This window comes from Camelus bactrianus, chromosome 18 (genome assembly GCF_048773025.1).
Source record: "Camelus bactrianus isolate YW-2024 breed Bactrian camel chromosome 18, ASM4877302v1, whole genome shotgun sequence".
Taxonomy (NCBI): Eukaryota; Metazoa; Chordata; class Mammalia; order Artiodactyla; family Camelidae; genus Camelus; species Camelus bactrianus.
Window position 1 is genome coordinate 34,488,796 of NC_133556.1, and position 946,181 is coordinate 35,434,976.

General features: G+C 45.5%; 8 protein-coding genes, 2 long non-coding RNA genes, 1 other non-coding gene and 1 pseudogene across 24 annotated transcripts; 5 read left to right on the forward strand and 7 right to left on the reverse strand.

The window, feature by feature from the left end:
• Positions 1-4,794: 4,794 nt before the first annotated feature.
• SNN (stannin) lies at positions 4,795-15,049 on the forward strand. Of its 2 annotated transcripts, none has more exons than XM_074346809.1 (2): positions 4,795-4,946; positions 11,843-15,049. In XM_074346809.1, the coding sequence occupies exons 1-2, from the start codon at positions 4,813-4,815 to the stop codon at positions 12,192-12,194; spliced, it is 486 nt and encodes a 161-aa protein (XP_074202910.1). In that variant the 5' UTR covers positions 4,795-4,812; the 3' UTR covers positions 12,195-15,049. The 2 variants fall into 2 exon arrangements, with proteins under 2 accessions (XP_074202910.1, XP_074202911.1); XM_074346810.1 differs by having other exon boundaries at positions 4,890-5,022.
• On the reverse strand, positions 14,974-70,801 carry TXNDC11 (thioredoxin domain containing 11). 4 transcript variants are annotated; one of them, XM_074346807.1, is made up of 13 exons: positions 70,401-70,801; positions 64,545-64,761; positions 61,915-62,012; positions 58,330-58,459; positions 48,286-48,379; positions 38,452-38,577; positions 34,053-34,165; positions 31,831-32,031; positions 25,796-26,588; positions 23,347-23,489; positions 22,908-23,017; positions 19,601-19,681; positions 14,974-15,732 (listed from the first exon to the last, which is right to left on the reverse strand). In XM_074346807.1, the coding sequence occupies exons 1-13, from the start codon at positions 70,646-70,648 to the stop codon at positions 15,090-15,092; spliced, it is 2,997 nt and encodes a 998-aa protein (XP_074202908.1). In that variant the 5' UTR covers positions 70,649-70,801; the 3' UTR covers positions 14,974-15,089. The 4 variants fall into 4 exon arrangements, with proteins under 4 accessions (XP_074202908.1, XP_010960040.2, XP_074202909.1 ...); XM_010961738.3 differs by lacking the exon at positions 38,452-38,577 and having other exon boundaries at positions 70,401-70,799; XM_074346808.1 differs by lacking the exons at positions 58,330-58,459; positions 70,401-70,801 and having other exon boundaries at positions 64,545-64,684.
• A 5,476-nt stretch (positions 70,802-76,277) lies between these two features.
• Positions 76,278-108,547, reverse strand: ZC3H7A (zinc finger CCCH-type containing 7A). Of its 2 annotated transcripts, XM_045521725.2 has the most exons (24): positions 103,352-103,497; positions 101,926-102,017; positions 98,478-98,579; positions 97,322-97,361; positions 95,461-95,658; positions 94,351-94,509; positions 94,031-94,111; positions 93,899-93,937; positions 93,220-93,253; positions 92,456-92,739; positions 90,862-91,066; positions 89,715-89,779; positions 88,964-89,150; positions 88,049-88,210; positions 87,251-87,447; positions 86,872-86,972; positions 86,261-86,442; positions 85,788-85,864; positions 84,860-84,993; positions 84,343-84,448; positions 81,658-81,766; positions 79,802-79,935; positions 78,020-78,183; positions 76,278-77,191 (listed from the first exon to the last, which is right to left on the reverse strand). In XM_045521725.2, exons 3-24 carry the CDS (start codon positions 98,543-98,545, stop codon positions 77,002-77,004), a joined length of 2,916 nt encoding a protein of 971 aa, XP_045377681.1. In that variant the 5' UTR covers positions 98,546-98,579; positions 101,926-102,017; positions 103,352-103,497; the 3' UTR covers positions 76,278-77,001. The 2 variants fall into 2 exon arrangements, with proteins under 2 accessions (XP_045377681.1, XP_074202912.1); XM_074346811.1 differs by lacking the exons at positions 101,926-102,017; positions 103,352-103,497 and adding an exon at positions 108,392-108,547.
• Positions 108,548-108,685: 138 nt separating this feature from the next.
• Positions 108,686-114,683, forward strand: LOC141573940 (uncharacterized). Its single transcript, XR_012500437.1, has 3 exons — positions 108,686-110,519; positions 110,916-111,203; positions 113,625-114,683. It is a non-coding gene; the product is annotated as an uncharacterized LOC141573940 (long non-coding RNA).
• Positions 114,684-130,793: 16,110 nt separating this feature from the next.
• RSL1D1 (ribosomal L1 domain containing 1) lies at positions 130,794-142,784 on the reverse strand. The gene is made up of 9 exons (XM_010961734.3): positions 142,602-142,784; positions 141,759-141,898; positions 140,123-140,261; positions 139,117-139,265; positions 138,928-139,029; positions 136,722-136,815; positions 136,513-136,638; positions 134,277-134,549; positions 130,794-133,079 (listed from the first exon to the last, which is right to left on the reverse strand). The coding sequence occupies exons 1-9, from the start codon at positions 142,704-142,706 to the stop codon at positions 132,753-132,755; spliced, it is 1,455 nt and encodes a 484-aa protein (XP_010960036.2). The 5' UTR covers positions 142,707-142,784; the 3' UTR covers positions 130,794-132,752.
• A 58-nt stretch (positions 142,785-142,842) lies between these two features.
• On the forward strand, positions 142,843-730,068 carry SNX29 (sorting nexin 29). 5 transcript variants are annotated; one of them, XM_045521723.2, is made up of 26 exons: positions 142,843-143,310; positions 146,544-146,613; positions 174,992-175,097; positions 187,182-187,328; positions 192,530-192,652; positions 199,387-199,456; positions 265,134-265,198; positions 267,461-267,513; positions 285,940-286,064; positions 305,775-305,955; positions 308,982-309,052; positions 310,318-310,566; positions 312,394-312,769; positions 318,090-318,208; positions 324,561-324,636; positions 326,318-326,400; positions 361,289-361,352; positions 363,510-363,638; positions 431,706-431,788; positions 493,676-493,782; positions 548,832-548,948; positions 577,525-577,580; positions 580,755-580,836; positions 650,347-650,487; positions 686,338-686,477; positions 724,778-730,068. In XM_045521723.2, exons 5-26 carry the CDS (start codon positions 192,635-192,637, stop codon positions 724,905-724,907), a joined length of 2,535 nt encoding a protein of 844 aa, XP_045377679.2. In that variant the 5' UTR covers positions 142,843-143,310; positions 146,544-146,613; positions 174,992-175,097; positions 187,182-187,328; positions 192,530-192,634; the 3' UTR covers positions 724,908-730,068. The 5 variants fall into 5 exon arrangements, with proteins under 5 accessions (XP_045377679.2, XP_010960035.2, XP_045377680.2 ...); XM_010961733.3 differs by lacking the exon at positions 192,530-192,652; XM_045521724.2 differs by lacking the exons at positions 187,182-187,328; positions 192,530-192,652.
• Positions 152,105-178,840, reverse strand: GSPT1 (G1 to S phase transition 1). 3 transcript variants are annotated; one of them, XM_010961730.3, is made up of 15 exons: positions 178,819-178,840; positions 167,841-167,882; positions 167,682-167,723; positions 166,732-166,959; positions 165,666-165,699; positions 163,955-164,032; positions 162,631-162,811; positions 161,872-162,026; positions 161,557-161,697; positions 160,179-160,272; positions 159,237-159,317; positions 155,556-155,729; positions 154,610-154,699; positions 154,282-154,450; positions 152,105-152,598 (listed from the first exon to the last, which is right to left on the reverse strand). In XM_010961730.3, exons 3-15 carry the CDS (start codon positions 167,701-167,703, stop codon positions 152,546-152,548), a joined length of 1,500 nt encoding a protein of 499 aa, XP_010960032.1. In that variant the 5' UTR covers positions 167,704-167,723; positions 167,841-167,882; positions 178,819-178,840; the 3' UTR covers positions 152,105-152,545. The 3 variants fall into 3 exon arrangements, with proteins under 3 accessions (XP_010960032.1, XP_074202917.1, XP_074202916.1); XM_074346816.1 differs by lacking the exon at positions 178,819-178,840 and adding an exon at positions 178,158-178,771 and having other exon boundaries at positions 166,732-166,956; XM_074346815.1 differs by lacking the exon at positions 178,819-178,840 and adding an exon at positions 178,158-178,771.
• On the forward strand, positions 242,324-246,357 carry TNFRSF17 (TNF receptor superfamily member 17). The gene is made up of 3 exons (XM_010961731.3): positions 242,324-242,563; positions 243,119-243,250; positions 245,024-246,357. The coding sequence occupies exons 1-3, from the start codon at positions 242,434-242,436 to the stop codon at positions 245,308-245,310; spliced, it is 549 nt and encodes a 182-aa protein (XP_010960033.1). The 5' UTR covers positions 242,324-242,433; the 3' UTR covers positions 245,311-246,357.
• On the reverse strand, positions 247,167-248,954 carry LOC123618745 (uncharacterized). The gene is made up of 2 exons (XR_006727213.2): positions 248,468-248,954; positions 247,167-247,833 (listed from the first exon to the last, which is right to left on the reverse strand). It is a non-coding gene; the product is annotated as an uncharacterized LOC123618745 (long non-coding RNA).
• Positions 719,634-901,864, reverse strand: CPPED1 (calcineurin like phosphoesterase domain containing 1). Of its 3 annotated transcripts, none has more exons than XM_074346818.1 (4): positions 901,670-901,861; positions 880,442-880,660; positions 822,730-823,152; positions 719,634-719,773 (listed from the first exon to the last, which is right to left on the reverse strand). In XM_074346818.1, the coding sequence occupies exons 1-4, from the start codon at positions 901,737-901,739 to the stop codon at positions 719,670-719,672; spliced, it is 816 nt and encodes a 271-aa protein (XP_074202919.1). In that variant the 5' UTR covers positions 901,740-901,861; the 3' UTR covers positions 719,634-719,669. The 3 variants fall into 3 exon arrangements, with proteins under 3 accessions (XP_074202919.1, XP_010960031.2, XP_045377678.2); XM_010961729.3 differs by lacking the exon at positions 719,634-719,773 and adding an exon at positions 789,825-792,118 and having other exon boundaries at positions 901,670-901,858; XM_045521722.2 differs by lacking the exons at positions 719,634-719,773; positions 822,730-823,152 and adding an exon at positions 789,825-792,118 and having other exon boundaries at positions 901,670-901,864.
• On the forward strand, positions 776,809-776,885 carry TRNAA-UGC (transfer RNA alanine (anticodon UGC)). The gene has a single exon. It is a non-coding gene; the product is annotated as a tRNA-Ala (tRNA).
• Positions 901,865-905,555: 3,691 nt separating the features above from the next.
• LOC123618749 (U6 spliceosomal RNA) lies at positions 905,556-905,653 on the reverse strand (annotated as a pseudogene).
• Positions 905,654-946,181: the final 40,528 nt, after the last annotated feature.

The window sequence follows — 946,181 nt, forward strand, 5'->3', positions numbered from 1 at the left end:
TGTTTGCCAGGGGCTAGGGGAGGGGGAAATGAAGAGATGCAGGTTAAAAAGCACAAACTTCCAGTAACAAGAGTAAGTTCTGAGGATCTAACATACAGCATGATGGCTATAGTTAATCATTCAGATAAAATACATAAACAACAAGGTCCTACTGTATAGCACAGGGAACTATATTCAATATCTTGTAATAGCTTATAAAAAAGAATATGAAAAGGAATATATATGCATATAACTGAATCATTACGCTGTACACCAGTAATTAATACAACATTGTAAACCGTCTATACTTCAGCTAAAAAAAAACCATTATTGTATACTTGAAAGTTGCTGAGTAGGTCTTAAACATTCTCACCTCATGTGCGTGCACACACATACACACACACACACACACACACACACACACACGGAGTTAACTGTGAGGTACTGAATATGTTAATTATCTTGATCTGGGTAATCATTCCACAATGTGTATGTATATCAAAGTATCACATTGTATACTTAAAATATATACAATTAAATTTGCCAGTAATTCCTCAAAAATGCTGGGGGTGGGGGGAAAGAAGGGGCAATGACACACAGAGAGAATGCATCTACAAGCCAAGGATTGCCAAGGATTGCTGGCAACCACCAGAAGCCAGGAGAGAAGCATGGAACAAATCCTTTCCCAGAGCTTTCAGAGGGGAAGGTGGCTCTGCCAGCACCTTGATTTTGAACTTCTAGCCTCCAGAACTGTGAAAGAATAGTTTTCTATCGTTTTAAGCATCCAGTGGTGGTAATTTCTTCCAGCAGCCCTGGGAAGCTAATATATCTTTTTAATAAAGTTAGTAAGAAGAAACTAACATAAAATATACACTTTGAGGATAAAATCACACAAGAAGGAAAACAGGGAGTAATGAAGGCAGGATCCAAGGCAACAGGGACCGCAATAGGGATCACAGCGGGGATGGGAGGAGGTGACCTCAAGACTGGATGCTGCCGATTGTTAGGGTCCTTGCTTTTGACCCATGAGTTACCTGGGGTGTATTACTTTTTCACTTGATTAAAATAGCTATGGAAATTCTTAAGAAAAGTAGGTCATGCAAGGACCAAAGAAGAGAATATGCCAGGATCCGGATTATGATCAGTCCATGATTCTCTGCAGCTGACATTTGCTAAAAAAAAAATCACTTAAAAATCAAAATAAAACAGATCCTACACACTCAAAGTCTGCCTGCTTCCATGTCTGTAAGTTTCTCTGGTGCCAAGACAAGGCTGCATCCGTCTCAGCTCAGTACACACCTCCTCAAAGAGCCCTCACCCTGACACCTGCTCCCAACTTTCTGGTGGACACAGGAGCTCATGGGGTGTCTCTGTCCTGGCCAGAGGCGGTTTGGCCCTGGAGTAAGAGGACTGTGTGCCCAGGCTGTAAGCTGCCTTCGGGCTTACCTCTGGCAGGTTCCCCACTTCAGCGCTCCATCTGCCACTGTCCCCACAGCTTCCATCTCCCCATCTCCCTGTACCGTCTCTAGTTACTTCCATTATATATTGCTTGAAGTGAACTCACTTATTTTTAACCCCTTAGTAGACTGATTTACAAAAGAATGGGTCTGCCACTATCCTAAATGGAAAAGCAAATATCTGTGCCGAAAATAGAAAGTAATATACACTGCAGAAAAACAAGATGATGTGACAGGCTAGCTTGAGTGTGGATTGCTCAAGATGGTGAGCCTGAGGTCTGCTCTCTCCTGGTCATGAGGGGGCCGAGCCAATGCTAGAGAGAGATTAAAGCCGCTAGCCAGCAAGTGAGGCTCTCTCCCCTTGACAAGGATTGCTGTGTGGTTCAGAGCTGGGTGACGCGCTCCCTCCATCCCTCCTAACCGCACCCTGCAGAACTCATCCGAGGCTCACCTCTCACCCTTTGGGGAATTTCCCTCTGGCCAAGACATTTCAATTCATTTTTAGGCCTGGAACCCTAAGGGCTGTGGGCTGGGCAGGGAGGCCCCACTGGAGTCTCCTGGGAGGCTGGCCAAGGCCTCGCCGCACCCCAGCCAGCCCCTCCTTGTCCTGGCCCCTCCAGCGCCCCAAGGGAAGCAGGCAGAGGGCCAGGCTGGCACAGGGCAGGCTCAGCTGGGCCTCAGCAAGCCCCAGGGACCCAGGGTGAGCTCATCCCTCTCCCCTAATCATCTCCCTGGCTAATGAGCATCTGAAACCCCCCATAGCATCAACAGGGAGGACCCCAGGGACATTGGGGGCAGGGAGGTTCTACGGGCCAGATGCCACCAATAGAAGGAGGTGGTAGGGGCCCCAAGAGAGGAAATGAGCTTGGGGAGGGGAGCTGCACTTCCTGCCTCTTTGTAGGGGAGAAAGCTGGGGCTGGGGTCGGCAGTTAGGGTCAAGGTTAAGTGCAGGACTAGACAGCCTTCTATGTGGCCTTGAATCCAGGCTCGGTGCTCACCAACTGTGTGACCTTAATCAAGTGTGATAGCCCCTTGCTGCTCAAAGTGCTGTGCCCGAACCATCAGCACCACCTGGGAGCTTGTGAGAAATGCATAACCTCTCGCCCAGACCTACCGAGTCAGAATCCACATTTCTACATTTTCACTTCTGTGTGCCTTTATTGCTCCGTGCCTCAGTTTCCCTGTCTGTAAAATGGGGGTTAAAATGAGTTTATGCAAAAAGAATAAAAATAAAAAAACAAGTTTATGCATATGTAGTGCTTAGAATATGGTCTACTGCTACTATTATTTATTGTTGTTGTTATTATTGGAGCAACTCACTCTGGGCAAGATGGATGGCTGGGCCCAGATGGGCTATTCCCAGGCCCTCTGCCTCTCAGCACCCCAGAGGTGGGTTTCATAAAGTCACTACAAAGCCGAGGAGCCTGAGGCTCACAGAAACGCTGTGACTTGCCCAAGATCTGAATAGGGAAGCCCAGGTTCACCCCCATACCACCAAGCATTTGAGGTGTTTACAACTGCCCTGTGAGGTCAACTTACTGTCACCCCCCCCCCCCCCCCATTTTTCAAGTGATGAAACCGAGGGACAGAGAGGTTAGGCTGGTTTTCCTAAAGCTACCCAGCTGGAAAGGCTGCACTGAACCCAGGCAGTATGACTCTCAGCTTCCATGCTATGTTGTATTCCCCCTCACCACCTTTTCCTCCCAGAATCTTTTCTCCCAAAGTGTCCCTGCTTCCCTTGTCCTCTCTTTGCCAACCCTGGCTCCGGGGCTCCGAGCTGGTTCCTCCCATGTCCTCACCACTACTGAGGTCTTTGGCCACTTGAGGCAGTGACCACAGAGGCCACTGAAACTGGCTTTGTGGGTAGAACCTGCTTCCTTTCACCCTGGGCTCCCAGGTGTGGCTGACGGGGCAGGAGCCTTTGAGGGCAGCGCTGTGCAGACTCAGGAGCAGGAGCTGCTCTGAGCCATCTGGTTCTGGCCTCCGAGGAGCTGGCCTGGAGGTGGCTGCCCCTCTGCCTCTCTGTCCATTCTTTCTTAACCCCCAGCTCACCTCCTAGGCCTGTCCTCTTTGATAGGGTGCAGCTGGGCCAGACCTGGAGTTCTGCAGTCCACTCATTCATTCATTCATTCATTCAATACGAATGCACATACACTCTCCCAAATGTACAATTTTTCAATGCACGAAAAATAAAGTGGACAGCGCTTGGGTGGGGATCAGAGAGAGTCCTCCTGAAAGATGGAGTGGAAGAATGTGTCATCTAAAGGAAACAGTAGAAGCAAAGACCCAGAGGTGGGAAACAGCCTGGTGCACGTGAAGCAGGAAGACGAGACCAATAAGGCTGGAGTAGAGGGAATAAGGAGAACCTGGCCACCAGGGCCTCAAGAGCTGGGCCCTCTGTCTTCTCCCAGGGAACTTTGCTTGAGGGTGGGAAAGACATTTCCAGACAAGACTCTCAGCTCCCAGGAAGAGGAGCTCCACTTGCCCCTTACTGCCTTCCAAGCCAGAGGCAGTGGTCTAGGGAACTTGGGCCACAGAGGCCTTGAAAGGACCCACCCTCGCCCCAGCTGACCACCAGTCTTGCTGGACTGCCTTCTTGGGTGGACAGGTGGACGAACTGGCAATAATTCCCAGGCAGACAGGCCTGGCCTCCGATCTGCCCTTCATTACAAGTGGGCTGCGGTACTTTAGCCCTTTGGAGCCTCAAGTGCAAAATGAGTAGCTCTTCCTTTTCCCAGCTGTCCAGATAAAACGCGTTGAGTGGTTAGTACAGGGGATGGCACTTGGTGAGGGCCTAATCACCAAGTTATTACATTAAATAACCATGGCTTCGAAGAGGCCAAGGGGCTGCACATTGCCCAGAGCTTCAGCCCGTAGCAGAATGAGAGTTCCGTGAGGGCACGGTCCTTGTTTGTCTTGTTCGTAGCTGTTCCTGAGATTACTGTCCTACCAGGCATACGGTCGGGGCTGAATGATGAATTAATGAAGTAACGAACGGGTGAATGACCAGGTCCCTCTCCGGGGAAGGACATTTAACTCAGGGGTCCTGCCTCTCTTTTGCCCCTGCCCAGGATTCTGCCCCTCCCCGCTTCCAGGCAGCGTGCCACACTCTCACCTGCCGTGCGCCTCAGTTTTCCCCTCTGTTTGCGGGCGGGAGTAAGGCCCCGCACCCATCCGCGCCCAATCCGCGTGCGCCGAGGAGGAACCCGCCCCCCACCTCCAGTTCTGCCAACAGCGCTCAGCCTCCGCCCCGCTTGGGCGGCTCGGCCCGGCGCGCACGTGACCCCGCCCCAGCCCGCCCCGCCCAGCCGTGCCAGCGCGATCTACCATTGGTTTCTCCAGGAGGACCCCGCCCCCGTCGGGGGCGGAGCCGGAGATGCCCCGCCCGCCGCAGAGCGGGGCTCCTGCGTCCCGACGGTGCGCGGCTGCCGGACCGGGCTGGCTGGCGGGCGGAGCCGGGTCCGCGCGGCTGCTGCGGGGCGATCGGGCCGGGTTGCGGGCGGCGCCATGGTGAGCGGGGCCGGGCGGGCCAGGCTCTCCGGCGCGGCGAGGGCCTGCAGAAGGGGAAGGGGCGGCCCCGGATGAGGTGGGGGCGCGCGCGGGACGGCTTGTCCGCGGGCGGGGGGGGGTGGTCTCTGCGGCGGGGGAGGAGCGGCCCGGGTCGGGGCGCGGCTTCGGGGGGAGGGTCTGTTCCGGGGGGCCGCGCCCGCGGGCGGGGGTTCTTTGTCCACTGCGCTGCTGCGAGATCGGGACAAAGGAGGCGGTGGGGGGCGGCGGCGGCTTTGCGGGGAGCGGGTGTCCCCTCAACCCAGTGTATGCCCCGCACCGCGGCCCGCAGTTCTGCGTCCCAGACTGGCCACCGGGCTTCTCGGGACACTTCGGGATTTTTTGTAAATAATCGAAGGCGGGGATCCTGGCAGCCTCCAGGGTAGTCAGGAGGATTCCAGGGGTGGGGGTCGGGGTCCTGGAGACGTCTGGTGCCCGTTTCGCAGGTGGGGAAACTGAGGACGGGCTGCGGCGTTTGGTGCCCGGTTCCGTCGGCGGTGACTGCGCGGCGTGGGCATGACTGGGTCTCGTCCCCCAAATCCCCCCTCCCCCCACCCCCCGTCAAGCCGACTGGAGTTGCCTCTCCAGCTGTCGTTCATCCTCCAGCTGTCGCCCCATGGGTCGAGCCCCTTCCTCCCTCCAGCTTCACTTAGCTCTTTGGTAGGGTCGGGGAGACGACAGAGTCGCCTGGCAGGGTTAAAAGAGAAGGGTACATGGAGCGCGCCTGGCACCTCGCCTGCACGTCGCCCGCGCTTGGCAGGCGGGAGCTGCCCGGGCGCTTGTCATCCCTGTGTCCCCAGCGTAGAGCCCTCGGCCCGTCACCCAGCCTGCTCCATTTGGGGGTGGGCTGGGGTTCATCTGTCCCCCTTGGCCCCTCAGGCATGGGGGTGGGGCGGTGGGGGTCAACAATATGAAATTTTAGTGTCAGGCTTGAAATCCCGGATTCTGGATCCAGGCTGCCTGGGATTGAATCCCTGCGCAGTTACTTTTGAGCTGTGTGACCTTGGGCAATTGACTTAACTTCTCTGAACCACAGATTCTTTATCTGCAAAGTGAGCAGAGTAGTGACTCTGGTTGTCTTGAGGCTGAAAGGGGATGATCTGTGTGAAGTGTTTCACTAAGTGTCTGGCACATAGTAATCACAGCCAAATTACTAAAGTTGTTTGGCAAGTAGGCTGACCCTTGGGCAGCCTGTGAGAATGATCAGTGGCTGATTCACAGGGTGGGGACGCAGGAGACTGACTGACCTTGGGGCAGTCCCCAGGGTGCTGCCTATACCAGCTTCCTCTTCTGCACCGGGGAACTTAGGGGGTTCTGGTGCGAGTTTCCTCTTCAGGAGGGAATGGGTGGGCGGTGGAGGGTGAGATGACACTGCTGCGGAGCTGGGCACAGCCCAATAATTGTTAGTCTCCATCGACACCTCCACTGTTTTGGTCTTGGCTTTAGGGGGACAGGGGCCTTTGTGGTGCTTCCTTGGGTCCCAGTGCCTGCTCAGGCCTGGCACAGAGCAGATACTCATCTGTGCCCTGGTTGTGCCCAGGTTGTGCCCAGCAGTGCCCCATCCTCCCTCCAGTCCTATGTTTCTAATCGAAAACCAGGCAGGAAATGTTTCTGGTTTGTAAACTGGGGTCCCCCAAATAGGCAAGAGGGTGGTTTTTTGGCATATGTGACAGGTGGCTTTGTTGGGGGAGGGGACATGACTTAACCCCTAGGGGCAGGGCTGGAAGCCACTGCAGGGGTAGTTGGTCCCCTGTAAGCAGGACAGGCCCAGAAGGTGGAGGCTGCGGGGCAGGGGTGGCAAGCTGGTGTCCAGCTGGGCCAGGAGACACTCACAGTGTGCCCAGTTAAGCGAAAAGGTGGCAGCGTGTTCCTGAGGAAGGGTCTGTTAGTGGCACTGGGCCTGGACCAGGTTCTGTACCCTCCTGGGAGGCAGGTTCTTCTGGGGAGTGAGGGGCAAACCTAAGGACTTGCTGTCCTCCCTGTGGCACCCAGGAAAGCGTGGTGCCTGGTGACTTGCAAACACGGCGGCCCTGTAGTCCTTCTGTTTTTACATTTCTTATCACTTCCCAGCCTCCCCACAACCTGGCTGGGGAGGTCAAGGCCTCGTTCCCATTTTACAGGCTGAGAAACTGAGGCCGTTAGGAGCAGCTTGCTTGGCTGGGTCAGAACAGCTTGTGATAGTGAGGGGAGGCATGGGATGGGGCAAAGAAGGGGACCTGAACCTGCTCTGCTGCTAGTTGGGCTCCACTGGACCTTGAGTGTGTGAAGGAACCTGCAGAGTGTGGTTAAGGCTTCGTTTGGGGATCCCCTGAGGAGGCAGAGGTGACTGGACCCCGCCTTAGATTGGGGAAAACCTAAGCTGTGGGCCTCCGAGGGTCAGGGGGACAGTGGGAGATGCCTGCCCTCAGCTCACTGGTGGCTGAGGCAGGGATGGTCCTTTTATACCCATTGGTGGGCCGGGGCACAGGGTGTGGGGATGTCAGAGGAGTGGCATCTGCAGACTGATGAGGCTGGATTTTAGAGCTTGTTTTTCCAGGAGCAGTGAGTGCGATGAGGGAGGAAGAAGGAGCAGGGGGGTGGAGGGAGGGTGGAGGATTGGCACCGTATGTTTGGGGGGATCCAAATGGCCTTGGGCTTCCAGTGCCAGCCTTTGTCCTGACTGAGGGAGCTGGCAAGGAGATGCTGCCGAGGTTGGGAGGAGCGTGGCCTGGATCCCACCCCCAGACTGCCCAGAGACCTCAGGCCCTGGCTGTGCCCTGGCCCCAAGGCTGGCCCAACACTCTGCATTTGGAAGACCATTCCCTTTGTTCTTTCTGCCCACCCTCTTCCAGGGGCACATCCTTTCTTGCTGATCACTCTTGGGCAGTCGGCTCAAGCTTCCTGCGCCGCAGTTTCCCCATCTGTGAAACTCGGATGGTAGCAGTGAGCAGCGCAGGCCGCTGGCTTGTTGGGAGGCTTAGATGATTGTACTGAGTAAGCTTTAACTACTTAGATGATTGTTCTGAGGTGTCCAGGCTTCCCACGTGCCATGAGGAGCATCCATCCACCCAGCCCACACTGTGGCCCTACCTGTCCTGCCCTGGATCAGGGTGAGGGGTCTGTTGACTTGCAGGAGACACCTTGGCTTGGAGGAGCAGGAGGGAGGCCGGGGAGATGTGAAGCAAGGTGTGGGGTCCAGCCCAGGCCAGAAGGGCTCAGAGGGAACCACCGGCCATCCTCGTGGTTCAGGTTCCTCTGGGATCTGCATCTCAGTGGCCTCCTCCCCACCTCCCTGCAGCGCGTGTGGGGACAGCTGCCCCTCCATGGGCTCGGGCCAGGCCTTTCCAGGACCCACTTGCACACGTGGCTCCTGCCCCCATGCTCAGGCTGCAGCCTGTCCTCCCACGCAGGCTGCCAGCTCCCTTGAGTGTTGGAACCGGCGTGGGGACCCATAGTAGCTTCGGGATCAGGGGCCTGGCTCAGGGGTGGGGGTTGAGGACTGTTAATCCCCCGGGAGCAAGGTCTCCTCTGACTCATCGCTACCTATCTAGGCTGGGAGCACTCAGCAGACATTTATTGAGCACCTGCTCTATGCTGGTAATAGGACTGGGGGTCCAGCAGTGGGCAAGAGGGACAGTGCTCTCCTCCTGCAGGCTTAGAGTCCACTGCGGGTAGGAGACCGCAGCCAGGGAAACACATTCCCTGACCCAAGAGAATTTAGGTAGCAGAGAGCACTGGGGAGTAAGAGGAAGTAGTACAAGGTGGTGACCAGTGCGGGGCGGGGGTGGGGGTGGTCTGGAGCCTGGGTGATCTGGGAAGGCAGCCCCGGAGAGGCACCTTCTGAGAAAGTCCTGTATGAAAGGAAGGAGCCAGTCATGGGACACTCGGGGAACACTCCATGCAGAAGGAACAGAAAGTGCAGAGGCCTTGAGGTGGGAGGCGGGAGGGTGTGACGAGCTGGGGAGGCAGGGAATTTGGATTCTCTGCCTGTGCCAGGGAGGGTTCTGAGCAGGGGATGACGTGATCAGATTTTTTAAAAGATCAGTTCTCAAGAAACACATGCTGAGTGAATGAAGGAACAAGCACACACTTTCAAGGGAGGGCCAGGGACCGCAGGCTGGGTGTGACCGTGCCCTGGTTACCTGGCGCAGTGCTCACACCAGGTGAGAGGCCCATCCCTGGCTCTGCCCACTCCTCCAGGCCTGGGGCAGGGGGACCAGACAGGGTTTCGAGATCACCACTCCTCTCAGAGGGTCCCAGGACTGCTCTTTCCACCCCAGGACTTGTGGGCACCTCCTGGGCTCCCCAGCTGATTTGGTCCCTGGGGTCCCCCCTTCTCAGGTCTTGCTGCCATTATTTGATTTCTCACTTCCTGTCCCTGAACCCCCACCCCCACCCCACGCCCCAGACACACACACTTCCCCTTCCGAATTGATACCGACTTGCCTTCCTGTCCAGGAGCCCAGTGGGAGGGTAGGCGCCCAGCAGGCGCTGGACACAGAGGTCCAGGGGAGAGGGGGAGGCGGGGAGGGACGAGGCAGCTAGGTGTGCTCCCTGGTGGGAAGAGAACATGGGGGTTGGGACAGGTTCATCCAGCTGCAGCCAGCAGGCTCTCCTGGGGTTGGTGGGAGGTTACGTGTACCATCTGGAGGCCCAAGAGGACAGGCTGAGCGGGGTTATGGGAGCTGACAGCAGCCCTGATGGTGGCAGGGGAGACGTGAGGATGACCTGCGCACTTGAGGGCACAGAAGTGTGCAGAGCCACTCATGGAGCACACAGCCTAACGGGAGAGGCAGGTGCTAACCCAGAGGCCCTGACACAGAAGCCAGGGTTGCAGACTGAAGTTGGTGCCCTGGAGGGAGGCAGCAAGTGCAGCTGAAGGACTCCTGGACTGTAGGGGTCAGGAAGGCTCCCTGCCTGAGCTGGAGTCAACTAGGTCAGGCTTCTCAGCCTCCACGCTGCTGGTGTTTGGGGCTGAATCTTTGTTGGGGAGCTTTGCAGCATTTCTGGTCTCCATCCACTCCGTACCAGTAGCACCCCTCCCCACACACAGTTGTTACAACCGAAGATGTCTCCAGACGTTAACAAATGATCCTTTCCTGGGGCACCGTCGCCCCACCTAAGAACTACCGAACAAGAGTAAGGGGAGCAGAGCATCTGGCTGGGCAAAGGCCTGGGGGTAGGAGGGAGCCTGGGGTCAGGGGAGAGGGGCAGTGGGTGGGGATGCTTCACATCAGGCCCTGTAGGTCACCGTAAGAACTTAGGGCCCTTCCTGTGAGTGACCAGAACTGGCTGCAGTGGGTCTCCACAGGTGGACCAGCGAGCCTGTGGAGAGTGATGGCAGCAGCTTGACCCTGGAGGTGGTGAGGAGGGGGCAGACTCCAGGGATATCACCTCCTCCTGCCCAGGGCCCCTCTGCAAACATGGGCATGGGCAGCAGAGCAGTACTGGGGGCCTGCAGGGTTTTCCCAGGGCCTGGTCCCTGGACAGACTCAGGAGCGTTGACTTCGCTGGGTTTGACCTTCAGGCAAACCTGGTCCTAGGGTGGGGGTGGAGGAGACTACCTAGGGTAGGTAAGAATCATTTCTGATTAAGGCTGTCATTGCTCAAGGACAGCAGGTTCCATCCTGTTTGGATGGAAAACCTTCCCCTCCCAATGCTGTCTGCTTGCATTGATGTCAGTCTTCTCCCCAAAAAAACGAGTCCAGACAGCTGAGCACCGACTCTGTGCCTGCCCTGTGCCCAGGGCATTGTGGGCTCTTTTGAATCCTCATAACCACCTGGGTGTTAGTTACTATTATTTGCTCCGTTTATGGTGAGGCAGGAGAAATTTTTTAAAAAGTCCCCTGGGTCCCAAGAGCCAGCTAGCATCAGCACCTCTTGCCTCTATGGGCGATCGCTGGCTGGGCCTTGGGACATTTACACCCCCTCCCCGCCCCCACACAAACCGGCTGATTCTCCAGCTCCAGCCACCGGCTGCCTGACCTCTCCTCAAACTTGCCAGCAGGCCCTCCTGCCTTCAGAGCCTAAGCAGGCAGTGTTCCTCTGCCAGGAACACTCTTCCCCAAGGGCTGGCCTTCCCGCATGTCTCAGCATCAGCATCGCCTCCCTGAGTATTGCCTGGCCCACCCAGTTTAGCATGGTGGCACTTGGTCCCCTATATTCCTGGCATTCCATCCCTCCATCGGTAGTGACAGGTGTTTGGTGTACTGACGCGTTTGCAGTCTGGCTCCCGCACCACGTGCTGAGCCCCGTGAGGGCAGGGGCCGGTCTGTCCCACCCTCCTCTGCCCTCAGAGCTCTTCCTGAGCCAGGTCGCCTACAGCTCCTTTGTGGGCAGAGGCTGTCGCCAGCTGCACCCTCTCACAGGTGTTCCGGAAGACTCATTGAGCTATATGTGTCGCCTGTTCGCGAGAGGAGCTGATGTCATTTCCCTGCTTTCGAATCCCTCGTCTCTGGCCATCATGAAGCACTGGCTCCTTTCAGGCTGTGAGCAGTTGCAGAACACCTAGTGGGTGCTGGGCTTCTAGAATATTTACTTTAAACAGACTCTCTTTCAGCCTCCGCTGCAGTAGGGCCACAGGTCTGGGGTGTCCCCTCTCCAGCCTCTCAGGTCCTTGGCTGAGTGAGGCTGACTGCCTGTCTGGTAGCAGAGGCACTGAAGGCATCAAAGGTATTAAATGGAAGTGGCCAGGGTGAGCGAAGAGAACGCTGGTGGCATCGCGAACAAAGAAACGGCAAACGCCAACCAGCTGGTTTTTCACTAGGATGAGGGTGGGACGGACAGGCTTAAGAGCTGATTGAAAATAGACCCCACGGAAGAGCCAGCCCAAGTGAGCTGTCAGGGTCCCCAGTGATGCCTTACCTTGCTTTGTCTTTCAGGGCTCTCGTGTCCAGCCTGAGTTCCAGCCTCACTGAGCTGTCCCCACCCAAGGCCTTCCTGCGGAGAAAGCCTCCCCAAGCGCTGACCATGTCTATTATGGACCACAGCCCCACCACGGGCGTGGTCACGGTCATCGTCATCCTCATCGCCATCGCCGCCCTGGGGGCCTTGATCCTGGGCTGCTGGTGCTACCTGCGGCTGCAGCGCATCAGCCAGTCGGAGGACGAGGAGAGCATCGTAGGGGATGGCGAGACCAAGGAGCCCTTCCTGCTGGTGCAGTACTCGGCCAAGGGACCGTGCGTGGAGAGGAAGGCCAAGCTGAGCCCCGGCGGCCCGGAAGTCCATGGCTGAGCCGAGATGCGCAGGCTCCTGGGCCTGTTTGCATCCAGCCGAGAGGCGCGGGAGGGGCGAGACCACAGACATGCTGCTGTCTGAGAGGAAGGGTTGACGCTCGCTGGCATGGCCTCGCTGGGCTTCGTCATCGCATGCACTGACTCCCAGGGTCCTGGCTGTCCCGAGCTGGGGCTCGGTGGCCCTGGGCATCCCCTCGGCCTCCTGGTGGGGCTGCCCATTGCAGGCAGTGGGCAGGCCTGACCTTGCTGGGGCTCATGGCCCTGTAGCGCTTTTGTTACTTGAATGTTTAGCTGAGCCTGTTTTTGATGGAACTACTACTGTAACGCGTGAACTCACAAGCCTGTGAACTGTAAATAGGCCCCAGAAGCACGTGCTTAAGCCTCTTTTGCTGATTTTTAAAAATATTGTATAGAGCACATGGGACTGTCTGTAGGAGCGCTGAGCTGAGTCAAGGCTGTGGGGGAGGGTCTTAGACTTGTAAGGCCCACGTTGCACTTGGCAGGGGTCTCTGATAACACGTGTATATGTAGAGGACGTGACAGGTCAGTTGTCAGCCTGGCAGCTGACCTGTTGGGGCGCTTTGGCAATCTCTGCTTTGTGAGCAATGGATGGAGAAGCAGCACGGCCCCCCAGCCCCCACACCCCTTTTCTCTAGGTAGATTAGGTCGTTAGAGGCCAGTTCCTATTGCTAGTGGAGTTACTGCAAGGAAGCCACTGCAGCTGCTTGGGAGCCAGTGAAGGACGAGTCAGAGCACGAGCCCTGAGGGCTGCCAGGCATCCTAGTGGCAGAGCAGTTTCTGGCCCCTGTGGTCTTGAGCATGCTGAGCACCCCATCCCCACCCGGCTTTACTTAGGGCAGGCTTCGCTGGAAACACCAGAGCCTCGGCGGCTGCCTGTATCTGTATCCGAAACCCAACTGGCCCGGGAAAGAAAGTTGTTTTTTGTTTGTTGTATTTAATACTTTCTGCACTGGAGGGGTGGGGGAGGGGACTTGGTTTCTTCCCCCTTCCCTTTTCACAAATTAGCTTCCTTTCCTCTCAGATTACCACCCACTTTCCTCAGCGGGCCAGCCAGAAGGAGGGGCCCCTGACTCTGCTCTAGGAGCGCCAAGTGCAGGGGAAGATCATTTCCCAAGTGCATGTGGACGCGGGAACCCCCAGCAGCCTAGTGGGCGCCCAGGGGAGGGTTGGGGGAGAGTGTGTTTCAGGTTCAGGACTTGGTGTTTTGCAAAGATGAGTTGGTGGCTCTCGGTCAGGCCAGTGACCCCCACTCCCACCCCTGCCCTGCATCTCCAAGGTGTCCCCTGTGTATACTTCAGTGAACTCGCTTAGGTTTTTAATTCTACCACTATAAGCGCATCCTTAACTGTCATAATTAAAACGTGATTTGTGTCGGCATCCTCTGTAATAAGCTGAGCCGCAGAGTGCTGGCCCAGAGCACCTGAACCACCTGCCAGCAGTATGGGCAGGGAGTTCCTAGGTGGCCTGGGGCTGCCCACTATGCCCCTTTCTGACCCCATAACTCTGGCTTCCTGCTCAGGCTGAAGGCAGCTCCTCTGGCCTCATCCAAATCTCCTCTAAAAAGCATGCTGAACTAATCTGCTTTCTAGAACCCCTAGGAGGGAGCTTAGGGAACACTTATTTTAGCAGCTTACCCCTGAATTAAAGAGTCAAACATTCAGGAACAGCTTGGGGGGAGGGGAGGGGTAGCTAGTTAGGCAATTTGAGCTGAAGGCAGGTTTGAGAGAGCACAGGTGGGCTACTGAGGAATCCTTAAAAGGCAGCTGGGCTTAGCACAGAGGAGCAAATGCCTCTGGCCCCCACCTGGAGGTGTCCAAGCACGAGAGTGAGGCTGGAGACCAGCAGAGGCCCTGCAGGGTGGAGTGGGCAGGACACGGTGTGGGTGGGAGAGGCGCAGAAGTTCTAAAGGTGCGAACTGGAAAGTCAGGGAGAAGGTATGCTTTCTAATGAAGGACATAAGAAAAATGAGGAAGATACAAGGGTGTTGGACCAAATCCCCCTGAGTTTCAGGACTTCAGGCTTTCTACCTCTACTTTCCGCAGCCGGCAGCCGACACCTAAGGCTGTCCTTCACCCACGTAACCGAGGAGCTCCTGGGACTTGCATTTCCAGTCCCTGAGCCTGACCCTGAAAATGACCATCGCTTGCCTGTCACATCCGCCCTGAGCTGCTTACCGTGCCAGTGAAGTTTTGGTTTTGAGAAGATAAAAGCATCACTTTCTCCTGAGTTCCACTCCTGGAGGTTTCCTACCCACAACATCTGTGCTGCTTGCGTCAGGCTCGTCAGCGTGGTGTCAGTGCCAGGGGAGGGCCGCTGGCGTGGCAGGACACCAGCGGGCGGTCTCTGGAGGAGAGTGGAAGTGCCTGCAGAACTGGTGAACAACCACATAATAGCTCTCACTGTTCTTATTTATCAATAGCTACTTTTTAAAGCGTAGACACCAGAGCCACACACTCAAATGGCTCAGTTAAGTTATGACCTCTCATTGAATTCTTTCTGAATAGCCCAACTGTTGCGTCCACATTTTCTGATTAGTCAGTCAAGAAACTGACCTTTCATCCTGCATGTCACTGCAGAAGCAACAGGAGGGGAATGGGGAGGGAACTCTGACACTGAGCCACTAAAAAATGGACTAATTTTTCAGACAAATCCTCAAATGGACTGTGCTACTGTTTCTGTCTCAAAGCTACCAAGTTTGTGCAATAAGTAGAGGGGATGTCCCTGTTCAATAAAAGCTGAATGACATGACATTCAAATTGATTTTCTAGACCACTGAGAAAATCTTTATTTACAATAAATTTCAATAAAATTTGCATAAATATATTCCCAATACACAGTTTTCGCCTCTGATTTCTTCATGTCATTTTCAAAGTTAGTCTGTCCTGTTCTCGTTGCTCCTTTCGGACGCCAGCGTGGAGCTGATGTTGGAAGGTGGAGGAGTGCTGGTTGGCAGCCGGGGAGCACCCGAGGGCTCGGGGGATCCTGAGCGCACCACTTTCGGGGGACCGCGGGCTTCAACCCCGTCCCTGTCCTCCAGTTTCCGCTCCATGGTGGCCACCAGGAGCTTGAGCCACGTGTTTTCAGTGAGGAGGTTCTCCGAGGCGTCAGCCAGCTCCTGGAGCTTGCGGGCCACCTCCTCGAGCTCCCGGGTCTTCTGCTCGTACAGGGCCTGCAGCTGCTCGCTGTGCAGCCGGAGCAGGCTGTGCTGCCTCTCCAGGGTGTGCTGCTGCCGCAGCAGCCGGTGCTCGTCCCTGCGCGCGCCCGCCAGCCGGGCCTCCACCTGCACCTGCACCCGCTGCAGGGTGCTGATCTCCGCCCTCAGCTTCTGGATCTCTCTCTCCAAGTGGGAGATGTGCCCCTGCTGTAGGACAGCCTCACTCTGAAGACACTCTTTGGTAGAAGGGTTAGCCAGATGTGTGGGGGCGGAAGCAGGGTATGAGTGATGCAGAATGAACCTCAGCAGGTTTGGAAGGGTGATGGGAAGGTCTTCGGGGTATTTCACACTTAGGTCCTTTCTGGAGAGACAGGGAGAGGAGTCAAAGATAAGAGAGTCACACCACCATTTTTAGTCCAAAACCAGACTGCCACTGAAGATCAGGTTGCTTATCTCATACCAAAAGGAAGTCAGCACAGAACATGTCACCTGGCACAAAGTTTTCTACAAAGCTGAGGACGTCCCATATGCTGTTTCTGTAGTTACAGTGGTTTATCTCAAAGGTGTGTCTGTTCACAATCTTCCAAGAAAGATAAGGGCTTCCAGGCCCAGGCCTAAAGCCAGTAATGCCAGATGCTGGGAGTGTGGGGAGAGGGGCCTCTGTGCTCTGAGAGGCCCAGTGGCGTGTCAGGAAGGGTGTCCTGGGGCAGGACTGCCACCCATGTCACTCTTGTGGCCAACAGTGCTTGCTGAAATGGGAAAACATTTCATCCTGGTTCCTCAGTAAGCATTTACTACACATTACCCATGGCAGGAGATCTCAACTGGGGTGACTGTCCCCACCAGCAGACACTGGCCAACATCTGGAGACATATTTTATTGTCCCAAAGGGGGAGGTGTTCCTGGAGCCCCAATGTATAACAGACCATCCAAGAAACCAAGGAACTCTTAGGAATTAAGGCTGCCTGGCTCTGAGAGCAGAGAATAAGGAAGGAGGGTGACACATGAAGGGTTTTCCCCAAAGCCTTGTTGCAAGTCCTGATGTAGAAAATTCCTTTTTAGAGCTTGTCATTTTGTTTGCTTTTTAAAAAAAAATTATCTCAGGGCCTCACAGGGTTCCTGCTCAGTTCCTGTTCGAGTGCCTGGACAAGTGGCTCCTCTGTGGCCCTGCACTGCCTTGTCTGTTAAAGGGGGAAAAAGAGTGTCATCTCCCTCACAGGACTGCTGAAAGGACTGCACGAGTTACCTGAAGGCCATTTCAGTGAATGTTAGCTTAAAAAAAAATCACACTGTTCTCAAAGGAACTAGCCAGAAACCCCTCATTAAAAGTCTGCACACCCTCTCCACACAGAGTCAGTGGCCGAATACCTAAGAAAAGACAAAAGGAGTTCTATCAAAGAGTAGCCCTTTCCCTATGAGGTAAAAATCATAGGGAAATTTAAATCAGATATGCCCCATTTTATAAGTTTATGAAAATGTTTATGGTCCAGGGAAATGGAATAATTTTTAAAATTTGGGGTTAAGTACCTTAACCACGTCTTCCTTTAAAGCATAGTTTTCTTAACATGTAAGTGTTCTCCAAGTGGGGCCTCCCAGCCCCACTTCACCTGACAACTAAAAACATCCAGCCCCTGTGAGGTGTGGGTGAGGACGGACAGGCAGAGGCTGGATCCGCCACCAAGTTCTGCAGCACAACCTGGTCTCCAAGGACAGAGTAAATGTGAATCATCCCCAGCAAAGGGCTGCTGAGACGCCTTAGTATGGGTATGTGGAGACATTTACAGGACAGAAGACAACATTAGTGAGCATGCTGTTATAGAGTTTCTGGAGCGACCTCCATGAATCTTACCTGGTGAGTGTGCTAAGATGCTTTCAAACTTCTTAGAAGTAGCAACGATACAGAGTGCCAACAAACTGCTTCCAAAATGATAATCATTTTGAAAGTGTGGTGGTAAAAGGCCCCACTGCTTATGCGATTCTCCTCTAAATTCACCAGGAGCGTGTTTATGCACCTCTAGCATGTAAAAGGCCACACACAAAGATGATGAAAGGGGTAGAAGGTATCTCCTCCACAGGAAGGGCTGTAATACTGAGGGAGGGTGGGGTGCTCCTCTACAGAAGTGGGGTCCTTCCCCAGGGGACACGTTAGAGTGAGTCCCCACTCCGGCCCTGATCTGGCCCAAGGCTGGGCCAGTGCACCTGCGTTCTGAAATGTCGCGGCACAGGAAGGCCGGCCCTTCCAGGAGCAGAAGGAGGCCCAGACTGCCCACCGTGGCAAAAGACAAGCTCTTTCATGTGGTTTCTCTTTCTGGATTATACAATACAATGTGCTCACTGTGGACAATTTGCAAAGGAGGTAAAAAGCGTACAAGAGGCACCCCCCAGATCACAGGTCATCCTTGCTCCTCCAAAATCATCGTTGTCAATATCTTGACATCTTCCCTTCTGCACATATTTTAACCAAGTGCACGGGTAAATTTATATTTTACTAAAACACATACACACTTTCACATTCTTTTCACTAAAAATAACATAAGCATCTGTGCTGTGAAAAAGGTCTCATTGCGTGCTATGAGAAAGTCTTTTCATTTTGTCTTTTGCAAGCTGTCAGCTCATAGCCTTTGTCCATTTACCTTCTGAGTAAACTGAACGCTCACTTTGGACCAGCTAATGGGAAGCTTACTTCACTTTTGATTACCATTTATTTTTAGGAAATAAGAAAAATTCCATTCCAAAGCAGTAAGGCTTTGTTTTACCAAACTCTCTCCATTAAAATAGAATTGGACAGTCTTCTCCTGTTCAGTATTTACACTCTTGAATTTTCAATTCAAAGGAAACAGGAAAGGGCTACAGCGACCTTCCTGCAGGGCGCAGAGGAGCTCATCTCTATGCTGACTGCATCAGGCAGCTCTGGAACGAAAGGCACTCGAACACACAAGTCTAGTTGCCGAGAACTTCATGCAAAGGCATGTGCTGGGTGTTAGGACTTAGAGGCTTTTTCAAACTGTGTTTGGAATTTGAAAATTATGCTGCATTAAAGTTCATGCCCCACCTCTGTCCCACCCAGATGAAATGACTTGTGATACTGTCCACAGTTTCTTGACTGCATGGTACTTTAGACACTTCTTAGAAAGAAAAAGGCTCATCGCAACACAGCGAGCAGAAGAACTAGGTGAGTCATACTCTGTTTTTAGTGCGTGATTTGACAAGACCCTACCACCACAGGAAGTATTCCAGCAAAAAGTGCTTTGAGATAAAGAGGAAAACCGAGGAAATGATTCAATACATATGAAGGCAGTACTCTCCTAGAGAAACACGAAAAGCATGGCAGCGGCTACAATAAGTGGTAAAAGTGAGCACAGGAGATTAAAACATTTGTGACTTAGGGACGTCACTAAAATAATCCTGCAAATGCTTTTCCCTCTAAAGATACTGTCAAAGCCATGTGACTGGGTCCCTGAGGGCCCATCCTTTTAAAAACAAAAGGGAATCTGTACAAAGCAAACATCTGGTTTATCAGGCTTTAAAGGGCCAAGAGTTAATTTCCCTTCTACAAAACATCCCGATCCACATTCACTAGCTGCCAGGTTGGTGTCCCCTCGCTAACAGCCCATCCCTGCTTGCTGGGCTCTCAGGGAAGCTCTGTGATCACTGACCTTGGAATGCCACTGAGACAAATGTGAACAGATCAAGGTGACGACCCCGTGGGGACAATCACAGAAGTCTGCGCACTAGGGGAGAAGATGCAGTGGGTAGCAGAGACCCGTTTCCTCCTTGCACCAGAGGGCCGAGGTGGTGGTCAGCAAGGTTCAGTGAGAAACGACCCAGGGGAAAGCTCAGGCAGGCCGAGCCTGCCTCCCTGTGAGGCTCAGCAGATGAGCTGTCATTTTGCCCCACACGAACCTGGGGCTCTTTGCCGTCAATCTCAGCACCCACTGCATACTTGTAAGGCCAAGAAAGTGCAGGAGTTCCGGTGGCCAGATTCAGGCTCACGTAAAACACACACTCTGGAGGGGCAAACTTGCAAAAAACACCACACTTGACATTGTGACACCAAAGCCCTTTACCCTTGGTGCCTAATGGCACATTTTCGGGACAATACATTTTATTCTAAATAGTTTAGTAGTAACTAGTGATTTACATTTCACTTCTGTGAAGTATCTTAAACCCATTTCATTTTCAGCAAAAGAATCCCATGTGCCCAAACATTGAAAAAAATTCAGCATTACCTGTTACAGGGGAAAAATAAGACAGTAGGAAGACGGTCAACCATAAACTCCCAAGGAAGATCATTCTGAGATACATCAATCCTGGCAAAGGGAAAGAAAAGAAAAAGTGTAAGAGCAGCTCAAGAAACTCCAACCTAAAAGAATCTCCTCTAGCAGCTGAAGAACCCGGAGCAGCGTCTGCGCCCACACTGACCGGCCCCTCCTCAGTGAGTGCACCCCAGGGGTGAGTCAGGCACAGCTCATGCAAGAAGCTCTGATACGTCCAGGACATTCAACTGTCCACCTAACTTAGGGGAGACACACTGTCCTGAAGGTAAAACTTAACTTCCAAAAAAGTCCCTCACTCACCCCTCAGGAGTAGTCCCCCTCCACCCCAGAGGATCTGGGCAAATGCTTTAACCCTTCAATCAGCTCTGGAAAAAGGAAATCATGGCACAAAGTATATCAAGCCTCTCTGAAAATGGAAGAAAACTGGAAAAGAAAGATTACACTTTATACTTTGTAAGTCTGGGCAGAGGCCAAAAAAGCTGTATTTTCTTAGTAGATTTTACATTAACTTTCTAATACAGAAAATAATATCTGGGCTTAATTGGTGCTGAACTAGGCGGGGGCCCCTCCTGCAGCTGGCACTGAGCTGGGCAGACAGGAAGGCCTCCCCACCCGCCCCCAGGGGCTGCTCAGCTGAAGCAAAAAGAACATCCGAGAAGGAGGAAGCGGCCTATGGAGACTCAGCCAGGCGTCAGTATTCACCAGGGGTGCACACAAAAGATAGAAATGAATAATGAACAAGACAGAAGTTCTCAGAAAGTAAAATTAGGGGCGGGGAGGGTGAAAATCACAGCCCTGAATTTTTCCAAAAGGATGAAATTCACAAATGATAAAACCAAATTATAATGTTTTTCAAAAGATTTACTAACAAAACAGCACTCCTGCCTCTATCTGTAAGTCTACCTAAAACATCATTAGAGTTCTATTTTTCAAACAAGTGGTGTTGAATAGTTTATTCTATAATCAAATGTTTTTCTCCCCTCCTGACTTTTACTTCAAAGAAACCCCAAACTGTAAAACTGAAAGAAAAATATTTGTAAACATCCACTGAGAATCCCATTGGGCTAACTGGGACCTTCCTCCTGGGATTCTCATTCAGGCTCTGGTGTATATGTCTACATATTGTTAAGAGCAGTAATCATATTTCATTCTCTGTTTTTTCAATTAGTTGTTATGAAAAGCATTGTCCTAATGAAGGGGTGAAAATGCCCAACCATAATTTACTCAACCATTTCTCTACTGCTGGATATAAATACTACTACGAAGAGGAGCACATGCTGCTCTGGAAGTCCTATTTCCTTAATTCCCCCAAGTGAAATCAACTGGGTCAAAAATCTATAACCATTTTTTGTGATTTCTTACCAATGCTGCTAAAATGCTTTCCAAAAAGTCTGCGCCAAAAAACTCACTTATTCCATTAGCTACATCTGACTGTGCCAGTCTCATTTTATCAACACAAGATTCTGCCACTTAAGAGCATTCATTAATTTAATAAGCGAAAATAATACTGTTTTAGTTTACATTTATTAGCCTACAATTTCCCCACTTGTTTATTTACTCTCTCCTCTTACATATCATATCCTTTCTTCACATCGCAGTCCTTCTCAGCCATTTCTCCCTCCACCTCTCATTTTTTTTTTATTGTGGTAAAATACACATAACAAAAAATCACCACATAACCACTTAGCCATTTCTAAGTGTTCAGTTCAGTGGTATTAAGTACATTCATCATGCTGTGCAGCCATCACCACCAGCCGTTTCCAGAACTCTTTCATCTTGCAAAACTGAAACTCTGACCCCTTTAAACAACAACTCCCCACTCTCCCCTCCCCCCCACCCCTTGGCAACCAGCTTTCTACTCTGTCTCTGTGAATCTGACTACCCTAGATGTCTCATATAAGTGGAACCATACAGTATTGGTCCTTTTGTGGCTCCTTTCACTTAGCATTAGCATCCTCAAGGTTCACCCATGTTGTACTATGTGTCAGAATTTCTTTCCTAAATTAAAAAAAAAAAAAATTGGAGTGGTGGTGGTGGTTAGGTTTATTTATTTAAATAGAGGTACCGGGGATTGAACCCAGGACCTCATGCATGCTAAGCACACACTCTACCACTGAGCTATATGCCCTCCTTCTTCCTTCCTAAAATTTTAAGGCTGAATAACACTCCATTATATGTACAAGCCACATTTCCTCTCAGCAGTTTCTTAAACCATTTTAATATCTCAAGGTCAGGAGTGAATGAACACGTGATTCTGAATCCTGGTCCCTCACTTACAGGCTGTACAACTCTGGGCAAGTTACCTAACATTTTTGTGCCTCAGTTACCTCCTCAGTAAAAAGAAAGTGGCAATCATACTTGTTCTATGGAATATTCTGAGAAGGAAGTCAGGTAGTGTGTACATATATAAATCTCTCAGCATAGTAACTCCTCAAATTTGGCTCCAATCATTACTTACAGACTACATAACAATACGTAATACATACAGACTATAAAATATAGCTGCTGTCCTTTTTAAAGTCTATTTTCTTTATTTTCATTGTACTTTTTTCCAGTGGAATCTGTTCATTTTTCATTATTTTTTCAATTGTTTCATTTTGGAAAGTTTCCATCTCTCAAAAGGAACTAGCAAACCCAACCGTCTATCTTCTGTTATTTTTTATGTTAAATTCTATCTATCTAAAGGGTTTTTTTTGGGGGGGAGGAGAAGATACAGCTTAAATCTAAATAATTTCCCCCTAAAGTGCCTACTACCTTATCCATAAACTCTTTGAGCCTCGTTTTTAGAAAACAATAAAGATTTTTTATTTACTAAAGAGGCCACATACATTACCACGGAATCACAAAATTAGAACACGTGGGTATCAGGCAACCTTTCCCCTTACTTGTAGGAATGAGGAGGGAAACGAGGCCTGGTGGAGAGACCTGCTGCAGGTCCCAGGGCTGGCTGGCAACACACCAGAGACTGGCCACTTTTTGCTGGGCCAAGGCCCCAGTGCCGTGTGTTCTGGAAAGCTGGCCACTTAGGGGGCTGTTGGAGGCACCCGGTCAGCACTGCTCCCACAGGGCTGCACTCACCCTCCTCTGAACTCAATCAAGACTAAACACACCCAACATCAGGGAAGGAATTCACTAGGAAAACTATGGCATCAATGAGATTTTGTTCACGGCTTTAAGCTGACAATTCAAGGCAGACCCTTGCAAACCACAAGGCTAAGATGCAAGGAAGAGAGAGGTGCCGCAGCACCGGCCTCCTTACCTCGCCACAGTGAAGGTATCCATCGGCAGGAGCCGAGCCAGCTGGATAAAGATGTGATTGAGCGACGGACAGAAGCCGCACCATTGTGCATAATAAAGCAGCAGCACATCCTGGGGGAAGAGGAAGACGGCTGTTACTGGGCTTCTCAGGTCCTCGCTGCGCTCAGAGCCCAGCAGGTGTTCAATAAATGTTGCTCAAGTACAAATTACAGTGAAAATTTAATCTTTAGATATTTCCAATTACGTGCTTTCTTATGGATGTTTTGCAGTTACAAAACCACCATGTAATTCACACATGTTCTGCAATAAGACTGTCATACCGTCACATGGTTGATATTCTGTACATCAAAACCAACCCGCTCACCCCGACAACTGCAGCTTTCGAAATTATTTTAATAGGGGCAGTCGGCTTGATGTTTGCCTTGCTCAAGATTCCATACCTGTTTTTGAAGGACTACTTCCCAAAAGGTATCAGTTGTCACTTCAGTGATTAAATGCTGAGAAGGGAACTGGGCAGAGTCGCTTCCAATAAGATGCCTTTTCAAGGGACTGTATAGAACGCTGAAGTTTTGAATGAAAGACTCTAAAAATAAAGACGAAATGAGATCAATTCTCTCAGTACAAGGAAAGAGGCTGGCCTACTTTACATGCTACCTTTAAAAAACTGGGCTGGCTTCACAGGCCCACGTTTTTAACACTTCACCTACAGGCAAAACCGTGAACAGAGCCACCCAGGAGGCAGGGGGGTTAACTTTGGCAGCAGTAACTCAGAAGATGGCACTTTAGACAGCAGAGCACCTTGCAGTGTGCAGTGTTCTATCATGCACGGACTGCGGATTCAATGCTACTTCCTTCTAACAGGACAGGTCCACAGGCAGATGCCTGGGAGCCTAAGTCATCCACACGCCACAATCGAGCCTTCCACCTACAACACTAAGACCTTCACGCACAACTAGCGCTGCAGTAACTGCACAAGCACCGCAATGCGGGAGGTGTTTATGCACTGATTTGAGGACAAGGAGCTACGGCTTTTGTTTCCTTTATTAAAGTTTGTCAAGTTTCTTTCTTAAAAGGCTAAGGGAAAAAAAAAAAAACTCAATTGTATTTAGTGGAAAAACACATAAATAAACCCATAAATTATCCTAAGCCCTACCCTGAACCAACAGTTTTACTCTCCTCACAAAGTCCACTGTCTTCAGATTCCTTTGTCTCATCTGAAGCAGCACTAATCTGAGTTTCACTTCATTTTCTTTTTTCTAACTCTGTCCATTTTGAGGGCCTAAGGAACAATGCCATGTTCTGCAGAGGGAGGAGGAAGTGAAGACCGTCATGTGAACACTACAGAGACTTCATCGTCAGCACCTGACTTAGCTGGCTGCGTTTTTGAAACATAAAACCAAGAATCATTTACTAAGCTGAATGAAACCTAAATTCTGAAACTGCCCCAGAGATAGCTGAGTCAACTCTCCAAAACGACGACACACAGTGTGTTTTTTTTAACAAGGACCCTTACAAATTCTGGCACCAACTACAGGACAAAGAACAACGGAGCTAGATGTTTCAGAGCAGATACGGAAGATGAAAAGAAATCTGAAGATGGCTTCTCTCAGATTACCCTTAAATTAGAGTGCACACATCACGAGCTCACTAAATGCCTGAGTATTACTGAACGGAAGTCAGGAAAATCCAATAAACACTTACGTTAAAAAATACAGGCTTGTTTCATTTTAAGGAAACTTAGTACACCAAAATGTAACTGCAGGAAACATGAATTAGGAGCAATCTGTATTATCAATAGAGGATGCACTTCATAAAGTGACTGGTCACAGGGTTCCTTTAAAGGAGGCTTCGTGTTTACAATATATAATTTGATGTAGAGGGAAAAAAACATCATTTACGTAAGTCTTTTCAAAAGTGTCTAGTGTAAGAAGCAAGCTTCACCTGGACTTAAAAGACGGCAGCTAAAGTGACTATTATTTAGGGGCTTTGAGTTTACTCTTGCTTTCATAGTTTCCAAAACTTGAAAATAAAAGGTTTTCCTCCCCCTTAAGTTCTTCCTGTCTCCATCTGGCAAGCGCTGACTTTCCTCCATGATTCCAGCGAGGCTGAACTAACATGGCTTTTGAATTCTCACTTCCTTGTGTGTACGTCAAGGATGTCAGCGAAGGCCTGGGAACAGGACAGTGTGGGTTAGCTCACCGCCGCTGCCAAGCCCTAAGGGCGAGCTCCCGGAGGCTTTCCCATAATGGGGCCTTACCCCCCTCAAAATGAGGTTCTTGCTGGTGTGCACCCTGACGCTTGTTTACTGCACTTGACGCTTGTGTGTTACAATCTAGGGCCCCACGGTCATAGCAGCACTCCTTGGCGTGTGGTAAAACAGCAGCAGAACAAATTAGGTCTGGTGGCCTTGATACATATACATTTAAACCTGTGAGACAAAAAGTGAGGGCAGGTGGTTCTCATGTTTCACTGCTTTCTATTTAAGTTCCTTTAGGATGAAGCTGCTGTGAGGGCTCACATGGCGTCAGCCCCTGGGAAGTTAGCACCAGAATGGCTCTCCACCGCCCTGTCCGTCACCGTGACCAGGTTCCCACCAACTGCAGCTCTTGCTACCTTAGGAAATGTGGCAGGTGCTGCCGACCTGGAACGCTGGACTCAGCCCCTAAGGGCTAAATGACAAACTTATCCAAAATCTGGCGTTAGGGCGTTTCTGTTCCATTTGATAGACAAATTAGCTTCTTTAAAAATTATGACCAGTTGCAGTGTAAAGACTTCAAAGGGGCTTAGAGATGACCCTCACGGCTGAACAGAATGAGGTGCCTACATAAAAGTCACCTAGGTTAAGTTAAGCAAAACATTATGCTTTGGGAAGGAAACTGCCCACAGTACCTAGGGTGAACTTCACAAGAGCTTGTTTAGGATCCAAGATATAGTGAGACTCTTCTTTCACATCAACAATCGCAGCAAATTCTTTCACCTGAGCAGTGCTCGGAGCACCCAGCCTCTCTGCATATAACCAAAATAAATTTGAATCCAAAAGGTAGATGTTCAGAGTCTTGTTGGTTCTGCAGCTCAGGCCTGTGAAGTTTGTGCTATTCATGTCCAGATCAGGAAAGAGATACCTGTTCTCCTCAATGTGAGGAACGGAGCTGGGGGTATCAACCTCACATTTCTTCTCGAGGGAAGAAAATGCAGTGGTCGGGCTTTCAAAGATACCTTGTTCAGAACCAAGGAAGCCCGTCTCGCCCCTGTTTATGGTCCTGCAACATGCAGTGTAGTAGCTGAAAGGGCTGTAGGAACTTAGAAAATTGCTGCATTCTATGCTGTCTGATGCCACATGATAAAAGGTCTGCTCCTTGAGGTAGAAAGAATCCAGAGCTGCTGCCATCTCAAAAAAGCTGCACTGGGGCATGCTGACCGAGCTCGGCCTGATGCCGCCAGCGGTCTGGTTGACACACAGTTCACAGACGTTGTGGGTCCTGGAGATGGAGTGCCACTGAGGCAGCACCACGGTGTTGCAGCAGGGGGATGCCGTTATCTGCGGCGGGTCCGGCAGCTGGGCTGGGGGCTCAGGTGCCAGGGACTTGAACACCGGGGCGTCCACTCGCCGCAGGTGCTGAAGGAGCCGCTCCACCACCTGGTCCCCGTGACAGTTGTTGTACTCCAAGGCCACTTCGGTGATCTGAAACACAGGGCGGAGGTCATGAGAGGCATGGGGGTGACTGCGGGAGAGGCTCCACGGCTGTCAGACCTGGAAAGCATCCTGATCTGACTCACAAGAAGGAACCCTGGCCTGAAGCACTGTGTCAAATAAGAAGCTGTCACACAAAAAGCTATGAACAGAGAGGTTTGGGTTATTTTTCAGGACATGTCACTCTGCTAACAAACACTGAACCACCTGTTTGGAGATGGAAGAGGTCTTAGAGGTCGATGTCTCAGTCTACCACGTGACAAGAGTGAAGGCCAGACGGTGAAGCGGCTCACCCCATGGCACACATCCAGGTTGTGAAAGAACTGGTACAGAGTTCGAATCTCAACTCCCAGGTGAGTGCATTTTGCTTTTTATCTGTAAAACTCCTCCAGACGATGTCTTCTTTCTTCATCTTAACAGTCTAAAAACTTCCCAAGCACCTAATGAGTGGATCAAAATATTTCACAGCATATGTTTCCAAATAAACTCATGCCTCGCAGGAGGCTACAAACTCAACCTGTCCCAAACCATACTTATCCATTTTGCCTTCCTCCTCCTGCACCACGCTCTCTGGGAAGTGGCATCATCAAACTGGAAAAAAACACTGATTCTCAACTTCTCCTCTGCATCACCGCAAGCCTCTAATGCAGACAGCTCTGACTTCAGCATCATGAAGCAGCCCCTCCTTTGTATCCTCCCAGCCACTGCCTCAACTCAGGCCTTCAACTGTCACAGACTGCCACCATTTTCTCCCTCCATCCTTCTTAATTGAGCCTCCACACTGCCATCACTTGGTTTTAAAAATACAACCCTAAGTGTGAGACTCTTCTGCCAAATGACATTCAATGGCTCCCTATCACCTAGAGAATAAAACCTAACACAGTCTGACCTGAGTTTGCCTTTCTGGTGTTGCCCCACCATCTTTAGACCAGGCCAGGCCCTCTTACCATGTCATGCCTTTAGAGGACTAGCCAAGATCTCCTCCATCTGACAAATGTCAACACTCTCCCCAAGACCCAGCACCAGGGTGGCTGCTCCAGTAGAGCTAACCCCACCCCAACTCACCTGGGAAGAGTTCGGTCTGCATCTCCAGGGTTCCAGAAGCCCTTCCCAGAGAGTCTCACAATTGTCTGTTGAGAAGCCCCTCTGCCCCACAGGCTTATGGAGGCTCATGGGCAGGGACCAAGTTTGATTTATCCTGCTATCCCCGGAGCCTGGCACAAAGCCAGGCTCACAACAGATATTCAGTAAACACCTGGCGAACGAAGGGCATCTCAGGGTCATGTACACGCTCCCGCTTCTCGGTGAGAACCGCTTACCCTCAGATCAGTGTTAGCCATTTAGATTCACATTTCATTCCAAGACTCTTCCATTTCCAAACTGAGTATCTTTCACCACCCCAGTTTAATGAGAAAGACAATCAAGTCATTAAAGTCTAAAGGCATTCATACTCCCTAAAATAGAATTGTGTGCTAAAATCAAATCCCGCCAGTTAGTTTAAAGGTGTTAAGTCACTCAGGATTTTGTTTCATTAAAGAGAGAGTGTGTGTGTGTAAAAACCATTTAAAAAATGCTTTTCCAATTTAATAGAAAACCCAAATTTAATAACATATGATACTTACAGAGTTAATTTAAGACATATACATTTGTACAGAAAAACAGGTTATTTGAATGGTTCTTGGGCATAAAAAAGGTTACTTTAGATGACAAACCAGTGTTTTCTCCCCCCCGCCACCAAAAACATCTCAGCCTTTTTGAAAGATAAGGCTCTGACAGCACATTGTACAAAAAGGTCAAGATTATATAATTTGTAAAGAGCCCAGCTGCCCTCCTGCCCTAGTGTGGTACTACTTTATATTCAAAGACATTAACAGATCACCATCCCTACTCCTGAAAAAAATCCACAAAAATTCAAGTACAGTTGGCCCTCCAGATCCTTGGGTTCTGTAACCACAGTTCAACCAACTACGGATCAGACAATATTCAAGGGGAAAATTTCCAAAAAGTTCCAGAAAGCAAAACTTAAATTTGCTATGCACAGGCAATATTTACATAGCACTTACACTGTACTGGGTAATATAAGTCATCTTAGAGACAATTTAAAGTATCCGGAAGGATGTGCATAGGTTATATGCAAATATTACCTCATTTTATATACAGGACTTGAGCATGGTTGGGTTTTGTTATCTGCGGGGGTCCTTGAACCAATTCCCCCGTGGATACCAGGTGATGACTGTATTTACTGCAGTCTTTTATGAAAAGTCCAGGTAGGAGTACAGCAAAATAACTTACAAGGTCTTCTTCCTTCACCTCTTTCATTCTTAATATCTCCCACAAACAAAGCAGCCATGTAAAGGATTTTCTCAATTGAAGAAAATGTTTTGTACAGTAAGGCTCTTGAAGAGTGAGGAATTCTTAGTTTTCTCCTATAAACTGAACCAGCTTTTACTTTTATATTCCTTTTCCGTAGCAGGCAGTTTTGAAAATGCATTTCAGGTACATTCCGTATGTGAATCACTTGATATAATATTTAACTTCATGTGAACTAATAAATGCTTCTTTCCGCTTTCTTGAATCGGGGAAATCTGTAAGTCTGAACACGATAACCATGCCTCTGTCCACCAGACTCATGTGCCGTGAACGCCTCAGAGCCGTGCTGTGAAAGCTCAGAACTCACACGGACTCTGCGGGCTGCGGTAAGACTTCTTTGATAAGCACACTGAGATAGATGTCTTATGACCACTCTAGAACTCTCTAGAGATGCCAGGGGTCAGCGGCCTGATGCCGTGCACAGTGCAGGCTGTGCTCTCCTGTGGTGGGGGATGCGTGTAAGAGCAGCTGCCGGGCCTGGACTGACTGAGCCCACCACACCCCCACCACAGCTACTCCAAATTCTACTACCCCAACTCCGCTACCCTCACCCTACAGCGACCTCTGCTCAAAAACGTAGGCCCAAAGTCAGGCCTAAAAGCTTAACAGAAAAATAAGGCCTAGGATTTAAATTCTTCCGTGATCAAGAAGCCTTTGAATTTAGAACTCACCGCACGTGAGGTGCTCAGTCCTCCCAGCCCGCCCGACCCTGATGATGACTCCCTGACCGCTGATCACTGTGTCACTGCTTCCCTGGTCACACGCCCTACTCCCCATCCCCCCCCCCCACCAAGTTCAGGATCTTACTACTTCTCACTTTTCTGGAACATGGCTGCCAGGAAAACTTTAATATTGGTAACGCGCAGCTCTGCTGACATCTCTCCACGGTCAATGAGACTTTGATGGCTACGATCAATCCTGAAGTCCTCAAAGAAGCACCCAAGGGTCTCTCCTCCCGAGGCTTGTCTGGGTCTGCTCCAATCAGTCCTTTACGGGGACCAAACAACCAACACTACTTCCTAGTATCTAAACCTGCTACATCTTCCCCACCCCAGTGCCTTTGCTCAGGCTACACCTTCCCTTAAGTTTCTCTCAACCCATCAAGATCCGGGCTACTCCTGAGGGTCAGTCAAAACACTCGCACCTCCCACAGCCTCTCCTGCCTAGCCCCCTCCTTTCCAGGGCAGCGCTCACTCTCCTCCAGCTCCTCCTGGGGCTGGCCCTCCCTTGCCTTGAACTATAAGCAGGCTCTTGCTCCCCTGCTGGACAAGTCTCCAAGACCAGGAGACCAAGGCTATGCCTTCTCCATCTTTCTCCCCCATGACTCCCTGACGTAGTGCTCAATAAACATTTACTAGACAGACCTGAAATGAACAGGAGAATGTACCACACTTGGCTAAGTGATCCATAAACTGCTAAGATGCCGCCTGGTTTTCAACAACCTCAACTAGAGGCTGAGATTAAGGGGGTCTCTTCACCTCGCAGGGATACTACGGGCCCTGAGGAAAGGAGCCACCAGCAAAACCTTGGCTGAAAAAAAAAAGGCCTGGATGGAGGAGTTAGGGGAGATGGGGGAAGACGTTCACCTGGAAACAAAAGGTCGGAAAACAAGTGTCCTCCCACCAGGTGCCTAACTCCAAGCACGACACCCTGAACAGAGGAACTAAGCTCTGGTCACAAATACCAGCTAACCCAGGGCCCTGACATGCTCAAGCCAGGAAAGACAGAATTCTCCAGGGGGAAAATCCACAACCACAGCTAACACCTTGGTTGAAAACCCTACCTTCCCTACAAAGAGCTTTAAGGGCTCTTAATACTAGATTCAGTAAAGGAAGAGTGCCTCAGTTCATAAAACAGCTGTGTAGTGAAGATTTTCCAACAAAATTAAGTCATGACTTCAAGTCCTCCCTACTCAGAGAGGAAACAAAGCTATTTCATTTCTCTCTTCTTTCCTCTAAACCAGGGTAGCAGCACTCATTCAGAAGGCCCCCAGCAGGGGTAACAACGTCAACAAAGAGGCTCCAGAGGAGCAAAGCGAGGGGTCTGGCCTGGCAAGAATCCTGCCTCCCGTTCCCTCTAGGCAGGCAGACCATCAGGCTTAGGCGGAGGGGCTTGGGACAGGCAGCGTCTGGTTAGCCCGGCCAGTGGTGCACTGGTTGTCTGAAATTGGTTTTGACCAATTAAAGGATCCTTGAGGGAAGGAAAAAATAAAACCCCTAGTAAATCCAATTTAGCAATCCCAGGCGCTCTCTGCTGATTGTTATTGCTCTCTCTAAGTGCCTCCAAATGGTCCATGTATAAAATAAACTCTCACCCAGAGAGAGTGAACGCACCAGATGAAGCAGAAAAGGCAACGGGGAGGGGCAGTTGTCTCCAAAAACCATTCTGTGAGACATGAAAGGTTTAGAAAAGCACGGGATCCCAAGGTCACCATGGCCACTGCTGGCCACTGGGCTGAGGATGGCCAAACCCCTGTGACAGTGGTACCCCCTAGGCCACACCAAACCCTGCCTGTGTTGTCCCTTCCCTCTGCCCCTCCCCATGACATCAGTCACCAAAGGAAGAGGGCCATCTAGTCCTTCTCTGGAGAGGCATGGTTTGACTTCCCTGTCCTCCTCGACTCACCCAGACCTGAGAAGCTGTCAGTAAAGGTGGCTGGAGAGGCTGTGGTGGGTCCTACCCGAGGCTCGGGCTCTCCTGCCCACCTGCAGGAGAAGGGCATGATGGCACAGAAACGCAGCTGCCGTTGCTGGCAGCTGCTCAGCTACTAGGGGAAACTAATCTGAACATGGAATAAGAAAAGTCCAAGTTACAGAGGTTTTCCTATTCCTCATGAGATGCCTTTCACCACGATGATTCTTACCTCATCTATCAAAGGATGACTTTCGGCTAGGGGATTAAAAGGTATAAATAAAAAAAGTGCTGGTCCTCTCTTCAGCTCATTATTCAGCAGGAGACTCTTGCCGCCGTGAGGCCACAGCCACCGAAGGAGAGTCTCTCGGTTTTCCAAGGCCCACTTATAGATGTTCTCAGCTGTGTAGCTGATGACCTCCCTGGGGAACACCTGTGAAGGACAAACGCACAGAGGATAAAAGGCAGGGCAGGAGCAGAGCACACCAGCACTGCCCTCAACCCCACACTTCACAGGAGAGGAAAATGAGTCAGAGCAGCGACGTGACCCGCCCCGGCTTGTGCCGCTAAACCTTGCCACTATCTTTCCAGACAGAGCACTTCCTCACAAGTGGCTGGGAAAAACAAAGGCGGTTTCAAAAGGTGACTTTCATATCATGTGATTCTCCTCTTTCCCTTTAGACAGACCCATCTATCAGCAAATAATTCTCGCTGCCTGCTGCTGGCAACGATGACCTCTACCACCCTGCCCAGGGGGAGCTATCAAACGTTACTGAGTCTCTATAAAAGGCTCAGTGAAGCTCTAAGGGAAGAGAAATAATGGAGTCAAGGATCATTTTGAGGTCTACCTTGGTCCCTTGGGACCCTCCGTTAGGACAGAAGTTTGTATCTACTTTGTTCACCTGCACCCGCAGTGACTAGAACACGTGGCACAGAGCAGGAACTCAACAGACATTTGAACGAAGTCACGAGAGACCGAGAACTTGTACTAGGCCACAGATCACACTCTGTACGTACAGAATGAAGGAGAAAGACTCCTAGATTTTTTGCTTAAGTTTTTCTATTCCACAAAATGAGATATTTTATACTCCTGAAAACAGACATTTAAACTGGCTTATAACAAAGATGTCCACTATTTCAATTTTTTTAATAGTGATATCCCAATAAGATTTCCTTTGATAAAAGGAATTCTGCTGCTACATCAACCAACCAGTTAAAAACTATGGAATTGATGCAGTAAACCCAGTATCTTTTGCAGTGTCATTCTCATGGTCCTAGCTTCTTTCCTCCATCTATGTTAAATTTCTTCCTCAGTACCCTTTACTACACATAAACATGACGTATGTGGGTTGTACGGCATGCTGCAAAAGAAGGATGAAGGAAAACGACAGACAGCAAAAGCAGATGAAGTCAAAAGAGGCTCAGACAGGCACAAGGAGGGCGCAGGGGAGGAGAAACCATCACAGCGGTGATTCCCAAAGTGGGATGGTGGGAGCTTTAAAAAACATACTCAATCATCATTAATAAACATTTCTATTTGTAAAACACAAAAATTCATTGGATTTTTGGACTGTAAACTGCGAGAAGTAAAGCCATCTATCTGGGCTACCAGAGATATGCAGAAATCAGGGTGACTGGCAACCGAGGGGCGCCCCCCGCAGAGGGCCTAACGTTGCTCTGAAGGCATGAGACTTGCACGCTGAGCCAAGGGGAGAGTGAGTTTAAAGGGCTGGGTACACTGGGTGCAGGAATACCGGTCTTCACTCGACCTGTAAGTCACTGACACCATCAATGAAGTCAGAGATAGAAAATGCTTAAGGAAAATAAACTCTCAGTGATGGGACTGAGGAAGTAGCAATAAATAGAGCAGGAGCACAGGACTAAGCAGGATACAGATCAAAAGCTCAGAAAGCTGAGTTGGGGTTGGTCCACCAAAAAGCAAATAAAATCAGGGAACAAAGACAACAATGGAAAACCGAGGCTCTCTGGGGTGGGAAGCCATCAACTTCTCGCTGAGACTTGACAAGAACTTCAAAACCCATTACATCAGCTAAAGCTGAAAAGCATGTCACATCACCACTCTTGATAAATGGAACAAATGAACAAAGAACATCACCCAATGAAAGCTTAACCTCTGAGAACACGGGCCCAGAGTAACACTTCTCCAACAGAATAATTCTGCAATTTCATCTAAGAAGGAAAACTACCAAGGCTGTACCCAAATCTAAGAATATAAACACAGAATTTCTAGACGTTAAAGGGTCCTCTAAGGCTCGGGTTTTTAAGCAGGGGCATGGCTCTAGAGTGGAGTTGCGGGAACTCTCAGTTTGCGTATAAAATCATGTGCACTCTCTAGGAGTGTCCATAGATTTTATCCAATTCTCAAGGAAGTCTGTGATCTAAACAAGATTAAGAACCACTGCGCTAATATAAATGTGATTTCAAAATACTTACAAGTGATGTGTTGAAATGTCTATGTAAATACACACTTCCAGAGTGTACTAAGGATACCAGTTTCGCAAGATGTTTATTTGTGATAACCCCAAATCGTACTGTTCCTAGGTAATCTGAAACAGAAAATTTTCCTTTATTAAAAAGAAAAAGCCTATGCCTTAAAACAACCACAAAACCCAATGATCAAATCCTGATGCACAAATTCCCCAGAGCAAAACTGTTTTTGGTCACCTAGCCTAGACAGAAAAGGAGGAGCTGAATAAACCAACTCCTGAAACAGACCTGACGTCTACCCGAGTGTCTCTGACAATCAATCACCTGCGCCGTGTCCATCCAGGATGACCTGGCGTCATCTCCTGCTGCCCTGTCCCCCCCATCACTAGCCCTACTTCAGAGCCTTGGCACACATTCTTCTGTCTGGACACTTCCATGGCCAGTTTCTTCTCATCATCCAGATCTCAACTCTGACCCGTCCTCTCTGAGAAGCCTTCCCTGACAACCTGCTTCAGGGCAAACACTCAGAGGATGGTCTGTAAGGGGAAACTGGGGTCCCCTCTCCATCAGACACTCTCTCTACCATTACTCTAATTTTTAAACAGTATTTATTAACATTTAAAGAATCTTACTGATTATTTAGATTTTCTTTGATCCAACTTCCTCTTAAGTTCTGTGAAATTAGAAACCTTGTTTATTGCTATTACCCCAGCACCTAAGGCAGTGCCTGGGCATTTGCTAAGTGATCAATAAGTAATAGTTAAATGAATCAATCCAGCATATACAAGGAACAAATACAGATTAGTAAGAAAAAGAAAGCAGTTAAAAATGGGCAAATTGGAAGGGAGGGTATAGCTCCAGTGGTAGAGCGCATGCCTACCATGCACAAGGTCATAGGTTCAATCTCCAGTACCTTCTCTAAAAATAAATAAACCTAATTATCTCCCTCCCCCTGCCAACCTCCCCCCTCAAAGAAGAAAAAAAAAAGATAAAAAATGGGCAAATCACAGAAAAGGAAATGTAAAAGGCTAATAATACACTCAACTTCACTATTTCAGAGGAAAACAAAACAAAATGCTACTTATCAACCTAAAAATGCCCAAAATTTAAGACACAGGAAATATCAAATATTGATGACCAGTAGAGAAATGAGTACTCTGATGCAATGCTGGTGGAAAAGGTAAAATGGCAGCCACTTGGGGGAGCAACTTGCTGTACTGATCACAATGAAACACGGACAGCCTGCAGCCCCCAATTTCACTTCCCAGTGTTCACATATGTCCTCACACGCGAGGACAGTCACCAGGAAATTCTCTGCAGACGTTAAAAACAGTGGGGCAGGGCTACCTATGCAACATGAAGAGCTCTCCTAAGACACGTGTGAGTAAAAAAGCAAGATGAAGAAAGACAAAGTATACCTGTCACGTGGAAAAAGCCTCACACTTTAATTTTTTCCCCTATAGACACATATGTTTAGAAATGTACACAGAATTAAAAAGGATAATAAAAACAGTTTTGTGTTGGGGGACATAGAACAAAGGAGACTTTATCCTTATGTGTGAAGCTTGCTTTTTCCCCCACAAGGAGTATATTTAATGTAATATTTGTGTGATTAAAAATTTGACTAAAATATCTAGTATTAAAGGAGGGTAGATAAGATGGTGTAGGAAAAGCTACATTTTTTCCTATCCCCTTTCTGCTTTATTAGCAGACATTAAATAAAATATCAGTTAAACTTTAAATGTTATCAAGTGATAGCTAAGTAGCTAAAATATTAAGGTATTGAACACACAAAGTTCCTAGCTTCATCACAGAGGAGTGGGGCTGAGGATGAGGTAGGAGTGACTGTGTCCCTAACACCACACTGGACAATTTAACACAAACCTGATGAGTTTAAAATGGCACAAAACCGAAGAAACACAGGAAGAATAAACCAGAAATGACAGAAGTGAGTTACTTACAGAGTGGGTGGCAAAGGGGGGGAAGAGGAAGAATGGGAACTGGAGAATAGGGGTGAGGCAGTCTGACCTTCCTCTGAGGATCAGACTTAGAACCATAACAAAGCTTCACACCCTGCACATACTCAAAAACTAAAGTCATTATACCAAGCAACACGTGGAGGGATCCAACGTGAAATACAAGCGCTAGCAAATAATCCTAACTGTACTGCAAATGCATCACACCACAGAGAAGGGGGTGCTGGGTAGGCAGAAAGAACTGAACTGGAGAAGAACTGGAAACAGTATCTTGATCAGACACTGTAAAACTGAAGACAGTGAGAGCCAGGCTTCTCAAGGCAGAAGGAAGGAGTCATATTAAGAGGGGGAGGCTAAAATGAACTCTGTGCTGTCAGACTGGAATCAGAGGGAATTAGTATAACTGCTTTTGATACACACACACACACAGTGTATACAGAACTATCAAGGTAAGCATGTGTATGGGCATGAATAATACATGTCCTAGCTCCATCTGCTGGAAGGGCCTAGAACTAATGACATGTGATACCAAAGGGCATCTCTTACACCCAGATGTGGGTTTCTAAATGACACTCTCCAATAAAAGAGACCAGGGCTCCTTGGAGAAGAGCCTGATCCTACAGCTGGGTCAAAGAAAGAACAAGGTGAGCCTGAAACACCCTGTTGTGTCAGAAGTAAAGAATTGCTTGTAAAAGGATAGGGATTTGCTCAAAGGACACAAGATGCTCCTGATGGCCAAAGCTGGAGCAATTCGAGCAACAAATAACAACGATCAGTATTTTTCAAAACTGTCAATGTCATGAAAGACAAGGAAAGAGTGAGGAACTGTCAGAGGCTGGAGGAGACTAAGGAGAAAAAATAATTGAATGTGATGTGGGACCCCAGATTGGATCCTGGAACAGAAAGCAGACATTAGTGAAAACACTGGCAAAATTCAAATAAGGTCTGCAGTTTAGTTAACAATACGGTAGCAATGTTAACTTCTTAGTTTTGACAAAAGCACCATAATAAATGGTTAAATAATATGTTGACACTGAGGGAAACCAGATGAAGGTAGGCCATCAGGGAACTCTCTGTTTTATTGCTGCAATGTTTCTGCAAGTATAAAATTAGCTCAAATGTAAATTGAAAAAAAATGGCATAACATACAAATTCAGATCCCAAAGCTGTCAGAAGGAAAAAGCAAGACCCAAGAGAGGATATGAATTGGTAGAAGCAAAGACATCACTCTCCAAGAGAGTGCTGAATCTTGGTAGACACCCACAGATAAAAAGAGAAGTGAAAGAAAACCAGTCAGTAGGAAACTCATTTGACAGCCCGCCAAAGTCACCAAGATGATTTATTGGAGCAGAGGAGTAAGTAGTGACAGCCTGACTCAAAAGCTGAAAGGGGCCATTCAAAAACCTATTTAACTGCATTAATAAGAATGGACAGCCTGCCTGCACAGAACAGATTCTAACATATCCAAACATCACAATTTCAAAACTTTATTTTTCACACAGGGAAATTTACAAAAATGACACATTTTCAAAGTTCCTGCACATAGTGGAAATCTTGCTGGAAGAAGCAGCTTCAATTTGCAGTCTCCTGTGTACGAGGAGGACTTGACTTGGCAGAGGAAGTTTACAGTGTAAGAATGGTGCAAGAAAGTAACACTTCTCATCTCCACATCCAGAACCATCGCCCTTAAGCAGGGCTCCAGGGCTTCCTACAATAGGTCTTTGTCATTTGTAAAATAAATAATTTTGCCCTAAAATTAATGAAGCTTTAATATTTTAATTAAGGGCTTTGAATATGTTGAATAATTAAAAATTCAGAAGAATGCTCTCCCCTCCCCCACCAGTGGTCCAACAGTGGCATGACTCTCTTCAATTAATAATAATAATTTTAAAATCTCAGTTAAATTCTGTTAGCCAGGTAACTGGCCAGTTTACAGTCTCTATTAGCCACCCAGTGCAAGGTGTCAGAAAGACCACTGCAAGATATAACGAGATCTTAAAAGAACATCTGGGTGCAAGCAGTAGTTACCGAGCAGTTCCTGCAGCTGGTCACAAACACTTAAGTAAGTCAAGGTGTCTGCAGCGTGAAGACTGGCTTCTCTGTCACCTGCAACAAAAGGTGCTGAGTCCTCAGCCCTGTGTTCCTCAGCTACAAGGCAACCCAATGTGCACACAGCCACCACGTATGCCCACGCATCATGCCCTTCAAGAGACGTGGGGTGAGCAGAACCAACACTACCACGCCAACTGACTGTGAGCTTTGAGTAACAAACAGCCTTGCAAATCTCATTTACTTATTGCAGGCTTACCCCTTGCTATCTTTTATGAGGTTGGGTTTTTTCCTGACACTAACAGAATGCCCCAACCCTGCTTCCCACAGCACCCCCGTTGACCTTCTTGTGCCTTCCATACACCACTGTCACCATTTACCTCCTGGCAAGCACCAAGGATGCACCGAGACTGGGAAGATCTGAAATTCCATCTGGTTTCCATTCAGATTCATCTGGCTCAGTTGGATCTTTCTGGTTTGCATGAAGATTTTTTGTTTCTGGTTTTCTGCATAATGTTTTAATATCAGACTTCTTTGTTTTGATTAAAACCATTTGCTTAGTTAAACTGAATTTTTAATATTAAAACTTCAGTTCAGTACTAAGGTAAAGCATATGCATTCTATGACAAGACCTCAGTGAGGCAAGATACTAAAATTCTCAAACATCCCAGAAAGAATAAGAATTTCTTTTGTTGGCAAAAGAAAATACTTTTTTTCCTTTTTATTGAAGTATAGCTGATTTACAATATTGTGTTAGTTTTAGGGGTACAGCAAAGTGATTTAGATACACACACACACACATTTTTTTCAGATTATTTTCCATTAATAGGTTTTTAATTGTGCTTTAGGATTAGTAATAAAGGGTCCTGCCAGAACCAAAGCTACACAATTCACAATCACCAGCTAACAGACTCAGACTACCAGGAGCACACTCTGAAGTAGTAACCCAAGGATCTGCCTGCAGGAGACTCATTTTAGGAGATAACTGCTTCTCCCTGGGACACACGAATGATAAGGTCTGTATCCCGAGCTGTACAGTCCTATGCAGTAGCCACCGACCACATGTGGCTAATGAGCACTTGAAGTATGAGCAACTGAGGGACTTAATTTCTACCTTTGACTTTAATTAATTTAATTTAAAAGTGATACTCAACTTAGTTATTGGAAAACGTTTAAGGATGCTTAAGACAACATTGGTATGTAGCCTGAAACTAATATAATATTGTAAATCAACTATATTTCAATAAAAATAAAAACAATGTTTGGAATGTAAATCACATTTTCAACTGTAAATTTTATGAAATCTAAATACAGATCGAGTATTTCCAAAGAAAAGTTAGCATCTGAATTAAGATGTGCTGCTAAGTAAAAACGTAAAAGACTTGGTTCAAAAAAAGTAAAACATCTCAATAAACAATATTGTACTGTGTGACACAGGGAAATATACGCAGGATCTTGTGGTGGCTCACAACAAAAGAGAATGTGACAATGAATGTATGTATGTTCATGCATAACTGAAAAATTGTGCTCTACACTGGAATTTGACACAGTATTATAAAATGACTATAACTCAATAAAAAAAAGTTAAAAAAAAAAAGTAAAACATCTCAATAATTTTATTCTGATTACATTAAAATACTACTAATTTGGGCGCACTGGGTTAAATGAACATACTATTAAATTAATTTCACCCCTTTCTTCTTAAATTCTAATGCAGCCACCAGAAAATTTTAAAATACCTCTGTGGTTGGTGTTAGAGTTCCACTGGACTGTGCCAAGGATGAAAAAGCAAGACTCACGTAACTCAGGAAGAAGATTAGGCTAAGATAGGAAGTCCAGTCTCCAGTAAGTCTTAGTAATGGACAGTTATCTGGGAAGGATACATAAAACAATTTCTCCAATTTTTCTCATGAAAACCCCTCCAATAGCAGAGAACGATTATTTTTAAGAATGTGTCACACTCTCTCCTTCAGAAAGGAAAGGGTGAGGCTCTAGACCATGTAACTCTAGGTATAAACTGCTGAGCTTCTGAAATTAATTCTCTCTCAGAGGCCTAGAGCAAACAGCACTCAGTGTCCTACAAAATAAGGTACCCAAAGATGCACTGAAAGAATGAACAGAAATGCCAGAGCTGAACAATGTGGAAATTTTTCACATCAAGACTGGCCATCTGCTCTCCGGGAGGCTTCCGTGTGAGTTAATCTCTCAGGAATCACAGAACAAAATGGAATCTCAGGTCAAGAAAAATACTGACAAAGATAACTGCTAACCAGTAAGTCATGATATACTTCAGAACGAGATACCACGGGATTAAACCACATGGCTTTTAATCAGCACGGCTAAGAAGTCTTTTACTCCCTGGGAAAACCCTCCCTTCTCTACTCCAGGAAGTAGCAACATTCAAAAGGCAAACCTGTATGGTGGTACCTCCCCTGATGGAAACAATCCTCATTTTACCCTATACTCTGCCATTTTTACTAAATTCCGCTTTCCCACTCTTCTTTCCAACGTTTTGGACAAGGAAGAGAAAGGAGAAATGACAGGATTATGTAAAAAGGGACAACCACCACCCTTCGATGTTGCATAGGGAGTCATGATTATTCACTAGATGATGACGACTTCACACATTTTCAATGTCTACTTCTCGTCAAGAAGACACCACTGAAGTCTGAGGGAAAATAAGAAGCCAATGCTAGTTGCTAAGTGGGAGACACAGCCAACCAGTGCAACAGGAGTTCCAGGAAGGGAGCTGATGGATGGAAATCCCCATTTGATGTCCACAATGTACCAGACATCATGCTAGCTGGGCAATATTTACAAATCCCACAGGATCTCAGCTAGGCCTTGAAAAATTAGGACAGCAGATATTAACTATGAGTGCAATGCTAAATGCATTCATCAAAATGAAAAGATCATCAAAGAAATGTGATAGGGTACAGAAAAGTCTGTTTTCAATGTACGAACTATAGCTATTGCTTGCAATTTTCCCCTAGAAATGTAAAATTGAGATCTGTATATTTTCAAAAATTCTTAATATAAAGCACAAAGCAATTATCTAGAAAAAAATATCTGGCAGAGAAACAACATGCACATTCTGGTACTTGCCGAAATATTGCTAAACTCTAAGTAGACACGTAACTCGTTAGCTGTGACGTTTTTTCTTTCTCGTGAGTTAAGGGAGAAGGGAAAGACAGAGCTAAATACCCACTGTCATATACACTAGTACGCTCTAGTTAACGCGAGCAGTGGTGTGAGGGTGTTTGGCTTGCTACCTCGTTAGTACATATGACAGTGCATATTCAGCGCGACAGTTTACGCTCCTCTAAAATTGTGTACTTAGAACTATATTTTTCTTTTCCGCCTCCCTAAATGAACCTGGGGGTTAGAATGCGAACATCTTTGAGAAGCCATTATTCTGCTACCACAGTGTCCTTGAGTTTGTTAACAACCTCCTCTGAGCCTCAGTTTCCTCACCTGAGATAGTAGCACTGAGATAACAATAGTACCTACTTCAAAGCGGGGTGGCAGTGAAGCCCAGATCCTCCAGCTAAAATGCTGGACTCTCAGAAGGGCTCAGTCCAGTATCAGCTTATCGTGCTCAGCTTTACACAAAAAATGGTCAAGTGGAGACCAGAACTGGTTTTATCTACACTGAGTTGCTTCACTATAAGCTTGTGACTTTATCATAGAAGTTGATCCCTGAGAGGTTTTCAAGATTTTAACGTTTTTGGTTCTTTGCCTAGGAGTCTTATTTCAGCTTCAAAAAACCAAAACAAAAAAACCCCAACAACCTTAAAGGAATAAGATAAAAACTCGAAGCATGCATATACATATTCCTAAAACAGGACAACTTTAAACAAGTAGAAAAAAAACACACAAAACAATTAGAAAGTAAAGACAGTGTAGCTTTTCAAATACATGGCTTTAAGGAATCAAAGTATCTACAAATGACCACCAAATTTGGTTCTGAGCTTCCCACACACCTTTGGCTTTTCTCAGCCCCATCTATCTTCCACTCTCTCATTCCTACACACTTACCTGAAGGCTGATTCCTCATTCTCCTGGGAAACCCTTCCCACCTTCAGCACCATCTCCTCCAAGTAGTCTTCCCTGATCTGATCCGAACACCCTGCCTCCACGCTCCCATGAAGCCTGTCACTGAAGTGTCACTGCACTCATATTGTAGGCAACCCCACCTACTGACTATACTAGCTGGTGGCACTACTGATGGTGAAGAACTAGTTTTGCTCATCTTTATAGCTGTAGCACATAGTGGATCCTCAAATGTTTGTTGAAGTAGTAAGGCGTGCTTCTCGATCTAACTCAAAGTGCAGGGATGCCTGTTTTTATCCTTAGTTTTTATCTAGCAGCATTTACAAGCCTTAAGAGATGCCATAATGGGAATAAAAGCATTTCCTATGAAATATGATCACACATTTCCTAAAATAATGGCAACATAATTTAAAAGTCAGTTTTAGGTATGGGAACAGAAAGAATGGAATTTCTGATGCATTTATTCTAATGTGTATTAATCAGTACCCAGAGGGTCTCAGAACACAGGCAGTTAGTTAGAAAAAAATTTCCTTCTGTAAGTGAGTATAGTGACAACAAATGAAATTATCTGAGAAAAACCAAGTGATCTAGAACCTGTTTCATTCACAGAGAACTGTTAAACCCCATGCCTGGTCCAAACTCCCAGGAGTTAGGCCGAGGAACCTGAGAAAAACAAAGCAATCTCAGAGTCAACCTTGCCTAAGAAGTCAGTCCCTTGTTTTTTCAATGCCTTTAAGAATGTCACTTACAGGAGAAGACAACCCTACCCTTCGGACCTCTTGATGTTGCATGAAATTTCACAATCTGATAGAATGCTCTAAAAAAGCTTTTCTCGTGAACTAGAATATGGAGGAGGGAGCTTTTTACGTGTCCTGACTCGATTCTACAAGCAAAGCACAGCACCATCAGATGCCACCTGGTGGAGTAGAGGGACCCTACACTGTAATGCCGCCTTCCTCCAATAAATTCCTATTAAAAAAATTCATTACAACAGTATTTTCCAAAGGTGTTCTTTAGAGAACTGATGCCGCAAGGTCCCCTGTCAACTACATTTGGGAATTCCTAAAGGCACTAGAACGCAGTGGGAACAACAGCTTTAGTTTAACAGTTCACTGGATTTTCCAGATGACAGTTAAGTACCAGGCGAATTTCAATTCATTTCATTAGGATTCATTAGGGGGCAGGGAGAAGCCAAGAAGAAGGAATAAGGAGACTGGATCAGGCAGAGGCTCCATCTGGTCCTACTGTGAGTGATTCCCGCACACTGGTCTACGGAACCTGAGAGGCCAGGTCGGAGGAGAAGTGGTGGGGCAGGGATCGGAGGTAACTTAACCCATGGCCAAAATCATTCTCACTAGAGCAATTTCAAGGTAAAGTGTCCTTTACCAGTCACTCAAACTTTTAGCTACATTGGTCAAGCAGGGTGTTTGAGTTGCAGGAGCAAGAAGACAAAACCTTGGCCTCAAGGCACTCAATTAAGTATCTGACCAAACCAGTTCAAACTCTGGTGAGACAGAGCTGCAGTCAGTTCTATAGTGAGAACACCCCAAAGTACAGTCAACTCTTGATATCCGCAGGGAACTAGTTCCAGCCCTCCACTCCCCCTCGAATCCCCAAATCCATGGATGCTCAAGTCCCTTATGTAAAACAGCATAGTTGTTTGCATATAACCTACACACATCTTCCGGTATACATCAAATCATCTCTAGATTACTTATACCCAATACAGTGAAGTGCTAAATAAACAGCTGTCAATACGATATAATGCTAAGTAAGCAGTTGCCAGGTGTGTGATAAATTCAATCTGTGCTTTCTGGAACTTCCTGGGATTTTTTTTTCTAATATTTTCAATCCAAGTTTAGCTGAATCCACAGGTGCAGAACCCATAGATACAGAGGGCTGATTATACAAAAAGAAGCAGGCACGGAGTGCTCCAGGAAAGGGAAGAGGAATGCCTGGTATAGATGCTTTTCAGTAAAAGAAACGGTACCGACTTTGGGTGCTTTCAGTCAGTGGCTTTCTCATTAAACTACCACAGATTTTTCGACTCCTACTTTACTCACCTGCAATGTACTTCACACTTGATGCAGCCTTGTAAAACAAGCACTTAACCCTTACCACCATCCTCCCCAATGTTACAGACAGACAGAGTCAAACACAGAGAAGTTAAGTGTTTTGTTTGGGTTTACAGACCGAGCCAGGGGCAGACAAAGGCTAAGAACCAGACCCTGCCAGCGCCCAGGCCACTGTTTCCCCCCAGGAGGCACTGCATCCCTTTTGAAGGTCAAATGAAAAACAGGATCAAAAATTGTTGCAAATTTTCTTTTAAAGAAGTCACTGAATCACAGCAGACTGTAACATTTTACCAGAACACATTTTTACAGCAAATAATGAAATAAGCATAAGACGGAAGAAAATCAAGTACACAACTTGAAAATACAACCCCTCTACCAAATTTTCTTTAGGCAAAAGGAGAAAGGGCCTGTCTGCCAAGATCAAAGGTGGAAAGGCTCCAAGGGGAACTGGCTCTGCGGTCTGGGAAGTATCCTGAAACACATACAGATTGCCAGCCCACTGTCAATCCTTCAGCACTCTGAGAAGATTAACCATTAATGAGGGATGCGTAAGACCTATTATAAAAATTGAAAGGAGGGGAATAAATGAATAATAATGCTGTGATCCAAGAAAGCGAAGCTAAATTTTATGAACATGTCAATTACCTCCAGGTCAATTTAAACATTTAATAAAATTCCAACCAAGATTCAGCCAAGTGCATAGATGGATATGAGAGAATATTTTAAAAAAAAATAAAAAGCAAATATTCCATAAAACACAAGAACTAGAGGAGGCAGAATTCAGACTTCACTAGGTAATTACATACAAAGCAAGAAATGAAATTATATTTACTCATTAAAAAAGAGGTATCTAGACCAAGAGAAAACACAGAAATGGACCCAATTACATGTAAGAAACTACTTTGTGATAGAGCAGGCATCATTAAGATGAGGGATAAAGAAGCATTATTTTGTAAACAGTGCTAATTGTTTAGCCAATGAGGAGGGAGGAAAACCAACTGTGCTCTGTATTTTAAGCTAAAGTAAATCCAAATAGTATTAAGTGCCAAATACCTTTAAAATTCAAGAAGAAACTGAACTGATTAGTGATCAGATAGATACTTAGAAAAAAATAAATTAAGAAAAACCCCCACAGATTTAACTATATGAAAATACAGAACTGCTATATGCAAAAAGTGATAAAAGTAAAATGGCTAGGACAGAAACATAACAAAGGGTCGCTGCCCACAGCAGCGAACAGGAGTGTCGACATAAACTGATGAATCAGCACCAAGGCTGAGATCAACAGGTAAAGGACCCAGGTAATTAAGATGAAAGGAAATCGTTAAAACAGCAAAAGATAAGTCAGTTAAATGCGAAGGTGGTAAGTAAATTTTCCCTAATTTCCTTTATCATAATGTGTAACAATATCATACTTCAGACAGTCTTAAGGGAGTGTCAAAGTGTCACGGAACCGGACCCTACAACTAACTAAACTCATGCCATTCTTGAGCGTAGGGAACACTCCCCTCTTAGCTCACCCCCAGCACCTAGGCATGATGCTTCATGTATGCGTCATTCCCAAAATATCTGCAGACCGATGGTCAGCCAACTCCAAGAAATGAATGTCAGAGAGTGTCCTGGCTATTTCTAAGGCAATGAGAAAAACAAACAAACCATTAAGGCAATAGAAAGACATGTGCACTTTATATACACCCATGGCTTACTGAACCAGGACATCTGCTCTCTACCACACAGTCTAAACACTCCCTCAGCTGAGCTCGCAATAACCAGCGTTAAGTGTGTCAAACGTTCCTCAGGCCTCAGTTTGTGTACACAATCGAAACACAACAATGGCCTAGAATTTACATTTCAAACTGTCCCATTTTTAAAGAAAAAGTGTGCACGTGCTTCTCTTACTGAACACCGGCTATTAATAAGTGAAATACCGCTTGCCTTCAGGGCAGGAGGAAGAAAGGGGGGAAAAAACCCCAGATGCCCAAGGTAAGACTTACTTTAGGTAATCCTTTAGAGTACACACGCTATAGAAAAATCATTCTCCCAAACAGATTTGTCTTTTTCTTCTAAAAATGGGTCACAAAAATGGGGTAAAAAATTATTAATGAGAATGAACTCAGTTCTTGCAAAGTTCATATGCAAAAGGAATTTATAAAACCCAACTAGAATAACAAAACAGGGAAGAAAGGGGTAAAGGTAAATTGAGCTAGAGTTACTCTGAGAAGAAATTTCATGTAATCATTTGTCAAAATTAGTGATTTGACCAAAGAAGTTCATTATGTACCTTCAAGTAGTTTTTTTAAAATCACTTTCCTTTGCTTGAAAAAAAATGAAAAACAGGGGTAAGTCAACTATACTTTAAAAAAAAAAAAAGGAGGAAAAAGGCTACTATCTGGTACTTGGAAAAAATTCCCAAAAAGCAGCAAGATTTTGGAAATCTCTGAATGAAAAAGCAATTTAAAACGAATCATTAACACACAATACAAGCTAACTGGATAAAAAAAAAATCCTTTCAAATCTTGAAATAGCTTCTCCAACTCAAGAACTTGAATGTTACCATTTTAGTGATTGGCTCTAGGTTACCCTTTTATACATAATCTTCAGTTGAGATCTTCTTCAAAGGACTTTATTTAGTTTTCTAAGACCATTTTTGAACATCTGCCTAAGCTTCTTTAAGTTGCTAGTATTTTGTTTTCAAAATTCAAACTCTGACTCACTAAGTCTTCTTGGTCACCTGAAGCCATGCAGCTCAAAGTCTTGGAAGTGGACAGAAGATATGCTTACTGTGACAGCTTGATGTCCTCTCCCACTGTCCCCCACATGAAAAACATGAACACGGTAGATCCTCCATGCATAAAACCTTAAGATAATGTATATATTAAAATGGCCAGTCACATAATCGCTTGATGTATTAATGGTATCCTATTACAACACTCCTCTAAATATTAAAGCAATCTAATAGCCAGTAATGGGAAGATGGTTACATATTTTTGGTTGACCTACTGGGGGAAAGATGATATGGCCATCAATCTGGTCACTCATTGGGCAAATGGTGATTGAGCCCCTGCTATGTGCCAGACGCTGGAGAAAGAACACTAAACTGAAGACAAGGTCCCCACCCTCAGAAATCTCACAGTCCAGGGAAGACGACAGACAGTAAACAAATCATCTCGTAACTACACACATAAATACAAGCTGTGTTAAGTGCTATGAAAGAAAACAAGGCATCCAAGGGGGGAGACTGTGGAAGCGATATCTGAGCTGGAACCTGATGGATGATGAAGACGGCTTGTTTGATGGGCGAGAGCTGGGCCCTAGGAGCTGGGGAGGTAAGGGCACATTTCAAACAGAAGGATCAGCACATGAAAAGGCCCAAGTGTGAGGAAGAAGGGGTGAGACTGGACACCAGTTAAGAGTCCACTAGTCTAGTCTAGGGGTGGGGAAGGGGTTTGGACCAGAGTGGTAACAAGGAGATGAAGACAAGTGAGCAGACGAAAGTATCTGACAGAACTGACGCAAGGTCATGGCTGATAGAAAGAACGCGGAGCAATGTGAAAAAACGGCCAGGATACCAAGTTTAATTTAAAAAGTAGAACTTCAAATGATATATGATTTAGCTAAGTAAAAAAAAATATACATATGGATTTGAGAGTAGTGAACCTGGCAGAAGACTTACACTGTAATGTGACATGACCTTTATACTTACAAAAATACTTCTTGAAGGAAATGTATTCCTAGATTATGATGCATCCAACTGACAATACAACCACTAAAAATTCTGACCAAAACTTACAATGTCAAACGAAAAGAGATTACAATAAAGTTTAAAGTGCAAAATACATCATTGCTGACACTGTGTGATCAAGCTGTATTTTTAAAAAACTAAACATTTAAGAGACTACATATGAAATAGCACAAACTTTTGTTTGCCAACAGAACATAAAACAATGTAACTATTTAATACAAATACAGAGACAAAGAATCAAGAAAATTAAATATATATTCATAAAGATAACATATGTAAAAGAAGATACCAATATACATACATTTCTGTCAAGGTACTAATGTCTTAATATGAATCGTGTTTACCTTTCTTTAATGAATGCAATGCTGAAGTGAAGAAGGTCACATAACCAGGAGGCTGGGGTGAGCCACTGAACTCAAAGTACCCAAGTACTCCAGGCTGCAGAACAAGAGCAGAATTAGATGACTGGGGCATCGTCAGTCACTGCGCAATGGGAAATATTTTAAAACAAGAAAGACGTGCCACTGTAATTTAACAATCGCAATTTGTTGCATTTCATTTTTTAAAAGTCACATGAAAAATGTTGCCAGTTAGGGCTGACCTTTCCCTCCAATTAGTCAGCAGGGCAAGGGATGGAGTTGCAGCAGCTTTACAGGGGCAATTCGGAGCTGAAACTTCCTTCCCTCTCCCTATGCAAGTCTTTCCACACTCTGTGGACAGTTTTCCTAGGTCCCTGGTTTGAAACCTCACCATCAAGTTCAAGTACTCATTTGGTTTTGTTTAGTAACTCCAGGCAAACTAGGTCAATGATTTCTTTGTAAACTTTCTTGCATTTCTTCCTCAACCTCTTCCTTTCCTCACTCTAAACACACCTTTATACTCACTGGAAATCAGGTTACCTCTGACTGAATCCACTGGTGTTTAAGGCCATCCTTTGAGGGGCTCTTTCCTCCCCCAACACTCAGAGCCCAGCATTCCACACTGGCGGCCCTTCTCTCTTGTCAGATCAGTCTACTGAGAGCCCTCCTGTTCCTCCATGCCAATTTCCAACTGCCCATTCCATTTCCCCAAGTTTGTCACAGAATGCCCCTCTATTCTGCAAACCAATTAACTGTCCCGTACCAGATACATTCTGCCTTCCTGTTCAGAATTTCTTCCTTCTTAGAAGGCCCTGTGGCACTCATTTTGTCCAGTTTTGTTCTATAATTGTATGTCTTAAAAGCCAAAGTGTGAGATGCTTGAGGAAACAGTGCTGGGCTTAGAATTTCAAGACCTAAGCTCAAATCTGACAGCCGAATGATCTTGGGTGAACCCTTCAATGTGAAGTCTTAGTTTCCTTATCTGGCAAATGGGGACAATTCATCATGCAGTTTTTGAGAATAATGAGCTTGATGAACTATAAAACACTAGGCAAATGTAAAGAGTCCTTTCCAGCCCTAAAGCACATAACAGCATTTTCTTAGTAAGTAACTGTGGAGCTGATATGATCACTTGGACAAAGATCCGAAAGGTAAAGTGGAAATTTAACCTGTCGGTGAAGTTTAAAATTGGTATGTCATATATAAAAGAGGAAATTTCTGATCTGTAGTGGAACAAACTACCTTTCAAATCTAAATCACTTATTTATTCTCATACGATTCCGTTATAATGGAATGATTTATCCATAAATAAACTAATTGGTTTTGGTTCTGGTATAAACTGAGACAGTCAGAGTGTTTAATGTTAACATGTTAAAAAAATCCAGAAAAAACCTAATTTCTCAAACAACTGAGGAAATCAGAAAGCAAAGTTGGGGGAGGGTACAGCTCAAGTGGTAGAGCGCATGCTTAGCATGCACGAGTTCCTGAGTTCAATCCCCAGTACCTCCTTTAAACATGAATAAATAAATAAAACTAATTATCTCCCCTCCAAAAACAAAAACAAAACAAAACAAAAAAAGAAAGCAAAGTTATCAAAATAGGATTTTCTTTTGCTAAACTCCTTAACATGTTTTTAACAAGCCAATTCAGAATTGGCTCAAAGCAGAACTATGCAGTGTTTGGGTTCTCAAGATATCAAACCAGGTTCTGATGAGCCTTTCTACCACAAACAAAGGAAGACAAGCTCTTCAGAAATTTTAATCAGTAAATACTGGATACAAGATAAAAATGAAAAATAATGGAAAGAAAACAGACTCATTTAAACTTCTTTCAACTTTAACCAATCTTCTAAATCAAAACCAAATGGAAGAAATTCATTCTAAATATTAAGAAATGTTTCATGGCTAAAAATTAAATGAGGTGAATTTCAGCTCTCTTCCCCCATCATGTTATCTCAGGTGGCTTCACAGGAGGAGACACATGGCCCATAAACATGTATATGTCGACATGCATGTATGCAACTATGTATGTGTTTTGGTATACACACTAACGGAAGGAAAAACAACCTGGATTCTGAGTCTTCATGGGAAACCCAAACAAAACCTTTAAAAATGAATAAAGGTTAGACCATTTGCAGGGGTCCTTTGCAGACCTCTCTACAGTGTAAGGGTTTATTCTTGTTGATGACACCACTGCTGCACTTTCCCAAGGGGCTATACAGCTTGGATGAAGACACCTCTATCCTCAGAAGATCTGATACTGAAGTTTCCAAGTAGTCTGACCAAAGAAATTTCACAAACAATACAAAGTGAACAACCCCATAAGCAAAATTATTTTTACTTTTCATTGCCAAAGAAATGAAGATCATAAGATTCAACAACTATGTGAGAGGATTAAAGTTTGTATGAATTATAGAATACTAGCTATTTAAAATGCAAGAAATAGGCAAAGTTTTTGAAACAGGTACTGTTTTTCAAATATTCACAATACTGTGACAATCTGTATTAAATTTTGAAAGGTGGCATGTTTAAGAATGTAACTTAAATGAACATTTCAAAATAATAAAAAGAGGAAATAAAATGAAGTGATAGTTATCTGTTTATGTCTATTGAAAATTATCATTTAAAAGTATTAAACTGGCTCTGGTTATGCTTCAGGTAAAACAAATTTTGCAAGCATTTCCCCAAAGTTTCAGTGTCTCCCCAACCAAAGCTGTATTTGAGAAATCATTATATATTTCAGAGTTTCCTCCACAGTTCTTTCTTAAATCTGGAAAAAGGGAAGTTTGGGAACAAAGCACATACACTTCACATACGTGGACCTTTCCAGGTCTACGTCCCTTGTTGGCTTGGCTGTAAATAAACCCAGGGGCTGGTTCAAAGCAGACAACTCAGACCTGCCTAATATACTTTTGAGGCTCTTTTTCAGATGAGCTGGCCGAGCGTGTGGGCCAGCCTGACACTGGACTGAGGTTGGGGTGGAAGCCCTGATGGTACACAGGCTGTCCCTCCTCACACTGATGCTCACCAACACGTACAGATCACCTACCCCAGGTTCCAGCTGCAGTGTTTCCATCGATCCCTCCCAGATGCTTGGACAGCTGCCTGGTGAACAAAACTGACTGTTACTGTTCCTCTTCCCTTCATCTGCCCAATAATCAGAGGTCTAATCAGGACACACAATGGTCACAAGGCACCACTGGGCCCTCATCTCCTACCACTCTCCCCTCTGCTCTGGCCCCACCAGTCCTGTTCCTCCCTCAGGACCTTTGCACTTACTGTTCCCACCTCCTGGAGCACTTTCTCCAAATCTCCTCAGGGATGGATCATATCACAAAGGTTTCACTCTAAGTTTCTGTTCAAATGTCATTTCCTCAGAGAGGTATTCTCTGCCTTCTAAAGTAGTTACGCCCTTCCTCCCTACACTTAGACCTATCTTTTCACCTTTCTTTCTTTTTGTAGCACTTATTGTCTGAAATTACCCTGTGTGTTAAGTTTCTTAGAGCTGCCATAACAATTACCACAAACCTGGTGGCTTAAAACAACAGAAATTTATCTCACAGTTCTGGAGGCCAGAGTCCAAAATCAAGGTGGCAGCAGGGCCATGCTCACTCTGGAGGCTCTAGGCAAGGATGTTTCCTTGCCTTTTTCCTAGCTTTTGGTGGCTGCATCACTCCAGTCTCTGCCTTCATGCTCACATGGCCTCCTTCCCTGTGTCTCTGTGTCCTCTCCTCTCATAAAGACACCAGTCACTGGATTTAGGACCCACTCTAAATCCACGAAGATTTCATCTTGAGATCCTTCACTAATGACATCTGTAAAGACCCTATTTCCAAATAAAGCCACATTCTGAGCTTCTGGTGGATGTGAATTTTGGGGGAATACTACTCAACCCCTTACAATCTGTTTATTTGTTTTCCTTTGTTTTCAACTCTGTGAAACAAGTCCGTGAAACAGAAGCTCTCTCATTCATCACTGTATTTCCAGCTCAGAGAGTGCCTGGTATAAAAAAGGCACAAAATAAAACATTTATTAAAGAGCCAATGAGGATAAAAGGATAAATAAGACAAAGCTCCTCCATCAAGTTTACAATTTAGTGAAGAACAAAACAGGAGTAGCAGCTTATAACTTGACCCAGTTTGTGTGTTTTCAATTCCATTCCAAGATGTACAGCATCTTCAGTACCTGCTACAATAAGGAGGCTGAAAATAGACTGTTTACAGGAGGCCAGCAAATCTTCATCAGCATTAAAGATTTCTTTCTTAAGTGAGCACCCTTGGCAGTGTGGCATAAATTTCAGCAGATGGTGCACACGCCCTCTAGTGGCCATGAGAATGGTTACTCCAGTGGGTTTTTTTACTCAATGGCAATTGAAATATTTCTGCACTAACATTAACTCACACCTAGAAAACTTAAAACTACCTAATTCACAGGGTTATAGAACTATGAATTGACAGAAACAGTATCTATTTAGTTGCTCAACATTCAGAGTAGACTTTTACTAACCAACAAAAGGATAACAGTAGGTACCAAGCATCCTACTAGGTTTTCCTCCAAAGTGCTTAGGTTTCTGTCACCAGGCAATTTACCCAAGGCCCTGCTTCTCCCTCTAAACGATTCCCAAGCCTTTTCCTATCCCACTTAAATTTAAAACAATCTGGCTTATCAAAACTTCTAAGAATAAAATGGATGTATGCTAAATCACTGTCCTCAAGAGGGATAAACTATACAAATTCATGGAAAGACTTCAAAAATATTTTGACTACAGATACAACATAAAAGAGTTCTAAATAACACTGTGGGCAATCGGTGGGTAAATCATAAGGTACAAATTAGATGATTCTATCACATGGTTTAAAATATAAAAAAAGAGAGCATTACTGATGTAGAACCTACCAATACTTAAGACCAATGATGTTTGAAAAATAGACAGAAGAGCCATAAAACTAGTGACTGTGAAAGTGACATCACCATACTCAGTCCTATTCCCTTCGCAATGAACTTAATGTCTACCAAAGTAAAAATGACACTGAGGTATGTTTGACTATGCTGTCCACAAGTAATAAATTAAGTTGTCCTGTCTGTATCTTAAATAAGTAGGAAGGACTTTCAAGGAAGAGGAATTCTACAACTGGAGTAAATGAAGAAAGCAGAGCTTAACATGGTTTGCAATGAGCTGATTTAAAGCTTTTGAGCTCCCTCTGCAGTGTCCATCAGCAAGTTCACTTCATTTTAGCTACATTCATTATTTATAATGCAAGTATGATTTTAGTGCATATCTGGGAAGAAAATTTAGACTCTACTCTGCCTCCATAGTGTAACGATCATACATAAAACACTCCCAGTTCTGCAGAATGAATGCAAAAAGCCATTTAATAGCAGGAAATGGTACAACTCTGCTGCTTTAACTGTAAGTCAATAGCTACATCCCATCCTTATCACTAATTATTCTCAGAACCATTCCTAAAAATGAAGGGAAAAAAGTTACAAATTAAGAAGCTAACTTTCAAAATTCTTCTTTCATGAAGGAGGAAGGTTCAAAATTGACAAAATAATTAAATATTTAAAGTTTTAACCTCTAGATACATAGTGAAGTTTCAACTCAGAGACCTTAAACATTCCTTTGGGTACGAGGAAGAATTTTGGGGGACAGAAGTCCTGGGATACATTCCAGTCTCCATTTAGGGTAAATCATACCCTCTCTGTACCTTATCTTCTTAATCTGTTGAAAGGATCTGCAATTTCCATCTATCTCACATGGCTGGTGGGAAAGATTAGAAGTAAAAGCACTTGAAAACTGGAGGGCACTTACCAATGCATAGTTCATTCATATTTTGTTTGCTAATAATGTCTAAAGTATTCTGGAATTTATAGAGTTAAGTATTTATAATATTCACCTTTAATGTTTCTGCAATGTTCAGTAAATTAAAGGCCAAAACTGTTTTCCTAAAAATTGTATCTGGGTTCAGTGTCATATTTTACAAATATAAAAACTATAGTGAATGATGAGCAATCTGATTTGGGCAGGTTTGAGATATCTAAATTGAATAAAATATTTTCCATTGGATAAAAACTTCTACTCTTCCAGGTAATTCACGATCAAGTCATCTGAAATAGGCTTTTAAAAGGATTCATCTGTGGGACTTACAAAATTCAAATCAAGATAGAATTACAGCATTCTTCTTTATAACAGCAATATAAGCACATGTGAATAGAGTTCAGCATACATATAATAAAAGCTTATGTCAATATACAAAGTTGTTAATTTCAGGGTATCATCACTTCCCAATAGACACTAACTACAGAACCTTATGATGATCCAGACTGTTCACAAATACCTGGATTAGAGACAAATTTATAAGTAATCAATATTGTTTTTTTTTAACAAGGGGAAAATTATCAAATGCACCCCTACAAGACTCACAAACACATCTAGAGACCTACACAAAACACAATGCTATCCTAACAAGTCTTACAAATGCCACAAAAACATTCATTATTTCAGCCCAATTATGGTATACCTAAATTTAAACACACTTGATATTGAAATCCATATTTATAGAAAATATAAATTAGGAGATAAGGCTCTTGATCAAAACAAGTATTTTTCATAACAAGACTTCTTTAAATTAGCAGTACCCTTAACATAGTTAGGATGCATGCTTTTTTCTTGGGGGAGAGTGCTGCAGGTATGGACAAACGACTTGAGTAAAAATTAGAGTATCAAGGGCAGCTCTACCGATTACAGCATAACTCACTCCTGGCTCTAGTTCCCATACATAAGACTCTAGAATTTACTAATTAAGGTATTGCTTAATTTTCATCTTCTCTCTACTGCCACTGTCATAAGCAAATAAACTTGCAACAATTTGATTGTGGCATTCTGTGTGCTACATGAAAAAAAAAAGTGTACTAACACCTGTGAGGCATCCTTAAGGCTTATAGGGGAAACAGTAATTTAGCAGTGGTTCTCAGCCGGGGTGATTTTTCCCCACCAAGGGACATTCGATAATGCCTGGATATTTTGCAACTAAGGAGGCAAGGGGGTGCTAATAGTCTAGTTGGTGGAGGCCAAAAATGCTGTCAAACATCCTGCAAAGCATAGGACAGCCTCCCACAACGCAGAATTATCTGATTCCAAACATCAATAATGCTGAGGTTCAGAAACCTTAATTTAGAGGAATGTCTAATAGTGTATTAGGCTCCAGAGTGGGGCCTCCAAAGATTCTTTTAACTTTCCTATTTATTCAACTGTCAAAACCATGATGGCGGTTTCACTTCTGGATCTGAAATTTTATCTTTACGTTATCTTAAAGAGAGTGAATGAAATTGTATCACTTCTTCCCAGGCAGTATTTGGTATGTTTCACAAGACAAGTGGTTTCACAGGTGTCATGCTGAGCTTGACTCCCAAATTCTTTCACAATTAGTCAAATATTGTCTCTTGCCAACCCAACAATTTCACCTTGGTGAAAAGAAGCTCAGCAAAAGATGATTCTCACAGGCTGAAAGCCATCTACAGCTTTTGGGAGGCAGCCACAGGGAAGGCCAGTGAAAGCTATACAGAGTCCCATCTTGGCAGCACTCTCTTGGGTCCCACCTTAAAGGCAGTCTCAGCATTGTCGCACGTCTTCTAATTAAGTAGGGTGCCACAAAAACAACGTTGAGTAATGTCACTGGCACAATGGCGAGTCTCACGTGGACTCAATGTTAGACCTGGAGCATGATCTCTGAAAGCGCTGCTGAAAAGCAGGTTCAAAGAATGCAGAGACTCAAGGGCAGGAATCACCCCTGCTGCTCAGTCACAACTGTGCACTTGTCTCTCTCCCGCAGATCCAACTACAAACATCTTAGAGGCACTAAATGAAAAAGGATTAAAAAGATTTCTGATATAGATGTTCAAAGCCATTGTCTCAAAAATACTTTCCCAATCAAAAACTCATGAACCTTCTTCTATCAGCCTATTTCCAACCTCAAAACTTCACCAAAGCCAAAACAGTCAAAAGGGTTTATCTGAGCCTACTCCCTTATTTCAGAGATGAGAAATCTGCATAAAACTCAGAAATCAGAGACTTGCGAAAGTCAGGGCTAACACTCAGGTCTCCAGAGACCTAGCTGAGTCCTTCTTATCACATGACCTCTGCTGAGATCTGGCTCAGAACTCTCTGGATACAAATCTCTGACAGAGCTGGAAATAATAACGAAGCTGCCTCTCTGTGCTCTTTTTATAAGGCTAAACAATCTCAATTTTCCCTACACTTTTTTGGGTAAGGGTAAGCACATGCTATATGTTATTTGTTGACGCTCCATAGTGTCAACTTCTCCCATTTCTCTCTCTACTTTTTAAAGGACATTGAGTGAAAATTTGAAGGAAAAAACAGAGGGTACAAATCTGGGCACAGTGTTCTACAAAAGTCCCAACAGAGCTTAACTGAAGGAAGACCTCTTGGATCCTACCGGTCACTTTTTATCACCTAACTACCAAAAAAAAGGTTTTCTTTTTATATAAGTAGCTAATTCTGGCAGGTGTTATGCACTTTTTAAGTCTCTCAGTAGTGCAAACTATCCAGGATTTCCCCACAACTTCATTTTTACTGATAAATTTCCATTTATTAGGACTGTATCCTAGCAGGCATCTTCCATTTTATCTCATTTAATCCCTATTTCACAGATGAGGAAATGGAGGCTTAAAAAGGTTAAATACTAGCCAGAGGCCACAGGGCCAATAAGTGATAGAGATGAGTTTGGATTCAGGTCTATCCGAGCCCTGATTCTTCACCATTTTGCTGTACCACCTTCAGTGACTCTGCCTGTCATCTGCTGCAAATCTATGTGAAACACATATCACAGAATTACTGCACCTAAAGTTAAAAGGAATCTCAAGAAAACCCTGTCCCCTGCCTGCCCTAAGTCACAGACCCAGTTAGTGCTGCCAAAGGAACTAGGCGCAGATGCCCCGCCTCCCAGCGTAGCTCCTGCCCACCAGCCTCCCACGCCAAACAGGAGCAAGCCCACAAAAGGCATGGAAACCCTCCATCCACATATGAGTAAGGAAGCATTCACTCAAATGCACATCCAAGAACCACAAGCAGAACAACTAGACAGTAACACTGCTGCTGCTTGGGTAATCTGCTAATAGTTAACGCATCAATAGTGTTTCTAACGTAACTGAAAAAAAGCTGTAAATGATGTTCTGGGGAAAGAAATTCATATCCCACCTACGTAAAATATACATAGTGCAAAAGGTAAACTTCAACTGAGTCACAATTACTAAATTCTCAATTAGCAAGGTCTGGATTCATAGTTTTTTATCTCTATCAGGTACTTCTGGTCTTGATTTTTTTGCAGCTAAGTATCATTTTCACCTGTGTTCAAGTATGATTTTACACTTGATTCAATGAATTTTTTTTGTGGAACTATTTTTATAATTTATTGAGATCATTTTAAGCTTTATACTGGCCTCTCAATAATAAGCTGTCCTGAACATGCATTTGAAGATCCTATCAAAATAATTCATCAGGGGTTGAAGCTGGCAATAGGAAAGCAGTAGAGAAGCCATGTTAGGAAATCTTCTGTTGATGAGCCTTGAAATAGTTATGCACTTAATAAAACAGAAAGGAACATATTCTTAGTTTTGTTTTGTTTTGTTTTTAAAGCTAAACTACAACCGACAAGAAAAACTAGGTATCTCATAGTAAAAGCATCAAATAAAATTTTTAGAACTCTGTAGCTGCAAATAAATTGTAAATTAATTCTTACACCTCTAGTTTAATTGTGAAACAAACTGAAAGTCTGTCAAAAATTCCCAAATAAAAAAGACAAGGTTTTCCAAGTATTCTATTCTCTTAAAACTTATGCGGCCAAACCATCCCTATAATCAAGTATCTCAAAAAGCATTTAATTGGGGTTTATCTATAATGTGATATTTTAATTGCTACAAATCAGGAGGTATAAAAACCCTTCTAACACAAACAATCCAGTGCAACCCAGTGAAGCCTGTGGGAACAGGAGAAGACAGGAAAGATAGGTACCTCGTAGTTTGAGAGGAAATCTAGTAACTCTGATTGAGATGGGATGTAGAGAAGTGGTTTCATCACCCGGCGGACAAACTTCTCAATGTAAACAGCACTCATGGGGCCTTTGTATTCGATTGGTCCAAAACTAGTACCAAAAAAATAAAAATAAAAAAAATAATAATACACCATGCATTAAAACCTGTAATGTAAAACTGAAATCACCCATACCACAAAATGAAAACGTCTTGTTTTAGGATCCCAACTGGTTCACAGTTAAGAGGCCTCCGGGAGGTGACCGGAGGGCCGATTAAGAATAAGCATTTTATGTGAGGGGACATACAAGTAAGTGGTCATTACTCTTTTACATGAGCTTAAATCTGCAAACTGAATTTCAAAGCAAAAAAAATGCACTCTACTCCCTGAAAAAAAATTCTCACAATAGTATTTCTTTAAAAGACAAAAACAAAACAAAAAGGTAATGCTGGAAACTGACCAAATGCTAAAGGATTCCAGAATCTTAACTATACAATTCCATGTAGGGGGGCAGACATTTCTTTTCAAGTCAGTCTGAAATAAGGAACAAGTTAAGCAGTTGGTCCACAGCCAACTAACTACTAAAACGTAGTTACTAAATATTCTCAAAGGCACTTACAGAAAGGATCATTAAGTGAACCTTAAACCTATTTAAAGCTTTACTATAACAACAAAAAATTATATGAAGGTATGAAATCAGGGACCTGTATAAATGATCTTCCTTATTTTCCCCTCCAGCTGTGCTTGGGGATGCAAAGGAATTTGATTTAGTATTGCTATGCAGTACTTCCAACATTCAGTCATCTTCCTAAGCTAATCAGAATCCTCACATGGCTTTCTTCAATCTTGCACAATAGAGACATTGCTCAAATACAACTGGGTGGTATGTGGTGGGGGTGGGGGAGTATGGTGAAATTCAGCAACTCCATAACCATTCTTCTCTCTAAATAGAAATTGACATTAAGCCTACTGTTAATAGCAACAACAGAGAGCACAGTGAAGAATTACACAAATGCTGTGATCACAATACTGTAATATATGGTTACAGAAATCCACACACACATATAATGGGATGAGATAAACACAATTCTTCAGCGCGCACTGCAGAATATGATGCCAGACAGAAGAATATTAGCACGAAAAAAGTAAAAATAGCATTCTACATGCACAGCTGGTAGACTGGGTTAACAATTCTACCAACTCAAGACTAACAGCTAATTTGTTAACTAATTGAACGTTAAAAATTACCACCACCACCAACCCCACCAACCACCACCAATTTTTAATTTAAAGGAAGAAATCAAAAAATCATCTGATAACTTATTTTGTTCAGCAAAAGGGAACCAACCAATCTGGAAGCCTCATCTACTCAAGCAAACAAGCTCCGGGAGGTTCCCTGGTGCGATGTGACAAAGGTCCCAGTGACTTGCTGTAATGAGAAGATCCCAGGATGCGGGATGTGAAACTTGTTTTACCAACACACTACAGCCTTGCCTTAGGACAAGCTGACCTAGGGCAGCTGAGATTTGCAGTGTTTTGAGAAAACTACTTCTGCTTCAGAGCCTTTTATAAACTGCCTTTGTAACTGGTATCAACACAAGTCAAAAAAATGGAAGCCACTTTCACAAAACAGAAAAGTCAGTTAACTTCTGTAAGCAGTTACTACTAGTTACGCCATTACACAAACAGAAGCAACAACACACACACACAAACAAACAGCAGCGGTCTGCCCAAGGGCCACAACTGCAAGCAGCGGTAACCAGAAGACCCTCAAGACGACAGAATGTTTACGAGAGAGTTTAATTGAAGGAACACATTTCACTCGTGTATGTATGTAGAAAAGAGAGGGCTTGAAGATTCTTAAAGAGAATACAAAAAGGCTATCTTCTGGGTCTCACTGTGCCTTAGCACTTTCTTGTTTTTGGTACACTGGGAATGGTAGATGTTGAAATGAGTGTTAATGGGTCTGAACTGACTTCAACAAGTAAAACTCCAACAGGCAAAGATGAAGGGCAAGCACTTCAAGGTGACCACCGACCTCAAATTCCTCATCTGAAAAACGAGAGGGTTGGACTAGGTATTTCTAAAGTTCCTTTCGTGTTCTTTCAACCTTTCTATAAAAACTAAGAAAACAAACAGTCTAAGACGACATTGCACACTCTCGTACCCCAAAATGATACTTGTACTCAATTCAAGGGAACTCTTACGATTTTAATGCCACATCAAGTTAAGTCTACCTCTGGGCAGCTGGCTTGGTTACATACAGTTGCAATGTCTGTACTCCCTGCTAGGCATCTGTGCCCTATTTCCTATGTCAAAAAAAAAAGAAATGCAGGGATCTCTCTAGGGTGAGCTCATCACTCATTACAGAGTACTGAGTTTTAGAACCTTCAAGTATTAACACCTTACACTTACACTTACCTTAAAAAAAAAAAAAAAGAAAAGAAAAGAAAAAAGAAAGAAAAAAAGTAACCATCAGAAAGTTACTCTGAGAAAATGTTCTTGTATCCACAGGAAAATGTGAGGGTGGAGATGGGGTAGGAAAGCATATTTTTCGCCCAAGTTCTATTTAATAGCTCCTGAGAAACAACACTATGTGCCACACAATGTCATGTCATGTTAGAGACGTAGGAATGTAGTGGAATGTGACAGATAATCCACAAACGAGAGTTTGCTGCTGTTTGTTATAAAACCCCATTGATTAAGATCCATGAATCTTAGAGGAAGGAAATAAATAAAGCCTAAAAAGTAAAAGCTCTTACTGGTCAAATCTTCTTATCCCATTTTACCTTCAGTAACAAACTTCAAGCCAAGTACATTGAACAAAGTCCAAAGTCCCATCTCTTGTCTCAAAAAATCCTTCAAGTCAGAGTTCAGACATTACTTCTCCTCCACAGCAAAGTCTGGGCAGTACTCCAAAATCAAACAGCAGTATTTCTGCAGCAAAATGAGTACAGTGGAACCTGAAGTGGCATAAAGACTTGTTACTTCAGGCCAGATGGATGCCATTTGGGGACAAAATTTATGAAAGCCTTTAGGGTTTCAGAGCTCTTTGGAGTTCAGAATGATGGATGATAGGACTGTGGACTTGTTGCAATTTTCCTTCCAAATGAAAAGATGTTAAGACACCCTCCTGACTGTGCTATGATGCCAGGTAATGGGATAAGGACTTTCATCTATTTTTAAACCATAAAATACTTCTAGAACGTCTGAAATGTACAACCTCTCAGTGGAGTAACCAGTATTATTAAAAACAATGCTGTAGAGGATGTGTAATGACATGAAAAAAAATGTTCATAAAAGAAAAAGCAGTTTAGAAAATAGTATTACTACATGATCCCATTTTTTTAATTTAAAAAAGGGAGTGGATATGTATATCACAGGAGGGTAAAAATCAAAACACATGGTGATCATGAAAGGCTGACAAAATCACAGACCCTTTATTTTTGCCTATTTGTTATTTTCTCAATTTTCTACAGTGAATACTTTTAAACAGAAAAAAAACAAAACTCACCTTGAAACTGACAGACTTAACTGGAATTAGACACACTACTTAAAAGTTCTTACCTCCGATGATAGAGATATATTACAGGAAAATAGAAGAAATGTTTCTGTTTTCTGCATTTCCCCTGGTTCCACCAACAGTTAATTGCCACAAACAACACCTGCAAGTCAAAGAAGGTCTCAAATGACTATAAATAACAACTGAAAATTTACCAAGGTTTAAAACATTAAATTATAGAAATGGAACTATTCCTCTCTGAAACAGAAAGTATGAAAAAAATTATTTTGAGTGTTCAAAGAAGGTCATCATTTACCACTACAGTGAAAAAGAAAGACTCTTATCTACAGTGTCCAGCTAGGACTCTGAATATTTTGGAGTCTGTCCCAAGAGGAATGCTTTAGATTCTGAAGTGAATGAACACCAACAAACTTTTTCTAAGCATGAATACACTAAAACTTAGTAGAAGGAGACATCTTTCGATAGTCAAACTGAGCATCTGAGAATGAAAAAAATCTTTACAAATGAAATACCACAAATTTCAAAGGAACATTTTTAAAGACTATATTAAAAACTAATAAAGATAATAGATGATTAAAGCTATACTCTAAAATGTACTATCAGATATTAAAAATATGGACTAAATATACATTCATTGGTAGATGCTGAAGTATTTAAAGAGTAGTGTCCCAATGCCTGCAATTTACTTTGAAATGTACTCAAAATAAGACTGATTAATAGACTGGAGCAGAGTTTCTCAACTTTGGCAACACTGACATTTTGGGCTTGAACGTTACAGGTTTTTGTTGCCGTTGTTCTGTTTGTTCGTGTCATGCAGGACTGTCCCACACACTAGACGCAAGATGGTATAGGATCCCTGGCCTCTACCCATTAGATGCCAGCAGCATCTCCCTCTCAAGTGGTAACAACCAAAAATCTCTCCAGACAGAGACAAAACTGTCTCTAGTTGAAAGCCATGATAAATACATGACAAAACAAGCATAATAAAATGTTAATAGTAGAATTTAAGTGGCAGGTATTTGTAAAATTCTTTTACTTTTGCTATGTGTTTAAAATTTTTATAACAAAATACTGAAAAATATGAAGAGACTACAAATGGAAAGTCACTTTCAGGTTCCTTATACTCACTAGACAGCAATGCTGCACAAAACAGAAGAGAGTCTCAAGAATTCCTTTAATAGTCTATACAAAGGAAGAGCAACAGTATCTTTACTAAAAGCTGACGTCTCAAAAATAGGGCACCATCTATCATGTTTGCTAGTTTTATTAAGGAATGTTGCTCAGTTTTTGCCTTTTTCCAAAAATAAACCTGCTCCTTTTCCCTACTGAGAACACAGAACCGTAAGCTCTCAATTTAGAAGGAGCTATAAAAATCTTTGAGAAAAGCAGTGCCCATCAGTTGTGGATAGCACTGAAACCTCCACCACTTGTCCTGGGATCTTTAACAAACTGCTCGGCTCTCTAAGCCCAAGGTCCTGCTTCAGGAGAACGGGGCTACCAGCCTTCTGGCTGGTTGTGATGGCCGGGGAAGCTGTAGCACATGCAGTGGGCAGAGGCCGCCGTACTTATCCCACAATGCTCAGAACTGCTCTGCACAGGGAAGTCACCCCCATCATCCAGAGCAGTTTTAAATGTCCTGCCAAACACTGATGTTGGGGGAAATCTGTTTGCTATTATTCAAGCCCAGAACCCAACTCCATTTTATACGTGAATCCAAAGCATGGCTTTTGTGTTCACTGCACTTAAGAAGGCAACTTCTGTTTAATTGAGGGCAGAAAGTACTGTTTGGTTCAGAACTTTACCAAGAGCTGTTCACCACTTAGAAAAAAATCATATCACTGAGAGCAGTGTCCCCGTGGCACCTGAGTCGCCAACGCATCACACCTTTACGGGTCTCCACCTGTAACTGTCCTCTTCACAATGGTTCCACATGGAGGCACAGAGAACTAACTTGCCCAAGCATTTACATACTGAAGCACATATGATTTAATTATACAGCACGGTTTTTTTCCCCATCTTTATGTTACCCACCTTTATGTTGGTGCGTAAGATTGGCTATTTTGAAATTATATGTATAAGGAAGTTTGATCATCTATGAACTCGTTCTGAGGACAGAAAAAGGGACATCATAAAATACTTGTTGTATAAAAGACAACTGGGACCCGCTGGATTGAAACCACCGCCACACATAAGGCCTATGTATCAATTGCCTGCCTATCCCTCTTGTCTAGCACAAAGGTGGCATTCATTAAATATTTACTGAATATAGTTCTGGTCCAGGTATTTAAAAGGTCAGCCTGTTACACTGTAGTCATGATACACGTATTTCTCTTACGTAAAATAACTAATCAACAAAGATCAAATATATATTCAACAGGACTTTCAGTCTCCTCACCCCTTTCAGCACTGAAACCAAACAGCATGGCACCCTGAGATGAGCACTGGCTTGCATCACGAGGAACTGCAGAATCCGCTCCCTTTCCTGCCTCTAACCAACTATGACCATCACAATCAGAAATCCCACTTCTTTATAGAAGGCTCTGCAATTTACAAAGTAAGGCTCCTGGCCTTCACCCTGGCAAAATCAGCCATCTGGGTAAGTGTCCCTATGAGGACAATCAGCTCTGCACATGGACTGACAGTCATTTGATTCTTGGGTGAACGTCAGCATTACCTGGTCTGAAAGCTGACTTGCTGCTTGTTCAATTTCTGCCCTGGCGGCGATGGACTGTCCACACCACGGAGCGTAGAAGAACAGCAGCGCCACCTCCGAGTCCCGGCGAACGTGCTCTGCGTAGTCCAGCTGCCCCTGGAAGAGGTCAAGAACTGGAGACCTCGAGGAGAAAAAGCTGACAGGTGGCTTTGCTGGTATGATCACATCTTTTGCTCGGCTAAAAAAAAAGAGCAAACACAAACAAGATTGCTTAGTTTCTCTTCTTCTAACAACAAATTTGTGTGGAAGAAGAATGAAGCTTAAAAGAAAAAACTTTTGAATAAGAAAATGGAGTTCCCAAAACACTGTCCTGGAGCACAGAAGTAAAATTTTGTGCTAAGTTAAGGCAACATTTGGCTGAGAGAATGCAAGACATGAATAACGTGTTAAAAATGATTCTCTAACATTATCTCCCCAAGTGTGGGGTGGGAGGGTAGGGGAGAGCAGAAGAGAAGGGTGTCTGAATAACTCAGATTCTTGCCTTCTCCACCCAAGAAACTCCATCCTCATCTCTCTAAAGCCTTGCTCTCCACAGGAACCACTGATCTCCATGGCTTCAGGGCCACCGGTGAGCTCACTCAGAAATGAGCACACATGGGACCACTAATCAGCATAGAAAATGCTTACAATCAACTCACATTTAGTTTATTAGCTGGAGTTGGCCTGTACTCATCCAGGGCACTCAGGTAAAAGTAGTAATTAAATAAAAATGTAGATTTCTCCAAATATATATCATGATCCAAAGGTTAACAAAGATGAATAACAAAGCAACAGCCATTTAACTGAAAAAGTTTCCTGAGTATGTACTTGAAGTTCCCAAAAGGGAGAGGTCAGGAGGAGAAACAAAACACTGAGTAAGTGGTCAGAAGTCACAGAGCTGCCACTACTTTCCCCATCAAGACAAAAACGTCTTGGCTGAGGTTGCACCCTACCAAGTTAAAAAATCCTAGTAAACACACTAAGCTGTCCATATATCTGCACTAATGTGGTACAAAACCATTATAGCAGCTTGGCTGAGAAACCAATAGAGGAAATAAAAATGGAACCCTCAAAATATTCAGTTAACCCAGAAGAGGGCAGAAAAGAACCAAGAAAGGAATAAAGACCAGAAGGTACAAATGGAAAACAAACAGCCAGAAGGCAGACTTAAACCCAACCATATCAATAATTACATTAAACATAAAAGGACTAAACCCCCCAATTAAGAAGAGATTACCAGGCAGGAAAATGAAGCAAAACCCATATGATATCTAAAAAAACAAAAAATAAAAACCCACATTTTAAGCATAAAGACATAGACAGCATGAAAGCACAAGGATGGAAAAAGACAAACCACATAAACAGTAAGCATAAAAAAGCTAGAGTAACTCATTAGGTGAAAGGATAAATAAACTGGGGTGTATCCTTACAATTAAATGTTACTCAGCAATTAAAAAAAGAACTGATACATACTGTAACTGGAGAAGTTTCAAAATAATTATACTGAATGAAAAAAGCCAGATGCTAAAGAATATGTATAATATGAACACATTTATATGAACTTCCCAAACTGGCAAAACTATAATGAAATAAATCACATCAGTGGTTGTCTGGAGTTAGGAGTCAGGCGGGAAGACTGACTGCAGGAGGGGCACTGAGGAACAGTGCTGATGAGAAAAAAGCTTGGCTGATCTGTCACCTCCTCAGTGAGGACTACCCTGATGACTACCGAAGCAGGTAGCTCTCAAGTTTTTTCCTCTCAGCTTCCCCTTAGCTGCCTTCATAGCCCTCACCATAGTCTGTGACTTACTTATATTACCTGTTTATTAACTATCTGTTCTACCAGAGCATTAACTCCATGAGGGCAAGGACCCTGGCTCTCTGTCACTGTTAGATCCTCATTGTGCAGCAGTTCCTGGAACTATGAAGTTCAGTAATTTGTGAAATGAACAAACCTACCCTACTCATCTCACCTGAACACAGGTGAAAGCAAATTAAACACCAATCCATATAGACATATATTATTAAGAACAATCTGAAAGAATCAAAATGTTGGAAGGCCCATTTGCCTTACTAGGGATGAATCTAAGGATGACCTAATTGTATTCTAAGTTTATATGTGTTCAAATGAACCTGGTTTCTCAGAATATAGCAAAGTAGCAGGAAGGAGGAATAGGACGGAAGGCAATGCCAGCTCTGAGATAGGTATGCAGCAGCCAGCCAGATATTTAGAACCAAAAAAGAAAACACACAAATGCCCGAGGCCTAAGCTACTCTGAGAGCTCTGGGTCATTTAGTTTGAGGAAAAGAGTCCACACCCTTCTCTACATCTAGAAGGTGTCAGCTTTCTGAAATGAGACAGTTTTAAATATATTACTTCCCTATTTTAACCAAAAATTATTAACATCATAAAGTAATGCTATTAAAAGAGCAAATTTCCTGTTTATTCAAACTAACATTTTAACCCTGCAATCAGGGAGCTTTGTCTATGTAAAAGATCTTTACGACATGAAAAACTCAGTCACTGACACAATAATTCAAAAAAATGCTCACTGAGCAAATGTCACTGTGCTTCAGGCACTGCACTATAGGTACCAAAGCCACAGGAGGCGAACATGTGCTCTCAAGGGGCTGACTTTCTCAGGGAGGAAGACAGGCAAACAACCAAACCTGTAAACAAACACAAAACCACACAAAATGATCACGCTCTGCGGAAGAACTTAACAGGGTGATGTGACGGGGGACCCGGAAGCTCCTCGATGGGGTGATGGTCAGAGTAGTATCTTTTCAGCTGAGACCTGAGTGACACGAAGACAGTCATGCAGAGGGGAGGAAGGCCTGGCAGCAATTAAGTGACACATTTTCAACAGGTACAAAATTCTGCTCTGATTATTTTTCCACTATTCAAATCTCATGTTAAGTGTTCAATAACACAACCTGAGGGAAAACACAGGTCTGTGACATCCAAACAAAGGATAACCATCAACTTAGTATTGTTGCTCTGCATGTTCAGAACAGCTCAAGTAAGCGAGCCAGATAAACCTGTGGCCCATCAAAAGGCAAACATTAACCAGGCAAGAGAAACATATGCCTCTGCCTCATCAGAAACATTCACAAGTTTCCACTTAACTCCTCAGTTAGCTAGTTTTTGAGAAACTATACCTAGATCAAAGATTTCCTTCAGCTTTGAAGTCTAAGTCTCAGGCACCCAAAACTCAAGAGTTGGTCACAAACAAGGAAGGCCTGCTGCAACTCCCAAGTTTTGTATGAGATTCATACTCCTTCCAAAGAGGACCTGTAGCAGCTTTGCGATTACAAAAGGAAATAAAACAAAATGAATATATACCCATATAGATAAAGAGACAGATACACAAACATACACACAATTTTCTCCCTCCAAATCAGGGTAAAAACAAAGTGAGGCTCAAGTCAGGGAGAGTAAATGGATAGAAAGGCAAGTAGGACAGAGATTAAGTGCCCAGAAATGCACAATTATTAACAGCATTTCAACCCCAAACCAATCTTTTCTTAATGCTATCTGATTTGAACTCAGCTAAGCAACGAGACACTAAAGAGGGCTGTCACTTATTTCAGGCTTGGAACTATTAATAAAAATCAAGTTTTAAAAACTCTACTCTCCTTTAAGCCTCTGTCCTCGTTAACACAAAGATCTTAAAAGTAAAACGGAAAAGAGGGGCAGAAATGTTACAGTCAGTTGTAGGGCGGTAAAATAGTATCGTAACACCATTCAATCAAAGACGACTCTAAGAAAGCCAGCCTGAGTCTATTAAAAGAATGTCAAATTCGCCAGGGGCACAGAAAGGAGCTAGCCAGGCAAGCAGCCTGTTCACTGGCTCACTCCCCTTGTCCGAAGCAGGTGGGGATCTTGCTTGGTCTGCTCCAGTAACTGGATTTACACTCTTTCTTCTTCCTGAAATCTCAAAGGACTTTCATATCAAGTCATGTTGTCTCAGAACACTAGACATTATTACTACAGACAGATAAACTGATGCAAGTAAGCTCCCCACTCTTAGAAGAGAGAAAACCTCTCTCCCTAATTTGAACCCAAATAATTTCCACCTTGCAGTAGTCTGCCTTGTAAAACAATTTGTGTAATTTCCCTGTGCTGGACATGATAAAGAACAACATTAAGAACCTAGTTCCTCACAACATTGATTATAAATCAATAAAAAATGATTATTATAAATCAATAAAATGATTATAAATCAATAAAAATGATTATAAATCAATAAAAAATGTTAAAAAAAAAAAAAAAAAGAACCTAGTTCCTGATAAAAAAGGATTCAAATTCCAGGTCAGCCACTTAATAGGTGGATGTGATTTGGGGCAAGTTTTGCAACATGATCAAAGTGCCACTCCGTGTGTAAACTGGAAGGGTATACCCAGACTTTACTGGGGACTGAGACTTGAGTGATCCATACTAGGCTCTCAAATTATGGGTTAAACGAATAAATACATTCATGTAATCTGTAGTTCCCAAATAGGTGATTCTGTTCCCCAGGGGACATCTGGTACTGTCTAAAGACATTTTTGGTTGTGACATCTGGGGTGGGGGGCCAGGACTAGGGGGAGCTACTGGCATGTAGTAGGTAGAGGCCAGGGATGCTGCTAAACATCCCACAATGTATAGGAAGTCCCCCACAACAAAGAATTATCTGGCCCAAAATATCAACAGTACGGAGGCTGAGAAACCCTGCTGGTAGTACAGCACCTGGCAGATGGCAAACACTCAATGATAGTTGTAACTTACTACTTTCCACTACAATCCCCAATCCTTTGACATCTCTTTGACAACGGGAGCCACATGCTGTGTTTAACAGACTCAATAAAAATGTTTCCAGTTGAAATCCTCCTCTTGGCCAATATGCCAGTCAATGGCAACATAGATTTAAAAACTGGAGTCCCAGGAGATACTCTGTGGATTTGGCAGGCCAAAAGTACTCCTGAAATTTAAAGTAAATTTCCTAATTGTGTACTTTCCCAAAGAGAGACACGTTAATTTTCATTTTTCCTGCTCACTATGCTTCAGCCTACTCAGGCCTTCCTTCTAGTTTCAGGAAAACACCAGCCCTTTCCAGCCTCAGACCTCTGCACTCGCTGTTCCCTCTACCCTGCACACTTCCTCCAGATCGCCCCAACGCTGGCCCCTTCCTCTTCCTGGGTGAGTTTCCTATGTAGCTCCCTTAGGAAGGCCTTACTGCTTCACCCTCATCGATTCTATTTCCTGCACAGCACTTTCTGAAGCCCGTTAAAACTATATTAAATTTACTTGTTTACCGCCTGTATCACCCCATGAAACGGAGAGCAGGGACTTTTACCTTCATCGCTCACCTGGATGAGTGCTCCACACATAATAGGTGTGGATAAAGAATCGTTAGATTGCTGAGTGCATGAATTCTCAACGCCTGGGACGCTAATGGTCTGCACCTACCCAAGGAATAGGGAAAATAAAATGGGAGATAAATTAGGGTCCTACAGCCTGGGCGCACGCAAGTGACAGGTGCACCCCCAAGAAACTCCAACAGGTGACAAGCAACTCACAACCTTGCCCACCTTCGCTGGTACTAAAATAAGAGGAAAGGGCGCCGGGAAGCATCCCCAAACCTCGCCAAATGGCTGGCTGGCCGGGGAGGAAGGAAAGCGGCGAGCAGGGCCGCTTGGCGGAGGAGGGTTAAGTCCAACGCTCCAGGCAAAGTCAGGCCTGACTTCCCCAGAGGCCACTACGACCCTCGACCCTGAGGGCCTCAAGCCCGTCACGCGCCCCAGGCCGGCACGACGGGCTCCAGGCCGGGGACCAGGGGTTACGGACCGCCTCACCTGCAGGTGAACTTGAGGGCGAGGAGCAGCGCGCAGCCGAGCGCCACGGCCCCGCAGAGCAGCTCGGGCCGCCGGCGCGCCATGAGGGAGGCGCCGCGCAGTCCGCGGCGGAGCCGGCCCTCGGAGGACGCAGCCGGGGCCGGGCTGAAGGAGCCGGAGCCCGCGGGGCCGCCGCCGCCGCCACCCTCGTCCTCGGCGTCGTCGCTGCTGCTGCTGCCGCCGCCGCCGCGGCCTCCGCATTCCGACATTACATGCTCCCCGTCGCCGGCTTTATACCGCCGCCGCCGCCGTCGCCGCCTTGGGCCGGAGGGCCCGGCCCGGCCCGTCGCTCCCCAATCCCGCAGCTCGCGGAACCGGCTAACCCGGACCCTCCACGTCAGCCTGGCAGCCGCCACGGCGCCCGCCCCCGCGCAGGCGGCTCCGCCCCCACCCGCAGAGTCTGCGCGGACACCGCCTGGCAGCCCCGCCCCGCGGAGAGCCACGCCCTCTCGCTCAAGGATTCTGCGCAGACCCCTCCCCCGCCGGCATCGCCGCTGCCGCATGGTTACCCTACAGGCCCCACCCGGGTTCCTGCAGTTTGCGCAGGCGCCACCGTCGCCACGTGCCCGCCGCCCCGTCCGGGTCCACTGAATCTGCGCAGGCGCGGGCGCGTAGCTTCCCGCTACTCCTACCCCTGGTCTGCCCCGCGCTGACAAAAGCAGCTTCGGTTTCCCGGGAGTCCTCGTTTTGACCCTGTGAGTTTTAAGAGCCGTAACGGTGACAGCAGTCGTGTCTGATAGTGTTACTACAGGTCCCGGAGGACGTCCGTGCCGATTATTATCCCTGATTAACGGAAGGAAAACACGTACAGAGGCGAAAAATGCCCCCGGAACGAGGAATGAGGCTGGAAATATCATGGCCTCGGTTTACACATCTATAAAATGGGGGTGGCATCAGTACCGTCCTCACAAAGCTGCTTTGAGGATTTAATGAGTTAATTGATGGAAACTGCTGGGCTGATAGGGCATGCTCAATAAATCGTAGTTACCGTTGTCTCCCAGTATTCATGACCTGCATTAAGTGCTGTGAGCCCGAGCACCGTCTCCCAACACCAAGGCCCTGGGAGGAGGGTCTTTGCTGCCTGTACTCGCTTTACAGATTGGAAAACTGAGGCTTGGAAAAGCCACCTAACCGAGGCCATAAACCTGGTAGGCGAGGAATTAAGACTCAAAGGCAGTCCTCCCTGGTTAATTTAAGAAGCCGCCCCAGTGACCCACTGCTGACTAAATCCTCTAACTCTAAACGTTAGGTCCTTTCTAAGTAAGTTTTGTGATTAAAAACTACAAGTCGAGGAAGGATAAATTGTGATTTGAGAGTGACAGGAAGGGATTTCCCTGAGAGAGACGGACAAATGTACCTGGGGCAAAGAGAATGTTCATAATTACACACCTGCTGGGGCCGCAGATCAAGACTAGACCTCTGCTGTCAATAACTACATACCAGACAAATAAAACTCGGAGGGAACTAAGGCAGTATGATGCCACACAAAAAACAAAAAAACAGAAGTTGAGATGAGCCCCCATCTGTGCTGCAAGCCAGCCGAGTGACCCAGGTGCAAGGCTTCCAGGGATGTAAAACGTGCTATTAATGGCCACCTTGCTGAGTGGCCCAGAGCATTCAGTGTGTTAACCACAGAGGGCCAACGTGTTGGTAGCTAATATTCACCTGCCATTTTTGCTATTTGTTTTCTGTATCTCGTCTTTTTTTGTTCCTTCTTTACTCCCTCCTTTTGTATTAAGTGGATATTTTCCAAAACACCCTTTAATTCCTTTACTGATTTAAAACTTTTTTTTAAAGTTATATTCTTAGTGGTGGCTCTAGGGATTCAAAATACATTTTTTCAGAATCTATTTCAGATTTATACTAACTTAATTCTGGTAAGATATAGAAAATGCTCCAATGTAGCTCCATTTCCTCCTCTTTTATGCTATTACCACTCTTTTTAAAAATCTGTTACAAACCCAATAATATAGTGTTACATTATTATTTTATGTTTTATTATATTATTATCTTGTTTTAAGCTAAGAAGAAAAAATGTGTTTAAGAAAAATTTAAAAAATACAGTAACTTTATTTACCATTTCTAGTTCTTTTGATTTCTTTGTGTAGATTTGAGTTACATGATATATTACTAACAAGAACAAATATGGTCCAAAGTCACCGATACTCATTCACTGTACGTTACTAGGACAGAGTCCACCCTATGCTTCTATAAGACACCTGTTGTTTGCACGGGCCTTTATAAGGTTCAAAGTACTTTTGCTCCTTGTGGGTTATCTCCTAATACCCATATCTTATGTCAGTGCAGGGCAGGGTCCCACAGGCCAGGAGACCACCCTGGATCGGTAAAAGAATGTTTCCTTTACTTTTCTCTTTCAAGACCTCTGGCTGCTGCTCTGGCACCAGATTTTCTTCTGAAACAATGATAAATTCATTTCAGAATACTCCAGGCCATCTGGGTCAGGTGGCACTACTCTTGAAGGTTAGGTCTGCCCTAACTTGTCCACATCAACCAGTAGCTAAACTTTCATGGCCACTTTTTTATACCATTATTTAGGTGGCAGCATTTGAGTAGGGGGCAGGGGGGAGATATATCTCCCAAGTATTAATCCTTTATTAGGACCAAAGAGAAATAATGCTTGTTGACTTATTTTTTTAATCAGCGCTCTTTTCCTTTTTTTCATGTGCAAATAATCATCATTTCCCCCCTGCCCAAAATTTTATAATTCTGTTTCTAACTGTCTCATTTCTACTGTTTCTAAGCCAGATCTGGTTATTTTTAAGAGTGAGTTATGATGGTAAATCAGAAAGCAATGATACCCACTTGCTTCAAATATTTTATTCTACTTTGTCCTTTCACCGGTTTCCTTAAATCTTAGTCTCTGGTTTGGTATTCTGTCAGTGTTTCTTACACAAGAAAACTCATATTTTATACTCTGTAGTTTCAACTAACTTTTTAAAATTGAAGTATAGTTGATTTACAATATTGTGTTGATTTCAGGTATACAGCATAGTAATTCGATTATATTCCATTATAGATTAGTACAAGATATTGAATATAATTCTCTGTGCTATACAGTAAATCCTTGTTGCTTATCTATTTTATGTATAGTTTGTATTTCTTGATCCCTTACTACTAATTTGTTCCTCCCCACCTCCCTCTCCTCTTTGGTAACCATAAGTTTGTTTTCTATGTCTGTAAATCTGTTTCTGTTTTGTATATAGATTCGTTTGTATTATATTTTAGATTCCACATGTAAGTGATATCATATAGTATTTGTCTTTCTGACTTATTTCACTAAGCATAATATTCTCTAGGTCCATCCATGTTGCTTTAAATGGCAATATTTCATGCTTTTTTATGACTGAGTTAATATTCCTATATATGTATGGTATATATACACACATATAGTGCTTGTTAATTGTTAAAGCTTCCAGGCACTTACTTACCAAACAGGATGTGCCTAACAAGGTACAGGTTGGCAGGTAACCAGGAGGGAGCCCACACCTTAAGCCTGGGTAAATCTGGACAATGGTGCTATTTCTTGGAGACTTTGTATCAAGATTCTAGAGCTCGCTTTCCAGAAATTGGCATTTGTCCCTTGCAACAAATACTCACAAGAAACCCATATTATATTATCTCTAGGTCAACAAAGGAGTGTTTGAACCTGCACCAAGTCCCCAGGGAACATGCTCTCCTTCAGTTTTCCAATTGATGTAGGTCCCTGGAACTAGGTGGAAATACAAACAGTCCTCAAAGAGCAGATGGCTGGCCCTGGGAAGGGTGAGGGTGAGAAGGGTGAGCACTTCTGGCACCAAGCTGCCCACCTAGGATGTTTCCATCATGGGTGGGAGGACTGGGCAGAGGAAGGAGTCCTGAGCATGGTCAGGATCCACCTGCCACCTCCCACAGGCCGCTCCAGGGCTGATGGGGGCAGCTCATTGCAGCCAGCAACTTGCATGTGAACTTTTCCTATTCACAAGAGCCAGAAAGGGTAAACAACCCAAATGCCCATCAACAAAGGAATGGATAAACAAAATGTGGTAGATCTGTGAAATGGAGTATTATTCGGGAATGAAGGAATGAAGTACCAATACATGCCACAGTGCGGATGAACCTTGAAAAGGTTATGCTCAGTGAAAGAAGTCAGATACAAAAGCGGGCCACACAGTCTATGATTCTACTGATACAAAATGTCCAGCATAGGCAAATCCATAGACAGCAAGCAGCTTAGAGGTTGCCTACAGCTTGAAAAGCAGAGGGAGTGGATAGACTGGGATGTGGGTTTGGTTTTGTTTCGTTTCTAGGTAATGAAATATTCTAAAATTCATTGCAGTGATTGTAGCACATTTGGAATCTACTAAAAACCATGGATTTGTGTTTTAAAAGGGTAGTTATTCGAATTGAATCTCAATTTGTTAAATGTTGAGAAAAAAACCCACCCTCTGGAGATAAACATACAAGTCGACACACTAATTGTCAGTTTCCCCTGCTATTAATATTGGGGTTTTGTTCCTTTGTCCCCTCCACCACCACCCCGCCACACCACTCTCTCCTCCTTGCCTCTTGGATAGGGGTGTGGCTTCACCCTGGAATTAGCATTGACCCCCTGATGCTGCGGCCATCAGGGTTCTTAGCTGAAACCAGAGCAAGAAACTGGGTGATGGAGGTAGAAATGAAATTTACTGAAAAGATGGGTCAGAGCATAGAGAACTGTGAGAAAGCTGAAGCACAGAAAATTCGGAGTGGGGGTGGGGGCAGGGTGAAAAACAAAAAAATTCTCATCTTAACCAGTCACAGGATTTCAAACTTTAAGTTTCTAGCCCAGATCCCAAAGGTTAAGACAACCAGCTTTTAAATCTGCAAGCGAAAACAGGGACAACTTTTTACCATCTATTCTCTCTGGAAAAAGAGGACAAAAAGAGTTTGGAAGTACGGAGGAGAAAAATGTAATGAAGACCATCAGACTAGGAAGACCTAGCAGAATTATAACATTGCCAGTCTGTTCTGCAGAACACTCCGAACAGATGACTTATTTGGCAAATAAGATACACTCCTAATGCACCTGCCAAATAAAACTGGTCCCAGCTGCCTTCCACACAGGGAGGGAAACCCATCTCCCTCCCGCTGTCTTCGAGGAGCCGCGTCTGGTTCTGCTGAGCGCCCACTTCCCTCTCATCTCACTACTTGCAGCCACACCCTTCCCTCCACCCAGGCTGGACTCAACTCAGAACAAAGGCCCTTTTCTGTTTGCTCCAAACCCCACTGACTCAAGGTTGTCATGAGAAAGTGGGTTTTGGGTTCGTCAGCCCTTCCCTCCGACTCCCACCCCCAAGAAGTCCTCTGCACTGGAACCTCCTCCTCATGGGGTGGCGGGCCCACGCCCGGCGATGACTCTTCTCCCTAGCTCGCCCGGTCAGGAGCAGGTCAGGAGCAGGTCTGGCTCTCAGAGGACAGCTCAGCCCTTTCTTTGTCTCTGCCAGCCCGTCCTGACCATGCCTTCACTGGTCTTTCAACAACCAAAACGGCCCTCTAGAGGGCGTTGTGCTAGATAATTGTCTCCGTGGAATCCCACAGCCCGCGTCTTAGCTGACCGTGGGTCTCCCTGTGGTCATTCATCTGAGTGAAACACAGAAGGGCCCCCAGAGGAGTTGGCATGTCGATCAATAAGAGAACCTTTGAGCAACCCGAACCAGGAGGAGAACGGGACAGAGTGAAAGTTGCCACCATGTCCCTCTAACTTACCTTTTGTCACGAATTGCTTAAATAAAAGGTTAAAGTTTAGTACCTCATTTCAAAAATTCTTTGTGGGGAAAGGATTACACCAAAAAAATGAAAGACGTCTATATATAAAATCTTTATTACAGGCAATATTGGTCCATACACTACACGATACCAACAGTACAAGTTTAATCTTTCAAAATCATCATTTAAACAGCAAAAGACCAAGAAATAAAATTTGAGTCAACTGATTATTTTTCAAAATAGTCTCAATGCACATTATCCTCAGTTCCCTTATTATAGTGAAACATACAAATACAGAAAAATACCCCATTTAACATATACTAGTGTTAAATGGTTATTTGGCTTAAAATCTTGAGTTAAGAAAATCCTTTTTAGCAACCTACATACAGAGAAGTAGCAAACTTTATATTAGACAAATTCGTTCCGCTTAAAACGTGTGGAGAATTTCATCCATCAGGTGTTCTGATCCTAGTACAGTGTTTCTCTCTCACCATCATGGTTCTTATCTGAGGGACCAACTCAGGGAGTCGTCCCAGACATAACTTTATCCTCTTCCCCAACACAATTCATCCAAAAGTCTGTTCAACAGATGACAACCGGCAGCGGTCACTTAGCCATTTGATGCCAGCGGTGCCACGAGAGCCTGGCCAGACCTGTCAAACAGCCCGTTTTCCTACCTACTGTGGTTGCTGCTCAGGAGGGACGATAGACGCCAATACAAGCAGAAAATCTGCAGCTCCTCTGCTACGTGCCTTAGAACACTTTCAATTTTTCTGGTCAATGCTCTGATTAGGTAACATACATACAAGTCAGCATATTAGTTTAAATCTTTAAACAAAAAACTATATTTTCCAAAGTCATTATCATTGGGGGCAATTAAGTGATCCTTCCGGGCTTTGTTGAGCTTCATCTTTAGGGCATCTCTTCTCTCTTCCCACTCGTGGAGCTCAGCATTGCCATGTGCAAATTTACAGCTGCTTCCTTCCGTGCAGGTGCCATGCATATACCTGTCGGGACAAGTCAGCGTGGTGAGCGAGCATCCACGAGTTGTTTCTACAGACCTTAAGATGTGCTCCTGGCCACCTTTATGATCTGCACAAAACTTTTGGCTCAAGATCTCAAGCCTAGAAAAAATGGCTATTTTATAGCCTTGACATCTGCAATAGAGAAATTACTACCTGAAACCATCTAAATGTAGTATTTAGTGAAAAACACTGACTGCACAAGGAGGGAGAGGGAAGACTAGACCCCTTCCTAATGCAGTGGAAAGAAGTCAGGAGTGGCAGGCAGTAAAAAATGTCTTCCACAGTTCTACATATCACGTGGATCTAAATTTGGAAATCAAATAACAAACAGCAACAACAAAATGAGGGGTAATTCAAAATTACCTCACTTTTTGATGAAGAAGTCCCTAAGTAAACTGAAAGAAGTGATACTCATATTTTCCTTTGACCTGAAAAAGTTCCAGGTTTACGCTTGAAATATAATTCAAAGGCTGTTTAAAAACTGATGAACATGTACTACAGAAAAGGCTGTGGTGAAGGGTCAGAGAATCACTGCTCAGCTCGGAGACTGGGAAAACCTGAATGAACTTACTTCTCTACTAGGTTATCTTAAGACGTCTCGTGCCAGGACAGGCAGACTAGTGAATCTTTTCACGTAACACAGAAGAGTAAGGAAACATTCAAGGAGCACCTAGAACTTTGAGCCCAAACCCAAGCATCCAGGACTAGAAGACTTTTACCACCCAGATATCCTGTCTCCTGACATGATGACTGTGAAAATTCATGCAAGATCAGCAGTTTTCATGTGCGGAGTGGAAGAGACCTACGTACCTATCACAAATACTAAAATACCCTGTTGGAAAGCGGTGCTGCCAGCAGTACTGGTCGTCTTCGGTGTGGAAAACCTTTTCTTTGTGCTTCTCTGAGGAGATGTGGCCTTGCCACTGCTTCTCACTGTTACAGTTCTTCCCACACATCCAGCAGTGAAAGTCCACCTAAGGTGCACGGAAGACACACGTCCCGTCAGTGGGTGCCGTCTGGGTGAACCGTGGCAGGTCACACGTGTGCAGGACACCAGGATGACTAGACATGACTCCAACTAAGACCATGACTCTCTTTTTGGGGAGCCCATCCAGTGTGGGGGTAGGAGGGCGTGGGAAGCTGGGCAACATGAAACTCAGTCAGAAGCAGGACCAAGAGGGTCCCAACAGTGGGAGGTGAGCACACAGGAAGCGGAGAGCAGAGGGATTGTCAGGGCTGGGTGTCCAGGCAGTCTCTGGCAAGGAGCTGGTGTGCACACAAGGATGTCTGTCGGCAGGATAAGGGGCCAGGTTCAAAGGGGGACTCTGGGCAGGCTTAATACCACGAGGAAAAGCAGAGAGGTGTGAAAGCCCTGGGTTTGCCCACTGTGGAAGGAAGCAACTCCGTTCGTGCACGTGAACTGAGCACCTACTATGGGTCAAGGCTTGTGCCAGGTGTCAAGGGAGTCCACATGCTGGAAGGATGCCACCCCTGGGGCACAGAGCCACACAGAAGGAACTTGGTGTTGTCACAGATGCAAGCTTGCAGTGTTTGAGTGGTATTTCCCAAACGCCCTGGGTAAGAATGATCTGCAACACTGGATAAGAACAGGTTCACAGAGACAGGTACATCTCATGACCCAGCAAGTTGGGGTGACCCTGCTCTGGAAACCCAGGTGGCACTTAAGAAATGGTGGTGAGGGAACCAGCACTGAGCCTTGGCAGAGAGGGCAGAGTTCACAGGGCGTATGGTGGGCAGAGACACGGGGCAAGGCCAGGTCATGGATGTGACCCGGATCTGTCAGACTCAATATGGAAAGGGGCCAAAAAACAAAACAAGAAACACCAGCAGAATAACACAGATGCCTATCAGTTTAAAAAAAACATACCAGGCAGAACTACAGATTAGGAATAAATAGTCAAAGATCTGTAAACAAGGCCTGGAAAAACACACACTGGCTCTGGTCCCTCTGGGAAGGGGGACAACTGGGGTTCCAACTTTATCTGCGACATTTTATTTATTTTACAGAAGCAAATACAACAAACTGTTAACATCAGTTCATTTGTGATGGAGGGCTTAAGACAGTCATTGTTATCCCCTTTATGTTTTTGAAAAATTTAAAACAAAGCCAAAACATGGGTAATTTAATGTCTCCATAGGACCCAGAGGCCGAGGCCAGACTGCACGAGGGTGAGGAAGGAATGAGGACGCGACTGGGTGGGGAGTGGCAGCCCACACGTCCCCAGCACCTTCCCTGGCCCCGCCCTGGGATAAGCACGCAGGCGCACCACACATCACACTTTGAGGCCCCATCACAACCACCCCCTTGGAGACCATCAGTAACCTGCTCAGGGTCACAGGCTAGCTAGTACAGACAGCAAGCAGGACTCAGACTCACAATTTTCTGGCTCCAGAGTCAGAAAAAGCATCCGGGAAAGGAGTTTTTAGGATGGCGAACCTTATACTAACAGCAGGGAGCCCACGCAGAGAGAAGATGAAGATAGCGGAGGAGGGAGCCCAGTTTAGGAGAGGCTGGGAAAGAAAAGAAGGGCTTGGAAGCACAGGGGAGGCGAGCCAACCGAAGGCACTTACCGTGACTTCCGCGTAATCTGTCGGCATGTGAATCTGTTTTCCGTTTTCTTTGTTTGACTGACTGGCTACGTCACCACTTTTTTCACTTTTCTGGCTCTTTAGCCAGAGTTCATAAAACTGCTCCATATCTTGTACTAAAGAAAATGAATTCCTTTCAGCGGCAAATACTCAAATACACCATTAAATACACACAAGAACATGCACTCTTTTTGTATCAGTCGGTGAAATTTTCAGAAGAAAATCAAGAGGGCTGAACGGAGATTGATCGCGCTGGACACAGAAAGTTGGTCCCCATCCAAGCAGTGGGGAAATTCTCAGGGATAAGAACCAAATTCAGGACTGTGAGACTACAAATACTAGTTTTCAAGATTGATTTAACTCTTCCCTGCATTTGCAAGACACTTTGGGTGGGTGTTTAAAGTTTAGAAACCATTTTAAGGGCATTGCTACAAGGGAGAGCCTCGGCGTGGCTTCGTGATGCCCCGTGTGTAACACTCGTTATCACTGCCGTGACCACACAGGCTACCTACGTGGCTTGGGGGACCTGGAGCTGATACATACCCCACCGTTTACCGAGAAAGATGAGAAACATACTACTACTGGACCGAGACTCTGACCCTGATGGGAGTCTATTAGTCAAGTCACAGCCCCAGAGGACTGATGCTACAATTTATAACAGAGCCATGACCAGGTTCTGGGCAGTGGCTGCAAGCTGCTTTCTATTGTAAGAAGTGTACCCGGCATTATAGTCAAGTGATAAAACCAAGGTTTCTCAACCTCAGCACTGCCAACGTCCTGGGCCAGGTAATTCTTTGCTGTTGGAGGCCACCTTGTGCGCTGTAGGATGTTTAAGAACATCCCCGATTCTACCCACTAGATGCTGGCAGCAAAGCCCCACGAGACATGACAGTAAAAATGTCCAGACTCTGCCAAACGTCCTCAAAGGGAGAGGGGTATGTGTGGCAAAATTTATCCCTACTTGGGAGCCACTGTGTTAAAAAAAAAAAAATCTGGTAACGAGGATCTGGTCAAAACTTGGCTTACTGCCTGCCCGAGTATTTCTTACAATATGCTATCAGGCTAAGATTAGAGGTAAACTAGAAAATTCTTCTTCCTTCAGACCAGTGACAGCGGGAGTCATCGCAAGAGCCCTGAATGCAAGGACATCTTCAGTGAGGCCTAGCTGTGTGTGCCAAGGAAGACCGTGTGAGGGAGTCCTGCACACACAAGTCACTGAATTTTTACATGGTTGAACTATGACAGGTGACATGCTTAAATCAAACTGGTTCTTGTAACCCAGGGATCACAGCTCTTAAGCAGTTGGTAAACTTCCATCTGTTTACTTAGAACTGAAGAACAATGATCCTTATAGTAAAACCTTCTCTGGTCAAAAGTGAAAGGTCATCTGAGGCTCCTCTCAAAGGCTCTCACAATCAACCTGAAGCTTGACCAAGATAAACATTCTCCCCTTGGGCCTTTGAATATGGGCCTGTTCTACCAGTAAGGGTTCCCTGAATAAGCCTCCAATCCCAACCTGATTAATTCAGGGGTGACTATTCACAACAGGAGCAGATGATCTGATTTAAGCGGCTGTGGGAGGACTGAACTTCCCCAGATTGTTACTCAGAAACACATCGATTACATCAGAGGATGATGACCTATGTATTCATATCCAAATATGACCTAAGCCAACATAGCTGGAGGTCAGATTCTGCTCCACTGATAAAATGGTATAACTGTCTGGAATGCAGACGGCTTTCTGTGTTCAAGGTAAGTTGGCATATTTACAGAGGAAAGAAACTTTCAGGTGAGCTAGACTTCCCAGATGTCAAGGCCACAGTTAATTATCAACTTACTCCCATTCTCCTTCATGTAAGTCCACACTTCTCGTTCCTCGGGACTATGAGCAAAGGAACAGTTTCCAACATACTGACATTTTTTCCCAGAGGCAATATGATTGCACAGCTGTATAAAAAAATATGAATATGCTCTAAGACAGAGTCCACTTATTAAAACTGCCTAATTTTTACATATAAGCAAAATAAGCATTATTATCCATCTAATGCTGAGCAATATAATTTTTAATTAGATTAATTTGATTCTATTCAAATTGACTATAAGCCCAAAATACATGACATGATAGTACTATTAATCCTTCTGTCTCAAAAATTTTCAAAAGAAAGTTAAGTATGAAACTGGAATATGGAACATTTTCTTACAAGAAAATGTCGACAAACTCACTCAGCATATCTGGTTTTAACACAGCAGAACATTTTATCTCCACATTGCAAGCCTCTGGCCCCCTCAGTCGGACAGCCCTTCTCTCCCGTTCCTGACACCCAGGATGCCTCCTTAGCAACACTTGGGAAGCAGTAAAGACACTGCAGACTACTCCAAAGGTACCAAACAGTGTCAGAAAAAGCCTCAGACATTTAGTTCATTTATAACCAATACTGGCAGCTAAACTCGGCCATCATTCACTAGCCATGCACTGTCTAAAGACAATTATTCCACTAACCAGGACATCCAGTTATACAGCGTTCAAATAATACCTCTTCTGGTTATTTGCATTTTTATTTTACAAAGTAAATACAGTGATACTGGTAGAAAATAAAGTGATAGCCATCAGCAGATCACAGACTTCCCTAAGACCCATGACTATCAAGAACTAAGAAAACCGACATCACTGAGAGCGCTTTCTTAAATATCATCAAAGTACCTGTCATCATAGAGCATAAATCTGAGTACAATCACTGTTAGCTTATCAGTTTATTCGTGTTTCAACAGGAGCTGGCCCTATATATTAGTTTACATGATAGTAGATGCTTAGCATTGTTTTTTTGCTAAAAATCAAAAAGCAGTCAACCTGTTAGCACTGCTTCTTTCTTCCCTTGGACCAATGTCAGTGACCTCACCCGTACAATTTTCTCCGTGAAGTCAGTAGTCAATAAAACATTCCTGTGATGGACTTTATTATAATATTCTTTCCCCAGTCAAAGCCCAATAAGTACTTAGGTATTACTTGGGAAACAATTATCATCATCTTTCAAAGCCCAATGATAAGGAGCAGGAAGAGGAGAAGATAAGGGAGAAGGCTGCACTGTGCTGGATTTTTACACAACGCCATCTCATGTATCTTCCCGAGGGCACAATCATTCCCACTAACAGGTGAGCAAACTGAGGTTGAGTAACTTGACTAGGGCCACTTGGGCAGACACTGAAGCCCAACCTCTTTCCACTTCATCAGACTGTCTAAACACAAACACACACACACACACACACACACACACACACACGCGTGCGTGCACAGTATTATTTCTTCTTTTAGAAAAAGAATCCCTTAGCAATACCTACTACGGTAGGAAGAGGACAAAAAAAAAAAAAAAAAAAAGGAAACAAGCTCCTGTAACAGCACGTCTGAGATTAGAGAACCATCGGTAGTCCTAGGCAGCTGCCTCATGAGCTGGAATTTTCTCGGTCGTCTTTGTTTTAGCAAAGTTTGGAGGAACACACACCCGTAGTCTCCACTATCTTTTAAAGCACAAGATATCAGTGGTTCCAATAAACCTTCCTCCCCTTCTACATAAGCCATTGATTAAATCATTCAAATCTGTGAGTCTGGAACAACTGGATAAACGCAAACATACCATCTCCTTCAAAGCCTGGCCTTGTAACCTACACCTGCATAAGTTTTTAAAAAATGCAAGGTACCCCGGGTGATGGGAAATGAACCCGCCTCTTCCTCAACTCCTTCCAGCAATCCAGAGCGGAGCCTCATTTACAGGGGGACTCAGCAATCCAACTGCACTGCTTCTCTTGGCAAAAGGTTCTCCCCACATTTCCTCTGCTGGGGCAGAAGGCTTCCCACCTGCCAGTGCTCCAGGTGTCCCGTCTGTGAACTCACACATTGAAATCCCTCCAGACCCCCTCTCTTGTGAAGAGGAAAGCTTCTCCACAATCGTCTATGACCTCGTAAGGCACCAGAGGGACCGAGATGAAACGTGCTCCTTGTGAGTGAATACTGCCCTTTCACTCTAAAGGCTTCTGAGGAACATGCCCCTCTAACATGGAACATTTCTCCTTAGGGCTCTACCTTAAGAAAACCCTACAAAGTTGCTTTAGGGAGCGTCCATTGCTTCAGTGAGAGAAACAGGCACAATGAAAACAACTCATCAACAGCATCTATAATAATACAGAAGGCCCTGGAATTGATATCAAAGCTGAATCAAATTTAAATGAAATTCTCTCCCATTTGCTCCCAGAGTAATTCATCTGAAAAATAAGCTGAGTTAGGACCATAACTTTTCTCAAGTCCATTGTCTGCCTACTTTTTCTAAGTAACTCATACAATTCCAATCAGTCTAAAAACTGACACAGAACCACACATACAAAAGGGGAAGGAAAACGAAAGGACCACTTAAATGTCATTATTACGATGAGCATTATTTAAAAGGCTCTAGTTTCCAACTGAATTACTACTACTTTCTAATGATTTGAAATGCCTAATAAAAAAAAAAGTGGCTTAAAAATTACGTATGTACATCAAACTGTAAAGGCATTTGTTTCTTTGTGGGGAGAGGACGGATGTTCATCCACTTCTTACGTTCAATAGACATCACTCTCATCGCACGACGATCTTTGGTCCACCTAAGAAAAATGGAGTTCAGAAAAAACAAAAACACACTGGCAAAGGCATAATATAAAGGGGCAGGTACGAAGTTTGTACCCAAAGGACCAGAGATGCTTTTCCTCAACCCTTCTAAAAGAAATGCCTTCTGATTCTGTCATTTCATTTCCTGTTGATATTTATAAACAAACATTCCCTAGGAATCCTAAACAAAGAAATGATAAAATACAGGGGAAAAAAACTATTTAATTTTGTTGAATTCTTAGCTACTAAATCCTAAAAATCTCTTCCCTTCTGCTTTGCAATTAATCCGAAACTGTCTACTTTCCTCTGCTCTCTTCAAAATCTTAATCTTTTTTTCTTATATGATTTTATATCCATGAAACAGATCATTATGAAATAGGCACGATTTCCACACACACTCTACTTACGAATGCCTTGCTTTTGCACTACAATATTTTCTGTTTTTGTCTGGTTCAATGACTTGACCATTTCTCAGACACTGAGCACATACAAATTTTATCTTCATATTAAGAGATCCAGGCATTATTTGATTGCCAAGTACCTTAAACAACGAAAAGATTAGTTTTAACTTAACAGAAAACCAGGTTTCTGAGAGCACAATTACTCAATTGCCATGCATTTTTTTCCATAATAGCATACAATTTCTGTTCTTATTTAGTTTGATGATGTGACCATTATATATATGATTTGATGACGAGCTCTCCAATTTTCCACCCAAATGCAAGAGAATATGATAAAAGCAGATTACAGATGTCAAATCTTAATCTATGGAAGTCAGATTTGGAGTTAATGACTATGATTTGTGTGTGTGTGTGTGTGTGTGTGTGTGTGTGTGTGTGTGAGAAGTTGGTGGGGGACAGATGGCTAAAGCAGTCTGGCCAGCTGGTAAGCAAAACTGCAAACACAATCCACCTCCCTTACTCCAAGAATCCCCATAGGGCACAACCACAACTGCTTTGCCAATCAAGCTGAATAAGAAAACTGCATCTAGAGGGAAGGAAATGGCTCAGTGGTAGAGTGTGTACTTGGCATGCATGAGACCCTGGGTTCAATCCCCAATAATTCCATTAAAAAAAATAAGAAAGAAAAGAAAGAAAAAAAAAGAAAGAAAACTATATCCTGCACTCTTGGCAGGTATTATAGGATATCTAAACTTTTTTTTTTTTGATGATGATCAAAATTCAGAGTTTTTTTTCACATTAAGAATTCTTCAACTCAACAAACATTATGAAAGTAACTGGATTGTATGTAAGCATAATCTGCTTCTGCCAACAACTGTCAACTAGGCCACTCCAGAAAGGGTACCAAATGCAGAAAGCACACGAGGGAAAATACCTGAGCTCCAGGTACCTTTGCTTCCAAATTCTGCCAGTATCGTTTAGATTCTTGGGCAATAGCATCATGCGAGATACCTGGGAAATGCAGGAGCCTCTCTTAGATTCTCTGCACAGTAACAGTCACCAACCTAGACACAGTCAGACTCAACGCTTTAATTATCCCCAATTGGCATAATCTGTCATCAAGGGTGAATATCCCATTACTCTTCCTCAAAATGGACTATTTACAAATGGAGCTCTTGGAGCCTTCTGAGGACTCTTTCTTCCTCACAAATCCATATTGCACATATGAACTGGCATCAGCGATTACTTACACGAGACCACGCTCTAAAAATGAGGTAGCTATACAGTTGAAAGCTCAGGCTACAGTCAACGTTACCACACCAGGTTGATGGTGAAGGGTCTCCAATACCATTTCAACAAACCCTGACTGCTCCTGAGAAGACATTTCTCAACCATGCACAAACCTACCTGTTTCATTTTGCAATATCCAGACTTTCAATTCTACAAGACTATGTGCATAGAAGCACTCATCTTCCCTTAAACAGCCATATCGAACCTCATGTCGGCATAAATCAAGCTGACACTGACCATGAAAAGAACGTATTTTGGAATATTTTACTGTTGTCTCTCGCAAGATGTGAACAAGGCACCTAAGAGGAAAATGGAGTGACATTTTACAATTGTTCTGCTGTAGCTTTAAAAAATGTATATACACATATAAAATGTAAAGTTCTAGACTGAAAATACATTTTAAATTTTTATCAGAAAAAACAAACTATATGCAACTGTTGGATTAACTGGGGAAGGGAGAGGATAATTATATAGTAAGCTATAAAATACCTAAATCCATGTCATGAGAGGCTATAAATCAATGTTCCTTTTCTGTATTGAATATCAATTAAATAATTCATTTTTTAATTCCCAGCAAAACCTATTAGCCATTTAAAAACAGTCATCATCTTTCAAAACAAAAACAAAAGGAGAGGGGGGAATGCCTGAGGAGATAAAACTCCGTTTTTATTTGGAGCTAAAAACAGAATCTATGTTGTCACTATAAAAGTCAGAAACAACCAACATACTTATTGTCTTCAAACTCATGCTTTGTAACCGGATGAGAACAAGAAGTAGAATTATCTTTGTTTCTTTTACTTATCATTCTAGGCTTATGATCAAAACATTTCTGAAACAGAGAAGAAGAATTATCATAAAAACGTAATACAAAATGCATCTTTGGTACCATACTTAGTATGTGCATACTTATACATTACATGCTTATACCAATTAACACTCGGTATGAAGTCTCAACATCATTCTTAGGGATAACGGCAGTAGCTAGAGTTGCTGAGCGAATGCTTTATCATATGGCTGGACCCGTGCTAAGGTACTTTATACTTCTGGACCTGCAGGTCAGGAACTACCACCCATTTTACAGCCGAAAATAAAGTTTGGAGAAAGTACCTCACAAAGGAATATAAATTCTCCAAGATGCTCTTGGAGAAGTTTGAATACGGTAAGGTTGATCTTTCCATTGCCACCGAAGAAAGCCTCCCTACTGAACGCCCCCTTTCGCTCCAGCGTCCAGACGTCAATCTCTTCTTGGCAATAAGCAAATGTGCAGTGGCCTGAATACCTGCATTCCTCCTCAGCAGCAACATCTAGAAAGACGGAATTAAAAGACATTTAAAATGTGTGCCATTGTTTATTTTTCAAAGTCAATGAATATTAAACATGCTTAGGGCACCGTCTGAATTTTTATAACAATTCATGGATAGCTTCAAACAATGATACGTGTATCACTATGCAGGGGAGGTATTACTGTTTTAAAAAAAAAGAACCCAGCACCACGAGTCTAAATTATTTTTACTTCAGCCATTCAAAACTCCTTCAGATGAAGTGGTCTGACAAAAATGAAATTACTAAGTTTTCTCAAAAACAACTTAAAAGAGCAACATTTCCAAAGCCTCAGTGTTCTGATTCTGTTTCGACTAAGTCAGAGAACCTAAAGTTTGAGACAGTTTTCTGTTTAAAACCTAGCCAAGTTCCCAGTTCCATAAAGAACTATAAAACATTCACTAGACAGGAAGTTAAAAACAAAGGTAGAAATAATATAAAAAATACTAATGTCTCGATCCAAGGAACTTACTGTCAACTATCTAAATATTTCTAGTAACAATAATACTGGAACCATTATAACAAGTGTAGCAAATCATTTCTTACTTCTGTAATGTACACCAATTAAGTAATTATAGCACATACCTTTACATATATAATAAGGTCCTTCATAATCTGTTTTTGTTGGTCTTGGACGTATTTTTTTCCATGATTTATCTTCAACATTCTTTATCCTACCAATTAAAATATCTTTCTTACATTTATGATCTATATTAGCATGGTAAGTGAAATCCATTAACTTAGGGCCTGAAAAAGATGTAAAACAGGATTGCTCATATGCACAAAAAGAACCATTTCATTTTACAGGCACGTTTATAAGCAGATGTGAGCAGATGGATAATGATTATTAAATTCCCATTTAAAATCCCATTTTCATATCCCCCAAATGTAAGCAAGTTACTGAAGGCATTTTTGCCTTTCATGCTGTTTGCCAGACAACACAAAGTTCATTCAACACCACTCCTCCCAAAACATAACCCTTATTTAACTATTAGAATTCTGATGGTTTCTAAAGGTAAAGAACATAGTTACATAAACAACTAAGGAAGAAAATAAATTTGGGTCCAGTTTAGAATAAATTGTGTTCATATCACTTGATTTAGGGGTAAAGATATGAAAACAATGTAATGAAAACTACTTTAATTTTCATAAAATTATCTCATATACCAGTTTTACAGTGCTTTTTTCTAGTTCTTGAAAATGATCCATATACTTAAAACATATACTTAAAATATAAAGCATCTCATGAAAATTTCAATAAGCTTTCAAAATCAGGTAAGTATTCTATTCCATCTGATTCTATACATAAAATTATACCAAATAAGAGCAGAGACTGATCCTATTAGACTTCAAAGGCCCCTAACCAATGACTGCTGCTTCTTTAGAAAGAATTCAAATGGAGACTGAAGAGTCACAGCAGCTAGTGTTCCCCACACATTCCTAGGAACTCTCAGATTATTGACTAGTTTAATACTGACTGCTCCCTTGTTTGGTCCTGACCTGATTTTACAAAACAGATCTGGCAAGCTTGTCTCAGTTCATGGGTTCCTTCAAGGGGGTGCCTTGGGGTCACTGAAGAAGGCGGTTTAGTTACTGCACTTCCAAAAAAGTTTCCAAAGTCATTCCTAGGGTGACTTGAAATTCCCAGGAAACTCTCAGAAGCAAACAAACTGCCTGGTCCATTCATCTGCAAGAAGAATAAGGAAACAAAAAACAAAAAAAAACCAAAAAAACAAAAGACAGCCAACAAATATTGCACTATCACTAAAGCAGGAAACAAATTCATCTGAAAAATAAGACATTCTGCACAGAATGAAGTTGGCACTATTCTGTCCTCACTACATTTCTATTTAAAAACCATTTCCTTCTACATTTTCCTCTTTGAGTCTCTAGGTCCCTCCCCCAATTTTTTGGATGCTCCATGAGTTGTTACAAGTGATGGGTAATTGTTCTGCCTCATCAGCCAACACGTTTTCCATGCCCTGATCTTGTTATTTCCTAGCTGTTCGTGCTATGCTAAAGCCTCTTACACTGCCTGCGATCGTGATTAATTTGCTATGACAGATCCAGCCTTAAACACAGAGCATTTATTACTGGATGTTCTGCAAGAGTCTTATTTTAACACTCTTTCCCACAGCACACACAGAATTTCAGGGAGATGGTCACGTTCATTCAAATAACTCAGTTACTTAAGTAAAAGACCTATTTTCAATTTAAGCGATGAATTTACAAAAGAGGAAGTGGCACTTACAAGTAAAAGGGAAGAATTACTGTTGTTAAGCGTTGTTCCCTCTCTAGAAGTTGAGGTGGACAGATCTAAAATAATAAAAAAACTTCAACAGACCTTTTCATTCTAATCACGTAACAAGAACAGCAGGGCTTAGCAGCTGACTATGGCTTCCCACGTTATGTTCCCATCCCAGCTCCTAGAAGCTTTCTTGTTCATTATCGACACTCAAAGAGGGCTCCAGAGTCTTTCCTTTCCTCCAGAAACCAAGGGCACAAATCACCCTTAGACAAACAAATTAAAATAAAAAGCAATTTTCAGAAATATAAGCTAAGAAGGGGCCTACCAAGTGGGACTGTTAGAAAGACTAAGAAAATAATTCACATTCAAAATGGGGAAAAGAGCTTCTCCTTTTGAAAATATGAAGCAGGAACTCACCATAACATTAACAAAATTAGTAAGGTTCAATTACTTTCTTTTTCTTAGTCTACCACTCAATCATTTTCTTTCTCTCCTCTGTCTCTCACAAATTTTAGTCTCTTCAAGCTGTCAATCTTTAAACCAATTATTTTTATTTTTGTCCCTTTAACTGTACCAATGCCTCAAAAAAAGATGAAGATTTTTATTGTTAAAGTATGTATTAAGCCTAGGATTACAAAAACAGGAGTCAAGCCAAAAACTCAGCAATCCTTTGTAAAATGAAGGCACTAGGCAGTTTTCTGAACTCAGTGGATTAAGCCTAAAATAGATGGATCTAATTATTATCATTCTAAACACTGGTCTTAAATTAGTCTTTAAGTATTTGCCTCATTCAGAACTTAAAAGGATAACCTGTCTTTAAGACCCTTTAAGATAGGGTAACCTTGCTAAGAAAAAAATGTTAAAAGTCACTTCCCCCTACCCTGCGAATAAACAACAGACACCCAGCTTAACAAACCCAGTGCCACAAACATTCCTGTTCTCACACCGTTGCTTCTTGATCTCCACAATGGCACAATTAAGTCCAGGTGAATTTAAAATGGAAGGTTTAGTTTTTACAGCTACAATATATTTTCAGCTACAATGAAAATAATTCAAGTACCAACAACCTATAGTTAAACAACTGTCACATCAAATTGTCTATTTAAGAAAATTAACTGTTCATTGTTTACATAAGTGGCTCCATTCTTACCTCGTTTGGATTCACTCATTGAAAATGAATTTAGAGAAGAACAGAAATCTTCTAAGGACGAAGTCAGCGGTGGATACAGCTCCGAGAAGGAGGGTGCAGGAGCGTACCTCGCACCAATGGGCAAGGTGCCCAAAAGAGACGCTGAGAAGGGGGTGCTTGGGGTGACATTGGCCGTTGGGAGGGGACCTCTGACTAAAGCTGATGGCTGGGGAGGAAACAAGACCTAATTAAAATCCATGAAACTCAGTTCCAAGCTGCTGAACTGCTTTTAACATCAGCATATAAAAACAAATTATTCCATTGGGTGATTTTGCCGCGTAACAAAGTTGAAACCAAAATCAAGACTCAGTGGCGGAATCCAAGCTACCGAACTTGTTTCTCTTCAAGTCTACTTTTTGAAAAAGGATCGAGGTGTGATGTCTAATATTGTTGTAATCCAAATGTGACATTTATGTTTCATTTTCAAAACGTCCTTACGATTCCCTACCCTTACCCAACAATAAAGCTCATGAGAACTGGCTTCATCAAAGAGAAATTGTGAGGACTGGGGGGGGTTGGAGTGTGGAACAGAAGGAGGGGTGCTCCAGAGAAGGGGGCTGGGGCAGCCTGGAAAAGCTGGGACCATCTTTCTGGAGACGTGAATGTACAACCTCACAAGAACAAACAGAACACTACTTTCCCCTTCCCCTGCAAAGCAATGATTTATTGAGAGCTTCCATGTGCCTCATACTATGATAAATCATATACCACCTAGTTAATTCTCATTACTCCCTGAGATACTCCCTACTGTGACCGCCATTGTACAGATGAGGAAACCGAGGGGCTGAGCGGTGAAGTTACTTGCTTAAGATCACAGTGGTAGGAACCAGCCCCCAGCCTGTCTGCTTTTCACATCTCCTTCCCTCTGCCATCTCCTCGGGGACGTCACTGATGTCATCTGCCCTGGAAACCAGCTCTGAAGTTCTCCCTCATTATCCTCCTCCCACTGCTGCTGCCTCTATTTTAATATACTTTATGGCAGAGGTCAGTGGACTTTCCTATAAAGGGCTGGATGTGAAATATTGCAGGCTTTGTGGGTTACATGGTCTCTGTCGCAACCACTCCACTCTCACTGCAGCGTCATGAGACGCTTTCACATGCCATAAAATATTATCCTTTATTTTCTTCTTTCAACCACATAAAAATCTAAAACCAGTCTTGGTCTGCGGGTCATACGAAACAGGCAGCAGGCCACATCAGGCCTGTGGACCAAAGTTTGCTGACACTTGCTTCAGTGTATATGTTTACAGGAGAATTATCCTTAAGGAATGAAAAGTCCTTAATCTATAAACTTATTTTTCCTTAAATATCAAATGCCTGTTCTTTGTCAGAAAGTTAAATTTTCCTTTTCCATAATATGTGATTCCTAGCATGTTTCTTTTTTTATTTAAAAAATGACCAAATTAGCCAGTTAACACTGGAAAAGGACAAAAATGATTTCCAAGAAACCGAAAGTTTAGTCTGTAGGCAATACTGAAAATAGCAAGTTATACTACAATTAAAAAAAAAAAAATTAAGCCCGCCTGTAGAAGAAAAGAGTCACATTGAAATTTACCATAACTGTTTCATTAGTTTCAGGTGCAGAATCTAGGAGGTCATCTATTTCATCTCCAAGTACCATATCTCCATCATCCAAAAAAGCTTCCGGCATAGTGAAGGGGATCTTTCCTCCATTTGCCAACACTGTCGATGGCAGAGAACTCTCTTCCACATGCAGTGGCAAAATAGAAGTTAAGGGCATAATAGGAACTGAGGCCAGCTCACTTCCAACTTGCTGAGAAAAACTGGATGCAGGTATAGAAACAACAGGAACTGCTTCTTGCCTTGGAGTTAATAAATCTGTAACATGGACGGACATGCACTCACTTATTTTCAGGGTATTTACATAATACTAGGGTTATATAGCTAATAACAGAGAAAATGAAGAGCTAGGTAAAAACATGAAAGCAATTATAAACACAGACACAACAGTAAAAGTAATTCAAGTAGAAGAGCAAAACTCTAAAAAGAAATTATTTTACCCAGAAATAGATATATTCACTCGTGAAAACCTTTCCTTCTTTCTCAAAATGCCTGGGCCCCATTTGGGTGGCACTCCTAGACAGTGCTGAGGCCATAGGGGGCATCGAATGATTGCTCACTGACATCTGGTATTATCATCACTCACCAGCACATCCAGAGGCACACAGGTGGTTTTTGAAACTATTCTTGCTTTAATACTGATAACTACATAGCAACCTTATTTGACAACACTGTAACATATATAATGTCTGAAGCTGGCACTTCTCAGATTAAGATGACGTGTGTGAGAACACATACCTGGCTCGATATCTTCCACAGAACAATTCAAAGCCTAGAAATTAAACCAAATAATAGATCATAATATTTTCAGGATTCTGAACTATAAAGCAAGCTATAAAGCTCACACTAAGAGAGCAATGCAGGTTCTCATATTTGACCTCCTTCCAGTGAAGATCCACAAAATTTGTAAGCTTTTGTAGCATGTGGGGTTAAACAGTGCTGGCCTACTGGTATTTATTTCTTGTGGCCCAGTATTTCTCAAAGGATATTCAGGAGCCTTCCAGTTCCAGAGGGACTAGTCCAGCCACCACTCCCTCCCCAACTCACAGCAGCATCTTAACAGCTCCAAGAAGACTTACCTTTAAAAAACAACAACTTGTTAATTGTGTCCTAAAATTAGTATTTGGCCCTGACCCACTTTTTCTAATAAAACCTAACATCTATTAATATCCTGTAAAATGCTCCTTTGGACTTCAGGAAATGCTGATTAAGAGTAAAAAGATACTACTTGAGTTCTTTGTTTTTTTTTTTTATAGGACAGGAAGCTCTGGCCACTTATGTGTTTAAGGAATAAAGAGGTCTCAAAAATAGACACAAACCAAAAATATTAAAAGCAGAACTGCTAATGCTTCTATCTTTTCTTCTTCTTCTTCTTTTTTTTTTAACATTACAATTCTTACAGAAGTAATAACCTTACCTTGGTAGCCCCATCCCCAGGAACTGATTTCAGTGAGAGCTGAAAGAAAATTAAGATGCTAATTTAAAACCAGAACTGACTCCAAGTTACAAAACAAAATGAAAATACCTTATGGAGAGAACTCCAGCTTACCTCGGCTCTAACATATGCTTTTCTTATTTTAAATCCCAATTTTTGAGCTAGTTCTTGAGTTAGTTTTATTACATGTTCATCCTGAAAAAAGTGAGAATATATGATTAATGGGGGGCTGTATTTACTAACCATAAAGACAAACAGGCACAACTGTTATAACTTATGTTCTGCTAAGACACTTGCTTTATGGGCAGCTATTCCTACCTGAAGCAGGTGGATGGCTGGCTGGAAAATGTGACTGCTTAAATTCCATTTCTCCACACAGAAGCAATGTAAATGGTTATGATCTAAGCAAATAAACTAAAACGTAAATTCCATACCTGAGGCACTGCTAAGGAGCACTTTGCTACAGCGTCATAAGCCTCCTTGTATCTTCCTAAATCACTTAGGGCCTTAGATTTCCGATACAGAGCTTTGCAGTTACTGGCATTTAAACTGAGGACTGTATCACAGTCTCCCAAAACTTTATCATGGAAACCCTGGTATGTAAGACCAAAAAGAGTTAGCAATCAAACAAAATCATGTCTTGCAATGATGTCTTCCTGTAAATGCAAACAAATTCAGACCCTCTTTTTAAATTGAAAGTCGATGGTATTAATTTTCTCTTTAAAATTATTTTCATTATGAAATTTCAAATCCACAAAAGTAGAAAGAATAGATCTCTGTGAACTCACCACCCAAATCAGACAAATGTTAACCTTTGGCCATAAAGGCCCCAAATCTTCAAGAAATAAAATATTCTAGGTATGGCTGATGTCCCCAGATGTCCCTCTCCTGTGCTATCTTCCTCTCCATTGTACTTACCCCTTTTTGGAGCTCATTAAAACGCTAAATGGAAATGTAACACTTAAATAGCTAGTTGATGAGGAATATCTTATAGAAAACAAAACAAATCATTAATGAACGCTCATGACCAAAGAAGCAGGTGACAACGTGGATACTTTATTCTTAAATTCATGGTTAAAGTTTACTGAATGTCTATAGTGAAAATTATAAGCATATCAAAATACTGCTTTTTTAAGTTCAGACTTGTGAAAAACTTGCGTTAATTCTTTGGAAGGTAACTACTGCTTTGTGCTAAAAAAGCTCCGAAGAGGACTAACTGAATCTTGTCTAAGAAGCAGAGATCCTTGATGGGTACCCTGATCTCTGAACTCCCGTATCTTCCTAGACTGATTTTTTAATAAGTAGACATAACCCTAAAAGCCACACTCAAATGGGAATCTCCAAGGACCAGTAACTAAGAAATTATTTTTAAAATCCCTAAGCATGTTTTCTAAGCTGATTTTTCAAAGCTTCAGGCCACTCTAAAAGCAGTTGATACATCTTTCTTAAAAACTGAAATTAGAAAATTGACTTTTATGAATGTATTATGTTTTTTGAAAATCTTTTTTCTCTCTAGGAACATTGCTCTAAAAATCACAACTCACCATATTAGAATAGCAAGCAATACGATTTATATATAGTTTTTCAATGATTTCTTTAGGGATTAAAATTTCTTCAGACTTCGCATAATCAGCTATACTCAAAGCTTCTGAGTACTGGCTTACAGAGTTGTTCCAATCATGTTCTCGATAAACATCATTTCCTTCATTAAAAAGATTTCTCACAAGTGCACGTAAATATACCTTAAAAAAAAAAAAAAGAAAGAAAGAAAAAAGAAAAGAAAAAAAGTTACCATTCTTGAAACCTTTTAAGGAACAAGTCAGAGTGTAAGCAAATTTTAAGTTTTGTACCTAAAACTACAGAGGAAATAATTTGACAGAGCAACAAGCACTGTTGTGAGAAATTCTTAAATCCAGCAGAGTCACTGCTACTCAGCTAGGGTTTCATTTTGCTTCCTTTTTCCAAGAGAAAATTCAACATCTCATTAAGAAAAATGCTGCAAAAGCACTTTGTCAATATTTGTCACATCTCCAACTCTGTGCCCAGGATAAATTCCTACAAGTGGAAACTCTCGGTCAAAGAGAATGAGCATTTTAAGGATTTTGACTAATATTTCTAACATATTCCAAAAAGGCAGTAACAATGAATGCTTCTAGCAGCTTGCTCCAGAGCACCCCCACCAACGTGTGCACACATAAAATCTACCACAAGTTACTGAATACAGTTCCCTGTGCCATACAGTAGGACCTTGTTGTTTGTGGTATCCTTTTTTGTGTATCTGATTACCAGTGAGGCTGAACTTCCCCACATTTTCACAGAGCATTTCTTCTTTGGTAAATGTTTGCTTAGGTCATTTACTGATTTAGGGGGAAGAGATGTTAAACCTTTTTCTTATCGCGTAAGTATACACATTCTTTTGGTCGGGACAAAGGTTCTCAAGTTCCCTTGATTTCTATCATTGCTTTAATATTTTAAAAGTCCTTTCCTATCAAAGGATCAGATAAATATTCAGCTCTTGTCTCATTTTACGAATTGACATCTCAGCTGATGAAAGTAATGAAGAAAACTGTCAAGATCAACTTATAACAACTGAGGTGACTTCAGACGTGCCACTTAACCTCTCTGGACCCCGACTGCACATCTGTAAAATGAAAGCAATGTTCCAGGTGACTTCTAGCTCTAATACTTTATGGTTCTACATCTGTTTGGAAAAGAGGAAGGAAGAAAGGAAGAGAGAGACTGAATGAATGGAGACGGAGGGAGGGAGGGAGGCAGAAAGAAAGACGTGACATTCAGAAGCATCAAAACCCTCAGAGACACAAGGCTACGGGCGAGCTAAGTCTGCAGAGATGAGGGCCTTTAGTCCAAGACCCAGTCAACTGGGCTTTCTCTGTTTCTGACTAACCAGATTTACCTCTAGCTCGCCCCTCTTATTGTCCAGTCACCCCTCTACTACTGTTACAACTTCAAAATAAAAACAGAAGATACTCTGCCCTCTCCTTCTCAACATATTCTGTCCCACTATTTTCAATGAAATGAAAGGCTAAAAGTAATTGTCAAGGGGCTCAAAATAAATTAATTAAAAACTATACAAATAGAGGAAAGAAAATACAAGACAACTGTCCAAGTTGCTGGAAAAAACTATTTTATGGGTCAGCAAATTTTTTCTGTAAGCCCTCAGGTAGTAAGTATTTTAGGCTTCATGGGTCATCTGGTCTGTCTCAACTACCACACCGTGAAAACAGCCATAGATAATACATCAACAAATGGGCGTGGCTGTGTTCCAATAAAACTTTATTTACAAAAACAGACAGTGGGCTGCATTTGGGTTTGCCAACCTGGCTACATACTACAGTTCACAGGCTATTTGCAGAGCTTTCCAGCAGACCTTCTCAGAGACCTTACCGCATATTGTTCCTGTGTTCCTGGATACGACAGCGGTGACCTGAGAAGAAGAAACAAATTAATTTTAATGATTAGGCTCTTATCAGGCTTTGTTCATTCAAAAGTCACCTGAGCTCTCTATTCTGTTCCACTGATGTATTTGTTCACCAGGTCCACACTGTCATGACCACTGCAGTTTAACAGGAAGTCTTGAACTCAGGTAGTGTTAGTTTTCCATCTTTGTTCTTCCCCAGTACAGAAGGCATCTTCAGACTGAGGCTCTATTAGCTCACCAATGGTTCGAAGCACATTTCAAAGACCTACTTCTCCTTTAGGACCTCTATTCACATATAACTGTAGTCATGAAAAAAAAATCTGAAACTATTCCTTCATATTTTCTTGGGTAAGAATAACATTTTCCTTTTAAATGGACTTCTACTAACAAAAGCTCTAATTCTTCAAATGCCAAAAAATTTTAAAAATAGTACAGAAGCACTGGCACTGTTCGATCCAATTTACTGCAGAACAGTGGAGAAGGATGCCTCCTTCCGGGAGGGGCAAAGAGGCCCTTCCACCTGGCCACAGACACCCGAGCTGTGGTCCTGTCACTGACGTGCTTTAAGAAGGCCAGTTAGTGGGGGAGGGCATAGCTCAGTGGTTAGGATGCATACTCAGCATGCAGGAGGCCCTGGGTTCAATCCCCAGTACCTTCAGTTAAGTAAAAATAATAATAATAAATAAATAAACCCAATGACACCCCCCCGAAAAACAAACAAAACCAAAACCAAACAAAAAAAGAAGGCCAGTTAGAGACCGAGCTTCTTAACAGAACAGTGTGATCACAAAAGCCTTGAGTGCTGACAGATGTTCATTTTCACTCGTCAGAACTGTTCCTAACAGATTAGGTTCAAATTCCTCAGCTCCCTTAGTCTAACGTTTCTTGGGGACACTAATGGGCTTTAGCCCTCAAAATCAGTGACAGCAAGATCCACTTCAGAACACAAAGAAATCCATGTCCAAGAGCAAAAAATACCACTGGAACGAAATCATCTAATTTCAAACCCAAATTAACAGGATTTATGAAACACAAATAAAGGTTTCTTTCTCTGCAAAATGCAGAGGCACACATAAGGAATGACTGTGTGATGAGAACACAAGGCATGAACTGAGCCCTTACTGTATAAACTGTAGTCCTTCCTTAATGTTCTGCTGCCTTTTTCTTCTCTCCTCGGACACACTGGACATGTTATCCCACACATCCACTCTCTAAATGAGAAATCTGGAAAGAAACAAGCAAAAATTATATAAGGTGCAGGGTTCCCAGGCCCCAGTTAAAACACCCATAACCTAGGTCTTGTCACACCTTTAGTGGACACACCCATCTCTGCCTAGGGGACTAAGGTCCTCAACGCCCAGGACACCATCTGAGTCAGGTCTGTGATCCCCAACACAGAGGGTTTTCACACTCCTTAAGGCAGAACAGCCTTGCAGATTTTGTAGGCCCCTCCCAAACAACACGCAGGAAAAAATCATCTCTCTCCTCCTCTTGTCTTCCCTTCTTCAACTGCAGATTTTGTTTCCCGCCTGTCTGTACACACATGTATACAAGCATGAGAACAGCGCCGGCCTTGTTTTGGTTCTGGAGGCTCTCCAGAAGTGAAAAAGTTTCACATCCGCTTGCCTCCGAGGGACTTTGACTTCCTTGCGAGCAGAGTCTAAACCTTATACATATTTTGTTACACAAGCTTTTGAAATAGTCCTTGTTGACGCAACTGGTGGAACAAGGATCTAAATGAAGTTACTTTAATTGGAATTCTCCGGAAGGTAAGGGTTTACCTTCAGGGGTAACATTGGCAAATGTCAACACCGTTGGTATTTATCCCGACTAATCAACGTTCGTTAAGCAGTTCCCAGAAAGCTGAAGCACAGGGATAAAACGGCTCCCAATGTCCTAGGCGAGGGTTTCTCAACCATCACAGTTTGGGTTGAATAACTCTGTTGCACAGGGCTGCCCTGCACCCTGTGGGATGTCAGCAGCATCCTGACCTCTGCCCACTAGGTGCCAGGAGCACGACCTCCTCTAGGCTGCAGCAAACTCAAGCGTCTCCAATGTCCCCTGGTGGGGGTGGGGCAGGGTTGGGGGGTCCACACAATCACCCCTGGATGAGAACTACTGAGAGCTAATCCTAAAAGGACACCCCTGGATGAGAACTACTGAGAGCTAATCCTAAAAAGACCCATGTGACAGACACGGAAATGGCAGCCATGTTTCAAGTACACAGCTGAAGTGTTTTAGTTTCATTATTGTTTACTGTTTGTAGGCAAGTTTTACTTTTAAGACTACCGTTTCCAGAGTGTAGAGTAGGGATGGAGGTTGGAATGCCCCAGAGGCTGAGAACTGGTGCTAATTCTTGTTGTCTTTTGAATACTTTCAAGCTCTAAATATTTTTATCTTGTATCTAAAAGTTGGTTACTTTACCAGAGTATTTATATGTGAAAGGATATGGTATCTGGGATTTGCTTTAAAATTCTATGCCTGAAATTTTCCAAAATAAAAAGTTAAAAAAGGCCATGACACTGATATAAAATGGCATTATTCCTAAAGTTTGTTTTTAAGATAGTTGAGCTTAAAAGGCGATAAGTGGGTGAACATGAAACAAGAACAGCAAAAGTACGGAAAACTGCCCCAGCTGGATGAGGGGGAGGGATACGGGCTTGTCCTGCTCTTCACTTGGACACATCTTACCATTTCCATCATATTAAAAAAAAAAAAGTAAAGTCATACATATATGTACAAAGTTCTTTAAGGAGGCACTATTTCTAAGAGAAAGAGATACTAAATTAACTCAATGCCTGTCAAAAATGAAATGGTTGAATAAATGGGGCTGGGGAAAAAAAGGGTTAAGTACAGTGTCTACAATAGGACCCTGTTTTGTTATTTAAGAAGGAGGCTATATGTTCTTATTTGCTAATGTACACATGAAATAGCTCGAAATGGAATCATAGCAAGTTATAGCAGTGGGAGAAACCCAGGGCCGGGAGAGGGGTGGGACAGTGTCTTTCCACTGCAAACCTTTCAAACTTTTTTTTTTAACCTTATAAATAAATTACCTCTGGGAAAAGAAAGTATTAAAAGAAGTCTATGTAGCTTCTAGACCCTTCCTTAGAAAGCTGACTTAAGGGACCACCAAGCCTTTTCTCTATTTTACTTAGGGCAGAGTCAGAACCTTAGAGCTCAAAGGCACTTGGGCGTCCAGGGAGGTCAGGGACAAAAGAAAAGCTGACAGCAAGAAGCATTCCGCCGTCCTTCAGTGAATGGCAGACCTCTCCCAACCTCTGTCTGGCTGGGTGGGGAATTAGTTTGAGGTTCACTCAAAGTAAATCTGTTGGCTCAGGAGGACTTCTGGGTAATAATAATCCACCAAGTTAAGAGCCTTAGAGCTATTTCTCCAGAAAGTGCTACAAAACCTTGAACCTTGGCCTCTTAAGGACAAAGGGCAGGTGGCAAAGAGCTGACAACTCAAGTAAGTGATTAAGAATGCAGATTCTTAACAGCATGCAAGAAATACCATGCCTCCTTCACTCATTTAAAGATTTGGGAACATAACTTCAGGTAATATTTAAATACAATACAACAGAGCATTTCATATTCTGTAGTTTTCCCCCCTAAATTTTATTACAAAAAAAAATTTTTTTACAATGAACAGCATCTACATTCTACAATTAAAATTTTGCTCTATTTATCACATCTGCCCGTCTTTACCCATCTGTCCATCTTTTTGTCCATCCATCAACCTAATTTTGGTAAACTGCAAAGCGAGTTGCAGACATTAATTGTAATTCACTAAACACTTCAGCATACATATAATTATCTGGAATTCAACATTTGTTAACAGCTTTTTAAAGTAAAATGCACGCATTTGATAGTGATTTTTGACAAATGATACACTCATGTAACCCAGACCCCTGACTTGAAATACACCACTACAGTCACTCCAGAAAGCTCCCCCATGTCTTTTCTCCAGTCAATCCTTGCCCCACCCTGACCCCAGGCAATCACTGTTCCGTTTTTTTTTTCACTACAGATTAGTATTACCCATGAAATAAGCCTTTCCTTACATCTCTTTTTGAAAGAAAGAAAAAGATCAATGCTTTATACACCATCTTATTTTTGGACCCAGTCAAAACCTGGCCTCAATTTTAAAGTGAGGAAGAATTTGATGAAGTTAGTCCGACAGCCGCTTTTCTTACTCAAACTCAGCAGGAGTTCACTCCCTCCTTGATTTGGGGGCTTCGCGTCCAGCTGACTTCCAAACATGAAAGCCCTGGGGCTTCATCAGACCCTGTTTTCTCCCCGGGCCACCCTCTCCCCCCAGGGACCTCCTGCACCACCCAGATGTTAAATACCCACATCCAGGGCCCCGACAACTCCCCATGTCCCTCCCTGGCGGAGCTCCCTCCATACGCTCTACTGGGAAGTTTCACTTGGATGTCTCACAGACATCGCACACTCTTCAAAAAGTAGGCTTTTAATATTATGACCATGAAAAGGAATGTCTCCTTCCCATCCCTGTCACTCAGCCACCCATTTGCCCTTCTGAGGGCAATCTATCAACCATTGTTACCAATCTGTCCTGAGTCCTGACAAAGATATTCTATGAGCAATGCTGCATCTTGATTGTAGTGATGGTTACATGAATCTATGCATGGGATAAAACTGCAAAGACACAAACACACACACGCACAAGTGAATGTAAAACTGAGTAAGGACTGTAGTCTAGTATAATATAAATGTCAATTTCCTGGCGCTGATATTGCACTACAGTTATGTAAACGGCACCTTTGCTGGGAGCAGATGAAGGGTTCACGGGATTCTATATATTACTTTTGCAATATCCTGTGGGTTGCTAATTATCTAAATAAAAAGTAAAAAGTATCTTGTGCCTATGTTAGTTTTATAGAAACCGGGCATCCTAACATGTTCTGCTCCTTGCTTTTCTCAAATGGTACCTAGTCTCGAAGGTCAGTCTGGATCAGCACCTATCAAGCTGCTCTGCCTCTGACAGCTGTGCACGGTGTTCCATGACACGTCTGCACCGTCACGTCACCAGGCCCCTAGTGATGGGCATTTCGGTTGCTTCTAATCTTTAAAGTTCACCAGGTGCACAGGACATTTCATAAATGCCTAGCTTCAAAGAATTTCCATAGGATGAAAGGTATATGTATTTTTCTTTTCTTTTCTTTAAATAGACAATTTTTTAGAGCAGTCTCAGGTCTACAGCAGAATGCATTTCTTAATTTTGCCAGATGCTGCCAAGTTTTACCAAACGATGCTACCCACCACCAGGAAACCCGTCAAATGTTTCCATCGCTGTCAACTAGGGAAGTGACAAACAGTGTGACAACTGTGTTTGGGGTTTTGTTTATTTTAATTTTTCTATCACTGGTGAGGCTGGGCATCACTTCAGATTTGAGAGCTGTCTGTACTTCCCTTTCTGTGAACTGTTTCCTCATCTCCTTTGCCCATTTTCCTTCCAGGCTGAGCTTCTATGGAAGCTCTTTACATGTTGAAGAAAGCAGTCCTTTGGGATGTTATTATTATTTTCCCCAATTTGATATCAATCTTATGACACTGGTTATGGTACATTTTGGTGGCAAAAGTTTTATTTTTAAGTAGCTGAATTTATCAATACTTTCTTTTATGGCTTCTGGATTTTGACATACTCAAAAATGCCTGCACCACTCTGCGATCACAAAATAATTCTCCACGTTTTCTTCTAGTATTCTCATTATTTCATTAAAGAATTTTTTAAAAACTGGATCCACCAGTTTACTGTAAGGAGCGATGTAGGGATATATATATATTTCCCTCCCAAATAGCTACCAGTTGCCCAAACACCATTTACAAAAAGACCATCTATTCCTACTGATACATATAAGGCCCACACAAAATTCTGGGTCTGTCTGTGACCTTCACTCAGCATTTTTAACTGTAATGCTTCCCCTACTCCTATGCCCTCCTCCTATGCCTAACCCTTGGCCCAAACTTACCTTTTCAGTAACAAAACCACCTTCTGGCCAGTTGCTCAAAACAGAAACCTTCTTTCTCTCACCACTTCCAATCAATCCACTGACAAGGCTTCTGTCGGTGAAACTGTCAAAACATGTGCCGGCTCTCAGCCCCTCCTCGGCCACCTCGGCCCAGGGCACAGGTGGATGTCGCAATACCCTCCTTTCCTGTCTCTGCTCTCAGCTCTCTGTCCTCCCCGCTGTCCCCTCCCCCATTCATTTCCCACACTAAACTGAAAGGAATGCTCTTTAAAAACACAAATCAGTTATTACAGCCCTGCTTAAAATCCTCCCATGGTGTCCCTTAGGCACTTAGCGTAAAATCTAGACTCCTCATCATGATGCCGCCCTCATCCGACCCCCCACTCAGCTCCTGCCACACTGGCCTTCTTCCTGTGGGTTCCTGGAATGAGTGAGTCAAGGGCTCTGAGGTTCCGGGACCTCATACTTCCTGTTCCCTCTGTCCACGACACTCTTCCTAGATCTGAACGGAGCTGGCTCCTTTCACCCCAGAGCCTTGGCTTCAACGTCAGCTTCAGAGGCTGTCCCTCTTCACCTACCCTAGCACCACACCCCACTCCCACCCTGTCACTCCCTTCAAGGGGATCCCTATCTTTCTCAGTCTTGACTGTTTCCACTATCTGGGTCCAGGGCAATAAATGGCTTGAATGAAGTGACCAAGTGGGAAGAGAATGCTCCACCCAAAGCTCAGGGGCCTGAGAGTTCGGACTGGGTCCAGCTGCTCACTCAAGGCAAGCGTAACAAAGGATGGGGCCTGGGGGACATAACTACACAGGAGCAGGGGTCGCCAAGGGGGACCCACCTCCTTAGGGAACAAGGCTGGGGATGAATCAACAGAGTGGGAATCAACCAGTGACAGTGACAGGCAAAAACCTGAAGGAGTACGGTGAAGGGTTTCATTCATTGCCAACAGTCAGACACGCCCTCTTCTCCTTGAACCAGAAGGAAACGGTGGAGTGGTGGGGAGGTGGGGAAGTTTGGGAAAAGTATATCTTAAAGCAAGAAACTCAAACTGAATTTCACTGTATTAACTAAATTCTTGCAAGCTGGAACATCACCTTTCTGGAATTGGCTGATTTTAAAACTCTGAAGTTTTATTGGCGGAAACATCCCCAGGTCTCCATTACAATTCCTTTAAATGTTTATTCCAGGCCTGTTGATTGATGTCGAGTACAACTCCAGTCACTAGACATGTTCAGATCCATGAGATTGTGGACTTACACAGTAACTTTAGAAACTATCTCCCATTATCAGAAGACACCAAGGAAAATGACTACAATGAATGGTATAGGTAGAAATAATAGCTGACACTGATGCTCTTATTGGATGCCAAGCATTGTTCTTAATGCTTTACATGTATTAAATCACTTAATCCTCCTAATAACCCTAAGAGGTAGGTACTGGAAGCCACCAAAGCACAGAGAACTGACATAAAGAGTCCAGGATCACACAGCTCAGAAGTGGCAGAGCCGGACAGGCTGGCTTGGAGCCTGAATTCTTATCCACGGAGCTGTTCCACACCACCAGGGCCAGTACCAGTGCCGGTGCCGCCTGGAGGACGGCGAGCACGCCTAAGTTCGCCCTGGGCTGGGTCTGAAAGACAGATACAGCTCTGACAGGCAGGCAGGAGCTTAAAAGCCACCCAAGAGGAACAGAATAAATACAGGCCACTGCACACGCAGGCACACACAATGACGTGTGCAAGGGGCATGATTTAAAGCTACTCAGACAAGCAGAGGGTGTCCACGGAAATGCCTCGGGCACGGGGAGGGAGGGCAGCGCTCTGGGATGATCTTCACAGGGAAATATGCTCCGCCCACAACATCAAGTGTTTAGATCCAAGGAGTAAACATTAAACAGCCTTATTTACAAGACCTCTTCACACAGGACCAGAGAAAGTGCCCCAGGGGAGGCGGTGCAGTGCTTGTGTTTTTGCCTGAAAATGTATTCCTAAATTTTAAGTGAAAAATTACAATTACCAATCTGTATTAAATACTATCCTCAGACTCAAGCCTCTCCAGGAAATCGCATAAACAAACAAGCAAACAAAGTAGTTAAAGTAACATTCCTGTCAAACCCCAACTTGTAACAGATCACGCTGGTAACACTTGCCAAACTGTGTGGCTACACTGCACCCCACAGGGACCACAGATCCAGGGAGTGCAACATTATTATAAATGTTCTACCACCTTCTTGAAGCAGTCAGTCTCCTACTGGATACTTTATGAGAAAGTTTTTCCCTTTTACTGACAATGAAAACCATATGATGAGGGCTGTGCTAAACAACATGGGGAAGGTATTTTCATATTTTTGCCCCCCACCCCACCTGGAGCTATTCATTTTGAAATTGCTGTCAGATACAACATGTGCCAGGGGCCCCTTTACTGTGGCCAGCCCTCCCAGAAGGCCCAGGGAACACCTCACCTCATCCATGAACTCTGTATGGGAGGAATGAACAAGTAAGATGGGTAATCTTCCAGACAAATAGTTTGCCCAAAGTCACCCAGACCCTGGGTCAGTGACATGCCCAGGACTCTAGAAGGGGCATTCTGAAGGGCCAGATTCTGAATATCCCATTCTAGATTCAGGTAGTCTAATAAAATACAAAGGTTCCATTCCCTTGTTTGTGAAACAGAAAAATTTCTGCCTCTCTTACTCCATCCATTATATGGTTCCCATGGCTTTGCAAGGTATATGAAATTAATTAGTATTAATTAACTAAACAACATGTCACCAAAATTAAAAAGCAAATTTCTTATTGGGGCAAAACCTCATAAAGTTAAGTGGCCTTGTTTCTTTACATCAAGGAAATTTTTCACCTCAATATAATATGCTTTTTTGTGTATGCGTGAATTAAAACAGATGTATTGTCATAAGCATGAATTTTGAAACTTCTGGATTAGTGTTTTACCTATTTCTCCCCCTAAAAATGCTATCTAAAGTTTTTTTCTTGAATTGTAAACACTTCACACTTTGGAGAAAACAAATTTAACTTCCAATCCTAACACTGTGGAGAAAAAGTATTTTCATTAAAACACACACACATATTTCAAGATACTATCTAGAAGTCCACACATCATACTTTCTCTAGAATGCCCTTCTAAGGTATCCGAGGCAAAAGGATACAGACATCTGTTTCTATCTCATCCTTTATTGGAATGCTCACAACTTTTCAAGTCACTCTCAACATTCCTAGAGTTAAGATTCTATAGTAATTGATTCTCCCACTCACAACATTGATTTAACCCTTCCAAATTGGCAGGTTTTACAGTCAATCAAAATTAAGAACTAGGGGACAGTATGACCGACAACCACCATTTTTATTGGCAAAAACTGACAGTATCTAAGGACAGGGAAGGGAAAGGGTGTAGGTCAGGGTATGACGAACCCCCAGGCAAAAGTCACAGTTACTTAGGTGGCAGATGCCCTGAAAATTAACACGCTCTTTACATCACACGCACTCACATATTGAAAATATTCAGCTTCAATAACTCAAGTGATCGGATTCTAAGTCGAATCTTATTTCCAGACTCCAGCAAACAGAAAAATTTTTTTCAACCAAGAACATGCTGTCCATTAACTTGAACTATTCTGTATATTAGGACAAGATTCTCATTGAGCAATCAGTTCAACAGTTCAGCTGAGGGTGAGAAGGGAGGGGCAGGGGGTTCTTTGAGAGCCTAGGAGAGAGGAGGCCACATGCCATCAGAGAAGCAGGAAAAGATAAGCAGATGGCATGGGCTCCCAGCTATCCCTGCCCCGACTCGGATGCTCTAGTTAGTTGAACGCTGTCCAATAGAAATATGAGAGTTGCATCTAACTTAAACTTTTCAAGTAGCCATGTTAAAAAAAAAAAAAAGTAAAATGAAACCAGTGAGATTTTAGTATTGTATTTCAGTTAACCTAACATGTTCAAAACATTATCATCTCAATCTGCATTATTTAAGCAGAAAAAATTATGAATGAGACATTTTACTTTTTCTCTTTTCTAAGTGTTTAAAATCGGGAGTCGTAAAATTCAGGAGTGCATTTCAATTCGGTCTAGCCACATTCCATGTGCTCAATAGCCCTTGCAGTCAGTGGCCACCTCCCTGCGAAGTGCACATGGAGTTTAGGCAGACCCTCGGTCCTTAAATACCTAACACGGTACCTCCTTTTATCTCTACATGTCCGGACGGGGGGGAAAATGCCCGACTCCCGATAAAGCCACCCAATCAGGGCGCAGGCGCGACCTCTCGGGACCAGCCAGAGCGTTCCAGCTTGACCACACCCCTACAATGACCGTCCCCAACAGGAAATTCACGCTAATGGGAACTGACAGATCTTCATTCTTTAAGGGTGGGAAAAAGAAATCTAAAGCCTGGCAATCTCCGTATCCACAATAAAGGCAGGAAACCATTCGCCGGGCGTCCTAGACGGGCGCCCCGCACCGAAAAAAAAGGGAGGGGGGTGGTTGAGGGGAAGGACTAACCCGAAATAAACGAGCCACACGCTCCCCGCTCCTCAAACCCAAGGTACTGAATTAGGGGGTCTCCGATCACCAGAACATACACAGATAATGAAAAAAATACATATTTTTTGAGTTAAATAACGAGAGGTGCTTTGCCAACGGAAATGCACGCAGGCACGGGATGGAGGGTGCTGCAGCCCTCTGCGCCCCACTTGGCGGAGACGCACCCCCAGGGAGAGCCCCCCGCCGCCCCCAGGCGAGGGACGGGACCGGGACCCGCCCGCCCGCCAGGGCCCAGGCGGCCGCGCGCCCTCGGACTGCCCCCACACCCGCCCCGCAGGGGCCGCGCGCCCTTTGTGGCCGAGCCCTAGCCCCCGGGCCGCCGCTTCGCCGCGGGGGGCCGTGCGCGCCGCCCCTCCCCCGCCCGGCATCCGTTACCGGCCGCGCGCGAGCACGAGGAGGCGGCGGGCGCGCGCCGGGCGGGGGCGCCGCGCGGGGGAGGGGCGCCGCGCGGGCCAGGCGGGCGGCGGGGCCCGGCGGCGCCCACCTACCTGCGGGGACGGCCGCGCCGGCGGGGAAGTAGCGGCGCGCGGTCAGCGGGCGGCGGCAGCGGCGGCGGTGGCAGCGGCGGCCTGGGCGCTCGCTCGCAGCTTCCCTCCGCGACCGGCGGTGGCAGCGGCAGCGGCTCGGCTGTGCCCGCGCGGCGCCCTCTGGCGGCCGGAGGCCGCGCCCGCCGCCCGGGAGACGCCGCCATTGGCTGCGCCCGCGAGCGTCGGCGCCGGGGGCGGTGGCGGCGCCACGTCGGGCCGGGCGGCGGCGGCGGCGGCGGCGGACCCGGCGGCGGACCCGGCGGCGGCGGCGGCGGCGGCGGCGGCGGCGGCGGACCCGGCGGCGGCGAGACCCGGCAGCGGCGACCCTCGGCCCTGGGCTCCGGGGCCGCCCCCGAAGTGGGCGCGCGTTCTCCGCCGGGCTGGGGCCGCGAATGGAGCCAGTAAAATGACGAGCGGTGCCCGAACGCGCTCATTCTGAGAACCGATTAGTGGTGGACGTGTGATTCAAATTTATGGGCGCCGTGGGTGTTTTTTTTCTGGGCAGCGGCCCCGGAGCAGAAGAGTCGGGAGTTAGAACAGCGTCTTAACAGGGAACTGACCTAGTTTCATGTATCGAGAGGGCTCCCCTGAGACACTGTTTATTTAGCGAGTCCTTGTCCGGTGCGTCCTACTCTGCTAGTTGTAACTCTTTGAAGCGTCAGAGCAACCGTTGTTGCCCCCATTCCTCCAGCTGGGGAAGAGGGAGCACGGAGCTCAGTGGCAGCTCTGGGACGGAGGGACAGCCTCGGACGCTTGGAGGGCCTGGCTCCCTGACCCCAGGTCCCCGCCCAAATGCCACCTCATCCACCTGTGTTTTCAACAGCCAGCTGTGCTCTGGGGCTCAGCAGAGGGCAGGGCAGAGTCCCTACCCTGTAATGGGATGGGCAGTGGCGGCGGGGAGCCGCAGAGCTACAGAGAAGACCATTTCAGGCAGTAAGAACCAAAGAGACTACAGCAGGGTAGTGAGACCGTGATGAAAGTGATGGTTCCACCTAAGTTGGGGGGATGAGTCAGGGAAGGCCTCTGAGAAGGTGACAGCCGTGCAGAAATGTGCAAAGGTCTTGAGGCCAGAGTTTGGTGTCTGGGGAGCAGGAAAGGCCTCTTTGGCTGGGGTGTGTGAGCAGAGAGAGGTCTGAGTGTCAGAGAGGGGCTACAATTGGAATATGGAGTTTGTTCTGTGCGGCACTAATGAGTCTGAATTGGGAGTGACCTGACCTGATTTACGTTTTAGAACGTTCTCTCCCGCTACTGTGTAGGGACTGGGCCATAGGAAGGACTAGACAGGGAGCCAGGAGACTAGCTAGGTGGCTCTGACAGAGGTTTGGGTGATGTAGATTACAAACCAGTTGCGTGAGTCGGCTCAGACAGTCATAATGAAATACCACAGACCTGGAGGCTGAAACAAGAAATTCGTTTTCTCACGATTCTGGAGGCTGGAAGTCCAAGGTCAAGGTGTTGGTAGGGTTGGTATCTGGTGAGAATACTCTCTTTGGCCAGTAGATGGTCACCTTCTTGCTCTCCTCACATGTCTTCTCCTCTGGGCACAAGCATTTCTCTTCTTATAAGGACACCTGTCATGTTGGATTAGCCCCTGCCCCCCGACTTCATTTAACCTTAATTACCTCCACAAAAGCTCTATCTCCAGATAAAATCATGTTAGGGCTTCAACATGTAAATTTGGAGGGGATACCATTCAGTCCATAACACCAGGTAAGCCCTGTGACAGAAACATTCCAGGAGAGCTGGCAGGGTGGCTTTAGGGGAGGCCCCCCTGAGGAAGGGTTTTGCACATCACTCAGGTCTCAGCTCAGACATCTCCTGGAGAGGCTGTCCCTGATGGCCACCTAAGATTGCTCATTAACCCAGCCCCCTGCTCCCTCTTTACAGCACTCATCACTGTCTAAAATGACCATGTTTAATTATTGGGGTACTTATTTGTGGTCTGCCTCCACCCCACTAGGACAGCAGAGACCCTTCTTGTTTTGTTCTCCATTCACAGCCCCTGGAATAGTGCCTCGCACTCCATAAACACTTCTCGAATGGATGTCCCTGGGAAATTTGGAGCTAAGAGCTGTAGGATGAACAAGAGGTAACAAATTGCAGGGGTTCATGGAGAGAGGAAACATTTTAAGTTGGAAGATGCTGAAAGGCCAGGGTGGCTGGACCACAGAGAGCTGGGTGGGGTCTCAGGGAGATGAGATCACAGATAAGCAAGGGTTAGGCCCTTAGCTTCATGTAAACCTACAGAAAGATGGGTGGTATTCTGCCAGCACAAGAAAAAACTCTGTGGGATTGTGTGAGTTTTCCATGGCTGCTGTAACAAATCACCACAGACTTAGTGGCTTAAGACCACACATACTTATTATCTTACAGTTTTGGAGATCTGAAGTCTGAAATGGGTCTCATTAGGCTAGAGCCAAGATGTGGGCAGGGCTGGTTCCTTCTGGAGGCTCTAAGAAAGAATCTGTTCCCTTGCCTTTCCCAGCTTCTAGGGGTCGCCTGCCTTCCTTGGCTGGTGGACGCTTCCATCATCTTCAAAGCCAGCAATGGTCGGTTAATCAAGCCTTTCTACAACGCATCGCTCCGTTTCTGCCTCTGATATCACGTCTCCTCTGACTCTCCTGCCTTCTTGTAATTACATTGAGCCCATCCAGATAATCCAGGATGATCTCCACATGTATATATGGAAGAGTTCTTATGGCCAGAACATTTGTATTTTAAAGAAGAGAAGAACAAGGCCTGTTCTTTTTAGATAGGTTCTGTTTTTCCTAAGGTATGTTGTGTTTGTGACTTCAGTCTTCTTACTCAACTTGGATTCTCCACTCCCCTGCATGCTGTCCTGTCATTTCTCAAGCGAATAAGGAGGCAGTATATGAGTCTATTTTTAGTTACCTTGGTTTTCCCTTCAGCTGGGCACCAAACTGGGTATCTTAGTGAAAGAACCCATCTCCTAGCACTCATCTGGAAATCTGGGAGGGAGTTTTGGGCCATGGGGATCTCTGGACAGTGGCTCCTGCACCCAGGCAGTGACAGCAGTGGTAGTTCTGTTTCATGTGTAAAGTCCTCCAAGATTCTCAGCTGAAGCTGGCACGTGCCCATGACAAAAGTGGTTTTTGTTTTATATATTCACATCCTAGGTCCCCTCAAAAAAAAAAAAAAAAAGATGTTCTATATCGTTATAAATACCATACACTCTCACTCAAGCTCCTCCAAATAAATATAAAATCAATGTTATAGAATAAGTGTTTGTGTCCCCTCTCCCAAATTCATGTATTAGAAATTGTAACCCTCAATGTGATGTTATTAGGAGGTGGGGCCTTTGGGAGGTGCCTAGGTCATGAGGGTGGAGCCCTTATGAATGATATTAGTGCCCTTATAAAGGGAGGGAGACGATTTCTCTGCCCCTTATGTGAGGACACAAGAAGATGCCTATTTGCAGACCAGGAAGAGGGTCTCACCAGACACTAGATCATCTGGCACCTTGATCTCAGACTTCCCAGCCTTCAGGTCTGTGAGAAATAAATGTCTGCTGTTTAAGCACCCTGTCTGTGGTGTTCTGTGAGAGCAGCAGGAATGGGCTGAGACAGTGAACATCTAAGATACAAGCAGCTGGGCAGTAGGAGGCAGCACAATGGTGGAAGGAGAGAGACTTTAAGAAACATAGATTAAGTCCCAACTCACTCCTTACCCATCTGGATGGCGCTGGACCAGTTTCTTACATCTCAGTCTTGAGCTCATCTTTAAATGTGGCTAATAGTCCCTCTGCCATGGTGAGGATTAAATACCGTGTATGTAAGGTCACCTGCACAGAGAATGTTCAGTAACCAGCAGTTATGTTTCTCTAAAGGTGTTGACTAATGAATGAAATAAGCATAACCTTGGGGGTGGGAAGAGGTACTTGCAACGCATCCCACCCCACCCCACCCCCAGATACTGTGACGCATGCTCCCAAGCTCCCCTGGCAGTTACTGCTTTTGGAGAAACTGTTCCTGGAGGGCATGATGAAAGGGTGACAGATTTCTTAGGTGCTCTGAGGTGGAAAAATAACTTGAGAGTCACTGGCTTGAAAATGGAGCCTGAGAGAGAAACCCACAGTCTCGAGGCCATTATCATGGCATTACCTACAGAAATGGATTGCCCACAGGGCCAACCTCACATAAGAATGAATAATAAAAACGATCTGTTGCAGCTATTACATACCTGTGCCAGAAAAGGAAAACCCTCAATTTTATAGCAACTCAGAACATGAAAGGCATGTTAAACGTTTGTCAAATGACCCCATGATATTTTGACAAGCCACACACATTGAACTTTGTCAATGCTCTCTGCTGGAACCTAAATGTGCAGGTTAATGTTATTACATTCCTTCTTGAATAATCAAGTGAATTGAGTAATCGCTGTGGATCACCTGGGCTATACTTCTTCCAAATTATGCTTTGATGAAATGCTAATGTATAAGAAAGATACAAAAGATATTGACTGGACTCCTTTACTTGGCTTTGTAGGTACTATATGGATTATGCATTTGCTTCTTCTCCACTTTCTCTTGGTATTTATCTAATGCTATTCAGCTTTGAAAATGGCTTGCTAAAACTCTGCCCATGGGCTGGTTGCCTGAGCATCCATTTAAATGTGTAATGAACTGCAAGCTAGCTCCTAAACATTGATTGAGGCAAGAGAGCCCTAATTATGCCCTAATTATCCAAGGGGGAAGAAAGGGAGCAGATACATAAATAATTGGAGAAGTAATAAGACTTTATGTCTTCCTTGTCAGCATTTTTTCCAGGAATTCTTAGGTGCTTCCCTGAAGGATACTCTGCACAGTAGTAGGAAAGCAGACCTTTGCCTTCTGAAGTGCTTTCCCTTGGTTCTCAGCCTGGATTTGATACTAAGTTTAGTGCCACAATGTATCTATCACACAGTTCCTTGCTTGTATTTGGGGGGACACATTTAATATTCAGAAAAAGAATTAATCCAATTCCTAGTAGCTTCTGGGGATAGAACATGAGAAATCAGGAGTACTCCCTCCCTAGACCCAAGTGCAATTCTTTCCCCTACTTCTTTCTGCCCCCAAAGTTGGAACAGAAGTGTCCCTTTTCCATGTGTTCCGTCTTCCACTCCATGCCTATTCCCAGCTGGTCTTCCCTCCCCCTGTCCTGTGATTAATCCTGCCCATAATTTCTACTGCCTCCAGCCTCTGGAACTCAAGCCACCTGGAACTGGTCCTTCTGGAATTGTGGATGAGATCCAGGGAGCTCCATTCATCTGTTCAACAAATAGAAGTGCCAACTACATTCAGGGCAGTTTGCTGAATTCCAAAATCTACAGTCACGGTTCCTACCCTCAAGATGCTTAAAATGAAACTTGCTATTTGAAGATATGGGTTTTGGAAACAGACAATAGAACAGGAAGGAGCATGGAGACCCCTGTAATGAACCAAAAACACAGATTAAGGGAATATATGATCTGTTGGATGTAGAGTCCAAGATCTTTGCCTTCGACATGTGAGATTGTCAGGATATGGGTAAATGAGCATTTACATGAAATCAGAAGAAAATTCACCACTGACTGCAGTTTAAGAGATACTGCCTCAATTAAAGGAAACTGCTGTCAGGCTCCTTTAATCCAAGTAATCTACAATAGAGTGCTTTTTTTTTTTTTTTATCGTGCTCAAGGATCATAAATTTTACTTGGTCTTTTATAGCCTTTGGCAGGGTGCCAAGGCTTATTAGGAAATTGCAGAAACCATAAATATAAAAAATGTACAAATTCTCCCTTGAGTAACTGCATGAATGTTTCCAAAAACATGCCCAAAGCCATTTTTCCCTTCTGTGAAGTTGTTATAAAATGTACTTAGCACAAACCTACATCTGCTCTAGACTGATTTATAGCAGAAATTTAAATGAATATATTTTAAAGACATTTACAAAAAGAAATACATGTGAATAAATTCTAAATCGGAATCATGGTCATCTGCTTGTGCTATAAACTTTAAATATCAATTAAAAAAAAAAAAACAAAAAAACCCTGAGCCAGCTCTACTCCATAACATTCAGCACCCAACCTTCAAGCATGATATTTAAGACATGTGTGTTCACTAGAAGAGATATTTCTAGGAACACACACTGCTACAGGTGCATATGTGCAGAGAGCCAAATATCCCTGTATGTGTGTGTGTGCATGTGCGTGATGTTACAACCAAAAATATTCATATAAGTATGTTTCACATAAATTTATTGTGGGATGGATTTAAATCTCTTGTTTCTTTTCTAGACTAAACATACCTATCTAGGCTTTAAACATTCCTGGGTTCAACATGACCTTGTAAGAGCTTTCTTTGCTACTCAATTCAAATGTTGATTCTCCTCACTTCATCTACAGTATCATCAAAGATTGCTTTTCTTTAGCTTTGATCAGGGAATTGGTTGAAACCAATTCTACTAGTTTATCCATATTAGGTGTTACAGTGTTTTGACACCTCTCTTTGTAGGAGGACATCCAAATCTAGCAAAGAAGTCCCTGTAACTGGGGGAGGAAGGGGAAACAAAGTCTTAGTGACTCAGTTACCCTTTGGGGGGCTAGTTCCTTCTCAAACACTTAACTGGTATTTTCTTTAAAGGAGTTCATGAATGGGTATGTCAAGAATTTTTTAGTGGCAATGATATTTAAGTGGTGAACCCTATTTACATTAGATTAAGGCAGAAAGCAAATTTATAAGCTCATGTAATTTAATCATCTAGGTAAAGTCGGCTTTGCTATCATCAAAACCCAATCCTTCTCCATCTGTCAGCTTTGCTTTTCATTCTTGGGCAAGTCCTCCCTTTGTGGGGACAAGAGGGCTGCCAGCTTTTCCAGGTTTATGTGGCATCTTCTCAGCAACACCCACAAAAATTCCCCCAAATGCCCAAGGCCTGACTCTCATTGGCCGGAACTGGGTCATATGACCATCCTCAGTCAATCACTGCAGCCAGAGGGATGCTGTCATATACTTACACTGTATACAGTCATCTTAGACAGTGATGACTGGCGTCATACAGACTTGGCAACTTACAGTCCAACTGCCTACTTAGTATCTCTTCTTGGCTGTCTCAGAAGCATTTTGAACACAACATCTCAAAAATTGAACTCATGGGCTCCCCCTCCCCATGTGCCACTTTCTTAGGGGAAACTTCCCTAACTTTCCTGAGTAGATGAAGTCTGCCCAGCAGAAGCCTTCAGAGTATCACATACCTCCCTCTCAGCACTGGACACAAGTGCAAGGTTATGTTTGTATATTATTTTATTCATGTTTGTCTCCCTCACTGGACTATAAGCCCCAGGAAGGCAGGGATTGTCTTTTTTCCTCATTGTGACTTGAACACAGATATTCAATAAATATTTCATTGACTGTATTAGTATTTATCAATGTATAGCTATTTATCGAGAAATGTTTCCCACTGCTATAAAAATACTCCCTGAAAAAGGCAGTTTGCTGGTAAGAAATTAATCCAAAGTACAGCAGAACAGATGGGTTGTGGTGGATAGAAAGAGCTTGGTTACGAATATGTGCTCCTTGATGCCAACTGGTCTGCAACAGAGATCCTAATGGGAACTGAAAAGGCTCCCCTGAAAGATTTCATGAACATGAAGGCTCTTGGAAGACACACAAGCTGAAAAGAACACATGTAACACTTTATGGGGGGAAGGTATAGCTCAAAGTGCTAGAGCACATGCTTAGCATGCACAAGGTCCTGGGTTCAATCCCCAGTACCTCCTCTAAAAAATTAATTAGTTAATTAACCTTATTACCTTCCTCCCCACCCCCCGCAAAATGCATTTTATATATTTTTAATTGCATGTGCATGCATTTATATAATATCTTATATTTCTGTTCAACATGAAAGCATATCTTTCTATTCAATTCTACATTTGGATTCCTCTAAAGTATGTGACATTACTATTTTTCTCTTAGGTTTTATATAGATTAAAAGGCTGTAATATTTTCATTAAGTTTTCAAAGCTATTACATTTTTTATCAGCTGAACGATTCTTAAATTCTGTAGTGTCTTACAATTTTCAAAATTTTCACACACATGATTTCATATAATCACATAATAACCCTTCTCCTCTCCTACCCCTGTATTGCCCCTCCCCCTTCCCTCTCCCCACTGGTAAACCACTAGTTTGTCCTCTATATCTGTGAGTCTGCTTTTTTTTTTTTTTTAATGGAGATACTGGGGATTGAAACCAGGACTTCGTGCATGCTAAGCACACACTTTACCATCAAGCTATATCCTCTTCCCTGTGAGTCTGGTCTTTTTACTTTCATTCACCAGTTTGTTGCATTTTTTACACTCCACATATAAGTGCTATCATACAGTATTTGCCTCTCTCTGTCTGACTTTTTTCACTTAGCATAATGCCCTCCAAGTCCATCCATGTTGCTGCAAACAGCAAAATTTCATTCTTTTTATGACTGAGTAGTATTCTGTTGTATATATACACCACATCTTCTTTATCCAGTCCTCTGTTGATGGGCACTTAAGTTGCTTCCATGCCTTGGCAATTGTAAATAATGCTACTCTGAACATTGGGGGTGCATATATCTTTTCAAATCAGTATTTTGTATTTAGTTATGAAAACATCTTTTATTTAGTTATGAAAATCAAGCAATTTTTAAATAACATTCTGTCAGGACTGAGATGTCCCTGTGATAAAAGTAATCAGCTCAGGAGGAAATAAAACAAAGACTGATAAGATCAGAGAAAAGGTCAGAGAATGAAATGAAAAGACAAGGAAGGAAAAGTCAACAGTAAGATGTGATCAACCAGGGAGCAAACTGTCCTCCAAGGACGCTGACTCTGTGACAAAGTTCAGTGTTAACAAACAAAAGTAGCAGTTCTGGTGGAAAATTTTGTGTTATGTGCTTTTTACCACAGTTTTTAAAAAGAGTAGCAACTCTGGAAATCATATGCCTTATAAAAGGAATGAGATAAATTCCTAAAAGGCTGTGAAGTAAAATAGCTCCAAAACACTGAGGAACTGTGAATAGTTTAGATAAAAGCCATTCATGCTAAGAATTCATTTTTAAAGGAAAAGAGTCCAGGAAATACTAGAATATTGCAGATCAAATGCAAAATTTAGGAGAAAGGATGTGGGAAAAGTGAACGGCATTCATGAACTGTGGAAAGAAAATAAGTGAATCTAAACAATCACAATGTCAAAAGATTAAAAAGTAAAAGTGCGAGGGGGGAAAAAAGTAAAGTTTCCCCACTAAACCCTGAAAGCTTAACTTCAGAATGTTCTGAGAGCATCCTGGTAGCAGTGTGAAGCCGTCTGCTTTTATGTATCTTAGCAACTTCAATTTAAAGAAAGAAGATGACATCTGACATCTTCTTGGAATTCTGTAATTATTAGATTACTCATAGCACATATGATTTCAGTAAAAAAAAATCAACAGGTCATGATACAAATTCTATTTATAAGCCAAAAACAGACTTACGGACATAGAAAACAAACTAGAGTCACCAAAGGGGAAAGGGCAGGGAGGGATAAATGGGGGTTTGGGGATTAACAGACACAAATTACAATATATATGATAGATAAACAACAAGGAGCTACTGTATGGCACAGGGAACTATATTTAATTTCTTATAATAACGTAAATGGAAAAGAATCTGAAAAGAAAAGAAAATATATGTATATGAATCACTTTGCTGTACACCTGAAACTAACATTGAAAATCAACTACACTTCAATAAAATTTTTTTTAAAAAAGGCCTAAATAAAAAAAATCAACAGGTCAGTGTAAGCCAATACTGTTTCAGTCCAAGTTTCTAAAACAAGCTATCACTAAACTTTTGTTTTGCAAGATCAGGACCAAAGTTTGATAAACATTTAATACAATTTACATATTTATGTGTGTACACATATATGGGCAAACATTATTTTGTGGGTGTAATTATGGATGTTGCATGAACTTTCAACTTGTTGTAGTTAAACCAATCCAGGTTAAAATGACAATTCTGACTTAGTGAGCTCCAAATTGGGAAGGTTTTATTGTATTGGCAGCGGCTGATATTTTCTACGCCTCCATGCATTTTCTTTGGTCTCTTCTAGCTTTTTGCTACTCAAAGTGCGGTCGGTGGAAAGGTGACATTGGCACTTTGAACTTGTTAGGAATCTAATTCAGTACACCTAGGGCGGGGCCTGAAGTGGCTTTTTGTTCTTACAAATTCTTAGGCCATGCCAGCACTACTGATTCATGGAACACACTTTTGAGAAGTGAGATTCCTCTAAATACTGTTCTATTTGCCTTTAAATTCCGTTCCTTTTCTTAGGGATTTTCTGTTTTCACCTTTAAAAAGTGTTGGTTATTGGGATTTTGCAATGCTCGAAGTCAGAAAAAACTATGTTTGAAGATGGCAGTTTTATATTCTTTATTTTTTAAGATGGTCAAGTCCTTTCTTCCTGAATGACAAGTTTAGAGAAAAGAGGAAAAAAAAAAGGGGGGATTTCAGAGGGTTATGGCAGACCACTAGTGACACTCTGTGGCCGGTTCTTGAAATTACAATAGCATTTTTTTGGTTCCTTTCAAATGTAAAATTAGAAAAACTGACATTGGTTTTAAAAAGTCAAGAGTCTGTCTCCTCTGACAACCCCCCCTCCTCCCCACCGACACTGACCAGATAACTGACTAATCCAGGATGTCAGTTGCTGGTTGGGTTCCAGGTGGAATGTTGGGGTGTCCCCTGGGGCTTGTTATGGATAGTGGCTCCACGGTAACTGGGCAGAGCCCTGCAGTGGATCAGTGCCATGGAGGGGCGGCTGTCCTCTGTGGAGCTTAGCTTTGGGCTGATCCTTAGGAAGCTGAGTGCGGTCCTGGTTTCGCTGCTGCCCAATGGCCTGTGTTCTCAGCTTATGTTCCAGAGCCTCCACTGGGAGGCAGCGTTGAGTCTGCCTGCCCTCACCTTATTTGTGGGTATCTTATTTACTTTCAGGCTTATGCAGTCTGTTAGAAGTCAACTTAATGGAAGACATGAAAAGCAACTGGCAAAAACACTGGCTGCACAGATCAAGGAGAAATGCCGCCTGATCGACAAGCTTTGTGTGGCTAAACAAGAGTGTGCCAAGATGGAGACAACTGCAAAGAACGCCAGGCTAGAGAAGGAGCCAGTAAACACACCCAGCCTCGCTGACACTTACAGAAAGTTGATGACGGGCAACCTGAGTTCGAGGAAAGAAATTGATTTTCTCATCCGAGAACTGAAGAAAGAGAGATCCCTGCAGTCTACATGAGAAGAGATGGAGGAGATGCTCACAGTGCTCAGGTTCCTGGAAGAGGTCATGCGAATCAGCACATCACAAGGGGCTTGTATAAACCGGCCAGGGGACCAAGCACCAAGTCCCGATGGCCCCTTTCCCAGGAGTGGGCCCTCGTATTAAAGCCATGCTGTTCCCTCCCCTCCACTCAGGCCTCCCAAACTGCCAGGCTGCATGCACTCACTCAGTCAGATCTCCACCTGAGCTGCACTGAGGCCAGTGGATGGAGGGCAGTCCCCTCCTTTGGACCAGAGTTCCTCCAGCTTTACCAGTGAGCACAGCAGTGAACTCCTTCATGGTCAACATCTCTCATCGAAAATACATTGGAATTCCCAGATCACACCACGAAGCATGGACTTTCTTTATATTCAGTAGATGTTTGGATTCTCTCTTATTAGTTGTGAAAGAAATGTTGTAATTAAGACTGATCTTCTACTTAGTTTGAATCTGTATTAAGCCTCATTTCTCAAGACAGTTTGGGTAACTATCACATATCAGCAATGTAAGTGAAGTGTATGCATAGTTATTGTGTGTACAAATATTGCATTATAATTTGAAAATGTATGCAACTTGTCAATTTAAACTTTTAGATGGCCATAGCATTTATTTCTAGAGTTTAACTCTGAAGTCATAAATTTAAGTCAAAGAGCCTTTTTTTAACCTTAGTATATATAGTTTAAAAAAAAGACAAACTTTTTAAAGATGAAGTTAAATTGTACTCTTAGAAGAAACTTTTATCATTTAATTTTTATGTCCTGCTATAGCAATATCCGTAATAAAAAAATAAATTTGATAAATTTTAAAAAAAGAATTTTATTTTCCTCTAACTGGTCTTGTTGGACTGAGTTTTAAGGTCTTCTCTAGGACTTCAATTTTATTTCTCAAGTTTCTTTTCTCACCTACCTGAAACCCATCTATTTGGGTTATACCAAATATATTTTTGGTAATATATATATTTCTCTTTATTAGAAATAGGTGTCTTCATAGAATTTCTAGTAGTTTGGAAGAAGCTGAATGTGCTAGAATCACAGCATGTGTGTCAGCTGCACTATCAGCATTCTAGCTAAGGGGAGTTTATTGTTCCAGTTTTAGTCATTATAACACAGTCCTGTTTAATACTGCATGATCTATGGGTTGCCATAAACGTGGTACAGATTGGAGTGCTAATATGACATAAAATGAAGTGTCTCGTCTGAATGTTGCTTTTGTTTTGCATTTAACAAATTAGTATGTTGACATTCATCACTGATGGATTTCATTATTTGCTGAAAGGGTTTTAAGGGGTTTGACAGCATGAATGGTTTGTCCTACAGACTTTTTAGAATTGATAAAAGCATCTTTGTTCTTTGTACAAAAGCACCACAGATAGCTTATTGATGGACACACAAAAAGGGATGGCTTGTGTAGCTGCAACATAAAATAAACCAAGAAAATAATTTTTGAGTTGCTAAAAAAAAGTCAATAGTCTGTGTCTTAATACTATTTTTTTAACTGATTACTCTGAAATAATTATAGATTCACAGGAGGATGCTAAGAAATGTATAGGGAAGTTCCTGTGTGCCCTTCCCCCATCCTCTTCCAGTGTTAGCATATTATGCTACCAAAACCAAGAAACTGACATTGACCAGAATTCACCAGTTACACATGGATTCATTTGTGACAACACTATTTTGACATGTGAAGGAAACTGCAATAGATCTATAAAATTATTTTATTTCGGTGGTTAAATAGTGTTAAATTCTATGACCAACTGGAAGTTCTATCTCAGCATTGTAACAAAGTAAAATCAATCTCATATTCTAAAACTTGCAATTTTATTGAGTCAAATACTGCCAAAAAAAGTAGGACATAATGAAATAAGCACTGGACTGAGAACCAGAAAGCTCAGGTTGTAGTGCTTGGTTTGACTCCAAGATAGCTGGAAAACTTCGGGCAAATTGTGTAATCTCCCTGGGCCTTATTTTCTTCATCTGTAAAATGGGGGGAACTGGACCAGTTGATTTCTAAGATTTCTTCAAAGTTAATGATTAACAATATACTCTTCAGTCTTTCATTCAACAACTATTTGAATACCTATTATAAGCTTGATGCTAAGAATGCACTGACGAATAGTAGTTTTCTTCAAGGAGCTTGCAGCCTAGTACGAGGAGACGAATATGTAAATAAATGTCCAATGTGCTCTGATGAGAGTCATTCTCTGTGCTGTCCAGTGCAGAAGCCATAGCCACAGGTGACTATTTAAATTTAAACTAAATTATATCAAGACTTCTGCTTTTGGTTAGGATGATAAAATGGGGGTCAGATATACCCTTCTACATAAAACACCTAAAAGAACAGATGAAACATAGAAAACACTGGTTTTCAAGTTATTGGACATCAGACAATGTGGGACTGATCCCTGGGGGGACAGGAAGTTAACACACAAGGAGAAACTACTATGGACTGAATGTCTCCCCCTCAGGTGCATATGTTGAACACCTAACCCACAAATGTGATGACACTAACAGGTGGAGCCTTTGGGAGATGAGTAGATCATGAGGATGGAGCCCTCATGAATGGGATTAGTGCCCTTATAAAAGGCGCCTCGGCTCTCACCCTCTTTCTGCCATGCGAGGACACAGCAAGAAGTCAGCAGTCTGCAAAGACCCTCGCCAGAACCGGACCATGCTGGCGCCCCGATCTCAGACTTGCAGCCTCCAGGACTGTGAGAAGTAAATTTCTGTTTTTTCTAAGACACCCAGTCTGTAGTGTCCTGTTACAGCAACCTGAACAGACCAAGACAGAGCCCTATGGTTATCTCCATCTTCCTGCCTAGAGAGTGTGTCCAGACTGTGTGCAGGGAGAGGGTCCAAGTAGACCCTGGCGAGTTCCCTGATTTGAAGAGATGGAACTGAGATTGAGGGGAGGTCATAGCAAGCACACTTCTCACGGCAGAGGACAAGTGGGAGAGAGAACCAGAGATCTGCAGAGGGACCCCCTCAAGTACTCAGGAGGTCACTAATAGTACCTGTGTGTGAGGAAACCACCTGAAGCCAGGGGAAGAACCACCCCTGAGGATGCAAAGTTGTAATAACACTCAGGACTCACACAGGCCTGGCAATAGTGCCTGCCCTTCCAGCCAGAGAAAAACCTGTTGATTCAGAAAGCACTGAATGGGGGTTTCAGTATCTGCAAAACAGCTCAAAGGATTTGGCTCAGAATGTTACCTGCAGCCCTTGAGAAGGAACTAAAGGTCCTTGCCTTTGTTAATGGCTAACCTGTTATTTTGTCTGTCTTGACTGTTTTCTTTGTTTCTGCATTTTTCTCACTTCTCTGATTAAATTTATTCTCTGGAATTCAGGAAAGTTAATGTTTTTCTACAAACAAGAGGCAAGTGGAGGATATGGGCAAGGGTGGGGTCTGTTCCAGGAAAGCCCCACAGGGTCCTGCTCGGTGACACTCCCAGTTCATCAGACAGAACAGCTCACCAAAACCGCCCCAAAATCAATAAATCAGAAATGCCCTGCTCAGCCTAAATTGATAATTTTTCAGTTGCATGTCCATCTCAGAATTAGATTCCCTGGCAAAAAGAATTTTAAAGTTTCCTCAGATAATTATGTTCTGCATCTTTGGCTGAAAACAATAGGTTCAAATAATTTGAGTTATTAATAAAGTCTACACTTTCTCTTCATGAGGTGTGTGTGCGCATTAATGGAAATAGTCAAGGAAACAGAGTTAAAATCCTAATGTCATTAGGCATCTGAGGCTTTATAGACCTACGTGGCTCTTGGGGTATTATAAATATCACTGACACCAGCAATTTTGTGAAGAGCAGTGATAAAGCTGCTGTCTGGAGATCCTCACAGCTTCATAACTTTTGAAAAGAGGGGAGGAAGAACATTGGTATAAGAAACAAGAAGCGCATTTCACGGTGAAGTCTGCTGTTGTGAACTCATAAATCACGGATCTGGTTAGCCTTCCATTTCCAGTGCATACGTGTGATTTCTAACAGATACTAAAAATAATACCAATGAATGGTCTAGAAGGTTGTTAGGGGATAACTCATGGTCCTGTAAGTTAAGAAATGTCCCTGATGACTCCAGTCCTGATGATCAACTGAAATCTTCTTTGTCACTTGCAATTTGAAGTGTATTATTTTCCAAAGCCCTTCCTTTATGTTATCAGTTATTGCACCATCCCCCAAATAATCTATTAAAGGGAACTTCCATTTGTGCTTCTTTTTTTTCCGTATCAGTTTGAGTGACTGTAAAATAATCCTGGTTTTTTTTTTTTTTGGCCATACCTTGTTTCTAAAAAATTATTGTTAATTGTGGTAAAATATGCATAACATAAAATATACCATTGGAACCATTTTTTTAATTGACATATGGCTGATTTACAATATTGTATTCATTTCAGGTGTACAGCAAAGTGATTCAGCTATATATACACATTTTCAGATTATTTTTCATTATAGGTTATTACAAGATATTGAATATTGTTCTCTGTATTACACAGCAAATCTTTGCTGCTTGCCATTGTAACCATTTTTTTTCTAGTTTTTTTTTCATTGTAATCATTTTCAAGTGTACAGTTCAGTGGCATTAAGCACATTCACATTGTTGTACAATCTATCCACAGAACTTTCTGCATTTGCAAAATTGAAAATGTGGGGTTTTAACCTCCTACGTGTAAACATTGTTTCCATTGTCCCCATTATAAATGATCTACCTGTAGACCTTTCCTCTCTGTCTTCCAGAGTTTTTCGCTTTTCAGTTTCTGCCTCCTTTTTAATTTCCAGGAGTCCTTGCCTTCCTTATTGATCCTTCATACAATACAATTCTTATTTCATTTTGTGATACCTGCTACTCCATGCTTGAGGATATTAATTACAGGTTGAAAGATAATTTTTTTTCCTGTTTCCGATCGCCTGCATCAGCTCCTTCTGTAAATTATTTTTACCTCGTCTGTCATGGGAGAAGAATTCCTCCAAGGTCCTCAGTTCTGGGTTCTGTCTTTCTGTGTCAAGGGCCGTTGAGTAGGACTTGTTGACTGGTGAGATTTCTAAGATGAGTAGGTGGCATGGTGAGTCTATTTCTCCATGGGAGACCCTGAAATGTCAAGCAAAGAGAAGGAAGATAGTCTTTTTTTTGGGGGGGGGTTAATTAGGTGTTTATTTATTTATTTAGGGCACAACTACAGAAACTATAAGAAGATTATGGTTTCTAGGGGTTTGGGGAGAGGGAGGGAGGGAGGAATGAATAGAGCATAACGGATTTTTAGGACAATGAAATTGTTCTGTATGATACTATAGTGGTGGCTACATGTCATTATGCATTTGTCAAAATCCATAGAATGTACAACATCAAGAGTGAAGCCTAATGTAAATGATGGACTTTGATTGATAATAATGTGACGATGTTGGTTAATCGATTGGACCAAATATGCCACTGATGAGGGATGGTGAGGGGAGGGGAGTATATATGTGTGGATGGGGAGGGCTATGTGCGAACTCTCTGTATTTTCTGCTCAATTCTGCTGTGAACCTGAAACTGCTCTAAAAAAATAAATACATAAAAGGAAAAAAAAACAGAATGTTCAAGGCAGTTTTAAAAGGTCCAAAAGTGCAAAAATATCTAGGATTTAACATAAAATTATAGTCAGGTGCTTGTTGTTGTTGCCCCTAGTTCATAACAGTTATTCTAAGCCTCTGGGTGTTTGTAAATTTTGATAATTCTTCTAGGCTGAAAGGTGAATTTTCTGAGTTTTGATGTGCTTCATACAAGGCAAAGATTGCAATAATAACAATAAAAATAATTCCAGAAACAGCCATTATCATTGCAAGAGGAAAAGGTATATGATCAGATAAGAAAGCCACAGCAGAAAGTTCCAGGAACAAAACAAATACTCTAATAAAAAACAACAACAAAATAAAACACAGATACATTTGTAAAAAGTCTGTAAGAAAGCTTCCTGCCGTATTCTCAGCAGCCAGCTGAGTTCCAGCCCTTGCATTAGGTACACTACGTCTCCTGAGCTGACTGGTTATAGAAAGCATCACTTGTGGATTGTGGAATTAAATAGAGAGCCACCAAAATAACTCAAGTCTTGATTGGTATTTTAACAGAGAAATGGGTTGCTTGGCATTTTCTGAACACACCAGAACCCACGCGAAAAGGCTTGACTTCTAATTAATGGGGTTATTAACCAACTCAAAAATCAATGGTTTTTCTTAACCTACACAGACAAAAGCCTCTTACTGAGAGAAAATCTGAGCACGTTTTGCTGCGCAATCACCACTCTTCCTCATTTCAGGAAAGTTAAAAAGACCTTGGCCCAACACAAAATGATCAAATCCTAGGAATGTGTACAATGCCTGAAATATGGTTCTACATGTTTCCCCAAATGAATAATCAAGAATTCCTACATCAGAGTGCAAGTTTCATTTGTTCCTTTTAACTTGAAAGAACACTATTATGACATTGAGTTCCACATCATATGTCATCAGAGAAATGCAAATTAAAATAAGATACCACTACCCACGGATTAGAATGGCCCAAATCCAGAACACTGACAACACCAAATGCTGACAAGTCTCTCTCATTCATTGCTGGTGGAGATGCAAAATGGTACAGCTACTTCGGAAGACAGTTTAGCAGTTTCGTACAAAACTAAACATAGTCTAATCATATGATACAGCAATCACACTCTTTGGTATTTAGCTCAAGGAGTCGAAAACTGACGTCCAGACGAAAAGCTGCACATGGATGTTTATAGCAGCTTTATTCACAATTGCTAGAAACTTGGCACACAATAATAGTAATATTCCAGGCAATGGACTATTATTTAGCACTAAAAAGAAATGTGCCATCAAATCATGAGAAGATATGGAGAAATCTTAAATGCTTATTACTAAGTGAAAGAAACCAGCCTGAAAAGGCTGCCTACTGTATAATTCCAACTATATAACATTCCAGAAAAGGCAAAACTATACAGAACAAAAATATCAATGGTTGCTGGGGGTTCTGGAGGTGGGAGAAGGGGGAAAGGAATAAAAAGTGGTGCACAGGTGATTTGTAGAGCAGTGGAAATACTCTGTGTGAAACCATCATAGTAGATACGTATCATTATACATTTGTCCAGACCCATAAAATGTACACCGAAAGTGAACCCTAATATAAACTATGGACTTTAAGTGATAACGCTACATCAGTGTATGTCCATCAGTAGTAAAAAATGTACCTCTCTGGTGGGGACTTGAGAATAGGTAAGGCTGTGCCTGTGGTGGCTGGGCTGGGTAGGAGGTGTATGGGAAATCTGTAACTTCTGCTCAGTTTTGCTGTGAACCTAAAACTGCTCTAAAAAATTTGTCTTAAAAACAACAACAGAATACCTATATGTGTCCATGTAAGAATTATCTAAGTGTAAGGTTAGTGAGGAATGTCTGGGTAGGACCCAGAGATGGAAAAACCAGATGTCTTTGCTCTACTGATATTCTCTTTTTTTTTTTTTTTGGAGGAGGGGAAGTAATTAGGTTTATTTATTTATTTGTGTTTGGAGCAGGTACTGGGGATTGAATCCAGGACCTCAAGAATGCTAAGCATGCGCTCTTGAGCTATACCCTCCTCCTCTCTGACTAGTTATTTGCCATGCAGGGTTTAGGAGTTTCCTTTGATAAGTTTCATTTCTTGTAACTTTTCAGTAAGTCATGAGGATAAGGAGAGAAACTCAGTAATCTTCCTTTTATTTTTGAACACTTTTTTTTTCTGATTACAAAGATAATTCCTACTCTTCTTGAAAAATTTGAAAATTATAGAAACACTTAAAGAATAAAAACAAACTATAAGTCACCACTTAAAGATTAACTGTTACTAGCATTTTGTGGAAATTAGCATTTCCAGTCTTTTGGTGCACATATAAACTTTATTCAGAATTGGAAAGAGACTGTATATAATATAACTTTCTCTGTTCTGTTAATAATAGTAAACATCCATGTTTATTAATTTAAACAATGAATTTAAACATTTCTTTACGTGTTTTTCTATATCATCTGTAATGATTGCATAGGATCTGTGTCCAAACCCTAAGGATTTAACCAAATCCTTACTCTAATAATACTATATTAAATTTGTTTCTTGTTATTTTTCCCATATTAGAAATCAGTACCTTTCTTATATATAAATCATTGCATTCAACTTTGATTGTTTCTTTAAAATGAGCATCTATTCCTAACAGTCTAATTGCTGTGTCAATAGGCATGACCACTTAGAAGCTAAAGCCCTTCTCTAGGATGCAGGCTTAATGCTTCATTGCAGGCAACAGGTGAACCTGAGTTATAAGCTTGTGATCAAATCAGATGTGACTTATTAAGCAGCTACTATATGCCACTTTTATAAGTGCAATCTTGTAAGTATATTAATTCCCATTTTATAAATGAGCAGTCTGAGGCTCTGAGAGGTTGAGGCTCAGAGTGCTGGTACAGAAACCGTAAAATTAGGATTGAAACTCAACTCCATCTGGCTCTAGAATAATTCCCTTTCTGCTATACCGGGGATACACAGTTTGCTCATGTTAGGGCACACTTAGAATGTGTCAATATCTGTGCGGTACACAGGGATAGACTGGAAGGGATTTAGAAGCATCTATATGAGATTTGTGGGGAGAATTCAAAGTGTTTTCTGTATTTTAGGATTTTATTAAAATAAAACGTAAATGTACAGTTCAGTCGGTTGGTTTTTTTTTTTTTTTTCTTAGTATTTTCACAGAACTCTACAACCATCACTACTAATTCTGGAACATTTTCATCATCCCAGAAGAAACCATACCCTTTAGTCATCACTTCCTGCTCCCTTCCTCCCCATGACCTTGGTAACCACTAATTTACTTTCTGTAGATGGCTTTGCCTATTCTGGACATTTTATATAAATGAAATCTTACAATATATGATTTTTGTGTCTGGCTTCTTTACTTATCATAGTATTTTCAAGTTTCATCCATGTTGCAGCATCTATCAATATTTCATTCCTTTTATGGCTGAATAATATTCCATTGAATGGACGTATCACATTTTCTTTATCCATTTATCAGGTGATAGACATTGGGTTGTTTTCACTTCCTGTCTACTATGAATAATGCTGCTATAATCATTCATGTACAAGTCATTTTTGTGGCTATATGCTCTCAATGCACTTGGGTGTTCCATCTTAAACTCTTTCAGGAAACACCACACTGTTTTCCAAGGCAGTTGTACTGTTTGGATCCCCCCTGCAATGGGATGAGGGTTGCAATTTCTCCACATTGATCTTGTTATTGCCTTTTGGATTATAGCCATCTTAGTAATGTGAAGAAGTATCTCATTGTCATTTTGTATTTTCCTGATGACTAACGACGTCAACCATCTTTTCATGTGCTTGGTGGCCAGTTATGTATCTTCTTTGGGCAAATGTCCATTAAAAACAATTGGATCATGTTTTTATTATTGAGTTGTAAGAATTTATATACTCTAAATAGACATCCCTTATCTAGTACATGATTCGCAGATACCTCCCGTCATTCTGTAGGTTGTCTTCTCACTTTTATGATGGTGTCCTTTATAGCACCAAGTTTTAAATTTGGGTGGTCCAATGTTTCAATTTTTCTTTTATCACTTGTGTCTTACTTGTCATAGCTAAGAAACATCCAAGGTCATGAGTATTCCTGTTTTCTTCCAAGCACTCAAGTACTTACATTTAGGTCTAGGATCCATTTTATTTTCCACTGGTTGAAAAGACTCTCTTTTCCCATTCAATTGTCTTGCCACTCTTGTCAAAAAAAAAAAAAAAAAAAATCTGGATTCTTCTATTCTATTCCCTCGGTCTGTCTAGTTCTTCTTTTTCTAGTTCCTTCCCATGATCTCCACTAGCTCTTCCTTCCAAAAACATACATTCTAAGTTTAAAAGAGTTATTGACAGACATCAAAAGAAGTTCCCTAGCCCCTGGGCTCACCTCCTTGCAGCCAAACTGCTGCCTCTGTAACAAAATTCTGAGGATGCTAGGCTGGGCTAGACTAGGATTCTCTTGAAGTGCAAAGTTGTGTTTTGCGCGTTAGTTTTCCAAGTCTAGTACCTTGGCAGTTTGTAGGAACTTAATGGTTCAAGGATATGTGTAAACAAGTTCACATTGTAGAGCACAGGGAACTATATTTCAGTATCTTGTAGTAATTTATGGTGAAAAAGAATATGAAAACAAATATACTTATGTTCCTGTATGACTGAAGTACTATGCTGTACACCAGATATTGACACATTGTAAACTGACTATACTTCAATAAAAATAAAGAGCTAAAAAAGTAAAAATAAAACAATAGAGGATATACGGATATGTGGATGGCTGAAAGAGTGACATAAAAATTTGGTGGCCTAATGACTGAGGTCCAATGAAGTTTTTGAGCCCATCATTGTAAGGTTATGTACACTGGAGGAATAGACCGTCAGGGAAATCTCTAATGAAAAGTTGATTGTCTAACTTACATCATCAGCTAATGTCTTTTGGACAGCTAGGAGACATCTTTTTTTAGGTGAGTCAAAATTGTACATATGACCTACTTCCTGTAGCTTCAAATATAGAAAATGCCTTTGGTTACACAAACAAGATGTTAATCTCTTAAGACGGTGTTGAGCTAAGATGTAGAATCTGGAGGTAAATATAACCACATAAATAATTCGCTGTTTTCTCTTTCCAGGACCATTATATTGAAATTACTATAACCAAAACTTTTTTGTGGTCTTTGATCACATGCATTAATTCCCTTAGGATCCAAGGATGGATGAGGGCTTCTTAAGGTTCGTGAAGTCCTAGCTGGAAATCTTGGTGTTTTGACTGCTAACACACTAATTGCAGGCAAGGAAAATATAGCAAATTTAAGGAGAAAAAGATGTAGGTAGTAAAGAACCTTCCAATATTTAATTAATTGGCAAAAGACTTCTTCGCTAATTAAACCCTTAAATACCCATGAAAGTAGGTACAGTGTTTTTGGTCTGGTGATAAGGCAACATGACTTAACCATTTCTTCACACTCACATTTAAAGATTTCTCAAGGAGACTATGAAATACAATGTGAACTTTATTAAACACTTGGACAGTCTTAAACACATTCGAGGCATTTAAAATATTTTCCATGTTTTTTAACAGTTTCTCTAAAAAATTTAACTAAGATTCAAACATTTCTACATGCAAAAATGTTGCACATTTCTCTCACCAGATCTGGTTTTGTCCATTAAATCTCTATGGCATGGAAGCTGAATCCGGAAAGTTCAGCACTGACTTCCAGTGAAACATAACCCACATACTCGACCTCTTCACCCACAAAAGAATGTAATTTACTGCATAGATTTCCAGTACCCTTCCTGGCCGCTAGGTAGGTCATTATTGGCTCACGGCCCTCTCAGCCAACAGGTAAGGTGCCCCCCATACTTCCTAAGCCTTGGAAAGCTAGCACTCTGATTTGAACTTTTTCACTACAATACAGAATTGTTCCTAATTCCTCAACTTTGGCCTTCTACTATCAAAAAACCAGCATTCTGCTCAAGAAACAAATAAACCTGCTCTTTGCAATATGGAGAACTACGAGAACTCATGGGAAAACCAGAAGCACAATGGAACAAGGTAAACTTCTACATCATATTCAAGAGACTAAGCTATAAAGAACCACTTGGTTACAAAATCTCTCGTTGCCTGGAGGATGGGATTAAAAACCACACAGCTATCCCCAGAAAACCGTCACACAGAGCATAGACTGCATGACTCCGCAGGTGAGTTTGCCGGATGCAAAGCAGGAGACTTAAACCTTCACCTTTGAGTAAGTGAAGCCAGTCTCTCCCACCACCTTCCCATAGAACCTAGTGTCTATGGAAGACCAACCAGCTAAGCTACACACCTACAACACATTAAATGTAGTACACTCACTTTCAAAAGCCTAAAAGGACAGTGGGATTATTTTGTATTTTAGGGGCTTTCACAATTTAGAAAGTTAATATTGAAATTTAATTTGTGCTGCTAAAAATCAAAACCTGCCTTGACTCCTTGACTTGCCAGAGAACTACGTAAAGCTCTTATTCCTTTAGTCATTATGTTCGTGAACCACATGATCTTTGAAAGTATGCCTTCCCCTGGCCTTTCCTGTGCTATAGTGAATACATCACTCACCACTAGAGATGTGCACCCCAGTTCAAATCCAGGAAAGGGTCGAGTGCCCGAAAAGTCATGTACTGCCTCTTTGATAATGACCCAAAGTTTCAGTCTACTCTCCCGAGCTTGCTACCCTACAGTGGTCACATAGACGTTAAGTCCATATAGGGTGAGGAGTAATCTGGAGGAAGATGGAAAGGCTTATGGAAAATAAATTATTTTCTTGCCTCTAGCACGCAGGATTCAGTTCAGTGCCTCTATGAATGACTCCATCTTAATTTCCCTCAACAAATACAGGCTAACCAGGTGACGTGCAACCTTGGCTGCTAACTACCATCAATTATTTTAACTTTGATTGCACAGCTTTCCCAAGACCCACCAAGGTATACCATCTCGGTACGAGGGCCAAGAAACTGGAGTTGCTAAGTTCCATGGCTGATTTGCACGCAGCAAGCCCATCAGAGGCCTACAGGCAAGCTTTGGAAATGTTTGCGCAGATTACTGTAATGCAGCCTATGTGAATGAATGGTTTAAAGCAGATGAGGAAAAGGGTCGCATCGTAGGCATTCTAGTAAAACCCACAAGATACGGAATGCCAATAGTATACTGAGAAGCAGGTATTATACTTTAATAATAAAAAACACAACCAGAGAAACATTTTCTATTATATTAGCAAATACACAGAAGAGCAATGAAATAAATGGATTTACTTCAAACTACTGGTTCTCACACCCATGAACATACATGAGAATTACTTGTGGAAGTTTTAAAGAGTCTAGGCCTCACTCGGAGGCTGCAGTGGGGGTCAGGACCCAGGTATTTTTAAAAAGCTCTTTGGATAGCTCTGATGAGTTTCCTGCTGGTTGAGTCTCTGATTTTAGGTTAACTGGGGTACTTTGGATTTTTTTGGCCATTGTTTGGGGGTTTGGGGAGCTTTTTTTGCAGATTTGCTAGCAGTAGTGAAGAACTTGGCCTCTGGCTTTTTGGGAGATTGTCTTGGGTCTTTCTTCCCCAGCGAAGAGTTTCTTTCTTTCTCCACCTCTTCTTTGATTTTTGCCTTCTTCCCTGTGCCTTTACCTGGGGTCTTGGGCTCCACAGCTGTCGGGGTCTCCAAAGCCGGGGAGGCCTTTCTCTTCTTCCCACGAGGTGTATTGGGACCAGGACTCTTCTTTGGAGACTTCTTTCCTGTGGCATGTTTTTGTATCTAAAGAAAAAGAAAAAAGTTAAGTCAGGGGACAAAGAGGAGAGGGGACAGGACGACTGACAATGTAACTTCAAGATTCATTGTCCTCAGCATGATGAACAAGGAACAGCTTTTTTCCTTCTACCTTGCAAACGTTTTGTAAGGTAGTTACATCCTATCATTCATTGCTGTAAAAAGGACTGCAACACCTTCTGTTCCAATCAGAGGAAAACCATCTTTCCCCATGGCTGGGGTTAAGGGCTCCTGGAAGAACACACTGGGAGCACAGCAGGGAGACCTGTGATCTAACCCTGACTATTCTTCACCTTCAGCTGTAAACTCCTTGCACATGGGTTAGGGCAGGGGGTTGGTTCCCAAACAAAGTGTGTAAAAACCAATGGTAACTGTTAGAAAAATCCATTTCCCAGGATGTGAGTCACAGATCCTTTGATGGGACTGTGCTCAAGGCTGGGAATTCTGGATTTTCCAAGCACTCTAGATGATATGGCTGATGATTTAGGTACGGGCTGTGCCATAAGATGTGCCATGAGCCCCTTACACGGGTCTTGTTCATGGATGGTAGGGGAAGCCCTCTAGTCTTCTAGGGACCATTTCTTCCCTTATTTTCCAGAGGTCCCCTCCAATAGCTGGATGGATACTATAAGTATGAATAAAAGCAGTATCAGAGAACCCCACAATAAAAACTCAGTTCCTTTACATCATCTCCCCTGAAACCCATTAAGTCAGATTTCTGTTAGGAACCATGCAAGGCAGGGTATTTGAAAGGTTTCAGATGAAGGATCCAGTATCCAAGTTTCCTCTGGCAAGTTTTCTGAGATGAAGTATGTGATGACTCACCTTCAGAGACTGAACCTGCTTTTCAAAACCACAGGCAGGCAATGTTTCTTAAAATTATTTATCCAGCCGAGTCTCCCTTGATTCTAAGGTACACAAGAGGCCGTGCTGACTATACCCCACTCCCATACCTCAGAGGAGGGTAAAGTCAGTCGGGGTAACTAGCTCAGGGGTTCTTGGGGTTAACCCTAGTATTTTTCATCTATCTCTTCACAATCGTTGGTGGAACAGGTCTCACTTGAAAGAGACTTCTACAAATGACGACCCCCAGCTGCGAAGCGCTGCCTGTACTCAGCGGTGCCTGCCTGACACACGGGGGCCCGGAACCTGTCCATGATGAATAAAAACCATTAATGAAAATACCTCCACGTTTCCTGCAGCTGGAGTTTCCCTCGCTGGTACCAGGAGTGGGATTTCCTCTTCAGATTCATCTTGTGGTTTGGGCTGGGCTCTTACTCCACTGGCCACCTTCTGGGGTCCAGGGTCCTGTGCTGGAGCACCACCAGTTTTGGGGGCCACTTCATCTGTAGTTGGGGCTGATGCAGCCTTCCCAGCCTGTTTCATAAGTTTTTGTTTTCCTTTCTTCTCCCGTTGTTTTTTAAAATATTCTATCCTCTTTCGGCCTTTCTTCGCATCCTACCCAAAAAATTAAGCATAATTTTAGTAGGGGAAACTTTTTGTTGGTAAATAAATGGCACAGACTTAGCACTTGCAGTCAGGTTATTCATAAGCTCCCTGAAAGGGCCTTGACCTGTACAAGACCCCAGTAAACGAACCCCACCACCAGCACCTGAACCCCAACTCCAGTGTCTTGGAGTCACAGCCAAAGATGCATTTTATGGGGTAAATTATACTGAGAATCTGGGTATCTGAAGTATGCAGTCACAGGTTTTGTGGAGTCAACCCCATTTACAGGCCAGTCACAAGTCATCCAGACTACGTAATACGTGATGTGAATCAGCTGGTCTTCCGCGTGTGCAGGTCCCACATCTGCAGATTCAACCAGCCTCAAATCAAAAAATATTCAGGAAAAAAAGAACCCAAAAAGTTCCAAAAAGTAAAACTTGAATTTGCTGTACTCTGGCAACTCTTTACATAGCATTTACACTGTATTAGGTCTTATAAGTAATCTAAAGGTGGTTTAAAAGATGTGGAGGATATGCACAGCTAACGTGCAAACACTACGCCCCTTTATACAAGGGCCTCGCAAATTTTGGCATCTGTCGGGGGAACCACACCGACAGAGATGGGTGACTGGACATCCCCATGAAACTGTCGCAAAAAACAAAAACAAAAAACCTGCTTTTTTTTATTCCTACCTCAGTTTGTGATTAAGAGTTAAAACAGTAACACGTTTACATAGCTAGAGGCCCATCACCCTCACCACACAGTACTGTTTAATAACATCTACAGTGGCGTCCAAATTCCATCCTAACCAGCAATTCCAACATCTTCACAAAGCCCTCAACTGAATCTGCTGACACATGGCAAAAAATTCAGACTTCCTGCTTCCACTTATAGCAGTCTTGTTATTCCGGATTCTCCTCCCAATGAAAATGAGTAAAAAAGTGGGGCAAAATATTAAATTTTTTTTCATAAAAGCACTGACAAGCTGATTACACTATAAGCAATTTTTGCCCTGAGAGTATTTGCCTATGCCTAACTTTCAAGAGTTGTGTAAGAGTGGGAGCAGGAGGGCAGGGGTGCGGAGAGAAATCAAACCCCAGCGTCCACACCAGGCAGGGATTCGAAGAGAAAACTCCCTTCACAATAAGCTGGGACCCCAATGAGTCAGACCCTCAGGGTAGAGAGAAACAGGAGGCTGAGCTGTGAGGATTTATCATGATGGGTGGGTTTTTGTCATTGGGAACCTCAAGCCTTGAATGTGCTTTCGGTGAGTGCCCCAAGGTGTGTGGCCGTCGTAAGTGTAAACCCTCTGGGGAAAGAAAGATCTTCATCCCGCCCATCAGATTAGCCTACAAATAACTTCCCAAATGGAATGACCACCACAAAGTCCAAGATAACCAAGCACATAAGGCACCAGCAGGGAGAGACAAGCAGCTGCATCACCTATTATGTCAATTATCAGACAACAGAACAACGACACTTAACACGTTACAAGAATGAAGACAAACTGGAAGAATATTCATAGATAACAGGAAACCAAAAAAGGTACAGTACAGCCAACTTGAAAAAGAACAAAACATGGAACTTACAAAAGTAAAAAAATAAAAAGATCGTGTCTAAAAACTCATTGGACACAAGTATGTGGCTGGAGAAAGACTGAATAAACTAGGAGACTGGTCCAACTGAGAGCAAACAATTTCATTTTCTCTCCTGTGGCTCCTTCTGCAGTAGAACCAGGAGGACAGAAAACCTACCCAGCAAAACCAAGGGGTATCTGTCAGCCTCATACAATCTTAAAATCTGCCTATAAGTAAGCAAGGACTTAATAGACTAGATTCTGGTTTTCCTCTTCCTCTCAGCTCCCCTCACCACCACACAGGTCCCTTCTGAGCCCCATCAGTCCTTCCGTTCTCTCTTGTCCAGCCGTGTTTACACCCAATTAAGCCTGTCCAGGGTCTGGATTTGTACTTACTTTCTTCTTCTGACTCGGTGTGCGCAGTCCCTTGGCTTCACCCCGGCTGCTGACAAACGAAGAGAAGACAGGCAGGGACACCGATCTCTCGGTCTTCACGTACAAGAGCTTCACGCTCTCCCACTTCTGAAACAAGAAGAGTGACATCAGCTGCACATGCTTTGTTCCTTTTAAACAAACGACTGGTTAAAGCATCTGCTAGACTGTACCTCCGGCAGTTTCTGTGAAAGCCTTTTTGTGACAGCAACGACATTTTCGACGATGTGCTGAACCTGCATTCCAGTGTGACCGATGCGTATGGTACTGAAATTTAATAAAGCATTAGACATAAAGATTTAAAAAAATTTTTTGTTTTTCAAAATAAAGCAAAGGCAAGTATGTGAGAAATACACACACAATCCTGAAAACATTTCAAGGTAGAAAAATTAAAATCTTTAGGTTCTCGATTTGAAAGGAAGATGATCATCTTTTATGTTCTAAAAATGCTGTCCTCCTGACATATGTCCTACCATTAAGAGGTGACTGAGGAGTTGGCGCCTAACCATGTGAGGGTGGGAGGGTCAGCGGCAGGGCCAAAGGGAGCTCTACCTTCATCCTAGAAAACACAGGTCACTGAGTCAGCCTGAGCACAATTACCCCCAGGAGTGGCTGTTCTGAAACAGAACTCCCCCCACGAGGACTGTAAAGGTCCACTGCCCGGAAGCAGCTGCCATCTCTAAGACAAATATGATGGTATGCAGCGTCTTCTGGCCAAAAGCAAGACCATCCCTTCAGCTGAGGCACAGTGCAGACACAAGCCAACAGGGAAGCCCAGAAGTGCCACTGCTCAGCTACTGGGTCTGCTGGTCCGTGCCAGTCCCCATCCTTCCTGCCATGGGAGCTGACAGGCAGGCCGGCTGTTGGTGAGGTGTCTGCAGAACGAGGAGGACACGGGCTGGTGCTTCCACCTGCCTCTAGCCAAAGGGGCTCTGCTCACTCTGTGTGCCCCCTGCCACCAACCTGCAAGTACACCCCGGGCTTCCCAGATGGAAGGATGGCAAGAATTGGGTGTTGTGGGGAGGAAGACAGAAAACTACTGTTGGGGAAAGATGGGAAAAGAGATGAAGGAATGGTTTAGACTTTGTATTCTTATTAGTTGTCCAGAATTTTTCTTAAGCTGTGGGTTTTGGCTTGGAAGAACCCCTGGGGCAAAAGACAGCTACTCCTTCACCTGCCTTCATGGTGCTGCCCCCTTTCCCAGCTGTTCACTGATCCCATGAACCAGACCTCTGACCTTCCAGAGCCACCACTTTAATGTCAGCTTATAATCAAAGGAGGAGAGGGGCTTGGGTCCAGGCCTGACCATCAACTCTTCTCAGCTGCTTAATTACAACCAATCCGGGGGGTCCCTACCTGTTGGCAGAAGGCAACACCAGAGTCCACCAGTCTTGCCTCGCCATACCCTGCTCCGGCCTACCTGGAGACACTGCTGAGGACTGGCCTCTCTGGTGAGCAGAGTCAAGACATTTTGGTGGCCCTGTTTTATGATATATGTGAGCACTGGGTAGACATGGGCTCCTGGGGTCTCTCTGGGAGGAAGGGTTGCACCCTACAGCCCTGCCCTACTGGCAGGTGCCCATCCCTACACCACAGACCACCCCCCTCCAGTCATCAGATTAAGTGTTTAATGAAATGCTTTTGAATATGCTTAAAACTCCCTTCCTCCCCACAAACTCAAACTTAACCTGCTTCTCAGCCTAATAAATAAATTAAAAAAAAAAAGCTGAGCCACACTATCCACCTGGAAGCTGGAACGCACTCACTGCCCTAAAACGTCTTGGTTGGTATCTGGGGCTGGGTGTGGGGAGTCCACCCAGCTCAGCGTCCAGAGAAAAGAGAAGATCAATGCAATAACACAGACACTAGACAGGATGATGGAACAGGAGGGACACGGAATTCATTAAACAAGAAGTTAAAGCAAGACTGAAGTGGACCTTTACTTTAAAGGATAATGTGGTGCCAGTCAACACGAACGCCCAGTACCACAAATGTTCTCTAAGCATCAGTCTTATTCTCCTGCTTTCCTGAGTCTAGAGGTGCCCTGTCTAACAGAGTCAACATTAGCACTAGCCACACGTGCATTTTTAAACTGAAAATAAGTTAAGATCAAGTAAAGTTTGAAATTCAGTTCCTTGGCTGCAGCAGCCACATGTGGCCAATTTTCTTGTGAGTTTGCACAGCTATAGACCATCTCCATTACTGTGGAAAGTTCTAGGATGCAGTACTGTTCTCGAGAACTGAATACTCCTAAAGAAAGAATTTTAGTTTTAACAGAATGATCTGGTTTCATTAACACTATCTTATACAAAAAAAGTTTGTAAAATCATTATTAAATGTAAGATTAAACAAAGGCACACGTGAATGCCTTCTACTTACCTGCAAGAACCACTTTTAGAGATGTTTAAAACGGTTCCCCCGACACAGTCATTGATCTCTTTGGATAAATTCTTGGCCAGAAGGTTTACAGGCACTGGAACTCTAGAACGACACACAGGCATTTAGGGCAGCACACACACACCTACAAATTTCATGCTACTCAAGTCCTGTCATTGCTGGGAAACTCACTTCTTTCTATTGTAGAAATGCTTCCCAAGGTGTGAGGGTAAGAGCCGTCTGATTCTAGCATCGGCAAGGAAGAAGTTGAAACTACTCAAGAGGCGCTGCTTGGCTTCATAAGCTTTATATTCCTTTTTTAAAGTTCGGAGGGGTATAATCTGGAAAACGTAAGAAAATGTAGAAACATGAATCTGTACACAAAACAGCAACAGACTCACAGATGTAGAAAACTTCTGGTTACCAGGGGGTGGGGGGAGGGACAAATTAGGAGTGTGGGATCAACAAACGCCTACATATAAAATAGATAAGTGATAAGGATGACAGCACAGGGAACTATACCCAGTATCTTGTAATAACCTATAATAGAATAGAATCTCCAAAATAAACAAAAACCCTGAATCACTATGCTGTACACTTGAAACCAACAATATTGTAAACCAACTATAATTTAAAAAAAAAAAAGAAAGGAAAAAAAGTGTGAAAACGTAAGTTAAGAACCCAAACAATAACAAGAAACACTGGGACAATTTGTATCCAGATTTCAAAATGCGCCGGAGCCACAGTTGTGTGAACACGTGGGTGTCTGAAGCAGCATGGGCTCAAGGCTGAATGCTGGGGGCACAGGGGCAAGGGAGTCGGGACCCTCCCTGAGAGAAACTGGACCAAAAGCTACAAAAAGCGCGAGAAGTGCCAAGTCAGAGGCAAACCTGGGACGCCCTGGAAGTAGAGAGGAGCACATAACAGAGCAACCTTCTGGAAAATCTTTTAAGGTATAGAAGTTACTGATGTAGACACTGAGCTTTTAGGAAAATAAACCTCAACAGCTCATCCGTCACAGGGAAGAGGGAACTGCCCTACCTAAAGCCAATGAGAATTAAATGAAAAAGAGAAAAGTAAGTTTGAAATCAAACTCTTAAAAGAGAAATATGTACCAGGTGATATAAGAATGTATTACTTGTCACTTCAGTTGAAACTAATCTTTGAATTGCCTTGAAAATATTAACCTGCTCCCTACCTGAGAAATGGTTTTAATCTTATGCTTGTTCAAAAGCTTCTTATAAAAACGTTCTGTCTGTTCAGGAGTTAAATTCGGTTCGTCTTTGGTAAATAAACAGATATCTGCTAAATCTGATCGAATACAATGAGGCAAGGACCTGCAAAATACACAAGAAAAAAATGAGGAATAAAGCATTATAACTGATAACATATGTTTATATTCCGTAGGACACAATAAATTCACTGTTGTTTCAATAAGCTTCATTCATGCTTTTTAAGTAAATATGCTACTGAGAACGTTTATAAATATATCCGGTTTTTAGTAGTACACAGGAGAGAATTAAGATTCAAACACTAAATCACCACAAATATCTACAAGCCAAAAAATCAATTAATATTTGGGATACAATCAGAGTTGAGATACAATCAAAGAGACTCAAAACAGTGCACATTCTTATTTTATATGTTGCTATATATGCACATGTACCATAATGTTTCTTCAGAACTTTACTCTGCAAAACACCCCTGGGCTCCATAAACAACTTAACTCTTACTAGATGAAACAGAGAACGGAGAAAACCAACAGGGACCAGCAAACATGCATCAAGTTGAGTCTCAAAGAGGAAAAAAGGATTCGCCCACATTCTAGGCCTACATGTTCCGAGGAAACATCTCCTCGGTTTAGGAAGAGAGCAAGCCACAGAAGTATGACTTGGCAAAGGAGATGGAGGTGCTGCAGAGCTGGCTCACCAAGAAGTGAGCAGCTGGGAAAATATCCTGGAGAAGCTCAGAGGGCTTTCCAGAAGGGAAAAGTGCCTGGGCAGAGGTGTGCAATCAAGAAGACACACCAGATACATAAAGCAAAAACTAAGGCAATTGGGCTGCGGCAGTTTGTGAAGGTGAGTTAAGAGAGAATCTGAAGATCAAAAGGGTCTTTCCAATTTGTAAACATTCTTAACCCACACTCCCACCCCTTTTTCCTATGGGGAAAAGAAAAGAAAGAAGCTATCCCACACACTGCTTTCTATAGCAGAGCTGCTCTTCTGACACCCAAGAAATGAGAATTCCAGAGAGGCAGGGTTGCCAGACAGAATACAAGACACCCAGTTAAATCTGAATCTTTTTTTTTTTTTAGTATAATTATGACCTACTTACCCTAAAAAATTGCTTGTATTTTTATTGTTAAGTCGGGCATCTCTGACATAAAGAGTCCTAGCAGTAAGAATGTGTAACCACCATGGGTTTCTTTTCTACAAGGAGTTTGCTGCCAAGTTTTTTTTAACAGTCTCTGTATAAAAGAGTGAGTTCAGAACCTCAGGAATTTTAGCTTGGAACTGGCCTGACGTGGAAAGATAACATAATCTATGAAAATACAAAAGCTGTTTAATTTATTCTAAACTGTGTCCTCTCAAAAACCAGGTTTTCCAATTCAACATAACTGTTCAGGTTAAACCAACCACCATATATCCAGAACACTGGTGAAAAGTTCTGGAAAATTTAAGCACGTCTGAATTCCTATGGGACTTTTTTAGGTACAATTATTTCAACTCAGATACTTTGAATCTGCCAAGTTTCCACTAGAAACTAAGTTGCCAACTGTTAAAAGTACCACAGAATGCAGATAAAACCAGCAAAGACAGAAAACCCGAACTTACAATTTGACCCGCAGTTCTTTACTTGGAATCCTCCATAATATCACCATTAAAAAGAAATTTTCATTCTCATTCAAAAGCAATCCATTCGGGTTTTTCCTTGATCTGGAATGTGCCAAGAGAGCCTCTACTGCCTTTCTAACCTGCAAAGTGGAGATACTCAAGTAAGATAAATCTCAACCGAATTCCCATAATTTACCCCTGCTCAAATTCTATTTTAGAAGGTAACCTCCACAACCATATCCATCAGGATCCTGCAATTTGTACTCAGAGGAATGTAGACACCTCAGTATCGGCTAATAGCATCGTCTACAGAAAAGAGCCTCTTCTACGTAAGACATTGAGCCAGATGGTAACACGATTCCCCTGCGCTCGACGTTGAAGGCAGTAATCCTCGTAAAAGCGCAGTACATCTGTATCTAGCATTTCCTGCGCGCTTATTAGGTTCCAGGCCCCTGGTCACCGCGCTTTACGTGCATCACCTCCTCTGACCCTGGAGAGCAGAGTAGAAGGCAGTAGAGCGCATTTAAACACGAAATAACTGAGCCTTGTAAAATCAAGCGACTGGTCAAAAGTCAAACGGCAGGGAAGCAGAGCCAGGTGGATCTCACCTTAGAACCCAAATTATACCTGCAATCCAACTCAACAGAGCCAGGGTGCAGGGCTGGGGGAAGCGGGCACCTACCCACGCGTATAAAGGAGCGGACGAGCGGAGGGCACCGCGAACCAATGACCCTCCCAAAGCTCCGGAGGCGTCTACTCAGGCGCGGAGCCCGCACTCGGCACCCCGCAACTCACAAGGCCACGGCCACCCGGCTTCCGAACTCTTCCCTAGGGGCCACACACCTGCTCTTCGTCCAGCTGCTCCAGTGCGGCTGGAGTCGCAGGAGTCGAGGCTGAAGTTGCGGTGGAGGCGGACGGTGGAACCTGGGCCGAGGCCGAGTCCTCCATTTCTTCTTCACCTCGTGCAGATGCGCGTGCGGATCCCGGGAGCTGGCTCCCCTTGCGCACGCGCGAACCTGGGCTCGTAGCCGGAAGCCGGGGGGCGGGGACCAGGCCCTTGCGTCACATCCGGGAGCGCCGGGTCAAGCCCTGGGGCGTCGCGGCGTAAGGATTTGGCGGGCGCGAGCAAACTGAGTAGTCACTCTGCCAGAGGTCTGAACCTCTTGCCGGACAGGACGCTTCTCCTTCCCTTCTGCTCCCAGTTTCCGTAAGACTCTGGGAGCAGCCTGGCGCCACCTTGCCCCCACGGAAGAAATCCAGCGAGCGCCCGGGGGCGTGAGAGGAGGCCTGTCCGCCCACCTAGTGGGACCACCCGCTCTCCCTGGACCCAGACTCGGGGCAAGCGGCGTGGGGAACGCGGGGAGTCTTGGCCCCACCACCCACCTGCTGGGTGACCTTGAGCTGCCCAGCCACAGACTCCTCCCCAACGAGGCTGGTGACAATTCCGTGGACTCGTGCACGGGAAACACCAGACGCGTAGTTAAGCGATGTGGAGGCCCGAACGATGAGCTGGAGCCAGTCTCCTGAGCTTCAGAGCTCACTGAGGCGGGAGGTAAGAGCATATACTTATAAGCATGTAGGCTGGGAAACAAGAAAGTCTCCCTCCTTCCCTATGGCCTGAGAGGTGACCACTGTTACCTGTTTCTCCTGGAACCTTCCAGGGATGTTCTAGACATGTTAAGGAAATACTTAGACTTTTTTCTCTTTATGAAGGGTTGGGTTTCAATTTAATTTTTTTTCTTTTCTTTTTCTTTAACACAGGTAGTCCCCTAGTATACCCGTTGTTCTCTGTGTTGTCCTTTCCTCATAATGTATCTTGGAGGTTGTCCAAGTCAGTGCTTTATTTATGCTCTGCCTCTTTTTTAATGGCCGTTTTGCTTTTCATCATGTAGATTAACAGTTTATTTAGGAGCTTTTTGATGGATATTCAGAATGGTCGTTTTTGCAGCTAGCTAGGGCAGATTCTGAGAGATGGAGTGGAAATTGGAGGCTTGAGCGTCAGTTGTTCTCAAAGAAATGCTCCTTCCATATTGCCAAAGCTGGAGGAACGGGCGTTTTGCTGCTGGTCTCTAATACTGACTTTAACTTTAACCAAGAACTTGTAGGCGTGTTCTTAAGTCTTTAGGACCTACTCCACTTGTCTACTATGTGATGGAATTCGTTCTAGCACAGTGTTATGAACTGCTACATTAGACTTCATGTATCAGTGTTTCCTAGTATTCTGAAAAGAGTCTTAGGCCTGTCAGATGTTGTGTCGCCTGAATTCAGGTTTGAGAATCAGACTTTCAGGCCAGGGGAACAGCATGAATTCAGGTGACAGAGGATGGTGATGAAGTTTAGAAGTACTAAGTGGCTGGAGAAGAAATGTGCAGAGGGGAGAAATGGGAGGTGAGGCTAGAGTGGTAGGTTAAGGAATTATTATCAAGCTGAGGATTTATACTTTGGAGAAATCGTACAGTTACAAGGTTTTTGAACTGATGGTAGGGAAGAAGAGGTAGTGATGGATTATGTTTTAGGGAGGTTAATCTGGCTGTGGTATTGTAGTGGTTAAAGTAAGGTCATATACTCACAAATTCTTTGAAACTTAAGTGATAAAGGTTCATTCCCCTTGAGTGTGGGCTGGACTTAAGTGACTTCTAGCAAACAGAATAGAGCACAAGTGATGGGGTGTCACTTTAAAGATTAGGTTATAAAAAGACTATAGTTTCGACCTTGAGTGTTCTTTTCCCCTCTGTCTCTCCCTCTCTCTTTTCTTTGTTAAAATTACTTGCTCTGAGTGAAGCCAGTTACCATGTCCTGAGACGACTCAGGCAACCTGCTAGCAGGTGAGCTTGAAAGTGGATCATCCCCCCAGTCGATGATTGAAATGACTGCAGACTTTTGAGAGATCCTCAGTCAGAACAATCTAGCTGTTCTGCTTCCAGATTCCTGACCCACCCACAAAAACTGTGAGATAATAAATTTTATTTTAATCCACTAAATTTGGGGTCATTTGTTATCCAAAAGTAGGTCATAGAAATTTGTAGACCTCTCATCTTCAGACCCATCGACTGTGTTGATGTAGAAATCCTGTTTGGACCTCACACCCAAAATAAATTCCACCGTGAACTCATTATCAGCCCCTCAAACCTGCTCATCATATGATTTCGGTCTCATTGTTCACACCACCAACTAACTGCCTAGTTATCCAAGCTAGAATATGGGAGTCATCCTTAATTATTTTCTCCTTATCCCCCAAATGTAGTCAATAACAAAGTCTTATTTATTCCTTTTAAATATCTCTTGCATTTATCCAGTCTTTTTTATCCCTTCTAACTTGTGATGCAAGCTATCATAATTTTTTTTCCCTGGACTATTGCAGGAGCCTCCTAAGTTGTCTTCCTACCTCTAGTTTTGCATCTTATAGTCCATTCTCTGCCTTTCAATGGGAGTCATTTTTGTAAAGTACAAATGTGATCCTATCAAACGATCAAGCTTAACCACCTTCATTGCATTATCATTGTCATTAGGATGAGGTACAGATTCCTTAATTTACCTTATATATATCCAAGTGTGCATCTGTTGTCTGGTATCCTATATCTGGTTCTGCATTTGTCCTGGAAAAAAGTGTCCCAGTTTGAAAAATAAATTATATGGTCATCCTCAACATGTTAGGCATTCTTCATCTGCTCTCTCTCTTATTACCTCCTTAACTTCATACACTGCCACTCACCCCATTCAGTCTGTAGATCCTGGTTTCAACTCTGCAGTTTCCACTGTCTTCATATCTTACAGCATGCTGTATAAGACTTGAACAAAGATTGGATAAACAAGGAGGGAAATTCAGATTACTCCAAAATTCTGAATAACTGGGCAAATGAGTGGTTTTGCTAATAGAACTTGGGAGAGCAGGAGGAGCAATAGATTTGGAAAGAGAAAATATGAGATTCTTTTTCAGTATTTTGAGTGTGAAATTCCAGGGGTACATTTGTGTGGATCTGGAACGTGGAGGAGAAAGTTCCTGAACCAAAGAAGGAAATGTGGGAAGTCATGGAAGTGATGGTTAAAACTGGAAATAAATGAGATTGTAAAAAGAAGTATAGAGGAAGAATAGGGCTGCGGAGAAACCCTCAATTAGGGGACAGGAGGAAAGAGCGCCTGAAAAGAGAGAAATAGTTGAGGATGTAAAAGAAAACCAAGAGGGTGCTTAGGAATGGAGATATGAGGATGTGTTAATACCATCAAGTACTGACGAACTTCTAAAAGGCCATTTGTTGAGAAGTTAGGTCACGGTGACATTACAGAAAGCAACTACAGTGAAAAGATTATGAGGAATGTGAGTGATGGAACAAAACAGAACATTTTAAACTTTTACCATTAAGGCTAATGAAATAAGTGAAAAATACTTTTGTGTCCCAGAGGATTTTTTATATTGCCAATTCTCTTTAATCTCAAGGGTAATATATATAATAGCACTTGCTCATCTCTCCATGTAGCATCTATTGAATTACTTGTTAGCATTTTTGGTTTCCTCAAAGATTGACCCTCTATGGCCTTATCCTATTCACTTTCAATCCATAGGGCCCAATTCATGTATAATGCTTACCACCAATCGGTTCACAACTTAACAGGGCAAAATAAGGTGTGCAAGGCAGGATGTGATAAATGGTATAAGATGCCACATGAACTCAGATTGCTTCAAAACTGAAAGAATAGCAATAGTAAGAGGAGTTCTCTAAAATTAGTGTTTCACCCTGCTGTGATAATTTAATAATTGTCAACTACTTTGTTTCCTCTATGTCCTAGATTGAGTTCTTTGCAGACCTGAACTGGGGTTGAGTTATCTTGGGTACACACAGGATCTGCCTGGCATGAGGTGAGCAGATGCTGAATCTGTGAATCCCTTCCTGCCTTCCTAAGGCTTTACTCCTAACTTTCCTTCTCCTATTCTGTTATCTTCCTTTTCTCCTTCTCCAGTAGCTTCATGTGTGTTCTTAAGATATAGCGCCATGCTGCTTTTCCTTCCCCTACTCCAGCCTTTTTTTGGTCCTTTTGTAGTTAAGTGATTTAAAGTGCTTTCAAATTTCTCCTAACTCCTTAGTTCCACTTATACTAGTCCTGTTCCCTCTAACGTCAAGAGTGACCTTTTAATTCAGTCAAATTAAAAAAAAAATTCTCATTCTTGATCTACTGTATTTGAAACCACTCATGTTCAGTGAAATTTCAAGCAATTTTATCCTTTCTTAAATATCTATGCCTGCTATTTATTAAGACATGAGTTAGCCATTGGTGAGCACTAGTTTTAAATCTGCAATATACTGTTTTTTATCTATAGTTGCCACAATATGTTATACTGAGTGCATACTGAGAAGGAGAATTTTTGCCTGATTTTTAACAAAAGGATCATATCACAAATAGTAATTAGAATACAGAAAGGATGCTTGTCAGCTACAGGATTTGTTTCCTTGTTTTACGTAATCCCTTATTTCTAGTAGAAAACAGGAAAATATTTCACGCAAGTAATTGGGTGCACGATGCCTTCAGCGAGAATTTAAGGGAAAGAGATACTCACGATTACAAGAAAAATTGCACTTGTAAGATTAATATGTTGAATTTAGAGGACAGATTAAATATAAAGAATAAAAAAAGATGCCATGACAGTATATGATTTTTCAAATTCTTCATCTAGCTTCAAAATTGAAAATAGACAACCTTGTCACTAGAGGTAAAATAAAAATACTTCCTGTAACCTGTTTTTTCACATGGCCAGAGACTAGTTGATTTTTTATTTGTCCTTTTAAATTCAGAAAACTTTAAAATTTATTTCATTGTAATTTGGCTATCATTTATTCTAGATTGGGAGATACGTAGTTCTTAATTACAAAGCTACAGCATCCAAGGTATTGATGCAATTTTTCTGCTTTAAGATGCACTGACAGAAAGAACTTGTGTATCTGAAACTGGCTCCATGTGCCATTCTCTACTGTCAGTGTTCTACACACTGCAGTACAGTGTCTGTGTGGTTTGATACCCAAACATGACATTGAGGACTACAGAGAAAACAGATAGACTATGGAGAAAACAGACACACTCAGGGTATGATACAATACAGGTGATAATAAACAGACAAATCCTTCAAAAGGGAAGATGACAATTTTTATTGTTATTACAAAAGCAAATTTTTTAAACTTCAGTCATTTGAATAATTCCAAGAGCAGACTAGGGGCTTAATCCTCACACAGGCACCAAGTCAGGCACAGTAGGTAGCTACGAATCATAAGAGAAAGGTTTCTTTACCTTGGGTTCCCATAATTCCTACCTAGAGCATTCTGCCATGCTTTGGAATTAGGTTTAAAATCCAGCAAACCTAATCAGTTCCCTTTAATTCTGCTTTTAAAAAAATGAGAGCTAGGTATTAACCTGCTGTCTAGTGAAAACTAGTCACTAAATCCTGGCCTGAGAGAGATCCACGTTTCCTTTAGAACAAAGAGAAGTAGTTTAACGAAGAGATGGGTCAGTTTCTGAGAGCCCCATCTGAATGCTTAAAATGCAGACCTACTGGGCTCAGACCTGTTTCAGCTAATGCATGTGGATGATCACCTGAGGAGTGCAGGAGCTCCAGCTCCAGCACAAACTCTCTTCCCGGGCAGCAGAAAGAGGTAGTAGGGACTTGGGCTGACATCTGAAGCACTGAGCTAATGTTGGCAGAGGGGAGCCTCAGGAAGCACAAAATGTCACTCTACCTTTGCTGTCCACAAACCTGAGGTTTCCATGTTAAGTACTAAAGGGCAGTGGCATGTGTGACATGGCAGAAAAGACAACTACCATTCCAAGAGTCGCTTAAGAAATCCTGTCTAATTTTCTGCCTAATCAGACATGGTGCCTATCTGTTTCTCCCTTATTGTAGAGAACACTCCAACACTCCCACACCTTCAGGCCCTTATAACATTTCCTTAGTGAGCAACTCAGCTAGCACATTATTGTTTCAAGGAAGCATAGGATTAGAGGTATGTGAAAAGTATTTACTAAAGGGAAGACTCAGTATGTCCTAGGATATGGAAACTCAAGAATATCCTAGAGCCAAAACCATCAGAAGTTGAACCAAATCTACCCTATCTAAAATTCAGCAGTAAACTGGTTCAAATGGAATCCAAGACTACAGGAAAATAGAAACACTTCCTATTCCATTTACTATGAAATCTAATTTAACCAACTGACTGCTAAATTTAAATCTACTAAGTCTTTGAATTGTGCATGTGTAATTACATTTATTTATTTAACAAGTTGCTGCCATGGCAAGATCTCTAGATAAAGAAACAAGATCATAAATGTATTAGATGGCATCTGCTAGAATCACTGAAAAATTAGCTGGAGGAAATATAAGCCATATTGTTTGGAGACAGAAAATGGTCCCCTAAATTCTGTTGATTGCTATCTACCTTACATAGGTCTGTGAGAGGATTAATGGCACAGTTTATTCTGTAAGATAGGTCAACACTGAACATTTAAAATCGTCCTATAAACAGAGCTATAGTGCTGTTACCAAATTTTCACAAAGGGTTTTTTAAAAGTTGAAAGTTGCCTGATGTTAAGAGCTGTAATAAAAACTGTCCCTCGACTACCTTAAATCCCTACCCAAAGCAATGAAGCTGTCATCCATGAAGCAGCGGCCCAGGAGGGAGTCCATACCAGTGAGGAAAGGTGCTAGAGTGCTGTCATGTGGAATAGCCATCCAAGACCATGGGGTAATTTCAGTCATAACTAATGTTTCTGAAGATTGCCAGGCAGTTTGGCTGATGTTTTTCAAAAGTTCTTCATGGAAGCAGGTTTTGACTTTAAGTTCACTTTTTGCTTAGGTTGCAAAACTGCTGCTGGTTGAAAGTATGACCCAGAATATCTGCAGCACTTGAGCTGAGGATGCCAGTAATGTTCACTTGCATCACATTTCAAAGTCCATCCCATATTGTAAAAGCAGTTCTTGCAGTTTATGTAACTAGCAGACAAGTATGAATTAGCTCGTTACAGTGAACAACTTGTATTCGTTTACAAAGTTTTTACATTCAGTTATCACATATTTCAAGATTTTCAATTCAAAACAAATATACGTGGGCTTAATTATTCAAGAACACTTTACTATTTGTCACTTAATTTCATGGCATTCTATACTCAAGTCCAACTCTTCTGATTTGATTTTACACATTCTCATTGGTAAGTCTTATTTGCAAATTAAAAACAAGAAATAGATGCTATATTTTCTCCTCTCCCACACAGTTAGAAATATTTGGGTTTAAAATGGCAATTACTTAGATGTTTATTTCGATCTTTCTTAAATTCACTTCATTAATTTAAAAAAACTATAATTAAATAATCTAACATGAAAGCTGTATAAAGAACATCATTAATGTAAAAAGAAACAAAGAAAACTGTGATTCCAACATATCTATGCTAAAGATAAGAGAAAAAAACTTTAGGTCTATAATATCCTAATCTACAGCCAATTACCCTATTTTTGCATTACAATCAACAATATAAACACACTTGCACTCTCAGAAGACAAAATGACAGCATAGGAATCTGTATTGCTTTTTAAAGGTCCCACGTCTCCATACACTACTAGTTAACTTCAGACATTTCATTTCCCCATCCAAGTAACTAGGCAGTGTAACGAGGAGTTTAAAATGCGTCAGCTTTAAGTGAGCATTCTTCCCAGAGAACTTCAGAGCTCACAAAATGTATGGTATTGGTTAATTTACAGTGAGGTTTCTTCTAAATAATCTAATTATTTGCATAAATGTGCAAGAATCCATTGAAATTTTTATTTCATAATTACACTTATATTTATTCTCTTTTATTTTTTAGAGGTAGGCCCTTCACAGTGGATATCCATGTTGTTTTACTTGAGTCTTGGCAACATGCACATAATATTCTAAAAGTGTAAATGTTTTAAGGGCAGACATAACTGATTTTTAAAAATGGAAATCTATATCTGGAAATAATTTAAATGACTCTTGAACTTTTAAAGATTAATTAAAATTCAAGCAATTACTAGTCTTCTTATTAACTTGGAAGTGCAAAAAGAGTTATTATGTAATGTTTAAAGCTCCTACATATCCCAGAAAAATAAAAGCCCAGAGACTTGCAGACTTAATAAAATTTATTTAGCTTTCATGCACTCTAATAGCCATGAGTATAGTTACGGGAAACTGCAGGACAGTAGCTATGCTCTGTCCGTAAGATGTAGCCTCATTCATGAAATGAACAGGAAGTCTATAGTAACAAAACAGGATTAGATTAATTTTTATGTTTTGTGACTAGAAATAGTCTGCCTAGGCTTTTCTTTTCTGGGGTGGAGGATTACAGGGAAGGGACATATCATTAAGTACACAATTAACAAAGTATCTTACTTAGATAAACCAGTCTAAAAGAGGCCAAGTCTTTGACAAATGGCAACACTCAAAATCAAGGGAGGTTCCAATAACCCAGAAGTTGTCCCTTCCAGTTCCCATTTATTCTTATTAAAAATTTCAAAGTCATGACAGTCACAGCTGAAAGTCAGCCTTCAATCTAAAAACCCCCAATGTTACATTGTGGTTCATCCAAGTCATAATTTAGCCAATTTCAGCTCTGTATTTAAGAAAACAGTCAATTTTAAGTAATTGAGAAAAACTTACACTGTGCTTGATTCTACTTAATCAGTTAACTTTAGTCTGTGCAGATTCTGATGGTTCTAAATATGTGTCCATTTAATTGCTGGATGAGATTTAGCTTTTAACCAGCAAGGGTTATCCAACCTTTAAAATTAATGATAAAAATAGTAAACCAAGTAATTTGTAGAACTGGCACTTGCAGTTGATACGGTTTTCATACTAGATGCATGCAGCTCTTATAAATACTAAAGGAGGCATTTTTGCCATATCTCAACATGCTTTCTTTATTGTAAATTCCATTAATTTAACAAGTTTATGTAATTTTTTGTAGGGGTACAATTTCATTATGCTTTATACTTATAAAAACTACAGTATGCTTTTCTTGTATTTTGAAACCACTTACTGTGTTTAATAAATCATGTTAAAATATAAATTGACAGAAAATAACTGATAGACCTAATAAAGCAGTGTCACAGCTGCATAAAGATCCTGTATAGTATGCATTACACCCAGCAAAGAAGTGGTCAAACTAATTCTTTCTTTTAATACAAACTTGAGCATTGCTTGTAAATGCCTCATTTAAAGTAGTGGATAGGGAAAGAGTTTAGAAAAGTCCAAGTAATAAAACGTATTCAATTACTTGGTAAAGTTAAAAAGCTAATGTGACAATGTTACATCCAGATAAAAAACATTATTCCAAAGCAATTCAAATACCGAAAAGAGTTTCAAATCGAATATTTTATTAACATGGTAGTTGTCTCTGTAACATGTGCACACACACTCGCACACTCAGAATCATCTGCCTGGGGAGAAAAAGGCTAAGTATGCCTAAGGGAAAATGAAAAATAAAAAAAATTTCTGGTAGGTTTTCATTATTGTAGGCAATTATGTCCACATCACTTAGAAAGCTATTGCCAAATCTGTCCAAGGAAGCAGAGTTTGAGAGGGGAAGAAAAAAATCTTGGGAAAAAAATTCAACAGTGTGGCATAGCAGAGCTCTCAATATGAGAAAGCTGACATAATGTGGACTTTCGCTGTGAATTTTGTCTTTGCAAAATATGGGGAGAGGTTTGTCAGTGGGCAGAAAATAAAAGGTGGTGTGAAGTAGGCTTTTGCAGTCAAATTTCCTCACAGTATTGTGCAGGGTCATCAAGAAAATGTTTAGTCTTTCTCTGGAACCAGTTTCAGAACTTTTCCAATTGCAATGGTCTTACCTAGAAATGAAATTTTTAAAAAACCTTTTCAGTAGTTAACAGCAAGGCTATGTAAGATATTAAAACATTATTTTAAATCATTATTTAAAAATGTAAGCTACTAATTTACTGGCTTTACCATTAAAGGCATAATTTCCAATTAGGCAGTCTTAAGTGGAAGGGAGCTGAAAAGATACGATTTTCTTTAACAAAAACCTATACTTAGACAAGTAGAATGTGGCTATCCCTAAAACAGAATACTATTTGGCAATAAAAAGGAATGAATTATATACAATACATGCAACTACATGTTTGAACCTCAAAAATATGCTGAGTGTAATAAACCAGACACTAAATGCCACAAAGTATATGATTCTGTTTTATATGGCATGTCCAAAAAAGGCAAACAGAAAAAGTAGATTTGTAGTTGCCTAGGGTTAGGGGTAGGAATAGAAGGTGACTTTGTGGTTTTAGGGTTCCTTTTTAGATATCCTAAATGTTATAAAATTAAAATGTAGCAATGACTAAACCTCTGTGAACATACTAAAACTCCTTGAACTGTACACAGGTCAATTTCATGGTACATAAATTATCTCAATAAAAGCTGTTAAAAAAATGCTTTCAAGTCCTATTATAAGAGATACAAAACCCATTAGGGGTCTTGTGAAAAACCTAAAAGCCAAGCTACTCTTTAGAAAAAAATAATTCTGGGGTTAAAAATTCTTGCTACATTAATTTCTTCTGTCTGCCTGATTTTATCAGGTTCTAATCAGTAACTAAAATTCTCATTTTGTTATATTAATAGGACAAACCCAATAACCACTTTCACTGTCACCAAGAAGAATTTTAAAATAATGACTTTAAATAGATACCATCTTTATACAGATTTCTCTGAAATTAGGCTCAGGGACCATATTCATCATATTCCCAGTGCTTAGCACAGCTCCTGACATTCAGTAGATACACAGTGACATTTCTGCTGAATGGAACTGGAATATGTGAATTGACCATTTATATTTCAACTGAACCATAAAGTTTTACGTAAAGTCTTCCATAGTCTTAAAATAGTTATCTAAGTTAACAATCCACAGAGAAATGTTTAATAAAAGTCATTTGGTTTCCATGATATCAAAATATTTGATGGCTGTGAGACAGAAAAATTATAGCTATTCTAGTTCACTCGGGTAGGCAAAAACGGACACAAACACACACACACAAACATGAATATTAAGCCTTTGAAAATACCTATGTACCCCTTTTATCTCCCCATTTCAGTGTGGTTAATGTTAGTCATATTTCATTTTAAAATGATTTCTTCTGAGCACAAAAGTGATGTTTACCTCAGAGGCTTGCTTGGCAAAACTTGATGTACAGGATAAGCCCTTCAAGATGAGCTTTAATTACACATATTACAAAGGATTTCGTTACAGAAATGTCTTATTTAGTAAATAAAATGATTCTCAAAACCCACTGCTCGCAAAATATCAAAATTAAGATTCTTTATCTAGAGCATTACTACTAAAATGTATGATCAATTCTGTCTCTGTTGTTCAATTCATTCAACTCATAAAACATTTATTATATGAATATAGAACTTATATCCAAGTTTTCTATGAACTTGTAATGTACACTATACTCAGATGAAGATTACCAAAGCTAGTAAGCATCTTAGATATACTGCTAGACATCAGTTTAAAAGCTTACCCTCATCTCTTAAGGTAAAACGACCCATCTGAGGGAAGTCTTTAAAGGTCTCAAGGCAGATGGTTCCTGCTGTCCTTAAGCGAGCAATGCATACTTGATCTTGTTTCACAAAACGGGGTCGAGTCTTACTTTTTTCTCCTGATTTTTTGTCTACCAAGCAGATTAAGGCCTATCCAAGAAAAAGGATGAGATCAGAATAATGCCAAATAAAAGAATCTTTAAGAATAGAAGTGTAAATAAGAATACATCACTGTTGCTGGTCAGAAATTATCAAGGTGTAATGACCTTAAAACACGCAAACAAAAACTCCAATTATCTTAAAACTCACTGTTATTTCGACTTCTTCAATACAGGTATGGATATGCAGCACCGCATTATAACCTGGGCAGATGATGGATTTGTGCTCTATAATCACTATCTGTCAAACAAAAAAATTCACATCTTTATCCCTAGGTAAAAAATAATCAAATGTCTAACTCATGATCTTAGTAGGGTACCAACTTAAAGTTATTTTTGTGTTAGAAGTGACAGGTCAGGCCGCCTCACCTCTAAGCATGAACTTTGATATCCTTACCCTAAAGATCTTCTTGGTGAGCACCCAAACTTTAAAAACACAGGCAGACTGTCTTCTCCGGGAAGCCTTTCCTCTATACTCCCCACCAATGAATTAAGTTAATCATTGCTGTTCCCATGCTAGTTTTTTTTTCTCCTAAATATGACTTACAGTTTTATCCATTTCCCAATATCCAAGGGCCAAAATTAACAACCTTGTATCTGGAATCAAAATCTAACCTGATCAGTCATATCTTATAACAGAACTCAAAAACTCTGTGAGCTATACCAATCATTTACTCTGTCATTCTCCTGGGCAGATCAGGTTGCTAATGACATGGAGAAATTAATGTGTTTTTCTGTCTGGAAAGTTATTTGCTCTGAATAAGCAGACAAACCATGACTTCCAAGGCAACTAGGTTCTGTTCTACTTAAGGTGAAAGACACTTTGGGCAAAATATAAGTATTAATATATATTTATCAACAGGAAATAATAAAAGGGAACTTAAAAAAATACTACCTACCAAGTTCCAGTACCATCTTAAAGACCATATGTGTATAAGATATATACATCACAGCTGTTGTGATCTATATATATGGTTTATTTCAATTCCCCTTCTGCACACAATGGCCTGTCACTAATCATCAGGACACAAGGCATTTAAATTCTAGTTTCATTTAGACAGTAAAGATCACCATGACAACTACAATAACTAGTTTACCTGGGCATCAAATGTGCGACCAGAATGACAAAGATTATTAGGATCACAAAGTATGAATCCTGGAAGAATCTCCTCCTCTTCAATTCCTTTCAGTCTGATTTTGAGGTTTTCACCTGGGGCTACAGAATCAGTTTCTACATCATCGGAAAGGATTCCAAGAACTTCCACATTGTGCTTAAAAAGAAACCAAGATTAGAGGCTTTCTGACACATTCACTACACTACAGAACAGAAAATGATCTGTTTGCTGTAGACTTGCAGGTCACATTTTTCTGTGGATGTTGATTAATGAAAATATTTCTTCGAATATAAAACCTTATTACATTTGTATGACACGAACTTAACAAAAATTCACATCCTTGAAGTCCAAACTGTCAGTTAAAAGATTAATTTGTCATCTTCTTAATACCACATCCTAACAATTTCCAAATAGAACAAGTATAAACTAGCATTTGCTTTTTTTTTAAGCCTTTTCAAAATTAAAACATTAAATCTAACATTTGGATTTTTATTTTATGGATGTAATTATTATTAAATTCCAGGAGTTAACAGACATAGCTTTCATTACCTGTCAATCCCCAAACATCCAAAGAGTGTACTTTTCTCTAAGTTGTTTAAACAACTAAGCTTTAAAAGCATACTGACCTTAACAGGTACAGGGTTTCCTTTTGGGATGATAAAAATGTTCTGGAACTAGATAGTGGTGATGGCTGCACATATGAATGTACTAAATGTCACTAATGGTAAAATTTACCTGTCTTTTGCCATAATAATTTTTTTTTTAAAGAGCATATAGACGGGAAAGAAAGTGTTAAAACAATACCCACAAGTATTCCCTTATTCTCCATTTCTGCCCTTGGAGATAATTCATATTTTTAAAACACATGGCAGAAAACAAAACAAAAAATAACAGCCTTCAAGACAAAATGAACTTTCTCATGATGGCAGATAAACGGTGGAGAATCCAGAATCATTATATTCCATACCAGAATTCTGTAAACTGTCACTTGCTGAACTTTTAATAGTACCCCACCACCACCCACATACACAAGTAATGGCTTTCTTTCCCAAAAGGCAGCTCCACCTATTGATACCTGTCCATTGAAATTCACTACAAGAACTGACAGAAACTACAGCTGGACTTGTTAGCTAAATTCTTTACAGTAATGGGATACACTAGCAGTTCCACCATATATAACAAATATTGTTTACTACTTTTTGCCCAAATAATATAGCATAACAATTTCTCTCCCCAAATACGGACTTTTATAGCTAAACACAATATAACAAGTCTAATCTCTAGTCCATCCATATGCAAAATTATGATTAAGACCAACAAATTCTTAAGTTTGTGAAGGATTCAAGGATTTTGCCTACTCTAAGTATAATACTACTCACATAAGTGAAATCATACATTATTTATGTTTTTGTGACTGGCTTACTTCACTTAGTATAATGCCCTCAAGGTTCATAAAACATATGTTGTAGCATATGTTAGAATTTCCCTCTTTTTTAAGCTGAATAATATTGTGTTGTATGTATACATATTTTGTTTTCCCATATTCATCCATCAATGGACACTATAGGTTGCTTCCATGTTTTGGCTTTTGTGAATAATGCTGCTATAAACATTGGTTCTTCAAGGTCTACTGTCAATTCTTTGAGGTGCATACCCAGATGTGGAACTGTTGGATAATTCTGGTTTTAATTTTTTTGAGGAAATGCCAGTATATTTTGTATAGAAACTACACAATTTTACATTCCTGCCAACAGTCCACAAAGGTTCCAATTTCTCCACATCCTTGCCAGCATTTGTTATTTTCTGTTTTGTTTTTTGATAGTAGCCACCCAGGGTGTGTGTGTGTGAGGTTATTTCACTGCAATTTTGACTTTTATTTCCCTAATGACTAGTGATGCTGAGCATCTTTTCATGTATTTTTTGGCCATTTGTACATCTTCTTTGGAGAAATGTCTATTTAAGTCCTTTGCTCATTTTTTAGTCAGATGGTTTCTTTCTGTTGTTGTTGAGTTGTAGGAGTTCTTGATATAATATGGGTATTAGCCCCTTACCAGATTTATGATATACAATTAATTACCCCCATCCTGTAGGTTGCCTACTTCTTAATTTTTTAATGTAAAATAGTCTGGCGTCTATGTCTTTTAAAATATTTAATTCTACTCCACTGAGACTCGGGGAGACTAAAGTGAACTGAGTTTTTCCAGCTTGATTAAAAACTGTAGGATTACCGCTTAGTAATGAGTAGAAAGTGACAGCTTCCCCAGAGCACTAGTATAGCAAGGCCCCTTGCCTACAGCTGTAGCCCAGCACTAAGTTCACTTGCCCACAGTAAGCTGTACTTTTCTTTCTACTACAATAAAATACTCATAGAATTTACCTCCTTTAACCATTTTACATTGTACAATGCAGTGGAACCTAGTACATTCACAGTATTGTACAACCATCACCAGTATCTGGTTCCAAAACATCTTCATCACCCCAAAAGGAAACAATACCCATTAAGCAGTCACTCTTCATTTTTCTTCCCCCAGCCCCCTGCAACAACCAGTCTGACTTCCATCTCCACAAGCAAACTTGACTTCTGAGACTGCTCTGTAGACAGAATATAGCAAGGATTCAAACTGACCATTATTTTCATTCATCATTGACCTTCAGGTTGCAGAGATAATTACCTTAGAAAAAAGATACTATGTATAACTGAAAAATTGTGCTCTACATTGGAATTTGACATAACATTGTAAAATGACTATAACTCAATAAAAAAATGTTAAAAAAAAATACTATGATAGGATATTCTGGTCTCCAATGCATAGGGCATCAAGAAACCCCAAAGTGTAATTTGCAAGGTTACAATTACACCTGAACAGTACATTGACAATGGATACCTTTTCTAATTCACTGTGCCTGGCATAAGCATGGTAAAGAAATTCTCAGTTAAATTTAACAGAAATCTCTATTTGGAGGTTCTGATGATTCAGGCCTATTTTCCTACATAAACAACATCTATGGAGTTGTTAGAGAGGTCCTCTCTGGAAAACAGGTAAGTTTCTTAGTAACGTGTCATCTGCAATTATCAGCAATTGAGCAGTCAGAAATAACACAAAGGAATAGTTCATGGAGATTTTGCATGTTATTTAATGAAACCCTCTCCAATAATGAAGAAATTACAATAAGGTAGAAAGTTAAGAGAAGACCCATTTATGATAAATGTAACTCCTCAAATTAGGGGCATTACTTGATCACATTATTTTATAGTATCCAATGTAACTATGTAAAAAAATAAAAGAAAGCTAATTATATCATGATTAAACTCAAGTTTTCATCGACCTGGCTCGATACTAATCCAGCATGTTAACAGAAGCAAGTCACTTAACCACATCAGATCTCTGTATACTTCCTGTAAAATAATGGAGTTGAAGCTCTCACAGTGATGCATCTTTTAACTCTAATATGGTGCTAATACTGTCCCTCCTCCATTTGTCAATGAATAACACTACTTTTTTTTTTTATTAAATTTTGTACTTGACATCAATAGAACATAATCCTGGATTTTAAAAATTAAGTTTCTTTTAATGGATATTCGTAAGATTTTGAAAAGTTCTGGCTCCTTGATAATATTTTCAAGAGAAAATCTAAATGAGAAAGAGCATTACTAATTCTTACCTTGTTTGGCATCATCACAAGCTGCTGGCCTTTACAAATAGATCCTGATTCCAGCTTTCCCAGGACCACAGTGCCCATATCCTATTTAAATTAAAAAAAAAAAAAAAAATCAAGGTTCAGATTTTCATTACTACTCTATAGCAGTTCAGCAACCCAAAGTGAAATCTTGCAGGGCTTATTCATAAAAGAAATCTTTAGCTCAAATGGTAGAATGCTTAGGATTAATCTTAAACACAGGTAACAATCGCTCTATAATATCTGTGTCATAAGCATTATGTGTAATTATGATACTAATAAATAAGTATGACTCAGATTAAAAAAGAAAGCATGGTGCAGGAGACTGTAAAATTTTGTTTGAAGATCTCAATTTATTTGTTCACATTCAGGTTCTTTGAAAAATCTCTAAGTCTTTTCCCTCTTGTGTAAAATTGGAAAAATGCTTGTTCAAGAAATTTATCATGGAGATAATGAAAGAATGAGGTATTTGAGAAGGGCAAAATATTACATATTGATATTGCAGTAACTTTAAAAATGAAGTTGAAAATCTAGTTAAAAATATTGAAGCTTTTTTTTTAAAGACTAACATTCAGTGTTGGTGAGGCTATGGTAAAACCAGCACTCATAATACTGCTGGCAGTAATGTAAGTTAGCACAGTATTTTGGAAGGCCATTTGTCAGTGTCCATCATTTTACTGTACAAATCCTTTGAGTCCAACAGTTTTACTTGTATGGGTTTCTAAAATATGATCATTGGCTCACTGGAAAACAGTTGAAATAAACTACTGATTAAATTATGGCCTAATACCACTGAACAATATATAACCATTAAAAAAAGAGATACCTATGTTATGTTAATTATTAAAGTTGTTTCATAATTTAAAACAAAACACAAAATAATTTATCACCTCCCATTAAACCCAATTTTTTAAACATTTTGGGTACCTTGTACTTATCCACAATTGGCAGCCTGATTGGTCCATCAACTGATCTGTTGAAATTTGGCAAATTATCCAGATATGGAATAAATGGTAATCCACTGAGAACATAACAATATCCATTAAAGGGAGTCAATATAAATGTCAAAATTTTAAGCAGTTATATGACTATAACTTTATACAAAAATGTGGTTATAACAATATTTTCATTCCCATATACTCTTCTCATTCAACCAATTTATTATCCAGTTCATCTTATTCCTCAGAAAATAAAAAAAACGCTCAGTATAATAAAAAGCTTCCCTATAAACTTAGATTCAGAAAAATATTTTGTAGCAAATAGCCCACATGTTGTAATAAAATTACTCCACTCTATTACTTAATTTTTATGGAGTTTCCCAGCTCTGAAATCAGAATACTATAAAATTACAGTATATGAATTTAAAACTTTAAAACTACAGTATATGGATTAGGAGGCTTAATATTGCCAAGAGAGCAATGCTCCCCCCAAATTGATCTACAGATTCAATGCAATCCCTATTAAAATCTCAGCTGCCTATTTGCAGAAATTGCAAGCTGATCCTAATGTTCATATGGAATTTCAATGGACCCAGAATAGCCAAAAACAATCTTGAGGAAAAAAAACAATTTAAAGACTCACACTTCCCAGTTTAAACACTCACAAAGCAATAGTAAATAAGATTTCACTTACAAAAAAATTAATCCAAAATGAAACACATACCTAAATCTTAGAGCCAAAACTATAACAAGCTTAGAAGAAAGTAACCAGATTAGGTAATGTGTTCCTAGGCATGACACCAAAAGCACAATTAAGAGAAAAAGTAAATAGGGGGGCGGAGGGTGGGAAGGGATAGACTGGGATTTCAAAATTGTAGAATAAACAAGATTATACTGTATAGCACAGGGAAATTTACACAAAACGTTACGGTAACTAACAGAAAAAAAAAATGTGACAGTGTGTATATGTCCATGTATGACTGAAAAACTGTGCTGAACACTGGAATTTGACACAACATTGTAAAATGATTATAAATCAATAAAAAATGTTAAAAAAAAAAAAAAAGAGAAAAAGTAAATAAACTAGACCTCATCAGAATTAAAAACTTTTCTGCTTCAAAGGACACCATCAAGAAAGTATTAAGATAGCCCACAGAATGGGAGAAAATATTTGCACATCATATATCTGATAAGGGACTCGTATCCATATCCAGTGCATAAAGAATTATAACTCAATAACAAAATGACAATCCAATTAAAAAATGAGTAAAGGACATGGTATTTTTAATGCCAAGGTTACGTCAATATTTTCTTACATTACTTACTAAGACACAAACTTTTTTCAAAAGAAAGAAAAGGTTACTTACATGTACCAAGGACAGAAATCTGATTGCTCTTTAAGATTTGCTCCAGTCAGTCCTGAGCAGGGCATGAAGTGAATGTCCTTTTTGGGATTGAAGCCAACTTTTTTCAAAAATGGCACTAGTTTCTCTTTACATTCTTCATATCTATTAATATTTATAAATAACTCAATTATAATGTAAAGCAACTGAACTCAAGTTTCATCATTAAACAAATGAAGGTTTAGAAAAACCCCAGGGGGGAAAAAGCATACAGTAACAAAACCATCCTTTATTGCACTAATATGTCTATAAAAAAACAGTAAGACATCCAAAGTTTACCTCTCGTTGCTCCAATTTACTGTTGGATCATCCATCTTATTAATAAGCACAATTAAGTGTTTTACGCCTGCTGTCTTTGCCAACATTGCATGTTCTCTTGTCTGTCCTCCTTTTTCAAATCCAGTTTCAAACTCTCCTTTCCTGGCAGAGATTACCTATTCCAAGAAATCAAAGTTTATTCTTATACATTCAGGTACACTCTTCTAGCAATAAAACATCTTTCTTTTCAGTTTTATCAGAAGCTTCTTGCAAGAAAGTAGAAGTAACTGAGTTACAACATATATACTTTTTGAACATCACAATGTCTAAATGGCTTAAGGTTCTGGTAAATGTTTCTTCAGAATCCCAATTTTCCAAAATCTAGTATGCCTTTATATTTTACAATTTAAACATGTATTTGATTTAGTTCTAATACACTGACCACACACACACACAAATTGCAAAATGACTAAAGGCCTTAAAACACATCATTTCTTACTCATTTTTGTACCTACAGTACATTTATTGGGTACAAAATGGGTAGGCCTGGCATTCAGTGAACACTAACTTCTGACACAGTTAATAGATAATAGCAATGGTAGAGAAAAGCTAAAATATTTTCATGACTAAATCAAATTACAAAGATTTCGAAAATTGTGACTATGTATATTACAGTTCCCTGTAACCTAAATTCTAGCTTTTAGAAGGTAAATTCAACTATTTAAATTTCATATTGGGCTGCTAACAAATACACAGATGAATTGGAAATATCTTTCTTACCAGTACAGCCAAATCAGCTTGAGAAGCACCACCAATCATATTTGGGACAAAACTCTTGTGGCCAGGGGCATCTAGAATTGTAAAATGCTTCTTTTCTGTTTCAAAATAGGCACGACCCACTTCTACTGTTTTACCCTTGTCTCGCTCTTCCTGATTTGTGTCTAAGGCCCAAGACAAGTACCTAAAATAATTTTAAAATGAGAATAATACTGGTAAGAACATGAAAGTTTTAAAAATATTCTTCAACCATTAAAGGTATAATTGATGCCATCCAGCTTTATGTCCCACATACAACATTTAAATCATGAACAGGACTGGGTAGAAATGAAAATTAAGTGACTAAAACTTGTATTATTGTGATTCAGATGCTTGGATCTTTTACATATATCCAGTGTCATGATTATATATTCTATAAGCAAACATTATTTATAACAAGCTGACAATATAAAGGAACTTATTACTTATCTCATGGTGATATTGGCATTGGTACTAAGTTCCTTAATATTTCATTTTTATAATCATCTAGCACAAAGTATAATACAAATCACGGCTATCTGAAGGTATTTCTCAAAAGTGAAGACCACTAACCTGCTACGTGGGAGCAATGGTTACTTGCTAAAAATTATTTCAGTATTTCTTTGCCATAGAAAAATTACTTACATAAGTTCAAACCATCCATAATAGCAGGTGTTAATTTAGATTACCTCATCATCTGTATTACAAAGTAACCTATTTTTTAGTATTATATTGAGTAGGCTTTCTTCCCCCTTATCACAGAATACAATTCAAAAAAAAGACCATCAATGTCCTATTTAGATAAAGCTTGTTAAACTCAAAAACAAAAACAAAAAAAGTAAGGTTAGAAAGAATGAAAAAGTTGACCCTTTCACCAAGCAAAGGCAACCACTGTCGATAATTTCATCTATTTTCTTTCAAGTTTATTCACATAGTTAATGATCATATCCTATGTATTACTATGTTACCTGCTTTCTCCTCAAATTCCACTATGACATCAGTTCTATTCCTGGTTACTGTAAGTTCTAGAAATGAAATTTTAGTGGTCAGGTAATAACTCAAATAAATGGATGTCTTATAATTTATTCAACAAGTCCCCTGTTATTATCCTGGATGTTCAGATGTTTCCAGATTTTTTTCTGTTAAGTTATGATGTCATCAGGAACTGATCTACTGGGTCATATTAGAAGGGAAACTTTTCCTTTGTTATGACACCATTTTTAGACCTCATGAACTTATATCTTAGTAGACCTCAAAAGCATTAAGCAGAGTTTTCTTAAAAGTAATTTATAGTGTCATAAAAGTTTACCAAGTTTCTCTGTTTTTTTCTTTAGCTTCTCTTTCATATTTCTCAAGCGTCCTTTTGTCAACCATTCCAGTCAAATACCTGAAAACATTTCAAGAAAAGAGAAACAAACATTTAATTACTCACAAATTATTCAGCTGTGAAGCTAAAACCTTTAAAGCTCTTGAGAAGAATTTCAATTCTATAAAACACTACTTTAAAGTAAAGGCACCACTGTGGTAGATGCTGAAATCATGAAAGTTTCAGTGAAAAAGATATTTACAGTCTCAAATTAACTCTCCCAAGATAAAGGGGAACAAAAAAGTATCTTTTCAGTGGAGAATTCTAGCAAACACCAAGTAATCATGGCTAATACCACCAGTAATAAATAAAACACTGAATATCGCTATCATGTGTGCCCTGATAGAATGCTATGATAAAACAACATATCTCCCGTGATATTCTTGTCCAAAATGCATAACCTCAATCTAATTGTTAAAAACATCAGTCAACCCCAAATTGAAGAACATACCATAAAATAACTGAATAGCACTCTTCAAATTATAAAAGTCATGAAAGACAAGACTGAGGAAGTGTCACAAGTTGGAAGAGATTAAGGAGACGTAACAACTAAATGCAATGTGGAATTCTAGAACAGAAAAACAACACTAATGGAAAAACTGGTTAAATTCAAATAAGATCTCGAATAGTATTGCACCAGTGTTAACTCCCTAGTTGTGATGACTGTACTATGGTTATTTAATGTTAACATTAGGGTAGGCTGAATATAAGTTATATGACAACGGTGTACAGTTTTTGCAACCTTTCTGTAAATCTATTATTTCAGAATACAAGTTTTTTTTAAAAAAGCAAATGTAAGTACTATATAAAAGAAAATAATTCCAACAGTGTTGTCTAAGCAATTAAGTCTTACTATTTCAATATTTAATATTTAAAAACTATTAGTCAAGGTGAGATTATAATTTTTTAAATAATTCCTTAGTAATACCTAACTGCTTCCTTTGACTCAATCCAAATCCTGTTCCCCTTTCCTCTCTGTACATTCTCTGTAGAGTCATCTACAGCGCATACTTCTAACCACTCTGACTGTAGAATCTTAGTGAAATGCCAATGAAAATTCCAGCCCATAAGCAAAAAATATACATTCTCCTAAAATAACAACATACGGGCCTGGTCACTTCCTTCCAGAGCCTTAGTTAATGATTCATGTGTAATAGGGTCTGTTGTGGAAATTTTCAGAATTGGCAAATTACTGATTAAAATTACTCAACAAGGCAAGACAATGAAGATATGCCCTCTAGATCCGCTGATGATGTAACTTAAAGAAATGGGTCTAATTTAGGAGGGATTAAAAAGACATTTTAATTAAAATATTTTTCAATTCTAGAACATATCACTAAAAGCCAACCATGGTATTTTCATACATAGTTACCTTCTATATATGCCAAAAAATTATTCAGCACATTAGCCAGACTACCTGTCTTTGATTAAATCCACAAAAATTTAAGGAGTCAATGAATGAGGAAAAACCAGTTCTCTCAGATTCATTATTCCCCAGAAAATTATATTTAAAGCAGACTAAGATTCTTATAATCTAGGGTTCTATATTAGTTTTTATTAACAAATCTAAAAGATAGCTTTTAGAAATACATTTAATTAATGTTCCATGAGTCTTACAGTGATAACAAAAGATATTTAACAAAAAAAGACTTACATTATTTGTCCTCCAATGGTTGACTTGCCAGCATCTAAAAGTAACAATATCAACAATGTGCAAACCATAGGTATTAAAAACAAACAAACAAAAAACCCTCAAAAAACCAACCCAAAACATAGTCACTTTATACACAAATACAACTAAAGGTCCATTTAACATATATAATTACAGCTCGCAAAAGCAACTGCAATGACAGGAATCTGGGTCATAAGCTCTGGGTAGTTATCATCCCCTTGGGAAGTGAGGCTAAGACTCCCTGCAGCATAGCAGTGACTTAGAGCTACTTTAACTGGTGAAAAAGGAAAGAATTTTTTTTAAACAGATTGCTCCCTGAGCTTCTGCAGCAGCAATAGAATATAAACTACCCAAGGAGAGCCTCAACAGAGAGCAAAAGTAGCCAAAGACCTGTGAACTACATTTAGGTAGTCTTTTTCGCTTTTAGCCAATACAGGTGTTCCTTTACAAATTTCGAAGGAGTTCATGCTACTAAAAACGTAGAACGGTTGTATCAAATTCAGGGGAAAGCAGAGAGCAGATAAAGAGAAGAAAGGGGGACATATAACTCTTTATTTTCTTCTACCAATTTTTGGCATAAGTCAGATTGTCAAGAGAATATATGAGTAAATTAAATAGGGTTTTGTGTGCTAAACCAGCAACACAATAACATCCAGAAGCTACTCCAAATTAATTTCTTACACACAAAATTTCACTACCTAGTAAAGTTAATACCACAAAATCAACTGAAGTTCACGCAAAAATATAGGTGCATTTTCTAGGATATTAATTAACAGATACCAAAATCTACTGAGTCATCATCAGCAGTCTAGAGACCAGTTGTGCATTTCATATAAATATAAGGAAGCTTATTTTCTTCCAGCTTCCACGCTGGAAGTGTTGGCAATTTTGGGCCAGTAAGAAATCTACTGAGTTAAAAATGAAAACATTTTAGATTAATCCAGTACAGTTTCACTAAACATCTCCAAGTAGCTAAATAAAATGTTCTGTGTTTGATGTACCTAATAACTCTGGTCATTTCTTACCATTGCTTATGAGTGCAACTTACCTACATGTCCGATAAACACTACATTTACATGTTCTTTCTTAGGAGCACCTGGCGGTGCAACCACAGATTTAGGTTTTGGTATTTCCTCTTCCTCCTCCATCATCTCCTGGGCACTTTCCTCTGTGGGCCTTCCATCTCCCAAGGAACCAACCCCTGGCTCTGCTTCACTTATTTCTTCTTTGTGCTCCCATGATTCTTCTGGGGACATTTCTGTCTCCCCGTTTTCTACTGAAATAAGACATTTTAGCTTAGTAATCTGAAAAACGTTTATCATCTGTACACACATGCTTTCAAACAAGAAACAGACCTTTGCATAATCAGTTCCATTTCCTAACGTCTAGTGGCACAAAAGTAAGAGAACAGAAATGGACAAGCTGACCTCATTGCTGACATCAGAGCTCTGACTCAGACACTATGAGAGACTGCTATTTTAATGAAGCTTCAGCTTGAAAGGACAAACAAAACACATGAACAGGAGATCTAATATTCTTAACAGTTCCAGTTATTCCAGCATCAGGATGTCCTGACAGTGGAGAAAAGGGAAAGTTCAAAATCAGAATACTAAAAAGTGTGAAAAGATTTAAAAAATCTTTTCTTTTTCCTCTGCAAGTAATGTAACTTTGTCATCAACTTTATTAATCACCTTGGAAATATGAAACCCTTAAGGGTAAGAAAGTTGCAAAGGAAGGAAGTTTTTCTCAAGGTAAATGGATCAAGTACAACTATTCAAACTGACTTTAGCATTTGTCTACTCACTGCTTTTGCCATCACATTTATCATGGCAGTGTTAATGTCCAATTAGATTTGCTTTCTAAATCCTAATAGCAAAGACTCCATGTCAGTTTTAAATGTAGGCATTATAATAATCATAACACTTACATTTGCACTTTAAATCTTGAGAGTGAAAGAGTTTCATATTACTGTATTAATATGGTCAGAAAATTTCTTACCAACAGGTTCTGAAAGTTCCATGCTAACAGCTGAATTTGAACCTAGACAAGAAATTGAGATATAATATATATTTACAAAATAGTACCTAGTACTAGTACCATAGAGAACTTAATGTTTTCTCAATTAGATATTCAAAGAGTCCCATCATAGAAAATTACCTTCACACAATGACTGTTCCTCTTGAGATGGTTCCACAGATGCTGTTTAATAGAAATAAGTTCTATTAAAAATTGAGACCTATACATCCATTTTACTCATCTTCTAAAATACCATAAAAATAGAAGTTCAGTAACAAAACAAAAACCTCTATAATTCAGACCAATGGCAACTAATTCAGGCTTTCAAACTACAAGTCTATTTAACCCACTAAAAATATCTACCAATTTAAAAACATTTTCAGTAACTGAAATGAGTCGCAAAAGCATGCTTATTCTCTAAATTTGCTTCATAAACTTTTCCTTTACAGACATTATAAGAGTAATCTGCAGCCCAGCACAGATCAAATTAGTTAAGATTTTGCTTGACAAATACACATTCCTTCTCCTGATTCTCTCAGTAGCTCTAGCCCAAGAATGCAATGATAAGTCCAAGATTCTATAATCATACATGTTATCATCAAGATCCTTGAATAAATTCTATTTGATACCAATAAAGTAAAAAGGACATTCATATAAAGTATCTGAAATGCATACAGGCCCTTACATCATCTCAGAAAAAGTAATTACAATAATGCCAATTTTGTCCTATATTAGAATTCTAAGGTCAAGCAACAATCCAGTTTGCACAACTGTCACACTGTAAATCTTATGACATCACTGAAGAGATATATGAGAAATATATACTGATAGCCCAGTATGTAAGTTTATTTTTTACATCTGATAAACCTAAATGATACTCCAACATGTAAGTACTTTTGCTTTAAAAATCTACAAGATGCAAAAAGACACCAAAGGAGAATCCTGCACAACAAGTAATAAAGAATAGTGAATTCATAACCTGCAAAAAAACTCGTACTTAGAATCAGTGCCCAGAAAGTATTAACGTCCACAAGTCAACAAAAAGTTTTGGGCCCAATCTTAAAGAACATGAAATGTTGAAGAAAGTAATTCCTGACCCTGAAAGGTAAGGGGCAACTTTTTTTTTTTTTTTTTGAGGAAAGAAGTGACAGTGCCAAGTGTCACTTAGGAAGATCATTCTATGGCAGTATATGGATGAGCCAGAGAAGTAAAGACACTAAAAAGCAGAAAGACCAACATCACTACTTACAATAAAGAATGCTATCAGGACAAAGGAGCAGTATGACTAGAGAGGAGTGGTTAAGTGCAAAGATAAAGGAGGCGATGTCTGATAGGAGTAGGAAGAAAGGAAGAGTGAAAGGTCTAAGATGACTCCATGTGGTTAGGGTATTAAAAGAAACTGGGGGGGGGGAGGATCCTTTGAATTAGGTTTGGAAGGGTAACAGGAATTGTGTACTTATGGGTGCATAATGCAAAATCTGTTCATGGTTTTATTTTTCAAAACAACTTACTTTTATAGTATGTTTGTCTTAAGTTTATAAAGTTGACAGAGATAGAATCAAGTACCAAGAGCAATTAAGTGCTTAATATACATCTAATGATGATATTATTAAAGGGCCTCAAAATACGAAGTTGACCAGTTTCCCCATGGCAGAAGAAACTTTCCATGCATTCAGAGGTGACATTATGAATTTAATGGCAATGCTAGCAGCATTTGCAAACTGATGTGTTTGGAATAATGAACCAGAAAAATCACAGATATAGCAAGATGTTCCTTAAATTTAAGCTTCTCAGTATAGTTGTACCCAGGCTTCACACACACACACACACACAAACACGCGGGCATGCGTGCGCGCAAACCCTTCTTGTTCATTCTGCCCTGGTCTTATTTGTATACACATCACACCCAGGTTTTACTGGCTACTATTGATCCTGGGCTTAGGATTCTACTAGGCCCAGTCATTTGTTCATGGTTAGCAAACAGATGACCATTAGTGCTTGATTTCTCAAGTCCTGCAGGGTTCACATCTGCTAGTGAAAGAGAAGTAAACCTCCCAAGGAATGAAATTACGGTTTCATATTTTCTACTGATATCTCTATGTTCAGAAACACACCCCTATCAGTACTCAGAGGAATAATTTTAATTAAGTAGGAAAGTTATCAGAGTATACAAGTGAATAAAACTACCATACCCTAAATTAAAAGGAGAAACTAATACTGTAGTTTTGGATAAAGAAAGATTAATGAACTGGTTGTAATACCAGGTATATTACCACAGGTTTTAAAACAAGAAGTGAAAAGATTTTACCAGAAGACAGTCAGGCAATAGTACAGCCTGTGTTTTAACACAGATGATAATCTGGGTCTTAAAACTGCTAGTTAAATTTGATCACGGTGAAGTAAGCCAGACACAAAAGGCCACATGTTATACCATTCCACTTACATGAAATATTCAGAGGCAGAAAGCAGAACTGGTGGTTGACAGAAGCTAGAAGGAAAATGGGAATGGGAAGTAACTGCTTGATGGATACAGGTTTCCTTTTGGGGTGATGAAAATGTTTTGGAACTAGACAGAGGTGACAGTTTTACAACACCGTGAATGCACTAAATGCCAATGAAATGTTCACTTTAAAATAGTTTATTTTATGTTACACAGATTTCAGCTCAATTAAAAAAACTTTTTAAAAATTTTTTTAAAGATTTGATCATGGGTCAAAGGACTTCAACATGGAGATTCCTATTTTGCCAGTTCAGTACAGCACAAGTTAGTCAATACCATATATGTGGCAGGTAGCGAAACCCAGGTTCTAACTCAAGCAACATGTTTTAAACACAAATGTACAACCAGTTCTTGAAAAGTCCTTAATCCATGTATTTCATAAATCACCAATTTAAATTTGCACTGCTTTAGATATCAGACTAATCTCTAATCCTCTTTACACACTAGAGAAATTTAAAATAGCTATCCTAACTAAAGTATCTTACTCCCGTTAGCTAAACGGTATGTTCTTCAAAGAAAAAATATAAAAACAGCTTCAGTGCTGTCACAGAAGTCACAAGTGTCCTACACTGCATGGAAGTGAGAAAAAGGGTGATGATCCTGTCCAATCCAAGTTTCTGCAATAATGGAAATGTTCTACATCTCTGCTGTGATGAGAGTCACTAACCACATGTGGCTAATAAGCACTTGAAACATAGACACTGTGACCAAGGAACTGAGTTTTAGATTTTATTTAATTTCAAAATTAAAGAGCCACATGTGTACAGTTGTAGCTCCTCTTAAGGATTCTCCTCAATTGCCTTACCTAATGTTCCACTTCTGTCCCACTCCCCATCCACCCTGCCATCCCGAGGGGCTAATGAGCTCTCTTCTGAAATCCCCTAGGATATGACCCTTCTTTCAGTTCTAGATATACCCACACACATAGTTTAGTTCGTGTTCCCTAGGAGATTATGGACTTCCAGAATGACTCTGGTTTTCTGAAACATGGAGACTTTTTTCTCTACTCTTGTAGTCTCCACAGGTTGGTACAGCGTACTGTATAGAATAAATATACACAGTTAATTTTTACTGAATTAACTCTAGCAGTTTTCATTTCCACTAGGGTTTAATAGAGTAAAAACCATTTTATATGTGTCAATTTTCTAAGAAGGGGGTTAGAGAAACAATATTCAAGAGATGTTAAAGTACAGCTTGAGGGAAGAACTAAACATTCTCTAGCCACACAGGTGACCATATAATCTCACCAAAATTGCACACTGAGGTATTTTTCTCCTACAGAAAACACTGGAAAATGTTAGTGCAGTATAGTAAAGGCAGACATCAGAAAGAAGAGCCCATAAAATATGTACAGGTGTCCATGGTTTTGCCTTAATTACCTAACACTCTAAAAATAAAAAGGCACAATGTTACAGTGGTGAACAGAGCTGTTTAACATATTTTACATTATCATTTCCTAAAATGCATAAAGTAGTTTCAAAATATTAGAGCACTGCCTACTTAAGACACTGTCACCCAGCTACTACTGAGAAAGAACATGAAGACAGTGCCACAGTGGGCCCACTTTCTGAAAAAATATCTCAGCCAAAAAGATCTTTCAATATCCAATCACAAGGAAAGGACTAGTGGAGTTACTATTACTTGAGTAAGCTTTGAAACCAGCCCTGGAATCCTAACTCCTTCATTTATTCATGGATGTCATCTCACCTATTTATTTAGCTTCTCTGAACCTTAATCTTCTTATCTGTATAACAGGTCAACAGTACCTATACCTCAAGAGGTTGTGAAGATAAGGGCATCCATGATGGTTGTAGTAATTCGCTCTACGCATGGCCTCCCCCCACCCCATTATTAATTAAGCAGCATGGTGTGTGGCAGAACACTAAATTTAGCAGTGGGCAAATTTGGATTCTAGACTCAACTGTGTCCTTAAATCTGCGAGTGACCTTAGGCATTCACTCAGCATCTCTAGGCTTCAGTTTCTTCATCTGAAAATGATGAGACTGTATTACATTCTAAGAATCTATTTTCTCAGTCACTAAAGCAATGCACATATGAACCTGATTAGACTTTTTTGTAGAGTAACTAAAATTCCACTCTATTTTTCAAACAACCGTAAAAGATAGCCTTATTTATGATTTATAACCTAGCTACTGCAAAACCAATGAAGTGTATACATACATAAACCAAAATACATAACCAAATACATAAACCAAAACAGTTTCAGACACCCCAATAAGGTACAAAGGTAACAGAAAAACACCTATGTGCAACCAAAACTACCCAAAGGCAATAGACACAGACTGCTTAGTAGTATAGTAGCCCACTGGAGTTCTATAGAAATAGTCAACCAGGAAATTGCCCCAATGACATTCTAAGCTACACTCTTTTAAAAAAAAACTGAGGCACAGTTGATGTACAATATTATGTAAGTTTCAGGTGTGCAATTTAGTGATTCACAGTTTTTAAAAGTTATACTCCATTTATAATTATTATAAAATATTGGCTGTGTTCCCTGTGCTGTACAATATATCTTTATAGTTTTTTTACTTTATACAAAGTAGTTTGCTAAGGTATGCACTTTTTGTTTCAAGTGAAGTAACATACAATTACCTAGTCAGAATGTGGTTTGGAATTTGCTGTGACCACTCTTAGGCTAGGCTAGTTAAAGATGCTCAAAAAATCTTTGCCAAGTGTTTCTCTCACCAACAAAGTAGAATATGATGGAGAACTAGTTTAATTTGGAGTACTGTTAACGACTAGTCATTTATGAACAAAATCAACTACATCTATAGACCAGCCATGCTTTGTTAAAATCTAATGAAAACAAGAACACAACTTTTAAGCAGCTTTGGTGTGACTCAACAATTGACAGCTAAAAAAGAAGTCTTGAGAACCTCAAAACAACTAAAAACCTTCAACTAGTAGCCAAATTCTTGCTTTTCAAAATTTTTTAAGAATTGTGAATGATGAAATTCTAAATTAATATGCCCAAGAGATAGCCAGAATTGCAGTTAACTCATTGCTGTTTGACATGAAAGAAAACAAGTCTCTACCTACAAGTATTGTAAAAAGATAACTGATGCTCTATTCTAACAAATTTCTAGCAAACTTAAGTACAGAAACACAAGAAGGGTGAATTTCATATATTAATGATAAGAAAACACCCCAAACTTACAGTATTCACAAAGAACACTTAGTAGAAAATAGACCTTTAGTTTTATGATTAGGGTGACAAGACTGAAATTACTTATATAAGGGTACCTGTGAACAGTTCTCAGCTTTGAAGCCCTGGACACCCTCTGTATGGCCCTCTTACCACCAAGAATCTTCCATTGGGTAACTGGTCCCTTTCTAGACCCCTTGAGAATCAGTTATTTACCTTGGTGATGTCACTTCAAGTGCCTAGCACAGTATTCTGCGCTGCTGCAGGCAGCAAATGTCCGTTCACTAACAGCTACACACATACCTGAGCAAAACCAGAAACTCACATCCCGAAAAGTTCCATTCTAATACTAACTCACGCCAAAAGATGATCAAAGCTTTTTTCATTAATTTCTCTCCAACCAAAAAGAAACACTACTTTAATACTTTAAGACATTTCCTCCCCAGCAAATAAAGGCAAGCAAAACAAGGCTTATAATCTGTCCTCTACAATATTTCCCTAATTCGCCCTGATATGTTTTTTAACTGTTGTCTTTTCATGCAGTATAATTCCAGGAAAGGTGAAAAATAAACAAAGGACAGAAGAATGCAAAAAGCATTAAATAAAAGCTGCTCTAAAGAGGGTTTATTCTCAATCAAAATTTCCAACAGTTTAAACAGCTGCTCAACATGGCGTAGCACTAGCGATGCCCTCGCTTGTTCCCTATTTTCTCACACTTGAGCCACTGCTACATGTAAAACCATGAAACAAGAGCCAAACTCCAGTGATCTCTAAAATCAATAAGTCAAGGTAGGAAAAGAAATGACACCCCAGGAACAATACTTTCCCTGATCTCCTTAGCCCATTTGTCCCATCTGAAAAATCCTTTCTGTTAGAATTGTTACTGTAGGCATTTCAGGAAAAGAAACCATATCTATCATCTATCTAAACTTATCTATTAGCCAACTGGTATTCTTTAACATAAAAATAAAGTGTAAGAGCCCCTCAGGACAAAACAACTATTTCTTTGATTCTGGATCTTCTCTACTCTGGTGGCCCTGAAAATGTCACCTTTGGGAAAATTTTATGATTAACAAGCATCCATCAAGTAGTGATGGTTGCATAACTTTGTGAACATACTAAAAAACCACTGAACTTTTAAAACGTGAATTTTATGGTATGTGAATCATACCAATCATTAAAAAAAAGTCCCTTTCCCACAAGGCATTCAGCAAAACCCAAACACTACAAAACAGAACACTTCTCTTTAAAATTCAAGTTCCACAACATAATTTGCTATATTTTGGAGATAATTCACCCTCTAAGGACTTACTGAGGACTGCCAGTTTTATTCTATACTCATTTTATAATGACAGAGTTTTGAGAGGCATTGAGGGTGGGATGGTAGAAAGAACACTATGAACACTACACTATTACTTTAGAAGCTTTGGCTGTGTCTGAAAGTCCAAGTTCTACGTCCTGAATGTTTTGTGTCCCTTGCAAAATTCCTGTGTTGAAATCCTAATGCCCAAAGTGATGGTATGAGGTGGGGCCTTTGGGAGGCCTTAGGTCATGAGGGTGGAGCCCACATGAATGGGATTAGTGCCTTTATAAAAGAGGCCCCAGAGAGCTCTCTTGTCCCCTCAGCTATGTGAAGACACAGAAAGCAGTCAGTCAGCAGCCAGCTATCCAGAAGAGGAAAGAGAGCCCTCATGCGACCAGGCTGGCACCCTGATCTCCTGAACCATGAGCAGTAAGTACAGTTCTGTTTGTGAGCTACCGCATCTATAGTGTTTTGTTATGGCTGCCCAAACAGACGACGACATGAAGTAACCCAGATTAACACTGCTGAAACATTAACAATTAAAAGAGACTGAACTAGGTGCAAATTGGAATTTAAAATAAGTACATTCTAGGGGAAGGATAAAACTCAGTGGTAGAGCACATGCCTAGCATGCACGAGGTCCTGGGTTCAATCTCCACTATCTCCATTAAAATAAATAAATAAATAAATCTAATTACCCTCAAAAATTTTTAAAAAATAAAGTACATTCTAACATAGAAATGTTTGTTCTAGTACACACAAACTTTGTCTACATTTTCATGCATTTCAGGGACTCTATTTTAAAAGACCATCATTTAGCCAATTTACTTGGATCTGTAGAGAATTGTACTTAAATGAATTATACTTAATTACATTTAAATGGGTTCTACTTAATCATTCCTTTGGAAACCTAAATTAAAAATTTTCAAAGAGATGCAAGGTCAACACTGAATCCCAAGTTCTGACTTGGGGTAGCTAGAAATACGCATTAATCAGCAGCCTGCCAGTGAAGGTGAATAACTCTCTTCTGCACAAAAGCGTTTTCCTCTACTGGTTGCTCAAAGCACCACTGAAATTATTCCCCACCCTAGCCACCTCAACAAAAAGGAAGGAAAAGAGAAGACTCACCTTTTTTCAGGAGAAAGATATTCATCCTAGACAGACACACATTTTAAGTCATTCTAGTGCTCTACCTCTAAACCCCTTCAAGAGTTCTCCTGGTAACTAATTTAAAAACACACCCACAGGAGGGGGGGCAGGAATAGCTCAGGAGTAGAGTATATGCTTAGCATGCACAAAGTCTTGGATTCAGTCTCCAGTACCTCCATTAACCAAGAAAAAAAAAAAACAACACAAAAACACCCATCAATTTAAGCTATGGCTTAACAGCAAAAGAAAACATGCTAGCCCTACAGTCTATTTCCTCACTATAAAAAACCTTGCAAACATTATGGTTTCTTCTTTGTAAATTTCAATCTAAATGCTATTTCCAGTTTTTTCCCTGTTTCTTCCAAGCACAATTCTCTGCTCTGATGGTGGTAATTTATGGACCTGAATGGGTTGGAACATGCAACCCAACAGTGCCACATAGTTCTGAACCTCAATTAGAAAGTCTATTCTTTTCCAAATAGGCATCCTACAGACGACAGGTTGGTTGGTTGGTTGGTTTTTAAACATTAACTGGCATTTTGTAGAAGCAGTTGATAGAGTCAGTAACCAAAATGAGTTTCTGGTTAAAAAAAAGAAAAAAAGAAAGAAAAAATTGACCACAACGTAGGGACCACAATGTAGGGACAACTGCTTCCCTACACATTTTTACATCTCCAACTTCTAACACTGTCACAGAGGAAAGGATTAAGAGTAAAACTGCAAATTGGCAAATACCACGAAAAGACAGTTCTCCTGTGAAAGAGGCAATGACTAGTCACTCAACAATGACCACCATTCCAGACCACTGCTCAAAGGAGGGCTGTCCCTTGATGACTGGCTGATGATGGAGTCCTTGGTCTAATCAGAGTGGTATTGGTGACTCCAGAGTTAGGAGGGAGGGCCAAAAAAGAAAATGGCTGGATAAAAACAATCTGTATAAGGTTTGGGGGGAAAAGGCACTTTTAGGAGCTAGTAAGAGAACTAGTTTACACAGCCCAAATGACTTGATCTAAGCGAAGAATTAAAAGGCTAAAATTTCTTGTTCAAAGGGCATATATATCAACCACTCATATAAATAAAAGAAACACCAGTCAATAAAACAACCAAATCCAAACTGCTCACATACATACTTCCCAAGAAAATTTCCCCAAACTCTCTCTTTGCCTCTACAGAGAAAACTGTAGCCAAAGTTCCTGAAGAAACTGAACTCCTAGAGCACTTTTATGATGTCTACCTAAGAAATACAACATAGCACTTTAAAGAAATCAAGCTCACTCATTTGACATTTCTACAAAATCAGTACCTGAAAGCATGCTATCACTTAAGCAGCCCCTAAATACATTTAAGATTTTAGAAGACTGACCTTAACTTGAAACCACAGAAAGTCTACTAGGCTAGCTATGATCAAAATGGCACGTGACAACTATTAAGTTATAACAAATGCTCGTGTCTGAATAGACTAATTTCTGACACATGAACGTAGAGTGAGTTATACCAAGCAACCTGAGTAAGATAAACGACTTTACCGCAATAAAAATTCTAAACGTGTCACCAACTAAGGAGAAAAGTCCAAGTCTCACTTAAGAAAAAGGGCACACATATCAATGTAGTTTCCTACACACTTTAATGTTAAGTGAGGAATTCTAACTTTATGAACTTTATAAGCTTTCAAAATACTACCGGTGAAAAAGATCTTTGTATTGATAGCCAACAGTTTCTGCCCGATCACACGACTGCAATGCATCCTGGGATTCTTTCAGGACACTTCGGTGCCGTAGATATTTAAAACGCACAGTTTCAATATTAGAAACTGCAGCAAGAGACGCTCTCTCGCCAAAGCCTAAGGTAAAGGGAAAAGTCGAGTATTCATCGTCCCCAACTCCTCAGTTCCCTCAGCGCCCACCCGACTGACTGCTGGCTCCGTCTGTCCTCACTTCTAGGCCTCGTGGCACTGACCCGCGGCGGCCCCCCTCTCCGTCCCATATGGTTCCCACTTCCAACGGGGAACTGCGGTCCCCGGGGGAGAGGCGGGCCTCAGGCCCCGGGCCCCACCGGTGTGCCCTGCACGCTGCTCCTGCTCCGCCTGGCCCTCCGCGGAGGCGACCCCATGCAGGCCGCTTCCCCGGCCCGGGGACGCCCCACCCAGGGCAGCCGGCACCGGGCGCCGCTGTCAGCGCCCCACGTGCCGCCCGGCCCCACCGTCACGCGTCCGCGGCCCGGCAAGGGGCGCCCCTACCCCACCCAACCCGACCCCCGTCCCCATCCCAGGTGGGCTACAACCCCTAGGCCGGCTGCCCCTGCCCTCGCAGTCCGGCTTCCTCCCGTGTCCCGGCCCTTTACCCGAAGGGCCTCCTGCGCCGCTGCCGGCTCCGTGGTTGTTGGCGGCGGCGCCAGCTGGGGGTGCCGGCGGCTGGGCCGGACCCCGCAGGAAGGACGGCACGAACTCGGCGGCGTGGACGTTGGGCACGAAGGGCTTGGCATTGACGTTGAGTTGCCGGCTGAAGGCCGCGCTGAGGTGCTCACGCTGGGCCTCGGCCGCCGCCAAAGGGCCACCGGCGAGGCCGCACGGGCCCGACCCGGGAGCTTCCATGTCCGCCTGGTCCCAGCAGTCCGGCGCCGAGTCGCTGCTGCTGCTGCCGCTGCTGCTCCCGCCGCCGCCACCGCCGCCGCCACCACTGCCCGGATCCATGATCGGGGGGGCCGTGTGTGTGGTAAAGAGAGGGCGGGAAATGGAGGCGGGGGCGACCGGCTGGGGAGGAGCAGGCCGAGCTGACCCCAGGAAGCGGCAAGGCAGAAGGGCCGGGGGCTAGCGACACAATCCCCGGCGTCGTCGCGGCGGCAGCTCCAGTCCCTATCCGCACTCGCGACGACGACAGCGGCGGCGACCCAACCCTCCTCGTGTGTGCGAGCGGATCTCCTCCCACCCAACCCCAGCCACCTCCGACCGCCTCAGCGCCAACCCGACGCCTGGCGCGGATTGACCCCTTGCCACCACCCGTACCTTCGCCTTGGTAGTTCGCAGCCCCGGTGGGCCCTGTTTCCGGCTATGAAGCGCGGCAGAAGGCGGAACTACGAGTTCCGGCAGAGCCCGCGCGACACCGCTGCGGTTTTCCCGGGGGCCGACGGGAGTCGGAGTTCCGGGCCGGGAGCAACCGGAAGCGGCGCCAGCTCCCGTCAGGCAGCGCGAAGAGGCGGAGGTCTGGTCGTCGCACGGGGGCCCCACCTGTCACCGGGTGGGGGCAGGGGTAGGAGCAAGCCTTTGCGTGACTGGGCCTGGGGTCGCGGACCGCGAATCTCTTAGTTCGCAGGGGTCGTCGGCTCACTCCTATTCTGCCCAGGACGCGGGAAAACGGACAGCAGTTCTAACGTAGAAAGAAAAGCTTTCACCTCCTGAGAATTCTTTCCTTCTCTTCTCACCATCCCCCTTGCGTTCCCAGCCTCGCAGTCTCCCCTCCCTGTTCGTTCTTTCCACCTTCCTCTTCCCCGCCACCGGCCAGAATTTGCCCTACATTTCAAAGGCGACGCAGAGCGTCTTTCATATTATGTATTCATTTAGTGGAGGAGATCGTAAAACCGTGAGATGTTACAACATAAACTGCAAATGTAGCTCATAAAGCGCTCGGGCCCAGGGTCTGCCGCGGCAGAGAGGATTATAAATTGGAAACTTACAATGACTCACTGTCTGTATGACTAGTCATTTGAAACCTTCACCCAAACTTTTCCATCCCTTTCTCCTCCGGGCCAAGGGCTTTGCAAATTAAACAGAGGATTGCCATATTCCGTGATGTATCCAGCTGTACCCAACTAACAGGCTTATTTTTGTGCGTCCAGTTTCACTATGCAACTTAAGATGAAGTGGTTTTCTTTTGAATGGTCGGATTTGTTCAGGTTTTCTCATAGTAGTTTATTGACTGCATCTCGCGCTGACAGGTTGCGGTTCCGTAAACATGCAAAAGATAAATACTTAGCTCTAACTGCTTAAAGTAGGAAAATAGCATTGCTCTGAGTACCTGTTAGGTGTTCTTGTAATTCACCCCTGTGGAGCCCAAGACGGAGGAAAACCTATTTTTGATATTTTTTCTGCAGAAGTATAGACAGAGTATCACTAACCTGCTAGAAATTACAGAGTGCAGGTAGGAATACAGAGGATAGGTATTTAACAACCTTGTGTTAAGTTCTGAAATCTAGATCTAGATATGAATTTTACTTTTGAATATCTATTTTAAAGATAAAAGAGAACTCACCCTGAGGAGATAAATCAAAAACAAAGCTGTCAGTTACCGCCCCCCCCCTTTTTTTGGTCAGTTACCTTTTTTAAAACAAGTCCAACTCTAAAGTGGTTTGAAATTCTGTTTAATATTAAATTAGCAAATGTGATGGATGCCTTGTTTCTTTAACACATAACACTTGGAAATTGAGCTCTGTGAGTGTAAAGAAACCAGACACCTCCAATATAACAAGGCTGGCTTTAAGTTTCTCCATGGGACTGTGGTTCATGCTCCCTGAAATTTTCTGGAGATTGATTTTTTTTTTTTTTTAACATCAGATGATGTATTCCTCTGATTAATACGAAGTTCTGGTTACAGCCTATTGATACAGTTCTCTGAAGACCCCACTGGATCTTTCTTAAGAGTGTCCCACTTCAAAGTTGGTATTAAGTGATTGCCTTCAGAGTTAGAGAATTTACCAATGATTGATGTAAAAATCAGACCTTCTTTTATATATAGGAGACTTGCATTGCTATTGAATGAGATTCACAGCAAGAAGAAAACTGTGTCGAAAATAAAGTGCCTTCTCACTCCACTCAAGATTTGCTCTTCCCAACTTACTCCTAAGAAAATGTCAACACAAGTTGCTGACTCAAATAGTGAACCACGCTGTCCTCCAATACTTTGTCATTGCATATGGTACTTCAAGATGTATCACCAGGCCGGCACTGGGCAATCACTCTAATAGGTTACTTCTTCACGTCTAATTAAATTAGCAGAGTGTCTTTGTGCCTGGTGCTTTTTCTAGGGACAAAGAAACTGCTAAAACTGCAGCTTTGAAAAGTTGATGTCATTTTAGCTTCCCTGTCTCTGAATAGGATAATTATGGATGTACAGGAGGGAATCCCCTCTGTTGGATTTCAAAAGCCTTAAGGGTTGAGACACTGCTCCAAGCAGGAAAGTAAAAAGCTCTTCTTGATAATTACTGTTGTGCTAAGAATGAGCAACTTGTCAAAATCTTTTATTCAGCTCCTTTATATTGGCAATGCCCAGTATAAAGCCTAACACGGGAAACATGCTTAGATGTTTAATGAATGAATAGGTGAATCAGTAGGGAGTTTGCGTCAATACTGCCCTTTGATACTCATGTAGGGCTGTTGAGGCACAGGACTGTCAATTTTAAGGTAGTTTTCCAAGGACGTCCTGCTATTCCTTGTGATGTGCACACAAGGTTAGCTTGACAACAGCTTTACTTCGCAAAGCTATGCTTGTTCAAGGTCTGAACTATTTCTGCACAGATGATTCCCATCTTCCAATGCAAATCCCCCCTGCTAACTTTCCTAGTCATCTCTTTCTTCCTCTTTCTCTCTCTTTGTTCTCTGTGGTCTTCCCAACCTTCCTTAGTTATTCTGCCTTTCAGCTAAATGAGGGTCTCAGCATTTGCACCTTTTAAGCAACTACACAGTACTTTGGGGTTTTTTTAACCTGAGAGTTTATCTTTTATGCTTCCGAGCATGAGACTGATATGAAAACTCATAGCTGTCCCAGGCTTTTAGTGGGTGAAAATGTGTTCACACAAATGGATGCTGATGGAGCAGTCCCATTTCTTAAGATGGTTTCTTCAGAAATACGAGCACGAAAGTTGTTCTTTCCAGCATTTTTGCAATAGCTCCAAACTGGAAACAATCTAAATGTCCATCAACAGGAAAATGGTTAAATAAGTGGCAGTACATCAATATTATGGAATAACAGGCAGCTATTAAAAAGAGTGAAACATATAACAAACTAGTGAATATAGCAAAAAAGAAGCAAACTCAGATACAGACAACATACTAGTGGTTACAGGGCAGAGGGCAATGTAGGGGTGGGGAGTGGGAGGTACAAACTATTGAGTGTAAGACAGGCTCAAGGATGTATTGTACAACATGGGGGAATATAGCTAATATTTTATAATAACTGTATATGGACAGTAACCTTTAATAATTGTATTAAATTTTTTTAAAGAAGAGTGAAACAAACTAGATGCCAACATGATAATACATGTATAATATATGGTAAAATAGGGGAAAAAGCTATCTAGAATGTGTAGAATATATAGTGGATCAGTGTACCTAGTACAGGCTTATTTCTGTAAACATATCTAGCTTTATCCTCTCCCCGGAATGATCTTTTCCTGGATCTTCACCTTTCTAGCTTGCTGTCATTCAGCTCAGATGTTGGGTCCTCAGCTCAGAGACCTCTCCTAGCCACCTGAACCCTCCACCAACCCATATCACTCTCTACCATCTTACCCCCTTTTATTTTTTTCACAGTATTTACCACAACCTGAAATTTTTATTCATTCCCAGGCTTACTGCCCATCTCCTACTAGAAAATTAATTCCATCAGTCTGTCTTCTTCACCATTGCCGTTTCCCATCCCCTACAACACTGCCTGGCTAAGTGCTCAAGAAACATTCAGGAGAGAGGGAAACATGTGTATCTCTCTGTATGTTATAAAGCTTTAGAAAGTGCAGACAGTTACATATTAAACAATTAATGGAAGATATATCTGTAGGGTAGGATTGGATGTGGGGAGGACAGCAGCTGGGAGAAGAAGAAAATATAATTTTTTACTTACATTTTTATGTTTGGATTTTCCTACAACCAGAAGATTGGTTTAAACATTTTTTTATTGAGATGAAATTCACATAACATAAAATTGACCATTTTATTTTTTAATTTGCTTTAATGTTTAAATTTTTTATATTGAAGTATAGTTGCTTTACGATGTTTTGTTAGTTTCTGGTGTACAGCATAGTGATTCAGTTGCATATATATATATATATATATATATATATATATATATATATATATATATATATATATATTCTTTTTCGTATTTTCATTATAGCCTATTACGAGCTATAGAATATAGTTCCCTGTGCTACTCAGTAGGACCTTGTTGTTTATTCTGCATGTAGTAGTTTGTATCTGCTAATCCCAAGCTCCCAATTTATCCCTCCCCCTCCCCTTCCATTTTGGTAATCAGAAGTTTGTTTTCTATGTCTGTGAGTCAATTTCTATTTTGTAAATAAATTATTTGTGTAATTTTTTTAGAATCCACATACAAGTGATATCATATGATATTTGTCTTTCTCTGTCAGACTTACTTCACTTAGTATGATAATCTCTAGGTCCATCCATGTTGCTGCAAATGGGATTATTTCATTTTTATGGCTGAGTAGTATTCCACTATATAATATATAATATACAATTATTATATATTATGTAATATGTATTATAATAATATATATTACACACACACACACCCCCCACATCTTCTTTATCCAATTATCTGTCAATAGACATTTTGGTTGTTTCCATGTCTTGGCTACTGCAAATAGTGCTGCTATGAACATTGGAATACATGTATCTTTTCAATTTGGAGTTTTCTCTGGATATATGCCCAGGAGTGGGATTGCTGAATCATATAGAAAATTGACCATTTTAAAGTGAACAATTAAGTGGTATTAATGCATTTACAATGTTGTGCAGCCACCACCTCTATCTTGTTGCAAAACATTTTCATCATGGCATAAGGAAACCCATAACTGTTGTGGGAATGATTCCCATTCCCATGGGAATATGCCCCCATTTTTTTTTTTTAGAGAAAGTACTGGGGATTGAGCCCAGGACCTCATGAATGTTAAGCATCCATTCTACCACTTGAGCTATACCCTCCTCTGGGAATATACCCCTTTTGAAAACCTACAATCTCCTTTTAATCTCTAGGCTTTAGCTAGTCTGGTCATTTCACATAAATGGAATCATACAATATATAACCTTTTGTGTCTGGCTTCTCTCACTTAGGATAATGTTTTCAAAGTTCATCTGTGTTGTAGTACATGTTGGTACTTCGTTCCTGTTTATGGCAGAGTGGTATTCCATTGTATGGATGTACCACTTCTTGTTTATCCATTAATTCATTGATGAACAAATTGCTCTTATAACTTAAAGACATTTAAAATAAAAGAAAGTTTAAACAAGTGAAGTCCCAGTAAGGTGCAGAGTCTACTTAATTGTATAGTGGCAATGCCAATTTCCTGGTTTTGATAGTGTACTATGTAGTTATGTAAGAAGTTATCATTGGGGAAAGCTGGGTAATGGGTACATGGGACCTCTTGTAGTATTTTTGCAAATTCTTATGAGCCTATAATTGCTTCAAAATAAAAAGTTAAAAGGTTAAAAACTCTCACACTAGTAAAAAGCCATGTTTTCTGAAACTCTTAGAGTCCACAGATTTTAGCCTCAGATCCCAAGTCTTTACCAAAACATTGTTTTTTCTGCCTTCCTTAATTGAACTTCTTTGGGGGTGCATAGTATAGCTTAAGTGGCAGAGCGCATGCTTAGCATGCATGAGGTCCTGAATTCAGTCCTCAGTACGTCCTCTAAGAATAAACAAACAAACCTAATTACCTCCCCCCACCAAATAAATAAATAAAAGGACATGCATTAAAAAATTTATTTAAAAAAAACTTGTTTGGGCCAAGGGTAGCATCGGGGCGGGGGATTTTTTTTCACCTTTGAGGATTTTATGACATAAAATATACAAGGAATCACAAACCCTCATATATTGCAAAGATTGTCAGTTGTTAACATCTCATCATGTTGTTTCATGTTTTAAGATCAGAAATAGAACAATTTCAGTATACATGCCACCTCTTTTATCCCCATTCCTATTCCACTCTATCCCCTCAAAAAAGGCAGCCACTATTATATATTTAATATGATCCATCTAATCTATTTAAAGACATATTTATGTACATATACCAGACTAATCAATGAAAGCTACATTGTATTATTTCAAAATGTACATGTAATATACAAAACCTGTCTTTCACTTCACATATTTATCTTTGAACTTCTATAGAGTAACTCCATCTATGTTAATACATCTTTTTAAAAAATTTTACCCATTTCCCTACTGATAGACTTTTAGGTTATTTCCAACTTTTTGTTATACCGATAGTACTTGCACAAGTGTCAGGATGCTTTCAGAAGCAAGTTACAGAAGTTTCAATTCAAACTAGATTTGACCATAAGGAATGTATTATCTTACATAATTATAAACCCTAAGATAGGACTGACTTGTTAGCCCATTGGTTCAATAGCTGAATGACATCATCAGTGACCTACATCTTTCCATCTGTCCGCTGCCCTGGATGTTGGCTTGATCCTTGGGCTGGTCCCGAGATGGCTGCAGGGTTCCAGATGAGAGAAAGATTTCCAGATACCACATCCAGAGAAGCAAGAGAGAGCATCTCATCCTGCAGCTGTCTCCTAGGAGTGAGGAAACTTTTCCCAGAATCCCTTTAAGAGATATCTCCTCCTATGTCATTGGCCTGGATTGGGTCACCTACCCCTTCTTGAAAAGGAGATATCTCTGTCTTTCTATTGTGGTAAAATGGACATAACATAAAATTTGCCACTTCACCCATTTTTTAGTGTACAGTTCAGTGACATTAAGTGTGTTCACGTTCTGTGTAACCATCACCACCATCCATCTTCAGAACTTTTTCATCTTCCTGACCCGAGACTCTGGATCCACTAAACAGTAACTCTTTGTTCTCCACTCCTCCAGCCATTGGCAACCACTGTTCTACTTTCTGTCCCTATGACTTTGACTACCCTAGGTGCCTCATACAAGCGGAATCCTATAGTGATGAATGATGTATTTAACTTACCGTAATGTCCTCCAGTTTCATCCTTGTTGTAGCATACACCAGAATTTCCTTCCTTCTTAAGGTTGAATAATATTTCATTGTCTAAATATACTCTAAATATATTACATTTTGTTTATCAGTCAATAGACACTGGGTTGCCACCAACTTTTGACGATTGTGAATAACGTTGTCATGAACATGAGTGTACAAATACAAATACCTGCTCAGGTGTCAGCTTTCAGTTCTTTTAGGTATATACCAAAAAGCTGAATTGCAGATTCATATAATTCAATGTTTAATATTTTGAGGAACCAGCATACTTTTTTCCACAGTGGCTGTACCATTTTACATTTTTACCAGCAATGCACAAGGATTCCAGTTTCTTCACATCCTCACCAGCACTTAATGTTCTGTTTTTTTTTTTTTAATCATCATCATCCTAATGAGCATGAAGTGGTATCTTGCTGTGGAAAGTGGATCTCTTAAACTAGTGATTTGCACTGTTGGTTGTACATTAAAATTGCCTGGGGGAACTTTAAACCCTACCCATCTCTAGATTCTTCTTTTTTTAAACAGGAAATTTATTTTTTATTTTTTATTAAAAATTTTTAAAATTGAGGTGTAGTTCATTTTTTGGAGGGGAAGGAGGGAGGTAATTAAGTTTATTTATTTATCTTTTTTTAATGGAGGTCCTGGTTTCAGTTCCCAGGACCTTGCAAGTGCTAAGCACACACTCTACCACTGAGCTATATACCCTCCCGCGTGAAGTGTAGTTGATTTACAATGTTAGTTTCAGGTGTACAGAAAAGTGGTTCAGTTATACATACGTATAATTATATATATATTTTTTTTTCTTTTCAGATTCTTTTCAATTGTGTTATTACAAGACATTTCTAGATTCTGATTTAATTTGTCCTGGATAGGACATGGGCACTGATGCATTTTAAATATATCCATTTTAAATATATCCCTTATATCCCTTGGTCTCTGTGTGAGGCCAAGCTTGAGAACCACTGGTCGAGATATAAATCATCTATCCAAAGCAAAAAATGGATGTTGGGGAATCAATTACAGTGTTCAGTACTACAAGCTTTCAGTAGAGTTTTTGTTCTTGTTTACTATAGCCAACTCTGAATTATTCATAGAAATTTAGAACCAGAATAGCATGTCAGACCAGGTAGCAATAATGAACAGAAAATACACTGCTTGCTGCTTAATTTCTTTACCCAGCAAATATTTTGTCAGAATTGGCAACAAACACTGTGGTAAATTGACCAGTTCTGCCCTTTGGCTAGACATTCTCATTTTATGCAGTTTATTTTTAGCAGCGTTTTGAGATTTAATTCGCATGCCATACAATTCAGCCATTTAAAGTGTACAACTCAGTGGATTTTAGTATATTCACAGTCATGACACCATACCAGATGTCATGGTATTTGTTTGTTTTTTAAGTCTAGATTAATGGAAATGCAGTTTGGAATGAAGTGACCTAAGAGCTGACACTGAGCAGGAAAAAAAGCAGGAAAAGGGAGTCTCAATGAGTCACACATACATAAACAATTCTTCACAAAGAAGATTGAACTGTGCAAGATTTAAAAGGTAAGAGGAGACTGAATTGACAGCAGATGATGATAATGATGATGATGATGGCGATGATGATGATAAACTCACTAGCCAAGAAACTGGGTTCACCTCTTGGGTGTCAAACCAAAGAGTGAGAGAAGGAAGGATTACTTGCAGTAAGTAAGAATACTGGGGATCTTTCCCAAAGCAGAGTCTCCCCAAACTTCCCCCAACCCAGAAATTGGGGAAGCTTTAAGCCAAGGGTTCATGCACACTCATGAAGGGGCTGGAGCAGAGGAGAATTCAGCATAGAACTGGGGCCAAGGTCCAGAGTCCAAGCTTTAGGTGATTGAAGTCACACCATTAACATCACTTTTCCATCCTCCAATGGGTGCGGTCCTTCATTCCTGCAGAGCTCAAAGACTGTATCAGATTGTTATGTAAATCTCTTGAGGAGGAGCTAGGACTCTGCATTTTATCACTAAAATATTGTTTCTTGGCTGCTTTTCCTTTATTCCTGCACTCCCTCAGTTCCCTTAAGATTATTAATTACTGAGACCCGTTCAAGGGCAAGCACTGTGGTCACAAAATGGCTTAGACCAAAAATAGCTTCTCTTACGTCAAGAAAGCCATGCCCGGTTCTCTTTCTCCTGGGACCCCCTATGCTATCTGCTTACAATATTGTTAAAACTTGGTGGTGCCAACGTGATCACAATGACTTTGAGCCTGAGAACTCCAACTAAGTCAGCCGATCAGTTCTTGTGCTGAAATTTGGCTTCCTTACCAGCTGCTGTGTGTTAACAGCCTTCCCAATGAATAGCTACAAAAACCAGTTGTTCTGGTTTCTCCAGGAGTTGGAGACAGAGAGACTTCTGTGAGTAAATCTTTTTTGCCCATTCATCTGAAGGAAATGTTTGTATTCAGAGCTCTTAGCTGATTGTAATCCTGGGTGCCCTTCATGACCAAAATCCAGGAGGTTTAAAGATTGTTGACCCCCTACCCCGGGGTTCCCTGTAAGTGGGTTTGTCCCCCAGAAGCAGAATGAAACTATGAGGACCACCCTAAGAACTGCCTGTTTCCTCACCCAGCATGGCCCAACTCTCTCCCTGTGTTAGCAGAGCTTGGCCACTGATAGGTATCTGAACAGCAGCAGTCCTCAAGTTCAACTGGCTTATTGATTTACATTTGAAATAGCTGTCTCAGTGCTAATGATTATCTCATTACATCCCCTTTGTGAATGTAAAAGACCCACAATGAAGGGCACAGAGAAAAAGTCTGATAGTAATCGGATGACTCAGAGCTGATTCCTTCCCTGATTCCTTCCGTGGAAACCAGGCTTCATTATTCCTGAGTTATTAACATATTGCTTATTATGTTTTATACCTAAGAACCTGGCACCAGCAGGTTTCTGCAGACCCCTTGTTGTAGTTACAGGTGGGAAGAGGAAAACTCCAACTAGGTTCAGTAGTTTTAAGCTGCACAGCTAGCCTATTAAATAATGTGTATGTTACACAAATATGTAAAACAGCAATTCTACTTTATTAACAAAAATAATTATTGTCTTTAATTTTTTCTTTTCAAAAAATTGGGGTAAAAGATACCTAACAAAATTTACCATTTTAACCACTTTTAATTGTGCAATTCAGTGACATTAAGTACATCCACATTGTTCTGCAACCATTAATCCATCTCCAGACCTTTTTCATCATCCTTAACAGAAACTTTGTAAACAATAACTCCCTTTCCCCCAGCCCCTGGTAACCTCTATTTTATTTTTTCTCTCTATTAATTTGCCTGTGCTATGTACCTCATACGTGGAATCACACAGTATTTGTCCTTCTGTGTCTGGCTAATTTCACTTAGCATATTTTCAAGGTTCATCCATATCGTATCAGAATCTCATTCCTTTGTAAGGCTGAATAATATTCCACTGTGGGTTTATACCACATTTTGTTTATCCATTCATCTGTTGGTGGACACTTGGTGGTTTCCACCTTTTGACTACTGTGAAGCATGCTGCTATGAACATTGGTATGCAAGTATCTTTGAATCCTGACGTTTGACTCTTTGGGGTATATACCCAGAAGTAGAATTGCTGAATGATGTGGTTATTATCTTTCATATAACTTCACAATGTATTTATCTTTAATGTCACAACAGCCCTGAAAGTCTGCTTGTTCTATCTTCATGTCAAAGGGAGAAAATGGAAGCTTGGAAAAATTGAATGACTGAGTCTCTGTCCTCCCTGTATTTGCCTAAAAACAGGATATAAATTTGTAAATGTGTTCCCACCCAATCCACCACCAGAAGGACAGCGGTTAATCACTGGAGAACCTTGTCTGCACATAACAAACCTGCCAAAAACTAGCCCTTCTTTACCCTTAGTTCCCCATATATTTCCCTTCCCACCACAATTTACTCCCCCTGGAAGCTCCAAGTCCTTTTACTTTATCTTGTCACTTCTCTAAAGATGTACTGTTCTTTTGTTAAGATGCTGCTCAAGCCTGAGTTCTTACCACCTCTTTAAGTTACTCATTGCTGATTGCTCCTGTGTGCATGCCTGATGCGTGTGCTAATGTACATATTTGTTTTTCTTTTGTCAGTTTTCCTTTGGTCAGTTTCATTGACAGGGCCCTAGCCAGAGAACCTAAGATGGGTAAGAAGAGAAAAGATTTTTTTTCCTCCCTTATATTATCAAATAGCAGTCAATTTGGACCCATCACAGAGTCTAGGATGACACTGATGGGTGAAGGTGGAGGTTGGAAGAAAATGAGAGATTCATCCTGTGAATTACAAAGCACCAGTTTCATCCTTTTAAATATGTAATTCCTCACTCTTGCAACTCTTGGAACAGAGTTCCCCTCCCTGGTACTCAAAGACTCTATTCTCAACATACATGGGTCAGTGGTTCTCAGGTTTTTATCACGTTGGATTTACCTACAGGCTTCTCAGGAATGCAGACTCATGCCCCCAAAGACAGTGGCATAAGATAGTTCATTCTTGGAATAGAAAGAATGTCAAGAAGGGAGTGGGGCAGGAGAAGGATGGGGTATAAATTTAAAAGGCCATCTATCAGAGCTCCCCACTTTTGCCCCATCGTCTACTCTCTGCACAAAAGCTGATGTTATCCTCAGTATTTCTCTGTTTAAAATGCTGTGTGAGATGATCCCATCTCCTGAGACAAATGTCGACATCTTTCTCATGGCCTGTAAGGCCCTGCATTGCCTAGCTTCCTGCCACCTTTCTGATCTTGCCTGATCTTGCCTGACCTTGCTCGTCCTTAAACCTGCCAAGAGTACAGCCACCTCAGGGCCTTTGCACTTGCTATTTCCTCCACTGGGAGGGCTTACACCTTTACCTCCTACAGATCTCAACCTAAGGGATGACTTAGAAAGGCCTTCTCCTGAGTATTTATAACCGCCTAACATATGACTTATTTTACATGTTTATTTGTTCATTGCCTGCTCTGTGAAAGTGGAGACTTTGCATTGTGTCCCAGTTGCAGTGATATAATAGAGCACTTCTTTGAAAAAACAGGGTAAATAATGTTTTTTAAATGACACACATACTTAAAACTTTATAAATGTGCAGTCATTTGCCAAGCTCTTGAGGCAGGACCAGACCTTTTCTTCTATGACAGTGTCAGTTGTTGGACCCCCTCTGCCTGATTTGTGCAGAAGGACCTTTACTGGAAGGCTCTGTGGTGGTTGCTGAATTGGGGGAGCCTGGATCCCCAGCTGGGCCTGGGAATGGCAGAGGACCAAGACCCAGAAAACGCCAAGGACAGCCACTTGCCTCTAGCACAGTCTGGTCAGCACACCAGCATCCCCCTCACCTCTTCTCAAGACTTGGAATCCAGAGATAGAGCCGCTCATTGGCCAAGTGCTTGTTACATCCCCAGCTGAAGTGGGCTGTGGACGGTGCTCTCTTGGGCCTGCTTCCCAGCAAGAAAAGGATTACTCACCCACCAAGGTGTTTCCCCAGGCAGAAATCGATGTGTTATTGCATAGAAAGGATGGATGTGGGATAGCCAAAAATAACAAACGCTAGCATGTGGACTCTGAACAACAGACACTCGTGACATGGACACAGCATGACAGATGCCAGGACACTTGTCCCCTGAGGCAAACTAGCAGATCACATTCTGATCTTTTTTGGTTTGTCATTCATTTAACAAATGTTGTTTTGCATATACCATTTTTAAGATTTAAATAGTATTAACATGCCATCTGTCATCCACTGAAATCACTCTTGCTGATTACAAACCTTGCAAATAATAATAAGCTATAGAGACTGACTTTTGATTCACCCTGTACAGGGCAAGGTATGAGGAACAAGGTAAATCACCCAGTCATTTGTATATAAATAAATCAGGTTATTATAACCATCCATAAAGAGAAGTGTTGAGAATCTGTAAGTTTAAGAAGAGCCAGGGGAGGAAAGTAGATAGAACTTAATAGAAGTCCAACTTGGAGTTAGATAGACTTGGGTCTGAATCTTTCCACAGCATTTAGCTGTATGACCTTTGTCAAGTTCCTTAACCTTTCTGAGCCTTTTCCCTTAAAGCTCTTAGCCTATTGCTTGTGCTCAGAAAGTGGTAATTGTAATATGTTAAGGAATATGACTGTGATGGTAACTCCTCTATATTATTACTTAAGTTAGCACAACAGAAAATGGATTTGAGTTGTTGCAAGACTGATTTAGGTTACATGTAAGAAAAGACTTCCTACTTGTTAGCATGCCCAAGTTAGAGAAAGAGCAGGACCTGGGTTTCCAGGGGGAACCAGCCAGGGCTACCTGGGGGGGTCCTTCAAAGATAGGGGCTGAAGGTAAGACCATTGGGGTGGCCTGGAAGGAAACCTTTGTCTGGTGGAAAATCTGAGTTTTATATAGGTGTTGGGCTGGGATCTATGTGGGCTTCAAGACCAACCCCCGCCTCCAACCTCATTTCTCCAACTTCATCTCCTGCCTCTCATCCCATCACAGGCTGCTCTCTACACTTCAGCCACTCTGACCTCCTTTCTGATTCTCCTACCCGCCAAGCTTTTTTCTTCCTCAAGTCTTGTATTCTTACTGCTCCTTCTGCCTGAACCTCACATGACTGGCTGCTTCTCATCATTCACGTTTCAGAGATGTTACTTCCTTCTCAGAGAGATTCCCAGTTGAAAATTGATACCCTCTCCTCCTCACTCTCTACCACATCACACTGACTTACAGTCAATCCTCATTATTTGCAGATTCTCTGTTTGCGAATTCGACTACTCGCTGGAATTTATTTGTAACCCTCAAATCAATACACGGAGCACTTCTGTGGTCATTCGCTGACATATACAGTGGCAAAAATGTCAGTCACCAGACATGTAAGTTCCACGCTGAGCTAGAGAAAAGCCATCTTATTTCTTCTTTCTATTCTCATATATTTTCAGCGAGGGTCCTCTTCGAGTCTCCTCGAGAGGAGACTGAGCACAAACTATCTGAATTGTCCCATATCTGTGTCTTCTGCTTTTCTTTCTTACTATTTTTATTTTTTATTTTTACTGGAGGTCCTGGGGATTGAACCCAGGACCTCCTGCGTGCTCAGCATGCACTCTACCTCTGAGCTATAGCCTCCCCCTGTGTCTTCTGTTGATTATTGCTCATCTGCATGCGTCGGGAGTGGAGGTGCTCTGAGAGTTGTGGCCTTGGCTTCCACATTCAGTGCGTAGCAGGCACTTAATAAGTATGTGTCCTATTAATGAAGGGATGAATGAAAAGATCGGGCTGTCAGCACTTGGGAGGGAGGGTCAAGAGCTGGGAGAGTCCATTGATGGATGACTACAGAAGAGATGAAGTTATGTGTGTCAGTGTAGGACTCATCCAGACATAGCCTTTTCTGTGTTGCTGACGTGGCCAGGGACGGATGCTTGTGAGCAGACTTCTGAGTGTTTACCGGACACCCAGAATGCAGTGTGGAGTAGGTGGGGCAATAGTTGTATCATAGAGCAGCCACGGAATAGGCTGTTTTTGTGAGTCAGATGCCTTACTTGGTGTTGTGCTTCCATATTCAATCCACGCAACTATGCCAGTGAGGATGGATTATCCCCTAACACAAGTGAAGTAACTGGGCCAGGATCCTGGAGCTACCCAACGGCGGAGCTGAAATTCCAACCCAGGCCAGTCTGACCCCAAACCAGGACCCCGGCTTCAGTCCTCTCTTTTTTGCCACCTGCATTTACCATGTCTACTGTCACTTACTTCACATTTTTTTCTTTAAACTGACAACCCTTTTAATCAAATTTATTTTCATAGGAGACTTTATTGGCTACAGTAAATAGAAAACGTGTCCCTTATCATGAAAAGAAAATAATTTTTTAATACACGCAAGTGAAATAAAATGTTCTTACATTTCGGCCAGCTACTGTTACCTGCTTGAAGTCCCACTTTCTCTTTGTTTGAAATGGAGGTTAGCAAGCTTTGGAGATGTGTTCGAGACAGAGTAGAATTCCCCCTGTGAATGTCTTCTTTACCTAATCCAAGGGTAATTGAACGGAGAATAATTATCTCACTGTGTGACTCAATGTTATTTAATTCCCATGCCTCTTGATCACACATAATCTTCTCATGTTCCTCCTAAAATTAATTCCTGTCCCACCCCAGGCTTCGGGAAACCGCCGCTGACCTTTGCGGTCTTAGCCCTTGATGAGTTTCACTTCTGAAGAGCGTGAGGAGGCAAAGTTGGTGTTATGGAAAGTTGTAGAGGGAATTTAAAGAGCTAGAATTGCCAACTCCTTGAACTGACATCTGATCCAGTCCCTGAAAATAGTCCAAGGGAGCAGTAGCCCCAGACAATGAGTACCCTGCCGTGTTTGCTCTCTAGGGATGCATCCAAGTCATGATGCATGGCTTGAGAGTGTTGATAAGGGTCATCAGAGGACATCAGAATTCATACGGAGGGCACAGCAGGGCACTGGTGATTTTGAATGGCACCCAGTCCATAATAGGTGGACAGCCAATTTAGAATGTCTATGTAAAATTTCTATCTCCCGCTCTGAGACTTCCTGTGCAGACCTTTTGGAAAATCAGTCAATAATTTGATGTACAGAGAGGAAGTAAAGATACACCCAAATGAGCGAAAGCAGAAGGGGTGGGGGTGGTGTTGAGAGAAGCTGGAGAGTCTGTAGGATTTCCCGTGGAGTCTTAAGTGACAGGGTCTGATGTGAGAAGTGATACTGGAGGATAAGATGCATTTTTCTAAGACATACGAGACAGCCTGGGGTTTAAGTCAAGTGTGATCTTGTGACACCTCAGAATTGGTTGATAGCTTGGGTGGCTGAGGGGAGAGGTTGCTAGAGAGGCTTCGGGGAGAGAAGAGGGAGTGTGAGCGGTGAAAGCAGACACACTGTCTCCTGCTTCTCTCTCTCCCCTGCTCTTCACCTTTAGTCATGTTTACAATCAACGTGCCTGCAGTTAAAAGGGGAGACAAGGAGACCCAAGGGATCTCTATGTTCCATTGTAATTTAATTATTCAGCACATAATACTCATCACTTATTATATGCCAGTCACTGTGCTGGGCATTGGGCAGCCATAGACGACTAAGCCAAGTCCACGCTCCTAAGGGCTTCTTGGTTGTGGTAGAAACATGCTAATAATGACGAATAAGCGCACCTAGAATACAGTATAATTATGAAGAGCAGTCAGCTTTGGATTAAACACACCTGCCTGAGTTTGGTTCTGTTCAGCTGTGCAAGTTACTTTATTCTGTGCACCTCAACTTCCTTCCCTGTAAAATGGGCTTATTTGCAAGGCTTAAATGAACGAATCCAGGTAGAATTCTTGGCACAGAGCCTGGGACAGCAGAAGAGGTCCATAACTCAAAGCTAGTATTATTGATATTTTAATCAACAAAGTAAAAGGTGAAGTAGCCTAAAGGAGGGAACATATGGGTAGTTGGGGAGGCTTCCTGGAAGAGGTGGTGGTTTCTTAGTTGAGCTTTAAAGGCTGACTAGAAGTACTGCAGGGTGATGGCACAGCAAGCATGCGAATGCACACTCCTTTATTAGGAGGCAGCAAGAGCACAGAAAGCAGTGACCCAGCGACATGAAGTAGGTTGCTTAAACTGGTTCACATAACCTGCTATTTTTCATAATTACAGCTGTGTGGAAGCGTATCACTTCTTCTACTTCCCAGCTCCCAGTGTCTAAGCCGTGTTTGCAGATGTCAGTCTATAAGAGAATCACTCAGGGAATTAATGAAGAATGCAGTTGCCTGGGTTCACGTCCCAGTGATTCTGGCTCTGCAGTTCTGGTGTGGGGCCCAGGATTCTGCTTTTCAAATAAGCATCCTAAGTCACTCGGTTGCCAGTGGTCCAGCCCCCACACTTTGAGAAACCCTATCTAGAGTTCCAGCTCTCAATTTGATACTCAGCTAGATCGAAAATGTACACAGAGATGACACCCAAGTCCACGAGTGAAGATAAAGTGGAGTATAATTCAAAGTGGCTTTGACTATCTATTGAGAACCATCCTTTGAAGACCCACATACCAGGTCTAACTCTTAGCCCATTTTTCCATCAGCATTGGAAGTACTTGCTGTTTCTTAGTTCTATACTTGGCTTATACTAGGGGCCCATGATGTACCAAAACATGCGTATCTCTAAACCAGCACAGTCCACTAGAACTTTCTTCAGTGATGGTAATGTTCTGTATCTATACTGTGGCTATTGAGTATTTGAAAGGTGGCTAAACAGACTGAGGAATTGAAAATTTAAGTTAATTTAAATAGTGGGGGAGGGTATAGCTCAAGTGGTAGAGCACATGCTTAGCGTGCATGAGGCCCTGGGTTCAATCCCCAGTATCTCCTCCAAAAATAAATAAATAAATAGACCTAATTGCCACCCACTACAAAAAAAGTTTAAAAAAAATTTTTAATAGTCACATGTGGCTACGGCTCTGGACAGCTGGGTTCTAAACCCTGGGACCATGCTGAGCATAAAGGGTGCTCCTTCTGTGATGGGTCTGGGGACTGAGACGTCCTCGGGGACCAGCAGGTATATGTCCCTCCTCCTGGGCTCACCCTCTGGGTTCTGTGCTCTTTGAAGAGAGTGGAAGGCAGAAACACCTGCATTATTTAAATGGTGATTCTCTTTCTCTCTCTCTTTCTCTTTTTCTCTCATATATGGTTGGATTTACCAAGTTCAATACGTGTATAATATGACTCCACTGTGTAGCTCTTCAAAACATCCCCTCATGCCTCACAATCTGTTTTTTCTGTGACGTATACAAAATTTTAAAAGCCCACAGAATAGTAGAGAAACATTAGCAAATCATGTATCTGATGAGATTATATCCAGAGTAGATGAAGAACTCCTATAATTCAGCAGCAGCAACAACAAAAACAACCCGATTAAAAAATAGGCAAAGAAAAAAAAAATGAGCAAAGGACTTGAATAGAAATTTTTCGAAGAAGATAAACAAATGGCGAATGAGTGTATGAAAAGATGCTCAGTGTCACTGATCAATAGGGAAATGCCAATCAAAACCACAGTGAGAAACTACCTCACACCACGGCTACTATCAGACAAACAAACCAGAAAACCAGAAAGTAACAAATGTTGGTGAGCACGTGGAGAATTAGAACCCTTGTGCATTGCTGGTAGGAATGTGAAATGGCCTTGTTGCTATGGAAAATGGTGTGGTGATTGCTTAAAAATTAAACATAGAATTACCAAATGATCCAGTGATTCCCCTTCTAGGTGTGTATCCCAAAGAAGGGAAAGCAGGGTCTCAAATAGATACTGTATACGCATATTCATAGCAGCATTATTCACAGTAGCCAAATGGCAGAAGCAACCAAGTGTCAATTGATGGATAAACAAAACATATATATATATTACATACACAATGACGTACTATTCAGCCTTAAAAAGGAAGGAAATTTTGACACATACTCCAACATGGATGAATCTTAAAGACATTATGCTAAGGGGAACCAGTGACAAAAGGACAAATGTTTATGATTCCATATATATGAAGTCCTTAGATTAGCTGGGGGAGGGAGGGATGGGGAGTTAATGTTTCAGGAGGATAGAGTTTCAGTTTGAGTAGATGGAAAAGTTCTGAAGACAGATGGTGGTGACTGTTGCACAAGATGAAAAAATGAATGCCACTAAAACTATATACTTAAAAACAGTTAAAGTGGTAATACTTGTTATGTATATTTTACTATAATTAAAAAAAAACAAGGCAGAAAGATCTTACACTACCTCCCCACTTTCTCCTACCGGGTAGCTTACATACTACTCCAAAAGGAAAAATCCTGAGAGTGAGTCCTAGAGGGAAATATCTCTGAAGACAGCTTCTCCAAGGTGGGGGAGGGAAGCCCTGGGGGAAGGGTAGAGGAATCCTAGTCTAAGAGTTCCTGGGACTTGATGTCCAGGCAGCCCACCTCTCCTAGCCTCTGTCCTTGGTGGTCATGACTGATGTCCTTCCCAGGCAGGCAGTGTACATCACTGAAGCTGAAACTCCTTGAAAATAACACTGCTTAGAATGGTTGCTTCTAATAACTGTTGATGGACAGCTTCCTACATAAATAATGCAAATCTTGAAGTGCAGCTCCCACACAATGTAATAAATGCTCTGATGAATCAAATCATCCTTGTGGCAATAACCTCAATTGACACGATTATTATTCAGCTCTGTAAGTGAGGCTGAATATTTGATCCATTTGATGCATATGCCTACCTTCATTGGCTCCTAGGCTGTGCTCTGGCTTTCCTAGATTTTTTTTTTTAAGTCTTATCAGTTTCTTAGTGCTTATAGTAACTGTAAGGAGTATAATATGAACCACCCTACTTTTTACAAAAAGTATATCAGTATCTGTAAGAAAGAAAAATTTAGCTTAAACCGAGGAAGTAAAAATCTGCGTGGCTTTTCATCAGGCTGGAATAACAGAGGTAGACAAAGCCATTGTGAAGTGTCATAGCACCCCCCTTTCTTTGAGTAAATATTGCCTTTTTATGCATTGAGAAAATTTGTTCTATAAAATCAATGACAACTGGAAACTTTGGTGTTTAAAACTATGTCAGTAAGAACATCCCACTCTAAAGGTGAGGATCTAAGTAGCTTAGACTACTGAAACTGAGAGGCTGCCTCAATTTCCAACCCAGGCAGTGTCAGATAAGAGGTCTCTGAGCACAACAGGCTACGTCAATCATAACCGCGGTTTCCAGGACCCGGGTCCACTTTGCTGTCCAAACCTGATTTTGACCCCCTTACTCACAGCCCTGCTTTGCTCTGAGCCTGTCAAAACCCCGCTTCATTTAGATTTCACCCAAGCTCTACTCTTTTCCTAAATTCTATAATAATGCTGGGTTTTTTTCCCCTTTGGTGAGACACCCATGATTTCTCTGGTGTGTGGTCTCCCTTGCTGCAACAAGTCAATAACCCTGACTTTGGGACTACAGATTTGTCCTATGTAACCCTGGGCTGATTGGGCTGAGAGAATAAAAACCTCAATTGAAAAAAAAAAATTGGCCAATCAGGATTTAATTTGGGTGTGTGTGACCACATGTAAAGCAGTTCTTGCAGGGTCTCTTTAAGTTGTAGAATACTCCCTACTCTTCGTGCATTTTAAAAATTTCATTCATTCATTCATTCATTCATTTATTACTGAGGTTGAGTTGACATACAATATTATGTTAGTTTTGGGTCTACTACAGAGTGATTTTACATTTGTATACATGCTGGAATGACCACTACAATAAATCTAGTAATCATCTGCTTCCATGCAAAAGCTGTTACAATATCATTGACCCTATTCCCCGTGCTGTGTAGTGTATTATACCCTCGTGGCTTATTTAGTTTATAACTGGAAGTTTGGACTTCTTAATCCTCCTCACCTATTTCACCCAACCCCTCCTCCCCAACCCCTCAGGCAACCATCCATTTGTTCTCTGTATCTCTGAGTCTATTTCTGTTTGGGTCAGTTTGACCCAGAGCTTCACATTCCAGGAATTTATTTTGTAGAATTAAGGAAGCTGAATTCTATTTCGTAGAATTAAGGAAATGGCTGAGACCCATTTGCCTTTTTCATAACACACCTTTTATTGAATTCCAGGAGGCCACCAGCAAGACTGAGCCTCAAGGGGTAGTGATGTCTTCACGAGGTCCTAGTGGTCCAGGGTCTGGTGAGTTGGCTTTGTGTGTTATTGTCAAATCATTCAAAAACTGATTCAGTTATTTAAATCTTAAGAACATGATCTAGAAAGAAATGTAAGTTCATTTATGCACCTAGAGAAAATGTCACTGCTAAGATGACTGGAATCCTGGGCTGGCGTAATCAGCAAATTTCTGCTATACAGGAAAGTGTACATGGGCATCATAAAGAATTCACCTCTTTTTAGTTTGGCTTATTTCCCTTAGCAGAATATCCTCAAGGTTCATGCATGTTGTGGCAAGCATCAGAATGTTCTTTCTTTTTAATGCTGAATAATATTCCATTGTGTAGAAAGACCATATTTTACTTATCCATTTATCCATCAGTGGACATCTGGGTTGTTTCTACCTTTGGCTGTTGTGAATGAACATTTGGCTTTTGCTGTTAACATTGGTGTACAAACATCTGTTCGAGACTTTGCTTTCAATTCTTTTGTGTATATACTCAGAAATGGAGTTGCTGAGTCATGTAGTACTTCTGAGTTTAATCTTTGAGGAATCACCATACTTTTTTCCACAGTGGCTACACCATTTTACATTCCCACCAATAGTGCGTAAGGGTTTCAATTTCTCCACATCTTCATCAACACTTGTTTTCAGTCCTTTTTTTTTTTAATCATAGCCATCCTAATGGGTGTGAAGTGGTATCTCATTGCAGTTTTGATTGCATTTCTTTAATGATTAGTGATGTTGAACGTTTTTAAGTGCTTTTTGGCCATTTGTGTATGTTCTTTGGGAAAAATGTCTCTTCTTTATGCATCAGGGTATCCGGTTCTATAGCGTCTTTTTTCACAGCTACATAGGACTCCATTGAATAGATGCTCTACTTTTGATCAGGCCAATTTCTCATGGTAGGTTGTTTTTTGCTATTTTAAACAACATGATGATGAACATTCTTGTAACTACATTTTTGAAGGCTTCTTTAATTCTACAAAATAAATTCCTAGATGTGAACTTCTGGGTAAAAGAATATATATATTTTTTTTTTTTCCAGAGCCTTTCCATTCACATTGCCTAGTGCCTCAGAGCAGAATACTGCCTACACCACTGCCCACATTGTAAGAGAGAAATATATTGCAGTAGTTTAGTGTTCAGAAACACATTTTAAGCCTTTATCCGTTATAAATTATAATTATGTCCTACTTATTTGGGGTAGGCAAATTTGAAAGGCATTTCAAATGCCTTTGTCAGATTAATCTGGCTGGTGGGTGCTAATCCTCGTGGCTATTCCTAAACATTACAAAGTCACTAAGCTAGTAACAGCAGCAGCATTCAACTCAGCAAGCTTGTGTCTCATTTCTAGCCAGGCGATTAGAGTCTCGTTTATAATTGTCTGGTGGAAAGCCTGGCTGATTTCCAATTAGCAACCCAGACAAATAGTGTTCATTTGAAAATTTTGTTTGTGTATAATAAACTGAGTGTACACTGAGTGGTTCCATAATTCAATTTCTAATTAACCATAAAATCACAGAATGATAATTTGCCTGATATTTTCTGATACTTCCTGGATAAATATTTGCACCCTTGTTAGTGAATATTTGTTTCTGAAGATACATTTGGTTTTTGTCTCTACTCGCCCATAGTTTTTCAGCCTTGAAGTCTTAGATATGGCAGAGACACAGAAGACTTGTACAGATCTGTGCAGATATTCAAATGGGCAATGACTTTGTCTTTGTCCCAGTGCACTGGCTCTCACTTTTCTTGTGTCTCCATGACATTGATTTTATTCTGTTGCATCACCTGTCACAAATAGATGGTCCAGTCCTAGGAATGGAAGAGCATGAAAAATAATGGTCTGCAGTCAATTTAGATTCTGGTTGAATTCCGAGGTTGAACCCAAATTCCAGTGTGTGCCTAATATTTATGTGTTTATTATATAACATGCCCCATGGCACTAATACATTATATATATTATAAAACATACACAAAAATTAAAAAAGCGTAAGACAGGAAAAAATAGCAGGAAAAATAATAGACTCAGAGAGATTTCATTCCACCACATATCAACTTGGATAAGCAATCAAATCTGTGTATCAGGTTCATCTACAAAGATGTATGATGATGATGATGATGATGATAATGATAATAATAATAATAATCTCCCTTTAAATGATAAAATGAAAAATGCCTAGCATGCCCCAGGCATATAAGACTAGTTCCTCTGTAATATTAGCTATTATTATTGTTGGCATTGTTATCATCATTGTTGTCAGGGTCCTCAGGATCTTCCTGCAGAAACTTGCAGTAGAACACTTGAGAAGGAAGCAGTATAACAAGAACTACATTCGTGGAGATAAAGTTTGTTTCAGGTCTGTTAGTGCTATTTTGGGTGCTAGCTTCCCTGGGCCAAGGACGTTTGAACTTGTTTTGAATGTAATCGGGGCTCTCAATTCCTGTAAGGGATATGCCTTATCAACTCATAGTCTCCATGTGGGTTAAGCAGACTAGCTGAACCTATTGAGAGTTTAAACTCTGGTGCATTCACAGAGTAGGTGCTCAGTAAAGACCTGAATGTGTCCTGGGATTTAGTCATTGGTGCTTTGGGGCACACCATCACCATTTCATGTATTTCTCTCCCTTCCTTCCTGTTTTGGGTGACTTGCCCCTACTTTGGAAGTACCCCCTTAATGTGCTTTCTGAAGTGGTGGCCCCAGATGGTCATGTTTGTACCAGTTTACTCCACCTGCTTGCTACTGATGGTTAGACTCAAGTGGACACCTGGCTCAGAAACTGCCGTTCCTCTAAGGAAGAATCCTTCCTGGCCTCTGCTAGCTTCTGGTGATAGACGGCAACTGTTGGCCTTCCCCGGCTTGTGGAAGCATCATCACCTGCTTCTATATGGCCTGCCCCCTGTGTGGCTATGTCTGAATTTCCCTCTCCTTGTAAGGACACCAGTACTGAATTAGGGGCACCCTAATGACTTTATGTTAACCTAATTACGTCAGCAAAGACCCATTTCCAAATAAGGTAACATCACAGGTACTGGGGGTTAGGGCTTCAATATATCTTATTCTAGGGGGACACAATTCAACCCCTAATGGGGGGGTTGGTGCACGCTGCTCTTTTGGGTTGGGTGCTCCATAGGGGGACAATTGACAGAGACCAGGGAAGGAGGGCTCCAAGAAGAACAGTTTGAGTATAGGACAGGGCCTGTGTCCTTCAGTAAGAAGCAGCTGGGTATGTCTGAGCAACAGCCAAGAGGACAGTATGGGTGGAACAGAGTTTGAGAAGGGGCTGAGTTCAAATAGGTCTAGGAGTAAGGGGCTCCAGCCTCCTCTACAGACCCTTCCCCTTGCACCCCATTCTTGCCACGGGGCAGTGCTGGCTCAGGACTACCAAAGTGCCCACATTTTTAAGAGAGGTTAGAAGCCTAGATTTTTAAAGTGTGAAACTGCTCAATTTTTTAGTGTTAATCACAAAATTGGTTTTAGGCTGTCAGTTTGCAGGATGGAGTTGGAGGAGGGGAGGGAGTCATGGAAGGCGTCTCAGAGAAGTTTTTGGATGGTGAATATGAATGAAACACAAACGACAAGTCAAAATGTGGAACGGGATGGCCGCGCTCCTCCATCCTCCCCCACCAGTGGCCTTTTCTCTTTTCCTTTCGTCATATGAAGTCTGACATCATTTTTTCAAGTCTTCTCACTTGCCAGCTCCGTGATCATGGTTAAGTCATCTAGTCTCTCTGTACCTCAGTTTCCTCATCTGTGAAATGAGACAAGTCCCTTAACTTATCTGGGCCTCAGCTTCTGTTCTGAGAAATAAACTAGAGTGAGGGGAAGGGTGGAGGGCAGGGCAGAAGTTGTGAGATTAAGTGTCTGGCTCACAGTAAGTGGTTAATAAAACTAGTCCTTATGGTCCTCCACACCCTCCTCATTACACCACCCTCTACCAGCCTACCTGTGGGAGGTTCATCAGCCTCCCAGGCCCCAAATGGAGGGCAGCTGTCTGCAGCTCTGCAGCCCCACTCCTAGAGGCATTTAGGTGTAACCATGGGGACCTGGCACCCTTGGGCAGAGACATGTGGACGGATTTCTTAGCAGTTCCCACCTCTTGCCCTGTTTTCCTAGTGGCCTGGCAGTGGTCCCACCATCTCAGCCTAGTGGGCAAATGAATAACCAACCAACCAACCATTCCTGGTTGGGGAGGAAGGTGGGATTGCGGAATGGATGCCCAGTTACTCCTGTTGTTCTGTCTGGATGATGCCCAGGCAGCGATTACAACTGTGTGTGTGCACATGCGTGCGTGTCGTCACTGAGGTGTGAGAGGAGGAACACCGAGGCCCAAGCACAGAGATGAGTGGAACCTGGGTGAAAAGCTTTCCAGTCATCAGGCACTCTTGGCTCTAATGCTTTTGAAAGCTTTATCTCCCTGATGGTTAATTTTATGGGTTACCTCAAGAGGGCACAGGGTGTCCAGATACTTGGTTCAGCATTATTCTGAATGTGTCTGTGAGAGCATTTCTGGATGAGATTCACCTTTGAATCCATAGACTGAGTCCACTGGATTGCCCTCCGAAGTGTGTGTGTGTGTGTGTGTGTGTGTGTGTGTGTGTGTGTGTGTGTGTGTGGTGGTGGCGGGGGCGGGGAGGGGGGTGTCATCCAATCTGTTGGAGAACTGAGTAGAACAAAAAGGATAAGGAAGGGAGAATTTGCTCTCTCTGCCCGACTGCAAGCCGGGACATCTTTCTCTTCCTGCCTTGGGACTTGGGACTCATGCTGGAACTTACACCATCAGCCCAACTGCGGACAACTGCAGACATTGAGACATCTCAGCCTCCGTAATCACATAAGCCAATTCCTTACAATTAGCCTTTTTAAATTTTTAAATTTTATTTTTATATTTTTTGATAATGTCCATTTATTTTTGTTTTTTTGGGGGGGGCTTTTTTTTATGGAGGGAAGTAATTAGGTTTATTTGTTTATGAATATAGTTTTAAATGGAGGAACTGGAGATTGAACCCAGGAGACCCCTGTCTAATTCCACCACTTTCCCATCCTTGAGGCTTTTTTCCTTTCTTCCTGTCATGATCCAGAGAGAAATCTTCCAAATGAAATGAATCTGTAGCTGGTTTGGTTTGGGAATGGAAGCTCATTCATTCATCCATTTGCTCAACAGATCTGTATTGATTAAGTACCTGCTGATAGAGTTCCCTGCATCGTGTACTTCTTGGGGGAGGAGGTGCAAGTCACAGAGGATACAGAGTACGTGGTACCCCTGGAATTGTACAGCTTGGCAGCCTCATGCCGCGTGCTGGGTTCTGGGGACACAGCAAAACGGACCTCTTCCTGCCCTCCCAAGCTCACCTTGACCTGTCGGAAGGTGCTGGAAACCAGACCAGTTCACCAGTCCCAGATGCTTCTGGCCTAAACATAAGGAAAATGACCAGTTTTGATGACAGGCAAAAGGCTTGCAATTTTAGGAGCCCATAGGGAAATGTTTTCTGACCCTCTTTATGCCTCCAGTTTGGGGTTGGAGGCCCCCTCTTTGCTACCATCTTGGTCTCTGCTTCCCTGATCACAGCACTTATCTTCCTGTTTGAATTTGCAAACGGAGAGTCCTGTTACCAGAACCCAGAGAAAGGAGCTATAGATGTTGGAGATGGCTGTTTGGGCAAGAGCTGTGGCCTTTGGCAGAGGAATGCAGCCAACACGCGTGTCTTGGCAGGGCGGGAGCTGAGGATATTAATACCCTAGCCTCTTTCCTCTTGTGTACTATTCTGCTTGCCAGTGTCTTCCATTGGCTGAACCCAACTATAAGCAAGAGGGCAGGGATTAACTACTGTTGATGTAGTCCACACGCATCAGCCTCCTGGGGCAGAAAGCAGGGTAGAGGAAAAAGAGGATGGATCTGGATGGATAAAGGGAAACCATTCAGCACAGGAAGCAACTCCAAATGTCCTCCGCAACAAGGTGGAACTTTCCAACAGTCCAAAAGGTGGAGTGGGCCACCTTATGGAAGAGAATGGTGTTGTAGACAAGCTGGTGGGATCAGACATCAGCTGGGAGATTGGACATGACCATTAAAGTCCTTATTGAAGATTAAGAGATTAAATGATTCTGTGAAAGCATTGCCACCAGCTGCCCTTCTGCTTTATCCTTAGATGGGACAATCGTAATAGTAATAGTAACAGCGGCAACCACAACTGCTAACATGCAGTGGGTGCATGGTGTGAGAGTCATTATGCTAAGCCATTTTCATGAATTACCACATTTACTCCTCGTGGCAACCCTACGAGGTTGCTTTTTACTGATTCCATTTTGTAGATGAGTAAACTGAAGCTTAGAAAAAAAGATCAGCAAGTCCCTGGAGGTCACACAAGTAGTAACTGTCAAAGCTGGGGTTTGAACCCAGGTTTCCGCAACGAGTAGGCATAGCCAGAAAGCCAAGAAACAGTAGTAGTCTTGCAGTGAGAACGAGGAGGATTGTAGCCACCTCCTCTGAAAAGAATGACACCCTGCCCCCACCAGGAGTAGGTGTCTGTAAGAGTGGGACCTGGAGTTTGCTGGGGTCTGTCTCCAGTGTCTGGGCACATGGGCTTCACTGGCTTCTGCAGCAGCTGAGGGCACCGCTTTCAGTTCTTCCTGACACCTCACTAGAGCTCCGTCAGCTTTTCAGTCTCTGGCTGAGTCATCCATCAGCCAAATACACAAAATCCCCCTCCAGCTGGAGAAAGGAGAGCTATAAATAATGAAGTTGGGGTTCCGCCTGGAACCAGATTCTCATGGGAGAGGACACTGGTTGACAGCCAAGTTCTGTCAGTCTTACTCTTTGTTGACCTCCAGGCCTGGTTTCTGCTGATCCGTGTATCTTGGCAAACTGAATGGGAATGGTGCTCTCCAGAGGCCTCCAACTTAGATCAGCAGACTCATTGTGCCTGTGGCCCATGGCAGAGCCAGGGCTCTTGTTTTTCAGAGAGGAAGGTAATGGCTTTAGGGCCACATGGCTCACAGTGGGGGGACATACTTTATGGCATGCATCTACAAAATGGAGATCATAACAGAACCCACTGCATAAGGCTGTAATGAGGGCTGAAGGGTACCACAGAAGAAGCACAGCTAGCATAGTTCTTGGTACGTAGTAGTCACTTGATAAGTGTTTGTTGAATGAAAGTGCCTCGTGATTGAATTCTAGAAGGAGCACTACTTTATTATTTTGTCCACTCTGTGTAACACACTTGATCAACTGACATTAAACACTTTCTCTGCATGAATTGTGATAACCATATGATTTACTCACTTTAGCCTACGGAGCGGTAAATTACAATGATAGACTTTCTTGTGTTGAGCTATCTTTGCATTCTTGAGATATACCCTATTTCGTTGTGATAGACTATTTTCTTAATACACCCTTGCATTTTGTTGGCTAATTTTCTATGTAGGATATTTTTCTTTCTTTCTTCCAGCTTTATTGAGGTATAATTGACAGTTAAAAATTTATATACTTAAGATATGCAACTTGATAATTTGATATATAGATACATCATGAGATAATCATTGCAATCAAACTAATTAATGTATTGACTTCACATATTTACCATCTGGTTTTCATTTTAATGTTGTGAGGACACTTACAAGATATACCCTGTTAGCAAATTTCAAGTATACAATATTGTTAATCATAGTCAATGTTGTACATTAGATCTCTAGAACTTAATCATGTTGCATAACTGAAACTTTGTACCCCTCGACCAACATCTCCTTATTTCTCCCTCCCCCTAGCCCTTGCCTATCACTATTCTATTCTTTGCTTCCATGAGTTTGACTATTCTAGATTCCACATGTAAGTGAGATCATACAGTATTTGCCTTTTTGCATCTGTCTTATTTCACTTAACATAATGTCCTCCAGGTTTATACACATCATTGCAAATGGCAGAATTTCCTTATTTTTAAAGCCTGATTTATATCCCATTGTGTAGATAGACACCACAGTTTTTGAATCAAGAAATAGAAAGCCTGTTCAGCCCAACAACAAATAGGGAGACTGACTCAGTAATTCAATTAAAAACTTCCCCACAGCTCTGTGGGAAACAGCCCTTCCTGTTCTTTACCCTCATCCACTCTGTGCTCAATGTGTCTCATTCCCAGGTGACAATTAGTTGGCTAGAAATTTAAACTTTTCTGTAACTTTAATCTTACGTTGAATTATATTTTATTGTAATGTTTTGCACCCTTCTGTTTAAAATGCATAGTTGGGCTCTTTTTTATATTTTTTTAACCAAATAAGCTCTACCCTTTCCTCTTGTCTTTGGGGAATGTGGACCGATTTTCTTATTTAAGATTTTGGGTTTTGTTTATTATACTATCCACTGTTCTTTAGCCAGAAATTCTCTGGTGATCTGAAGCAATGGGACTGAAGACCAATTTTTAAATTATGTGTTGGCAAGATGCCTTATATTTAAAAAAGGGAAAAAAAAAAAAAAAGGAAAGGAAAAATTGTGATTGTGATTTGCACCTGGCAAATTCAAGTTTAATTCAAGTTTTGCTTTTTGAAACTTTCTAGATTTTTTTCCCCCAAATATCTTTGATCCATGGTTGGTTGAATCCACCAATGAGGAAACTGTGGATCTGAAGGGCCAACTGTACTCCACTCACCAAACATAATGCACCTAGGGAAAATGCTCAGAGACTCACAGTCCTCCAGCTCAGGGTAAAGCAGAGATGCCAATCCCCCTGCCTCCCCAGGAAAGACAAGTAGTAGAAATGACTAAAGCCAGCTGAGCATTAGAAAAACAACCCAGGCTTGAGGATAAGTGGGAGGCCGTAGGAAGCAGTGGGGACTATGGAGAACTGGAGAGAAGATCTCCTCTCACCTCCCATCACCACCATGTGGGAATATGGGCCCAATGCTGCCAGAGCTTTCTGTTTGTTAAAAGATGTTGGAAATCTGGGGGTTTATGTGAATTTGCCCAGTTTTAAGTGCTGGCAATTAATTTTAGAGTATTAAACACAATGCAGCCAAACACAGCATGTCTTGTGGCTGCAGATGATCCAAGGATGGCCAGGTCCAAGAGCCCCTTACTATGAAAAGAGACAAGACCAACGCATCTCCCTCATCAAGACCAAGAGCTCATAACAGAGATTCAACAGGTGGGATCCAGCCCCACCTCTGCCTAATTTGGGGTGTGGTCTTGAGTACATCAGTTCCGCATGATGGACTTCAGGACCCTTCATCTATTGAAATGAGGGGTGGACCAGATGTCCTCAAAGAGCTCTTCATCTCTAATGTTCTAATTTCTTTAAGACTCTGCCCCAGAGAGAACCTAGGGGACAGTCTGTTTATTTTTGTAATTGTGGTAAAACACACATAACATATAATTTACCATTCGTGGCATTTCCAAACATTTGTAACACTGTGCAACTATGATCACTGAACATTTCATCACCCCAAATGATCTGTCTTTCATGTGCCTGACTTTCAAGGAAAAGGGGGCTTGTATCTGATCCTGAAATGTATTGCTTTAAGAAAAAAATCAAAAACCACTTGGTAGGTGAAATGTGAGAGAGAGGAGGAAGGGAAGGAAAGAGGAGAAAGTCACCGAGTACGAGGTGGTAGCTTAAGTCTCAAGGGCATACCCACGCCTCCAATGGATGCCAAAGGCCAGACGGGCTCCACTCTCCTGAGGTCTCAAAGGGGCCCTCACCACCAGCTGAGCACAGACAAAAGGCCCTTGCTGCCTTGGGCCCAGCTGTTATTTTCCACTCAAGTAAAAAGCACTGTATCCTATAGCCCACATCTAGAGCTTCCATCAGGGAAACCCCTCCCTGTGTTCACAACTCTTCCCGTCCACAGACACCCCACTAAGATTAGATAGAAAGGGAAGTGGGTCCATGAGTTCCAGGGACTGGGTGGTTTCAGGGGACCCTCAGCTGCATCCATTGAGAGGCTGATGGTTTTAAGGTCCTGCACATTGTAATGACAACAGCATCCAAGCCCTCCCGTTGGATGGGAAGTGAGAGCAGCCTGCCCTCAACTCTTCCTTCCTCTCCCCAGGGTGCCTGTGTGGCCAGTCCCAGACTGAACTGACGAAACAAGGACTCTGAACAAGTTTGTTTCTGAAGTTAACTGTGCCCACTTGAAAGGCTAGACTTTTCTGAAATGATATTTTTGATGTTGGTATGCTCTTTCTTTTATGAAATGATGCTGAGAGTAGATGGAAGCTTTTTTAAAAATTTTCTTTGGTTTTCCTTTGTTGTAATTTGGCAAGAGGAAAAGCTGACTTTGTCCTTCACCCAGATTTTTGGAAAATTCACAGATCTGAGAAACTGCAAATTCTGGTGAGACCCTGACCTACTTGCGATCAAGAGCAGCCCCCGAGCAGGAGGAACACATCTCGCTGCTGCTTTTAATTATTCTGATGACGGAACAATCAACCATTCAAAAAGTAAAGAGAACAGTATAACAAACCCTCATATGCCATCACCTGGCTTCAAAAATGATCAATTATGGGCCAAGCTGTCTTTATTTTCACCCCTACCTCTTTCCTCCAGATTATTCTGAAACAAAACCAAGACATTGTATTATTCCGACTGTAAATATTTCAGTATGTATCTCTAAAAGATAAGGACTCTTTTTGAGAAGATCTAACTGCAAAATAGTATCATACCAATTATTTTTTTAAATTGAGGTATAGTTGGTTCGCAATACTGTCATTAGTTTCAAGTGTATAGCAAAGTGATTCAGTTATACATATTTTTTTTCCTGATTGTTTTCCATTATAGGTTATTACAAGATGTTGAATATAGTTCAACAATATATATAGTTTTATGTAGACCAATAATTTTTTAATATCATCGAATGTCCTGTTAGAGATTCCCTGACACTCTCTTTCTCTCTCTCTCTTCCTATTTTAGTTTCTTCAAATCAGGATCTAAGAAGGTCTGTACATTGCAATTGGTTGATATGTTTCTTAAGTGTCTTTTAATCTACAGGTCCCCCCTCCATTTCTGTTTTTCCCCTTTCCAATTTATTTGATGAAGAATTAGGCCATTTGTCATTCATCCTACAGAGTGCCTATGTAGAGGCGTTTCACATCCCCCATGGTCCTCTGTATTTCCTATTAATTGATAGTTCAATCTACAGGCTTCTTTACATTTAGGTTCAAGATTTTTGCCAAAAAAATATTTCAGAAGTGGTGTCGAGTGTATGTTCTTCAGTGGTACCCAGGACCAACTGTCCTTTCGTGGCGTTAACGATTCACCGGTTTGTGAGGAGAGAGTCTGTATTTCTATCTGGTGAGGTAACTGGTGACCCATCTCCCCTGGTTTGCCTGGGATTTCCCCAGTGTTAGTACCTTGAGTCCTGCATCCCAGGAAACCACTCCATCCCAGGGAAACAAGGTCAGTTGGTCTCCCTAGTTGAGGTTCCATGTTTTCAAGACATGATTCTTCCCATGACCCCTCCTTTCCTTTGCCATACTGGGCAGAGAACTCAGAGACAAAATGTGGGTGACAGATGAAAGAATGCAGGGGTGGGGCTGCCATATTGAGCAGCCAGTCTTGGGTGTGGCTGACACCTTAGTGACTGCCTACCCAGCTTTCATGTCTGCCTTCCTTGTGATCCCCTGACTTTTGTTTAGGTGGCGATCTCCACCCACGTCCCATGTGCTTCAGGGTTGCTGACCACAGCCTCAGCTCCAGGGATAGGCTTTGTTTTTCCAGAACCAAGGCCCAGGCCAATCAGTGCATGCCATTTCCCCAAGCCACAGCTTGGGCCAGTGAATCACAAGGGGTGGTTTACTGCAGGGGCATTTGGGAAAACATTCTCTCTCTCTCTTTTTCTAACATACTGTAAACCATTTCAAGTACACAATTGAATGCTTTTTAGTAAATTTACTTAGTTGGGCAACCATCACCACCTTACAGTTTTAGAACATTTTCATCACCCCAATAAAACCCCTCATGCCTATTGATAGTCAGTTCTAGTCCCACTCCAAGGCACAGGCAACCACTAACCTACTTTCTGTGTCTATGGATTTGCCTCTTCTGAACATTTTGTACAGGTGAAATCATATAATACATGGTCTTTTGTGAGTGACTTCTTTTACTTAGTATGTTTTCAAGGTTCACCCATGCAGCAGCATTATCAGTGCTTTGTTCATTTTTACTGCTCGGTAGTATCACATTGTACGGATGGATCACATGCTGTTTATCCATTCATCAGTTGATGGACATTTGGGTTTTTTTGTCTTCCTGGCTATTACGAATAATGCTGCTGTGAACATTCTCGTACTAGTCTTTTTATGTGGATATAAATTTTCATTCTCTCAATTACAAACACCTAGGAAATTGATGAATCCTATGGTAAATTTATGTTTACATTTTTAATAAACTGCCAAACTGTTGTCCAAAGTGGCTGTACCATTTTACATTCCTACCAGAAGTGTACAAGGGTTCCTGTTTCTCCATATCCTCACCATTTGTTATTCTGTTTTTTTGATTATAGTCATCCTGGCAGATATGAAGTTGTATCTCATTGTGGTTTTAATTTGCATTTCTGGGATGCTGAGTGTTGTTTAGCATCTTTTCATGAAACATTTCCTCACTCTTAGGAGCAAGGCATGGCAAAACAGCAGTCTCGTTTCTTCTAAACAGATGTGAGGTCCATGGCCTTTCCATTATTCTAGGACAAAGTGACTCAGAGGAGGGCAGAGCCCAATCGCCACAAAGGAACAGCTTCAGAGCACGGATGAAACAGTACTCAAAGTCCATCGAACCTTCAAACTTCTTCAGTCACAGGAGCCAAAAAATCCTTTGTATTGTTTATGCCAACTTGAGATGGATTTTCTGTAACCTGCTTTTGATTGAGTATTACGGAGAAAGGCACATTTCCTTGTCAATTCTGAGGCAAAGACCGAGCATTTGGAGTGAACTTTGCATGCTTGCTGAGGTGCATGCTTGCTAAGAACTCAATCCAAATAGTACAGAGGACTTAATATAGGAGAGCAAGTGACTCTAGCAGAGACATCAAGGAACAAGAATAAAGAAAGGTACAGAGAAGAGAATGAGCTAAAAGTGGGAAGTTGGAGAAAAGAACACGAAACTGAGCCACATCACAGAATATTATTCTAGGCCAAGCTAAGAAACGTATAATAGTTCCTTCATGAGAACATACAAGAGATTAGTCAGGATGAATTCCATTGTATAGACTACATAATCCATCATGCACCTTTCTATTTAAGTTATTAAATTTATAGAGTTTTCATTCCAGGGTATGGGTTCAGTCATTCTCCACTTATCCTTTCCTCATCTTAATAAAATCCCAATAGCCCAAATATTGGATAGAGATTGGATAAATAATACACAAGTGTTGGACAGGTAAAATGAGTGGAGAAAATTATACGACTTTAACAGCAAAATAAGAATCCCTTCTAAGGAGGGAGCTGTCTTGGGTGGTGAAGGTGACTAGATAAGTGCTTGGGTGAGAAAGTGCGTCTCCACATCCGTCTCAGACCTTAGGGTCATGCGGTACCAAGCCTTCAAAGGAAGTGAAAGCTGCCCAAATAGAGCAAGAGCAGAAGCTGGCCTCCCATAGAGGGAGAGGATTGCGGGCAGATTTAGGAAAAGGAGAGGAGATAGACAGCCAGTAAAACGGTAGAAGGCTATGCACTGTGGAATGGGACCACTCTCTACAATTTCTCCTAACAACTCCCCTTGATTGGCAATTGTGGAAACTGAAGAAGTTGAGTTCACATTGGGTTTGACATGGCGTGGGGAAGAAACAGCACATAAACAAACCAGAACCCTAGAGGCAGGGGACACTGTGAAAATGTAAACCTCCTGGGAAGAAGCAGAAGCCAAGGGGAGGACTTTGAGTTTCCACAGGCCCTGGGGTGCAGGACGGAAGGTGTTTCTAAGGCACTGTCATACTTCACCTAGATCTACTATGGCGGGAAGGTTCCTGGTGTCTGAGTTACACACGTATCTGATCCAGATGAACTCTTCTATAACCATTACAGTCAGTGGCTTGGGAGGTAGATGAATTCCTAGGAATAGGCAAGAAAAAGCAATAGAGTGCTCAAATAAACTGATGACTATTAGAGAAAATGAAGAGTCACCAAGATCTTCATCCCCCCCAAATCCCATGTGCAGACAATTTTATCAGTGGATTCCACCAAGCTTTCAAGAAACTATTTGAGACAGGGAGAAAAAGTTCCCCAGATAGCATAAGACTGGCATAATCAAGAGATGATTTAAAGTGTATGGGAGGATGTGCATAGGTTATATGCAAACACGACACTGTTTTACATAAGGATTTGAGCATCCATGGATTTTGGTCTCTCAGGGGGTCCTAGAACTAATCCCCCATGGATACTGAGGGATGACGGTACAGATGGTGCAGGACATACACCTGGAGCTCTGTGCGTATCACATCCTTTTCTGTTCCACCTACACTGTGGCCCCAGGATACTGTGGACTAGCTTTGGCTGAAGAATTTGTCTGTGGTGCCTTGCCTTTAAGAAATTTTCCCATTTTACAGATGGGGAAACTATAAGAGAAACAAATATAGGAATGTATCCAAAGAAGAAACTCACTTGAAGGCACTGTCTGAGTGGATATGGGCTTAAAGTACTAGCTCTGTACAATGGAATACTATTCAGCCACAAAAAGGAATAAAGTTCTGATACATGCCACACATGGATGCACCTTCAAAACACCATGCCAACAAAAGGACACATCTTATATGACTTGGCTTACATGAGGCACCTAGAAGGGGCAAATTCATCAAGACAGAAAGCAGAATAGAGGTTACTGGGGGCTGGGGGAAGGGGGGATGGGGAGTTATTGTTTAATGCGTATAGAGTTTCTGTTGGAGGTGATGAAAAATTCTGGAAATAGTGATGATGGTTGTACAACATGGTGAATGTAATTAATGCCACTGAACTGTCCACTTAAAAATGGCTAAAATGGCACATTTCACATTGTATATGTTTTACCACAATAACTGCAATAAAGAAATAATAGAAAAAGTGTTATCATCAACAGAAAGTCCCATTGTGGTATTGCTGCACCCCTGTCCTCCAGCAGTGGTACTAAATATGGAAGAAGGGGACCAACATTTTAAAAAAGTTCTGTTATCATCTAGGACACCACAGAAGGGTGGGTGGCCCTTCTGTTCCTACTCTTAATACTGAGTAACTCCTACTCACTCCTCACCCGTCAGCTCACCTGTTGCTCCCCTATCCTTTGCACTCTCCACATTTTGCACTCACAGCACTTAGCCCAGTTGCAGTGTATCATCTTTCAGGGTGACAATCTGATTAATGTGTTTCCTCACTTGGCTGTAAGCATCACATCACGAGAGCAGGAATCGTGCCCGGGTTTTGGCTCAACATTATATCCCCAGAGCCTAGCCCAGGGCCTGGCACATAGTAGGCTCTCAACAAAGGTTTCATGAATAGAAGACTGGAAGTTTGTAAGGAAAGTATAAGGGGGGTCAAAGTGTCACCAGGGAGGACACAAGTTCAGTATCTGCCGTGTTGCCTGGATGGTACTTCCTCCGTGATTCATCCTGCTTACAGTCGTTCTCCCTTTCTGGCTTGCCTTCACCAGAGTCTCTGCCGTTTGCAACCAAAAAAAAAAAAAAAAAAAAAGGAAAAAACCCTTCCATTATGTAACCTTCCTGAGCCTCGGTTTCCTCATCTGTAAAATGGAAGTAGTAACAGTACCTTACATCTCTTCATTTTAATAAGGATTACATCAATGTACTCAGTCAGCGTTCACTGAGATATTGATGATGAAGAGGAGAGGGAAGCGGAAGAGGAAGTTGGTCCCGTGTGTATTTCCAATGGCTTCTGTAACAAATTACCACAAAGTAAATGGCTTAAAACAACCAAATTTACTCTCTTATAGCTGTGGCGATCGGAAGTCCAAGTTAGGTCAGCAGGGCTGCATTCCTTCTAGGGTCTCTGGAGGAGGATCTCTTTCCTTGCCTTTTCTAGCTTCCAAAGGCTGCCCACATTCCTTGACTTGTGGTTCCCCCGTCCCTCCAACCTCTGGTCTGGTTTTCACCTCTCCTCTGACTCTGACCCTCCTGCTGCTCTTATGAGGACCCTTGTGACTGCATAGAGCCCATCTGGATAATCCACAATAATCTCCTCATCTCAAGATCCTTAGATGAATCTGCAAATAATCTGCCCGTGCCTTTTGCCATGTAAGGTGACATTTAACAGGCTCTGGGGACTAGGATGTGGATTTCTTTGGAGGGCTGTTACTCAGCCTACTGCTCCACGTGTCCAGAGTTTTGGTTAATAACTATTTATGTGGAAGATTCCAAGAATAATAACTGATCTTCCCTGCCTTCAATGTTTATTATACTGTTGGGGAAACAAAATATTTACCCAGTCCACAAAGCCCCAGGCAGCGTGGTCAATGCTGCTACAGGAGATAAACAGGATGTTTTAAGAAGATGAAGATGAATAGAGTTCCTTTGTTTCCCCGGGGTATCTCCTCTCCTCAGAGCTGTAGCTCACAGCCTTGTAGACTGTGCCGTTCCAAACCCAGGAGGACTACCTTGCCAGGAACAACAGTTTGAATGTTGTTTCCTGGAGGTGTGTGATGCAGCCTTCCTGCCTTCTCACAAGAAGTGGGACGCTTTGGGAAAGGCAAGGCGGAATCTCTTCCCTATATCAGCAGACATCTTTGCTTTCTACTTTCATAGATTCCCCATGGTCTAAATGTGTTCCTCCTAAATTCATATATTGAAATAGGATTAGGACCCCTAAATGTGATGATATTCGGGGGTGAGGTGCTTAAGTCATGAGGGTGAGCCTTTGTGAAGGGGATTTGTGCCCTTACGAAAGAGGCACCAGAGAGCTCCCTTGTCCCCTTCTGCCTTGTGAGGACACAGCAAGAAGCCTGCAGCCTGGAATCCCCTTCACCTGAACATTCTGGCGCCCCGGTCTTGGAATTCCAGCCTCTAGTCCTGTGAGCAATACATTTCCATTGTTTATAAAGCACCTAGTGTTTGGTCTTTTGTTCAACAGTCTGAACGGACTAAGACACTGTTGATTTCGTAAATTTCATTGAGACTCTAGGGAGAAAGTTCTCAGCGTTAGTTAGGGCTTAGGGTCTGGCAGATAAATTGATGATAAAGGGGTAAGGGGTAGGGGAAAAGGCCTGTCCCCCTCCTCCAACTTCCCAGAGCCCTGGAGAAACTGTATCGGTTAAAAACAGGACAGGATGGTCCAAAGAACAGGAAATCAACTACTATTGTATTGTGATACAGTGTGAGTTGTTCCTGGGAAGCATGAACCATGCCCATCTTTCATCAAGATAGTAAAGCACCATTGCCAACAGCAATTAGAACAGTCTGAGCAATTTGCTTGAGGTATCTACAAGGGAGACCTACCACTGCTACCACTATGGCCAAGTAGATTTTGCCCAGCCTGCCAGCCTTCAGGTAATTGACTCTGGGTCTGGCCTGAGGCTGGAATGAGTTGAGTCATTCATTGGTGAGTTCTTAGCTTTTCAGCTGCATCTGTCTTGGGACCTGGTCTGTGAACTCTGCTTTCCCAGTATAAAAACTGCGATGTGTGTCTCAGTAAGGATTACTCCGTGTATCGTGTGAGCAATGTGACAAATACAAAGGTCTTAACATTTACTTATACACTGAATCATTTTAAAAATAGCTTTATTGAGATATAATTCACATACAAACCAATTCACACGTTTGAACAATTCACTCTCTTGATATATTCAGAGTTGGGCAACCATCATTGCACTTTTAGAACATTTCCTTCATCTCTGAACGAAACCCTGTGCTCCTTAGCAGTCAAAATCATAAATGTGTGGTCCTTTGTGACTGGCTTCTTTCACTGAACATGTTTTCATAGTCCATCCATGTTGTACTTCATTCCTTTTTATAAGCTGACTAATATTCTAGTGTATGGAAGTACATACTGTTTTCATGTATATATTTATATACATGCACACATATGCTATTTTGCTTATCCATTCTTCAGTGGATGGACATTTGGGTTATTTCACTTGGCTATGAACAGAGAGTAAGGGTAGTTTATAAAACAATGCTGCTATGAACATTTGTGTACAAGTTTTTGTGTGGACATATATTTTCAATTCTTTTTTAAATTATTTTTCATTGACTTAGTCAATTTACAATGTTAGTTTCAGGTGTACAGCAAAATGACTCAGTTATACATACACATACATATGTATTTTTTTTCAGATTCTTTTCCATTGTAGCTCATTACAAGAAATTGAATATAGTTCCCTGTACTCTACAGTAGGTTCTTGTTGTTTATCTGTTTTATATATAGTCATGTGTAACTGTTAGTCCCAAACTCCTAATCTATCCCTAGCCCCGCTCCCCAGTTTGTTTTCTATGTCCGTGAGTCTATTTGTGGTTTTGTAAATAATTTTTTTTTTTAGATTCCACATGTAAGTGACATCATATGGTATCAGTCTCAGTTCCCTTGAGTATACCCCTGGGAGTGGAATTGCTGAGTCATGGAGTAACTCTATGTTTAACCTTTTGAGGAACTGTCAGCTTGTCTTCCAAGGTGGCTGTACCACTTAACAATCCCACCAGCAATGGAGGAGGATTCAAGTATCTCCACATCCTCACTGACACTTGTTATTTTCCATTTTTGTTGTTGGTAGTGTTATTTGCCTGTTTGTGTTTATGGTCATCCTAGTGGATCTGAAGTGGTGTCTCGCTGTGGTTTTGATTGGCGATTCCCTGATGGCTAATGTTGTGGGGCATTTTTTCATGTGCTTATTGGCTATTGGTATATCTTCCTTGGAGAAATGTCTGTTCAGATCCTTTGCCTATTTTGTATTTGGGTACATTTAATCTTGAATAATCTCCTAGACAATGACATACACTATAGAATAGTGATTTACCATGGGAGCTCAGAGGTTAATGGTCTGAATTCAAATCCTGGCTTGGCCATGTATTAGTACATTACCTTAACCAGTCTCTCCCGCCCTTAGTTTTTCCCACCTACCTAATGAGGACAGAAATATTAACCACTTCATAGAGTTGTTGTAAGGATTTAAAAAGGCAGCACATGTCAAAGGCTTAGTAAGACTTAATAATACGGGCTCAGTAAATGTTACTTGTAACAGTAACAAAATCAACATTTACCAAGCTTTTGCTATTTTATCATGTGCACATAGGACATCTCATTTAATCTACATGGCAATCTTGCAGAATAGGTATCATCTGTATTTTACAAGTGAGAAAACTGAATGAAGGTCAGGGAGTGAATGGAGAAGGAATGTGTCCAGGGCTACACAGTTGGTGAGAGACAAAGCAGGGATCCCTACCTGGATCTGGACAACACCAGGGACCTCTGCAAATGTTAGTCTGGAGAAAGTTCTTAGGCTTCTGCTATTCCAATGCAACTGTAACTCAGCAAAGGCGATCAGAAAGGAATCAGAGAAGAATCCAGTAATGAAATCGTTACCAGCTTGTTTAGGCAGAGAAATGACATAGAACATCCAGGAAGGTTGCACTTATTTTGCTTTGGGCAGGCTTTTGAATCAGACGATCTTTTCACTCAGCCGTGACAAGCTCTCCGTGTTTAGCACGGCCTCTCTGATAACCTCACGGAGTAAGGCTCCCTCTTCTGGAACCATTATTTTGCATTTCTTTGTAGTTCCCCATAACAACATTGGGTGTCACCTTCGAGTTGTCTGAAGCCAGTCTCCCGGAAATTGACAAAATGCATCATTTTTCCAAGAGTTTCTGGCTCTCTAAGATCCCATTTGGAGGTATTCATTCCCAGCATTCCTAGCCCCAACTCAACCTGGATAATCTGGTTCTCATTTCTGGAGCCAAGCGTTGTCCTGAAAGAAGAGGGCAACCAGTACCTGGATAAGCTTTGAGTTTGGAAATGGGCTCCATGGCCATGACTTTGTAACTGTTCTCTTCTGTTGAAAGGGGCGTGATGATATAAGGATGACAGAGAGTTTATGCAAAGGCCCTACCAGCTCAGAGCCCTTTTCTCCCAGAGTTCTCTGTACTGTCCCTTCTCATCACACCTGTGTCTACACTAGGCTATGAGCAACTGTGAGCATCGTGGGGGCTGGGACTCTATCTCCTCCCTCCTCCCTTTCTTTCTCTTTTCCCCTTCTTCCTTCCATTCCTTCCATATCTATTGAGTACATATTCTGTGCCAGACACTGGAGCTATAAGTGAGAACAAAACGGCAATGTTCTCTTCCTTCATGGAACTGACATTCTAATTCCTTGTTTATCTCTATGTTCTCAGCACATAGCACATAGTAGGCACTGAAAAGCTGCTTTAATGGCTTAGTGTATATTCTTCTAGTTTTTTTTCCTATGCATATACTAACATGTATACATGTATTTAAACTTTAGATGAAAATGGGATTAATACTAGTAATATTATTGCATTAATACTAATGCATTAATACTGTTCTGCAACCTTTTCCTCAACTTAAGAGAGTATTGTGACCATCTTTCCATGTTAGAACGCAAAAATCGACTTCAGGGTTTACATATTTCCAAATGCTCGTTAGAATCTAGAAAAGACTGGCTTGAACCCCAAGTTCATTCCCTGTGGATTCTCAGGGTCGGGTTAAGCATGTGGACAGGCTGGGGTGATCATGATCTCATAGGCACTGCTGGCCCCTCTTCATGCTTCTGCTGAATTAATTTCATCCTAATTTATGTAACCAATCTCCTATTGTTGGACATTTTAGATTGTTTCCAGTCTTTTCCTATCACAAACAGTGCTATAGCGAAAAAGCTTGTTCATCTTTTGTTTTCTGCATGTTGAATAAATTGCTAGAAGTGATTTTGCTGGGTTACTTTAGCAATTGATATTGCTATACATACAGATACATAGAGATACAGATATCTGTTGATAACTGATAAATTTTCTCCACAGACGCTGTACTAATTTTCATTCCCAATAAAATGTGTTATCAAATTGTGATCTTTGCTTATCTATGCAAATACACACACACACACATTTCTTTTTCATACTCTGCCTTTTTTTTTTTTTTTTTAGTATTGTTGATCTGCAGAAGCTTTTTTATATGTTAGGGAAATTATCCCTTTGTAACTCAAAATACCAATTTTTTTCTTATTTTCTTATTTTTTCCATATCTTTTTATAAACAGCTGCCTAGTAGTCCATAAATAATTTTTAAGCAATCTCTTATTGGTAGACATTGTGATTATTTTCAATTTTTTGCTATTACAAACTACACAGCTCCTTCCACTAATCTGCATTGCATCTCTTTATGCCAAATTCCTGAAAGTGGAATTGCTCATTTAAAGAATATTAACTTTAAGAAGCCCTTCGATATATATTGGGTATTGGATATTAGCTTTTAAAAACCTTTTATTATTTAAAAACAACAAATGTTTAGTAGTTAAAAAAAAATCCCCCATGTACCCATCGCCCATCCACTCAGGCTAAGCTAATCTACACTCCCACCCCCTTCCAGTTGTTCTGTATTGTTTTGAAGCAAATCATTTCACCTATGAAGATTTGAGGATTTAGAGAGATGCTATCTTTGTATGAGAAATTCACTGTCTTTCTTCCCAGTTCTAGTGGCAACGGAAAGTTACTCAGCGATGCTGTTTAGATGCCTTTCTCCTGGAGGCTGCTGCAGGGACAAATGTTTAATCACATTTGTGTGTCCCTTCTCCAGAGCTCAGCTCTTGTTTTGAAGACAGGACAAAATATTCACCCACGTGGATGACTCAGCCAGCCCCAGGCCTCTTTGGTCCACTGCAGAATCCCCAAAAGCTTTGCTTCAACCATAAGTTTTCACTTATTTTTTTATTCATCCCAAAGGCAGGCAGGAAATTGCCATTGGCCTATGAATCATGCAAGAATTTTGCCTCTGCCCTTTCCGATTTGGATGTTGCTTCCTTGAACGTACCCAGCTGGATGGGTACTTCCCCCATTTGATCTTATCTTGTTGGGCACTAACATCTGGCTGGTGCCGGGGCCCTGGGGGTGGGAGGCTCTGTCTATTTCACGGCTGAGCCCTGAGACTCAGGGTGTTCCCTGGGGCCTCCCCAGGACTCTCCCAGGGCCCTCTAGGCCATTTTCTGAAAACTCCTCTTGCTCCTGACAGGCTCCCAGGCTCCATCCTTAGTTTGCTTCACCCCAGGGGTACTGGGCATTGAAGGGGGTTGGGTGGGCACCCAGCCAGCCAGCCAGGTCCTGCCCCCTCATTTACGCAGCACCAATTTTTGCCAAGATGGCTGCTACCCCTCGGGATTTGGGAAGCAGAGAACCCACAAGGATGCAGCAATATCCAGGGTGGCTCCTGGTAGCCTGGCTCTCTCTGCACAAATGACCTGAGTCTGAGTATGAGTCTGAGTCTGAGTCTGGAGCCTGACCCTGTGCTGGTCACCATGGCATCAGGGCCTCACCCACCTAGCTTACTGAAGCCTCTAGTATCCTGCAGATGGGCATTTAATTATTCTTACTTTACCCAAGTGGAATAGGAGGCTCTCAGAGAGACTAAGGAACTCACTGAATGTAGCTTGGGCAAGTCCTGTATCTGGGACTTTGAATCCAGGTCCTCAAGCTGGAATTTTGACCCCAAGGTCCTCATTCTTACCTTTTGTTTTGTTTTTTAGAATCAATAAATCGGGTAGAGGTCGTAGCACAAAGGCTGCCCAGTCGAATCCTGCCCTGAGTCCCAGCCTGGGAAATCCAAGGGAAGTAAGGTCAGGTTGGGGATGCCATGAATATTGGCTAATAACACTTCCAGGTGTAAGTGGGTCCCAGGTGACGGAGGCTTCTAGTGGGAAAGTCTGCTGTGAGTAACGACTTCTGGCCTCTTTGGGCTGCTATCTAGAGATGAGAAGGAGACTTTCTGGCTCAGTGATGGTCAGTGTTGGGGGCTTTGGAATGTTCTCCCATTATATGGAACGGACAGCTCAATATGTCCATGCAGAGTCGAGAACTTTGCCCACATGGGGATGCTGTGGCTGGGGTCTTCTCTGCCCACCTAGGGAACCATGGAATTTCAACGTGGTAGGAAAGAAATTTGCGCTCCTGAGTGTTAAATGCCAGATAAAGACCAAAGATTTCATTGTTCCCGCTTAGCCCCATTAAATAAAGACACCTGATGGGCAGATTTCCAAATGGAAGCTTCCATGGGTGTAAGGGCTCAGTCATCATTTTGCACTGAAGCCCACCCCTCCCCGCCCTTTGGTGAGTTTGTGACATCTGCCTTCATCTGGGCTCTCAGATGACTAGCTCCAGCTTGCCCTCACTCACTCCCTGTAGCCAAGCGCTCTCGACTGACCTCTCCATTCTTTCTCTACAGTGTTTCAAACCTGTAGGAAATCCTATTGGTGTTTCCTCCCAAACACACCTCACATCTTTCGACTCCTCTGCATGTCTGTTCTACACCACCCTGGTTGCTCTCACATCCAGGGGCGGGGGACAGCAGTCCCCTTGTAACTGTCTGCAGCTTCCCCCACCTTCCCCCACCGTGGTCTTTTCTCACAATGCAGGCAGAATGAGCTTCTAAAAACACAAATCAGATCTTGTCACCATTCTACTTAAAATCCTTCAATGGCTGTCTTCCAGTCACATGTGGGGTAAATCCAAACTCCTTCCGTTGGCCTCCAAGACCCTGCCTAGAACTAGTCCCTGTCTGCCCACCTCTCTCTGTTGGATTTTGTTGCAGACGCACTGGCTTTCTTTCAATTCCCACCCGTTAGCACAGTCTATCCAGCCCCAGGGCCTTTGCACTTGTGGCTTCCTCTGCCTGGACTGCTGTGAGTCTGGCCCTTCTTATTTAGTTAGTTATTTATTTAAATTTTTTATTGAAGGATAGTTGATTTACAATGTTATATTAGTTTCAGGTATAAAACATACTGATTCAATATTTTTATAGATTATACTGCATAAAGTTATTACAAAACAATGACTATATTCCCCTGTCCTGCACAATATATTCTTGTTGCTTATCTATTTTATACATAGTAGTTTGTATCTCTTAATCCTATCTCTTAATCCCTATCTCACCCCTCACCCCTTCCCTCTCCCCACTGGTAACCACTAGTTTGTTTTCTGTATCTATGAGTCTGTTTCTGTTTTGTTATAAACATTTGTTTGTTTTAGTTTTTAGATTCCACATGTAAGTGATGACATAAAGTATTTGCCTTTCCCTGTCTGACTTATTTCACTAAGCATAATACCTGCTAGATCTGGGCAAGTTGTTGCAAAGGGTGTTATTTCATTTTTTTAGTGGCTGAGTAATATTCCCTTGTGTATATGTACTACATGCACACAAACACACACCGCATCTTCTTTATACATTTATCTCTTGATGAACATTTAGGTTACTTCCATATCTTAGAAAATTTATTTATTTATTTATTTAAAATTTCATGTTACTGAGTTATAGTCAGTTTACAATGTTGTGTCAATAGAAAATTTATATGGACTTACAAAAGACCCCGAATTGCCAAAGCAAACTTGAGAAAAAGGAGCAAAGCTGGAGGTATCACGCTCCTTGACTTCAGACTATACTAGAAAGCTACAGTGGTCAAAGCAGCGTTGTGCTGTCACAAAAACAGACGATCACACAGATCAATGGAACAGAATAAAGAGCCCAGAAAGAAACCCACACACCTATGGTCGATTAATCTGTGACAAAGGAGGCAGGACTATACAAAGAGAAAAGACAGCCTCTTCAGTAAGTGGCCCTTCTTATCCTTCAGGAGTCTGCTTAAGTGTCATTCCCTCAGGGAAGCCTTCCCTGATTGTTGACGCAGGTCTCTCCTCTTTAAAGTAATAGCACCCCTTTCACTCCCTTCCTAGAATTTATCACTGGGTTAAAGTACATCCTCTAAAAAGTATGTCCAAGTCCTAAGCCCCAGCACCTGTGAATGTGGCCTTATTTGGAAACAAGCTTTTTGTAGATGCAATTAGGTGAAGATGAGGTCACATTGCATCAGGGTGGACACTAATCCAATGACTGGTATCCTTATAAGAAGAGGAAGATTTGCACCTAGACAGATACTAGGGAGAATGCCTCCAAGGGCAGAGGCAGAGATTAGAGCCAGGGGATGCCAAGGATTGCGGGCAGCCTCCAAAAGCTGGAAGGAGTCAGGACGGATTCTCCCCTAGCGCCTCCAGAAGAGCCGACCCTCCCAACACCTTGATCTCAGACTTCTGGCCTCCAGAACTGTGAGAAAAGAAACTTCTGTTGCTGTAAGCCACCCCGTTGTGGTCATTTGTCATCTAGGAAACAAACACAGTTGGTTACTTATTTTGTTTGCTTGTTTGTCTATAATTTTTCTTCCACTCGACAAGACCTTTATTTCTTTATTCTCTCTTGTATCCCTTGTGCCTGGTGGTGCGTCTAACACACAGCAAGAACTCACCAAGTGTTTTTGGAGGGATCAGTTTCCCCGCATAATCAGCCGTGACGTCTTACCAGCTGTAGTTGTCTAGTGTTCCTTGCTCTGGATCACAAACACTGTCCCCACGTTTGCCTTCATTTCCCTCTGCACTGTTGCAGGAGCCTTCCGTCTGGTTTCCTCGCTGCTGAACTTTTTCTCCTCTCTTTAACACAAATCTGATCCTCTCGCTTTTCCACTTGAAACCCTTTATTCTTTCCCCATTGCTCTATTCTAGCTGTTGGACCTTGGGCAAGCTCCATAAACTGTCAGCCTCAGCCTCGGTCTCCTCATCTGTGGAATGGGAGGAATAATTGCACCTACCTCACCAGATGGATGTGAAAATTAACTGAGAATTAGTGCAAATCGTGTGGCACAACTGCCCAGTGCATCACAGGAGGCCTGTGAATGCTAGCTTTCAGCACTAAGGTCCGCATTTTTGTTGGAAGGAGGCTAGAGATCGGAGGCTATCTAAAAAATGAGTCCTTTGTTAAGGTGGGGAGAAGCCTTTGAAAAATCACATACTCAGACTGCCTTGTCCAACAACTGTTAAAGTGATTGAGAACAGAATTTGTCTAGTATTTTGGCCTGTTGAAGTTTGGGAATCTATTTTGAAAGCATGAGTTTGCATACCACTAAACACCCAATGAAAATACATGAAGTCAAAAACTTAAAGTAGGCTCATATTTATATTAAAATCCTATCATTTGTACCATAGATATAATCGTACAGGTAGAAATAAAGGAATTCATTTTAATCATGGCTCAGAATTGATACTGTCCATCTCTGAAAACCTCTTAATCAGGAAATCTCCCTACCTCCCAAAATTGTTTAAAATGCATGGTAACACATTTCAGAGCAATTGCAAAATTTAATGTGTGCAAATTATTCATATATTCATAATATTTTTAATAGCACATCAGATTTGGGTACTCACGCGCAGGGCAAAGGGAATATCCGTTAGCTTCTAATAAAGGCCCATCAGTGAAATGAATTTAAATATTACCACTACCTTCCTATCAACCCAGAGTTCTCACTAAGGCAGCAGCTGTTTCATAAGATTGGAGGCTTTCCTTGATTTGAAAGGCTCAGTTGGAGAGACCCTCTCTTTTCAAAAAAGCCTCCTTTGAAAAAGTCGGGCTTCCTGTGGAATTGAACTGTTCTGCGGTGTGGTCCAGCTGCTTTTCTGAAGCTGCTTTTGTCTGATTTGGCAAGTTGTAAAAATAGGGCCAGCAGGGAAGGGAGTAAATGATCGGAAACAGAAATATGAACTTGCCTTGCTAGTATTTTGTTTACTATTTATTAAAATTAGAAATTTCCTTAAGTTCCTAGGAGAGACAGAGAGGCTTTGGGCCAAAGTGCTGTAGCCTGGGAGGGTGGAATTGATGCCTCAGGCAGCCACCTCTCCACGTGGCACGCTCTGCCTGTTCCTCCTCCTCCCCTGTGTGCGTGTGTGTGTTTAATGACCTTTCCACCATGTGATATCTCTATTTCTGGACCCACCCCAGCAGTCACTGTGGGTCTTTGGGTTCCTAGAATCACTGAGAGGAGATGGAGACTGTTTGATAGGAAGACTGGAGATTTTACTGACTCTTGGGAATGTGCCAGGCAGTGAGAATTGAACAATGACCTAGGCCATGCCCATTCGGAGAGAACTCTCTCCACTGTCTTATTTTATTAAAAAGTAAAATCTTAAATGTTCTTTAGTTACACAATCATACCTTCATGTTGTATACGATGAAAGTAATACAGATAAAATGATAGTGTTCCCTGACCCTCTGACTCCCCCCTCCCCCTCCCCACCTGGTCAACAGTCATCCTTGTCACCTGTTGCACTGTGTTTCCTTCCAGGTATTTCCTATGCATTTGCAAGCAAACGTGTGTAGAGAAATGGATAGGGTTTGTGTGTGGTTTCTAATTTACATTTAAAAAAATTCTGAGCTACGCATGCTCCTAGTTTAAGGATCCAATCACTAAACAAGTTATGCAGGGAAGACACCCTGTTCACATTGCTCTAAGGTGAATACTGTCACCTTGTTCCTGAACCCTCTCTAATTCTCAGTAATGTACTTAGACTTCTACTTCAGAGTTTTTCAGTTTCAGGTGTTCTTTTGACTTCCCAGGATGAAAGATGAGGCTTTTAACTTCAGTTTTAGGCCACCGCCAGCACACCTCACCACATCCTTTCGTTGTGGTACCAAAATCTTGGTTAGCTCAGCATTTGCATTATTATAAATATGGATATACCTTCACAGCTGGATCATGTAGCGAACCACGGAGTTTGGGGGCACATTTTAAAATTTATTTTCTTGATATTAATAATTAAGTTTTCCCATGTCTGTCACGTTCTGTATTGTTAAACACTAATTAAGCTGTAAACTCTCTCCCAGCTGTCCCTACTGCCTCTCCCCTTTGCCGTATATTAGATTTTTTCCATCAATCTCGTCTTGGAGTATTTCTCCAGGGACCTTGTGACCTGCTACATTTGGGACTGTCTTCTCTCTAAGCCCAATGCACGGATACCATCCTGGGAACTTTCTTCTTATCACCCTGGGATTCCATCTCCTTTCTTCCGAATTGAGTTTCCTGTTGCCTGAGTTCCATATCTTCCTCCTTCTTGGTTTGTTTATTTGACTGTTCTATATTCTTCCCCTTTTTTTTTTCACTTAACATCATGTTTTGACGATCTCCCCCCAGTGGTGTGAATAATTTCCCTCTGATTTCAATGGTAAAGTCAGCCGCAGAGGCCCTGTTAACTGGCACAGTTGGCACTCTCAGCTGGATACTTAATCGAGAATTAGAAGCATAAGAAAGACGTACTATGGCAAAGACTAGCTCAAAGCTCACCAATTCTATTTCCTCACAGGAAGACTAGAGGTCCCAGCCTCCCTTGCAGTAGGACAGGGGGCCAGGTACCGGGGATTGACCAAAGATACGTGAAATACCTACCTGTGGGTATCAGGGTTCTCCAGAGGAACCGAGCCAATAGGACATATAGATACAGAGAGATTTATTATAAGGATATTGTAAACAATTGAAGTGCAGTCAATTTATAATGTGTCAGTTTCTGGTGTACAGCACAGTGAGTAAGTAATATATTCCTTTTCATATTCTTTTTCATTATAGGCTATTACAAGATAGCTATTATATCCTATTATAAGGGATTGAATTGTTTATGTGATTATGGAGGCCAGGCTGAAGGTTCCAAGATCCGTAGTCAGCAAGCTGGAGACCCGGGAAAGCCAGTGGTTTAGTTCCAGTCCAAGCCTGAAGGCTGATATCCCAGCTCCGAGGCAGTCAGGCAGAGAGGGCAAATTCTCCCTTGCTCAGCCCTGATGTCCTATTCAGGCCTTCAGTGCGCTGGGTGCAGCCAGCCCATGCTGGGGAGGGCCATCTGCTTTACCCAGTCCACCAACCCAAATGATGATCTCATCCAGAAACACCCTCACAGACACATTCAGAGAGTAACATTTGACCAAAAATCTGGGCACCCTGTGGCCCAGTCAAGTTGACACAAAATTTACCATCACAGCGTGCTATGTCACTTGCAGACCTAGCCGTAAAGCCCCTGTGTGCTCTTCTGTACGGCCTTTCTTCCTTCTCCATGGTGCCTGTGAAAGAGGTGGTGGAGTCAGATGAAAGGCACCTGGATCCCTGGTTCACCATTTGTCCATAGTGATAGCAGCAAATAAATGGATAAATAACTGGGGAAGAAGAGAAAGCTCTTCTTTATAGAACCATGCCAACTTATACTCTCGCAAGGAATGATGGTATTAGAAAGTCCCCATCTGGCAGCCCCCACGAGTGTTTCGGGCAGAAATCGTCAATGGATGCTAAAATTAGTAGGTGAAAAATTGATGAGAAACTGGGTATTTGCATAGTTTCAAAGTAAATCCTAGTAAGATACTTACAAATCAGGAAGGGAAAAGGTGGTAACTTTAGAGTGGAGAAACGTGGCTGAGACCATTTTAACCAAGAATTCAAATTAACATCACCAGTAATGCATCAAATATACATCCTGTGCCTTTTGATACAATGCAGTGAGCAAGACCACCATCTCATCTGTGATATTCTGACTACATGTGCATAATCTGAATCTAATCATGGGGAAAAAAAAACATCAGATGAGCTCCAACCAAGGGGCATTCTAAAAAATAACGGGCCTGTACTCTTTGCGAAATGCCCAGGTCATGAAAGACAAAGACGGAGGAATCGTTCCAGATTCAAGGAGACCAGCTTTGTTCTTGGATTGGATTCTGGACGAGGAGTTTTTTCTTTTGCTGTAGACATTCACAGGAAATTGGTGAAATCTGAATAAGGTCTTAGGTGACAGCATCAGTATTATTATCGATATTAATTTCCTGATCTTGATCATCATACTGTGTGCCTAGGTGATAGAATGCCCTTGTTTTTACACACTGAAGTATTCAAGGGTGAAGGAATATCGTATCTGCAACTTGGTTGTTAAATCATTCATAAAAATGACAATGATTATATAAAGAGAAAGCGTGCTCTAGCAAGAGGTAGAATTACAGAGCAAGTGTAAAATGTTAATTTTTCTGTAAGTAAGGAATTTTGTCAGAACATAAAGTTAGAAACAAAACAACGTAGTTAGGGAAACCTCTGCTGTCATAAATCTCAATGTTGATTTTGCTACAATGAGTTTTCTGAAAAGCAATTTTCAGGTAGGATATGCTTTTTGTCACATAATGACAATTACTATTGTATTTTCTTTATTATATGATGAGCTACATTAATTAAACATTTCTGCTAACATTAAATGTATCAAAGAAAATATACAGCAAGTTCCTTTTTTTTTAAACTTTTTTTATTGAGTTATAGTCAGTTTACAATGTTGTGTCAAATTCCAGTGTAGAGCACAATTTTGCAGTTTTTCATGGACATACATATATTCATTGTCACATTTTTTTCGCTGTGAGCTACCACAAGATCTTGTATATATTTCCCTGTGCTATACAGTATAATCTTGTTTATCTATTCTACATATGCTTGTCAGTATCAACAATACTGAATATTGACCTCCCAGTCTATCCCTTCCCACCCTCCTCCCTCTTGGCAACCACAAGTTTTTATTCTATGTCTATGAGTCTGTTTCTGTTTTGTATTTATGTTTGTTTTTTCATTTAGATTCCACATATGAGTGATCTCATATGGTATTTTTCTTTCTCTTTCTGGCTTACTTCACTTAGAATGACATTCTCCAGGGACATCCATGTTGCTGCAAATGGCATTATGTTGTCATTTTTATGGCTGAGTAGTATTCCATTGTGTAAATATACCACATCTTCTTTATCCAGTCATCTATTGATGGACAGCAAGTTGCTTTTTTTTAATGTCTAATGCTTTTAAGCATTTTTTTCTTGTATTTATATATATTTTTTGTTGAGGTAGAGTCAGTTTACAATGTGTCAGTTTCTGGAGTATAGCACAATGCTTCAGTCATACATGAACATGCATATATTTCTTTTCATATCCTTTTTCACCATAAGTTAATACAAGATATCAAATGTAGTTCCCTGCACTATACTGTATGAACTTGTTGTTTATCTATTCTATATTTATCAGTTAGCATCTGCAAATCTCTAATGCCCAATTTATCCCCTACCACCCTTTTAGGCACTTTTGTGCATATTTAAGATGGTATACATATTTCCACTTAGCCTGAGAGGTTTGGGTTTATGGAGATTATAAAATATATTACAATACTGATAGAAACAAAAAAATTATAAAAATAGAGAAACTCAATAAATGGTTTCTGTAAATAGATGATATTTACCTAAATTAAAATTGATGTGCTTTTATCAAGTCTTTCCAAAGCATCCAACTTAGTTTTCATATGCATACTAACTCTTCTGATTTTTCACATTTTCACTGGCTTATGTGATATTTACACAAACAATTATGAGAACAAGTACACGTGTTGTAAATTGGCTTGGAGACATACACAGCTGACATTTGGGATAAGCATACAACTCAGCTAATGGGAACAATTGTTCACCTGTGTGTGGTAGCTCGCTGTCTGCTACCATTGGTGCTGCGGGCATCAGACGTAGACGTTGCAGACTAACTGGGGTCGGTTAATCCAGCTGGTTGGATGATTGAAGATCATTAAAGGAAATTCACATCTTATTAAATAGTATGCATTTACCGTACTTTGCTTAATCAGTCCCTTACTGACGGGCATTTCACCGAGATATTCTGGGCCCTGTTAGTACATCGTGTTCTAGTTATGACCCATCACTAAGGCAAAGCAGATAACGAAAGGGAAAAGGGAAGTGGTCCCTGATGCTATCTTACTCCGGGGTTTTCAGCGTTCCTAGGTTGGCAACATCTCCACACTGATGGGATTGAGTGCCTATCAGAGAAACCCAGCAGTAGCTCAGTTCTATTGGTCAGGACTCTTTGAGATGCAAGATTCAGAAAAGAAACTCTCGTGTGTTTAATGGAAAAGGAATTTATTGGCACATATGTCTGAAAAAAATCCCACAGTTAGTGATTTTTAGGCACTGCTGCCCCAAGGAGTTCAAATGGGTAAACACTATGATTTAAAATGCCCATTTAGAACTTTATAATTAAAGTAACCTTTTATTATTATAAAGGTAATATATATCTAATGGGAAAAATGAATCAATACAGACAAAAATTAGAATCACCCATAAAAGCATACTCAGAGATATGCTTTCTTAATATCTTGGAATACATTCTTTCATATATTTTTAAACTGAATTTTTAAATTTTATAGTATAAAACTTTCATAACATGTGCAAAATAGAAAAAGTATTAGAGTGAACCCTGTATACCCATTATCTAACTTAAAGAGCTGTCATGGTTTTGCTGCACTGCTTTATCATTCTCCTCTGACTCTCCCTCACCCCCTCCCACCTTTACTTCTACTCAGACATTAAAGCAAATCCCACACATATCTTTTCATCCCTACATACTTCATTATACAGCTGTACAAATTTTGAACTTTTTTTCACATGACCATGTTTAACAAAATGAATAGTAATTCCTTAGTATTTTCAAATGTCCTATATTAACACAGATTTCTGTGTTCTGATTCTTTGATGTCAAGAACCTTGCTGACCCTGGAGGGACTGCTTCTCCCAGGATTAGCCAAGTCCTAGAGATGGTAAACAGCTCACCTGAGAGCTGGAGCCCATGTCTCAAATACAAGTCATCCAGTCCTGAGCCCTCACCCCAACCACCTCCCTTGTGGGGCTCTCACACTTTAGGCCACTATGCACCTGCCCTAGTCACCCCAGGGCCCAGTACTAGACATCTAGGGGTAGCCCCTGTGCCCTAGAACCTGCTGGAATTATTCAAACTGCTCACTCTGCCTTGTATGTTCCTTCTGGAAGAAACCACAATAAATGTCCTCACCTACAGATCAGGGTGGTGGGGGGAGAGTATTGCTCAGTGGTAGACCCCATGCTTAGCATGCACGAGGCCCTGGGTTCAATCTCCAGTACCTTCGTTAAAGGATAAATAAATAAAAATAAATAAACCTAATTACTTCCTCCCAAAATAAAACATAAATAAATAAAAATTAAAAATAAATAAGTAACACTTTATAAAAAGTTATGTTTACATGCTGTACTTTAGTCTATTAAGTGCACAATTGCATTAATATCCAAAAAAAGTGCATACCTTCATTAAAAGAATACTTTCTTGCTAAAACATTCTAACCATCATTGAGCCTTCACTGAGTTGTAGTGGTAACATCAAAAATCACAGATCACAGGTCACCATAACAAATACAATAATAATGAAAAAGTTTGAAGTATTGTAAAAATTACCAAAATGTGACACAGAGACACAAAGTGAGCAAATGCTGTTGGAAAAATGGCATGATAAACTTGTTTGACTCAGGGTTGCCACAGACCTGCAATTTGGAAAAAAATGTGTGGTATCTGTGAGGCGCAATAAAACAGTGTGCCTGTATTTTTAAATAAACCCCTGTCCACATTCAGATTTCTCTGATCATCTCATAAACATCTTTCTACAGTAGTTTGTGTGAATCAGGATCTCAGAAGTTCTATTCATCCTTATATTTAAAGAAGAAACAACAAAAATGGTCACACTCTTCACCAAAACACTTTTTTCTAAATTTTGAAAATGTTTTTATTTTAAAAATCATCATACATTTGACTGTGTGTGTGTGTGTGTGTGTACACACAGTTCCATGAATTTTAGCCCTTGCAGAGATTCATGTAATTACCACCACAATCAAGATGAAGTCTCATCACCTCAAAATATTCACCTCTCCTTTCCCACTGAGACAGCTTCCTGGGGCTGCCTCCAGCCAAGCCCGAGCACAGCCAAGGTACCATTCCTGCCTGAGCCAGGACTCTTTGATGGGTAAATTTGGATCAAGAACCCCCCGTAAGGCTGGTATTGCCCTGCAGCCCAAGACTTGCTCCCCAGTGTCCCTCCCTGGCCCTTTTCTTCAGTGGTATTGGACATGCATTATGATTTGAAGAGTCTTCATCCTTCCCTGGCTTCCTCCTTGTATTCTTCACAAGTTTCCCCCCCAAATCTGTCACAGTCTAATTCCATCTTGGCGACTGCTTCTCAGAGGGCCCCCACTACCAATGGAGTTTCTTTCCCCTGCACCCTCCACCCTCACTTACCTCTTTTCACATAATCTCCTAGCACCATGTTTTTCCTTCATAGCACTCTCACAACCGTAAGTACTTTATTAGTTAAATTTTTTCTGTTTCTTCCACTAGCCTGTAAACCCCATCAGGGGCAAGAACCACGTCAAAAATGAACTCACTGTTATACCTCAGTGCCTGGCATTGTGCCTAGTACGTAGTGGGCACATGATCAATAGTTATAGACTGGGAGGATTTTTCTCTGCCTCTCAAATCATCTCATGATACAGTCACCACTGTCAGCATGCTCTCTGTCTTGTGGTTGTTGGTGTTCAGTGGAGACAAAAAGTGTCACGGGGAGAAGTCAGTGGTTTGAAAAATAAGAAATCAAACTTCCCCAACACAATGAACCTTATAATTGCAAACAGTCAGGATACCCTGGAAATCACTTTGAAAAATTCTAAAGAGCTGACAGAAGGTGGCACTTCTGATAATCCCGAGACAAGGCAAGAGTTCAGAGGAGTGGGTCTTCAAAGGAAATCTTCTCGGAAAACTAGCAGACGGCCTCGAGACTTGGCCCCAAACCAGATTAGTCTTTTCACGTCCACCAGTAAACAGGCTTCAGAGGAATGTGCTGAGATCTGAGTTTGAGGAAGAAAAGGGAGGAAGAACGTCTTTGCATTGGAGTCTGCCATTGCAGGATTCACCCAGCAGGGCTGCTGAGCCTCGTGCTTCATTAGATCTTGGCTCTGAGCTCTTTCATCTCCTCCAGCTCCCCTTAGCATGAGCCCAATTTCCACCCAGGCTCTGTTTCAAGTTGAAGAAGAAACCAAATCATCTGCAGTTCATGGGTATGCCAGAGGGCCAGTGTTTCTGGCTTAGTGTCTGCTATGCCTTTGTGTTCTTGTTAGTTTTGTGTTCTTTTGAGGTTTCTTTCATTTTGGACTGTAGTACCCTAATGAAGGCTTTTTGGGAAAATATTTAATTCTCATAAAAGAAGGTTTTAGTGGCAGTGAAGAGGCAGTGCTGCACCATGGTTAGTACCATGGCTTTCGACTCTGTATCAGCCAGGATAGATGAGGTTGTGTTGCAGTAACAAACATCACCCAGATCTCATTCATGCAATGTGTCTGTCTCAGGCTGCTCAGGTTGCTATCACAAAATATCGTAAGTTGAGTGTGTTAAACAACAGAAATGCATTTCTCACAGTTCCAAAGGCTAGGGAGTACAAGTACAAAGGCTGGCAGATTTGGTGTCTGGTGAGAGCCCCCTTCCTGGCTTGTAGCCAGCTGCCTTCTCACTGTGTCCACCTATGGCACAAGCCTGCAATGAAGAAACCCTAGAATTTCCAGACTGCCGGGATTTTGGACTCAGTACTGTAACATCAACTCTCTCCTGCATTTTCAGCTGCTGGGCTGCCCTGTGAATTTGGACTTGCTACCCTCCAACAACTGCATAAGCCAATTCCTTAGAATGTCTATTATCTATCTACTTACCCACCTATCCATCTACCCATCTAACCATCTATCTCCTACTGGTTCTGTTTCTCTGGAAAACTTTGACCAATACATAGTTATACCCCAGTTATAGAATTACCCTCACAACCTGTCAACATCTAGTCCAGAGTTAAGCCTTGTTTCCTTGAACTTGCTCCCAGATAACCTAACACAAGTCCAAATCCTATAATAAGAACGTTCCAACCTTCTCTAATTGAGTCACCCATCCAGGACTGGCTACATAGCTTGTGGGGCCCAGTATAATTGAAAACACAGGGCTCCTGTTAAAAAATTATTAAGAAATTTCAAGGTGCCAACAGCATTAAAGCAAGTTCCAGGCACTTGTGTGTGCCGGGCCATGTGCACCTGCACAGGTCACTTGGCCCTGTACTTGGCTCTGGAGTCACCACATGGTTCTCCACAGTGGTGGCCTTTGGCTGGAGGGCATTTCCTGGAATTTCCTCCCAATCTCTTATGTATACAGATATTTTACTTAAGTGAGAATGTATTCTCACTTATGTGGCCCCGTATCCATATATGGTTATGCCACATACCTTGCTAAAATTTGCCACGAATACCTGATTGCTTGTATCCATCTTTTGGAGGCAAAGCACAGTTACTCAAAAAATACGTGAGAAACGAGCTTAAACAGGCCGAACTTGTTTAACTGCACTTCACTTTATTGTGCTTTAAAGATAGTGCGTTTTTTCCAAATTGAAGTCTTGTAGCAACCCTGCGTTGGCAGAGGATGGTTAGCAATTTTAGCAAAGAAGTGTTTTTGAATTAAGGGATACACATTGTTTTTTCAGACATAATGCTATTGCACACTTAATAGAGTATAGTATAATGTAAACATACCTTTTATTTGGGAAACCACAAAATTTGTGTGCCTTGCTTTATTGAGATGCTTACTTTATCGCGGTGGTTTGGAACTGAAGCTGTAGTACCTGCGAGGTGTGCTTGTAACACACGTGAGAGTATGTGGTGAGAAAGAGCATGCTTATGAACATTTGTCTAAAGACGCTGGGAGTATTAAAGAAAGCACTAAAAAATAATTGCTGAAATAATGTGTCATAATAAATACCATGTACCTCCACCAAAGTAAGTAATATTAAAAGCATCTAGGTGTTGATACAGTATTGCGATGACATTTGAATTTCTAGAAGCTATTTTTCTACTATGGGAAAAGGTAAGGGTTTTGGACTGAATGTGCAGATTTCCTGTGGGCCACTATGCCTGCTCCGTGCTATACGTTGGTCATCCTACAACAGCAGAATTCTCGCTTTTGTCTGCTACTCATTGCTTTAGTACTACCTCCTTGCCTTAACCCATTTCTCAAACTCAAATGCAGTCTGCCTTCCATCTTTGCAGTGCCTCTTTGCTTCATCATCCCTTGAAATTCTAGTGTTTCTTGTTTATTTATTTGTTTGTTTATTTGAAATTCTAGCATTTAATACATAATATTGTGTTCTTGTCTCTGGTTTTAGGATGATCCCGTTTATGCGGGGTCTCCCCCCCTGATTTTACTGCTGTAGCCAGCCTTGGGCAAACCACCTTCCCAGAGGTTGACTGGCTCTGATCTTTTTGTTAATAAAAAAAAAGAATCAGTAAAGTTTGCTGAGCACTTACTCTGGGTCAGCAACTGTGCTTGTAAATTAATTGCACATAAATTTGCATGCTCTATAAATTACCTTACTTAATCTTTGCAACAATCCTGGGAAGTTGATACATTTACCAAGGACATTGCTACAGATAGGGAAACTAAGGCTCAGAGAGGTTAAGCCAATTGCCCAAGGCCACACAGGATCCGTTGTGGTGGTGTTGGGCTTCAGATTTTTCTGCCTCCAAAACTTGTGCCTTAATTATAATGCTGTGCCTCTCTGCAGGCAGAATCTAGACCGTTCCAAGTGAGTATTTAAACTGTGGGTTCAAAACAACAAGACTAAAGAGGTGTACCAATCAGGGATCGTCAGGGGAGCTGAGCCACTGCGGGTGTTACAGCATAAGGGATACATTATAGGAATCAGACCTTCTGTAGTAGTGAGAGGAGCTGGGGAGGTGAGGACCAGAGGAGTCACCGACCAGATGATCTGAGAAGTCAGGAACATCCAGTTGCTAACATGGAGCTGTGAGGGGGGGCTCTTGGAGTCATCTAGGTGGCCCCCAACTCTGTGCAATCCCCTCTCTGTGAATCAGCAGACAAGCCTTCACTGATGGGGCTGGGGCCGTCGTTGGTCGGCAGGGCCAGCGTGGAAAGAAGAGCTGGATGCAGAGCAAAGGAGAACGAGGACATGCCTGAACCCATCAGGCATCTTTGTGTCCATCTATCACTGCAGGCGACTATGATGACTTTCGGAGAACAGTGGCTGCTGCTTCACATCCACTTTCTAAGTCTCATGCATGTTCCCCTGTTGGCCAACTCTATCCTGGAACCATATAGGGATGGGGATGTTGGGAGACACAGCTCCCAGAGGAACCAAGTGGACACAGCACATGTCGCACAGAGGTGATTCAAGGAGGTCAACAGAAGGCAGGGACTGGATGTGTAGTCAAGGGCTTTGTGATGGTTAATTTTATGTGTCAATTTCATGGGGCAAGGGATACCCAGCTGTTTGGTACAACATTATTTTGGGTGTGTATGTTATTCTGAGTGGGTATTTTTAGATGGGATTAACCTTTGAAAGAGTACACTGAGTAAAGCAGATTGCCCTCATTCAATGAGTTGAAGCCCTACTTGACTGTTGAGCTGGGATGTCAGTCTTTTCCCACCTTTGGACTTAAACTGAAACATCGGCTCTTCTTGGGTCTCCAGCCTGGTGACTCTAAGACTGGAACTTACACCCTTGGCTCTAGAACTGGAACTTCAGACTCAGGCTGAAACGTCACCATCACTGTTGACTTTCCTGGGCCTCCAGCTTGCCAACTGCAGATTTTAGGACTTCTCAGTCTCCATAATTGTATGAACCAATTTCTTATACTAAGTCTCTTTCTCTCTATATATACATCCTGTTGTTTCTCTTTCTCTGGAGAACCCTGACTAATCCAGGCCTAGATTTCCCTCTTCAAGTGAAAAATCTAAAGTCCTTGGAAGACTTTGTGTACTGTTGGTTTAGAGTTAAGAGCTAAAGGTCAAAGTGTTCTGCTGTGAAAACTTGTTGGTAGTTTAGTAATCTGGAAAAATAATATTGTAATTGCATGGCACTTTCCTTGCAGAACGTGCTAAGAGCTTCAGGAATTTGAGATAGCGTCTCCTGGCTTCTTTAGTGCGTTCAGTGAGTGCTGAAGCTTGATGCTGACTCAGGGGTTGGTTTTTCTCCGTGTTCTTTTTGTGCAGAGTGAGCTCAGACCTAGCACTCTTTTGGTGCTGATGTTATTACACCAACAAACTTTATCACGAAACTTAAAAAAAAAATCTTTATTTTAAAACCATACAACTTCTATTTTATTGCAACCCCACTAAGTCCCCAAATCATAGTCTTTGAGAACTAAAGGGAATTGTGGAGATACTGTGGCTTGATTTTTCCCAAATTATGTTCCACAAAATGTGTATTCCTAAATGTTCACAAGTTGTCCTTGAAAAAAAAGATTCAATGACCAGGTAGGTTTGAAAAGGCAGCATACACTCTCTCCTTTCTGGAAAATCCAAATGTACTCTAATAAAGTTTGCGATAACTCTTAGACTTTGAAGTAGACATATCAAGTAAGCAGTTGGTAGATGGGTCTGAATTTCAGGGTCAAGGTTGTAGTTGGATACATAGGTTTGGAAGGTAACATGTAAAACCATGGGAGCAAATGAGATGACTAGGGAGACTTCAGAAGGAATGAGTGTGTGAGGTCTGGAGGCACTGCAGCTCTCTTTTGACCATGAGGGAAAGACCTGGGAATGGAGCCAAGCCCCAGAAGATGGCATTGCTGAGGCAAGTGATAGAGAGAAAGTTGGACATAACTCAAGCCACTAAAGTTGATTCTACCATTGGACTTCTCAGCTATAATACCAATAAATTCTTTCTGAATGTAAGTTTTTATGTCATTTCTTACAGAAAGAGTTCTGACTAGTATGACATCTCCCAAACTCTTTTGCATATTTTTCTCTGTCTCCTCTGAGTCTGTGTTTCCCCATCTCCTTCCCTTGTCATGGAGGAGAATCAGCTGACCCTAAGATGCCAGGATTCACCAGTCACCCCTATCCTGAGGAGCAAATCGGAAGGCACAGCTTACCTCAATCAGTGTCTGTTGTTGACATTTCTGGCATGAGTGGAGGAATTAGGTAAGAAAGGGTTAATGTGCCGCAGGCAGGAGAGCCAGTCAGACAAGCCCTGTGCCTCCAGCAACTAATGGGGGAGATTTGTGAGGGAGGTGATAACAGTTTGAAGTTATGCAGGTGGGAGCTCAGAACTACCAGGATTTGAATATTAATGCTAATACAACTACACATATGCCCAGTTGTCATTAAGTAATATTTGATTAAATAACTTTTAATAGTTGCCATAGTATTCTATTGTTTGGATGTATTGTGGTAAATATATCTGATCTCTTAATTAAGTTGTTTCTCTCTACAAGCAACTCCGCAATAAATATTTGTGAACATTTGTGACTATTTCCTAAGGAGATATTCCTGGAAATAGATCTACTGGGGCAATGGGCTTGCAAAATTTTAAGGCTTTTGATACAAACTGCTAAACTGTCCTCCACGATTGTGTGACTTTACACTAGCACCAAGCAGTAAATAAAGGGACCTGTTTTCTCACAAAAAAAAAAAAAAAAAAAAAAAAAAAAAAAAAAAGAGAGAGAGAGAGAAAATAAGGAAAAAGAAAAAGGACGAGTTAATATAGTTAAGGATTTTATTTTTATTTTTGAACTGCTAGCAGCCAACCCAAACTGACTCTGGCTAGTATCAGCCAAAAAGGGACTTTACTGGAAGGATCACAGGTTTTCCCCACAGAATCAAAGAGATTGCTGAACAAGCAGAACAGCAAATCTGGGGACGGGGAGGGACCAGAGCTGCCCTGGGGAACCTCAGCAGGCTGTCCTCACTGTCCTCTCCCCTCTGACCCAACGACCCAACAGCCCACTGACCTGCACTCTCTGCTTGGAGCTTGAAACCATGGGGAGAGAGCATGAGGCAGGACAAAGCCCACCAGTGTGGCCCCTGGGAGCCCACTCAGCACCTCTGTGAAGCCTGGCAACAGGCCAGGAGGCATCTGCCATGACCTCTCTGAGGATAGAGCCCTCCCTGGGCTTCTCCAAGTCCCCTGAGGCCTACAAGGGGTTAGAACAACCTCTCAGGCTTTAGGGCCCAGCAAGGGCTCCGGGAGAAAGGCTTCCTTCCCCTGGTGCTTTGGCTTTTAGGCCTCGCACTGTCCTGAACTCTGCCCATCCATGGTCTCTCTGACTTCTTTAATGTTTATTCTTGTTCCCTTAGCCTGTGCTCTGCATCTTTGGGAAATTTTCCTTTAACGCTGTTCTCTTCCCTCCTCCAAGCTTCCCAGCTGCTGTGGACTGAATGTTTGCGCCCCCTCCCCCCCATTCTTGTTGAAACCTAACGCCCAGCGTGATGGATGGCATTTGGAGGTGGCAGTCTTTGGGAGGTGATTAGGTCATGTGTGTGGAGCTCCCATGTAGGGGATGAGGGTCTTAAAAGAGACTCCAGAGAGATCTCCTGCCCCTTCCACCATGAGAGATTATAGCGAAAACATAGCTGTCTTGCATTTCATGTTATCGTTATTTTAATATTTATTATGTACTCTTTTAAAAATATGAAAAAGGATAAAGGGTAATAAAAAATACAACAACAAAAAAATAACCCAGCAAATGCCAAGGTATCCACCGTTCAGCTTAATAAAATGAGCCCAATACAGGTGAAGCCTCTTTTGTACCTTCCCTGCCCCCAGAGATAATCACTACCTGCAGCTTGAAGTTTGTCATTTTCTTGCATTTCACTCGAGTCTTGCATTTCTGACTGGTGTCTCTGGATATTTCTGTATGGGTATGTCGACTGAAATAAATGCGCAGCCTAAAAGTTGAGAGTTATATTTTGTTTGGGGGAAGGACTCGAGCAGGATGACAGACTCTCAGATGCTCTGAGGGACTGCTCCGAAGAGGTAAAGGAGGAGCTAGGATATATAGGAGCTTTACAACAAAGACCAGGTAGTTGAAACAATAAAAGATTACTTGTTATCTAAAGAAAACCAGGCATCTCAAGTTAAAGAATTTAGTGCTTTTCTGTGTATGGGAGGAAGCAAACATTTGGGCTCATTGAATTCATTCCTTTGACAAGCACCTAGCTATCTAGGGCCAGCATCCTGTCCTTTCTTATTCTGAGTCCCCTCAGAGTGCACCACTGTGAGTGGCTGCAGAGGCCGGGCTCCAGGCTTGTCTTCACTGGGGGGGGTGGGGGGGTGGCAGCCGCTGATGACTTGATAGCTTCAGCATTCTTTGTTTACTGAAATGGTTTGCAGCATTTTTCCTTCACAGGTATCTCTCAGTATGGTTAAAAGCAAACGCATGTGATTGCATTTATGTAAAAAGGAAAATGCACTACAATCTATCTATGTATCTATCTGTCCATCCACCTACAGAAATCCTTCCAGAAGGATCTATATCAGGCATTGGTCAAACAGAACACATTGGCAGGCCTGTTTGCAAATTCTATGATTCACCAAAATGTTAACAGTGATTATTTCTGGATGCTACGACTATGGATAATTTTGCTATATGCACATCTGTTTTTTGTAAATTTTCAACAATGGAATATAGATATTAATAATATATTATATTAATGTGTAATATAATATTAATATAATGTTATTATAATTATTGTAATGCCTCACACCTATCTTCCCTCCAACCCTCTTGCCAATTTAACTACCCTAGACTTCCCTATCTCTACCAGAATTCTGGAATTCTTCGGTTTAAAACCTGGGAGGCATGCTTGATACTCCTTTCCCTCTACATTCTGTCACATCCTACTACACTTTGTGGTTGTTTGAGTGAATTTCCAGCTCCGCTGTTAGACTTTTAAGTTCTCAAGGGGCACAGACCTGGTCTGATCTATCTCCCCGGGGCCTATCACACAGCACAGCTCACAAACAGGTGTTCTAGAAATGGTTACTGAACCTTCTGCTTGATGCCTCAGGCTTGTCTACTTCTTGCAACTATCACCTGGCTGAGAAATTTCCTCTATAAATAAGCAGTTTCTCTTTCAGGTATGGTTCACCCTCAGTACGTACACTCCATCTCTTACCCCACCCAAGTCCCAAACTTAGAAACTGGAATCAAAGTCAGTATTCAAATCCTCAGCCGCAGTACAGAGTCAGCCCCCATGAGAACTCAGTCCTGGATGTGAAGTTGTTTTCTTTTTTTCCCTCGAGGCATTCTAGCTGCCGTCACTACATTTGCTGGGGAATTCCTGTTTACTTGTCCTTCCATGCTGTTCTTTCTGTGGTTTCCTTGTTTCTTTTTGTGATGAGGTTCCAGATGGCTCAGCAGTGCTTCCAAAATGAATATTTTGACAGATTGCTTGATGCTTGCCAACCGTGTCGCCTTCGATGCTCTAATACCCCTCCTCTAACATGTCAGCGTTACTGTAATACAAGTAAGTAATTCTGCTTCAGCCATTATTCGTTGGTGTGAAGTAGTCTCTCTGTATCGCATTTTTTTTAATTAAAAATTTTTTTTAAATTTATTTTTTATTTTTTGTTGGGGGAGGTAATTAGAATTTACTCACTTACTTGTTTTTTTTAGCGGAGGTACTAGGGATTGGACCCAGGACCTTGTGGATGCTAAGCAAGCTCTCTACCACTTGAGCTCTACCCTCCCCACTAGTCTCTCTATATCCACTACTTCTTTATTCAAAGAAGAAACATTATGGGGAAGGTGGTGAGATTTTCTTCTGAATTAAAAAGGGAAAGAAAAAAAGGCAATCATTTAAATACCAACAGGAACAAAGTAATTATTCAGAACTGATCTTGATTTTTTCCCAGCACTCTTAACAACATAGGCCTTTTAAAATCAACTCTCCTAATTAAGTATTATTTAGAATTTAAAAGTCAATGCTGATGAACTAGGGGAATTGGATGGTAGGTAATCTTTACTGAATGTGGATATTATGCTATCAGTTCATTATCTCTCTGACATTGTTTTAATTCAGTGAGAGGAACAAATGTGATACTCTGGACCTGTCTGGGCCTGAGCTTGATAGTTTCTCTGACAGTTTTCGTGTTGATGTTCTTGCTAAGGAAGATGAACTCCGAACCATTAAAGGACCAATTTAAAAACACAGGTTGGTTTGATGGTTGATCTTTGAAATCTGTTTCCAAGAGGTGGCTATTGTGAATTTCAGTTCCTTTACTTTTTTCATGTTGAGTATCTCCTCCGGTAAGAGCTCTTTTGAGTGTGTTAGGCAACAGTTATTTTAAATGGACTTCTTGTAAGAAGCAAGCTTTCTTTGTTTACACCACCTTTGCCCGTGTCCTATGATGTCAGCCTTCCCCGACATTCTTCCATTGGTAATTACTCTTTTGAAGTACTGAGGCTTCCTTGGGAAGCATCCATCTCTTTGACCAAAGTTAGCACATTGATTAAATGTCATGCTATCAGAAACAACTAGCCAGGTCTGCTTCTGTGGGGAAAAGTATATTTGGCAAGATCTGTGGCCATATTTTAATATAAATATAACTGTTGTTTGCTTGGGTGAACATTTCACTGCTGAAAAATGCTAGAAAAGAATAACCAGTTGCTCCTGGATTATTTGAGCAATCATGTCAAAGATTATTATCTTTCTTAAGCAGTTGAGAACTAGTCCCAGAGATGTGAATGTTTTACTTAAGGGTTTTTTAAAATAAAAATATTTCTGCCCATAAAAAAAAATATATTTCTGCCCATTATTTTTGCCCATGATCTGATTCCCAAATACTTCACAGCCATCGCCCTATTTCTTTATGCATTTATTTTCCGTGCATAATCTGTCAAGCATCCACCTCATTTGCTTTCTAGTGTAGCTAGGAGAGGTAGATGGCTGTTCCCACCTCATTTGCTTTCTAGTGCAGCTAGGAGAGATAGATGAGTTTACTCATTTTTCTTTTTTTTTTGCCTGGGGTTTGAGAGACAGGTGGGGAGTGACTTTACGTGTGATGTTTTGGAAGATGGAGTTACACTGTGGAAGGTTGGGGCGCGTCACAGGCACGTCACGGGGACATAATGGAGACCCCCTTCCTTATGGAATCATGAGAGATTCATTAAAAAAAAAAGTAATCTGCCACAGAATGCTGTAAGAGAAGCATCTTTACTTTGAATTCTAAAGTGTCACCCAAGGCTGATTTTGGTAAAAAGGGCCAGTACCTGAATGCATCCAAGGGCCAACTGGATAAGAAACGAATGTAATGGGACATTGGAGGCTTTGGCAACAGAGAAGCCCATGGCCTGCTTGAAGGAGGCAGGTGCTATCAACTCCAGCTGATTGTTTCCATGTAGGGATGTGGGTTCCCAGTGGCCATATTTTGTTATCTTTAAAAAGAAGAGTCCAGTTGTTTAGATTTGAATGTAAAATCTCTTGATTTCAAAAAAGATTTTTTTAACGTTTTTTAATTTGCTTTTTCTCTTTAAATTTTATTTTTTGTTGAAATGTAGTTGATTTACAATGTTAGTTTCAGGTGTACAGCAAAGCTGTTTAGTTATACATATATGTACAAACATGTATAAATATATTTTCAGCTTCTTTTCCATTATAGCTTACTACAAGAGATTGAATATAGTTCCCTGTGCTATACGATGGGTCCTTGTTGTTTATCTATATTATATATAGTAGTGTGTACCTGGTGAAATCTCTTGATTTTTAAATGTGGGCCAACATGAAACAGACAAGCAATGACTTAAAAACAACTGTGTGCCCTAAGCCAAGTGCGTCTTTGAACCCAGCTAGTGTAAGACCCACTCGTTTGTTTTGTAGGAAGAGATCTGTCTTGCGCTGCTTTGATTTCTGATGTGTGCAGCTAAGTCTGGCATGACAACGTGCCCTGGAAAGTTTAGGTTAATGTTTCTGTTTCTGGGCAATCAGGATTGGCTCTCCTGAACGAGGATAATGCTGACGTGGACAATAGCAGTGATGGCAGGACCGATGCGGAAACCCTTCTTTCGAGGGGCCTGGAGTACACAGTAGAAGAATGCACGTGTGAAGACTGTGCCAAGAGCAAACCAAAGGTCGATTCTGACCATTTCTTTCCACTCCCAGCCATGGAGGAAGGTGCCACCATTCTTGTCACCACGAAAACAACTGACTACTGCAGCAGCCTGCTAGCTGCCGCAGGTGTCTTGGGGATGGAGAAACCAATTTCTACCATATAATTAACCGTTTCGACTGGTGTAGAGCTACTTTGAAAATCTTTTGTCCGAAGGAAAGGATGATGTATCAGATCGCTTTAGGGTGATTATCCTTATCAATTGATGATATAGCTTTTTGTCCTCTAATTCTGGAAAATCTTTATGTTAGGTATATTTTTCTGCCTTATTGCTGAGAGCTTGCTTAACTGTGGAAACTTCCTAGTTTCATGATTAAATTGAGTCACTGGAAAAAAAAGCGCTGCAATGTGTGGATGCCGTAATCACACATTTGTGTGGGTGGACTTACTTCTCTCCTACCCAGGCACATATCCATTTCAAGAGAGACTGGATTTTTCTCTTCATTGTTAAAAGAAAGTAAGGTTGTCCTTTGTACTTTCTGTGTATAGGAGAAGCCTAGGGTCAGCCGCACTAATTTAGTGTGCAGTGCATGGCTGGTTCCTGACCTTGCGAGCATCCAGCTTAGTGGAGGCATCAGGCATTATTATAATCATATAGATAAATGTGTAGTTTTCACAATGCAGGTAATAATAATGGTAAGTGGCACTTCTTTAGCCTTACTAAGGTGCCAGGGATTGTGCTTTATCTGTGCTAACTCATTTAACGCATACAACCACCACAAGGCAGGTGGACCATTATTATCTCTGTGTTACAGAGGATGACAGAAACTGAGTCAGAGCACGGTCACATAGCCAGTACATGATGGAGCCAGATTTAAACCCAGACATTCTGCTCTATTCCTATTTTTTCTCTTTGCATCAATTCAATTTTATTGCTAAGATCCCCATCTCTTTGGGCTACAGTCTTAGTTGCTATTGGGAAAGGGTTCCCTTCCTGGGGTTGTGCAAAGGTCCTGGAGTGTTATGGAAAGGTTGGTAATCTGTTTACTTTGATCATTTTTAAGATGCCCACTGGCACCACAGCACAGACCCTTGAGGTCTTGGGGCTTTGTGGCTTTTGTGTCAGGTTTGGGAGATGGGGAAACTTGGTGGGAACTTTTTACCCATTTGGGGCTCATCATGGCTCCATTCCAGGCACTTGAGAGCCACAGGAGACAATACAGTATAGTTTAAGGCACTGGCTCTTGGAGTTTGAATCCTGGCTATGTTACTACGAAGTTATAGATGTTGGTGACTGTGAGAAAGTTATTTAACCACTCTATTCCTCAGTTTCCTCATCTGTAAAGTGGCGATAATAACAGTATCTATTTATAATGTTGTTTTAATGATTAAATGAAAATACACACATATTTGCAAATATATATTAATTTTTATCCCATAGAAGTATCTGTTTCATAATAAGTATTTTGTGTTAGTTAGATTGCCATCATGATGTTTTCTAAAGGTTTGTAGGTTGTTTTTTCCTTAATTTCTTAATTTTTATTTTTTTGGGTGGAGGTAATTAGGTTTATTTATTTAACTATTTTAATGGAGGTACTAGGGATTGAACCCAGGACCTCCTGCATGCTAAGCATGTACTCTAACCACTGAGCCATGCCCTCCCCACATCATGATTTTTATTAGTCCTTTGAGGTCAAGTCTCTCTGAGGGCAGGCACGTATTCCTTTCTGTTATACGGCCTGGGACTATTGCTCCTAGCTTCTCACAGACTTTCTTCCTTCTTCCCTCATCCCCCTCAATGAGTTTAGGTTTTTCAAAAGCCAAGAAGGGCTGCTGACATTCGGCTTTTGATTCTTGGTCCTCCACTACCAGGCTAAATCTCAAGAAGGAATTAAAACTCTTAAAGGAGGTGGTTGGTGGTAGAAAATGTAAAGCACACATGCTATGATTTCAATAACTTAATCCATTTCAAGTGCCATGAAGAAAAACTACAGGGTGCTATGAGAAGGAATGACACGTATATGAAGCAGGCATGTGATGCCTCACCAAAGGTTACAGAGGCAGACAAACCTAAGATAGGCTTTTATTTTGGGGGGGGGGCAGGGAGAGGGATTCAGACACACTGACTCTTTAACTAGAATAGCAAATTAACAACTGTAAAGTAAAATTTTGGACATGGGAAAAACAACCAACCACCAACCAAACAAGTAAGCATTTTCATTTTTACATACTCTCATAGTCCCTACACATGGCCGTATTTTGACAGTTTTAATCATGGTGTAAAGATCATTTCGCATGGGGCTTTTTAAACAACGTATTATCATTGGCCTTTCCTGTGTTTCCATCTTTATAATTAGCATTTTCAACTGCTGCAAGAGGTTCTTTGTGAGGTGGGCCATGAATTGCTTAGCTGTTCTTCTCTAACTAGGCTTCGGGGCTTTCCACTTTTTCTGTAGTAAAAAAATAATGCTGCAGCACATCCTTCTCCAAAGATCTCTCTACCTCTGCTGAGTCCAAAAGATAAATTCCCAGGGGCCAGAGAGACAATGTAGTAGGAAGACCAAGTAAGGGTTGTGGGTCACACAGAACTAGGCTGGAATTCTGGCTCCATTTCCCAGTGAGGCCTCAATTCAGTGTTTTCAAATGTGGATCTAGACATGAGTGGATCAATCAGTTGTCTCAGTCAGCACTGAAAAAAAGAAAAGTTGAAGAGGCTACATTACCTACAGAATTGTTTTGTTATATATCTTAAATGCATGCATTCATGTACTGGGTTGTGGTATAAAATGCATTAAAAATTTTTTTTGGTGGGGGGAGGTAATTAATTAGGTTTATTTATTTATTCTTTGAAGAGGTACTGGGGATTGAACCCAGGACCTCATGCATGCTAAGCATGCACTCTGCCACTTGAACTATACCCTCTCCCCTAAAATGTATTTTTTTACTCTGTGTTATGGGGAAACCAACTTGTGAAAATGCTCCTTTAACCTTTCTGTGTCCCCTTTCTCTTGTCTGTAAAATGGGGCAGTAACCTGGACTCCTTAAGATTATTGTGAACACGTGTTCAAACAAGATCCCTCTAGCTTAATTCCACTGCCACCATCCTAGTCCCAGGTACTAGTATCTCTTGCTGTACAATTGCAATAGCCCCCTAACCAGCTGCCCCTTCTCCATCCTGCCCCACTACAATTCATTGTCAACCCAGGAACAGGAATGGTCTTAAAACCTAATTCAGATCGTGTCACTCCTCTGCTTAAATTCCTATAGTGATTTCCCATTCCTTTAACCGCTTTACATTAAGTAGAGAAGTCCAACCCCCTTACCATGGCCTGTAAGACCCTCCATTCACCTCTTCAATCTTCTCTCTAACGTAAGATTCTCACACACCTTCTTGCTCCAGTCAACCCCTCCAGCCAGGAGGTTCCTTTTGGAGCACTCTTCCTGCGGATCTTCCCGGGCCGTTTCCCTCTTTCCATCCAGGTCTCTAAGGTCATCTCCGTAGAGAAGCCCTCCGGGATCGCCCACCTCCCCTGTCCCCACGCTTTGGCTCGTTCCTCTTTCTAAATTTCCCCTTTCCGCTACTAGCGCTCTTTGGAAGCGTCCTGTCTCATTTCTTGAGGCCGTGTTCACAGTCTGACTCCTTCACAAAGGTGTGAGCACAGGATGACAGGGAGGCCTCCCGTTCGGTCGCCGCTGCATCCTGGGACTCGCGGACCGCGACGCATCCCCGCAGGGGTCTCAGGCCTGCCCCCGCCTCCCAGCCACCTCTAAGCCGCGCAGCACTCCAACCCGGGCGCGCCGCGCGGGTGTCGGTGTTTACGTTCCGGGTCGGGGGGCTGGGCCGTGAGCTTCATTTCCGGGGCGGGGCCGCGGGCGGGCGGGGCGCGCCGTCTCCCGGCCTGTCTGGAGCGCGGCGGCGGCAGTGGCGGCGGCAGTGGCGGCGGCACGACAAGCACCGGCCCGGGGAGCAGCACCATGAGCGGTGAGTGGCGGCCTGGCCGCTGTCACCCGCCTCGGCCGCCCCGGTTCCCGCCGCTCCAGCTGCACACTCCGGCCCCTAAGTCCCTGCGTCCCGGCTTGCTGGCGGACCGCGTCCCATCGCTCCCAGTTTTCTGACCCCATATACGCCCAATTCATGGCCCCTGGACACCTGCACGTCTCTGGCATCCCAGGTCCAGGCACTCCTAGTCCCCTGACTCCTGTCCGTCAGTTACAACCAGCTCCTGGAGACCTGTCCCCCAGACTCCCAGTCCCTCCCGCTCCTCCGACACCCTTGCCCAGTTACCAGACTCCTAGTTCTCAGACCTCCGGTGTTAGGGTCCCTCCTAACTCCTGGACCCCCTGAGTCCCAGTTTCCAGTTACGGGTCCCCCTGTTCCCCAGTCATTCCCACTACCCAGGCCCCTGTCCCCAGTCACTCCAGTCCCCACACAGGCAAAGAGTGTCGTCTCAAACACCCTTAGTTTGCAGACCCCTGAACCCCGTGTCCCCCGAAAGCCTTGGTTCCTAGAGGACTTTGAGTTCTCCACCCTCTTTGTCTTCCGCGTACCTCCTATTCCCGCGTCCGCTCTCCCCCAGTGCTTTGCTGTTCCAGTTACCAGTTTCCACTTTCTCATTTTCTCTCTCTGGTCGGTCCTTCTTGTATTTTGATAATTTATTATGTTTTTTAATACTCCAGCTCCTTCCACTTTTTTTTCTAGCTCATTTGAGGTTTCCCCTGCCCTGTCCTGCAGCCCTTCCCCTCTTGTCCCATGCTGAGCCCATCTGGGGACCCCTGCTCTTCCCAGTCCAACTCTCTCCATCCCACCAGCGAGGGGGGTGATTTTGGTGGGAGGCTGGGAGGTGTGTGTGGACAACTTGTCTTCAGTGTTTCTCAAGTTTAGTCCCTAGACTAGGATGTGTATTCTCAGTCCTTTCCACTGAAGAGATCTGTTGGTGTTTTGGTGCTAAGTCATTCCTGCGTGTTGGATGTGGAGATGGGAGTGACTCAGGGAAGCCTCACAGCTGCCCTGACTGGGATCTGGATTTACTTAGGAGGACCCGCCTACCCTCATTCTGCCAGTTTTTCCCTCGCTGTGGAATCGCCTCTAAAGAATCCCTGCAACCAGTCCTACTGGCCCTGGCCTTGCACTCAGGCATTTCTGGAGGTCAAGGCCGGGCAAGGTGGAGGCCATATGTCTCTCTTCATCTTCAACTTTTTTGTTTTAATTGAAGTGTAGTTGATTTATAGTATTGTGTTAGTTTCTGGTGTACAGCAAAGTGATTCAGTCATATATATGTATACATATTCTTTTTCATATTTTTTTTTAAATTACAGGTTACTACAAGATATTGAATATAGTTCTCTGTGTTATACCGTAGGACCTTGTTGTTTATCATCTTTAACTTTTCTCTATGGATCTTTCCCCATAAGTTATGCGTCTTTAGTTTTGCTCTTCAGTGAGCAAGATTTGTGAAATTGATGGCCCTAATGAGGGAGCTGGGGAGGGGAGTTTTCCCGGGAGATAGTCCAGCTTCTGTTTGTCAAATGAATGATTTTTGGCTTACTTAGAGCTTCTGGTCCTTGAACATTAGTGATACTACAGCAAAGTTGTGGTGAGCTCGTTTCCCCTCAGGAGGTAATGTAGCCTGGACTCAGTGCAGACCCTGGAGGCAGACAGCTTGGGTTCAAATCCCGGCTCTGCCACATAAAGCTGTGTGATTTAGAGCAGGTTACTCGACCATTCTGGAAGTCTCAGCAGAAATGGGCTAAATAATAGTACCTGTCTCCCAGGCTTGTTGCAATGATTAAATTTAATTACTCGGATAAAGTACTGTGCCTCTCACACGGTATGTGGTCAGGAGCTTGGAGCTGCTGCTGTTGTTTCTGTAAGGACCCCTGTGGGGTTCAGGTGGGGTTGTTTTCTGCCCCAGCTCCAGGATAAGGGCTGGGGGCTAAGCACGCCCTGAAAATCTTTTCCTTTTGATGTGACTGAGGAGTCTCTGCCTCAGGCTCACAGTTCTGGACCCTTCTTTCTTCTACCCTCAATGGCAGAAGCAAGTGAAATTGACAAGCCAAGGGAACCTGACCAATGTATCCTTCAAGGAGCAACTTAATATCAAAACTAAGGAAGTTTTAAAATTTAATTTAAAAAAATCATTAGGTCTAAGGTGAAATTACAAAAGGAACCGAACAAATGGCTTTTTTAGGAAAAAGCAGTAAGGATGAAAATCTTCTTTTGGAAAGAGTGATTGAGGTAGAAAACGTGGTTGCTGAGGATGGAAGGGGAAGTCCAAGATATTTTCAATCGTTCCATGAGGATACAGTTGAAATGGGGTTTTCCACCTGTGGGATTAATAATTGGCACAGAAAAAAATGTGGCATGGAAATATTTCCTTTCTTTCTTTCTTTCTCTCTTTCTCTCTTTCTCTCTTTCTTCCTTCCTTCCTTCCTTCCTTTCTTTCTTCCTTCCTTCCTTCCTTTCTTTCTTTCTTTCTTTCTTTCTTTCTTTCTTTCTTTCTTTCTTTCTTTCTTTTTCTTTCTTTCTTTCTTTCTTTTTCTTTCTTTTTCTTTCTTTCTTTCTTTTTTTAATAGAAAATTTCAAGCAAAAAAAAAAAATAGAACAATCTAAGGAATAATTACCAACTCATGACCAGTTCACCCATGTACCTGGCTCCTTCCTACATCTCTCCTCAGTTTATTCTGAGGCAAATCCCAGACACTTGTTTCATCTGTAAATTTTTTAACGTTTCCCTAAAATATAAGGACTCCTTTTTTAAAGACATAGCTCAGTCTATTATCATATCTTATAAGAAATTACCAGTAATTCATTAACATCAGATAGTCAATGTTCATATTTCCATGATTGCCTTGTAATTTTGTTTTATAGTGTATTTTTTAAACCCAAGGTCTATATAAGGTATAAACAATGCAGGTTGGTTTGTCTTTTAATTTTTTTAGGTCTCTCTTTTTTAAAGTTTAATTGTTATTTTTTTAATGTTTAATGTATTCACAGAATTGTGCAAACATCACCATAATAAATTTTAAAACATTTTCATTACTCCAAAAAGAAACCTCATACCCATTAGCAGCTGTTCTTCATTTTCTGTCCTCTCAGCCGGGCAACCATCAATCTACTTTCTCTCTCTTATGAATTTGCCTATTCTGGATATTTCATATAAATCAAATCATACAGTATGTGACCTTTTGTGTCTGACTTTCTTCACTAAGTATCATGTTTTAGGGTTCATCATATTGTAGCATGTACCTACTTCATTCCTTTTTGTGACTGAATAATATTCCATTGTATGGATGTTCCACATTTTGTTTATCCACTCATCAGTTGCTAGACACTTGACTTGTTTCCACCTTTTTGGCTATTATGAGTTATGCTACTGTGAACACTCACGTGCAAGTTTTTGCATGGACATATGTTTTTATTTCTCTTGGGTAGAATTTATTTCTCAGAGTAGAATTGCTGGGTGCATTTGAGGAACTGTCAAGATTGTTTTCCAGAGCAGCTGCACCATTTTTCATTCCCAACAGCACTGTATGAGGTTCTGGTTTCGCCATGTCCTCACCAATAGCCTCTTTGATAATAGCCCTTCTAGTGACTGTGAAGTGGTGTCTCTTTGTGGTTTTGATTTGCATCTCCCTAATAAGTAATGATATTGAGCATCTTTTCATGTGCTTATTGGCCACTTTAGAGAAATGTCTGTTCAGGTTCTTTGTCTTTTTTTTTTTCTTTTTCCCTAATTGGGTTGTTTTTATTGTTGAGCCGTAAGAATTTTATGTAATTTCTGAGTACAAGTCCCTTATTAGATATATTTGCAAAAAATATTCTCCCATTCTGTGGGTTGTTTTTTTGCTTTCTTGATGATATCCTTTGAAGCACAGTCTTTTTTTAAACTGTAGGTTCCCCTTTCATCTCTCTCTCCTTTTTTTTTTTTTTTGCCCCCTTGCAGCTTTTGTTGAAGGAAACAGTTTATCCTGTAAGGTTTCTTTGTGGGATTTTGCTGATTGCTTCCTTTTGGTGTAGTTTGACATGTTTCTCAGTCTCTTGCATAGCCTATAAATTGGCAATTAGAGCCTGCTATGTTTTGTAGCTGAAAATGTTTGAGTCATGTCAGATGGGTACAAGGCCGAATACATTAAGTGAAAATAACCAGGAAGTGGAATGGTTAGGTAATGCATACACAAGATAAATGAGCATCATGAGGCCAAAAACAACTTAGATGACCATTAATAGGGAGTAGACAAAATATATGTGGTATGGTCACATGATGGAAATCCTCAAAGATGTTAAAAGGAATGAATTAGAATTACGTACATCACTGTGGCTATACCTCAACATTAATGTTCTCTAAAAAAAAAAAAAGCAGGGTGCAGAATTATACCTTGATGCACATTAAAACGTGCACATGAAACAATGTTTATGGATTCATATATGTATGTAGAAGTAAATTGTTGCCAGGAAGATGGATACTTGCCAAATGTGGGTGGTTGTCTTAGGGTGATAGTGGTCATGATTTATTTGTTTCTCTTTAAAGAATCCGATAGTTAGGAATGCTTAATTATCAACCTCTGCTAGCTAAGGAGCTCTGATTTTCAGATAATGCTTTTGCTCTTACTGGGAAAGTAGAACTTGTAGGGTCAGAAAGCCGTTATGATTCTCAAGCATTATCTTTTGGAAGACTTTATATTTGAAGGTCCTTGATGCTCCTTTCCATCAGTTAATTATTCTGTCACAAATCCTTCTTAAGTTAGAAAGACACTGAAATCCTCATTTCAAGGGCTGGCTAAAGTCAGAGCCAGAGATGTGAAATAATTAGTGAAACAAAAGCTCTAAGGGCTGAAAACACCAGAGTTTGGGGCTTAGTGGATAATTTACTGCTGCTGTTTCTTGTCCGATGTTTAGGTACATTTTAGCAGCTATTTCTTACTTTATGGAATGTTGAAGGTCATGGTTTTCTCTTTGGCATTGCTGGGTCATCGCCAGCAGTGGTTTGTATTTGGAATGAAGAATCAGCTGAAATGAGTGAATGGAAAAAAAAGAATGTCTGGTTTTCATTTAAAGCAGAAAAAGTGATGCTATGACCCCCCTCCCCCCAACTATGAAGGCACTGGGTTGATCTTTTATGGCAGATGGTAAGAAGTAAGTGTTCCACTGTCAGCAGACATTTAATCACCTTCTTTGCGAGCAAGTGGCCATGGACTCAACCCCACCGATCTCCACTCTCACACTCCCTTGTTGCATAGCTGTGCCTGGGTAACCAACAGGAAGTCAAGTGCTTAGAGGCCTTAAATTTGGAACTAAAATCCAAGATTTTATGGACTTCTCTAAATTCTGGCAATGTGAACATAATCCCAGATAAAGCACTTTGCATCCTGCCACCGTCTTGACTTTGCATAGGCCCTGCTTTCTCAACAGGGTCATGTCACCCCCATGGGGGCGAAGCATCCACTCTTATGTATAAAGCACAGTGTGCATGATGTTCAGTATATCTGTGGTATTAAAATTTCATGGACGGGGTGATTAAGAAAAAAGTGTCTAAGAAGGATCCTAAGAGGGAATGAAAAAAGATTGAGAAACACTGACATAGGCTGAAGTAATCCTATCACTATCATATAAATTTGACTTTTACCCTTAACATTTCTGGGTACAACTTTATGATACGGCTACATGGTCTTCATCCTGATCATTTTTGTGGACTTAATAACCTATCAGTAATCCATCATTTTACATGGTGCATGATTTTTAAATTATTGACTTTGCCTGTGGAAATTTATCCCCCTCCCTTTTTTCCTTTTGTTCCTATTATAAGTAGTAGTGCAGCGAACATTTTTGTTCAGGGTAGTTTTCCTTCCTTTCGGTTGTGTCTTTAGGGTGATTTCCCTGAAGCAGCATTAACATGAAAGTGTCGACTGTTCTTGATGGCTCTTTGTGCCAAAGCTGCTGCACTAGTTTAAAATGCTTCCTGGTAAGAGTGAGGCACCAGTGGCCGCGGAGCCTGGCCAGAGAGTCAGGGTTCAACATCCACAGTCGTTTGTTGGGTGACAGTTTGGGGCATCTTCTGTCACTTAGCAAAGGGCTGTACCGCTGGTGTTGGTTGGAGTGAATTGAATGAACGTACCAGAAAATGTTTTGTCAGAGTGATGGGTATGTTAACCAGGACCCTTTTCAACTGCATGTGGCAGAAGCTGATTTCAGCACAGCGGGAATTGAAAGCATCTTGTGATGGGAAAGTCTAGGGATAGAGCTGGCTTCAGGCTCAGCTGGTGCTCGGAAAGTCATCGGGATGAGCTTTCTGTCCAGCTCACAAGTCTGCTTTCCCCTCTGTTGGCTTCACCTCAGGCAGCCTCTCCTCCATGGAGGCAGGAGGGCTCCCAGCAGCTCCTGGGTCACGTCCTACAGTGTAGCAGTACTCAGGCAGAGCAGGCTTCTTTCCCAGTTGCTCCAGCAGAAGTCCTGGGGCTGACTCCCAGAAGACTGGCTGGCCATGTGGCTGTTCTGGAACCCCTTACCAGCCCAGATCGAATGCCCAGCCCAGAGCCCAAGGGTGGTGTCTGTCCTACATGTCTGGAGGGAGGATGAACTGAAGGGGGAGGATTGTTGTAATTTGGAGTGGGGTGGTCAGGGAAGGCCTTGCAGGGAAGGTGATGTCTGAGCAGAGACCTGAGGGAGGGGAGAGGGACTCCTGAGCAGCTGGATGGATGCCTTTTGCTGAGGTGGGAAAGAATGCGGGAGGGTTAGCTTTGGAGGCGAGGCATAGCAGTTTGAAGCCTCGGGGGGGGGGGGGTGAGGACCCTTCCCCAGCCCTGACTTCTACCTGCCTATCCAGGAGCCCTCAGAGGCCTGGCCATAGTGCGTCCTCTGTCCATCCGACAGCCCCCTGCTGGGCATGGGCTCCCCGGCTTCCTGGGCTGGGACACCTGGCCCACTGACGTCTTGTTTCTCCTTGCTTGCAGCTGCATATTTTGGAAATCTGCTCTTTCCTCCTCCACCTTTAAAAAAAAGAAAGAAAAAAGCAAAACCCCAAAATGACATTGAAGACTATTGTGGAAACAGAATAATACCTATAAATATACCTTTCTAGCACATTAAATATTTAGGTTTTTAGGTATGCCACTTCAGTCTTTGTTCACAACATACACATTTTTCATAATTGTACTGAGTCTACATTTGAATTAGTGTTTCTGCTTATTATAGCATTTATGCATGTTCCTTCTCTTCACAATTATTTAAAAATGCTGCATAACATTCCACTAAATTGATGTGCTGTAGTTATTTAACCTTTTTCCCTTTGTAGGAGGAGAAAGTCAATTTCATTTATGATGTTCTAGGATGGAACTGGCAAGCATTTTCTGTAAAGGGCCAGATAGTAAATATTTTCCGCTTTGTAGGCCATCTGGTCTCCGTCCCAGCTACTCATCCCTGTTGCTGTAGAAAAGCAGCGCAGGCAGTGAGTAAATGGAGGACTGTGGCTGTGTTCCAATAAAACTTTATTTAGAAGAACTTCAGCAGCTGGATTTGGTTTGGGGGCTGTGGTTTGCCCACCCATCTTCTAGAACACTGCAGGGAAAAGTCTGCACCCCCGATACTGTTTAGGTCGGGCTTAGGCTGCAGTGGAAAACACTTTGGGCTCAGGCAGTGCTAGATTTAACTCTTTTTTTTTTGAAGAACTTGGGCAAGTTGTTGAGTTTCTCTGACTAAAAAGATGGAATGAAAGTGAATGATGATCGTATAGTACCTTACTCAGTCCCTGGAAGGCAGAGGGGGCGGGTGTAGTTACTTCTTAGTGTTCTCATTTCTCCTGTTCCTTCTTGACTTAGTTTCCTAGAGGTCAGGAAAATGCTTTGATGTCCCTGCTACTTTTTGTGTTCCCTGCTACACTGCTTTTCAGGACTCTGCCCTGTCTCCCTGGAGCCTTACCAGCAACAGGGAATTTCATTTTAAATGTTTCTTGGTGAATTTAGTACTTATTCAGTGGTAACATGCGGTGGTTAATTTGGTAGGTTTATAATTTGCATTTCTTCAGCCATGAGGGAAGATACAGTTTCTCCCCAGAGTGTTTGCACGCTGCACTTTTTCTGGTTTTCTTTTACAGCAAGGGTTGGTAGACTAGGCTGGACCCCTGTTTTGTCAATAAAGCTTTATTGGAACTGAGCCACACACATTCTTGCTCTTGTCCATGGCTGCTTTTACACTGATGGCAGAGTTGAGTGGCTGTGACAGGGACCGCATGGCTTGAAAAGCCTAAAACATTTTCCATTTTGCTCGTTAGAGAAAATGTGTGCTGACCTCTGCTCTAGGGTGGATTCTTTGCCCCATTATGAGTCTGCTGTTGACCCAGTCTTTGTTTTTAGGCTTCACATGGTCACTTGAGTGGCCCAAGGCCATCTGCCTCCAAGCAGAGCCTGCCTCTTTCCATTGTGTGGTGGCAGACACTCTGTCCTTTTGTCCTCATCCAGCTGTGCCACTTCATCCTGCAATGCTGGGAACCAGCGCCCTGACTTTGGGGACGAACGATTGTCTGTCTTATGTGTTCCTGTGCGAATGCAGACAAAACCAGCGCTTCCCTCAGTGCACTGCGCGCACGGGGCCCTGCTTCTGGGTCCTGGTCTGTTCTGGTCCTCTCTGGGGGGCCACAGAACTGACCTCTAAAGTCTTGATTCAGCAATTGTTCCTTCTGAGAGGAGGGCCACGTTAAAGCTTGTTTCTATCCCTGGGAAGGCTCACCACTCAGGCTGGGTGCGGGGAGTAGGCTCAGGGTCCCCCATAATCCCTTCTGCAGTAGAGATTATACCAGAGGTTAAAGGCTGGAAGGCAGGGGAGCACAGTTCAGAGAACAGTTTATTGGGCCCACGGCAGGAAGCTTTCTCAGAGAAAGTGACCATGAGCCCGCCATTTAGAGATTGGTTTTCTTTTGGTGGCCCTTTGCACAGGGAGCCCTTTTTCTGCATTGAAGGTTACCTGTCCAAGAGGCTACCTAGTTTTGTGGAAGTCTGAAGGCCTGGGCTCTGGGGTAAAATGTTAGGTCTCTCCCCTCTGAGCTGTTTCTTCAACAAGTGATCAATGTCTCCAAGCCTCAGTTCCTTTATCTGTTACAGTGGGGCTGCCAGCACCTGCCTTACCTGTGGATGTAAAGGTTTAATGTGTTTCTCAGGATGGAAAATTGGTAACAGATTTGGCCTCCAGGCATGTTATGTTTGGTTCATGCAGAGTTGGCTGAAACACTACTCTAAAAAGAGTATAATTAAGTGCCAACTAATTGATATAAAGTTCTGAATTCACAGCTTCTCTCGACAGACCAGGAGGTGGGGCAACCCTGCGCTGGTGTTGCTGTGTGATTCCATCAGCTGGGGCTGAGTAGCAGCTGCCACCTCTAAAGGAGCATCTGCCTCAGTTCACGCAGCCTGCACCCCACCCTCTCTTCTGCCTTCCCTGCCCACTTCACTCATTTACATTCTCCACCTGACCCTGTAGGCATTGGAGGGGTCTGATTTGGCCTTGAATATGCCTTGGATCTGTAGTGGGCTGCCCTTTCTGCCCCCTCCTCCTCCATGTCTGCTTTCTTCCCATCTCTTTATTGGAATGGTGGTGGATTTCACAGGGGGAGGGGGGAGGGGGTGGCAATCAAACAACAAAAACAGCAGTACAGCAGTACCAAATTCACCACTGGACCGAGAGCACCAGGCATCCCAGATGTCTGCAGATGTGGCTGAGTATGAATTCTACTAGTGACCACAAGTTGATGTCCTGTCCCTTGTGAAGCTCTGACGTGGAGTGCTGGCTACAGCGTGAGGGCAGATGGGAACGTGATGTTGATGTGGGCCTGGTCTGCAGCCTGCTGGGGACCCCTAACATGTAACCATCTTACCGCTTACTGGGTGGCAATAAAGTCCGGAAACATAGACACTATAGTTTTAATTTTTAAAAACCTCCTCTGATTAATTCCCCTAGTGCTTTGGTTGGCAAACCATGGCCAGTGGGGTAAGTCCAGCCCAGGCCTGTTTTTGTAAACGTCTACCCTCATTCAGTAGTTTATTAATGCATTGTCTATGGCTGCTTTTGAGACATACGAATGGAGTTGCGTAGTTGTGACCAAAGCCTAAAATATTTACCACCTAATACTTTACAGGAAAAGTTTACTGACCCCTGTTCTAGGGGATATTAAAGGCACAGGTTTGTTCAGTGAAAATCAGAAACACGCATCACCTGAGACAGCGCCCCACATGCTTACGGGGCTCCATAGAAATGCCATGTTAATTGCAGCTTTGCAGGGTGCACTGAACAAATCACATAGTATCACTGAATGTATCATGTGTTTGTTATATGAGAAAGTCATTTGTTGTGTATTCATCTGTGCTTCCAGATGTTATGGCCTCTGTGTAGATAATTTGGTTCAAGAGGAGATGGGAGCAAAGGGGCTTTTGGCCAGAGCTGGGAACAGCTGTTGTGGAAGGGGTGGCCTGGCCACTCTCGTGGAGGAAAGCTGTGCTGGACAGGGCAGCAGAGAAACGGGGTTGTGACTGGAATGGTGTGGAGGGGCAAGGCATGGTTTTTATTAAACTGGAGGGAGGTGTTATGACATCCCCACGTGCTGTAGGAATTGCGTAGATGAGAAGAAAAAATTGACGGTGTGGGGAAAAGAGGGACTTGCTGGAATGTGTCCTTGAGCAGGTGAGAGGAGATGGGGTTCAGAGCACAAGTGGGAGTTGAACTTAACTCTCTGTGAAATGGGATAATCAAACTTATTTATGTTAGGGCAGAATTTCCCTATTGTGGCACCACCGACATTTGGGCTGGATTCTTCTGCATTGTGGGGAGGCTGTCCTGTGTGCTGTGGGGTGTTTAGCAGCATCCCTGGTCTCTACCCACTAGATGCCAGTAGCAGCCCCCGAGTTGTGCCAAAAATGTCTTCAGACGTTGCCAAATGTGCTGCAGGGAGAGGGGAGGTGAAATCCTGGTTGAGAATCACTTATCTACACCATTTCTTTGTAGGGTCTTCTGTAAGTAAACCTCTTTGAGCTCTCCGTATTTGAGTTTGTCTGTTGTTTCCTGTTAGGACCCTGATTGATGCAGGAGTTAAGGAGTTACCAGCATCACACAGACACTCCCCTCAGTATAATCAGAAACGTGAAAGAGAAGTGAGCTTGGCTTTCCTACCGTGTGACTCAGCATGGTGCTGGATGCTCGCTGGAGCCTGTCCTGCCCTTCGGGGGCTCCTGCTGTAGTCGCTCCTTTGGCTAGGGATGTGCTCTGGGTCTCTGTCCACCTGTTGCAATCCTTCTCATAAAACATATTTTTTTACTGAGGTGAAAGTCATATAACATAAAACCATTTATGCATTTAATACAATTAAAACAATTAACAGTGGTTAAATTGGAAATTTAACAATCACGGAAATAACCATTTTAAAGTGAGCGATTCAGTGGTGATTTAGGACATTTGTAATGTTGTGCGGCCATCGCCTCAATCTAGTCCCGAAGCACTTTCATCACCCTCAAAGGACACCCGTTCCCACTAAGCAGTCGCATTCTGTCTGTATGGATTTACCTGTTCTAGTCCTTTCCATTTTTCAAGCACAGCTCGAGGTCCCGCTTTTTCAGTAAGAATGGTAGAGTGATGTGGTGGAAGGAGTCAGGCAGACCAGGGTCTCAGCCCTGCTTTGTGCCTGACCTTGGGCAGAATTCCTGGGCTGCAGTGGGCACCATCTTTTCCTCTTCTCCCTTACACCTGCTTAGTGCATGACAAGGGTTGGCCGTAGACCAGAGAAATGCCTTTACCTCTGCCGCTGTATAGAGAGGCAGGGAAGTACTGTTGCTTAAGTCATGATTACCTTGATCTCTTGGGTTGTGGCCAGGATCCTAGCAGGAATATACGAAGAGTGCCTTGGGGCATCTTGCTAATTTCCACCGCCCCTAGATGCCCGAGATGCTTTTTCACCCTTATGCCCACCCAGAGCAGCTAACACGGAGGCCTGGATTGGGTTGCTTTGCCTGCGCTCTGGAGAGTAGCCAGTTGAAAGCACTTCTTAGAGCCAGAGATTTTAGGCCTCTGAGGTATAGGATTGACCACAACAACAATAATAATAGTGCGCATGTATAAAGTGCTTGGTATAAACCAGGTAGTGTTATAGGTGCACAATATACATTCACTTATTTAATATGTAGCAGGTGCAGAGAGGTGAAGTAACTTGCCCGTGGTCACACAGCTGGTGTGTCCTACTCTTAGTCCCTGCTCAGTCTTCCCAGGATGTCACTGAAGGCTGGAGGTTTGTGGTAAAAATTAAAGTAGGATCTTACGGATTCTACACATTAAAGACAGACGACAGGGATACACCTGAACCAGGTGACTGATTTTCAGACACACGTGTGATTTCTGAGTTAGAGCCTCAGGGGGTCACTGCATTTCTCTGCCGGGCTTGTGGACCTGGGTGGGGGTATTCCCTGGGGTGCTTTTGCATTTTCTATTTTCGTTTTGATGGTGATCTAACAAGAAATTTAAAAGCAGCCTCTTCTGTGAATCACTTTGCTGTCTACCTGAAACTAACACAATGTTGTAAATTAACTATACTTCAATTAAAAAAAGAAAGAAAAGGAAGCCCATTCTGGCTTCTCTGGTTGGTAGTGCTGACTGAGGGTGACCTTTGGAGAGGGAAGGAAGCTCAAAGACTGGGGTTTCACAGAGAAATCATTCCCGAACCAGCAATGGGGCAGGTTTGTTCCAGGGGTTGAGAGTGAGCAAGATTTGGCAGGTGAACGAGCCAGGAGCCACGGGACGTGAAATTGAACCTCTCCTTGAGCACTTCCTGTAGTCCCATAGCATCGAGTGGGAGGTCTTTTCCTCTTGGCTTCAGTGCCCTGTTGAATGGAGCCACCTTTCCTTCTTTGTTGAGGATTAGGTACCAGGCACTTCATGGCTTAGCCCACAGTTGAGGCTCATGTAGCTAGGCGCCGGCTCCTCGCTCCTCTCAGTTGTAGCGGTTGAGACTGGAGGAGTCTTCTTGGCCCTGGGAGCAGTGGTCTTCCTTGTCCCCGGGAGAAGGTAAGAAAGAGACCTGGAGCACTGATTGCTCTGCTGCCTGTCTCCTCAGAGGCCCCTTGTGTGCGGGCTGCAGAGCTAGGAGGATCTGATCTCATGCAGAAGCCAGTTCCCAGAGATGGGAAGTGACTGTCCCTGTCACATGGCCAGCCAGCAGCCTGGCTGGGATGAGACCTTATGATGCCTTGTGACTTCCCACTAACGCTCCTTCCACTGTTCCTCATGGCCATGGGCCTCCTGGGCACCTCTTGCTGTCAACATATGCTCCCTCCACCCTACGATACCCCTTTCTCTGAATCCCTGTCCAGGGCTAGGATGGCCACAGGTGTCCCTTCTGGGGTCAGGATTGCCTCACTCAAGTGCACTTCCTGTCAGCAGAGAGATGACAGTCAGGGTGGGCGTGCGGTGGGCCGAGACCTGCACAACCTCAGGCTGTCTCTACAGAGAGCAGACTTTTCCTCCCACCATGAGGAGAGGCTTTGCAAGATGAGGCAGAGTAGGCTGCTGACATCTCTTCTAGAAAAAGCAGTGGCGAGAGTTCCACAGGAGAGATCTAGGACTGTCGTGCGTATCCTTAAGGGTCGGTGCTAAATCCTTGCTGTTCAAGTCAGGACCCAGCAGCATCAGCATCACCTTGGAGAGATACAGACTCCCAGGCCCCACCCAGCCCTTCTGAGTTAGAACCTGCCTTTTACCCAGACCCCAGGAGATTTGTGCGCACGGGAAAGCTTGAGAATCACCGTGCTAACAGTTATCAGGCAATAGAGGTTCTTATTTTCTTTGTACACTCCCCCCTGATTTGTTATTATTGATTTTTTTCACATGAATTACTCTTTTTATTGTGGTAAAATACACATAACATAAAATTTGCCATCTTAACCATTTTTAAATGCACAGTTTGGTGGTATTAAATACCTTCACATTGCAGTGCAGCCATCACCGCCATCCATCCCCATAACTCTTTGCGTCTTGTAAAACTGCAGAGGTATAGCTATTAAACCATAACCCCTCATTCTCTCCCCTCCCTTGCCCCTGACAACCACCATTATACTTTCTTTCTCTGTGATTTTGACGACTCTAAGTACTTCATATAAATGGAATCATATGGTATTTCTCTCTATGTGTGTGGCTTATTTCACTTAGTATAATGCCCTCAAGGCTCATCTTTGTTGTAGTGTATTGCAGCATTTCCTTCCTTTTTAAGGGTGAATCATATCCATTGTATTTATATGCCGCATTTTGCTTATCCATTCATCTGTCAATGTATACTTGGGTTGCTTCCACGTTTTAGCTACTATGAGTAATGCTGCTAGGAACATAAGCATACGAATATCTCTCCAAGGTCCTGCTTTCAGTTCTTTAGTGTATAAACCAAGAAGTGCTGTGTAATATGGTAATTCTATGACATGAATTACTTTTGTGATCAGAAAAAAATAGCAAAAGCGCTTAAGGGGAAAACCTTGTTAAGTTTCCAGTTGGCACTGTCTTAGGGCAAGTAGAGTTGTTAGGTGCAGAACTTGGAAAAAGGAAGAAGGAAAGCCTGCCTTCTTTATTCTGGAGAGCAGAAACTGGACCTTCTGCTAAACAAAGAGCGGAATTTGTTGAGAGATCCAGGTGTTGAGAGCGGTGTTTGAGGGCCTTGGGCAGGTGCGTCTCCAGCCATCTGGAGTGACGCTTCAGGATGGCTTCTTATCTGATGGGAATGATACGCAGGCTGTTCTTTCTCAAAGTCTCCTCCAGAAAACATAACAGTGGCAGCGTTTGGGAAGTCTGTTGTGACTCTACACACAGTAGAGTGGAGTGTCTACCGACTGGCTTTATCTCCGGGCCTGGAGTGAGGCAGGAGCCCAAGAGATAGTCCTAACACAGCTTTCGAGGGGCACGGTGTCCAGTCACGGTCACAGTTCCAACAGTTAATGTTCCAATTAGAACAAAACCTAAATGATCCGTGAGGTTTTTGTGACTGGCCCCGGGCCTGCCACGTCTGGTCTTTGTCTGTTTTGGCTTTTTGCTCAGGTCATAGCAGCCTTCCTTCTGGTCCTGGAAGACCAGAAGCCAGCTGTTTTGCCCCTCTACTTTGGCTCTCTGCTCTGCCTGGAACGCAGATCTCCTGTATCTTTCCATGGCGTCTCTTTCTCTTTCTAAACAGCTCAGATGTCCCCTGGGCAGAGAGACCTTCCACGACTCTTCTGGCTGACGTGGCCCTCCTGCTTCCTCCCTGGCTCATCACCCCGTTTGGATTTTCTTCCTCGTATGACTCTAACATCATCTTCTTTGTTAGTTTACTTTAATACTACTTGTTTCTTCCTAATAGAATTCTGTTCCATGAGAAGATGGCTCTTTTATAGCATTTAACTCCTGTGTCCCCAGCACTTAGAACATTGCCTGGCATACAGTAGAAGTTAAATAAATACCAAGCTGGTCAATGCCCTCAACGGATTGTCCTCTCTGAGCTTCACTTTCCTCATCTGTGGTGTGGGGATCCTGATACCTGGCTTAGAGGGTGGTCATGAAAATCACAGGACACAGTGCATGCAGAGGACTCAGTTTCATGCCTGGCATGCTGGAAGTGTTCACCACGTGGACACAGTTGTTATCAACCGGGTGGCCGGGGCATGACTTGGACGAATCATATCCATTGTATTTATATGCCACATTTTGCTCATCCATTCATCTGTCAATGAACACTTGGGTTGCTTCCATGTTTTATCTACTGTGAGTAATACTGCTATGAACATAAGTATACAAATATCTTTTCAAGACCTTGCTTTCAATTCTTTTGCTTATAAACCCAGATGTGCTGGGTTATATGGTAATCCTATCACATGAATTTACTTTTATGATCAGAAAAAATATTTTGTCAAAGAGAAGTCTGATGCTAGCTAGGGACAGCCATATATGTCAGAAAGTCTTAATAGAAGGCGAATGTCAAACAGAACTAATCAAGCCTCATTGCATTTTAGGATCCCAGAACAATGACATGAAAAGACAATTTCTACTGGAGCGACTGCTGGATGCAGTGAAACAGGTAAGAAGAAAGCTCACACTTAACTTTGAGGTCAAGTAATAGTGTTGGATATTTAATGTAGAAGTCATTTCTGGGGAGGGTATAGCTCAGTGGTAGAGCGTGTGCTTAGCGTGCACAAGATCCTGAGTTCAATCCCCAGTACCCCCATTAAATAAATACATAAACCTAATTACCTACAAACAAACAAACAAACCCCCCCCCAAACAAACAAAAAGTTCATTTCTGCCCTCTTATCTACACAGACAGACTCCCACTTTGTATCTGGAACAGTGAGGCTCATTGCTTCCTCCAGAAAATGATAGCGACCAGAGGTAGGGACGAAGGAGCTCCTGGGTCTGGACTTTCTACAGCCCCTTGGAGGACCCGACCCCATTCTTCAGTGATGTCCCTTTGAGAAGAGCACCGATGTGGGTTTCAGAGTTTCATTTCCAAGCAGCTGTGTTTTAGGGCAACTCTTAAGGGTGCTGCAGTGGTGGTTGGAGTTAGGGCCCCGCGAGCGCAAGAGCAGAAATGAGGCCGTGCTCAGGGATTCTGTGGATCCGCCAGATGGGCTCTGCTCTAACTGGTTGATGCTATTTTTGATGCCTGGCTTTTGGCCGGGTGTGGAAACGAGCTGTGACACGAAGTTGGCTTCAGTTTGCTTGCTTGTAGCTACCAGACATCCATCGTTTCTTGCACATAAGTCACGTGCATGGCTCTCTACTGAGTGCTTTACATCTAATCCTTCCAGCCACCCTGTGAGATAGTTCTTGGACATTATTTCCATTTTACAGGTGAAGAAACTGATCGCAGAAAGGTCCAATAACTTGCTGTGGGTGTCACAGTTAATAAGCAGCAGAGCTAGCTAGGATCCAGCCCTGGGAACTCACATTTTGGAAGGGGCGACTGGCAATTAGCTGAATGTAATCACGATACGTGAAGATAAATATGTACTTTAATGGGAGTGTATTTGTTAAGTGTTGATGTGAGCCAAGAGAACTTAGCATCTGCCCAGGCCTCGAGGTGTCCTGGTGTGGTGGAAAGGACACAGGCCCAGATGTTGCTGGGGTCAAATGCTGCTTCATCTCTCGACAGCTGTGTGTGCTGGGGCAGCTCATCCAACATCTCTGAGCACCTCTCTCTCTATAATTGGGTCACCGATCTCCACAGGGCTGTTGAGGGAATTGCATTTGTTAAAGTGGTTAAAGGGCCATTGCCTGGTCCACAATAAATATGTAGCCCATATTATCAGTTTCTTCTTTCTTTGCTCCAGAAATGGAAAATAAAATAAGAAGATGAAGAGGCAAGTTGAACCCCTTCAATGTAGCAATTAAACAGAAATAAATTGGAGCTTCTGCTCAGAGCTGCTATTATTATTGTTGTTGTTACTGTTTTTTTTTTGTGGGGGTGAAAGTGTGTATATCTTTCAAAAACCAACTTTATTGAGGCATAATTTGCATGCAATAAAAATACACCAATTTTAAGTGTGTGGTTCTGAGTTTTGTCAAAAGTATTATTTAAGTTTATATGTATATAAATCATATATGTATAAATTATATATATATGTATTGTTTTTTCTGGATAACAAGTTCAAGAATCTTGCAAACCTGCTGCCCATAGTAGAGATTCTATATCTTTAAAAGAGAGTAGTGGATAGTGGTGATGGTTACACAATAGTGTGAATTGAATTGCATAACTAAAAATGGTTAAAATGGTAAATTCTGTGTTATCTATATTTCAACAAAGTTAAAAAAAAAAACAGTTTGCCTTTGTTTCCACCCTCTCTGGGTAAATTGTTGTTCAGCACAATCAGATGACTTGTTTGAAGGTTGATTTATGCTGTCATAACGTTACAGCCGCCATAACAACTTTAGGCCCTGTCAGAAGGGACCCATCATCACAGATGTGTGGAAGTTTTAATTATTGCCTGTTAAGAGCTCTGTGTTGTAGACAGTCAGCTGCTGATGGATAAAGAAGCTTCCCAGATAATCTGCGGAAGGCTGTGTGCTTCTGTTTTCCTCTTGGCGTTGTTTTCACACAAGGCTCGCTTCTGTACAAGTGCGAGATAAGGGCTTCCTTTAAGTGGCGGCTGCAAGGCTGGGGTGTCCACCATCTTACGTCTTGGGCTGACCCCCTCTTCCCCAGGGCATGGGGACGCCCTGACTCGGCACCCAGAGTTTCTGGACCTGTGTCCCTCACGACCCTGCAGGCCTATGTGGGCTGTTTTGTGACTCAAGTGTCCCATCCCAACAGCTGTTCTCAGTGGCTGCTTTTTCCTTGCAGTGCCAGATCCGCTTTGGAGGGAGGAAGGAGATCGCCTCGGATTCCGACAGCAGGTAAATATGAAGCTCCTAAAACCTTTTACTGACAAGGCCTAAAAGGTGGTCAGAGACTGACCAGCTTCTGTAGTCAGCCGCTGCTGCCTGGTGGTGCAGCGATCGAGTTTGTGTGATCTGTTGATCGTCTGTGCAGTAACTACTTGTTTAAAGTATTTCCAGCTTCCCATAGTTCTCCATCTAGGAATCCGTTCCGAGGGAGTTGCTTGAAATGTTTTTCTGCATGAAGTTGTTTTCACCATAGTTTATAATGATGAAAACTAAGAAATCTAAATGCTCAACAATTGGGAAATAGTTAATAAAGGGTAGTGCGTCAGTAGAATGGAATGTGATGTAGCTATTAAATTGATGTCCATACAGAATTTGTTTTAAGCAGAAAAATGCATGTATAGTATTTTAAAAATAATATAGTAAAAGAAAAAAGCAGGATACAAAATTAATATGGATGCAGTGATACAAATAAACTTATTTACAAAACAAGAAGCGATTCACAGGCGTATAAAACAAACCTATGGTTACCAAAGGGGAAAGGAGAGAGGAGGGATAAATTAGGAGTTTCGGATTAGCAGATACAAACTACTATATATAAAATAGATAAACAACAAGGTCCTAATGTATAGCACAGGGAAAAAGAATATATATATATGTATAACTGAATTACTGTTCTGTACACCAGAAACTAACCCAACATTGTAAATCAGCTAAACTTCAATAAAAACAAACAAACAAACAAAACAAACAGATGCAGAGTGGTCCTACTATGTTGATCAGCAGCTCTGGCAAAAACCTTACCAAAATGTGAATAGAGATAATGTTGCGGTTAAGACTATGGGGAATCTTTACACTCTCTAATATTTTTCATATTTGATACTGTGATCGTGTGTCCCTTCTATAATTAAAAAAAAAGTCCTAAAAATTGCCACCGACCTTCATGGGCCAGGAAAGGCTGACCTAAGTGCATGCGCTTATAACAGTGCCTGGGAGGAGAAGCGATGTTGGGGCAAAGGTAAGAGAGACACAAGCATTTGCTGGAAGTGCCCGGTGAGGTCTTTCGAGGCTGATTCATGCTCTGCAGCCATGGTGGGGCAGGGGGAGCGTTCCCTCAAAGGAAGGGAAGGAAGGGACTCACTTGCTCAGCCTTCATCTCATCCTGGTGTCGGTGCTTGTTCCCTGCCCTCTGACCCCAACCCGCCCAGCACAGCCAGTTCCCTTCTCTGTGCCCCTGAACCCTTGTTCTTTTGTGACACTTCACCAGCCGTGAGCAAAGCATGTAGCGCTACATTTTAACGGAGTTACAGTGACTGTTTGAAGCTGGTGCAGAGTTAAAATTATACCCTTTCTACCTCTTCTTTGCTTAGTTTTCCTCCGTGACAGTTAACACCAACTAACAACTGTACATTATGCTTTTTTTCTTTTTTTTTTTTTCTGCCTCCCACACCATACTGTCAGCTCTGTCTGGGCGGGGATGTTTGGTTGTCTTCTTCACTGATGCATCCCCAGTGCCAGGAGCATCTAGAAGGTGCTCAGTGAAGTTCAGCGTCTGGTTGAGTGTGTGCGTAGCCTCGGACCATATGTGTTCAGGTGTTTAAACACTACTGCCACCACGAGGCCATGAGCTTTGAGGGCAGAGGGGCAGCTTCTCTGTTTTTCCCTTCTCCATGGTTTGCATTGACATTCTGTGCCCGACATACACTAGGTTCACAGTATATGTCTGTGACATTCGATCATTAACCGATTTACTGCTTCATTTCTTCCTGAGGGCCTGTAATGGGGCCTGGCCTGGGTCAGGGCTGGGTTCCTCATTTTGGGACCCAAGGCCCACTTGCATCAGAATCACCTGGGAGGCTTATTAATTAATAATGCAATTCTGCATCTCATCCTAGGTCTGCTGAACCAGGCTGTGTGCACGTGTGTGCATGAAAGCGTGTGTGTGTCTGTTCGTGCGTGTGTGTCTGTAGTCAGGACTTCTTTTCTTTATCACTTTTTGTAATTGTGCTGTTCATTTCCTGACAGAGAGAATCCATTTCTGAACGTTAGGTTCACGTGCTCTTAGATGATAACTTTTATTATATAAACTGTTGTGTTTAACTTTTAATTTTTTTGGAGGGGAGGGGAGTAGTTAGGCTTATTTATTTAATGGAGGCCCTGGGGAGTGAACCCAAGACCTCATGCATGCTAAGCACGCGCTCTACCACTGAGCTCTACCCCTAAACTGTTGTGTTTTATAGTAAAATTTAGGAAGTTAATTCCTTCCAGGTAAGTGCTTTATGGCCGGAGGGAATATCCTGCTTCCTACAGGCAGTGGCGATTAGAGCTGCAGCCTCTCTTGGCGGAGCTGCCTCTCCGTCCTCAGGGCAGCCTCAGGAGGAGGGCAGCCTAAGTGAGAAAACAGAGGCTCAGAGGGAAACGGACACAGCCTGGGTGAGTCGTCTCGAAAATGACAGAGTCAGAGGTCGGAGCCCAGTTTCCTGGGCTCCAGAGTCTACTCTTTCTCTGTTGCATCGCATTTAGTGAGTACCTTGGTTTTGAAGCTGAGTGTTTTTTTTTAAATTGTACTCCCCCCCAGAGGGTTCCTTCTCAAGATCAGAGTCTTGGTCTTATCTTGAAATGTGTTCGGCCGAAGGCGGCGCCACCTGTGTGTAGGAAAGGCCACATTGCTGTCCTCATTCTGTGAGAAGGTTTAACCCGAAGACGGAAAATCAGTGAACATTTTAAGACAACTGTCATGAAGCCTGAAAAGAAAGGGTTTGTCGCCGCTCTCCTCAGCCCTGACAAAAGGCCTGGCGCCAGGACTGATCTCAAATCTATTCGCCTCGCCCCAGTCCCCACATGCTCACAGGACGGCTGCCACAGAACGACTCCTTGTCTTCCTTCTTGTCCTGCCTCCTCTGCATTGAGAGAATTCTGCAGAAAGCAGATTCCCACACATCACTCCCCCGTGGAGAACCTTCCACTGGCTTCTCTCTGCTCTTGGGAAAAGGACCCACGTCCTTAACACAGCCTGGAGGGCCCCATACCTCACCCCGGGTTCTTTGCTCCTGCCACCCTGGCCTGGCCTTTTCTGGTTTTTGTTTTTTGTTCTTAAAGCGTTTTAATAATTTTTTAGGGAAATCGTCTAGACCACTGATACTAATCCTCCCCCTTCTGCCCTAGTCCTGGCCATCTGGGCCTGTTTTCCTTGCTCTGTACCACTGACTGGCAGACTCTTTCTGTTAAGGCCCGGATTTGGCCCTCAGGACGTGCTCTGTACTGTTGGAGTCTGTACAGCTGTTTTCCATTACTGCACATTTGTATGATGAATTGATTATGTCTGTTCAGCTAGATGACAAGCTGGAGATAAGCCTGTTTTGCACACACTTTGTCCACAGTGCCTGACACATAGTAAGTGCTCAATAAATATTTGTTAGCTCCCTCATTTGTTCATCAGTTAATTACTGAACCTCCTTGGTGTCGTATTCTGTGCTAGACATTGGGGCTTCCCAAATATTTCGGACAGGTTTCTACCCCTCAGGTGGCTTTGTGTCCGCTGGGGAAGGTAGTCCAGTGAGGCAGCGATTATAGAATATGATGCTGAGGGCCACATCCAGGGGGCGGTCGTATGCCCTGGGCAGGCAGCACCAAGGTTCTCAGGCTCTCAAGGCCTGGCTTTGACTCTGGCTCTTCCCCTCCAGCTGCGTTACCTCCCTAACTTCTCTAAGCCTGAGGATTAGGTCTCTTGTGATACCGTGATTTATAATAAGAAATATATGTATTTGTTCTTGCTTTATTCCTAGTGCTGAGCTCCTAAAACCCGTGGAATTTCCAAAGTCATGATAGCCAGAAATGTGTCTTTTGTTATGTTAATGTTGTGACTTTAGGAAAGTGCCAAAGGTTGGGGGCTGGTTGCCACGAGAACCTGCCAGGTGATTAGGGGGTTAGAACTTTCAGTCCCATCTCCCCACCACCAGGGAAGGAGAGGGGCTGGGGATAGAGTTCAATTGCCAGTGGCCAGTGACCTAATCAACCATGCCTGTGTAATGAAGCCTCCATAAAAACCCAAGAGGACAGGATTTGGAGAGCCTCTGGCTTGGTGAACACTTGGGGGTGCAGGGAGAGTGGTGTGCTTGGAGAGGGCACGGGAGCTTCCGGCTCTTTGCCCGTACCTGTCTTCTGTCTGGCTGTTCCTGAGTTATAGCCTTTATAATAAACCAGTAATCTAGTAAGTAAAATACTTCTGTCAGTTCTGTGAGCCGCTCTGGCAAATTAATCGAACCCAAGGAAGAGGTCGTGGGAGCCCCCAAGATACACAGCTGGTTCGTCAGAAGCACAGGTGACAAGCTGGATGTGTGACTGAAGAGGTGGTGGTGGGGAGGAGGTGCTTTCTTACAGGACGGAGACCTTAACCTGTGGGATCTGATGCCGTATCCAGGTCGACAGTGTCAGAACTGAGTTGAATGGTAGGACACAACCAGCTGGTGTCAGAGAATGGTTTGATGTCATGCAGAAAACACGTCAGAAAAGGGGACCAGAATCCTTTCTACCATGCCACTTTTGAGGATTAAGTCAGATACTGTGTGTAAAGATGCCAGACATGTAGGATTGTTAGTTTCTTTCCTTAGAGGGAGGTCCTTGCCCCTCAGGGAGTGAAGCCTGGCTGGGACACTCATCACTCGGCTTGTGACACCTGCCGATACTGCCTGTCGCTGTGGGTAGTAGACCACAAGCAGAACAGGAGGGCTACTGTGAATTACTGAGCCTCGTCAGTGTTCTCTCCTACTCTCAGAGGAACAGCGGAAGATAAGGGTTTCTTCCCATGTGATTCTGGACATAGTTTTCAGTCCCCTTTGGAAAATGAAACTTCTTATATGTGTGTCTTCCCACATCAGTATCCTCCACTGGAGGATATTGTGAACTCATGGAATTGATGGCGGGTCAGGTTTGGAATCAGGAAGGAGTCAAAGCCGCTTTGAAAGTCTTCTAAGCTGGAAACAGGGTCCTCGAAATGGTCCAATTGAGGCCCTGCTGCTGGAGAGAGCACCAGCTGTTTTTGACTTGCTCTCATTCTGCCCAAGGTTGACATTCCAAGGAGGAAACACTTGATTGGCCAGTTTCGGGTCATGTGGCTTCCTCCTGGCCACCAGCAGAAGAATTGGCTGAAGGACCTTCGTGGGATCCTGTTGGCTCATATAGTGCAAAGATGTCTGCCTGGGTTCGTCATCATCCCCCCAAGATGGTTTCCAGTGAGGAGGGAACAAACCTTCAAAATGAAATCCGGGTGCTGTTACGGAGATGGAATGAATACGGGGTGGTCAGAATGCATAACAGTTATCTCTGCTGCTGCCACCTTATAATGATAATCATTCTTGTAACAGCTCTGTGTGGTTTGCAAATACGTAAGTCTACATCGTAGGTCTCATTTGATTCTTGCAGTGACCATGGGGTGCAGGCAACTAAGAGGGGGATCATTTCCCTCCTTTACAGGTGTAGAAGCTTGGAGGCTGGTCAGTTGTACAGCTTTTGTTTATTATCAACTCCTGAGTGTCGATGCCAGGGACACTGACTTCGGTTAGGTGGACTGTGTGGTTTGTAGGCAGTGAAAGAGGAATGGGGCACAGACTGCATATTCCCAGCGTGGCCCTCATTCTCTACCACGTCCTTTCTTGTTTTCCTAGCACCTGCTTCCCCCACATGAGAGATTTGTATCATCGTAGGTATTTCACATTAAGTGTTAAACATCACGGCATTAAATTCCTTCCCATTACCTAGTTATTTCCATTACCCAGTTTTTCTTTTAATTCTCTGTAAGTCTCAGTGAAATTATTGGGGGAAAGACTTGGTTTGGTATTAAGTTGAGTTAAATGAAACTGCCAATATTTGATCACGTTTGACCTAAAAAATTAGCAGTATCATACAGCTCAAGATAATGGGTCTCAGATGGAAGGGTAGAGCTCAAGTGGTAGAGCGCATGCTTAGCTTGCACAGGGTCCTGGGTTCAATCCCTAGTACCTCCATTAAAAAAAAAACAACTCTAATAAAAAGCAAATAAATAGACATAATGACCTAATGACCTCCCCCTCAAAAAAAAAAAAAAAAAAAAAAACAAAACCACACAAAACACAAAAACCGAAACGAACAAACCAAAAAAATGTGTCTCCAGCGGTCCTCTTCTCTTTAAACAGAGTGTGCAGGTTTCATGCACAGCCCTCCTCTGGCAGCCTCAGAGACAGAATTTAATACTGTATTTGAAGAGCATTTACTTTTAGGGCTACTCTGTTTAGGGTCCACAATGCTGGCTTCCCATTTGCAATAGCGATAGAGGTTTTCCTTTTAAAACAGGTTTGTACAATTAGAAAAAGTGAGTCAAACTCAAGACAAGTGAGTAATAGGAGTGTCCTCCTGGGCGACAAAAGTGGCTGAGGTGTCTGTGAACGACTGAAGATGAGGGAGGAGAAAGCTGGCCGGGCTGAGGCTGTTGGGTTGGGGGCCTGCACGGTGTACAGAATTATTCTGCTGGAACCCCAGACGCAAAGCCTGTGTGTGCGTGTGCTTGTGTGTGGATGACTGCCTGTAAAGGGTTTGTTTGAGGTTACAAGATTACACGGCAAGATGCAACAGTCCTCATATGAAGAATGAAACAACATTTACGTGGAGGGCAGGGCGTGCTTTTTCCCATCAGATTTTGTCCTCAGAAAACTCCCCAAGCCTCCCCAGGAGGAAGTGGTGGCAGTGATGACATCCGGGCTCCACTGCATGTGTTTCTCCTCCTCCCATCTGTTCTGTTGGCCTGGTTCTCCAGCTGTTTTCCCCTAAGGACAGAGACCCATTCTTGTGCTTCATTAAAATGACCCCACATTCCATCAGTCAGACTGGCCTGGGGGGAGCCTATAATGTATCTTCTGACTATTTTGCCTTCTAGAAATAATAGCACCCAAAACTCAGCAGACACTAGAAGCGCCCTCAAAGCCCGGGTGCGTTAGTGCTCCTCGGAGGCGCCTTCCTCCCGGGTGGAGTTACAGAGCACGCTCTGGACGTTCTCCCTTGGAAGTATGAAGAGCAGCCCGGCCCGCGGGGCCGCAGAGGGCGCGTGGGGTTGGGAGCTCAGGGTGAGTCCTGGTGTTGCCACTTCCCAGTCGTGTTGCACGGCGGGCGAGCTTCTGACTTTCTTGTGCCTCAGGGTCCCCATGTGTGGATGGGGGTCGTGGTGATCATACTTTACAGAGTTGTTGTGAGTTAGTTCATGTGCAGCCCTTAGAACAGTGCCCGGCAGCTAGTAAGTTTCTAGAACTCGTTAGCTATTGTCATTATAGTTTTGTGTACAGTGTCTTGACACTTGGTAGATACTCTCTGCGTACCGGGTCTCTGCCATTATAGGTGGCGGTGAGTCAGCCTTAGGTATCTGCCTTATGTAGAAAGTGTAAATTTTTGTGACTCGTTCAGGTGACTGTCAGAAGACATCAGAGGGGAGCATTTCTTCCCCTTCCAAAACGTGCCAGGAAAGAGTGCTTTGTTTTGGTGGTTTTTATCTTTACCTGTTAAGGAATTAGAAAATTTTTTGAACTTTTTGGGAAGCTGAAAAACAAAACCAGCTGCCCTTTGCTCTTCCCTAATGGTGTTTCCTAGCACAGTTGAAAACTCCCGTGTATTCCTCTAGACACTTAGGGAACTGAATGGCTTTTTCAGGCATTTCTTTTCCTCTTTTAAATGTTCATCATGTGATTTTTTTTATCTTCAGTTTGTCACAAGTTTCTTACCAGCCTCTTAGTGGTTGGAGGTGTTGACTGAATGTTCTAATTCTTCTCATCCTGGCGAAAGAATCCTGGAGTTCATTAATTGAATTTTCTTATCACCCCTACCCTGAGCACTTGATTTCCACTTCGAGCCTGTGTAGTAGATAGTTCTACATTGCATATTCTTTCATTTTACTATATTGATCAAATGAATTGATTTCTTTTTGGAAAAATTATTTTTAGCATTTGGGGAACTCTTGGGCATTTAGCAAATCTGAGGACATTTCCATCTGAATTTTAATAAGTATTTGTATTATTTATATTGATAGTTGTTGAGAGCAGTGCTTGGCCCCTAGGAAATCATATGTAAGCACTGTCATCATGACTGTCACCACCATCCTCATGTGGAGAGAGGCCTTGAGCATGAAGTGTGAGCTTTGGTATCAGGCATACCTGTCTTCCTGCCTACCCCGTCCACAAATCGCCAATTACCAGCTGTGTAGTTTAGGACTTGGCTTAGCTTCTCTAGGCCTCTCTTGCACCATCTGTAAAACAAGATGATGATCATGGTACCCCCTTCCTAGGGTTGAAGTGAGGATTAGACGTGTAGTAATGTTTGCTTGGCACACTCAGGAAGAACTTAGTAAACTCAATATATTTTCTTCCTATGACTGGACATACCAGTGTTTTGTCTAATTTGGAAACTAAAGGCTGGAATGAGTGCTGATTAATTCCTTCATTTGGCAGATACTTATTTATAGATCACTGTTTTGACATCGGGTGCGCAAACTGGATGAGATGGTTGCTGTTCTCAAGGAACTCGAAACTGAGTCTGGGCGATGGACATGTAAATTGCAGATAGTCATGGTGGCCTGTAGTAATAACTACACAACACAGACATCAGAGGCGAGTACAGGCTCTTCAGTGGTCCGTTGGACAGGATGGGAATTCCAGGCAGCAGTAATGACAAACGCGAAGATACAGGGATGCGTGAGAAAGTGGTGGGATCGTGGATGATGTGTTGGGAGATGTACTGGAAAGTCAGTAGACTCTTGTCTTGTTGTCACGGGAAGGTGTTTGAAACTTTATCCATTAGGGTATTATTTCTTAAACTGTGGCTATTTGTATACTATTTTCATAATTTTTGCCATTTTTGTATACCATTTGAGCCAAGATGGGCTTGAGGTTGAATTTCGAGGCCCTGTCTATTCTGGTCTTGTCATTAAGTAATACTGTCAGCGAATCAAAGATTGATGGCTGGTTATATATTTTTTCATGACATACTAAAATGACTAACCTAAAAATGTTATGTCATGTCATGTACCATACACCCACAAAGTGTGGTGAGTGAGAAACAAAGGAAGATAATGACATTGTCAGCTTTGCATTTCAGGAAGATAGCTTCTTTTCAGGATTCGAGGTGGCTGGGCAGGTGAGATGGGGTCTGGGATTGCAGTGAGAGGTGGCTCTGCTCAGTGACAGGAACGCTGAGTGGAGGTGGTAGTACTGGGACAAGAGACAGAAGGCTTGAGAAGCCTTAGGACCGAGCCTTGATAAGATAGATCAGACGTGGGTGTTGAGACGTAAATGCTCTAGCCACAAGGAATGGCCAGAAATTGGGACAGATGTGTATTGTGTGTATTTTGTGTTTTTTTAAAGCAAGCTTTTGGTGTGGAGTTTTCCTTCTCCCGGGCTGTGGACTCCAAGCAGACTTAGAGATCCCACTGGCCACAGACTTCATGTCACTTCCCTGTTTCCTTGTTTCTCATTCACTCCCTCCTTCTGCATCTGGGGGCTCTTGTTTCTTCTCCATTCTCTTTTTCACTTTGGACTTACCAGCTCCTTCAGCTGGTTCTTTCTCAGCGGCCGTCTCCTCTTCCTGATTTTGAAGCTCCTCATCTGCCAAGAATCCCAGATGGTGATTGTGTCTAGACCCAAGCTGGAGGTCTGTGAACCTCAGGGCAGATGGTTACTGTGTTCATATCAGTAACTTCTGAAAATAGCCAGAAGTGATGATTTAACCCATTTAAATATTGGTTATTTTTCCAGTTTCTGGTTCCTCTGGTAAAAGATTCATTTGATTTCTTTTTACATGACTGTCTGCCATCCTCAAACCTTCACATTTGAAAACTACTGCCTTGTGAGTTTTCACTGTTACCAGGCTTGCATTTTTTCTGGTTCTTAATCAACTGTTTTTTTTTTTTTTTGCCTCTATTTTCTCTACCATATCCTCTTTTTCCTCCCTCTGGGTAACTTATGTTAATGATCAAGAATCATTTGTTCTGTGTTTTTCTCCACATTTATTTATTTTTTTACAAATAAAATACACATGTGTTTACACACACACGCACACTGGTTTTATTGCCATTGTCTTTACGAAAATTGAATTATGTATCGTGTTCTGCGTCCGTATTTTCTCTCTTGGCACTGCCCTGTCAAAACCTTTCCAAGTTACAGTTCCAAAAATCCTTTTTAAAAGGCTGTATTATATTGCTTGATGCAGATGTACCAACAGTTGCCTATGAAGTAATAGACTTTGTGTCCAATTTTTACTACTGTGGACACTGAAACAGTAGAATCCCTGAGCAGCTTTTCTTATATAATGAGGATTTTCTTTCTTTGGCAGACCCGGAGCTGGGTTGCTGGGGCAAAGAGAATATGTGTTTATTTTTAACAGTTGTGGTCAGGTATCTTTCTAAAAATTTCTACTGGCAGCATGTGAAACTACCCTTTCTTTCTTGCTAATAATAGTTGTGAGTGTTGTTTTGAAGTTTTGTCAGTCTGTTGGGTGAAAAGTGGTGGCTCAGTGTCATTTTAATTTGCATTTCTGGATTGCTAGTGAATTTCAGTTTTTTAAAAAATGTTTGCTGGCCGTTTGGTTTTACTCTTTTGTGCAAAGCTGCTTCATGTTATTTACACAATTTCTTACTAGATTATTTGTCCCCTTGTCAATTTGTGAGAGCTCTTTGTATGTTGTAATTAATTAACCTTTTGTCTGTTTTTTGCTTTGCAAATATTTTTTTTTCAAATCTACCCGCTATCTTTGTAAGCACAGGTAATAGTATCTATTATCATACCACATGAAGTTTTTTTTATATGGTTAAATGTCTTTACTGATCCATATACCTAACAATTTCTGGGTTTTCAGTGTTTTAAGATCTTCTTCAACATTAGAGTGTGCATGTGGTCTTTTAAATAATATGGGAAGATCCCATTTATCCTTTACCCAGTTTTCCCCAGTGGTCACATCTTGTGAGTTTCTAGGATGCTGTTTTCAGTTTCTCTAGTTTTACTTGTACTTGTGTGTGTGTGTGTGTGTGTGTGTGTATTTAGTTCTATGCAGTTTTATCACTCTGTGCATTCGTGTGTCTACCACCACAGTCAAGGTGCAGAATAGTTTCATCACCGCAGGATTCCTCCTGTTGTTTTTTTATAACCATGTCCACCTCCTTCCTGTCCCTTCCCTCCCCATCTCAAACTCCTGGCAACTACCAATCTGTTCTCCACTTCTAAAATTTTGTTATTGGAAGAATGTTATATAAATGGAATCATAGTGTGTAACCTTTTGGGATTGGCTTTTTTTTTTCCCCTCTCAGCATAATTCCTTTGAGATTCATCCAGGTTGTTGCATGTATCAATGGTGTGTATTCCTTTCTATTGCTGACTGGTATTTCATGATATGAATGTACCACAGTCTGTTTATTCATTGAAGGACATGCGAGTTGTTTTCAGGTTTTGGCTACTGCAAATAATGCTGCTGTAAACATTCACGTACAGGTTATTTGTGTGAACATAAGTTTTTCATTTCTCTGAGGTAAGTACTCAAAGAGTGCAGTTGCTGGATTGTATGTTATTTGCATATTCACTTTTATAAGAACCTGCCAAACTGTTTTCTAGACTCGCTCTACCATTCACACTCCCACAAGCAACGTGTGAGTGATCCAGTTTCTCTGCATTCTTGCCAGTGTTTAGTATTTTCATGATTTTCTATTTTAGCCATTCTTAACAGGTGTGTACGTGTATCTCATTGTAGTTTTAATTTACATTTCCCTAATGGCTAATGATGTTGAACATATTTTCATGTTCTTATATGTGGGTATCCTCTTTGGTGAAATGTGTTTATGGTTTTTCTCATTTTCTTATTAGTAGTGCTTTTATTTTTATAGGATAAGTTCCTAGAAGTAGGATTGCTGGGTCAAAGGGTATGGGCATTTAAAAAAGAAATTGTACTGCCCAGTCTTTTTGCAGAAAGCTGTAGTCGTTCATATTCATATTCCCATCCATAGTACCTGTTCACATGTGCTCCTGCTATCCCGGTGATCGGCTCAAAGCAGATAGTCCTAAATTGGTATCTTAGTATTGTGACACTTTCCTGGTCACTAGTGAAACCGAGTATCTTCTCAGATGTTTATTGGCCAACTGTATTTCCTCCTTTCATGGTTTGTTGGTTCACCTTCTTTAATAGTTTTTTTTATTTTTTGAATTGCTTGTCTTTTTGTTATCCATTGGTAGAAGCTCTTCATGTGCTATGACTCTTAATTTTGTTTTCAGTTATGTGTGCTATAAATATTATCTCCAGGCTATCATTTATTGTTTTACCATATTTCTTATATCTTTTGGCCATGTTGATATTTAAAAATCGTGTGTGGTTAATTCTCTGAACCTTTAAAATTTTGCTTTGAGAGTATTCTGTCCTGAGGTTCTTCTGTATTTTTCTCTGTTATGTTTTACAGTTTTATTTGCTTACACTCACATATATTTTTTTGAACTTGATCCATCAGAAGTTAGCTCTGTGGTGGTTTGAGACAGGAGTGTATTCTTATTTTCTTTCAGCTCCAGGGCCACTTGTGTCAGTGGCATTGGTTAGACAGCCCATCCTCGCCCATCTGAATGAAAGTGCTGCCATTATTATATGTAAAATGTTTCCATATTTACTTTGGTTTTGGGGGCAGAGTTCTCTGTACTGCTCCGTCAATTTGTTTATCCCCGTACCCAAAGCCACACTGGGCCAAGTCTTTCCTGTGATTATTATTGGGACTGTATTAAATGTATACTTTAATTTGGGAGGAATTGACATTTTAATTTTAATAAATTTTCCCATTTAGGAAAACAAGATTTCTTATTTGTTTTGATCTTTATATCTTTTAAGAAAATATGGTTTTCTTTGTATAGGACATGTATCTTTCTTGTTAAAAATATGATTTACTTTACTTTTGTTCCTGTTGTGAATGTAATTCTCCTCCCCCATTTTGTTGACTTAAAAAAAATCAACTTGTAATGTTAGTTTCTTTTATTGCAAAATATTTCTCATTTGTGGGTTAGAAACATTCTTATATCTTTTTGTAGATCTGCTTTTTTTTCACTTAACATTATAATCTAAGCTTTTAAAGAAAGCCATTTCAAGTTCTCTGTAAGCATTTTAATAGTTGCATGATTTTCCTCACTGTCACTTTGATGCCAAATTTCTTCATTCTTTATAGCTCAGGGTAGCAATAGTCTGGTTCTTGAGACATGAATACTTTTAAAATGCTTTTTTAAGAAAAAAGTTAAGTCAGAAAAGCATAGAGGTAAGAAAGACATCATCAATAATTATTTTACCAAGTGTCTCTGAATTTTTCACATAACTCCCTTCAGATTTTTTAACGTGTTTTTTAAAAATTTATTTTTATTGGAGCATAGTTGATTTACAATGTTGTGGTAGTTGCTGGTGTACAGCAAAGTGATTGAGTTATATGTATACATACATATAATTCTTTTTCAGATTCTTTTCCATTATAGGTTATTATAAGATATTGAATATGGTTCCCTGTGTTATACAGTGGGTCCTTGTTGTTTATCTGCTCTGTATATAGTAGTGTGTATCTGTTAACCCCAAACTCCTAATTTATCCCTTCCCCTGCACTGTATGTATGTGTGTGTGTTTAGCATAGCTGAGAATATACTTAAAAGTTTCGTACCCTGCTTGTTTTTCATTTTATGTTATAAGCCTGTTAGCTTATCATTATTAGCTCTTGGTAAATATTTTAAAGGGCTAATTAGCATTTGATTATGTGTTGTATTATCATTTAACCAATTACCCAAGTGTCAATTCTTTAGGTGTTTTTACCTTTCCACAATTGTAGATAATGTTGTTTTGGATATTTTCATTCTTACATCTTTATCTGACTTGTAGATTACTGCCATGAATTGATTTCTGCCCATAAAATTCACTGGTTAAAGGATGTGAATCTTTTCGAAAACCTAATTTATAACACATAAATGTAGGGCATGGCCCATTTCAAATGATTGTCATGTAAGTCTGCAACTGGCTACTGCAAGGCCAGTTGATGATTATACTGTCTGAAATCTGAGATGTGGCTAATGCTGTTAATTGCTGATTTTTATGAGTACAGTCAACTCCATTCTAGGTGACATTGGAGCTTTCCACATGAGGATAATCCAGTCTATTTTTGTGATTATACTTGATTTTCCCGAAAAGGTTCCGGTAAAGCTGTAACATAGAAAAAAGATCAGTTTGAAATTATGCCCTCCGTCACCAGATTAATTTGATGCAGTTCTTAAAAATGCAACTTTTATTGCTGATCCTGTCTAATATTTGCCATAAATGTCTAACTTTTACCATAAAAAAGTATGGGATTCTTAAGATTCTTATTATAGATTAATGTGGCAGGTTAAGCAGTCTTGAAATACAGGACAAAGCTCAGGAAAACCAATGCTTGCAGAATTTTAGCAGTAAACCAGTTAAGCTCATACGGTGTCCAGCTGTGTTGGTGTGGGTAGACAGTTTAGCAGGAGGAGGTCATTTCATTTTCCACTCATTAACTCCTTCACTCCTTTGCCAAGCTTTTACCGAGTGCCTTGAGGGCAGGTTTTTTTTTTTTTTTTGAGCAGCTTTATTGAAGTCTAATTTGCATACCATAAAAATCTACTCCTTGTAAGTGTACAGTGCAGTGATTTTTTTAAAAAGTAAATTTATAGAGTTATGGAACAATCACCACAATCCAGTTTCAGAACATTTTCATTGCCCCACAGAGTTGCCTTGTGCCAGTTTATAGTTAGTCCCTGATCTCAGCCTTAGGCAAGCACTGATCGACTTTTAGTTTCTGTGTATTTACATTTTCTCGACATTTCATAGAATCACACAATGTATGGTTTTTGGGTCTGACTTCTTTTCCTCAGCATAATATTTTCAATCCTCATCCTTGTAGTGTGTGTTCCTTTTAATTGCTGAATAGTATTCCAGTGTATCGATATACTGCATTTTATTTATCCATTCATCTGGTAAACAGCTGTAAACATAAACACTTGAAGTGGTTTTCTTGGCTGGTGCCTTTTATTTAAGAAATTTTTTTTTTAGTTTTTAAAAGGTTGTATTTTGGGGGGTTTTTTTGGGGGGGAGGTAATTAGGTTTATTTATTTGTTTAATTTACCTTTTACTGGAGGCACTGGGATTAAACCCAGGACCAGGTACATGCTAAGCACTCACTCTAACACTGAGCTACACCCTCCCCCAGCTCCCCCCATGCCTTTTAAAAATATGAAAACATTCACTGTTAAGTGCCCCACTTAATTAAAAACATGGGCAATTCATTAACTTATAGCAGAAGTTAGATGTGAGAAAATCTAACTCTAATGGAGGCAGCCAGCCCCCCAGAGTGGATGCCAGAGAGTGCTCAGCAGAGAGCATTCTGGGAAGTGGGAGGGGCTGAGCTGAGAAAATAAGGAGTCCATGAGAGCGGGTACCCCTTTCATTTTGCAGGGATTATCATGTACCTAAGTCAAGATGAGAAGAAATGGAAAACCTTTGGGTGACATGATTATAAATCAGTGCCCATGGTATGCCCACCACAAGCTAAAGGCTGTAGGTTCATGTGGTTGTGTAAGTGTGTTCCCCTTGGTTCCCTAGTCTTAATGGACTCGGGTTTGGATTGCAAATTATACAAGATCTCCTGAGATGCATTGCTCACCTAAGTATACATCACGTCCATATTCTTAGTTCTCTGATGGGAGGGACCGTTTTGGTTACATTTACCACAGAAGCCAGGCATCATGCTAGGTGCTGGCACAACTAAGATGAATGAGACGGGATCCTTGCTGTCAGGGAGCTCAAGTTAGCAAGGGGAGATAGCTGTGGAAAGCAGATTGTTAACAGAGTGATTGGCCAAGTGCTGCAGCATGAGGAAGCACTCAGGAAGGCTTCCTGGAGGAGGGGACCCTTAAGCTAAGTCTTGAATGACCAGTAGGAATAGGCTCAGGTCAAATGGGGAGGTGCAAAGGGGACGTTTGGAAGGTGTTAAGTAGACTCGCCCTCAGCAGGGCAAGGCATCGTGATGAGCTAATTATAGGATAACGCTCACCTGGGTTTTCTGCTGTGTTAGATTGATTGTGACCTGTGTGCCACTAGAAGGTAGCACTGCTGACGTAACTCAAACCTTGGGGACCGGATTTGTACTGTTCATCTGCATTCCATTCCTCTTAGGGGCCAGGTGTTATAGAGTTGGCGGGGTAGTTACTGACTTGTGTGTTGGAGCCAAGCAAACTGTTTATTGAGTTAATCATTGTTTTTGCAGATGATTCGTTTTAAGGTGCAGGCTGTGGTTTATCATGGAGAACTTTAAACACAGCCCAAGGTTTTTAGTCCCCCTGTCCCCCCACCTTGAGACAGGGCTCTGGTCAGGCTTCATTTTGCTTTGCCTCTGTTTTGGTTCCTGTGGGATTTAGATACTTTTGGCAGGTGTCCCAGCTTCTGGGAAGCCCTCAGATGTGTGCCTTGCTTGGATATGCAGAGAGATTAGCATATGTACGTGTAATATTTAAGAGTGACATCTGCCCATCAAAAAGGGTTGTTTCAATGTGGAGGAGTATTCTGGGACCCCGGGTTCAAGGTTAATAACCCTTTTACCTACCCACTGAAAAGCATTTATGGAGCACATGCTATGTACCAGGTGCCGAGTGAGCTAGGTGCAGGGGAGCCAGGAAGTCAAGGTAGGAGCTGGAAACCAAATAGTTTAGTTGAGGACGAGTGTTAGGTTTGGGATGCCAGGTAGGGTTCCTTCCTGTGTAGGGCTAACTTGGGTCAATGGGAGTAGCAGCCTGGAATGCTGGGATAGATGAGTGATGTCTGTCATGGGCACAGGCTAGAGAGTAAATGTAGGGGTGCTGTGTATTTGCTGATGCTGTGTTAGGGTTTTCTGGTGTAGGCAGAAGACTTGAGTAAAGGTGGTGTATGGGAGGGGGTGGGCTTTTGTCTTAGAATAAAGCATGTTTGTCTTGATATTACGGGGTGTAGTGGAAACTGACCATCTTGGATCAGCGTGTGTCTGGGTAGGGCCGGAGGACAGACGTGCTGCTACTTATGTACTTACTATGAGCTGTCTCTCAAATGTCTTTAAGCCTCAGTTTCTTGGCATGTAAAATGGAGATAATACCTGCCTCCACATATCATAATGTTGATGGGAGGAGCTAATGAAATCATGGATATGAAAATGTTTTACCACCTACAGAGTGATAAACACTAGGAGTATTATTACTATAGGTGTGGGGGTGGGTGGAGCAGGAAATGCCTGTAGTTAGGCAAGGATGAGCCAGATGGTGGTGGCCTCAGGGTCTTTGCACTGGGCCCCTCTGCCCAGCCTGCTGCTTCTTGTCATATCCAAGTCATAACTCTAAGGTTACCTCCAGTCAAGCCACAGACTCTAAGCCTGTTCCTGTCTTGGCTCCACCTACCACCTCATCCTGTTTTTATTTTCTTCAAAGTTCTCATCAACAGGAATGGTCTGGTTACCTTACTTGTGTATCTCCCCCTGATAAAACTGCGGAAACGTGGTGAGGCAGAGACCTCCTCTGTCTCACTCCCATCTTCATAGTCTCAGAGCCTAGAACAATGCCCGGCACCTAGGAAAAGTTCAGGGTTCTTAACATTTGCTGCATGAGTGAATGGAAGGGTCTTTGAAGTCCACAGATCCAGTTGGGCTGGGGGCCAAGGAGCCTTGGAAGGATTGCTAAGAACAGAGTGTATTTGCTGTGACCTCATCTCTTTGTGAACATGATCCTAAATCTCCCGTTTCTTTGGTTAGTGAGAAATAAATTCAATTAAATGCACAGTAATTGTAACTTAATTGAAAATTCCATCAGCTTTGGATCTGACTTCACAATGTAATCTCTTATAACAAAATAAAGAACAAGAATCAGAATTCATATTATTTTTTTAGGGTATGTAACAGGCCATGAAATTACACAGTGTTTCCAATTTGGCAGGCTGGTGAATTCAATCTCTTAAAAGATAATCTTATATCATAAACGACATGATGAGAATTAGAGTTGAAGCTTGGGAATTGGATACAATTAACACCCAGCCCCTCCCCACATGGAACTGATTTGTTTTTAAATTGGCTTTTTTTTTTTTTTTGCTCCCCTGCTGGCTGGCACCAATTCGTTTCCCCTTGTTTCTTGTAAATTGTTACTGTGCTTTCACCGGTCTGATGCATGTGGCTTGACTGTGTGGGGCTTCCCTCAGTTACGTGAAATGAACATAAATGGGGGGAGCTGTGTGGAGTCAACTACATGTCAGTTACCTGCCTGTAACTCCAGGTGTCTCGTGTGTACCTTCACACTGAGGTTCACTCCTGGCAAGTCACGTGCTCCCTGGAGATGCTGGGGCCACACTGGTTGTCTCTCTCCCTTTGTAGGGTGGATTGATGAATCACTGGTTCTCTCGCAGGGTGACCTGTTTGTGTGCCCAGTTTGAGGCTGTCCTGCAGCATGGCTTGAAGAGGAGTCGAGGATTAGCCCTAACAGCGGCCGCCATCAAACAGGCAGCGGGCTTCGCCAGCAAAACTGAAACAGGTACTGCTCGGCCTGGTGCACAAAAGGATGTTCTTTGCTCTTGCTCTTTTTTAAAATTTTCATTTTATTTTTTTAATAGTGGGCAAGGGAGTCATTGTGTGGGACTGGTGGGGGTGGGTGGCACGTGATGGTGCCGAAATCCACGTGTAAGGATGTCTTAACTCGCAGTCAGTAACGATGTTGTCTGGCATCTTAATTTAAATGAGGTCACCCTTTGTGCGTAATTCTCAGAGCCACGTGTTGCAGGCCCTGAGGGATTCAGGGGCCTGCAGCCAAGGTACCTATTTAACCAACGTGGTGGCAATTGCTGAGAAATTAACTGTCTGTTCTAATTTTACGCAGAGGGATAGCACAGCATTTCATAGTTAATTCTGTCTTAACAGCAGTGACAGCAACAGAGACAACGCAGGTCTCTGAGCTTATAATCCTACCATCCATTTTAGAGTTGTCCTATGTCCTGTGCTCCTGTGTCTCTGAATGACAGGAAAAATGCTAATAATAATAACTCTTAGCACTCATGGGTACTTAGTGCAAGCCTGGCACTTTGTTAGTCTTTTGTATAAATGAACTTGCTCAGTTCTCACAACAGTCGTATGGGTGGTTGGGACCGTCATCTTCTCCACTGTGGTTTGTTCAAAGCGATTTGCTTTGGATTTGAACTTCGCAACGTATCATGTCATATAAAAGACGTCCTATGTCCTTCTCCCCCCACGTTTGTTTTATTTATTTATTTATTTATTTATTTATTTACTTATTTATTTTGTTGTGTTACACTGCTTTTTTAAAATATATATATATTTTATTGAAGTATAATCTGTTTACAATGTTGTGTCAACCCCCACATTTTAAAGAGTGGATTCTTTCAGTCCCTGTTCGTGGCTGCTGCCCTGAGTTCCCAAATCTTTCTCATTTCCTGTGATAATCAGTGTCACTGCTGAGTAAAATGTCATCTTTTGCTGGTTCACCTCCTTTCACAATGAAAAATCAGCACTCGCCAGGTTTGGTGGAGGCGCCCGTGGAGATTCTCTGGTGACTGAAGCAAATCCTTTGCCTTTCCGTTTCACTCTGGTTGGCATGTCTCCCCTTTTCTCTCAGCCCTTCAGCAGATCTTTGATTCCTGTTTATCTCACCGGTTGCTCATTTTCAGAAATGAATGTGGTTCCTCTTGGGGCCAGGGGAGAGTTGCGAGAGGGATTCCTGTCACCACTGATCTTTTTTCTGTGTTCCCTTCTTTAAAAGTCAGGGATATAGGGGCCGGTTCAGAAGAAGAGCCAGTGCGAGGGGCTTCAGTCCTCATAGAAACCGCAGCTAGCTGCCTTGGCCACCTCAGATGTTAGCCTCAGCTGTCTTGGTGGCATCTTCTGTCCAGGATGCTTCCCTGAGTCTCTGTATGTGGGGATGGCTTTGGGCTGGTTGATGAGCTGTTTGAGGACATGGCCTTTCACAGAGTCTTCCTTGCTTGCTGGGCCCTCATGTTTCTTCTTGTTTCCTTCTTACCTGTCTGTGGGGGAGCCCCACAAGGCTCTGGGCCTGCTTCCCTCTGGGTGAGGGCAGCTCCTGCACATGGCAGAAGCAACCCTAGCTTTGGAGTCAGACTCTGGGGTAAGTCTGCTATGACCCTGGGAAAGGTCCCCTCTTCATTGTTTTCACCTGTACAGGTGGAACGTCCTACCTACCTGGGGAGGGGAGGGGTTGTCAGGATTCAGTGAGAACCTCATGTGAAGCACCTGCTTCAGTTCATAGACCTTAATCAATGTTTAACCAGTTACTCTTTGCTCCTAAACACCCTCTACACTTTTAACCCCTTTCTCCTTCTCACCCCCTTGCAAGGCTCTGCCCTTCTGACCATGAAGAATGGCTCTTTCTATTCTCATTTAGACAAGAATTCTTGTGTTTTTGTTACTTGACCCTGATAGTCGTAGAAGCGCCCACATGTTTGCAAGGCATCGCCAACATTCACGATTTTGCTGTTTCTCTGCATCTTAGCACTTGCAATCCCGAAGAGACTGACGAACAAGCAGTCTCTGGCTTTGTTTCTGCTAAGGAGGGTGTGCTGAGCAGCCTCCCAGCCAATTAGAAGCAAAGGAAAGACCAAACTAGCTTAGCCCTTGAGTGGCTGCCAAGGGCTTCTGTCATCATTGTCGGCAGTGTTAATTAACCATCCACAGGGTGCAGGATAGTCCTTGGCTGGTTAAAGCCTCTTTCCTGCTATTGAATGTTTGATTAAAAACCTCATGAGAGAGGGAGGCAGGTGTTTTTTTTGACTGTTAGTAGTTGGGAAAGATCAGATCAATGACTTCTTATGGTTGTTCTTAAAGCCATTGGAATGACCTTGCCAGGCAGAATGAAGCAAAAGAAATCTGTAGAGGAGGATTGTATGGGAATGAGTGTCGCTCTGCTCCCTTGTCACTGCTGGCTGCTGGGATGGGCCCTTTGTGTAACTTAGTGATTGGATGGCAGGGTTGAAATCCCCTCACAGTGACTTGTCATGTGTGTGCTCTTGGGGACATCTCCTGTCTGAGCTTGTTTCCTCATGTGTAAAATGAGAGTGATAACAGGACTTGTCACTCGGGGTTGTGATGAGGGCTTGAGGCCTTGGTGCTGGGCTTCCAGAGCTGGTGCTTGATTATAACATGCCAGTAACTTTCCAGGATAGGTGATGGTGTTCTTACCTTTCAGATGAGGACACTGAGGCTCAAATGAGTTAATAAGTTGCAATAAACAAACAAACAAACAACCCAATACAAAAATGGTCAGAAGACCTGAACAAGCAGTTCTCCAATGAAGAAATACAAATGGCCAATAGGCACGTGAAAAAAGCTTGATATCTCTAATTATCAGAGAAATGCAACCAAAACTACAATTCAGTATCACCTCACACCAGTCAGAATGGCCATCATTCAAAAGTCCACAAACCATAATGCTGGAGAGGCTGTGGAGAAAAGGGAACCCTCCTACACGGCTGGTGGGAATGCAGTTTGGTGCAGCTGTTATAGACAACAGTATGGAGATTCCTCAAAAAACTAAAAATAGACTTACCATATGATCCAGCCATCCCACTCTTGGGTATATATACAGAGGGAATGCTAATTTGAAAAGATACATACACCCCAGTGTTCATAGCAGCACTGTATACAATAACCAAGATATGGAAAAAGCTAAATGTCCATCGACAGGTGATTGCATAAAGAAGTTGTGGTATATTTACACAATGGAATACTACTCAGCCAGAAAAAAAGAATAAAATAATTCCATTTGCAGTAATATGGGTGGACCTAGAGATCATCATTCTAAGTGAAGTAAGCCAGAAAGAGAAAGAAAAATACCATATGATATCACTCATATGTGGAATCTAAAAGAAAGAAAAAAAGGACACTAATGAACTCATCTACAGAACAGAAACAAACTCGCAGACATAGTAAACAGTCTTATGGTTACCAGGGGAAAGGGGGTAGGAAGGGATAAATTTGGGAGTTTGAGATTTGCAAATGTTAGCCACTATATATAAAAATAAATACCCCCCTAATTTCTTCTGTATAGCACAGGGAACTATATTCAATATCTTTAATAGCTTTTAATGAAAAAGAATATGAAAATGAATGTATGTATGTATATGCATGACTGTGACATTGTGCTGTACAACAGAAATTGACACATTGTAACTGACTGCACTTCAATTAAAATTAATTAAAAAATAAAATAAAAACTACTTTCCTCATTAAAAAAATGATAAGCATTTAGTTTGGAGGAAAAAAATAAAAATACTCAGCATTCAGCGGAGTGCTTACCACATAGTAGGCACTCAGTAAATGTCTGTTGAATGAACAAAAAATAAGTTAGTAAGTTGCCGAAGTTCCCACAGCTGGTAAGTGGCAGAGCTGAGGATTCCAACCCAGGTCAGACGAATGTCAAATTCCTGGCTCTTCCCCGCTCCCGCTGTCCTCTGGCAGCAGGCCCGATGCCCATCACTGCTCCTCTGTAGACCACTCTGGCTCAGTGACCTGAACTGAAAGTGACAGGAAAGGATGAATAATGGTGAATTAATCCACAGGGCTGTTGCATTAGCTCTGTTTCTAGATGAAGAGAGAAAAGCTAAGCTTCAGAGTAAAGACTGAACAAAATGACATTTTTTTAAACTTTTTTTTTAAAAACAACTTTATTGTGGTATAACATCTGTACAGGAAACTACACATATTTCAGATGTACAATTTGAAGAGTTTTGATAGATGTATACACCTATGAAACCACCGCCACAATCAAGATACCTAACATTTCCATCACTCCCCAAGAGGTGTAGATTTTGAACTCCCAATTTATCCTTCCCACCCCCTTTACCCACTGGTACCCGTAAGTCTGTTCTCTATGTCTGTGAGTCTGTTTCTGTTTTGTAAATAAGTTCATTTATGTCTTTTTTTTTTTTAGATTCCACATATAGGCTGTAGCATACAGCATCTTTCTTTCTCTTTCTGGCTTACTTCACATAGAATGATGATTTCCGGGTCTATCCATGTTGCTGCAAATGGCATTATTTTATTCTTTTTTCTGACTGAGAAGTATTCCATTGTATATATAGACCACAATTTCTTTATCCAGTCATCTGTTGATGGACATTTATGTTGTTTCCATGTCTTGGCTATTGTATATAGTGCTGCTGTGAACATTGGGGTGCATGTACCTTTCTGAATTATAACAAAATGACATTGTTGAAAATTACAATACAGTAGAAAATCCTGAGAGTCTGCCTGGGCATGACTGAGTTTGGTTGTCTGGGGTTAGGGTGCATGTAGGACTGAGTTTGGAAACTGGTGCCCTTGTTACAGTGTATTTAAATAAAATGTTTTTTAAGTTACCAACATTTAAAAATTATGAGATTTTATGTTGAAATACAGATTTCTAGGTTTTCTTAAACTTAAGGATCTGTGAGTCTGGGCCCACATTTACTGTTGATTTTGGAGCCCGATACCCCTGCCCTCTGTAGATGGCGCACAGGTGCTCTAGTTCACCCCCGTCTCCACCGCTCCCTGTGGCCCCTGACACCGGAGGTGGTATGTTGGCTGCCATTTATTGTTGCACTGTTGTCATTGTTTCCACTGTTCTTATCTGAAATTCAGCAGTTTTTGAGCATAAACACCTCTAAAATTGTAAACCTTTGAGGCCAGTTTCTAGAGTTCTGAAACAGTTGTTTTTGTCCATTTTGTCCAGTTTTGTAGTTGCTTTTTGGGGGAGAGGATTTGTTAACCTTCTCACTTGGCTGTAGCCAGAAGTCTCTTATTTTTTGATTTTGTCTTACTTTTGACTACATTCTTACCTTTGCCCAGATTTGGTATTTTCGACTGAACGCCAGATGTTGTATATGAAGAACTGCAGCGATAATGTGAAGTTTGGGATGATGTTTCCTGTCTTCAGAGAGGATTTGGTGTTGCTTCTCAGGCAGTTAGGGTAGAGGGAGAGCAGTTTAATCCAGTCAAGGACTGACCCCGTACACACTTGGGCTTTAATGTTTGTCAGGACTGGTGTATTCCATTTCTTTTTTTTAAGTTTATTTCTTTTTCTTTTTTCGCTCCTTGTTTTGGAATGGCGGGGAGGGTGATTAGGTTTATTTATTCATTTGTTTGTTTATTTAATGGAGGCACTGGGGATTGAACCCAGGACCTGGTGCATGCTAAGCACGTGCTCTACCGCTGAGCTATACCCTTCCCCCCAGGACTGGTGTATTTCTGCTTTGGCCTTATTCCTAGGATGCAGAGCTGCCATAATAAATTTCCACACCCTAGGTGGCTTTAAACAACAGTGAGAAATTTACTCTTTCACAGTTCTGGAGGCCAGGGGTCCAAAATCTAGGTGTCAGCAGGGTTGGTTCCTCCTGGAGGCCCTGTGGGGTTTGTGTTCCTAGCTTCTGGTGGCTGTCAGCAGTCCTTGCTGTTTTTGGCTTGTGGCTTTATCAGTCCAGCCTCAGCCTCTGTCTTCACATGGCCTTCTTTCCTCTAAGTCCATGTCTGTCCTCTCCTTAGAAGAACATCAGTCCTGTTAGAGTCCTATTAGAGTCAGGGCCCACCCTGCTCTAATTACATCTGGAAAGAGCCTTTCCCCAAATAAAGTCACATTCTGGGTTCCATGTGGACATGAATTTTGGGGGCACACTATTCAGTCCAGTATACAGCTGAACCCCTGAGGTGTTTACCAGTGCCCTTCCTCTTTGATAGGCCCTGAACTCTACTTTTTTTTTTTTTTTTTTGAAGACCCTGTCCAAATTCTGAAAGCTCCACTTAACTTATCATCAGAGAAGCTCTATACTTGGAAAAAACTTCAAGGGCAAAATTGGGCTCTACATGCAGACTCACATCTGTGGACGTCCCTTCTCTTCGGGATCTGAGCTCCTCTGGGAGCTCCTAGGCCTTCAGTTTTGTTTTAATTTAAAAAAAAGAAAAGAAAAATCTGGCTTTCTCCCTTGCTACTGTTTTTCTGGGGCTTCTGATTCAAGCTAACTTTCTGTAGCTGACAGTGTGGACCCTTGAAGTGATGCTTTAGCATGTGCCTTTCCCAGTGGCCAGACATGCCCCCTTTGTGCATGACCATCTTCAGTTACTTGCCTACAAATCAGATACCAGGTTCTCCTTCTGAGATAAACTGTAGCCTGGGAAAGGGAACTTGCACGTAGTTTTCCTTCAGTTTTGTGATGATTTCAATCAGTGCCCACATACATCTCTCCCATTCCCTAGTTTGCTGTTAGGTGTTTGCTTATTTTTGGTTTTAGCTGAGTATTCAGGTTTCTTTTGTTGACTTGGGGAGTTTTTACCCAGTCTTACCTGACCTATGAGGCGTTGGTAAGGTAGACATCGTTCTGAGCAGTTACGCCGCCAGCTCAGCTGCGTCTTGGAAATAGCAGGAAGCTGGGGCAGCCACTGTTAAGAAGTTCCTCTCAGGGGTCAGAGCTCCTTTGCCAGGGTGGATTCCTCAAGTTGGGACTGCATAACTAAAGCAGTTGCAGTTTTGTTTATTTCTTTTTGCAGGTTTTTTCCCCCAAAATGATTTGTAGTTGTGTGTGCAACACTTTGCTGTGATATGTGTGCTCTACAATAAAAACCAAATCTAATATATATATTAAAAAAAAGGAAGCAGTGCCCATCCCAAACTGTGATCCCTTTGAAGAGATCACCCAGATAGTTGGGTTACTCAGAACCCAGAGAAGCTTAGAAGAAGGTCACCCAGTGTGTTTCCTTTAGGATTCAGCCTTCTGTGCCCTGGAGAGCCATTTTCTCTGACTTTGACAAGTGACTGGATCTATCTACACAGACAGTTGATTTGGTGGTGGTGAGATGGGGGCCTGCGTTTTCAGAGTCTGGTCCTGCAGTGTGTTTAAACTTTCCATTCCAGTTATGCAAGTTAGTGTGAATAGTTACAGCAGACACTGGTTATTCCCCGCCCAGCAGTTCTGTCCCATTTTTCTTGCAAATAAAACTCTGATTTTGTTCTGATACTGTGTGGCCACGAGCTTCTGGCCTGAGGCTAGCTGTAGGAGGAGTGAATCTGGATCACATCAGGCCAGCCATAGTAATTTCCAGCCTGCTAATGGTTGGTTTAGGAATAGACATGAGATGCAATCCTGACCAAGGGGAAGGATGGAGAGGTCTGTTGAGGGGCTTCTGAGAAATCGTCTTGCTGTTTAAACAGACACGAGAAGGCTTATTTTATGGTCTTGGGTTGTTGTGTGAGACTGTGATGTTTGGAGTTGTGGCAGTGATTTTGTGACCATGAGGAGGGGGCGAGATGAAAGCCTGTTCACTCAAGATGGCAGCTCAGAAAGATGGAAAGTACCTGGATCCGTGATGATGTAGCCGAGCTACTGAATTAACCAACACTAAAGCTCTCCTACCTCAGGACTTAATGTTACGTGAGAGAATTAATTCCCCACTGTTTCAAGCCATTTTGAGTTGGATCTCTTTTTACTTGCATCCAAAATCGTCCTAACCTAAACAATTGAGAAAAGCAAGTCAACTTCAAAAAAAAAAAAAAAAAAAAAAAAAAAGTCAGAGGCTTGTGCTCCAGAAACGGGAGGAAAGATGTGTGATTAGCACATTAATCTTGAAATGACACCTGGATGTTTTCTGCTCTTTCTGATGAACCACAAGCCTGGCTTTCTTAGTGTTTCCTAGTGACTCATATCGAGCCGCTTCTGTGACCCGGGAGACTTGTTAGACCCTTCTTGCTCGTTATTCTGTTTTATTGCTGAAAGGATTATGCATAGTGAATGACAGTGTCCCCATTTTACAGATGAATAAAATTAGGCTCAAATATATGAAATAATTTTCTTACTGTTCCAGAGCTAAAAAGTTGGCAGAGCTGCAATTTCTGCTCAGGCTTACATGGTTGTGATTCTGAAGCTCCTACTTTTATTTGTAAATGGCATATTGTTTCCAGAAAGAGGGCTCTCTGAAAGATCATGATCCTCCCAGTTTGAATTCATGAGTGAATTAAGCAGAAAGTATTGAGTAAGTTATGATCGCTCATTGCAGAGGTCAGCAAACTGTTGTCCCACCACCTGTTTTTGTAAATAAAGTTTTATTGGAACATAGCCACAAACATCCATCTACTTACTGTCTAAGGCTGCTTTGAGGCAGAGTTGTGACTGAGACCAACTGGCTTATAAAGTCTTAAGTATTTACTATCTGGCCCTTTACAGAAAGTTTGCTGACCCCTGTCTTAGAGAACAAAGATCAGAGGATATCACCGTATCCTATCATCATGCTGTATTTAGTTGTCTGTTGTCTGTGTGCCCTACTAGTGGGTGAGCTCTGGGAATGCTTTACTTCCTCCTGATGTTCCAGCATTGTGTCTGGAAGTATAAGGGTTTTTCAGTAAAATATGTTTGATAAGTACATTTTGGTTGGAAGGAAGGGCATTATTCAATATGCATAGTACTATATTTCATGATTCCGGAGGTATCGTAAGCCCAGATCACTCCAGAGTGCTACCTTTTTCTGGATCATAGCCTGCGCCTTCTCACTGTGTCCTCACATGCTGGAAGAAGCAGGGATCTCTCTGGAGCCTCCTTTCTAAGGGCTCTAATCCCATTCATGAGGGCTTCACCCTCATGACCTGAGGGTCCACCCAAAGGCTGATCTCCTAACACCATCATCTTTAGCGGGTTAGGATTTCAACAGATGCATTTTGAGGGGACACATTCAGATGATAGGAGCGGCATTTCAATGGCATAAGCTTGGAATTTGTTCTTGTTAATCACTAATACATCATTATCAGGTTATGTGTTGGCAGTCTGTTACAAGGCGACAGGCAGGATTCAGAACATACCAGGGACACATTTGTTATTGTTGAGGTGCTTGTCTTGTAAGAGTTAAGTTTACTTTTCCTTATCTGTTCAGCAGCCTTAGGCACCTCTGACTTGGAAACATTGTCTTGCCTTCTCTTCTGTAATGCCACAACCTCCTGGCATACTTTCTATTTCTTTGCAGATCCTTCCTGGCGTATCATTCACTTCTATGCCCTCAAATATTAAATATTATTTATCCACAGATTCTGTTGTTGACTCTTGTTTCTACACATACTGTCTGGATTTGTAGGTGAAAATTGCTATCTGAGTGTTGATTCCTTTAAGTTATACCTCCTGCAGATCACTCTCTGTCTTTCTCTTGAGTGTCTCTGTTCGGATGTACCATGGACTCATCAAAGTGTCGAAGACTGAATCCTCATCCCCAGCCCCCCACCCCATGTCTGCTCCTGTGTCTCGTGCTTAGGGCCCTTTGCCCAGGTCCCCTGGACAGCCCGTGGGCTTCCTCCCAGCCTCCTCCTCCCCTGACAACTGCTCAAACTTGTTTTTTTCTCCTTCTCTTTTAGAAATTGTCATAAAGTATACATAACACAAAATGACATTTTAACCATTTTTAAGTGTACAGTTCAAAGGCATTAAGTACATTCACACTGTACAACCATTACCACCATCCATCACCAGAACCTTTTCATCTTCCCAAATTGAAGCCTTGCCCCCATTAAACAGAAACTCTCCATTTTCCCCTCCCACTAGCCCCTGGCAACCACCATTCTACTATATGCCCCTATGAATATGACTACTTTATATACTTCATGTAAGAATCATACAATATTTGTCCTTTTGTGTTTGGTTTATTTCATTTAGCATGGTGTCTTCAAGGTTCATGCATGTGTAGCATGTGTCAGAATTTCCTTCCTTTTTAAGGTTGGATAATATTCCATTGTATGGATGGACCACACTTTACCCACTCCTCTGTCAATGAACACCTGGGTTGCTTCCACTTACTAGCTATTGTTAAAAGTGTGGCCATGAACATGGGTGTACAAATAACTGTTCAAGTCCCTGCTTTCAGTTCTTTGGGGTATATACTCAGAAGTGGAGTTGCTGGACCATATGGTAATTCTGTGTTTATTTTTTTGAAGAACCACCATACTGTTTTCTGTACTGGCCACTCCATTTTAAATTCCCATCAGCAATGCACAAGAATTCCAAATTCTAATTTCGCCACATCCTCACCAACACTTGTTGTTTTTTGTGTTTTTGATTATAGCCATTCAAATGGGTCTGAAGTGGTATCTCATTGTGGTTTTGATCTCATCTCTCTTAAAGTTTCAGATTTTTCTCAAGAAGTTGTTCATGAGCTCCCCACTCACTAGTTCAGCTAGATTATGCCCCTCCTGCAGTGCTGGGTCCTCCTCTCATCAGATCTCCGTATGGCACCGCCTGTTTTCTTGACTCTCTCTCTCGATAGTCAGGGATTGGGTCCATCCTTGCTCATATTTGTAGCTCCAGTGCATCGTGAGGAGCCTGGCCACCAGAGGACTACATTCAGAATAACGACGCGAGGACCCAGACTTCAGGACATGCAGCTCATTCTCCTGGGAAGCCAGACCCCACCCCCTTCCATCTGTACATTATCACAGTTGAAAGCAGGTGGTATTAATATACCCCCAACTGTAAAATTAGAGAAACCGACTTCCTTGATCCTCAGTGGGGATTTTTTTAAATGGTTGAGTACGTTTAACTCAAATCAGAGTTTGTATTTTCTCTTCATCGGGTCACCTTGGGTAACAATTTCATTTCTGTAGAAAGCTCATTGTGGAGGAAGCTGCATGTGCCAGGAGAACCCCAGGCCCATCCTTTTGATGGTGAGGGGAAGTCCACTCCCCCACCCTCTGGTCCCTGTCGTGTTTTCAGTTCCCTCTTTGTGTTTCTCTGTTGAATTTCTCTATTGTTCACAAACTTGCAAATCAGCTAGTTCTGGTGGAGGAGATGTTATAAGGGTGTCTGCCGAAGAGGCAGAAAAAATGTCCAGGGGTGGTGATAAAAATGTTTAACAGCTGTTAGGGAAGTGCTTGCTTCAGGGAGGGAGCCAGGAGCCAGAGTGCCACCCCCACGGGCTGGGTGTTAACCTGTGCGTTGCTAGATTTGAGCCATGTCCACAGGGCCATGTCCACAGGCCTGGTGGTAGAGGAGGGGTCTTTGACAGTTGGGGTGGCTAAGAGTTTGGGCAAGTTTGGCCATTTACTAAGGAGCACGAAACTGTCCCAGCATATTGGGATCTGGTAGAGCTGGACTGATGCCTGTTGGCCAGAGGTGACCTCTGGCTGTTTCAGAGGTGTTTAATCTTGGTGTCCTGTAAATTAAGACTCAGATCTGGCCTCTGAGTTGTCAGTTTTGAGTTATTATCTAGCCTGTTGCTTCCATGGGTCCTTTGCTTCGCTTCTGTCGGCATGAAAAATGGCTGTTCAGCAGAGGATGGAGTACACCGACCCCTAAATGGAAACAAGACACGATTTTAGGGGTGCTAGAGGAGGTTCCCACTTGGTAATAAAGGAGGTATTGTAGACGCTTGTATCATGTGGGTGAAGGCCAGGTGTGCTCAGAACTCAGACTTCAGATGCTCACAGGGACCAGACAGCTGACAGAAATGAGTGAATCAGGCCAGTGAAGGGTGCCAGGGAGTAGTGTCAACGAGGAGTCCCCTGGCCACTGCAGAGTAGGCTGGGATATGTAGTCCGTCTCAGGGTTCAGGTAGAAAAGAGGATAGGTGTGGAAGAGCAGCTCATGGTCTGCCGTGGTGGAGATTTTATTCTTCTCTATAGAGTGTTCAGAGACCCCTCTTTATGGGCACATTTGAATAGAGACCTAAGGAAGTGAGGGAAATGGCCGTACTGTTACTGGGGGAAGGAATCCCAGGCAGTTCAAGTTCAAGAGCGTGTGCTGGTCAGTTGCTGGTTTGCTCTCAGATTGACCCCCTGCCCTTCCTCTGCAGACTCTATTTCCCAGGTTCCTTTGCCCATTGTTTCAGCGGGAGGTGGTGGTAAGTTTAGAAGGTGAGAGGAAGAGGGAAGCTGGATTGTTTCTTCCTCTCAGCCCCGCTCTAGGGAGCATCTCTAGCAGTGGCTGTGCTTCCTCCGTGGTCCATGGAGGTGTCCCATGACCAGTGACTGCCGGTCAGGCCTTCTCTTGTCCTCCCCTTTCCTCTGAGTGCCCCTGCCACAGTCCGGCTGTTGCCTGCAGCCCTGATAGCACCACCTCTGCCTTCTGTTCCTCTGGCTCTAGGGATGGGCTGGCTTTCTGACATCAGTTACTTCTGGGAGGCCTCGTTACCTCCTGTTTGGCTTTTGATCTCTTCCAAACTCTTTGTAACAGATGTTCTGTATGAAATTCCTTCAGTGGACCACCCGGTGTGGTTTCTGCTTTCATGGCTGGGTAGGCGCTGAGGTGGAGCAGGCATGGCTTGTTGGGGGAATGGCCAGGTGACCGGTGAGGCTGTCGCAGGGTGAGTGACAAGGAGGTGGAACAGGGTGAAGCAGAGAGGTAGCGGGGAGCTTGGTCACGTACAGGCAGTAAGTGGCAGTTTATCCTCCTTTCCTCGCTTTATTTTTGTGATCTCCATTCACCCTGACCAGGATAATTGGTGCTTGTTCTATAGAGTCAGTACTTTAAATTTAAATCTACAGAAGTCTTCAAAAGCAGTCCAGTATCTCATATTATTGTGCATTTATTCATTCTTTAAAAATATGTCAAGTTCTGAATTACATACTTTAAAATGGTGAATTTTATATTAAGTGAATTTTACTACAATTAAAACTGAAAGTGGCTAAGTTACTTCTAATTGGTAAGTTGAAGTTTTTTTCTAATGGAAAGGGAGTTTAAAAAATAACTAAAAGGGGATTTAACAGCAGAGTTAATGTCAGTTGTAGAAAAATAGTGACAATTTCATCTCTAGTCCAAAAAAAAAGTTATCAATCAATGTAAAATGGTGCAGCCACTGTGGAAAATAGTTTGATGGTTCCCCAAAAAGTTAAACACAGAATTACCAAATGATCCAGCAATTCCACTTTCAGATGCATACCTAAAAAAATTGAAAGCAGGAACTCATACTTGTACGTAAGTGTTCATAGCAGCGCTGTTCACAAGAGCCAAAAGGTGGAAACAACCCAAATGTCCATCGACAGTTGGAATAGATAACAAAGTATAGTCTATACTATACATAATGGAATATTATTCAGCCATAAAAAGAAACGAAGCACTGATACATACTATAACGTGGATGAACCTTAAAAATATGCTTAAGCGAAAGTAGCTAGATACAAAAGGCCACATATTGTATGATTCCACTTAAATGCAGTCTCTAGAATAGACAAATTCATAGAGACAGAAAGTAGGTAGAATAGAAGTTACCAGGGATAGGGGCGTAGGAGGGGAGTATGGGGGAGTTAGTGTTTAATGGCTATGAAGTTTCTGTTTGGGATGATGAAAAAGTTCTGGAAATGGATAGCGGTGATGGTTTCACAGCATTGTGAAGGTACTTCCTGTCACTGAATTATACGTGTAAAAATGGTTAAAGTGGTATATTTTATTATGTATATTCTGCCCCGGTTTAAAAAAGCAAAAAGACAGTCCCAAGTTTACATACTTCGTGTAAGTCTTTATTCCGTATTCTTGTTCAAAGCACAGTCCTTGTGTTCTAGTTCCAGGAGGCAGTCTTGTGGCTGGTTGGGAAATGGCCGGGTGAGAAAGCCGCAGCCCCTTACTGGAAACTCTGCTTTGCCAACCCACTTGTGTCTCATAGTCGGGCTCGTCCGGATTGGGGTGTGACTGGGATTCGGGAGTCCCTGTGCTCACCCAGGTCTCAGCCTGGAATATGGAAGCACTCGGTTTGCCTTTTGTTCCTAGAATGGTCGATATCATGAGTGGCTGATTCTGTTAGTTTCCTACCTGAGATCCCTTCCCCTTTTCCTCCTTGGCCTAATAGAACCCTGATTTTGCTTGGGGCTGCAGGATGTCCTCTAGGTCATGGATCATGGATCTCACCAGTCGTGACATACTCTCCACTCCCTGGTGGTTTTCTGGGATTACTTATCCTTGCCTGAAGAAAGGGGTGATAGAGCTGGCTTTATCTTACCCTCTTTCTTCTGCTCCAGTTGTGGATGTGATGCGCAGAGTGGTGACAGTCCTCTGAGACAGTGAGGTGCAGATCAAGAGGTTGGAGATTCTGCCCATGACAGAGCTTTTGAATCAGCTGTCTAATTCCAGACTGAATATGTGAGAAGAATAAGCCTTTGTTTACAAGGAGCCTAGCTCCTGATCATTGGGTTTTCTGTTTCTTGTTGAGCAATGCTTTGGTTTATTTTATTTTAGTTTTTTTTTAGGGGGGAGGTAATTAGGTTTATTTTTATTTAATTACTATTATTTTAAAAAATGGAGACACTGGGGATTGAACCCTGGACCTCATGCATGCTAAGCATGTACTCTACCACTTGAGCTGTACCCTCCCCCACGTTTGTTTATTTTTGAGGGATGCCTTCGGCCCTTCAGTGTGTGCAGGCATCGCTCAGTGCCTGCCGTGGTGTCAGTCTCCCACAGTGACTATCAGATGGTTGAAGAACATGCCCTAGCTCACTGCATTCGGCTTCTTCTGGCTGTAAGTGACAGCCAACCACTTAGACAGACTGAGGCAGAAAAGGGCACTTACTGACTCAAGAAACTAAGAAAACTGGGGGTTGAGCTGGGTCAAGAGTCTCAGCATCTCCCATGTCTGTCCCTTTGTCCCTCTCAGCCCTGCTTCTCTTTGGGTTGACATCTTTCCAAGGTGGGCCACTCTACCTGACGGGGGGAAAATGGCCCTATGTAGCTCCAGATTTACGCTAGTGTTAGAGCTCCTACTTCTGGAATGGTGGTTGGCAGACTTCTTCCTTAAGGGATCAGGTAGTAAGCACTTCAGGCTTTGTGGGCCACAGGTCTCTGTCGCAACTTCCCAGCTCTGCCTTTGTGGCAGGAAAGCAGCCAGGTCTTTACAAGATGACTTGTAAAAAAAACCAAAGGACATGATTGTGTTCCAATAAAACTTTACTTACAAAAACAGGGGTGGGGGTGCTGATTTTGGCCCTTGGCCATTGTTTGCTGACTTCGATTCTGGAAGGAGACAAGACCTCTCTTCTAGTGGTTCAGGTAGAAGTTGTGGGGAGGGCCCAGTGGTCCAGGCCTGGGGCTAGGGTGAGGCCAATGAGGCACTCACTTCAGCCACAGAATTTAAGAGAGCACCAAAAAACTCAGCAGTCAAGAGAAATAATATTTTCATGCAGTATTTTTAAAAGTCAAAATTAATACAGAAAAAAATCCATCATGTACAAAATATCAAACCGGGCCAGGATGAGAGTGGGCTGAGTGAGGCAAGTTGAGACACATGCCCTGCTGTGGCCAGGGGGTTGCCCAGCCTGGGTGACCCGCCCGCCCCGTGGCAGGGAGAGGTTGGTAGCGCTAAAGGCAGCAAATGGAACATGGTTCTTTTAGAAAAAGAGGGTGTTGCTCCCAGAAGAAAGGGTAGGAATGCCGTTTGCCTGCCTTGGTGCCTTGGCACCAAGCACTTCATATGTATGCTTTATTTTCTCATTTTTTTCCCTCTTAGCAAACCTTAAAGACAAGTACTGTTATCCTTATTTTACTGAGGAGGAAAATGAAGGGCAAAAGAAGTTGCCCCAGGGTCACACAACGCCTGAACTAGAATTTGAGCCAGGGTTTGTGCCCTCCAAAGTATGCATTCTTGAATTCTTGGCATCGATTAAAGTTGAGGCCTGTTAGAAACCTTGCCAAAGTCCTGTGCTATCATTTATCCTCTGCCAACAAGTGCCCCCAGGTAGCTCACCTCTAGGCGCCCTTCCTGGCTCTGGTTCTGGTTGGCAGATGGCTTTCAAGAGTCTGGAGACCCAGAAGCCATCTCCCACTTTTGGAATCAGCCCCGAGTTTAAAGCTGTAAGAGATCAGTATATATTCCCAAATTAAATTACAGCCACTCCAAGTGTTAAGTGGCAGGTGAGCTTCTCTTTAAATAGACCACGTTAATTCTGGCAGTGGAAGCGGGGCCCTACTGGGATAATGATGATTATCGTCAGCATCACTCTGGCAAGCTTTGGAAGGATTCTGTAGCAGTAAGCAATTCGCGGAATTGAAAGGTGAAAACATGCCTTAAAGTGTTTCATGTGTATTCAAGGTCAGGGGGAGGTGACTGCAATTTTCAGGAAAGACAGGATGCAGGTGAGAGTCACTTGATTGGAATCGTGATGGATTTATAGATGGTTGTCTGGTGTGTTACAAAACAAGTTATCGGCTGTCTGGCTGGCCGGCCCAGAGTAATACTCTCACCAGATTCCCTGTCCTGGTTTCTGAGAGAGGCTTCAAGTAGAAGCAAGGCTGTTATGTACTCATGAGGCTTGGGCTGATCCTAATGGGTTTCAGAAGGGTGTGAGTTTGGTTTTTAGGGCTTGAGACAGAAGGTATTCTGAGTGAACTACGCTGCTGGTGGTTTTTTTTTTTTTTTAAACATTTTTTTGTTGAGTTATAGTCATTTTACAATGTTGTGTCAAATTCCAGTGTAGAGCACAATTTTTCAGTTATACATGAACATATATATATTCATTGTCACATTTTTTTTTGCTGTGAGCTACCATAAGATCTTGTATATATTTCCCTGTGCTATACAGTATAATCTTGTTTATCTGTTCTACATTTTGAATCCCAGTCTATCCCTTCCCACCCCCTGCCTTCTTGGCAACCACAAGTTTGTATTCTATGTCTATGAGTCTGTTTCTGTTTTGTATTTGTTTTTTTTTTTTAGATTCCATATATGAGTGATGTCATTATGGTATTTTTCTTTCTCTTTCTGGCTTACTTCACTTAGAATGACATTCTCCAGGAACATCCATGTTGCTGCAAATGGCATTGTATTGTCAGTTTTTATGGCTGAATAGTATTCCATTGTATAAATATACATCTTCTTTATCCAGTCATCTGTTGATGGACATTTAGGCTGTTTCCATGTCTTGGCTATTGTGAATAGTGCTGCTATGAACATTGGGGTGCAGGTGTCATTTTGAAGTAGAGTTCCTTCTGGATATATGCCCAGGAGCGGGGTTCCTGGGTCATATGATAAGTTTATTCCTAGTCTTTTGAGGAATCTCCATGCTGTTTTCCACGGTGGCTGCAACAAACTGCATTCCCAACCTGCTGGTGATTTTACCAGTCGATCTGAGACATTTATTCGAAATGGTCTCAGAGGTTGGCTTGATCTACAAATGCATACATGCCCTTGTATGTCCATACACATTTAGATGCTGTTAACAGAAAAAGGAAAAGTGGGAACAGCACACATGTTCCTGTGTAAGAAGGTAATGATTAAACAAACAGTGGTTGGTCATTATGGGCTGGGCATCACACTCAGTGTTTTACCTCCCTTTTCTCCAGTTATCCCAATGACTCTGGGCGATTCTGCACTTTGGGACTTCAAGGGAGAAGAGTCTGAAGCTTTGCCTAGTTAGGGGCTTACACAGGGTCATTCCACTGAAGATCTCTTCACCTGTTGTCCTGCCTGCTAGGCCAGAAACTTGTTAGGGACGAGTTCTTCTGGTCTCCCTGGTGGCCCATGGCCTCCCCCAGCTTATGGCTCCTGATAGGAATGTAGTCCCTGCTCGTTGAGCTGAACTGAAATATCACAGTGAGCTTATTAACCTGGTGCCCAGTTTATGGTAATGTGTGTATTTGCATCCTTCTGCAAGGAAGGTGCAAAGATCTTAACACATTCTTAGAGGAGTCCTGAGTCTTTTTAGCTCCTGGACTGGAATCTCCATCTGGCAGCAGACACAGCATTTTCTCCCTCGGGATGTTAAGCAGTGGTGAACACGATCATTTTGAAGAAGGCAGAGCCCCCCTCACTTCACAAAGCAGTGTGAACATGTGGTTTGCAGTGAGACAGCTCTGAGGTCTGTCTCTACTGCTTACTGGGGATCACTGGGCGAGTTACTTCACTTGTCCAGGCCTCAGGCCTTGTCTTTGACACGGAGGTGGTCTTGGTGGTTCTGAGGACTGAGGTTGGATGTAGTGTTCAGTGCAATGGCTGGTACGTGGCTAATGCTCAGTAAGTAGTAGTGGTTGTCACGATTGTTGCTGTTGTTATTATTGGCAGCATGAAAAGTGTTGATGAGCCATTGTTAAGTAAGGAAGATTGATCACCAAATTAGGTGTACACTAGAATTACAACTATGAGAAATGTCTGTGTGCATGTGGACCAAAAAGGCAGGATGTGAGGTGGTATTATGACTTTCTGTGGATAAAACCAAACTTCTTAGCTTTCCTTTATAGCCTAAATCTATTCCTATTCTCAGACCTATGGAACTCTCTCCTAAGGGACTAGAAATGAGGACAGTTAGTCATGTACAGGGATGTTCAAAGCAGTATGTAGGGGAAGTTGGCAGTGCATCATGTTTCCAGCAGTAGTGAAATAGTTAGATTGTGTTTAACTGGGAAGCCATCAAAAATTATGTTTTCAGAGATCTTTAAATGTGACAGGAAAATGTTCATGACCTAGATAAGAAAAGAAACAGGCCAGGGTGCAGAGTTTATATGTGTGTGTATGTATTTATATGTATGCGCATGTACACATGTACGACACACAGTATGATGGTGCAGTAGTTTCTTATGGCCGCTTGAACAAATTGCCACCAACTTTGTGATGTAAAACAACACAAATTAATTTTTCTTACGGTTATGGAGGGCAGAAGTTCAAAGTCAGTTTCACTAGGCTGAAGTCAAGGTGGATGGCAGGGCTCATTCCTTCTGGAGGCTCCAGGGCAGAATCTGTCCCTTGCCTCTTCCAGCTTCTGGTGGCTTCTGGCAGTTTCTGGCATTCCTTGGCTATGGCTGCATCACTCCAGTGTCTGCTTTCCTGGTCACGCTGCCTTCTTCTCTGCATCAGATCTCCCTCGGCCTCCCTCTTTGAAATTTGTTTGTGATTATATCAGGCCCGTGGGGACTATCCAGGATAGCCTCTCCATTTTGGGTCCTTAAATTAGTCACATCTGCAGAGTCCCTTTTGCCGTATAAGGTGACATTCACAGGTTCCAGGGATTAGGGTATGGTTATCTTTGGGGTCATAATTCAGTGATCACAGATGCCAATTTTCTATAAAAAAAAATACAGGTGCAGGCATAAAGACTGGCTTGCGAATGCCGGTCGTCTCCGGATGGTGGATTGGGGGTCGTTTTTATTTTTGGTCTGCTCTTCGGTATCTTCCTTTAAAAGTGCGTAAGGAGTAACTGTGTTACAACCCTGACAAATGCCGGTGGGCGGTTACTGTGGAAGTGACGAGCGCCCCGGGCCGGTGCCGCGGCGCCGCCCGCTGTCTCCGCCCGCTGTCTCCGCAGAGCCCGTGTTCTGGTTCTACGTGAAGGAGGTCCTCAGCAAGCACGAGCTGCAGCGCTTCTACTCCCTGCGCCACATCGCGTCGGACGTGGGCCGCGGCCGCGCCTGGCTGCGCTGCGCCCTCAACGAGCACTCCCTGGAGCGCTACCTGCACACGCTCCTGGCCGACCGCGGCAGGCTCAGGTACCCGGAGGGGGCTCTGCGGGGGCGGGGGGCACATCGGCTGATCTGACCGCCAGCTTCGGGGCACCACCCGGGCTTCCCTCTTACAGCCTCGCCTTGTTCAGCTGCGCTGGGGGGCCGGTGGACCTGGGAATAAACCAGGATGCCTGTGAGGGGCTCCACGTGGCAGCTGCTCATAGCAGGCACCCCTGTAATGCTTGTTATTATTAAGGCCTCGGGTGTGGAGAGAGCTTTGGTCTTAGGACACAGCCTGAACCTCACTTAGAGGAATTTTAATCTAGATTTCTTTCGGCTTCAGAATTTCTCTTTAGATGCTGAGTGTTTAGTCCCCAGTCTCATGTTGTGTCTTTCATTGTGGGCTGGGTGCTGTATAGCTCCTTCTGGTTTTTTTGAGGTTCATCAACCCCAAACCGACTGAAAGAAACAGGGAAGTTTTAGGCTGGGGAGAGGAAGTCATTTGTTACTAAAAACAATCCCCCATTTTATTATGTTTTCTTTTTTTCTTGATCGTAAAGTTTACTCTGTCAGGTAGTATAGGCCAGGTTATGCTGCCCTAACAAGCGTCGTGTAAACCTCAGTGACTTGAGACAGCCAAATTTATTTCTTCCCCTGCTACATGTCTGTCATGGGTGAGCGGGACTGGGGGTGTTGTCTCACTGCAGGGACCCAGGCTGACAGAGGCTGTCTCTCTACATACACTTTATTGATTACCAAGGCAGGACAAGGGGCTATGGCTAATGAAGCCCTGATTCTTCAGGCTTCTGCACCGTGATGCTTCACTTCCACTCATATCTCATTGGCTGTCAAGTCACACGGCCATAGGCAAGCTCAGCAGGTTGAGAAAGGTATGGTTATCCCACGGCAATGGGGAGAAGGGACTGAATGTGCGTCAGTGATAGTACAGTGAGCCACCGTCCCGTCAAAAACATTAGACAGTGCTGCAGAACCTGCTGGGGAAACCTTAAATCACTCATACTTTACACAGACATAACTGCTATCATGATGATATGCTGACGTTTGTGATCTCTCTCTCTCTTTATCTCTCTCTCTCTCCCCCTCTCTTTCTCTCTCCCTCCTTCCCTACCCCTCTTCCCCTTCTGGCTATTATTTCCCCTCTGAGAAGGGTGGACTGGATGTGTTGTTTTGTGTCACCTGATGATACAAAGGGACAGTGATCAGTTCTGCCCTGGTCCCTTGAATAACTTCTGCATCAGTAGTGCCCAGATCCTTAGCAGTGAAATTTCGTTTAATTCAATAAGCTGGCATTTCATTAGTGCCATGATGCAGTCCCTTGATTTCACATCTTGCCATGTGTTCCCAGGCTCAAGTCTCCTCTGTTTTTTCTGCTGTTTGTGTTCACCTCTCTACCAGTAGTTTGTTAGGTGTTGTAGGATTGTGCATGAAGGCTCTAAAAAATTACCCTTGAAGTTCCCCTATTGATTTTGCCTGTGATTCCTTGTCCAGTTGTATGTTCAGACTCTGTGGGTCTGAAATGGGAGGGATGGGGGCCAGGACAATGGGTACTGGCTGTACCTGTTTGCTGCTTAGGACCTGAGTCGGGAGGCTGTGAATGTCTGTCTGAACATTAACCAGCTTTCATTAAGGAGAACATACTCATGTCACTTACATTAGGTTTTTTTTGGTTTTTTTTGGTGAAGCTCTTTACAGCAGGTGATTTTTTTCACAAGTGCAGTCTACCCTCCATATCCCCAGGTTCTGTATCTGTGGATTAAGCCAGCCTTGGATTGAATACTACGTTTAAGATCCGTGGTTGGTTGAAGCTGTGGATGCAGAATTTGCAGATAGGGAGGGCCAGCTACACTATGCTGTTTTATATACGCACCCATAGATTTTGGTGTCTGTGACCAGTCCTGGAACCAAACCTCCATGGATACCAAGGGACAACTGTAGTTCAGAGTTGTACTCTCAGTATCAAGGTTGAATGTAACAGTGAGCAGTTGAAATGAATCAGCTGTTAAGAATCACAGTTGAACTTACCTAAATCACTGGCCACTCTAACTCAATGTGGGAAAACCAAATTCATTTACATGCATAAAAACTGGCCTCAATTTGTAGCGAATCACTGTTATGGGAATCAGAGGGGCAGCCGCACTGCCAGCTGGAACGTATAGTCTGTGCTTCCACTGACATTTGGCCAGGTAAGCATGTTGAAGGTGAGGGGTCTCTTTTCTCTTCCTGTTAGTTGTATTCAGTTGCTTCAGCAGCTGTGTCTCCAGTCTCTTGCTGAACCACAGGTCACCCATCACTGACAGTGCTTTAGTGAAATTGAGTTTTGAGTCCATTAGTTTAGAGTTCTCGGGCCTGGTGGAGAAGTCGGGGAGATAACGATACTTGCTTGTGATTGCTTAGCAGGGGGTCAGATAAAGAGCTGGAGAATGGGGCTGGGGGCCCTGCTTGTGAGCCCTGGCTGCACCATTCATTGCCGACTGACTGTGGACAGTGGGATGACCTGCAGGCCTCTCTGGTCCCCTTCTCCCCCTGTCGTTTAGATCTGTGAGCCTTTTTAGCTTCCTAGCCTTTTCCAGGGATAACCTGGGCTTTTGGGTCTACAGCCCACACAGATGTTACACACAAGTGCCCTGATTGATAGAGCCATGGAACGCTATAATTTTTTTCTGAAATTGTCTTTTCTTGTATTAGCCCAATCAAGGGGGCCCTATGGGCCAGCTCAGATTTCCTGTCTGTCTCTTGGAGACATTGCTTAAGTGGAAGTCCCCTCTCGTTTTGTCCCCTTTCTCTTTTTCTGCTTTATAAATACCACGTTTACATCTCATGCCTGTTTTGGTGTTCTCAAGCTCAGGGGACTCTAGAGATCTCAGGGGACCAATGAGGAAGTTGTAGGATATATGTGTTCAATCCTTTGTTTACAACTAGAAGCCTCAGCCCAGCAGAGACCTCATCCATCCACTCTGGGATGGCCAGGCACGGGTTTTCCAGGTAGGTCTGGCTAATGGATGCAGAGGACCACTGTTCAGAGCTTTCCTTCTCTCTCTTTCAATTTGCAGCACTTTTTATGAAGACTGGGCTTTTGTGATGGACGAAGAAAGGTCTAGCATGCTTCCTACCATGGCAGCTGGTAAGCCTGGCCAGGGCGAGGGGCGGTGGGTCCTGTGAAGCTTGGTGAGCAGACGAGGCTGCCTGGGAATGAACTGATAGCTCCAAGGGATGCTGGGATTTTCCTCATCCCTCGCCGACTTAATGAGTCACTCACCACTGTCCTTCCTTTAGTGGCGATGAGCACTGAGTCCATTTCTCTAGAATTTGATACCCTGGGTGGGAAAGTGGGGTTGAGGGTTTGGGCTGTGGCTTTGCAAGTGTAATATAAAGATCCAGGGAACTGGGGACAGGAGACCTGCCTTTGAGGCCTGGCTGTACCCCTCTCTGGCAGGCGGCCTGGGTAGATCCTGTGAGCTTTCTTACCTTTGCTTTCCTCTTCTTCGAAGTGGGAACCCAGATAGCATGGCAGTCACCTTTATAGGGCTGTGACAGACTCAAATGCAATAGAGTTCAAGTACATGATTTGTCAACGCAAAAGCCCTGGATTGATTTTAGTTGGTGACTTGTTACATTGTTTAATGTTTGACTCTCACTCAAAGGCTGAGCCCAACAGAAGTGGGCAATTTGCTTTCTTCCAAATCCTTTGTTGCCTCCTTCTTTCTCTTTCCTGAAAGTTGACACTAAGTCCCATATTTTGAGAGTTATGTTAGGCTTGTCCATTGATAAGGAGAAGTCAGGTGACCATGAGGTCCTCTATAGGCCGTAGGATACCAGTGCAAGTTTTTGCCCAAAGTGTTAATGGTAATGATATTGGTGCACATTTTTTGATTGCTCACGGAGCTGTTTTTGGTGAGTGATGGTCTTAATACTTACTCTGTGAGATTATCATTTCCATTTTATAGATAAGGAAACTGGAGCTCAGCGAGGGTATGAACAACTTGACTAAGGAAGGTCTCATAGCTCGTCAGCGGCAGTCCTGGGATTCGTCCCGGGCAGTCTGACTTCACAACTTATGCCTTAGTTGACTTTATTATTTTTTTTCTTTTCATTATTATTTGCTGAGCTAGAGAGGACTAGCCTTTTATTCATCTCATTAATTTTTTTAAATGGAAGTATAATTGATTTTGGCTCCTTATTTGCATCTGTCTTCCTGACAGACAGGGAGTGAATTTGGAAAGACCCAGCTCCAGTGATAGCATCTACTGACCCTAGTTTTGTGGGAGGTTTTTATCCACGTTTAAGATGAGTGTGTCCCCTCTTGTGTGCTATAAGGTCTACAGTTTGTTTATTGTGTTGGAGGTGTGACTGTTCAACAGCAGACACTCCACTCCATTTCTGGGGCAGGTCTGAACTCCATCCTCTTCGCGATTAACATTGACAACAAGGATTTAAACGGGCAGAGTAAGTTTGCTCCTACCGTCTCGGACCTCTTGAAGGAATCCACGCACAATGTGACCTCCTTGCTGAAGGAATCCACACAAGGAGTGAGTAGCCTTTTCAGGGAGATCACGGCGTCCTCTGCTGTCTCCATCCTCATCAAGCCTGAGCAGGAGACCGACCCCCTGCCCGTCGTGTCCAAGCACATCGGTGCCGGTGAGCGGGGTGGGCAGATGGAGGAAAGCAGAGGGGTGGGTGAGGGTGGATGTGCCTCATCACTTGAAAGTGCCGAGGGAGGGAAATCTGCTGCACTCACATTTTCAGTATATGTTTGTGTTCATCTTTCTGACCCTTGTTTACTCGGAAAGGGATCTGAGAGATGTGAAGATGACAGGGTATCAGCACAGTCAGAGCAGACTGGGGAGGCAGGGGCGTGATGGTCACATGAAGCCAGATGAGGTTGATCTTCATTCGTTTATTCCCCCATCCATCATTTGTTCATCCTTCTGATAAATGGGATGGAAGCCCAGCATAGGATGCTTGGAGAATGTATACTGTTGGGGGGATGACATTTTAGTGGTGGCCAGGGGAAGGGAGGGGGTGATCAGCTTTGACTCTAGGCTGCAGGGAGGCAAAAGAACGTTGATTCAGTTCACGTTAACTTTGCAAGAAGTTTACAATATCCCTTAAGCTTTCTGGGACATCCAGAATGTTGCTATAGCAAAATTGGAAATTTGAGGTTTAAAGACTTAGTCCTGGTATTCTCAGATCCCTTACACAAGGTGGTGATCATGGGCACCTCTTTGGAATTATTAATGCTGGTGAAAACTGAGAGTCCTGTGGAGTCTTTGCTGCATACTGGCTTTATCTGTCTTGCCTTCTTCTCAAGCAAAGAGCCCCACACGCGAATGACGTAGAACAGGACTGTTGATAACTTTGTGTAACAGAGATGCTGGAACTTGTATACCCAAAGAAGTATCTTCTCCATCCATTTTGGGAACCCTGCTTTTGACATTATCTCAGAGTTGTGATACATTGGTGAAGCATGACCTACGTTTAGATAGATCGGAGTTTTTGGAATTGTCTCAAAGTGTCTCATAGCCAAGTTTGATGATTGAGATGGGTGAACAAACTGGCTCATCTAAGTGCTAGTCACCAAGGCAGTCTTGACTTTGGTTTCATTTAGCCTTAGCTGTCTAATACACAGCTTCAGAATGTAGTGGCTTAAAACAACGAACCACAGTTTATTATTATTTTTTTTAATGACTCCATGGGTTGGCAGGATGGTTCTTCTGCTGGCTTCACCTGGGCTCCCTCATGGGACTGCTGGTGACTAAGCTGGAAGATCCAGGATAGCCCCATTCATGCATCTGGAATTGGTGCTGACTGCTGGCTGGGGCATCTCAGCTTTCCTCCACATGGCCTCTCATCCTCCCATAAGCTAGAATGGCTTCTTCTGTGTAGTTTCAGGGCAGCATTCCGAGAGGGTCTAAGACCTCTTGATGCCCAGGCTCTAGAACTCACACTTCGTTATTCCTGCCACATTCTGTTCTTAAAAACAGAGCACTAAGCCAGCCTGGATTCAGGGGGGTGGAGAAATAGACACCGCTGTTGATGGGAGGAGCAGCAGTGTCCCATTGTGATGGGGCTTTGTGCAGGGCTGGGAGGAACTGGGGCCATTAAACAATTGACTGCAGTGTCCAAACTGGTTTTCTTGGTCTCATCTCCCAGCCGTGAGAGTGTTTTCCAAAGTGAAACAGTAAAAATCATCTCAGTAATGATTTGTCCTTTGACTCAGAGGACTGCTTAGAAGGCATGATTGTGATGTGTGCTTTGTGGCATATTTGTTTAAATCAGAAGTAGAGCCCCACATCCATTTTGCTCAGTCTCCTGTAGACGGATATTTTCCCCCAAGGATTTAAAAATCTGAATTTATCTTAAATTTACTTTTTAGTAAAAGAGGGTTTCCCACAGTCTAGAGGCAGGATGGCTCAATCCTCACTTTATCTTTCCTGCTTTTTCTTATCCTGTATCTTTTGCCAGATGCCAGATGTAAAAAGGAGAGGAAGAAGAAAAAGAAGGTGACCAACATCATCTCATTTGATGACGAGGAAGATGAGCAGAGCTCTGGTGATGTTTTTAAGAAGATGCCTGGGACAGGGGAGAGCTCAGAGGAGAACTCCGACCGCTCCTCGATCAATATCATGTCAGCCTTTGAGAGCCCTTTTGGACCCAATTCCAACGGAAGCCAGAGCAGCAACTCGTGGAAAATTGATTCTCTGTCTTTGAATGGGGAGTGTGGCTACCAGAAGCTCGATGTGAAAAGCATCGACGATGAAGACGTGGATGAAAACGAGGACGACGTGTATGGGGACAGACTGGGGAGGAAGCGCTCGGGCCACTCGGAGTCGCCTGAGAAGTAAGTTCTGCTTGAGCTTTTAAGGAAGGGTGGTACAGGTCTCTTCCTGCAGGATGGGGTGGCATTAGACTGCAATTTTTCATTTTTCAGATCTTGATTTAGGAGGAAGGAGCATTAGCTGGCTTTTCTCCTGAGAACTGAGCGGAAGGAGTATTTTATCTGAAGGCACTTGTTACAAAGTTGGTGTCAAGCTGTGTGCCTTGAAATTCTTGCTTCATGTGTATGTCTTCCATTTTTATCACTTGCATTTTGCTCACGTCTCTAACTTGCCACTAACATAGGAAGCTCAGGAGAGAGGCAGGGTATTCCAGAGAATTGTCTCAGGCTGGTAATTCCTGCGTTTACCTGCGGGGGTGCGTGCAGCAGTAGTTTGCCTGTGCTTGCCACCTTAACACCGGAGCTGCAGAGTTTTGCTTGCAGAAGGGGCGTGGAGCACGTGAAGGTAAGAGGAAGCAGTTAAAGAGCTTGGATCTTGGTATCAGGACAGAGGTTCTCACTTCCTAGCTACGCGGCTTAGGTTGGACTAGGTTGGGCCAGTTACTTTACCTCCCAGAGCCTCAGGCCTCATCTGAGACCTGGGAGAAAAACGGCACCTGCTTTGCAGAGTGCCCCGTTCATGGGGTACTGTGTGTGGGGTCTTTGGCCCTGGGCCGGCTCGTCGACAGGGACAGCGCAGGCGGCTGTGGCGGCTGTGACGCTGCTCTTGTGATAATTCCTGTGCTCGGTCTGACTCTTAATGCCAAGTAAACTCGCCGCCTCTTCACCTGAGTTTTACAGTGTGTAGTGTTATCCTGGTCACGGCTGACGTCAGAACCTGCCCGTGAAAGTGTGAAATGGAGAGCCTGAGCCCCCGTGGTGCGAGGAAGGAGCACGGCGCGCCTCTCGCCCTAACCGCCTCGGTTTCACGGGTCGGCTAGGAGTTCTTCTCCCCTGTCTCCTGAGACTGTGCCTGTTCTTGTTTTTGGTTTTTACCCTCGTCCTCACGTACACAGACACCGTGTTAGTAGCACGTGTAAGTTGCCTTATTCATCGCCTGGGATGTACCAGACGCGGCAAGCTGCGGCTTTACCTTCTCCTCACACTTAGAGCTGCGTGGAGGGGGTTGGTGGGGTCACCCTCGCTTGATGGATGAAAGAACCGGGTTCTGTAGAGAGTTAAGATTTGTCAAAGCAACGGGCAAAACTGGGATTAGGGTTAGGTTATGCTGTGCTGCAAAGTTTGTATGTGCTGTCGGGTATTTCCCATGTTTCTGCGTAACTTTGAATCTCCATTGGTTGACACTCAGTCAGATCAATATGTCATGATTTGCTAAAGGTTCCCCTATTGTTGAGCGTTTTGGTTGTTGGTAGGTTGTTGTTGTTTTTTTTGTTTTTTGTCATCAGCCATCCTGCAATGAGCATTTTCATGCACAAGGCTTTTTTCTCCCCCTGCGGTGTTTGTTAGGGTGGCTTCCCTGCAGCGTTGCTCCTGCTCACTGGGGATGAGTGTTTTTGGACCTGGGACCCAGGCTTGTGACCTGCTGTTTTAGTCTGGGTTCTCCAGAGAAACAGAACCAATAGCGTGTGTGTGTGTGTTTCTGTCTTGAGAGATTTACTTTAAGGAATTGGCTCACGTGATTGTAGAATGTGACAAAATCCAAAATCGGCAGGGTAGGCCAGCAGTTTGGAAACCCAGGGAAGACTTGCCATTCGAGTCCGAAGGCGGTCTGCTGGCAGAATTTCTTCCTCTTTGGGGGACCTCAGTCTTCTTCTCTTAAGGCCCTCCACTGAGTGGGGGAGGCCTGCCCAAATTATGGCGGGTGATCTGCTTTACTCAAAGTCTCCTGACTTAAATTTTAATCTCACTTAAGAAATACCTGCCCAGAAACATCAAGAATAATATTTGATCCACTATCTGGGTCCCGTGGCCTAGTCAGGTTGACACATGAAGTTGACCATCACACCTGCCTTCAGTTTTTCATCTGGTCCTTTTAGGCAATGCCGATTGCCTTCTCTTTCTCTGTAGGTGAGTGTATCTCTGAGTTGATTGGCCTCAGAGACAGTCATTTCTCTGCCTGCTAGATTTGGAGCCATCGACCAGGGAGATCAGCTTGCGAGCCAGGGTAGCCGCCAGCATTGTGATGTGTGAAACGCAGAACAGTGCAGGGTGGCCTTTGCAGGGCCCGGGCCCTGGGAGGCCATTGGGCCCCCTGCGGATTATGGACAGCCTCTCCCTGGCATAAAGGGGGGCTCTTGAGCGAACATTCCGTAGAGCATCTTGGGGACAGAGCAGAGGAATGATGAGATGGCCTACTGAGTAATACTTTCCTTTTGGTTCTAAGCTAATAGTCACATGAAGGGTTGAGGAGCCTGGAGGGGCCAGAACTTTAGCAGTTAAACAGCACAGCCAGGTTTGTGAGGGGAAAGTGGCCAGGCCAGGAGGAAGCACACAGTGGATGGCAAAGTTGAATGCTCAGATGGTCTTTAAGATGCCCTGTTGGCCAAAAATTGGGCCAACACCTCTATTTCCTGACAGTTAAACCACTTCTTTGATGACTGAGGAAAAACTCTTTTCCCCTCCTGCCTTTATATTTGCCAGTGTTGGCTTTGCTTCTTGTCTTTTTCTTAAAAGAGGATAATAACTTTATTATAGAAAGGGGTTTTCCCGTCACTTTAGATGTGCTCTGTGATACCAACAGGGAAGTGGGCTGAAAACATAACTCAAAATGAAGTACAAACATGAAAAATGTCACACTTGACCAGCAGTTAGGCAACCGCAAAGCGAAACCAGACACTGTATTTTGACCATGATATTTGTCAAGATTTAAAAAGAGAACCGGATGAAAGGTGGGCCTGGGTTAGCGCCCTGCGGAGGGGGCTTGTTCTCAGTGTGTCCTCAGTGCCTGGAATCGCCCAGGCACCTAGTGGGCGTTAACTGAGGAATAGTGCCAGGCTGGCGCCTACGGGCGTCGTGATGGAGAGCTGGTGGTGTCCACAGCCCTCCGGGAAACGTTTGATACACTGTCAGGAGCCTTCAACTTGTTTCTCCCACTTGATTTAGCAATTCCACTGCTGGGAATCTGCCCTGAGGACGAGACTCAGGGTATAGGTTGCCACATCTAAGTACCAACGTCCTAACTTAAGAGAAGTGCAACAGTGGAGCTGAGCAAAATGTGCGGCCACGACGGGGCAGTTCACAGCAGAGTGGTGTGTGGTTTACATCTTAAAATCTTAACATTCAGGATCTTCAGCATCTTAAATGACATTTAAGCATGGCCAAGTAGCATGAAGATGAACTTATGAATTAACACTGAATGGAAAAAGCAAACTATAAAAACCTACACTGAGTTTCATTACGACCTTGTAAAGAGAAGTAAATGAGGAAAGAAAGAAAAAAGGCACTAAGGAAAATAGTGTCTCACTATTAGTTGTGTCCCACACAACTAATAGTTGTGTTTGGGGCAGTGTGGCTTTGGGTATATTTTTTCCCCCCTTCACTTTAGGGCATTTTGTAGGTTTTAAAACAAGTGTCTTTTCTAATGAAAAGCAAGACCTGTTATGTTTTTAAGCCTTCTGTGACACTCTGTTCTGAACTGGTCTCTTGCCTCAGGAATCACTTCAGTATAACTCATTTTTGAAGTGGTGGCCGTTGGCCTCTTTCATTCGGGTCTGAACCTCAGCTGATAGGGCCTGACATCACCTTGTGCTCTGCATGTGTTCCTGGCAAGTGATAAGACGTCCCCTTTGAAACAGCAGAAAACCCCACTGCCCAGAGCCAGTGCAGTGGCCAGGAAAAGGTTTTGCCATCTGGTCCTGAGGGGGAGTCCCTGGTTGCCTCTGGGTGTCCGGCGGTCCCCATGGTCACCAGCTGCTGGAGCGGAGCCCCAGGAGGGCGGTCTGGTAGAGGCAGAGCCAAGCTCACCCCAGAACCCGGCTCTGCTGCTGGGCACACAGGTGTGGGTGCTTCCTCTTTTGTGCCTTATTGTGTGTTACCTGCAGGACCAAGGGAGACGTTTGGCACAGTTCCGTGAGGATTACATCCCACAGGTGTGTGACCAGAGCTTGACAGGGCTGAAAGGAGAGTGTGTACAGGACAGGCCTTGAAAGAGGACTTGGCATACTAGCCTGCCGGCAAACCCACACCCAAGCTGAAAATGGCTGTTTCGTTTTTTTAAATGGTTGTAAAACCCAAAAGCCGAACAAGGAAAAAAACCAATGAGGTATACTTTTGGCCACAAAGCCGAAAATATTGACTATCTGGTCCTTTACAGAAAAATTTTGTTAATCTCTGCTCTGAGTGAAAGAGGAAACTATATGCATCGTGTAACTGGTGGGCAGCAGCCAGGAGACCCATTGTAATTGGGTTTGGAAGACCTGGGCTGAATCCTACAAGCCTTGGTTCTGTCGAAGACATAACCTTGGACAAGTCACAGCATCTCTTTTTTCCTCCTCCCTCTCCTTCCCTCCTTCCCCCTCCCCGCCTCCTCATTCCTCCTCCTCATCCCTCCCTTCCTCCTTCCCTTGCTCTATTAAGTGGGTATGATTATGATCTGCTTTGGTCTTCTTTACATGTGAGTTACAGAATCATTTTATAAACTTGAGAGTATTGTACAAGTGCTTCCTGGTCTTTATTAGTGTTGCCTAATTGCCCAGAGGCAAATGCTCAACGGGCAAATAATTTCTCAGACAAATTGAACTGAGCCAGCCCTGCATTGCGAAGATCGTACAGGTTGGTTTTGTACTTGGTGGATGAGGTGACGGTTCAACAGATCATATGAGCCTGGTTAACCTTCGAGCTGACCCCCTTTCTCGGAAGGGAGCCAGACACGACCTGATCTGATGCTCCGCTTTTACTCACGAGGGCTTGAGAACCAGTGAGGCGAAGTCCGCCTGCCCAGGGTCACGTGGCTGACGTCAGTTCAGAACCCGGAGTGCACGGCGCTTCCTTCCTGGAGCACGTGGACCTTCTCCGCCAGCTCCACGGATCTGAGCTGCCGTTTCACACCCTTTGTGTGATTCCTGCCCACATCCCCCAGCAGACTTTAAGCTCCACAAGGGCAGGATGTACCCTGTTTGCTGGTTCTTTTTCAGCACATAATGTATGTGAGCACACCGCCTGGTATGGAGCAGGTGCTTGGTAGACACTGGCTGAAAGAGTGGGTGCAGATCTGGCTCCAGACCACACGCCCCTGACTCCCGGCCCAGGCCAGCTCCTGTTCTCAGCCTCGTCACAGCCTGGCTGGTTCCCAAGAGGGGACTTCTGGAGGCCCAGCAGAGGCTCATGGTGATGGGGGCCCTTAGTGGCTCTTGGCCCCTCACGCAACTGTGTTGTCTCACCCTAGGCCGCTGGATGGCAACACCTGCCTCTCCCAGATGCACAGCTGGGCCCCGCTGCAGGTGCTGCACGGCTACGCTGACATCCTCTTCCCGGTCAGCGCAGCGGGCTCCTATGGCCCTGCAGGTAGGTGTCTCCTGATTACTTCCTGCCTCCCGTCCGAGCTCGGCTCCGAGAGCCAGCAGGGGTGTCTGGGCTACCTCTGGAGGGCAGGGGTGAGTGAGCAAGGAGGCCGGGGCTCAGGGCAGGAGGGTCTGGTTGAGATCAGAAGTGACAGAGGGTTCGTCTTCTCCCCTTGCTGAGCCAGGCTATTTTGAGGTGCTCTTGCCTGAGCGGGTGTTGGGCTGAACCAGCTGACACATCACCAGGGAGCCACCAGGCCTGTTTTTTCCCTCGCCAGTGGTTTGTTAAACTTGGTCATGTACGAGCTATACAAATGGCCACCATTATTTTTGCCTCTTAGGAGAAGGGAGAAGGTCACAGACCCCATAGCTCTAAAGGGCCTTGCACCCTTTCCAGCCGGGTGCTGGGGCGTCAGGGAGTAGCTTGTTTTACAACCTGCCTTTAGAGTGCGTAAGCATTTCTGATCCATTCCCTGTGGTTGAGCAGACTCGCATGTGGTTTGCTATTTCTTTTCTTTAGCTAGAGCCGGTTATTGGGTGGGGTGGGGCAGGGGTTGGAGGTGTGAATGAGCCCCTCTCACCCAGTGGGGTGGGTGTGCACCGTGCCTGGCACAGTGAAGTGCTGGGTCACTGTCAATGCCCCGAATACCACCGTGTCAGCGAGGTCTCGGCCCCCCATGTGGGGGCCCTTCTCACCCTCCCAGACCCATGCTTAGGAAACCGTGGACGGGGGCCCACAGGACTGCCCAGGAAGCTGTTGATGTTCTGAACCGGATGATGGACTGTTGTTCTTGTCACTGTGTGAGGAACAGAAAGCCACTGAAACTAGCCGGAGCCAGAGGCAGGGTGGGCACGTGGCCCAGCAGCAGCCTGGGGGGTGGGCAACTCTAGAAATGGTGTGAGGGGGCGGGTTACTGCTCTGCGAGGCGGTATTCCAGGCTCAAACTGAGACTGATGAGAGCTCGGGGCTAAGTGACTGTGTCCACTGGGCTGGTCTCCTCTTCTGGACAGTATAGATGGTGGTCATAATGACCACCAGCACTTATCAAGCCCTTAAAGTGAATCCAAGACCGTAAGGGGATTGATCTGGTTAGCTCACCCACTCTTGACCACAGACCACGGGGAAGGGGTGCTTATTATCATACCGTCTCCCTCTTAGGCTTGGGGTGAAGGTCCCTGGGTTAACTGGGGAAACGGTGCAGGCACAGGCCAAGGCCCCGTGGGAGCACGTGGCTCGCGTTGCAGAAGTGAGTTGACATCTTGTGGTTGCGCCTGTGGGCTGGAAGCTGGGACATCGGGATGGAAGGACTCTTGGGCTGGTGAGGTGCTGCCATCTTTCTCGTTCTGCACCCGCACACCTCCCTGGGGGGCCCTTCCCCCATCTCCTCTCTCTTCAGTCTGTCTTTGCTGCCCCGTCTTTCTCCCCCTCCCATTTTGGCCCGTTCTCGGCTGCGATGCCAACACCAGGCCTCAGCCCTGTGACCTTCCATCCAGTCAGACCTTCTGTCTGGTCCCAGCTGAAATCCCAGAGAGGGATGGTCTGGTGGGCCCAGCTCGTGTCTGCTGGCTGGGCCAGCCCCTGCAGCTCCTCCCATTTGGGTGACCAGCCCTGGTCCAGGCACCATGGGCTGAGGGGGTGGTCACCTCGCCCTGGCATGTTCAGCAGCAGTGCAGACCCAGGCCAGGTGTCTGAGGGGGTGGGGCTTGGCAGAGAGGAGGTGGTCCTTGCATGTGTCTGGGACGCCTGGAGGGTTTCCAGGGCTTGTTCCTGGGATCCAGGTTGGGATGCAGTTCCCCACCCAGCTCATCCCGCGCCCCACCGACGAGCCTTTCAGTTGGGTGATGAGCTGTCGCTGGGCTGTCACGTCAGGTGCGTGCACCGTTCGCTCTGTGGCCCCTTCACTTCTCAGCCGGGGTCCTCTGACGACCAGACCCTTGGGGTTGGTGGCTGGCTGCTCCTGGGGCATTGCTGTTTGCCATTCATGTTGGGATTTGGTCACAGAACCCAGCATTCTTCCTCCCTCTCTGGGCTTCCCCTAGACCAGTGTCTCCAGGGGAAGCAGCTTCTGGCCGACCTCCGGGATCCTGGAGAGGAGGCACTCGCCCCTTCCCGTCCCCCGGCAGATTTCCCCTGGCCCTGCCCCTGCCGGTCAGCCTCGCAGACCCAGAGGCTCCACCTTGTCACTGTCGCTGGACCCCCGGCTCCGGCTGATCTTGATTGTCCTCACCAGCGGCGCTGTGTGTGAGCCGGTCTGCTGCTTTTTAATTTACTACAGTCACAGAGTCACCAAGTGTCTCGGCAGTTGTGACGGCCTGAGGGGTAGACCCTCTGTGGGTGGGAATATTCCTGGGAAGTTGCGTTGTTCGGGCTGCAGGAGGATACTGGAATCAGAGCTGGGGGAAGCCGTGGCCTGGTTGGAATGCCCAATCACAGCGAGTCCCTCCTGGGCTGGTGCCGCATCTCCCTGGAGGCTAGCGGGCCAGGTGGTGCTGAGGTGGCCAGGCTGCCGGGCCAGTCCCTCCTGGGGCAGCCCTGGGCGGACCTGCCAGCATTTCTCTCTAAGACTCCTTTCCTTTCACTCCACTGCTGACTAGTGTCCCTTCTGATTGATGTTCGCCTGCTTTAGTGACATTCACATCGTCTTTCTTATTCTGGCCTGGGAGCCATTTCCTTTCTTTAACCTGGGGGTATTTATAGAAAGTGGGAGGGGATTAAAAATAAAAAGGGAGGGAGTCTGTGGTGGGGAAGGATGGATGCTTTGGTAGCCAAGTCTGGGGAAGGGGAAGGTGGCAGAGAAGGGGACCCTGAACACAGGATATTATCCTTCTTAACCCTGGAAGAGGCACCCCTAAGGTTTAAGGGCGCCATACTTTGGGCTGCCTTTCTGGAGTTAAGGAGGGGCTCAGAGAAGGGAGATACCAGCCTGGGGTATCCCCAGGCCCTGACAAGTAGGTGGAGGATTAGATACAGTCATTCCTCCGGGCACGTCATTGCCTGCAACAGAGCAGAACACCTTCACCAACACCTGTTCGACGCTGCAGGGAGAAAAAGCCCCCAAAGTTTCTTTCAACTGCGAGTCCTAAACGGAGGAGAACAGAACACCCATCCTTGCTCGCTGTGTGCGGGCAGGTGCTACTGCTCCTCGCCGGGGGGTCCTGTGGTCAGTGCTGGGTCTGAGCAAATGCAGAACCCGTTTCTGAGGGTCTGCTTCAGTTCACTGGACACCCCAGGTCCTTGGCCCCTTCCTCTCCCGATCAGGCTCAACATGCTCCAGCTTCTCCTCGTCCTGCCATTGGGTCTGGAGTTGGGTCACTGCCAAGCTTTGGGGGATCAAAAGGCGAGTCCACTGGGAGTGTGGCAGGCAGGGAGGGGACAGGGACATTTTAATCACCTGATGTAAAGGAGGAGGATGGGTGGCCGAAGTTTCATCTGAATGCTTCGACCACCCTCTTCTGACTGCTCCTTATCTGTCACTGGGCTGTTGCAAAATAGCTTCTCAGTAGCTCTTTATCCCTGTCCCCTAGCCCTGCATCGTTCTTTCAGCGGCCAGAGTGATTTTTCAGAATGTAAATCCGATTGCATCATGCTCCTGCTGCAGACCGTTCCACACTACCTAGGGTAAAATCCGGAATCCTCCCTGCCCCACTCACCCCACAGCCTCACCTCCTCCCATTTCCCCTCTGCCCGCTGCCCCTCCTGCGCCATCTGCTTCCACTTCCTTCCTTCTGCCTTTAGGGTGCAGCCCCAAGGTCGCCGTCTTAGAGAAGCCAGCCAGGCCTGGAGTTTCACACTGTTATAATCCTGGTAAACCTGTTTCCGTTGCTCTGACCCCTGTTTGTTATCTATAATCGTGAATTTGTGTAACTACTTGATAATACCTGCCCCTCCACTAGTCTGTGAGGTCCATGAGGGCAGGACCACGCCTTCCTTGATTCCAGTGTGACCCTGACCCTGGCCAGAGCCAGGTCCGGAGCTGGGGTTCAGGTGAGCACATCAATCCAGGGGTGGGGGTGTGGGCAGGCTGAAGGGAGCAGACAGACATCTGGCAGTTGGAAAAATGACATCTGGTTGGGGACAAAGGAAGAGAGGACTTCAAGGGTGAGTGACGTGGGCTGTCCCTGTGATTGCTCTGTGGCCCCAGTGCATCGGGCCCACCACAGCTGTCATGGGGTCACGGTCATGTATTCCAGTGGGAAATCCACCTGGGCCGAGTAGGTGTGGTATCTGGAATGCTGGTGGGTGATGTCGGCCTTTACTCCAGCCATGGACTTCTGTTGTGTACATTGGAGTCCTCGTCTCTGCCTTAGGGAGCCGTGTGTGAGTCAGATTAGAGGCTGAGACAGGGCTGAGGGGACCTGCTGCAGAAGACCCCTGCAGGATAGTGAGCCCTTGAACTACGGGGGCAGTGCAAGCAGCTGGGGAGCATGGATTGGGAGATGACTGCGTGGAACTGATGAGTCTTGGACCCCAGCCAGCTCTGGGATGTGAGGGAGGGTGGGTACCATGGTTTTCTGAGGTTACAGCCCAGTGGGAGCAGTTTGGAAGGTCATGATCAGCTGGTAGGCCCAGTAGGGTATCCCAGGAGAGCTTTCTGGTGGGCAGTTAGAAATGTGGGGATGGAGTTCAAGGTTGAGGGCCTAGCCAGAGGTGAGGGCTTGAGAATTGTCCTCTTCATGGAGGTAAGAGCTGGAGCCGGGACCTTGCCAGCTTTGCAAAGGAGGTCAGAGGCCGTGGAGCCGTGTGGAGACACCTTCACACAGGAATCAGAGAAAAAGTCAGTGGGCAGAGGAGGACCATAGTGTTATGAAAGCTGAGAGCAGAGAGCTCCTAGGAGAAGGCGGGAGGGGCACCGAGGGAAGAGTTCCTTGGGGTCCTTTGAGAGCAAGCCCACTGCCTGGGAGGAGGAGGAGGAGTGCTGTGGTACCAGGCGTGGCTGCAGAGTGAGCTGACGCCGGCCCCCACTCATTGCATGCTCTCTCTGAAGTGTATGTGTGTCTGAATGTGAAATTTAGTTGTGTGGTGGGTGTTATTAAAATTATAGTAGGCACCAGTGTCAGCCCATTCCAGAGATGAGGAAACTGAGTCACAAAGAGGCTGGGTAACTTTACTGAATTGAAGTTGGGAAGCAGAGACTTGAACCCAAGCAAGTGGGCAGAGCCTGCATCCTAAACTCGCCCTGATTCTAGGGAGCGAGGAGGTAGAGAGGAGGATACTTTCTCGTTCCCCTTCGGTCTTCTTAAAAGAGGGAGGAGTGAGTGAAATAGCTTGGCGGGGACAGCAGGGTAGAAGAGAAGGTGGTAAAACATTTTTCCCCTTAGGATTCTCTTTGTTCAGCTCCTTAAGAGCTGGGGCATCTTGAGCAGGACGAGACCAGGTGTAAACAGAAGGAGTGATGTGGAGGAGGTCACAGGACAGATGGCATGGGAGGGGGAACGTGCGCCCTTCTCTCCCTGTGTTCCCTGTCCCTGCTGCAAGCCTGGTGGTGGGCGTTGACAGCCAGAAGCTTCTCCGACATGCAGGTGTCCTCCTGGGCGATATTGGCCTTAATGTCACCATCCAGCCCCAGGGCATGGATTTGCACTTTTTCCTGGAAAGAGACTTGAACAGCAGCTGATACATTTGTGAAAGTCTTTAGTGCCTCTCGCCTGTTGTTTCTAGAGATGATTTATGGCCTCACTTCTTCCAGATGCCTTTCTCGCAGGCCACTCCAGGCAGAGCAAGCGGCTCTTTAGAAAGCAGCCATCGCTTGGTTTTGACAGAGCAGACGCTGGCAGCAGTTGGACAGTGCTGCCCTCTTGTGTCCATCTCCAGCCACTGCAGGCAGGAGCTGTTGGGTCCAACAGAGCAAATTTATTACTCCCTGATTCTGAAGTTGGCTCTGGATACGGACTTCACGCATAATTCCATGTGGCTCAAGATCAAAAAGGTTAATAAATAAGTCATGGGTATATAACGTACAGCATAGGGAACATAGTCAATAACATTGTAATAACTTTGTACAGTGACAGATGGTTGCTAGACTTACTGTGGTGACCAGTTTGTAATACGTGTAAATATTGAATCACTATGCTGTACACCTGAAACTAACAGTATTGTGTGTCAGTGACATGTCAGTGAAAAAAAGGTTGAGTGGGAGTATAGGGCCTCCAGGCAGTGTCTGATGCCAAATCTGAGATTATGACCGAAAGAAATGAAATAGGTAGCAGGTTAAAATCCAGCCTACAGATGGGGAAACATTTGTAATTCAGCTGGTTTAGCAGGTGAGCCAGTGTCGGCACGGTGTCCTTGTCTCATGGAGAAAATGAAATGGGAACAGAAACCTGACTTTGTCTCTGCTATTGCCGTCTGTGCACAGATGCCCCCCTCGGGAGCCTGGAGAATGGGGCGGGACCTGAGGACCACGTTCTCCCCGAGCCTGGACCTCGGTACAGGTTAGTGTTCAGAAACCCAGCTGCCTCTGGGGTTGAACTGTTCTCTTCCCAACTCTGCACTTCATTCTTTTTTAAAGATAGGCGGGCCCCTGCTGGGGCTGAAGGATGAGGCCTCGCTTCACCTTAATTCAGTTCAGGCTTGGCCTTACATCCCAGAATGTGAAATGGTATGAGGCGTGCTGTTTGTCACACCTCATCTGCGTACCACCTTTACTTTTCCCACTTGTGGGGCCATATCTGGGTACCTCCTCGATCATAAGTTGCTTGATTTTCATATTTGATAGTAATAAACAATTGAACAATTTAAACATTATAATTTGCAGTTTTAATATTATATAATATTTACGCCGCTTAGATATCATGAGGTGCTTTGTTGGACATTCAGTAGTAAGCACCACGTTGGTTTTCTTTTATTCAGATGTAAGTATCTCAAGGGAAAGCTGTGTGGTCCAGAGTCACTGGACGTTTGGTGGCACAGCTGAGATGGACGCTGAAGAGTCCCTGGTGCCACTGCCATCCCTGTTGCCCTTAACAGTTGTTCCTTCTTTCTCTGTGTGGTTTTAATTTGCTGTCCAGGGACGCAGCAAGCCTGCATTTTCAACCTTGGCTCCAGGGTGGGGTCACTGATCACCTCCAGCCACGCTGGTGTTACGCTGTCACCCTGAGTAGACTGGACTCTGCTCTCTGAAAATGGCGCTGTGTGCCAGTCAGTGCAGTGCTGGGAGGGATCGGTGTTGCCAGCTCCAGCCAGGACGCTGAGTCCTTACTGCTGTTTATTTTAGAAAATTTTGCAAATGCAGCAGTACACGAACAAACACTGCTCTCAACCCCAGCTCCACTTCACTGAGGATGTTTTTGGTCCTTTTCCTCCTAGTGTGGGTGTGGTAACCAGATTATGGTCCTATTGTTTACATGAAAGATGTTAAGTGCTATTTTCCTGCGTTGCAAATCCTTTGTAAATACACAGTCACCTCCTGTTATTTGCAGCAGTATGTTCTATAAAGTCTCCTCGAAGACAGAACCATTGCTCCTAGGTTCCTGGGCGTATCTGGTCACACCGTTTTTGTCAAGGGATCAGTCCATACCTTTGTTTTATGTCTGTTCCTGTTTAAAGACACCTTGTTTCACATACATTGTTGAATCATTGGACTTGGGGCCAATAACACCTGAACAAAGGTGACCTCACACAAATTTTCTCCACAAGGCGCATCACAGTCTCCATTTAGGAGTGCCAGACAGCCCCTCAGCACTGCGCTTGGGGCCGTTGTAGATGCAAAAATCACCAACAAAAAGACAGGAATGTGAAAAACATGGCACTGAATAGCCCGCCAGAAGGACACGCTTACAGAATGAGAGTGGAAAGGAGGAGGCAGAACTCCTCTTGTCTGATGGGGGCTGGGAGCACATACGTCCAGTGACTCAGGTTTTTGACCACTCTGCACATGGTCCTGGTGACCGTGTTAGCACCGAGAGCATTGAGTTTTGGGATAACAAGTAAACTTTAGGGAGGAGGTGAATTTGTAAATACGGAATCCACAAATAATGAAGGATTGACTAATTTCAAAGGGCTGCCTTTTCTTCCTGCTCGTCGGGAAACCTGAATGAGCTTAGCATCTGTTTGAATGGTGAGGTTGTGTGTTTTAACTGGCTGAGTGTAACTTCCCTCTGCTGCCTTTTGCAGTGTGGAAACAAGTCCTCCAGGCCAAGGAAGTCCTCTGAGCAGCTTGCTACCTTCTGCCTCCGCGCCAGAGTCGATGACAGTTAGTAAGTACTTTCTGAGTGGCTTCTGCCAACACTGGGATGACTCTTGGGCCTGCACATCACAGCAGTGGCTTTGTGCCTGCTCCTCCGTGACCGTGGACTTCACGGAGTGTGAGATAAAGTCGGGTGTGTGTGTACCTGATTGTGGACTTGAAGTGTGGTGTGTGGTCGTAAGATTTCTGAGCTGTTAAGGTTAATACTTGGGCGTGTGCATGTTCTAAAGGCCGTGCTTCAGAGGTGGAGCAGCACTGAGGCAGAGGGAAACTTCTGTTATTCAAGGTTTCGCGGTTTGCCTCCTCCAAGGCTGTCAGCTACAGAGGAGCTTTGTAGTTGGGTTTCCTTTGTAGCTCTGGAGGAATCACTTTTGTAAGTAAGGAAGAATGCTTTTCTGAAAGATAAATGAAGGTTGCTAATGATTTGGTTCAAACTGTTTGCAACCTCACCACTCAGCAAAAGTATTAGAAATATAACAAATAAGATTAGGTTTGAGTGGCTTTATGTTATAAAGAATAAACCAACCAACAGTAGCTTAGTGTGATAGAAATTCATCTCTCTGTCCAGATGTGGATAGATTGGGGCTGGTATGTGGTTCCATGGTCATCAGAGATCAGGGCTCCTTGTATTTTTGCCTCATACTCCAAAACGGCTGCTTATTTCCAGCCATCCCATTCTCATCCCAGGTATCAGGAGGAAGGAGGGGTTAAAGGAGAGGCTTCCTCCATTTCCATTGGTAGGATTCAGGGGTCTGAAACCTGTATAGGGAAAGAAATTAGAGCTTTTTTCTCTAGCCTCTGACTGAAATTTAGTATTTCCTTCATTTTTGTTGTTTTAATTATTTTTAAAATTGAATTGTAGTTGTTTACCAGTCTATTAATGTCAGGTATGTAACATAGTGATTCAAAATTTTTATAGATTATACTTCATATAAAGTTATTCTAATGTACTGGCTGTATTCCCTGTACTGCACTATATCTCTTTGTAGTTTATTTTACACAGAAGTGTGTACCTCTTACCCTCCCCCCATCTTGTCCCTCCCCCTTCTCTCTCCCCGCTGATAACCACAAGTTTGTTGTCTATATCTGTTTTGTCTTTTTTGGGGGGGTTAGTTAGGTTTCATATTTTTAATGGAGGTGCTGGGGATTGAACCCAGGACCTTGTGCATGCTGAGCACACACTCTACCACTGAGCTACACACTCTCCTCCTGTTCTTTATGTCTGAGTCTGTTTCTGTTTTGTTATATTCATTTGTTTGTTTTATTGTTAAGCTTCCACCATATAAGTGATAACATACAGTATTTGCCTTTCTCCATCTGATTTATTTCACTAAGCAAATACCCTGTACGTCCCTCCATGTTGTTGCAAGTGGCAAAATTTCATTATTTTTTATGGTTGAGTTGTATTCCGTTATATATACACACCGCATCTTTGTTCATGCATCTGCTGATGGACACTTAGGTTGCGTTTTCTTTAATTATGAAAGTAATTAACCACGGAAACCTCGGTGGTCTTAGCAAAATGGGTGACTTTGTCACTGATAGAGGTCACAGGCACCTTTAACAACGGTGATACAAAAAAAATCTCATAATGTCATTTATGCTGGAAAATACAGTAGTTTTTTAATGTGTTAATAAAGAATCCTATGTATTACTCTGACTTTTATTTTGTACATTTTGATCATTATGTTTCAATCTAATCAGTTTCCTTTGTAATCTTGGGTGTTTTATGTATTTTAGTTTTGTTTTTTTTTTTAATGGCGGTAGTGGGCATCAAACCCAGAACCTCATACATGCTAAGCACACACTCTACCACTGAATCATATGCACCCCATTATTTTATGTATTTTGAAACTGTTTCTGAGAGGAGGCCCATGGCTTCACAGACTGCAGAATGGGTTCACGGTACAAAAAAGCTGACCCCGCTCCACCCCAACCCCAGCCCCGGCATCTGTAAGGACCCTTCCTAGAAGGTGCACAGAGTTTCCTACTCATGTGGCCAACATCAGTTCCAAGGCCTCCCCTGGCTGCTAAGGAGGCAATGTATCCTGGCCCCTCCTCAAAAAAAAGTTAGGGTTTTCATGGCTGCAGAAGGAAGAGTGGAGGTTGGGGGCAGCCAGTGTTCTAATTCAAGGGTGAGGAAGGAGATGGGTGGGCGCTGTGAGGCTGGGGTGTTGGCACTGACTGGTCTCACTGTGTGTAATGAAAGCGTGTGGTTTATGGCGGTGCTTCTCAGCCTCGGGCTCAGCTGAGCAGAAGTTTAAGGATCCCCAGCACGTGGGGTACACGGGCCGGAAGAGCACTCAGCTCGCTGGGTTTCAGTTACTTACTCCCCACAGTACCGTTACCGTTACTGACCCTGACTTTTTTTTCCTAAATGGGTGCACTTAAAAAACCTGAATGCCTTCATTTAGAAAGGGAACTTTATATGATTACTGTAACTGGAGAGCCACTGTTAGTTGGCTTAAATAACAGGTAACTGTGAAAATAAAGACGGTGTGAAGGAAAAAGTTTTATTGTCAGCCTGGATGTTGCTGCCTGTCCCAGCATTAGAAAGGTGTTGAGAGCTCAGTGCTAAACCCAGGTGTTTTTCCTGAGCAACCAGCAGGATTGGAGAAGGGCAGGGCTCCTCTCCTCTGGCTCACTGCTATTTAATGCCTCATCTTCCCAGCATCTACAGCGCTGCCTCCTTGTGTGTCGGTCACACCCTGACGCAGCGGGATGAGGCTTTACTCTGGCTCCCAGGTGCGTCTACTCTAAAGAACACCAGCTTTTACCTTATTTAAGTTTGTTTTGAAAAGGACGTTGACCCCAAGATTGAGGACGTGAAGGCCAGCTTTCACAGGTGCCTTGTCCTGGGCATCATTTGTAGGGATGCAGGCATCTCCCTGTCCCTCCCCTCCACCCCACCCCTAGCCCCCCCCCCCCCCCGCCCCGGTACCCAGCCACCCAGTGTTGTGCGTCCAGGTAGGTTTCCTGCACCCTGGCATGAGGTCCCCCCATCTCATGTAGCCACGATTTGCTTTGTCAGCTGCTCTTTGGGGCGGACAGAGATCATGGTCTGTGGGGCTCCCTCAGCCACTTTGACTTTTGGGAAGGTGCTGGCCCTGCCCGTGTGTTTTCACTAAGGACATTCCTCCAGACACACCGAGTTTTGTTGGTAACAGGGCTTTAGGCTGTTTTTCTTGTCTTTACTCATATACTGTTCTAAAAATGTAAATCTGATTTTATCATTTTTAGTATCTTGGGCAAGTGGAGACATATCCAGAGCTTACAACTTGCATCTCTGAAGAAAAATGTCACTGCAAAGTCCACATTTTGACCCTTGTTACTCTGTAGTAATGTGGTTTGTGGAGGATGAGTGTGTGTGTGTGTGTGTGTGTGTGTGTGTGTGTGTGTGTAATGGGGGGGTGCCATTTTCTGAGGTGGCTGTAAATTTCAGGGAATCTTCAGGGAACAGCACTGTTGCCTGCCCTGTGGATGTTCCAGACAAGACATTGGAATACTTAGAAGTTTTCAGTGGTGGGTGGTTTTGACTTGTACCCTCCCCATCTTGCCCCTATCTCTTGTGTCACAGCAAAAAAATTAAAAGAGGGGGAGAGTGCGTGGGTATCCGGGGTGTATTGCTTTGCTAGCGTGGCTGTAACAAAATACCACAGACCGGTGGCTTAAACAACAGAAATTGATTAAATTCGTAGTTCCAGAGGCTGGAAGTCCCCCAAGAGCAAGGTCTTGGTTTCTGGTGAGGCCTCTTTCCTTGGCTTGATGGCCTTCTCTCTGTGAGCACGCATCGCTGGTGACTCTTCCTCTTATAAGAACGCTTTAATTGCCTCTTTAAAGGCCCTACCTCCAAATATAGTCAAAATATTATGAGCTTTGGAGGCATGCAGTTCACTCCGTGACACGGGGTGTCCCAGAAGTGGTGTCCCAAGAGCTGTCCGACTTCAGGTTGAGGATTGCATCCCAGCACGTGAGCACCCAGGAGTCCACTCCAGAGGGGTGCTCGGCTCTCACAAACCCTGGAAGAGGCTGGCAGAGGAACCCCAGCCCTGTTCCCCGAAGTGGAGAACGTTTCCCTCATGTCCCACCAAGCGGCTTTCCAGCCTTTTAATAATGGGTGTGGGTGGCTGCCTTGGCCCTGTCATCAGGCCGGAGCTCAAGTATTCACTCCTGGGTGCTGGGTGGGTGGGGGGACTGACAAGCCCTCTGCCTGGCAGCCCATCCCGCTTGGATGTCTCCGAAATAGCGAAGATTTTGTCCCGGGCTTTTGCAGTGTATATTCTTGTTATTTAGTGCCCAGGAGAAAACGTGTGACCAGCCCCACATGACTTCTTTCTCTTTCCTGCAGGTGCTTTGGCACTTAAGAAAACACAAAAGCCTATTATGAAAAATTAATTATTTAGGGGAGTCGTAAAAACAGTTGTGAGCAAACCAAAACAGCCATAAATCTGCCTCAGAGGTGCTTTCCGTTGTTGCAGTTCTGGATGTGGGGCGTGCAGGGTTGTACCTGGTTGGAACTGCATTAGGAGGGCCTGCTTGGAAATCAGGCTGCCAGGGTTCAAGTTCTTAAACCTCCCAGTGCCTTGCTTCCTTGTCTAAACATAAGGATGAACACTCATCTCGTGTGGTTTTTGTGAAGATGAGCAGTGATGAGCTTAGAGAAGTATTTGGATCAGAGTTAAGAGTCATATAAATGTCAGCTGTTACAAAGTGCTTATTTTGTATTCAGCTTTCTTCACATTAGATCCCAGTCGTCCTTGTCTTCCTCATCCCCCTGATCATCCTCTTCAACGTGTTGACGGAAGAAAAACACATGACCTCACAGGTGTGGGTGAAGTTTTATGCAAGGATGGGCTGTTGAGGACGACAGCCCAGGAGACAGCCTTTCAGATGGCTCTGAGGAGCTGCTCCGAAGGGGTGAGGAGGGAGCCAGGACATATAGGGGTTTTTTTTCTGCTGGAAAAACACTTGTCCTTGAACATCAAAAGATTACTGCTAATCACAAAAAACAGACATCTCAAGTTAATGATTTTAGTGCTTTTTTGTGTATGGGAAGATGTAGGAATCCGAGTTCATTGAAATTTTTCCTTAGATATGCGTCTTATCTCGGGCCAGTATCCAAAGGCCCTCGAGCCCATCCTGGGTCCTCAGGGCGCCCAGAGCAGGCGGCTGCAGTGGCTGAGGGCCTGATCCTTGCAGACTGGAGTGGCGGCTGCATTCTCTGTTTACTGGGACGGCTGCATAGTGTCCCACGCTTGATTTACTTACAGTTTACTAGGTTATTGGGGGCGGGGTGGGTCACCAGCCAGGCTTCCCCCAACTCCAGTGACTTTCTTCCTTCATTGTAAGGAAGAGTTGAGAAGTGCTGTTAGTAAGTGCGTTCTAAGACTCTTGGCTATTATTATTTTGTTCTGCTTAAGTACTCCTTTGTGGTAAACGTCTGGTTGTGGGACGGGGGCCAAGGTTAGGCTGTGTTTATGGGCTAGATCTAAATCACCGTTTTGTGTTCTGAGTTAGTGTGTTGCCAGGGGTGTGGCAGCTGCCAGTGTCTGTGCCCTCCACCAACTTGAGGTCCTAACACGTTAACGCATTTTGCTACGTTAAGGCCCTGAAAATGGCTCCTTGGGGTTGGGTGGCCTTGCGTCCCCTCTGGGGCAGCCCTTCTTCATGCTTTTAACATTTGTGTCCCCAGTGTGAGTTGTTGGCTGACATCCTCTAGTTTCAGGGCCCCTGTGGGGTGTTCTGCCTGACTTGGGGAGGCAAAGGAGAATGGGAGGGATACGACTCCAGCAGTTGCTCTTGGAGCTGTGTGGCTCAGGAAAGAGGTCAAAGGAGGGGCCACCATGGTCTCAGGGTGTGAAAGTACGCCCTAGTTGGGACAGGAGGGAAGGGGGCAGGGCGCAGCCTTTAAAAGAATGACACATCAGTCAGCACCAAGATGGCGAAAGATTCAACTTCCAGTAGATCTTGAAGCCCAGGATGGTGGGAGATTTGACTTCCAGTAGACCTCGGGCTTCATCGTGTGCTCACTGTAAGATATTAACGTGGTGCTCCCTCAAAAGCAGGGTTGACTCAGATGTCCACACTCTCTCAAGCTGCTGACAGTCCCTAGTTGGTGTCCTGAGTACGGTGCACTGACACCCCTAATTCAGAGACATGCTGAGGGCTATGGAGAGAGCAGAGACGGGGAGGTTTTGGGGGGTGGGTGGTCCGTAACACGGAGCCAGCATCCTGGGGTCAAGCCCCAGCTCCAGGACTTCCCAGCTAGGTTTCTCTTTCTCTTTTTTCCAGACTCTCTAAGGCACTGTATCCTCATTTGTAAAATGAAGACACTTACACTGGCTTCTCAGAGCTGTTCTGAGGGTTTAATGCCTGACATGCGAAGGCACAAAACCCAAGCGCTGCCCCAGGCGGCGTCCTGGGTTGGAGCCTTCCCACGTGCCGAGAAGCTTCCGCAGGTGATGAGCGTTGCTGTGGCAGTTCTTCAGAGTCCAGTCATCGCCTGGGGGGCTGACGGCCAGGCGGAGGACCGGGGACAGTGAGAGGGTCAGTGCGATGTCCAGTGTCCACCTCGCCATACGTGGGTGTCAGGCAGTGGCGTCACTCCAGGGAGGCCATTTCTTCCTGAAATCATTCCCGGAGACCCTCTGTGGGGATAGTTTCAAGCCCGTGCAGTAGCCGCAAGGGCCCATGCTCTCAACCGTAGTCAGAGCCAAAACCCCTAGAACTGTGGAGACTGGTCTCACGTTCCTCTCCTGGTTCTTTCCAGACAACCTCTGGCAGCTGGCCAATGTCAGATCCATCCGTCAGTTCAGGCCCATCTCTGGGGCAATTCCAGATGATCCTTCAAGGGGTGCCTGGCAAAGATGAGTATTTTGGACGTCTCCTCACTTCCCTGCTGTGAACTGGGCTTTCTCTATATTATCACTTGATTTTCACAGCATCTCTGCAAAGTGGGAGTGTTGGCCTCGCCTTGTAGTTGGAGAAACGGAGGCGAGAGAGGTGGGGTGAAGGTCCTACTGCGAAGTCGTGGGGGAGCCGGCATTCACATCCCTCCCCCGCTCCTTGCTGTTCCTGGAAACCCACTGCTTCTGGAATGCTTGGCCCTCAGAGGAAAGCATTCAGGTCTGTTGAAATGACCCTGGTCCAGAGGCTTTCCTTCCCTGAAAGAGTTGCTTCCATCACCCTCTTCTTATATGACGCCAGGTTTCTGAAGCCCCCATGGCCTGAGTGCACTATTTCTCCTTCCCCCGCTGGAACGTGAGCGCCCCGAGGGCAGGCGCCTTGCCTGCTTGCTCACTGTGTATCCCGGTGCCTGAAATCTGCCTGCCGTGGACTTGCTGCTCAAGACACTTTAGCTGAAGGAATGAATGAACAAACGTACGAACAAGTGTTTACTCTCGTTCTAACACACATGACAAATATAAAAGGGCTCTCCGAGGATTTGAAAGTAAGTTCCCCGAGGGCTGGTGCAGGTCTGTTTTCATCGCCGATGCATCTCTAGCTTGGTCTGCAGTAAAATCCCCGAACTGTGAGCTGCCCTTGGAGCGAATGAATGACTGAATTTTCACCCTTTCCCCTATTGCTGGAGGGAGGGGGCAGCTGGTAGAAGGAACACGAGATGGGGAAGATCGGGAACACTTGGTTCTCATTCACGCCCCGGGAGTGGAGGGTCCCTTGACCTCTCTGGGCCTCAGTTGCCCCGATTGTAGGGTGGAGGAGACCACGCTCAAGGATTCCTTGTGCTTCTAGCCATCTGTTCTGGGAAGAGAGTCCCGGTGCTCACGTTCCCCTCTGCAGCCATTACAGAGCCAAGTAAGCTGTCGACGTCTGGGTGCTTCTAGCGTGGCGCCTGGCTTGTTAGCTGTTCTGGTGTCGGAGGCAGGCGTCTTCACTCCCCGCTTGCTGACTGTCTCCTTTGCAAATGCGTTAACTGTTGAGTTGACTTTGAGTGACCTTTGGCTGTGGGAGTTAGTATCCGTACACATCCGGGCTCTGACATTTGGCTCATAGCTTCTGCTCCTCTGGGCCAGGTGTTGGTCCATGTAGGAAGCAGGCCGGGTTGGCGAGAGGCAGGATGGTACTTGCGCGAGTGCCCGGACTCCTGGGGACTGCTTTGAAAAGACGTCTTACAGAATGTGTAAAGGTGAATCAGCCTTCTTTGTGAAAGGCGGTTGTCACCTTCAGCTTTTAGTTCGGTGTGGCCCGATGCCTTACATCTCCCTGCCAGGCCTCCATCATCAGCGCCGCTAGATTAGACGTGTAAATCCTTTCTGTCCTTTCTGCATCCTTTATTTTTGTATGGCCCTGGTGTGGGCGGTCATGGATGAATTGGGTGGTGAAGGCAGCCTTTTTGGGGTGGAAGGAACATCGGAGTCAGGCAGACCACCGTGCCGCTGTTCAAGAGCTGTTCGATTGGACAAATGCCTTAATTTCTCTGAACTCAGTTTCCTATTTCCTTTTTGTGGAACTCCATACCACGAAGTGGAGGTAATGTTACCTGCTTGCAGGACTCCTCGTTGGTCTGTGAAGCGTCTAGCACAGAGCCTAGAGTATGTTGTCTGGATGCTTCACTGGAGGCCCGGAGATGGTTTCAGAGATTTCAGAAGCCTCTTGCAATTGTGTGCAAAATTACGTGTATTTGTGCTCATGTGGGGACTCTCCTGGGGAGAAAGTCCTTTGCTTTCGGAGGATTGCAGACCTTAGGAGTAGGGAGCACTCAGGTGCTCAGCTAGTGGGAACTGCACCTGGCATCTGCCGCAGCCCTGGTCTTTGCTCTCACTGCTGCTGTTCTGCTGTCTGACGATCCTCCCAGGTGGGCTGGCTGTGTTCTCAGCCACCTCCCTCCACTGACTAGCAGTGGGAAGTTACTTAACCTGTCCAAGCCTCCGTGTTCTCATCTCTGTAAAAATGGGGCTACAAATAGTACCCATCTGATAGGGTCATGAGGATTAAATGAATTAATACACACAAAAATACTCAAGATAGTTTATGTAAATTTCTTACATCAACAAATAGTTTATGTAAGAAAAATGGAAAAAACATACGCAGAAGAGTGCAAGGCATATTAAATGCTCGCTGACTGGTAAGTGCTGTTTTAGGGCACGTTGCTGGCTGGTCATCCTGGAAACAGTACCTGGGCCTGCCTGTGAACTGCAAATGGACAGACCCGATTTCCCGTTTTTCTGAAACAAGCCCTCCTGCAGAGGCCCCTCAAGGTGCCTTCACATGGCACCTCCTTAATCTTCCCTCTGCTTTAAAGGAGATGAATCTCTATGCTCTGGCTGTGAGGTTGGTGGCCTCAAGAATGGAAGATGGTGATCACGTGGGACAGTGGTTCTCGGCTTGGGGCGATGCCAGCCCCCAGAGGACATTTGGCAATGTCTGGGGACATTTTTGGCTGTCACAGCCGGTGTGGGGATGCTCCCAAACCTCATACAGTGTGCAGGCCAGGCTCCATAGCAGAAATTTATCCAGCCTCAGACGTCACTGCCAACAAGGAGAAACCCTGAATAGGAGAAGGAGGCACTGGAGCTATTTTCCAGGAACCACATTTTATTTTAGACAGTTTTTTTAAACACCTGCCTCCTGCATCGTTCAGGGAATGAAACTTAGGATAAAAAAGAATCTGAACGAAATGGCAGATCCCAGAAGGCACTTGTTCTTGTGTGTGTATTTGGGAGCTGTATGGTTCCATCAGCCTTGCGGTGAAGATCATCTGGGGTGGGGGGAGCTATGGGGTGCATAAGGGCAAACACCTGTCCAGTGTACCAGAATAAATGATCCCATCCTGATAACTGCAGAGACGGTCACATTCAGCATGTGTAGCTCACTGGTGCTCTTTTACTGGAACTTACTGAAAATCCCTTCAGTTGATATTTATTGTTATTCATGTCAGCTTATATCCTTTTGCTTCCTCTTTAGAAAATGAGTTTATATTCTTGAATTAATCTCTCTGTTTGAATATATGATTATTCGGGAGCTGGAAGTTGCAGGAAAGTGGCTCAGCCTTTCTCCCTGCTGGTTGGGGGAAGAGCAGCCGTGGAGCCAGCAGGGGGCGCTCTGGCCCTGTCTCTACCCACCTCTCCCCTGCTTTCCTCCTGCAGCTGCGGGCTGTTGCTGCCTCAGTCTTTGATGTCCAGCGCTGATGCCCCATTTTAACTGCAAGGTGGTGGTGGGAGCAGTGGTCTTTCCTAGCTGAAAACATCATGCACACACAGAACATTCTATTCGCCATTAGCACAACTTTTGTTGTACGTTGCCGATGACTTTCTGAAGGGGAGGTGCAGGTGCCTGGTCCTGTTTTGAAACAGAATATACGGCTAATTAGGAAATATTTCTCATTTGTCGTTGCTTTTAATGAGATATAACTGATTATCCATGGATATTTATTCAGCACTGGAATCCTAATCATTGCCTTCTTTTTCCTCTTTTTGAGGGGTGGAAAGTGGTAGGTGGTGGAGAGAGTAAAGCCCAGATAATCAGCTGGATTGTTTCCTTTTGATTTCTCCCCACTTTTGATCTTGAGCGAGGGCAGAGAGGGCAAGAGGGACATCCTTGGTTGTCAATAGGCCTCGTGAAGCAGGTCCTTTTTCCTCCTGGCTGTTATTGTTGGAAGGGATTCTCAGTGCTAGTGAGGAGGTCTGGCTCGTCGCCTGGCAACGCAGTTCCAAACATTGGGCGGCTCGAAGAGCGATGAAGTGATGATTCACAGGGAGATGCAGGGCCTGCCAGCCGCCCGCTGCGGGGCTGAGGGTTTGGTGGTGCAGTTTGAGGAGGAGATGGTGGGGCAGCAGGCATTCCATCGGTGGTGTCCTGGGCCCACTGCCCCCGAACCACAAGGAGTGGACCCAGTTGATGCAGCCAACACAAAGCCTCAAGGGGGGCACATTTATTTACAGGGGGACCTTCCCACTGAATGTTATCTACTAGGCCTTCAGTGACCGACTTGGTCCCTGGAACGTTCCAGGTGGAACTGAGACATGCCTCATTTCTTCACTGGTCTGGTTATTCAGCCCACAAACATTTACTGAGCACCTGTCAGGTGCCGGGCACTGTTCTGGTGCTGGGAGTCAAGGGGAAGGAGACCTGACTCTGCCTCTCAGGAGCTCTGTGCCTGAGTTTCAGCATCATTAAGATGCAGGTTGTAAGAGAAGCAGCATCAGAGCCATTGTGGGGACTAAATGAGTTAATGCAGATAAAGTGCTTCGGCCAGTGCTTTCCATACCTGGTAGATGCGAGCTCTTCCTGCGGAAACCCTGCTCGCGGGAGTGTAAAATCTAGGGGAAATCACGAAAGTACAGAAGCAAAGAGCGGTTGAATCGGGGAGAAGGAAGGCAGTTGGGTCCCATGGGAGTGGTTTTTTTTTTTTTTTTTTTTGTATATACTTTTTTAATTGAAGTCTCGTCAGTTTATAATGTGTCAATTTCTGGTGTACAGCACAGTGTCCCAGTCATACACGAACATACATGTATTCCTTTTCATATTCTTTTTCATTATAGGTTACTACAAGATGTTGAATGTAGTTCCCTGTGCTATACAGTATGAACCTGTTTATCTATTTTATGATGGGTTCTTTGTTACTGTGGGCACTGAGTCACTTCCACAGTGACCTTCCCCCTCCTTCACCCTGAGTGAGTTCCCCCTGAAGCAGAAAATCCTAATCTGGGTCTCAGATGGGTGGTCCAGCTCAGCCCCTCACCTGGAACCGCAGAGGCCTCGAACCCACAGCTGGGGCCGACTGTCACTAACGTAGACGTTGGTTTCCTCGCTGCCCAAGCCTTGGGGGGGGGAACTGGTGAGAGTCAAGGGGGTGAGTGTAACAAGGATGGGGCTTCCCTGAGAAGAGAGCAACTAAAGAGGCACAAGGGTGGGTGCCGGGGAGTTAAGAGAGCCTTGAAGAGGAGGGGAGGGCACTCCACGGCGAGGGGCGGCCGTGTGCAGAGGCCCCAAGACAGGGTGACTCTGCAGGACACCCAGCCGGTCTGAGGGGCACTGCCCCCAACCAAGAAGCACTCGAGGATGCTATTGGCAGCATCTTGGGTGGACCTGGCGATGATCATACTAAGTGAATTAAGTCAGACAGAGAATGACAAATACCATGTGATATCACTTATTTGTGGAATCTAAAAAGTGACACAAATGAACTTATTTATAAAACAGGAACAGACTCACAGACAGAAAACAAACTTACGGATACCAAAGGGGAAAGGGGCAGGGAGGGATAAATTGGGAGTTTGGGATCAACATACACACTACGTATATAAAATAAACAAGGTCCTACTGTGTAGCACAGGGAACTATATTCAGTATCTTGTAGTAACCTACAATGAAAAAGAATCTGAAAAAGTATGTATATGTGTAACTGAAACACTGTGCTGCACACCAGAAACTAACAACACTGTAAATCAACTACACTTCAATTAAAAAAAAGAAGCTCGAGGAGGAGATGGGGGGTCCCCTTGGTGCTCCCCAGCACCCCTGGGAGAGGGGCTGCTGGACCCCCACCTACAGAGGTGAAGGGACTGGCCCAGGGCGGCTGTGTTCAGCCTCACCAGGAGCCCCTGCCCAGCCTGCCCACCACGGCGCTTCCACGAGCCTCTCTTTGAGGGCAGCTGCCTGCTTTAGGGGGTGTCGCTGCCCTTGTGAGGCTCTCCCCCAGCTGCTCCCCAGCTCTTGGTTCTTTTCTGGGCTACATGTGCTTTTTATTTTCCTCCTTTTTTGAGTTTGGTTCTTCCCGTCGAGGGCTGTTGCATTCCTACTGACCCCCTTAACAGCCCTGACTCCTAATTTGTTTACAGGTGTTGGAGTGAGGATGACTTCTGGCTTTCACGTTCTCTCTCCTCTCTCTCTGCTGGGCCTGGGAGCAGCTTATGTAACGCTTGATGCAGTTCAGAGCCGACGCAAAACAGGCTTCTTGCTCAGAGGATGAGGCACCAGTCACACTTGTCTGAAGTGTCAGCTTTGTTTGAAATGTGCTACCCGAAGAGCCTGCGCTGCTGGGCTTGTGAGTGGCAAGAAGGGGTGCATTTACTAGGCGTGAGTTGGGTGTGGGGGTGGCCTGGCCCCGCATCGGTGGGCCTGGGTGGGTCACCCCATGCCAAGTCCTGAAAGGGGAGGGGGCAGCGAGCGCACCCCAGCTCCCGCATCCTGACAGACAGCTCGCATCCTGGCCCTGCCCTCTGCTTTGCTCATTAATTCCCCTCCCTGGACCCTTTTCCTATTTCTGAGAAGAGATGATCACACCCACCTGGGAAGCTCCTCAGGAAACGGGAGGGGGCGCTGGTGTGTCCCTTGTGGCTGAATTCTAACTTTTCCTCCTCCCTCTTCTTCAACTCCTCTTCCTTCTCCCCCCCTCCTGCACTGGGATCCTAAATATTAATTTTAAAAATTACTATTAACGTTTTTGCTTTGTATACGAATACATTTACTTGGGGAGGAAAACCTCAGCTGATAAAGTAAAGCGTCTTCCTTCCTTTCTTGTCCAGCCCCCCAGCTCCCCCAGCACAACTCTGACCTTTGTGGTCCAGCATCCGGAAGAGCAAGGCTGCCAGACTGAGCGGGGTTCGGACAGACAGAGCTGGCACTTGCCTTTCACATCCCCGCGCCCTTTGCTAGGAGGTCACGATGTTTCGGAGGCTCTGAGCGACTGCAGGTCTCTGCACACGCTGTCAGGGTCACGCTGCCCTGACCCCAGTCTGAGCAGGTCCTTCCGCCTGGGGCGCCCTCCTGCTCCCCGCTTTTGGCCTGGGCAGTGCTTATTCACCCCTTAAGACAGCTTAGGTGCCACCTTTTCTAGACAGACTGGCAGATGCAGGTGAAAATGGTAGCTTTGTTATCGGTAAAGCTGGCTGGAAAACAACTTCAAGGCCATAGGCAAGCGGGCATGCAGAAGTGCCACCCCTGAGTTCTCTAGTGAGGTGGGACCCCACACTGGCAGCTCCCAAGCCTACGTGGTGGGTGAGCGGTGGCTGGGCCCTGAGAGAGAACCCACAGGGGCTGAGGTGAGCTTGCCCACTTCCTCCTCCCAGGCTCCTCCCCTCCTGGGAGCGGCGAGCGAGGTGCAGGGAGATGGGGGGGATACGGGGAACGGGGGGCATTTGTTCCACCTGGAAATGGAGCCAGGGACTCGGCGGTTCCCCTCCAGCCCAGAGCTCCTCGCTTGGGAAAAGACATTGAGACTTCAGGGTGTTTTAGGTGACTTTCCTGAGGCTGTTTTCTCTTTTGCAAAATGGAATCACTAACCAGACCCTCCCAGATTGCCGGGAACGTTTGATAAGATAAAGAGTAAAGACAGGTGCCTAAGTCAGCTAGGTGAGCACTGCGAGTTCAGTCCTTGTCATTGAGAGCTTGGTTTCACCTGTCATCCCGCCCTCTCCCTGACCTTTCTCCAAACCCACGTCTCCTCCTCCCCACTCTGGACCATGCGCAGCTGTTGCATGAAGTGCGTATCTGGTAGGGAGCTGGGCTCAGTTAAGGACCAGCGAGTTGAAGCTGCTTGGCTCGTGGGGCACTAGGTGACAGCCCGTGGCTCTGTATGTAGTGGCCCCTGATGGGCTCCTCCTGTGTGCAGGTGTTTGGGGAGGAGTCAGTTGAGGAGGGGGAGGGAAGCCTCGGCCTAGAGGGTTTTGACCTCTTCCCCTCCCATCACGTCCACGCTCTCCAGCTGAGTTTTCTGACTTGCTTAGCCAAGAATTCAGGACTCAGTGCCAACAAGGAGGCCCCAGGGAATGGAGCAGTTGCAGCCCGTCCTAGGGCGGCTTTCCATGGCTTCTGGGTTCCCTCCACAGCGTTCTGCTGGCCTTGGCTCCCAGTATGGGGGTTGTCCTGCCAGGCTCAGAAGGAAGCCAGTTCTTCCGGGCTGCCCCCCATCTTGTCTCGACTTCCAGCAGTTTTCGGGAGAAGCTAGACCACTTTTGATTCAGGGACTGCTCCCCAGTGGGCTTTCCTGGGGGAGAGAGCAGAGTGTGCAAGTGTGCCTGTGCGCCCCCTTCAGGCCACCTCTCTGTGACTTAATACCCTGGCGCCTGGCTGGTTCCAACGCAGAGCTTGACCCGTGGCCTCTCCAAACACAGCTGTTCCATCATGAACAGTGAATGCCAGACACAAGGAACTTGGTGTGAGTGATAAGCATGTACCTAATGTGCACTGTGGGCCAAGCACCATTCTAAGCCCGTTTCATTTATTCCCTCGTTTAACCTTACACCGGCTCCACGAGGCGGGTCTGTTATCATCCCTATCTTGTTGATGAGTAAAAGCTGAGGCTTGGCAGTTAAGGAGCTTGTCCAGCATCACGTGGGGAGCATTTGACGGGAACACGTGGGACCTCCTTGCCCCCGCTCCCAAGCCCGGTGGTGCCCTGCTGCTCCGGCTGCTCAGTATTCCTGCAGGCGTCCGTCCAGCAAGTACTTACTGGGGACCTGCTGTGTGCCAGGTACCCGCTGGGGCTCTCGGGCAGGAGTCTCAGCCTTGGTACCCTTGCCTTTGGGTTGGATTATGCTCCATTGTGGGCCCATCCTGTGCACTATACGATGTTTACCAGCATCCCTGGGCTCCCACCTGGTACCAGTAGCGCCTACCCCAGGTGTGACGACCAGAAGTGTCTCTGACTTTGCCAAATGTTCCTAGAGGGGAAATCCCCCACTCAGGTGGAAACCACTGTTCCAGCAGGAAACGTGGAGCTTGTGTTCGAGTCGGGAGCGTGGAGGCCACAAACATAGATATAAATATCAAGTGCAGCTCTGTCTGAAGCAAAACGAAGCTGAACAAGAATGTGGACGGAGAGTGGCTGCCAGGTCCTGCTGTCTGTGAAGGCCCATCTGATAAGGCGACTTTTGAGTATTGGCCTGAGTGGAGTGAGGATGGGTGTTCCTAGCAGAGGGGACAGCTGGTGCAAAGGCCCTGGGGTAGGAGGGGGCTGGGTGTAGCTTAAGCAGAATGAGCCTCAGACAGTAGGAGATGAAGGTAGGGCAGGTGGGGTGGCTTTAGCTTTTACTCTGAGTGAGATGGGAAACCAGGGGGGACTTGAGAGCAGAGGAGGGGCTCACTCTGACCTGTGTTCAGTGGTGGAGAGTTGTCCATGGGGGGACTGGAGGGCCAGAGAGACAACGAGGAGCAGCTGGTCCAGGCAGCAGATGCCAGCCTCTTGGAGGACGGCCCGGGACTCTGAGTAAGAGGATGACCTGTGGGGCTTTTTCCAAAGTCAGATGATCAGTGCAGTACACGTCCGTGGTTCAGGGACCTAGCCCTGTTCCTCCCAGGATTAAGAGTGAACCTCAATCTTTTAGCTATTACTTCTGCACCTCGATACTTTGCTTTAACCACCATCTCTTGAATGAGCACATTTTAGGAAGTATCAGTCAGCTTCCTGCTAGAATCCGGGGGGATTCTGCTTCCTGATTTGAGCCCTTTCTGGGATGAAGGAGGCAACCTGTTTTGTTCTCTTTGCTCAAGGCTCTGCTATTTTTTTCTCACCCAAATTGAGATGTCCTAAGGTGTCTTTTTGCCTGACGTTGCCTTTCAGAACGTTTGGTTTCTCTCCCATTGTGTTCTTCCCTCTAATGAACAGTTGACCCCTAGTTAATTCTAATCATTCTATATTGGCAACTTTAGTTAGTCACAGCTGTCCCTTGATGTCTTTTTAATGCATCCTTGTTTCCGTCTCTCATCTCTCCATGGTGTTCTTGTAATCATTAATTTATTCATTCATTCCTAGAGGCTTAACTTTGTGATTAGAGCCTTTCTAACATTCACTGGTAAAAAAAGATGAAATATACATGAAAAAAATGACCTCTACTCACATGAGTTTCCTGGAATTGGAAACAAACCCATGTCTGACTAAGCTCTTCTTCCAGAGGAAGCAGCCCCAAGTCAGAATTCATTTCCCTGAAGCTGTGGCTACTCCTTGGTCCCAGCCTGTCTGTCAGGCACCTTGTTTGAAAATCAAGGTGGTGTTTGATGCTTGTGGACACATAAATGCCAAGAGAATCTTCTCAGGGGAAACCAGACACAAACATCACCCTCACTAGAGTTCTCTGAGACCAGTGCTTTTGGAAAAGTTCTTGCCACCTGAGTTGCCTGGCCGTGTGGCTTCACCTGGGATTGCTCCAGGATTAACTTTGGGTTCGGACATCATTTTCTTGCACTGTATTCGGCATATTCTTTGTAACACATGGAATAGTTGATATACCGATCACGGTGGAAATCTGTTACCTTTTTCTGTGCAAATCTTTATTAAAAATAGTTGGTGCCCCTTGGCTTTATTGCTGTGTGTTGTAATTAGAGCCTCCTTTGCCTTCCAGAGAAGGTCCCAAAGACAGATTATGCCGAGACTTGCCCTCTGCTGCTGTGTCCATGGCTGCCAGGAACGTGGGGTTGGCCCGACTGCTGCAGGCATGTCCGGTTGGCTCTGAACTTGAACCTGTTTGTGTTTTTTTCTTTTTGGTGGGGGTGGTCAGGTATTTCAGTTTATTTTATTTACTTACTTATTATTTTTTTAAATGGAGGTACTGGGGGTGAACCCAGGGCCTCGTGCATGCTGAACAGGCACTCTACCACTGAGCTATACCTGCCCCCTGCTTGCGTTTTATCAACGTTGCTTTTTGCCTGTTCCCTGGCCAATCAATGCAGGAAGGGGATGGAAGCTCACACTGGGGGTTTCCAGGAAGTCAGCCTCAATCCTTAGAGTGTGAGAAACAGCGAACAATTTTCTTCACAGTTAGAGCCACGGTTAACCCAAATATGAAGTCAGACTGTACTAAGAATCCAATTTAAAAGAGTATTGAGGGAAAAAAAAATCCACCAACACATTTTTAATGCAGTTTGACCCTTTAGTTCTAAATTAGTTTTTCTCTCTTCTGAGTAGCTCCTATGACTTAAAGCAGCAGATGTCCATTTTCAGGTAATACATTAGCAATAGAAAACTCAGAAAGTGGCGACAGGTGCTGTCTGTGTTTCTGTGAATGCCGGTTCCCCTCCCCTCCCAGATGCACCACTGTGGTCCTGTGGCGTTCCCTAAAGTGGAGAGGTCACCCTGGAGAGGCGAGCTGGGCAGAGTGCTTTCTCTTCGTGTGGATATTAAGTTCAGGTGATTGAGCTGAGAGGTTGGGACTGAGGGCCCCTGCCGTATTTAAATGCTGGTTTGTCTGCATGGGAGGGGATGGAGTGACTGCTTTCCCGAGGGGACCTTCCATCATCCATCGTCACTGAGATGGCTCTTCCACAGGGACAGAGTGACGTTTCCGTCTGAGTCACGCGAGGGAGACGGGAGAGACACCGAGGCGAGGGCATCACAGTTTAATCTCCAGTGTTCACTGTGTCATTCCTTCACTTTCTGCATTTGCTGACATCCATGGGGTCCAAACTGGCCGTCCATGGAGGAGGGGTTTCATTTGGGCTGCGCAGTGTTGAAAACCCTTTTAGAAATTAGCTGCCAACATTTAATCATTGGGAGATTTTCATGTTAAAAACAATATCAATAAACCAATACCCTTGACCTCAGTGGAAAAATCAGAACCTCTGTGGCCCCTGGGCATTTTTGCACAGCAGCCTCCCCTGTAGCCAGATAGGAAGGCCATTACCAGTTGCTCCCAGTCCCACCTAGCTGCCCCCCAGGCCACTGAGTGTGCACTTCCTGACTTAAGCAGTTTTCTCTGTTACCAGGGGCCTTACCCGATTTTGGGGTAACTGCTACTCACCTTCCAAGCCTTTTGCGAGGATTTTCCCCTCAGGGAGCGTTTCTTGGCCCTCCTGGCCGAATCTGCCAGCTCTTTGAGGGCAGGGGCGGGATCAGGGGTCACATCTCTTCTCTCTTCTCTCATCCACCATGTGTCCTGGCACCTTGTGAGTGATTAATCATTGGTTGAGTGAACACAACAGAATCAAGGTGATTTAATAGGCGACTAGTAGGTGTTGACACATGGACTGCCCACCATATGGCAGGACTCTGCCTGCCCTGAGCCTCGTCCTTGCTCATCCTCCCCCGATCCTGCGGGAAGGTGTTCTTTTGTCCATCTTATATAAGTACGCAAAACTGCGGCCTGGGGAGATTACAGAGTTTGTTTCCACGATAGAATGAGGTACTGATAAAGCTATAAAATGACTTCAGCCATGGGTGGTTTTTTTTTTTCAAAGGCCAAGGATTGATTGACAGCCCCGGAAGGAGATGTAGTAACGTATTAGGGATTGTTAAAAAAGCACAGGAGAAAGGGAAAGGTCAGCGTTGAGCCATAGAGATTTCCTGTTGATGTGTCAGTTGCTGTTCGCAGTCCTGAAGAGGACATTTGTGCCGCCCTGGCTGAGATGGCAGACGGGTTTGGCATCGAAGGTCAGGCTCTTCCCGGACAATCCTCAAGGCATGAGAAGCCCTCCTGGTGGCAGAGGAAGTTGACTTCCTGACCTTGCCTGCCATTCTGTGAGAAGCACTGATGGAACTGAGGGAGGGGCTGGGTGAGGTTGGAGGAGAGTGGGTGCTGCCTGGCGCTTGGGGCTGGGATGTCAGTCCTGGTGCCTCTTTAAGGGAAGTGCTGTGCCAGGCCCTGGGGAAGCTTGGTGACTTCCATACAGCAGGACGACTTGACCACAGAGACCAAGGCAACAGGTGCCCCCGGAGCACCTGGATGCTGGTTCTGGTTCTACCCCTTAACCCTTTGGGTCTTGGAGGTGTTGTGCTGTCTCTTCTCTTAGGGAAGGGTCAGAGGTGTCCAGCTTGTTGGGGACCTACTATGGTCACTCTGCTGGCAGGAGCTTTGATAGCATGACTCACTCAGTTTCCCCCAGCAATGTAGTGAGATGATGGGTGATTGTATCCCTGTGCCCAAATGCCACAGCTGGGGACCAGGGAGGTTCAGTTTGTTACTCAGAGTTACACAGCTGGTGATTGTTGGAGTGAGGACTTGAACCCAGGCTCATCTCTGAAGCCTCTGCTCCGTTCCCCATGCCAAGTGGCAGCCTCACTACTGCACTGGTCCTAACTGTCTACGTATGCAGGCCCTGTGGACGCATCAGGGAGCTGCCGCCGCCACCTGGAGCACAGAGAGGACATGGTGAGTAGGAAGCCGTCCAGCTGAGAAGCCCGGCACCAGACTTAGAAAGTTCTCGTGAAAAAGGCATGAACCTCCTTGCAGGCCCGAGGGTTAACCTCTTTAGCTTCTAATTCCTCATCTCTTTAGAGATGGGAGTGACTTCCCCTGCCTGCTCTCCTCATCAAGCAGAGTGAATGAGGACTTTGCAGACGCTTTGAAAGCAAGGACCGGGCTGCCCGTGGTAAGCTGGAGTCAGCGTCGGGCTCCGGGCTCCTAGCTGGGTGGGGAGTTTCTTAGCCTCAGCCGTGTGTCTCAAGCAACAGAAGGTGTCAGGTGACTCTCTTTCCACGCCCCTGCTCAGGGACATTTCCCGCCCCTCCCCCGCCGAAGCTCCTGAGGCAGGGTGGATGTGGGAATATTACTTGTTTAGCCAGTCCCCACCCTCATGGGGTTTAGTAGCGAGTCCTCCCTGATTGCTAACCACCATGGTGCCACCTGTGTATTCGTCTGATTAAAGACTTAATTCTCTAGCTCTCAAGGTGGAACTTGGCACAGATTTTCTTCTCTCCAGATGAGTGGATTTTACAAAGATGCCTCAGACCATAGGCTGTGAGGAACCCAGATGCAACCGGCCAGGGCCGCCTCCCGGCCTGCTGAGTCCGGTGATGAGGATGGGAGGGTGTCTCACTGAGGAGAGCATGGCTTCCAGAAGGCTGAGGTGCCAGGCTCCCGGTAAGACTAAGAGCCCAGGCTTTTGATCGCCATTACTTCACACCAGGCCCTGTGTCTAAAGCCGGCCTCTCTGGTAAGTCGGTTACATCCGCTGACTCTGAGGTCTGCAGGCCCAGGCCCCTGTACTCCAGGCCGGCGGCCTTTATTGTTTGTTTGTTTGTTTGTTTTTTTGGCAGGGCAGTGTTGGGGGGAGGTGATTAGGTTTATTTATGTATTTTTAATGGAGGTACTGGGGATTGAACCTGGGACCTTGTGCGTGCTAGACACGTGCTCTACCACTGAGCTAGGCCCTCTACTGCGGCCTTAAACCCTGTCTGCCCTTTTCCTTCCCCCAGCCCCTGTGCCTGCCACCGTCCAGCCACAGTGGCCTCCAGGCAGCTCTCAGAATTCAGGTTCTGCTTTCCACTTGGAACGCTCTCTGCCCACCGCCCCCTTGGCCCACCTGGAGGACTTTTCCTTAATCACGTCCAGTTTTCACCTGCGTCTTCCTCAGCCTTGCCCGACCACGCCCCCTTCGCCTGGTCTTCTCTTCCTGGTCTTGCCTTAACTGGCATCAGTTTGTGGTGGTTTCTTTCTGAGTTTGATTAGTGTCTGTCTCCCCCTCTGAGAGGGACCCCTGAGTCCCCGCCCGCTATGGTTTCTGTTCCCGTCACTCCCCTCCCCTCCCCTCATTTTAGGAGCAGCCTGGGGAGAGGGGCTGCGGGCTCAGGCCGAACGAACTCAGTTTTCTGCCTGGCCCTCATGGTGTGACCTTGGAGGCCCCCTCCTCCTCAAGGGGGTGCCGTGCAGGTGGGTTTGGGGCACCCCCCTTGTGCCCATTGCTTTTTCCAACACCAGGGCCCTTCCTCGCATGTTCTTTCCCGGAGGCCCGCCAGCCGTCAGTCCTAGGCATCCACGTCGCACCGTCCTTTCCCCTTCGGGCCTGTAATCTCACCGTGAGTAATTCGTGCAGCCCAGGACGTGTAGCTCTTGGCACTAAGAGCACGCAAACCTCAGGTCTGGTTGAAAAGGGAGGCCTGCTTTCTGTAGCTGAGGAAACCGGTGATGGGGGTGGTCGTTCCTCAGCCCCGCTCCCTGCTGGGCTCCGAGGACAAGGCCCCCGGCCTGGCTGCACCATCAGAAAGCAGGATGGCTCTCCCCTGCGGCTTTTTAAGTCTTGGGGATGAGGATTCAGCATGAAGGAAGGGAGCTTGTTCTCTTGGGCTGCATTTTGTCAGGCGTGAAATGCCCAGCCCAGCCGAGCGGAGGGTGACCATTCCTGCCAGGAGGAGGGTTTCAGCCTGTCTACCTGGGGCAAGGCTTTTCCTTCCTGACCGCAGCCCATGTGCGGGGGAAGGGAGCCAAAAGGAACTTGGCCTGGCCGCATGAACTTGGCTGCCCTGGGGCGAGGTGACTGTCTCCTCAGTTTCCTTTGGAGGGTTTGCTGTTGTTACTGAACCAAACTTGGGTCAACCTGCCTGCAGGCAGTAAAGCCAATCTACTGACACCAGCTTGTGGTGAAGGAAGCTGCAGCGTTTACTGCAGGGGGTCGAGGTAGCTAGTGCTGAAAAGAGCCGAACTCCCCAGTGGCTTTCAGGGAAAGGTTTTTCAAGATGAGGGGTAAGGGCGGGACGGGGGAATTGTGAGGTGCGTGATCAGCTCGTGAACATTCTTCTGACTGGTTGGTGGTGAGGTCAGTGGGAGTCAGCATCGGCGACCTTCTGATTGCAGCCAGTCTGGAGGGCGGCATACAGTTAACTTCTTCCCCCTGCTGGGGATTTCGGTATCTGAAGCAGCGCGCAAGAGACGGATGGCTCAGAATGTTATCTGTAGCCCTTGAGGAGGGGGAACTAAAGGTCCTGACTTTAACAGCTGAACTGTTACTATTTTGTCTTGCTTCACTGTTTTCCTTTGTTTCTGCATTTTCTCGCTTCTCTGATCAAATTTATTCTTTGGATCTTGGGGGGAAGGCCTAGGAGGCTAAAGTTTTCCTGCAAACAAGAGGCAGGTGGAGGACACGTGTGTGTGGGGGTCTGTCTGGGAAGGCCCCACAGGGTTGTGCTGGGTTACACTGTGTGGAGATGCTGCCCTGGGGTGGGGGCGTGAGGGGCATGGAGGGAGGGGATCAGCCTTCCTGCTCCCACTGGTGCCTGGCGCTCTCCACTCCTTCTCTAATCCCCACAACAGCCCCAGGCTTAATATTGATTTCCCTGTTTGATGGGTGAGTAAGTGGGTTCAGAGAGGTTAATTCATTTGCCTGAGGGAAAACAGCTGGTACCTGACAGCCAAGTGCTTCAGACCTCAGCCCATCTGACCACCAAGCTGGAGTCTGTTGGCTGTGCTGCCTCCCAGGGAAGTCTTTGGATATTGAGGACCTACTGTGTGGGAGAGATCATCACACCTTATCAAGTATTTTATCTCATGTAGTCCCCAGGGCCAACCTGTGGCATAGTGTGATCCCATTGTAAGAGGGGACACTGAGGCTTGGAGAGGACAGGTGATGCTGCTCAGAGTGGGGTCTGGGCTCAGTGTGGGGGTAGTCCCAGAGAGGGTCAATGCCGTTGTTCAGTTCCAGGTGGGCCCGAGAGGGGTGCTGTGTGGAGGCGGGCAGTTAGGAATGCTTTCAGCTGCAAGTCATTGAAAACCCACTTAACAGTGGCTTTTAAAAGACAAGGCCTTATTTTCCTCCTAGAATGAGCTCCTCCTGCCTCTCTCCCTCTGTTACTTTGGAGGTGGATTCTAGGTGCCATCATGCTCATTTCAGAGGCGGAGAAGCAGATTCAGAGAGGGCAAGCGACATACCCAGGGCTGCGCAGGAGGTCAGTGGCAGATCTGGGACCAGGACCCAGCCCATCTTGGTGACACGGAGCTCATGCATGTTCTGTGTAACAGACATGAAAGCGTTGACGTGTGGAGCTGGACAGTGTAGATTTTGTGTGACTTGGTCTGGTGTGAGGGCTGCCTGTGCCCTCTCAGTAGCTGTACTTCTGATTAATTGCAGATCGTGTGTTTGAGAATTGCTCATACGTATGATACCACAGCCTGAGGGTGGAATGAGGAATGAGGCTGTGCAGCTGACATCCTAATTATTTATGCACATTTCACACGCCGTTACTCTTCCTTGCTGTCAGTTAACCCCACCGCTCTGCTGTGTGTGAGGCCAGCCTCAGCAGGTGCTGGTGCTGCTGCCTGCTGGGCAGACCCGGGGGTCTAGACAGGTCGGGGTCGTGTTTCTGCTGGTTGTGGTTGGCAGTCCAGCCAAGGGCCGCCAGCCAGCAGACAGAGCAGATGATGGGGATGCCCGATGCTCCCCGTTTGCTTGCAGGAGCCAGAGGCCAGGAAGGCTCACCTGCTCCTGATGATCTGCAGCCTCTCAGAGCTGGGAGGATGCTGGAAGGTCAGCTTGTGTAACCGCCTCATCTTAAACTCTGAACGTCTGAGACCCCAAGTGGGTATGACATGCTTAACACACCTTGCTGCCCAGCGGCTGGACCCACTGTGGACCTGGCATCCTTATCTGTTCCTTGTTGTGACATCGCATGTCTTTGCCTGTCATGCTGTTTTCTCGTCCCCTGCGTCTCCCAGCTTACCAAGTCCCTTCCCTTCTCTGGGCCTCTGTCTCCTCATTCATATACTGGGTGTAGTAAACTTTGCTTCTCGGGGATATTGTGAGAAGTCAGTGAGATTGTGTATTTCAAGTGCTTCTCGCCTTGCTGTGTGCGAAAAACAGTACGTGGCAGCCGCTGGCCATCTGAACACTGGGAACGTGTCTTGGGGCATTTTATTTTTTCATCAGAACAAATTACAAAGCAGGAACTCTGGGTGGGCAGGGGAGAAGGGGAGGCAGGAAAGAGAAACAGAACAAAAAGCTAGAATGGGCCCGAGACCGATTTAAAAAGTTATGTTTTGGAGCTCAATATAGTTCATCTTTTCTTTTAGAGATAAAAGGAAAGGGAGTGGGTAGGCAGAAAAAGATATAAAAAGCGGTACAAGTTTGGAAAACGGCGGTGTGGGTTAAGTATATATCCACAGAAGAACACTGTTTATCTCTGTGCATGTGCCCTCGTGAGCCCTCTGTTTAAATATAACCGAGTACGGGCCCCAGGGGAGTGTGTGCAAAGGCTCTTTGAGGTCTTTAGAAAAAAGATGCTATGTAAAACCAAAGAATTATTACACAGATCTCTGTATATGTGAGAGTGAGTGCGTATGGTTGCACATGTCCGCACATGCCCAGATGTGCCGTGTGTAATTATCATATTGAGTGTTTCTCTTTTTAATCTTGAAAAGGAAGTTGAAGATCAATTATCTCAGGATAATTTCCCTCCTGGAGGGCCTTTAATGGCTGAAGATGGGAAGGCTCTCACCCTTCCCTCGACGTCGCTGTCTTAATACTTTATATAGCAACCTCTGATGCCTGTACTCATTGTGTCAGCTGAGCTCTCTTTCTGTGTGTCTGTGTTTTTGTTTGGGTTCCGGGGTGATGGAGGCTGGCCCCTGCTCTGCTGATCACTTTGAAGCCAGGGATTCATGTGGTCGGATTCTGGTGCCAAGCGGGGGGGGGGGGGGGGGATGGTTTTTGCAGGCTCGCCCTGTTTTAGGTCATGGTCATGATATGTAACAATTCGTCCCTTCCCTTCCATGTGTATCCATTCCCAAGATGCATATTGGAAAAAGCTCAATTGGAGCCTGAGTCCCTGTCACTGGGACAGGAAATTATAGCTGTAAACTGGTAGTTAGCTTCTCTGGTGAAGTCTTGAACGTACTATTAAATGCACTTGACATTTCTGCCTGGCCCATCCCATGCTTAGTTCCTGGAGATGAGGGGCAGATTCCAGCAGTGGGTGTCAGGCAGTCAGTCATTCACCCATTTATTAGCTCACTTACTCATCCGGCCCCTGAATTGTTCTCCAGGTCTCATGTGTGCCTTGCCCAGGGGCTGTGTGTTCCCTGGGGCCCCTGCTCTCAGGGGGCTCTCAGGCTTGTGGGCGGGGCTTTGGTGGCGACACCTGCAGAACAGTTCCACCCCAACCAACAGCTTTTGTGGAGGTGTATTCAAGATGTGGCGGGGCTTAGGGAAAGAGAGGTCCACTGAACTCCCCTTGGCCTGTTTGGCTGAAACTTGGAACCTGCTCAGGTTAGAACACCAGGGCAGAGGATGTGGGGGCTCACAGGGTCCTGGATGCTGGCTGCCTGCCTCATTCCTGTGGCCACTCAGCCTTTGCAAGTTGCTCTCAGAGAGCCATCTTGGCCAACCAGTGTCGAGTTTACGGAGTCGATAGGGATTCTCTTTAGAGTTTGTGTTCCCTGAGGCTTTGCCCCATTGTCAGGTCGCAGGGCTCTGTGGCTCACGTGTGACATTTCAGGTGCCAGCCACTTGGCCATACTCAGAGTTCTCTCTGCGTTGAGTGGTCTTGTGCTCCGGAGAGGTTTTATTGGCTTCTCTCTTTGGCGGACTAATGCCCGGTGCCTGCATCTCCTGTGTCCCTGGCCAGGCTCCTGCAGCTGGTGACAGCAAATTGTCCTCGGCTTGGCTCTCAGCAGGAGGATCTTGGTGGAGCGATGGAGAACCGTTTGCTCTTGGGCCAGATTCTTCTGCTTCCATCCTCCTTTATCCTTGTCTGAGGCTGTGGCCCATCCCAAACTTCTGGAAGACTGTTAGAGTCAGCCATCCACCATGGGTCTCACCAGCTGCAGCTGGAAACTGGAGGCCTGTGGGGGCAGAGTCCATGGGGAGTGGCAGGCCCCTGGCTCACATGTCTGCCATGGCCCATGGGTAAGGGTGTCCCAGAAGAGGTGGTCCCAAGCTGAGATTTGGCTGTGAGTCAGGGAGGCAGCCAGGCCTTCCAGGCCCTTAGGACCTCCTGTGCCAAGAAGCAGAGGCACAAGACAAGAGGAGTGGGTTTGATGTGGGGGGAGCCAGCAGGGGGCTGTGCTGCACATGGGCTGGAGCTCCCGGCGTCCACAGGGTGGAGGTGGTGATTGAGCCCTGTGTAGAGATGCTGCCGCCTCTGGGGAGCCAGTGAGGGTGGAGAAGGAAGACCCAGGGCAGGAGGCCACGCAGGGACAGCCAGAGGGGCCAGAGGCAGAGCTGAAGAGGCAGAGAGGGATCCACGTTGTCTGAGGCAGCAGCTGCCCTTAAAGCCGGGGCCATAGTCCCTTCTTGGGGCCCAGCCAGTGGGCCCTACCGGTTGGCCCAGGTGTCTGGCAGGCCACATACCTGACCTTAGAGGGCCTGCATTGGAGCAGGCTGGCAGTGGGGAGGGGCGGGGGGAGAGCTTCTGGAAATTCTCCCAAGACGGGGCGATAAACATGTCCTGTAAACGGCTGGACAGTAAACATTTTAGGCTGTGCAGCCCTTCGGTCTCTCTCCAACAACTTGGCTGGGCTGCTGTAGCCTGCCGGCAGCCACGGGCAGCAGGAGAACAGGCAGTGTGGCTGTGTTCCAGTAAAAGTGTGCTGGGCCCCGCCCTGACCTGTGAGGTCAGCAACTTCAGCATTTTTCCAGCTGAGGGAACCGGGAGGTGGGCAGGCTGTCATTGGCCCAGGGTTACAGCGCTAACAAGTGTGGGATCTGGGATTTGATTAGAAAACCTGTCTTCTTTCTACTCTGCCTGTCTGCTGCCCCGAAGAGCTTAGTTTCCACAGTGGGTCAGGTTTTTGTTAGATTGGCCCTCCATCTGCAAAAGTTGTGCAAAAGCAAAACTACTGTTTCCTCAGTGGGCTTGTTGTTTACTTTCGTGTTAAGAAAGGCCTCAGTTGCTGCAAGAAGGCATAAATGTTTGTTCCTATATTTATATTGTTTTTATTGCTTCGTTTCACGTATTTCAGTTATTCTGTCTAAAATGTATTTCGCCACGTAGCAGAAGCAGAGATTTCAGTCTTGTTTCTTGCTCCACAGATGGTTCCTTGCCCCGGCAACACTTACGGACGAATCCGAAATGCTCTTTGTCCTGGATCAATTTCCTACCGTTAACATTAACATTCTCCTGTATTCTTGATCGGGTTTGCCGCTCAGTTCTCTGAGGCCAGGCAAGGAGCCGATTTTGAGAGGGATCCTTAGGAGAGGGAGACCCCGCCTCCGCCAGGCTCTGCAGAGACTGCAGTGCAGAAAGGCTGCTCTGTTGTCACTCACAGTGTGTGCTGTGGCAGGTAATAAAGAGGAAAGAAATCACAACGGTAGAGACTAAACAAATAATGGGATGCGTGGCTCTGGGGAGAGGAGAGAAAATTACAAGTTAGGGAGTGTGTCTGCCGGTGTGTGTCACTGGTGCTTGGAGAAATAGAATGTTTACCTGATGTATGGAAATCAACCCCGGTGTTACCTGTCCAAGAAGAGTCAGCAAAGTGAGTGCATATGAAGTTAAAGCCTGTTGAAAGACCTTGTTTTTTTTTTCAAGGGGAGGTGGGGCACCAGCTCTCAGGCCGATTCCTTCTTCATCGTTACCGTGAATGTTTTGCTGTGGCACGGTGGGGAAGGCAGAGGGGACAGTCTGACAGTGATGGATTTTTTTTTTTTTTTTGAAGATTCGCAGTATCAGAGTACTGCTTTTCCTGTGTTTGTGTCCTCAGTCATTGTGATGTTGACACAGATACAGGGCCTGGTCCAAGAGGCTGGAAATGCACAGCGTGTGGGACACGGGGAGGAAGGGTTGTGCCAGGATGACGGTGTGGATCGTCACCGATGGTCATTCCCCTACTTCTGTGGCTTCTGTGCTGTGTCATCGGGGTCCCTTCAAGGTGAGCTTGTGGCCAAGATGTCTCATTACAGCTCCTCATGGCTATTCTCTGCCAGAAGAGCATTCGTATGTTTCCTGGGGCCTCCTGGGAAACAGTTCCTCCTCCAAGTTTTCTTTCCCCCATGGAATACAGTTTGCAGTGGCAGAAGTCTTAGTAACAGTTTTTGGGGTCCCCGCATGCCGTGCCTGAAAGCCTAGAACCCTGACACTTGCTCCGTCTCCTCCAACTGACACCTCCCTCTCTGGCTCTGATTTCCCACGTTGCCCGTGTTGATCTAGTTTGACAGTTCATAAAATTCTGTCATCTGCTCTGCTGTCTTAGACGACTTTAAAAACCTCCTTTTTATTTCCCAAGGTTGGGGTACCCAGGAGCTCAGTAAGTCCTGTAACTCCTGAAAGTGTGCCCAGTTCAACCCAGCTGTACTTGGTGGTCACTGCTGCCTTGTCCTCGCCTTTCCACCCCTGTCCTTGAAGGGAAAGGCACTAATCATGGTACCTTTTGTGCCTTTTGTTGAATGTAATCAGTACCTTTTGTTGAATGCATACTATGTGCTGGGCATTGTAACGAGCACCTCACCTACATAGTACCTCACTGAATCCTGGCAATGCTTCTGTGAGATAGTGACTGTTAGGATCCCGTTTTATAGATAAGGGAGGTGGTGCTCAGAGAGGGTGGGTAACTTTCCTGGGTTACCCAGCTGCAGAGGCAGGATTGGAACCCGGGTCCTGACCCTAGAGATTATGCCCTGAAATCCAGGACCCCAGACCACCTCCCTGCATTCTCTGCAGTGCGGGTACCACCTGGGAACTTTACTCGTTCAATGTCCCGCAGGAAAAGTGGCATTATCTCCACTTTGTTTTGCTGAGGTGAAGACCTACTCGAGGCCACCCGGTGGTAAGTGGCTGAGCAGGGCCTTGAACTCAGATCTGCCTACCCCTGGAGCCTGTTGGTAGCAACTTTCCATGGGTCCTGCTCCTGTCATTGGAATGGAAGCTGCTGGAACCCTGACTTGACCTTCTTGTCCCCTGCAAGTCCCTGTTTAAAGCACTTTATTTCTCTCCAACTCTTAGACCTGCCCCGGACAGTTGCCACAGTTTTCGGCCTTAGAGAGAGTTTGGAAGGTGACTAGGGGCCCTGCAGGCAGCTTGTCCCAGTGTGGCCTCCTGCTCTGTGTATTTGACTGTCCTTATCATGAAACGAGGCTAGTCAGGTGCAGAAGTGCCCACCACGTGACAGCTCTTACCTTTGCTCTCTGTTTTTGTAGTGTCATATTTACATAGGAATAGTCTCTTGGCATCGCTTGCTTTATAAACCTTGACCAAGTGCCCAGCATGTGGGAGCTTGGGGCACCCAAGCTGCATGACATGCTGCGCACCTTTGAGGAGTAGAGATGATTGCAGGTGACAGCAACGGTTAATTATTGCACACTCTGCAGCTTACGGAGGGGTAGAGGAATCAGGGAGGGCTTTCCACATGAGGTACCTTTTCATCTGGGCCTGTATAAAATGGGTTTCATCAGATTGGGGTGAGGGGGGAGGTAAACATGAGGAAATCCACAAAACAGCCCGGTGGAATATTATTCGACCTTCAGAAAGGAAGGAATACCTGCCATAGGTGACAGTGTGGATGAGCCTGGAGGACATCACGTTAAGTAAAATAAGCTGGACCCAGAAGGACAAATACTGAGCGATTCCACTCATACGAGGAATCTAAAATAGTCAAACTGAGATGCAGAGAGTGGAATGGTGATTGCCAGGGTCTGGGGGAGGGGGAGATGGGGAGTTGCTGTTGAAGGGGTGTGAAGTTGCAGGCGGGCAAGATGAATACGCTCTAGAGATCTGATGGACAACATGGTGCCTGTGCATAGCTGTCGAAGTCTGCAAAGCGGGAAGGTCTCATACGAAGTGTTCTCACCACAATGAAAAACTGTTGGGCTTGCATTCTTATTCAGGGAGAGGCGCTCACGTTTGTGGGGAGAGACAAGATAGTGCAGTCACATCACTGGGGAGAGTCCCTCGGGAAGGCTCGGTCCGAGGCTGCTGACCCAGGCAGGTTGCTGTCTCTGCAGCTGAGGCCAGGTAAGGGGCTTGGTGATGCCTGGTGACGCCAGGGGAGGGCACGACACCAACATCTCAGCATAAGGGTTGTGCTCTTGGGTGGTGAGCTCCTCCAGGACAGGCTCGGCACAGCTGAGGGACTGAGGGCCCGGGAACTCGAAGCTCCTGCCTGCATGGTCCAGGGGACCCCGTGCTGAGTGCTCCGGCGGGGGGCGTACCAGCGCTGGGCACGTGTGCTCTGCTGAGCTCTCATCCTGCTTACATACAGCGCACGCGGCTCATTAGTATAAATCAGGCACACACGTGACGTGCCACTGCTGCACAGTAGGCTGGCGAGGAGAGTGGGATTCCTTTGATTAAGAGGTGATTTCACCAGAGGTTAGTGGGGAGGGAGGATGAATAGGCCGAGCACAGAGGATTTTTCAGGCAGTGAAACTATTCTGTGATACCATAATGGTGGATATATGTCATTACACAGTTTTCCAAACTCATAGAATATGCACACCAGGAGTGAGCCCTTATGTGAGCTGTGGGTGAAGGTGATGCATCAGTGTGAGTGCGTCAGTTGTGACCAGCGCACCGCTCTGGTGGGGGATGCTGACAATGAGGGAGGCTGTGTGCATGCGGGGGCTGCTGGTGGATAAATCTCTGTACATTCCTCCTGATTTTGCTGTGAACCTAAAACTTCTTTTAAAAGAAGTCTATTTAAAAAAAAGATACATCAATTCTTCTAGCCTCATACTGCGATTGTGATTATCCAGTCCTTTGCTCCCATAAGAAGTTTGGACCTATTGAGAACTCCAGTGGGGAAGTCCTCTAAAGAAAATTCAGATTTCACATAGGCCTTAGAGGAAAGGAACAGTTTTCTGTGTCTGTGTCTGCAGTACACAGCTGTGGTCCCACCACCTGCTCGGGGGTCCTTGAAGATAAGAGCCAAAGAGACATTACTCTGCCTGTCTTCAATAATAAGTCTTGATTTTTTTCCCCATGGCTGTGGTGTCATGGGAATAAATTACTGGCTTGTTTTTGTTTTTACAGATTTGTCAGTTTTTAGTTAAAAAAAAAATTTAGCAGGATGATGAGTCTTAAGTGTTACTGCTCCCTGGTGCTGTTCCTAAGAGGCAGTGCCTTGACATAGCACCATCACATGTAACCTTGCAGCATCCCAGGGAGGTGGGAGAATGGGTGTTGTTCACATCTTATGTCTGAGAGAAAGGCTCAGAGAGGCTGAGACACTGGTTCAAGGGCAAGAGCCAGGACTCTAGTGACCTGATCAGGTTCGGACGGCAATCTAACGTCGTAGGCATAAGTGAATGTGTATTGTTGTCCTCCATTAAGAAATCCTCTGTTAAGGACACTCCTTCCTTGGGTAGGTTGGGAGCCTGGCTCTCGCCTTGGGAAGGTGCCTTGTAGCCGGTAGGTAGGTGCTCAGCAGATGTTTACTGATGGATGAGTGTGTGAGCTCTGGGCCATTGTCACTCCAGGCAGCGCAGGGCCTGAGTAGGCAGCACCCCCTGTGGCTTTGTCTGTGTCACCTGCCAGCTCCCTTCTCCCGGGCTGCAGGGCAGCATCTCGGCCTCTTTTCTGCCTGTTTAGACTGATTAACTGCCATTGGTCTGGCCTTCCTTCCCTCGTCTCTTCTCAGTCCTGCCCTCTCCTTGCTGTTCCTAACCATATTTAGTATCTTTTCTGGAAATGCTTTTTCTACCTGTTGTTTCCATTATGAAAATTTTCAAACCCTGAGCAAAGTTGAAAGGATTCTGTGTGGCTCTGGTCTGGCAATGTGTGCCAGGAACTGAATCCCTTGGGTCCCGGTTGTGGCCTTGTTGCCTGGACCCGTGCTGCTCAGCGGCCTCGGTTCTGCACACAGCGTGCACATCCGACATGCCGGGGGTCTTCTCCCCCACCCGTCGGGGGCCTCGGCTTCCATCCTGGCTCTGACATGTAAAGGGGTGTGTTGTGCAGTTTCTTTAATAACCTCTCAGGTTGGTTGTTCGTCTGTGAAAGGGCTTAATGGCACTGTGAGGTGTCGATAAAATAGCAGTTCTTACATCCCCGCGTGTAAGTGGTGGTAATGATCGTTGTTTCCTGGGGTCGAATGCAGAGTTAGGAGTTGGACAGATTTGGACTCAAATTCCAGCTGTGTGTCTGCATTTACTCTCTTTGAGCCTGTCTGCAGGCCTGTAAGAGGGACTTGAAGATGACTTCCCATAGAGTTGTTCCACGGCACCAGTGAGATGGTGCACACGGAGTTTTAGCTGGTGGGTGCTGGATTGTCATCGAGACCTCAAGCTGCGAAGCTCCCTTGCTGTGTGCTTCCTGCTGTGCCCTGAGTTGGGCAGAGTCTGTGTCTGCAGGGCTCTGCCCTCGCGGCATGCCCCTCCTGCCTTCTTCATGTTACTCTTTCTCCCTCATGTGACCAAGCTCACACCTGTCCCAGGGCCTTTGCATGTGCCTTTTGCCACAGGGAGTGTTCTTCCTCCATCTGGCAGCATGCTGGCTTCCTCTCTTCCTCAGGCCTTTGCTCACGTGTAATCTCCTAGGAGAGGCCTTCCCCGTGGAACGGCACCCTCCCCACCCACGGTCTCTGCACCGTCCCTGGCTTCACTTCCCCTGTGGCACTGCTCATCACCCCACCTGTTCTGTGCTGGCCTATTTGATAGTCTCCCTGCTGGGGAGGAGGCCTGCCTTCTGCAGGCAGAGGCTTTGGTCTCTTTTATTCACTTGTTACCCACAGCGCCAAGAGCAGTGTGCCGACCTTGTAGGTTCTCAGTGAATTTGTGATGACCCGGTGAATTTTGAATCTTGCTTGGTGACTCCAGGGGAGGGACACCTCAGACACTCCTTCTCACTGACACCTTTGGGAGGCCCAGTTTCTCACTGTGCAGCCCTCAGGCTTCACCCTGTCCCAAGTGCCATGGGGAAGACGGGGCCTGGCCCTCCTAGTCGTGACCTTGGGATGCTGATGTGACTCTGGGTGAGGAGAGACGGGAGTGTCTGTTTTATGTCCCACCTCATCTGAACACAGTGGCTTCCAGTCTGACCCTGAGGTTGGGATGGAGCCCCCATAATTCCCTTCCTTCCCCCGAGGCCTGGGCTGCGGGCTTTCGTCTCCTCTGTAGCAAGCAGTCTGAGGACGGCACTGGTCCTGGGACCCATTTCTTGCTGCAGGGTCTTCCTCTTTCTGCCCGGCATCCTGAGTATAAGGGGACAGAGGGACCCGCCTGTTTATCTGTGTTGTCTTCCTCCCCCACTTCCTCCTCGTTTCCAGTTTACTTACGCCTCGATTGTGTGGGGTAGAGACATGGCAGTCCCTAGGTGTGTGTAAAGGGTTAACCGAGGTTGTGACAGTATGGGCTTTGAACAGAGCTTGACAAGTAGAAGGGTTCGAATTTTAACTGAAAAGAGGAAACCAGCAAACCATATTCCTATCCAGAAGAGGCCTCAAAGCAGCATGTTAAAACATAAAAATAAAATAGAGTGAGACAGGGTATAGGTAAATGGGTACAAGGTGGAATTACAGGTCAGAGGGAGGAGGGCATGGTGTGGTGGCCATGTGCACTCAGTGTGTGAGTTTGCCTGTGAACTTCCTGGCAAACCAATCCCAAGAGGGAAATAAAGTTCTCAGTGTTCATTAGGGGAAAATAAAACAAAACAAAATTGGCTCTCCACGAGAAATTCAGAGGTTTCTGATCTTGAGATCTGAGTGTTATGGTAAATAGTACCCTGTGGGTGGATGGTGAGAACAGTTAAGTTTGATATAGATGGGAAACTCGGGAGCTTATTTAATTGAAAGGCATGATTTTCTGTCCGTGCATGCTTTCCTGCATTGCAGGTATCCAGGAAAGTAACTCCTGTAAGTCATGATGGCCTGTGTGTTGGAGAGGGCCCCCCGCCCCGCCCTGAGTCTCCTGTGTACTGACTGGGAGTCAGCGCAGGAAAACCAGATTGCTTAGTAAACTTGAGTATTTCTGTGTCAGCATGGAGTCCATTGTCATGTGATCTGCTGTTGATAAACAGCTGTAACTGGGAACATATCATTGTTCAAAGCAGAGATGCTGCCATGTAGCAGGGACTTGGAGAAGCACTTAGAAATTGCAGGCCTATTTCTTCGGTACCTGCTGAGTATATTCACCAAGGAGGCGCCTCCATATTCATTCTCATCCTGCCCTGCCCTTGTGTCTTGTGTGGCTGATAAGATTGATTGACTGAGAGTACTGGATTTCTTAGACTCTGTGGGAATTATTTTTGAAAGGGGAAAGGGAACTTGTCTAGACAAGTTGCTCTGAATAGCACATACTTCAGACCTGTGAGGGGACGGTGTAGCAGGCGAGATCTGCCACTTCATTTGGACTCTGCTTTGTCCCCTTAGGTGAACTGCGACAAGCCATCGTGGCCATGATGAGCAGGAAAGATGAGCTGGAGGAAGAGAACAGGTATCGAGCTCTCCGGGCGGGAGTAGTCTCTTCCTTGGACAGTCTTCGTCTGGGACACAGAGAATATCGCAGTGAAGGAAGTTTTGCTTTATTGGCACAATTGTGACCGGTGATTTCTTGCTTTCCAGCCTGGGATGTGCCATTTGAGGATATATGTTGTGGCTGGAGTGTTAGCACGGATTGAAAACCTTACGATCACAGCACCATCTTAGAACAAACTGAGAATTTGCGAAGCAGCCCCTTTAATTTTTTAATTCTTTTTTTTTTTTTTAAAAACAGCCTCTGAAATAGAATTCACAAATCATATAACTCACCTATTTAAAGTATACAATTCAGTGGTTTTTAGTGTATTCACAGATATGTGCAGCCATCACCAAAGTCAATTTTAGAGCCTTTTTACTACCTGAAAAAGAAGTTCCGTCCCCAGGGCAGTTGCAAGCGTTAGGTGACCTTTAATTGAGGGTCTGTCTGCCATGTTCTGAGCACTAGAACACTTAGTTTTCTCAACTCAGGAACATCTAGGGTAAGGCTTTCCCCAAAGCCCAGTTGCAGACACTGAGAGGCCAAAGGGTTTTATTCATCTTTTATTCCCTGTTGGAACCAGTGCTAGAAACCAGCCAGCTGTTAGCTGTATTGCTGCCCTCTGACTGCCCAGATGTGAGCTGCTCCCCTGCTAGGACCCTGCTTGGTTGCAGGGTGGGCAGTGGCGGGATCTGCCTGCAATCCTCTGCTGAGCCTCCGTGAGCACGACTGGGCGCCTCGGCGGGGGTCCGGGTGGCGTGCGCGTCTGTGACTGTGTGCGCTCGTGTCGCCCTCTCAGTCCCGTACTCAGAGCGGAAATGGTGTCCTGCTGACATGCAATCACGATTCTCCTGTTTAAGCCTTGATTTGGGCCCTGCTTGACAAGCTTCTCCCTCATCCTTTACGGAAACATGTAAAAGCAAACAAGCATGATTTGTAAAACAAGAAAGTGTTTTACAAAAGGAATCTTCAGACACTGCAGTTGCGCAATTTTCCAGTGAGAATCAGCTTTCAGCATTGGGCTGTAGACATCACCAGATTCGTTTTCCTTGCTCCAGCTGGGGCCGTTATCTTGGAGAAAACCAGAGGTTTTGTCTTGCCTTGTGAAGAACAATAGTCCCTGTCTGGTAATTTCTTCTCCTTCCCAGAGAAAGAAGGAAAACACGCAGCGTTTGTGTCAGGTGGTTCCAGGCCCCAAGAGGGGAATTTTCTCAACACTGTCAAGGAACACAGGTCTGGGAGGGTTCAGTGAGCAGTAGGGGTGGGGAGGTTCAGACGCTTTTGCTTCTGTTCTGATGTCACATGGCAGGTGTCCTCTTGATTTAGGATGGAGCTGCACCAAAGTTAGTAAATGTTTTCTAGAAATAGCCATATGAGGTCCAGCGAAGTGGATGGTCAGAAGAACCATGCTTGGCTCATTTCCCGGTGGTAACTTGTGGTTATTTCTGGAAGAGCTGCTGTCTTCTCTGCTATTTAAGACAAAAGATGACAGATATGCAAGCGAATGTGTTAGGGAGGGTTAACAAACTCTAAATACAATATAAAGCACGTTACATGCAATGTCAGATTACATAGCTTGGGTAGACACTACGTATGCTCGTTTAACCTGGAGGTGGTGGGGGAACACGAGAGAAGTGTGCTTTGTGGCAGACGGAGGCACGAGGCTCCCGCTGTCTGTCCGATGACCGGAGCCTGTCATCTGATTTCATGGCTTGGTAGTGGTTTTGGCCTGCCCCGGAAATCCTTTCCTTTGTTAAGCCTTTCATCCAGTGTGGCTGTGATAGAATGTCCCAGTTTAGCGTGCTGCACCTGTGCGTGGGATGTCCTGAAGGGGCTGGCCCGGGATGTGCTCCCTCGTTGTTTTCCCGTGATTTAAGCTGCCTACAGGCTCTCAGGGACACAGAGCCGGGCCGCAGCTGGTTCCCCAAGGCGCTCATCCTAATAATTACTTGGAGGCTTGTGGGCCAAGTTTGGTATCTCCTGAAATCAATTTATGTAAGATCGACTTGAATTATGGTTTCTGCAGAGTCTCGTGGAAAATGAATGAATTAGGGCTTGACTTAGGTGAGTAACTATTCTGGGCTCTGTGGATTCTGGGTTGACAGCATCTGAACAGATGGGGCCTCCTCTTCCCAGGTCACTGCGGAACCTGCTTGACGGGGAGATGGAGCACTCGGCTGCGCTCCGGCAAGAGGTGGACACCTTGAAAAGGAAGGTGGCCGAGCAGGAGGAGCGGCACGTCACGAAGGTCCAGGCGTTGGCAAGGTAGGGAGGGTGGAGGGACCAAGGGCGGGCAGGCTCTGTTAAAACCCAGGCATACCTTTCATCAGCACTTTCTAATTAAAAAAACAAACAGTGACCAATGGAAGTAAAATTGATGCATCTGAAATTACTCATTTCATTAAATATTGAATAAATATTGAATAATATGTATACATATGGTTCAAAATACAAACGATACAAATGCTTACCCTCTGCAGTCCCCAGCCACCGGCTCGCCCCTGGAAGGGGGCAGTGTTACTGTCCCAGAGATGCTCCGTGCATACACGACGAGATGCTTATGCACCTCTTTTTTCTTCTTCTTTTTCTTTTCATTTCCTTCGCCTCCTCCTTGTCTCTCTTAATGAAAATGGTCACGTATCCTACACACCACCCTCTTCACATCTTAGGGACTGTTCTGTGCTGGTGTACCTGAGGCTGCCATCTTTTTAACAGCTCCCGATACCTCTGTCCAACTGCACCAGCATTCGTTTGGCCAGTGCGCCAACAGCCAGGCATCCGGGCTGTTTCTAGCCTTTGGCGACTTCTGATGATGCCACAGCGAATAACCTGCTCCTGTATGACTGTATTTGCTAGAGAAATGCCTGGACGTAGAAATGCTGGGTCCAAGTGCAGTGCTCTTTAATGCTGATTGGAGGTGGTCTGCTTGCCCTCCATGGAGGCTGAGAAGTACGTTCAGTGGCGGCGGGCGAGGACCTCACCCAGTGTAGCCTTGCTCCCGCAGTGGGTCCGACTTTGGGGTCTTTGATAAAATCACAGGTGAAAACAGCACTGGCAGAATATTTTTCAGTATAGTTCAGAGTATGGTTGAGCCTTTTTAAATCTGAACCATCTTACTCTTCTGTGACTGTTTATATCTTACTGAAGAGAACTGTCAAGCAACCCTCCTCCCCTGACCTCCCAAAACCCCAACTCCCATAAAACCAGGCATTTCTACTGAATTTGTTCATGTGCAAACACATTTTTATACACTAAGCTTAAAATCTACAGCCTGTCCTTTCTTAGCTGCCTCCCTCCACCACTTAAGCTTCATGTTAACCGTTTTTATATGCCTGGACGTAGCATTTCATGAAGTTAATGTACCATATTAAAATAACCATTTTTGATTGCTGGGTATTTGAGTTCCAGGTCCCCTCCCCCCCCATTTTAGGTAAGATAAGCAATTTATCAGACTGTTCTTTAAAACTCTTTTAACATAAGACCAGGAGATAAACACATCTTGCGGTGGGTGTGCAGGGGAGTCCAGGGCTAAGTGAACTGCCAGTGGCATGTTGGCTCTCCTCATGCTGCCAGCTGGTGTGAGTGGCGCTAATACAACTGTTATGTACATGTAATTGAAAGCTGGCACTGTGATCCCATATTTAATTTTAATTTGAACCTCTCTCCTGTGTTCATATTTTTAAATGACATCTCTAGAACATCAGAGACAGTTAAATGACTATGATAAATACAGTCGTAAGTACCTAATTTGGCATTTTCTCAACTGGACCACCCGTTCGCCTGGTCACGCGAGGGTTCTGCGGTGTAACTGTGGTTTATGTTCTCAGAGACAGAAGCCTGCGGGGACTCTGTTTCTGAATCATCAAAGAAAGATGGACTTCTAGACCCTGTCATTTTTTATTGTGTTAGGAGTCAGCTCAACCTTGAGTCCCTCCTCCATTGCTTGCAGATTGTGTGTTTTGGGTGACTTGCTTAACTTCTACAAGCAGGCTGATTTGTGAACTGGAGAGGATAATCTTATGTACCTGAGAGGACCCAGCGAGGAGGGATGTGTGGGAAGGTACATAGGTGCTGGATAGCAGCGAGCAGTTGTAAGTGTGTTTTACGGTAAATGTATTTTAGTATATGATAGTTTGGGGGAAAATTTTATTTAGCCCCATGAATAGAATAGAAAAAATAATTTCTTAACTGAGCAATTTTATAATCTGAGGCCTCCCCGTTTAAACAGTGGGTTGCTGAGAGTTTAAGGCACCTGAAAGTTTGCAGGTAGAATGAACATGTATAAAACTTAAGATGGAGAAAACAGGAAGAAAGCCAACAGAGCAATGGAATGTGTAAGTTTTGAAACACTCAACTGCTAACATGTTCCAGACAGACTTGATGTTTGCCAACTGTCAGAACTTTCCCCTTGCTTCTGGTCACAGAAGGAGCAGCTGTCAGTGTTGTGAGATGGTGGATATGAGTGGTTAGTCGTTGGTTGGGGACTGGGGGTGCTGTCCCCGATGGGCGGCCCTACAGTGTCACGTGCTTGCCCCAGGGCTGCCCTGTTCTAGGTCCATGTGTGTCCAGGTGGCAGGTTTCATAATGCAGACGGTTTAGCCCAGTAGTTGGTGGCACGGATGCTGGCTCTGGACCGCGTGGGTCTGATCTGATCATGGCTCGGCTGCTTTTTAGTTGTCTGATGTCAAGCAAGTTTCTTAACTTCTCTGTCTCTCAGTTTCCTTGGCTACAAAACGAGGATAAGAGAACTCTCTACCTCGTAGAGTGGCTGTGTTATAAAGTGAGAGAGAGCCCATATGTCGGCTCAATAAATGTGCTCCATAAATGCTGAAAAAAGCTAGCCATCATTACCATTTTTCTAGTGTAATAATTATATTACTAAGAAATTCTGCCTAATCAAAGTTATGTTTTAATGGCAATGGTGCAGAAAGAATTAAGAATTAGGCTGTTTCAGACTCAAGAAAGTGAAATTATTTTTGCCATGAGTATTCTAATGCTTAGAGCGTGTTTGGGTGTGTGTGTGTCTTACTGGCTCTGAGTGTAGAGTAAAATTGAAACAGCTCTGTGCAAACTTAGCGTTTCATTACACATTCATTTTGCTCAAAACTTATGCTTTCCTTTGATGCTATTGTAGCTCAACAAAGAGCAAGGTCTTATAACCAGCCCAGTGCCTCTGTGGCCTCAAACAGCTGCTCCTTCCTGAACAGAAGCATTATAACCAGTAGCATCTGAGGGTCAGTAAGTCTCATTCCCTGAATAATTGATTGTCTTATCTCTTGCGGAATTAAGAAAACCAAGCTATGAGACAGGTGTTAGCAGAAAGAAAACACACATTTACATGAGCTGAAGTACCTTGGGGGGAAGCAAGCGGACAGGGTTTTGGGATTATTGCAGGGCCATCTTCTGTTTCTGCTCTTTGTATTAGTTACCTCTGGCTGTGTAACAAATTATCTCCAAACTTGACAGCTTAAAACAGCAAACATTAATGATCATCCACAATGTCTGTGAGTTAGGAATATGGGAATGGCTCATAGTTTTTCATAAAGTTGCAGTCTAGCTGTTGGGCAGAGCTGTAGTCATCTGAAGGCTTGATTGGGGTCGGAGGGGAGGGTCTGCTTTCCAGCTCACTCACGTGGCTGTTGGCAGGAGGCTTCAGTTCCCTGCCTCTCTGGGCCTCTCTGTAGGGTTGCTCACAACATAGCAACTGGCTTCCCAGGGTGAGTAACCCAAGAGCAAGGGAACACCCAACATGGAAGCCACCGTGTCTTTTATAACCTAATCTTGGAAATGATACATGAAATGATACATCTGCTATGTTCTGTTGTCACACAGGTCAACCCTGGTTCAGGATGGGAGAGATCTACACATGAGTGAATACCAAGAAGTAGGGGTCATTGGGGGCCACCTTGAAGGCCACCTGTCACACCCACCAGGCTTCTATTTTCCTGGGGGCAAAAACTACCCCAATCTCTCTTGGCTGGCTCTTCCTCTTCCCCATTCTGTGTATGTGGTTTGGTGGAACTGACCTGGGCTCCAGAGCAGGACAAATGGTGTGTCCTGGACAGTCAGCTTGTTCCATCCCTTGGCCACCATGATTGGGTCACAGGAAGGCGTGTGTCCAAGCTGATCTGATGTGAGTCAATTCTAGCATTCTTGAGAGGGTATGATGGAAACCAGAAGTTGTTGGCAGCTGTGTTTGCTACTGTGGGGAAGATCCTGACCCCAAATCATGACAGCACAGTGGAGAAATGGAGAGCGGGAGAAACCAGCAGATCCTGGTATCATTTGAGCTCCTGGATCCAGTTCTCCCTGCCATCGTTTTTCTTCTGGACCACTTAGTTTTGTGAGCTAAGAAATTCCTTTTGTGACTTGAGCCAGTTTGTGACTGGTCTTCTCTCCGTGAGAGTCCTGAGTCCTGACAAACCATGCTGCCTTATTGACTGTTAGGGGATGGGAACGAGTAATGTTTTTTCTGTGCATAAGTAAAATCGCTCCCTCAGCAATCAGCCTTGCCAGGTCAATGAAGCGACCTCCTTGTTGTGGTTACCAGTGAGCCGAAGAATGTGTCGTGAGGATAACCCGCTGCACCTGGGCGCTGCTCAGGGCCTTTCCTGCCTGTCTGTGTGTCGGGACCAGCCTTCCGAGTATTCTTCCATCACAACTTTCCTTTCCTCCCGTGGAGTTCTGGTGTGCTGACAAGAACGTGTTCCTGGCTGTGTCACTGGGGCCATTATCTTTCCCCTCCGAGCCTCTGGTCGTCCATCTGTAAACATTTAGAAGAGGGTGGTGGCGTGGGGCCCTCTCCACACTGCATGAGAGGCGATGCTCAGCAGGATGCTTTGGGTGTGTCCTGGTTGCTGCTGGCTTGGGAGGGCTGTGTCTCGTCCTCAGCCAGGGAAGCAGTGCAGTGACCTCTCAGGCCTCAGGTTCCTTGTCTGTGAACTGGGGCATAATAATCATAACAGATACTTATATCAATTTGGTGGCAGAAACCCAAACCTAGTTAGCTTGGGACAAGAGGGGAATTTCGTGTTGCTGGCCCTGGTCTCTTTCTTCAGGTCGTCACGGGGCCTGGGTGCCCCCTGGCTCCCAGGGTTTCTCCCTGGCTCTTGGCTGTGTCCTTGGTGTGTTAATGTCATTCTAAGGTAGGGCCTCTGCACACAGCGGCAGAGATGGCCTCTGTGGCACCAGGCCTCGTGCAGGATCCAAAGAGAAGAGACTCTTTCTCCTGATGGCCATATGTTTGTCTCATTTTAAGAAGATTCTTCCTTGGGTGTGTTGTGGCCAGGAGTGAGCAGACGGCTATGGTTGACAGCCTCGCCGGGCCCCCAGGGCAGGTAGTGGGCAGATACATCATGTCTGTCCTGTTCCCTCGTAGGATGGTGGGGAAGATCACATGAGCTCACCCACTTAAGGCACTCAGTGCAGCTCAAGGCCCATCATAAATGCTTGGTGAGTGTTCCCTCATGTCTTCTCCCTGGCTGGTGCCATGGCTCCCTGTGGCTAGGGATGCTGAGGTTGGGCCCAAGTCTCGTGGGTCCTTGGCTTGACCCAGCTTCCCCCTGCAGTGAACATCTTGGGAGCCTTTGGCCACTGGCCTTCACTTGACCTTCAGCCCCTCCTGGTGTTACTTTTCCAGCCCTGCCTGCCCAGCATGTATCCCTTTGTTTATTTGTCCCTGATGGGCTGCTGGGCCATGATCTGCTGTGACAGCATCCTGGGTGTGACAGACCTGGACTGCACAGTCTGTAAGTGGGACTGGACCAAGGGCCTCGGTCCCTTCTCACATCACTCCATCCAGCCCCCAGAGACCTTTATTGACTTTTTGTGAAGGCTTCATTTTATTTTTATGATTTTACTTATTTTTGTTATTTTTTAAATGGAAGTATAGTTGACTTACAATGTTGTGTTAGTTTCTGGTGTACAGCATGATGATTAAGTTATACATATGAATAGTCTTTTTCATATCTTTTCCATTATGGTTTTATTACAAGATATTGAATAGAGTTCTCTGTGCTATATAATAGGACCTTGTTTATCTATTTTATATATAGTAGTTAGTATCTGTTAATCACACACTCCTAATTTATCCCTCCCCCCTCTTTTCCCTTTCGGTAACCGTAAGTTTGTTTTCTATGTCTGTGAGTCTGTTTCTGATTTGTAAATAAGTTCCTCTGTATCAATTTTTTTGATTCCACATGTAAGTGATATGATATTTGTCTTTCTCTTTCTGACTTACTTCACTTGGTATGATAATCTCTGGGTCCATTTGTGTTGCTGCAAATGGCGTTATTTCATTCTTTTTTATGGCTGAGTAGTATTCCATTGTATATATATACCACATCTTTGTCCAGTCATCTTCGATGGACATTTAGGTTGCTTCCGTGTCTTGGCCGTTGTAAATAGTGCTGCTATGAATGTTTGGGTGCATGTGTCTTTTCAAATTGGACTTTTTGTCTTTTCTGGATATGTACCCAGTAGTGGGATTGCTGGATCATATGGTAAATCTATTTTTAGTGTTTAAGGAACCTCTTTACTGTTTTCCATTGTGACTGCAGCAATTTACATTCCCACCAGCAGTGTCGGAGGGTTCCCTTTTCTCCACACCCTCTCCAGCATTTATTATTTGTAGACTTTTTGATGATGGCCATTTTGACTTGAGGTGATACCTTACTGTGGTTTTGATTTGTATTTCTCTAGTAATTAGCAGTGTTGAGCATCTTTTAATGTGCCAGTTGGCCATCTCTATGTCTTTTTTGGAGAAATGTCTATTTAGGGCTTCTGCTCATTTTTTGACTGGGTTATTTGTGTTTTTGATATTGAGTTGTATGAACTGTTCGTATATTTTGGATATTAACCCCTTGTTGGTTGCAGCATTTGCAAACGTTTTCTCCCATTCCATAGGTTGTCTTTTCATTTTGTTGATCATTTCCTTTGATGTTCTAAAGCTTTTAAGTTTGATTAGGTCCCATTTTTTATTTTTGCTTTAAATTCTTTTGCCTTGGGAGATTGATTTAAGAAAGTATTGCTACAGTTTATGTCTAAGAATGTTTTGCCTGTGTTCTCTTCTAGTTTTATGGTGTCATGTCTTATATTTAGATCTTTGAACCATTTCAAGTTTATTTTTATATATGGTGTGAGGGAATGTTCATAGCGTTGCTGTGAACGTTTGGGTGCATGTGTCTTTTCAAATTGGACTTTTAAAAATTTCATTGATTTACATGTAGCTGTCCAACTTTCCCAGCATCACTTGCTGAACAGACTGTCTTTACTCCATTGTATATTCTTGCCTCCTTTGTCATGAATTGACTGTAGGTGTGTGGGTTTATTTTTGTGCTCTCTATTCGGTTCCATTGATCTAATATGTCTGTTTTTGTGCTAGTACCACACTGTTTTGATTACAGTAGCTTCATAGTATTGTTTGAAGTCTGGGAGGGTCATGCCTCTGGCTTTGTTCTTTTTCCTCAGGATTGCTTTGGCATTCTGGGTCTTTTGTGGTTCCCTATAAATTTTAAGATTATTTGTTCTAGTTCTGTGAAAAATGTCATGGGTATTTTGATGGGGATCACATTAAATCTGTAGATTGCTCTGGGTAGTGAGGCCATTCTAATATTTTAATATTCTTCCAATCCAAGCACCTGGGACAGCTTCCATTTCTGTGAATCATCTTCAGTTTCCTTTATCAGTGTTGCATAGTTTTAAATATAGAGGTCTTTCACTTCCTTGGTTAAGTATATTCTGAGGGTTGTTTTTTTTTTTTTTTTTTTTTTGGTGAGATTTTAGATGGTATTTCTTTTTCTCTTTCTGTAAAGAAATGCAACAGATTTCTATATATTAATCTTGTATCCTGCTACCTTGCTGAATTCATTTATTAGTTCTCATAAGTTTTGTGTGGAATCTTTAGGGTTCTCTATGTAGAGAATATATAGTGTCCTCTGCATATAATGACAGTTTTTCCTCTTCCATTCCAATTTGGATCCCTTTTATTTCTTTTTCTTGTATGATTGCTGTCACTAGAACTTCCAATACTATGTTGAACATAGTCGTTCTTTTATGAAGTCCCACTGTTCAGTTCTATCTCGAGAGAAACATGCTCTGGAGAGCTATTTCAAATCCATTGTGTAAAAGGAAATGGAACTTTTATAGTTAGGGTGAGTAGACACCAGAAATAAGTTCCAGTTTTTGTCTATATGTCCTTTAAAAAATTAGCATTTGCTTTCTTGTCTGATTGTAAAAGCCTATGGCTGTGAACTGAGATGGGGGAAGGAAGAGCGGGGTTGCTGTAGTGGACAGTGTATTGTTTCCTGAATAGCTCTTCCCTCCATTTCTCCCACACTGGAGAATCAGCCATGGCTTGATTTTAACATTTTTTCCCCTTTGACTGGTGGGGGTTGAACTTTCCTAGGCACCAAGGGTCTGTCCTGATACGTCGAATCTGGTCGAGATAATTCCATCTCCTTTCCAAAATGATTGATTCAGGTAGCCATGACTTGACCCAACTAGGTGTGGTGATTGGACTTAGCTCAGGAAATGGGCACATGATCTAATTCTGGTCATGGAGATGTGGTTGAAGTTTGCTAGGGCTTTGGAAGAAGATGGTCTCTTGCTTGTTGGCTGGCTGGGGTGGCTCCCTTTGGACCCTGTGCTGTGAGGGGGTAAAGGCTGGAACTGCTGTAGCCATTTTGCCACCACGAGGGAGATGGCTGAGGGTGAAGCTTATGCTTCAGCCTGGAATGGAGAGGAGGGGTGAGGAACTGGGTTTTTCTTATGACGTCAACGGGCTACTGAGTTAGCCTCTCTTGGAAGCCAGATTTTCCCCTTGAGTGGCCAGTAAATCCCCTTCACTAGCTAAGCCATTTTGATTTGGACTTTCTGTTTCCTGCTTCATTAGAAACGCTCATTGCTATAGGAGGCTTTGCCCACCACCTCCTGCCCAGCCCCGGGCCAGGTCAGGTCCATCCATGCTGTCTTTCCATGGGAACCAGTATCCTGCCTTCACTGTGTTATTGTCCAATCATATATCTGTACTGTGTTCCCTTTCAGTCTGTCAGCTCCGCGACGGCAGGGACATGCCTTTGTGCTTCACCTTGTTTGTCTTCCTTGCCCCTAACTCCATGCCTGGCACACAGTAGGTGCTCTGTAATAATATTGATGAGGGAGTGCAGGTACCACGGGACCAGTGACAGAGCCACTTGGTCTGAGTCTCATTGAAGCATGTTAGCTCTTTGGACACGTGACATCTCTCCTCTCAGCACCTGCTCTCAGCCCAGCACAGTCACACTGAGCTTAGCTTCAGGCCTGCTGGCGGTTGTCATTTGCCCCAAGACGATATTCTGGTCACTTCTTGAGAATTGGTGCCTTCCTGGAAATCCCTCAGCCATCTATGTAAATCTTATCAGTTAAGATAGGTAGGTAGTGAGAGCTCTTAGTAGTAATCAACGGGAGCCCACCTGGAACAGGCTTTAGAAAAGATGCTGTTGACTGGGCTGCATAACTTAACAGTTGCAGGGAAGAGCTAGCATTTGCCCAGCTGATCCGGGGGCTGGGGGTGTCATGCGGGACCTGCGTCCTTCTGTGTCGCCCCCTTTCCCCTTGGTGGCTGCTTCGTTCTCAGGCTTGCTCTTCTCTTGTGGTGACAGGAGGGCCCCCAAGCAGCACTAGGCATAAATCCCATCAAGCTGGCACCAGGGGAAGGACAGCATGTTCCGAAAGCCCTGGAGAAAGTCCTGGGAGTCACTCTCATTTCCCAGGGATGTGTTACTCTTGCTGCCCGGGGCCTGGGTCACGTGTCCCCTGGAGCCAGGAGACAGCTCGCTTTCCTCAACTGGCCACACGGAGCAGAAACAAGTGACAAAGTCATTTCCTCAAGAGGAGGAAGCTCTCCCATTGGGGAGTTTGTCCCATCAGATGGGGGTGAGTGCCGGGTAGGCAGAAACAGTGGCGTTCCCTGCCGTGGGCTCAGCTCCTCATGACGTTTGGAGTCTAGGTTTCTCAGAGTACAGGTCCTGTGCTGTCACTCTCGAACCAACCCTCCTGTGAGTGACAATGGGGGAAGCCTGGACTTCAGGTCGTCCGGTGTCTCGCTTTGTTCTTTCTGGTATCTTTCCTGGGTAGGATGTTTCCATCTGATACAATTCGACCAAGTGCCCAGTCCAGCCGCTTAGGCGTCTTTAGACGTACAGGTCTCGATTTCAGCAGACTCAGTACCCCTTTAAAAGAAAAAAAAATCCAACTGCTTTACTATCCTGAAATGAAATTCATAGCTAACATATCCTACCTGCACAAACAATGAAAAGTTTCAGCATAACACCCTAACCCTAATATGAAGGAGAAGTTAAAGGAAAGTAATTTATAATAAAAAGTAGGTTACAGTAGATACTGGCTGGGCATGACTTTGCTAGAAAAAGATGATGCAGTTAAGTGCTTACACCTACTTATAATGCATAGGCTGGGATTTAAAGGCCAGAAGATCAGAAGTCATTCTTTAAGTATGGGTGCATCCTAGGGTACAAGCTGGCACATTTGGTGTATAGTTAATGAATATGGGTATAGGCCCAGATTACAAGCAAGTTTTTCACCCACATAAAGGGCCGTGAAGGCAGCTGAAGGCACGGCAAGATGTAATTTGCTCTTGGTTGTGTGGGACTGTTGTGGTCTCTCAGGACAGCTCATGTCCTCGGCCCCACTCTCTCAATGCTGGTGGCACCCCTTCATTGAGGAGGTGACCAAAGGCATCTTCTCACTTCGGCTTTGCTTAGACCTCCCCATGCATTACAGTCACTGGGGGGAGCTTTTAAAACTGCGTCTGCACCTCTAGAGGGCAGTACTGCCCCCAGTGAGAATCACTGCCCTTCCTACCCTGTTCTCGTTTTCAAGACCGATTGCAAACGTACCTTCCGAATTTTGTGTTGAAGAGCCTTCTGGTCCATTTTCACTTTGGTCCTCTTTTAGAGTCCTTGGCCAGGGACCGAGCCCTGACCACACTGAATTATCCATCGGGCTCCTGCTGTCCTGGCCCACCCTGGCTCCCCTGTGTCTCCTGTCCTTCACTTCTCCTTGGGCGTGAAGCTGGTTCCCCAAGGTTGCTGGCTCTCTCGCTTGGCTGAGTCTCATTAGCTGAGTGAATGGTGCTCTCCGTCACTCTTGAACACGTCCTTGTCAGCAGCTGACAGGTCTTTGATGACTTACACCAGAGCAGCCAAGAAGAGCTGAGTGCATGGGGTGGGACTGGCATGTGGGGACGGGGATGAGTCCAAGACGTGTGTCAGGGCAGGAGACATAGTGACTTAGGAGGAGCTGGTTGACTGATGTTTAATGCCACCAGAATCCAGTGAAGGATGGTTGGTTAGTTAATGCTCATTCACTCATTGGTTGACTCACAAACGTCTATTCTGTGTTAAGCTGGGTCAGCCAGAGATAAACAGGATACAGCCCACTAACCTCTAGGTGCTGAAAATGGAGGGAGGGGATCTATAAACACAGATTTTTAACCTTTTGGCCAACAATTCCTTGTGCTCTAGTTGAGTTGGCTGTTCCTGGAAGGAAGTGTGGGGCAAGCCTGGACTTGAGTCCAGCTTCTTAAGGCCAGGACTGGAGTAAGGGGCATGGTGCAGAATTCAAGAAGCCACTAACTCGGAGCCCTGCAGGTTCTTCTTCCACTTCTGGATGTGTGATCTCAGCTGGGCATTTCACGCCTTCTGCTTCTCATCTGGAAAACTGGGACCACTGTAGTCTCTCCTAGATACGATGCAAAAGGTAACACAGGAGCAGTGCTAAGCACAGTGAGCGTCCTGCCTGAGCCCTGAGGAAAAGCCAGCCGTGATTGTTATTACTGGTTTTGTGCAAGGAAATTATTCTTCCATTCAGGGCTGCAAAGAGTCACTTTCTGGAGTTAATCTAGCCCACTGTTGCTTGGATGTAACGATCTACTAAAGAATTCTCTGGGTTGAGGAGCTCAATGCCTTGCTTAGACTTTGCTCTATACACATCGCAGGCACCCAGGGAGCTTTTAAAACCGCTACAACCAGGCCGCCCTCCAGGCCAATTAGATCAGAATCTCTAGGGGCGAGACCCAGACTGCTCAGGTCAGTTCCAGCATGAGGCCAAGGTGGGGAGCCCGTGGCTCGGAGCAGTGCTTCTCAAACCTCAGCGTACCCACCAGGTACCTGGGGGTTGTGGTAGAATTCAAACTCTGATTCAGCAGGTCTGGAAGGGGCCTGACAGCGCGTTTCTAACAGGCTCCCAGGTGGTGCTGATGCGTTTGGGGTCTGCCCTACACTGCGAGGCAAGGGCTCAGACGGAGTGCATGCTAGTGATGGTCTGAAAGGGCAGGTTCAGTGATTCGAGATCACCTGGGCTCTTAGAAAGGCGTGAAGGAGCTTATGATAATCATCAGTTATATATATATATATTCTTGTTCACATTCTTTTCCATTATAGGTTATTACAAGATACTGAATATAGTTCCCTGTGCTTTACTGTGCTATAGTAGGACCTTGTTGTGTATCTATGGTCATCTGTACCTGTTAATGTCGAGCTTCTAAATTATCCCTCCCCTACTACCCCCTTTGGTAACCATACATTTGTTTTCTGTGTCTGTGAGTCTGTTTCTCTTTTATAAATAAGTTCATTTGTGTCACCTTTTTAGATTCCACATATAAGTGATGTCATATTTGCCTTTCTTTGTCTGACTTATTTAGTATGATCATCTGTTATTCCATCCATGTTGCTGCAAATGGAAAAATTTCATTCTCTTTTATGGCAAAGTAATATTGTGTGTGTGTGTGTGTGTGTGTGTATACATATCTCCCACAACTTCTTTTTTTTTTCCTCCCACAACTTCTTTATCCAGTCATCTGTTGATGAACATAGGTTGCTTCTATGTCTTGGATATTGTAAATAGTGCTGCTGTGAACACTGGGGTGCATGTATCTTTTTGAATTAGAGTTTTCTTCAGATACATGCCTAGGAGTGGGATTGCTGGATCATATGGTAACTCTATTTTTAGGTTTTTAAGGAACTTCCATACTGTTCTCCATAGTGGCTGCACCAGTTTACATTCGCACCAACAGTGTAGGAGGGTTTGTACATGCAATCTTTATTCTGCTTATTCAGCATAATATTTTCTTGTGTTTCTACATAGACTTCAAATTATGTTTAAATACAGATTTTTCCCCCCTCAAATATAAAAGCAATGCACAAATTACAATCCATAAGCCTGGAAAGAACAGAAAAGTTTAAAGAAGGAAATCACTTGGACACAATTACTGTTAATGTGTTTTATTTACTATTTATGAGGCATTTTATTCCAGCTTATTTTATGTATATATTTTACATAATTCAGATCATTCTGAATCTGTAGGTTGATGGTCTGCTTTGAAAACCAGTTAACAGAGCATCATAAAAATGTTCTCATGCTGTTCACTTGTATGGATATCACTGTTGATGGCCATGTAGGAGTCTGTGTCTGAATATGTCCTTGTTTCTCACACCATTTCCTTTTCTTCATCATTTTACTGCCCCCTCCCTTAAAGGAGTAATACTTCCATGAACATTTTTTTATAAATTCTTCTTTTCATTAAAAAACAACCATCTTAAGCTGCATTTCTGGACTTGGAATTCTCATTTTAGAAGGTACAGGCACCTATAAAGGCTTGATTCATGTTGCCAAAATCTTTTCCAAGAAGGTCTCACTTGAAACTCTCCCCCCTAGGCTGGATGTGGAGGGCCTGCCTCCTTGGTGTTTTTAATGGCTGTCTGTATAGTTAGCGCTTTCCATGTGGGTTATTGTTTAGGCCACTTCTAGTTTTCTGAGATTGTAGATAAAGGCTCAGATGATACCCCCTCATCTGTAGCTGGTTCTGCCCCTGAGAGTTTCTTTCCTCAGTCTGTATTCCAGGAATGAAGTCACAGGGCAAGGGATGGGAAGGTTTTAAGGGCACAAGTTATGTGGTGGTCTGGCTCCAGGGTGAGGCAGGAGGACCTTGCCCCAAGAGCTTGAGCGGGTTCCATCATCATTTGTTACCATTTGGCTTCTGCTTTTGTGGCTGTGGAAGGTGAAGGCATCCTTGCCGTGAATGATTTCTCAGCTGATTCTTCTTTTGGGAGCAGAGACCACAGGTTGGAAGGTAGACATGCCGAATGCATTAACATCTGAACTTAGAATTGTGGAAGTACCTTCTCAAACACCATCAACAGTGGAGAGACATGTACGTCCCTCACGACCCTTTCAGAAGTTTGTGACCATTATAAGTTGCCTAGATATTTTTCCGAATAAAAATGATGGACAGGAGCAGGTAGAGGAACAGGAGCCTGTTAGCATCTCTTAAAGCAATCATGAACCAGGGAGAAAGCCACATGCTTGGTTGTTTTCTCTAATGCTTCTAGAATCCAATCAAAGACTCAGATTTTGTTGCTGAACTAAAATTTTTAGGGAGTAAGCAGCAAGGTATATTTGCACGAACATCTGCCTTTTGAAGCACGTGCCCCCATGGAATGGCTGCATGTCAGAGCCATTAGTGTTCGGCGCCAGATGTTTCCCACAAAAGCTGCACCAAACACGGACTTGGGTGGTTCATCAAGATGCGAAAAATAGGCAGCTGTTTAGGGAAAAAGGAGAAGTTTGTGTCTGCACCGTTGCGTTATCCTATCACTTCTCCCCATAAAGGCACAGAAGCAGAAGGAGATAAAAAATTACCCAAACCAATAAATGTTATAGAACTCATTAAAAGGTTATGATCATTATCTGCTGGGGAGGGAAACATGATTACCATTCATTAACGCTCCCATTTGCTGTCTTTTCTAATGATACGTAGGTAGAAAAGTCTAGAGGAGTAAATAAAAATAACAGAATGGCTCCGAGGGATAGCAGAAGAGCCCAGGGAAGGAGCACAATCCGGAGAGATGATGCTTATTAAGTGTGTTGTGTAACTCGAGAGAAATGGTTGAAATTCAACAGCTGGGCCTCGCTGATCTCGGGAGCTGGAGCCCTTTGCTCAGTTTAACGCCCCGGCTTTTTCCTCCTTGCCTCGGGAGAGGCAGAGTTGGTAACCTGGTTCTTCGTAGAAAATAATTTTTCAAACCTTGCCTTTCCGGTACGGTTCACAAGGTGGCAATTTCCATGTCACTGAACATGAAGTCTGGGTCTTAAATATAGCCAGCATGTGAATGCCCTGCAGGCGGTGACAGTGGCGGTGACATCACTGCCAAGCAACTTCTTGTTATTCTGGAGCCGGGGAGGGGAGCAGCAGGAAGCTCAGCAGAGGGGAGATATTCTTGGCAGCAGCAGTAATGCTGTTTAAAGAGAGACAACTGTCAAGTCTAGTGGTTCTGGAAGTTTGCTAAGTTTATTTGTTCAGCGAGCAAACAAAAGTTCCCCGAGTTCGTCTGGGGTGCCAAACACAGACGGTCACGCTGCTCCTCCTGCCCAACAGCCATCACAAGAACATTTTAAGCAGAAGAATTGTTTCTTCAAATGCTTTCTTTCTTGGAAGCCCCAGATGTAGCCTTCCTGAGAGCTGAGCTGCACGGGTTAAAGCAGAGAGCAGGGGTCCTGGAACTCCTCCTCCTGAGCTACAGACCCCCTGGTGAACCACACCTGGAAGGCAATTTACATATGGTCAGCTAGCGTGGAGCAGGTTTTCCTTGGAGTCCAATTCTCTCATTTCTGGTAACATGGAGTGAGGAGTTGTTACGGCTGAACTAAATCCACAGATGGTCTCCACGTCTCTTCCATCGTGTGAGGCTGGTTCCTTTCCCAGGGTGGTTTCACTGGGAATGGAGTGAACTGTGTCTTAACGAGATATTCATGTTTTGCTCCTCATTCAGTCATGGGTCCATCGCATCTCATAGTACAATCTCTCCCCTTCTCTGCGTTCTCAGCCCCTCTTTTCTCTCTTTTTTTTTTCTGTAGCATTTATCTAATTTATCTTCTAATATGTTACTTATTACAATCAATGTTATTGTCTTTTTCTCTTACACTATAAGCCTCATGGGGGCAGGGACCTATGTCTCATCTGTTCACTGATGGATCTGTTTTGGGGGCCTGGGCAATGCCTGATACGTAACAGAGCTCAGAAATTTGTTGGATGAACACATAAATATTTGTCAATTACTTCTATGTTGTGGTTCTGCTGTGTTTCTGGCTTGTTTCTAAGGTCCTTTCATGGTCTGAGATGGCTGCTGGATCCCCGGCCTTTACATCTACATTCTATGCAGCAGGAAGGGCAAAGCAGGGGAAGGGAAAAAAGAGTGTTTGCTAACTTCTTTTGAAGAGGTTACCCTTAAGCCACTCAAAATAATTTGTCTTATGTTTCAGTGGCCTGCACTTACTCTGTTAGGGATGCTGAGAACTGTGTTTTTGTTTTTTAGTAGGACACATTGTCACCCTGAGTGAAACAAGAAGGGAAGAACAGGCATTTTGGAAAGTGAATAGTGGTCTGTGCTCAGTGCCTTGCACATAGTAAACTCTCGTTAGAAAAAATCCACTTCTGTTGTTAACATGGAGTGACAAGGTAGCTTAAGTTCTGTTTTATGGTCAGAAGTATATCAGATTGACCTCGTGGTGATTTAAAAAAAAGGTCTTTGAGTCAGAAAGACCTTGGCTCAAATCCTTGTATTAATCTGTGTGACCTTGGACAAGTTACTTTACCTCTCTGAGCCTCAATTTTTAAGAATCTCTGAAATGGGGACCATATAGAACCTCCTCAAAGGTGATTGTGAGGATTAAGTGAAATAATGCAGATAAAGAAACTGGCCTGCTGTCCGAAGCTCGAGATGTTAATAAATGTAGATCCCACAATCTTTATCACCATCCTCAGTCGCATATGCTTTCTAGATGTCATCTACAGATGACAGATGGCCTTTGTGTTCCAGAAGCTCACAGAAGGGCATTTCAGGAAGAGAACAGTTTGTGCAAGGGGAGAGAGGCACAAACCAGGGTAATGTGTTGAGGAAGCTGGACTTCTGGAGTCCAGGGTATGTTTGGGGAATGACTAAGGAAGGTTCTGTCAGGGCAGCCTGGGAACAGAGTCCAAAGGCCCCAGTGAGGAGTTTGGACAGTGGGGAACTAGGGAAGTTCTTTAAGAAGGAGGGTAGTGGATCAGATCTGTTCTGTGGACAGCTCCCCATCCTGGGCTTCACAGGGAAGTGGCTGGAAGAAGGCCAGCCTTGGAGCGGGGAGTCTGGGCTCGAGGTGCTCTGAGCCATTCAGGCAAGAGATGTTGCTGGTCACATCTAAGCAGGGACAGCAATTCCAGAGAGAAGATGTGGTGGGCAAGACGGGGTAGCAGCAACGCTGACTCGAGTGATGCTAGTTGTCCGCTTCTCAGAGACTGTCTTCCCAGTAGACTGCTACATGGGGGCGAGGGGCGGATAAGCAGGATGTAAAATCGAGTACCTCATATGCTCAGCATAGCCTCTTGAGGTAGAAGGCCAGATCCGACCCAGGTCCTTGCTGGCACCGATATTTTCATTGAGGACGTTTCCTTCCTTCCTGAGCCTGTGCATCTTTTGTTAACCTGAAGCCATTAAGTGGCAGGTCTTTTGAAGAGCGAGTCAACATTGCAGCTTTAAAAACCTGCACCCGGTGCCCAGGAACGACAGCTAATGAGCTAATTATTGCCCGTCAGTCACGTTGTGAGATCGTGTGTGCGCACCTGCTTCCCTTTGTAATTACCACGGTCACAGTGTCAGCAGGCCCCAAGCTTACTTGGGAGGAGTAGGCGAACCTTGAGAAGGACGATGTCCCTGGGCCCCCAGTAGGGTCACAGCCTGTGATTTTGGTCCCTTTGTGCAGATTGGAGCTGATTTGCCTGCTTTATCTGAAATGGAGATTGCTCAGCTAAGGCAAGAGATGTGGTCCTTTAACAAACAGATGTGCTGGGATGGAGAGCAGGAGGCAGATGCCACCAGAGTCTTCCTCCTAGGTTCATTGTTAATAGGGATGTGACTTGGCTTTCAGAGGCTCTTAACCAGGCCAAGAAGCCTTCCCCCGCTCTGCCACATGGCCATAGAGTGAAACTTTTAGTAACTATTTGCTTGTGTTTCTTATTTAACTTAAAAAAAATTAACATCTCCTTCAAATACATGCTTAAGTAGACGGAAGAGTATAGCCTGCATGCATCCATCAGCCAGCCTTAGCAGTTACCCACATTTTATCTCTTGTTTCACTCACCCCATCGCACTCTCCACTTTGTTTACTGCCAGAGTAACTTAAAGGCAAATCCTGTGCTTTAAAAAATCAAATGCTGTATTGCATACGACTCTCTAACAGATTGGGTTTAAAAAAACATAACCATGTACAACGCTATTATCACACTTATTAAAATTCGCACCGGTCCCTTGATATCAACTAGTTTCTAAGTTTAAAGATCCTTGGTTGTCTCCAATTTTTATAGCAGCTTTGTTTGAATCAATTCTGATTTCATGTTTTAAAGTATAAATCAGCTCATGTCATTCTCATGCTTAAAACCCTCAGCTGCACACAGGGAAAAAAGAAAGTCCACACTCCTTTCTGTGGCTGGAGCCCTGCACTGTCTGACCTGCGCCTCCCCGCTTGCCGCTAAGGATCTTGGCTGTTCCTTCTGGAACGTCGTAGCCCCAGGTCTTTGCACTGCTGTTCTTGCTCCCTTTCTCCCCAGATCATCCTCTCATCCTTCTCGGGTTTTAGCCTTCCTCACACTACCCGTTCTCATACATTTCTCTTTGTTTCTCTTGGTGCAGACCGTCCACTCCCGGGTGTAGGTTGACTGAGGGCTGGGCCTGCTTGGCCACCACTGTTGCCCCTGGGCCTCGCACAAAGTAGCCGCCCCGCCGGAGCTTGTTAAGTGAGTGGATAATTCCACAACACAGCCCCCTCTGAAAGCCTCTTCGGGGAAAAGCATTAAAAGGGGAGTTCCTTCTCCTTTCCCCTTCTTTTCTTTCTGTTTTGTAGTTGCAGTGTTGGCATGGGTGGTTAGGCTCTCAGAAGAAGCCATGCCAGTGGTGGTGGTGATTTATGAAAATAATACACCGCAGACACAGTATTGTAGAACCCTTGGTTTAGATAACTCTTCCCTGCAAAGAAAAGGTCCCAAATCATCTCCCACATCCAGGCCAGGAAATTGGTTTACAGATGGGGACGTCCCGGCTCAGGTGGCACCTGGAGAGGAGGCTGTGGTGTAGTGGATGGCGCCCTGGGCTTCAGAGGAGGGCTGTTGGGGAAGCCTGCCCTTCCCTGGCCGCCTGACTCTGAGTGCGGCAGTTACCTTCTCTGAACCCCAAGTTGCTTGTACACAAGTAGGGTGAGCCAGCATCCCCCGACCAGCAGGCGACCAGGCCTTCCTGGGCTCCTTCCATGTGTCCAGCACAGAGAGACTGATTTGTGTTAACCGGTGATGGTGTCAGGCCGAGAGGCAAACACAGCGCACGTCCCGCAGGTCCCTGGAACAGATGCCACCCATTAATTATGGGCAAAACTTATTTAAAAAATTTTTATTTTTATACAGTTTTTAAAGGTTACTTTCCACTTTACAGTTATTACAAAATATTGGCTCTATTCCCTGCATTGTACAGTACGTCCTTGAGCTTGTCTTACACCCAGTAGTCTGTACCTCCCACTCCCCTATACTGCCCCCCCCCAGCCCCGGGAACCACTGGTTTGTTCTCTGTATCTGCGAGTCTGCTTTTTTTTTTTTTTTTTTTTTTTTTTTAATGGCAAAATGTGTTTTAACAGGTATCTTTTAAGTGTTTTCTGGGCACCAGGGATTGTTCTGTGTCATACGCATCCGCTCAGTTAACCCTGACAGCAGTCAGTGAGTTGGGTACTGGGGTTTTCTCGACTGACAAGGGGGTGACGACGAAGCGGCTGGCCTGATGTCACACGCACAGTGGCAGAGCTGGGGCTGGAACCTCCATCTGCCTCCAGACCCTGCTGTCAAGCCCCTTTGGCATCCACTCTTCATGGCCATCAGATGATTTCTGTCCTGCGTGATTGTCACTTGTGACGGGCATCTCTTGACATTTCTATTACTGTAGGGTATTTTTTCGTCCCAGCCCAGGCTGCTTTCAGTCAGCGATAAAGATAGTTTACAAAGGGGCCGCTTCCCTCATTTTCAGCTGAAAGGAGGGACGTGCCATCTTCCACAGCTGCCTGATTCCCAACCTTCCATCCTGTTCCCCTTCTAAACCTCTCGGCCAGTCTCATACCAGGTTACATCGCAGGTTGAAAGCTTCCCCGCATTTTGCCTTCCCTGAATCTTTATGGCAAAAGCAGCTTCTTCAGGAAGTTTTATGTACAAGACATTGTGACAGGAAGACAAATTGTTGAGCTTTAAATTGAAGAAAAACAGAAGGCAATTTGTCTGCTGTGTTCCAGCTCTGTTCTTCCACCTTCTTCGAGTTTGAGTTATGGTGATGATTTCCTTTCATTTTGAAGGTTAAACTGCTGGGAGGTGGTTTCTCAGGGAATGTTCTGTTAAAGCATTAAGAACAATTAGATGTCAAGTCCTTTTTCATTTTATTTTTTATTTGACATGTAAATAATGGGAAGCTGGGCTCTGTCTTTTGCTCTTCCTTAAAAGAATTTTAAATGAAATGTGTTTGAGGGGGAATTGGGCATTAGGCTTACTGTGATTGCTGGAGACAGAGGAGAGACATGTTTACTCCTGGAGGTTGAAGCTCATCCTTTCCCCCAGGGTGGTCTTGACAGGACAGGCTGTCCCCTCCCCTCAGACACCCCAAGATGGAACAGGCTGTTTTTTCCCTCTGAGCACTTACTCTGGGTTAGAATTACGTCTTTGTGTGCATCTCTGATTAGAGCCTGTCTTCTCGACTTGACCCAAAGTCCCGTGAGAGAGGGGATCCTGGCTTTTTCCCTGGTCTCTGGCTTTTCGTCCTCGGGCCTGCACCTAACACACAGCAGATGATTGGCACCTTTGGAATATAAGGAACGGATAAATGTAGCTTACACAAACTTCCTTCCCTTTTACTCCCCACCCTCATGCCTTCCACGATGATTCTCTTTGCTGGGGGCCCTGGTTCCGGATTTTCACCTGCCCAGCTCCTCTTGGTGCTGTCCGAGTCTCCCTTCCCCGTCCCAGGCTGCTCTGTGCTTGTTGCCATTGTTCTGATCAGAAGAGAGAACTCCATCCCGGGAGGAAATGGATTTGGTTAGGAGATTTGTGACAGTGTAATTATGTAGCTGTATGTACTTGGAAATACTCTGTATGTTACGGTGGTAGAAAAACATTCTATTAAGTCAGGGAATTCAGAAGCACACATGCAATTTATCAAGCCTTTGGGAGAAACAGCCAACATGAAGAGATGCCCAGTGTTCATCTACTTGAGAGCACATGAATGAGGTGAGCAAGGATACAGTCACTAAGAAGCAGAGGAGAGAATCCAGCTTGGGTGGGGGGACCCCAGACCCCTCAATGGCCTGGATACAGGCCTGCTTCTCTGATGAAAGGTGGCCTTGCTTGAGTGTTGATGCCGCACTTAGATAGAAGATAAGAGGGTAGACTGAGCTGGGTGTCTCAGAGCACCTTGGGCCTGAAACTTTTTCTATTTAGCCCTCTGGAGTGGCCACACCAGCCTGAAGACACTGGAGCTCTGTGGCCTCCCCTGTCCTGCTGCTGCTGCCACTGCAGGGAAGGGGCCTGTGCAATCTGCACTTGACAGTCAGGCTGGCCTGGGTGGGCCCCGGATCCCTCACTTCCTGCTGTACGACCCTGGGTACCTTTGAGCCTGTTTCTTCGTGTGTAAAATGGGGAGTGAGGATGCAACGTAATGGAGCCCGCAGCCCCACGCTTGGCACTGGGTTATGGGCCGTTAAACGTAGACTCTGTTGCACTTTCCCCAGTTCGTGCCCAGCAGATTCTTGTTGACTTCGTCCCGACTCAGAGTGAAATGGCTTCTCGTTCTGTGGGGTTGTTTCTCCCGTCACGGGGGGTAGGTTGAGAATGGGATTTGTACCACGCCCACTGTTGGTTTTAGCTCAGTCCTCCTGTCAGGAAAACTCGGGCATTAATACGGTGTGGGTGTCTGTAGAGAGCACATCTTGTTCATTATCTTAGCAATTAGCTTCCCAGTGTCCCTGCCGAGGACACCAGTCCAGCAAAGGGCTTTTTTGGCTCCCAGCAGTGCCTGGCTCCTCTACAAGTATGTGATGATTCGCTGCCAGACGAATCCCCGGTTCTGCCTAATCCCCAGTTCCAGGCAGAGCCTGCAGAGTATTACAGGGAGCTGGCTGCATTCCCCTCCCCTTGGTTCTCTCAGAGCTGATGGCTCAGAGCACTGAGTGGCCACTTCTCTGAACACAGCCGAGCCCTAAGTCCTGGTAATCAGAGGGCCCAGCGCCAAGCAGATGCAAGAGGATCTGGAGGACTCTCGCCATTTCACTTGCTAAGCTTTGGCTTCAGATGTCTTGGACTAAACTTTTCCCTCCAAAGATGAAGTTTCACAAAGGTGTTGGTGAGACTCTAGGCCCCGTGGTCCTCATCGCATCTCCTTGGAGATAGGACAGTGTATTAATGAGAGGAGTTTATCTCACCAGTAGGAAGAGAAAGGAAATATCCACTGACTGGGAGAACGGATACCTTGTGGGTGCAGGACTCATGGTCTCCAATGGACATCTGGCGGGGATGGAGATACAAGGTCATTTGTTGGTACTCCTGCATCCCATGCCTGTGGCAGACACTGTTAATCGCTGCTGTCTGCTGTAGCCCCGGTGTCCAGTGCCCCTGGGTGTCAGGTGCCCCCGGTGTCTCATGCCCCAGTGGTCACTTCTGATCAGAGTTGGTTCTTCAGTGAACATCTATCCTTTGCCTTTCCTATCTTTGTGAGCCCTAGAAAAGGCCCTTTCTGGAAAGGGCAGACTAGACAAACATCTAAAACAAATGGTTCTCAGGATGACGAGCTCCACTGCAGCCAGGAAGAGCCCCGAGACTGTGACAAGGGCATTGTGGTAATGATGCCAGAGAGGCTGGATGTCCCCAGTCAGTCCCATTCCCAGTCCTGCTGGTCCCCAAGAACTGCCTCCACACTGCTTCCTCTCCACATTTGTACTGCAGGTGCCCACTGGAGGAATAAATGTCCAGTTGTAACATGAAGTGACTCTTGTCTGGGTGGAGAATGCTTGGCCTGCATTTGGTTTGGATCCACAGTCTCCCTTCGTCCTCTAAGCCAGCCTCCTGGGTTATGTGGCAGAGGGGCTCATGTACTCTCCTGCCCAGCCTACCAGCTTTGAAAGGTCACAGCCAGAAAAATGGTCTTAAACAAAGCAGTTAAAAGTAACGTGGTGCTGTTACCTGACAGCAAGCATGGGTAATGTCCAGAATCGACAGTTTTATTGGGACAGAAAGGAGAGGACCGGTTGTCAGGGGCTGGGCTGGGGTGGCGGCAGCTGCGAACGACTGCTGATAGATACAGCGTTTCTTTCTAGGGTGATGAGAATGCTCTGAAATTAGTGGTGATGGTTGCAGAACCTTGGGAATACACTAAAAACAACTGAACTGGGCATTTGAAAGGAGTGAATTGTGAATTACGTGTATCTTGATAAAAAGATAGAAAAAATACATGGCGATCTTAAGTTAAACAAAATCAAATGTTGCTAACAGCTGCCATTTGTTGAGCGCTTAAAACATAACTTGGCACAAGGGGGAGGGCCATTCCCTGTTTCTGGATGACATGAGGACATCAACTTGGGGACAACGGTAGCTTTCTCTTTTGGGTCTGAAGTTGTAAACACTTAATTGCTTTCATTTCTGGCCCTGTGCTGGGAACACTTAATGTGTGTGTGATTTGGAGATACGCAATCATCTTTTGCTTTCCTCATTCCACTCAGGAATGCTGACACGTTATAACTGATTGAAGCACACACTGATTCCGGTTTTGACAGAAATAATAATAATTTCATCTTTCACTTGCTTAACACTTCCCCCTCAAAAAGTGTGTCTATCTGGTACCTCACAACAGTCCTGAGGCTGATGTGATTAACCCCACTGACACTCTTGAAGTGACCCTGACCTCTTATCTGACCCTGTACACGGGGTGCCACGTAGACTGTGTTTTCCCTCCCAGTTTCTGTCTTCCCTTCTCTACCTTGCTCCATGCCCCAGGAAGGGCAGTATGGTGGGCTCAGTCATGGGGCTCCCCTGCCGCCAGGTTCTGGTGGGGCTTGGCCCCTTTTGATGCACCTGCAGGAGGAAGGCAAGGTCGGGGCATTTGTTCCTCCAGCTCCCTGCCTGCCAGGCCGTGGGTTGTGTTTGTGTCCGGCAGCCACAGCTCCTCAGCTGTCTGCCCACGTCCTGCTGGGTTCTGATGACCACTTCCTCCTTCCCCCTTCAGGCCTGGGGGACTGTGGGGTAGGGGGCTTCTACCATCGCCAGCCCCTGAGTCCCTCACCACCCCTTGTTGGTTTCCCCCCACCTTGCCCCTTGGTATAGGGTCTCTTTCTCTCTCTTTTTTTTTAATGGAGGTACTGGGGATTGAACCCAGGACCTTACACATGCTAAGCATGCACTCTACCACTGAGGTATTTCCCTTCCTCCAAGAGTCTCTTCATTAAGCCGCATGACCTCCCCCTTTGTGCCATCTGTTTTCTGCTGGGCTGTGACTGAAACACCAGGCTTGATCTAGCTTCGTGGCTTTGCACTTGACTGTTTCCCTCCAGGAACACTCTTCCCCCAGATCTTGGCATGGTTGGCTCTTTCTCAGGGGGTACCCAGGCTCAGCGCACCTGTCACCACCTCAAAGGGGCCTCGTTGGTCTGCCCTCCTAGTCACCCTGCCCTAGTATCAAGACATTTTCTTTACAGCGCTTCAACCTTGAAATCATCTTTTACTTGGCTGACTGGCTGGCCTTGTCCAGGGCGTCCTCCTAAGCTGACCAGGGAGCAGCAAACGTTTTCTTTAAATGGCCAGAGAGTAGATATTTTTGGCTTTGCAGGCCATACGGTGTCTGTTGCAGCCACTGAAGTCTGCCCTGTAGTAAAAAGGTGGTCACAGACATCAATGAATGGGCATGTCTGTGTTCCCATAAAACTTTATTTACAAAAACAGGCAGAGTAGAAATTTGTGGGAGGTAAATTATATCTCAGTAAGGTTTTAAACAGCAGCAATAAAGAAGAGAACATGATGTATTTGGCCTGTTGGCCATAGTTTGAGAACCCTGAGCGAGACTGAGAACTCTTGAGTACTGAGACCTTGTTGTCTTACTCACTCTGGGCCCTGAACTTTGAACGGGGCTTGTCCTATAGCAGGTGTGTAATAAACGTTCCCTGAACACACGTGCTTACCGAATGCCTCTGTGTAGGTCATTGTGCTGGGCAATGGCAACAACGGTGAAATAAGACAAAACCCCTTGACCCTGCAGCCCCGGAAGACACCCATGTGTGTGTTTGTTGCGCAGCACGGCTGTTGGTTCTGATGGTAGAGAGAAGTGCCGTGTGGGAGCTCACAGGTGGGTTGGCTCACCTGCTGGGAAAATCAGGCACTGACCTTCAAGGGGAGGAACTCTTGAGCTGGATCTTGAAGGACCATCAGGGATTTGGCAGGTGGACAAGGAGGGATGGCAGGGAGGAAGGCTTTTCAGGAAGGGTGGTAGGGTGTGGTATGTTTGAGGGACTGGGCTTTGCAACCCAGGGTGTCAGAGTGACCGAGAGGAGCGTGGCTGGACAGAGGCCAGATCGTGAAGAGTCCCGTGTACCATGCCTTGGGGTTTGGTGGTCGTTGCCCTGTAGGCAGTGGAAGGCACTGAGGGAGGCTGAGTTAACATGATAGAGAAGCACTGTCATGGGGAGCAGGATGGAGGGTGGTTGTGAGGGGAGGGCTGGTAGCAGCTGGAGACATTATTGAGAAGCTTCTTGCCCGAGAGTGGTTCTTGGTCTGGGGTGGGGTCTCGGGAGGTTGTATATTCGTTACAGCTGAATTTTATGTTCATTCAGGGCAGAGGACGGCTCCCTGTCTGGAAACTCAGTGTGGGAGAGAATGGACGGTGGGCTGACACACACTCCATTTCTGCCTTGATGGATGGCAGTACTGTTCTTGGTGCAGGAGTTTGAGCAGGTGTGGGTGAGGAGAGGATGTGTTCAGAACTGGATATTCTGGTGGGGTGGGGTGGGGAGGAGAGAGACAGTAACGAGTACAGTTGACCCTTGGACAACAGGGGTTTGAACTGCTGGAGGCCACCTACCCGTGGGTATTTTTCAGTAGTAAATACTGCGGTACTATGTGGTCTATGATCCGTTGACTCCACAGATGCAGAGGAGCTGTGGATACAGACAGCCAACTGTAAGTTATATGCAGATTAACTCCTGTGTTGTTCAACTGTAATTGAAAATTTTCAGCTAGTGTAAGTATTGGGAAAACAGTAGAAGATGGTTGATGGGAAGCTGATGGGGACATGTGGGGGTAGCTGCTTTCCTAGTTAGGGAAAGCCTCTTGGTAGGTGGTTGGGCACAGAGGAGCTGAGATTGGAAAGATGAGAAGGAACCATTTCCCCCAAGATTGGGGGCAGACTGTTCTAGGTAGAGGGAAGGGCACGTGCAAAGGCCCTGAGGTGAGAATGAGCGTGAGGTGTGTAAGGAATATAAAGAAGGGCAGTGTGACCAGAGCAGAACCCTTGAAGGGGAGAGGAATGAGGTACAAAATGAGGCTGGTGACACTCAGGAGCCCCATCACAGAAGCCACCATGAGGAATTTAGGAAGTGGAATTTTCAGTTAGTCCTAATTTCTAATGGATAGGATGCTAGTTATGCCAGCTTAAGAAAGCTGGCACAATAGTGAATTGTTAGGTGGTGGGCATTTATAAGATGTCCTCGGGGATCCTTGATTGCGTAGGTTTGAGGCTTTCAGAAGTTGAGCCGCTGCATTTTTCTTTCCGGCCTAGCCCACATCCAACTTTGAGAAGATTTAGGACTGTTTATGAGTGTGTTCCTTTTTGGTTGTTAATACATATATATTTTTTAACTTCTCACTTTGAAATGGGCTGGCATTCGAAAGCTGTGTGAGCAGCCTGAGCATTTGGCTTGTTTTTAATCATGGAATTTTCTTATTTTGGTCAGTGAAATTCACATGGAGTGTGTTTATTCATGATTTTTGACTCACTTCTCCCAGGGCTGCCCTTGAATTTGCATTGCCACTGTATGAATGAATCAAGGCTTGGTCAATCAAGTTCGGTCTTTTGAGGAACAGATAAGGAGCACTTATCAGAACTTTTGGAGAGGCCTTAACTTCTTATTAAGTGGAAAATACGTGGTTTCACACGGAAGTGAGTATGAATAGAATAGAATAGGCCCGTGTTTTTGCTTTGGAGTCATTATCACTCAGTCTACCTGGCAGAACATGCTTTTTCTGGGTAATTGTCCTAAAGCATAGAGTAGCTTGAAAGACACCCCATTTGCAAACACTTTTCTCCCTGTCACACTGTGCTTTCTAGTTATTAAGGGGCACATGTATGGCTTGTCAAGCCACAGAGCCTTTTAGTGGTGTGAAAGGATAACTTGCTGTCACTTTTTGTCTCAGGTCAACTCACTTACGTCTAAGAAAAGGGGATGAGTGATATATGCAGTCAAAATTGTCGATCCTTGAGTTTCTGAATGGTTATTCAGCTAAACATTTTTTTTGTAAGTCTACTTTTATAGACCTATTTTTATCAGTCATATATTAAAACTTTGATTCTCTGAGCACTTCTGGAGGGGCTGTGTATCATTTAGGGCCCTTGATGGTAAGCGTCAGAAAATCTAATATAACTTGATGGAAGCAGAAAGGGGATTCATGGGCTCCTGTGACTCAAGTTTGATTTTGGCTTCAGACATGGCTGGATTCAGGGTCCATCTCTGTTCTTTGTGGGCCTTGTTCCTAGAGAGTTTCCACTGGCAGGTGTGAGATGGGTACAGCAACTCCAGACTGCCTGTCTTCTTGGTGTTACATCTGACGGCCAAGACGGAGCCTCTGGGCTCTGAGCAGTCAGGTGAAAGTGTCCAGCTTGACTCTCAGTGTCTCATATTGGGGCCCAATGTATGCCCATCCCTGAGTCAGTCTCTGTTGCTGGGGAGAGTGAAGGCCTGATCAGGCAGCTCCGAATTTTACATCCACTCCTGGAGGTGAGGTGGGTGGAGAGGTCAGCTCCCAGGTGAGCATCCTGGGGGAGAGCAGGTAAGGAGGTAAATGTTCTTGCTGAGAGCAAACACAAGAGCGGCTCCCTAAGATGGATCCTGTCCATGTGTGTATCCCTTCTTGCACCCCTCAAGTGCCCAGTGCAGTGCCTGACCTGTGGGTTAGAGTCAGTGAATGTCCTCCTGTGAGGTCTGGTTACATGCCCCATGAGAAGCTGCAAGTGCACAAGATGGCCAGAGGGGGCGCTGCGGTGCTGGGCTGTGTTCCCAAGTTTCTGAAATAGGATGGTTTCTATTGCTGTATAGATGAAAAAATTTTGAACTTCTATAATTATTTGACTAAGTTTTATAAAATAGAATATTACCCATGAAATGTGTGACTTTTCAGATTCCATTGCTTGGGACAAGGTGATGTAAAAAAGTGGGTCAATTAAAAAAAATACTGAGAAAACATGAGCATAGGTTCCATAGGATATGGTAAATTAGCTGGAGAGTGACTGATGTGTGCGCAAGCCCAGCACAGTGATGGGTAAGGGTGTGGGTCTTGAGCCAGATTGCCCAGAGTCCGCCAGCTCTGCGGTGCACGGGCTGTGTGACGTTGGGCTCCTTGCCTCACCTCTCTGGGCTGGAACCCACTAGGAGGCTTGTATAAAGTGCTCATGTTAGTGCTCAACGCAGGGTCCAAGTTTAGTCAGTAGCAGTGATCAGTGGTAGCAGCAGTGCTTGTGGTCCTAGACTAGTGGTAGTACTGCTAGCGGTATAGACATGGTCACGGTTGTGAGTGTGGCTCGGGGAAATCAGTGGAATAGATACATTAGCTTGTTAATGAAACAAGAGTTTATCAAGCATCTGCTGTGTCCCAGCCCTGAGCAGGGTACGTGGAGTGTAGAGGTGAGCAGGCAGGACTCCTGTTCTTGGAGGGCAGCCAGTCTAGTGGGAGAGACAAGCGCGGAGACCATGATAGACGTGCAGACGGCGAGTCTCGGGGGCACTGAGAGGAGGGGCCGTGGGAGCACAGAGGAAGAAACCTACCCATGGGGTGAGGGTCAGAGAAGGCTTCTGAGCTGAGCAGCCAAGTGAAGACAGGAGGGAAGAGCTCCTCACCCAGAGGAGCCAGCATCTGAAGACACGGGCATCGGACAGCTCCGTCTCAGCCAGCAGGCGGGGCTCGAGTGCCTGGGCCAGGGAGTGGGGCCCTCATTTTGGTTGGAGCTGATTATGTCATTTGGGTCATTTTATCAGTACGTCCTTAACCCGCCTACTTCCCAGGTGACTGCTCTCTGGTGAAGGACCAGGACGGGGCAAATTGTAAATCCCCAACTCGTGGAAAGTCAGTAATCTTATGTGTCTTTCCTCCCTCAGAGGCGCTCTGTTTGTTTGAGAACTTCCACCAATATCTCCAGACATTGGAGTGTGTGTGTGTTCAAAATCAGGACGGGATTTAATTTTATTAAATGATTCCAGAGAATCCCTGGTCTAACTTAATGCTGTGAATTTAGTAACTGTAACTAATTATTGGTCTCTTTAGGCTATTTATTTCTGTATTTATTTTGCAAAGCAGGACTAACTTCAGATTGCTGCATGTACCTCTCCTTAGGCGGTCAGCCAGGGCAATGCTGTTACAACACCCCAGGTGGCTCACTGGCTCGATGCCTGTCTCTTTTGCATCCAAAGGAATGTATGACTTTATGGGGGACCATGTAATGAAGGTCTTCACTTTGCTGGCTGAATTAGGAAAACTGACTTCCTGGCCAGCTCTCTGCAGGTGAGGTCCTTGTCCTCATTTGGAAATGGGAGCGCCATGTTGTTTTTCCTGGTCTCCTTGTCTCTTGAGAAGCCTGATTTCAATGGCCCATGACTGTACCAGCTGGTTGGCTGTCCCAGAGCTGGAGTCACCCAATGGTCCTTGTCTGAGCTCTGCCAGGGAAGCAGGTGGGTCAGCTGAGAGAGGTGACTGGTGGGCCACCTGTCTGGCCATCCAGACAGGCCATGGGTTAGATGTCAGGGAGCTTCTGTGCACCCAAGAAGAGTTCTTGAGATCTCTCATTCCTTTCCTGGGCTCACCTGGCTGCTCTTTCCTTTCGGGTTTGGTGTCATCGTCCTCATCCTCATCATTAATATGGTCACCATCGTGACAGCCACCAGTTACTAAGAGCTTAGGGCTGGAAGGTATAGTCATTAATTCTCTTATCACCACCATCACTAATTACGACTTTCATGATATGACAGCTCACATTTATCGAGAGCTTACTGTGTTCTAGGTGTTGTTCGTCCTCCCAGAGCCCGGTCTCATTTGATAGATGAGGAGACCCAGGCACAAAGAGGTCAAGTCACTTGTCCAAGCTGGGGATTGGCTTAGCTAGGATTCACATTCACCTATGGTGACTCTAGAGCAGAAGGTGTCAAACTGTGGCCTGTGGGGCCACCATCTGTCTTTGTAAATAAAGTGTTACTGTAACACAGCCACACCCACCCATTTGCAAATTGTCCCTAGTGGATTTTGCGTTACAGCAGCAGAGATGAGCAGTTGGGGCAGAGACCTCTGGCCCTTTACTGGAAATGTCTGCCAGCCCTTATTCTGAGCCCAAACTCTCAGCCGCCACACTATGGCTGACTCTCAATGAAAGATAGAAGCACCGAGTTCCTACAGTGTGCACAACAGGATGTGCAAAGGCCAGGGGGTGACCATTAGGGGCTGGGAGAGACAGCTCTCCTTCCAGATGAGGAAATTGAGGCTCAGAAGCTGAAGGAACCCTTGTCCCAGGTCACATGGCAAGGTGAAAGGTCACACAGAGGACTGAAGCCTCGTGTTGTCGTGCCTACTCTCTGTCCCTCACAGTGTCCATCTCCTTACATGCAGTGTCTCAGCTGGAACCATCTTCTCATAATGGGACAGGCTGGCGGGGCCCCAGTGACCCTGGGATGCAGCCTGGACCCAGGGTGGGCAGTAACACTGGCTAGCTGGGGCTCTGAGAGAGCCTGGTGTGCCTTTTGGAGCCTGACCTACTTTGCGTTCCTGGTTTCTTCCTTAAGAGTGACTTCTCGGGGCTTCTTTTCATCCCTCATCACAGGGAGGCAGTTCGAGCACATTCCTGAGTTCACCTTTGCTGCTAGGATTTTTTAATGATAACATCTTGAGTTATTATTAGGTGGTTACATAAATTCCAATCAATGCACTTTGGTAGCTTGCCCTCTGAAGAGATCCTTTGGGAGAATAAAAGAAATTCGTAGGAGAACAATGTGAATGAGTTAAAGTTGCTTGCATGCTGGTTTCCTCTTGCCCTGAATCATCTCAAGAAAGGGCAGAGCACTGGCGCCTGGGGGTCGGACAGGAAGGGGGCTGCCCCACTTCTGAACAGTACCTGTTGGTGGGAGAGTCACAAAGGGTTTCCCCTCCTGAAGAGCATCGCCGTAATTGAAGGATGAGTTTGGAGGTGACCTCAGAACTTCAGCTCACTGCTAAGGGCTACAGGTTTTCTTTTTAGAGAGATGAAATGTTCTAAAATGGATCCTGGAGCTGTTTGCATTAAAAAAAAAATCACTAAATTGAACACTTGAAGTGGGTGAATTGTATGGGATGTGAATTACATCTTCAGAAAACTTATCAAAAAAAAAAAGGTCCTTGGGCCTGTGTGTGCTTAGGTGCAGGTATGTGCTTATAAGTGTGTTCTTGTCGGGTGGGTGTGTCTGCTAGCTTGGTAGAGCAGCGAGGGAAGGCTTCTCAGGAGCACGGGTCGTGTGAGGAGGGCCCAGGGGCCAGGGAGCTGGTGGCATAGTCCTAGCAGCTGCTGTGGTTCAGGACGAGGGTGTGTGAGGCGGGCCTCTGTCCTTGGGGAGGACTGCTCTGCTGTGGGGGAGAAAGAAAGGGCTGAAGTGGCACCCGAGTGGGGGCAGGGAGGCCAGTGAGGAGAGGATGGCAGTGATCCAGGAGGTCAGTGGGCTGTCCCAAGGGGCGCTAGTGGGTTGAAGAAAGGCACCTTGAGAGGAGCTGGGAAGAAGGTGGGCTCCATGAGATGGGTTAGTTACAAAGAGGGAGCCGTGGATGGAGACGGCAGGGGTTCTGTGGAAGGTGGGTGTGCATGTGGTGGGTGTGTACATGCACGTGTCTCTGTGTGTGTGTGTGTACGTGGATGGTGACACTAGCTAGGAACTCAACTGTTGGCAGAGCCTCTGAGACATTGGGGAGGTGCTGATTTCCAGCTGCCAGGGGTAGGATGTATGCAGGGCTCTGGAGCCAGGAAGAACATCACAGCTGGTCCTTCTAGGGTCATGGGGAAGTGATGTCATGTTTGTGTCTTAGATTACTCTGGCAGCTTGGAAGAGAGTTGAGACTTCTCAGCAGGGCCAGGGAGCCTGCTGGGGGTCTGTAATTCCTCTTCCAGCTCCTGATGGGCACCCATAGGAGGCCTCTGACCCTCCTCCCTGACTGGCAGAGGCTCTTGGACAGTCTGAGGGGTTCCTCCAGAATGATGTGACTCCTGCTGTTGATGGGGGGTTTCAGAAAGCTGCCCACACCATCTTCACATGATCGCTCAGGGCACTAAACTGAAGCCGGCTCTGGGATCTGCTGTTGTATAAGCCTTTCCAAAAGGCTGAAGTTTATTAAAAGGGAGGGGAAAGTCACTCTCAGTTACTTCTGTCCTGTGATCACCCTGAGTCAGGCAGCAGTCACGGTCTGGCCTGGATGTACCTTTCTCAGAGTGTGGGCTGGTTAGGTGAGGCTGGTAGACTCGCTTGAGCCTGTGGCGCTGGGGAGAGACTGCTGAGGTAGGGCGGGCGCTCTGGCTGTGGTGAGTTCCCACGTCCACGTGGTTGTCATTCTTCGCAGAGGACAGTGTAGTTCAGGGCCACAGCCCTGCTCTGTTGTCTGTGGGTGTTCTCTCTAGGAATGCTGACCGTAGGGGAGGCGTACGTGTGCAGATTCTTTGAGTTGCAAATAAAAGAATCCCAACTCAGATTGGTTTGTATGAAACAAACAAAACCCAAAACCAAGGAACATGCAAGGTTAACGTGACTGGGGACATCCAAAGGGTTGGTGTAGGCTTCCAGTGGACCTGGATCCAGAGGACTACTGACATCACTGGCCTTCGCGTCTTTCCCCTGTGCTTGCTTTCTGAGTTGACGTCATGCATGGGTGGGCTTTTTCTGGAGGGGGCAAACATGGCGTTCAGCGAAGTGGACACCTCTGTCCCTCCCGAAAAGGACCCTGACTAGCTCTGTATGGGTCAAAGGGCCTCCCTGCCTCAGTCATCATTTCCAGAGGGATGGGCCGGCCAGGGTCAGATGCCCATCGCTGGTAGGGAGGGTGGGGCTGTGTGACTGACAGGCCCACCAGAATCTCATGAAGGGCAGTTTCCAGAGGGAAGAGAAATGGGAAGACCCCAAAGTAGAAGGTTCCCTCCAGCGGAAACCTTGGTAAGTGGCACAGCCACAGCATCCCAGGTGGCAGGTTTCTGAAGCAAAGAACAGAGGAATTTCTCCTGGCTAAAAGCATAGGGAGCTTTGCTTTAAGGTGTAATAGAGCATTTGGGTCAAATTCATATTTCTCTAATAATTGTTAAAGGTACACTTTGAGATTGGCCTCTAATGTCTCCTGTGTCTCCAACTCAGAGCATAGTGGGCAGGCCACCTGTTAAATGTGGTCGAGGACTTAATTTTAATTCTCAGCTCTACTCCTTGCCAGCTGTGTGCCTTCAGGCAAGTCTCTTGACTTCTCTGGGCCTCAGTTTCCATTGAACACCAAGCCTGCCTACCCCTCCATGTGCTTTTGTGCGGATCGCATGAGAGTCCTGACGGGGTAAACCAAGCAGCTGTGGGTGGACAGCCCTGCTGCTGTTTATTGGTGTTGTCATTCTGGGACACATGTGTTTTTTTCTAAATTGCACCAAAAACTTTGACTCTTTCTTCCAGAAGTGTTACTCCCTCTGATTTAGAAGTGTGTGTGTGTGTGTGTGTGTGTGTGTGTGTGTGTGTGTTTTTCTTACCTAACAACACTAAGTGTTGCATAAGAATGAAATGCAAATCGGTACCTGAGGTGGCCCTCAGATTGCCAGGCTGTGCTTACCAACAGAGGAGAGGTAGGCTGTGTCTCTTTGTTCAGATAAACAAAAGACAGCAAATTCTTCCTGGCAATTTAAACGGGGAGGGAGTAGAAGGAAGGAGAGGGACAGGGCTGGAGGGAAAGCGTGGAGGCAGGCTAGAGAGCGTCAGGTGCTGTGCTGAGTGCTGAGATCTGTCACCTCACTGCTCTGGTGGTCAACACCTCCAGGGCCTAAAAGAAATGAGGGTAGCAGGTGGGTTAGGAGCTTGAATTGAACCCCAGCTCCACTGTTTATGATAGGTGTCATCTTGGTCAACATTCTCCCCTTCTCTGAGCCTCCATGTCCTCATCTGTAACATGGATTCATAACATTACCTTCCTCATAGTGTTGTTGTAAGGATTAAATAAAATAATCCAGGCAAATTTGCTTAGAACCTTGTCTGGCAGATATTAAGGGCTCAAAGAATTATCATTGTCATTAATATGATATAATGAGAGAATTAGGTTTTTATAACGCTCTGAGATGGGAAGGATGGATGGTCATGAGGTTCTCATTTTAAGGATAATGGATACAGATTCAAAGATGTAAAGTCACTTATGTGTCACATGGGCCCACAGACTTTGTCTGTAAAGTCTGTAAAGTAAATATTCTCAGGATTGTGGGCCATCTGGTCTCTGTTGCAATGATGTAGCCCTGCCTCTGCAGTGCGAATGCAGTCACAGATGATATGTCAACTAATGGTTGTGGCTGTGTACCGGTGAAAATTTATTTATAGGAACAGGTGGTGGCTGGATTTGGCCTGTGGGCTGGTAGAGCTGATAGGTGGCCAAGTGCTGAGTTAGGTCTTGCATCCGGGTCTTCTGGCTCCGAATTCTAGCCCTGTGCCCGGTGACAAGTAGCTTCCTCCGCACGCAGTTCAGGAGAAGCTTGTCCACCAACCAGAAGCCAAACACCTGCGTCTGGAGCCGATGAGAGCCTTTGAGAGAAGGGAAGCCTTCAACTTCCAGCTTCTGAGATGCCTGCAGAGATGTTTCGTCTCTCGTGACTTGATGTGTTGTGGGTCCCTCAATGCTCCGCTGGGGGTTGCCGCCCCTCTGCTGCTTCTTGACAGTTCAGCACAGTGAACCTGATGGGCGTGAAGTCTGCCTGGACTGGCAGGCTCACGTCAGAGGCCTCCCTGGCACCCCGACCACGGCATCTCCTGGGAGCTGGCTGGGCACCTCCTTGTGCTCCTGAGCTGCTGGGATAACTGCGCGGGAGGGATCGTGGCGTGAAACCCATAAAGAGAGCGAATGGCCCCTGGTTATCCTGTGACCGCTGACTGCTGAAAGTAAGGGCGAGGAGAAGTCTCATCTTGGCAAGAGGAGTCATTTGAGATTTGCACTCTTGACCTCTGCTCAAAGCAAAGGGTGGACGAATCTGGTTGTTGGTACGTGTGTTAGCTCTGGGCAGATGGGAGGCAGAGAGATTTATGGTTGGATCTCAGCCAGCCCTGCAGCAGCCTTAGCCTAGGTGACCTGAGCTGGGCCAGAAGAGGGCTTGATAGTGACAGTCAGACCAGCCTGTGTGGCAGTCACCAACTTTCAGGGCAGCATGCGAATCAGCACAATGGAATTCTCAAAGCTCATTTAAAAACCGGAGGAGTAGTTTTATTCTCCAAGCGATAACGCTGTTGGCGCTTTATAAACAATGAATAAGAAAAAGATTAGGAGGTTACAGAATAGTATGAAAATGGAATCTGGATGCTGGGTGGCTTGTTGGAAAGTTGCTAAGTTCTCCTTCTTCTTAGCAATACACAGCACATGTAAGGGGATTTTGTGTTTAGCGGTTTTGCTTTTTGGATTTTGGGGGGAGGAAAATGGTTCTGTAAATTGAAAGTGTTGTTAATATTTCAAAAATCTCAATTCTTTTGTCCCTGAGGTAGGAGGGTTAGCACATGGCTTAGTGTTCTCTCCTGAGAAGCCTCACAAAAAATGTTAATTATATTTCCTTTACCACTTAGGTAATTTCTAAAGGGTGATTGGCTTGGGAATAATTATTTGGGGATTATTCTATTTTTAGGGTTGATGTGCAAGGATTACCTGAATTGTTACTAATCTATTTCTAGACTGCGTTTTACTCACTGCCTCTTATAAGTTTGCAGCAGGCTTTGGCGCCCTTGTGGGAAGCGGGTCACTACTTGTTACGGACTACGTGATGACCTCCCAGAATTCACATGCTGGAGCTCTAACCCCCAACGTGACTGTATTTGGACCTAGGGTCTTCAAGGAGGCAATTAAAGTGAAATGAGATCATGAGGGTGGGGCTCTACTCCAATCTGATGGATGCTCGTAAAAGAGGAAGAGACACTAGGAATGAGGGTGCACACAGAGAGGAACCCCTGTGAGGACACTGAGAGAAGGGGGGCCCGTCTGCAAGCCCGAGGGAGGGGCCTCGGGACAAACCAGACCTCTTACTCCTTGGTGGTGGGCTTCCAGCCTCCAGAACTCTGAGAAACGAATTTCTATTGTTCAGGCTTCCCGGTCTGTGGCATTTGGTTATGGCAGCTCTGGGAGACGATCATACTCTTAACTGATGTCTCTTCTCCCAGGTTCAAGTCCTAGGTCCACTGCTTACTAGCTCTGAGTACTTGGGACAAGCTAATTAGCCTTTCTGAGCCTCAGATTTCTCTTCTGTAAAATGGGGAGTGTGAGTCCTAGAAATTACACATTATGTGTATGTGTGTTGTTTTAGTGTGAATTGTGGGAAGGGTTGACTCCGGCTGAGCCTTGCTGTCCAAGGACAATCCACGTGCTGATGTTCAGTGTCCCTGTGGGATCCTTATATGTTTCTAGTGACTGTCACGTGTCGATGCTGGAGGCAAGCATCTCACTAGGACCGAGGACCAAGGCGGTGTGGTGTGTGGGGACGGACGCTGGTTCTGGGGTCAGGCTGCTCAGGTGTTCATCTGTTGGTGTGGCCGTGGGCTCACTGCCCTCCTACTCACATGCTAGGTGTGTTCAGCTGTGAAATGGGAATGGGTGTGGACGTGGGCTGGGTCACTGGGGTTCTTGTGTGTGGTACAGACTCTGATTTTGTGACTTCGTTTCAATAATCCACATGTGACCAGGCCCCTCATGCCTATCCTAGTGGTTTTTCTTCCCTCGTGTAGTATTAGTCAGTATAGAGTCTTACATGAAAGCCATCCCAGTCTTCTTGAGAGGCAGACCTTGTTGGTTCCAATCTCTCACATCCCCAGTGCTTGTCTCAGTGCCTGGTATTTGGCGGATGCTCAATAATTTTAACTTAAAATATGAAATTAAAACAATTTTTAAAAAATTTTTTTACTTTTTTTGGGGGGAGAAGTGTAATTAGGTTATTTATTTTTAATGGCAATGCTGGAGATTGAACCTAGGATCTTGTGCCTGCTAGGCACGCACTCTACCACTGAGCTATACCCTCCTCCCAACAATTTGAACTTTTTAACAGCTTTATCGGGGTGCAGTTCTTACATTACACAATTCACCCACCTAAAGAATGCAATTCAGTGATTTTCAGTATATATAGATAATATATACATAATATGTAGGAGGATATATATGTATGACTGTAGTATATATAGTGCTCAGTTATTCTTTTCTCAATTTTTGTAAATGAATGAGTGAATTCTTTATTTGTTGCTTCATATGTAGCATTTAATTAATTCATTCACTCAGTCTGTGTTTGCCGAGTGCCTGCTGAGTTAAGATAAAGTGCCAGTTGCAATGCGGGGGGTCCAGCAACCTCCTGATCAGGTGAAGTCCCCTGCTTTCACGGAGCTCACATTCATGTCAGGAAGAAGCCGTGAGCCTCTTGGTGTTGGCCTTTCCTCTGTCACGTAGCTTCTCTTTAGCTGTTGAACGGAGCTACCTGGCAGTAACCCGCAGTCCACTGTATCCCTGACGTCTCTGTCCCCACCATTGCCCAGGTTGCTCATGTAGGCTCTGTGTCATTGTAGTTTTCATGTGATCAGTACTCACTGAACATGGGGAGGGGGCCAAGGGCAAGACAGCAGGCTGGAGGTGGCAGTTTTGGGGTTGACTCCTCTGGTCGTTTCTGGTCGTCTTCGTCTCCCTTTGCCATAGTCTGTGGGTGGTTCTTGGGATGGAAGGAGGCCGGTATAAGCTGTTCCCATGGTGGGCAGAGACGGGAGGCTGGAATCATGCTCGTTTGAGAATGAAGCTAGAGACAGTCATTACAGTCATTGCCTTTCGTCCCGTGGAACACGGCCCTCAACCCAGACGTCAGCCAGATCCCAGGATTTCACGAACCATCCTGGCTTTCATCCTCTTTTAGGTCAAGCCAGGACCGCAAAGGGCCAAACCTTCAGAAACAGACCTTGTGGTCCTGGAAACAATATGGAACCTGGAATAATTAAGGAAGCTCATTCAATAGACCTTTTGTCTTTATTTTGGAGAGGACAGTGGTAGACGATTGGATTCACCAAAGATGAGTCAAAACATAACTTCCCAGTGGGTACCATGGGGTCCTCTCCTTTTTACCTTCTCCTTTGCTTTGTGACAGTGGCCACCTGTCTTGGTGGACCCTGAAATAATGTCCAAGTCATCAGCGTTTGTAAAGTTCAGACTAACTTGGATGGTGTTTTGTTTTCTTTGTACAGCTGTATAACTGCTTAAATGCGTATAACTTGGATGTAGCCCATTTGGCTAAATGGACACACGGACGTCTCACTTCTTGAGTCCCTACTCTGGTAGTATGGTTATGCTGAGGCTGTTGGGCATCTGTGGTGGCACAAAGCACATGATTATGATGGTGTATCCTAATTCTATCATCCTGTGTATCTTCGGCGTCTATGCTTTGTGTGAGGAGAGGGAGAAGAGGACTTACAAATGTAATATAAAAGAGGTTAAGTAAAAAGCTTTATAACATTGAATTTGAGTTGGAAAGAGCAGTGTGAATAACAAGGTATGTTATCTTAAAAATAAATTGTAGATATATCTCTCTATATATTTCTATGTGTAGTTTAATCTGTAAAGTCTCAGAATAACACAGTATAACTGCTGATAACAGGTGAACAATTCTGTGTGTGTTTTCTCCATTCCCCTCCATTCTTGAAAAACACTCGTTCTCTATCTCCATTACCTGAGCCTATAGCCAATACATACTTGACTCTTTCGCTTTAATCCTTGTTTGGTCCCAGTTCTCCAAGTTTTCCCACCAGTTCTGTTGCTGTCTGGCTAGTCACTTTGGCTGTCTCCAGCTTATCCTCTGATAAATTCTGCAGGGAAGCCTTACGGGATCAGTATTCCCAGAGTTCTTTCATGTTGTTAACTCGTTTGTGTCCTCAATTTGATGGATCCGAATCCTTAGGTTGCATTTTCCTGAGTATCTTTAAACATGTTACTGCATTTTGAGGGACTGTTGTCGAAGTTGGATGATGGTAACTTTCTTTCCCTTAGAAGTCACTTACCCAAAGGATTTCTTCCCTTTGTCTAACGTTCAGTCAATTTTCTAGGATGCATTTTGGTCAGTCACTCAGAATTAGCCTTCTCAGGTACGTGGTATGCTCTGCCCGTATGTAATTTCAAACCTCATTATTTCAACAAAAGTTAGTTTGAATCATAGTTGAGTTTCTGTTCCTTCCCTTTGATTTTCCTCCCCAGGGGCTTCTGTTTTCTGTAGGTTGGATCCTGTCTTTAATATTTGTCACTTTCTCACCAATCTTTATTCTTTTCTTCGCTTTCTCTTAGCTTCCTTCCTTCCTTCCTTCCTTCCTTCCTTCCTTCCTTTCTTTCTTTCTTTCTTTCTTTCTTTCTTTCTTTCTTTCTTTCTTTCTTTCTTTCTTCCTTTCTTTCCTTTCTTTCCTTTCTTTCCTTTCTTTCCTTTCTTTCTTTCCTTTCTTTCCTTTCTTTCCTTTCTTTCTTTTCCTTTTTAAGCTTGTTCTTTTCACCTTCTAGGTGTTCCTTCTAGGTTGGTCTTCATTTCTGAAAATTTTCCTTTAATTTCCTGAATTTTGTCACTTCATCAGTGAGTTCTCCTAATTCGGGTTCACGTTCATTTGCGCTGTTTGTTCACGCTGTGCGCTGCTTCCGCGCTGTCTTTCGGCTCCGTTTGCCGTAGAAGGCTCTGGTTACGTGGGTACTTCCGGCGCGCCTTCCTTGTCTGCTTCCCGCTCTTCTTTCTTGCTGTGTTTGTGTGGGATCTTCTCCGGCTGCTTCCTCGCTGCTCTTCACATGTGGTCAGGACACCAAACTTCAGAGGGAGGGAGGTTGAGGGCAGCTCTCCCTGCCTTTGCTGAGCGTCCCCTTCTTTGTGTTCATGGAGCGATCAGCTGTGTGGCCACTCGCTTTCTGAGACTTCCTGGTTCTGTTCTCCTCCCTGACTTTTATCCAGGTCTTCGCTTTCCTTCGCCTCCAGTATCTCTGGACTGCTCAGTCATGATTCCACTAGAATAGCTTTTTTTTCCCCCCTCACTGTGCAGCCCTGTCTGGGAAGGGAGTCCTAGTGGGCCAGTCTGGAGAATCAGTGGAGGCCAGCCTGCAGTGTCCCTCGGGCTCACCGTGCGTCCCTTGCACTCACCTGCAGTTGGGAGGGGGGTGCCTCTCCCGGTCTCGTTCTGGCTCTCAGCTTGGCCCAGCACGCTTTCCTTTGCAGGGAGGACCTGCTGGTGACTTGGGGGTTCTTTTCTCCGGGCATCTCATCAGATGTCCTGTGACGGCTTCCCTCTGCATCTGCCGCCGCCCCAGGTGCTGATGCCGTGCAGACCTCGTGGCTGTTGGTTTGTCCTTACTTGCTTATATTTTGGGGCTTATATTGTGTGATTCCTTGTTGCCTAGCTTTGTTATATTATTCCTAGGCTTTTGGTTTTGCTGTATATATTTAGAGAAATTAAAACAATTATGCTGCCATCACTACTGTCTTCCTAGAATCCCCTTCTAAATAGATATTGTAAATAATTCTAATTAAATGCCCCCTTAATAATACCACCAGACAAAGCATAGAAGAAGCAAATTGTCAGTGAGGTTGAAATTGAAGGTGAACAGTCTGCTCCTAATTGGCCAGTTGATTACAGTGGGTCAGAACTCATTTTGCTTCACAAAAGTGATTCCTCTGCTGGCTCCTAACAACCCCTGTTCATTCCGAGCAGAGGTTCCCAGCCACAGTGCTGCAGAGGCTCACAGGACGGTGATTCCTTCAGCCCCCGGTGCTGTCGGGGGACCCAGGCGGCAGGAGCCCCCGGCCAGTTGCCTCCAGTCTGCGTGGCTTCATCTCTTCATCCTCAGTGGGATACAGGAATGTCATTTTGAGCCTTGCTTACAGATATATTTATTCATCAAACTTTCCTTATTAAAAAAAAAATTCCCTTAACTTTTAATTTTGAAAAATTTCAAGCCTCCAGAAAAGGTGCACCGACTAGTGCAACGAACTTGGATACACACGCCTTTCACCTCGATTCACTAGCTGTTAATATTTTGCACATTTGTCTTCATTTTCACTTTTTCTTAAAAAATAAGTGAAAAAATCTATGTGTTTATATATTTATATATACATATTTTTTTCTGTACTATTTAAAAGTTGTTTCAGACATTGTGATTCTTTTCTCCTAAATCCTCCGTCCGACATTTACCTCCTAGGAACAAGGACAGTCTGCTGTATTACCACAGTATTATTACCATACTCAAGAAAACTGACAATTCTGTAGTGTCTAATATGCTCTCCATATTCACAGTTCCCTAATTGTTCCTAAAGTGTCTTTTTAAAGCCATTTCCCCACCCCTACCCCACCCCAGATTCAGGCTTATGCATCACCTTTGGTTGTCACCTCATCAGACCATCCTTTAGCCCGAATTCTGTGCTGGATGTTGGGGGTACAGGGATTGAGCAGGCTTCAGTTCCTGCTTTTGAGGAGCTTGTGGTGTAGAAGCAGCAGTGTTAAAGTAAGAGCAATACAGACTTGGGCCTCCTAGAGTCCTCCTGCTGCTAGCTCGATCCCTAAGGGTTCTAATTCGCTTTTGTAACCGATGGCATCCGGTTCCCTCCTGGTCTTCCAGGTCGCCATACCTGGTCAGCTTCCTGGACTCCATGGAAATCTGTTCATATTTGGGCATCTTAAGAGCGTCCAGGCACACTGTCTGGACCCTCTGCTGAGAGCCTGGAGGCCAGAGAACAGACACTCCTTACATTTAGTAATGTCTTCTACAGCTTTTCAGTAATTTCTCCCCAGGGCGTGGGGTGGGATTGAACACAGTGGAAAAATGTTTTAATCAAGCGACGACAAGCAGCAGTGACAGACAGCTTGGAGAAGCCTGGCTTTCTTTTTGCTTTGTTAACTCGCAGTCATTAGCTGTCGAGGGGGAAACAATTGTGTTTTCTCAGAAACGTGTTTTAGTCGGCTGGATCTTTGGGGACTGATTGTCCCCATTTGTCAAGGCAAAAGTGCCGGTTTGAGCAGGCCAAAGACACTTCTGCTGAGCCATAAGCCACCACACAGGAAGGGCTATTTGTGTGAACCTGAAGTTAGAATTCGTTGGTGACCTAACTTCTAAATTGTGTTCATGTTGTGACCCTGAAATTCTCATCCCATAGCTGCCTGTGGAGTTTGTCAGAGTGCTGTTCTTCACAGGCAGTAGGGGGATCTCAAATAGGAACCCCTGCGAGGGCCAGCTGAGTAATGGACGTGAATGAAGCGGGCCACGTGTGAGAGGGTGGGGCGCAGGGGAGTCTTCGGGGACCTGGGAAATGGTTGTCCTGTATGGAGGCACTTGGATTTTTTTAAGAAAAGTTGGAACCCTAGATCTTTAAGGGAAATATCTTGATCTTTCATTATTTATACCTAATTATGAAAAAACACATTAGACAGACACACATACACACACTCATTTTCATATGCTCTGAGGGTCTACAAAGCCGATGGTCCTTGGGGCTGGGATGTGTGGTAATATTCCCCCTCCTTAGGTAACTGTTGCCTTTTGCTCTCTCTGTTGTTTGGCCTCCATTGTTGTATTTTGTTGTTATCTTTTTATTTTTGCCTCATTCGCAGTCCACGTTTCCTGCCTGTGGTCTCATGAGGCTGGGATTTGATGAGACTGTTGTGACTTTGTTCAAGAGCTAAACTGAGTTTTCAACTTGGTATTCAGCTGCAGGATGCCTCTCGCTCTACAAGTGCTGTGCTGGTAACAACAGCTCCTCCACGGCCGATCGAAATCCCCAGACACCACACTGCCTTGTGGCAAGAAAGAGACGCCTTCCTGGCCTTTCCCCCCTTCCCTCATATGCGGTTGGACGCCAGTAACAGTGATTGAACTCCCCTGTTGCCAAACACCGTGTTTTCTAGGTTCTAAGTGGTCCTGCCAGCATTGCCACAAAGAGGTCGGCAGATTCCGTGAACTGCACCCTCTGAACTGTGATATTTATCAACGTAATAGCAGTAGCTGGGCCCTGTTAGTCCCAGATACTGTTTAATATCTAGTGTGCTGTATTTGTATTTACCAAGCAAATTTTCTTGGCTTTTCAGTGCCAGTTATGAGCTATTCAGTTAACCCTTGTGACCCTAACTGTGTGGGCTGTTAGGATAAGCCCATGTTTTTGTTGGTTGGGAGTCTTCCTAGAGAGTTTCTTTCTTAAAAAACTTATAATTTTGAAATAATCTTAAGTTTGCTGGAGAATTGCAAGAATAGTAAAAGAATTTCCGTGTACCCTTTAGCTAGATTAACTAGTTAATGTTTTGCCATGTTTGGGATAGATCGATCTGTCATATATATCTGCATTTACCCATATAAACTTTTTCCCTGACCCATTTAAGAGTTAGTTTTGAACATTATGACCTTTTACCCTTAAGTACTTGTATTTCCTAAGAAGAAGGGCACTTTCTTACATGACTATAGTGTGATGATAAAATTCAGAAAACTTAACATTTATGTAATATTATTATGTCAAACAACAGGCTATGTTCATTTTTTTCTCCAGTTGGACCAATGAAACCTTTTTTGGCCATTTTCTTTGCCTGATCCAGGATCTGGTCCAGAACCAGCCATTGCGTTGAATTGTTCCTTCTCTTTATCTCTTTTAATCTGGCAACACTTCCACAGCTTCTTGATTTTTTTCCATGACCTTGACTTTATTGCATTCCCCTTCTGGCCAGTGGCTTTGTAGGACATCCCTCAGTTTGGGTCTGTCACTTGTTTCCTCATGACTAGATTCAGGTTGTGCGTTTTTGACAGAATCTCAAGGTTTAAAATCCATTCCCTCTTGGCCTAACAAAGGGACAGGAACTAGCAGTAGACTTCTGGTCTTACAGTGGCAAAGCTTGATGCCAAGAGGTGGAAGTGAGCAGTAGAGGTGGCACTTGGTGGCTTCAGGAAGAATTCAGCATACAGACGTATTTTCTTTATAAAAATTGAGACAGTTTAAAAAATTGTGAATCAGTGCCTTGAGACCTCTAAACTTCACAGAGAAATTCAGATTTCCAGCTGCTCTTGAAGAGTCCGAAGACCTGGTGACCCTGGAGCGCACTCCCACGTGCCTGGTGTTGAGTTGTGAATATCCCTCCATACAGGCATGTGCTGTCTGCTGTGACCTCCCCACCCTTACACGGGGCCCGATGTGCATCTCCCCCAGCCTGCTTCAGTCCTTTATGGTACTTGCCTGGTCCCTGCAGGCTGGTGACTGAGATCTCGGGGTGGGCTTGCAGTTTTGTGCCCTCTGTGTTCTGCTTCTGTACGCCATATACATTCTTACTGGGACCCGTTAGGAAACACTTTGCCATTTCAAATCTGCTCCGCTTGCCTGTTCTTACCTCTTTTAGGGAGGTGGGTTTATTTGAATATTCATTCAAGTGAAGTGATTCTGTTTTTGTTCACTCTTCCCCGAGGTAGATTGTTACATGGAAGATCTTAAGGTTTCCAAACTGGCTCTCATGGAAGCCCAATGCAGTGAGAGCTTCCTTCAGCTCCCAGTTAATATGGGAAATGCTACATCCCTAGAGGGACCCACACCAGCTTGGGGAAATCAGACAAGTATTTTCTGAGGAGGTGAGGTTGACTTGGTAATGGATCAAGTTAGCTAAGGGACAAGTTGTGAGAACAGGATTCAATATTGACCCTTGACCCGGAAATCCTTCTAGGGACAATTTGGGCATCACTCTAGGTCTTCCCTAGCCCTTCCTTTTCATGGAGAAAACAGAGCCCCGGTTTACAATTTATGATTAATGATAATAATAGTAATAATTGGAAAAAAAAAGGCTAACGTGTATTTAGTACTTACTACGTGCCAGACACTTCTGTCAACTTTTATAATAGCCAGTTATTTTACTCCACCAGCAAAAGGGCATTTATTCAGGATTAGCCAGAGGAATTGCAATTCAGGGTATGTGAACTATGGTGGACCATAGGCGAATCTGAAGAAATTGCTTTTGTGGGATAAAGGGGGGAATGGGGAGGGGCTCTAATAATCAGAGAGTCCATTGGAGGAATCTAGGAGTCCAAAGTTTGGAGGCTTCTCATTGGTTGGGCAGCTGCAGTCTCTGATTGGCTGGGCTGTCATTGGGTGGAGAGACATTTTCTTCTTCCGGCTGAATAGTAAAGTAGATGACGCCTTTCTGTTTGGAGTAATTGATGATGCACGGTGGGGTGTGAGAGCTTCCTGTATAGGCCTGTAAAGACTCTAATTTTAGCTGAGGTTTAAAAAATTAATTCCACACTTCCTCCTTTTGATCAGGATCTTTTTTCAAAAGCATTGCTGATCAAGAGTCAGGATGCATGTAGTGGTTAGTCCCTTAGTGCCAGGAGGGACCTTCTCTGGGTGTCGTGTCCCACATTGGAGGGAAGGTACACAAGCCAGAAACCTCATGAAGCCACATTTGACTTAACAAGGAAAGGTGGTAGAGAGAACCTTCAGGTGTTTCATATTTGGTATCTGCTTCATCAGGGTCGTAAGCACTAGAGATTATCTTGAAGTCACCTTATTAGGCATGTCATTTTTACAACAGTTCAACAAACAACGGGTGCAGAACTTCACGATAAGTATACACAGCAGAGTTAAAAACAACATTCCAAACCTAGTTTGCAAGATAGTTCTAAACCAAGAGCCGAGATCTGAAGGTAGCCAGCTGAAGAAATCAAGACAGTGGTTTGTCAGGTGAAATTTGTTCTTGAATTTTATGTGATTGTGTCTCTAATTCCCCGAAGGCATTTATCCACATCTAGGCTGTGTTTGCTGTTGCACCGGGCACTTCCACGCTCAGCAAGTAGGTAATCAGAGGCCACGCTGTTATCCAAAACCACCTTGGCCAGTGAGTCAAGTGACCATTGTTGGGCTGACACTGTGTTGGCTGTGGAGTCAGCTGACTCTCCTAACGTCAGGGAGGGATTACTGATGGTTCATTGGTGCTCACTGTGATTTGTGGGAGAAAAGCTCTCCCTACAGAGACAAAGCCAGAACCACATATGCCTCCTGCAAGTTCTCACTTAAGGTAGTTACAGAGGCTTAATGGTGTGGGCCAACCTTTGAAGCTTCTGCCTGGTGATGCAGGGAGAACAGGACAGTGAATACAGCGAGGGCACACTGTCCTGGGTTCTCTGGCTGTCCAGGCAGCGAGTTGCCCCAGCACAAAGGCCATTCTCAAAGTTTCCACACGTGAAGTTGTGACCAGGGGATGTGCCTAGGGATGTGCCCTTGCATAACTAATAGTGTCTGATGGATTAATTCACTGGTGTAGACATGTTAGCATTACTTAACCACACCTGAGACACTGTTGTTACTCACTGAGAAGTTGCCTAGATATGTATATATGTCAGTAAGTTTGCAAATGGTCTGACTTGAATTGGTAATAACTCAGTAGAGCCTTTCATACCAGTATTCAACAGATCTTCTTTCCCCACCCCAGGGTTAGGTAAAACGGAAGCAAGGAATTATTTTAGATGGACTTAGCACCCTAACTGTATAAAGTTGGCCTGTGGAACCATTTGGACAGGAAACAGTATCTCGAACCCCAGTGAAATTACTTATTGGGTAAACCAGGGGGTCATTGCTGTGTTGGACAGACTGAGGTTTCGGATGGCATATCCAGTGATCAGAGAGGTTTCCTTTTTTTTGTAAGGGATTGGGAAATGCAGATGAGAGTGTTCCTCATGGGAAAGAGGGTGAAAGCAAGGTAAGAGACACTATTGAGGGAAAGGGATACAGGCCTGGTCCGGACATGCTGGGAAAGCTGTTAGCTTCTGGTGTCATCTGCTTCCGGTCCTACTGAGCTTTGCCTTCAGGCTATTGGAGGGTGTACGGGTCCATCTGGGTTCGGTGCTTTCTTTATATGTGACACATGGATCCAGAACGCTGCTCCTTGGAGTTTGGCTGCACAAGGGTCAGTCAGCAGGACCTGATAGGGACCCTTTCAGCGAGGCTGGAGAGAGAGGCCTTTTGGAGGTAACTTTTCAGTATACAGAATCTCTTTGTTGTGGGAGTGACATTTGAGGTCCTTGTCTACCAAAAACACGCTGCAAAAAGAGGGCTCTACCAGAGCATGGTTATTTTTAATAGAAGTGATCAGGCCTTTACAATAGAGAAGTACATGCTTTCCTTTATCAGTTGTGGATCAAAAGAAGCAGGAGCCAAGTGCATTGCGCATCCTGTGATTATTTCAAAGGGTGAGAATTAATGATTCCTGAAGGGAGGTAGCCCTAAGAGTCAGAAGAAGGACTAGCGGCAGTGCTTTTGGCCAGGGTATCTGGAGAGTTCCTAGAGACTTCACAGATGTAGTGTTAGTGATGCCACCAGTGTGTCTGACCAGCCCAGAGAGTCGAGGATGGTGAGCAGAGCGAGCGCGTTGCAGAGCTGGCCAGGAGCACAGACCTGCCGTAGGATTTGGCCAGTGCAGCGAGTTCCCTGATGACTGAAGTTCAAGAGGGGCTCTGCAGGTAGGAATGATCCTTTCCAGCAGGACTTTAGCCACAGCAGAGGCAGTAGCTTGTCAACAAGGGGAGGCTTCAGTCCAGTGAGCAAACATACAGACCACGGGCAGAATTCGTTTATATCCGTGAGATGGGGGAAGCTGGATAAAAAGCCAATTACCAAACCGTGCATGGTCCGCTGGGCAGCTCAACGGGTTCTGGAGCAGGACAGCCAGGCTTGCCTGACTTACATATATGTTGGGCAGGTAAGGCAAGCAAAATAAGAGCTTTTTGCTGCTTTATTGATATTTCTCCACCTGTACTGATGCATAAAAGCTACCCTTTGTTGTTGGATCAGTGGTTTCAGGCATGTACAGTGGTCGAAAGCGGGAACTTTAAAGGCTCTGGTAGGACCGCATTGTTACTTGGTCTGAATCAGAGCTGCTTTTTTTTTTTTTTTTTAATTGGGGGTCAAACCAGCAGTTATTGAATTTCCAATTTTGTTTTTCTTTTTCTGAAGCAAATTGTTAGTCTTCCCTAGTCAGTTTCTCTAAGGTCTCATTTGGGAAACCTTCCCTTTGGACCATGACAGAGGTGTGGTTGCTGTTGGCTCCTTTTTTGCTGAGCGATCAGCGAGGTGGTTTCCCTTGGTCTCTGGGCAGTCAAGTTCAGAGTGTCCAGGAATCTTAATAGCCAAGGCAGGCAGGTAACGGTATGACGTCCAGTAGTTCCTGAACATAAGGGCTGTTCTTAACTTTTTTATCTCCGCTGGACATGAGAAAACCGCTTTGTTTCCGGCGCATCCCGGAGTCACGGGCTACTCTGAAAGCATGCCTGCTGTCGGTGTAAGTGTTGGTAGTCTTGCCCCCCCTGGCTAGTGTACAGGCTTGAGTGACTGCATATAATTGGCCTCTTGGGCCGAAGTAGCCAAGGACAAGGGTGCTGCTTCAGTTACATCAAAAGATGTTGTTACTACATGTCCAGTGCAGTGTTTGCCATTGTCACCTGTTGAATAAGAACCAACAGGAAACCATGAGTGTCAGCATTACTCAGAGGAGTTTCTTGTAGATCAGGGGCAGGGGTGTTCAGAAGGTGATTTTTCAGTGTTAAAACAGTTGTGGGAGATTTCATTGGTAACAGAGAAGAGTAGCAGGGTTAAGGTGATGACAACAAGAGCTGTATGAGGAGCGGTTAACGAGAGATGAGCGTGGCTAGCAGGAACATGCTGTGCACGGTGAGAATTTAGAAGTATGCATGAAGTACGAAAATGGTCGAAGGAGCTCCTACAGCTATTTTTCAGTGACCTTAGCCAAGGGCAGTGGCAGGGATGGCTCTAAGGCACAGAGGGTACCCTAGGGCCGCAGGGTGTGGCTGTGGGCCGCGTACCCTCCAGGCCAGTGGTGATCCCTGTGCTTTTGCGAGAGTACCCCAGGAGCATTCCCTTCTTTCTCACACACCGAAAGGAAAAGTGGAAGTTGATAATTGGGATGCCCAAGGGCAAGAGTGTTCATTCAACTTCTTTTCAAGGCTTTAAAGGCTCTGTCAGCCTGTTCTCTTCATTGAGTTGGGACTTTTTTTTTTTTAAGTAAATCATACAGGAATTTGGCTATAAAAGAAAAATTTGGAATCCAGTTCCGACAACAGTCAGCCAGGCTGGGAAAACAACTGGCATTTAGCTTTGGGTTTTAAGAAGCTCAGGATACCACAGACCCGGTCTGGATCCAGTTGGAGCCCTTGTTCTGTTATCAGGTGACCCAAGTACTGAACCTGACTTTGGACAAACTGCAGCTTCTCTTGGTGACCTTGTGTCCTCTTAGGGCTAAAAGTCTTAGTAAATGGGTGCTGTCTTCCTTTGAGAAGGCCTGGGAGGGAGAGCAAAGAAATAAGTCATGTATATCTTGCAATACTGTAGAACCTCTCAGAAACTTTACATAATCCAGATCAGCCTTCAGGACTTGTGGAAAGTAAGAAGGACTTTCAGTAAAGCCCCCGAGGCGTTGCTGTCCAGGTGAAATTGTTTTTCCTCCCAAACAAAAGCCCACTGGGGACTGGCTGGCTTCGTTAAGCAGAATACGGAAGAAGGTGCTTTGTCCGTCGACTACTGCAAAGAACTTGCTTCCAGTTGGGATGGAGACCAGGAGCATATGCGAGTCAGGACCCGCTGGGTGCTGAGGGACAGCCCAGGTACACGTCACTCGGAGGTCCTGGGCAAACGTCCGTCCTCTGCCGCTGGATTTCTTTACGGGTAAAGTAGGGATGTTACAGGGGCTGGTGTAGGCCGCAACCTCCGTTATCGGTTGAATGCCCTCGAGGCCTCTTTATTTGTAGAGTACTGGCCAGTTTGGAGAAGAGGCTTCAGAGAGCTCTTTGGACTTGGATGGGGGGGCAGTGTGGAGTGTGCCAGTGTCGGCGTCAGGCTTCCCACAGGACGGTGGCAGCTGATCTAATAGGGACGAATGACTAGCGCTCAAGTTACCTTTGCTAACAGAACAGGTAAAAGATGTTGTCGAACAATTTAATTTACTATTGTGGTTGTGGCCATCACTGCTGTTACCAGACTCTGGAATTATTTACCCCTTTTGGGAGGAGAGATTACCAGCAGGGTATTTTTCCAGGAAATCTTAGCTCAACAAATGAACAGGAGCAGAAGGACTAAGAGGAAAAGGGTGGGTATCTCTCAAAGGGCCCAAACAAAAAGGAGTGGGTGTAGAAACAAGGATTTGTGAGGTTTGTTTGAGACACTATTGTCTAAACTGTGGAGTGCTGAGGCAGGACTGTTGAATGGCAGGGGGTTAAGCACTGAGTGCATCACACGGCATCTCCACAGACAAGGAAAGATTCGAAGAGTCACTCCCAGTCTTTAGAAGGGCTGACTGGGGAAAGATCGAGACAAGCCCCTGTGGTTCCTGCGCATCTCATCACTGGGGATTCGGTTGGATAGAAGGCTGGAAGCACTTGAAACACTTCAGTTTGTAACAATCCTTTTCCCAGTGTCCTGGCCTCTTGTGATGATGGCAGAGACCAGGTGAGTTTTGGTTTTGTTTAGGGTTCTCCATTCGTTGTAGTTGAAAACTTACGTATATTTGCATCTGTACACATAATTATTTCATTCCCATAATGTTTCTGAAGTAGGTACTTTGATCATTGCATTTTACAGGTGCTAAAACCAGGTTCAGAGAGGTCAAGTAACTTGCCCAAGATCACACAGAGGCAGAGCCAGCATTCACATTAGGCCTGTCTGACCTCAAAGCGAACACTTAACAGCGCAAAGGGCTGAAGTGAGCAGTGAGCTGCCTGCTTGATATATAAATGCACCAAGAAGTAACTTTGAAAGGTTTTTGAGTGAGTGAAATGACAGTCAAGTCTGATTCTGGCTATTAAGTCTGGAGCCCTGTGATTTTCCCGTTGTACTCAGGATATTTTTGGGTGTGTGTCATCTGCGATTAATTACCTTCATGAGTTGCTGGAGTGGTTTGGGCTCTTTCCCTGGCTCTGGATATGAAATGTGGGGGCCAGCGTGCCATTCTGAGGGGAATTTACCAGATGGCTAATGAGATGGGGCTTATAAAAGAAATAGTGAAATGAGGGGAACAGGAGCGAGCATCCCAAATCAAACCAACTTTGTATGGCTCCCTGTCCCTCCAGCGGGCAGATCAGCGCCACACAGCCCAAGTCAGAACAGTCAAGGAGCAATGCAGACTTCCTGGAATTTGAGTTGCCTGGCAGTGCTCGCCCTGTCTTTTTAGGGAATATGGCTGGAAAGAAAGGGGAAGTAGTCAGGTGTCTTGTTTGTGAGAAGAGACCACTGTTTTCTGAACAGTGTTAGAAAGATTCTTGTTCTTGTCTGCCCTCATTCTGATCGGGACCTGGCAGGAGAGCCCAGGGCAGCGAGTGGTTCTCGGGCTCAGGTGTGGCTCAGAAGTGTCCTGGGGGCTGGTTAAATGCAGTTGCCAGGCCCACCCCGGGGCGTGTGATTGCTGATCTCTGAAGCAGGGCCTGGGGATCTGGCTTTTACTTTTTATTTTATTTTATTGTTTTAAAACCCTCAGAACGTTAGTTTGTGTTTCCTACAAAGAAAACGTTCTCCTTCATAATTATATACAGCAATCAAAATCAGAAAATCCACAGCGATGTTTCTGCCAGCAAGTGCTCACCTCCCGCTGAGTTCTCGGTGGTGGTTTCGGTACTGCCCATCCTGGCACAATGGCGGCACGTACCTGTCAGGTGTCTTCCATTTGGAACAGTGTGTCTCTTTCCTTGCCTTTTGTGACCCTGATATTTTTGAAGATCACAAGGCAGTTTATTTTGCTGTTTCCTCAGGCTGAGGTTCAGTTTCTGCGTCTGTGGTATTAATATCACAGAGGTGATGTATGTTCTTTTCAGAGCATCCTGGCAGGTGGTGCATGGCTTCAGTTTGTTCTTTTGGATCATGTTAACTTTGATGCTGTGATTAAGATGGTGTCTGCCACACTTCTGTACTGTGAAGTTACTCTTTTCCCCTTTGCAATTGGTAAGTATTTTGTGGGGCGGTAGTTGGAGCCTCTGTAAACACCTCATTATATGTTAAACTTTACATTTATTCACTTTTGGATTCCTGGGTTCCTGTTTCATTCAGTGGCTCATTATCCATTATCATCTCTATTTTGATGTTCAGATTACCGCAGATTTGTCCAGTGAGAACCCTTCTGAGTTGGCTTCCAGGTCCTTCTGAAATGGACCCATGAGTTTGCACCAACACCTTGAGTCCCACTCCCGCGCCACAGTGTTGGCCTCTGCTTTCCTCACTCTGTGTGTCTGTCGCTCCCTCCTCTGACAGCAGAAAGCCTGGCTCCCGTTGTCTGTAACATATTGGGGTATTTGGCCGCTCTTCCTAGGTCTGACTGGTCTCCATAGCTTTCACGGAGCAGTTTGGGAAGGGAAGGGCCGGGCTGGGAGAGACCTGCTTTCTAAATAGGCTCCTCCAGCCGATTCCACCGTGGAAGAGCCTCCTTCCTCTGAGCATGTGGCAAGTACCCAGGTCTAGTGCTCGAGGGTATGGACTTTGGAGCTGCCCAGATGCCGGTCCCAACTCCACGTCTGGGTGACCTGGGCCAGTCACCAAGCCCGCTGAGCCTCCATTTCCTGTGCGGACAACAGTGATACATCCTTCATGGTTACAAGACCTGAAACGAGATAAATGAGATCTGGCTGCTCTCCTCAAGGTCCCACAGGCTAGTTGTGGGTGGTGAGCACAGGCCGGGGGTGTTCAAGTGTTAGACTTGTGAGAGCGGTGCTTGTCTGGGCTCTGGTGGTGGCAGAAGAGGAAGGTCACAAACCCTGGGTGGTGGAGGTGGGGTGAGCAGGAAGGTCTAACAGCCTCTAAGGAGACTCTTGGAAAAATCTGTAGGTGTTCACCAGGGAGCCGGCGCGGACAGGAGAGTAGGATCAGCCCTGGCAAGGCACTGGTGTCAGAAGGAGCCCGGCCGGTGTGGGCAACGGTGCAGAGCTAGTGGGCAGATCCCAGAGTGAGGGCGGGTTCTGTGTCAGCCCATCACCTGAGCTCCTGGAAGCTGCACAAGGGGAGGTGTCCAGCCTGAAGAGCACTGTGTGTTGGAGGGGGGCAGTAGACTGCGTGAAAGCCTGGGGGCAGGCTCCCCACCGTGGCCTGGGGGCCGTGCTCTGAAAAGCATCCTTTACTTCCTTCCTGACCCCCTCACTGCCTGGATGCTGGTTGGCAGGGTTTTATTGCTCCAAACCTTTTGATTGTTGACCGTTTCACAAAGGCAGTCAGAGGAGTGGTCAGGTTCTGACTCCAGAGACATACCACCCAGCTTTGAGTCCTAGCCCTGCCCCTTGTCACTGCTAGGAGAGTCTCCCTGTGGGTGTCTGTAGCTGTAGATGGTGGAAAACCTGCCTCACCCACTCCTGCCCCTCCTCCCCGGTAAGTGATGGACAGGTGTTAGCTTCCAGTCATGGAGAAGGTTAAAGAGGGTGTGAATGCAGAAGTGTCCTGTAAAAGACAATGTAAAAATACCTGTGCTCATTTTAACAACAGGCCTGAGAGATGCTAATGCCTCAAAAGTGGCAGGGCTGGAGTTGGGGCTTTGGGGACGCTAACAGGGGAACACACACAGTTTTGGAAAAATGACTTCAGCTAGAGACTGCGTGTTATCTGCAGTGAGTTTGGGAGACTGCGAACACCACGGAGCCGGGGGATTTGTGCCTCCCTCCTGTCTTTTGTTGGTGGCTGCTTGGGATAGTCGTCTTCTGGTAGCTTGGCCACTTAGCCACGTTCTTCTAGTAGTCAGCTGTGGTTACGGTTAGTGCCCACTTGGTATCCATCAGACCTCGTGCCAGCGAATTCCTGTAGGTGCGTTTTACTGGGATGTTTTGATGCCTGAGAATTACCAAAAGCACTTAGCAGATGCATCAGTTTTGTTTTGAGTAATTACCCTTTGAGTGGTGCTGTCTGGGGTTGCCGGTTGTTTGTTCTGACATTGGGGCAGGCATAATTGCTTTGACTTACAAACATTAATTATTGTAGTCATTGGAAACTGTTTGAGAGGTACTTGCTACCTCCTCTGTGATTTGCTTCCTTTCTTGATGCTTTTAAAGAAAACTGCAGGGCGGCCAACAGGCAGGCGTCTGTGGGGCGGGGGGTGGGATCTGGCCGGGCTTTCTAGAGATGAGTATCTGAATATGTCTCTCTGTCTCCACTGCCACCACCCCAGTCCTCCTGGTCCTGGCCATCGTCATTTCTTGCCTGGATGGATGATCACAGTAGCATCCTTCTGGTCTGACACCTGTCCTCTTTTCACCCCACTCTTTGTTTTCCCCACACAGCATGCCATTTCCCTGCTTAACACCTTTTATTGGCTGCCCTTCGGGCTTAGAAGAAAGTTCACACTTTGGGGTCCCTCATGATTCCTCACCTGCTCCAGCTCCTTGGCTTCCAGAAGCAGGCCGGACACTGGCTGTGGGGCTCTTCCTTGGCTTGTTCCTCTGCCCTGAGCCTCACTGCTCCAAGTGTGGTCCAAGGTCCAGTGATACCGGCATCCGGCAGCAGGCTTTGTAGAAATGTCGTCTCAGGCTCTACCTGGACACGCTGAGTCAGAATCTGCATTTTTGCAAGACCTTCCCCGACTTGTACACAGTCCACTTCCTTTGGGTCTTAACTCTTTGTCACCTTTCAGAAAGCCCTTCTCAGATGACTGTCTAAAATACCCTGTACTCTGTGTCCCTTTCCCTTGCTTTATTTATTTATTTTTAAGTTAGTAGGCTTTTGGGGAGCAGTTTTAGATTTGCAGGAACATGAACAGAAAGTCCAGAGAGAGTTCCCATGTACATCACTGCCCTCTTCACCAATTTCCATTGTTATTAACATCTTGCGTTGGTGTAGTACGTTTGTTACAACTGACGAACCAACATGGATGCATTATTATTAACCAAAGTCCATGTCTACATTAGGGTTCACTCTTACATTAGGGTGTGCACTCTGGGTTTGGACAAATGTATAATGACATGTGTCCACCATTACAGTATCATGCGGATTAATTTTATTTCTCTGAAAGTCTTCTGTTCTCCCCTTGTTCATCCCTCCTTCCTAACCCCCAGCAATGACTGATTTTTTTACTCTCTCCATAGTTTTGCCTTTTCCAGAATGTCATCTAGTTGGGATCGTCAAGTTTGTAACCTTTTCAAATTGGCTTTCACTTAGCAACATGCATTTCAGTTGCATCTGTGTCTTTTCATAACTTGGTAGCTTGTTCCTTTCCATCACTGAATAATACTCCATTGTCTGGATGTACCACAGTTTGTTTATTCATTCATCTATCAGAGGGCATCTTGATTGCTTCCAAGTTTTGGCAGTTTTGAATAAAACTACTAAATGCTGTGTGCAAGGTTTTGTGGGGACATAGGTTCTCAGCTCCTTTGGGTAAACACCAAGGAGCATGACTTCTGGATCACATGGGACGAGTGTGTTTAGTTTTGTAAGAAGCTGTCAGACTGTCTTCCAAAGTGGCTCTACCATTTGCCGTTCCCACCAGCAGTAACTGAGAGCTCCTGTTGCTCCACAGTCTCGCCAGCATTTGGTGTTGTCAGTGTCTGGATTTTAGCTGTTCTAACAGGTGAGACTTGAGCTTTTGTAGTCCTCATTGTTATCTGAAGCCTGTTCCTGGACTGGTCTGACAGCCTCTCCATGTGAATGTCACTTCTGTGAGTATAGAGACTTGGTCTTTCTGGTTATGCCCTCCATTTCTGTTGTCTAAACAATACCTGGTACGTAGCAGGTTTCTGGAAAGCCACTGTTGAATAAATTACATACTTTCTGCAGCAATCCTGTGAGGCCCTCAGTCTTCTTGCACTGTTGAGGTGAGTAGACGGAGCTGCAGAGACGTACGTCCACCTTGCACACATTTGGCTGGACGTGGAATTACTCAGACTGCAGGACTTGCACTGGGACAGATGAGGGACTCGAGGGTTGGAGAAGTGAACTGCCTTCAGCATGTTGTTGCTCCTCTTTGTCGTTCTCACCTCTCTGTTCCTTGGCCTGAAAGTGAGGATCAAAGTACCTCTAGAATAATTGTAAGGATGAAATGAATGAATGCATGTGTAGCTGTATTTGTTATCAGCTGTGTAACAGATGACTCCAAAATTTAGCAGATTAAAACAACACATTTATTACCTTACAGTTACCTATCTTATAGAATCTGGACACAGCTTAGCTGATACCTCTTATCTGAAGCCTGTTCCTTGACTGGTTCAAGGCCTCATGAGGTTGCAGGCAGGATGTTGGGTAGAGCCCAAGGCTCTCCTGGGCTTGGAAAATCTGCTTCTAAGTTGATTCAAGTGGCTGCTGGCAGACCTCATCCCTCACCATGTGGGCCTCACATAGCCTGCCCAGGTGTCCTCAAGACAGGGCAGCTGGTGAGCAGAGGGAGGGAGGGAGGGAGCACAAGCACAAGCCAGAGGGCATCCGAGGTGGATGTCATAGTCTTTTTATAACTGATCCCAGAAGGGACAGCCCATCACTTCGGCTGTTAGAAGTGAGTAAGACCAATTCAAACTCACGTGAGGCGGTGGACATTAACACATAGTTGTGACGACTGGCATCACTAGGGGACGTTTTAGAGATTGCCTACCACAGAAGTGTTCAGAGCGGTGCTTGATGCCGGGTGAGCACCGCGTAAGGGTTCCGATGGTGCTTCTGCCCCTCCACTCGCACTGTTACTGCCGTCACCACTCCCATCACCACTCCCACTCCTCTTCCTCCCCCCCCCCCCCCCGCCCCGCTGTGCTGATGTCAAAATGCTGGTAAGACCTGGAGCTGACAGCTGACGCAGGCTTGCCTGGTTCTGGATGTTTCTGATTTCTGTGCTGCCGCCTCCAGTTGGCTTTTCTGCTCTGCATCATGGTTGCCAGGCTTGATCTTCTCTTCACCACTAGATGGTGAACCCCGGGAGGGCAGGGTCCTTGTCTGTTTCCTGCACCCTCCTGCACCCAGCTCTTGTTCAGTAGATGCTTTTTGATGACCTTGCTGGTAAAGCCTCCCATAGGGTAACACGTGCTGGTTGTGAGAGCACAGTCCATTTTCGTGCATCCTGGGAGAAGCACACTGTTTATTTTAAAGCACAGCCCTTGTCAGGAACCCAGGTTTTATGTGATTCGAATCTAACGCATATTCCTAGAGAAAAAGAGGAGTTACCGTTAGTGAGTGCCTCTGGGTGTTGGGCACTGACTCATATACTTTCTACCCATTATCACTAATCATCTCAATCCTGCAAGGCTCACCTCCTCCCCTCCTTCTTGGGAGCTGAGGAATCCTGGGCTCAGAAAAGCCATAGAACTGTCGGCCCACAGCTGGGCAGGACAGAACTGGTATTTGGACCCAGAACTGGATAACTGTAGAGCCAGGTACCCTGCTTCCTCTTTGGCTTTATGTGTATAAAAGATACAGTCTTTTATAGTAAAAGCCCAGGAAAATGTAAGTCCAATACTGACTGAACTCACTGCTAAAAAACCTGGAGCGACTGGGAGCAGTGGATATTTGGGTACTTTTTTAGATGTGATGCTGGTTTTGGGATTAGGTTTAAATGAGGACTCCTTGACTTTGAGAGGTAAATCCTGACGTTTTTATGGATGATACTATGTGTCTGAGATTGACTTCAAAATGAGTTATGTGGGTTATGGGTAGGTAGGGCTTAAAAAGAAACAAGAATGGCTGTAAGTTGGAGACCTGGGGGTGGGCACATGGAGGGTCACTGTACTGGTCGGTCCGCTTTCCTGTGTATCTTTAAATGTCCATCATCGAAAGTTAAATCAGCATATGATGGGAAAGCTGGTTAAAGACCACCAAGAACCCAGAGTTGAGTTAACCTCTCGGGGATGGTCTGATGCAAGGGTGGAAAAAATTTTACTATACTTTATTTTTTTCTTTTACTTTACTTTCCAAGGGTTACAGCCTGTGCCTGTTCAAACAGAAAAATAAAATTAAGCTTAGAAAATTGGGAAAATAAGTGAAGCTCCAAAAGTTCAGGGGATTTTGTCCTTTTTTTTAAAAAAATTGAAGTATATAGTTGATATACAGGGTGTGAATTTCTAGTGATTCAGTTTGACATATTTGTATATTCCTTATTGTTTGTTGATGCATTTCCAGCCCCTCAGTCAATGCCTGGCACTCAGTAAATACCTGCAGGATGAATAAGATTTAATTGATCCCTTTTTGTAGCAAACACTCTACCCCCTGTCTGGCTCCGGAGAGTGGATAGGTTGATGTGGTTAAACTAGTGCAGCATTCAGTAGAGGTTAAACCCAGTTGTCCAGCCATATTTACACCCTGCTTTTTTCTCTGTGGATTTTAAAGTAGCTTATGCTCTGGATGTGAGCGGACAATTTTCTAAGAATTAAAAGGTAATAAAATAGTTGAATCTAGAATTGAACATAAGCTGGTCTTTGATTCTGGTTAAGTCAGGATCTTGGAAAGGAACTTTCAAGCTTCCGTTGCATCCAGCAATTCTCAATGCACTGAAGTCGCGCGCAAGTGCTGTGGCGTGTGTGACAGAAGCTGGAGCAAGCCGGGCTTGACTGGCCTCCTTCTGTTGAGATGTCCTGAAATGATGCTTGTTTACTGCTCACTGAGTCACGTTTCAAACCGAGTTTTGAATTGGCATCCCCTTTCTTCAAAGCCACGTGCAAAGCTGCACCACTGTTGGCAGTAACATTTGCTTAAATCATCTTTCTTAAAAGTAAAGGGACATTATTCACAGGGACAGAAAGCAGAATGGGTGGTTGCCAGGGGCTGGCGGGGGGTTGGGGTGGGAATGGAGGGTGGTTGTTTTGTGAGCAGAGTTTCAGCTTTGCAAGATGAAGTTCTGGATGGTGGTCGTGGTTGCATCACAGAGTGAAGGTAGTTAATGCCACTGAGCTGTACACTTAAAAATGGTCAAGATAGTAAGTTTTATGTTATGTATATTTAATCACAGTTAAGATAGTAAGAGAGAGAAAAGAGTAAAAACAAATTTGCTGTGTCGGAAGCTGACTGTGTTCCTGTTCTTATTCTCCTGCCCCCTTTCGGCAGTCAGCACACCTGTAGCTGTACAGTGTCTTCCCCCAGTGCCTGGATTACAGACCCCGGTCAGTGACAGGTGCCTCCTGGGCTGTCTTCTAGGCAGGAACAGTGATGAATGTGGCCCACCTTCTCCTTTCTTTTCTTTTCTTTATTTGCAAGATGATCAGTCTTTTTAATTTCTTAGTTGACTTGTCACAGGACCAGATTAAAAGGTTATTAATTTCTTACTTGTGTATTTATTTAATTTATTTCTCCTTTCTCATACTCTTTTTTATTAACTCAGTTTTTTTGGTTTTAATGTACATACAGTAAAATTCATTTTTTAAAGATGTACAGTTGCATGAGTTTTAAGATCTGCATAGATTAAATGTACCACACTCAGGATATGGAACAGTTTCATCATCTCCAAAAATCCTCTCCTACCTCCCCTTTGTGGTTGGACTCATCTGTCCGCCTCCCCTGTAGTGTTACCTTTCCTAGAATGTCATATACATAAGCTCATGCGTATAGCCTTTTGGGATTCATCTCTTTAATTTAGCGTCATGTTTGTGAGATTTATCCAAGTCCTTGTATCTGTCAATATTGCATTTCGTTTTATTGAAGAGCAGTATTCCTTTGTATGGATGGACCACGGTTTAACCATTTACCCATTGAAGGGCATCTAAATTGTCTCCAGTTTTTGGTGATTATGAATAATGCTGCTATAAACATTGATGTAGAGATTTTTGTGTGAACAGTAAATTTTCATTTCTCTAGGAAAAGTACTCAGAAGTGAGTTTCTTGGTCATATGACTAGCGTCTGTTTAACTTCATAGAAACCTACTGCATTGTTTTCCAGAGTCACCAAACTATTGTGCATTCTTGCCAGCAACGGAAGAGAGCTTCAGTTGCTCCACATTCTCCCCTGTACTTATATTGTCATTAAAAATCTTTGAAGCTATTTTAATAGGTTTGTAGTGTTAACTCGCTGATTTTGATTTGTATTTCCCTAATGGCTAATGATGATTGGCATCTTTTCATGTGTTTATTTACTGTCTGTCTTGTTTGGTGAGTTGCCTGTTCAAATCTTTTGCCCTTCCTCCTTTTTTTTTATTGGTCAGGTTTTTTGTTTTTGTTTTTGTTTTTGTTTTTGTTTTTGTTTTGAGCGTGCTTTTTTTTATTTTGGATAAAGTCCTTTATTATTTATCTGATTTGTAAATATTTTCTCCCAGTCTGTAGCTTGTCTTTTCATACAGTTAACGATGTCTTTCAGAGAGCAGTTTAACATTTTGTAATATTACGGCTTATGCTTTTGGTGTTAAATTTAAGAACTCCTTGCCTAATCCCAGGTGAGGCGTGAAGACTTTCTCAAGTTTTATTGCTTTATGTCTTATATTTATCTGTCGTGGAGTTTGAATTAACACTTGTATAAGGTATGAGGTGTTACTTGAAATTTATTTATTTTTGCATATGAATGTCCAGCTGTTCCCAAAGCATCTGTTGAAAAGACCATCATTTTTCCTGAAGTGCCTTTGTACTTTGGTCAGAAATTACTGGGCCGTATTTGTGTGATTTTATTTCTGCACTTTGTTCTATTGGTCTGTCATTTACCCGTACTATATTCCTTGATTATCGTAGCTTTATAGAGAGTCTTAAAATTCGGTAATGTGAGTCCTTTAGATTTTGCTTTTATTTGAAAATGATTTTGGCTACTCTAGCTTCTTTGCCTTGCTGTGTGAATTTTAGAATCAGCTAGTGTATATGTATAAAATATCTTGCTGGGATTTTTATTGGACTTGTAGTCAATCTATAGAATAGTTTGTTAATTGAGTCTTACAGGCTGATATTTACATCTTGTAGTTGGGTTTTGATTTCTTGCGTCAGTGTTTTGTAGTTTTCAGCATGCAGATCCTGGACATGTTTTGCTGGAGTTATACCTGTGTTTTTCAGCTTTTGTCACTGTGCTGAATGATTCTTTTTATAATACTGCTTTCTAATTGTTCATTGCTAATATATAGAAATACAATTAAGTTTTGTATTTGACCTTGAAAAACTCACATTAGTTTGAGGAGCTTTTTTGTAGATTCTTGGGATTTTCTATGCAGAAAATCATGTCATCTGGCAGTGGGGGCAGTTTTAGTTTTTTCCTTCCAAACTGCATGCTCTTCTTTAAAAACCTCATTTCACTTGTTAGAACCTCGAGGACTGTGCTGAATAGGAGTACTGAGAGAGACTTCTTACCTTGTCCTCAGTCCTATGGGGAAACTATTCAGTCTCTCACCACTAAATATGGTGTTAGCTGTAGAGTTGCTTTTGTTTTTTGTAGGTCTGACCTTACTTTTCATATGTTACTTTTCCTAGTGTGCTGGTAAAGCACGTTGATGGCATATAAAAATTGTTTTTCTCCTGATTTCATCATTCATAAATAAGCACTGTTAACGTTGTGGTGTATATATTTCTAAAGCAAATATATACCAATAAATATATCTGAGGGGTTATAGTAAATATGTTCTGTAAAATACTCTGTGTAACTCTGCTGCCATCACATAATGGTATATTGTAAATGTTCCTCCACGTTAATAAACACACGTTCATCACAGCTTCAGCAGCCTCGTAGTGTCCTGTTACAGTGGATACACTGTAATTTATCTTTTCACTCCTCTAATGTCAGACATTTAATTTGTAACCGGTTTCTTTCTGATAATATTCACAATGTCCTCGTGTATGTTTTGAGACTTCTGCTCCTTCTTGTTTCCTGAGCATAGTTTCCTAGAAATGGAGTTGTTGGATCAAAAAGTAGACAGTTCTTGAGGCTTTTGATTCACGTTTGGCCAAAGCTTGGCTCGGACCAAGTGCTTCTATTTGTGAGATGTCTGCTGATGGGGAGCTAGAGGCTTGAGCTGTGTGACCCTAGGGAAGTTCCTTAACCTCTGAACCAGGCTGGCTGGTGAGGAGAATCCTGTTCATGTTTGCACAGCAGTCTACCCAGGAGATTCTGCAGACCCATGCTCATCAGCCCTCATTTTCCAGTGGACTCTTCCAAAGGTTCATGTTTTCAACTTTGTACAGTTAATTTATTTCCCTAAATTTATATGAACCGAGAGACTGTGGAGTTAAAGGACAGGGGTTTGAATCCCAGGTGGGTATATATTGTTTGACCCTCTGGGGCTCAGCTTTCCCATCTGCAAAATGGGTGTAGTAGAATGAACCTCGTGACGCATTGTTAATAATCCACTGAGACCAAGTATGTGACCGAGAGAAGGACATAAACTTGGAGATGCTTAGAGGTGTGGCCCTGCCTTGTACTAGCTGTGTGAATTTTTTGATAGGCCACTGAGCCCTCTGAGCCTCAGTTCCTTCATCTGTAAAATGAGAGGAATGAAAGACGGAGATGATAATAACCCCTCTTGCGGAGCTGCTCTGCAAATGGCACGGGAGCATGTCTGCAACACCTTGATCGTTCAGTGCCCACTCGGAGGCCAACACTCTTGTGGGCAGAAAAGCGTATTTCCTATTAAACACGTAGGACGCTTTTGAATGAGGAGCAGGCTTTACCCCTAGGGGGTCTTGGCGCTGAGCTGCTTCTCACTTAAGTCTCATGGACGGTCTTCAGGGAGGCGTACACGTCTCGGATGCCCATCCCTGCCACAGTCCACGTGGGCAGCGCTGTTCTGACAGAGATATGGTTTTTTTCCCATTGAGATTTCTCTGCCCCTCTTAGAGGGTTGTGCCCAGTGTGAAAACACAGCGTTTCACAAATGGTAAGGTTTGAGGAATTAATAGGTGGTCAATGAGGTTAAATATATTGACAGCTCTGAGAAGCCCTGGGGAGGAGGGGGAGGGAGGGAGAATGTTCCTAATAGTGCTTAGCTTCATCTTTTCCTAAACATACTTACCTCTGACCTCCCATCCCTTCCTCTCAGCCCTTTGCCATCCCCGGAAATGCAGTTTGGGAAGCACACTTTAAGGAAAGCTGTTCTCCTTATACCCTTGTTTTATCTAAAGCAAAGGTTCTCTTCCTCAAATCTGTCACTGTGCACCACCTTCATGGTTTCTGTCACGCCTCTGTGTCACCCGTGTCATTCATTCCGTAATATTTGTCTTTCAATCCACTTTTGAAAAACCTTTAAATTGCTTTCCAGAGGACCCATTGTATCACTGTCATAAGTGGAAAATTGGTTTTTAAGAAACATACCAGAGGAAATGCCCAGGTGTTATTGGTGAACCCCTCCAAGGGCCTCAGGGATGAGCCACATTCGGGAGATTCTATTTGGGTTGCTGTGCAGTAGTTGGATCCCACCACCCTCCAGGAGTAGAAAGAACTGGACAGTTAACTAAAGAGGCAGTGGAGAGGGGAGGGTTCTACAAGTTTACCTTCCTGAGTGGGGCTGGATTCCCACTGCAGTTGCCTGGGCCATGAAATAAAGAGTCTGCCTGACCGAGCCCCCACCCTGGGCCTCCTCGTCTGGTGGCTTTGTCATCCTCACCCTTGTGGGGTAATCGCTGGGGGCACCCCCACCCTCTCCTCGTTCCAGGCAGTTGTAGAAAACTGCAGCTGAGAGACTCAGTCCTCGGGGAGAGGAGAGCCCAGTCGTTGACAGATGGGTCGCCGGCTGGTCACAGAAGGAGAGAAGTACACTGGCCGCACCAGTAACTGTGCTCGAGGCGAAGGCGGAGAAGCTGGTCGAACCCTCAGGACCCCCGAGCAGCCCATCTCATTAGAAGGTCTGAGTGCTGACAGTTCCTTGTCAGCAAAGTGCCCCCTGCCTCACCTATCTAGGCGGTTTTCCAGATAGAGTGTTAGGATTTGATTAAAATACTCTGTGGGTTGCAAAAAGAGCCAGGTGTCTTTGGGCGATCTCCAGTTGAGCTGTGTGCACCGGAGGTCCAGAGAGGGGGAACTCCCATGAACTGGAGGAGAGAGTTGCCCTCAGATCCAGCTACCAGGGCTGCAGCCATCTGTGCTGCTTCCTTCAGCGGTCTTGCCCTCACAGGCTCGCTTTCTCACCTCCGCCAGTGTGGATGGGGTGGAGGTGGGGCGGCGCCTCTCCACAGCCTGCAGACAGTAAAGGGGGCCCCTGCCCCACAGCCACTTCATCATCACTCTTAGCATTTCTTTAAGTGTAAAATTTTAAGAGACTAGGCAATGCAAGGTTCTCGAACATTATTTTGGGTTTCAAACATTATTTTGTCACAGACAATGAGAGAACATAGCTGAACAACGGCAACCAAAAAAAGGTAGAAGTCGAAGCCATGCGACTCTGCTCGGAGATGAGTTCTGGTTAATAGCACCTGTGTGTGTGGCCCTCTGGGCTCTGTGGCTCTCAGTCCCCACACACGTGTATGCTCACGTGCGTGCATGCACACGCAGAGGACAGGCACCCAGGCTTGGAAGCCCGACTCCTGGGCCCGCAGTGGGTGCTGGTGCCTCGGGGCCCTGGTCAGGCTTGGTCTTTTTCGCTCCCCTTGCCTCGCGCCTGCACAGGCTGACGGGTGCCTGTGGTGGGATTTGTGCTGGGTTGAAGGCCCCTGTTGGGATGAGCCTCAACCACGGTCTCGGCCTCTTTCACACGTGGGTAGTTTCTGCGGCCTTTTATAGTTAGGGTGCTCTTCGTTAATCGATCCATTCCATTGTCTCATGAGGTGGCAAATAAAACGACATTTTTATTTGATAATCAGGAATGATACATTCTATGTGGTTCCTCTGTTTACAAATTAAAGTTCTGTTGGCTAGTTGCAAACTACTTGTTCAGAGCCTGGGAGTTATTTTCTTGGGCCATTAAAATGCTAGGTTTTTTTTTTGTTTTTTTTTTTTTCAAATAACCTTTTGGTGGGACAAGAACTTTCCAGTTTGCTACAGCTCCTGCCCCCGGACCCTCTTGTCTTATGCCTCCTTTGCGTTACCCCCAGGCCTCATCTGTCTGACTGCTGTGGTCCTTTGAGTCTGTATCCCACCCTCAGATTGTTATGAGCATCGTTTAAATACGGGGCTGGATAGAACTACACACACAGGGTGCCCGTGTGGGAGTCCTGGTTTTACTGTCGCATTGTAGTTAGGGAAGACGTAACCGCTGGGGAAGACTAGGCAGGGTATACAAGAATTCTCGGTAATATCTTTACAAGTTTCTGAATCTATAATTACTTCAAAATGAGACTTAAAAAGGACTTCATCTTCCCTGGGGTCAGGGGCCAGTTGCCTCTTTGGGGAGGTCAGCGTCCCTTCCAGGTGTTCAAGCTTCATTCAGAAGCAGTTCCACTGACCTGAAAGTGTTTATTTCCCACAAAAGGCAAACAAGTTCATTGGTACAAAGTTGGCTGGGATGAATTTATGGTTCCCGAAGGTTTCTATCCATGATACAGTCTCCACAAATTCCCATCGTTTTGATGGGAGTTGGATCTGTATTAAAATGTTAGGTCTGATATTTAGGTAGTCTTAGGATGCTATTACAGGATTGATCCAAACCAGAAGAAAAGCAGCCGCTTGGACATGGTAGTGCTGGCTGCAGAGATGAAGATGAACAGGGCAGCTGAGCGTGGCAGCCAGAGGTCGACGTGGCTCACCTGTCCGTCAGCCTTAATGAACCTGCCTCTTGGACAGCATTCTGCGTGGACTGTTGTTAAATTCTGCCAAATAGATATGCACATCAATTGCTTTCTTCCCCTCGTTTTAAGATAATACGTGCCTGGAATTCACACGCGGGGCTGAGGAGTAGGGTGAGGTGAATGACAAGATTCGTGCAAGGGAACCCAGGAAAACAAGCTGAACGAACCATGTCTATCAGGGAGGATTTTCCCTCCTACAGACCTTTTCAAGGCTTGTTAGTTGTTTAGCTTCAGAAGTTCGCTCTTCGTGTTACAGACAGAGAAGTTGCCGCCGCCTATAGAAGCATCCGTGACAGGCTGTCTAGGAGGAAGGCGATAATTAAGGGCCTCCATCATGTTTTATGTTCTCTCAAGCTTCTGAGATGGAGGTAGAGTTCTCAGGCGACACCTAAGTATATGGTAGTGTCTGCAGTTGGTACTGACATTCCTTCTGCCAAAATACAGCGCAGGAAAGCAAAATACCAGCAGAGTGCTGTCTCTGTGGGCTGGGATACAGCCAGACGCACTGAAAACAGACAGACACAACCAGGGATGGGCAGTCCCAAGTTTTCCCCTGAGCAAATACGTGGCATATTCATACCAAGGAATGGCATTTCCATCCACAAATAGATCAAGTTTTGCAAAGTAAACTCTATATAGTGCATTGGGTTTGTAGTGACTACATGAGCATGGGGGGAGGCATGCAATGTGTGTACCAGCTTTTTAACACTGGTTGCCAAGGGGAAGGGGTGAGTGGAACAGTAGACAATGGAAAAAATGATTCCAAATGAAAAAATTTAAGGGAGTGTGGAAGGTGTTTTATCTGTGAATAATTACATTCAGGGGTGTGTGTGTGTGTGTATGTGTGTGCATGCCTGGAGGGAAATGGTAAGATGGATATAAAAAATTTTTTTTATGTTTTTAAAATGGCATCAGCTCTCTAAATTGTTTAATTAATTAATTAATATCTTTCATTTTTTTATTCTTTTTTTTTAAATTGAGTTATAGTCAGTTTACAATGTTGTGTCAGTTTCCAGTGTAGAGCACAATTTTTCAGTTACAGGTATAAAAATTTAGTGGGGTTTATTTCAAGGTGTTGAGCTTTTAGCTGATTTTTTTTTTAACATTTCTTCTTAAATGTGTTCTGATTATTTTGCAATGAGTGTTCTATTTTTTATAATCATAAAAGACACTCAATCTTGAAGCACTTTTCATCGTGAGGAAGTACTCCAGCATGTTTAAGAGCACTCAGATTCAAGACCTTGTTGAGGGAGGAGCAGAAACAGAAAATGTGCAAGAGGCACCTCTCTCCGGGGTAGCCAGTGAGAAGCCAGTTCCACATTCCAAAAGAGACAGAAGAAAGCTCTTCTGGCTTTGGAGGCAGAGAGACCTGGGTTTGTATCTTGGCAGTGTGCCTTACTTATGACCTTGGCCTTGGCCATGTGACCTTTTTCATGAACATGCTTCCACTGAATTAAGAATGGATGAATGGGTGCATGCTTGTGTCAGGGAGGACACGTATGTAAAGCCTGACCTGTGTGCTAAATACTCGACAAATGGTAGTTTTCTCTCCTGATCCTCGTGTCCTGTTTCTCAGCCAGTGTACCTGGGGAGTGACTTTAGTAGAGGGGGGGTCTTGCATTGCCTGAGTTCCGTGTTCCATGCTACAGGCTCACATGGGGGTGGGTGTGGACTTGGTCAGCTGCTTCTCCTCTTTCTGCCTGTTTCCTCATCTGTAAAATGGGTGTTGTGATAGTATATATCTTGGAAGGATTAAATGACTTGGAAGACTTCATGTGATGCCTGGAAAATAGTAAATGTTTATACTTGTAGTTAACAAAGATACCTGAATGTTCCCCAAGTACACAGTACTGAGTATGTGCTCCTCTAAATGGAACTATGTATTACAGAGTACCTGACAAAGAACGGGCACCTAACAGATTGTTGGATTCAGATAACCTGAGCAGAACACATGTCAGCATCCTGAATTTGTGAGCACTGGAACCAGTTAGTGCGTCTTTCCATCATGAAGGAACAGTTCTCAAAGGCATTCTGGAAACGTACCCCTGCTAACATAGTCTTTTCCAGTGATGATCTCTAAGACAGAGAATTTATTAATATTTATAGGATGCACATTGTGTATTTTTCTTTACACAGATTCTCCTCCTGCCTTGGGTCTAAATTGCCAATTTTAAAATATATTTTTCTAACATTCTTGTACCTGCAGGGAAAACGAGGTGCTCAAAGTCCAACTGAAGAAATATGTAGGCGCTGTCCAGATGCTGAAAAGAGAAGGCCAAACAGCTGAAGGTGAGGGGCAGACTGAGCCCAGGTGGGGAGGGGGCTGCTTTTCATCCTCATCGGCCCAGCTGGCTGGCAGAGCAGACACTCAGCATGTGGTGAGTGCACGTGCAGATGAGTTAGAAAAAACAGTGCTGGTTTTTTGAATTCTGGAAGACTAATTAGATGGAAAACCCTGCTCTGTAGTCTTGCTAAGTGCATAATCATGTAAGACTTACTTGCTAGATTATTAGCAATAGTTGTATCAATTTGTGTACTTAGGGAATTTTATGTCTAGAGTCTTGAGACATTTGCAAGGTAATGAACCTGCAGCAGGATTAAGTCACGCCAGGCCAGGGGTGAGAGCAACAGAACAGCAAAGTGCAGAGAATCAGAGCCAGCCTCCAACCCCAGCTCTGGCTAGATTTCTTAATGTCTCTATACCTCGGTTTTCTTACCTATAAAATGGGGTTAGTTGACAACGCCTACCTCCTGAGGCAATCCATGTAGACATCTTAGCATAACGCCTACCACAGAGTGAGTACTGAGTATATTTTAGATATAATTAGTAATATTCTTGATCAGAGCACAAGTAGATAGAAAAATGATCACTTGGCCAAGATGCCACTAAATGAGGTGGTGCTGTATGCTCCCTCCCTGTGCGGTTTGCCTGCATGTTAACTGTCAGGACTCGACTGAAACATTTCTCAGGTCGCCCTGAAGGGGGGGTGCTTACCTTTGGCTGAAGTGTCTTGTTTAGTGAGCGGGCGTCTCCTCCATCCTGTCTGCCCATCTGGAGAAAGGCTGCATCAACGGAAGGAAGGCTTGTTTCACCTGTAGCTGTGCACCTTTCTGCAAGGGTGTCACTTCAACCTAGACCCTGTACATGTCCCCAGGAAAAAGGCGGTCACGGCCAGAATGGCTTGGGAAGCACTAGGCATTCTGCATTCTTCTTACATGTCACGATGGACATTAGTGAATGAACAACTCCTGTGGTAAAGACACTGAGGGCTCCCTGGGCAGCTGACTTACAGGCCATGTAACCTTTCTGTACCTCAGTTTCTTTTTCTGTAAAATGGGAGTTGTAATAGTACTTTCCTCATAGGGTTTTGGGGGAAGATGAGCTGGATTAGTACACGGAAAGCACTTAGAATAATGTCTGGTATGTAGTAGTCCCTCAACAAATGTTATAATTATTATTATTATTACTATTCTTACCATCTCACTTTACCTCTCATGGCCCCTTTGAACAATCATAAAATTAGGATTGTTGGTGTCACGATACCATGTACACATACACACCGTATGTGGAGAGAGCTAATGGCTACTCTGAAGCTTTATTAAGTTACACAGTCTTATATAGCAAAGAAGAATGATGAGGGAAATGGTTAACAGGCAGCGTCTGGCTCAAGGTCAGAAGACTGTTTTGGTAAATCATGGTCGTGTTGGCACCAGCGAGCCTTACAGCTTATCAGGTAGGAATGTATGAGAAACAGCTGCTTAACAATATTCTTCTTGGGCTCAGGCGGCTGTGCCTGTCTTAGGGTGCCCCCCTCTGGGGATCTTACCCATCATTGGCTAACCAGCCTTCTCACCTCTGAGTCTGCAGCTTTTTATATCTTGTTTACCATTCCAGTCCAAGGTTTGTTCCTTTGTTCCCAGTCGGGGGGCTACAAGGATGTGTTAAAGTAGTATGTACTTCATTGGTGGTTGTGGTGAGGATTAGCTAGTAAGTGATGTCATGGAGATAACATGCTTGGATCAGAGTCTGGGATCTAGAAAATGCTGTGGTAGTGTTGGTCCACTGAAGATGTCCATGTCTTGATCTCCAGAATCTGTGACTGTACCACCTAACATGGAAGAGCAACTTTTCTGATTGATTAACTTAAGGGTTGTGACACGGAGAGATTATCCTCGTTTGTCCAGGTGGCCCCAGTGTAATCACAAGGGCCTTTAGAAAGGTGGGACGGTCAGAGAGGGAGAAGATGTGACAGAAGGAGCAGGGGTGGCAGCGATGCACTTTGAAGACAGAGGACGGCACAAGCCTAGGAAGAGGGGGCTGCTCGAGAACCTAGAAAGACAAGGAAATGGGTTCTCCCATAGAGCCTCCGGAAAGAATGCAGTCCTACTGACACCTTGATTTTAGCTTGGACAACTCGGGACCTTAGAGGAGAGCTGTTGTCTTTGATTTGCAGCCACACCTGGGACAGGGAAGCCCGCCTCCCCTTCCTCATGCCCGTCTGTGCCTGGTGTGTTTGGCCAAGCAAGGAGAGTCCTGTTGCCGTCCACACCCGCCCCACCTTGGGTCACTGGTGCCAGGGTGGGTCATTCCTGTCACCAGGCGGCTCTTGACATCGGAGGCGAACATTGTGTGGTTGTGGCCTTGCTGTCTAGTGGGCCCTTGGTGTCACTTTTTGTGTTGTTCAGTGGCTGTGTGTGCAGCTGGGGAGTCTGGTTTCTCTGAATGTCCTGTGGCTGGGGTGGGAGTATTTTTCTGAAGGTCTTTGCTGCAGCACAGAACCTTGCTCGGGGTCGGGCTCCTCCCGGGCTCTCCTGAGGAGCGCCTGCCTGTGCATTGGAGCTTGCTTTCTGTGCTAAGGAGGACGTTCTCCTGCCAGGGGTGGCTGAACTTGGGATTCCTTGTCACGGGCTTGGGTTTCCTCCCCACACCCCTCTGCCTGCCTGTGCTTGGTGGACGTCTGTGGCCTCTGGGTGTCAGGCACCACTTGCTCTGGTTTTCCTGTGACCAGGGTCCTCGCCCAGAGTCATCCTTGTGACATAGGTGCGGCTCCATCCTCCATCCTGCACTTGACCTCAGCCGACTGGCTCCAGCTGGGTCTCAGGGCTCTACTAGGCTGTCAAGAGGAGTTCTTTCTTTCCTGCTGGAGCTGGAAGGCCGGCATCACTGTAGTTATCTCGTCTCCAGGTGGAGCCTGGGAATGAGGCCATTACGCAGAGAGAGGAGCTGAGCTGAGAGGCAGAGAGGAACTTGGGGCCGAGCATGTCCTTCGAGCCCCTGGATCCAGCCATGCCTGACACGACAGTCCAGCCCTGAACGTACTGTTAAAAAGAGCAATAATTCACCGACCTCCCCTGCCCATTTTCAAGCTTGAATTCCGTTTCCATAGCTCATATGCTCCATGGCAAACTATTAGCTCTTTATGGGACACGGAGTCCATTCTGTCCTCATAAAGAGCTGCTATTTCTCTGGAGTCTGTCTTTCCAAATCCGCAGCAGGAGGCCCTTCCTCCCACCCTCCCGTTCATTCGGCACGCTCCGCTGTCATCATCTCTCCTGGCCACCGTAGTCCTGTTCCGTAGTGATGGATTTTAAGGCTGCGGGCTCTTGTCGGCATCTCTATTTAATTAATCTGCCGTAGGCTCAGGGATTGAGGGAAAAGCAATGACCTGCTGCTGGTGGCAATAAAAGTAATCAGTGGTGAGGGCAGGAGTTATGGTGGGAGGAACTTGACAGATGAGGGAGGCTTGGGAGCAATTTTAAAAGTTTACTCTAAGAAACAAAAGAAGTAAAAAAAAAAAATGTATATAGGAAGTCATCAGCCTCTCACATGTGTTGGGTCTCCCTGGGCACGTGGCATGCCCAGTGACCCCCTGTTCCACAGCTGCATGTGTTTTGTGCCCTCACAGGGGTCTCAGTTTCCCCAGGGATCCTGGAAAGTGGGGCAGGACAGTTGAGAAGCCTGATTCTGTGACAATGGATGGGGCCTGCGTTTCAAGGGTGTGGAGCAGTGTGAACTTTTATCCTGCAGCCTCAGTCACTGCAGGCCCTGGGGACATCAAAGTGTCTCCCCTTGGGTGGCCTCATGTTCTTGCCCTGTGTGCACAGAGGCAACGATGTCTTTGTTAGAGGCTGGCTTCTTTGGTTGCAAGGAAGACAAGCTCATGACTCTGTGTTTGTGTCTGGTTCCAGTGGGGTGAGCATGGGACCTAATGCAAACTTAAACAAGATCTCATGGCTCTGCTGTTGAAAACACAGTCCAGACTTTTTGATGGTGGCTTTCAGTGCTTGGTGTGATCTGGCTCTCCCTGACTTACCGGCCCCATCTCCTACCACCTCTCCCTCCCTCTCTCTGCCTCCGCCCCAGCCGCGTGGGCCTTCCTACCTCAGGGCCTTGGCACTAGTTGACCTGCTGGACTGCTGCTCCCTCAGTCTCTGAATGGCTGATTCTGCCTTGTCAGCAGGTCTCTGTTCAGGTGCCGTCTCCTCTGCCTCCTGCCCTGTCTCACGCTGTGTCCTCTCCTCCATTCTTTATGCCACTGCTTCCTTTGTCTTTGTCACAGCACCTCTGTCAGTACCTCATGGAAACTTGGTGGTTTACTCCCTTCCTGTAATGTCTGCATCCCACCCTGCGGTGTACAATCCCCAGGAGCAGGGACCCTTTGCCTGTTTTTTTTTTTTTTTTTAACCCCTGCTGTGTTCAAAGTGCCTTGCACGGTGCTTGACTTAAGGGATGTGCTCCACAGATACTTGTAACGTGAGTAGAAATCCTAGGACCTGGCCTCCGGGCATTTAGGTGATGGAAAACCCCTGGCAGCCGGGGAGAGCCCAGCAGTGGGCGAGCCCATGGGGCTTCACTCTGGTGACGCCCCAGTAACATGCTGTACCCCACGTAACTGCTTCTTTCGGTTGTGCCTCCAAGCAGATGCTTCTCGTCACATGTGGTTTCTGCTCCTTGTGACTATAGTTAGCACATGACTTTGATTCTTCCAGGGTTTCATCATTCAGAGAACTCTTGATTACAAGAGTCATAAAATCCAATTTAACCTGTTTTAAACAAAAAGGAAGTCCAGGAGTTCCTGCCTTCAGGAATGGCTTGATTCAGGGGCTCAAACACTACCATTTAGAAGGGTTTCCCCCCATTTCTCAGCTCTGGTTCTTCCCCTGCCCACAATACTGGAGGTGAGTGTTTAACTATCCTCTGGGGGAAGAATTGGCCCTGATTTAGAGTGCTTACTGATCTCCGTGGTGTCAGTGTGCCCACTGTGCCCGATTTCAAGCTGTTGGCGCAATGTCACTGATGCGGAGTTGGGAAGGGATGCAAACACTAGGCTCCCGTGAGCCAATGTGTCCCAGCTCCGCACCCACCGTGTGTTGGCTCCACTTTCAGGCAGGCGTTCTTACCCTGGCAGAAAGCTGCCAGCAGCTCTCGGTTTAATCTTCCCAGCAGCTCAGCCAAAGAGAGAGCTCTTCCCCACTTGTTTCCTTATAAACCACCCTCCCGTCTTCCCCCACGTGGAGCGGTGCTTCTCAATCTTGGCTCCATATTGAGTCACCTGGAAAATTAAAAAAAAAAAAATTCCACTTGGAGTCACTACCTTAGAGGATATCACTTTCAAATTAATGAAGTTCAAGGTCGGCCGATATGTTACAAATGTGCCAGTACTCCCTGATTCTTGGCCAGTAGTAGATACCTTGAATCACGTCGACCCAAGAAATTAGTCATTATAGTCACCTCCAAAGTGGCTGAACCAGAATTCCTACCGGATGTAAGCTGAGTGCCTGCCTCCCCCAGCACGCCTAGGGTGATTCTCCCGGGAGTATTCTAGGTAATAAGATATGCTGCACCACTCTGGGCCTCCAAGGTGGTGTCTGACTGGTGACTGAGAGGTGCCTGGTTAGAATCTACCTTTTAACTTTATCCAGAGGAAAACCCACTCTATTCCTCTGTCCTCCCAGATGACCCAAACCCGGTCGTGTACCATCAGCCACATAGGGAACCAGGTCAGAGCATGAGGGGCTCAGATCTGGACATCAGCTGGGGAGACCACTGACTCACTGCTTCTCAGTAGCAGTGGTGTGAGTAGACCAGGCGGGCTGTGGACACTTCTTTCTTCTTCTGTGGAGGCTCCTCCTTCCATGGCTGAGAGAAGCCTTTGCCTCGAGAAGGGGCCTGGAGGCAAAAGGCAGGCATGCAGTTCCCAGCTGCGGGGATCTAGGTTGACCTTTAGTCCTGTCACTTTTCAGCTCCGAATTCTTGGAATAAGTTTTAATCTCAGAGCTTCAGTGTTTTTATTTGGAGAGAGATAATAACATTGACTTCCTAGTGCTATTTGAAGCTTAAAAGGAATGTCATATGTAAAGTCCCAGGCAACTGTTGACATTCTTTTAGGTTGGAGATGCATTTTGAAGGGCGTCAAGTCACATGAGCAGAACACCTGGACCTTAATTTCTGAAAGTAGGGGAATAATCATGGTGATAATGTTGAGTAAACCTCCTTGAAAGCTTTGCGGTCCATTATCCTGGTAAAATAATACTTGTATGATTATCCAGTTTCCTGACCTTTAAATAAAAATTTGAACAGGTAGCCCCAGTACCTGACCCTTGCTAAGTGCTCAGTACTGCCGGCACCAGGAAGGTACTCCAGGGACAGTGGCCAAAGCTTTGATATTTTAAAATTAGTATTTACTGGAACAGTCCAGGGGGTAATGTACCCAACACCCAATGTATTCACCACCCAGGTTTAACAGATATATTGCCGTATTTATTTTGGATTAATAAAAAGACTTAAAAGTTACAAATACCGTTGAGGGTGTCTTTACACAGATGTTTCCGGATTAATTCTGATTGTCCTAGCTTGGGTGGCATGCCTCGCTTAAACTAATTCTGGGGATTTGGGTGTGGGCGGGATGGAGTTAGAATTCTGATGGGCCCCGCCAGGCTCACAGACCCATTCCTGGAGAGGGGGTGGTGAGGTGGGAGCAGGCCCATTCACACATTCTGGACTGAAAATGGGAGAGGGGCAGGTCCCCAGAAATAAGAGATGGATTCTGATAAGAGAGGATGTTCAGTAGCAGAAACTCAGATGATTGTGCATCTGGAGTGGTGTGGGGAAGAGTGTAGGAGGGGTGTGGTGGTTTTATTGAGAAGGGCGGTTGGAGCATTGTCTTGCGACCGTATCTGCATAGTGTGCACTCTGTTTTTATTGAATTTATATGTTTATTTGGGTTAGTATATCAGGCAGAACCAGATTTGGCTGCATAGGAAAGAAAACCTAGACAACAGTGACTTCCACGAGGTTTTTCGCTTCTCTCACACAATTCAAGAAGTAAACAGTCTAGTCCAGGGCCAGTGTGATAATATCATAGTTGCTGGGAGCTCAGGCTGCTGTTTTGTTTTTTCTCTAATATCCTCAGTAGATGGCTTTTTAATGATTGCCTCATAGTTCTTCTATGATGGTTGGTGTGCCAGCCATCACATCTGTATTTCAGGCAGATACAAGCAGAAGTGTGGAAGGGCAGAGCGTGCATTTCACAGCTGAATTCTATAAGGATTTAAAACTTGAAGGATAATAAGCTTTCTTTAAGGAGCTTTCCTCCCAGATAACTTCCACTTAAAGCTCTTGGGCCTCCCCTAATTGCAGGGAAAGCTGAGAAATGTGGCTGCTTAATTGGCACATAAGGAAGGAGGGAGGATCGATATTGGGTAGGCAGCCAGCAGTCTCTGCACCAGGTGGCTTTGAGGAAGGTGAGGCTGATGAAAGTTATGCTGGGGTGGGTGGAGAGGGGATTGCTGAAGTACCCCCAAGCCACCCCTTAGTGCCATCACTACCGAGAAGAGCTTCCTCACAGACACAGGGTCACAGCTGTGAGAGGATCCAGTCTCTGGTTCTAGAAGTGGCCCATGTCTCTCTGGAGACCTCCGGAAGGGATAATGTTTCATTTGCTCAACCCGATTTTGTCCCCTGCAGGATGCTTTCCTGTCCTCCATCATTGCAAAAGCAATTGCCTGGAAATACCAAGTATCGATTCATGATTTTTGTTCATTTCCTTGTTATTGTTCGGGAGGAAACAGAGGCCCTGAAACAGAACAGGAGAGCCTGGAGCCCTTCGGCTCCCTCCTTAGAGGCCTCGGCCAGACAGACATTCATCGCTGTCATTGTTCCTTTTTAGGGCTGTCTCAGCATTGTGATTCTCACAGCGCAGTTTGTCACTCAGCATCTTTAGGGTTCGGCTCTTCCCCTTTCTGGAAGCTGACAGGTAGCTTGTTTTGTTAAATGCCACTTTGGTTATGACAACTGCTCCATTTTAAGTTTCTAATTACAGTTTTCATCAGGCAACTGGTCATTTTGCTTTGCCTGAGTGGGTAATGATGCGTCTACCTCGCTGAGAGTGACTTGTCTAAATGTTTGCTTTTTTCTTGGACTGAAGAGAAAAACAGACATCCTGTAAAGAGATAAAGCCCGTCTCTTAGTCTGGGGTTATTTCACTGGTTTGTGGCCTCCATGCCATTCTTCCCATTTCAGAAGAAGCACCTCCCTCCTCCCCCCCTCTCCGTGGGATGCCTGCTCGCCCTTTTACCTTCTGTCCTTCAGTCTAGAATCTCCCTTCTGCCCAGCACAGCTCCTCCTCCCAGTCAGATAGCATGGCTCCAGCAAACCCTCATGATGTTTCGGAGGCCCAGTCCCTCCAAAAAAAAAAAAAAAAAAAAAAAAGCCGCCTTCCTCCAGGTGGAGACAATTAGGCTGAGCTCGGCTCTCCCTTTAATTACTTCTGCCCTCATTTGCATCTGGTTTGCCTCATTATAATGCCATTAGCAGAGTGGCAACCAGGAACGATGCAGACACGGCTTGGAGGCCTGGCTTCTCTGGTCTTGGCTTCCTTCTGAGTACAGTGAGGGATCTGGAATAGGCAAGCAGCACACGTGCCCCCGTGGGCCAGAGGCCGCCTGCGGACCTCATCCCGGCCGCCCCAGAAGCAGTCCGTCAGCCACTTTCGTGTTCAACAACAGTTTGTTTCCTTTCCTGTTTAAAAAAAAAAAAAAAAGAAACCATACTCATTACAGAGAATTTAAAAAGATAGGGACGAGCAAAAAGGGAGAAAATGAAAATCACAAACACTCAAGCATTATTAATACTTTGGAATATATCCTTCCAGAGAGCACTTTGCTCTGTCAGCACTCTTGGGATAAACACATCCTGCCTGAAAAGCTTGGGGACCCCTTACCCCACTACTTGACACATAGATTTTATGGGCTAAAAGGAAAGCTGATGGCATTTTAAAAAACCAATAACCAATGATTGGTAGGGATTTTAATAGGAAAATCAGGCAGTGGTGTAACATGACTGCAAATTATGCCAAATGCCTGTCAGCAGCCAGTCCCATGTGTGCCAAAGTGGGATTTGGTGGGTGTGCAGGCTGGTTCCAGCTGTCTTGCCTCCTTTCTTACCTCTTTCCCAGAGGAGAACAGGACAGCATTCATGAAAGCTGCCCATCCTGGGAGGTGTTCGAGCATGAAGATGTAGACCATGGGCCTGCCCTTGGCCAGCAGTGTGGCCTTGGGCCCAATAACCTGGCCTGTGTGTGTGTGTGTGTGTGTGTGTGTGTGTGTGTTTCCTTTCTGTATGTTTCATTTTGGATAGTTTCTCTTGTGAAGTCCTTCAGGTCACTCATCTTTCTTCTGCAGCTGGCTCGTGACCCTTTACGGTGGCCAGACCTGGCTGCAGGGGATGCTGGGGGAGCAGTCTCTTTGTTTTCTGGCCAGATGTCCAAATATCCAGCAAAAATTTGTTTTCTTACTGTGAAAGAAAGAATGGCTCTTAGGGGAGCCTAGCCTTTTTTTTTTGCCACACATTTGAATTAATAGCTACCCTGCTTTTGATGAGCAAGTGGGAGCAAAGGGCTGGCTTTGCTGACAATGGCAGTAACGGGATCAGTGTCAGTGGAGAAATGGGGAGAAGTGAGATGTGAAAGATGGTCTCTACTCAACACTGAAGCTCTCCCTGTGTGTGGGCGAAACAGGAGTCATCCTTCTCTTGTTTAAGAAGCAAAGTAACCAATTGCTTTGTGCCCCATGCTTGTTTCCCCTGTGAATCTGTGGTGCCCTCGAAGTGTGAAGGATTAGATGTACCCTGGGCATATGTCCTGTTGATCAGCTGTTGGTCAGTGCCAAGAGAATTCGACTGAACTAGAATTCAGACCTAAGCCGAATTTTGGCTTACTGCTCAACTGTCATGTTATTTTGGGATGGCGTGAACTCACCTGCACCATCTGTAAGACATGGATAGTAATTAGCTGGCTCAGTGAACAGTGGATCCCAGATTTTTGAGATCAAGTTTTAAACTACTCTTTCTGTACTGTTTGGTCTCCCACTGGGAGAAGAGAATGAACTTCATAGTGCTTTCTTGGTTTCCCATGTTTTGTTACACTTTCTGTTTTCCTTGGATAATTTCTATCTGGAGAGTCTGACAGTTGTCATCTAAATAAATACGAGTTATTGAAGTCTCTTCTGTTATTTGCAATGATAAAAAATATTGGCTTAATGGAATTGATTTCAGTGAGAGCAGTCACTACATAGCATATTTTTCATACTTAGTTTTTGTAATTGAGTATTTTATTGGAATTTTAAAAATGAGCTATATAATCTTTATAACAAGCCAACACTATAGAGATGTATAAAGATGTTCATCTCCCTTTATGCTCCCCTCTTTAGACAACCAGATTTAATTGATGTACATAAACTGAGGAAAATCTATGCTGTACCAGACATATGTATACCTGTTCCACCGGTTTCATTTTTTTCCCCTCCAGAATGGGATTACAGTCTCTATCAGGGGTTAGCAAACTATGGCCCAAGGGCATGTGGTCTGTTTTTGTAAATAAAGTTTTATTGGAACACAGCCACTCATTTGGTATGTGTTGTCTGGGTGCTTTCTCGATACAACAGAAGAGTTGGGTGGCTCCAACAGAGAACATATGGCCTGAACAATTGAAAAACCATCCATCCCCTTTTTAAAGAAAGTTCGCTGATGCCTGATCTGATCTACTTTGCCTGATTTTCAGGTAGCAAGGTGAAACTGAAAAGTTATGAGTCTTCCTCCAGATCAGCAGATGAGAGCTAAGTCATTCTTTTTACTCTCTGCGTGTTACAGTTCATTATGTGGCTGTGCTGTGATTTTTTCAATCCTTCCCCTATAGGTGGCATTTAGGTGGATTCTAGGTTTTTGCCATCATGAACAGCATTTCATAAACCCCATATACATTATTCTTAGATCCCGGGGGCTTCATTGACGTGGGAAAGATCTATAGAAGTGCCGTCGCTGAGGGAAATCATGGGTTCTGTGCCCATCAGTTTTGGTTTGACACCAGCATGTCATGTCATCAGATGTTCTCTGATCTGACACCTTTTTTTTGGGATCTGACATTTTTTGTAAAAGTGATTTTTAATCCCTTTTGACTCTGGCTCACAGTAAGAAAGATGCTTCTGAAGCACACACATTCATGTCTGTATGTAATTGAGACACAGCCTTCCTGGAATAATACTTAACCTTTACTGTGTGCAAAGCATTCTCATGTTTTGTAATGTTCTCATGTTTTGTATCCTACTCTTTTCCACCTTAACAAACATCAGTTGTGACTCACTGAATTATTTTCACCACCCTGCTAAAGGGACACAACCTGTAGTCTGAGAAACATCATTTTCTAGAAAGGGGTAATATTCTGGAATCTTGTCAACTAGTTAAGTTTGATATTTTATCTGTTGGTCAAGACCATTCCTCCTCCTTCCCTTCCTTACTTAAGTAATAAACATTCTACTTCTTAGTGGAAGTTCATGCATACTTTGATATATAATATCTTTATGGTTGCAGGGTGGGACAAAGACCAGTTTCCTTTGGCAATGGGAGTTGTCCTTTGGTCTTCGTGTTTCCCATAAGAGAGCGACTATGCAGTGTGGACACACCTGTCAGCAAGGCACCTCGCAGGTGGTTTGTCCTCTCTCAGGTGTTGTCCGGTCACTCATACGTGGATCCTGACCACTCCTTGACCCCAGCGTTCACACACATCTCCACCTCCCGCTCAGCCTCGACCCCCACTCTGTCCTCTGCTCAGTGCTCTGTGGACTTTGACCTACATGTGCCCCGAAAACTGTGTTTCTGCTCTTCCCTTGGGCCTGCTGAGACCTGCAGCCTTATTTTAGTAAAAGAACTTATTTCCCCGTTGGCTAACAATGATGCCAACTGAAACCAACGAGAAAGTGTATTATCTCACAGAACTTCCTCTGGTGCAGGTCTGGCTGGATCCAGGTGCACAGTTTGCCATGATGCCCTATCTCTCTGCCCCTTGGATCTGCTTCAGATTCTGGTAGTTTTGATTCATTTTCAGACAAGTTACCTTTCCTAGAAGAAGGAATAGGTAAGATAGAAGCTGGAGAGGCAGGCAGGGGTTAGAGCAAGGATCACTCTCTGATGGGCAGAGAGGCTTGGATTTTATCCTCAGGCTGGGGAACCTGGTGAAAAACTTAAAGTGGAAAGTGACTGAGCCTATTTGCATGTTTCCTCCCCTTGCATGAAGATCTGCTCCGTGTGTCTTGCTGCTCTGTGTATGTCAGAAACTGGATTCTGCCTTGAGAGGGATGGTTCCTTTCAGACACCTAAAATATTTTTATTTTTCTCTTTTTTTTTGAAATTTCTGACATTGTTTGAATTTAATGATTCATATTACGAATTATTCATGAAAATGATCTTTTAAGCTTCTTATAATAGCTGAAATTATCCTTCATTAGATACTGACAGTTCCTGTGATGGGTGTAATTATAAAAAAATATTCTTAGGCTGGCTATATTCTACAGTGTTCAAATTACGCAAATGAGCAAGGGATAAGAATAGAAGCTGAGTAGGATGGTCAGATTTTATGGGAGAGGAGGGGTGGCAGCATTGCACATTTTCTAAAAATGAATAAATATGTGCTGTACACATTAAGTACGTTATCACAGTCTGCCTTGATGCTCGCCCTCTCCTCATTGGCAGGGGAGCAAATTAATTTTAGCGCCCGAAATTGTTTGTAGCTCATGCCCATGTATGAATCGCATAAAGGAGATTTTTTTTTTTTCTTCCCTCCTTCGTTCCACTCAGCATTTTCTGCAAGGCAGGCTGTAGTAATCTCTGCTGGTTCTGAAGAATGGCAGGCTTGTTGCTTATACAGAGAAAATCGAGCTGGGAGGGGAGAGATTGGAGGGTGAGGAGATCAAGCTGGGTCTATTGCCTGCCCGCCTGCCCATTTAGGATCTCTGTTAATAATGCCTCTTTCTACCTCTCACTCACATGGTCCTGTCCCTTCTCGGGGGCTCTACAGAATCCCCAGGAGAGGGCGATTGGTTAATAGGGTGCCATCACTGACTGGACAGACTCAGTTCAACTCACAAGTAAAGCAGATGAGGGGAGCTCTCCCATCTCCCTGTCTTTGAACTGGACCGTTCAGCAAAACAAGGTAGGGGGTGATTTAAAAAAGAAAAAAATGCTAACGTTTAAGTAGGGCTTACTCTGTTTGAAGAATTGTCCATGTACCCATTTACTCCTCACATCAATCCTGTATGCTGGATGCTAGTGTGATCTTCAGTATGCAGAGGAAGAGACATAAACAGAGAGCTTAAGACACTCACCCAAGATCACACAGCAAATTTTAGGAAGGTGAAACAGTGCTGGTAAGTTTCCAGTGACTAGTGATGGGTGGGGGTGGGCCTGATCTCCCCACCCAAGAGGTTCTCAAACACGCTGGGAGTTATTCATGGAGACATGTCTTCCAGAGCTCTCCTTTCGCTGTTACCTGTGTGACCTCACCCCATTTCTCATCAGGTCCTGGGCGCCCACCGTGCTGCCTGCTTCCACGCCCGACTTCGGCATGTGCAGTGTGTCACTGCAGCAGGTGGCTTGGTGCCTTCCTGACTTTGCGCCTGGGCAGCCCTCTGCATTGGGGTTTGGTTTTCTTCCAAAATATGCACAAACCTCATTTTGCCTTCAAATAACAGGAAGCAGATACCTGCTTTCTGTTATATATTAGAGACCAGAGGTTTGCAAACATTTTTTTTAAGGCCCAGAAGTAAGTATTTCGGGCATTGTAGCTGGTCTCTGTCTCCCGTCTTCTCCTCTTCCTCCTCTTCCTCTCCTTCCCCCGCTTCCTCCCCTCTTCTCCTCTCCCTCCTCCTCTCCTAAAATGTACAGTCTTTACAATAAAATAGACCAAAGGCTGGATTGCACCCACGGTGTGTAGTTTGCCAACCCCTCTTGCAGACATTTGTTGGTATTCAGTTGCCTCTTTAAAAAAATGGAACCGTCCTTGTTTCTGTGGTTCTGGTTTTTGGTTCAGATGGTTCTTCTCACGCTTACTATGTCTGCTCGTGTCTGAGGTGCCGTGGACCCACTTTTAGACTTTCCTCCATTCCCCAAGAATCTCACGCCGCTCTGCTGCTTCTGGTTTTGCTCCAGCCATGCGGGTGCTCTGGAAATTTCTCAGAGAGGCAGAGCCTAGTGGAGTTAAGGGTGGTGGTTATTTGCTTCTTCAGACTGTTCATAGTTTCTGTGGAAAAAAGCCCACTTGGTGAAGGGTAACCAGCAGCCCGTGTGTCTGCGTCTGGATGCTCCTCTGGGGCACCTTCTCACTGAGCGACTGATGTCACAGGAAGAGGAGCGGGGAGGGAGCCCTGTGGTTCGCAGGTGCTGTCCTCTTACTCATCCTCTGCCAGCCTTTTGGGGTCACTCAGGTAGATAACCTCCTCACTTTTTAAGTGAGAAGACTCAGACTTAACACAGGGTTCTGCACCCTGCACGTGGCGGAGCTGGCAAGTGAGGTTTAGGTCTTTGGATTCCAAATCTGGGACTCTGGCTGTTGCCTCCTTTAGACATGAGTAATTCTGGAGTGCTCTTCCTCAGTGTGCTTGTGGTTGACAGTAGGGTTTCTGGAGTCAGACCGTGTTAGGGTGAGCCCAGCTCTGCCCCTCAGGAGCTGTGTGACGTTGGGCAAGTTACTTACCCTCTCTGGACCTCAGCTTTCTTAGGTGTTAAATTGATATAGTAGTTCCACCCGCATGGGTTGTTATGACTATAGAATGAAACCAATGAGAGAATGTTCAGGAAACATTAACTACCATTGCTATTAAATTTTTTTTTAATTGTAGTAAAATACACATAAAAGTGACTGCCTTAACCACTTTTAGTTGTGCACGGAGGTTGCGCTCAGTACAGTCACGTTGTGCAGCTGATCTCCAGAACTCCTTGTTGTCTTGCAGACCTAAAGCTCTGTGCCCAGCCCCTTGCTTTGCTTTGCTTTGCTTTGCTTTTTTAAAAAATCAGGTGATAGCAGCATGCACTTGACTGAACTGAAAACAGCACCCTGTGGGCAGGCCCAGCCCCCGGCAGAGGTGGGGCCCCTAGGCTTCTGGGCAGGCTCCCTCCCCGGCCACGGCACCCACCGTTTCTTGCCTGCTTTCTCTCCAAGGGCAGTTGGCTGAGCACTTCATGGTCAGTGTGCCCCGGAATCCATACCCCACTACTTTCTGGCACGTTCTCGTAGTTTCCCTGTTTTACGTGAGAAGAAACTGAGTCCCAGAAAGGCTGAGCAGCTCATGTCTGGCCGCGTGGCTCAGCGGGCAGAGCTGACGCTGAAGCCCAGGAAGTCGGGGCTCTGGCCCTCGCACGGGGGCCCGGCCCCGCCCCTGGGAGCCTTGCCGCCCTACCCAGTTTCTTGTTATTGGACAGCTGTGCTGATATATATTTTTTTTTTTTATTTTTTTCTCAGCATGTGACATGCTAATCCACTCGAGTAGCAGGTTGGGGCACCTGCATCTGACTTCAGGAATGGAGCAGATGTGGCCAGTAATACGTCTCCCTCCCTGTTGCCTGTTTCCCCCTCTTTCTTTCCCCCCTCATCCCTCCTTCTCTCCCTTCCTTCCTTCCTCCGTCTTTCCTGCTTCTGTCTTTCTCTCCCTCCCACTTCTGGCCTCATTGCTGTCTCTGACACACCTTCACAGAGGGCCTGCCATGGACCAGGCCGAGTGCCGGATGCAGGCATGAGACACAGTCACCGCCCTCAGAGCTCACGGACCAGGAGGGCAGACAGACGAGTGGGAAGAAGTTACAACATAGCGTGATTTGTCCCCTCATGTGGCACTGAGGGGAGTCCAGCTGCGACAAGAGTATTGCCGAGGGCCTGGGCTGATTCTAGGTCCGGGGAGAGCATCAGGTTCTGAGAGAAAGTGCTGTGTGATTTGAGGGGTGAAAGTTGAGGGGGAGTTCTCCAGGTCAGGAAAAGAAGGATGAGAGGGCTGAAGCTTTCTGGAGAATTCTGAAGAAACCATCTGTACAAAAGCAAGGAAGATCATTGAATTTGTCAGCTGATCTTTCTCTAGTCAGAAGTTTGTTTGTTTTTTTTTGTTTTTAAATAGCAAGTAGGCACAAAACCAGATAATCTACCGAGGCGAGCTTGCTGGAGCCCCAGCGCTGCCTCCTTCCGGTTGCTTTCATGGTATGTCACGAAAGAGCCCAAGGCAAATGTGACCATGTTCCAGGGCAGGACCGGTTAGGGTTGACTGGGGAGTCAGACGGGTGGCTGTGCACAAGGGCAGGCCAGGGCCAAGCCTGGGCTCCGCCCAGAGGGGACGGCTGTTGGGCTTCCTGGAGGTCATAGGCTGTCCAAGCAAGCACAGACTACGTCTGTGACACTTCTAGCTCATCGGTAAAGCTCGACCTCCCTTCACTTCCCTGAAAAATCGTTTCTAGCACCCGTTACTCTGCTGACCAAAGCCTTTGGTGGTGATTAGAGATAAAGATGGCAGAAGTCTTACTATACCTGTCTCTAAAAGTCATCTTGTGTACCTGGCCCGGGGTGTTGTGAAGTTTACAGTAGGCACCTGGGTCAGCTGAGGTCCAGGGTGCAGGGTTGAAGCAGCGTGGAAAGTTTAAGGTCCTTTCCTGAATTGCTGGAAGAGTTGAGGGGCTGGGGTAGGGATCTGCACAGATCTCAGCAAAGCCCAAACAAGCCTTAGTTCTGAACTCAGCAAGCCGTCCTCTGTTAAAAAAATGCGTTAACTTTCCAGCCTCCAGCCCCACATTGACTTTGCCGTCCTCATTGTTAAGTCTACGGTAATACACTGGGTTAATGAAGAGGCCCTTCTGCCTTTTAACTAACCGCAGTTAGACAGATGAAGCAATTGAGCTCTGTGTTTTACGCTTGGAAACTGGCCAGCAATCAGCCCTCATCCCCCGGCACTCTGGCGAGAGTCGAATCCATCCGAGGTATGAAATCCCTCACGTACAAGTGACTGCTTTCCTATTCCCCTCCTTGCTAACAATTAATCCTGGTGATGGTTAATCTTTTTGCTCTTCCTTTATCTAAAGAACAGTCTTGTTCAACATTCTGGAGACCCAAAAAAGCGCTGTATGTGTTTAATGATAATATGCAACCAGTCAGAAAGGTGCAGAATAAATTGAATTAATACTGTCTGGGAGTTTGAGTTGTTGTAACCGGTGGGGGCCCAAAAGTGAGGTGTTTGCTGGTAGAAAGCATGAATCTCCTCCCTGCAACAGGAGAATGTTCTCATGGTTTTTTAATGCTCCTCCTCCCCGAAAATGAATGTGCCTTATTAAGGTAAACTCTTTAAATATTAAGGCTTTTGTATTTCTGTGAGTTTAAAAGGGAGAGACAGAGAGAAAAGAATGGGTAGACTGTGTGATTCGTGGGAGGCATCTCTTGGGGGCCCACTGGGCTGCATGGAGCTGTGGGGTCTGTGTTCATTTTAAAAAGGAGACTTTGGTTTCTAGGGCAGCCGAATGCCTTGAACTGAGCCTTCAGGTTTGGGGAATGTTTATTTGACACCAAGTCCACTGGCCAGCTGATTCCATCTGCAGTCAGCAGGACCTGGCTACAGTCTTTGATTCAGGGCTGATTTCGATCTGGCTTTAGGAGGGAAATTTGGACTATGCCAGTTCTTATATTAGTTGGGATTATGGACCAGGAGTGTGGTGAAGTCTAGACACAGGATGCAAACCTCCTGTGGGGGTTTTTGTAAGAGCCAGCTTTGCTTTCATCATGCAGTGCAGTTGGGGGTCCAGCAGAGGGCGCGGTACTGCTCTTCTGGGGACCCAGCCGCATTTCCTCTTTCCTTGCCGTATTTCCCCATCATTCTACAGAACTTAGAGTTCAGTTAATAACCTCGTGTTAGAATCAGCCCTGATAAGCAGATTTCTAGCCTTGGCATTTTCATCACTTCTTATTTTGGACTCCTTACTCCCACTCAAATGATCTTCAGCTCAGTAAGGATGAGGTGCAGCTCCACAGAAGATGTATAATATATACATGTGATGTTGTTGGTAATATACTAGGATGATGCTTTTTATGGCCAGCTACCTGGAATTTTTCAGAGTTCCTTTTATTTCAGTTGAGGGCTGAAAGTCACACATACACACACAAACACAAACCCAACTTGACTCAGTCAGCATTTGTTGAGGGTTCTTCTGTGTCACGCCCTGGGAGCTGGTATTTACCCTGTGCAAATCTAGAGGAGAAGATAAGAGTACGTGCTCCAGATCCTTGCTGTTCAAAGTGACATCTCTGGACCAGCTGGCATCATCACCCCAGAACATGATTGAAATGCAGAATCTCAGACCCCTCCCCAGCCCCACTGTTTCAGAATCTGCACTGAAACGGAAGATTCCCAGGTGAGCTGTACGCTCATTATAGTGTGAGTAGCACTGCTCGAAGTTTCTGTAGACAGAGGACAGATACTAACATCTGTTGTGTTATTCCCTCTCCTGTGCCTGTAGTAGGCATCGCTAATCAAACCAGATACTTCTTTCCCAATGAACCCTGTCTAAGCTTCATAATCCTTCTCAACACAGTGGTCCAGGTGGCTATTTGCAGTTGTTCAGAGCAGGTACTCAAGATTAAGTTCAGTTGCTGTACCCCACCTCCATCTGGTCTGTGATTATCTCTTACCTGGACATTAGTGACATCCTGGCCCCCTTTTTCTCTTTTGCCCCCCTCTTTTCCCATTCTTCATAATGCAGAGCCATCTTGTAAAAGTGCAGCATTGCCCTGCTTCAAACCCTTTAGTGACTTTCCATTGCAATTGAAATAAATCTGAATTCCTTACCATGACTTGCAAGTCCCTACCTGACTGGGCCCTGCTCACCTTCCCACCCTGTCTTGTGCCTCCCTCCCCCTTTGCCTGCTATTCTCTGCTCCTTGGGCCTTGAACCAGGTCCTGGAGCTCTTCCCATCTCAGGGCTGGGGCACACCTAAGTCACCATCTGCCAATTGTCCACTCGAGAAAGCTGAAGAGGTTTGATCTGCCTGAGGCCCTGTGGCCAGTGCGAGCTGGAGCGAGTTCGTTTCAAAGTCTGAGAGCTTGTGTAAGTTACCTACCTGCCCTACCAGCAGTGGACCACACCAGGGAGCCTCCAGCCTGTCCTCTGAGTCTTCCTGTCCTTGGGGCCAGCTCCTCCTCATCCATCAGGGTTGGCCTTGGACCTCTTAGCTCCTTGGAGGGGCCTCCTCTGGCTGTTCTACCCAAGCAGCCCCCACTCTTCTCTGTCCCAGGGCTCTGGAGAATTTGTCCTAAATTGCAGTCAGTCGTATTTATTTGTTTGGCTAGTTTTCAGTCTCTGTAGAAATCTGTCACCTCCATGGTGACAGGATTCCTGTCTGTGTTACTGGCCCCATACCCAAAGCACCAGCAGGGTGCCTGGCATATAGTAGGTATTCAATAAATACAAATGAATGAGTGATGAAAGTGGAGGACAGCCCTCAATATTCAGCCTGGTTTGAACCCAAGAGCACATCTAACCCAGTTGCCACTTTGTGCGTTGGCTAATACTGCAGAGCAGAGAGGTTTGACCTGCCTGAGGCCAAGCGGCCAAACAGATCCAGAGGGATTTTGTTTAAATGCATGATGCTTTTTAAAGTTACCTACTCCTGGCGGGGAGGGTGTAGCTCAAGTGGTAGAGCACATGCTTAGCATGAAGGAGGCTCTGGGTTCAATCCCCAGTACCTCCATCAAAAAAATAAAAAATAAAACCTAACCACCTCAAACACCCCCCCAACCCCTAAACTTAAAAAAAAAATATTGATGTTAAAAAAAGAATTCAGGGTTAAAATGGACCACATCAGACAGCCCCAAATAAATGTTCTTCATACCACTTTAATCTTCTTACTCCCTTTGAAGAATAGTGTCTGCTTAGACTGTGACCTTCTTAATCATGTAAGATACTTTATGTGTTCTGCAGAAATCTTCCATCAGCAGGGTTTGCCTAACATTTAAAGTGGGGGGGGGGTGCTTTTCTTGGGTGGATAGTCTGTACGGAGTAGTGTCCGTGAGCCAGATCAGAAAGGATGAACTGTGCTGGCTCTGAGTTCCTTCTCCGGTCCTATCTGTCTCATGCCAAGATCTCTACAATTCATCTTAAATTTTTCTGGTTGGACCCATGAGGTGACTCAGATGAATTGCCTTCATTCTTTCTAGGACAGGTTTCAGCAGACTTTCTCTATGAAGGGCCAGATAGTAAATATTTCCAGCTTTTTTGATCAGAGGAGCCTCTGCTGCAACTATTCAGCTCTGCTGTTGTAGTGCAGAAGCAGCCATGTAAATGCACCGGCATGGTTGAGTGCCAATAAAACTTTATTTACAGAACAGATGTTAGCCCAGATTTGACTTAAGGACCATAGTTTGAGGCCCCAGTTCTGAGATGTCCAAATTAAAAACGAAAACCAAAAATCTTTAAAAGTTAGATAACTTTCATTGTCAAATATATTTTCAAAGTGCGTTGGAAGATAGCTTTGTAGCTGTTCTTTGGACTCAGAAACTGGTTCTTAAACTTGAGAAGCATCATTGATTTTGGCTTCTTCTTTGGACAGAGTCAAGCAATGATTTGAGTTGCAAAAAATATTTTTTTTTCTCAAATACACAATCACATTCTTTTCATTAGTAACCCATCTGCTTGGACCCTCTGTGGTACTGAGGGAAGATTCCTTCATAAACAGTAGTGGGATCCAAACTAACCCTGTTTCTGTAGTCATAGCCTTTTTGTGGAAACTGGCCTGTTGTGCTGGTGGGTCCATCATCCTTGCCCAGATGCTGGGAGGGCCCATTCGGCATTAGCGGAAATGCCAGAGTACTTCAGGATCGATCAAACAAAACTGTGGACAAAGTCAGCCTTTGTTTTTTGACCAATGAGCAGTTGATCAGCCTTGAATGTCTCAAATGCTTATCTTTTTAAACAATTTTTTTTCTCCCTTCCTCTTTTTTTAAAAAATTTTTTATTTAATAAGTTTTAAAAATTTTATGTAAGATTTAAAGATTGTTTTCCATTTATAGTTTTACTAAATATTGGCTATATTCTCTGTGTTGTACAGTGTATCCTTGAGCCTGTCTTATAGCCAATAGTTCGTACCTCCCACTTCCCACCCTTATATTGCCCCCCTCTGCACTGATAACCTCTAGTTTGTTTGCTATATTTGTGAATCTGCTTCTTTTATGTTATATTCACTAGCCAAATGTTTATCTTTGAGTTAGGTTGAAAAAAAATTTAAAACCAAATCCGAAGTGAGAATTAATGCTACTCTATCACCTAGAAATGATTTGAGCTGCAGGTAACAGTTTTGGCTTTTAAGAATGAAGGTTTACAAACAATGTTCATAGCACCACTATTTACAATAGCTAAGACATTGAAACAACCGAAATGCCCACTGAGAGATGATTGGATTAAAGAAGTTGTGGTTATTTGTACAATGAAATACTACTCAGCCATAAAAAAGAATAAAACAATGCCATTTGCAGCAACATGGATGGACCTGGAGAGTATCATTCTAAGTGAAGTAAGCCAGAAAGAAAAAGAAAAATACCATACAATATCACTTATGTGTGGAATGTAAAAAAAAGACACAAATGAATTTATTTACGAAACAGAAACCGACTCACAGACATAGAATGCAAACTTATGGTTACCAGTGGGGGGAAGGGGGGGTGTGGGGGGATAAATTGGGAGTTTGAGATTTGCAGATACTATTATATGTAAAATAGACAAACAAGTTTCTTCTGTATCGCACAGGGAACTATATTCAATATCTTGTAGTAACCTTTAATGAAAAAGAATATGAAAAGGAATATATGTATGTATATATATGAATACATGTATGACTGAGACATTATGCTGTACACCAGAAATTGACACAACATTGTAAGCTGACTATACTTCTGTTTAAAAATAAAAAAAAGGAAAAAAATCAAGAGAAAAAAAAAAAGGAAGTAAAAAAGAATAAGGTTTATTTTCCCTTGTAACAAGTCACTTAAAGATATATAAACTGGCTGACGAAGAAACTGAGGCTCTGGTTGGTTAACCAGGGTGCACAGTTCACTCTGCTGAGCTCCAAAGCTTCGTCTCTTTCCCCTATACTGAGCCCGTTCACTGGAGAAAATGAGGAAAATAGGACTTCCTTCAAAAGATTTTTTTAAAAATATTTTTTCCTCTCAGCAGATACTTTTGAAAGATATTATTGAACTCATGCTGCATATACAGTTTTGTATCTTGCTTCTTCTCTTATTAGTCATCCATCTCAAGGCGTTCTCCGTCGTTACACAGACCACGTAACTCCCATTTTTACCAGCTCCATGCTATTCCATCCAGAGGATGACCAGAGTTTTAGTCCGTTTCCTATTGTTGGGCTTTTTTTTTTTTTTTAAGCCATTATTTTATTGAACAGTGCTGCAGGGAATGTCTTTTGTATCCAGAAATTTCCCATGTTTCCAGTTAATTTGGGTGATGTGGTGCCATAACAGAATTGCTGGATGAAGTGCTCTATCTTTTCTGACTTTTGTTACGGATTTCTGCTCCCCGGAAGGACTGGGTCCCTTTGAATGTGTCACCAGAAAACAGGGCCTCTTGGCCACTCTCTTCAGCATTAACGGATAGTTGCCATTTAAATTCTCATAGGTAAAAATATAACTAGTTGTATTTGTACTTCCTGAGTTGCTATGGAGATGGAATACTTTTTTCTGTATTTATAATTTGAATTTCCTTTTGGTGAATTATCAGCTCATTTCCTTGGCATACATGTCTTAAGAATTTTTCCTGTATGGCTTGGCATCAATAAAGATGCTGGCTCTTTGCGCTAAGGGGTTCACAGTTCTAAGTTGTACCCCCCTTTTGGAGTGTCCCTCAGTTTCGGTTTTCAGCGGTTGGCCTGGTTAAGGCGCTTTGACAGGCCGTATTTTGCGCATGAAACCTTCAAGCCTTTGTTTGAAGGTACTTGTAAGGGTTCATGGTCATTAAGGGGGAAAAGCGTCAGGAAGCCCCGCTGAAATCCCCCTGCCGTCTTTCCCGTGGTGTAATTACTTCAGGAGTGGATGTGTTTAAAAGCTTGGATCCTGGGCTTGCTTTTCCTTTGGTAAACAAAAGAGCAGCTCTGGTTTATAATCTCCCTACGAGCCGCACAGCCGGGTAGCTGAAACTTCAGGAGATCTGGCTACTCCTGAGAGTGTAATTCTCCCCAAAGCTACAAGGACTTAGAAACTGAGTACTGCGTGCAGCCCGTTGCTGTCAGAACAAAGCGGGGGTTTCAGATAGCTCGTGTAGAAGGAGTGCTGGTGGCCGACAGTGTCTGAGCCCTTGTTCTATGCTGAGCCCTGGAGGCGGGGGAGAGGGGAGAGAGAGAGAGAGAGAGACAGAGGCCCCGGCTGCAGGGCAGGTTCTGGCCATTCCCTTTTTTGAGCTTCAGGCCATGGGCATGCAGCTTGTCTGAACTTTATATTCCTTATCTGCAAACTGGGCGTGATAACAGTTCCCCGACCACTGTCCTGAAATGGAGCCAGTTCTAACTGCCTGTGTGGGCCTATGGTGCAGGAGGGAGGCCAATGAACAGTTTTCTTCCTTGTTCTCCATCTGACATTGATGTGCCTCGAGTTTATAAAGTGCTTTTGTATCTATGACCTCTCCTTTAATCTTGAAAATACAGGATCTGGTCTTCCTAACGTGGCAATTAGATTATACCAACGTGTCATGGCTTGAAGCCCTTCATTGGTCCCTCATTACTCTTGGACGTCAGCTCTCTAGCATTTCCTGGCCTGAGGTCTCCCCAGTCCCCTGCCCCAGGCATGTCCCCTTCCCCCTTCCCTCTGCTCTAGTGACTTGAGCCTGGATCTTCCTCTTAAGGCCTTTGCCCTCCCTGATCATTGTTTTTTCTTGAACCCCTTCCAACGGAAAAAAAAGAATAGCCAACTCCTTCCCCTTTCTGACTGGCCAGTGCCTGCATCCTTTCTGCCTCAGCCAAGGTCTGAGGCCTGAGGGGTTCAGGGGCTGGTTGGTTGGAAGGTTCGGGGCAGGTGGCTCCAGCACTATGCCCAGTTGCACTGTCACCGTTTATAGAATTCTGCTCTGCACGTCTGACTTCCCCACTGCGAGCAGCCACGCCCTACCCTCCTCCCTCCAGCTCCCCCGGCAACCACTAATCTCATTTCTGTCTCTAGATTTGCCTGTTCTGGACATCTCAGAAAGATAGAGTGGTATAGTATGTGACCTTGTGTGTCTAACTTTTATTCCACGTAATGTTTTCAGGTTTCGCCCACATGGTGGCAGGTATCAAATTTCTCTCTTTTTCAGACTGAATGGTATTCCATCATATGGATACCCCACATTTGATTTATCCATTCATGAATTAATTGATGGACATATGGACTGTTTTCACTTTTTGGCCATTGTGAACAGCATTGCTGCGAACGTACACGTACAAGCTGTTACGTGGATCAGTGCTTTCATTTCTCTTGGGTATGTGCTTAGCGTGGCATTGCTCGGTCACATGGTGACTCTGGGTTTACCTTTGTGAGGAACCGCCCCGCTGTTTTCCGAAGTGACTGCACCTCCCACCAGCAGTGAGTGAGGGTTCCAGTGACTCTGTGTCCTTGCCGACGTTTGTTACCATCTGTCCTTGTATTACAGGCGTCCCGGTAGATGGAGAGTGGTATCTCACTGTGGTTCTAATTTGCATTTCCCTTTTGGCAAGTGATGCTGATCATCCTTCCCTGCGCTTACTGGCCATCTGCGGATCTGCTTTAGAGAGATGGCTCTTCCGAATTCGCCCATTGTTTGGCTGGGTTGTCTTTTTAACTGTTGAGTGGTGGAAGTTTTTTGTATATGCTGGACACCAGACTTCATCAGATATGTGATGTGCGAGTATTTTCTCCCATCTTGTGGGTTGCCTTTTCACTTTCTTGATGGCGGCCTTGAAGCACTTGTTTTTAATTTTGATGAAGTTCAGTTCATCTGTTTTTTTTTTTTTTTCCTTTGTCACTTTCATTTTTGGTTTCATATCGAATTTAGTTTGTTTTTATGTCACTGTTTCTAGTCAGTTAATTTTATACCTCACAAAGATTTGACATTTAGAGATTAAATACCCTTTGGCTCTGGCCCAATGATTTTAGGGGTCTTTTGGATGGAGAGCTGTTGATTCCCTCTTTGGACTCTCTGGCCTTGCCCCCATGGTGCACTTACATGCCTCTGTCACCGTCACCGAGCACTCACTGTCACCAAGCACCCAGCACTGGAATTATTTGGAGTAGAGCTGTCTCCCTACTGAACACCATAGTGGGTGCTCAGAAAATTTCTGCTGAATAGATGGAGGGACAGCAGACTTCCTCTCCTGGTTCTCGTTTCCCACTGGACATGTGTCACTCATTTTGTCTCTGTGTCTCCGCTGCTGTTTTTCTTCCCCGTTCTCTCTGTCTCTCTGAGTATGTGTCTCTCCCTCAATACTCCCTGTCCTACCCAGCATTTTGGTTCTCTTTCTGTCTCTCTGTCTCTTTAGGTCCCTCTGGCTCAGTCTCTTCATTTCTCTTGGAGTCTCTCGCCTGCACTTTGTCCTTTTTCATTATTCTTTCACTTTTTCTTCTAAGCAGTTTACTCTGTCTGACGATCTTTGCAGGTGATTGGAAGCAGACCTGCTCTTCTCTCTTTCTTTCCCTCTCCTCCCCTCCCCTCCCCCTTTCCTTCCCTTCCCTCGTCTTTTTTCTTTCTTTCCTGTCTCTCTTCTCTCCCTCCCTCCCTCCCTCTCTCTCTTCCTTTCCTCCTTTCCTGTCTTTGATTACCTTTGGTGTTTACTGAGTTTAGGGAAGTTCTACACAAAGTGTTGAGTTCCTGTTCGCTGACCGGCCCGGGCTGGGGGAAGTCACTGAGGACCCACTGGCCGCGTGTAGCTAGTGTGCAGGCTTCCAGCTCACTGTCTGCGAGTCTGTCCCCCGGGCCTGCAGTACTTAATTTGAAATTTGGTTAGGAAGGCACAATGATACATTTTCACTTTCTGAGATACATTTTTGGCACGTCGGCTGGGAACAGCACAGGCGGATTTTTCCTCATGCACTATTGCTGGCATTTGTCAGGAGCTTTATTATGGAAATCGCTGTTTCTGCCTTCGCCTTTTGCCAAGTTACTCTCCAGTATTGGTATATCTTCACCTGCACAATGCTGGGCTGTTCTTCAGGGTTCTTGCTTTGTGATTCAGTGGCAAGACTCAAAATAACACAGAGGAAAGAAATGGGAAAACCTCTGGGTAAAAAGATGTGCACTCCACACTTCTTTTATTGAAAGGAAAATTAATCAGTGTTTGGAACAGAGAAACAAACGCAGTAAACCGGTGGATGAAAGCACAGGTGGTAAATTTGATCTGTGGGTCTGTGTACATGTTGGAGCACAGAATCTGACATATAGTTCTTCTTGGCAGTGTATAGACACCTGAGGGAACCGAATAGTAACAGTTCAGGATTCAGAAATAAATAACAACGTAGTGGGTACTGGAAAAGTACAATATTGTTTTTGTTGGACTTGTTTCTGCCTGGGGTGGGGGGCAGGGAATGTGTGTGACTTAAAGCCTGATCTCTCTTTCTCTTTTTAATATATGCTGCCTTGGGTTGCACAGGTAACCCAGAGCTGCTTTACATATTTATTTCCCAATACTGTAGGTTTGGATTTTGTATCTCTGGTCTCTTCTTATCAATCTGATACAAATCTCATTAAATGAATGTCCATCAACTGTGTTCCGACAGTTAATACATCCTGTTGGTTGAACTAAAGGATTGGCTTGGAGAAAGGAAGGCAGTTACTTTCAGTCTTTGATTATTTATTTTCCAAGTCTTCGTTGTTAAATTTTTGTTTCTTTGTTTATATTTTTATTTTATTTTTTAATTGAAGTATTGTTGATTTACAGTGTTGTGTTAGCTTCAGATGTACAGCAAAGTGATTCAGTTATATATATGTATAACTATGTTCTTTTTCAGTTCCTTTTCCATTATAGGTTATTACAAGATACAGAATATGTGCTATACCATAGGTCCTTGTTGTTTATCTATTTTATATATAGTAGTTTGTATCTGTTAACCTCAAACTCCTAAGTTATCCCTCTCCGCCCTTGTCCCTTTGGTAACCATAAGTTTGTTTTTTATGTCTGTGAGTCTGTTTCTGTTTTGTAAATAAATTCATTGCATCACTTTTTTAGATTCCACATATAAGTGATATCATATGGTATTTGTCTTTGACTTACTTCACTTAGTATGATAGTCTTTAGATCCATCCATGTTACTGCAAATGGCATTATTTCATTCTTTTTATGGCAGAGTAGTATTCCACTGTATAAATATACCACATCTTCTTTATCCAGTCATCTGTCAGTGAACATGAGGTTTCCATGTCTTGGCTATTGTAAACAGTGCTGCTATGAACAGTGGGATGCATGTATCTTTTCGAATTAGAGTTTTCATCTTTTCCAGATATATGCCCAGGAGTGGGCTTGCTGGATCATGTGGTAACTGTATTTTAAGTTGTTTAAGGAATCTCCATGCTGTTTTCCATAGTGGCTGCACCAATTTACATTCCCACCAACAGTGTAGGAGGGTTTCCCTTTCTCCACACCCTCTCCAGCATTTAATGTCTTCATTTGAATGCATGTCTGTGGGAGAAAGCAGATGGCAAAGAGGGCTTATGACTGCCACCTGTCCTTCGGTTAAGGAGCTCTCTTGAAAGTTCAGTCGAACGACTTCTTTACACATCTTACTGGGCAGACTGAGTGGCACCACCTGGGTACAAGGGAGGGGTGAAGTGTGGTCTTTCAGCTTCGTGCATGGCCTTTGTGAATAAAACCAAGCTTCTGCCTGGAAGGAAGAAGGAGGGGAAAGATGCTGGGCAGGCTACCCTGTCCTGGTTGTAGAGGTAGTGCTGGCAGTAACCGATACTCTTTGAATGATTACTGTGTGCCAAGAAGTACACTAAACGTGTTACACGTATTAGAGATGGCACGTGGGTAACCAGATGGTGCCTACTTCTGCCTTTGCCTCCAGCCTTTGGTTGGCTAGTCGATTTTTAAATTGTTCAACAGCATTTCCTGGATTGTGTCTAGCTCACTGGACTGCAAACTCCTTGAGGACAAGGAGTACGTGCTTTTGTCTCCCAGAGTACCTAGTTCAGTGTTGGGTACCTAGGAGATGTCTGCCATATCTTGACTTAACTAAACCAAGACTATTTCTACTGAAAAGTGAGTGTTGGGGGGTGTGTGTGTGTATTTTCTGATTATAAACAGCTGTATATTTATTAGAGACAATTTTTAAAACAGGAACTAGAATAAAGAAAGGAAAAAGAAATCACTTTTAATCTCCTCACCCAGAAATAGCCACGGTTAAGATTTTTCAAGTACTACGTATTTTTGATCTTATTTCTTTGTATTTATATGTGTGTGTAAAACAAATTCGGATCGTTCTATGTATATTGTCATTTATATTTCTCTCATTTCACTTGGGCTTGTGACATGAACATTTTTACATGCTGTTAAAGATTTTTTTAAAACTTTTTTATAGATTTATAATCATTTTACAATGTTGTGTCAAATTCCAGTGTAGAGCACAATTTTTCAGTTATACATGAACATATATATATTCATTGTCACATTTTTTTCTCTGTGAGCTACAATAAGATCTTGTATATATTTCCCTGTGCTATACAGTATAATCTTGTTTATCTATTCTACAATTTTGAAATCCCAGTCTATCTCTTCCCACCCCCCGCTCCCCGGCAACCACAAGTTTATATTCTATGTCTGTGAGTCTATTTCTGTTTTGTATTTATGCTTTGTTTGTTTGTTTGTTTTTAGATTCCACATATGAGCAATGTCATATGGTATTTTTCTTTCTCTTTCTGGCTTACTTCACTTAGAACGACATTCTCCAGGAGCATCCATGTTGCTGCAAATGGCATTATGTTGTCGGTTTTTATGGCTGAGTAGTATTCCATTGTATAAATATACCACATCTTCTTTATCCAGTCATCTGTTGATGGACATTTAGGCTGTTTCCATGTCTTGGCTATTGTAAATAATGCTGCCATGAACATTGGGGTGCAGGTGTCATCCTGAAGTAGGGTTCCTTCTGGATATATGCCCAGGAGTGGGATTCCTGGGTCATCTGGTAAGTCTATTCCTAGTCTTTTGAGGAATCTCCATACAGTTTTCCACAGTGGCTGCACCAAACTGCATTCCCACCAGCAGTGAAGGAGGGTTCCCTTTTCTCCACAGCCTCTCCAGCATTTGTCATTTGTGGATTTTTGAATGATGGCCATTCTGACTGGTGTAAGGTGATACCTCATTGTAGTTTTGATTTGCGTTTCTCTGATAATTAGTGATATGGAGCATTTTTTCATGTGCCTATTGATCATTTGTATGTCTTCCTCGGAGAATTGCTTGTTTAGGTCTTCTGCCCATTTTTGGATTGGGTTGTTTATTTTTTTCTTATTAAGTCGTATGAGCTGCTTATATATTCTGGAGATCAGGCCTTTGTCGGTTTCATTTGCAAAAATTTTTTCCCATTCAGTAGGTTGTCTTTTTGTTTTACTTCTGGTTTCCTTTGCTGTGCAGAAGCTTGTAAGTTTCATTAGGTCCCATTTGTTTATTCTTGCTTTTATTTCTATTACAAGATTAACGTTCCAAAATCAGTTGCATTTCTTTACACTAATGATGAATAAACAGAAAAAGAAAGTAAAGAAACAATCCCCTTTAAAATAGCACCCAAAGTGATAAAATACCTAGGAATAAATCTAACCAAGGAGGTGAAAGAATTATACATAGAAAACTATAAACCGCTGATGAAGGAAATTAAAGAAGACTTTAAAAAATGGAAAGATATCCCATGCTCTTGAGTTGGAAGAATCAATATTGTTAAAATGGTCACACTGCCCAAGGCAATCTACAGATTTAATGCAATCCCTATCAAATTACCCAGGACATATTTCACAGAACTAGAACAAATCATAATAAAATTTATATGGAACCACAAAAAACCTAGAATTCCCAAAGCATTACTGAAGAGAAAGAAAGAGGCTGGAGGAATAACTCTCCCAGACTTCAGACAATACTATAGAGCTACAGTCATCAAGACAGCATGGTATTGGTACAAAAACAGACATATGGACCAATGGAACAGAATAGAGAGCCCAGAAACGAACCCACAAACTTTTGGTCAACTCATCTTCGACAAAGGAGGCAAGAATATACACTGGAATAAAGACAGTCTCTTCAGCAAATGGTGTTGGGAAAACTGGACAGCAGCATGTGAAGCAATGAAGCTAGAACACTCCCTTACAGCATACACAAAAATCAACTCAAAATGGATCAAAGACTTAAACATAAGACAAGATACAATAAACCTCCTAGAAGAAAGCATAGGCAAAACATGATGTCACATGCATCTCAGAAATGTTCTCCTAGAACAGTCTACCCAAGCTGTTAAAGATTTTTTCTTAACAGTCTTAGCGGCTAGATAACGTCTCGTACTTTCTGTGGCTGGGCATAGAAGTTCTTCTTATTATTCTTACTGCTGTTGTGACTGTTTTTATACATGTTTCAGTTTATGATTCTAATGGTTACTCTAGGGTCAGATCCTATGAGCAGACTTACTAGGTCATTTAAGGCTTGTGACAAAGATTGCCACTGTGCTTTCCAGAAAGAGGGTGTTGGTGCCGGCTCTGTGTGCGTTTGTGCATGCCTGCTTCTCACTGGTGGTGGTAGTATTTTAACTCTCAGCTAATTTGATAGCGATGCAGTAGTTGGGTTTTTCCAAGTGTATTGACCATTAGTTGTTCTCTTTGGTTTTATGCTGTGAAGAGTTGACTTACTGTCAGTCTTGGTGTGGTTTTTTTTTTTTTTTTCCATCTAATTTTTAGGCTTTCTACTTTTAATTTGGCCATCCTTGTTTATATGAACAGCAAAACTTGGCCTTTTTTTTTTGTGGCAAATACTTGTTTTCCTTTCATTTTTCTATGTAATGTTTTTGATATATAACCGGTTTTAATTTTAACCAAATCAAATCTGTTGACTTTTCTTTGTGATTTCTTTAATTGATTTAAAAGTTTAAAGTAAGTCAAAGAAGAAAGCACTAGTTTCTTAGTACCCATAAGAAGTTTCTAAATCTCTTTAATACATGTGGAATTTATTTTAGTGGAAGGTGTAAAGAGAGGATCTGACTAGTTTCTACTCCTACCCTCACCTGCTAATTACCCAGTCTTTTTTCCGCATCCTTTAGTAACCGTTCCTCTCCCTCAATAATTTGTGATACCACCTTTCTCTCTTTGTCATAACATTAAAAAAGGAGAACATTCTAGAGCCTATGTCTGGTTATCTTTTCTATTGCATTGAATCAGTTGGTGGACACTTGTACTATGTTATGTTGATTACTCTAACTTGTAGTATATGTAAATGCTGAAACAGTTCTCCTTGCTGTTCTTAAAAAAGTAACTATTTGACCATTTTCTAGATGAGTTTTAGAATTTGGTCAGATTGGAAACATGATTAGGATTCTAATTATAATCTCACAAATAGGCCTTGGTGGCTTTTAAGAGGATTAATGATTATTGGGTAAAACTCTTCCGGTCTGGCTTGGCCTGGTGGTCCCTTCGAAGTTATTGTTGTAAACAGAGGGAGACAATTGACTTAATATTGAGGTGAGGAACACGTTTTACATTGAAAAAGGAGTTTATTAATTTGTGTAGCAAATGTTTTCTGGCTTCAGGCAATGCTTGATCAAGGACTTGGTGTTACCAGAACCTATTCTGCCTCTGGTCTATCTCTGCTTGTGTGTGTGTATGTCTGTTCATATCTCTCTTTGTCTCTATTCTTTTCCTTGTCTGTCTGTATTTCTCTCTTTTTCTTTCAGTTTTGCTCTCGCCCATGTAGACTCTGTCATCAGACAAGTCAGTGTCCCCACATGACCATAAGGTGGTTGTGGCAGCTCCAGGACTTGGATACTTATGTTGACAGTAATTTCTTGGGAGTGGTGGATTACTCACAAGAAAGGCACGGTGGGAGAGCGAGGGGCAGGAAGGCGACTGTTCAAAGAACCTACTAGTGCCCTGACTTTTCCAGGGGGTGTTACATTCATTCCTGATCCCGAGTCCTGTGAGTGTTGCTGCTTATAGCCCTCTTGTCTTTTATCTTGAAAGCAGCCAGCTCTCAAGGAGCACCAGGCTGCTAAATTTCAGGGGGAAGAGCATCGATCCCAGGCATTCAGTTACTTGTGCTGTGGCTGGCTTTTGTTATTACCAGAGAACCCACATTGCATGTGGTCCACCAGAGAATGAAGACGCTCTTGCCAATTTTTTTTTTTTTTTTTTTTTTTTTACCTCTTTCAGCAGCTGATTTCTCGCAGGATGAAGCAGAGCAGACGCTCATCACTTGGGTGTTTCTGCAAAGCAAGATGGTGGTAGTGGTTCAGCAAGAAGTCACATCAGGACCTTTTCTGGCTTAGGGATGGATGCAAGAGGAGGAAGATAGGTGCTTTGAAGAAGGGAGTAAGTGCAGGCTAAAGCCGTAGGTCTAATGAAGGTGTGTTCCATTATGAAAAAGCACAGTTAATCTCCAAGTTTCTTCTTGCCATTTGTGTTTTTCCAACACATTGTTCTTTAGCTTTGGACAATGTTTTATGTTCCTGTGAGAGGAGAGGTCTTGCTAAGCCTTGAATAAGTCAAGTGAGTCACTGGTGGCCTCAAGAGATGCCTCTAGCCTATCCAGGAATGCTGGTATCTTATTTGGGCCTTTCTCCTGGCCCAGGCACCTGAGGGGCATTTAAGAGGGCCGAATAGTTGTTTTGTTGGATTTCAGGTCCATCCACTTGGAAGACTCCAAAGGCTTTGCTTGCAGGCCTGGTTCTGCCCTCATGGGATCTTGGTGTGATTGCCAGCATCCCCCAGTACCAGGCTGTTCCTCTGCTCAGACAGAAGAGCTGCTGGTCGCACATGCAACAGCAAGTCATGTGGATTAATTCGGAATAATACCTGTTAAGACTTTATGTCGCTGTGGAAGTCCCTTCAGCACACCAGTGTCCATTATCTAATGTCACAGAGTCCTTGGTGGGTCTTGTAGAGGTTTTCTCACCAGCACAGATGGTGACAATCACCGATAGTTAGACTCGCTCTGGAAAATCCCCTGGGAAGGTACCATTTTGGAGATGCTCCTTCTTCCTGCAATGGAACAGACTGTTTCTGAAGTCAAACACCAGATGAAGTGGCTGGTGGGTATTTAAGGTTGTTTTATAAACACGTGTACACACATGCATGCACACACACACACAGACACACACACTTTGTTAAACTCTGCAGCCTCTCAGCAGGAGCCTCATCCTGGGAGGAGCACGTGGCAGGGGAGACTCCTGGGGAGTGGCCGTTCACACACGCATCCCAAGGGGGTCCTGGCACACAGGCTGGATGGATGGAACTGTGGGGTGGCACACAATGTTGGCACTGTTTCTCTGCTTTTCTTGTCTTTATGTATCTTTCAGTTCAGGTCCATTGTCTCTCTCACATACACACCAGTCCGTGCACATAGTTGAACATGAATACACTAAATGTGCATTTGTGTCACTCTAGGGTGTGTGTTGGACACAGTCAGTCTTCGTGCACTGCCTGTGACCAAGCCCCGGTCCCTAGCCTGAGCTGTCACAAGCTCATTGAGTGAGTACTGAGGCTGGTTTCTTAGCAGCCCTCACTGACCTCTGAGCTTCTCCCTTTCTGCCCCCACTCTGCTGTTTAACTCTCTTAAATGCCTGGCATCTCCTTTTGCAGTTGGTAATATCACTTGATGCCTTGAGATGAGTTTATTATGGTGAAGTAAGAATGCGTTGGCTGGGGCGTGAGGTTGTTGGATAGCTTTAACTGGGTCCTGCTTAGTCTTCTTAGATGTCACTCTACCCTCAGATGGTAAAGTGGGGTCTAGACTTCTGAGAATGGAAGATGTGATTCTGCTTTTTCCTTCATATAATCAAATAAATCACATGTGCTGATTGGGGGGTTTCTGTGCTTCCCAGAAACTCATCTTTCCAATGCTGATTTGGATCTGGTATTATCTAAACGGAAGGTAGTTTCCACCTCTGAGGAACTGGGGCTGGAGGAATGGTGCAGGTGGGTTAACAAGGAGGATCACTAGTTAATGTTCAAACATAGATGTGCGTTGCTCCCAGAGTCACATTTCTCACCATTTGTTATTTTTACTTAATTTGGAATGACAGCTTTGTGTTCTCAAAAGAACAGTCATGTTTCTCCTTCCAGATTTGTTGTGGCAATTTATTAGTGGTTCTAATTATAATGTTTGTTCAGTGAGGCCTCAGGTAGAACCCACCTAAAGGGTAATAGCACTACTTTAAAAATAAGTCTGAAAGGGCATGTTTTTCTCATAATGATAGAGAACATTGATTTTCCCCCCTACAACTATAGGTTTCCCCCTATACTCCTATAGGTAAACAAATTGAAAAGTGATGTCTCCCTTTTTTGCTGGCTCCACCACGTGGTGGTGGAGAGCTTGGGCTCTGGAATCGGTTAGTCTGATGGCAGAGTCCTAGTCTTGCCCCTTATTGGCTGCATGACTGTAGCCGAATCCTATGATGTGGCCCAGCCTGTGTCACTTTAGGCAAATAGTGTCAGACCCCCTCATGAGGCTGATGGGTCGAGTACAAGTCTGTGATGTGCTGTGACCGCATGTGTCAAGCACTTAATAGGGTGGCCCTCTCTCTCCCTAGAAACTGCCTACTGCGTGTGACTATTATTATGATGACTTGGTTCTAATTCTTACCATCTTTTTGGGTTTTGACTTACGGTGACAGCTTACATTTCCTCTAGCATGGGAGATGGTGACTCTTCCTAGTTGTGTTCAAGGGAAAACTCTCTTAAAGATTTAAAAGTATAGTGCTTCCAGTCATTTAATTTGGTCTTTTCCCTTTTTGACCAAACCAAAATCCTGTGGGTTGACAACTTACTACAGTACCGCCCCCCAGCCCCAACAACCTGGGTTGTTGGCAGTGCTCGCAGGCCTTGGTTGATGCATTCTGAAAAGAATTGTTGGCTGCAGAAGCATCATCTGATTCCTTGGCTGGAAAGACACTTGCCTTGGCTGCTCTGGGGCTAGGCTGGTCTTGTGGTTGGTGGTGGGTTCTGAAGAGCTGAGTTGGTTGGGAGGATGCAGCGTTTGTGCTACAGGAACTGGCCGCCTTGATTGACAGTGGAAGGGTTAGGTGTTTGGCCTCACCAGCTGTTTGACCTTGGGTAGTAATTTCCTTAAGCCTCATTTTTCTCATCTGTGAAATAGAGATAATAGCAATGATTACTTTGTAGAGAGGCTTTGTGCAGATAAAATGAGTCCACAAAATGTCACCGGCACAGTGCCTGGCGTGTGGTTTTTATTTCTCTTAAACGTCCCTTGTAAACCACTGGTGATGACCTAGAGGGCGGGTGTCTACATGTGTTGACTTGAACATGTCTCCCTTTCCTTGGAGTCTGTAATTTGGACTGATAGATACTAAACTGAGAAAAGTCTGGTGGTGAGATAAGGCGATACTCTTATTTCAGAGATGAGCATGTCTCTTGGTGGCTCTCAGAACATCTAGCTTGCAGAAATTTTGACACAGGACTTTGAATGAGCTGAGGAAAGGAGAGGATGCTGGCGTGATGCTAGACTAGTAGTAGTTAGCTGCAGCTAATAATCCGTCCTCCTTTTTGGGTGGATCACACTGGGATGAGTCCTTGGATCACAAAGAGTGCTATTAATCACTAATGGCTGCGCCCCAGAGTCAGGGGAGCCTTTACGTATGACCAGCACCGAGGGGCCAATTTGCGGTCTGCTGAGAACAGTGAGCCCCGGTCCACGGCAGCCACTGTCAAAAGCAGCAGCTTCAGAGGCTCTGCTCAGGCCCGGGGGCTAGGGGGGTGGGTCTGGGACAGCTACTCTGGGGAAGAGGTGGTGGAGCTCAGATCTGAAAGGAGGAAGCTGTTGGCTTTTCCTCACCAGGTTTCAGGCCTGAGGAAGGCGGGGAACAAGGTGTTAGAGGAACTGAGGAGAGGCTGGTGGCCCTTGGAACTCAGAGTTCTACAGGAATGGCTTAGGGCCCAGAGTGCTGGGGCCTCATAGGTCCCAGGAAAGGGTTTGATCTTTATTCTAAAAATAGAGAGTCTTTGAAGAGTCGTAAATAGAAGACTGACAGGGTCTGATCTGCATTTTAAATTTATCACATTCCCTGCACTGTGGAGAGAGAACGGATGAAGTAGAGGCCTCTGTGGGGTGACCAGTTGGCCGCTCAGCAGTCACTCAGCTGGGTGTGGTGGTTGGCACTAAGGGTGGTGATGATGGGAAGTAAAAGAAGATCAAAGGATGCAGGAGAGACATGGCAGATGCGATGGGCAGGACCAGGAGTCTGTGTCTTGCATTTTCTGATGGAACTCTTCCTTAGACTGTATTAAGTTTTTTCTGCCTTTACTTAACTTTCCTATGGCCTGCACAATCTGTTTTCCCCTGAAAATGCTTCTGTAGGTAAAAATAAATATCTTCCAACTTAGAGCAGCTCCTCTTCCCCACGAAGCAAATGATTGAGTGCCTGAAATGCGCAGTTATTTGCACTGAGAAAGGAGCCAGCGGCCCGTGACTGACACAGGTGCAGCGTTTCCTCCCGGAGAGCTGTCAGGTCCGCGTTGCGTTTACACAACGCACAGCGGGGCCTGCATTCGGGAGTGGCATTACCCAGTGGAGCACTGCAATATTGTTCAGTTTATTTTCAGCCTCAATTAAGGTGGAAAAATCCCACCCCAAGTGGTCTTCAGACTCGGTTTGCTTTTCTTTCGATTAGGTCCCTTGCTTGCTGTGCTCAGGAGGTGCTGTTGGAGTGGAGTGAGTCTTAAAAAAAGAAAACCAGTTGGGTGGCAGCCACATGTGTTTCCTCTTCCAACCCTGAAGTTGTACAAGAGTGGCGATCAATCTAATTTTTACCCCAAAGTAAGTCAGGTCATTTAGTGTGTGTTGTTCACCAGCGTGGGGTTACCATGGCAGCAACGATCTGGCCAGCGTCTCCCAGCTCTCCTGTCTCCCAGGCCCAAGTTGTGGTTATCACGTCCTGCCTCAGTGGTCGCCCTGCTTCCACTCTGGCCACACCTGCCCCGCTGTTGAGTCTTCATTGCCGCCAGGGTGACGCCAAGTCTGTCACCTTCCAACCACTGTCTCTCAGGCTTCCCTTCATCCCAAGGATGCAGTCAGGCCTTGAACATGGCGCCCCGAGCCCCAGGCAGTCTGGCCCTGCCCTCCTTTTCCTCATTGTCTCCTACCACCTGCCCCAGACACCTCCTTTCTTTCCTCTCCGGTGTGGCTCAGTCTCAGGGCCCTTGTTCTTGCTGCCCCTGTGGCCTGGAATGTTCTCCTTCCGGCCTTTGTATGGCTTCCCCTCTTCTTGCAGGTCTCCGTTTAGATACCACACAATGAAGAGGCCATCCTATGCAGACTAGCACCCCTGCCATGGCTTCATTTTTCTCTGAAGCTCTTGGCATGACATAAAAACTAATTTATCTGTTGGCTTGTCTGACTTCCCATGAGAATGTAGGCTTTTCAAGGACAGGGGCTCTGTCTCCTGTTCTCTGCCAAATCCTGAGCCCAGACAGTACTAGTGCACAGTGTGCTCTGCGGATGTTTGTTGAATGAATGAATGAGGGTGTGTACTTGAGAAGCACCCCACCGGGTCGGCATGATCCTGTCTGTGAAAGTAAGGCCGTGCCCTGTCATCTATTTTTGCTTAACAAATCACCTCAATGCGGCTTAAAACCACCACCATATCATTTGCTCACTTTTCTGTGAGGCAGGAAGTTATCCAGGACCCAGCTGGGGTGACTCAGGGCTGCTCCATGTCATCTGAGGCCTCAGCTTAAGTGGCTCACAGGACTGGAGGCTGTCTGGGCCACTTCAGCTAAGGCCCTTGTGTCCAGGGCCTCCTCTCTGGCTGTGGGCAGAGTTCCCTGGTTCTCCTTCCCATGACGTCCCTGTGAGCCTTGTTGATACCCCAGTGGTCTCAGGGTTCTCAGGGGGACATTCCCACAGGACAAGGGCACGTGCAAATCTTATCCAGCTTGCTGATGTCCCGCTGGCTGGCAGCAAGTCTCCAGGCCATGTCAGGGCGGGAAGTGGCTGCCCAGGGGCAGGGATCCCAGGAGGGGTGGTTCCCCAGGGGCCACTGGTGTGCAGTCTACCCCTGCAGGGTGAGATGTAGTTGAAGGGAGAGATTTGAGAACTGACCTGCTGGGTTTGAGTGTTTACTTAACCACCTGCTGGGGGTATGACTTCCGGTAAGTTGCTTAATCTTTCTGTGCCTGTTTTTTCCCCTCTGTAGAAGGGGGCGGAGGCTACTTCCTCGGGTTGTCCATCAGTCTGGTGAGTAACCGATGTCAGGGTTCTTAGACTGCCTCCTGGTGCGCAGTGAACACTGTGTAGCGGTTGGGTGACTGACAGCCGTCTGTGTGCTGACCTGTTCCGTCATCCATTTCCCCTTTTATTTCTTTGCTCACTGTTCATTTGTTTTATTTATCAAATATTTATTAACCGCCTGCTGGGCATCAGCCCTGTGCTGGGCTCTGGGCTGCAGGCGATCCCCTCATGGAGCTTGCAGGAGGGTAGACCCAAGGAGGGGTCAAGACACGACCTCGCTAGAGTGAGGGGAGCTGGCCTGGGGAGCTGCAGAGTGGGAGCCGTAGCTCGGGGCCATGGCTGGCACGGGCAGGGAAGGCTTCCCGCAGGGAGAAGCAGGCCTGAAGGGTAAGATGGACTTAAGTGGGCAGAAGTTTCCAGGTAAGGGGAAGAGCCTGTACAAAGGCCCGGAGACGAGAGAAAGCGTGATAGATGAAGGAACCGAAAGAGTGGTGGCAGGCAGGCCCCAGCCCCGCTCCCACGGAGAGACCGAGCAGTGGTTTGCTGCTTCTCAGTCCAGGGAGGCGAGCTGCCAGAGGAGGGGATGCTGGTGGGAGCCCCGTGTGGGAGCTGGGCAGGTGGCCAGTCGGTCCTCAAGCTGGAAGGGCCTGGCGACGAGAAGAGGGTTTCCCGGAGTGATGAAAGATGTCTGTTGGCCAAGAGCCGGCCTGAGGAGCAGCCGGGGCGGATCGGGTGGGTGGGGAGCTCATCCCGCAGGCTAGTTGTGCCCACCGGGTGTGCCTTGTCTGTACTGTCTGCTCACTTCCTCCCCTGGGTGCAGGCTCTTGAAGGACCAGTGCAGGGGCTGACACGCATCCTTGGGTTGTGTTTTGGAAAGAGGTTATTTGTGTCCATTCTGTAAGCGCTCACTTTTGTGCCGGAGGTGAGGAGCAGACGGCTCTGTGCTCAGGACAGTGAAGCACTGGGCTGTAACTGACCCGGTTGCAGCACTTACGAGGTGGGGAGGGCAGAGAGGTGGGCTGGGTGGGAGGCTCCGGGCAGGCTTCCTGGAGGAGCTCACCTCTGAGCTGAGTGGGCAGAAAGACCAACAGGGATTTTCTGAGAGAGCCTGTGGTACATCCAGCAATACTGCCGGTGGTTTGCTTCTCTTCCTGGGGCAGTCAGCGTTGCTCACAGTCAGCCTGGGCTGGTGCACAGATCGCTGACCCAGGAGACCGCTGTTCACCTGTGGGGACTGTGGGTGCTCGGGAAAATGGTGTGACAAAGGGGGCAGCTCACTTGCTCCTTCTCAGAGCTCCCTGAGGTCTCTCACTGGCCTTCAGGGCCCTGCCCTTTGGGACACAGGCTGTTGTCAAAATCATACGTGGCCAAGAGCACAGTTAGAAGTCAGACTGCCTGGGGTGGAGTCTTGGCTCTGCCACTTACTGGCTTAATGCCTAACCTACCTTTGCCTTAGTTTGCCCATCTATGAAGTGGGGGCAGTATTAGTTCCTTCCTCCTAGAGCTTTCATCAGTTTTAAATGAGATAATGTGTGGCAAGGACTTAGAACTGAAGTAAGAACTCAGTAAATGTAGTTATTATTATGGCTATTGCTATTACTGATCCTCAGTGCATGCTCTTTAGGGTTTTTAATGACTGAAACCTTACGATGCAGAAGTCACTAATTTAAAAGAAAATTGCATCATCGCCCCAGGCCCTGCTCGTTGGCACAGATAATCTCTTCTCCTGCTCTTACCAGGTTTTCCCCCCAAACCATCAGGATTTTGGGAACAGAAGTAAATGACATGACTGTTCACAAGCCACATCTTCAACCCGCAAAGTGACAGATTTAAAGGAAACTTTACTCCCCCCCCCCCACCCCTGTATAAAAGCACGTGAACTCCCTCCCCCAGCTTATAGCTGGACAACTGGAAGCTGCCAGGAGGGTTTGGCCCAGGCTCCCCACCTGGAGACCTCCTCCAGTCTCCTCTGGAACTCTGAGCCTTAGCCCCTCTCCACCAGCTGGCTTCTTGACCTCTCGGGAATTCAGTTCTTGTGTCTCCAAAAATGGGGGAATAGATATGCTTCATAGGATTGATGAGATAATTCGGTGAGGTGACATGCAGTGCTTAGGTCATAGCGCTCAGTAAGTGCTCGCTGGAACAAAAGTATTTTTACAGCCTGTTATTTACAATCATTAACTGTCTGTGGACATGTGCTCATTTCCTGGTCGCACCAGTGCCTTTGTGTTGCCCTCCTTCTGTGAAGGGTGCCCTCCTGACACCTGCCTTAGAATTGCCTCCTCCTGCTGCTGGCAGCTCACCTCAGCCCCGTGGTGTTTCAGGAAAGCTCTGCTTCTCGGGCTCACACCACTAAGAGGCAACCCTTCGAGGGGCTCTGGGCGCCCAGCCACGCGGAGCGTCAGGGGGCTGCCAGCTGCCTCTCCAAGTGGCGCGGTGCCCACAGCGAGGGAGCAGCTGCCTCTTCCAGCTGTCGAATTGCTCATCAGATCCACTTGAGCACCAGCGTAACAAATTTTATTCCTCATCCCCAGCCGTCTTTTCCATGATCCGGACTCCCAGCCTGGGACTGGGGTAGGGAGGGATCGTGGGTTGGGTTGGAGAATGTTCAGGCCCAGATGGAGAAGCTGGTGGTCTGTGGGGCTCTGGGTCATCTCTGTGGGCCTGGCAATTCCAGAGGAATGGTCCTTTTTGCTCACTCAGCAGATGTCTGGGCAGATACTGAAATAAGAGACAAAAAGATGGTGGGACACAGTCATCTGGGCTGTACCCACTGGTAACTGGGTGTTCACCTTGATGTAGTCATTCATTCAGTTGTCCATTCATTCAATCCTTATTTTAATAAATCTTCACTAAGTGCCTATCATAGGCCAAACATTCTAGGCATTTGGGCAAACAGAGTAGATAAAGACCCCTGCCCTTGTGGAGTTATGTTCTGGCTAGGGGCAGATAGGTGATAATCAACAAGTATGATAAATAATGCATGGTCTGTCGGAAGGTGATAGTTGCTGTGGAAGAAGAGTGAAAATAGGGCGCTAAGAGTGTGGGGAGGTGAGGGCTTGGTGAGGATGAGCTGCCCTGAGAAGGTGATGTTGAAGCACGAGCTTGACGGAGGGCGGAAGTGGCCTACAGGCAGGAGAATGTTCCAGGCAGAGGGCACGGCCTGGTGACAGCCCAGGGTGAGAGCACACCCGACACGTCTCAGGGACGTCAAGAGGCGGGGAGAGGACAGGAGGAGGAGGTGAAATCACAGAGGCTTCCAGCAGGCCCGATTCTCCAGGGCCTCGTGAGCCTCTGTGAGAGGTTCTGTATTGTTCTGTGTGAAATGGGGGAGCTGCTGGGGGATTTTGAGAGAGCAGGGATGTCATCTGACTTAGGTTTTCAAGGATCACTTTGGCTGCTGTAAGGAGATCAGAGTGGAGGGGACAAGGGGGAGAAGCGGTTAACCAGGTTGGGTTTGGCTTTGGGCAGAGCATGCTTGGTGGGGGCCAAGGAGGAGTTCTAGTGTTTATGTGCTGAGTCTGAAATATTTGGACACCTCAGAGGAGACAGGCAGGAGATGTGCATTGTGGGAGTTTAGGAGAGATGCCTCGGCGACTACAGACTTGTAAGGTGTGGACATGTCAAGGTATTTAAAGCCCCAAGCCTGGAAGAGATCCCCAGGGGAGCAGTGTCGATGGCCCAGGGCTGAGCCCCAGGGCTTCCCACATGGAGGGGATGCAGGAGAGGAGGGGGCACCAGCACAAGAGGTGGAGAAGGAGTGCCTGGGGAGGAGGGGGGAACCAAGAGAGTGTGGGGTCCTGGAAGCTGAATGAAGAGCAGCTGTGAAGCAGACGTGAGCAGCCATGTCAGGTGCGGCTGATGGGTCAAACGAGGTGAGGGCAGCTGACCTTTGGGATAATCTAGTGGTGACCAGTTGTGTGACACTGACAGGAGCTGGTCAGTAGACTGGTGGGGTGGAAGCCTGTTTGGAGAGCATTGAAGATAGAATAGGAGAAGAGGAGTTGGGAACAGCGGGTGTAGACAGCCCTTTAGAGGAATATGGCTGCAAAGGAGAGAAGGGCGATGTGGCAGTGAGTGGCAGGGCTATGGAGGGAGACCTCTTTTTAAAAGAGGGGACAATCAACATTCACTCAGCTGTTGTTCACAAAGCACCTGCTATGTGCCACACACTGTGCTACATCTGACTTGTATAGTTCCTCGGTAGTGGGACTTATGTCTATAGGGGATCCTGGTGGGAGAGGAGGGTGTGACCACTGACCTCCCTGCTCAGCTCCAGGTGTGTGTCATCACCAGCCTTCTTGCATGCCTGACTTGGATTCATGAGCGCTGAAACGGAATATTGTCCTTCCTGCCAGACCTTCAGTCTCTCCCCACCCAGCCTTCTCGGTTGTGCCAGTTTCCTCTTGCTGCAGGAACGAACGGTCAGAACCTTAGTGGTTTAAAACCATAGAAATGATCTTACAGTTCTAGAGGCCATGGGTCTCTCTGGGTGAAAATTGAGGTTTTGGCAGGTTGTGTCCCTTACTGGAAGCTCTAGGGGAGAATTCCATTCCCTTGCTCATGCAGGTGTTGAAGAAGTCTGTTCCACGTGGTGGTGGAACCAGGGCCCCCATTTCTTTGCTGGCTCTCAGGAGGGGCTGCCCTTGGCTCCCACAGGTCTCTCTCCAGGCCCTGCTCATGGCTCTGCATCTCAGAACCAGCGATGGCACATCGAGTCCTCACACTTGGAATCTGACTTCTTCTCCTGTGTCTCCTCCATCTTCCTCCCCTGCCACCTCTCTCTCCTGCTTCTAGCCAGAGAAATTTCTCTTCTTTTAAGGGCTCGTGTGATTGCATTGGTCCTACTCAGGTGCACCACCCTCCTAGCACATGGACTTGTTCACCATCCTGGAAGCTCTTCTGACTCCATAGTTGAAGGATTTTTATGGAGGCTTTATTATGTAGGTATGATGGGTCGTTAACTCAGTGTCCAGCTCCTCTCCCCACCAGTAGTTCCAATATTCTCATCATGGCTGGTTTTTTTGGTGACTAGCCCCCATCTGGGAGGCCACTAAAAGTCACCTCAGTAGAACAAGAGACACTTCTCTCACACAGGAAATTCCAAGGGATTTAGGAGCTCTGTGTCAAGAACCAGGGTCAAAGACCAAATACTAGGACAAAAGATGCTCCTAGCACCCCGTCACTCAGGCGATTGCAAGGGTTTTAGAAGCCAGTGTCAGGAACCGAATCAAAGACCTATATATATTTCTTACTATTTTACAATTTCTCCATCTTTCCACCTTTTAGGTTAGAAGAAGGAATACTTTCCATCTGCCCATGTCTTGTGGGACTTGTAATGGTTTGGGAGTTAGTTCTCAAATATGATGTCTCCTCAGTCAGATGTGCCAAGTGTGGAAAGAGTGGTTGTTGTTTGTCTAATACACGATCAGACACCCTGGAGGACTTCCAGCCTCCCTTGGGAAATTTCCTTGAACCTCAGTAGGAGGAGGACTCCTGTCTTGGGTCGTTATCTGGCTGTAACAGTCAAGTACAAAGAGACTCCTTAAGCAGACAAGAGACATCCCATCAGCACAGAGACCGAGAGGTGGATTCAGCCCCCCGGCTTGGAACGTTCCACTTCCTTCCCCAGATTCCTCCTCCCCTCGCTCTCCTGTCCTCTGCTTCCTCCACCTCTTCCTTGCTTTGGGTTCTTAGATATAATTAAGATTCTCTGGGAAGTTGTCAGAGCTGCAGAACATCTCTGTGGGCTTTTTGAAATGGCCTCTGGTTTGTCATTTATTACCATGTTGTTCCAAATCTGTCAAGGTCTCTTTCCCACGTGGGGAGGAAACACACTCAGCTTCCCAGTGTTCAGGTTGCAGAGGGCTCACAGCTGGCCAGCCAGCTCTTCTACCCCATCTCTGAGAGGGGGCGGTGGGGGCTCGCATGTGTTGGTGGCGTCGCTGGCTGGCCGGGAGCTCACCGTCTTTCTGCCCTCCTGCAGCCCTAATTGTGCTGGCTGTGGAGAGTGCCGAGGGTGTGTCTGCTGCCCTGTCCCCGCAGGGGAGCACTGAGATGCGGGATGGGGCCAGCCCTGGAGGAGGAATGTGGCTGTTCTTGGATGTGGCTGTTCTCTCATTTCCTAGTCTCCATCTGTATGACATTTTCTCATCGCTTAACGCTCTGGTTCTTAAACTTAGTATGTGCATTGAAATCACCCTGGTATTTGTTAAAAATGCCGATTCCTGGCCCTTCCCTCAGACCTGATGAATTAATTTCTGGGAATGGGAGCCCAGGGACCTGCATTTTAACAATTTCCCACTCCGTTCCCCTCCCTCTCCAAGTGATTCTGACGAGGGTGGCCCACAGTTCACCCTTAGAGCCATGTCAACCTAATGGACCCCTCTGCCCGGGTCACCACCAGGCCCGTGAGCCCCCTGCCCTGCAGCCCTGCGCTGGGGGCCTCCTCCTCCGCCTTCCCCTGCATTGTCTCTGCCCGCGAATGCAGCCGCTCAGACCTTGGCTCCCCTCCCCGAGCCTCCGCTTTCCTGTTCTCTTCTCTCCCCTTAGGAGGCAGCTGCCACGTTGAGGCATCTCTTGTGCTTCTCGATGACCCCTTTCTTCTTTCCATTGTGACCTGACCCCGTGGCATTCTTTAGAATTCATGAGATGTGAGCGTTCAACATGATTTCTTTCCTAAACCAATCTTTTTTTGTCCCTTGAAACGTTTGACTGCCCCGTGACCTTGAGTCTCAGGGATGATGGTATTTCTTTTCCTGTCTGTGTTCTGGGCGTCCCTCTTTCAGCCCTGACACTGCTCTCTTGGGGGTCCCCGGAGCAGGGACAGATTTAGAATTTTCGACGTCAATTGTGCAAGTTGTTTTTTTTAACCTTTCCTCTTGATAAAACCCTCTTCTTTACCTTCTGCATTGTGGCTTCCCTTGGCTGGCTTTGTCTGTCGGGCTTCTGGGGTGGTGAGCATCCTAAAGGCACTTGCTAGTGTTCCCCGTGGGCCAGGTAAACCACTCCCCGGAGTCCAGGCCCGTGCCCCTCATGGGGGATGGGGGGGTTGTCCCTGCCCTGCAGCGGCCAGTCCCCCAGAGGCTTAAGGTCCTGAGTGTATTTCAGCCTCGTGGGATCTTCTTCCCTCCACTTGGCTTGCCGGGCCTTGGCCGGCTGCCCCGGTGCAGTGCCGCGAGCCCAGGTCTGCACATCGACTCCAGCTCCGCGGGACTTTCTGTTATGCTTCCTTTGGATCTCAGGGTTTAAAAAATGAATGTTTGAACCAAAATTGACTAGAAAATCTGCTTGGTCTCATCAGTGAGAGTGCTGAGGCCCGTGGAAGTGAGGAGGCCGTTCAAGGTCACAGACACTCTGTGGGAATCTGGGGGTGGGCAGCGTTGGTCAGCTCCCTAAATTTAAACCACATATCTTTTGACCCAGCAGCTGCATTTTGAGGAATCCATCATGGAAAAAGCTTTACACGCACACACAAGAGAGGCCCACGAGGCTGTGGATGTCGGGCTCAGTAGAGGATGGGTGAAGCAGATTGTGGCTCCGCCCTGACAGGCAGCGGAGGTAGAGAACGAGGCTGGTCTGCTGTGCTGTGGGGTGTGGTCTCCAGGGCTGGCTGTAGGGGGAAAGGCAGCTATACCACACACGCCACTAATGGGCTATAAAGATCAAAACCTGTAAGAGCACATAAATACGTATGTGTCTCAACTCGTAGGAGCACGTAGGCCTGGAACAGCAACCCTGTGACAACACTGGGGGAATGGGCCTGGGGGCGGGAGGGTGAGGTCGTGGTAAAGGGTGCCCTGCGCTTTCTTTGCTCTGTACTTAGGTGTCTGAATTTTTTCTTGATATAATTTGCATACCATAAGATTCAGCTGTTTTAAGTGTGCAGTTCAGTGTGTTTTTAGTACATTCACCGAGTTGTGCAGCCATCATCACTGTGTAAGTCCATTTTCATCACCCTGAAAAGAAACCGTGTACCCATGAGCAGTCACTCCCTGCCCTCTTTCCCCCAGCCCAAGGCAGTCCATGGAATTGCTTTGTTTCATACAATTTACCATCTTAACTGTCTTGAAATGTACAGTTTGGTAGGATTAAGTACATTCATATTGCTGCGTAACCGTCACCACCACCTGTCTCCTTGCTGTCTTGCAAAGCTGAAACTCTGTGCCATTGAACAACAACTCCCCATTTCTCCCTCCCCTCAGCCACTGGCAACCGCCATTCTGTCTTCTGTCTCTGTGAGTTTGACTAAGTACTTTCATGTAAGTGCAATCATATGGTGTTTGTCCTTCTGTGACTGGCTTATTTCACTTCGCATAATATCCATAAGGCTCGTTCGTGTCGCAGCCAGTATCAGAATGCCCTTCCCATTTAAGGCCAAATGACCATTCATTGTATGCGTCGACCACATTGTGTTCATCCAGTCGTTCATCCCTGGGTGTGTGGGTTGTTTCCACCTTCTGAACATTTGGATACAAGTTTTGGTATATTCTCAGTTCTCTTGGGTTGAATTTTTTTAAACTACAAACTTGTGCTCATGGATTGCATTTGGGTTTATGATGAATGGGGAAGAGAAAACTAGCCGCCACATCTGCAGTATCAGGCGGTCCTGATTCTTGGTGTTTTCTCCTGGGACATGGGACCACATGGGGGAAAAGGCCAACATCCCGGAGAAGAGCAAACCCAGCGTGTCTGAATCTTGCTCAGGTTCCCTCTCTGCGATCGAGATTGCCATCTCTCGCTGCTAGGCCAGACTGAGGTGTCAAAGCAGGGAGCTGGAGCCCCTGGGAGACGTCTCCCATCCTGGTTCAGACTGCAGCCTCAGCTCCCTCGCTGCAGAACGTGGAGGGGAGTGACACGTGTCAGTGCATGTGAAGTGCTGGCCATGGCGTGAACGCTTACTAAGCATCCAGTGAATATTAACTTTGTTATTACTGTTTTCTATGAATAGCTGTATGGGCCACGTGCGAGGGGGTGTGCACACACCTCGGAGAGAGTATGAACTGTCTAGAAAGATAATGGATGGATTATTATATGACTTGTTGGCTGGGTTGAGACTGATACCCTGTTAATGCCCCTTGGTTTCGGTGGCCTGGTGTATGACAACAGGGGCATGAAAACATGAAAATGGATGATTTCTCTTGCAGTGAACATGTGTTACTTTTACAATTTGAGAAAATGAACTTGTTAAAGAAACAAAGAGAAAACATAACCCCAGGATCTGAGAGCCACGCCAATGTCAGCTAGATGGCATCTCCAGTAGGAGGGGCAGATCTCTGCTGACCGATTTTCATGGTAAGTTGATGTGTTCAGACACAAACTGGTGCCAATCAGCCAGCCAGGATGTACCGAGAATCTCATCTGTCCCTCATCGAATTCTGGACGTTTTGTGGATTCAGTGAAACAAGATGGAACCTTTGCCGTTTAGGGGCCCCGAGTCTAGGTAGACAGTCAGGGTCACAGCCTGGCGGTCTGTTAGTTACCCTGCCAGCTACCACATCACCAGGTATGTAACGGCATGCTTTCTGCACCAGGCCTGCGCTGGTTGCTTTGTCTGTTTTCTTGTTGAATCCTCCAGCGATGCCCTGCAGGATGAGTGTGATTGTCCCCTCTGTACCGAGCAGACGACTGGACGCAGGGCAGCTGCAGAACGAGGCCAAGCTGGCGCAAAACCCAGGTCCAGCTGACCCCAGCTCCTGTGCCTTTTGCACCATTGTGTCCCTCTCATTCACCTGACACATTTCCTTTCTTTTTCCTTAAACTGCACCACGTCTGCCTGTGGAATGGTGCAGATGCCTCGGACTGAGGCAAGTCAGAGAAATCTTCCACATGGGCTTTGAAAATTCGAAGAGTCTCCTCTAAGGGCAGGTGGTACGGTGATTTCCCCAGGAAGGTTTGATGCCCATAAACCTATGGCTGATAATGAACAATTTCTGCCTCTCAAGAGTGTGACTCTGCTGCTTGAAGAATGAATTACAGACATCACGCACACAAGCTTGTTCTTCCAAATGAAATGATTCAGAGGTTTAGAATGAAAATACTGATGGTTATCTGCTGCTCTCCACACCGAGGGACCAAGGTTAACAGGATGGGTTTGCCCTTGTCCTTGCTCAGACAACCAGGTGCACATCTGCATAGTGTCCTTCCTCCTCCCTCCCTCCCACCAGAATGGACCTACTAGTGTAATTCTTGAGCTTAGACGTATCTGCATTTTGGAATGAGCAGTTTTACAAACAACATTCAGAGCCATCCATGTCGTCTTGTCCCGTTGCTGACAGGCTGACCGTCGTGGGTCTGCAGAGTGTAGTGCCGGGTCGGGGTTCCGTTCAGCAGACGCTTTGGCACCACTTAGCTTAGCTTATGGCTCGAAATCACTCTGTCTGGCGTGCCTGGCTGCATGTTTTATTCCAGCAACGGAAGTGGTTTTCACTGTCAAACTGGTTTCCACTTGGGGGGAGAAACACAACTCAAGTTTCCCTCAGAGCCTCTGCTCGGCCCCATCACATGAGCAGGTGAAAATGTGGTTGGCGAAGGGTGTGATGACAGCTCTGGTTTTATGCAGCAGTCACTTCCAGCTGTCCCTGTGCCTGTGTTATATATTTAGATGATCTCTTGGAAGAGCGATGCACCATCTAAACAGGTGAGCAGATTTCTCTGAAAAGACCTGTAGGAGATGAAAACTTCTAATGAAAGGGCTTCCTAATTTGAAAAAGAAGGCGGCTCTCACTTTACATTTGCCTTAAAAAAAACTAGTTGTTTCTTTAATGCTTGGAGTGTGAATATAAAGTAGCTTATATTCTTCTCTTGTTCAGTCCTCACAAGAGGTACTGTTAGCCCCTTTTATGGATGAGGAAACCGAGCTCAGAGACGAGAAGTCATGTACCTGCTATCTCACTCTGCTCAGTGACAGAGCCAAGGATGAACTTGTGTCTCTGCCCACACTTCTGTACTCCTGATCATATATACTCCTCGTCTGTTACAAGAACGGGTCCCTCTTGATTCCGTGTTTCCTGGTCCTGTTCTTGAGGGGTACAGACGAGTCAACACCCCCTGGATAGACATTGTTGGTGTGGATATCACCAGGATGTTGCTCAGGTGACACGTCCTTAGCTTGGCTATGACAGGAGCCCCCCTGCTTTTAACCAGAGAATCCTGTCTGTAAGGTGAGTGGGTTTATATCAAGTTTTTGGAGAATTAGATTTAACTTTCTGGAGTGTGAAAGTTAGAGTACACCCATGAGCAGACAACCGAAAATGTAAGTGTGTGTGTGTATGTGTGTATGAGTCACACGTAGGGCGGTAGGTTTCCTCTGGGGCTTCAGCCCAGGGCCCGGGCTGTCTGGGAGCGGTGGGAGTTGGTAGCCCAGGGTTCAGTGGGCTCCAGAGGTAGGGAGGCCATGTGTTGAGTTGGGGAGAGCGCCAGGCCTGGAAACCAGGCAGACTGGGCTTTGTATTGCTGACTCCATTGCTGACAGTGTCGTAAAGAACCCAAACCTCTGTTTCCACCGCTGCAGTGGAGACGCTGCACGGTATTCTGAGCCGCGTGTAAGAGGGCGTAAATCGTCCGAGTGGGGCTGTGCTTGTTGGGCTCCGTAAACGGTAGCTCTGCCCCTTTATTGCTGCCCATAGGTGTTCTGTGCTGCGGCCTGAGACCCTGGCAGCACGGTGGAGCCTTCTCCCGCGCCAGCTGGGAGCAGCCATTCCTCTTCGGCGCCACGATCTCTTGTCTGTTTCACCACCTTCTTTCCCAAGTACTGTGGCCTGGCTTCTTATGGGAAACTCGAGGTTGAATCAAGATTTCTCAGTTTGGGGGGGGGCTCCATTCCCCAAGATGGGAATTAGCTGACTTGAAGCCAAGGTTCACCGGTTGCCCCATCCTTAAAAGCCGTAACATATTGAATGGTAACTCAGAAAGCCCTCGACAGAAACTGTCCTGAGAGGTGCCAGAAACTTGCTGCCCTGGTGACACCTGGTCTGGTGACGCTGGAGCCCTGGGCCAGGGAGAGCAAAGCCCCCAACCTCTCCTTAACATTTTGGCCTCATGAATGCCTGCTGGACAAAGGTCTGAGCAGAGAGTGAGTTATTCTTACTCACTGAGCTGCTGATGGGCTGGGACAGGCAGGGTGTTTGGGGAAGGAACATGGGCGATGGTTTAATTCCTGATTCTGCCCTTTGGTGCCCGTCTGGCCGTGGGCTACTCCTTTAATCCCTGGAAAACTCACTTTCCTGCAGTTAACAGTGCCTACTTTGCATGTTTATTGTGAGAACAATGTATAATAGAGTGACACGCTCAGCAGTGTGCCTGGCGAGGCAGAACTGCGGTCCGAGGATGACCCCAGCAGTGACGACACCTGTCCCCCTTGCGTGGTGCTGAGTGCTTTGCCTGCATTGCGGTGTCTTACCCTGTTGCTCTTTGGGGTTGGGGCTGTTACTACTATTACTTTAAACAGGAGGAAGCTTACTTTCAAAGGTTGGATGATCTCGCCTAGTTCTGTGGTTCTGATCATCTTTATGCTCTTGTCTCCTAATTTTGTATCTCCAACCCTGATGTCTCCCCTAAACTCCGCACTCACCTGCTACTGCATCGGTGGCATTTCTTCCCAGATGGCTCATGGTTGTATCAAATCTAACTTGTCTGAAAACCATGCTCCTGGTGGTCACCTGCTCCTTCCGCCTACACTGCTCCTTCCCCAGGCTTCCCCAGCTCAGTCAAATGATAGTTCCATTCTTCCAGGTCCCTGAAGCCAAGTCTTGGTGTTCCATTGACTTGTGTCTTCATCCAAACCCCACATCAAATCCATCTGCAATTCTTCTTGACCTTTCCTTCTGGCCTTCTTCCACTCCTTGTCGCACCTGTTGCTGTCACTGTGGTCCAAGCCAAGATCATCACCTCCTGCCTGGACCACTGTCATAGCGTCCTAACCAGCTCTGTGCACTGGGTTCTCTAGGAAGATGCTGCGACAAAGTTAGTGTAGGAGATGGCCCGGGGGATGATGCCTATGAAAGATAAAGGAGGCAGGCAGCACTGGGCAGGGAAAGCCTCAGACTTGGATGCAGATCTAACAGAGTTTTGCCCACCCAGCCTGGTGGGGAGCTCTGTGCAAAGATTGCTCGTTGGAAGGGTCCCACAGCACCCAGAGGAACCACTCCTTGCTCAGCTGTTGACTGGGGCTGCCCGCGAGGCAGAGCACATTTGGAAGGTGCTATAACTGGAGGTTGTCAGCCGACTGCACCCCTTGCTACATGTAGAACAGAGAGTTCTTCCTTGAAGGGACATCTGAGCTGTGTACCTCCCCAGCCACTATACCTACCCTCCCAACTTCCACACTTACCCCTTCATACAGCCATTTGAATAATCTTTAAAAAAAAAATAAGCGTGATCACCCCACCTTTTGTTCAGAGGCTTCCAGTTTTGCACAGAATAAAATGCCACAGCTTGCAAGCCCCCGCCATCTCCTCTGTGGTCTCATTTCCTGTCAATCTCTTCCTCATCCATTTTCCTGCAGCCACGCTAGCCTCCCTGCTGTTTCTGGAGCACATTTGGCCTGTGCCTACCTCAGGGCCTTTGCACTTGCTGTTACCAGGAATGCTCTTCCCCAGGGCTTTGCAAGGCTTACTCCCCCACATTTTTCTGGTCTCTGCTCAGATGGTCCTTCTGTAGTGAGCCCTCTCCTTACACTTTAATTAATATTTTCCCAAATCATGCTTAACCCTTCCATAGCACTTCTTACAGCCTGACATACTGAAGGGTTCTTTATTTTTTGAATCTTCCCGTTTGAGTGTAAGCTTCATACTGGCATTCTCTACCCCCATCCCATACATCCCTGTATTACGTGTCTAGTATATAGTGCCTGGCATGTAATGAATTTTAAGTAGCTAGTTGTTGACTTGCCCAAGATCACTTACTGGTGAGGGGTGGGGCCAGGCATTGCACCTGGTATCTGTGATTGCAGAGCTCACACTGTCTCATTCGCCATGCTTGCCCCTTGTCACAGCGAGCATGTGGAGAATGGTGGATGCTGGTATGAAGACTGCTTCCTCTGCTGGGACAGTGTGGGTGCCTGCTGTCTTGTAAGGATCATTGTCACCTTATCCAGGAGGAGTTGTTTTCCTTTGGAATGTTAAAGCGTCCCAGATTCCCATCGCTCCAAACCTGGCCTGCTGTTACAGAGCCCAGCACACCTCTTTTTTGTCCATTAGAATGGACAAAAGGGAACCATCCCTGAATTTCAAATGGTTCTTTATCTTCTGATACTACCGGCGTCTCATACTGTTTGCATCTGGGGTTGTGCTAAGCTTGTTGAAATTGAAAGCAAAAGAGTAACCTTATCATACTGTTTGCCATGCTGCTTTCCATGGTATTTGAAGTTTCGCTTAAAATAATTTAGGCAAAAAAAACCCCCATGTCTTCTCTGGTGCCTTGCCTGCTAGTGAGAGCAGCATCGTGCCTGCTTATTTCAGGTGACTTATCGCAGGCACCCCCAACCAGTGTTGGCAGGCTGCAAGGAGGTGAAAAACCGTGTCGTGTTCTCTAAGTTTAAATGACCTACTAACGGTGCTAACAAACCCACAGCTTTTCTGCAACGTGAAAAATAGTTCTGATTTAAAGTAAACGTCTTTGTGCTTCTACCAAAACAGTTTCAGTATCTGACTATTTGGATTTAGAGAGAACACGGCTTATTGTTTTTGCCAAGTTTTTCCATTTGGACTCTAACTTGTATAATTATGCCATCATAGAAATACAGGAGAAAAGTGCTGACTCCTTAGAATATGTGCAAGTAAATAAAGTGTAGGTTTTCCTCTGACTAATGTGGATGTTAACGAGGTTGATGGGGTTACGGGGCCGTCTGTGCTAGGCAGGTCATGTCGATGTCTTTACCTTTGGCACAAACCTGAGCTGGCAGCCTGAGTTCTGTATGGAGGCTCCAGTGAGTTGTGCTTTTGAAGGTGCTTTGTAAACTCCAAAGTGCTGAGTAAGAGGAAGCAATACCATTGCTTCATTTTTATGACAGCCCATTGTGTATGGGTGTAGCTTTCCAATTTTGTTCAACAAATTGAATGCGGCCCTTGCTTCTTTTTGCTCTTGGACCTATGTTTATGTTTTGGCCTTTTTGTGCAGTAGTTTCCCCCATCCGCCGGGGGTACATTCCAAGACTCTCAGTGGATGCCCGAGACTGCGGATAATACCAAATCCCACATAGACTGTTTTTCCCTGTGCTAATGGCGGGCGATGTACGCCGCATGGGCACACTGGACAGAGAGGTGATTCACATCCTGGGCTGGATGGAGCAGGACAGCACAGGATTTCACCATGCCACTCACAACAGCGTGTGATTTAAAACTTGGAAATTGTTTATTTCTGGAACTTTCCATTTAATATTTTCAGACCATGGTTGACCCACAGGTAACTGAAACCGTGGAAGGTAAAACTGTGGATAAGGGGGGCTACTGTACAACTTCAGTTTCTAATCCAAGATTGAAATAGTTAATCATGTAGGTGAAAGTTTCTTTCTGTCCTGTTGGGGACCAGCAGGAGGTCAAGTTTTGAGCACTGTCAAAGTAACTCAGCATATGGACTGAGATTCTTACTGAAAACATTTTAGGTTTAAGATGGTGTTGCTAGACAATGTTTTTAAGTCTTGTATTCTCGAATTCAGAATGAGCTATATGGACATGAACAGAGTTTCCTCCTGGGTTATTAAATTGTCTGTCTTTCCATTCCAAAGCCTATAGAGCACTCTCGGGAAATAGGCATCTTAACAACCACAGACTTGAAGTTTGATCAGTCACAGACGTTTGTATCTGTTGTTCAGATCGGACTTCCAGAATTCCATCCAGGCTGGTTTCCTGGAGGATGTGCAGAGGGTCGGGAATGGGATCTTGCTCTCAGATGAGCTGACGTCACTCACACTTTCATTGTGCTGCCTTCCTCGAACACCCCCACGTTTTCTTGCTCCCAAGGCAGATGAAATCTTGACTTGAAAATACACAAATCAGATGCAGTGCTTATACGGACTTAGACTAAAGGACGGCTGACCTCTGGTGCCTCACCACAGACTGACCTTGCTGCTGGTGGAGAGGTGGGGAGTGTCTAACCGGTGAGACGGCTCCCCTCACTTTCCTGATATTAACCCTTTAGCTACAGAGATACATCAGCAGGCGAGTCCCCCTCTTGAGTTTTCTCTTTGATAAATGTCATCCATGTGGAGCCATGTCACCATCTTTGTAACTCTGAGGTCTGACTCAGAGTCTCATTCAGACCAGTCTGAAGAAATACCTAGACGAGAACGACTAAAGGTACGGTATTAGCTATCTGTTGCTACGCAACAAATGACCCCTGAATTTAGCAGCTTAAAACAATGCACACCTGCTATTTCACAGTTGATGTCAGATAGGAATCTGTGCATGGCTTAGCCATCAGGCCCTGTGAGGCTGTCGTGTGGCTGTAGGCAGGGCATCAGCCGAGGCTGCTTTTGTCAGCTCAGAGCTTGACGGAGGGCGATGATGCGTGTCCACAGGTGTGGCTGATGGCAGACCCCTGTCCTCAGGTTGGCTGGCTGTTGGCTGGATACATCATTTCCTTGCCACAAGGGTCTTTCTAAAAGGCAGCTCAGGAGATGGTAGCTGGCTTTGCTCATAAGTGAGTGAGATAAGGCACCCAAGACAGAAGCCAGTCTTTTTATGAATTAATCTCAGAAGTGACGTCCCATTACTTTAGCCACGTTCTGTTCATCAGAGGTTAAGTCCAGTCCACGCTCAAAGGATAGGGGATTTTATGTTAGAATATATTATGCCAGGAGGGGAGGGGTCGTTCAGGGCCATCTTAGAGGCTGCCTCCTGATGAGGTAAGTGTGACATAGTTAGGATTCGTTTTTTTATTATGTTATTTTATATATGGGTTTGAAGTGCTTGTTAAAGTTGGTGGAGCTGAGTCAGGTAGCAGGAGGGCAGAGATTTGCAAAACTGGCCTGGCTGGTTTCTGAAAGACCTTCTGTAGGTTCATGACTACCCAAGGTCTGTCCCCCGGTGTCTTGAAGGTTAAAAAGCTTTCTTATGCTTCTGCCTCCTCCAGTGCAGATGGCTGATTCCTCTTAAATATGCCTACAGAGGGCCTGGTGCCGGAGGGCAGAAGGCCAGGGGCTTGATTTCTAATGAGATGTGCAGAGATCAAGCGGGTTGGATGGCCATGTCTTCCCCAGCAGCAAGATCTTCTTCTGGAGGAAAGCAGCCTAGGTCAGGCCAGGATCGGAAAGTCGTTTGGAGAGCACAGAGTGCAACTGTGCTGTCACATGTCCGACACACCTTAGACAAGTGGTACTAGCCCCCGGCTTTGCTCCTCAGCTGCATCCAGCTTTGTGATGGGGGCGCCTGCCCTGCTCCAGTGGGCACTGCTGCTGTCGTATCTAACTTTGCTAACAGTAGCCTCCTTTCAAATTCTGCTTTAAAAATTGTTTTTTAATTTTTAGAAATTGAGGTATAGTTGATTTACAGTATTTGTTTCAGGTATACAACTTGGTAATTCAAAATCTTTATAGATTATATGCCATTTAAGGTTATTATAAAATATTGACTATGTTCCCCATGCTGTATAATACATCTCTGTAGCTTATTTTACACATAGGAGTTGCCACCTCTTAATTCCTTACCCCTATCTTGCCCCTCCTCCCCTCTCCCCACTGGTAACCACTAGTTTGTTCTCTATATCTGTGAGTCTGTTACTGTTTTGTTATATTTGTTCATTTGTTTCACTTTTTAGATTCTACATATAAGTGATAAAATACAATATTTGTCTTTCTCTAACATACTTCACTAAGTATAATACCCTCTAGGTCCATCTATGTTATTGTTAAGTGGCAAATTTTCATTCTTTTTTATGGCTGAGTAGTATTCGTGTGTGTGTGTGTGTGTGTATCTACTTTATCCAGTCATCTGTTAATGGACACTTAAGTTGCCTCCATGCCATGGCTATTGTAAATAATGCTACTATGAACATAAGGTTGCATGTATCTTTTCGAATTAGTATTTTTGATTTTTCCAGTATATAGTCAGGAGTAGAATTGCTGGATCATATGGTAGTTTTGTTTTTAGTTTTTTGAAGAACCTCCATACTGTTTTCCACAGAGGCTGTACCAATATACATTCCTGCCAACATTTGTTATTTGTGGTCTTTTGATGATGGCCATTTTGACAGGTGTGAGGTGATGTCTCATTGTGGTTTTGATTTGCATTTCTCTAATGATTAGCACTGTTGAGTATCTTTTCATGTGCCTCTTGGCCATTTGTGTATCTTTTTTTGAAAAATGTCTATTCAGGTCTTCTGACCATTTTTTAATTATTCTTTTTGTTATTGAGTTGTATAAGCTATTTATATATTTTGCACATTAACTCCTTATCTGTCATATCATTTAGAAATATTTTCTCCCATTCAGTAGGTTGTCTTTATTTTTCTTTTTGGGTCAATGATTTCCTTTGCTATGAAAAAGCTTTAAAGTTTAATTAGGTCACATTTGTTTATTTTTGCTTTTGTTTCCTTTGCCTTAGGAGACAGATACAAAAAATATTGCTACAATTTATGTCAAATGGTGTTCTGCCTGTGTTTTCTTTTCAAAGTTTTATGGCTTCTGGTCTTGCATTTAGTTCTTTAATCTATTTTGAATTCATTTTTGTATATGGTGAGAAAATGTTCTAATTTCACTCTTTTACATGTAGCTGTCCAGTTTTCCCAGCACCACGTATTGAAAAGACTGCCTTTTCTCCATTGTATGTTCTTGCCTCCTTTGTTGTAAGTTAATTGACCAAAAGTGTGTGGTTTTATTTCTGGGCTCTCTATTCTGTTCCACTGATATATTTGTGTCTTTTTGTGCCACTACTATATTGTCATGATTGCTGTATCTTTGTAGTGTAGTCTGAAGTCAGGGAGTGTGATGCCTTCAGCTATGTTCTTTCTCAAGAGTGTTTTGGCTATTTGGGGTCTTTTATATTTCCATACAAATTTTAGAAGTATCCTAGTTCTGTGAAAAATGTCATTGGTATTTTGATAGGGATTGCATCGAATCTGTAGATTGCCTTGGATATTATGGTCATTTTAACAATACTAATTTTTCCAATCCATGAACATGGTATATCTTTCTGTTTGTGTCAGCTTCAGTTTCCTTCACCCAGTACCTTATAGTTTTTCGAGTAAAGGTCTTTTATCTCCTTGGTTAGATTTATTCCTGGTATTTTATTCTTTTGATGCAATGGTAAATGGGATTGTTTTCCTAACTTCTCTTTCTGATAGTTCATTATAAGTAAATAAAAATGCAACACATTTCTGTGTATTAATTATATATCCTGCAACTTGGTTCATTGATGAGCTCTAGTGGTTTTTTTGTGGTTATCTTTAGGATTTTCCATGTCATCAGCAAACAGTGACAGTTTTACTTCTTGCTTTCCAATTTGGATTCCTTTTACTTTTCTTGTCAGATTGTTGTGGCTAGGACTTCCAATCATATGTTGAATAAAAGTGGTCAGGGTGGGCATCCTTATCTTGTTCCTGATCTTAGAGAGGAAATGCTTTCAGCTTTTTAGCTTTTTATTTAAATTTTTTAAAAATTTTTATTTCACCAAATAAAATTGAATTCAGTTTTTTTTAAAAATTAAACTTTTGTACACAGCCTTGCCATGCAAGACCTGATACTTCTAACCACCATCTTCCCTCATTTCCCATTCCCCACTAGCAACTGCTTCAAACTTTTAAAATAAGCTTTTTAGTAGTTACCTTGCTATCTCTGAATAATATGTGTATATTGCCACTTGATTTTTTTATTTGTAGGTGTTATTTATTGATTTCTCATTGTGGAAAATGAAAGGTAGCATTCTCTGATCTTCCACTCTTTCAAAGTGCGTGTACACACACACACACACACACACACACACACACACACTTCAGCTGTCATATAATCTAGCACACTCATGTAGTCATTATGATTTGGTCAGGGGTCCATGATTACATTATTATGACTCTGAAAATGCTCTCCACAGCTCAGCCATGAGGTACATGATCATTATTTTTGGACAACTTTGGTTTTTTTTGGCGTTAATACTTATTTGTTTTTAAATTTTGTTGGTGTTCTGCAAACTTATCATTAATTCAACTCCAAATACTCCCTCAATTATGTAAATCTACACGACATGGTCAGAAACTTGAGGCATCAGTTTCATCTGGAGGCAGCGTCTCCTGAAGTCCTCCGACCTGTCGCTGCAAGAAGCCTGACTCCTCTCCTGGCCTGTACTCCCCACTTCACTCCTCCTCCTCCTCCTCCTTTATTGAGATATAATTTATATACCACGCAATTCACCCCTCTCAGGTGCACGATTCACTGGTTTTGGTATATTGACAAGGTTGTGCAACTATCATTATTTTTGATTCCAGGAACATTTTTATCTTCCCCAAAAGAAACCATATACCATTAGCTCCCCATCACTCCTTCCTCCCAGCCCCTGGAAACCAGTGCTACCTGGGACATTTCATGGAATCAGGCAGTATGTGGCCTTTTGTGTCTGGTTTTTTTCACTCAGCATCATGTTCTCAAGGTTCATCAATGTGGTAGCCTGTGTCAGTGCTCCATTCCTTTTTGAGGCTGAGCAGTAATTCACCGTATGGGTAGTCCACCTTTTGTTGATCCATTTATCCGTAATGGCCATGCGGGTTTTCTCCACTTCTGGTTGTCATGAAGAATCTTCTTAAACTCACTTTTGTGTTAGATCCTCTTTATCTTGGCCTCTCTGTTTTCCTCTTCCTAGATTTCTTCTCTTCTTTTGGTGGGAGGTCAATTTTTTGAAAGGCTGCCTGTCTGTAAATGTCTTTCCCTACTTCTCACATGGTCTGGCTTCGTGTATCATTTCTAGGTTGGAAATAATTCCTATCAGGACATTGAGAGTATCACTCCATTGTTTTCTAGGTTACAGTGTTGCCGTTTAGAAATCCTGTGCCATTTCTAGTTTTTCATCCTTTGTAAAAATTCTGCTTCTACTCTGGGAATTTGTACCCTCTTTTCTTTGCCTCTCATGTTCTGGAATTTCACCACAAGTGTGTCAGCATCGGTCACCATCGTACTAGTCTTCAGTGAACTCTTCAACCTCAGCACTTGTGTCTGTTGATTCTGGAACATTTCTTGAGTTATATCTGTGATTGCCTCTTCTCTGTTTTTTTTTTTTTTTTTTTTTTTTTTTTTTTTTTTTTTGCTTTCATGAGCTCTTCTCATTTGGTACTTCTTAATTTCCTTTTTTAGTCTCCATTTTGTCATGCTTTGGCTCTATTCTCCAGAAATTTCCTTACCATCCATCCCTTATACCTGGTGTTCCCTTTCTGCTCATAGTTTCGCTTTCCAAAGGGCTTTTCTACACTCTGTGTGTTCTTTTTAAGTATCTCCCTCTTCCTGTTTCTCAACTGCACCTTCTCCTCTCTCTGGGAGTGTTACCAGTAGTTTGCTTTTGAGGTGTTCTTCTCCCTAAATGATCTTTATGTACTACATGTCGGTTTCTCTGTTAATTTCAGCCCCTGTCTTTTTGTCTTAGGTGCTTGTCTCAAAGGTAAGGTGATTTCTGGTTGTCTTCTCAGATGTAGGAGTGGGGTACCAAGGTGCCAATTGAAAACTTGTCTGTGGTCATTTCTTGGTGGGGTGATTGGGTTGTGCCATTTCCTTGGAGAGCCCCTCACAGGGCCCTTTATGTCTTTTCTCTTTGGCTGGTAGATTCCTAGGGAAATACTTTCTGTTCCCTTTGTTAGAGGTACATGCTAGCTGCCTGCTGTTCAGGGAGTGGTGGGGAGGGAAGACGAATGAGAGAACTTCAGGAATTCAGTGTGTAAAGAGAATTCTTTACCTGTTTTCAGTAAGGTATCCCTGCCTTCAACTCAGGCACGTCTGGCTGCCTTTTTTTTTTTTTTTTTTTAAACCCTTCCCAGAGAATAACCCCCTCGTTGTCTTCTAGCTGCTTCTTAAAACAGACTTTTTATCCCTTCTTTTGACTTGAGCTGGAGCTCACCCCCACGCCTAGAAGCGTCCTGTGTCAGCACTGTATGGGAGTTGTTCATTTGAATCAGATTGCGTTTTGGAGTTGCTCCCTTGCAGCTGAGAATGAAATTTTCTCGGGTCTGTCAGATTACTTACCTGCTTCTCAGCTTCTAAAATTTTGTTGTGTTGTTTGCTCTCTCATTTTCTTTTTCTGTAAGGTGGGTGCCTTTAGGAAGAATTTTTAAATTGGTCTTTAATGAGATTTTGAGAGGATGTGAACGTAAGTTAATGCCGTTACTGGGTCACTCCTGGCGGTGGAGGCTGGCGCTGTAGTCACTCCTGGGATGGAAACAACTTAGGGTCTTATTCCAGCGTGTTCTGTATTGTCACTCAGGGGCCTTGCTGCCCCCACGAGCCCTGACCATTTGTGACCTGATGGAGGCTCAGTGAAGGGCTGAAGACGGGGCCACAGGTCATTTTGGGCACAGCGACTCCTGTTTCTGCTCAGCCTTTCCCCACGCTGACTTTGTCCCTCAGTGCCTGACAGGGGTCCCTGTCTCTCACGTCCCAGGCCCTGGAGGGCTCGCCTTAGATTCCTGCTTGGTCCATCGCCGTCTCGTTGCACTTGACGGGGCATCCAGGACTCTCATCTCAGAACGACGCGCGGCTGGTGCTTGTTGTCAGACCTGGGGCGCATCCGTGGTCTGCAGCCCCAGCACTGGGTCCTCTTCTTAACTGCTCGTGCAGGACTTCTTCCCTGCTTTTGTTCTACTTATTGCTTGGAATTATCTGGCTCCTTCTCAGTTTTTATCTAGTTACTCTTGTCTATAAAGTTTGCATCCGAGGATACACACCTGATTGTAGACACAACGCCCAGGGGTGTCTGCTATGCTCGTTCCTGTGCTGACCCGGGAGCCCGTCTCTCCTGAAGGCACCTTTGCGTTGTCCTTGTGCATTGGTTTTAGAGTTTGTCCAGAAGCTGCCTTGCTTTTACTTTACATACAGTCAGTAAATGCCAATTTTTATTGGTTCTCAATGTAATCTGAGCCCAATTTACCATTTCACATCAGGCTGTAGGCAGACACTACCTCACTGGAAAACTTTTTCTTTGGAGGAGAAATCCGACCAGTATAAAAGCTGCAAGCATAGGCTGTTACATCTTGTCTGCTTTTCCCTGAAATGGGAAGCAGTGACAAAATTATTCCCCAGATTCCTGTGCATCTGTCTCTATGACAATTCTTCCATTTTTAAATACAGCTTATATTCACTTTATTGCACCTTTGTGAAAATGTTGCAATATTAAAGTGATTAGTAATGGTGATTTTTTTTCCCCCCTTGAACAAGAGCTTCCTCTCTGGAGAAGTCATTTGGAGAAGAAGAATTTTTTTTTTAAACTAGGAGAATTATTTTTGATTACTGTCAAAATACTTATGGAATGTCTTTCTCTTCCTAAAGTTGTACCAAATCTTTGGAATGTTGATGGAGAAGTTGCAGTCCCTGAGCAGAAGCCGGGAGAAGTCGCCGAGGAACTTGCAAGCTCCTACGAAAGAAAGCTCATCGAGGTAAGGCTGGCAGAGTCCGCGATACTGGCTGCTTTGGGGACTTTACACGCAGCAGTCCCAGCCTGCTGAACAATGTTAGCAAAACAACCAGTCACACACTCCACACCCCCTCCCCCAACAAGCAAAACACAAAGTGGGGGCACCACTGTCATTGGTACAGAAAAGTAAGAGATGGTTCTTTGAAACATATCATTTAATTAGAAATCGTGGCAAGGAGATTAAGAGAGAAAACATACATCTGTAATGTTAAAAATAAGAAAACAAATGTACTCTTGGATTTGGAGAAGATTAGAAACAGGAGACTATCGCGTACAGCTTCGCGCTGATAAACGGGGAAATGTGGATGAGATGGGCTGTTTTCTAGCACAGCGCTCAGTGTCATAATTGAAGACGAGGCCTACTACCCGAGCGGACCAAAAAACCTGTGGAAGAAAGTTGTGAAAGTTAAGGAGGAACTGCATCCCAGAAGGCTGCAAGCCTGGATGGTTTTATGTGGTTTCCAGGAAACCCTTCAAGGTGCACAGAAAAAGCCCTTTGCTCTTTATATTTCCTTACAGCATTTAAAAAATCTGTATCTGTTCCCTTGATTCAAGTGTATATCACTCCAATATAAAAAAAAAAACTCGATAAAAATAGCATGAACAAGAAAACTATAGACTAGTAGCATTTGTGCATGGATGCATTAAAAATTCAAGAAAGCTATCACCCAGTCAAATTCAGTTTTATATTAAAGGAAAAACACACATAAAAAGTAAGATTTACTTAGGATTCCTGGCATGGTTTAATGTTAGGATATTCATCTATTAAATCCATCCATTAATAGATCAAAGCAGAAAACCAGATACTTACCTTGATAGATACTAAAAAGTCCCTTTTGATAACGCATGTCATTAATATCTGATAAAATATTCTTGATAAATGAAAAATAAAGGTACCTCTTTGATAAAGTGTTTTTGTCAGAAACGATTAGTTATCACCATACTCAGTGGTAAAGCTGGGAGGCCAAGCTCTCAATTAGGTACCTAGTATATACAGTATGTGCTGGTGTGGTCACATGTGGTCACGTGGTGACAGCATTTATTATGCCATGTGTTTGTATACACACACACATAAAAGAACATAAGTGTTCTCAGTACTTTTGTCAGGACTTTCCTATAGTAAGTTCTATTTTTGGAATCAGAAAAACACCCGCCGTTGCCATGGAGACATCCCTGACCTGGGGTGGGTCCCAGGGGCAGAGCCTTTGAGGGGGAGCCCCTGCGCTCCTGCCTGGTTCAGGCTGCCTTCCTTGTGGTCTGTTTCGTCTGGTTTCTAAATGACCTCTAAGGAAGGGAAGTGGCTTGAAGCAACTTGAGTTCTAAATACAGTGAGCTCAGGGAAAGGCAAGCTGGGATCTTAGCAAAACCGACAGCCGGGGGAAGTGTTCCAAACAGGACGAGAGGGCCTGGGCTCTGGGGAGACTGTCCCTGCAGGGTCTCTCCCCACCATCTCGCCCACCCATGGACCCTCATTCAAGGGGGGGGGTCACAAGACCAGGATTGGCTGGTGGCAGAAAGCTGGGTAGAGAGGGGAACGGGCCCCTTACCCTCGGGACTGTGACATCCTCAATGGCCGAGACTGTCTGTTTCATCTCTGTGTCTGTGACTGTTTTTTGGCCAGCGGTAAATGCTGCATGGCCCTTGAATGAAAGTCTTTGAAATTCTCTAAGACATGCATGGCTCTTGTTTGCTACGCTAAGAAGGGTGAAGGATTCTTATCAGAGTGAAAGGGCGTTGGGAGCTCCTGTCCCTTTCAGGGGAGCCAGGGCGAGGTGTCCACTTGTGTGGCTGTTGTCAGAGCCACGCAGGCTAGAGACCGGTGCTCGTGTCCCTGGACTCCTTGGGGCTCTGGGCCTGGGGCGCATCTGGGGGCCTGATGTGGTCATCAGAAGCTCCGGCTCAGGATGAATCGACTGGCTGCTTGACCCTCTGAGGAAGCCCCACAGTTCGTTCGTGGGCCAGGTGCTTGCTTGGTTGGTTCATTCACTGTTTATTCCCGCTTTGACCATGAGGAAGTCTCACTGTGTTCCAGCCGGGGTGTGCGGGGAAGATCAAGGTGTGTATTACTGTCGGATCCACTTGCGTTGTTGCTTTGTTACCTATGAGAGAGGGAGTGGTGGTCAGGGTGTGAAGTCTTCCCTTGCCGGCTGTAAGCCTTCCTTCGCGTCCTTCTGTGAGTCCCGTACCTTGGGGGCAGTGGAGCTGATGGCTCCAGTCAGCAGGCTGGGAGAGACATGAGGCTAAAGCAGAGACGGTCCTCGGTGGCATTTACTACCCCGCATCGATTTTTTTTATTCTGAATTTTGGTTGCCAAGTGAGGTTCTGTCAGTGATCTTTCATCTGTGAGTAGCATTAGCATTTCATTACAGCAAGACTTCTGCGAACCCTTTATGTAGCATTAATCAAGCCCATTCTTCGTGATGCTATCTGTCATTTTATTAATGGGTTGCTTTTCACCAAGAAAGAGTTGTAAACACGCGTCAGAGAGGAGCAGTGCAAGGATGTGGGGGAGAAGCTGATGCACTACTCTTTCCATTTCAAAAGGGCAAAGGAAGAAAAACAGTTCATTTTAAGTAATAGGACTATTTAAAATACCCCAACAGCTGAATTCCTCTTCTGTGATTCATCCCAGTGAAAAGGGAGTCCCTGAGCCTTCTTTCTCTAGGTGTCCTTCAGGGCGTTGAAACCGCTCCACCTACCTGCACACACACGCCGCACGCTGCGTGGCTCAGAGCCCAGAGTCAACCCTGTACGCGATAGCTGGTGAGCATCGGGGGCCAAGGAGGTGCGGGGTTTATTCCTGGCACCCTGTGGTGGTCACCTTTTGAAAACAAGAAGAAAAAGCCGCTCCTGGCAGGTGTCTGTTAATCTGGCAGGGGAGGAACCCTAATATGAAGACACTAAGTGTGCAAGAGTGGCTGTCACACTAGCAGCGAGCCGTCAGGTGCGTACTGTTAATTCTCCTTACTGAGCTAAGGCTTTCTGTCGATGAACTCTGTGATCCTTGGCAGAGCTCCTTGAGGAAGATACTGTTCATGGATAGAGTTTCGAGAAGTTAAGAAACTTGCCCACGATTTCTCAGCTGGTAAGAGACAGAGTTGCGTTCGAATCACCCAGGCCGTCTAGCACCAAAGCCCAAACCCATAATCCTGCTGAGCTGTGGAAGGCTGGGCTCAATGCAGAAAAGAGACCTTGATGAGAAGGGCCAGTCTCTCGTCACGTTTGGGAGAATGCATGAAGGGAGACGAGGAGGGAAGCCAGCAATAGTTGATGGAAATATGGTGCATCGGCCACTTGCAGTAGTGCTGGGAGGGCCTCATCCCACACCCTCAGTGACGGCGGAAGGAGGGAGCGAAGGCGTCCTGGCTGCGCTCAGGCTTACCTGCTTCCAGAGCAATTTGTAATAGAATGCCGGGCCGGGAGCTCCTTGGGGGAACTGTGGGTGTCATCTTTTTAATTGTATTTTCATTGCTTAATTTGGCTCCAGCATGTAGTAGGAACTCCAGAAATAGCAGATGGAATGGCAGTTTATCAAGTGGATTCAGCAGTTCAGGGTCATGTTTACGACTGTTGGATGGACTTCTCTTAACTCTCAGATCGCGAGTGAGTTGTCAGAGGCACCCCTGTGGCTCAGAGCATGCTGGTGGAAAAGTCTCGAAATGACTTTTTTTCTGGCAGTCGATTTTAGGGGGTATTTCAGCTTGGAGAGTCTGGAGAGGACTCTGAGTGACAGACAGATGGGTGGTACCAACTCACATAGCACATGTTTACTGAGCATCTCCTGAGTGTCCAGCCTTCAGTTTCCTTTCTCTGCCTTCAGTCGCTTCCCCTACCCTGGGAGCAGTAGAGTCGATTCTAGGAGATGAGCCACCAAGGATGTGAGGCTGAAACAGAGATGTTCCTCAGATGGCCTTTTCTTCCTTAGACTGAGTTTTCCTTCTTTTTTCAAATTTCAAAGTCATTGATGTTTCATTTGTGGATAGCGTCTCTGTAACCAAGGCTGGTCGTAGTTTACAAAAATGAACAGTACACAGTGCCTGTCTCTCTGGAGCTCCCGGCCTCGGGGGTGAGGTAGACACGTTCGTTATGATCATTAGGAAACAGGGTTGAAATGCCAGGAGTGCCGACGACGTAGAGTTAAGCCTGCCTCATGGGGTCCTAGCACTGTGTCTTTAACAGCACTTCTGCAGAGTTTGGGCACCTCCCTGGAGCTTCTAGAATGTTCGTCCCCTTTTCTTTGGGATTGTTAAGAGATGATGCTTGGAAATTTCTTTTGTAGACTTCCCATCCCTCTTGAAGCTCTAGACATCAGAGGAAATGGATCTGTTCTCACCCAGGGTTTTGAGGATAAAAGATTGGACATGTCCAAAATAGATACACTCTAAGATTCTTCCTTACCTCATTCAAGTAGAGTTCTTTTGGTTTGTACTCTTCTCCACAGATTTTCCCGTTCTTTTCTAGCAGTTGCCATCAAATAAAAAAGTAAAACGTTGGTGGCATTTGGACTCATGCCGTGTTGCCTTCTGCAGCCTGGTGGCTTGGAGAGCACACGGTATCCTGCGTCAGTCTGGGGTCAGATTGGGCCCTCACTGTCACGTGACCTCTCTAAGCCTCAGTTTCTCTGTCAGTAAAATTCAGCCAGTAATACTGACTGGTAGAGTTGCTTTGAGGATTAAATATAAAAATCAGGTTCAGTGCCTCTAGTGGGCAGGAGATTCCTTCGTGCTTTCTTTTCTCCCTTGTGCCCTGATTTCCTTTGGAGGAGTGAGCGCCCCACCTTTGCTTGCTGTCTCAGTTGGGGAGTAGATAGAAGTACTCTGCCCTCCTTCACCCTGAGGAGGAGGCGTTGACCTGAGCCAGGGCGATAGGGGCTTTAACTCAGGAATTAAATAAGAATGGCGAAAATGCTTGAGAGGCCATTTTCAGGGTCCTGATGCCTCTCCCTATGTTCCCGTGTGAATTTGCCAGAGCTTTTCTGGTTCCAGTTCCTCCCCTGGGCTGCATTCTCCCACTTCCCTGACTGTTTGCAGTAATCCCTTTGCAGCTCAGGTTAGACTGTTTTTCTGTTCCTTATGTCCAGAGCACCTTAGCTCGTAGGAAGCTTTGTAAATGCCTACGATCCATAAATGCCATTTCCCTTCACTTCCCTCCCTCTCTCTGCATGCCAGGGCTCCTTTATCCCGCCTTCTCCATGCTGCCCTAAGTCCTAATCACAGCCCCCCGCCCCGCTGTTCGCGCACCGGCGTGCCCTGTGCGTGGGTGCTGCCCGTCCGTCCTCTGCAAACAGATCGTTACTTCCTCCATGTGCTAGGACTCAGCACGCTGTTGATTGATTTTTCAAATTATAGGATACTTATCATTTATAGTCCCTGAATTTTGGCTCATGGGTGAAATAAATGTGTATCAGTAGCATTTATTCTCATTATAATGGCAGAGTTACTATTAATGGGAAAGAAAGCTTAAGCGTCAAGCTGGTAAAAAAATACATTCATAATCACATGCTGTGGATAACTGTGAATGTGATCATCATTTTAATAAAATGTAAAAGTTCCTGAAGCAGCCGGGTCCTTGGGAGCAGTTATACCACCAGCACTGGCTTCATAAATTAGCACCAGTGGATTCCAGCACTGGATGTATCTGGATGTATACAGAAGGAAAACAAGCTTTTAAATAAAAGCCGGGGTTCTGTGTAAGGACTCAGGATAAAGAATTCTGAGCTGAAATCTACATGTAAACTGCAGCTCAAAATGGCAAGTATGATACGAGTTTGTTTGTGTTTTTTAATGTTATACGATACAGAGCAGATTGAAACCAGGCTCTCACCTCGCAAGGGAAGAAAAGTTTGCTCATGATGCAAAACTGGGTGTTTAAGTGCTTGTTATATGTGAATGGAAACTGGTAAGGAGTTCTCCTTTCTGGAGTGACAAGGCCATTCCCACTATGCTGTGAATGGCTAACAAGGCCAAGCCCCCAAGGCCAAATCTTTTTATCACGGAAAAGATACAAAAATGGAGGATTTTCAATCAGCCTCCAAATACCCATCATCTGGCTTCAACAGTTAGGAACTCCTGGCCAGTCTTGTTTCATCTGGATCCCCTCTCCAGTCTCTTGTGGTATTTTGAAGCCATCCTGAGGTTTTATATCATTCCATTCCCAAGCATTCCAGGATATATCTGTAAAAGATGAGAGCTCTTAAAAAAACAAAACAAAAGCACAGTACCATTAAAAAAAAAAAAAAACCTTATCAAGGAGGTCCATGCCAGTCCCAGTGACTCTCAGGTTGGAGTATCAGAGAGAGGCTTCTTTTAACAGAGCACCTTTTAGGAGGCCCAAGAAACCCAAGTCCAACGTGTGTGTGTGTGTGTGTGTGTGTGTGTGTGTGTGTGTGTGTGTGTGTGTGTGTGTGTGTGTGTGTGTGTGTCTGGGCTTCCCTACGCCAGCAGAGTGAGAATTCAGCTGAATTCCGACACTGCCTACCCAGAGATAGAACCAGATTTCGTGGGTTGAGGGCCAGTCCCACCAGACCACACTCCACTTCAGATTGTTACCTGTGCTTCTGACTGACTGACTGACTGACTGACTGACTGTAAACCAGAGGTTCTCAAGACCCCCTACTTGAGTTTGATTAATTCGCTAGAGCAGCTCACAGAATTCAGAGAAAGATTTTACTTCCTAGATCGCTGGTTTGTTGTAAAAGGATCAAGTCAAGAACAGCCAGATGGGAGAGATGCTTAGGACAAGTTGTGGGGGAAGGACGCGGGGCATCCACGCCCTCTCGGGCCACATCACTCTTCCCAGACCTCCCCGTGTTCACCAACCCAGAAGTGTTCCGAACCCTGTCCTGTCCATAAAAATGGAAGCTTCATTACAGAGGCAAGATTGATCACATCATGTGCCATTGGTGACTGACTCAACCTCCAGCCCCTCTCCCCTCCCCAGAGGCTAGTGGGTGGGACTGAAAGTTCCAGCTCTCTCATCATGTGGTTGGTTCTCCTGGCAACCAGCCCCCATCCTTGGGTGCTTCCAAAAGTCACCTCATTAACATAACAAAAGACATCTCTGTCATTCTCAATGCTTAGGAAATTCTGAGGATTTGGGGAGCTGTGAGCCCAGAACTGTGGCCCAAGACTAAATACCTATTTCTTACAAATCACAGTATCACAGGGTCCCCTGCTCCCTGTTCCCCGCCTCAGTTTCCTGCAGAAGGAACCTTAGCACCTGGTTCACGCGAGGTGTCCAAGCCCAGGTCTTCGTCCCCTCTACCTGGCTTTCTACATTAATTCCAGTTACTATCAATCACAGCCCTGCCACCAGCACGGCTACACTGATTCTTGACAACAGCGCAGGTTGGAGACAAGGGGGTGTGACCACCGCGTGCAGGTTTCCAGGCCTCCCTTGTGCCCTTGTGTATGAATGAACTAATGAAGATCACAGGCAGCTCCAGTACTTTTTTCAAAACGTATTTTTATTATGGATACTTTGGAAGAATAGAAGACTAGAATGAACTTTCTTGTACCCATCACCCAGTTGCAGTGGCTGCCAACTCATGGCCAGTCTCGCTTTGTCCATCATCTTCCTGCTTCCACAGCTTCTCATGGTATGTTGAAGCCAGTCCAAAGCACAGCACGGGTTTCCTCCCAAGGTATTTTGGAACAGATCTCTAATGAAACAGACGGGCCCTCCTATTTTGTCTAAGAAAAAGAACCCCCCCCCCCAAAAAAAAAATCCTATAATATCACACCTAAAAATTAGCAATAGCTTCTTTTACAAAGTTTTCTATTTATTTGATTTCATTCTTCTAAGATTCCATTTTATGTATGTTTTGTAATACACATAACACTTAGGAATTCAATAGCATGCGTATGTAATTTGTGAGTAATAAATTTATATATGGGGAGCTGATGCTAAAGATTTTTTCAGTGGCGAAGCAGTAATTTCTTAACATTACCAGATATTTGGTGAGTGTTCCCATTTTCAGTTCAAACAGAGGTTTGAAGAAAGTTCCAAATGAGGTCCATCCACACTTTGTGATGGGTTAAAAAGCTCTTAAGTCTTTTTACATCTGGTTTCACATCTCTATCTTCCCTTTTCTCTATTTCTTCTTTACTTGTAATTTATTAGTTAGTAATATATTAATAAATTAGTTGAAGAAACTGGATTGTGGGTCCTGGAGAGTTTCTCCCACCAGTGTTTTATGAGGTATTATGTGCTCGATACTCTGTGACCTCCTAGACTTTTGGTGATACTTACTGGAAAAAAAAATTCACACCAAACCTCGATGGTACCGATGTTAACATCCATTAGCCGAAGTCGAGGGTTTATTCTGTTTCTAGGCCCTCTGCTAATTGCATTGCAGCGGATTGTCTAATGTTTGCTGCATCCTCCCAGATGGGGAAACTGAGGCTTGGAGGTGATAGGCCACCTGCCCAAGGTCACAGGGCTTGTACGGGTAGAACCAGGACGTGACCCTGGCTGTCTGACTCCAGAGCTGGTGCTCTTTCCATCAAGCCCAGCTGGAGACAGGGCCCAGGCCTTCCTGGCTGGCTGGCTTTGCTTTTAACTCCAAGAGGAGGTGGGGCGATGGAAGCCATGACCAGCCTGCTAGCTGTTAGCTCGTCAGGCCCGTGGGAGTTATGGAAGGGATAAAGAGGGGCGGTAGAGATACAGCCGAGCTGACAGACAGGGTACCTGCTGTAAGCCTTACCGACGTAAGCAAGCCCAAGTGCTTGCCCAGATGGCAGGCCTATCCTGATGCCTCCTGAGCTCATCAGAGGTCCCCAGCCTGCTCCTGGGTGCGGAGGTGACCCGCCCAGGGTAGCAGAGGAAAAGATTCCTCTTTGAGCAGTGCCCCCTTCTCACCAGGTGGGCCTTCTTTCTCCCCCCCCCCCCCCGCCCTTCCTCACGTGTTGCGCTCGGCAGGGCGTGCTCAGCTGCAGGTGACAGTCGTGCTCCTGTGCAGACCTGCCCACGCTCACGTGTTATCGCTTGTCCCTGCCCATCTTCTGGTTTCTCTTGTAGACCTCTGGGCATCTCTTTTCCCGTCTCATGGTGGGTCACCGCCCTCCTTTGATGATGAGACCACAGGCCCTGCTGTTTGCTCGGTGTCTCCACCCCAGGAGTTCTCCTCAGCTTCCATTCCTATCACAGCCTCATTTCTGGTGTGTCTCTGGAGTCCGGAGCACTGGAAATTGAACAGATGAACTTCCTTAGAGAGACACTTGGAAAATGATCCACTACTCCTTTCTGGGCGATGGATAAAAATACTTGTAATTATGGTGGCTGGTTTTCAGCTTTTCAGACCCACACTATTTTGGGCCTGTTTTATATTTGCTTTCTTCCTGGAGGCAGGAAGGAGCTTCTTGAAGCTGCTTCTTGGGCCCCCAGAAGGAGTTGTCTGATCTCAGTGGAAGTGGGTGCATCGTCCCATAGGGTGGGACGTGTTCTGGATGTGCCAGGTGAAGGGACAGGGCTGTGTGAGCCCGGCCCACCAGTAACATCTAGGGCTTTTCACTAACAATGTGGAGCTACAGAAGCTGGGGGTGCGAGGGAGATGCCAGGGCAGGGAGGTGGGAGGAGGAAGGCTGTGGGTTTAACGCGCGTGGGTGGAATAATGGAAACTACCCCAGGCCGGGTCAGCTTGCACTGTTTTCCTGCTTAAAACTCCAGTGGCTCCCCTTTGACCTTGGAGTCATTTAAACATAAACCATTTTTTTTTTATATATTAACGTAAGAGCCCACACGCTGTGGCCCTTCCTCCACGGTGAGGCGAGGTGTTTCAGTTTTCAGATGTGCACGATCACACTCACCTTCGGACCTTCCACAGGCTCAGAGCCTGTTCTTCCTCCACGTTTTCTCTTCTCCCCATTTGCCCAGGCTGACTTCGTCTGAGCTTTCAGGTCTCATCCTAGAAGGCCTCCCCGACCAGCCCTGTGCCTCTCAGAAGGCTGGGGTCACCTGGCCCCAGGTGTCCGGCTGCGCCTGCGCCCCCGCTCCTCCTCCGGCCTGTGCGCTGCAAAGTGCTCGTCTGTCTCGCCTAGGCTTGTCTCCCTCGCTCTTCCCCGCCTCTCCCTGTGCTGTGGGCTCCGTGATGGCAGCTCTCCAGTTGTCCTGTTCACCGTTGTCGTCCCCGCATCTACCGTGATCCCTGGCACCCGGCTGGAGCTTATATCATTTCGGAGTCTTTAGGTTGTAGGTGATAGTCTGGTGTGGCTGAGGTTGTGCTGTCTCATTTCTCTCTCCCTGGACAAGCAGAGCTGGTGCGTTTCCCTGTCTCCCATAGGTTAGGTTGAGACCACGTGACTTGCTCTGGCCAGTGAGCTATAAGCAGAAGTGACGAGCGCCACCCAAGGCTGAAGCATAGAGGAGTTGGTGTGAATTTTCTCTGTTCTCATTCCCCTTGCCATGGTGACCCTGGAAGCCATGTGTTCCATGTGGCATAGCAACAGGGTGGCACTAGCCTGGATCCCCAAGTCACCACTTAGAAGGGAGTGGTCCTGTCACGCTGCTGGGCCCACTACAAACCTTGTGAGAGCAGAAATAGACCTTATCTGTTCAGCCACTGAGATACCAGGGTTTGCCTGTTATTATAGCAGAGCATAGCCTACCCTGATTGTGCCCAGAAAGAACTTCGTGACTGAAGGGAGAGTTTGGCTTTGGGTATGGCTGAATCTTGGGATGCGAGCTCTGTTACCCAGCTCCTGTCTCCCTCTCTGGCTCTTGCCTCTACTGTGTCTGGATTGATGTCATTTTTGGTGGGTTTATCCTTCCTGGTCACAAATGTCTGTGATAACCCCTGGGCAGATAGTTTTTCTTCTAGGTTCACATTCAGAGGAAGAGGAGGAGTCTCTTTCTTCACCCCTGGGATAAGCCTTGAGTTCCTGCCAATAGAGTGAACTTAGGCCCACCTCTCCCTTTTCAGCCAATCTCAGGATCCCACTCGTGTGCCAAGGCTAAGAAAAGAGCCCCGTTCAGACGTGGGGAAGGAAGGCTGGGGAGGGGGTGAACACAGATGAACACTGAGGCTTTGCTAGGCTGGAAGCGGACGCCCTGGTGGCAGACGACCAAGGCCCACTTGTGTGTTCAGGGAGTGTTTGAATGCATGCGTGGACGGATGAATGAGTGAGCGAACAAATCAATGAATGAGTGCTGGATTAGTGGATACTTTGATGAATCACCCTCTCTCTTGCCTCAAGGGGCTTGAAGCCTGGTAGGTGAGTTAGCTTCATAAAACAGTAATTTATAGCAGCAAGTGATCAGTGAAGCCCAAGAAACATTGGGAAGAGGGGAATTAACTCAGATCTGGTGATGGAGGTGACATGATTTACGGTGTCTCCGAGAAGATATTGCAGAAGTGTTCATTTCTAAGTGGGTTAAACTAGCTGGGTTTTGAAGGTAGAATAAGAACTTGCCAGAGAGACAGGGAGGGAAAGGGCAGTCCAGGTGGCAGGAACAGCATGTGGCAAGGTTTGACTAAGTTGTTGGGAGGCAACTGCCCGATACCTGATAGAATGAGACAGAGGAGGACGTCTTCTGATTTTGTTTCTATTGACTCTGTCCAGTTACCATTCCTATTAGTCTTTTCGGTTTCAGATGCTACAATTAATGTTTGTTTTTCTGCAGGTGGTACAATTGGAAAGCTTTCTCTTTCCTCTGCTTTTTCCTGTCCGATTCTCCCTGACACAGACACACGTGGACTGCTGCACCTCCCACCCCCTCGCCACTCTCAGGCTTTTGATAGAAATTCCCTTCTAAAGCCTAGCCAGCCGTTTCTGACTTGTTCAGGAAGGTGTCATTTTGTGGGTCAAGCCTGTGGTGCTGAGAGACTTCTGCTTCTTAAAAGAAGGCTCTGCAGTTTGGTCCTCAGGGATGGCACCTGAAGACTTCCAGCCTGAAGATCTGTAGCAGATTTGCTTGGGTGTGATTGGGAAACACCTTGTGAAAAACGTTGCCTGAGGGTGCCTGTCCTTTTAAAGGTGGCCCTTGATATGCGATCATCAGACTTAGGACCTTACCTCCCATAGCCTGATGTTCTTGTTTGTTTTATTTAAAGGATCTCAAATCTTCTGTCACCTGCCTGTTCTCTTGCGTTGAAGGGCTGACACAAGGCACAGTGGCCCTGGTGATAGGTTTGCAGAAGCCGTGGTTTGACTACCCCTGTCCAAGCCTGTATGTAAGAATTGCTGCTAACATCTCTCTGAACACCTGTCTTACGTGGAATAAGTAGAAACTTTCCCCAAAGTGGCTCATTCACCTAGAAATGAATGAATAAAGGAATAACTGTGAAATATAAATGAATACAGTTGATACCGTTTAATAAGTACATGCTATGTGTCAAAAACTAGGTGGCAGCATCGCATGCACCCTCTCATTTAATTCTCACACCAACAGGTCAGGAAGCTGAGGCTCAGAGAGGGTGAATAGAATAACCTGAGTCACACAACTGAGAAGTGGTCGAACTGGTATTTGGAGCCGGTTCTGATGGTTGCATTGGCTGTGATCCTGTCACCTGGCCATTCAGACAGGGCCTTCGCTTACCGAGGTGTCGCTGTGGGATGTCACGGCCCTCGTTGGAGGTGAAGCTTGCCATTTCTGTTTCCCAACACATTTTATGACTGTCTTCTAGGAGAAAGCTCTTGAAATAGACTTGAAATTGGACCTGGAGCAACTTGGGGGTTTTGTCGCTTCTCCTGGCTCATTGCAGTACAAATTATCAAACAAATGAGTTCTGTAGCCCGGCTAATAACATGCTTTGATCCAATAGCTCTGTAGGAAGAATAGGTTGAACATTTAAATTTAACCCACTTTCGGGGCGCGTTTGAGTGGATTACAAAAATAAAAAGCATAGAGAACCCTTTCACTCAGTGCACTTTGAGCCGCTCTGTTCTTCTGGGCAGGTGTCTCTTCATGGTGGTTCAGATCCTTGCCAGGCTGCCTGCTTACGTCTGTTCAGCGCCTAGACGCCGCCAGGCGCTTTTCTGAGCGCTTTATCTCACTTGATCCTCCAGGTCACTCGAAGTGATGGTATTACTCTTATCTCCGTCCTGTACGGCGGGAAACTGAGGCGTGCTGAGGTGACTGCTGTGTGAGCTCACACAGCTGCTGTGGCAGAGCTGGGAGTGAAATTCCAGGCCTGACAGCTTTCTGAGAACCTGCCTTTTCAGACCCCTGACCTGCCTCCCCCGCCTCCCAACCTCAGAACTTTTACTTGCCGAGCTGTCCGCAGCTCTTAGTTGTGTTTTTCAGGAAACAACCCTGTCTCACAGCTTGCTTTGGGCTAGTTTTTCCCCATCAGCATCCCGCTTTTTCCACCGCTTCCGGTGACGAAGGTAAACTTTACTTCTGTCCCTGGTGAAGCGGGGACCTGAGTACACTCTGTCTGCTCGGGCTTCCTTGACGTGACTCACAGCTTCCATTTCAGTCCCCAAACTCAGCTTTGCCAGGCAAGCTGTCAGCCTCTTTCATATGGTGACAGGTACTTCTTAAAAAAAGTTTCTTTCCCCTTCACAGAACCTTGAAAGTGCCCCAACTCACTGACTTCTTGGGTCATGCAGGCAACTGTGGCCTGCTTTGGGCAAAGAATGATGCTTCTTTTTCAGTGAAGGAGATTGAAATTGGGTTCTTTGGCCTTTTTTTTCTCCCCACACCCTCCAGGTGGTTTAAAAAAGAAATCCATTTTGAACAATGTAAAGACAGAGATGGGAGACCAGTCTTACAAAATCTTGAAAACTTTTTTCTACAAAGACCAGCTTCCGTGGCCCAGCTCTTTCGTTTCCAGATGCCTGAGATGAGTGCGTCTGAAAATGAGTCCTTTAAATTCCTGTCTTCTCTTCTAAATGAAATGTGTTCTGGGGTAACAACCCGATTCCTACCATGTAGAAATTATTTTCCCTTTGTGAGGAAAAGTGGATTTAAATGCAAAAACATTACCTTTCTGTCGCCTTGAAGAATCTTTTCTGCTTTGGTAGCAAAAGGTTGTGCAATTGGTGGAAAATTCCTGCATCCCTTCGCCGTAGCTCAGGAGGAGAGCAGGTTATCGGTTTCTCCGTAAATAGCGTAACGACTGCCTTCCCAGTGTTTGAGGTTTGAACTGCTTTGATGGCATATATTTTAGAGCAAAGTGGTGGTCAATTTGGATGAAAAGTGATAAAAATCGACTGGATTAAATGGGCTGTCAGCAGTTAAAATGCCATTTTACATCAGAAACTTGGTGCCAATAGCCTTTATGTATGTAGGGAAAGAAAGGTAAATTTCCTGCAATTATTTTTTTTGACACATCAGAATTAGAACTTTTATTTTTGTATAATATTTCACAGTTTCTAGATCAAGGATCAGAAAACTTTTTTCTATAAAGGGCCAAATAAGAAGTATTTTAGGCATTGCGGGCGACACGGTCTCTGTCACAGCCACTCACCCCTGCTACTGTAGCACCAAAGCAGCCTCAGACAGTCTGTGAACAAGTGGACCTGGCTGTGTTCTAATAAAACTTTATTTATCAAATCAGGTAGTGGGCCGGAGCTGGCCAGCAGGGGGTAGCGTGCCAGCCCCTGATCTGGATGATTTTACCTATCTGATGATGACGGTGGTGGTGAGATCATAACACTGTGGGTCAGTACTGTGCCTGCTGTGGGCCAGGCAGGTGCGTTATAGAGGAATAAAGTGAGGCTCAGCTGTGTGCTAGTAAAACTTTATTTATGAAAATTTTTATTTCCAAAAAAGCAAAAGTCAACTTCTACAGTTGAAGGAGACATACTTCTATATGGGTGGTGGTGGTTGTTGTTATTATTATTTTGGGTGCCGACTATCATTTTCTGCTTATTGTTGTTGCTTGTGTTATCTGCTCTGCTGGCATTTTGGAAACTTTCTGTTCAGTAGTACCTTTTACAAAGCACAGTAGACTCTCTTGGAGCCCTGTTTTAGGGTAAATACATTTTGAAAGAAATCTCACCAATTTCTAAAAGTTTCCTCAGTTCAGGAGAACCCATTCTTGGCTCTTTAGGACAGTGGCCATTGCACGAGATCTCAAGTAATTTGATTAGTTACATTCTTGCATCACTAGGAATAAAAGTAACACACGATCGTTGAAAAAATTACAGGTAAGGAAAACTTAAAAAAAAAATTCACTTGCAGTTCATCCCAGAGAGAATCACTGTTGACACTTCGGAGTCTGTTACGACAACATTTTGTTCCCATAATTATCATATAAATGTAGGTACTATTGGTCACATACTATCTGCTTTTTTTTTAATTGAAGTATAGTCAGTTTACAATGTTGTGTCAGTTTCTGGTGCACAGCATAATGTTTCAGTCATACGTATACATACATAGATTCATTTTCATATTTGTCATTATAGGTTACTACAAGGTATTGAGTAGAGTTGCCTGTGCTACACAGTATAAACTTGTATATTTTATGCATAGTAGTTAGTACCTGCCAATTTCGAACTCCCATTTTATCTCTTACTCATTTTTGGCTGGACTGTATTGAGTTTTTCAGACTTGGGATCATACTCTCTGCAGAGTTTTAGAACTTTTTTCATTGAAGTCAGATTCCCACCCTAAAGGCGTTGTCAGCAGTGGGTGGTTTAGTCGCGCCATTTCTAGTGCACAGTGTGACCTCCCAACAGGTGGTCAGATTTCCAGCTCAACAGCCTTTGAAAGGGTAGGAATCTGCCCTCGGTCAAGAGCACATATGTCTTCCCTCTGGGTTTGTGCAAGTGAGTGTAAGGTCACACTCTGTGCCATCCAAAAGTCTCCCTCCAAAAGCTCATTTGTAAGAAATGGTATGCACACGCACCTGCCTGAAGGTCGGGTGGTCTGTCCACGTGAGACCCTCTTGTCTTTGGGTCAAGCTAGTTCCTGGGCAGCACATGCAACATGAATCGTCTTTCCACTTAAAGAAATATTCTTTTACAGTTTACCATGAAGCTGTCAGCCTGAGTTGAAGGCTGCAGACCAGCAGCCAGTGACGGCATCTAGCCCAAAGGGGTGTTTTCCTTGCACATGTAGAGTTGATCTGAATGTTCTTTTTATTTTTTGAATTATTTTTTCAATATATTTTTATTGAAGTACAATCAGTTTATAATGTATCAATTTCTGGTGTACAGCATAAAGCTTCAGTGATACATGCACATACATATATTCATTTTCATATTCTTTTTCACCATAAGTTACTACAAGGTATTGAATATAGTTCCCTGTGCTCTACAGTATAAACTTGTTTATTGGATTTTTTGAGAATCCTGCTGTATTTCGACACGAGAGACACTCCTGCAGAGTTCAGTAGGTGTTGTGTGCAATTCAGTGGGTTTGTAGGTGTAATTCTTGGTGTACCTGTGAGAGAGGGCGAGCTGGGTCTCTCTACCCTGCCATCTCGGCACCTCCTCTGTTCTTTTTAAATTGCAACTGACTTGGCCAATGTTAAACTCTAGATTTGAGCCCCACCCTAGCGAAACACTTGCCTGCACGCATCAGGAGAGACACAGGCAGCCATGTCTCTAGCATTGCTCATGATGACAGAACATTCAGTGCAACTGGAACATCCGTCAGTGAGAGAGATTTTTAAAGTGTGGTGGGCGTGGCATAGCAATCAGTACAGCAGTGGGAATGGATGAGCCTCAGCTGTGCACGTCAGCGTGGGTGGGTCTCGGGAGTACCGTGTGGCAAGTTGCAGAACATGTTTATTTATATAAAGATGAGGAGAATGTAGAATGGAACAGGAGGTAGGTTAGGAATCCATGCATGTGGTAAACCATACAGAAAACCAAAGGGATGACAAGTATAAAAAGCAGGGTAGTGCTAACGAGGAGAGGTTCTCGAGAGTACCAGACCGTTCTGTATCTTAAGTGATACAGGCAGTGAGGGGGTATGCAGGTAATTTGTTTTATTACTGTTACTTACTTCCTACATGTATCTATGATAGTTCTTCTTTTGTGTACTTGAAATATTTCATAATTTAAAACATTGGACTTTCTGGAAGCATGCAGCCCATATTCCCACACAGGGGCAGTTGGGTGGAGCTGAGTCACTGCTGCCTCCTTCAGATGCTAGACAAACTTTTCCGCTTATTACAGTCCTTACCTGCCTACCACCCGCTGCTGTTCTCCCAGCCCAGCCCATCTCAAGTGTTTTCAGTGGCATTTGAGTTTCTGACCTCCATCCTTGGGGTATTAGGAGATACAACCTGCAGAAAATCACTATTGTGTTTTTTGCAGGCAGGTGGGTAAGGATGTTGTTGATGATTCGCATTGTGTGTAATGTAAGTAACTTCTGTGTGACAGAAGTACCAGGAATGATTCTTCGGACTGAATAGTCAAGTCTTTGGGATGCTGTGAATGTGGCCACTGATCATGTTTTCTTCTTTGCCTTGCCTGCTAGGAAGCTCAGAGGCAAATGTGGGCTTATTGTCAGCTAAAGTAGAGACATTGTAACATATGTGTTCTATTCTAATGTGTTGCTATTGGCTTCATATGTTCTTCTGCCTCTCCTCCCTCCTTTACTACTTAATTTTAAAATAGTATTCCATAATACACGTGTTTACAAGTGGCCATATTATTTTAGGAAAAAGAGGATATAAATTCTAAATTCTCATTTACCTAGAATGATGGCAGACTATGGGTTTTTGAGAACATTCTGGAAATCTGAGTCTTATCCAGAATGTTTTATTCACAAAGCTGCCTTGATCATCTATTTCAGCCGTGTGGGTTACTAATTTTCCAAGAATGAGAATATAATTAAAATACACTTAACACTAAAATGCAACTGAACATAATTTGATCTTCGATAATTTAGAAGGCAGTTAAGGAGCTTGCCTTGCCTCAAGGCCATAATTACGAACATCAGTTATCATAGTGTGACACTATAAAAAAAACTGGTTATTTTAGCTTTCTGATGATTTGAAATCTGTAGCAACTAGAATTTAGAGTCAATGTGTGAAGTGTATGTATGTGTGAAGTGTGTGTATATACACATATACACACATACATATATACATATACCTATAGGATATATATATATATATATATATATATATATATATATATATATATATACAATTTTTTTGAGCCCCTACATATGAATAGCTCATATGTGATTCCATAGCTATGAGTGTCAGAACAGGGCAGGCATGTGGGCCATAGTAGAAGGAGTTCGGTTCTCCAAACATTTACCAGATAGTGCCTCCCGTGTGCTGAGTGCTGGAAAAGTCTTTGCTTTTTAATTCACTGCAAAATACAGGAATGTAAGTAGATTTTTTTTTCTAAGTGTTGACTGCCTTGACAGCACAGATTGGTCCCTTACCTCAGCGTGAAGGGAGTAGTGAAGGGGTCACTGCGCCACGAAGTCGCACGTCCGTCGGGAAGCAGAGTGTGGGTGGGTTGGAAAGATCTAAGAAGGCCCCGGACAGCCTGGTTTGTTTAAGGGGCTTATCTCTTTTTTTTCATCCTTATCCTCGTGGCGATGGGGGGGCTGGTGGAGGGGCTGGTGGAGAAGGTGGTGGTGGTGTTGCAGGAGGTGGTGATGGTGGTGGTGGAAATGGTAGTGTTACTGATGGAGGAGGGGGTGGGGGTGAAGGTGTCGTTCATAGAGGAGGGGGTGGTGGGGAGGCAGCGTCATTGATGGAGGATGGAATGTCGGCGGAGGTATTACTGGTGAAGTGGTGGAGGTGGTATCACTGCTGGCGGAGGTAATGGTGGTGGCGGCGGGGTTGGTGCTGAGACAGGAGGCCATGGCGTGGAGGTGTTATTGATGGAGTCAGAGGTGGTGGCGGCGGGGGTGGTGGTGTGGGAGGCGGGGTTGCTGGGTGCCGCATTTACTGAGCATTTCTGTACAGGCGCTGTGCTAAGCACTCTCCACGTATGTGTGTCATTCAGTCCTCTCCCACCCAGCAACCCTGTGAGGGGAGATATGTTTTGTATTTTCCATTTTATAGATGAAGAAACTTGAGGCATGAGGAAGTTGAGGACATTCCTCAAGAGAAGGGATTGAGCAGAGGTGCCCCAGGCCTGCATATGGGGCTCATTCCCTCACCTCCATCAGGTCTTCACTCAGACGCCCAGGGGTGTCTTGGCGGGCCCTTCCCTACCACCCTATTTTCCCCAGCTTTGTTGAGAGGTTATTGACACATAACCTGTGTGAGTTGAAGAGGTGTACAACGTGATGATTTAATGCATATAGAGTGAAATGATCACCATGGTAAGGTTAGTTAACACCTCCATCCCCTTGTGAAATTGCCGTGTGTGCGTGTGATGTGAGAACACTGAGGGTCTACTCTCTTAACGGCTTTCAAGTAGACAGTACAGTATTGGTAGCCTTAGTCACCATTCTGTACGTTAGATCCTCAGAACTCACTCATCTCATAACTGCAGGGTTGCCCCTTCCACCAACATCTCCGTTTTCCCCGGACCCCGGCGGCCACCACTCCACTCTCTGCCCCTGAGTTCAGTTCTTTTCGATTCCACATCTAAGTGAGACCACGTGGTTTTTGGCCTTCTCTGACTCCTTTCACTCGGCGTAATGCCCTCAAGGTCCATCCACGTTGTTGCAGATGGCGGATTTCCTTCTTTTTCCACCACCCTGTTTAAAGCTCTCCCCTCTCCCCCATGGACGACCATTCGAATCTCCTCTCCCGGCTTTGCTTTTTTTCGTCTTAGTTGTCTTCTGACTTTCTGTTCCACCTACGCTGTCTGTTGTGCGTCCCATCAGAACATAGACTCCACGAGGGTGGGCGGTTTGGTAACTTGCACCGCCGCGGTGTCCCCAGCACTGGCGTAGGGCCCGGCACACAGTGGGACTGATACCGGCCCGAGAGCTTGTGGTCTCGCCACCCCCTCGTGGGAAAAGTGGCCCCAGTGTTGCCAAAACATCTCTTTGTTAAGAGAAGTCACACATCTGCGTTTTTTCTGAAATCGTAATTTCAAAATGCTAGCAACCGATTTTAATCATAAACACCCAGGGAGTCCAACAGAATACATCGCGTGCTGAATTCGACTTGCTGGCTGCCCGCTTGCATCCCTCTGCCGGTGCTGCAGGAGAAGCACCTGAGCCCTGTAAGCAGAGCTGTGCGCGGGTTACGTTTACACTTTATGAAGACCACTCAGCAGCTGGGACATCCGGACCGACGTGGGGTGAGGAGGCCGGTGCGGTCACGCCGCCCAAGGTGGCAGGGATCCCGAGAGCACAGAGCAGAGGGCCTCGAGACCTGGACCCCCTGGTCCCCAGTGGCAGCATGGCACTTCACTTTGGCGGTCATGTTGCACCATCTTCAGAAAGCAGCCGTCGGGGGCCCGGCCTCAGCACAGCCTGAGGCTGAAGGAAAGCTCAGTGACACCGATTCTTTATGTGAAACCTTGCTGTTTGGTTCATTATAGATTTTTTTGTATTAATTTTCAATTTTCAAAATATTGCATGAAAGCATTATTTATCATGATGTCTGATTTGTTGGCACTTCCTTAAATCGTGCATCTGACCCCTAGTCACCCCAGTCCCACCCTGGAAAGCAGATTGCTCTTGACATGGGGACCCATCCAGGCTCTGAAAACCTCTGACAACAGAATTGCAGTTTCCTAATTAGGCTTCTGTGGGCTTTAAACAGGAAAAAACAGTGTTTCCACTCAGATTTTGGTCAAATTACTTGCCCCTTTTATGTGGCGAGGTGGAATATTGGCATTCTGTAACCTGTGGTGATTTACCACGGGCCTCTAAAGACATCTTGCAATTTGTTGAAATAGTGGAATCTTTGGAGAATTAGACTGTTACAGAGCTTTTGAAACCTTCGTCCTGTTCTGGCGAAGGCGAGTGTGTAAATGTCTTTGAATGCATGTTTCACCGCCTTCACAGCCGCACTCCCTCTAGTCGAAATTGAAGGCAGCTTGCACGTTTAGTGATGATGGCTCATGGGAGCCCAGGGCTGATGGCAGAGCTCCTGCTGCCGCGGCCCGGCCTCTGGGAATAATGGCAAGACGTTCGATTTCGCTTCCCCAGCACTTTGGAGATTCTTCAAAAAAGTTATTAGGGATCTGACAGCCAAGGGCGGACTTGTCAGCCGGGCCGTGCTGTTGGACTCACCATGACCGCCAGTGTCCTGAGGAGGCGGGGTGCTGGTCTTGGCGGAGGGCGGGTAGGTAGAGTCGCTGCTTTTCCAAGCTTTGTCTTCAGACTGAGAGCACTGGGGGTTGCAGGTCCCCAAGTGCCTGTGCCTCTCGCCCCTCGTGAAGGGAGGGGACGAGGGAAGTGGAGCACAGTCCTAGAGAGAGTGGCTGTCTGGTGGGACCCAGGCTGGAGTCTTAGCAATGGGCATTCCTGTGGTGGCTGGCCGGCCAGAACCAGGCCCCTCCCCTTCTCTGCAACTCAGCATCCTTGTTCTTAAGTAGTTGACAAACAGGCTATTCTAAGAGTAGATCTCAGAAGAGAGCTCTGGAAACTGTGATGGCTTTGATAACAGGAAGATACAGGTTCAAATTCTGGGTACTCAGAACATCAAGTCTAAATTTTCTCCTCCATCAAGTGGGTCTGTGATGCCAACTGCGTGATTGTCATGAGGATGGATGAGCGTATGTATCAGGTGCTTGGTGGGCCGAGGGTGTGGGGTCAGTGAGGTGTGGCACCGTCAAGGGGACGGGGACCCCCGTTTGCTCTCACACATAGGGTGGATGCGGTCCTGTCGCTGAGTGAGGAGGTGCCATGTCGTGAACTGGAGGAACAGAGTCGCTGCACGTGGAACTGTCACCACGCTTGTTTCATGAACGGGGGAGCAGATGCAGGAGGTCCTGCCACACGAGGGCTGGGCAGGGTCTGTTTTCCTCATGGTTTTATCCTGCGTGTCTGAAGGCAGGCTGCTTAGCTTCTGTAAACATTTGCTGAAGGCACGTCTAGGCCAAGAAGAGGCAGGAAGCCGTCAGTGTAGAATCTGTGGGGGCCACTCGGGCTCCTGAGCGGTCTCGTGTGTGTCGCACCCTGGAGTGGCTCTGTCTGCACAGAGGCCAGTGCGCGGCTTCCTTCTGTCAGGGCTTGGATTTCACACTGATGCGGCGGGGCTAGTCATTAAAATGATGAAATTTGCCCCCACCTGTCATCAAAGTGCTGCCACCGACTCCCCGTGTCGTCTTTCACCTCCACAGTGACCTTGACCCTCGGGACCCTTGGCCCATTACCCACCCTGCTCTGAGTGTATTTCACAGCCTGCAGCATAGGTGACACCTTGCTGACCCTTGGCCGGCAAATGCCTGCTATCCCTCTGTCCCCCACCAGCTGGCGCTCCACCTGGTCCCCTCTCCTGGCAGCTTCAGGGACCTGCAGCCTCTGCTCTGTCTATACTGACTGTTCAGTACTGTGCCCATTTTCCCGCGGGGCCTAGGGCGGTCCCAGATTTGATTCAGGTCGCTAGGTGGCTGCCGGGGTGCAGCACCACACCGGCCTCCGACAGATACTGCCCTCAGCTGTCGTCATCTCTAATTGTACGTGCTGGCTTGCTCTACAAATTCTTACCAAGCACCCACGCCGCGCCGCGCCTGGGTGCCAGGGGTGAACAGTGAACAGAGGAGGAAAACCCTTGACTCGGTAGGCACAGAGCCGATGGCTGCAATGCGTGTGTGATATTCACTACCACTATTTACACATAAATGATGTTCCTAAACGGGTACAAATTAAAGACAGTTCTGTCAGTTTCTCAGCTGGAGAGTCTTGGCAACACACAAGGATATTTTTATGTAATGAGCAGGAATGCTGAGGTACGGCGATCACAGGTGTGGTTATGTAAGCTGTTGATTATGCCTGGGGACATTAGAAGACCGCCAGCCTGCTGCATGGGGAAGGGAGAAGAGTGAGTCACGGACATGCGGGTCACGGTTGGCTGGGGATAATGGGACAAATGTGAGTGGTTGTGCTGGGGACTACTGAACAGGCAGCCTCGCTGCAATAGAAAGCTTGTCTCTCCTTGGGGCATCGGCATCAGCAGAAACCACTGTAAGATAAGATTACCCGACAGGTGTGGCTGGGAGTGATTGTGGTCTCTGAAGCCCCGCTCTGCTATCTGTGTACCCCAAGAGAGGGGAGCGAAGTGGTGGGTTCCTCCTGAGAGTTCTGGGTCTGCTGGAGTTGGGTCCAGCTCGCAAGACCTTCGGTGTAGACAGAGCGCTGTGTTAGCCACTGAGCGGACTCATCCTGCCCCCAAGGTGCTCGAATGGGGACATGCACAGATACACATCTAACTAGCCGTTCCCCACAGCCCTGCCCGCGCCTGCAGCTGATCACAGAGCAGCAGCCTGCAGCCTGCCAGTGTTCACTGCCCTGAAGGTGTTACATGCTCTCTGCCCAGGTGTCTGCTCCTCAGGAAGTCCCTCCTCCCTGATCCTCATCTCCCAAGTCCCCTACCTCCTCGCACAGTGCTCTGTACCTCCCCACCCTCCAACTCCTTTATTTTCTTCCCAGCACCTGCACTAATGTGTGTCCTACCTGCCTTTGTCGGCGAGCTCGTCCGCTCTGTGAGAGCAGAGATTGCTTTGTTCCCCGTGTTATCCCAACACACAGTAGGTCCCTCACAGGCATGTGTGAATGAAGGACCGCTCACGAGGACCCCGGAGGTGGGGGCCCTCGTCCTCACTTTGCAGCTCTCGCCCTGGGAGTGAGGACGAGGCCGGGCCAACTCACAGCTTGAAATCACTGTCAGTTACCACCTGGCTGGAGGTGTGGCGTGGTTTGGAGAAACTGGCAATTTCCCTTAGAAAAGGCAGTGGATGGGTGAACCTCCCGGTAATTATGCTGAGTGAATAAATTCAGACCAGAAGTGAATATTATACTGGATGATTCTGTTTACATAAACTTCTAGAAAATACAGAATCACCTACAGAGACAGGAAGCAGATCAGTGGCTGTATGGGGGTGGGCTGGAGAGGGCGGGAAGAGGGGATTAGCAGAGGGCCTCGGGAAATGGATATGTTCACTGGCTTGATTGTGGTGATGGTTTCATGCGTGTAAACATCCATCAAAACGTACAAATTACACACCTTGAATATGTGCAGCTTATTGTATGTCAATTATACCTCAATAAAGTTGCTTTAAAAAAATAATGAGCAAGGCCAGAACTGCCCAGGGCATTCTGGCAGGCTTAGGAGCAGGGCCCCACCGCGGGAGAGACTTAAATCCACCCATTCAGGGAAGAACAACTGTAGTGAGCAGCGCATCCGCCATAGGGGAAGTTCGCTGTTTCTTAAATAACCGCTGTGGAAGGAGGGAAGGAGGCATATAATGAGACGAGGCTTCCCTGGGAGGACCATCACCTACTTATAAATTGTAGTGAGGGGAAAGTAAATAAGGCTTCCTTTAAAAAGTTATAAACCACGCTGATCATTTATAATCAGCTCCACAGAGCAAGGATGCATCGCTGAAAAATCAAGCTCTTTGTTTGAAACCCTGTCAGGCACTCTGAGGAGTTGCTTTCCAGCTTTCTGAAACCCCCCTGAACCAGGAGCTTTTCTTTCCAACCCTTCAGTGCTTCTTCTCCCAGAGGTTGCTGGACATGTGTCAAGGGGTCCTCCACCAGGTTCCATCACAAAGGCGACAGACAGGACCTGAAGGCTCCGGGGAAGCCTCCTGAGCTTCTCCTGGAATCCCACCCTCCCACTCGCAGATACTGTTTAAAATCTTGCCCAGGTGTTGTTTCCTCCTGGCAGCCCTCCTGGACTTCTTGGGCTGGGGTAGGTGCCTTCCTCCATCCTCATTTCCAGTTTCGTTTTCCCCTTTGCTCACTGACTGCCCTGCACTGGTCTCCTTTCATTTCTTCCCAAAGCCCCTATACTCGCCGTTCTCTCTGCCTAGAATGTTCTTCCCAGAGCCGGTGGCTCTTCAGCCTTCAAACCTTGAACTCTCACTTCCTAGAGAGGTGTTTCTGATTGCATGCTCACGGAGATTAGTCTCAAACCCTTCATTGTCCTTCCTTCAGAACCGCATAGTCTGAATTTCTCGTGTCCTTGTTTGTTGCCTGCCTGCAGTTGGGATGTGAGCTCCATGGAGCAGAGAGTGGCTGCCACTGCTGTGTCTCTGGCACCTAGAACAGGTGGGCAGCATTGCTGGGGCTTGTTGAAATGAGGGTCTTCGTTCAGCTTAACAGAGACAGATGATCAGTGGGTTAAATGAGATGAAGTTACTTCTCTCCTACATGAAAGTCTGAGCTGGGAAGTGGTCAGGCAAGTAGGCAGCTCTTCTTCGTGAGAGTATTTAGAGACCTGGGACCCAGGTTCCTTCTATCTTGTTGCTTTGCTGGCCTGCAGGAAGGGAGAAAGAGAAGGGAGAGCCAGCACCTTGGCTATATGACCCAGAAGTTGTCCACATCACGTATTCATATTCCTCTCGGCAGAACTTAGTCTCGTGGCCATGCTGAGCTGCAAGGGATGCTGGGAAATGTAGTTTTTCTCTGACAGCGATGTGTCCAGCACCTATGGCATCACTCCATCTCACACCAGAAGGCCTGGAACACTACGTTCCTCTGTCTTCTGAATAGTTCTTGAGTGGTTTAGGAATTATAATGGAGCAAAACCTTTAGCAAACCGTATATCCTACCACATTGCTCTGGGGCTGGCAGAGTCCCCGTGGGCACCATGTTTTGCCCAATAACAGGTGCATCATCTGCTCGAGGTGGATGGGAGTAGCATGTGGAGAACGAGGCTTTCCGCCTCAGGTGGGAGATCCACGTGTGTCTTGGATACAGACCCTGCCTGGAGGGAGGAGAGCTGCTTCTGGTGCAGAGAGGATTGAGTTAGGAAGGCAGGACCGCGCAGCTTTATTTGTGTTCTTTCTTAGACAGGAGTGTGGGATCTAGCAGTTAGAACCTCATTTCTAAGGACGTGTATAGTCACGGAAGCTTAAAAGTTTTGAGCTCCCATCCCACCACTGCAGAAGGACCCTCGTTAAAAGTAATGACAACGTTTCCAGCTGTCTTTTGTTGAGAGCTGCTGTTTTGAGAGTATGAGCGACAGTTTATCTGTGATGCTGCAGTGACTCATCCCAGGAACTGAGCGAGGCAGTGATTGAGCATACCCATTTTACAGATGAGAAAACTGATACCCCAGGAGGAGAGGAAATGGTATCGGCAGTAGCCACATGAGGTGTCTACTCTGCTCTTGGCACCTGTTAGCTCAGTTGCCTGTAACAGCCCTGTGGGGTAGTGTTGTTGCTTACTTTGTGAACTATCAAGGCATTTAAACAGGAAGAAGGAAGGACAAACATTCTTTCTCTTGGAAGTTTCCTGGATGGCAAGGACTGCTTGGGCATAATTAGTTTGTTGGTGGCAGGTTTGCCCTCCGATATGGCCGCTGCCTTTCAGTAACCAACCCTGACGCAGTAGACATGGCCACTGTCCAACAATGAGGAAAATCGGTGGCTCCAAGGCCAACTTATTGATAGAAAAACCATTCTTCTATTCAATGAAATATTGATTGATTAGTGAATAAGCAGATGAGGCAGACACAGAGGACACTTGTTTGTCCCAGCAGTCCCAGCAGAGGACCCGAGGTGCACCCCATGGCCCAGTCATGCTGGTGGTGGCAGCAGGTGAAGAGTCCCCGATTGGCTTAACCTTATTGTATGTTCCACCTTGGGGCGAGGTGAGGAGCCTCTTGCCCAGAATTACATGGGGTCCTTGGTGGAAATCAGAGGTCATCACAAGAAAGGCAAGGAATGGCCCCAGCGTGGACAGTAGGTGACCACTGCAGACCTCGTGGGATTCTGCCCCGTGGGAAAGTGCAGGGAGTCTAGTGCTGGGGTGGACTGTGTTCTTTGATTGAATGTCCCAATTGATGAAAAGAATCTGCGGTATGCATCTTTTGTTTGCAGTATACGTGGTTAGATTATTTGTAACAAACAAAGCAGAAACCAAAAACCTTCACAGATGACAGGTAAAAATAGAGCTAAATTGGAGTTCTAACATTTCTTTCAGTCCCAGGGGACTGTCTTGAGTGCCCTGCTCTGATGACCTCTGGTGTAAGGCAGTTACCTAAGGCTGAGTCATCCCCTTGCCACTGCGTCTTCACGCCATCTCCTTAGGTTGAGTCATTCCTATTCTGCTGCCGTGACTTTTGCTGTATCTGCCCACCAGTACTGATTTGATATTTTCTTTAAATTGGCTCTCATTTTTTGCCCAAGGTAAATTTATTTATAAAGAAAGCCAGTATCATTTGCCATCGGGAGAAAATAACTGTGAAAGTACCGCAGTGAATACAAAACAGCTGTTAGTTTCTGGCCAGATACTGTCACCCACCCAGAGGCAGAAAGGGAGATGAGCAAAGGTTAGAGCAGAGGCAGCCAGCTGAGCACCGGACTGAATCTCAGGGGAGACTGAGACTGTGCTAAGGGAAGAGCTTGGTCTTCGGGACTCAGCAGTGCTCTCTCTGGTGTCCAGGCACCACAGAAAACGATCCTGGGTTCCGAATTCCTTGCTTGGGAAACACCAGTCAGGTGGTTGGGCTCTCAAGAAGGATGGACATGAGTTTGAGTACTGACTTTATCCCTTCACTCCTGTGCCTCAGCTTCTACATCTGTAATATGGGTCTACCTTGAAGGGTGGCTGGGATTAGATGGAATTACATTTTCAGATCTCTTCACACATAACATGCAGTTGATAGATGTAAGCTTTTATCATCAGTGGTTTGTTATTTGAGCTGTCCTGTATTGTTTCATGAGTCAGTCCCCTTTCTCAGCATTCCTTGAGCTCTGGGGGGTCCCTTTAGTTTCCACTGAGGACCATATCCTTGGAGCCTCAGAAAACAGAGCAGCTCACCACCAACTGGTCCCTGGATGCCGTGAAGACAGGCCTCACCAACACAGATGCCAGCGAGGTCTAGGCCGGGGGCATTCGTGAGGGATGGGGGTCACGGGAGGGCTGTGAGGAAGACAGGAGTGTCCAAAGAGGATGGCCCTTGGTCAGCGCCAGCTGATTCGTGCCCTGGGGGGAATGCTTCTGCCTTTAAATGTTGGCTCCTGGCTAATGCTTTCCTTCTGTAAATTACATGGGGTGAGCAAAACTTACTTGTAATCCCTGGCCTGAGCCCATCTGTCTGTTAGTTCCATCCACCACTTTTGCCTCCATGCCGTTGACCTTGAAGCTTAAGTCTTGGTTCTTCGCTCATTCATAGCTCCTTTGATGGTAAGCAGTGCCAGCAGCACAGCTCGGAGCTGACAAACGATCGTCCTAATCCAGCAGTCCATCTCTCTGGGAAAATCCCGAAACCTCCCAAGCCACCCAGACATCCGTTTTTACAGCCCCAATAACTCCATCAGGTAATGAAAGATATCGAGGGAAATTAGAGCAGCAGAAACGACAACAGCAAAGTTTCAACCAGGACACAAGCTCTGAGCGACTTCACCCAGAAGGCTCTTTCTCTCTCTCTGGCCCTTTATGTGACCATCCGTAACGGTGGGTCTGTTACAGCGATGTTGCAGAGCGACCGCCTTGTGAGAGGCACGGAAACCGTGTGATTATGCTGAAGTTTAAACTGATTTTCCTCTGCAAAATTCTGCCCTCACTAGCACTTTAGCTCATTTCTGCAGTTCTGAGGCTTCTTCCTAATGGGAAAAGAGAATCAAAATCTAAAATGCCCACGTTTTGACTGTCGCCATTCCAGTCGGCTCCTCTTGAAAGGCATCTGTCAGAAGGGCCGCATTGTTAGTGGGTCACAGGCGTCTATTTGCATGGTATCGGAGCAGATTTTAATTTGACAAGGAAATCTGCCAAAAGCAGAAGCAATGGAAGCCAGCACGAGGTGACTTGGGAAAGATTTGCTTTGTGCAAGTCAATTGAATGCGTGCTAGCAGCATTCCTTTAAAGGTTAATTGTGATACTAACCGTTAGGAAAAACCTAATTAATAATAAAGGGAAAAAAAGCCATATTTGAGTAATATTGAGGTAGTGACAAGGACTTTATAAAATCAAGAATTCAACATTAAGGTTTAGATTTGATCTTCCAGCCTGTGGCCCATTGTTCCCAGGTGGTGAAGCAGATGAAATGCATTAATTAAATATTTGGGAAGCACTTTGCTGGCTCTTCTTATTTATTATCTTGTGTGAGGTTGACATCTCGGCAATTCCTGAGAACAAAAGAACCTGCAGAGAATTCGGTTTGCTCTTTATTTTCTCAGTAAGATTATATTTAAATACAATTTTTGTCTCTCCCCCCCCCTCTTTTTTTTCTTTTCTTCTGTCAGGGTGTGAGGGGCAGTCAGGGTTGGGAAGAGTCCTGGAAGGGTCTGATAGGGTGGGCATGAGGTGCTGTCAAGAGTCTATAGCAGGGTTGGCAAACCCTCTGTAAAGGGCCAGATAGTAAGTTCGGCTTTATGGCCACATGGCATCTCTGTTGCATCTACTTAACTGTGCGGACAACATAGAAATGAAAGGGCAGGGCTGTGCTCCAGTAAGACTTGATGTACAAAAACAGGCAACAGGGCTGGATTTGGCCCATGGGCTGGAGTTGGCCAACCCCAGGTGGAACCTGGAGTCAGCTGTCCTGTGTTTGAATCCAGGCCACTCCTGAGTCTGCAATCCTGGACAAACACTGTAGGGTTCCTGGAGTAAAATGGGGATAATACTGGTACCTAGTCTCTCAGTGCGACAGTGCCCGTGGCGCAGGGGCTGGAAGGAATGTGGGGCATGTGCGGTGTCTGTGCCTGATGGCCGGGCTCAGTGGAGGCGGCCCCGTTTGGCTGGGCATGTTCCTTTTACCACTGTGGGCATTGTCAGAGATACCTGGAAACGCCTGGAGTGCTGGGGATGGAGGCAGCTGTTAAGAGGGGAGAGAAACACCTGAGGCTTCCTGCCAGCTGCTGGAGCTCTGGGCTACTGTGTGAGGAAGCTGGAAGGGCGGTGCCGTAGGCTCGGGGTTTCACGTCTTCCACGTTGGTCAGCGTTGACGCTGTAATGAGCCCTGCACAGCTCTCTTTGTAGATGTTTAGGGTCTTGTTAAGCTTCTGAGCCCTCAGCCTTTGCAGCAGGAAGGGAGCTTCTCTAACCTGAGGAGTTTGGATGGTGTATTTGTTGGCTCAGGCCACCATGACCAAATACCACAGCCTTAGAAGATACGTGTTCATTTTCTACTGACTCTAGAGGCTGGGAAGTGAGACCAAGGTGTCAGCAGCGTCGGTTTCCTCTGAGGCCCCTCTCCTTGGCTTGTAGACGCCGTCTTCTCCACGTGGTCCTCCCTCTGCGCATGTCTGTGTCCTGATCTCTTCTAAGGACTCAGTCATATTGGCCTAGGGCCCACCCCAGTGACCTCTTTTTACCTTAATTACTGCTTTAAAGACCCTGTCTCCACATACAGTCACATTCTAAAGTACTGGGGGTTAGGATTTCAGTATATGAATTTGGTGGGAACACAGTTCAGCCCACGACAGATAGACTCTCTGGGCACATTAAAACAGAGCATGTAAACGAGAGACAGTGTACAGAAATCAGGGAATGCAGAGCGCTGATGGGTGCAGGGAGGAAGGGGAGGAGGGCCCTAAATTGGGCCACGTGCTGGGTTCGCTCCAGTGAGGTGGCCGCTTTGGATTAGGTCCAAGCAACAGGCTACCGAGTGCCGGGTGGGCAGGGCCCTTCATGCCAGTGACGTGGGTCATGAGACTCTCGAGTTCTACAGGACCTTCCTGTGGAGCTCACCTGATTCAGGGACCATATTCAGACGGTGATGCATCCAGACAATGTCAGGGCGGCAAGAGCAGCTTCGTGGGCTCAGACTGGCCAGGCTTTCCAAAGCCCTAAAGCTGCTGCCCGCTTTGTGCCCTGGAGCACATCCTGCTTCCCTGAGCCTCGGTCTCCTCACCTGGGAAATGGAGACACATGTACCTCTCTTAGGGTGCTGGAAAGGTGTAGTGAGAACCTGCACGTGAAGCGTTTGGCCCAGGCCTCCCACAGAGTACCGCTGAGTGACGTTAGCCATCCTTCTGTTACAGCTACAGTCGTACCTCATTTTATTGCGCTTTACCGATACTGCGTTTTTACAAATGGAAGGTTGGTGGCAACCCGCATCAAGCAAGTCTGTCGGCACCACTTTTCCAGCAGCATTTGCTCACTTCCCACCTCTGTGTCACATTTCGATAATAATCACAATATTTCAAACTTCTTCATCATCATTATTATATTTGTTACAGTGATCTGTGATCTGTGATGTTACTTGTAAGATTATGACTCGCTTAAGGCTCAGGTGATGAGTAGCATTCTGTAGCAATCAAATATTTTTTAATTAAGGTATGCACATTGATTTTGTTCAACACAATGGTGTTGCACACTTAATAGACTACAACATAGTGTGAACATAACTTTTACATGCACTGAGAAACCAAAACACTCTGTGACTTGCTTTGTCGTGGTATTGCTTTACTGTGGTGGTCTGGAATGGAACCAGCAGCATCTCTGACGTCTGCCAGTGTAGGTTTTGTTGTCTTACTACTGTGATGATTAAGTAAGTACTCTCAGCCAAAGATGTTTCTAGGTTGTTGGTATCCCTTGGCCTTTCAGGTAAAGATTGTTTATTAAAGTAGCTAATTCTAAAACAGACTGAATGATGGTTTCAAGTATCTTAGAGCTAAATGTAGAGAAAATTCTCCTCAAAGCTCGGTAACAAGGCCTGGCTGCCTCGCATCCTCAGAGATGGTATTTTTCATGCTGGCAACATCTCTTAAGAAACAGAACACAGGCTGTGGCCCTGGCCTCGGAGCACTTGACTCTTGGCTGGGATGTGGCCACAGACGGCAAGGCTTCTTGGAACACGACCGATTCCTGGGTGCCCTGGATTTGTGGGTCTCTGTCCCTAGAAGACCCAGCTCTGTGACAGATCGGTCACCTCCCTTTATGTGACCAGGTTCCAGCCTTGCTTGAAGAGGACTCGTCCACCCCTCCCTCTGAGCGCCCTCCGCATCAGAGTACATTGACATCGTAGCCCTGCCAGCTGCTCGCGTCTTGCTCTTTGCATACGCGTCTCCCTTGTTAAGCCTCTTTTTGTTATGACCGCCAGAAACCCATCTGAAAATGGTGGCAGCATTGTTCAGCAGAGTTCACTGACTCATGTGACAGGCTGCTCTAGGAGAGGCGGCTGCAGGTCTGGTTGGTATGGGCACTTACGTGGGGCCATGGGATGATCTCTCCCTGCCTGTCTCCGCCGGCCTTTCCTACCTTGGCTTTGTTCTCAGGGGCTCCTCACGTGTAGGGGCAGAGAAGCACCCCAGCTTCAGGCTTCCATGCTAGCAGCCCCAGCTGAAGACTGGGAGGGAGTCCCAGTGGCCACTGGGGGAGGACTCAGTAGACTGGCCAGACCCTGGCACACGCGCCAACCCCTGGTGCCTCTCGCATTGGGGTGGGCCGATCACGGTTTCCCCACACAAACTGGTCGTGCTGTTACCAGTAGACAGGAGGAGGTGCTGGGCTGCCACAGACAGCAGGCGTCCCCTAGGGCCCCCTAGGGCAGGGAACTCTGGCCTACTGGGTCTTGTTGTCTCAGCCCCTGCGCAGTGCGTGACAGATGAATCCCCGGCATTGAACCAAGTTGTCACGTGGTGATGATTTGGCTCCTCACTTGGGCCTGGCTCTCCTAATGGCTTTTGCCGTCATGTCTTCCAGCGGCACAAATGAGCTGAGAGTGGTCTGAACCCTGTGCAGCCCTGTGCAGTAGACGGGAACATGGGTTATTTTCGTGTGGACACAGGCCAGATATGGAGCACGTTTCTCTGGAGAGCGTTGGTTTTCTGGGTTCACAGTTCACAGTGAACTTAGTCCTGCTTTATCTCAGGAGGGTGGAACATGTGGAGTGGTCCTTCTTTGTTCAGCCAACAGTAAATGACTTAACTGGTGTTTTCCAGATCTGTTCCTTGACTCCTGCAAATACCATTCTCCCTCTCTGACAAAAGGGCTCTTTTCTCGGAGGGATTCAGTTGTTCGTGTGTCCCATGTGTACAACTGGGCTCATTTCAGAGTGGAGCGTGTGCCAGGGTCGTCTGAGTTGGGTTTGGACTCAGTCTCTAGGCTGTGCCTTTCCCACTGACACAGTCATCAGTGGAGGCGGTTAGTTCCCAGCTGGCCCTGGCTCACTCATTTGTCCCACGTTGATTTCCCCAAGAAGCACCAGGGAAACTGGACGAATGTACATTTGCCCTGTCCCCTAATTAACAGGGATGAAAATGTGAGTGGGTGCCTCTAGTGGCACTGGGTTCTTGTTAAGGCTCCAGAACCCCCAGTACCATCGATGAGGGGCCCCTGGGACAGGGCTTGTGTGGGGTGCTCTGCCTGCGTTCTCTGCTTCATCCCCTGAGTCCTTCGATAGGCTGGCCTGGGGATTCTCCGCCGGGGCTGTTGTTCCTCCTGGGGGACATTGGGCAGTGTCTGGACATATTTTTAGTTGTCACAGCTGGGAGGGAGTTGCTACCACCTCCATGAGGAGAGGCCAAAGACGCTGCTAAACATCCCGCCACACACAGGACCACCTGCACAACAAAGAATGATCCGGCCCCACGCAACGTTGCTGCAGTGGGGAGCCCTGGGCCATTCTTACCCTCGTGGCCCGTGTGGAGAAGCCGAGTGCACAGCGGTCACCAAGTCTCTGCGGGGCACACAGCGGGGGTGGCAGAACCCCGACGAGAGACAAGGCCGGCCCGGTGGCCAAGTTTCTGCTCTTCCTGACTGTGCTGCCCTGTGTGTGACGGTCACGATGATGTGGAGGTGAGGAGGATGATGGCTGTCACCATCGAGGCTGATCTTCCAGCCGTTACTTTAGACCAGAGGTTGACAAACATTTTCTGTAACGGGCCAAATAGTAAGTATTTTAGGCTTCGTGGGCCTACATTCTGTCGTTGTGACACCACAGCTGCCGTCCAGTGTGGAAACAAATGGCCATGGCCGTGTCCCAGTGAAACTGCCGAGAAAACAGGCCGCAGGCGGGAACTGGCCTGCGGACCTTAGTTGGCCCATCCCAGTTCTCCATGGTTTTACATGACCTTTCTCAGTTTGGGGTTCGTTTGTCAGAGAGCACGCGATGGAGTCAGAAGGAGGTAGATTTTGTGTTTGCAAAGATCCAGGTATGAATTCTGGTCTTGTTGTTTTGTGAGGGTGTCACACAGTCTCTTGGGCCCTGGGCTGCATCTGTGGAAGGGGGACCATAGCGCTGACCTGAGGTGGTGCTGGGAGCCTCAGGAAGGGTGTGGCACAGAGATGTAGCTCAGGGAACAGGGGCCCTCCAGCCTCAGTCGCCTCACCTCTGAGATGGGCTCAGTGGTGACAGATAATAGCTACTACTCACGCAGTGCATCTTTGAGCCAGGCTTTCTGCAAGAAGGGAGCCAGCCATTCAGTCCTTCTGACAGCTCTGTAAGGGAGACAGGCACCGTTGTCACCATTTTACAGGATCAGGAAACTGAGTCCTGAGAGTTTAAGTAGTGGCCCACGGTGGCATCCTGGCTGAGTGGGCAGCCGGATGCCAGAGCCCTGTTTCTTAACCGGCACACGAGTCCCAGGTCTCAGTGCCTCGCCTGTCAAGTCCCGGAGCTGATGTCACCATCCTGGCTCTGAGGAAGTCCCATCAAATATTTCTATCCATGGATTCTAACTTCTCACTCAGACAGCCCATTGCAGTCCACTGGCGTGTGAGTTTTAGGGCAGTTTCATGATTCATGCCTTCCCTGCATTTGCTCCCTAAGATCCTGGGGCAGAGCCCTGGATGCCGAGCACAGTTGTCCCCTCCGTTCCTGCCTCCCCGTCTCACTTACACACGACTGGATTCCTCAACCCCCTGCCACGCACTGGGAATGGGTCAGTTTCTAACCTTCGTTGGGCCCGCAAAGCCAACTACAGCTCCTCCTTGCTTCCCATCCCGCGTCTGTGTGTTTCAGGGCTGTGGCTTCACCCCACAGGCTCCTGGCATGGGTCCTGGCTGGTGTGAGCGAGGCAGGGGCCAGGCCCAGGCACCTGGCCCTTCTCCAGAAAGAACATCTTGGCCTCCACTGCTCTGGCCCAGCTTCCAGGCTGTGGGATTTGGTTGTGTTGCATTCCCAGAACCTTGTACATGGAGACTCTGAGATTACAGGACAGAGGGGAGACTAGCACTTTTTCTGTGTGCTCCAGGTGGGTCTCCTTAGGCACGAAATGCTGGGGCCTAGCTGTCCGCAAAAATGGTTGCAGGGGCTGTCCCACCCTTGATGATTTATTTATATCCTGTCGTGTTCTCCAAAGCATTTGGAGCAGCATCTTCTACATGCAGGGCATGACAGCATGGGCTGTGGCATCAGATACTCTGTGCCATCATGAGCGTGTTCCTTAACCTCTCTGAGCCTCAGTTTCCCCATCTGCAAAATGGGGACAACAGAAGAACTACTGCACCATGTTGTTTTGAGAATTAAATAATTTACTGCCTAAGCATTAGGTATGCTTGTTGTTACTGCTATTGTTAACGTCATTATTGTTATACTCAGCAAGAGACTGGTGGTCAGGAAAGAGAGACTGTTAGTCTGGCTCAGAACCAGGGGTGCGCGCGCACGTGTGCACTTGGGTACCTGTGCGCGAATGTATGCGTGTCCTGACCTCATTGCCAGATGATTGCACCTAATTTTCCCCTGCATGAAAGGCCATCGTTTTCCATGGATTCCAAGCAAATTAACATTTGCTTCTTGCTGAGATTACTCATTAGTGTCATGCCTGTTGGGAATGTCTTGTTAAAGCAGGTTTATTGGTGACATTTTAAAAATGTGTTACTCTCTGTGTATCCCTTTTGCCTGCTGGAATGACGCCTTCGGATCCCCCGCATTCTGAGCATATTTAAGGCCGTGATCAAAAAGCTTGAGAAAGACCTGGCGCTTGGCGGAACGGCTGTGGGCCCCCCAGGGTCCTTTGGCGGATGCTCCTGGCTCGCGAGAACTTCATCTTTACGCCCACCTGCTGCGCTCGCCAGCACCTCCAGCTCCTGGAGGGACACCTGTCTCTGTGTTACCCTTCCAGCCTGGTCTCTGTCACTTCCCTGCTCCCACCGTGTATTCTGCAGACTCTGGTCTCCTCCGTCCTCACAGGCTTGCCTGCTCTTCTGCTATTTCCTCTTGGCTTCATTTGCTCTCCTTCCTCCTCATGGCCTCTGCCCCTGCCCTTCAAGCCTCATCTCCAAGCCAGCTCCTCCCCTGGGCCAACTCCGAGGCCCCCACGTCGGCCCTGCTCATGCTGTTGGTGTGTGCTTCCCCGAGTTGGGGAGGGGGTGGAAGGATGGAAGGAGGAGCATGAGTCTTAGCACCGATGTTGTGCTGCGCACCGTGTCCTACAGTCACTACCCAGTGGTGGTGTTTTCCTGTTTAAGAGATAAGAAACCTCTGAAGCTCAGAGGAGATAAAATAATTTGACCAATGACTTGTGATGTTGAAATGTTGAATTCAGAGTTCATTCATTCTTTCATTCATTCAGCAGCTTTTCGTCAAGCACCTGTAGTGGGCCTGGTGCCTTCGCAGATGCCGGGCTGATAGCTGTGAACAAGAGGTGCTCACCTTTGGGGCTCCCAGTCCAGATTCAGATCTGGTTCTGTCTGACTCCAGGGTCTCTGTTCTTTTTTATGGCACCACGTCATCCATAAGGATTCCTTCCCAAATAGATACAAGGTCCTACTTGGACCATCATCTTCATCCCCCACAGAGCCTGCCCTTGAAGGACAGGGTGGGAGAGGGGAGCTCTCATAATGCTGAATGACGTTCAGAGGAGAGTGCGTTTAGCCAAGCCTGTCTGGTTGTCCTCGGAGGCCCGATGGAGAGTGACGAGGGCAGCTGCCGACTCTGATGCGTCCACACTTTCTGTGTCCCGTGTTATCTCGGTCATTGCACCACGCTGAGCGCAGCCTCTTGGGAAGGCTTGTTGTTTCCTCCTGTAGCTTATGGGCCTACTTGTTAAGTATCTGGGTGGTTAAATTTTTGGATAGCCTTTTAGGAAAGAAAAAAGATGGCTCACCCTTTTCAGCTAAGAGGAAACAAGTAGGAAACCACACTTCAAAGACAGAGCCCTTTCTGAAGCCAGCCCCTCCCGATTTCAAGTTTTGTCTGAAGACAAGTGCAGTGAAATGATAAATGTTGATTTACAGCCATAAGCAGCCTGGAGAGCCTTTGGATGGGGTGTTTTAAAATGAAGCTCAGCACAGGTGAATGCTCTTAGCTCAGAGCACTTCTGCAGCAGCTGCTCGTTGATGGGCCTTTTGATGGAGAAACTCTGGAGACCAAGGTCTGGGGCTTGGCTTTCGTGAGGCTCCGTCTTCCTCTGTAGTTGGTACCACGTCAGGGAAAGCTAATACTAAGCCACGTTTGAACATTACCACATGCTGGGCACTGTGTAGGAAGAACACTTGACATGATGTGAAGTGTTCTGATTCAATCTTGATTTGTAAAGCAGGTGGCTAAAGAGAACGTTGTTCTGATGACAAAGGATTCTTCCCCTCAAAGATGGATTCACTTGCAAGACTCCTTTAAATCAGAGATCAGAATCGCAAACTGGACCACATCAGGCCCAAAGGTCTGTTTCCTTTGGCTAAAATCATTTTTTAAATTGAATTTATTGACAGTGTTGAGCAACCCAATGTTGAATTTCCCATAAAATCCTCGATTTCCAATTTCTCTTGAAAACACGGAATGTTCCAATAGCAGTGGGTGTGTGTGTGCTCACCTCGGGCAGAGCAGTGGCTGCCCCGTGTCCCAGTGATGGCCCTGGCCTCGTCACTAGCCCGCCCAGCCTCTTTCTCTGACTGATTTTACCTGCCTGGACCCTCTAGGCATTTGCTTTGGCCCTTTCTGCTTTCCGTTACCAGCCTTCCTAGTCTTTTTCAAGCAACAATTTCTCAAATTTGATTTCATATATAGCCTTCCAGACATGTCATTCATTCAGCAAATCTGTGCCAGAAAATGAAACCTGCCAAGTTGCCTAAGAGGCTGGTTGACTGTGGCTTCACGACTTTTTCTGTGGGAAGTGACTTAAATTGCAGCAGGGGAGAGGCAGACGGGACCGTCAGCCACACGTCCCACAGTGGTGTCCTGTGAAAAGTGTGCCTTCCCTGGAGATCGGTGTGCCATTCGTGTCTTAGATGGCTCGGTTATGGATCCTTAGGACTTTGGAGTCCAGGTGTGTGTAAGAGGGTAGATTCTTCCCAATGTGGAAAAGCGTCTTTAATTGTACTGGAAACTGTGGCTGTGTGGAGGAGAAGAATTTGCTTAATCCATCAAAAAAGGCTCCACCAGTGCAGTTCAATGATAATAGTAATAGTAATAATAATAATAGTGATAATAATAATAATAATGGCAGCTGATGCTGTCTGCATTCTCGCCGTGAGCCGGGCAGCGTGCGAGGTGCCTCACCCAGGTCGTGTCAGTTACTTCTTGCAGCAGCCCCGTAAGGCGGGCACCGCGACGCCCTGGTTTTATGGAGGAAGGGGCGAAGGCCCAGCAAGGCTCAGTACGGGCTCACGCCCGCACAGCTCACGGCCGGCAGGGCCAGGACCGAAACCCAGGCAGTCGGGCCCCCAGCTCCGCCCTCCCCTGCCTCCCGTGGGTCGGGACACAGCCATGAGGGCAGTCTGTCTGGGTCTGTGTGTGTAGCAGTGGCCAAGGCCTTTTCTGTCTTGGTTAAACTGTTACCATATTTGAAGAAGAAGCGGTTGGCATTTAGGGAGGTTGAAAGACATATATTTTCACTTTAAATCAAATGAAATTAGACCGTCGCCAGAGACCCAGGGACACAGATTGGTCCCAGAGTAGCTAACAGGAGGTGGAGCTGACTTCACGTTGTGGGCTTGCAGTTTTTAGGGAGAAGGTTTGGGTTTGGAACTCCTGGTAGCCCAGATGGTAGCCAAGGTGTTCGAAACAGACTCTCTGCTCAGCATCTCGAGATGGCGTGGGAGCCATAAGTAAATTTGACTGCAGAGTAGTTCTTGGCAGGAATTCAAAAAAAAAAATCTGGTAGCAGGGGGCACCGTGCCATGGCATGAAACCCTGCTCACACTGCCCCGTATGTGCCGCGGCGCCGTTCGGCTTGGCCTGGGCCTGCTGGCTCTCCCCGCCGACTGCTCTTTGTGTCGGGGTGACTCGACGCTTTCAAGCTCCGTCCCCTTAGAGGACGGGTGTTGGCAGTGTGTCGCTCTTTATCCAGGGCTTGCGTTCACACTGGCGACACTTGTTCTGCTCTGTGTGTGCTGAAGGGGCAGCAGGTGGTGCGCCTTTCCTTGTCCCATTTTCGAGGCGGACATTTGAGGTACGAGGAAGCCCTGTCTTCCGCAGCCGTTCCCCCGAGGCTGGTACTGGAGGAAGCCGCAGGAGGCAAAGGGGCTGAGCTTTAATTTAGTGCCAACATTGGCTAGGCCTTGAGAATTGTTTCTTAATTTTATCTTCTTAACCAGCCTGGGCAGCAGGTAGCAGTAGACCTTTTTACAGACAAAGACACTAGAGTACAGGACACAGCGTAAGTTATGTCATCTGTTAAAGGGCACCCAGCTAGTAGGTGACGGAGCTGGGATGCAAATCCGGGTTTGTCTTCCCTCCAAAAGCCCCGCTGATGTCACAGTGCCACATTTGGAGCACAAGACCCTGTGTGAATGCGCTGATCACAGGCCCACAAGGCTGGTCGTAAACTGTTGACTCGATGGTCACTTCCATACTAAAATTTTAACTTTTTATCTGGTTAAAATGTCCATCTGTTATTTTAGTTTCTGGGCTCCCAGGTTTTGCAAAGGCAAGCCTGAATTCTGTTGCAAAAATAAGGAGGAAGTGCTGGGCAGCAAACAGCAGACACCACTGCAGGGAGCTGCTGATGGGAGGCTGGAGGCTGTGTGTGCGTGTGTATGTGTGTGTTGGTGGTGTCCAGGACTGGATGAGATACAGGGATATGTGGTGACCTTCAGGTTACTTTTCAGTGTAGGAAACCTGTTGCTGCCCTAGGAGCTCAGTGGTGCCTGTCGGTTGAACAGCCTCCCCTCGAGGTCTCTGTCCTTGGCACACACAGGATTTGCTTTCATCGCAGTTGGCCACTTCCAGGCCTCCATCCTGTCCATTGAGAGCAGCTTGTACTTCCGTTGGCAACTGGGGAAATGGACACTAGCCTGGCTCCGTACGTTCCCTAAGGAGCAAAATGCCTTCCCTTTGGGCAGGGGCCTTGTTGGAAAGTGGAGAACAGTGTTCCATACCTCACTTCACCTGCTCAACCCGTCCAGCCCCCCCGGATGTGAGGGGTAGGTGGGAGCCTCTCCAGTCACATCCTCCCCACTTCCGTCTCTTCTTTGATTTCTTTCTTAATCTTCTGAGACCAGTGAAAGTTTGTGCGTTCAAGCCCCTGGCAGAGGAGCAGGTTGTTTTGAAAGACCTGGTTTATTGTTCATTTCTGGCTAAATTTACAAAGCAACTTGTGTTACTAAAATCACATGCCAGTTCCTTCCCCGGAGTAAACTGCTCAAAGGGAGGGACCATCTGCAAAGTTGCCCCGACTCTTCCAGCCTCCACTGCTAAGGCAGTAATTTGAAGTTCTGGGTTGTGAGGTGGGAAGCCCCCCACTTTGGAAATCAGACAGATCTGGCTTTGAACCTGATGAGTAGAGTGGCTTCAGCCAGTTCCCTGGGTTCTGTGGGGCTCAGTTTTCTCCTCTTAAAGAGGGAAACTGATGTGGAAGGATTGGTGAGGCAGCTCATATAAAGTGCTGGGCACGTGTCCTCAGTTCCCAGTAGCCCATCATTTCTGAGTGTTCCCTCCTATGGGTGCAGCCCTACTGGACAGCTTCCCAGGGACCTATCCCGGGAAACCATTTCCAAGTGTGATTGATGTCATGGAATCCTAACAGCAGAGGGAGTGGGACCCAAAGACCCTCCAAGCTAACCTGCTGACTCCCACGGGGTTTGTGTTGATGTCACTTGTCCATTTCACAGATTTATTGAGTGCCTTCGCCAGGCACTGGCGTGTCTGGTGTGTGTGTGTGTGTGTGTGTGTGTGTGTGTGTGTGTGTGTGTGTGTGTGTGTGTACACAAAACAGACTTGGTCTTGCCATTACGGAGTTTATATTCTAGCAAAGTAAATAGACTACAAATAAGTCATCGACAAAGAAGTTAGTCTACATGTGTTAGTGTTAGTTATCTATTTCCACTCCCAAACTTAGTGGTTTAAAAGTACATTGTATTTATTGTTGACGTGTGCCTAAATGTGCCACCCAGCATATGTCTGTACCGGTCCATCAGTACCCGATCGTGTGCCCGCTCCCTTCTGGGCCTCCGGTCCTTGTCGCCAGGATGGCTGACACAGGGCAGCCGGCTCCATCTGAGGGATGAGAAGGGTGAGAACAAGAGGGAGGTCCGTCATTCATCATCATCTTCGTGGTAGCATCTCAATGCTTTTGTCGTTTTCCATTCATTTAAAAACCAGTCATTGGGTCCAGCCACCCTCAAGGGAAGGGGATTCCACGCAGGCATGAGGTGAGCAGAAACTCGTGCTGGGAGGAGCCTCTGCAGACACGGTGGCCAGGGAAGGCCTCTCTGCAGAGGCGGTATCTGAACTGGGGCCCGAGTGATGAGGAGAGAAAGGAAGAGCTGGAAGTTGATGGAAGAGCAGATGGAGGCTTTGAAACAGGGAAGGACTCGCCAGAGGAGCTAGGAGACCATGGTGTTGGGGCATAGTGGTTTTTTTTGTTTTGTTTTGTTTTGTTTTGTTTTTTGAGGGGGAGGTAATTAGGTTAATTAATTAATCAAATTTTATTATTTATTTATTTGATGGAGGCTTTGGGGATTGAACCCATGACCTCCTGCATGCTAAGCATGTGCTCTACCACTGAGCTATACCCTCCCCCCGCCCCATAGTGAGTTTTTTAAATTAAAAAAAAAGGTATGGAATTGTGCTGGAAAGGTCAGCAGGGACCAGCCTTGGCTCAGGATCCCATGGTGGCAGGGAGCTTGTCACCTGTCCTGTTGAGGGTTAAAGGTCATCGTCCGGAGTTTAGCTTTTACTGGAACTACAACTCCCAGGCTGCTGTATGCACTTGGCTTTGACCTGAGGCAACATGGGGAGCTGCTGGGGGGTTTCTGAGCGGAGTGCCAGTGCTCTGGCCGCTCTGTTGGCAACAGGTGGACGGTTGGGCAGGGGGCTCTTGCACGCGCCCAAGTGGTGGCTGGGCCCAGTGTGTTGACAGAGGCAGTGGTGAGAAGGGGCTGGAATCTAGATGCGCTTAGAAAGGAAAGCCATCAGAACTGCTGTGGATGCACGTGGGCTGTGAGAGGAGGGAGACCCCAGAGTGCTTCCAGCGTTTCTGACCAGAGCTGGTGGACGTTTGGGAATTGTCACATGGGAGGAGGCTTGAGGGGGGAAGTCGAGAGTTTGCTTTTCAGGCCATTTACTTAGAAGTGTGGGGTGCCAACTGAACATCCAAGTGGGGCTACTGAGGAAGTGGTTGAGTGTCTGGGGTCCCAGTGGGAGATTATATTCAGCGATCATCAGTGTGCAGATGCTGTTGAAAACACTGGGGCTGGCTGAGGTCATCTAAGGAGGTTTTGAAAATCCCAATTTGAGGAAGAAAGCTTGTGAACATCTCCTGACGCACTCACCCAGATGTTCAGTGCAGAAGTGGAGGACCGTCTCCCTGTGCGGTGAGGGTGGTCTGCAGGCGGCCCAGGGACGACACCTCCTGGAGGAACCTGGGGTCCGGCAGTCCTTACCCAGCAGCTGCCGCTGTCAGCACCTGCCCTCCTCACCCCAGCTCTGGAACAGTCCGTCTCCCGTCCTAGGGGTACAAGCACCAGGGAAGCAAACAGATATCACCACAAAACTTGTGCAAAGTGAGAGTTTCCGGGGCTGAGTAACCCCGCCAGCGCCCTCCCTCATCCTCCGTGAGCCGTAGCCTTGTGCTCTCTGCAGCTGATTCCAGGGGACCCTCTGGGCACCTGCACTTGCGAATATTCAGCATGTCACGGAATTGGCTGTGTGATGGATTTTCTTTCTTGGCATAAGTAGATTTCTACCTAAATGTCTCATCGGTGTCTGCAGGGCTGAGTCATTACAAAAGTGGGAGGCCAATCAATTTTTTAGGCCTGACATCACCTGTTTAACTTGCTGAGGGCAAGGCCCCTGTTTCTTTGACGAGGAGAGTGTCGGAGAGCAGAACACATCCTTCACCGTGTGGAGGTGCTCCTGGCCCGTCCCCCAACACTCGCCCACACTGCCTGCTTGTCCTCGGGCACCCCCTTCCGCCTGTACACCTGTCTGTGTCCACAGGTCACTGCTTGGCACGAGTCCATGGCTGTGCCCTCCGTCCTGGAGAAGCAGGGCGGTCCTCACCTGAAGGGGGCTTCTCTCAGCTTTCAGCCAGGGTGATTTGGTATGGGAAAGGGACTACCCAGGGAGAAAAACATTTTTCGATGCTCATAAAATTTAATGTTTTTCATTGACTGTATTTCTTTTGAAACTCGAGCATAATTTATTGAGCCGTGCTTGAAATATTCAGGAGGCCTCTGTGTATCCCTTCCGAAGGAACATGATTAAAAACGCACTGGCCTCCCCTGACTTCCTGGAAGACATTAGAATATGACAAAGAGCCACGTAATTTCAGAATTTACATCTTTATATGAAATTCGGCGCTTTCCAGCACCCTGCACTATAAATGTAAGAGCAACACTTGAGGGTGAAATATTTTCTGGAGAAGCAGATGCATGCTGGGGCTCGGAAGCTGCTGGGCCTGGGTTTTAACTGGTTCTCCCGCCCTGCAAGCCTCACATGTGTACCGTCTTCTGGCCCCCAGGCTGGGCACCTGTCCGCCCAGCACCCAGGACCTCAGTGTGTTCCAGCTGCATCATTGGCTGTGCTGTTTGGGGACTGTCAGTGTCTGAATCCTCTAGGGACAGGGAGCTCCCTGAGGGTCACCACTGATGCCCAGCACCCAGCACAGTGCCTGGCACCTCGGCGAGTGACTGTGTAGGTGAGTGAAGAAGTCCTTCCAGGAGTGGCTGCAGGCAGGATGGGCTTTGTCAATGAATGGCCCAGAGCCAAGAGATGGTACCACGTGGTGGTTGTGAGCGTGGGCCCCAGGTTCACATCCCATGTCCTCTGCCTGTTCGTCTTGATGAGGACAAAACCTCTGGGCGCCTTTACTTCCTCGTCTGCCGGGCAGGGTCCCTGCTACAATGGGACCCTGCTCTCTTGTTTGCTACTCTGTGATACTTAATTTTTTAAAAATTTTGTATCTGAAGTACTTAACATAGGGCTCAGTGGATGCTCAATAGAAATTTGTTGCATGAATGAATCTGAGAATTTTTGGATACTGAAGATGGGTTTCAAAAGGAGAGAAAATGCTGTGGCTGGACCTCAAAAGGCTGCCTGTGGATGGGTTAACAGAAGGACAGTGCTTGGAACTGGGTCCAGCACAGAGTGTGTGCTCAGGAAATGTTTACTCTTGATGATGAGGGCCTCTCCCCCTCCCCCTCCCCAGAAGGCCGGGAGGCAGAGGAGGCCAGGATGAGGCCAGCTCAGAGCTCCCTTCCCAGGCCAGGATCCTGGGGAATCGATAGTTGTCCTCCGTGAGCAAGCCTGTGGCAGCAGTGCTTCTGAAAGGACAGGCCAGCAGAGCCTTTTAAAGTAGTTGTTGACCCATTTTCACAAGCCCAGCCACGCACAGTGTTTTGTGTTTGTAATGGGTTATAATCACAACCACTGTACGGTGCCAGGTAAACGACGTTATCTCTGTTAATAGAGAGGGGCCTTCACGTCTTCTCTTACCCTTCACCCTTCATTGATTCAGCAGAAATAAACCCTGGAGGTATCTGGTTCCGTCAGTGGCTTTGGCTGCCATCACAAGGGAGACATGTGGGGTCGAGTAAGAGCCTGTGCTCCACAACGGGGCTTGGAACTGCCTGGGAGGCAGCACTGTCTGCTGGGGTGTGTGGAGGCTGGCCACGCAGTGCCATACTTCCTTCTAGGGGAGCTCTGGGCAACCAAAGGGGTGTGGGTCTGGACGTCAGCAAGTGCCATCATCTCTATGTGACTGTGGGAGAGTGTTCTAACCTCTTCGGACCTCAATTTCCTCCCCTATAAAAGGGGAGCAGAATGTCTGAGGCCGCCATGTGTTGTTGTGCAGGTTGTGCACTGCATGAGGGTATGTGGCTCTTGGGACTGGTGGGAGCTGCCCCCAGCCCATGCTCTACTCACTGAGCCCCTCTGGGGCTGTCACCACTCGGAGCCACACCTTTTTCTTACCAAAAGGGCCTTTGTCTGTGACCCAGAAAGTGCTTGACATGTAGTCAGTGCTCAGAAACCAGTATCTGCTTTTACCACTATCATTTATGGAGAAGATGGATAAATGTGTCAAAGGATCTGGGGGGTAAGGGGCACTGAGATTAGAGGTCATCTTTGAAGGGTAGATAGGATTTTAGGAGGTATGCCTGGAGGGAGTGGAGGTGCAGCATGGAATCTCATTTGATCAGCGTCACTTCTTCTCTTGAAATATTTCTTCCTCTCCACTTCCCTATCTCTTCCCTCCCTTTCCCACCTCTTCCCTCCCCTTCCCACCTTTCCCCTCCTCCCATTGCTTGTATGCCGTGCCCGGGAAATTAGTGGAGAGCCACTGACAGATATTTTCAAACTTTGGATTATGGAGAAATTTTAATGTAGGCGAAATAGTGTGACGTACCCCCCTATGCCCATCACACGGTCTCATCTGGCTCCGTCTCCCAAAGCCAGTCCCACTCCATGCCTGACCCTCCATCACCTCCACCTCTGTGTTATTTTTAAGCAAATGATTGCAGACCTCTTTTCATTTTATTTGCCAACATCAGTGAAAGGTTTTAAGCAGAGAAGGTTTGGTCTGGGTTTTAGGGAGGCCATTTGAGCATCACTTGGGGGTGGGGTGGGGGACGTGAGGGCAGCAGGGAGACTGTTCTGTCAAGGTGGGAGATGGGGGTGCCTCTCAACCAAGGCTTAGATGACAGAGGTGGAAGAGAGGGGACAGATCTGAAGGTGGCTAAGGCTGTAGATGGTGCAGGACCAGTGACACCAGATGTTTTCCTTGGTGCCTATTTCATGGCAGTGTCCAACAGTGATGGAGCACTCAGTGCCTGCCGAGCTCCGAGCCAAGCACTTCTTGTTATGTGTGTTACCTTGTTTCAGTCTCACCGGAGCCTTGTGGAATGTGCACTGTTAACCTCACTTTATGAAAGAGAAACTGAGGCCCAGGCTGGTGAAAGCAGCCTGTCCATCACAGCTAGGAGAGGGGGAAGGGGGGCTTTAGTCCCAGGAGGCCGGGCTCTGGGGTTCACACCTCTAACACCATGCTGGGCAGCCCCTCTGGTAATGTTCCACAAGGACTGGTGACAATCAGTGGAACCGGTTTAAAACCTCTACAGCTGCGTGCTGCCTCTTGTATTATTCTCCTGGCGTGAACACATCTTTCGGCAGAGGGCTGGGGCGCAGGGTTTTGCTTTTGCTTTTCTCCTGTCATTGCTCGTTTGCCTCAAACAACCACCAGGAAGGTGTCGGCTGCTGTTTTATTATCGCTGTTTCTGTATGTTCTGCCTTTGCTCTTTAAGGGCCATTAGTGGAAAGCAGGAGAGAAAAGGTGTTATCTGGGCGGGCAGCAGCCGCTGCTGTGCGCAGCCTTTCTCCACGCGCGTCTTGTGCATTTTTCTGAAAGGCCAGGTGTCAGAAGAAACGAGGGCCAGCGTCAGGGACTGGGACCAGCAGCTCAGTGGCGGAGCTGTAACAGTTACGTAACATCTGTTTCTCAGAGGCACCCTGTTCCTAACTGAGCTGTAGTTGGTGCTGGGTGTTTCCATCCCCTCTATTAAACCATAATCCCAGCTAAATGTTTTTAAGCATTTCTTCTCTCAAGCTCAGCATTCTGAGCACAGAGGGGCTTGTTACAGCGGAGATTAAGAGGGTCTCTCTCTTAAATGTGAGCTTAACAAGCCTCTACTTATCTCGATGGCTCTGCAGATGGCGCCCACACAGCTGTCTTGGGGGCACTTCAGGATGGAGCCGCCTCCTGGGCTTCTGATGAGCCTGACACTGGGCAGCCTGGCAGTGTGGTGTCAAAGAGGATCAGTCCCGAGGCCCCAGTTGTCGACCTCATCAGGGCAAGCTGGAACGCCTTTGAGGGTCAGCCCCCTACAGCAGAACCAGAGTGAAGGTGATCTGAAGGGAAGCAGAAAACTGGGGAGACTCGGAGGACGGAAGATGCAGGACCCTGAGGCCGCGGTCACGCTGACCCCCTCCTGCAGACTGCATGACTTTGGGTGATCACTTTACCTTGCTGAGCCTCGCTTTCCTCATCTGTAGAATGGGCATAAAGCACTACCTCCCAGGCCATCATCGTGTATGCTCATATGTAAAGCATCTAGACCACTGCCTGGCCCTAGGAGGCGCTCACATACGATGCCTTAACGATCTCACCGTGGCAGGCACTGGGTGCTATCCAAACTCCACTATTTCTTCATGCCCCATGACAAACCTGGACAATACGGAACAATATTCTCATTTTACAAAGAAGATACCAAGAATCAGAGGTGTGAAATTATTTACTTGAGGTCACACAGCAGCAAATAGGCAGGACCTGGGTTTGGCTGCCACAACCCCCATTTTTCTAACCTGATCTTAAGAGGCCCCGCTTAGAGGGCCCCTTGATTCCAAACACCCCCTGGTAATCCCTGACAGCCTCCTGGAGTGTCCTCATGTTGGAATTTTCATTTAGACACTGGTTTCCACAAATGCCTTCACATGAAGCGAAGACCACTTTGAAGAAGGCTCATCTTGGCTGCTGGCAAGCTCCTGGAATCTCTGGGTGTCTCCTGTGGACCCTGAGTCCCACAGTAGGGCCTGCCTTTGCAAAGGTTCTTGTTTACTCTGGGTGCTCCTTCCCTTACTGCCAGGTTCCCCCAAGGAGGTGGTTGCAAACTGGTTGGTGACAAGCCAGACTGGGCCTCGGGAGGCCCAGAAGTGGTGCCCTTTCCCTAGGTGTGTGCGTGTGTGTGCGAGTGATGGTGATGCCCTTACTTGGGTGATACCCTTAGTGCTTGATCCCAGGTTCATCACCTCCTCCAGGTCCTCTGTTATCTTGAGACCCCAGCTTAGCATCTCAGTAATGGTGTATACAGAGAAGGAGGGTAGAGAGTCCAAGACATGGACTTGGAAATTTGAATACCAGTCCTGCCGCTTGCTTCCTGTGTGGCCTTGGGCAAGGTGCTTACCTTCTCTGTGCTTCCATTTCCTCATTAATAAAATTAGGAACAGTAAGAGCACTTCCCTCCTAGGGAGCTACAGGATTCCAGTGAGGAGCTTGATAGGGGGAAGGTAGGGCACCCCTAGGGCAGAATGAGTGCTCTGAGCTTAGGCCCCCTCCTCACTCTGACTACAAAGCACCTCGTCATTTCTCTTTTCCTTTGAGAGTCTCATGGGTCCCGGTAGAGGAGCAGATTGGATTTAAAAGCAGGAGACCTGGTCTCTGGGCCTGGCTCTGTTAGGGTATACGCTTTGTGGCCTTGGACAGGTCACGTAGCCTCTCTGAGCCTAGGCTTCCTCCGCCCCTAAACGGGTGCAGTATGTCCCTTCCTGGGTTACGTATCCATCAGCAGAAGGGTCATGTGATGGAAAGGACCCGGGCTTTGGAGCTGTGATAACTAGGGTTCAAATCTCAGCTGCCACTCATGTGCTCTGTGACCTGGGATGTTTTGCTGCTGCTTCCCTGAGCCTCACCTTCCTGCTCTGGGAAATGGGCATAACCAGGCAGCTGTGAGAAGGGCTCAGCATGTCTCAAAGAGGGTGATGGCAACTGTAATTTTTGGGAGACTTTCGTGCCCTGTGTCCTGGGCTAGGTCTGGACGTGCATTATGTCAGTGATCGTTCCTAATTTGCTTAGTCTTCAAGCCTAAGTTGACACTCGACAAGAAAACAGGGTCTAAAAGAACAGCAGATGTTGATAACATCGGTTCTTATTTTTCTTTGCAACTCTCTTTACAAATTTTATCCAAAATGGTCATATTTTGGCTTTTTTCATTGTCATTATTAGTCACTGTCTCTAATAATTATTAATGCAAGACATTGTTTCACAAGACATTGTTTCAAGTATAGCATATGTGTTGTAGATGGGTGCTTCTCAAACCATCTGCACCGAAGAACCAGTTTTGTTTTTGTTTTTTTTAAATTTCCAATTCATTGCAGACTGGTACTTTTATAAAATACAAAAAAAAAACCAACCTTCTAGAAAAACTAGAATTCCTGGAGTTCATACCAGTATGAAATTGCTTCACCCGTTTCTAAATGCCTACTGTGCATGTCTGTGCTTGGCGCAGACGGAGCAGGCAGCTAATCCCAGCCCCAGCTCCCGGGCGCCCTCTGCAGCACCGTCACAGACTAACTTCTCCGCCATCGCGGGACTAACAGCGCTGCGCGTGGCGGTTGTTGCCATCCCGTGTTGGCTGGCAGGCTCGATGTGGTTTTCCTCTGGCTGTGGCTTTGTTCACCTCAGTGAAAATCCAGAAGTTGAGAGCTTGACCAGTGGAGGGGCTTCCATGACATCCCAATTTTACAAATAATGAACTGAAAAACTAGGTTTCTAAAATTCAGGGATGGCCTGACTGCAATTCACACCTAAATGTGTGAAATCCTCCCCCTTTGTCTTTGCCAGTGGTTCCCAAATCTGATTGATCATCCCCGTCACTGGGGCCTTTAAAAAGTACTGCTTTGGACTCCTCTACGTTGAATCAGCATTTTGGGGAGTGAAGCCCGGAAATACGCGTTTCTCAGATGCCCTCCGAGTAACCAATGATTAGCGTGCTTCGGGAGCCTCTGGTCACCCTGTGCTGCTTTCCTCCAGTCCGTGGGGCTGACTCATCTGATCCCTGAAGGGCTCAGCTTTCTACTGTGCCCCAAGGTGGAGCGCAGGGAACACTGACAGTGGCTCTGACTCCGATGCCTTAGGCTCATAGCCTGGCCTCTCTAAGCCTCAAGGCCCCATCCACAGGAAGCCCTGCTCACCCTGCAGGAGGGTGGCGAGGGTCACGTGAGCTGATGGATGCAATGCCCAGAAGAGGCCTGGTCTGTAGTTGGTGTTCCAAAGTGTGTTAAGGCAGGTGAGCACCAGTGAGGGCTTTGTCTTCACCTGGGCAGGTGCAGTGTCTTCACCACAGAGGGAGGTTCCAGGTCCCTCACCACAGCCACTCTCAACGGCACCCACAAACAGCATGTGCGTTTTTTAAAAATTAGGTAGATTCTCAGGCATCAAGTGAACCTTCTTGGAGTTTGGGTATGTGACCAAAAGAACCTCGGTTGCTATTAAAATTTGGGGGTATCTTGATCTAATTAATCAGGAAGTGTCTAATTAGGTAGCCAAAGGAGGGTTAAACCATGATTTACTTGAATGTGATTAGATAGAACATTCTGATATGAAAGGAAATGCCAGAGGCATGTTGTTTTTTTTAAACTTATAATCTTTTCATGATTTGGCAGGTAATTATGATAATTCCTGGGATTTTCACTGACTTAAAAGCTTTTTCACAGACACATTATTTTTGGAGATCATCTTCACTGATGCTCCAGCTGGAAGGGATTGCTCAGTCTCCTGAAGCTCCAAAGGCATCATCTTACAAAACCCAACTAAAGTATCACTTTCTTGATGACGTCTCCCCCCATCCCTTACACCAGGGATACTAAATAGGTGTCATCCTGGAGGCCAGCATGCTGATCGATTGATCAGGGCTGCCTGGGCGTCTTCTAGAGGAAGGAAGCAGTGATTGACTAGTGATGTCTGCCAAGCTGCAGGCAGTAAGAGAATCATGGAACCTGATAGGTTTCACCAGTCCCTTGTGGTTGGGTATGTAGGTGGGTTCCAGACACCTGAAGCTAAACTCCTGCTTGAGTGCGTGTGCAAGTGGAGGCGCAGGCTAACTCCCCAGCAGGGGTTTGCTAAGCCACAGGGGATGTTGGCGGATGTTGGCAAATAGCCTTGTGACTTAAACGCCTTAAATCTTTCTGCCATCTTCTCTCCAGCCTAATGGAGGAAACCCAAATGATAAGCATTTATGCCTTATTAGCTCATGAGTTGTGCACCTTCCGGACACAACTTAGGAACTACATCTGCCACCATCCAGGTGCTCTTCTTGGGCCTTTGGGAGAATCAGGGCTCAGTTCCCCATCCCTTGGCCCATGTTGGGCTCTGTTTGAAGCTGCATCCCCTGTGGTCAGTGTACCTCCACCTGGCATTTGCCTTTGAGTTGTCACTGTCATTAGTGTTGTCAAATGGCACCTCCTCCTTAACTGCCTTCAGTTTTCAAAGGGGGAGGGTAGAGTGCTTGCTTAGCATGCATGAGGTCCTGAGCTCAACCCCCAGTACCTACATAGATAAATAAATAAATAAGCAAATAAACCTAATTCCTTCCACCCCCCAAAAAAGATTAATTCTATACAGCAGACTTTTAAAGTTGCCCCGAGCGTTGATGGTGCTGGAACACAGTGAGTGCCTGGCTGTGACTTAGGGCATGGTCATAGGAGACTGCTTGGTATGTGTCAAGGCCAACAAGAGAAGTGAATCCCTGAGTGTTATCTCTGGGGGAGGCCTTTCCTGCCACCCTGCCTTCTAAGTCCTCCTCTCTCCCTGAGCTCTGACCTCTAGGATGTGAACCCCATGACTTTCCTGCACCCAGCACTGGAAATAGTGCCTGGCAGGTGATGTTCCTGCTTTGGGGGCCAGTGAGTCTCTCTCCACACCTGTCTGAGCTACTTGTTAGGGCACATGTGGCCCTTTTCCATCCGGCTTCTGGAGACTGCCTATCCTCCTATTTCATGTCCCTTTCACGTGATCACGCATCATGTAAAACCAGCTCCTGTTCATCGAGCATTTGCTATGCCCAGACATAGTGCCGAGCTTGCTAAGTGCAACATTTCGTTTCATCCACACAGTGACCCCATGAAGTGAGCATGGTTTTTAATCCCCATCTTGCATGTGACAGGCTTCAGGCTCATAGAGGTTTAGTGACTTGCACAAGACCAGCACAATTAAGTGATCAAGCCAAGGGCTGTCTTGCCCCGGAGTCTGAGCCCTTAACCGTCTCTCTCAGCTGCCTCCCTGCCAACCTTTGGGCCTTTGCGCTTGCCATTTCCTCTGCTGGATGTGCCTTTCTCCTCTTTGTCCATAGGGTGACCTCCTAGAGCTCAGTATATTTATGGAACATAGAAGAGCCTTGGGGCTGAGTGACATTAGGCGAGATGCCAAGAGGAAGAGGGCAGGAAACAGTGTGCCGGAGAGAGGCCGGCGCCAGATCTTGAAGGCAGTTGGATTTTTATCCTTAGGGTGGTGGGAAGCATTGAAGGTTTTAAACAGCAGGTGACAATGTCAGATGTTGCTTCGGGAAGATCCCCCTTACTGCTTGGTGCAGGGTAGACTGGAGAGCACCTGTCTATCCCATACCTGCGGCTATTGAAAATAAGGAGGGAAAGTCAGATGAAATCTGTAAATACCCTCAAGAGCCTCATAGAAATTCCAGCAGGCAGTTCTTATGCAGCCTGCTTTTATTTTCATAGTAATGGGAACTCTTTGTGATCTCAAATTTCTCTTCCGAGGCTCTCTCTGAATCTTGAATTCATGTCTAGGTACGCTAGAGTTTGGAGTTATTCAAGGAATAGCAAACTCAGTAGGGTTTATGTAAGATGAAAGCTGTTAATATCAATGACTGTACGCAGGGTTATGTAATGTAGAAATTCGGAGTTCTAGAGCTTAGTAACAATGAGCACTGCAGTTGTAATGACTGCTGGAAATCATTTCCTCAGATTTTCTCCTTGGTTCCATAGGATTTTTCCCCCTATTCCTTTGTGCAAAGAAAGCTTTGTCTGATGTGGTCAAGTTACTCTCTGGCTGGAAAAAAAAAAAAAGAGCCAGAGTTTTGACAGCTCGTGATGAACACCACTTGAAGCTGGGATGTTTCAATGTTTTATGCATTTATGGAAAATTGTTTTAACACTCTGGCTTCCCCTGCCAAACAAAACAAAAACAAAGCAAAACCCTGCTTTACTTTGGAAATGACAGTGGCATTTCTTTAAGCTTGCATTTTGTGGGGGCACATTAGCAGGTATTTAGCGATGATATTGGCAGTGGTATGCGTTTCCTGCTTACTGTGTGGTAAATGGAGTCTTATCCTCAAGGAAGCTCGCGGAGAATTCATGTGATTTCTGTGTGGAGGAGTCGAACAGGCATTGTTAGTGGTGTATTAGTGATGTTGTATTTGTTTGTGAAAGGCCAAAAGATCGTCTTAAGCCTTTTTCCTACAAAAGGAATGAGGCAACCGGGGAATATTAATTTTAGCTACGTATGTATGACAAAAAACACTGGTTAAAAGGCTCAGTGAGTTATTCACTTATGACATTTGTTAATTGCATGGTTCTTGCAATGTCTTTTGTGCCATTTACTTTGCATTTCACACTGGTTTGAAAAAGGTGGGCACCTGAGTGACAAAGGGAATGCCATTTGGGTGGAGATTCACCGAGCAAATTAATGAGAGCATCAGGGTTATAGCTGGGAGCCTGATAAATTTCATGTTGATGGCACCCGGCTCCCTTTAGTTTCACGTGAAGGATTTTAATTCCTTTAAAGAGTCTAAGTGGTTATTCTCTCTGATGAATGGAAGAGTGCTCGTTATTAGGGAACTAAAAAATAAGGAAAAGTAGAAAAAGTGGAAAGAAAAAAATACTCTTTGATGTTAATGTCTTAGTGTATTTCCTCCTATGCCTTTACCCTTGGTATAATATATCCAATAAAATAAAATAAAAGGACTTCCCTTTAGTCCTCTTGAGGAATCAAGACTCGGGCAAATAATTTTTTTTTCCTTACAAAAGTTCTCCTTTTATCCTTTCTTTATTCTGACAGTATGTTTTATAGTTCATGTGGAGTACTTATTACAAATGGTCTGATGTTATTTATGCTTTATGTAGAATTTAGTGAGTGCCTGGCTGAAGTCTGGGGTATGGGAGGGGTGATCTCTTGGGAAGGGCAGGGAGATGGGGGCTGGGAGGGGTCTGCCTGACCTCTGCATTCGGGGTTGGGGGGCTTTTCTTTAAGATGCTTGTCAGATTCTTCTTTTGGTGTTCCTGATGAGCATGGTAAGATTATATCTTACATTTCTCTAAAATGTTTAAATAAGTTACAGTTGAATTCGATTTTAAGCCCCCACAAGGTTGCTCCTGTAATCAGAAATTACTGTATGTTTTGACTGTATGGGATACTTTTGTGCTGTTTGTAAGTTCCAGCCTGAAAGATCTGTTGTTGACTCTGTACGTCAGTCATAGGCTATCTTATGGCAACCTCCATTTTTATCTGGGATCAGCCAAGAGTGTTGAAATGCGGAAAAATTCACGGGCTCATCGGGCCTGAGTGAGTAGCACAGTGGGATGGCAGGGTTGTGACACGTGGCCCAGTGGACAAGAGCCAGGGCTCCAGAGTCAGCCCTTTGTTAGCTGTATGACCTCGAGCCGGCTCCTTAAACACCTCCAACATTGTTCTTTCTGGGAGGCAGGAATAACAATACCTGCCTCAAGTATTTTCCTGGCGTAGAGTGAGCAGCAGCCATTGGGTGGCTGTCCTGCTGCTGTGCTCTGTCACCATCACCATCCTCAACAAGCCTCTGGTTCGGTTTTCTTGGTTTTCAGAGCCAAAGCCTTCATGAACAGAAACGATTAGTCATTCTCCTTGTGCCATTAGCAGGGAAATTCTTGACAGGTAAAACTGAGATGAGAGCCTTTGCCAGGAAAGTGTTCGTGCCTTAAGAGCAAAAGCCTAGGGTCAAAAAATGACTTGATATAGTCGTATTCTGACCGTAACTGTGGACCGTTGATTCCATAGTGTTAAAATCAACCAAGTCGAAAACGTATTCAACTCAGAGTGGATTTGCATAGCATGTAGGTAAGCAGTGTTACTCTTCCCATCCCAGCAACCTCCCGATGCCTTGCTGACAAGTGATGGGCTGCGAGCAGGTGGGACAAGGCATGGGGACAAGGCATGGGGAGGGTCTGCCCCCTGAGGCTCACTGTTCGGTGCTTGTGTGTTGCAGGTGGCGGAGATGCACGGGGAGCTGATTGAGTTCAACGAGCGCCTGCACCGGGCCCTGGTGGCCAAGGAAGCTCTCGTGTCCCAGATGAGGCAGGAGCTCATCGACCTGCGGGGGCCGGTGAGTGCTCCCACCCGGGAAGGCCCCGGCCTTGCCCTTCTGCCCATGCCATCTGGCTGCCCACAACCCCGCCGTTTCGTTTGTTCAATGCTCAGGGTATGGGAAAGTGCAGAGACTGGAAGAGGGAGCGTCCACGTACCCACCATCCAGAGTTTACGAACATTAGCCGTCACCATGTTTGCTTTTCTTTGGGTGGGTGGGGGTAAAGGAAGTAACATAAAATGCTGTGAAATCTATCAGAGCCCCCTTGGCAACATTTCACGCCTCCCCCCATGCCCATAATCCATATTCTGAAATTGGCATAAAGCTTTCTCCTCCCTATTTTCATATATTACTACATAGATAAATTTCCATAGCCATAAACAGTCTCAGTTCTGTGTTAACTTCTACCTCCGTGGTATTACTTGCACATGCCTGTTTGCCCCGTGTGTGCCTGTGTTAGTCTTCATGTTTATTCAGTATTGGGATTTGAGGACCATCCCACGTGGATCCAACATAGGGTTTCTCAACTGCAGCTCTCTTGATACTTTGAGCCATTTCGTTGGGGCTCAAAGCCGTGGGGGCTGTTCTGTGCACAGTGCAATGTTTAGCAGTATCTCTGATTTTCCTCACTGGAGGCCAGCAGCACCCCACCCAGTCATGGCAACCAGAATGTCCCCAGTGTCCCTGAGGGGCAAAATCGCCCTTGACTGGGAACTCCTGATCTAGTTCTTTCACTGTTTCGATTCTTTAGTCCTCTGTTGAATGAAATACTGCAGTGTTTTAAATCTGGTCGTGTGTTTGTGGGCATTTAGGTTGTTTCCAGTATTTTGCTGTTGCAAACCTTGTTGCTGAGAACATCTTGTCCTTTTGTGCACATTTGTGATAACTTCTCATTTGCTTTAAAACTTTTATTATGTCAAACGTTAAATGCACGAAGGTAGGCAGATTAGTGTAATGCACTCGCACACAACCATTGTTCACTTGAACTGTTACCAGTCACGGTCAGTCTTACTTCAAGTTATCAACACCTGCTTTCTGATTGTTTTGAATCAAATACCCAACATTATTTCATCTCTAGACATTTCAATATGTATCTCTAAAACTCAACAAAACATGAATATATTATTATTGTCACCCTTCCGTTGTCAGTAGTTCCTTTATACTAGCAAATATCAGTGTTCAAAATTCTTATTGTCTCATAATTTTTTATAGTGTTTTTTGAATTGGGATCTACGTGAGGTCCACGTATGTTGTAACTGACTATGTCTCTTACTTTTTTTAAAAACTTGTTTTAAATTATAGTAAAATATACCTAATATAAAATTGGCCATTTTAAGTGTACAGTTGTATGTTTATTAAATACATTCACATGGTTCTGCCACCATCACCACCATCCATCTCCTGAACGCTTCCTCTCCCCCGGCTGAAATTCTGTGCCCATGAAACACTAACTCCCCCAGCCCTGGAAACCACCATTCTACTTTCCGTCTCTGTGTATTTGACTGCTCTCATGTTTCTTTTTGTCTGGAGAGTTCTTTATCTCTCTTTTTCTTCCAATTTACTTACTGAAGACACCAGGTCATTTCACCACCTGAAATCTGCTGATGGCACCTCTGCAGTCCTATCTGAAATGCTCCTCTGTTCCCTGCATTTCTTTAAATTGGCATTTGGATCTAGGGGCTTGGATCCAGGTTTAATTTTGCTGATAACATAACTGTTGTTTTATGGTATTTTCTATTAGGAGATGTATTATGTCTGCTTGTCTCTCTTCTTCTGATATTAATAGCCACTTATGATCACTTCCTACATCCATTACACAAGTGTTTCCTTAAGGTCAAGACCCAAGTGTGAAACTGCGGAGTTATACAGTGTGGTGTTTTAAAATTTGCTGAGTGTTTTAAAAAATATTTTCTTGTTTTGGTTTGTTTTTTGAGGGGGAGGTAATTAGGTTATTTATTTATTTATTTTAAATGGAGGTGCTGGGGATTGAACCCGGGACCTTGTACATGCTAAGCATGTGCTCTACCACTGAGCTATATCCCCCCCCTCAAAATTTGCTACGTTTTGCCCTTTTATAAAGTAGAGGTACCTACTTATGATCCCTCTGTCCACGGGCAAGAATTTCTGCTGAAGCTCTCGCACGTTTCTTCTAACGTTTTGAGGCGTGAGGTGGTTTTAATGTGTGTTTCTTAATGTGTGTTTCTCTGACCACAGTGAGGTGGACCATCTTTTCATTTGCTTCTTGCCTGTTTGGGTTTCACTTCTGTGATCTGTTTCTCACAGTCTCGGCCCATTTGCTATTGGATTATGTTTTTCTTACTGATTTGTAGTAGTTCTTAGCATGCATTTTGTCTGCGTTATCAATATCCCGTCCCCGCTTACGGCTGATTCACCACTCGCTTTCAACAAAAGGGGAAAAATTCAAACATCTGTAAGAGCAGAGGGAATCACTGGATGAAACCCCATCACTCCGCTTTCACGGTCATCGACTCAGGGTCGTTCTTGCTTCATTCATGCTCATTTCAGTCTCTTCCCATCTCAGGTTGTTTGGATGCATATCCAAATCATGATATTATTCCATTCATAGATATTTCAGTATTTATCACCAAAAGATATTCACAATACCATTATCACACCTGAAAAATTAACGGTGACTCCTTAATATCATCAAATGTCCAGTCAGTGTTCTGTTTTCTCCAGTTGGTTTTGTTTTGTTATTGTTGTTGGTTTGCTCTAGTCAGGACCCTAATAAAATACATCCATTGCAGCTGGGTGATAGGTCTCTTAATTCTCTTTTAATCTGTGTGTTCCTCTTCCGTATTTTCCTTCTCGCCTTGCGTTTTTGTCATTACTGTTGAGGAAGCTTGGCCCTTTGAACTGTAGGTTTCCCGAATTAGGATTTTGTTGATCGCAGCCCTGTGGTGGTGCTCACCATGTTCCTGTGTCCTCTGCCTGTCCTTTGAATTGCTCATTAGCTCTAGAGTCTTGATAAGTTTCAGGTTTGATTTTTCTTTTTTGGACACAGGAAGATTGTGCTAGGCCTCAGGCCATCAGCTTTCTTCTATTCCAGACCTCATGCTTTCTCCCTCCGTAGGGCCTCTGCTCCTGCTGCCCCCTCTGCCTGGAATACAGCTCTGGGCCCAGGTTAACTCACCCCTCAGTGTCAAGTCATCTTCTCCCCAGGAATCTTGACGAGGTCAGAGCTGCTGTGCACAGTATGATGCTTGTATATCTCTCTCCCTTCTTCTCTCAGTGCAGTTCTAACATTTATCTTTCACTAATCAGCATCTCCATGAGGTGCCCCTCCTTGAGGGCAAGTTCCCTTTGAGTCCCAGTGATTCACATAGCAGGTGTTCAGTAAATGTGAGTGGGCTCATGGAGTGAGCGAGTGACTGTCGCAGTCTGTAAGTGGTGGAGTCTAGATTTTCCCTGGGCCCCTCTGACATGCAGGCCCATCTTCTCTCCTTGTGCCACACTCCCTTTTGCTTCCAGTCTGAATGCTCTTCAGGGCCCTGGCATCCATGCACTCAGAGGCAGCTCAAACTGTCATCAGGTCCTTTCCTGTGGGCAGGTTGTGATGGCCAGAAGGGAGGTTGGAGTAGAATGGTCCTTATAGGCCTGAATTCAGGGCTGTTGGGAAGAGCTGGCCATTTGGGCAGGAGCCCCAAGGGCACTCCTTGACCTGTCCTTATCGCCGCGGGCCCGCTCTGGTCATCTGCCCCGAGCAGACAGCCAGGGCAAAGGAAGGAGGAGCTGCAAGCTCAGGTTCTGTTCGGGGGTCCGCCCTTCCTTCCTGTCGTGAGAAGCATCTCTTGTGGGAGATACTTCTTCATTTCTGCTCTCTACTCACCCAGATCAGACTTCCTCCCAGGCTGCCAGACTGTTTGAGTGTCTCAAGGGCAGGACCGTGTCTGTTTTATTTGGAAACCCCGGTTCCCTCTTCTATGAAGTGGGGAGTAACATGGCACCAGCCGCTCAGGTGGCTCCGTGTGATGCTGCAGGTAAAGCCGCTCGGTGCCGGGCACGTGGTGAGGGCCCCGTTTTCATCGCCGAGTCCCCAGTGCCCAGCACGTGCTCGGCACATTGTAGGTGCTCAGTGAATGTTGGCTAAGTGAGAACTTCATCTTCACAGAACAGAGGATGACTCCATGGACCAAATAAGAATTTTTTTAAAAAGATAGGCACAGGGACAGTTTCCTCTCTGGTATCTTTTTATGATATTACAGACGTTTAAGCTAAATCACTTATTTTAAGGAGAAGGAGTCTGGGATTAAGGGTTGAATTTTTTTCCTTTTCTTTTTTTGAATGTAAGTATTTTTAGGACTCGCTCATTATTTTTTTCTCCCTCCGGTATAAGACGTGAATGAGAGCATGCTGGAGTCTTTTTTTTTTTTTTTTTTTTTTTTTCCTTTTAGCAGGATTTGATTACAGCCCTGAAAATTCTCAAGGAGAACAGCTTCTATTTTGAATAATAAATGAATACAGGGAAATAGAACCTTGGTAAGACTGCAAGAGGTAGAGGTCAATTAAAGTCACAGCACAGGGAAAGCTGAAGGCAAAGCAACTCATTAAGGGCAAGTCTGTTCCTGCCAGGGGGGTGGTGGGGAGCAAACTTGGTCTCACTGTATGTAATTGAACTTGGATTGCTCTTTCCTGCCCCTTCCGCAGGTCTCTGTTTCTCTGTCCTAAGTACCATTTAAGTGGATCCCCTCCACTTAAGCAGAAAAGACGGCCCAGCCTGGTGTGACTTGAGGTCTGTAGAGTCCCTCCCCTCACTCAGAGGATCAGCCCTGTTGGTTTGTCCTCCTGTCCCTGCTCTCTGACCTGTCCCCTCCTTTGTCTGTTTGGTGAGGGCTGCGTGCTTGGGTTGGCATACATTTTTATCCTTTCTCCCCAGAGCAGCCCTGCAGGGGGGGTTTATTAGGTCCATTTTTCACTTGAGCAGACTGAGGTGCAGAGAGGGCTCAGGACTCACCCCAAGGCACACAGCTTCGTGGCTGCACCAGATTGCAAACCTGGGACCAGCTCAGACTTCAACACCATGCTGCTTACTCTTCTGTTCTTCTTTCCTTTTTCATTTCAAGCAAAATTCAGCGTCTTTTGTGCTCCAGGTACAACCCTCCTGGAGGTTTTAAAGATTCAGATCCCTCTGCGGTGAAGCTCTCACAGATTCCACTCCCTGCAAACCCAATCTCCCTCTTCCTGTCTCACTGTCTCACTTTGTACATCAAAGTTTGTTTTGTTTTGTTTTTTTACTTTGGTCTACTGATAACCTCATCTTGATATCAGACGAGCTCTTTGGAAATTTGGCATCTGGAGAAGGCAGAGTTTCCCAAGAGTAGAACAACGATTCAAAGGGCGCACATAGTTGGTGCCTGCAGAAAGGACGTGGTGTTGTGACAGAGCAAGCTTGAAAGAGGCTGTTCGACCGGCGTCTTTGCTACAGCACTTTCCGCCAGGGGGCCCCGTGGCCGTCCAGGAAGAGCAGCTTTGCCGTGCTTTGTATGCGTTATCTCCCAAGACTGCTTCCCCAAGGAGCGTCTTGTCTAAGATGTTTTCCAAGGGATGCACTTAGGAAGGTTCGGGCCCAGTTCCGTATCACGTTCGTTACCCACACACCAGTTGCAGAGAGATGGCGGCAGCCTGGTTTGTCCCCGAGCCTGCCTGGCCTGGGGTCCGCAGGGCCTGGGGAGGAGGTGGTGTTACATGGCTGTGGGGCGCAGCAGGCCTGCCCCCCTCCACGGGGGGTGAGTACTGGGCATTGAGTCCTGGGTCTGCCTGACCTTCCGCTGCCTCCCCCGCTGACCTGGGTCTCAGTCACCTGGACTCCACTGCGTCCCAGGCACTTAGGGCCTCTTCCACCCTGGCTCCCAGAGCAGGCCATGAGGTTCTCCTCGAGTCTCTGTGCTCTCTTTTCCTCTCTCTGTTTTTTAATTTCTTTGTTTCCTCTTCTGTTGCTCAGCATTCTTCTCTCGTGTTCCTCTCTCTGCCTGCCTCCCTCTCCCTGCTTTTCTTGTTTCTCACTCTCTCTGCTCCTTTCTTTCTTGTCCTGCCTCTCTCTCTCTCTGCATCTGTCTGTCTGTCCGTGCCCTGTGCTGAATCTCTCTGTGGCTCAGTCTCTTTCTCCTTGCCCCCTTCCCTTCCCACGGTCTGCGGTTTCATAAACATTTACATTGCTCTGCAGTGTGGTGACGATGCTAGTCATTGCAGTTGCCTTGAAAAACTGCAGATCCTTTCTGCTTCCTCCTCATCGTCCAAGACTTTTGTGTTTTGGATCCTGTGAAGTGGCTTACGGTAGAATCACCTTCCACCAGAGCCTTCGCAGACTCCCCTCTTGTCTGCACCCCTCCCAAGTGCTTGGCCGGCCCCTGGTCTGTTCCTGTGGTGCTGTGTGCTCCAGCATCTGTCACTCTGTCCTTCTACTTTGTGTTGAATTTTCTTGTTTTTAATCTGTGGACGGATAGCTGCCCTGCCTCAGGGGCTGTGTTCATTTTCCTCCTCTCGGGGGCTGGTACACAGTCACTCAGGGAGCAGGTGCCGCCGCATAGTTCTGGCCACGCCCCTGTGATATCTATGTAAACACTCTATTAACCACAGTATTTCATAATCCAGAAAGGTGCCTCCTGGAGCCCACTGGATGGCGGAGACTTTCTGTTAATCCTCTCTGTAAGCTGCTGGGTTTTTTCACGGGACACCGTCCCTCCACTATTGAAATGACTGAGCTGGTGAGAGAGAAAGATGAGGAATTTGAAATTCGGGGGTGAGACAGATAGAAAAAAACTCATCCCAAGTTTTGTAATAAGGTTTACTTTGAAATAAAATGCTTCCTGGGACTTTCTTGGTGTCTTTAAAACCTTCAGAGGGAGTGATCTCCTTTGAGGGCTGGTGCTATTTAAGCACAGAGGCTTAATAAGAAATATATTTTTCAGCTGGGTGGCACTTGCCGAGTATCTAACAATCAAGCACCAAATTGTCTGTGGTCCCGCGGCAGCTCTAAACAGCGCTTTCCAAATTATAAGAGGCTTTTTAATTCGGCAGTTGGACATCCATGTTCTAATCGCCTACCGTCCTGGAGGAGATTATTTTTAAAAGTGCCATTTAAGAGAGACTACTAAAAATGTGTCTCACATAGAGGCTTAGCTTAGAAATATTAGTTTTTGACACAAAATTGTCCAGAAAGATGCTTGCAGAACCCACTTTGCACAGCTCAGTGCCAGAGAATAAAAGCCCCTCTTTGAGCCCAGCTATCTTTTTTCTGTCGATGAGCAGACGCTCCACGTGATCACACGCTCCTTGACATTAATGCTGAAATCACAGGTCTGTCTGCCCGCACGTGATCAGGTATTGGCCCTGTTTTTTGCCTGGTTCACTCATCGCCGTGGGTAGTTTGGTTCCACTGAGGAGCTGGGAGGGGCTACAGTTTAGGGTTTGGGTAGGCAGAGCCTGGCTACCCACAGCTTACAGGTGTGGAACTTTGAAATTACATTTCCATTAAGATCAGAGTTTTGTGTCTATTGGCAAATGCAGCGCATGCAAGCTTTGTCGCAAAGCTGATCCCTTATTGATGCAAATGGGGAGTGTTGGCAAAAGCAATGAGGGCTGTGCACCTGGTGCTCCCGCCTGCCTGCTGCTCCGGGTTCAGGGAGGAATTTGCTGCACTGGCTTAGTCGGTCACTCGTGTTTTGTGCGTCTGTGTTTACCCAGAGTGTGGGGTGCCCTGCAGGGATGTGGAAGAGAAGATAAAGAGCAGAGTATGTTTTGTGAGACTTGCCTCTCTCTGGTTTGACTGCACTGCGACTCGGCTGGGAGACAGGGGTCCAAACAAGAGAACTCTGAGACCCTCCTTGCCACTGATTCGGAAGAGGTAAAAGCCAGGATTACAAGGCAACTTCTGCCCCCTACTTTGCCCTCTTGCTCTTGTCCAGCATGGCTGTGTGATTGCTCATTTTGAGGGTGCTGCTCACAGCCCCACCAGCCAGAGAAATGACAGGCAGCGACAGTCAGCAACGCTCTTGGGGCGCCCGGGCCCTGTACTCCCCTTCTGTTTACCACCAAGTCCTTCCTGACATGAACTCGCCCTTCCTTTTATTTTCATCTGACCCAGGAGCTCAGGGTTGGATGAATCGAAATCCTAGCTTGTGACACACACCCATTACTGGTGCAGGCAGGTCCGCCTCTTTGTTTAGTAAGTGAGCCCTGATCTCACTCTCTGCCTTCCATTTCCAGACCCCACCCCCCACCTCCCATGGATAGAACCTCAAGATCTCGGGTTGCTTGGCCCCTAATCAGCGTGTATTTTATTGGCATGTGGGTTTCTGTCTAATGTCACTAGCGTGGGAAAGCAGCTCTGGAGGCTCCGGCAACAACATGGGACTCCCGTATAGCCCGGTCTGGGCTTGGACCGCTGTCCATGCTCTCAGACTGGAGCACTGTCCTTGGCTTGTTTCAGTTTTGTCATCCTCAAAACTTAGACTCTCCTGGTCTCCTCCATTCTGGCTCCACCGTGCCTTGTAAATCTGACCAGGACATGGCCAGCTAAATCCTAATTTAATGTACTCTATTTCTGTTAAAATAACAGATGCTGTAATTCCGGGGATACATAATCACATGATTATACTTGTATAAACCCTGTAACTAAATATATGTATTTATTTCTTAACGTGTATCTTTCTCCACAATAACAGAATTCCCTTCTGATTAGTCCTCCCTTCCCCACCAATTGCATGTGACTTACATCTAAAAAAAAGAGATTTCTTCCTAGTTTTTATAATATTTAAAAAAGGGGGGGGCAGATCTTTTTGCTCTCCTGGCCCATCGTAAAACCTGGGGCTGCGGAGTTGAAGAATGAGTGGTGGCTCACTTTTCACTGAGTGGCACCTGTGCATCGGAGGGATATTATAGATTGTTCTGGAAGCTTTCCCGTCTCCCTGAGGTGGGTTTATATAAGCTTCCATTAGAAATAAAGGCTGTTTATGCTGTAGGTATCGTGGGGGTCGATGCCCTCGTCAGCTGGTTTGTGGGATGCAGAGATCGTGCCTAGACCTATTCTTGTCCCTTTTCTGGGAGCCCAAGCCAAACCATTGGCTGCCTTGACCTGTTCTTTTGAAAATGACCTCTTCTTGAGGGGCAGGGGCCCTCTTGGAATTGCCTACAGGGTTCCCGAGCCTTCTTGCCTGTCGGGTCTGCAGAGCTGCTTCTCTTGTTTCTGAGGAAAATGGTTTTGCTGATAAGGGCTCAAACAGTGTTCTCCCAGATACGCAAACACTGCGGGCCTGGGCCACACGAAGGCGCGCGGCCGTGGTTTGAGATGTGACTTGGCCAAGGCTTTTGGTAAAGTCAGGACACCTCATGTCCACTCACATTTTTGTTTCTTTTCTGGGAAAATGGCTTTATCTTTTTGCTGTCCCAGGGTGTCCTCACCTTTGCCGATGTGAGTGCATGTGCCTCCTGTGGGAACCAGCTCCCTCCTCCGTTACAGCAAGGCTCACGGCCAGCTGCTGCTCCCAGTGCCTCTATATAGTGCGGGGCTTCTTTTAGCTTTGTTGTAAAAAGAATCTGGCAGATGCTGACTGCCAGCTTGGCTCTGGCCTTCCTCCTTGCCGCTTGCTACTGGCCCCTGGGCCGCAGAGTCCCTCCGGCCCCCTTACCTTTGCTTGTGCCCTTCCTTCTCCTTGCAGGGCCTCGCTTCTCTGCCTTTTGACTTTCCAAAGACATGCTTTAACATTTTTTTCTAAATGACACGAATAATATAAGAATATATTTTTGAAAGAAATCAAGTACTGGACAGCTGACAAGGGCATAAAATACAGGTGGCCGTCTGCCGGAGACACTCAGCGTGGAGAGCTTGGTGCGTGTCCTTCACGAGTGAGTGTTGCTTCTTCCTTCTCAATCTCCCCACCCTTCCAAATCCAGATCACTCTGAAGTCCTCAGCGTCCTCGTCAATACTGAGTTGTTTTTATTTTTAACTTCTGAATTCCTGCCCTTGTTTTCCCCCTCTGGACCACCCATTTTCTCTGCTTTCCTTATGTTGTCCTTTGTTTATTAATTAATTCATTTCATTGAATTATACCCAGTTGAGTTTTTTTCTTCCCCTGGACAGACATTGCTTTTCCAGTGGAGACATGTTAACACGGAGTCGCAGTGGAGTGTGAGGAGGGTCTGGTAGATGGTAGCCCTGGAAGCATATTTGTTGAATGAGTGAATTAGCAACCAAATATGAATTATGTAGAGTTAGAGGTAATGGTGGTGCAGTGGTGGGTTAATTAATGTCTGGGATTGTCCTGAAAGGCTTCAAAGAGGAAGTGTTTGACTTGGGTTTTGAAGGATGTGTAGAACTTGGTCAAGAAGATGCGCCTGGTGGGCAGGGGGAGTGGTGGTGTCAGTCAGCATGCTGTGTTCGTGGATATGATCATCCTCCACTTTCATTGCTGTGTCTTTTGGCTTCTCCGTCAGATACCAAAGTCCTTAAAAAGAGTGGGAGTGGCATTTACACACCTGCCTTCAACAGGTGACATTTATTGAGCATGTGTTACGCACCAAATCCTTTCCCAAGTGTTTCGCATGTAGTAGCGAGCCCGTGAGGGAGGTGTTCCTGATTCATTTTAGAGATACGGAAACTGAGGCACTAGTAAGGTAGGTGACGTCCAGAAGTCCTCATGACTAGGAAGCGTGGGGCTAGTCAGTCTTACTTTTTCAGCCTTCTTGTTCCTGTCTTTAAATGGGACTGGTGATGCCCACAAGAGAGAGTTGTGAGGTTTGAATTAAATGAGATAATGCCTCTAAATCATCCAAAGTAGGAGGCCAAATCTCAGCGGATCATAACCCTGAATAAAATACCCTCCACCTCCTGCTTTATTTTCCTTCACAGCACTTAGCACTGCTCGTCATAGAGCTGCTTGTTTGTTGTCTGCCTCTTTGTCCCTTTTGTCCTTGACTGTGTCCCCAGGGCCTGATAGAGAGTACTAAATATTTTTTGAGTGAATGAATGAATGTTAATTCTCACTTCCCACCAGAGTATCGTGACTGTGGATGCTCAGAAAATACTAGGTGAATTCTACCGAAACTAAACAGTCTGTGCCAGTTCCATATACTGACAAGGGACCATGAATTTCTGTCACAAGATGATCAACACTGCTGTCTTCATTTTTTATTTGCTGTCGTGTTTAGAGAACTGTCTTATGTCTCCCACCCCTGATTTTCATGATGTTTCAATTTAAGCATTTCCAATTTGGGTATGAAATTATCCGTCAGTCATAGAGAAAATTTGTGCCTTCCTCGGTGGCTTGGGAACAAGCCAGAGCTTAACTGGAGTGGCTAATTGCTGGAAGAGCATGCGCTGGAGAAGGCATGCCCCCTCTGCCCTGGGCCCCCATCTGGAATATCGCTTCTCCCCCTGGACTGTGGTCTGATCTTGCTCGTCCCCCAAGACCCAGTGAGGAGGAGCCTCATTTGTTTATTCACTGGTTACGTATTAGCATCCTGTGTGTGGCAGGTGCTGACCTGCACAGCAGCAGCGCAGAGAATAGGCCCGGGACTGTCCCTTGGGCCCTCCCAGTCAGCTGTGGTGGAGGAGACGCCCACGTGAGCTGAGCAGGGGTGATGATGTCCAGGGCCTCACCAGAGCCCCTGAGCTGTGAGTATCTGTGCAAAATCTTGAGACACCACACCATGGAGGGTTGCCCGGGGAGCTGGCCCTGCCCAGCCCACGGATCCGTGTCTCCTGCAGCGTGAGGCGTGCGGCCCTGCTGTCGGGCACGCTGACTCAGGTGGGTCAGGAGTCAGATGTTGGATAACATGGACCCTGTGAGGGTGGGGAAGCTCTTCCCTTTCAGTTTTCTGTCAGCAGTGCTGCTGTGGTCTCACTTGGCACTAGCTTGTCTTTAGTGCTTCTTCGGCTCCGGGACAGTGAGTGTGAGCCTCAGGGTCAGAGTGCTGGTCAGTGTCTAGAAGTCCAAGTGCCAGGGCTCCACCCCAGATCGGCAGGAACCCCAGCCTCCCGCCGCCGGTTCCTCCAGGGATTCTAAAGCAGGCGGCGCTGAGAACCACTGACACAACTGAATAAAGGTTTGCTCTCATTGGATTCAGTCTGCTTTCTTTACATAGCAAGTGAAATTGGTTTTCTATTTGCTAGAATGATTTCCTTTCGAGTAAATTTTACAAGTGGAAAAGGTGAGTTGATTTTAAAAATAATGTTAGTAAACAATAGTGCGAGTCACAGTGAAAGCGGCCACAGTCACGGCGCTGCCTGGTGCCGGGCTGCAGCTCGGGGAGCGCGCCTCTCCGTGTTATCACGGGAGCAGAGTCTTCGGCCTCCTCGTCCTGGCTCCCGGGGAACCCCTGGGGCTGGCTGGGCAGCGTGCCGGCGCTTCATTAAGGGATTGCGCAGGAGCGGGTGGGGAACGAAACTCACCATGATGCTTATGCACGGATTGTACTGGTTACCTATTTCTGCATCACAAATTGTCCCCAAACTTAGAGGCAGAAACAGCATTTTGCAGTAGTACCATTTGCACCCTCACTGTTTCTGTGGGTCTGGAATCCACGCGGTTTAGCGGGTCCTCTCTCCAGACTGCGGACGTCTCGGGCCTGACCAGGGGAGGCCCGGCGCTCCCTGGTGTGCTTGTTGGCAGGACTCAGCTTCTTGGGGGCTCTTGGACCGAGGGCCTTAGTTTCTCCTAGGCTTTTGGCTGGAGGCCGTTTCTTGCCATCCTGGCTTGTCGTGGCCATTGGCTTCCTCCAAGTGAGCAAGCCAAGTAAGGGAGAGACCATGAATACGGAAGCCATGATCTTTTATAACCTAACCTCAGCAGTGGCATCCCGTCGCTTCTGCCTTCATCTGCTCGTTAGAAGCACGTCAGTAGGGCCGGCCCACACTCTGGGGATGGGATTACACTGGGCGCAAATGGCAGGAGGTGGGGACCACTGGGACATGTGTTAGAAGGCTGCTGCTGAAGACACTCCCTCACTCACATGCCTGTCACCTTGAGGAGCAGCTGGGAGAGCGTCCCCTCGGGCCCTAACACTGGGAGAAGCTGTGCTGCTTCTGAGCACTCTCTAGTTGTTTTGTGCACCAAGTGAATCTTGTAACTGGTTTTGTTTGGTCACGAGGCGTTTGAGTCAAAATTACTGCTTGCTTTTGATTATAGAGAAGGATTGTACAGAAATTTATGATCTGGACATTCTGTGGCGGGACTTCCTGCACTGATGCCCTCTGGTCTGGTCTTCAGTAGTAATTCTGTTTTCTCTCTTCCGTCTCTTTCCTCCATTCATTTTGTATCATTTTGTTATACTGAATTGTATACATTGTTACATGCCTGTACTTTCTCATGTCTCAGAGTTTGGGGAACTTGGTATTTGTGGGTTTTGCTGTCTCAGGGTGGACTCTTGGTTTCTAGGGAATGCCTAGACCAGCACCCCTGTTTTCCTCGTGCCTGGGGTTTCCATGCAGGAGCACGTGGGCAGGGCTGGCACTGAAAGCCCTAAGTCAGCTGGTGTGGGGGGGTCACAACACCTGCAAACCTGAGGAACAGTGACCAAGGCTTTCTGTGTTCTAAGCCTACACATGCCTCTCTCCTTCAGTAATGGCATGGTTTGGGACAAGGCCCTTCACCTCTTTGGGCCTCAGTTTTCCCGTCTATAATATGGGCTGTGGTATATTAGTCAGGGTAGGTTGTGTTGTGCTGCAGTAACAAAGAACTCCAAAATGCCATTTCAGAAACCACAGAGGTTTCTATCTCGTCCATGTTATGTGGCCTTCACAGGTTGGCCAGGCCTCTGCTGCATCTTGTCACCATCCTCACACCCAGACCCAGGCTGTGTTAGAGGGGACGAGACAGCCTGGCCGAGCACACACTTTCTCTCCCACCCAGATAATGAGACACATCACTTCTCTCTTACTTCAATTGCAAAGCAAGTCCCCTGGACGCACGTCAGTGGGTGGGTGGGAAAGAACAGTCCTACCAGGCGCCTGGAAGGAGCAGTTATTTGTGGGTAGCCCTGATGACTCCTAGAGGTGGCAGCTTACTTGCCTCCCAGGGTGGTAATGAGGCCTCAATCAGATTATCTATGCAAAGCTCTCAGTGCCTGGCACCTAGGGAGCACTCACTGAGCAGTGATGCTGGTGGGGGCTACAGTGGCTCTGATGGTGATGCTGATTAGAAGTACAGCTTATCTAGAGTCCACAGTTTACAGACCTCTGTCTTATTGATCTGTTCATTCAGTCTGTACGTGTCGAGTTTCTCAGTTTCCTGAGTTCCACGTACTATGCTTTGAACTGGGGATCAAAGACAAGATGGACATGGTCTGTGTCCTTAAGTAGTTCAGAATCTCTCCTTGGCCACAGGGATTGAAGGATTTCCTTTGAACTTTTATTTCAAGGGCTTGGCCTTCCTGGGAAAACATACAGAATAAAATGAAACAAATGCCAGAGCTGGAAGGAATGACCATTTGTGTATCAGTTCGGAGGCTCACAGCCACAGAAACAGGCCAAGCCAAAGTGGCATCGGCAAAGCCAGGGATCTGTCTCAGTAGATAACTGAGAGGTTCAGAGCTGGTGGCCATGGCCCCATCTTCTCAGCCATCATCAAGAGAAAGAACAAGACTGTCCAATGTTTCCAGCAAAATCCCCAGGCTTCACTCTGACCAAACCAGCTTAGTTCAGCCACCAGTCTTGAACCAGTCACTGTGGGCACAAGGGCAGGATATGCTGGCTGACGCGAGTTACTTGGTGCTCTCCCTTGGATCAAGGCGCAGGGTTTCTTTCACGCAGGTCTCTCGGTGAGGTGATTTCCCAGGACGGGAGTGGACCCCAGGCAGCAGACAGCCGCAGCCCACCCCTTTATCCTGCCTCTGCCTTTCCTTGGGAAGGAAATGGAAGCTCAGAGCAGGGAAATGACTTGCCTGCTGCCATCCAGCATGTTAGAAACAGAGCGGGGGCCAGGCTGTGGGTCTAGGACTGCCTTCTTGCCACTTTGACGCAGTTCCAAAAACGTCTTCTCAGAAAGTCATCGGTTTCAGAGAAGGGTTGGGGAAACATCACACTTTGGGAGATGGGATTATGAAACAGATGTTAAATTGCACTATCCCCAGCGTCTTTAATTAGCAGTACTTCATTATTTATTGCTTATTGATAAAAGATGGAAAATTAGGCAGTTTTCTCCCTGGCAGGACTGCTTCTTGTGTCTGATCTCAGGGCTGGGGGTGCGGTGTGGGGCTCTAATTGAGGGTTTTGGTGACTGGCTTTCAGGGTCATCCGTGCCAGCAAGTGGCAGTTTCCCAGCAGCGATGAGGCCGTTGTTCAGCTGGTTGTGGCGGGCACTGATGTGTGTGTTTGGAGGTGGGGGGAACTGTTAACTTGGATATGTGAGTATTTCTGGAAGGTGCTGTTTTGGAGTTACTGCTAGTCTTCACTGCTGAACATCACACAGCACGTTGTCCACAGACTGGTTCTGGAATGTGTCTTTTTAGTGTCTGAGGACAGGAGCTCAGTGTTAAGAATCTTTTCTCCCTTTCTGCCATTAATGCCATCATCTTTTGGTCCTGTACAGGGGAACCCCTAAGGTCAGTTAGATGCTTGAACTGTTCTGTGGAATTGGTTTACCCACCTACCCTCCCATCCATGTGGCATTTCCAAGAGCCAATAGCCTAGTGGGTTGGGTGGAGTGAGTGAATTTAGGAAGTGATTTGCACCTTTAGTCATTGCATTCATCATGGAAGAACATGTCTTCCAGCCGCTTCCTCCCCCCAGCCTTCTGACATGACCATGCCTACCAGCGAGTCGCACCTGACCTCCTTACTCTTCCCCCTAGGAGATGCTTGCCGAGTGCCTCCTCGGTGCCCAGCACTGGGACACGATACACCAGACTGTATGTCATCCTTTCACTTAATCCTGATAAGCCTAGCAAGGAGGTAACACTTGTCCTCTTTATAACCGAGGAAAGTGAGGCTTGAGAAGTCGGGGGCCTTGGCTAGGACGGCAGAGTCGGGGCAGGCCTCGCCCTGCCGAATCCCAGAGCCCTGCTTTTTCATGATGTGTTGTGGCCCAGCGTGGACTCTGGACCCCACGCTGCCTGGGTTCCCTCCTGGCTCTGCCCCTTACAGCCCTATCCCTTCAGCAAGTTAGATCAGCTCTCTGAGAGTCTGTTTCCTCCTCTGTAAAATGAGGTTAATAATAGTATCAACCCTGTAGGGTAACAGTGCATTTAAAATGTGTAACACAGGGCCTGGCACCAGCATCGAGCAAGAGACCAACACATAGAACAAACCACCACAGACCTGGTGGCTTAAGGCAACACACGTTTATTCTCTCCCAGTTATGGAGGCCAGAAGTCTGACATCACGGTGTCACTACTGGCAGGGCCAGACCTTCTCTGGGGACTCCAGGGAAGGGCCTTTCTTGCCTCTTTCTGGCTTCTGGTGGCCCCGGGTGTTCCCTGGCCGAGGCCACAGCATTCCAGTCTCTGCCTCTGCCTTCACGTGGCCTTCCCCTGCTTCTCTCTGTGTGTCTTTTATAAGGAGCCTGACCATTGGGTGTAGGGCCCACCTGCATAGTCCAGGATGATCGTTTCTCAAGATCCTTAATTTAATTCTATCTGGAAAGATTGTTTTTCCAAATAAGGTCACGTTTACAGGATCTGAGACCTAAGATACAGACTTAAGATACAGACATACCATTTGGGGGGGATACTGTTCAACTCACTACAGCTGCTATTGGTTTTTTTTTTTTTAATGTTTTTTAAAAGCATTTAAAATTTAAAATGTTTTTTAAAAGCACAAACATTACAGGAATATATTCTCACTGTGCACATTCAGACGTTAAGTTAAAATCTCTTTGGCGACCACCCCAACTCTATTCCCCTCCCCAGCGATCCTGGTCCTGATGAGTTCAGTGGGCATCCTTCCAGACGTTTCTGTTAGGATAGAAAGATAAGCATCATCACGGATTACCACCCTGTTGCCAGACACCATGAGAGGTCCAGGGTGCTGAGGCGAGTGGAAGCACAGCTTGGTGCCCGGTCAGCTCACAGGCCTCTAGGGAAACGGGGTGAACCAGTGATCTCTGCTCACGTGGGAGGCGCCGTAACGCACACACCTACACGGTGCTGTGGGAACACCAAGGGGCAGCCTCTTTGCAACAGAGGAACGTCATGTACGAGAGGCTTCACTGAGTGGGGGACACCTGAGCCATGTAGGGTTCGAAAGATGCCAGCCTTGAGAAGCACAGGTCTGGGGAATTACATGAGGAAGGAACCTGGAGGGGTCACGGCCGGTGTCGGGAAGTGAATCTCAACACAGAGTTCCTGGAGGGTGTGCCTAAGAGGCGTCCGCCTCTGGGAACTAGAGTTTTTCTCAAGGGAGGTGCGTTTCAGGCCATGTCCCACAGGGCTCCAGGGCTCTGAGAAGAGGACACAGGGGCCTGGGTGGTGGGAGGAGGGCCGAGCTTGGCTCTCACCTGGCCTGGGCCCGAGCAGCCTCTCCCCCGGCGAGCGAAGTGCACAGGAGCTGCGCCCAGCGGCCCGCGGTCACCCCTGCCTGGGTCTCCATCAGCTGTCCCGGAGCTCCCAAGCAGACGTGCGGGTGGAGGCAAAGGCCTGTGCTTCGGACGACTGCTGCGGTGACAGATGGCCATCATAGGTCTAAACTGACAAAACAGACCCAGTGAGATGCCACGGGGTGACTTTTCAGAGTCATCTTTTTAGGGACTCCTTCCTTCAGAGATTAGCCTGGATTCTTGTTTTGAAGCTGTGTTTCTCCAGGGGGAGGCACCACATGTGGTAGTAGGAAGAGCACAGCTCAGGAGTCAGCCAGGCTTGTCTCTGAATGCTTGCTGTGTCCATGGGCACACCACACAGCCTCTCTGAGCCCCTCGTGGGACATGGGACCTGTCGTACTTGTAGTAAAAGGTTGCTGCGACAGTGACACAGATGAACGTAAGTAAGGGCCGGGATCCTCCAGCATCACTTCTGATCACTCCCCCTCCACCAAGGTCTGGGGCCTCTTTTTATTCTCAAGACACCAAAAGTCATTTCATGAAGCTGTGGAGCTCAAACATTTGTTCCTCCCACTAAGAGGAATGAAGTGTTTCCCCGAAATTGCTGGTAATTTTTCTACATCTGCTCAGCCATCCATGACAGCAGAAGTTGGCAAACTCTTCCCATAAGTGCCCAGATAGTAAATATTTTGTGTGTCATGGATTGTACTGTCTCTGTCACAGTGGCTGAACTTTAGCCGGAGAGTGACAGCAGCCAGTGACATTACGCCCCCATCAGTCAGACCAGCGTCGCTCTGCTCCCGTGAAAGCCTTTTCACAGAGCAGCCTGGATTTGGTCTGTGGGCCAGAGTTTGCCAACCCCTGATTTTGAGTCTAGGGAGGTACTGGGTTTAGGGACTGGAAACATAAAAATGTATGAGCCCTACCTTTTGGCCCTGGAGGGTTTCCCCCGGTGACACACCTGCCCTTGCAAGCTCCTGAGGGGTGTTCTGTTTGCAAGAAGACAGCATTTGGGGTAACAGACACGGCAAGTACCTTCTGTTGTCCTTCCAAACTGACGTGTCCAGCACATCAACCCGGGCAGACCCAGATCCCCACCGTCTGCAGCGATGAGCGCCCCAGACCTGCGGCGTAAACTTCCGTGATACATTGTAACGCTATTAAATGCTACTTGGTGGTCCGTGGCTAATTTCTAAGTGACAGTTTCTGTTGTGTTTGCAGTGTCTTTAAGGAAATCCTGCATTCACTCTCCAGTTACACCAGGATCTGATTGGGAGCAGGTTTGGACGCTGGATTTCGCACAACCCCGCTTTTCCTCGGCATCTTCTGCTTGCTCTGTGCCTCCATTTCTCTGGCTGTTCAGTGGGAGTTAAGGGTGAAATGAGGCAGTTTGTTCAGTGTTTCTAAACTTTTTTCTTTTTATCATGCTTGTGTAACCTTTTCTTTAAAAGGAGCTCTGCCTTGGAAAGTATCCGCCGGGAGATGGGTCAACATAGGAGGTGCCTCTGCTGAAGAAGGGCTGGGGGAGGGGTGCAGCTCTGGCCGCTAAGCGAGCCCTCGGGGCAGCTGCTGGCAACACTGGGAACCTGTCAGGAGTAGGCAAGACCCCTGATGTGGCACAGGTTCACAGAAGCCTGCAGCGGGGAGACCCATCCACTGCTCAGCCCTGGGTGTCCTCTTCTGTAGCGGGCACGAGTCTGGGTTAGTCGAATGCTCTCAGCTTCTGCTTAAGAGAGAGTCCTTCACTAGAGACTGGCTGAGAATTTATAAGTGAAGAGTAGCTCTACGTTAGTAATTAAGCCTAGAGAAGCTATAGACAGTTGTTGATTTGTACTTTTCTTACAGATGAGCCTTAAAAAAAAAATCTAATGATGAAAAGGCAATGGGCAGACAAGTTGGCAGATATCTGGCTTGCACAGTCATGGTGATGCGCGTGCACGCATGTGTGTGTCTGTCTGTCTTGTCTGTCTGTGTGTGCACCCTTGCACAGCAGCTTCCTGGCTGTTCCTCCTTGCCTGCCTCCCAATCTCTCCTCTGCAACCAGAGTGACTTACTCAGACGTGGGCTTGCCCAGTGTCTCTCTTGCTTAAATCCCTTCGGTGGCTTCCCTCTGTCTGAGCAAAGAGCAGAGCCACGCTGTTCCCCCTCAGGCCCCAGCCCTAGCCGCCTTCCCTCCAGCCTCTTTCACTCGTCACCTTCCCAGACACGCTAGTTAGCCCAGTTCATCTCCGTGGACATCTCACACTGTAATTGTGTTATCAGTTGTTCAAAGACTGTCTCCCCTGATGGATCATATGCTCCGTGAGCCCCAGGGTTTCACCTCCCCTGTTCCCTGCTGCCTCCCTGACACACAGCATCTGGCCCTTAAGAGGAACCCAAGACAAATTTGTGGACTAAGTGTCTGAGTAAGGAGGGTGTGCACGTCTGTGGTGGCACAGCTGGCCCTTCACTCAGAGGTGGGGGCTGCTGGGCCCAAACCGCCTGCCTGTCCTGCCCAGTACCCTTGAACTCTGTCCACGAATAATGAGGGTAAGTGCCACTTAGCCAGCACCTGGTCTCTGCCAGGGCTGGGCGGGGTGGTTCTTACAGGCTGTCTCACGACAACCCCTCCAGGGCAGCTTCTGTTACCTCCTTTTACAGGAGGAAGGGGGCCCAGAGAGCTGCAGCGGCCTGTTCTTGGCCACACAGCTAAGTCAGAGAGCAATCCCAGTGACCAAAGTCCCAGCCCAGTCTTTTTTTTTTTTTTTTTAAATTCAAGTGTGTATTAGAATGAGGAAAGCAGTCATAGCACATTATCATTTTTAAAAGATAAATACCACCATGTCCCAGCACCCAGACAAACACAGTCGTTTTATTACTTCCCCACCTGCCGCACTGCTACAGTACTTTTCCTCCTACATTTTTAAGCCATATACTCTGATAGTCTCTTTAGGAAAAGACAGTGATATTATAAGATCATTTTCTGTGCAGAGTCTAGAAAGATAATTCAGTTGTTCTTATACACTGTTGATCAAAACTCATTTTTTTCCAACAGCCTATTTGAAAATTTTAAGGCAGTTTTGGAAAAAAAGTTCACAGTGGACTCTTGTGATTGTACCATTAGCATTTTACTGTATTTGCTTTGTCATCCATGCATCCCTGCATCCATCCATCCCTCCCTCCCTCTTTCCCTCTCCCCCGTCCCATCAGTTCATCTTTTCAGGGGGATGCTTTTCAAAGTAAATTGCACATATTAGTATATATTTTTTCCAAAATACTTGAGCATGCATATCATTGACCATGCATGTCTTTTTTTTGCAGTGTTTTTTTAGGTAAAATATACATGTGGTGAGATACACATGCCTTAATCGTATGCTCACTGTTGAGACAAGTGCATACACCTGTGTCCTCCACATGCCTGTCAAGACATGGAACATTACCTTCATCCCAGAAGGTTCTCTTGTACCCCTTCCCAGCCAGTCCCCACGCCCCTCTCTCCGAGGCAGTCACTATCACGTTATATTTTTCCCCATTACCAATATAATAACATTTTCTTTTCATTTTAAATTTCAAGGTGGTTAAATTTAGTTTTTAGAAGGGTAGCAACTCATATATAGGATAAAAAATGTATTCAGTAAAAGTTTTTCAGTTAAAAAAAAATAAATCTTTTTCTTGCCTCTGACCCTGGCTTCTCAGGGTTTGCCCCTAGAGGCATCCTCAGGTGGCGGTTTCTGGCGTGTCTTTGTAGAGATGGTTAATGCAGAGCCAAGCACATAGGCGCGCCTGGCTCCCAGCTTCCTCCTGAAAGTTGTGGCTCGGCTGCCGTGGTGCTCTGTGTGTCTTGCGCTTACCTTTTGACCTTTGACCTCGGAGATCACTCCCTGTCAGCAGAGATCTATGCTGTTCTTTTGGTAGTTGTGCAGTCGGGTTCTGACTGGGTGTTTCAGTAGCCACTTCATTACTTGTTTCCAGGCTTTTATTGCCATTAATGGTGCTGCACTGAATGTCCCTTTGTGACGTATCTTTGTACATACGTTGTCCACGTGTCTTGATTAATTGGAAAAAAACTAGATGTCCATTCTTGGTAAATTAGATCATTTTCTCCGGCCCCTCTCTGCTCATCCCTGCCCTCCTCCAACCATCCATTTACCTATCTGTCCACTTGATCATCTGTACATCTGTCCGTCCAGTGGCAGCATCTTCCGAGCAGTCAGTATGTGCCTGATACTGTCTGGGGCTCTGAGAGTTTTGTCCTTGAGACCCTCATTGTCTTTTGGGAAAAACAGACACGTCGAAACTAGTTCACAGAGTGTGCTAGCCTGCATTTGCGCAAGCATCCAGGACCACTCAGAGGGTAGAATTAAAAACTCTTTAAAGCTCTTATTTGCCAGCTCTTTGTATCCCATTCAAGAGTCTTTGGCCTCAGCTGATACCTCTAATTATATACTTGTTAAACAAAAGAACAAATTAACAAACAGGTAAACACAGACCCCTGAGAGTGGTCCAGACCCGGGCAGCTGCCTTCCGGAGGCAAGGGCAGCCCGGGCCCGCTCTACATTCAGAGCGGCAGGTCTGGGCCTTCCTGGCCTCCGGCTCAGCTAACCAGGCTGGGAGACTGAGCTGTGCTTGTCACACGCTGTTCCTTCTGGAAAAGTGAGGTGAGAAAGCAGGGTGTTGGTGGGATGGGAAACAGTTGTCGTTTTTGACAGTGCAGAGTGAGAGCTAATTACTTAAGGGAAGGCTATTTGGAAAGAGGCATGTGTGAGGAAGTGACTGGAGAACGTAAATTACAGGTGTCATTCCGTGATTGGGACGGAGGTCTGTTGTCCTGTGTTGTCTACCCTTTTGCCTTTTCTTCTGAGCAGTGGACCGAGCGCCCTGCAATTAGAAAACAAAGAATATGATTCTCTTCCTTTGGTTCCTCTTATCTCCAAACTAACTTAGCCTTCTCATGCATGACAATTTCGAATTTGCTCCAGAGCCATTAAAAAATTGACATTTCAGTTGGGTTGGAACCTACACCATCATTGAATCGTTTCCTCAGTCACAGATGCTCAGTCAGTGCGCACAGCGGGCCAGGTGCTGTGTGAACGGGAGGACGGAGAAGCCGCTGTCCTCGTGCTCGCAGGGATGGACTGGCACACAGTGTGGCGTACTCTCACCCTGAGCGACGGAAGTGAGAGGGGGTGGCGGAGGAGAAGTGGCTTCGTTCTGGTGGCCAGGGAAGGCGTCTCATAGAAGTTGTATTTTAGCTGAGTCTTGAAAGATGTGAAAAGAGCTCGTTGTGCAAAGAAGTTGGTGGAAGAAAGAAAGGAGGAAAGGTGACTTACAGTAATACTTGCTTCGCAGTGTAAATCTAAGGATTCAGTGTGTGAAAACATTGGCACATAGTAGGTGTTGCGTGCACACAGTAGGTGTTGCATGCACATCGGCCCCCCCTCCGCCCGCCATCTTTGTTGCTTTCTAACAGGGCTCACCATAGGATTGCTGTGGAAGAAAAGCAAGTTTGCTGAAGCCCTGTGACTTCTCTAACAATCAGTGGAGGCTGCCTTGTGTCCCCAGAGATGGAAGAAGGCCTGGGGCTTCCTGGGGAGAAAGCCAGCCGCCTTGGACTGGGCCAGATCTGTGCCTTGGCCTCGAGGCCTGGTACCTACCAAAAATCACCCTGTGGTGACAAAGGAAATGGCTTTAAGAAAGGCCTCAGGTCTTAGACCCTGTCCGACACCTGTGCACGTCTGTGCTTGAGCAGGCGAGTCCCTCCAGATTTTCTTCCCTTGTCAGGGGTCTCTAAACACCAGCTGAGCCTCTTCAGTATGAATCTGGGTTCCTTCAGCTTCTAGGCGTCCCAGCACATGGATACAAAATGCGAAGAATGGGGAGTTCATAGAAGGGGGCGGTATAGCTTAGTGGTGGGAAGTGCAGGCTCTGGAGCCGGACCACCTGCGTTTGAGCCCCGCCTTAGTCACTTCGTAGCCGAATGCCTGTTAACTCTTTGCAGTATCTTTTGTTGTCTGTCACACCACCCGCAAACGTCATGGCTTAAAAAACACAGCCATTGTCTTACCTCACATGAGTCTGTGGGTTGGCTGGGCTCAGGTTTTCTGCATCACGTGGAGCCGGCTGGGCTGAGGTCCTCAAGGCTCAGCTGAGCTGGGCAGTCAAGGTGGCGCACTCATCCGTCTGTCTGTCGGTGCTGGCTGTCCGCTGGGGTCTCAGGCGGGATTATCGAGTTTTTCCACCTGGAGAAAGTGGTGCCCCTGAAGTCACTGAGGCTGAGGGAGAGGCTGCTGAGGAACTGTGGGCTGGGAGGTTCGGGCTGGGCTCCTGGCACCTCCACTTGCTCTCTGTGTATTCACACTGAGCCCTCTTGGCCTCGCCCGCGAAGTGGAGGTGACACCTCTGCCCACACAGCTATTAGGGGGGTGGCGTGGGAAGAGCTGTTACATGGAAGCACTTTGTAAAGCAGGAAGGCTTTGACGATGCCCGGTGGTGGTGTCTCTGTGTTTGTAGGCCCCTCAGGACTGGAAATGAGGGCGACCCCAAGGAAGGGGAGGCCTCCCTGTGCACGACGCCACCCACCTGGGTCCTGATGCTGCTCCTGGGACGAGGTGTGGTCTTTTCCTGTGCCTTTGGCAGGTTGGCTCGCTCTTTCTTCCCTTCCTCCCTCTCTCTCTTTCTTTTTTTAACTTCCTGTTTAAGTAAGCATTTATTCAGCACATTTGTCCTTATTTTGGCAGAACCCCTTGTATCTGAACCCCCTCCCCAGTTTTGAGGAATTCCCACTCCGAGTGGCAGGTGAGCCAATGTTGGGGTTCCACCTTGGCGTTGGGAGGGGCCTGTGATCAGCCCTCCTGTCCCTGCTCCCCAGCCCCCAAGCAGCGCAGGAAATCCTGGGTCAGGAGAGAGCGGGAAAACTTCTTCACTGATGCGGCTCAGAAGCTGACTCTCAGTGGGTCTCTCCACACCCTCGCGTATGCAGCTCCTGGGGTGTTTGCTCCAGAAAGATCCAGAAATCCTGGCTGCTCTGTTTCCCCAGCATTGCGCTCTGCCTTTCCCTGCACTCGCATACAGCCCCCTGACTCCCCTGACCACAGGCCAGATGGCGAGCTGCCTTCTCTGCAGGGCCGGGGAGAAGCGAAGGAAGACCATGCCTACTCGTGCTCCGTGTTGAGGGGGACCAAGGAGAAGGCTACATCTCAGAGATGTGTCCTCCGAGACTCCCCAGGGCCTCAGGAGGTCACAAGGATGTTTGTGGCCAGTATCAATAGAAAGTTGATTTTTTTCTTACAAAATCTCTGCCGCACACTTCTTACCCTACCAGAATATGAAGTCAAACCAGCTTTCTAGATGATTACTGTAAACCCCAAAGGATTTCTAGCTCCATTCTGGGTAGGCAGCTTGAAGAGACCACATGTTAAGACGCCGAGTACGTTTGGCCATCAGTTATCATCCTGCAGTTGCCGTGCAGCCTGGCCTGATTTTCAAGATACATTCCACCAAGCTCAGACAGTTCAGATTCTTTTTCCAGCCAGCGTGCCTGAAACCCAGGCAGACACATGAATGTCTCCTGGCTTGCTGATACCAGTAATGCCAGTAATTAGAAGAAAAGCTCCTAAATCAGAAGGATTTAACGACTCCCAGATGCTTACATCCCCTGGCCAAGAGGTTCCCTGCAAAGAAGCATCCCTGAAGGGAAATCTGAAAGTATCTGTCAGGAAAATACCTTCTGTTTAAGGAAGCCCTTTGTTCATATCATTGTAAAGTGACATCTGTCCTTATAAACCCCCCCCACCTTATCTTTTGCTTCGGTCCTTCTGGTCACCCAGCCCTTGAGCCTGGTGGGGTGGACATAGTCAGAACTTTCCTTCTTGTGAATGAGGTTCCCTGAGTCCAGGCTCTGGTCGCGTCCGGTCTGAAATGAGGCTGCACTTGAAGGCAGTGTAATGAGGTCACTGGTGCCTTCTCAGTCTGTGAGCCCTTCCTCTGACCTGCCTACCCAATCCTCACATCTGCCAAAAGAACCTTCCCCAGGCTCAGGTGCTGAGGGGAAGCCCAGAGCAGGGAGGCTGAGAGCCACCCCGCAGCCTCGCCAGAGAAGGCACTGGGTTCCACGTGGAAGCGCCAAGGGGAGAGTGGTGTCAGGAAGTGGAGAGGGGCGTGCATCAGAGCCTGCCTTGGCCCTCTTCCATCCCTGATGCAAGAAGACTTGAAGGCACAGTTCTTACATCCTGGGAGGGAGGATTGGAAAGAATATTTTATTTACTTTACATAGTAACGTGGTACACACTTAAATTAATATATAATATGTATGTGTTAGTGGGTGCACGATTAATGTGTCTTCATTGTAGAAAGTACAGAAAAGTTCAGATACTTGCTACAAATGCATCTGACTTTTCTCTCTCAGATATCCCACTTGTCTTTCAAATCTCTTTTCATCCTAACCTTATTGATCCACGGCCATTGTAAGTTATATTTAGGAATCACACTGGGCATTTGCAGTTCATAGCATTTTTTTTTTAATTAAACAGAGACCAGGAGCTTTTTTCTATGCCATTAAAAATTAATTGAAAGCACTCTTTAGGTGGGAGAATACATTTGAATTCACATCTTTAATTGATAGTAGATTGTTTATAAACTCTCAACAATATGAAAGAGTGTTGAATAAATAGCCTCAGTCCCTCCCCACTGCCTGGGCCCCGTCCCCATCTCCCTGGGGCCCCTGCAGGCTGCTGCCCCTTTGATTGATGCCTTGAACTTCACTTGGATAGCTTCTTCATGCAAAAACAAACAAATACAGCTTGATATTCTTCATTCTCCGTTTTTGCACCCCAGGTAGTCTATCAGACCCACCGCTGCACCCTGTTTTAGCTATCACATAATGGTCTATCTAGAGAGGTTTTCATAACAGCACGTGGAATGCTATCTCATTCTTCAAAAGCACATTTAAATTCTTATAAAGCAATTCACTCGAAAGATAAATTTCTTTAATCTTACAGAAAGATAGCAAATGAAAAATCAGCCTCGTTCTTCTCCCCAGTCTCACTCCTGATCTGTTACCAACAATAGTCACTGTTACTATTTTCTTATGTACTTTTGCAGAATTATTTTTGTGCTTGTACCCTCCTGAGTATGCATGTGTGTAACTCATTTTATTAAGCCAGGCATCTCAAATGGACATGCCATAATTTCTTGAATCATTCCTCTGTAGCTGGACCTTTAGATTCTTTTTTCTTTTCTTTTACTTGTCTCAGCATGGAAGGAGGAATGATCTTTGATGTAAATTTTGGTTGGTGTCTTTGATTGTTTCCTCTGGATAATTCTGGGAGTGTGATTTCTTGGTCAAAGGATGTAGACATTTTTAGGGATCTTGGTACACACATGCTCCTGGCTTCCCCCGATAGATTGTACCATCCCTCATCCCAGCCACCCAGAGGAAAAGGACGGTCACTTTGACAGCAGAGCTGCACTGACCCCCAGCCCAGGGAGTTCCTGGTCTTTTGAAACTGATGTTCTTACAAGTGGCTAGATAGGTTTCTCCTTGTTGGGTTTGAAAGAATCTCTCAACAGCAGCTCCTTGGCAAAGCCTGCTGCCTGGAGCCCAGTTTGGTTGCTTAGCTCCATAAATCTGTAAAAGGCTCACTGGGCCATTCTCCCTCTGGGCTGCCATGTTTGGGGTGAGATACCCCTAGGAATGGCAGGGCAGATTCGTGTCTAGTGTCAAGGCTAACAGAATATACCGCTTTTCCTTCTCAATAGCTGTTGTATAATTATCACAGAGCACGAGTCAGTGATGGGGAAGCTCCGACCTGCCAGGCACTGTTCCACACACCCTACACATATTAACTCACCTGGTCCTCAGAATAGCCCTGTGAATACTAATGTTGTACCCATTTTACAGATGAGGACACTGTGACACAGCAGTCAAGTGACTTGTTCACGGCTACACAGTCAGGAAAAGGTGGATCTGGGATTTGACCGTGAGCCGTGTGGTCCCAGAGCCCAGGCTCCACCATTACTGTGTTCTCCTGATTCTAAAAGAAACCTGCTGTTTCTTTAAGAACCACCTTCTGGTGTCTTCTCATCCTCTGTACAGACAGGACTTTGTCAGGTCTCACCTTCTCCTCTCACCTTATAGCAGGCTTTTCTTCTGTTTGCTAAGGGTTCGTAGCAGAAAAGCCAGACAGACCTGGATTTTTATCCCTTTCCCACGTGTGTGACCGTGGACAAGGTCTACAGCCTCCATGAGCCTCAGTTTCCTCATCTATGGGGGGCGGGACAATACTCTTACCCTGGAACCATTATCATGACTGATGCGGATGGAGTATCACACGAACGCTCTGACAGGTGCACAGTGTGAAATGAACGTCCCCTTTCCCTTGCCACCCGCAGCCTCCCCTGTTCCACTTGGTTTCTGTTAGTTCCTCTTTGTTTGGATCCACATTCTTAAATTCTCTCTAGTTCAGAGTCAATCCTACCACGAAAGGAAGCTCATTCCGGGGTACGGTAACGTCACGATTTATTGAGCATCTGCTAGTGCTGGCCATTTGGTATCCGCTTTACGCAGCAATTTCCTTCACGTCAGGTGGTCTAGTTTCTCTTACCAAATCATATTCTCATGGCGCCCTTCTGAGTCAGAAGGGGAAGTCTTGTTCCACTGCCTCAAATTGCTCATCCAGGTGAGGGGGAAGGATGGAGCTATTTGGGAGACAGACATCGGCTTTTTGTGTTTACACACCAGGTATGTCTGTGTGTGTGACGTTCATCGTGATGACGGTGAATGTTTGTTCCATGGCACATTTGATGTCTTGCCTCTCAGATCCTAATTAAGCCTTTATAGCTCCCAAATTACATGCTTTTACATGCCTGTGATTATCTCAATAGGATTAACAGTCCTTTTTCCATAAAGATGATTGAGATCTCTCATGGTGGCATATTTTTATTAGTGTAACTCCGTCTCTAACCATCCTTCCACAGAAGCTCTTACTGTTTTCCAGTAACTGCTTTTTCACCTCGTTCCGGACAGGAGATGTTCAGGGATCATGGAGAGGCAGAACCCTTCCGTGATCATGCAAACCATGGTAACCACGATGTTTTCTCTCTCTCCCCTACCCCTCTCCTGACGGCAGGTGCCTGGAGATTTGAGTCAAACGTCCGAAGACCAGAGTTTGTCGGATTTTGAAATGTAAGTCTTCTGTGTCTGCTCATGAGGGGCCCTTCAGAAACAGGACTCTGTTGCTTGGCTTGTGTCTCAGAAGACCACAGGGGGAAGCAGAAATCTCTGTTTAAATCTGCACAGCTGATTTGGTTATTGTAGAGGGGGGAGTTGTTCACCTGCAGCCGGAGTCTGGCCTTCAGGTGTGTTTTTATCTCCCTCCTTGGGTATTGAAAAACAATTTATTTTTTTGGCTGACAATTAAGAATTGGAAGATATCACATGAAAATGTAAATTTCTCCATTTTCTTTAAAAGAAGAAATCCCAGCAAGGCCACTGTCAGCTCGAGCTGAGCAGCGGTCGCGGCTTCCACACGGGGCGCGTGTGCGTCAGCTGACCACAGTCCCCACTTCTCCCTATTGCCTGACCCTGGCCCGCTCCACTCATCCCACTGTCTGGGTGTCTCCTGTTGGAACTTCTGAGTTTGCAACCCTGGATTATTGGAAATGACAATATTTCAGTACATTGGTCTGATTTTTTATTGGATTTTATTCTACCTGCTGCCTCTGCTGATTACCCTAAGGAATTTGGTTGGTCTTCAGACTGACTCTTTTGATCAGGTTGCCTTGTTTTGGGGACTGAAAATTTCCTTGAGTTGGTGAAAAGAGTAGAGCGAGTCCTGGGTTAAGGCCAGGCAGGCACTCTCTCCTCTCTCATTGAGTTGTGCTGAGGGGAGGAGGGTTCAGCCTCCCCAAGAGAAGGTGTCATCCGGGGAAACCTGCTTTTGGAGAGAGGGCAGGGCATCAGAAGAGCATTTGCTCAGAGCCAGGCTGAGCCAAGTTGAAATCTCAGCTGCAGGACTCACACCAGGGTGACCTTGGGCAAGCCACTTAACTCGCTGGGCTGAGTCTCCTCCTTCATAAGGCGCAGATCTCAGCCGGCCTTGGGGGCTGTGGTGGCGGTTAGAGTGGGGTTATGAAGAGCGTGTAGGACCTCCTGAGGCCCGCGGTGTGTGGGCGGCTGCAGTGGAGGTGGGGGTGGCTATCAGTTTGGTGGGTAACAAGGGTCAAGGTGGTTAAGAGGTGAAGGATGAAAATCAAAGGTGGGTTTGCCTCCCGTGGGCCGTGGGGGTAGTGGGCGTGAAGAGGATTGTGGACAGGCAGCCTGGTGGAGGGCCGGGGGACCAGGTGGGAACAGTGGTGAGTGCTGTGGAGGGGTCCCAGAGACAGTCACTTGTAAGGCGGAAGGGACTCATTAAAGTAAGGACTTAGCACGTGCCTGCTGTGGGGAGGTGCTGCACCAGGGCCTTGGTGGAGGGATGAATCGGCCACAGTGCCTGCCCTCCAGCAGCCTCTGCCTGGTCCAGCCACATCTGCTCTTCCTGGAGATCTGCAGCCTCCTCCCCGCAGGGTGCTCATCTCCACTGCAGCCAGCGGGAAGCTCCATTTCCGGAAAGAGAGAAAGAGATGGAGATGGAGACACACATCCTTCCTGTACTTGCAGACAAGGCCCTTGCTGACCTCGGCTCCATCCCCTGCCTCCCCAGCCCTCCCTGCGCACCAGCCACCCAGGCCAGTTTGATTCCTCCAACTCACCTGGTCTTCCATACTCGGGATCGTTATTTTAGTCCCTTGATCCACACTTCTCGATCTAGGAGGGTGATGGTCACATCAACAATCAGTTCTAAGACCCTGCAATACACACTCTGAAAGGGAGAGATGCTTGGCCAGCCGGGGTGACCACACAGGGGCCCTGGGAGGTTGTCCAGCCCTCACCCTTCCCGGAAGGTTAATGAAAACCAGTGTTAGTTACATTCGCACCCCTCCCCCTCCCAACAGACATGAAGGGCGGACACTTCAGGCACTAGTACAATCTGGGGGACCTTTCCAGAAGGAATGTCATCAGATATACAAACCAACTTGGTGGCTCAGAATTGCAGTTTGTACTGAGAGCTCTGGGGAGGTAGTCAATAGGGTTTATTTTGCCCCTTGAAGATCGGCACCTCGGCTCAGAGCTTAGAAGAAATGCTGCTTCAGGAAAGAACCATTTCTTTGTGAAAATGAAATGCTCTTTACTCGAGAGGTTGTGAGACTGTTGCTGGGTCATGGAATCTTCCATCATCAGCGTCTCAAATTGTGTTTCAAGCACAGGAGGCTGGCAGATTTTTATGAGCTGCTCTTTGGAGAGAAGGAGAGCGTTGGAAAAAGTGTTTAGCCCTGGAAAAACTCTAAGTAGAAGCAAGGGCTCGAACCTCCCAGCCCTTCCAGAATTGCACAGCACTGTTTTGAGAGCTGTTATGACTGATCTTAAAGATTCAGTGACAGTGAACTTATCAGCTCTGCATGTTTGGATCCATCCAGTGGAAGAGTGGTGGTGGTGGGTGTGTGCGCCCAGTGACTCATAGTTAGGTTAAAGTCACCCATAAGGCAGAACTGTCACATAACCGAAATAACCCTTGAAGTTTTTTTAAACAGCCTGCAAGGACTCACTGGGATAACATGGGTAAAAGCATGAAGCCGTGTATCCTACGTACCCAGTAAATGATTTTGCATTTGAGTTTAAATCCTGCTTAATTAGAACCATGCACAGTGTTTTGGGGAAAATTGCAAGAGGGGTATTTGTGCCTGGCTTCCTGGACTCCCCTCCTACAACCCCAAACAGCTGTCGCTTGCGTGGCTGTGAGCGTTGGTCTCCTGAGCTCTTCCATGGAGTCTGATCTTAAAATGGGATCAGGGCCTAAAGTGGGTGTGGCGAGGGGCCAGTATGACTCCTCTGAGCATCCAGAAAGTCCGTGGGCGTTAGTGCACGTGACCTCCCCAGCCTCCTCCGGTCACTGTCCCCCTTTCAGATGAGCAAACTGAAGTTCAGATAAATTATGGGCCATGGTCACTCAGTAAGAACTGAAAAGCAGCTTTTCTCATTCCAGAATACAAACCACAAACATAAAATTTTAAGATACACATAGAGTTAAATATAAATATGTGTGTGTGTGTATAAAGTTCCTTATAAATATATATGAAGTTCCTTAAAAATAATCTTGGGGGGACCAAGGAATGAGACTTAAACTGATCCTTGAGCTTACTGTTAAGTGTAATAGATGTTGTCATAAATTATTTGTGCATAGTATTTCTTAAAGGAGAAAATAATTTCCCCCCTTCTTTTGGGTAAATTGAAATGACCAATTTCGATCTTTCTTTTATGCAGATCAAACCGGGCGCTGATCAATGTCTGGATCCCGTCAGTGTTTCTCCGGGGCAAAGCCGCAAATGCATTCCACGTGTATCAGGTACTTACTGGTTTTCAGGTAGATAGCGCCGCTGGGGTGAAACCCACGCTTGTTTGTTACTGTCTGGTGCTTTTGCCACTTGGTGATGGAATACTGCACTTAGAAGGTCACGTCCTCCAAACGCGAGCATCCACCTGCCGAGCCTCCCAGGAAGTGGTCCTTCCATCTGACAGGAGGAGGCAGGTGGTACCTTCTTGTACTGGTCAGGCCTCCTTCTGTGGCCGTGTCCACTCAGCACGCTCTGGTTGAGCGGAAGTGGAATTTGTTGGCTTGGGTTGCATTGAAAAGCCCAGGCACGGGTCTGGCCTCAGGCCTAACTGGATCTGTGGTCAGGAATCTGCCGTCATCTTCCATTCCGCTGCTCAGGCATGCTTTTCAGGCTGGCGCTCTCTGCGGGTTGACCAGGTGGCTCCCAGCAGCACTGGATGCTCAGCCTGTCTGGGTGTCTCTTGAGGATTTGTCCTGGAGCACAGACCCATCCCTGAACCTCAAGGTTGGTGACAGACTTCTTTGTGATGGGCCAGGTTGGAAGCATGTGGCCGCTACTGGCCCTGAGGTGGGAGTTGACCTTATCTGACCACATGACTGAGAGAGGGGAGAGGTGGCTCCCTAAACCCTTGACAAGGGCAAACTGCAGACGTTCCCTCTAGCTCCCTGGGGTAGAGCTGGCCACCATCTGGTTGGGGATTGAGTCTCTGGGACCTCTGCTTTGGAGGTGATTGTGCCCCAACAATTGAGACCCCAGTTTTCCATCTTTTCTCTGATTTTTCTGGTATCTCTTCCAGCCCAGCCTGCTTACCCTTTTTGTCTTTCTTCTTTCTCTTTCTTTTTGTAACCTGCTCTCCAGCCATTGGTGTCCACTTGTCCTGGGACTGTTTGTTTTCAACTTTGACTCGTGGCTGCTTCCGGTTCTACTGTCATCTTGTATCACAAGTCTCATTAGGTTTTGGTCTCATTCCCCATGAGCTCTGTGAAAAGCCTCAAATTTTGTTGTCATGTTTCTTAGTGGGGACTTGACCATTGAAGAAATCTTCTCAGCGATTAAGATGTTTTCCCCAGGAACTGGGGTGCAAAAGGACTCTGAACTCAAGAATAGAAGCCCTGGTTTTGTGTTGTGCCTTTAGGTAAATCTCAGTTTCCTCATCTGTAAAATGGAAATAATAGTAATACTTACTTTGCAAAGCTGTTGTCAGGATTCGAAATACATTGTGTCCAGTAGGCGCTTGGTTTTTGTGTCTCAACTTCCAAAATGATTGCCGTGTTTGGTTGTTGGTGGCAGGACTGGCCTTTGGGCGTGTGTTATATAGGATGTATACGGGTATATAGGCACGATGCTCGCCTCTTACCTGAAACCTTACGGACACATGAGCTAAAGTTTGGCAGGGAAGTTTGCACTAGAAGGCCATTTTAGTTTACTTGTTCAGCTGGGCGACGGTAGCACTTTAACGAGTGTTAGGGAATCTGAGTGTTGGCGATGCTCTCAGCTCAGGCTTGAAAAGAGAATTAGCTATGACAGATTTCCAAATATCCTCTTCTCTTTTTATCCCAAACCAAACCAAAAAAAAAAAAAAAAAAGCTCTCATTGGAGTGGCCTTCAAGTTCTACTTTGCAGCGATCAGAAAGCTGGGAGGTGTTGCCTGGAGGATGAAAAATGTGAAGCAGACAGCTTTATTTTAGAGCAAAATTAAAATGTGAGATCACTTGAGCGGTTTCCTTGCCCTTTCATTTTTGACTCTTTCTCCTTCCCTCACCCCAGGAAGCACCTGGGCAGTTCTTAGCTGCTGATAGGCAGTAATGGAATGAGACGGACGCAGCAAATATGCTGTTGCCTGGGAGATGGTTTCCACGGTGGGCACAGTGGCATTAGAGCCACGCTCTCCCCATCCTTGACCATTTCCAGAGCTTGCTTGGGTGTGGGCCAGCCAGTGCATGGAGGATGAGGCCCGGGTTTCGTGGGAGCCACAGGACTGGTAGCTTCCACATCACCCAGAGCAACTTCACCCTACATGGGGGGCTCGCTGACATCTTTCCTGATCTTGGAGTGTATGCAGCAGCACTTCCTGAATGCAGTCATTTTTCTCCTTTTAGCTAACAGTGCTTCTGGTTGGTACCTCAGGAGCAAAAGCTGAGCATATGTTTGGAAGCATTTTAGAAAGCCTTTGTTACGGTGTATTTTTTTGGTTTTTGTTTTTTTTAAATGATATATGATACTGGAGAGAGAGTGACTCATTTAAAATGCTGGTACCATTGGACTATTTTTCTTAGTGAAAAAAATGCGTTCTATATAATTCCATAAAAGATACAAGGTAATTTCTAGAGAAACACAGGAAAGAATGGTAAAATGGAAGTGAGAAATGAAATATCAGAGTCAGAGAAAATGTAAACTAAGAGCATTTCGATTAAGGAAACAGTGGAATCATAGTCATATATATATTCAATTATGTATATCATGAGATCCTACATTGTTTTGTAAATTTCCTTTGAGCTTCCTGGCAGCCAGTGTGAAAATGAATGTGGCTATTTTGGATACTCCCATTGCTAATGAGAAGAAAATATGTCAGTTTCTCAAAGAGAGCTCTAAAAGAAATTTCCACACAGGGCTTTAGATTAAGTAATAATGAAGGATGAGGTGGACAATGCCCTGTTGTAGCCCAATGACAAATCACTATCAGGTTTCATAATATCTCCCTCAAAGGAAGTCAAAGGCATAACCTCAAAATGAACCATAAATTCATTTGAAGAGCCAAGATGGAAGGGTTGGCCCATGTAGTTTTCTCAGTAGATCTTTGCTGTCCAATATATGACAGCCACTAGCCACATGTTGCCCTTTAAATTTGATTAAAATGGAAAGAAATTACGAGTTTCTCAGGCACGCTAGCCACTTTTTGAATGTTTCATATCCACATGTGGCTGCTGGCTACTGTACTGGACAGTGTAGATATAGAACATTTCCGTCATAGCAGAAAGTCCTGTTGGAGAATGATGATCTAGAGCAATCTGTCCTGGAGGGTCAGAAAGCAAGATGATCTCACATGTGCTTAGCGAGGTTTTTAGATAGACAGAGACTGGACGTTCAATAACAAGTTCTGACAGACTCACAGGCTTAGAAAACAAACTGTGGTTACTGGTTGTGGGGGGAGGGATAAATTAGAAGTTTGGGATTAGCAGGTACAAACTACTATATACAAAATAGGTAAACAACAGAGTCCTACTGTATAGCACAGGGAACTGTATTCAGTGCCTTGTAATAACTTACAATGAAAAAGGATAGGAAAAGAAATATGTGTACAACTGAATCACTATGGTGTACACCAGAAACTAACGCAAAATTGTAAATTGACTGTACTTCAATTTAAAACAAAAACAAAAACAAGTTCTGCAGGGAGAAGGCCTCTCTTTCCACTTCTTTGACTGCTGACGATTTACCTGGAGGAGTTCGTCTCCACATCCGCACTGTGCCTGCACGGCCCTCTCCTCTTTCTTAGCAAAGACAGAGGAAGGCTCAGGGTTAACGCCTTTGGTAGGCAACAAACTTGAGCTCGATTAACAACACTGTGCTGTTTCATTATGTTTATTTCTGTGTATGGCACAGAATTCTGTTTTTCCATTCACCATGGTGATGTACAGTTTCAAAATAAATTTAAGCAGCAAGTGAGACTCACTTAAAGGCAAATACTAAATAAACGGTAATGGAAACAGCAAGAAGTTTAGGGCAGTGCTATGCAAATGAGTAATGTTTGGGAAACACCATCTGTCACCAGTCTGTGTGTCATAGGAGATAGCTCATTCAGTCCTTATCACAACCCTGTGAGGTAAGAAACTCCCCATTTTATAGATGGGAAAACAAAGGCACAGAGGCACAGAGAAGCAGTTCATTTAGTTACATGATTTTGAATCCCCAAAGCATTTTCTGACAAGGTACTGGTTTGCACAGATGAATGAATGAGGGTGGAGTCCAGCTCTTTGTAATTCTGAGAAGCAGATGAACAGTTGTCCTGAAAGGAAGGGCCCAGCCTGACCGAGATCTTGCCTATATGGATGGCCGCATGCATCCCTGAGGCCAATTGGCCCAGGGTACCTCTGCAGCCGAGTCAGGGATTTTCTGTAGAACTGCTCCAAGCCCCTGCAGCGCACACAGCAGGACCCTGCAAAGCCCAGAGCCAGGCAGTGGAGGGTTTGCTTTAGAAAATTGCTAACACAGGTTCCCGTTCCCCGTGACTGCTCTGACCACAGAAGAGTTTCAGGGACGCTCGCTCAGAACCTCTTGTTTAAGGGTCCCAAGAGCCTGACCGCAGGCTTAGGAAATGTCCTTCTGACTGCAAGGCAGCTACGATAACCAACCCGCTGCCCAGAGTTACTGGTCTCACTGCTTGTCTTGCGGAAGAGATTATATTTTGCACGAAGGAGTCTCGCCAGAAGTGCTGTCCCTTGACAGGACTGAATGCAAGTTGTTAAAGAAGACTTGTACCTCCGCACCCGGTGGTTTTCACACTCTGCTTCCGTGTCCTGAGGTGGCGGCTGAGATGTGTTCTGGCATAAGAGTCAGAAATGCGGCACTTGATCAGTTGTCAGAACGCAAGCGGAATTGATGTCCAGAACTTTCCCAGCTTCAGTTTTTCATCGCTGAGTATTTCTCACACTTCTGGCCCCTGCTAATGCTTGGCTGCCAGCAGACACCAGCCAGAGACAAGAGTGATTGGACATCAACAAATAAGACAGGAAGAAACCAAACCCTGTTTACCGCCTGGTCTTGCTTAGTTTCTCTCTCTCTCTCTGATGACATACAGTTGTGCTCGCAGGTTAGCATTTCCATCCCTTCCATGTGACAGCCTTACGTTTGTTGTTAGTTCCTAGTTTACACCTTTGCAAATGTTTAGTCTCCTCCCCAAATACCCCAACTGCCAAACAAGTTCAAGGTCCACTGTCTTAATTTCCTACTGTAGTGTTTATAAAGGCATGTTAGACCTTAAAACAACCCACTTATTTTTGTTTCCTCAGCAAATATTACAGCTACTAAATTGGCATGAAATTATACATCAATACACTTACTCTCCGATCCCTAAGGTCTTTCACTTTGAAAAGCACCGTTCGTGTAAGTACAGCTGGAATCAGTCCTCTGCGTGGGCTTAATTTCAGCCTTTGAATTTAGGCACCAGAATCACCGGCTACAGGGCAGTATTCCATCTACACAGCACCACTAACGAGGTCTCCTTTGTGAAGAAGGTTGCTTTGTTTCAGCAAAGCGTTTTCCTTCTAGAATAAATCCCCTTTCCTAGGGACCATGGGGGCTGTCTTGATTTAGAGAAAAGGCAGTACTGCAGGAAGACATTCAGTATTGGAGGCCCCCCCACCCCTGAAAGGAGATCACGTAGTCTGGGCAGGTATTTTCAAGGTTTATTCTAGCGGAGCACCTTGATCTATGTGGTGCAGGGAAAGTCTGTGATTTTCCACATGAATAATAGATCACAGGGTCTGGTGGGCTGCATGGGGCTGCAGGTGGTTGGGAGGATGGTGACGTGCTGGCACGTTAGGCTTCGGGTGCCTCAGCCCTTCCTTCTCCTCTCTTTCCTGAGATGGCGCGCCCACCCTCTCAGGCCCTCAAGTGGGCTTTTACCTCCGGTCCCGCCTTTCTGCTCACTTCGTGTGTGGCTCTGCGGAGAGGGAGGAATTCATTAAGTAGGGAAGGGTGCAGTGATTGCCGAGCACAGAAGCGAGAATGGCAGCCGCAGTAACGGGGGCTGATGAGCAGCTGCGGTCCTCGCAGGTACCGTTCCAGATGTGGGGGCACAGGGACGCACCCCCCCCCCACGTCCAGTCGTGCCGCCACAACTGCTGTGTACGAGGCGGGCGGGGGCAGCGGCTGTGCGTCTTTCAGTTTCTGATTTCCATTCCCGCTCAGCTGGCTTCCGTGCTGCCTGAGAAGCGAAACTGTGGAAGCCTTTGCCTTTGTTCTTGCTCTCTCCTTCCTTGAGAACGTTCCATCCCACAAAGCCAAGCACCTCCGCACCTCGGAGGATTGCATTGCAGCACATTAACCTCCAGCTGTTCTTGGGATGCTCAGGGCTTCTGGGGAAGGCTGATACGGGTGAAAACAAAAGCAAACCCCAGAAAGCCTGCTTCCCTCCCCTCGGACATACGTGCCACTGTTTCTGTTACTGCTTTTATCTTCTCAAACTGGGGGAACTTTTTCCCCCTTTCACGGTGTAATTCCTTTGTTTACCCCAGAGCCGTGTATTGAGGGCTTGCCAGATGCTGGGCACGAGCTAAATGCTGCAGAGCCCCCAGTGAGCAAGACGTGATGGTGCCCTTACCCCCTAACCTTACAGTCTCGAGGGGGACAGAAGCTGTCTATCGCGTAAATGTAGCATCTCACAACGAGAGCTGCAGAGGGAGAGAGGCACGGGTGGGAGGTGCAGAGCACCACCGACCTTGCAAGGCGACCACAGAGGATGATGGATAAAGTGGTTACTAGCACAGCGCCTGGCCCGCGGCTCCTGTGCAGGCACCACCCTTAGTGACCCGAGAACCACTTGCCTTGTGCTGAGCAGTTACACCTGGAAGTAGGCATAAAAGAATATCCCCCTGTTGAACTGAATGTTTCCTGGCATGTTTGCATGTTTATAAACAGGCCTTATTTAGCCTCTACTGTTACCGAGTCCAAACTAGTTTTGCTTGCTGCACGACAGGCCAGTAAATCGGGAGACGAGGTGTTGGGGCAAGGAATAGCGATTTTATTTGGAAAGCCGGCAGACCGAGAGGATGGCAGGCCAATGTCTTGGAGAGCCTCCCTGCTCCAGTCAGAATACAGGCTCCTTTTATACAAAAAAAAACAGGGGAGGGGGGTGTGGTTCGCTGTTGTAAATTTCTTGATGTAGGAATTCTTTGTTCTTGAAGCCGTCCATGTGGGTCAGGCCATGTTGTCTCTGTAAAGCTCCAACAAAACAAAGGTTATTCTCTATTTTGCAACTTGCCACCTCTACACAAGTGCAGAAGTGCTAGCATCCTTAAAGGTCAGAGCCCTGGGAATAGGCTCTCCTGTCTATTTCAGGCTAAAGGCAATGTTGTTTCACAAAAGGTGCAGAGCCAGCAAGACTGAGCCTACGAAACAGGGCACAGGGGTTAAAACTGAAGGGACAGATCCAATATGGAGTCAGATTTGTTCTTCTCTATTTTATACTTGCTCAAGGGCTCTATGTCAGCTGCCTTTGGGGCTGCAAGGAGCAAAGTATCTTCGTGTTCAGGGTGTCTAGTTCTGGTGAGGAGGTGGGACCCTCTTTCAAGCAGCTGAAATGCAAGGGCCGTGCCCAGAGGCTCCATGGAGGCTTCGCAGAGCAGTGAGCTCTTCTGGAGGGAGAGTCCAGGGCTCAGGAAGTGAAACCTGGAATCATAGTTCATTTTCCCAGTGGGACTCCCTGGAGGTCTGAAAGCGTTAATGTCTAGGCCCCAGTCCACTGTAGTTTTGCCAGCCTGGAGCTGCCCAGTTGGTGCTAGGTTTGGTCTTGTTTTGAACGTAAGTCCAGTCATCACATACTGAGTAGTGAATTGCCCCGTGACATCCTTCACCAGAGCCTTCCAGGGTGCCTGCATGTGGCCCCACAGCACCATCACCCTCTTGGCCCCCCCACCATGGAGGTGTCCCGAGGTGGCACCCCAGTTTGACGCTGCCTCTTTATCCGGAGCCATGGGCACGGCTGGTGTGCAAATCCAGGCGAGCTAAATATATACATGTAGGTCCTCGGTTTCTGTATCTGGAATACAGCTGGGGTGGCCCCGGGGTACTGGTTGTCTTCACAGTTCTCTGCGACTGGCACTGGGTTATTGTTGATCATCATCAGGAAGTCTTCTCCTTTGACACCTGCTCTGTAGGGTCTCTCTTCTCTGCTGATTTAGTCAGTCTCTGTGACTCAGCATTGATTCTCATACTGGACTTGGACAACATCTCCATTTCTGATTGGGGTAGAAATGGACTCTAGTAAAATTACTGCGTAATAAGCACCATATTAGGAATGCTTTTGGTCACAAGTAACAGATTATCTTCCTCAAAGTGACTTAACCAGTAAGAGTTAGTACATATAACAGAAAGCCAGGGAGCCAGCTGTTCAACAGCTTCCTCCTGTCAGTGGCTCCACTTCCTCGTTACAGGACAGTGTCCCAATTGGAAAGAAGAGAGATTTTTATTTGTCTACATTTTTCTTTTTCTTTTCTAATCAAAAAGGAAAATCTTTGACTATAACTTAATAAAAAAAAAAAAGAAAATATTTCCATTATTCTTTGAATAGCTGTGTAAATTTTTTGTTTATATTTTTTGTTCATAATTGCCAAAACATGGAAGATACCAGAATATCCCCCAGTAGGTGACTGAATAAATAAACTTAAGAAATCAAAAAAAAAAAAAAAAAAAAAGAATCTTTGCCTAAAGCCCTCCTGAGGACATCCCTTAGATCCCATTGACCCAAGCTGAGGTCACATAGCCATGCTCTCACTGAAAAGGAAGCTGAGAGAAAAAGAAGTCCTTCTCTGTCCCTGAACAGGTGGAAGACTCTGCCAGCAGGTGAGAAATGCCAGGAGGCTGACCACTGGGGAGGGCGCCGGGGCCTGTGCCACAGGCACTGTACGATACATGGTGCCAACAAAAAATTAAGCATTCGATTTAAGAAAGAAATGGAAGATTTTATTCGAGCCAAATTGAGGATTATAACCCAGGAACAGCATCTCTGAAAGCTCCAGGAACTGGGTCTACCCATTAGAAGTCAAAACACAATTATATAAGCTTTTTGAGACATAGGGCTGTACATTAAATGATGTATTATTGACAGTTTACACAGTCCAGATCTGCAGGTACCAAGTGGTGGGTGGGTCATTGTGGCCTCTTACAAGATCAAGAAGTAAGACTGTCTTTTAAGGAGCTGTCTTGTTGGTACCAGGAGAACGTTACTCTTTAGGGCTGAGCAGGTGTTTCTGCCGATGGGGAGGTTTGGTTGATGTGGATGCAGATACACAATGCACAGTGCGGGGGGAGAGAAGGCCAAAGGGCAGAGGAGTTTTATGTTTAAATTCTTCTTATCTTGACATAAAATGTGAATTTTATTTCACAACTGCCATTTAATCATTTTGGGCACCTTATGTGATAGGCACTATTATCGTCTCCCGTTTTTGTAGATGAGGAAGGTATGGCGCTAAGGGTTGAATAACGTCTTCCGGGTCACACGTAACACTTCCTGCCTGTTCTGCCTGTTAATCCCCTGCACGTAGCTCACTGTCTACCCTAGGCATGTGCCGTACGTATATGTCCCATCACCTGTTTCCTGCAAGGCATTCTGCCCACAGTTTCATTGACCCATCGCTCATGGTCAGAACTGCCACGGGCAGCTGATACTGGTGGCAAGGCAACATTCTCACAGGGAAGAGAGAGCCGTGAGGACTGGAGTGTGGGATTGATGGGTCCCTGGGAATCTGAGAAATTTATTAAGGCAGAGACTTTCAGCCTAGATGTGTAAAGTCATAGAGTTTGAAGAAAATGGAGAGCTCACCTCTCTGTGTGTGTGTGTGTGTGTGTGTGTGTTGAAAGATGTATTCAGTGCTACAACTTTATATTTGGAAAGCTGAAGAAAAGACAGACACGGGCTTTGTAAAGCAGGTGAGGTGGACACACCACCTTGGCAGGTGGGATATCCACGTTTAACTCCCCGTTCATATTTCTTTTTCATATAAGGAGGTCTCCGAGAGAAGTGACTTGTAGAAGAACATATTGCCAGCAGCACACAGAGCGGGACGTGGATGTGTTGCCTCAAGCACTTTGTCTTCCTGCTGTTGTTGCCAAACTCAAGGTCCTCCAGTCTGATAAGATGGTCTCTGAGGCCCCTGAGCTCAAAGCCATCACTCCCTTGCGACAGCTGGGGCTGACACTTCCCAGGCCCCCAGGAAGCCTGCCAGACTCCCCGTCCAGGCCCCCTGTCCCCGTCTTCCAGCTTCTCCTTTGAGGGAGAAACGGAGGGAGGAAGGAACAGTGGCATCTCAGAGGCAGAGAAGGAGGTGTTCAGTTTTACTCTTCAAGGCAACGGAGACAGCCTGGTGCCCCCCCTTCCCTCTGAGTCACACGCGGAGGGGGCAGCACGTGTGAACCGGCACAGATGCGGGCGGACCTCATTGCAGGCCCCACGGCCCTTGCCTCCTGCGTGAGCCCGGGCTCTCAGAGCCGCCTGGCCCCGAGAGTCACCACCTTCACTTACTCTGCTTAGATGATGGTGTCAGTTTTTCTCAGCCCTCCTGAAATCTTTTTTCCAAATGAGGCAGGATGTAAATAATTACAGAATGGAAGAGGGGGGTGTGGAAGTCATTCTCTTCACGCAGTGCCTTCAGCATAGCTTCCTGAGCCCTTGTCAGGGTGGTCACCGTGTCTCATCTTCACTTCCACCGTTAAAGAAACAAAAACCTACGCGAGAACAGCTTGGCTAGGATGTTAGTCTGTTTTCCTCCAGTAATTCTCTTGTCCATGTGCCCCAGCCTTAGCCAGCTGGTCCTTCTCTCCTCCCTTGTCTGCAAGGAGATTTCTGGTGAGAGCAGAAATCCTGACAAAAGATACTTTCCTGCCTGGCTGTTGTTTTTCAAAAGCCTGAAGTTTTGTTTTGTTTTTTTGTTTTGTTTTATAGAGAGACTCAGTTGCATTTTTGTTGGCATCCCGAGGAGACAAGTGGGGGCTCTGGGGGAAAATCACCCTGGTGGCCGAGCCCCGGGACAGGCAAGGCCTCCAAGAGAGGGTGGGGTCCCAGCCCAGGCAAAACTCCTCGCCTGCCTATCCCAGCCCAGGCAAAACTCCTCGCCTGCCTGTGGGAGCAGAACCCCAGGACCACCCTGCAGGCTGGCAGCAAGCATGCGAGTGCCTGCAGGTCAGAGGTCCCCTCTGCATGGTCTGAGCCCCACACAAATGCCCACGCTGTCTTGCAGGCGGGGGATGGGGACAGGACCTCAGTAATGGCTGAGCTGGCCTTCCCTGCCAACTCGGCAGGACGGTCTCAGAGTCTTACTTCTGGAAACCTTAATTTCCATGCCCACCCCAAGCACCATCTGATGTGTCTGAATGAAGCCTTGTAATTACACAGGCGGAACAGGTTGTCCCTTCTCCCTACCCCACTTGCCTGAACAAAAGATAAAAATAAAAACATAAAAATTCCAAGATGAGTTAATTCAGCTGTGGAGGTCTCCTCACAGGAGGGTTGGTATTTGTGGCTTGGGATGCTGTGCAATCCAAGGCCCGGCATCTGCGTCCATCAAGCCTTCCATCCACCCAACAGTGGGGCTGGTCTGCCATCATTTGCGGCAGGAGGAATGAGGCTGCCCACCTCCCAGGGCGTCATCTCGCTGCGCCTGGGCATGAAGTAAGGCCGGCGGAGTGGCCCCGGTCAGGGCTGGGAGGCAGATGGAGTCTTCGTTCACCCAGGCCACCTGCCCCATGCCCCCAACCCAGGCTTGGAATGCCTGCTTGACTCTTGAAACACCCAGGATGGTTTGGGTTTTTCCCCTCTAGGGTGGTGAAAACTGATGGCCTTCAAGTTCACGTCTCCCCTGGGGAGGAGCTCTTGGGCCAGAAGACAGGACAGAAAACCGTCCCTGTCAGCTTGTCCGGGGAGCCTAGACGGTGGCGCGAGCAGCACTTCCCAGGGCATGGCCGGAGCCCACCTCCCTCTAGTCTTGTCTCCCACTTTGACACGTGGGCTCGGGACGTGGAGCGATGTGGCCTCATCCTCAGCTTTGTGAGGCTGAAACAGCCCCTTCACGTGAGCCTAGGGGGAGAGGAGAAAACCAGACCGGGCAGCGCTCTGCTCAGCCTGGGAACCAGAAAGGCCGCGGATGATTCCCCCTCAAAAGCCAAGTCCCTGTCGGCTCTTCTTGAGCCTGCCGCTCCCGCCCACTGCGGTTGTGCGGACCACGGACGGGTGAGCCTTCTCTGCCTTCAGCCACGGGACAGCTTCCTGGTGTTCCCCGTTCTGTCCACCTGGCTGCAGACTTTCTGCTCTGAGCTTCCGGGGAGGGGAAAGGGAAGGCATCAGGGAGGTAGGGGCCAGTTTTTCCTCTTGGAAGCCCACCACATGCAGGTGTGACGACCCTAAGCTGCCTGGCTGTGGTGGTGGTTTGAAATTCCAGGACCCCTGCATGCTGGGAAACCGTTGTTTCCTGGCACGATTACCTTGTCACTCCTCGTAATAGTCACCTGCCGCTTTTTAATGACCAATTATTGTTCTATTACAGAGGTAAATAGTACAGAGTTAATTGGTTGGTGGTATTTTAATTCTTAAGAACTTTACTGCTTTTCATCGATATCTGTAAAAGCATATGCCAGTGTCCCTTAAATTAACCTATTCAGGAAAGAAAGCATCTCCGTTCCCAACACAGACCAACACAGTGTTCGTGTTGACAGTGAGGATTTTTAGCCAGAAAATTGTTTTCCTAGTGGCGTGGGTAAGAGGGGGCAGGACACCTTTTTATCTGTCTGCGGTCTGGAGTTTCTGGGCATGGTTTGGTCGTCTGTACCGTTTCTGCCCTGCTGTTTCTAGGGTTTTCTCCACATGCCCGATAGCGGTTCTGGCCCCAAGACTTGGGGCTCCGCCTCCTAGAGTCGGCGCAGACGCCTGCTCTTTCTCCCCGTCGCCAGGAGCAGGCGCTGTAAACCTGCCTAAACTCGTCTGAGGCCTCGCGCTAGGCCTCGGGGGGTGGGGGCTAGGGATCGTGCTCAGCATCCTGTGACACACAGGACAGCCCCACAACATCGATCTGACCAAGTACCAGTAGCGTTGCAGCCGACAGACCCTGGCCTGTTCAGTTTAGTTCTGATGCTTTCATATGTCGGTCCCTGTGCTTGTTCCCTTGTGGGCAGGTTTCCTTGGGGGACTGTGTCCTGGTACAAGGACTGGCGGTAGAGGTTGAATCTGAGCAGTCCCGAACATCTGGATGACAGGGCGTCTGACGCGTCCAACTCCTTGGCAGGACCCTGATCCTGAGAGGTGGTCACTGTTCACATCCAGGCCAGGACTCCTCAAAGCGGGGCAGTGTGAGCAACTAGCTACCACCTGATTCTTCTAATCCCTGAGCTACCCCTGCACTCTCCTCCTTGTGGGAGAAGGAAGCCCAGCTCAAGTCAGTTGAAGAAACAAAGGATGGAACGGCAGGGTATAGCCCAAGTGGTAGAGCACACGCTCAGCAAGCACCGTCTCCAGTCTTTGGAGAGGATTGTTTTGCTGTCTGCGTTGGCTCTGTTCACAGCCAGACCGTGGGGGCAGGATGTCTGCGGGCACCTCCAGGCTTATATCCCTGCAGCTTAGCTCTTCCCATTGGAAAAGGCCTCTGTTTCTTCCATTGCTGTCAGCAGTCCTGGAGCTGAGCCCCGCTGTCCCTCAGTGGTAGGGGCCGTGCCCCTCATCTAGTCTCTGTGTCTGCTTGGGCGCCATGCTTCCAGTACCTCCTCCTAAAGCTGCAGGCCAGGGGGAGCAAGGTGTTTCCCTAAGGGAAAACGAGGATGCTCTTACCAGCGGAAGGGGGATGGTGTCAGGCTGGCCAAAACAGCACATGGCCCCTTGAAGCCTTCAGGTTGGCTTAGGAGCCAGTTTGGTGACATTTAAGTGACTCTGCACCAAGATTTCTCAACTGCAGCACAGTTGGCATTTGGGGCCAGATAATTCCTTGTGGGGTCTCACCTGTGCTTCGTAGGATGTTGAGCAGCATCCCTGGCCTCCACCTGGTACGGCCTCTGCTCTCTCCCCAGTTGTGACAACACTAGATATCTTCAAACATTGCCAGCGTCCCCTGGAACATGGAACTTCTGCTCCGCAGGGATCCATCAAATGCCGTGGTGGTTTTATCAGGTGTTTATTGGTCTTGTTGGACATAAATGGGATCGCATGATACATGCCCTTCCCCTCGGTAAACAGACCTCTCTCCTCCGTACTCTTTTTAAGCTTCTGCAGAATATTTCCTAGTATGAAGGAATCATTTATATATCCGTTCTGATGACGGACATTTAGGTTGTTTTATTTCCTGACCATTGCAAACAAAGCTGCCAGAATTGTCCCTGTACAGACCTCTCTGTGTACATCGGAGGTAATTCCCCAGGGCAAAGAGCTAGCAGCGGATTTGCTGAGGAGAAGTGCATACGTTTTTTATCTTACTAGGCCTGAAAGGCTGAACCAATTTTCAATCACAGCACCAGGGCAAAAAAAATACTTTGTCACCACGTCCTTGCCAGACTTGCGTATTATTAATCTTTAAAATTTTACCAACGTGATACAGAAAAATTTGCTTTCATCGATGTTTGAATTTGCATTTTTCTTATTACTCATGTGGTTGAGCATGTGTCTGTGGTTTTGTTTTTTGTTTTGTTTTTGTTTGTTTTTTTGGTCAGTGCTTTAATTTGCCTTTTTTTTTTTTTTTTTGGTGGGGTGAATTGCCTGTTTTTGTCTTTCCCCCATTGTTCTGTGGAATTGTTCATCACTTTCTTGTCAATTTACACGAGTCCTTTGGATAGTAATTCTTTCTATTATATGTTTTGGTGTCTTACTTGTTTTTTAACTTTGTTATGAGAATTATTGAATGTTTGTTCTTTTGTTTTCTAGTCACAAATCTTGAGAAGCAAGGAGGTAGGCTCTTGGTGGACCTACTGAAGTACTATGCTTGTTTCATTTCACTGTTGCAACAGCTCCAAGATCTTGTAGACATTCTTTTCATGTTAGGGGTGGAGAATGAGATGTTTGAATGGTTAGCAAATAACCTGTCCAAAGTTGGAAGATTTTTGCTGGTCTCCCCACCCAAGTATAGGGTTTTTACTTGGACTCTCAGCTGCCTTCCAAGAACAGGATGGAGACCAGTGAGTGGAAGTTGGAGAGAAATAGGTTTTGGCACATCAGTGATCTCCCTTACCACCTGTTTGTTTGTCTGTCCACCCAGCCACCCTGCAGTGGGCTGAGTGCGGGGGATGGAGTTGTAAATGACAGAGACAGTCTTGGTCATTGACTACTTGATGAGTGAGACTGAATACGGAGAGCCCTTCAAAGGCAGGATGGTCTTACCAAGTGCTCATTTTGACCCCCAGCCACATCTGACCCCTACCCTATGCAGGAAGGACCAGATGACCTCCGAGGCCCCTTTCCAAGCTTAGAAGTTTGTGAGAGCTTGGCTGACTGTCAGGTCTTGCTGGTCTGCGTGGGTGAACAGACACCTTCGCTGCTCTTAATCATTGCTGATTTTGCTGCTCCAGGGTGAAAAGTGGGCACACAGGTACCCCCCAGTCCATCTTGAGGCTGTGATGCAGGAAGCAGCCAGTATGCTTACTGACCCCCAGCCTTGCTCTTCTTGGAAAGAGCTCCCTCTGGGTGCTTTGGAGCCAGCAGAGTTATGACTGTAGACTAAAGACTTGCCCCTAACCCAGGGTGGCCTGAGCAGGGAGTGTGCCATAGCCTCTTGTTCCCTGTTGTGGTATCTCAGCAAAAGCCACGTAGGTTGTTGCCATGGTCCTCATGCAGTCAGCATGGCTGTGGCCACCATGTTTACCATGTCCCAGCCTGGACCTGGCCCTGAGATCTAGACCCAGGACCACATTGTGCCACCATATGCAGGCTGTGGGCTGCTACTCCCCAGTAGGTCAGCTCCGTGAAGGCACAGCTGACTGTCAGTTGTGTTCGCTACTGTAGCCCCAGTGCCTAGAACAGGGGAGGCAAGCTCAGTGTTTATTGGATGGATGGGTAGATGCATGGATGGGTGGATGGATGAATGAACAAAACAACAAACGAACCTACAAACCTCCTGACCAGTGGGAAGCCCATGTCTGCCATCTTGACTTCATACTCTGGACTCCAGGTGTCCAACCGTGCTCTCTCCTGATAGACCCCTCTCTTCAGAGTTCTTATTTTGCATTTCTTGTCAGATTCTTTCCTAAACCACCAGTCTCTCCTGGATCCTTCTTGTCAAGATCCTGCCTCAGTTTCCTAACTGATTCAAACAACTTTCCTCACGGCTTGTAACTTGCCTGCCTTGGTTCAGAGAATTTGGCCTGCCCCAGGTCTTATGCTGCCTTGTGGTATGGTGGGGTAGTAGTAGTCTCGTTTCTGTAGAGTTTGGTGGTCAAGGGTGGCCCGTACCATCCGCTGCACCGCCCCTACGCCAGCTTCCCCAGGATCACCTTCATACACTCAAGGCCCCAGTCCCAGCACCTGCCGCGAAGCCTTGGGTCCTGGAAGTAGGCATTCAGGATCAGCAGGAGGGACTTTGTGAAGGGCAGACAGTGAGGATCCACTGAGCTTCTCTGAAGGGTCAGACACTGTGCTAGGTCCTGGGGGTACATCGGTGAGCTTGATAGACGTGATCCCCCTGCCCCCGTGCACCCCCTGCAGTCTCATCAGAGAAGAGGCTTTAAACATATTAATGTGGAAATCATGTACAAATGACTACGTAGGTGCAAACTGTATGTGCTGCAAAGGAATACAGCACAGGGTTCCAGAGGTGACAAGAAGGGGCCTGATTAACTGGGGGTAAGAAAGCCAGTTCTCTGAGGACGTCTGCTCATTCCTGAAAGACGATTTGGAGTTAACTGAGTAAATGGAAGAGGGACATTCTAGGCAGAGGGAACAGCACATACAAAGCCCTTGGGGTAGGACAGGGCTTGGTCCACGAGAGGAACCGGAAGGCTGGTGTGGCTGGGGCGGGGAGGGAGGTGGGGGACGGGCTCATGGTGCTGCAGCCAGCTGTGTCTGTCTGTCTGCCTGCCTGCCCGCCCGCCTGCCTGCCTGCCTGCCCGCCTGCCTGCCTGCCTGCCTGCTTACCCGCTTACCCGCCCGCCGACCTGTCCAATCAGTACGGCAGGAGTCTGGGTGAGCGAGAACCGCGGGTTAGCCTGGCAGTGCGGCCGTGGAGGGGAGAGCAGGTGGTGCGTCTGGGGCGCAGGTTCATCAGGGTTCCTGGGCACCGAGGTGGTGGTTCAGATGTGGACTCTGGAGTCAGCCCAGGTGGGAGCCCAGATCTGCCACTTGGTTCATAGTCATGTGACCTTTTATAACAGAATCTGTCATCCTGTCCAAGCCGCAGATTTCCCACCTCTAAAATAGGGCTGCTGCTTCATTTGTGGGGTTGTGAGCAGTAAATGGTTCTCCAGCACTCCTAGCCCGGGGCCTGGCCTCCTCTCTGGGTGGAAAGGATGCAGTGGGCTCGGCCTCTGTTCCCATTTGCTCAACCGGACAGGTGCATGCCACCTCGGGCACAGACGTGTGCCTCTGGATGGGAAGACGTGTGTAGTGTGTGTCCTGACACCCACACATGTGCACTTGTAGGCACACGGTGGCCCCCAGTCTCAGTTATCCTTCTCCAGCAGGGAGTCCGGAACCCGGTCACCCCCTCCTTTCTTCCAGGTGATTGCGTATTTGGGCACAAGTGTCTGTCCATCCCTCCTGGGCCGTGGGGTTTGATTGTGACTGGACGATGTGAATCGCGGTCTGCATGATGCTGAGCTGCAGTTTCCTCATCTGAAGATGCTGCCTCCCCCCGTCCCTGCCCCCCCCCGTCCCTGTCCCCCATCCCCACCCCCTCCTGCTCTCACCCTGAGGCTCACTCAAGGTGAAGGGGGCCAGATGTAGAAACAGTCGGTCAGCCACTAGGTAGCTGTTCAAATGGCAGCTGTCATGACGTACGTTTATGTGAGGAACGGTTTCCCCAGGCCTGTGGCACAGGAGTAATAACTCTTTCATTCCTGTGTTTAAAAAGACAGCCCTGTCCATTGGTGAGTAGGTGCTTGGGTGAGTTCTCTTAGCATCTCTAGAGCTTGAATTGTGCTGGCGTTAGGGGGGCTCCTGCATCACCTTAGTAAGTGTTCATCTGAACCGAGGCACTTAGGCCATTAAGGCTGCAGTGGTTTTGGGGTTTTTTTTCCCTCCTTGGTCTGGACTTTGAGAAGCCTCGGTCTCCTAATCAGAAGTCAGCTGTGGGAGCGGGTGGACCGGGATGGGGCTGCTGCTTTAAGTTTTGGATCTTTGTGCTACCCTCCCAAACACAGAAGAGCATTTTGAGTCCAACCTTTAAAGGTTATCTCCCCGTGCCGCCGGCAGACTCATCCCGGGAGGCTGTGAATTCCAGCTCCGTGCCAGACTTCCCCACTGAGTGAAATCCTGCCAGACTGCTCTGGCTGTCTGGAGCTGGAGGAGGCCGCTCAAGTTGGCGGCCACGTGGAGGCTGCTTTTTTCAGGGTCCAACAGAGCGGAGACTGTTAGATAGGACGCGGGTGCCGAGGGAGGAGCTCTCAGGAGGTCCCGGAGTGATGACCATCGGTGGCGTGACGGCCATCGCACTGCTCTGCATGACGACGGTGAAAGGACCAGCACATGGGGCGGTGGAGAGGAGGGGAGAGGAGGAGTCTCCCCTCTGGGTTGCGATGCTGCTGGTCTGTGCTGGCCTAGACAGCAGGGGGCAGCCTGGAGGTGGGGAGCCTGGGAAGACTTAAGAGGGAAGCCCGGTTTGAACCCTTCCATTACTAGGAGTTGCAGAAAGGAAAACAAGGTGCATTTTGTTGCATGTGATTTAGAGGACGCTTGGTGCTGGACTGTGGATGTAACTGTGTCAAGTTACCAAGGGTGCCCCGGCCCTGCCCATTTTTACATGAAGAAGGACATGCGAAACAGATACATGGGGCCACTGATAATAGTAGGCAGTTATACTTACTGAGCCTTTCATATACATAATTCTGGTCCCTTGCCAGCACCCTGTGAAGGGGAGTATTTTCATCTTTGTTTACAGATGGGTAAGCTGAGGTCAGAGAGGTGTAGTGACCTACCCGAGGTCACACAGCTAGTGAGTAGCAGGGATGAGCTGCAGAGCTCGGCCTGGATGACCTTCCAGCAATATGTTCTTTAAGAGATAAATGCTGCCTCATTCTTAACCGAGTTTCCCTAAGAAAAAAAGGAGAGAGGTGTGAAATAAAGATGAGGAAGAGGATGGTAGACGGTGGTGACTGGGGGGAGGAGGAGGATGGCGATGGCTAACGAGGCTGAGGATGCTTGAGGATGGGGATGGCTGATGGCGATGACTGAGCAGGACGGGGATGGTTGAGGATGGCAGCAGCTGTGGTTCCGGAGCTCTCGCCGTGTGCCAGACATTGTGCCAAGCTCTCTCCGTATTTTATCTGCTTAAACTCATGCCACCCTCCGATGGGAAAGTTCTAGTTACAGCTACAGGAATAAGAAGAGGCCCGTGTTTCCCTTGAATACCCCATCATATTAAGAAAGATTTGGAAATCTTTTCACTGTTAAGATTTTTTGTGCATTACAGCTGGTTTTCCAGTGCTCACAGTCAAGGGCCCGGCAGAGCCCGGGGAACAGAAAGCCCTACTTAGTTCCCACACCTCTCCTTGACGAGATCTTTGCCTAGACTTCCTAAAAGTACAAAGTAGCTGCTTTTAATTTCCACCCCCGCCCCAGCCCTGACTTTTAGAAGTAGTGCCCATCACCTTGGACCTTTATTTTTCATGAAAAATAAAGCAATCGTAGCTGAGGCGTGGTCCTGCCATTTTTTTTTTTTTAAACACCGTGGGCTTGGGATTGGGGTGCAGATCCTACCTGTGTTATTGACCGGCTCCGTCCCTCGTCTGTGACGTGGAGCTCCTGACCACCTCGTGTGTAGAATTGAGGTTTAAGTGAGGTGTATAAGAAAGGGGCCAAGCTCGGTTTCTGGCACATAGTGGATACTCATTAGCCCTGTGTCCTCTCCATGTCCCCGCCGCGCTGTCGCACCACAGCGCCCACCTTTAATGTATTTCCGTGCTTGCTGCTCTGCTGCCTCTCACTCTTTCTCCACAAGCACCGTCTTATTTTTCTGCTGTATCCTGCAGCCTAGACCTGCACCTGTTGATAAATATTTATTAAATGAACGAACAGGCCAACATACGTATACGTGCACTGGGAAAGCAAGAATTTGTGTGGAGAGTCAAGGCATGTGGGCCAAAGATGGAGCTGGTGAGGTGGGCGGGGGCCTCGTGTGCCGGTGATGCATCGTTCTCACTACCAAGGACATGCTCCACCGAGTGGCGCTCTCAGGCCTTCTCAGCTGTCGGCCAGAGGGTAGCGGGACCACAGGCGGTGCCTGTGTCTGAGTTAGAGCCTCACAGGTGGGACTGGAAAGTCTCCGTTTCAAAAGGAGGATGTGTACTGTACAAATTCCAGAAGCCAGTTTCTGTTCCCACGTGGCGGTGCATGACTTCCTCTTGTCAACCTCCGTCACAGGTAAGAGGCAGAGCCCTTCAGGAGTGGAGCACTAGGGGGTGGCCGCTGCCCAAGCCTGGAGTCCCTGGCCAGGAGGCCCCCCCTATCATTTTCTTTTTCTTTTTAAAAATTTTTCTTGATGAGTAGATCATTAGGTTTATTTTTTTCAATGGAGGTGCTGGGGATGGAACCCAGGACCTCGTGCGTGCTGAGCACATGCTCTGCCACCGAGCCCTCCGCACCCCCTCTGTCATTTTCTGTTCTCCACCTCCTGCAGGAGCTTGGGTTTGCATTTCTTGACTGTTGGGTTGCTTTTTTCTACCAGTGCATATTTTACAAAGAACATTGGAAAGATAATTGTGAATGGTTTTCTCTCTTGAACGTGCTGATAACATGAAGATGATAATATTCTGTATTAGGGCCCTTCCCCAGGCAACTAGAATGTTGGTAAGCAGCCTTTTTCTGGGAGCCAGGGACTTCTAGTTCCTGCAGATTTTCACTAATAACATCCAAGTATCTTTATTGGCAGTAAGAGGCAGGAATCCTTTAAGAGCCCAGGGGCTTCATTTAATGTGAAATACGCAAGGAGAGAAGGAGCTAACAGCAAGCAGGGACTGGGAAATTGTTCAACTTGGTTGTTGAAACAGACTTTGTAGTTGGGTGTGGGGTCCTATCTTTGGATGGACTGGTGACACGTCTTCCCTTCCTCTCCGCTCCCCTCCTTCCTCCTCTCCCTTCATTCTTTCCTCCCTCTCCCATTGGGAATAGGGCACTGTGTTAAGGATTGGGTAATAGCAGCGAGAACACATAAAGTAGGTTCTTCTCACCATGGAGTTACCGTCTGGTGAGGGAAAAACAAATATTCATCAACCCCATAAGTAAGTACAGAATAACAAGTGTGACATGCCCGTCCACAGACGGCGGGCAAAGCATCTACGGCATATTCACACGGGCGCGTGGGACAGCGGGGGGAAGGAGGATCTGTAACGGCACCCAGAAACTTGAACGAATCTCACAATGTTGAATGAAAGAAGCTAGATTTCAAAAAACACACGCCAGGTGCGTTTACCTAAGTACACAGGCAGGCGAGGCTAATCCATGCTCTTGGAGGTGCTCGTTGTGGTTAACGGGAGAAACCAGTTTGACCACTATGCCCAGTTTGACCACTATGCCATCATCAGGTTTTCGCTCGCCACCCAGTCAGCTGTGAAGAAGGTGGAAGATGCCAACACGCTTGTGTTCACTGAGGAGGTCAAGGCCGACAAGCACCAGGCTGCACAGGCTGTGAAGAAGCTCTGACATTGACGTGGCCAAGGTCAGCACCCTGATCAGGCCTGCTGGAGAGAAGCATACGTTCAGCTGCTCTCTGACTGTGGTGTTTTGGAGGTTGGATGTTGTTAACAAAACCAGATCATCTAAACTTGAGTACAGCTAGCTTATTCTAAATATAGATTTTTTCCCCCACATTAAACCTCCCCCCCCCCAAAGCAGGCCCTTGGGGGGCCTGATGGTGAGGTGTGACTGGTGTGGACTGCTTAGGTTAGGGGGGCTCAAGGTGATAGTGCAGGGGCCAGGAGAGAAGAGAAGCCTGGATCACCAAGCACGTGATCAGAAACCAGGATCAAGGCCTGGCCACGGCGGATCCCAAAGAGGTTAAACAGAGTGAAGCTGTGGGTAATCCTTAGCTCAGCAAATGTCATAAGGTCCCCCTTGAGGACTCCAGCCTCGGGATTGTCTCCTATTTGTTTATTATTTAGTCAAGAAAGCAGCAAATTGTTTGGCTCTGAGACCACAGGGCCCCTGGAGAAGGAGAAGGACCAGGAGCCTTGGTTGCACAGGTTGCCCTGATGCACAGTTTTCAGTTAGACGAGGTCCACTCTACATCGACCACAATAGTTTAAAAAGGGAGAGAATGGAAAATGGGAGAGGGTGTACAGTGGAGAGAGAGACAGTAAGACAGACCCTGAGCCCAGTTACACCTGGGGGAGGCCTGGGTCAGTTCTTACTGGAAGAGCACGTGTCCCAGAGTGCCCACGAACCACACGGGTGTCGGGAGTCTGCCCCTCCCTTGGTCACTCTTCAGTTCTGTGTTCTCGTTTGTGAGCATCTTGCTGCTTACAGCTGCCTGGTTTTTGTGCTACTTTCTTCTACCCTTGGACACCATGACACAACCGTCTCTGAGATCTCAGCCATGCAAGTCGGCATGTTTCCTGCAGGGCCAACGTGGATCGTCCTACACTGGATCCAGTGCGTGGAGTTACGGCCCCCGGCCACATCCTGCCAGGACCTTCAGGGCCAGGCTTGGGCACTGGCCAGAGACCTTTGAAAATGGTTTTAGTCAGTTTTTTAGTTATTTTATTTTATTTTTTTAACTTTTACTACTTTAGTATAACTTTAATATATCAATCAGCTGAGGCTAAATTATGCTGTTGTAACAAACAGTCCCCAAATCTGAGTAGTTGACAAAGTTAAATTTATTACATGTCTGTTCCCCACTCATGCTACACGTCCATCCTGGGTCAGCTGTGATTACACCCGCCCATGTTGTCTGTGTGCCAGGATCCCAAGTAAAGAAGCACTGAACTACTCTCACAGCAGGGGGAAGAGAGAAGATGGAAGGCACTGTTTGCCTCTGAAAGCTTCTGCTCACAAGTGATGCTTACCACTTCTGCAAGACACATGCTCAAACCTGACGGTGATGGGCCAGGAAGAATAATCCTCTTATGGGGAGGACTGCAGAGAGGGAGCCCTGCTGAGAGAGGAGACGGAATATTTGGTGGAGCAGTAATACGATGTACCTCAACAAGTAACGCTTACCCGTGGAACAATCAGCCAGGATAGGTAAGTATTATGTAGCCATTAAAAATGATCATGTTAATCTTATCTGTCAGCCTGGAAGGTTCTTTCTTATATATGACAAAACGGGGGAAGTAGGTAACTAAATAGAAAATATAACTTAGTCCCATTTAAAAAATAACCTAAACATTTTTAAATGTATACATGAGCATAAGGAAAAATAAATGGAAAGTTCTAAATCAACTGTAGCAGACCTTCATATGCAGGCAAGAAATGACTCAGCTCAGCTACTTCTCAGCACCAACCAGTCGTCACCATGCGAGAATTTAGACTGTGTCCACCAGTCTCTCAGGCTTTTTATTTTAAATGGAAATCTGGATTTAAACATTTAAATCTCTTATATTTAAATGTTGGCAAGTAATTAAATTTTTTAACCTGCGTGGGCTGCCAGTTTTTCCAGTTTCCAGTATGAACCAAAAATGATTTTCTCTGGGCAGTGAGATTTTGTATGTTTTCTTCCCCTTTCTTTATCTTTTTTCCAACTTTACCTCAAAACTCGGCATTTCTCTGTGACAGATAGTGGGGAAAACAAACAAGAAAATCATTCATGAAAGGAAAAATACATTTTAGCTGCAGGAGTTGCTCGTGACTTAGTAGCAACTACTATTCAGTTGGCAGTTGGTGGTTAATCAAAATAAAATAATGACCTAAAGAATGGGCCCTACTTGGAGCTGCTTGCTGTTAATAAAACTGCCCAGGACCCTGGTCTGTCATCAGGAAAGGCTGGAACCCAGGGGAAGGTCCCAGGGGTCTTCCTTGGTGTCTTGCTGACCTCGAAAAGGAGCAGAACTCTGTGTGACACCCCCCCTCCCCACAATTCCTGCCTCTTGTTTGTGGAAAAGCTGGCGTCTCTCAGGTGCCCTGAGTCATAGAAGAGCAAGCTCCGGCAGTTGATTAGGACGAGCCTGAAGGCATTGAGGAACAACAGTGACTCTGATTACCTATCTATTCCTTCATTTCCCTTTAAAACTTAGCTGAACAGAATCTTTGGAGATGGTTTCTTTGCGGGGGAGGCTGGGGCTACCAGATTGCAGGCATGCTGGTTAAAATCAACTTTACTTTGTGTTACCAAGACTGTTGCCTCCAAGGTCAAACCAGTTACTCTTACCTAAGCCTCAGGAGGCAGCCGCAGAGAAGAAACGAGAACTGGTTAGAACCCAGTCCAAGATGGTGGAGGATTTGACTTCCATTGGACCTCGAGCCTCATTCGCTCATTATAAAGTATTAACATGCTAAATGACACACCTGCCAGCCCATGACAGTTGACGATTGCTGTGACAACGACTGGAGAAGTCCATATGGGGACTGAAAAATTCGAACAAGGACTGATTGGCTCCGTCACACCCAGAACGAGGACACGATGGTGGATGCCTCTCATAAAAGTCCACAGCTGTCTCCACTGGCCGCCTTGGCTGACGGCTCCCCGCTCCAGCCCCTCTTCCTCACTCGAGCGCTTTTCAGTCCTTCTCCTTGGTCAAGTGCTTTCCTTCCTTTTCCTCTTTTGAGAAATAAAAGCAGTTTTCACTCTGTCCCTCTGACTTTGGTGGGCTTCCCAGCTAAGGGGTCTCTCCATCCGCTAACAACCTCAAGCATCAGAATTCTCTTGTGCTCAAAATGGACTGGGGAGACATTGAAAGGAAGCAGCTAGCTTAGCGGGAGAAAGGAGAGCCATCCTGAGGGCAAGCTCCCAGAACAGTTTGCTTAAGGAAAATCAAATGAAGCACTTGGACTCCCGCCGAGCGGTTATTCAAAGCTCGACTGCCTGCAGCAGCCCCGTTTATCAGATGCGCCTTTTACCTTTGAGGACGCAGGAGACTGCGTGGAGGGGAAAGAAAATGTGTCGGGTGTGAACGTGAATGTAGCAGTAGGCTTTACATTCTGTACACACTGTTGAATATTCAGGGGTTTTTCCATTTCTTTTTACCCCCAACTGTAATTCCCTGCCTCATCACCCATCATGCAAATGTGATTCTTGCGCATTTTCTGCTGTTGCTCTTTCCCTAAACAAGTAATCAAAACAAGATTTTGAGCTGTATTTGAGCTGCAAATAAGTTTAGGATAAAATGCAATTATTCGCCTCCAAAAATCAACAGAGACAATTTGGACATTTCAAAGGCTTGAATTACCCTTAATCAAAACTCAGAATGGCGTCCATTCCAAGGATTAAAAATAAGCTAGGACTCAGCCCTAGTTCACAATAGCCAGTTGCTTTAAAAAAAAATTTTTTTTTAAATGCTAAAAGTAGCACTTGCTCATTATAGAAAATTTGGAAAATAAAAGAAAGTTAGAAGGAAGGAAAACAAATGACTCAGCCCCACCGCACAGATAACAGTTGCAATTAATATCTCCTTCTAGTCTTTTCTCTATGCATTTTTTCTGTAGGTGGAATCATGCTACGGATGAACTTTTGTGTCCTGCTTTTTCATCTAACGTAATTTTTCCCGTCGGTCTGCACTTTGTCAGAATCGTCTTTCACCACTATATGCTATTCTCCCATTGTGATATAAGTTCTTTGATCATACTGTTAAAAAAAAAACCGAGTTGTAGTAAAAACTTTAAGAGTTTATCTGAACAAACATGGATTCCCATCAAGCAGGACCAAACTGGTAGTGGTTTCGAACGCTCCACTGACAGGAGCTGGGCAAGGGTTTTATGGAGAAGATGTGGATGCAAAGCAAGGGAATTATGTGATTGGCTGTAGCTGAAGTGGGTACATTATTTGGGGAAGCCCTGCTGGCTGTTTGTGATGGGCTGTTGTAACCTTGAGGCGATTTACAGGGTCAGACTGTGACCTAGGTTTCTGTTTGCTTACGTAGACTCCCAAAGCTCCAGAGACACCCAGTCTGTGGCCTCCCTGTTTGATTAATTTAACAATCCTATTGTTCAGCATTTAGTTTTTTTTCCAGTTTCTCACTGTCCTAACAATTACAGAGGACCATGATATCCTTCAGGGCTCTGCTGTATTTTAGATTCTTTGAAGAGGTCTGTGGTTGGAGGAGAGGGCGGCAGTGTGATACAGTAGAAAGGGCCTAGATTTCTGGGGTAGATGGATGTGAGTTCCAATCCTGACCCTGCTGATTTCTTGCTCCGTGATCACAGGCCACTTGTTAAATTGCCCGTGCCTTGCTTTCTTCACCTGCCCAATGGATGCGATATCACCCAACTTGCAGGTGGTGATAAAGTTTGGAATGATGACTGTGAAGTCTGGAGTCGAGGGGACACTTAGATAACTTGGCATGCTGTTGGCTGCAGGGAACGGAAAGACCTACCTGATCAGCAATGACACCCCAGCTTTGGAATCAGGTCATTCCTGGGTTGACATTTGCACCTCTGCCCTGAGAAAACTGTCACCTTGGGCAAATTTGATAACAGCCCCAAGGCTTAGTTTATTCATTTGTAAAATGGGAATGGTGGTACAAAACTCACAAAGGGGTTATGAGGATTAGATGAAATTAATAAGAGGAGATTACACGCACAGCACTTCGTATCCTGCCCGGCCTGCGTGTACGGTTCATACGTAGGACGCGATAGCTGTGTCGACTGTAATAAATGCACAGCCTAAAGTCGAGAGTTATGTTTTATTTGGCGGGAGGACTCGAGCCGGGATGACAGCCTCTCAGATGCTCTGAGGGACTGCTCCGAAGAGGTAGGGGAGGGGCTAGGATATATAGGAGCTTTACAACAAAGACCAGGTAGTTGGAACAGTAAAAGATTACTTGTTACCTAAAGAAAACCGGGCATTTCAAGTTAAAGAATTTTGTGCTTTTCTATGTATGGGAGGAAGCAAACATTTGGGCTCATTGAACTCATTCCTTTGACAAGCACCTAGCTATCTAGGGCCAGTGTCCTGTCCTTTCTTATTCTGAGTCCCCTCAGGGTGCACCATTGTGCATGGCTGCAGAGGCGGGACTGCAGGCCTGTCCCCACTTGGGGGTGGCAGCAGCCGCTGATGACTTGATGGCTTCAGCATTCTTTGTTTACTGAAATGGTTTGCAGTATTTTTCGTTCACAGTTGCTATTGTATTTCTTCTGTCATCCTTATTATCAGTGCTGTAGGTGAGCTCTACAGAAATAGGGAAACTGCAGTGGGAGAATAAGGAGAGACACTCACTCTCTTTGGCAGAGGTGGTGGGAGGTCATGGAAGCTTCCAGGAGGAAGTGATGCCTGAACCAGAGTTTAATGCTGAGCTGGGATGAGCCCGGTGGGTAGGAGAGGCAGAGGGTCCTGCAGGCTCCCAGGCCCAGAGGTGAGAGCAAACTGGGGGATACCCAGGAGAGGGGGCTGTCAGAGGAATAGGCAGACCCCCCCCCCCCAGGCAAGTGTCCCATCAGCGCAGACCCGGACTACATCACGCCATTAGCTGAGCTGTGGAGGCTGGTGGGGAGGAGGAGGGAGAGAGTGTTCATTCCTTCTTCCTGCTTCATTCTTAAGGGCTGGGGCCTTCCTTCTGTTCTTACATTGCTTGTTGATCCGCAGCGTGAGAGCGACGCTCCCCAGATCTGCAGTGGAGTGAAAAACCCGACTTGATGGAAAACGTCGGAAAGTGAAAATATCCCCTCTTAAAAAGGCTGACCTTTTGCAGAATTTCAGAAACGGGTCTGTCTGTATTATGTCAAATGCTCTCTCATTTTCTCCCCGCGTGGAACAAAGTCAAGAAATAACGAAGTAAACGTTCTCTGCTTCGGTGCTGAGAATTCAGAGACGCTGCTCCTGTGGCCAGTGTCCTGAGCTGTTACCGGAGCCCTTAGCCGGTCAGGCAATGCTCACAGTGCAGGGACGGATGGCTCACAGCTGCTTTCTGGGAGTTTGTTCATTTATTCGTTCGCTCATTCATTTATTCTTTCTTTTAACCAGCCAACCAAGGAACCCACCAACAAATATTTATTGAGTACCTTCTGTGCCAGACTTCCTTCTGTGCCCTGGGGGTGTACTAATGAACCCAAACGGATACATCCCTCTTCCCACAGAACATTCTAGTGTAGAAAGCTCGAAAAGCAAACAAGTGAGCAAGCTCTGTAGTTGTATTCAGCAGTTAGTGCTGGGAAGCAGATACAATGGGGAAGCCTTTCTTCATCAGTGGCCTGGGAGCGAGCCCTGGGGCTTACTGGCAACCCCAGCCGAAGGAGTCTGTCTTCCCCATTCCAGACGGGTGTTGTTACTCACAGCTCCTGGTACGTCTCTGTATTCTAAGACTTGACCCTTGTCCTCAGGGAGCCTGATGGTCTGCATTTGGAGGGTAAGTGCTGTCGTGGTAATGCCCTGTGGTGAGAGAGGTGAACCCTGGGACTGGAGAAGTCCAGGCTTTGGGCACTTAGCTCAGGCCTGGGTAGTGGAGTGCTAGGTCAGGACACTTTCTGGAGAAGAGATGTTTGGGCCAGAGGAAGGGTGATCAGGCAGGGAGCACCCTGTTCTTGGGCAGGGCATCCCGAGTGGAGGGAAGGGCCCAAACAGGAGCCACGAAACAAAAGGCGCGTCAGAAGCAGCGTCGAGGTGCTCACGGCGGCAGTTCATGCGGTGCCCAGAGTCAGACGCTCATCTGTGAAGTCCAAGTGCAGGGCAGTCCCAGTCTGGATCCTTTGCGTGCCAGTGGCAGGAACTTGGTTAGTTTAAATGTTTAAAAAAAAAAAAAAAAAGTAGGCAAGAAAGCTTTTAGCTTCTGGAACTGGGAGAGTACTGTGGAAACCCACAGAGCAGAGTGCTGGCCAGCTCTGATCCTTGAGGCCAGGAAGCTGGACTCACACCATCCACGACTCACTGTGTCCCTCGTGCTGCCTGCATGGTCTGCGGCCGTCCAGGGAAGCAAGGCCAGCGGGCAGGGAACTGTCTGCCATGTTGTGACCATACATTACTTTTAAGGAAGAGCTCGGGAGGGGGGTGGGCCCTGTTGGGTGGACTGCGCCAGCCCACCGACATGGGGCAGGGGTGGTAGGACTGGCTGGGCCTGGGGCCACGTCATATGGGCGAGGGTGTGGGTAGAGGTGGGCCTGTGGCAGTGCCACCAGGGTGACATGGGGTAGGGCTGAGGTGGTTCTGAGGGGCGGGGGCACCCAGTGACAGAACCAGCCGCGCTTTTCTGAGAGTGTATTTGCCCCGCCCGTTTCAGGCAGTTGTGGGGGTATGCTCCTCCCCCCCACCCCCACCGTGGGTAATTACTGTTGTCACAGCATGGTCAGCCACACTTTCCGGTAGCTTCTGTCAGTGTTTTTTTTTTCTTAATGGTGTATTTCTTGAAGGGAAATAATAGTCTACGTAATGACCCTTCTTCCTCTGCTTTAATGTCCACTAATTGGAATACTCTCTTTAGTAAGTCTTCTAAGAGGAAAATAATGAGAATTGTAGAGATCAAAGGCCCCACTCAACTTTCTGGTGTCTGTGTGAAAACATTTCCAGATCCCAGAACTGTTACAGAAGCCGAAATTTGGCACCCCCTGCCCACCACCCTCTTTGAAGTCTCCCTTTCCAACCAGAGCTGTCTTGTTTCTGATCTTCATTTCCCCTGCGTGGCTCACCTACCAGAGGGTGTGTCTTCTGCCCTCTGTTTTGAGGCCCTTAAGGTGGGTGTCCTTTTTAATACCACCCAGACTCATTCCCCAGGTCAGGGGTGATGAGTGAGTTTACCAGGTGCTGTTGATTTCATGGCCTTTGAGATGCTGGGGCAGCAAGAATATGTGCTCTGGAGTCAAGCACCAGCCCACTGACTTCTGTGTGGCCTTGGGTAGCTTGTCCGACCTCTCCAGCCTCAGTTTCCTTGTCTGTAAAATGGGGATGATAACAGGAACCACTTTATAAGATGATATAAAATATTAAACAGTGTCTGCAATGTAGTAAGCTCTCAGTGACTGCTTTCGTTTCTCTGTTTGCCCAAAATAGGGTGTGGCTGTTCCTTGAGCCCCAAGATCAGAGACCTGGGCCCTGGGGACAGCCCTGAACCCCAAGAAGGCAGGGCAGGGTATCTAGTGGTAGGAGGGAAGGGCGCTGTTGCTGTTTGTTCATCCCTCCCTTTGTGCCCTATCTCAGAACAGGGGCGGTGTGCCCACAAGCACCTCATGCCCCCAGGGCCTTGTGACCCCCCCAGAAGCCAGCCCCTTGGCGGGCTGGGGGCTGTCTTGGCTCTTCACCCCATGAGGATGCTGCCTGCATCTGCACCCCTGAACCTGCCGACCTTGAACCCAGGAGAGCAGGGGGGCTCTGGTTGCTGCAGTCCCAAGAGAACATTTGTGTTAACCTGTAAGGAAGGCCTAGAGCAGCATGTGATCCAGGTGCCAGTTCAGGAAGACGCCCGTGTTGCTCAGGTGGGCATTCGCGGCCCCGACTGCTCAGGCGCCAGCCTGACTCAGGGTGCGGGGCGGCTGGGTGGCCTCTCTGTGCCTCGAAGGTCTCTGCGGGGTCCCTGGCCCCCCCGCCTGCAGTGACATGGCCGTTCACTTCTCGGGGCCTCGCTTCCCTTGTCTGTGAACTTGAGGGTTGGGGTTAGACCAAGGTGACATCTCTGACCGTGTGAAAGGAGGGTGTCAGACCTGAGATTCTGGAAGACCGTTTGTGTGCCAGTTGAGAGTGAGACATGGGCAGAGAGCATGTCCTCAAAGACCTGTTATTTTTTGGTAAAATGTTACTGAAATCCTATATTGTTTCACCACAGCCAAAACGAATGTGATGTATTTCTTTCTCCCTCCATCTCTTCCTATTCTTTCCCCTTTTTTCTCTTACTTTCTTCCTTCCCTATGCTTTCGTTTATTCACTCATTCATTCATTCTCTTAGCCTCCGTGTACAGCAGGGGTCGAACTGTGCGCAGTACTGGGGATGGAGTGGAGGGGGCCTAGGCCCTCCTGGTCTCGTGGGGGAGAGGATCTTGTGTTGAGGCTGCTGGGGTGCAGTGGATCAGGCGTGGAGAGAGGAGTCCTGGGGTGGTGGGCATGCAGGGAGGCCTTCTTGGAGGGCAGGTGTCACCTGAGTCTTGGGGCACACGTCTGAAAGAAATTGGCAAAGAAAGTGAGGGGAGGGATGGGGTGACCCTCCTTCCCTGGGCGCTGCTGCTTAGCTGACCCCACCGGGCCTCACCTCCCCCTGGCTCCTTCCCCACCCACAGCTGTTCCCCCCGCTGCCCCGCCAGCCCCAGGCCCAGAGGCTCAGGAGGTTCAGGGGCACACCAGGGCCCTGGCCTCTGTCCCCACTCTGCCCCTCATGGAGGACACCTGAAACGTGTGCCCTGGCTGCCAGCACCTCTGTCTGATGTTCTTACTGCGACTGTCAGTGAACGGGGCTGGCGGTGCCTGGCGGGCCAGCTGACCCGCCCAGCCTGTGTGGGAGGAGCGGATGGGGGCTTCCCTCCCAACCCTGCCTCCTCGGAGTACGTGGCTCACGGCCTCACCACTTAGACCTTCTGTGTAAAATGGTGTTGTCGCCACCTTATCAGACGGTTTTGAGGCCAGATAAGCTGCCGTCATGAGGGCCTAAGTCAGAGCACAGCACAGGGCTGGTGGCAGCACCTGTCATCTCCTTCCCTCCGACCATGTCTCCTCACTCTCCTTTGAAAAGAATTGAGATAATAGATCACATACCAGAAAATTCACCTTTTTAAGGTATCCAATTCAGTTACTTTTTAGTAGATTCACAAGACTGGACAATCATCACCACTATCTAATTCCAGAACATTTTCTTCACCCTGAAAAGAACCTTGTACCTGTCAGCGGTCACTCCCCATCGCTGCCCCTCCTCCCACACAAAACCCTGGAAACCAGTCCTCTGCTCTCTTTCTCTGCAGGCTTCCCCATAGGTTTGCCTTTTTGTGACATTTCATGTAAATGGAATCATACAGATCTTACAATACATGGCTTTTTGTGTCTGATTTCTTTCACTTAGCGTAACGCTTTCAGGTTCACCCACCTTGTAGCAGTTATCAGTACTTCATTCTTTTTATGGCTGAATAGTATTCCATTGTGTGGATAGACCACATTTTGTGTGTCCCTTCATCCATTGATGGTCATTTGGGTTGTGTCTACTTTTTGGCTATTATGAATAATGCCAGTGTAAGTATCGTGTACAAGTTTTGTGTGCGCACTTGCTTTCAGTTAGTTCTCTTGGGTATACTTACTTGTAAGAGTGGAATTGCTGGGTCCTGCACCAGTTTTATTGGTTGGTGTGAAGTAGTGTCTCATTGTGGTTTTAATTTTCATTTCCCTAATGGCTCGTGACATTGAGCATCTTTTCATGTGCTTATTGGCTTTTTGTATATCTTCTTTGAGGAGTGTCTATTCAAATCCTTTACCCATTTTTAAATTGGGTTATTATTTTACTTCATTTTTGAGTTGTAAGAGTTCTTTATATACAAGTCCCTTATCTGGGACTTGTGATTTGCAAATATTTTCTCCCATCCTGCGGTTGTCTTTTCATTTTGTTGATGGCATCCTTTGATGCATGAAAGTTTTTAATTTTGATGACATCTAATTTATTTGTTTGTTTGTTTTACTCCTTGTGCTTTTAGTATGCTATCTAAGAATTCTTTGCTTAACCCCAGGGCATGAAGATGTAGGCTTGTTTTCTTCTAAGGGTTTTATAGTTTTAGCTCTTACATTTAAGTCTTGATCCATTTTGACTTAATTTTTGTATATGGTGTAAGGAAGGGGTCTGGCTTCACTCTTTGGCTTGTGGGTCCCCTTGTCCTGGCCCCATTTGTTGCAAAACTATTCTTTCCCCATCGAATGGTCTTGGCACTCTTGTCAAAAATCAATATAACATGGATGAATGGATTTATTCTCGGACTCCCAGTTCTGTTCTATAGATCTATATGCCTATGCTTAAGACAGTACCACACTGTCTTGATTTCTGTGGATTTTAGTAAGTTTTAAAATCATAAAGGGTGCCTCTCCCCACCCCCCCATTTCTTATTCTTTTTTTCTTTTCTTCCTTTCTTTCCTTTGTTTTTTTTTTTTTTTTTTGTGCATTCTTTAGAGCAAGTGCTCACAACTGTTTTCAGTAAAGGGCCAGACACTAAATATTTCAAGCTTTGCAGGCCATATGGTCTGTCTCAGGGACTCAGCTCTCTTCTTGTAGTCAAGAACTCAGAGCACTCAGACCACATGTAAAGAATGCTTGTGGCTGTGTCCTAATAAAAGTTTGTGTTTTGTTTTCACTTAAGCCTGAATTGCACACACTTTTCACATGTCAAGAAACAGCATTCTTTTGATTTTTTTTCCTGCCATTTAAAAATGTAAAAACCATTCTTAGTTTGTGGGTTATACAGAAACAAGCAGCAGGCCAGACTCAGCCTGCAGGCTGTGGGCTGCCAATTCCTGTTTGAGAGGAATGACCCTTGAGGAAGGTCTCAGAGGAAGAGGAAGGCAGAGGATCCCCCTTCATCATGCATGGCCCCAGGTCAGGGTGGGTGTTCTCTGCCAGCCCTCCTCTTTGCAGAACCTATTCTTCCTTGTGGAAACTGCTCTGGAGACCCTGTAGGGACGTGGCAGTAAAGACCTTCCTCAGCTTACGATGGGGTTGCATCCCAATAAATCCCTTGTAACTGAAAACATCCTAAGTCAAAAGTACATTTAATATACCCAGTCAACGGAACGTCATAGCTGAGCCTAGCCTTAAACGTGCTCAGAACACTTACATTAGTCTGTACTTGGGCAAAACCACCTAACACAAAGTCTAGTTTATAATAAAGTGTTGACTATCTCATGTAATTTATTGAATTCTGCACTGAAAATGAGAAACAGAATGGTTATAAGTGTCCTGGTTGTTTACCCTCATGATTATTTGGCTAACTGGGAGCTACGGTTGCTGCTGCTGTCCAACAGCACGACAGAGGATTGTACCACATATCGCTAGCCTGGGGAAAAGATCAGCATTCAAAATTTGAAATAGGATTTCTACTAAATGCATATCACTTCCATACCATCATAAAGTCAAAAAGTCCTCGGTCAAACCACCGTAAGTCAGGGACCATCTGTACTGCACTGAAACGTCAGAGCAGCATAAGTTATGTGGAACCAGGGATGCTGCACTGCTGGATGGCTTTATGGAGAAGGGAAAAAACTTTCCTCTACCCTTTAGGTTCTTCTGGCTGGTGTAAGCAGTAAACTGACACAAGACGGGATTAACAAGAAAAAAAAACAAACAAGTTTAATAACATATATACATGGGAGAGACCCAGGAAAAGTGAATAACTCACTAAAATGGCCCAAATCCTCACCTTAAATACTATCTTCAGTTAAAGATAAAAGAGGATGTTGCAGGGGGGCAGGGGCCCAGGGTTGGGGTGGTTTGTGACTTCAGAAGAAAGGAAGGCAATTCACATGGAGATGGAAAAAGAAGTGTTTGGTAAGCAAATGTTTTCTGGGCCATGCAGAGACCATAGGGCACAAGACAGGACTTTGGTCTTCAGGCTCTGCCGAGTTCCTTGCCTCAACCTTACCCATATTCTCTGGTGGTCATGCTTTTCCTAGACCAGACCCTTTATCTAAATTCTTTTAGGCAGTTAAAGGGGGAAAAGGATTTAAAAAGAAAGGCTTCCCAAGTCTTCTGTTTCTTAAAAGTAATTAGCCTAAAATCATCCTTATGCCAAAGAGACACAGTTTGGGATGGCAAATTTTGCTTCCCTACAGTCTCACCTTTGAAATGTCTCCAGAAGTTTCACAGTCCAGAAGTTGAGTTTGTGGATTGTCCCATCTCATTGAACCAGTCTCTTAGTCCGGACAGTAGGTCAGTCCAGTTAAACTCATTTCAGAAGGCAGTGGTGTGGTTAGGCCTGTGGTACAGACAACCAGGTGTTTAATAAAAGGCACTTCTATGGAAGCAAAAGAAAAACAATGGTTACTGATTGGAGCAAACCATAATCTCAGTTTCTGAGTTTTGAAGGCAGCCGGTTGAGAAGATGTTTAAATGTCCTGCTTGAAGCATCTTTAGATGGAGTGAGGGCAGCTAGTGACAGACTGACAGAGCTTCCAGGTTTGCAGTTTGAATGTCTGGCGATCTTGTTTAAGTGGCCCGATAGAGCAACAGCTCTAAGATTGTATATGAGCTGTTGTGGTGATTTCTCTGAAGTTGATATCAAGTTGTCTAGCTTCAGTTTATAGGGCTTCAGGAAAAAGGGCAGTTTTAGTTCTTAATGGTTCAAAGTAAAAAGGATGGGGGAAATTGGAAATGTTCGTTCTTAATGATTCCAAGTCAAAAGGTTAGGGGAAATTGGAAATGTCAGTTTGGAGAGTTGTAGGAATGTAGGTATGAGGAAACTGTAAGAATTCAGGATCTAGTCCAGTTTATAGGTAGATAACAGACCTCAAAGACACAGGACAGAGGGGAGGGTATACCTCGGTGACACAGGACAGAGGGGAGGGTACACCTCGGTGACACAGGACAGAGGGGAGGGCACACCTCGGTGACAGAGCGCGTGCTTAGTTAGCATGAGCGAGGTCCTGAAACTGGTATTTCAGAGTGCTTGTTAGATTCCTTTCCATGAATTTTTCTGAAGATAAAACACTTTTACAGGAAGCTTTTGTAAAAGCATCTGAGTGAAACAATAACTGTCTCTAAACAATAAAAAAAAGACTTAAAAATGATCATGTTTAGAGTTCATTTGGTAAGAGAGTGTGTGTAGTCGTTTTTGTGATGTACAGTGTTTTAAGATAACAGTTGAAATTATGTTGACATCACTATATCAGGACATGTCAGATTTTTAGGGATCGCATATGATTTTGGGAACGTTTGTAATACAGACCTGTACCGACACAGCATAAGGAGGGCCTGTATCACTTATTTAGCACAGCTTCCCATGTAATTTAACATATCAAACAAGCCTAGTTCATTTAATATCTCCCTTTTATGAGGAGGAAGAGCAAATGTTCCGGGGCCTTCTGGAAACTTGATTCGTTTGAGTTTTTTTTTTTTAAAAAAAAGACTTTGCTTAGAATTTAATTTGGAGGTAGTTTGTCAAAAATATCAAAAAGCTTTAAACCCTTGATTAAATAGGATCCTAGGTCGCCGTGAAACAACACTTATTCATTTAACTGTGGTAACAAAGACTTTGCAGGCAAGTACAGAGACTTCAGTAGTTGTAAAAACCCATAGCTCTTTTAATATTGAAAAGATTCAGCTTTTTTTTTTCCTTCTAAGACTTTAGACAAAGACAAAACATACAATATTTGTTTTTCTAGACAGATTACGTTTAAAGTAAAGGAAGACGTTTGTTTACCATTTCTCATTAAGAGCAGACAAATAATGTAATAAATTTGTCTTTTTAACGGAGAAAAAACAAATTCTAAGTTTGCACCGGTGTACCTCTGATACTGAAATTCATTCGCTCAATTAAATGTTTTCCTTCCTTAGCAGCTTGTTCACACATGAAATTCATTTTCCAAGATTCTTTTTTTTTTTTTTGCAAACCTAAAGCTTTCTGTGTCCATTTTCATTTTTTCCTTATTCTCTTTCCTGTTTAGAAATAATCAGCTGTAGGACAAAAATCACCTGCATTTCCCTCAGTAAAAATGCATCTCTGTATCTCATACTTTTACTTACCCCCAGATATATTTTACTTTCTTTGCATGCAGAATTACTTTCCTTCTATTTCTAGTAAACTTAGTCACATATATTAATTAGAAACTTTAATTTCTAGTGAAAATAAAGAAGTAAATAATTGTGAACTGTCATTAGCACTTTTTGGCTTGGCAAATTTACATATACCTTTTATAGTTTCCAGAAACAATGTGCCCTTTTAAATAGTGTAATCGTTCAGTGTGGCACAACACAGGGTTACTAATAGACCCTACTTTTTCCTTAGTTTTTCTGCAATAGGAAGCAAGAAGTAGATAGACCTGTGTTCAGTAACTAATGTTTTATGATTTTGTTTTCTTTGGAAACGATCTAGATATACAGGGAATTTAACCTAACTCATCATTTAACTCAGCTTAGCAAAACCTTAAGGTTTCTAGTAAACTGGAAAAGATTTTGAAAACTATTTTTAAGCATACGTATACCATCGCACATAATTATTGTTAAAAGGTTCACCTAAAACTTTATCCAGCTTATGTCTATTTGATTTTACTTTTTATTAACAAATATGTTGAGATTACCTATGAAGACTTTCATGAGATATTAGATAAAAGTAGCCATCATCTCAAGCCATATTTTTTTTTTCTGAAAAATTTTGTAACAGAGATAACATGAACTTACTTGATTAATAACCCAGATAGAGTAAAAGCTGCATGTTGGCGTTAGACCTAGTGCTGGTTACTCTGAAGACATGCTCATCTCAATTAAACAGATAAACTTAAGCTTTTACTCACCAAAGATTATTTTATATCATGTTAACTTGAAAAAAAATTGGGGAGTTAGTTTCTCATATATATATATATTTTTTTTTTCTAGTTTCTCATATTTTTGAGAATTTTTAGATAAGGACTTGTTTGTCTAAGCCAGTTAAATAGAACTCTTTTACAAATTAATTTTGGAAATACCCAGAGTGGAGGAAATCACACATCTCTGCACATAGAGACACACATATGAGCATACTGACAGATGCAAACAGAGATCGTAAAGCTTTTGTTTTAAAAAAAAAAACTTTTGTCACGAGATGGGTACAGTAATATAAAACTCACTAGTTTATAAAAAAAACAGTTGGATCCAGATTTTGTTCTGGCAGTTTGAAAGAGTGAAGTTTTTCTGTTCAAATGGCTAAAGTCTTTTTACCGTTTGTGGAGAGGACTTAAGATTTGTGTTTGACAAGTAGCCTTATGTAGGCTGTGGTCTAGAGACCGGGCAAAAGAACTTTTCTTATAGTTTGTATTTTTAAAACAGGCTTCTTTCCCTCTCCCCCGCCCCCCCCCTCCCCCACGCCTCTGTGGATTCAGTTCTGCTGTTTGAATTAGCTGGTAGAGATTTGCAAGACAAAGGCAGGTTCTTCCATTAGCCCTAGGGCACTGGCCTCCGTTTACACCTCACCCTGTGTGGGCTCAGGCCTCCCTGCTGGCTCCCTTTAGTGTGTTCAACTAACGTTGCTCCAAGGGTGGGTCTCCTGCCCTGTCTTACAATACCAGACGCAGTGTCCATCTCACAGTACAGTCAGGCAAAGAGACCAACCGTTCTACATAAAGCCCATCAAAGACACCAGTTTTCCTACAAACTTTCACTGCAATTCCGTCAACTGTCATACCTCTAACCGTAGCTTCCACTAGAGCCCCATCAACAAGTCTCAGTCTTTGAATTTTGGGCAGAGGAAGCATTCCCGGCCAGACCCCGCATCCATTCCTATAAAAAACATCAGGCTGTGTTGACACAGCCTCCTCGCTTAACACCCACCCAAACATTCCAACCTTTATAATCAACCCTTGCATTTGTACGTTTTCTCAGTCTAATCGTAGCCCATGTCAAAGTCCCACCAGTGGATTTTGGTGTCACGGCTCCTCGAGGAGTCCTGGAAACTTCTCCCCCCACCTTGGCCATTTTACCCATTCCTGTGCAGAAGGCCTTGGCTCCCAAGTGAGGGGTGGAGCCAAGGGTCCTAGGCCTGTCTGTCATTCTTTAACTTGATTAATTGGCTTAACTGCCCAAAAGGTTTGCTGGTCAGGTTTCTCAGCGTAATTTTTGCCTTCCGGCCTTTTAAATTTCTCTAAACTGAGATAAATAGAGATGACTTGTTTGAAGCCTTTGATTTATTTTTTTTAATTTTATTCATTGATTGGTAAAGAAGGTAATTAGATTTATTTATTTACTTATTTATTCATTTGTTTATTTATTTGATGGAGGAACTGGGGATTGAACCCAGGCACTCTACCACTGAGCTATACCCTCTTCGCTGAGGCCCTTTACTGTTGGAGGATCAACAGGGGTCCCTTTGGCCCACCCTACCTTAGATAGTACTCTATTAAAGCCTTTGTTTTAACCTCATCAACATCTGTTTTATTTACCCCATTGCTTAATAACCATTTTCAGATTTCCATTCTACTGGGACCAGTCCTATGACTCCTCCCTTTCTGATTCCTCTTTGTCCCACCTCTCTTAGTGTTTGCTTTATTTACCTTATTTTTTTTAACAACCCTTTAAAAATTTCCACCTTGTTAGGAATAGTCCCTTGACTCTTCCCTTGGCCTATTCCCATTTTCTTGTTAACTAACCTAATGCTTCTTTGTCTTTTCTGTTTAAATTTTAATTTCTTTTTGTTGAGATATGGTTGGTTTACAGTATTATATTACAGTTTCAGGTGCACAAAACAGTGATACACAGTTTTTTAAGATTATATTCCATCTATAGTTATTATGAAATATTGGCTGTCTTCCCTGTGCTATACGATATGTCCTTGTAGCTTATTTACTTAATACATGTAGTTTGTACGTCTTATTCCCGAACTCCGACCTTGCTCCTTGCTCCGCCCCCTCCCCACTGGTAACCACTCATTTGTTCTCTGTATCTGTGAGTCTGGGTATTTTTGTTGTTGTTGTTATATTAAATAGTTTTATTTTTAAGATTCCACATATAAGTGATAACATACAGGATTTCTCTTTCTCTGTCTGACGCATTTCACTTAGCATAATGCCTTGCATGTCTATCCATGTTGCTGCAAATGGCAAAATTTTGTTCTTTTTTATGGCTGAGTAGTATCCTACTGTGTATTTACCACATCTTTCTCCATTCATTTCTTGATAGGCACTTAGGTTGCTTCCATATCTTAGCTATTATAAATAGTGCTGCTATGAACATTGGGGTGCATGTGTCTTTTCAAATTAGTGTTTTCTTTTTTTTTTTTTTTTTTTTTTTTTTGGCTACTTACCCAGGAATAGAATTGATGTATCCTATGGCGGTTTTAGTTTTCATTTTCTGAAGAACCTCCATACTGTTTTCCACAGTGGCCACACCATTTTACATTCCCACCAACAGTGTACAAGGGTTTCCTTTTCTCCACATCCTCACCAACGTTTGTTATTTGTGGTCTTTTTGATGATAGCTATTCTGACAGATGTGAGGTGATATGTCATTATGGTTTTGATTTGCGTTTCTCTGATGAGCAATTGTGAGCATCTTTTCGTGTGCCTGATGGCCACCTGTATGCATGTCTTTGGAGAAATGTCTGTTCAGGTCTTCTGCCCATTTTTTCAATCAGGTTGTTTGGGGTTTTTTGATATTCAGCTGTATTGACCTAATGTTTTTATTAGGAAGCTAAGACTGTAAATTTGCAAATTCAATAAGGCTTCTCGAACTTGAATTTTTCTTTTTTTTTAATTAAGGGAGTTCTTAAGGATAGCCATTATATTTCTTTGTATCCACCTTTTAATTTGATGTTTTTCCCCAGGTACCAATAAAACCTGTGTTTATGATGAGAGCTTTCTAAAATTTTACCAATTTAGAAGTTTTTCCAATTCAAAGAGTTCATCATCTGGCCATTGATGAGGAGGATCTTAATGGTGACTCACACCAATTAGCCTTTTTGTAGCTTAACCACGGATACAAGAGGTGTCCCCAGAGGAGAGTTCAGAAAGACAGAGCTTTCGTTAGGTCCGTAGAGTTCACTCCCCAAAACAGTCTAAGGAAGCAGAGGCTTTGGTCATACAGGTGTTAAGGATGGTGTAGGGCCAGCACTAACAAAGCATTGAGGGTTGAGATGACAAAAACCCCTTATGGACTGGGACCCCAGGTGACAAACTCCCCTGAGACCTGGCCCGACTAGACAAAGAGATGTTACCTGTGCTTCTCCAACTAGCTACAGCCGCTGAGAATCCCAGTCTAGCTGACTGACTGCCAGATGCACACCAGTACATATGCCCCTTCTAGGTGACAGAGACCAGAGAGAATAGTCTCACTGGTCACAAAAACAAGCTCTCAGGGCACAGAATAAGACAAAAGGGAAAACCTCATCTCGTTTTTCTTATATGCACATTAACAGCTTCAGCTAAGCCTTGGGTCTCTTGGAACCAAATTAACACCTAAGAGGGATGGGCCTCGGAGTTGGGGATTATGGGTTGCGGTACAGTGTACCTCATTGTAAGACACCTTCTTGAGGTTGACAGGTGACCTGCTGTCTAACCCATTTTGTGAACAACTGATCCTGCCACAAGTGCCTTCCTGAGATGGCATGCACCCTAATGGCTGTTAAATGCTCGACTTATGCTCACCAATATTTGCAGCTTTGGCTTCTGAGATTTTCCTTAGCAGTTTTACTTTAAGTATGTATTAACCCACAGGAGAATTTGTCAAAACAGAAGCCCTTCTGATGAGACCTGCCAAGTCACCAGCCTGTGGGGCTGGTCTGGACGACAGGCTTATAGCGTCTATGCCTCTCTTATGCTATGGAGTTTCCTTCTTATGACAAATAACACAAGACACTCAGGCAGAGGAAAACAGTGACCCTCTCTGGGAGGAAGTAAAGCCCAGAGCACTCTACCAACTTTACCAGAGTCGCTAAGCCCGCGGAACTGGCTCCACAAATATTTTCTCCTACTGATCTAAATTTAGAAAAGAGAAAGGGGGCTCTTACCATTCTCACTTCCAGTAGATCCTGCAGGCAGAGATCAGCTAGGGGCATTTATCCTGCCGACTGTGCCGACTGTGGGGAAGGAAAAACAGCTTTACTCTTCCAGGTTCTTCTTGCTGGTCTAAGAGCTAAACTGACATGAGACAGGATTAACAAGAGGAAAACAAACAGAAGTTTAATAACGTATAGAAGAGACCCAGGAAAACTGAGTCACTCGCCAAAATGGCCAAAACCCTCACCTTAAATACCATCTTCAGCTAAAGGTGAAAGAGGATGTTGAAGGTAGGGGTGTGGGACTTCAAAGGGGAGGAAAGCTTTTCACATGGAGTTGGAAAAATATGTGTTTGGTAAACAGATATTGCTGGGCCAGGCAAAGACAGTGGGACACAGAGTAGGCTCTCGTCTCCAGGCCCTGCCAAGTCCCCCCACTCACCTGCCCGTATTCCTTGCAGACATCTCTGGTAGTCATGCTTTTCCTGGACCAGGCCCTTTATCTAAATTCTTTTGGGCAGTAAAAGAGGGGAGAGGGGTTGAAAAGAAAGACTTTCTGAGCCTTCTGTTTCTTAAAAATAATCAGCCTAAAATAATGCCCATGCCAAAGAGACACATTTGGGGTGACACATTTGCTTCCTTCCTCCCTGACTACTTCATGAAGCCCTGACCCAGGGAAGCAGAGAGCCCTCCCTGCAGATACTCTGATGAGTCAAACAATAATGAATACCAGCAACAGGTTTTCCCTTTTCTTCTGGAAAAGCCCCAGGGCTCATTGCACCCTAATTGATCAGCTCCACGTCTTGCTTAGGAGGGTGTGAATTTTGGGGCCACTCTGGACTCAGCCGGACACTATCGTGTGTCACTGTGGTCGGGTTGCCGAGCCTGTGAGAGCCTCAGTTTCCTCACTTGTGAAGCGGGTAATGGTAGTACCTTCCTCACTGGGTAGTCGTGAGCGTTCAATTCTGGACACAGCACCTAGTACACAGCAAGCACTTAATAAAGCTAGCTGCCCCTTTGCTGCTGTTCCTTACCACTGCATCCCCCATTGTGATGGGTGGCCAGGGAGGTAAAGGTGGCTGGGTCCAGGGCAGCGCAGTTCCCTGAGCCCACTTCCTCATGTGTGACGTGTGAAGAGACCCAGATGTTCAAACACTGGCCACGGATCCTGGGATGGGGCAGGTGCTGGCTTCTCCTCTTTGGAGGACCAGGTGGTCTGGGGGAATTCTTGCCCTTCCCAGAGTTACTGCTCAAGGCCCACCCTGGCACAGGTACTGAAACAGTTTTCCTGGACCTGCTGAGCGAGGGGGACCCTTTTTCTCCCCCGCCTCCAAAACTGACCTCGCAGGCCACAGGCCTTTCTCTTGTCTCATTGTCTCTTCCCGGCAGTGCCGGCTCCACGCTGCAGGCCTTGCCCATCATATCTTCAGAGACAGTTACTCTGGATCGAGGGTCGGCAAACTATAGCCCGTGACCACATTGCCCCCTGACAGTTTTTGCAGGTAAAAGTTTTATTGGAACACAGTCCTACCCATTCATTTATGTATCATCAGTGGCTGCTTTTGTGCTACAGCAGCAGAGTTGAGTCTTTGCAACAGAGCTACTGTATTCCACAAAGCCTAAAATATTTACTGTCTGGCCCTTTACAGAAAGTGTGTGCCGCCCCTCTAGGTGGCCCCCTTCAGAGCTCTCATGCTGGGAGGTGTCCCGGTTTAGCACTGTTGACACTGTGCAGTGATGTTCTGTTCCTGTGATCCTCTCTCCACCCGATGGGAGCACCTTGAGGGCAGTGACTGTCCCAGGCCCCCGTCCCTCTCAGCACAGACACAGAGTAGGTGCTCAGTACCTCTGAGGTGGATAGACGACTGTCTGGCCGACTGAATGAATGAAGCAAGCATAGTAAATAGTTGGTTAAGATAAGAGTTCTCCCTGGGGTGAACCTAAGCTGGGGCTTTTTCACCTGCAGAAATGTGGCTTCAGTGTAGATGTGGTCCAGAAATTCTGCCTGCAGTCTATCTGCTCCCTCCCCAACCCTCACAATGCAGAGGCGTCATTGATAAAAGCGGCTGACATTCAACACGGTGCCTACTGTGTGCCAGCCTCCTGCACAAAGTGCTTTAGGGGTCGTAACCAATTCCAGCCTCAGGACAACCCTAGAAAGGAAGCGGGAGGAACGATTACTGTTTCCATTGCACAGATGAAGAAGGGGAACGCTGGAGAGGCTAAGCGGCTTCCCCAGGGATACCCAGCCGGTAAATGAGCGTGTGTATGGACGGTGGGGCAGGGGGTTGCATTCAAACCCGTGCAGCTCAGCTCCGGGGAAACGCTCCTCGCAGTGTGCGCCCAGCCTTGCCGCAGCCCGGGAGGCAGCTGCAGCAGTCATTTCTCTTTCCATTTTGTTTTAAGACAAGGGAGCTCCTTTTAGTCTCTCTGCTTCAAGTCTTAAAAGCACAGCACAGTCAGTAATTGTGCTTTATCATCTGGTGGCAGATTTAATGCATTAACCTCCTTTAATTGAATGGGTGATTCAGGATTGATCTCACACTCCAAGAGGCACCCATCGTGTACTCAATGAGCAGAGAAGAGTCAAAAAAGCTTGTCAAGAACGTTTCTCAAAATAGGAGCCAGCAGTAAATGTTTTCGTTTGAGAGAGCCGGCCCTGTGGAGGGGATTCCTCGCAAGGTTTCACGGCAGTGAAATGACTTCTCACAGAGCTCTGATTTTCCCCTCCTGGAGGTGGAGAAGGTTGGCTTAGCATAAGGTTAAGGGACAGGACCCTTAAAGCAGAATCAGGATGCTGTGGCCGTAAGGACAGGGCGTGGATGTACTGGGAAGGAAAATAAAAATAGCAAACAGGAAAAATGGCTCTTGCTGTTATTGCCAAAGGTTCAGCTAGATTATGTTGTTTAAAGTGGGTAATGAGATTTGTATCTGGCACTTTCACTTGGAAGTGGCAGACAGGTCAACCCAAACCAGCCTAAATGAAAAGGAAATTTATTACTCCTTGCAGCTGACTAGCTTCAGGCACAGGTTGATCAGGGGCTCAAATGAGGTCCACCTGCTCCCAACATCTCCCAGCTCTGTTCTCCGTTGGTGCATTCTCAGACAGGCTTTCTTCTCACGGGCCAAGTCAACTGTGGCAGCTCTAAATATGATCAACTTTAAGTCAGTGAGAAAACAGTAACAATCTCTTTGCCATTCATCCCAGCAAAAGGCTCCCCAAATCAGAGGGGGTCCTGTGCCCATTCTTCAACCAATGTCTGTGGCCAAGAGAATGAGGGAGTGAACTGACTGGCTCAGGCCTGGGTCATAGATGCCATCCAGAGCAGGCCGCAGTAAACAGAGGGCACCATTTTATGTCCAATCTAGATTTTGTCTACTGTGCAGGGAGCTTGGACACTTCCCAGAATGTGACCTGGAGCCTGTGAACTGCTTCTGAGAGGGCGGTGGCACACGTGATGGGTGATCTGGGCCAGTCACTGTGGCAACAGGGAAGGTGGGGTTCATTGGGGGCCCCTTGGGGCTCCCAGCAAGAGTTGATGAAGGACTGAGCTCAGGATTGAAGAAGAGGGAACACATGAAAACACAGGAGGAGGCATATTCGGCCAGATTCAACGTGCTCCTTTGCCCAGTGAGAAACGTGATTTGCACTGAACTGAGCGATCAGGTTGGGGACCAGTCCTGGGGAATAACAGGGCTTCTACCCAGGATTCTAAACCAAATGCTCACCTTCTACAAGCAAAGGAGAAAGTCCGTTGTTACCCAAACAGTAGGCACTTTGGTCCTTGAATAGAAAAGTTTTAGAAGTACTTACTGCTATTTTTATTTACTCAACAGCCCACTTACCCAGTGGTGCCCAAACTCTTGAGATGTTTGTCTGTCCTCATTACTCCTCCCCACAGTCCCCAGAAGTACACATGAGGTTCATAAACCCAACTGCAGGGCCGTGAGAAAATGGAGACGCACCCTAACAGAAAATTAGCTGCCCTGCCAGCTGCACAGGGTTCAATTTCCTTTCCTTTGACGTCACTATTCTTGGGGTGGGGGGGGCCTTGGATTGGGAGTCCTAGTGACTATCACTGAGCGGCAGCTGCCACCTGTAACCCATCATGTAACAATCTGGTGGGAGCTCAGTATGCAAGATCACCCCCTCTTCTGTTTTTCTTACCAACAGAACATACCCCAAGTAGCAGCCTTCAGGCACTGAAATAAATATGAAAGGCCACCAAGCCAGGAGTGCATTGCCTCAAGAAACAGGTGGTTCAAAACCAGCTGGTCTCGCTGGGCACCTCCCACTCATCCTGTCCTAGAATAAGGGTGACCGTTCACCAGCAGCTTTAGCCAGATGAGCCTTTTGGGTTCAGTTCTAGAAAGGGTTGGCTCCCATTTTGACCTTGGGAAGGTTCTTGAGTCTCTATGAACCTCTGTTTTGTCATCTGTAGGACAGGGGTAGCTGTACCCACTCCATCCGACTGTTGTGAGCTGAGATGAGATACAAGAGCAGCCTTAGGTGCTCAGCACAGGCACTAGTTCTGTGGTCCTGGGCAAGCTTCTGGGCTTCTCAGAGACACTGTCCTTCAGTGGTTCTTAACTGGGGGTGATTTTGCCCCGAAGGGGACATTTGGCATTACCTGGAGGCACTTTGGGTTGTCACAATTTGGGGTGGGGCTGCTACTGGCATCTAGTAGGTAGAGGCCAGGGTTGCTGCTAACCATCCCACAGCACACAGGACAGCCCGACGGCAGAGAAGTATCAGGCCCAGGGTGTCGGTGGGGCTGAGCCTGAGAAACTCTGATGAACAGAAAATATGTAGGACCATGCTTGGCTCTGAGTGTGATGTCAGGGGAGGGTAGCCATCAAATGGTAGGTGCTGTGCCAGGGACAGTGAGAGCCGGCGATCAAGACACTTGGGTACTGGGTGGCGGTGATGAAGGTGGCAGAGCTCAGAGGAGAGGAAAGCCGCCTAACCCAGCCTGGGAGGAGGAGGGTCCCTTCTTGCAGGACAGGGCACCCGAGCTGCGTTTGGCTGGTTGATGTGAGAGGAGGGGCACCTGCCTGGGGATGGGGACGTGGAGACGAGGTGGCCTGCGCGTGTGACTCCTGAAGCCCTCTGCGCGCCCGTCACATGGGTCTGTGGGAGTGAAGAGAGGAGCCCAGTGGCCAGGGTGTCGGCAGGGACGGTACTTCAGGACAGGACCTGTCACTTCTGCTCCAGTCTGAGATGGTGGCTCTATCTTTTCAAAGTTGGGGTTTAAAATAAAATTACACCTTGTTCTGACTTGTAGCTGTCACTTCTTTTGTTACTTTTGAGGACATGTGTTAGTTGGAGGAATAATTTGGGGCTTGCAAGTGGCCTTCATCTTGGAAAGTTGTTAGGCACCCACTTTCTGAAAGCACAGGAGCCAGAAAGGATTCTTAGCCTCGTACCCAGGACTGTCTTACCTCATGGCAGTGTGTGCCTCCCCTCCCCTCTCTGTGCAGATGTAGACATCAGAGTGCAAATGCAGCATTTCTGCAGACAGACTGACCCCCAGACGTCTCAAAAGCAGAACTATGAAATATGTGGCACTCAGGCCACCACTCCTCATTAGTCCATGGCAGTCATAGCTAATCAATCACCACCTTTCTCATTGAGCTCAGACCCACTCTCAGAATCCTCCTCCACACAGCCACTACCTGCCCTAGGCAGCCACCACTAATGGACTAGAGCCGGCAGGCAACTCTGGCCTTGGCAGATCTACCGTCCTTGTTCTAAATCCTCCCTGGCCGTGTGGCCCCAGGCACATCACATAACGCTTCAAGTTTGTTTCTTCTGCAAAACAGGGGTCATGACACCTCCTTTACATGGTGGTTATGAACACTAGGAGAGGTACAAATACATAAAGTGACTAACATAGCACACAGGATGCAGTAAGTGCTCAGTAATTAATTGCGTTCTTATTTGCATAAAACTTACCCTTCCAAGACTGCAACATGACTTGTGGCCCATTTTATTCCTGCCTGATATCGTCATTTATCTCTCCAGCTGCATTTGTCTTAGTCTTCAGTCAGATTGTGGGCTCTTAGAGAGCAGGGAAACTGTCTTTGGATTCTTTTTGTCTGCTGGCCTTCCATCAAATGTGGTAGTTGGGTTTGTAGGAATGTGGCAGAGTCTGCTAGTTGTTTGCCCCAAATATCCATTTCTCTCTTATCCTTCAGTAAGAGCCCTGGGTAATGTGCCGTTGGGGGAAACACTAAATTTCTCAGCTTCCCTTGCACCTACATATGGCCATATGACTAAAATCTGACCAATGAGATAGAGGTGGACATGTTGGGTGTGGCCTCCTAGGAGGGCCACTTAAAGCGAGATACTTCATGTGGGTGGTACATGTTTTGCTGTTTTCCTCTTTTGCCTTCCTGTTGTCTAGAGTTCAGACATGATAGCTGGAGCTCCAGCAGCCATCTTGGCTCATGAGGTGACCTTGAGGATTGCAGCCAAAGAGTAAGAAAGTTGGATGGCACTTGGTCACTGATGATTTGTGTAGTAGCTGTACTAAGCAGACTGCCTCCCTCCAGATTGCTTGTATAGAAGGAGAAATGCCCAAAATGATTAGGTCCTTGCTGTTTTGGAACCAAATGCAATTCCTAACTGCTACAAAGAGTTCTTCGAAAGAAGTTAAGAGAATTGCTTTCCTAGAAACCTAGAGGTGATACAGCATATAGGATTTAAGGATCTTAGAGTTCATTTCATTTTTTCAACAGCTGTTTATGAGCTCCCACATGGGTCAGGCGCTACTAGGCAGTGCAGCTCATTGCTGGGTTCTTAAATAGCCAGGAGGAAGTAGCCAGAGGAGAATCTGAGGAGAGAGATGAGCAAGGGAAGGTCCTGCTGTGCCCTTTAAGCCATGTCCAGATTAAGATTAGACTTTATCTTGAGTGCCATGGAGCACCATTAAAGGGCTTTAATTCGTGCTTTGGAACGCTTGCCCTGGCTGTGGCATGGAGAAGAGGGGTGGGAGGGAGAGAGCTGCCTTCATCTATCCTGACCAGGGTAATTCTTCCTTCTAGAAGATGTGAGCCTGTCAGCCAGCTCTGACACCCCTTTCCCTCAATAGAGCCCCAAGCCCATCTTGGGCAGCCAATCAGACCTTGCTATATGTCTGGCATTTTCTTGAGCATCCACAGCTCTTGACATTCTGGGCTGGGCCTTCTAGACCCTTGGTCTGCACCTGTCAAAAGCCATTTAACTGGGAACCCCTTCTGTTCCTGGTCAGCCAAGCAAATAATGGAAGACAGTTTGGCCAACATCCGCTGTGTCTGTAACTGACCTCTAGGTGGCGGTGGCTACCCACTGCCACTCTGGCTCTCGGCACTGTGGCAACTGGACCACTTCTTTCCTCTGCATGAGTCTGTGTTCTTGTCTCTTTGGTCTCTGCATTTTGGAGCCAGGTACCTACCTCTTTCCCTGTCTTTTATACTATCCCTCTGACTTCCAAGTTTTCACTGCTGTGAAGTCGTGGATCATCTTTACAAAGATTTTTTTTGCACAGAGATCCAGAGGGGATCTCACACAAATTTGTATACCTTGATCCTACCTATCAAAGACATCAGCCCGTTGCTCGCTCTTAGTCACCAAAAAGTCACTTTTACCTGGGGGTACAATTGGGGTGGGGTAACAGGCATTGTGTGAGCTGAGTCTTGGGAAGTGTGTGGGTTTTTGCCAGGCAGACTGAAGAAGGAAAGGTCCTGCAGGCAGAGGGCGTGGCAGAGACGTTGGCTACATGGGCTGGAGCACCCGGGTTGGGGGTAGAATTCTGGGGTAAGCATGGGTGTGGCTCAGACCTCAAAACGGGATGTAATGGGGTTGGGCAGGCAAGGAGGAGATTGGAAAAGGCCTCCTCCAGTGCTTTGTCAAGGACTGTGGACTTGATCTTCCAATCTGGGGGCTTTCAGATTTGGGATTTTGGTGACCTCACCCGCCACGGAGATGCCTCAGATCCACCCTTGGTAGTCAAGGACGGGGACCCTTACCTCCTCCTTTCTTTAAGCAGGGCTGCTCTGCCTTCATTTCCTCTATATATCTGACACCTAGGATTTGGTTGGAAAAAGGGGTTTGGTTGCTAAAAGGGATGCTCAAAAGCTGAGTGCTGGATTTTTTGTTGAGTGTAGTTATTAGCTGTCTGGGCTTTTGCTGTCAGATCTGGCTCCCGGAGCCTCAGTTTATTCATCTATAAAATAGGGATACTAATGGCACTTGCCTCTTGGAATTTTTATGAGAATTAAATGTGGTAAGATGCTTAGCACCGGTGCCCGTGGCACAGTTGGTGCTCAGTAAGTGGCTGTAGTTGTTGTTATTATAATTAGTATTAGTTCTCAGGTCTTCTATTTGTCCTGCTTCTCCAGTGCTCAGCATAGTTCTGGATACACAGTCAGAACTCACAAAATTAATATTAGCTGTTATTTCTTCTCCTTCCAGCCCAGATCCCATGGCAACAGAGCTCGTACCCTGGTTCCTCTTTCACAATCAGTACAGTGGAGGCTGGAGGAGGACAGTGTAACACAGTAGCTGAGAAGCTCAGGTTCTGAAGGGCAGGCAAACCAAGGTAGAATTTCTGCTCTGCAACTTTCTACTGTGAGTTTGTGCAAGTCATGTAACCCCTCTGAGCCTTAGTTTCCCAATCTGTGAGATGTTTGGGATGATTAAGATGTGTGGAAAGCAATTAGGGCAGTGAGGAACAGTGAATGTGTGCTAAGTGCTCAGTAGAGTAGCTTCATATGCTTTCATCTTACCCAGTTTCACCTATTCCAGCCACATGTATCAGTCAGCTGTGTGTAACAAACAGCCCCCAAACTCAGCAGCTTAAAACAGTTTATTCCTGCTCACATGTCTGTGGGTTATTTGGGGGTTGGCTGATGTGGGCTGGGCCTGGCTCCAAGCTGCAGTTGGTCCACTCTCCTCTGCATGTCTCTCATCCTTCTTGGACTGGCAGACTGACCGGGGCCTGCCAAGAACAGCCAAACTGTGCACATGCGTCTGAAGCCTCTGCCTGAGCTACATTTGCTGATTGTCTGCTGGCCAAAGCAAGTAACACAGCCGAGCCCAAAGTCAAAGGAAGTTCAGTCTGTCTCTAGTAGGAGGAACTGCAGAGTCATATGCAAATGATGTGGAGGATGGGGGTGGGGTGGTTGTGAAGAACTAGGCCAGTAATTCAGTGTCCCACAGTAGGCAGAGGAAAAGGGGAGAAAAAATTTAAATAGCATAGCTGGCCTACTTTTCTCTCACTAAGTATCCTCAAAGAAGCATAATACAGGAGACGATCTGCTGGCCCTTTTCTTGGTCTTCAATGTGAAGTTGCTCCCAGAGTGACGTGTTTAAAGATCTCTCTCTTTTACGTAATTAAAAACCTTATAAAATTACACTTTGCACATAGCCTTTATATATTATATAATACAGTGTGCATTATACATTTATATAGCCAAATTACTGCACAGCATTGAACCCAAACCAAGTTCACTGTACATTACAGGCAGTTTTAAGACATCTCCAGGTGGTAATTTTCACCCAGCTCCCAGCTTGCTTTTTGCCTCTGGGCTGATTTTAAAACAAAAAGTTCAACTTCATGTAAATGGAGTCTTCTATTAAAGGTCCAGAACCCATTATTGAAAACTCTTGAGGTCAACATAGTTGAAGATACATGTTTTCATTTTTCTTTCCTGTTTGGATGTTAGAAAGGAATGAGGTCGTGCTCGCGGGTCTGGGGCCGCAGCTGTGATCAGACACCGGCCCGTTCCCGCTGTGAGGCAGGAGCGTTCGTGCTAAGTGGGATGCGTTGGGATCATCAATGCCCTCATTTCGGGTCCATCAAGTTCCACTGCCAAATGCATTTGCGCTAGACTTACGAAGAGCCTTTTGGATTTGGGGTTGTGGATGGGAGTTGGGTCCCTATTAATGTTGCCATTGTTGACGCTTCCCTCAGTGACACCAGGCCGCTTGGTCCTGGGCCCTAAGCACAGGCCTCTCCCCAGAGCCACTTAAGGACATCTTTTTGCCCATGTCCATTGACCTGGGTCAGCAGGTACCAGATCTGTGGTCTTCACAGCCCCTTTCCGCAGAGAAAGCTGAGCTGTCAGCTGCTGCAGGCTCAGATACGTCCCAGGAGGACTCGGTGAGGAGGTCTTCAAGGCTCAGCCACTAGATCGCACTGGGCTGCCCGGCTGTCTGCTAGGTTTGGGGCACAGGCCTTCACTCCGCTGCCTCCTCTGCACATCTTGTCTGGCACCACAGGGGGAGGGCTTGGGTGGGCGGCTAGGAGCTGAAGCATGAGGATTTCCTAGAAGCAAGCTGTGGGGTCTTATTTGGACCCTTTTGGAACCAGAAGTGCCCACTCACCTCTCAGAGGATGTGAGTCCCCATCTCACAAATAGAGGTGTGACACTGGCCTGCAGGGTTGCCTCAGGGCGAGTGAACGTGTGGATGCACTGAGCTGGCCCACAGGGGGCGCTGCAGCAGCGGGTCTTGGGGGGAATACTCAGGAATTCCAGTTCCTAGACCTCACATGGTAGCTGAATGGGCCCCCAAGACTGTCTTGAACGCTCTGGAATGTTTTGTAAAAGTGTGTGTAGCTGGTGGGGCCGTGTGTTTGTGTGTGTGTGTGTGTGTGTGTGTGTACACCCCATGGGGCATGCATGTGTGTGTATGTGCACTTAGTGGAGTGTGTGTGATCGGCTTTTTTCAGGAAAGAATCCACAGATGAGTTATTATTGATGAGTTATTTCAGGGAGTCTGTGACCTGGGAAAGGGGGAGGGAGTCCAAGGCCTAGCCTGCAGGGAAACATGGCTGGGTAGATGCGAATGGCTCCAAGCCCCCCTGCATAGGAACTCGTAGCAGGCAGGGGACCTTCCTCATCCTTCTGCCAAAGGCATCTAGAGAAGATGCTTTGTGCATCTGGGGGCCAAAGGAATGTCTGAATCACATTGCCAGAGCAGATTGTGACAAACCCTTTGCCCTTGTGCCGCCAACTTTAGTCGACAGGAAGCTGAGTTGCCAGGCAAGGCTTTTTCCCTCTTTTCTTCCCCTTCCCGAGCAGCAGTACATCCCAGTGCTCCCAGATGTTCACCCCAGCCCCATCCACAAAGGAAATGCTGTCTTATTGACATCACTGTAAGGAAGCGCATGGACCAAGTTAGTGTGTGACGGTGTTTGTGGTCTGCAAGGAGGCAAAGTTTGGTTGTGTGGGGGCGGGGATAAAAGAGGGTTCTTCCTAATGACTAATACGTCTCTTTAAGCGAACTTTAGAGAGAGGTGCACAGAGTTCTCATTGTCACATCTGAAACGTTCTATTGTTCTGTTTGTTTTTCATTATTCTGAAATGATTACTGCAGAAATTCTTAAATTGGATGCTTTTCAAAGAGGAAGATTAAAGACTGTAAGCAGAGGCTTGCAGCTGTGTAAAAAAGAGCACGCATCTGGGTTGCTTTGGGATGTTTTGGGGAGAGCTTCGGCGACTTCGCCTTAGGCTCCCGATAGCACGCGGAGAAACGCTCACGCACGTAGGGGGCGCACCTGCCGAGCTCCCTCCGGGGGTCTGCGTGGAGCTGAGCTGGCAGCGGGCAGCGTCCCTGCCCGAGCTTGACGCCGTCTTTCTGATGTTATTTAACTGAGGCCTCCTGAACGCATTTCAGAGGGGGATGGATTTCCATGATGCCCAGACAAGGATGCCGGGGCATTCTGAAGAAACCCAGGCTCAGACTTTGAGTAAGTTCACAGGAAGAGGAGAAATCTGGTCTTGACGTGCTCGTCAAAAATCCCCTACAGTCTTGCTTCAGCGACTGTCTGGGAAGGATCTGACTGTTTGGTTAAGAATCAGTTCTAATTGGGGAGTCTTATATTATCCACACTTTTTTGTTGGACAGTCACCGCTTGCCCTGGCTCTAGACTGAAAGGGCAAGTATTTGTAATCTTGGCTCCAGAAAAAAAGCAGAAGCTTTACGTTGTGTGAATGAGTTAAAGGCCCCCAGGGAGGAGGGGTCCTTTGAGGGGCTCTCCTGGTCTTCTGCTTCTCTGAGAATTGCTCCCCTCCTCCCACCTACACACTGCACACACGCACAGAGGTGGACCCTTGCCATGGCCTGGAGTGGACACTCACCCAGGGGAAAACCATCCAGATACTGGCCTAGCCACATTCCCTTTTGGTCTGAGTTCTTTTGATCGCAAGTGGCAAAAGCGTTATCTTAGACTCACTTAAACCAAACAGAATTTATTGACTTCAGTAACTAATGAGTTCAGGTGCAGCTTGATCCAGGGACTTAGTCCCTCTCCCTCCCTACTTTTTTCTCCATCCTCCTCCTCCTCCTCCACCTTCCCTTCCCTGCCTTCCTCCCTCTCTCTTTTGGCTTTATTTTCTGCTAGTGGTGTCTTCAACAGCTCTGAGCTCACATTCTCACAGGTCAAACATAAATTTTAAAAAACCATCACCTCTTTCCCAGTCATACAAGCTCCTGATTGATCTGGCTTGGATGAAATGCCCTTACTGTGGTGCCCCCAGGGCTTTGATTGGTCAGAGCTTGATCTCATGCTTGCATCTAGGGTAAGCTGGAGTGGGATCCACAGAAGGCACAGGGACTGAGGTTGGGTAGAGAGTGGGTCCCTAAAGGAGAATTAAGGTGCTGCTGTTGGAAGGAAGGGGGATAGATACCAGGCAGAGATACCCAGTGTTAACAGGTTCTCTCTTGGAACGTTTGGGATTGGGTGAGCACTGACTGGGTCAGTCTGAACATATATGGGGCCGGGTTTGAGGGATGTCGTGTTTGGGCCGTGAGCTCAGAAAGTAGAGAAAGCAAGCATGCTGAGAGAGGGCAGTGTGGGGGGCGCAGTTCCCCGCCCCGACACGGCTCCCTGCCCCAGCTCTGGACGATTTTCAGTCCCCTGGTCCAGCCGCTCGGCAACACTTCTCACCCTTGGTTGTCTGAGACACTCTTGTAACCTCCCAGTAAGTCCCCGTTTCCCTGAAGCCATCATGAATTGGTTTTTCTTCCTGGCAGTCAAAGCCCCTTGACTGGGAAGAGAAGGGCCAGGGACAGCATTAGACTGGCTCACAGGTTTCCCTGCAGGCAGGAAACCTGGCTCCTGGTGGGGATCAGTGCGCCGGGAGCAGAAGCGAGGTGAGATGGAGCAGCGCCATGGAGACCTTCACGTGGAGAGCAGCTCCAGTTCCTTAAAGGACAATTAGCAGCAGAGGGAGGAGGAGGTCACTTAATACTCACATTAGAAGGTGACACTCTAACGGCCATCCTTGCTGAATTATTGCCTCCCTAGCCATTCGTTTCCGCAAGAGCTGTTTGCCTGAACTGTACCAGTCACACAGCCCAGGCCTTTGGAGGCCGAATGCAGCCTAATGCTCCTGATGTGTCTGAAACTCTTCATTCAGAAGGGGAAGCCATGAAACGTATCTTTTGAGGGTAGCCATGTCCTTGGTATCTTCAGAGTTGAGTGAACTTCTTGTTCAGATGCCAAATTCTTGTATAACGATTTCATTTTTTACTGTTTTTCTATTCTTATTAAGAACATTGGATTTGGAAAGGTCTCAGCAGAATCAAGCGAAGTAGAAACTTCCTGCAGCTATGACCTGGACTGCCCTCTTTCGTCCTTCCCTTCACCCTGGTCAGGTCCTCCTCACCCTTCAAGGCTTTGCTTAGACATCACCTCCTCCAGGAGGCCTCCCTTGATGGCCTCCACACTGCATCCGTGCTGCTGCTCCTTGTCTCCTGGCCTCCCTCTGTCACAGCACTTGCTCCAGCAGACTGTAGTTTTTGTCCTTTATTTATCTGTCTGCCTCACTAATGTGTGAACTTTTTTAGAGCAGGCCATAGCTTTGGCTAATAATAGCTAACTTTTGTTGAAAACTCACATGCCCAGCAAAGTAAGCTGATCTTACACAGAATCCTAGAAGGTCAGTGCTAAAATTACCCTCATTTTACATTAAGAAATTAAGGCACATGGAGAGGCTGGGTAAATCACTGAAGTTCACAGGTAATAAAGAAGGTGAATCAAGATTTGGAGTCCAGTCCGCATAATCACTGCTCCAAACTGCTGGTCCTCCTCTGCCTGGCTCCTTGCAGCTGGCGCAGGCCCAGGCGCTTAGGCGCTCAGTAAACACTGGCTGAACTAAAGTAGGTTCAGTGCCTGTGTGTATGCGCCTCAGCTTACACGGAATCGTCAGCCGTGGTTTTGCTTCTTTTTATTACTGTGATGAGAGTTAGAGGCAGGGTTGGTTTCCCACTCAAGCGAATAGAAGCAAGTTCTCACCAGGACCCTTCTCTCTGAGGCAAAGAGACTTACTCTGTTTTCAAAAACTTACTTCCCACACCAGCCGCTTTCTCAAAGGCTTTAGCTCTGGGGATACAGAGGGAAAGATAACTTCCCATCCATCACAGGCATATCGCAGCTGTCTGGGGCTGAGAAGCAATTGGGAACATCAGATCTTCCAAGAGCACTCGCCTTTAAATTGCGTTACATCGGAAGAACTCAGGCAGGTGTGGAGATAAGTGTGACAGATCTGGCCCCCAGTCCCCAGTGAGCTCTCACGCCCTGGCCCTGCAGCCTGGGTTGGGACCCTGCTTCACTCATGGAGGTTTCCTCCTCAGTGACAGATACAGTCCTTTGGTTTTCAGATGTGGCCATGTGTTTCAAAATAACTCTGAATCTGAGCATTTATCCAGTTGTGTTTGGAGAGAAGAGGGAGCGTGAGCTATGTGTTGTCTTCACAGAGCTCATCAGAGTTCCGCTTGCTTGAAATATAGCGTTTTATTTTTTGGTGATCAAAGTCAACATTCAATAGAAAGAAGAAATTTGGAAAACCAGGAAAACCATAAAGGTAATAAAAATCTAGCAAGGCTCCAAAATAACCGCTGTTAACATCTTGATTTGGATCCTTCTGGTCTTATTTCCGGTGATGTAATTGCACACATACACACGTGGTTAGAATCGTACTCACATATCGTAAGTGGTCCCTAAGTTAAATTATTTCAGAGTAAACAGATGTCGAGCTTCCGCTCTCCCTTCCCCCTACCCCAGAAGGCTTGGCTGGTATTTGTATCCATGAAGAGAGAAGCAGAAGACTTCACTACTTTTTCAATGAGTCTAAATCTCTGTTTGTAATTTCAGTGCCACAGAGTAACCAGCTTTTAGCCAGTGAGCGTCCATTGCAGTGCACACGGCCAAGACGGCATGATGTGCGTGACTCGGATAACCAGACTGCAGAACGTGACTGCAGGATGAAGTCGTATTTTCTTCCCAAATTCCCCAAACATGATCATTGGAGCCCCCAGCAGCTTGATTGCTGGAAATTAGCTCTCATCACAGTGGCTCCAGCTAGTTCTGAGTTTGCTGGGAACTGTCTCACATGCACTCAGGGACCTGCCTCTTGTGGTTTTCTCTGTGGCCCCCAATGTGGCTGCCAGGGCTGAAGATGACCCTCACTAGGTGGCCGGGCTCCTGGGCACAGCTGCCCACTGCAGTCACTGTCCCTCTGGCTGGGGGTGGGGTGTGGCTGGGCCTGTTCCTTATGTCCCCAAGCACAACAGAGACCAGGCTAGAGCTTTTAATAAGACTTGGCCAACAGTGTAGGGATCGCGGCGGAGACATACAGCACAGGGGAGAACTCACAGTTGCTGTTGCTGGAAGCGGCTGCCCCCAAGTCCAGGGGTCTCGGGAGGGTGACTCTCTGCCTTCCCTCTGGTCTCCATCTCTCCTGAGAGGGCAGATGACTGCCCCACCAGGGGACGGTTCTGCCTGGAGAAGCGGGGTCAGCAACCGTGAATCCCAGAGAACAGGCAACTTCACGCTCGTCTCCTCCTCAGTTCTCTGGCCCAGGCCGGAGCTACCAGTGGTTGGGACTGAAGGGGCTGCAGCGGGCGTCTGGCAGAGCAGAGGGTCCTCAGCGGACCTGAGGGGGTTGGAAGGTCTGTTAATATAGCAGATGTGACACGAAGTGGAAACTGTCCCCATGGGTCCTCTGTGAGGGTCCATCTGCATCTGACCTTCACTGGAAGTGGTCTTCCCATGACTTACCTAGTTAGAGGCTTTATTTTAGAGTCAGAAGGTAGATTCCAGGGCCAGGAACTCAGCGAGTCCTTTTTTGCCAGCTTAGTCGGTAATGGGAAGATTGCAGACCTGGGCGCCAGTGTTTGTTCCCCTTTCAACTAGCTCTGCGTGGGACCAGCGGCGCAGCGTCTGTGAGCTAGGATGGCAAATAAAAGCACAAGTGGACAGGCCAACTGTGGTTCACGGACTGTAGTGTTAAAAAGAAAGTTTCCTCTTACAGTAATCTAAATTAGCAGAAGAGCACTCACTTTTATGTAGATGGCTGTTGTTCATTAAAGTGGAGACCTGTATCCGCTCTCCAAACCCGCTAGAAGTAGATGACAGTCCTGTGCTCTGAGCAGCCCCTGCTCCGTGTACTGGACGCAGGTTGGTCGAGCACCTGCACAGATGCAGGAGGTGACAGACATCCTGCTTTTGTGGGACTGAGCTTGGCAGTGCTCTAACCGACATCTGAGCCCAGCACCTGTGTCCACCCTGACCTGTCCTTTCGTCCACCCACCCAAAATTTATTTATGTCCACGAATGTACATTTAGGGCCTCCTTTGTGCTGGGGCAGGGGATACAGCAGTGGACAAAATCAACCAGATTCTTCTGGCTTGAAGAGCCAAACAATAAACAAATAAAGAGGCAGATACCTTGTGTGCCCGTAGTGGTTGGTGCTGGAGAGCAGGAGTGGCCGTCAGTTCAGATGTCTGAGGGAGTGAGGGGACAAGCATTCTAGACAGAAGGAATGGCAACAGCAATTCCCTGGGGCTCCACCCCCTTTTTTAACCTGTGACTTCTGAACTCAGCTGTACCGACCGCCAGCATCCTCTCGTATCCATCTTGTTCTCCTGCACCTGCTGCCTGGCCTGCTTTCAGTTCTCTCCTGTTCCACGCTTCTCCTGCCATAAGTTGGCCTCTGAACGTGCCCTGCCCTTTGCCCCACAGCTGTTTCCCTTCCATACCTGGTCCATTCTGACTCATTGTTTTTGTTCCAGATCAGAACATCCCTACATGGCCATCCCCAGGCCTAGCACAGCTGCAAGAACCATGTTCCTTTCCTTGCAGCTCCTTATCCACGTGACATGTGTCCACATGTGAGATTATTTGTGTAAACGCTCCGGGAGGGCACGGTTATGTCTGGTTCTGTTCTCCGTGGTATCCCTGGAGCCCAGCCCTGAACTTGAGAGGCAGCATCATACATAAGAGGCACCCCTGGTTACTCCACGGAGGGAACACCCAGTTCTGACTGAGGGCTGGAGGTGCTGGGGGAGAGAAGACAGCTGCCCTGAGCAGGGTCTCAAAGGAAGAGAAGATGCCCTGAACCCAGTGTCCAGCTCTCATCATCTGCATAACCAGACAAGTGTCGTCTGCTTCACAGGGTAGTCTTTGGGTACTGCTGGCCATGCCACTTTCAGAGTGTGAGATTGGGGTCAGATGTCCAGGGAACATGCCCTGTGCACCGTGATCTGTTCCCTGAAACAGAAGGTCTGCTTGTCAGCCAGCATGAGGTGATTACTGTAGTGTCACCGCTGCAGGTGGAGCAGAGACTGGGCTGGGTCTGCTGCACTCCTAAGCTGCTCAAATGCTATCCTTTTTTAAAAGGAATGCGGGATGGTGCTGGCAATTCTTAGTAAATAGTGCATTTCCGCCTTTACAAGTCTGCCTCATTTACATAACCCAGTGAACCATAAAGTCATTTTTCTCCAAGTTATCCATCTTACTCTCGGCGTTTGACTGCAATAATATCACTCCATCAGCGTGGTCATACAGCAATTCAGGCATTTTGTTCTAGCAGCGAGGACACTTACAGTTAATAACACATGAAGCCATTTCATTAAGAGGAAAGTTTTGTTGGGATCCATTAACACAGGCCGCCAACCAAAACACAAATCATTTCATTCCTTGGATATTAAGGAAGCAAAATGAATTAGGAACCTAAAGCCATTTTTTAAAAGAATCTTTGTTCTCCTGATGTCATCTGGCTGTCTGCGTTTAACAAATCTGCGTGGAGGGCGTGGAGTGTGCAGTTCACAGAGCTTGCTTTTCTCCGGGGTGGACACCGTGCGGTCTTTGGAGGTGGCGTCAGCTAAGGCCCAGCTCTTGTTCTGCCCCTCACCCCCTGGGTCATATTGGACCCGTTGCTTAGTTGCTCCAAGACTCTGTTTTTAGGCGTAAAAAATGGCAGGGCTCCATTGCAAACACTAAGTAAAACGTCTAGCATGTGATCGGCGCCACTAAGTAGTACCCCATCTGTAAATCCGAGGACGTTCGTACGGCTTAACTTCCACTGTTGGATATCATAATGTGCATAAAAAAGGTTTGGGTCTGAGGTGGAGGAGTCTGGATAATAAGAAGCAGCTGGAAGTGGAGAGGCAGACATTTCATCTACTCTGAAGGAAGCCCGGCAGCCTGACAAACAAGCGGTGTGTGGATGCGCATTTATTCCCGGGTTCTTGCTGCATTCACAGCGGCAGGTTTCTCTGTGGGGTCTGGTTCTTGAAGAGGTTAGGAGCATCTGGCACGTACCTCCTGTGAGGTCCCTGTCCGAAAATAGCACTCTCGCCCGGGAACCATGGCGCTTGTGCGACGGGGGCTGTATGAATGCCCGGGTATCGAGCTCACTCTGAGTCAGACGCCCCAGCAGCACGTCCCAGGTTTCGTTTACATACTTGAAAACCCACCGGAGAAGGTCATTTACCGAACTCCGCTGTTTCTGTTGACAAGTTTTTGGAAGCAGAGGGGATGCTTAACTGCCCAGCCCACAGACTGTGTGTTATGTTTGTGTTCCCTCGCCTGCCTAGCATTTGACAATTAATTAGGCATGGTAATTACCTGCTTTAATTTCGTGATTGCACATCCTATAATTACCCCTAATTCTGTAATAGGGAAGTTCATGTACACAAAGGCAGATGACGATGAAGGTGATGGGGCTATAATATTAACAGCTGCCACTGCTTCCTGCCTGCCAGGCACGGTGGCTCACAACCACCCGACAAAGCTGGTCTTGTCCCCATTTTACGGATTGAGAAGCTGAGTCTTGAGGTTGGAGTATTGGAACCCAGGCCTCTTTCCCTGTACAATCCATGCCATTTCTCTGGGCCATTCTGCCTCTTGCAGGACAGGGCTCGGTCCTGCCTAAGATCCAGGGCGCAACTGGCCAAAAAGCCTGTATCTGTGCTCGGCAGACCCTGACGGCAGATCTGGGACTTCAGCCCACTGAAAGCCAGCCCGTAAATCTTCATTCTCTTCCTCCCTTTCTTCCCTCTCCGCCTGCTCCCTCCTTTCATCTATATATTTATATGGAGAATCGAAGCTTGAGGAGGGAAATTAACTTACCCAGGATTGCTTGGCGAGCAAAAGATAGAGGTGGAATTCAAACCCAGGTCTCTCTGAGGCCAGAGTCCTGTCCCTGGGCCCCTCACCCCTGTCAACACTGACATCTGACTGTGTGTCAGACCCATGTGGACGCTCACAGTCTAGTTTAGATGTCCTCCAGTCGTAACTTAGGGTAGAAGCTCACTCTCTGGAGGAGAGTTCTAGGTGTGGCTTTTTTTTTTTTTTCACTTACTTTTAAATCTAGGCTTAATGTAAATATCAGATGCAGAAATCTTAAATGTATAGTTCAGTTAATTTTTAATTCTATATATATCTGTGTGACCACTGCCCAGAGATGTAGGACATTTCCAGCACCCAGAAGTCTCCTGTGTCCTCCTGCGCTTTGGGTAAGAATCCTTGCCCACCCCAAAGGTCATGAAGATAGCCTTCTAGGTTCTCTCCTAGTAGCTTTCTGATTTTACCTTTCACATTTAGATCTATAATCTGCAAAGAACTGAGTGCAAAAGCCAAGGGCATGATGGCCCATAGCTCCTTACCCATAACAGCCCCAATTGGAAACAACCCAAACGCCCATCCCAGCACAGCAGGCAAATAAGCCGTGGGGTGTCTGCACCGGGGGCCACTCCACAGCAGTGGACAAGAACATGTGAGCGCCATCCACACCACATGGAGACACCCCCCCCCCTTGCCCCCAGTACAGAGCGAAGCGAAGCAGACACCAAGGAGTGCACTCTGCAAGCCCAGTTAGATGACGTTCAAGCAGGTGAGGGGCGCTGCCTGGGAGGGGCCCAGGGAGCGGACGGGAGTGTCCATCTTCTCACTGAGAGTGTTTCCCAGGGGCCCTGTCTACACAAGAATTTGATCCAACCTCAGTGCATCCACACTGAGGTTTTGCCTTCTCCCCGACTTAACCTCTCCTCACCCCAGTGTTATTACAGGCATTTCCGGGGTCATTCTTCCCCAGTGGAAAAGAAACCTCAAAATTCAAATTTCCTCTGAAAATAGAGAAGAGAGGGTTTGTGCTGATTCCTGATTACAGATATTACCCTCCTATTTTATCTTTCTTTTGCTGAGTCGAGGAGATTGGACTGGAAGTGTCCTTTTATTGCCTATTTTAAAAGGGAGCTTGATTCTGCTGGAAGAGGTCAATGCTTTTATTCCTCCAAGGAATTATTATCTTTATGGCTCAAGCAGAAGGAATTGGGGCCTATCACATTTAATTTGGAATGGGAGCCCTTTACCAAAAAAACAAAACAAGAACAAAAACCTAATAATTTTGGACATAAGCCCTTTCGACTCTTCAGTGAAATATGTGCACAGTCTGGTTAAGTATAATTCAAGGGCAACTTAATTTGCAGAGGAAGTTTCCCAATTTCAGATGCTAAAAGCATTGCTGTTGAGGGTGAACTGTTCAGGTAATTGTGGGCAATTTCAATGGCATTAGGTTCCTGAAGGGAGAAATATAAGTGAGAAGGCACAGCTGGAGCATGTGGTACCCAGGAGGCTGTTCCAAGGATGTGTGATCTGCCCAGGAAAGGCGCATTTGGGCCTCAGGGCCATCGAGCAGGGACCCTCCTTGCCAGCTGCCCAGCATGGCTGGCTTGGGGTTCCTGGGCCCTCAGGAACCTCGGTTTCTGCAGCAGTGTGCTGTGATAGAAAGTGCTGGGCCTAGGACATCAGGCCTGGCTTCAGGCCTCTACCTCCCAACCTCCCCAGGGCAAGTGGCATCCTCCTTTGAGCCCACGTCTTCATCTGGAGAAGGGGCAAGTTCACACTGTCTGCCTTGCAGATTAACGTGAGGACAAGAAGCGAGGCCTGGCGGAGTACCCAGCACACAGTAGGTGCTTCATAAGTGGCAAGTGTTAGTGGTGAAGGTATTTATATTTTGTTGGGATTCTGAAAAGTATCATTTTACTCTCTTGGGGCTGGCAGTGGGTAACTCGACTCTTGCTGAATTTCTCATCAAGCTTCACAATTGACTGCTAACCAGAGAGATCAGGGTTTGATCAACATCCAGACAACAGCAGGTGCTGAGAACGGGGTGCTTGACCGGAAGTGTGTCAGTACAGGGCCTCTGTGACCATCTCCCCTCCCTTTGTTATCTAGCGGCCTCCAGCTGGAACAGAAGCTGGTGTGGGAAATGCCTGATGGCCACTCTTCACTTCTGGGAAGACCTCAGCCTGATGATGCTGGCACAGGCAGGACAGTCAGCAAACTTGATGGAAGTACCTAGAACCCTCTTGGTTCCCCCTTGGGCATCAGTTCTCACCACCCATTGTTCCCAGGATCCTGCTCTCCCACTTGGCTGGGCGACTCTCAGACAGCTGAGCTTTGAAGAAAGACACTCCAGGGGTGGGTCTGCCATTGCCTTTCCCCTTGGGTATGAATTCCTCCTACATCAAGGCTGAGGTCAGACCTCCTGCCTGATTCCAAGAGCACCTTGGTCTCCACAATGAAATGGGAGTGGAACGTGGGTGGAAGAGGCCCAGTGTGGTCCTTGGCATTTATGAGGCACGTGAGGACTCAGAGGACTAGAGCTGGAGGGCCGTAAAGGGACCCAGAGGCCATCTAGTTCAGCCCCTGCATTTTATGCACGAGGAAGCAAGGCCCGGAAGAAGCAGGGTGCTCCCAGGAGCACCATGGGGGCCAGAGGGGCCACAGCATCCCGTCTCGGGGGCGGCAGAGCTGCTTTCACATACTCCTGAGAAATAACGTGCTTTGGGATTCATGTTTGTGGAGCTTTTTAGGGGAGGGGCGTGATAATTTGTATTTTTATATGAAATTTTTAATGACCCACGGCACAATTTGTCCTAAGCCCCGGGTCTAAGGCTCAGTGGTAATCTGCGTTCTTGTTCTTTACTAAGCAGAGACCCTCTGGTAGAGATCGTAAAGCTAAGACAGGTGTGGCTTCAGTGGCAGTGCTTCTTCCAGTTTGCAGAATCTCATGCTTTTGGGGATGATGACAACAGCAACAGGGGCAGTTAACTCTTGGGGCAATTTTATGAATCCTTTCAAGCATCTTTTTTTTTCTGGATTATGCCCATTTCTCTTATGAGTAAACTAAAAGACTCAGAAAGAAGCAATTTGCCTAATATCACATAGGCCCTGTTCTAAGCCCATTCCATGTGTGAACTCATATAATTCTCCCAAGACCCAGTGAAGGAGTTAATATTATATTCATTTCCCAAACCAGGAAGCAGAGGCACAGAGAGGTGAAGTGACCCCCCTCAGGGTGCACAGCTGGCACGCAGCCGAGCCAGGGTTGGAGTGGGGGCTCCATGCAGTGTGGCTCCTTACTGCTCACACTCTTATGATGTCAGATCCTCCTCTCTCTGCCACCAGGATCTTGCTTCCCTCCCTGCCCCAGTCATCATGCCCATAGTCTTCCCTCCCCCTGGCACATTTACTTATATTCTCAGCTCAGGTGGCTTCCCCCAGGCCATGGGTCCCCTGGAGCCAGACATCAAGGAGGATATGGGATGAGAAGAGGGTACTTGACATAGCAGTCCTATGACTTGTAAAAGGAAGGGTTGAACTGATGGGTTCCAAGGTCCTATTTGACCCTAGCATTTCGAGGTTCTGAGTTCTTGAATGGCTGCCGTGCCCCATAGCAGGGTATACAACCAGCAGAAAGCTGGAAGGCCAATGGGCGATGCTCTTTCTAGGACAGGATATTTGCTTTGATCTGAACTTTTTCTTAGGATGTCTTTAAAGAATGCAGGCAAATTGGCACCATCCTGCTTGTCAAGAGATTTTTAAGAATTGAAGAAATTAAAGAATTGTTTTCATTGTAAGAATTTTTAAGAATTGAAGAAATTAAAGAACTCAAAAGACTGCAGGCCCGTTGGCACCATCCTGGTTTACCAAAGCAAGGGGTGGAACCTGAAGTTAGATGGTTGCCATGACGCAGGCGCCTTCCGCGCCCACAGACGCTGCCCCCTGTACCGACCCCAGGACCCGGTCTCTGGCATGAGCGTCCTCACAGACAGTAGTTGAAAGAGTTTGAACAGGGGAGGAGAAAATGAATAGAATGGGGAAAATTGGGAGGCCAGACGAGAAACTGGAGGCCTGCTGTAGTGGTCCAGGCAGGGGCGGGGCTGACTCTGGAGGTGGGCCTGGCAGGCCCTGCTGTTCAGTACTTGGATGGGGGCTGAAGAACAGCAGTGGTCGACACTGATGCCCAGGTTTCTGGCTCAGGTCCATTCACCGAGGGAGCGAGGTCCCAGGGGGAGCAGGCTTGCTGTGCAGATCCTGAGTACAGATTTCGACAGGAAGGGTTTTATCAAGTATGGGCCAGAGTTCACATCAGAGGTCCAGACTAGAGAGAAGGATCTGAGAGTCATTGACCTAAAACTGAAATGCACAGACCTGAGACTGGACGCTCCTGTTGGGGAGAGGACAATTCCCGCCTTTAGGGCAGGGGCAGGAGAGGAGGGGTCCACATGGAAAGCCAGGAAGGGGCCGCTGGAGAAGCAGGAGGAACTCGGTGCTTTCATGGAGTGAAGGATTTGGCTCCTGAGTGTGTTATGAAAGATGTAGAATCAGAATTTATAACTCACATTAGAATTGCCAATTTTTATCGTTATGTTAGAGGTTTTTAAGATGTGTATTGACATTCAGTAATTGCAGATTATAATAGCTATTTATCTTTGAAGGTTTTGCTCTCTGGGCTGTTATTAACTTGTGTAATTTTTAAAAACATGCATTGATTGCTCTCCCACTGTTTTCCCTTGTGAAGTAGTGTGTGTCCCTGGACGGTGTTAGGGCTGGTAAAAGGTGATGAAACAGCCCTCCTATTTTGTACTGCCAGAGTGTTCTCTTCATTAAAATAAAGTTTTTAAAAAATAAAATAAAATAAAAAACTTTTATGCCCCAGTTGTGCTTATCCCATCTTGATGTCACCTTCCATCCAGTTGGGCTGATCTCAACTCCGGCCTCTCCCTCGTTCCCCAAATCAATTTGCACCTCCTCCATGTGGTGGTCTGTGTGATCCCAGACATGGCCGCATGGTTTATTCTGTTCCTGAAGACTCTCCCTACTGCCCTGGGAGCAGGTGCTGTTAGTCAGCTCCATTTTATCGACAAGGAAACGCATAGTCAGAGAGGTGGAATAATCTGGTTTACATCAGGGGTTCCCCAAATTGCCCATTGTTTTAGTCCATTTGGGTTGCTGTAACAAACAGCTGTACACTGAGTGACTTAAACAACAGACATTTATTCCCCACAGTGCTGGGAAGTCCAAGATCAAGGCACCAGCAGATGTGGTGTCTGGTGAGAAGCTGCTTCCTGGCTCACAGACAGCTGTGTTCTCGCTGTCCTCACGTGGTGGAAGGGGTGAGGGAGCTTTCTGGGTTCCCTTTTATAAGGGCACTAACCCCATTCATGAGGGCTCCACCCTCATGACCTAATCACTTCCTAATGCCACCACATTGGGGGTTCAGATTTCAACATATAAACTTGGGGAGGGGACACAAACATTCAGACTATACTACCCCCTCATCAGAACCACCAGGAAAGCTTTGGAACACTACGGATTCCTGGGTCCCAAATGGTTAATGTTGCTTACCCAAGGGCTAGTAATGTTTGGAAAGCACTGCCCTTCTCCACGCTAGGTTTGGATATGTCAGTAGAAAAATAACAGTAATGAGGACTCTCTGAATCATCTAAATCAGGGGTCAGAAAGTAAATATTTTCAAGTTAGCAGGCTATATGGTCTTTTTTGCAGCCACTCAAACTCTGTCATTGTATTATGAAAGTAGCTATAAACATAGGTAAACAAGTAGATGTGGCTGGATTTGACCTACTGGGCCATAGTTTACCTCCTTTAATCTAGATAATTAGTCTTGTGCATGATGATCAGACAGGCACTTGAACTTGCTACTCTCCAGGGGATGTTTGGACTTGTGTAAGAATATGCTGCAAGCATACAGTCCATTCAAGACGTATCAGAGTCCCTACTACAAAGACCTCTAAAACATTAGCTTGAACAAATTAGAGGTCAACATTTCTCTTTCGTTAAAAAAAAAAAAGGTTTTGAATAGATAGTCTGGTGTTTGGTATGGTGGCTCCCTAATGTCATCAGAGACCCACAGTCCTTTTTGTCTTTTTAGTTCCATTCTCAAGATTGCCTCATGATCATAATATGGCTGTTGGAGCTCCAGTCATCACATCTGCATTTGAGAAAGAAAGAAAAAGACGGGGAGAAAAGTAAAAAGGCACTTGTCAGCTGAGTCAGATCTCTCCAAAGAGCTTTCTTAGAAGCCCCAAACAGTGATTTTTGATTACATCTCATTAGCCACTCTTATCTGTAAGGGAAACAGGAATGTGTAGCTGGACATTTTTTTTTTCCTGAACACATTGCTATCCCCAGAAATATTGGGGGAATTGGATACTGGATGGGCAGCTAGCACTTGCTGTGACTTGGGAGGATGCAAAGAATGCCCCAGATGTGCTGCAGACTGATTCATCATGTCTCAGTGTATGGAGACTGAATGCCTGAAGTCCCTGTTCTCCACAACTAACCAGGCCTTTGTAGGCACTTTTGGGATCTAACGTATCCTTCAGTGTGATAATCAGATCCTTGCGTAACTGTAGTAGCTGTCCTATCAGGTATCTTACCACTGCTTGGACACTCAGTGCCAAGAACTCTGTTGAGACATACCTTTTCCTCTCTAGGCAGCTTTGGCTGCTATAAAGTTCTTTCCTGATGAAATCTGTCTTTCTCTAGTTTCCATCTGCTAGAAGTTTGCCTCCTGGAATCATCCAGAACATACCATCTTGGTCTTTCCTCTTCCTTATTATAACCTTTTCAGGAATTTAGAGATTTCTACCTCCTGCATCTCAAGGCTCAGGTTGTCCTCCTCCAATGTCTTCCATCTTCCTTCAGCTAATTTGGTTGCAAATCAGCTCCCAAGGCCTGCGCTTTTAATCTTTAAGGTGTGTATGAATCACTTGGGGTTCTGGTTAAAATGCAGATTCTGAGTGGAGCCTGAGATGTTGCATTGATACCATCTCACCACGTGATGCCGATGCTGCTGGTATGTGGACCACACTTTGAGAAGCAAGTGATCTGAATGTGTTTCAGTTCATCTTTTAACAGGTAGCAACCAAAACCTAAGTTGGTAAGGTCAATTTAGAATAGAGCAAGACTCGCCATCTCCTTTTTTTCTGGAAGTTACCATGTACCTTTTTATGAGGGCTAAAGAGTACACGGGCTGTTTGCTGGCCCTTTTGCACTATTCACTTAGCTTGAATTTATTAAAACTTTCGTCTGTGTCCCACAGGCCGTTGCTGTGCCGTATCTCCCCCATCTTACACTTACAGATTTGGTTTTTTGGATTGTCTTGTAAAATCTGACACTGATCTTTTTGAATTTCATCCTATTGCATTCGACTCATCCCTCAGGCCAGTTGAGATCACTTGGTATCTGTCATCCAGTACATTTACTGTCTCTCTTCGCCTGGGGGCCTCTAACAGACTTGATAGGCCTCTATTTCTCCATCTAATTCCACTGAAAACTTCCATCCGTTAATTGAACTTCTTTGGTTTAAATTCTCCTTCCTTCACCTTGTTCATAGAATATCATGAGAGACCTTGACAGTCATCTTACCAAAGTTCAAATGCACACATCTGGGGATACAGGGTGGTTTTTATGTAGAGGCAGAATTTATCATTCACATTAGAGATGCCTACTTTTATACTTAAAAGAGGTTTTAAGACGTATCTTGACGTTCAGTGAGTGCAGATTACAATAGTTATTTATCATCGAAGACTTTACTCTCTGGGCTGTTCTTGACTCATGTAATTTTTAAAAATGCATTGCTCTCTCTCCCATTTCTTTATTTGGCTTTGAGATGTAGTTGCCGTGTGTCCCTGGAAGGTGTAAGGGTCTGTAAAACACTAATGGAACGGCCCTTACATTTTGCATCTGCAGAATGTTCTCATTAGAGTTACGGCTTGATTAAAATAAAGAAGTCTTATGCCTGGGTTGTGTTTATCCCATCTTGATGCGACCTTCCAACCAGTTGGGCTGAGATCAACTCTGGCCCCCTCCCTGCCTCCTTCCCCAGATTGAGTTCCAACCCTCCGTGTGGTGGTCTGTGTGACCCCGGGCATGGCCTCACGGCTTGCATGTCCGAACATCCACCACACCACCTGGGGAGGAGGTGCTGTGAGTCAGCTCCACTTTACAGACGAGGAGGCACGTAGCCAGTGAGGATGAATGGCCTCTTGCCAGCAAGCCGTCCCTGCTACAATATGCACGTGACAAAAGCATGAAAAATGCGTCTCTGAGATTAATCGGGCTGTCGGCCTCTGCTGATATTGGGAACACGATGTACAACGCATTGTTCCTGTAGCCTGCCTGATGGAGTCCTTCTCTTGTGTACCCATTTGTTCACTGAGCACACTGAGTCCCTGCTCTGTGCTAGGCGCTGGGCCTCCAGGCTCAGGAGGTGAATGTGGCTCCTGCCCTCGCAGAGCTGGTTTCCTGGGTGGAGCGTTGCCTGAATCCCACTCCTCTGTCATGACAGGTTCAAGAGACGTTGACATTTTCTTTCTCTCTCCTTTTCCTGAAAGGTCTACATCCGGATAAAAGACGACGAGTGGAACATCTACCGGCGGTACACAGAGTTCAGGGGTTTACACCACAAGTTACAGAACAAGTACCCCCAAGTGAGGGCCTACAACTTCCCACCCAAGAAGGCCATTGGAAACAAGGTAGGTCCCGTCACCCAGGAGGCCGCGCAGCCCGCGCACTGCTGCCTGCATCAAGGCAGACGAGTTCCCCTTCTTTCAGGTGGTGATTTCAACGTACGTGCTCCTGTAAACTCATAACTCAACAGATTGGCTAAAATAAGAAAAAACGGGAAGGAAAAAAACAGTCACCCATAATCCCACCACCTGTAGATGATCGCGTTATGTTTTGTTTGTATGGGTTCTCATGGATCTAGGGGAGGGCACACACTTGTTCTGTTTAAGGGCCAGAGAGTAAGTATTTTTGTTTTCATGGACCTGACCACGTCCGCTGAAAATACACGTCTCCGCCGTTGTGGTAGCAGCTACAGACAGTGTGGACGCACGTGGGCATGTCTGTGTGCCAATAAAACTTTATTTATAAGAAGAGGTAGCAGCTGGATTTGGCCTGTGGGACATAGTTTGCTGACTCCTGTTCTGGGAAAAAAAATGTTTTCTAGTTTTCATCCTTAGCTTTCATGATACTTTTTTGGACTTAAGAATGTGAAGTTACTTCCCAAGCAGAGCTTCCTCAGAGGAGCTCCTTCTATTACAACCTCATTAAGGTTAATGATGGATAATGACCTAGCTTGTTTCTGTATATTTATGCAAGTATCCTGGAGAAAGGAGGTGCCACCCCTCCACAAGCTTGCCAGTCGATCAGCGTTTGTTCATTCGGCTGGCATTTACTGAGCACCAGTTAAGTGTCTCCGTGCCAGGGTCACTGAAGGCAACAGCCAAGCCTGGCATTGTCTGCTGCAGCCAGTAGGCATGACTTCTTCATCCTTCATGTTTGCAGCAGTGCTGCACCTTGGCTGTGCTTCGGATCACTCGGGAAGCTGTGAGAACTCTGAAACCGACCCACTCCCCACCCCCCCACCCCCCCATTTTGAGTTAATTGGTCTGGAGTTAGGCTTGGCCACTGAAGGGTTTAAAATCTCTCCAGATGATTCCAATATGCAGCCAGCTGGTGAGCCCTTGGCTCCGAGTCAAGTAGGAGACAGGGTCACTTCGTCACTTTCAGTGCATGAACCAGCTCGGTAGAGACAGTTGAATCAGAGGAGGCAAAGCTGACCCTTCCCCGGACATGGGAGAAGCCGGGCCTTGTGCAGGAGGCATCCTTCCACGACGGAGGTTCTCAAAGTGTGGCCTCTGAGCAGTTGCATCGGCCTCACCTGGAGCTTGATAGACACACGGATCTGCAGCCTGCACTCCCCCCCTGCCCCCCACCCCAGGCTCCAGGTCTGAGCCCCGCGGGCTGGCTTGAACAAGCCCTCGGGGTGGTGCAGGTGTGGAAGCAGTGTGGCGCCCCAGCACTGTCGTGTGGACGAAGCCCTGCGCAGGTTCCACAAGCGATGGCTTTCCTAGTTCTTCCCTCACAGAGGCTCCTGGCCTAGGCTTCCTTGTAGTCCTTTTGTTTGTTTTTCTCAATTTAGCTTTATTTTTTTTTTATTGAAGTATAGTCAATTTACAACGTTGTGTCAATTTCCGGTGTGCAGCATGGTGATTCAGTTATACATACATATGTATATATTCCTGTTCAGATTCTTTTTCATTACAGGCTATTATAAGATACTGAATATACTTCCCTGTGCTGGAAGTAGGACCTTGTTGTTTTATCTATTTTATATCCCTGCAGTCTTTATTGTAGAAAACCAGAGCAAGAGTTTCCATAGCCCACTCCCAACACTTGGAATTCCACAGAGAAGACTGTTACTGACTGTTAAGCTTACATGTTCGGAGATTTCTGTGTGTAAACCGAATTAGAAGTCTGATCACATCAGGGCTGCTGGATCATGATTTAAACAGTTATAAAGCAGGCTTATCCTAGGTCCAGAATAAATCTGCCATTCCATTTTTTTCTGTTAAAGAAAAGTGGAATTAAGCTTATAAAGCAGAAGACTTAGGAATTCTGCACTTGTTCACAATGTAGTTTAAGGAATTCTCACTTGTACTCAAGGAGTACAGTAATTCTTACGAAAAGAAGTGTGGGATTATTATCTACTGATTTAATCTAATGGCTTGCAGGCTCATACAAATCTTGGGACCCATCCAAAAAGTCTCAGATCTGTCCTGGGTGGCAGCCAAACTGTACTTCTGTGGTCTTTTTAGTGGTTCCAGTTCACCTGCCTCCCTCCCTCCCTGCTTAGGTTACCCTAACCCAGCCATTGTCATCTCTGGCATCAGACCTTCCATGGCTGCCTTTTCCCATTCTTGCGCTGCCTGCAGTCCATTCCCACGCCGCAGCCGTGGTGAGGTTTTGTATGATACCAATCAGATGGGATCACTGTTAAGTAAAACCCACCAGTGGTGCCAGTTAAATTCAGGACTCTCTACTGTGGCCTATGAGGTGTCCCCTGATCTGTGCCCCACTCCTCTCCCCCTGCAGACCCAGCCACACTGACCTAAGACTTCCATGCCATTCTCGCCTCATAGTCTTTTGCACTGGCTGTTCCCTCTGCCTGAAACAGCTTTTTTCCTGATTTCTGAGTGGACAGCTCCTGCGACTCGTGAGGTCTCAGCTCAGTTTCACTCCTCCGAGAGGGTCCTTCCAAGCGTCCGCCCTTGTTAATGCTACTCTCTAGCCCGACTCTGTTTTCATTTTTCCTGACATCTCCTAGCACGTACCATGAGTGGAAGTGACTTATTTGTGTACTTGAGTAGCATCTGTCTCTCTGCACTGGAGTGGAAGCTCATGAAACGGGGCCTGGGTCTGTTTCTGTTCATTGCTCTCTCCACCTCCTAGAATAGAACCTGGCACACCAGAGATACTCATGGTCGGAATTAATGAATAAACAAGGAGAAATTAAATGGAGAGGTTTCCCTTTAATTTTCTTTACTTCACTGGGTCTTGGCACAAAATCAAAAAAATCTAAATTACAGAAGTGAGTAGAATAACTTTCAGGGCATCTTTGGAGGTTGTTCTCCACTTTGGGCTGAGTATTTTTTGCAGGGCAGGCAGGAGCCCGGCAAGCCTCTGCAGACAGCCACGCTGGCTGTCTCGAGATCTGAGGGAGTTGCCTGGGAGCTCCCTGCCCACACGGATCTCGCTGGCACTTGGGCTTAGATGGAAGGCATGTTTTTGATGATGCTACTCAAAGTCTATATTATTGCTCAGTGAGCAAATGAGAATTGAGAGACTGTCGTTCGTTCTTAGGATAATGGGGTCAGTCTCTGAAAGTTCATTTGGCATTAAGGCTAGGCAGATCACTTTCCTCCGAGCCGCAGATAATTCAACTTGTTGGAGAAATTATGCATTAAAATTCTCATTAAAAGCACATACACCCGCAGTGGAGGAACCGATGGGCACTTGCTGAGCCTTGGAAAGCGCCTTTGCAGCTCCAGGAGAGGCGCAGATTTGAATGCGGCCCTGGGGACGGCAGGACCGCGGTGGGGCTGCGGGTGGAGACGGTGGCAGGAACAAGGGGCATCTGGAGGAACGCAGAGGCTGATGAATTCTTCCATTAGGCAAACACGTCCAGAGTGCAGGGGTGTCACGCTAGGTGTGGGGAGTTGGAGATGATTTAAAGTACACTACGTGCCTCCACAAAGTTCATGGTCTTGTAGTGGGGAAGACTAGTGAGTCAGTTCTCACACGGGAGTCCTGTGAGCCAGGCCAAGGTCCCAGTGCATTTGGGGTCTTGGAGAAGAGCGAGGAAGGGGATGCAGAGCTGCTTTCTGCAGAGGGAAAATACTCTAAAGGCCAGCAGGAGTTCCGGCAATAAACCTTACATGAGGGAGCAGGTGGGGAAGCGGGCAGCTCAGGGGACGTCCTTCCAGTCCGTGTGCCTGTTTCTTCTGTGCAGCTTGTGTTCGCCTCCTATGGCTGCCTGGACAAATAGCACAGAGCTTAGTGGCTTTAAACAACACACATTTATTGTCTTGCAGTTCAGTAGGTCAGAAGTCTCACACAGGTCTCACTGGGCTAAAGTCAAGTGTCAGCGGGCTAGCTCCTTCTGGAGGCTCTAGGGAAGCATCTGCTTCCTGGCCTTTTCCAACTTCTGGAGGCTTCCTGTATTCCTTGGCTTGTGGCTCCGTCCTCTGTCTTCAGTGCTGCATCTCTTGGACCACTTCTGCATAGTCACAACTGCTGACCACAGCAGGGAAAGGCTCTCTGCTTTTGAGATTAGATGTGGCCCAGCCAGATAACCCAAGATAATCTCCATCTCTCAAGGCCCCTAATCCCCTCTGCAAAATCCCTTTTGCCACGTAAGGTATATATTCACAGGTCCTGGAGATGAAGGTGCGAACATCTTCTGGGGAGGCATGAGTCTGCCTACCTCACACCTCTTTCCTCGCCTGGAGTAGGTTACTATTACTACTACCTCACTTTTCAAATGGGGAAACGGAGACACCAGGAGGTGAAGTGACGTGTCCAAGGTCATCTCGCTCAGCGGTGTCAAGGCTGATGTATAGGTCCAGGCAGACGGTCTGCAGAGCCCTAAGCCTTCACGCTCTCACACACAAATCTGCTGCAGAGGACCCTAGAGGACGAATGAATGTCCATTATCAAGCCATTGCTCAGTTGGTAGGCATTTATATTGATTCTACAAGTCAATTTCTCAACCTCGTTGGTGCAGAAGTCAGGGAGCCGGTGAGGCCAGGGCCCGTGGTTGCCTCCTCCTTCTGCTGAACCACTCACCTCTCACACTCCACCCACTCTCACGTGGGGACCATTTTCAGAGCTGAGAGCCGCTGCCTTCGTAGTCGATCCACAGGCTTGTAAACTTTCCTGGTGAACCTGAGTGTTTGGAGAGGTGGTCATTCACTGATGTGTTTGTGCATGTATTCATTTAGCAGGACTTCGCCGACCCTTGAGAGTAAAGAAGAAAAGAAAAGAAAAAGAAAAGGTTCCTACTACTTCACTAGCTGTGTGGCCTCTGGCAAGTTGTTTGGCCTCTCTGTGTTTCAGTTTCCCCTTCTGTGTACCAGGGATAGCCCCAGCACTTCCCTCCTGGTGGTGTTATGAGGGTTTAAAGTGGGAACGTTGGTAAAGTGCTCACAACAGCACCTGCACATGGTGAGTGCTGCGTCCGGGATTGTGAAAGGGGCCTGCGGGCCGGTGGTGAGATGGAGCAGGCTGACACATAAGTGCAGCCTTACTACAGAGGGACTCTGAGCCAGTGCAGTGGACAAGCCTGACATAAGTAATGAGTCCAGCACCCGCCAACCCTGTATTTCTGTGTGCAGTAATACCAGCTATCACGTTCCAGGCTTGTCATGTGTATATCATGTATATGTCATGTATATGGAGGCTCTGTATTCATTTTTTATCATGCAGTTCTTATCAAGCCCCATAGAAAATGTCCCATAGATGAGGAAACCGGGCTCAGAGGCTGTGAGCCTCCCCTCAAGTTCCCGTGGCTCCTATCAGGAATTGACTCAGACTCGTGCTGATGGCACTGTGCCTTCCAGTCAAGAAGCCCCATAAACTCCCACCCAGATCTGGGAGCTGGCACTGCAGAAAGTCGCGTGTTGACACAGACTTCTTCGTGGAAATAAATGCACGATCTCGGGGGATTCTGCCAGAAATACCCTCATGTGGAAGAGGATCCAGAAGACAATGCAAATACTGCCACCCAATTAGGACGGAGACACAGGGAGCTCACACACCATCCCCTGCAGCTGAAGGTTTTCCAGAGAGAAATTTGGGAGCGAGAAGCTCCAGCTGAATGAAGCTATAAACTCAAGCTTGTTTCTCATTTGACACTCTGCCAACCACCGTGTAAATAGTCCCGGGACTTAATGTATTAAACAAGAAGAAGAAAGAAATTGGGCTTATTACACATCACACATTTGTGCTTCTCCTTAATACAGTAAAAGCCTCTTAAGATATTTTCCAGGAGAGCAGTTGCTGAAGACGTCTTGCCAGAAAAATTGTCTCGAGAGAGACATTGATGAGCTTCAGACCTGAAATTTGCATATGCATACATATGCAGCTATGTGTGTGTGTTTAGTAGGTGGGGGGTTCTTGGGAGGACTTTTCGAGAATATCAAATTGAAATCCAATGTAAAAATCAAGGTCATTTTATAAACAAATAATTCAGAGCCAGCAACCAGAAGCATATCTGCTGCTCTGTTCCCAACCTGCGTGTTTTCCATGTGTAGCACGTGGAGAGTTTGATTCCAAGAGAATCATCTTGGTGGTCTCAGGTCACAGACTTTGCAGGTCCCACCTCCTCCAGGAAGCCTTCCCTGAACTCAAGAGTGTCAGCCATCCTTCCTCTGTGTTCCTTCCTCACGCTCCCTCTGGGCTGCCTGATGCACAGCCCTTCCCTCCCCCTCCCTCCGCCCAAGTATCCCATGAAATTAGCAGAATTAGAGCAGCTTGTGGAGTCTTTGTCTTCTCAGCATCTCACATAGTGCCTGGCACGTAGTAGGTGCTTAGTTAAACATATTTGATGAATAAATGAATTCAAGCTACATAGAAATCTGTGGGTGAACTCATGGTCTATTTCTAGTAGTTTGTATGGCTTCCAGTTCCCTTTCTCCTCGGGTCCCTGCACTTCTGTAACTTACAGGTCTTTGATCCTTGTGCATAGAAAGATCTCAGGCCTTACCTGCTTGCTGAATGTAGACCCAACAATGAGAGCATTTGCAGGAGGGTCTGCAAAGACTTTGCATCAGCCTTGCCTGGTGACACAACTGGAATCTGGCCCCCCCACTTCACCAGTGAGAACTGGCCAACTCCCCATCTTCACTCATCTCAGACCCAGCCTCTGACCCAGCAGTGCTGAGCCCGTTGGCTTGGAAGTTGACATGAATTATAAAACACTTGACTGTCTGCTGGGCATTAAGTGTTGCCCCAAACATTTTCTGGGGCTGTTAAATTACTTGTATGTCATCATTCAATCACTCCTTCTGGTTCTGAAGGCCCTCTGAATATACGTAACCCACGTTATGTCTGCTTTTTTCCCTCACATTTTTGGACACCTGATTAAAATCACAACCTGGAAGAGCACTTCTCAGCTTTTATTCATTTCTCCACTAAGTGAGAATAATTGCTACCTTCCCCTTCAGAACTTCCATTAACATTTGAGAACTGTGTGTTACCATCTTGGCTCATCTTTAGTGAGCTAGGGAGGAAAAAGCATCTTTAGTTTCCCAGGTTGCCGCCATTTTAGCTCTTTCCCCATTACCAGGCCTCTGGGGTGAGACTCCCCCATGGATGGAGGAAGCCGTCTCCTTCCCCTTGACCTTTTCTGCAGCTCCATGGGCCTTATGCACTTTTAGAAGCCATGCACTTTGGCTTCTGAATTACCAGAGGCCAAGAGGTAAGCGTGTGGGCTGTGGCGTCTCACTGGCCACAGTTCAGACCCCGTCTCTGGCACACACCAGCAGCGTGACGTCAGGCAAGTCTGTGAGTCAGTTGTCTCAGCCGTCACGTGGGGCGAGGGCACTTAGATCACAGGCTCTGGTGAGGATCCAGGGAGACGCTGCAAGTTACCTGGTAGCACAGCCTCAGATACTAGCCGAAGATAGTGGGTTTACAGAGAAGCCTCACTAGTTTGATTGCGGTTCTTTTGTCATTGGTGATCACTCGATCATGTGCATGCTGGGTTCTTTCTCCCATTCTCTTGCCTTCTTCTCCCTCGTCATATCTCTCATTTTTATGGTGGTAGGCCTTTTTTTTTTTTAATTTTTATTGTCATTTTTTTAAATACCTCTAATCTTAGGTGTATAGCTTGATGGATTTTCACAAAACAAACACACCTGTGTAAACAGAAGAAATAGACCATGAGCAGAACTCCCAGTCTCCTCTTACCGTTCTCTCCCCACGGGGTGGCCACTCTCCTGATTTCTAGGACAGTAGCTTCATTTTGCCTGTTTTGGGACTTGACATCAGTGGGATCATAGAGTCTATTCTCCTTTGTGTCTGGCTTCTCCCTCTCACCGTCGCATCTGTAAGCTTCATCCATGTTCTTGCAGATAGCAGTCACTGCTATGTAGTATTCCATTGTATGACTCTCACATTTTATGAATTCCATTGAGAATATTCCATTGTATGAATATATCACAATATTTTTTATCCTTGACTGTTGACGGATGTTTGGGTGGCTTCCAGTCCGGCTCAGTTACACCAAGTGCTGTAATTAACATTCTTGTGTGTAGATGTCTTTTGATGGATATAAACCCTGCTATCTGTGGGTCTGTACTTAAGAACTGAATTGCTGGGTCACAGAGTGGGCATATGTTCCACTTTAGCAGATACTGCCAGGAAGGTATAGCTCAGTGGTAGAGCACATACTTAGCATGCACAAGGTCCTGGGTTCAATCTCTAGTACCTCCATTTAATAAATAAGTAAGTAAGTAAGTAAATCAATCAATCAATCAATCAGATACTGCCAAAGAGTTTCCCAGGGTGCTTATGCAGTGATATGTGGCTATACAGTGATGATCTCTTAAAGGAAGAGAAAAAATACATAGATATAATATAACAAATACTCACAATTCCCACCACCTAAAATTAACAGCTGTTTACATTTTGTCGTATTGGCTTTTAAGCTTTTAAAAATTCATTACAAAATATTTTAAATGTGCCCTAGAATACAGAGAAAGATGTAATGAATACACATGTATCATCATCCAGATTTAATACATGTTAATGTTTAGAAATGAAACATTTCAAATATAGCTGAGTCGTCTGTACCCCACCTCCCATTGGGAACCATTCCATGGAATGGTTGTATGTCTTTCCTGTCTGTGGTTTTATACTTTTATTACATATGCTTAGGAGAGGGTTTCCTTTTTATTACTTCACATAAAATGATATCAGTCTTATTATATCTTTTTACACTTTGTATTTTTCACCAATATTACCTTTTTGAATATTTATACATTTGGATGCATGGCCTTCTAATCATTAACTATAACTGCTGTATTTACTGATATTCTGTTGTGTGGATATTCAATGTTGTACGTATTTATTCTCCCTTTGATGGGCATTTAGGTTGTTTACAATTTTCCTTACCCAAACAGTTTTGCAGTGAGCATCCTTACATATCTCCTGCCACACATGCTTTAGACTCATAGGAGATGTACCTGTAAGTAAAGTCGCTGGCTCATAGGGCATGCTTGTCTTCAACTCCCCCTAGCTATTGCAAATTGCTCTCCAAGGTGGTGGCACCAAGTGTTCCTTCCCAACCAAGTGGGTGAGAGTTCCCATTGTTCTCAACAACCCTTGGCATCGTAAGACTTATCATTTATTTATGTTTGCCAGCATGACAGGAACAATATCTCATTGAGGTTTTCATCTATTGGCCTGATTACTGATAAGGCTGATGATGTGTTCATGATTTTTGACCCTTCATATCTTCTCTTCCCTCTCTTGCCTGTTTGTATCCTTCAGTCATTTTTCCACTGGGGTTCTTGTCTTGTTGGTTTCTCTGATCCTTTTATGTTTTCTGGATGCCATCCTTGGTGCATTCCTTTTAAAAGGTATCACTCTTGTCTTCTCCTCCAAGAAACCTCTCTTGCTCCCCTCACAGTAGAGCCACCCACCTCTTCTTCCTCCCTGTGTTTCCCATATGCTTGGCACCCATTTCCTTCACAGCCTCCGTAATGCCTTAGTGCAGGCACTTGTTTACATGGCTTCTCTCCTCGGTGGTCTGATTTTCCAGAGGAGTGATAACTTCTTATCAGACTCTACACACCAAGACACTGGCATGAAGTTCAGTACCAGTAGAGGCTGGATCAGTGGGTTTTGCACAAAGGAACACTAGGCCCCAGGTTATGTTTCTTACTGTGCACCCAGAGCCACCCCCCACCACAGTCCCTCTCCCTGAGATGGGGTCCAGAAAGCTTTGAGTGCCCTAGAAGTGGTGGGGCATGGTTTCCTTTGCTTCTTGGAGAGCTGGTCTTCTCTACCGGTTCCCAATTGCACTAAGCTTTGCCACCTCCTTGGAACTTTCTTGTCATTTCTTTCTCAGTTCTTCTGCCTTCTGAGGGAAAGTGAAGTTCTTTTTGTAATGAGTTTAGAAGCTTTTTTTAGTTAAGTGCCTGATCCCCATAAGCCCATGAAAATGGAACTGTTTTGTGTCATAAAGGAGCCTTTGATGTTGGCTTTTAGCTCTCCCTCGTGAGCTGGGCAGCCTTATTCCTAGCATCAGGAAGTAAACAAGCCCTTCTTCACATCAGCAGGGCCATCTTACTAAGAATAGCAGCTATTCATTGAGTGCTAACCACATCCAGACCTAGTGCCAAGAACTTGGCCTGCACACTCTCTTTTAATCCTCTCAGCATCCTGGTGGCCAAGGAATTGTTATCCATGCCCCACCTCATGCCACTGTGCATGTCTCCCTCTTAGATCTTGAAACCTGGAGCTCTTTCAGGCCTCAGGGCCTTTGCACATACAGCTCCTTCTAAAACACTCCATCCCTCACTCTTCCTGTGACTGGTCTTTCTCATCTGTCAGGTCTAAATTTAAATTCTACCTTCTCACAGAAACCTCTCCTAACTACCCAGAATAAATTCTCTCTCTCCATTAGGGGATTTTTCAGTCTCATTTTTTTTTTTCCCTTTGTAACATTAGTACATTTTGTAACTATAGTTATTTGTTTAAATGTGTGTGTATACATGCATGTGTTTTGGGGGAGGAAACCATTTAAGGATTTAATGGAGGAATTGTAGGATCTCATTTTTATTTTGGAGACATTGCTACCATGTGGAGGATAGCTCGGTGGGGTAAGCAGGGAGTCACCTTCCAGAGCATGGGCAGAATGTCTGCTCCTGGTACCAGTGAGGTTGGGGTTAGTACAGAGCCGCTGAGGACTGAGAGGGTCATTCGCAGACCTGGAGAGGTGGGGTGAGACCTGCAGAGATGGGGCCTTAGAAAAGACAGACACACATAGGTGACTGTACTCTTTGATGTGATGGTCCTATATCGTGCCCTGGACGAACCCCAGCCCAGAAATTGTCAGCTGATGCCCGAGACGTAGTATTTAATGATGATGATGGTGATGAGGTTCACAATGACAACAAAATAATAAACCCATGTTCAAAGAACATGGGCTCCCCAGCAAGGGGAAGCTGGTCTTCTGATCTTGGATTTTCTTGTGGTGATGGTTGGCCAGAGCTGAATGGGGGCACTTAGGTGGGGTTTGTGCTCCCAGGTCGCCAGTCTGCCCTGCTTCTCTCACTTCCTGGTCCCTGAAGGCTTTTGAATTTGTCATCCTTGGGAGTTCAGGGCAGATTCCTTGGAGGGGGTGATTTTTCATCTCAGCTTTGAAGAATTAAGTGAGAGGAAAGGGATGGGCCCTCAGTCAAGGAAAAGCATCAGGAAAGGTACAGGAGCATGAAAAATTAACGTTGCAGACGTGTTGGATTCTCTGTGTCCCAGTGCTCTAGCCCCTCACCCGGACAGTGTAGGGTTCCAGTAATGACTTTGGCCTTGGGCGAAGTCCAAGTCAGCAAGAAGCATGGTGATAATAGGACCGTGGGCCGTGTGCTTTCTCACCACCTTGGACCTTCCCCTTCCTGTCATCTCTGGAATCTCTGGCTTCAGAGAACTGAAAAACAAGCACTCCAGGGAGTAGAGCAGAGTGGAATCAGCTAGGATCCTGAGGAGTCTAAGAGTTCTTATCAGAAAGGCCCTCAAAGTAAAACAAAATAAATAGAAATCTTCATTAATTTCGAGATAAACATTACTTCATTCTTTCATTTTACAAATCTTTATTGGGTATCTGTGGTACACCAAGTCTTATGGCTACTGGGGTGAATGAGCTGTGTTTCTTGCCCTGAGGGAGCTCACAGTTTCACAGGGCAATTGGTAGATCACCCCTCAGTAAATGTTATGGGGGACGTTAAATCAGGGTTTTGTGGGAACACAGGGGAGAGTATGTCATCTATGATGTTTTTCACTGCAAGTGGCAAAACCCCAAATCAAACTTTTTTTTAATTTAAAAAGAGATTTTATTGGCTTATGTAACTGAGAAGTTGAGGGCTAACTTCAGGAACAGCTGGATCCAGGAGCTCAGTGACATCATCAGAGGTCAGTATTTTGGCCAGTTTTTTCTCCTTTGCTCACTCACTCTCTTGCTTCTTGTCTGTGTGCCTATCTACTTTTCTCTCCACCTTCTTTTTTTCTGATTTGGCTGCATTCTCAGACAGGCTCCCTTCTTATGACCACACACCTCTAGGCTTTCTCCATATCACCTTAGTAGCTCAAGCAGATGAAGTAAATCTCTTTCTCAGTGTTCCAGTTTTAGCATTGATGCTTATTGGCCCAGTTTGAGTCCCATGTCTTTACCAGGATCAATAATAGTACCTGTGATTGGGCAAGTCACAAGCTCAGCCTTGAGTCCAGGGGTGGTATCAATCCCATCACAACCCCAAGATCTGAGGGTAGGGAAAGATTGATTCCCCAGGGGAAGAATATAACACTGTCACCAGGAGCAAAGGGCATGGGTCGTGTGTAGGCAAAACAGCAAGGGGGACCAGCCTGGGGAAAAGGGAGAGAAATCAGAGAAGCGTCTGAACAGAGGTGAGACCTGAATCGAACCTTGGAGGATGAGCAGGATCCAGCTGTTGAGTGAGATGGGGAATTCCAGGCAAAGGAAACCCGTACTTTGGAAGGCAGAGTTCTTGGAGCAGCTCGACTCCTCAGGCTTCTTGGGAAGTAGTGTGGAGGACGAATAGCAGGAGATACTGGCTCAGAGAAATGCCTAGAGGACTACAGACTTACTGAGAGGAGCATCATGCATTCACTCACTTATTCATTCAACAAATCTTTCTTGAGTATCTACTATGTGCCAGCCACTGAGACTAAAGAGATAAGGGCCCCACTTGCACAGGGCTTACAGTTTTGGGGGAGAGGAGGGTTAGGAGGGAGGACAGATGATGGACACTTAAACAAACATATAGATAATTTCTGATGATCTCTGAATAATATAAACTAGGTAAAAGATTTAATGTTAGAACTGTCCTGGAAAGGTTACCCAGGTCGTAGGGGAGGTGTTAAGTTATAAACTGAGCAATATAGAGTTTCTTACACCTGCAAACTAAACTAAACTAAAATAAAAATTTTTGCCCACTGCTGCCAACCGAAGTAAAATTGCTCAGCTCTCTTTGAAAGACAAGGGTAAAAATAGAGAGGAGGTAGGTTTTCAGCTAGCAGTGGACTGTCATTTGGGCTTGACCTTCTGCTGTTTAATGTTCCAGGCGGCTTCGTGTGCTGGGTAATGGATCTGTAGTTCATTTTGGACAGGTGCATAAATCTTTGGGGGCAGCTAGAAAAATGAGCCAGCCAGGCAGACCTGGCATTCTGCTTAATCCTCATTTCTGCCTTTTATCCTCTCCCCTCTCCCTCTGCTCATTCCTCTCTTATGGTGGGGAATCCCCGCAGAAAGCACAGACAAGTTTTGCACAGGCATTCCTCAAACTAAAGCAATAAATAAGGAATGATTTTGCTATCTGAAGCCTTTCCTTAGTAATATCATTAGTGTTCAGGGAGATCTGGAGAATTGTAAATCATGTCTCTCACCATTGCTTTGGGAACTGTTGCAGATGCCTCAAATGCAATGATTTTGGAAATAATTGGGCATAACTGTTTTCCATTTTCCACTGGGTTAGGCATCACTGCAGTGTGCTGATAATGCTGGTAACCAAGCAGGGCAAAAAATAGCTGCATCTTTTCCAGATTCTCAAAGTGGTAAGCTATCGCTTCCCAGGGATCCCCTAAGTCTGTGTTTAGTCTACATAGCACCACGGACAGTTCCACCTCTGCTGTCATTTGCCTTCCCCTTTCCCACCCTGGACGTGTGTGTACCCGAATCTGGATGTAAACAGATTCAGATGCTCAGCCCACACTTCAGACCGACTGAATTAGAATCTCTAAGGGTGAAGACGTAGAATATTTATATTTGAAAAATCCTTGGAAAATACTGACACAGTTGGTCTGCAGACTTTGGTCAAGTAGTGGTGGGGGCCACTGACCAGAGATCCAGGCAAAAAAAAATAACTTGCTTGAGGCAACACGGTGAGGTATTCAGAGAGCCAGGACTGGAACTTCTGATGAGTCCACTTCTCCTTTATGGCCCCAGCAGGCTCCCTTACTCTCAGCCTTGTACTTTTGTGCCAGGGTTTCCAGCCAAACTCTAGCTTGAGACTAATGATATCAAATAGGACCTCAAAGGATGGTTTAAAATTCTATCTCATATCTATTCTTTTCTAAAGATCTTGACACTTAAAGTGTGTTTTTTGTATCCTCAATATTGCCTCACCTGGGAGCACATTAGAAATGTGGGAACTCAGCACCACGCCACCCCCTCAGTCCAGATGAATCAGAATCTGCATGTGTAACGGGCTCGCCAGGTGAGTCTGTACCCATGAAAGTTCAAGCAGTGATGTTTTAGGGTTTGTGTTGTTCACTGTCTGACTTGGATCCTTCCAGCAGGGCTCTTCCCCGTCCCTTCCTGCTCCCATGCAGGAGGAAGATGGCTGCTCAAGTTGTCAGATGGTCAGGCTCTGAGCCACACCTGTCAGTGGGCAGAGTCACTGTGCATAAAATTGGTACATCAGGATGTGCCTGTGTCCAGTCTCGACCTTCCAGATTGAAACAGGAAACTCCCTAGAAGTAGGCTGGCTCAGTCCCTCACTGCTTTTCCTTCTTCCCATGAATATGGTACTCATTCATAGTCATTAAGCAGTTGTGTTTAAGTTGGTAGAAAAAGAGAGATGTGGTCCCTTCCCTGTGGAACTTTTAGTCTAGCCGAGACAAACATTAAGTAAATCTATAAATAAAGATACTTTCAAGTGAGCTTTTATGTAGGAACAGCACAGAGAGGATCTGGTTTAGTCAAGGGGTCGAGGTAAGGGCATTTAAACTGAAACACGGGGGCTGTGTAGCAGTTAAGTAGGGAACAGCTCGGAAAGCATGTTCCAGGCCAGCGGCAAATACAGGCGTGCAGGCAGCTCTACACTGGATGTTGGGTCAGAGTCTCTTCTCTTCTTGGCTCATGGGGCTTTTCCTCTCTTCGGGATGGAGAGATGCTAGTTCTTGGTGAAAATTTAGGGTCTGTGTTGTCTCCAGGCTCAGGACTGCCTCTGACCTAAGCTTAAGAATGTTCCATCTAGACATGCAAGGTTTGGAACCAAGGCCTCCAGCTCAAAATCAAGTCTGACTCAATTTTTCTTTGCCTCCTTCGGGCATTTATCTCCCTTGGGACCTTGAGGTGGTGGGAGTGAGAGGTGGTAGAGAAGAGCATGAGTTTGGGGGTCCCCTGAGTTTGAACTTGAGCCTGAACCCTAATGCCAATGTGTATCGGCACATCACCTCACTGTGCCTTGGCGTCCTTCGGTATCGGAGCCTCCCTTCTGAAGGTGCTGCAAGGATTAAGTGAGCTAATAGGAACAGGTTTAGAGCACGCCTGACCCATGGTGAGGGCTCGGAAGCCACTGGTGGTGGTTGGTACGAGGTCATCTCCTGGGTCTCCTGGTCACACTGCCCTTGTGATGCCATCCCCCTACTTCCCTCCCCACAGTGGACAGGGCACCATTTCCAGCCCCATTTTACAGACGAAGAAACTGGCTCAGAGTGGCCTGCTCAGGGGCTCAGCCTGATCTAGCCCAGGAGTTTTTGGCCTAGGGTCTGAGGATAAAATCCAGGTGATCAATGAACAAGGATCACGTTTTTATTTTTCTCTAGTATGTAACTGACACGTGAACTTAGGCCACAACCGTAACACTAGTTGTGGTACCTGTGACTTTGTTCCCTGTAGAAGTCACTCATGTGTATTTTCATATCACATGACAGTGGCTGCCGGTGGCTCACGTATCCTAAATCTCACCCCGACTTTGAAAGTAGTGATTGTTGCTAATGCCCCAGCAAGGACACACTTGCTTGGCTTTATCATAATTGTGATAGCTGTGCTTAAAACTTAAGTGCTTTTCTTTCCAATCCTATGTATCTTGTTTCATGAATTTAAAAACACAGTTCTGACAAGGGGATGGTGGGCTTCACCAAGGCCCCACAGAGAACCCTTCCAGTGCCCCTCCCTCACATTCCCAGGGTCTCTCTCCACCACAGCCTGTCTCTCCCTGCCTGGCGGAGGGCCACCACCCACCTCTGCTGTTTCCGGCTGCCTTAGTCTTTCCAGGCTCTTCTCCCTGCTCCTTCCCCACCAGTTCCTTTTTTGTGAAGCAGGTGCTGGATAAATAATTAATAGGGTGGGAAAACTTGTTGGAAATAGTACAGCTCATGTTTATTTTTAAGCAGCTGAGTTGCAGAGCTCTGCTCCAGGTGCAATCCAGGTGGGGAAAGCGTCTTTGGCTAAAAAGAGGTCTGTGAGATTGATGGAGAGGATTTTTGGATAAACCTGTGCAGTGGAAGAGCTGGGGGGCTGCGGGGCACAGTGGGGCTTCAGGATGGGAAGCCGAGGGAAGGAGGGACCTGTGACTTGAGCAGTGAGTGGAGGATGCCAAGGAAGAACAACAATTTCAATGAGAAACTGAGCAAAAATTCTTCCAGATTGTCCAAGGCATGAGAGGAATTTGATTTATGTGATTGAAAAGAGCAGGAGTGAATTACAGCTTCAGACCCAGCTGGTCCCAGGCTCATGGGATCCCATCAGAACCTGATCTCTCCCTCCTGCTATCCTTCCTTCCTTCTCTCCTTTGCATCCTCTGTGCTGGCTTCATTCTCAGTCAGGCTTTCTCCAAGACAGCGCCTCTGGCAGTTCCAGGTTTATATCATCCTGACGGCAACCCTTGAAGAAAGAACTTCTTTTCCCAGTAGTTCCAGCAAAAATTCTGGAATTAGATTTCATTAGTCTGCCTGAGTCATGTGTGTCGTCTTTAAAAAAAAATAAATAGCTCTAATCAACTTTTTAATCTACAGACCTGCCTATTCTTGAAATTTTATATAAATGGAATCATAAACTATGTAGTCTTTTGTGACCTCACAAAAGTGTGTTTTCAGGGTTCATCTGTGTTGTAGTATATAAGCTCTTCATTTCTTTTTATTGCCAAATCCTGTTCCATTGTATGGATAGACCACTTTTGTTTATCCATGATGCAGCAGTTAATAGACATTTGGGTTTCCGCTTTTCGGCTCTTACGAATAATTCTGCTGTGGGCCTTCGTGTGTAAGTGTTTGTGTGGGCATATGTTTTCCGTTTCTCTTTAATTTCATTCTTGTTTCATTTCATTCCACTGAAGGGTGGAATTGCTGGGTCATATGGTGACTCTGTTTCACATTTTGAAGAACTGTTTTCCAAAGTGGCTGCACCATTTTATATTCCCATGAGCAATGGATGAAGGTTCTAATTTCTCCACATTCTTACCAACACTTAGTATTAGCTGCCTTTTTTTGTTGTTGTTGTAGCCACCCTAGTGGGGTGTGAAGTGCAATCATATTGTGTGGTCAAATTGTGTTTCCCTGATGACTAATGGTGTTGAGCCATTAGTCACGTCCTTTTCTTCTTTGTATATCTTCTTTGGAGAAATATCTACTCAGATCCTTTGCATTGTAAAATTGGGTTATTTGTCTTATTTATGTGTTTTAGACACGAGTCCCTTATCAGGTGTATGATTTACAAATACTTTCTTTCATTCTGAGTTGTCTTTTACTTCCCTGATGATGTTCTTCACAGAACAAAAGTTCCTAAAATTGATAAAATTCAGGTAGTTATTTTTCTTTTGTTTTTTATGCTTTTTAAAACCATTTTTTATTGATTTATCATTTTACAATGTTGTGTCAAATTCCAGTGTAGAGCACAATTTTTCAGTTATACATGAACATATATATATATTCATTGTCACATTTTTTTCTCTTGTGAGCTACCATAAGATCTTGTATATATTTTCCTGTGCTACACAGTATAATCTTGTTTATCCAGTCTACAATATTGTACTGTAGCTTTTGTAGTAAGTTTCAGAATTGGGACGTGAGTCGTCCAGCTTTATTCTTCTTTATTTCAAGATAATTTGGTTCTTCTGGGTCCTCTAAATTTCTGTACGAATTTTAGGATAAGCTTGTCAATTCTGTAAAAAAAAAAAGAAAAAGAAAAAAGGCAACTGGAATTTTGATAAGGGATTACCTTGAATCTATAGATCCATCTGAGGGCTAGTGTTGTCTTTGTAATATTTTCCCTTTTATGAACATGGGATGTTTTTCATTTATTTAAGTCTCCTTTAATTTCTTTCAACAATGTCTTGTAGTTTTTGGTACAAGTGTTGTACTTCTTTTGTTTCTATGCTCATTCTTGAGCCAGTCTCTGTGGCCGGAGGGAACGTTCCCGGAGCTGGACCTGACTCGTGTGCCTGCTTCTGCCGCTGGAGGGATGAGGTCAGTCCTTCCCCAACTACGTGAACTGGAAAAGAAGAACAGGAGGTCTTTGAAAGGATTATTATAGTCCTCTTAACAGAGACATGGAGGGGATGGTTGCTGGGCAGGCAAAAGCAAGAAGGAAGACTTGCCTATTATAAATTCTTACAATCACAGCTTCAAGTAAAGGCATCTTAAAGGGATATAGAGGCAGTGGGGCCGGGATTTTAAAGGCTCCTGTCCACTTGATTACCCTACAAAAGAAGAGATGAAAAGAAACACTGAGATCGCCAGCATCTTAGAGTACAGAAGTGATATTTTGGAATCTTATGTTCATCAAAGGCCTACAACATCAAGGCTTCATCAGGGGCTTAAGACAGGGTAGGTTGTAAGAACCTCAACTCTGTTCAGCAAATTGTAGTAATGAAGACAGCTGGAGAGGTGCGATCTCCTGCCTGGAGAACTTACACTAACCACACCTCCCTCCCAACCACCCCACTAAACTCAGCCGAAACCTGCTCGTTCCTCCCGCCCCTCTCCTGGTGCTTGTCAACACAACACACATATCTTCCTTCTAAGCACCACTCATTTTTGTGTTCATTTGTCTGATTAGAGGGTGAAGACCACATCTCGGCTGCTTATCAGCCAGTGGGACAATTATACTGAACCCGTAGGTTATCGTGAGAATTGAATAGCCCAACAGAGAAGATAATAACAGTAACACAGGCTGAGTGCTTGCTTTGTGCCAGGCACCAAGTCTACTGCTACCCTCCCTATTTCTGAGATTATGAAATGGAAGGAACTTTCCCAAGGCCACATCCAGTAAGCAGTAGAGCCAGGCTTCGATCCCAGGTGGTCTGACCCCCCCAACTCTGGTTCTTCACCAGCACAGGGCCTGGCCCAGAGCCAGCTCTCAACACGTGTAAGCTGTTGTGTGTGGTCAGAGGAGACTCGTTACTACTGTGCGGAGTTGTTGGACCTGTGCGCTGGTCCTGTTGTCCCAGGTCTGGGCAGTCAGGGACCAGTGTGGATTGGAGTCCTCTAGCTCATCCCTTCCTCCACGCATACTAGTTGGGGGAGAGCTAGCTGTTGCCATGGATTTCAACCCCAGACTCCCAGTTTGTTCCTTGCTAACATTATTGTCTGATGTTTGTGGTCAGAAGTGCCCACCACGCAAGATGTGAGGATTAAGCCAGATAATATATGAAAACTGTGTAGCATTCAGCCTGGAACTAAGTGAGCTGTCAGTGAATGGCAGCTGTTGTGGTCACCAGCATCACCCGTATGCAATGCTTTTCTTTTTAATTTTGTTTTTATTGACGTGTAGTTTATTTACGATGTTAGTTTCAGGTGGACAGCAAAGCAATTCAGTTATACATATACATGCTTATATGCATATGTTTTTTAGATTCTTTTCCATTATATGTTATTACAAGAAATTGAATTAGTTCCCTTTGCATACAGTGCGTCCTTGTTGTTTATCTGTTTCACATAAAGTAGTGTGTGTCTGTGAATCCCAAACTCCTAATTCATCTCTCCCCCTCCCATCTGCAGTACTTTAAACAGGCAAAGGGGGGGCTGCTTGTTGAATTAGAGCCTCCTCTTATCTCCCAGATGCAGCCCCCACTTCTGGGGAACCCTGCAGGGACCTCCTTTGAAGACCCCTGAACTCCGTAAGATCAGAAGTCCCTTTGGTTCTTGGGGACTCCGAGTCTAGGAGCCTGGAGTAAGTCCCGGCTGCCAGCTGGGTCGGTGCTTCCGAGGCCCCACCTGTGCAGCAGGGTTGGCAGTAGGTGTTCTGCCGTCAGCCGGTCGTCTGAGGCTGGAGGCGAGAAGGGTGGAGCACATATGGAAGGAGCATTGAAGAGAAACAGAAAGAGGGGAAAGCAGTGGCCCCCAGGTCACCACAGCACCCCCTGCAGAGAGGTGTGGGAGACAGACCAGCCCTGACTGCCCCCACCCGGAACTGGTAGGGACCACTTCTGTTCATCGCCCATCGGGTTGGCCAGAGCTAGTCCTGTGACCCCGCCTCACTGCAGAGGTTACTGAGAAATGGAACAGAGTGGATAGACATGTGTGAACAGCAGCTTTCTGTGCTGCAGGCCAAGTCACCACTGGATCCCAGCTCCCGGCACAGTGCCTGGTGCGCCGTGTTGGTTGAATAAATGCGTGATGACAGCACCCACTCTCACCGGTAAAGAAGCTGAGAGCCCGAGTCGGGTCGGGTCTTATCTGTAGCTAGGGTGGTTCCTTATCTGACTGACTATTTTTACTTTGCTTCTGAGAGGAAAACTCGAGACCTTGTCTGGGTAAATCAAGTTCCCAAGTAAAACTTTAAAATAATCCCTTTATCCTTCCTACTTCATCTTATCCATTTTATGATCTAATAAGAAATATATATTTGCTCCTCATCCTTGGTTCCTGGCAGAGAGCTCGTAAAACCCTTGTAATCTCCTGAGTGACAGGGGTGATAGCATCTTTTGTCCTAATATTTGGTCTCAGTCCTGTGACACAAGAGCTTCTAAGACCCTTGGAAATTCTGGAGTGGAAAGAGTGGCTTTTTGTATGCTAATGAAAAGGCTGGAGTCTCTAGATAGCTTCAGGGTGGGGGCTGGTCCCCAGAAAGACCAAGGCATGATTAGAAGGTTGGAACCTTTAGCTGCACCACCTGACCTCTGGAGATTGAGTTATCACCAATGGCAATCACTTACTCAGTCACTGCTGTATAACGGAATCTCCACAAAAATCCTAAACCATGAGGTTTGGAGAGCTGCTGAGTTGGTGAACACATTGAGGTGCTGGTAGGGCGGTGCACCCAGAGAGGACATAGACGCTCCATGCCCTCCCCCAAATACCTTGCCCTATGCATCTATTCCATTTGGCTGTTTTTGAGTTATAGCCTTTATAATAAACTGGTAATAGTAAGTAGACTGTTTTCCTGAGTTCTGTGAGTCGTTCTGGGAAATTAGTGAACCTGACAAGGGGGGCGTGGGAACGACTTATTTATAGCCAGTTGGTCAGATGCCCAGGTGGCTCAGACTTGCGCTTGGCGTCTGAAGGGAGGGCAGTCTCGTGGGCCTTGAGCCCTTAATCGGTGAGGTCTGATGCTAACTTCAGGTAGTTAGTGTCAGAATTGAGATGAATCGTGGGGCACCCAGTTTGTGTCCAGAAAGTTTGAGAATTGGTAGTTGGTGTGGAAAAAACTCCACACCTTTGGTGTCAGAAGTACTGTAGATAAAAACAGTTCAAGTTGGCATTAAACTCAGATGGCCTGAGAGGTCGGGCCCCTGCCCTCTACGGCTTCATCCCTCCGGTCATGGCACCAGGCACATAGTGGAGGCTCAGTCAAAGTTTGTGAATTGCATGGAATTTTTGTAATCTTCCCCTGTGTAACAAAGGGACATTGTGGGGCAGCAGAGAAGCTGAGCCTGGAAGTTGGCTGGACCTGGGTTCAAATTCTAGCTCTGACCATTCTAGCACGACCGTGACATGACCCTTACCTGTAAGATGGAGATACTACCCCCTGCCTGAGAAGTGTACTTTGAGAGCTAAGAACAATTCTGTGATCTGAGTGTCTAGTCCCAGGTGGGTGTGCTGGGTGTAGAGTCTCTAGCAGCAATCATCACGGGTAGGAGTCCAGAGGCATGGAGCACAGTAAATAGCACCAACCCTGCTCTGGAGGGCGAGCTGGGGTCCACGCCTTCCCAGGGTGTCTGGATTGTTCCTGTAGAAGGGTGCTTGGCTGTCAGAAGCACAGAGCCATCCCACCCTCTCAGAAGCACCACACGGGGGAAAGCAGTCTTGCAGAGACCTGTTTCTGATGGTTTACTGATTTTTTTTTCCTGTTGCTTCTGGATGGCCTGTAGATATATTTTATTTGGTCTGCACCATGATATTGAAGCATGTGAACAGCTGCCATCTGATTTGGGGACTGAGAGATCTCACCTAAGAATCTGGATTTGCAGCTTCCCCTAGAAAGCAGAGGAGCTGGCCCTGCATGCCGCCACCCCCACCCCCATCACAGCGGTCTGCGAGAGCATCCCTCTTCACCAGGGGTGCTGTCTCTCTCTGAGTCTTGCACATGTGTCAGGCCTTCACCCTGGGCGCTGGGCGCCCCTGGCCACTGCAGCATGGGCGTGCTGGGCGGTGTTGGCATCTGTCCACCTGCTCTCGGGAAGGATGCAGCTGCCTCGCCACCTTGCCTTCCTTGGCTTTGAAGCCTCCTTTTTCCTCCCAGCCGTGTCCCACCTGAAGGGGCCTCCCTGGAGGCTGGCTGGTCAGGCAGAACAGAGGAGGAGGGGCTCTGGAGTCAGCTCCTGTCCTGGCACTGCTGCTCCTCAGCTGTGTGATCCTGGCCACGGTACTTTACTTCTTTGAGCCTTACCTACTAAGTGTTGTTGGGGTTAGAAATAACGTTCATATCTGTCTCCAGTCAGGTCCTGGCATCCGACACACACTGGCTGATGTTAACATTTTGTTTCCAAGATGCGTCTCTCCGCCCATCCAGCCTGTGGCATCAGCAGTTAAGCGTTTGTACTGATCGTAGAGGCTACAATTAAGACAGTTAGAGATGGTCTCGTTGTTAATGCTGCTTTTAAAACCTTCTCTAAACCAGACCCTCTATGACCATCCTGCTTTCAGTAGACCATGAAATGATCCAGGGCACCGTGAAGGAACTTGCTTGTCGATAATAATGAGGAGATGGCTGTGCGGTGCCATCTGTCTGCCCAGTGATGGCTGTGCTGGTCAGGGGCCAGCATGAGCAAAACGACTGCATAGAAGAGTGTGGAGGCGAGGAGGGTGGGGCCCCAGGGAGCCCCCAGGGAATACCGGGCCAGGAAATACACGCGACCACTCAGAATTTCTGACCGGGCTTTTACAGCTCAGTGTCAGCCTCTGGAATTGTTAGACTTGGAGCTTTTCAGGGCAGAACACATCTGAACCCAAGATCTCCCTAGGGCCTTTGGGTCCGATGGAGGGAGGTCCTGGGCGTAAACAGGTGCAGACAGGAAAATACCACATCTCTCCTTTCAGGTTTTCCTCTTTGGACTTCAGGTACAGAACAGTCAGTTCATGCCATTGCTTGGTTCCCGGTACCCTGATCTCACTCTCCACTCTGAAGTCTCAGACCTGGTGTTCCTCATGTCTTACGCCGTCAGCCTGATGCAGGTAGCTGCTCCAGTGTGTTTGGTTCATAGCTGTAGATTTGTATGTTTCCTTCTAGAATATGTTGCACTGTTGTGCGTGTTTTTACTTCACTTACGCAGCGTGGTGCTACAGTCTTCGTTCATTCACTTTTCCACTCGGCATCCTGTTCAAGCTCTGTTCGTGGGGCACCTGTGCCTGTACTTTGCTTCTGTAACAGTTCACGATATTTTTGGGTGCTCATCCACCACGTTTCACTTACCCTTTCCCCTGGAGATGCCACCAAGCAGCTCCTGACTCCTCCCCACTCCAGAACAGCACAGCAGTCAGTCTCCTTGTCCGTGACCCTCACGGTCCAGGATGAGAATTTCTCTGGGATAGAAACTCACGGTGGGAATTGCTGGGCTATGTAGTGTACTATATTGAATTTGACCAGATACTGACAGATTGCTGAAAACTATGGTAGTTTTAAAGGCAGCAGGACCTGAATTGTGCCTGCTTCTAAAAAGGAAATCACTCTGTACTGAGTGTCTGCTGTGTGTTGAGAACAACTCCAGTTTTTGTTTTCCACACATTATCTCATGTGATTACACAGCGATCCTCTGGGACAGGCATCTTTTTTTTTTTTTACTTGTACAGAGAGCTTTTCATTTATTTAATTTTTTAATTTTTTAATTTTATAAACTTTTTTTATTGAGTTATAGTCAGTTTACAATGCTGTGTCAAATTCCAGTGTAGAGCACAATTTTCCAGTTATACATGAGCATACTTGTCTTCATTGTTGCATTCTTTTTGCTGTGAGCTACCACAAGATCTTGTATATATTTCCCTGTGCTATACAGTATAATCTTGTTTATCTATTCTGCATTTTGAAATCCCAGTCGGGACAGACATTCTTGACATCTGTGTTGCACAGGTAGAGAAACTAAGGTCCAGAGAACTGGAGTAACTTGCACAGGGTCACCCAGCTAAGTAGCAGCTGGAGCTGAATCAGAGTGACTCTTGCGGACACATCATGCTGCTTTCCTGAAGAATCCCAGGTCCTAGGCCAGACTTCTATAAATCTATAGAGAGCACTCTAAGTTAAAGAGCATTTGATTAGATCAGACATCTGACATCGCTGGTTTTGTGTGGCCTGCATTGTTTTGTTTTGATTCACCTGGTCCTTAAATTTTATTTTATTTCTTTTCACAATTTTCAACATTTAAAAATCTGGGATATCACATAAAATTCTAGGTGATCTGGCAACAGTGTGCCCACTTTCCCAGGAGGCAACAATTGCTGGGATTAAAGCAGTGGCTGCCCCTTTCCAGCTGACCCTGGACCCCCTGGTGGCCCCACCTGACATTGGAGCTTGCAGCTCTGGGAAGAGGCATCTTTGCACATGGGGAGTGTTTTTTCTCCCCTCTGAGTTCTTCCCAGTAAATACACAAACCGGCCTTTCCCCTGTGCCCTGCCCAGCTGTCCAGCCTGCAGTTTCCCTTGGCTGCAGAGACAATGACAGAAAAATAGGCTTTAGCTGTGCCAGAGCCTGCGGCTCTCCTGCCAGGAGATCATTTGTTGTGTCCTGTCAAGCGCCCAGGCACCACGGACAGTGGAAGAGATGTGTCAGACTGGCTCCCACCTGCAGGGGACAGGCCGCCGTGCCCAGCCCACCTTGAGGAAAAGAGGCCGCTCTGAAGCCTCTGTACGTAACCCTCCCTCAGCGTTCTGTTGCTACAAAGACGAGACTTCATCCAGCCACAAATACTTATCGCTGTGCCAAGAGGAACATTTTTAGAGCTATGGTATTTGGTTCACCCCATGTGAACTGCGGGACTACTTTGTTTTTTTATTTCTGTTTTTAGCAAAACTGTAGGACTCCTGCCGTTGTGAACACCTTGACCCCAAGAACCCGGGTAGCACTGTGGTTATGAGCTGAACCCAGACAGACGTGGCTCTAAATCCCGACTCTGTTCTGCCCTAGCTGGGTCGCCTTAGGGAAGGAACATCATCTCTTGGAGCCTCAGTTCCTTCATCTGCCAAATGAGAGGGTTCGTATCCACTACATAAAGCTGGTGCCAGGGTGCACTGAGATCATTCAGGCAAGCACTTCCCATGGTACTTGGCACATAGTAAGCTCGCAGCAAAGGTTTTATTATTATTATTATTATTATTGTTATTAATTATCATCATCATCATCATCATCATCATCATCACCACTGTCATTAAGAGAAGCATGTGGGGGGGGGGGGTCAAGGTACCTTGAGCCCAGGGTTGGGGGTGGTTTCCGTTCCTTCTGAGGTAAAGACTTGCTTTCTTTCCTGTGTTTACAGTTCAGGTGCTGGGGGGATGGGTATGCCTTCATGGCAGGCGGAGACCAGGGTTTATCTTCAGTTTTGACAGTTAGTGTAATTCACTGACACCACATGCGTGCTGTTTTACAGTCTCCAAGTTCGGTCTTGTCTTGTATTCCCTCCCTGAGCTGCGCAGCCCTGAGGGTCTGATCTGTGCCCCACCCCCCACCGTTTCAGGGTAAGGTATTGTGAGCGATGGGGCTTGTCCACAGCCTCACGCAGGGCGGTTTGAGCAAGAGGAGGAGAGGCTCTTGGATCAAAGGGGAGAGCAAGCCTGAATTTGGTGCGGGCGTTGAGCCCCCCCTGGCCTTTTTTGTGAGGGGAATGTGGAGCTGACTTTTGGGTCTGTGATGTCCCGGGAGAAAATAGATAAATTCCCCTTTTTCTTCCCATCACAGGCAGCGTCTCCCTCAGAGGCAGTCAGAACCTCGGGGCTGCCAACAGTCAGAGATCTTCACGTGTGTCGTGTGGAAAGCTCTGTTTCAGATGCAACAGGGAGGCAGTTGGGTTTCCAGCAGCCCCTTGCCCTCCCCATGGGGGGCGTTAGCATGTGCCGTTGACAGAGTCAGAGGACCGGCTGCACATCCCCACCCGGTAATTCTCCAGGTCCGTCGGCTTGGGCAAGCCTCTTCCTTTCCCTGCCCTCTGATTCCTCATCTGTGAGATGGGAAGACAAGAGAACCTGCCTGGGAAAGTCATTCAGAGGAAGAAACCATGTAATAGGAGCGAGGGCCGTAGCAGGCGCTCAGAGGCAAGCGGCTGCTCGTGCTGCTGTTACCACTGTTGTTACTGCTGGTATTACTCCTGCTGTCTGTTTTTATGCATCTATTGTGAGGATGTTTTTAGTGTCTCGGGAGTTTCTGTTACCCGTTAGAAAGGCAGGGTTTGTGGCTTTCTTTGCCTTTCCCACACCCAGTGTTCTACACAAAATAGGAGGTGGCAATTTAGGGCAGTTTAGCAGTTTAGTGCAAAAACAGGAGGAGGGTTTGGATCTGGCCCACCCCCTTTTGATAAGGCATTGGAAAGGATGAGTAACCGTGTCCATCCTCTGCCACCACCTCCCTCCACCCCTCCCTGGGCAACGGGGAAGGGATTCCCAGCGTGCTCTGCAGTTTAGGGGGTTACACGCGCTCCCAGCTGTCGGTGCGCCTTCCGACTGTAAAAAGCCACTGCCTTTAAGAAATGTTGATCCTCTTTCTCCTTCAAGTAAATATTATTGAAAATACTGCCAGGTGAGTAGGAGCAAGGGCTCTGGTGTTAGAACGCCCAGGCTCAAGTCGCAGCACCATCGCTTTCTCCTGGTTGGCTTTGGGCACGGATGGCACATAATAGCCCTGAGTCTCAGTTTCCCCAGCTGTGAAACGGGAGTAAAAATTCCAGCCTCACAGGAGGCACAGGCACAGGAGGAAATAGATACATTCACATAAAGCACGTAGAGTGGTCCATGTTGCACACAGGCATCAAATTGTCAGCTCCTTCCTCTTCCCTCCCTGAGTCTTGAGCGCCTGACCCCCAGTGTGTGCACCCGGTCTCGCTTCCACACCCTCTGACCTGACTTCGCGCTTTACCACTGGACTCCATCCGAAGCCTGCTGCTTCAGTCCACACCCCCCGCCACTGAGAGGATTTCACCCCTGCACCCTGGGCCGGGGCTCCCCTTGCCCTCCACCCGGCCCCCCTCACTTCCCTCAGGCCCTCCATCTGGGTGATTTTCCTCCGTCACCACTGGCTGAAATCCTCCCCAGAAGGCCGGAAGTGCCTTCTGATCCCCAGCAGCCCAGCTCTGAGGGAGAGCCACCCTCCACTCTGAAAGCTCTTCCCCGGTTCTGCCACAGTTTTGTCACCCACCCCCCACACCGTAGTGACACCAGGACTTGTCATCTGATCTCGGGGGCCTCCAGCGCAGGGTCGGGCACGTCAGCCTCCTAGAAATGTGCTGGGAGAGGGGAGGAGTTGTAGTCGCCACCTCTGTGGGGGCGGCCGTCCCGCCCCCTCCCCCAGCGCCTTCTCATCACAGGCCCTGGCGCAAGGCGGGCGGCGGGGCAGGCGTGGACGGGCGGGTGCAACTCCCTCCGCACTGGTGCCTGGTGGACACTTGAATGTATGAATGAGTGAGAGGCCATTCGTGCCTTTGGGGCAGAACTGGGCGTATTTCATCCCAACTAACTGGGCTGGCGGAGGAGGTGTCAAGTAAATGCTTAGATGGATAGCTATGTAATACCTCAGGGACTCAGTAAATGTTCTGAGAGGGAGACGCTGCCCCCCCCCCCCTCCGCGGCTGGGCCTGTTTCCTGTCTTCCTCTGTCCTTCCCAGCCCGTTACCAAGCTGCTTGCTTGGTGAACAGTGGCAGCACCGGGTCGCCGGGTGAAAGTAATTCAGTTAACAGGGCTTTGCTTCCCTGTCCCTGCAGGAGAGGCAGTGACTCTGGCCTCTAAATTAATGGGTGTCTGTCAAGCCCGATGGCCTGAAATTCTCACCGAGGGTGCCTTTGAGACACCTCGGCCTTCCCCCCTCCTCCCCAAAAGTGCTCCACGTAAAGCCTTCTTCCATCCCCTCTTATCCACACCTGTGTCTTCCAGCTGGTGATCACCTGGGAAGAAGCTTGTTAAACAATAGTTGTGTGAACCAGCCAGGTGCTCCCCCATCTGTTTGGCCCAGATGTGAACGTCAGGACCTCCATGCTGACCCCTAGAAACCCAGTCTAGGTGTAAAGATTGGGAGGAGAATTTCCTTTTTGAAGTTTGCAATTTTAGTATTTTCCTGAGTTAAGCAAGTGAAGATTCTCTGCAGTTTTGCTAAAAACACCCTATCAGATGCTTATCACAGGGGCTCAGTGATGTCTGGGAAGCGGTCATGAGCTAGGGTCCATCACGCCTGGCTAGTCCTTGCTGTCAGAAGTCTCTGCCTAGAGGGTTTGAAGTGCTGATTTCCCTCGTGAGTTTCCCATTAGCAAGGGCATGATGGTCCCCCCAGAAACAGCCCTCAGGCATCGGCACTGGGAGCCCAGGCGTTGCCCTTGTCCCGTTGCCCAGTTCACAGGTCACCGTCTTTGCCGTGGCTGAGCTGGTCCCCACGCCCCAGGAGGATGGGAGTGGGCCCACGGTTCAGAGTATTAGCATCCACACCTCCCAGCCGACCTGTACTGGTGAGAGGAAAGGCAGATTTTCAGTACTCCAAGGGCAGAACAGAGTGATGGGACAAAAGAGAGCTTTTAAAAACCGAAACCTCCTCTTTCCAGTCTCATGGAAGGAATAGCTGATTGTCACTCTCTTGCTTAAAATACCGGTTGCCCCAAAAGTAGAGTTCAGATTCTCTGAAGTGACTTCCCAGCTTTGCCCCTGGCCTCACTGCCCACCCCGCGAGCTTCCCCTCTCTCAGTGCCCCTCTCATCCTGACTCCGTGCTTCCCTCCGGCTGTGGTCTATGGCGTCTCCCTCCAGGCTGTTCTCTGACCAGAACCCCCTTCTCTCCCTCTGTCTGAGAGCAGAGTGGACACAGGCACTTGTTCGGAGGCAGCCTTCCGGGGGCTAATCCCTGCCCCCAGCCCTCAGTAGTTCAGTGCTGGGCCCTGATGCTCCCCACTCTGACTCTCAGCTTCCTCTCCGTGAAGTGGGAATACTCAGCGCCAGCTGTCTCAGTGGCCTAAATAATTGAATAAAATAGGTAACAAATTATTTATTATTATCATTAATTACTGAGTAATTATTTATCATTTATTATTATTTACGTGTTTATTATATAAATAAATATTGAATAATTATTAAATAATACATAATTAAATCATTTTAAATTATTAATTAGTTAATAATAATTAATAAATAAAATAATGCCTAAGTGTGCTGAGCCCAGCGCCCAGCAGAGAGAATGTTCAGTGAACATTAATATTAAGGACTCCTCCTCCTGCTGCTACTGCAGTTGTGATCATTATCATCTCGCACGATCCTCTGGGAAGGCCCTCGTGCCCCCGCAGCAGGCCTTGGGCATACGTTCATCAGGGGTATCCGTGGCTTTATGGCGCTGTTTTGTAATGATTCATTTGTCTTTCCCTTTGACTGTAAGCTCGATGAAGGCAGGACCCAAGTCTTACTTACTCCTTTGCTCACGGGGCCGGGCTCACAGGAGGCCCCCGAGGAGTATCTGCTGCATGAATGAGTGAAGTAACGTGTGACTGGGTCATCAAATGAACGACTGGATGATTGCAGCCCATCAGCATGTCCCTCCTGGGTTGCTGGCTGTGACACAGAACTCCAGAGTCATGCGCTTCATGCCGGGCTCCCTGGGAGTCTAGTCGCCGTTCTGGAATCCTCTAGCCAGTGAGGCGCTCTCGGAGCCACTGACCCCGAAGCAGCCTCTCTCCACAGGGCCTGAGCTCCCTGCTGCTCCTGACGGATGGGACCTTCAATATTCTTAGATGAAAATAGGAAGGGACTCTGGGAACGTGGGGTTGTGGGGAAGGTTCCCTTGGAGGGGTGGGATGTGATGGAGGAGGCTGTGTTGTCAGGAACCAACCAGCAAAGAAAATGTCGGAAAGTGCAGGGGACGGGGGTCCGAGCGTTTGTTTCAGGAACTTAGTTCATCGCCTTGTTCCCAGCGTGCCATCGTCTTTAAAATAGCTATTCTTAATTTGATGGTGTCTTTATCTTCTTGAAGCTCAAAATAAAATTAACCTTTTCTAGAGGGAGGAAAAAAATAGTCCCATTAAAATAGTCCTGAGTGTTCTTTTTGAAAGAGAGGACTCAATCCCGGGGCCGTTATTAGCCCTCAGCTGTAATTGACAATAGTATTAGGGTAGGAATGTCGCAGCACAAGGTGACAGCAGGGCCACCGGCAGCAAAGGCTCATTAAGCGGCCACCAGAGGAGGCTGGCAGATTCCACGAGCCGGGCTTCCGTCCAGCCCCCTCACTCCTGTTCTGCGTTTTGGCCGCAGCCCTAGGAGCGCACCCGGAAAGCTCACTAGTGCTCCGTGGTCCTTTGTACACTAGCCCCTACCCAGTGGGGCAGGCCCTCCGGGGACACTGGTCTCCTCCTGGAGGCCTTGTGTGACAGACGGGGTCTCTGAAGGACCAGCTCCCTGTCTTTGCTCACTCGTTACCTCCTCTGCCGGGAGGGAGTTTGGAACCAGGGAGCTGGTGAGCAGCTGCTTCTCCCCACCCTGCTCCCCCTTCAGGGGGCTTGTCATCTCTCCTCTGGACTTGTTCTCCCTGGCGGCCACCCTGCCCCCCACCCCGTGAAATCCATCTCCCACATTTATATGTTCTTACAGCAAATGTTTATGGGGCCCCTGCGATCCCCAGGCACTGTGTTGGGCTGTGACCATACTGGGCTGAACAAGACAGAGGAGGTCTCTCCTCCCTGGGACTATCGCGCAGAGGGAGGTGGAGAAGCGAGAGGCACAGGATGAACCAGTGAGGCCATTCCAGGCAGTGGAGCTGTTCCCAGGCAGCAGTAAAAAGCTCTAAAGAGACAAAAACAGGGATGGGTCCAGGAGTGCCCAGGCAGCCTTAGTGAGTTTGTCCAGGAGGCCTCTTGGAGGTGGGGGCACAGGAGCAGGGACCTGAATGGCGAGACGTCCCAGGCCAAGGGAGCAGCCTGGGAAAGGCCTGAAGACATCGGGAGGAGATGCTGTGCAGGACCAGGACGTGTTGATGATGGTGTGGGGATGGGTGGGAGTCGGGGGCGGGTGACGTGAAGTGAGGTCGGCAGGGCACGCTGGGGCCACATCTCGAAGGTTCCTGCAAGCCTTGCTAAGGGTTTGGATGTGCATGTTGGGAGAGTTCATGGGGAGCCTTTGAAGAATGCCAAGCAGGAGAGTGTCGTGAAAAGAACTCTGCCTACAGCCCAGCACCCCCAGAGCAGTCTTTCTAAATGCCCGTGAGATCACACCCCTCCTGCGTCCCAGCTCCATCGGCTTTCATGGTCCACAAGGCTGTGTGTGCTCGTTCTCCTGCTGCTGCTCTGGTTTCTTCTCTCTGGAACCGCTAAGCCCGGCCACGCGGGCCTGCCTTCTGCCGCTGCCATCAGCCACACTCCGCCGGCGGCCTTTCTGCTTGCTCTTCCCTCCACCCGGCCTGCCTTTCCCCCGCTGAGGGCACCCACCTAGACCCTCCTCCCGCCACAGGCGTCTTTCCTCCCAGAGACGCTGAAGCAGCACCCTCAGGAGTCGCTTCCCTCAAGTGAAGCCCTCTCTCCGTTCCTCATGCAAACTTCCCGCGTGCTTCCCTGATGGCCTGCGGGCGGCAGCCTCCCAGTGCTTGCCCTGGCCTGGGCACCCACTGTCCAGCTGCCTGTCCCCACCTCATACACACAGAAACTCCCCAAGGTAAAGCATCCTGGCCCAACATCCAGAATCATCAGCATCTGACACAGAGCCTGGCAGGCGATGTTGGCCACCAGGTGCTTAGCCTCAAATGATGGGGGCACCTCATCCCCATGTACAGGTGAGAAACCCCAGCTCTGAGTGGTTGAGCCACTGACAGTAGAGCTGGCTAATGGCAGTGCAGGTCACCTGTAACATGGTCATCTTGCAGGGTGGGCTCTTGGACGGTTTCGTAGGGCCTCTGGCAGTCCTGTTTTCTGAACCAGTGGTACAAATTCGGGTTCGCACATGGGCCAGATAGGGGATGAGACCAAGGGGAGTGGGCTGGGTGGGATGGTGGCCCTGTGCTTCCTGCTAATATAGGCCACTTCTTGAGGGAGGCCAGGAATCTGGATTCGATGCAGATACACCTCAGTTTTAATGTCTTTAGGCTGTACAAGCCGTTAGCAGCTTGAGGTGAAAAAGGCAGAATCATCTTCCCCAAAAGCTCAGAACCCAGCTAATCCCTAAGTGGGAATCTGTTCTGAACCAGGGTGCCTTCCCCTCCTGGGGAGTTGCCAGCTTTGTTCTGGGGTGGACTACACCCCTTTCTTAAAAATTCCAGAAGCAGTAGTTACATTTGAAAACTCAGATGTTTGAATATGGATTGGGTATGAGGGAACACCAACAAATTACCATTAATTTTGTTAGAGGTGATCATGGTATTGTGGTTAAATTGGAAAATGTTCTTAGTACTTCAGAAATATACCCTGAAGTGCTGAGGGGTGAAATGTCATGATGATCAGAATTTACTGTAAGACATTTGAGCAAAAAGGTAAAAATGATGAAATAGGGAAACAGGTTAAGACTTTATTGAATAAAGGGTTACGGGGGTTCATTATACTATTCGCTCTGCTTTTTGCCATGTTTTGAAACTTTCCATAGTGAAAAATGAAAGGACAGTCACGGGGAAGAATGTAGTCTTCTGTGAGTTGTTCTGAGGTCTTCCCTGCCCCGCTGCGTCCTGCCAGGTCATGTGCGCCACTCAGGGAGGGGGTGTCCACACCTCCAGGATGAGGCTGAGACCCGAGGCAAGAGCGTCCAGGCGGAGAGGCTGGAGGTCAGGCCCCACAGTGACCGCCTTCCTTCTCTGCACACTGTGAATGGCTCCTGCTGCAGCCCACCCGCAGGTGCAAGTCCTGTGAACTGCATCCTGGTTTGGGGAGGCCTGTGGTTGAGAAGGCCTGTAGGTTTTTCTTCTGTAAATTGGAGAGCAGCTCTGACTGCTCTCCGGTTGATGACCTGGGACCCTGCCCAGCTGCCTCCAGCTTCTGAGCCCTCGGGCAAGTCCCTTGCCTTCCCGAGCCTCAAATGCGCTGTAAGGACGCAGTGCTGGGAAAGCGCTGAGCGCAGGGCGTGAAGACAGACTCCACAGGTACCGCTGCTTGTTCTGAGCCGCTCGGCTGTCAGATTCAGATTGCTGCCGTGATGGGTTTTTTCGGGAGTTGGCAGGGGTTTCCAGGGACCGGCTGTCTCGAGGAATCAGTGCATACGGGGGAAGGATTTGGGAGTCCTCAGGGTGGTGGTAACCTTCCTGCCAGCTCGCTGTTGGCCCTGAGCTGGGTGAGAAGAGGCTCAGGTGAAGGTGGGCAGATTCGACCCCTGCGCAGGGTCCTCTGACCTTCACTTTGGGGGTCCTCTCCTTCCTAGGACCCTGTGGCCCAACCCAGCCCCACAAGCAGCACGAGGAGCCTCCCCTAGTCTCTCCTTATCGCTTTTGTGTTTCAAGCGTCCTCCTTCCAAAAAAGGAGAAATCCCCACGAGTTCTCCCAGGGCTGATTATCCACTTTCCTGCCTTCCCTCAGCAGAGCCTCTCAGGCTGCCCTTGAGGGTTTCTCATGCAGATTAAAAACTAGGCCTGATGAGCTCCATTCGGCCCTCACCTGACACATTAACCGCCTTCCCAAGGAGGAGCATCTAATTTCCAAATGATTGGTTGGAACTTGGAGACCATGCAGCGGACTCTGGCATCAGACCAGTGAGCGGAGCCCGGGTGGCTGAGCTCGGGGACCAGGACCCTCAGCTCCCCTGGCCCGATGCCTTTGCTCTTCCTGCCAGGCTGCAGGAGATGTCAGCCCCGGCATGAGACAGCGCTGGTGGTCAAGCTGGAGTGGCTGGCGGCAATGTTCAAGTGCCGTCACCCTCTGGAGGAAGGTCCAGCTGAGGCAGTGCATCAGGGGGTGGCTTCCGGCAAGAAGACCTTGCTGCGACCTTGAAGCAGCAGATGCTCCGTGTTCCTTCCTCCCCCTGGCACTCGGAGGAGAGTGTCCAGGTGAAATACAGGACATCCAGTAAAATTTGAATTTCAGATAAACAATGAATAATTTCTTAGTGTAAATGTGTCCCAAATATTTCATGGAAAGGTTTTATTGTATAGGACATACTTGAATCCTGAAAAATTAGTTATGAATTATTGAACATGGAGTTATGAATACTGAAAAATTCATTGTTTATCTGAAATTCACATTTCACTGGGCAACTTGTCTTTTTGCTAAATCTGGCAACGCTTAAGAGAGAATCCGTCTGCTCTGCTCAGGTCCTTGGCAGGGCTTTGTGGTAACTAGGTGTGTTCTCAGGTGTCTATGAGCACGTGGGCTCATCCAGCAGACTGTTCCAGAGCCCCAGACTGGTGGGGGGGAGGGGGGGTGGGTGTCCCCGTCTATTTGTGGGCCAGCAGCCCAGCCCTGCTCTGGGCCACAATTTCTCTATTTGTCACGTGAGTCTCCTCAGAGTACAAGGCTTCTTGCGTCCCTGTGAGGGTGAATGACCCTGTTCTCCTGCCACCCCCCCCCCCTGCTGTCCTCTTCTCCCTGGCCTCCCCCCACCCCAACCAGCCCTCAGTCTGGAAGGAGCATCACTTCCTGCCCCCATGCTGGTGGCAGTTTCCTTGTTGTAAGCCAGGGTCCCCAGTGCAGATGCATGAGCAGGGTGGGTTCTGGAATCTGTGGGGCCCCTCGTGCCAGAATGATTGAGAATTTCAGCACAGGGACAGCAGATTGTCACATAGGTCTGAGTTCTGACCCCGAGTGACTGCTCAGGGCGCACGCCTGGGGGTTGGCCTTGCTAACGAGGGCCAAGCAGTCACCAGGTTGGATGGGTAGGGGCGTGAGCAAGGCGGGGCCTGAGTGCGGAGGGGTGGGGGTGGCGCAGACCTGGGCCCTGGGCCTGCCTCAGGGCCTCACTGGCAGCCCCCCGCCCGGAGCGGAGCTGGGGATGGGGCCTTGCCGCTACATCTCCTGGTTTTTCCAGAGAAGGTGGAATTTTTTTTTAATGAAATCTTTCTTAAATAGTGACAGCTGATTTATATTTCGGAACAGTCCCATGAAGGCATTCTCTGGCGGGTGGCATCGAGTGTGATTAGTATTTATACACTGACCTGTGTGGATTTACTGGTGTCTCCCCACTGGTCCGTGAACTCCACCAGGGCTGCGGTAGTGGCCATCTGTGCCCATGATTCTGTCTGGGTCCCAGCACCACCCTCAGCACATTGCAGTGCTGAGGCCTCGTTCATTCCTGGAAACACTCTGTGGGGAGTTTCATGGACCTGCTTTCCCCACCAACAACAGTCACATCGCATGCGTCTTCCCTGTTATTTAACGCGATTATGCGTGTTAAGCCTTTGCATGCAGCACTCGCTCTGGGTGGCCGTGACTGATGGTTGCGTGTTCTGCGGGTCATCAGTCTTTGGATGAGTGAGGAAAACATCCCTGAGCACACCTGTCTGTCCTTTTTCCCAGGACGCCAAGTTCGTGGAGGAACGCAGGAAGCAGCTCCAGAACTACCTGCGCAGCGTCATGAACAAAGTCATCCAGGTGGTCCCCGAGTTTGCCGCCAGCCCCCGGAAGGAGACCCTGGTCCAGCTGGTGCCCTTCTTCATGTGAGTACCGTTCCCATTCACGTGCTCCGCCGGCACGTCCTTCCTTGAGTCTTCTGAGGTTGGACTGAGCGTGTGTCTGCGTCCTGGACACCCCGAGTCCCAGCGGGGCCCGTGAGCCTGCAGGCGCTGGTGTGGAGACTCAGGCCTGGACGCTGGGAGTTTGAAGGGCTTACAAGAGAGCAAGTCCGCACGTGAGCATTGTTGATCGGAGGTTCTCAAGAAACGCGGGGCTCTGTGGTTTTATACCTTTGTACATTTTGATCAAAGGGAAGGTTCATTTTCTCTGTAGCTCACAGGTGTTCCAGAGCTCAGATGGTCTCTGTCAGGCTTTTTTTAAGCACGTGGGGATGAACCCAAGGAAACATCTCACAGACTGAAGTTATTTTCGTATTCATTTGACTTAGGTATGAACCAACTTAAAACTACGTATAAATTCCTTGTTCTTATATGTCTTATAAAAGTAAAAAAAAAAAATTACTGGTGTCACTACTTTATCACTGATTAGATACCCCTCTGTTCTAATAAGTCTCTTATTACATCGAGGCATTTACATCCTTGGATTCAGGGAACCCAAATGATGTTTTTAGAGTCTTAGCTGCTAGAGAATGTGATTAACACTCAACCCTTGAGCAACACGGGGCTTAGAGGTGCCCACCCCTTGCGCAGTCAAAAATCTTTATACAACTTTTGACTCCCCCAAACTTAACTACTAATGGCCTACTGTTGACCTTACCAGTCGCATAAACAGTCGATTAACACATATTTTGTATGTTTCTGGTATATCTACAACTATTTTATGCATTCATGCCATAGCTAGCTTTCTTAATTTTTTTTGAATGTTTCTAGGCTATGCAGTTTATCTGTGAATTTTTTCAAATTGTTGCAGATCTCCAAAAAATTTTCCAATATACTTATTGAAAAATATCCCCGTGTCAGTGGACCCACACAATTCAAATCCATGTTGTTCAAGGGTCAACTGTATACTATTTCTAAAATGTTACCATCATAACGGAAATAAAAGATATGAAAATCCATATAGCAAAGCTGTGGATCTCTGAGAGTGGGTCTGGGACTCGTCATTTGAGAAACACGGGTTTGCTGGACAGAACAGGTTTCCTTTCGCCATAGGTCTTTAAAATGGTATGCGGAGGAGGGTTGGGCGATCTGTTTCCTTCTAACAGTGGTGCTGTGACTCAGAAACGGGCTTACTTCCACTTCTGTCTTGTGGGGAGAGCCTTTGGCATCAAACTTCCCAGCATTTCCAAGTCGAACTTCCAGTGGACAGACATCGGCAGGACTGCCCCTCTTACCTGCCTAGGGCTTTGAAATTGCAGCCAAGTCACTTGCTTGTGTCTTTCTCGTTGCTTCAGGACCTTTGTGAGAAGATACGGTTTTACCTGTGCTGCCCGTGATAAAGAGATGCCTTTCCCCCCAGATAGCATACACCATATGGAAAACTGTATTTGTCTTTTATTCAGTTATTTCTGCTACCAGGGCCTCCATCTCGCTATTTTGAAAGTGCCACAATAGTTCATGAGAGGAGGTCCCCTTCTTCTTTTGAAGGCGGCCCCTGGCCTGCGATGCTTGATGGAAATCAGCCTCTCACTGAGTCATGTGCATTTTGGCCCAATTTCCTGATAAAAAGTGAGTCAGAGGGGCGGTCCTAAGACCCCGATGTTAAGAACAGCTGCCCCGTGCAAGTCTGAGAAGACAACACTGCCTTGCACAGGCGAGCTGGTGTCCCCCTGCAGGGTGGGCGGTCCAGGCGTCCCTTGTGGAGCGTTTACCAAACGTCAGCCCACAGACTCGTGACAACTGTACAGTAATGCGATCATCCCGACGTGTTGTGCGGTCCTAGCTGCCTATTGATCAGAGCCGAGAGAGAAAGCTTTGTGCCTGCTTAGCACAGGGAACCTGGGGCTCAACTTCATGGGCTTTGAAAAGTACACAAAGCATGTCGACAGGAGAGTGTGACAAATGACACGATGTTGACACCAGACTTCTGACTAAATGTCGGTCTAGACCCCAGTTGAAATTCAACAGCCCTCCTCGCAGCCCCACAGTAAGCTGCCCTCTCCTCCTTGGTCTTTTTCTAGCAAGATGGGATCACAGGTTGGAGCTTGTAGATGGTTTCCTTCGTGGGTAGTGAAGGTGCGCGCGGTCCGGTGTGTCTGATCATTTCCTGTCTGCGCTGCGCCCAGAAAACAGCCGGTCTGGTGTCTCAGCTCAGATGCTCACCCTGAGAGATTTCTAGTTTAAAAAAAGCTCTCTCAACTAAAGAAATAAAACCCCAAATGTATGATTATTCTTAGAGTCTTGACAGCTGTCCTCTGGTCTCCCCAGTGCTGATTCAGGCCTTCCGGCCACTGAACACAAAGGGACTCGCTGACAAAGGGTGGCCCTGCCCCGCCTCCTCCCCTCGTTTGCTGAGCGCCTACTGTGGGCGCCGGCTGTAGGTTTCACCTGCTCATCTCATCTGTTAACTGGGTGGGCACCATATCTCCATTTTATTAGATGGAACCTTACAAAGTTGCCAATAAAAATTTCATAAGGTTCCACCTAATACTGATAAGGAAAGGTACCTGGTGACCCCAGGGTTACCTGCCAGCCCATGCGGAGCTTGGCCTGTCAGGGGCCATAGCCCATGGTTTGGGGGCATGGTGGCAAGCCCACAGCCTTTGGATGGAGCTTGACCCTCCTAGCTAGCTGTCTTATTTGACCATCTCAGGAAGGTCTGTCTTTCTTTTAATCCACTTTATATATGGTAGTAGGTATCTGCTAATCCCAAACTCCTAATTTACCCCCCACCTCTCCCCTTTTTTGACCGTAAGTTTGTTTTTGATGTATGTTCATCTGTTTTGTTTTTGTAAATAAGTTCTTTTGTATCATTTTTTAGATTCCACATACAAGTGACATCATATGATATTTGTCTTTCTCTGTCTGACTCACTTCACTTAATATGACAATCTCTAGGTCTATTCATGTTGCTACAAATGGCATTATTTCTTTCTTCTTCGTGGCCGAGTAGTATTCCATCCTATATAGATACCACATCTTCTTTATCCAGTTATTTGTCACTGGCATTTAGGTTGTTTCAGTGTCTTGGCTGTTGTGAATAGTGCTGCTGTGAACATTGGGGTGCATGCATCTTTTTTTATTGAAGTGTAGTTGATTTACAATGTTTTGTTAGTTGGTCAGGTGTATAGCAAAGTGATTCAGTTGTACATGTATACTTTTTTAGATTCTTTTCCATCATAGGCTATTACAAGATGTTGAATATAGTTCCCTTGCTGCACAGTAGGGCCTTGTTGTTTATCTACTCTGTACATAGTAGTTAGTATCTGCCAATCCCAAACTCCCAATTTATCCCTCCCACCCCCATTCCCACCCCAGTAACCATAATTTTGTTTTGTATGTCTGTGAGTCTCTTTCTGTTTGTAAATAAGTTTGTTTGTGTCACTTTTTAAGATTCCACATATAAGTGATATCACATGATATTTGTCTTTTTGTATCTAATTTACTTCACTTAGTATGATGATCTCTAGGTCCATGTTATTTTTCTTACTTGAAATGTTGCCAATATTAAAAAATTAGAAGGTGTCAGATTTTTTAAAAGTCAGATATCAAGCTTCTCTTGAAAAATCAGAATTGGTCACAGCCTCTTGAGGACTGAATGTTTGTGCCCCCCAGATTTATATACTGAAGTCCGAGTCCCCAGTGTGATGATACTTGGAAGTGGGGCCTTTGAGAGGTGATGAGGGTTAGACGAAGTTGTAAGAGTGGGGCCCCCATCATGGGATTGATGCCCTTAGAAGAAGAGCAAGAGACACCAGAGAGCTCTCTTTCGGCCATGTGAGGGCACAGTGGAAAGGCACTATCTGTGAGCCAGGAAGACAGCCTTCACCCAGAACCGAATCTGCTGGCGCCTTGATCTTGGACTTCCAGCCTCCAGAACTGTGAGAAATAAATGTCTGCTGCTGAAGCCGCCCTGTCTGTGGTATTTTGTTATGGCAGCCGGGGCAGACAGATACTCACTCCGTTCCCACTCGACCACACTTGGCTACAAACAGTGCTGCCCAGTCCCTGCTGCGCCCCCAACTTTGCTGTCTCCTGGACACTGAGCTGAGCCTTCCCTGCCGTTTGCCGCTGGCGTTTGGCTGTCTTTCTCCCATACTCACTCATACTACCTGCCTGGAGCCAGGGGAGACTTGAATTTGCAGTCCTGGCTCTTACCTGCTGCTCAGCCAGCCTCTCTCTGTCTTGGCTTTGGATGTGCGGTACCCAAGGTGCATTGCTCACACTCTGCTCCGGTGTGTGTTCTGCCAGCTCATCCACTGCTGAACATCAGTCAAGGTGGTTCCTTTCCGGGGTTGGGGTGGGAGAGGCAAGGCGGGCAGGGGATTAAACCTAGTGGGCGGAATTTTCTCATTTTTCTTCACAAATGTTCTTAAACTTTCTGGCTTGTACAGCCTGGGGTCCAGTATTCAGTGGCACCTGCTTTTACACACTCTGCTCTATTTTATTTTTTCTGTTTAATGTGTTAGTATTTCACTGTGTTCTGCAAGGGGCATCGTGACTTCCAAGTCCTCTGCCATCTGCACAAACCTGAGAGTTGAAGAATCAGCAGGTTGAATTTTTTTCTCCAAATCTCTCCGCCTCCCGTTGCCTTCCTTGCTGCTGCCGGCAGCAGTCGGAATTAGAAAGTAGGACAGTAGGAAGTGGGCCATTTCTTTTCCATTTTGGACTCTGTGTATCAGTCTGGCCCACGTGGGGACCGGAGCCTGCCCCCCAAGAATGGTGAGCAGACAAACAACGCCCCCTAATGCCCTCCTCCTTTGGGGGCCCCGTGTCACTGGCATCCATGGTGTTTCGGGGGGAAAGACGGACACTGAGAGGTGACACGTGGCAGACGTGAGCAGATACTGAGGGAAGTCTCAAGTGCTCCTTTGAAAGTGTGCTAATGAAGGGAGGCCAGGATTCCAAGCACTCACCCCGCGGAACTGGACCGCGCAGCGGTGAAGCCTGAAGTGATTTGTTGTGCTGTCGTTTAGCACGTTATAGAAACGTTTTTCTGCAGAGTAATTCATCCCTGGGAAATGCATCGTGTTCTGCTGCCCTGTGAGGGGAGAGGAAGCGGTCCGGGGTGGGGGGAAGCCGGAGTGATGTAGGTCACAGCACAAATTCCCAACCGGATTCTCAGCAGAAAACATGGTCGATCTTTTTCCCACTCCCCACCTCCATCTGCTGCCACGTTTACTCTTAAAATCGTTAAATATAGTTTTATGCTGAAATAGGAGCTACCATGTCCTCCCAGTTAGCGGGAGTTTGGCTCGGGGTTGAAACGCTCCAACCTGTGCACCACCAGGGATCACCTGAACCCAGGCTGACCCTGCTTCACACACAAATGGAGTCACAGAGGTCCTTCCTGGGACCTAGGACTCACGTTGCTTCTGCAGACTGGCCCAAACCTTCCAGGCTCCGCAGGCATCAGCAGCGCCCGGAGGCCAGAAAGGAGTGCAGACCCTCTTCAAGAAGTCTCAGTCGTGTGGCCAGACTGGCAGACTGGTTAGGTGTGGGCCACGCCGCGAAACAAAATACAAGTGCAGATACCTTCTGATGGGATGCATGTGCCCCAGGCTGGCACCTTCCCCACTGCTCCCTCTTGCACTGCCCCCCGGGCCTGCCTCACTGAGGTCCGTCAGCGGCCTGGCCCTCGAAGGCAGGTCAGTTTGAGACCCCTGGTATCCACGTGGAAAGCATGGGGGTTTGGGAGTCAGCTCTGCCACGAAAGAGGAGGGAGATCTCTGGCAAGGATCCAGCCTCTCTGAGTCTCAGTTGCCTCACGTGTAAAGAGAAATACTGACATCGCTGATCTGCTGGGATGTTAGGTGAGGATTCTGTATGAGAGCTGGACACAGCGTGTCTCCGTGTGAGCTGCTGTTAGTAATGAGACTCATGAGAAAGGTGAGGAAAGAATCCCCATGAAACCCCCACAGACATCTCTCTGTCTCTCCATCCATCCATCCATCCATGTCTGCAGGTGAAAAGTTTGAGGCCTAGGAAATGTAAGTGATTTGCCTAAGGTCATTGTGAGAGAAAGTTGCAGGCCAGGGCAAGAGTCTACTGCACTGCCTGCCCTGAGACACAGGGACACTGAGGGTTCAGCACATAGTAGGTGCTCATGAAGCACTAATTTATAACATGAATTATTCCGAAAATCAGCCTTTCCCTCCCTCCTTCCCCCATGGGAACATCTCAGTCCTGATACAGTGACTCAGGGCCTACCCGCGGGGAAACTGGGTGCAACAGCTGGGCTCTGGCTTTTCTGGGAGCCCGAGAGCTCAGCCGGGCCCAGATGGCCGCACTGGCCGCTAGGGGCCAGGCCTCTCCCACAGGAGAACGCCCCACTCCTCAGAAGCTCGTTACCCGGAGGCCCCTCTCTGGGGGGACCTGCCGCCCTGTCACCTGGAGAGATGACATGTAAAATGCCACTTAATCACTTCCATCTGCTGGCCAGGCTATTTCTGGGGCTGTGTTAAGGGATGCAGGGAAAGTGCAGTCCCCAGGGTACCGGCCCTCCACGTCCGCAGGGCTCCTGCCCACGGAGATCAGAATGAATCGCCCTTTCTGCAAATGATGAGGGCGACAGCTACGCCGCTCATACTCAGGTGGCCTCCCTGTCCCCTAGGCGTCCAGTAATCACAGTAATCAGGTTCCATTCCTGCCATTTCTTTCTGTTTGGTGCGGAGGGGGCAGAGATCAGCTCCATGAAGAGGAAGAAGAGGACGACGGTGCAGCTTTTACAAGTCCCAGAAAAAGTGGCAGAATGGAGCATCTCCAGGGCAGCACCTCTGCTGAGCAGATACACGGAAAGGCCCCCGTCTAAGGGGCTTGTGTCCGGCAAACATCTCTTTCATCCGGTCAGTATTACCGAGCACCTGCTAAAGGACTCAGCAAGCACTGGAGATATAACAGAGAACATAACAGAAAAAAAGAGGGAAAACCTCCACCTTTATGGAGTAGAGGAGATGGAAAATGGACAAATAAACATATAATACACTGCCAAACAAGGAAGTCTTTGAAGAATATTAATGCAGAATTAGAGGCTAGAAAGCCGCAGAGTCACATGGGTGGTGTTTTCACCAAATAGTAAGGAAGGGCTTCTCTGAAGGTAGACTTTGTGAATTTCTGGGGGAAAAGTGTCAGATAGAGGGAACAGTTGGTGCAGAGGCCCTGAGGCAGGAGTATGCTTGGTGTGTCAAATAGGGCCAGTGTGGCCAGAATAGAGAAAGCAGGAGAATGAGACTGGAGAGGTTGCCAAGGCCAGATCATACAGGGCCTTGGAGGCTGTAACGGTGACTTGGGGGTTTACTCCAAGTGGGTTGGGAAATCACGGAAGGACTGGAAGCAGGAGTGTGATATGACCTGGCTTACATTTTTAAACCCTCACTCAGGATGTCCTGCAGAGAATGGATTTGGAGAAGGCTGGGTCAGGAGGCTTTTGTAGAGTTGGTGGCTCGGCCAGAGTGATGAGAAGGGCAGCGTGAGGGGTGATCGGACCCCAGACAGATTTGAGGACTGGTTGTTGGGTGTGAAAGAAGAGACCTTTCATGACATACCTGGCGTCCTTGCCAGACCAGGCGGACTTGGAGATGTGCCAGATCATTCAACAGAGACAGCCTCCGTGTTCAAGTCACAAACGCCTGTGTAGCGCCTTCTCCACACAGGCCCCTCGGCTTGCAGGGAGGTGGCGGGGGTATCATTACACGGATGACCAGACGTGGCCCCAGCCCTCGGGGTCCACAGGTGTGTAGGACATGCTGTCATCACAAGGCAGCGTTTGTTTCCTTTGTTCCCGCCCTTATGCACTAGGAATTTGTAGAGCACCTAGGTATGTGTCATGTGTCTGCCTGGTTTGTGGCCCAGCTGTGTGGCCTTAGGCAGTGGGCTTCAGCTCTCCCAGGCCTCAGGGTCTTCATCTGGACAATGGAGATTGACATATCCCCTCACAGGGTGGCTGCGATGCTTCCACGAGTGCGTGTGCCGAGCTCTTAGAGCTGCACCTCGCACGTAGTAAGCTCTGTATGTGTGTGACTATTTTTTACCAGCAGAACGGGAGCACGGGAAACGGGGAGTCTGGGGAGCAGACGTTTTGGAGGAAGTGATAAAATCATGGTATTAAAAAAAAACTGAAACACTCCCGAAAGATGTAAGGAGAAGTAAACATCACACCCCATTCTGATGTGCCTTGTGCCCCCCACCCTTGTGATCACTGTCAAGTTTCTTATGTAACTTTTCAGAAATCGTCAGTCCTTATGTAAGCCAGTGCCAGGCTCTACCCGGCGTTCTGTAGCTTGCCTTTTTAATTTAATAAAGCTGGCTTGTTCCTTTTGAAAGCTACAGAGTATTCACTGCAATAGCTGTTTCATAATTTATTTCACCATTGCTCCATTTGAACATTTAAGAGGTTTCCAGATTCTTCTCCCTCAAACAGTATTGCCAGGCATATTTCAAATAACTGTATGCTTTGGCAGGTAGACCCATAGGATTGACTTTTTTAGAAGTGATTCTGGCTTAGTGGGCAGGTGCATTTTAAAATTTTGACAGATATCACTAACCCCAACCCTCTCATACCAATTTGATGTGTCCCATTTTGATAGGCACAAAGGGTGAGATGGTCTGTCCAGGTGTGCAGGACAGCTGCAGAGCTCAAGGAGCCCCCACTGTGGCAGAGAACAGGGCACTTGCCCCTGTGGTTAGGACGCCCTGGAAAGCAGGGCTGGGAGCTGGGGATAGGTCTTGAGGGAGTTTCCATCTTGGTCTCTGGGGAAAGGAGCCCTCACAGGTCTCTGAGCTCTGGTCCCTACTTTCTGAGGGTCACTGTGGCAGCTGGGGGGAGTGAGTGGTGAGAAGATGGGGCAGGGTGCTTTCACAGGAGCCCAGAAAAAGGGTGAGAGGGCCTGAACCAGGTAATGCCAAGGTTTTGAGGCTGAATGTCTGGGCAAATGATGGTCAAGGAGACAGAAAACAGAGGGGAAACTGGCTTGGGAGCAGACAAGGTGAAAATGAGGCATTGAGTTTAGAACCAGTCTCTGTGAGGTCCTGAAGGCAGGAGAGAGATGTGAAGTTCTCCTAGGATGGCAGCCTCTGGGCTTGGCATCAGGTGTGAATTCCTGCCTGGGTTTCTCAGGAAACGTATGTTTTTCCAGATCTCAAGAAAAATCTGTCAGGAAATCAGGAACAAGTATGATAATTCTCCTCTGAAAATCAGAATGTAACAATCAACATCCCTGGTTTGAAGGAATCCACACTGACGAGGCAAAAATGAGAGCAGGAATTGCCACGTGTGGAGTTGGAGGTGAAGGTCGATGGTTCCAGGAACCAGTACCAGAGCTTGTGGGAGAGGAATGGTCACGATCTCATTAGTCAGTCTTGCTTTTAGCTGATGCCTTGTCTTAAGTAATATGTTCACAGCTCTTCTGCAAACAATGAGTCATTTTTGCAAATAAAATAAATACTAATAAGTTTATGTGCAGAGTATACTCGATACGAGTGGCATTCCAAGAAGTAGGTTTTGAAAGCACAGAAAGTCCTTAATTTGGCGATTTTGACACAGGTTCTGTGTGGCACTGTCAACGTTGGCAGGAGATGCGCACATTGCACTGTTATCCAAACAGGACCCAGTTGTGTTCACTAGCGTTTACCAGCATTTGAATATCTGCTCTCGGCTATGATTCTTTGTGAAATATCACTGAATTAATATTTCTTATTTATTAAGCCAATCACTTTAGAGTTCCAAGGAATAGATAGTTTGAAGAATGTTGGGACTATTTTAAGAATAATATGATTTGGGGAATTCCCCAGAACGTCCAGGAATTCTGACTTCTCGCTCTCAGATGCCAGAGTCCTCTCTTGCAGGATTTCAGAAACACTCCTTGGGGGAAAGTTTCCCAGTACAAACTTAGGAATGGGTATCACAGAGGTGGGAAAAGGAGCTCAGGGAGACAGGGAGAGCAAGAGGAGGTACAGGGTGGAAGCTGGGACAGGGCAGGCCAGGTGGAGCCGGCAGAGCAGAGGGAGGGGAAACTCGGAGAAAGCTGGGTCAGGGTTGTGAGGGGAGAGAGCATTTCCCAAAGAAGGCTTCCTCTGCGTGGAAGAGCTGCCAAATTAACACCTAGTCCCAGAGCAGTAAGAATAGCAAGCTGTCCTCCTTCCTCTCTGCCAAGTTGGCTGGGGAGCTTGCAGCAGGTGGCGCAGCACAACTGTGGTGGCATCCCTGCCACCCGCGTTGGGGGAGGGTGCTGCGAACAGGTCGTCGAGGGCCCCACCCAGCCTGGGGGGCGGGGGAGGAGCAGTTAGCTCCGCAGCCCTGTTTAGACATGCATGCCTTTGACAGGCAGGCCTCTGCAGGAACCAGATTTGGGGCCTGGCAGCTGTCCGAGGTCCTGGAGGACTGTTGGCCTTGTCTTGCAGGATGGGGCAGTTTGCTCTGAGGTGGGGCACTTCACACAGTTCAGAGCTTCCACCCAGGGAGTCGGCTCTGGAGGCTGTGGGGCCAGTACTGGCCCCCTTTCAGGACCCACTGGGTCCTGGAATAACTCAGATCGGATGGAAGCCATTTGGGCTCACTGAATCTTTGACCCCTTTTCTGACGTGTTAGTGCTTTGTTTTGATTCAATACAGCGGAGCACTGATGTCTCACCCCCAGCTCCAAGGGGACCGTGAACAGACTTGTATAAATTATAGAAGTCTTTTTCTCATTGCAGCCTCTGTTACTGTCTCATCTTCCACCTCTTACCTTGTCATTATTAATCAGATGATTATTTTGGAGAGGAGGCAGCTCACCGCCAGGACTGACATCCCAGCTGGGACAGGTGTGCCCTGGTGGGAGGCCCCCTCCTGACTTGTTTCTGTGATCTTTCAGCATCTTGCTTTTTGATGTTTGGCACCTTCCCAGCATCCAGGATCAACAGAGCAGACAAACACCCCAAATTTATCCCTGTGGCCTGGGGGACTGTGGCAAACTCGGGTCCATGCAGGTCGTGTAAATAAATAAAGCCAGGGAGTTGTGACTATAGGGCGGGGTCTGGCGCGGAGCTCAGAGACGCCATCGAAGAGAGTCGGCTACGCTCACCCTAGTCGATTATCATTGTATGAGGCTGCAGGTTGCCGATCTGTGAAGTTTCTAAGAGAAGACAGAAACCCATATCTTGATATAAAGTCAAGATTTTAAAACTAATTTGTCTGTGGGCCAAACATCTGTGGGCTGCACGTGGCCTACTGTATATCAAACACCCTCTAGAGCCAAATGGGCCTACGTTCAGTGAATCTGTTTAACACCTGAAGAAACGCAGGGCGGAAGTAGGCAGTGACCCACTCAATCCCAGAGGACAATGACAACAAGATAACGGCCAGGGCAGCTCTCACCCCGGGCCCTCAGGACACAGCAACCTCCGCAGTTCTGACTAAGGTCCCCTTAACAGTGTGGGCCTGATGAGTAACGGGCCCACCAGAACAGGCCACAGGCAGTAGGTGTCCGCTTAGCATCAAAGCGCGGCCCGTCAGCCCTGCCCGCTCCCTCTGTGTGGAAGGTACTGTATTTCCAGAGACAGGCCCCGTGACCAGCCAGATGTTCGGCCTCCGGGCAAAGTGCCTGCCGGAGTCTCCCATGTCTTCTCCGTGGTGGTTCTTTTGTTTCTGGCTGTCTCTGTGTAACCATGGGCAGTGCCTGTTTACCTGTAAAAAGGATGCAGCCACTAATTATGTGGTTTTTTTCTTAGCAGCTCAGCAAGAAGAAATGGGTCTTCGGAGGGCAGTTGTGTCTATTCCAGGGAACTGGTCACAAGTTACTAGGGTTGAAAAGGAAGTGTGGTATTCTCACCTGTTAGGTTCAAGAAACAAATTCTGTTCATGGGTACAGTTTACCTGAAGGGGTTTCTTGCAGAATAGCTGTCATGGGACTTTTTATTATGATTTCATTGGTGTTGCTTCTTTTTCCTCACTCACTGCCCCTGCCCTCCTAAACCCCATTGGGTTTCCTTGCACCTCTAACCCCATGGTTCTCAACTGGAGGCAGTATCGCCTTCCTCCCAGTCCCAGGGACATTTTTGGCTGTCACAGCTCTGCTGGGGGGAGGGGCAGTGCTACTAGAACCCAGCGGGGGGAGGCCAGGGACGCTGCTCAGTGCCCCACAGCGCACAGGACAGCCGCCCACAGCAGAGAGCCACCTGACCCAAATGTCAGTCGTGCCAAGGCTGAGAAACCCTGATCCAGCCCAAGAAGCTGGTCCATCATTGGATCTTATTTACCCAGCTGCAAACCCCTGTGGTTCCATGGCCAAGAAAGAGATAAGGAAGAGACACCAGGTGTTCAGCCAGAAGCTGTTCTTTCATTAAGTCCTCACATGTGCCCTCTGAGGCTGGTGCTACTGTTCCCTTTATTCAGAGGAGGAGACTGAATCTCTGACAGTGACATGGCCCGCCATCATCTCACAGCTGGATGTGGTGGGCTGGGGAGTGTAAGCTGAGTTCATATGGTTTGACAGCCTCTACTCTGTGTCACCATTACATCAAAATGAAGCACGTGCTAGAATATTTGTAAATATCTTCTAATTGGCTGTTTCCAAGTTTGGGATTCTAATTGTGGGTCTTCCACACCCCTAGGAAAGGAAGCCTGGCTTCATCACATTCATCTTTGGCCACCTGCCTTTCCTCTGCAGGGTCTCTGGTGTGGACTGCAGCCACTGGTTGAATCCTATTCCCACTGCGGCCTCTTTACTATACAGCTGCCACAGGGGCCACTGCTTGGCGCTGTCCAAGGTCCTACCCAGCTCCCTCTCTTTGGGGTTAACTCCCAAAGTAAATGTTGCGGGAAGGAATGGAAAACAGGGCTGAGGCGGGTTCAGGAACTCACGAGGGCTTTGGCCCAGCTGAGAAAAGCGGTCTTAGATGCCTGCTCCTCATGCACTTCCCACTCCTCCCCTTCCGATCTGGTTTGCTCACAAGCCTCGGCCCCTTTCTTGTTCTTCGTTAATCCAATACACCCAGGATGTTTTAACCGGACCAGAAAGGAGAACCGAGGTCCTGCTTGGGCCCTGGGAACACTCTCCTTTGAACACACCATCTGCTGGCTTGGTGAGCGTCACTCAGAAGGTAAAGCAGGTCACGGACTGCTGAGTAAGAATAGGATTCCTTGTTTTTATTTTTCTTTTTCACACATGAAAACTTGCCGTGACAGAGTTGTGGATGTTTTTCTCACTAGCTTGCTCTAGAAAGGCAGGTTGAGAAATTACTAATGCGACAGGAAACGAGGCATTCTGTCAGAGTTGGGATGTGGCTTGTTTTATGACTTTCACATTAAAGGTACGCGCTAATGCCGCACCATTAAGAGAAAGAGCTGCAGTCACACAGCTCTGGGTTCCACTCTAGGCCATGCTGTTTACTAGCTCAGTTATCTTGGACTAGACCCTGTAAGGACTTTGTGCCTCGATTTCTCCATCTGTAAAATGGGACCTATAATAGAACCTACCTCAGAAGGCAGATTCAGAGCTTTAACAAGGCTATGCTGAAACACTTACACCAGACGCTTACTGGCTTAGCTGTAGCTGCAGGAATAAAACGATTGCTTCTGTTGTTAACAGGAATATACACAGCTCATTTCTGGGCTCCTTAGGATCAGAGCGGACTTTGGAGCTGTGGCATTTCCAAGGCATGAGGACCAGAGGAATACACAGCAAGCACACTCACTGAGGGTGTGTTTGGAGGCAGTATAGATTTCTCTGTGACTCTCCCAGCCATGCTCACTCTCTTTCTTCCCAAGTATCAGTCAAGTTGATCTGGGAGGCTAAGGCTTTGCGATTATAAAGATGGCAGCCCCGTGGCCAAGCCCTACATTGCTGAGCCCAGTGACCAGGCAGCAAAGTGCCAGACTCCCCTAAAATAGCACACCTTCTAGTCACTCCCAGTAACTGCTCAGTGTGAAGGACAGACTCCGTGATGACAGGTAAGCCAGTGCTCCGTTACTGAGTCCTCACAGGGCGTGAACGGCAGCGCGGTGTCTAAGTGAAAGACCAAGACTTAGAGTCACACGGCCCTGGGTTCGGTGTCACTTGCACCACCTCATGGCCTGTGACCTCGGCCTCGCTGTGCCTCAGTGTCCCCAGCTGTAAAATGGGGCCAGTAGCACAGCCCTTGCCGACTTGCTGAGAGGGTTACGTGAAACGTTACCTAGTAGGAGCTTGTCCGCAGGGAGCTGTTTGAGCTACAGTCACATTTCACTTACTTCTTTGTTCAGACTCTCACTCAGTCTCAAAATGATTTGAGTTGGCAGCTTCGAGTTTATTAGAATTACTTGTCCTATTTCATGTCTTTTATTTTTAAACATTGGAGCCTCTGAAAATTCAGTTTGGAGCATGGGAAGCAGATTAAGTTATTTTAGGCACAATAACTTCCATCCAATTTAGGCTTAGTTAAAAAATAATAGTAATACAAGTTCTCTAATCAGGGGGAAGACCACAACACACAAGAAGTTGACTGCTGTTTGCAGACTGAAGTATTCTGTTCTGCTAAACTATCATCGATCTCAATAACAGCTTTCTTCTCAGTGGGTCAGACGCTTTCACAGTGTTCTGCAGTTCCCCCCACACTCTTTTCAAATGATATCTCTTGGTGGTAGCTGAGAATGGTTACTTAACTGGATGATGTATCAGTTACCTACTGCCAGATTAATGCTATGTAACAAACAGACCGGACACCTTGGTGGCATACAATAATAACATGTCCCTCACACATTGGGTGATGGGCTAGGAGGCTCAGCTGATCTTGGCTGCATTTGCTTCCTTATCTGGGGGATCAACTCACTGTCAGTTGGTCCAGGATGGCCTTGACTGGAATAATGGGACAGCTGGAACCAGCAGGCCAGCCTGGGAATATATGGCAGAGGGTGAGAACAGGGAAAGCCCAATCATGGCAGCACCTTCCAAGCTCTGAGTGTGTCACGTTTGCTAACATCCTATGTTGGGCTGAGGGAAGTCCCACAGCGAAGAGACCAGAATCAGAGGGGGAGGTCTCTGCAAAGTCGCAGTCAAAAGACAAGACACAGAGAGGGTGAATCATTGGGGCCATTGGTGCAACTTCCACAGATGAATAACTTGTTCTAGGTAGAAGGGGAAAGAGCATAGGGGAGGCAGACCTGGAAGGTTCTACTGGTACTATTTCAACCAGTAAGAAGATGGAAGGGAGACTGGTGATGAGAGCGGGCTCAGAGAGGGGTCGTTCCACTGCATTTTGGAAAAGGGCGGAGTTAGCACCTTAATATATGGACCAGAGTCCTGTTTGCCTTGACTTTTTAAGAAACTCATTTTTTAAATTAGCATACAGTAAAATTGACTTTTTCTGTATGTGTGTGTTCTATGAATTTTAACACATGCATCGATTTGAGTATCCACCATCCCAGTCAGGATGTAAAACAGTTTCATCACTCCAAAAAGCCGTCTTGTGTTGTCCCCCCTCATGGCCACATGCTCACCTATCCCTAAGCCCTGGCAACCACAGCTCTGGTCTCATCACTATAGTTTTGTCTTAAGGAGAATGTCATCTAAATAGAATAATACAGTAACTAACCCCTTGAGACTGGAGTCTCTCACTTATCACAGCTCCTTTGAGATTCACCCAGGCTGGCGGGTATATCAGTATCTGGTCCTTTTTCTTACCGAGTAGTATTCCATCACGCGGATATCCCACGGTTCGTTTATCCATTCACAGAAGACATCTGTGTTGCTTCTAGTTGTTGACAGCTTTGAATGGAGCTAACATAAACACTCGTGTGCAGCTTTCTGTGTGAATTAAAGTTTTCATTTCTCTTGGGTAAATACCTAAGCATGGGGTGACTGGGTCATATGGAGTCAAAACTGCCCCACTGTGTCTCGGGGTGGCTGTGCCATTGTGCGTTGCCACAATCAACGTGTGAGAGTGTCAGATGCTCTGCAGCTTCATCGGAGTTTGGCACTGTCCCAGTGTTTATTTTAGCCATTTAAAAGGATGCATCACAGTGTCTCATTGTGGTCTTCCTCAGCATTTCCCTGGTGGTACTGAGCATCTCTTCACGTACATATTTTTCTCTGCTGTATTCTCTCTGGGGAAGTGTCTGTTCCAGTCTTGTGCCCATTTTTTAAAAGTATAGTTGATTTATATGATATGTATACTGTTATGTTTTATTAGTTTCAGGTGTACAACATAGCAATTTGATATTTTTATAGATTATACTCCATTAAAGTTACTATAAAATGTTGGTTATATTCCCTGCACCGTATGTTACATCCTTGTATCTTATGTATTTTATACCTAGTAGTTGGCCCCGCCAGACAGGGATGTGGGGCCCTCTCCTGATGCCCATCCCCTTGTGTGCTTCGCTCACAAGTGCCTCAGCTGACTCGCTGTATGGACGTGTGTGTCTCACCCCCTCCAGTGTAAACGTCCAGAGGGCAGGACCCCCGCCTTCCCCTTTTATCTCAGCTGTGGAGCACAGGGCTGGGCAGTGGCAGGTGCTCAATGAATAGTTATTATAGTGAACCAAAAGCTGCTTTCTGGTTCCGTCTTTGAATTAGCTTACGCTGAAAAGAAGTTCTCATTAGCTCATGTAACTGTAAAGCCCAGGGGTTGTGCTGGATTCAGTGGCTGGATCCAGTGGTTCAAATAATGTCAGCTGGACTCCGTTTTGGCTTCATTCCCTGGGGAGCAGGGAGCTCCCCAGGCCGGGTGTGTGGTCCATTTAAGGAGACTTGTCTGATGAACCTGAAGGGCTCGTGTTTGGGACACTGCCTCTGTTTTCTTTTTCTTTACTTTTCTCTCTCTTCTCTCTTTTTTTTTTTTTTTTCCCTCAAATTACTATAGCAGAGATAGGGCTAATCACCAGTCAACCCAAATCCTGCAATATTGTCTCCTCCCAGACTGACCCCTGAACACAGCCAGCATTACGCGTTCAGCCGCGGCACCCGGCGCGCCAGGCCTTGTGTTACGCATATAGGCAGCGCTCATTTAACCTGCAGTTCTAAGTGGCAGGGCGGGGGAACCTACTGCTGTTCCCGTTTTGCGGATGAGGAAGTTGAGGCCTAGAGTGGTTGAAGGACTACCCGAGGATCACACAACTGGCACGTTTCAGAATTGCCCTGAACTTAGGTGTGACTCCTAAGTTTGTGTTGTTTGAAGGCAAAGTGTTGGGAGAGTGGACTTTGGGCCCAGGCAGATTGTGATTCCTGGTCTCTCTGACTCTGAGGCCTTCCATGCATGGAAGCTCTCTACTCTCATTGCTTTTTACAGAAATAAATTATTAGCCAAATGGAGAAATGAGGTCAAGGCATCCAGTAAGATATCTGGACCCAAGAGAGGCACTCAGAATGCTAAACATCTGTCTCTAGAGGTCCCAGACGCATGACATGTGTCATGAGGGACTCTGGTTTGTAAAATTTCAGAAACCCTCTTGGAACTAGCTATAGCTGAGAAGAAGTACTTATTAGCTCACGTAGCTGTAAAGCCCAGGGGTAGTGGTGGCTTCAGTGGCTGGACCCAGTGGCTCAGATAATATCAGGAGGACCCTGTGTTGGCTTCATTTTCAAGCAGATTTTCTCTGTCTGGTGGAAGATGGCCCCTGACAGCTACAGGCCCTTGCAGACCTTAGAGATGCAGGTCCTGAAGGATAAACATCCTGTTCACTGGCTCCTGCCAAAGTCCTAGGGCGGATTCCGATTGGCCGAGCTTCAGGTCGATGGCTCATCTCCAAGCCAATGACTGTGGCCCAGGGAATGGAGTCCCTTGATTTGCTGAATCTGGGAAAAAGGGGAGGGGCATTCAGCCGCCTCAACTCATGGACTGAGCATGGTTGTTACAGAAGGAGGGGGGCAGTTCCCTGAAAGCGGAGAAGGTGGGTAGGTGAACACATGTCCGTTCTGTAGGTCCGTTGTAAAGCCACAGTCAGCTACCGTGGTAAACTTTTGTGTAAGAAGCTTGTGACGCCTCTGGGCCAGCCTTCCACACCCACTGAGCCGCACGATCACACGTCTATGCAGGAGTCTTCCTAGTGGAGTGGGAAGTGGGCCTTAAGGCTCCCAGCGGCCTCAGCTATCTTTAGACACACTCCCAGCCGTGTTCGGTAGGGCAGTCTAATTGTAAAGTATCCACCAGGACGGATTAATGCATTTGGGGGTCGCAGGGTTTGTAGGGTGGATTGGGGCTGTAGAGTGGATTTCCCAGGCCTCTCTGCTGCTGTTTCCTCCCAGCCCATGGGGTGGAGGTGGGAGGGACTCTCTTCACATTCGGAGGAGGGCAGTCCAGGCTGAGAGGTCTCCTCCCGCACCACAGGAACTCTCGTGCCCCTTCGCCCTGGGCCACAAAGGTAGAATCTGGTGCCCTCTTGTTACAGATGAGGAACAGACCCAGTGAGGGAAGTGGGGGACAGGAGGGAAGGGGCTCAGGCAGGCTCACGCCGCGACTCGACCACAGAGGCCCCGCATCCAGACCCAGCTCTGACCTGTCACGTCCTGGAGCCACAGGAACTGATGTTGCTCACGTCAGCAGGGGCAAAGGCTTCCAGCAGATTTGGTTGCTGAAGCCCGTTGTGGAGAATAGGTCCACAGTCTCAGGTGTTAAAGTAAGGTTTCGTCATTTAGAGGAACACCCGGCAGGAGGGAAAGGGAAGCACGCACATCGACCAGGAACCACGACAACCTGGTTCCTTAATGCCCAGGGCGCAGCTCACTGTCATGCGCCAACACATCCTTAGACTGTCCTGTGAGCTGCTTCAGGGCCCCCAGGGACGGGTGTGCCCTGACACCCAGGCATGTCGGGGAAGGCCGGCCCTGGAGTCACGGGGCAGCAGACGTCAGAGTGCTGGAAGGGAGAGCCGATGCCCGGGAGCGCACGGGGTCCTAGGCTTGTCTGGCGAAGCTGGAAGGCCCTGCCAGTTGTGGGGACACTAAACTTCCTGTGTAGCCCTTGTCGTTTTCTGAAGAGGCTGGATCCCTCAGCGGGACCCTCAGTGGAATTCTGATGTGGGGATCGCAAGGTACAGGCAGTTCGCCCAGGATATTCCATTAAGGGACTCATTTGTTTATTTGTTTAGCAGACGTTTAATAATCAGTTGCCATTCCCTGTTCTCTGTCAGACCCTGGGATCTGTGGGTTCCTGAGAGATCCTGTTTATTTCTCCTTTCTGCCCTTGGGAGAGCTATTACTCAAATTATCTTCACTGGTAACGATAAGAAAATGAAGCCCAGAGAGGTGAAGTGACTTGCTCTGGGTCACACAGCTGGTGAACAGCAGAGCTGTGATTCCAAGGCTCAGGCTCCTGACCCTGCCAGGGCGTGCTTGGTGCCAGGGAATTCAGCAAGAACTCCTCAGTGAATGGGTCAGTGCGGGTGTGAGGGAAAGAGAGGTGTCGGGAGGGCACCAAGGTTGTTGGTGGGAGGAACCAGCAGAAGAGAGTTGCCGTTTCCAAAGTGGAGATGGTCAAGTTCCTCAGGGGAGTCAAGGGGTGGCCTTGGACGTGTTACCTTTGCTGTGCTTGTCAGACACCTGGGTGGAGCCGGCGAGTGGGCCCTGAGTCTAACAGCCTGGAGTTCAGGGTGGAGGGCTGGGCTGGGAATAGAATCTTAGCAGGCATCACACGTGGGTAGCACTTAATGCCACGAGCCTAGGGAGTGAGGATGGAGCCCTGCACATCCACCTTGTAGAGGCTGGCACCTGAGAGGGACCAGCCAAGAAGACGGAAGAGCAGCAGCAACCTGGGCGCTCCGGGAAGGATCCAGTTACAGATCACAGGGGCCTGGGCGCTCCGGGAAGGATCCAGTTACAGATCACAGGGACCTGGGCGCTCCGGGAAGGATCCAGTTACAGATGACAGGGGAGCGAGCACCAGGCAGGAGGGCAGGCGGACAGGGCCGGGGTCTTCACACCCAGAAGATCCTCTGAACTTTGTCCTGGAGGCTGTGATGAGGGCAAAGGCAGCCCTGAGCTTGAGATGCAGTCGTGTGGGTCCTGTGGCAGTGCCCCTCTGAGCCCCAGCTGTAACAGGACACTAATGTCCATCTCAGTAACAGTCCTCTGAGCCTCTTGGTCACGCTGCAGAGCTGTGGTTCCCCGTTACACCATTCAGTGCCCAGTCTTTGGCCCTTGAGAGTGCCCAGCAGTCCCCAGATGCTGCAAGGAGCACTAGGAGAGAAGAAGTGTGGTATGATGGATGAGACTGGCACAGTCTTCTTCCCATGAAGCCAATGCCTCATCGTCTCTCCATCACCCAGGCAAGGAGCACACTCTGCCTCAGCCTGGGGTCCCATCGTATTCATTCTTTTCCGAATGGTACCCTTGACTTATGAATGAAGCAGTGGTATCAACAGGGTTACGCTCTCCTGGGGCCACGTTCTACATCTTCAGCTTCCAAGCCAGTGAAGGTCTCTTCTGAAACCAGGGCCCTGGCACTGTTGTCCAGGGCAGGGTACTTCTAAGGGCAGTCTGGTGACAGGTGAGGAGCCCCGGCAGGAGCAGGAAGAAGGCCCACTGGGCAAAGGAAGGGCTGCACCTGTCTTTGAAAAGCTGGAGGAAAACCTTGAATGCCTCATGTCGCCTCTCTGAGCCTCAGTTCCTCACCTCTCAAATGGGTGTATTGCACTAGGGACCTCTGAGACCCTCTCTAGTGCCCTAAGTTACGCAGGTTTGAGGTTTGGCAGTGGATTAGATATCCTGGCTGCTTTACCAGCCTGGTGGGCTCCTTGGGGGAGGTGGCTTCAACCCCAAAGTGGCTTTACTTCCGCTGTATTGAATCAGCACCCCAACGCTCATCCATTTGGGTCCACCTAGGGACCACCCACATGTGTGCCTTCCCAGGCGACCCTGTGGCTGACGCCGCGGATGAAGCCCAGAGGTGACAGTCAGCCTGCTTGTCAACACCGTGCTCCGGGCAGGCACTGCTGGTGGAACAGGGTTGCATCTAAAGATGAACTGACTTGTGGTTCTTATCAGACAATAACAAGAGTAATCATAGTAATGGTAGCTGTCATTCATGGAGAGCACCCCCATCTCTGAAACTCTGGGATCTGCCTTTTCTATGGGTCCTCAACCCGGTAACATCGCTACTGTTGTTGTGGCTGTTTTACAGGTGAGCCAGCAGAGGCTCCCTAGATTAAGGGAACGGCCTGAGGCTCCAAAGCAGACCCCGCTAACTCCAGAGCCCAGGCCTTCCTGGTCCCTGCTGTAGCTCCTCTTTGTAGGGTCCTCCCCAAAAGTATATGAGGGCGGTTGTGTTGCATCACGGCTAAAAGTAGCATTGGGGCTGCAGCCTGTGATGCCTGCTCCATATATAGGAAGAGGGTGGCAGAGAAATTGAACAGAGAGAAATCGCTCCTTTCATGCCTGACCTAGAAAGGCCACTACCGACAGCGCGGAAGCCACATCTTGGTTGGCCCCTTTCCAGGGAGGAGCAGTGGCCACAGCCGCCATCAGCTGCTACTCTGGGCTGGTCCCAGGCTGGCTGCTTTCCTTACTCTTTCTCAGTTCTTCTTTACAAAACGCTCGCTACTTCTCACTATGAGAGGTGACCTGGGCTTCCTGGGCGGGCCCAGCATAATCATTAAGGTTCTGAAAAGCAGAAGAGGGAGGCAGAAGAGCAGCCCGTGTTGGCATGATGTGATGAGGCAAGGACTGGTCCTGCCCTTCCTGGCTTTGGAGATGGAAGGGGCCATGAGCCAAGGAATGCAAGCGGCCTCTAGAAGCTGGAAAAGGCAAGAAAATAGATTCTCCCCTAGAAGTTCCAGAAGGAACGCAGCCTTGCCGACACTGTCACCAAACCTGGACTTGGGTTCACTCACCGATGTGCAGTAAAGCCAATCTAATGACACCAGGTCATGGTGGAAAAGTACAGTGTTTATTGCAGGGCGCCAAGCAGGGAGAATGGGCAGCTCATGCTCAAAAGACCTGACTCCTGGATCGCTTTAAGGGAGGGTTTTTAAAGGCAGTGTGAGGGAGAGGCTGCAGGGGGCATGATCGTGCACAGTTCTTGGACTGATTATTTTGAGCATCATCAGTCTTCTGTTCCAGTAGATCTGGGGTCTAAGTGCTTGCAGTCAGCAGTTTTCATCTGGTGGATGTCTGCTTCCTGTAAAACCAACTTAGGAATGTATGGCCTTTATATCCCTCAGAGACTAGGAGCTCAGTGACTGCTCTGGTGCTGGTTTATAGTCTAAATTGTTACCAGTTTCCTGGCCTGGGAGCTGTTCTTTGTTTCTACATCTTCACATTTACTCATCAGTCAGTCTCGAGCCAGCCTTTTGAGACTCAAGGGACGCCTGGGAGACTAAGGCAAAAGCCTTCTGCTTCACAGGACAGGGACATGGGGACTTGTATACAGGCTCAGTACCCCCTTTTCTTTGACATCTTCCACCCTGAGGACAAGAAAGAGAATAAGATTTTGGATAGAGAGGTTGATCATAAGCTCGGCAGAGGAACTCGGTATCCACTTCTTGGTTTGAGCCCAGTGAGGCCCATCTGGGACTTGGGACCTCCAGAACTCTCAGAGAATATGTCTGCCTTGTTTTAAGGCACTGCATGTTTGGTAACATGTCACAGCAGCCAGCGGACACTAATACAGCGCTGCTTCCCCTCTGCCCGGGGCCATGCTGTCTCCTCTGCTGGGTCCCCTTTTGAAATCGTCTACCTTCCAAGGCCCCAGTTCGGATGTCACCATCTTTGTGACTGGCCCCGTGTGCCCTTCCCTGCATCTCTGTGGCAGGTAAGGTACTTTTCACCGACAGCACCATCATTGTCTAGCCCCTACAGGAGTGTAGGGACAATCGGTGACAGTTTGTGTCTCTTCTGACCTGTGTGCCTTGAGGGCAAAGCCCTCTGGGAAATGACTCTGTCTGGCGCCTCCTGTCAGCTCTCCATCAAGTTGGCTTGAATTAGTCTCTTCTCCCTTACTCCACATGAACTCACCAGGCCAGTGTGCTCTGCCCAGGCCCCCATCTGGTCCCAGTGCACTAGGGCATCCTGCAGGAGGGCGGGGCAGCAGGCCCTGGCCTCTGCGGCACTGTCTGTGCGAGCCCTGCTCCCCAGCTGCTCCCCAGCTGGACCTGGTGGGGCTCTGGGTCAGAGGGTGGACCCGCCGTGTTCCTGGCCCTGCCCAGTTCTCTCTCAGCTCCTTGAGTCTCCAGCCAGGGTCCTGGGTGTGCATCCTGCAGGTGCTGGCATGCATTTGGGCAGCTGGGGGTTTGCAGGTGCCTGCAATGGGCCAGGTGACTGGGGAAACCACAGAAAAGATGATAGCTGAGTCCCTGCCTCCCTGGCATTTTTGGTCTGCTGGAGGCAGCAAAGAAATCGAACAGGTAATTCTAACTACAGGCAAGGGGTCAGGGGAGAGTTCTCCAAAGAAGGGACAGTTGGTCAGGTGAGGACATCTGGGCCGGCATGCCGACATGGAGCCAAGCGGGGGCTGGGGGCACAAAGGAACAGATGATGGAACGTGCTGGAACTCACCGCCACACTTGCAGCTGGCTTTTCATTGCAGCATTTTGGATTTATGTTAAATGATGTTATTTCTTGGTGACAGGGCAGGTGGAAAATCCTGGGGTCAAATTTTGACCTTTGATATGACATTTCTCATCATCATCACCTTGTTACTGTCTGCTGAGCGTCTGCAGGCCAGGCCCCTTCAGGACGCTTTGCATCAGTGTCTTTTTCGATTCTCCCCCGTGGCTGATGAGGGCTGGAGGGCAGTGCAGCCTTCGCCCCAGGGCCCAGGCCTAACGCTGGTGCCTCTGCCTTCCATGGTCTCAGCACTCTTGACCCCCGCACGTCTCCCTGAAAAGAAAACAAAGCTGCTTACGGCAGCTTGAGGCAGCCCCGGTGCCCGGCATCTGGGCATCCTGGATGCTGTTCCAGGGGCCAATGGAGTCACCTGGCAGAATCTGTTCCAGCATTTAGCTCGTAATGTGTCGGGTGATTAACAGATGGCTGATTTCTGTTTGCGTCAAGTGCTCACAAAAGACAAAGGCCCATCCCCAGTCCCTGCGCTTGGGGCCAGCGGGCCCTGCCGCCTCGGTTTTGTGCAGCCACTGATGGACGGACACAGCTGCGACCACACAGCCACAGAGTTTAGAAAAGGGGTCAGAAAACTGTGGCCTACGAGCCAAGTTCCCCCCACTTCCCGTTTTTGTAAATAAAGATTTATTGGTGCTCCCGTGTATTTACAGACCGTCTGAGTAGCTGCAATGGCGACCAGAGGGCGTGCGAAGCCTGAAATGCCTGCTGTCAGACCCTTCAGAGAGAAAGTTGGCCCACCCCTGGACTCGAATACTGGGGCCAGTGTATGTGTAGTGACACGGAAAATCCGCAGGGTACACCGTTAAGAGGGAAAAGCAAGATGTAGCCCCGTGCACAAATGATCATTTTTAGAAGCAGCAAATGAGATACACGTCTACGCGGTGCGTGTACGTACACGTCCTCACACAGATGCGCATGCCGGCGTGTGTGCTCTGTGTGCAGGGGACAGCTCTAGAAAGGCGCATTGAAGAGTCACCTTGGAGGAGGCAGCTAGGGAGACGCACTTTTTATATGTTTCCTCTGCGTGCTTTTTCATTTTGCACCGCTTCGGTGTTCTTCATTCAAAAAAAAATGAAATAAAATAACTTCTGTCAAAAAGTATGTTGAGGCCTAAGAATTAAGAGAAGGAAGGTGGAGGAAGGAATATCTTTTGCTTTGTTTTCTTTACCTTTTTCAGAAAGATGGAGCTACTATATCTTTTTTTCTTTTTTTAATGGGACCTTTTTTTATTTGAATGATATTTTCATAACAGACCCTTCCTGGTAGTGGAAGGAAGCCTGCAAGAGAAACTCAGTTTGCCAGTTATATTTAGATGGAAGTAAATCTCCAGTTGAAACTGTAGAGGTGGAAAGGCTCGGGGCACCGTGGGCAATGGTCTAAGTGTGTCTCCATCTCAGGCCGAGTGACCTGTGCTCGTAAGTGGGTGCAGCCCGGTGCGGGGGGAGGGCGTCCTCATCTTCCGGGGGTGAGGCCTGAGCTAGTCTGGAATGATGAAGCCAGGGGCCACAGCTGCTAGAGAAACGTGGGAAAATCCCCAGTGCCGTCTGTGAGCCTCTCCCGCCAGTGAAGCTCCGTGCGCTGTGCTCAGATTTGCTCTCTTCCAAGGATAGTTTAAACTGTTTCTCCAGAGAGACTTGACGCTATCAAATGTTCATCCAGTTGGCCAACCCACCAAAAACCCGCCTTTGAGATGCAGGGAATTGTTCTTTTTAGCTGGTCTTTTAATTTGCAGCCCTCAGCCCTGGACTGCACAGCGGTTCACCTGGAGCGCTTCTGAAAAATACTGAGGCCCTGCCCAGTGCAGCGCCGCACTGGTGGAGGGAGCCTGGCCTCATCCACAGGCTGCAAGGAGCTGGGGTTTATTCAGAGTGCAGTGGGCAGCCTCTGGGGGCGGTCATCAGGGCAGTGTGCTGGGATCAGCCTTCTGTTTTCAGAAGCTATCTACACCTGATCAGAGGTGATGGTTCTAAGGCTGGCTGTGTGGTGTGGGCTGGGCCTTGGGGTGTCAGCCAGTGCGGTCGCAGACATCAGACTCACGGTTCTGTGATCTTTCTGGGATTTTTCGAATCCTTAGTGCACAACTGCAGTTCTTTCCAGGGATGATGCTAGAGGAGGGAGACCTTTCAAGACCACGGTTGCCTGGAGCTACCCACCCGGGCTGTGCAGGGAGGCGACACTGAGACAGCGGGCAAATAGGGATGGAAATGCAACACGACTGGAGACAGAGGAGACGGAGAAGACAACTCGGTCTTCTCTGAGCTTGCTGGGAAGGTGAGCAGCTGAACTGGTTACAAGCAGATCCAGTCCCTGAGAAACAGCTCAGACTCACTCGTGCTGGGCTCTGCCCCAGGCTGGCTCAGGCTCTGGGTGGCTTGGGCTGGGCCCGCCTGGCGTGGACTCACCATCCCTGTGCAGAAGGAAGGAACCCAGTGAAAGTGTCCCTTGGGGGTCTCCAAGCAGCAGCTTATGACAAGGCGAACCTGGCAATAATGATCATTAAAGAAATTTAAATAGATGATGAGAGAGGAGCTGCGGAGATTTGGGGGGAGCATGGAAAGGCTCATGTAAGGCAAGTAAATTCACAAATTGCTGAATCTCCCCAGAACCCTGCAGGCCTTCTTTCTTCTGCAAACGCCACGCTGTCATCTGCCACTTAGCCCAGAGGATGAGAAGAGGGGCCTGGGCTTGTGTCCCGCCCTGTCACACAGGACACGAGTGATATCACACGGGTCCCTGCAGCTCTGGAAGGCACACTCCACAGTAACTTCTTGAGTTTCTGCATCTAAAACAAAATCCTCGCCTCCCAGGGTTGATGGGAGGGAGAAATAGATACAGTAACAGTGCTGAGCCCTGCACCTGACACACAGCCAGCCCTCGGCAAACGCGCCTGTCACAGCTACACATCATCGCTGTCACCACTCTCTTCCAGGCCATATCACCAATATCCGTGGCGTTCCGTGCACAGAGTGCCTTGATTTAAAAGGACATCAGATTTCAAAGGAGGTTTATCTAGGAAGTAACCCTTTCATATTGAAAGACTGACTGCAAGAAATGCCCAGGGAAAATGGGGAAACCTGCGCTCCTGCACTGCCAGTGGCCCTCCACGGAGGGCGGGGTCCGAGCTGTCTCTGGTCCCTTCTCCCCACCTGTGCGTACGTGCTCCGCTTTCTCCCCACGTGAGCCTGTGTCCCTCTTCTTTACCCTCGCCTGACTATGGCTCTCCTGTGTCATCTAGTTGTGGGCTCTGGGGTCAGTCTGTACTTCCCAGACCAGCCTCTGCTTCATACTCGCTTGGGGGACCCTGGGCAAGTGACTTAGCCTCTCCACTTCACTGTCCACATCTGTGAAACAGAGGTGATGACCGCAGCCCCTCCTTCACGAGGCTGGTGTACAGATCATGTGAGAACTTGTATAGTTTTCAGCCCAAGACTTGACAAGCAGTGGCCTTCTTTAATCCACCTGAAGAGTTAAATCTGTGAGTGCCTCTTGGGGTCAGGGGCTTTGGGGACCCAAAGAAGAACAAGACAGAGTCCTACCTTCAGAGAACCCTTGGTACTGCCGGGGCCACTTCTGGGTCACATCTGGATGGTGATACTCTGCAGACCCAGGTCAAATCAAAGGGCAGGAAAGAGAGGAAATGCTGCAGAGGCCTCCTTCCACAAATGCCCAGGATGCACTTGGCAGGGAGGAATCTTACTGGATGTTAGCAGAGTGACAGGCAGTGCATGGGGAGAACTGGATCCCCACCAGGCGGTCCTGAGCCTGAAGACGTGCATACGGTGAAGTCGAAGACTGTATTGCCTGGTACAACTTGACTAGCACCATCTCCCATACTCCCCCAAGCCCCTGATGTGGGGGAAGGGCGAGGCCTCCCCCTCCCACCCCACAGACCTGAGGGCACGAGACGGAGAGAGGGCAGCCCTTCTCCAGGGTCTGCACATCCTGAAGGCAGAGCTCAGTTCTCACAACTCCTACAAACACAGACTTCATCAGGGAGCCAGGTACCAGAGGACAGTGGCCACATCTTCTGCAGATGGCTGCTCAGCCCCAGCTGTGTCCCAGGGTCCAGCAGAGCAGCAGGCGTGGCCCATGCGAAGCCACCTTCCAAGCGCAAAAGGCAGCTCCCAGCAAATGGAATACTGACCGGCTGTCTAAAGCCACTTTATAAGTGAGATGAAGAGCAGATCTCTCCCCGTGGTCATTTTCACTGACGGGTGGTTGAGACCATCGGATCAATTTCACCTGTGTGCTGGGGACGGGGACGCCATGGCAGTGTGCCCCAGAGGCTTATCAAAAAGAATGGTTCTCCCTAGGGCTCCCAGCAGGGGCTGCTTCCACAGACGTGGCCTCCCTTGGCACCTGGATGGTGGCCAGCAGTGGGGAGAGATTGATGAGACTGGCGAGTTTCTGAAGTAATGATGAATGTGTCTCAGGCATAGAAGACCAGGCAGGAAGAGAGGGCTCGTTGCCTTGGCTCCAGTCCCCAGACCTGCAGGAGAGGAGGGGAGGCGTGATGGGGACACTTGGGCTGTCTCCTGGGCAACCAGCGGGTCTCGAGTGACTGTTCGTCCACTGCCTTCCAGCTGAGGGCCCAGGCCCAGCCGAGCTGAGCGCCAGGTGCAAGGTGTCAGCCATGGGGAAACAGTGTCCCCAGAGAGCTCCCCACCTCTGTGACAGCAAGTCCCTATGGCCCAGGACAGCTGGCATCTTGTGGGTTTGGGGAAGGCAGACTCTGTGTCATTTTCTCCCTGGTTTCCTGCCCACTGGTTTGAACTGGGTTTCCAGGACTGTCCCCTCCTGGACCCAGAAATGACTCCAGCAGCACCAGACCCAAAGGACAGGACAGGACTCAGTTATGACCTGAGGACAGTTTTCTCAGAGGGAGAATGAGCCACACTGGAGGTTGGCCAAAGCCAAGTTCAGAAGCAGGTGAAGGACGGGGACATTTCCTAAGCACCCCCTGTGGTGCCCTGCTCTGTCCTAGCGCTGAATGTCATTCCTCAGCTGTGTCACACAAACCTACCAGAGACAATCCTGTGACATCCTTCCTCCCTTTTTTTTTAAGTGCGTTTTTTAAAAATTGAAATACAGTCAGTTACAATGTGTCAGTTTCTGGTGTACAGCTCAGTGTTCCAGCCATGCATATACATACATATATTCCTTTTCATACTCTTTTTCATTAAAGGTTATTATAAGATGTTGAACGTAGTTCCCTGTGCTACACAGAAGAAACCTTTTTAAAATCTATTTTTATATATAGTGGCTAACATTTGTAAATCTCAAACTCCCAAATTTATCCCTTCCCACCCCCTTTCCCCTGGTAACCATAAGATTGTTTACTATGTCTGTGAGTCTGTTTATGTTTTGTAGATAAGTTCATGGTGTTCTTTTTCTTTTTCTTTTTAAGATTCCACAAATGAGTGATATCATATGATACTTTTCTTTCTCTTTCTGGCTTACTTCACTTAGAATGACATTCTCCATGTTGCTGCAAATGGCATTATTTTATTCTTCTTCATGGCCAAGTAGTATTCCATTGTGTAACTGTACCACAACTTCTTTATCCAGCTGTCTGTCGATGGATATTTAGTTTGCTTCCATGTCTTGGCTATTGTATCTAGTGCTGCTATGAACACTGGGGTGCAGGTGTCTTTTGGAATTAGAGTTCCCTCTGGATATATGCCCAGCAGTGGGATTGCTGGATCATATGGTAAGTCTATTTTTAGTTTTTTGGGGAATCTCCATACTGGTTTCCATAATGGCTGCACCAAACTGCATTCCCACCAGCAGTGTAGGAGGGTTTCCTTTTCTCCACAGCCTCTCCAGCATTTATCATTTGTGGACTTTTGAATGACGGCCATTCTGACTGGTGTGAGATGATACTTCATTGTAGTTTTGATATGCATTTCTCTGATAAGTAGTGATACTGAGCATTTTTCATTGCCTATTGGCCATTTGTAGGTCTTCATTGGAGAATTGCTTGTTTAGGTCCTCTGCCCATTTTTGGATTGGGTTGTTTGTATTTTTGTTATTAAGTTGTAGGAGTTGTTTATATATTCTGGAGATTAAGCCTTTGTCAGTCACATCATTTGCATATATTTTCTTCTGTTCCACAGGTTGTTTTTTGCTTATGGTTTCCATTGCTGTGCAAAACTTTAATTAGGTTTAATTTGCTTTAATTAGGTCCCATTTGCTTATTTTTGCTCTCTTTTTTATTGAAGTATAGTCAGTTTACAATGTTGTGTCAATTTCTGGTGTGTAGCACAATGTTTCAGTCAAACATGAATACACATATGTTTGTTTTCATATTCTTTTTCACCATAAGCTAATATAAGATACCAAGTATAGTTCCCTATGCTATACAGTATAAAGTTGTTTATCTATTTTATATATACCAGTCAGTATCTGCAAATTTTGAACTCCCAATTTATCCCTTCCCCTCCTTCCCCCCTGGTAACCATAAGTTTGTTTTCTACGTCTGTGGATCTGTTTCTGTTTTATATATAAGTTCATTTGTCTTTTTTTTTTTTAGATTCCACATGTGAGTGATATCATACGGTATTTTTCTTTCTCTTTCTGGCTTACTTCACTTAGAATGACATTCTCCAGGGAAATCCATGTTTCTGCAAATGGCATTATTTTATTCTTTTTCATGGCTGAATGGTATTCCATTGTATAAATATGCCTCAACTTCTTTATACAGTCATCTGTCATTGGACATTTAGGTTGTTTCCATGTCTTGGCTATTGTAAATAGTGCTGCTATGAACATTGGGGTGCAGGTGTCTTTTGGAATTAAGAGTTCCCTCTGGATATATGCCCAGGAGTGGGATTGCTGGATCATATGATAAGTCTATTTTTAGTTTTTTGGGGAATCTCCATACTGTTTTCCATAATGGCTGCACCAAACTGCATTCCCACCAGCAGTGTAGGAGGGTTTCCTTTTCTCCACAGCCTCTCCAGCATTTATCATTTGTGGACTTTTGAATGATGGCCATTCTGACTGGTGTGAGGTGATACCTCATTGTAGTTTTGATTTGCATTTCTCTGATAATTAGTGATGTTGAGCATCTTTTCATGTACCTCTTGCCCATTTGTATGTCTTCATTGGAGAATTGCTGGTTTAGGTCTTCTGCCCGTTTTTGGATTGCATTGTTTGTTTTTTTTGCTATTACGTTTAGGAGCTGTTTATATATTCTGGAGATTAAGCCTTTGTCAGTCACATCATTTGTAAATATTTTTTCCCATTCTGTAGGTTGTTGTTTTGCTTATGGTTTCCTTTGGTGTGCAAAATCTTGTAAGTTTAATTAGGTCCCATTTATTTATTTTTGCTCTTATTTCTGTTGCCTGGGTAGACTGCCTTGGGAGAACGTTGCTAAGATTTATGTCAGAGAATGATTTGCCTATGTTTTTCTTCCAGGAAATTTCTTGTGTCTTGTCTTACATTTAAGTCTTTAAGCCATTTTGAGTTTATTTTTGTGTATGGTGTGAGGGAGTGTTCTAACTTCATTGATCTACGTGCTGCTGTCCAGTTTTCCCAACACCACTTGCTGAAAAGACTGTCTTTTCTCCATTGTATATTCTTGCCTCCTTTGTCGAAGATTAATTGACCATAGATCTGTGGGTTTATTTCTGGGCTCTCTGTTCTGTTCCATTGATCCATATGTCTGCTTTCCTGCCAGTACCACACTGTTTTGATTACTGTAGCTCTGTAGTATTGTCTGAAGTCTGGGAGGGTTATTCCTCCAGCTTCATTCTTTTTCTTCAATATTGCTTTGGCAATTCTGGGTCTCTTGTGATTCCATATAAATTTTAGGATTGTTTATTCTAGTTCTGTAAAAGATGTCCTGGGTGATTTGATGGAGATCACATTAAATCTGTAGATTGCTTTGGGTACTATGGCCATTTTAATGATACTGATTCTTCCAATCCAAGAGCATGGGTTATCTTTCCATTTCTTTGAGTCATCATTAATTTCCTTAATCAGTGTTTTGTAGTTCTCCATGTACAAGTCTTTCATCTCCTTTCAGATTTATTCCTAAGTATTTTATTGTTTTGGATGCAATTTTAAAAGGGATTGTTTCTTTACTTTCTTTTCCTGCTAATTCATTGTTAGTCTAAAGAAATGCAACTGATTTTTGTATGTTAATCTTGTATCCTGCTGCTTTGCCAAATTCTTTTATCAGCTATAGTCGTGTTCGTGAAAGTGCCATTTTTAAAACAGCCTTATTGAGTTCACATACCGTACAATTCACCCCATCTTAAATACACACAAATCAATACTTTTTAATATATTTACAGATACCTGCAACAATTACCACCTGTCAGTTTTAGTACATTTTCATCACTTGGGAAAGAAAGCCCACATCTCCCTTGCTGCAAGCAACCACATGTTTGCTTTCTGTCTCTAAGGATTGCCCTGTTGTGGGTGTGCACACGAACTGAATCATGATATGTGGACTTTGAGTCTAGCATTTCTCAGCACAGTATTTGCAAGGTCCATCCATGCTGTAGCTCAGGGAGGAGGCAACATTTTCTCTCGCCTCCCTCAGGGTTTTTCAGTTGGGCCTGAATCAAAATGACTTCAGACGGAACCACAGGAGACATACATCCATGTTTACAGAAGTGTCACGTGACACTGGAGCCTCATAAGGAGGTGACAACCCAAAGCCATGGCCCGGCCAAACCTTCCTGCTCTTCTCTGACCTGATTTTATATCGGGTTGAACAGAGCGAGTTAGTTGTGGAAAAGTAACTAAACTATATGAGACCAAAGGAAGGCAATTTTTTTTAACAAAATCCATTTGTACAGAAGTGTCTCTGCCTCGTCTCCTCGTCCTCAGTGATAAGAATGTTACTTTCCTTCTGGTACAGGGAGGAAAGACATCTTGCACATGGGAACTTCATCTCCTGCTTCAGAGGGGAAAAGAAGGGGGAAGGTCAGATTGTTTACTTGCATTTGCTGCTTTTCAAGTGCCTTTAACCCTAAAATAGTCAGTATGCAGGACAGCATTTTGGGGAGGGGGTGGAATATTCTGCCACCGTCAGATGTATCAGGGCTTCGATCTTTTTCTGGCTGAGTAATATTCCACTGTATGGGTGGACCACAGTTTGGTTCTCCTTCCTCCCACCCACACTTGAGTGGTTTGTACTTTCTGGCTGTTGTGAACGATGCTCTTGCAACATTCATGTGCTCGTTTCCGTGTGGACGTGTTTCCATTTCTCTTGGGTCTATGCTGAGAAGTAGAGATGCCAGGTCCTAGGGTAACTCTGTGTTTTATCATCAGAGGAGCTGCCAGACTGTTTTCCAAAGCTGCACTATTTAACGGTCCCTCCAGCAGTGTAGGGGCTTCTGACTTCCCCACCTCCTCGCCCGCATTCTTTATTGTCTTTTTGCTAGCAGCCGTCCTAGTGGGGGTGAAGTGGTGTCTCACCGTGGTGTTGATACACATTTCCTGACCGCTGATGGTGCTGAGCATCCTGGCATGTGCTGATGGGTCATGGGCACCTTGTCTCTGGAGAAGTGGCTGTTCAGATGCTTTACCCCCTTGATTTTACTGTGATGTGACCTCTTCTTACAGTCCCAGGGAGCGTCAGTGACCAGTCCAGGTAGTCAGCTTGTAAATGACAGTCTAGCCAGGGAAGGGGACGAGGTCACTGTCTCCTGGGAGACCCAGAGTGAATGAGAGGTGTTCATTCCTGCTGAAGAAGCAGAGACTTTAAAAAAAAAAAAAAAAAAGCCTTTCTCAGTCAAGTTTATTGAGACTGAAGTAAAATTTGTATGTGGCAAAATTTGCCTTTATTACATAGTTCTGTGAGTTTTGATAAATACGTGGAGTCACGTCACCCCCGCCAGGATACAGAACAGCCTGTCTGGCCCCTGGCATTCCCTAGTGCCCCCTGCGTAGTCAGCCCCGGGCGCCCGCTGCCGTGTCTCCTGTTGGGGTAGTTTTCCCTTTTCCAGAATGTCACATGAGTGGAATCAGATGGAGTGTAGCCTTTGAGCCCGGCTTCTGTCATCTAGCATAATTCTGAGATTTATCCTTGTTGCCAAGCACACACATTTTGAAGGAGAGAACACTCACTCAGTATTGGAGGTGGCAATTGAACCCGGGGTGATATATAGGAATTTTAAAAATTTAGTAATATGCATTAAATCCATGCTTATGGATAATTTTGTATAGGCCAAAGTAACCTAAAAATAAAGGTAAAGACAAATCTTGGATAGTATATAGGAAATACGGGGCGGGCAGTGGAAAGCATAAAAGATGATAAAAGTAGAATCTGGGAAACACTGTTTGCATGTTCTGATCACAGCTCTGGGCAGGGTGACTGTGGGCACCAGAGCGGCCGCCGCCTCCATCACTGACCCTGGTACCAGAGGGGCTTCAGGATCACCTGGACTGTTGACGGTGAGAGTCCTGTTTGTGGGGCTGGAACCCAGCCCAGAAGGCGTGTCCTCCAAGTGGAAAACGGACAGCACTGTAGTAAGATCACCCCTAACCTAAGTGCAGTGTGTACTCAAAGCAGTGGCTTTTATTCTGAGATTTTATAATTTTATTACTGTTATGTTAATGTCAGTGGCCGTGCAAAGCAAGGGTAGTTGGGTTGTGTTCATGTGCATTATGTCTTTAGGTGGCAAGTTTAGCAACCTCATGTGCTGAGTTCTGCTGCCGTCATGTGGTCTCACCACAGGCTGTGTGCACACCTCCAGAGGAGCATTTTGTAAAACCCAGGGACTGGGCGTGTCTGTGTCATCTCGAGGCCTTCTCGGGGCCTGCGTTGCCTGGCAGACTCGGCCCTTTCCTTCCCGGTCCTCCGCTGAGCCTTACTCCGCCCCTGGGACCCTCCCCGCCCCCGGTTCTCATGCTGTGTAGTCTCCGTCTGCTCATTTATTTGGCCCTCTCTCCCTCCACCACCCTCACCCCGGTCTGAGCAGCTTGAAGGTAGAAATAGACTCCTGCTTTGATCTCCAGGGAAGCTGTGGTTTGGTTTGGTCTTCATTGCAGGATGTCCAAGATTTTTCTGCCCTTGTTCACAGACATACCTTAAGGCCAAACATCCACCTGTTTGCTCACTTATTTCTTTAAGCGGCCTCCAAACATCCCTGCCAAACACCCGTTTCTCTCCTATCTCTGTAGAGTGTTAGGGCCTGTGTTCTGGAAAGACTAGTCTGGTCTCTTCAGAGAGGGTCCTTCCTCTGCCTCCAGCCCCATCCCCCCAGGTCAGATGTAAGACTTGAGTTGTGTTGGAAAGAGGAATGGGAGGTCGCGTGGTGTATTTCTGTAGTTTGTGAAATCTTTGTAATAGCCTCTGCCCTCTTCCCTTGATATACTGATGCCTCTACCATCAAAGTTCTTAAGATTTGGCTTGCCAGCCTTTGCATCTTTATTTTAGTGATCTCAGGGCCTTGAAAGAGCCAAATCTATTCTTGTTGGTAACAGACTCAATGTGTGTTGAATGACGTATGAACAGTAGGCAGGGCCAGTATTATCCCCTTTTCACAGTCGGAAAACTGAGTCTTGGGGAGGTTGTGTATCTTCCCCCAAGGTCCTAAAGTGTCTAACTGAAGGCACCAGCTTTTCTGACTTTAAATATTACTCCATGCAGCCTTAGGAAATCCATTCTTATGGTGGAAGTGGGGCCTTTCTTGCCTCCACACCTGCAAAATTGGGGTAGACGTAGCTTCTGCATTAAAACGAATCGGGAGGATCAGGACCGTAATTTTACCATGCTCCCTGGTTCCGCTCCTGCCCAGACCCAGAGCCACAAGCCCACTTTGTTATAAAAATGCCAGCTGGAGCAAAGAGCTTCTCAGGGGCCTGATTTCTGTCTGTGGGGCCGGGTAAGAAAGGGCACCATCTTCCTCTAGGTCTCACTAGTGCACAAGGCAGGGAGTCAGTGGCTGACAAAGGCTGTGAGCGATGAGAATTGGAGTCTGAGGATGTGAGATGTGGTGGCTGCACTGAGTCTTAGTGTATTATTTAGGGCTGTCCTTGTAAACGTGAGACCTTTCCTGGAAGCTACCTGTGCACAGCCCTAGGCTCTGCTGATGGACCTCAGTCCTGGGGTGCATGTGGCCTTGGCCCTGGCTCTCTCCTAGAGGGAGGGGACCCAGGGAAGATCCCAGGTGCCCTTCGCATTCAGAGCATCCCTATCTTTTCCTCCATCCACCCCAGACCCCTGCCTCCTCTAAGTACTTATACACAAGCCCATGCTTTTGGATACTGCTGGTAAACCATGTGCGGTTGGTTAAGAGCATGGCCCTCATGTTGACAATATGTTGTACAGGTTGCTAGAACTCATCTTAACTGAAACATCGTCATGCACGTTGGTTGGTAACTCCCCTCTTGCCCCTCCCCCAGCATCTAATAACCACCATTCTGGTCTTTGGTTCTCTGAGTCTGACCTTTCAGATGCCTCCTACAAGTGGAATCACACAGTCATGTCCTCGTGCCTGGTTTATTTCACTTTGCATACTGTCTTCAGCATTCACCCCTGTTGTCACATACGTCAGAGTTTCCTTCTTTTTTAAGGCTGAATAATGCTCCGTTGTATGGATAGACCACTGTTTTGGGGGGGGGGGGTTTGGATGCATTCATGGAAACGTACATTGTCTGCACGTCTTTGCTTTTGTGACTAGTGCTGTGCTGAATGTGGGCATGCACCTGTCTCTTCCAGACCCTGATTTCTGTTTGGCATGAATGCCCAGAGGGAGGGTTACTGGACCATCGGGTAGTTCTATTTGTAATTTTTGAGGCCCCCCCCCGGTACTGTTCTCCCCAGCCGCAGTACCATTTTACACTCCCACCAACAGTGTGCAGGGGGCCCACGTTCTCCACGGCCTCACCAATGCTTGGCGTCTTTAATGATGGCCGTCCTGACAGGTGTGAGGTGATCCCTTACCGTGGTTGTGGTTTGCATCCCTTCTATTAAAAAATGGAGCTAAGGACCTGAAGAGACATTTCTCCAAAGAAGACACACAAATGGCCAGCAAGCGCACAGAAACACTAGTTTTTGACCTACGAGAAGGGAATTACCTGCGCCAGTGGCGCTCCTCGCTCCTCTCCTGCTCAGCTTTCAGCAGAACCAGACCTGTCGATCCATCTGATAGTTACCGTGGCCTCCTGCTCCCCCTGGACTTTCTGCAGCTGACATCCACTCGCTGTGTCCCCATCCACACCCATCCTCTGGCAGCCTCACCGCCACCTCCTCCCCTCCTGTGTTTCTAGGAATTATTGCCGCGGCCTCTGCCCGAGTCCTACCCTGTGCATCCTCGCCACCAACACGGCTCAGCTCCCTGTCACTGCTTGCTGTCCCCCACGCCCAGCACTGTTCTAAGGAACTGTCACCAGCTCCCTAGACTGTGCCCTGCAGAGTACCACCTGCACGCACTGTCATGCCCTCAGTAGCCACCACTTGCAGAGGGTCCCCAGGTGCCGGGCCAGGCCTGCTGACAGACAGCATCCTAGTAGTTCCTCACTCCACTGCTGAGGGACATCCTGTCTTCAGGACAGTGAAGTAGCTGCACCACATCTGCCCAGCTCCAGGCCCACCCGTCCCACCACAGGGCCCTTCTGCCTTCACATCTAGAGGGCTCTTCTCCCAGCCAACCATCCAACTCACTTCTGCTCTTCTTTCACAACTCCTGCTCTTCCTCCTCCAGGAAGCCCTCCCTGACTACCCCAATGACCACACCCTGTGCCCAGCCCAGAATACTTGGTGTTTACCCCCAAAGCATCTACCGTGCTCCACTCTCATGATGTGCTCCAGGGGTCTGCCTAGTCCTGCCCGTACCCGGTGAGATGGTGGGTTCAAACTCACATTAACCGCTGTACCCTCCTCAGTGTCGAGCATGGGTTCTGGCAACACAGCTCTTGTTTTTTGACCGGTGAGTCTAGCCAGGCATCAGCTTGATCCCTGCAACGCTCAAATTAACTCTACCTTTATTCCAGCCTGGAAGCCACAGCTCAAAGCCACCGAGGCACTTGCCTAAGGAAACAGTGAGTTAGCGGCAGGACCTGCGGGCGTCCTGGCTCAGAGGCCCCACCCTTATCCCCGGCCCTATACCCGACACCATAGGTGCAGGCATCCTGGCCCTGCTGACTGGTAACTGTCCCCTCACGCCAGCCAGGCCCCAACCTCTCCCGGGCCGTCCCAGGAGCCAGCTCCTCCGGGGCCCGAAAGACTCTGGTCACTACGGGCAGGGCGCCTCCTGGCCTCACACATCACGCCATGTCCCCATGTTGAATGGCTCCTGCTGTCTATGGTGATGGTGTTTTAGAACTGGCATCAGTGACCCCCCCCCATCTTAGACACGTAAGCTGTTCCCCATTTTTGGCTCCTTCACCTGGTGCTGTGGTGAACGCCCTCATAGTTAGGCGTTGACTGACATCCTGATCATTCTCTTAGGATCAGCACCATCAGCATCCCCTCTCCTGGGTTCGTGCCTCTTCTAGACTTTAAACGCAATGTTCTCCAACGCATTTTTTTTCCTTTGGCTTTAAAACGTACCTTGGCTGGAAGACGAGTAAAAATGGGGAGAAGAAAGCCAGGGCTGGTAACTTCTTTCATGGCCTGAAAAGAGGGTCTAGCCCTGTGGCCCCATGGCCGTGCCGGATGCCATTGCAGGACACGGTCTCCGTGACAATATGGACTCCCGCATCTCCATGCTGCTTGGACCCCCTGACTTAACCCGATTCTCCCTGCTCTGTCTTACAGCGACATTACCCCTCCTGGAGAACCGCTGAACAAGAACAGCCGGCCCAAAGTGGCACCCCGCTTCCCCAAGCTGTCCCGGGGTCACCCCAGGGAGACACGCAACGTGGAGCCCCAGAGCGGCGACCTCTGACCTCGGCGGCATCCCAGACTCAGGCCCTATGTGCTGCGCCAGCCGCCCCCACCCCGGAGTGACGACCCTGTCCGCCCGGTGAACCCCAGAGAGCACACCTTCCCCACCAGTCACATGACACCGATTAAACTGGGCAGTGTGAGAGCCGGGCGTCCTCGCTGGACGGACTCCGACCCGCGGGCGCCGCTCTCCCCTGGCCCTGCCCTGGGCAGCGAGGACTTTCCGTCCCCCTTCCTCCAGCTCAGGGGCCAGCGGTGGGGTGGGCGCCAGGTCGGGCTCGGAGTGCCCTGGTGGAGATGCACAAGTCTGACGTTTCATTTGGTCAGAAGGTTCATTCAGAAACCACCTGTTGACTCTTCCCCACGTGGGAAGTCGAATGACTGTTACCCTTTTCTTTTTAATGAATGGCCTGCTGCAGCCCAGGGACGTGGAGGGTTTGGGTGGGGGGCTTGTTCCTTTCCAGGCCCTCCCCGCCAGCGGACAGTAGTTCCTGCTGCCATGCTTCATGGGGACAGCCCCTTAGCTTTTGTGAGGAGGAGCCGTCAGTGATGCTGAACTGTGGTTCTTGGAGAACTTCCCCTACCTCCTTATGGTTCCTCCATTTAGGAACCCTGGGGCCACCCAGGCCCATGTGCACCTGGTGACCCTGGGCGGAGAGCCCTGGGTTAGCCAGGAATCGGTGGCCTGGGCCTCGACAGCCAAGAGGAGAGGCCTCAAGGCTGTGAGAGACTCCAGGAGGCACTACAGGGGGGCCTGGCTCCAGGGCTCTGTGGAGCTCAGCGTGGCTCTCGCTGAACTTGGACACAGCATCCACTCCACATAGATCATGATTGTCCCCTAAAGACACAGATTTGCAACACAGCCTCCTCTCGTGGGAACAGGGCCCTATGTGCCCCCGAGATGGATCCCTGCCGCCCCAGAGCCGGGCCCCTTGGCAGGTGGGGGCAGGAGGCCCCTGCGACACTCCCACGTCGGGTCGCCTCTCGGGCCCAGAGCTGTTCGGCCAGTTGTAACATCCAGAATCATGAAGTTGTCTCCCGCCCTGACAAGCGCTCCTGCAGTTATGAAGAGAGACATTTCCTGGGGGACACTGACTACATAGGAAGAAGTTTGACCCGAAGAGGCTAGAGTCGTAGGGGAATTAATGATGTAAACACAAGTGAAAGGTGGTCAATAGAAAGCTGACCGTGGGCTCTGCCTGGAACTGTTTCAACTCATCGCCTTACAAGTTGGCGAGTGACCCTGGGTAAGCATTGAGCCCTTCCCCAGTGGAGAACTGGAAGGAATCTCCTGGAAGGAATACGCTGTGTGTTCCCCCGTCAGCCAGAGGGAAACTTGTCAGAGCAGTTAAGTAGAGCAGAAATGCCTTACGCACAGCCCTCCAGAGAATCGCGGAGGCCTGAGGAACTTCCGAGGGGACATTCTACCAGGTGAGCCGGACCCACGCGAGCGAAACGAGCCTGCCATTCTCCACGGATGGACGCAGGAGTGCGTGTGGCTGGGGCCCATTTGCCAAGGTATTTCCACTACACACACGCTCTGCTTGAATCCCAAGTCCCACGGTGCAGACTGGCCGTGAACACAGAGCCCTCCTCGGCCAAATCATCCTCCGCGACCCTCTGAAAACTCCAGCTGCTCCAGAGCCCTGCCCCCACATTTGGGTCCTTCCACAATGGTCACTTTGACACCAGGTGGCGGGCTGGCCCAGCAGACTCTGCACCCAAGTTGTCGCCTCTCTGTTCGAGACACGGAACAGAACCCCCTGACGTTCCCAGGGCTCGAGGTTCTGATCAACCAGCCTTTTCTGGCACCTGATCTGCCAAAACACATCTGCGTGTGAATCTGACCTCACTTCCACCCGCCCCGCCAGGAACTGGCTCTGACATTCTGCGCAGGGAGTTAAACAGAGCGACCACAACAGAAGAAGATGCCCAGAGCTATGGTGGACAAGCACATCTCAGCCTGTACTTACAGAGGAGAAACTCTGCCTGCCTCTCCATTTCTTAAAGATTATTCACAGAAAACTTGCCCTGATCTCCCAAAATGTGGACTGTAAGACCATGTTCTTGGGAACCCCCGGACCCTCCAGGCTGCTTGCTATCTGTACCCCCATTTTTGTCATCATGCAGAAACCTCGACCTGGTCTTCAGCACACAGACCCCTCCCTCGGATTTTAGCTCAGATTCGCACATGACATGCACATCACAGCACTGCCTCAAAGCCTTAACTTTGGAGGCCCACACATGTCCTGCGATGACTCAGTCCATCCAGCTGCTCAGAATACTCCCACCCAGCTCTCCACGGTGGCGGGGTGGACTTAGAAGGGGCAGAAGCCCCAGTTCCTCGAGAAAGAGAATAAAACGCCAAGGTCCAGGCTGAGATCTGGCGCACAAAATGCCACCCCCTGAGGACGTGTCATCGTCTGCCTTTCAACCCAGATCCAATTCAGAGGCTGAGATGTCCTCCACCCGCCTCGAGCCACCAAGGGGAGAGAGCCCCGTGGAAAGGACTAGTGGACGTTGCTTCTGTCTCCTTAAGCTGGTTAGAAGATTCTTTGGTGCCTCCAAAGTTGGCATCTGAGAGAGGAAATTCTCCCCTTTCAGAGAGGAGCCCCCAGCGCCACACCTGTACTAGAGGAAGAGTCTCCTCCGGGTCCCCCGCCACCGCCCAGCTGTCTGCTCAGGAGATGCGCCAGCAAGAAATGGGTAGCACCTCAGCAGGACCCATCTGCCATCATCTTGCTTGCTCCCCAACCCATGGAAAGCAGGGCTGGGCAGGGATGTCTCCCTGAAAAGAGAGGACCAACGCTCCCAGGAAGGGAGGTCGGAGGCTGGGAACCTGCTCAGCCACCCCTCCCGCAGCCAGACGGAGACTCCAGCCCTTCAGACCGGCTCCTGGCTACCCAGTGGTGGCTGTCAGTCCCCTGGTGGTCGCCTTTAGCACCATTACCAGGCCCATCCAGGCTTCCTGGTTACAAAAAGGAGCACCTGACTGAGCTGTAGAGACACAATACCACCTTGTGAGACCCCAAAGAGGCCGGAACGCTGAGAGGGAGGGACCTGGGCCCAGGTGTGTGGGCAGGGGCTTGTCACAGCGCAGGGCCCTGCTGCATGGCTCCGAGCCCATGAAGATGTGTTCTTTGATGACCACCGACTTCCCAGCAGTGCCAGGCTGGGCGGTGCCTTTAAAACAGGCGATCAAAGCTGTTTGCATCGTGGGGCTGATAATGCGGCACCAGGGCCTGGAGACTCAAGAATGCCCCCCCCAGGTTTGGGGCCCAGGCCCTGGAGGGAAGACCAGCCGGCCTGCCCAGATAACATGAAGCAGCCACTTCTTCCGAGGCCCAGGACCAGAGCTCTGAGACCAGGGCGGGTCAGCGACCGCCTCTTTCTCTCGGTTCCTCCTGGGGCAATCTGCCCACCTGCTCGCCTTCATGTCGGGGTGCAGCCCAGGGACGCCAGCGGGCCCCCTTGTGTGGGGGCCAGGCCCTGGTCCCTGGGGTCCCGGCGGGCCTCTCCCAACCAGTCCCCTCCAGAACCCTTCCTCCATTCCTCAGCCTGGCAGGAGAGCCGCTCTCCTCCAAAGTCACCATCTTGCCTGGGCGGGTAGCCAAGGCAGAGACCAGGCTGGACCTCAGCCGCAGCTGGACCTGCCGGAGAGCATCAGACTGGCTGATGGGCCTTCTAGAAGGAGCAGTCACGCTCAGCTCCCACCCCCAAGGCAATAATTGTTTTGACTGCGTCTCAGTGTTCCTCCTGGGGCACAGCCACACACACGCTGGGCCTTTGAGTCTGTGCCTCGGGGGACAGAGGGCACTACCGGCGAGCAGGCATCTGCTCACAGGTAGGGCTTTTGGCAATGATCGTTTTTCAAAATATGCCCATTGTTTCATTAAACCTGATGTTGGCTTCTCTGCTTGTTTGGCACCACTGTAGCACCGTATATTTTATCTAACATTCCTGTGCCAAACGTTCATGTTTTGATAACCTGTGATCTTGCTTGTCTCTAAACTAAAACTCCAGCTACTGGATCAACAGAAACGAGGGTGGAGGCTCTCGAGCTCCGTGCTCTGGGCAGGCCGGCGGCTCCCGAGACGCACCTGCTCAGTTGGCCGCCACCGCAGCCGCCGGGGTCCCGACCCCTCCCTTCGGCCACGCCCATGGCCGTGGCCGGCCGGGTGTTGCTGGTTCTCAGTTCCCTCAAGGAGCCGTTACTTTCGTCTCTGAATCCTAACACCCACATTCAGTGTGTTTCCTTACCTACCCAGCTTCTAAAGAGAAGTTTAAAAAAAAATCCGGCTTCCCTGAAAGACAGTTGAGCCCACCGCAGTGATGAGCACCCTCCCCCCATAGAACACGCTGGATTCAGGGGTGTTTTGAGGTCCAGGGGTTCAGTGGCGCGTGAATGTTTTGCCGTCATCATTGAAAACCACTAGCTGCCCGCCCTGGCTCCCCCCTGCCCCCAAATCCGGTCAGGTCTGCTTCCCGCCTTCGCCAGCTACAAGGCAGGAAGCCGCCACTCGAAGCCGCAGGGGAGGCACCTTGGCAAGAGCTGCAAGGGGGCCATGGAACGGTACGAGATGGCGGCTCACATGTTTGCAGCCGGAGCTGTGAACCCCTCAGAGATGAGCTGGAGGGCGGGCGGTGCCAGCAGGGAGGGGGTGGTGGAGATAATTAGGACTTTTTATTACCTAGGATTCATCCTAGAAGCCTCAGCTCCCCCGGCCCTGGCCCAGCCTGTTGGTAGAACACTTGGCTTAACTCACCAGATGCTGACTTCTTGCAGGAGGGGGTCTTTTGACTGCAGGTGCCACGGTGAGTCCCCTGCGGAGGCCCTGGGCCCAGCCGGAGTCACCCACGAGCAGGTCCCAGTGACTGCCGGGGGAGGTCACAGGGCGACACAGCTGGAGTCTAGTCCCGCGTCTGTATGTAAACGAGGCCCAGAAGCCTGCAGATTCGCTCTGAAACATGTAGTGTTATCTTAACCACCCTCTTCTGTTAAGGTTTACACGGTAGAATTTTTAAACAAATGTGTTTAATTTTCTAAAATCTCTTGTATTAAAATTTTCTTTTGGAATAATCTGTGGTAATTTTGTTACAATCTGGTTTGAGATACACCTCTTTACAGCGACAAAATAAAAACGGTGACATTTTATAAGTTAGATACTTGGTTAATGGTCTCTGTCTCAGTTCCTTTTCAGCAATTAGGGATCAGGTGAACTCCCAATATATACGCTGTGCAGACTCCCAGAAGGTCGCTCACCATTTCCCCCAGTCAGTTGCCCTGACTGGCCGAACATCAGTTTTATTTGAAGTGGAGCAAAGTCCTATTCTGAGTTACTAGGCAGGTCTGCATTAACTGGAGATGCAGAATCAAAACTCTGTACAGGAAAAAAGAACCCTCATTATAGGTTCCTATTCATTCCCTCAGAAACGGATAGTTATTGGACACCTACTGTATACCAGGTATCATGCCAGGCACTGAGCATACAGCAGTGACCAAGACAGAAAAGACCCCTGCCTTCTTGGGATTACACTCCAAGTAAGGCAGAGTGACAATAAAATGTGACACAGACATTTTTTTAAGTCAGCCATCCAGCCAGTTACAGACCGCGGTGAGCACCGTGACAGAGTAAGCAGGGCTTAGAGAAACGATCTGCTTTAAACTGTCCAGGCCGGGGTTTCTCACCCTCAGCACTGCTGACACTGGGGGCTGGAGAATTCTGCACGGTGGGGACTGTCCCGTGCACTGTATAAGGGTCAGCATCACTGGCCTCTGTCCACTAGATGCCAGGAGAACCCATTCAGTTGTGACAACCAGAAACGTCTCCAGATGTGACCACATGCCCCAGGAGTGAGGAATGGTCCCCCCATTGGGAACCATGTGGCAAGACCAAGGGAGTCTCTTGGCAGAAGTGACCTTTCAGCTGTGACATGAAGGATGAGAAAAAAATGCCACACTGTTCCCACCCCAAAATTACACTGACTTAAAAATTCAGACCCTATAGCAAGGTATTTAACCTTTTAAACCTGATTATGATTACTAAGGAGAAAAAAAGCTCTCAGGATAAGAGCCCAGGCATAAGGTCAGTATATAAAAGTCGTAACATCTAATCCTGGGTGGATTCTGCCCAGGGTCCCACAAAGGGTTCCCTGCAGAGCCCTGAGCCCAGTGCCGGGGGATGGCCACTGATAAAATGGGAGAAGGGGTGGGACCAACACTAGTTTTTGAGACGCGTGCATGGACAGCACTGCGCCCTGCACTGTGCAGCCTCCAGCTTGCTACTCCTCTGCCCGCCTGTACTGTGTATCCCGTACCTGAACAGATGACAAAACTAAGTACAGGTTGAATGTGGGCCCGGGGTCCCCCAGCCTCAAGGTGGGGGAGAAACAGAGGACTGTTCCATTGTGCCCACAGCCTGGGTGGTCTTAGCCACACTGATCTGTCCCAGTCTCCCCTCTCTCGCTCCCAGTATGTACTGAATAGACTTCCCGAAATCCTCGACCTGTCCTCAGTGAAGTCTCCCAGCTTCCCTGCCATCTCCAAGCCCAGCTGTCTCCCCAGGACAGTATTCACTTGAGCTTCCCGAGTAGAGGCTGTCTTTTTTATTCTCCCTCAATCCATATTCCTAATTCTCAATTCCCCTGCTTCAAGCTAATTTGCCTCTTTAAAAACATCAATTCCTCTGAAGCTCATGCCATCTCCCCTCTACACCTGGGCTTGGCCTCATCCGTTGACCTCCGAGCTGCTTTTCACTCACTGATGATTCCTGCCTCACTCCTGGGCCCCTCCGCGCACCCCAGCCGCACCCTACATTGTCTTGGCTCTGTGAGCGGCTCCTTCTGCAGGGCCTCCCCCCGTGCCACCTGCCGCTTTTCTAGACTGACGCCGCAGCGTTGCTGCACCACCTCCAGAACCCCGACTGCAGATTCTCCACACTGATCCTCTCTGCCCTCCCAGCACCTCACTCTAGTGCCCCCACAGCAACAACTCTTCAAATTCGTCAGGCCTGTAACCTGTCATCTTTTAAAACCCTGTCCTCCTTACATATTCTTGCCAAGCCCCCACCTTTCCCAGCATTGGTTCTGAGGGTGGGGATGATAAATCACTCCCTTCCGCACATCCTTGATTCCCCTGCCCCTCTTTCACACTTGCTTGGCAAAAACCCATAGTCAGGCCCAATTAACAACCTAGTCTAAAAGCCAGTATTACTTGTAACTTTGGTTTGTAACTCCACATTTTGTTTTCTACATCATTTAAGAGACTAAAGCATTTAAAGGAATTATTAGTTTGTGGTTGGGGGCACACAATATACAAAGAGATATAAAAGAGTGGGGGTGGGGCTGTAAAGGAGCAGAGTTTTTGCATGTTACTAAAGTTAAGCTGATATAAATTCAAATTATTCAAAGTAATTTTAGGTGGTTAGATGTAATCATGATAATGACAAAGAAACAGCTATGGAATATACACAAAAGGAAATGGGAAAGGAACCTGAACAATCATGACAAAAACAAAACTAAACACGGGGAATGAGGGCAAAAAAGCCATGAGGTAAACAGAAAACAAACAGCAAGTGACAGAATAAGTCCCTCCTTATTAGTAATTACTTTAAATGTAAATGGATTAAACTTTCCAATCAAGACAGAGACTGACAGAATGATCCAACTATATTTTGTCTACAAGAGAGTCACTTTAGATCCAAAGACACAAATAGACTGAAAATGAAAGCATGGAAAAAGATACTCCATGCAAATAGTAACGAAAAGAGAGTAGGAGTGGCTATACTAATAGCAGACAAAACAGATTTTAATGAAAGTTTCAATACAGCAAGAAGATAAAACACTTATAAACATTTATGCACCTAATAATAAATTATCAAAAAGTAGAAAGCAAAAACTGACAGAAGTGAAAGGAGATACAGACAGCTGTACAGTAATAGCTGGCCACTTCAATACCCTGTGCACAATAATGGGCAGAACAATCAGACGGAAGTAAGTAAACAGAGGATTTAACACAATAAACCAACTAAATCTAGCAGATGTGCACGGAGCATTCTACTCACAGCAGCAGCTCACACATGCTTCTCAAGTGCACGTGGAACATTTTCCGGGATGGACCATATGTTAGGCCACAGTTAAGTCTCAACAGATTTTAAAAGATAGATTTCACAGCAGAGTATCTTCTCCAACCATGACGCGATGAAGTTAGAAATCAAAACAGAAGGAAAAGGAAAATTCACAAATTTGTGTAAAATAAACACAAACAACTGATGGATCAAAGAAATCCCAAGGGAAATTAGAAACTACTTCAAGACAAATGAAAATGAAAACACAACAAACCAAAACCTATGGGACGCAGCAAAAGCAGTGCCAGGGGGAAGATTTATAGCTGTAAATGCTTATATTAAACAACTAGGAAGACCTAAAATCAGCACTCTAAGCTTACAACTTCAAGATTTAGAAAAAGAAGAATAAACTAAACTCGAAGTTAGCAGAAGGAGGGAAATAATGAAAATTAGAGCAGAGATAAACAAAATAGAGGACAGAAAAGCAACAGAGAAAATTAATGAAACTAAAAGTTGCCTCTTTGAAAAGAATGAAATTGATAAGCCTTTAGCTAGGTGAACTAAAGAAGAAAGAAGCCTCAAGTCAGTAAAATTAGAAATGAAAATGGGGCCATTACTACTGATCTGCAGAAATAAAAAGGATTATGAGCACCATGAACAGTTTTATGCCAACAACTTAGGTAACCTTGGAAGTGGACACATTTCCAGAAACACAAAGCCTATCAAGGCTGAATCAAAGAAATAGAAAATCTGAATAAATCTGTGTATAACTAGTAAGAAGACTGAATTAGGAATCAAAAATCTCCCTAAAAAGGAAAAGCCTAGAGCTGATGGCTTCCCTGGTGAATCCTGCCAAACATTTAAAGAACGAATGCCAATCCTCAAACTTTTCCAAAATGTTGAAGAGAGAACATTCTCACCCATTCTCTGAGGCCAGCATTTCCCTGATATGCCACGTGAACAGAACGAAGGGGAAGAAAATCACTTGATTATCTCAATAGATGCAGAAAAAGCATTTGACACAATTCAACACCCTTTCATAATAAAAAATACTCAACAAAGTAGGAATAGAAGGAATCTACCTCAACATAATAAAAATCATATATGGGGCAAAAAAAAAATACAGCGAACATCATATATACTCATTGGTGAAAGACTGAAAGCCTTTCCTCTAAGAACAGGGACAAGACAAAGGGGTCCACTTTTGCCACTTCTGTTCAACATAGTACTGGCCAATTAGGCAAGGAACAAAAAAGCATTCAGATTGAAAAGGAAGGAGTAAAATCATCTCATTCATAGATGATAGGATCTTATATGTAGAAAACCCTAAAGATTCTGCAAAACAAAACAAAAATCCCACAACTGCTAGAGATAGTAAATGATTTCAGCAAAGCAGCAAGGTACAAAGTCAACACACAGAAACCAGCTGCATTTCTGTACACTAACAAGAAACAATCTGAAAGGAAAATTATGAAAATAGTTTAACTCACAATAGTATTAAAAAGAATAAAATACTTCGGTATTAACCAAAGAGGTAAAAGACTTGTACAGTAAACTACAAAACATTGTGAAAGAAATTAGAGAAGATATTAATAAAAGGAAGCATATACCATGTTCATGGATTAGAAAATTTAATATTGTTAAGATGTCAGTACCCAAAGCAATCAACTGATTCAACACAACCCCAATCAACCAATGACTTTTTTTTTTTTTTTTTTGCAGAAATAGAAAAACCCTTCTTAAAATTCATGTCGAAGTTCAGGAGACCCCAGCGATCTAAAGCAATCTTAAAGAATAACAAGGCTGGAGGACTCACATTTTTTTTTTATTTCAAAACTTTTAACAAAGCTGCAGTCATCAAAACAACTTGGTATTGCCATGAAGACAGACATAGAAAGTATAGCATGGAGAACCTAGAAATAAACCCTTGCATATATGATCAAATGATTTACTGACAAGGTTGCCTAGACCATTCAATGGAGAAAGGACAGTCTTTTAACAAATGGAAAAACTAGTCGTCCAAGTGCAAAAGGAAATTGAATTCTTACCTACCACCACATACAAAAAATTATCTCAAAATTGAATAGAGACCTAAATGAAAGACCTAAAACTATAAAACCCTTAAAACGCAGGGGGGAAGCTTCACAACATTGGATTTGGCGATGATTTCTTGAATCTGACACCAAAGGCCCAGGCAACAAAAGAAAAAACAGACAAATTAGACTTACGAAAAATTTTTAAATTCTGTACATCAAAAGACAATACCAACAGAATAAAAACAAAGCAACCCAAGGAATGGAATAAAATACTAGCAAATCAAATTTCTGATAAGAGATTAATATCCAGAATATAGAGAGGACTCCTAAAACTCAATAACAACAACAAAACCAATTCAAAAATAGTCTTGAATAGACATTTCTCCTAAGAAGATATACAAATGACCAAAAAGGACACAAAAAGATGCTCAATACCAGTAATCATTAAGAAAATGCAAGTCAAAACTATAATGAGATACCACCTCATTCCCATTAGGATGGTTACTATTTAAAAAAAAAACAGGCAAAATAATAAGTGTTGGTGACAATGCAGAGAAATTGGAAACTTTGTGTGTTGTTGGTGGGAACGTAAAACAGTACAGCTACTGTGAAAAACAGTATGGTGGTTCCTCAAAAAATGAAGCAGAGTTACCATACGATGCAACAACTCCACTTCTGGATCTATATCCAAAAGAATTAAAAGCAGGGTCTTGAAGACACGTTTGTACACCCATGTTCGTGGCAGCATTGTTCAGAGTAGCTAAAATGTGGAAGCAACCCAAGTGTCCATTGACAGATGAAGGGTTAAGTAAAATGTAGTATCAACACGCGGTGGATGGAGTCCAGCCTGAAAAAGGAAGGAAATTCTGACATCCTACAAATGGACAAACCATGAAGACATTATGCCAAGTGAAATAAGCCAGACACGAGAGGACAAATATTGAATAATTCCACTTACACGAGGTACTTAGTATAGTGAAATCCACAGGGAAAAAGTAGAATGGCGGTTGCCAGAGCAGGGGAAGTGGGGTTGAGGGGTTATTTTTCAATGGGTCCAGACCTTTAGGATGCAGGATGATGGAGAAGCTTTGGAGGCCGATGGGGGTGATGGTCGCACAACAATGTGGAGGAATTTCATGCCACCAAGCTGCACACTTAGGAATGGTTAAGATGGTAAATTTGATGTTATATGTACCTTCTCACAATTAAAATAATTATCCTGATTTCCTAGAAGAGATTATTAAAGCCCAGAGGAGTGAGGTAGCTTGCCCAAGTGGGTATGGCTTTTATGCATCATTGCTGGGGATACAAACCCAAGTTCGTCCACGCCCAAATGTTAGCTCTGTTCACTTAAGGGCATTAAAAGAATAATGGAAGAAAACTTGAATGAAAATCCACTAATGTGTGGATTTTTCTATCCTGCACCAACATGGATCTCTGTGCCACTAGTTTGGACTTCAAAGTCTGACGATTTCAAGTCAGTATAATGGAAAAACTCATAACAGAAACATGTCTAATGGGCTGTGTAAAGACTGCTTTAAAGAGGTAGACTTTGTGATTAAACAGAAGTGAGTGGCTCTCGATCAAGAAGACTGCTGGAAAATTATTACTCAAGCTGGGGCTTGGACCAAATGACTTCTAAAATCCAGGCAAACTTCATTTTATCATGCTTCACAGATACCGCATTTTTTACAAATTGAAGGTTTGTGGCAACTCTGCATTGTCAGATCACAGCATTTTTTTTTTAGCAAGGAAGTATTTTTTAATTAAGGTATGTACATTTTTTTAGACATAATGCTATTGTACACTTAGACTACAGAATACTGCCTTTAACACCTTTATTGTGGTAGAATTCCTGTAAGCTACACAAATGCCAGATGTACAATCTGATGAACTTTGATAAATGTATACTACACTATGCTGACTTTTATATGCACCGGGAAACCAAAAAAATCACGTGACTAGCTGTATTGCTGTGGCCTGCCACTATTCTAACCGCCCAGGGGGAAGGGAGACAGGCATGTCCTGGGGGCCAGAGTGCCAAGTAAGGAATGAGAGGCAAAGCTGGTTCCTCTGAGAAGCCAGCCCTACCATCAAGGAGTGAAGAAAGGAGCCGTTGAGCACCTATGATGAAAAGGCATTGACCGCTGTAAGGCAGGGACCTGCATGCCAGCTCTGCCACCTCCTGTGTGACCATGGGCATGTCCCTTGACCTCTCTGGGCCTCAGTTTCCCCATCTGTAAAATGAAAGTAACAGCACACCTTCCTTCTGGGTCAGTGGGTTGAGTGAGTTAAATACACACAGCCCTTCGAGCGCCGCCCCTCGCGGGTGTCTCCAGCACCTGCCGCCCGCGTGTGCAGCATCTCACATTCATTTCCCGTCCCTTGTTTATCACGCATCTTCCCCCAGGCTGCATGTTCTGGGTGCACATTTGTTTCTCACCTTCTCTGCCCTGAACCCGATGCTCAGTGAGATGCCCCCGGCACGTTCTGGGAGCAAGAACATTTTGCGAAGTGAATGCACCAGCAAATCATGTCACCAGCTTCTTATTTCAAATCCTCACCATCCCAGGAGGCAGAGATAACGGTCATCCCCATCCCACCACCAGGGGAAGGGAGGCGCCCTGCAAACCAAACCACCCTGAGGAAGCTCAGCCAAGGTCCTGGAAGGACAGGGACTGAGACTCACGCAGATGCCTGAGCAGACAGAGATGGTCCTTCCCGTCCCCTTGGCATGGAGCCTAAGCAGCCCCGTCAGAGCACCCCTCAGAGGAAACAGGCCCAGAGAGGGGTGGGGACACGCGCAAGGCCACACAGCACTGAAGGCCGACTTAAACTGAAGCACAACCAGTTGGTGGTGGAGGGGCTGCTGTGTCCAGGCCGCACCTGTGCCCAGACTCCCTCCCCGAGGATGGTGGGTGCGTGGAAATGAGATCTACCTCCATGGGTCTTTTCCAGAGGGGGTGAAAAAAAGAACTGGCTCTTTTTGCATTGTCATTCCATGAACATTCGACTTCTCCGTTATCTGTCCGCCTGCTGTGTCTCCTGTCTCTCGCTGTCTCCTAAGCACGATAATGATCACTTCCTGTTCTGTGTCTTTATGTGATCAGATCAGAGTTTTCTGGGTAAGAGCTATATGTGCAGGATTTTTAATCTGTACACTCCTCCTTCCCGGGGATGGCCTGACAGCTGTCACCCCAGGACACTACTAGCTGGGGCTGTGGTGCAGAGAGGCCACTCTCCGCCTCAGGAACACCCTTGTTGTCCCCATCACTGTGGGGGACAGGGCATCACTGGCGATAAGAACGGGGACCACCCAAAGCTGACAGCCCTGGGGGCCAGGCTCCTGGCCCCTCGAGGGGCAGCCTGTGCAGGGGCTTTGTGGGGTCTGACACCATCAGTGCTGCCAGCATCCGGCCCTCGGCTCCTGGTCTCCTGTGAGTGATGCTCAAAACCCCACCATCTGCATCCCAGGACCCTCAGTTGCCGTCACTTGGAGGGTCTGCTGAGCCCCAGCTGCCGGGCCTGGATGAGGCCCGAGGACGTGCATCTGTAACGAGCTCCCCAGGCAGTCCGACCCTGAGGTCTCGCGGGCCCCGTGCGGGTTCAGGTGTCTTCAGTGCATCCTTGCGCTGTTGTCTCAAGGCTCTAGACTAAAGACCTCTTTCAGGTGTGGCCACAGACAATACCGCACCCCTCCCCTCGCCCCTTGCCTGCCTGCAGTGGGGGACAGTGGTCTTGGGGACCTGAACTCGGGTGGCTGGTGAGGGCAGAGCCCATGAGTGAGCATGTGCCAGAGGTGAGCGGGAACCTCACCAAGCCAGCAGGCAGGTTGTCACCTGGCAAAGAGCAGGCGATCAGTAAGTACTCTTCGGATGGACTGGATGGTGGGAGGAAAGACAGGAAGGAGGAGGGGCCCAGGGAGGCACAGGAGCATCAAGGTCAAGGCCAGAAGGGCCCCTGAGACATCGTCCGGGACGGAGGGGAGCATCCGCCTCTGAGGCCTGTCAGCTCTCGGGCACGTGACGGAGGCCGGGGGCCAGGGATCACTGAAGTGTCAGGGGCAGCAGCCACTGAGGTCGGATTGCAGTGCCTGTGCCCTCCGCCCTCCCCCCCCCGCCCCTTCAGAGGTTGCTGACCTAGCCTGGGCTCTGGAGACGAGGATGACTGTGTCCAATACGGAGAAATCACTCTGTGCCAGGCATGCGCTGCAGGCTTCACATTCATTATCTCCAGATCCTCCCACATCCCGGCGGGCAGGATCCCTGTGATCAGACAGCTTGGGGAACTTGCTTGAGGCCACCTGGCTGGTGAGAGCGAAGGCCAGGACTGAAACACAGGGCTAGAATCTCTAAAGCTGGTGTTTGCATCTGGAGACACACTGACAGTCCCATGAATCCCCTCTGGTATGTGTCCCCCCACCCCCACCTCGTCTCACCCCTTCCACTTCTCTCCACCCACCTTCCTCATTGTCCTGTGACTCCAGTGTGCCAAGCCCTTCCTTACCCCCGTCCCTTTGCACATGCTGATCCCCCCACCTAGATCGTTCTTCCTGCCTTCTCTGCCCGACTCACTCATTCTTTGGGTCCAACTTAAATATCACTTCCCCAGAGAAGCCTTTCCTGACCTCCTGGTCTGCCATCATCCCCTCTCCATCAGTCTCTCCTAGTATATATGGTTCCTTAAATATTTATTTGCAAGTGTGCTTGCTTGTGATAGCAGCTACCACTGCTCTGGAGGGAATGGACCATTTGGTTTTATGCACCACTGCATCCTCATTGCTGGGATGTAGCAGAGATCTACTGAGCATCTGCTAAGTTAATGAATAGTTAAGTAAATGAATGAATGATCACTTTTTAAAATGGAAATATAGTCAGTTTACAATGTTGTGTTAGTTTCTGGTGTACAGCATAGTGATTCAGTTATATTTTTTTTCATATTCTTTATTATAGGTTATTATAAGATATTGAACATATTACCCTGTGCTCTACAGTAGGACCTTGTTGTTTATCTATTTTATACATAGTGGTATCTGCAAATCCCAAAGTCTCAATTTACCCCCTGCCCCCTTTTTCTCCCCTGTACCCTCAGTAACCATCAATTTGCTTTCTACGTCTGTGAGTCTGTCTCTATTTTGTAAATAAGTTCCTCTGTGGGTTATCTCCTGGTTAAAAGGCACGATTATCTACCTTCATCTATGAGATTTCTCTGAAAAGCTAGCCAAGAGGCTGATTGGACCTTGGCCGTAAACTGTAATAGCCCAGAGAGTAAAGGCTCTGATTTATGTCTTACTGATCAGTGCACCCCAGCTCCTGCCTGGCCCCCAAGCAGGTGCTCTGTGAATGGGGGTGATGCATTGGTTTGCTCAGGTTTGCCCAGCTTTAGACACCCAACTCAGCTGTCTATGAACCCTGAACTGGGGATGGGGTGCATGCAGGCCCCAAACACATCCCTGGGACCGTGCGACCTCAGTTTACCCTCATCCCTAAGGGGTGCTCCACAGACTGTCTCCAAGGACGGGGCTCCCTGGATTCTGTGCCAGGGCGTGGGGGTGGGGGTCTGTGTCTGCTGCAGGGTGGGTCTCTAGAAAAGTTCTTTTTGTGGTGATTGAACCCAGCCAGGAAGAGGAAGGTGAAGGCTGGATCAGCCCAGAAGCTGAACGTTTTCTGATGCTGAATGCTGGAAGAGCTTTTTTATCCTTTGAAAAAGAGAAGTGTTTCCCTGTCCCACTTGAAATGAATTAGGTGAATCTGAGTAGGTTGCTTTGTCAAGGTACAAGAACATGTGGAAAATAATTCTGATTTATCTCTGCCATACAACTGCTATGTCTCAAAACCCATCTTTTTTTTTTTTTTCCTGTTGTTACTGTAACTTGCATTTCTGTTTGTGTGTTTGATGCGGCCACAGATGCAGCTGGGACATCTGTCTCCTCCTCCACTTTGAAACCTCTCAGTGTTAGAGAATCAAGAGTGGGTACCAGCCTCTTCTTTTTTGTCTACGCTCACCCTAGAGGATCTCATGCATTGATCACCATCTATACACTCACGATGCCCCAGTTTATTCATGAGGTCTCCTGCGGGCATGTCTAATTGGCATCTCGAACTAAATGTGCCCCAAATGGGACCCTGAGGCCTCCCCGGACTCACTCCTCCTCATCTCCCTTCAAGGTGAAGGGCGCCTCCCCTGCAGCTGTTCAGGCTAAGACTTGAGTCACACTTGACTCAACTCCCCTTCCATCACTCTTCTCCCACTACATTCATCATATCAGAAAGTCCTTAAATACTCCAGTCAGAAGTTCTCAGCAGCACTATTTACAATAGCCAAGACATGGAAGCAACCTAAATGTCCATTGACAGATGATGGATAAAGAAGCTGTGGTATATTTATACAATGGAATCCTACTCAGCCGTAAGAAAGAATAAAATAATGCCACTTGCAGCAACATGAGTGGACCTAGAGATGATCATACTAAGTGAAGTCAGACAGAGGAAGACAAATGCATGATATCACTTATATGTGGAATGTAAAAAAATGATACAAATGAACTTATTTACAAAATAGAAATAGACTTATAGACACAGAAAACAAACTTATGGTTACTGGGGTTGGGGGGGGGAATGGGGAGGGATAAATTAGGAGTTTGGGATTAGCAGATACAAAACTACTACATATAAAACAGATGAACAACAAGGTCCTGCTGTATGGCACAGGCAACTATACTCACTATCCTGTAATAAACCATAATGGAAAAGTATATGTGTGTACATGTCTAACTGAATCACTTTGCTGTACACCAGAAACTAACACATTGTAAATCAACTGTATACTTCAATTAAAAAAAAAGAGTCCCTTCTACTCTACCTTCAGAGTCTATCCATACTGGTTGATTTGTGTCCCCCGAAAATCCATGTCTACCTGAATCTCAGAATGTATGCCTCACAATAGCCTATAATGAAGAAGAATATAAACAGGAATATATGTATATACATATAACTGAATCACTATGCTGTACACCAGAAATTAACACAACATTGTAAACTATACTTCAGTTAAAAAGAAAACAGTCCCTAGACGAACTCCTCAACATAGTGGTACATCCTCAGTATTTGTTGAATAAATAAAAGAAAGGATTTGCAAGAAAGTTCAGCTGTGGGTTATGCTTTCTGTATTGTTCATGAGTGCTATTCATCAGTCTCTGGTTCCTTCCAGGCACTGTGATGTTAGGCATAGCCATGTGACTTGCTTTGGCCTGTGAAATTTGAAAGGAAGTGATGTATATCTATTCCAGGTAGAAGCTTGCACAGCTGGTGTACGATTCACCTCTCCTTCCCTCTGCCCTGGTGACCATGCAAGTTTGTAGTGAGAGACCCTCTACTGGCCTGGGCAACAGGGTAGCTCCAAGGGCTGGAGCCTTCTTGCTGACCTCTACTGAACACGTATTAGGAACAAGCAAAACTGTTGTTACGTGTGAAGATAATGACATTGGGGCATGTTTATTACAGCAGCATAACTAGCCTATCCTGACTTGTATCGTCTTCTTCTCGTATACTTCTTTACCTCCCACTCCTCCCACTCCTCCCACTCCCTCTTGAACCCGTTTAATCCAGCATTTCCCAGCCACTGACCTGAAGCTACTCCATAAAGATTGCCAGTGACTTCCACATGGTGAGACCCAGTGGTCAAATCTGGTCCCCATGAGACTTGAGCATTTAACAGCTTCAGATGAGGCTGCTCCCTCCCTCTTCTTGTAACCTTTTCTTCCCATCGTACTTCTCTGGACACTCTTGTCTGGTCTGTTTTGCTGGTTCCTCCTCATCTCCCCGACCTCTTACTACACAGCATACCCCAGGGCGTGGTCACAGACCTCTCTTCTCCACTTCTGAGGGACTTGAGCAGTCTCCTGGCTGCCACATGCTGAAGACCCCCAGATGTATATCCGTTACCCATGCTGCTCCCTGAATTCCCAGCTTATATTTTCACCTGCTCACTTGGCAGCTCCACGTGGCGTCACATCAACATCTCAAACTTAACATGTCAAAATGCAGCTCCTGATCATCCCTGCAAGCCTGCTCCATCCCTGTTTGTTCCCCCTGAGGGTCCCTGAGTAACTGTGATGAGCAAACCAAAACCACAGCGAGATACCACTCCACACTTTCTAGGACAGCTATAACTAAAAAGACAGACAGTAACAAGTGTTGACAAGGATTTGGAGAGATAGGAACACTCATGCTTTGCTGGTAGGAATGTGAAAATGTGCACCTTTCAGTTCTGATTTTTGTTTGTTTGTTTATGTGTTTGTTTTATGCCTCACACATCTTGTTCATCAGTGACCCCTGTCATATCCGGGATCCCAGCACCTCTCACCATCTCCGTGACTAGCACCTTGCTCCAAGCCACCTGCACCTCTCACCTGGGCCACTGCACTGGCCTCAGAACTGCCCCCACTTCTGCACCCTAATGTTGATTCTCAACCCAACAGCCTAAAAACTCCATCAGAAGATGTCACATGTTTTCTTAAATCCTTCCAACTGCTTCCCATTTCTTTCACAATAAAATCTGAAATGTTTTCACAATGGCCCATAAGGCACTAACTGTACAGTCCCTAATACCCTCCTCCTCGCACCCCAGCCTTGTCTCCCAAGACTCTCCCTCAGTTCCTCCAGCCACGCCACCGGCTCCTGGAGTACCACACTCCCACTTCAAGGCCTTGCAGTGGCTGTATTTTCTGCTCGGGACACATTACTCCTAGGTCTTTGCTCACATACCACCTTCTGGTTAAGGCCCACTCTGACCAGTCTATTTAAATATTTGGTAGGCAGGATTCTAAGTCCCCAGTGGCCACCTAGAGTGACTGGAACCTATGAAATGATGGAATATCACTCCAGTGATTGTATTATCTACATGGGGCAAAGGCAGTTTTGCAGGTGTTAATTACTAATCAGTTGACTTCGAGTATATTAAAAGGGAGAGAATCTGGTGGGCATGACCGAATCACATAGTCCCTTTAAATCTGTGTCTAGAGATAGGAGACAGAGAAAGCCAGGAAGTCAAAGCAGGAGAAAATTCTGGCACCTGCTGGTGGCTTTGCAGATGGAGAGGGCCACGTGGGAGCAGCTCCCAACTGACAGGGAATGGGGAACTCAGTCCTATAGACATGAGGGACTGACTTCGCCAGTGACAAGAATGAGCTTGGAAGCTGATTTTTCCTCTATCTTCCAGATTAGGACTCAACCCTGCTGACACCTTGATTTAGCTTTGAGCAGAGAAACTCGCCAAACTCTGCTGGACTTTCAGTCTACAGACAAGAGCTGAAACACATATTAGTGGCTACGTCTGTGGTCATTTTCTATGCAGCAATAGAAAACTAAAACAAATAACAACCTTCAAACCTTAAGAGTGGGAGAAAATATTTGCAAGCCACATATCCCACAAACAACTCAGATCCAGAAGATCAAAGAACTCCTACCAAATGGTAAGAGAAAGACAGGCAACCTGAGAGAAAGATGAGCAAAACACCTGCAGAGATACTTCATGAAGGAGGACACCCAAGTGGATGACAAACATATGGAAAAGTATTGAATGTCACCAGTCATCAAGGAAATGTAAATTAAAACTGAAACAAGACAGCTCTCCACGCCTACCAAAATCCTAACATGAAAAAAGACAGGAAATGCCAAGCGTTGGCCCAGATGCAGTAGAGCTAGAATTCTCATCCTGCTGGCTGGAGAGCGAACTGGTACAAACACTTTGGAAGACCAACACATCCACTGAGGTTGAACGTATGTGTACCCTATGATCCAGCAACTCCGCTCCTGGGTATGTACCCAACAGAAATTAGAACACGTCCAATGCAAGTCATGCGTGAGAATATTCATACATGCATCATTCATAGTGACTTACAATGCTCAGGCTCTCCAAGGCCCCTCTGACCTCCCCTCCCTCTACTCACCCCTCCCTCACTCTGCTCCACCCTCACTTGCTATTTTTTGAACTCAGCAGGAACCCTCCTCGCTTGGGCCCTTTGCACTTGCTGTTCCATCTGCGTGGGAATCTCTTCTCTCAGAGCCACAGTTCTCTACACCCCGCCCAGGGGCATGTGGGGATGTCTGGAGATGGCTTTGATGACCACACCTGGGGGGTTGCCACTGGCATCTAGCGGGTAGGGTCCAGAGATGCCGCTAAATATCCCACAGCACACATGACTGCCTCAACAACAGAGAATCACCCAGTTTAGAATGCTCGGGGGGCTGAGGGTGAGAATGTCCACCCTACGTGCCACCGTGGCTTGGTCTCCAGCTTCCTCAAGGTCTTTGCTGGAATGAGTGTCACTCTCCCAGGGAGGCCTTCCCAAACTATCCTGTTGAAAATTATAAGTGACTGTTCAACAGGACACTCCTTCCACACAGCCCTGCCTTTGTTTCTCCCTAAGTTATCCTCTTACACATCGTATCTTCTACTTATTAATTTGTTACTGTCTCTCCACTCATGCAAGGTACACTTTTACAAGGCGGTGATTCTAGTTTTGCTGTCTGCATTCCTAGCCCCTAGAAGACGTGCTTGATAAACATTTGTTGGATGGATACATGGATGAATATCAGTGTAAATGAGAGGAGAAATAACCAACTTTTACTATTGTGCCTAGCCAGTTTATTTACTCTCCTACCCTGACGGCAAAAATTACACTGAAAGGCAGGAGACCATTGTTGAGAATGCACCAACAGGTACATGTGATTACTTGAAAGGAAGACTTCTCATCTGCCCATATTTTACTTGTTACAGTTTGCTTTCAAGGTCTAGTGTTTTGCTGTTGAAATTTGACTGTGGTTTTGTTGAAGGCAGATGGCCGTTATTGGAAATAAAACAAACATAGGGGAAAAGGGAAAAGCAGAGGCAAAAAGTACATGTATTCAGAAAGCAGATTGTGATGCTGCTCGGATCTGAGACCCACGATGGACAGAGGGAACTTTGTGCCGGAGGCTGTGATTCCACTAGACAAACGCTTTCGTTTCTAATGCTGTTCATGTCGACTCCCTGAACCGAAGGAGGTGAATCAGCACGACTTTACCTTTACTACGGAAGATGAACACCCCCATCCCGTGATTCTAATGTAAGAGTTTTAGGGAAAGGCACTCAGTGAGAGGCTGGACTGGCTCTGAGGGACAGAGGGGAAGGGGTCTAGGACGTGCCGTCAGCTTCTCTTTGGCCTGTGCTTCCAAAGTTCTCGATCACATGATCTTGTCTGCAAATTTCTCAGCTTGGACTCACAGTATAGTTCTTCTAATTTAGAAATTACGAAATGTGTTCTAACATGCTGTTTATAACACATACCCCAAAAGAAAAGTGTTCAGAGAGTGAGATTTTTCAAAAGTGGGGCTTTTACTTAGAATTCTTCCCATTGAATTGTCTTCACAGTCCTTTGGGGCTCACGGACTCCATCTTGGCAACCGCCACATGAAATGAAATTTTTAAGGTTCTTCTCCCTCGGCCCCATGAGAGCAATCGTAGCAAAGGAACTGGAGGCGGGACTGGAGGCCCAGCAGCAGAAAGTGTTGTCCCAGGAGGGCTAGTAACCTTGCAGCCGTCACCAGCCACCTTCGCCATGACAAAGCACTTTGGAACAGGGCTAAAGGCATCTGAGACCCTTTCCAGCCTTTCTTTTCATCTATACATCCTTCTCCTTTTCTTCCACCTCCTTCTAGAGCATTCTGGGTAAGACTGCTGCATGTGCCTGGGCCAGGCAGATGGACCAAGGAAACACAATGGGCAGCCTACACACTGAGGTCAGAGAACTCCTTCTGGATGGTCACCCAGAGTGTTTTTCGAGGCTTCTGCAGCAGAGACTTGAAATCCCTCCGTGTCCGTTCTCCCTTCCCCCTTCTTTAATGACAGAAGATGAAATTTTTTATGGGACACCTGCCCACTCAGGATATAGACTGTATTTCTCAGATTCTTCGAGGTTACCTGGGGCCATGTGACTGAGATCTGGCCAAGAGGATGTCAGCAGAAGTGAAATGTGCAATTTATATAAAAAGAAATACGCCTGCCCTCCTTCTCTTCCTGCCTGCTGGCTCAAATGTGGCCACAAGGAGGCGCCACCTTGGGTCACGTGAACAAGGGTAATGCCCTAGGGATGGCAGAGCCGCAAGACCTAAGGAGCCTGGGCCCTTGACAGCTTTGCAGAGCAGAGCCGTCTGACTTGTTTAGACTGCTGGTATTCGAGTCTCTTGCTTACAGCTGAAGTTATGTCAGTAACACAGATATTGACAAACTAGAGAAAATCCAGAGAGGTTCACCAGATAATGTGGCGTCTGGGCCTTGTGTCTGAAAATCAACATCTGAAGGCCTAAAAGATGGTCAGTCCACGAAGAGAAGATTGAGGTGAAACACCTGAAGGCCTGTCCCAGGAAGCCAGGAACAGAAGAGGGTGGGTGTTCTCTGTGTACCTCCAGAATATTTGTTAAATTGGTTAATGAGTGAATGAGATTTGAGGAAAGCATATTTTGGTCCCAAAAAGAAAAATCCCTTTTAAACAACTGCAGTTAATAGAGAAGAAAGGGAAGAAAAGTGATGTTTGAGGATCCGCTCTATTTCAGGCAAGGTGTCCTCCGTTCAGCATCCTGGTGATGTCATCACGTTCTACTCTGTCCTCCAGTGTGCATTTCCAAAGCACAGATTTGTTCACCGTGTAGACCTTAATTCATGTCCTTCTCCATGTCTCCAAAGTAGACAAATGGCCAATAAGCCCATGAAAAATACTCAACAGCACAAATCATTAGGGAAATGCAAACCAAAACCACAGTGAGATACCACTCCACACGTACTAGGACAGCTATAATGAAAAAGACAGACAGTAACAAGTGTTGACAAGGATTTGGAGAGGTAGGAACACTCATGCTTTGCTGGTAGGAATGTGAAAATGTGCAGCTGCTTGGGGGGGTCCTCAAAAGATTCAATCTGGGGGGTCCTCAAAAGATTCAACATAGTTACTATATAACTATATAATTGTACTCCTATGTACATACCCAAGAGAACTGAAATGTGTTCACACAAAATTTTGTACACAAATGAACATAGTAGCATAATTCATAATAGTCAAGAAGCAGAAACAATCTGTCTTATCAGCTGAGGAATGTAGAAACAAAATGTGGTCTTATCCAGTGTGGAATAATTGGCTGTAAGAAGGAATAAAGTACCAGTATCTGTTACAACATAGATGAACCTTGGGAACATTATGCGAAAGCAGCCAGACACACTGGGACAGATATGGTATGATTCCATTGATATGGGAAGTCCATACTAGGCAAATTCATAGAGACAGAAGATAGATCGGTGGTTGCCATGGGCAGTGGAGGAAGGGAAAGGGGAGTGATGGGTTTCTTTTGGAGGTGATGAAATTATTCTAAAATTAGATACTGACGATAGTTGTGCCATCTCTGTGAATATACTAAGAGCAACTGAATGGTTTTACATGGGTGAACTGTCTGTTATGAGACTTCTCTCTCAATAACGCTGCTTTTAGAAAGTCCTTCAGTGGCTCTCTGTTGCCTTATGCTATATCCACGTGCACCATTGTTTTCCTTTAAAGCCATTTGATTTCTTCTTATGGAATATTTTTTAAAAAGCAAAATTACATTATGCTCTTAAATGAAAAGCTAAATTATCACTTGAGAGAAACAACAAGAGAACGATGGCCATCCATGTCTGTTCCGATTGGTCAGCACCCATGCCACCCCTGTTACTAAATATTTTGAATTTAAATAAATAAAACCCATGACTAACTTCTAAGATCTAGTGTCTGAAGCCTGCTCTCAATTTGTTAAAGAAAATAAAGTGGAGGGAATTTTTGTTAGGTGTCAAAGGCAAATTAGCACCCACGTGAGAGTTTCTCCTTGATGTGATCAGGCTAAAAAGGGAGAAGAAAAAATGAGTAACGTCCCCTTAATGCGATTTGACAATTTCATGTGGCAGCCATGATGTCCACCTGAAGGCTGGACCAACCCTTTGGGTGACACTGACCTTGATGAGCAAGGCCAGCTTCCAGCCCTAAATATGTTTAAACTCCTTGGGAGCCACAACAGTATTTCATTCATCCCCGGACCCCCCAGTGCCTACAATCCTCATCAGACACACCTGGCTCTAAACATATTCTAGCCCTGCATCAGTTCTCCCAGAGGTCACCCACGGGTTTGTGTTACTCTAAAGGCTGTGGTTTCTCTCTCAATAAGGGTTGAGTTTTCCATCAACAAACGCTACGCATGTAGAGGTTAGACACCATCTGTCAGGAACATGCAAAAGACTCTTGGTGCTGGGACACCCGTGGTCCCAGAGAACCCCAGACACTCTTCCAACTCAAAGAAGGATGACCATGCATGAAACCACCCGTATCCGCTTTACGTGCGGCGGAAAGAGCGCAGCCTTGGCAGGCAGGGAGCTGTGACCGCTGCACACTACGAGCTTGGCCGTCTCCCCAAACTCAATTGTACCGTCTGTAAAATGGCTATTTTCAGGATTAGCTATATAATTGAAAGGTGGAGAATTCAGGGAAAAGAGGACAATGGGAAGACTGAATTGTGGCCAAGCCAATCTTCAAGCATCGCTTTGTCCTGAGGACAAGCAGGGAAGAGCAGAAAAAGCAGACCCGGGAGCCTAGTCTGAGATGCTCCTGTCTCCGCACTGTGGTTTTTCAAGGTAGAGCTGAGCTCAGGTTTTGGCTGTATCTTATCTGAGCTTCTCTCATCAGCAAGCACTTCATCTCATTAGTTTGTCCAGAAGTGGAAACAGTGCCCTCTCTTCCACCTCCAGCCATGATGGGGTAACTGGTACCCAAATAACCCTCCTGCAGCAAATGACTATAATACTGGCAAGAGAGATGAGAGAACTGTGCCCAGACTTTATGCAGCTGAGTGTACAGGACTGTGAGCCCTGAGACAAAGGAAAAAGGGAGTGCCCAGCTTTCTGCCTGGAGATCTCTTCCTGGACACAGCAAAGGAAGATGGAGTCCAAACAGAGCAAGGAGGAGACAGACTGGAGTTTGGAGGGACTGAGCTGGCTAGAATCTGCAGGGAGGGGTCCTGGAGAGAAGGGAGCTGTCAGACAAAGGGATGCAGAAATCTACGTCAGATCCCTTTGAGTACTTGGCCAAGCACAAGGCTGTGAATGCCAGGATCCGTCCTCCACAATACTGGCCGTGAGTACCTGCTGGAGAAAGGATGATCCAGAAAAAAATACGAGGGAGCTGTGAGCTGAGCAAACAGTGCCCATGGGGCTGGGAGGCATCTGAGTCCTGAGCATCCAGAGTGGAGAGGTCCCACTCAACATATGGAGCTTCTCGGAGAGACCCCAGAGAGGCTGCACCTAGGAGCAGGGTGAGTAAAGGCTACCCCAGATGTACATGAACATATTTCTAAAGCACCACGTCGATTCACAGATAAGAGAAATAACATTCTATTCCGACAACGGAATGCAGGCACTTGACAACACAGAACCCATAATGTCCAACGTACGATGAGACAGACACAACACGTGAAAAAAGCAGGGAAACAGAACCACAACCCAGAGAATCATCAGTCAACAGAAACATATCCAGAAATGAGATCGGGTGAAATCAGCAGACAAGGACTTTAAAACACCCATGATCAGTATATTCCAGGATTTAAGAAGCATGATGAGGGAGCAGGCAGGGAGTCTCCATACAGAAATGAAAAAACATTTTTTTAATTGGAAGTTTTAGAACCAAAAATTATAATGTCTAAAATGGAGTTTTTTCCCCCACTGGATGGAATTAAAAGAAGCTCAGACATGGCATTAAAAAAAAAAAAAAGCAAGAGAGAGAACGATTATGAACTTGAAAACAGAACAATAGAAACTATCCAAACTGAAGCAGAGGGGGGGGGGTACCTAGCAGTCTACCACGTGCAATTAGAGTGTCAGAGGAAGAGAGAGACTGGGGCAGGACTTCGATGTTTAAAGCAGTGCTTAGATGGAAGGGTACAGCTCTAACAGAAGTCTGTGAAATCAATGGTTCAGGTCCCTATCCTAAGAAGTTATAAAAAGAAGGGGAAATTAAAACCCAAAGCTAGCAGAAGGAAGGAAACAAGAAAGAATGAGAATTAATGAAACAGAAAACATGTAATAGAGAAAATCAATTTAAAAAAAAAGGTGAGGTGCTATCTCATTGTGGTTTCAATTTATATTTCCCTGATGATTAGTGATGTTGAGCATCTTTTCATAAGTTACAAGGATGTAATGTACAACACAGGGAATAGAGTCCATATTTTGTAACTTTGTATGGAGTGTAATCTATAAAAATATCAAATTACTATTTGTACACCTGAAACTAATATCGTAGGTCAACTCTATTTCAAAAGAAAAGCTAAAGAAAATGTTGATTGTTGGAAAAAATTGATAGGCCACCAGGCTAGACTAATTAAGATATAAAGGAAATAAAATAAATTATCAACATTAGGAACGAAAGAAAGGACACTGGTGCAAGCTTAAAGACATTAACAGGATAATAAGAGAATTTTATGAACAATTACTTTAATACATTTGACAAAGAGAAAAAAAAATCAATCATTTCCTTGAATGAAACAAATTACCAAAACCAACCAGGAAGAAATGGAAAATCTATTTAGAACTATTCAGTTCTGTAGCTATTAAAATATTCAAATTCATAATCAAAAAGCACCCCACAAAGAAAACTCCAGGCCCAGAGGGCTTCACTGGTGAATGTTATCTGACATTTAAGGAATTCTGTCCAACAGTACAAGTGATCCGCAGACCTCTCTCATAAATACATACACATTCTTAACAACAACAAACTTGTCAAAAGACAAACCCAGCATCAGATGAAGTTTGAGAGTAATGCAATATTGGCTTATTGAAAAATCAATACACTTCACCACATTAAGAGGATAAAGGAGAAAAACCATATGATCATCTCAACAGATTCAGAAAAAGCTTTGGGGAAAAAGTCCATGTGCATTTATGATAAAAAAAAAAACTCCCAGAAAACCACGTAAATGTATCCACAAGAAACCTACAACTAACGTCATACTCAATTGTGAAAAACAGCTTCCCCCTAACATGGGGATTTCTACTGAGCATTTTATGGAACGTCCTAGAAAAAATAAAAGGCATAAAGATTAGTAGGGAAGAACTAGAACTCTTTATTTATGCATTAGCTAATTGTGTATGTAGAAAACCCGAAGGAATCTACCCCTCTTCCAAAACCACTAAAACCAATAAGAAATTTAGCAACACTGCAGGATATGAGGTGAACATAGAAAACAATCATTCTATTATATCAGTGATGAATAATTGGAAAATGGCATTTTGAAAGTATCATTTACAACAGCATCAAAGAACATAAAACACGTAGGAATGAATTCCAATGGATATATTAAAAACCTCACTACAGGTTACAAACACCACTAAGAGAAAACAATCTACATAAATGAAGAAATACAGATTGGAAAATTCAGTGCTAAGGGGTCAATTCTCAAATGCACCTGCAGATTTAAAGCCACCTCAATAAAAATTTCAGCAGGATTTTTTCTTTTGTTAAAATTGACACGCTGAATGTGAAGTTTATATAGGAATGCAAAGGATCTAAAATAGCCAAAACAATTTTGGAAAAGAAATATAGCTTTGGCAAAAGGGTAGCCAGATAAAATAATGGAACAGAACACAGGGTCTGAAGTAGATTCACGCCTCTGAAATCAGTCACATTTCTTAAAAAAGTGACAAAACAGTTCAATGAAAGGAAAATCTTTTCAACAAATGGTGCTGGGACAACTAGATAGCTGTACAGAACAAAGAAGTCAACTTTGGTCCATATGTCACTTCATAAACAAAAATTAGAATGAGATGATCAACATCCTAATATTACCACTGAAACTATAAAGATTCTAGAAAACATAGAAGAATATTTTAGTGATCTTGGGCTAGGCAAAGATTTTTTTTTTAAGTTTCATTTTTGTTTACAAATTTATTTCCAGCTTTGTTGTGGTGTAATTGCCATACAACACTGTGTTAGTTTAAGGTGCACGATGTGATGGATTTCTTAGATAAGACACAGAAGTAATCACAAAAATTTTTTAAACGTTAAAATATACTTCATCAAAAAAGTTCTGGACATCAAAGAACATCATTAAGAAAATAAAGAGGCTCTGATTAGGAGAAGATAACCATAATATGTATATCTGACAAAGGACTCATATCCTGAATATGTAAATGAGTCTTATATCTCAACAAAATAAAAATGGGCAAAAGACTTGAAGACTCCCTTACCAAGGAAAACGTATGAACGTCCACCAAGCACATGAAAAAGCATGCAACATCATTAATTGCAAGGAAATGCAATTTAAAAATCAATGAATAGTATTCCATTGTGTGTGTGTGTGTGTGTGTATATATACACACACATCGCATCTTCTTTATCCAACAGTCTGTTGATGGACATTAAACCAATTACACTTCAATTAAAAAATTAAAATAAAACCAATGAGATACACCACTCCACACCCATCAGAATGGCTGAAACTGAAGATTGTCAACCTCATGTTGGCAACAATGTGGAGCAACTCAAGTCCCGCACGCAGTGGAGGTGTGTAAAACGGTACAACCAGAATGACTGTTTCTCATAACATTGAACGTGAACCTTCTCTTTGACCCAGAGATTCCACTGGTAAAATAAATGAAAGTATGTATCCAAAAAAGAGCCTTGTACAAGAATCATCACAGCAGCTTTATTCATAATAGCCTAAACCCAGGAACTCCCCACACGCTCAACCACAGGTGAATAGATACATCGTGCTACTTTCACACAGTGGAGCACTGCTTAGCAAGAAAAGGATGGACTGCTGGTAAATCTCACACCACAGAGGGACCGCGAGAACAGGCTGCCTGAAAAAGGCTGGACTCAAAAACAGGACGCACTGATTCTGTTACGTGAAGTCCTACAAGAGGCAAAACGAATTTACAGCCAAAGGAATCAGAAGAGTGGTAGGCACTCAGCTGGGGGTGTGGGTCCCTGGGGAAGGACGTGCGCCCTCTTTCTGGGAATAAGAACCTTCTACATCTTGGTCAGGGTGAGGGTTATACCAATGTGTGCTTCTGTCACTGAGCTGTCTGCTTAAGATCGGTGCACTCTCCTGTATGTAAGTATCTCAGTTCAAAAAATCTTTAAAAATTGAGGAAAAAACAAAAACAAAAAACAACCACTGCTGCCAGTCCTTAAGTTTCCGGTTGTCTTGAGCCAAGGATCCTGTGCAGAGAAAGCCACCTTCTAGGCATCTCCGTTACCATCAAGTCGGCCCCCGTTGAGTGCCTACTGCGTGCTGGGCACTGCTTACGGAGGTCTAGGATTTCCATCCAACGGGAGGTAGGAAGAGCCATCAGGACCCCAAACAGCTGCCGTGCCTTACCCACAGAGCTTGGCTGCGTAAGGGAACCTCTCTGTAACCACACCTCAAAGCGCCCTGCTTAGATAATGAAGAACCCGCCTCTGGCCCAAGGGCTGGCTGCCAGGTGGATAAGTACCAGTGTTAGTGTCAGTTCCCCGATATCACAAATTTTCCTCCCTTCACAATGAGAAGAATGAAGGCAAAACCAAACCCAGAGAGACAGGCTCGCCCGTGTTTTCTTGAGTTCTCAGATCCTGGATTCCTGAGCTAAGGGACCCTCCATCTTTTGCCCTTATCCTCACCCGACAGATCCCAACTTGATTCTGTTCATCTTCCCTGGTTTAAGGAAAAGTCATTGGTCTTCATTTTGTTTTGTCTTTTAATTAATTTAAAAACTATTCTGTAAGGTGAGAAGTGAGACTCAGAGAGTAAGGGCATGTCTGTCATCACACAGACAAGAGAGAGAGAGTCAGAGCCAAATGTAGCCCACGGCTGCCAGCTCCAAATTGGGTGCTCCTCCTACGTGTCCATCTCTCTTGGGGTCCAAACCAGGAAGACACCCCCAAATATCAATATTAATGACACTTAAGAGGATGGTATTGATGCCTCTAAGCCCCAAATATGCCTCTAACAAATCCAAATTAAAATCATAATGCTCCATCACTTCACACATGCCAGGCCGGCCAAAATTCAAGTCTAATAAACAAGTCTGTGGCAGACAGAAGAATGGCCCCAGAGACATCCAGGTCCGAATCCCTCGAACATCTGAGTATGTTCTGCTACGTGGCAAGGCAAGTTAAGGGGGCAGATGGAATTAAGGATGATCCGAGATGGGGAAATGATCTGGGTGGGCCCAGTATCGACACAGGGTCCTTCAGAATGAAGACAGAGACAGAAGAGGGCAGAGAGCCATGATGGAAGGATTCCGCCTGCTATTACTGGCTTTGAAGGAAGAGGAAGGGGCCGCAAAGCCCAGGGGTGCAGGTGGCTTCTAGAAGCAGGAGAGGGCAAGGAAACATTCTCCCAGAGAGCTTCCAGAATGAACGTGGCCCTGCTGACACGTTGATTTTAAACCCAGCGAGACCCACTTCAGACTTCAGACCTACAGAACTGTAAGATAATAAATGTGTGTAGTTAAACCACGAAGTTGTAATAATTGGTTATTGCAGCAATGGGACACCAGCCAGCCAGCCCCTTTCCTGGCACAGGGTAGGTGCTGGGTGCTATGGGAATACAAGACCACCAAACCTACTCCTGGGGGAGAATCGAGGAGACTTTCTAGAGGAGGCAGCGTCTGAGCTAAAGCTTGAGGTTCAAGCCACAGAAGAAAGATGCTGTGGTTTTCACAGAGACCTGCGTGGAAAAGCAAGCTCGGAGGTCGTGCCCGGGAAGCTGAAAGCAGCTGGTTTTCTGCATGAGAGGATAGAGTGAACACTGAACATGGATGGAGGTGGTGGCCATGTTAAGGGTCCTTGACTTTATTCCCAACACAACGGGGAGCCTTAGGGGATTTCAGTTGGGTTGTGCACAGCCTCTTCAAATCTGCCTTTTGCAAAGCCCACCCTGGCTGTGGAGAGTGGATGGGATGGGGCCCCATGAGAGGCTATTGCAGCATCCAAGCAGAAGATGACGGAGCCTGGACCAGGGAGCCAGGAGGTGATGACACCTGGACAGGTTTGCACAGCCTAGCAGCGGCTCACCTAGACTTGGGGTGGGATGGGGGAGGTGATGTCTTGTTTGAGGTTCCTGGCACATCCCTTCTACCATATTCCTTCCATCACGTCCTACCTCAAGTCTCCAAAAGCTGCTCTGTGCTCCTTGAAGCCACCGCAAGCTCCTCCCCTGCCCCAGAGAAACATTTGACACGGTACTGGGGTTGTCATTTACCATCTGCTGAGAGAGGCCCCAGTGGAGGACGAGGCGTGTTCAGAGGAGGGAGGCAGAGAGCAAAAGGAGATGACTGCCATCTGCTCTGGTGCTTTGGGGACGGGGAGGGACCAGGATAGGGAGACGGAACTGGTGACCCCAATTTAGTTAAAAGTGTTGCAGTCTCGACGTTTGAGCTAAAGGGACCCAGATGTCCTTGGCAGTGCCCTTAGCAGACAGATGGAGTTTCTGTGATCCTCGCCTCGAAGGTGGCTCTGGGCCGTTTCAAACAGAGTGGGATCACCGGGGTGGTCTGTCCACCTTGGAAGCCCATGGGAGGGCACCCAGGCAGGAACCACATCTGAGGAGATGCCTGGCTGGGGGATGACGAGTCTGTTGGCTACAGAAGCTGCTACGTACAGGGAAAAGGAGGAGTGAAGGCGGGGAAAGTGGGTCCAGGACAGATTTGGGGTGGGGGGCCCGCACACCATTCTAAGAAGGATGGACGTGGTTTTCCATGCAAAGTAGGGAATAAGGGTAGGCAAGATGGTCACATACCCCCAAATACCGTGTAAATTAAGAATTTCTAAAAGTAACTCATTTAGTCTTTACGACAATCTTATGGGGGAAGGGGTGAGTCCCGTTTTTACAGCCATCTGATAGACAGGCACCCTGAGGCCCAGACAGATGAGAAGGTCACAGCGAGTTGGCGCACAGGACTGAAGTTCTGGTCTGCGGCTCACACGTGCTTCGTTTGTCCCCACGAGTAGATCAGAAGCTTCCCAAGCACAGGGCCACGAGTGCTGGTCCTGCGACCACCCGGGTACACACACTCCCCCCCAAACGCTGGGCCAGAGCAATTCGTCCTTGTTGGCTGATTTCTCCATCAAATGAACCTTTACCAGCTTTGATTAAACAAGCTGATAATCATGTAAATCCTAGCTTGGGAAGAAACTGGTGCTGCAGACCGGTGGTCAGCAGATGTTTTCCTTCAAGGGCCCGTTAGTAAATAGTTTGGGCATTGCAGGACGTTAGACGTTCATTTCAGCTACCCAGCTGGATGCCTGGGCTTGGCTGTGTTCCAACCAAACTCTGTAAAATGGGGGAACTGGCTGGATTCAGCCCACAGGCCGAAGTTTGCTGAGCCCCACACACTATAAGCAACTTCTTAAAAGCCAGCTGTGGAGACAGGGGTGGATATTAGATCTCAAAGGATGAGGCTCATGTTCTTTATTCCTTCTTTCTTAAGAAAATGAACAACATCTGCACTGAAGACAGGAGAACAATGACATTTACCTGTAATTCGGTGTCTACTGTCTGGAGCCGTATATTCATTCATTGTAATCCTCAAAATAATTCTGAGGAGAAAGGAGTTAGCCCTGTTTTCCAGATAAATAAAGATGCTCAGAGGAGTTAAGGAAGTGGCCAAAGATAGCACAGTCAGGAACAGGTAGAGTCAGGATTCCAACACGAAAGCCTCTTCTCTTCCCACTGTGCCCTGCTGGCTCTCGTCTGGTCTGGCCTCGGTTCCTGTGTGTGTGAAGTGGCTTCATGATGTCCACTGAGACGACTCTGCAAGGTCACTGCTGGGTATTCAGGGCACAATGGACACAAAAGCTTCATGAGGCCGAAAAATAAGAACCACAGTGCCTTTGCATCTGCTGTGCCCTCAGTGACCTTGCAGAGTCATCTCAGTGGACATCATGAAACCACATCACATGTAGAGGAACTGAGGCCATCCTGTAGCAGCACAGGAAGGTGCGAGGTAGTCCAGGCTGTGTGCTCACCATTTCAACCCAGGTAGGAACCTTATAGAAGCATCAAATCAGAGAAGAGGTCATGATGAGACAGTAAGAAACTTCTAGAGATTTGGGAAAATTCTGGAGGGTATGCTAAACGTCCTAAAATCCATGGAATAGGGGTTTAAAAAAAATCAGTCTTACCTAGATTTTAAGGGGCTGGGAGACCTGCAACTGACTTTGGGGCTCTACATCAAAATATGTGTAAAGTTGATAAGCGGGGCCATTCTGGTTGAAATAGGGAGGTGACAGGCCCAGGCAACTGCTGCTGCGTTTCCCCCTTCACCCCCTAAATCACTAGACTAGATTAGGGTCTTTTTGCTTTGAGATTTGGTAATTATAATATAAACTATACATGAGATGGAAACCACACTCCAAACAGAGAGTGCGGGTAAAAGAGAGACAGGCACACCTGGGTCATGCTCCCACCAAGAACCGTGCAGACCAAGAGATGAGAATCATCGTCAGCCAGCAGACTCCTGCACGCCTCTGCCCTTGAATCCAAGGACTGAGGGACAGGTTCTTGTTCATTTCCTTTCCATACCCTGCGCCACCCGCCTTGGTTCATGAGACATCTTCCAACGGCCAGTGTCTGGGGTAAACAATCCAAGAAGAGACTATTTTTTTTAAACACACACATGTGTTTAATTTTCTATCGAACACACCATCCAAGTATCTCAGTATTCTCAGTATTTTCATCTATCACCATACTTACAACTGGTGGTCAGTAGCATGGTTAAGGGTAAGTTATTTATATGACTTGAAATAACTGATCTGTGTTGATGTGCCATTCATCAAGACTCCAATAAGCCTGTCTTATTCTTATTCTTCCCACAGATAATAATTATACATAGTATATGTGTGTGTGTGTGTGTGTGTGGCGTGTATATATGTGTGTGTACACACACACACATATACACACACACACACTTTTGATTCTGGGCCTATCTTTCTTTATGAAGTTTGCTCTTTCCAAACCTGCATTAAAAAAAAAAATTCAAAAAGCACTATACACCAGTATTTTGTAATCCAGTGTCAGTACTTGGAAGACAAGTGTTCCTGTTATCATAATTCACTAATCCTAATTTGCTGACACATATTGGGTGTGTAACCCCAGAGCATATTACTTAATTTCTATATGGCTTAGTTTCAAGAAGAGACTTCAAAAAAAAAAAAAAAAAAGTCTCAGGATCCAAGCCGCCATCACACATACTTGCTTTACTTTTTGGGCACATGTACTAGTTTTTGACGAGGTTGTGCAACATCAGTTTGTAACCTGAAGTCAGCGATTCTGAAACTTAGTGTTTATCTGCACGGACTAATCTCATGATGAGGGAGCCTCGGATTTCTCACGGAAGCAGCTCACATTTCACAGCCAGCCAACTTTGTTCACTCCAGGGCAGAAAACTCTAAGCGACCACGGCGTTAGTCTTTAACTACGTGCACATCGTCTAAGAAAACAAGAGAAAGTTTACACATCTGTGTGGATGTGCCCCAACAGGAGGTACTCAGCGAGAAGAAGGAAAGAGCTGGCAACAAAGATCAAGGCTCTAAATGCGATTTGTCCATTTCCATCGTAAGAGATTATGGAATAATAATAAATAATAGTAACAACCAAAGCACCTCAAACTGGGTGTCTCAAACGCTAGAAACTTGCTCTCTCTCAGTTCTGGAGGCTGGAAGTCCAAGGTCAAGGTGTCTGCAGGGCTGGTTTCTTCTGAGACCTCTCTTCTTGGCTTGTCTGACAGCCTCCTTCTCCTTCTGTCCTCACGTGGCCTTTCCTTTGTGTGCACACAGTGTTGGTGTCTCTTCCTCTTCTTATCAGGACACTGGTTCTGTTGGATTAGAGCTCTACCCTTGTGACCTCCTTAACCTTAATTACCTCCTTAAAATCCCCATCTCCAAATACAGTCAGTCGCACTGGCGGTTAGGGCTTCCACATGTGAATGTGGGGATGGGGGGGTGGGGAGGGACACAACTCAATCCATAACACATGGGTTATCTTAACCATCCCCACTATCCCACAGGTAGGTACTATCATTGTCCATTTTACATTCCACAGACATGGCACCTGAGGGTCAAGTTACACAGTGGGATTTAAACCACGTGCTCTGAGTCCAGATTGACCACTGGGTGATCCTGCCGTTCACAGGCGCTAGTGCTCACTTCCTGTAAGCAGACCTAAGGAATCGCTCCCTGGCAAGAGTACTGTTAGGAAGGTGCCTGGGCAATTCAGTGATGAGCAAATCTGAGGACCAGGAGTTAAGAAACACAGGCTCTGCCTTCGCTAAGGGGTTGGGACATTTGGAGTAGCTACAGAACAGTGTACTTATCTGTACCTGGGGGACACTGATCCCTCCAGTGCATGACTGTGACCATCAAATCAGATGACACATGTCAGAGCACTCAATCAGAAGACATGTGCAAATATATTCCATTGTTATCCTCAATCTTAGTTTTTAAGAGTTCTCAGCACTGAGAATGACCTTAAGAACTCATTTGTGTCTAAACAAAGCCACGCCCAAGGTGTCCCTCATTACAGAAGAGGTAAAGGAGGGGAACCGACGAGCCAGTGGCATTGGAGATAATGAGCAGACCTGACACAGCACACAATTCCTTTGCCCCACAAAGCAGAAGACAGGGCCAAAGGCCAGAAAGCAAAGGAGAAGACGATGATTAGGGAGGATAAGAAAGAAGAGTGAATCTTAAAAATCTTGTTTTTTCCCAAGAAATCAAAACAGAAGAAATAAACAAGGACATAATTGAGGAAATTATTTGGCCCTGAAGAATATTCTTAAGGTTTTTATATTATGAGGATAAAATAAATTCTGAAAATATCCAGGAAGATAAAATAAAAGTTAACCCACAATAGGCCACAATTTTTTTTTCTGGAAAAAAAAAAAAATCAGAATAGAACAAAATCTAAAGGATTTTGAGAGAAAAGGCCATGATGTAATAATTTTATGCCCAACCAAGCATTGTTCATGTTTAAAGCTGAGAAAAAGGCATTATCAGAATAAAAAGATAATATTAAAGAAAAAAATGAATAATAATTGGTGGTGACTAAGCCATTTGTATATTAAAACAATATTAAGCTGCAATAAACAGAGCAGTGTGAAATTGGAATAAGAATTAATCCTCCCAATAGCCTGAAATGGACCCCAGTATAATTCTGTGAAAGAGACAATGCTAAGATTCATGCTGTCTTTCTGCTACTTTTCAAAATTGTACTGAAGGCTGCAGTCTATGTAGTAAGAAGAAGAAGAACTATGAGAAAGGGAGATGCAAAGCTAATTATTTACAAAAGATATAATAGAAGGTGTTCCCTAGAAAATTCTAAGGGAACAAACTGATAGACCCTTTATAAAGTAAGAGAGCAAAGTGGCCAGATATTAGACCAACATAAAAACAAGTAGAAGGTACAACAGGAAATTTTTAAAAAACTGCATAGCAACAAAACTTTAAACTTTAAGAAATAGATTCTTTATAAAGACAAATGGTCGATCTTTATGGAACAAGACACTTCTATAAATGGGGTGCTATACCATGTTCATGAATGAGAGGATTCATGTCAGTCAATTCTTCCCAAAATATTTTATAAATTTAATGCAGTCCCAATCAGAGTTCCAGGATTATTTTTCATATAATTTGACAAGCTTATTCTGAAGTTCAGAAGAAGAGCCAAGACAATTTGGGGTTGGGGGGACCAAAGAGAATCTTCTCTTACCAGGTACTAAAAATACATGTATTGCAAAGTTACGTGATACAAGCTATTATGATATATAAAATCAATGAAGGAGAATATAGACCCAAGTAGAAATAAAGGCTTTGTATATGTTAAATGAGGAGCAGAGACAGACAATAATTTGTGTCCATTTAGGAAAAAAAATAAGTTGGACTCTTGCCTCATAAGAGATACAAAAGTAAATTTTAGTAAAAACCAAAACTATTAAAATATTACAAATGTTTGACTTTGGGTTTTAAAGACTTTTACAAAGAAGATGTTTCAAAAGCCATAAAAGACGTAAGTTTGACCATACGAAAATGTCGTTTCTGCATAACAAAATAAAATGTAAACAAAATTAAAAGGCAAGTGGCACTGAAGGTATTTTTAACATATAACAATAATCACTACCTAGAGAAAAAATATATATAATTTTGGGTAAAGAAAACCCTTTTTCATTGGTTAAAATAAATGAAAAGAAAACTAGGTAGTGGTTATGAATGAGCAACTCACAGAAGAGGAAATACAAATGCCCAATGATCATATGAAAAGTTCAACTCTTTACCAATCTGGACACGCAAATTTAAACAATGAAATAATGTTTCTACCTATTAAAGCACCAAAAATGTAAATACGATCATTACTTTCATACATCACTGGTGGTAAATTGCCACAACCACAATTGAGAGCATTTTGGCAGTAAAATAAGTGTGTACCCTAGGATGGAGGTTTCACCACCTCCCCCTGGAGAAGCATCTGCCCACGTCAACAAGAAAACCTGAACACATGTGTCCATTGCATTGTGTGTAACAGCAAAATCAGAAGACCACCCAAATGCCCACCACTGGGTGGATGGCGAGATCAACTCTGATGTATCTGTACCATAATACATTGTACAGCAGTTAGAAAGAGCATACTGATACAGCTCTGAGATGGAAGTGATGAAAAAAGCAAGTTGAAGAACAAAATGTACATCATACTGTAGACACCAGAAATAAGAACAGATTCTAAGACTATGGATATTAATGCATAGGAAAAGGCCTGGAAAGGCACATTCCAAACGGATGACAGAGATCACACCAGAGGAAGGGAAAGGAGGGGACGCCTGGGATCGTGGCTAGTGGTCAAAGACTTCAGTCTTACAAACCACCCTTTCCAAACAATCCAGCTTGTGAAGGATGCAGTTCTCTGAAAGGACTGAGAACAACTCACACTTGGTCAATATGTTTAAAGTCTTGAAAAGGATCTTGAGAAGTATCTGCTTGAATCCTAAGGAAATAGGCAACAGATGTGAGTGGGGAATCAGATTCAGATGTATGAGGTTGGGTCTACTTAATTCGAGTAAACCAATTTCTGGAGTAGAATATTCTGCTTATTCAAGTTCCTGGAGATCAACCTAATGAACTAAAAAGTAGTATGTCTTCTGGTCCCCAGTAACCCAGCATGAGTCCAGGTACAAAATCAGAATTCCCATATTCAATCCCAATGCCACCACTTCTAAACTGGCAATCTTTGGGCAAGTCTATGATTCTGTATGCATAGAATGAGACAACATGGCAGGCTCCATCTACCTTCCTGGGTTGAGTCTTACATGAGATAATGTAAGCAAAAGTGCTATGAAAGCTGTAAAAACTATAAAGACATAAAATATGACACCGCCCCCCACCAAAAAAGCCAGACACCAGGAACAAGTATGCACATACTCATTGAGTAATTAAAAACTCATTTGAAAATAGCTGTTTTTCCTTCAGAATTTCTCATCAGTTCGATACCTCACACCACATTCTTTAAAAAAAAGTCCAGATGAAACAATCAGTCAAATAGTAAAGATGAAACCATAAAAAAAAAACCCCAACAATGTGGCTCTTGAACATAAAGGAAATATCTGACCACATAAAAACTTTAAATTCCTTTACATCAAATAATATAAGCAAAAGTTAAAAGGCAGACAACAAACCTCAGAAGCAACAGAGACCACATTTAACATAGAAAAATTACCCAAGCCAATGTGAAAAAGCACAAATTCTCTAATAGCAAAACAGACATAAACAATTTCTACAATAATAAGCTAATAAACCCAAGAAAAATTTCACCCCAGGAAAGAAAAATTATCCAGAAGGAACCCTACTTCAGGATGACACCTGCACCCCAATGTTCATAGCAGCACTATTTACAACAGCCAAGACATGGAGACAGCCTCAATGTCCATCAGCAGATGACTGGCTAAAGAAGTGGTATATTTATACAATGGAATACTACTCGGCCATAAAAACTGACAACAAAACGCCATTTGCAGCAACATGGTTGCTCCTGGAGAATGTCATTCCAAGTGAAGTAAGCCAGAAAGAGAAAGAAAAATACCTTATGAGATTGCTCGTATGTGGAATCTAAAAAATCAAAAACAAAAACAAAAAACAAAGCATAAATAAAAAACAGAAATAGACTCATAGACGTAGAATACAAACTTGTGGTTGCCAATGGGGCGGGGGGTGGGAAGGGATAGACTGGGATTTCAAAATTGTAGAATAGATAAACAAGATTATACTGTATAGCACAGGGAAATATATACAAGATCTTATTGTAGCTCACAGAGAAAAAATGTGACAATGAGTATATATATGTTCACGTATAACTGAAAAATTGTGCTCTACACTGGAATTTGACACAACATTGTAAAATGATTGTAAATCAATAAAAAATGTTTAAAAAAAAAGGAAAGAAAAATTAGAAACAAATGAGATATCCCTTTTGGCTACCAAATTGGCCAAAATTAAAAATAACAGTAATATTGTCAAGATATAGAAGCAATCTAAGTGTCCATCAACAGATGAATGGATAAAGATGTGTTTTATATTTTTATATATATACACACACACAATGTAATATTACTCAGCCATTAAAGAAAAGAGTGAAATTTTGCCATTTGCAACAACATGGATGGACTTGGAGGGTATTATGCTAAGTGAAATAAGTCAGATAGAGAAAGACAAATACTGTATGATCTCACTTATATGTGGAATGTAAACAACAAACTAGTGAATATAAGAAAAAAGAAGCAGACTCACAGATATAGAGAACAAACTAGTGGTTACCAGGGGGGCAAGGGAGGAGGGGATTAAGAGGTACAAACTCCTATGTATAAAATAAAAAAGCTACAAGGACATATTGTACAACACAGGGAATGTAGCCAATATTTCATCATAACTATAAATACAGTATAACCTTTAAAAATTGTGACTCACTATACTGTAGAACTGTAACTTATATAATACCATATATCAACTATACTTCAATTAAAAAAAAGAAAAACAGAATAAAAAAGTATCACTAATACTTAATGTTGCCAAAAATAAAGTAGGACAGACCCTTTAGAGCAGTGCTATCCATATGCACCAGTGCAAACCACATATATAATTTAATACTTCCCAGGATCCATGTTAAAAATAAAAACAGGTGAAATTAATAATACACTTTTTTAACCCAATACATATTGAAAGTGTTATTTAGCTTGCTATAAAGTTAATGAGATATTTACATTCCTATTTGGTGGAGTACTAAGTCTTTGATAGGATATATTTTATACTTCCAGCATCTTAATCCAGAATGGAAATCTTATTTTAAATCTTGTAACATCTTCAGTTGAAAAAGGAGATTCCGGTACCCAAGTTGCACCAAACATACTTAAAGTTTTCCAGTAACTGAACTGAGCATCAGGTTTTAAAACTGACTCCAAATTACAATGAAACCTCAGCTTCTCAGTCCCACTAGCCACACAGTGTCTGAAAGTGCAGGTCTAGATTAAATCTGTCCATTTAGATCCACGTCCTGGCGGGGATGGGAGAGGCAGCTCTCCCCTCAGCCCCCTGAAACCTGTCACACAGGCTCTGATCAATATCCATGTGTATTTCAAGGCTCACTCCTCCTGCAGGGGATCCTTCCCCAACATCCTTTTCCATTCCTGCTGTGACGCCTTCCCACGAGGCCCACAGCCCGGCCCCCGCACGTCCTGAGTTCTTAGACCCTAGGTGGTAAATAACAACGGGAATAATAATAAAGCACAGTGGGTTCTATCTGCTGAGCAGATGGTGGCGTCAAGTGTCTTCCACTCAGTAACCTGCACCCCTCTTGTTTACAGACAGGGAACAAGCGTAGAAGAGTAACATGTTAGGGTCACACGATCAGTAAGTGGAAAAGCCACTCACTGCTGGAAACAGGGCTAACCAGCCCTAAACCCCACACTCTCTCCCCTTCTCCCTGCTGTTCTGCTGTGTGTTGAGGCTCCCTCCCCTGTGCAGGCACCCACAGGGGCCCCCGTGGCGGGATAAGGGGCATTGAGATGCCATCCACAGTGTTGCTGCTTCTCTGAGTATCATTAGACCAAATTGAGGGAGCCACCGTGTGCAAGCCTACTGGGCGACAGGCCCCTTGCACTGGGAACTGTCATTTCCCCCACTTTATATAGTACGCTGACTTACCCAAGAGCAAACAGCTAGGAGGCGGGGCGGGGCTGGAATTTCATTGGCGAATCTGTGTTCCATGTGACTAGCGATGCTTGGGCAAGCCTGTCAGGCGTGGTGTTTCTCCCCTGCCCCAGTCTCTACCTCTGAGTTTATCTAATACTGGTCTCGGGTCTCTGGTCATAACCGAATATAACCCATAACGTGTCAGGCAGAGCCATGCCTCTCACCGCCGCATGCGCTCCACGTATGATGAACCATTTCAGAGGTGTATCAGGGTGGATCGCTGAGCACCTACTGTGTGCTAGCACTGCACTGAGCATGCACTTGTATTTTCACACCTAAGTCTCATAACAGCCCTACAGACTGGATGTCACCAACTGCATTTAACAGATTAGCAAACTAAGGCTATAAAGACAGAAACGCATCAAAGATCATAAAGCGAGTATGTGGATGGCAGAGTCGGGGTACCAAACCACGTCCTAAAGCATGAGTTCACTCTCAAAGCTCACTCCTTCAGGCAAACACCACTTTGGGGCCACCTATCACGAGAGTCAGGCTCTGAGTAGGCATGCAGGATAGAGGAATAAGACAGATGTGATCCCGAGTCACAGGAGCTCAGTCCCTAACAGGCAGCTCTGCCGATAAAACACACTGATGCCCCATCTCCGTGCACAGCCTCCTTCACCTGCCATCCTCCCGCCCTGCTGCAGTTAGATGGGGGGGACCTCTGACTGGGTCCAGCCTAGAAGCACTAAGTGACAGTAAGGGAGGTTGTCAACTCTAGGCTGAAGCACTTGGGAGATGAGACACAATCCTTAGCTCTCCTCACAGGTGGAGCACTGAGCAGGTGGAGCTGGCCTGGACCCAGAGCCACCACCTGGAGTGCAGCAGAGTGATCTCACAGCGTGGGGATGGGGCCTCGAGTATGAAGCCAATGAGGGGTTTGGTACAGCAGCAGAGCCTAACACATCCTGATTAACACTAGGAGATGTATGTTCAGATATTTCACAAGCAATTCTAACTTAGAGAAGAAAGGCGTAATGAGAGATTTAACAGGGAGGCTGATCTGGTCTTGCACAGAAGACAACGGTTGGTAATGGGAGGACTGAGCTGAGACTTGCAGGTAATAATGGCAGGTGATAGTCATTGAACATCACGATGTGTTCTTGGCACCACAAATAAACAAACCCCACTGCCCTCACTGGCACTTAGACTTGAGAGGGGAGGAAACTGCCAAGCCAACAAATTAATAACAGCGATTTCTGATCACCATAAGCCCTCGGAAGAAAAAAAACCAGGGCAATTCAGTAGAGAGAGGATTATTTTATACAGGATCTGTGGGGGCTTCTCTGAAAAGCTGGCATCTGAACAACTAAAGAGCTGGGGTGAAGACACGCCAGGCAGAGGGTACTGGTGATGCAAAGGCCCTGAGGCAGGGATGTGCGCAGCAGGTTTGCAGAACTGCAGGCTGACCAGTGCCGCTGGAGCGAGGGCGTGCTGGGCAGGTAGGCAGGGGTCCGAAAATCAGAGGGCCCTCTGGCCACGCCAAGAGTTCAGATTTCATTTCCAGTGCAGTCAGCTGTCATTCGAGGTTTTAAGCAGGGCACCTGCATTAGCTCATCACATCTTTCGAAAATGTCTCTTGGATACCACATGGGGGCACCGGGGGAAGTAGGGAGAACCCCAGGGAAGTTGCACAGATGTCAGGAGAGGGGACTCCCTCCAGGCCCTGGGAGTTGGGTGAGTTTACATGAGGTAAAGAAGGAAATGATGTCAGCTGGGCTGGGCCCTCCCCAGCACCCTTGTGGGAGGGGTGGTCACATGGCAGTGTGTAGGCAGCAACCAGCCGCAGCCACAAGGTGTCCCACTCTAGGTGGGCTCACTGGGGACAGTAGCTCAGGAGCCCGTGGCCTGGGGGTTGTGCCCAGTCCCACCCACGGGACCCTGATCAGTCCTGGGAGTTCCCACAGCCACGGCGCTGTGGTCGGGCATTCCGAGAGCTGTGCCACTAGGCAGACTCAGAGTAGGATCCTGGCCCCACCAGCAAGACACTTCAGCTCCATCCTGTGTCAAAATGGAAATAATACCTCCCTCGCAGAGGTCAGTGTTATGCAGGGCGCTCAGCCCAGAGCAAGCCCCCGGGACATCATAGCGATGATCGTCTGTGTTGGGGCTGAGATCCAGCCTGGTGGGTCACATGCACTGCCCACCCTCTTTCAGTGGAGAGACGTGAGGCCAGCAGAAGGGGTTGGACGGTCAGGAGACAGGTCTGTGCCCCTAGAGCCAGGACACTTGGGTTGGGACCTCACTGAGGGCTTTTATGCAGCTCACTTAAAATTGCTGAACCTAAATTTTCTCATCTGCAAAGTGGGCATAATACAGCAACTACGGGCATACCTCATTTGACTGCACTTTCGATATTACAACAGTTTGCTTGCTTTAACACACTGAAGATTTAGGGCCACCATGTATCCAACAAGTCTATCGGCGCTAGTCCCCCTCCCCACCCCAGCATTTGCTCACTTCATGTCTCTGTGTGTCACATTTTGGTAATTCTTACATTTCAAACTTTTTCACCATTATTATCTTTGTTAGGGTGATCTGTGATCTTTGATGTTACTGTTGCAAAAGTATGGCTTGCTGAAGGCTCAGATGTTGGTTAGCATTTTTTAAGCAATAAAGTAACTTAAGTTATATACATTGTTTTTAAAGACCTGCTACAGGACACATAGTAGACGATGACGGTACAGTATAAACTTAACTTCTCTGCACTGGGAAACCAAGAAATGTGTGTGGCTCGCTTTATCACGATATTTGCTTTATTGCAGTGGTCTGGAACCCAACCCACAATCTCGGAGGTCTGCCTGTACTTCCTTGGTTGATGAGAGCCCTTCATGAGGGGAACGCACAAAAGATGCTTACCACCTCACCCGGCTGTTAATAAAAAATTACAAAGATGAAAGGTAATGATGTTCTGTATGCTGTAAAATACTAAGCCACACATCGGAACAGACCGTTCTAATGTCTGTTTCAATTTCCAGAAATCCCACTCTTACCTTTCTTACTCAGGACACTAAGGCAGTCGTTCTTAAGGGCAAGCCCCAGACCAACAGCATCACCTGGGAGGCGAAGCCAGCTTCATAGACGTGCAGGCTATGCGTTCACGCCGGGTCCTACGCTCAGAAGGGACCGCTGCTTGGCTTCATGCCCTGCTGTCACCATCTTGAAATTCTTAATCTGAACAAGGGGCCCTGCAAATTGTGTGGCAAACTCTGGGGCCCCACTCCAGACACACTAAATCAAACTCTGGGCAGCGGGGGCGGGGGTGGCTGGCAAGCCATGGTTAATAAGAGTGATGCAGGCTACTGAGCCCACAGCCTGTGCCAAGCAAGCAGCAGAGGGTCTTCCTAGCGAGCTCCACCAGCTGTGCATACTTCCTCCGCGGGGGCAAAACCACAGGTCCACCCGCAGGAGGGAGTGGGACAGAGGGTCCTGGGGGCTTTCTGCTCCCAGCATCTGTCTCCCCTCTGCTGACACTGAGCGCCGCCCAACCAGGGGCAAACGCAACATGGACTACTGACGTTTCAGCCTCCCTCACTTCCAAGGGCCCCTTCCAAGACTCAGTAACTGATTTTACATCTATAAGTCTGTCATCTTTTCTGAAAGAGGCCCACCAGGTCGTAAAAGCTTCAGACCCTGAAACGCCCAGATCTTCCGTGGTCTAGGCAGGCAGGTGGGATTATCTGAGCTGTGATGTTTCCGTTGCTAAGTAACCATGAACAGTGCTTCTCAGACCCAACCCCTGCCCCTCAGCCCCCGCATGAGCATCACCTGGAGGGTTTGTTAAAATCTGGATTGCAGGGCCCCACCCTCCGTTTGTCAGTAGGTCTCGGCAAGGCCTGAGAATGTGTGTTTCTAACTGTCAACCAGGTACCACACTTTGAGAACCACTGGCTCTAGATGGATTCCCTCCACCTCCACCTGCCCCTCATTCCCCAATGACATGTAGCTAAAGCTGCTCCCTTGGCCCGCTAACACCTTTGAGTTCTGCTTTCAAGGGGCAAACCCCTGCTTGTCCACCCCATCCGGGAAGCCCTCCCTGACCTTCCAGGCTGGGCTTGGGGCCCCTTGTTCAGGCAGCTCTACCCCTTTTCTCATTCTCAGGCTATATTTGGGTGGTCAGTTGCCCCCACCAGACCATGAAAACCGTCCTTTATCTGGATTCTCCGGTGCCCGCCTCCACGCCTGCTGACCAACAGGAAGCCCACCCTCCTCTCCTTTGACTTATGATACCAGCTTTCCGCCTGGGGCCCCACTCCCTCCCCAGCGAGGCTTCCACAGGATGGATCAGAGGTTCCTCTTGGGAAAGGTGACTTTCTAATGATTCACTGGGAAGGACAACACGTGCCTTCACGAGGGGAGGCAAGCGGAGGCGCAGGTGCTGCAGGAGCTGGGGACGCAGAAACCTGTCTCCCAGGTTGAGTTATTGCCTGGGAGGGGGTGGCTGCTCCCAGCACAGCGGTGTCAGGAGCTGCTTCCTAATTAGGCCGCAGCCGGCGGAGGGGATGAAGGGGCAGGGCTGCTGCCCTCCTTTCTTCGCTCCCCTCCTCTCTCTGCAAGTGTGGAGCTTGCAGCTTAAAAAGCCTCGCTCCAGCACGCAGCCTCCGGACCCTTGTCCCTCTCCCAGCGATCCTGCCCGTCCATCCTTGCGACACCACGGGGGCCAGGGCTCCTCCTTTGCTTCCCCATCAGGCGCACAGGTCAGCCTTCATCCCCTCGGCCATTGCTGCCTTCCCACTGCTCTTGGCTTCCCCTCTCTGCCCAGCCCTCTACCCGTCAGTCTCGTCCCCGGAGTTGAGTGAAATATCAGGAGCTGGGTCCCCCCAAGGACATGGACACACATCTGAGGCCCCCAGGGCTGCCCCTGCCCCACCCATGTCCCCCTGTGGACGGAGGAGAGAAAGGGGCTACTCCCCTCTCCGGCTTCCAGGGAGCTCCTCCTGGGTCTGTGGGAGATCCGAAGGGCCAAGCCAGGAGGGATTAAGCCTGGTGGATTAAGATGGCCCACAGCTGATGGAGCCTTGGGCAGACCCTCGGGCCCCAGGGCAGAGCCTTGATCTCCACCACCTGGGTCAGATTCACCTGAGGTGCGGGGCAAACATTCCCGGTCACCCGCTACCCCAGACCCACCGAGTCACAGCTGCTGCTGGTGGGGCCTGGGGATCTGCACATTCACGAGTAACCCCGAACACGCACACACGCAGGGGACTTTGAGGACCACTGCTCCGGGATGTCGATCCTTCTCCATCACTATGTGCAGATTTTCAGGCTCTTTATTACCAGGCAATCTGAGGGGCCTCAGCTGTGAGAGATTTTCTTCTTATTTCAGGTTTTATTTACTTGCATTGTCTTAATGAGCAAAGGCGGGGAATAGCACTCAGCTCTTACCATGAGCCAGATGCTTTAGACAAGGAAGCAAAGCTATATGATTACAAACCACCCTTTTAAGAATAGTGGTTCCTTCTGTTTATTCAAGTCTTGCATGTCCATTATAGGGAATTTGGAAACTACAGCAAATTATAAAAATGATAATCATCTACAATCCCACTAACTACAGATACCAATATTCATGGACATTTTGATATATTTCAGTCCAGTATTTTTCCTATGCCTATATTTTAACATAATTGAGAGTTTACCAAATAGTTTTTCTTAAAAGAAAAAAAAGCTTGATTAAGGTATAACTGACATACAGTAATTGCACATGCTTAATATGCATAGTTTAAAATGTTTTGACAATTGTGTACATGCATTCATGAAACCATCACCAGAAATCAGATAATGAACAGATCCATCACTCCCAAGTCAATTTTTTAAACGGAGCTGTTCATTTGGAATAATTTTAGACTCATAGAAAAGTTGCAAAGATGGCATAGCCCAGCTCCCCCTAACAACAGCCTGCATACCATGATACTTTTATTAAAACCAAGAATTTAATATTGGCACATTGCTGTCAACTCAACTACAGACTTGATTTGAATTTCACCAGCTTTTTCACTGACATCATTTTTTCTATTCTAGGATCCAAGTCCGGACACCAAATTGCATTTAGCATCTTATTAGCATTCTAGAGTGAAAAAAACTCTTCAAAAACACCTGATTTAAACGAGTGCCTCATTTTTCTTGGTATCAATTTGCTACAGTGCTTGCTTGACTTTCCAAGTTTTGCTCTTAGAAGTAATGTTGCCATGAAAATCTTTGTACCCAAATCTTTGTTCACGTCTTACGTTGCTTCCTAGGGATAGTTTCCCTTTTTTCCCCCCAGGCTTATTGAGATATTGACATATAACATTATTTCCCCTGAACTCTAACTTGTAAGTGCAGGTCCTTTGATATATAACTTGCTTTGAATCCTCCCAAGAATGCTGTAATATACCTGAAACTAACATTGTAAATCAACTACACTTCAATTTGAAAAGAAAAATTAAAAAAAAAAAAAGAATGTGGTAAGATTCGGCAACCATCATAGTACTTGTTTCAGTGGCGAGTCGTCAGTGGAGGCTAACGTTAAAGAGTGAAAGTTTGATGAGGAACAGGATAGTCACGTGGTCTCAAACTAACTCCCCACAGATTCCTGGTTGATTACAAAGGAAGGCGTAGCCACTCGACTGTGGAAAAAACCAGCGGGCACCACCTTAATCAAGTGACCAATGTTAAGGGCATCAGAGTGAGACAAACCACACCATGAACCGCCTCCTCTGACATGCAAAGCAGAACACGAGATCTGGCTCAGAAAAACATCAGGCAAACCCAAATCGAGAAACATTCTACACCATAATTGGCTTGCACTCTGCAAAAATGCCAAGGTCCTGCAAGGCAAAGGCTGAGGAACATTCTAGGTGAAAGGAGATCAAAGGGACATGACCACCAAACACAATATATGATCTACGAGTTGGATGTAAAAGACACTGTTTGGAAAACTGGTCCATGGATTAGATAATAATACCCTGCCAATGTTAATTTCCTGACTGTGATAAATATTTTCTATGGAAGAAGGGACATGGTCTTCCATCTATGAGCCATTCTAGAAAGACCCAATATTAGACTTTGATTTAAGTGTTAGGAGGCATATTATGATGCTTTAGGATTCAAGCAGCTGAAAAGCATTATTAACATCACCCAGGTGAGATGCTTCCATAAAGTCTTGGAGTTTTCAACTTACATAAAAGTTGCACAATTGTAACAAGGAACTTCCATATGCCTCTCACCCAGAGGCCTTATTCAAATGTTGATAACTGCCCCGATGATGTTCTTTAGGGCAAACACATCCAGTCCAGGATCAGGCGTTATAGCCAAATTCCACACCCTTCTAGTCTCCTTCAATCTGGGCTGAATCAGGAAGAAAGGGTGGAGGGAGGAAGGAAGGGTGGGTAGAGATTTTTAGAGCATCCTTTTGTTTTCTGAACCTCAAAGTGTCTGAGTTGGAAAACTTAGAAAACACAGAAAAGCACAGAGAAGAAACTAACCTCAGAGTCACTCCATCCAGAGACAAGTATTGTTCACTCTTGGATGAGCCCCATTTTTGTTCTTTGACCATATTTGAGACTACAGTGAATATATCACATTTTAGGAAAGCATAGCATCTCTTGGTAAGCTTTCTAAAAATACAGATTTTTGCTTTGGCCCTATCCTGTCTACTGAGTCAGGGTCTGTGGGGCTGGGGTCCTGGCATCTGTATTTTTAACTAGATCCCAGGGATCCTGATGCAGACCCTAGTTTAAGAATCATTCTTTGTGTTCTGTGTTTGCTGTTTAATGTATGTCGTAAATATGTCCCTTTACTGAAAGGAGGTCTTTCCAATCACTTATATGAGCATGCATTATTTATATTACCCAAATTATATTTTAAAATATCTTTTAAAGGACAGCCAGCCTCCTTATCCTAGTTAATAACTTGTGTTAGAGGATCGACCTAGAGGTGGCCTCAGAACAGGGACCGAGGGAACATCTGTGGAATCTCAAAGAGACAAGGTGGATCCACATATCAGGAAATGGGGTGAAGGAGATCTTGCCCCAGAGACTCTCACCCATTTTGGGGAAAGAGTGAGCTGGTGACATTGCAATAAATGAATGAATGAATGAATGTTAATGAAACATTAGTAGGGGTAGGAAAGCAGCGATTTGGAGAGTGTGCAGGTGCTGGTCCCAGCATGGAAATCCCAGGTGATTCTAATGGGGCTTGACAGCCCCTCCTAATACAGTGGGGGAGCAAAGGGAGGTCTGCTGGGACGCGATGCATCTGTCACTGGCCCCCACTGCAGGGGGAGGTTTGTGTGCTGAGCACGTAGAACGCTGAGCACGTAGAATGCCGAGCCCCAGCCCTGCCAGGTCCAATCCAGAAGTTTCCAGACCAGCTCCCAGATCACTGGGCTTCTCCCTGCTTCCTCTGTGTAGCCCACACCGTTGTCCTTTCCCACTGCCGACTCCTCCTCCTGGGTTTATGAAGTAGCTCCTGTGCCTTGAAGCCCACGTGTCCAGTCGAATGTGGTGGTTATGCGTGTAAGCTCCGAGGACAGAGACAGACCTGCCTCCGCCACCTACTGTGTGGCCTTGGGAAACCAACCCAACTTCTCTGAGCCTTCCTTGCCTCATCTGAAAGATGGCGTTAACAATAATATTTATCTATCTTAAGGGGCTGTACATATTAAATGAGATAATCCCTAGTAAGAGCTCACTCAATATCAGCTATTTATTTCATTAACATTTATCAAGCACCCTGGCCCGGGCCAAATCCTTTGCTAAGAAATGAGGATGAAAATTTGTTTAAAGGTGAAACCGTCTTTCCTCTGAAGTAATTCAGTTTAACAGGAACAGGATCATATATAATATTTAATAGTTTTTTTTTTCTGAAATGCTTACAGATTTATCATCTTCTCTAATTTTTATTATAATTCTATGAGTAGCTATGATTATTCATATTTTATAGATGAGGAAATTAAGGTTCAGAGAGGAACAGAGCAGTGGGCGGGGGTGGAAAGGAGGCTTCTGGGAAGAACACCCCTGGGTTTCTCCTCTCCTGTCTCACTGCACTTCACTTCGGACGCCAGGTGTGTGGGTTTTTCACACATCAAGCTGTTCTCAGCAACACCAGCCAGATACCCCACGACCTTCCTCTGACACTACTCAAAGTTAGTGCAGACCCCACAGGTTAAAGGGCCCATCCCACGAGGCTGCCCCCAACACACACTTTGGACACCAATCACAAGTGGTAGGTCTCCAGGTTCCCCGCAACTTCTGTCCGACGTGGCTGCAAATTGGAGGTTCCCAGGACCCCCTCCTTGGATTTGATCATCTGCTGGAACAGTTCTCAAAATTCAAACAACGGATGGTGGGTGGCATCACAGGGCCACAGCCCATTTAGAGGCTGAGAGATGCTGGAGTGTGTGTGGGCCAGACACGCGTGACCCTGGGATCCCCACAAAGCCTCCTCTGGCCCTGGACCAAGTTCTAGGTCATGGGCTTTTCTGAGCTGGAGGGTTGCTGAGGGCACTGGCAGGCATGCCAGCTGTGTGTTTCCTGCTGGTCGATCCTCCAGTTCTCTTCTGAAAAATGGTGCAACAGTTGTCGGGCCGCAAGTAACAGAATGCCTGGCTACAAGTGGTCCAAAGGACAAGGACATTTATTATGTCCTTGAATGAGCAGCCCCTACCCCAGGGGTAGGTGGTTCCAAAACTGCTTAATTCAGCCCTGGATGATGTCAATATGGACTCTGGGGCAGTTTCTCTGCAATTTGTGTTTACCTTTTTCTGAGGGTTGCGTAAACACCACAACCTCATGATGCCCAAAAGCGGGCAGGGAGGGAGGGAGAGGTTCTCTGGGGACACATCCTTCTTTTAACCAGGGAGGACGGTCTTTCCGCAGAGCCCCAGCAGACGTCCTGTTACATCTCGTTAGCCAGAGCTGGGTCATGTGCCCCCGGGCTGGTATTTTCACTGTAAGGTTCTTTACCTCAAGCATTTTTGCCACGAAGTTTTCACCACACAACTAGTTGGCCATAAGGCAGTTTTGCCGTGAAAGATAACCTGTTGACAGGGTGTTCTGGCAGTTCGGTTTTCAAGTGGTTGAAGTTCATTATCACCTCTTCCAGTCTGTGACGTAACTGATGGATTTATGGGGCTGCAGATGAGGGTTTGCCCCAAGAGCTGGTTTCTTGTTTTGAAACACAGTACAAGGGGAGAGAAAGACGCCCTAGAAGGCCCAGAGTTGAACCCACGTGTCCCACAGAACTTTAGAACGTCCATCAGTGGATGTGTGACAATATGCCAAGGACGCAGTGTAGAAAGTTTTTACAACACATTACAAAGCTCAGTTACAAATATGAACCCTAGTGTTTGGAACCTGATAACCTCTCAACGAAGGAAGAAATTTCAGTGAAAAAGTGTGATGCTAAACGGGGAAACAAATCAACGAGCAAAAAAAAGTATACTATGAACAAAAGACTTGGAAGACAGATGCTTTGGTACAACCCACAAAATAAAACCTAGGGGGGGTTGGTATAGCTTAGTGGTAGAGCACATGCTTTGCATGCATGGGGTCCTGTGGGTTCAATCCCCAGTACCTCCATTAAAAAATAATAATAATAATAAAGTTTGTTTAATAAAATAAAAATCCTTAAATAAAAAAAAAAAGATCAGTCGTTTGCACACTATTGCCATGAAATCAATGCACATTTTAAATGTATTCAAATATTTTGTACTTTGCAATGGAATCTTTTTAATTTTGTTAATTATTTCTCATGTTTCATAATGTCCCCTTTAACGTCCCTCTCTTATTTTTTGTTATTTTGTCTTTTACGGCAAAATTGCCTTATTAGCTTTTCAGTGAAAATGTTTGCAGAAAAATTGCCTCAGCAAAAGTGTCTGCGGCAAGGATGCTTATAGCAAAAGTACCTGGAACCCACATGCTCATGCCTGGACCGATTTACTGGGTGCTGCCAACCTCATCGAAGGCCGTTGTCCCCACAGAGGCTCCTTTCTGTTCTTTGAATGACATGGTTCCCTCCTGCTATGGGCCATTTACACATAACAGTTCCTATGTCTGGAGCGGTCTCCCCTGTTAATAACGATGCAGACTTCATATCTCAGTTTTTCAAGGAATTACTGAACCTCTCTCTGCCTCACTTTCCTCCTCGGTTAACTGCAAATTATATCATTTACTTTTTCTTTATCTTCCACAATTTGGTGGGGACACTGTGCTCAACTGGGTGGTTCTTCAACTGATCTCACTTGGTCTCATGCAGTTGCCATCAGACGGTGGCTACGGTGGTTGGGACAAGATGGCCTCACTCACGTGCCTGGTGTGTTGGAGGGGACAGCTGGAAGGCTGGTGTTCTCCCCTCTCTCCTCAGGTGGCCTTTTCATATGACTTGGGCTTCTTTACCTGATGACTGGATCCCCACAAGCACAAAAGTGCCAGGTCTTCTGGAGGCTCAGACCCAGAACTGGCACGCTGTCACTGCTGCCATGTTTCACTGGGTCAAAATGAGTCACAGGACCACCCCAAACTCAAGGAGAGGGGTCTATGCAGGGTCTGAACACTGAGAGGCATGGGCCACTGGGAACTACCTTTGAAGACTTGCTACTCCATCATTTTACAGGCTACCGAAAGGGAATCAGTAGCTTCCAGGACAGGCAGAAAGCAGTCCCTTAAATTCACTGACATCATGAGATACACTTAGCCAATCGGATAAGTATGCTAAAGGCACATTTCTCCTAACCCGACAAGACAATATTCTGTTCTCCAAGAGCCCATGTTGTATAGCAAGACAATTAAAATAACCACTTAGCCTTTTCTTTATGAGAGCTCAACATCGAAAGTCCTTACTCAAAGAACTGATTTTCCCTTTTCTTGATCTTGAGACACAGCAGTGATAGTGAAAGGGCACTGGAACAAGGGTCAAGGTCACGCATTACAACCCCAACCTGGCAACTAAGTAGCTAAGTTCACAACATCTCTTGCCCTTTTGGGGCCCAGCCTTTCCTCTGGGACAGGTTTCCTCCACTTTGGGGCTTGCACCACCCAAGGGGCAGAAACAAATTTCTCATGATACGTTACATGATTTTAGGTGGCCTACCCTCACGGCATACAGTAACATCCAGTCACTTAGAGACAGAGTTATTTCATGTCGAATTCTTCCTCAGTCTTTCTGCTTGCATCAGGGAGAAAGCCACCGCTGGGGGCTGGTGTGTCTTTAAACCCTCCAGCATGTGGTGGAGGCGCCAGGATGAATCAGACAAGCTGCTCTAACAAACAACTTAGTGACTTAATAAAGACTTATTTCCTGCTCCACCCAGTCACTCAGGCACCCAACCTCCTTCCATCTTGTGGCTCCACCAAGCCCCAGGCCCTGGAGACTTCCTTTCACCTCTGCATCCAGCCGGCGGGCAGAGGAAGAAAAGTAGCGTGGAGGATTCCTGGGCCTGGGAATGGCTTGCGTGGTCCCTTCCTCCCATGTTCAGTTGGTTCAAAACCACCACGGAGCCTCACTTAGAAGCAGGGGGGCTGAGAGGTGAGAGAGAGAACACTGATACTGGAGAACCATTACCCAGTCACTGCCAAACTTGCCAGTCTGTGGACCAGAGCATTCTGGAAGCAACCGGATCTTGAGAGAATTAAATTACATAATATGGCTTCTGAGCCAGCATGGTCATGCCTGCTGTTACCTTCTCTTTATAGGAAGTGCTCCTGGCTTCCCCCATTTCAGTTGGTCACATAAAATTTCCTTATTAAAGAGATACCTCTTAAAGTGAGTAAACGGTGCAGTAAACGGTGTGAAGATACACGAATGTCCGACACTTGGGAAACATGGATCCAAGGCGGCGCTGTCCAGCGGAACTTCCCACTGTGATTGCGATGTCCTGGTCTGCACTGTCCAGCGTGGCAGCCACTAGCCATCTGTGGCTCCTGAGCATGTGGCTAGCATGACTGAGGAACTGCATTTAAAATATTGCCTTGATTTTACTATATAAGGCAATTCAGATCTAGGGTGATCACTATGATTGACAATGAATGTTTGGAAGGCATTGAAGAGAATTCGGAGGGTGGCAGTGCTGCGATAGATTATGAATGTCTGGCACGGGGCTGGAGGGGAAGCGATGGTAAGAGTGCCTCTTACGGCCATCACTAGAGGTAGATTTTCTCCCAGCATCTTTCTAGCTCTAACATTTCAGAATTACACATTCTTCCCTAAACCATCAGTAGAACTTGGCCCCCCCCTTAATGATCTGTCTAACCCAGGATGTGACGGGAATATTTGGTTCTAATCTCTGTTTTCCTTTTAAAACCTCGTGCCATCTGCCTCTTCCCTGATAAATGTAGACTACTGACGGAGGGATTCACTTGAAAGTATTTACCCTTATCCACAGGCATTTGCCCCGAAACCAATGATTTCAGGCTTGTGAGATGTGAGTCACCTTCTCTTTTTCCCCAGAAAGACACTGAAAAGCCACCCCTTCAGAGGCGAGGGGGTCATTACCAACGGGAAAGGGAAGGACCCCTTCTGTTTAATGTGTGGCTGACAGTGGGATGCTGGAAATAGCCTTTTATCATGTGGCAGCGGAGGTGGGGCGGGCTGTCCCAGGCTTTGGCTGTCTTGGAGAGGAATCCACAGGTTCCCCTGCAGAGAAAGGAGGCGGGCCGTGGAGCAGCACCCTCCCCAGAGTGTCAGGAGGGCTGGCAGCTCTCCCTCAGCCCTCCCCCAGCATCCCTGCCAGGAATGGAGGGACCCATCGGTCTAGGGGCTGACCCTGGTTGCCATTTCTGACAGCTTTATAATTACACTCTCCACCCGTCAAATTACCAGTAACCTTTTGATCTTCTTGTTGAGGGAGTGTGTGTGTTTTATCTTAGCCTGATTGTCTCATCCTCGTTTTCTTTTCTTTTCCTCTCTGGTCTTATCATCATTTAAACCACAACCCTGGATTCTCAAGGCCAACTTGGTTTCTCTTTCCTTCTGCTTTTTCCTGTTACTGAATTACCTTGAGTAAGCCCCATCACCTTTCTGACGCGTTTCCCATCAGTGAAATAAAATGTTTTGATTGGATCGTAAACACTTTCCTGCCTCCAGAACTGTGAGAAATAAATGTCTGTTGTTTAAGCCATCCAGTCGGTGGTCACTGGTTGTATCAGCCTGAACTAAGACAGTGAGGCAGGGTTAGCCAGTTCCTACTCTTGCTGTGGGCTGGAGAAGAGAGTGGGGAGAACACTGGACTTTGGGGTTTAAATACTTGCTCTGACATACATCATCTGCAGACTCTGGACAAGTTATCCTCTGCACCTGTAAGCTCAGTGTAAGAGCAATGACTCCATAAGCTCTTATGAAAATGAAATAGGCTCTGTATGTAAAGCTCAGAGCACAGAGCCTGCAGCCCCAGAACTGCCCACTGACAGCTGTTAAGTTCCTTCGTGGGGGTGAAAGAGATTTGAGTTCTGATACCTTTTTCTCCTCAATATTTTTAAATAAAAAATTTCAAATATAACAAAATGCTGTAAAGGTCTTACAGTGAACACGCACATACCCACCACCTAGATTCCACCCTTAATGTGTTGCTTTTATTTGCTTTATCACGTCTCTAGCCACCCATCCCTGTCTTTCTCCACACTTTGATCTACCTGATTTTTGTTACATTTCAAAGTAAATTTCAGGCATCACATCCTTCATACATTTGGCCCCTAAACACTTCAGCATGCATGGCATTAACGAGAGTCCAATGTGTTTTTTTGCAGCTTTTACCTCTTTCAATGGACAATCTACATATAATGAAATGTGCAGATCTCAAGTGTACATTCACTGAGTTTTGAGAAAGGCATACATACACCTGTGCGATTTAAACCCCCTATCAAGATGTGGAATATTGTTATCCCCCAGAAAGCTCTCTCATGCCCCTTCCCAGTCAGTTCCTGGCCCCACCCCTAGAGGCAACGGTTGTCCTTATCTTCACTCTGGATCAGTTTCGCCTGTTCCAGAATTTCACATGAAACGGAATCACGTAGTAGACATACCATGCATACTCTTTCGTGTAAAGCTTTTTCACTCAGCATCGTGTTTGGGGGATTCGTACTGATAATTTCTTATCACAGCATGTATTACTCAGCCTAGGCCACCAAACAAAACACCGTGGACTTGTTGGCTAGAATTACAGAAATGGATTTCCCCACAGTTCTGGAGCCTGGAAGTCTCAGGGTGCCAGTGTGGTGGGTTTCCCAGTAAGGGCTTTTTCACTGGTTTGTAGATGGCTACTTCTCGCTGTGTCCTCCTCACATGAGAGAGACAGAGAGAGAGAGAAGGAACTAGCCTCTGGTCTGTTTTTCTTTTCTTATAAGGACATTAAACCCATCACGAGGGGTCCCAACATCATGAGCTCATCCACACCTAATTACCTCCCAAAGGCTCCACTTCCACATACCATCACACTGGGGCTTAGAGATTCCACGCATTGAGTTTTGGGAGGATACAAACATTCAGTCCACCGCACAACACTCAGGATTTCCTTTCCAGATCCAGACATCTCTTGAAACAATCAACTGCCAGAACAACTGATCTGGCTCTCCCCAGACGAAAGATATCAATGAAGAGAAATATTGTTATGCTATCAAATAGCTTATCGTGAACCAGGGCATCCACTCGTAAGCTGCAGAGAGGAAAGATTTTGAAAAATATTAAAGTGTCTATTCTATTTGGCAGGATAAAAGCCACCCGAGTGGCAACCTCATGACAAAATTAAATCACCCAGGGATTTTCATCTTTCACATGTTCAAGTAGGGCTGGGAGGCTACTTGGCAATCGTTGCATGATGGCATGAGGGTTTCGGTCATACGTACAAGCCAGTTTACATAATGGACATCCAGGTCGGGGAGTCCATCTCACCTGCCCACTGCTGTGTCTTGGGACCTGGAAGAGGGCCTGGAGAGCAGCAGATGCTCAGTAAATACCTGCAGTACTTACTGAGAGTCATGAATGAGCGTCTGTGAAGCACTGGCTCATCCCCCCAGATAATATAGTGCTGAACTTCTGACATCCCTCCATGAGTCTGTGCTGTCTCCTGATCAGCCAGGGCACATCACCCCCTCATCAGGTCTATAATCCCCTTCAGCTCGGGCTGAAGTTGCAGAGGTAGAGTGGAGAAGAAAATGGGAGGTGAGGTCAACATGTGGGATGGTGTATTAATCAGGCCTCTTTTGGCTTACAAACAACAGAAAACTGGCTTATGCAAAGAAAGGACGTTTTTGGCTCATTTAATTGAGCAATCAGGTACTGATGGGCTTCAGGCATGGCTGGACCCAGGGGTTCATTTTCAGTCCTTACTTCTTGTTTCCTGTTCTCTCCCTTTCTCCCCCATTTCTCTGCTCTAGCTTCATTCCCAGGTAGGTTTTCTCCTTGGTGTGGCCCCTAGAAGAAAGAGAGTCTTTCCTCCCACTATTTCCAGCAAGATTCCTGGGATTATGTCTCCTTGGTCTAACCTCCTGGGTTACCTGGCCCTCTCTGGCACCCTGGCACCAGAACATGGCACTCTGATACATCACATGCACTTCTTTCCTCACCACGGCAAAGCCCAGAATGGAACCAACTTTACCTAAACAATGTAGACTAAAGTAGGGGAGATGAGACCCCCCCCCCAAAGTAAAATCAGAAAGGGCAATGGATGCCGTGCAGGTATAAGCAACAGACGTCAGTGGTATGTGGGTGGTTCACGTGGCCACTAAGTCACCCTGGGTGAAGGTTAGATTTGGGGTGGACAGAGAGACTGTTAATAAGGTCCCAAAGCCTTCCATAAAAGAGGGATGAGTTGCCAGGAGATTGGGAGATGATTTCGGTGAGAATGAGACATGAGGTCTAGCCCCAGCACAGAGCTAGTGGTCAAGAATTGGACGCACAGATACACAAATGAGTGCGAGGCAACGGGGGAGCGTGGTTTGGACTACATGTTGGGTAACTGGGAGCACGCAGTCTCTAGGCAATTGGGGGGGGGGATGGGTGAGGGGACAGCTCAGTCAGCCAAGTCAGAGGGGACAGGGGTAGTCAGAGCTCAGAGAAGAGACTGAAAACACAGTGGGGGTGCTTGGGGATTGACCCAAAGAGTCAGGAAGGCCATGTAAAACCTGGAACGCGCCACCTCAATCTTCTGGTGGTACACGGCTTCTTTCCTACAGACCCCCTGACTGTAATTAACCTTGTTAAAAATCATTACCTCTTCAAAGCTCAGTGGAATCCTGCTACTGGGGAATTCAAACGAGTCCCTTGCTCTTTTTCATTTTAAACAAAAGCGCATTGTGAAATCTATCAGTATCCATCAATGTTTTTATCTGCTCTAATCCGTAGGCATTGAATGGTTTTCCTTTCTGCTGGGTTTGATTTCATGACAATAAATCATACCCAGGGGCACAATGATTGTACTGATGCTTTGATTTGAATTTCTGAGACTTGGCAAAATTCATCCCAAAGCAAATCATTAGCTTTAGAGCCCTTGAACGACCCAACCTGAGCCAGGATCGGCGAGGTGTCCGGGACAGAGAAGCAGAGATGAGCTCCTAGTGTCTAGTTCTCCAGGAGCTGGTGTTACCACCTTCAGAAAAACACATCACGCACCGAAAGGATGTTACAGTTCTCAGCCCTGCTGGGGAGATGTTGCTGAACTGTCTCCACAACATCAAAAAGCTTGTTTTCTTAAATGATAATTAGAGCGTCTCTGTAGGAGAGCTAGTTCATAAAGACGCTCCCTATGACACTGCTTCATGCACACAAACAAGCCAGACGGGGAACCGCAACCACGAGGGCAGAGGCCGCCGCTAATGAGACATGACATCAGCACTTAGCCTCCACTGGCCAATTAATGTCAGGAGAAGTAAATAAGGCTAATGAAACTTTCTTTTCATCTGCGCCAGGAGCTGCAGCGTCTCCGTAGGTGAGTAGGGCTGGCCCAGAAACCCCTCTGCTGGAGGTCTGTGGGGGAATGTGACTTTATTGCTAGAACTTGTTGGAGAGAGAAAAAGTACTTAACTGCACTGAATAATTAAAGAGATCGACTCGGTTCCACATGTCAGAGGAGACATAATTTTAGGATGGAAAGAATTTGCTTTCCAGGCTATGACTCCAAGATGTGCAGAAGAGCCTCCGTGTCGGAGGACAGGACAGGGTCCTGTTGGGTAACATGGTCCTCCCTGTGCAGCTGAAGGGATAAGTGTGTTGTTTCCACCCCTTCAGCTGCAGGAGGCTGGATGCTTGCCTCTGTGCCAGACGCCAGCCGGCCACTTTGAGGCTTGGTACTGTGTGGGGGTCATGGGTTACAGAAACCCATGGCTGGGTTTTGATTCCCAGCTCTGCCACTTATGAGCTGTGTGATCTTGGACAAGTTCCTTAATGTCTCTGTGCCTCTGTTTCCTTATCTGTAAAGTGGGGGGTGATAAAAGTACTTACTTGCATAGGGTTGTTTTCAACATTCAGTGAGTTCCTACATGAGAAGCAATTAGAAGAATGACTGGTCATTTAGCTGACTTCCCCCTGGCCCCGCTACCCCCTCCCTTACTGACGGGAAGGCAGTTTCTTTTTTCTTTCTGAAGCTGAATTATAGACATACTGACCGTTGCCCTGCTGTCCGTCTCCCTGCCTTCCCTTTTCCCTTCCCCCAAGGCCACGCCCATTCTCACCACTGTTCGTAATTATCGCCAGTGATGCTCTCCTAGGAATTCAGGAATAGAAATCTGCTTCCAAGGAGCCAAGCTAGAAGGCTCAATACATGAGGGGTCCTGGGGTTCTCTGTGCTAAGCTGGGGCTGGGGAATCACATGTGTGATGGTCTAGAGAACCCACAGCCACGGTCAAACCGAAGAGCCTGGATTTCAACTTGGGCCTCACTTTGGAGGCACAAGAGCTCTGGAAACAGCACCTATCCTGGGGGAACGCCTCCCTGGCTGTTAACTGAGGCTTTTTTGGAAAACACTGCTCTCTCCCAAGCCGGAATAATTCCCTATCCTTTAAAATGATTTCTAAACAACTTTATTCAGATACAATTTATGCAAAATTTCTCAACTGCTAAACTGCACATATTTCAGATGTTTAGTTCAATGAGTTTGGGCAGATTACAGACCCGAGAGACGGCTACACAAAAGGATACAGAACGCTTATCACCGCTAGTCTCTCGGTGCCCCCTTTTGAGGCTGCCTCTCCCCCCATCCCTGATCCCAGGCAACCACTGATCTGCTTTCTGTCACTATAGGTTAGTTTGTGTTTTCTAGACTTTTAGGTCAATGAAACTGACTTAAATGTATGGAAAGAAGTGTGACTTCTTTCACTCAGCAAGAAATCTTTGAGATTCATGTGTGGATTTTTGTATGTATCAAAAGTTCTTTCCAACAAGAAGTTCATATTGTATACAGCACAGGGAACCATGTTCAGTATCTTGTAGTAACTTACAATGAAAAAGAATATGAAAACGAATATATCTACGTTCATATTCGACTGAAGCATTGTGCTGTACACCAGAAATTGACACAACATTGTAAACTGACTATACTTCAAAAAAAAATATATATATATACAAAAGAAAACAAAAAGTTCTTTCCTCTCTAATGCAAACTAGCATCCTATTATAGGAATGCATCACATTTTGCTCATACATTCGGTTCCTGGCGGACATTTTTGGGTTGTTTCTAGTTTTGGGTTATTATTACAAATAAGCTGCTATATACAAATTTTTACATGGAAATATGTTTACATTTTTCTTGGGTAAATACCTGGGAGTAGAATTGCTGGGTCATACGGTGGAGTTTCATTTTTTAAGAAATTGTCAAACTCTTTTCTAACATTGTTGTACCATTTCACGGTCTCGCCAAGAATGTACAGGAGGAGTTTGTGTACAGGAAGAAGGCTGGTTTTTGTTCACTCACTGTTCACAGACTACTTCACTTCTGCTTATCAGATGTGTGGGGCTTTCCCTGCACCACGCAATTCTGCAACACCAGGTGGGCAGCCTACAATGCATGTAACTCAACTCTGACAATATCTACCTAGAGACAGCATCAGATCCCAAAGGTTAAGGGTTTGGCCCGGCAAGGCTGCCCCACCCCCGACTTCAGGTGCAAGTTCCAGTCGTCACCAGAGAGATTGGCTCTGGAGTAGAGGTTCCCACAATGCCCCTGTAGGAGTAAGCGAATTTGCTAGAGGGCTCACGGAACTCAGGGAAACATTTCACTCACTAGACCACTGGTTTAGTATAAAAGGATGCAGCTCGGGAGCAGCCAGATGAAGAGATGCACAGGGCGAGGAATGTGGAAGGCGCAGAGCTTCCACACCCTCTCCAGGGGCGCACTCCCAGCGCCATCACGCTGAAAGCTCTGTGAACCCCGTTTTGGGGGGGGGTTTCATGGAAACTTTGTTACCTCGGTGCGACTGATTAAATGACCGGGCGTTGGTGATTAGCTCCGTCTCCAGCCTCTTGGCCCTCTCCCAAGGATGGAAGGGTGGGCCTGAAAGTTCCAACCCTCTAATCTGGTTCCCTTGGCAACCAGCCCCGTTCCACAGATTTCCAAAAGTCGCCTCATTAACATAAACTTGTTATGAATAATTAAAGGTATCTGCATTTCTCTTAGCACTTAGGAAATTCCACAGGTTTTAGGAATTCTGCCAGGGACAGGGATGAAGACCAAATATATATATATATACACACACACACACACACACACACACACACATAATATATACATTTCTCATCGTAAGTCGCAGTGTCACAGTTGTACCAAATGCTTGTTAACATCTGATATTGTCGATCTTTTCCACTTTAGCCATTTTAGTGAGTGACAGCATCTCACTGTAGTTTTAATTTGTACTTCCATGTTGGCTGTGAAAGTGAGCATTTTTCATGTTTGTTGGCTATTCACAGATTTTCTTTTGTTAAGTGTTCCAATATTTTGCCCACATTTTTTAATTAACCTTTTAAAAAATTGAATTGTAAGAGTTCTTTACATATTCTGGATACAAGCCTTTTATCTGATAAATGTGTTGCAAATTAAGCCTTTCAGCCGGTGGATTGCCTTCCGTCTTCTAAGTGATGTCTTTGGAAGAACAGAATGTTTTATAAAGTCCAATTTGGCAATGTTTTGTTTCATGGTTCATGCTTTCTGTGTTTGCTGAGCATCTGGAATTTGCAAACTTTTGTCTTTTACCAAATATGTGAAGTTTTGACTTTAATTTCTTCAAATATTTTTCTGCTCCATAATTGCTTTCCTTTGGGGGACTCATATGATGTGTGTATTAGACCTTTTGACATTGTCCCGCAGGCCCCTCAGGCTTTTATCTCCAACCCTTTTCCTCTTTTTCTTTAAATTGAGTGATTTCTATTCACCTGTCTTCATGTTTGCCCATCCCTGTTCTGATATTAACCCCCCATGGGGAATTTTAAAATTTCAGTTATTGTATTTTTCAGTTCTGAAATTCCCGTGTGGTTATTTTTATACATTCTATTTCTCAGATGAGCTATCCTTTATATTAATTCACTTTAAGCATTTGAGACAGACGAGGTCCCTGCTGTTCTGGAGCTGGCATTCTGGGCCGGGTGGGGAGGATACACATAAAGACCATGAAACAAGCAAAATTCTTAGTGATGTGCTATGAAGAGAATACACACGGGAGGGGGAGGTGATGCCTGGGGATGAGGAGCATAACCGCGGACGGGGGAGAGGGCAGGCCATTCTGAGCAGTAACTTGTGAGCTGAGGCCACAATACTAGTTAGCCCATTCCCATCAGAGGGAACAACAAGTGACCAGGGCAGTGGAGTGGTCAGCAGAGCCGGGGCTGAGCCCTGGGGATGGGGCAGAGCAAGGGGACCTGGGAAGTCATAGCAAGTTTGGACTTGGTTCTGCGTGAGGTGCAAATCCCCTTTAAGGAAGAAAATTACCTTTTAAAGACAAATTACAGGACAGAATAGTAAAAAGTAACTTGTGATTATTCACAGTCAGTTAAATTTATTTACATAGGTTTTTTTTTCCTTATATAGTCCCTTTAGGTTTTATCTAAAGGAAAAAGTCAATTTGTATATATTTGTGTGTGTGTGTGTGTGTGTGTGTGTGTGTATAGTCACAAATGTTAAAAAGAATAATGAAAATAAAATCCATTGAAGGAAAAAGAGAATTCCGTCAGCAAAATCTTTTCTAAAAAGATGCTAGGAGTCATTTATTATATTCAAGAAAAAATTTTCCATTGTGCGTATATATAAATATACCTAAGAGCTCTCCAATGGCAAAGACAGTATTTTACGAAGTTATAAAAAATCAATATTACCTGTCAAGTACTCTCTCTTGCATGTGCAACCAAAACCGCCAAGGTTATCTGAACAAGGAATCCCTGGGGTCTATCGCAGAGAGCTTTTAATAGAACTTGCCTTGACAATTTATTCCTAAATCTCCCTTTTTCCCTTTAGCTCAATACAATATTGCTACTTAATTTCATGACTGCGCAAATCTGTCTCAGGCACTACTTGGGGGATAAGTACCAAGAGTTCAAGTAAAGGCAAATGATGTTTCTGCTACCTTTTCTCAAAAGATTTCACACCGGAAGACAGACTATGATATTAAACTGCATTATGTGTCTATAGATTCTGCAGTTATATATAACTCGGTCTCATTCACAGGTACATAAGGCAAATGGTCCTAGGTTTATTGTTCAGGCTTAAACAGGCCTTGTAACCCTCTGTCAGGGACTGATTATCTTGCAATGCTGGAAATCAAGATATTATGAAGGGTTCTGTTTGTTGGTTCCATGAAACTCACTAGATTTCCCCCCGCCCTGTTCGCCAATCTGAGGAGAAGTATGACTGAAGACTTGAGATAAACTTACCTATTGTAAAAAGCAAATACGGCTAGAGATCATCTCCCCACGCACTGTCCACAAACTCACCCTTCTGCGTCCTGACAGACCACTTTAAATAACCTTCCTTCTTTAGCAGTCTCTTATTTTTGCCCCCAAGTAAAAATGATTAATTGGAGGAAGGAGCATTAGGTGGCACTCCTTGCCCTGAGAACTGCCGGGTCCCTGCCCCCTGGGTAAACAAGGAAGAAAGCATCATCTGATGAAGCATGCTGTTATGGCCAGAGCTGTGTGCTGTGCCCATCAGGCTTCAGTTCAGTTTTTCAATCTCCTCCAATGAAAATCCTCTGCCTGGAACAACCTGTTCCTTGGACAGGCTTTGCCACCTTGAACCTGTTGTCAGAGAAGGGCCCTTAAGGCCTTGCCTAGGCTTTACAAACCCTGGGGTGAAGTCCCAGGGCTTCTGGCTAACACTGGGTGCTGAATTATCTGTTGCCAAGAGCAGGTGCAAACCTCTCAGCTGTGAAAAACATTTTCCAGGAAAGAGGATGACGTTAGGGAGCATAGGCTCAACAACTGGACTGCCTGCATCGCAATCCTTCCTTTTCCACTAGTGAGCTGTGTGACCTTGGCCAAGTGGTTCCACCTCCCTGAGCCAAAGACTTAAAACAGTACTTAGCACATAATAAACATTCAAACCATAGCACTTATGATCATGGTGTTTTATTGTTTATCACAGTATAAGGCACTCTTTTAAAAATACATTTTTCAAAAAGAAAAAGGACTCATAAGTGAACAGAGTGGTAATTATCTATTATCAGAATGATACACTGTCCAAAACCATTCCCTGACTCCCTTCTGAACCCTTCACCACTGGAGAATACTGCTGTTTGGTGACTTTAAGAATGGTGAGAATTTCATATGATTCCCTATTGTTAGCATGTTCTTGCTGTGTTCTAAATCAATTACCTTACTTATTAAGTTTTTGGAGAAGAAAACTTAGAAGTTTCATTTCCATTACTTTTAATTATCTCCATATCCTTCCCAAAACCCAAGTGCCACAGCATTTTGCACAGGTAATGTGACAGAGAGGGCTCCATCAGTCCACTGTGATTAAACTCTTCCCATTTGCCCCCAGGAGCCCCAAGTCTGCAGTTACAATCCTGGTTCAGGATCCTGCTGTCTGATTCTGAAGTCACCACATCCCAGGCCTCAAGTGCATGGCTTATGAGGTCTGCCTCGTAGTGTACCTCAAGAATCCTCTCCTTGAGTTCTCATATCCACACCTGTTGTAAAGAAAAAGCAACACAACACAAGAACGCAGCAAAACTCTAAACCAAGAGAATTCTCATTTTGAAAAGTTTTAATTTTCTCGCCACATAACAATGAGCTGTGGTGTGTCACCGATTTGTAGTATAATTAACTTCTTGTCTTTTGTTCCTCATGAATTTACATATCCAATTATCTTTCTACTTAATTTCTCATGGTTTGCCTACATTGACTGAAACTTTTTAACAAGAAAGTCTTTTAATTTAATGGACTTTGCAGTTCATTTGTAAGCAGTTGGTTTTTAAAGTCGTTTTAGGATGACTGAATGCTTCTGCAAAACGCTGTGAAGTTTTCCTGGCAGGATGGAGAATACCCAGGTGCCCTGTCCACCAGGACGACTGCTGGAAAAGATTATGTGGATGAAAGGATGCAGCGGTCAGAAGCTGCGGAGGAGTAGCAGTAAAGTGGATTACACAAAGACAATGCTGACTTTAACCCATCCCCGCTCCTTGGTCAAGGGAGACCGGACCCGTGCGTTTCTTCAGGGTCGGTGCCAATTTAGACAACGTGGCTGAATGCACTGTTTTCGCCCTGCAGGAATTTCTGCTGGGTTTCTTCTGAGAACCCGGCATCAATTCCCATGTCTTCTGTCAAAAGTCAGCAGAGCTAAGAGTCTCATAAATGGGGGAGCATTCCAACTGCACGAAGACGTCAGCCTGTGGAGGGCGCTGCTGCAGCATCGAAGGTGACTGTGGACGAGCTCAGGTGTGCTGCCCAGTGAAGGCAGAGGTGGCCCTTCAGGGCTTTGGTTCTTGTCTCTGGGATGAGGTTTTTCAAATACGGACAATTTACGTGTAAAGGTGGCTTTTCTAGCTGCCAAGAAGTTAAGCTCAAGCTTGGACTTGAATCAACTGCATCCTCAGGGGTAGCAGAAGCCTCAGACTTTCACAGCACATGTTGGCTGCTCAGCTCCTAGTTGAGTCTGTGGCTCTGGTAACAGGACACAGTTACTTGTTTTGTTAGGAAGGAAAGGAGAATACCCTCGTTTTGCCTAGCTTTTGGGGGGTCATGACCACAATTTAATTCAATCAGACACAGTTTGTTCAAGGAACTATCAAAGATCACACTTGGATATCAAGTTGCGATAAAGGGCGATCGGCAGACATTTGCCGTGTGCTACCTACCAGGAAACCTCCTAATTCAAAGCAGAGTTGAGAATCATTAGGAGAAGGGATTCAATCACCCACACAGAGATAGTCTAATCATGTCAGTTATCCTTTTATTTCCAGGCTCCTCCACTCTCTTTTTTAAAGGGAAGGCAGTTCTATTTTGAATATCATTTAGGACAGGACCCAGCTCTCTGATTTATGCAAAAGGACATAAATTCAAAAATCTGCCTGGTATAGTTTTTTTTTTTTCCAATAAGGGGTTGTGTGCAGCTGCTGTTTCTGACAAAAAGAAAAAATAGTAGAAGTGAAAAGCGAATAGATCATAACCAGCAATCATTTTTTCTTCATCAAATCCATCAGATCGTCTTCTATTCCTTTCTCACTCAGCTCATCTAAACTGTAGTATCGATGGACGATTTTCTCAGCAGTGACCACCACGACTCGGAGCCCGTGGGTGTCTTTGCCCAACTGGCATCCGATGGCAGATGATACCACCATGTCCAGGTCCTGGTAGGTGCCCCCGGCATTCCTGTGGTAATGACCTGAGAACACAGCTTTGACACCTGCAGGGAAGGGAAGAGACATTAGAGGGCCAAGGATTTCCACTTAGGTGACTTGGGGGCTCCAATGGTTTCTTCTGTGAACAGTGTATTTGTGTAGTAAATGTACATTATCAGTATATGATAAATAAGAACGCAGCATATGTGACATCCAGAATCTTTTCAAGGACAACTCACATATAGAATACATTATTAACCCATTTGTCATAACCAGCACAGGAAAGCACTAGGGAACAAGGAGAGAGAGGGAGACGAGGCGAAGGACTTTGGGAGAGATGAAGAAGGCTGAAAGAAGTAGTTTGAGGCCTGTACAAACAGCCATAGGACAGACAGCACATGTCTATGAAAAAACAATGTTTATGGAGCTCTGACCAGGACGGCATGTTCAACACTTAACGTACCTCTTCCTCTGCAAACTTAGAGCCGTGACGCATAAAATACGAAAAAGAAGATCAAAGGACAGAGGTAGCTTCAAAACCAAAATAAATGCCGTTATGGACCAGAAAGAAAGCAGGAAGGCAGAGTAATGAGTACAGTTACAATGTTCCTGGGAGCTGAGCTCTCACAAGGTAACTGAGACTAAAAGCACTTTCTTGGAGATGAGGAAATAAAGTCTGGCTCCCAGGTCAGAACAAGGGGGGCGTTAATACCTCTGTTTACGGAAGGAGACTGAAGGAAACCACTGTTGCCCTGCCCTGGGCCAGGGTGGTGCTGGGCTGGTGTGGTCAACAGGCGCTCCAGAAAAAAAAAGACCCGATTTGGAATGTTTACTAATTTCCACGGCATAAATATGCTCACGATGGCCAGTTTCAAATGACCAACATGATGTCACTGAACCAGAAGTGGGAAGAGATGCCCAGAGCACACCATCACAGAGTGCTTCCACCACCCAGACACGAGAGCCAGACACAACCAGAGAGCAGGGATGAGGGTAACACGGAGCGAGATAATTAGAAAATGGCAAGTGTTCAGTGTATTTATTACCTTTGCTTCTTAGTATAATTTATTTAGTGCTGAGTCTGTATAATTAAATTTTAATAATGGCTGTTTAACAGCCAGCTCACAAAATTCCTTAACATTTAATCACCGGCTTTATGTGCTGGTGGGAGCTGTCTCCGGCACAGCCCTGGGCAAGGGCTTACAGCAACCCACGGGTCTTGACGCAGGCTCAAGTCTAGGAACTGAAACATGTTTTCCCGGGACTGCTGCGGGGCCAGGACCCTACAGCACTGTTACAAGACCTGGTCTCGGATGGGGGCTGGGGTGGAAGTAGCCAGAGCCACCAGACAGGGAGACGCTTCGTCAACAGGAGCAGCGAGGGGAGAACAACCCCCAAATAGCTCTTACTCATATTGAATTTGAAGCAAATCTTACCACCCATGAAAATCTCACACGAAGTTAAGGCAGTCTACAAACTCTTCAGTCAGGAACAGGAATCTGCTTCAGGTGAAATCAATGGTATAAAACTGTCTGAGAAATATTTAAGTGTTTAGGATATCAAATAGCCTCAGTAAAGGGCTAACATACATAAAGAAGAAGAAGATGTTATGAAGCAAAACAGGTGCGAACGGAATGAGAATAGGTGATGATGAAAATTCAGAAATGGTGGACGTGAAAGATGTAACAGTTAAAATTTTAAAACAAACTCTCCATAAATGGAATAAATCCTAGACTGGACACTAATCAGGCAGGGGATTCGTGAATTAAAAGGTAGAATTGAGAAGCTGAATCAGAAAACAACACAGAGACCCAGACACAAGCAACATGAGCGAGCAGCTCAAAGAACCCAAAGCATGAGCCAGGTATCAGTGGGTGCCAAAGAGGCACTGGGCGAGGAGCAAGGAGGGAATAACAGGCAGAATATCTGAACAAACAGTAGCTGGGAATTTTCCGGAAAAGAGGAACATATGGGTCTTCAAATGAAAAGCGCTAAGTAGAATAAATAAAAATCAATTCATACCGACATATATCATGGTAAATTATAGAGCATCAAAAATAAAAATCTTAAAAAGATATCATGGCAAAAGTATTATAAAGGAAAGACCATCAGACAGAGAGCAGGCATCTCGGCAATAACAGGGTCAAGGAGTAATACCTTCAAGATGCTGAGGTTAGGTAACTACGAGCCTCAAATTTTGTACCTGGCTAAGGCATCATCCAAGTGTAACGGCAAAATAGATGCATGTTCGGACATGTCAAGACTAAGAGTTTAGCCACTTCCAAAAACGTTACACTAACATAAAGCAAAAACATTATGCTAAGTTAAAGAAGCCAGATGCAGAAGGCCAAGTACTGAATGACTCCATGTATAAGAAATGTCCAGAACAGGCTAATCCACAATGAAACAAAGTACATTAGTGGTTCCTGGGAGAAGAGGAGAAAGAGGGAGTGGGGACTGACTACTAATGGGCACATGGTTTCTCTGCAGAATGGTAAAAATGGTCTGGAATTAGTGGCAATGGTTGCACAACCTCGTGAATATATTAAAACCACTGAATTCTGGAGTAAACTGTGTGGTACGTGAATGACACAGCTCAATAAAAAATGCAAAAAGTTGTATGGGAAGGAGAGGGGGCTAGAATGATTCATGTGGTAATGGATTACAGTTGGAGACATCACCATGAACTCATGTTTAGCTAAACATCAAAACCCTGTTCACATGTGGAAATATTTATAGATGTGTACATACACGGTGAGTATGCAGACACACTTCTTTGCTGTGTCAGGTGAGAGTGTCTGCTAGAAGCCAGGACATATACTAGCAATGAGCACGCCCAGCACCCACATCTTGGTTTCTAATACCATTCACCAACAAAAGGAACTATGGGTCCTTGGAGAAATGGCTGACTTCTAAGACTGGGGGAGGAAATGTATTAAAAAAAAAAAATCCATGAGTTCATACTCATACAAGTAAATGACTGAATAAATAAATAAATGTGGGGGAAAGAGACAAATATCCCACACACAGAAGAATAACAAATCATTTATGCATAAATCTCTCCTTCAAGGAGGCGGAGTATAACTCCCCACCCTTGGCTATGGGCTGTTCACAGCAACTTCCTTCCAAAGAGTATAGTGTAAAGAGGGGTTTAAAAAAATAAAAGTAACTTTACAGGAGAGGAACTGACAAAGATCAGCGGTGATGAAAAGTCATGGTGATAGTATGTACCTTGACATGACTGGGATTAAAACGGCAATTTACCTGTGTGGTCTTCCTCCCCCAAACCCATAATTCCAGCTCGAGAAAAACATCAGACAGATCCCAACAGACATTCTATGAAATACTTGACCAGTACTTCTGAAAACTGTCAAGGTCCTCAAAAACAAGGAAGGTCTAATAAATGCTCATAGCCGAGAGGGGACTAAGGCGGTATGATGACTAAATGTAATGTAGTACGCAACGTCGGGTCCCGGAGCAGAAAAAGCACATTAGGTAAAGAGTATGAGAATCTAATTATGGACTTTAGTTAATAAAAATGTATCAGTATTGGCTCATTAACTGTAACAAATGTACCATACTGCTGAGGATGCTAATGACGGGAAAGGGAAAGGCGGGGGAGGGATAAATTAGGAGTTTGGGATTAGCAGATACAAACTACTATACAAAAACAGAGAAACAACAAGGTCCTACTGTATAGCACAGGGAATTACATACAGTATCTTGTAATAACCTATAGTGAAAAATAACATGAAAAAGTATATATATATATACACACACACACACATGTATAACTGAATCACTATGCTATATACCAAGAACAACATTGTAAATCAACTATACTTCAATTTAAAAAATTTGTGGGGAAAGTTGGGTACAGGGTATACAGGAATTATCTGTATTATCTTTGTAATTTTTATGTAAATCTACAATTGTTCTACATTTTAAAAGTTGATTAAAAAAATGGATAATTTCTAAAAGAATTGAAATGGAACACATAGCTTTCAATCAGCAAAGAGGGAAAAAAAAATCACAACTACAGCAAACAAGCTTTAAATGTTACTAACACCAAATGTGGGCTCTGGTGCAAAGAAACTGGATCACTCCTACAGTGCTGATGGGAATGTAAAGTCATACAGCAACTCTAGAAAAACAGGCTGGCGGCTTCTTACACAACTGAATGTGTACTTATCATACGATCTAGTGATAGAACTCTTCGAAATATATCCCAGAGAAATAAAAACTTAACGTTCATTCAAATGTCTGTACACAGATGTTCAGAGCAGCTTTACTTGTAATAGCCAGAAATTGGAAACAACCTAAACGGCCTTCAGTGGGTGAACGGTGACATTGTGGTACATCCACACCATGGGATACTATTCAGCAATAAAAAAGCAATCAACTACTGACACATGCAACAGCGGATCCATACTGTGTGATTCTACGTACATGACATTCTTGAAGTGACAAAACTATAGATATGGTTGCTAGGAGTTAGGGACGGGGATGAGGGGGGTTGGGACTGGGTGTGGCTACAGGAGGGTAGCAGGAGGGATCCTCGTGGTGATGGAACTGTTCTGCACTTGGCAATGATTCAAAAAGGCATGAAGGAAATACATTCAAAATGTTTACGGCAGCTGCTTCTGGTCAGTAGGATTCTGGGGGACTCTGAACAGAGGGCTCTTTATAGACTAGCCACTCTCTGGCGGCAGGAACTGAGACCCACCTGTGGGCAGGTGTGACTGTCTGCTAGCTGAGGTCCACAGCTAGGGATGGAAAGGAAGGTGACCCAGGCTTCCCCACTTAAAATAGCCCAGGGCGGGGAGAAACAGCTACTTCCACTTACTGCCATTAGGGTGCAAACAGATACAACTCATTTCAGAGGGTAATTAGGTGCTATTTGGTTTTATTGTGTAGTTCCCTTGACCCAATACCACTATTTTCACATAAAGTGATGCTTCAGAAGTACCCAGAGAAGAGTCCAGAGGTGTAGGTGTGTTGGGTCAGTGGGCATAAACATACAGTCTTCACTGAGGCACAGTTTGTAACGTTCATTTATGGGAAACTGGATAAATTATAGTATATATATATATTTTTAAAGGTAGGTTTACATGTACTGGCATTGAAGAGCCCCAAATATATCATTAAGTATGGACAGCAAGATGTAAAAAAAAGTGTCGTGTGATCCTGTTTTTTGTAAAGTAAAGATAACGTACAGGTAAGAGGGTGTGTGTGTGCATGTAACTGTACCCCCAACTGCATGGGAGAGAAACAGACACGAAACTCCTGATCCTGGCGATTTCACGGCCAGTGTGGTGGGGTGGAGTGAGGCGGGGGTGGGGTGGAGAGCACCTTCTGCATTTTTATTACTGTAATGCCTGCAGTGATCACAGATTAATCTGGAGATCACAAACATCACGGTGACATGGACCAGGAGAGGATGACGGGAGGGGCGGGGGTGCCTCCCACAAGTGCCGGAGCCGTGTGGCCAAACGCTGCAGCTGCAACCGCTGGGCTGGGTGTCTCGCCGTAGACGGGGGAGGGATCACTCAGACTAGAGGGCCGTGGAAACGACTGCTTCCTCCACTGCCCTCCCGGGGTTTCAGAGCCGCACGGCCTGTGCCCTTGGAGGCCCAAATGCGAGTGCGCCTGATGAGACCCACCTCGGGAAGCCCCTAACGGCCGGTCGGAAAGCACTTGGTATTATTGTTATTTTGTTCGATGCTAAACTATGTTTATGAAATTTGGCTCTTTATGCCTAATTCGTCATTGCAAAATGTACTATTCTGGATGGTATGTGTGCCATTTTTGAGAGTAGCTCGCATTAGCCGTAATTAGCTGTAAAAACTCATTTTTGGTTTAAATTTCACGCCATATTTATTGGCACTCGCAGAGACAGGAGCGTTCACGGGGACTGCTCGAGGGACGGGCAGGCCTTTCAGAGCGGGTCTCGGCGGACTGTGGATAGCCGGGCTTCTCGGCAATAAGCGTGTCCCATCCATTTCACGCCCCAGGCCCCCCAGGGCCCAAGTCATTTTTAATGTCCCAAGTCACAGAAAATGTGACCGAATGAGGATTTTTAGACCAGCAAAGATGCCTAAAGAGGACTAGAAATATAGATGAAAGAGGCTGCCAGCGAGCAGAGCCGTTGTGTTCAGGACCTTTCTGCTCCTGGTGAAACAGAGTCCCCGCCAACACCCCCACCCCAAATTATAACGAGGCACCCGACAGTCTGGAGTCCTGAACAGGGAAACCACGCAATGGCCATATGACAAATTTATAAAGCGATGATCAGGCAGGAGGCTGAAGTCTGGCTCAAGGTAGGGACGTATGAATGAGTCCCCATTCTCCTGGGTTCTGGGGCCGAGTTCAAGGCCCTTGGATAGTCCTGGTTGGCCCAAGTGAAAGAGAAACACAGGGATGAGAGACTCAGGTGGGAGGCGGGGGAGTCTCTCCTTGGGTTGGAACCAGAACCAGAAGCCTGGTATCTGGTACTGGGAGTTTCTGAGTCTGTTCCCCACCTCCTGGGAAATCCAGGAGTCCCTGAACCCCGGGCATGTCATCTCCTAGTCCTGTCCCAAGCGTGGGCAAACACTGAGGCAGAGCGGGTCGAGGATGGCTTGGGAGGAGGACAGTGGCAGGACACTAAGGACTTTCACCCACCATGTCGCCGAATCCTCCCAATGGACCTATGCCCTAGGGACCCAGGAACTGTCTCCACTTTACAGGTGAGAAAACTGAGGCCAGAGAAGTTGAGAAACTAAGGCAAAGTTACTCTGTTAGAAAACAGGGCAGCCAGCGTCAGAACCCGGGTGTTCGGGTGTCAGAGCCCAAGCTGTCAATTGGCCGTGCAGACTCAGGTTCTGCCCTTGGGGACCTTGGACAGGACACTGACCCTTGTTGAGTCTCAACTTCCTCATCTGTAAGACAAATAACAACACCTATCTCATGGTGGCAGCAAGGTTTGGAGGAAGACACGGATGCTGGTAAACAGTAGGTGCTCATCAGCCCTCTTCCAGTGCAGGGCCAACTGCTCACTGCTGGGGTGGGACATGGACACACACACACACACACACACACACACACACACACACACGACCAGCTGGCCAAGCCATGCACAGGCTCCTGAGTTACAATCCTGCCCCGAGGACTTGCAAGTTTTACCCATCTTGGTTTTCTATTAGCTTTTGATGGGGACGCATTGATTCGCAACTCAATGGAGGTAAGGAATGTATTAATAAATCATGGTTTCCCTGACGGGGGATTGATTTTAGCAGTGTTTTCAAGAGTTGTGCAGAATTTCCATTCGGGCTGTTCATCTGTCATCTGTGGCCGACATGCCTCTCCGGTTCCTTAATTGAGTATTACGTATAGATTGTTTTTGAATTATGAACTGCTGTAAGGAGATGACAAGCATCTTCTTAAATTACTACCAGAAGTATTCCCAGCAGAGACAGCCCAGGCAACAGCAGAAGACAGGGCTTCCGTGACATTAGCTTCGCATTTATTTTTCCATGGTGTCAAGTCATGAAGAGGCTATAAAAGCTATTTTTGAGCTGTCTTGATTCAAATTCACTTCAAATCACTCAGAGGGTTTGGGTGCAATCTCCGTAAAATTTAATATTCTAATATTGGAAACCTGTCCCAAGTTAATCAGGAGATTGGAACGCACCCTGGTACAATTTTGTTATTTAAAAACTGGCTTCTGTCCTGCCTTTAGTGTTACTTAGGCTCGGAAAGCTATAAACAGATTCTAATTGGACAGTTTTTACTCTTACCCTGCCTGAGTACACATTTATGAAAGTGCTCTGCGTCGTTACGTTGCCAGCTGTAACAGTGAAAACTGTGTCACAAATCATTAATCACAATCAATTTATTCTGTCTTGGCAGCAAAGAAAAAAATGTGACTCATAAAAGAAACAAAGAAAAGGAAAACAAAAAAAAGCAGGCTGGTGTGAACATACAGAAAGCAGCTACTAATCCCCCCTGCAGGTAAGGAGTTTCCTCGGCAGGCAGCCAAGAGGCAGGCCTGGAGACGGCAACCCCTGCCAGCGGCCGGTGGCCTGGGATGGCCATGAGGTGAAGGGGGAGAAACAGATGCTTCTTAAGCCAGGCAGCAGGTCAGCTGCTAATTTGATATCAGGGCTGAAGTCTCACCTGACTCATTCAGTAAGACATTCTTCACTATTAAGTTACGATTTTGAGTTGCCTATTTGGGAGTTCTAGATTCCAGTATAATCACTCTCAGAATTTCACTGGCAGGTATCTTTCCAGATGCCCATGGCCCATGGCTGTCAGGGACCATGGAGAAAGGAAACGGCCTGGCCCCCTTCTCTGGGTGAGGCGGGATGCTGTTTCTTCAGCCAATTCAAGGTAGTAAACATTTGCTGAGCTTCCTCTTGATGCCGGGTGTTGGTGGAAACTAGTGGAGCACCCAGCTCAACCATTCCTAGCAATTAAGAATGTCAAATCTACAGCTGGGTCGTAGGGTAAAGCACTTTCATAGTAAAATGCAGAAATTGAAAATAACACCCCTGTTATTAGCATCTTCGGGAATATGGTACACCGGCTCTGAGCTGAGCACTTTGCACACGCATCACCTCAGTTAAGCCTCATAAGGACCCCCAAGAGGAAGATACAATCCCTTTTTACAGATGATGGAATGAGGCACAGAGAGGTTAATTATGTGCCCAAGGTCACACAGCTTGGATCTGTACCTAAATCAGACTGACTCGAAAGTAGACTGTCTACCACCCTAGAGGTACGAAGTGCCAAGGATCATGGGTGGTGCTGGGGCCCAGTGAGAAGGCTTCCTGGAGTGAGTGGCTTTGATGTAAACACACCCTCAGCTTGAAGGAGAGGAGAAACAGAAGCAGAAGAAGAGGAGGAGGAGGAAGACGGGAGGAAGAGAAGCAGCAGATTGCTCATTCCAGACAGTGTTCTGAGCAGCTTCACTTTATTTTTTTTAAAAAAAACTCACTGAATCCTCACAATTTCCCTATGAAGAAACCACAGTTACTACCCCCATTTTGCAGATGGGAAAACTGAGATGCAGAGATGTTCAGTAGTCAGCCTAACTCGGCCTGTACGTGACAGGGCTGGGACCTGAACCCAGGAATCTGGCCCCAGTCAGTGCTCTGAACCAAAACACCCGCCAAGCGGAGGTGAAAGAAGGGCCCACCGGGGAAGGGGCACACCACGGGCAGAGGACAGCAGCCGGGCGCGCTCAGGAGGCCGCAGGAGCTAAGCAGCAGTGGCTCTCGCTGACTGGCCGCCAGCATTTCCTCTCCAGCCTTTCGAATCCTCACCAGACACCCAGCGTGGGAGAAGTGGCTTGTTTCCCAGGGCAGCAGGTGGCAGCTCCAGGATTCCAGGTCAGATTCTGGCTCAGCTGGAGAGGGAGGCGTGGCTGGGTAAATGCATGCTTCCCCCTCTTGGGTACAGCTTAAGGTGGAGCTGAAGAACCAGAAACTGCACTTATCGGATCAGTTTTAACATGCGGACCCTCCTGGACACCATCACCAAGGTCAAGGTCACGAACACATCTCCCTCTTTCAGTTTCCTTCTGCTTCTTTGGAGTCACTCCCCCTCCTCCATCCCTGTCCCAGGCAATCACCGACTTGCTCTCTGTTCCTATGGATAAGTTTGGATTTTATATAAATGAAATCATACACTGAGCACCTTTGGAGGGGAGGGGTCTGGCTTCTTTCATTCAGCCTAATTTTGAAAGATTTCATGAAAGAATCATGAAAACATGACTTTGAAAGATTCTCCCGTGTATCAATAGTTCATTTTTTCATTGCTGAGAAATATTCCATTGTCCAGATACCCCATAATTTTTTTTCAAAAAAATTCAAACACTCGAGTTGTTTCCAGAATTGCCTCAGCAATTTGATGAAAACTCATAGACCAGTAAGTTTGGATCTATTTCTGAACTCTCTTCTGTTTCACTCATCTCTGTGTTTATCGTTTAATACCAAATGCCAAACAGTCTCGAACACTGTAGGTTTTATAGTTAATCTTGAAATCAGGTAGTCTAGGTCTTTCCACTTTGTTCTTCTTTTTCAAAATTGCTCTGCTACTATAGGTACTTTGCATTTCCACAGAAATTTTAGAATCAGCTTGTGGGTTTCTACTCAAAATAAAACTCCAGGAATTTTGATTGGCATTATGTTGTATCACACAGATCAATTTGGGGAAAATGCCATATTAACAAGCCTTCCATTCCATGTACATGGTCTATCTTTCCGTTTACATAGGTCTTTAATTATTCTGTAATGTTTTGTAGTTTTTAGGGCAGAGGCCTTAGACCTCTCTTCTTATTCCTAGGTATTCTGTGGGGTTTGGTGCTAATGTAAATTGAATTATTTTTACAATTTCACTTGAAAATTGTTTGCTGCTAGTATATAAGAAGACAATTGACTTTTGTCTATTAATCTTATATCTTGGGACCTTGTTAATTTTTTGGTTCTAGTAATTATTTTGTAGATTCCTACGATTTTCTAAGTAAACAATCAGATTATCTACAAATAGGAGCAGTTTTACTTCTTCTTTTGAATCTTATGCTTTTTCTTGCTTTCTGTCATAGCTGGAATCTCCAGTAAGACATAAAACAGGAGTCCTGATCTCAAGGGAATAATTTAGTCTTTCACATTCCCATAGTTTAGGCTTTTGATATGACTATCAAATGACCCTTCAGAAAATGAACCAATTTAAATTCCCATCAATTGTTTTGGCAATTTGGGGTCTTTCGTGGTTCCAGATAAATTTTGGAATTATTTGTTCTAGTTCTGTGAATAGTGTCATGTGTATTTGGACAGGAGCTGAATTGGATCTGTAGACTGCTTTGGGTAGTGTGGCCATTTTGATAATGTTGGTTCTTCCAATCCAAGAGCACAAGATATCTTTCCGTTTCTTTGTATCATCTTCAATTTCCTTCATCGATGTTTTAGTTTTTGGAGTATAGGTAACCTCCTTGGTTAGGTTTATTTCTAGGTATTTTGTTGTTTTTGTTGCAATGTAAGTGTTTACGCCAGCTATAAAATTCTGGTTTTTGAAGTGCAAAAAAAAAAAAAGGGGGGGGGATGAAGGGCCACAAACGGCAAAATATCTTCCTTTTTGTGGGTGAGTTGTATTCCATTGCATATATGTGCTACATCTTCTTTATCGAGTCATCTGTTGATGTGCACTTAGGATGCTTCCGTGTCTCAGCAATTGTAAACGGTGCTGCTTTTATCAGTGGGGTGCATGTATCTTTTTGAATGAATGTTTTTGTTTCTCTCAGGTATATACCCAGCAGTGGAATTGCTGGGCCATGTGGTGGTTCTGTTTTTAGGCTTTTGAGAAACCTCCGCATTGTTTTCTCTAGTGGCTGCACCAATTTACATTCCCACCAACAGTGTGCAAGCTTCTCTTTTCTCCACAGCCTCGCCAACATTTGTTACTTGTGTTCTTTTTGATGATGGCCATTCTGACAGGTGCGAGCTGGTGTCTCACTGTGATTCTGATTTGCATTTCCCTGATATTGGTGATGCTGAGCAGCTTTTCATGCTCCTGTTGGCCATCTGCATTTCCTCTTTCGGAAAAATGTCTGTTCAGTTCGTCTGCCCATATTTTAAATGGGTTGTTTGTTTGCTTTTTAATTGAAGAACGGTTGATTTTAAATGTTAACAATAAATTAAAAAAATAAAAACCAAATAAATAAATTCCCACCAAGGGTGTGAGAGTTTTGGTCACTGAGATTTTCATTCTTGCCGATCTTGGGAGGAAGAGCCTTGTCAGGATTAAAAGGGAGACTGCTCAGGACAACGTACAATACGCTCCTGTTTATCCAGAGCTTCTGAGTAACTGCTGTGGCTGTTTCATCATCACCATGCTGGATAACCCCCCCATCTAATTCTTAACGAAGCCCTTTCACATGATTTATTCTGATGGACTCTGACGGCGCCCCTGCTAGGCCCCTTGACAGGCCGGTGTGTCCATCCTCCAGCTGCTGGGCAGGCTGGCTGCTAATGGCTCACAGCTGCCCTTCTCTGGAGACCTGCGTGCCTGACTCAGGAGGTCACCTCCCTTGGGGGGGTGGGGGTAGGGGGAAGGGGCACAGCTCATGACTGAATGACACGAGGGTTCAAAACATCAGCCCCCCGACCATGCATCATATGATTCCGTTTGTATGAAACGTCTGGAACAGGCAAGTCTATAGACACAGGAAGTAGACTCCTAGGGCGGAGAAGGAGGGAGAGGAGGAAACGGGGGAGGGATGACTGAAGGAACCAGGTTTCTTTACAGGGTCATAAAAGCAGCTGTCACTTGTTGAAGATCTGCTATGGGCCGGGCACCAGGAACAAGCCTCATTATGTGTATTAATTTTAAGACGTCAACATTCTCAGAATGTATTACTGCATCTGGGGGTGGGGGGGGAGCACCTCTGTGGCGGGACCCGTGCTCTGGGTGGAGCTCCTGGTAGACCAGGCTGAAGTCTGACTCTAGCTGAGCACATGCCCTTCCTAGCTCTGTCGCCTGCCCTGCCCCGTGTCCTACTTCCCTGCTCCCTCACACGTCCTCCAACCCCATCTCAGGCTCTGCTTCCAGACAGCCTGACCTAAGACAGTCAGATCCACTGGACCCCTTGCCGCCTCTACTGCTCCACCTGTGAGTCACGGGAACAGCTCCAGGGCTCCCCAGCCGCCTGGCTTCTGCCGCCGCCTACCCACTTTAAAAACAACAAAGACCTGTTAGAGCCGGGCTTGTTCTTTTTCAGAATGGTTTTAAAATTTCTTTTCTACTATTTATCTTTGTTTTTCTGCCTTCAAAAGTAATGCATGCCTTAGGAGAGCAGTTGAATAACTATGGTACACACACAGCCTTAAAAAAGACTGAGGAAGATCTCCATGAACTGATATGGAATGATTGCCAAGAAAAATGTGAATACTGTGCAAAAAAGGAATCTATGGTAGCTTACCTTTTGTACAAGGGAAAAATAAACACATGATGCATGCAACTTAGCCTCAAAGAGATCGGGAAAATGTTACACATATCTGCAACATCTCTTGCAAATAATAAAAAAAAATTAAGCAATTGGGGTAAAATGCCAGATAAATCTGGGTAAAGGGTATACAGGTGTTCTTTTTACTTGCAACTTTTCTGTAGGCTTTGAAAATATTTCTGCATAAAGTTTTTTTTTTCCAAAAAGCAATCCATGCATTCTTGCTAAAAATAAAATAAAATATTGTAAAATCCAGAGCATTTAAAAAAAAAAGGAGGGAAATCTCTTGAAATCTCTCTTCTTATTTTAGGAGTTCAGTGTGTATTGTCCAGATAACTTAAATGTCTATACTGATAAAACATATTAGATATAGGTCTAGAGAAATACACACATACATATAATTTCACAAAAATGGGATCTGCTATCTATGGATTTGCAACTTGCTTTTATTCACTGAACAATATATCTTTTAATTATTCCCCTCAGGACATATAGCTCTATCTCAGAGCTACCTTATAAACCCCTGAAAACTATTTGCAGTATGCAAAATCCAGGCTGTCAGATGATCATTCTGTACTTTAAACTGGGAGGTCATTTTGTTCAGAGCTTTCGGCCCTCAAGGGACTGCTCAGGTACTTGGGGACACTCAGTGCAGCTTCTTGGAGAGCCTGGGGGGCCTGGGGGGGATGACCCGCAGGGAGGAAGGCGTCTCTGTGCCCAGTCCCCGTGGCCAGGTCTCTGAGGAGGCCCATCTGGTTCTGTTTACTGTAAGATCATGAGCACAATAAGAGACTCTCTCAGGTTAAAAAGCACCCGAGCCAACAGCCCTGCGGCTGTGTGACTTGACCTGGGGTGGGGGTGGGGGTGCTGTGTAACACACAGACATCTGCTCACCTCAGGTCCGGGCCCAGATGCCAGGTCCACGAGCCGGGAAGCATCTGGCTTGTCTTGAGGATTCATAGCCCCTTCTTGGGATTCTCTCTCCCCCCACCTCTCTCTCCCTCTGTTTCACTTGGGTAGGAAGTAACGGCCCAGTTACTGAAACGACCTTCAGCCACGGCCAAGAGATTTCTTTTCTCTAGAGTATGAGCTGATATTAGAAGAGATCTCTTTTGTTTTAAAACTTCCCCCCACTTTTGTCTCCTAATAAAATAGCCATGTAAATTCCACTTTCGCCACCCCCGCTCCACAAAGAATCATCGACAAAAATGATATTTTTCCCTTCCCAGGGCTCCTCCGAGTTGAAACTATGAGAAGGGGGGAGTGGGGATGAAGCTACAATTCTCTCAGTAGCAGAGAAGTGGCTCAGAGAACACCAAGGGATGGAATGTTTCCAGCTCAATCAGGATGGAAGAGGTTCTGCCTTAAAAGTTCCAAAGAGGAGCGGGTGGAGAGAGATGCACTGGTCAGTCACCACGCTGACACCCAGAGCGGGTTGAGAGGGGCCCAGTTCCTGTTTCTGACACGTCCGCACTTCCACCCATCACACCCCACTTCCACCTGTCAAGGCCTCGGCCTTCTCTGCCTTTGGGGCACGTGAGCTCACAGTCCCGGGACAGAGTGGTGCTGCTGGAGAATAATTCCTCTCGGGCCTGGAGGTGCCTGGCTGCCCTCAAGCATCTGAAGCCCCCAGAAGCAGCAGCACAACATGACTTCCCACCTGGAACTGAGGCTTAATTACACTCTAACAACCTTCAGACTCACCCCACCTTATATTTTTTTCTACATGGGAGGTAAGCTCAACTTTTTAATTTTTCCCTTTCTGAATGACTTGGAAATTCAAAACCTGTGTGGAATATGCAAGGCGAAGGCTGTATTTTATTAATACAAATTATTTGGTGGCCAGAAAAACAGTGGCAGGTTGGGGTGGAGGCTCAGGGAACGCGGGCTTGGACCTCAGCTTACTATTGCCAAGCTGTGTGAGCCTGTCATGTCCATCAATCTCTTTGAGCCTCCATTTTCCGCATTTGGAAGGGAGGACTAACATCAACCACCACCACCCCCACCGCCCCCGGTTTAGAGATGTGTCCGAGGTCACACAGCAGGGAGCTGCACGTGGCGGGCTCAGGCAACGCTTAATAATGAGACCTTCCTCTCACCCTTCTCTAAGTATCTGATCAGAAGATCTTTTTTTCATTTGCACAAATTACATCTTTTTCACTATTCATAATTTCCTCTTTATTTTTAAAAGAAGACAGCAGGCTTGCGAGTGAGATGGAGCGTGGGGCACACATTAAGGTTTCAATCCAGAATGGACAATTTTCAAGATTTTCCATTACCCAGTTTCCATGCCCTATCTTAAACACAGCTGTCAGGACAAGAGGCTCATTAACAAGATTGTTTCGACTGACGGCATGTTCATGTATCAAATTGGAAATCTGTCCAAAAATACTTGAGGGAGGTAGATGGAGGTGGTGGCAAGCCACGGAAGGGAGATGTTTTGCAGTGTTGAAGATGAAACTTACTGGGGGGCAAGTGCTGTAGCTCAGATTCGAGCCAGGGGGTCCAGAAGAGGATCACTGTGGCCAGTGAAACATGAGGGTCCTGGGAGGGTCAATTTCTGGTTTAAAAACTGGGGAAAGATTCCGATCAGGCGGAGACGCCTTAAGAAGCATGGCATTTGCCTAATTAGTGCGCTTTTCCAGGAGCCCTTTCAACAGCAGCCTTCCCTGGGCTCTGTCCACGCCCTTCTCTGCTTGCTGGAGGACCGCGCCCCCTCTGCTATAACCTCGGCAACCCTACCTGCCAAGGACCCCGAATCATTTCCCAACCCAGACTTAGTTCTCCTGCTGCTCGGAGGACCTCTCTTTCTGCTGTCCCAGCAAGTACTGGAAACTCACTCCTTCCGCCCCAATGCCCACTCCTCCTCGTGGGCTTCCCTGGGGCAGCACACAGCCACCTGTCAGGGATGTGGGCCGCGTGTCCCCTTGGTTTTTCTGCCTGAACCTACTCACAGTCCCTTCTGCTCTCCATCCTCAGGCCTACTGGCCATCTGGCCTACTCTCCTTTTTGGCCAACAGATGTGTCATGATGGCATGCAGCTGTCAGTGGCTTCAACAAGCAAAGGGTGTGCTTTTATTTACCAATGACCTATCCATTCCATATAGGGAAAGGAGGCCAGCCATCAGGGTGGGTGCAACTGCTCAAGGATATCATCAAGAATCCAAGCTCCTTCTGTCCTGCTCTGTCAACTTCAGCTTGGGGCTTTGTCCTCAAGACTGCAGGATGGCTGCAGGGCTTCCAGGCATTACAACCAAGTTCCAAGCACAAAGAAGAGAGAAAGGGCACTGAAAAGCTTTCCAGGAAGCTCCACTTGCGAAATTTCAGGACTGGGACATGTAGCTGAAGTGAGAGGAAAGGGGGCAGTGCACAACCATTGAAGGAATGACACAGCAATTGAGGACAGGACAAACTGGCTAGAACCAAGATGGTGGAAGATTCGACTCCCAGTAGACCTTGAGCCTCATGGCACACCTGTAGGTGCCATGACGGTCCTAGGCTGACCATAAACAGTCAAAAAGTGGGCGAGGGGGCGTTTCCTGGAAATCCTCGCCCCTTCCCCAAAGTAGTTGGAATAATCCTCTTCCTCATTAGCATACGAAATTACGGAGCCCATAAAACCTAACAACGCCACACCTCGTGGTCGCTCTTGCTCTGTCACGTTCTCTCTCGCCTTCTGGGACGGCCCACACTCTGTCTATGGAGTGTGTATCTACTTTTACTTCAAACTAAACACTGCACACCTCTCGGCTTCTCTCCCTCTCACCTTTCTGAGATGGCCCACATTCTGCCTATGGAGTGTGTATCTCCTAAGCTGATCTCCCTTCTGAGTGAGACAGACCGCACTCTGTCCATGGAGTATGTGTCTCTCTAAACAAACTTGCTTTCACTCCACCATGCCTTGCTCTTGAATCCCTTCCTGCTCGAGGCAAGCACCTGTTCTCCCCAACAGCTTCACCGTAGGTGCAAGGGGGTCTGGAACGGAGTGTTTCCAATCTGTCACACTGGTGTCCTGAACAAAACCAAGGAAGGAAGGAAGCGAAAATGCATCTTGGACAGACTGCAAGGTTGTCTTTCTAAAATGCAAAACCCGAACGTGCCCCTTCACGTAGAACTGGCCCATGCCTCTCCATCGCCTTGGGGCTGGATCTGGCTCCTGTTCCCTGTCATCTGACACCTGAGCCCCACTCTAGGCCCTGAGCAACTTGAGTGTCAGCTCCAATACATGCCCGGCTGTTCTGGGGCTCCAGCCTCAGCCCCCTCTCCGCCCTGTGTCCTGAATGCCCTCTTTCTGTGCACATCTGCCCGATGACTCCTTACTCATCCTTTATGAACCTGCTTGCTCCTCTCCTCAGGGAAAACACCCCAGGCTGAGCTGGACCAAGCTGGCTGCCCTCCCTCCCATTCCTGGCACATTCCTTGACTTCTGTCCTGCAGTGTCTTGCTTTCACCCTGGTGTCCCCTCCTGGCCTGTGAGGACAGAGACCAAGTCTATTTAACTAGGTATCCATTCCCAGAATGAATATAATGCAGCTGCAGCTTCATAAATGACTGTTAGGAAATGAATGGTTGGATGGATAGATGGTTAGACAGCGAATGAATATAGGAAATTTGTGGCAACTCGTAAGCTGCATTTTAATAGGTGTCCTGCAGGAGACAAACCTCCCCTTTGCCAGCTTTACCTAAGGAAAAGTAGAGTTCCAGTCTGTTCTGATATTACAGAAGAACTGCCATGTTCCTTATAAGAGGAGGCCTGATGTTCTAACGAGATGATGGAATGAGCACCGATTTTGAAGCTTGTCTGTCACTTAAATGCCACATGACAAGCTACTTCACCTCCCTGAACACCCGTTTCCTTGAGTTTAAAAGGGGATGAGAGCAGACCCCTCACGGAGTTGTTGTGACTTGCAGAAATGATGTGTTTAACCCCAGCGCAGGCTCACTAATGCACAATGGGGACAAAACACTTTTTGGTGCTGTTTTTGAAATCAGTGGGAACGTGGGTTCTTTCTTCCTGGCCGAGGGACACAATGCTGGTTGCCTCACAGTATCCACGCTCTTCCTTCTTCTCTTTGCTAAAAGAATCCTGATTTGCTGGGGTGGGGAGGGGAACAGCCTAACTGGTAGAGCGTGCTTAGCCAAAGGCCCTGGGCTCAATCCTCAGTACCTCCATTTTTTAAAAAAAGCCCTGATTTTGTTCTGGGCAGTCACGGGCTTCATCCCCAGAACCAGGTAGGAGGCAGCTCTCTTCTCCCACGGGGCTGGGGCAGGGTCTGGCCCAGGTCTGCACATGGAGCTGTGGCAGGGTATTTGCTGGGCGGGGGTCTCAGGAGAGGTTTTGTTTCTTTTAAGAAGCCCCCTTTTCAGCTCCTTGGGGGCTGTCCGGTCTGAATGTGATGTCCAGAAGTACAGCAGCCATCTGAGACCCAAACTGAGGAAAGGGCGACATGCGGGGAGGGGCGCAGAATCCTGGCAAGGACCCGGCCCCTGACTTAGCCTGTCCCAGAGCCTGCCCCACCCGAGCCTTCTCCTTCCACGAGATAATAAACTGATCTGGGCGAGTTGGAGCTCTCTGTTATGTACAGCCAAAAGAACGAACACTGCCCTGTACTTTTTAGAACAGTAATGCTCCTTCTGGGGTGACCAGTTATCCGGTTTTAAATACACTATAATTTGACCTTTGGAGGCTCTTGCAAGTTAATGCAAGCGGTCCCAGGACATTTCCTTGACGAGGTGGGGTTCAGGAGGACTCCAACAGAACTGCTGTTCTGTCAGTGAGCCTCCTGACATCCTTTCTATGACTTGTGAAACTGCTTTCTCAAGCATCAAGCATTCAGTGGGACCCAAGGCAGGGCCCGGGAGGGGACCGCGGCTGGACAGCCTTAGGCCATGTCTGTATGACAGCTCGGAGGCAATCTGGAAGCGAGGAACAGACAACACACGTCAGAGGCAGAGTGCGCTATTAAGAGACCCAAAACGTGGCCCACTGAAAACAAAGAAAACCTCCTCCTTCCTCAGAACTTCAGTCTTGTGGGGAGAAGAGGTTGTTAAGTGGCACAATCTTTTGAAAATAATGGATGGCTCTGTAACAATTACCCTTAAATGCAAGTGTCACTGGAGATCGATCTTTTTTTTAAGTACCTAGACCAGGGGCTGGGAAACTACAGTTCATTGTCTATTAGCTTCTAAGGTGTGTGAACTAGGAATGCTTCTTCCATTTCTAAACGGCTACATTTAGGTTTATATAAGCACCTCCATATTGTCTTCAATTCTGCCTCTTGGCCCACAAAGCCTAAAATACTCACTGTCTGGCTCTTTACAGAAATAGTCAGCCAACCCCTGACCTAGACTTCACTACAGGGATTCTTTTAAATTATTTTTTTTCATTTTTTGAGAGACTTAGAAGATTCAGATGAATAAAAATATATACATATATAACATTTATAGTCTCACCACCCACTGATAATAAATACTAACATCTTATAAGATCTGCTTTCACAATTTTTAAGAAAAAATTGTAATTATATAATTTGTATACAATTATAGCCCACGTCCCCTCTGACCACGCCCTGCTGTCCCAGAGGCACTTGGTGTCACCTTTAAGGAATGGGCACTTTCGGCTAGAAGGTCAGTGGCCTCAACAAGGTTAAGAATGGCTATTCTATAACCTTGATCAGAAAACAGGAAACGGGGACACAGATCACAAAGCTTCCAAGTGTTGATGGATCAGTCACGCAAAAGGATTTCTTTCCCTTGAAAGCAGTCTTTGCCGTGATACGTGGGATCAGCACAGAGGAGGCAAACCCCGATGTACTGAGGTAATTGAATGGGTGCCCCCAAAGCTAACATCTGATGGAGTGATTTCATGAAGACCCAACCACGAAGTAAAGGTCGTTGTGAATTAAAGGAAGGAAGGGAGGGGGGGAGAATGAAGGAAGAAGGAAGGAAGGAAAGAGGAAAGAGAAAGGAAGGAGGGATGAAATGTCCCTGACGTGGAGGCCATCGACGGCAACAGGCAAAACGCAATTCGCACAGCCTTAAAGGGAGACCGCGCCGTTATCAAACAGGTCGCAAGCAAAGTACTTACACGTCTTTACATGTGATTTATGGAGAGAGGAATTTAAACATTAAAAACAAGACTCTAACATGCCATGAAGTCCCCACTCTAAGACTTCCACGTTGACTGTAATTCTCTAGTTCCCTCTCCGACTTGGCCCCTAGGACTGAGCTTCTTGAGGAAAAGACCAACACTTAATCATCTTGGTTCCCCTACTTTCCAAACGCAGAGAACATGCGCAGTGAGTGCTCAAAATGCAAAGATGAATGTAACAGTGAGCACAGTGCCCAATCCCAGCCTCAAGAGCTCCAACAACGCTGCCAATCAGAGTGCTGAACGCCTTCAGCAAAACATGCCTCGAGGTCACGCCTGGCTTTACTAACACCAATTTCAGGCACTTGTTTCATAAAATAAAAAATGTGTAAGCATTTTAAAATAAAAATTTCAAGATTTGGACCTGTTTGTACACAAAGAACTTCATGACAGTAGTACTTAGCACAGAGAAAAAGTGGAAAAAACTCAAGTGTCCAATAATGGCAAAAGAGTTCAATGCAGGTCATTTTTTAATGACATGAGATAATGCTTTGTATGACATAATCTTACGTTTCTAAAATGCTCATATGATATGACCTTAGCTGTATGAAAAGAGAACTTCTTAATAACACGAAAACATTAATGAATGAATTACTTATAAACCAAGTCCCTACTAAACACCGCCCCCAACCCCCCAAACCTGTGCAACCAGGCAGAGGCACCTTTGTGTTAACTCACAAATCATACTAAAGATGCAGGATTTTATATAAAGCCGGTGAAAGTGACACTGGGGAGCTGCCCGAATCACAGTGAAGTCATCAGTAAACAAGATCTCTGGCAGAACAAACAGACACACACAGTCACGTGCACACACTTCCAGAGAAGGGCAGTAACCAGATCACTGATAGATGCAGAAAAAGACCCTCGGGAAAACTGACGAGACCTGCAAATAGTTTTTTCTCCTACAAAAATGACCCTGGATTATGCTGCTGCCAACATCAAATGCAGGATGCTGTCAAACAATTATTTTAGACAATTTAGACCCAGGAAACCAAGTTAACGCTTGATTCCCTCTTTGTTCATCCTAGGAGTCGGTGCACATTTGCAACAACAACCAACATTTTATCAAATGCAAGTTGAAATCAACTGATTGCCATCATTTGTCTCTTTTCTGAAGATAATGTCTCAAACCAACCTTTATTTTTATTTTATCACTATTTTCTGTGAGCTACAATCGCCAATTTTTTAAACAAGGTTTTTCCGGTGCCTTCATCCTCAGAGAGGCGCCAACCTGGACTTGTATCCTGGGGGGAACCCGGCTAGCGTCTGCTGGGGTGGTACAGACCCCTTTTTATTTCAAATAGCATCTCTCTCTGTGAAGCCACAGTGCACCCACTCGAGATGAAAGGACGAGCTGAGGGGCTCATTCTGAAAAGACTGCTGCTGGCGGAGGCCAGAGGGGAATTGTACACCCTGAGTGAACTCCCTGGACCCTCACCCAGCAGGAGCCCTTCAAACATCGTGCTGCTGAGCCTGGGTGGCTGGCTGGGCCAGCTCCTTGCTTGAGGCAGCGCCCCGCCGCAGCCCAAGTGCAGAGTGAATGTGGCAGGTGAGCAGGAGGGACCTGCCCTGATGCTGGCTGGCCTGGGCCCGCTTGTCCTCCCAGACGTGCATCCTACTTACTGCTCTAAAAGCAAGACGAAGAGGCCAGGAACCAGAGCCAGAGCTCTGAGACTGGAGCCCAGCTCTGCTGGCTCCCAGCAGTGTGAGGCTGGGTGAGCTGATGTGTCTCTCTGTGCCTCCGTTTCCCTGTCGATAAAATCAGAGCAGTTGTACCTGCAGTAGAGTATTATTTCAGTGGGAATGATTATCATTATGTGAATGTAATGCTGCGTTTCAAGTGGCTTACGATGTAACACTGACACTTGAGGAAGCTGGTTACTCTGTGGTTTTTTTGCACCCACTGGTGGCATGTGGCGGAGCCATCTCTGTGGTGGGCAGGGGACCCCAGTGTGGTGGGCAGGGGAGCAGTAAAAAGAACACAGTCAGGGAGACTTGGGGTCCAACCCAGGCAACGCCCCTGCAACCCAGCAGGGGGTCAGTGCTGTGAACTTGTGCAAAGGAGAAAACGTGCTCCTCACACGCCAGTTCCTCTGCTGTTAAAGTCGCCTACAGTATTTTCACGATAATAATGAAAATGTTGAGAGAGGGACAATACTAATAGCACTATCAGTAATAGCACTTACCAGGAACCAGACACTGTGTCATGGTACTGGGTTATCTTATCTGATCCCCGCAAAAACCTGAGATACGCATCCCTGCTTCCTAGCTCTGTGACCTGAACTAGTGCTCCAGCCTCCAGGACGTTGCTTGTCAGTAAAGCAGAGAGAACGCCAGCACCTGGAGGGTCGCTGTGCCAGCTGTGGGGACAAGGAGAGCAGCCGTTGACAATAACGTGAGCCATAAAAACACCTGAACGCTAGCCGTGGCTCTCCAGAAGCTTGTTAACCTTCTGCCTTTTTCAGCAGAAAAACTGCTGTATGAGTTGCCCTCCGTGGCATCACGGAGGAAGCGAGGGTACAGTCCCCACCTCCGAGGGAGACAGAGCTTAAGGGCCCACCCAGGCAGGTGGACCAGCAGGAGGCTCGCGGCTGAGAAAGCATCCCACCTGCCCAGGGCCCAGCTCCTGCAGGGGACCTTCTCACCTGGACTCCCAGCAATGCGCAGGGGAGTGCCTTATGTAAAGGAGACGCTTAAGAGAAGTTCTTTTCCATCCTCTACTGTGTTTCCTCTTGTGTGTCTATAATTTAAATGCGAATGGACTCAGGAGCCAGAGACCTCACCTGTATTGCAGACGCGGTCACGGTCACAGGGCCCCGGGTTGGGACGATGGGGCATGAAAAGCCCATGTCTGCAACAGGAGGCTTTACCCAAACGGGCGCCCTTCTTCTACTTCCAAATGAATCATCAACGTGCAGATATTTCTCTCAAGTAAAATTCTAAAGCAAAACTAAAGCAATCTCCAGCTTATTTTAAGTAGCAATATTCTAAATTTTCACGTACAGTGTTAGCCGTAGCGGGGGCAAATGCCTTTTCAATGAGAGCGAGTCCGGTAAATAGAAAACATGTGAACTAGTGTAGGAAGCAAGAGTGTCTGGCTAAGCAAAGAATATTCTGCTTTTACAAGCGAATCCCACCACTCATTGCTATTTTTAAAACGTGACCTAAGAAGAAAAGCTACAATATTTTGACTTCAAAAACTTAGACACTGCTGTTTCCCACACACCTGTGGCTCCTTTCTGAAATGTTGCAATGGGATTTTTCAATAAGATGCTGAATTTTTAGTTCGAGGGTGACCTCCCATACCAGAGCGGGAACCTCTCTCTGTTCTGTGCATTCCCGTCCCGGGTGACCAGCACAGGGCCCGTGCCATTTGCTGAATGGAGGAACGCCGACTTAACTTCAGGAACCGGCAGCACACATTTGCACATACCAGATTCTCGATTTATAAATCTGTACCATGAGGACTTGATTTTAACTTTAATTAGCCCAACTGTTAAGGATACCTCCAAAGTGAGAAATGCGACCCCTGATGCAGCTTCCGCAGTTGGTCTCCTCTCTGGGGTTTACAGGGAATGAGACACAGACATCAAATGACTACAGCCTGGTGTTCTATGGTGAAGTGGTTGAAACAGACCAACCCTGGGAGATGAATTCAAGACCAGATATAAACAAAGGAGGGTAAAATTCCTCAAGCTGACATGCCCCCAGAAACTCTGAATTCCACGGATGCTTAAAAAAAGACTGAGTTCATAAACAAGATTATACTGTATAGCACAGGGACATACATACAAGATCTTACGGTAGCTCACAGCAAAAAAAAAAAATGTGACAATGAATATATGTATGTTCATGTATAACTGAAAAATTGTGCTCTATGCTGGAATTTGACACGACATTGTAAAATGACTATAACTCAATAAAAAAAGTTAAAAAAAAAAGACTGAGTTCTCACTTGAAAGTTAGTTTAAAAAAGAACCAGTAAGATAGTTTCTGTTAGTTTGTTTGACTGCATTTTAAACAGAGGGCGTCATTCAATGACAGCTACTGCTTTGTGGACCCATCTGGTGGATTCAGAAAAATCTAACTATGAAATTATGCCTTCCAGCACATTCATTGGTGAGGTGTGTGCTTTTAAAAAAAAGATGCGGGGTCAAATTCCCTCACTAAATTCCATAGGAATTTTCCATCTAGTTCAGTGCTTCCCAACCTTTTAAATTAACACCTGGTTGGGTTAAAACTGAAAACCACATACATTCCTCATTCACCTGGAGAAACCCAACTCCCTGAGACACAGTCTATCTCCCTGCATGTCGCAGAAGCCAAGAGGTTTTTTGTCGAGCTTCACTCCCTACAGTTTGTACAATGAAAAGAGTTGTGAATTCCTCTTCCTTTTTCAATATACAAAGTTATGCTGGCAGAGTGCAGGTGTGTCCCCGAACTCGGCACGCCTCTCCTTGCTTGGCGACGCTCCAGTACACCCTTGCAAGAAGACCCTGTCCCTTCTGCCAGTACTAGGGTGAGAAGCGCTGCTCCAACCAGAGGAGGAAGCCAGACCCCGAGAGTAAAGCTCATTGGCCGCTGTGGGCTTGCACCACCGTCCAGAGTCCGGTAACAACAAACCAGCCTTCATCAAGCACATGCCACGCCCCAGGCTCCATGCTAAGTGCTTTTATAAATGCGTCACTGTACTTGATTCTCACACCAACCCTACGAGGTTGGGACAAGTACCCCCACATTTAAAGGTGAGTAATCTAAGGGAGAAAGATCTTCAGCAGATTATGTGAAGCCACTGTGCTGGGGAGCAGCACCAAAGGATCTGAATCCAGGTCTGTCTGAAGACCCGCGATGTCCTATGGCCTCACCAGTCCCACCCTCGCGGGCACGTCACCCCTTGTGACAACGTCCCGAGTTCTGCCTTACCTGCACACCCCCCACGCTACTTATCACTGGGTCTTTTTCTTTAATTTGATGAGCTAGTTTTATTTTTTCTAACACATATTAAAATAAATACCCACGCATTCAATTTTAAGAACGTGGTACCCTCCCACCCTCACATCATGTCATGGGCCTCCAGTGCGATGAGCCTCTCACCCAGGTATGCCCTCCACTTAGGAACCCGAGGCTCCTTCTAGCAGACCCTTCAGTGAGCCAGGCAGCTGTAGCAGTGGGGTCACCGAAAGCGTGCTGGAATTAGACATGTGTATATTGTTGACAAGGTCTCAGGGGAGAGAAAGAGTGTCACACTGTATTGGGAACATTTCTCTAAGCCAAGAATGGGACCCTTCAGGCCCACCACCTGTTGGTGTAAATAAAGTTTTACTGGAACTCAGCCACGCCCCCTTTAGCGTCTGTGGCTATGTTCATGATACAGAGGCCAAGTTGAGCAGTCGCTACAGAGACCACAGCCCAAAATGTTCACTGTCTGACCTTCTGCAGGGAAAGTTTGCTGACCCCTGCTCTAGGGGATACATTTCCCATCCAAAAGTCAGCTGGTAAATATCAGTCCAGAGGTAACATGGACCTGTGATCCTGCTGATGAGGAGATGGGAGTCAAGTTTAATTCAATTCCAGATTTACTTATTGAGGAGCTGCTATGTGACAGTCTTGGCTAGGAGTTGGGCTTACAGGGGTGAATACAGCTGGGACTCCATTTCCTGGCGGATTCAGGATGGAAACAAAGAATTTCACTACAACTCAGTAAAATGTTGGAGTAGGATTTGATGTTTTGTTTTTCCTATTAAGCAGACCCTGGAAACCTGACATTTTTATTCTTTAAAACTCTGACATTCTAAAATCATAATGTTACATGGGCTAAGATCTCTCTCTCGCTCTCTGGTTTTTTATTAAAGCATAAATAGAGATGAAACTATAACTCTGTGAAATTACTCATTAGCTTTCACAAGAAAGATCACCTTACTGGAATTTTTCATAACTGCCAAATTTGCTCTGGGCTTTCTACTATCCAGTTCTAATCTCTATGTTGAAAATGGGAAAAAGAAAAGGTAGCAAGTCATCGAGGGAAACAGGGTCAGCGAAAGAGCTAGACGTCTGTTTTTTAAGATTGAGTTTTTAAATTGGAATCTATATTAACTGGGTCACATATTAACCTTCTGCTGAAAAAGGCAGGAGGGGTGGAGACAATGGCTGGATTCGACCAAGATTTCATTATCTACTGTCTTTGCAACTCCAACCAGGTATCAGGTGAATTACGGGGAAAACCAGTTTCTACATCCCGTGGACGTGAGGAAATTGATTATCCCCAGGCAGCGCAAAAGAAGCCAGGAAATAACGGGGCCGCTTCACATGTGTGCGCCTGTCCTGCCCCGATGACTGTTTATTTGTACTGGCTGTTGACCGCATTTTTGTATCATACAAAGATGGTTTTATTGAGCTTCAAAAGTAGAAACAGAATGCATCCGTTTCTAGGGAAACCTGAGCTGGGAAGCTTGTGGGCTTTGAATTACAGAACACATCCCTCCACACACAGTGGCCCATTGTATAGTAACACCCCTCCTCCTCGTTTACCTCATCCCATTTAAAAAAATTAATGCAACAATGTGAGATGATTGTTGATGCTCATTATTAAATCATTTATTCTTCCCACACAGTGATTCAGAATTATTCATTAAGCTTTCTGGAAGGAAGCTGGGTGTTACCCCCACGGTGGGTTGAAGAGGGATGTGCTCTTTAAAAGGGTACTTTATAACAACACAATTATCATAATTAAAAGCTACCCTGATATTCTGATGAGCTTTTGACATATTTTTGAGTACTGGCGTTTTGGCACAAGGAGATAAACGGGACGGAAACGGTACCCGGGAGTAATACTGCTGTGGGGAGAAAGAGCTGGAGGCAGGGTTAAACACCGTCTGCCGTCGTCACCCCCGCTTTGATCGCGGTCTTTACGCCACCGAGTTCTACGAAGTGTCACTTGAACTCTGGCCTTCCAAAATGAGTCCAAGACTTACACGGCTGTGACCTGAGCAATCGTCTGCATTACGAGTCACGGGGGCCTGCATTCCCCTGAGAGCCCACCTCCCTGGGCTTCCAAACCAGGCGGGCCGCTCACATCTGCTCCTGATCTCCTCCCAGGGCTGCCCGTGGTTTACTCTGAGTCTGAAAGGCCACTAAGCAAAGGGCCTGGTTTGGGAAGCCACTCAAGCTGACAGGTGACTACGGGAAGGGCCCCCCGCTCTCTGCTCTTCCCTGGTTAAGGCCATCTAGATGAAGATTCTAAGGCTAGTAAAGAGCATGACTTTTCACACGTGAAGGTGGTGGCTGGTGGGAACGGGGGGGGGGCCGCTTGTAAAGAGAGATACTGACTCCTGGCTGAACCTGGAAGGCCAGCGTGAGCATGTGGATGAGAGCAGAGTCATGTGTGGCCTCAGCCCAGACCAAAGGACCAGGAGAACACGTGATGTGTGTGCGACACTTGGAACACAGACCACGGGGGGGCCGTGCCCAGGAGCTCCACAGAACACGGCCCTGGTCTGCTCCGTGGCTGGCACACCGTGGGCGCTCAACAGAGAAATGAGCTGTGCCCGTCTGGGAAGAAGTGAGAGGCAGGGGTTCAGCCCTTCCTTCCTGCCCAACACTGATGAAGCATTTATTAAGTGCCGAGACCTGAGCCAGGCCTCCCCTGCGCTCAAGGAGCTGAGAGGCCAAGGGCTTCCGATAAGTCAACACTTACAAATGTGCTGGGACCAAGGGAAGCTCAGGAAGAACCTGGCGGGGCGGGGCTAGGGGCACCTCATCCAGAAAGTGGAGGCGGCGTCGGCCAGATGAAAGGGAACGGGTGGAGACGATGGTGAAGGGCGAAAGCTGTGGGGCTACATGCCCCTCTGACTGCTAGGCAGAGAGTGGACAGGAATGGGGCAATGGTGGGGCAGGGGGACTCGGAGCTGTTGCTATGACCCAGATGAGAGGGAATGGTGGCCGAAAGAAGTGGACAGGCTGGAGGGTTATTAAAGAGGTAGAATTAAAGGCACATAAAACATCAGTCTTCCTGGGCAAGGAGGCCCTACTGGAGGCAGATCCATCAGGGTTCCAAAGCCTGATGCCATCAAGAGGGAGTAAGGCAATTTACCACAGCTAAGACATGGAAGCAGCCAGGGGCCAATCAACAGAGGACTAGACTAAGAAGATGCACTACACAGAATGGAATACTACTCAGTCATAAAAAAGAATGAAATAATGCCATCTGTGGCAACGTGGATGGACCTGGAGAATATTATGCTTAGTGAAAGAAGTCCAACAGAGAAAGACAAATACTATATAATATCACTTATATGCAGAATCTAAAAAATAATACAAATGAATGTATATGCAAAACAAAAACAGACTCACAGATACAGAAAATAAACTTGTGGTTACCAAAGGGGAGAGGGAAGAGGGGAGGAGCAAATTAGGGCTGTAGGATGAACAGATACAAACTACTTCATATAGATAAGCAACAAGGTTATACTACATAGTGCAGAGAATTTTACCTAGTATCTTGTAATAACTTAGAGTATAATCTGTAAAAATACTGAATCGCTATGCTGTACACCGGAAAGGAACACAATACTGTAAATCAACCATACTTCAATTAAAAAAAAAAAGAGCAGAGAAGAAAACAAGCTCCCCTGCTCTGTCTTATGCTTAGCAAGCAACCTTCTGATTATAATTTGGCCTCCCATGTTGTTCTGACTATGCGAAGAGACTGCACTGCTATGGTTAAGGGGAGGGTTTCAGTCTTGCTCTAAATTAATAAAATGGCATTCTGGTGGTAGACATGAGTGTCCGTGAGCTGGGGCAACTGGAGCCCACCTCTGAAACACAGACCCGCTCTGGGCGTGCCGACAAACCCTTCCTGAGCTTGTGGGGCTGCAGACCTGATGCAGGAAGTGGCTGGTGCATCCCGAATGCAATGCCACCCTCTGGGGTTCCTGGTGGGTGCGCAGCAGGCTTCTCCCAAGGATGCCCTGTTGGCGCTAGGGGCTCTTGTTTTATAACCGTCTCCAGGTCTCAATATCTGGGGGTGCTGGTGGGCTGCAAGAGTGCCGTCCTACGATGGGAAACCCAGAACCACATGCCACTCAAGAATGTGGCTGACAAGAAAGGAGAACAAAGAGCAGCCGACGGGGACGGCATGTGCATCATTTAACATTTGCTATGAAAGGAATCGTTTCAGTGGCAGTAAGTGTTCTCTCTGGCATCAGTCTCTGTTACAAAATCGTCTCCGTGGTGGTGCTGGTGCCATCGTGACACTTCATTCCCTTGTCATCGAAAATGGTCTTTTGCACCAACTCAAGCATGGCATAAAATTTCAAAGGCCTTAATAGAAGTTTTCCAACTTCATCTCCATGGAACAGTTGGAAAATGTCTCCAATTACGCAAGCTTTTTGTAAAATGTCTTAAAAATACAGAAGGGCCTATTGTACTTCTCACAAGTAAATGTGAACACATTTAATGCTCAAAGATGAAAAGAGCGTCAGGGTTTGTTTATTTGTTTTTTTCCTCTTTTTAAATGAATGCTTGCTACTGGGTCAGGCCACCTCCCTCTCCCTTCCTGCTAACAAATAAAAGAATATATTTAAATTTTAGAAGCGTTTGATACAGTACACTCTGGAAAGACGTGAAAGGAGGCATTAGGACCAAAAACGCAAGAGACACAACAGTTGTCAAAACTGGAATCCTGCCAAGTCACTGGGAATGCAGGGAATCAGCCTACAAGGCACCACTTCTCATGACAGTGAAGCTGCAGGCGCTACCAGGAGAAATGAGGCGCGTGGGCTCATGCTGCATGGAGCACGATCAGGGGCAGAGATCTCTAGAAACGGAGTGCCTTCGTTTTGTGTGTGTGTGTGTGTGTGTGTGTGTGCACGTATGTGTCACACAGATGATTAGCTTAAAATTACAGCAGGGTTAAGACCAAACTAAATAGACTCCTCCTCCCTACTCAGGAGGAGAACCCAGTCCACATCTCACTAAAGGAAAACCTGCCCGTTACAGCCCTGTCCTAGGATTTCCTGGGTTGCATCAGACTGGTAGGAAGATTGTCTCTTAAATATCACCTGCCCTTGTGCAAGTTGCTGCCTCCCAGCGAAACAAGGAAAAGATACTCCTGCATCTTCCTTCACCTAGGCACGCTCTGTCACGTCCCGTTCCCACTGCAATCACCCCCTACCTGCAGAGCCCCCATCCTCAGCTGTGAGCAAGCTACAGCTTTAGGACTCGACAGGGTAGAGGCTGTTCTAATGCTTTCCAGACCTCTTCTCATTGGGTCTTCACAACCATCCCAGGAGAGAGTTCCTTCTGCTATTCCTGCTTTACAGCTGAGGACAACAACATGGGAAGACGCTGAGGCTCAGAAGGGCTAGGCCGCTTGTCTAAGGTCACACAGCCAGTGAGCAGCAGAGCTGGGATTAGAATTCAGCTCTGTCCAAAGCCCCATCCTCTCTCCCCTTTGCCAGGATGCAGAGGGGGAGGAGGAGGATCTGGAAACCTCCTCTCCAGACCACCCTTCTACCCAGACCCCTGGGGTCCCAGGCTGCTACCTGCTTTGGAGAACTTGTCTGCCATCTCCTTCCGAACGGACTTGGTGAGGTTGAAGTAGTCGTCCTCCTCGTCGATGCTCTGGAGGAACAGCGGGATGTGCTGGAAGACGACGGCGTGCTGGCACCTCTGCTGCCCCGCGATGCTCAGCTGCTGGTCCAGCCACTGGTCCTGAGCCTGCTTCAAGGCAGGGCACATGGAGGCATCGTAGAAGAACTGGGAGTTGAGGACGAGGAACAGGACGCCCCCAACCCAGAAGCTGAAATAGTCGTCTCCCCAAGTTTGCTGCCACTCTGCGATGGTCTCGGGGGTGGGGACATTGCCCACGTCGTGGTTGCCGCTGACGAAGACCAGTGGGATCTCGCTGTCCACGGTCCTGAGCACCCGCTGCAGGTCCTCCGTCTGCTCCTTCCGCCAGGGGGTCCCTGGAAGAGGGAGGGTCATGTCCTGAAACAGCTGAGGCTGTATATGCCTTTACTAACATAAAATAAGAGAATAATCTAGAAATCCACTCAACTGGGCACATGGAAATTGCAAAAAGTAGTCTACGTTAAAAGCAACTCCACAAGTGAGGTGGGGACCTCTGCTCCCCTCTCCTGTGGAAATTCAACGTCTAAGTGGCCATCTGACCCAACGATGCTGACTGACTGAGGGTGTAGAGTCATTCTAACAGTAAGTATTAGTGAAGCTTAATTTCTATCTTTTATTTAGAAGATGAACATAGTTGTGGCTTTTCTGCCCTGTTTCAAAGGGTCGTCAAGTGCACCCCTGAGGTGGGTGAACCCAGCTTTGAATGCTAGTCTCAAATGGGGCCTGTTTTCCTTACCATACACATGACCCTGCAGACAGTGTGAGAGCAGCTTTATGGGAAAAATTCTTAGAACTCAAATGTCTACATCAACTGGCCTGTGCGTCTTGCCAAATCTTCCCCACACGGGGGAAGAAGCATTTTACATCCCACTAACAGTGTATATGAGTGCAAGGGCTCAAAGCCTTAATATTAAGCACATTCCTCCGGCCCTTGGGAGTCAGTATGGAGTCACCAAACTCTTATTTGGACAGAGTTGTAAACTACGTGGGTTCCTACTCCCACAGGTTCTGGGCTTCCACACTTCCTGAAATAAGGTATTAAAGCTTTAATAAATGGGTTTCAAAATGACCAATTTAATTCCAGATCTGTGTTTTTTTGTGTGCTAATTTATTCAACCAATATTTCTTGGGTACCATCTATGTATAAGGTACTGATTTAGCTACTGGGGTGAGCTGTGAGCCAATGCGACACAAATCCTTCCTTTCAAACCGGTGAGTCAGATCATTTGTCAAGTAAATTATAGATGCACACCCACCTGTATCGATGTTATTAAGCATTATTGAGAAAAGCAAAGCAGAAAAAGGACATAATTCCCATTAGCCCTGAGGAATACGCCTAGCATCCCGCAAAGACAGCATAAGAAAAATGATGAAAGAGAACAGCCCAACTTTGCGAGGGATGATAAAAACTCACCTGAAAAATGCTGCCATGGCAGATGAAAATTACACCCCACGTTCCTTTCCCATCATGAATTTAAAAGGAAGCAGAAAAGTCTTTACAAAGCAGTTACAGCTAAGGAAGACGACTGTAAAGCAGAAATAAAGGAATTCAGTCTAGACGGTCATAAAACAGGCAGATGTGAAATGGCACCTGGTAGGACTAACTCAGGAGAGAAACAGAGGGGAAAAGACAAAGCCATTTCAGAAATTATGACTGCAAGGAGGTCAGCAGTAGTGAGATTTCCTTTACGGCCAAGTATATGTCTGTTTCTCGGAATACTCCGTGTGAGGCTGTAAAGAATGTGAATCTTCTAACTGCTGAATACGGGGCCCCTCATATTCCCACCCAATCAAACTTGTTAACGGGGCGATTCAAATTTCCTACGTCATTATTCTTTGCTTTTGGCCCATTGATCCGTATCAGGTTCTGAAAGATCTGGTTGTTGGTTAAGTTGCCACAGTGATTACGGACTGATCGCCCCCTTCCTGTGATTCTGCCAAGTTTGGTGTCCACTTACTTTTAGCTCTGTCGTTAGACGCATAAGAGCTCAGAATTCCCATGTCTCACTGAAGTGTTTTTATATTTAATCCCCACGAAATAAACAAATAAAAAGAAAGGAAAGAGGCAGGTCTATACGGATGCTCTGGCAAGATCTTTAATATAGGTATTAAATTAAAATGGCAAGGCATGGAGGAGTAAAAATCACACAAACATTTTTAAAAGGCTTACGTATTTGTATATTATGTAAGTATTCATATATTATGGATAGAACTTCTCCAAAGATACAGAGAAAACAACTAGCTCTGGTTAAATCTGGGAAACAGAAGTGGGGTTTAAACCCCTTTATGCTACATTTTACAAGTTCTTTCCTTCTCTCTCTCACTTATTCCAAGCTTATGTATCATTTTCACTTTAAAAAAGAATTAAATTTTTTAAAAAGGGAATTAAGTCTTAAAAACCTTATATATTATTTTCATTGAATTAAAAAAAAATCCTTTGCCCAAGGATCCTAAGTTCTAAGGAAGATTCAGGGGAGGCCAGCCAGGTGGCTGCATTTCCAGTAGATCCCAAACTCTGGGGTGAGTGGAATTTGCTGGGGAAAGGCTGGCTGGTACCCAGAGGAGGAGCGCCGGTGACGGGAGAAGCAGGTCCTGCCTAGCACCAGGGACCAGGAGGCCTCTCCCTCAGTGGTGCTGGGGATTTGCCTCCAGCCCCCATCTGCTTCCTCACTGGTCTGGGCTGGCCCTGGGGCTCCCAGTTTGACGAAGCCTTGGAGTGGTGTTGCTTCTTCAGCCGAGCTTGGACTGCAGGTGTCTGTGCTGACCCACACAATCCCCTCCAACAGCCCGCTGGTCAGCTCTTTTCCCATGTGAACAGATTGCTAGTTAGAGAGGATCAATCTTTCATGGCCTTGAACGTGACAAGCCATTTCAACGGGACTCCACGGACCAGGGCTGATTCATCACTGCCCCCCTGAGCCAGTTTTCCTGAAGACCCCAAGGCCACCATGAATGCTTCCTTCTTTCCACTCATACTGCCTTGGGGGAGTCCCTGACACTCAGCCCTAGCTGCCACTAGCCTAGCACGCCAGGCCAGGCCCTGTTCTCAGAGCTGTATGCGTGCTAACTCAGTTGACAGTCGGGGGTGGGGGGGGGACGGACTTGAACTTGGTGCTCCAGCTCAGAGTGCTGCCTCATTACAGTGTCCTGGTCACAGTGTGTTATAAAGTCCTGACCCACAGGACGAGGACTTCGCAATACACTGGGGGGCAGAGTGTCTCCCACTCCTGATTTTCAAAAGACATTTCAGCACGATGCTTCACATACTGACTGAGGCAGGCACAAAGAATGTTCGAGTAGCCAATGACCTCACAGAGGAAAGCTAAAAATAAGCACTTTAAAGGAAAGACTTATTCAAACCTTGGAAAGGAGACCTTGTCTACAGAACGACTACAGTGATGAGCTGTGACTTACAGCAATAATAGGATGTTTGTCGGTTTCCAAACTTCAGAGGGGTTCTGCTCTTGGGGAAATCACAAATATTCCCCAATAACCTGTTAAAAACATGAAGCCCACCTTCTCTGGATCCCCTCAATCAAAGAGGAGCCTCTCTTGTGTACGTTTCCCAGAACTTTGTCTACCCCTCGTCTGGAGGCAAGGTGTGGACTGGAGGCTCTGACACCTGGGTTTGAGCCTTAGCTCTTGCCCCTTTACAAGCTGTGTGGCCTTGAGTTCTCTAAGCCTTGGTCTCATCGTGTGTGAAATGGGAATGGAGACCTCCACACTCTGAAGGGCAGCTGTAAGGGTTCACACTAAGATGATTTCCAGAGTTTGGTACAAACAGGTTTGTAAAATGTTAGCTACCTTCCCTCCACCCCCACACCTCAATGTATGAGTTCTTCCCTTTTAATCAGTGACCTAACTGTGTACACATAGCCATCAATATATTCTTCCTGAAAGGATGAAGACATTCTCCAGGGATAGAAATAATTTTTAGGTAAGAATTTCGAAGTGAAGGAGTATATTCTAGATGATAAAAAGCCAAGTCTAATGAAAACATGTGCATTATGTTCAACATGCTCATTTATGTATATCAGAATTTCTTTCAGAAGGTCAGAATATCAATAACACTTCAGAATTAACATAGCTTATAGCACATCTGAGCTCAGCTTCCTAAAAAAGCCTAGTATTGTAGCAAAGCCCAAAGCCAAGCCTCACGAGCATCAGGAGTAGGAAAAAAACCGAAAACCTGGCCAAGGATACAGAGCTCCCAAGAGTTTCTGATTATTGGGCAAGGCTCTGCACTTCACAGAAAAGACTGGGAGAGGGGCAGGAAAATAAAACTTTGGCTAAGGAAGAAAAATCGCAAGAAATGACTCAGAAGACAGAAGGAGAAGGATTGTTCCGGGTAAGACTTAAACTGAATGAGGGGCATTTGCTGAGACGCGGGTACCAAGAAAACAGGGATCCTGAGGTCGGCACACTCCTGCTACGTGCTTAGGAGAACTCTGGATGGGACTGGCAGGGCAGTGTGGAAAGCTATGATGTGTTTTACGTGTTTTAAAAAATGCTTAACTCAGTGAGTTAGAATAAAACCAGGAAGTAAAGAACGTTAGAAAGACAGTAACAAAATGCTTACTCATAGCACTCATTGACTTTGAATTTTCAACATGATGTAGTGCCATGAAATGCGTAACTAATTAATGCCAGTGTTCATTAAAGCAGAGGTTATTATCCTATTGTTTTCAAAACAGCTTTAAAATGCATTGATAAAATCCCTTGTCAGACTTGGATGAGAAATAAACATCCTCCACTTGATAAAGGGCATCTACAAAAGCTCTATAGCTAACATATACGTAATGATGAAAGATTGAGCACTTTCCCCCTATGATGAGGAACAAAGTAAGAGTATCTGCTCTCATCACATCTATTCAACATCATTCTGAAAGTGCTAGCCAGTGTAATAAGACAAGAAAAAAGAAATAAAAAGCATACAGATTGGAAGAGAGGAAATAAAACTGTCTATTCTCAGAAGGCATGACTGTCTCAATAGAAAACACCAACAAATCTACCCAAAAAAAACAAGTTCCTACAACTAATAAGGGGAATTAGCTTGGTTATTGGATGAAAGGTCAGTATATAAAAATCAACTGTATTTCTATACGCTGGCAACGAAGAACTGCAGGTAAAAACAGAAGGAGTTGAGAGATATTTAGGAGGTAGAAATACGAGAAATCCTTGTATTGATTACAAGAAGAAGAAAGACTCAAAAATAAATCCCAGACAACTGAGCAACTGGAAGTTTAGTCATGTCATTTACTGGCATGGGAAAGACTAGGGAAGAACCAGATTAGAGGTAAAAATCAAAAGCTTTTTCAATATAAAATTGGTACAGGCAACACAGGAAAAATTTGGACTTCATGACAACTAAAAACCTTTGCGCATCAAAAGACATTATCAACAGAATAAAAAGGTAATCTACAGTATAGGAGAAAATTTTTCAAATCATGTATCAGATAAGGTATTAATATTCAGAATATATAGATAACTCCTGAAATTCAACAACAACAAACAACCTGACACAAAAATGGGCAAAGGATTGAAATGATACCTTTCCAAAGAGGATATAAAAATGGTCAATAAACCCATGAAAAGATGCTCAACATCTTTTCATTGGGGAAAAGAAAAATTTTCTAGTCATGAAGGAAATGCAAATCAAAACCACAATGAGATATCACCTCATACCCTTTAAGATGGATGCAACAGAAACAAACAGACAAACAATAAACAGAAAATAAGAGGTGTTGTTGAGGATCGTGGGGAAACTGAAAACCTTGTGCACTGTTAGAGATATAAAGTGATATAGCTGCTGTGGAAAACACTTATGTTGGTTCCTCAAAAAATTAAAAATAGAATTATCATATGATCCAGCAATTCCACTTCTGGGTATATATCCAAAAGAATTCAAAGCAGGGTCTTGAAGAAATATTTGTACACCTATGTTCACAGCAGCATGATTCACAATAGCTAAAACATGGAAACCCAAATGCCCATCAGTGGATGAATGGATAAGCAAAATGTGGTATATATACACACAGTTCAGTTTTAAAAAGGAAGGAAATTCTAACCTATGTTACAACATGAAGGAATCTTGAGAACATTATACCAAGGACAACTTGCCAATAACAAAAAGACAAATACCACAAGATTTCACTCATATGGTGGGGTTGCATTTCAAGCACAGGTGGGCTCTGGATTCAGAGGTTGTGAGATTGCCTTTATAAGGAGTGTCCTTTGGGCACAATCCCTTCTGAGCCTCAGTTCTCTAGCCGTTAAAATGGAAATTTTGTCACCTCCTTTATGGTGAGATGAGATCATGCATTAAGTGACTAATGCGTTTGTAGTATGTGTTTACCTGCCTTTCCCCAAGCTCTAACCCTCACTCCACCCAGTCTTCCTAGTGAAGTCAGGGGAGGAGTGAAGCTAGACCGTAGGTCACCTTAGATCTCCCTTGTGTCCTCCTTACTCTCAGGGTCCTTGGTGCTGCTGCTGCCCCCTGAGCTGTGCTGGGAAGAATAGCACACACACGCATGCTGACACCCTGGCACATGGGTGGGAAGACTATCCAGCTCACCTTTACCTGGCAATTTGTTTGTGATGTCTGGAAGCCACATGGCACTGCAGGAAGATGGATGAATGGATGGACAATGCTAAGACACTTGAACTGAGGGTGAAAATTGCTAAAGACAAGAACTTTCAGTGTCAGCCCTTCATCACTCAAAGGTTGGAAACATTAAGACATCTACTAAATGGTTAAGATCATAAATTAAAATTCCTTTCAGGGACTAATTAGGAAAGATCCATTTAAAATTCAATAAACATTGTATCTAGTGCCCTAGCAATTCTATTTACAAGAATTTATCCTACAAAAATATACATGTCTGCAAAACATGACTATTCACTGTAGCATCACTTGAGAAGATAGAAAAATCTGAAATGATTTAAATATTCGTCACAGTCTTTACTATGAAATAATAAACAGGTAAATATGAGTAATACAAATGTATATTTATGTATAAATATGTAATGTAAATATATAATAAAGAGGCAAATATAAGCAAAATAATATATATTTATATATAAATATATAATATAAAATACAATAAACAGGTAAGTAAATATATACTGCTGAGATTTCGGGAGCTATGGCTTGGGTGGAGAGGTTAAGTGAAAACAACAAGTTGCAAGAACCAGTATGTATGATATAATTCTGTTGAAAATAAGCCAACAAGTTAGTATATTCAGAGATAAAATTTCTAGAAAAATATAGACAAACAATTAATAGTAATTATCTGTTGCAAAATGGGATGACAGAAAACATTTGTTTCCTATAAAGTCTGAATTCTTTTAATGAGCATGAATTAATTTTATAATCAGAAAAACAATCAAGACGTTTAAAAAAAATCACAAATGGGCTAGAATTAGATCTTATTAGGTAAGCAAGTATAAATATAATTCTAATGGGAACAAATATAAAATAAATGACAAGGCCAATGTGTAAGGTAAGTTCTCCACTTTGAGAAATGAAAGAAAAGAAAGTATCAGAAAGGTGTTTTTTTTTTTTTAATTCTTTTTCATTTCATATAAATAGAATCTTACAATATGCGGTCTTTTGTGACTGACTTCTTTCACTGAGCACAACCCATGGTGAGCTTGTATCAGTGCTCCATTCCTTTATTGCTGAATAATATTTATTGTATGATAAACCATATTTTTTTTATCCATTCATCAACTGATAAGCATTTGTGAATAATGCTGCTACAAACAACTATGTGCAAGTTTTTGTGTGGATGTATGTTTTCATTTCTCCTGGGTATATACCTAGCATTGAAATGCTGGGTCATATGTTTAATCATTTAATTAATTTTTTTTAAGTGGAGGTACTGGGGATTGAACCCACGAACTCGTGTATGCTATACATGCACTCTACCACTGAACTATATCCTCCCTCTGTTTAATCATTTAAATAACTGACAGACTGTCTCCCAAATCACCACCTAATGCTCCTACCAGCAATATACAAGGGTACCAATGTCTCCATATCCTCGACAATACTTGTTATTTTCCATCTGTTTGGTCACGGCCACACTAGTAGGTATAAAGTGGTATCTTGTGGTTTTCATTTGCATGTGCCTAGTGACTAATGATGCTGAGTATCAACGTTCTTGTTGGCCATTTGTTCATCTTCTTTGAATAAAGGTTTATTGAGAGTCTTTGCTTATTTTTAAACTGGACTATTTGCCTTTACATTACTGAGTTGTAAAAGCTCTTTATATATTATGGATACTAGTCTTATCAGATATATAATTTGCAACTATTTTCTCTAATTCCATGAGTTGTCTTTCTACTTTCTTAATAATGTCCTTTGAAGCGCAAAAGTTTTCAAGCTTGATAAAGCTCATCTATTTTCTCTTTTATCATTTGTGCTTTTTAATATCTAAGAAATCACTGTCTAATGCATAGTCATGAAGATGCATGCCTATGTTTTCTTCTAAGAGTTTTTATAGTTTTAGCATTTATTTGGTTTTTGACACACAATGAGATAATTTTTGTATATGGTGTGATGTACGGGTCCAAATCTACCCTTTTGCATGTGGATATCCAGTTGTTCCAGCACCATTTGCTATAAAGACTATCCCATCCCACCCACCACCACCCCCCCACCCCAAACTGTCTTGGCAACCTTGTCAGAAATCAATTGACCCTAAATGTGAGGGCTTAATTCTGGACTCTCAGTTCGATTCCACTGATCAATATGTGTATCCTTATGCCAGTACAGTACTGTTTTGATTATGAAGCTTTCTAGTAGGTTTAAAATCAGGTAGTCCAAGTCCTCTGATTTTGTTCTTCTTTTTCAAGGTTGTTCTGGCTATTTGGGTCTCCTGAGTTTCTCCACGAATTTCAGGATCAGTCTGTGGTGACTGTGGAATCAAGGAGAGCTAAGATCAAGGCCTACCAGTCAAGAAACTTACAGCTTTTAAGGAAAGCCTATCTGAATGTCTTTCATTGAAGACACACTCAAAGCCATGCTGGCTGTTCTAGGATTGGATCACCATGCAGCAGGTTGGCCCATGCCCAAAGATCGAAGATGACTTTTGCTTCTGAAAAAAATGTCCCGACCACCCATGCATCTGCACTACACAGACAAGGGAGGCAGGAAGGGTGCGGGTGTGGAGACACTGGGACCGATGACATGTTCTGTGACAGGTGTCACGTTAGGAGGACCAAGTCTTCAAGAAGATTCATCTGCCAAAGGCAGACAGGATGGTTTAGACAGAGGTGAGTAGAGGAAGGGCTGATGGAGGCAATTTTATGGTTTTCAGCCAAGAGGTAATAAAGACTGGAACAGGGCTATAATACTAGGAATGGGAAGAAAGGAGACCATCAAAATTTGTGTAAGCTTTACCCTGTTTGAATAAGAAAACACAGAGAAGAAAGTATGTAAATGTTCAGCCATTTTCTGAACTTGTTTCTGCTGGCCAAGGTCTTCTGTAAAATATTTTTCCCTCCAAAGTGATCCTCTATCTGGTATTTGTCTTCTTTAGAGCCAATCTTGGTGCTACTCTAGGGTGTATACATACATAAGGATAGAATATTCAATTTAAGAAAATGCAACTGGGCACTTGGTATGTGCAAGACAATGCTTAAGCCTGATGCTGTTAGGAGACAACGCAACACCCAGGAACAAAGAAGCCCCAAGGCAGTTATGATCAGATTCCCCTCTGGTCCTGACGAGTTCCCTCAGAGGAAAGAATGAGCACAATACGTTTCTATCTACAGCTTCTGGAGTGTCAGATGTGTGAAAAGGTCCACACAAAAACTACCAGAGCTAATAAAATAATTTGGCAAGGTAGCAGGATACAAGATTAACATACAGAAATTAGTCACATTTCTTTACACTAACAATGAAATATCAGTACATGAAAGAAACAATCACTTTTAAAATTGTATCCAAAAGAATAAAATACTTAAGAATAAATCTGACCAAAGAAGTGAAAGACTTATATGCAGAGAACTACAAAACACTGACTAAGGAAACTAAAGATGACTTTAATAAATGAAAAGCTATCCCATGCTCTTGGATTGGAAGAATTAATATTGTTAAAATCGCCACACTACCCAAAGCAATCTACAGATTTAATGTGATCTCTATCAAATTACCCAGGACATGTTTCACAGAATTAGAACAAATAATCCTAAAATTTATATGGAATCACAAAAGACCCAGAATTGCCAAAGCAATACTGAAGAAAAGGAATGAAGCTGGAGGAATAACCCTCCCAGACTTCAGACAATACTCCAGAGCTACAGTAATCAAAACAGCATAATATAGGTAAAAAACAGACATATGGATCAATGGAATAGAGATTCCAGAAATAAACCCACAAACTTTTGGTCAACTAATCTTCGACAAAGGAGGCAAGAACATACAATGGAATAAAGACAGTGTCTTCAGCAAAAGGTGTTGGGAAAACTAGACAGCTGCATGTACATCAATGAAGTTAGAATACTCCCTCATACCATACACAAAAATAAACTCAAAATGGCTTAAAGACTTAAACATAAGACAAGATACTATAAACCTCTTAGAAGTAAACAATTATCCAACATAAATCTCAGCAATGTTCTCCTAGGGCAGTCTACCCAAGCAATAGAAATAAAAGCAAAAATAAACAAATGGGACCTAATTAAACTTATAAGCTTTTGCACAGCAAAGGAAATCATAAGCAAAACAAAATGACAACCTATGGAATGGGAGAAATATTTGCAAAAGATTAGACTGACAAAGGCTTAATCTCTAGAATATATAAACAGCTCATACAAGCTAATAGCAAAAACACAAACAACCCAATTCAAAAATGGGCAGAAGACCTAAACAAGCAATTCTCCAATGAATACATACAAATGGCCAATAGGCACATGAAAAAATGCTTAATATCGCTAATTATCACAGAAATGCAAATCAAAACTACAACGAGGTATCACCTCACACCAGTCAAAATGGCCATCATTCAAAAGTCCTTGAATGATAAATGCTGGAGAGGGTGTAGAGAAAAGGGAAACCTCCTACACTGTTGGTAGGAATGTAGTTTGATGCAGCCATTATGGAAAACAATATGGAGATTCCTCAAAAAACTAAAAACAGACTTACCATATGATACAGCAATCCCACTCCTGGGCATAGATCCAGAGGGAACCTTAACTTAAAAAGACACCTGCACTCCAATGTTCATAGCAGCACTATTTACAATAGCCAAGACATGGAAACAACCTAATGTCCATCAACAAATGACTGGATAAAGAAGATGTGGTATATTTATACAATGGAATACTACTCAGCCATAAAAAATAATAAAACAATGCCATTTGCAGCAACATGGATGGACATGGAGAATGTTATTCTAAGTGAAGCAAGGCAGAAAGAGAAAGAAAAATACCGTATAATTATCACTTACACGTGGAATCTAAAAAAAAGAAGACAACCTTATTTACAAAATAGAAACAGATTCACAGACATAGAAAACAAACTTATGGTTACCAGTAGGGGAAGTGGTTGGGAAGGGATAAACTGGGAGTTCGAGATTTGCAGATACTAACTAATACACATAAAATAGATAAACAGGTTTATACTGTAGAGCACAGGGAACTATATTCAGTATCTTGTAGTAACTTATGATGAAAAAGAAATGAAAACGAATATATGCATGTTCCTATATAATTGAAGTACTGTTTTGTACACCAGAAATTGACACATTGTAAACTGACTATACTTCAATAAAAATATATTTTAAAAATAAAATAAAAAATAAAATTTCTCCTATAGCCAAAGTTTCAAATAAGATTAAAACAGAAGTACTATCAGCAAGAATAATCTAAAAATAGAAATTAAAGTTTTGTTTGTGAATAATTTAACATACAAATACCATGTTAAGTGTTAAAAAGCAGAGTGATTAAGTAGTACAATTTATTTATCTACACATTTTCAATTATGATTCAGATGGTAATTCTAGAAGAAATCTTTTTTATTGGGAAATCAGAAGATAAAGTATGATGAAAATGTGCACTTTAAAACAATGCTTTTTCAAAAAGCATAAAACTAAAAAAAATACAGATTTCATGATTCATGTTAATATATTGATTCATCTTGGGTTAAACTGTATTTTCTCTGAATCAGTCTCCTTGATAGTCTGGTGTTAGAAATTGTAACAAAGAATTTAAAGGTTTTTGCTTTTAATGGGTAGGAATGTGGAAACTGAAATAAAAGCTTTTCTCAAAAAAAAAAGAAGAAAAGGTCTTATTTAAAATCAGTGCCTCTTTTTACTTTAAGATTCCACTTTATAATCTGAACTCTGGCACTGGCTGCTATGCCCCTAAATCTTTGGTACCATTTGGGATTTTAAACACACAATCTAAGGAAAAGTTAATAGGAGATTCACAGTTAAACTCCAAATACAATCACTGCTCTTTTAAAGCCAGAGGCAAAAAATCTAAAAGCCCCAGTCATCGCATGGCTAGAAGAAGAGAAATTATTTGTCTTGCGAGGCATTTATTCAACACACACCTGCTACACACACCTGTGTTAGGTAAGAAGTTATCTTTGTTCTCATGAAGCTCAAAGTCTGGAGGGGGCTCAGACATGGAAACGGGCCATGATGACAAGGCATCACGTGAGTTGTGAAGTTAGCACTCGGGCCCTGTGGAAGCACAGGGTGGAGTAACTGGTAAGTCAGGAGGTATGTGAGAGCCTTCCGGGAGGGAAAAACACTCCCACCAAATATGTGAAGGCTTAGGAAGAATCAGTGCCTGCTGGAGAGAGACAGGGGCTTTCCTAGGCAAATGGAAGAGCAAGGTAAAGGCAGAGAGGTCAGGAAGAGAAGCTGGTGTCTTTTGGGAAGTCAGGCAGTGAAGACCATACATGCCAGAGTAATAAAAAGAGCTTAGATTTTTGGAGTGCCAGTTGTGCACTCAGCCCTAAGTGCTTTACACAGATGATCTCATGTGCTCCCAGGAGAACCCTATGTGGTAGAATTAACAGGACAAATGAGGAAACTGAGGCACGGGTAAGGACCTCACTCAAGTTCACAGAGCTCATAAGCGGCGCACCTGGATTTTAACCCAGGTAGGGATGCCAGATACAATACAGGATGCCCAGTTAAATGTGGGTTTCAAACGGATGATATTTTTTGTTGTAGCTTACGTCCCGGGCAGTATTTGTATTCCTGTATTTTATTTGCTTAATCTGGTAACCCTAAACGTAGGTCCCACCTGGATTAACCCAGCCTGATCACAGAGCTGGTGTTCTCCGCTGTGAAAGGGTGCGTCCCATCTCCTGGTCACTGCCAACAGCAGATGCAGGGTGAATACCGTTGGGGGAGGAGACAGCGAGCTGCAGTTAACTCCCGAGTTTCTATGTGAGCTGCAAGACTCTGATTTCCAATCCAATCCCTTAAACAATTAGCTCGACCACATTTTTCTTGATGCGTTGTTATCCATCCAACTGGCAACAATCAGAAGTGTTAACAATACCATTTGTTAGGTGGGGAGGGTATAGCTCAGTGGTAGAGCTCCTGTTTAGCATGCACGAGGTAATGGGTTCAATCCATTAAATAGAGAAATAACCCTAATTACTGCCCCCACCCCAAATAATTTGTTGGTGAGGGCAGGGGAAAACAGGGCCTCTCTTTACAGTGTTGGCTGGAGTGTAAATAATTTCCTTTACTCAAATTTGAAAACCCACATACCCTTTGACCTCAACATTTTAACACCTGGGAATTTTCCCAACAGTATGTGCAAAAACAGAAAAAAAGGTGCAAACAAGAATTTTTACTGCAGCTTATTTGTAAGAGCATAGCAGGGCTGGGAATGGGATGGGATGAGGAGAGTGAATGTGAAATTTAAGGAGGCACTCACTCTTGGGTTTGTGCAAGTGCTGGCCTTGCATTTGCACAACCCTGAGAGCAAGTGCCTCCTTAAATTCTGCTCTCCAGATGTCCTTCTTGCATCACTGTACCCCTAGTCCTGCAGCATATTATCACTGACAACCAAGTGAACACGTCAATAAGTTATGGTCTATCCATATAATGAAATACCAAGCAGCCACCCAAAAAATAAAGTAGATTGTCTATACTGTGGGGAAAAAAGCGAGATGAAGACATTGTGCATAATTTGCTACCTTGTATTTGAAAACAAGGAGAAATATACATACATATGTGCATACACTATCTCTGGAAAGATGCCTTAAAAACTGGAACTGTGTGTTGCCTCTAGGGAGGTAAAGTGGGTTAGGAGGGAAGATTTTACACGTTCTTTTGTAACTTTTGAACGTGGATCTATATAAAGTTTCTCTATTCAAAATGTAAATAAATCAAATTATGAAAATAAAATAAGGAAAAAATACTCAAATATGCTTAGAAATGTATCTGGAAAAGATACACAAGAAATTGACAGTTGTCTGTGGGAGGAAAACTGGTGTCTGGGAGTGTTTGCCTATCTACGGGAGTTGATTTTTCCCCCATATGCACATATTAACTTAAAAATTAAACACCTACAATAAGTGCATGTATGTTACACACAGATTACACTGCGTGCACACACACACACACATATGTTTTTAATCAGACAGCCATTAGAACTGAACAAAACTGGATGATTTTTCATATACCAGATGAGCCTGGACAAGAGCCCAGCTGACTTTGCACAGCTCACCACCTTCGGGGGATGTGCTGTGGGCTTGGTGACTACCCGGCATCATTTTTCTCCCCAGGGGATGGCACCCCAGAGAGACTGATCAGAGCAGTTTGGGACCAGGCCCTTTTCATCTACGGCTTTGTCTCCTGTGGAGAAGAAAGCTTTTGCCCTAAAATACAAGAATGTCGGGTTCTCTCCTGGGTCCTTCTTAGCTGTCCCTGATATCAGACACCCATGTGTGGCTTGGCTTCGTTTGCTGGCAAGCTTTTCTGAAAGAGGTGTCCTGTGTCTGTAATGCTCAGCGCTCCCTCCCAGGGGTCTGTGTTTCAGCTAAACAACCTTCTTTTCTGAACTTCTGGCATCAACTTGGGTTTTTGATTTTATACAGGTTCTGTCAAAGCTTAGTTTACAGCCCGAACAATTAAACAAAATTATATGTTATTATTAGCATAAAAATCCTATGCCCAGTTCAGTTCTTCCACAACGAGGCTCTTCTGGGCATGGCAGGCTAAAAAGAGACGTCACAATATACCTGGGATGGCTGTTCGTGAGATAGTGCCCTAATATTTCAGAAGCAATGCTAAAACCCTTGCAAGGGTGAGATGAACTCTTGGCCTTGTAGCTTTTCTTAGGATTTTAATGCACTAGGACTTATGGTTTATTGAGAACCCAGGTAGTTACTTCAGTTCCAAGAACACAGGTGTTTGTGTTATCGCCATTTTCCCCTAGACTAGGGCTCTACCTCCTGAAGGGGAAATAACCACTCTGTGTCACTTAAAAGTATGTCATGCCCAGAAGTGCAGGCAGATACTGGAGACATTTTTGTGCTTATCTGCCAAGCACAAAACTTCATGATGATACACATTTGTTTTCCCCTTTGGGGGTAAAGGAAAACAGAAGCTGCTGCAAAGCACTGGAGAATAACACCCGGTTACAGAAAAGACAGAACAGGGAAGGAACATCGAACTCCTGTGTTTCCATTTCCCTTGAACCACCCACCGCAGCCAGATGTACAATTCTACCAGCAGAGGACGGCTAAGAACCATTCACCTCCGAGACCTTCAAAACACGCTCCCTCCTCCGTGGAGGTCGTCGAGATAACAGGCACGGTGAGATGATTTCGACAGGGTTATGAATCTATTTACTGTTTTAGTAAGAAGTTTGGCTCTCTCTTTTTTTTTTTTTTTTTTTTCCCAGTAAGAACAGGCAAACCAATGTTCTCTGTTGCAAAGTGACAAGAAAGGATGTTGCTTTTAGTTAATGAAAATTCCCCAGAACCCAGAGGCCCAAGAACTCAAAACGAGAACTGACGCTGGTACGCTCAGCCACCGTCGGGAAAACTTAAATCGCGAGATGACGGCCGTCAGTAGAGAAACAGTCGGGTGAGGCAACGGGCCACTCATTCAGGGGGATCTAGAATGGTGGACTTCCCGGTTCAATACCAGCAGCAGAGAGAAGAACAACAGAATCAATTCGGCCCTTGAGTTAAGAACATTCAGAGCAGTTACTTGCAAACCAGATGATTTCTCCAGCTGAGGCCAGCGCAGGGGAGGCGGACGACTCAGTCTGCGACGGGGAAGGATTTCCTGGCCTCAAGACCAGTCCTGCCCTCTGTCAAATCCTTCTCACACCCGCACAGCCTTCTTGCCTGCCCCCGCTCTCAGGGGCTTCCTTCCACCTGGGATTTCACGCGGATGCTGGCTTCCCCGCGGCTGGGCACTGCAGCGACCAGCTGTCTCCGGCAGCTTTCTTTGCACAATGAAGATGGCTGGTAGATGTGTATGGATTTGGTCTCATTTGGGATCGGCTGAGTATGGAAATTAATAGGAAGATACTGGGATATGCACCTTTCATCCTCCCCTTCCTTTTTTTTTTTTTTTTTTTAAACATTTTTTCTTTTTCATCTTGTAACTTAATTTTTTTTAGGTTTTCCTTATTTGTTTTGGGAGGGGAGGTGACTAGGCTTATTTATTTATCTATAGAGGAGGTACCGGGGATTGAACCCAGGACCTTGTATATGGTAAGCGTGCACTCTACCACTTGAGCTATATCCTCTCCACCACCCCCTCTTCCTAATTTCAGCAGCAGGCTGTCAGCTGGGCAGCCTCGGAACCCTCTTTCCTCAGTCCAGGCTTTCTGACAAGGACAGAAGTCCCGCAGCTTCTCCATCCAGCTCCAGACCAACTTCTACACACACACCCTGCTCCTACCACCTGAAGTTTCTTTCTAACAGAGCTGTGGCCAATTTCTAGGCAACTGAAGGCATGACTTACTGCAACCTGACACTGTGGCAGGTAGTAGCATCTGCCTGCTATGGACTGAATTGTTTTCCCCCAAATTCGCATGTTGAAATCCTAACCCTTGTAACTGTGTAGAGTATACAGGCCCTTCCCCAGGAGAGCTAACCCTTTATCCTCTACTTAAATCCCTCTTTACCCATCCTTCCTGCATCGCAGAACCAGCAAGACCACGTTTCTTCTCTCCTGGTTATAGCTCACTGCCCAGAGGACTGCAAACACCTCCTGAGAGGCCCGGGCTGCCAGGAGCACCCCTCTGTGGTCCATTCTCACACAGCCACAGGCGTGAGTTTTTTCAGCCAGGTCACCAGCCTGTTGAATCGCTCACCTCTCCCACTCATAAACCACTCAAAGTTTCAGAGACTTAACCTCATCTTCTTATACTTTATCCCATTTGATCCTCACATCATCGCTTTGATGGCACGAAGGCTGGCCCTGCCGTTATCTTATGCAAGAGACATTCTCTGAAAATCCAGCCCAATTCAAAACTTGCACATTTCCAGACTCCTCCTGGTACAGGACGGTACTGCTTACCGGCTGCAGTGTGCCTGCCATTTTGCAAAAGCACAAGGAGTTTTGCATTTTACTTATCAATAGTTTTCACCAGCTCTGAAATGACGTGATTGCTGATAAAGGTTTAATTGAAGGGATTTGAATTCAAAGCTGAAGCATAGAGGCTTCTTTTTTGGCGGGGGGGGGGGGTTGTATCATACTATTTTGGGTTCATACAGCATCAATCCCATTGTTCTGTTACCACTGTTTACAGATCAGGAAACCAAGGCTTACTGCAGCTGTAGGGCGAGCACGGGGCATGAGGACTCCGAGCTGAGCTACATGGAGCCCAGGGCTCAGCCACGGAGGACTGGCCTGGGAGCTGGCCCGTCAGTGGGGCTCACAGGTGAGGGCTGGCCGGGAGTGGGGGGGCCTGGTGCTCTCAGTCTCACTGTGGGGCCGACCAGCTGTGCTCTTTCTGCAACAGTCAAGCATAAATAGGGCCTTCGCTATCGTTAGTGCAGGTCTCCATCTGCCAGGGCACCAAGGAGAGCACGTCACACCTGGCATTTCATCGCGACCACAGTCCTGCTACCACGGCACCACTCCTTACGTAACTGCGTGCTGCCTCCACCTCTCCAGGTATAAAGCAGCAATAGTAAACTTGCTGTATCTATTTTCAACGAACGGGGGAAAAGATGAAAACAATGGCACAGTGTGTGCAGGGCTAGGTGCCCGGGATAGAGACAGAGACCCAGTCCCCTTTCCCCCAGGAAGCTCCGAGTGTGTAAGCAGAGCTCTGCTGGAGCTTCAGGAGCAAGGACCACTCCATCCGATGCTGAGGACCAACCTCGGGGCGCCCATCAAGGAATAGCCAGTTCACCAACAATAAACAACAAACAACCCTCATGGACTTCTGACAGTCCGACAGCTTGACCCCTGGGTTTTTACGAGGTGTGGTTAGTAAATCCAAACGTGTGTCGAATCTAGGGGAATTCTAGACATTGTTGGAATATATCCAGTTTAATCATTCAGACAGGCACTTCAGGTAGTGCTGACAGGAAATACATAGCAGCAGATCCTTTGACCAAATCGTCAAATCTGCCAAAGAGAAGTCAGTGGAATTGCAGGGGGAAATTCTGGATATCAAAGCCATTTTTTTTTAAGCATTCTATTCTGATAGAGCAATGTCAATTCTTCAAATCAAGATGCAGCTCTCCAAATTTTTAACTTCATCATAATTCTGCACTTATGAACATTATATATAGATTTATTATTTGTAAAATTTGTAAGTTACCCCCCTTGCAGCATCCAGCAGTATTAAAAGAAACAGGAAAGACACTAGAATTATAAAACTCTTTAAACTTCTTAGCATGGTCTTCACTTTAAATATATATTACATGCAAAAGTTAATTCATAAACTGGCTGTTTGAAATGCAAGCAGGGTTTGCCACAGAAATAACACTGCAATTGTTGATTACATCTCAAGCTAACTCACAAAAACCTAGTTTTTTTTTTGTTTTTTCCATCACAACACAGATGAATGCACTAATTCAACCGTATAAGAGTTACAATCAAGCTTTTCTCCCTGGCCACACTGTTTATTTCCCAGCAAAATATTTGAGGTTTCTGTTATTGTTGCCAGACTCTGTGCCTTTTCTTCTTTTCAAAAATTCTCTTGCCAGCTAGCATAGGAACCTAACCACTATTTATACCCATAAGTACCAATGATTGTAAGGGAATTTAGAGGAGAGAAATGTTATTAGGTAAAGTAATAAATATATTAAATGCATCTGATTAGAGGGTCAGGAAAGGTATAATTATGTGGTTATTTATACTTAGAAATATTACTTGTTACATTAATAGAAGTAAACTACGAAATTAGTGGTTTGGGAATAACATATCTCTGAAATATGTAGAAGCAGGGGAGACAAAAAGGAAGAGTCTGCAGGCTGATTACATTCTTGAGATTCCAAAGCAAGAGTCAGGTGAGTCAAGGTCAGCTGGAGTTTGACCAAGTAGAGCATGTTAACTCTCCTGGTTACTCAGAAGCTCCGTGTGTAAGAAGAAATAATACACACAGTATCAGCTGTCATTCACTCAATTCTTACCACGTGCCAAGCACTTGCTACACTACAACCCACTACATGTCTGGTTGACCAGCTGACTGGGGCGTCTCCTCATGCCAATATTATTCTAATGAGTAAAACCACATCCAGTGAAGTCTTGCCACATGGTCTTGCCAGTTCTGTGACGCAGGAAGGACGGATAAAGAGGAATTTAAGTGGAGGACAAAGGGTTAGGTCTCCTGAGGAAGGGCCTGGGTGGTACCCAGACAGGGACATCCAGAGCTCAGGAGCATCTCAGGCACTTAGGGTGCCTATTGTCTTGTCTGCCACACAGTCACCGCCACTGTGCACAAGATGTCCTGGACTCCTTGCTGCCATTCTGCCCCGTCTGTCACCAACTCTGCACAGGAAGGAGAAGCCAGAGTGGGCTAGAGGGTCGGTAGGGGTGAAAATACACCACTGGTTCTTTGGGGAATCACGATCTGATTGCCGATTCATGGCTCTAGGAGTTTCCACTGTGCCTCCTGGTCCTAGTGTACAAACCGAAATGGTGAAGAATCTCCAGGGGCGATGGGAACACCTGGGGCACATGCTTGGGATATTACATGGCTAAGGGCTGGGATGCTACAAGGTTGAATGTTACGGTATTCAGATTTGCCTAGACTTAAACATTATCTGATCAGCTTAAAAATCCTAAATTTAATAGCCAACTCAGGGTTTTGCAAACTAAAGAGAAAAAAAATAAGGGAAAGAATCCTAACAAACTGTATGTTCAGCTTGAGTTCTTTATTGATCGCTGTATCTGATAACGACAAGGAATCAGAATTATCATTGTGCTGGCAATGCAAAACACAGAAAGCAGTGTCTGGAGTAGCTGTGAAAGGCTGAGAGCCATAAAACCTTGTTTTTATAAAACCATTAAGCAGAAATGCCTCAGAGAAAACACAGGGATGATTATGTTTGGTGTGACTGAGAGAGCTAAAAGCCATCTTAAAATCCTAACAGAGGTTTCCAGTTGAAGATGGTAGATTGAAAACACACACTTAGCTCTGTTCCTTCCACAAACCCTACTGCAAAGACAGTAAATTCCCCAGGACAAAAATAATAGGGGAAGAAAAAAACAGCCACAGATATTTGGAAACCAGAAAGCAGATGGACAAGTATTAATGGGTTTAGCCAATTCAGAAGGTTAAATATTGAGCTGCCGGTGGGAAAAGTCAAGAAGCAAATGGCTTAGTACAACCACTTTGGAAGACTCTTTGGTGGTATTTACCAAAGCTAAACCTCCGTCTTCCCAACGGCCCGGCAATTCCAATCCCAAAAAATACACCCAAAGAAATGAGTGCGTAGGTCTATTAAAAGGCATGAACGTTCAAGAATGTTCACAGCAGCTTCATTCACAGTGGTCCCCAAAGAGAAATGACCCAGATATCCATCAATAGTGGAATGAGTAAATAAGCTGTGGATGCTGGATGGATGCCACACAGCAATAACAAAGAGCCAACTGATGCATTAACAATCGCGGTAACATGGATGCATCTCAGTCATTATGTACAGTGAAAGAAGCCAGAAGGAGTACACACTGTCTGATTCCATTTTTATGAGGTTCAACAGCAGGCAAAACCACCTGATAGTGACAGGTAATTGACGGAGAAGAGACATGAGTGAGGCTTCCGGTGTGTGGCAAATATTCTAGCTCTCGGTCTGCATGGTGGTTAAGGGTGGATTCCCATTCTCAAGCTCTTCGCTTCAGATTAGTTGCATTTCACTTTATTCATATTAATCCTCAAAGTAAACAAAAAGAAAAAAAAGAAAAGAAAAAAAATCTGCTTTATGTTCCAGATACCCCACAGGCCCAGCAGTTTGTGGTCAAAGGTATCCTTGGAAATGTGAGTAAAAGAGCGAAAGAGAAAGATGGCTCGAAATCCCGTGAAGCTCGCCCAGTCCTTAACGCAGATGTGGGCTTTAGTTTTCGTAAAGAGTAAACAGGGGGATTCTGAAAGCCAGCAGGTACAGCTGAGGGTGGAGGTACCATAGCGAAGACAGGGTGATTAAGATGAAAGGTTTTACCCTGATTTTGTGAACCCAGCCTTTTTCCTCCACTTGTCCTCAAAATGAGAGAGGCTAGGTGGAGCCCTCTAGCAGGAGGTAGGAAAAGTCCACTCTGGGGCACCTGAGAGCCAAAAAGAAAAGAACTAAAGACACTGGTATTGGGGATGGCGGGGAGCCTTCACCACGCTCTGGTGAAGATCACAGAGCACAAGCCCTCCCACACTCAAAGGGTCCAGTCAGCTTTCTAGTGCTGCCTTGGTTTTGTGTGTGTGCTACACTCTTAAACGGCAGCAGGCAGCCAGACCAACAGACACCTGAGAAAGGCGTCCAACGGGAAAGACACACCAAAACAATCAAAACAGGAGGAAACAGACTATTGGAGGAAAAAAATAAAACTTTCGCGTATATTCTCAGAGAGGGGAAAGAAGATGTTGCCTCCATCAAAAAAATGACAGGATGCTATTTCTAAAACCAAAAAAAGCTCTTGTAAATGAAAACTATGGCAACAGAAATGAAAATCTCACTAGAAGGCTTAAAAAATAAAGTTGAGGAAACATCTCACAAAGTAGAATAAGCAAGGAAATGGGGAAAAAATAAAAAAGGAAATAATATTTGAGGACCAGTATAGGAAGTCCAACATCTGAAGAATATGAGCACCAGGGAGTATAGAGGAAAATCACCAATGAAACAACTCAAAAAGATGTCGGAACCAAAGGCATGACTTTAAACAGATAAAGCAGATTCACACAAGGCACCTCACAGCCTTCTTTCAGAACCCTGGACACAAAGAGAAGATCCCACATGTTGTCATTTCCATATACGAGATCAAGAATCAGAATGGAATCGAACATCTTAATTTCTAACTGAACAAGCAAAGGCAAGGAAGCAAAGCTTTCAAAATTCTGAGAGAAAGAGGACTCCTTACCTAGCATTCTATACCCAGCCAAACTGTCACACTACCAATTTAGCGAGGGGAGGTCAAAGGCGTTTTCAGATGTAAATTCTTCTCCAGAAGCTACGAGAGGGTATGATTCATCTACAAAGAAATGAGGATCCAGCGTGAGAGAGAGGTAGTCAGTCCCTAGAACAGGGATGGAAATCCCAAGATGATGATACCTGTTAGACTTAGAGAATAACCCATCAGGAAACAGGGTTCTAGGAGAAGATTCTTCAAGAAGCTGAAATTGATAGAACTCTTAATATTTTTTTAATGTATTGACATATCTTCTAAAGGTGTATGCACTTATTTTATCTTTTGAAGAAGAGACTGAGTTTGAACTAGTACACTTAAAAGAACTAAGAACTTTTATTTTTAAAACGCAAATAGAATTCGCAGGAGAAATAATCATGGCATACTAACTACGCGGCTCAGCTGTGAGTAGCGTTTAAAATACTGTGTGTACAAACACATGAACTATCAGAAACACTGAATGTCGATATAACCAAAATTAGAATTTAATGAAGATGCAAATTCAATACATAACAATAAGCAGATCCACAAATAGCAGCAGAAACACGTCACTTAGAACTATGGAAGTGATGATGAACGCTGTTGGCTAAAGTCATTGGCGGTGGTGGCCTCTGGGAAATGACCCGTGGGCAGGTGAGGCGTCGTGAGCGGCTGCTTCTCAAAACGCTCTGTGTCCCATCTGACTCACTCATCTGCCTGCATATATAACGTTGACAAAGATGACAAATCAGATCAAAAATGCAAAACTTTCAATCATAACTCTTCTTTGGTTTTCTATAAAATGGCAAATCCATAACTTAGATAAGTGAGTACACAATGATTTTTGTAATTAAAAGAATCATCTTCCTGTCCCTGAAGGTACTTAAATGCCTGGCTCCAGAATACAGTCCAACTCCCCTCAAGTGTCTGCAGGGTTCCCACGATCCCCCATCAGAGATGAGGAAAGTGGTGGAAGCTGAACACAAGGGGTCATGAATCACAGTGTGCACCCCATGCGAGTGAGCTTCTGGGCAGTAGGAGGTCAGCCGGGGCCAGAGATTAGAGAGCTCCTCTGTCTCACCCTGGGCTCAACTGCTCTTGCATGCCCAGCACCAGACTTCTGAGACCAGCCAAAGCCAGAAAATGCAGGACGGGAAACGGGGTGAACCCCACCAACAGGCAGAGAAGAAGTGAGGGGTACTGACTACAGGGTCAGCTGGGAAGACTAAAGTCGCTGTCATCACAAGTATACAAGTGTCCCGGAGACCCTGGGTACAGAGCCTTTTTTACAGGCCTGAAAATCTGCCCCTCTGACACACTCCATGGAAGGATGATTATTTTCCCCTCTTCATCTCTTGGGAAAAGAGATGGGATGGGCAGCCTAGGACTACAAAGCAATTTGCACCGAGATCCAGGCATCCTTTCCCCAAAGATAAATTACACACCGTGTAACAATATGTTTAATTATACTGCCTGCTTTCTAGGACTGTTATGAAGATTAAGTGAGTTCATCTTTGCAAAGCACTCAGAACAACGCCTGGCACATAGCAAGCGACATAAATGTTAGTTATATGAATAAAATACCGTGAGGGAAGAGAACCTGGTGTGTCTGCAGAGGTGCTGTGAGAACTCTCTGTCCAGAAGCTGTGCTCACGTGCTGAGGAAATGTTTACAGAAGAGATTAAAAAGGGGGCCTGCCCCGCTCAGCGCTCTAGGGAGGAAAGAAAGTTATATTTAGATAATTCCAAATAGTGGGAGAGAAGCTGGCCTGGATACCATTATGGGCCATGAGCTTGGCCCTAGGGGAAGGTCTAAGTAGATCAGACCATCTACCACCTTAGAAACCAAAGCCCCTGGGCCCTGGGAGCCTGCCTGAGCCTGCTGCCCGGACTTCTGTGTTCTGACTTTGTTGCACTGAGTAGGGCACGAAAGAGCTGGGGTGGGGGGCAGAGCTAGGGTGGCCTCGACCTTCAGAGAGCCATCTTCTCAAGCAGTGGGCTGAAGACTGTCTGTAGCACATCCCATTGCTGCTTAGCACTGTCCACAGATGAGAAGACCGAAATACCTTTAGATTTTGGTTCCTGTTGTCTAGAAACTTCCAGCTATCGTGTTTAAAAGAATCAAACCAAATACCCAGAGAGAAGACCACAAAGAAAATGGAGTGACTTAGATTTAATATTCTCCCCACGGGCTTAACAAATATTTAATAAACAACTACCCTGGACCCAGCAATACATGAGGCACAAAGAACAGGGATGAAAACAGAACAAAGGAAAATTCTTGCCCTCTTGGGACTTACCTACTAGTGGAGAGAGACAGACTATGAGTACAGTTACCAAGTAAGTGTGTGTGTTGTGTGTCGGGTGGTACACAGAGTTACGGAAGAAAACGGAGCAGGGTGGGTGTTAGGGAGAGCGGGTGGGGGTGGCAGCACTGCAATCTTAAAGTCAGAGGAAATCTCAATAAAAAGGTGACATGTGAACAAAGACAACAAACATGTGGAGGGCGAGCGGGAGTTCAGGTATAGGAAGAAAGGAGAGGAGGAAGATGGAGGAGTTTCCAGGAAGAGGGGACAGTATGCGTGAGGACAGGATGTCGGAGGGACGCGGTCCACAGAGGAAGTGAAATGCAGTCAGTACAGCTGGAGGCCAGAATGCTCAGGGGAGAGTGACAGGAGACGCAGCAGACAGGGCCGGGCCAGGCAGAGCCTCGTGGCCCACTGTAGGGACCTGTCCGGATTCCAAGAGCAGTGGGCAGCCGCAGACGGGTTTTAAGCAGGGGTTGAGGTTTCAAATAACCTCTCAGTCTGCAGTGCTTTTACTCCCCACAACTTTTCTGAAGAATGAAAAGTTAACAGACGGTCTAAGTTTACCCTTTCCTTCCCCCGAAACTCTATTAATCATGTGAGGCTGTAGAGGCTGGAGGGGCCGGCTGAGTGATGAGAAGAAAAGAGACATTGGAGAGGAGTGGCAATGGGGCTCGAGGCCACCAGATGGTGGCCAGATATGGAACAGCAGGAGGGAACAGCTGGAGGGAACACGTGAGTGATTTTCGCTCTGACTTCTTAATATTCATCCCCTTGGTGTCAGGGGACACCTGCCTGCAAGACTGAAGGATCTGGTTGTTTTTTTACGACATAAAAATTGCCAGCATCTTGTTCTCCCAAGGAAAAGTCATCATGACAATAAGAATGACTGATGCTCACCCGTGATAAATTGTTAACATGGTATTTGATGCAGTAGAGGGCCTGTGAGTGGATGTGTCAGGATGTAGATTCTTCTTCCTTTCGAAAATGTTAGCAATTCAAGGCTCACACCATGACATCCATGAGATAATCCAACCATCCATCAATAAAGGATGGAGTGTTCTTCTTCTCTTTTTTGGGGGGTGGGTTGTGAAGAGGGGTTCTTTAAGCCATTGACATGGAATGACGCCCTTCCATTTAAATAATTTTCTATACAGAGCCAGATGTGGCACTAAAGGCAGGAATAAAGGCATGGGCAACTCAAAGGCTGTGCTCACTTTCAGTAAAGACAGCCTCCGACCACTCTATGCTCACCATCGAGCCTGCAGATCTACAATGTTATCCATGGGATGAGAGAGGAATGCATGGCTGGCCGGTAGTCGCATTTCTCTGTAAGAGGACCAGCCTCTAGGGAAGGCCCAGGAGTGCCCACACCACAAGGCACGACAGCGCAAAGCAGGGAGGGTCTTGAAGTTCTTGTCAACGCTTGGTCAGTAACGGGCCTGAGGACTGGACTGATAAGCACCAAGCCACTCAAAGACTGGCAGGCTTTCTGTTACACAGAAATCATCAGACCGAAGGCTCTATGAGGTAGCACTTGTTTCTGTGCTGGGAACAACCACTTGCAAACTCCAAAAGTACTTTAGGCTATTTGATAGTAGTGATGCAGTCATACACGGGTTCATATAGGCATCCAGAGAGGGAGAAAAAAAAGAAAAAGAAAAAGAAAGGTCACAGGCAAGAGCTTGGAACTGGAAGAAAAACATACAAGGTACCGGTGCTTAACTCTTCTTCATAACACAGATTGGGATACATCCTACAGACTGGTTGCTAAAAATCAAGCCTTTAATCACACATACAATGTAGGAGTAAATGATGGTCTTTTAAAGGAAATATATATATAACAAATTTTTCTGAAAATTTAAAAATCTCTCATCTGATGGGTTCTCATATTTGGAGCATCCGTCATATCACAGAGTAGAATGAATTATTTTCCAGGCCTTGAACTGCAAAACCAAAACAAACAACCAAAAATACTTTCTCCATACTAACTTTAGCATCAGCCCTGGCCACGGAAATTACAGTGACCCTCCCCAGACGCGTGCTGCAGTTATTCAGAATTCTAGGAGCTGTCAGTTGGGTACTCTGCAGCTCTGAGGGCCCTGGTCCAGATGTCTGTGAGTCACTCTATTTGGAGGCAATCTGAACAGAAAGGTTGAGAAGAGGAGGACTGAGGACGGCCAAGTAGAGGACGTGCTTTCCCCACGTCTATCTTGGTAAACCTGGACTTGAGGGTAGCACCTTAGGGCCTGCTGGACAGGAGGAAATCAAGACATGTAAGATGGGCCAGGGAGACAGGAAGCAATCGTGGTGAATTACAAAATGAGGAAGACACTGAACGTTTAGAAAGAGAACAAACATTGCCGGAGTAAAGGGGAGACTGGCAGAGAGAGGGCTCTACCTCGGTCTGTGACACCACAGAACACATTTACCAGATCTTAAAATGAAGAGGCAGATCCTGGAGCTTATCTATCAAGAAAATGTTTCTGTCTTGAAGTCTATAGAATAATATTGAAAGTTTCTTTACTTAAAGAGCTCTCTCATTGTTTTATTTTAGTGAGCATTCAAAAACTATGAACGATGGTATGTTCTTAATGAAGGGACATTATGCAGCCATTCACAATGATGCTTATGGTAACGAGGTTTGTTTAGGTTACGTGAAAAATCACAGCTCACGGAACTACAAATAATGCATGAACTCAGCTATGCAGAAACAGATTTAAGAAAAGATTAGGAAGGACTTATGCCAAAAATGTTAATATAGTTACTGCCTCTGGGTGGTATAGAATTATGAGTGATTTTTCTCATTATCCTTCTTCCCAAACTTCTTTCAATTGAGCATATATTACTGTTATAATCACAAAACCCCCACACATTAAAAAAAAAAACACATTGCAAGGATGAAATATCTCTAAATATTTTAGTTCACAAATACATAACTGTAAGCTGTGGGCATGAAATAGATCAATGATCCCTGTTTCATTTATTCTGAAATAAGAATGCTGGGGTTTTTCAGAAATAATAAAGGGCAAAAATTCCTGGCAAAGTACCTTATGTGCTTAAACAGGAAAAGATTATGCAAATTATTTAGTCTTAGAGTATGGACTAACTGTGGGGTAAATGCTTATTAAGTAGTCTACCATACAGGGCCCTGTGCTAAAAACTATAACCCCGCTCATAGAATGAATGTCACCTCATTAGATCCCAAATATAAAATCACCCCAAATTACAGCTGCAATATTATTAGCAAAATTGTTTTTGACAAAATGTGTTTAACAGAGAAGCAAAACTCTGTTGGGCTACTAATCATTGCCCCCTGGTAGAAAAAAACCTCAGATGTAGGTGTTTTCACAGGATCCCCTGTAATCATCCTGGTAGCAGTGCAGTATTGCAGAAGGTGAGACCAAGAGGGAGAGGGGTCTGGGTTTGAGCCTTGGTTCTGCCCCTTCCAGAGCTGCATAACCCTAGGATTGTCATTTATTCTTCCTGAGATTACATTTCTAATGGAAACAGAAGTATACCAAGTCTACCTTGCCAGGAGGGCCATGAGGAGAGCTGCAGACTGACTAGTATAAAGACTGGCTCATGCTGGACAGTGGATGAATGAATGAACAGGTAACCAAAAGCGTGTGGGTTTTTCCCTGCTCGTCCACTAATTCCAAAGTACTTGTTCTGGTAAATACTGGGGCAACAGAGGTGAGACAGACCACTACTGGTGGGCTAGCCTAACTCCCATTTCTCCCCCTTTTCTCCCTTATTCACCTCCATTACAGAAGCTGGAAAAGCTACACACATGGTTTCCAGACTCCTTTCTAGCTAGAAGTGGCCAAGTGAAAAAGTGACATACGTAGAAATTGGCTGGGAGGATTCCAGGGAAACTTTTGCTTTCAGATGTCAGTGGTACTGTCTCCCTACCTTCCTTCTTCTCTTAAACGTGGAGGAGGAGATGGCTGGGCTACAGCAGCCATCTTGCAACCATGCGGAAAGTAAGAGGAACATGGCAGAGACACTGTTCATGACAGTGTCAAGGAACTTCATCAATGACAGGAGATACCTACATGTAGACTTGTTACTATATAAGAAATATAAGCCCTACCTTATTTAAGCTACTTTAAAAAAAAAACCTGCAATCAAAGCATTCTTAAAGAATACACATCATGAGTATTAGTTCTGGTGAAGGACAATAAAAAGGGGTCACAAATAAATGCAAAATTAGAATTACCGTCAGCCCCCCAAATTCGCTGGTTCCACATCCATAGATTCAACCAACTGCAGATGAACAAAATTTGGGGAAAAAAATTTGGAATGTTCCAAAAAGCAAAACTTGAATTTGCTGTGCAATGGCAACTGTTTACAGAGTATTTACATTGTATTTACCATTATTTTCATAGTTTTTACATTGTACGGGGTATCAGACGTAGTCTAGGGAGAATTCAAAGTACAGTGAAGATGTTCACAGGCTATATGCAAATACTACGCCATTTTATAGAAGGAACTTGAGACTCCATGGATTTTAGTATCTGAAATGCGGAGGGGGTCCTGGAGCTAATCCCCCATGGATAACAGGGGGTGACTATGTTATTAGTGTTTGGGGAAGGGGTGCTTGAAACTCTCTCCCCTTCACATATGAGGGCATTTGAAGCAGTTGAGGAGGTCAGAGGCAGCTTCCCTGACTGGGTCGTGCTGATGTTGAAGAAGGTAGGGGTGAACGGCAGGTGCAGGTCCTGTGACAGGAAGAAAGGTACAAAGTATGAGGATCTTAAAGCCATGGTCTAGCGCAGAGAGAGCATGGAGAAGCATAGTATGAGATCAGACCATGGAGGCAGGCAGGGCCAGACCGCCCTGGACCTTGTATTTATTTTACATAGTGTTTTCGGTTTTTGTATTTTGTTTTCACCTAAGAGCAGGGGAAGCTACGTAAGTGAGTCTGGCAAAGAGGTGACAGGTTCAGCTTTGATTCCGGCGGTTCTATGATCTCTGTCTGTGGGTGTGGGGTAGAGTAGGAGAGAAGGAGAGAGACTGAGAACACGTATCCGTGGCCAGCACCACCAACTGTGTGCCCCGTGTCCATTTTCCTTCCCCCTTGGCCAGCAGAAGCCCAAGTTTGTTGCTGGCAGACGTGTGCTGTGCCCAGCTGAGAGCGATGCCTGGCCCACACCAACACGCACGTTCCTCTTCCCTGTTTTCCAAGACTCCCTGGGGTCTGTGAACGGCCACGGGACCCAGATCTGGCGGATGGGACCCCAGCAGAAATCGACCTAGCGGTGGGGCTGAGGTGGGGGCAGAGATGTGCACCAAGGGCATAGTCCCAGGGAAGCGTTCGCCTTCTCGACCAAAGGGGACCCATACCTGTTCAATACAGTCACCCTGGGACCACAAGGCAACAAGCAGGAAGATGGAAGCCAGCAAGGTAAGGATGGTGGTGCTTCAGGTAGGAAACACACTGGGCCCCTGAGGGGCGTGGGCTGCTGAACTGTAGACCCCTATTTGTTTGGGCTGACAACCCTTCGGTGGTCTGTTCATTGCAGCCAAATGGGATACACCAACTTTCTTCACCTGATAGAAGGAGAAAAGGCTAAGTGTCCAAGCTTATTCAACATGCTTGGTAGGTAATTTGCCTAATAGCTCTAAGGAGCCAGCACCGCACTAGGTAACATTCCCATTTCTAAACCAGGAAAACTGCCTGACACAGCAAAAGAACGAGGCCCAATTATGACCATATACAACAGTAACTTTGGGCCAACTAGCCGGATGACAGTTACAGCGCAGTGGGCAGGACAGCAGAGTCAATCATCAGAAGAACTGCCTCATAAATGACACCAGCGATGCTCAGAATGGTTTTATATCAGATTTTTTAAAGTGGGCAGAAAAAATAAATTCTCTTTTGGATGCTCCTCTGTAGAACAAGGAAACTGAGACGGACCTGTTTATTGAGCGCCACAGAGAGTCACATGTGATCGGAGAGAGATGGCGGTGGTTCAGAGTGACAAAGGGACTCCATTCGCTGTGGGTGTGATTTCAGGCATTAAGCTCGATTCAGAGCAGTTTTTGAAATGGGCAGGCATGATTATTTGCTTCCCCTCGTTAGGGGAAGAAAATGGGTGGACACTATTGATCTGTGCATACAAGCCACTAGAGAAAAATCACTATCAAAAAGCAGGTTGCGCGTGTGCATTTCTATGAGACAAAAGACACTGAATAGACAAATGAGACATCTCTTAGAATTTGGTAAGAGGGTTTACAGGTAACTGTGCCAGTCACTGTATGCGTGCTCACCTCCTGTGCGTGGTCAAAGTCAACAGTATTTAAAACATGACAAAATAGAGACGTTCTTACAAACACATCATGAGAGAAATATGTAGAAGTGACCATGGTATTTGCAGAAGACAGATTTTGAGTAACTGTAGACATGTCTTTCCAAACATGTAAATGAAAAAAAAACATGTAAATGAACTTGCTTAACTAATAATGAGCCGCGACCTGAACAAACATTAAATGAATGTGAGCAACTGGTTGGACGAACAGCTGGCTTGCTCCGTTAGAAACCACACGGTGACATGTCTTAGCTCGGCTGCTATAACAAAGTTCTGCAGACTGGGTAGTTCGTGAACAACAAAAATTTATTTCTCACGGTTCTGGAGGCTAGAAGTCCAAGATCAGGGCGCCAGCGTGGCCGGGTTCTGGTGAGGGCCTCTTCCAGGCTGCAGACAGCCGACCTCTGGCTACGCCCTCACATGGCAGCAAGAGGAGTAAGAGAGCCCTTGGGGGGTCTCTGTTATAAGAGCACTAATCCCAATTACGGGGGCTCCACGCTCATGACCTAATCACCTCCCAAAGGCCCCATCTTCAAATACCATCACATTAGGGGTTAGGATTTCAACATGAATTCGGGGGTGGGGGGAGGGGAGAGACACACACTCAGAACAGAGCATGACACAAAGGCAGAAGTGGGCAGCATGTTAAATAATGAGCTTTTAAATTCTCAGACAAGATTAAGGAAGGAGCAAAGGTTTCTAACTTAGGATATTAAAGGGACTATAAACGTCCCAAGATGATAAAAAAAAATTTACAATTGCTAACCTTTAATAGAGATGGGAAAATGCATTTCACTAATTTCAAAAACATAAAATTTGCCCACTGGAAAGATTTACAGCTGATTATTTAACCTTCCTCCAAACTACAATACCTGTTCCTTCCTTATGGTTGTCAATCATCATTTGCTGAGTGGGACAGGGTATGTGCCAGGCATTGTCTAAAACACCTGAAAGAGAAGGGGGCTTAGATGTTTAGATGAAGACATGAATGTTTAACAGTAGTTAAGGACACTGCCCAATACCTGCTTCTCAGGATTATTTTAACAGTAGCAGGGAAAGGATAGTGTGTTGGGGGTCCCCAGGACCACCCCCAGGTTTGATGACTGGGGAGGACTGACAGGACTCAGCACCTAGTACTAATGGTGTGATTTAGCCCGGCAAAAGCATTCAGAGCAAGGTCAGCAAAGGGATCGGGTGCACGGGGCGCAGGAAATCAGACGCCGGCTCCTGAGAGTCCTCTCCCTAGGGACTAACCCAGGACACGCTCACCCCCTCCAGCAATGAGCTGTGACAACACATGTGACATGTCGTGTATCAAGGAAGCTCATTACGGAGGCTGTGTCCAGGTTTTTCATTGGGGGCTGGTCACACAGGAGCCTCAGCCGGGCACAGACCGACATTCCAGACTCGCAGAAGGAAAGGGTGTTCAGCATAAACCACACTGCCTGTGCTGTCCAGGCAGAGCGAGGCCCCCTTATCCCTGCTGGGAAGGGTGGGGACCCTCCTGAAATCCAGGCTCCCAGACGCCAGCCAAGGGCCGACCCTGTGAACAGGCCTTTCAGGCAGGAAGTCTCAGGCCTGCCAGACTCTTTTCTGCACAGACAGACTATTTATTAAATAGTGATGGGGCAACTGGAAACCCCAACTGGAAAAAAAAATAGAACAAAATTGGGTCTCTATCCCTATTACACATAAATGTCAGTTCCAAAGGAATTAAAGATCTGGCTGCAAGAACTTTTAAAGCTTTTAGAAAAAAAAAAATTAGTACAATATCTTAAATGACTTCAGAGTAAAGGATTTCTTAAATAAAACAAATTAAAATGCACTGGCCTTATTAAAGGAAATTGACAAACTGGACCACATTAAAACTTAAAACTTCTGTTCATCAAAAAACAATGTAATTTTAAAAATGAAAAGATAATTAAATCTAAGAAAAGTTAGCAACAACTGATGTAAGCTGACAAAAGATTAATCTGTAAAATGTATCAAGAACTATTCCAAGTTACTAAACAAGGACATATAACATATATTTCAATGGAGGAGGGGGGGACGCTGAGATGAACAAACTGCAGAGGAGGAAATCCATGTGGTCAGAAAACATGTGAAAAGAGGCTTATCCTCTCCAGTGACTACAAAGAGGAAACAAAAACCACAGTGAGGACTCACTTCTGCTTCCAGCCTCGGAAGAGGAACACACACCAGATTTACCCTGCTGCCTGGAACAATTAAAACACCGGACGAAGTCTATGAACCAATGGCACTCAAGACAGGGAACTGCGCCACGGCCGTCAGTGATCATGAGAGACGGGAAGCAAGAGAGGTGACACTGGGTGGAAAGTCTGCAGGCCATGCTGCAGGGAGGGGAGACCCAGGGAGAGCCTAGCCTCCCTGGGTGAAGAAAACAGAGCTGGAGTCCAGGCATCGAGAGTTTGAGAGCAGAGAATAAACAAGGAGAGAGCCACATTGACGGAGAACCCCAGATAGCTGCTGGGGGTCCCTGCCTCAAGCCTTCAGGGAGAACTAACCAATGCAGGTGGGGAAACCACCCCCAGGCCAAGGAAAGACACACTTGAAAGGACCAGCGGGAACAGTCCCCAGGGCTCACACAGAGCCGGGAACAATGCATAGTCCCACCGTTCAGAGAGGAAAAACCTCAAAATCGGGTAGACGGCTCGAAGAGGTTTGCTTTAGTAGTGGGGCAAAATTAGTCCCAAACCAACCTCTGCTCTGGTGCTGCCTTAAAAGCAAGACTGCAAGGATTAGCTGTTTCCAAATAACTATTGTCTTAGGACTCCTCAAAAATATTTATAGGAAGATAAAAATATCTAGCATCCAATCAGGTAAAATTCACTATGTCTGGAATCCAACTAAAAATTACCAGACTTGCAAAGAAGTGGGAAAAAAACACCCACGTGGAGAAAAATCAATTAATTGATTAATGGAACAGAAGAGAATAAATAAAGCAGCAGAAAAATGAAAATATCTTACGTGTCCAAAACAACAACATAATGGATAATGGTGAATTATGGTCCAGTCACATACTGCAATATTCTACAACAGTAAAAAGCATAAATAACCCAGAGTGATTCACATGAATGTGGATGACTAATATACAGCTGAATGAGGGGGGGAAAAGCAAGTTGTGGAAGAACATATACAGGATATGATATCATTTGCATCACGTTCAAAAGCATGTAAAATAAGTCTATGTATTTCTGAGGGATACATACACTTACAGTAAAAATATAAAGAGACACAATTTTTTAAAAAACCTCTTAAATTAGGATAATTTTAACCTCTCAAGGAGAAGCTGCCAGCTGCCTACCTAATAACCCTTCTCTTTTCCTAGTAGAATGTAGATTTTGATGGCAGCAAAATGGTCTCTGCTGATAGTCACATTTTCCAGCACAATTCTGGTCTCTGGAATGAAAGTCACTGGATGTGCATTCCTGAAAAACCCTTTTGTCATTGGCATTTTTTCCTTCATGGAACTCAGATGTGATGGCTGCAGCTCCAGCAGCCATTCTGTAAGCATGGAAACAAGGGCCATACCTTAAAGGTGAAGGAGCACAAAGCTACAACAGCCGGGGTCCCAGGAATGCCTGACTCCAAAATTCTCATTACCCAAGAGGAGAATATACGTATTTGCCACTGTTACTTGGATTTTCTGTCACATGCCCTTAATCTCTAACTAAAACTGGCACACAGGCAGCTTCAACAGTACTGTTAATATTTTATTTCATAAGCTAGCTGGTAGATACATGAGTATTCACTACATTAATCTTTAGACTATTTTTGGTGTTCTTTATGCTTTTTAGTTTTTCAGCTTTTTTTTAACTGCTGAAATGTTTAAAACTCTTAGCCCAAAACTTAATCCTCATTAAGACTTTGAAGACCCAATGATAAAATATGAGAAATGCCTGCAGTAGGCAATTCAATAAATAAACTGAATCAAAAATAAAAAGAAAGCTTCCTAGAGTCACCAAGGTGGTAGACAGTAGTGCCAGAATTCAAACCCAGTTTTGTCTGACCTCCAGGTCCAAGCATTTCCCAACATACCCTAAATTAATGAGTAGATAAACACAGCTTTCCCTTGAAGATAAAAGTTTCTCATAATAAACTAGCTCTGGTTTATGAAATCAAACACAACAGGAATAGAGCAGAGGTTACAGTGCTATTTTAAAAGGAAAAGGCTCGCTCTTTCTTTAAGAAAATCTATTAAAAGAACATCACAGATTGTAACAGGATTTTGGTTGAAAACATCCTTTGGATCTTACAAAGCCTACCTGATGTTAGTTCATAACATACACGTGCACCTGGATCGCTGTTTGGTTTTCATGAGTACCAGGCTGGATGAGAAACTCTCATGTTATCTATTACCCTACCACACAAATAGGGAGGCTTTGTCTAATATTCACAGCTCCCACTTAATTCTCCCTAACTGCTTTTTGTTCAACCACAGTTGTCTTCAGATTGATGGGAATAAATCAATTTGTGTCAGTTTGAGTAGATCACATTTATTAAACTCTGAAAATCAGTGACTTGAGGGCTCTCCTGGCAGGTAAACAAATGAATAAACAGAGAGAGACTGAATGTAATGGTATGAAAAATTCTCTGTATATTTTATTCTGCCTGTGTGGCAATATACCAACTCCAAACTCTCTTGCCTTCCAGATTTACAAGCTGAAGACCAACAGCAAAATGAAGTTTTCTAAGCAAATTCAACCTGTCTGAACCATCATAAATTCAGTACAGTGTGAGTTTAATTTTTTCTCTTACTATCCTATTACTTTATCAATCACCAAAAATATTTCTCTGAAAAAGTTACTGGGTTTCTTAACATGTTGTAATGGACTGAATGTTTGTGTCTCCCGCCAAATTCCTGTGTTGAAATCTTAACTCTCCGTGTGATAGAATTAGGGGGGCGGGCGGGTCTTTGGGAGGTAATTAAATCATAAGGGTAGAGGTCTCATGAATGGGATGGGTGTACTTATAAGAACAGACCCGAGAAAAGCACGCTTCCTCTCTGCTGTCCACCATGCGGGCAAGCGAGAAGGTGGCCGTCTGCAAACCAGGAATAGGGCTCTCACGGGACCCTCGATCAGAAAAATGGCAGAAGCAGAGGCACCCGGACAGCAGTACCATGGAAGGAGCTTCCATTAAGCTCTGCTTCCCAGTTCCCCAGAGCTAGTCAGCTCCTTTCACTTTCCAAATGCCTATTTTTCAGCTTTTCCTTCAATCCTATGAACCAAGTCTTAATTCTTTCCATTAATTCCCCCCCCAAAATTGACCATTTGGTTTCTGTTGCTTACAACCAAAGAATCCTAAGTAACAAATTGAAACGTCCTCTTCCCTCCTCCAGGCAGATTTCAGTCGATGCCTTCTCGTGGACAGTATCAGCCCATTGCTGCCCCTCCCCGTGCACACGTATGGGGACGAATGCCTGTCGTCATGTCTGTATAGTGTGACCCTAGCGCCTGGCAGTAGCTGGCTGGTCTCAGGAGACATCTGACCACAGATGAGCCAATCACATGTTCTCCCCCGGGAGTCTGAAATTGAACCTTCTGAAACCAGTTCATCTTGGTGAAGAGCTGAGATGTGAAGCAACGTGAAGGCAGACTGGGGATCATCCTGCAAGTGCACCCAAACCAAGAAAGCTGGCCGGGGATGAAGCAGGGGCCACGTGGGCCCGGGGATGGCACAAGTCACTGACGGAACGATGCCTCTCCTGCCTGTCCCCGCACCTCCTCTCCTTCCACAGTGTCAGTGCCCTCCTGCCCCTGGAGTCCATGGAGTCCTGCTGAGACCCAACTGCGCCCCCACCCTCAGTACTTCCTTCCCCCTCAAGCTAGTTCGAGTAGGTTTCTCTTTCTTCCATATCCCCATAAATGTCCCCTTTCTCCAGAATCCCTGCGCCCTCCCACACGCTATCCCCACCGTACAGATTAATTTGAACATATGTCCTATTTTCTACATGGAGCCTGTGCTTCCTTCACCCAGGTCATACTCTCGTGGGAGCTGCTCCCCCCAGTAAGGTTACTCCTGTAGAGTCTGGCCTTTGAGAAATCCAACCCTATTTGGTGACTGATCCGGGAAAAGAGGAAATGTAGCTGTTCCTCCAGTACGGACTGGGGAGACCTTGGACAAGAGTGAACCAAAACAGCCCAAAAAATGAGGCTCTAGGTTACTAAAAAGTTTACTGTGGTCCTTTCCTTCAATGCATGTGACCTCCCTGGGGTTCCTGACAGCTTTCCTCTCTGGCTGTCAGTTCTTTTAGGCTCTGATTCTTTCTCTGTGTGGCACAGCTTTGTCAGGTGGAAGAAAACAGATATTTAGTCCTCAAAGTGCATCACAATAACAGAGAGCCACGGCCAGTACACTGTGCCCTGTGAGCCCACCCATTCAAGGTTTCATGGTCTCTGTTTGATGACAAATGGAACAATAAGTTTTGGTTTTAAAACCTGCTCTGTCTCTAGATCATGTTGACAGGATATTTTCAAGCCAAGCCAAAACCAAATGAAGCCCTCTTAGTTCAAGGCAACTTTCAGAAGCAACTGCTAGTTAGTTTTTTTGGGGGGTGGGGGTCCACTCCTCCTCCTGTAAGAAAAGCCCCCCTCCCACTGACAGCAGTCGTATTCAATACACTGTGGAGTCAGGGGGGCGGCAAAATTTCTAAATCTGATCTACACAAATCTGATTAAACAAAGTGAGGGGATGGGTGCACAGTACAAGCTCATCCCTGGCCTTACAAAACGACAAACTGAAGAGACCCTCTAAGACCCTCTACCACACTCTATTTGCAAAAATTCAAATTTCACAGTAAATTCTCTACCGCCTGAGAGAAAGGCCAAGAGGGAGCATACCAGCTTATCTTTGACCTTACAGTGGAGCCAATTAAAGAAAATATTAAAGCACAGCAGGAAAAGGTGGGGTCGGAATCACTGTGAGACACTGCCTGCACACTGCTAGTTGAAGGAGGCTTATTCAGGACTAAGATGTACAGTTCTATCTTGGGGGTGAGACAGCAAAAATGGGGTCAAAAGGTCTCCAATGGGTGTCTTTTGGCACTGGAATTGCATCATTTTTATGACTGCTATCATAGTGACCCTCGTAGATTAATCACGGAAATTCTCTCAGGGTGACCCTCTTACGAGCATTTCAAAATATATCTTTATATATCTGCCAGCTACGCTGTGAGACCATTTTGGCAAAAGAAATGCTTTTGAAAAGGTTCATATACATATAATAAAATTAATTCCCTCTCTGTTGCTTTATCACATGAAAACGGCTAGACACATTCAGCAGCTTTGGAAAGGATGTTTGGGACAGTGTGACATAAAATCCAGGTTAAGTGGCATATTCGAAATTTGCACTGGGGGCTCTGACCAGGTTGCTGGAAATCCCTAATGTGCAGGCCCTGTGCTGGGAAGGTCTGGAGAACAATGTCGGCAGAGGGCAGGATGCTGAGGACAAGGCAGGCTTCCAGGCACACTCCCGCAGTTCCTCTCCACTGCCTAGAATACTGACTGCAGGCATGACCCTGAACCCGGGCCCCCAGGACCGGTTTCTATGGCTCTACCAGAAATCTGGGCCGCTGGTTGTTCCAAAGAGCCTCCCTTCTCCAGCCATGCTGACAGCCTTTTGGAAGCCAGGGGCCACCAACGGCCACTTCACAGTGGTGTAAGTAGGGCAGGAAGAATCAGATCTGGGTTCAGGTCCTGAACTTGCCACTTTGCCAGGGGCCTCAAAGGAGCAGAAGTCAGGTCAGACGCAGAGCCTCTGAAATAGGTACAATGGTATGTCCACAGAACAGGCGATTTGGAAGGCATGCTGTGCAGACCGAGAAGCTGTGGACACTGGCAGCTCATGGTTTTAAATAAGAGCCCCAAACGGGAAGTCACAAGGGCAAAGGCAGCAAAAGAGAGGAGTGATTTGCACCAGAGCTGCATCGCACACGGGCAGTTCTGTGCAAACTGCTCCCGGGGAAGCAGCAGCAGAGATGTATTTATTTAACCAATAGTTAGTGATCCTCTCGAGAAATGCCAGGAAAGCCATCCAGCGACAAGATAAATCAGACAACAGTAAGCAATTAAAGGGTATTATGGGAAGCTCGGGGTATAAATTTAACCCCTGACTATGATGCTCTCCCAAAGTATGTCCCTGATGGGTGGTTTTTCCTATACAGTGGTGAACATTCCTACTAAATGCATGTTATCAACAACTTTTCATGTCTCACTTCTGAAACTCTTAGTTACAATGCCCTGAAAAAATGTTTTTCTTCACAAACTACCACCTGGGTCTGAGAGAACCCCATTGTAACAGATCGACGGTGACCCACCAGCTCAGTTTGCCCACAACTGAGGGGCTTCTCAGGATGTGAGACATTTTTGGTGCTGTAACCAGGACAGTCCCCCATCAAACCAGGCTGGCTGGCGGCCCTAAAGTGGAGCAATACAGAACTCTTAAGTACTACCTACAAACATGACCACAGATACTAGAAGATCACCACATACTGCTGTCTGCCTATAGGGTCTGCCCACCTGAACAGCACAGGAGGACTGACTAACACTCAAAAATAAAAGCTCTTCAGTCAGTCGCAGGGATGTAATATACAGCATGGTGACCATAGCTAATAATGCCATGTTGCATATTTGAAAGTTGCTAAGAAAGCAGATCTTAAAAGTCCTCACAAGAAAAAAAAATTGTGCACCTATGCATGCTGACAGATATTAACTAGACATTGTGGTGATCATTTCACAGTATATACAAATATCAAATCATTATGCTGTATGCCTAAAACTAATATAAGGTACATGTTAATTATACCTCAGCTGAAAAGAAAGATTCAAGTTCAAAAATGAAGGCAGAAAAAAGAAAAAGATAAAAGCCCACATGACTTAACGCCTTGACTGGTTTCCTTTCAAGCACTGGTGTATTACAGCCCGAGCCTCAGACCCGAGGCACTGATATCCCACATGTGGGGGTCTTAGCGGCAGAGGCGTGTGAATGAGGAACAGTTTGCACCCGTGATGGGCTTCATTCCTTCCAGATCAAACCTGTCCTAGTGGCAACCTTTAAAAGTCCCCCTAGCATGTGGTCAGATGATGCCAGATTAAACGCTGTGGTATTATTTACAGATTATGGTGCTGTGTTGGAGCATTTAGCTGAAAAGACCATGTTTCCAAGTAAATCTGGTAGATAGCTAGGGCTGCCCTAAAGTGGAACAAAACCTATGGCAAGTGAAGGCAGAAGAGGAACTAGTCACCAAGGTGAATCATGTAACCAGGTACCACATTTCCATCACAGACCTCTCTTGGCTGTTGTTTTCCATGCAAGCTTTTGGAATATTCTGAGTAACAGCGGGATGGTCAAAGAAGGAAAACACAAAAGCCTCTTTCTCTTCCTCACATTTCTACTTCCTGCAGGGAAAGGGACAGGGCACTACTGCCTGGTCCAGCCTGGTGTCCCGTGAGGATAACGGAAAACAAGCCAGGACATCACTCTCTTCCTGCTACCACCAAGGTCTGACACGGGCCCCGTAACTTATGATCTTGTCTGAGCCACCAAATAACCAAGGTACGTAGATACCATCTCCTCTGGCTTCCACATGAGGAGGCAGGCGCTCAGCGAGGTCTAGGACCTTTCCCTCGGTCAAACAGCTCTTAAAGGACACTTCGTTTTAAGCCCAGGTCTGCCTGTCTCCAAAAAGCTTAAGTGCTTTGAGCACCTAGTGTGTGTCAGATACTACAAATGGATAAATGGCAGAGAGCCTGTCTTCAAGAGGTTCCTGAGCCGGGAAAAAAATGCACGCAGCACAGTAACAGTCCTTACAGCGACCGAGTGTCTGCCAGGGGCCAGACAGCGTGAGAACCGTTCCCCAGTCAGTGTTTCAGTTGATCCGTCCAGCTGTCCACTGATACAGCCACCACTTCCCGTGTTCTACAGAGTCTGAGGCTTACATAGTCAAGTACGTCTTCTGACTCCAAAACCCAGACTCTTTACTGGACTGCACTCGGACAAACCCAGCAGGTGACGGCCTGAGGGCAAACCAGATGAGGGAAGTAGACCATCTAACTTACAAGTAGAAAGACTCGCTAAAACCGGCACTCCTGAAGAAGTGTTCAGGGAGCTAGGAACCGGAGCTGCATGTCGAAGGAAGACGTGGTGATGAGGGTGATGGCAGCAACAGTGAAGGCGGAGGGCGATGGGGGAGGTGGACGGTTCAGCCACCGCCTATTCAGTGCCTGCTTTGTGCCAGCCCTTCTACGTTCATCATCTCGCCTCCTCTCCACAGCGAGCCTATAAAGCAGGTACCATTATTATCCGCCTCACTTGACAGAGGCGGCGGCCCAAGGTCACCTGGCCTGTGTTCTTGACCAGCGCCTCACTGCCCTTCTGCGGACACAAGGTGAAAGGGACGTGGGAGATACACTCCACCCCCTGACGGCAAGAGCTGCAGTCACGCTGCAGAGGGGGGTGCAGGGAGGGGTGTAGAGCTGGGGCCACTGTGTAGTAAGAACGCCACAAGGGTGATGGGGCCGAGAGTGTGATGCAGGGGAGGTGGACCAGGTGGGCAGTGGGAGGGGCTATCTGATGAGGGGTCGCGCTGTCCGCAGAGAGCTCAGTCAGGAGGCAGCTGCAAAAGGCAGGAGGGTCTGGGGCTAATACAACAGAGGGGAGTCAAGCCTACAAGGGGACTGGGCAGGGGCAGGGTGGGAGGAAAGACAGCTCAAGAATGAATCCAAAGAATTCACATCCTTATTATGGAGGAAACAGCGACAGACCACCAAACGGAGGATGCTCTAAGAAGAGAGTTTGGTTTTCATACGAGGAAACGGGGTGGGGTGGAACAGGCAGGCAGATCTCAAGGGAGAAGCACAGAATGAAATCTGGCCCCAGTGTGGTAACTGGGAAGCACTAGAAGAAGAGGGTGTGGAAGTCACTTTTGGGTTCTTTGCTGCACACAACTGACTCTGGCTAGTTCGAACAGAGAAGCAATTTATAAAGGACATCAAGTCGCTGTGAGTCTTAACGGAAAGCTGGAGAACCAGGTATCGAGGCCAAGACAGACACAGCACCTCCAATCGCATGCAAAAGTGCTTCCAGGGAGAAAGGCTGGCCTGGGCACAGACCCTCCCGGCCTGCCTGCTGACGCTGCAAATGGTGATGCTGGATGCTCGCAACGCTGGGTCCCCGCCCACGGCTGCCCCTGGCAAGTGGAGGCAGCAGCCAACCCCCTCCCTGGGACAGATCCTGGCCCCTCTGTGTCAACAGCCGAAGATTCAAAACCTGCTCCAGGGGGTCTGGGTGGTTGAGGCTGGGTCAGCAGCCTGAGTTCTAGCCGCAGGGGAGGATGGAGCGTCAGGGCATTGGTCACAGCAGGTGGTTTCTGCCTCCCTCCAAGACACACATGGGGGGGGAAAGGAGAGTTCAAAGTAGTGGGGGGTCAGGACGAAGGATAAATGTCCACTGTGAGTGCCTTGTTCTGTCTTTTCTAAATCACTGATTGTTAAATTTGCCTTTCACAGGTAGAAACATTTTCTATGTCCGAGAATGGACAAAGAGTTAAAGATGGTGATGCTAAGATTTTGGACAAATGGTCGCACTCATCCTTAGTGGAGTCCAGGGATGGCTACAGTCTAGTTTTTCTGCTGTCGGGGGCCTAGTGACCCCAGGGCAGCAGGCCTGGTCACCAAGAATAACAAAACTGCCTTCTGTCCTGAGCTGCTGCGACTCTCCCATGGCACGTGCCAAGTGTTTGGAGATCTCTGGATTAGGGACTCTGGGGACCATTTTTAATTTACTGATAAGTGAAATTTTAAAATGTGACATCTTTGAGTACTGCTGCCCTGGTCTGTTAAACAAAGAGAAGCAATTCCCATGCCAGTATCATCCCATTAACCTAAACCTGAGCACGCTGATGTGGCCCACGGCTGGCAGGATGGCCTAGATTGTGACTAAAGGGCACCGGTTTTCACTTACAGACACATGGCTTCACCCTTACTATATGCTCTGCATCCATAATACAGAGACAGGCCACTCCGGATTCTGTAGGTTTAACTCCAAGAGCACATCTAGGGCTGGCCATCATCAAATTCCAGTGGGGAGCACTTGTCCTCCCCCTCCAGCACCTCCTTCCTAGTTTTCACGCAGCCGTGGCCTGTCAGAGGGCTGCGGATAAAGGGATTCACCCAAGGATGGCAGCGGCTCCTCGATGGTCCAGTAAGAGGAGTCCAGGCCCTGAGTCACTGAGCTGAGCCCAGCCACATCATCATGTCCCCAGCGTGCAGTGCTGGGCAGGCTGTCCAACCTGATAGTTTGCTCTTCTGGAAGAAGGGCTAAAAGCACTATTATTGCATCATAATATGGCTACTTTTGTGGCTCTGCACTGTCTAGAGTTGACAATCTCTTCCCAATTAACTTATGACAAGGAAGGAATCCCAGAAGACAGTTTTGAAGTGATTACTTAAAAAAAAAAACAAAAGGTGGCTATGGATACTGGCAACTCAATGAAACTGAGCAAATTTGCTACTTATTTTCCAAAAGTCTGAGTTTTATTTTCAGACAAAATATTCTTAATAAAAACTGTGGGGAAATGAAGAGTTGGAGTCTTATAAAAATAGGCTCTCAGCTTTCTGAGATGGAAAACAGGTTTGCCTGAAGGCAGAGAGATGGTCCACTCTCCACCTGCTCCCTTCTACTCAGTGCCCTTTAATTAAAAACACTCTGTTTTATTGAGCCTTTTGTGGGGAGGAGGGGCAGTAGTACAAAGAATACGGTAAATTTGATCTTTGGGCCACTAGGGATATTATTTAGTAATGGAGTAAAAATATTAAGGCCTAGGTTCCATTTTCCTTAATAATAACATTTGGTTCAACAATCTATTTCTAAGAATTCTGCTCGCAGAATGACAATGAGAAGTAAAAGCAGGTAAAGAAAATGTGCTCTAGCCATACAATGGAGTATTATTCAGACGTAAAAGGACATGAAGTTCTGACACACGCTACAATACAGGTGAATCTTGAAAACACCATGCTCAGTGAAAGAAGCCAGTCTCACAATGGATCACACGGTATATGATTCCACTTGTAACAAAATGTCCAGAACAGGTAGACCCATAAAGACACAAAGATTAGTGGCTGTCTAGGGCAGGGGATGAGAGCAGGAGGGGAGGGAAATGGAAAGGGACTGCTAATCGGAATGAAGTGAGGCTTTGGGGGTTGATGAAAATGTTCTAAAATTGATGGTGGTGTTCTTTGCAAAACTCTGGGAATCCACTAAAAGCCACTGGATTGTACACTTTATTTTTTTTTAACATTTTTTATTGATTTATAATCATTTTACAATGTTGTGTCAAATTCCAGTGTTCAGCACAATTTTTCAGTCATTCATGGACATATACACACTCATTGTCACTTTTTTTTCTCTGTGAGTTATCATAACATTTTGTGCATATTTCCCTGTGCTGTACAGTATAATCTTGTTTATCTATTCTACAATTTTGAAATCACAGTCTATCCCTTCCCACCCTCCACCCCCCTGGTAACCACAAGTCTGTATTCTCTGTCTACGAGTCTATTTCTGTCCTGTATTTACGCTTTGTTTTTGTTTGTTTGTTTGTTTGTTTTTGTTTTTGTTTTTTAGATTCCACATATGAGCGATCTCATATGGTATTTTTCTCTCTCTTTCTGGCTTACTTCACTTAGAATGACATTCTCCAGGAGCATCCATGTTGCTGCAAATGGCATTATGTTGTCGGTTTTTATGGCTGAGTAGTATTCCATTGTATAAATATACCACATCTTCTTTATCCAGTCATCTGTTGATGGACATTTAGGCTGTTTCCATGTTTTGGCTATTGTAAATAGTGCTGCTATGAACATTGGGTGCAGGTGTCATCCTGAAGTAGGGTTCCTTCTGGATACAAGCCTGGGAGTGGGATTCCTGGGTCATACAGTAAGTGTATTCCTAGTCTTTTGAGGAATCTCCACACTGTTTTCCATAGTGGCTGCACCAAACTGCATTCCCACCAGCAGTGTAGGAGGGTTCCCCTTTCTCCACAGCCTCTCCAGCATTTGTCATTTGTGGATTTTTGAATGACGGCCATTCTGACTGGTGTGAGATGATACCTCATTGTAGTTTTGATTTGCATTTCTCTGATAATTAGTGATGTTGAGCATTTTATCATGTGCCTTTTGATCATTTGTATGTCTTCCTTGGAGAATTGCTTGTTTAGGTCTTCTGCCCATTTTTGGATTGGGTTGTTTATTTTTTTCTTATTGAGTCGTATGAGCTGCTTATATATTCTGGAGATCAAGCCTTTGTCAGTTTCATTTGCAAAAATTTCTCCCATTCCGTAGGTTGTCTTCTTGTTTTACTTCTGGTTTCTTTTGCTGTGCAGAAGCTTGTAAGTTTCATTAGGTCCCATTTGTTTATTCTTGCTTTTATTTCTTCTAGGAGAAAATTTTTGAAATGTATGTCAGATAATTTTTGCCTATGTTTTCCTCTAGGAGGTTTATTGTATCTTGTCTTATGTTTAAGTCTTTGATCCATTTTGAGTTGATTTTTGTATATGGTGTAAGGGAGTGTTCTAGCTTCATTGTTTTACATGCTGCTGTCCAGTTTTCCCAACACCATTTGCTGAATAGACTGTCTTTATTCCATTGTATATTCTTGGATTGTACACTTTAAATTGGTGGATTACATGATATGGGAATTGTATCTCAATAAAGCTTTAATTTAAAAAAAAAAAAACTAGTGAAAGTAACTGTAGTTATTGGATGGTATTAAATGCCTGACAGTGTTTAAGCACTTTTTCAAGTTTTATGAGCTGCCTACCAAGTAGTACCCTTATTATCTGCATTTTACAGATAAGAAACTCGGCTAGAGAGATAAGGTAAATTGCCCAAGGCCACCCGGCTCGTGGAAGAGGGACGTAGGATTTGAATTTGAGCAGTCAGACTTCATAGCCCTTGTCCTTAACAGCCACACATGTACACAGGGGTGCAGGCTCAAGCTGGGGCCCTGGGGACCACAGGACACTGGACACAACTTAAATGCCCACCAGCTGGGGACAGCTCAAACACAGGCTGCTATCTCATCCACTGAGAAGTACCTACTGCTACCAGAAACCAAGTAAACACATCTTTTTTGCTTCCATTTGTACTTTTCACAAAAGTACTTTTTGCTCTACGTGCATGTAAAGCCCTAAGCTTGACAATTTTCTGCGGTTTTTCATGAAAAAATAATCATCGTGGGTCTCCTCTGAGAAGTAGGTCAGTGGTAGCAGGAACATTGCCTTTTTTTTTCTGAGTACCTTTTAGTCCTGTTCGATTTGATTGGAATTTTTGAACTGTGAGCGTGGCACAGGAAGGCTGCCTGACACTACTCCAGTTTCAAGGCAGCCTTCTCTTCCCCCCTGGATCAGGGCCCCATGCCTAGTGTCACTCACTCCGTATTCGTATGGCTTTCCCCAACCCTCCTCTCTCCCAGACAGGAAGCTTCCTGAGGACAGGCACTGGGCTGGCTTCCTGCTAAGCAGTGCCAGGCAAATAAGCAGACCCTCCACGCTTACTTGCTATTCTCAATCAGACAAACCAACGAGTAAGTGAATTAAGGTCGAATTACCTGACTTCAGTGGCCAGCGGTCAAGGGCGTGGGCAGTGACTGGCGGAACAGGAGGACACTCTGCTGCAAAGCACCGTATCGGCATAAGCAGCCTTGGGCAGGACTTAAGAAAATGACTCATTCCTTCAATTAAAAGCATTTACTTTCATCTAGTCCCGGAGAATTTATGAAGCCATCATCCTTTCCATCTCAAACCCCTTCCATTATCTTTCCCTGATTAACTGAAATTAGGTATGGAAATTTAGTGATTTAAAACTTCACAAGCATAAATATCACTCACGTGGTGATCTGGCACCACACTGCTATCAGATCCAAGTTTAATCAGGTTCTACCGGTTTTTAAATTACACATATTACATAAGATTCATTTAATTTTGCACCTAACAGCTACGATTTATTACACAGGCTACTCCTGGACATTTATAGCAAATCACTGTTGAATCTGTACGCTGAACCAACTTAGGATACAATTAATAAAATAAACTGTTTGACACAGTAGGAGCCTTTGTTATAAGATATACTTTCATGGGTTTGGGGAGGAAAAAAAAAGCAGGTTAAGGAAAATGTATTGTCCAAGTGAAATTTCTAAAGTTGCTACCTTACAGATCAATACAAAATCTCTTCACAAGAATATTTATGCATTATGACAGCAGTATTTCACCCAAATAGCATATAAAGAAGGAAAGGAGTGGTAAATTTTTTATACAACCCAAATACTATATATTGAAAAGAACTTACCGTGGTTTGCCAGTAAACTATTCAGGAACTAAAAGGAACAATATGGAATTCCAAACACGCAGGTGAGTGTCTAAATTCTGGGGGTTACAAAATACGTGTCCTCAGCGGCTCCGGCACTGAAATGTGTTCCCTTTGCCAACCTCTCTTTTTTTTTTCATTTCACATTCCGATCACTTGAGCAATTATTTGGTAACTGAACTCCTCTGGGATCATGCTTCCTTTTAGTATTTCATTTAGTCTCAGATAATAGGCCCATTAAGGAGGTGAAATGTCCCGCTTCTAGAAAACAAATATTTAGAGCAAAAACAATAAAAGGGAAAATGTAAATATTCCAATCAGCTAAGCATAAGCTGGAAAGACTCTGGTTCTGCAGACACTGTATCAGCTTGCCAGGGATTCTGCAAGAGTCCATCGCATCCATCCACCACCTCCTAGGAGCGCTCAAGGATGGGTGGAGGGTGAACTGGGCCCCAGGGCTATTCTGCTCAGTGGCCTGGTCTGCTCAGAGGGCTGGCCCAGTGTCTCTGAGCAGCCTGCCACGGGCTCTTTGCCTAACAGCCTCTACAATCACTGTCTGCTACAAAGGAAAGAAACCAGGATCCAGCATGAGGGAAAGGTAGTCAGTCCCTAGGATGGGGATGGAGGTCCCAAGATGACAGCTGTTAGACTTGGAGAGTAACCAGTCAGGAAACAGAGCTCTAGGAGAAATTTCTTCAAGAAGCTGAAACTGATAGAACACCTAATATTTTTAAATGCTATTGACAGGAAATGTATGCACTTTACAGCTTTGGAAGAAGAGACTGAGGTTAAACTGGTGCATTTAAACAACTAAGAAAAAGGGTCCTCAGATGAGAATCAAGAAACAGGAATACTCAGATCAGAAGTGATGTTGGCTCCTTGGTTCCTTATTCTTCTTCTGAGTCACAGAGTGAGGAAAAAGCTACGCAGATCTTCTCCCAACTCCCCTCCGCAAAGCATCTATGCAAATACACTGGATTCTGCCCAGCCTGATGGGGCTCGCTGTCCAGATGAAGCCTATTCATGGACCTCGCACCTGGGGTAAGCATCCCAGCTTCCGTATGAAAAAATAAGATGCACAGATGAGATTCTACGTGATCGAAGAGGGATGTATTAGCTTGTGTCTTGTGCCAAGGTAATTATGTTTTCTCACTGGGAAGTCAACTGTGTTCCGACTACAGGGAAAGCTGGTAAGAATACTTCCTTATTCCTGAAGACCATGTCCATTTTCAGACAGCTCAAGGACATGCTAACCAAACACCTCAATAGAGAAAAACCTTTAGGTTCCCATAAAGCCTGCCATACACAGTTAATATAGAGAAGGCAGAGTAGGGTATTTATTCCATATTACTGTGAAAATTAAATGAAAGAATTAATGAAATGCATTTAGTGCAGTGATGACACGGAGTAATAACTGTCAAAAAAAAAAAAAAAAAAAAAGAATCCTAGCTTCTGAAGTCCCCTCGTTTGATGTCATGTTACTCAGTGCAGCAGACAGGATCCTCATAAAAAGTTTCTTTTAATCTACGATTTTCTAGGAAACGCTGTGTTCTTAGATACGGGTGTGCATCTGTGTCTTTGACAACTCTCGCTCCTCTCCCTGGCAAACCCTCCACCTCACCAACCAAAGGAGCCCTGAAGACCTGCCTCTTTGTTTCTGCCTCTCTCTCTCTCTCTCTCTGGTCTTGAGTTCCTAACGTGATTTTCTTTGGTCCTGACTGGTTGCTTCTTTTATTTTCTCATTGTCTGTCTCTGTTTTAAGTCTTCTTTTTTTTTTTTTTAAGCCTGGAACAAACGAACAAATAAGACAAGACTCTTCCAGTTGTCAGTTTTTGAGCCAAACACTGGAGACCAGTGAGAGAGAGAGAGGAGTAAGGAAGTTTTTTTTTTTTCCCCTTAATCAAAAGACAATGGTTAACTAGTTCCTGTTATTCTGTTCATTTCTTTTCAGTGACTAATCAAACGTCCACATTTTCCTAGCTACAATTAAGAAGACTTTTAGCCTTTAATTAAAAACAGAGTTTCTGCCATTGAGTTTATGCCTTGGTCAATCACAATATCCAAATATTGACTATGAAGAGACAGCTCCAACTAGTCACACAGAGTGTGTCCGCGTGTGCACACAGGTAAGGGCTCTTAATCGGGAATCCACGCGGATCTGTGAACCTGCATGGGGAAAAAACTACATTTTCACTGACGTCTAACTAATACTCAGCATTTCCTTCTACTGTGAAGTTAGGCGGAAAACCACAGAGGTATTCATGCTCCTGTGACGCCGTCACCCCCAGAAATCACGAGGATTCTTCATACCCATTACAGTCGCGGCGTATACCTCACAGTGTTGCTCGATTAAGCTCAGCCCCACTTTGAAATTATGGCAGCTATTAGCCTTGCTGTTAGACTGTGTTATATAATAACAGATCCTTCAAAGGAGCATGTCTTTTACTCTATCAAATAAATTTTAAAGTATTTTGATAACTGTATTTCAATATGATAATTGGTGTCCTGTGCATTGGATTTCATGCATTTAAAAACATTATTCTGAGAGGTGGTCCCGAGGCTTCACCAAGCTGCCAAAGGGGTCGGAGGTACAGAGCAGGTTGCGATGTCCTGACTGGGGCAGGGAGCACAGCGTCCCTCTGCCAGGACACCATGTGGCAGAGGCTGGCGTGGGGCAACGGGAGGGGAGACGATCTCCGCTCCCAGAGACGTTACTTCAGATCACACACATAATCAGAAATAACTTCTCCAATAATGCTCCGAGTTCTCTAATTAGTAACATTACGTAAATTAGTTCAAACCACTTTCAATCAGCCTCAGCAGAAGGGAGGCATTGTCACTGATTGCCTGGATGCTTCAACAGCACTTATAATGGAGGTGAAGGAGCCCAGGAGCCCCAGGCTGGCTGATTGCTCTGGGTCGCCCCTGCTCAGCATTCAGCCCACAAACTACCCGCTTGGAAGGGCTGGTCGGCGGCCTGGCCCGCTCGGGGGCCTGGTGATGTTTTAACCGAGGCATGTCACTTGCTCACACACACAGAACCTGCCTTTTATGTTTCTGTATGGCAAGCTGTGTGGTAAATTGTCTTTAAGTAGTGGCATTTCGTGGAGCCTAGAATAGGCACTTAAAAAATAACAACTCAGGGCTAATTACACAGTCGAGGAATTGAATATGAGTTAGCTGTGCTTCTTTTAAAAACAACAACAGGAACAAATCCTACAGCAATAGGGGCAAAAGGATTTCCGTTCAGTGGAAACTCTGAGGACCAAAATGTGGTGGGCAGGGCGGGCACACCTCACTTGTATGATGGGCTGAGATGCTGGTGCCCAGAACAGATAATATGGAAGGAAGGTGTGGTCAGTCCCTGCGAGAGGTCCTCCCGGGAGCTGCAGAGCGAACTGCCTGCCAACTGTTCTCTCATGGCAGGAGCTAGAGCAGGTAGGTCCTAAACCAGCCAATTCATCTGACTTCAGACCTAAAGAAAACCTGACCTGAGTAGACAAGAAGAACCCCTGACAGCAGTGTGGTTTAGATGATCACTCCTGGCGATGGCCAGGAGGGAGGACTACCCACTCAGGAGACTCCGAGCCACAGAATGCAACGCCGTTATTAAAAGCCTGACATAAACCTCTGTGTATCACCGTAAAAGGATTTTCTAGATAGCTGCAAGGGGGAAAAAATTAAGTCATGGAACAATGTGCACAGAATGATGACACTTATATAAGACCAGGTTGCTTACAAACATACATACTTTTAATTACGGTGACCCCAAGGGTAGGACCTAGGTGGGGGTTACACAGTTTATTCTAGATACGGATTTTAAATCTTCACAAAGAGACTACATTCACATATTACTTGTATAATTCTAAAACCTAATAAAATAACAGTAAACTAGATCAGCAGCTACTTGAGTTTGAATCCTACAAAAGATGAGAATGAGAAAAATAATAATAATTTCATGTTTCCATGGGTCCACGCTCCTTATTTTTTAGGTCAAGCATGGATTTTTGTTGGTTTTATTCACTGATGGAGCGCCAGCATCTGGAACAGTGCCTGCCACAAAGTCAGCACTTAATAGAAACTTGTTAAATAAATGAATTGATTACTCATTTAATCCAGAAATTTGTACCGGGTGCATACCACATGTGAGCTACTTGCTAAGGACCATGAGAAACATACAGTGATTTGCTCGACCTGCATTCACTGAGCACCATTCACGTGCCCAGTGTTGGGCACTAGATGAAAATACACACCAACACAGATACACACACCTACTGCCCTGGAGGAATTTAGAAGCAAGTTTCCGGGGGAAGATGAACTCAGAGGTTGGAGGGAGGAGGTAAGGCCTTTTCCTGGCCAGAGCCTTAATCCGGGTTTTAGTTTTCAAAATTATTTCTCTGAGGCTTTGCTTATCATAGTCTGTCTTGTTCCAGAATTGTGTTCACATGTTTGTGCCTGCCCGGCTGGGGGAAAATAAATACCCACTTTCTTGGATGATGTGAAGGACAGCAGGACAAATGGCTTATTCTTGGTCTGAAGCCTAGCACACCAAAGCGTTCTATCTTGCTTTACTTCCCAATTCGATTCACTCATCATCGAATGAGAAGTGGGGCTCATTCCAAGAGGGGAAGGTCACTTGGCCATGGCTACATGCATCTGGACCTTGGCCCAGCCCTTCACATCTAATTTAAGGGGAGGGGCTACCCAACTAGAAGGAGAGAGAACTTTTTGGGTTCCACTTGGGTCTTCTGGGAAAACCACAATTCCACACACGGGAAGTGTTACTTTCCACTCCCCTGGTGTCTCCCACTCCTCAACACCACGCCACTGGTGCCTTTCCCCTCCTGCCTGCTGCAGCCATATCTCCAGAAGCCCAGTCCTCCTCCGCCTTGAAGTTAAGACTTTTCCACCTAAGCGGATTATTCTGCGCTACAGCAACCTTCACTTTTTTGCCCATATCCTCTCTTTGAATTTGTCAGAATCGTTTCTGAATTCAATACCATTTTCACAGTCAGTCACTTGGGTCCCAACAGGAATGGTCCCCAAAATTCAAATAAAAGATGCCTGGGAGCCTTTTAACTTTGAAATGTGGTTACTGTGCAAAGGGTGTGCAGAGGGTTAACTTAGGGGATGACAGTAAACGAGAGGAAAGAAAGAGCCTTCTGCTTCTAGTGATGAAAGGTTTCTTCGTCTCTAAATTCCAAATTATCAACATTGCAGATCCATATGTTCTTATCCAAAATGCTGTGGGCCAGATCTGGCTAGAAATCTGGAGTTTTTTAAACTCTAAAATAGCAATATGGGCGTAGGGCGCACCTTAAATAACACATCCAGCTGGGTCTCAGAGAGCACCCCGTAACAGAACACAGTAGTATTTCACTAGCAAAACATATCAACGATCTCACTAAGTAGGATAAATAACGAGACTATAAATAGCCTCCTGTCAGCTCAGGTCAGTTTTGCCACCAACTGAGTTAGCTTCAAAAGTAAGCAAAAACGCTTGCAGTTCAGACCTTTCTGAACTTTGGGATGGCAGATAAAGGATTAAGTCCACGTACATGACCCAAACCAAAGAACCAGTGCTAGCTCCCCAACCATTCCACATAAAGATCCTTTTAAGACAGATAGAGGTGTGGCTGTTTTCCTGCCTATCTTGGTAAAATCCTGTTTTGGAAGTCCTGCATAGCAGAGGTCACTCTGCCTTAGATATCCAAACCGTTCTTTAGAAAGCAAAACAAAACCTACAAACTTAAACCATTTCCCCTTGAAGCTGAGCATGGTTAAGTCTAAAGCAATGAGGGTCTTCCTGCTAAATACCACTATCTTTAAGAGTTAAAGGGAATTTTCACAAACCACTTGCTTACCCACAAAAACTGTTCATAATACATTGGAAAGCGAACAACAAAACAAAACAAAACAAACCCCAGGGCACTGGGCATTTCAGTCCACTAAGTGCTTCTCAAACTCCATTAAGATTCACCTGGGGGTCTCCAGCTGCAGAGGAAGCTCGGCCTCCCCAAGGGACCTCCGTGCGGCAGATAACAGACCCAGAATTCATCCTTGCCAGCTGTGGCTGGCTGAATAATGGTCCCCCAAAGTTGTCCACAGCCCAATCCCCGGAATCTATAAATATGATAACTTACAAGGCAAAAGGGAATTTGCAGATGTGATAAAGTTAAGGCTCTTGAGATGAAGGGGTTACCCTCGGCTATCTGAATAGGACGATGTAATCACAAGGGAAGCAGGAGGGCAGGAGTGACAGAAAATGAGACGATGACTCAACGGTCAGTGAGGAGAGAAGATGCTATGTGGCTGGCTTTGAAGATGGAGGAAGAGGCCTTGACCCAAGAAATGGGTCTAGAAGCTGGAACCTCCAGGAGGAAAGCAGCCCCGCAAACTCATTTTACGCTTCTGTCCCCCAGGACTGTAAGAGAATAAATCTGTGTTGCTTTAAGCCACTAAGTTTGCAGTCATTTTTACAGCGGCCACAGGAAAGGAATACACCATCTATCGAAACGATGCTAATGCAGGTTTGCCTCACTTTACGTTAACAGAGGACTTGCGGAGGCTGAGTCAGCGGAAACAACATGGTATGACAGCTGCCCAGGCAGAGGTCAAAAACAACAAAGTCTTCAAGGAGACTTTACAGCAAGGGAAGAATTCTTCCCACATCTGTTTTGTTTGGTTATGGCACTTGTTACCAAACAGGGACGGATGCATGCGTTAACAGCAAACTGTTCCAAAGACTGAAGGGACCCTCCTGCCCTCTGACTGTATCATCACATTCCGATCTGTCGGCCTCCCACGTAACTACTGAAATCTAACAAGGCTCCTGGGGACAGCGTCAGTGGGTCGATGCCTCAGTGTCAGGCGGCCTGAAGAAAGTCACCCTGCGCTTCAGAGTGAAGGACTGAAAATCAATGGTCTCAATATTTGTACAAGTCTTCATCTGCTATTTATAATGTGCTTTATCCCCATAGAGAAGCTTTATAAAATAAGAAAATACCAAGACAACCAAAAATACACCTGTAGAATGAAAACATACGTTTCAAGACCAAATGGACTCTACCCTGCACTTCTTAGACGTCTTCCTGCAGGCACCAAAGGTGCCTCTTAGCCACCCTGGACTTTGCACTTCCCTCACCAGACTGTAAGCTCCATGACAGGGCTGGTCTCTCATTTCCAACTATTACATCCACAGCGTCTTGCACTGTAACCGGCACTTCGTTTGCACACAGTCAATATTTGTAGATGAGCGAATATTATGATGGATATTTACAATGGAAAAGCGAATTATGACTTTCCTTAGAAAAAGCATGATTTGTTCTTTTTCTTCAATTTGAACTTAAAACTGCTTGGCCCAAGATATTATTTATGGTAGAATTAAAAGTATGTGCTCTGATTTTATTTGTCTATTAATATGTGCATTTGATAATTAACAATGTGCTAAGCAGTCAAAGCAAATAATTACTTTTCCAGCGTCTGCCCCTGCATATGAGCTAAATGAGGGGGAAGCCACTAATTGCATATTAAAAAATGCAATTAAATGCAAAAAAAAAAATGGTTAACTAGTTTCAAAATGTTCTGTTTAAATCTCAGGCCACAATATTCAAAACAGTTACAGACCTGCAACTGAGTCCTGGCTCAGTTACAACTTCAAAACAGTCCAAATTTTCAGAACAGATAAAATTCCACTCGAGTCACACTGAATACAAACAAGTACTCAAAAAGTTTGTCAGTTCACATTTATAAGGTCTTCCGACCCACTGGTAGAGTTGATCATAAAAACTCTTACCTTTTAATTGTCTTATGTTCAGTACACTTTATTTAAGCAGCAATGTAATCATACGGAATCCTTTTTTTTTAAATCTTACTTTGAAATATGACTGAATATATTAACATAATTCAGAACCAGTCGGTAAACATCTACAAGAACATGTTATATAATTGTAGAGAGCCTCATAATATTCTATTTTCAGAGAAAAAAAAAAAACAACCACTGGACAGAAAAACAGTAAATTTGGAATCTGTGTTCAAGGATCCAATAAAAGCAGAAGTTTGCTCACTGTGTGGTCCAGAGTGAGAGCTCGAGCTGATGCTAGCGCATATAGGGCCAAATGATTCCAAAGAAACCAGCTAACTGCAAATCAGACCGTTTGGAAGTACCATTATTCTGCTGGACCAACTAACACATTACCTTGGTTTACCTTGCGAACCAAGACTCCGAGTCCTGCCATGATTTCTAACTCCTTTAGAAACTGGGGTACTCTGTGGTCACTTTAGCAGTGTACAGTCTCAGCACTGGGGAACCCTCAGCCAGAGTCACCAAGGACAGCCAAGTTCATAGTTGGCTATGATTTTACCTCTTGACAAAACAAAACTCAGCACCATCCTGTGAACACATTTCTGTACCCAGCTGCTGAGATGTTCAGCACCTGCACGGAGGTACAGAGTCGTCTGCCCTGTACTGTGTGGCCCCAGACTGTCACGGTTTTAAATCCTTACTGCATCAATGGGCTCTTGGCTCAGAAACCGAGGCTCTAAGAAAGTAAGGGGTCTGGCCAAGTGCACCTAACGTCTCAGTGGAGCTGGCATCCCGGCCATCTGAGCCCTAGTGCAGGTCTTTGTCCCTTGCCGTATTTCCTCTCTTCCCCATCCTGCCACCTTCATACAGGCCCAACAGCAGGACAGGCTGCTTTTCTAGGAATGGCATCACTGGGTTCTACCCCGTGGGAGTCCATGACGTGGGCATGTCCACAATCATGACTTGGGGTAAAACATGCATAAACAGAGAATGAGGGAAGGTCTGAGGGGTCTCCCTGCCGGTTACACTCCCTGGACTTCAGGGAGAGCCATTCTGGGTGGTCCCTCTTCCATCCTCACATGTCCTCTCTGGGATTGTTCTGGATAGGTAGGCTAACCAGACAAGTGAGCCCTGGTGGGGAGGAATTAATGCACCCAGGCTTGCTGCAGAGAGTCTCAGATTCCACAGGCTTTAGAAATCGTAACAGGAGTCTTTGTGTACAAGGTAGTTAGCCAAAAACAAACATCCACAGCAACTGCAGTGTTTTCTGCAATGGTCTCTGGGTCATCTCTGTTCCACTACGTTGAGACTAGGACACAGATAAGAGTGACCATGGGCATCTGCTCTGCCTCCCAGACAAGCAGGGGTGGTTTCCACTTGCTTATAGTTGCTCACTGAGCTTTATACTTGCCTGGGAGAGGATATCAGAGTAGGAAAGGGGAAGAAAACAAAAAGGAAGTTCTAAACGGCATCTGTTATTTTCACATTCCTAGTATCTCACTTTTCTTTAGAGGAACCATCCTGTTATTCTGACCACTTGGCTGCAATAGAGCTGACCCCAGACCCTGGCTTCTTGGGGCCATAGGAGCTGGATGGGTGTTGGTCTGGAACTCAGACTGGGCCACCAAGAATAAGACAATCTCTGTTGTGGTTTCAGTAAGAGGGATATAAGCTTAGAGCTGCCAGGAGCCACTACCTAGAGAAAGCCTGCACGAGACTGAATTCAACCCAGAGGAAAGCAGGACTGAGTGACGAAGAGACCAAATCCTGATAACAACCTCTGAGTCCCTGGATACAGCATACCTGAAGCCCAGATCTGCCCCTGGACTTTATATAGTCCCATAAGGTAACATTAATCTTCAAAAAAAAATTAATCCAGTTCAAGTTAGGTTATAACTTAAAACTGAAAAAGCACTAATACAGGAGAAATAAAAGTGTGAGAAGAGAAATGAAAAGAGATTACATTTATGGATATGGGACCTGAAACCAGTTTAAGTTTGTCCCCTAGAAATGAAGAAAGGTGACCCGTGGGAATCTGTTCCATTTTTCATAGTAAGCTCAGATCATCAGAACTGTAGCTCTGCCTAATTACTGTGATTAATCTTGCCAAATTCTAAATATAAAACGAGTTTGTGTTTTCTGATGTTTGATGATACTGCAACAGTCGTGAAAAGGAACCAGCCATTCCTGAATAGAGACGTCTTTTAAGAGAAAATTTTTTTTTTCTTTCTGGGTGAAGGAGAAAAGGTCACAGCACCGATACAAGTCTTACCTGGCATGGCGTGGATGAGGTCCCCGCACAGAACAAAGAATTTGGGCTTGGGGTCCAGTTTGTTGATGGCCTGAACAGCTAGCTCAGTCAGACGGATCTCCTGCCCCCACTCATCACCACCGCTGTCACAGTCCCCCGTGGACCAGGCCTTCATCAGTCCAAACTGTGGGTCTGCACCTTGGATGAAGTAGAAGGGGCCTTTCCATTCCCTTTCCTTGTCTTAAAAGGAAAAAAAAAAAAAAGAGAGAGAGAGAGAGAGAGAAGGAGAGAGAGAGAAGAAATATTATAAAATCTGTCAGGGAAAGCATCCAGGTTACTGTGCGAGTGGATACAATATTTTTCTTAAATTAAGTAGGTCATTTTAATAAGCTGCTTGTTCAAACATACCATTTCCCTGTCATAGTCTAGAGGATTTTGATTTATACTAATTATGCCTGGGACCTGGCGATTCCCAAAGGCCAAGAAAAACCACGTGGGCCGTAACAGCTACACAACCAAGCTGTTTGTTTAAGAGCTTGACGGCCAAAATCGAGTACAGAGGCACAACAGCTGCTGTATAGAGGATATTAATGTTCAATAGTTTTTTAATTAGAATTAAAAATACCCCAAATTGAAAGCTGCCAGAAGTCTTACGTTTAAATTACTAGGTGAAGTGCTTTCAAATCTTCTATGCCAGGCTTAAGAGCACAATTTGCACTATTTTGGGGCACATGATAAAATCTTAATTATGAAACTTGGAGCTCGGAAGCTCCGGCTATCTGGTGGGAAAGGCAGTGTCAGAAATGAAATCTTAGTCAATGTTTGGGGGGAATAAAAAACAAACAAACACAGACGCTAACAAGGAAATGCTAAGGTGTGCAAAAATTAAAGGGGAAGCGATGGCTAATTTAAATTGGATGCATGGGGAAGGCCTCCCTGAGGTGGCCGGATCTAAATCCCTGAGGTCAAGATGTCCTAAGCTTTTATAATTCCACGGCCACCCTCCCACCAACTAGGCCTAGCTTACTGTCACCCGGATCTCAGGCTTTAAGCCACCTTTCCTTAATTCCTCTTCCAGGACTTAAGAAGACAAAACTACCTGTACGTACTTTTGAGAACAAACTGTACATGTGTGGGAATCCACGGGTTCTTGACCTATAGCTCAGAACGCCAGCTGTTCAGTCAAATACAACCGACCTAGACTCAGTCTGAACAGGGTCTGCATCAGAACCCTGTTGTATGCATCTCATTGCCAAGGATGGCCATCCAGCACCACAAGGCAGTCAACTCAGATTCACTAAGCCCTTCCTACCCATGGGGAAAAGACTCCAGGATGCCCCCGACGGTCCCTGGGTCCTAATATTCACATCCCTGTGCAATCCCCTCCCCTTGAGTGTGGGCTGGACCTGGTGACTCGCTTCTAATAAGCAGAATACAGTGATGGGAGGTACCTTTAGAGACTGGCTAGATCAAGACATGGAAACAACCTAAATGTTCCTCAATGGATGAATGGAGAAAGAAGATGCAGTATATACATACAATGGAATATTATTCAGCCTTTAAAAGGGGGGAATTTTGCCCTTTGGGACAGTAAGGATGGACCTGGAGATATCAAGCTAACTGGAATAAGCCAAGCACAGAAAGACAAAACCTGCACGACCTCACTTACATGTGGAATCTAAAACAGATAAACTCGTAGAAGCAGAGAGTAGAATGGTGCTTTCCAGAGGCTGGAGGGTGGGGGAAATGATGATCAAAGAGTACAAACACTCAGTTAGATAAAGAAGTTCTGGAGATCTACTCTACAGCATGGTGCCTACAGCCAACGATATTGTATTGTACACTTAAAATCCGCTAAGAAGGTAGATTTTAAGTGTTCTTATCACAGATGCACAAAATGACAACAACAACAATAAAAGGAGCAGGGAGAAACTGTAGGAGGAGACGGATGTTTACGACCTTGATGGTGGCGATGGTTTAGCCCCAAACTCACTGACTTGTACACATTAAATATGTGCAGCATTTTATATGTCATCACACCTCAATACAGTGATTTTTTTAAAAAGAGATTAGGCTTAAAAAAAAAAAAAGACTCTTACTTTCCTCTTTTCCTCTCTCTCTCTCTCTCGGAGCCCTTGTCTTGGAGGAAAAGGGCTGCCATGATGAGTCCCACTATGGACAGGCCAACAGGGCAAGGAGCTGAGGGAGGCCTCTGGCCAACAGCCTGTGATGAACAGAGGCCCTCCATGCAACAACCTGAAGGGAACTGAATCCTGCCAACAAGCACGGGACTAAACTTGGAAGAAGACGCTCCCCAGGCAAGCTTTCAGATGAGACCACACCCTAGGTGGCACCTTGACTGAACCCTCGTGAGACCCAACAGCAGGACTCCCCAGCTAGGCTGCACCCCAATTCCTGATGGCAACTGTGAGGTCATGCATGTTAGCTGTCTCAAGCTGTCAAGTCTCAAGGTAATTTATTATACAGTATTCACTAAGATTAGATAAAGGGCCAGGAAGGAGTCAGCAAAACTTCTTCAAGAGCTGAGGTTTGGTGTCACAAAAAAAAAAAAACACTGAGATTCTGATTTGTGTTAATCATTGGCATCATTTATTTTACTTGAATAATAAGCTTTTTGCATGATGAATATTGTGTTCCTGTTTCCAAGGCAGTATGCAGAACTGTTTAAACTGGATAAATTAATCAGGGAGATGATCGTCACCCCAAGGTTGGGGCATAAATCAATCTGCTGCACCAAACAGAATTTATAAGCAGTTTTCTACAGTGAATGTTCTTAACAAATATAGTTCCCTACGACAAACAGTCATAGTCTCAAAAAGTCAATAGTCTTTGGAGTTATTAAAATAAATCTTTCATTATTACTTGTTTACTTACTCGTAAAATCTTAGATAGAATCTCAATTTTATGACAAGGTACAAAATAAATACATTTGACCCAAAATGAATGCCAGCTCCCATACCACTGTTCCATCTACCTTATCTATCGAACCGAGGCACTTTGTTGACTTGAGGTTCTGCATTCTCAAAAGCACCTGGATCCTCTTAAAATTCCTGCGATAGAAGTTTGTGATCTTTGGTCTCATCTCAGTTTTAATCAAGGCTGAGTTAGAAATATTTGAGGCTTGTAATGCTTACTAATAAGCTGAAGGAAACTTTCGTAAATTTATACCTACCCCACCCCTCGGAAGAGTAAATTTTTATATTAGGAAAGTGAATTCTTAACATTTGCATTAAAAATTATTTCACCGAAGTCCGGAGTTAACGCCCAGGGCAGGGCGTAGGTATGAGTTGACTGACATCTCCAAGAGCCTGGGGGGAGCTGACCATGCCAGCCCCTCCAGGGCATGGCCAGTGCCTGCCCCCTGCTTCTCCCTTCACTCTCCCTGCAAGCCATGCTCTGGCAGTTCAAACCGTGGAAGTCTGGAGACAGTGAGGTGCATTCCTAAAGCACCTGAGAGAAATCAGGGCATTTTAAAAAACGCTTTAAAGACCCAGTGGTTCTTTTGTTTGTTGTTTTGTTTTGTTTTTAATTTTCCTAGTCAAAGAACCTTAATGTGAGACAACCTGAGAAATGCCTGATAACCTAAATAAAGGAGCAGAATTACCTGGAAATGGAGGCTGAGAGACAGGGAGAAGGCAAGAAGCAGCCATGCTTGCTGGGCCTCCACCTCGGTCCCCGAGGCGTGGCCCATGGGCCAGCACATCACCATCACCATCACCATCACCATCACCATCACCATCACTCAAGCCGCCCCAGGCCTGCTCAGTCAGACTATGTATTAACAAATGCAGGTGATTTTATGCAAATCCAAGTTTGAGAAGCAAAGGGTGCAACTAATCAAGGAACTGTGTGTTTTATAACACACAGATAACAAACAGATGTGAAGTGGTTGTTTCCCCTGAACTGAAATAATATCTCAGAGGATTTGTTGTTGTTATTGTTGTTATTAGTGGTTGTGTTTTTCTGATTTGCTTTGTGTTTTGTTTTGCGTATTTTCCTGTTCACTCTGATGTCCTGCCTCTGTCCAGCTCAAGTAGCTGGTCCTAAACATTTCTTGGTATTATCCATTGCTATCTAATCATCTCCCTTAAATCACCTTTCAAAACCAATTCAGTATTCTTGGTAAGAGTTCCCAAGGTAAGAACTTAATCAGGGAATTCATTACTAACTAGAGAATTGTAACCCTTTAGATTTTCACATGACTTCATAGCATATAATAAAAATACTCTTTAGCAAAGTATGTGTTTTCAAAAACACAGAGAGGTATTTTTCCCCCCAAATTTGTTAAAAGAACGCAGTCAGGGACTGTAATTGGTGACTATGATAAAGCCAAGGTCAATTTTGAGATAAACTAAGTACTTGCAGAATGAATGAATTAAAGAAGCGAGTTGATTAAATTAAGATCTCATTTCTGACCGTGATGGTAGCAAAACAAGACTGTAATCTTTTGAAACACTGCCACAAACCTCTGGATAATGCCTGTTTGGTTCCCAGTGCTGAGACAGAGTAAAGCATACATTTATTTAACTAAAACACCTAAACCTGCTATAAGTAAGAATGTTTATAGCGCATTTAATTTTTTCAATGTTAATTTTTTTCAACAAATTCAAAGAGATGGTGCATTAGCTATGTAACAAAGCACCACAAATGTAGCACCTTGAACAACACACATTATCTCTCTCACAGCTTCTGTAGGTCAGGAATCTTGGGCACAGCTTAGTCTCTGGTAATTCTTTTATCAACCCGCATCACCAGCCAGACGCTTTGTGCCCACACCACCACCCAGGAGCAGGGGACCACTCAGGGTCTTCTGCTGAATACCTCTCATAAGCTGCTATCAAAGTGTTGGCCAGGGCTGGGGTCTCATCTGAAGACTCAGGTCAGGCAGGGTCTGCTTCCCAGCTCACTTAGGAGGTTGTGGGCTGGTGGACTTCAAATGGAGCAGGACCATGTGGGGCGCTCCTGGTACAAACCCTTCCTGTACCCCATTTCTCTTTTGTAGGAAGTAGGCTTCAGCCTCCTGGACCTTCCCTGAGTTCCAAAAGGCAGATTCAAACAGTTGGTAATCAGGGAAGGGAGGGGATACAGAAACTAGGGGAGAACAGTCAAGAAACAATAGTGCAGCCCTAGGGCAGGGTTCTGGGCATATACATAGTATCTTTGAGTTCTTCTGCAGGAACTAAGCCCCTGCCCACCCAGGTGGAGGGTGGTAACTTCAGGCGGAGCACAGGATTCCCAGAGCATCGCTCAGTTACCTCACCACCGACCAATCAGAAGAAAGTCACACGCCCTGCAGCCTTCACCCCAAATTTTGTCTGTAAAACCCTTTTCCCCAGAAACCATGGGGAAGTTTGAGTTTTTCGAGCACGAGCCACCTGCCTCCTTGCTTGGCCTTTCAATAAACCTTTCTCTGCTCCAAACTCAGACTTTCGGCTTGTTGGGCCTCACTGTGCGAAGTGCACAGGAACTTTTGTTTGGCAACGGACTGAGGGCACCTGTTCCCTGCTGGCTGTCAGCCAGAGGCCACCCTCAGTTCCTTGCCATGTGGGCCTCTCCCACATGGCAGCTCATAACGTGGAAATTTGCTTCATCAAAGCCAGTGAGGTTTGCCAGCAAATAGAAGTTACCATCTTAGGTAACATGACGACAGAAGTGACAGCCCACGACTTTTGTCACATTACAGTCAAGTCGCTCAGCCAGCCCACATTTGTGGTGCCTTGGCTGGCACTCTCTGGAGTCATGAAACCCCACCCCTGGGCTCTCTGTGTGCCTGGAGCCCACTGACACCTTAACCCCCCACTACCCACTGCAGGACCCTTCACATACCTGCATTTCTGCAAGATAAAAATTATCTCCTGATGTGTGTTTACCCTAACAAAGCTAAACCGCCCCACACGATACCTTAAGCAGAAAGGCCTCACATCCTGCCCTGAGCAGAGTTGTAAAACCTATTGTTCAGAGAAGTCCCTGACACATCTTACAAGCAATCAGGTACCTGTGCACGAACTGATCATGCAGCTCCTACTCCTTGTGGGCACACCCCTCTACCCCCAATAGAAGACCCTGCACATTTGCCCCAGTGCTCATTCAGGCACCTCTTGCCTGTGTGACCCGCTATTGCCTGTAGCAGTGTATCTATTAAACTTTCCTAAACATTTTTTGGTCTCTGGTAATTCTTTTACCAACCAGCATCACCGGCCGGGCATCACCGGCCCGCCGTGTTGTGCCCACAACACTCAGGAGCAGGGGACCACAGAGACCGCCAGAGGTCAAGGACCACTAGGAGGCAGGGTCTGTCTGCCACAGATGATAATATTAACTAACGCACTTACTTAACTAATATCAGGTACCCATGAGTTTACACCTGACCCTCCTGAACTCATTCGTTGCAGCCTATCCTATAAAAGCTGAGGACTTACCATATAGAAGCCCACTGTTTCCTCCTTAAGAACTGCAAATTGTGCTGGAGGGATTCTCAGAGTTACTTTAACCAATCCTCTCATTTAACTGAGGCCTGGCTAGGGGCCTTCGTCATGGATCAAGTTCAACATTACACAGTTAAGGAGCAGCAGCCTCTCCTGTTCAGTATCTCAGTGCTGCCGGAGAAAGCCATGAAGAAGACGGAATGTTCCCTGGGATGCCTACAAGTTGCCCGCCTCCATAAAGATACTTTTGTCTCCAAAAAGTTTCCTTTAAGTGGCACATCTTGGTGAATAAGAAAGCTGTACACAGAGAGAATGCTGGCAAGGCCCAGAGCTTCTCCCCAGCAAGCTTGTGATGCTCCCAGACCCTGCCAACAGCAAAGGGCTGATTCAGGGGTACAGGCTGGGGCCCAGGACATCCTCCTTCTGTGGGATGCTAATTGGTGATCTCCTCCAGAGACTGCAAACTCCAGGTCTCTGGATGCGATCTGGCTAGCAGATGTGTTCTGTTTGGCCCACACAGTGTTTATAAAATTTTGAATTTGTTGCCAACATCTTAAATTCATGAGTTTCACATATATACCTGGCTTTCCGGAATCTCATAGAAAATCTGGCTGCACTAGGAGTGTGCCAACGATCGGCTAGGGCTGAGCAGTAATTGTCCCTTTAGTGAGGTGAGTGCTCTGGAATTCACCAGGGTCCACACCTGGCCTCTGCAGACCTCTGGGATGAGAAGCCTTTATCTACAGTAACCCTTCCATTGTGCTTAGAGGTACAGGAGGTGAGAGACGCAGAGTCAACGGTAAATAACTTGATCAAGATTAACAAGGGTCAGGGCGGGGAGGGGTGTGCAGAAGCTCGGGGATGACTACCACAGAGCCCCACTTCAGGGCAGGTGAGATCACAGAGAAGACTCAGCCAGCCAGGCATGCCGAGGTCTGCTCGGATGACAAGCCAGAAGCAAGCTCCAAGCTACCAGAATACAGCGCCATACTTTGGTGTGTTACCACAGCCTAAGTCAAATGTTAACATTTATTTGAAAATACTTTTTAAAGGAAAAATTGGCCATATAAAGAAATCTGACTCATCCATTGTAACAAGATTTGGCCACTCCAATTTTCAGCTAATGGAAAGAGACTGCCATAGAAACAATCTTTCAAAATTGGAGGATAAAAAGGACAGCGGATTTTGGGTGGTCAGGAACCGCCTGCGAGTCTCCTTTAAGCCTTTACTGGCTACAAAGCAACTGTCTACAGAGAAGAATCTTAAAAAAAGAAAAACCTTTAAAACGTCACATGATTCCTTATCATTATGTTTATGTGCCAATACCCTGCCTGAAAGACAGAGATTCAAATTGCAATCACTCTTCACAGTCTGCATTTTTAATATCACAAACTTGATGTTTTCTTGGATTTGTCTCTGCCAACATACTTCCTCTCATTCAGTTTTATTATACCTCTTGGGCATATTAGCCAGTTGTTGATGAAAGCTGACTTTTTAATATATACCAAGAATCAGAAATTTCATTGATCCTTTCATTATTATCAGCTAATCAATGGCTAACAATAATAAATGCACCCCTGAAAGCAAATGAATCACTACTTTCATCATGCAACTAGGAAAAAGGCCTCCGGGAGCCAGCCATGTCACTGATTAATACCTAATTCTGTAATAATTTATATTCTCATGATGTGCTTAACCTATTACTTTATAGACAACCTCAAACAATTCGAGGTGGAATGATAATAATTTAATTTTTAAAAGTCTTGTTTTCTAAATCTAGTTTGACTCTTGCAAGACAGAGTTAAAATCATAAGAAACTGGTTCAGAATATTTACAAATTTGGCGTTTTGACTCCTGTTAACTTACCTGACTCAAAATGACAACATGAATTGGACTATAGAATCTTCTTTTTTTTTAATTACTTTTTGTGTTCTGTTTTTAAAAAAAATACTTTATTTATTGTTTCTGGTTTTTTTGTTTTTGTTTGGGGGCAGGTAATTAGACTTATTTATTTATTCATTTATTTTAATGGAGGTACTGGGGATTGAACCCAGGACCTCGTGCATGCTAAGCATGTGCTCCACCACTGAGCTATACATACCTCTGATTGGGACTATCGAGGCCACGTTATCTCCATTTGACTAAAAGTTGCAGAATTAGCTCAGCACTAACTGACAGTGCCACCACCTTGGGTCAGTGTGCGTCATTCCCACTGGGGTGACCAAGACAGCTCCACGCAGTACTCCCCGCCCTGACCTACTCAGGCAACCACCTCCATTATGATTCTTCCTAAAACCCTTATCCTAATCATCAAACTCCCTTGCTAATGGGCCACTCTCTTCTGCTCTCCGTGAGGAAAGGCCTGAGTTTGCTCTCCCCCCCAGCATACCGTCAGAATGCAGCATTTGGTCGCTGGCAGGTGGCAGGCACTCAGTAAGCATTTGGTGAAGGGATAAATGAAGACATCAATGGATCCTCGCTCATTCTGGCACCTGGGGCTAAAATGTAGCCCGAAACTTTTCCAGCTGTACTGATTACTGTTTCCACTAGACTGGTGGCTCTAAACCATGGATGATTTTGATCCCCAGGGGGCATTTGACATCGGGAGACATTTCTATATGTCACAATATAAGACAGCGATAGTGCTTCTGGCATCCAGAAGGCAGAGGCCCGGGATGGGGCTGGACAACCCGCAGTACACAGGGTAGCCCTACAAGAAGAATGACCCCACGCAGGTCAGCGCTGAGATTGAGGAACCTGCACAAGGCGCACCACGGGAGCCCTCCAAACAGACCCTTACCGGCTCCTCGGACACACCCCATCCTTTCCCAGCCCTTCCTCCAGGGGGCACTCTCCATTCCACTGACTCCTCCTGCAGAGACGTCATCTGCCTCTCCAGCCCAGCTCAGACGTCCCTCCCTCCCTCCCCTGTGAGCTGACACAGCTCCACCTCCTTTCCTCGTTCAGCAAGTCTGATCTGAGGATAGGTGCCACTCTAGTCACTGGACATTCAGCAGCGGGCAAGGCAAGGTCCCATTCCTTAAACCTTACAGAACAGTAGTGAGATGGGCCAAGAACAGGTCAACAACTAAGCTCATGTGCTCCTCAGTGCCGCAAAAGTAATCGGGGTAACCACGGACGGAGCAGCTGCTGTGTGGGAGAGCTCTGCAGTGGACAGAGCAGTGAGGCGACTCGGGAGATGAGATCTGGAGACGAGAGGAGCCAGGCATGGGGGTGGGGAGGGAAGAGGGGCTGTGGGGACGTACCCCAAGCACAGAGCACAGCGAGGACCAGACCCTGAGACCAGGGGCAAATATGAATGTAGGGCAGGCGACAGACATGCCATACCCACACATGTGGGCTTGGGGAAGGGCTTCAAGCCCCTGACCCACTTTGGGCCTCTGTCTTCCAAAGCCCTGACCAGGTCCCAGAACAGCCCTGAATCTGACGCTTGAGTCCCAGGCTCAAATCCCACTTCTACCCTTTACCAACTCTGCGACCTGATGCAAGTCCCTTAACCTCTCTGGGCCTCAGTCTCCTTATCTGTAAAGAATAACTTACCGCCCTCAGAAGGGCTGGTGTGAAGAATTACTGAGTTAATGCGTGTAAAGCATTTGGACTCGGCACCCAGGAAGTAGTCGAGGGTGAGCTTTTATCTCCATGACTGCCATTCGTTATTCATGGTAACTCCGACCCCTATCGTAGCACAGAGCTACCAGAATCTTACCCATTTCTTTGTTCCCCAGAGCACACAGTAGGGCTCAGGAAGTATCTGATGATATATACACGTGTACATACACACACACGTACATTTATATGCTTTGGGCTTAACATCTTTTCCTTCACGCACTTGTCGATAACTGCTTTGGTTATAAAATGGCAAAGATGGGCAGCTTTACAGCCGCCTGGAGGCTTTCTGGCTAAAGAGCAAATGCCAACGAAATGCAATTTTTGCCGTGTCTCACAGGAGCAATCTGCACAGTGGATCACAAACTAAGCGTCTTCCGCAATACCCCTCATCTTCTCTGGGGGCTAATCTTATTTTAGTGGTTAAAAAAAAAAACACACGCAAAAGCAGCAAAACAATTTTCACCACTTTGGGACTCTTTCTGGTTTAACAATCCAAACGTCCCAACAGTAAGACCGCCAGAACTTAATGCGGCAGTTACCAGCGTCTTTCACGAGTGGTTGCCTATGGCTGGCGGGAGGGGAAGGTGGGGGGTGACAGCTAAGGGGTGTGGGGTTCCTTTTTGGGGTGGTGAAAATGTTCTAAAATTGACTGTGGTGACGGCTGCACAACTCTGTGAATACACGAAAAACCACTGAATTGTTCACTTGGCGGTTTAAAAAATTCAGGACACCCTCCCCCCCGCCCCGAATAATTGTGACAGCAGAATCCTCAGAGTCTCCATATTACGCTTCCCAAGTAACAAAGTGGATCTACTCAACCTCTCTCTTCCGGCCTACACCCATCCAAAAGGCAGCTACTGAGCTACACAAAAGCTTCTGAGTCACAGCTTGGCTGCCGCACTTGCCTCGTAGGGATGAGGGACCTGCCAGCATCTTTATCTGCAGCCCTTCAGAGAAGTGAAGAGAGCAGATGGGCCGGGACTGCTCGGCCAGGCGGCTTTTGGCATCGGTGGCTTCGGCCAACACTGTTCTAGACAACGTCTCAGGCGGGCAAAGAGACATTTTCCAAACCTCTCTCACTCTGCAGAAGCAGAGCGCCATTCAGGCCGGTGAGTCTTGGGGGGAGGTTTGCTGTGACTATTTAGCACTGTTCCCCGTGTTCCGCTGCCAAGAGAGCAGGCGGCTGCGGGCCCAGGTGGTGCCTCCAGGAGAACAGGAAGAAGGCACTGGCGCTGGGCAGGGGCAGCCCTGCAGGCACAGGCTGGGCGAACAGAGGACCTGGATGCAAAGAGAAGACCCCCCCTTCCTGGGGGCAGGTGCAGCCCCGGGAGAGTCGCCCGCAGCGGAGGCACTCTAAGTTCCGCACCAGCTGCAGAGCCACCAGGGTGGTTTGCAAGGGTCCTGCTGACTGGTTCAGTGCCTTGGATTCTTCTGCTTTGTCCAGAGAATTGATGGCGTGTGTAAGCCATGGGTTAGGCAGATACACCCAAGTGATCCAGGGGGCAGTGTATTCATTTTCATTCATTTATTCACATGACAAATGGACACTGAAGGTCCACTGCTGCTGGACACCATCCTAGGTCTGGGCTTCCTGCCCAGTAGGAATCTCTCATCTAGAGGCAGGGACAGACATCAAAGTCACAGCTGTAAACACACAACTCTAAGCTGTAATACGTATCATAAAAGGAAAGAATGGGTGAGGATCTGCACAGGCTCCTCTTAGACTGCGGCCTGAGGAATGACAAAGCAGAGGAGAGGAGAGGGACAGACAGCAGCCACGGCGAGGGCTGCCAGACCCAATTTCTGCTTCAAAGAGATGCCTTGGGATGCCGTCCAGGGAATGGACTGGAGGGACCAGGGGAGACACAGAGGCTGTTGGAACTGTCCAGGTGAGAGGCAAGGGCGCTGGGGTCCCAGTGTTGGGAGTTGGGCGACAGAGAGGTGGACAAAACCAAAGTGTGCTCTGGAGGTGAACGGACAGACAGGGGACAGCTGGCCATGGAAGGCATGGGAGGGGAGAAGCAGAGGGCAGGGATGACTCCCCGGCACCTGGTCGAACGATGAGTTGGGGGAGACTGGGAAGGAGCAGACTCGGGGGAGGACAAGGTGCTCTGTCCTATTCCAGCGTGTTCTGGTGGAGAGGCCAGAGGCTCGGGGGCCAAAAGAGCTGTGCTCTCTCCTTGACCCTCCGCTTCCTGGTTTGGGACCTAAAATCACCCAGGGGCAGCGGTGCCCTCACATAGATGAGGTCAACACGCGCGTCATCCCATTTTCCCAGCTGTGCCGTAAGGCGGATCTGGCCAACACTCTGCCCCTGTTTTACAAGAGAGGACCTGCAGCCTTACCTCGAGGATTTTTCTTCTTTTTCTTTTAAACAAGGCTACATGGGGAGTCGGGACATTCTTTTACTCTAAATATTTCCCAGGGTCTGACTCCACATCAGACGGTTCTGAGCATGGCTGGCAGCATTTCTGGGGCCCTGCAGTCTCCAGCTGCCCTGGCCCCATGTTACTGCCCCTTCCTCACTGGAGGATTTGAAAAAGTTAAAAATCACATTCTGCGCAAATATAAAAAGTTGTCAGTGAGTCCTCTCTGTGAAGAAGACACTCTCTTAACAGACGTCCACTGGACCGACGTGAAGAAGTCACCAACACTCCCCACGCCCTCTGCGGAGGCACTGACCAGGACCCAGGGCAAGCTGATGGCCTCCCCGTGCTCTACGCACCCCTGCCTCTCAGGAGTGTCCGTCTGAAGTTGTTCCCAGACCTGTTCACGCTACCACTTATTTTTAAATCACTTAATTTAATTAAACATGAAAGCCAAAGAAACAGGACTATAAAAAGGATTGTTTCCAATCAAACAAAGGTGGATGCTTTGAGAAGACTCAAGAAAGGCAAGCTGGTAAAAATAAAATACTCATGAATTAGGTGTTGGGGAGGCAGGTGTAAAAGATCTGAAGAAAAAGAAAGTAAAAATCTAGAAGAATTCTTCACTTAGAGTGCTTTCTAAGTGATTTTTAACTGACTACTCCACAGGAAAAAATCCAAACGGAGAAAGATACTTATACTGTAGTTGGAAAAAATTAAAAAAGGAAATTGTCTAATTAAACCTTGACCCCATACCAGTATGGACCTAGACCTAAATGTAACAGCTTAAATCATAATGCTTTTAAAAGAAAACACAGGAGGAAATCATCACAAGTTGGGTGTTAGGTAAAGAGTTCTTACACATGGCATCGAAAGCGGAAGTAATAAAAGAAACAGTTGATAACTGGGACTTCATCACAATTTAAAACTTTGGTGCCGCAAATGATATCATCAAGAAAGTGAAAAGACAATCCACAGAATGGGGAAAAAAAAAAACTGCAAATCATATATTTGACAAGGGACTTGTATCCAGAATATATAAAGAACTCTTAGGACAACTCAACAATAAAAAGAGAAATAACCCTATTAAAAACCAGGCAAAGGACCTGAATAGACATTTCTCCGAAGATTACAAATGGCCAATAAGCACATGAAAAGACGTGCAATGGCGTTAGGTGTTAGGAAAATGCAAATCAGAACCACGAAGAAGTTTCCTTTCACACCCATTTGCTTGGTTATAATCAAAGAGACAGACAGTAACAAGTGTTGAAGAGGATACAGAGAAATTGAGCTCATATGCGCTGCTGGTGGGAATATAAACAGTGCTGCTGTTTTGGTAAACAGTTTGGTGGATCCTCAAATTGTTAAACACAGTTCCTTAAACGACCCAGCAATTCCAATCCTAGGAGTCTACCTAAGTGAAACACATGTCCACACACAGACCTCTGTGTGGACGTTCATAACAGCTTTATTCATGACAGCCAGTGTCCAGATGGAGGGATGCCCGTCAATGTTCAAATGTTCACCAGTGGGTGGATGGATAAACAAAATGCTGTTATCCATACACCGGGATAACTGTTCAGTAAAAAAGGAAAAAAGTGCTGATAGACACTGCAACATGGGTGAACCTTGAAAAGATTACACTAAGCAAAAGAAGCCAGTCACAAAAGACCACAGGTTATTCGATTCCATATGTATGAAATGTCCAGAAAAGGCAAAGCTACGGAGGTAAATTACTAGTTGACTGTGCTGGGAGTGGAAACATAAAGAGACTGAAAATGCATAAAGTTTAGTTCTATGGGGGACGGAGCTGCTCTAAAATTGTGATGTTACGACCACTCTGTAAATCTATTAAAAACAAGCAAAATTTAAAAAGAGTAGATGTGATGGGACCTCAATAAAGTTATTTAAAAATAGAAAAACAAAGGGAAAAGGCATTCAAAACTAAAAGTTCGTTTGTCTCTTGCAAATGCTATCATGGGAACTTTGTGACACTGATTTTTACGGATGATGATAATGAGGAGGGATAAATCATCGAAATTCTTAGTTTAGTCATGGGAACCCTTCTCAAATAGAGAACTGGTTTGGCCTACGTGTGTGGCATCCTTAAAGGCATTCACTTCACTTTCTTCATTATTACCTTAGAATTTTTTGCACCACAACCCTCTTCAAACTTGAACAAACACTCCCAGGTCTACTGTTTCTAGAGAAGTTCTTAGGTGAGACTTGGAAGGGGTGGAGTACGTTATCTTTTAGAGATTTCATTTATTCTTTATATGTGAGAGGGTTGCCAGAAGGATCAAGAGACATTCAGGATTAGTGAATGTAGTTGGCTCCTCTGAAACAGCTCGGGAGGTTTAAAATGTTTAGGGGCATAATCTTTGCAGGTAAACCGCTGAAGAGCCCTGTTCTCTAAGGGGGAAAATATCCAGGGGGTAAAATGAACTGGAAAGACAGATGAGGACCTGAAAACAATTAAGTATAGGTAATTTTGAAAACACAGTTTATCTTGGTATTTCTCCCTTTGAGAATTTCTTCAAAACAGATGTTGGAAACTTCTCAGAGACAATTATTTGTTAGGAGAAAGTAGTCTTAATTAGGATACGTGTCAAGGATATATAATTATCAATTTGTCCAATTAAAATGAATATTTGAACATGCCTGAGGATTGTGAACCTTCTCAGGTGAGACATGTACAATTTATTTTTTAGAAACATCTGTTGACAGAGCCTAGCAGATTGTGTTAACAAGAAATGGATGACTGAAGCCAAGCATCACGAACGACACTCCTGGAAGAAGGGCATGGGAATACTGTTGGGTTTTGGGGGGGGGGGGTTGGGGGCATGCGAATATTGTTACTCAAAAAGCACCAGAGGGGAAACGGTCCTAAAGTAAAGTGCTTGCCATAGACTGACTGTGTGTCTCCCCAAAATTCTTATGTTGAGATCTAACCCCCGCTGTGATGGTATTTGGAGGTGGGGCCTTTGGGAGGTAATTAAGTCATGAGGGCTTAGAAACGGAATTACCGCCCGTATAAAAGAGACCCTTAGAGTGCCCGCTCCTGGCTTCCTCTGTGTGAGGACACAGCAAGAAGACGGTCGTCCGTGAACCAGGAGGAGGGCTCTCACCAGACACCGAATCTGCGGGTTCCGTGACCTTGCACTTCCAGCCTCCAGGGCTGTGAGCGATACATTTCTGTCCAGCCTGTGGTGTTCTGTGACAGTGGCCCAAGCTGGCTACAACAGCCCTGCTTGACTCGACAAGCGTCACTTGAGAAACAAGCGGTTCTGGAGGAGGCTTCCAGTAGCAAGTGTGAGGGTTACCAGGGCTGTGCTTTCAGGCACTGTTGCTGGAGTTAACCAAACCTCTCTGCCAGGCAGTATGTATTTTGGCAAGAGACAGAAAAAGCCAGATCCTTTCCACCCTCTTCCGAGCCTGCTCTTGGGGTAACTCTACCAGCTCACCAACTCGAGTCTCTACCTTCCCACAGAGCCTGGACTGGTGGACCCTCCAAAAGCATCGCTCAAAGTCACCAGCAATGCTAATGGGGAACTAGCTAATGGGGACAAAGTCAGAGACAGACACAGCTTGGGGGGAGACTAGGTGTTCGACACCTAGTAAAGTGAACCCACAAGACTAGGGGCTCTAAGCCTGCCCCTCAAAGGCTGGGCCTCTACAAGCCCTGGGCTATATGACCCATACTGGGCACGCCCGCTGGAGCTACTCAGCCCAGAGAGGAGACCAAGTGCAGGTTATACTTCTGGAGAAGTTCAGGGTCCTTTCCCTCTTCCTAGCTCATCAGTTTATCTTCTAAGTCTCTCTCCATCCCAACCCCACCCACCATTCTTTTCCAGGTGAATGGCCCTGTTATTCTCTGGTCCCACAGCAGCCCTGGGGTAGCTCCAATGGGCTAGGAAGCTTCCCACCTCAGCAGCCCCATGATCGCCACTGGAAGCCCCATACCACCACCACACGCACCATCAACAAATTCGAAGTGAACACTGTGTACCTTGGAAATGCTGCTATCAGACAAGCTGGTGAGCTCCAGCTTCAAATCAGGTTGCACCTCAAGTTCCTCGCAAGCAGAAACTCCTCTGTTGATACTGCTACAGCTAGACTATTCTTTCCCAGTCGGAAATCTGATCATGAGGCCTTGTGTCGTTAGAACCACTTGCTACAATTAGATAATGACAAAACTCCTCAACTGCCCCCTGCCTCAGGCTCCAGGCTCACCCCACACCACACAGCTTGACTAGGGGCTTCATTCACCAACACCCTTCCCTGTCCCGTCCCATGGTGCCAGACTTTCTCCCTCGCTCTGCCCATGGGCTACAATGGTCTTCCCTCCCTTCAGCCCAGGTATGTCATCCTTCAGCAATCAGATGACATACCCCTTCCTCAGGGAAGCCCTCCCTGCCTGGCCTTATTAAAATGTCCCCTCACTTCCCTGACATTTGCCACAGCTGTGACGTGCTGGTTTGTGTGATGGCAGGATGGTGCTGGCCTCTCCAAGTAGTCACGTGCCAGAGATGCAGAATCACATCTGGTTTCCACTCATCACTGCACTCTGGCATCTGACACCATGCCTGGGCCAAGAGAGGTGCTTAGTACATTTGATGAGTGAGCAAATGGATAAAACAATAGACAAATGGATGGACAGACAGATGAAAAGACGGACATATGATGAACAGACTGGTGGAGGGATGGCTTGATAGACAAATGGATGGACAGATCAACAGTTAGGTAGATGAATAGTAGCAGGGAGAGATGGTCAAAGAGCACGTTTGTTCCCAGTTGTTCCCAGGGCCAACCCCTCTTCTGAGCTCTCCACCCTATCTTTTCCCTGCTCCTCTGGTACTGCTCTCCAACAATTATACTGCCTTTTGCATTTTTCAACCCCAGATCCATCTCAGACCAATCATGTGACCTTGGGCAAGTCGCCTGGCTTTTCTGACATTGATTTTTTTTCCCACTATAAAGACTGGACAATCCTAAGAGCTAGCTGACCAGGACTGTTTTGAAGATTACATGAGATAATCCACATAAAGCACACCTGATACATGCTGGATGCTCCTTTTGGTCTTACCATCACCATCACTGCTTCAGACCCTTCAGCCTTCCTTCAGCATTGCTCCTCCCTCAGGCTGCTGTTACCCTAAGTCTACCATGCATCACCCAAATGTCTCCAAACAGAATCCCAGCCTAGCTGACTTCACATCCTCACTCTCTACCACTCCTCAAACACCGTGCACCAGGCTTCCCCCTACAACTCTGCTGAAGGTGACGTAACAATCAACCTGCCATCCTTTGCTTGGCTAACATTCACCTAGACGTCTGCAGCATCTGACCCTATGACCCACCTTGCCTTAAGCCCTTCTCCCCAGCTTCGGTACCAAGACCGGCTCCTGGTTTTATCTTCCAAAATTTCTGGTTGTTTCCTGCTCTGAGACCTTCAGTGTGTCTTTTCTTTCTTCCTACACCCTAAACATTGGCAATATCCTAAGTTCTCTCTCTCTCTCTCACACACACACACAGTTCCCTATTCCACACACCTTTCCCTTAGTAGTACCACTGACTATTACAGCAAGACCATCTACTCCCTCTCTATGGATGGCACCCACACTCCCATCCCCAGCTGGGTGCTGCATCCCACAAGTTGCCTCAGATTTCCTGATGGCACCTCAAAGCCACCACTTCCCAAATCAATCCCAGAAAACCTGGCCCTACTCCCTGATTTCAGTTAACAGTCTCACCATTACCCAGGACCGACACTGAAAATCCCACTTACAGCCAAGAATTACTTCTTGTGCCGTAGCTCGATGCCTAGATTATGAGCCCATGGGGGTGTGTTGCTGGCCTTCCCCTCTCCTTTTTCTACTCTTCACAAGGTACAAGAGGGTGCCATGGGAACATAATAAATACTTCTTGAACTGAAAAGAGACACTGCAGAGTAACAAGGACTCCTCATAGCCTTCTAGTGGGAGTATAAATTGGTGCAAGCACTCCGAAGGTGATCTGACAAGATCTAGTAAAGCTGGGAAAGCTCATACCCTACAACCCTGAACTTTGCTGCTGGGTATATGACATGGAGAAACTTCCCCTTGTATCCACGAGAAGACTTGTACAAGAATATTCATAACAGCACAGGTGCCAAGAGTGAAAACCGGAGATTACTGAAAGTCTATTATATCAGGATCATAGCAGGAAATTACTGGCATGCTCAAACTAGGATAATTAAAGGAGTGTTTTTAAAAGGATTATTTAGGATGAGTTGAGTGCAGAAAAATCACAAAGGGCAGTTTCGGAGTTCAACACCGAAAAGCAGAACTACATCTGAAAAGAGGGAGGAAGTGATTACCCAAATCTGATATCCAGCTCAGGCTATCTTTAAAGAAGCAGTGTATTTCAGGTAAGGAACACAGCCAGCCTGAGGCAATCCCACAGGTAATAAACCGGGGAATACACACTCCAACTTTTGCTTCTCCCTTCCTCCAATCTCCAGTCTGGACTCCCCACTGAACTCAACAGGAGGCCAGAGGGCAAGAAGCCCACAGGTGAAGCCCATGGAGTCAACCTCCTGAAGCATAGCTGGGGAGAGAATAGATTTGGAGAAGCAAAGGGAAGACACTCAGACTCCAGCAACAGATTATTAAGTATATGTTAATACAATGGAATACTGCCCAACAGGAAAATGAGCAAACTAGAGCCACCTATATCAGTACAGATAAATCTCAAAACCCTCACACTGGGCTGAAACCAAGCAGAACCCCGCTGGACCCTCCTCTATCATAAAAAAAAAAAGTTTCTGCATGTCCTCCATTTCCTGTTAGTAGAAAAAGGCTGTAGTCTCTTCCCAGACCTTCCCTGAGTTCCAAAGAGCAGATTCAAGCAATTACTCATTAAGGAAGTGAGGGAAAGCAGAAACAAAGGAAAGGCAGACAAGAAACAAGTGCAGCCATGAAACAGTCCTAACTCCTCCTCAAGGGATAAACCTAACAATCGGATACAGATCTTTCAGTTGTTCTGCAGGAACTAAGACCCCCACCCAGGTGAAGAATGGTAACTGAATGTTGAGGCCCCAGACTGGTCAGAACCAGGTTGAGGATTGAGATTCCTGGAACACCACCCTGTCACCTCACCAACAATCAAAAAAAAAAGTCATATCCTCTGCAGCCGTCACCCCAAATGTTGTCTTTAAAAACTCGTCCCTGAAAACCAAGGGGAGTTCAGGCCTTCTGAGAACGAACCCTCTCCTTGCTTGGCCCTGCAGCAAACCTTTCTCTGCTCCAAACTCTGATTTTTGTGTTTCGCCTTGCTGTGTGTCGGGTACACAATCTTGGGTTTGACAACAGAGTGAAAGAAGCATATTAGAATATTTAGAGAATGTGCCCTACAACAGATTGTATTTTCTAAAAATTCACCTCAAATATATTTCTGGCCCCACCTGCTCTTCCAGAACCTTGCCACACACCCTATCCTACCCCCAACAGTTGTAAGGAAAAGAACAAGGCTTTAGGACAGAGAATTACAGGAGAAACCTACTTTAGAAAAGGGTCGCCAGGAAAAACCTGTTTGAGAAAGTGACAGACCTTTGGGGGGTGGGGGGGGGCAGTAATTAGGTTTATTTGCTTATTTAATGGCCGTACTGAGGATTGAACCCAGAACCTCCTGCATGCTAAACATGTACTCTGCCACTGAGCTACACGCTGCCTTCTGAACTTTAGGTAAGACATGAAGGTGGAGAAAGAGCCAACCCCACTAGCCCAACTATTAGCTAGGTGGGCAGAGAAGTGCAAACGCCAAGGCGCTAAGAGAAAGGACTTGGCCCTCTTAAACGGAGTTTAAAAAAAAAAAAAAAACGGTGAGTTAAAAAAAAAAAATAGGAGAACTGGGCAAGGGAAAGGATGGCTGGCATGACGCAAGAGAAGTGAGCACAAGCCAGATTATGAAGGACATCTGGAGTGACTTCCCTGGGGTGACGAAAATCGGTGAGTTTCTGGGAGAGGATTTGACTCTACGCAGCAAAAGGCTCTAAGAGGACCAAGGAATCAGGAATAAATGTCCCTCTCAATTTATAGTTCGAGGGCTACCATTCACTCAGCACCTAGCCTGTGTCAGACACTGGGTTACAGAAATCCTTTTAATCTCCTAACCCTCCCGTAAGAAGTATTAACAAACCCACTTTTACAGCGAGCAAGATTATCTACGTCCAAAGTCCAAGCATTTAACTCCAACACGACTCTTGACTGCCTCTCCTCTCTCCTGTTCTAATAGGCACTGCTAACATTTTGGTGGATGACTCATAGTAAATAACCATGATCAGGGAGGATAACTACACCGTGGTGAACGACCATAATAAAAAATAACCACATCTAACGTGACCCGAGCGCTTATCCAGCACCACATGTAACCTCGCTCGTATTATTCCCGTTTCACAGATGAGGAAACTGAGGCCAAGACTTGCTGAGCAACGTGGCCAAGGCAGGGCTTGGAAACCAAGTCTAACTGCAGAGCCCACGCTACTAGTAACTGTGCTTTGCTACCTTACTCTAGCTTCTCTCAGGGAACTCCGGTCAAGGCCAGCGAGGCTCCATCACAGGACCGCTCGCCCAGACACCCTTCTTATCAATAGTGCCCCTAGAAGCCCTACTTGCGGGCGGTGCGGCAGCTACTGGAGTCCCCAGCCCCGGGGTGCAGCCCCTGATGGGGTCCGGCTGGAGGCGCGCATCCCAACCAAACGTTCCCCCCTGGCTGAAGGTTCCGCACCCCTGAAATCATTCCCTCCGGGGGAAAAGGGCCCTCAGTACCTGAGGAAAACGCGTCCAGGGTCCTTCCCCGGGCTCTGTGGAAAACACCCCCCGCCTCCACAGCCGACATGCCGAGCGAGTTTCTCGCCTGAGTACACTGCGAGGGAGGGAGCAGCGGGACTCCTCACAGCCCAACCGCCGGGCGGGGCCTGCGGGGCTGGGAGGTGCGCCCTCTGCTCCGGGCGGGGCGGCTGGGCGGGCGCGCAGGGCTCGGTCACTCGGGGCGCCACTAGTGCTGCCTGGGCAGGGCGGAAGCGTAAGCGGCCCCTCTGGGATCGACTAGGGCCCCTGGCGAGTGGAGGCCGCTGTCTGGGCCCTCCTTGCAGCAGGGCGTTTGGGCTAGGGGTTGAGGGGCAGCCCTTCCCGAAGAGTAGGGTTTCCAGATTTAACAAGAGTACAAGCCCATTAAATTGGAATTTCAGATAAACAATGAATGGCAAGTGTGACCTATGCAGTACTGGGAGAAGATTATGCTGAAATTTTTGTTTTTATCTGAAATAACAGTTTAACTGGAGGCCTGTTGTTTTATCTGGGAACCCTGCCTCAAAGTCAAGAGGACCTGGCCCTGTCCTGTCCCTGAAGGACAGGGGCAGGACATTCCTCCAAGCCACCAGCTGTGATCTCTGACACCTGATTCACTTAATCATAGGTCCATTTGAAACCAAGTCCTGCAAAAGCTGAACTCCCTACTGAGTTTACGATTAATCTCTCTATCTAAAATTTTATTCTCTTTCATGTCCCGCCCCTGTTTACCTCAGGACTGAAAATCATCAAAGGGATGGGGCCGGGGGAGGGGGGGGTTGAAATCAAGCAGGACCCTATCAGGCCTTCCCAGGTGTAAAAGCTCCTCCATGTCCCCCTTTTCTTGTTTGTAGGGAAAAAAAGGCTTTAGCCTTCTAGGCCTTCCCTAAATTCCAGAGAGCAGGCTCAAGCAATTAAAGATCAGGACAACAGAGTCACAGGATTCCTGGTACCTCCTGAAGGGATGTAGATAACAACTTGATGCATATCTTTGAGTTGTTCTGTAGAAACTACAACCCCTACAAGCTGAACACAAGCAGAGAGACACCAGACTAGTTGGAACCAGAAGGTTGAAATTCCAGAAACTGTTACATGTTGCCTCACCACCAACCAATCAGAATGAAGTCTACTTGCTGCATCTTAAGACCCTCTCCCCTAAAAACTTTAAAAACCCTTGCCTGAGGAGGAGGGTATAGCTCAGTGTCTACCATGCCTAGCAGGCATGGGGTCCTGGGTTCAATCCCCAGTACCTCTATTTAAATAAATAAATATGTAAATAAACCTAATTATCTCCCCCTCAAAACAAAACAACAGACAAACAGACCAAAAAAACAAAAACAAAAAACCCTTGCCTGAAAGCCAATGGCGAGCTCCTTGGTGGCACCCTGCAAATAAACCCTGACTTTGCTGCAAACACTCTGTGTCAGAGTTTGGCTTTCTGTGTGCGGGCACATGAGCCCTTGCTGGGTAACACGTTACTGACATCATCGCTCACTAAGCATCAGGCACTGCTCTAAGCACTTTGCAAAGCAGCTCACCTACTCCACTGAACAGCCCTAGGAGAAGCTGCTATCATTAGCTGCATTTATCAGAAAGGGAGACAGATGCCTGGAGAGGTGAAATGGTTCGCACAGGGTGACACACATCCAGGAAAGTAGTGAAGCAGCCACCCAGCCAAACTAGGATCTGTCCAGCAAAAAGCCACCAAACTAAACTAACCCAGTGTTTGTCAAACATGTGAAAAATATGAATTCCAGGGTGAATCTACTGCGTCTAAATCTCCAGAATGAGGATCTGTTCCTAACTCCCCCAGGGGTTCTTATGATCTGCCAAGTTTGGGAAATTCTCTTAACTAGTTGCCTACATCTGAGGCATTATTTTGGTGGCTCACATGACCAGGGCAACTGTCCTCCAATCTTAGACAAGAGGCAGTAAATCATAGTGGTTAAGAATATGAGTGCCGAGGGGTGGGTCATAGCTCAGCAGTAGAGTGCATACTTAGCATGCACGAGGTCCTGGGTTCAATCCCCAGCACCTCTATTAAAAGTAATAAATAATAATTAATTTTTAAAATGTTTTAAAGAATATAAATGCCTAAGAGCTCTGAAGTCAGAAGTGTGTTCCCACTTAGTGGTTGCCTGATTTTGAAAATTACTTAGTTTCTTCAGGTCTCAGTTTCCCTCTCTGTCAACCGAGAACAACAGTGGTATCGAGGAGGCCAAAGCATTGCTGGGAGGCTTGAATGGGTTGGGGCATCAAAGTGCCTCAAACAATAGTTCTAACAGCAAGTGGTAAGCACTCTATGACTATTGGCCACTATTATTATCCCCATTATTAATCATTGTGTCCCTACTCACTGCATATGGCCTAGTCCTGCAGAAAATTCTCAGGAAATGTTCAAGGAAGGAATGAGTGAGTGAGAATCCAAAGTCCCAGTGGCGGCCTTAAGGCCCTGCAAGAGCCTACCCTTGCCAACGTCTCACCCATGAACTTGCACACCTACACACACTCTTCAGATCGAAACGAGGTCTCTCTCATTCCTTCTGTAGCACTCTCCTCACAACCATCATAGCCCTTTGCATGGCTGGTTATTATATGTTTACAGATGTAACTGTTTGTTTAATGTCACCTTTTCCAGTTCAAATGTAAGGTCCAGGAGTGCAGTTACTTTGATTGTCTTGCTCGCCAAGTCAGGTGCTTGAGTAATAGACTCAAAAACAGCTGTTGCATGGATAAATGGATGATGAATATCTTGGCAAGATAATCCTGTTTGGAACCTGGGCGTGGTTGGGGATAGCTCTCTTGGCAGTGATGGTAGTTTCAGAGTTGCATGGGTACCACTTAATGATAGTTACGGCTGCAATTACAACTTGTCCACCACTGAGACCAGCAACCTCTTAGCCTCACTGCCTACCACATCCTCCCCTTATCACTATACAGGTCAGGGCTTCCACTGTCCTCTGGCTGTGCTGTTTTAGTCTGTACACTCTTGTTTTCAGCTGTCTGCCAGGTTTAATGAAATTGAGAAATCTTTAGCCAGATTCATCAAGGAAAAAAAAAGAGAGAGGGCCCAAATAAATCCTAGAAACAATCTCCTGGGACTGAATCAGGAAGAAATAGAAAATATAAACAGACGAATTACCAGTGGTGAAATTGAATCAGTAATTTTTAAATTCCCAATAATATAAAGTCCAGGACCAGATGGCTTCACAGGTGAATTCTACCAAACATTTTGAGAAGAGTTAACACCTATCTTTCTCAAACTAATCCAAAAATTTGAAGAGGAATGAACACTTCCAAACTCATTCTATGAGGCGAACGTCAGCCTGATACCAAAATGAGACAAAGACACCATTGAGAGTGAAAGTTAGAGGCCAATGTCACTGATGAACACAGATGCCAAAATCCTCAACGAAATATTAGCAAACCAAATTCCATGGTCCATTTTAAAAAATCCTACATCGTGATCAAGTGGGATTTATCCCAAGGGTGTAAGAGAATAAGCAGGTGGTTGCCGGGTGTAGGGGGCGGAATATGTGAGGAAGATTGAGAGTTACAAACTTCCAGCTACAAAATAAATGAGTCACAGGGATGAAATGTGCAGCACGGGGAATATAGGCAATAATGGATGATAATTTTGTATGGTGACAGATGGTATCTAGATATATCGGTCGTGGTGATTATTTTGTAATGCATAGGAATAGCAGATCCCTATGTGATACACCTGGAACTAACGGAGTTTTAGGTCAATTATATATATATATATTTTTTTTTAATTGAAGTATAGTCAGTTTACAATATTGTGTCAATTTCTGGTGTACAGCATAATGTTTACATATACATATACATATACATATTGCTTTTCAAAAATATGGAACGCTTCATGAATTTGCGTGTCATCCTTGCACAGGGGCCGTGCTAATCCTCTTCCAATTTTAGTATATGTGCTGCCGAAGCGAACACTATCTCAATTATATTTCTTTTTCTTTTTTTTTTTAGCTCAATTATATTTCAATTAAAAAAAACTCAGCATTGCCCATCCACGAGAGAGGGCTGGAGGGGAGGGAATGCGTATCAGCTAGTGACTATTACGCCCCATTCCCCATCCTTAAAAACGGCCCCCTTTCTTCCCTCCAACCCCTTCTAACAGCTAATCCGAATGTGTTGTTTAGAGACCCAGAGCCCAGCGGAACAGTTCACACCAACACTCAAGGCCCTGGGCAGCTGGGCTTTTATAGTTCTTCTGTCTACTTTTTATAGATCTTCTGTCTCCTCCTTACTGTCAGGCTGCGAGCTGTCCCTTCTCACTGTTCTGGCATCTGTGTCCAGCAGGCCCTCGCTTTCTCCAGCTTCTTCTCTCGTTTCTCATCTGCCCACGTTTGTGAAACCAGACAACAGTGGTTGTTAGGATTATGAGCCAGGCTGGTTTATGGATTTCAGCCAGTGGGCTTGGCCTAAGGCCTCACGTAGAGAAGAGAGCTTGGGCTTCAGGGTTTTGAGGGGGGGGGAAGTGGGGGCAAGGTAATTAGGTTTATTTATTTATTAGCAGAGGTGCTGGGGATTGAACCCAGGACCTGGAGCCTGCTAAGCACGCACTCTACCCCCGAGCTATACCCTCCCCACTTGGGCTTTTCTTTAATGAGCATGATCATTCCTGGTTAGACTGTGTGATAGTTAATTTTATGTGTCAGTTTGGCTGCCTCCGCCTCCACCCTCTGCTGGGCCCGGATGTTTCGTCAAACACTATTCTGAATGTTTCCGGGAGGATGTTTTTAGATGAGGTTTAAATGAGTGGACTTTCAGTAAAGCAGATTGCCCTCCATAATGCTTTGGGGCCTCATCCCATCAACTGAAGGTCATCATAGAACAGCAGGTGGATGAAGCAAGAGGGAATCCAGCCAGCAGATGGCCTGTGGATTTGAACTGCAGCATCGGCTCTTCCTGGGCCTGCTGGCCCACCTTGCAGATTTGGGACTTGCCAGCCTCCGTGACTGTGTGAGCCAATTCCTTAAAATAAATGTTGCTCCCTATCTATGCACCCTACTATTTCTGTTCCTTTGGAGAATTCTGACTTATACAGACCGTCAGAGGTCTCTCTGGAAGTGTTACGAGGCATGCCAGAGTTGGGCATGTAATTCGGGTTGGTGTCATCATTCTGGAATGAAGGGGGTGCCCTGATGCGGCACACTTGAGAGGTACAGAAACACAAACGCACTGTACAAGTACTAAGCAACGTGGGCCCCAGGCACCCCTCACCTTTACTGAGTCCTGACCTGAACCTCTCCAGGTGGGACTCATGAATGATGCACTAGGGGATGGGATGGGACCAGGGTAAAGAGAAGTCCGTGAAGATGTCAGTTTCACATATTTGATCATTTTTTAAAAACTGAGAATAAATAACCTCGAACAGATCAAAATACCATGTGTACTTCAGACCACCCCCAAAGTGAGTGTTTTTGTTTTTATTTTAAATGTATTAACTTCACTGATATTGTCACAGGATTGGTGTTGACAAGACTTTTACATTTTTCCCCCCACTTTTCAAGATGTTAGAGAAATTTCTGAAATGTTCCAGGCATACCTATGTTCCCCAACGTGGAAGTTCATGAATGTTGTTTAGACCTTTTGGACATCATTGCAACTCTCTTAGGTGAGTTGTACAGCTTCCAAATTCTTGTTTTTATTATTAGAAATAAAATATAACTAATGTCTGCAAGGCATTTCAATGCACATGCTCTCCTCTTATCCCCTAAACAAAATGAAGTTTCACTTCATGTTAAAAATGAGATCACAGAGTCTCAAGGAAGCTAAGTATCTTGCCTGGAGTCAGCCCACCATTTACCAAAAGTGGCAAAGGCAGGATTCCTCTTTCCATCCTTTTGCTGCCTCTTATGGTCAATTTCCATGCCTATTAAATACTCTTTAGATCTGTACGAAGCCTCCTCGTTGCCTGACATTTGATTTTACGAGTTTCTTACGTCTTGACTTTGAAAACTTGTGCCCATAGGATGTAGTCATTTAGGGTCTAGGATGGTCATCATGTGACTTGAATTTAAACTTGCTTAGCCCACTTACTAGCTCTGTGCTCTTAGGCAAGTCACTTAACCTCTCTGAGCTTTGTTTTCCTCACCCCTTAAGTGGGGATAATCACATTTACCTACAGAGGTATTGGCAAGATACATTAACATGGAATATTTGAAGTGTGTATCGCAGCACATAATAATTGCTCAAAAAATTGCTTGTTATTATTGTGGTTGTTATTACTTCAGATAAGCAATTGAGGACCTCCCAGCCGGCCAGCACACTCAGCTTCCTGTGCACTGGGGTGGGGCTCCCTGACATTCAGAACCTGGAACGGAGAATTGGACTTCCAAAACCATCCCTGATAGAGTCTCATGCTGACTGAAATCCACCCACTTATTCTGTTCCTTCAGATCGAGCTGACCAATATACAAGCTGCTAGCTGCATGTGGCTACTTAATCAAAATTAAAATTAAGTGACAGTTTCTTAGTCACACCAAGCACATTTTAAGAGCTCAATAACCACGCGGAGCTACGGTGACCAGAGTTAGGGAGAAAACCAATACAGGGTGCTCAATTAAATGTGCATTTCAGATAAAGTATGTTCTGACCTGCTTAGATGAAAAAAATCATTTGTTGTTTATCTAAAATCAAATTTAGCTGGGCATCCATATTTTATCTGGCTGGTGGCTACCATACTGGACAGTACAGACGTGAAGCGTTCCCATCACTGCAGCAATGTCTACCGGACAGCAGTGCTTCAGAACGTCAATGAGCAACTTACAGCTAGTGAACCCATCTGTCACTTCAGTTCTTCTGTCCAATGGCACGTGATTGGCAGAGCACAAACAGCCGAAGTCTCCCTAACTGCTATAATAAAGTTACAGAAAGGCTTTTGAAACAGATGATACTAATTATTCCAATACTTTTTCTTCCAGAAACTTCAGTTTCCTCACGAAGGCTTTTGTTCATCCATTTATTTTCTTTTCTATCTCCCCTACATTGCTCAGTAGCCCTTGCAGAAAACCTGTCACGATTTTAGGGACTTACTCTCCAATCTTCATTCTCTTTATCTGAATAGTGAACTTGGTCTCCTGAAACATTTAAATAATTTACAGTTACTCACTCTGGGCTGTGAAAAATCCTTTTTTCCCACCCTTTCTCAAGGGGAAGAAGAGTTCTCCTTAAAATGCCAATCCTCTCAACTCAGTGGTACAGTTAGTGTACAATTTAAGCTCTTTGCAGAAATAAAAGCTCCATGAAATAGACCGAATGTCCAGAACAGGACTCGGCACAAAAGAAGCCTTCAATCGATACGTGTTGATTTGAGTTGAATTTGCTTCTCAAACTTACTCATGTTGAGAGTCTTAAGGGCAGATTTCAAATTCCGTTCAGTTTTCCCATGTGTCTTGGTATTGGATCAGTTCAAGATGAATGACCGCAAGGGAATTCTACACCCTTTGATGCCTGCCTCTTGCATTGTGCTTTCTTTAATTTGTCATGTGTTCATGCAAAGTAACCACAGTTGATTCCTGACCCTCTCTGGATGACACTTCTGGCTTTGGGGGACTCAGGATCAAATTGAAAGCCATGGGTTTCACTGGAAAACTTTGTAAATACACCTGTCCCTTCTCTGCCTTCATTTTATTTTTCCATCTTTGCCCTACTGGACACTGATTGAAAGAAAATCATGTGTTTGCTAACATCATAACAATGCTTTGCTTCCCACAAGAAGGACTGACCACATGTAGGTTTGAATCTGACAACTCTTACTGGTTTTTATCTTCCCAAAGATCTAGCCTAGTGTTTTACTGAGCTAATGTTCTGGAGGAATAAGGCCTGTATCCAAAGGCACTCCAACAACACAGTTCTAGGTTTTCTCTCTGACAATGTTAGTCTCAGTGAGTGGTCTTCAAGCCTGGCTCCATGTTGGAATCAATCACCCAGGGAGCTTTTCAAGCGCATCCATTCCAGACTTCACCCTGGAGCTTCTGGTTGGATATGTCTTGGGTGAGACACAAGCACTGGGCTTAAAAAAAGTCCCAGGTGATTCTGATATGCAGCTGGAGGGGGGTGAATTGCTTGTCTGGAATCTAAGATGAGGCCAACACCTGAGTCAAGTGAACAGCAAGTCAACTGTAATTATAGCTGATTGCTGCAGGGGTGATGAGAGACATGTAGTAACATTTGCTGAGTCCCTGGGCACTGGGTTATGTGTCTTTTAATAAGGGGCCCCATTTAAGTTTCACCACAGTCTTGAAAGATTGTACACTGGGTTGAATCGTGTCCCTCCAAATTCGTGTCCATTGGAACCCATGAATGTGATCTCATTTGGAAATAGGGTCTTTGCACATGTAATCAAGTCTGTGTGAGGTCATGTTGGATGAGGGTGGGCTCTGAATCCAATGACTGGTGTCCTTATAAGAAGAGGAGGGGACACAGAGAGACACAAGGAGAAGAAGGCCATGTGATTACAGATGCAGAGATTGGAGTGATACAGCCACAAGCTAAAGAACACCAAGGGCTGCTGGCAACCATCAGAACCTGGGGATATGGCAAGGGAAGATTCCTCCCTAGAGCCTTCTGAGGGAGCATGGCTCTGCTGAAACTTTGATTTTAGACTTTAGGCTCCAGAGCTGAAAAGGGAATTTATTCATGGACCCTGTTGTGTTAAGCCACCCAGTTTGTTGTAATTTGTTATGGCAGACCTAGGAACCTAACACAGATCTGTATTATTGCCACTTGACAGATGAGAAATCTGAGGCAGTGTGAAAGATACAAAGAAGTTATACATGAGCCCCAACATGAATTTACGCTAACTAGCCATATGCCCTCCGGCAAGTCTCCACAGTGTCCCCATCTTCAAAACAGAGTACTTCATAGAGTTTTAGAAAGAACTGAATGAGAAACTGTTGGAAAAACACCTTGACTTGCTCTCAAAAATGGTACCTGTTATGACTGTCATTATTATTGGCATTAACAATAGATGAAGCTGACCAGAAGAGGAGGAATCGGAATTTACTTCTGATTTTGTACTAAAACATCACCCCGCATTGTGGCCCAATTGCCTTTGGTCAACAATGTCAACTGGAGGGAAGGGAGGAGGGTCTTGAGCTCCCCCTAGAGGTGAGCGTGGGTAACAAACGACGTGAAGAGACAAGGAGGGGAAGTCCCCGTGGGAAGAATGGCAAGTAAGGCTGAGACCAGTTTGGGAAGAACCTTGAATGCTGGGCAGAGGTGCTGTCTTAAGACAATCAGACCACGATTGTGCTTGGAAGGAACTGGACATGAATTCAGAGGACAACTGAAACCTCAGCTGGCTAGGGGTAAGGTTCTGGCAGTCAGATGGAAAAGGAAAAATGAAGGACAGAGATCCTAATAAACAGAGGACCTGGTGGCAGGATGGATGCAGGGACTCTGAGACAGGAATCAGAGGCTTGGGTTTCTAGCCTGAGAAAACAGAAGAAAAAAATGAACCTGCTTTCAGAAACAGCTTGATTGCAAGGGAGAGCCAGTTTGGGGAGGGTAAAAAATAATAATAATAATAAAAAAAAAAGATGAGTTAGTTTTTGAGCAAGTGGAATTGGAGGGAGTTTGGAGTGAGGAAACATGGATTCTGATTGTGGCTAAGCCACATGTTAACAGTGAATCCAACACATAACCCTTCGGGGCCCCAGTCACTTGATCTTTAAAAATTGAGGGCACCGCATTCAACCAGAGTAGACAAACTGGTGGCAGATGTGGTTTGTTCATTCTACACAGGGTTTTACACTTTAACTAGCTGCCAACATTTCAAAATTGGGAGATTTTACACAAAAGCCCAGATTCCTGCCTCAAGCAGTTGGCTAACACTGATCATCCGCTGCCTCCTTTAGACGGGCCGTGGACATGTTTTCCCACAGCCTCCACCAGGCCCTATTGTCTTCTGACAATATCAGAAGACAAATATCAGCTGCCAGTCGCCATCTATACCCAGGCTGCGTCACACATGTAAGGTTCCTTCCTGGCCCATCTGAGGCGACTGAGTTTGAGAACCCTGGATTAGACACCGTCTCGAGTCCCTTTCAGTTCGGTAAGCCTGAATTTTACCTCTGTATTCGGTTGGAAATACAAGTCCAGTGAGAAGTCAGATTTAGGAATTACATGAGAGGGCACAGTCGAACCCGTGAGCTACACCATGGGTGTAAATGAAGAAAAAGGAGAGCAGAGAACCATGGGTACAGGATGTTCACCCATGGTTAAGGATGGCCAAGGCTAAGGACAGGAGGAAGGTGAAAGATAATAAAGGAGACAGAGAAGCAGAGGTAGATGGCTAGGGACAGTGCAGGGTGATTGAGACAAAAGGAGTCTCTAGCAGGAGTAGATGTTGGAGAGATTTCAGAGAAACTAGAAACAAGCCAAACTATAGTGATGGCTAACATGGGGCATTCTAGAACTGAGACTTTCCCTGTGATGTCATCAGTGTGATTTCTGATAAGGATAAATTTCTAGAAGTTGGGTTGTTAGGCTAAAGGGTATACATGTGAAATGTTGATAGGCTTTGTCAGCACACCCTCTATTCCCACCCATAGTGTATGAGACTTCCCAATGACCCTCCATACTTAACATCTACCCACCAAGCCATGGGTAGACCAGTTCACTCTTATCAACTACATATGCACTCCTCTTTCTTTTAGATTTTTCTGTGGAAATTTTGTTTCCAGTTGCCTCCCTTGGAGGTCATATTTCCTCTGACATAGAGATATACAACTGAGTCCCCTCATCCTGGCACAAGAACAAGAAGAATAAGGAAGTAGACACCTGAACTGTGCTTACTTTCATGTCAACACTAACAGAATTGCCTGAAATGTGATTTCTAAAAAAAAAAAAAAAAAAGCTTAACTATAGAGAACAGTACAGAGGTTCCTTAAAAAACTAAAAGTAGAGTTATCATATGATCCAGTAGTCCCACTCCTGGCATATATCTGAAAGAGACAAAAACTCTAATTTGAAAAGATAAAAGATACATGCGTCCCAATGTGCATAGCAGCACTATTTACAATAGCCAAGACACAGAAGCATCCCAATGTTCATTGACAGATGACTGGATAAAGAACTGGATAAAAACGTTGTGGCATACACACACACACACCCACACAGGAATACTACTCAGCCATAAAAATAAATAAAATAATGCCATTTGCAGCAACATGGATGAACCTGGAGATTGTTATACTAAGTGAAGTAAGCTAGAAAGAGAAGAAAATATACCATATGATATCACTTATATGTAGAATCTAAAAAACTGACACAAATTAACTTATTTTTACAAAACAGAAGCAGACTCACAGACATAGAAGTCAAATTTATGGTTATGGGGGTGGCGCAGGGAAGGGGTAAGGAAGGATAAATTGGGAATTCAAGATTTGTGGATACAAGCTACTATATATAAAATAGATAAACAACAAAGTCCTACCGCATAGCACAGGGACGTATATTCAATACCTTTAATAGTCTATAATGAAAAAGAATATGAAAATGAATATATGTATGTATATATTGAATCACTATGCTGTACACCAGAAATTAACATAGCATTGTAAATTGACTATACCTCAATTAAAAAAAAGAGAAGACATATAAACTCCGATATTCATAGCAGCACTATTTACAATAGCCAAGACATGGAAGCAACCTAAATGTCCACTGACAGATTAGTGGATAAAGAAGATATGGTATCTACATTCAGTGGAATATCACTCAGCCATAAAAAAGAATGGAATTGGCAGTAACATGGATGGACCTAGAGATTATTATACTAAGAGAAGTAAGTCAGACAGAGGAAAAAAAATTATATGCTATCACTTATGTGTGGAATCTGAAAAATGATATAAATGAACTTTATTTACAAAACAGAATTAGACTCGCAGACATAGAAAATAAACTTATGGTTACCAAAGGGGAAAGTGGGGAGGGATAAACTAGGAATCTGGGATTAACAGATACACAGTACCATATATAAAACAGATAAACAACAAGGACCTACTGTATAGCACAGGGAACTATATTCAATCTCAGGTAATAACCTATAATGGAAAAGAACATGAATATATATGTATGTATGTACATATATGTATATGTGTGTGTGTGTATATATATACACACATATATACACACACACATATATATGTGTGTATATATATTATATATATATATATAACTGAATTACTTTGCTGTACACCTGAGACTAACACAACATTACTTCAACTATACTCTTACAATCAACTATACTTCAACTGAAAAAAAATTGGCTTCTATGTTTGTCTCTTGTATATTGCATTCATTAACTTCTGAGATTAGTGTATATTGTGAATACAGAATATTCTCAATAACATAAAATAAGAAGTAAGCTTACAAGATTCCAACTACAATGTTAAGCATTTAACTTACTGAATCCTCAGACACCCTGAGAAATAGTTGTTAGCACTCCCATTTTACAGATGAGGAACTGGGGCTCAGAGAGGTTTAGTGGCTACCTAAGATGGCACAGCCCCTGTATTAGTTATCTATTGTCACATGACAAATGACCACACACTTTGCAGCTTAAAACAAAAAATATTTATTTTTTCTCCCAGGAGTCAGGTCATAGCTTGGCTAGGAGCTCTGCTCATGGGCTCTCAGGGTCTGCAATCAAGGTGGCTGCGAGGGCTGGGTCTGAAGTCATCTGAAGACTTGACTGGGGAAGAATCTGCTTCCAATCTTCTTACATGGTTGGCTGTTGGCAGGATTTAGTTCCTCAAGGGTTGTCATCCTGAGGGCCTCAGTTCCCTCATGGGCTGTTAGCTGGAGGCTGCCCTCAGTTCCTTGGCACATGCCTTTTCCAACGCGCCAGCTCACCACATGGCAGCATGCTCCATGAAAGCCAGTATGGAAGAGCATCTTCTAGCAAGGCAGAATGCACATCTTATGTGGCCTCATCTCCAGAAGTGGCATCCCATCACTTCTCTCATGTTCCACTGGTTAGAAGCAAGCCAGCAAGTCACCAGGCCACCCCACCCTCAAAGGGAGAGGGTTACATAAGGGCATAAATACCAGGAGGTGAGAATCCTTGGGGGACATTACAGACTCTACCTGCCACGACCTTTAATAGCAGAATTGGGATTTGAAGCCAGTCATTTCAAAGTCTGCAGCTCTCCTAGGTTAATCCCTATGCTCTGCTGCCTTCCCAGGCAAACTACCCTGATTACAACTCAGACAGATTAATCTGGTTATTCTAATATGGACTTCAGTATTTTTCCAAATGGATTATCCTTTTAAATTTAATCTCCCAAGTGGGAAGCTGAAATATCCATCCAGAATGGGTGAATAAACTAGATCCATGGATTTTACTTAGGAGTAACTCTAAAAAGTGAGACTAATGACCATAAGACTTTCGATGCTAAATCCTGACCCCTAGATATTAGATTTAGCCTTTGCATATGATTTTTTAGAACATCTGACCAATTTGCATAAGGATAAATACAAGTTGGACATATGATTAGATTTAAAGCAGATAAAGCAAAGTTTCCCTGGGAGAAAGAATTTATATTATTCGTCCAATCTTTTTTTCCCCTTCCATTTGTTGTCTTGAATCTGTAACTAAATTCAGAATTGAAATGACCAGACTTAATGAACATCTTCAGGCTTAGCCATACATCTGTGTGTGATTTGGTTTGGGGGAGAACAGGAGAACTGGTTCATGGAGCATCTCTGTGGGCAGAGAAATATCTTCATTTATTGAAATGTTCCTAGCAACAGAAGTTGTTTTCTTTTTCGCCCCCGAATCCTCAGAGTAGAAACAGATAAAATGATGATAAGAAATCTAGAAAATTGTAGATACGTTTCAGTTTCTTTAGAGTGCAATTGTGTTGTAAGGCTATCTCATTGCATTTACTAAAATAAAGTCTTTTTTTAAAAATTTTAATAAGAAAGATGGATAAATGTGAATTTTTTCCCCCTAGAACTAACTTATAGAACAGCAGGTAAATGCTATCATATTAGACTGCTTTGGGATTGCTTTGGCATTTCAATTGCATTTCCCTTGCATGATGATTTGTCTTTGGCTGTTTTAATATTACTCAACCCTGCATGCATTCAGAACTTAGCCAGCTCAATTCCTCCTGGGAAGTTGCAACAACAATAATAACATTTACTTTAAAATGTTATCGATCACTGATGGTATTTCATACAATGCTCCTCATTTTCCATGCATTATTTCATTCTCTCTTTATAATAGGTCTAAAAAGTAGGCACTTATCCCAATTTCATAGATGAAGAAAATGAGGCTTCAGGCTCAGAGAACTAAAACAACGTGCCCAAGGTCATCCAGCTAGTAATTGGTGGAGCAGGATATGAGACCACGCTCTTTAGATGAAGCTGCGCGGCCACGTCAGAGTGTGGGCACGTGCAATGAGCAAATGAGTAAATGAATGACCAATGAGTGGAGTTACAGCTGACCTTACATCTAACTGTATGAGCAAATCATATTTTCTCAACTCTCCCACCTTCCCTTGGCAACAAGTGCAGTGTAATAAAACCTCAGGCTGAAGGTAAAGAATGTCAACCGTGAAGTCAAACAAAGCTTTATTCCAATGCAGGCTTGCAGCATTTTAGCTCTGTGAACTTGACCAAGCTAGATAACCTTACTAAGCCTCAGTCTGCTCCTACAAAACAAAAACAAAAGCAAAAGCAAAACAAAAGCAAAAAACGGGATAATGAGCGTATCCACTTCCTATAGTTATTATGAAGATTCTCCAAATGTATACACAGGTGAAGTGCTTAGTGCCTAACACGATGGATAAATACTTCCTCATTGGTAGTTAACATTATTAAAACGTAGGGTACACAGAGAGCTGGATTTGAGTCCTGGTTTCTGTCGCATGCTAGCTTGGTGGCTACAAGCAACGTACTTACCCGTTTGTAAAATGGGCATCATAATGTCTCCTTTGTCAAGAGGTATTTTTTTAAAAGACTGTGTGGCAGGGGTTCTCAAATGTCATCAAGCAGACATGTGGCAATGCCTGGAGACATTTTGGTTGTCATAACTGAGAGGGATGCTACTGGCATCTAGGAAGTAGAGGCCAGGAATGCTACGGAATATCCTATAATGCATAGGGCAGCCTCCACAGCAGAGAATTACCTGGCCTCAAATATCAAAGGCCCCAAGGGTGATAAATTCTGTTGTATGCGCACTTCAGAAAGAGTTAGGACCCAGTAAATGCGAGCTAGTATTATTTCCTGCCTCTTGGAGCTTCCATTTCAATCAGTGGGTTATTTCTAAGAGCCTTTTTCAGCTTTAAAATTCTCTGATTCAACATAATGTGAAACTTATCTACATACAACTATGTATATGAGACAAATAGGACATAAACGTTGTTTCTGAGTGTTCGCATCAAGCCAGTTGAAAACAATTTTGATCTATTTTGGCAAAATGGAAAATTTATCTTTTGTTGTTATACGAAGTTTTATAGAAATTTTACTTCCGAACAACAGTTGAAAGTATATAAACTTATAAAAGTTAGTTACCTCCTTCCCATTTTATATTAAAAGAACAACTTTAGAGAAGAACTGTTTGTGCTATTATCCCATTCCTATTTCTAGGGTTTTTATTAAAAAAAAACTCAAGGTTTTTTGAGACAGGAAATGTTCACTCATTACTGATTTTTTTTTTGAAAATTTATGGTTATGAGCATGTTTGTCCACTTATGTTTTAAGAGTTAAAGTTGACATATCGGGTCATCTTTTCCCTGGATATGAGCCTTTTTTTTTTTTAGTTTATATTTTTTCTTTTTATAATAGCAACACTTGATCATTGTGGAAAACTTGCAGAGTCCAAAGAAATATTAAGGAGAAGAAGGATGAGAAGAAGGAAACAGGCATAATCTTATCACCCAAATATACCCAAATAAAACACGACTAATATTTTGGCATATTTCTTCCTCGTGTTCTTTCTCTAAGCATTTCTTTAGACATTCAAAATGATACTATACAAAGATGCTTTATCTTACTTTACCCACTTAAGATCACAGCATAAAATTTTTTCCATATTATAAAATACTACCTAAACATTTCTAAGATTGTAGAATGTTTCATTATATTAATGGATACTTTAAAAATTTATACCCACTTCTAAAAATATTTTATTACAGAATAAATTATTTTCGGAATATTAAAAATACAGAAATATGCAAAATAAAAATGAAAAATTAACCCCTCGCTCCTCCTCAGAATCCTTCAGTTGTAACCACTTTGAACAATTCCATGTGTATTTTTCAGTATGGTGTCTGTGGCTGTGAATAGTGTTTACCAAATATTTTCAGTTCTAGGCACATAGCATGATTGAACTTGCTGGCTATTTAATGGTTTGGTTAGACCACGTGACTAGTTCTGGCCAATGAACTGTGAGTACTTAACTGCTGCTGTCAGATCCCTGAGGGGTTTTGTCCTCTCTGCAGTGGTAACCGGCAATGTTCCAGTTAGTAGCTGCTTCATCAGCCAAGCTCCAGAGAGGAGGTGACACAGATCAGAGCTCCCAGACAACTTGTGATGAACACACAGAGTAAGTGAGAAATGACACAGATTGTCCCTTATAAGAGTTGTCTGTTACAGCAGTATAACCTACCCTAGCCTTACTAATAGTTAAGTATGTGTACATGCACAGTCAATTTGTGTATTTGTATATTTATACACGCATGTAAACTGACTGTAGTAGACATTCTTTTGTAGCTTGTTCTTTTTTCCTTTTGCTAAGAAATGTATTTACTATTCAAAAATTGTTCATTGAGCATCCACTATGTCTTGGTTACTTTTCTAGATATTTCATTTGTTCCCTTCTCCAATTCTGTCTGGACAGAGAAGGGAACATGGCATGAGTAAAATCACTTTAGAAGCGAGCAGACCTGAGCTAGATTCTCAGTGCTGAAACTTTTCTGCTGTGAAGCGTAATTAAAATGTTCTGAATCCCCAAATCTTCATTGTAAAGTGGGAATAACACCCATCTTGGAAGGAGACTGGGGAAAATGCTGCACCGAATCTGATCCTTCGTAATCATCATTTTTGTGATTTACACCTTGCCCATAAGGTGGATGCCCAGTAAGCATTTTTATTCTTCTATAACTCCTCGCATCACCCACAGAATGCCGAGCACATAGTAAGTGTTCAGTAAACACTTAAGATTCGTGACCTAGTCTACCCTCCCCTTGGAGGGGCCCTCAATTCTCTCTCTCCCCTTCTGCTATGTATTGTTTGTTTATTTCCATGCGACTGTGTGGCCTGACATGACACATGTATCTGTTTACTCTCTGCCTCACCCATGAAATGTAAGCTCCAAGGTTTACTTTAATCCAATCCCTTTAACCCTAGTGCCTAGGACTGTGTCTGGTACACTGTTGGAATTCAACAAAGGTTTCTGGAATAAATTAGGAAATGAATGAATGGTTAAGCCAACAAACCAACTCTATTCTCTCAGATACAAAAGTGAAACTGTAAGGACCATCAACCAAACCACCTTGAAAAATCCTCTGCCTAGAAAAGGATGGACCCAAAATTATTTCCAGCAGTAAAGTTTTTTACAAATTAATTGATTTTTCTGACTCACTTAGTGTGGGTTTAAACCATTTATCTGAAATTGCCGTAATATATTCTTTGAATTACCCTAACAATAAGAGACACAAAAGCGGAAATAATGAGTTAAACACTGAGTTGAGCCATCTCTATTAGCCCCATGCATTTATTGCCTCTCAGTATCACCTCTGCAGTGCCAGCTTCCCTGCATATTCGGTTTTTCTGGGGACAGACTTGATGTGTTTTCTCCCCATTTCCCTCCTGGCTGGTTCGAGAAAACTGCAGACCTGCCTTTTGGTGACCTCACTCCCTCTCAGATCAGAAGCCTTTGTCAGAGGCTTCTGCCAGATCCTCCGAATAAGCCTCATCCCAGCCCCAGTGTGCCACCCGCCCCGGCAGCAGCAATATTTAATAACACGAAGAAACAAAGCCCAGCTGGTGAGTCACCGCTGTGAGTGACTGGCCAAATTGAAATCTCCTTTAACAAAAAGGCCTTGAAATGCAGGAATGACAAAAGAAAAACCCACATTCCTTTAATTTCCAGTTTTGTTGGGCATGCGTTTCCAGGGACGATGCCCAATACCAGCATTTTCTTCTTCCTGTTCAATGTCATCAATGCTTCCAAATCCGAGTTAAGTTCAGAGTTCTCTCTTAACCCCGTGTTCTGCAAACATCAAGCATTTGCAGATCATCTTCTCTCACTTTCTTTGCCCTGTCCGCACACCACCTGATTATAATTTACCTCCTGGCTTTCTTTACTGTCACTGACTTTTGTTACTGAAACATCTTCATTTAAAAGAAAAAATTTTCATCTGGCTCATCATGATTCTGGTAAGCTGACATTTCCCACCACAAACAGACCTGTGTAAAATTTGAGGGGAAAATAAACTAATGTCAATTCTTGTTAGACAGCTTCTGGGGTCTGCCTAGGATGAGGACGCAGGGGCTGGGGTTCATGATGTTTCTGATAAAGAGGGAAGGTGGAAAGCACCAGGTGTTAAAGATACAGTGACTGCAGATGGGGATGTTCTCCTTGAAGTCATGAAGTGAATCTTGAAGAGGGAATACAGACGAGAGAGCTCCTTTGTGGTAATCCAGTCTGAGTCAAGCTGCTGGTGGTGGTTACACAAAGCTATGCGTGGGATACAATTGCATAGAGCGATGCACGCACACACGTACAGGTAAAAACTGATGAAATCTGAATAGGTTCTGTAGTCTAGATAACAACATTGTACCACTGTCAGTGTCCTGGCTTTGATAGGGGCTTCTGTATATGTCACCATTGGAAAAAAAAAAAAAAAAAGGACACAAATGAACTTATTTACAAAACAGAAACAGACTCACAGACTTAGAAAACAAATTTATGGTTACCAGAGGGGAAAGAGCATGGGAAGGGATAAATTGGGAGCTCGAGGATTCCAGATACTAACAACTATATATAAAATAAATAAACGACAAGTTTCTACTGTATAGCATAGGGAACTATACTCAATATCTTGTAGTAACCTATAATGAAGAAGATTATGAAAATGAATATATGTATGTGTATGTATGACCGAAACATTATGCTGTACACCAGAAACTGACATACTGTAAACTGATTATACTTCAATCAAAAAAAAAGTCACCATTGGAGGAAGCTAGGTGAAGAGTTCATGGGATTCTAAGCACTGCTTTTGCAGCAACCTCCTGTGAGCCCAAAATTTTTTAAAAAGTTGCATATTTTTAAAAGGAGTACTGTTATCCCCATGTGGCCTTATGCTGTGTATCACCAAAAATCGGTAAGTGTACAACAGGTGGTAACTTGTCCCCCCTTAGGCAAAAATTGGTTTATCATTTTCTGGAGATAAACATCTAAGAAGCAGGTGCACTTATCAGACTTTGAAACCCTCAAGTGTAGCATGCGGTATTGTAAGAAGCAAGATAGCATGGTGACTAGAAGCTTAGGCTCGGGGTCCCATCAGAACTGGGCTGAATCTCAGACTCACTCTACCAGTAGAGAGATCTTAGGCCACACTCTTAATCTCTTGGAGCCTATGTTTCTTTGGTTCAAAATGAAGATAAGGGAGAGCATGGTACCTTTATTATAGGGTTTCTAAAGAGGGGATTGTACGAAATAATTCAGGTAAGGCACTTAGGATACTGCATGGCCCTTAAAAAGTGCTCAGTAATTATTTGCCTTGTCCTATCTTCTTTCTCATCTTCTTTCTCTTAGTCTCCTTCTTCCCATCAGCATCATCACCATCACCACCATCATCATCAGCATCGTCATCACCATCGTCATCATCGCCATCATCAGCTCCATCACTACCATCATCAACATATAGCAAGAGGAACAAGCATTTGAGAAACACTAACTTCATCTTATTTCATGATTCAGAAAACTAAGAACCAGTGAGAGTAGTTGACTTGTTTTAAATCACAGAGTGAAAGTAATGTCATATTTGGAATTATATCTCAGTTTTCTCTGCTATCTGTCTTAAAAACAACAAAATAATAATCATGGTGCTATGGAATTTTAACCATCAGGGCCTCAGAGCTCATCTAGTCCAAATCCTTCCTAAAGAAACTTAAGTCCAAAGAGAAGTGATTTCACAAAGTCACAAAGTCAGCTGCTGTGTTTTCCCTACACACACAAAGTGTACACCCAAATTACTCAGCAATCCAAGAAAAATACAGATGCTGCTGCCCCTAGTGGCCTAGTTCTGCAGTACAAACCATCACAGTACAGATATTTTTAAAGGTAGATTTCTTAACAAAAATAGGAAACCACAGACCATACAGCAGAGCAGAGGGAAAGTAAGCTTAATTCCTTAATATATTAGATTTAAATTTATGATTACTCTAACTTTGCTATGAAAAATTAATCATTGGTGCCAAAATATTTCTTTAAGCTGTATCTTCTTTTTTTCTGGGTTAGTACAATATTATTGCACATCTACAGCTAATAATTTTCTATTAGATTTTAACAAACAGTAAAATATACTTAAATCAACCAAAAACTAATGTGTTACTCCCAACAAAAACTACTTTAAGATCACTTTCAATACAGGTAATGAATGTAATATAGAATTAGGATATATTTTATATACCTGCATGCCTTATGTGCCAACAAAAATGGTAGTAGCAGAATAACTGAGTGTATGTATATATATGTATGTATGTATGTGTATGTATATATGTGTATGTATGTGTATATATATCTACATATATATATCAATGGGAAATATTTTGTTTTTTTCTTTAAAGTCATCTTGCCTTTAACTTTCTAGTCAAAGCTTATATGAATTTCAGCAAAAAAAAAAAAAAAGACTGCCAAACAGGGTACTTAAGGGTACTTAACCCACTACCTCAGACTCAGATGAGCAGTTGATCCAGACATCCAGGCATGTGATCCATTTTTTGAGGACCGCGGGAATAGAACGGTCTGAGGAGTTGACTTTCTGGAAAGATCAGAAAGTCCTCATTGCCTCAGGTTCCTCAATGTGGACAGGGTTAAGCAAGATTAGCTGATCATGTACTTGGCAAATAGCTTCAGAAATGAGCCCAGCCCTAACTAGGGTTCTGTCCTCTCAGGACTAGAATGATGATGCAATTAGGTCAAAGGGGGAAAAAGAACCAGATCACATTGACGCTGCCTAGAGTATCTCTCCCTAAGAACAGGAAGGCTAAAGCGAACCAAAATTTTTGTGCTCGACAAGCACTTTAAATACCTCATCTTTTAAAATCCTAGCAGTACTATGTACGCGAGATGCCAATCCCATTTTAAAAATGAGGAAACAGAAGCTCAGAGAGGCTCATTTGTCCTTGGTGTTATGCATATCAACTAGCGTTCACTGAGGACTCGCTATGAGCCAGGATGGGTGGAATTTGTTTTTGGTCTTATTTCCTTTAATCTTCAAAATCTATGTGACCTCATCCATATTTCTCAGAGGAGGAAATGGAGACTAGAAAATGTTCAGACTTTTACCGTCTTAGGGGAGCGATAGGTAAGCTTCCCTGGAACAAACTGGAGACAGGAGTCAGAAACATGGAGGTCAAAACAGCACTTGGAAACACAGAGCCTGAGTGGATGGAGGTCCCCTCCCAACATGTCACATGGCCAAGGTCACACAGCTGGTGAGCGGAGGAGGTGGAATTTGAACTCTGATCTGTGGGGCTCCAAAGCCCAGACTCTTCTCTACCACACTATCCTGTCTTTCTTCTTTTCCTTTACCAGAGAAATACGGGATAACAAAGACATCCTACAAAGACAAGTCTCATCCACATAAATCTTGGCTTCCTAAAGGGGATTCTAACTACTGTCATTAACTGGTTCACCAAGGATTAATGAATACATAAAATTTTTTTCATAACAATCATTGGAAATAAAAAATCTATTGAAAAATGTTCGTCTGCCTGACTTAGCAAATATGATCGGTACACTTTACTGGAAGTAATAGGAGCATAATTTCCACAAACTTAAACTAAAGGGTATATTTACGAAAAGGACACTTGAGAGTCAGACAAAGAAAGAAAAGGTTCTCAGACTTGGAGAAAGCAGAGAAGCTTCTGAGTTTCCATCTGAGGGTGACAAGAAGAAGGATCTTCCAGAAAGACTGGCCTCTCCAGCAGCAAGGGATGTATTAGGGTCCTATTGCTGCTGTAACAAGTAACACAAACTTAATGGCTTAATACTACACAGATCTACTATCTTATAGTTCTGGAGGTCAGAAGTGTGACATAGGTCTCACTGGGCTGACATCAAGATGTTAACAGCTGTGCACTCCTTTCTGGAAGCTTGGGGTCGAGGTGGGAGCTCTGTTTTCTCACCTTTCCCAGTTTCTAGAGGCCACCTGCTTTCCTTGGCTCATGGACCCCTCCCTCCATCTTCAAAGTCACACAAAGCTGCATCTCTCCCTGAATGCTCTTTTTTCTCACATCTCCCTGACTCTCCTCTTCTGCCTCCCTCTTTCATTCTTAAACACCCTATAATGACACCTACCTCATCCTTATTATCCAGCACAATCTCCTTGTTTTAAGGCTGACTGATAAGCAACCTTAATTCCAACTGAAACTTTAATTCTGTTCTGCTATATGCTGTAACATACTCATGAGTTCTGAGGATTATGGATGGTATGGACATCTTTAAGGGCAATCACTATTCCACCTACCATAAGAGGGTACACACCTGGATTTACCAATCACTATTCCACCTACCATAAGAGGGAACACAATGGATGAGGGATAAACTTCCAAAAGGAAACTGGAGTATTGGAAGAGCAGGAATAATTTGTAAGTGGCCAAAAGGGACAAAAATCCTTGACTGATAGGGAGATCAGTCATTTCAGAAAATGGGAGGGCTGCTGAGTGAATGTAACTGTAACTATCAGCTACAGAGCAAAATCACAGTGAAACCTCCTGGATGATGCATGCTCTCTCAATCTAAGACCAGTCTTATGACTACCACCAACTGGATATAGTGCTCAACAGGAAATACAAGAGAAGGTGTTTTGAAGCACATTAATATTTTGAAGAACTCATGAATTATTTTTCAAGGCATCTTCACTGCTCTACGTCCCTACCCACATCCTTGCCAAACATCTGCTGTTACGTACCTATTTTTATTAGGATATTCTAATGGATGTGACTTGGTATCGTATTGTGTCTGATTTGCATCTTACGTGTTGAATAATGCTATTGAGTGTTTGTGCATATGCTTATTGGTTACATGTATAGATTCTTTGGGGAAAATGTGTGTTCAAATCCTTTGCCCATATAAAAATCTTTGTATTAATAAATTGTAAGAGTGCTTTATATATTCTGCCCCCCCCCCAAAAAAAAAGTGAAGGAGGTTTGTATTGGCTTGTAAAATACTTTGAATTAAAAAAATCCTGCCTAAGTTGTTTTGTTGTTTGTCCTCGTCTAATAAAAGTGGAAGGTAGAATTCATAAAAATGATTAGGTGAGGGCACCAGTGCAGGGAAATTTTATTCTGCTGTGATTAAGACAATAAAACATCTTAAAAATAATGGTAGTAAGACCTTTTTCTCAGTTTAAGGCATACACTGGACCTAGAGATTATCATACTAAGTGAAGTAAGCCAGAAATAGAAAGACAAATATCATATGGTATCACTTACATGCAGAATCTAAAAAAAAAAAAAAGATACAAAGGAACTTATTTACAAAACAGTCACAGACATAGAAAACAAACTTATGGCTGCCAAAGGGGAAAAGGGGAGGGATAAATTAGGAGTTCAGGATTAGAAAATACAAACTACTATATATAAAACAGATAAACAACAAGGTCCTACTGTATAGCACAGGGAACTATATTCATTATCAGTTAATAACCTATAATGAAAAATAATATGAAAAAGAATATATATATGTGTGTGTGTGTATATATATATATATAAAACTGAATCACTATGCTGTACACCAAAAACTAACACAACATTGTAAATCAACTAAACTTCAATTCTTAAAAAAGGCATAAACTTATTCTTATCTCTATTCACCCAAACTTGGTGAATTTTCACGGCCAGATAAAACACCTCATATAAATTCTGGGCTGCTGTGGAATCCCCCCATCTTACTCCATTGCCAGTACGTAACTATGATTTGTAGTTGGTGTGTGTATTCTTCTGGATCTTCTTCTATGGATTTGTATGGAGAAACGTGCTGTAAAAAGTTTTACTTGATTCTTTCTTATGTAACAATGCTCTTTAGAAAACACTGTATGTCAGGCCACATAGTTCTACCTTGTTCTTTGAAACAGATCACTGCAAGGTCTTTGAATGTTTTGAGAGAAGGTATATATTCAGATATTTATGGAAAAAATTCCAATTTTTAAAGTGTTGGCAACTAATTAAAAAATATAAAGAGTGTGAAAGCTTAACAGAATATGCCTATGGGCTTGATTCATCCCATAAATGGCTAGTCTGAGCCCTCTGAATGGACACGCTCTTCCATGCAGCCCCACATGCATGGTGTTGGTAGAGTCTGCCAAGGTTTGGGAGTAAGAGGATGAAGGAGGACAGTAGACTCCGACGGTTGTGGTTGAGATGACGACTGTCCACCAGAGCAGGGGGACTGAACTTCTCCTCTTTGACCTTGCTCAAGGCCATATGACTAGTTCTGGTGAATAGGTTGTAGGCAGAAGGGACATGTGTCATTGCCAGGCTGCTGTGAAACCCCTTTGCTCTGCTCTTCTCCCAGCAATCATGGAATACATCCTAAAAAGGAGCCTCCAGCATCCTGGGTCCCTGAGTGACTACTTTAAGAGGAGCCCTTCTAATAAAACACAACAGGTATTTGTGTGAGTGAGACATAAACTTCAGTTGTTTCATGATTCTGAAATTGTTTTCTTTTTTAAATAATTTTAAAATTGTAAAATAACTCGGTTTATCCTGACTAATATGGGGTATATTCATTTTCTATTGCTGTGTAACAAATTACCATAAGCTTTCAAGCTTAAAATAACACTCTTTTATTTGTTCAGAGTTCTGTAGGTCAGGAGTCTGACACCGTGTGGCTGGATTCCCTGCTAAAGATGCCACAAGGCTGAAATCAAGGTATCTGTTGAACTGCATCTTAATCCAGAGGTTTGACTGGGTGAAGTTTCACTCCCAGTCTCCCTTGGGTTACTGGAAGAATTCACATCCTGTGGCTGTAGGACTGAGGTTCCCACTGTCTTGCTAGTTGTTTTTCTGGGACCTTACTCAGCTTCTAGAGGCTAACCTCAGGTTCTTACCATGTGACCTCCTCCTTTGACAACCAAGAATCTCCCTGAGACTGAATCCTTTTCATTCTTTGGGTCTCCCCTCCCTTCCCTTTCTATGACCAGTCAGAGAAAACTCTCTGCTTTTAAAAGGCTCATATGATTAGACTAGTGTCATTGGGATTATTTCTTTATTTAAGGTCAACTGGGCCAATTACCACAGCCTAATCATGGGAATAAAATCCATCACCTTTATAGTCCTGGGTATTATGCAGGGCAATTTACACCAGGGGGCAGAAAATCTTGGGATTCCTATTAAGATTCTGTCAAACACATGGGGATAAAGTCAGAATGAGAGCAAGTGACTAAGAAAGAGTATTTGTTGGTCTATTTCTGCCAAGGGAAGAATCTATATACCTGTCTCTTTTTTAATGACTCTCATTCATTCCTGAAAACTCTGCTGCTAAGTGAAAAGTTCATTAAATGGGAAACAATTTTTCCATTACTTTTAATGGGAAAATTATGAAGCATATATTCTTGCAATTTTCAAAAGAAAAATGCATTGCTTGAACAATGAAAACATATTTATATATAAGTAATAATTTAAAAAACAGAGAGTAAATAAACATAGTTTGTACATAAGATGTAATGTAAAGAAGCTTTATTGTACTTGCCAAAGGAGGAAGGTAAGATTTAACTGACAAGGAAATGTGCCAGGGAATAATTCTTTGGTGCGTTTTTCTTTCTGCACCATTTTCTTTGGTAATTTCTAAACCATTTGGGGGTTGATGGATTGGTTATCTTGCACTCAAACTGTACACAAGAAATCACATTAGAGCTCAGATAAACACCTTTAGGACAAAACAAGACTAAACAGGAGTGTGCTCGTGGAAAAGAGTACATGTGGAAAGCACACTGGAGTGCTATAGAAGACACTGCCTTTTTATCCTTCCCTCTTGGTGTACATTTGCAGGAAAAATCTTCTAGGTTCATCCAATCATGACTTGCAATTCAAATTTGTTCCACTTGATACTTTCTGACTTGAAACTGTTATGTTCGGTTAATTGTCTTTGCCTGAAACCATAGTGTCAAATTATCATTTCTTATAGCATATTTATTTAATGTGTTTTGGGGCAAAAGCATTAGTATTTAAAAAAAAAAAAAAAAAAAAAGAGTGGTTGTCCAAAAAGTCAAATAAATTTCCAAAAGCCATTATGATTAAAACAAAAACAAAAAAAGACTGAACAGCTATAATGTGATCTAGTAATTAGATCTAGTCTTAGGGTGTATTGTTTAGGGACCTTCTGAAATACAGAGGCTCATTGTTGGTTTCTGTTTGTTAGCTATTGTTGAAAAAACCACCCTTCTTTTTCATAGTTACACTGAAAATTAACAAGTCAAGTATCATAAAGGAAAAAAATGAGATTAAATGGGGTAAAATGACCCACTTGGGGTTCATCACTAATTAGGAATTGCTGGAAGAACCATGCTTAAGAAATGAATGCAGAGCTTAAAGTAGATAATGATTGGCTTTTCTTGATCTTTCAATATTTTAAATAGGAAATTTCAAAGTTAAGTGTTCATTCCATATTTCAGGGTGCTATTTCCTGTAGCACAAAAACATGATACTGAAAATGCGATTTTAAAAAAACAGCACAAAAGCAATAATAGTGAAATTCTCTATCTTCCTTTAAAACATTTTAGTAGGAGCTGTCCGTTTATGTTCATGGTATTACATCTCTATAAATTCTAAATGCTAGGGAGGGTACTTTTTTAGGATTTTGAATGAAGTACAAAGTCTGTAAACCACAGCATTTCTCTTGCAGTTTTTTCAGGTTAGCCTTACTTAAAAAAATTCCCAGATATAAGTTTATGCTTCCCTAAAATGGACAAAAGAATATTTTCAGTAAAGTCCCTTGACTTTCTCAGGAAGAGAAAATAGAAGTCTTGAGTAAATACTATATAACCATGATACACTTAAAATAATGTGCATGTCCTCAATACATCTATAATCCAGAACTATTTACTTTGCTTCAGTTCTGATCTTTCCTAATAGGTTTATAAGATCCAGCCCAAGCACTGTGCTTATGGAGAAGCAAGGAGAGCACTTTCTCTTGACCTCTCTTCCCCACATTCTGTCTTAGTTTATTGCTTTGAGGATGAATTCTGAGCAAAGTGAAGGGGGAGTCAATGTTTGATTTCGGTGAGCATTGAATCTCAATGTTTACTGAAAACAGAGATCAACACCAATTGTTTCAGGAAGAATTCCATTATGCATTCCCTTTGAATAAGCTATGTACTTTGGGTATTGCCTTATGCCATCTGATTCCTCCAAGATTCTTTTGAGGTGAAATTGTTATTGACAGTAGTTTTAGAATTTCTTCTCCCAAGTGATGACAAATTTGAAGGCATCATGTTATAATAATATAAAAGGATTAAGTTCAGCTGCAATAAAACCCTAATGGTGGTGACTTAAACAATAGAAATGTATTTCTTTTTTATATGAATGGAGCGTAGAGGCAAGTAGTCTGAGGCTGGGATGGCAGCGCCATAGTTCTCAGGGACTCATACTCCTTTTATACTTAACACATGACTTAAAAAATTTTTTTCTCTTTCTTAAAGTTATTTTTAAAATATTTTATTTATTTTTTATTTGTTTGTTTTGGGGAAGGTAATTAGGTTTATTTATTTACTTATTTATTTTAATGGAGGTACTGAGTATTGAATCTAGGACCTCATGTATGATAAGCATGTACTTTACCACTGAGCTATACCTTCCTCCTCCCTAAAACATAACTTTTACCTCATTGTCCAAGATGGCTGCTGGTGCTCCAGCCAGCAGGAAGAAGAAAGGGAGGAAGAAAAGGTAAATTGTGCATGGTAGCCATCTCTTAGGAACATTTTCTAGAAGCCACTATAGATTCCTATAGATGACTTCCTCTCTTACCTAGGATTTAGCTACATGGTCATACCTAACTACAGGGGAGGCTGGGACAGGTAATCTTTGTTCTGGATGGATATGTGCCTAAGTAAAAACTTGGGACTTTATTACTACGACAAAAGGGGAGAAAGGATCTTGGTCTCTGCCACTGGTAGAAAGAATATGGTCTTTGAAGTCAGATACATCTAGATTCAAATCAAGCACTTATTAATTCTGTGACTTTGTGAAGGTGACACAATGAAGCCTCTATTTTAATACAAGGATGACACCATCTAGCTCTTACGGTTATTATGGGCTTCCTTCCTAACTCCCATGAAGTATACTTATAAAATAATAAAAGTCTGGGCTTTTAAAAAATTAATGTCTTTATTACAAAAGTCAGAGTTCAGAACAGAACCAATAGGAGATATACAGGTAGAGACCTCTTTTTCTCTCTGTCTCTAAATCTTTTATCTGTATCTGTATCACCTACTTCTATTTCTTTTTTTTTTTTTATCTACATCTATTTCTATAGCTGTGTCTGAATCTGTATCTATATCTATATCTGTGGCTATATGTATATGTACAGCTATATCTAGAGTAAGATTTATGATAAGGAATCGGCTCATGGGATTATGGAGGGGGAACAGTCCACGATCTGTTGTCTGCAAGCTGGAGACCCAGGAAAGCCAGCGTTGCAGTTCAAAGGCCTGAGAGACCGCGGAGAGTCAGCAGTGTAGAATCCTTTCTGATCTGATGGCCTGAGATCCAGGAACCCTGAGGGCAGGAGTGGATGAGTGAGTCCCCCTCCCCTGCCTTTCTGCTCTATTTGGGTCTTGAACAGACTGGAAGACGCCCACGCACATCCACCTCACTCAGTCCCCCAGGCTAAATGTTAACCCTCTCTGGAAACACCCTCAGTTGCACTCAGAACTAATGTTTAACCACGTATCTGGATGCCACCTGTCCCTCTCAAGTTGACACATAAAACAACAACAACAAAAAATTGGTGGCACAAAATTTGGAGCACAGAAGTGTTTAAAATAAAACATCCAAGCCCATCATTGTCTTTATCTGCTAGTTTCATTCTCCAAAGATCACTGCTGCTTATAGTGGGGGCTTTTTTCTTCCTGACATTTTTTACTATATATAGATATAGACACATATATAGAGAGAACAGCAACACTAAAAATACTCTTCTTATTAGAATTCTCTTTTTATTGGGGGGAGTAATTAGGTTTACTTATTTATTTATTTTTAAATGGAGGCACTGGGGATTGAACCCAGGACCCTGTGCATGTTAAGCATACACTCTACCACTGAGCTAAACCCTCCCCTCTAAAACATACTCTTCTACAACTTACTTTTCTTTCCCTTAACAGCACATCTTGGACATTGGCCTACCTCTATGTATAAAAGCTGACCTCATCCTTTTTAACCGCTGAGTACTACTCCACCGTATGGATTTTTGTTGTTGTTGTTGTTGTTGTTTTCCCCATATATTTCTTAAGTAGTGCCCGAATGTGGATTTTTGGGCTACAGCCGGTTTTCCTCCAGGATAAACAAGGTTGCCAGGACTATCTTTGTACAAGTATTTTTGCTTGCATCTATGGGTAAAATTCCTAGAAATGAGATCACTTGCCCAAGGATATTCTCATTTGGCACTGAAACCTAGAGTGACAAAGTGCCAGGAGAAGACACTTAGACTTCTTCTGTTTGCCATCACCTGATTGGTATCTGGGCTGAAAAGAAGGTTCTCACTGTGCAGAGACACAGATTCCTTCATATTTCTCATGCCTACACCTCCTTACCACCTCTCCCCTGCCCCCACCCCCCGCCCCACAGCCCAGTGGGTTAACCACTTACTGACCACTATCACGAGGCAAGAGAGGAAAAGGCTGTCCAAAGTTTCCCTAAAGTACTGTCAAAGCATTTTAGAAAGCAGAGATGATACTTAAATTAGATTTTTCTTTAGGTCTGGGATCAGCAAACCACAACCTGTGGGCGAAATCCAGCTACCATCTCTTTTTATACAGTCCATGCGTTAGAAATGGTTTTTACATTCTTAAATAGTTGGGAAAAATAAAAAAGACAAATAATGTTGGTGGTGTGTAAAAATGACATGAAATTCATGTCCACAGGCAAAGTTTTGTTGGAACAGTCATACCCACTTGCTCACATATCGCCTGTGGCTGCTTTTGTAGAACAAGGAGTTCAGTGGTTGCAACAGAAAGCGTATGGCCCACAAAGCTGAAAATATTTACTATCTGGCCTTTTACGGAAAATATTTCCCAACTGTTCCTTTAGGTCTTCAGTGTTATTTATTTATTTATTTATTTGTATCTGTCTTACTTTTTTCCTCCAAATTTTTCTCTATAATTCTCTGTGTTATTTTTCTCTTCAACACTTCTCCAAAGATTATACTGCAAATTAGCAAAGCCCATTTTTATAGTGAATTGTACTTTCCTACTTGCCAAGTTTCTGAAGGTAAAATATATTTTAGGGAAAATAAAGAATAATGGTTTTGACTTGGGTCTAAAATTAATTTTGGTCACAATATTAACACAAAGCTAATGAAATTCAGAATGAAGGGATTTTTTTTTTAATGAATAAAACAATATAGCTCTAAGTCCTTCTAGATTTACCTTTCCCTAGAGAGATGAAGTTAAATTTAGGGTAGGAGCCAGAGGAACTCCTACCCCTTCATATTTGGGGTCTGTTGAAACAAACAACAAAAAAAATCATTAACCCTTTCTGAACTAGAACTGGTCAGAGGCTGAACAGCTGCTAAAGTATCTCTGGAAAATTCTACTTTTTAACTGAGGGAATGCAAGGAAGGACTTGGTCTTTTTAGATTAATTCCCTGGCTGTCTGGTGATTGTTTGTAAGGTGACAGCGTAGCTTTTAGCATCGGAAAGGATGTGAGAAGGAATTCTGGTGGCCTCTTTCCAAGCTGACAGAGCTGCACAGGACAGTGAGACAGGACCACGGTGGATGGTTGGCTAACAGGGCCAGAACTTGGAAATGAGATGGTTCCCTGAGAATCCTAGTAAATAGGTGGTTCAAAGTGTGTTCCCAGACCTGTAGCACCAGCTTCTCCTGGGACTCATTACAAATGCAAGTTATCAGGGCTCTACTCTAGACCAACTGAATGAGAAACCCTGAGGGTGAGAGCCAGCACTCGGTACCAGAACAAGCCTCCAGGTGATTCTGATGCCTGCTCGAATGTAAGAGCAGCTGCGGGAGGGTTTAGTTCAGCAGCAGGGCATGTGCTTAGCAAGCATGAGGTCCTGAGTTCAATCTCCAGTACTTCATTTGAAAAAAAAACAAGCAAGAACAGCTGTATCCAATCCATGCCTAATGGTTCAGGGTAGCAGCAGCTCTCCTGGTGCTGATAAATTTAAAGTTTTCTGTTTGTTGGCTGGCTGTTTCTGCTCATGTCAGCAACTATTTATCTAGAGCTTACTAAGTCTCGGGTATCTAGCACATTAAAATAACAGTAGCTGGCACTTACTGAGTGCTTGTGAGACAGGAGGGAAGGGGCCAAGGCACAGCCATTCAAAGAATGACATCAATTAACACCAAAATGGTGGAATATTCAACTCCCAGTTGGCCTTGAGGATTGAGATGGCGGGAGGTTTGACTTCTAGTAGAACTTGAGCTTCATTATATGTTCATTGTCACATATTAACGTGATAAATAACATGCCCACAGGCGCCATGACAGTCCCAAGGCTAACGACAGAAGGTCAAAGAGTGGGCGATGGCTCAATTCCTGGGAATCCCTGCCCCTTTCCCAGGGCAGCTGGAATAGTCCTCCCACTCGTAGGTGTGAAGCTACCGAGCCCATAAAAACTGGCAACACTACCACCTTTCTTGCTCCCTCCTCTTCGGAGACGGCCCGCACTCTGTCTATGGAGTGTGTACCTACTTTTATTACTTTAACCTGAGCACCCAGTCCCCACACCTCATGGCCTTTCTCTTGCCTTTTAAAACAGCCTACACTCTATGCAGTACGTATCTCTCTAAATAAATCTACCTTTACTCAACTGTGGCTCGCTCTTGAACTCTTTCCTGCGTGAAGCCAAGGACCCACACTTGGCGGGGCACGTCCCAGGGGCTCAACCGAGACCTGGGACACAGCCCTCCTCAGGCCCCACATACTTTTTCCTGCATCACTTGCTGTGTTCCAATCACTGTTCGAAGTGATTTTCCTCCCATCTCACTTGGTCCTGAGACCCATCTAACACGGTAGGTAGTGTCATCACCTCCACAACACAGATGAGAAAACCGGGGCACAGAGAAGGCATGCCCTTGGCGAGAGGTCATAAAGGAAACCAAGGGAAGATGCAGGATGTGAGCCAGGTGGTCAGAGCCCAAAGCCCTCATTTGTGACCACTCAGCTTTGCCGTCGGTGTTCGGAGATGCATGCGGTGACTCATTTAATCCATTCGATAGTACTTAGAATGTGAAATTCATTAAAAAAAAATTTACAGTGGAAGCATCTGAGAAGTCAACTAACTTTCTTCAAATCACACAGCTCATTAAAGGCTCAGCCGGATGTAAAACCTGACCTGTGTTCTCTTACGGTGGGTACTCTTGGTTATCACACCATGCTCTCTCCTCATGCCTGTCACTGTGCGGGCCCACAGGAAGTCATCGGCACTGAGGGCCGCCGGCTGCTGATTCACAGACCATGCCCCAACCCTGTTTGGGGGCAGTCTGACCCATTCTTTGGGAACAGGTCCTGTGATTAAATAATCAGAAAGATGTGGAAAGTCCTTGCGCCTGGAGAAAGCCTGTATGCTCCATTAACGCTAATTAAGAAACACAGACTACCCTTCCAGGCTAAGTGGGGCTCAGGATTCAGGTACAGTGCAGTGGTGTAGAAAGTCTGGCCTCTTTCAAGTCTGAGAAATCTGGTCCCTTCAGGGTATCAGACTCAAATCCTGATGTGAGCTAGGGAGTGTGGATCAGTCCTCGATGTTCACTGGGGGCTATTCTGGAGGCTGGCGGCTGAAACCTAGCAGGACCTGTGGGGCCCTCCTGGGTACAAATCCTTTTCGAGTCCCTGTTTCTTGTTTGTAGGAAATAGGCTTCATTCGGACTTCTTGACCTTCCCTGAGTTCCAAAGGGCGTATTCAAGCAGATGCTAATCAGGGAAGGAACAGGAGGCAGAAAGAGGGGAGGAACAGTCCAGAAACAATAGTGCAGCCTTGGGGCAGGGTCCTGGTTCCTCCTCAAAGAATATACATAACAATACCTTCGAGTTCTTCTGCAGGAACTAAGCCCCCCACCCAGGTGGAGGGTGGTGACTTCAGGCTGAGCACAGGACTCCTGGAGCAGCGCCCCATTATCTGTCCACCAACCCATCAGAAGAAAGTCGCACCTCCTGCAGCCCTCCAGCCAAATTTTGCCTACAAAAACATCTCCCTGAAAACCACTGGGAAGTGTCAGTCTTTTGAGCATGAGCCACCTGTTCTCCTTGCTTGGCCTTTGCAATAAACCTTTCTCTGCTCCCAACTCGGATTTTTGGTTTGTTTGGCCTGCACCGTGCGTTGGGCACAGGAACAAGTTGAGTAACACTACCACAATGAGCAACTTCTCCATCTCCCATGAACTCACTTTGCTCTCATTATGAAACAGGAGGGAAGGGGGAAGGGCACAACTGTTACGGAAATGACAGGCCAGCCAAGAAACAAGCACCACTCGGAGGGTCAGAGTACTCAGATGTATTACGCCAGCCGGCTCAGAGGGGCTTCTGCTCCGAAGCTCTGAGCACCTCCAATACGTGCACATGAGGTTTTACAGGGTAAAGTACAAGTTTGGGGTATTCGGCCAATAGGCATGGAACAGCTTTAGCAGCATCATTGTCACAAAAGTGGAGGCGGGGAGGCAGCAAACCAACATTCCAAAGCCAGATATGTCTCTTTGAAAATCCAGTTGGCTAGCAAAAAACATGAACAGCAAACCAACACTAATTAACTTAGATTTACAAGTTAGTCCAGCAGAACTCAGATCAGTATTCCGATACTTAGATTTGTGAGTTATCTTGTTAGACCAGCCCAGCCTCTCCTTCACATTCCTAGACTTGTGAGTTATCTTGTTAGACCAGCCCGGCTTTTCCTTCACACAGCTATTAAAAGAATGGCACAACTATTGAGGATGGGACAAATACTGATTAGAACCAACTCAGCCCAAGATGGCAGAAGATTCGACTTTCCGTAGACACTGAGCCTCATTATAATCATTGTAATCCATTAGCATTGTAAATGACACACCTACTTGCACCATGACAGTTCCCAGGCTGACCATAAAGGGCCTAAGTTGGGTGGTGTCCCAATTCCTGGAAATCCCTGCCCCTTCCCCAAAATAGTTGGAATAATCCTCCCACTCATTAGCATATGAAATTACCAGCCCACTCTGCCAATGGACTGTGTACCTCTCTGAATAAACTTGCTTTCACTTGGCTATGGCTTGCTCTTGAATTTTTTCCTGCACAAAGCCAAGGACCCTCACTTGGCAGCCTCTCCCTTGGACTTGCCCAGGATAGACCTGGGACACGACCATCCTCTGGCGCTCCACTCTCTTGCAACAATTACACTGACCCTCTTACTGTTCTTCTAATATGCTAAGCTGGTTCCCAACTCAGGCCCTTTGCCAGCTCTTCCTTCCACTTGGATTGCCTTCCTCTGATCTTTGCTTCCTCGTAACATTCAGGTTTTAGCTCAGGGCTCTTAAAGAAGCCTTTCCTAATCACTCTTAACGCTGCTCTTCCTCATGGCCTCCACTCCAGGCCAGTCCACATCGACCTATGTATTCTCTTCACTCTGAAATCATTTCAATTACTCATTGGTTGACTTAACCTCTGTGTTTCCTGCTCCAGACCTCACCATCCTGAGAGCAGGGCCTCGCCATTAGGCTCGCCACACATCCCCAGCACCTGCAAAGCACCTGGTGAGTGAACCCTGGGTATTAGCCTGCAGCCTCCCTGGGGGAAAAATTCCAGATTCCTCACGCCCTCCTGCTCTCAGGGGCCTGATCTGAAATCTGATCCCGGGTTTGTACTAAAGCATCATCCACAGTGCGACCCACTGTGAGTCTTCACAGCCCTGCTGTCCCCCTGGGGAAGGGAGGGTGAGAAGAACCTGGGTTACTGGCTGAGGAGCTGGCCTCAAACCAGCAGCCTGAGCTCACCTTTCCTGCCCAGAGGCCTTTTTTGTTTCTAATGGGGAGTATTTGAACGAGGGACTTTTAACTGCACCACCCGACAAGGGCTTCTCAGCAGGGGACCCATTAATACGGGCTTAAATGGGAATCACCTGGAGGGAGTGAAGCCCCAGGGACCACTCAGAAAGCTTTGGCAGAGCTGCAGCCTCCTCCTTCACTGCTGCTTCCCCAGGCAATTAAATGGGCAGCGACAAGATTGCTCCCTTCGCATCTCCAGCCTCTGGGTCGTCAAGGCTGCTGGTGAGTGTCTGCTCTACTCCCTGTAAATCAAACATTTGCCTACCAGGCTCCCCTGCACCCTTTCTCCATTCTTTGCTCCTCCTTTTCTCCTTCCCTCGCTCCCTTCCTTCCTTTCTTCCCTCCCTCCCTCCCCTCCTGGTCTAAGAAAATTAAAAAAGATCTATGAATTCTCCAGCTCTCCCCTTCTTATTCCTGGCTATTGGCTCTACCCACTCCATCCCTTTCTCCTGTATCCCGCCTGCCTCTAAAATCTAAAATATCGAGGTGACCTACTTTTGCTTTATAAGTGGAGGCCGTGGAGCTGTGGGCCAGAGGAATGAGAGAGGTGGGCAGAGGCGTCCAGCTGGCGAGAACGGTGAGGCCCCACAGGTTATCTAGCCTGGCTGGTGGTGGCTACTTGCAGGTACAGATTTTCAAAGCTTGGCATCTTGGGCAGTGTTCATGCACCTGGAGTTCTTAACCTGCAGAATTTTAGGGCTCTTTTGGTAGCAAATTGAACAGAAGCTGGGATTTCTCTAGCCAGAATGCTATGCTGGATCCAGCATTTACTGAGTGTTGCCACCACTGTGCTAAGCAAGGTGATCCAACCAAGAATAGTTGTGAGCACTTTATAAGGCAAGAACTTTGCACATACCATCTAGTTTGAATCCAACCCAAAGCTTTGTGAGATGGGGATGATAGGCACTCCTTTTTCAAATGAGGAAACTGAGGTGTAGAGAGATTAAGTTGTACTGTTTCTCAAGTTATCACCACTCTGTGAGATGAGAATTAAAATCTCCATTTCTTATATGAAAATTCTGAGTCTGGGGTCGGGAGGTAAAGGTCACATGGCCAATAAGTGTAAATTTAGCACTCATCAGCAGTCCCCTATGCATGCTATGTTGAACTGCAGTGCTCAAGTAAGTTGATACTCTTTGCAAAATTATAAAGCTCAGTTGCTAGTAGAATCATTTGCTCATTCAATGAGTACTTCCTGCATACCAATTAGGTATTAGACTCAATGGTGGTGAGATACATTGCAAACGTGGCCTCCCATGCCTCCTTTCTCTTTAGCTGCACCCCTTTGCAACATGATAGAGTGCAAGTCTAGATCTCAAAGGGCCTTGCAGCTTCTGGTCTCTTGGAACACTATGAGCTCCATGGGAATGAGACAGGAGGGAAGGGGCAGGGCACAACCATTAAAAGAATGACACAGCCATTGAGGATAAGGCATAGACTGGTTAAAACCAACTCAGCCCAAGATGGTTGAAGTTTCAACTTCCAGTAGACCTAGGCCTTATTACATGCTCACTGTAATACATTAACATGGTAAATGGCACAACCACAGGTGCCATGTCAGTTTCCAGGCTGAACAGAAAAGGCCAAAAAGTGGGTGGGGCCCAATTCCTAGAAATCCCTGCCTCTTTCCCAAAACAATTGGAATAATCCTCCCACTTGTTACCATGTGAAATTACTCAGCCCATAAAAACTAAATATACCCACACCTTGTGGCTATTTTCGCTTTCAGATATGGCCGCATCTCCCGGGGCACTCTCATCTTCTGAGATGGAATGCACTCTGTCTATGGAGTGTGTGCCTCCCTGAATAAATCTATTTTCACTTTTCTATGGATCAGTCTTGATTTCTTTCCTGGGAGAGACAAGGAACTTGTCTCCAGTAACAGTCCTGGGCTGATCAGCCAAGAGCATGAAAAACATATGGCCCAGTCATACATGTCATCTTAGCTGGCACCCAACCAACCCCCAGAGACAGAGCTTTGTGGCTGACTATTGATGCATGAGTGAGCACAGCCCAGACCAGAAGAACCATCCTGCTGAGCCCAGCCCAAATTGCCAGCCCACACAATCATGAGCTAACTCAGGGATTCTCAAAGTGTATCCTCCAGCCCAGCAGCATCAGCATCACCTGGGTACCTGTTAGAAATGCAAAATTTCAGGCTCACCTTAAAACAACTGCATCATGAACTCCAGGAGTAGGCCCAAGTGACCTTTTTAAACAAGCTATCTAGGTGACTGTGATGCATGCTAAAGTTAAAGAACCACTAAGTGCATGGTGTTATTTTAACCCACTATGTTTGGGGGGTGGTTTGTTACCTAGCAGCAGCTAACTAATACAGGTGTGGAAGAGGAATTCACCAACACCCTTGAGATGTTTAAAGTTCATTAAAGGAGATAACATATTCTGAAACATAAAAAGTCTGTAATATAAAAGGCCAGATACTAAAATTATAAACTACTATCAGATTGCATGATACTAAGGATGACTAATATTTAATTAAGTGCCTAGCTGAGGGGTATTTTGCATTCATTATTTCACTTAATCCTCATAGGAACTCCTTGAGGTCAGTGCTCTTTTTATGTCCATTTTACAGATGAAGAAACTGAGGCCTAAAGAAGATAAGAGCTTTGCTCGAGGTCACTTAACCAGTCAGTGGCAGAGCCAGGATCCTGGCCCAGGTGTCTGCCAAACTCTGAAGCCTATGCTGTCATGTGTTGTGGGATCCCAGCCCTAAGTATGGTGTAGAAAGTGTGCTGTGGGCATCTGGAGGCAGAGTCCCACCATTCCACAGGGGAGTCAGTAGAGGTGTTATAGTAGAGGTGTTATAGCAGAGGGTTGACCTCCAAGGCCAGGCAGGATCAGGACACACGCCAACAGACAAGAAATGGAATTTCAAACAACTTGAGCAAAAGTGAGGGAACAAGCTGGTGAGAAAGTAAACTGGTATAGCCACTATGGAAAATGGTACAGAGGTTCCTTACAAAACTAAAAACAGACTTATCCTATGATCCAGCAATCACACTCCTGGGCATATATCTGAAGAAAACTCTAATTCAAAAAAATACCTGCATCTCAATATTCATAGCAGCACTATTTACAACAGCCAAGACATGGAAGCAACCTAAATGTCCATCAACAGATGACTGGATAAAGATGTGGTATATACATACAATGGAATACTACTCAGCCATAAAAAGAATGAAATAATGCCATTTGCAACAACATAGATGGGCCCAGAGATTATCATACTAAGTGAATAAGTCAGACAATAAGTATCATATGATATCACTCATGTGAAATCTAAAAAAAAGTGATACAAGTGACCTTATTTACAAAACAGAAAGAGACTCACAGACAGAGAAAACAAACTTATGGTTACCAAAGGGGAAAGGTGGGGAGAGGGATAAGTTAGGAATTCGGGGTTAACAGATACAAACTACTATATACAGAATAGATAAACAACAAGGTCCTACTGTATAGCATGGGGAACTATATTCAATACCTTGTAATAACCTATAGTGAAAAAGATTATGAAAAAGAATGTATACATGTATAACTGAATCATTATGCTGTACACCAGAAACTAACACAACATTGTAAATCGACTAAACTTCAGTTTGAAAAAAAAGAGAGGGAACAAGCAAACCTCAGAAAGAGCAAGTAGCTTCACTAACAGAAGAGTGTGTTCCAGGGAAGGACTGTGGCAGAATTTTAAATTCAGAGTTACAAAGATCCAGCATTAATAATGTCATTGGACATGAGGTGTGGAAAGGTTATTTGAAATATTAAATTATTAAGCCCAGCATTAACAGAATGTCTTCTGAATGTTGGGTAGTGTAGTCTCTGAAGTGACTAGAAATACTTTGAAGATATTCGGCTTGAACGGGTAGGGGAAATATTTTGGTGTTATTTTAGTTTAATCCCTCACCTAAATTTTTTATTCAGATATTTTTTTCTTTGAAATGTATGGAGCAGAGCAGACCCTTCTCTTTCTGCTTTCCTTCCTTTATGCATCAACAGTCAAAAGAGGGACTACGTAAGTGAGCATCTAAGAATGCTGGATGTGCTCAGGATTCTGCCATGTTTACCACAAATTAAGATGCTGCCTCTGGTCCCAGGGAACTTTGCAATCTAATTGGACACTAAACTGTCTGGCACAGATTCTAAGGACCATTAACAATGAGGGAAGAGAAAAAACCAACGTAGGCTGGAGAAACCACGAAGACCTTCAGGGAGAAGTTAGCACCAGTGGGGAGAAAAACATCTCAGTTTCACACTGATATTTAGTCTGTTAGGGCCATCCTTAGTATCAACTTGGATATACTCTTATCCAATGTAGAGAAGCAAGAGATGACCCTTTGCTTAAAATTGTCTTGGCAATTTTTCAGTCTGAAATAGCAAATGTGTTTCACCTGTTGGGTCAGTTCTGCTTGGAGTGCTATCTTGGAAAGGATTTTGAGTCCCTGACACTCTCAGAGGCAATGAGTGCTGGAATCAATTAGTGATGTCTGCCACAGGTATGGGAGGAGTGAGGAAGATATTCTACAGATCTGATTTCTCTCTTTACACTTTCCTCTGCAAATTACAATACAATTTTTGTTTTCATATACCCAACTAGCTGAAATCTTTAACTGGACGTCATGTCTTGCTTTGACGTAAGAAAAATGAAACAAATATTCAAAAAGAGAATATTCCAGTACATTTCTGTTTGGCTGGTTAAACTGTAAACTGATATCCTGAACTTTGTACAGAGGATTGTAAGTTGAATCCTTCTATATTCTGAAAGATAACTCTGAGGTACAAAAAAAAAAAAAATCCTGAATAATATAAGGATAAATTATACATCTATATAAACCCCAAGATGTGTTCTGTTGAAAACATATGGTCTTCAAACACAGCAGGACCCTGTGGAGATCTTCCTGGCATAAATTCACTCCATGTCCCCCATTTCTTGTTTGTAGGAAATAGGCATCATTCAGCCTCCTTGACCTTCCCTGAGTTCCAAAGGGTGGATTCAAACAGTTGCTAATCAGGGAAGGGAGGAGAGGCAGAAACAAGGGAGGAACAGTCAAGAAACAATAGTGCAGCCTTGGGGCAGGGTCCCAGTTCTTTCTCAAGAAATATACATAACAATATCTCAATGACCTCCTCCAACAGGGACGGAGAGGTCATGATGGGGAAATGAGCTTGGGGACTCCTGGGGTGTTGGGAACATTCTATTCTTTTTTTTTTTTTTAACTTACCTTTTTTTTTTGAAGGGGGAAATAATTAGGTTTATTTATTCATTTATTTTTAGAGGAGATCCTGGGGACTGAACCCAGGACCCTGTGCATGCTAATCATGCACTGTAACACTGGCCATACCCTTCCCCTGGAAACGTTCTATTCTTGACCTTGGTGATGGTTATCTGAATATTTGCTTACTATTTATTTGTTACTATTTATTTATTTTATTTATTCATGGTTTTTGTGCTTTAAGACCATATTCAATTGACACAACATTGTAAACTGACTTTATATATGTCAATTAAAAATATATATATATATACACACACCAAAAAAAAGATCATATTGCACAATCAAAATGTAAAAATAAATGTTGATCACATTAAATGAAATAAAGTAGAAATAGGGGAAAAGGTTAGGAGCGGAAAATTCTGTGATATGTCAAGGCTTCCCTCCTCAGTTAATGGAGAAATAATTGATATAGATCACTGTGTAAGCGTAACGTGCACAGCACTGATGGTTGATTTACATCCCAGAGCACTGCTCAAAAAATTCGCATCATGCTTTTTTATAATCAGTGATTTGTTTTGCTGTTACACTTTCTTCCTCAAGAAGATTTGTTTAAAACACACACATGCGCAAACACACACACGCCAAGAAGAACTACAAGCCCTGTAATGTGACTGAAGTTTAGGTGTGTAGCAGTGTCAGGTATTTAAACTCTGCAGAAAAAGCTAGACTCCACCTGGGGGCTGGGGGAGGGCAGCTCCGTGAATTCCAAGGCATGGTGCCTAAAATCCTCTCAAAGACTGGTCCTGCAAGTTCAAACTGCCAAAGCGGTGATAGATCCAGAGCTATAAAAGGAAAGTGTGTTTACGTCTGCCCGATGTCCCTTGGGAAACAGAGTAAAATCACCCCCATTTGGGAACCACTGCTGTGAAGCAGCACTGTTCAAAAAAATGTCATGTGAGCCACCTACACGATTTTAAACTTTCTAGTAGCTGTACCACAAAAAGTAAAAAGAAACAGGTGAGATTACTTTTAATGACCTCTTACTTGGCGCAGTAATATCCAAAATATTTTCATTTCAATATGAAGAACTGATATATCTTGCACTTTTTTTTTTTAATACTAAGTCTTGGAAACCCTGTATTTTACAGTCACTGCACATCTCAAGTCAGACTGGCTGCTTTTCAAATTCTCAGTAGTTCCTGTGGCTCATGACTGCCATCTTGGACAGTGTACCCCTAGAACATAAGCTCCATGCGGGTCTATTTTTGACACTGCTGTATCTTCGGTGCCTAATACCACGCATAGCACGTAGCAGACCCTTAACAGATATTTTACAATAAATGACTAAGTGAACACCCAATTCTATTTGTAAGGGAGAGGAAGGGCATTCTTATCTGGAGGAGGGCACTTTAAAAGCAGTAAGGGCAAACCCAAGCGAGTCAGAGTAATAATCCCATCTGGTGAGGGTTTAAATCTTGCACAAGATGAAATTCATACAACTACCACTAAGGAGGCCAGTTGGCTCTTAGGTGGATGAAGTCTGTGGGTGGAGCGCGCACACACACACACACACACACACACACACACACACACACACACACCTGCTATCCCCCACACTTCCCTATAAGATACTGAGCTGTCCTCTTTTAAGCATCCTCCCCTGTCACAACCCTCCCCAAAACGTGGTTTCAATATCCAAATCATTGTTATCTTTGCTGCAACATTTTTTAACGCCTCAGATACTGTGTTAGGAACTACAGATTTCTTCCAGCTCTCTGGTCTAAAAAATATTGGTTTACTGTACCTGCATTTGAGATTAAAATTTTTAAATTGGCTAACACCACGATCTCTTGTGTATGTGTAGGCAGTTAAGTGTGTTATTAAGACAAGACAGTGTTTTGCTCTTTACGTATGACATGCTGACGCGAGCAAATTGACCACAAAAAGACACAACCAGGACCTTCTCTCAGCAACTTTTCCAACATCTTTTCCCAACGTCTTGATGTACTTTTCAAATTAGACTCCAAGTCCTTTTGGATCTTGCCTCAATTTTTTTTTTTTTTCCTCCAGGAATAGGAGCACCATGATTCTGGGCAAGTCAGTTGCAGAAGATGGCACTGGATTTATTTCATGGACTTTTCTTTATCTGCCCTCCCTGGCATTGATATAAACAAGAATGTACAAATGGACCAGGTGTTTTTTTTTCAATCCAAGAAAAATATTCTCCTCTGTTGCCACATAGCAAGGGAGAAATCCAACTGTACTAACCGAAATATAATACTTTTGCATCAAGAAGTCATCTATATCCATTGGATTTCCCCTTTTCACCAAGTCTGCCATTTGCCCCTATTCCTGCTTGGTAGATGTTACACTAACCTGTTGTTTCCCTGGAGGAAAAGCAGACACATTTTTCTAAACTGCTTCTAATGGCAACCTTTCTACTATCTGCTAAGTGGTGACAGTCCAGGCTTATATACTCGGACTAACATGGTTTACAGAAAATTGATCCCCAGCTGAACCAGAGAACTCTCCTGTGAGGCCAGATCAGTAGTTTTCAGATTCTCTAAGTTATTCTAAGGTAAATGCATCCCTGAGGTTTACCACAATCACCCTTGTTCATTGTGGCGGGGGGTGGGTGCAGAGGAGGGAGGCTACTACCTTAAAACCAGATACTCACATAGACACATGTTCACAAGTTTAGCCCTATTAGCACTGAAAAACAAAACAGACATACATAAAATTCCCTCATTATTGCTAAGAGGCACTCTCCTGCTGACCCATGAGAACAGCCAGGCTCTGGTCCCCAAATGTGGGTGATAAGCAGAATCATTTGGAGGGCTTTCAAAGAACATAGATTTTGATGCCAGTGAACAAGCAATGTGTTTGGGCAAACAGTCCTCCCCTGCTTCTTCTGGCAACAGGGACACATTTCTTGGGGGAAATCCATTTACATGAGTTAGGTGGAGACACCAATGACATCTCTGCTACAGAAATGGACACATGACTCAGGCTTCACCTATCAGAGCACTGTATCCTTCTGGCTACTGATTGGTTAAAAGATGGGCATGTAACTCGAGCTAGACCAATCAGATATCTCCCAGAGACTTTTGCTGAACCCTCCCAGGAAAAAGATATGCTCCTACCTTTGAGCATCACTAGTATGAAGGTAAGGTGAGATAGAGCAGCTGGTAGCTATCATTTCATCACATGGGGAGCCCAGGAATGAAGTCAAATGAGATGATAAGAGAGCAGAAGATAGAGGAGAGAATCTTGAAGGCAGCATTTGATCTAGTCAGGAGTAAACCTAACCTTAGACTTTTTAGTTTTGTGACAAAATCCTCCCAATTCTTTTTTTTCTTTAGCTAAAGTTGGTTGACTTGAGTTTGTCATTTTCAAACAATTTCATACTTAATTATGACACTTGTATTCTCATGATCACTCTAGGTGGAAGCCATTGAATTAGAGAGAGAGAGATTTGTAAACTTTACAATGCATACAATTCAGACAGAAGGCTTTACAAAATGCTGATTTCTGGGTCCTTCCCAGAGATTCTGATTCAGAAGGATGGAGCCCAGAAATCTGCATTGGGTAAGCACGTCAGGTGATTCTCACATAGGACCACACTTTGGGAATCACAGATCTAGAATATCCTTCTTGGCTACAGCTTCAGAATGTAGGAAGTTGACTAATTGGTTGGGCCGTAACTCTAGACTAGGGTCTGTACTTACCTCATTTCACCCCCAGAACAACTTAGTGAGGTCCCCTGAAAGGGAAATAAGATCT

What these genes read in the sequence shown, in the direction of transcription:
- CPPED1 (XM_010961729.3), bottom strand. Translation starts at nt 901,739, where the DNA reads ATGTCGGCTGTGGAGGCGGGGGGTGTTTTCCACAGAGCCCGGGGAAGG. An exon ending in CCTCATCCACGCCATGCCAG is followed by an intron (nt 823,153 to 880,441) that starts GTAAGACTTGTA and finishes TCCCTCTTCCAG; the next exon opens with GGACCCCCTGGCGGAAGGAG. An exon ending in AGACAAGTTCTCCAAAGCAG is followed by an intron (nt 792,119 to 822,729) that starts GTAGCAGCCTGG and finishes CCTTCCCTGCAG; the next exon opens with GTGTCAAAGCTGTGTTCTCA.
- ZC3H7A (XM_074346811.1), bottom strand. Translation starts at nt 98,545, where the DNA reads ATGTCCAGTGTGTCCGAGGAGAGAAGAAAAAGGCAGCAGAACATTAAG. An exon ending in AAATGCCTTTACAGTTTGAT is followed by an intron (nt 81,767 to 84,342) that starts GTACATACGTAA and finishes TTTTTTATACAG; the next exon opens with CTGTGCAATCATATTGCCTC. An exon ending in TTACATGAAGGAGAATGGGA is followed by an intron (nt 79,936 to 81,657) that starts GTAAGTTGATAA and finishes CATTTTCTTTAG; the next exon opens with TACAAGATATGGAGCAGTTT.
- TNFRSF17 (XM_010961731.3), top strand. Translation starts at nt 242,434, where the DNA reads ATGAGGTTCCAGATGGCTCAGCAGTGCTTCCAAAATGAATATTTTGAC. An exon ending in TCAGCGTTACTGTAATACAA is followed by an intron (nt 242,564 to 243,118) that starts GTAAGTAATTCT and finishes GTTTTAATTCAG; the next exon opens with TGAGAGGAACAAATGTGATA. An exon ending in GGACCAATTTAAAAACACAG is followed by an intron (nt 243,251 to 245,023) that starts GTTGGTTTGATG and finishes CTGGGCAATCAG; the next exon opens with GATTGGCTCTCCTGAACGAG.
- GSPT1 (XM_074346815.1), bottom strand. Translation starts at nt 178,506, where the DNA reads ATGGATCCGGGCAGTGGTGGCGGCGGCGGTGGCGGCGGCGGGAGCAGC. An exon ending in AGTGTTTATCGGACATGTAG is followed by an intron (nt 165,700 to 166,731) that starts GTAAGTTGCACT and finishes TGTTACTTTTAG; the next exon opens with ATGCTGGCAAGTCAACCATT. An exon ending in AAGCTGATTTGGCTGTACTG is followed by an intron (nt 162,027 to 162,630) that starts GTAAGAAAGATA and finishes TTCTTGGAATAG; the next exon opens with GTAATCTCTGCCAGGAAAGG.
- SNN (XM_074346809.1), top strand. Translation starts at nt 4,813, where the DNA reads ATGCCCCGCCCGCCGCAGAGCGGGGCTCCTGCGTCCCGACGGTGCGCG. An exon ending in GGGTTGCGGGCGGCGCCATG is followed by an intron (nt 4,947 to 11,842) that starts GTGAGCGGGGCC and finishes TTTGTCTTTCAG; the next exon opens with GGCTCTCGTGTCCAGCCTGA.
- TXNDC11 (XM_074346807.1), bottom strand. Translation starts at nt 70,648, where the DNA reads ATGTCGGAATGCGGAGGCCGCGGCGGCGGCGGCAGCAGCAGCAGCGAC. An exon ending in ATATATCTCTATCATCGGAG is followed by an intron (nt 58,460 to 61,914) that starts GTAAGAACTTTT and finishes TTTTGGTACTAG; the next exon opens with TTTTGGACCAATCGAATACA. An exon ending in GATACCTTCACTGTGGCGAG is followed by an intron (nt 19,682 to 22,907) that starts GTAAGGAGGCCG and finishes TCCCTTTGCCAG; the next exon opens with GATTGATGTATCTCAGAATG.
- SNX29 (XM_045521723.2), top strand. An exon ending in GTCCAAGCACATCGGTGCCG is followed by an intron (nt 310,567 to 312,393) that starts GTGAGCGGGGTG and finishes ATCTTTTGCCAG; the next exon opens with ATGCCAGATGTAAAAAGGAG. An exon ending in AAGGTCCAGGCGTTGGCAAG is followed by an intron (nt 363,639 to 431,705) that starts GTAGGGAGGGTG and finishes TTGTACCTGCAG; the next exon opens with GGAAAACGAGGTGCTCAAAG.
- RSL1D1 (XM_010961734.3), bottom strand. Translation starts at nt 142,706, where the DNA reads ATGGAGGACTCGGCCTCGGCCCAGGTTCCACCGTCCGCCTCCACCGCA. An exon ending in CATTTCTACAATAGAAAGAA is followed by an intron (nt 139,030 to 139,116) that starts GTGAGTTTCCCA and finishes GTGTCGTTCTAG; the next exon opens with AGTTCCAGTGCCTGTAAACC. An exon ending in TCTAAAAGTGGTTCTTGCAG is followed by an intron (nt 136,816 to 138,927) that starts GTAAGTAGAAGG and finishes ATTAAATTTCAG; the next exon opens with TACCATACGCATCGGTCACA.